The following is a 1,153,433-nucleotide window of genomic DNA, read 5'->3' on the forward strand; positions in this document are numbered from 1 at the left end:
TCAGAGATACCCAGGATTCTCTAGACCATACTTTGAGAACCACCGATGTATATATTTCAGTTAATTATAAGATGATAAATTTGTGGTCTATTATTTAATGTTACTTGCAAATGTGTGCTTGTTTCCTAATATCATCATTAAGGATGTACTTGATTCAGGAATAGATGATGTCCATTTTATTAGGTTATTATCCATTTTTTGTATGAATAAAATTTAAGATTTTTTCCACTGTACCATATCGTTTTTTCCTCCTTCAGATATTTTGTATATTACATATATTGTATTTAAGATATACTTTAACATGTATAAGACTGCCTGCCATCTAGGGGAGGGGGTGGAGGGAGGGAAGGGAAAAGTTGGAACAGAAGAGTGCAAGGGACAATGTTGAAAACTTGCCCATGCATATGTTCCGTCAATAAAAAGCTAAAATTAAAAAAAGTATTTTGTATATTGACTCATTAATGTCCACACAATTATATTGCCTCCAGCATGAATATCTTCTAAATATATTTGGTCCAGTTTGTCTCCTTTTCCCATTTTAGTTCTTTTTAGTGTCATTTATAGTTCCTCTATATGTACTATGGGGACTGAGAAGATAGGATCCACACATAGTAATTGTCTGTCTCCTTGGCCTTGGCTTTTTATCTGTCTTTTTCTTGCCCAGTTTCAAATCCACTTTTAGCTCTCTTTTTTATGAACTTGAAAAAACACTTAGCTGTTGTTAATTATACTGGTAACAGGTCTCCTAGAGATCCTAGATAGTTAATTTCCCAGATGCTTAGCTCATTCTCTCTCTATGGCTCAGATGTAAACTGCATGGGTATTGAAGGGGTTGGGTGCATTAAGATTCTTGTGCACAAGCCTTATCCTGTTTTCCTCTGTGCCTGGGTGGGGATGCCCATGGACTGGGCTGCCTGGGAGCTGAACCACAAGGATGTCACCTGTTGTGCTTCCAGTGTGGTGATTTATCTCCCTCTCCTGCTCTGCCTCCCTTGAGGCATTCTCTGGGAAAGGGAAGGGGTGACTTGCTTGAGCACTGAACACTGACTGTGTAGTATTGATCTGCTTCATTTCTCTTGTTGTTCTTCTGGCAGGCTGCTTGGTACAGAGCACCTTTGTTCTGGGCACCGGTCTTACTTTGTCTCCTGGTTTATGCTTTGACTTCTGCCTGCCCAGGCTTGTCTTTGCTCCAAGTTTCAACAGAATTCTGGCAGTATTTTTGCACAGTTCTGGACTGGTTAGAGGAGCTTATAGCCATTTCTCTTTGTTTATTTTTTTAAATCACTTCTTCCTGTTGGTTTATAGTGCTGGAGTATTTCTGGAATGTTTGTGAGGAACTAAGTCTCATCAGGCCCTAACTCCTCCTCTTCCCACAATTCCTCCCTCATGGGATTTTCCTAAACCACAGATCCAACCATATCACTCTTCTACTCTATAAACTCCAATGGCTCCCAATCACAACTAAGAGCAAATATAACTTCCCTCATTGGGCATTTAAAACCTTTGCAACTTGACCTCAAACTGCCTTTCTGGAATTACTATCCATTATTCCCTTTAATACACTCTGTAAAATTGGCCACATTACATATATATATATATATATATATATATATATATATATATAAATGTGTGATGTATAATGTATATGTATATATATGTACATATATGCATATATTATTTAATTTCCCTTTTTCACACCTTTGCACTGGCTTTCTAGAGCTGGGAATTAATTCTTTACTTACATACAGTTTTCAGAATCTTTAACTTCCATTTAAACTTGGCTCAAGTAGCCCTTTCTGCATAAAACTTTTCCTAATCCCACTGGTTGCAAGTGTTTCTCTTCTAATCACCTAATGTCTTTTTTGGAGGGGAGTATAAATTGACCCCCCTTATCAAACTATAAGTTCACGAATTGCAAGGATTGTCCCAATTTTGTCTTGGTATCCCCAACCCTTAGTACATAACTGATTCACAGTAAGTACTTAATAAATGCTTATTGATTGATTGAAACACTTGGGACTTGAAACTATAGACCCCAAAGCTAGGATGGATCTCCAAAGATCAGCCAGCTTATATCCTGCTTTCAAGAAGGTAAACTTTCTCCATATAACAGATGAGGCAACTGAAACTAATGGAGATTAAGTGATTTGTCAGTGCTCACATAGCTCCTTGTTGGTGGAGAGAATATTGGGAGATGGATGGGACTAGAACCATGAATGGAATACAATTCATTTGCTATAATAGAAAGAACAATAGACTTGGAGTTTGAAATCCTGAGTTGGAATTTAGGCTCTACTTGTTAGTATGTGACTTTAGGCCAACACAATTCTCTGTCTCAGTTTACTCATTTGCAAAAAATGGCCATAATAATACCATTGTAATGGAATATTGTGAGTATCAAATGACATAAAGGTGAGTAAAGCAAAGGACTTTGTAAACATTAAAATGCTATTGTAAGGGTAAAGTTAATTTACTTAGTCAAATCTTCCCTCCCCATTTTCTGTTATTTCTTTGGATTTAAAGTAAATGATAAAATGCCCAAATCACTCAATCTTAGCTTACTCTAAGTTCAAAAAGTTCTTGGAGACAGGGTGACATTGTATCAAAGTCATGGTTAGATAGGCTAAGGAAACTGGGTTCCATCCAAGAGGTTGTCTGTAAATTATCTTTTTTCAGAGACTGTAGCAAATGTGGTCTTCCCAGTAAATCCTTTGAGAAGGAACTGCTTGGGGGATGGAGGACTCAGCTACAGCTTTGTCCTAAGCCTCTTCTTACTACTTCCCTCATTTTAGCCAAAAGAAGATTTTGTAGACTTTAAAGAGTCTGGAAGGTGCTGGACTTTCCACATACCCCTCAATGTCATTTTGGCCTCCAGGTGATTTGACAATAGTGTATGCATTGGCATCCCTGGATGAATAGGATATAGAATCATGGTTCCTAAGCAGAACAGCAAAGAAACTACATTATATTTAGGGGGAATGAGCAGAAATGATTGCACATGTATAACTATATAAGATTGTTTACCATCTCAGTGAAAAGGAAAAGGAGGGAAGAATGAAGGGATAGAATTTGGAATTCAAAATTTAAAAAGTTAAACATGTTTTACCACATAAATTAGGGGAAAATAAACTATTTTTATAATTTTAACTCAATTACAAATTTTAAAATTAAAAAAAAATAAAAATTTACTCATAAATGAGGGGAAAGGACTTCTAGTAATTAAGAACTGCAAATTTCCCTCTAAGATAAAAAGCCTCTGAGGCTTTTTAGGCATTTTCCTTTGTACCCTGTACTTATGGAAACATGTGTCACGAACTTTTTGAGACTTGTTTTGTACCAACTCTTCTTCCTGTACCTTAGAAAATATACTTTTCCCAAACCTATGTAAAATTGGCTGACAAAAGCAATAACAACAGATGCTCTTGGTGGGAAAGAACACCAGTACAGGTTAGAACCAACAGTATTAGAGAATTAAGCCCTGATATCTGAAGAGATTCCCCCTAGAAGACTGATGAGGGATTGTACCCTTTCTCTGGGGCTTGAGCTCTGTCTGTTAGAGTGGGAGTTGGGATATAAATTTTGGAGCTCATATGAGCTATACTATTGAGGGCTCCTTAAGTGCAGAACCTGTCTTTTGCCTCTTTTTTAAAAATCCCCAATACTTAGCATAGTACTTGGCATATAGTAGGTACTTAATATGTGTTTTCTGACTAACTGGCACTATATAAATGATGATTTTTTTTAAAGACCTTCAAAGTTCCATTGTAGTATAGAGGTAAGTCCAGGATCTGAATGTCTCTATTAGAAAAGCACAGTCTTTGGTCGGTTTGCTCTTAGAGTATAATCTCAGCAGGAGAATATATCCCAGAAATCTGTTCTTTGTTCTTCAAGATTCATACCTCTAGTCAATCTTCCACATTCGCTGCCAGTGTCAGCCAGGGTGAAGAGATGAGTGTACCCTTTTTGTGAATTAGCCCTTCCTAACTCACACAATCCATTTCCAGATGTCCATGTGGCCCACCTTAGACCTCTGTATGATTTTTATTAACCAAAAACTCAGTTAAATTATAAAGCAATAGGCTAACCCCATTAGAAGAAAAGTATTTGAAATTGTTTTCATTTTAGTTTCTGATGAGAAGGAGCTTGGCTAGCATAGGAGAAAAATAGGCTAGGCACAGGGGATCCTCAAACTATGGTCCACGGGCCAGATATGGCAGCTGAGGACAATTATCCTCCTCACCCATAGCTAAGAAGTTTCTTTATTTAAAAGCCCACAAAACAAAGTTTTTGTTTTTGCTATAGTCCTGCCCTCCAACAATCTGAGGCACAGTGAACTGGCCCCCTATTTAAAAAGTTTGAGGACCCCTATAGGGCTTTTAATCCTTTCTTCTTTTGAGAGGATATGGTTGTGAAATGGTTAAGTCTACTTGACTAAAACTTTAAAATATTGTATGATAAAAAAGTAAAATCATCAAAGGCTCTCAGTCTGAGTAATTCTTCTACAGTCTCCTCCCAGATCCACTGCTGACCCAATATTTCAAGGGCCTTTCCATTTTTGAAGAAAGCTCAGTCCTTTTTTGGGGACTTCTCAATTCTGATTTCCCAGAATGGGCTGAGAGAAAGAAATGAAGATATCCAACTTTTGACTTTAAAGAGGGTATAGGTAATTTTCTGCTTATTTATTCATTATGTTCCCTCTTTATCTTTAGTCATTATTATCCTGAGAATGAAATGACAGAAGAGTGCACAAATGAGGCTTTTGTAAATTTTATCCCTTTGCTTCTTGAGAAAATCAGACATTCTCCTTCCCCCTTACGTTTTTGTATCTGATTTTATTTTAAGTGGGTTTTTTTGTGAATTTGAGCAAACAATCTAACCTTTGAGCCTCAGTTTCCTCATATGAAAAGTAAAGAAGTTGAACTAGATAACGACTAAAGGCCCTTGCAGGTCTAATTAAATCTATGATTGTATCTTAACATTTCCATTGTAATTGTAACCACGCTGCAATATAAAACATTGCCACTTGATGGCACCAAATTTTATCTTTTATAGTGTCTCTCAGCTTGCAAAGTAAGACCAAGCAGTAAAGTAAATATTTGGTTAACCAGAATTGTTTAAAAAGTAAATATGTTAATCAAGGAAAACAACTACACCCTATTTTCAAAGTCAATGCTAAAAATCAACAGATTTGCACCACATTATACATTGCCTGTAACTCAGGAAACAGTATATTTGTACACCAGAATATAATAACTCAAAGGCAAAACAGAAGTCACATGTAGCAAGTCCAAAGAATGTTTATCCCTCCCAAGGAAAATCTTTCTAGAGTAGATATAAGATTAAACTCTGATACTTAAGCAAAAAGATATTTAAGGACACCTGCAAATATAACCATGAGTTCATGATGACAAAAGGGATCTTGAGAGATCATCTGGTCTATTTTTATCCCCATTGTCTGCTCCATTCTTTGGGCATGTGAATTTCTAAAACATCCATTAGTCAGCAAGGAATTATTAAGCACTTACTATATACCAGGCACTGGGCTAAGCTCTGGAAATACAATAGAAGCAGAAAATGTTTCTGCTTCCAAAGAACAGGGGAAAAAAAACACATAAAGAAGCTGAAAAGGGAAGGACCTTTCTCTTCCCCGCATTTCCTCCTTTTCTCTCCTCTCCTCCCCATATGTGGACCAGGAAGAGAAAGTTCAGAAAGCAGTTTGATGAGGAATGAAATGCATTTTCATTCATTATAATTGATAGAAACAAAAGTCCATTCTGTAAGGGAATCTTATAGATTACCCTTCTTGAACTCCCATATTTCATAATTTATCAGTGCTCTAGAATTAATTGATCATTTTGTTGTTCACAGTTCTTAAGTCTTTCATAATACTGCTATTGTGCTCTTGATTCTAGTTGATTTATTCTCCTAGTTCATGTAAGTTTTTCATTTCTTATAGGGCATAGATAATATTCCATGACATTCATATGCTACAACTTACTCAGCCATTCTTTCAGTAAACTTTTATTAAGCATCTACTATCTGACGAACTCTGTGTGGTGTTGGAAATAAGAAAATAAGAAAAAGAGACAGACCTTACAAGACAACACACAAAATGAAGCTAAAGGAGGTAGGTTGTGGCTACCAGGTACCATATGGTTCTTTGAAATGGAAGCCAAACAGAACTGCTCATGAACAATACAGTTATAAGGAAAGTTGCTGTTGTTATTGTTGTTGTTGTTTGTTCTTCATTCTTGAAGAGGACCATGATATCGGGGAGATGATGCAAATGAATTGGTTTTAAGCAAGGGAAGGGTGCTCACTTTCTTCTCCAGAGCCAACTGTGTCAAAATATAAATCAGAAGGACTGCAGATGGCCTTGGGTACAGTGTCAGACCTTGGCCTTTTTAAGCTTAGGTCTTTAACAAGTCTAAGTTTGACTAAGAAAATGCCAAACCAGTGATTAAGATTAAGTAAGAACTGAAGCAAAGGAAGACTTATTTTTCTTCTAGAAGGGAAAGACCCTAAGGGTTTTTGGCCAACACAGAAACAATTCTTTTTTATAATGACTCTGAGTCGAGAAGGGCCTAAACTTATTCAGGGGTCCTCAAACTCCGGCCTGCGGGCCAGATACGGAAACTGAGGACAATTATCCCCCTCACCCAGGGCTATGAAGTTTTTTATTTAAAGGCCCACAAAACAAAGTTTTTGTTTTTACTATCTCCGGCCCTCCAACATCTGAGGCACAGTGAACCGGCCCCCTATTTAAAAAGTTTGAGGACCCCTGAGAAACAATGACCAATTGAGGCTTGACCTGAGACCTATTGTTGGCCAATCAATGAGAGCTAGAGTAATTTTTTAAATCACAAACAAGAAAAGAGGTCTGTTGAAGACCTTAGCATAAAAAAGGTCCATTGCATCCAGGGCCATCTCCAGTCATCCTGACCTATATCTTGTCCCTGGACCCAGATGGCTCTGGAAGGGAAAGTGAGGCTGGTGACTTTGCACAGCCTTCCCTCACTTAAATCCAATTCACTTGTATGTAATTGCATTACCTCCTTAATGTCATGGTACTCTTAGAGGACAATGACAAACAACAACCTTCAAGCCCTCTATAAAGGAAAGCTTTGTGAAGATGTTAGTTCTCCATCCTCCATCCCTTCAATTAGAGGGAAGAATCATCTGAAGGTGAGGTGAAAAGGTGTTGTTGTTTTTGAGTTGTTTCAGTGTGTCTGACTCTTTGTTACCCCATTTTGGAGTTTCCTTGCCAAAGGTACCAGAATGGCTTGCCATCTCCTTCTCTAGCTCAGGGTTAAGTGGCTTGTCTGGCCATAGCAAGTGTGTCAGGCTGGGTCTGAATTCACGAAGATGAGTCTTCCTGACTTCAGACCTACCACTCTATCCAATGTCCTACCCAGCTTAAATGGTATAGAATATCTGAATTACTCTTCATAGTAATGTGATTTCAAATGACCTGCTTATTCTAGTTAGGAGAATAAACAGGTAAACAAATCTTAGTTTTCAGTTCCAGAGCTGCTATAAATTTTTGTGCATATTTTTGTGCTTTATTCCTTTCCTTAATCTCTTTGGGATATAGACTTGATTGTGGCTATTGCTAGATTTAAACAGACATAGATTAAAATCTTTTGAGGTTCTCTTAGCCTCTCCCAATCCTGCAACCTGACCATAGTAGTAAATAAGCAGAGTCAATCCTGACAGACTTACTTATCAGCCATTTCCAAAAAATATTTATCTCATTCTACTGCTCTGCAGATATTCATCTTGCTTGGGATTTCTTTTAAGATACAGTGACAGAAATGCAAAAGGTCAGTATGCTTTTTTGTTGTTACATTGCATTTGACAAAAGGCAAAAACAGTTTTGAAAAGCAGTGGACCACTAGCCATGAATTTCCATGGTTTCTGAAACTTTTGATGGTTTGTGAAACCAGATGCTAATCATGTTGACACGTTCTTCAAATGTCTGGATGAAAAGGGAAAAAAATTATCCTATCATCCACGTTTCATCGACATGATTTACACATCTGGATGTTTCCTAGTATCTGGACTTTGGCTTCAAATATGCTCAACATCTGGATACTGAGCTGAATCCTTTTGCTTTTCATGTAGATGGTTTGGTGTTGTGGAAAACAGCTCTGATATAGGTAATCAAACCTGTAGCATTTCATCACACAATGCTTGTGTTAGTCACAGTGGCTTTAGTATGAGGAAAGCCTCAAACATTTGTTTATCCCAGAGATCACAAATTTCCATTCCATAAGATTAGTTATTTATTGCTATTTTGTTATCTGCCAATTGTGGTGACAGTGTGTGAGTGTGTGTGTGTGTGTGTGTGTGTACACACACATTAAAGATAGATAATTAACCTGTATACCATTGGTGGATATTTAATAATAGAGAACTTTTTGTGTTCTAGAATTCTAGCTGCTCATGACACTTTATTATTATTGTGGCCCAAAGCATAGTAATCATTATCTTCTCAGTACCACACTTCTCATCTCTCATTCTCCCAATGAATTTGCTATTACACTCCAATTGATAAATGGTCAAAGGATATGAAGAGACAATTTTCAGATGATGAAGTTGAAACTATTACCACTCATATGAAAGTGCTCCAAATCACTATTGATCAGAGAAATGCAAATTAAGACAACTCTAAGATACCACTACACACCTGTCAGATTGGCTAAGATGACAGGAAAAAAAAATGATTGTTGGAGGTGATGCCGGAAAACTGGGACACTGATACATTGTTGCTGGAGTTGTGAACGAATCCAACCATTCTGGAGAGCAATCTGGAATTATGCCCAAAAAGTTATCAAACTGTGCATACCCTTTGATCCAGCAGTGTTTCTACTGGGTTTATACCCCAAGGAGATACTAAAGAAGGGAAAGGGACCTGTATGTGCCAAAATATGTGTGGCAGCCCTGTTTGTAGTGGCCAGAAACTGGAAAATAAATGGATGCCCATCAATTGGAGAATGGTTGGGTAAATTGTGGTATATGAATGTTATTGAATATAATATTGTTCTGTAAGAAATGACCAGCAGGATGAATATAGAGAGGATTGGAGAGACTTACATAAACTAATGCTAAGTGAAATGAGCAGAACCAGGAGATCATTATATATCTCAATAATGATACTGTATGAAGATGTATTCTGATGGAAGTGGATTTCTTTGACAAAGAGAAGATCTAACTCAGTTTCAGTTGATCAATGATGGACAAAAGCAGCTATACCCAAAGAAAGAACACTGAGAAATGAATGTAAACTGCTTGCATTTCTGTTTTTCTTCCCAGGTTATTTTTACCTTCTGAATCCAATTCTCCCTGAGCAACAAGAGAACTGTTCAGTTCTGCACACATATATTGTATCTAGGATATACCATGACCTATTTAACAAGTATAGGACTGCTTGCCATCTGGGGGAGGGGGTGGAGTGAGGGAGGGGAAAAATCGGAACGGAAGTGAGTGCAAGGGATAATGTTGTAAAAAATTACCCTAGCATGGGTTCTGTCAATAAAAAGTTATTAAGAAATTAAAAAAAAAAGAATTTGCTATTACAAATTTCTCCTCCAAAGTCACATAGACATCAAGAAGCAGAGTTAGTCTTTAATAAATAGAATCAATTACTGTCACCCTCTCCTTATAACCTTCCACTTGATTGGTCAGGTATGGATTTGGTATAATAACCAAGAGAGCTGTTCTGTGAATAACTAACAGCTCTGTGATACTTAAAGTATTAAAGATATTGCTATTACTAAAGTATTACTAAAATAATTTAATATTTAATATTTAGATTACTAAAGTATTTAGATATTGCTTTTGAAGTCCTTTTAAATGTTTATCAAAAATGTGCCTTTCTAAGTAGGTCATATGTTCATCAAGAACAAGGCTTATGTGTTGTCATTTTCTGGAATGTACTCCCTTTGGAATATTGATGTACCATATCCATTGGATGTTCAGTAACCATTTATAAAGTGGCCATCAAAGTGAATAAATGTAATAGTATTTTAAGATTTACAAAGCACATTATGTCCATTATCTTATTTAAGCTGAGTAAGAATCCTGGGAAGTTAGTAGTACAAAGAGCAAAAATTGAAGTTCCGAAAGGATAAGCGATTTGAGAAGATCAATGAAGAAATGGGAATTGAATAAAGTCTTCTGATTTTAAGTCCAAGGTCTTTCCTAATGAATATCACTAAGGGGAGCAAGAATGATTTAGCAAAAACATAATATTTATGTTTTATGGAATTCCATTTGTATCTTTTGCTTATCAAGGATATATGATTTCTATTTATTTAAAATACATGGAGACAGATATGATTAGACCTTGGGTATTAACTTAATTTGATCAGATCTATAACCATAAGAAATTGCCAGTGAAGATATTCACTTTGCCAATGTAGAATGGCATCTGCTTATAACTTAAAGAATTAGTTGTTTAGTTGCTGGGTGGCACTGAAAAATAAATGATTTAACCAGAGTCTAATAGCCAATATGTGTCAGAGTTGAGACATGAACACAGCGCTACTTGACTCTGAGTCCAGCTTTCTCTCTATTATGCCATATTTGGAGCTGAGGACTGTGACTACTTCTCATTTGTTTTATCCTATTGATAAAAACAATAGTTCGGGTAAAACTATTATAAAACATTATGTGGAGCTAGTTTTCCTCCGTCTTTGTAATAGAAAATGATTGCTTAATATAAATAATAGGAAATCATTTGAACAATAAATTTTATATATCTAATGTATATTAATGTACAAAAAGTATTGTCATTAGCTATTTTCTCTGAAAATCTTTACACTATTGTCAATAATTGCTATCAAGCAAAACAAATTTGCTCTTTCTTAATCCCAGTCTAACTCCTTTGTGTTAATGCAATCCTTTCATTAAAAATCATTATTTGTAAGCAGATAAGGGGAGAAAATAAGGTAACAGAGATAGGGTGAAAAGAGGCTGAGGAGGAAAAGAGTAAGTTAAAAATAAGATGGAGGGAAATTCACAAATAGCAATTATAACTTTGAATATCAATATAATTGTCATGATGAACTCAGTGATTTTAGAAAAAAAAAATGCATAAAATAATAGAGTGAAATGAGCAGAACCAAGAGAGCATTATATACAGTAATAGCAATATTTTTAAAGAATGAATTTGAGTGAATAAGTTATTTTGCCTATTGTTGAAGCTCAAATTAACCATAACCATAACCATTAAACCATAAAGTTTTATGAAAAAAGATTCTATCTGTATCCAGAGAAGGAACTGAGAAATAAGATATATAGAATAATTTCACACACTCACACACACACATACATGTTATACATAATATATTTGCAAGTTATACATAATATATTTTCTGCTTTATATACACTATTTTTGGCTATTGAAATGTTTGTTTCATTCCATTAATTAAAAAGAAATTTTTTTTGAAGAAAAAAGAAAATATTGTTTTCTGGACTGACAGCTTGTAGATCTGGACCCCAGGACGTCTGTGATGTTGCACAACACCAAGCATACCAAGGAACCTTCTGTTTTGTAACTTGAGGGATAGAACTAAGTCAGATGTTTACATTAAAATTTGTACCGAAACCTTTCTTTGACACAATGAACCCCAAACATGTACTTGGCACAGAAAACTAGCCAAAGGGGAAAATCCTGATTGTTGAATGTCACTGCCATGGCATCACTAATTCATCAGATTTTCTGAGATCATTGTTTAAATGAAAACAAAATAACAACCAAAAATTATGAAATAGGTATATCCCTAATAAGATAAAAGAAATTACTATATAAATTTTGTAGATCACCAGCACAAGTCAAATGGACATTAGTCATTCACTAGTCTAAAATGACACAATTCTTCTAAAACCAGTTTTAAAGAGAAATGCAGATTTGAACTTAAGGTGAATGCTTAAAACACTCAGAGTTTGATCCAAGAAAATAAAAAAGAACAAAACTTTAAATTAAAATGATAGCAAACAATAGGTTTCAGTAAATCACATGGTGAAATTAAATTGCTTTGGAAGCAACATCAGAGAAATCTGAGATGGTGACAGCTAAGGTGGATTCAGTCCAGAGAGTAATTAAATACCAGCTCAGTGGTCTATGGAGGAAGCTTAACTTTCCACTTGGAAGGTGGGAGCAACAGTGGCCTGGCACTCTGCATTATTCTCCCTGGTGACCTGGCAACATCTGGACTGGAATTTGTCCATTCTGTTTTGTGTTAGTTGTTCAGATCTTGTTGTATCCTTCAGGTCAAGTCTAAACAGTCAGAATCAAACAAAGGCCTGTGAATTTCATTACGCAGAAAAAATCAAGAGAGATTTACTTTGGGGAAGGACCTCTGATTCTGCCCTCAGTTTGATTTCACCCTACTTTTGGGGCTGATTTTATATAGATCTCTGCTCGAAAATAGCTCAAAGAACAATCTATTCTTCAATAAACTGCTTTGATTTCCCCATTCATAGTAGATTTCTAATGGTTTTTAGATGAAAACAATTTAAGAGTTGTTGACAATAGCTAATCAGCATTCTCTCTTTCACCTTTTATAAAGGACAGTAGCAATAGATGATGACACTTACATCTCACAGCTCAAAAGACAAAATCCACAATGGATTTACAGTTTTATGTGCAATCATCTCTTTTGTCATACATTACGGAAATGCTTGTTTTGTTCCATAGATTAAAAATAAAATAAAATTTAAAATATATCTATGATGGAAAAAAGGAAATAATTTTTTTTAAATCTTAAGCAAGTAAATGACATGATTATATCTATACAGCCTAAAAAAGTCAATCAATCAGAATTGAGCATCTACTTTGTTCCAGGGCATTGTGCTAAGTGCTGGTCATACCAATAGAAATGAAAAGGCACTTGTAACTCTCAAAGAGCATGCAGTGTTAGGGGGATGGCAACATATAAATAATGGATAGAAACAAGATATAGGCAGGATAAATTGAAATCAACAGAAAAATCAAGAATAATAATCATAGCTAACATAAACCAAGTATCTACTCTGTTGTGTGTCCTATACTAATCACTTATAAATATTATGTTATTGTATTGGACTATCTGCCATCTAGGGGAGAGGATGGAGAAAAGGAGGGGAAAATTTGGAACAGAAGGTTTTGCAAGGGTCAATGTTGAAAAATTACCCATGCATGTTTTGTAAATAAAAAGATTTAATTAAAATCAATCAATAATTGAAAAAAATATTCTGTTATGTGTTCCTCACAATAGACCTGGGTGGTAGATACTTGTTACCTTCATTTTACAGATGAAGAAACCCATGCAAAGGTTAAGGTCACATAGCTAGTTAAGTGCCGGAAGCCAGATTTGAAGTCCGGTCTTCCTAACTCCAAACCAACTTTCTACTTTGCTACCTAGCTGCCTGTAAATGCAATGGCATCAAGGGAGATCAAGAAATAATAGCTAATGCTAATAGCCAACAGCTAAGGTCTTCCTGAGTCCAAGTCCAGTGCTCTAGCTATGTTCTACCTGTTGTCAGTTAAAAAGGTTACATTAAAGGAGAGCAAGAAAAGTCTTTTGGAGGCAGAGCCAAAAAGGCAGAATATGGGCAGTAACCCAGCTAAACGTTCCCAGCATTCCCCTCCAAACAATTTTAAGATAACTCCTCAAGTAAAATGTGCAGCCTCAGAGCCAAAAGAAAAAAAAATCGTCAGCAAGAGACATTTTCCCAGCCTAAGATAACTTATGAGGTCTGCAGGAAAAGTTTGTGGCACCAAGGGCAATGACAGTCCAGAGCACAATAGCAGCACCAACCTTGAAGGTGGCTGCAACAGTGGTGGTGGGAGCAGCTTCAGAAGCTCCCAGCCCAAGGTGGCAAGGGAATAAGGCTATTGGTCAGAAATAATTTACAAGAGACCCCACAAAGGGTCCACATAAACTGACTCTGATTGGCAGCTCTATTGCCCATATGCAGTTCTGGGTCTCAGTTCCAGGATGGAGAGTATTTATGGTTGTTACAAGACAGAAGATACTCTGATCATAGTTCCAGGGTCCAGAGGTGTACTAATATTTGCAGCTGCAGGACAGCAGGGTCTCTACCTGGGTAAATACTAAAATATAGACCGGAAAAGCAGTGACCACACCTCTCCCTAGAAGATGAAGCCCCTTCCCCTTTATTCTCTTTGTGACTCTGAGAATCTTCTAGTACTTATCTTCTAAATCATAAACTCACAGAGTGAGTTTCCTATACCAGTAGTTCCTCAATGAAACCACAAATTCTTTGTTTTCCAATACTCTTGCCAATTATTTATAATACTTTTCATCTATGATAAGAACAGTGTTCAGTATCCCTTTCTAATATTTAAACTTAATGAAGGAAGGAAAATGGAAAGAGATAAAGAAAGAAAGAAAGAAAGAAAGAAAGAAAGAAAGAAAGAAAGAAAGAGGGAGGGAGAGAGAGAGAAAGAAAGGAAGGAAGGAAGGAATGGAGGGAGGAAGGAAAGAAAGGAGGGAGGGAGGGAGGGAGGAAGGAAAAGAAGGAGGGAGGGAGGGAGGAAGGAAGGAAAAAGGAGGGAGGAAGGAAGGAAAGGAAGGAGGGAGGGAGGAAGGAACAAAGGAGGGAGGGAAGGAGAGAGGGAGGAAGGAAGGGAGGGAGGGTTGGAGGGAAGAAGGGAGGAAGGGAGGGATGGAGGGAAGAAGGGAGGGAGGGAGAGGGGGGGGAGGAAAGAAATAAACACTTAAAATTTAATTGTTTAAAAATTCTGAGAACCATTTGGGTTAAATTAATTCTAAACAAGGCCCCCAAACTAATCCTCTGCTAAAAATCTTCTATCCCAAGATAAAAGTATTATTTTGAGTCTGATGGGAGAAAACATTTATAGGGAAAAGAATTTTATAATATAGTGCTATGTAAGCTCACTTAATTAATTAATTAATTCTTTATTTAAAATATAGAGGTAGAATTGTTATTCTTGGCATGTCCACAGAGTTCATAAAAGACTTCTACAAAAACTCATGGAAATTAAATTAACATTTGGAAGAACATTTCTCTTTTTTAAAGAAAACCCCCTGGTAATCTACCACTTTTCCCCAGCTGTGAGTGCTAATTTATTTGTGTTGTTTTTTTGTATAAGGAGGATGGGAAGCAGAACTCACATGTTTTTTTTTAATTTACTTGTTTTCTGTCACTGATTCTAAGACAATTTTGTAACAATATTTTCAAACTATTTTAATATAATGTCAAACAATATACGTAGGGGTAGAAGGAGGAATTTTTGAAGTATTAGTCAATGAATCTTCCTTCATAAAGCACCAAAAAAAAAACTTCAACAAATTTATTATAGCTTTACCTTAAAAGTCCAATAATGGGGCAAAGTTCTTTAGTTACCAGGGAAGGCACAAACAATATAATTTATTATATTTTTATTTTAAAAAGTTATTCACCTTTATAAACTGATATAGATGGAAACAAGTAGAGCCAATCATAATTTTCATGGAATCCAATGATTCTTGAATAATCCCACTTCAACTTGTTTTCCAGGACACTTTGTAAATAGTAGATATCTTATTCAATTGTTTTTTTCCATATTTTTAAAAATCTTTTCATTGTTCTAATATTTCTTGTTATTTCATGCAGTCATTGAGTTCAACTTGTTCCATTTAATTTTTTCAGGGAATGCACTATTTGGTTAAGATTTCTCACCTAATGCTTTGTTATTTTTTGTCTTTTGAAGTTTTTCTCTCAAATTGTAAATTCTCTTATAATTAAAAAAAAATTCTTGTTTCAACCATTCTCCAATTGATCAATAGTCAAAGGTTATGAATAGACAATTTTCAGATAAAGAAACTGAAGCCATTTCTAGTTATATGAAAAGGTACTCTAAATCACTATTGATCAGAGAAATGCAAATTAAGACAACTCTGAGGTATCAGTACATACCTCTCAGACTGGCTAAAATGACAGGAAAAGATAATGAGGACTGTTAGAGGGGATGTGGGGAAACTGGAACATAATACATTGTTGGTGGAATTGTGAACAAATCTGACCATTCTGAAGAGCAATTTGGAACTATGCTGGAAATGTTATCAAACTGTATGTGTCCTTTTAACATTTTTTTCATTATAGTTTTTTTATTTACAAGATGAATGCATGGGTAATTTTTCAGCACTGACCATTGCAAAACCTTCTGTTCCAACTTTTCCTCTCCTTCCCCCCACTCCCTCCCCCAGATGGCAAGTAGACCAATACATGATAAATATGTTACAGTATATGTTAAATACAAAATATGTATACATGTCCATATAGTTATTTTGCTACTGTGTATGTCCTTTGATACAGCAGTGTTTCTACTGGGCTTGTATCCCAAAGAGATCATAAAGGAAGAAAAGGGATGCACATGTGCAAAAATGTGGCAGCCCTTTTTGTAGTGGAAAGAAATTGGAAGCAGGGTGGAGGATGCCCATCAGTTGGAGAATAGCTGAATAAATTGTGGCATATGAATGTCATGAAATATAATTTTTCTATAAGAAATGATCATCAGGATGGATACAGAGAGGCTTGGAGAGACTTACATAAACTGATGCTGAGTAAACTGAGCAGAACCAGGAGATCATTGTATACAACAACAGCTAGATTATAGGATGATCAATTCTGATGGCTCAACAGTGAGATGGTCTTGTTCCAATGATCTTGTGATGAGGGGAGCCATCTACACCCAGAGAGAGGACTGTGGGAACTGAGTGTGGATCACATCATAGCATTTTTATTTCTTTTGATGGTATTCACTTGAATTTTTTTTTATCATTTTTCCCTTTTGATCTGATTTTTCTTGTGCAGCAAGATAATTGTATAAATAGGTATGCCTATATTGGATTTATATATATTTTACCATATTTAAATATATTGGATTACTTGCCATGTAGGGGAGGGGGTAGGGGTAGGGAAGAAAATTGGAACACAAGGTTTTGCAAGGGTTCACGATGAAAAATTATCCTTACATATGTTTTGAAAATAAAAAGCTTCAATGAAAAAAAATTAAGTAATTATCAAAGAAAAAATATTTTCTTGTTTCATTTCTTCCAGACACTCATTATCCTTGAAGCCAAGCCATTCTCTCTCTCTCTCTCTCTCTCTCTCTCTCTCTCTCTCTCTCTTTCTGTATATATATATATATATATATATATATATATATATATATATATATTTGCTTACAGTTATTGTAGGATTGCCTTCTTCTGGGTTTATTCCTTGGACCACCTTTAATATAGTATTTTTTTTTCATTGTTTGGTGTTTTCTTCTGTCAAGTCATATTTTCAGCTTTGGTTCTTTTATTGGGATTTCATCCTTTCTAGAACCTTTGGATGATTTTGGTAAGTCTTATGTGGTCCTCTGCCCTCTAATTTGTCATTGCCAATCTGAGTGAGGCAGTTAGTATTAGGCCACATTCTTTGCCTCAAGGTTATATTCATTTTCTGGATAGCTGACTTCTGTCTCTTTTTCCTTGAATGATCCTCAAGTGAGAGTAAGTTCTATATCCTGCAAGTAGCTTTTCAGAGCTTCCTGAGATCATAGAAGACTCTAGTCTTGGGACTTCTGAACAGCATCCTTCTTCAGCTTCCTCACTTCCAAAATACCCCTGCACTGGCACCCAAGTGAAAATGAATTGACTCTATCTCCTGCCATGGCTCTCAGTACTTTAAGGAATATATGCTCAGACCCTATCTCCCTGAAAAGCAGCATAATAAAATGTACTATCTTTGTCTACTGATTCTACTCAGACCAAAATAGCTTGTTGTTTTCTAATATTTCAGATTTAATATGGTAGTTTCAATACAGCTTTGTTTGCATCCTTCTGAACCTTCTTCTTTCTTTTCTATTCATTTTAAATGATTAGTTGGTGCTTTTTCCTTTCTCTTTAAAACAATAATAGTATCTCAACAATTTCATGGTTGAAAGTTTCCTGCTCCTCTTTAACTTAATCTCCTATAGATTTTGCCCACATGATGCTACTTATCCTTTACCTGAAACCCTTGAAATCTGCAATCAGCTGTGTGATCCTAGACAAGTAATTTAATTGCTCCTAGCCTCAGTTTCTCTGTCTGTAAAATGGACATAATAATGCCACCTCTTTTAACAGATTTGTTGTGAGGATCAAAAGAGATAATATGTGTAAAATGTCTTTTAAAACTTAAGGGATGTTATAAATATTATTATTGTTATTTGTAATCATCATCATCATATCATCACCATCTTTATTATGCCAGATTATAGCTGCTTTTTCCTTCTCTAATCAGAAACTCTGGGAAGGAGGATCACTTGTTCCCAAGGTTCCCATCCTCACTCCTTGATTTTTTTACTCCTTGTTTGTGAGTATCAAATACAAAATAGAATTCTACTTGTCTGAATCCATCCTTTTGAAGGATGACATTTTATTAGGAAAAGCCATCAAGCCAGTTTTTAGAAATGGAGTTACAAAGGCAGAAGCTTGAATGCTGGACAAGGCAGTGACCCAATTACTCATTCTGTTAGCGTGTGTGTGTGTGTGTATGTGTGTGTATATGTGTGTGTGTGTGTGTGTGTGTGTGTGTGTACTTTATATGTGGAATTAACTGAGGAGTAAAGCAGAGGGAAAAGGCATAAGTATTTGTACAATTCTATTCAGATTCATAATAAGAAAGGATAAGAAGAGGAGCTAAAATATATTCTCTTGCTTCTCTATATTAAACGTATGTCTATCCAGGACAGGTTCAGGCTGATAGAATTGAGAATTGATAGTGGTAACTTGGGGCTATGTATGGAGGGCTGGACATGGCTAGCTATTTTTACAATTAATTAAAGTAATTTTTTTGGAACAAGAGAAGTTCCTGCATTAATTACTCTCAGACATTGTGACATTGTGATATCAAAACTACAGGTTCATTTGTTCTTCACTAACCTTCATTTTCATAGATAGGAACTATCTCTAAACAAATGGAAAGATCTTGAGGTTGATCCAAATGTTTTTTTAATGTCTATATCTTTATATAATTGTATTTCAGAAGAAACTTCTATTCTTCTCCCCTAAATTTAACAAGCATCAAATAAAATGATCATTTCTATATACTATAAAAATCATTTGGTGCTTGTCCATGAAACTGATTTTCTTCTATATAAAATTTGCTTTTCTTTTGAAGTCTATATCAAGTCTATAACTTTATCTTTCAAAACCATCCTTCTTTTATCCTATTTTATAATTCCTTTTGCTCTGTTTTCATGGGATAGCAGTAAAGAAAGTTTGGGGTGAAACACTAAACCTTTATCTTCCATTTCTCCTTATTTAAAAAAATGAAAACCAAAATATCATGACAACTAGATAGAATCAAATAAAACGAATTCCCACATTGTCAAAAAAAAAAAAAAGTTCCACTTTGTATCTTGATCCTTTACCTCTCTGTTAGAAAGTAACATGCTTCCTCCTGAAGCTTCAATCTTTAAGCAAGGATCTGATTAGATCATAGTCCTTTTTAAAATAACTTTGTACAGGTATAAGATTAACTAGATACATGTTCTCCAATTTCTGGAAAAAAGAACTGAACATACACCTCTGTGTTAGTGACATTGATTTATTGCCTTAAATTAGTGACAGAGATAGGAAACACTTGGACATATTGGCTAAGGAGCATTCAAAAGTGTTCTTAGCCACAATCGTTTTATTTGGCAGCCATTTCCAACCTTTTAATAGACAATAGTAAATGACATCATTTATCTAGTCAGAACATTCAATTACGAGGTAGAAAGACAGCATTTTATTCAACTTTGGTTGTTCAAAATGCAGTTGCACAAAAATCGTACTACTATATGGGAGTTCTCTGGTGGCTTAGATGGTCATTTAGTAACATTTCCCCGTTTTTTCAGACTAAAATTGTCTCTTCTATGGAGAACTCATAACTTCAGCATCTCAATCAAAAAAATTCTCCAAATTCTTGAATAGATTTTAAATTCCTTCTTGAGCATAATATTGTCCTTGCCTACATGCACTGCTGCTACCAAACTCTGTCATGACACTGGGCCTCCATCTGAGAAAGAATATCAGTCATGCTTCTAAATGTTCATAATAGAATGTAGATACTGCTTTCTGCAATCTAGTATATGGCTCTTTGTTCAATCCAGAACATAAATTATCTGTACTTGAGGTGCTTGGAGAATACAATCAGGAATTGATTGTAGTTCAGTTTTTACCAAAGGATGGCACAAAATAGTTAATATTTGAGAAAGAGATTTGAATGGCTTTATTAATTACCATTCCTCTAAATTCACTAAATTCTCTTTTAGTTGAGTTATATTACCAGAAAGCAATGTCCCAGGATCTCATTACCTTAACTCTGTAGAATTACCTTTTCCAAGTTAGAGTTTAAAGTGTAATTGAAGTTTTTACTTGGGTCCAGATTAAAAGCAAAAACAAAAGAAAAACAAAAAGAAAAACTCTTAATTGTCCATTATGTTATTCAATGGCACTCATATAATGTGATAATTTTTCCACAAAATAGGGCCAAGAAAAAAATGACCTATAAAAGAACATGTATACTTTTTTTTAACTGACAATGAGAACAATATAGCCCCAATTTTTGCCTTTTTGAATAAACTAACAGAAAAGCCAGAGATGAATTCAGTGTTCCCTTATAGTAAATGCCTCATTCCAGTTAATACTTTTTTCTCTGTCCCTTTTACTTGGTTTTGTTCTGGTCTTGCTTTTAATTATCTTGTTCTGTATTATGCCAATTTACCTCACAAAGTTTGTTGTTATTATTATTATTACAAATTTTTGAAAGTCACTCCAAACCTTTTTTAAAGAAATAATTAGAGATACAACTCCTAAATAAATAAATTAAATAGAGAGAAAATTGGTAAACTCAATGAGGGAAAAAAAGTAGTTCAACTTTTTGTTGTTGTGGAGAACAAAACCCAAGAATAACTGAGTGAACTGAATTTTCCCTTTTAAAACTATTTTATTGACATAGCCCCAGTTCTTAAAATATAACTAGAACAATTAAAATAATTTCTTAAGTAATCTGAGAAAATTCTCAGGGTGCCATCAAATCTGTCCATTAAGGAAGGTGGACCAGAAAGAAGAATATGCTTATGGGATTTGTCTAAGGGCACAAATGTCCAACTCTGTTCAATACACACCTGCTAAGTCTACTATATGCCATGGGTTGGCTCCTAAAGATGGAATAACAAAAGAGTAACCTGCCCCCAAGGAGTATATATTCTTCTAGGGGATATGACAGATGCACAGATAAATAAGTGTGGTAATTTGAGAAGGTAGAAACCTCCAAATGGAGAGGTCAAGCAAGTTTCAAAGAGCAGGTGGTGCCCTGAGATAATGCTAAAAAAAAGCTAAGGATGCTAATAGGTGATCATGAGGAGGAAGAATGTTCTAGTCATGGGGGACAAGTGCTAAAATGCAAAAGATCAAAGTCTCCAAATTCTAGAGTTTTATTAGTATACTATTTCTTTTTATTCAAATGGAATTTGAAGATAAAATTTATTTGGGATATCTTTTTTGCTTATTGTATTTTTAAAAAAATAAGCAAATGCCAATTGAGCATCCAGTATCTGCCAAAATCCACGCTAGGTATTGGAGATACAAATAATAGGTGGTAGCCTAGTGGATAGAGGGTACTCTAGCCCAGTAGAGATTAAAGTCAGGAAGATTCATCCTCCTGAGTTCAAATCTGATCTCAAACATTTACTAGCTCTATGACCCTGAGCTAGTCACTTAATCTTATTTGCTTCAGTTGCCTCATCCATAAAATGAGAATAAAATGGCTAACCACTCCAGTATCTTTGCCAAGAACTTCAAATGGGGTGATGAAAAGTTCAATAAGACTGAAAAAAAAATGACTCAACAGCAACAAAATGGCTCCTCTCTCTAACCAGGGGAGCAGAAGATGAAGAAGAGGCCATAAAATGTGAGCAACAAGGTTGATTGCATCATGCAAAATGGGATTTTTCAGTGATGTTTACTGGGTCATGGTAGAGAAGTCAAAGAAGTCCAAAATGAGTGCAATCAGGTAATAAATGAAAAAAAAAGTCCTTCTTTCTTAATTACTTTGTACTTAATTACATTCTATTTGTATCAGCTAGTGGCAACATGGATAGAGAATTAGACTTGGAGCCAGGAAGACATGAGTTCAAATGCTGCCTCAGACACTTGCTAGCTATGTGACCCTGGAAGTTGTTTCACCCTGTTTGCCTCAGTTTCTTCATCTATAAAATAAGCTGGAAAAGGAAATGACAAAGCATTACAGTATCTTTGCCAAGAAAACCTTAAATGAGGTCATGAAGAGTCTGAAATAACTGAATAGCAACAACAGAAACCAGCATTTATAAAATGCTTTAAGATTTGCCATCATGGTTTCTATTGTTTTTATTTGCAAGGTAAATGCTGCTATTATCTCTATTCTTTAGATAACGAAACTGAGATTAAGAGAGATTAGATGATTTTATTGAGGTCATATAGTTAATAAATGTCCTAGCAGTAAGAACCCAAACTATAAGCCCAAGACCCCATGTACTGTGACACCTAGTTGAAAAAAAAACACTCCTACATTCTAGCAATTTACATTTTTTGAGGGGTATACAGATAATTTGAGGAGGGAGGGGACACTAACCAACTACTAGTGGAGCATAGAAGGATTCAAAAAGTAAGTAGCTTCTGAGTTGAGCCTTGAAGGTATCACAAAGGAAAGAATGAAGAATATATTCAGGGAACTCAGGATCAAATCAGTGGTGTTCTGGTAAAGATTTAACAGCCCGATCTCTGAAAAGAGCAAAATAAGATCCATACACTTTTAAGCTTAATCTATATAATTAACATTTTCCTACTTCTTTCTTATATAATTATTTTCTCAACTGTTATAAAACAATCAAGAATCAATTCTCTTTCATTATATGGAGGAGTTGTATTTTAGGGAACGATCAATTACCTCTCTCCATGTCCTAGAATGTCCTAGGTCAGAAGTTCTTAACTTTCTTTCATGGAGCTAGAGATGTGCTGATAAATTTTAGCAACCAGCTTTCCAAGAAAAAAATTATGTAGAACACACTTTTAAGTTTAATTTTCATTAACATTTTCCCATCAATTTCTCAAATCTAGACAATCAATAAAATAGTAGGTCAAGTCTTCATGTGTAGTATTAGATGATTTCTATAAATACTCTCACTGAATATTTGACCATTGACTCAACATCTGTTAGCTCAGCATTAAGTTAGCACCAACATAGCCCTACATAGACCTCTTTTAGAAGTCTGATGAAGCCTTTGGACACTTTTTAGAATAATTTTTTTAAGTTAACAATAAAAGGAAATGTTATCTTTTAGTTAGATGTTAGTAAAAAATAAATATAACAAAGATGTGATTTTTCCCCATTTAAGTTTATAGAATCTCTGAAATCTAACCACAAACCTGGTAAGTTCCTAGACCACAGGGTAAAAACTCTTGTTCTAGATAATTTTTTTTTCTTTTTTAACCAGACTATTATTTCCTGACATAACATAATGGGACATTCATCACTTTCCCAAAATATGTATCCTGGGTTAATTTACAAAGTTGTGAGTGGGACCAGTCTTAGGGAAATCATGAAGAAAAAAAGTTTCTTTCTTTGGTTACATCCTTTCCATAATATCTTCCTTTTCCCACATTTGGACTCTCCCTTCTCTCTTCTCTTTAGCATCTATTGTCTTCAAACTCTCTCTTCCTTTCCTGGTATTAAAAGCTATTCCAAAGAAATCCATTTACCTAAAGTCTAAATCACTGTTAACATTTTAGGTGCTTACTACTTGGATTTGTTTAATCTCACAGGGTTATTGTGAAGCCTACATATATTTTACTGCATTTGAACAGGGCTCAATATATGTAATTATTCAATGTTAATAGAGGTAGAGAGAGTGTTATTTTAGTCTTCATTAAATCACATTAGAAATGCATCATCCATGTATCAGATTATCAGAAAAAAAGCCTCCTTCTTTCTCTCCTTTCCCAAGGTACGGATAGAGTAAAGATATTAAAGAGATGTCATCATACAGTGAGGGGTGCATTCTCATTGGCTTTTTTCCCTCCCCTCCATTGAAATCTTGTTGACAATTGTGCCAGTAACCCGACCTATAGTCTATGCTTATTATGCTTGTTTCCTATTGGGGAAAGTTGTACATTTAGCAGACACAGGATCCTGAATTGGGAATCAGCCAAAAAGGCAACTGACAAAACTAAAGATACAGAGACCTTAGCTGGTCAAGCAAAATATAAAATATATAATACAGACATTTTAAAAAGTAAAAAGTGGATGGGGGCTATGTGTGTTTTGGAAGACAGGTACTTCTTTGATACTATAAGACTTAACCAATGAAGACCATAGACTAATACTTTCACTCCTGAGGAGAGCCTTCATTGGGATTGTGGCCTCCATGCACTCAAAGCTCTGTTGTTTGTCTCAGCCCGGAGTCAGAGAGTTTATAGAGAACTAGCAAGAATGATGGGATTATGAAAGGGCAGTGTTTTCAAGGGGGCCACCTGGGTCAACCACTCACTAGCACCTTGATTCAGTCCAGGTATACCTCAATGCAGAAGCTAATGGAAAAAAATTCTATGGAAGTTGATGTAACAAGCTATCAAATGCAAACTCTAAAATAGAACATAGTTGATGTTTACTTAGGCCTCTTAAAGGGTTAGTGAGTTCTGGAAGAAAATGATTTTATGTACTCACAAGGCTTAAACATATTAAGCATAAAAAGAAAACGCCTCTAGAGGCTCTTGTTACTATTAAGGAGCACAGGAGAACTCATGTCTACAGACACCATCAGAATTTCTCATTTGATTCTCTTTTCCCCCACGTCCTCCTCACCCCTACCCACCCAAAACAAACAAACAAAAAAGCCCAACAGACATACATACAAAACCCAAGCCTTGAAACCTAATGTTCTTTCATAGAGGATACTGGAAAGACAAGTACTATTCAAATGTTCGATAATAATATGAAGAGGTTTTAATAGTAATTTCAGCTTACTGCCAGCATCGTCAATAGCTTTATTCTAATTTCTATTGAATGCTTAAAATAATCCAGGCTGTCTGAGCTTTCAGGTGTTCTTTTCAAGATTGATGCCAATGTCCAGTTCCATCTGCCACCTTTAGCACTTAATGGAGAAGTTTTAGCTCTTGAGACAGGCTGATAAATGGAGTAATGGAATAAAGTATGTCTCAACAGGAATCCTTTTTTAAAAAATTCCAGTTCCTTGGGAATACATTAGAACACAATGCATTCTTTTCAAGTTATAGGGTACTTCTTTCCTTGAATACTTGGTTAAAAAGACAATTCAGGGAATTGGACGTGAAGATGAAGTTTGAAACATTTTGACAAAAGACAGAGCTCACTCTCCAATATTAATCCTAACTTTGATGGCACACTTATGTGTTCCAAGAGAAAGTATATTAAAAGTCAATAACTACATAACTGAGAAAATATGTCAGATTCAGACTATATCGCTATGAATTTTGCTTTATTGTTAATAGGGAGTTGAATATGAGTAACACCAGCAGATCTATGACTAAGGAAAGCCGAAGTAGAAAAGACAGATTCAGTGAGGAATGAATGCAGTAAGACTGGCAAGGATGCTAAGAGTCTTTAAAACAACAACAAATGAGTGCTTTATTAATTGTCTACTTAGGGGAACTCAGAGAGACAATAGTATTGATCTTATATTTCCATATACAGTATTTCATTTTTTACAATTATATGTCAGCTCCCCAAGGGCCATGGAGAGGTGTGGTGGGTATAAAGGAAAACATCAAAGAAATATATGTCCAGAAAAGAGAATAAAAGATGAGCTATCATAATACCTAAAACAAAGAATAACTTAAGGATTATCTGCATTCTCCACTGGCATCTACAAAATATCCAGACAACAACAAAAAGATCAGCACATTAGATGGTATCCTTTAGTAGCTGTATGGTATAACAGAGGCAAAAATTACAAAGGTAATCCTGGATGGCTTGCAATCTGCATAGCTGAAGGGATTCCTCACATTGATGAGAGTGCAGATCTAATAAAGTACCAGAGTATCTTCATATCAATTATTTCTTCAAGTTCTGAAATATGACCATAATGGAATCTTTTATAATTTTACCCAGAATTTTTTTATTTTGTATTAAAAATATAAGTAACTCATGAATTATAGTCCATTCTCTTATATCTTTCATTTTTCTTATATACAGTTTCTCCTGGTCTGCACAGATCTTACAGATGTCTTATATATACTCTTCCCCTGACACCTTCAGTTATGCAATCCATGACCATCTGAGCAACCTTCTATATTTTAAACTTCAAATCTCCTATCTTTAAGCCCAAATAAATAGTTTACATATAAGAAGTCAGGTCAATAAGCATTACTGTGTAGATGGTAGATATGAAATGAGTGTATGTAAAAAGCTGCTCTTTACATACACTCATTTCATATCTACCATTCCCTTTAATCATTTGCCTATATTTCCCAAGCACACACCATTGTTTATTTTTGATCCTTTGTGCTCTTCGTTAACAATGGCTATGATTGCCCAATATCCAGTCCCAGGATCTGATGAACAGAAGTGATATTTTGCAAACAAATCAGAATATTAGATTCATTCCCTTGTCTGGACAAATTTGTCCCCAAATGTACTGTTGCTCATTCTAAATGATGAGGATAGAATTATCTAATATGCTGTTCCTTGATTCAGATTAGAGTAAAATGACGGAAATTCATCCAGCACTGGAGTAATATTGACAATCTTGTACATTTTCCTTCCTTTTTTATTTTGTCAAATATCCAGAATACTTTTAAAATTATATCAAATTGTTTTAAATCTGTGAGCTACCTGCACAGCCTCAAAATTGTTAAGAAAAGAGAAATACTAGTTCTACTACTCCTGAATCTGTCTTAATGAACTATGGTGAATTGGATTGAATGGGTCTTTTGGTCCTGTCCAACTCTGTCCAACAAACATAGTTATAGACTGGGTTACTCCCACAAAGCTGAGAGAATGGAGAGACATGACTTAGTTGCCAGGCCTGGAAAATTGGCTATAGATTGGAATCACTGATCAGTTCTTTCTCTGAAGGTGAATAGTATCTTTCTTCGTAGGTCCTTTGTATTTGATTTGAGTATTTATAATAATTCAGAATAACTTGGTTGTTCACAATTGTTCTTCAAACAATATTGCTGTTACTATATATCAGAGCTTCTTAAACTTTTTCCACTCGGGTTTCTTTCCACTTTAGAAATTCTTACGCAACCCCAGGTATATAAGTACATAAAATAGGTGTACAAATTGAATATTTACTGATAATAAATCATTCGTTGGTGACCCCCCCACACATCCAATTGAGCAACCCATAGTTTAAAAAGCTTTGCTATATTTAAAATGTTCACTTGATTTTACTCATTTCACTCTTATTATTTTATGTCTTGCAAGTTTTTTTCTAGAATCAATCTGTTCATCCTTTCTTACAGCACAGTAGTATTCCATTACAACCATAACTTTTTCAGCCTTCTCCAATCCATAGGAATTCCTTCAATTTCCAGTACTTAGTGACAACAAAGAGAATAGCTATTAATATTTTAGGACTTATAGATTCTTCTTCTTTTTCCCTGCTCACCTTGGGAAACTGATCTAATAATGATATTGCTGGATCAGGGGACATGTACAGTTTCTTAATTTTTTGGGCATAATTCTAGATTGTTGGATCAGTTAACAGCTCCACAAATATTATATACAACAATGTATTAATGTCCCAAATTTTTTTCACATCCCCTCCAATATTTGTCTTTTCCCCCTTCTATCATTTTAGCCAATCTGTTAGGTATGAGATATTTCAAAGTTGTTTTACTGAAGCAAGATTTGAATGTGGGTCTTTCTGACTTCTAGTTTAGCTTCCTACCACTATGCAAAACTGCTTTTCTGAGAAATATTGCAGCTTTGGGAAATCAACCAGGACTTGGTAATTAAGTATACATTAAAGACGAAATAAAGGTGATGAAGTGGAAGAGGCAAAGATAGTATCATAGTAGAAAGTACTGGTTCTGGAATCAGAGAACCTGGTTTAAACCCTGCCTCTGTTGTTTACTTCTTGTGTAATCTTAAAAAACTTAATTGTCTCATCTATAAAAGAAGTTGGATTAAATGTCCTCTAAAATCCTTCCAACATTTTGAATATGGGAGACTAGGTGAATGAGTGGACCATTAACAGAAAAAATAAAGCCTGACTAATAGTAGTCAGGCTGAAGTGGCAAGATGAAACTATATTATCAACCTTAAAAATGATATACTTTGAAAGTGTGCTCAGTTTGGACATGCTTTTAGGATGTCCAGACACAGATTTCTTGAAGGCAGTTAGAAATCCTTATTTGAAACTTGAGAGAGGAAAGAGTTACGACATATATTTGGGAGTCAACTGAATCAATATAATGGTTGAAGCCATGGAAACAAATGAGATGACCAAGAAAAGAAAAGAAGAGGACCAAAGATGTTACCATGGTAGGCATCAAGCCTAAAAGGTTGAGGAAGAAAAGATTTAGAATCAGTGAAGAAAAGAGAGTAACATGACTATACAGTTTGAAGGAGAATCAATACTGTATTGTCTCTGAAGCCAAACAAGGAAAAGATATGTAAAAGAAAGTAGTGGCCTCAGAAAATGAATTTTTAATAAAGCAGAGGAGTTGGTAGTAGTAGAAAAGCCAGATTTCAAAGAGTTGTCAGTCATAATGGAACCAGTCTCTACCTGTGGATGGCAAGAGCTGACAAAGCAGACCAGAGATAGGAGAGTCAGAAATCCAAAAGAAATTTAATTTCAAAATAAGGAAAATGCTTGCAATCAGAAGTCCTCCTGAGAAGGAGAGCTTACAGCAGGAGTAAGGTTGTTAAGCATGAAAATGACAAAAGGTAGGAACGTAACACAGTCATACTTGGGTCATGACTATATAGTTCCCACAGCAGGCATTTTTGAGATCCTGTGGGAACAATCTCCAAGTTACTAGAATTGTTAGACCTTAGGGATCATTGAGCCTTACGATCATTCAGCGGGATACAAAACTGTAGTTAGCATGGTGAGACCAGGAGTACAGCACCTGGTTCAGTTCACTTAGTAGTTACAAGCCCAGGAATTGTTAGAACGTCAGAGGATGTGATTGATTACTTCTGATGCAGGATGTCAGCTACAACTCCAGCGTTCAGGTCAGGATCTCCTGGAAAATAGAGCTAAATAGTTAAAATCATAAATCTCAATTCTGGGACTTTGCTGTGTCAGAGATTATCCAGAGGGTAAGCACAGAATATTGTTTTATGTCAGGCTCAGGGAATGGCTTTCTTGCTGCGCCTTAGCTCTGTCAAACAGGGTGTCTCCTAATATCTTGTCAGGGCTAAAAGGAGGAGGGTTGATAAAGAACTAGAGTCCTCCAAAAGTTATCAAACTGTGCATACCCTTTGATCCAGCAGTGTTACTACTGGGATTATATCCCAAAGAGATTATAAAGAAGGGAAAGGGACCTGTATGTGCACGAATGTTTGTGGCAGCCCCTTTTTGTAGTGGCTAGAAACTGGAAACTGAATGGATGTCCATCAGTTGGAGAATGGCTGAATAAATTGTGGTATATGAAAATTATGGAATATTACTGTTCTGTAAGAAATGACCAACAGGATGATTTCAGAAAGGCCTGGAGAGACTTACACAAACTGATGCTGAGTGAAATGAGCAGGACCAGGAGATCATTATATACTTCAACAACAATACTAGATGATGACCAGTTCTGATGGATCAGGCCATCATCAGCAACAAGATCAACCAAATCATTTCTAATGGAGCAGTAATGAACTGAACTAGCTATACCCAGAAAAAGAACTCTGGGAGATGACTAAAAACCATTACATTGAATTCCCAATCCCTATATTTATGCACACCTGCATTTTTGATTTCCTTCACAAGCTAATTGTACAATAATTCAGAGTCTGATTCTTTTTGTACAGCAAAATAACGTTTTGGTCATGTATACTTATTGTGTATCTAATTTATATTTTAATATATTTAACATCTACTGGTCATCCTGCCATTTAGGGGAGGGGGTGGGGGGGTAAGAGGTGAAAAATTGGAACAAGAGGTTTGGCAATTGTTAATGCTGTAAAGTTACCCATGTATATATCCTGTAAATAAAAGGCTATTAAATAAAAAAAAAACAAAAACAAAAACAAAAAAAAAAAAAAAAAAAAGAACTAGAGTCACATTTTCTTTTCCAAAAAGTTTGATAGGAAAGAGAAGAGTACTATTTGATATTTGGATGTCTTAGAAAGGTCAAGAGAAGGTTTTCCCAAGAATGAGAAAATCTGGGCTTGCTGATATGTAGAAATTGTTTAGAGATTTCAACTGACTGAAATGTTCTGGTAATCCCTATTCCCCGGAACAAACACAAATATGCTCTTAGTACAGAAGAATCTCACTTGCATTATGACAGGAATCTGCTTATCCTGAGATTAGTGTCAGCTATACTTGAAATAAGTTTAATTGGGTATCTCACAAAAGTTCAGCCACATAATATAGCATTTCAGCATCAGGTCATTAATTGAAAGACTTCATAAACACTAAGTAGTTAATTTATTGGAATTCATACATTTTATAAAAAACTGAATCATTGATCTATTGGACTAAGGGAATATGAAGAGTTAGGGTAATTAGAGTACTTGTCATTCAGACTTGTAACTTGAAATTCTGGTGCCCAATGCAAATAACACAATATGCACTTGGTTCAACAGAATGAAGGTAATCTCAGAATAACTTTTTAAGACAAAATCAGTTGAGTAGATCTGAGTTGAGAGCAGGAGAAATGTTTCAAAAGAAGAGGTGCTGGAATATCATAAAGCTGTTGCCTTAGAAGATGCTTCAGGGACCAGGCCAGGGAAGAACTATATAGAGTTCAGTCACTAAGGGAAAGAAGCACTTCTATCTAGTAGCTTCTAATTTAACTAATTAGTCTTGCTACTTAGATGGTAAGCAAAATCATTTTTTTTAACCTGCTAAAGAGTAGATAATGTTGTTGGAACTTTTTAAGTTTCAACACTTCGTTCGGGGCAAGGTCCAACCCACTTCTGCCTTTCTTTGCCATTAGGACATTAATTAAGTTAATTATTGGGAATATTATTTTATGACCGAGCACTAGTAAGCACAATTCTAGGTCACAACACTTTACTCAAACCAAGTTTCATAAATCAAGGATAACATAACCATTGTTTTTCCTTGCATGTTTCTCATTTAAAAGGAAACCCCATCTGAAGAATGGGGGAAAAATTAAATGTGCAACTGTAACCTTAGTTGTTGAAAATATGTTCTTACTAACCTTGAATAAAGACTAAGCAATTGGAATGTGTAGGTGGATTCATATTCTTTCAACAGCATCATCAGCTGTGGGTGAGCAACTCATCAAATTAAAATCTTAATCAATCATCAGGGATTTCTGGTGTGTGTTGTGTGTATGTTGTGTGTGTATAAGAGAAATTCATAGACACAGACACATAGGGAGACAGAGATGGAGGAAGGAAAGAGAACTAAGGGAGAGAGAAAGAAGGAGAGTAAGAGAAAAAAAAAGAGAAAAGAGGAGAGGGGAAGAAAAGGAGAGAGGAAAAAAGACAAATCACGATTTTGTTGTTTGGTTATTTTCATTTGGGTCCAATGTTTAAATTTGTTTAAACAAATGCACATGTGCCTATACAATATAAAATGTCTGGGTTGAGTGAAATATTTTCTCCTGAAATAACTAGTTTCATTCAATTGACTGGCTGATTCGGTGTCACCACCCAGATTTTTAATTACTGTAAATCCCTCTCTTACCAAATATACACCCTCTCTCTTGCAAGAATAGTGCCAAACTTTTCTTTTATTCAATGCTTTCCATTGGTTGTATACAAGGCATCAAATTGTTTTACACGTGAGCATTTTGTGATTGTAGTGACCCCTATAAAATACACATCAGTCGAATGATCAGATAGTAATAACTGCCAAAGAGTCTATTCTGCTATAAATGCTCTGGCTGATCTGTGTGATACAATTAGATTTTCTTAGTAGATTTGTTCCATCTTACATAAAGTAGCATTAACCTCATCTATCCATGGGCAATAGATGCTGTTCTATGAAGGGCTCTCAACTGTAAGGTCACTTTACAATCACAAGGCAGCCCAAAGCTTGCAGCTATCTGCCCTTCAATACTCACCAACTTCAGTAAATGTGATTGTTTCTAGATTTCCACCAGCTAACAAAAGCCAGTACGTTGCCATCCTCCTCATGAGAAAATGATGCTTTGGCAGCATTGTTATTCAGGTGTGTGGGCAGGGCTGAGCACAATAGTATAGTGCATAACCAGAAAGGCTTCTCCATTCTGTAAACTTTAGGGGAAAGGTTTTTGCTTGGAGTGCTCCCCTTTAAGGATTTGTGTCCCACTCATGCACCTCACAGACTGCGTGATGCTTTCTCTTACTCTAACTGTAGGGAACTGCTGATGAGCCAGGAACCTGGAGTATGGTGCTACAAATGGTCTGTGTACTCCAGACCTGGCTTTGGACCAGATTGGGCCCTGAGAAGAGCCTGCCTTCTAAAAACAAGGATTTGCTTCTCTTTCCTCATTCTCTTCACCTTGCTGAACCACTGGGACATTAGCTTCCAAGAGACAATTTACTTATATCTTCGGTAATAGCCAATATTCAAATATTCCTTGCCCAAATGCTATCATATCTCTGGTTGGGCAGAAGCAGGCAAAGAATATCAGTGTATATGCTCTGTACAATTCATGTTGCATTAGAAATATTTCCTTCATAAGAGTATGTATCCTCTTCCGAATTAAACCAGAAGCTTACGGGCAGTGACACGAACTTCTTTTTCTTTGATGAACTGTCTCCTTAGTCAGAATGTGAACTTCTTCAGGGTAGGGACTACCTTGCTTTTCTTGTTTTCCTGTGCCAGAAGTGAGCTGTTTAACAATTGGCTTTCTGGTTGCCAATTTCCAAGGTGTAAATGCTGACACTGAAAATTGAGCAACTGAGTCTCATTAGCTCTGGCAGAGCATTTTAGATCACAGTACTGGACACTTTGGAGATAGCTGGAACAGTGAAAAGAGTGCTGGATCTGGAGTCAGGAAGACCTGAGTTTAAAATCTGGCCTCTGGTACTCACTAGTTATGTGCTCCTGGGCAAGTCACTTAACCCTATTTGCCTTAATCCACTGGAGATGGAAATGTCAAACCAGTATCTTTACCAAGAAAATCCTAAATGGGGTCATAAAAACTTGGATATGGTTGAATGTCAAACCAACATAACACTTTATTACTTTATTTTAACTTATTCATTCATGAATTGTATCTGTTGGCACTGACATACATAGCAAGTGTGACCGCTGACCTTTGTCAGTGATATTTGAAAATCACAGAAACCAAGAGTAATACCACAGGACTGGAGAAGTGCAAATGAACCAATTTTCATAAAAGAAAAAATGGTAACCTGTAGGCTCATGGTCTTACCTTTGATTCCTAGAAAAATTCTAAAACAGATTAGTTCTAGACAGTGGGCATCTAGAAAATGAAAAAAAAATTTTTAAAAAACCAGCATAGTTTCATCAAAAACATCTTCATATGTACAAAAATTATATGTCACTATGGAAAGTGACAAAGAAATGGAAATTAGGGTAATATCCATCAATTGGGAATTGGCTAAATAAGCAATTATATATGAATTACTGAAATATCATTGTCCTATGTATGAGAAGTGAAGAAAGGGACAATTTTAGAGAAACCTCGGAAGAATTATATGAAATGAGGCAAAGTGAAGTGAGAAGAATGAGAATAATTTCTACAAAAACAACACTGCAAACACAAATAATATTGAAAGGTTTAAACACTCTGATCATTAAAGCAATAGCCAAGCACAATTCCATAGGATAGATGCTATACCATTACTGGCAGAGGGTATTGGACTTATGTTGCAGAAAAAGACATACACTTTTTTATATAGCCAATGTAAAGATTTATTTTAAATATATGTATGTATATATATATATATATATATATGTTGCTAACAAAGATTTTGTATTGTTTTTCTTTTTTCCTTAATGGGAGGAAGGAACAGGAGAGAGAAACTAAATGCTTGTTAATTTAACATTTTTTTAAAGCAAATCATAGTAAACTTATTTACTTTTTTGTTAAGATCACTAAACTGATAGACCAGAGAAATGGCAATATTTACATAAATTTTAATAAAACATTGGGTAAAATGTCTCAAACTACTCTTATAGAGAATAGAGGAAAATGTGAACCAAACAATAATAGTTTGATGGATTCTGTATTGGCTGATTGGCTGGAGTCTTAATTGTTCTATAATGAAGTATCCCAGGGATTTATGCGTGACCCTGTGCTAACATTTTTATTTGTGATTTGAATAAAAATATAAATGCTGCACTTATCAAATGTGCTAAAAGGGATAGCTAATATATTAGATGACAAAGCCAATATACAAAAAAATCTTAACAGCTAGGACATTGGACTAAGTCTAATCTGATGAAACTCAAAAGAGATAATTAAGTCTTGCACTTGAATCTGAAAGTTCAACTGCACTCATGTAAGATGGAGGAGGAGGAAGGAAAATTAGAAAGTAGATATGAGAGGCTTAGTGGGCTACAATTTGAGTCAATATTTCTCATTATGAATAGAATTCATTGCAAAATTCAACTTCACAAGTACAAGAAGGGGTGTGAGTGAGTGGGCATAGTGAGATAATAGTTTTTTTTTTTCCCCTAAATCTTGGGTACTTGATGAACTGCAAGGTTTATGAATCAGCATTTGTAGCCAAGAAATGTTATCTTAGACTGCACTGAACTATGCATTATTGTTGTTAAGTTGTGTCTGATTTTTTGAGACCCCATTTGAGGTTTTCTTGGCAAAGATACTGGAATGGCTTGTTGTTTCCTTTCTCCAACCCATTTCACAGATGAGGAAGCAGAAAAACAGAATTAAGTAACTTGCCCAGGGTCACACAGCTAATAAGTGTCTGAGGCCAGATTTGAACTCAGGAAGATGAGTGTTCCTGACTGCATCACCTAGCTGTCTTTAAGAGGCATAGTTTCCAGTAGTAAGTACATGACAATCCCTTTGTTCTCTGCTCTGATAAGATCATCTCTCAACTATTGAATTCAGTTCTGCCTCCCACAATTTTAAAAGAGCATTGTCAAACTGGATAGAATAGAGTGGAGGGTAAGCATTATAGTAAAGAGCTTCAGATTATTTATTTGAGTGTCATTTGAAGGCATTGGCTATGTTCAGCCTGGAGAAAAGAAGGATGTGAGACATGATAATTGTATTCAAACATTTTAAGTACTGTCATGTTTGCCTTCATTTCCTGAATTGTAAAATGAGGATAATAACAGTTCCTACCTCACAAGGTTGACGTGAAGATCAAAGGAGCTAGAAGGGTTAGACCTGCTCTCTATCACCTCACAGGACTGAACCAGGAGCAAGGACAGATGTTGAAAAGTGGGAAATTTAGGCTTTCTCTAAAATTGGAATGGGTTGTTTCGGGAGGTGGTGAGTTCTCCATTTTAGATCTTCAAACAAAGAATAGATGACCATTTATAAACTGTCTTTTTCTGGGTGTGAATTTAATTAGATGGCACCCCGGGTTCCATCTACCTCTAAAATTTAATCTCAGATTCCTTTCTGCTTTTTGAATTCAAAGTCAGGAATAATTCATCACTCAATATCCTTTTTGAGAGATTCTTACCCAATTCCTTCACTCACGTCACTCTTTTCGGTTTCCTGTGTTAATTAGCTAAGCCCAATCAAGGTTTTAAATATATAGCATGGAACTACTGGATCATCTGTACTATCAGGAAAAATGCTATAATTTAGTTTAGATTGAAACATCATTTAGGCACCTGTGACAATGACAATAGGTCACATTTACATATGGCTTTAAGGTTCTCAATAGCTGTCCTGTGGCACACTGAATAGAGTGTTGATCCTGACCTAACCTCAGACATTTAGTAGTTGTGTGACCTGGGAAAGTCATTTAACGCTTTGTGCCTCAGTTTCTGCATCTATAAAATGAGTAAGAGAAGGAGAGAACAAAACACTCCATTATCTTTCCTAAGAAAACCCCAAATAGACTCATGGAGATTCTGAAATACTCAACTACCACAAAAAATGTTTTCAAAATACCTTTCATACATTATTTCATTTGATTTCATAACCATGGGAAATATGTACTATTTCTATCCGTATTTAACAGATGGAGAAATTACACTTCAGAAAAGTTAAGGACTTCCCTACTTCCTAAGTGACTTGTTCAGAGAAATAGAGAATTCAAACCCACTCTATCAGCTATGCACAAGATTTATATTATACTGCATGAGAAAGGAGGGCTACTAATACAAAGCTGTCACCAGAGAATTCTGAAACATTATATTTCATACAAGTCAACCAATCTCAACTTGAATAAGTATTCTCTTTGGCTCCACATCTTTCCCACTTGCATATTGTTTCCACTTAGTCTTCTGCATGTAAGGTAGCCTAGGGAGGGAGTCTCCCATAGCACTTGGAAGAATTAGGCTTTGGGTTCAAATTTTCCCTCTTGTTGTGTGACCCTGGCCAAGATACCCATGGAATATCTCTAATATATAACTTGCAGTGAAGATGCAAATCTGGATCTGTAGAAATTTTTTCATCCAGGAAATACTATACACTGAGGAAATAACAGGTCTGGTCTCTAAACCTATCCCTTCCAAATAAATCTGAGAGCTTTAAAGAACCAGAAAATGTATGATCAGGTTGGAGGAAAGTCTTTCAACTTTTTATTTTATTTTATGAATTTATTTTATGAGAATAAATGAATTTTTCCTGGATAATTTAAGGTTAATAGGATCCATGATCTAACTACTTAGGATAGCATGATTAACCAAAGGGGGGAAATCTCAAGTTTAGTGGAATTTGTGAAAACTAACTAGCTATTATTATAATAATATCTCTATGAATGTAGATTGGCACCTGTTTCTTTTTTTTATTATTTAATAGCCTTTTATTTACAGGTTATATGCATGGGTAACTTTACAGCATTAACAATTGCCAAACCTCTTGTTCCAATTTTTCACCCCTTACCCCCCCCACCCCCTCCCCTAGATGGCAGGATGACTAGTAGATGTTAAATACATTAAAATATAAATTAGATACACAATAAGTATACATGACCAAAACGTTATTTTGCTGTACAAAAAGAATCAGACTTTGAAATATTGTACAATTAGCTTGTGAAGGAAATCAAAAATGCAGGTGGGCATAAATATAGGGATTGGGAATTCGATGTAATGGCTTTTAGTCATCTCCCAGAGTTCTTTCTCTGGGCGTAGCTGGTTCAGTTCATTACTGCTCCATTGGAAATGATTTGGTTGATCTCGTTGCTGAGGATGGCCAGGTCCATCAGAACTTGTCATCATATAATATCGTTGTTGAAGTATATGATGATCTCCTGGTCCTGCTCGTTTCACTCAGCATTAGTTCGTGTAAGTCTCTCCAGGCCTTTCTGAAATCATCCTGTTGGTCATTTCTTACAGAACAATAATATTCCATAATATTCATATACCACAATTTATTCAGCCATTCTCCAACTGATGGGCATCCACTCAGTTTCCAGTTTTTAGCCACTACAAAAAGGGCTGCCACAAACATTCGTGATTGGCACCTGTTTCACCTTGGTCTTCACAATGAGGAGCTGGGCTCAGGTCCTACCTAGGATACATAATTCATGTGTGACCTTGGTCAAAGGATTTAACTTTAATTATAGTTCAGAGATAAGACCTGAACCCAGATATTCATGACTACATAATTTATCTACATTTTGCTACATCTCATTAAATTATTCTTTATCCGATATCATATGCTTATGATAAAAGTTGGTTTAAAAAAAATGCCCAGTATTTTGTAATTGACCAAAGCTCACACAGTAGGTCTATTCTTAAAATTTATTTTCTCTAAATGCCATGGTCTTGCCATGCCATTTTCCTAGCTGCAGGGCCTTGCTAACCTACAATGACCTATACTGATGCCATTGCCTTTTAATTATGAGGTGGCTTTAGAAGATGGAAAGCCATGTAAAGCTCTCAGCCTGCCTCTGAGGGTTGTCACAGTTATGTCCAATAAGTGGAAGGATATGACTGTTCATCTGATTTCAGATTTACAAATTCATTTTGACAGTAGCAGTAATTCATAAGCACCAGTAGTACATTCCCAGAAAATGACTATACCTTTGTGCTGGTTAGATTCAAACTGGGTTTCATGCCGTCTAAGATTCAGAATAATTACCCAGAAATCCACTCTTAAGAAATTGACTGCACCTGGTTATTTTAATATAATTCCCCCTAAGGTGGATAAATTGCCTAATAGGATACCTTTTTAAGGAAATTGGGAAAAGAGTTTGTCTCAGACTACCATGGGGAAAACTCATAAGACACAAAGATTGCCTAGTAATTCAGGACTGCTGGTTAGAACCAGTGACAAGCAGAATACATCAACCATGTTTGGGAAGGACTTGATATATATTCTTATCTGTATTTTGCATTATCCTTTTTGTCTGGGAATATTATTAATCCTATCAATGCATATGTGAAGTTAATTTTTTTAGTCATATCTACTATTTAGTCTCTGGATACCACAGGATTACAACACGAGATAGTCTGTCTAAATTTCTCTCCATATATTTTGGGAAAAAGAGGAAGGAGAGATGTTCCCTGGAAACTCTCCTTACTAAATTTGGGAAGTTCTCCTGCAAGAAATACTATTTTCCAAAACTAGGATCTAGTTTTCTTTTCTAATAAGAGATTAGCAACTCCTAAATTTCCTCATGTCAACTTTTAAAGCAAAATCCAAAGGAATGGGAAAGTGCAAAGAGGGTGCCAAATCTGGGACACAATGAAGAGGTGACTGAGAGTCAGGTGTAGGGTGTAGTCCTGGGACTGTGTGGCCCAATTATTAACTAATAAGTTTCAACACTCTCTTCTCCAAAGTGAACCATCAGAATCCATGTCTTGGAGAACCTGAACAGCTTGGTTTTGTATTTCTGAAACTACATATCTGCAACTTCACCTGGTCTTTTCCCACCATCAGAGAGGTGCTATTCAGTCATGTCCAACTCTTTGTGACTGACTTGGGGTTTTCTTCTCAAAGATATTGGAATGGTTTCCCATTCCTTCTCCAGCTCATTTTACAGATGAGGAAACTGAGGCACACAGTGTTAAATAGTTTGTCCAGAGTCACACAGCTAGTAAGTGTCTGAGACCTGATTTGAACTAAGGAAGATGAGATTTCCTGACTCTAGGCTTGGCACTTTATCTACTATGATACCTAGCTGCTCTAAGGTCAGAGAGACCTGAGTGTGATGCTAGATGAGTCACTTAAGCTCTGTTCCCTCCCTCAATTGTACAATGGGAGTGATAAAAGCATCTCCCTCACCGGCTTATTGTGAGTTTCACAAGTCTTAATATTTATAAGATACTTAGTACAGTACCTAACACATAATAAGCGCTAAAAATGTTTCTTTCCTTCCCCTCTAGTCCAGCACCCTCACTTCCTATCTCCCACAAAAGGAGAACTAAAGGATAATAACAATATATCATAATATAATGTAATCTATAATATAAATCAATAATGGAATGTAGTTTATTCTCCAACAGAAAAAGGAATACTCAGCAATAAAGAATCATAGCACAATCAGAACATACTAACTTCTCACCACTAGTATAATTAAATTGTTGATATTCCCTTTCTTTACAAAGCTGCTAATTAATTTTTGGTGGAGTTGTGAACGTATCCAACCATTTTGGAGAGTAGTTTGGAGCTATGCTCAAAAAGTTATCAAACTGTGCATACCCTTTGATCCAGCAGTGTTACTACTGGGATTATATCCCAAAGAGATTATAAAGAAGGGAAAGGGACCTGTATGTGCACGAATGTTTGTGGCAGCCCTTTTTGTAGTGGCTAAAAACTGGAAACTGAGTGGATGCCCATCAGTTGGAGAATGGCTGAATAAATTGTGGTATATGAATATTATGGAATATTACTGTTCTGTAAGAAATGACCAACAGGATAATTTCAGAAAGGCCTGGAGAGACTTACACGAACTGATGCTGAGTGAAATGAGCAGGACCAGGAGATCATTATATACTTCAACAACAATACTGTATGATGACCAGTTCTGATGGACCAGGCCATCCTCAGCAACGAGATCAACCAAATCATTTCCAATGGAGCAGTAATGAACTGAACCAGCTATGCCCAGAAAAAGAACTCTGGGAGATGACTAAAAACCATTACATTGAATTCCCAATCCCTATATTTATGCACACCTGCATTTTTGATTTCCTTCACAAGCTAATTGTACAATATTTCAGAGTCTGATTCTTTTTGTACAGCAAAATAACGTTTTGGTCATGTATACTTATTGTGTATCTAATTTATATTTTAATATATTTAACATCTACTGGTCATCCTACCATCTAGGGGAGGGGATGGAGGGGTAAGAGGTGAAAAATTGGAACAAGAGGTTTGGCAATTGTTAATGCTGTGAAGTTACCCATGTAAATATATCCTGTAAATAAAAGGCTATTAAATTTAAAAAAAACAAAAACAAAAAAAAAAAACAAAGCTGCTAATTAGCCATTTTGCATTTTTTCCCCCAGTAATCCACTAAACACAGTCCAAACACTAAGATCTTTCCAATAACTATACTTGCCCTCTAATGACAATTCTCCACTCCTGTCAGCTGCTCTCATTGCTGCTCTAATGACAATCACTCCAATTGCTGCCGTTGTCTCTGCTGCACTCCCAAGACCTCCGAATGCTTACAAGGTTGATGCTAGAGGAAGAAAATACAAGAGAGACAGAAACAGCAGAGGGCCACTGTCTAAGCCCAGCTATGTGAGATTCTGATCCACATGGGGAGCAGCAGCCACTGCCGCTGTAATACTGGGTGAGAGAAGGACTTCCTTCTCCACCTAAAATTATATCTTGTTGCCTGGAGTGTGAAAACCAAGAGATCCACTAGCCAGAAGTCATTTCTTTTGTCTGATATGGCACTGTGCTTCATCAGCTTTTCTAGCTAGACAACCAGTTGGGAGTACTCACTCCCAGCCATGAAGCAGATGAAGGAATATGTTCAAGTTTTTATGAAGTTTCCAAGGACTGATCAGAGAATATCGATGCATGTTGCAGTGGGTTCAAAGGTGATAGAGAGGATGGGGAGCCTGTTAGTCATTTATTCATTCATTCTGGTAGCTTTCTGTTTAAGATAGTTATTTTTTTCTAATCATGAGCTATTTTAAATTGTTTCTACCTGCTAAATCCAACTACTATCAGTGCCTTTTGAATTTCAAGATCCTGCATCAACGGGGCAGCTAGATGGCACAATGGATAGAATGCCAACCCTGGAGTTAGGAAGGCTCATCACTGTGATTTCAAATTTAGCCTCATATACTTACTAGTTGTGTGACCCTGAGCAAGTCATTTAGCCTTGATTACCTCCAAAAGAAAAAAAAAGTAAAGCAGATTCATGGATAAATAAATAGATGTATATGTGTGTTCAAGTATATAGAAATGCTCTTTTTTGTATCTTTCAGTTACAGTTACTTTTAAATGAATGGACTCTGACTCTGGAGCCAGAGGACCTGATTCAAATCTCACTTCTGTCATTAATTGCATGTGTAATCTTGGATTAGATACAACCTCTCAGAGCCTTGTTTATTCACCTAGAAATTAATTTGGACTAACTGACCTCTGAAATGACTTCCAGTACTAATCCTAGGCTGAATTGTACCTTTCTTCATAATGAACATAGATCTCCTATAACCATGACAAGTGAGGAAATGGGACATATCTTCCATTAAGTAACTACAAGGCTCATTTTTCCTTGATAATTGGCAGCGCCCTCCAGAGACCCTCAATATTTCCCTGGAGCTATTGGTGAAGTTTTTATTGAGAGGAAGAACCTTCAGATGAGAAGAATTAGTGTCTGGCAAGAGATGGTGTATAGACTTTAGGAAAAGTTTCCAATGAACATGTAAATAAAAAGATATTAATTTCAGTGTTATAAATATTTGCTGAATTCAGATCCAAAGTTCTAGTAATGGTTTGACCTTTATCAGTCTTTTTCTTCACTAGTCAAATGATGATAAATAATAAATCGTAGTTAGAAAAATTGCTGTTGGCCTTTCCCTCTCCTGGAAACCATTCCTTTTTTATGGCCATCTGCTTTTCTTTGATCATTCATTCAATTTAGTCTTTCTTAAAATTGCATATTACCTTTCACGCTTTTCCTTATTTTCCTTTTTTGTTTTCCTCTTTCTTACTCATGGTGTGTTTTGATTTCGTCCTTGAGAAACTCTGCAGCCTCATGATTAATGTTAGGAGAGAGAATGTCTGGTTTTTTCCTTTTCTTTTTTTAGGGGGAGGGTGTTAGAGAAATCCATCATTCTGCTGAAATAATGCTATTTTTGAAAAGTCCCAGGGCCTACCATTGCCCTTGTTCCCATCCATCCCCATAACCCACCTGAGGACTAGCACCAGTTGAACTGATGCTTATAAAGATGTATTTGGTAGAGCATAAAGAAATCTCCTGCGGTATTGAAAACACATCCCTCAGAGAATAAAGGACAAAGCTGTTGGGCATAATGAAAATCAAGCATTAAACCCAAGCCACACGGGCACTTCACACACCTGGAACAACAGCCTGATGATTTGGAGAGACAATGGTAGCAAACTAATCTCATGTGTATTCCAGATGGTTCTGAAGGATCACAGAGAAAAGGTTTCCTCGTCCCCACCCCCATCCCCATTAAAATACACCCAGACTCTCAGCTAAATACTAAAAGCTAAATGTTGTTGAATGACATCCTGAGAGGGTACAGATTGTCCTCATTTTTCTAACTTGTACAATCTTCTGAAGTTATCTTGAGGGGAGTAATTATTGACACCAAAACATTTAACTGATTTCACTTTAGCAAATAAATGCTTGCCCCAAACTAGTTTCTATTTGAATGAGAAGGCTTTTTTTGTTTGTTTGTTTACTTTTAGTGGTGTATGTACCTCTGTGTATGTGTCTAACAAACAAACTCATAAAAGAAATCCAAATCCACACTGATAACCAAGGCTCAGACAGAGGAAGAATGAGTTTCATTTTCAGTAATGTTAATAACTGGTACATAGAAAATGCTTTAAGGTTTTACAAAAGATTTTATGTTATTTCATTATTATTTCACTAGATTGTCCCCACTTTACATATAAGAAAAATGAGGTCAAGTGGCTTGTCTAATGTCACAGTACTACATGTATTAGGGAGTGTTAGAGGTAGGAATTAAATACAAGTCTTCCCATCTATTAGAGAGGGAAGGTGGAACCCAGGTGCTTCTGACTACTAGTTTACGAACATATTCACTTTAGCAGGATAATTCTTAGTAGAAGGAGCAGAATTAATCACTGTATTTTTATAGGCAGGAAAAACTCTGTCCTGTAGCTACAAAATATGTCAAAAGAGCAAATATTTCCTCCTGGATTTTACAGAAAATTATGTTTGTGAAACCAAAAGATTGTGTAGATGCAAATTCATCTACCTAGTAATTATTTTTGATTCATTTCAACAAGTGAATGTTTGGTGGTGATTTTTGTATGAATCATTTTCACCTTTTAAAATTTCCAGAATAGATTGAAATAGCATGAATAAGAGACCTTCAACTTCCATTATCATCTTCTTATATAATAGAGCCTCTCTAGAAATTAAAAAAAAAACCCACAAACATTTAGAAGCCAATAAAGAAAGAATTTTAAAAAAATTTCACCTTGGATTTAGCCACCTACTGCCAACCTCTGTTTCATTATATGTCTATTCCTTTTTCAATGGCCAGGCTAAAAGGAAATTCAGCATACCAACAAAACCACCAGGAAAAAAGTGAAAATTTGAATCAATCAACCATATTTTTATAATATATATGATATTATACATTACAACATATAATTACATGTAATATATTATATTAATACATGTATTATACCATATGTATAATATATCATAATATTACATATTATAATACATTATATATATATATATATATATATATTTATGATAACATTTTTATCTACTCTTCATCCTCAGTTCTTCTTGGGCTCTCTTGTTATAGTTCCTTTTTTTCATAGCATCCGTAGAATGGATCTTTACTCTTCTTGATCCCTAATGAGCCTTCATCTTTTGGCATTCTTTACTTCCTTCAAGGTTCAACTTGGGCAGTACTTCCCCTAGTAGCTGGATTCATATGGCTAATCAAACACGATACCATCCTGTATAAATCTGTATGTTGGGTACCTAATCTCCACCACTTAGCTTCATTGACTCAATTAAAATCTAAGCTAAAGTCCCATCTTCTGTAAGAAACCATCTTTCATTTTTCTCTTTGTTCTTTCCCTCTGAGATCACTTCCAATTTAACCTGATATATCTGATTTGTACATAGCTGTTTGCATTTTTCTTTTCCTCATTCCACTGTAGTCTACTTATTCATCAACTAGATTATTTTGCTTTGCTTTTTGCATAACTGGCACTCAATGCATTGTCTATATGTATAGTAGATGCTGAATAAAAACTAATTGACTGACTAATTGATTAATCTACTTCACTGATAAATCTCTCTTCCCTTCCACTTTTAAAATTATTTTCTTTGACATTTTTAACTTTCCTTCAGATTATTATTTTCTACAGACCTGTAAAATAATTTTTCAGAGTTTTATTTATACTGCATTGAGTAAGTAAATTATAATAGTTCATATTGTCATGTTTTGCCATTTATTTACATCTGTCTATTTCTTTGAATATTGTTTTGTAGCTAGATTCAAATAATCCCTGGGTGAATATACAAATTCCCTATTACTGATGAAGGCATCATCTAACTCCAGGAACTCAGGTTTGCCTCAACCCCTTGGTCTCCCTTGCTATAGAAACAATTTTGTTATTTCTATTTCCTTAACATCTCTCATATTTGTCCCCAATCACTATTGGTTCAAGCCCTAATCATCTTTCATTTGAATTTTGGCTATAACTTCTTAATTAGTCTCCCAAACTTGATCATCTTTTTATTCTAATTCATTCTTCAGTTAGCCATCCAAATGAGTGAAACTCTGACCATATAATCCTCTATCCAATAAATTCTTGGGTCCCTTTTACTTCTAAGATAAAACAACAACTCTTTTAAAAATTTGGCACTTCAAACTTCACAACCTGGCTCCCTTCTACCTTTTTGATTTTCTTACACATACTTCCCACCCCATGTTCTGGGATCCATCCATACTGACATATTTGACATTCCAAACACACTAGAATTCACCTCCCATTTCCATTCCTTTACACTGATTTTCTGCCTTGCCTAGTATATATTCCCTTCTTGTAGAGGGCTGAAACTCTTGAGTCATTGCACTGAGGTCGGTTCAAGCACTTAGGGCTAATTACTGATTGGACAATACTCTATGGGCATATGCTTGGAAAATGATCCTTCCCACTATCCTGTGCTGGCTCGATAATTGGTGTATGCAGAGGATTGTAGGAGGGACTAGGGGGTGGAGCAAGATGAGCCAGAGTCACTCTTTGGCAGTAGACAAGGAAGAAGGCGACCATGGCGATTCTGCTTCCATCCTGTTCAGTCCTGTCTAAAGACCAAGAATAAAGACTAAGGACTTTTGCTTATCCTGACTCCAGCTGATTCTGAGGTATCCTGGCTGCTAGTGGGGTCGTCACACCTTCTCATTTTTAATTCTCTGAATCCCAGTTTTTCAAGATTCAGCTCAGTCATTAGCTTCTACCTGAAGACTTTCCTGATGCCCTTAGCTACTAATGTCATTCCTGTTTTGAATGAATAAAGCAATTTGTTAAGTGCAAATTATCATAGACATAAAAAGAAATGCAATCCTAGCTCTCAGGGAACTCACATTCTAGTGGGGGTGTAATGGGCTGAGGCTCAAGTTGATGCACTGAGGTCCCAAGCAGGTGAGGCTAAACAGTAATTGGACCATAGTCTATTAATATACATGCTTGGAGAAAGAATGGCCCCCACCCACTCTTTGTGCAAGTCCTGATGTGTTGAATAGGAAATGATGATTTTGGTGGGTGGAGGCAGAGGGGTGGAGAGAGGAGTGGAAAGAGAAGGCTGGCTGGCTTCTTGACTCAGCTGCACACATTGCTATTGTGATCCCCCCTTCACCTCCGATCCTTCTTCACCTCTACTGAGAATAAAGATTGAAGATTTTCCCTTAACCTAAATTCCTGACTTCCTCTGATTTTAAAATACACAGTCATCACATGGGGGGAAACAGCATATATGGAAAATTTCAGATGAAAGAAAGATAGAAAGATCACATGGGTCTTAGGGTGCATCAGAAAATCAGTAACAGTATCTTTTCTTTAATGTCATTCTCACTGATAAAATGATATCAGTTTTTAATGTTGAATCATTTGATACTGCCAAGTACTTTGATGATAAGAACTTGCTTTTTGTAGCTATGGCTATAGTAATTTCAGGAGTAACTGCCAGATTATATCTCCAAAGGAGTTGCTTCCCAAAATAAACACTATGGGTATTGGACTAACAAACATTGCTACTCTTAAGGTTCTTGGATTCAGGATTTAATGAGAGGTGGAGGTCAAGGTGGTGGTGATTTGATTTATTTGGAAGATACTGCCCCTGATGTCCTGCTAGTTCAACTAGGTTGGCTCACCTGCTCCATAGGTGGCAGTTGGAGAGGATGGCTGGTCTTTTCTTGGCAGAAGCCATTTCCCCAAATGATGGCTGGGCTGGATGCAGTGAGGCTGCCACTTCCATGGTTTTTGTTGCTATGTGCCTGTTGATGGCTGATCAGGGGTTGATGGCCATGATGAGAAAAGTGAGTTCCCTCTCCACAATGAAATTTTGTGTATTGTGTATATAAATGAGGATTTAGCACATTCATGGAGTGCATCAGCATGCTTAGCTGATGCAAATTCTCCATGAGGAGGAGAAAAGAGAGCCTGCATCTGAGAGAGCATGATAATATATATTGGAAATGCCTTGAAGAAAAGGTAGCGTACATAAAAATTCTTTAACTGATTTTGGTCTACTAACCACACCATAGACAGGAATTTCTTATTGTCTTCAGTTGTAGAACTAGAAAAGAGTTTAGTTGCCCTTGGGTATTATTATTATTGTTGTTGTTGTTGTTGTTGTTGTTATTATTATTAGTGGATCTTTTCCCTTAGTTTGACATCTTTGTTTATCTTGTGAAAGACAAAATCATAAAGGGAGTCAATGCTGCCAGAACAGAGGCCTTCTACTTCCTCAAGAACCCTAAAAAATGATCCTTTGTCTACTTTGGTATTTGTTCTTAGTAAAGGAGATCAATCCGGAAGAGCCAATCTTTTGTGTTTCAAAAGACCAGGAGAGAGAACCTCTGGGATTCTGAGAGTCAGATTTTGCAGTCAGCCTCAATGACCAGAAGAACAAAGAGTAATCTTTGAGAGTGCTAATTACTGATACCCAACAGTGGGGAAAGACAACCAATGAAGAAATGAGCATTAGAGAAGAGGTCCCCTAAACCCCTTAGAGTACTTACAGAACCCCGAAATGGAAATGTAGCTATCAGAGTAAGTGTGAGTGTACTTGGTACATTTATATACACACATGTTTCCCTTTTCAGAATGTAAACTCCTCAAGGATTATTTCATTTTTGAATTGCTATCTCCAGTGGTCAGCCCAATGCCTGCAACACAGTAAAAGCTTCTAGAAAAAATCACTGATTGATTGAATTGAAATATGTTGTTGAGAATGATTTCTCTTTCTCAGGAATATAGCAAAACCTCTAGCACATTTTAGGCAGTCAGAGAATTATACCAGGCAGAAAACTAAATTTGAAGTCAGAAGGTTTAAACTATACTTCTCTCCCTAATTCCTAGCCTTTTGAGATTTAAGATTCCTTATATGTAAAATGAAGAATTGGCACTAAATGACTTTTAATTCACTTCACAGTTATAAAACCTATGTTTCTCCTCCTCCTCCTCTTTCTCCTCCTTCTCAAGGTGCATATATAACAACATAACACGTGTGTGGGTTTGTATGGATATAAAATACATGTATATAACATGACATGTGTATATGTAGATAAATATAATATGTATGTATGCATAAACACAATATATGTGTTTAAAACATGACATATATGCATGCGCATATGTAATAGCATGTATATATGCATATATAAAGCACACTATATCTCTATATAAAGCATAAAACATATAAAATATGTAGATCTACATCTATATGTAAAGCCTACTATGTGTGTATATATAAACAAAGGATATGTTTATGTATGTATGTGTATATATAACACAATACATATATATCTATGTATGTGCATATATATAAAAACAAAATATACATGTCTGTTTATAGATATGTATGTATATAAAACATAGCCTGAATGTATATATGTATATAAATATATACACACAATATAACAACATGTATATGTATATGTTGTTCAATCATTTTTTAATCACCAAGATTCTGGAGGGGGTTGACATTTTCTTCTCTAGCTCATTTTATAGATGAGGAAACTTAAACAAACTGTATTAAATGACTTGCCCAGGGCCATACACCTAGTAAGTGTCTGAGGCTGAAATTGGGATCATGAAGATATGTCTTTCTGACTCCAGGTCTAACACTCTATCCACTACCAGCTAGCTACCAAATACACACATGCACAAACATGTTAAAGATGGGGACTTTCCTGAAATTGCTTCCTGCAATTTTGAATTATGCCCAAAGGATTATCAGACTGTGCATACCCTTTGATCCAGCAGTGTTACTACTGGGCTTATATCCCAAAGAGATCTTAAAGAAGGGAAAGGGACCTGTATGTGCACGAATGTTTGTGGCAGCCCTCTTTGTAGTGGTCAGGAACTGGAAACCAAGTGGATGCCCATCAATTGGAGAATGGCTGAATAAGTTATGGCATATGAATGTTACAACAGGATGATTTCAGAGGGGCCTGGAGAGACTTACATGTACTGATGCTAAGTGAAGTGAATAGAACGAAGAGAGCATTGAAGTCATCAACTCCTGACCAGTCACCATAGACAGGAATTTCTTATTGTCTTCACTATGTGATGATCAATTGACTTGTCTCTTCAATGATGAGGTCCTTCAGGCCAAATCCAATAGATTTGTGATGAAGAAAGAGGACTATGGGAACTGAATGTGGATCACAATATAGTATTTTCATCTTTTTGTGTTCTTGTTTGCTTGCTTTTTGTTTTCTTTCTTATTTTTTCCCTTTTTTAATCTGATTTTTCTTGTGCAAATGACAAAAGTGGAAGTATATTTAGAAGAATTGCAAATGTTTAACCTATTCTGGATTACTTGCTGTCTAGGGGAAAGGGGAAGTGGGGAGGGGGGAAGAAAAATATGGAACACAAGATTTTGCAAGGATGGATGTTGAAAATTATCTTTGCATCTGTTTTGAAAATAAAAAGCTATTTTTTAAAAAAAGAAAATGCTTGCTGCAAATTCCTTTAAAAATGCTTTAAGAGCATTAGAAAAATAGACTTGCCTTTTAACATTGAATTGAACAAGCACCAGTAAACTACAACTTAAGTTTTCCACTAAATTTCCTTTGAGATAATTGGCTCCAATCTGGAGTGATAGAAAGTATACCACCCAACTCTTGGACAAGTCTAGGCAGAGAGCAAAGGGTAATCTATTTGCCAGCCATGAATGTGCCTCCCACCATAGTATAGAACATAAGGATTTTTTTTCAATTTTGTTTACCTTTCTAAGGCATGACAAAGGGATGGAATTGCTCAATTTCCAAACTCGGCAACATTATGCACGAATACTTAGCGTTACCTATGCCTCTGTTATTGAAGGAACGGGGAAATCCAAAAGATAAATGCATGCCAATTAAATTTCTATTTTGATTATACAAAAATCTAGGGAAAGCAGATTCATCATTCATTCAAATGTATATAAGTGATGGGGTGGTATATTGGAAAGTGAACTATACTGGGTGGGAGTCAAGAGACTCCTGTTTGGTTCTGCCTCCAGGGAAATGATTTTAGAAAAGCTACTGAGAATTGCAAATTAATTGTTGGCCTGATAGCCTGGGAGGATTTAGTCTAAAACCCTCATTTCTCAGATTAGGAAATGTAAACCCAGGGAGTGAAATGACTAACCTGAGATTACATAGACAATGAAAGTTGGGGTTTATGCCTCAGATTTCACCCATGGCTAAATGCCCTTTATTTCCCAGACTTTTGGAACTTTCTAGGCTTTATTTCCTTATTTTAAAAAATGAGGTCAGATAGGGAATGGCTTGAATAAGTTATGGTATATGAATGTAATGGAATATTATTGTTCTACAAGAAATGATGAACAGGCTGATTTCAGAAAAGCCTGGAAAGACTTATATGAACTGATACTAAGTGAGTAGAACCAAGAGAACATTGTAACAATAGTTACAATAGTAAGAACAGCGACAAAATTATGTGATGATCAATTATGATGGACTAGGCTTTTTTCAACAATGAGGTGATTCAAACCAGTTCCAACAGACTTGTGATGGAAAGAGCTATCTTCATACAGAGAGAGAACTATAAGGACTGAATGTGGATCAAAGCACAGTATTTTCATCTTTTTTGTTGTTGTTTGCTTGTTTTTCTTTTTTCTAATTTTTTCTTTACTGACCTGATTTTTCTTGCACAGTATGACAAATGTAGAAATATATTTAGAAGAATTGCACGTGTTTAACCTATATCAGATTGCTTGCTGTCTTGGGGAGAAGGGAGGCAAAAGAAAGGCAGAAAAAATTGAAATGCAAGGTTTTACAAAGTGAATATTGAAAACTATCTTTGCATATATTTGAAAAAATACTATTAAAAATAAAATAAGGTTAATGGGACCTTCTGACACATAATGTCTCTGTGACCCTGGATGTATCACTGTTCTTCACTGCACTCACAACAACTCTCTCAGATTATAACTGCAGAGCAACTTCCAACATGCAATGATAAGAAGTTTCCTCTTCGGGAATTCCCTATAACAATTCAATTGATATATATACACATACATTATATATATATACACATATATATGTCCTGAAATTGCATATGAGGAAAGCTTCAGATAATAAGAAACCTATAGAATCATGGCATTATAGAATTGCAGAATCTCAGATTTAGAAGGGACCTCAAAGATTAGCTATTCCAATCTGATCTTGGGTAGGAGCCAACTTGATGACATCTAGCCTTTACTTGAAGACCTACAGATTATGGAGAACTCATCATATCCTAAAGTGGGTTATATCTTCTGAGGAATAATAATAATTAATGCTAATAAAATTAAAGGAAGCTCCAGTGATTAGGAAATTTTTTCTTAAATACAGAGGAAATCTATCTAGTCAAATCTCTCTACCACAAGAAATAATTGAAAATATAAAGATATTTTTATGCAATATGTAAAAGTAAAAAAACAAAGAATGGGTCAGATCCATGAAGATCTCTGAACGTCCAGCAGAAGAATTTATATTGATCCTAGAAATAATTAATATGGAGCTACTATAATTAATTGAATAGTGGAATACCTCTTAGATTGGCTAAAATGACAGGAAAAGATAATGGCAAATGTTGGAGAGAATGTGGGAAAACTGGGACATTAATACAGTTGGTGGGGTTGTAAACTGAGCCAACCATTCTGGATAGCAAATTGGAACTATGCCCGAAGGGCTATCAAAACATGCATACTCTTTGATCCAACAGTGTTTCTACTATATCCCAAAGAGATCATAAAGGAGGGAAATGGATCCACATATTCATGCAAAAATGTTTGGGGCAGCTTTTTTTGTAGTGGCAAGAAACTGAAAATGGAGTGGATGCCCATCAGTTGAGGAATGGCTAAATAAGGTATATGAAAGTTATGGAATATTATTGTTCTATAAGAAATGAGCAGCAGGATGATCTCAGAGAGGCCTGGAGAGACTTAGATGAACTGTAAGTAAAATGAGCAGAACCAAGAGATCACTGTACCTCGTAACAAGATTATACAATGATCAATGCTAATGGATGTGTCTCTTTTCAATGAGATGATTGAGGCCAGTTCCAATGATGTTGTGATGAAGAAAACTATCTATACGTAGAGAGAGAATTGTAGGAACTGAGTGTGGATCACAACACAGCATTTTTACTCTTTTTCTTATTGTTTGCTTGCATTTTGTTTTCTTTCTTATTTTTTTCCTTTTTGATCTGATTTTTTCTTGTGCAGCAAGATAATTATATATATTATATATATATATATATAATATAACATATATATATATATATATTGGATTTCACATATATTTTAACATGTATAATAATATAATGTGTATATATAGACATATATTGGATTTAACATATATTTTAATATGTTTAACATATATTGGATTGCTTTTCATCTGGGGAAGGGGATAGAGGAAAGGGGGTAAAATGTGGAACACAAGGTTTTGCAAGGGTCGATGTTGAAAAATTATCCATGTATATGTTTTGAAAATAAAAAACGTTTTAATAAAAAATAGAGAAACTGAAAACAAATTTAATAGTGGGATGACCTCTTCAGTTTATCTCAGCCACACATTAGGATGACTTGTTTTTGATTTCTCCATCACCTAAAAATATTCCACTTCAACATTTGAAATTTCTTTACTTGCCAAACGTCCAAAGGTTCTGCCATTTTTCCTCATGCCCCACCCTACCCTAAGCCTATTTTTCTTCTCACTACACTCAATCCTTCAATCACTCAACCCTTTCTAGCTTTCTTATTCCATCAGTCCTGCTCTGATTTCAGTTTCTTTCCTTAAAAATATTGAGTTAATCCTTTCCCTTGAACCATTTACCTCCTTATTCTATTGTTTAGACTCTTATAATCACCAACTTTACCTTTTACCTTGCTCATACCTTTGCCAAATCCTATCATCTACTTTATCTGCTCATATTAACAAGCTGCTGAAGACATATGGGGAAAGGGATATAACTATGATAATTGGGTCTACTATTCAGTCTCAATTGGGCTCTCACTAGTACCTGGAAATCCCTTAATTATTTTTTTATTGACTCCCTATCACTATAACATCCATTCCAAATCTTTCTTTCTCTTCAAGATTATTTATACTATTTCCCCTAACCAATTCTTCTCAGGATAAATTATTTTCTTTTCCTTTACCCAGAAAACTGAAGCCATCTGTCAGAAGATTTTATCAATCAATCAATAAGCATTTATCTACCAGGCACTGTGGTAGACAAGAGGAATATAAAGACAAAAATGAAACAAGCCTTTGTTCTTACAATTCTACTGAAGGAAATGGCATATACATTTATAACTATAAAATAGATATATATTGATATTGGCAGCGGGGGAGAAGAAGAAAGAGACTAGTATTTGGGTGAATCAAGAAAGACATCTTAAAGATGGTACTCAAGTGGGATGTCCAGAATTGTAAGAGGCACATTGAGAAAGAAGTATATTCTAGGCAACAGAACAGGCGGTTCAAGAGCACAAGGGCAGGAGTAAATAAACCATGGTCAGACATGAATTTTAGGGAAACAACTTTGACAGTTGTGAGGATTTTGCAGATAAGAAAACTGAGTCTCAGAGAAATGAAGTAATTTCTCATTACTATTTATAACTAGTAAGTATCAAGATTTCAACTCTCTTTTCTGATACTCAAGTATCAAAAGAAAGTTGAAATTTGTTTTCCTAACTCTGAGTATAACCCTTTATCTGCTGTGTACCATTTTGGGATGAAACTGCATCATGCACTATATTTAGAATAAAAAAAAAAAAGATTATGATTGAAGTGTTTTCTGGTAGTTGTTTGATCCACACAGCATATGTTATCTCTCCTCCATGGTACTTAGCAGCTTTCAATAATCTGCTCTATCAGTCTCAGTTGGTTGTCAGATGACTTTGCCTAAAAACCTGGCCATTCTCCTAGCCCAGGAAAAACTCTAGACAGACTAGAAGCTGCCTCAAACCCAAAAAGTCTGGGAATTGCCCAATTCAGTTCTTTGAGTGAACAAAGGAGTTTAGATAATACAACACAATTTAGAATTAGATGCTTATGACTTAAGACCTCTTGGCTAGTCCTCTGACAGTGGGAAGTGGACTCCAGAAAAAATATTTTCCTAGGCTTGGTGCTTTTCTCTGTTTTTAGTGGCCTGTTACCATCAAGGAGCACCAATTGTTTCTCTTTTTAATTAATACATCCTCATGAAATAGTGAGCATGAACTCATTGGTTAGCCCTAACAAGAAGTAGCCTCTTGCCATCATTTTACCATGACTTCCTCTTCTCTTTGACTATAACTTCTTTCAATTACATAATTTATTTCCTGTTTCTGTCTCCAATCAGAATCCAAAATCCGTCCTTTCTTCTTTTCCCCAACAGTATATTTATGAAGATGCATATGATGAAGGTAAGTCATGACATCTAAGCTGTTTTCTTGGTTCTCTATTTATTCTGAAATTATATAAATCTTACCACATGTCACTGAACTCCTTATATTGTTTTCAACAGCATAAAAATATTTTATTATATGAATACAGCATCACTTACCCAACTATTCTCCAATTCTGTAGCATCTATTTTTTGTGAAATCTTTTTGCTGCACAGAAAATGCTGCTGTGAATATTTTGTTACGTTGGTCTTTTGTTTCTGCCATTGGCTCCCTTAGGGAATGCCCAGCTAATGAAATGTCTGAGTCAAAAAGGTGGGTTAGAAACTTTGCTCATTCATCAGTGGGGCTTCTTTACCAAGAGGGAGGTGTCAATAAATTTACAAAAATACTTGCTTATTTTTCTAATGATTATGCAAAGTAGCAAAGAATAGTAATAGAGTAATTGGAATTTTTTTTCTCTGAAATTGATCCCTTAAGTTATAGAATCATGGTCATGGAGCTGGTAGCAAAATTCTGGGTTTAGAATCAGAATATATGTATTTGAATTCTGAATCTTTTACTTGTTACTTATGTGTGACATTGGGCAAATATTTTTACCTGTCTGATCATCACTTCAAAATTGAAGAGATTGGACTTAATGATATCTAAAGTCCCTTTCAATTCTTGTGGTGTGTGTGTGTGTGTGTGTGTGTGTGAAACAAAAAGGATTAAGTGATTTGCCTTAGAGTCACACTGCTAGGAAGTGTTAAGTGTCTGAAGCCAGATTTGAACTTGGTGCTTTATCCACTGCATCATCCAGCTACTCCAATCCCTTTCCATTTTTAATCATATGAGGTTATTTAGTTGATTTTTCCAACCAATTGCCAAATCCTCCACAAATCTTTTATATCTATTCCCTTCATTCCACTCCCTCAACAACAATCCCAGGTCATAGTTTTATCACCTTTCACTTAAGCTATTGAATCAGCCTTCTAATTAATCTCTCTGCTTCCATTCTCTTTGTGATCCATCCTACACACAACTACAAAAGTGATGTGTTTTGGATTATTTGGAAATTTTATTTTATTCTGAATTTAAACAAAAGAAGTATTTTCATACACATATCTGAAGACAAAAAGAAGTTTTTATATGAAACTATGAATATTCATCTCATACTCTTTGCTTTTAAGAAGTATATATTTATTTATTTATAAGTGCTATTTATTACTTCCAAAACTGTCCAGTTGGTCTGTGATTTTGTTCTGTTCTCTTCTGTAATTTTTTAAATTAAATATCTCTGGGGGGGGTATTATTGTATCCTCTTCTTGTCTGCTGCTCCCATTCCCCCACTTAAGAAAAAAATCTGTGGTAACAAACAAGTAAAAATAAAATAAAAATAAAACAAATAAGTAAGGTAAAAAAAAATAAGCAAAACAAATCCACACGATAGTCATTTGTGTCTATAGCTCCTATTCATCTCCTTTCTGTCAGAAGGTGAGTAAAATGCCTCAGCACAGGTACCCACTGCAGTATGGATTGATCATTGCTTTGATTAGAATTCTTAAGTCTGTTTTCTAAACTCATTTTCTTCTAATTCCTCTTCTTTTTGTTTTAGTCTCCAAAAATCCCATAGAAAAACCATTCCATACCCAGGTCTTCTGTTTTTGGTTTATTTTAACTCCCTTAATGCCCTTTGTAGATGTCATGTGATCTCATCTGCAGCTCTTGGATATTTGATTAGCTTCTTTATGGATGCTTACAATATTTTTGCTTTAACCTAGGAGCATTAGATTTTGGCAATGACATTTTTGTGATTTTTTTTCCTGTCAGTGTTTGTTACAGGAATTGCTTGGTGGATTCTTTATATTTTTACTTTGCCCTCTTATTCTATTAGATCTAGTTTTTTTTTTTTTATTTAAGATTTTTTTTAAATATAAAATTCTGATTTTCTTTTTAGTCACGGTTTTCAGAAATTCTAATGATTCTTAAATTATTTTTTCCTTGACCTGTTTCCCAGATCAGTTGTTGTCTAAATTAGATATCTTGCATTTTCTTCTACCCCCCCAAATCATTTGATTTTGTCTTCATATTTCTTGATGTTTTTTCTATTTAGTCAGTGATTTCTATTTAGCCTATTCTAGTTTTGGGCATTACATTTACATTTGGGGGGGCAAGGTTAACCACTTTCTCTTCTAAGCAACTTATTTTCCTAAATATTTCCACTTGAGTTTTTATTTCCCCCCTTTTAGGTCTTGCTTCATTTCTTCTAGTTATTCATTTAATCATTTTGAAAAAAACAAGAACATTTTTCCCCGCTTAAATCTTTGCTTGTAATTGTTATAGAAAATACTTACAATAATTTTTGATAATAGTATGGAGATGAGGTGGGGTGGTTGAAGACTATAGAACACTGGCTCAATCAGTCCTAATTTTTGAAGATTTCAATAGTCTTGAAGGATTATTTTTTGTTGTCCAAGATCAGCCAGATAAATTTAGAGAGGGTAATGAGCAAAAAGTTGTCCATTAGATGAAATTTTCAAGCTCAGCACTTTAAAGACCAGTTACTAAGTCATGATAAAGTTGTGATTTAGACTATTGGAAGGAATGCCTGTATAAATAATATCACAAATATTTTCAACCACTAAAAATCTGCAAAAGAGCAGTTAATACCATATAAGTCCAATGATTATATAAAACAAGAATCATCAGTGTTGTTATAAATTGGATGCTCTGCAAACTTCTCAAATACATTTAGGTATATCTGGAATGGGAAAGATAGCACAACAAAGCACAGCTGAGTGAAAAGTGGAAAATGTTTACTTCAAAGGACATGACTGGCCTTGGAACTCTACTTGCCACAACATTTGGTAGAAGAGAATGTAAGAGGTTGGAGTTGGGGGAACCTTTGTATTTTCCAGAAGGCTACACATGAAGCTACTCATAGTATGGTGACATCAATAGAAGAGTCTAAAAATCATGGTCCTTAACCTCACAGAATTATTTTCCCCTCTCAGTTTTGCAGATTTTGAGCTAGAAAAAATGTTAGAAGTCATCTACTCCAACTCGCTTATTGTGCAAATAAAAAATGTATAACCCAGATCAGTTAAGTGACTTGATTAGAATTATATATATATATATATATATATATATATATATATATATATAATTATATATAATTATATAGGTGGTACAGCTGGAATTTGAAACTACAACTTCTCTCAGGTGAAATCCACCCATTTCTTTTTCTATCATATTTTGCTCCCTATCAGTAAAAACTATTTTGTAATGGTGGAGCACTAGCTGTTTTAGTTTGGAATAAATGAGCTCTAGTGGCCAATAGAAATAAATCACAGAAAAATATGGGTGCAGGAAATCAAATCTTTTTGAGTAAATGTGAAGCAAGTTCTTTTTTTCATTGCTTCAAATCATAATTAAATGATTTTGCTGATGCATTTATGTCATTGGCTTAACCTAGCAATAAAAGATAAATTGGCTATAAACGCCCAGACCATCAGTGAATACTTTAATAAAAGCTCCAAATAGCTACACTTAACTGGGAATACCAAAGAATGTTCTGTTTCCTCTTAATTTAGAACAAGTCAGTTAACTACTTGGACTAGAGGGAGGGGAACTTGAGCAAATGAGTTCCTTCTATGAATTTCAGGTTCCTTACCTTTAAAATGAGGATAATAATACTCACATTACCTGACTTATAGAGTATAGAGAAATGCTTTGCCAACCTTATTGTTCTTTATAAATATGAGGTAGTTATAGTTTCCATTTGAAAATGTTTCCAAAAAATCAGGGAAATTGCCTTCCACATATCATATTTTTTCCTGCTAAAGTTAAAACTCAAAGACCTTAGCCATATATTCCTCTTGTCTATTTAAAAAAGAAAAATAAAATGATAATTATCTACTGTAATTTGGGGCAAATAACTTCAATTATCTGAGCCCCAATTTTTCACATCTGTGATATGATGGAGACAAATGTGAAGTTCTTTAAATTTTATAAACCCATAAATATTTTAAAGAACAGGTAGAAGTATTCTGGTTTGTTTTGATTTTGATTTTGTTTTTGTTTTTGTTTTATTGTGTCTAAGAGGTTTTTTGTTTAGAGGCTTTTCAAATGGAACTAGAATTTAACACCTGCTTTTGAATCTAGTGTCTGATACTTATTACCCTATATGTTTTTCTCTTAGATGAGGGAGTTGCTATAAATAATCTATTAAGCCCCTTCCAACTTTAAATCTATAATTCTTTATTTCAGATGAACTGATTTTCTGAGATATATAGTAACTTGAGAAAGGCTACACAGGATTAGACCAATGGTTTATCTAAATAGGATTGAGTTATATTTCAATGAAGATCATGTGAGTTCTTCTCAAAAGTAAACGTGATATCCATCAAGCAAATATTACCCACGTTATAGTTCTATGATCCATGAATTTACTGTGAACTTATTTAACCTTAACTTTTATTCTTCCATAAAAGTACCTTGTACTCTCCTCCCTCCTTCCTTCCTCCCATCAAAACCTGTTCTCAGGAAAGAATCTGACAGATTCATTCAAACAAAGATAGGTCTCCATCTCCTTCCTATCAAAGGATGCTCTTAGCTGGCTGTCATTTTGGGAAGGATGTGATAACTAATTCACACTCTAGCTGCTGCCAAGTGCTTGCATTTGCAATTGCAGAGCACATAAAATACCCATATGCACAGCTTCTGTTTGTTGTACACAAACTGTCCTTGCTTATGCATCAACATGGCATCACCTCACTGTGGCAAACTCACTCTTTATTATCCCTTTGACTTACTATTTCAGCCAGATAAAGATGATGGCTGGATTAGATGGTACTTGAAGAAGTTAAAGGGCAACTGACTTGGCCTTTGGGTCCAGGGGAAGGGGGCTGGGACATCACCAGGCAGAATTGTGAAGTGGTCCAAATTTTATAATCACAGAGAATTGAAAGGGATCTCAAAGCTCATTTTGTCCAATTTATTTACTTAACAGATACAGACTGAAGTCCAGAGAATTGAAATAATTTGCCCAAGATTACCCACAGAGATTACAGATTCTCTGATTCCAGAAGGATTGCTCTTTCCATTGTCCTAGGCTGATCACTGAATCCTGGCTCCTTTTCCCAATCCCTTAGTGTTTTCTTTCTCCTGTAGCCCATGAACTCATGTATTTGATGTCCTCTGACTTCCAAACCTCTTCAACTGCAATACTCCACTAAAATATTTGTTGTTATTCTGTCATTTTTCAATCATATCCAATTGTGACCTCTTTTGGGGTTTTCTTGGCAAATATATTGAAGTGATTTAAATCTCCTTCTCTTGTTCATTTTACAGATAAAGAAACTGAGGCAAACAAGATTAAGTAACTTTCCCAGGATCAAACAGCTACTAAGTACCTGAGGCCAGATTTGAACTCAGAAAGATGAGTCTTTCTGATTCCCAAATTGCTATTCTATCCATTGTGCTTCTTAGCTGCCCTACTAAAGTATTTCTGCAAAATTATTATTCACTCCTTCCTCCTTATGCCCACTTCATTATTAATTTTCTCTTTTTTAATGATGCCAATAAAGCAATCAAATACCAAGCATTTTTATAGCACTTACTATGTGGCAAACACTGTCCTACACACTACATGTATCTCATTTAATATTCATAACGACTTGAGAGACAAATACTGTTATTTTTATTCCCATTTTGCAGATTTGGAAACTGAGGAAGACAGAGATTAAGTGACTTGCCTAAAATCACAAAGTTCATAAGTTTCTAAGGTTGGTTTTGAACTCAGGTCTTACTAACTCCTGTTCCAACTATCCACTAAGCCACTTAACTACCTAAAATAATTAAACTGTGAAGTTTCCCATTGGTAGTTTGTAATTCCATTTCTAAAGTTCATGTGCTTTTGACTTGGTCATCTGATGAGTCCTAGAAACAGTATTATAGGTATTTTTCCATACTTGAATACAACTCTCTTCCTTCCCCACTTCATAAAGAACAAATAGTTTAGTCTTACCTGACCAGCTAGTTAGAGATTATGGTAGCATTAAGCTTCTCTTTTTTGGGGAAGAGGAGAAAGAGAAAAAGAAGGAGAAGGCATTTTTCTTTAGAATCTGTAAAAATTCCTGGCTCTGCTAACATTGCCACAGAAAGTCCTTGTCTTGGTTCTGAAAACAAGACTGATTCTCCACTTTACCTCAGTAACACCCAAATCATACATCAGTTGACATGGCTGACCTCAATGTGTGCTCAACATTGCCATTGATAAGAAGCCCCTGGGCTGGATTACTTTCAAGATTTTTGCACATCAGGTTCTAAAGACAACAGAAAACACCCTTGTTCTGAGCACTGGGAAGGAGGGATTTGGTTACAAGGGATGCTGCTTCCACAGAATCATTCCTGGGTTCATGTGCCAGGGTAATCTGTTTCACATGCCATAATGGCACTGGTGGCAAGTCCATCTATGGAGAGAAATTTGCTGATGAGAACTTCACCCTAAAGCATCTTGATTCTGGTAGCTTGTCCTTGGCAAAGGCTAGACCTGACACAAATGGCTCCCTGTGTTTCATTTGTACAGCTAAGACTGATTGGTTGGAGGGCAGGTATTGGTCTTTTGCCAAGTGAAAGAAGGCATGAATATTGTGGAAGCCATGGAATATTTTGTTTCTCAGGGTGGCAAGACCAGCAAGAAGATCACCATTGCTTACTCAAACCATTCCTCTGTAACTGGAATGTTCTCACTTGCTCCAATTTTCTTTGGATTTCATTTCCTTCTCCTTACAAAAGTATGGCTAGACAACAGATTTAAGTTTATGATTATAAAATAGACAGAAAGAAAGAAAGAAAGAAAGAAAGAAAGAAAGAAAGAAAGAAAGAAAGAAAGAAAGAAAGAAAGGAAAGGAGGAAGGGAGGAAGGGAAGAAGGGAGGGAGGAAGGGAGGGACGGAAGGAGGGAGGACAAAAGGAAGGAAGGAAGGGAAGGAGGGAGGTAGGAAGGAAGGAAGAAAGAAAAAGGAAGGAAGGAAGGGAGGAACAAAAAGGAAGGAAGGAAGGAACAAAAAGGAAGGAAGGAAGGAAAGAAAGAAGGAAGGAAGGAAGAAAAAAAATTCCTTTATAACCAGAAATTTTTATTTTCTTTTCTTCGGAGGCCATGCAGTTACTCATTAACAAGTTGTTAGATCTCTGAACTTTAAAGACTTCATTTTTCTTTCAAGAGTCATTTTTATTTATTCCTTCAGTCAATCAACAAGCAATAATTAACTGAATGTTATGTGTTGGGCTTTAGGAATATAAAGACAAAAATAGAAAAGTCCCTACCTTCAAGGAGTTTATATTTAATGGGGAAAACAATACTTACATAAATAAATATAAGCAAAAATATATAAGTTCATTTGTTCAGTAGCAGTTGAATCAGTAAAGACTCCATATGGAAGGTGACAATTGAGAAAATTTCTGAAAATAAATCAGGGATTCCATGTGTTGGAGATGATGTAGAAGTATATTCCAGTCATGGAGGAGAGATAGTAAAAAAATAGAGATGGACTTTCACAAGTGAGGAAGGACAAGAAAACCAAGTTGGAGAGACTATAATGGATGGGGAGGAGAAATGTAAGTCAGGGACAGATTGTAAAAGACTTTAAAAGCTAGAGGACTTTATGGTTGATCCTAGAGATAATAGGATATCATTGAAGCTAATTAGTTAATTGAGTAGGGGAGTTACAAAACAGTCACTTTGGCATCTATATGAAATATATATTGGAAAAAGAAGAAACTTGAGACAGGAAGATTAATTAGGAAGCTATTGAAATAGTCTAAAAATATGTGATGATGAACTGATCTAGGGTGGTAACTGTGGGAGTGGAAAGAAGAGTCAGATTTGAGAGATACTGTGCAATTAGAAATGAGAACATTTAAAAACTAATTGGATATATAAAGTGTAGGAGTAGTTTAAGGAGTAAGGGATAACTCTCAAGTTGTAAACCAAATGACAGGGAGGATGGTTGCCCTTTCAACAGAAAAAGAAAGTTTGAATATTAGGTAGCAGTTTTTTGGGGGAGGGGGAATTATGAGTTCTATTTTGGATACATTGAATTTGATATGTCTACTGGCCATTCAATTTGAATATCCTATAGGCAACCAGAGCTGAGTGATTGACCCTTAGGATAAAGCCCAGGAAAGTTTATATAGATATGGGAGCCATTTGGGTAGAGATGATAATTAAATCCATGGGAATGATGAGGTAAGCAAGCCAGTATAAAAAAAGAAAGACCCAGGGATGAGTCTTGCAGTATTCATAGTTAAATAATGTAATGGAATGAACCCCACCCTATACTCCTGTCTGCTTCAGATAAAATAGTCATGGAAGGCCCACAATATAATCCCAAGAGCTTTATGAGGCATTAAGCTAATAGCAAAAAAGTAATCTCTCCCTTTATGAAATTCAAATACCTCATCAAGTCAGGAACGTCAAAATTAGATTAAGTAAACAAATTAGCTATGCCTCTGAGGGCTTTCCTTGGAACACTATATGAAGGAGACCCCAAAAGGATTCTGAAAGTGAATTTTCCAGAGGGAAAGAGTTCACCTAGCCATTTGAGTTTTTGAGATATTGAAAGATGGGAGTTGACTGTAAAGGAGATTTCTGCAAGAAAAAGAAAGGCACCAAGATGGCAGAGAGGACACATGTTTCTTTCTAAGCTCTCCTACTATCTTCACATTAATTATGAAAGTCAGACTCTGAAATAGTGCTGGACTGGTAGAATCCACGAATATTGGTAGTACAACAAATTACCAGCAGAAGATAATTTTGAAGAACACCAGAAAAAGTTTGTTTTGGTGGGGCAGGGGAGGAGGTGGCCAGGTGCAGGCAAGAAGGCAGAACACAGAGGCCAGCTCACATTGAGCAAACTCGTGGTTGGGTGTAGTCTCTGTATGGTGGAGAACCTACTGGGAGGTCTCTACCATGATATTGGCTACTCTGCCCTGGTTGCAAACCAGGACAGCAGCAGAGAAGTTAAAAACCATCCAACACAAACACAAAAGGTAAAGAGTGTATGCCAAAGTGCTGGAGTCTCACAGAACCTGGCTATACCCACTCAGCACCGGGAGTGACTCAGCAATCCCAGTGCAACTGCTGCAGCTTTCTGGTGTCTATAGAGGAGGCTTGGAATTTCCTTGCTCTAAAAACAGATTCTAACTTTTAAAAAAATGAGTAAAAAGGCAATGTGAGCTCTAACTATAAATAGCTTCTATAGTGAAAGAGAACAACTGATTTCAAACCCTGAGGAGACAACAAGCAGATTGTCTCCAGATGAAGCCCCAAAGGGTGATATAATCTGGTCCCTATCACACAAGGCTCTTCAAAAGAAATCAAAATGGATCTTAAAAGAGAGATAAAAGAAAAATAGGGAAAGAAAAGAAAAACTTTGCAACAGGGTTTGGAAAAGCCATATAACTCATTAGAAGTAGATTGGGAAAAAAAAAAAAAAAACTCCCTGAAAAACAGAATATATGAAATGGAAAAGGCAAAGCGCTCCCAAGAAAATAGAATTTGTGAATTGGAAAAGGTAAAGAACTCCCAGGAAACAGATTTTGTAAATTAGAAAAAGAAAATAACTCCTTTTAAAAATTTGTGAAATGAAAAAAAAATTCCATAGAACAAAACAACTCATTTAAAAATTCAATTGGATAAATACAAAAAGAAGTTAAAAAAAAAGTAAATTAAGACAATAATTCATTAAAAATCAGAATTGAACAAATGAAAATGAATGACTCGATGAAACATCAAGAATCAGTCAAGCAAAACAAAAAAAAAAATGAAAAAATAGAAAAAAATGTTCAATACCTACTTGGGAAAATAACAGACCTAGAAAATAGATCTAGGAGAGATAATCTAAGGATTATTGGATTCCCTAAAAACCATGACAAAACAAAAGAGCCTAAACACTATTTTTCAAGAAATCATCAGAGAACTGTCCAAACGTCATAGAATCAGAAGGTAAAATATCCATTGAAAGAATTCATCGAACACCTCCTAAAAGAGGCCCCAAAATTAAAACTCAAAGGAATATTGTGGCTAAATTTCAGAATTATCTGACCAAAGAAAAAATATTACAAGTATCCAGGAAAAAATCAATTCAAATACCAAGGAGCCACAATAAGGATTACTCAGGATCAAGCAGCTTCCATATTAAAGGACTGAAGGGCCTGGAATCTGATATTCCAAAAGACAAAGGAACTTGGAATGCAGCCAAGAATAAACTACCTAGCTAAACCTAGCATTTTCTTCCAGGGAAGAAGATGGACATTCAACAAGACAGGTGAATTTCATTTATATCTGCTGAAAAAAACAGAGCTAAACAAAAAGTTTGACCTCCAAATATAGCACTCAAGAGAAGCATAAAAAGGTAAAAAGAAGTCTTGAGAACTGTATTTCTATTATGGGTATACATAGAGAGTGCATTTATAAGATAAAAAAGAAACTAGAGGTAGAGAGGGGATTGTACCAGAAAAAGGGAAAAGTGGAGGTAAAAAGAGGGAAATTACATCCCATGAAGAGGCAAAGGAAACATATTGTATCTGAGGGAAAAAAGGGAGGGGGGTGAACATTGTGTGAATCTTACTCTCATAAGATTTGGCTCAAAGAGAAAATATTAGACACATATTTTACAGAGAAACTTTTCTTACCTTATTGAAAAATGCAGGGGAAAAGCAAAAAGGGAAGAGGCAGACTAAATAGAAGGAAATACAGAAATAGTAAGGGAAAGGCATAAGAAAGGGGAGGGAATCTAAAGGTTGAAGGCTATTTGAAGCAAGTGATGCCCATAAGTAAAATACTGGGAGGGAGGTAAGGGGGAAAGGAAAGAGAAAAGTATAATCTGGGAATAATTAGGTAGCAGGAAATATAGAATTAGTAGTTTTAACTGTAAATATGAATGGGGTGAACTCGCCCATAAAGCAGAGGCAGATAGCAGACTGGATTAAAAGTCAGAATCCTACAACATACAGGAAACACATTTAAAGTAGGGTGATACATACAAAGTAAAGGTAAAAGGCTGGAGCAGTATCTTTGGGTGAAGTTAAAAAAAAGCAGGGGTAGCTATCCTGATCTCAGATCAAGCAAAAGCAAAAACTGATCTAATTAAAAGATATAAGGAAGGAAATCTTGCTAAAGGGTACCATAGATAATGAAGTAATATCAATACTAAACATATATGCACCAAGTGGTATAGCATCTAAATTCCTAAAGGTGAAGTTAAGAGACCTGCAAGAAGAAATAGACAGGAAAACTATAATAGTAGGAGATCTCAACTTTGCATTCTCAGAACTAGATAAATCAAACAATAAAATAAATAAGAAAGAAGGTAAAGAGGCAAATAGAATACTAGAAAAGTTAGGTATAATAGATCTTTGGAGAAAATTGAATGGAGAGAAAAAGGAGTACACTTTCTTTTTGGCAGGTCATGGAACCTATACAAAAGCTGACCATATATTAGGACATAAAGATCTCAAAATCAAATAAAGAAAAACAAAAATAGTAAATGTGTCCTTTTCAGATCACGATGCAATAAAAAGCCAGGGGAAAATAGACCAAAAATAATTGGAAACTAAATAATCTCATTCTAAAGAATGATTGGGTGAAACAGCAAATCATAGACACAATTAACAATTTCATCCAAGAGAATGACAATCATGGCACAACATACCAAAATTTATGGCATTTAGAAAAAGCACTAATAAGGGGAAATTTTATATCTCTAGTGGCTTACTTGCATAAAGTAGAGAAAGAGAAGATCAGTGAATTGGGCTTACAGCTAAAAAAGCTAGAAAAAGAGTAAATTAAAAATACCCAATCAAATACTAAACTTGAACTCCTAAAAATAAAAGGAGAGATGAATAATATGAAAGTTAAAATATATATATATAGAATTAATAAATAAAACTAAGAGTTGGTTTTATGAAAAAAAAAACAAAATAGGTAAACCTTTGGTAAATTTGATTAGAAAAAGGAAAGAGGAAAATCAAATTACTAGTCTTAAAAATGAAAAGGGAGAACTTTCCACTAATGAAGAGGAAATTAGAGCAATAATTAGGAGTTACTTTGCCCAACTTTATGCCAATAAATTTGATAACCTAAGTGAAATAGAGGAGTACCTACAAAAATATAGGTTGCCCAGATTAACAAAGGAGGAAGTAAATTGTTTAAATAGTCCCATTTTAGAAAAAGAAATAGAACAAGCTATTAATCAACTCCCTAAGAAAAAATCCCCAGGACCAGATGGATTTACATGTGAATTCTATCAAACATTAAAAGAATAATTAACTTTAATGCTATATAAACTATTTGAAAAAATAGGGAATGAAGGACTCCTACCAAATTCCTTTTATGACACAGACATGATACTGATAACTAAACCAGGTAGTACAATTATAGACCAATCTCCCTAATGAATATTGATGCAAAAATCTAAAATAAAATGTTAGCAAAGAGATTACAGAAAATCATCCCCAGGATAATACACCATGACCAAATAAGATTATACCCGGAATGTAAGGCTGGTTCAATATTAGAAAAACTATTAGCATAATTGACTATATCAATAACCAATTTAACAAAAAACATATGATCATCTCAATAAATGCAGAAAAAGCATTTGATAAAATCCAACAACCATTCCTATTAAAAACACTAGAGAGTATAGGGATAAATGGACTTTTCCTTAAAATAGTCAGGAGCATCTATCGAAAACCATCAGTAAGCATCATATGTAACGAGGACTAACTGGAACCATTTCCTATAACATCAGGAATGAAAGGTTACCCACTATCATCATTACTATTCAATATTGTATTAGAAATGCTAGCTTTGGCAATAAGAGATGAAAAGAGATTACAGGAATTAAAGTAGGTAATGAGAAAAACAAATTATCACTCTTTACAGATGATATCATGGTATACTTTCAGAACCCCAGAGAATCTACTAAAAAGCTATTAGAAATAATCCACAACTTTAGCAAATTTGCTAAATAAATCCACATAAATTATCAGCATTTTTATACGTCACTAACAAAATCCAATAGCAAGAGATACAATGAGAAACTCCATTTAAAATAACTGTTGAAAAAAAAATAATAACTGTTGACAGTATAAAATATATGGGAATCTATCTGCCAAGGGAAAGTCAGGAAATATATGAGCAAAACTACAAAACACTTTCTACACAAATAAAATCAGATCTAAACAATTGGGAAAATACTCATTGCTCTTAGATAGGTCAAACAAATATAATAAAGATGACAATACTACCTAAACTAATCTATTTATTCAGTGCTATACCAATCAAAGTCCCAAGAAGCTATTTTACTGACCTAGAAAAAATAACAACAAAATTTATGTGGAAGAACAAAAAGTCAAGAATTTCAAAGGAACTAATGAAAAAAAAATCAAATGAAAGTGGCCTAGCTGTATCAGATCTAAAACTCTATTATAAAGTAGTGGCCATTAAAATCATTTGATACTGGTTAAGAAAGACTATAGATTAATCAGTGTAATAGGTTAGGTTCACAGGACAAAACAGTTAATGACTATAGCAATCTAATGTTCGACAAACCCCAAAACTCCAGCTTTTGGGATGAGAATTCACTATTTGATAAAAACTCCTGGGAAAATTGGAAACTAGTATGGCAGAAATGAGGCACTGACCCACACTTAACACCATATATATACCAAGATAAGGTCAAAATGGGTTCATGATCTATGCATAAAGAATGAGATTATAAAAAAATTAGAAGAACATAGGATAGTTATAGATATAGATACAGATAGATAATTTTGATTATATTAAGTTAAAAAGTTTTTGTAAAAAAAACTAATGTAGACAAGATTAGAAGAGAAACAATAAACTGGGAAAATATTTTGACATTCAAACATTCTGATAAAAGTCTCGTTTCCAAATTATAGATAATCGACTCAAATTTATAAGAAATCAAACCATTCTCCAATGATAAATGGTCAAAGGATATAAATAGACAATTTTCAGATGAAAAAATTTCTAGTCATATGAAAAAGGTGCTCCAAATCACTATTGATCAGAGAAATGCAAATTAAGACAACTTGGAGATACCACACACATCTCTCAGATTGGCTAAAATAACAGGAAAAGATAATGACAAATGTTGGAGGGTATGTGGGAAAATTGGGACACTCATACATTGTTGGTGGAATTGTGAATGAATCCAACCATTCTGGGGAGCAGTTTGGAACTATGCTCAAAAAGTTATCAAACCGTGCATACCCTTTGATCCAGTAGTGCTATTACTAGGTTTATATTCCAAAGAGATCTTAAAGAAAGGAAAGGGACCTGTATGTGCAAAAATGTTTGTGGCAGCCCTTTTAGTAGTGGCAAGAAACTGGAAACTGAGTGGATGCCCATCAATTATAGAATGGCTGAATAAATTGTGGTATATGAATATAACATTATTGTTCGGTAAGAAATGACCAACAGGATGATTTCAGAGAGGTTTGGAGAGACTTACATGAATTGATGCTAAGTGAAATGAGCAGAACCAGGCGATCCTTATGCACTTCAACCACAATGCTATATGAGGATCAATTCTGATGGTAGTGGCCCTCTTCAACGATGAGACGATTTAAGCCAGTTCCAATTGTTTAGTAATGAAGAGAGTCAGCTACACCCAGAAAGAGAACTATGGGAAATTAGTGTGGAGCACAACATAGCATTTCCACTCTTTCTGTTATTGTTTGCTTGCATTTTGTTTTCCTTCTCAGGTTTTTTTTCTTTCTTTCTAGATCCAATTTTTCTTGTGCAGCAAGATAACTGTATAAATATGTATACATATATTGTATTCAACATATACTTTAACATATTTAACATGTATTGGACTACCTGGCATCTTGGGGAGGGGGTTGGGGGAAGCAAGGGAAAAGTTGGAACAGAAGGTTTTGCAAAGGTCAATGTTGAAAAATTACCCACGCATATGTTTTGTAAATAAAAAGCTACAATAATGATAATAATAAAAAGAAAGCATTCTGGAGTTTTAAGGAAGATCTGTGTTAGATATCTCTGCTCTAGGCAATCCTCAAAGATTCTGCAGAAGTTTGGACCTACCGTAGCAAAGTCTTCATGAGGGAGTTCACTATACAGATGAAATCATGGGTACACCTTCTATCATACTAGGAGAACACTCTGTTAAAAGATTGGATTTTTATTCAGCAGATGGCAAAATGCAACATATAACATCATAGGAGACAGTCAGTACCATAGAGAAGTTATTGACTCCAGAATTAGAGGCCTGAAGTTCAGGTTCCACCTTTGTTGATTACAACCTATGTCACTTTGGAGAAAATAGGTTGAAGTACACGCTATCTATAGTTCCTTCTAGCTATAGAGTAAACTTATTATCTCTATACATTTTATAGAAGGGATCATGGCTCTGAATTAAATTTAGGCCCTTTAACTAATTGTTGGTTGATTATTTATTGGTTGAATTTGGCTGATTTGCTAATTGCAAAAATACAGATCAGAACTTACATAATTCCTTTGGAATCAATCATCCAATGGTTTAAGAATCAAAATGACATCTCTATTTATTTACTAAATTTCTATTATGTGCCAGATACATATTAAGTACTACTAAGTGCTAAGAGTTGGACCCCTTACCATCAAACCTGCATTACTTGTAATATGTCAGAGGAAGCAGGGTAGGGGAGTTAGTGGCTCCAGCAAGGTCCGTTTCTATGGTTTTCTCAGTTAAGTAGTTAAGATAACCTTAAGGATTCCTCTAGAGTCTACCTAGGAAGTCATTCTCAAAAAACTACACACTATTAGGAAATTTCTTTGTATTTAAATATTAATAAAATAAATTAAATTTCATTAAATAACTCTTGAATCAACTTATCTATAAGATAATCATTAAGGCTGGAACTGTCCAAGAAATCTCCTTTATTCATCTAGAGGGAATTGATCTAGAATCATGGTAACCCGCAATAAGAAGTTCTCCTTCCTGCACTTGGAATTTCGAGTTCATAAACTTTGTCCATAAACTTCCCTCTCCCGCTAATTGGGTTACATTTACTTCTTCCAAGTGTTTCTGCCAAAAAAAAAAAAAAAATCTGTTAATCCCCTAGACGTTGCTATCTCTTGGACTGGAAAAGTTCAATCTAAGAATCCTTTCTTTCCAGCTACTTGCAAACAAATGTAACTCCCATGTGTGTCTGTCCCAAATGTAACCAATCCAGTATTCAGTGGAGAGTCTATGCATAGAGACATGCTTCCATTTTTATAGGAGCAGGCCTGACTTCTGAACAAGGGAAAGAGGAATAGAAAAAAGGGAAAAGGGTCAAGAATGGGCTGTACTCTCCTTTATTAGCCTGCTCAAAGGTCAGTCTGCTAAATCCTCATTCATAGAATCATTCTTTAATAGTCCCATTCATTGAAAACCAATCAGGAGTTCTTCCTGCCCTTTCAGAAAGTCACCAGGGAACATGCCCAAATTCTCCAGGGGGAAGTGACCCTTCAGATATTTCCAAAGTTTCTTACCTTATAATATTGTCCAGTTGGTTGGGGAATTCATAATAAAACTGATCAAAGATTCCCCTAATCAACTTCCCTTACATTAGTAATTATTGGTGAACAGTAAAGTAAGAACTTTTAGAAATCATTGATTTAGAAATTCTCCAATTCCTATTATTAACCTGAGAGTTAAAGATAACAGAACACATTGTTTTGAGTAGTACATTTTACTTTTTGGTTTTGAAATTGTGATTTCATCCTTGAGAATTTCTCAGTATGGAAACTCCCTTTACCAATGAATACCATATATTCATTGAGGGATGAATTTTGTGTGTGTTTTTAAAATGGTACTCTCCTTTTAGGTAATTGGGAATTCAAGGGTATCTTATGGAGTCTTTAGCTTTGATACAAATTTAACTTATAAATGAACGGATTAGTGTATGTGAGATGATACCTGGGATAGGGTCTAAAGAATTTTTTCTTAGACCTAAGGCACCCAAAAGATCTTCTTCCTTTCCTCTTCAGTCTGCCTACTCCCCATTGTTCTCTGCCTCTGGGGAATGCAGATCCAGTACTTTGTGGTCCTTCCCTAACACAACTCTAGTGCTCTTACCCAGCTCTGCCTACAAGATCCTATGTGCCCTTCTCAGGGTGCCTTCTATATCCCATTCCCTTATTAGGAGGAGGAAGAGAATGAATGTTAAATGGGACTCTCGAGAAGCCAAATGACACCATTTGTGGTCAAGATATGCTCTGCATGATTACTGAAAATCCCTCCCACTCCTCACTCCTTTAACTCCAGCACAGGACCTTCTACTCACAGCACATTACTAATAACAATAATTCACATTTTCTAGTAGCTTAATGTTTGAAAAGTACTTTTGTCACAAATGTGAATGTGGTTATCAACAGATTGGGGAGGCTGCTCCACACTGGTGATTTTATCAGTGTGAGGGAATTCCTGGTATACAAATTTCTTCTTATGATTGAGATCACAATTCATTTATAACACTTTTCCATGTTCCTACAGCCAAAGAGAAAATTTGAAACTAAGTTTTTCTTACTCAATGTCCTCCCTATCTACCCAGACACATGCCTCTTGAGTAGGTAATAGAAAATGAGACTCAGAGTGTTTAAATAATATATCATACAAGAAATTAATCTCAAAGATGGAATTTGAACTCACATTTCCTAACACTATGCCCAGGACCGCTATACCATTCATAGTAGCAGCAACAACAACAATAAAATAATATTTTAAGGTTTTCAAAGTGCTTTACAAATATTATCTCATTTAATGCTCATAACACCTCTGGGAGATAAGTGCTATAATTATCTCCATGTTACTGATAAGAAAACTAAAGCTGAAAATAAATTAGGTGGTTTAGCTAGAAGCCTACCCCCAGCAAGTTTCTGAAGTTGGATTTTAATTCAGGTTTTCAAATAACAATAACAAACAGTGTCCAGTTCTAATATATCTATTTTTCCTTAGGCAAGTCACAATGTCTCTGGGATTCCCTTTTCTCATCTGCAAAATGGAAATAATATATTCATTTAATCTCACAGGCCTTTTTTGAAGATTGAATGAAAGAAACCATGTGCAAGTATAAGCACTTATATAAATATGAATAATTCTTATAAAGCAGAAAAAATGACTAATCTGTTATTATTAGTAAAGTATTAGCAATGGTCTAAATTAGGGAATGATCCCTATTAGCTTAGATCCTCTGACAATTAAAATGTAATACCAAGGACTGATTTGTTTGTTTTTTGGACTTTCTATCCCCTAGCACAGTGCTTCACATATAAGAAACATTTAATGATGCTTTTCAAATATACTTATCTATCTCTTTGATTTCCAATTGCTTGTTCCATTTCTCAAATTGCATTTTCAGTAGACATCTTACACTTAACATGTTTAAGATGTCTCAACATTCAATATAGAACTCATTATCCTTCCTCCCAAATCCTTCCCTCTTCTGAATTTCTCTATTATTATTGAAACTACTAGCATTTTTTCTGTTACTATGGCTGGTGACCTAGATATCATTCTTGAATCCTCATTCTTTTTTTCACTCCTCTATTTCCCTCTGCCCCCATACCCAAACTGTTACTAAGGGCTTTTGATTTTACCTTTGAAACATCTGCCACATATGCCAACTTCTCTCCCCCAATACTGCTATCATTCTTTATTAACTCATCACAGCACTATTGAAATAGCCAGACAGTTGGTCTCTCTGTCTTCCAGCTACTCTCCAATCCAGTCCATCCTCGTCAGTTGTCAAAGTGATCTTCTTAAAATACAGATTTAATCATGTGACACTGCCACTCAATAAATGCCGGGGACTCCCATCACCTCCAGATCAAATATAAAATCCTCAGGATGGCATTCAAAGTCTTAAATAACTTTTAGAGTCTTCATACTTTCCAAACCTGCTCGCCAAGTACTCTGTGATATAGTGACACTGACCTTCTTGCTATTGCACATGAGACTGCGTCTCTAGACTCCAGATTTTTTGTTTTCTTGTTGCTCTCTCTACTTGGAATACTTTCCTTCTTCATTACTCTCTTTTAGCTGGACTGGCTCAGCTGAAATCTCACTTCCTTTTCTAATCCTCTTTAATACTAGCACCTTCTTTGTAAGGTCATCATCAATTTATAATGCATATATTGGATATAGTCATTTGCATTCTATTTCCTCCATTAGACTGGAAGTTTATTGAGAGCACGGACTGCCTATTGTTTTTCCTTGTATCCCCAGTGCTTAGCATAGCACCTAGTACATAGCTGGTGACTGACAATTAAATGATAGTTGAGATGAGAAAAATCTATTTTCATTATTAAGAATTCAAATAGGTAGAATCAAAATGGACTTACTTTGACATGATCTCTTTTGCTGGGGATCAAGTCTCTGTTTGGGGCTTTGCCATACTAGAATAGTTTCCCCAGGGAAATAGTATTGGTTTTGGTTCACTAGAAAAATATTACCACTGGTGACTTGTATTTGCAGAATTTTCTTTCATCTTTACATTACAACATAATATCCATAAGATCTGAATTCATACTATTTCATTTGACAATAAAGAACTATCTCAAACTCACATTGGCATTTTTACACAATTATTCTGATGACCTTTATCTTGTCGCTATGAATGAACAGTGAAGTTGTTATCATAATGAATCTGGGGGGAATGACACAACTTCTCCAGTCATTTCGATAGCACATTATAGATCAGGATGACTGCAGATGGCTCTAGGTGAAGTAGGAAATGTTAGCCTTTTTAAGCTATAGGGAGTATATCAAAATCACTTGGGTAGTGAAACATTTGGACATTGTAACTAAACAAAACTGTCATTTTTTAGATTGGTAGTTTCCACCGAATCCACTATAAATGAATAACTCCTGTTAGCAACCAGCACCATTAACTATCAATCTCTTTAATTCAAACATGGTTTCAAAAATTATTTTTAAAGTAATTTAAGTTGAATCCATAGTAAGAACTGATCTCAGCAATTCAAGGGATGAGGGATGTGTATGGTACAATTTGCATGAGAAGAGGGAATACCTACATTGGAAAACCCACAAAGCCTTGAAGTTTTTAGGTAAAATCAAAAGCTAGAGGGGTCTTGAGAAGTCATCTAATCCAGAAACAAAATTCTTAATCTTTTTCCACGCATGACCCATTTTTGATATATAGTTATATATATGCATATGTATGTTTAGTTGTATACTCATATAAAATAGATGTATAAATTAAACATTTACTAATAATAGATCATAATTTTTTTTAATTCCCACAAGACCCCATATGGAGTTGTGAACTACAATTTGAGAAGCTGGGATCTAGCCCTCTTTACCTCCTTATTTTACAAATGAGGTAATTGATGCTTTCTCAGGTTGTGAATTGTCCAAGGTTATACAGCACCCAAATACAGCACCTTTTCCAATATATTACACTGCATTGTAGTAGAAGGAAATTTCTTATAGGAAGCTAATGTGTAGTCTGGACAAAACACGAAGTAAAAGGCACCTGAATTTGTTCAAATTATCTTTTTTTTGGTGGGTCAGCACCTTTATGTCAGTGTTGAGTTTGTTAATTGACTGCACTGGTTTTTTGTTTTTTTTTTTACAATGCATTCAGATAGATAAGAGCATCAATTATCAGCCTAGGTTTCAAAAGTCCTAGATATTCAGAACCTGAATGAAAAGATACATGGAAAGATACCAACAGTATATGCATTATGATACTTTATAATAGTGGTTGAATTTAGATACCTAAGGAATTTATTTTCCTGGGTCGTTGGAGTAAGTTGGATATATACTATTTCTTATTTATAAAGTCCACGTTATCCTATTCCTCTAACATGCTCTCCAATTTTCCTCACAGCCCACCAAAAAAAATACATATTAACCATAATAGTTAATTCTGATCAAAGGATAAGTTTATGGGATCAAAAGCTTCTGAAAAGGACTGTAATCTTAAAGAAGCTTATAATTCATTTCTTCAAAGAACTCACATTGATGGAAAATCTTCATTATGAACATACAAAGTTTCAAAATTCACTAGCAAATGAAAATTCCAGATGATGCCCCAATAAAATCTTGGTTTAATAGGTGACCTGATATCATGCCTATCATTTGGCCCAAACTGACTTTTTGAAAGATTGACAGACAATGACACTTGGGATGGAAACGTTGAACAAATAGGATTATTAAATTGAAAAGTAAAAAGAAATGAACTACTAATGTAAAAAACATAAATTCCTGCATTGTGCTTTAAAACATGAAAAGCTTTAGTTTCACATAATTATTTATCAAAGTCTTTTGTTTCCAAAATGAATGAGGGACAAGACCACAGCAGCCAGTCTCTTTCTAAAATTGATCCTTGAAGCTTTAGAATAAGTCCTCTGAGGAAATAGCTAATCCCCATAGAGGGAATTGTATACAAACCATATCCCTCTGCAGTAAATCTGGACACTAGCTATTCTTTCCCTATTAAACATAAGCAAAGCTTTTGGTTAACTTCTGGTGAAAATAAGGTAAGTTGGGTCCCAGCCAAGATGAAGTTCGTACCTTTAAGATCCCAATGAAAAATTGCATTTTTTTTCAATTGAGTAAGCACACACACGTAGTACTTAAGTAAAATAATCAGCCTTCAACATAGGAGGAAAAATGAAAAAAAATTGCTTTCTTCACTGACAATTTTTAAAAGTCCTCCTTTACCATCCCCTGAAAACTTAAATTCTTTAACTTTTGTCTTTTCAAGGGAGATAATCATATCCTCACTTTAATTTAGCTTTGCCATATATTCAGGTGCCATTGATTTTGTTTCTTGACAATTTTTCTTTTTGAATGTTTAACTTAAGGTAAAGTCCATTCTAATGCTTATATTTTTAAACACCTAGGAAAGCTGGACATATTTTCCCCACCTTTATCTCTCTAAAACCATTGCACTATCCCACATCAACCTTTACAAAAAGAAATGCATATTTGGGAATCCAAGTTAATGTCATTTCCTGCTATGTCAGTCCCATATCTTACAGAGTATGCAAATTGTTTGTTTGTTTTAATATGAGAAAAAACTCTTCCTGAATTACTTTGAGAAAAATGGGTTAGTGGGTAATGCATATCCATTCTGTATGCACTCAAGTGTCTCGCAGCAAGTTTTCCTTTTCCCTCTCCTCCAAAGAAGTCATCATTTTGAAGCTCCAGAAGTATGACTCCTGGGGTTTTTAAGCACTTGTGAACACAAATTCAAGTGAGCAAAGGTTTGAGCTTTGCCCCAAATATGTCAATTATAACTATATTGACCCTCTGCCCCCACTCTACTTGCTCAAATGGAGCAAATGTTTTCAATCTAGAACCACTATACCTTCCAAAAGAGCGAGACCTTGAACCTACACACCACACTCCACCCCTCAACTACCCCCAACACATACCCATTCATCCTCCCAGGACTCAACTGTTGTATATGGCCAGCTGTGACTGGATGGGGCCAATTTGGGGATAGGATTAAAGAGCAAGCCTGGGTGTCAAGGAAAGACAGGGTTTCTCAGGGTTGTAATGATTGAGAATCCATGTAATTATGGATTAGGTACTTCCATAGGCAAAGAAAAAGCATTATGGGGAGACAGCTTTTCAAACTTAAATCTGGCAAATATCTCCTGATTACAAAAGACACTGGTGGGTTAAGGAAAAAAAGAATATGGATAGAGAACCAGGATAAATTAGGATTATGCTTAATGATTTAAATTCCGGGGCTTCAGAAAGTTTTATTGCCTGAGAGTGACAGTGATTTAGGATCCCCATGGCCCAGACATCGAATACAATCTGCCAGTCATAACGAAATTCGCTTCCGGACATCCCTCTTAAATCCGACTTTCGTACTATTTCTGTTCTCACTCCTTCCTGCCTTTTCCTCCCACATGTTTTACCTTAAGGGCATCTCAGTCAATTCGCTTTAGCTCCCAAATGACCCGGATGAAGAATTCATCTTTAATCTTTATAGTTCCAGAGCACCCAAAGTAGATTTTTTTCATGGATCTCTGGGGCCGTAACCATTTGTTATCATCACTACTTTAGGAATACCTGCTGGTAACCAACACATCCTCGAGAAAAAAAGAAAAGGGGGGAGGGGGGACTTGCAAGTCTCTCCTTTCTTGAAAGGCTACACTAAATTGTAAAAGAAACGTTTTGTAGTGTTGACGCAATTCTCTTCCTAGACCCTCTCAAAATTTAATGCCTTAGTTTAGCTGTCTTCTCCCTCCCAAAGAGGCCGCCGTTTTTTTCCCTTCAGAAATACAATGGTATAATGTTTAAAATTTAAAAAAAAAAAAAAATCTTCTCCCTAATCAATCTAGAGGGCCTGAATTGACCCCATCTTTCATACTAGCTGGTGGGGGGGGGGTGAAATCCTGTCAGTTTCTTCCCTCCCCCCATCCAAGCACATGCCTTGAATTTATCTCTATTTTCGATTATGACTAGTAAAAATTAAGGTGCTTATGTGGAAAGGACATTGAGGAAGAAATATTTCAGGGTGAGGTGAGGATGGACATCCACCCTTTGGGACTAGCTGCGTCCTATTTCGAACACGCGGACAGTGACAAGGTTGGGAGTGAAAATCTTTGCAGCATGTCCAGTCACCTTCTTGTCCTCATCCTGTCTTGGAATAAGGATCCCTAAATTGGCTTCTGAACCCTTCTCCTTGCAGTTAAGCAGACAGAGCCCAGGGCAGCAAGGAAGGAAGAGCGGGACTTGGTTGTGAGGCTTGTCTGGCAGCTTCTACTGAGCAGCTAATAGTATAACAACCCGGCTTTGATAAATCTGAACTAATTACCCCTCTTAATTAAAGTCTTTAGCAGTTGTTTCACTGTTTTGGCAAGAAAACAGGAGAGACTTGCAGTTAGAAAACACCAGAGCCTGGGCTCACAGCGGAGCTGCTGATTAACACTTGAAGCATTTCAAGGACCTGGCACCAACCACAGTTTGGTTTTCATCCATGTTCCCTCCTTGGATGAAGGTGCATTCGTCTATAAACATATACACTCATTAAAAGGAAAAACACCACAACACCAACAACAACCACCCTACAATATACTGAAGTTCCCATTGCAAGCTCTAAATTCATTATAGATAAATAATATGCGGGCAATGTATCCCATATTGTATGTGTACTTAATATTTATGAGGGTGTCATTTTATATATCCCCTTTCCTCATTATTCTTATTTTTAGCATTCATATATTGCAGCACTGAGAAGTCACAAAAATTCACTATCGCTCGAAACCTCCATATCCAGGCCCTTGCTAGATCAAAAGCTGAAAAGTATTTCAATACCTTTGCTTCGAATCTCTTTCCATACCAATGCATCGGGAATAGGTTTTTTACAGAATTATATTTTTCTAAATCGGTATTCTGATAGCTGAATAATACAGAGCTCTGCAATTTGATGTTTAGCTTAGCATGTTCCAAGTATTTATTTTCACCAGTCAACGAATCAGTTTTCACGTGCAAGATTCAAAATTGAAATTCAAATCCAATACATAAAGAACCAGCCCGATCCAGTATATATAGGCGTATTTGTGTGCTTGTGTGGTGTATTTTTAGGTTATGTATTTATGTCTTTATGTACTCACACCTGTGCATATATGTATGTGCATACATTAATTTGTAAACACATTAATGTTGGAATGCATATATGTGTATGTATATTTACATATACACATGATGCAGGGGACTATCTGTATACATATACACACATACAATGTATTTTGTGTATACATATTGTGTATGCATCTATACACACACATACATGCAAATATACTGTATTGTGATACTCAAGGGAAAGAAGAGATCAAGCGATCAGCAGGCATCTTGAGATGGCAGAATTAACACAATGGAAATATATACAATAATAAAATTAAAGTGATGCAGCATTCCCAGATAGGATAATACAGATCCCAATAAATACAGCAGAATTTTGCTTTTTTAAAAAACAAAACGAAAACACCATCTCTCCACCCGAGATGAAAAAAAGTCTTATCTTGTTTTCGAGAAAAAATTAACAACAGGAAAAAAAATTAAAAAAAAATTTTCATGACTGTTAGTGGCTATATCAAGTATAATACACAAAACCGTTTAGCAGGTGCATGCAAAGAGGCCAAGGGGCGATGGCGGCAAGAGCCTTCTGGTAGTCTTCTCCCAAGATGAGGAGGCAGGATGGATACTGTCTGCTCCCAGGTGACAGGCCGCAGCAGCGCTCAGTTTCCCACCACAACGCATGATCGAAGAAGCAGCGGGACCTACGGACCTGGCAGAGGTCTCGGGTCAACTCTCTCTCACTGGTGGCCCTGATGAAGAGGAGGCTGCAATGACCCGGGAGGCGGCGGCGGGGGTATCGGAGGTTGCGGCTGCATCGGGGGCGATGGGTCAGCGCCAGCCTCAGCCGGGGCCCGGGGCAGCCCCAGGGCGCTATCGTGCAACTTACGGACGTGTTTCTTGAGGTCAAAGTTCCTACAGAAGCCCTTGCCGCAGGTGGGACAAGTGAAGGGTTTCTTGTCGTTATGGGTGTGCATGTGGAAAGTCAGGTTGTAGACCTGGTGAAAAGCCTTGTTGCAGATATTGCATTTGAACTGCTTCTCCCCGCTGTGGGTCAGCTTGTGGTTTTTGTAATTTCCTGAGACAGAAAAATGACAGGAATATTACTCTGGACACCTAATTTGAAGGTGGAAAGGGAAGGGGACAGAGAGGGTAGGAAGGTGGTGAGAGTGGGAGCGATGGAGGCCAGAGACCTTCTGCAGCTCCCTTTGCAGGCAGCAAGCTGAGATCCAAAGCCCTTTCTCTTAACACTTCTTTGCTTTTTCCCCCCATCCTTTTAAATTTCATATTTTAAAAAAATCTAATGTTAAAGACTTTTACTTACTAATTTTAACGAAACGAATTTGTGCAATTGAAATGAGAGAAAACCCTGTTTTCTTCTTTTAATATGAAGCCGAACCCAACTCAGAAAAGACAGCAAAACATTGAAACACAAACAAATTCGCAAAATAAATTCGGGTGATAACAATCATCATTCTAAATGTGTTAAAACAAATTAATCTGAGCTCTCGGTGAGAGAGAATAGCAAGAGTAACAACAAAAAAGACAGCGGTTTTGTATTTTGTACCTTTTTGATGAAATCCTTTGCCACAGAATTCACAAACAAAAGGTTTGTAGCCGGCGTGTATCCGAGTGTGAGTATTTAAAGTGGAACTTCGGTTAAATGCTTTGCCACATTGGTTACATTTGTGAGGTTTTTCCTACAGAGAGGAGAAATACAGAAATCCAGATTTCTGGCAAGGTAACTAACAGTCTATTTTTCCCCCCTGTGTACTCCCATGCGCACACAAAGGCGAGAAGAAAAAACTCCCCAACATTTACTGAATTTAACCATTTCCAAGGGCCACTTTCGAACAGGAAACCAAAACGTGGAGGTCTAAAAACTTTCATTGAAAAGCTGGGGAAGGAGCGCTCGATCCCCAAATGGGCAATGCTACTTACCTGGGTGTGAATGATCTTGTGTCGACAGAGTGTACTCGCTTGTCTGAAGCCCTTTCCGCAAACTTTACAGACAAAGGGTCTGGCTCCTGTGTGCACCGGCATATGACGGGTTAAGTTATAATGCGCATTAAATACCTTTAAAGTTGAACACAAATTGAGCAGGTTAACGGCACTGGTATATTCAAGTTTTAACTGGGGTAGGGGTGGGGATCGGGGCCACGGGGGAGGGAAATAACCTTTTTTAAAGACAGCCCACAGCACAATATCCGAAAGCCCCGGTCTCCCAACTAAGCCAAACCAAGTACTTGCCTTTCCACACACTTCGCAAGTGAAAACTTTGGGTTTGCTGTTGGGAGAGCCTCGGCTGAATTCTGAGGTTTTGAAAGCAATTTTTTCCGAGAGGATCTGGGCACTTTCTTTCATGTAGTGTTGCAGCTGAGCCTGGGACAAGTCTTTGAAAGCCACTCCCGAAGGGTATTTTTCCACAGTCGGGACGACTAGTTTGTTTCTCTCTGCTAAATACGTCTTGGGTTGTGGGTGTAAAGGGGAACTGAGGAAATAGGAGGCCACTGGGTGGATGTTGACACTGGCCGACGGGTGACAGGGACCGTCGCCCCGGTTGAAATAGCACAGAGCCCCCATGGCATGGAAGGAGGAGTGGTTGACCACTCGAGGTCGGACCAATTTATACTGCTGTAGAGGCAAAGCGTCGCGGGCAAAGTCTCCCTTCAGACTCAACGCACAGTTCAACAGATCACTGCAGCTAAAGGACGAGGACGCCGGCGAAGAAGTGGAGGAGTCCAGGTTAGTTTTTCTTGGTTCCGACCCTGTCATCCCTGCTTTGGGGCTGGTATCGTAGGTCACCGGCACGAAGGGAATCATGCACGGGATCGATGAGTTGAGGTGCAAGGAGTGCTTGGGGTCTCCTTTGGGCACAGATCCCTGTAGGAAATGGGGGACGGGCATAGACTTGGGTTCTGGAGTCCTGGCCATTATTCGTTCAATGGAAAAGGCGAGGGGTTTGGAAGCGCTGATCATGTTGCCTCTAGCCGGCAGGCTCTCTCTGGACGGAGGAGTCGCTAAGATTTTTGTGGTCGGGTGATGGGAACTACAATCCATGTCTGCCTTGCATGTATGAGCCGGGTCCAAGCTGCTACCGTAGACGCCTCTTTTTTCCGTCTTGTCACTGATCTGCAGATTGGAAGACGATCACCATCAACACCACCACCATCCTCCTCCTCCCCCCCAGCATCACCAGCCGAACCAGCCTTCCCAGCCCAATGGACTCATGCCAGCCCATCGCAGTTTACTTGGCGTACCAATGACTCGGGGACAATCACTACTTATTTCTATCAATAGAAAGTGTTGTGTCAATAACGCAGCAAAGATCTCGCCAATCGTTAACTTCCAAGAGGAGAAGGTAAACTAGATAATTGCTCAATTCGCTTCCAACAGTCAACAGGAAAACTTTTTTTTTTCTCCTCTTCAGTAAGCGACCACTTTTCATTGGTGAGTGAGACTTCCCCCGCCCAGAAAAGGCGGGGGCGCTCTCCCGGCTCCTGCCCTCCTCTCGATCTCTGGCGAGCTCAGTCGTTCTCCGGCGCACCCTTCCTCCCTCCTCTCCCTTCTTTTTTCTCTGTCTTTTTAATTCACAATCTGCTTAACCAGGCTTTAGAGGCCAAGCAAATCTGAGATCAATTTTCTCGTTTAGCTCTAAGTGACATCATCTAAAATCATTGTGCAATGGCTAAATAAGGAAACGGAGCCTAATTCAGGGGCAAACGCCAGGCTATATTTATCAAACTCCGTGCTGCAGCAAGCGGCCGCTGTCCCAGCCGCAGCAAGCGCAAAAGGAGTTCGTGGGTTTCCTTGCGCCTTTCCAGCCCTGAACCTGATGGCGCCGTTTGGCTGCCTGGCATCTGCTCGGGTTGCCTCGGCTGGGCTCTGGCAGTGGCTTCTGCCTGCCGCTGCACCTGACTCTCCGCAGCCTCGCGGTGCTCTCTCCCTGGGCGGGAACCACTTCAGGGCCAGAGGGTTGGACTTATTGGAAGACCCCAGTCAGGTAAAATACCCCCGGGAGTGAGAGGGCCCCTGAGCACTTCATGTGGACGTGTATGCTTTTGAAACTAGAGTGCCATCCCGAGCACCCCCAAGTCCATAGAAAGTCGAGGGCCCCGCTTCTCACAAACTCCAAGTACCAGGAAGCTTTACGAAAACAAGATTTTTCTCTCACTTCAGTACAAACACGCGCGCGCGTACACACACACACACACACACACACACACACACTGACATGCTCTTACATATTGACACACTGACAAGGAGACAGGGGAGGGGGCGCTCTTATTTAACCAGCTGTCACTCAGCTAAAGTTCTCTTGTTTTTGTCTTTAAGTGCAGCACGCCTAAATAGAGAACGGGACAATTCGTTATTATTTCTACCCCTCCCCCTACCCAGGACCAAAGGCGCTCAAAGCCCGGAGGACTGTGGGCGGAAGCCGCGACCTGGGGGCTCTGACTATGGTACCTGGGGCAAGAGAAAGGCAACCCACCAAGCCGGAGAACGAAGGCCGAGCAGCCGGACCATCTCGTAGCCAGCAGAGTGCAGTGGAGACCCTGACCTCCGAGCGTTTGCTCCAGTGTGTCTCCATCCCTACCCTTTGGTGCTCTCCCCTACCCAGCTGGGTCCCAGAGCAGGCCTTGGACGAAGCTCGCATTTCCATCCTTGCGCGCGGCAAGGCAGGTTGCTGCTACTCGGGGTTCTGTGGAATAGGAGGCAGTTCCTCGGCCTTCGTTCCACTCTGAGGAGAGGGCATGTGGGTCAAGAGATCGCTCGGTTCTTCCTAAGACTGGGAGTGGCTGGTGTGCTTTGAAGAGAAGAGGGCTACCTTTGCGCTGCGCCTCCTTCCCCAGTGGTTCGGTTCCGAGGCCAGAGAGAAAGGTGAGGGACGTTACTAATGCAACTCAACTTGGCTGTGTATGTGTGTGTGTGTGTGTGTGTGTGCGCGCGCGTGAGTTTACGGGCCACGATGGGCACGGAACTCGGCTGAACTCGCGCGACCTGAGGAGCAGGCCTTGTGCAAGAGAGATTTAAGAATAAGGTATTGGTGCTAACTTGCCGAGCTTTTGATTGTAGTGGGATAAGAAAAAAAAAAAAAAAAAAAAAAAGGAAGGAGGGACGTGTTTGGTAAAGTCGGGGTAGGGGGGTAGGGGTAGGGGGATGGTCGTAGCACTAGTCGTTTAGGGACTAGCATGAACTTGCTTTTCTTCAAAGTCCCACAAAACAACGCGAGGGCCAAGCCTTCCCTCTTTCCCACTATGTCTTTTCTTTTTGATTGGAAAAGGTAAAAATTCGAGGGGCCCGGGCCCAAGCTAAGAAAAAGCCAACTCTAGGATTATTGTACTTCTAGCGGAGGAGCCGCTAGAGTTCTTATTCTCAGCAATAAGAAGTTGGGCCCGGGCCTTAAATATCTTCTTCCCTGCTTTTTTCCCCAGCTACTTCTTGTACTTTGGGCCTTATCTCTGCATCAGCCGCTGTCCCCTCTCGCCCCCATCAGTTCAGGCGGGAGACTCCGACACGCACGGGAGACAGCAACACCCTACTCCCTCTCCCCCTGCTTATTTCTTTCACCTCTCGGTGAGTGTATCGCTGTGGTCTAGAGAGGAGAGAAAGAAGGGACGTGTGTGTGTGTGTATGTGTGTGTGTGTGTGTGTGTGTGTGTGTGTGTGTGTGTCCGCGCGCGCGAACCCAGGAGCCCGCAGGTTGAGTGAATGATAGGGACCTCGACAGGTGAGAGGGGGAACTGAGAAGCCGTAGGGTGGTAGTTCGAGAGCTACAGAGTTATGGCCCAGATGCGATTGTCTTCGCGAATCACTGCAAAGGAAGTGGTAACTCTCAGGTACCGCGGATGGTGGGAAGACTTGAAGAAAGAGCATGGAGATAGGGCTGGGAGGATTAAGAAGGTGAAAAGAGGGGAACGATATGCTGCCCCTCCCGCACTTCTGGGAGGTGTAAGTTTGGGACTGAGCCAGCTAGCTGGACTAAACTTAGCTCCTGGAGTTCATTCCGATAAGAGGAGCGGGACATCCGGAAGGACGACGTCCTGGTCTTTTGGAGGAATTCTTAGTAAAAGTTCCGACATTTAAAAAAAAAAAAAACCGTCAGGATGGTATTTTCTTTCCCTTTACTTCTGGGGCTGCTAGTCCTGTCTCCTCCCATTCCTCGCACAGACAAAGGGAAAAGCGGTGGGGCTGGGGGAAGGAGGGGGAGGTATAAAGAAGAGGAAGAGAAAGAGATGCCGATCCTGCGACAGATGGGTCGCAGTTAAGACTTTAATTACTGCCTTTTGGGGGCTGATCAGGTTCCTTTCCTACCTGCTGCTTCCCAGCATCGAAAAATCCCCTTTCTGTAGAACTCCCTCCAGCCCAGGGCCAGAATGAAGAAAATGACCAAGCAGCACAGTCGGGCATTGACTGGAAAGAGCCTGAATTCTCCCAGAGGAATTAACTTTCACAACTTACCCAATTGCGGAGTTTTACCTGGCTTCTTTGGTTGAATGTTTCCAGTTCCACTTCCTCTCTCCTCTCTCTCTCCTCTCCCCCCTGTAACCTAGGTAAATTTCTCCTTCAATGGATATTGGATTTAGAAAGAAACTTATTGACTGGAGGGGTGTGTGTATGTGTGTGTGTGTGTGTGGGGGAGGGTGATGCTTGTTTCTTACTTTAAAAAAAAAGTTTTTATATATTTAATATGGCAACAGCTTGCTTTTCATTGGTCTTTTCGGAATTTCCCTTTTTGACTTGTGTTTGAAAGTAAAATCTACTGCAGTGTTATTTGAGCAGTGTAAATATCTTAAAGCAGCAATTATAGCCTTCCATTAAGATAATGTTGGGCTTTTTTAGTCGTAAATGCTAAGGAGCTGCTGTGTAAATCAAATCTCCGTAATTCATTATTTGTTAATAGATATGTTCCTGTTCAGACCTTAAAGGAAAAAAAAAAAAAAAAACTTTTAATCTGGAAGACAATCAGAGACAGAGACAGAGAGAGGGAGAGAAACTTAAAGGTTAAACTAGAACTTTTACCCATTTCTTCCCATCCCTAACATTAAAAATAAAAAATAAAAAGATAAAGTAGTTCAGTATTTTGGCAGCTCCTTCTCCCACCCCACCCCCTCCACCTCCACAGCAAATCCAGGAGCCTCAAAAAAAAGAAACAAAGAAACAAAATTTGTTCAACTCTTAAAAATCCAGTTTATCAAGCAAAAACAGCATAAAGACAATGGGGAGGGGGTAATTTCTCTGGTAGTGATATAGTAGTTTGCATAGTTTTGAGGAATCTTCTTACTACACCCTTACTTCACCCCATCCCCCACCAGATGGCTAATTACTTGTTTTGCAGAAAATACTCATTTGCTTCTCCCACATTTTCACCTTCATTTTAAATCCTAGTTTGAAGTCTAATTCCAAGTTTATGGGTTTGTTTTGTTTTTTTTTTTCGGAATGAGAGATATAGTGAGATTACATAGGCAATTTGCTCCCCTCTCCATGTTAATGCATAAAGTACCTCCTCCTCTTCCACATCCCCCTCCTCCACACTCAGGTACTGAGTAAAGGCCTTTTAGGATGTAGGAGCAAAAGTTATCCTTATGTAAAATAACTTAATATTCTTTCAGGACCTGCTCCTGTTCTTTTCCTAGTTAATTGGTTTTGCATTTCATTCCTTCCTAAACTATGATCTTGGCATTGCTCACTTCCATAATTTTCATGAGATATCTAACATACATTTAAAACCCAGCCACAGGAAAATCCATCTCTTGTTTAGGATTAGTATAGTCTGAAATCAAAGGCGATTATATAAAGATGTAAAATACCAAATAATCCTTAATCTTTAATTTCTTACTTCTTAGCACAGTATATAATTCCGTGGTAATTTAAGAAATATAAAATGAATTGAAAAGTATAATAATTTTCAACCTTCTGCCACGTGTTTTAATCATTCCCTTGAAGTGTTTAACAGTTTTTACTCCCCTTTAATTCCCCCTCCCCTTCCTGGCTGCCCCAAGCATCTCAGAGCAGGTTGTGTTTCAGCCTTAATCAGAGAACAAAAAACAGTCTTCTTTCACTATGCAGCTTATTAGGTTCTGTGTAACTAGACAGAGGGAGGGAAGCGGAACACATATTATTATTAGGGATTACTTTTTCTGGGTAATTCTGCTCATCCATACGTCTGCCTCTTAGGGAAAAAAGTATCAAAGGAAACATTTTTTTCTTCTGAAGATCGAGGAACGTTTCCAAATACATCTAAGGATTTGATTCCTTCTTCTGCCTTTTTTTTTTTTATTAAAAAGAATTTTTTGGCTGAGTTTTAATTGGCAAAATTAGGAAGTGGGAAATAGAAAAGATACCAAGAAGTTATGGGGACAGAGAAATATCTGTACTAAATAAACGAAGACAGCCTTTTCTCAATGTAAATGGACCCGAAGGTTAGAATTTCAGAGTTATTAAAGCTACTCCCGAAGGTGTTAGTTCTAGGCTCTGGCGGAGATAGCAAAATAATGCATGTTGTTATTTCCTTTGTTTCACAGGTTGCAAAGAAACAAAGAGAGTAAAAATCTTCATTATTTCGATATTTTATATAGCGAATAAAGTGGGAAAATATGGAAGTCGGTACGGATCGGTTAGGTTAAAAGGTTCTTGTCTCCATTCCCTTTTTTTGGAGGGAGAGGTATTTGATCATTTTTTTTGGTTGTTATTATAATTGATTTTATACAGTTTAAAAAAATACTATTTAATAATAATAATAATAATAATAAAAATTTTAAAAAACAGCCTCAGTGCTTTAAAATCGTAGCATTTGAACATAAGGCCAATCCAGAGTAATGAAGCAAAATAAACTGCTGGTATACTGATTACATATACAGGCTATTTTCACAACTCATAAGTAAAGTATAAATTAATCATCCTTTCGGCAATCTTGGGAGTTGTGGTTTTTCTCCCTATCCGAAATTCAGGACATGTACAGAGTCAGAAGTATCAGAAAGAGAGGTTTATAGGTTGCCTGCAAGTTAATTAGCCTTTCTAAACTGCATAGAGTAGAAATCCTAGTCTGAGGAATCATCAGTTTTGTTTGCAGTAAATTCACACAAGTGATAGAATTCGGGATAAGAAAGATTGAGGTTCTTCTACATAGAAACCCACTCCTCCACATTCAGTAGTCAACCCCCAAAATAAATTGAGTACATAAAAGGCTGGGTAGAATCTGCCAAAAGGCTTTATCTCATTTTGCATGAATTATCCAGCATTCCCCTTTGGCCATTAAAAAAACAAACAAAAAAAAAACAAAAACAAAAAAAACCTCTAACTGCCGTCAGTAAAATAAAAATCAGATTCAAAGATTTCTTGATATCATCAAAGGCATATTAAAAAAAAAAAAAAAAAACCTTTACCTTTAAAAAGAAATGTCTATTTCTTTACCACAGCGTGAGAAATAAGGTGTCTAAGTAAAAATAAATGGTGTGGAATTACAGGAAAAAATGCTGATTTGAGATAAATCACAAAAAACATTCGTAAACGCATAAATTCGTTAGGACATTTCTTTCCTACTTTCCACTTCAGCATTCCCGGAATGGAAAGCATTCCATTCTTCCTCCACCTCGCAAGCCTAACTTCCTAAACACTTCCCTGATTTCTCGATAGATAGAGGTTGTGACTCTTTCCTCCATCCTAACAGGAGAAGCAGGAGATTAATTTCCCAGAGTCAGGGCAGAGAATTTAGAAAGAACACGCAGGAAACTTTCAACCTGGGTTGCTTTTATTACCTGGTGGTCTTATCGGGGCCAGTTAAACTTCATGTAAAATAAAAATGTCCTCTAGCTTTTTAATAAACACCTCCTTGTTTCTCACTCCTGATTCCAACTATTTGAAGTGTGGAGACAATAAGAAAGAATAACGTTTAGATGCTGATTTTTCTGGAAAAGTGTAGGGATGGGAAAAATATTAATGCTTTTTGCTATAAGGGACGGACAGTTTGGAGGACGAGGGACATAAAGCGAAATTTCAAACAGCCAACTTTATCTTCTTTTATTCTGTTCTCTGCAGGGATATTTAACGCAGAAGCTCCTCAGGTTGCGACCCAGAAGAGACAAAACTGGATGTGCTCAACACACTAATTTCCCAAGTCCAGATCTAGGTGCCTACGAACTGTATATGAATTTATAGATCCACTAGGATTCCACTGATGGCCGCTGACTAGACTGCAGGCCAGAACAATTACGAGATGCTACTCCTCCACTCCTTTTCACCCCCTCCCCTTTCCCGGTTTGCGCACGGATTCACTGGGAAGCCTCAGAATATCGGAGACTTTAAAAAAAAAAAAAAGTGAAAAAGACCCAGCAAATAGTTTCAGGAGGCAGCGGCGAATTTATTCTTAGTAAGAAGAACAAACTGCAAAAAGTTGAGGGACCAGTCTTTTAAATGTTTTCCTGTAGAATATTCAAAGATTCACAGAATCTGAGAGGTGGAAAGGATCCTAGTGGCCATTAAGTCCAACTAAGGCCTGTATAGGGAGCCCCTCTATGACAGGATTCCCCCCAGATATCCAAAACCTGACACAAGGGACACTTAATATTAGCTCAATTGAAATAATAAAAGCATGTATGACTCAGGCCTCTGTTTAAGTAACTAATTTGTCATCTGAGCATGAATGACCTGCTTTAGATTTTTAGGTAAAAGTTTTTTTAAACTACTTTGTTGGAATGAGAAATAGGGGATGGACACTTCAGTATAATCTTAAATTCCAGTTCCCATATGGTAGATCCACATGCTATAAGAATCCTTTGGTGCTGTTCCATTCCACTTCATAAGTTACTTAGGGTGACTCATTCTTATAGTCAGAATGGGGAAAGAGAATAGAATTTTCTTATGTAAGGCCCAACTCCACCCTGAAACTTGACCTTTCATTCTGGTTCAGTAGTCCCAATTCACTCTTCCCTCCTATGGTGTTGGGGAGAATATGAAGGGGAAATTCCCATTCCCCACAATCTCCCCCTCAATCTCCATTTCATTTCTTCTCAGTTTTCCTCTGAATTTTTCTACAACACAGCAGGTCAGAAGGTTAGGAAATCTATTGGTGTTATTACTTTTGGGGGAAATGGTAATCTTCTTTAAATATGATCTTGTATCTTATCAGGAGGACGCCTTCACTACCTCTCTTCTACTTCACCAATAGTTTCTTATTCTGGTGTTTGAGAAATGCTTAGTTCAGGATGTTGCATTGAGTATTACTGCTTAATAAAATAATAATTCAGAATTAAGTCCTACCTCTAAAGGAGTATCAGTATAGGAGATGACTTGAGACAGTGACTTTGGATCTAATCATGATAGTTTGGGAATTACTTTGGTGACAAAAACTCAGTTAAAAAGTTGTTCAATTTTTTTAAATGCTGAGAAATTATCTTTATTCCTCCTCCACATTTTTTAAAATCTATGTTCAGTTCCTAAACTTTATTGTGGTTAATAAAGTGTTCACATAATTTGATAAAGAGAAGGTAGCTGAATGTAAGAGAAATGACTATCCAATTTGTATTAATGTTGTACCTAAGGAAAAGCTTATATATGTATGTGAACTGCACAGAGATATGAATAAGGCTTCTTAACTAGACCTTTAGATGCAGAGGGTTTGAAGTTTTGCATGTTTGTGTGATGTCACTAGCTAACTGGAAGGCAGGAGGTACAGCCCCAAAGTTGCAATTATTTACAAAAAACAACAACAGCAACAACAAAAAACTTGAATACAAGGCTGAGTAAACCTTCAAAAGAATACCTGGGATTGATTCTTCTGGCTTGTGAAGAAACTAGAGTATCTCTAACCCTGCAATTGACAACTTATCTGAGCTTTGCATTACTGGAAACACAGAAGATATAAGCCCAAATGCCAGAAAATGCCATGTTATTTCATCATTGTATTCCTACCCCAGATGTGTTCTCTGCTTTGGAATATTATCCATAGCTTATTGCTTATGACACAAGAAATCTGGACTTTCATATTTGAGTCAGAAAGATGAAATGTGGAGGGAACTTGATTTTAATGATTGTGATTTCAATTTTTCAACCAACTAAAAATAGTAAAACATGTACTGATGGGGTAAAAAGACATGAATACTAATCAGTTGACTTCTTTCTTTTGAAACTGTTTTATTTAAGATTAATTTTAATAGAATGGTTCAAATTCTAAATAAGCAAAAGAGAAAGCAACTACTCAAGGAAATGTCCAAGGAAGTATTGTTCGTAAATACTATACATGATGAACTATATGTATAATGTGGTTTGTGTGTGTGTGTGTGTGTGTGTGTGTGTGTGTGTGTGTTTCATTAGTATAGGAGGAGTTTCCAATGCGGAATCTCCTTCTACTTATGCACTCAACAACTATTTAGTAATTTATCATCTCAAAAAGTTGCCTTGAGGAGTTTGTAAAATTGTTGTCTTTCTAGAGGTAACTCATTTAGGAAAACATAGGTGAGATGCAGAATTAGCACTCAGATTTCCCTGATTCTATAAATCTTTTATCTACTAAGCAGAGCTTCCTTCCATATATATAACACACTTATAAAAATACCAATCTGCCAACTTGAAGGTTGAAGGTGAGTTGTGGCAGTGAGACAGTTACAGAATGAAAAAGATTGTTGTCACATATGCCTGTTATAGTCTTCTTCCACTCAACTCATATTGTTCCTCTTCCTCTTTTCCCTTTTTCTGCCTTCCGTTTCTGATGGAAATTGGGAGATTCAAGTCTTAGAGCCAGTTTGCAGTTTCTTTTAAACTATTATTTATGGATTTTAGGACAGTTATAAGCAGAGGGAAAATTTTAATGATCATCAATTTCCTTTCTATCAAGCACTGACTGTGGGCACATTCTCCTGGGTCCCTTGGCAAAGCATTTCAGCCAACCTTGAAATGGATTTCAGGTTATTAAGTTACTTAGGCTTCATTAAAGAGCATGGTAGCTTCAATGTAAAAATATTCTTCTTTTGCTTCCTTTGTTCTGAAACTCTCAACATCCTTTTTTTTGCCTCCTTCCTCTCCCTTGCATCCTTCTCTTTTCTCCTATCAGCCAATTTTTTTTTCTTACTCCTTTCTCAATTGCAAAGTCAATGTGTTAAGTTTAGCATCTTCTCAACCAAACAATATGTTCACCTGGCTTATTCTCATTTCAGGATGGTTAAACACAAACCTTTTTGCCTAGGTAGACAGATTTTAATTTGGAAACAAAGTCTCCCAATAGTAAGAATTGGATTCTCATATATCCTCCCCTGCCTATAAACTGATAAGAGTTCAGAGAAATCTTTCCTCTCCTCTACACCTGAAAGCTATTAAAATAAAAACCATAGGATCTGTGATTTAGAGGTGAAAGGAATTCTAAAGGCATTTTTTTTTTTCAATCAGTCTGTCAGTCTCCTAGCACTTATTAAGTACTTATTATGTGCCATTAATTGTGCTAAGTACTGGAGATAGAAATAAAGATGAAAGATAGCTTCAGGGAACTTACAGTCTAGTGGGAGATAAAACATATAAACAGCTATGTACAAACAAGATATGTACTGGATATATTGAAGATAATAAACAGAAGAAAGTCTTCTTGCAGAAAGTGCCAGTTAGTAACAGACTTGAAGAAAAGTCAATGAACAGATGAAAAAGCTGAGGTCCAGGGAGGTTGAGACTTTAACCTTTATTGATACTAACAGATTCTAATTCAACTCCTCATAGCCAGTCCAGATAGCTGTTTTTTGTTGTTGTTGTTTGTTTTGTTTTGATCAATCTTTCTCCCTCAAAAAACAAAAACAAGAGGACAAAATAAAAACATCCTGTTCCATCTTTTAAGGAAATCTAGATTTTTGATGGCTTGAAGAAAGACTTCAGTTCATGTGTCCCTTGTCAGGATGAACCAATGAAGATGGAACTGAAGATACTTAACAATATAAGTGGAAATGGGGACCACTTTTAAGGGAAGGAATTCTCTCTGAAGGGGGGATGGTGAGGTGGGACTCAAATGATAGCATTATCCTCCATCTCTAGTAGTTTTTCTGTAAAATGGAACTGTCAAATCATGGAATGAGGCATCAGTTTAAAAGGGATTTGAAAACAAAACAGGCAGAAAGTGTGCATATTATCACATTATAAGTATGTTCTCAAAGTGTTATCTAGGTTGCCTAGGGACTTGTACATTCACAACTTTCTAATTTCATGCTTCAACATGAAAATGTTAATATATATAAGTATGGAGGATCTTTTTAGGATCTTTAGAATCCAAAGATAAGTCCTGACTCTTTGAGGCTTACTATCTGAATTGAATAGGGACACTCTTTTACCTTACCTCTATTAATTTGTGGATAATTCATACATATTTTCAACCAGACTTTAAATCAGATTTCATTTAGATGAAACAACACAGAATCCTTAAAAATGGCTTACATTTCTGAACATCTTTCAGATTTCAAAAGCAAATAGGAAAGGTTTTATTTTTTTAAGAATGATAATTAGTAACTGGAGCATGAATGAATAAGCTCCTTTTCCTTAGTAGATTGTGTTTAAAACAACAACAAAACAATGGGAAAGCAAAATTCCAATGGTGAATGAGTCCTCAGGAATAGTGTCATTCCAGATAATTTGTCTTTTGCTCTCTCTCCCCAAATTCTCCCTCCCTCCTTGGTTTTCTCGTTTACCTTTTGAGACCTCTCCCTTTCGACATTTTGTATGGTTAAAATGACCCTAGAATTCTGAACTTTTTGTGTTATGAAACTTTTTCTTAATAGGATGGATCCTTCCAACTGAACTTCTCAGACTAATATTTTGCTGTTCGCATTCATCATTGCAAGAAATGATACATTTCAGTTAGAGGTTAGTTAAAAAAATGATGTAGGTAGTGGTGTTGTCGGGGAACCTTTGAGATGTAATCATGGTTCCCAGATTAAGAGCCTTGTTCTTTAAGAATGAAACTAATAATCCCCATCTTCCTAGTCTCCTCTCCCAAATTACTTTTGACATTTTAACTAACTTTAAGAAAGCAAGAGCAAGTTTAATATCAGCAAGTTCTTTTTTTTTTTTCCTTTCCCCATCAAACATATTTATGTTCAGAAGATTCCGTGTAGTTCAGGATGGGCCCTTTTAAATTTTTGCCCAAAGACAAACTGACCTTTATTAGGGGTAGGCGTGGGGGCGGGGCTGGAGAAAAGGTGGGGTGTTCGTGAGAACAATTCAAAGCAGACCCTTCCTCTCGATTCTTTCCTGGGTCAGAGAAAAACGAAAGGCTGCGGATTATTGCCCCTTCTGAGATGGTTTCCAACCCCACTTCCCAAGCTGATCATGCTTTAAGTGTCACGAAATCGAGATATTTTGAAGGGTTGCAGTAATAGCACTCATGAACAGAGAAGATGAAAGGGTCTCGGAAATGCTTTGACCAGAAGACAAACACTGAAGCTTCTTTTCCGTATTTAGACCTCCCAAATTACTCCTCATGTTAAAAAGCAACGAGATAGACTGAATGCGCTTCACGGGCTGTTTTGCCCAGGCCCTTTCGGCTTAGGAGCTCCTCGCGGCATCATGAACCCCCCGTGAGCCTGCCAGTAGCTCCACATCGAGTCCGAAACACAATTCGAAAGGAGAGAAAAAGAAAAACAAAAAACGCATTGACACAAAAGGGGCCAAGGGGAGCCTAGAAGATTTTTAAAGTAGTGCCAACTAAAACCCGGAGACTTGTTATTTTCTAGTTTATTTGTTCTCTGTTTCAGCTTTCCCACTGAAGTGGCGCCTGCCTCTCCTCCAGCGCCAGCCCCTCTCCCAGCCCCTGCCCCAATCCCAGCCCAAGCGCAGACACTCCTCCAGGCATTCCGACACAATGGAGAAGTCCAGGCCGAGTTGGAATCCAGGATGTCTCAAGCCCTCCTATGACTTACACAAAGTGTTGGCAGCCTAATTACTAAAGCGATTTCTTGCTCAGTCTATTCTCCTGCCAAAGTCTTTCAAGCTGTAGCTCAAAACGAGACGCTTGCATGTTTTTCGTTTATCCAGTGGCCAGCCACCATCCAGGGCTTTGGAAACCCTGGGGAAGCAGCATATTTCAGGGCGGCTGATTTTTTTTTTTTTTTTTTAAATCTCAATGCACTTTTCAAACGAGTCTCTCTCTCCCTCTCCCTCCCACTGTCTTCCTCACACTCTCTCTTTTCCTCCTTGCCTCCCTCTCTGTCTGGCTCTCTCCTTCCTTCCCTCCCTCTTCCTCTACTTCCTCTCCCTCTCCTTCCCTCTCTCTATCTCTGTTTCCTTCCCTCCCTTCCTCCTTTCTTCTTCTCCTCCTCCTCCTCCTCCTTCTTCTTTCTTCCTCTTTCCCTCTTTTTCCCTCTCCCTCTTCCACTTCCTCTCCCTTTCCTTCTCCTTCCCTCCCTCCCTCTCTGTCTCCCTCTCCTTCCTCCCTCCCTCTCTCTCTTTCTCCTCTTTCTCTGTCTGTCTCTCTCTCTCTGTCTTCCTCACACTCTCTCTTTTCCTCCTTGCCTCTCTGTCTCTCTGTCTCTGTCCTTCCTTCCCTCCCTCTTCCTCTACTTCCTCTCCCTCTCCTTCCCTCTCTCTATCTCTGTTTCCGTCTTCCCTTTCTTCTCCTTCCCTTCCTTCCTCCCTCTCTGTCTCCATCAGTCTTTCTGTGTCTGTGTCTGTCCGTCTCTATCCCTCCCCCCCCCTCTCTATCTCTCTCCCCCTCTTGGTCTCCCTCTTCTCATTCCCTCATCCTCATTCCCACCGCATGTACTGCGCAGAAGCAAGAATGATGGGACAAAATAACGTGACTTTTTTTGTCAAAGTGTCCTCCTCATTCATCTTTTAAGGCGTAAAACGTTTTAATGAACACATTTTTTTAAAAAGAGTTTTCTCCTTAATTTGAAATTCACAATAAAGGTTCGAGGTCCTTCCCTTTTCCCCTTTCCTAATAGCCAACAATACCGGTGATAGATCAAAAGAAGCTTTCCAAAAAAAAAAAAAAAAAAAAAAAAAATCTTTCTTCCTCTTTTCCTTTTCTTATCTCTAAATCCTTTCATTTTTAGGGCAACTTCTGCTTGATAGCCGGAAGCAAAGAAGAATCCTTCTTTCCCTAACCGGCAATTAATCTCTATCCCTTTCCCCTTCTGGGCTAACTGTATATGACTTCTACTACTTTTTCTTAGTACATAAAACTTTCCAGATTGGATTCTGGACGACCGCAGGTGAGACCAAGATTTGGAATACCAAAGATTGTTTATTTTAAGATTGCTGATCATGATGGTGGGCATTGGAAAGAACACTAACAATTGAATTCTGACTAATATAATCGGTTTTATTAACGTCACCAGGCACTCTGCTTAACTGGGTGTTTCCTTTAAGCCACTCCAACATTCACTTCTTCCAGTGACTTATCAATCTAGTTCTAGAAGTTAGTGTTTTTTCCCAGGAAATCCTTGACAAAGAAACTCTCTAGAGATGAGATGTATGCTCTCGTGAAGCTTGATAGGAACCATATTCATTATTTGGTAGTTACATTTAAAAACATCTGTTCTCTTAAAAATCATTTCCTTGGAGTTGGAAATCATTGGGTTACTAACTCTGTGGTGTGATTTGAGGCAAGTGATTTAACCTTTAGAATGTCAGTTTTCTCAAGTGTAAAAGGAAGATAATAATTCCAATCCTTCCTGTGTCAAACAGGGTCCTTGTGAGAATCGAATGGGACAAAGTTATATAGAAGAGATTTGGCAAATATAAATAGAATGTAAATATAAGGCAGATAACATTACTTTTGCTATTTGAATCACCGGAACTTTTCATTCTTCTGAGACACAGAAATTTGGAATTTGTAGTCATACAGTAAAATTTGGAAAATGTTGTTTAGAAAGATAGACTTATGTCAACAAGCAGCTTGGGATAAATGAAAACAGTTTTCTAGCTACTGTCCTGGTTTCCTAGTCCTATCTCACTGTCTATCTGCAATGCTTGCTCAAGATAAATATACTCATAGACAATTTAAGAGGCTTCCCATCAAATTTCATGTCAATTTGGGCCATCCACAGTTTTTTATCTATTTGATTTTCCTTGAGTGGGTTGGTAGGTTAATCTCACTTGAGTGGCTATTGTTTTATTGAAAAGTCTCTATAATATACTGAGGTTTGATTCAAAACAATTCATCCCCAAATAGAAACATCTAGAGATCCCCACCTGTTAGAGTGATTTGCTCTTACATTTGGACCCTGCTGGAGGTCTATACCATTAAGTACCTTTGTTAAGGACATTTCTTTTTCCCTGTCTAATGCCTGGCTTAAAGTTGATATTCTGGAGGTAGTTGAACAAAATTATCTCTGGAACAGAGACAGTACTTGGTATAACACTTTTTGATTAGTTGATTGATAAATCTTTGGTCGCGTCTATCTTTGTGTAATTATAGCATATGAGATCTTGGAGAAACATCTTTAAGCTCACAAGTATTATTATTATTTGTAATTAAGAAACAGCACATTCCTTGTAAAAACAAAGTGTCTTGACAATTAGATATCCTAGTGGATGGTGTACTTTACTTAGAATCAGAAAGATTCTATATCCTTTCTCATATTTATTAGATAAGTTTCTCTTGATAAATTATATAAGCTCTCTGTTTCCTAATCTCTGAAAAGAGATAATATTACCTAACAAATTTGCAAAGATCTAATAAAATTATGTGTGTAAAAGTTCTCATCTAATTCAAATCTTTTTCCACTTCAGTCATCCTCCATTCAACTTGTCAAATTAATTTTTCTTAAATTCAGATGGCCTTCTCACTTTCCTAATCACTAACCTTCAATGGCTTCCTATTATTTCCAGAATAAAATAGAAAATACTCTGTAGAGCATTCAAATCTTTCCACTATCTGCCCTCCTCTTGGTTTTCTAATCATGTCACACCTTATTCCTCCCTCACCATCATATACTTTGTGACACCATGACATTGATGTCCTTTCTGTCCCTTACAAAAGACAGTTTATCTCCAGATTCAAGACATTTCCAGTGGCTTTCCTCTGCCTAAAATACCCTCTGTTCTTCATGTCTACCTCCTGGCTTCCTTCATTCAAAAACCCTATCTTTTACAAAAAGCCTTTTCTGATCCCTCTTAACACTGGTGCTTTCCCTCTATTTGTTTCCAATTTGTGATGTAAATATCTTGTTTGTACATTGTTGTTTTTATGCATTCCCCATTAGATTTCAAATTCTTTGAGAACAGGGATTGTCTTTTGCCTTTCTTTGTAACTCCAGTACAAAGCACAATATCTGACATGTAATAGGTGATTAAGAAATGTTTTTGACTGTGACTAAAGTATTTAGCAAACCTTAAACAAATATGTGTGTTAGCTATTATTGTTATCATAGTATAATCTCTAGACCTCTCCGTTAATTTTATTTCTGAAATTCATGGTCCCTTATAGAGAATTTACTGGTCAAGCCAGTTGGTTCCCTTTTCACCAACAGAGATATTCATGGTGAATGTAAGTAAGCTGAAGATATATTCCCATTAATCATCTGCACAAAAGTCAAGGACTTGTAAGAACAGAAAAGAAAGTGGCTAGGGAGAAGGATGAGGTGAATAATGGGTAGACAGCCTTTGTGGCCCTGGTAATCAAAAAATTCCATTCTTATAGATTCTCTGTGGAGGACCCTAGAAAGACAAGCTGAGATTTTCATTGAGTGACTGGGCACTGAGCATGAATAAATTTTCATACACACACACACACACACACACACACACACACACACACATATATATATATCCTATGTGAATGTAAATGTAATTTGTGTGTGTGTGTGTTACTTTTGATGCTTTGCCACGAATAAAACTCACTCAATCTTAAATTGATTTTTTAAAAGGCGCCAGGAAAATAAAACAACACCTGTTTTTGAGTCATTGCAGTTTTGTCTGATTCTTTATGATGACCCCGTTTGGGATTTTCTTGGCAAAGATACTGTCATGGTTTGCCATTTCCTTCTCCAACTCATTTCACTGATGAGGAAACTGAGGCAAATAGGATTAACTGCTTTGCCCATTGACACACCTGGTACGTGGCTGAAACAAGCTCTGAACTCAGGTCTTCCTGACTCCAGGCCTGGCACTAAACCACCCCCTAACTCTTCTAAATAGGCAGAGGCTATTAGGTTAGTTACAGACTTCTTACTAGCTATTCTGGCAAGAGAAAAAAAAGTACTGGCTCTGGAATCACAACAGGTTCATATCTCATCTCCTATGACTTTGGAAATTATTTAATCTTAATGATGGTCCTCCTTTTTCCTTATCTACAAAATGGGGGGTTTGGACTGAGTGCTCTTCCAGATCTCATCCTGCTCTTGATTTATCATCTCTACTCTTACTCTTGATTCAGGGGGTAGGAAATAAACCATGATGCTTGGTGAAATGTCAATTCTCAGAGACTAACTTCAGGTATAATGTTGAGTGTTATGTCCCACAAATTACATTTAGTGGGGCTGAGGTCATTGCTCTCTACCTGCATTTCTTAGCTTTAAGACTCTAATTCTGAGTCTCTTTTCTTAGCTCAGACTTCCTTTCCCCAACATGCTCATTGCAGAGTCTAGGACAGGAAATTCAAGTTCATTGGAGAAGTTAAGGACTTTGGACTTAGTAGTTAGTGTCTTTCCTTGGAACCTTTAAATGGTACTCAAGAAGAACTGTAATTGGAAAACAAAGTTACCTTTCCTCCTCCCCCCAACTTCCCAGCTCAAGTAGAATAGAAATTCTTTGCAGTCTAATGGACCTCAAATGGGAGTAAGGAGACTCAAGTTCTAAGCACAGTACTGTCAGAAATCCTGCTCCAGACATGCTGGATTCTTCTTGTTCCTGAGTATGTGTCCCTCTCCTCTCATCTCTACATTTATGCTTAAACTATTCCCTCTTTTTAGAATGCCTTCTCTTATTCTTTTTGTTATAGTTCTTCTCCTTTAAGCTCAACTCATGTCCCACAGCCTCAATGAAATGTCTAAAGATCTGTACTTGTCCTTAGCATTTTAAGATTCACAAAACCCTTTTCCATCTATACTATTTCTCTTTATTTTCACAGCAGCCTTTTGAGGTAGGCACTATTATCATCATCCCCCCCCCCCCATCATAGCCCAGGAAATCAACTGAATTTAAATGATTTATCTAGGGTCATTCAGCTAGCATTCTGAAGCAAGACTTGAAAAGTTTTTCCTGACTCCAGTGCTGGATTCCTTACCCCAAAATGCCTCATTTGGCACTTAGTTTGAATCTTCCTCCTCCTGTATTACACACTAGTATATATAGAAACCTTTCACCGGAGCTTCATGTAGTGCTAGGTTCTTCAAGGTCATGTTATCTAAGCATAAGCTCTTGCTGGGACTATCAAAGCAGAAAAGGCCTCCGGTGTTAGATGGTATGATGATGGGGAAGTATTCACTCCACGAAATTATAAATCTGTTAAGTAAAAGAAACTGGACTAGGTGTTCTATGCCCCTATTAGGCAAAGTTCCTTGAGCCCAGGGACATTTTTTTTTTAAAAATCTAAACTTTATTGCTCTCCCGGATCCCCCTACCTTTTATTGGAGTGTTTAGCACAATAAGAGCTTAAACAATATTTGTTGAATTAAGTCATTTTGTGACTTTGAGTGTCCTTCCTGCGGTAGGAACGGGAGACATTCTGCAGTTTTAATTTTTTAGTTAAAGTTTAAAAGTTCCTGGGGAAGGGCTGGTGACTCCACTTGTGTAGGTCTTGGGTGTCCCTGCACGCAGAACGGCTCAGATGAGGTGTCGAATTTCTCTTAGCTTTAACATTTTATGATTCATGACTCAAGTTCAGCAGTCCTGAGCCCTGGAAGGTAGGATGCTCCCTTTACACATTCTTCAAAGCTCGGTACTGGAAGTTTCCCCATACCACCAGTTCTAGGGTTTAGTGCAAAGGGGAAAGGGAAAGGAAAGGCGTTGATGTGGGTAGGTAATTGAGGGCTTCTTTCAGGGTGCTGCTTTGAGAGCTCTAGAGACAGTCTCAGGGACGAGCCACTCCCAAAACATTGGTGAGCAAACGTCTCCCCCCACTCCAAGTTAAAAATGGATTTATTAAACATGGAAGATGAGTGAAGATGGCAGGACTTCTCATCGGGCTGACTACATTACTTGGTTTAATAATGAGCATCAACAAAGCTAAGGCTGAAGGCAGTGGAGGGAGGGGGAGAGAACGCTTTGGAAGAATATCCCTAACGAGGGTAGGCAAACGTCTTTTTAGAGAGATCGATCCTTCCAGACCATTTAATAAGCAGAGAATTGGGAAATATTTAACAACAAAGAAACTGCTCCCAGTTCCCTCACCCGCTCCCCCTTCTCAGTCTTCTTGGTGATACAAGTTTCTGAAGTCTCATTCGGGATCTGGACGTCTTGGTTAGTCTGTGCGAACCATTGCCTCCAAGGCGGCCCAAGGCACCGCGCCGCGCACTCTCCGGGGTCCCAGATGCAGGAGGAGGATTGTGGACAGGGTGTGAGCTATCCGCGGGAGTCCCAGGGAGCTGGGCAGTCAAGCCACCCGCCTCTCCCGAGACCTGCTGGCGTTGGAGCCTGCAGATGATTTCTTTCATTTCAGGAGCTTAATAGAGAGTGATTTTTGTTACCTTTCGTAGCCTAGGTTAAAGCTCAGAAGAAAAAGGGAACGAGAGAAGCTGTGATTTAGGACTTTCTCCACACACCCTTCTCCGCTCCTGCCCCTTCCCTTCGGGTTTGTGAAGAAGCTATAAACATTTTTTTTTCCCCCACTTGGCTCTCTAACGCCACCTTTTCCGTTCGCCTCTTTTTTTCCTTTTCCTCTTCCTCCCTTTCCCCCTTCCTCTCCCTCCTCTTCTTCCTGAGTCTTGGAAGAGAAGTCTTTTAATATGAACACTCACCCCACCAGCATCAAGAGATCGCTTTTCCTGCCTTATCAGGGGTAGGGAAAGAAAAACTGCTGGGACTTGAAGAGGAAAAATCCTTGAAAGCAGAATGTAAGCCACAGCTGGATCCCCACAACTTTACATTAGGCCCTTTATGTTTCTTTCTTCTCTCCTGAATAGGCATTAATATTATTTTTTCTTTACAAAGCCCATCCTGTTCCCCTTTTCTCTCTCTCTGTTTTGTCATTTAAACAAACCCATTCATTTTCGATAACAGCGTGTAGCAAGGCTATTTTATCCTTATTCACCTAAATATGTGGAGTGGGGCAGTAAAAAAAAAAAAATGCTGGATTTGATGTTTGGATATCTAAATCCAAGTTTTGCTCTGGCTTTGGTCTGATACAAAGTTTGAGGAACTATGGCCAAGTCAACTTCCCTGGTTCTCAGTTTCCTTATCTGTTAAAAGATTAATTATCAAGGAAAGTCTCACCCAACTTTGTATTTGTGACCCTACTTTTTTTTTTCTCTTTTCTTCAAAAATAATTAGGCATAGTATTTATTAACCCTTCCTTTTTCACCAACATGGTCGAGTTAGAAGGCACTTCAGAGAATATCTCATTCAATATCACTTTTTTTAAATAAATGGTCATTTTCTAGACCCAATGGAAGCCAGTGATTTGAGCCCTTTTGCAACACAGGAGAACACATGAAACAGAGTATAGTAAGAATGATCAAACAAAAAAAACACCCTCTCTCACTCCTTCCCCTCTCCCAAAACTCAGGAGACTTGGGTTCCAAACTTAGCTTTGTAACCAATATTGCACGGTGAATGTTTAACAACCATCTCTCAATATTTTTTTTAATTGCCTCAGGACATACTTTTTAATTTAATCTTCATTATTAGCATTTTTTAAAATGTAGACAAACAACAAAACAGCAATGCCTAAATCAAGCCTTGGTTTACTGATTTCTGAGGTAAATCCTAATTACTAAAATTTTTACAATTGACTCCAGTTAAATTAACAGTTGATTCCAGTTGACTCTGACCCACTCCTGATAGTAACTCTTGGCCCAAGTTTCCTTACCTGAAAAATGATCACCAAGTTATAAAATTCTGTGACTATCAAAAGTCATCTTAAATTGCACTAAGACTTTCGGAACACTTTGTGTTTCAGGGCTAGATAAATAAAGTCATTTAAGATCTCATGTAAGTGTTGATAAACTTTTTCTTTCTATAAAAATATGTCAAATCATTCATTCATTCATTCAAATGGCTAAGACTGTTCCTAATTTGAGTCAAAAGCAAATTAGCTGAGTGGATGTTTGAAATATTGAAAACATCTTTTAATTCCTTTTGAGTCTATACAAAGTTTGATAAATACAGAAATAGTCATGATACACTGTATGACTTATTGCCTGCAAGCTCTTGCTGTTACACAAAGAAAGAGAGGTTTGATGTGTTGATGACAGCTCCCCTATCTCACACCCTGAATCCCTTAAACTTGCTAAGATGAATGTACAGAATGCAAGGCCGTGAAGTAATCTAATCTGTGGGTGTTTTTAGCAGTCCTTTTAATCCACTAAAGAAAGCTGTATACCACTTGAGAGCACTAAGAACCTGGGTTAACATTTAATACATATCACAACATGGCAAATTAACTACATAACAGGAAACTTACATGTAAAGTATAAATCTGAAAGCACACCATATTTTAACAAGGGCACTGATAATTGGCACAGTGATGAATGACTTCTGGTCACAATTTGAGGTACCTATTGTTTGTTTTATGCACAAGACACACTTCAAAGGATGTAGAGAAATAAATGTCAAATTCAAGAAATGAAAGGTACATATCTTAGTCACAAATGAGAGCAAAACTCAGCTGTGTGTCAAGCTGGATAGGAAGGGGATAACACTACCCTCCCAAAATCCTTGGCATTTTTTCCTTTTAACCCTGCTTCTATAGTCATATTTTTTACTAAACAGTGAATGAAATACGATTATTTATATGTGGTCAAGACCCTAACTTTAATTACTAGGACAAGTTACAAAATTAATAATGTTAAATCACTCCTAGAGAATCTACTTGCTCTCATCCTTCTTCTTCCTCATCGCTGTCTTTCATGGTAATGCCCTGAAGTCCTCCTCCATCAGAAACAGAGGCTGTGGCCTCCTCCACAGTTAAGCGACTGTGAAGAGCTTCATAGGTTTTGCTGTTTAGAGTTCCCTCCAACACACCTTGTAACCTGAAGTCTCTGTATGTTTTCTAGAAGAAAAGGACATTTTTTGTTAGTCATAGTACATTCTCATCTCAACATTCTTAATTTCACTTCTCAATTCATTGCTATAAACTCATCAATATGACATTTCTTAATGTCTCCAATATATGGCCATATTCTCTAATAGTGTCGAATACAAAAGACTCTTAAATTCCTCTATAGGCATTTTTGGCTCCCTACTTGATGGGATGTTTGCTTTATCCTGCCAAGGTCTAGGCCTTCTTATCAGTTCTTCAAGTGTCTTCATCTTGTCCCCAAATACACTCTTCCCTTCTCACAATTTCCAGTGCTTCTTTACTTCTTGTTTCCCTCAATTAAAATGTAAGCTCTCTAAGGGTAGGGGCTTTTTTGCTTGTTTATATTTTTATCCCCAGTACTTACGTTTAGCCTAATGACACCTAAGAAGTTCTTTCTCTTCTTCCTTCCTTCCTTTCTTCCTTCCCTCTCTTTTTCCTTCCTTCCTGACTTCCTTCCTTCCCTTCTTCCTCCCCTCATTCCCTCCCTCCCTGCCTTCCCTTCCTTCCCTTTTCCCTTTTTTCTCCCTTTCCTCCTTCCTTCCCTCCTTCCTTCTTTCTCTTCCTCTTTTCCTTCCTTCCTTCTCTCCCTCCCTTCTTTCTCCCTTTCCTTTCTTCCTTCCTTCTCTCCTTTCTTCCCTCCCTCCCTCTTTTCTTCCTTCCTTTCCTTCCTCCCTTCCTTCTTTTCCTCCCTCCCTCTCTCTTTCCTTCCTTCCTTCCTTCCTTCCTTCCTTCCTTCCTTCCTTCCTTCCTTCCTTCCTTCCTTCTTTCCTTCCTTCCTCTTTCCTTTTTACTTCGTTCCTTCCTCTTTCCCTCCATCCTCCTTCCTTTTCACTAGATTGTAATTTAAGCAGTTTTTATTAAGGTCTTGTGTAACACATCTTTCTTGGCATGTTACTGTTCCTAGAAAGTAATGTGCCTATATAAAAATATACACACATACATACATATAAATGCTACTATGAAACATTACACATAGAGAGATGCAAAAAAATTATCACTATAAAGATAGAGTTTTATTTCAGACAAACTCAGAAAACTGTAGCACTTGAAAATAAAGGGTAATTATATTCAAGTTTCATATAATGCTATTCTACAATATCCCTTTCCTCTCTCTAACTAGAATGTAAACTCATTGAGGACAAGGACTGTTTTTTATCTTGCCTTGGTATTTCCCTAGCAAAGTGCCTTGCAGCTAGTGGATATTTAAAATGTGCTTTTTGAATTGGAAATTGCTTTTCAAATAATAATTGGTTAATTATGCAGTAGTCAAGCCAACAATTCAACAGACATTTATTAAGTGCTTAATAGTATCAGTATAGGAGCATAGATTTAGGGCAGAAAAGGACCTTGAAAATCTTGTAGTTCAGCTTTTTCAACTTTTAAAAAGATGAGTAAACTAAAGACAAGAGAAATGAAGTGCTTTGTCCAGGTTCACACACACATAGTAGATGACATATACAAAGCACTAGTCATAAAGATGGTAGTAATCATACTTGATTGAATTTTTAATCTATATGATATATTGTGTTTTTACAACACTTTACATAGACCTCTCTATATTTTCCCCCTCTCCCAAGGAGCTATCGCGTATAATAGGAGAAGGACGAGGAGAAGGAGAAGGAAGAGATAATTTTGTAAAGCCAATTTATCCATTGGAAGATCCTGATGTTATATGCAAGATTCCAAACCTTTTGACCCCCACCTCTTCGTTTAAGTAAGGGAAGGTGTCTTATTAGGCTCCTTCCTTTTCCCCTAATAGGGATATTTCCATTTTAATGGTGAAAAGTTAATTGCAATTCATGACATACATTAGGTTTAGGGGCATGGAGGGCTAGTCATAATAGTTAACTTTACATAATATTTCAGAATCCTAGAATCATATCATTCAATTCCAAGTGACAGAGTATATGTATATAAATATTTTTGAATACTTTAGTGAATACTACATCCTTTCCATTCCTTTTCGTATTTCATGAGAAATAGGAGGGACAGTCACAGGTTTTCCTGTTATATACATGGATTCTTCCTCCTTGTGGTTTTATTTGCATTTGTGTTCCTCTTAAATATGACTTTAAAAAACACATATTTTACAGTGTTCTGTATGTTGTCAAGTAGAACAGATATTGTAGGGCTGGTTTCTATGGTGATTCCTTTAAAAAAATCTAGAGTTTACATGCACTTAAAATGCATGTCACCTACACACCTTCCCTTTTGTTTACATTTCAGTTTAATTTTCCTAATGTTGATTTTCCAAGGTTTAAATTAGGCCTATCTACAATAGCAGTATTTGGAGTTGGAGAAAATAATCCATTTATATTTCAGAAAATTTCAGAGTGAGTAAATGAAGTAATGAAGGGATAACAACAAAAAAAAATTTCCAATATAAATTTCTTTGACACTTTAAAAAATAATTATCTTCAATTCTGATCAGAACTCCTAACAACTGAGTTTCCTGTAAACCTGCTAAGAGTAACAACAATGAACTCCAGTTCAGAAACATTTGGAGTTCTAACCATAAGAAAAAAAGTAAAAACTAAATAAGAGGGTAAGATGGGATTGAGATATTCTATAATCAACTGTCATGTAAATAACTTTGAGGAACAATTGATTTTTTAGAAATGGTTTCATCAATAAGGACTGAAGAGATTATGGGATAGTGAATAAGAACAACACTCTACAAGATTCAGGGAAATATGATTCAAATTTTGCCTTCCACACTAGCTATAGATGTTGGCAAATCACTTCACCTCTGAGAACCTCCTTTTCATCTTTAGAATGAAGGGGGCTAGATTCAATGACCTCTAGCAAGAGAGTGTTGGAGCCAGCTTTAACCAGTTCCTGATCTTCATGACCATTTTTGCCCCAGAAATTGGCAAATACTACAAATTAATGCTTGATTTATTTTTTGGTTGTTTAGACTTAAGAAACTGATGCAGAAAATGTTAATAATGAAGATTAAACTGAAAAGTTTGTTTTGGGTTCATATCTGCTCTTCCTCTTCTTCACTTCCCAAAGTCAGTTGCTGAAAATTTACCAACATTGCTCTACACCTAAAATCCCAATAAATTCTAAAATCTTCCTCAATTCGTGAGAATAGCCAAGGGAAGACATCCTGCATGTGGATGGGAAGATGGGGAGTCACTGCAGAGCATCCTACCCTTGTCAGTTCTGCATATGCTTCCTTCTTTATATGCTGGATGCTAGAAGGAAACACTTTCAATCATACCCCTATGAAACTATGGATTAAACAGTAGAGGATGCTTGAACATGGATATTATTGTTATACAACTTCATGGGAAAAATGGATAGAATGCCAGATTTAAAGGATGGACTCAGATTTTGCCACCAAACTTAGAAGCTATGTGACAGTGGATAAATCATTTCACTTCTGAGAAATGTTTTTTTCATCTGCAATATGGGCCTAAGTAAAACTGTTATTACCTACTTGACAGTGTTTATTGTGAGGCTCAAGTGAGATGATGTATGCAATTGAAAACTTTAAGACCCAATATATAAAGTATTATGATAATGTAAGGGTTTTAGATGTCATGGGTTTTGTCCACTATGTTTTTTTTTTTTTTTAAATATATAACTAATTTTCTCTAGAAACACTTCCAATCAGGTAACATCAAATCTTAAGTTTCTGTTTCAGTTGTCTAAGGAAAATGATTTTCATTTAAGTTTTAATGAACATTAATTAATGCATATTAATCTTTTTACGTAGGCACTTATGTAATATAAAATAAATAGGCATTGCTTTCAAATGTGTATCTTAATTTAAGTTTACATTAATGTCCTACTTTTTTTAGAGGCTTTTGTTATTCTTTGCATAAACACATTTGCTCAAAATGAAATTCAGCAGCTTAACTTATTTAGAGGCTCTAGAATAGTTTTGTAGATAATTCAAAATCCAAACTACTCAGCTTTCAATTCTTCAAGTTTCAAGGAAAAACTGTTCCCCAGAAATATAGATACTTGATAAAAATGAGATCCAGTAATACAAGTCACTTCAGAAATAGAGCTTGCTTTGTCTTTTTATTGTAGAATTGTTTAGTGAATAGAAAGATAGCTTTTGGAAGATGGAAGTACAAGCCAAGTCTTGTCTCTGACACATCTTAGCTGTGTGACAATGGACAAGTTTTGGTGTCCCTGAATCTCTTTAATTATAAATTATAGAGGAATTGCCAATCTATACAAATGAAGGGACTTTCTTACCCCAAATGAAATCATAAATCTGGAAAATGTTTTTAAACTTACCATGAAGTATTAGGTCAAACTTAATTTTGGCATGTCCTTGACCTATAATCCAATTACAATTTATATGGTTGGCTTATAAATTTCTAGTATTTCAAAAAAAATTTTAAGTGCTTAGTTAGGAAGGTAAGTTGAAGAGCTGGTATTCATCCATTTCTTTATTTAAGCATCTCTTAAGAGTTCATTTTGAACCTGTAAACATACTCTATGGCTGACATGGAGGTTTGTTCATCTCTCAATATAAATGATATAGATTTTAAGTCACAAGTGCTTGCTAGAGGGCCCTCTCTTCCTTCTCTGGACTCCTTCCTTCCCTCAACTGAATCCAAATCTCCCACTGACAACAGGGAGATAAAGTATCTTCTGCATTAGATTTTTATGATGTTGCCCTTAAAGTGAACTTTAATCTCTCACTCACTTTGATCATTAGCAAATTAAATTCCACAAATAACTTAATAGACATTTATTCCCATGTAAATCCTGTTAGGGTCTGCTTTTAAAGCATGAGCCATATTCACAGTAAATAAATCAGTTAGCTTGTAAGTATCTATACTAGCACAAAGGAGAATCATATAAGTTGAAATGGCTTAGATAAGTTTTATATGATCACAGATATTTAAGTAGATCTGATCCATTATATCCAGGAAGATGGCTATATAAGCAAAATATTCCATTATTTCTGGCTTTCTTATCACTCGCTGACTGAACAAATGAAGAAATGGATGAATGAAAAGCATTTATTAAGCATTTACTATATGCCATGTATGCCAGAAGAGTTTATTTATTAAGCCATCACTTCTAGGTATGAATGCTAATTTGTTAATATTTACTATATGCTGGATACTATCTTAAGCAAATATATATATATAAGACAATTCCTCATCTCAAGAAACTTACATTTCATGGGGGAGAAAACACACAAAAAAGAACTAGAAAACATGGCATCATTGGTTGTAAATGTCTAGAAAGTGACATGGAAACCATGTTTTGGCAAGATAAGTTGAAAGGCTACTTAATCAGAGTCTAGGAGGATTTTGAGGACAAAAATCCAAGGTTTCAGTGTAAGAGGGATGAAGACAATGGGAATTCTGATCAGCATGCAGAAATCTCAGGAGCAAAATAAAAACTATAAAATTGGGATACGACTTAGTCCTTATGAACAGGGACTATCTTCTACTTTCTTTTGTGTCTCTAGCACTTGGCACGGCTTCTGCACATAGTAGGTGTTTCATAGATATTTCCTAACAGACCAACATGCTCTTCTCTACAGATGAAGAGCAAATTTCAGTTGGTTTAATGGAATATTATGACATTTGAGAGTCATTGTGGGTTTTGTAAAATCTAGGCTATTTAAAAAGTTTTCCAAATTCTTTGGAAAGTGATTGTTTTATGAAAAACAATATAGGTAGCTATGTTTTGGGGAAACTTTAATGACAGTTTAAAAAACCTAAAATGTTTATGTATTACACAGCAAAATCAAAATACGACTGATAAATACACAGACTCATTAAAGGCTGTTTAATGTTCGTGGCAAAGAAAAATTAATGAATCAAGAATCCACTTGTATTTTAAATATGAATCACAATCATTTATTTGTTAGTTTAAGAAAGAGCCTTTAGCACTTGAATATGTTGGTTGATCTTGAGTCCCTACTTTGAAAAAAAAACCATAAATTCAAATATGCTTATGAAATTTTAACAAATGTCCATTTATTTGTAGCTATCTATAATAATTTTAACAAAATGAGAAAAAGAAAATCTTAAACCAAGAAAATATTGTTTTATTTGGATCATAGAAATAGAATACTCTAATTAGGAAATTTTCCAAATCATTCATTTCTCTTGAGTAGACCTGAAATTTTAGTTTTAAGTAGAATTTGGTTTTTAGCTATAAATATATATGTACATATCAAAACATATGTAAATATATATATATATATATAGAAATGTAGGTATGCATGTTATCACACACATATATATGTTTGCATATATTATAGCTAAAGTCCAGAATTTGCTAAAACTTTTTTATTAAATGATATTCAAGATACAATTCAAAATAATATGATGAACATAATGATCCCCATTATCAATTAAGTAATATTAAGATTAGACTAATCATTGATAAGTTAATTGAATGCAAATTTCTGACTCCCTTAAACATGCTTTAGATTATAGGAACATGGAAACCCCTTAATTTTTCAGATGAGAAAATTGAAGCATGAGAGGTCAAGTAACTGGTTCAAAGTGAACTTGTATACTCTGACTCTCAATCCTGTTCTTTTTCTGTTGTGTCACATCAAGTCTCAATAGTAAATAAATATAATTCAATACTTAAAGATTAAATAGTGCTGATTTTGAGGACTGCTGGCTAAAGTTATATTAATCGTGATTTGGAATACAGTTCTAAGACATTAAAAAGCTAAGATTTTATTAAAATAATATTCCTCTACCATTAAAAAAATTGCAGAATTGCAAGTCACATTTGCAAAACCAAGAAGAACATAATGTAGATACTGAGTCTTAATGTAGGGGGGGAAATCATTAGGATACCTAAGATTTTTTGTTAATTAAAAAGATACTAGTTGGTAATATATACTAATTGTGAATTCAACATATCAGAAATGCTAAAATTAAATTATATAAAATGAGTAGATCCAAACCTACCAATTTTTCTGGTTACTCATAATACTGACATTTGCAAACATATGCTTCTATGAGTAGACCAATATTCTACCTCTAGAATAGTCTATTTTGGGGTCTCTACATTGTCATTGAGGCAAGATTCAAGTTTTACGGCTAAGATTTGTGGCATAAAGCAGTTTATTACAGTTAGTTTATAGAGACCAAAATAGTGATGAATGATCTTGCATCAATATCAGCTGACATGATCCTTAATACAGCTTTTTTAAAAATACAGTCAAAATTTGCTCTAAAATTTCTAGCAGCATTTAGCCAGGGACAGACTACAACTAGAATAAAGATCCTTGCACCTTTCCTAAAAGAGGAATGACTTTCTAGTTTCAAGCTGAATTTTCAGTTATACCTTTGAATTTTAGCTCATGGACTTCAAGATAAGATTGCGTAGACTAGGAGGAGCATATTACTTGATCATAAGTTTTCTTCACTGTATGAAAATTGAGTTTTTCTAAAGTTTGATTTTGGAAAAAAAAACTATACATTATCAATATCTTCCTTCCTGAAGGATAAAAGATCAACTTCATTCAGCTTGGGTCCTGTGGTTAGAACATACTGAAATGATTTATTCATTAACTAAGTCACTCAAGTTCTTTGCTACAGCTATTATCTTAAAATGATGTATTTTGATATTTTTTCTAGCCATATTAATTAGGTCACATACAGGAGAATGGAGTTGCCCAGAAGTCAACAAACTGTGACAGTGTATTATCTTATTTTCATATAGGATCAACAAAAATTTAATCCAAAAGAGGCAACCTTGATGAAAGAATGCATGAGAAAATTCCCATTTTGTCATATTTCTAAATTTAAGAAAATCAAGATAGGACATAATTGTACAAACTATGGTAGCACAAGTGTTTTTCTGGTTATGTATGTCAAGTGAGATAAATTTGTGATGAATTAGAAAAATAAGGGGAAATGAGTAGATTATTCTATTTTATGGCATGCTTATGTGGATCAGTTTATTATTTTTTCTGTGAATCAATGCATTAGTGAATTAATGATTTTCTCCCCTCTAAGTTTTAGCATTTACTTATTCATGGCTGCATAAAAAAAGACTAAACTTGAAGTAATGAGTTCAAGTCCTGCCTTAGACACTTAATTGGCTATGTGACAACAGTCAAATTTCTCTCAGTGTCCCCATGTCTCTCTCTAGGACCATAAGTTACTAAGGTGTTGCCTATTTGCATCTGGTGGTGGTGGGAGTTTATCTGTTGAGGTTTCCTTGTATTTATAAAGCCAAAGGTCCATACTTCCCTCCTAAATGCCTGCTGAAATTTCATCTTTTGTGTCAAAAAGCAATAGGTCATCACATTAAAAACCATTTTGTTTACCTTCACTATTTTGATGAGAGTCTTCAATTGGTAGATGTGAAGTTGAAGGTCTAATCTATCCGCCAACCACACAGAAATGACTTTCATGGAGCTGCTGTACCATTGCTGGAAAGAAGGATGGGGGGCAGGGCAAAGGGAAGGGGGGAAAGAAAAAACACACACATACATATATACGTACACACAGCAAAACAAAACAAAACAAAAAAACACAAAAAAACCACCTCTGCAGTATTCATTTAACAGATTTAGTAATGAGGGGTAATGAAACACTCTGAAATGACCACAGATCAGCACTTGAAGTCAATAATGCTATAATTTCCTGTTAAGAGAATTGCATGTTTTGCTAGGAAATCTGCTAACTTGACCTAGACTGTGCTTTACATGAATTAACACTAGTCTTTCAGCTGCAGAATATTCACAGGGAAACAGAGCTTTGCACTTTGCAGCCCAGTAGCCTGCTTTGTAAGCTGTAAGTAACAATGGGCTCTAAATACATGTTTATAGCAATGAATAGCCTGCTGAGACAGCAGGGGGAAAAACAGCTAAATTATTTTCAAAGAGAAATTTTGCATCAATTCAGGGTTTTCATGAAATATTGTAGAGTTCTAGGAAAAAAAATCAAATGGTAGATGTCACATGGCACGGAGTCAAATAACTTCTGATGCCTATCTTTTATTTTATTTTGGAATCATAGCAAAAAAAAAGCACCCCCAAAAAACATCTTTCTCCCCACAATCAAAATCTTCATTAAGACCTATTACTGTGGTTAGATTCAACGTCAATCCTTCAGATCAAACTAACAATGAATAAACCTTTACTGGGATCTGAGGAATCATGTCATGGCAATATTCCTTCTGAAATAAATGACTCAATGGTTGTGCGCTGCTCATACAGCAAGAGGAAAAGGTTTGCTGCATTTTGGAATCGATTTAGTTTTGGGAGAGTTCATGTCCTTGCTCTGTTTATTGCAGGTTTTTCCACAGGAGAAGGACTGAAATCCTTATATTAGGTAACTTCCTGCTTCTTTATAATGTCCACATTTGTGTAAATAAGGGAATTTCTGGGTCCGTATATGCCAAAAAGATAGTCCAGAAGTTAAAATGTGTATGTTAAGTGAGTTCAGTTTATAGCTATTCTGTTTGGATTTAGGCAACTTAAAGAGTAATGCTGTTTGTGAAGAAAATATGCTACAAGGAGAAATCAAATTCTGGACAGCATAAAGTACCTTATACAAGGATTTAAGGAATCTTGTGTGTGCATATGTATACATGTGTAAATCTACATATATATACATATGCTATAATCATGTATACTTAATTTGTTGGTACATATGTATATATGCAAATATGAACACCAAAATATAAAGAGAACAATTAAAAACTTTTTATAGGAATAACTTTTTTGGGGGGAGGGAAGATATTTAATAAAATCAAATTTGATAAAATCGAGTTCTGGAGTTGATCTCAACCAGGAAATGGATTTTCTTAGCGTTTTAACTTGTGTTTATTAAAAAGTTGCTTTTACATTTTTAAAAATCTAACTAGAATAAAAGGTGTTTTAATTATAAGTTTCTGAAAACAAATTGGCTTCACATGTCATTACTCTTCTTTTAAATGAGTGTATAGAACACACAAAATATGGAGTAAACCAATTAAAATATGGAACAACTGATTTACAAAACACTATAATGTCAAGTTGATAACAAATGAAATACTATGCAATTGAAAACATATCATTTGTTTTCTTTCGCCTATTATGCACAGTTTATTTATGCTTTTTTTCATGTGATTGTAGTTTTAATTTTGTGGATTTAAAAACATTAGGAACAACAGGTTTTAAGAAACTAGATGTTCAAATTGTTAATAATATTCAATATATTTAATGAAGTTTTCAATTGAATTTATTTCTGATTATTTGTACTAACACTGTATGCCTGAAGGTTCCTTAGAAAAAGGGACCCTGTTTCAGTTTCTTTCATACTTACTTTTACCTTTGCTAGTTCTCATTATTCCATAATCAACATTCTGATTTCTACTTTAAGATAAAAATATGCATGTCAATTGTATTAATAATAAAATATACTATATGAAGAAAAGTGTTAAGGATTTTATATATATATGCCATGATCTGGGAAAACAGGAAAAAGGATTTAAACATTATATTCATTCCTTGGGTGAAAAATAGCCTACGCCTCTGAAAAGTAGGAACACTTCATAGTACAAATTCTGGTATAAAGGGTTAGTTAAGACCGCCTGCTACATCTGCCCATTTCTGTACATATCAGTGCTAAACAATTTTGAAGACCTACCTGAGAAAATCAAATCATGCTTCAATATAGTGCCATAAATATTCTCTCCTTAAAAGCCTTACCCAGTTTAAACTTAATTTAACTTTATTCCTCTGAGGGAAAATGTGATAATTACTATGGAGAGACAATCAAAAGTACATTTAATATAAAATAGAAATTAGTAATACTTGTTAGATCTGATGAGTAAAATATAAAGTCTGCAGTGGAAAGCATTTTCAAGGGGAAATATTATCTATAGATTCTCTACACTACCAGAAATAATACATCAGAATTGTAACTGAGTAAAGACACCGAGGTGATTAATATCAGTATTACCACATATTATAGAGAGTGGCTATAAGCAATGAACCACAGCCACTGAAATGGGAAAAATGGAAAATTCATGTACTGAAATGTAAAGGTTAGAATCCTAAAGAACTTGAGTGAAGACCAGCAAAGAGTCCTGGGTTCTGCTCTGGAAAAGCAGCAGATGGGCACAGAATCCCTATAGCCATTATGGATACAGACTTAGAAAATTCATTCTCACAATTGTGATTGCTTCTTGCAAACAAAAACAAAAGGGAAAAAAAAACAGAAGCAAGGGGTTTTCTATCTCTGGCATAATAATTGGTGTTGAAAATCCCAGGTCAGAAGCCCCCTTTGGGTCCAGGAGTGCAGTAGGTCCCACTTTTGATCATAAGGACAAGAAAAACAGAATCAAGTAGACTGCCCTCACCCCCCAAAACGCCTTGCAGTAGGGCCAATTTGCAAAAACGTTCAAACATCCAGAAAACATCCTTTCATTCTGAAGAAGTTATTATAATAAAACATTTGCTGGCTGACTATTCACTTTTTCCTTCAGGGGATGGCAATGAAGGAGCATAGCAGTTCTCACTGAAGTCAATGGCATGACATTATTGCTTTATTCTTTGCTGCGGTCCACACAGGAATAAAGCAGTAAGTGTATATTATATATTTTTTCCACATCAATACACGACAGCAGCTAACCACTTTAACAGAAAAAAAATATGTATTTTTTTTTTTTTATTCATGCTTTATCCAGCTCCTGTAAGGGCATGCATTACTCACTTCATTTTCCTGAGATATCTCTTTTAAAGCAAAAATAAAAGAAAAGGAAAGGCTAGGGTTGACTCTGTGAGACCCCTGTATTTATTCACACTTATTGTGCATGACTGTAGACTGGTAAATCATATTAGCAGCCCGTCTCCCCATCAAGCCGCTACTTGCTTTCCAGCCCTGGGAAGGTTCAACAAATCAACAGGAGCACGGAAAACAGAACATCAGTCTAATCTAGTGTTTAAGGTGAAGTTTTCAAACCCAATCTAAGGAGATCTTTAGAGCAAGCAACAAGCTGAAGGGCCCAGAAGGTGGTATTGACAATGAAAGAGTGTTGAAATATCGAGGAGCGCAGCGCTCGTGCATTTTTAATAACTCGAGGGTCAACAAGGACACAACTCCCTCCGTGCTAGTAGTTGCCACTGACTATGGAAATTGCCACACTAGGGCTATAAACGCTTTCAGTTCATCAGCTTTCTTAAACAGTTCATCAGCTTTCTTAAACACCCTAAACCCCCTCGGCGGACCTTTAGTCTTGAATTAACAAACCAAAGCAATGAAAGGGGGTGTAGTCTGAATGGCTGGCATTGATCCCCGACTGTGTCCGCGCGGCTACAGGCACAGAAAAACTCTCCCCATTGTCAATAGGAATTGACAAACCTCCTCTCCTAAATAGTACAGCTGAGCCAGGCTGGATGCACGCAGCTGTAAAGGGCTCCACTCTCAGGGTCCAGAAGCGCTAACAATAGAACAAGCATGAGCTCTTTGTCAGCCCCAGACTCTGCAATTTTCTAACAAGGATTAAAGTTGTTTCTCGGCAGTGCTGGTGAAAAGAGATTTAGCAACATACCGTGCTTTCTTCATGCAAGTTAAAGAGAAGTAGTTAAGGAATTCCATTATTCGCCTGGCCATCGGGAACACAAAACAAATATATTAAATATTCCCGATTCCTTTTCCGGGCTAATTTCTAACATTTTTGAGAAGGCTTCAATTAAATAGAACCCTTATCTTCGGAAAACATGCACTTCAGGCTTATTTGGGAAATTTTCTTTCTTTGCTCTGCTTTTCTTTTTTTTTTTTTTTTTTTTTTTGAAAGGTGCAGCTGTTTGCCACCTGGAATGAGGACTCAATATATACTAATGTACAAAGCCTTAGACCTTCTGGGGCTGATATTCCTAAATCTGAATCACAAGACCCCATATGGCTTATATATGTTGACTGTTGTTAGTAAATGGGTTCTGTCAGAAGGTTGTTTCTGATGATGATGATAAAATAAAAATAGCAGCTTTGCTGGGGCACAAATCTGTGATATATTTTCTGCTTAAGTCTTTAGCTTTTTATTGATTAGGAATTGGTATGACCAAGGCTATTCTTTTCATCTGCTCCAGCTATGCTTGTCTCAATAGGTGAATAACAGAAAATACGTTTTCCAGAACTTTGAAAGAACTGAAGGGCTAAATTTCCACATTGTGTATGGTAACACATTTCTGCAATTATTCCGTCAGATGCAGGTTGTTTCTTGAGACTCACTGAATTGAGATAAAAGAATAACACCTGGAAAATGTCAATAGGCCTTTTGATTTCCAATGTATGTTTTAAAGGAAAGGACATGGTTGATTATTATTATTGTTATGAAACACAAAGTTTTGATGAGAGAGTACGTGCCATTCAATTTTTTGAGACACCCTAAAAATTTAAGTTTTTTTTTTATAAAATGTTAGGACTCATGTAATGATTCATTTTTAAGAACAATTTTATTATTTTTTTTTTAGCATCACTGCCATCAAGTATAACTAAAGTTACAGCTTCTGCCTCCTCAGATTTCTGAGACCTGAAATGAAATCTCTGAGAAGCCTTATAACACTCTTTTTACTAACTCTACATTTGACTTCATGAATGTGATATTTTTTTTCCCTATTGAAGACATCTCCCTGAAATTAAAACTTGATTTCAAGGAACAAAGTAAAACTAACAACAGCAGTAGTAAGGAAACAGACACAAGGAAGTGCTTAATTCAATCCACAAAAGTCTCAAACTGCAGGAAGCATTCAACTCAACCTCTTATAGGGTGAGATTATTTAATGAGGGCCCAGTTCTTGGAGTAAACTCAGGTTTTCTCTTCCTGGGAGGTTACATAGAACATGCACAGATATTCCTTGCCTGGTTCCAATCCAAAGTATGCAACTTGAATACAAAAAAAAGTCTTTCAATTTGCTCTACAGCCAGAAAAATTCATGATTCAGGAGGTACTGAGCTGAAACTGAGTGCCCAGCTCTCTCAGTCTCTCTTCCTCCCTGGTAGTGAGTGAGGCAAAGAAATGTTGTGAGCTGCCAAATTGGAGAAAGGATGGCTCCTCTATGTCCCCCTAGGCTACTATGTGTCTATGAGCATATGGCACCTCTGTTTCTTTCATTTTATTCTTTCCTTATCTTGAGTAATTAAGTATTCTGAAAGGGGAGCTCTCAAGGTAATTTAATGATTTTAGGAGATTCATTAGAGGTCCTACTGGAAACAATTGTGACAACAATTCCTACCAGAGTGGCAGTGGCCAATGACAGAGGAAACTTCTATAGAAGATATGGAAAGATCGTCATCTGAATGGTGGTGGCTTTAAGTATCATAACCGCTCATGACAAGGGATAATGATACGTAGGAATTGTAAAAAATTGTGAAAACAACAAAAGGAAAAAAGTACCAATTTTTTGTAGTGCAAAAGAGCTATACCTAAGGGGAACTTCATGAGGATTTCATAGAGGAAAAAGAGGACTTCCAAAGTCAAAATCAGGAAGTACTCTTTGGCTACATGTGCTTTCTACACAGGTACCTTATTCCTTCTGTATTTTAAGTTTAAGCCCACCCTCCCCAAAGATCTTGTGCATGAAATAGAGCCATGCACCCCTGGATTAGAGGGGAATTATGTTTTTCTTACTCCTGACTTTGCTATACATTCTTAATATATTTATTTTCTCAATGCCAATTGAGGCTGATGGTCAGCAGGAAGGTCACAAGCAACTCAAAGCAACTGTATCATAAACCTCAGTCTGCCAGAGTTAACCTTGAAAGAAAGGAATCAAATGGACTTAGCCTGCCGGTGTAAAGAGGTATTGGAGGAATAGGACTAGAATGAAGTACTAAACTATAATAACTGAAAATTAAATTTGGAAAATTCCCTATTTCAGGCCTAGTCATTTTCATGCAATACTTTTTTCCCCAAAGTATAGTTATACTTCTCTATAGGTCAGTCAAGGGCACAATGCAACCATGATGCAGGGAAGTATAATTGACCAAGAAATATTAATTCAAGCCTTAGCTCTATAACTAACAAGCCATGTGACCTTGGGAAAAGCATTTCACTTTGTTGTGGCTCATTTTCCTCAATAAAATGACAAGAGTTTGACTAGGAGAATATCAAAGATATTTTCTCTTTCTAAATTCTATGATTCTTATAAACCTCCCTAAACTGTTCCTTAAATTCTGTGAGGCAGTATATAATTTAAGCTTAAACCAGATTTAGTGAATATTATACCTTTGGTAATATTCATATAGTATGCTAGGGCCTTAAAGTTGTGCCCTTGCTTGCTTGGCAGAAGTGAAAAGTAAATTGCCTCTGTATGTATAAGTGTGTGTGTGTGCTTCCTTCAGTTTAGCTGTGACCTAAATATTAATTTATTTTATATTACTTCTCTTTATTCTAGCCAAATTAGCTTATTTACACAATGTTCTTTTATTTTCACATACATGTACATATCACCATTGCCCTAAACACTCTTCTCCTTACCACCTCTTAATAACATACCTAACTTTCTTTAAAGAAGAATTCAGGTGGCCCTACCTCACAAGGCCTTTCTTGATCTTGATGGCTGATAGCTCTTTACCCTGTCCCAAATGATTTTGTTTATGTAGCACATACATGTGTATAACATATGCATACATGTTTCAAACACACACGGAGTACATATGTACAAATATACATTTGAAGACACATATTATTGACTTCAAGAGAATGTAAGCTCTTTGAAGGCAAGGAATGTTTCATTTTTATCTTTGTATTCTTAGCATCTAACATCTATGTGTGACATTAGTAGGTACTTGTTTAATAAATCCTTATTGAATGAAATTTTTGATGTGTTCAGTTCTAACTTGTCCCATTATTACAAATTTCCAACATAAAATGTCCATATAACAATATAGTAAACTAAGTAATCTTTGGGCCTGGAAATCTGTAGTACTTTTTTTCTCAACAATTAGAACGTTCAACATTCTAGAATATTCAACAGTTAATTTTCATACTAATTAGCATTCCAAAAGGCATCATTTCATTTTCTAATAAAGTTTACTCCCTATGGAGTGAGGACAATAATTCTCTCAAAGCAGCATAGTAAAGAGTGATTAAGATTTGTCAGGTCTTTTGACCTCAAAATGAAGAGAAGAAAGAAAAGGGAGAGTACTATCACTATTTTATTATTCAATACTTTTGTTTACCAAAGGAAAAATAAATTAAGTCACATGGAGAGCTGACATGCCTTTGATAGGAAGAAATGAAATTTTCAGAGATGAATCAATAATTTTTGTATTAGGAAATGAGAGAACATCCCAATGGATTCAAATGTTCTTGAAATATCCATAGGAGTGATGGAGAAATTGCTTAAACCCTTTGCAGTCATCAGTATCTTAGAAAACATTTTGATCTATCTCCATGACAAGGGAAAAAAATGAATCCAATCAATGGTTACACAGACTGTTACCTACAGTTGAAGATACTAACTATACAGCCAAATATTAGGCTTTGCTCTGGGAGAGAATAATGTGTGTAATACAGTGTAAAGAACTAACAGATGGGAACAAACTCTCAAGTGATTGTTTTTCCTTTCCCCTAATGAATGTGTTTTCTTTTGGTAAATTGAACTCTGAACTCTCATGCTTTCTTTCTGTACTTCCAAGGTGACGAATGGAAGACTAGAGAGTGGGCTGCCCTTAATATGAAGACACAGCTTTTGTTTTTGCTGTTCAATCTTTTCAGTTGTGTCTGACTCTTTGTGACTCCATTTGGGGTTTTCTTGGCAGAGATACTGAAATGGTTTGCCATTTCCTTCTCTAGGTCATTTTGTAGAGGAAGAAACTGAGGCAAATGGGATTATATGACAGCGTCTAAGGTCAGATTTACACTCATGATGATGAATCTTTTTGAATCTAGGCCTGACAATCTTTCCAATTTTAGCTGCCCCAAAGACATGGCTACTTATCAGTGTATATTAGGCCAGGGTTGTCTGTATGTAAGTATTTAGAATGCAATAAGTAAAATGTTAGGGCTACAAACAGTTGCCCACATGAGGACAACCAGCATTCACACCATGGTTTCATTCACTTGACTCTGGTCTTGTTTTAGCAAGTATAGAACTCTTCACTATTTAAGGGGAAAAATCTTATTTCCAACTGGTGATATCCTTCCAATTCCAGTTACTGTATTTTAAATTCATCCTGGGGATAGCAGCTTTTCTTTTTCTTTTTTTCCCCAATAATGTCTGAAAGTCATGTGAAATGTGTGTCCAGTTTGTGATATAGAAAGAGAAGAAAGGAATATATATTTATAAAGTACCTACTATGTGCCAGGTAATGTGCTAAGTCCTTTACAAATGTTATCTCATTTGATCTTCGCAACAGCCACGTGAAGTAGATGCTGTCATTATCTCCTTTTTACAGTTGAAGAAACTGAGGTAAGCAGTGGTTAAATATTTAAGTGATTTGCCCAGGATCACATAGTATGTGAGATAAAATTTGAATTCAGGTCTTTCTCATTCCAGGCTCAGTGCTCTAATTACTTTACTAACTTGCTGCTTAGATGTTATAGGACAATTTCTATTACTGGTTCAAAAAAGAAGATTCCATTAATATTGGAAATTCCTCTATAAGTAGACTCACTCTGTCAATTCAAGTTGGAACCTTCTCTGAAATTCATAGTATTTGAGATTTACCTGGAGCATTCAGAGGTTAAATGATTTGCCTGGATTATGCTGCCAGTATATGTTAGAGGGGAGAGTGGAACTTAGTTCTCCTTAGTTTTGAGACTGACTTTTTATCAATTATACCATATTATCTCTTGGGGGGGGAAAAGCCCAATTAAATTTACTTATAACATGATATAATATAAATTTTAAAAGGCAAAAAAGTAATATTTTATTCAGTTCAGGTTAAAAATCAAGAGCTCTGTTAGCATCCTATGTAGTATTTTGCATACTTTTTTTTTTTTTTTAAATAAGAATGGTTATATACTGCCCTGTATTAGAATGTTTGGGCACATTGAGAAGTCAGGGCATAGAGCAAAATCAATGCAACATGGGAAGGAAAACTAACCTTTGGGTCAATTCAATTCATTTCAAACATTAAGTACCTGCTATATATAAGAGAATTTGCTTTGCTGAACACAGCGTTGTTATTTATTAAGCACTGACTATATGCTAGGCACTGTAATAAATATTGGGAAAACAAATAAAAGTGAGGAAAAAGCCAGTTTTTGTCCTCATGGAGCTTACATTTTGGTGGGGGAAGACAATGCATAAAAAGGAACTTAAAATGGGAATGGGAATGGGAATGGAGAGATTAAAGTACTGACTGGAGCAAGGGGGCATAGTAGAGAAAGTCCTGAGAGTCAGGAGCCTGGAGACAAAGGAAGGTATGTTTGATCTGGAAATTATGAGAGAAACAGTCACAGCATCATAATTTGACATCAAGCCATATCTCTAACATATACCTGCTATGTGACTCTGGATTTCTCAGTAGTTCAGACACCTCTCTTTGACCATACATTGTAGAAATTGTTCTTAATTTGCATTTCTAGGAGTTTCAAATTATAATTCTAGCCTCTCCACTCCTATCCCATTGTAAATAGAATTGTATCCATTGCTCAACATAGTGCTAATTACAGTTATTTCCATGACATCTCAAACTTTACATTTCTTGTTTATCCTCCTCCCCAAAGAGTGTGACAAATAACTGAATCATGTATTTTTCTCCTTGTACAAGAGTCGAGTCTAAGAAAAGACTTTTAACTCTTGCTAATGCTTTGTAAATTCTGTAAATAAATGAATATTCCTTTTCTTAGTAATTTAAAAATAGTTTTAAACGAGGTGAATTATTGAATAAACTATGCATTTATGGCTAGTACTCTTAAATTTGTATCTACAAATGACTGCTGGTGAACATGAGTGATACTTTAAGCCTTTGGCTTTCCTTTTTCTTGTAGTCCTACACTATCAAGCTGTTTAAAATCCAAAAGCAAAATACTTAAGGTTTGATCACTAATGTGGTCCCATATGTACAATTCCCATACGTACAATACATTTACCTTCTTTATAATATTATTTAATAAATTGTTGCTTCTGTACCAGTTATAGTATCCCATTAGCTAGAAAAATTTAGTCTGAAATTGTTAATGGGATGCTGGGCTTGAAATTAGGACAACTTGGGTTCAAACCCTATGTACATCTATTAGTTCTTGACCTTGAGCAAGTCATTTAATGTTAATATGCCTCAAGCAACTTCTAAAGACTTGTCTATTGACACAGATAAAGAGCATGAGAGTCAACTGAATTTGTTAATTTTTTGACTGAATTGATTTGATTTGGGAGTAAATTTAATCATAATACCAGAATGGTTGGATGTGTACATATGTACAGCCTAAGAGTACTTCACTGGGATAGGGCAAGTATCTTTTCTACCAGTCAAGGGATTTAAAACATTTTTAAAAATACACTGAAAAGTACCAGTTCAGTATCACATTCTAAATTAATCATCTTGACCAAAGGAAACTGAATTCTAAGAATCCTTGTTACCACTTATTTAGGCCACTAGTTATTTTATAAATGAGAGCTCAGATATGGAAATCATAAGATTTAATCTCTACCAACACATACACATCATGTTACCTTATTAGTAAAATGGAAATAATCTTAGTGGAATGCTACATACTCTTCAAATTGCAAGTTACTTTCTTTCAAGTATTTTGTGAGTTGTGATTATAAGAAACCATGAAATTACTTAAAGTAACATTTTCCTAACTTTAGACCAGAAAGGGACATCAGAGGTCATCTGGAACAAGGCTTCTTAAACTTTTTCCACTCATGATTCATTTTTGCCTGAGAAATACATACATACATACATATATGTGTGTATGTGTATTTAATTATATAAAGCAGGCATATAAATAAAATATTTACTGATAATAAGTTATAATTTTGTCTCCACATTCAATTACAAGACCCAATATGGGGTCACGGTCACAGCCCATATTTTAAGAACTCCTCCTTTTTATAGATGAAAAAACTGAAATTCAGAGTAATTTAAATGACTTGTCCAATATCATATAAGCAGTAAGTGTAAGAGGCAGGATTTAACTTTAAGCCCATGTCTTTCATTATACTAGAGTAGGGCAATTCTTTAGCAAATGAGAATCTCATGGGCAGAAGCAGAGATAGGTAGTAGAAATCAAAGTAGTTTTCAAAGAGTTAAGTTTACATACTATAAATTAAGAAAATAGTTTACTAGCTTGTTTATTTAAATATTTTATTTAGGTTTTAGATATGTTACGGAGCTAATCCAAAGGAAGAAGCAAAGTACATAGCAACCAGATCTTCCAAAAAAACAGATATTAATGAAACAAGGAAGAACAAAATGAGCAGAATCAAGAAAACATTGTACTTAATAATATTGTTCTAAAGCAACTTTGACCAACTAAATCATTTGGGTTTTGTGAATATTCAAATTAGTTACAAAGAACCTATGAAGAGGCTCTCCACAGCCATAGAATAAACTGATAAATAGAAGTATTCATAATATGGTTTTACCTATATACACATTTTTGTATCTAATGATAGGTGGGTAGAGAAGGACAGAAAAAAAGTACGTAGCAGAGAACAAAAGAAAATTTAGATGGAAATACAGAAAAGCAGGGTAACTTTGAAAACCATATATGGTATTTATGTTTTTTTTTAAAGTAAAGTATGAAATGGAAGTTCATAGATTTATATTGAGTCCTCTTCTTATGTTGTGCTATATACTTGGAAATGATCTTTTAATTTTTGCCTTTTTGTATTTGAGTTCAAAATGAATGAAATTTTTAAAAAGTAGAGATTAGCTAATTTTGTTTTGTGAAATGAAATAAAGGAGGGGATTCTTTAAAGAAATTGGACTTGGCCTACCCTCTGTTATTTCACGAGTATAGGGAACATTCTAGTGTCCTTAGTGAGGAGCTAGATGTAGGAGACATAGTCTCACATTCTGTCGTAGATATTTATTAACTTAGGTATGACCATAGGCAAGTCACTGCTCTTTCCCCATTGCAAAATAGCATTAATCATTCTTGAACTATCTTATTCATTGGGTTGCTGCACTTGATCAAGCTTTATATGCTTATATAAATGTATTTAAAAATTCTAAAACTTCACAGGAATCTCTGTGATGGAAGCTGGGCTTATGAGTGCTGGAAGCATACTTCTTTGGTGAGTTTTCTTCTGCAGTATATATTCTGGAAATACCTGCAGAACCTATAAAGGAGCCTCAAGCATTCAGCCCTGCTACTGATGAGAGAAAGCAGCAGTGTTGATAGGCACTTCCTACTGCCAACTGACTATCTCCTCATTCAGGTCACTGACGTGTGGTCAGTGAAGATTGTTCTTTGCTCTCAACTCTTTTCATTTATTCTTTCCTTCTCTTAAGTGAAGGAATACGAGTTAGGCTGTGACCTCATGAGCTCTGAAAGGTTGAAAAAAATGAGCTGAAAGAGTAGTAGTAGTAGGAACACCTGCTAAATGCTGTGGTCAGTTGATTCTGATCAAGAGTAAAGTCTCCTATGTTATGCTTGACCTCTCAATCAAGAAGGGGCAAAAGAGACTATTCATTGACTATGCTGAATTTGGAAGTGAACTCAGTAAAATTTGTAGACTATGCCTAAATTTTGCATCCACTCTTTCTAGGAATATAGGTAGTATAGGGGAGAATGGGACCCCAAGTTTTGAAGGGAAATATTTGTATTTTGTTATTGCTATATTTTATCAATAAGTAACCTTTTGTAAAAGACAAGTGATATTAATTGGTTAAATGACAGTGGGTTGCTAATGCCTGGAAGCTAACATTGTGGGAAGAACACATTTAAGTAGTGCCTTGAGCTGATGGCATTGTCAGAATTCTCTTTCCCCTCAGGGATACTCCTAGAACTCTGATGGAGAGACCTAGCCTTTGCTTTGGGGCCCAATTTGTTAAGTGGGAATATGAGTTGATCTACAGAGCTCACAAAGGCTAGATATTTATTTATAAACCAGCATATGAACACACACACGGACAAATTTCTGAACATGGTTGAGATGATGATGTGTTTCAATCTTCAGCTCTCTCTTTGGCTGAATTCTTGGAGGGGCATTCTACCTCCATGCTTGTGCAGGGAGATTTTTCTCCCTAGCTTTCACAAAAGTGGAATGACATTGTGTGCTTGAGGGATAAGGCCTTAGTGATCATTTGGATATGTGGTTGGGCAGGGCCAGCTATATAGTTTCACAATGGAGCAGTGGCACCTATGCTCCTCTCAATCCCTGTTGTGACCTCATGTTCTAATGTTATATGGTGTATCAAGGTTTTGCAGCAGGCCAGTGGCTGTGTTGACTCTTGGCTATCAGAGAATCTGAGTTCTTCTGGGACCTGCCTGGTTTGAGCAATTATGACTATAGTGTGGGGAGGGAGGTTGTTTCTTCTTCCTTTATAGTGGAAGGCTGGAACTAGGGTGGACATTACTTAGCTCTACATATTAAATGGACCCTGATTTTTAACTACTCTAGTTTTGAAACACAGAGAAATAACTTTGAAATAAAGAAAATAATAAAGAAAAAAATAATTTGTATAAGCTAATTATTAACTATGGACTATTTTGATAAGTTGTTTTAAAAAGCTAGTTATTACTTCCTTAGCATATCACTTTGAAATTATCTATTATAGGGGTAGCTAGGTAGTGCAGTGGATAGAGCTCCAGTCCTGAAGTCAGGAGGACCTGAGTTCAAATGTGGCCTTGGATACTTAACAGGTCCTGGCTGTGTGACCCTGGGCAAGTCACTTAACCCCAATTATCTTAGTAAAAAGAAAAAAAAGGAGAAATTATGTATTATCACTTCCATTTTATATATAGTATGTGGAATCTAAGAGTGGAGTGTGGAAATACATGACTGAAATGATCTACTGGAAGCTTTTTCTGATCCCTAGGTTCCCCTACTCCCACCCCTCTACTAATATCCATCTGCCCTCTCCAAACTATTCATATTTATCTTATATTTATCGTGAATATAGGTATTTGCATACATGCTATCTACCAATAGGATATAAGCTTCTCAAGGACAGGAACACTTTCATTTTTAAAATTTGTATTTCCACCACCCAACACAATGCTTGGCATAAAGTAAAACCTCAAAAAATCACTACTGACTGATGTGAAAAAAATTTAAGATTTAAAATTCCTCAGCCTTTGGTAAATCCATTAAGTTTTGCTATAGGATACTATTTCTACATGGGTACTCAAAATCTGTGCCATCTCAAAAACATTCTGTGTTCTAAAATATAAACTATATATTCTACTTCAAACATAAGAATTTTTTTTTTATGAATGTAAGCTAGATAACACTCAGGGATGGCTATAGCAGAAAAAAGATCTAGGGACCAGCATCATCTCAAACCAAACATAAAGCCAATTAGCATTGTCAAGATCTTTTTTCCCCTTTAGCAAGCAAATATGATATTGGTACATGTAAAAAGGAATATAGCTCATATAAATATTATCAAGTCTCTAGCAGAGTCCTGTGCCTTACTCCAAACCAAAAGAATGAAGGAAAAAAGCTTTGTAGAGGTACAAAGGACAGGCACAAAGATGATTAAAGGGCTGGGAAACAGGACCTATGAGCAAAGGATTATTTAGCCTGGAGAAGACAAGCATGACGGGTGTCTTAATAATAGTCTTCAAATATAGGAAGGACTATTATAGGCAGGATGTTGATTGCCTGTTTTTGGTATCTATTGAAGGAATAAAAGGAAAGACTCCTTAAAACAGTAGTAGAGGATTTAGTTTGGATATGAGAAGGAACTTTGTACAGATTTGTTAAACATTAGGATAGGACATCTTTCCAATAGTCTTTAAAATAGTGATCTGAGATAATTTAGGTAAGATGAAACCTTGTCTGAGATTGAGCTATACCCTTTGGAAAGTGATACTGAGGAAGCCTAGGGGATATTGTTGAGAGCAAGGCTTCTGAAAGGATACTACTAGTACCCTTGATAAACATTCTTAGCCAGAATGGCAGAGTAAAAAGAATGGTGGCTTTGGAGTCTGAGGAATTCAGGATAGTAAATCTCTGGGATCTTAGGCAAGTCACTAAATATTGTCTGTTTCCTCCTCTGTAAAATGAACTGGAAATAGGAAATAGCAAACCACTTCAATGTTTTTGCCAAGAAAACCTCTAAGTTTGGGGGATATTACAGCAAAATATGTGTATGTGTACATGTATAATATCTATATATCTATATATATCTATACACACATATCTATAGCTGCATATATACACATATATCTTGTGTGTGTATATATCTTGTGTAAAGATACATATGTAAATATAAATGGGTATATATATATATATACATATATTTGAAAATATATATTTATATATACACACATATCTATAGATGCATATATATCTTGTGCGTGTATATATCTTGTGTAAAAATGCATATGTAAATATACATGGATATATATATATATACATATATATTTGAAAATATATATGTATATATACACACACATATATTGGGTTGGGACAATATCTCAGCATGGTGAAAAGTCTGCTATTAGCAATGTAGTTACTTGGAGTGTACAATGAGTTCCTGATTAAGTAGAGAATGACTTCAGGGGGTTCAAAAACTTTGCACTTGTGTAGTTGTAGGAGAATAAACTAATAACTATGAGAGTTCTCTGAGGACATCATGCTGGCCAATGGATAATCATGGACTGACATCATTGGTCTCAGGGGAGGTCATTCCTCTATCCTCTTAGGCTTCTCCATGAATAAATCAATAATGACCAGTTACAGTGTAGGCATGCAAATGCAGAGAAGAAAATGCTGGAGTCACAGTATTTCCAGACCATTTAAAAACAGCAAGAAACATGAAATTACCAAATCTCATTGGCAGGCTTGATATGTCCCTTAAAACCATTCCAGTAGTTTGTCTCCCCTAAATGAGTCTTTTCCAAAAACAACACTAGGTCAAAAGTATTTTACTTTTTTTTCTTCTTCAAGATTATAAGAATGCTATTGTCAAAATACCAGCACTTGCTGCCTTGCTGTGGATATATATTTATATGTGTGGGGGAGGGAGATCAGGAAGGAGATGTGAGAAAAATATAGCCTCATATTTTTATATTTGGTTTTTAGAAAAATATTTTATTGAAAATTAAATATTTTTCCTTGATCACTTGTCTTCTGTCAAAAAAAAATTCAACAAAATGAAAAAAAAAGTTTCAGTGATGAATTTTTTTTCTTCTTCCTATTGAATTCAAACATTAAGTTCAGTTTGCATGTGTGGCATGTACTTTTTAAAACAAATTCTGAGCACAATTAAAGGTGAGTTAAGGCTCTGGTGGAAATCTAAATAGCATTAGCAAATGTGAGCACTGCTCAGCTTTTGAATTGCTTTTCTACTTCTCAGTTCTTTTAAATGGTTTTCTATGGCAGGAACATTTTTCTTAATTAGTCACAGCTAATTAGTGTTCTGGCATAGACAAGTAATCAGAAATGTCAGAGCTGCAAGGCTACATCTCCCTAATCCTTTGATAATAATTTAGCCTCCTGGGAGGGCCCCAAGCTGCGGTAAGTAGTGACTGACAATAAGGCAAAATTAGGTGGGCAGCAGACCATTAGGATAGAAAAATAAAAAGCACTACCAAACCCTGCTGAGCACCATCAGGCCGCTAACTACCCTGCCAGATGAGGTGCCTGTTTAAGCCTGTGTTGTTAATTAGCTGATTCTACCAGACCTGCCACATATGTCCAGGTGCATCATGCAAAAGATGTGTATTTCTGGGTAGGTGCCAAATGACAATTGTGTTCCGTGATCACATTTCAAGAACCCAAGGAAGAAGTCCACATATTTCTTGAAGATTCTTTTGAATTATCAAAGAAATAAGATCAACAAGCTACAATACATTTTCTTGTTGAGTTTCTTTTTAGGTAATTAGGCACGCTCATCTCAAGTTTCTCCAATTTTAATTCATCAACAGATTTAGATTCAAATGAAGGCCTTTACCCTCTCCCCACCTCGTCTCAACTTGCCAAAGCTGTTTTAGCACACACGGGAGATCAAAAGTAGACCTTTTTGTAAATTTTTACACTTATAAATAATAACTTAACATCCAAAATAGGGATTATTAACTAAAATGAAGTAGACATCTGTAACTTGAGAGCCAACAAAGTTTTTTAAAAAAAGCTTAAAACATTCAGGGGAAAACTCCATGCTACATTAATATTATTTACTAAGTCAGATGAAGACAAGGTAGAGAACAAGTTTCAATATGGCCAAAATAGCATGTTTAAAAAAGGCCCAGTTATACTCCTACATGAGACAAAAAAATAAGTAAAATAAAGCTCTTTCCATTTACTAAGTAGAAGTCCTTACAATTCACATTTGCAGAGAGGGAGCTTTTTGAAGGTGGTATGTAAAACAAACAGCTAAATGGCTAATGGAGCATTCTGTGATGAGTGACTAAGACATAACTAGTCAACGTATATAAAGTATATAAAAAATGCATTAGGCCAGAACTACATATCTCTCCTTTAACACACAATGAGGAACATACAGTCCACGACATAATAATCTCTGGAAATGTCAGAGATAATAAATTATCTCAAATAGGCTCAAGTACATCATTGAATTTATAGCATATATCCTTTTCTATGAATGGAAAAAAGAAATAACGATTATGACATGGGAATGTGATTAACATTCAATTTTGAGAGTTGATATTATAACCATCAGGATGGAGCAATCAGGCTCTTTTGACAGGAAAAAGGAAAAGGTAACATTATGATTGGGCACAACAGAGCAACTGATAGTGATTTCTCTTAGAACACCTCAAATATAGAAACAACCAAAACAAAAAATGCAAGATATTATGGGAAGACAAGCTAGTTTGTGCAACAGGGTATAATTCCTCAGACTTTGGAGAGGCAGAGAGTATTTTTAAAGGAAAAATGTTAAAACTATTGTGTTATAGGCAGAGGTGTGGATGAAGGAAATCATACCTATTTTACAAGGAACTTTCATTTGTGAGAACAGTATTTTCTAAAAGATGAACTGGGAAAGGAAACAGTCAATACCTAGGCCATTCTCCTGGCTTCCTTTCATCTTAATGTTTACCATCTTCTGCTCAAGGGAGATAATACTTAAACAGAGAAACTCATCAAAATGTTCAGTTATAAGGTTTATGTTCACTATTTACTTCAGGGCTTCATTTGACCTGTGTGTAGTTCCTACAATAAAGTAGATGATTACAACACACCCATCTTATGCTTTTCAACAAATATTTATTAAGTGCCGACTGTGTGCTTGGCACTATGGGGGGGAATATAAACTACCAAATGAAAAATCCCTGGCCTCAGGGATATTGGTTAATATTAATTCAACAGGTTTGAAAACCAAAAGAGATATATTTGAAAAACTTTAAATTTCCTGATAAAAAGACTCTACCTAAAAAGATAGGCTTTCATTAAGAAAGCCTAACTGATTGTATTTCAGATGATTGTAATGTTCAGTGGCATTAGAGATAGGAAGCATAGGTGAAATTGATTGTTTTTTGTTATCTCGTATTTCTTAAAGAATTTAAAAATTATTTGGATTCAAGAACATCTAACTGGTTCAGCGATCACTATTCATTTTAACTTTAGAAAAATAATTAACTACATGAGAGAGAAAATTTTTCTCACTGATCCCTCTTTTGGTGATTTAAGAACAATGTGATATATAAGAAAAATGGTGGGCCCTTTTTAAAAGCTCACTTTTTATCTCCCTTAAGAACAGAAGCTTGAGTCTTAATAGGAATAAAATAATAATGTGGGACTTAGTTTGAAACACCAAAGTAAAATTTTTGAATGCTACTCCCTTTTCCTTACTAGGTGAAGGGAGACAGATAGGTGTTTATGAAGATAAAGTTTCATTATGAGAAATCTATTCATTTACTATCTGTTCATTTTGGTTCATTTTCTTAATGTAATATTAAAAACTGCTACTGAACTCAATTATAAACATCTGAATTCAATTTCATTCAAAAGGTTCCTTCTACTCAGAGAAGCTTTGCTTAAAAAATCAGGGCTATTTTTTTATCCAAGAAAGTTTATGAGAAATTAAACCTTTACCAAATATAGATTCAGTGAATCTAACTGATTAACTATCATTTAAAGAATTACTTTTAATTTTATATGACATAACAATATTTTTAAAAATCCTAGAATAAATGAAACTTCTTAACAATTAAATACTTAATCATTTTATAACACAAGAGAATGTTTAATCTGCATGATTTACCAATTAAATGCTGCACCCTGATGGGTCTTTGCAATAAGAAGATATAAAGAGATTGTTTTAAAGGGATTCAACAGTCAAAAACTAAAGTCCTACTTATGACAAAGCTCTTGAGAATATGCTTGGCTAGAAATGATTATTGAAAATGCAAGCTTGATATTCCCTCTGCATTTTATGCAGTCCAAAATTCCCTTTGTGTTTTCTTTTCCTTGGACTGGGTTTTCAGTCCACACAGAAGCTGCTTCTTAGGATGAGAATTTTGGTTTCTGAAATATCATTACTTTTCAGTCTGGAAGAATATTCAAGTTCTGGAGGAATATATCTAGTCAATATCCTGATATATGAGCACATAGAACTTGCTGAATATGTTTGGAAGCCTGGAGATTCAGATTAGGAGGGGTTGTCATCAGGCTCACTAAATCAAGCAAGGGACACAAGCAAGAAAAAAATTAGATTAAAGAATTTTAAGATTATTTATAATGTCATTTTGGTGAGGCCAGGTGATCTGAAGGGAATCTATCTTTGAGAATATTACATTTCCAGCAGACAAGGAGGATTTATTCAAAGAAAAGAGAGAATGTGAAGGTATCAAGGTGGTCCAAATATTTCTTTTGAAGGGATGGCACAAGAGGCCTTCTTTTGGATTTAGCCACAGCATGGTAAAATCGAAGAAGTGTTCGGTTTGGTGGTAGAGAACCTGGGTTTGAATTCCAGATTTGTTATTTACTTTATGTGTGAACATGGACATATTAGAACTCCTCTGGGCCTCTGCTACTCATCAGCAGAATGGCTGGGTAATCTTTAAATTCTGAGTCTTATGAATAGGGATATATAATTTGGACAAGGAATGATGATCCTTAGAGAACGTATCAATGACACTATAGCCCAGCATAGTCTAGCATTTCCTTTTCTATGTCATAAAACTAGCCTCCATGTCTTCTGGCAAACGATACAGTTCATGATTTCATTCCTCCTTATTGTTAATTACTGTTCAAAAACCTTCTCCCTGGCCATCAATCCCCTTTATATGTTGTCTTGCTCTAAAACAATGTAAACTCTTATAGGACAGGGATCCTCTTGCTTACTTGCATTTGTATCTTCAATGCTTACTACGTTGTTTGGCACATGATAAGTGTTAAATATGTGCTTTTTTATTTGTGGACAACTCTGACTGTTATTCAGATATGAGCCATCAAGCCATTGGTCTCTACCCAAGGAGGATTTTATACAATTGTATTTGAGTCATAGGTTACATATAGTTACAATATTCCCAATAACTATCCATTTCACTATCCCCTAAGCTCAACTCAAATATCAAATTTTCCATGAAACATTCCCTAATATTTACATGTTTTAGTTACACCATTCTTCCTACCTCAGACTGCATTTTGCTTTGGATTTTCCAAATGAACATATGAGAGCAGTTATTTGGCACAATGGATAGAGCACTGAATCGAGAGATAAAAAGATCTGAGTACAAATTCAAGTTCAGTCATTTATTGGTTGTATGACTCTGGGGAAATCATTTAACCCTATTTGACTCAGTTTCTTCATCTGTAAAATGAGCTGGAGAAAGAAATGTAAAACCACTCCAGTATCTTTGCCAAGAAAACCCTAAATGGGAAGAGTTGACTTTACTCTCAAATAATTAAACAAAAGAAAAAAAAAAAAAAGACATGCCATGTATCATTATCTTAAAAAAGCTGTTCAGTAGGTAAATTGCTAAGCATTTGCTCCATGAATATTTACTGCATGAGAAAATAATCTCTTAGGATCTGAAAACCCTATTCAAAGAATTAAGGTTTCCACTTTAGCACTAAGTAAGGAGTTGTACAAGTTTTGCCTGAATCTCTAGATATAAAATCTTGCTGGGTGTAAAATGTCTCATGTCACAGTATTTCTCTTACATGTTAACATTTGTGGAGTCCCCTTTCTTCTTCCTTTCCCATTGATGGTGTGTGTGTGTGTGTGTGTGTGTGTGTGTGTGTGTGTGTATGTCTCCTTTCTGTTTCCTTTCCCATTGATTGTGTGTGTGTGTGTGTATGAGTCCCTTTTCTGTTTCCTTTCCACTGATTGTGTGTGTATGTATGTGTGTGTGTGTGTGTGTGTGTGCATATGGTTATCTTGCTTTCAAATAGCCATATCTCAATATCTCTCCCACTCATCTCTCTTCACACCACAATCAGTCTAGTCCAGGTCCTTTTTTTGTCTCTGAACAATACTTCTAAAATAGCTTCCTTACTGATCTTTTTGTCCATTTCCTACCCAACTGCCAAACTGACATTTCTGAAGCACAGATCTGATATGTCCCTTCTCTGCTTGGGAAGTTTTTGGATTTTCTTACTGTATTTAGCCAGTCAACAATTCTCTATTAAGCACTTACTATGAATCAGGCGCTGTACTAAATAGTTAGGATTGAATACTAACTCTTGGAAAATCCTTCTCAATCTGTATCTTTGGCAAGAAAACTTCAAATGGGGTTATTGAAAGTGTGAAATGACTAAACAAGATTGGAATCATAAGCATAGTACCACACCTCAAGAGCTGAGAGTGACCTCAGAAAATGCTATCAAATACATTTACTTTACCTAGTAGGAAAATGAGGTCACAAGAGACTAAATGACATATTTATAATCATGTAGATATTTGGTGGTAGAGTCTGGATTGGAGCTCAGGTTGTCTGGCTCTAAGTTCAGTGTGTTAAATCTCAATAAGATCTACAGAATCTGAAAGACTGTCTAGTTATTGGCTTACTAGAATCAGATTTTTTCGGTGAGTCTAGGTCTTTTCCACTGCATCACCAAATTGCCATTTGGCAAGTTGAAAAGACAGGGAAGAAGGTGACTAGCACAATAGGTAGACTCATCATGAAGGATTTATGGAAGATAGATGTATCATATAGGAAGAGAAGGTATGGAAGCTCTGAAGCATTAGGAGAGACCATTTCCAAGACTGATTAAGTATGGAGTATTTGTGGCAAGTTCTGTACATTGAAAAGACTGAGAGCATCCAGCATATGGAAGATGAGATGGTGATAGTCTTGAGTCCATGCCAGATAAGGTTTAGTTGAAGGCTCTGGGGGGTAGTTAGCCTACGGGAACATGCTGAGTGTATCCAAGCTGAAAGGCTCTCTTTTAGAAAAGGGCTTAAAAAGATGAGTTTTTCTTGGCCACAAAGGGCAGGGCCACAGCTAGCAAGCATAAGTGACAAGAAGGTAAATTTAGTCTTGGTATCACATTAAAAAATTTCCTGACAATGTAAGATATCCCTAAGTAGAATGAGGAGGATTCCCTCTTCTTGTAGGTCTTCAAGAAGTGGTTGCATAATCACTGGCCAGGGACCTTCAAGCAAGACTATTTCCTATGGGGTGGACTCAATAGCTATTGAAGTCTCATCCAGTTCTCAAATTCTGTGATTCTTTGTTTTGCAATCTTCACTAGTGGAAGGTATATCTGCAAAGGTTAAGGATTCATCAAAAGGAGAACTGTTGACATCTGTATATGAGTCTAGCAAAAATTAGATATTGGAGATTCCAAGAGGCAATGCCTTTCTTTGCACCAGTACTGCTCTGTACACAGGGCATCTGGCACATCATCCATACCTGGTGACTTACCTCAGTGGAGTAGTAAGTAGAGTACAGGTGTTTGCCTCACACACTATCTCTGAGCCCAACATGAGAGACCCTGGAGCAGTAGAGATAGAATTCCTGCACTGAAAGCAGGAGAGGCAGAAGGTCTTGGAAATGGTAGAAGTTTTTTTTTTTTTTTTTTTTTTTTTTAAATAGAGTTTTGTCCCTGAGTAAACTACTAGGGCACCTTTTGCTGTAGGTACTACTAAATGCCCTATTTGGAACACAGAAAGACAACCTTAGACAAGGTTTCCTAAGATAATGATCTTTGGTTTAAGCTATTTTAAACTTTAGTGGGAGGAGTTTTTCATTCCTCAAAAGTTGTTGTTGTGTTGAGTTGTGTCCAACTCTCCATGACTTCAATTGAGGTTTTCTTGGCAAAGATATTCGAATGGTTTGCTATTTCCTTCTTCAACTCGTTTTCAAATGAGGAAACCAAGGCAAATAAGGTACAGTGACTAGCCCAGAATCACGCAGGTAGTATGTATCTGAAGCCAGATTTGAACTCAAGAAGAGGAGTCTTCCTGACTCCAGGCCCAGTGCTTTATCCACTGTACTACCTAGTTTTAATACTTAAATTCATATTTAATAGGGTAGACCAAAGGCTACACTTTTGACTCTCCACAAGACTCTTTGCCCTGTAAACTCACTTCATACTCTGGATTAATTCTCACATTAGAATCATCCTCCATCTCTTTGGCCTGTAGAAATACAAAGATAAATCTTTTCATGATGACAGTATTGTTAGCCAGGATGACAGCTTGGTTCATAAATTTACTATATAAAGCATCTTTTCCTCTTTCCTGATTCAGGTTCAGTACTCTATCTGCTGGTACCTAAGTGCCTTAGATGAAATATAAAATAACTAGGGCTCACCATCTTCCCTATGATTACATTCTAAGGTCTTCTAAGCCTTACCAATTGCCCTATCTCTTTGCCCTCAAGATTCCCTGTACTTCCTTTAGATCTATCAAAATAGCCTAAAACTCCTGTATCTTTTCATTAATTCCTTAGGACTTCAGCACCTTTTCATCTATTCTGCACCTGAACTTTCTTTGAATCTCTCCAATTGGAGTATGAGTTTCTTAAGAGCAGAGTCTTTCTCTCCTGTATACATATATTCCCAGTATTTAGCACAGTACTTGGCATATACTGTATGGTCTCTCATTCATTCATTCTTTTATCTGTTTAAATTAGACATACTGGTTTAAGGAATCTGAGCTATTCTATACCTTGAGCACAAGGGAACAATTAGGGTGAGGGAAATCCTGAAACAAAATAGAATAATTAGCCCTACTTTCATGCTAAAATAGTTCATACAGTAGTTATTATACATAATTCATCTTTAATATTTTAGGGGGAAATTATCACCAGCATTGGTATTTTGTTATGGGACTTATATTTATCTCATATGGAACACCCAAAGTTCCATTTGTTTGAAAATAGATGATTGCAGAGATTTAGAAAAATTGTGATTTTAATGTGTTTTGTTTTTTTAAAAATTCTATTTGGCAAGTAATGTTAGTAGTATTTAGGCAGAGAAGTTACATGGACTTATTTTCTAACCTACTCAAGAAGTACCTTAATTGAGATGACAAATATTTTACAAATAACTGAATAACATTTTTCCTTTCAATCTTTTATTAGCAATAGGCTAAGGTGGTAAAGAGCATATACAGACTCATTTTCATTTGTTTCCTGATCCCTTATAAATCATCATTAATTACTTTTAAGATGTAGTTAAATGGATTTCCAATAATTAAATAATACTTTTCATAATCTATTGCTTCATATATATACTGTTATACCTTTCAACACTTACTTGAAAACCTCTCATTTACTTACTTGTGAATGAGACAAATTTGACACTGGCTAATTAGTTACTCTGAATCCTCTCTCATAAATGTTTTTCTTACTACATATGTAAGAGATAAAAGATCAGGTTTTACTATATCTTTCTCTCTATTCATGTGTGTCTGTCTATCCATCTATCTACACATGTAGATACTTATAGATGGATCTATATATGTATATGTATAAATGTAAAATATCTGTTAATAATCAGAGACCTAATATCTTGAACATATTAAGATGTTTAAGACAAATGCTTCTACTTTATGACTATAAGGATATTTATTATAGCATGGAGTAGTGTTGTACATACGGTAGAGTGGTAAAAGTCCTACTTTAATAGGGAAATACACATGATAGTCGTATCAGATGCTAAGTCTCCAAAAAGATGCTTATATCTTAACCATGAAGGTTTAAAGCTCCTGTCACTTTCGTGTCTCATTCTGTCTCCCTGGTTCCACTTTAATTAGTGAGTTCTATTCTCCCCCTAAGAATGAAGGAGGAGAGCAGACCCCATGACAATCTAATGCCCTGTTATGAATTGGTATGATGCCAAAAGAATTCGAAATGTTTCACAAATCAGTCAAAGGGAAAAAAAAGATATTCTGCACACAATGTATTCATATTTATTCTTTCTCCCAAACTGAGTTGCCTTGTGTGAGACACAGAACACATGCTGCAGTTGGATTTACTGAGAAGAAACCTGGCTAGAATAACAGCAGCTCAACTTTCCCTCTGTCCAATATAAAAAAAAAAATTCACAAAAGCAAGAAAAAGGGGAAGGGGCCTTAGAAACAAGCCATCTGCTTGTAGGCTGAGGGCACTTCCAAACTGATGCAGAAGTTGTTAACATGGTTTTAGTACTCTGAAAAAGTTCCAGCTGAATGAATGGTAATTTTTCTACCCCTGCAGGGCATCAAAGCTTATATGAAATCATTCTTTTCACACATATTAACACAGCTTATTAAAACAGATGATACTTTTATTGCAAAGTGACTCAGGTAGAGTCTAAAAATGCAAAATGAGAAAGAGGAGTTTCATTGTGACCACCCAATCTGATAAACGGTAAATAGGGATATGACAGACCGTGGTGGAGATGGTGATGTTCCTGGACCTTCTGTATCCACCATAGTTGAAGTGTCACCAGGAAGCCCGTGAATTGCTGTTATGAAAACATTTGCAGTGACTTGCATAATTAAAAGAAACTGCCAGGAAAGCCTTTCTAAAACGCAGAGGGGATGTACACAAATAAATACACTTCAAAGGGAATATTACATTTCAAAATTACTAACAGACTGGATTATGCTAAACTGTATCAAACACCCAACAGTCCTTCCTTCCAACAGGCTCTTATATAATTAGAATGACTGACAGCATTGTGATTTAAATGGACTGCTCTCTTAGTATAAGTTGCAGATTCACTCAAGGAAATCTGATGTCCATGGGACCTCAAACCACAATTTTCTATTTTAGAAAGTTGGCATTTTTAGTCTCAAACTTCAGTGCAGATATAATTATAATGTAATATCTTGAAGCATATATCACTATGGTTAAAAAAGATACATATAAGTATATATGTATATTTACACACATGTGCATCTACTATCCATCTATCCATCCATCCATCTATCTGTTTTCTATCCCCCTTAAAAGTACAGTGGCAGCTATTTGGTAGCCTTGATTCTATCCTATTTTTTTTGTTTAGCCAATGAATGTGATATTGATCTTTGGAAAAAAACTTAAAGAAGAAATGGAACAATTTAAATAAGATTCTGTTTGTGAACTGCCATAACAAAAATAAAGGATGGGTAAAATGGAAAGACAATGTAGACAATGGTATAGTATTTTGCTCATTAAAATTAACCTTAGAAAGTTTTTTGAGTCTCTCAATCCAACAGTGACCATTTTCATGCAGACAATGTAGTCAGTCAAGGTTTCTATCAGCAATTGAAGGAAACCTAATAGAAAAAATTTGCAAATACATGCACAGAAACATAAATGATCACTAGAAAAAAACCCAATTCTGATCTGTATGAAAAACACCATCAACTTATCCCTTTATAATATTACCCTAGTGCCAACAAGCCTTGTAAGAGTAGTTACTTACATCAAACAACTTTTCTATATACATTTCCTCATTGACCTTTTCTCGAAGTATATCCTGATTTTGCCGGACAAACATGATATAGGCATCAGATAAATCCATTCCTGGTTTCTGTTAGGAGAGAATTGAGATATGGGGAGGAAAAGGGAAAAAGAAAGAAAATCCATCAGTTGTAGTTTAAAGTTGTTACAAAGCAATTCCCACTTACATAAGAGAGTTTGAGCCAGAAAGGTCCTTAGGTGATCTATCCCAACTCCATCAATGGTGCATGAAAGTTTATTTGACCTCAACCTTGGGAAATAATTCATCATATTCTACAAGTTACATTTGTAAAAGTGCTAAGAATCTAAGCCAGGATGAGTACTTTGCTACATATATGTATCTCAAAGGTAAAATACATGATTCATTTTTTAGGAAAACAATCAGAAACCCATGAGAGAGACAAAGCAACATGATGGGCAAAGCAAAAACATACTGATGTTGAAGGCAAATGACTTGGGTTAGAGAGTCCTGGCTCTAAAATGTTTTACTTATGTTACTACTGGCACATTTTTCACCTATAAAATGGAATTTATATTGCTTCTTGTACCATCTGCCTCACAGGGTTGTTGGCAAGGAAACATTTGGCAAGCAAGCCTGAGAGTACTGTATACATATGACTTATTATTAAAACAATGGAGGTCAATGAACATGTAGTATAGTCATATACAAGCACAACAGGTCAATCAAGTACCCAGACATTTAAAATCATCCGCATACCGCAAGCACTCTGTAACTGTAACTGCAATTTACTTTTCATTATTCTAGTGGAGATCATCTACCAACAAGTTGGTAGAAGTTATGTATTACATAAAACTAGACTTAGTTTTCTTTCTGAGTGGTCTAAAATGTTACTGGTCACCTCCTTCAATGGCTAAGTATATTCAAGCAATTCAAACTTATCATATGTCTAAGCAATATATAATCAGAGAGAAAATGTCATGCAACTTTTTTAAAAGAACTTTTATCCCATTCTGAAGCCAGATACATTTTTGGATGATCCATCCATAAGAAATAGTTTCATGAAGTAGAGAGAGCATCTTACTTGGAATCAAAAGATTTGGATTTAAATGTCAGATTATATAATGCTTACCAAAATTTTCATATACCCCAAAACAGTCATGTTTTAAATGTTCCTAGTGGTAGACTATAGACAGGCCAATCAATAAGTAGAATGAAATTTGATTATGCCTGGTTGTCAGTGAATCATTTCCCATCCCAACCATCCCTAGCTTTTTAAAACCACTGAATCTTAGGGCTTTATGGTTAGAAGGGATTTTAGACATTACCTAATCCAATCCTCTCATTTCAAAGTGCAGGAAAATTCTCCAGCCCCATAGGGATAATTCTGTAGAATACTTTTGCCTTAGTGAATTCCAATTTAGTTTGACAATCTATTTTGTCACCTATTTAGTTTATTTAGTTGACTAAGGTAAGATGTTAAAAAAAGACAAGACAGTAATTATCATCATCATCATTCATTCATTCTTCCATTCACAGAGTGCTTCAAGATAATCAATACATTTGTGTTCTAATAACACAGCAAGGTAGTATCTAATTAATCCCATTTTACAGATGAAGAAACAGAATAGGAGAGATTAGGAACCTATTCATAGTCAAATAGTTTGTAAATATCTAAAGATTAACTTGACCTCTGGGCTCTTGACTTCCTACTACCTCCCCATACAGGCCAGGTTGCCTAGCTTCATTCCAGGTCTAGAGACTGCACTCATGATCTTAATCAACTGTGTTATCTACTATCTAAATGAATATTATTGGTCAGAAGAGGGATTGTGTAAAAGGGGGAAGGAAATAAACATCACCCCAACTCTTGGAATAATCCAAAACTTATTCTCTACATTTGATGAGTCAATGGAACCATCTATAGGACAAGGCTAGTGTATTCTTTAATAATAAGTCTTAAAACCCATCCTTTCCCTTGCAGATTTAATATATTTACAAAAGTATTTAATGAAAAACAAAGGCACAAGTTAGGCATCATTAGAATGTGCCTCATTCAACTACAGGTTATTTCAAAGTTGTTTTTTTAAATTTTGTTTTGTTTTGCTTTGCTTTTGCTTTTGTAACAAAAATGTTTTGAACTAGACTAAAGGGTACGTTAATGAATTTATTACTTAATAACCTGAAGTTGAACAAACATTATGCAAATTTAAAAGGTCTTAAAAATAAAAGACTTATAAAAGCTTTACAAGGATAGCTTATCAATATCAAAGAATGGTATACAGACATATCACTAGGTACTAATGTATTGGCATATACTGAAAGAACGTGCACCTATAATGTTGGTTACATTTCAGATATAATGAAAGCTTTTATTAAGCTAATTCTCAGATTTATTTTTACCCTCCAAAGTCCAGAAACATAAGTAGACATGCATATTTTCTTTAAGTGAATTATTTTTAATTGAAAATTTTGTCCCTAGTCTTAAAAATGAAAAGGGATAACTTTCCACCAATGAAGAGGAAATTAGAGCAATAATTATGAGCTACTTTGCACAACTTTATGTCAGTAAATTTGATAATCTATGTGAAATGGAAGAATACCTATAAAAATATAGATTGCCCAGATTAACAGAGGAGGAAGTAAATTGCTTACATGGTCCTATTTAAGAAAAAGAAATAGAACAAGCTATTAATCAACTTCCTGAGAAAAAAATCCACAGGACCAGATGGATTTGCATGTGAATTCTACCAACATTTAAAGAACAATTAACTCCAATACTCTATGAAAAAATAGGGAATGAAGGACTCCTACCAAATTCCTTTTATGACCCAGACATGGTACTGATACCTAAACCAGGTAGGGTGAAAACAGAGAAAGAAAATTATAGACCAATCTCCCTAACGAATATTGAAGCAAAAATCTTAAATAAAATATTAACAGAGACTATAGATATAAGATAACATAACATAATATAATATGATATGATATGATATGATATGATATGATATAATATAATATGATATGATATAATATGATATAATATAATATAATATAATATAATAATATATACAATCCCCAGGTTAATATACTGTGACCAAGGAGAATTTATACCAGGAAAGCTGAGCTGGTTCAATATTAGGAAAATTATTAGTATAATTGACTATATCAATAACCAAATTAACAAAAACCATATGATTATCTCAAAAGATGCAGAAAAAGCATTTGATAAAATCCAACATCCATTCCTATTAAAACCCTAGAGTGTATAGGAATAAATGAACTTTTTTCCTTAAGATAGTCAGTAGCATCTATTTAAAATCATCATTAAGCATCCTATGTAATGGGGATAAACTGGATCCATTCTCAATAAGATCAGGAGTGAAACAAGGTTGCCTACTATCACCATTACTATTCAATATTGTGTTAGAAATGCTAGCTTTGGCAATAAGAGATGAAAAAGAGATTAAAGGAATTAGAGTAGGTAATGAGGAAACCAAATTATCACTCTTTGCAGATGATATGATGGTATACTTAGAGAACCCCAAAGAATCAACTAAAGAAGTACTGGAAATAATCCACAATTTTAGTTGCAGGATACAAAATTGCAGGATACAAAGTAAATTCACATAAATCATCAGCATTTTTATACATCACTAATAAAACCCAACAGGAAGAAATATAAAGAGAATATCCATTTAAAATAACTGCTGATAGTATAAAATATTTAGTAATCTATCTGCCAAGGGAAAGTCAGGAACTATATGAACAAAACTACAAAATATTTTCCACCCAATTAAAGTCAGATCTAAACAATTGGGAAAATATCAAATGCTTTTGGATAGGTCAAGTGAATATAAAAAAGATGACAATACTACCTAAACTAATCTATTTATTCAGTGCTATACCAATCAAACTCCCAATAAACTATTTTACTGACCTAGAAAAAATAACAACAAAATTCATCTGGAAGAACAAAAGGTCAAGAATTTCAAGGGAACTAATGAAAAAAAAAATCAAATGAAGGTAGCCTAGCTGAATCTAATATAAAGCTATATTATAAAGCAGCAGTCACCAAAACCATTTGGTATTGGCTAAAAAATAGACTAGTTGATCAGTGGAGTAGGTTAGGATCACAGGACAAAATAGTCAATAACTTTAATAATCTAGTATTTGAAAAACCCAAAGACCCCAGGCTTTTGGGATAAGAATTCACTATTTGACAAAAACTGCTGGGAAAATTGGAAACTAGTATGGCAGAAACTAGATATTGATCTACACTTAACATTGTATACCAAGATAAGACCAAAATGGGCTCATGATCTAGATATGAAAAAAGAGATTATAAACAAATTAGAATAACATAGGATAGTTTACCTTTTAGACTTGTGGAGAAGGAAGGAATTTGTGACCAAAGATGAACTAGAGATCATTATTGATCACAAAATAGATAATTTTGAATATATTAAGTTAAAAAGTTTTGGTACAAACAAAACTAATGCTAAGATTAAAAGGGAAGCAATAAACTGGGAAAATATTTTTTCACCAAAGGTTCTCATAAAGACCTCATTTCCAAAATATATAGGACATTGACTCAAATTTATAAGGAATGAAGCCATTCTCCAATTGATAAATAAATGGTCAAAGGATATGAACAGACAATTTTCAGATGAAGAAATTGAAACTATTTCTAGTCATATGAAAAGGTGCTCCAAGTCATGATTAATCAGAGAAATGCAAATTAAGACAACTCTGAGATACCACTACACCTCTCTCAGATTGGCTAAGATGACAGGAAAAGATAATGATGAATGTTGGAGGGGATGTGGGAAAACTGTGACACTGATGCATTGTTGGTGGAATTGTGAATGAATCCAACCATTCTGGAGAGTAATTTGGAACTATGCTCAAAAAGTTATCAAACTGTGCAAAACCTTTGATCCAGCAGTATTTCTACTAGGCTTATATCCCAAAGAGATCGAAAAGGACCTACATGTGCAAAAATGTTTGTGGCAGACTTTTTGTAGTGGCTAGAAACTGGAAACTGAGTGGATGCCCATCAATTGGAGAATGGCTGAATAAATTGTGGTAAATGAATGTTATGGAATATTATTGTTCTGTAAGAAATGACCAATATGATGATTTCAGAGAAGCCTGGAGAGACTTACATGAACTGATCCTAAGTGAAATGAGCAGAACCAGGAGATTATTATACACAGCAACAATAAGAGTATAAGACGATCAATTCTGATGGAAGTGTCTATCTTCAACAATGAGTTGAAACCAATTTCAATTGTTCAGTAATGAAGAGAGCCATCTACACTCAGAGAGAGGATTATAGGACCTAAGTGTGGACCACAATATAGCATTTTCTTTCTTCCTGTTATTGTTTGCTTGCTTTTTTGTTTTTCTTCTCAGGTTTTTTTTTTTTTTCTTTCTAGATCTGTTTTTCTTGTACAGCAAGATAGCTGTATAAATATACATAAATATATATTGGATTTAACATATATTTTTAACATATTTAACATGTATTAGACTACCTGCCATCTAGGGGAGGGGGTGTGGGGAAAGAGGGGTAAATTTGGAAAAGAAGGTTTTGCAAGGGTTAATATTGAAAAAAAAAATTACTCATGTATATGTTTTGTAAAATTAATTCTATAATAAAAAAGGAAATAACAAGTTATTATTTAAAAATAATAAAAAGGAAATGTTATCCCTATTGATAGAGTAGATAAATAGATGGACTTGGAATCAAGGAGACACGAGCACATTTCTGATATATTCTAGCTGTATGACCACGCTAGTATCTTTGTCAAGTAAATTCCTAATAGGGTCACAGAGAGTCAGATGTGACTGAAAAATGACTGAACAACATGACACTGGGCAAATCATTTAGCCTCTCAATGCTCTTTGGAATTTCTTAAGATTGTATTGCCTAGAAGGTGCCAACTGCATTGGTAAAAGGAGTTTTCTTTTCTGGAGTTACCTATCCCAGTGACATCATAATTCCAGTTCTTATCCCTGTCTGCTCTAGGAGAAAAGTCAAGACAATTTTTTCTACAATGGTCATCATCTTAAGGTTAACTAGCAACTTAGGACAATGAGAAATTCTTAAGTATTGGGATTCTATCAGGGCCTTCAAGTGCTAAAGACTGAAAAGTGCAGAAATTCTGAAGCACATCAAATACTGCAGGGACATGGCAGAGGCTCCTCACCTGGAACAATGGTATGAACTCTTGCTAGGTCCATGATAAGCAAACATTATGTGAGAGTTATTACATGGAGACAAATTAGATTGAAATTTAAAAGAAAGGGAAATTCAAGTTCTCACACCTCTAAAGTTTTTATTTTATTGTCATTCAAAGAAACAATTGCTTATAGTCATTTAATCCAGTCAATCATTTGACCTGTCAGCCAAGAAACTGCTGAATGACAGCAGGGAAGATTGCCAGAAAGTGACAGTATACAATAGATTTTAAAAGTAGCCTACTAAGTCGGGAGGAATGGTGGCAGACACCAGGATTTGGATTTTTAGATCACATACAAAAATAAGGTGTTCAGGGCTGCTAAGGCTAGGACTCACATAATGAAAATTAAGAAGACTATATTTCACCAGAGATTTGTGGCTCTGATCAAGAGTCTTTACAGTGAAACTGGAGGGAGAAAGAACAAACTATGCTTTCGCCCCCACAAATCCCTTTGCTAGTGGTTCCCTTTCCTCAATATCCTAATTCTTTGTATTTAGATTATATGTATTTAGCAGACATAAATGTATTTAAACTCACAGGTATCCCTGAAGACCTAGTAGGATGGTAAGTCTAGACCAGAATAATGCAATGGTAGGGTATATCTTATTCAGAAAAGCAAAAAATCATTTAGTAGAGAGCATAAGTATGATAGAAGACATTTGGTTGATGATCAACAGAGGGAGAAGCAGAAATGATATTATTATTGATGTATATTACATACTACCAAAACAGAACGAAGAAATGGATGATGTGTTTGGGAAACATATCCCAAACTTAGAACTAAAGTATGACAATTATAGGATGCTATGTAGATATTTTCTACCAGTCTTTATGTTAAAAGTGGAGAAGTTTATAAATTAATGACTTATATCTTGATATATCAAGATAAGTCATTAATTTATAAACTTCTCCACTCCAGAAACTGAAGGAACAAAGGAAATTGTTATCTTAGACTTGATTCTGATCAGTAAAAAGTCTCTTCCATCTCTGTGCCTTTTTATAGGCCACTCTCCAGGCTTAGAATGAACTCTCCCTTTCTCATCTTTTCTAGTTTCCTCCAGATCAGCTCAGTTCTGCTCAAGTGCTAATTCCTACTGTGCTAGACCTGGTCTCATTCACTTGGTTGCTAGTGATTCCCCTTCCCCAACCTCCCAATTTTCATGGCATGTATTTTATTCCCATCCAAACTCATGTTATTACATGTCCCCTCCCACTTTTTTGTCTCCTCTTCCAAAAGAGTTCAAGGTACTTGAGGACAGGGAGTCAGGAAGATGTCGGTTCAAATCTGGTTTCAGACTCATATGACCCCAGGTAAATCATTTAACCCATATTTGCCCCAGCTTCTCATTTGCCACGTGGTAATACACTGGAGAAGGAGATGGCAGACCATTCCAGTATCTTTGTTAAGAAAACTTCACGGACAATTCCATGAGGTTACAAAGAGTCAGGCCAAACTAAAGAACAACTCAATTAATAGAATGTAAGAGCACCATATTTCACTTTTATTTAATGTTATAAGGTTTTTTTTTTTTTTTTTTTTTTTTTTTACAAAAGCGTATCTTCAGAGCAACATAGCAAAATAAATAGCACATGTATCTATCAATTATTTCTATTTTACAGATGAAGAAGGTAATGCTCTGAGAAGTGAAGTGAGTTGCTATGTCTATATAATTAGTAATACTGATCAGAACCAGTAGTCAAACCAAGATTTTCTGCTTCTTATCTTAGGCTTTTTTTATTATATCATGCTACCTCTCCAGTAGCTTATACAGAATATGGCAGTGGTGGCCACAGAAGCTAATGTGATCTTTCATTTCCTGCTGCCTAGACCTTTAGGGAGCACCATCATGTAGTTTATAATGTTTTGTGGAATTTTTTTTAGTAAAGCTTTTTATTTTTCAAAACATATATATAGATAGTTCTGCAACATTAGCCCTTGCAAAATCATGTATTCCAGTTCCCTCCCCTTCTTTCACCTCCTTCCCCTAGATGGCAAGTAGTCCAATATATATAAACATGGTAGAAATATATATTAAATCCAATATGTACATACATATTTATACAATTATCCTGCTGTATAAGAAAAATCAAATCAAACCAGAAAAAAAAAATGATGAAGAAAATAAAATGCAAGCAAACAACAAAGAAAGAATGAAAATGCTATGTTGTGAAGAAAGTTTTCAACATCCAAAACCTTGAAAAACCTTGTGTTCCAAATTTTTCTCCCTCCCTCCCCCTGCCTCTGGCCTAGATAGCAAGTAATCCAATATAGGTTACACATGTGTAATTCTTCTAAATATATTTTTGTGGAATATTTTTAACAGATTAATCAACATAATAATTGTTAGAATATTTTTCTCTATAATAAGGGGATACAGAACTACTTCAGCCCTTAGTAACCCAGAGCCTATTAATTTATGTGTTGGAACTTAAGTTCTAGCAAATTAAAAGAAATGAATTCACCCCAAATATAAGGTATTTCAAGTGTTTTTCTCCTTCAGTCTAAAAAAAAGAAATATATTCTTAAATTTCATAGAATTTAAGGGAGAAAAGGTAAGGGTTTTGTCAAATGTCAACAAAATAAATTTAGATTTTTGCTTTGCTTTTTAAATTAATACCTGGGATAAGATGTATGAATATTTTCCTTGTTTTTGAAAGATCAATTAAAATCATTCCTAGTTTATAAACATAAACATGGATGAACCATGCTATAGAAATGATGTTACTTATACAATTTGTAACCATTGGTCTATAACTTCAATTAGTTGTGAGGAGTAGCTTAAAATCTAAAAAGTTTAAGTATAGTTTTAGAGATTATTTTGGGACAATTAAGATGGTCAATACGTACCCAGTCAGAATATGTCAGAAATAGAACCTGAACCCAACTCTTTCTGATTCTGAAGTCATTTCTCAGAAGACAGTTGTGAGGACACATCATACTTTTTCTCAGGCTGTGATCTTATGCTATATTATTGGAAACATGTTATAAGATTAAGAGAAGTGATAGCTCCATTGCTATTTCTTCTCTTCAAACCACATCAGATCACATTATAGAGGTCAATGGCAAACTGGGAATAGGTTTAGAGCAAAGCGTCAAACCTATCCTTGGGCTGCACATAGCTCATAACACATCCATATCTGCCTTAATCAAATTGAAATACAACTGGGACATAATTAATACAGTACATAAATAAATTATTTTTAAAAAGGAACTATATAAATCTGTGTGGTTTTCTAAGTAAACGTTTGATCCAAAAGGATCACACAAGGATGTATAATTCAGTGGCTTCCACTTCTGTTGGTTTGACACCCTTGGTATAAGGATAATGAGAGGTATCTAAAACATGACATATGAGGATCAATGGGAAGACATGAGGACATTTATTCTAGAAAAGAGACCTTTAAGTGAGGCATGAGAGCTGCCTCTGAGAACTGAAGGGCTTTCACATGCAAAAGACATTAAAATAGTTTTCTTGACCCTAGGAAAGTATACTAGTATACTAGGTGGAAGTTGCAGATAGGCAGATTTTAGATTTGATGAAAGGAAAAACTTCCTAATATTTAAAGATATCCAGAAGTAAACTGGATTGTTCCAATAAGTCAATTCCCTATTATTGGAGGGTTTAAAGCAGTGATTGGGTGACCATGAGGCAGTGTAAGTTGAACTACATAGTGTTTAAGATCTCTTTCAGTATCTCTTCCCTTATGTATACACACATAAAAGTGTGTGTTTTTGTGTGTGGATATACATATATATATATATATATATATATTTTTTATGTTTATGTATGTATATATGTATATTGCATATATACATACATATATATAATGTGTATATATATAAAAAAACACATTTCTTTGAGCATATTTAAGACTACTCATTAAAAATGTCACACAAGAAGATAGATCCTTTCATAATCTAATAAACATCCCTTATTTCAATACTAATAGAGAGAAATTTAAATGTGAGTTCTGTTTTGCAGAACATAATAGTTAAAATGTTAAATGTATATATTTAAACATTACAACTTGTCATGACAATATGGAGTTTAGGCAGGTCATTCTGATTTTAAACATGTTTTACAAAACAAAAAGGATTAAACTTCGTTTTTGAAAAAAAGTTTTCTTTTAGTAAGTTAAGAAACACTTGCCTGAAAAAAAAACAAAAGCCAGAATTATAACATTTCTCATTAGCATTATTTCTTCCTTTATCTTTGAACTGTTTACCTATTCTTGAAACTGTGACATATGGGAATTTCACACCTAGTGAATATATTTTCATGCAGCTTGTGGCATGAGACTATAATCATTAGAAGAATATACACAAGTAAGAGTAACTGCAACAGCTGGTGACATTTACCAATTAGAATTATGGTTCTTTAAAACACTTTATCCTTTCTTTAGTGTATGAAGGGTAATTATCTCTGATAAATTGCTGAAAAATATGTAATTTTCCTTTTAAACAGTTTCTCTTTATGAAATGAATCTGTTTGGATGAGGGACATCATCACTGGACCAGCACTTCATGCTATTTCTATTTTTTGATATGGTGATTTTAAAACTTTGAAAGACTTTGCATTTTATTCATAAATTAAGATAGTCTTACATTAGGAATTAAGCCATCTATTCCAAGAATAATTAAAAGAAGATACCTTCCTTGTCAAGTTTGCTCTGAATGAAATAGAAATATCATACCTACATTATAAAAGATGAAATACTATTGGTTTAGTGTATTAATAAGCAATGCTTTATCAAAGGGACTACATCCTAAAGAAGCAACAATAGAACATAATGGGATTTTTCATGATTTCAGGAATTTTTAAGGATGTTAAGTTTTAAAAAACTCCAAAATGAAATCATCACTTAAACACCTAATAAATGTGATGAAATAAAAATTAGAGACCCAATGAAAATCTTTTAAAGCTATTATTGCTGTCATTTTGAGAATATTTATACTCTTAAATTGTATACAGTATACAATTTTCAGATTAAGGCTGCTTTTTATAACTTGGATTTTATTTAAAGCTCTGGTCTATTCATTTCACTAGAACTGAAAGCTAAAAGTAGGAAGTTTCCCATTTTGTGCTGATTTTAAAGGAAGCCAGCAATTGCTCCTAGGCAATTTCTAATTGGATTCAGAAAAGGATCAGCAATGTTTCAGCTACTATGTATGTCATACCAAATGAATGTACCAATAGCCTTTCACTCCTCACACAAAACAGAACTAAAGCACCAAACATATCAGGAAATGAAATATTTCCAGTAGATTTCCTTATCACTTGTTACACAAGTAACTGAATACACTGATGAGTAAATGAGTGTAGATCTGAGTGAGGATTTTTCTTTCCCCTAGGGTTAATCACTAGTCAACCTGGCAAGATGAACATGCTGTTTAAAAAAGGAAAGAAAGAAAAAGAAAGAAAAGAAAAAAAATTCCTCGTTAATTATATGCTGCAAATGTTCTTACTTCCTGCTGCTACACCTAATCCCACAGGTGCAAGCCTTCTCTTCTGCCATTCCTGGGTAGGTGGGCACAATTCTGCCGTCATTCTTCCCAGCAACAGATTTTGATACTGTAGAAGCTGTGTAACCTTCCACTGGAGGTTAACAATGCATTAGAAAAACACTGTCATAATGCCTCTTTAACAAGGAGACAAATTTTAAATATATTATTCCTGTCTTAAAGATGAACTAGAGGCTACAGTATAATTGACTTAATTTGAAAGTGCACTTCTCTCAACCTACAAAAGCTTGCCTTGCAGCAACAAATCAGAAGTAATATCATGATGCTGCCATACTCTAATGTCCATATATTAAAAACAAGAAGGCTTGCATCCAGTCATGCTTCTGCAACATGTTGGAGTTAGAATAAAATGTTGGGGCAAAATAACTACTGTATATCTTATCACATGGCAACACTGTCTCAAATCCCAGGACTTGGTGTCTAGCCTCTCTTTAAGTTTAGAGCCATTTGGAGCATAACGAATAGAGTGATGGATTAGTAGAGGAAGATTCAAATCGTCACTGATATTTACAAGCTTTGTGACTATAGGCAAGTCACAACCTCTATGTGTCCAAGGTAGCTCCCCAGTATGTACCTAAGTCACAGACCAGCTCATTGCAATCTATGGTGGAAGAAATGTCCAAATTGAGATTGATCTACACTGAAAAAAAAAAAAAAAAACACAAGGCAAACCTCTTATCCTTCATTTTCCTGAATAGATTTAAAAACTAGGAATGATTAATAACTGACACTTAAAAACTTATAACATATGCATTTTAATCTCAGCAACTAATTAAAAAGGCAAAACAAAAATCCAAACTTACTTTATTATGGACAGTTGATGACAACCTTAAGGGATACTCTTTAAATTCTATAGAAATTTAACATTTTTTACCAATTTATGTATAAACATTTTTTAAACTCTTAGGTTCACAATATTCTTTAAATTCCAATGAATTTAAGGATAAATTTCAATTGTAAAGGCTTAGGTAGAAATGTTTTTGTAAATACTCAGGTTCATAATATTCTTTAAATTAAGAATAATTTCTATTTTACTGGATTACACATAAATAATCATCAGGTTCACAGTATTCCTTAAATTCAAAGTAATTTAAAAATAACTTTAAATTTTGCTGGCTTCTGTAGAAATACTTTGGTTAGATCCCAAATTCAATGTGAATTCATCTGCCAAAAAAAATGTGTGGGAAATTAAATTGCCTCATAAATGAGTTGGCTCCTGGTGCCTAGACACTGAAAACGTTTCATGTTCTCACCTGAAGAGAAAATATTCTGATTACAAGTATTCTCTTTCATGTGCTTAAAAATAACACAGTCCAAATACTTCTTAATCACTTTTTTTCATAAAACAGAAATTTAAAATTTTTTCATTTTAGTAAAATACAACTAAATATCAACATGGAGCTAAAATTTCCTTTACTATTGTATTATGAGTCTTATCTGAGAGAAAATAGTAGCAATACTACATGCAAATTAAGGGAGAATTATTTAAAAACCAGTTTATATATGTCTTAATTATTTTCTAATAAAAAAGTTGACCTGATTTATTTTTAAATTTCAGGATTAACAACAAAAGCCCTGTCCCTTCTCAGATTGAGCAGGTTATGGAATTATATATTTCTCTACTAAGTTTTTGTGATGCTTACAATTTAATCTTATTAAATATTTTTCTCTTCTCAATAATATCTTAAATAGTATTTTATTTTTTCCAATCACATGTAAGGAAAATTTTAAATATTTAAAAAAATTTTTGAGTTCCAAATTTTTCTCTCCTTCCCCTTCCTAAAATAGTAAGCAATTTGATATAGGTCATATATATAAACACAAAATTGACCCAGACCAGAGGAATAGGATGAACTTGAGAGTTTAATAAGTTTTAATTCACTAAAATTTTAATTTTTTCTTTTTGTGATTTCATTAATATAGGGGACCCCCTATGTGGGAATATTTCTTCCATCAATACAACTTCCTTCTCTGCAACTCACTCTTAAGCTGTTTGGGAGACTGATAGCTCAATTGTGATTTACTTATTGTGTCACATGGCCAGTATATTTTAGAGGCAGAGCTTGAACCTAGGCCTTCCTGTTTTCAAAGCTAGTCTTTAAAAAAAAAAAAAAAAACTATATCAAATACTTTCCCCCCAAACCCTCTCAAATCCACCAAAATATTTTTAAAGGTAGCCTTTTGAATAAATAACATGTCTTTCAAGCCTATTTCATTGTCATTTTCTAGAGGGGAAGTCCTATAATATCTGAAGTTTTTGACTGTGGATGATGTCCATAGAAATAGATACTCTATTCTTCAGGGCCTATATTATAATCTTGCTAACATTTATATAGCTCTTTAAGCTTTATAAAATACTTATTTCCAGTTGTTTGTGTAGTAAGTTAAAAACTTTCTTTTTAAAATTTCTCTAACATTTTTTGTTGAATTATTTCTATTCCACACCATTTTTACTCTTATTTTACCAGAAGTATGGAACTTCTAAAAGTTACTTTTTCCAAGATAATGGTATGTAACATGTCATTAGAATTTCCTAGCTCCAAATGCAATGGTATGATATGATCTTTTGTGTGGGTTATATATATTTATATGTTCACTGGGAGAAAATTCTGCTGAAGAATGGTAGGAACCTGTTTCAGTTTGACAACAAGAACACTGGGGAAAAGTTTCCAGTATGGTATAAAACATTAATGAAAGATGGAAAGTTTTAAGTATATTGAGGTTTAAGAATTCTTGTTTCACCTTCTCTGCTTGAGAATATGAGAATTTATTGATTCTCTGGATGTTGAAATTTTCTAATCTATATCATAAGTATCACCTACATCTCACTTAGTTTCCCCAAATATGTAGATTCTTTCCACCTCCAATCCACCCTCCACTAGGAAGCTGCCAAATTAATATACCTAAAGCACAGATCTAATTCTGTTATTTTCAGGCTTTTGAAGTTTCAGAAGTTTATTATAGCTCCCAAAATAAGAAACAAACTCCTCTTTTAAGAACTTAAAGAGCTTCTCAGTCGGATGCTAAGCGTCTTTCTAAACTGAATGCGAGTCACTACCTCAGACATCATACTTTAGTCAGTCTGGTCTACACTTAAAAGTATCAACTGATATTCTATCTCATGCCTAAAATGTTTTTTTCCCCTCTCATCTTCTTGTGGGGAATCTACTTTCCTTTTAAAAGAAAGTTTAAATATCATCACTGACATGAGCATCTTAATGATTTTTTCAATTGGTATTTATTCCTATAAAATTCATTTACTCTTTATTATTATTTTGCTGTTGTTGTCCAGTAATTCAGTCATGTCCAACTCTGACCCCATTGTCCATGAGGTTTTCCTCCAAAGATGATAGTTTGGTTTGTCATTTTCTTCTTACTATTTTCTTCTTTTATTCATCTTATGCATATATTCATATATATATTATTGTTGAATCATTTCCATTCCAGACTCTGGTTTCACCAGAAGCATCAAGCTTCCAAAAGTTACTTTTTTCTCAAAACAATGACATGTTAAATGTCACTGGAACTTCCTAACTCCAAAAGTAATGTTGTGACATGAGCTTTTATGTGGTTAAACATTCTTATATGCCCTTTGGGGAAACACAATCTGCACCAGAAGAAAATTTGTTCTTTGAGGCTGAAACACAAACATGTAGAAAATGCTTACCTAATGATTATTGAATGTAATCAAAACAAATATCTACTGCTATTGTAACTACTATGTGTACATGGATAAGGTAGATACATCTTTTTTATTGCTATTCCCAATTATCATGACAAAAATTATGGTAAAGACTTTTTTAGTTGGCTTTTCAAGAATCTCTCATTTTGCAACAATTTCCATAAACCTGCCTCCTTATGTACTTGCATGCCCTTTTAATGAAATGGAATCAGGGAACACTGAGCCAGAAGTACTACACAAATAAATGGGTACAACATCTTGATTGGCTATAATTATTTCCCACTTTTGTCAAAACTTGAAATTTATTTTGGCCTAATTTTATTTAGACCTAGCTTAATTTATTTTAGTTAATGTGAAGAATGAAAGAGAAAAGAATTTACATTAAAAAGAAAGGATGGGTCTTATCTGTATCACAGAGAATTACAAGTAAAAGCACTGGGCAAAAATTAGCATTTATAAAACACTTGTTTATTTGTAAAAGTCTGTCTTTAATAACCTTTCTCTTTCCACAATATTTAGAAACTTAATCTAGTTCCTGGCATGGATGTATGTGTCTTTCTCTTGTGTACATTAGTTGTGTAGATCCCCAAGGACAGGATTTCTGGTCCCCATGTTCTGTCTGGTTCTCTTTCTGACGTAAAGCATTAAGTATTCTGATGGCTTTATCTGAGTAATAAACAATACCAGTAGCAAATAAGCAAAGGTGGGTTACTCTGCTTATTCAATCACCTGCACTGCTTTCTTATGGTACTATAGTCACACACATTATTTGTGATTGTGGACAATATCTTGAAATACAAAAGACAAACAAATCAACAACAATCCTTATTAATTAGTCTTAGAAAAGGGAGACAAATAAGATTTTTTAAAGTGATTCCATGCTATAGTGAAGGGACTTTAGAAATTGCGGTTGGTTACATGAGATTAGAAGAGAACATTCTTGAGAGATAATACAGAACCAAAAGTAAGGAAGAATACTGATTTGCTGAAGTACCTACAATCATAAACAGGATTAATAAAATGAGAGGTGAATATTTAGGAGAGCAAAGACAATCCAATTATTCTGGAGGAAGGAAAGAGATAGTTACTTTTTTTCCCTTCTTTTTGTATGGAATAATTCATTTAGTATTAAAATATAGGAATCTGGTATATGCTACTGGTGATTCTTAATCTTTTCTTTCTCATGTTCATCTCTGTTTCTGAAAAAAAAAATCCCTTATTTTTATCATACTCTCTAGTTCTCTCTTTTCAGTGTTATCCATTTTTATATATAGGACATAACAGATGGGTTGCTAGGTGGCACAATGGCTGGAGCACTAGGCTTGGAATCAGAAAGACTCGTCTTCATGAGTTCAAATCTGGCTTCAGACACATACAAGTTCTGTGATCCTGGTCAAATCACTTAATCTTATTTGTCCCAGTTCCTCATCTGTAAAATGGGCTGAGAAGGAAATAGCAAACCACTCTAGTATCTTTGCCAAGAAAACTCCAAATGGGGTCACAAAGAATCTAACAGAACTGAAATGGCTCAACAAAGCACTATAGTTGGTACTCTATAAGAGTTTGATGATAATCACAAATGAATGAAAAAGCATTTATAAAACCCTTAATTATGTACTTCGTGCTAAGTGTTGGTGACATAAATAAAATAATAATGATGATAAGGTAATAATGGCATTATTCTTGGAAAAAATATTTTCCAATCCATGAGATTTGAGTACAGGAACTTTTCAGGAGCAAAGACAATGGAAACCAGGAGGGTTGCCCAAATCAATTAATTTGATTGAATTCATCAAAACTTTATTAAGGGCCTACTTTGTACAGAGTACGCTGTTAGTAAACATTGGGAAAAGAAAATTTAAATAAGGTGTAGTCCCTGCCCTAACTGATCACAGAATAGAAGAACATGATAAAAAGGTATATAACTATTATTATACATATACCATGGTAAGTATAAATACAGAGCAAAGTGCTATGGGGGGTTCATTATCAATGAAGTCATTACCAATAGGGGATAATCTGAAAAAGTTTTCTGGAGGAGGGAGCATTTGAATTTACATTTAAAGAATGAGTAGGAATATAGAATAGGGGATGCTAGGGGACACAGAAACTAGAAAGAAGTAGGAGTGGGAATGATATGGAAAGATTGATTATTGGGGACCACCTGTAGGCTAAAGATGTTTCTGCAAGTCACTTAGCATGGTGGTTCTGGATAATGATGATGATGGTGACAAGGATCAGGTCTCTTTCAATTATTAAGAGTCTATAATCCTCTTCTGGAAATCACATTTGTCATAGAGTTGTGTGCACATAAGAACTCTCCTAATATTTGTAAACTTTTGTGTGGTTCATTGTCACCATATAACATGAATGTTATAGCCACAAAGTTTTTTTTGAAGAATTATCTTCCCGACCACAGTTACAACCCTTTAAGAGCATTATAGCATTTCAGTTATACCTTCACTATTTTTTGGGAATCCTTCTGAGTTTCTAGCATTCTCATCATTGTTTTTCTCACTTCATTTTTAGCCTTTTCCCTCAGCAAACGACTGTATTTCCTATTTTACTTAGAAGACTGAAGGCGTCCATGAGTTCTTTTCTTACCCCTCCTCTATAACTCAAAATTTCTCTAACTAAAAAGTTTCTCTACATTTTCAGAGAAGTAGCAAGCTATAGTGGGAAAGGTCCTGGATTTGAAGTAAAGAGAGATATAAGTTCTAATGTTGGTCTTGATATTTACCAGCTATATGACTTTGGACAAGCCATGGCCATTTTGAATCTCAATTTCCTTATTTGTAAAATGAAAATAATAACTTATAATATCTACCTCCCAGGATAGTATCAAGAAATAAATAAAATGAAGTATATAAGATCAAAGGATCATATAAATATTGCTATTATTATGTAGCCATTCTCTTTCCATGCCTTTAATCTCAGAGTATGAGATGGTATCTCCTTCTTGCCAAGACTCCTGCTTATATTTGCTCTTGATTCCTTCTACTCCCACATGTGTTAAAGAAGACCTTGCTCCATTTATCATCTCCATTCTATCACATTTTAATTTTTCCTTCTCTAAATTAGTTTTACTTCTACCTACAACATTTTCCTTTCCTTTCTTTTCCACCTACAACATCTCCTACAACATCTCATCTCCTAAAACAAATGAACACTGGGCCCTAAAACCCCTCAAGATTTCTCAGTACTTACTGGCACAGTCTAAAGAAGAATAATCCTTTCCTTGTGCCAACACTATTTAATTGCTGCTCACTAATTCTCAACATTCTGAAATCTGGCTTCCATCCCCATCCCTTCTAATGAAATTATCTTCTCTAAGTTTGCCAATGATCCAATTACTTAAATGTAAGGGCCTTTTCTCAGTCCTTATCCTCTTTGACTGTGAAAACCCTTGGAAAATAAGACTTCTTGCTAGTCTCTTCTCCCTTGACTTGATGCTGAATTCTTACAATTCTCATTCTAACTCTGATGTGGTATTCCTTGCCAGTTCCTCTTTCTACACACTAAATGTAGGTATAACCCCAAAGATTGTCCTTGCCCCTCTTCTCAATCTACATTCTCTTCTTTGCAAAAGGTAGCCTAGATGGTAGGCATCAAGTTAAGGGAGAAGAGACTAGCAAGAAGTCTTATAGTTCCAAGGGTGCACTGCTACAACCTGTGGAGTGCTTACCATTGATCTTCTCCTTCTGGGGAAATGAGAAGCCATATTGATAACTGGAACATTTATCACACATTCTTTAGGCATGCTTGAGTTCTCTTGGTAAATTATACTCCTGTGGTGTCAAATATCAAATTCTCAAACTTACAGCCCCAACTTCTCCCTTCTGTTCTAATCCTACATTTCCAGCTTGCTGTAAATCACCCGTTGGCTATTGTCCTGACAGAAAGAGCTTAACACTTCTAAAATATGATCTCATTTTCTAAATCCTCTTCCCAACTTGCATACTTTTACGTATGTTGCCACCAACTTCTCAGTTTTCTGGATATAGAACCTTGAAAATCATTTAAAAAATTCTCCTTTCTTCATCTTGACATCCGATCAGTTCTACCCTATCAATTCTACTTTTGAAATATTAGTTTCTTTTTTTTGAATATTAATGTAAAACTTTTTATTTTTTATTTTTATTTAATAGCCTCTTATTTACAGGTTATATGCATGGGTAACTTTACAGCACTGACAATTGCCAAACCTCTTGTTCCAATTTGAAATATTACTTTCAAAAAGCCTTTTCTTTCTGTTTCCAATGATACCATGATAGTTCAAGTTTTCCCAACCTCTAGCCTAGACTATTTAAAGAGCCTTCTGATAATCTACTTGATCTTGTTTCTTTCAATCTATCTTTCACAAATTTCCAAAGTAATAATCTTACTTTCACAAATTTTGTGGTATCATTTACCTGCATGCTAACTTTTAAAATCTTAGTGCCTTTAAGATGAAATATACTTTTAGCCTCAATTTCAAAGTCCTTCACAATTTGGTTCCTTCTTACATTTAAATTCTTATTTTACATTATTTTCTTTTATGTATTACATCTTCCAGACATATAGATCTTGTAATTCTTCCACAACCTCATCCTTCTCATTCTGTTTGTAACAGACTTTATTGTCTGGTGAAATTACACTTACCTTCTTCACTGGAAACATCTCTCACCTTTCATTTCCCTTCAGTATTAGGGGGATAATAATAGTACCAACTTCACAGTATTATTGAGAGGATCAAATGAGAGAACCTATATAAAGACCTTAAAGAGAACTTTAAAACAATATATGCAAGCATAAATACTAGCTATTTACTATTATTATTATTGCCACCAATAATTTATTTTCAAGATCCAGCTCAGGCACATTTTTTCATGAACACTTCCCTGAAACCTACCACTTAAAAGTGGATTTTCTCTCCCTGAATCTTTCATGCCTCTATTTGACCTCTGTCAATATATTCAATAAAAATAGCTTGCATTTACAGAGTGTGCAAAGTTTAAAAAATGCTCCTCATGTTCTGAATGTTCTGAACTGAATTATCATTACTTGAATACTATTCCCTCCCTTTCTATTTTGAAGGGCTCCTTCAGAGTCTGGCCTCTGTGATTCATCATCTTTGTATGGCATCTCTTGTCATAACACAATGCTTTGAATGCATTAGGAATCAATAAATATTTGTTGAATTGAATGTTCCTATAGTCCAAGCTCATACCTAACACAAATAGTTTCTTCTGTACTAGTCTGCTTTAGACTCTTCTTGAATACTTTCAATAAACAGAGAGCTCATTATCTCAGGTAGCAATCTTTTCTACGGTTAGATAAGTAATTGTTAGAATGATTTCTCTTATGAAAGAACAATGACTAGCTCTTTAAATACTCTCTTTTACATGAACCAATATGTCTCTTTGTAACTCTCACTCTTTTCTCTTTTTTATTTTTGAGAAGTTAATTTTGGTCTTTCCATATGTCAGCAATTTAAATATTTGAAAATGACTACTAACATGTTTTCTCTAAATCTTTTCTGAGCTAAGCCATATAAGTTAAGGATCTAAAAACTAGATCCTTCATCACCATATATATTCTTCTTTTAATACAATCTAATTTTAATGCCTCTTAAAATGTAGTCAGAATGAATTATAATACTCTAGACATGATTCAATCAGCACATAGTATCACTGGACAGTTACTTCCTGTGAAGTGAATTATTTACATTTTAGTATAATCTAAGATTGTTGCTAGCATTTCTAGAAGTTACATGATCCTACTGATTTATGTGGAATCTGAGGTTAACCAAAACCTTGATGTCTTTTTTTTATACCCATAATCTGTACATCTTTTTCACATTGGCTTTTCTCAACTTTGACTTTGTGAAATTCATTAAGGCAGGACTTCACATGTATCCCTGATAAATGTAATCTTGATTTGGTTAGTGTTATTTGTTTGAGATAAAGCTGCATTTTGATTTTACCAATTTTATACACAGTATATCTTCTATATTTGTATCATAAAGATATTTGATAAGTAAATCCACTGTGTTTTCATTGAAGTCACTAAAAATATAACAGCCTTGCTTAGAATATGACCTTCGATGGATACTTGTGTTGCTCCACTAAATACCATTCTCCTGGCCCTTACCAAATCATTAATCAAACCTTTGAAAAGGATGGTGTAACCAGCTGCAAATACAACTGATAGCCTTTTTGTTCAGTTTATATCTTTATCATCTTAACCACAAGCTAATCAGAGGAGAATTTTTCAATTGCTTTACTAAAATCAAGATGAGGCATTCATGCTAGAATTCAGGTTTGCCCCAGAATATCCTGGTATGACTTTGTCCTGTTAATTTCAAATGTAAAAGGACATACAGTTAACCTTACACAAATCAAATAGCTATTACAAGGACAGTTTATTCATCAACACAGATAGGAAATTATAAGCAAACAAATGTATTTGTGCTATATTGTCCCATAATTAACTTACATGTCTTTAACTATGTTGCACCTACGAGGCATTTCTGAAAATCTTAAAGTTTTCCTGGAGCAATGGCTCTCTATTTGTTTTTTCTCTCAAAAACAATTTTTTTATTTGAATAATTTTTATACTTTTGGTTTTTTGAGATCAATTTTTAATTTAAGAATCAATATTTCTTTACCCTCATAATCTCTTAGTTGTTTTATTTTTCTTTTCCTCTAACAAATAACTTCTGGGTCTTTTGCCTTTCAAAAGAGAATTTCTCTATAATCTCTTATCTCAATCTTCTAAACTCTAATCTCCACTCCAATGATATTTTCACCAGAAATTTATTGCATAGAACATATCCATTCGTTCATCCATCCATCCATCTACTTTTATTCATCTATCAAGTATTTATTGAGCCCCTACCATGTGAACGGCACATTGATAAAACTTTTTTTTGGTGGGAGGAAATAGAAAGAACAATAATCACTTACATTTACACAGAGTTTTGTAATTACATAATACATTCATTTATTCAATAGATATTTATTAAATACCTGATACATTTATTAAGCACCAAATATACCTTATATTCAGGATTGTGGATACAAAGACACAAAAGATACACATACACACACACACAAACACACACACACACAAAATCCCCCATCCACAAGGAGTTTACATTCCACTGTTGGGAAATAACCTGAATATAGATAAGTACATATAAGTATACATAAATTAATCTCTTAGTGGTTTTGACAGGGAAGGGGAATCAGAACAGGACCTGTTTTGGGTAGCATTTGATTTGAGCCTTGCATTAAGCTAGGAATTCTACAAGGTGGAGATGAGCATGGAGTCCATTTTAAGTATGGGGGAGTAATATATACAAAGGCATGGAACTAAGAGATAGAATGTCTTGGGTTTGAAAGAATAAGCAGGACAATCTAGCAGGGCCACAGAATTTAACATGTGGAATAATGTGTAATTAGCCTGAAAATGAGGCAGGAGTATGACAATAAAGGGCTTTATATGTCCAATGAGGATTTCCCAATTTACCTTAGACAGGAGAGAGAAATACTCTGGAGCTTCTTGAACAGGGAAGTGACATGTCCAAACCTTTTCTCTTTGGAGATACCAATATTTGCTTTGACATATGTAATTTCCTTTGAGCTTCACAACCACTCCATAAGATAGGCAACACGAGTTGTCTTCACGTTCACAGGTTCAGGGAGGTTTCCTGATTTACTTGAAATCACACAACTAGCAAGTGTTGAAACTGAGACTCAACTCCATATCTTTTGGATTTTAATCTCAGTGTTTTTTCTTAAAACATGTAAGACACAGGCTTTGTTGTATTGTTTGTTTGGTTTTTTTTTGGTCTAGACCTAGGATTTCATTAGTTTTGTAAACTTTATGTAAAGGAAACTCCCTCTTCCTATGCAGATCTACAAATATTTTGCAGCTAGTAGTCTTAGACATCTTTTTTGGCACTGAGAAATTAAGGGCTTCCCATCAATCAATCAACATTTATTAAACACTTACTATATTCTAGGTACTAGCAAAAGAGGCCAAGACAATCTTTGCCCCCAAGAAGCTTCCAATTAAATGGAGGAGACAACATACAAATAAATGTATACAAAGCATCATATAGACTTTGTCCCATTTCCAGGCTGTTCTTCCTTCCCTTCATATCTAAGAATCCATGTTTTTTTCAAAAGCTTAAATTCCATGAAATAGAAATAAGTATTCTTGATCTAACCCCACAGAGCTTTAAATAAAAAAGCAAAATCACAATAAAAAGAAGTTATCTAGAGTTCAAAAAAGAAATTAAATGAAAAGAAAGGAATACTACTTACTGGAACATCAACATATTTTGCAGCTGCTTTCACCTTGTATAAGAAAGAAACAGATAATGAAAAATTAGGATTAACAAATAATATGATCATTAAAATGGATAAGTGAATTTATTCAAATACTTACAGTGAATGACAGAAAGGATGAGAAGAAAGTACCTTCATCATATCTTGACAGCTTAGACAATACCCCTTCCAATACCGAAACGAACTGTGAACACCACAAAATATTTATATTTGAGATAATTTTATTAACAAATACAAACGTAATAGGGCAACCATTAGTGGGTCCAGAACAAGAAAAGTAACTTATTTCTTCTATTTTATGTGGAACTTTGGCTGTATAGAACATAGACATAGTCTTTGCCTACTTCTGATCAATTCCTGGTACTGACCTGCTGCCAAAGAACCTGAGCTAACTAGGTATTAAGCTTAGCTATCAATGCATTTAACAATTTTCATAATTTAAAGTTTAAACTCTGATGATGATTGGTGTCTTTAGCTGATATTAAGTGAGGAAATCTGCTGTTCTTCATTTCCAAATAATAAGCAATGTTTTCTTTTGTTTTAACCCTGGAACTTAACACTGGTTATGTTATTTTTGAATAGGATATTCAAGACCACTAACAGAGAACTTGAATTTTATATGTATATTCTCAAAATAATTTTTAATATTCACAACATTCATAAAAAGAAATCTGGGAAATAAAAGATTGGAATAACATTCTGTTATTTTCCTATTTTCCAAAAAGTCTTACATGTATAGGAAGGGAGAAAGGGGGAAAAGATAATGAAAGAGCAGTTAAAAATTTTGTGAATGAATGAAAAAAAACCTATTTTAAGCATCCACTATTTATAAAGTACTGTCCCACATACCATTTTGTCCTAGAAGAGAAACAAAAAAATGGCTCTTGAGGTCCTGAGGAAGCTTACAAGGTATTTGAGAGAGATGCTCACAAGGACACAAATTAGATTGCCTAAGAATGATCACAATGCAGTTTATCGAAATGATCAAAGTTAGACAATCCAGGTGAAAATGGGCAAATGCTTTGAGGAGGTAGAATCAAGTAGTGGAAGTGAATAGGGTTCATTGGAAGAATAATGTAAAGTAACATACCATTTGTATGACACAACAAAGAATAGTACATACTTCCAAAGGGAAAATAACAACAAAGTTTTCTATAACTGAAAGGGGATGGGATATCAACAAAGATTAATTTTTGTTTTTGTCAACAGTATCTTTTACAAAAGTGTTAGCAATTCTAGGGACACTTATTAGTCTCTGGTGACCGTAGAATCCCTGTGAATGCATGAGAGATAAATTTGTCTATATAGTTGATCAATTACTACAAAACAGTTTATGTAACTAAAAAGAAATACTTCCTTACAGAATTTTTCTGCCTTACACTATCTGTGACATGATATAAGAGCATAGAAACAGAAAATTTGCAAATTACTATTCCAATTTTTTAAAGCACAAAATAAACATGGCTGTGCAAATGTCTTAAGGGACACATGAATAAGAAAAAAAAGACAAAATCATAAACTACTTATAATTTAAAGCTAAATTAGTAGTTTCTTCCTGCCCAATAGGATTATCGCTAATCAAGAAAGGCTAACCTCACTTGATGTGGTTTTTTACCAACCCAGAAGGCCAATACCCCTGGGCTCTGTCAGACCAGGGAAAGGGAATTCCAAACTTAATGGCTCTCTGTGGAAAATGCCTTGTCTCTTGTAACTCAAATATTAAGAGCAAGTGTGTTCTGGGTGATCTCATTTGTCATGTGAAGAGAGACAATCTCTAAGGTAACAAAAACCTGAACTGTTTAAATCATGACATAGTCATATTCTAATAAGAGCTTGCCATTGAGAATACGTATATTCAAATATACAGACGTAGAAATAAATGACATGTATTTTGAGTGGTTTGGAGAGCAAAATCAATGTTCCCAAAGTATGATCAACAGTATTTTGTGAATACCCAAATGAGTTAAGTCATAAGTCAGGGGCCCTACAGGAGTAAGTAGGTACCCTGAATGAAGCACAGTGTGATGGGTAAGAAAGCTTTGAGTCAAATGATAATAACTTGATTGTGGTGGGGAGGGGAAGAAGTTCTAGATAAGAAGCAGATAGATTTTAGGCACTGATTTTTCTGCTTTTCACTTATCCTCTGAGTAGTAAAACAATATATAGAGTTCTCTCTGAAAGCAGCTGTTTCACACAGCCAACTTGAACTGCTAGAATCATGTCACAACATTCTTTACTTCCTAAGACCAATTGTAAGCGTCTACTTGTAGTCTTTCCTGCTCCTAATGGTCCCTAGAGTATGCTGGGATCCATCAGGGACACTTATTGCTTACATGGCAGTGAACAGCTCCTATACCTTTGGGACCCTGTCAGCCTTACCAGAATGTTCATAAGTGAATGGTTTTCTGAGCAAGGTGCTTCTTAAGTTACCCATAGAAGGAGGAGCTAATTTTATAACTAATCTTCATTATATCTGGATTTTATAGTATTAAGTTGCTCTCCACAATATAACAGCACAAAACAGCAAAATCCCAAAGAAAATCAGTTGAATACAGGGCATAGTTACTGTGTCTTTAACTGCTTCCTGTGAACTTTCTCCACATAGCTCAGGGAATAGATAAGTACTTCTGGGTTTGCCTTGTGCTTTCTGTTCTCTTGAGAATGCCAGGTTGAAATGAAACACTGCAATCTCTTTGTTTCACTGGTCTTTATTGTTGATGCGATTTAATGGGTTTGTTTGAACACTGTTTTAACAGTTAAGGTCTTTGTATGTAATTACCTCCTTGCTACTTCTGTGTGAGCTCTCAAGGCAACAATGAAAGAAAGCATTCTGGGATGACTGACAAAAATTAAATGTAAGCTTTGTCACAAGGCATATTCAGTTGAAATCACCATTGAATTCAAACAGCCACATAAGTTTTGCTTTTCCTCAACTGAAAAAGGCAATGGCAAAAGTAAAAGTGTCAAGATAAAACAACAGGTTACTCTCACAGAATCTTGTGGGTACAAAACATAGCATTTGGTATGTTGGTTATGACATTTCATTAAGCAAATATAAGGATATTTGTGGAGTTTATGTCGCAAAGTATATAATTCCTTAAAAGACACATTTAGCACTGAAAGGGCTGATCAGAAGAGATGCTTCACAGCTTGAGAAGAAAAACTGAGATTAAAAAAAGTAACTGCAAAATTGATATAAAGAAGCCACTGAGATTTGGGGACCTTTTATATGTTTTGCAAGATGTTCCAAACCCACCAAACACAATATTAGTTATATGTCATACTGCAAGAACTAGAAGATAATACTTTTACACAAAAACACATGTATTTATTTTCTATATAGCTATCTATAATTTACATATCTATATCTTCTTTATGTGTATATGTATGTGTGTGCATGCATGTATATAACCTTATAGAACAGCATCTAAATGGTAATAATCTGCTGCTATATAAGGGACACTTTACCTTATTGAGATATTCCCCCCCCCCATTTTCTAGCTCTCTTTTTCTTCAAATGCTTTTTTTCAAAATAGACTCTATAATCCTTCCACAATGATAATTCTCCATTTTAAGAAGGCAATTGCCTTATAGTAACACAACTGGACATGTAATAACCATTCATTATTTTGGTTGCCAGGTACACTTTCCCTGGGCAAATTTTGTGCTATCAATATGCTCTTTATATTTTGTCTATTGTTTTGCTATTTTAATCCATGATGCAGTTGTAAGGGAAATATTTAGTTTTATATCTGAATACTAGAATGGTTGGGCTAGAAGAAACTTTAATTAGAGCATGAAAGCATCTGACTTTAGTGGAAAGACATCTGAAATTAAATGAGTTTCAATTCAGGATGAACTTGAGATAAAAGATAACCAATTGAAGTTTGTCTCTGGCACTCCTTCCCTGATCACTCGTTCTTTTGCCTTGGCTTTTTGGATGTCACTTCCCTGTTGAGGTGCCACCCATTACCTTCAGGCTGTTTTCTGACTGCCCAGGGCTCACTCATTTTCCTGCTTTGTTAATCACAACTTCCCTATTTGGTTTTCCATTTCTTTTCTGCTAATGGAGCTTTATATATAGAAAAAGAAATTTTCTGGAAAGAATGACCCAAAGGGGTGATTGTAATGGTAAAAAAATGTCAAGGATTGTAGTAGGTCAATGGGAGAAGTTATGTCTCAATTGTACTCACCTACTTCAACTATATATAGGGAGAACACTATGACCATATTATTTTTGACAAAATTTTGAGAAAAGCATTTTAGCATCTTGCCAAGTTAACCATTTGATTTATGTGAACCATCTTATTATGAGAAATTCTTTTAATACAAGCTATCGAAATTTTTCTTACTATACTTGAGGATATAGGAAATTTATTATTATTATTATTATTAGCTTATTTATTGTATATATATGTTCCTTCAATATTTTAATGGATCTATGATTTCATCATTGGATACTTATTTTGATGATGTAGAAGATAACTCATTCATATCTTCTCATCCATATTATCTTATAAATTCTTCCCAGGATAAGTGATTGACGTTTTAAGGATGTTTCTTTAGTTTTTTGATATGTATGGCAAATAATTTAATATATGAACTGTCAATAATTTATCTTTTGCTCTTGGCTTAGCCCATTTTTTCTGTCTATATGTCTCATCGTAGAAATTCTTTGTGTTATTTCTGCTAGGGAATTCTATCTAGGCAATACGTAATGTTCTATTCATAGATGCCATGGATCCTTTTATTAATCTGAATAACCTGGATATTTATTTCTTTGAAGACTGGGGTGTTCTGTGATTAACAACTATACAACATTAACAGAATATTGCTAGAGTCAAAAAATATGGATGTTTGTAACAGGAGAAATTGGGATCAGCAAAAGCATTGTATAGTTCCCTACATGCAGTCCAGTTAATATACCTCTCCTCCTCCCTCGAACATGCCATTTTGCTAAAATAGACATATATCAATAATAGAAGTGAATATCTAAGGAGGCCACCTCCAAGGCTAATTATGAGGAAAATCCTGAAAAGAGGGCACAGCCTTCCCTCCTCCTCTCTTCTAAGTTGTCAAGGAGAAGGGAAGAAAGATGGGCTTCTGGAGCTGTTTCCCAAGAGGTCTGGTGAACTAAATTAGGTATGTCACAGAGAAAGGTAGCTCCTAGGTTATTTGAAACTTTTTCCCAATGGGATTCAGAATTCATCATCTTAATAATTTCTTTACTTTTTAAAAAATACTGCAACAGAATACTGTTGTGTTATGATGAGGAAATAGATGGTTTCATACAACAAAAAGAGGTTCAGAATGAAGCAAGTTTGCCAGAACAATTTATTCTATTATATCAATGTTATAAAGATGAACATTTTTGAAGACTTTTGTAAACTGATAAAAGATTATCATAATTAGAGTAATTAATACAATACCATAAAAAAAACAACTTTGAGAACTATAGAAGTCTAGTAATATAAAGATCATCTTTTATTTCAGAGGACCTATGACGAAGTGTACTACTCTTGCCAGAGGGATTCAGATTGTCCAAAGACACATATATTTTTTGAACATGACCAATGAAATAATGTATTTTGCAATTTATAACAAATAACTTGTTTCTCTTTTTCTCCCCAATGGAGGAAAAGAAAAAAATGATTTTTTAAATTAACTTTAAGAAATCCTGCCATTTAAATAGAATAGCAACTTATCTAAGGAGATAGCTATTACTTTAATTTTGATGAAAGGAAATAAAAACTAAATAATTCCTCGAATGATTTGAACACAAAAATAAATTTCACTCTCAAAATATTTTTCAAAACTTCTTATTAGCAAATTCCTATTACGCATCTGCTGTATAAAAGGGAATACCCTGAACTCTGGACATATAACTCCACCACCACCATTACCAACAAGTGTTGGATGTCAGTTTATTATGCAGAATGGAGGGTCATAATCTCAAAAGGCATCCATGGGAAAATAGGCAGTGCCAGATTAAAGAACAGGGGATAATATGGTTTGGTTTCAACACATGGTCAGTGAAAGATAGCAATGTAAAATAAGTCTAAAAAGTATTTTGGTGGCATATTGTGAGGTTCCTTAAATATTAAATATAAGGTAAAGGGGTTGCTATTTTATTCAGGAGTCAATAAAAAGCCATTGAAGGTTTTTGAACATAGGATTAACTTGATAAGATCTGTTTGTAATAAACAGATTGATAGTCACTCTGAGGAGTGGGGCCAACCTTCTCTTTCTGTCTTGACAGAAGAGGTACTAACTTCACACTGAAAGAAGCTTCATTCTTTACAAAGAATCTGGGCAGGCCCAGAAAGGTATAGTAAGCCTGTATTGGGAGCAAAGAATTCATTATTTAATAATATTGTACCCCCTGGAAAAGTCTGAATTTCAGATCACCACTCCCATGTTAGAATATTATTTTTCTTCTGGTTATTGTAGTAACATTCTAACTAGAGTCTCTACTTCCAGTTTTCAGGTCTGGGAGATCTACATGTTAGAGTATTAAAAATAACAATCATAACTTATGATTATACTTACTGAGGCACTTTCAGTGATCTAGGAAATCTGTGAAAAATCATAGAAAATGAGAAAGGTGCCACACAATATAAAATTGTCAAGAACCCTAATTTTCAAATAGTGAAAGAAGGTAAATCTCTGAAACTATAGGCAAGTAAGTAATTCCTAACAAAAATCTAGAATATAATATTAAAATGTAATAGAAAATTCCCAAAATAAATTATGAAAGCTATAATGGCTTTGATTGTTAACATAATTCTAGACTATATTATTAAAATATAGCATCGCAACACTGAAAAAATTATCATAAATAGATCATTCCAGACTAACTTCATTCTCTTTTCTGACAGGATTACTAAACTAGCAGATAAGAGTAATCATTGTATACTTGAATTTCAATTAAATTCAAGAGAAAACCTTTAATACTATCCAAGGGGAAATATGAGGATTGAAAAACATGAATTGTATCAGAGTACAGGCTGGTTGAATGCCTGGACCAAGAAACTAGATGAATTAATATCAACCTAGAAGAAAATTTCTAATAGAGTATCATAGAACCCTTTCTCTGGTTATGTTCCCTTTGCTATTTAAAGAAATAACATGGCTAATTGCATACAGAGAGAGCTAATTAAAATCTACAAGTATTTATTAAATGCCTTCAATGTAATACTATCTAAGTACAAAAGACAATGATACAAATTCAGTAGTCTCTCTGTTGTTCAAATTTGTACATGATGTTAAACAGATTTTTCTATACATTGGATAATGATTCTGAAGGATCGGGATTTTCAAACAACTCAAAAGGCTTAAAATATGGGGCAACAGAAATAAGATGAAATGTGATAGACATAAAGTCTTGTATTGGGTTAAAGTAAAAGTACAGTTTGGGGGAGCCACAGCTACAAAGCAATTCATGTAATCTTGAAGTCAACATGTTGCAAGCTTCAAAATAAGCTTGCAAAAAGTGATGTGGCAGTACCCCTAAATCCCAAACAAACAAACAAACCAAATGCAATCTCAAGCTTAATTAACAAGAGCACAGAATCCAGAAAATCAGAATGAAATAAGAGTGCAGAGTGTTGAGAGCCAACTCCGGAATTAGGAAGATGTGATTTCAAGTTGTTGCTGATACATACTGGTTATGTGATTTTCATGAAGACAATCCCTCAGGGCCAGAGGCAGCTGTTTAAGATGACAAACTATGCAACCAACAGTTGCTAATCTGACTTGGTAGAGGAGGTTCCTTACTTTATGCTCCTATACCAATAAAATTATAGGTCTGGATGCCCCAAAAGGTGTCCTTAATGAAATGATAGATTTGTTGCATAATAATAATAACAGTAACTAGCATTTATATTAGTATTTTAAGGTTTGTTATATCATTTGATCCTCATAATAACCCTGTGAAGACGGTAATATTATCATCTGCATATTATGGAGGTAATATTATCATCTGGTTAAGTTTTGACCAGGTCACTCATAAAATAAAATGTCTTTGGTAGGATTTGAACTCAGGCTACTGAGTCAGTACTCTGAGCAGATTGCATTGTTCTAGACATCAAGATTCTAGGAAGGATACTTAGAAACTGGAATATGTCCAAAGGAACAAGATCATGAGGTTACTTGACTTGCATATATGAAGAGCTATTGAAAGAACCTGGTATAAAGACCTGGTATGATGGGGGAGATCACTGCTATCATTTATTTGAAAGGCAGTTTAAATTGGCCTCAAAGAACAGAACTACAAGTAACAGGTACAGATGCTGCAAAGACACAGATTTCAATTTGAAAGGGGAAAAAAAAAACAAACCATTCATAACTGGAAATGAAGAGTGACAAAGTAGAATAAACTGGTGTCATGGAAAATCATCAGATAAAGGCAGAACATCTCTTCTTGGGGATCGTGTAAAAAGGATTTCTGCTGAGGTATGGATTAGAGGAGAAGCCCCAAGATCCCTTCTAATCTTGACCTGTTCTACTGGATTCTATTTTTGGAATCAAGTTCTTACAGACTAGTATGCTAGCCTGTGTTGTCATACATACCATAGGTAGTAAAAGCATTCCTGACCATTGAATCTGAGGGGAAAATCTATAGCCTAATAGACCCTTCTTTAGTTCAGAGTGCTTCTTGATTGAGCCCCCTACTTAGCCATAACTAAGTAAAGCAAAACCCCATTTGGCTAAAACCTCCTACTAAAACTTTGTGTTTGTTTTGGGAGAGACCCGTGATTCCTTGAGTTTAGAGCACTCTTGGAGATGAGACTTCCTCCACTGATACACTCATTTAAAAAACTGTAGAAGAGCCTGAGATTTGGGGTAACTTCTCAAGGTCCAAACAATCTGTGCATTTAGGAAAAACACTGAGAACCTGTAATGTGTCCAAAGAACTAAAGGGTGAGGTTACTTGACTTGCATCCAAGTTGTGCTACTACAAAGGCCAGTTCTCTATCTTTTGGGCCATCTTCTCTCTGTTTAAACTTTGAAAATGTTCCCGCTATTCCAATCCCCATTGGTCTTCCTTCCCTCTTCCTGCCTTGCTTTGGGGTGTCTAAGGTGTATTTGTGAGGATTAGCTACATTTATGACTTAAAAGGTTATATATATTTGGAAAAGGAGGGGAAACAGTAAGGAAACCAATATGAAAGAGAGCAGGTCAAAGGTATTCATTATATGCACACATATGTGTATATTTATATACATACATATATGCATGTGCATATACATATTTGTATGTGTGTGTATTTCTACACACATATACATGCACATACATGTATATATAATGCATATATATTTTTTATACAGATACATATATGCTAGTGGAGTTGGGTGGCAAATCTATGGCGTATTTAAAGAAACAGGAATTGCTCAGAAGTAGAAGATAAGAATAAGTCACCATCTTTATTGGTGGAGGAACTACTTATGCTAAAATGGTCTCAAATTCATAGATGTAATTAAATAAGCTGCTGTTAGTTAGAAACTTCCATGTGGAACATTTTCCCTGGAACTGTTACTAAGACTGTTAAAAGTAATTTCTCTCTTTGCTCTGATCTCTTTTTTGTTGTGATTTATTTCCCAATTATCTACTACCCACCCCACCCCCAGGTAAAATCGTTTGTGTATATGCTGTGGTAATGGTGGTTAGGAGAAGAATAGGTGGCCATTGTTAAAAGTTTGCCTTTCCCTTTCACCTAAAGCCCAGATCTCAAGAGATCAGATGTAAACAAGGTAGAAAATTTTATCCCTGACTTTTCCTACGGTTATGGCATGGGCAGAGTGGGGGAGGGTAGTTATGAATCATGCAAATAAATATAATGCAAAATACACAAGTACAGAAGAGAGGTTGGGAACATTGTCCCATGTGAAATTTGAAAGGAGAGAAAGAACCATTTGTACAGAAACAAAGGAACTAATGGTGTGTGGATACTTATTGGATATTAATAAGAATAAATATTTTATTATAATCTATGAGGACCAACTGCAATATTATGGAGGAGTGAATTATATCTTTGAAATAATTTCTTTCCATTTTCACTTTCTTCTCCTTCCCCCAATAGCACCTTTCTCCTTGAAGTTTCCAATACATGGGCCTATTCTGTCCTTCCTTCCCCCTTTTTTAAGAAGGGGATCTGATGTTTAGATCTAAGCATAAATTGAATATTCTGAGTTTATGGATTTTTGTTTTAAGACTATCTCTAATTATTTAATTCTCTATTAAAGGAATTTCAAATCTTTGCAGGAAGGTGAGAATAGTATATTTTAGAGGCAGAAAGCAGGCACACTAGTGATGTAGGTAGCTGTCCATTTTGCCAATCTATAATGATAACATTTTTGCTTTTATGAACTGAGCATCTAACATTTCCCCCCTACCTTGTGGACTAAATTCAAGGTTATGTGCTGTAAAGAGGACAGCACAAGACCATGAACTTCTGGCAGCTTTTCTAAAAGGCAAAATAATTTCCCCCCAAGTAACACCAAACCAAAGCAATAATTTGTTATGAAATTTATGTCAAAAACTTTAGATGAAATGATTTATGTGCTTCCATTTTTCCAATTCATTCTTCTTGTTCAATCAGATTTTTTAAAAAAAGGGAATGTAGACATTTTTAATAATTCTATCTCTGGAATCAATATACAATAACAATGACAAAGTAAATAAATGATATATTTCTTTACCTTTGAAACAAGCTGTGAAATGATGTCTTTTACAGTGTCTTCAATCAAATCATCTATTTTTGAATGATACTGTTGCTGGGTGTAAAAAGACAAAGATGCATTAGTGTGGATATGAACACAAAACTTTTGTCATAAGTCATAAACACTTTAAAAGCTGCTAGCTCTGACAGATCAGATGTACTCAAAATGATCGTTTTGAACCTCAGAATAACAAAACCTTGAAAATGATCTACCCAATCAACACTTTTTTTACATTCCGTGTTGAAAATTTTCCCATGCACACTGTCGAGTTAAGCAGCTAATGGGGTTATTATTTAGATGAATTGAGTTCTTATTCTTATTCAGGCGAAGGAATGTGAAGGATACTTTTTTGTCTCCTCCTCTATAATTACGGTGGTCGTGTATTTTTCTAAAGGGTTGGTTTAGCTGGCGAAGCAAAAAGACTAGAAAAAGATTTAATTAATACAGCATCTCATGTCTGACAACTCTCATTCATAAGTTATTTTAAATGTGCTCTAGAAACAAAATGAGCTCCCAATTGTTCATTCTAAAAGGACCTTTTTGTCAGCATGGGGAGCAGCAGTTTATACAATTCTTACAATATGCTCAAGCAAGGGCAAAATTAAAATTTCATCAACAAAGGTGAATGGATGGTAACAAATTAATAGGCCATAATAGGTATTATAAAACAGCATTCCCTCTCCACAGTCACAGTCCTGCTTCCTCATGAAAAAAAAGCCTTTAAATAAATACAAAAAAGATATGTTTAAAATAAACCTGAAAGACTTTCCCCCCTTTCTTTAGAGACTACTACAGATGCTATGCTTAAATTAGCAGGAGCTAGGGCTTATACTGCCCTGTGAAGGCACATCAATTTAAACAGTAATTTTTCCTTTAGAAACATTTATCTGACAGTACATTGTCCCCAATAGCCACTTCACACAAAATGTGACTTGTAAAGACTAACCCTATCTTGATAGTTCAAGGCTTCTTGGAATGGCAAACATAATGCACAGAGGGAAAGTACTGAGGTCAGTATAAACATTAGACTAACTTAGCAGCTGCCAAGTAAAGAGTTTGCTAAGATGTAAGTTTTTGAAAGCTGTCTTTCAAAACTCCTTCTGAAAACATGTCTCAAAGTTTCCACACAGACCAAAATACTGACTTAGATCTGCTTTGATGTACCAAGGAAATGAATTTTTTTTTTACTGGGTCATGATAATCATATTTAATAAACTTCTTTTATATGATAATCATATTTAATAAACTTCTTCCTGCATGAAACCCCACAGAGGAAAAAATAAATTTATGTCTATTGTGTATTTATACGTGTAGCCATTCTTTTATAGATGGGTGGTTTTTCTTTTCTTTGTTTATGGGAGTATGGAGAAAGGGAACAAACCTATAAAATTATATGTAATATATTTTATATAATACATATGTGCATTCTTTAAAAACATCTCTCTACATCTCTCTTCTCATGAAGGTAAATATCTTATTCAATGAAACATTAAGAGTTTGCTGAATTAAATGATTATTGAATCTGTGGCCTAATCTACCACACCAGAACTCTACAAAATAGCAAAAGGCTCTGAAACATGGAAAGCAGCTTGCTGTTGCTGAGGTACAGCCACACTTCCTGATTTTTACAATAGCTCAAAGTATATAAAAAGGAGGGGTGGGGTGGGGGGAACAGAAAGAAAAGTAGAGTCTTGAAAAAGCCAGCTGGCAGTTAAAGTCTTGATCCAGCCTAAATTACCCACAACTTTCTGAGTCAGGCAAGCCTTCACAGGAATATGTTTCCTAAGCCCCCAGCAACTGAACTATTCAGAGAGAAGGCTGGTTTGCTGAGGAAGCCATTACTTACCCCTCACCAAATTGCTAGGAAAAAATCATTCTTCTTCTCCCCTCTAAGCCCATCCCCTCTCTTCCTAAGCTGAAAGTTATAAAGCTGACTGGGTGGTGGATGAGTTTATGTAAATAGACTCTGCTGCCCATCTCATGTTTTGCCACTCTCTTTTCATAAACCCCCCCTTCCCTCAGATTTGGCATCTCTTCAAGCAAGAAGGAACTAATCCAGTCTCAGACTGTAGCTACTCTTCAGTGTGGATTAGGGAAGGGATTCAGGATATGGATTTAAGGCTTATTTCATTTCTTATGAGTTTATAGATTTTCATTTTTGTGGTGACCCAAGGAGAGCTTTAAAGAAAGATACTCAACTGGAAATAATCCAATGAATTGGGCCCTAACCAAACCCCCAAACCTTCTCAGCTATTGGGATTTGTTCCAAAAGAAGGCTTATTAACTTATCCTCATTTGCCTTACCTTTCAAATTGCATAATTTTATTGGGTTACTTAATGGCCCCAAAAGGTGTTCAAATATCTATCACTCAGGGACTGTTGTTCAAGAGTTCCTAGAATATCTTTCTGAGTTAAGCTTTTGAGTCAAATCATACCCTATGTTTCCTGAAAGCAAATATGAGATGAGCCAATGAAAATATCATTAATCCCTGGATTCAAAATGATAAAATCCACCATGGACCCATGGATTTTTTTAAAATCACAGCTAGATTTAGTTTTAACTAAAGTTTAAAAAGAGATTTCTAGGTAACTACAGTTATATTAAATAACTGATAGACCCAAAGCATTGGATAACTGAAAATTTATTTGTATTAGATTTTAGACCACTTTAATCACTCAATAAGTATTTATTAAATATCTCCTATGTGGCAAGTCCTGTCAAAGGATGAAGCAATCCCTATAATAATGAAATTTACATTCTATCATGTATTATTCTATCAATAATATATATTATTACATGATCAAAATTTCTCCAAAAATTTTTTGGGGGCCCAGACCTATGATTCTCTTGATATACAGAATTCCTGAACTCTTATAATACAGAGCAGCATCTGATCTCTAATTTGTATAGTTTCCTGGGATACTAAAAATTATAGTTTGTCCAGGGTCATATAGCTAGTATGCACCAGAAGTGGATCTTGAAGTATTTTTGACAGTAGGTTCAGCTCTGTCTACTCCACTGTAAAGCCTCACTCAAATTGACTTTCAAAAATAAGTTTGGCTTGTGATAGCAGTAACATAATTTGATAATAATGTAATCATCTATATACACCTTGGTTGGGTAATAGGTGGAAATGGCCCAGAAACACTATGTATAGTGTTCAGAATGTGATCTAGGGTTTAATATTTAATATTGCACAAAATCCCCTAAATAAATAATTCAGAGCTAACAATATATGATCATAGATTTACAATTAAAGGGACCTCAGAGTTCATTTAAGTTCATCTATTTTTTTCCAAGGTCACACAATAAGAGAGTCTCAAAGGTGGTAGTTGAATCCAGCTCCTCAATTAGTCTTTCTAATATAACACTGCACTAGTCAATACTAGAGAAAATTTTGTTTAGGAAAGGATGATATTAAAAATAATTTCATTTGAGTCCCTAGCAGAGGCTGCTAGTCAAAGAGGAATAATTTTCATTTGGACATGTCATATATTAAAAATTAGGAATGCAGGAGGTTTGTTTTGTCCATACCAAAAATCTCATGAAATCTCAGATCTTGTACTGACATCATCATAGACTAGATCTTTCATAGTTATGGGTACCCAGCCTCTATTTGAAGTTTTTTTCTCTTTATACAAAAAAGATAAACAGATTTTTGATTCCTGCTCTAGGGATAAACAACTCTTATTGTACATTCAAGGGGAAAGGTAACACCCTTCGGGACTTTTGCTGCTTTTCTAAGTCTCATTAGCTATGAAAATAGGAAATTTAAGGAGTAGCCACTTGGATATAAAATCCTTGCCTTATTTTAAATTAAATGTATTCAGCTTCAATTCACCTCCCTGTTTCATAAAAACACACAAGAAGTTCCCTGTTTAGCTTAGTAATCTTAAAAGAGTTTTGCCACAACTTCTGGGATAAATTTTAAAGATGCTGGATGGTAAGTTCTGAGAACAAACAGAGCACAAGGAAAGATGGGCCCCCACGTTGCCCCATTAATGTGCTTTCAATCCTCACCCAATGGGATCGTCAGATGAAGTGGCTTTGAGGGCAGATGAATGCCTATGGCCCATTGAACGCTCTGCTTTTCTGCTGTGATGGCTAACGAGGTTTCTAAATACGGTGCCGGTTTTGTGATCTCAACATCTGTCCCGGAGGGCCGAGACTGGGATTGCTGACTCATTTCACACAACTGTCACATGGTAAGAGCATTCAGCCACTAATCAGTCTATTAAGCACTCTTCTGAGTGGTTACAGAAGATGCTTGCATCATCACATGTCACTTAAGAAAACAGAATAATAATTTACAAGCACAGAAGGATTTGCACTAATAGGGATGAGAAAACTGGAATGCAATCACAGCATAACAATTCTTGGCAGGCTTCTGAGGAAGTTTTCTCGACAGCAACCAAGGGCTCTGTCCTTATGGTTTAGGGAATAATACACTGTCTCTTAGCTTTTAACTATGACTTGGTTAGAGGAGTTTCATACTTGTCTACTGATAAAATTTTCTCTGAAGCAAAATCAGAAATAGCTGGAATCACTATATCTTGTATCTAAATATATATATATTTTTAATTTTTAGGTCACTTTCTAAAGCCTGGGGTCCATAAGTTGGACTTCTGTGAGTAACAGGCTTAATAAGTTAATGGTGATCCTATTCCTACCCAAAGAAGTTCTTGGGCATTCAGAATGAAGAAGGGAAATTGGGGAGGGAGCTGTGGCTTTGAATTTGGGGTAAACAAAAGTAAACTTCCCCTTCATGCTGTAATTCATTTGTACTTTTTTATATCATGGTTATGAGACTTTAAAATATACCTTCATATAGGAATTATGTGTCAGTTTTAGAGAAATTAATTTTCTTATAATCTATACCATGGCTGCTATTGAAAACCATGCACTTAAGAGAGTACAGAATTTATTTTTAAGTGGAACAATTCTTTCATATTTTTGAGGATTTTAATTAGTAGAAGTCAGAAGTTGTCATGGTTATAAGAGAATAAAGAAAGGCTTGTATTTATCTAGTCTCTCCTACCTCCCTTCATTTTACAGATTAGGAAACAGAGGCACAGAAAGACAAAATTCCTATACCAAGATCATCCTATATCAAGATAAATATTGGCTGAGGTAGATGGGTTTCCTGACTCCAAGTCTGGCACTTTCCCCACATTTTTACAAAAGATTTTAGAACAGCAGCAACAAATAACATTAGATGTGAATAGATGGAAGTCATAATTATGGAAAGAGGTGGTGGTTTTATAAATAAGATGAATAAAGGGATTTAATATATGATTCTTGGGTAATAAGAGGCATGTGTGTATTGGAAAACTTAGATAAGTAGACAAGAGATATTAGTATTCTGGCTGGTTCTTGTTTAATAAAGCAAGTAGAGACAATGATATAGTATAGACCAAGGATCATTGAGCACAACTTAATATTTTGCAATGTTTGTATTTAGGTCTTCAAAAATAATATACAAGTAAATATTATTCTGACTAAATTTAATTTGAAGAAAAAGGTGAACATTAGAAAGTATATGAATTATATTCTTCGTTCTAATTGCATTCTCAGATATTGTTTGAAATTTTTTGGCCTCATTAAAACTTATTTAATTCAATTAAGCAAATAATTATTAAGTATATACTATGTGCAAAGTATTTAGCATATACAAAGGTCTGCAGGATCTGGGTCCCTGATGGGTGAAAATCATAAACAAAATCATTCTGGATTATAAATTGAACAATATAGAAGAAATTAGTGTCAGGAAAAAAAAGTTTAAAAAGAAGTACAACTTAAAATTTGTTAATTGTTCTCTACTATAATTATTTGAGTGTCAGATTTTAGTCATAACACATATTTACACATGTTTCTCATTGTTTTTATAATGAGGCTGTGGTAACAAATATGCTTTTTAAATACAAAGGTTTCACTGCCTGGTCTAAAGAGTAACTCTCCCTCTACTCCATCCCACCCCACCTCACAAAAAGAAAAAAAGAAATCTAAAAATTACTGTCTTGATTAAGTATTTAAGCACATGAAAATGTTTGTATTTGCTCATTTGAAAATAATTTAAATGACCAATAATGGTCTTATTTAGAATTTAGTTAAGAAATGGAAAGTTGAACAGAAGTACAATATACAGGTAGCCAGAGGGCAAACTCTAATTATGATGCATGTTACATTATTTTACCTATAAAATATCCTGGAATCTTGTGATTTGTTACAGAACCCAATTTGGCATAAGGCTCCATCTTTCAAATACCACCAAAAAGTCACAAATAAATAGGCTGAATATAAATATGTGACAGCTTGTGACTCTTTGTTGGAGATTCTACTTATTACTACTGCCCCTCTACACATACTCTACTTCTTTTTTCCTTTTCTCAGAAAATCATAAAGCTAAGAGACAATAGTAATAAGCAAGCAGCATCAATGGTGGAGGTTAATACTACAATGAAACTCAGAAATAATCTTTGTATTTTAGGGACCCTAAGTAGGTTCTATACTATATTCTATAAATAACTTCCATATAAAACACTCTCCACCTCTATTATACAGCATATGAAAAATCTACAGTCTAGCTACTTGGTGCAACGGATAGAGAACACTGGACTTAAAATCAGGAAGACATCTTCACAAATTCAAATCAGCTTCAGATACTGACAGTGTGACTGGGGCAAGTCAATCAACTCCGTTTGCCTCAGTTTCTCATCTATAAAATGAGCCGAAGAAGGAAATGGCAAACCACTCCAATATCTTTGGCAAGAAAACCTCAAATTGGGGTCATGAAGCAGATATGACTGAAAAATGACTCAACAACTAACAAAAATCTACCTAATTTGGGGCCTTTGGGATATTAGTTTAAAAATTTTACAAAATGAAATTGAAGCAGTGGAAAACACAAACTAGTTCCCTTTTGATTTTTAATTAAGTTATATAATTTAGAAAGGACAAGCTTTTACCTGAGCACTGTTTTTAAAAACTTAATACTTCATAAATCCATTTCCTTCTAATCTATGCATCTAAAGCTAATTCCATAAAACAAGTAGTAGATGAAGACTGCAATATAGCATAGGCCTTTGCATTTTGTCATAAGTGGCTTTATCTTTTTAAAAAAATGTTTATGAATAGAAGCAAGTGATAAATTATGGGTCCTAAAGCTTCTAAGGAAAACCTATGATATTATCCAATATAGAAGGATTTACAAAGGTTTCAATTTGGGGGGGAGGAGGCTGTTGACATACAGATTTTAGCAGCTACCTTATAAACACATAAAATTCTGAAAATAGATTCAATTGACTTATTTAATACATATGTCTATTTTTATGCTTAATCTCACAATGAAACATTGCTAAAATATGAAAAGAAAAAAGCATGTTTCTGAAATAAAAGGGACTTACCCACTGACTACCAAGCTGGAACATGTCATGGAAAATAAAAAGACCAAGGAGGACATAAAAGGAAAAAATAAGGAAATGGTGAAAGAATAATTAAAATAAAAAAACAAGCAAAACAATATCAAATTTAACAGATGAGTTCAGAAAAATGTTCACATTCACTCACTCAACATGTTCAATAAAAACCAATCACAGGAGAGAAGACAATAAGGGTATTTTGCAAAGTTTTAGGTGTTTTATTTTCATATACAAAATTACACTCAATCTACACATCAAATGACATTTGCCCATGACATTTTTTTTCTGTAAAGAAAGGAAAATTGAACCTCCTTTTCTAACCAGTTTCCACTTCTTTACAGGAAGTTTTTAGTCGTGCCTTAATAATGGACCCTTTTGTGCCAAAAAAGATATTCTATAGGATTGGAGTTTACTGTGTGTGTGTGTGTGTGTGTGTGTGTGTGTGTGTGTGTGTATGTGTGTGTGTGTGTAGCTCCTTTGTTTTTATTTAATTCAAAATTTGCATAAACTTAATTTGTATAAACAAAACAGGTCCTTTAATAACACTAATTGTATGTAAAAAGTAGAATTTGTAGAAAGGGAAAACACAAATTGTAAAGGGGCCTACCTGGAATTCAAGAGCTACTTTTAAAAAAAGTTTGACTTATACTTTCAGATAATAGAGAAGAAAATGACATGAACAAAGTAAAAAGGGACATGTAATTATCCAGTGAAAGAAAAGATTAAATATGTGGTGTTGGAAAACTTGTTTTTAATCCAATAAAGTGAACACCTGTAAATAGCATGATTGTACTGCCAGTTCACCCAACATTCTACATTTCTACATGCACGAGTTCCCTCACCTCTTGTCCTCCATCCAGGGCACAAAGTTTGGTACTTTGCTTTTTGGCATCGACTAAGACGTTAAACATTGTGCAGACTGATGCTGGAATGCGTAGATCAGTTGTTTTGCTGGCCTTTTGCAGCTTGAGTTCAAATGCAATTCTTGTTCTATTTATTAAAACATTTAAGACAACCTGTAATACTTCTCAGATGATTTGTAAATGTGAAAACAACATTAAATATGCTAACTGAAATAACTGAAAACCTTTAAATAAGAAACTAAAAGAATGAATATACTTCAGCAGATAGTATGGAAAGTAGAATGATGTTCTATTTGGTTATTTCATAGAAAATATCAGAATGGGATATTTTCCCATAAATTCAAGACTATTGTTTTGGCAGACCCAAACTCACAAGGTTATAAAGAATATTTCTTGTTATATTAAGCAAAGCTCTTTAAATAGCAAACCTCCTAGCTCCAAATTTAAAAGTTTTTGAATAATTTGCAAATGTAAGATACCAAATGGCAAAATACAATGCTTCTCTACACTAATGCATTCAAATGAGAAAAAAAAAAAAAACTGCCACAATTCAACCTATGAAAGGGAAGGCTGAAAAACTCTAAAGCATTTATGTTTAGCAAAATTGTAGTTGTTTCATATGTGTCTTAAGCATGGCCCTGATAATAAGTGTCTTTGCATAATTAGAATGTAATGTTCATTTCAAGATAGCCAACATCTACAGAGGCAGTTTTTAGCAATATTTGGAAAAATCCAAAACGATACTTGTAGTGATTGGATAGTGTACTCTGGAGATGAGTTACCAACAATGCAAGAAGATGGACAGTAGTAATGTTGGAAGCATATTCAGCGGGAAAGACTAGCTTGCAATGCTCTCTAACAATGATACAGTCTGATATGCTGAAAGTACACATAGAGTTAGCATATAAGAAATAAGGGAGCTAGCTAACAGCTCTTTTCCATATGTCTCGGGAGGGAGTACAGTGGGAAAGCAAAGCACTGAATTCCCAGAGAGATAGAGAGAAGAGCAACAGAAATGAGTAATATGGTGCAGTTGCTGCTGATGAGAGGAGTTATTCCAAATCTGAAAAAAGGCATCAGGTCAATGCTGTACATTTTATCAATGCCACACGTCCCCAGAGTTGAGGAACCCCGAAGGTTAGTACATATTTATTCCCTCTCAAGGATGTGTCTATGTGCTCATGCTTCTTTTTTTATAGCTGTGAAACAGGTGTCTATCATGAGAGATGGAACTTCAGATACTGAAGACAGTAAAAAAAATACATCTACCTTCTGACACAGGCCTCAATCATATCGCTGGCCATGAGTTTAAGTCTTTGTTCTAAGTGATGAGCGAATTCTTGTTCTGGCCAATGCAGATCAAAGACAAACATTTGCAGTGCATCCAGTTTCCAAAAGAGATCTTCTGAAGTGGTTGATCCATTGCTAGAAAAAGGGAAAATAAAGTATGTCATAATATTGCCATAGGTAGCATCAGTTCTGTCAAATCTGAGCTGTTCTTCCCTTTCCCAAAGCTTTCCCTTCCTCTGACAGTAAGTAGGTGAACAAGAGAAGACTATGAACTAAAACATTAAAGACACAAATAAAGGAGGAAAATGGAATGGACAAAAAGAAATTAACACTCACATGAAGGAATGAGTTTCAACATTCTTTACCAGATTTCATTACTTTGATTGTTTGATAAATATATTTTGTTCCGTATAATTCAAAACTATAGCTCTGCTCTTGGTACCTGCACAAGTCTGTTTGTGAGCCTATTTATTGGCAAGCATGTGACTAATGGTGATGTTGGATTCTCAATTCTTGGGTGCTGAAAGATGTATAAACAATTAAAGAACCAAAAACTAATCCAGAATTGGACATATGGATTATTTTCTACCTACTTTGGAATCTTCCTGTGCCAATAGATCTAATCCTTTCCTTGTTTTTTTCAGACTAGAGAATCATGTGGCTAGAAAAAAAAAAGTATGGTCTGACATCCAAATGACACTCAGGTTGCTCTGGAACTAGAAAAAAAAAACGTGTGCTTCTAAACCCCACAACTAAATATGGAACTATGATTTGCTTTGTGTTAACTACCATTATAAATGACTCTAGGGGACCGTGTTTTCACACCATGTGTGGAGGTTATTTGTACACTACTACATATAATATTTGAATAGGAGTATCTTGATATTATTTTTTTCATGAACTTAAATGATTTTTACATGTAGCTATTCTGTAGAAGGGTGTTTTTGAAGATAAAAACAAAATTCTCTTGAAAATACTGAACCATAAAATCAGAGCAAAAGCATAAAATATCTAAATGATTCATGTACCAATATGATTTTAATAATTACTGAAATATATGATCCTTAGAAAACAACTTACAATGGGAAAATCTTGTTTGCTATGAAAAGTATGGCTGAAAATATATTTTAAAAGCTGCAAATTATAAAAACATATAAATCTTATTTAGAAAATGTCTTAATTAGCTAACTAGAAAGGAAGAAGAAAACCTCCCATTATGGCTCATTAAAAGCTGTTTTTTTTCCAACAAAGAGTCTCAGATCTATCACCTATTCAGTGTGCTTTTCTTACTCACTTTTGCCAATAATTCATAGTTTGCTGTATGTCTAGCCAAGGTATCCTTTGAGTTAACTTCTCAGGGGACCAATCATAGCAAAACACTGAATACTGAACATAGCACCTTCCTCTCTTAATATCTCCCAAACCTTAATATTCAATGCCCCAAATGTACCATTAAACAAAAGGACCAACAAAACAACTGACAACACTGCAATGATATTCTTTTGAAAACAAAAAGCTAATACTAGTGCATATTTACCTTTTTTTCTGTACTAAATATAAAATGAAAGCAGGACAATACCAAAGAAAAGCACCCTCAACATTTTCAGTAAAGAACTTAACTGATGATTGTAATATTTCAAATGTACTATATATAATTGGTAGAAAAATCCATCTCGTTTTATTTCAGTATGAGTTTTTTTCCTTGTAAATTATTTTTTCTTCTTTATACTTTCATTCTAAAATCCACGGGATCTAGTCTGTTCATATGTATATTTCTTTCATTGATGTTCATTACAATGCATTTGTGCTTGCCCAACAAAAATCAATAATATAACAAATACTCAATCTCATGAAAACTGATCTTTTGATAAGTGCAAATGATTAAAATGTGGGTCCATACTTTTTTGCATCTTTTTTCTTCTTTGGTGATCTATTAATATCCCACCCACAGAACATGATTCTTTATGGAAGCAGTTGAATAAATAGGTGTTTTGCTAATTTTAAAGAGAATAAATTTCAAAATGAAAATGTGTTCTTCCATAAAGCCAACAATTCAGCTAGAGTTTATTCTCCTTCCCCCCCCAAAAAAGGTCTAAACTATGATGTCATGATGGCATTATGAGCATTTAAAAAGCATCACAATGAACAATGGATCCCTTGGTGGGTACCTGAAAAATGCCAATAGGAAAGGCTACTCCTAGCAGCCAGTTTTAGTATAAAAAGTGTGAAACACAAGGGACTTTATAAACAAAGAGAAGGGGATAAAGAGCTCCTTCCAATGCATGTTTTTTATCTTCATATGTTAATAAAAATAAAACTTATCCTTTAAAATATTCACACAATTTAGAGAATTAATCCTCCACCTTCAACTGTTTCCATTTGACTAAGCTACCTCATCTGAACTTACCCTAGTCATAGTTAGCATGACATTATGTCTCCCCTCTACCCCATCAAGATCTGCACTCTTTAGTACCACATATGAATAAAAGTGAAAAACATTCAATTTCTAGCAAGTCCTCTATATATCAAAACTTCCTTTTAAAAAACAAATTTTAGAAGAAAACATTTTGAATAGCTCTGGGAACTTTGCCAAACTATCTAATGGTGATAACCTTGACAGACAAAGATAACAGTGGCCAATTCTTTGAAGCATGTTCTTTATCTGTTCAGGGAAGTAGAATTCTAGCAATTAAAAAAGCTATAATATGCCCCAAACACTGATATCTTAAAACTTAAGACTATTAAGAAAATGACCTCCAAAGGACAGATGACAAAGGATTCAGAAGGTCACACATCATATTTCAAGTTTTGAAAATGACTGACAATGACTTAACTTCTCAGATCAATGCTCAAAGGAATGGTAGAATCTAAATTGCTAGCCTCTCATACCAAGGATGAAAAAGGCGAAAAAAGGAAAGGGGTAAAGGATTACTCCTCCCATTAGCAAATGCCAGAAGTCTAGAGAAATGTTATTCAATACACTTTCTAGGTAATTCCTTGCAAATACACAGACACTGACACACAAGGGAACTATGAACACTAAAAGAGCCCAAAGCTTTTTCTGTAAGAAAAAAGTTCATGTGTAACATAAAACCTTAATAATTCCTGTGGGCACAAGGATGATGTTTAACTTGCAAGAATACTGTCAAAATATTTTTTTCAAATTATCTTTTTCACAGTTGTTTCGACACTAGCTCATGGAAGTGTTGTAAATATGTCTTCATCTAAAAGGCTTATCTCAATAAGCTTCACTGGTATTTTGCACAGAGTGGGAGATAGTGGAAAGATGCCCAGACTTTTAGAAAAGAAGGAGACTGGACAGATTTCCAGTGTCACTTCACTATAGGATCTTGGGCAAATCATTTGATCATCATGTATTTCAATTTTCCCATCTTTAAAATGAGGATAACAATCCTTGTCCTATCTAAAGTGTTGAATTTGTTGATCTGTTATGGGAATATAGAGAAATAATGTAACATGAAAATGCTTTGCAATATCCCAATGCTTTGCAATATCCCAAGTCCTATCAAACTATAAGATACTTAGATTTAGTACTGGATAGAGGAATGTCTATATTATCTTGGTTATATGGCAGAACACATGGAAGATTTATAAAGAAAAGTTATGGAGGTTTTTTTTAAATCATAAAGACCATTTAAAAATAAGAACACCAATAGAGGATTAGTGCATGTTGGAAAGACAAAAGAATGATTGCAAGATTGGAATAATGGCAAGCTCAACCTCTTTCCTGATAGTACCCTTTTAAATATGGAATTTCAACAAAAATAGAAAAAATGTCTGTTATCATTGAAAATGTTTTCAGCACAATTTCCTTCATGCACTAGAGAAGTCATTTAGTTATTTAAGAGTAAGGTGAGCCTAAAGACCCTGAGAGAAACAGCTTATCTTGCTCATTAGCTAAAAATGAAGGATTGTATTTATACCATTTAGTTCACAGTCATCCACCAGGGTCTTAAATGACCTTTGTTCCATTGATGTAAAGTGGGATATTAACTATATCACACTGCTGTGACTTTGTGCTCTAAATCGCTAATCACTGATGTTCTATGCTTAGCTCAATAGCTGCAACAACACACACACACATATACACACTCACTGTGTGGTGTCTCTCTGCCAACAATTACAAATGCCATGCACACCCAATACTTCTGTACACAACATGGCAAGGTCATGCACTAGCTAACACGCCACTGAGAGAAAAGTGAGGATACACACGTGGACTCATATAAAGAAGCCATCCAGGATGGTGTAGAAAAGCTAGGGATCTGTGGAAGATTAAGAGGCAGACTTGGAACTTTTGGAAGACCTACAGTGGGAAGACTGTTGGCGATGTTCCTGTGAAGAAACAAACAATGTGGGAAGGGAATGCCATGAGAAACAGCTCAAGGTGACCCTTACAAGGTCAGGTATAAGAATGCAGAGGCACCATTCATACTAGGTGGGTACCTACTTGACAGGCTGCCACGATTCTTGCTCAAAACCTCTGTGAATAGATTGAGCGATGGAAGATTCCATGAGATCCACGTAGCGAACGACCAGGGGAACAAAGATGTCTTGCAAGTGCTTATGAAATTTTCCATTACACAAAAGGGCTGTAATATCCAAAGAGAAACAGTGTTCATCAGTGTGAATAACTACAGGCTTTTGAAAAACATGGATGAACATCATTTCCTGAATTTTCTATCATAAAGAACTCATAAAATTCACATTGCAACAGGATGCTTCCTTTGTTGAATATTACATCTTCTTCTAAACGTCATCTAAAAAAACCCACCAAACTCTAATTGTTTCTGCATATAAAGCTTTACACATGGTTGTTTCTGAAAATTATTATATAATATTTCCACTTTTCATGAGGGTCTTTTAATAGGTATTGTGTGGTTTGTTTATACCTGTGATGTAGTCTTCTGGATCTCCATAAAAGCTCAGTACACCAAATATTCTAATGCAAGCAAATGTAGCATGAATTCAGTTTCAAACTCTATTCCCCATACAGGCTTCTCATCTCTCATCTCAGAGAACTTGGTGTCCTTTGTCTTTGCTAAGCTTAACCTCCCACCTCTAGTCTAGTTCTCCCATTTCCTCTGTGATCCTGCTCTGTCAATCATCCCTTCTGCACTGAAGTACTGCTTTCCAAAGCCATCTTGGATTATATTTATTTATTTGGTGAGGTGATCAGGGTTAAGTGACTTGCCAGAGTCAAATAGCTAGTAAGTATCATGTCTATGGTCAAATTTGAACTCAAGTCCTCCTGATTCCAGGGCCAGTGCCCTAATCAATATATCAACTAGCCGCTCTATTAAAAAAATGGGAATATATGTGGATGTACATGTTGTATTCCTCCTCAGAATGTAACATCCTTGAAATCAAGTGTGTTCCACTTTTTCCTATTTCCAGCAATTAGCACGGTACCTGTCACATAAGCATTTGGCAAAAAAATAAAAAATAAAAATAAAAAACAAAAAAACTTGCTTATTGACTGATTGATTTTCTCATGTCTCTGTTTATCCCTCACTACAAATGCTTTCCATTCTTCACTGTCCTTCCCATTTCTTCTCTCTTCTTCTCCTCCCCTTTGCTGTCAAACTCAGAGAAATAATACATTGACTCCACTTTTTCATCACCTGTTGCCATTTGGATTCTCTCCTCATTCTTATAAAATACCAATAATTGAAATTTTTGGTCACAAATCTTAATTAAAAACTTGATGTAGAATAACACCCTAATAATCTCTTTATTGCCAAATTCGATGAAATATTTTCTTTATCTTCTTTGTGGCACTGAATACTGTGGATCACCTCCTCCTTCTTGATATCCTTTCCCCTCTTTCCTGGCTTCAGACACTAAGTTCTCATGGTCTACCTTTTGTAATCCTTTTTCCAACTCTTTTATTGCCTCTATTCTTTTCCTGCCTAAACACAGGCACAAAGAATACCTATTCTCTACAGATACGTTTTAGAACCTCATCCATTTTCATATTTGGTGATCTTATCTACTTCGATGACTTCAGTTATAACATAGATGACTTCCACATCTATATTTCTCTTGTCCACCTCTTGCCACCTATAATATTTTTATTGCCAGTACTATGTCTGATTATTTCAAAAGTTTTTTATAGACTTATGACATTTTCTCAAAAGGAAGTCCTATTGCCTCTCTAATTGTTAATCTCCTTAAAATGTTGAACAGAGATCTGAATTTGGTAGTTTAAATATGGTCTGAAGAGGAAGAATACAGGGCTTCTGGATACTATGCTTCTATCAAGGTAAACGACATAGTAATTTTTTGATTTATATGTCATGCTATTGATACATATTGAATTAATAACACACTAAAATGTTTTGGTTTTTTTCACAGGCACAAAAGACCACAAATACAAAAAACCATGTCCATCCCCCCCACCCAAGTCATTTGTTTTCCTGGTCAAACAAACACTTTGGTTTTCTTTAACCATTTAGTAAGTTTATAACCATTATGTTGATAAAGATTTCAATTTTAGTAATCAGATGGAAATTAACATTCAACAACTCTTGGATCCTATATCCAACTGAGCTAAGAAGTTGAAGCTGTTTTGGTGTGTGTTGTAATATTCTTCCCCAACTAAAAACACAAAGATTTCGTTCCTACAAAGGGGAATGGAACTCATTATATGCCATGTTAAAGATTACAGGGATGACAGACTAATGAAAAGTTCACTTCATGCTTATTGTAACTATTGTCAAAATGCTGTTGATACATAGAAACAATTCTGGAATAACGAACACCTAAACCATTTTATTCTCTGGCAAGTTTAATTTAAGACAAACAACAACAATGATAACAAATACTCCCAAAAAAACAGAAAAGAGAAAAGAAAAAGAAAAAGGCAAAGGGGAAAAAGAGGTTGATTCCAAAGCCTAACTCTATCCAATTCAATAATTAATTGTAATCTAATCAAAATGTTGCTAGTGAAGATTGGTGAGAACTGAGATAGCCATGGTTACTACCTATTGTTTATTACAATAGAAAGACAGCATAATGGAAAGAATCCTGGACCTGAACCTGAAACCAGAAGATGTCTGGGTTTAAATCCAAACTCTGACACTAATTATGAGCTCTTCATCAAGACATTTACTCTAATAACAGCTAACATTTATATAGGTCCCTAAAGTTTGTAAAGTGCTTTGCAAATATAATTTTATTTTTATAACAACCATCTGAGGTAGTGCTTATTATCATCTCCATTTTTCCAAATGAGTAAACTGAGGCAGACAGGTTAAATGACTTGCCCAGAGTCACATAGCTAGTAATTGTGTTGGATTTGAATTCAGATTTTTCTCACTAGATTCAGCACTACTATACCACTCTAAGGCTTAGTTTCCTTATCTGCAAACATGGGAAGGATAATGATAAAACTAAATGAGACAAACAATCTGTAAAAAGTCAGTTATTGTTATTATTAATTTAGATTTAACCTAGAAACTACAATAAACAGATAATAGTTGGTTTCATGTCTTCTTTGTATTTAAATACATTTTTTCTAATCTATCACTGGAATTGATCCTTATAAAGTTTTTCTTACAAGAGTTACTACAAAATTAATCTTATTTAAAAATTAAAATTTTATTAATATCCTCATTAGTCAAGTAAGAAAAAGTTTTAATTATTACTTGTCAGTCAACCATAGAAGTTACCTTAAGAGATGGCATAGTTTAGTGCTCTCTACCAAGTACCAATGGAATTCTAAAATATGGGATTTTATCACTTAAACACTCTCTTTGTCTCTCTTTTAGTCTGTCTCTAATTTTGCCTCTTTCTGTCAACTCTAGAAGCTATGCACACCAAATGATGCATACTTAAATGGGTACAATAATAAGATTAATGAGATCTAGAGGTACTTATTTACATTTAGGGGAATTTAACAATAAATATTTTTAATTATTTATTTTGATAAATGGAATTTTAATACAATTGCTTAGCTGCAGCTAAGATGGTAAATCAGAAAAAAGGAATATGAGTGGATGTGTGTATATATGTATATACATATGATGTGTATATATATATATATGTATATATACACACATGTGTGTGTGTATTATATTATATTATCCCCAAATGGGTGAGCAAATCTTTATACATTCTCATTTCTGGGTTTGCCCATAGCATACAAAATAGCTACATCCAATGAACAGATGCAATAAAATCCCCATTTAAATAACAAAAAGCTAAAGAATAATTTTTTTTCTTTTTTGTTATATCATGTATTTACCTTCATGATCTTAAAAAACAGAAATTCAGTGATATTTCATTGGGGAGTATGTGGGTGTTTTCAAAGAATTAAAGGTGATTTAGTAGTTTCTGTCAGCCCATCCATCCCTGAATGTCTAATGAAATTAGTATTACAATTGATCAGATGGAGACTGCTCATTTGTAAGTGCAATAATCTGTTATGTAAGTGAGCATTTTAACCTAGGAACTAATTCAATAATAATGACATTGATCTAACATTTACATAACACCTATCAAGATGAATACTAATGCTCTTTGCACATTGTCTTAATAAGTTATAAAAACTAAATGTGTGTACGACAAAAGAAACATGAAATCTTTTTGTCCAGACCTGACTTCATAGGTGTAGGGAACTTCTTCAGCAATTAAGATGCACAGTTAATATTTGTGGTCTTGAAGTGCTAGTGACCTTACACATGTTCATATGGCTAATATATATGAAAGCTGGCACTCAGATTTAGGTCTATCATACCATCTACTTTGGCTTTTACCAGAATCTATGCTTTTAACAGATAAAAATATAAGCAAAAAATATAGAACATGAAAATTTCCTTTTGAATTTGGAAGAGGAATAGCACACATATATATGTATATCTGTACATATGTACATATAGACACCTCTAAAATATACATAATTGTATATACTATATATATATATATATACACAAAATCTTATATTTAAAAGTCTTACTATAGATTAGTGATACTCATGTGTATAGTCACTTTTCATAAAGTAATACATAAGAAATTCATAACATCAAAAAGTATTATCATATAATGATACAAAGCAGAAAATGAAAAACCACAACCCTAACTGGAAATAAATAGATAACATAGGCAGGTAAAAATGCAGTTGCTTAAATAGATAAGCAGCTAAAAAAATCAAAAAGAAGAAACAATTTCTTGGAGAATTTTGTCTAACAAGTAGATAAATTCTACTTTGTTGATCAATATTGGTAACATCTATTTACACCTATATTAAATCATTTAAAATGAATGCTATCAAATATTAAGTTTTATTCTTTAACCCAATGACAAGACCACTGAACATTTACTGAATGGCATCCCTTCTTGATTTATGAATTCATCCTATAATCCTATGAAGTAGGAGCTACATTGGGACTAAACTTGTAAATTCCTTGATACAAGAAGTTCCTGGTAGGAATTTCCTATATGTTATTTTTTTCTACACTTCAAGTCTTAGGGAGTTACCTAGATTCTGAGAAGTTAATTAATTTATCTAGAGTTACTAGGCTACCATTATATGAAAATAGAAAAGGTCAGGATTTTCTTCATTTCTCAGTTCTAGAAAGCATAATATTATTGCTTTTAGTTATAAAAATGAATATGGTATTTCTTCCTTTAGAAAATTCCTATCACTTAACATGCAAAGGCCAATTTTTTCAAGAATGGTTATTAAACTTGCACTCTCACTAATATATCACATACATTCTATCAGTGCCATTTTTAAAGTTAAAGGTAACAGAAAGAGAAACTATGTTTAAATCCTAGCTTCATTACTTACTTTTTGGTGGGATCTTTAAAAAGTTATTTAACTCATCTGTAAAATGAGGGGGTTGGGTTAGATTAACTTTAGTTTTTTTTTCCCTAGTGCTAAATCTTTGATATTGTTTTTCAGTTGTGTCTGACTTCATGAACCCATTTCTTGGCAAAGATTCTGAAGTGATTTGCCATTTCTTCACCTCATTTTACAGATGAGGAAACTGAGGCAAATGGGGTTAAGTGACTTTTTCAGGGTCATAGTATCTGAGGCCAGAAAGAAGGAAGATGAGTCTTCCTGATTCAGACCTGGCATTCTAATCACCAAACCAACTAGATGTACCTGTCTTAGCTATGGTTTTCAATAAACAAACAAACAAAATACAGTATCTATGAAAATTCACATTTAAATTTGGTAAAGTTGAACTCATTATTTTTAGCAATAAAAGATTAAAGAAGATGGGGAAATGTAGGTAGAAAGGAAAAAAGGAAATTTAAAAATGAGAGAAAATGAGACTAAAATGAATAAATGCCACTGTAATTTTCACCCATTATCATTTTTCTACATAAATATATGTTCTTCTGTTACAGTTGCCCATATGCCAATTTGCTTCCCATCCACAGTAGATCATTGAACATTGTCAAAACCTTTTTTAATAATATGCAGCCTCAGGAATCATAATAAACTTTTTCATCTTCTCCATATGCTTTTAATGACTATTATTTAAGGCTAACCACTAGTCAAAAGTTCTTCCTTCCTTCCTTCCTTCCTCCCTCACTCCCTTATTCCCTTTCACTTTTGCAACCATTCTTCTTTCCTATTCTATTACTCATTTCATGAGTTACTCCCTAATTGATTATATAGTCTCTTCCAAGATGCTCTCAATAATATCCCGATCTATAACTGCAGTGATGATTTTTCAGAAATGTAATACTAGACTAATATATTCTATATAATACAAATGTAAACAATATATAATAAACATTGATTTATACTTACATAGCACTTTAATATTTGCAAATTATATTAATATGTTATCTGATTTGATTCTTCCAATCACCATGAATATCAATTTTATAAATGAAGAACCTGAGCTTAGAAAAATGAATTAACTTACTTATGGTCATACATTTACTAAGGGAAATGGGAATGATTTGCACCCATGTCTGCCTTGATTCCAAAACCAGTGGTTTTTCCTGTTGTATTCTTGAATTCTCTGTATTTGTATTTTAAATCTCTGTGCAATAAATTCTTCAATTTATTAAAGAACTCTTTAAAGGATTCATTTGAGAATAAGTTGAATTTAAAGGCCTTTATTTTTGTAGAAATTATATTTCCCTATGAATATAAAATGAAGTATAACTCTAATAGCCTTATTGTTGTTGAGTCATTTTAGTCATGTCTAACTCTTTGTGACCTCATCTGGATTTTTTTCTGGCAAAGATAATGGAGTGTTTGCCATTTCCTTCTCCAGCTTCCTTTACAGATGAGTAAACTGAGGCAAACAGGATTAAGTGAGTTGCCCAGGGTCACACAACTAGTACTTATCTGAGGCCATATTTGAACTGAGGGTGATGAGTCTTCTTGACTTTAGGCCTGGCACTGTGCCACTGTACTAACTTGTTTTCCCCTATAATAGTCTGGTAGTTCTTAAATTTTGGCGGTCCATGAGCTACTTTGAGGGGCTAAAATATGTATGTATGTGTATGTGTTTATGTGTATGTATATATATTTGAAGCCCTAATCCCTATTTCTTGTTTATCTCCTTTCCTTAAGAGTAACTAATCAGAATTAGTGATGACAATGTTAGTTTTTGAGAAACTAAAAGACACTATAAAGAGTTTATTTGTTCTTGACAGAAAAAAATGATTTTTTTCATATTATAAAAACACAGGATATGAACCTGTGATCTTATCACTATTGTTATTCCCATCATTGGTGCAGATTGCAATTCATTTATGCCTTTTCATCCTGTATGAATCTTATATTTTCCAATAGATTATCCATTGAGGCTAAAGCCATCATGATAGAGGTCTTTCTTTGTCTTTTTACACTCAAGTTATCCATTTGTTTTCACTCATTCATTTTCATTCCATCTGACTCTTTTCTAAGTAATACATTTTCATGTTATCAATTCTTATGCTACTTTGTATATACAAGTCGTCACTGAGAATTCTGTAGTCTACATGAAATCTCCATTCTTCATTGCTCTCTGTATCACATATTAAGACTGATACTTTAAAAATAATTTGCTTCCAAGGTTCATAGTCATACAACACTTCACATAGAATATATTCATACATTCTCTCTCCTTCCCTCCCTCCTTCCCTCTCTCCCTTTCTCTTTGTCTTTTTCTCCTTCCCTCTCTCTGTTTCTCTTTTGTTGGAGAGTACCATATATAATTCTTGAATTCAATCCAGGCCCCTCTCTTTCACTTACTGAGAAATAACATGGTAGTGGAAAGAGTCATGGATTTGGTATCAGAGAATTTGTGTTCAAATCCAGTCTTGGCCATTTATTAGTGTGTGATTTTAAACAAATCAATTAGCTGCTTCTCTGGGCTTCCATTTTTTCAATTTGAAAAATGAGCAGGTTGGACTTAAGTATCCTCCAGTTCTAATCATATTAATGTCTCCACTGGTACTGCTCATCTTGGATGTATAAACTGATATTTTAATTCCTATAAAAGTCTGGCAATAAGCAGTTTTCATTCATCTTTTCCCCTGTATGAACTGTTAGGCTGCTATCTTTCTTGTCCTTATGGATTCTTTTGAGTAAAACTCCATAGTTTTTTGAGTCTTGAAGCAATCAGCATAATATCATCTGCAAATAAAAGGGTCTTAAAGACTTTACCATCTATAGGACTTCCAAATGGACCTTGTACTGATTATTCTCTATTGTGGCAGGACTAAAAAATTCTTATAACTTAAATTGAATCAGTCAAAGAGCCTTGGAATTTGTATCAGGAGATCTCTTTTTGACACCTGCCCTATTATACATTATATTTATTAACTGTGTAACTATGAGTAGGTCTATTTCACCTCTCTGACTTTATGAAACGACAATAATAAAAATTCATTTCCTATCTTAGAGAATTATTATGAAGAAAGTACATTGTAAATTTTAAATATCACAAGAATTTGAATTATCATTATTATCATCACCATCATCATTGTCAACTCTCAATTATTTTGTTTGATTTACTTCCTGCTTCATGAGTTTTTATATTTTCTATTCCAGAGTCCAGGAACTGTTATTTGAGTAACAAAGATCAATTTGATGATTATTAATCTAAGTAAATGGAAATAAATTTACACAAAAATAAAATAGATACATTTAAAAGGTGAATACTTGTTTTATGTTTCTATGGCCCTTCTATGACTTCTATGCCAGTCCTCTCCTTCCACAATATTGTGGAACTCATGATAATCTAGAGCCCTATTATATAAGTTAATAAGCCATGTTGGTCAACATGTATATCATAACTGACATGGATAAATGTGGAGAGGGCTCACAGCTATTTCTGTAAGGCTACGTGATATAAATCTGTAAATCTTAGTGGAGCAGAATGTTTTCCCCAAATTTATAAAATTATAATAAAGATGTTGATTAAAATATAAGAACCTTCATAAGAACCTTTAGTCCAGTAATGGACTAAAGACAGGTTTGTAGAATTTAATGAGAAAGAAAAGCAGGTGATTGTATCTTGCTTCTTTTTTGTTTTTGGTAATCAGACTGATCTAAAATATATTTTGATGAGCAGGCTTGAACTCAATTTAAAAAAAAAATTAGAATCTTTAGTAGAGTGGTCATTTAGCAAGCTATTTTGGCATCCAGACTTAAAAGCTCCATTACTTCTAGGCCGTGTATGTAGACAAATTTATAAACAACAACTCTTGAATTTCAGATGTAGAACTCCTTTAAGCACTTGAGGTAGAATAACATGCAGGTGTCAGCCCTCCATATTTCAGAGCTTGAAGATTAACCTAATATGCAATATGGTGACCTAACAGTTCTGCATTTGAAAGAAATCTGAAAAAATAATCTCTGATATAGCCTCAGTGTGAGAATAACCCAGTGGGATTTCCACCTCTTCATTTCTTAATGAGTTTTTTGATAATGAGAGGTGACTTTGCCAGTCACTCTGGGCTCTATTATGGCTAATTTGACTCCACTTCACTCTCCTTGTTAATTATTAACACTAGCCTTTTTATCCTCATGAGACCACATTCCAATTTTTTCTTTTTAGATTTTTATGAGCTTATCTTTCTGAAGGTGAAAGTCTTCACGAATAGGTTTTCACTTAGTGTAAAGCCAGAACATTTATTATTTGTTTAGGCAGAGACTCTGTGACATTGATTATATAAGCATGGGTGTTCTTTCTGATGGCTTTAATGTGCTAGCAATGTGAAAAGGCTGTTAATTAAAGAATAAGCACCGTGGTATTTTTCACTTGGGAGTCAGTTCCCAGGAGAATGGTCATTTGCCACTTGCTAGCATATCCACAGATTAAAAGGTGACTAGCTGCAAGGCTTTTGCCTTTCAGTCATGCTGAAAGAAATCATTTGTGCAATTTCCAGATGGCTGTCATTTGTCAGAAATGGTCACTTGCTGTATCTATTATCATTGAGGAAATTGTGGATCATAGCATGCAAACTAGCATTTGTTATTTACTCTATCATCATATCTTTCAGTATCATTTAGCTATCCTGCTAATTGCTTCATTATGAAAACATATTTATTTCTCCTCAATTTTAATAAATCTCCCTTTCAAAACTGTTTCCTCAGAATCTATTTAAAGTGATTACCCATCTAATTATCTCTTTATGTGGGGGTGGGGGAGATGGAAGAGGAGGAGAGAGTAGTAAATTGAAGGAAAAGGATGGAAAAGCAATAGGTTGGCTATGACATTCTTTCTGTTGTGGAAGTTAAGGAGTATGAGTTTGTTTTCATTGTCTACTCTTGCTCTGGGAATCAGTGGGTTAGACTATGAGGGGTGGGAGATTGGGGACAGTTGCTTTAACTCTGGTGCAGCTGGTACTCCTCCCTGGAGGAAACGGTATATAACCTCCAAGGATTTGAAGAGTTGTCTTCTCCTAATCATGGCTAACTTTAGGCTTAGAAACACACTATAATTTTTCCCCCCTGAAACAAGAAGCCAATTTCATATTTAAAAGATTTCCTCCCTCCTCTCCCCCTCTCTTATCTCTCTCTCTCCCCCACTTATCAATTGGCAATCATTATGATACTCAATGACAGCTTTTTGTCTCAGAAGCTTTATGACAAATCAAAACAGAATATCAATTGTCTTTCTTCCAGAGTTGAATATTACATTTAAAGGATAGGACTGGGAAGCTAATATCTTTACTAGATGAACTGGGTTCATAAGTGCAGGATGGATTCTCAACTTTTTGGCTACTAATTCAGATCTAGAACAAAAGTTAAATCTCTTTAAAAAATAAAAAGACTGCTTTTTAATAACAGTAGAAGAAAAATAGAAAACAAACAAGAAAAACATTTAAATGATACCTCATAAAACGCTGTAATGGAAAGAATAAGTTACTCAGGCAAACAAATATTTATTGAGCACCTATGTATCAGGTACTATGTTAAGCAATGGAGATGCAAAGAAAAGCAAAAGAATCCCAGCTTTCTAATGATGGATTAGAAACTGAGGAACCTGCATTCAAATCCCTACTTTGCCATTTATTACCTGTGTGACTTTAAGCAAGTCACTTAAACCCAATTCTTCATTATATGATAGGGTTGGACAAGGTGACATTTACATTTCCTTCTAAAAATGTATGATTTTAAAAGATTCATCTCATGGTTAGGATGAAATATAGGTATTTCTCAACAGCCTGAAAATCCAGTACAATCTCAGAGAAATCTGTAATATTGTTATTGTTGAATTAACGACTCAGAACATTCAATACCATTGTCTAATGGTAATTCTGTAAACCCAATTAGCAAGTGATTTCTTTTTGCCTTGCTTAAAATGTAACATTAGCTTACCTTTGCTTATATTAAATTTAGTCATCTATTAGAGTTTGGACATTAGAAATGATCCTTTCAATTAAATCAATATGATATAAATTTTGTATCTCAGTTCTGATTTATAAGTGTTACTTTTAGGAGCTAAATGTATAAAAATTCTAGAGTTTTTCTGAATTTCTTCCATAGAGTGCAGGACTTTTGTTATCTCAAACAATGGCTTTTGGAATGAAATGAAATTTATAAAATTATGCAGGTGATTAACTAAATAACACAACTTTTCATAATGACCAAACAACATAGTTCATTATAATCAACATATAATATTTATACATTGATAAGAACATCAACAATTATTTTATATGATATACATGTTATAAATATGCGTTTACTGGTCACAACTTTTGGTTGCAATTTGTAAACTTGAGATAAAGGTCTATATTCCATTTCCAATTCCCTAAACTATACCCAACACTTGGTATTCAAAGAAAATTATGACACAGGGGAACTTTTCCATTTATCTGAATGCACTAAAGAGCTGCTTTTCTCAAAAATAATTGATGTTTTTTAAAATATGGTAATCATTTTTAAAATCACAGTCAAAATCTAGACACAACAAAAATTGATGGAACTAAAATCCAGATCAACAATAAGTAATTTGCTTTTACTTTGGTGGTTCAACTAAAAGCGAATTAAAATAAATCTGAAATTCCTTATTCTATGCATTTTGTATTTAATATCAGAGGAATCTGATATATCAAGGTAAGGATATGAAGAACATTAGAAAAGTAGCATGCTACTCAAAGTCAATTTCACTGGAAACTTTATTTTTTTAAAATTTTTGCCATTTCAATGTCCTTTTTTGTTTCTCACCTTCCAGTTATAATTATGCTGAAATACTTGCTACCAAAAAGAAACATAAAATAATTCCCTAAAGTTCTAATGAAGGTTTTCCGAAACAACCTGTAAAGAGAATATGTCATCATCTCCTACAGAATAGCCAAATGTCACAAGTCAATGAACATCAAAATATTATATATTAGTGCATCCTTCACTATTTAAAGGATCTGTGATTTTGTGGACTGTGCGCTACTTCCATGGATGCAGACTGCAATCTCTTTCAAAAAGAGTTAACTGTCGAGAATTGCTACAGTCAAAAAATTCATCAATCTGATAGTAAGATATATTTTCTGTATTTTGCCAAAAAAAAGATCAAACAGCAAAAAAGCTTATGTCAACATGTTAAACAAGTAAAATGAATAATGCATCTCTTCTAAAATGCTTGACTATTATGATTAATATAGCAAGAACCATAAAATTGCCCATAGCTAAACCTAACTACATCAACTTTTTTTATTAATAACTAGGGAGAAAAATAAAATGTTTTTATTTTGAAAAATGTTTTTTGTTCAACAGGTTTACCTTCTTAATTGTACTTTTTAAAAATTAAACTGTTAGTATTCAGTATTCAGTGAGCAGATGTTGGCTGAAAGGAAGCATTTCTTGGTCTTTTGCTCTAAATATTTCCTTAATATCTCCCCTTTCTCCTTATTCCCCCTTAAAAGGCTTTTCACTAAAGCTACATCTATTTTATATACATTTAGTTAAATACAAGTTAAATAGTTAACTTGTTTGAATGTGAGGGACTGTCTTTTTGTCTTTAATTGTATGGCACATATTAAGCACTAAATCTGTTCTTGTTGCCTTGACTTGATGACTTGTTGGCTGTTGGTAGGTAAATGGGATGGTTGAGAAATTTATTAGATGGTAGGGTAAGTCAAAACAAGAATTCAAATATTTATGTCAGATAATTCACACATGAGCAATTGAATAGGGCTTATATAACTATTTGGAAAATAATTTTGTCATGGTATCAACAAGGTAGATTATGTATATTAGCTTTTTAATAAAACCTTTTTGAAATGACATAAAACTGGGAGAATCAGTTTATTCAGTGAATAAGATAATTGGTATTTTAAATGATCTTCACAGGCTAAAATAATGGCACAAGATAAACAAGATAAAATGACAAGGATATGTGCAAAATTTTAAAATCCAATATGAGGCAGATCTATTTTTAAGCTTCCATGAAAAGAAGAGATATTAAATAAATAATCATAAACTCAATAAGTAGTAATGGTAAAGAAAAGCTAATAAAGAACAACAGTAAAGAAAATCATTAAATAAATTCAATCCTCTTATATTAATAAGAGGGTAGAAGCAAAACAATAATTTTGTTTTACTCTTTAATTAGACTATGCCTAGGGTGTTATGTTCAGCTCCTGGAACATTAAATTAAAAAAAAATCATGACTAAATCACTGTTTGGTCTAAGAAAGCAGTGTGCTCTTAGACTGATGGTGTTAGAGAATCTGAGCCTAGATTCCAATTCTGATAATGAGCAACTGTGTGGCTTTGAATAAATTGTTTAAACCCGCCTTTTCAGTTTTCTCAACAAATAAATGAAGCGATTGGACTAGATGGATTCTGTGGTCCTTTTCAACTTCAAAGCTATGATGGGAAGAATCTGGAAACCATCTCCCATGAGTATAAGTTGTAGGAACTAGAAAATGCTAATTTATCTAAGGTGTGATCAGGGACTTCAAGTATTTGAAGTAAATTTTATCTTGTATTTCTCTATAAGAACTGAACTAGATTCAACAAGAATGGATCTTAAAGAATTACAGATTTAGGTTTGATATGAATAAGGACTTCATACTAGGAAGTCAGCTGTGGAGTGAGTTGTCTTAGAAAATAATGGCGCTAGAAATGTTCAACCAGATGCTGGAAGCCAATCTGTTAGATATTGAGAGGATTCCTACTTTGGACAAGAAGTTAAAAGAAGTAATCTTTAATTTCCTTTTAAAGAATGAGATTCGATGAAATTGGAAACCTTGATAACAGAGTGGTTTAATATTGAAATATAATGTTTTACTTGTTCAGTTTCAGAGGTAGCTTTGCAGTAAAATATATAGAAACAAAAGTAAATTTCTAAATTTTCTTCCATAGACATTAATATTTGCAAGTTCCTTGTATAAATAGACTTATAAAAGTTTTCCTAGAGAAGTATATCAGAAGCAAAGTGAGGATTTTCCCCAGTGGTGTGTTAGAGCTAACTCTGTTAGATTTAGAGATGATTATTAAAATTTCAAAGTGAGCACTTGCATTTGGAAAATCATCAACTTGGTTGGTTTATTGTTTTATTGCTTGCCTAGACTGAAGAAAGTGATAGAGAAAATGTTAAGAATTTAGATTAAACTTCAAAATGTTTACTGATTTTCAGAGAAGTGGTTGTTAAACATTTATTAGCATTCTCCTGATTGCTGCCATTAAAAACTGACAAGGAATACCATAAAGATGGATGAGAGGAAAAAAAGGGTGATTAATGAAATCTCAAGCAATATCATAGTAATCAGTTTAAAATGTTAAGGAGGGTTAACTCTGACCTAAGAAATCCTGGTTGCATGGTGAGGATGGAAAGGTATATAACATATTAGTCCTGGGAAAATCAAACTATAGCTCTCTAAACACATGTATGCATGCATGTATGTATATGTGTGTGTGTGTGTGTGTGTGTGTGTGTGTGTGTGTGTGTGTATAAATAAAAATATCTCCCTGGCCCTTAATCACAACCACCAACACCCCACACCCTAATCCACACCCACATTAATGGATCCAAGCTCTTACTGTCATTTCTTAGGAAGTTATTTAGAAGTTGGAAAAGTGGAAAACTATCCCAAGAATCTTGTGGCTGAGCCTCTAGTGCTGAATCCATGTCCACAGTAAATAATGACCAAAATTTCTCTGCATGTTCAGCCAATAGATCTGGCCACCAAGCAAATGCCTAGCAAAGGATAACAAAAGAAGATTTATTAGAAACATAAAAATATGTCATTGCCTACACTTAATGACACTGTGAAAGTTCCTAAATAAAAAGAAAACTTTTTTCAAGAAAAAAAAAAACAAAATTCCATATGAATTATAAAAGAAAAAAGAAAATCTGAAACAATGGTCTATTACAGCATGAAAATAAACCTCTCTGAAACATAAAAATTAATATTTAATTAAAAAACAGTTGTCTTCACTGGTTCTTAAAAACTGTTTCCCCAAATGTAATTAATTAATTGCCTTTGTTATATTTTCAATAGATGAAAAAGTAGAACAATTTCCCTCTTTAATACTTTTAAGAAAATATCAATTTCATAATAGTTTGATACAATGAAAAAGAACATATCTTAATTTGGAAATATCAGATATTTAAATTATTGTTGCAATTAATTTTTATTTATTGCTATTATTTTTAGATCAAGCTATTTTAAAGTTAGAAAGTTCCACATTTGTTTTCAGGAACATACCAGGAACCTAAGGTTTATATTTGTAAAACATTCTCTGCTTTTAAAAAAATGAACTGACTAGTTAATTCACAATCACCATAGACCTCAAAGAATTGGTGATTAAAAGGAATTGAGATTAATTTGTGTATGGAGTGAAAATTTTCAATTTACCTAACTTTAAAAATTCTTGGTATATACTGCTGCTTATAATGGATATGGGATACAAACAGGAAACTTGAATGAAATAGCACCCAAGATTTTTACCTCATATTTTTGCTCTCTTTTAGGAGGTATACTGATGGTAAATAAGAAAGGACTCAGAATCCTCACAGTGAGTGAGGAGAGGTAGAACAAAGTGTTTGGGGACATAGCAATTGCTTAATAAATGCTTACTGGTTGATTAAGTATATTATATTATCTCAAAGAATTTTTTTCCAAAGTTATACATTAGTTATAGTCACTACCATTAAAATTTAAAAAAAAATTAAGAAAATAACAATCAAGATATTCCAGGACACAAGTAATAGCAATTTCTTGGGTACTTTTTAAGATTAATATTCATAGTAGTCAAGAAGGAAGATGAGTTTCTGAAAAGTTATGACTGGCCAGATTCTGAGTTTTTTCTCCAAAATTTACTGAAGTATTAGGAAGAACCTATTAAAAAAATCTTACTGTGAAGCTTTGGCAGATAGGAGCTCAAATGCTATACCAATGAGATGTAAATTTTGATGAACTCTGCCAAGTTGTAAAAGCCTTCCTAGCCATAGTCCAGCTAACCAAGTGCATTATCCAATCTACAGAGGAGTTCATGATCACAAGTTTGGACACTAAATGATAAAAGTTTTTTTATCCATAATGATCTATAAAACATTAAACCATGCAAAAAAGCTTTCAATCTGTTGATTATGTGAAGGCAAACCTCTCCCTAGTTCCACAATGATGGGGGTATGAAGGAAAAAACATGACATTTCATTCCTCTCTTCTAAAAATATAAGGCTCTAGCACTATCCTGACTAGGGTCTTAGGTGCCATATTAAATATTCAACTGACCAAGGTTGTGGATATATATATATTCTCTACCATCTTGAAATGAAGTGTTTTGTGTGAATTTAGTCTATCTTTTGAGCATGCTATATCTAGGTATTTATTGATTCAGACTATTGGCCCCAACCATGTAGTATCAGGGAATGACATCAAACCAAATGCCATCATAGGCTCCTGGAGGGTACAGCCCCAACCAACTGGCACTCCTGTAATCCTATGTTGATTCAGAGCTGCTTTCTGCTAAGGCAACACCTTCTTTACCTGCTACTTCTTCCCAAACTTCTGCCATCATCCCTGACATTCTACTTTTCTCCAGTCTTGTTCCTTCTCAGCTCTCTAATATTTATTTCTCTGTTTACCTGTTTTCATCCATCAACAAAATGTAAACTGCTAGCACAATGATTCTTCTTCTTGAATTCAAATCTGATTTTAGACATTAACTAGTTGTCCAGTAACTCTAGACAGACTATTTAATTCTGTTTGCCTCAGTTCTTCAGCTGCAACAATTAGCTGCAGAAGAAAGTGCAAACCATTCTAGTATCTTTGCCAAGAAAATCCCAACTGGGACCACAAAGAGTCAGAAAAGACTAAAACTACTGAACAACAAAATCCCTAGCAGAAGGTATTGCACATAGTAGGTGTTTAATAATTTCTTGTTTATTTGAATTGATTGGTATAGTGGAGAGTGCACTGGGTTCATCAATAGGCTCCTAGATTTTAGTCCTGATACTGCTGCTAATTAACAGTGGGTCCTTGGCCAAGCCACTTTATCAGCGCTTGTTTTCCTCATCTATGAGATGATTTCTACAACCCTAAGTTCTACATAGGCAGATAAGAGGGCTGAAAAGTGTATTATCGAAGTATCTAGGTCCTCTGGAACTGTGCCAATCGTAATACCTTGTAGATGGACAGACTTATTGATTCAATCCAAAATTTTTGTCAGTAAATATATGAGAAGTCTGCGAATGGATACTTAGTCTTGACAATATTATAAGATTATATAATTTTCATAAGAAGATGGAAGAATTCAAAGGCAGGGCTGAAAGAGGAGGCCTTCAAAATGAGGGAGAAAAGTCTAATGAGGAAAGTTACTGTCAAAAATGTGAAGGAGATGAATCCTGCTTATCCGAAAATTTGCCAAAGGATAGGAACAACCTTTTAGCCCTGAAAAGTAAACTGCCACTGTGAACAGAAGTAGAATGGAAATAGAAGGACCTGACACATGAGCCACTTGAAGGTCTCTTGGAGGCAGATAGATTAACCTCTACCAAGGGAGTTGATCTGGATACTCTTTCAAGGAGTCAGGAAACGCTAGTTTGAACATACAGCAAAATAAATATTAGACGAGAGAACTACCACCCTGAGTCACTTTGGAAATGATGTAGCAAACTTGAAAATTAAATTCCCATAAATGTTCTGTGAAAGATTTGTCAATGAATGAAAAAAATCCCCAACACATTGATTCATTGAGATGGGTAAGAGGAAAATTGGTGATATGTAATTAATCACTGGTAACACACGTCCCTACACTACAACACCTAGACTAATTAGAGATTGACTCATACTCTTGAGTTTCAAGGAGGAGGAAAAATGTTTTCAAAAATTAGAAATAATCAGAATTGGGTTTTTACATTATAATGCCATCAAATAAAGAAATCCATACTAGAAAAATTGGTAAAACAATGTTACTTTGTGTGAAATGGGACACATACCTCTCTTCCCTGAGGAAATCCAAGGATTTGAAAGCATTGCAGAATGGGAAAACATTACAATATTAAAAAAATATAACAAGAGTTCATTGTCATAGTTTTATTATGAAGCCTGTGTTTTTGATCTTTAGTTGCTATATAGATTGTCTTATGTTAAGATGGTTTGTATTTTAAGAACTTAATTTTTTTAGAGTCTGGGCAATAATATCAGCTTTTTGTTTTGTTGGTACCTGTTACATTTTAATATGTATATTAGTTTTCTTGAAAATTTTAACTGTAATTGCAATGAGTATGTAACATTTAATAATTACCTTTAAATGGTAGGAAATGAGGATCATAATAGAGTAATGAGTTTGAACCTTGCATAATTACCATTTTCCTTACTGGTGCTAGTAAAGAAAATGCCATACTTGTAAAATCTACAGAACTATTTGGACTATAAAGAATCTATCTCTTTTATAGAAAAGTACACTGTAATGTGGTATCCAATCAGAATTAGTTTTTTTTTAATTTGAAAAATCTTAATACTCTGATGATAATGCTTTTCAACAAAAGACAAAGAGAAAACACATCTATTTTATCAAATAATCATTTGCAGTGTAACACAGCAGTGATACTAGTGTAGAATAGAGCCTCCTGGGAATTCATCTCAAATTATTGAAGCAGCTGTTTCTTCAGTTTAAAATAAAATATCCATAACAAGTTCACACATGACAGATGCAAGGTAAAAACTAGATTCCACAGTGTGAGCGAAAAGCAGATGTTTTGAATGATCATATTTATAACCAGATACAATAAATCTTCGTTTAACGATGGTATGGTTTCATGGATATCTTTATTCAAGAAGTTGTTTAAAATGCACTTCCTGGAGCTTCTTACATCTTTTGAGAGCAAGGTTTCATTAAATGTAAATATGCCATAAATTACATATAGCTATTCTTGTGTATTCCTGCTCACTTCTTGTGGTTCTTCAATAATCAAATTGATTCTATAGTATTCAATTTTATCATGCCTTATATAAAGAGAGCTTCCTTTTCTTTTCTCCAGCAAAAAAAAAAAAAAAAAAAAAAAAAAAAGCCTCTCATTATTGTGAATAAATACTTGATCTTATGTGGAATCATTTTTAGGGTTTATACAGAAAAATCAATATTGCTTTTAGCATATCCAGGTAATCATAATTTGAAATTAGAATCTGAAAACCATAGCTTTTTATCAATTAAAACACAGTCAAAACTGTTATATAACAGTTAGCATCTGTATAGCTTTAAGATTATAAAAGTGCTTTATCTATGTTAATTGAATTTAATTAAGGAGCTTGAATAAAAGAGGTAGAAATCTGAAGTTTTTCCCCTGCTTAGAGGTTTCTAGTGAACTTCTGATCAGATACCACACAAACAACCCTTAAAGCATCATAGAGATGCTAGCTACTACGACTATCTCCCAAGGCACAAATGTTCTCCTCTGTCTCTGTACTATTATAACTTATAGCTTAGTGAGCTTGTACATTATGTCTTTTATTTAAAGACATGTGTGTATAAATGTTGCTTTTTCTGCTTGATCTGAAGCTGCAAGAGTGGGACATAGTAGCTATTATGTTGGACATGGAGTCAAGAAGGCTCCAATGTGTGAATCCCACCTCAAACACCTATTAGTTGGGTGACTTGGGGCAAGTCTATTAACTTGAGCCTCAGTTTCTTCATTTGTGAAATAAGGAGGTTGTCCTGTATGACCTCTAGCTCTAAATCTGTGACTCCTTGTCCTATTCTTTATTCTGCCCCTGAAAACAAACTGTTTGCTCCCCTGTACATGGCAGGTAATCAATACCTGTATCTGTTTGCTTGAATTGAATTGTTTGAAAACTACATGTTTTCTGTGACATTTTATCACCTCCTGGTACTATCACTTGTTTCTCTCTTTTTAGGCCTTTTAATTTCTATTTATGAACCAAGGATTCCATTAAGGGAATGCAAGTATGATTTGATTTCTGTTCATTTTACATAAATTCCCTTCCCTGAAGGTGAGTGGCCTGATGTGGCTAACGTGCTCTTTAGTGTTGCTCCCATTAAAAGGAAGAGAAGTGCCTGGAGCATTATTCTACATTAAAAACCATTTTTCTCACCTCTGAATGATGCTCTTCATTCTGCTGTAATACCTCTATGCAGAGCTCCGCTAGATGAAGGACCTCCTCTAGCTTTCTAGCAGGAGCAGCTTGGTTCATGATCTCTGTAGCAAAAAAAGAGAATTAAATGATATTACCTTGGAAAGTCTCAACCAAGACACATATTCTAACAGTGCTAAAATAGAGTATGGATGGATGGTTGTTGGGGTTGGGTTTTTGGTGAAGGAATAAGTGATTCAAGACAGCAAATACTCTACAATACAAATGAATACACAATAGTGACAAAACCCAGTTCACCAGATTACAGAAATATTTCACCCTCAAAGCAATCACAGGCAACTGGGAGTGCTTTTCTGCTTAATACAGAGGGACTAACGGGTGCATCAGTACATTAGATGCTCAACTTCTGTAACAAACAAGTTATATTTTTCTTCAAGGTCAGGAATACAAAGAGAAAAGCTACCATGGATTTTTTCTCTCTCTCCCCCTTTTCTTGTGTCATCACTACAATGCCATCCTCACAGATGAGTCATCCCTGCTCTTTGCAAAACCTGGTTTTGTGGTGGTGGTTGTTGCTGCCATTGAAATTCCAGACTTGAAATGTCTATAGTTTAGATGATCACAAAATTGAAAAAAAATTGAAAGTACAAAGTCACCTAAAACCACTCTGACAGCATGCAATTTACTGATTTCCTTTCCAGCTTTCCCTTCTAAATAACACACAGGTCTTTGAAGCTGAAGGTTCTTTCATTATTGTAGCAAAACAGGTACTCTAAAAAGACAGGTCATAATAGGATTATAAAATACCGATCCAAAACTCAGTACCAATAAAAGCAAAAATAGCTCATTGAAAAGACACAGCTAATTTGGCAGCAATGAGATGGAAGCTGCCAATATCAAAAATGCTTCAAAAGTTGATTTGCAGAAGCAAACTTCAAGTAGGTAGTAAAGGGCATTCAAAATAAATAGTTCATTGGATAGATAGGCTACCACAACAAGGAAGCTGTATGAAGGGAATTAAAGCTTTTAGAAAATAAAGATCCTTTCTCTGGAGATCCTGGGGGCTCTTTATTTTTTTCTCCTGAAGACCCTTCTACTTCATTTTCTTACCACCCTAAGGAATTTACTTGATAGAAGAGTCTTTGCTATTTATTTATTTCTCTCTCATATTTCTTCTTTTTTGGATAAAGTGATGGGCTCAGTAACTAGAACCACTTTGGTTCTGTGTCAGAAGGAAACAAATTCTCTTTATTCAGGAATGTCTGATAAACCTAAACACTTTCTTTTCTCTCTCAACTTTATCTTTTTCCTCTTTCTCTCCTTATTCAGCAACAGATGGAGAAATGGGTCTGTGCAATGAGAGAAGGGCTGTTTGAATAGGCTTTGAAGGAAGATAAATCTCATACAAAGTGTACCTTTTTCACTATCTCCAGGTCCATCCTTGATTTTCTAGTGCAGCAACATCCTTCAGTAAGATGTAAATTTTTGTTGTCTAGTCTGTGTCAGGGATAAGGGAATATGGAAACCCAGATTCTCTGGAAAATTCTCAGATTCATATAATTTTAAATATGCAATGGACAACTGAAGGACATAAAACTTCTCCCCAAATAGAAAAATCTCTCCTACAATATCCCTGTAAATACTTTTCTACTTTATAGCGACAGGAAGTTCATTCTTTATTAAAGGCTCTCTAATATTGTTGGACAGATCTAATTAAAACAATCTAGTTGGATAGCTATCATATGCACATCTAAGTAAAGTGAGTGCCAAACAAGTGGCACACAATTTTAGCACTGATTGAACCACTTCCATGAACAAACATTCATGTCCTTGAAAATATATTTTATGTTAGAGGTCAGATAATTACTACTCAAGGACCAAATCTAGTATAACATTTTTTTCCCCATACAGCCTGTAACTAAGAATGGTTTTTACATTTTTGAATAGAATTAAATGTTATTTTAAAATATAAAAACATCCTTAACTTGTAGACTGTATACAAAAACAAAACAAAAGGTGGCCTGGATTTGACCTAACGACCCACATTACAAGGCAGTAATATGCTAACTATTGTTTTACAATAACTGCTATAAGCAAGTTATAGGTAATATCCTATTTTTGTCAAAATTATATCCAGCAAGTTATACGTAACTGCCATGTCCAGCATTCATTTTTGCCATGTCCTTCCAATTAGCCATAATTTTAAAGTAAATGAAGGTCTCTCTCTTTCGTTCTCTTTCGCTCTGTCTCTCATTCTCTCTCTTTCTTTCTCTCTCTTTCTTTCATATATACATATATACACACACACTAAAATTTTAAGCCATATAGCATGACTACTAAGAAGGATTTCATAGAAATGAGCATTCTGGGATCTTTCAAAGACGATTTCCTAAATACTGTTCAATCTGATCTAATCTTACTTATTTCTGGTCCTTACTTATAATTTATATGTAGTATCTATTGAAAAGACATGTACTGATGAACTGATTCAACATGCCACTTGTCCAGCTAGTCTGGACAATATTGCTTTTCACCTACTTTAGATCATTTGTCAATTTTCTTTTATAATGCGGTGGTTTTCACTACAGAGATTAATATTCTTGGGTATAATACAAATATTACATTGACTGGTATGAAAAAGTATTTGCATATTCTCAAAAGCGTCCTAGAAAAGCCTCCATTTTTTAATTCAAAGTACTTTCTATGATACTGGTAAATATTTTTGGTGAACATGTATACTTCTTTTATTTCTCAGTTGAAATCAATATTTAGCAGATTATTGAATGAAGTTATCTCCACAGTCATATATCTCATAGTTTTATAACCTTACTTGATGCAGACACCTTTCATGACTACATTTTGCTTTTCCTGCTGAGTCAAATACCATTTTAAAATCACTGAACCATAAACACGGTAGGATCTATATTTTCTACATCTTAGTGAATTGTCTGATTCTAAAGGTGTAGTTTGATATAGAAATCATATACAAAGCTTGTTTTGCTTTTCTCACATTTTCATAAAAAATACCTTTGAAACTTGCATAGATATTTCAAATAACGATCGTATACAGATGACTATATAATTGCATGCAGGTGTATGAGCTGGTCGTTACTTTTCTGGAGGGGAAAGTTGGGTGGGGAGCAAACAAAGTTTCTTCTCTGGGCTATCTTGAGGATAGAGAATAAATGTCTTTGAAAATGTATTGTTTACAATATGGATTTATTATGTTTTTATTGAGTTGAATCCAGGGATTCTTCCCTCAGCGACTAATAAAGAGGATAGGTCACTATGGAAATGCCATTTAAAATGTACCTTTCCCCTTTTTCTCAATTTGGAATTTTCTTTGACGTCTACTCTAACAATTTAGGGATATGACTATACACAAACAATTGTTCCTGAAATAATTACTATCTTTTGAGTAAATGATTATTTATTAAATGGATTTTTTGTGATGTTTTGTTCTTGATATGTATAAAGCTATCAACTTTTTAAAATAAAGTTTTCATAATAGAAAAGAGGCTTCTAAATAATCTAGAATCTCAATCCCAACTCAAGTTTTCCAACATAATTTTACCATCCCTTCCTAATACCTTCATATTCATGTTATTGAGTGACAAGATAGAATTAACATCATTTGGATGATTTCTATGAGGTTCTTTGTAATATTTGTCTACTTCATGCACTCATATAAAAGCTATCCTTATCATGATAGTGGTCTGTTTATTTATGTTCTCTGTGAACACTGCAAGGCAAGAGAATCAAAAATTCCATGAAAAAATGACCTTGTATACCCAGAGACAAGGAGGAAATCTATCACTCTTCTCTTTGCCTCTTCAAAAAGAACCTGGGTACTCTTCTTACATTTAGATGTATTTTGAATTCTCCTTGTCCCTAAAGATTTATCTTCTTCATGTCTTCTGGTTTAGATATAGCAGGAATGTTATTATGGATAATTTCCAGTTACTACAATAGTATATTAACACAATGGTTGTACATTAATCATCTATTCATCTATTGAGGACACCAATAATTAAATTAGGCATTATAGACAGTTTAGGAATTTCTTAGTCCTTTTTGCCTTATCTATCATTCTTGCTGAATAAAGAGATAGCACACTTCTTTGGGCCATTTTATACTCCTTTCCCACCCATTTTATAATTGCAATGTTATCTTCCAAGAAAAAAAAATGGACACTGAATTATCAACTTTCCAACCTTCAGATAAAGGACTTTTATTTAATGTAGCTTGTCTTATACAGTGGACATTCAGATTAAAGCTTTTCTACCTTTACAAACACTGGTAGATCTTACACTCCATTGAAAAAACTTCTAAGAATTTCAGAGTAGGATTTTAGTAAAAATGGAACAAAGAAATTTTATAGAGATTCTGAGGACAAACTAAACACTATGAATTAGAAAGGTCATGATAATAATAGAGGAAGAAAGAGTGGGAGTTTGAAGAACCAGTTGGAACAGATTTCAGAGTTGATCTACTTCAGTCACTTCATTTTACATATAGGAAGTAAACTGAGACCAAGGGAAGTTAAATAACTTGCCCAAAATTATGTATATATATAGGAATGGGCATATATATATATAGGAATGGGCATTCAAAGCAAGGTGGGAGTTGAGGGGGGGGCACTGTTAATATCAGCCATGCTGATGGGAGGAGGCAGATTACTTGGGGAATTGTGAAAGATAAAGCTAGAATGGGAAAACCCATAATAGAATTTAAAAGACACTAAATTGGGTAATTAATAAGGATTTTGTTTTGTAGCCATGTTAAAGGTTTTTGAGGAGTATGATCTGAAGATGGTTTTAATAAGACTAAAGAGCAAGTATGTAGTGGGAAAGAAATGAGACAGGAAATAGCTATTTGAAGGCTACAAAGTTCAAGTAGTAAGAGCAGAAGGATCTAAATTAGGGTTGAATCAGTAAAAACAAAAAGGAAGAGGGAGAAATGAAAAGCATTACTGAAGGAAAAAATCTCAGAATTTGGTGTTAGGAAGGGTATGGAGAACAAGCGAAAGAGAAGAGTTAAAAGTGACTTTATAATTAGGAGCATGGTTGATTTAGAAAATGATAGTCATTTTTGATGGAAAGAAGGAGGAGTCACAATGGGCTATCCAACAGATATTAAGACTAGTAATTTAAAAAATATAATCTGATTTTTCTAATTATAATTATTTTGGCACAATGTCTGATACATACCACGTACTAAATGAATGACTATTGATTGTTTTAAAAGATAATCTACTTCTATAAGATTTGTTAAGTCAAGTGAGAAGCATGGGTAACAAGAAGTTTTCAGGGACCACAGGTTATAAGTGTAGTATTGTGAGTAACAACCAACAGCGTTACAGTAGAACAAATCTCATAAAAACACTATTAAGAATCACTTAAAATAACTCTACAGAAACAATGATTGTTTGGAAATAACAGCAACTGGAGGATTTCAGATATTGCGAGGACAATCCAACTGAAGTCAACATGACCTTACCTGTGAAACAAAGAAGTCATATCAAAAACAGGGGGCAAATCAGCAACCCCCCAACTCAGGGAATAAGTAGAATATCTTAGGATTTTCTGGTAGATTATTTGTTGCTTAAGGACAGGAACTGACTGACATTTGTATTTGTCAGCCCAGCACCTACCATAAAGCTTAGTCCATAGTAAGTATTTAATAAATGCTGGTTGATTGAGAATGTACATTCACTTAAAATGTAAATTGCTGACATAAAGGGGAAAAAAGCTGCATATTTTGAAGCTTCAAGCACTAGTTTTTTGATTCCATCCATCACCTTATAAATTTATTCACCTGTCTGTGACAAAGTTTCCATCTGCAAAATGGGGAAATTTAATGAAATGATCTCTAAGATCCCTTCTAGCTTCAATTCCTATGGTCCTAAGAATTAAATGAATTGTAGGTTAAGTGCCTTTCAGTGATTCAACAGCACTGGGGAAAATGGTGGAGAAGCAGCACTCTTGAGTTCTTCTAAGGTGTTTACAAATAACTTGTCAGTAGGACACATCTTCGTTACTATTAGCATATGTGACTCTTACATAGTCTTGTAATTCTTAAGCCTCTTTTCACTTCAATCCACTTTCTAAATTTGACAATATTTTTCTTACTCAACAAATTCCAGTGGCTCCCTATTACTTTCAAATATATCAAATATAAAAATCGTCTTTCTGGCATTTAAAGACCTTCCAACCTGACTTCCTTTGATTTCCAGGTATTTTATATTTTATTTTCCTTTATTTACTCTACAATCCATTTATACCAGACTACTTGTTGTTCTTCACATGACACTCCAGCTCCTGACTTTATATTTTTGTATAAGGTATTCCCCATGCTTGAAAAACCTCTCTTCTTAACTTCTTACTCCTAGCTTTCTTGGCTTACTTGAAAACTCAGCTGAAATGAAACTGGCTAACTCTAGCCAGTTAGAATGTTAATTTCTTGGAAGAAGGGGCTATGTTCTTACTTTCTTTTGCATCTCCAGCACTTAGCACAGTGCCTGGAATATAGTAAAGACTTATTGAATGCTTGTAGACTAATTAACCTTGTTTGCTTCAGTCTTTGGCTTCTAGTAAAATCATGATCTAATACTATCTTTTGAATTAAATCTTTTACTCAAAATTCACACTTAAGAGGTTCTTTTGTTCTCAAGAGTATAACTTATTCTAGCTATAAAAAAGGGTGATTAAAGATTTAAAGGTCCATTGCAAAAACTATTCCCTCATTTTGTAGACTGGGAAATTGAGTCACAAAAAGATTAAGGGACTTGTTCAAGGAATTAAGCATCAGAGCTAGGAATCAAACTCCAATCCTCTGCCTCAAAATCCAGTACAGTAAAACACTAAGCTGTCTCTAAATAAAATAAATCCTTCTGATCTCTATCTCTGAGAAAAGGATGAAAGACCAATACAAATTGTAAATAAGAGAGGTTGAGAGTTTGAGGAGTTGATGACAAAAAGAAAACCCTAACCCTTTATGTTGTTTGAAGTAAGAAGAGATCATTATTGTGGTTACCTGAAAACTTCTGTCTAGGCTAAAAACCCATTAGAGTGTTAAAAGCTCCTTTTACATTTCAGAGTGTCTTACATAAAAATGAATAAAGATGGCACACTCTTTCTTTGAAATGATAAAATGTTGTAAATCATGTCACTCTTTCTTGATTCAAGATGACAATACTCAAACTCCAAAATCATATATAATGGCCTCTTCAATACATTAAACAAAATCCAATTCATCAAGTGTTGGGTATTTTGCTTTTTTCTTTGTTTCATAGGTTTCCATGGGCAAAAACTTTATCACCAACTGGCTGGTCTACTGATTCTAAGGTTCTTCAGACACAGCTAACTCAGCTGGTCCTTGGAAATCAGATATCCTTTGTGTTCTGGGGCCATATTAGAAGTCTCCCCATCATGAAAGAATCTGCTAGTTCTTGCAGTATGTTAGGAAATCCAGGGCCATTTCTAGGCCATGATGAAATACTGGAATCCTTGATCCTATGCAACTCCCTTCTGCTTCTGGGTTGGAAGTGGCAAAGAGGGAAGAAAGAGAAATCCTCAGAATCACTATTTTAGACTGTTGGTTAACATTAATCTAGTTCTTGGTACTCTAAATATAGCACCTTGTTGGGTAACCAAGGGGTAGGCATAATACTGGAAGAATGGAATCAGATTGACTCGCTATAAATGAAAGAACACAAAATAAAGTTATAGCTAAATAGAAGAAGCATGGCCTAGTGGATAAGGGATCATATTTGCAATCAGAGAGATCAGAGTTCCAATATTGTCTCAGCCATTTACTAAAGCAAATCACGAAATTTCTCTTAAAAGCAATTTCTTCAGCTGTAAAATGGGAGTAATATCGCATCTCCTTCACAGGACTGTATATTTGAATCTTAGCTCAAAATCAAGAGAAACTTTCAAAGTCATTTAATTCAGTCCACTCATTTTACAGATGCAGAAACTGAATCCCAGACAGTTTAAGAGCCTTGATCAAAGACACATAAGTAGATTTTCATTATGAAAATCAAATGAGATAATTTGTGTAAAGTACTTTTCAAATGGAAAGCACCATATAAGTGTTAGCTAAATGGAAGAACAGTTTCCAAAGATTCTCTTTACTGAGACAAGTAAAGGAATTGGGAAATTTGGTTATATCAAGGAATTAAAACCATTATCTTGGAAGACTACAGGCTATTTCATCTTATATTGCTCAAAACGAGAATTTGCTAAAAGTTAACAATAAGGATTCCTTCAAGGCCCAGCTAGAATACCACCTTCTACAGAAAGCCTTTTCCAATCCCCCTTTAATTCTCCTGTCTTTCCCCTGTTGATTATCTTTAATTTATCCTGTAGATAGTTTATTTGTACATAGATCTCATATACATCCATCCATCCATCCATATATATACATATATATATATATATATATATATATATATATATATATATAGTATATTGTCTCCTCCATTAGATTATGAACTCTTTGAAAGCAGAGACTATCTTTTGCCTTTATTTGTATCCTTGTGTTTATTAGCATAGTGCCTGGTACACAGTAGGCCCTTAATAAATGTTTATTTTTTATTGATTGAGATAACTTCATTTTTCCATGCAGAATATACCAAGATAAGGCTATTAAGTTCTATTAAAAATTCACCAAGATTCACCAAATTAAATCAATATTTACTTTATTTTTAATGAATCTAGTTAATAGAAAGCCAGAGTTGGGATGATTTGGGCTAAAGCCTTGCTTTTGACATATGCTGGCAAATCACACCTAGGCTAACTAGTCACTTATTCTCTTAGGGTACCAGACTGTTTTCTAAGTCAATAAGTTGCAGAGCTCTTGTTGATCTGTACTGCTACAGGGAGTCTCCCAACTATCGAGTTCACCATAGTGATAAACCCAAAACAAAACTCTTTTATACTTGTTGACTTGTTGCCAAGTCTGGTAGGAAAGAAATATTTTGACTATGGAGTAAGGGTTAACTGAATCCCATCCTGTATTCCTCATTGGCATCTATGCAATATTAAATTATTTAGATAGTTCCCAGGAATTGAGAAACATCCTTATGACAGATTATAGAAGAAAAAAAGGAGTTTCCCTGGATGAGAAAGCAGAGAGGAAGTTGAATCTGCATTGTTGATAGATATACCAATGACACTGGTGAAAATGATAGAAACATTGAAGGGTCATTATGTATTCAATCTTTGATAATCACTCGTGTTAATATTCAGGTTATTCAAACATTTTATATTCAATATTCTATTAGACAATACTTACAAACAGCTTCATTCAAGTATTTTACAATTGATAGTATTAGTGATGTTTTCCTTAAAATGTCCTAAACATTAATTTCATTTCCATATCACTAAATTGGTCTCCGTTTTCCTAACTTTACACCAGGCTCTTGATCATTTTAATACCTTTCAAATGATGACATTCAAAACAAACATGTTTAAGGTAACTAATATGTTTTTCTGGCAAATCTTGACCTATCACTCTCAGCTATTATTCTCGATTAATTTCTGTAAACTTTTAGTCTTTCCTTTTCTTTCTTTCTTTTTCTTAACCCATGACTTTTTTCCTAATATTAGCCAATTAAGACATGTGGATTCTAAAAGTAATTTCATTCAATATTTTTAAAAGAGAGATTCAGCATAAGATCTAGCATTTCAGGGGAAGGGACCAAAGGAAGTAATATCCTTCCTTTTCCTATAGACAAAATTTTATGTCTATAGACCTTTATCTCTTACCCAATTATCATTGCCTCACCTAGTTGCTTAGCTGTCAGTGGCAAAAAATCAGAGTTCTGAGAGAAGATAATGATATCCAATCACTTAATAGTCAATAAATATTTCTTAAATGCTTTCTATGCTGGGATAAATGCTAGGATACAAAGAAAGGCAAAAGACAATTCTTCTTCTCCTAAAATTCACAGTATAATGGAAGAGACAACAAACGTACAACTCTATACAAACAAGAGTATTTACAATTGGAGAAAAATCAATAGAAACAACTCATTAGAATAAAAGGAGATTGGAAAAATTTTCCTCTAGAAGGTGGAATTTTATCTGGGACTTGAAGGAAGCCAGAGAATCTTTGCCAGGAAGAAGTGTGAAAAAGTAAAGCATTTTAAGCAGTGAAATAACCAGTGAAAATGCTAATCAGGAAATTCAATGTCTTATTGAAGAAATAGCAAGGAAGCGAATATCACCAGATTGAAGAATATGGGTTTGTAGTGAGAGTAGCGTAAGGTGTAAGGAGACTGGAAAGGCAAGAGATTGGGTAAGTTGTACATTCAATAGTGATAGGGAAATTGGGAAGAAGGGAAGGTATAAGGAAAAAGTCAGTTTGGGAATTGTTAAGTTTAACATCCATAGAGATGTTTAATCTGATATCTATGGGGCATGTGGACACGGAAGGCTGACGGTCAGCAGAGAAGTTAGAGCTGGATTAGGTAGCCTCAAGAATCAGTAGCATAGAACTGATAATTGAATTCATGGGATCTAATAAGATGACTAAATGAAACAATAAAAAGGAAGGAAAGAGGGCTTAGGACAGAGTCCACAGGACACTCAAGTCCAGGGCTTACCTATTGTAGCAGTGCTACACTTCCTTGCTTTTCTTCATGACAAAGGGGGCCTGGAATCTCAACATCTGGCTGACTGGAATTAGTGGGTCTAGATCAGGTAAATCACACAACTATATTTTTATGTGAGAATAACTCAATGCTAAAAAAAATTCTCAAAATCCTAATACTGGAAAAATAACTACGACTTCAGTGCCTTACATACTCCCCAGAACTGCAAATTGCCCCTGCAGGTTCATTAACTTCTAGTAGTTGTTTCTTCACTGCATTGTTTATTATATCACCCTGACCTTAAAGAAAAATGTTAAAGACTAAAAATGATTTTACATTTTGGAGTTGGGGAAGGGATCACAAAATCAATATATTTCTCCTATGGGGGAAAAATGAAAAAAACTGCAAATCCATGAAATGCTATCCAAACAATGAAAAGGCATGTCAAGTGATAGCAGGCAGGAATCAAAAATGAAATAGAAGAACATAGTTTGGTGTATTCAGAACCCAGGCATGTTACATACATACACTTTGTTTCCTTCTATATTGTATTTGTATGTCCACACTGATACCTAATTTGCCCACCCTGACATCTAATTTGCCCAGCAAATTAGTATTCATTATTACAAGTGGCAAAGTCTGAGAAAAACATCTTTGAGTGGAAGTAGGTTTCAGAGCATGGGAGTTGTTCTGGTGGGCTTAATTTTAATGCACTGACAAATTCAAAATTAATCACTGGTACATTACAACTGCCAAAAAAGCTATTGTGATGTTAAGCTGCATCAAGAGAAGTATAGAGTTGAGAGCTGGGGAAAGGATTCCTATTTTGTTCTGTCTCATTTCAGATTATAAAATGTCTAACATTTTAGGAGGGACACTAAAAATGTGAAAACATGCAAAGGAAGATGAATAGTGAATAGTGAAGGGACCTCAAGTTCATGTCATATAATTATAAATTAAAGGAACTGGTGCAGATTAGAGAAGCTTTTGTGTGTATGTGGGTGAGAGAAGAGAGAAAGAGGAAGAATTATAATAGTTAAGAATTTTGAAGGCTGTAAAACAAAAGAAAGAATAGATTTGTCTGTTTGATACAACAAGGCAGAACTAGGAATAATGAAGAAAATTTAGAAATGGGAATTTAGGCTTCATTTAAGGGAAAAATTCCTTAATAATTAGAGCTGTTTAAAAGTAGACATGGCCGGTTTCTGTTCACAACTGATCTCTGGGAAAAGATTGGATGGATCCTCATTAATTATGCTGGAGAGGGTATTCTTCATGTTTTGACAGAATTAGTTAGCCTCTGAGGTCCCTTTCAAATCAGATCTGAGGTTTCCAGAAATTGCATTGTCTCTGGAATTCCTCTGGAACTGATCTTCCATTCTAGCAGCCTTAGGGAAGATTCTCTGAGCCCATTCTCTGGAGGACCCCTGAATATTTGGTTCTAGTGACATCTCTGGGGTTTTAATCCACTTGAGAGAGAGGTGCATTATTTTAGTCCAGACTATCCTATATTCTCTTAAACTTCCTCAGACAATGGGCTCAGTATTCCAGAAAGGGAATAGTTCTTAGAGTTGATGAATCCATTATCAATTTCTCTGTGGCTATCACGGTGTCCAATAATACTTCCTTATTGTCATAAAATATGGTGTGGGTGAACATCATAACCATTGTCTACTTTCATGGCTTGTTCTACTCACAAGATTAATTTCACTATTATATAAAATCTTCAGTAAAGATAGGTGACACAATTTATTGGCTAGGAAGGGAAAAAAAGAGGCTGCATAAAACTTTAATTGTGATTCTCCTGAGCTATCCACAAAATGCTAAAAAGATCTAGAAAAATGCTTCCAATCTTTTGGGAAGATCCTTTTTGGAAAGGTTATATGAGGACATAGAAAAAAAAGCTTAAGATATGAATGAACTGAAATCTGCCCTAATGGAGGGAATGTTTTAAGAAAAAATGATGATTTCTATCTATCAAAGTTTTGAAGGACTTAAGATTCACTTAGCATTTTCCTCAGTCACAATAATGTTATTATTTTTCAAAAATAAGGGATTGAGGCTCAGAGAGGTTAAACAATACTAGGATTACTTTGATTATATGCTCCTGTCTCTTCTATTTTATTTGTATTTTTAATGTAAGCCTCTTTTTGAATGAAAGCTGGACACAAGATCCTTTCTTGTTTTCCAAGTTTGTAGAATTTTGTCCTAGACAAAGGTACTCATAAAAACAGCACTAACCCAGAAAGGGATAGACTATCTACCACAACTGCTGAAAGTCAGTGAGAATTATAATATCAGAGTTGTTTGAAAACAATAGTTCTGTGGTCTCCTAATTCCACAGTTACCTCTGGGACCTATCAGTTTAATGACCCAGTCATTTAAAGTAACAGTATCAGTTAATTCTGCCTTGGAATTAGTCACCCTAATGATATTGTGCTTTAGCATAATTGTTCTGTGGTCACAGTCAAATTAACAACTTTACCTGCATTACCTCTTATGTCAATAAATGCATATCTAAACTACTGGCTAGCTATGGGACAAAGGGGAATTAGCCATTACAGTATAGGCCAATGGGAATAGTCTATGATCCAAATTGAGCAATCTCTATAAGCCAACATAACTAATCACTATTCAGCATCTAAGGACCTGAAATGTCAGGTTTATTTTAAGTGAACGGATTTCACTACCTCTCCTCAAAAGATTCTTTGAAAAGACATAATAGTTTACTTCCAGTATCTTAAAAAGGAGGAGATGGTTCAATTACAAAGAATAGGTATTACAGAGTTCTATCATATTTTTATATTGTATTCTCTCTTATAGACACATACATAGATTTAAGGGTGGAAGTGATCTCAAAGATAATCATATCCAACCTTCTCATTATATATATGAGGGCCTAGAGAGCTTAATGGGACTTGCACAAAGTCTCACATGGTATAATTGAGAGTCTGGATTTGAATCCAGATTTTTTGGCTCCTAATCCATTATTTTTTCCATTGTTCGTGATGTAGTCATATTGTCCTCCTGGATCAGAAGAGCTGAAGGATACTCCATTCTCAAATGCTCAGTATATTCTGGTTCATCTCTACCAGGAAACCTTCCTTAATTCCCTGAGCTGGATGTGATTTTCCCATTCTTAAACTGCTTAAAAAGCACATTCTTAATTGTTCGGCAGTTTTGTTTTTGTTTTCAGGTTTTTTGGTCCAAACTTGGAATTTCACCTTTGCAGGGAACTCTATGCATAAAAGCTCCATCACTCAAGCAGTTCAACAAGTAATTCTTGCTTGTGGCATTGAACAACGCAGTTGGTATGAATTAGGGATAGAATTCAAATTTTGTTCTTCCTGCCTCTAAGGAAGGCACTTTATTCACTATGCTATCTTTCAATTTCTTTGTGTCTCTGTCTCTTTCTACCAGACCATAACCCTTTTGAGGGTTAGGATTATGTCACGTTCATTTTTTTTTCTTCAAATCCCATATCCTCACCTCTAACCTATGTTTCATATAAAGTTAGCATTAAGTGTTTAATTGAGTTATAATAAAAATAATAGTACTCTCAACTCTAAAAAGAATAATGCTTCAATAATCTATAACCATATTGTTAAATGTGTACTCTTCAAAGTAATCTAAACTGTTTTGCTTTAGTCTTAAAAATTCGAATATTCTGTAGGAAGTTTTTCTTTGAATTTTAGCTAGATTTAAATATCAATGTTTGCTAAATGATAACCACTGAAATTAGAGATTACTTTCCCAACCTATATTATCTGTTTTCAATTTTATAATTCAAATTTATAATGTTATTTTCTATTTGTGTTATATGTGTACATGTATATTTATGACAGAATAAATTTATTTATATTTGGCTGCAAATTCAAAAGATGTAATCATGATTGTATCCATATACTTTATGCTCCAGTTCACTATTTTCTTTCTCTTCCATTTAATTTAAATCTACCCAAATCCACTTACTTTTTAATACTGCAGTTTTATATAAAAAAGCTTAACATTGATCCAAAACAGAAACCCACAGTTGTTTTTATAAAACATTCACATATAGAGAGAAAATGACACAGGAAGCCTTGGAATCCAGATGAAGTAAGGCCTACAGAAATGTATAGGAGTACTGGGGCAAATTAGGGAGTTGGAAGTAGGGAATTGTATAGCTAAGGCCCCAGAGGACTGACTAGTGATAACTCATGAGGTGAGAACTTTCATGGGCAAAGCATTAGGAAGATATGTGATAAATGAAGAATGAATACAATTGCAGATTTCAGCCCTAAAAGATGATTGAAAAAAAATCCTGCAGAAATGTCTTTTTGTGGGCTTTTGTATATAATCAAAACCTATTAAGACAACAATATAGCTTTTAAAAAACTCATAAGATTGTTCCAGTTTCATCTCTGTTTGAGATAACATATCTCAAAATATGTTGAAACATAATGAAAATGTTTTTCATGTATATTAGCTAAGTCAATTTTCAAAAAAAGGTAGGGCAGCATAAACATCAGTGATACTAGAAGATGTAAGGATCAAATTCCATTTTTCCACAGTCATGAATTATGTGATATTGAGTAAAATTCTGAATGTCTTTCTGTTCCTTAGTTTCTTCATTTGTAAAATGGGGAATGATAACATTTGTGCTATCTCCACCACACATGCCCAAGAGATGCTGTGATTACTGGGTCTTTTATTTTTTCAAGTACTAAATAACTGAAAGTCACTACTGTAATTTTTGCAGGGTTTTAGTATAAACTTGAAAGTTTGTTGTGAATAAAATCATTTTTCAGTCATGTCTGACTCCTCGTGACCCCATTTGGGGTTTTCTTGGCAAAGACACTGGAGTGATTTGCCATTTTCCTCTCTGGGTCATTTTACAAATGTGGAAACTGAGATCTATAAGGTCAAAGTGATTATTCAGGTCTGTGGCCAGATTTGAGCTCATGAAGATGAGTCTTCCAGATTCTAAACTCAGTTTTTTAAACACTGTTATCTAGCTATCCAATCTTGAAAGTTACATAAGACCTTATTAAGTCTTAAGTCTATGAATCAATGATATCCTGTATATGTGGGCAGTTAGGTAGCATAGTGGATAGAACATTGACCCTGGAGTCTGGAAAAATTCTTTTCCTGTGTTCAAATTTGGTGTCAGATATCTACTAGCTGTGTGATCCTGGGCAAGTCACTAAACTGTTTGCCTCGATTTCTCACCTGTAAAATGGGCTGAAGAAGGAAATGGAAACCACTCCAGTATCTTTGCCAAGAAAACCCTAAATGGAGTCATGTAGAATCAAAATTCAATTGAAATGATTCAACAACAGAGGCCTCTATGTTTCCTCTAGTGCTATGCATAGCATGTGGATAGATGTTCAGCTATCAAATGACTTCTCTGTAAATCATTCTTTTGAAAAAATAAATTTTAAGACTTACATAAAGCTTTAATTTGATCCTTTCACTTAATATTTGAAGCCTATTTGTCCTTTAAGTTATGATGCACAAATGATGAACCTTCACCATTTCTCAAACTAAATTCACTTGTTCTACATCTAAATGCTTCCGAACCCTCTTAGCTACAAAAGTGCAGAAATCTTGTCTGTCAGTGTCCATTACATTGCTTCTGCCAAATTGGTAGAGACTTTTCTAACGCATTTATGTTGCTCAGACTAACAAGGTGCTGTAGTTGACAAGCTGCTGTGTATGTCACCAAGTTTCTCTGTTGACACCTTTGAGTAAATAAACAAAGTCGTCATCATCCATTTTCAACTTTGCTTTTAGACAATGACAAAACGACTGCTGATGGAAGGATATTTCAAGTATGCATTTATCTGTGAGCTACACACACAGACTTTATAAGAGAAGGCAAAGTCAGACACTGCTAACTGAGCTGAGCAAAATGACATCTTTGCTAAGACCTTTTGGTGAATAGGTGACAAGCACTTGTAATGAGATTTCCATGTGTCTGTGTAGCAAGCACATTAAATTAGATCAGGAGCTGTTCAATGCTGAAATGGAAAAGGCTAGAGTATAGGGAGTCAAATCCGGCCTCAGATCTGAACAGGGCCTGAATGAGGAGATATGCAAGTGCTGAAAATATATACAGGGAGAGAGAGGGTCCATAGGCACTTTACTATTTTCTGTGCTGTCTGCATTTAGATATATGCAGAACTTAAATGGGAGCAAGTGCTGAAAATATATACAGGGAGAGAGAGGGTCCATAGGCACTTTACTATTTTCTGTGCTGTCTGCATTTAGATATATGTAGAACTTAAATGGGCATCTGTTCACCAGGAAGACACTTTTTGGAGTTGTAAAATTTGAGGTTGTGTGGATTTTTAGTATTGATTTAAAGCTATGGCACTTAGCATGAATAGAGCATCTAGGACCTGTATTATATGTGATCGATGTGCCTTATTATATACTTTAGAAGTCTTTTGTTTTTTCTTAACACCTATGAAATTCCACACAATTCATGGACTGTCCTCTTGGACTCAGGAGACCTACATTCAAATCTCAGGTAAGTATGAGCAGAGGCAAATCCTTTAATCTCTCAGAGACATATAAATACATACATACATATATATATATTCTCATACACATTTATGAGTATATGAATGTACATTTATCCCAAGCTGTGAGTCCACGGAAATTGGGAATTACTTGTGAGAAAACTGCTTTATCTAGGTGACTCAATAATATAAAATTATGGGGGAAATATGTCAAAATACAATATAATAGGAAAACTGTTGTTCTGGTTAACACAATTCCCTTCAACCCATGGAAAAATGGGCAATGGGCAACTCTATACCTCTTATATCTCAAAGGAAATCTGTGAAATGAAAGATAGGAGAGCCAAGTATCCAGAAGAAGAGTGGCTAACAATACAAAATGACACAGAAAGGTCAAAGGAAATGTCATTGAAGGGATCATTGCTGACTTAAGAGATGGCAGTTTAAGTACAATGGCTGGATTTGCAAAAATTTCAGAAGTGAAGGGGTGTTGACAATATAGAGAAAGTGAAAGTAGACTATTCTTGAGAAATTTAAGGATGAAGGAAGGACAAAATATAGAATAATAGCCTAAGGGTGTACCAGAGACAAGAAAAAAACAAAAACAAAAAAAACAATTGCAGAAACCTAAACATGTTTGTAGACAGAAAGGAAAGAGACAGTAGAGAGAAAAAGATTGCTCAAAGGAGCAAAACTTAAGAGTCAAAGGAAAGAGAAGGGGGAAGGTACGATGATATCGTCTTATCTCTGTTATATTTATCTAAAACATCATAAAATCATTGTATTTTATCCATATGCTTTGTTGGATATGCAATAAATATAGTTATTTATTAAAAGCCTAATTAAATCAGAATGACAAAATATTTTTAGGAGACAGCTAAAGGAGATAGAAGATATACTATCAATTTGTAGGAACCCATCAAATCTTTCATTTTTGTTTATTTGTTACTTTTCTTGAACCTTCACAAATCCAGATACTATGTCAGAGAATTTTAGGATGACACAAATGCAGTTTTCTGCTCCTACATGTCTTCTAAAGATGGAAAACTTTCAACTCCCATTTCAAATAAAATGCATTAGAAGGAACACAATTATTTATAGATATTCATCTTCAGTCCTATAAATTAATGAATCCCCATGAAAAGTTTTCCCATCTTATCATCAGCAAATAATTAGGAATCTCTTACAACAGTTTTATGGAATAGAAATCAGCATACATCCTTCTAAGTAAGTGACCAAATAATCTGAATGACTAATGTGGGATCAGGAAGAGTTAAGTTCAAAACATTAGTTAAATGACCTAGGGAAGTCAGTTAGCTCTTTTAGTCATAGTTGTTGTTATTATTTTTATCAGTAAAATGGGGAATAATATATATACCTCACACAGTTGTTGGAAGAATCAAATTTGATAATATATTTAAAGGGCTTAGCAAGCATTAAAGTATGATTATCAGCTATTAAAAGTATAGTTTTCAAAGGATCACAACCTTTTCACTAAAAAGAAGTTTCACTTTAATATTTTTATTATATGGATTCTGAAAAAATATTATAATTAAGCTTTAATAAATTCCAAGAGTCCACCACTAAACTTCCCTTTTCAATATATTCCACATTTTTATATGATGATTAAGTTATGCTTTAGGTGATTGAATAAGTATAAATTCCAATAGTGAACTTCTATTTAATAACGTATTTTTAGGTAAAGTGTTTTTGACTATATCATATAATGAGCTCTTCTAATTTTATGTGTTTAAATTTGAATTAACCTGAAAAAAAAACCAACTTGTTTTCACTAGAGTCTCAATAGAATTCTACTTTAGAAACAATTCTTTTGTCTAATAAGCATAACAAATACACTGCCAGGACAAATAAAATGGATAAAAGTGTTTCTCCTCATGTCTTCAATTGACTTTTATGTTGGATGGTCATCTGAGCTAGTCACAACCTAAGACAGGCAGCAGCAGAATACAGCTAATTGTGTCAGCTAATTGGAAGGATACATAAAGCCTTTGAGAGCACATGTAAAGGTGTCTCTCAGTATAGGCAAATAATTCTTTTTCTTTGTTTCTTACTCATTCCTATAGATCTTACTTAGTTCTACTGTCCTAACATGAATTGAGTCACTGAGGATACTTTTCATCTCTGGAAATCACAAATCTCAGCATATAGTATTTATTATGTTGTTTTTGCCATGTATAAATTCTGATGACATTATATGGTTTTAGTAGCAAGGAAGAAAAGGTGGCAGGAAGCAAATATACAATTATATATAGGAAAACCTCATTTATTTCCAACTGATATAGGAAAGGTCTCTGAATTAGTAAAAACTACAAATCAAAAGATATTTATTAAAAATGCAGTTTAGATATTTCTTCTATACACACAGTTAAACTGGTAGACTAAAGCATACCTTGCTAGAAGTTTTTGAAGTATCTTTATAAATTGTAGATATAAAGAATAATGAGCATTTAAATTATAGATATGCAAACAGACATTGTGAAGTATATGAGCCCATTGGAAAAGCTTGTCCTCTCATGTCATTTAAATATGCTTCATACTACTTTTACTTATCAATTCCCTTGTTATGAATAACACAAAAATTGACTTTAACATAGTTGTTGTCCAAAGTATTAAGCATTTCAAATTAAGAGAGTTTAAATTTTATTGTAAAAGTACATTTTTCTTATCAAACACAAGGATTATAATACCTATACTGTCAATAACTAGCCTAGGTAGCTTTGCATAATGCATAATGAGCTCTCTGAATTTCTCTGTTTCTGGTTCCTTCAATTTGCTGGTTCCCCCCTAAAACTTTAATTTAAAGAAAATGCCCAGGTTAGCCATGTCTTCACCTTCTCCAGACTTCCTCTACAATGAGTTCCCCTTCCTGCTTTTGCACCATAAGAATGTAAGCTCCTTGAGGACAAGGGCTGTCTTTCTGTTTGTATTTTTATTAGTATTCCCATAATTTAGCATGGTACACGTTAAGTGCTTAATACATGCTTGTTTACTTGACATGCCTCAAATCATAAATAAATGACAATAATTTGCTCTACTCAAGGAAATAATGATATTTATTTTATACAGAAGCAAAACAAAGTCCATGAATGACGTCTTATTCACAGAGGGAATAATAAAGTTTACACATTCAGGGCATGGTTCTGTCTTGTAAACCTAAGTATCTCTTTTTATGACACTTGAAATGAGGTTAATTTTTATCCGGATGCTCTTTAGAGTAGGAATTCTGGTGAAATTTTTTTTTTAATGTACAAGTCACCTGTCAAAGCATTTTCCATAGTGATGAGGTCATGTCATACTGATCTTTTATTTCTATTTCAGAACACTCCCTAAATATATGGGGAGGCATATTTATGAACATTTACAATCAAATTTCCCAGGAGACACTTCTGAAACTTCTTTCATGGAAAGCAGTAAAGGAATAATACTGCCTTATATTATTATTTTAGAAGTGATAATAAATTAGCCACTTTCAGAAAAAAAAACACTTAATTTATAGGGCAGCATGTGACTTTTGAGCTTCTGTGTTTGCTAACACATGTTAAGTTTTAGGTAGAACAGATACTTTTTTTTTTAAATTTTGTATTCCTCATTATATTCTGAATGGTGTACTAAGTTAAAGTGTCATCCAGAATCCAAACACATCTGAATGATGTAAGGGCAGCTTACTGTTCAACTTCTACCCTTAAAGTAAGCATGCATAGCCTTCTGGGAAAGCACTCTATATGCAGTTCAATTGAGACACTGGGAAAATGAGAGCACTTGGGGGTTAGACCTGGGAACCTGGCAACCAGAGTGATGAAAAAGATTCTTACTATACAAAGAATTTGCATGTTCACTGTGTGGTACCTTTTGTCTAGGGCACCTCTGCATTTCTAGATTGATAATAAGCACAGATACCAAATCTATGCAAAGGATCATAGGTCATGGCAAGCTCTAAGGAGCAGTCTTCCTTCTTCTATTTTCAGGCACAATATGATAGTGTTTGGAGGCGGGGGTAAGGGAAAGAGAGCAGTGAATTAATACTCACTTTTATGGTTGATGCTCTTCTAAACATGTGATTCTCTGAATTAAAAATAAATTATTTTTCACTCCAAAAATGATGAATCATTTTTCACTCATAAGGTATGTAGTTCAGAAAAAATGGGTATAAAAACGAATGTTTCAATGTGCAGTTTAAGCCTCAAATTAAAAATAAGAGTGAATGTAACTAGTCTCTAGTTACAGTACAGTTTTACAAAACAGCTAAAAAAAGTAGATTGTATATCTTTATATTCTAAATCTACAACCAATTTCCTATTCAGTAATAAGGAAAATTTATTTATATTCACTTCTTAGGAAATAACATCATAACTAAAACAAGTGTGAAAACAAAACACATGTACATGATATAGGTTCTTCATATTTAGTTCCCAACATGGAGGATTAGTGTTCTTTGAACATACAAATAAGATTCAAAGGGAGATAAAAAGGACAATATTTTGAAAAAGCAAATAATTTAATTCATGTAAGAATTGTTAAACCCACAAGATTCGTTAATTTGTACTTTCAATGAAGATTTTGTATAGTGTACAAGGACTGAATAAAAGTATCCATGGGTCAATATGGAAAACTGAGTTTAATTTGAGAGACATCTGAGAAGTAAAACCAGGAAGATAGTAACTGCCTGAGTATAGATCAATTGTTCCAAGTTTAGATCTCTTAGCCATTCTACTATTCCATACCATCCCATGATTTGGACATCTCTTTTAGTCAAGTAGCTTCACATTTTGGAAGAACAGCTAGTTTTAATCTGATTCTATAGTATGCAATAGTTACCTGTGCCTCAAATAAGTGGTTTCAATGGAAGTTTAAACAATATTTTCTTAAATTCATCTTCCTGTTCTTGAGACAGAAGTTCTCATTGGTTATAACAGGGATGACATACTCTGAGTCAAGCTAATGTGCTATGAACTAATCTGTATCTGGATACAGGTCACAGCTACTGTGGTACCCTAGATAGTAAAAGAGTCAAAAGATCTGAGGTTGTCATTCTAGCTTTGCAACTGATTCATTACAACCAAGTTACTTAACCTTTAGGTAGCTCAATTTTTTCAGCTTTAAATCAACTTCGCAAAAGCAATGGGAATAACCAAAGCATAACACATTTTTAAAGAGTTCTCTACAAAGGAGCTTCACTGTGGTATGAATGTAACCAAGGATTCTGGGTTCTTAAAGGGCATGTCATTTGTTGATGACCTTTGGCAGGTCCTACCAATTTAGAAAGGTTTTGATTAGAATTTCGTTGATTGCCTATGGTTTGTGGATTAGTTTGCAGAGAGATGCTTATATCAGAAAAATTATAATTGTCATTATTATTGTTTGGTAAAAACAATTTATATTATTTTTATTCTAAATATTTGGCAACAACAGGGCCATCTACTAAGGTATGTGGAGATTGCATATAGAATATCAACACTGGTGAATCAAAAGGTTTTTGAAGTATTGAGGGTAACAACTTTAGGGAATGGCTTAAAGTGCTACACAAATATAAGACATTTTTAAAATAGAGATTATTTGATCTAACTTCTCTATTTTGCTGAGAAAGACAATGAGGTCTATGGGGGTTAACTGATTTGTCTGACATTACAGGACTAGTAATCATCATTGTGAGAATTCTTGACTTTTTGTCCTGCATTTAACATTTAAAATGGCTTGCAATGAATTGTTTTAGGAAGATTCTGGAGATTACCTGGAGGATAAGATACCAGATACTGGGGTCCTTTCTTGAACTAAATTGCCAAGCACTCCAATTCTGCTGCAAAGAGCACAACTTTGATGGGCTGGCCACATTGTTCAATATTAAATGTATGCTTGCCAAAAAAAAATATTTTATGGGGAACTCACACAGAGTAAGCACTCACAAGGTGGTCAGAAAAAGCAATAAAATGATACCTTCAAAGATTCTCTTAAGAACTTAAGAATTGACTGTATGTCATGGAAGACACTAGCATAGGACTACCCAGCATGGAAAGCCCTTTTCAGAGAAGATGCTGTGCTCTATGAGCAAAGAATTGAATTAACTCAAAAGAAAAATGAGATGTGCAAAGTTAGAGAATCAACCCCAAATATTAATAGGGACTATTTGTGTCAACCTGTGGCAGCATATTCTGAGCTCATATTAGTCTGATCAGCCATGGTTGGACACACTGTAACTCCACTTTAATACAGTGATCTCATTTTGGTCCTTTTCAGAATGTTCAACAACCAACCAATCATTTAAAACCATATTTAGTAATCACTGATAGAGTTTTTTTTTTCTCTCCCTATCTTGGTTTACCTTTAATGCTTTGTTGTAGAAAACTAGGTAAACATGATAGCAGGTTGCTGAAAATTAGGGATAACTAGAGGAAACAAAAGATGAGATTTTACTAGAAATCTTCAGTTAGGAATCTAAGTAGTTAAATGCAAATTTTTCTCTAAACTCTAGAAAGTAGGACAAGAAAGGCTCTTTAAAGATTAGACACCTTTCATGCTTCCAAACAAAACTGCAACACAAAGTATTCTGGATAATTTTTTAAACTTCCTGAGGAAACAAACCACATTCAATTATTGATTCCAGTTTTTAACAACCCTAACAAATACTAAAACATGGCTTTCAGGATGTTAGGTAGTATAGGATCACAAAGGAGGATTTGGAGAAAAATAGAAAAAAGCTGAACATCATAGTAAGGTATGCATAGGTCATTATGTGCACTGATACATCTATGCTGTCATGGGTCTATTCAAGTATTCAGTATTAAAAATATATACTTTTTGTTGCTGGTTATAAAATAAACCCACATAAGTCATCAGCATTCTTATATATCACTAACAAAATCCAACAGTCAGAGTTACAAAGAGAAATTCCATTTAAAGTAACTACTGATAATATAAAATATTTAGGAATCTATCTGCCAAGGGAAAATCAGAAACTTTATGAGCAAAATTACAGACCACTTTTCACACAAATTAAGTCTGATCTAACCAATTGGAAAAATATTAAATGCTCTTGGATAGGGCGAGCAAATATAATAAAGATGACAATATTACCTAAACTAATCTATTTATTTAGCGCTATACCAATCAGACTCCCAAAAACTATTTTAATGACCTACAAAAATAACAACAAAGTTCATATGGAAAACAAAAGGTCAAGAATTTCAAGGAATTAATGAAAAAAATCAAATGATGGTGGCTTAGCTGTACCAGATCTAAAATTATATTATAGAGCAGCAGTTACCAAAACTATTTGGTATTGGCTAAGGAATAGATTAGTTGATCAGTGGAATAGATTAGGTTCAAGTGATAAAACAGTCAACAAATATAGCAACCTAGTCTTTGACAAACCCAAAGATCCCAGCTTTTGGGATAAGAACTTACTGTTTGATAAAAATTGCTGGGAAAATTGGAAACTAATATGGCAGAAACTAGGCATTGATCCATACTTAACGCCGTACACCAAGATAAGGTCAAAATGGATTCATGACCTAGGCATAAAGAATGAAATTATTAATAAATTAGAGGAACATAGGATAGTTTACCTCTCAGACCTGTGGAAGGGGAAGGTCTTTATGACCAAAGCAGAACTAGAGATCATTACTGATCACAAAATAGAAAATTTCGATTATACCAAAATGAAAAGTTTTTGCACAAACAAAACTAATGCAGACAAGATTAGAAGGGAAGCAATAAACTGGGAAAATATTTTTACAGTCAAAGGTTCTGATAAAGGCCTCATTTCCAAAATATATAGAGAATTGACTCTAATTTATAAAAAATCAAGCCATTCTCCAATTGAAAAATGGTCAAAGGATATGAACAGACAATTCTCAGATGAAGAAATTGAAACTATTTCTAGTCATATGAAAAGATGCTCCAAGTCATTACTAATCAGAGAAACGCAAATTAAGACAACTCTAAGATACCACTACACACCTGTCAGATTGGCTAAGATGACAGGAAAAAATAATGATGATTGTTGAGGGGATGCGGAAAACTGGGACATTGATGCATTGTTGGTGGAGTTGTGAACGAATCCAACCATTTTGGAGAGTAGTTTGGAACTATGCTCAAAAAGTTATCAAACTGTGCATACCCTTTGATCCAGCAGTGTTACTACTGGGCTTATATCCCAAAGAGATTATAAAGAAGGGAAAGGGACCTGTATGTGCACAAATGTTTGTGGCAGCCCTTTTTGTAGTGGCTAGAAACTGGAAACTGAATGGATGTCCATCAGTTGGAGAATGGCTGAATAAATTGTGGTATATGAAAATTATGGAATATTACTGTTCTGTAAGAAATGACCAACAGGATGATTTCAGAAAGGCCTGGAGAGACTTACACGAACTGATGCTGAGTGAAATGAGCAGGACCAGGAGATCATTATATACTTCAACAACAATACTAGATGATGACCAGTTCTGATGGATCAGGCCATCCTCAGCAACGAGATCAACCAAATCATTTCTAATGGAGCAGTAATGAACTGAACTAGCTATGCCCAGAAAAAGAACTCTGGGAGATGACTAAAACCATTACATTGAATTCCTAATCCCTATATTTATGCACACATGCATTTTTGATTTCCTTCAAAGCTAATTGTACAATAATTCAGTCTGATTCTTTTGTACAGCAAAATAATGTTTTGGTCATGTATACTTATTGTGTATCTAAGTTATATTTTAATATATTTAACATCTACTGGTCATCCTGCCATCTAGGGAGGGGGGGGGGGTAAGAGGTGAAAAATTGGAACAAGAGGTTTGGCAATTGTTAATGCTGTAAAGTTACCCATGTATATATCCTGTAAATAAAAGGCTATTAAATAAAAAAAAATAAAAAAAAAATATATATATATATACTTTTCATTCTATATAAATCTCATGTGTTTTAGCTTAAACTCACTTTCATCTTATCTTCAGTGGTGATATTCTCATTCTCTCTCTCTCCCTCCCTCTCCCTCTCTCCCTCCCTTCCTCCCTTCCCTCCCCCTCTCTCTCTCTCTCTCTCTCTCTCTCCTTCCTTTCCTCCATCCCTCCCTTTCTCTGTACCCCCTTGCTCTTGTATACTTGTGTGTGTGCACACACATGTATGTAAGAGCTCATGCTTACTGACTCAGGGTTCTCAGGTTCTTAGCCTAAAATTCATATCTTATGAACCTATAATTTTCTTCCCTAACTCCATAAAGAAAAGCGGTTATCAATTGCTGAACTTTGTATTTTGCACTATTTCTGGTCAAAATGATATAATTTTTTAAAAAAATAAAAAAGGAAGACATTGGTACATCAACACCACAACATCACCACACCACACTAAATACAATGGTATGTGCATGCAGGGAGTTGGTTAATCACCTGTTTCCTTTTCTGCTGGCCCTAAAACATAAGCAAAGAGAATTTAGAGGGGGGGAAATGAACATTACTCCATATAAAATCACACCAGTATTATAAGCCAGTCAGGTACAGAAAAAAATGTGGCTCATTTTCTATTTTTACTAAACTGTGATTTGATTTTAGGTGTAATCCAACTATAATTGAAATGACTCTTTCTCCTAAGAAATTAAAGCCAACAGAATTCAAAAGCATGGAATACTTTTTTCCCCTTTAATTAACAGGCATGTCTTATCTCTGAAAGCGTTAGGTTTGTTATTCCCATTTGACCATGTTTTGGGAATAGTTTCATAATTGACATTATTATCTTACCTCTGGTACCAATACAAGTAAGAAAATGAAGCTGCCCATTACCTTTTTGTCCAAATTAGGAATATATGTCAAAAAAAAAAGCCATAAACCTTCATTTAAAGAGGTTAGTTTTGTATCTAAAACATGTAAACAGATGCTATTTCTTGTCATTATCTGTGCTCTAGCCCTAGGGCTATGCCCATTTTACCAATGAAGACAAATCTGAGTAAAATGTATATGGAATAATAAATTTTTTCAATTTATATATAAGAATGGGTACTATAGCTCAGAAACAGAAGATAGAAAATACAGAAAGGAATATAAAAGTCCTTGATCCCGTTAAGTATTCTTGGTTAAGCCAATAATCCAAATGAAATAAATTACCTGGATTTTAATGGAGAAAAAAAGCATTCCTAAAAGTTTTTGTGCATAGAGTTCAGATAATTTCTTCAAAATTAATTTTTATATACTAAATTTGTCTATGGATGCCTTTCCTTCTTCTCTAATTTTTACTTCACATATAGTTTAAAAATGGCATGAAGTCTATTTTTACATTCATTCATTCTCTTTATCAATTTTTAGAAAGCCCAATAATCCCAAGTCATCAAAATTATTTCAATGAGTATTCAGAAACAGAATACTAAGATATTTCTTTCTCATTTCTTCCAAATGATCCAATATTCATCGCTTTTGCTTTAACACAACATGATATCATAATTAATGATGTTAAACTGGTAACTAAGGAGATTTCATGTTGTTACTCTCGTGATATAATATTGGTTGCTATAGTGATGGGATGGCTTTTTTTTGTTAATCACTCAGGAGGTTGGTTAACTCATGCTTGTCAGAGAGCTTGACCAGATTTGGAAAGAAAAAGAATTCATACTATAGTTAATCATATGATCCTTATTTATTTTCTGTGATTTTGATAGCAGTTTTAAAATTAGCTAATTCTTATATATGCTTTATAATGAGCATTTTAATGTTTAAAAGTTATTACTGATTTTCAAATGTTGATGATTTATTTGTTAGAAGATGGCTTAGAAATGTTTGTATTTGAAAATAAATCATTAATGAAAAGTTTTTCATTCTCCCAGAGTTAATTCCATATGTATATTTTGAAATATTCTTTTATGCTTAAACAAACTATCACAATCCATTTCTCTTGTCTTCAAATCATTTCAGTCTATGCTCCTTAAGAAAAAAAAATTTGGTTTCTGTGACCAAATCACAAGTTTTAATATCCTTTAAAAATTATTATAAAAAATCATTATCCTTAATGAATACAATACAAAGAAAGAAAAATGCACAGTTCTCTCATGAGATCTAATCTTTCAAAAGCATTAATATATTGCAAGTAATTAAAAGCTCTGGGTAGTTCTATCAGTTTATTTCAGTACTGATGATATCAACAAGTTTCCCATTTTTAAATGTGAGTACAGAATATCAGGACCCCATCTCACATGACGTTACATTGTTATTGATCAGGATAGAACATAGTGCCAATAGTTTAAATGTTAGACATACTTACAGTAATGCTAAAAAATACAACCCATGAAAACACCTTTTCGTTTCTTGAAAACTCAAAATAAGAACAAAGGACAACTTAAGCACGAAGCCTGGGTCTTTCATTCAAGCAAAGTCCCAGGAGGCATATTATAGCAATGAATAGGAAAAAGCTCTACAGTTCACCAGCTGAGATTTTAATGAGACATTTCCCCTTGCTCTGGTACAGGTTTGTTCAGGAAAAGGAAAAGACTTCTCACAGAATAGTCAGTTAATAGGCATTGCTGGCTCCCACAGCCACTTCGGCAATTGCTCACCGTACTGACCTTCTATTTTGGCATATTCTGTAAGTCTAGTGTAATTGATCAAGGCAGCCTTCTCTAGACACTTTCTGACCACTTTCTTCACCTCTTCTGCTGGTATGGGAGTGGCGATATCTTTCATTAAAACCTACCAAAAAACAGGAACAAATCACAGAAAACATCTTCAACTTCAATATTCATAATAAACAGTGTTAGATAACATCAAAGGGAAGGATAATTGGTAAATGGGTTATTGCTCATCATCTGAAACATACTCTATTCCTCTTGTCTGAGTCCTCATTTATAAATCATATCAAAAGCTTTCGCATGCCATGTCAGCATTTTGTATTACTAGTCCGTCACTCTCTGGAAACACTCAAGACCATCCAGGGTAGCAGAAATTGTAGATCAGAATTGCAATGCATGAAAAAAGATAAAAACGAAAAGTTTGAAAAGCACACCCCAAGTTCAAAGCCCAGTTTTTCTGCATACTGCACTGTGAGAAGAAAAACAAAGCAATAACAAAAGATTCACCAAGGATAAGCAGTATGAATTGCTTTTGCATTAACACCTTTCTTTTTCTCATTAATGTATTCTTAATTACTGTAAGCAGTTATTCTGAAGAAACTATTTTACTGAAAGTAGAGGAAAACACTCCCTTATCTTAGAAAATGTTATTTTATTGAAGTTTTCAATGCCTTGTATGTACATTTAACCTTTCTCTGGAAGATTAAAAGGGCATCTGTCTATTATTTGTATCTGTTCCCATGGATTTTAAATCATGTCTTCCTTATTTCTCTTAAAAGATAACTAAGTAAAAATTAATTTAAAAAATGATTGCTTATTTTTTCAAATTCTAAGTAGACTCTATCCTAAAAGAGATTTCCTCTCATATTATCTACTCAAACAATTAAAAATGACCATGAATTCTTTCCCTTAATACTTAGGGATGGATGCATATTTCTGAATAAAATTTATCTTAGTACACATATATCTTCACATAAAGTTTTGTTACCTTGCTTTTAAAAGTTTTTTTTTTTTTAAATAAAGCAAATAGTTTGAAAATGTGGAAACAAAATTAAAACAGTAATTTTCAAACAATTATAGTTCATTGGTTTAGTGAATTCAATGTTCTATTAATATTGGTGTAAACACTAGAGGATATAAAATTATCAGTTTCTATCTTTATTATTCTATTCCTTTTCTAAACGTTTATCATTTAGGACTCTAGCCTCTAATCATCTCAATTTTATGCTGACCTATAATAGAATGCTATAATTTTATTAGTCAACATTTCTTTGTCTATTTTAAAATGAAAGCAAAATTCAACCTCATCACAGATTCATATTTTCTTCACATAATTTTATGAGGGAAAAACACTCCCACATATAATTGAGACTCTACGTCAGCCACAAGACATTCTACTTCCTGAATAATCCTTGTGGTTATTGTCCCATAGGTTAAATATCTATATATTTCAAACTAACATTGTTCCCTTTTTTGAGAGAAGAAAGAGAGGCAAGATCCTTAATTTTACTGTTCTAGGTAATCAAAAGGAAAAACTTGGGCTCAGAAATCCCCAAGGAATACAGGGATAGTGGAGCAGAGACCTAGGCAAAAAGTGGGGAGGGGTCTAGGTGTAGAATTACTTCCACTGATGCAGGTGAGTAATCAATCTGTAATTTAAAAGCTGCAGACATTTGTCTGGGACACAGAGGTTATAGTGATTCGCCTATGCTAAAACAGCTAGGATGTGTCATTGAAAGAACTTGAATATAGATTTTCCTGGTTCTAAGGCTGGATATATACCATGTTAACTCTTGTTATTATCAAAGAAATATCAAAATTGAATTGAAAGTTAATTTCCCCCTATCTCCTTCTAATGATGAATTTAATTATTAGGGAAGAGATTTCAATACTACTTGAAATGTGATTTTCTACCACTTTATGAATAGGAAGAATATTTAAATCAAGCAAAAGTTCATGGCATGACCAGATAAATGGAGGAATCTAATAACCTTTTTTTTTTTTTAGCAATGGGAGTATAAAAGATCAAGAGGTGTAAAAAAGTGATCTATTACATTTCTTCTGCTTTTTCTTTCTTTATACATCTTTTCTTTATATAAAAGACAGGAGAGTTCTACTTTTAAATGTGGTTTTTTGAGGGGAAGAGCTTTGGATTATAAGGAAGGTGACGATTATCATTCTAACTAATGTGAACATTTGAAAAGGGTAGAAGTAAGAAGGCCCCAAATATTTCTCCCTAATTCTGCCAGAATTGTGGAGTAGATTCAATTGAGGCAAAGATTACCTTTCATTACTGGTCTGAGAATATGGTTAGGAATAAGTATGCCACTTTTTTATTTTGCAAAAACCTACCAAATGAATTGGGCTTTGAAGAAAGGGTATTTCAAACAGAATGCCAGTTTTAAGCATGAAAGAGCTTTTATGGATTTTTCTTGTATCCATTTGTATTGCTATTGTTCTTATTGTTAATTCAGTACATTTTTGCTTAGACTTTTCAAAATTCATAGCTTGAAGCTCTTCGATATAAATTTCCAATATTATGAAAATCTAAATCAACAATAAACTACTCTACTAGCTTTTTCAATTACATCTTGCTCTAGATAAGGTAAGAGTAATTAGTTTCCCTCTGCAATCTCTGGAATAAAGTTTGTTTCTTTCTTCCTATTGGAAGGACAATAATGTACAATAAAATATCTAAAAGGAAGTCAGTAAATCAAAGCTATGAGATCAACACACAAGTTATTGAGATTCTTAATGGCAATAGAGGACAAGTGGGACTTATTTTATTTCTACATCTCCATTCCCTTATTTTCCCCAGCTCCCTGCCCCAATAATGCTTTTTACAGGAATGTGTTCATATTAGGAAGTCTCAATGAAGAAACTCCCTCTGCCCACATAGTATTGCTCCTTGTCTGGTACTGAAAGTTTAAAGAGTTGCTCAGAACAAAGCTTCTTAAACCATGGGTCATGACCCCATATGAGATCTCATAACAGAATATAGAGTCACAAAATTATGATTTATGATTAATAAATGTTTGATTTGTTTACCTATGTAATATATCTTTATACCTGGGGTCATGGAAACATTTCTCAGGTGAAAAGTTGCAAGTGAAAAAAATTTTAGAAGCCCTGGCTTAGAACACTCCAAGACCAAATGAGTATCCAGGAGTTATACCTTATATAGCTTATATATATCAGAGGTAAGGTAAGACTTAAATCTAGGTCTTTCTGATGGTGGTCCAGCAATTTAGATCCTACACTGATGCACTACTTTAATTTTTATGATGCAGAAAATAGTTTCTTCATGGAAAATGTTTAAATTTTAGGTGAGGTAGAAAAATAGACTTTTAGAAAAATATGATTTTTAATATGCAAACATGGAATCTTGTTTTCTCTTGTTATAGGAAGATGGATTTCTACATGTTGAACAACAATTTGTGGTGCATTAGATTAGACATCATTGGAGAAATTTAAGATGAATTTTGACTGTAAAGGAAGAAAAGAGCTAATGGATATTAAATAGAAAATGTTCTAAGTATAAGGAATGAGTGTATAATGAGAAAAGATGGAAGATGGGAAACACATGTGGTGTGATGATGAGAGATATACCAATAGAATATCGTAAGAGAAGGAAGTGAGTATGTAGTGAAAAAGAAGGATAGAATGAAGGGATCTTTGTGAGGGTAACTTAGCTAGCTATTCAGAATGGACAGATGACAAGAAAGATCCCCAGGGATCTGGAGGGAGGAGAGATAAACTGGATTAGAGGAAGCCAGTGAAATCTCAGGTGTACAGAAGATAGGACTGCAGATGTAAATCAGCATAGGAGAAAAATTTTAAAAAGTGGGGAGAAGGAGCTGAAGATGTAGTGTAATGGAGTCAAGGAGAAATGCCATAAAAGGAAAAAAGTAGCCAAGAAATATCTAACTTTCACTAGTTTAATAAGAAAAGAACATGACATGTGAAAATTTAAGTACAAACATACCCTTTCGAGTAATGAAAGTGTAGCTTTGAGAGCACCTTCAGGCCGTCCAAAGGGAAAGCAGTATCTTTGAAAACAAACAAAAAAGAGAAGTCAAACATTTTATGTCCAACTTAAAAGCTGCTATAATAATTCCTTGTTTAATTTTTAATAATGGAATTCAGCAAAGGGAGGACAATCACACCATTTCAACACGGAAGCTTTCAACTGCACATAGTTTGTTTACTTTCCTACCAAAAATGCTCTAAATGTTAAGAGAGCTTACTGCAGTGAAATGACCAAATGCCTTTTTGGTAGTTAAGTGTTCCAAGTATGTGCTTTGGGTTAAGAAATATTAAAGTAGTATATGAATAATGATAAGGAATATAATAAAATGAATTTTATAATAAATTCTTCCTTTCCTTTTAAAAAGCCTCAATATAAAATGAAATCACATATATTCATGGGCAGATACTCTCATTCTATAATAGGATGAAATTGTGATTCTCCAGCTCCCCATCATTTACCTTGATGTTCAATGTCATATTCACAAACTTTCCCATATAACACACTTAAGTCCTTTGTATCTTTTGCCAGCCAGTAAGCTCCTTGATCTGAATCCATACCATTTCTCTTATATACCAGCTCTTTGATATGAATGTATAAGTGCATGGGGAGAAGAGGGAGCAAAGACTAGACAGAGAGGTATGAATGAAAATTATTCATGCACAGAAAATTATTACAAAGTAGTAATATTCTCTTGCTGTTCTTCTTCAGGCTTCTTTCTATTTAAGAATATAGCATGTTATGGCTACTTCTATCTTGGGGATCTAGGCTAAGTTTTCCCTATTTTCTTGAGCTATGTTAAATTTTCACAATGTTACAGAAGCTCTACTGGCCTCAGAGTGCCACCTTGCTACGACTTATTCATTTTTCAAATAATAACTGGAAACAAAAGAAATAGAACTGACTTTTTCAGATTATTCATGATAAAAAACCTTTCTTTTAGAAAACATATAGAAATGATATCAAAACCTGAGATTCATGCTTTCTGTGCTCTAGAAAAACATGATTAAAAGCAACTCCTCATATAAACTCACTGGTTTAACTGAAGAATTCTTAGTTTCTTTGAATTAATGGATCATAGATTTTAAGGTCCTTGTGGCTTACAATCTCTTCATTTGACAGGTAGGGAGAGCCAGGATACAAACAGATCTTTGGACTCCAAAATCCATCATACTTCCCTTTGCACCAAAGCTGCTTCATTACTATTTAATCCACTCATAAACCTTTAACTCTGGGGTAATTTCATTCTACAGTTGTAGAAAGTTTGTACAAACAAAAACAACTGTTTTCTTCTTTTCTCTGATATTGATTTTAAATTGACTTCATTTTAGAAAAATAAATTTTAATAAACATAGCTTATTGCTTTTTAAAATAAAAATGTGTTCATGATGCCACAAGTTTTAGCTTTGCTAAATTTTTACTGATCTTATGTACAGTCTACAACCACAAAGTCACACAAATATGGTAGAAAATTGCTTCAAAATTATCTTTAGCAATGCATTTGCCTTTCATATTATCTCTTAACACTTCCCTCAAGATTCCCTTTCTCTCCCTCTATACTTTTTTTTTTTTTGAGGGAGCATTATTAGACAAGAAGACATTTATGAAGTTAACTGATTTCTTTCTTGGCTGAGAGGGATAGTGGTTCTTCAGGCTATTAGCAAATTGGCAAAACTGTTCTAATCATCTTGTACATCCACAACCTTAATCCAGTTTTAAGTAACACACAAATTTGGCTCTTGTACAGTATTTCCCTCCTCCTGCCTAAATCTTTTCAGTGTATTTGCATAATCCACTCATTGTTTTCTCTATTGTTTATTCCCATTAAACTGTAGGTAACACAATTTATGAATGGAATGCTAATGATTTCCAGATTACTTTTAGCATTTCAGGTCTCCAAAGTCCCACAGGGTATGTTTTAAATTAGCATTAGCTTCCATTACATACATATATGTAAATATTTTAACAGACTTATGGAATAGAAGTAATCCTTAATCAATAAGATACAGAAACCATTTGGTCCCTTTACATAATCAGAGTACCCTAACAGTTTTAATGCAATTAAACTGCTTCACCTTAAAAATGCATTAAGACTATTGTGGTAACATATTTATATACATGTACATATGTACATAAACTCATTCTTTAAAAATATATATCTTATCTTAAGTATATGCATATTTACATGTATAAATATTTAAAGGAAGAAAATTCTTTTCAGCTAACTATTTAACATAAACATTGACTTGAGAATATAAGAAGATTGTCAATGTTTTCAGGACCATTTAATATTTTCTTGAATAATGTAGATATTGATATCTGTATATCTAGGTAAAACATAAGAATTTTTTTTAACAAAAATTAATTTCACTGCTGTAACTTTTTTGATATGTATTGACAGGTAATGAGTATCTGAGGTGCCATTATGTCAAGATTCAAGGTAGAAGGCATCTCTGTGCTGGAAGGAATAACAGGGTAATGGAGTTATCCCTGGAAGGGACTATGAAGACATCCTTACTTTACAGATAAGGAAACAAATGACTTCAAAAGATAAGTGTCTTGGCCAAGATCACTCAAGGATCAAATATCAGAGACTTTCAACATGTCATTTAGTGTAAATCCACTGTTTTCACAAAGATATCTAAGTAAATCCCTGGGATGGTTTCAATAATTGTATCTTAATGAGAAAAAGTTAGCTATAAATATATCAAATGGAAATGGGATGCATACCAAAAAAAAGGAAAAATAAATATGTAAGAAATAAATACTCCAGGTTTTTTTGGGAGAGGTAGATTTCTAGATTGTATCAACTCCCTGAGAAATGTCCCTAAGGATATTCCAAATGTCCAAATGAATTTTTTTTTTATTTTAATATAACTCCTTTTCCTCTTCTACAAATATAGAAAAATTTGTTTTCAAACTAGTCATAAAATCTTTCATTTACTTTCATTTTCATTTACATTTCATTTACAAAGTTATAATCAAGGCAATCAATAACTTTCTTCTTCTTCTGACTTCTCGGTCTCAATCTCTTCATGTGATTAAAAAGTTAGTATTGGCATAGAAATGAAATTGTCATTTAGAGTTTAAACTGATAATTTTATTTTGTGATAAGGAAACAGGTAAAATTATTTCTTCATAGTCAGAAAGCTAGTGCTAAAACAGCCAAATATAAAATTGAGTGAATTGGAAATTCCTTAGCAATACACTAACACTAGTTGGTACATTCGTATTTTTGAGTCACAAAAATTCATTTCTTCTTTATTCCAGTCTTAGTTAATAGCCGGTCCTTTTCCTTGTCCAGGATAAGCCTACTTTGTGTCCTTTATCCCAGGCTCTCCTCTTCCATGGTTCACTTCTCTCTAATATTTAATTTGTCTACAATGTGAAAGGTACAGGGGCACAAAGAAGCACATGGCAAGCACACTGCCCTCAAGAAGTTGAGTATATAAAGTGTAGGGTTCTATAGAAGTATCAGGTCTGTGGTATGGACTGCAAGTAATAAGACCAGGGCAAAGGAAGAAGAAATGACTGTAGCAACTCACAGTGTGTTCAATTTCAAAGAGGAGGACTTGGGAATTTAACCTTGATAGATGAGTAAGTTTGTTACCAAGAGAGAAATAAAGGAATTTCAAATGGAACAAATTGTCCTTCACTATATCCACTGAAAGGTGGAATGAAATAATATTATAGACAGCTTTGCATTAAGAAGTCAAAGGATCTTGAATGTGATCCTGCAGGCAATCAGGGAACCATTGTAGGATTGTGAGCAGAGAAGTAAAATTATAAATAATCCAGTGGTCCTTTGCAAAATAGGTTAGAAAACAGTACCCTTGTAAACAAGGGAAACCATACCTAAAATGGCTAATCTGATTTTCTAAAAGGGAAGACAGTCTTTCTTTAATCTCTTCAAACCTTTCTTTTTCTTCCACTGAAACGGTTCCAATTCCATCAGGTCTGTAAAAAATCGAGAAGCAGTCATTTAATTATAGACAACAGGTTTTTTTTTCCTCTAAATATATTGCTTGATGTTGTGCAGCCAGTATATATCTGTAAAGTATTTTAATGTCAGATACACACAATTTCAATAATCTATGTTATCAAGACATTTTATAACCTTGTATTTTGTCTTGAAAAGCCTCTATAACAAAGGTTATTAGTTTAAATTATACACATTGGCTCATTATATAACTAAAATATGTTGGGAAAATTTACAAACATTTTTTTCATATACTGACCTACAATGAAAGGAACTAAACTATTTTCTTTTAGCCAGTGTTCAAGGTAATGGATTATGAAAAATATTTTCAGATTTACAGAAAACAAAGAAAAGTCCTTGAAAATGCCTGTGAATAGTATTTTCTAGTAGTACCAAACATTTTTGACCATGGAAGTGAATACTGCAATATTATAAAAATTTACTAAATGGACTTTAAAATTTATTAACCAGTTTTATACCAAATAAGAGTGTAATTCTATATTTTAACTTTTTTACCTGAAGCAATTTTTTTTTGGGGAAAATACATATTATATATGCAATTAGAAACTCCTGCTACTGTTAGAGATGGTATGATTTCTTTAATTAAAATATAAATTTATGTATATCCACACTAAAGAACAAATATTTAAGTAAACTGAATCCTGAAAATAATTTTTTAAAAATTTAGATTCAGAATAAAGATAAAATAAATCTACATTAGATACATTTATAGTTTTAGCTGTATCCTTTTTATAATTTCATTACCTATAATTCCTCTATTCAATTCTGATTCTCTGAATTTTAGTTCTGAATCAGAATTTTAGTCATATAGATATAAATCACACAAAACCCGTATTTACTTCATAACCTATAATGTTTACATAGCCTAACTATTAAGTTATGAGAGCTGTCCTTGGTGATAATTAATAATACATGTCCTTATTAATTCTACTTTCTAAAGATTCCATTTTTAATTCTTAAAGATTAAAAGTATGAGATTGTTTCCATTAATTTTTTTCATTTTCAAATATGTCATTGTATACAAAAGATAAGAAAGGATTGTACCTATCATAAGAATTTAAGGAAAAAACAGTTTCTAACAACTTTGGACACAGATTTATAGTTGATGTGTTCATTGTGATATACATGAAGATGTATCTTTGATGCTTGTTAACAAGTCAATTAAAATTAAAGCAATTAGTTTTAAAAGTTGCATTTTAATCACAATGACATAAAGACCTTTCATTCAGCATTCAGATTGAAAGCATCTCACGTAGAATGAATTTTTCCCACATGTAGATGAATCATTTAAGTGTTTTCATACAAACTTATAAATTACTGAGGTTTATTACTTAAAATTTTTTCTTGCAATTATATCTCATCCTTAATTTATAAAATGCCAAAAGCTTGATTTTTCTACTCTGGATAATTCATCAGTAACATTTATTTCATCAGAAAGAATTTTAATTTAACCTTTCATCAGAAAAAAACCCCAAATGTCAAAATATTGGTCATTCATTATTTTTTCAGGGAACTGAAAAAAAAGTTGATCTATAATGAGGGAAAAAGTATAGCAATTAAGTAGTAACTGATGATGAAACTTGAAAACAGTTTTATAATAATGAACTTCTCAGGTAATACTTTGACAAGTCAACCTTCCCACATGGTGCAGCTGTTACATGTAAAACACAGACACAGGTGTTTTCCTGGTTATAATATTAAAAAGCATAAAAATTTTAAAAATGAAGTATTAGCCACAAGAACTAATGGAAGCTTAACTTTATTCATCAAGGGTAAGGCTTAGGGGTACAGAGGTTCACGACATCACATGAAGCAACTTTTTCTCCCCCGGTGAACAAATTTGTTTTTTACTCATTGCGTTCAATCAGAGAACTTTCCTGAATTTTCAAACATTTCAGAGAGCAATGTAACCAAATGTATTGAATTCATGTGTGACTATTACTATTGCCTTAGAATTTCACAAACTTGACACGAAAGAGCAAATAACACATCCCCTTGTTCTGATGAACAGCACGACACTTTGCCTCAGCCCTCTGACAGACACAACATGGTTGTATCTGAGTGAATTTCACTGTTAATACTGTGGGGTTGTCAGGTGAGATCATGATCCACAGGATTCAAATAAAGAGTTCTGTCATATTAAACCTCACTGGGGCATGTCATGTACATGACAGATAGGAGCCAGGGGTCTACACAATGACATGTGAGAAAGGTAAGTCAGAACGATGTCACATCGGTCAGCCTTCACCACAACAGGAATTGTCTTACATACTGAGGAGTTGTCACTTTGCCACATGCATTGCAAAGAGAGGTATCAGTCTGGCATGTTAAATAAAGCACCAAACACTTAGATTTTTTTTACATGTGTTGATTCTATTACAAATAGTTGAATGAATATGCAATTCATAATGAGTATATGAAATGTCTACCATCCTAAATTATTGACACATATTATTAAGTGTACATGTTATCCAATGAAAGGAGAGCCTTTGTATTCATCCAAAATAATCCTCTCAGATAGAAACATGTTTTCTACAGCAAGCTTACAAAGGAAATTCTAAAGAATATCCTACCAGAAATGAGGAGGCATAATTAGTATTAAAACACAATATAGCTGCAGCTGAGACATGCTGATAGTTGGAACTATTTGAAATATAACTTCTGCAGAAACCAAAAGCTTAAGAATCCACAAGAATTTCAAATGAAATCGATATAGTTCATGTTGGCATGACATAATTTCAATATGTTAATTATTACAGTAAGATTTAAATTTAAGAAAATCAACATCTTAAATATGAAATACAGATATTAATGAATGGCTTATTTTAAGTTATGAACTTTCAGAAAGTCTTATATGAACATAATAACCAAACTATAAGTTTTGGATTCATTTAAATGATCTATTAAGTGCATAGTATGTGACATTCTGCTAGCTAAAGAAATAGATACCTTGTATATTTTATCCATTCATTTACTTATTTTTTGTTTTTACTTAATAATTTTGTTTTTTCCAATTTCATGTAAAGGTAGTTTTCAACATTTACTTTTGTAAGATTTTGAATTCCAATTTTTTTCTTCTTTCTTTTCTTTCATCCCTTCCTTCTTCCTCCCCAAGACTGGAAACAATCTGATATAGGTTATACATGTTACAATCATTTTAAACATATTTCCATATTAATCTACCATATATATTTTAAATCAATTTTTACCAATTATTTTTAAATAAAATTTAACATTAACTTAAAAAAATTTGAGTTCCAAATTATTTTTCCTTTTTTCTCTCTTCCCCATGAGAAAGTAAGCAATTTGATATATTATACATGATATATATATATACATACATTATACATTATACAATCATACAAAATATATTTCCATACTGATCATATATTTAAAAAAAAACTTTATATAAAAATCTAGATCTTGTGCTTGTTAGCAATAAATATAAAAGCTAGAAAAAGACCAGTTAAATTAAATTTTGTGTTGTTGATTGTAGTAAGGATTGAATTATTATTACCAACACTATTATTAATATTAATAAAAAACAAATTATTTAGAAACTTAAGATGCTCTAAAAGTAGAAAGAATAGGAAATTAAATAAATAATGGAGAAATTGAGATTTCAATTTTTAATATGGGTAAAAAGACTTTAATATCAAAAATATAATGTGCACTTTATACATAGAATTAAAGATCAAGGCAAAATTTCATTATTACTATTCAGTGATTTGAATTAGTAATTTCATTAATATGTTAAATCATAGTTTTTTAATTCTAAGACGGAATAAGAAAATTTTTCAACATAAAAGCAATGAAAACTGCATCTTTTTATAAGTGCATATTTATAAGATCATTGGTAAAATATATATATAGTAAAGTAAAAAATATCAATTATTTTAAAATTGAACAAATTCTTCAACTTCTTTGAAAAAAAATTAGGTGGGAGACCCTGGACAAGTCACTTAATATCTGTTTTTGCTGTAATCCATGGGAGAAGGAAATGACAAATCACTCCAATATCTTTTGGCAAGAAAACCCCATATAGGATCACAAAAAGTCAGATATGACTAAATGACTGAATAACACAGTTGGATCTACTGACCATTTGATGCTAATATGGTTCTAATGGCAAATACAAATTAATTTTTTTCATTTCATGAATTTAAGAAGCCTCTATGTTTAATCTACTCTTCTTACCTGACTCAGGAACATGCATATCTGGAAATACTTTAATATTTTTGTCCTATCAATACTCCTTGAACTATGTCAGCATCTGTGTTTCTGCTTATTTGGACCAGGAGATTTCTTTCAGGAGCTCTTATAGAAGTATATTATTGGCTTGAATGTGTTCCTGATTAATTTTACTGTTCCTTTGAAGCTAATATTGCATACAAAATATTATAATAAGAATGTTTTAAATATGATAAGTACTTTGAAATAAATGGTACAGATCTACTATGTGAGAAATATTGTTACATTAATACCTGAGGTCTTCTTATTGTCCTTGCCATTTTCTAGATTGTTTTTTATGACCCCATTTGGAGTTTTCTCGTCAAAGATATCAGAGTAGTTTGCTGTTTCCTTTTCCAACATTTTACAGGTAGGGCAACTGAGGCTAACAGGGTTAAATCCCTTGCCCAAGAATACTGAGGCTGGATTTGATCCAGGGAAAATGAGTCTCCCTGAATCCAAGGTCAGCATTTTATCCCCTGTGCCACCTAATGGCCTAAAATATCTGAGCTCAAATTTAGTGCTAGAAGTGACTTTGGAAGTTATTTATGCTAGTCCCCAGGCTCCTCTAACAATTTCCTCCCCTTTATTTTATTGCTGAATAAATTGAAGCCCGGAAAAATTATATGAATTTTCTAAAAATTCTCAGCTACTGAGTGGCAAAATTGGTATTTGAATCTAGGTTTTCTGATTCCAAATTCTACACTTATTCAACACTGCCTCTGGCATTCTATGGGCACCCACTATGATTAGTATGTAAGAATAAGATTTAATAGAAAATAATAAAAAAATTAAAATAGAATAACAATAATACAAATAATAAACAGAACAATAAAATCAGATAATGATAAAAGTAAAAGATCAAACAGATCAATTTATAGTAATTTTTTATATTTTAAATGAGGTTTGTTGCCTAACTAGGTTTTTGTCACTTAAAAATTTGTTGTTGTTGTTGTTTGTTTGTTTTTTTTTTTTTACTTCAACACTAAAATAGGTCATTAATGCTCAGTGTTTAGGACTGCTTTGATTTAGTCTGCATTCTTCCTAAGGACTAAACTGCTTAGTGTTTTTACAATTTAAAAAATATATGAAGAAAAAATTAAAAAACAAAACTTTTTTGGAGGAAATGACAAAATATCTAGGGAAGGCAGGTATGAAATAGTTCTAGACTATATTGCTAAACTAAAGTCTTTTATCTCCAAAAATACTGGAACAAAACAGGATGGATTTTTGGGAAGAAATTTGTTTCATTAAGGATGTGGCCAGGTAGTGAGAAATAGCTTTTTAGACAGAAAAAAAGAGTGAAGTAATAGGACTTAAAAAAAAAAAAAAGTCAATTGGCATATTAAATTCAGCTGAATTAAAAGAAAACAAGAAAATTGGGCATAGAAAGATTCAAAGAAAAACATGAAACCATGCAACAATCTGATAAATAAGATTTTCCTTTCTGAACTGTTTGGGGGGAATCTAACAAATCAAGCCCACATTGTGTCCCAATGCTAATAAAACCATATCAAATCCACATTTAAAGGTCTATAAAAATATGAAAAGCTCACTTTATCATATATATAACTATTGACCATTTTATTTTTTTTAACAACTGCTTTTTATTTTGAAAATATATGCAAAGGTAGTTTTCAATATTCACCCTTGCTAAACCTTGTGCTCTAAATTTTTTCTTCTCTTCCCCCATCTCCTCCTCTAGACAGCAAGTGTGTTAAACATGCAAAATTCTTTTATACATATTTCCACCTCATGAGTATTTTATATGAGCAAATTTAAAGTCTTATAAATAAATGAAAACAATTGTAAAGACTATTTCTCCCACCTCTGTACCAACCTACATTGATTAAATACAGCAACAAAGATAATTAAGGGGAAAGCATTTCCATCACTACCTTTAGAAGGTGAGCTCCTTGAGGACAAGGAGAATTTTTTCTTTATTTTTTGTCTTTCTTCATATATTCAGCATTTACCAAAGTACTTGGACCTTGATGAGCCTTAAATAAATGCTTGCTGATTGTAATCATAGAAGGCTCAGAATTTAATCCCAAAATATAAAGGAGGTATTAAGGAACTTTGCCACAACCTTCCCACAACAATTCACAAAGTCCTTCATAAACTCTGAGTCATTGAATAAAGGGAATTTGCATTATACTAAATATTTTCTAATAGCTAATTATGACTAGTTAGTGACCTTTTGGATTTCTATGTAAAAAAAAAAAAAAAGAAAACATATTTGATTAGGTGTTACAGTTGATAAGAGTAATGGACCATAAGAGTAATGGACCTGAAGGTAGGAAATCATCTTCCTGAGTTCAAATCTGGCCTCAGACATTTACTAGGTCAAGTTACTTAACTCTGTTTGCTTCAGTTCCTCATCTGTAAAAATGAACTTGAGAAGGAAATAGCAAATTAGTTCAGTATTTCAAAAGAAAATCCCATATGGGAGCAGGAAGAGTTGAACATGACTGAAAAGCCAATGGGCAATAAAAAATTTTTTTTAAATTGATTCAGTTGGTGAAGTATTCAGGACAGTAAGTGCTTTTTGGAGGTAGACCCCTTCACTGGTACTAAAGGGCAGCAGAAAGAAGGAAGCATTTGTTCTTTCTTCTTTTCTAGAGCTATAAGAACAATAGGAGACTATATCCATCCATCATCAGAAAACAAGAGACAGAAATGCAAGAGAGATACCCCAAGAGAGAAAGTAGCTCCAACTACTATGTTCTATACACTGCTTGTAAAGCAGTCAGACTATTGCCTGAAGAAGAGAACAGGTGAATGACTCTTCTGGCAGAGATGTTATACCTAAAGGGAACTGTGTCAAGATTCTACAGAGACAGGGATTCCAGGTCATGGTATACCATGACTTGTGAGCTCTCCTTAGCCACTAATATATCTTAAACATGTGATTCATTACTACTGACCTTTAAGTCTTGGTCCACTCTTTCCATGAGTGCTTTATGTGTCTGAGGGAGTGCTGTGTATGTTTTGGGGGAAGTGTTTTTATCCATCATTCTTAAAATATTACCTAAATAAATTCTGTCCCTAGAAATTAATTAAGCTTTCTGGCTTATTATTTATGGGAATTAATACACTAGTAGGGGCTTATAACCTACAAGAGTAGGAGTTACTGTTGCTAGAAATGGAGGTAGTGACTACTCTCTGGGGACCTAATTTTTGAGTATAAATTTACCTGAAGGGATTCACCCACAGCGGGTAAGACATGTGTGTGATGCTTTAAACCTTTCAAAGTATTTTTCACATACTCTAGGAATCATTAACCTTGAAGAAGAGTGGAGTTAGGGGAAAACTGATAACCTATTTCAAATATATGAATGTTTATTACTTGAATTTATCATATTTATTTTTCTTAGCTTCATAGGACAAAGAGAGGGTCAATGGGTAGAAATCAATGGAAGGAAGATTTTGTCTCAAAATAAGGCAAGTATTAATAACAATAAAAAGCTGTCTGAAAACAGGATTATTGTATTGAGAATCGAGGTTGGGAAATATTGGGTTCTTTATCACTAGAAAAGTTTAAACAGAGGAAAGATTTTATGTTTTTCTGGATGCTTTTTTGGACAGCCATGTTTCAAGTATAAGTCCCAGTAATTAACTTTTTAATGTCCTTTCCAACTCAGAGACTCTATGTTTCATCTGAGTGTGTGTGTGTGTGTGTGTGTGTGTGTGTGTGTGTGTGTGAGAAAGGGTGAACAGTTAGCTAAACATGATTATCTTTATTTTAAAGATGAGGAAAATGAAAGTCAGAGAGAATACATGACACAGCTAGTCAATGATAAAGTTGGGCCTAGAAACAAATTCCTGTGAGCCCTATGGTTAGTATTCTGTATACTACCTCTTCAACATTTAGATACTGTATATGTGTCCTAGCATAGTCATTCTATATAAATTGTTAAATTAGAATTATATTAGAAATTATTTAATCTGCTGTTTAATTAAAATTGCATGAAAACTATAGTATATATATATATATATATATATATATGTATATGTATATGTGTGTGTGTGTGTGTGTGTGTATTTCAGAGACTAGAATAGAACCTTCTATACTCAACTTTTCTCCTGATTGTTTAGTAAATGAAATTTGCCACCTTTAGTTTCTTTAAAGTCTCAACTAGAATAGTTAAAGGGAACTGAAAAATTTGGTATTGAAAATTTGGTATATTCTTGCTTATTTCATTAGAGTTAGTTATGAATTCGCCATATGTGTCAGAGATTTCAATGAAATTCAGCAAATGTTTAATAATCTAATTTCTAGTTATAGACATTGAGAGAGACGTAGACATCTGAGAAATGCAGAATTTAGATTAGACATTGTTCCTGCCCTTAATATTCTAGTTGGAGAATGTGGCACATACACAAAACAATTCTATGGTTTCATTTTTTGGGACCAAATTTTTTATTTTATCAGCTTCATAAATTCTTAATGTGAAAACTCAATTTATCAATGTAGATTGGTACCTACACTGCAACTTAGAGTTTACAGAGAGTTTTCTGGGAGGAACTGAATGGTTAAGTGAGAATGTATCAAAGTCAAAACTTGAAAATGGGGCTTCCTGCCTTTCTACTCAGTGTGCCTTGCTTTCTCTCTAACTTAACAAATAATGCATGATAAATGCATTTACTGAAATGTTAATATATGATTTCTGCCAGTGCAAAGCTGTAACTGATTTTGGTTTTTTTTGGCATGTGGGAGAGAAATCAGTGATTATGTATAGTATGTTAAGTTTTAAAGATTTTATAGACTATGTAGGAATTCAGTACATGAAGAAGGGAAAACACAAGAAATATGAGCCAAGTTGGGAAAGCTAAGGAGAGCTGGGGTGCCAAATCATGGCAAGCCTTGAATATAGTTGCATATAGATAGATAGTGGCAACTACAGATTTTATCCTATATGAGTCATATAAGAATAATCTATGAATTATGATATGCTATGATAATTAACATCATCACAGCTTACATATATCTAGGGTTTTGAGGTTTACAAAGTACTCTCCTCACAACCCTGTGAGGTAGATCATTAAACCACATGTAATGAGAGATCCAGCTAGTGATAGCTCTTAATTGTTCTATTAATAGGGACAGGGAAAGATAGATCAGCTTAATAAATATGCTTTTTAAATCAGTCCTCATGGAATATGATGATGGTAATAGCAATTGAAATTTACATACTACTTTACAGATATTTCATTTAATTCTCATTATGACCCCTCCAAAGTGTCCACAGAGTTCCTATAACCTCTGCTTGCTTAAATCCATTCAGTTGCCAACCCCTTGCCATGTGATTTCTGTCTATTCCTTCTCTCTGCAGTAACTACACTCTTTAGTCAAAAATTTCATAAGTTCCCAATTCAATGGACTTTACTGAATTCTCCTCCTCCTCGTTCTACCTGTTTCATGAGACACTCCTGACCTTCAACCCTCTTAGAACCTTGCATTCTGTGTTCTTTTGCCCTGTTCTCATCAGTTAGTTCTCTCATGTATAATTATTCCTTTAGTGTTGGGTCTGTCGGCTGTTCCCTCACAATTTTATTCCCAGTCATGGTTTCAATAATAATAATAATAATAATCTGTATATAACTTCTCTCCTAAACTCCAGTGCCACATTTCTCACAGTTTGCTCCTTATCTATCTCAATATACTACTCAAATGCAACAAGGCACAAATGGAACTCAATCCTTTCTCCAAAACTCACCCCTTCTAACCTCAATTAAACAACTCTCCTCCCAATCAACTTTACTTATTTTCTTTGTTTTTTATGTGATCAGTTATTAAATGTTTTCAATTTCATCTCCATAATATCTTTTTCATAAATCCCCAAAGTTCCTCTTCCACCACACTAATTCAAGCCCTTATAACTCCTTATTTGAACCATTTTAATAGCTTATAAAATGATCTCTCTGCCTTCTTTGATCAATTCTTCAAAAGTTACCAAAATATCTCTGAATTTCTAATGAGGCAGAATCATTATCATGATTTTAGTCCTTCCAAATACATGCAAAGCACTGCAAGAACAAATAGAAAGTCTAGCCCTTGTTACTATACAGAAATGAAGAGGAACTGTGATATTTTTCTATTTGTGTGGAGAGAGGTAAGTAGTTGATGTAGGTGAATTCCTATACATTCCTTTTCCATGATCATCATTACATCTTTATTCTGGAGATAGCCTAAAATCATCATTCTATAATTCAACTTAAAAAAGAAAAACAATTTTCCTATTCAGTCTTTCCTAAGAAATCTTTGTTAATCTTAGAGAGATAAAATTTCCTCCTAATTTAATTGCTCTCTTTAACTCATTAGTGTCTGAATGTTTGTTATCAGGGGAAGGAAGAAAGGAAATAGGAATTTCAGGCATTGTTTTAAGTGTTTTACAAATATTATCTCATTTGATTCTCACAACAGGGGTATCTATATGACACTTATTTGATATTTTTAAATGACCAGTCATTAAATGAGAACTTGGTTTGCATTTGTCTTTTATAGGTTTTTTTTCCTTTTCTGAACTTACCCTTTCCTATGAGGAATGCAAGACATTAACTAGCTTCCTCTGGAGAGAGTGAGAAAGGGAAAGACACCTAGAGGGTGGTGTTTTTGAACTGGCAATTCAGCTGGCAGCACAGCGGGTAGAAGCCACTTTGCACTTCATGTATTTCCCACCAATATCCATTTGTGAACAAGGGAAAGAATGGGAAGTCACAGCATGAGAGTAAGATATCAGGGAAGATGATCAAAAAGAAAACAAATATCTTCTCTCTGTTTTTGTTTGTTTTTTAACCCATGCTACTTTCCAGTTGTTTAACCCAAAATCATATCTTTTAGAAGTTCATGGCATTTAGATAAGGAGTTTTTTTTCCTTTCCCTGAAATTCCCAAGTTCTCAATCCTGGAAATCAAGAAGAAAAAGTTCTGTGTTTATAATTTCATTAAAATGAATCACATTTCATGTGAAGAAGAGAACTTATTTTGGAGAAGAAATCTAAAAACACATTCTTTGATTTCAAAATAGAGCTCTCATTTTTGCATTTTCATTTTTAAAATAACATCATAGTTATTTTGGAAAATAATACAGACACATCTACAAAAACACACTCCTAATTCTATGAATAGATGCAGTTTAGTTAGTATAAAGTAAGAGAGGCAGAAGAGGCAGTGTTGCATAGTAGATACAGAGCCAGTCATAGAATATGGATGACCTGGTCTCATCTTACTGATCTTTTCTGATTGTATGGCTCTGGGAAAGTCACTTGATTTTGCCTTAAAGGAAAATCACCTATCTATATTGAAAGAGGAATGGAGAAAGTAGACAGAAGGAATTTCTTCATTAGTTAACTTTTTATACCCATGAAATCACAGGTCAAGGCAAAAAAAAAAAAAAAAAAAAAAAAAGTAAGGAAGATATAGTTGATTCTCTGAGGAGAAAGTTAAACTGGGCTGATTTTGCAAAGATCTTGGAGTACATAGAGCAACCTGGACTTCAAATGAAGACACATGACAAGTCAACCTGTTTCCAAAGAATAAAATGAAGTCTGAAAAATAACTTACATAGAAAAAACTAATATTCAAATGGAAAGCATGTGGCTAATTTGCAATATAGGCAATTGGCAGAACTAAAGCCAGTCAGAAAACTTATTCATAGATGCAAAGCAAAATAGAGAACTGAGTTCATTATTAGTATACGTCAAAGACAAATTTAATTTTATTTTATCTTTGTATTTGATAAGAAAATCTTTTTGAATTATCCATAAAATAATTATACAGATGAGTCTCAAACCTTGATTAAATGGTTAATAAATATTTGTTGATTTGAATGACTAAAAAGTAAATCCATTTTAGGGGCAATATTTTCCTAAAATGAAAATTATTAAGAAAGAATTAACAGATCTTCCAATAAATCCACAATCTAGAAATTTTTCACAGAATTAAGCGCTATATATGATGGTGTTTACAAAGAAAAAATATCCATAATTTAAGTCTTCAATATCAATCTGCATGTATTTTCATAATTCACACATCCATTCATCCATCTATCCATTTATCTATCTATCTATCTATCTATCTATCTATCTATCTATCTATCTACCTACCTACCTACCTATTGATTCTCTATCATCTCTGCTCAGAGTATCAATTTGGCTAATTGTTAAGTTAGGAAAAAAAATCCTATTGGAACATAAATCAGTTCTTCCTCTTGTTGCCCTTTTGTGATCAAAAAAGACAAGTCTAAATCCTCTTTCACTTTTGCCTGGGACAATCTGTGACCCCTTCTGAGTTTGTCAAAATATTATTCGAATAAGTCCAAGATCAAGGGCTCAATTTGTGACACAAATAAGCTTCTTTCCAGCAAACTGAATCTAATAATGTCATTTAGGGATCCTAAATTCAGATATAAATCAAAAAAAGAGGAATGAAATTTATAGGTAAAGAAGTTAGCTTCACTCTTTTTTTTTTTTTTTTTTTTTTTTTTAAAAAGATTACATGCCTTATATTGGATTGCTTGCCATCTAGAGGAGGGGGTGGAAGTAAAGGAGGGGAAAATTTGGAATACAAGGCTATGCAAAGGTTCAACATTGAAAAATTATCTATCCATATGTTTTGAAAATAAAAAGTTTTAATAAAAATAAAAAGCTTTAATAAGAATATTACATGCTTAATTTTGATTTGACCATATTGCAAATATTTCATTGGCCAGAAAAGGGATTTGACAAGAAACTGTGGATAAAGTAACACAAATCCACTGACAGTCTTAGAAAAACAATAGTCTAAGTCAGTAGGTCAATTCTTAAAAAGGAAACAGCAGGAAAAAATGCACTTAAAGACAGAAGAAGTCCTTAAGTGCTGAAAATTACTGAGTAACATACAAATTAATTATAGTCTTTAGTGGATTGTAGTCTAATTTGTGATATCTCTAAGAAAATGTTCCATGAACTAGATGGTTTTTTATATTCCATAATTAAATATCATTCTTGCCAATTAAAAACATTTTTCATTTTAATTACCAACTTTTTGTGATTGTCTCTCAGCTGAAAAGTAACCTATCACATAAAAGTCTAAACCTGATATTTATGATTTATTCCAAAACAGATTTCTTGATTCATATTTTTAGAAAAGTTCTAGATCTAGGCATAAACTAAGTAATTATTGATAATTAATCTTTTAGGGGAAATACCAATATCTAATACATTAAAACAACATTTAATAAATACTTGTTTGAGTGTTTAAAGGACAAAGAGGCTAACCAAAATGACATAGTTTGACCTTGAGAATATGCTCAGTTATTACATATTGCTATAAGCAAAACCAAATATTACTAAAATTTGTCAAATAAGCCTCTTTCCAGCAAATAATGTCATTTAGGGATCATAAATTCAGATATAAACCAAAAAAAAAAGGAATGGAGTTTATAGGTAATAAGTCAAACTTCCATTCTTTGGGAACCACATAAATATTAGCAGTAGTACACCAAAGGTTACTCAAAAAAGGAAAGTAAAAATTCTGTAAGTAAAACAACAGCCAGCATAGAGTCTTGAATACCTGAGCTGTAAGTTTGCCCTCTGACACATATTGATGGTAAGAATCTGGATAAGTCACTTAACCTCTTAGTTACCGAGGCAACTCTCTAAGATCAAATTGCAGAGTAGTTACCTATCTGCAGAGATAGCAAAATTTCCCTACATTAATAAAATCACAAATCTTAATTTTACAAAGAGCCAGGCTCATCATCAGATTTTAGTCTCCCTCTGGGTCTTCTCTATGCATCAGGATGTCTATGAGCTGGCTAATAGGAGATAATTACAGATTAGAATGATGATGTTTACCCTAAGGTCTGACCATCCTCTGCTGGAAGGATAGGAAAAATAAAGGCAAAAAGAAAGGCATTCTGATAAGTTATATTTCTAGGGACCTCAATGACTGTAAGACAAAGAAAAGCTTACTATTTGTGTTCCTAGTTTTATGACGTTACTGTTGTCCTTCTATTACCTCTAATACCTCTTTGGTTAATAGTTATTGAAAAAAAATGAATTAAACAACACACACTTTTTGAAAAAAGGATGAAGTCACTAACTTACAAAGTCTACATTGCTCTCAGAGACATTTAATTTGGATCATTTCTTTCTATGAATTTTTTGAGGGAATGGAGGATTTTCTAAGCCAAGGCATAGTTCTATTTCATGGGGATTTGCCATTTTCTTTAAAATTTCAGGTACACTGTGATTATCAGTCTAACTACCACACACATTTATATGTTGTCTTGGAATTGTTCTCTCTTTCACAGAAGTAGATATTATCTCTCTAAAATAAATGTTCAACTACTTAATGGTAAAGTAAGTCTCACTGATCCATGTGTGCTCTAAGCAATTAAATATTGATTTTTGAAAGAATAGGTGGTTGTCCACATTATATGACTTGCCAAATTCTGTTCTCTTCTCTTTTCCTCTCCTCTTCCCTCCTTTTCCTTTTCTTTTTTCTCTTTTTTTCTCCTCTCCTCTCCTTCCACTCATATAGCTTCCATCATACTTCAAATCCTAATTACCCTTCACTGGAACTACTGAAATAGTCTCCTAGTTGATCTATCTACTTCAAATATCACTATATACCAACCTTCTATATAGGTACCAAGTGATTTCTCACACCCAACACAGATACAACAATCTTTCTGCCCCTACTCAAACTCCAATGGCTCCCTATTATTTCCAAGATCAATTATAGATTCCTCTGGCATTGGAAGCTTTTCAGCTTGACTCCATCTCACCTTTTCTGTCTTAATACATATTATTCCTCTTGACCCACACTATAAGTTAAATTGTCTTTTTGCTTATAGTGGCAATTCTTTGTTTTACCTTGGGCTGGTCATCACCCTATCTAAAATATACTTCCTCTTTCCATCAAGGTGAAGCTTAAACATTAGTACCTATATAAAGTCTTGCCTAATTTCTCTGGCTACTAATATCCTACTCCATTACCTTGTATCTATCTATCTATCTAATCTATCTATTTACACACACATATATATGTATATATCTACCCATACCCATGGAAACATGCTAGACCTGTCCTAGAATTAAAGTAGTATCAAATATTAAATTGTTACTGTAGGGACTATGACTGCCTGAGCTGAAGGTTCCCAGTTCCTTGCAATCCATAGTGATGACAGCTACTATTTGCATTGTATAAATAGTAACTCTCATTATGATAAGTTGTAAAACGAAAAGTAGGTACTCTTATTTTCTCCATTCTACAGTTGAGGAAATTCAGGCTAAGGGAACCTAAATGAATTACCTGAGATCATCCAACTAGTAAATGTCAGAGGTTTTATTTTAATTCAAGTCTTCCTGATCTCAAGTACAGAACTCTATCCAAAATGGCACCTAACTGCTATTGACCTGGTAAAGAAGAAAAGTGGTGAACAGTAAATAAGGAAAAACAAAAGCAAGTCAAACTAAATCTCAAGTGTTAGCATTTTTAAAGTAATTCAATGCTCTTACTTGTGGATAAATGTAATTGAAAAAGTGGAGAATTAAAGAATAAGGAAAAATTAATCTGGTTTGACCTATTATTCACTACCATTTGGAGATCATTGGCATGAGAAGTGTTTACATGCTTTTAAATACTCAGTTCTTTACACATATTATGCTGAGATTATCTTGAACATATGTCAGTAGGAATTCTTTGTTTTTACCTCTTGACATGGTCAGAATTTGATGTTACCATAACTACTTAAAAATTATTTCGAGTTTTTGTGACTATTGTGGCTTTTTCTGAATTAAGTTTATGTCATCTAAATCTGCTGAAAGAACCACAATAATTCCTGAAAAATAATGATATTGGAGCTTTAGGGACAATTATATATCAAGAGACGTTGTTCATCAGAAAACTATTCCATTCGCTAGTAACAACAGCTTCAACAAAAATAATATCCAGAATTTGTGTAGTTCTATTACATATTTCCTCTAGATTTACAGATTCCATCCCATACAGACCTTTAGCACCTTTTATCATCACACAGATTTCATAGATCCTCTACAGGAGATCTATCCAATATTCTGGAAGACGTCTGGATTTCACAAGCACCAGTACACTGCTTGCATTAGCCATAATGTTTCCTTGTTCTTATTACAAAATTTATCTTTTCCAATATACATACCTTGAATGATATTGTTTACATTGTCACTATTGTACATATGTTTTCAGTAGAATTACCCTCCCATATACTTGTAACCAATATGTATTTTATATTTAAATTATTTTATGGAAAAAATGTTCCCTTTCATAAGTAAATAAACTGAGATTTCTGAGATCCAGGGAAGTTAAATTACTTTCTCATAGTCACACAAACACCATGTATCAAAAATCAGGTTTGAACCAGGTCTCCCTGTCACTATACTAACCCACATTTTCTCTCATGCTTTCCCTGAGCTCTTCAGCTAAAAGAATTCTCGCCTTCCTCATATTTTTCCTGGAACACTTTGGATCTCTCATTTGATCGTATGAGTAGCTACCATCAGGATTCCTCAATTGCCTCCGTCCCATTGTTGAGTCCTTGGCAGTGTCCATTTTGGGAAGTATCTTAGGCTGGTTAATTTTTACTTCTTGGCACTGTAGGTGGTCTCTTGGACTTTGTCTACCTACCCTTAGCTCTTGGGTATTCTGGAACACCCATGTCTCATAGAGTTTTCTCACTTTGCCAGGCTGGTTCTTATTTCTCTGGTTATACTTCTCCAAGGGTCTCTACTGTGAGGAGGGACTCAGGCTTGGCAACTTTCATTTTCCTCATGGTTCTGCTTTTGGCTTTCCCATCTCTGATACCACATCCCTGCATGGGGAGGTTCAAACTTCCACTTCCCTCATTAGAATTAAATTCCTTCAATTAAGGGATTTTAAAAAAATTGCTTGTATTAGTATCACAGTAAGTGCTTAACAAGTGCTTCTTATTTTGCTTTACTTGAAATCTTACCCTGTCATATACTCAGAAAGAGATTGTAGCTCTTTTAGGACAAAAGGAATATGGTATTTTTTATTGTTGTCTCCTTAGCTCTTAGATATATGCATGTATGTAAGTATGTATATTATTGTAGTATAAACATATACACATATGTATATACATGTGTATATATATATATGATGTAAGCATGTATATATGTGTAGAGACACACTTATCTGAACTCTTTTTTCATTTGTGTGGAGAAAACTGAAATGGAAACTTCCTTTGCTGTTACAGATCAGCAAATAGTCTGTAAACATCTTAGAGGATTGTCTGGGGACAGTGAGAAATAAAATATCTTGCTGGTGGTCATCCCCCTAGTATGTGTGAAAGGAAGAACTCAAAATAAGGTCTTCTTAACCTCAATGATAGCGCTCCATCCACTCTCATGATGCCTTTTACAAAGTACATTCTTAATAAATGTTTCTTAAAGTATTTAGAGTTGTCAGCCTGGGGAATGCTTGTGAATCACAATGATCTAATATATAGACAATTGTGCAGGATTTTTATGAGCCCAAGTTTCTCTCTGAGTTAAAGAACTATCTGTATTATGCTTATATGTTGCTTCTGTATGAAAATCATGGATTATTACGGTTTTAAAGACCTTAAAGACAATGGAGAAGTGCAGTCCAAATGTGAGTAAGCCTTGACAAATCAATGAAATATTGCACAAAAATTTTGTGGGACTCCATGAAGAGAATTTAAGGGGGAAAGATCAGGGATAACAATTACACATAGCAGGATGATGTGCATTGACTATGGTTTGTTCCATAGGAAGTACCTGCATTGATGAAATCTATAGGAAGTACTTATATATCACAGTATTGTAACACTCATGGGCTTTTTAATGAATAAGGCATATATTATTCTATAAGGTCTTGATGCTAATATATACTAGGGCAATCAATTTATGTTATTCAACACATAATTGACCTAGCACAAGAACTGAACTAGAGGCTGGGTATATATGTTTGTTAGTGTTGATGGGAAGGAGTGGTTAGAATAAGTCATATTTGTGACTGTGAGCTAGAGGAAGATTGCACATTGTATAATTTGTGTGCATATATGCACAGTGAAAAAAAATCAAGGAAAATCTTTAAAAATGAATATTTTTTCCATTGCTAGAATATCAAATCAAGGGATTAAGCACTTGCTAAGTCCCAGGCCCTGCAGTAAGTGTTAGGGCTAAAAAGAAAGGGGGGAGGGAAAAAACCAATTGTCCCTGACCTGAAAGAGCTCATATTCTATTGGGAAAGACAATACATAAACAACCATGTACATACGAGATATGACTTCTTGTAGAAAGTAGGATTTGAGCTGACTTGAAGGAAGCCAGGAAAGCCAGAAGACAAGATGAGAAGAAAGAAGAGCATTCTACTTATAGGAGACAGTTAAAAAAATACAGAGTTGAGAGCAGATTAAATATAAGGAATAACCAGGAGACTTATGTTGCTAGATTACTGAGTACTGAGTAAGGTAATATAGTGGAAGATGAATGGAAATATAAGAAAAGATCAGATTGTAAAGGGATGTCTAAGCCAAATAGCATTTTATATTTGATACTGGAGATGACAGGAGTCTACTAGAGATTATGTGTTCAGTCAAACTTTTGTTTTGGGAAGATCAACATGTGTAGACTACTAAAGTTCTGGATAAAATTTGTTGCATGTAGCACAAAGTTAATCTTGATTATGATAATCTCTCTCGTTCTTTTTTCTTTTTCTCTCTCTCCTTTTCCTCTTTTCCTCCTTCCCTCCCTCTTTCCCGCCTCTGTCTCTTTATCCCTTCCTTATTCCTCCTCCTTTTCTTCTTTTCTTCTCCTTCTCCTCCTCCTCTTTCTTTTCTTCTTCTCCTTCTCTTCCTCTTCCTTGTCTTTTTCTTCCTTCTCTGTCTGTCTTTCTCTCTCTCTCTTTTTCTTTGATGTCTTAGTATCAGTCAGACACTTTCTGTTTAATTCTTTTCTTTTATTCCAAAAAGCACTCAGCAAGCTATTTAGAGTATGGGTCTATACAGAAGACAAACACAAGGAATGCTCACCTATGGGAAAGGATGTGCTTCCTGAAAATTGTCACTTCCAATAAGTTCTGCTGTCCTTCACTGAAGTTAATAAAAGGTAATCTTTCCTTTCTTAGAATTTGTGAAATAACAATTCTGAATAATGAGCAATAAGATTTTATTGAAAATGTGCCTTGAAAGATTAAAAAAATCATAATCCCCTCTCCACGAAACTACAGAGAGCATTGCAGAAAGGTAGATATAACTGAAGATTTGTAATGGAAAACCTATGTAAATGTCAGGTGCTTCAGATTTGGATGTGGTAAGAGCACTCCTGCTTAAAAAAAGGCTAGTAAAAGACAGAAAACCTATATGACTTGGCAATAAATTAAATCTGTAATACTGATACTTTTCTAATTACCATGCTACAGCCTAGCCTTATGTCTATGTTTCTCATGTAATTCACAAAACATGGCATTTTGGAGTGATCAATGCAAGAAATAGCATTCTTTTCTGTCTTTTTTTTCAATTTCCTGAGTAAACTGACTTGCTGCATTCTCCCTACAATTAAGAAATCTATATGTATGTCTGCATGCAAGTATATGTGTGTGTATTTGTGCTTGCCTTATGAGATCAATTGTAAATTGCCTTTGGATTGACAGTCTAAATTTTCTAGCCCTCTGTCTTCACTCCCATAAAAGGGAGTTGTAAACATATGTGTTTGTTTGTGTGTGTGTGTGTATGCATTATATATACATATATAGGATACAGATATATACAACTACACACATGTGTATCTATGCATACCTACAAAAATGTGCGTGCATATATACCTATGTGCATATGTACATATGCATACCTACCTACAGGTGTGTTTGTATATATATAAATTCCAGGCAAATAAATAAAATTAATGTCAGTGTAGTACAGAGAAAAGAGGTATATTAATTAGCTTTGAAATCAGAGGACTTAGGTTCAAATTCAGACTTTATTCCTTACTACCCATATGACTTTAAACACAGAAATCTCTGAACATCAGCTTCCTCATCTGTGAAACAGAGGTGATATGGAGGTGTAGTGGACTATGGGGCTTTTAATATTTCTTTTTTTGGCTATAGATTCAAAAACTTATGATTTACAATCCTATCATCCTATTTTAAACCTTACCATACAGGTTTTACAGAATGAAAGTAACTATGTGTGGAAAAAATGAGCTACTTGTAAAGGCTTTTGCAAATGCCTTTAAAAATATAGTAGGTGATTAATAAATGTTTATTTCTTTTTTTTCATTTCACTGATCTGCTTCAAAAATGAAGGTTGATGGAAACTGATTGGATGCCCATCAATTGGAGAATGGCTGAATAAGTTATGGTATATGAATGTTATGGAATGTTATTGTTCTGTAAGAAATGATCAGCAGGATGATGTCAGAGAGACCTGGAGAGACTTACATAAACTGAGGCTGAGCGAAATGAGCAGGACCAGGAGATCATTCTATACTTCAACAATACGATCAATTCTGATGGACGTGAGTCTTTCAACAATGAGATGAATCAAATCAGTTCCATTTGTTCAGTAATGAAGAGAACCAGCTACACCCAGCGAAAGAACTCTGGGAAATGAGTGTGAACCACAACATAGTATTTCTACTCCCTCTGCAGGAAAATAACTATATGGATATGTATACATATATTGTCTTTAACATATGTAACATATATTAGTCTACCTGTCATCTGGGGGAGAGGGTGGGGGGAAGGAGGGGAAAAGTTAGAACAGAAGGTTTTGCAAGGGTCAATGTTGAAAAATTCTCCATGTATATATCTGGTAAATAAAAAGGTAAAATAAAAAATGAAGGTTGAACAACAATATCAATAACCACTAAATTAATTCAATAAACATTTCTTAAGGACCTACTATGAGTTATGTCTGGGAATACAAAGGCAAATAGTAATTAGTCTCTGCTCTCAAGGAACCTAATATCTGCTTGGGAATTAAAAACATATATACTAGCAAAGAAATATAAAGTTAATACATAGTAATTTCAGGAGAGTATTCATTTCTGAAGAATTCAGAAAAGATCTCATGAAGGAGGTACCATTTTATCTATGCTCTGAAAGAAGTCAAGTATTTGACAAAAAAGAAATGTGGAAGGACTATGTTTTGGACATTGGAGGGGAGGAAGGAAGGGCTGGAGTATTTAGGTAAAAATTGAATCAGGAGATATAATATCATGAATAGGAAAGAGTTAGCAATCCAATTTGACTGGAATGGAGAATTTATGATAGGGACTAATATAAAATAAAACTGGAAAAGTAGGTATGGGCCAGATGTTTAAAAGCTTCAAATGTCAGGCTGAGGATTTTCTGTTTTGTCCTAGAGGCATAAAATATCACTGAAGATTTCTGATCTGGAGATTTTGTGGTAAAATCTGTATTTTAGGAATAGCACTTTTGAGGCTGAGAGGGAGATACAACAGAGAGGAAATTAGAGGTTTCTTCAGTAATTGAGGAAAATGCTGATTGTTCAAAGTGGAGATAGTGTTTATATGTGGCACATAGTATTGACTAGCCTTGGCAACTGATTGGATATGAGGAATGTGGGAAAAGAAAGAATTAAGCATAACTCAGAAACTGGTTTTACACTTGTTATAATTTCTGTTTAAAATTTTCATAAATATGGATTTTTCTGATACATCTTTGATGTGACAGGTAGCTGAAAAAACTTAGCTTGTTTTCTCTATTGGTGTCTATAATCAACTTTCTTCTTGTCACTGATTGGAGGAGCTCTTATTTCTCTTTATATCAATTTCTCACAAGAAATAAGGGGTGGAGAAAGTGGAAGGAGAAAAAGGAAAGGAAGGAGAAGAATAGAAGATGGGAAAAGAATGAGAAGGGGTAAGGAAGGAGAGAAATGGGGAGAGGGAGAAGAAGAGGGGGAAGAAGAAATAGAGGGAGGGAGAAAGGAAAAACAGGGAGGGAGGGAGAGAAGGAGAAGGAGAAGGAGAAGGATAGGGATAGAGAGAGAGAGAGATATAAAGTTAGAGGGGGAGAGAGAACAACAGATGGGGAAAGTGAAAGAGAGAGAGACACTCTGATTTTGAGGCAAAGACAACCTGTTACTGCCTAGAAAAATGGGTAAAAAACTGATAATATTCTTAGACTAGGGGAGTATGATACTACTAGATAAAAAGGTTTGTCAGTTAAGTATAAAGGATATTCCTATTGTGTTATGGGAAGGGGAAGAGGACACATAAAGGAGAATAAAGATCATTTAAACTAAGATAATAGATTGAAAGGCCTTTCTTGTTTTTCCTATATTTTTTTCTCTTGCCTCCTGCAGTTAGATTTTCTCTTAGAGATGAAAACATTCACAAGTATATACACACACATACACACCCATCAATAAATATATTGAGCCCTTCTATGTATAAACTCCTTGTTAGGTGTTATGAAGAATTACAAAGACATATGAGACAACTGGTTCCATCCCCATCTACATACAAACACACACATATGCATGCATATACACCATGAACATTTACTAAGCAGCTATCTATCATGTGCCAGATACTGTTTAAACATTGAAGATACAAAGAAAAAGAAAAGAAAATACAATTCCTGCATTCAAAGAGCTTACATTCCAATGGGGGTGTCAAAATGTCATTTAAATAACTATACAAACATATATACACAAACTGCTCTACATTAAAAAATGATGCTCTAAACCAAAAAACATCCTGTACTAAGCCCAATGCAGCCTGCCTAAAGCCAGAAAAATCAGTAAGCAACTTTCCAATGGAATTGCTTCCTGTTTAAAATGTAACTAAAATGGAAAAAGGTTCACTTGCTCCCTAGGGCGAACTCATAAAATTTACTGAGTGAATGCTTTCAGACTGTGATACCTGTTGCCATGAACGTGGGATGCACAGAACGCAAAGCTGTAATGGAGCAGGGTTGGGTCAATGACAGCACCACTTTCTGAATGTTCCATCAATTCTGTAAGGTAGCAGAGATGTCTATGACAGCCTCTTACTCCATAACGAGCACAGTACTCATCTAATACAAAGACTTGGCCAGGGCTAAACCAACCCTGAAAGAGAGGGAAAAAAAAGAATAAAGGTACATTTTCTTGTCAGCATTTTCATTTAGCTTTTGTAGACAGTTGAAATGAGATTTGTAACCCTTATTTTGCGTGTGGTCTATTTTGATGATCATTTTAAGCATATAGATTAAATTTTCTGGTAAACTCTGGAAATGATTTAGAAAAAGCTGGTCTCTAATATTGACTGTATTGATTCCTATGAACAGATATTTTGACTTTATCTTTATTCTCTTCCAGGACTCATAACTGGAAATTGGATTTAGGAGATATTTTTGTACTATTAGTTTTAAACCAAAATTATTATATATTTTTAAAAAAGAATCTCATGGAAATTAAATAAAAGATAATGCTAAAGTATACTTATAATTGGAATTACTAATAGAGGACTACTCAGAATAGAATCTGTAATGGGCTGAGGCTTGAGTTGATACACTGAGGTCCCAAGCACGTGAGGCTAAATAGTAATTGGACAATACTCTATTAATATATATGCTTGGAGAAAGAATGGCCCCCGCCCACTCTCTGTGCAGGTCCTGATGTGTTGTATAGGAAATGACAATTTTGGTGGGTGGAGGCAGAGGGGCAGGAAGAGAGGCTGGGAGAGACTGCTGGCTGGATTCTGCTCTGGAGGCTTCTGGTCTTGTGACTTCTGGTCTGGCTAGCTTTTTGACTCAGCCGCACACATTGCTTTTGCCGATTCCCTTCTACCTTCGATCTTTCTTCACCTCTACTGAGAATAAAGATTGAAGATCTTCCCCTAACCTGAATTCCTGACTCTGGCTGATTTTAAAATACACGGTCATCACAAGAATCAAAGGCAGTTTTATGAAGCTAGGAAATTTTCTGATAGTAGGCATTTTTTTTCCTGGCTTTCCTAAAACTCTATTGGTCTTAGATTTGACCTGGGGGTTAAAAAGGGGAAGACTACTAAGAGCCTGCCCTAGGAAGGGATGAGGGACCCTTAGAAGTCATTTCAATGGGAAGAGCTGAAGATGCCATTGTAAGTGGTTCAGGTTTTGCCATGTTAGTCTAGAGGAAAAACTGGAATAAATCATTACTGGGAATTTTTTGTTGAGAGTCAGGATCCAAAAGATTTAGCTGACCTATGCACTGTTAATTCCTACTCCTTTTCCACTCTAAGGAAAATTGAGTTTCCCTAGTGTTAGCTAATCTCTTCAATATCTGATTCCCATTGTTCCATTTTGGCAGTTTGAAAAGGGTGGTTTGGCCCGTGGGGGGACTTGTTCCTTGTCTTTAAATTTTTACTTTCACTTTTATGTTTTAGTATGTGATTAAAATGCCAGCCAACAGGCCAACATAAACCCAAGCTGTTTGGTATATTATATTTCTTGCTTAGATCTAGAAATAAAACAAAAGAAAGGGAATCAGAAATGCGAGTCTATTTAAATTTGATTACTTTTCTTGGCTATCAATATGCAAAAGGCCTTTTAACATATCTATATTTTAATAACTTAGCATTTTCTGCATGTTTGAGGGTTTACTATTAAAGAGATGAATGATTTTCTAGGAAAATGAGAATTCTGTTACAAAGTTATATGAAATTCTAGCAAATCTTAAATAGGTATAACAAGTTGATATGTAATTTTGAATATTAGAGACTTCATACAATTTTTGTAAAGCCAGTGGAATCATTCAGGATGATTTCAAATGGTAAAAAATACCCATATTTCGACATTTAAAGAAAGTAAATTGACTATTGTTCCTAATATGGACATATTTTTTGGGGGGATAGCCTGGCCATAAAATTACAAACAATTTAGAGGCTTTGGTATTCATCCACCAACTCTTTTCTTTTGTTCATTCCATAGTTTTGAATGATAAAGGTAATTCTCTCCATTTTCTTCTCCCTTCTTTAGATTGAAGCCCCTCTTTCACTGTCAACAAGCATTTACTATTATTGCTATGTTCCAGGCAATATGCTAATTGCTGAGTATTCAAAGAAAGGCAAGCATAATTCTTGTGGAGCTCATAATCTAATGTAGGAGACAGCATGCTAAAAATCATACACATATACCTACAGAGAAAAATGGACATAGTCTCAGAGCTAGGCACTAGCATTAAGGTAGACTAGAAAGGCTTCTTGCAGGAGATAAGATTTCAAATGAGACAAGAAGGACACCAAGGAAGTAGTGCTGCAGAAATAGCAAGGAAGGCAGAACCTTCTAAGAATGTTGACCAGTCAGTGGAAATGCCAAAGGAAGGAGATGTAGAGTTTTCTATGAAGAACAGCAAGGAGATCAGTTTTACTATCTGGAATGTACCAAAATCTGAAAGCTAAATCTCTTTAGGATCATGGATTTAGAATTGGAAGGTATACTTAGAGGTCATATAATCCAACTCTCTTATTTTACAGAAGTACCTGAGGATCGGAGAAGAAAAATGAATGGCTTGTCACACAAAATAAGTGGAAGATTATAAACTGAAAATTAAGGCCTTTGACAGTGCTCTAATTATGGACATATGTATCTTATCTTATTGAATACATAAAATAAATACTCACTATTACACCAAGATAATCAATCCATGTTACTATCTACTGAAGTTATATGGGTAATTTTAATATTTAGACATGAAACATTTAAATAAGCTGAATAAATTAGTATCTGCACAACTAAAGAAATCTTAAAAGAAATCAGGTTGAATCTAGAGGAAATTAAGCAGCTGGTCTAAAATAAATAGCTGCTTCAGATTCCTCCCCCCTTCTATAATCTTGTAAAATTTGAAAACAATTTATGACGTTTGATGGTATGTGATACAAAGTATTTGCAAATATGTACTTTAAGAATAATGAAGCTCAAATTTTCTATCAATAGGTAAAGACCTTAACATTTGTTATTGTGGACAAAGCTGAATCATTTGAGCATAGAAGATTTTAGGAACTTATCTGATTTTAGATGTAAACAGATAGTTGTGCAAAAAATTGGAATCAAGATAAATAAATAATAAACTTATAGGTTACATATAAATATATGATATATCTTTATATAAATAATGAATATTTAGAATGGAAAGAGAGAGCAAAGGAAGCATGGAGAAATTGAAACAGACATCTAAGATTGGTATCTCCCAAAAAGCTTGTCCCAGTGCTTTGAACAACTGCTTTTCCATTAATTTTTTTTGTTTGCCAAGCTTCAGTAGATATGGGATATAACTTATAATGGGTTTTATGTTAGAAGTCATCTTTGAAAGATAGAGTAGCATCTATTTTGTAACAATGAGGGTTGTTCTGCTTCTGAGTTCTCTGATGGGTGCTGTTCTCTGTTCCCCATCATCACCCTCAAATCAGGAATGGATTGTCATAGTTAGCATATATAGAAACTGAATGTGATAGTTGTAGTCAATGATCATGGAAGCTGTAGCTAACAAAACCAAAAAGGAATGACTCAATTACTTATTCTAAATGTTAATGAAGCTAATATGATTATATGAATGAACTATTCTTGTCATTCAGCTAAACTATTGTTTTACTGGTCACTACATTTTACCATGTGATGCAAAAAAAAAGCTCAAACACAGGATGGGCAAAAAACCCCTCTGATGTATAGATATGTTCTAACTATCCTATAATACTGTTATGTGAAATAATTCTTTGAGTCACTGACAACAGCATCTCAGTTCCTCTTCAAGTGGAAATTACTTTGCATTGATTTATCTCTAGAGTCACTCTGGGATATATGATCTTATTTCAATTCAGCAAATATTTACAGAAGTAAAAAAAAGACATTTTTTTTATATTTAAATCACTATCTGAAACTATAAAAATTTAAAAGAAAAATACTGTTTTAACTCGAAACAAAGTAATACCTAATTCATTCAGAAGTTTTAGTTTTGAAGGTTTCTTCCTTTAATTTTGGTAACACGATTGTACATATCCACTTTGGTAACAATAAAAGACATCTCAGAAAGCACATATTGTTCAGCAGTTTGATAGGGCTTGTTATCAATAAAATATTAAATTGTCAATAATGAGTGATCAAGCAATTTTTAAATATGAGAAACTTGATCCTATTTAAAATTATCCTTATTCTAGTTTTTTTCTTTTTAAAAAACATTTCAGATGACAACTCATTCTTATTTTTAATAATTTATTCAACAGGTAATTCAAATGTCCTTTTTTACCTCATGAATGACATCTGCAAATGAAATTAACCTTGAGTCAGTTGAACATAAATTCAGTAATCCGATCTGCTTTTTGTCTTTTCTCCATAGTTGGTACTATTTGTTTCATTTCCCCACGTGAAACAATAGGAGGAATTTACAAGATAGATGACAAAATGTCTAATGTCTGGTGAGCTGAAGTTGTACCTTAAAATGCCCGTACAGGTGTTAGTAAATCCTAACACAGAGGTTTCTATCTTTATTAAAGCCGTCTGTTTTTTATTCAGACCTCTCTAGAGGAGCTGATCAACTACAGAGCAGAGTCCGTTTGAGTCTATTCTCCTCACTATTGAGTGGCTCAGCGGTGGTCTTCAAGTGTATAATTTTCAAATTGGAAGCCAATCGATTGGAATCCTTTATCCCATCTTCAAGCACAGTTATAAAATGAGTTGGGAATAAAAGACCACTTCATAAAAACAACTTCTCACTTTTTCATTTTTTTTATTCCATCCTATACAGAAACCAAGTAGACAAATCTGTACTCACCAAACAAGAATAGGAATCGTTCAGTCTATGATCCAAAGTCTGCCTCTGAAGTAATCTAAAGAGGAACGCATGGTCAAACTTGCAGGGATTAGCAGAAATAAATTCATCCATGCCATGTTTCTGAGAACGATCTGCATCTGTAAATTAGGAGAAACATACACATATATGTATAGACACATACATGAATATATATATATATATATACAAATTGTTAAATGAGTAAACTTTTTTTTGAAGAGCATAATAGAGAATAATAGAGCATAAATACAAAAGACTAATGAGGAATGCTGCATCTACAAACAATGCAAAAGAGTAACAGAAATTGTAGTCATCCAACTATTTTTATGGTTTTCTTTTTTGAAAAGCTCATCCAAAATTATTAATCAAAAGATTATAAGAAAATGTAATTATTTCTCTTTTTTTCTTTCTCCACAATTCCCTAAATAACTATAATGCATAAATGCAAAGTATTTGGAATTAGGGAACTAGTTTTTTAAAAAAGTTATTTCCAATGTTGAGCACACTGACTTCCCTCCCCCCTCAACTCCAATTCTAGGAAAAGTTAATGGACTTGGTTTTGGCTTCTGCTAAAGAATATGACAAGATATCTGAGGAGTACTTATAATAACACATTAAAAAAACAGCAATCATGGCTAGAAGCCTACTTTCCAAATGGCAAACTGGGGCAGAAATGAACACACAAGGCTTAGCTGGATCATTTCCAGCCTTCTTTTTCAATGGAGCTTTTAATGGGACAAATCTTAATGTAGAAATGGCAATGAATGCTCTCAAGCTTCAAGCAGAAAGTCTTGAAAAAAAGGGAGAGGCATTTTTGTGCAAATATGTAGACAAAGCACAACTTCCCAAATGGCACTTCAATCAAAGACCCAAATTTATTGTTCTTTACAGATTGCATCTTTCAACGCCTCTAGACCCTGCGGGTTTATCAAAAGAGAAGCTTTTATGATTGCTTCTGTTAATGGTATGTTTTGTCAAAGTCTTCAATGTGAGTTATCTACCAAGTATGGACAGAAAAAAAGCCATGCAATGTCTAAGACGATTGGTTGATTATTAGCACATTTCCTCTGTTAGATACATGGTCCATATTGGGCCAAATAATCAGTTAACAAAATAAAAGTGGACTTCTTTTTACAATGGTAATGCTCAAGTTCTTTTGTTCCTTTAAATTCACATAAAGGCCTTTTGACAGTTGTTACAAGAAAAGTACAGCCCTAAATGTATTCTAGATGCAATTTTGAAAACAGGCAATAGCACAAACCAAAAATTTCTAAAGAAAAGGAGACAAAAGTTTATTGATTAAACTCAATTATAGAGTCAGGTTCATAACAAAACTCAATATTGATCTGTGGGCATGATGCTAACATAATCAGTCACATTTAGAAATTTAGCCCCAGATCATATTGATCCATGTCAAGTTCAACTTTCAGCTGTATTTGTGGATGTAAGAACTATTTAATTCGAGCTGAAGGATCTACACTGCTGCATCTTGAAAAGATACACAAACACATTCATATCACTTCACTTTGCATTGTCAAAGCAAGAATCACATCCATGTGACAGATATCACCAAGGTGGATGTAACAAGTAGGCAGTGTGACAGCTCAATGATGGCTTAAGGTATGGGGCTCTTAGGAAAACTACCATATGTATTTCTTAGTATTGTATTAAATAATACACACTTTTAAGATACTAACATTAGGTGGGTTAACATAAAGATGGTTTGTTTTTATTTGGCTGACACATGAGACAACCTGCCACAATTTGCCTTCCATAGATAGTTTGATATTTATTTAAAGATACATAAATAAAAAAGAAAATGTTCAATATATACATTTTGACATGGGATCTCTATCTCAAGGTGAAATAATGTATGTGACAGTGCTGTGAAAACAGAATATTTAGTGAAATAATGGGAATTATCTTACTAGATCTTAACTATAATAAAAATTATTTTATACTTTAAAGAAATTATACTTGAATCTTTTTTGTTTCTTAATATAATTTATCTTAGCAAGGAAAAAATAAATTATTTAAGTTTTTGTTTCTTTGTGAATTAAAAAACATCTCCAGAATGCAATCATCATTTCTTTTGGGGGTAGAGATTGTTAAGGAACAAACAACTTATTTTCTCCCACTTAAGATTATCATATGTAATAATCTTTTTAGGGGGAAAAGATTCTGTAGATCACTTTTAATGGTCAGAGATTTAAATATCTTGTTGAACATAAATCAGATATACTTTTTTTAGTTGAATAGGTCATTTTTCCCCAAAAGTGGTTGAATAGTCAGTTTCTTTTGATAAAATCTCATTTTATGTTGATTCATATTATAGAATTTGATATAGTTTCAAATCAAATACTTTGGTTCTATGAATTTTTTAAAATACATAATTAAAATGCATCAAATCTGAAATTATAAGGAAAGAAATGATTTTTTATTTTCTCAAGGAAAAAATTCCATTAACACTTTAATACTTTCAAAGATTAATGATTTTCTTGAAATGGATAGTTTTTCTACCAACACAGACTACAGAGCTTATCTATGCTATCTGAATAGCTGATCAATATTGGTAGTCCAGAAAAAAAGTCATTATCTGGGGGCTACCTTTTAGTGATGAACTTTTTTGTATTATGCGAGGCTCTTGTTTAGATAGAATTTCTTCCTGGCCTTGCAGTCCAGGCCTTTCCAGGAGGATGGAACCTAACAAATTTGATGTCTCACTGGTGTTGCCTGCAAGAACCCAGAGGCACCACCAGGCCATTATAAGAGCTTTACTGAAGAACTGAAAAATAATCTTGGAAATGTTGCCAAATACAAATAACTGTAAGTCTGACCAAAAAACTCCCCAAAAGCTGCACCAGTGATGCCTTTTAGGAACTAAATGAACTTGGGAGGGAAATGAAGCCTATGATTTTTCAGATACTTAAAATGCTGTGAAAAAAAGAAGTTCTAAGTCTTATTTTTAATCAGGCTAGGATGCTGTAGATTACAAATAAATACTATAATAATATCATTCTTTATAGGTCACAGATTTATGTTATCTTATCTAATCTTCATAAAGCAAGGTATTATTATTTCTATTTTTCAAATGAAGAAAATGAAATTTAGAAAAGTTGTGACTTAAGTCAAGTCACATAGGAAGTAGAACAGCTGGGTCTCAAACTTAGTTGTGGTTCCAAGTTGAGTATACTTTACATTGCAATATGTTGCCCTACAAGCATTATTCATAATATTCAGAATGAAGAATATTGGCTATGTGTACTGTATTTATTTATTTACTTAATGATGAATTTAAACCACAGAGATATAAAATCTTAAAAGATTCTGAGTTGCTCTATTTCTATATAATAATATAATCTTTTGTGTTTCCCCTGTGAACTAGGTTTTCAGTATTCATTAACAGAATGATTTTATTCCCTTGAGGACAGTCTTTTACACTGTGACAATCTTTGTCTAATGTTATTTTCTTATTCAATTTCTAGAGAAAAAGAACTCTATTATAACCCTGTTACTAGGGAATATAGCATGAATCATAAGCTATATCACAGTGACAGGAATTATCTTATACATTTTTATGTTTACATTTTTACCCATATTGCAACTAAATCCCAAATAGAGGTATTACTTTCTATTTAAGTCACTGTTCATTTATTCAATTGCCATTTATTTATTAAACATATGCTATGGGCTAAACTACAAACCACTGGATTCAAAACTGCCCTCAATAATGTCAGTCTACTGGGGGAAAACAATATATACATACTACCTGATGATGAATAAACATAAACTACATAAAAATCAATATTAACATTCATCATATATTTATTTATTGAGTATATGTCTAGGGGAGTTACAAAATCTAGCTAAGACATCATGGAACTGATAAATAGAGAGTAAGATCTGGATATATACTTTACTATTTTTTTTTCAGATTTATTGATTCTTTATTTTGTTTTTACATTATAGTAAATTCTCACCTTCACAACAATGACTTACAACAACAAAAAAGTTAAGTAAAACCAACCAACATTGACTGAATTTTACATTAAACACTGATAATATTCAAACACTTCAATCAAATAAGGGAATTATCTTTTAAAAATCTTTCTTCCAGGGACATGCATGTATGGCCAGGATAATTATATAACATTTAGTAGCTTATATTGTTGTAGTTGTACTTATTTTTCTTCTGGCTTCATTCTGCATCAATACATATTGATCAAAGAATTTAAATTCTTGATTTTTATTGTTGTTAGAGTCTAGTAATATTCTATTAAATTCATGTACCATAGTTATTTTAGCAATTCCCCAAGTAATGAGCACCTAATTTGGTATCTAGTTATTTGTGTAAGGAGACTGATTTTGTGCATTCCTGGATTAGCTAACCTGAAGGTTCCCTGCTTTAAGACTTACTCTACTGAATGGATGAGAGCAGTTTTCTTTGATTAGCTGTGTATCTTTCCTGCTTGCTCTTTCTTGCTGCTGTCCATAGTTTAAAGATCATATTTCACTTACAGCATGGCCACCACAGATTGAAGTGATAAGGGGAGAATTCTTCCTTTCCATCTGCCTGTGAATTGGCAATCTCTCTGTCTCTGTCTATCTGTCTGTCTGTTTCTCGTTAAAATTCTTTGCCTCTAGGGTTCATCTTTTTCTTCAGTTTTTGGTAGTGGTAAATCCACTTGATTAGGAGTATATGTAATGGTGACTTTGAAGCTAGTTTTCTAGGCTAAATCTTGCAGTCAACAAATCAGGTAGGGAAACCTTGAGAAATCAGCTTTAAAAGGGTTCTGAACTTGGAACTTGGGACCATCCTTTATAGTAACAGAGTTAAACTATGAACTAAACTAATTGTTTTTCCCTCCATAAACATGGTGTTTCTATAGAGAGGAGATTTGCTCCATGCATTGAGGAAGTTTGTATATTATTATACATTTTGGAATAATAGTCTTTTACTAAAAGCTAATCTGATTGTTAGTGGTTAAATGGAACTGGGGCAAACGGATCCATCCTTTAAATTGAGGGAAAACCACTGTGTTGGAGTTATTTATGGAGGATTTAGATATTCTAAATCCTTTAAGCTACCAGAGAATCCTGAGAAAGGGTTGAAATGCAAAATACCTGGACTTTAGGCAATGAGGGCCAGAGTAGTCAGTATTATATGTACTACCACAAAAAGGGTGCTCTGAATATTTTGTTATATTTATATCTATCTATAGGTATTTTTGTTTTCTTCCCTTGACCTCTAAGGGGTATATGTATAACAAAAGGATCCCTGGATCAAAGGGTACAGACATTTTATTCACTTCTTTTTCAGATATAACAGTGTGTAAATTACTGTGGACAAATAAAATTTTTGTTTTCATTTTGTGATAGCGATAGTCATGTGAGTATGCTTCTGACACCAAGGTAACTCAAAATATCTGATCTTAACTAGATGAAAGAAGATTGAACTGGCTTTCCCATCTTTAATTAGTTATCTGTGAGTCGAATGCTAAATTTGTGTTATTGTTAAACATGCTTCATTATTCTTTTTTATTGTGTTAAATTTCCTGATTTTTTTTAAAAGGATGAGTATTTATTTCAAAGAAACACAAAAAATTATACTTCATAAAAGTTATACTTCAATGACTATTAAAGTTACCACAATGGCTATTAGTGTGAGTAAGTTATCATTTCAAGAATCTCTCAAATATACAATGAAACAGGATTCTTTGTCTTGAAGGGCAAAGAAAAATACAGCCAAAATTGAAAAAAAAATAACAGAACCTGACAAAGTCTTGCTATGAAACAGCTTTACTGATCCACAGAAAATCTGGAGAAGGTGCTATTCATTTCTTTATATCATGGCATAAGGTTCTTTAATTTGGAAGAACAGTGAGAATAGGGAGGGGAGGAGAGAGAGAGAGAGAGAGAGAGAGAGAGAGAGAGAGAGAGAGAGAGAGAGAGAAAGAAGGAAGGAAGGAAGGAAGGAAAGAATAGAAGAAAAAGAGATGTTAACTATAACTATGAAAGAAAAAAATTGTTATAGGCAAGATGATGCAAAGACAGAGTACTTAAGATCAATAAAAGGCAATTTTTATTAATGAAACTTTTTTTTTCCTACTCAAGGCTATACTAAAAGCACTTTCAGAAGAAGTTAAGGTAAGCCTCTAAGATTTGGGTATCTTTATTATACCACATATAACATTCATTCTCCAAATATATTTTGGAGATTTTTGAAGTCCAGTAAATCTAATATTCTGATCCCCAGGATGAAATATATAATAACATGTAATTTCAGAAGTATATTAACATATACTTCTGAGAAGCTGGATTTTTCTTCAATTTTAGAATCACATAATTATATATATATATTTTTTTTTATTTAATAGCCTTTTATTTACAGGATATATACATGGGTAACTTTACAGCATTAACAATTGCCAAACCTCTTGTCCCAATTTTTCACCTCTTACCCCCCCACCCCCTCCCCTAAATGGCAGGATGACCAGTAGATGTTAAATATATTAAAATATAACTTAGATACACAATAAGTATACATGATCAAAACATTATTTTGCTGTACAAAAAGAATCAGACTCTGAATTATTGTACAATTAGCTTGTGAAGGAAATCAAAAATGCAGGTGTGCATAAATATAGGGATTGGGAATTCAATGTAATGGTTTTTAGTCATCTCCCAGAGTTCTTTTTCTGGGTATAGCTAGTTCAGTTCATTACTGCTCCATTAGAAATGATTTGGTTGATCTCGTTGCTGAGGATGGCCTGATCCATCAGAACTGGTCATCATCTAGTATTGTTGTTGAAGTATATAATGATCTCCTGGTCCTGCTCATTTCACTCAGCATCAGTTTGTGTAAGTCTCTCCAGGCCTTTCTGAAATCATCCTGTTGGTCATTTCTTACAGAACAGTAATTAGAATCACATAATTATAACAAGACCTTGCTTCATGTTGAATAAAAGGCTAAATACTTAATTCAAGAAATGAAGATATATGTCACTTAATTCAAGAGATGAAGATACATGTCCTTCATTGATTTAAATGAAAACTCAACTGATTTAAACGCCACTGAAAATAATAAAGATTAGACTTGGAAAAATTGTTTATTAAAAGTTTATTTAATATCAAATACAACAAAAGTGCAGTTCTATAATAGAGAATTAACGAATATGTCGAAATCTTATAAACTCAATGGCAAATCCTATAAAACATTTAATTGTGACAAAAGACAGATAATGCAATTTTTAAAAAATAAAAAGTTGTTCTTTATTATGTGACTATAAATTTAATTATTCTACTTTTTCTATTTAATTTGAATGTCACTGTAACTCTAAATTGTTAAGACTAAAATGCAGATAGGTAATTCAATGGGTTAAAGTGCTAAATTTAAATTTAAATATGTCCTTGGACATTTATTAGTTGTGTGGGTTTAGGCAAATAATTTAGCCTCTCTACCTCAGTTTACTTATGTGTAAAATGCAAATGATAAGAACAGTAGCCTTACAGGATGATTATATGGATCAAATGAGATAACATACATTTAGCACTTTACAAAAATTAACAGGGTATAAAAGACTTCATTATTATTTTGAGTTTCTGATTTCCCACAATTCTTTTTTCATCCCAACGTTAGTTATTATCCTATTTTCCTCTGTTTATTTTGTTCTCTATCTCCTTTCACCCTATTCCTCCTCTCACTTTTGCTTCTGACTCTCCCTTTCTCAATCTGCCCTCTAAGGCCCCTTTCACTTATCCCCTTCCTCCTCTACTTTCCTTTAGGTAAGCTAGATTTCTATACCCAATTGAGTGTATATGGTATTCCCTCTTTGATCCAGTTCCAATGAAAATAATGTTCAAACATTTCCCACTATCTCTCTCACCTTCCCCTCCATTGTAAAAGTTTTTTGTGCCTCTTTTGTGTCAGATAATTTACCACATTCTACATCTCTCTTTCCTTTTTTCCCGAGGTATTTATTTCTCTTTCTCACCCCTTAATTTTATTTAAGTTCTCATATTCAAGTCACATGGGTGTCCTCTCAATGTATGTATGTATGTATGTATGTATGCATATGTATCCTTTTAACTGCCCTAATAATGAGAAAGTTCTTATTAGTTACAAGTATCATTTCCCCATGAAAAAATATAAATGATTTAACCTTATTAAGTGTCTTATGATTTCTTTCCTGTCTACCTTTTTATGCTTCTCTTGAATTTTGTATTTGAAAGTGAAATGTTCCATTCAGCTCTGCTGAAAGAAGAATGCTTGAGAATCTTCAATTTCATTGAATTTCACATTTCCTGCTGAGGGTTTATACTCAGTCTTGCTGGGTAGGTGATTCTTGGTTGTAACCCCAGCTCTTCTGCACTTTAGAATATCATATTTCATTAATGTAGAAGCTGCTAAATCTTATTTTATCCTTGTGGTATTTTCTCTTCAACGTGAGAATCCTGGAATTTGCCTATAATACTTCTGGGAGTTTTCATTTGGCAATCTCTTTCAGGAGGTGATTGGTAGAACTGGTGGATTCTTTCAATTCCTATTTCACTCTCTGATTTTAGAATATCAGGACAATTTTCCTTGACAGTTTCTTGAAATACAAAATCTAGGCTCTTTCAGCTTTCAGGAAGTCCAATAACTTTTAAATTCTTTATCCTGGATCTATTTTCCAAGTCAGATGATTTTCAAATGAGGTATTTTATATTATCTTCTTTTTTATATTTTTGGTTTTGGTTTTATTATTTCTTGATGCCTCATGGAGCCATTACCTTCCACTCACTAATTCTAATTTTTAAGGAATTGTTTTCTTCAGTGACGTTTTGTACCCCTTTTTCCACTTGAACAATTCCATTATGAGATATTTTCTTTAGTGAATTTTTGTGCCTCTTTTGCCATTTGGACAATTCTGCTTTTCAAGGCATTCTTCTCCTCATTAGATTTTTGTACTTCTTTTACCATTTGGCCTATTATGTTTTTAAAGTAAAGGTGTTCTTTTCTTCCGTATTTTTGTGGTGTCCTTTCTTTATCATGCTGCCAACTTTTTTTTCATGATTTTCTTGCACCATTCTCATTTTTCTTTCTATTTTCTTCTACCTCTCTTACTTGATTTTGAAAATGTTCTTTGAGTTCTTCAATGGTTTAGGCAAGTCCTGTGCTGAACTGCATTCCACTTTCATCTGATGCAACAGCATTTTTTGCCAAACTTTCAAGGTGTCTTGAAGGTTTCAACCCTTCCTTTTGTGGTACTGCCACTCCATAATTTGTTTGAGGACAGGAATGGGGAGGTTTTGGTTCAAGAACTGTATAAAGCTCGTGAAATCATTTGCTAAGTGATTACAATCACAATCACTAATAACATGAAAGCTAGGTCCTACCCCTGCTCAAGTTCGGTAAGATATTTTGCATGGCCTGTGAATGATATTATAAATATCCAAATATCTGTGTTTTAGAGCATCACTTAAATATGTTTGGAAAGGTTTGGGGGAGAACTCTGGTGAATCCCTGCCTTCTCTTTGCCATCTTGGTTCTGCCCCCTGAGTTGTTTTTTATTTTATCTTTTTGTTTTTGTTTTTGTTTTTTTTTTTGGATTCTGGTTGTCTAGAAACTACATATCTTTGATGCATAGTTTCTGTTTTGTAGAGGCTTGAAAAGACATGGTAATCAGAGAAAATGACTCATTAGTCATCTAGTTGCTCATATGACCTAGAACCTAATTATTTTCTTCAAATTATTTTATTTTTCTCTTGAAACATTCTGGGCTTGCTTATGGTTGTTCTATATTCCCTGTGAATATTCAGATTTCTTTTTTGCTAGTGGTTTTTTGGCTTGTTTTTTTTCATAGAATATTACTGATATGATAATTATGATCATTTAAAATATGCTTTACTAATTTTCTTTTCTGTTTTTAAATCTCATTATTGGTATATCTTTATTTAAGTTCACAGCTTACTGATGTCCTTTAAACTTTTTTACTTTTTAGCTTTTTCATATATTTCTTGTCCATTCTCTCAGTTTCCATCTTTAGTCTTTGGTTTTCTCCCTTCCACTACCATGTTCTGCTATTAATTGCAACGATTACCAAGTTTGAGAGTTTGCACGTGCTGACTTTTATTTTTTTAAAAAATAAATACATTTTAATAATAGCTTTTTATTTTCAAAATACACACAAAAATAGTTTTCAACACTCTTGCAAAACTTTTGTGTTCCAAATCTTTCTCCCTCCCTTCCTTCTATCGAAAGTAATCCAATATAAATTAAATATATGCAATTCTTCTAAATGTATTTTCACATATATCACACTGCACATGAAAAATCAGATTCAAAAGGAAAAAATGAGAAAGAAAAAAATAAGTAAGCTAACAACAACAATAACAAAAAGATTGAAAATACTACGTTGTGATACACATTCAGTCCCTATAGTCCTCTCTTTAGATGCAGATGGCTCTCTTCATCACAAGTATACTGGAATTGGCCTGAAACAATTCATTGTTGAAAAGAATCAAGTACATCAGAACTGATTAAATGAATGAATTTTAAATGAAAATTTATGAGCAACATTTTTAAGAGGCTCACTGGTAAAAATAAAATGGCAATATCTATTTAAAAGTTCTTAGAAATGTTAAGAGGAAACATTAAAAACAAGCAATGGAGATACTGTTTGGAACAATCATAAATCTGTCAAAAACTAACCTGCGGACTAACTTACATAAAGGACGCTGTAACTGAAGACACTGATGGTGTTTCCCTGGTAACAGTGGGATGCAAGCTCCCAGATTCTTTAGGTACTGCTGTCACCCAGTTAAAGTAATAGAAGTAGTGGTGACTAAATAAAACCCTGACAAAAGAAAAACATGAATGTTTGCCTACAAATTTATTAAAGAAACTACAAAGGGTCTGGCTTAACAGAAGTGAAGTAATTGAAATTTTTCAACAGAAAAAGTGGTACTTTCCTAACTACTGCTCTGTTCTTCACTGGTCTCAGAAATGTTTACTACTAAAAACCCTTTCTTTCTTTTTTTAAGGTCCTTTCTTTTTTTATTATTTTTTTATTTAATAGTCTTTTATTTACAGGATATATGCATGGGTAACTTTACAGCATTAACAATTGCCAAACCTCTTGTTCCAATTTTTCACCTCTTACCCCCCCCACCCCCTCCCCTAGATGGCAGGATGACCAGTAGATGTTAAATATATTAAAATATAAATTAGATACACAATAAGTATACATGACCAAAACGTTATAGGTCCTTTCTTTTTAAAATATACACATTAAAAAAGTGGCTCCACTTCATTCTTGCATTTGTTCCTTTTATTGATACCTAGGGTTTCCTAAACTGATATTATAGTGAAGTTTCAAGGGGGTGAATTAGTCTAATGTGGGAAATTTATCTATTTCACTCTTTTGCAATATATTTTGGATGGGGAATTATCAATTCCAAAGGTCTCCTAGATCTTGCCCCCTCACCTCATCCTCAAGGATAGATAAGGCTGTATTGTTGGAATAGAATTGGGTTTCTTAAACTTTTTTCCACTCGTGATCCCTTTTTGGCTGAGAAATTTTTATGTGACCCTGGTTATATAGTGTGTGTGTGTGTGTGTGTGTGTGTGTGTGTGTGTGTGTGTACCCACATACAAATCGAACATTTACTCAAAATAAATCATAATTTCACTATTCCCCACATGGAGTTAAAAGACTCCATGTGGGGTCACAACCCATAGTTTAAACTGCTTTGGAAGAGAAATCTACCAGAATGTCCAGTCTTTCCCCCAATCTGCATTCAGGAGTATTGCAAGTGAATGCCACATTTATAACTGTCTATATTTCATTCTATAGCTTCCTCACCATCAACTTACAGTTCAGCACCATAACTTCCACTAATATATATATATATATATATATGTACTTACATATTTATATATAACTATATAACATTTCCTGTTATATAGGATTGTGGTTGTCTTATTTTTAATGTATAGTTTCTGTCTGGGAGAGACTTGAGAAGACATGGGGGTCAGAAAATAATGCAAGAGAGCAAGATCTTTATCATACCTATCTTTATTTCTTCAATGACTATCATAGTGCCTCACAAATACTGCAATATTCCAAATGATCTGTTTTTGCACATAGATCTCCTCAAGAAGATCTGTATGAATCCTGCATTATGTACTTACTACCTAGGTGATTCAGGGCAAGTCACTTAATCTCTCAGGCTCAGTTTTCTTATCTTTAAAATGGGAATAATAACAGGATGTGATAATAAAATAAAATAACACATGGATGACAGTTGTGGATGAGAAACTTATTTCACTATAGCAACGTTCACTTCTCACACTGGGCAGGTGGAAACTGCTCAGAAACTTTTCATTTCCTAAGCTAGCTTGATGACTTCAACCTATCCTCAAAATAGAAGCCTGGGTTTTCAGAGAAAGACTACCATGTGATTACACTTAAATCTCTCAGGATCCTAAGCTTGTTATAGAGGAGTATATTCTCCTTATTCACCACTCTGGCTTTTAAGTCCCCAATGTACGGTCATTCATATAAACAAGCTACCCATAATGACGACACTTTTAGATCTTAAACATAACCATTTACTTAGTATGCAGTAAAAATGAAACAGCAATAACATCACAAATACTCATATATTAAAATAAGTACAGGAATACTAAAAAAAAATCACAATTGATACATAAACCTGGGTCTCATTCTTCCACAAATGCACTCAGGATCTGTGGGAGAGAGTGAGAATAAACAGAAACCTGACAGAGAAGCATTTGGAGGAGTAAAAAAAATTCACATGTTAAGGGAAGAGTGACTCCTAATCTTGGACTGTAGCCCTGATGTCATTGCTCCATTCAGGAACACTGGCACCATAGGAAGCTTATTCTCTTATAACTGCTTGCATGCTGGCCCTCCTGAAAGGTCTCTTGGTAGGCAATTTTATTTTCCTTCTATTTTTGAATTGATAAAGCAGTAATAAGATCTTTCAACTCACAATCACCCTCAAAAGGGCACTGAAAAAATGTCACTGCTAAATTTAGAAAGCAGTTCCCTTTGGCTAGCCAAGTAACTGCAAAACTCATCAAACTAAGCTCTCTCGAGGCAATGTAATCCAACTCAAACCAACTATTTATTCACTAGGATGCTGTATCCCCCAAATAGAGTGTCGCAAAGACAGTCTACCAAAAAATTAGGTCAAATTGTCCATGGTCAAGACAAACTAGTTCAACCTCTTCTTTGCTCACTAGGATTCTCCATTGTCCAATTAGATCTAAGTACTTCTGCATAGCAACACTGTAAACTCATTTTCCCTTTTCTGCTTTTTTCTCTCAGATTGGAAGGGGAAGCAAAAACCACTTCTAAAAGTTTGCATCTCTTTTAAGTTCTGAGTGACCTAGGAACTGAGGCTGTTTTCTAATAAATTTCAGTATTATTCAGTCAATCAGGAACCAGCAGCCAAAGCCTTTTTTAGTAGATGACTGCTTCTGCTGTTATTTTTGTCTTAATTCTTAAAAACAACTCCTAAAAAGCTAATTTTCATCTTCTGCTGACTCTTTCCTCTCCAGCATGGTCTTCAATCTCTTTACTACTTCTCTGCTTTAGCCTCCCACCTCCTCTCAATCCCTAATGGTGCTCAATGACTCACCTTTCGCTTATAATGCCAAAACTCACTAAGTTTTCTTTATGAAATTAGCAATCTTTGTGTAATTATCTCTGGGTGTCTAATCAGATGATTAAAAAACCTTTTTGAGTTTTTCCATCAAGTTTCAAAAATTAAATGCTCATCAGTGAATGACCCGAATATCCTCAAAAACTGTGATTTTTTATATTCACATTTATTTTATTAAAATATTTTATTTATCAATGAATAAAAGATTTTCTCTACTTTCTTAAAGAGTGATGTTGTTTGAATGGAGTTAAACCTGACTATATTATTTACAAGATGATTAGAGTCTTTATATTTATGCCACAATTAATTATCTGTTGAAAACTGCTCATATCCTATTGAAAAGTTTCTTTGAATATGTATTTTAATAATTTTTAATTAACGTGACTCCTGTCACAAAATCCACTGGTATGGTCCTTTCTCCTTACTGATTCAGATGAAGGCCCTATCCTCATGAGATGCAGAATTGGTAAGTAGTTAGAGAGCTGCTGCTTTCACAAGTTTTTTTTAGTTACCAGAACTATTTGTCCTCCCTTAGGGTGCTTCTGGATTCCATCTTCTAGACAGAAGATGAAAGAGGCCAGTCCCATTTCAGACTACTCTTTGGGAGTACACTCTTTGGGAAACAATGAAAAGAACTAGTAGTCTGTATCATGCCCCTATTTCCAACTTGCTCTAAGAGAGGCTATGAGGAGTTTATTTTTAGGTGACATCTAGGATATAATCTCTTTTAGATGAACTAAATTATTTTAATACCAATGTTTTATTTTATTTTATTGTTTGGTATATATTTTTCTATGTGAATCTTCTCTGATTTCTGTTTGGCTATTAGCTATTTACTTTATGTGTTCATTGTGGGGCTGGTATTTTTGAGAAAGGGGTCAAGGTTTGAATATGAAGCTTGGAATGGAGTTTCCTTTTCCCTAAAATGACAAAGCAAACAGAAGATATATTGATTTTAATCATATTCTTTGGATTAATAATATTTACTTGTTATAACAGATATACTTCTGACCCTATAGACCCTTTTCTCTGAGGATAGCACAATGATGGGCTCTGACTCTAACTTCTTACTTCCCCTCCTGGCCCAAATTTAAAATCATCCCTAGGGAGAGGTTATGGGAGAAGAGGCTAGTAATACTTTGTCCTCCCCTTTAGTTGCCAAACTGTTCCATATGTAGGAGCAAATATACAATATCTTATATATTAAAGCACTTTGTAGAACTTAAAGCACTAAATAGATGCTGATCATCATCATGATTGTGGGCACTTTTCAAACAACAGTGCTGATTCAAAGTATAGATCAGAACCTACCTATCCTTTTTCATCCTGTGTAATTTTGTCCATATCCTAAATGTCAATTTCCTACAATTTTCACTTTAAGTGCAATGGATCTTTCTGTACTTCCAACGTAGTCAAAAATGCTTCATATGGAATTTTTACTTCACTCTTGCTACATGACTGGACTGGTACCTTTTCTAATCAGGGTGCAATGGGAAACACAGATTCTGGAGTCAGGGGACTTGAGTTAGAATCTGCTACTTCTTGTGTGACCTTCGACCACTTATTTAAACTAAACCAGGCTTCAGTACCTTTATTTTTAAAAGGAAGCCTAAACTAAATGGCTTTTGAAATACCAGGGTTTTATATCTTTGATACTCTGCTTTTCTTTGGGGATTTTAGTGGGACTTTCAAAATGCTATTCATTGCTGGTAATATTTGATAGCCTATTTTTATCCATTATGCATCTTCCCATTGTCCTTCTGGGTAACTCTTAATTTTGGTTCTTTGGAAATTCAGATATTACATTATTCTCAGTCATGTGATATGATCAGAACACAGATTTTTCAAATTCATAATTTTTGGTGGCTTTAAAGAAAAATTTGGGAGTTATAGTGCAATTTCCCAAATGCTTTGTTAATTTCTTATTCATCCAATTCTGAGCACACCTATTTGTTCAAGATGTATGTACAGTTTGTTGATAGAGAAGTTCTCTGGACCACCTAATTCAATTGCACATCCTAGAATAATAGGAATCTTTCATGTGGCTGATTTTTATGTAGTCTGAAATTTTTTGAGTGATTGTGCATATCATTTAGATGATTTTGTAATATTCCAGGGCTAGATACAATCAACAGAATATCACCACAAAACAGATACATTTCTATAACCTAATGTAAAGGGCATCTTTTATGATCATGGTAAAAATTTTTGGCAAGCATATACCCATCTGTTTTATGCCATGCTATTGTGATTTAGTTGTTTTCTGTCATGTCCAACTCTTTCTGTCTTTTTTTTTTTTTGGCAAAGATACTAGAGTGGTTTGTCATTTCTTTCTTTAGCTCATTTTATAGATAAGGACACTGAGGCAGGCAGGGTTAAGTGATTTACTCAAAGTAATACACTTAGCAAGTGTCTAAGACCAGACCTGAGCTTGTCATCCTAACTCCAGGCCCAACTCTATTCACTGCACCATCTACCTGATAGTAAAAATCAGAGAATATTTGAACAAATTTTATCTTGGTAATATCATTCAAAGAAACTTTTGTGATGCAAGATCACTGATTTAGAACTAGAATGGACTTAAAAGAAAATTTAATTTGACTCCATATTTTATAAATGAAGAAACTGGAGCCTGGAGAGATAAACTGCTTTGTCGAGGTCAAGCAGTTAAGTCAATGAAAGAAGAAAATTTGAATCCAAGGTCTAGCTCTCTCTCAAAAACTAATATTCCTTCCCCTGCACCATTTTGCTCAACATATAAATGGAGATCAGCTTGTTGGAAGAAGACTTTGAAGAGACTTTTTGCTCCACTGAATCAAAGGTCTTTGCATAGTCAACAAACAGAAATCATAGTTGGATTTTTTTAATATGCTGTATCCTTCAAATCAATTAGGTGAGTATTAGAAATCTGGTCTGCTGTAGGCTAGTGTTTGTCAAAATTTGTTTGCATTCTTCTCAGTCTTCATGCAATATTCTTATGTATTCTTAGATAACTTTTTTTTTTAAGTAATGTGTGCCTATAATTTTCTCCAATTATTCAGTGTTTTTCTCTTTCTCAGTTTTGTCCATAGAATACATTTAATAACCACTTACTTAACTGAATCAAATTCATATTATATAAGCCCAAAGGAAAGAGGATTCTGCTAGGAATTAAGACCAGGGGGATGATTAAGGAAACCAAGTCAGTATAAAGTGAGAGACAGTAAGTAGTAAATAGGGAAGAAGATATGAAAAATACATTTATATCCACTGTGAATTATCATCACTGTTAAGTTATATCACTGAGAAGACACAGCTGCTTGTACCATCATATATATTCCAAATATTGCCAGTGAATGCAGATATCCCAAAGAAGAGGTAGATGAAGTCATGCAGTAAGGAGGAAAAAAAAAAAGTAGCTAGAATGTTTTGCCTCAGCTGCCTATCCTTGCTTTTCTATTAGTTATTGAAGACTCTGATGCTTTGGAAGTTTCATTGACGAGATTTCTCTCTACTTTGACTACTTTGGCCTATGTATCGTTTCATAACGAGGTTAATTTTCAATATAACTTTAGGAAGGTGGTCACTATTCAATGTAAACAGTAAAAATTAATTTCTGTGTAAAGTGAGACGTTTTATTAATTCAGTTAGGAAAGCATCAAGAGGATTAGAATTACTATATATGCTTCAATATCCAAGTTCTTCAGTATGAAATAGATTTGTAATAGTAGTCTTGTTTTTCTAACCTGGGACCAGTGGCTGGCAAGGTATACGTCAGGATGACAGGAGATAGCCCAGGACACAATGGGAGACCTTGTCCTTTTTAAGCTAAGGTCCTTAAGTCTGAAGCTACACCCATTTAGTGATTAAGGCTAAGAAGTAATTAAGGCAAGGAATGCTTCTTTCATGCAATCCAAATAAATGAAGAAATGAATTGATAAATAAATAAATAAATCTGGGAGGAGGAGAATTCAGAATTTTTGGCCAAAATATAAATAACTGTTCTTCAGATTCAGTCTGAATCAATCTTGAGAATGACCAATTGGGGATTGGATTGAGACTTATTGTTAGCTAATCAATGAGAGTCAGAATGATTTTGATTTGAGGCTTGGCCCTTAAGAAAAAAATTAGCTAGTAGAGGATGAAGAGGAAAAAAAAATTTAAGAGCATTCTCGGGTAAGTATGATGCCCTATGTGAACAAAGGGAAGGAGGAGAAGGAAAGGAAAGAATAAGGGAAGGAAGAGGGAAGGAAAACAAAGTTATTATATTCTATTCATTTTTCTAGCCACTAGCCTATATTACCATGTTTTTCCATTCCTCCTTCCTTCCTTCCTTCCTTCTTTTCTTTTCTTTTCTTCCTTCTTTCTTTTTCTTCCTTCCTTTCCCCTTCTCTACCTCCCTCTCTTTTTTTAATTTCAGGAAATCAGAATAAATGAGGTAGAGACTCCTGCAATCTAGCAAAAAGTATAATGAAGTCAGATGGTTAGCAAAAAGTAATAATGAAATTGGATTGTAAGCAAAAAGCGTTTTTAAAAAAGCCTTAGTAAAACTTGTGCCATTATTTTCACAGAAGTGAGGGTATTCTGCCTTTATTTTTGTAGTTGCTTTGTAATTTCAGTCATGTTCAATTTCTCATCATCTCATTTGAGTTTTCTTGGCAAACATATTGGAATGAGTTGCCATTTTCTTCTCCGGGTCATTTTATAGATGAGGAAATTGAGATAATTAGGGTTAAATTACTTGCTTAGGTATACATAGTTAAGTAATGTTTGATGCTGGATTTGAATACATGATGACAAGTCTTACTGAATCCAAGCCCAGTGCCCTATTCACTATGTTACTGTCCCACCTTGCCTTCATAGAATTTTCTAGATGTCTGAATTTGAAAACATTATGTTTAATTACAGAGAGAAAGAGTTAACATCAACTCTAAAAGTACTACTATTTTGTGTGGGGAGCTGGTCCTTTAAAGTCAGTTTATATGAGCTAATTATGACTAGTTTAAGGACTATTGGAACATTCTCCTAAAGAGTTTTATTTGCTCTAAATTATTATATTGCCTAAGTCAGTCTTTTATCTTATAAACTGATTTTTCTACTCTCATGCCATTATAGAAAGAACATAGCACTGAAGTATTATTTTCCTGTTGTTAAAGTACTTTGACTATTCATTGAGACATTGAGTGGGAGAAAGGGCATTGGAGAAGAAAAGGAATCAATTTCTTTTCTGAAAAGCATCACCACCAAATCAGTCCCTGAATCTCAGAATAAAACCTTTAAAACACTAGGAAAGGAGTACACAACAGTGTCTGATGAAGAGATCATACAAAAATCTATTATTCCTGACTTTTGGTCTGCTTATTTTCTTTTTGGCAGCCAAAAAAACGTGTCTATCTACTACACATGGAGCCATTAATGTATATGTCTCTCTAGGTTTCATGCACTCCTTCAAAAATGCCAGGTTAGAAATTAAACCTATTTTATCTCCCTCCTTTTTATATCTTTCCCTTTCTGATAATCTCCCAAGTGACTTTGAATGATGTGATCCGTGGAATCCCAACACCATCATGATAGGAGCTGAATTCTGATTGGCTCTCACCGGCCATTGCTTCCCCTGATAGTTAGAAATGGCTTTGTAGCATCATTGATAATACACTTTTCCCATACCATTTCCAATATTACACCCCTTTTCCCTACCATCAGATAGTCTCAGAGGTATTATATGGATTGCTTTGCAAAATGAAGGCTGGGAGGTTTTCTCATGTCAACTGATGACTTCTTGTTAGGAGTTCATCATCTATTAAAATTTACTGAACACCAAGAAGGTACGTAGCCCTGCCTCAAAAATCATACAAGGATGGTGTAAGGCTTCTCATTAAGCAGGTAACAGAAGGAGTTAAATTGTCTTGCTGTAAGTATTTAAACAACCACAGGTAAGACTACTCACTATTATTTCAAATGAGAGGCAGCATGGTAGAGACCAGATTTTGAGCTATGGAGATCTGGGGTTCAAAACCAACTACAGACACATACTATTTATGTGACAATGGGGAGGTTGCTTAATTTCAGTTCTCCCTTTTGAACTGTTATCAAACTGTTGAAAACTAAGTTAAAAGTGACTTGCAAATCTCCTTTAGAGGAGGAAATTATCCTACTGTAGTCCTGCACAAGATGAGACTCACTGATCTGTTCTCCTTAAATTTCATCTATTATAATGGACAAAGTCCTCTAATTTCTTCTTTTTCGTATAGTTTCTATCATTCTAATCCTTTCCTATCATTTCCTTTTTATTATTTAGCTGCTTCATTAATTAGCTATTCAATACACCCACACCCACACCACACCCACACAGCTTTTATTTGTCCAACTATTCAATTTTTGGTCTTGTTGACATGGCTTAATGATGGTAATTTCTTCAATGTCATTCTTTGTGTCCAATCTTTCTCTCTCTTCTTCTGAGACACTGTTCTTCAGAATTTTTTTTTAAGGAATCTTTAAACCAAGCCAACTTAAACTATATTTGAAGAACATCTAACACTCAATAGATGTTAATATGGCAACTAAGAGGAAGAGTAGGAATTCATTGATGTCGGGTCTCATGAAAAAGACATATACATATGTGATCAGAGAGAGAGAAGGGAGGGAAAAAGGAAGAGAGGGATAGAAGCAGGGAGGAAGGAAGGAGGAAGGAATATGATAAATTGGGACCAGTGAGTTATATTCAATTCATTAATTAGGACTCATAAAATAAGGGATTTAAAAACACAAATGTTTAAGAAATTAGAAATTAGAAAACTTTATTTTTGAAGGGATTATTCAAACTGATTTTTGATTTTATTGACAAAAATATCTTCAGTGATGCATTTTGGAACCTTTCTGTAGAGGCCAGAACTCTGAAGAAGTATATTGAAACAAGGATACTTACAACAAGGTGTTAACTCAGTGTGATTGATGAGATGATGGTTTTCTAGTTCACGTATATATATTTAGTACTTAGTATAGTGATGTAATGGTTCTCTAGTTAACACATACTCAATATGCTGTAATGATGTAATTGCAATATGGTATTTAAGGGCTGGGAGAATTGGGGACACAGTGAGTCAGAGTGAACAGACTGTGAAGGAGACAATAAAGACTTTAGACTCTATTCCTGACCATCTTCCTCTTCGTGACTATCCTGCTGAGCCTAAGGCCCATCTGGAGGATCTCCAGAAAGCTCAGACATTACACCTTTCTATGTGGTGCATCTTACACAATGAGGGCACTGTTAATAAGTTCTTCCTTCTATTGTGGGGATATCTACAAAATTTGTGGGCTATTGTTCAGTTTTTTCTTTCTCTTGACAAGGAAGAAAAGAACTGTTTACATTATAATTTGTTGGTATGATATGCATATCCTCTCAGAAACCTAGCGTAATCAAGGGCTATAGAGGGAGTCTAACTAAATATCATGGCCAATGCAAGAATTTGTTGCATAAATAAATGTGTGTGTGTATATGTATATATATATATATATATAGTGTGTGTGTGTGTGTGTGTGTGTGTGTATATATACACACACACACACACACACACATACATACACATATACATATTCTATGTGTATATGTGTATACACATATATAAATATGTATATGTATGTACATATACACATACCATTTTTGTTTTTCTTTCTTATTTAGAAAGAAAAAAGTTTGGTTTTTTTCCTTGTTTTATCTCTTATAATTACATACTTATGTTTACTTATTTGTATTTATAACTCTTGGATTTGCATTTCAAAGCTTTTCAACTTTGGTCTTTTCATTAGAAATTCTTGGAAATCGTCTATTTCATCAAAAACCTTTTTTTTCTTCTGTAGCATTATTTTCAATTTTTCTAGTTGTTATCCTTAATTATAAGCATATGTATTATAATTACATATTTTATTATATATTTATATATGTAATTATAAGTATATACATATATATATATATGTATGTATATATGTATGTGTATACCCTCCTTTCTGTTCTGAAATATAATATCCCAGGCTCTCTGTTTCTTTATAGTAATAGGTGCCAAATCATGTATGGTTATGCATATGACTCCTTGGTACATGAATTCTTTCTTTCTTGTTGTTTCCAATATATTTTTTCCTTTGATCTCTGGAAGTTCTGGATTTAGGCTATAATTTTTCAGGGAGTTTTTATTTTTTTCTTCCTTCCTCCCTCCTTTCTCTCTCTCTAATCACATATGCATATGTTTTTTTCATGAGACCCAACATCAGTGAATTCCTACTCTTCCTCTTAGTTGCCATATTAACATCTATTGACAGCTAAATGTTCTTCAAATATAGTTTAAGTTGGCTTCGTTTAAAGCTTCCTAAAAAAATGATTCCCAAGAACAGTGTCTCAGATGAAGAGAGAGATTCCTTTATCGAGGAAAGGAAATGAAGAAGGCCAAAGATATACTCACTTGGGTAAAGAATATTTAAGAGAGCATGAAAATTAAAGAAAACATATGAGGAGGGGGAGAAACAATAGCCTAGAGGCAGGATGAACCATCACAGTTGTTCTAGGAAAACACAGCAAGTCTTTGAAGACACTTGAGAAGTCCAGCATGACTGAAAATGATGAGACTTTTCTAAAATTTAAGTTTTGCTCAAAAATGTTCCCAATTAATTGATATTTATGTTTTTTGTTACTTATTATAATAATATGTAAAATCCAAGTATCCAGTTCTTGGAGATGTATAGAAAAATACAGTAACATAGAAATGACTACTAAACAACAAAAGTATTTAAAAAATTGGTATTACTATAATGATTTAGGGCTCATGAAACATTTAAAAAATAGCTGGCATGATAACACAATTATTTGATTATATAATAATGCTAAAACATCTTAGGAAAAAAAGAAATCTTTCTATGTTAAAGCCCACATACGTAATAATTCAAAGTATAATTAAAACTCTTAGAATTTTTGGCATGAATTATCCAATTGCTACCTGGTTTTGCATCATTTTTCCATACTCCATTTTCCATAATGAATCATTTTGTCTTTGAAATTATGAAGAATTAAAATGAATATCACCTTGACAATTTCTCAAGAATTTTGTGACACACCCTTGAAATTACTGGAGACACCCTGGTGTGTTGCTGAATTAAGGTTGGGAAGCATTAGTCTAGGATTTATGTAAAAAAAGTAGATAATTGGTTGAATGTGTATTAAAATGAACTATTTTTATTTAATTAGGAATCCGTTTAACTGCAAAACTGTGTAAACTATAAAACTGTACAAATTTACATTAGACAATTTTATATCATATTAAGCTTATTAATTGATAATCAAATTATTTTTTAAAAAATAACTTACAAAGCTGAGCAGCATCTGCATGGATAGTTCCTCCTTTGGGATTCAGCTTCTGGGTTTGAGTTGCAGGAATAGGTTTATACGACTGACCTGTTGCCCTATACATAGCCTGGACCCATAATATCCTATCTTGGTCATCATCGCTGGCAAATATTACAGTATCTCCTTCTTTAACAGCATTAAAGAACATGTGGCCACCCTGAAGTCCTGCAGAAATAGGTATAAACATTATTAAAATAAAACTATTTTTAAAATGTGTAAAATTAAAAGATTTTTATCCCCTTTATTAAATTCCCCATTAGAAAATTACTAGTAACTGATGCAAAGTTGTATGAGTAGCTTAGCATTTATAATGGTTATCGATAAGATCTATAAAGAAAGGCATGAAAGGAAAATAAAGAAAAGTTTCATTAACCATATCACCTAAAAATAACTTGGAGAAATTGACTCCTTATGGGCAGTGACTACTTGTAGACATACATTTATTTTCCTACTGAAATGTATTTCATAGATTGGATTTCTTGAAATATTTCTTATTAGAGAAGAGAATCTCACTCTTTGGAATATTTGTCATTCTATTTGCAGGTGAAACACATGCATTTAAAAGAAGAAAGTGTCTTTTTATTATTGGGATCTTTTTTGTTCTGCCCATAGAAGTCAAAACTGGTAGGGAAGATAAAGAACTGAACATGTTCTATTAATTCAGTCAACTAACAAAATAGGCTTTTTTTTTTCTCTCTAATGTTTGATATTAACTTCCAAATGAGTCCAAAAGATATGATTTATGGTGTTTTAAAAGAGGAAAGATTATCCCTCCTTCTAATAGTCTGTCTTTCCACTAATCAAAAATACCAATACTGTTAGTAAGAACTGCTCAACCACAGTAACTTACTTTTATTAGTTATTAATTCAATAAGCATGTTTTGCTTAAAATTTCACTTAAAATTTCACATGGTTGTGACCTGATTCTTACTGGTGGAAGGATGATAAGATTTGAGGCTAAAAAAAGACCTAACAAGTTACTTAGATCAAACTCTTTTGTTTTACACAGGAGAAAACCAAGGCTGATTAGCAAGAGTTGTCAATTATTAAGTAACAGAACTGGGCTTTGTCCCCAGATTCTCTGATTTAATGCAGGAAAAGGCTGAGGAGAGTCCCTGTCATTAAGCTTATTTCTGGGAGGTTATTTCCTGTACTCCACCCTAAGCTACTTGAGAATTTTTGGATTTTAGAGAGAAAGAAACTTGCTTATTTTCCAGAAATTTTTTTTGGGGGGTCAGTCACTCAAGACATCTGGGAACTCATAACGAACTAACCTGTTCCTCTTAAAATTCAAAGGAAACAACTATCATAAAATGATACTTAGAGTAAACTTATTTGGGAAAATAAAGGACAATTAAAGTAGTCACCATTTAGAAAGCTTAAATAATCTTTTAATAATGTACAGAATGAAGGGAATTATACACTTAAGATACATATGGTAGTGGGGGAAAAAGTATAAATGGAAAAAGTTACCTGAGTGTGGATCCGTGTAGTCCACAGTGTATCCTTCAAGTTGCATTAACTCCTGTGGTTCAGACTTCTTTTCTCTATAACTGCACATAGCAAAGGTGTACTGGCTGACCTGTTCAAGAAAAGCATTTGTGGATGTGTTGCAACGTATCTATCAAATTCACCTCTCCTGATTAAACAAAGGTAATTACCCTAAGGCTGGCTAGATGGAACAGAGGATAACATACAGGATTTGGGAGCAGAAAGACTCATATTTGTAAATTCAAATCTGGCCCCAGATACTTAGTCTGAATCTAGGCAAGTCACTTAACCCTTTTTGCCTCAGTTTCCTCATCTATAAAATGAGATGGAGAAGGAACTGGCCAACCACTCTAGTATCTTTGCCAAGAAAACCTCCAAGAGTAAGTCAGATATGAACAAAATGGCATAGCAAGAACACTTTGAAACTGCAACATGTAATGCATATGCATGTAATGCCTATATTAAATGTCATTCTTCACACTTGACCTTTAGGCATTACAATACTATGAAAACAGAATTATAGATATTATCTACTCCAGAATATAGTGCTAGAGGTCTTGTTTCCATAAATACTTTCTAAAACTATACTTCAAAATGGATTTGCAAAGCATCAAGAAATTTTGTTATTTATTATTTCTCTTTAACTTTTTATGCTTAAAAACTATGTGCCCAGACACTGTCAAGCACTTTAAAATAATATCTCATATGATCTCACAACAACCCTGGAGGGTAGATGCTATATTATTCCCTTTTTAAAGCTAAGAAAATTGAGAAAGTGTTAAGGGACTTGCACAGTTTCACCTAGCTAATAAATGTCTGAAATTGGATTTGGATTTGGTTCTTCCCAATTCTCGTTGAGTTTCCCTAACATATCTAACATGTTATGTCCACAGCCTAGAATGTTGCTCTTCTTTCATTCTAGTAGAGGATCAATGATATCATGAGGGTGATATCGTCACTTGTAAGTGAACTGGGTTTAAGTGAGACAGAGTGGCAAAAAGTTGTCAGCCTTACTCTTTTGGGAGTCTAAAGACAAGGTACAAGTCAAGATGACTAGGGCAGAACTAAAGGTTATCAAAGGAAACCAGCTTTGTATCTAAAGTGAAGTAAAACAAACTTTGTGCTAGAAAAGCCAAGGATTAGCTTAACTCCTTTCATTAGAATATTCTACCCTCATTTGAAGACTTTTAATGAGGTTTAGCAAAAGGAATTTATTTTATCAGGATCTATGTTCTGATTTTTGGTTCAGAAAATGTGGCTTCCCAACCTGTGGAGAAATAGGACAAGCTTTGTGGAAGTCTTTTTGGGGATTTTGGAGTGTTTTTGTCCTAACTTTCAATTAACTCTCAATTAATTTCTGGACCGAAGATCAGTTTAGAAATATTTTTAAAAGAAATGTACTAAAAAGATGAATTTATATGAATTTTGACTATTAGATAAGAAGGGGATTACTGATTTGAAGAATCCACAAATGCTTTTATTGCCCCAAGGAACTGAGAATCTAATCATATTTTTTGTTTATATTATATTATGACATATTATATTTCATGATTTTGACCTTCCTTCCTTACCCCAGGCCTGATAAAATTAAGAGATTAAAAGATATTACCTTATAAAATAAACCCATACAAACAAAACCCATCAGCAAGAGATAGAAAGAGAAATTTCATTTAAAATAACAATAGGCAAAAATAAAATATTTGGGCTACCTGCCAAGATAAACACAATAACTATATGAATACAATTTAAAAACTTTTTTTCACACAAATAAAGTCAGATCTAAATAATTGGAAAAATATTAGGTGCTCATAGGTAGGCTGAGCAAATATAACAGAAATGGCAATTCTACCTAATTTAGTCTACTTGTTCAATGCCATACCAATCAAACTGCCAAAAAAAATAACAAAATTCATCTGGAAGAACAGAAGGTCAAGAATATCAAGGGAATTAGTAAAAAATGCAAAGGATGGTGGTCTGATGGTAACACATCTAAAACAGCAGTCATCAGAATCATCTGGTACTGGCTAAGAAATAGTGTTGGATCAGTGGAATAGATTAAGTACACATGATACAATAACCCATGACTAAAGTAATCTACTATTTGATAAACCCAAAGACTACAGCTTCTGGGATAAGAACTCACTATTTGACAAAAAATGCTGGGAAAACTGAAAAATAATCATCATAGACTTGCATCTCACACCTCATATCAAAATAAAGTCAAAATGGATACAAGATTTAGATGTAAAAGGTGATACTACAAGCAAAGTATGATAGCAAGGAATAAGTTATCTATCAGATCTTTGAGAAGGGAAGAATTTATGGACAAAGAAGAACTAGAGAACATTATGAAATGTAAAATAGATAACTTTGATTACATTAAATTAAAAAGGGTTTGCACAAATAAAATCAATGCAGTCAAGATTAGAAAGGAAAGCTGGTGAATATATATATATATACATATATATATATATATATATATGTATATATATATTGCAACTAGTTTTTCTGATAAAGGCCTCATTTCTAAAATATATAGAGGGTTGACTCAAATTTAAAGAAATACTCGTCATTCCTCAGTTGGATAAAAGGTCAAAGGATATGAACAGACAATATTCAGATGAAGAAAATAAAGCCATCTATAGTCATATTTTAAAAATGCTATAAATCACTGTTGATTAGAGAAATGCAAATTAAAACAACTCTGAGGTACCACCTCACATTTATTAGATTGGCTAAAATAAGACAAAAAATGTATGGAGGGGATGTAGGAAAACTGGGGTACTTTGGTAGAATTGTGAAATAATCCAACTGAAGAGCAATTTGGACCATGTCCAAAGGACTTTAAAAATTGCATACCCTTGGCAGGGTATGCAGGGCCATACTTCTGGGTCTGTATCCCAAAGAGATCATAAAAAAGGGAAAAGAACCCACATGTGCAAAAACATTTGTAGCAGCTCTTTTGGTGGTGGCAAAGAATTAAAAAAAAATTAGTAGATGTAGAGGGCTGAAACTATTGGGTTGATGCACTGTGGTCAGGACTGCTGAGCGCTTGAGGCTAACTACTGATTGGACAATACTCTATGGGCATATGCTTAGAAAATGGTCCTTTCCTCTATCCTGTGCTGGCTCAATGATTGGTGGTGTATAGAGGATTGTAGGAGGGAGTGGGGGGGGGGGGCGGAGTAAGACCAGGGAGGGTCACACTCTTGGCGGTAGACAAGGGAGAAGGCAGTTGCGGCAATTCTGCTTCCATTCTGTTCAATCCTGTGTCTAAGGACCAAGAATAAAGAATGAGGACTTTTGCTTATCCTGACTCCGGCTGATTCTGGGGTGTCCTGGGTACTAGCACAGTCGCTAGACCCATCAACTGGGGAATAGTTAAATAAGTTATGGTATATGAAAATAATGGAATATTATTGTTTCATAAAAACGATGAACAGGGTGATTTTTGGAAAGACTTGGAAAGATTTACATAAACTGATGCTGAAAGAAATAAGCAGAACAAAGAAATCATTGTACACAACAACAGCAAGATTATATGATGATCAAATATGATAGACTTGGTTCTTCTCAGCAGTTCAGAGATTCAATGCAATCCCAATAAACTTTGGATGGAAAACGCCCTCTGCATCCAGAGAGAGAACTATGGCAACTGAATTAATATCTAATGTTCATTTTTTTTCTTATTTTATAAGAAAAACATGATGTTTTCCCTTTTGTTCTGATTTTTCTTTCCTAAGATGATTCATAAGGACATATGTAAAAAAAATAAATGTACATGTATAATCAAAAATATTGTTTTACATGTTTTTATAAAAAAATAAAAAGACAAATATTTCATGGCTTCCCCCCTATCCTTCATGTTTTGACAATAGAAGAATTCCATCTCTTCTTCTATATCTTGCACAATAACTTAAAAGTGCCTCCCATATTAAGCTCCCCATATTTGGTTTTCCAGTAGTCCTTGAAGGAATTAAGTTAGTGAAAATAGAATCAAAAAGCAGTCAAGAGACTTGTGTGGACATATTATTTTCATTTTTTGTTGTTGTTTCTTTGCTTTTATTGTCTTTCTCATTTTTTTCCTTTTGATCTGATTTTTCTTGTGCAGTATGACAACTGTGGAAATATGCACAGAAGAATTATACATATATTTGATTGCTTGTTGTCTAGAGGAGGGGTGGGGAAAGGGGAGGAGAAAAATTTGGAATACAAGGTTTTGCAAGGGTGAATGTTCAAAACTATCTTTACATATATTTTGATAATAAAAAAAGCTATTATTTAAAAAAAATAATGTAGATGAAAAGTAAAGGTATAACAGCTGAGAGAGAGAGAGAGAGAGAGAAAGAGAGAGAGAGAGAGAAAGAGAGAGAGAGAGAGACTTGTGTGTACCTGATGCTTTAAAAGAATAAAAATGGAAATATTCAGATTTTTTAGAATGTAAAGAGTGGAGAGAATGTTAGAATTATAACCAGAAGGGCTGTTCTTAAATTGTTGATCTGCCATTTCTTGCTCAGTGACAAAACATTGAAGCCCATTTTCTGCATATGCAAAATGGGGATTTTACTACTACTAGTAACTACTAGTTACTACTAACATTACCGATTTGGAAAATGTACAATATGTATATTAAATATTTGTATAATTCATAGAGGACATAAATGGCAGATTTTCAGATGACATGAAACTCTGAGAGATCAGGGTAGAAGTAGAAAGATGAACTGAACTGAGTAAAGTATTTTAAAAACTAGATTTTACTGATCTTTGTTGTTTTTATATTGACTAAATTTTCTCCATATTCCTTTCCCCTCTACTAGAGAGCCATTCCTTAAAACCATTTTTTTAAATGAGAAAAAATCATTTAGCAAAATCAATCCATGAAAAAATCTGATATATACAATATTCCACATATGCAGAGCCTAATCCTTGTAAAAGAGGTATCTTCTCAAACCTTTTCTTTGTGATCAAACATTTAAAAATAATTTTTCAATATTCCATTTTGATTGTTTCATTCTTTGTATTTAATTTTTGTAGGTATATGTGAATATATTTATATATACATATACATGTATATGCACACATATATATGTATTTGACTTTACATACTTCATTTTGTATCAGATTATGAAAATATTTCCATACTTCTCTATTTAAAATTTACATAACTTCTTATAGCACAGTAATATTTCATTATATCCATGTACTATTATTTGTCTAGCCATTCCCTAATTTGTAGGCATTTACTTTGTTTTCAGTTCTTTATTGACATGAAAAATGCTTTCCTTCTTTTCTTCCTTTCTACCTCAGAAAACTTTTCTACCTTATTGTAAGTCTTAAGTAAAAAATAAATATAATTTGTTGAATATAACATAAAGCAGAGGTTAGCCACCTTTCCAACTCTAAGATCCTATGATTCTCTCTTTCGTTTTCTTTGAAGTATCTGCAGGCCTTACACAATCTGATTCTAAATCATTTTGTAAGATTAATTTTATATTAATTTTATTGTTTATTAGTAATTATTTTATTATTATTACTTTTTTATAAACTAGATTCTATTCAAACTGAATATTCTTTCTCAAACTCATCATCCCATTTTTTTGTCTTTGTTTTTAGTCTTTGTACTGACTGATTTTTCTTAAAAAATTAAATATAAAATAGGAAAAGAAAAACAAATCGCCAGGTATACACCCAAACATAAGAGACAATTTAAAATATAAAGCAATAAATTTCCATTTCAAGAAAGTCTATATAATAAATACTACACATTGTGTTCAGAGTTGTCCATCTTTTATTTACTTCCTTGTAGGTTTTCTTTTGTTCTCTGATATGTACTTTATTTGTTACTTTTTTCCTTTCCTATTCTCCCAATATAATACATACCTATATATCCACACATAAATATCTATAATTGTATACATCTATACAAATATATATTCATATGATGCAAGACTATACTATGCTTATTTTCAGTTGTGCTGTTCCCCTGAAGGTGGATACCATTTTCTTTCATATGTCCAAATCTATTCATATTTTTCTCAATCTACTGAATCACATTTCTACTACTACAGCAATACTACAATCTTATACTGTCTAGTTATTTTAAATAGTCTAAAATAATATTGATTAGTATAACTGATATAGTATAGTTTCCCTATTTTTCTCTTTTGATTAAATCTACTTTAGCTTTAATTTTATCTGAGATCATAATTACTAAACCTGCTTTTTAATGTAATAAATTTTCTTGATCTTTATTTTATATTTGGGCGTATCTCTCATTTTTATAATATTTCCTAAAAGCAACATATTGTTGAATTCAAATTTTTAATATGTTTCCATTTTTTTGGTAAATTCATCCAATTTACATTCCAAGCTACCATCACTTCTAAGTTTTTCTCTTTCCTATCTTCCTTACTATCCTTCTCACACAAATTTTTAATCTGCCTGTTAAGTTTCCATTTTATGGGTAAATTCATCCCATTCTCATTCTAAGCTACAAATACATATTTTCCTCCTTTCTATTTTCCCTGACTATCCTTATCACTCTATTCCTAAACTTCCTCTAGCTTATATTTTACTTTTACCTGCTACTTTGCCCTCCTATTTCCTAACATATCCACCCCTCCGAGAATTCCTCCCTGATCCACTCTCCTTGCCTTATCCCCTTGCTCTCTTTTTTCTTTCAGAATTTATCCTTCTAGATATATGTTGTTCCCTCTTTAACCCATTTCTGATGAGAACAAGATTTCAGCACTACTTGCTCTCCAATTACTAACTTCTTCTATTTCAGTTTTTCCTTTTTTGCCTCTTTTGTATAATTGCTTTTTAATCTCCCCCTACAGGTTTTTTAAAATTTATTTTTAAAATTTTTTTAAGGAATCATCTCATCATAATAAAGGGAATAAAGCCCCAAACCTCAAGACCTTCTTACTATTATTTTCCGAGGTCTGTTCTGGGGCTCAATCGTAAGCTCCCTACATCATGGCTTCAGCCACAGGTCAAACTGTCCAGCTTGTGATCTTACTCTCTGCAGTCCCGTCAGTAGCTGCAAAATACTTAGGCTGAAACTAGGGACTCTTCTCCTGCTGGTACCCACAGTCAGCAAGGTCCCTGTCCCTCTGTTACTGCACTCACCAGGTGTGTGCATGCTCTTCTCCTGGGGTCCCCACCCTACCCTGGCTCTCCCAAGCAGCAAAGCTCAGGACTCTTCTGGTCAGCACAGCTGTGCCTGGAGTCCCTTATCAGTAAAAGGTCCCACATCCTTCTCCTATTCAGACCTCCACACTGTCCAAAGGCTGCATTCCAACCCTAGCTTCCCCCAGGGCTTATTGTTTATTGCTTCCTCAGAGTAGGTCTGTAGGTGTTTGCCCTTCACCCTGGCTGAATCTCCATAGGTCAGGTCTTTCCTGGAGTCTTCTTAGGTTGTTTTAAGAGAACAAGTGCTTTAGCTTCCCTTTTGCTTATTTTCAATGCTCTACATTTCCTCTAGAGCAATGTTCTGTATTTTTCTATGGAGAAAATTTGGATAATCAAAAGTTTTCTGAACTGCTCCATTATCTTTCCAGAATCCTTTCTTCTGACTGTTCCTCTTTTTCCCTCTCCCATCCTGGAATTCATTCCCTTTTAACCTCTATGAGCCCTTCCAAGTCTTTTCACATCCCTGAATTACAATAAGGGCCTCTTTTTCAAATTTCTCAAATTGTGTGCATGTTGTAACTGTCTTCCTCTTCCTATAAACATATGTTCCTTGAAATAGATGCTACTTAGTTTTAGTATTTATGTTAATTTTAGTATTTGTGTAACTAGCTCCTAATATATACTAGATATTTAATTGTTAAATTTCAATTGATAAAGTAAAAACCCAAAATGGGGTGAGCAGAGAAGAAACATCAACACAATAAAATTAGAAAGGTAGGGAAGTGGTATCTTGATATTTTTTTAAGAGGCACTCAGTTGTTCTTCCTTCACTTAATATAATATTTTTCTCTCCCATTTTTCTAATTCCTCCAATGTTTTTCTTTTCTTTCTTTCCTCTTTTTCTTTTGACTTACCTCTACTCCAAGGCTTGTCAGTGAGCCTTTAACTCAAAGACATTTGCTTAGCTTACAAAAGTCTACTTTTCTTTGAACCCATATAAATGGAATTTCTGCCATATTACTTTGGAGAATCAACCAAAAATACTCATCTTATTGTGCTGAAAAAGAATCTTTTCTATAGTTTTAGGGCAAAGATATTTTTTTCCTACTAAAGCTTTTCAACTCCTGACATTGAGCTTGAGTTTCCTAGGTCTTCAATTTTTACTCTATTAGATAAGTATTAAATCCAAATTCATTAAATATGATCTTGATCATGCTGAAGATTTTGTAGGTAAAGGAGAGAAACAACGTATTTTTGATTACTGAGTTCATTTTTATAAACTCTGAACATCTGAATCATTTAGGATTTAGTTTGCATATAAGGCAACATACCATTAAAATGTAACTTAAAAAGTAATTCAGTAAAGTTCTTTATATACCAAAGATTTTCCATGAAACATTATTCTTAAGTATAACTAAATCATGGAAATATAAAAACTCCCTCTTAAAAATCAACATGGATTTTAAGTCCTTCCTGAACTTGTTCATAAAAGTCTTGGAAACTGGCCTGAAAGTCTTCTGACATATCACCACATGAACAATCTGGCCCCAGCTGAGAGAGAGATGAGGACGGCAGGAATGTCTGTCTTCCCTGCATGGAGAGCAAAAATCTCAAGCAATTATTATTTGAAGCACACAACTACCACAGTGAAAGTTGTCTTCGCTAGAAAATCCAGCAAGTTCCATCCACTTCTTTTCATTTATTCACCTGAACTCAGAAGTAGGAAAACATCACCTTCATCTTGAGAATCTTGTTTCTTATTCATTTCACAACCTCGTAAAACTTTGCTCCTGTCTTCAAGATCCTGTACAAACTTGCCCCCTTAACCCTACTCAGACCATTTCTTCGTTGTTCACTTCATTCGCTGATTTTGTGGTGAAAGTCATTTTACTTTTCATCTTGGATTCTCCATCCATGAAAAGTGGATAAATGTACTTGCCACAAGGAGAGTTGAGGATTATTATTTTTTTTTTTACCAAAACAGTCAAATATTTTTATTTTATTTGGAAAGAACATTAATAGTTTCAGTTGCTCAAATATCTATATTCTCTCCTCAACTAATTGTTTCTAGTCTTTCAGAGCAATATATATGTATCTTGTTATGAGTCAATTCAATAGTCTTTCAGCTATGTTCAAAGGCACAATGTTTTTAGGCAAACTATTAAAAGCCAGAATTTAGAAAATAGGTAAATTATGGGACAATTAACCTAAATACAATGGAAAGATATCTCCTTTAGTCAAAGCTAAAGAGTTATTTTAAATTGTGGTGTTCCTTGGTATACTTAAGCACTTTATGAATCATTAAGTAATTGCAGAGAAGCTAAAGGCTAAGCAAAGTTATCTCGAATTTAAGAGCAATTAAAATTTGAGAGAAAGCATGTTAGTCAATTAGAAATACGATTCTTCCCCATTTACACATGCTTCAGTAGAGCTGTAGATAGATGTGCCAGTTATCAAATTTTTCTGTAAACATTTTCATCTTATCATTGTTGCATGATTTAATTATTATAAATGCTGTATTGAAACAAGTTTTCAAAAATTTTCAGAAATTTTAAAGTGTTTGTTGAAATCTACCATTACATTCTTGAGGATGTTGAGGAGAATGTTTTGAAAATACATGGATTGTAAAACCCAGAGAATTTATATTTCCTTGGACCACTTCATGAATGGATTTGGATTGGAAAGAAACTATATGTTACATCTCTGAACTATCTGGCTAATGGTGCTGAATTAAAAGAGACTTTAAGTGTTATTAGTATGTGGCAGGATCACAGTATTTTAGATCTTTAAAGGAACTTAAGAGGTTGAATGCTTTACCTCCCTTATTTGACATAAAATTCTTGCTAATGGTCAAATTAAATCAAGTTTCTTTAGTATAGAATATCTTCAGACTCCCTCATTCTCTCACAAAAACCAAATCATCCTAACCCTTATTTGTTTTGACCTACTAAAAAAAAAAGATCTATATTACACAGAAGAAAGACAACCTTTTCTATATCCTATTATGCTGTTCATTTCAAAGACAAGAAATTTAACAAGAATTAACTGTTTAGCATTTGGTAAGAGGATATTAGATGAAGAACAGGGGTTAGAAGTATTGGTGCTATCTGATTAATCAACACTTCTAGGTAACTAAGATTTAATTTCTGGTACCCTAGGTGATCTTTACAATTCCTCTAGCTTTCCCTACTTAGACTTAGAAAGTGAATAAAAGAGCAGTGATTTGCATGAAAATCACCATTGTTTGTGAAAACCACCAAGAGGCAGTTCAATTTGTACTTCTTTCCTCAAAAACAATGGTAACAACAAACACTCACTAAACCCTAAATCAATCTGAGAATATTCTAAATTAATATGGGCATGCTTACTAGATTTAAAATGTATATTAAAGGATAACACATATAATGGTTTCTAGAGCTTCCCAATTGGAAAAATGCCAGATAAAACAGCTTTTTCTGAAGCTAGAAGCATCTGTTTTCCAATGGGATTCAGCTAACTCACTTAGAGAACCCCTACCTTATTTGTATTAGACTTGGAAAAGTCTGTTAAGAAAACTAAATAGAAGCTTAAGATCTTTGTGAGCTATATCACCTCCATTTATTCCCAGGTTTGAATAAGTTTATATTATCAAAAAATAGCACCTTATTATTTAAAAATTTTTAGTTGTGTTTTTTAATTGACCTTTAATACCAAAGATACACATTTTAAAATAACAAAACTGAGCAGAAAAAAAAAAAAAAAACATATGCAAATCTATATATGATTTTTTTTCTTTAAGAAAATAAGAAATTCAACATGTTATCTATCGAGATGTCATGTTTGTTCATGTTTCCTATGGATTTTCATTCTGTTCTATTTTATGCATTTAAAAATTATTTAATAACCATCCTTTTTTGCTTTTCTTTTAAAAAAAAATGTCATGTTATGTTAAATTTCCTTCTCCTTTCCAACTTTCTCTTCATTCCTTTCCAATCTAAAGAAAGTTTGAGCCCTTGTACAAAATATACATGATTAAGCAAAACAAATGTTTTCAATGACTAAATATAGAAATGTGTCTCTCGTTTTGTACCTTGGGTTCGTCATTTCCCCGTAGGAAGCAGGTAGTATCTTTCATCACTAAGTTTTAGGAACTGTGGCTTACCAGTAGACTAGAGTTCTAAATTTTTTCAAAGCCATTTTTTTTTTTAGAATTTTGTTGTTATAAGATCTGCTCACTTAACCTTGCATCAGCTAATATAAGTCTTCCTAGGATGATTTGAAACTGTCTTTTATCATTTCTTTTGGTCCAATAATATTTCATTACAATTATATATCACTATTTCTTCAGTTAAATTCTAATTTATGGGCACCTCTTTAGTTTCATGTTTTCGTCACTACAAAAACAGGTGTCTCTTCTCAACTAATTGTTTCTAGTCTTTCAGAGCAATATATGTATCTTGTTATGAGTTAATTAATATTTGCTATTAGACAGAAGACACCTAAGAGATGAGAGATTTATGTTTAATAATAGACACTATAGCTGATATCAAAGTAAGGTTGGCTCTGGGCATTAAGATAATGGCTATTTTGGTAGCAGTAATCATTTGATGGAGTAAGTGTGGTCTGAGTCTCAGGGCTATTGAGATCTTTGTCAAGGAAGTCTCTTAGGTTGGGGTATGAGGAAAAGAGTATGAGCAAGAATGTCAGGATTTAGTAAACTTAAGGAATCAAATTCAATCAGCAATGCCTGTGGCTTACGTTTATTCATTCAAGGGCCAATAAGTTGTCATGTTTGTCTCTATGTTTACCCTTCTATTTAATCAAGGCCATACTACTTAAATAATTATAAGAATTCTGTGTATGGGAGGTGGAGGTTTTAAGAAAGGAGGCAATCACTAGAGTTCTAGAGAAAGAATGAAGGACAGAAATAACTGATACTTAAAAAAAAATAAAGTATCTTATTGTATCGCTATATATTCCAAATATCAAGTTCTTTCCCCCAACATTGGAGCTTTTCCAGAAATTACATATCTTCTAAGGGACATTTTGAAAGTGTGCTTATTTCTGATATCTTTTCTGCCTTAGTCCTGTTGGAAATCAGAGAACCCATGGATATTCACGCAGCTATGTACAATTGAACTAGAGAGTCAAAAGACTTCAACCTAAATTCTATTTTGGTCATGATTAGCCACATAACACTGGGCAAGTTATTTAACCTTTCTAGTTTCACTCCCTATAAAAGAGATAGAATGATAGTTTATTACCTAGATAACAGAGTTTTTATAAGAAATGGTAAATTGTAAAGTGAAATGGGAAAATTACTTACTGTTATTACCCCCCAAATAGATTTAATGCCAATGCTTTATTGTTGTTATAATATTTACTATATACCAGACATGATTAAAGGCAAAAAACATAGTTGTTACCCTCAAAAGCTTACATTTTAATGGAGAGGACTAGAAATGTCTTTTGGAATAAGTAGGAATTGAAGAAAGTTAGAAAAATCAAAATGTGGAGGTGAGAAGATAAAACATTGAGAGATGGGGATAGCTACTGTGAAGAAAAAGGAAGATTCAAGAAGCCCAGTGGTGTTGGAACAATAGAATTCTTAGAGCAAAAGAAAGTGTGAGGATACCAAAAAGTGGAAAGAGACCAGATTACAAAAAGCTCACAATGACAAAAAAGACTATTTTATCCTAGAGAAATTAATAAGTATCTGGAGTTCTTTAAGGGGGTAGAAGGGAGAGGAAACTTTGAGATCTATGCTTTTTTAGTTAGTGGTATCTGTTTATGCTGTTAGAAATAACTTTATGTTTTAGTACTTTTCAAACCTTAAAGTGACATAAATTATTAGCTATCTGTGCTAAGACTTTTGGGACAACCAAGTTTATATGTTCAGAGCCATGGTTACAAGGCATCTGTAAATCTCTCTGTAAACGCAGATTGGCAACTCAGCAGCTGATGGTCTTAAGGTTGTCTGTGGCATTGAGAATTAAAGTAGATTGCTCATAGTCAAAAGGCTAATACATCTCAGAGATAGGTCATAAACCCAAGACTGAGTCCCAGGCTAAGCCCCAACCTTGTATGCTATTATACCTCACTAAAAGAAGAATTTGTCATCATAATGAAAGATCTTGGTTGTCTAAAAAATAAATAAAATAAATTATTTACCTCAAAAGATTCTTGTTAATCTTTGACACAGCCTATTTATCAATGGTATGATGTTATTTCATATATACTTAACATATACTTGTATTCTAAAAACCTTTTAAAATTGGCCCTCCAGGTAGAAAGCTGTTAAACTTGTCTCCTGTTTGACAAAGAATTCTGTTCCGTGCATCGATGTTTCTGTTTTGTGTTTTATTCTTACCTCTATCTGAATATTTAAGCTTGAAATCTGAGCTTATTTACTAAAGGATAAAGTTTACTTTTTAAAAGTAAAATGATTTTTGAAACATTAAGTATGATTGAAAAGCTGTGGAAAGAGATGAGCTTTGACCAATTTATCCTGTTTCTAAAACCCTAACACCTTCTTAATCCAACAAAAATAAATTAAAATTGATAATAATCAACTAATTCTTGAGCCTTGATTTTTTTTTGTTCATTTTGATGGCTCAGTCTCAGCCAACATAATCTGACAAAGTTAATTGGGTCTAAAGAGGTAATGGAGAGTGCAGATGGAAGAGTAATAATATACTAACTACCATCAGAGTTGTCGCTAGCAATTAGGATATTTGACCCACTTGATAACATAAAATGGTGCATGTTGGTTTTCAACATGTTCATTTATCCCAAAGATGGCAACTCAAGAACATCCCAATTTCTATTTCCATAGAAACTAGAGCATAACACCTCTACTTTCATTGTGCCTCCTACAATCTTCTGGGGGAGCTCTCTCACATCACCTTTTGGGTTCTATTCTTATTCAAATGTCTACAACAAATGCATCAGCAGCATGACTTTATGTACATCCATCTAGGTTGCAGTTTTGAACCTGAAACTATTAGCTTTTCAACCAAACAAGTAGAGGGTTTTGGGGGGTAGATTTTCTATAGTTGACTCAGAATATTCACTAACACTAATTATTATAATAATCCTCCTACAAGGAAGACTCAGTATCGAAGTCAGATCACAATTGGTTCTCTCTGTTCTATGAGTCACTGTCAGATTTTCTATTCTACCATCCATCTAGGTGGCAGATTGTTGGGGCTGGGATTAGACTGAAACAGGTGGTACCACCTGCTCTGAATTCTTTAGCCCTGTATTTGTTTTCACTGTGTAGCTTACTGATATAATACTCAACAAAGCTTAACCAATTTATTATTTTTTGGCAAATAAATATCCCTGCAAGAGAAAGACATGGATAAACTGAGCATTTAATATGCCTAATCCAACCCACCTTGACTCTCTCTGTAAAAATTGCATTCACAGTGAAAGAGTGTACATTGACCTCAGATCTATGGATGGAGTATAATCAGCTCCCTCTTTGCTTTTTATTGATCTTAGCAGGACCCCTTAGGTTGCTGTGGTCTCATAAGGTTTCTGCATCTGGCAGGGGAAACCTATTTTGCTTTCAACTGTCAGCCTGTTCAACACCTGTCCCCTATATCTACACTTTTATGTGCTAACTATAAGAGAGACCACAATTTTCAAGCCTCTATGCTACATCCCTGCTCCAGGAATTGTGTTAACGGCTAGCAGTTTAGCCACTCCCACTGGCTCATTTCTGTAAAGATTAAGGCTTAAAGCAAATCCTCAGCTGAAAATAGTCTTGGCAGAAGTCAAAGTACAGCCAGAGATATTAGAAAATCAGAGCTTCTTGTAATCCAGAAAAACACAGTTGTCCCTCAAGGACAGGGTGGATAAAAAAGGGGTATGATCTTATCAATTGCTTGCCAAACACTGTTCATAAGATTTAACAAGTGTGTAGTTAGAGAAAATTTGATACTCAACTAATCAATAACAAAGATGCTTTGCATGTATTTCAGAGAATTAAATAGAGTATTTCTTTAAGGATTGAAATGTTTTTATATAAATCAACTTTTAACATTAATTTAAATGTTTTTCTGATACAGGTTGCTTTTTTAAAAAAAAGAATCTCAGAGAGCTAATAAAACTAAAGATGTATTTATATCTACCATTTCTTTAATACCATAGATTAAATGTGTCTTGTAACTATATGGTATATTCAATGATTGTCACAGAGCAAGAGTTTAATAAATGCTTATCTTAAATACTTATTTACTAACTATCAGCCATACTACAGTAACTTTCCAAGGAAAACCAGAAATTCTAAAGAGAAAACTTTTGGAAACAACACCCAAAAAGATGTTATCATTTTCATCTGAGGGAATGGAGCAGTGGCAAAGAGGAAGGAATTTGTCTCTAAGGCCTGAGAAAAGGCTCACATTAAAAATTATTGTAAAAAGAGAAGGTGTATGACTTTCCTTTATGCTCCTGTTCATTTTTCATTATACCTGCAAAATAATCATGAAGAGGTAAATCAGTTTTTTAATCTTCTAATGGTAAATTATATATACATATATATAAATGCTATTTATTATTAGACACTGCCTGTCACTGCAGTGCACTGAGGAGCTTTCAATATAGCAGAGTATCTGTGACCTTATCAATATGTATGTTTTCTGATATTTAAAAATGTAATTCATCATGTCTTGTGTGTAAATCTCAACTAGGCTCATCCATAAGTCTTCCAGGGGCTCCATCTAACTTGCTTGGGATTTTGCCTAGATTTCTTTTCATAGTAATGGAGCATGCAAACTTAAATCCCTTACTCTTGCCTCATTTTTGTTATACTCACTAGTATCTCACTAGAGATCTTTTGCACTGCTTCTTCTGTAAAGTTCTTCATTATCAATAGGCTAAAGCCTGCTCATAGGCAATATCTGCCTCTCCTTCACCCTTTAGGCTACCCTAGAAACAACCCTGAAATGCTCTCACAGAAATACAAAGAGATAAAAGTACAAAATTGTTCCTCTATATAATTACACAATTACCCCAATCTTTGTATTTATTATATTGTATTTATTCTTTCCTAAACTGCACTTATTTGGGCATATTTATTACCTCATACTTTACTATTTGGGTCCCACGTACTATTTTTTTCTACTTATGTGGCTGTGGGAAATCTCATCATTTCCCAAAGCTTGCTTCAACATTGTAGAATGAGAATAATAATATTTGCATTGCCATCTTTTGGCGGCTAGACAGCATAGTGGGTAGATCACTAGGTTTCAAATGAGGAAGATTTTATCTTCATGAGTTCAAATCACACTTACTACTTTTGTGATGCTGTTTTCCTCAGTTTCTTTATCCATAAAATGACCCAGTATCTTTGTGAAGAAAACTCCCAAAATGAGAACACAAAGAGTCAGACACAACTTTAAAATGATTCAACAACTGACACACTTATAGAGTTTTGACGGGAACACTAAGTAAATTGTAAAATATTATATAAGTCTGAATGATTATCATTATTTCTGAAAGAGAACTTTGACAATGTTGTTCCACTTCTCAAAAATTTTTATTGACTGTTCATTACCCACCAAATTATATTCTTCATTTTGGCATTCAAGATTTTCAATAATATAGGTTAAATCTACTTTTATAGACTTATTTTCTAATAATCTCTTATAAGAATTCTATATGCTAAAGCAAATTTTATGTTATTCCCAGTATTAGTGGCAAACAATCTACTTTAATGTCACTTTTACTTAAGTGCAAAATTCCCTCTCCAAACATCTCTGCTTATGGTCCTCTTTGAGAATGAAAGACAAACAACAACCTCTGTGAGTAAGCTGGCATGAAATTGGTCAGTTTGAAGACTCCTTCCTTTCTTTCTTCCCTCTGTCCACATATGGCATCATTTCCTTACTTACAGATGCTCTTAAAAATATTTTTTTTCTCTTTTGCACCTCTGAACCCTTCCAAGATATCTTGGGGTTTAATGGCTAGATTTCTTTCTTAAGAATCAAACCTTAAAGCAAAATCAATCTAATTCTAATTGGCCACCAAATCAGTCCTAGGCCAAGCCCCATTTCATCATTGTTTAGGCCCTGAGTGACTCAGATTGAATGTAAATAGCATCATTTCTGCTTTGACCAGAAACCATGAGGATGTTCACCTTTCAGATTCATTCATTCATTCATTTATTTATTTAGATTTTTTTGGACTAGGTGAAAGAGGAGATTCTTTTTCTCAATTGCTACCTAACCTTAATCACTGAATGAGTGCAACCTCAAGCAAAAGTCTGTAGCCTAAAAAGGCCAAGATCTCCCACTGCACCCAGAGCCATCTTCAGTCATCCTGAGCTGTATCTGGCCACTGGGCCCAGATGGCTCTGGAGGGGAAAGGGAGACTGGTGACCTTGTACAGTCCTCCCTCACTTAAATGTAATTCACTTGCATTTCATGGCATCGCCTCCCCAAAGTCATTATCCTCTGTAAGAACTACAGACAAACAACAACTTAAAACCTAATCATCCTTTTAGGTTCTTTTGAAATGCCTACCTTTTTCATGAAAACATCCACGAACTATCTATTGCTCCCAAATGGAATATGAGCTATTCCCCCTCTGAGCCTCTCTGTTGGAAGTTTTTAATTTTTGTGTTATGGTCACCTTTTTCAGTCTGGTAAAATTTATTTATTCCTTCTCAGTGTTTTTAAATGCATAAGATGAAATATATGGGATTACAAAAATTATATTGAAATTGCTATAAATTGTTTTTTTAAATTCACAAACCATAAGTTAAGAATTTTTGCATGTCATTTCCCCCTATTTTTCTTAACAACTTTTATATTTTATTTTGTGTATTACATCGAATTGTACTCTTGTTCCTTCTTATAAGTTCTAAGGTCCTCGATGGCAGGGGCATACAACACCTAATGCATTGCTTGATGCAGATCAGACAACTGTTGAATTTAAATAAATTTCCAATTAGAGTTTCTAGGTAACATATTACATTTCTTCACTTTCATTCTTAGCTAATAGTATTTGGAAGAGTGTGTTCAGTTTTATCAAAACATTACTTGGTTCCATTTTACACATCCTTTCTTTTTCACCCCAATTTTTTTTCTCACAAAAATTTAGCCTTCACTTTATTAATTGGAAGGTGGAAGGAAACTCAAGGATCTTTATAATGCCAGGCACATGCTAAATACATTGCAAATATTATCCCATTTGATCCTTACAACAACCCAGTGAAGGAATTATTCTTATTCTTCTCATTTTAAAACTGAAGAAATGAAGGCTTAACAAAATCTAAGAAACTTGACCAGAGAGACACAGCTAGTAAGTGTCTGAAGTAGCATTTGAACATAGGTTTTCCTGACTTCAGGCATGATGCTGTATTCACTGAAATATCAAAAAGTAATTGGAAGCATTTTAATTTTGTCCATGAAAGATGACTAGCTTAGACCATGTCTACATGACTATTCTGCACAGTGATCTCTCTATATCTCCTCACACACATACATGCATACATATGTATATGTATACATGCATATGTATAGACACACATACATGTAAATGATAAAGACTATAAATCAAAGATTTCTGTGAAATCTTTAAAAAATTAAAAAGGTAACTCACAGTTTAATCTCAAACTCATTCTACCTAGCTGTTTGAGTTGTAGTTCTTAGAAATAAATAATAACTAAATCTTTCCAAGGGAAAGATCACTTTAAAATGAAATCTGAAAATTGAAAACAGTATTTCTCCTCCCTTCCTTATAGGAAAACCTCATGCCATTCTCTAACATATATATAGGAGGAATGCTACCAGAAGTTCAACAGAGTGCAAAGAGAGTTTGCTTTGAGATTAGGAAACTCTGGATCCAACTCCCGCCTCCTAGCCATATTAGCCTATGTGACCCTTGGCAAACCACTTTACTCCTCCGTGCTGCGGACAAAGCTTTAAAATGACACATTACAGATGAATGGCTAATGTGCACTCTGATGAAAGTCCACAGCCCGACTTCTCCTCCTACTGCGTATTCTAATTCTAAATCACAAGGAATTCTCTGTTAAAAGTAGAGAACAAGAGAGCAAAAAGCAGGGGAGCAACAGCAGAAAACTAGACAGAACAGTTTTGGTAATTTCCCTAAGCATTTAACTATTCCCTCTCAGTTTTCTCTTCTTAATGACTATGGAAGGTGCTAAGTGCAAACCGCATTGGTGGAGCAGCCAGCCACTCTCCCATAAGCTCCTTCTTGCACTGACAGCATTACATGTCTGTTAACTTCACACCTGTGTCAGTTATTTCATTAACATGTGTAAACACGAGCCTATCTATATCCTGTGACTGAATTTCGTGTTCCCTACATATTAATGGTGTTCTCCAACTGCCTCCAAAGTGGGACTACAGTGAGCTGCAGGTGATTACCAGGTGTGCAGTCGGGGAATCTGGTATTGAGGCTGTTATTATTATTTTAAAGTAGATTCTGCCCTCGTCTCACTGGCAGCGGGCTTCTGCATCTCTGTGAAGCACACAGATCACTTCAATGGCATGGGCTGACTGTTTACATCCTGTGCCAACTCAGTTGATATTTAATTAACATTATGTCTTGATAGCCTGCTGTTGTTTGCAGCAACTTGGAGTCATGATTCTGACGCATTGACAACAAGCACTGAACACTTTGATACGGGGCCAAAATAAAGTAGAAGATGTCTATTTCTGCCTCTGGTGACGTCATACAACAAGTCTCCTTCATTCAGCTTGGACTTTTTTTTCTAATCATAGTAGTAGGTTGTGTTCCCAGGAGGATTCAGAATCATGCAATTTCCTGGGACACCATTAAAGTAACTACTTGGTTACTTGAGACACATAACAGCCTCCTATATTTTCACTGACAAACATATTTACAGAAAATTTAGCCTAATTCAATTTTATGAACAAACATTTATTAGGTGTGTAATATGTACAAGATCCTGAGGTAGATAGTGGTAACACAAATATGGAAAAAAATTTGGTCCTGTTTTGAAGGTCAGCTTCCTTTCTTTTTGACAAGGATGGGAAATTAAAGATATGGAACATTACAAATATATCAGAATCACAAGATGGGCTGAATAGTTTTTCCAAAATCTTTTTCTCCCCTATTCATTTTTTAACCTTTTTTTTTTTTTGAGGCAATTGTGGAATTAAGTGACTTGTCCAGGATCATACAACTATTAAGTGTCTGAGACTAGATTTGAATTCAGGTCCTCCTGACTCTAGGGATCGTGTTCTATCCATTGTGCCACCTAGGAGCCCTGTTAAAGAATATTTTTATTACAGAAAAGGTTTACTGGATAAGGGAGGAAAAGATATATTAAAAAATGAAAGTGATGGAGAAGAAAATATGTATAAATAAAAAGTAAAAATTAAAATTAAAAACATTAAGAGATCCAGATTCACACACAAACACACACACACACACACACACACACACACACACACACACACACACACACATATTGGGGGAGAAGGGAGGAGGAGGGTATAGTTTCTTTTAGGCCAAACTGCTTCTACCTTATCTTCCTGTGGATCCTCTCTACATTTTCAAGAATTTGAAAAATTTATTGCCTCACATTCTCGTTGGGATACGTTGGCTGATTTATCCTAGTTGTCCTAGTTGCAACATTGCTAATTAGGAATGATATGAAATTGGGTGTATCATTCAGGCTGAAGAAGTGCCTTTCCTCAGGACTATCCCTGAACTTTCTTTTTTTTTCTTGTCAAGTTTCTCAAGACCATTATGTTCCCTTGTCAAGTAAATAAACATTTATGAACTGTCTCCTCTATGTATTAGGCATTGCACTAAGCACTGAAGATATAACAAAAGCCAACAAATAAACAAAGATACAGTCCCTGCTCTCACAATGCTCAAATTTATTTGAATCCAAATAAATAAAAAATCTAAAGTTTTAAAGTTTATATATTTAAATATTGTTCAATTTTAAAAATATCATAAGTGATCTCATGGCAACTCTACTTATACAGTCTAATTTATCATTATAGTTGTTATTATTACATGAGCACATTAAACTGCTGCTAGAAAAATATATGGCACACTGCAATGATTTGGAATCTTTTCCAATATATTGTTTGCTATGGAAAAATCAAGTCCCACTTCATTTTAAAGCAAAAGTCTTATTCTTCACTTATTTATACTTTACTAAAATTTTCTGGTACTAGTAAAAGTATTAAGATATATTTCTGACTGCTACAACAAGCCCTCAAAATCCATGAGAAATAAGGACAAAAGATATGAAAAAAAGCTATAGTTGTATCTAACCTTATCTAGGAACTAAATGCATTGACTTAAGTTATGGGTACATTCCCTATGCTCATAAATGAGACCATTTTCCTCCCTCTCCTATGCTAGCATTTGTTTCTGATTTAAATGTTTATAGTGGAGAGTATTTGAAAAGTCTACACTTTCCTAGCTCCTAGAGAGTTCACTTCGAACAATGATTCTACAGCAGGAAAATTCTTACTCTCAATCAATTTCTAGGGGTGCAAAATTCTTGGGCTGATGGCTAGATCTCCAGCTATATCACTCACATAATACACACTCACAAGTGGTGATGAGATTCACATTATCACTAGAGCACCATCCTGCTGATGGCAGCAGCAGACACAGCAGGGGTACACTGTCCTCCCTACTAAAAATGACTCCTTCACCTTTCAATAATACAGCCTGCTAGGATGGCCTCCAAGCTGTGTGCAGATACAAGGAGAGTTGTCTTTAAACACGCTAATATAAACTACCCAGTTTCCCCAATGGGCTATTCTAGTTAGACCTGCATGCATTTCTATCCTGGTTTGGAAAACTGAGTGTATTCAATTTATTTCTTCATTATAAATGGAGGTGTGAGTAAGCTTTCAATTGTTTTATAACTTTGGCAAGTTTTCTGATTACTGTCTACTGACCACCTTAGTATATATGAAACCTGTGCATGTATAAATAATATCTACTATGGCTCAAACATGACAAGCATTTGAAAGAAAGATATTACCCATAAACACATTTTGTTCAGCATTAAGATTCTTAAATTAGAATTACAGGATAAAAAAGTATATTTAATCTTGTGTGTGTACATACATATAGACATATACATACATATATATGTATATGTACACACACACATATATATATACATGAAAACAATTTCACTTATATAACTTTTGTGGACTGAGGAAAGTGCTTTAATATATCAATAATCAAAAAGGGAAAGAGAATACAAATTTCATATGGACATGGACAATTCCCAATTCTACGTCATCTCTTAGTAGGATTTTTCAAGACATCAAGACTCTATGAGCTAAGTAATGTGGGGACTTATTCCACTTTAGCAAATAAAAAACCAGTTATAATTCAAATGACAGCCTTAGAGAATTATCAGAGATCAGAGTATTGGTAAATAAACTTCAGAGAGAGATTTGAATGCAGCTCTTCCTGAATTTAAAGTCCAATAGTATCTCTACTATGCCATACTTCTTTGTGGTTAGATAACAATATAAAAACTAATATTTAAATTTCACTTATTCCCATAAAATATTTGAAAAATAGGAATAAGACAAGGAATCAATGTGAATTATAACATGGTAAGATTTGTGATCTAGTCATCAGCACACCCCATCCTTGTCTACCAAGGTGAAGTTAAATGAGAAAACAACTCAGAACAACTGAGAGAATAACTGGTCTATATATTGAGAAAAATCAATCAAATAGTTTGTAAAGTACTTTATAGCCAAACTATTTTTATTTAATGATTTTTTTTATTTTTCAGTCAACTGTTAAAGCCCAGGTTGACAAAAGACCAAGTCATTTTTCTTGGGACAGTCACAGGATGATACAAAATTTGCCACTGGAAACAATATTTCTTACTTTTTCCTTGTGTGCAATAAACTTATATCATATACTATAGATGACCTGTAGCATAGGGATACGTAAGATTTTTCAGGTTATACAGTGAAGCTAAGAATCCCAGATGTGATTCTTCTGAAAAGTATTTCCTTTTTAAACCATAATGTTTTATTTTGTCACAGAGTGGTAATTTAAATATCAGATGACTATTTTGATAGAGATTCTTCCTGTCAAGTGAATTAATTTCATTTAAGGGGAGTACACTTTAGAAAAGAAAAAAAATCAATAAAAGTCAAAACCAATTACTTAAAGTATTAAGTATGTCTTCAAAATCCTGTAATACTAGAATCCACAATATTTTCATGTCACCAAGAAGCTGAATAGATTGTCTTGAACATATTTAGTTGAACATTTTTTAATGTGCCTCTTTAAAAACTTGACTCAATAAGTAGATTTTTTTTTCATTTTAAAAGTGTTGTTTCATAAACATACATACAGTATTTAATAGCTGCAGTTCTTAAAAGTGATCAGAATATCAGAAAATTTACTAACCTGAACAAGAACGAAGTATCGTTTTTTCCACCTTTTCCATACCTTTTGTCCAAGGGCATATAAATATCTGTCAGAAAAAAAACAAGAAAGTATATGCATAATTAATGAGTTTTTCAATGCTTAATTAAACCAATCCCTTTTTTCTTGTTATTATTGTTGATAATACTTTCAATATTGTACAAAAATCACTTTCATTCATTCATGCAAGTTCAAAGCATGAAGCAACTAAAGGCAATATTTGATTCTCTTGGGATATTTATGAAACAAAATAGTTGAGCTACCAATATGTGACTGGAAGACCACTAATATAAGCTGTTTGTCATGCTGTCAGTTATAACTACATATAGAAGAAATCTGAATTAAGAAAGCATTTAACATGCAGACACCTCCTAAATAGTTTCAGTAATTGTTTCCATTATGATTCTTTCTAAATATTAGCTCACATCAGTGTTAGTTATTTGCTTGTGCCTCCGGTAAATGGTTGAATGATGTTACAGTGGGGTTTCACACAATTAATGTGTTTGATTATAATTATTCCATTTTTACTATAAAGGAAGTCAGAATACTTTAAAGACTAGAAAACTGGCCTCAATGCTAGAAAGATTTGATCAGATTTAAATCTTGTTTCTGACACATACTGGTTCTGTGACCCTGGACAAGTAATTTATTTGCTTCATTTTCTCATCTGTAAAATGGGGTCACATTGGAGAAGGAAATGAAGACACTCTAATAATTTTGTCAAGAAAATCCCATGGATAAAAGTTCATGGGATCGTGTAGAATTGGACATAACTGAACAACAATAACAAAAACATTTACAATGGCTATTACAGAATTTTGACCAATCAAGATTGCATTTTTTGCTAATAGAGGATCTGTTTACTAATGAAGAGGTAAGAGAACAACAGAACAACAAGTTACTTTCTCATTTCAAAAATTAAGTAAATATGAACATAGTGTAGATTTCCCTTCTGAGTCAGTGTCATGACGTTTTAGAATAGGGAAATGAAATTTAAAATTGGAAACACATTATCAAATTATCAAAAAAACACAAATAGAACTGATATCATATAAGGATATGATAGTACATTTTATGATGTATCATTAAATAATCGCTTTTCTTAGATAAGAATGTACTTTCTTTTTATCTTGTTCTTATTGATATCTTTTGTTTTTACATTATCTTCATTTACAAATATTTGCTTATCCTCCCCTTTACCTTGTAGTCCATCCTACCTAATAGTCCACCAACTAAAAAAAGGGACCAAGAAATTAAGCAGGCTAGCAAAACTAAATATTAGATTGATCATGTCTAACTGTATTTGAATATTTCATATCAGGAGTTTCCCACCTCTGGAAAGGAGAGGTGTATTTTCTTAATTCTTGGTGCCATTTTTGGCATTATAATTACACACCTTTCAGTATCTTTTTTTGGTTGTTCTTTCCATTTATATTGTCTTAGCCATTGTGTATATTGTTTTCCTTGTTCTACTCACTTCACTCAGCAACTATTTCAAATAAGTCTTCTCATGCTTCTTTTAGAATCTTTCCAATTTTTTATTTCTTATGATGCACTGATATTTGATTGTATTCACATACACAGTTTATTTAGTTATTACTCAAAAGATGTATACCTTTTGTTTATAGTTCTCTGCCAGCACAAATAGTATTGCTGTGAATATTTTATTATAGGCTAAACCTTTTTCTTATGTGTTTAGCTTTCCTGGAATTATTCAACTAAGAGTGAAATCTCTGGGCCACAGAGTATGGACATTTCAGTTTAAATTCTAAATTACCTTCCCTCATGACTGCAAAAATGTAAAGCCCAGTGCAATAATGTGCCTATATTTTCACAGATCATCTAATATTAATTTATTAATTTTGTCCATCTTTTGCCAGTTTGTTAGTTTTGAAGTGAAGCACCAAAGCTATTTTTATTTACATTTTTTCCCATTACTAGTAGAACTATGTAACAATTGATTATTACTACTCTGCAATTCTTTTGATGGCAATTTGCTTATATTGTTTGACTACTTGTCTTTTGTATAAGTGTTCTTTCCTATACTTTATATTACTTCTCTCAATGTGATATGAAGTACGGAAAACTGACCTCAAAGTAAAGAAGCTTTGCCTTCAAGTCATACCTCTACATATATTGATTTTGTGACCCTGGGCAAGTCACTTAATTTCTCAGAACACTTGTTACCCATATAGTGTTATGTAACAACGTGGGGACGGTCACAAAAATTTAACAGCAGTAAAAGATATCAAATATTCTGCTTGATTTAATTCTTTATGTAAAAAATGAATAAGCACATCCATCTTATTAGCTGTAAATTTGCTTTCATCTTTAATAAATGATAAAATTACATGTATACCAAAGAATGGTTTCAAAATAAATTTCTTTATGTTTTATTATTAGTAACTGCTTGATTTATTAACCTATGTACCCAGAGTCACATAAAATTTTCTCAGGAAGAGGGGTTGCAAGTGGAAAAAGAATCCCTACTTTAGATAATTCATATGTCCTATACATTTAAAATACAAACCCTTAAAGATAACATACAAATATAATTCTCAATTGACAGCTTCAATCTTTATTCTAGTTATACTGATTCTGTTCATATAAGGTCTATTTGATTTAATGTAATCAAAAGTTATCTCATCTTTTGTGTTCATTTCTATCCTTGGGTTAACAAATTCTTACCCTAGCCACAGGTGTGAAATGTAACTGATTTAGTTCTTTTCTATTTTTTTTAAATGAGATATATTTTTATATACATATCATGTACCCATTTTGCACTTATTATGGTATATACCAAAAATACTGAGTCAAAATAAATTCCTCCCAAAGTGCTTTCCATTTTTTCCAATAGTTTTAGTCCGGTTTGTAGTTCTCCATTTAATATAAATTGTCCAGTTTATCTATTTTTAGATTATTACAAACATTTCTTTTGATAATTATTACTATGTAATATAATTTAAGTTCTGGAAGTGCTATTTTCTCTTCATTCCTACTTTAAAATTATTTCCTTAGACTTTTGACCTTTGATTTTTCCAAGTGAATTGTATTTTGTCTATTTTTATAAAGTGCCAGATCATAGTATGCTTTTTTATCATCAAGTCTACATTCAGGTGATATTTTCATCTTTGTTATATGATTATGGCCTAAGCACAATGTACAACTATCTAATTGTTTAAATCACCCTTAATTTATTTTTAATGAGTGTTATGTGATTGCACTTATATACAACTTGAGTATTTTTAATATAATTATTTATTTTTAGATAAGAGTTTCATTTGGAATTCTGGAGATGAATATTAAAAGATTTTTTAAATTTTAATTTCTCTATAACTATATTTCAATTGGAACATTGTTTCCTCTTTTATTTTAACGTGCTATTAATAAACCAATGCAATAAACTTTTGAAAGTGCCCAGAATATAACCATTTGAAATGCCAATTATTCTAACTTCAAAAAGATGGATAATCGTAGAAAGTGAAGATAATTTCCCAGCTGATTGATTGTACCTCTTCTGTTTTGTCTCCCTCCTTAATTTACTGCCCTTCTCTTTTATTTGTATTGTCAGTACTTAGTAATGTTCCTGGCACATAGAAAATGATTAGTAAATATTTATTGAATGTTTCGAAGAGCATTTCAGGTAAAAAAAATTAGCTAAAATGGAGGAATTTTAAAATTATTTTGGAAAAATGATAAATATAATCCCACTCTTGGTGACAATTTATAATTAGAAAAAAGTAAGAATGTTGAGTCATGTGTTCTTATTTTGAAATTTTAGAAATTTTTCATGGTCTCTTAAACCCTTTCTTCATAAAAGAAGCTTTCACATTAAGAAACTTATCACATTGCCCTAACTGATTCATACTGTGTTTAGAAGTCAAAATAAAAATAATACCTATTAATTGAGCAAACACTTTGTTTTACTAGTTAATACAATAGTTAGAGATCTGGGACTGAAGACAGATTGGCTTAAGTTCAAATTTGACCTTAAACACTTATTCGTGGCAAATCTGTCTCAGTTTTCTTAACTGTAAAACAGGATAATAATAGCATCTACCTCTTAGTGTTATTGTGAGGATCAAGTGAGATAATTTTTGTAAAGTGCCTGGCACTATATAAATGGTTTTGCTCCTCCACTCCCTATTTTAGATATAAAACATTTAGTTTGTCAAGTATTTTAATGATACTATTTTTTAAAATTGCATCAAGATTCTATAATCTTATAGCTTTTACTTTTGTTGTGCTGCAACTAGACACCAACATTGAAATTTTGATCATTTAATTCCAAATGATAACTTTTAAAGGTTCTCCAAATTCCTTTCTAGGCATTGCATGAGAAAAGTAATAAATACTATCATAAATATGATGAAGTCATTTAAAGCTGGGAAATCATGGAAACTGATGAAGATGGTGGAATCTCAAGGAAGCCTTGAAGGATTTCAACAGGAAAAAATGCAGTTGCAAGAAATGTGTGTATCTACCATAATCAGCTTCCGATCCCCTTTTCTAGTCTTTTCTCTCTGTTTTAATTTACTCTATGTCCTAACCATCTTGGGCTACTTACCATTCCCTGAACTTGTTCATTCCCTTTGTGCTCATTCTGTGCTTTTACTCAGTATATTGACTATACTTAAATGCATTCCCTGACTGTATTTCTTCCTGGTCAAATTCTTCAAGGCCTGCTTCAGATTCTATCATCTCTCTGAAGTCCATAATTCTCCAGCTTTAAATGACCTTTTCATTTTTATGACAAACTTCCTTACTTTTTTAAAGCACTTATTTATCTATTAATCTATCTTAACTCATATAATAGCCAATTTTTTTCATTGCCAGTGTCTTTCTTTTATTGTATAAACATTCGCTGAATTGTGTTGAATTGGGAAGAGCTGACTTGAAGATCTATTTTGAATTTTTTATATCATTATGGGTTATTTCTTAGAGTGCTATTTTACTTTCATCCTATTTTTGACACACTTATGGTCCCTCACTCTCTGGAGAAGGAAGAGAATGTATTTAATGACAACTAGCTGTACCTTGATAAGCCTGATGGGAAGAAATCTCTTCCTAGCCATTGCTGATGCCCTTACTTATTGAGCACTTATTCTTATGCTCTCCCTTTTGACTCCGGGTTTGTTCTATTCTCTAAATAATATGTTTTTCTACATTTTTTCTGTGTCTGATGCTCTTTTTCTTTCTTTACTTTGTGCTTTTCCCCTTTGAAATGCATAAACCTAAGCTTCAGCAACAGGGTTAAAAGAAAATTACTTTAATAGCTGAAGGTAGGAGATGCCCTCCACAAATGTATTTCACTATATACCAGAATATATTGTTGACAGAGGATATTCAGGGCAATCTCCATGACCACTGACTGCTTCCTGACTCCTCCAAGTCTATGCTACTTTTCATGTGGCTGGCTAACTGGATCTCATGGAAGTGGAAGGCAATACTTGGGTAAGCCAAAAACACTATAAACAAACTAAGGATAAGTCCTGATAATTGTGAGGAATAAAACTTTGAAAGTAAGACTATCTGAAGCAACACTAGATAAACAGAGATGGAACTATAGCTGGACAGGTTAGAAATAAAAAAGGGTAGATTGAAAGTGTATGAAAAATTATAATTAAAGTAAAAGCTCAGGCCAGGGATTTAGGGCTATTTGGGGACAAAATACTATCTATGATTCATTTAATTAATCAAATGGAGAATATTTTTAATTGAGCATTTATAGAACAGATTGTTATGTTCAATGGCCACTTCTGATATTTCCTAGCTTTTTAAGCCAGAACAAGTCACTTAATATCTTCTACCCTCAGTTCCTCATCAATATGTAGTATGTATCCTTTTCCTCCTTTTCCTCAGAGGATGTACAACTGCCATTCTAGTTGACCATGAGGGACTTTTGGGGCTTATTTTTTCAGCAATGTATGACTATTCTGCTGAAGATCTCTTCACGGTTTGCTAAGCTGGATGATCTGATGCTGCTGCATTGCACACCTGATAGAAGAGATGGCTTCTGGTCTTTTTAGATGAAGCCCTTCAGGTGACAAGATGTGACAGAATTAAGGAACAGAGTAGAATGGTCTCAAAAGGGAAGGTTGGATTAAATGGCTTCTAAGGTCATGTTCAGCTCTAACTCTATGATCCTATAATCCTATGAATTTGCTTCTAGGCAGAAATCTGACATAAGGGCTTTATTAGGGCCCAGACAAGTGGGTTTAAAATATCACCATTGTAAAGTGAGATTAAGTGCTCTCTCATAAGTAAGGTACTACCTAAGTGCTATAGTGAGTTAATTATATGGTTCTCATCCTCTAGAAGCATAAACACTAATCAAGCAAAATTATTTCCAACTTATGAATTAATATATAAATCCACCAGAAAAGACTGCAATGCATACGAGAACAAATTAAAAAAAAAATAAAATTAAGTCTATTAACATATTGTTTTAGTCATGTTTAGTTTCCTGGATCACAAGTGTGAAAAGTTTTTAAATTACATGTCAGGTACTAAAGGCCAATTTTCATTTTATACTCCAATATAGGAGTAATTCTCATGCATTAGAACAGTTCTTAAAAATAAAAAAAAAAATCAAATGTTAGAGCCAGAAGGTGAATAGGTTAGGAGAAAATAAGAAAACAGAATTATAGTAGAAAGATGAAATCTTCTGAGTTGACCAAATAAAAGTTCATGAGGGTAAGTGATCACCTCAATATTGATTAAATTGACACATTAATCAGTACTAGCTTTAATTAGGTGAACTAGGTTTCTAGTTTTCTAGATGCCCTAAAGCTCTGGAGCTTGAAGAAGAAATTCCCAAGTCATTTTTATTTCTTGAGGGCAGTTTCAGGCTCTTGTTAGCAACAATGCTCATGACAACTTCTACAGGACTAGGTGGACAACAATTATTTGGATAATATAATATTGCTCAATATTATTGAGGAGAATTCCCCAGATTATCAGTTTGTTAGAAACAACCTCCAAAAGAGAACTCATCATTTCCATACATATTTCATACTCACTTTTCCTCATGACTTCTCCATTGTTTTTTGGGGCACTGCCATCTGTTTATTTACTCAGGTTCACAATCTTCATGTCATCTTTAATTCCCCTTTTCTCTTATCCCACATAACTAATAAGTTGCCAGATTTCTCCCTCCAAAATATCTTTCACTTTGTTTCCTGTTGTTTCTGCTCTTTAGCACTGTCATCATAGTTTAGGTCTCTTATTATTTCTCACTTGAATAATTTAACAGCCTCCTAATTGTTCTCTCTGCCTCATGTCTCTCTCCTGTACTCATCTGCCAAAGTGACTTTCCTCAAGTATAGGTCTGACAGTCATGTCATTATTATTTCCCCTCACCTTCTCTCTGTCCCCTTTCACCATTCTCCCCCAATAAAGTTTTATTTCTCTCAGGATCAAGTATCAACACCTCTGTTTGGCATTTAAAAAGCTTTACAACAGAGATTCTTCCTATCTTTTTAATCTTCTTGCATATAACCCTTCTAGACATATTCTTTGTTCCAGTCCACTGTTATTCTTTATATAAAATGTTCCATCTCCATGTATTAGTATTTGCTGTTTCTTAGGTTTGGGGCTGTGTACTTTGTCTTCATTTTTGCCTCTTAATATCTTTGGGTTCCATCAAGATTTTCTCAACCACTACCTTCAATCAATCAGCCTGGAAGAACTCCAGGCTGGAGATATCAGTACAAAGAATGAAGCAACAATGAGCTTTTAATTCAATAAAGGAAACAGCAATTACATCTAAAAGCAACATTTTACTTAACTGGTATGTATCTTGCATATATCTATAAACATTCTCCCCTCTTAAATCATCTTCCCTTCATTGAAGTTTTTTTTTTTTAAGTTTTCATCCCTTAATTTACAAAGTGGAGCTCTAAGTCAAAGGTCTGCAAGTGTGGTCTATGAATCAATCCTGTCCATCCCTTGAATGATTTATGAACTAAGAATTACAATTTTAAATTTATTTATCTTTACATCTTTCTTGGCACCTAGAATAGATGATAACAATGACTTTCACATTTGTAAAATTTAGTTGTTTTTGTCTTCCTTAGCACCTAATATAGGAGTCAGCAAACCACAGAGTATGGGCCAAATCTGGCCCACTGCCTTTTTAAAATTTAGTCTGAAAGATGATAACAGTGACAATTTCAGATCATAATGGTCATAGCAATTTCAAGAGAACTGGGTGACAAGTATAATTAATGGTCAATTTTTTATAGCTTCAGCATCCTCGGTCTTCATCTTGTTAGGAGGAATCTCCAAAAGAGAGGCCATTCTCTTCCCTTCTCCCCACTACCCTGTACAGAACACTATAAGATGGAAATATTTTAGCTCATGGAATATATTAAAATAGATTGTGGGCAGATTTTGCCTATGAGTTATAACCTGCCAATCCCTGCTCAAGGTGCTAAAGGAGACACAAAGATAAATTAAACATAACTGCTGCCCTCATGGAAATTATTTTCTAATAAGAAAGGTAATATGCCCACAGATAACAAAAGGCTATAAGAGTTTAAGGAAGTCTTCATGGAAAAAGAAAAAAATGACAAGAAATGATGCTATCAAGGATTTCTAACATAAAAATAACTTTCTGACCTCAGTGCAACCATGTACCATTTGTCTCATTCTTGGAAAAGTGAAGGTAGAACATGTAAAAAAGAAGGAGAATATATTAGAACTTTCTTGCTGCTTGAATTCTGGACAAGTGAGAATTTAATAGAGTGTGAAGACTGGTTCAATTGAATTCAATTCAAGTGAAGACTGTCCAATTAATGAAGTGTTATTCCTGCTCTTGGGAGCTTGGCTTGTGTTCTATGGATTTGTTTGTAACAGGTCCGTGTTTTTGTAACATTGCTAGGTATTCTATGCCCAAAGGGCTATAAAAACTGCATACCCTTTGATCCAGCAGTGTCACTACTGAGTCCATATCCCAAAGTGACCATATGCAAGGGAATAGTACCCAAATGTGCAAAAATGTTTCCCCTTTTCATAGTGGCAAGGAATTCAAGTGGGCCATTACTTGGGGAATAGTTAAATAAGTTATATATATATATATATATATATATATATCTCATATATTATATATGTGTGTGTATGTATATATGTGTATGTATACACATGTATATATATATATATATATATGTTGTATATATTACATGAATGTAATAGAATATTACTGTTCTATAAGAAAATTTCAGAAAAGCCTTAAAAGACTTACATGAACTGATGGTGGGTGAACTAATCAGAACCAGGAGAACATTGTACCCAGAACAGTAAGATTATTTGATGATCAACTATGGCAGACTCAGTTCTTCTTAGCAAAACAATGATCTAAGACAATTTCGATGACTTTGGACGGAAAATGCCATCCATATTCAGAGAAAGAATTATGGAGACGGAATGAAGATCAAAATATGCTATTTTCACCTTTTGTTTGTTTTTTCTTTCTTATGGGTTTTCTCTTTTGCTCTGTGTTTTCTTTCACAACATGACTAATATGGAAATACATTAAAATGATTGTAAATTTAGCTGTATTAGATAGCTTCCTGTCTTAGGGAGGGAGAAGATAAGGGAGAAAGAAAGAAAAAAATTAGAACACCAAATCTGACCAAAATGAATGTTGAAAACTATCTTTACATGTATTTGAAAAAATATTATTGAGGAAAAACACAAAGGTATGTTTCTAGTACCAACGGGGGGGAAAAGACTGTTAAATATTCTCCCTAAATACTTTGGAAGCTGTAATATAATCCCCATCCTCTTTTGAACATATGATTAATCTAAATTCAATAAAAAGGAAAGTTTTTTTTTAAGAGTGTGTAAATCAGAGCTGTCAAATACCAGGCAAACTGAGTTTTATGTGACAGTTTTTACGTTTATTCAATAAAGTAAGTATTTACTACACAGCAGGAGAGAAATATACTCTAATGTAAGATGTGAATCTTTATACCTTTCACCTTGTTTTAAAAAGGAAAGCATCTTTCCTCTAGCTTTCAACATTTATTCTTTTTCATCAGAGTTACACACCAACTGACTTTTAACTTCACACAAAGAGTATCTCCCCCTCTTATTAATTTCTTAAATTTAAAAGATAGAGGCAGGTGGCTTAGATAGGATTTAAAAAGAATGACAAGAGCTGACAAAATAGAAATAAACAGTTGCTTCTAATGTTCTACTATAATTTAAATGAATTATAAAGTGTAGCTTTTAGGGGGTTGAAACCCTGATTGAAGTTATTTTTTTCAGGGTGATAATTGTAATGGGGACAATAAGGTCTTGCATAATATACATCATATTTTATAGATAATATTTCCCAGACTATCTTATGCTAAAAGCAGTGCTGTCTTCAGAACTTTTCACAACTAAGATGCTCTTTCAGCTAAAGTTATTTTTAATATTATTTTAAAATCCCCCTGGATAAACTGTTTATGAGTGTTTTCTTTACCTCTGTCAATAAGTCCAACTTAAGGTATTAAGGAATTTCTCCATTTGAATAAAAAGTTGCCTGCTTAACTTTAAAAGCTGCTCTTCTTACACAGGATTAGGTAACAAAGAAATTAGTGCCACTGATACAAAGCTAGGATTTAACACAGAAAAGCAAAGCCTCTCAGCATTTGCTTTTACAAATCACTATAAACACAGAGCCATAATCTTAAAGTATTAATCCTTCTTTCAGTGTTGTTTCTAATAGACAATGGGAGAACATCCCAGAAATCACTGCAAGGCACACTACCCACTAAAGTCCACTTATCTGCACCTATGCTATGCATAGAACCGTTTCAACATCAACATGCTTCTTTACTCTCTTATAAATACCTTAAGCCACACTGAAATAGATACTACTGTCACTCTTAATAACTTTGATTTTTGAGGAAAATTTCTGTATAAACTTTTTATGAAATGAATATGATACACATTAGATAATAAAAGCCATTAAAAAAAAGATAATCATTAACAATTTGCTTCCCAATTCAATTTTTTTTGATAAAAGCTTATGTCAGTAGTATCTATCTTGAAAAGTTCATTAAACTTAGTTCATTAAATATAGCCAAACCCCAAAAGAAATATGTTTAGATAGACAATAGACCCACACAACACATAAATTATATTTTTGTTTCTTATGAAAGAGTATCATATGTTAAGAAAGGAAGAATTAACATTTCAATTCTGTTAGGTGTCCTGTAATATTTACAGAATAAATACTTCAATACTTATTCATACCAAAATGAGTCAAATGCAAGCAAGTGTTTTATGAAAATTAAATCCAAATAGAATGTCCTGTGATTTCCCTCCCTTTCATACAAAAAGTTAAGGAGATGGCAATCTGATAGTTGAGATTCTGCAAAAGATTAAGTCTAATCTATAAATACGGCCTACTTTGTGTTAATGTATTTAGCTATAATTCACAAAAGCTAATGGGATTTCTATAATTAATTTTCTGATTAGAGTTTAAAGAGTCATGATTTAACTTATCCTTTTAAACAGAAAAAGCATTTCAATTTCAACAAATTCAATCATTATTCATGATGTAGAGGAGAGAAATAGTTAATGGGCTACAACTATGATATAGTTAAAATAGAACATATCTTTATTAAATCAGCTATCAAGTTAAATTCCTATAATAAGATGCTGATCCATGTAGATACTTTTAAAGTTCTCTTTAAATCCTTTATAGCTTCCAAGATTTTGCAAAGTACACTTCAACACAAAATTCTCAAAACACATTACTAAATATTGTAGTTTCATTTCAATTATGGTGGTGGCACACAGTTCTAATAGGAAAGAGAATGTAACAATTTATTTGCACTGAGTCCATGCTGTGAGAGTTCATGGTTTTACTTTGTGATGAAAAATCAGTACTAATGAATAGTTGAAAAACATAATTGTGTACTGAGAATGTAGGAATTATTCATTGTTTGAAAAAAAAACCCTAAGGAAAATGTCTATTACTTTTTGCAGATCATTTTGAGTCTAGTTTTTCTATTCTAAGAAATGAAACAATCAATCTGCATGCTGAATGATGAAACCTTTACTTTTATAGGCCTTCATTTATCACAAAGAAAAAAAATACAGAAAGAAAAAAAAATCAATACATGGAGTAGTTTAGACCTGGAAAGGGCTTTCTTAAAGAGAAACCTCAGTCAAGGTTGAAAGAGCAATTAATGCAGGCTCAAAAATCTGGGCCATTCTGTTAGAGTTCGGTTAACATGTGGCAGAAGTAATCATCCACTTGTGAAAATGATTTTCGGTTCATTCTCAAACACCTTTCAGACACTCATGATCCCATTTAACTGACAACAATACAGACTATCTGTGGGCATCATTGCATTCAATGTGAGAACCAATAGGGACCACATGCCCTCAGGCACTTTCAGTCATCACTGCACCACATCCTATGCTGTTTGAATGAAAGGAACCTTTCCTTCACTACATTCCTTCTTTTATTTAACCCCACAAGATTAAGCCTTTTTTTCCGTTTTTCTTTCTTTCTTTTTTTTTTTTTGTCTTCAGATAGGGATGAGAAAAGACACTGATTCAAGACAGCACCACAACCTGAACGATAAACGATAAAGAATCTGGAAGCAAACAGTCTCCAGTTAATTTTTCATATGTTTTGAAATATGAAGGAAGAAGAGGGTTGGAAACAGATATAAATGGTGAAGAAGAGAAATAAATTTTCACCAAACAAGAACACATCTATACAAAATTTTAGCATTATTATTATGGGAAGAAATATGATATAAATCCCAGTTATTATTTGTAAAGGATAGTTAAATTTATTCATATTGGTTATCATGTGGAGTTCCAAAGTAATATAAACTCATAGATACTCATATTCAAAAAGATCAACTGGCTGCTTTTAAAAAAATTAACATAATCTTGATGCACATATCCATTTAGATAGTTCACTCACTTTTTTTCTTAATAGACCTACCTACAACCATTGTAGCTCCTATTTTTTTTCAAATCATTTTAATATAAATCAATAAGGACAATGCTGCTTTCTTAGCTGTAAAAACACATCATTTTAAAAAGTGACCTCACAGAAAGTCAACATAGCCCAGAATATTAACAGAGGCAGACTATCTAGATGAAAACAAAAACAAAATCCAAAATAAAATTTCAAGTGATTTCATATAAGGCAATGCATTAATGAGACTTGGATGGAAAAATATGTATAAATCGTACCACTGAATAACCAAAGTAGGTATATAAATGAACTCTGAAAACTGTATGAGCAGGGGATTTTATAGATCAAGTGGACATATAGACTTATTGACAGAAAAGACCTGAGACCCTGGAAATAACAACATTCCCCACCACCCCTCCCCCAGACAACTACAGCCATCAGCCATCATCAACTCTTTATGAGATGAACCTTGGCTTCTACCTCTGTAGGTGTTAGAGCCCTTGACTTCTTGGCAGTCATAGATTCTGAAGAACCAGAAATTAAAGATTTCGCCACCAAAGTCCTTGGCACTGTCATAGCTCAATGTAGGAAAGAGACATAGTTTTATTAATAGAAATGACACTAAAGAAACTGTATTACCTTCTGCCTGCTGTTGCAAACTATGCTTTTCCATCAGAAATTAAAACAGAAATCACCTGAATGCATTCTCTGCCTATTTTAGAATGTGAGCTTCTTTTTAAAATAGAATAGAATTTAGAATGTGAGCTTCTTGAGAGCAGAGATCATCTTGCTTTTCTACTTATGCACCCAGTGCTGAGAAGGCTTTGTACATAGTAAGCACTTAATAAATGTCTTTCCATTTATACATTCATTTATTCACCGACATATCCAGGTTTTTTGGGGACCTTCCTGATTGGTTTCACCATTATGTGCTTAGTTATCTGTAATGGGCAAACTCACTTAGTATCATAGAGACTACAATAGATTCCATATATAATGGCTTTTCTGAAAGCTAACCTGCAGAGAGCCTCTTCCTTAAAGAAAAATCAGAGAACCATACATAACTACCCCAAAATGGGGGCAGAGGAAGTGGAAGGGTTTCAGGGACACTATGTTGAACATGTGAATAAGTGCCTAGATACATACACTCTTAAAAGAAGGCCTTGGTGATACTGTGCAAACAATAATATCAGTATTTAAAAAAAAAAAGTTCTCTAAAATAGTCCAAGAGTATGTAATCAATCCATGGTCCAAATTGTACAGAGGCCATTAAGAGCAGCAAAATGAGAAATAAATCAACATCTGCAATCGAACCATACTGAGATATGAGACACTATATGTATCTGAAAATTTAGAGATATACAAGTGGTATGTAGCCTATACAAATAAGACTTGTACACTGATTTAGAGGAGACTTTATTTGTCCAAAAATATAGATGGCAACCATTAGACAAGATTTTTCTTACCAAACACTTGTTGTGTGTATGGGAGAAGGAGAAGGAGAGAGGGTAAAGAGTGGGAGAGAAAGACAATAAACCAAAGTTGGTTGGTTGCTTATTGCCCTTCTTTCTTGGACAGGACCAAAATGAACACATCATTGTGTCAGAGTCAAGTTACACAAGCATGGAACGCTCTGCCACAGGCTGGACACAAATAGTCCCTAGGAAAATTTGGGGTGTGTAATGGGCTGAAACTAAGCAGATGCACTGAGGTTTGGACAAGCAAGCACTTAAGGCTAATTACAAATTGGACAATACTCTATTAGCATTTGCTTGGAAAGTGGCCCACCCCACCATTCTGTGTGGGCTTGATCTGTTGGTGTATAGAGATGAGGAGGAGGGATAAAAGGGTGGAGTAAGACAAGCCAGAGTGACTCCAGGCTGGACTTGTGTCTCCATTCCTTTCACTTCATGGGGCCATTACTCTCACGCCCACAAAGAATAAAGATCAAGGACTTTGGCTTATCCTGACTCCGGCTGATTCTAAAGTATCCTGGGTGCTAACACAGTCTTCACAGGGGTGGATTCTCTAACTTTGTGTATCTCATATTTCTTCTGAGCTAATTTCATTCTGCTTTGCTCATTGGGCAAAGAACCTTTTTTTTGGTTGTTGTTATAGCTTTTTATATACAAAATATATGCATGGGTAATTTTTCAACATTGACCTTTGCAAAAACATTTGTTTTAACTTTTCACCTCCTTCCCTCCACCCCCATCCCTAGATGGCAGGTAGTCCCATACATCTTAAATATGTTAAAGTATATGTTAAATATAATATATGTATACATATTTATACAGTTATCTTGCTGCACAAGAAAGAGTGGATTTAGAAAGAAGGTAAAAATAACCTGAGAAGAAAAAACAAAAATGCAAGCAAACAATAACCAAAAGAGTGGAAATGTTATGTTGTGGTCCACATTCATTTCCCACTGTTCTTTCTCTGGGTGTAACTTGTTCTGCTCATTACAGATCAACTGGAACTGATTTCGTTCATCTCATTGCTGAAGATGGCCAGGTCCATCATAATTGATCATCATAGAGTGTTGTTGTTGAAGTGTATAATGATCTCCTGGTTCTGCTCATTTCACTCAGCATCAGCTCATGTAAGTCTCTCCAGGTCTTTCTGAAATCATCCTGTTGGTCGTTTCTTTCAGAACAATAATATTCCACAACATTCATATACCACAATTTATTCAGCCATTCTCCAGTTGATGGGCATCCTTTCAATTTCCAGTTTCTGGCCACTATAAAGAGGGCTGACACAAACATTTTTGCACATGTGGGTTCCTTTCCCTCCTTTAAAATCTCTTTAGGATATAAGCCCAGTAGTAACACTGCTGGATCAAAGGGTATGCACAGTTTGGTCATTTTTTGAGTAGAGTTCCAAATGCACAGAACCTTTTGTAATGAAGGTCTTCAATGCTGGATGGTCCTGTAGCAGTGTTTCTCATGTCACAATCAAATCCAAAGTTCTTAAGAGAAACTTTGAGAGTATCCTTGTATTGCTTTTCCTGATCACAATGTGAATACCTGCTCTGTGTGAGTTCTCCATAAAATAATCTATTTGACAAGTATACACTTGGCATTTGAGCAACATGATCTGCCCAAGAAAGTTGCACTCTCTACAGCAGAGTTTGAATGATTGACAGGTTAGTTCAAGAAAGGATTTCAGTGTCTGGTATCTCATCCTCCCAGGAAATCTTCAGAATCTTCCTAAGATAGTTTAAATGGAAGTGATTCAGTTTCAAGAAATGGTATCTACCATCTGAACCAATGTTCCTTAAATTTCTTTGAGTCTCATTCTCCCCATTGGTAAAATAAAAGAAATATATCAGATACTAAAAGTACTTTCTTCTTCTTGTATTTAATAACCTTATGACTTCTCAGAGGGTATCAAAAATGACAAAACATTTCTTTCTTTTCTAAAACATTAATATTAAATTAATAAGTTAATCAGGAGAATAGAACATTTACAGAACATACAGAAAAAAATGTGCATAGTAGCTTAGTGTTCATTAAATCCAATGATACTATCTACTGGTGTTACAATTTGTTATTTGACAAAAATTTCTGGGAAAACTGGAATGTAGTCTGGCATAAACTAGGCATAAACCAATATCTCATACCATATATATATAAAGTCCAAATAATTACTTGGAGATAAAAGATCACATCATAAACAAATTAGTGGAATAAGAAAGAAATTAACATTTTCAGATTAAATACATAGGGAAAGCTCATAAATAAGGGATATAAGTGATCAGAGAATATAAAATGACAACTTTGCTTACTTAAAAACATTTTATACAAGAAAACTAAATTTTGTGAGGAATCAGGTATCTGTATATATAGTCTTTGTAGCAAGTTTATTTGATAAAAAATCTTACTTCAAAGACATATAAAAAACTTTGAGTCAATTCCTAACTGATACATGGTTGAAGGGTGTGAATATTCAGTTTCAGAGGAATAAATCTTTTCTGAAACACCAATAATTAGAAAAACATAAATTAGCAATTTTGGGGTTCTACTTCAAATCAATCAGATTGGCAAAGTTGACCAAAAAAAAAAAAAAAGAAAATGACAAATAACAAATACTGGAGGTTCTGTAGAAAATAGACACATAACACTCTTGGATACACTCTTGGTAGAGTTGTGAATTAATGTAACCTAGATTGGAAAGCAATTTAGATTTATCTTCCATAATATTAGTAGGACTATACTTTTAAAGAAAGCAAAGAAAGAGGAAAAAGCTTCATATTTGAAAAAAATATTTACAGCAGTCACATTTGTGATGACAAAGACTTGGAAACTAAGGAAGTGACTATTAACTAGGGAAATAGATGAACAAATTATGTAATATGACTACAATGGACTACTACCATGCTATAAGAAATAAAGGGTACAGTTTCCAAAAAAGCTAGGAAATCTTGTGTGAACAGATATAGATTAAAGTGAGCATTAACAAGACAATTTATAGAATAACAACATGGTAAAGGCAACTAATTCTGGAATACTTCAGAACTCTTATCAAATGGCCAATTATGATTCCAGAAGATGGATAACGACACATGCTACACATCTTCTGACAGAGAGATACAAATTAAAAAATATATATTTTTGAACATGGCCAATGGGGAAATTCATTTTGCTTCACTAAATCCCTTTACAATAATCCCTTCAATGTAGTTCAATTCAATCCCTTCAAAAATTCTCAACAATCCCTTCAATGTAGTTCCAAACTGTTTTCCAGAATAGTTGGACCAGTTCACAACTGTACCAACAATGCATTAGTGTTTCCTATTTGTCCATCGCCCCTCCAGAATTTGACATTTCCCTTTTCTGTCATGTTAGTCAATCTGATGGGTATGAAGTTTTATCACAAAATTGTTTTAATTTGCATTTCTTTAATCAATAGTGATTTGAAGCATTTTTTTTATATGACTATTGAGACCTTTGATTTCTTCTTTTGAAAACTGCTTGTTCACAATATTTGGTCATTTGTCAACTAGGCTACATGGGGGTCAAATAGCTCTTTTTTTTTTTTTATAAATTTGGCTTAGTTGGCTATATATTTGATAAATGAAGACCTTTATGGGAGACATTTGCTATGTCCTTATTTTCCTGTTTTTCTTTTAATTTTGGCTGCATTTTGTTTTTGAAAAAATAAACTTTTAAATTTAGTGTGATAAAAATTACTTATTTTGCTTCCTGTGATCCTTGTTATCTCTTATTTAGTCATGAAGTCTTCCCCTATCCATAGATCTGAAAAGTAAAATTTTCTGTGCTCCCTAATTTGCTTGTTTTATCTCATCTGTCTAAATTATGTGCCCATTTTGAGCTTGTCTTGGTATATATGATATCAGATCTATGTTTTGCTTCTGATAGACAACTTTTAAATATTCTCTTCTCCATAAATGGCTAGGATACTTTAATCCTGTCCATCTTTGCCTGGCACTTTGAAATGAATAATTCTATAAAATTTGACATATACATTTTATATATTATTGTCTGCTGATAAATGCAGGCACTCATAAAATGCAGATACACAAATATCTCCTATACAGCTGTCAAAACAAGAGCATAAGAAAAGACAATGCAGAAAATATTTGAGACATTAAAAAAAGATCTGGTAAAAATTTCCATAAGAAAATGCATTTAATTATAACCCAGGGAAAACATAATTGTTGTCAATATGCTTTGCAGCTACCTTTCATGCTTTGCACCATAATCTATTAAGAACTTTAGCTTACTCCAATGTTCAGACTAAGCTCCAACCTGTCTCCTGATCTCCTCACTTGCATCTCCAATTGGTATTGAACCTCTCAAGTTGGATATCTCTTAGACAACTTAAACTGAACATGTCCAAAATTGAACTCATTATCTTTCCTTCTAACTCCCATCTCTCTGTCTTTCCTAACATTTTAATACTGTTAATGCATCACCATCCACCTAGTCACTCAGACCCACAAACTTGGGGTATCGCCTTCATTCAAATTTGTTAAATCCTGTTGATTTTACCTTTATCACATCTTCTTAAAAGCCCCTTTTTCTCTTCTGACACTGCTATAACCCTGGAATAGGTCCTTCTCACCTTATTCCATGGCCATTGCAAAGAATTTGTTATAGGGACAGCTCTAATCCCAGAGCCCTCTTAGTTCAGGTTTAATATTAGACTAAAATGAGTTACTCACAAATTCTAGAACAAAGGAGGTTTACTCTGCCCAACAAAGCAAGGATATAAAGCAAAGATAGACTGTCCTCTAAGTTCTTCTCCATCTGGAAACATCTGGACAGTATATGACAATATACTTGATAGCTCAGGAGGTCTCATATACCCACTGAATCTGAGAGGCTATTACGGTAGCCTTCTGGTCTTACTGCCTTAAATCACTCCCCACTCTAGTCTCTTCTCCACTCAGCTGTCAAACTGCTCTTCCTTAAATGCAACTCTATATCATCTGGTATACTCTGATGGTGTTCTCTAACTTTTATAATCAAATATAAAATTCTGACATTCAAAACCCTTTACATACCTGGCTTTCCCACAATGTACTCCCTTCATGTACTTTCTGATCAAGTGACACTATTTTCCTAGCTGTCCCTCACTTTGGACACTTCATTTTCCAAATTTCCAGAAATTTTTACTGATTGTCACCCATGACCATGATTCTCTCCTCTCTTATTTCTATTTCTTCAAGTTCTAGATAAAATCTCATCTTTTACAATAGTTTTTCCCAAACCATCTTAATAGCACTGACTTGCCTTTCTTTATATTTTCCAATTTATCTTATATAAAGTTTGTCCCTTAAAAGTTAGTCTCCCCATTATACTGAGAGCCTCTTAAAATAGGGACAGTTGGGGTAACTCCATGGTGTAGTGGAGAGAGCACCAGCCCTGAAGTCAGAGGGACCTGAGTCCAAATCTGGCCTCAGACACTTAACATTTCCTAGCTGCGTGACCCTGGGCAAGTCATTTAACCCCAATTGCTTCAGAAAAAAAAGAAAAGGAACAGTTTTTAGTTTTTCTTTGTATCCTTAGCACTTAACTCAGTGCCTGCTACTGTGCAGGAACTTAATAATGTTTGACAAATAACCAAATGACTTCAGTGTCACCTTTTGCAATGAAGATTTTTCCAGTTTTTACCCAGCTGCTAGCTCCTTACCCCCCAGTAAAGTTACCTTGTGTATAATGTGTCTGTGTAGTATATATTTGTAAATTTACATGCTGTTTCTGCTATACAATGTAAGATCTTTGAGGACTCAAATGGTCATTTTTGTGTTTCTATCCTCAGCACCTTCCACAGCTTCTGGCACACTAACAACTGCCATGGCTGGAGTCTTCAGAAAGCCCTTCATGTGAGCTGAGTCAAAGGAGATCAAATTTATTTTACAAAATCTTATATAGGCATAGAGTAGGTAGGACTTTTTTGAGCAAATTTGTGGGTATTTGAAGGGAGGAGAAAAGAAAGGGAGAGAAGGTGAGAAAGAAGGAAAAATAGAGGAGAAGAGAGAAGAAAAGGCTGAGAAAGAGAGAGAGAGAGACAAAGAGAGAGAGAGACAGATGGATGGAGAAGGTAAGGGAAAGGAGGAGAGAAATGGAGACAGAGAGGAGACAAATGTGAGAGATAGAAAGAGAGGAGAAAAGAGAAAGGGAGAGTTAAATGCAAGGGAAAGAGGGAAATGGGGTGGAAGAGAGAGGAAGGAGGAGAGGTGGAAAGGGAAGGAGGGAGGAAAAGATTGAGGAGGAGGATATTAATGGATCCCACAGTTTCCTGATTTCTACCTCTTCCTCACATAAAGTAATTTTATTCCTTGTTAAATGGAAGACTTTAAATAATTCCTTTAATAGAAATACTTTTGCAGAATGTTCAAAGGATTCTAGAGCCAAAACTATCACTGATGAGCTCTTTGGCACTGGATTGTTCTTTATCTTACATTTCCTAACTTTAAGAGAAATTAAATTTTAAAAAGAATCAGATTCCTTATAATTAAAAGAGATGAAACATGAAATCACTGTGCAACTTGTAAAGCACTATACAAATGAAAGTGATAATTATTAAAATAGGGAAAGTTTTGAAATGAACTTTTTGAGGATCAAAAGATATCACACTTAAATCCTATTCAAATATCCTTAATGTTTATAAATAAACCATACCATTTCCATACCACAAAAATGATGTTACCAGTGTTATTCTTTTTCCATACTTCATTTATTAAGGATTCCTTAAAATTACATTAGTTTCAAGTTTTGCTTTTAATTCTGTGATTTTAAAATTTCTACTCTAGTCCATGGAAGTGGGTATTAAGATTTCCTAGGCAGTCAATAGAGGGCAAACTTGATGGTCCTCTCAAACTGTAAAGGTTTTGAGTTCAATGGTTGCAAAAATTAATTATTGAGACTAGCAAAATATAGAAATGCTCATGGCTGACAAGTTGAACACAAGGTGATGAATTCTTTGTAATGGGAGTGGTACCTGGAAATCTTAAACTTGATACATACTTGGGAGTCAGGAGGCATTTATTTTAGCCCCGATTTAATTAGTAAATGCCTCTTGACTCACCTCTTTCAAATTATTTACTCTTTTTCCAGCCTCAGTTCTACCATGTCTTCTCAGTTCTCATCACAGAAATGAGGAGTTTGGACTATTATAATGTTATTAGTTTTTTAATTAGTGTTATTGCTAATGAGGGCTTCTACTTTATATTTTCAATAGTTTGAAAGGGGCAGAGTCATAGGTAAAGGGAACTACTATTTTTGCAATGCAGAATAGCACCTTCTTTGCATCTTATGATCTAAATTGTCTATGGCCAAAAGTTTAAATTCACTTGTCTGGCAGCAGATAACATATGTTAGGGGCTATACTTGAATCCAGGTCTTCCCAGCTTCAAGATCAGCTATTTGGGGACTATCCCATGCTGCTTCTTTGAAAAAAAAATCAAAATAAATTAAAATTACTTTGTTTTTTAAACATTTTCTTGTCAATGCAATTTGAGATAACTATTGTGTGGCATGTCATTGGGTAGAGTCAGAGTTAGCAATCCCTGCTTTAGCTTGTATGAATGTGTATTTACTTCAAAGGATGCTTTGTATTACATGACTAGTACTCAGGTAGGTTTTTAAGATATTATGAATGGGAGATTAGAGATATCAACAACCAAGAATTTAATTCAGCATATATTCTCCACTAATAGGGTAAAGCTCTTTCCTCTTCATCATTAGTAATGTCTTAGGGGGAAAGGGTTCAGAATATCAAAGTATTTTAAAATTAAGAAATCCTTAATCTTTTTGCATCATAGGCTCTTTTAGCAGTCGAGTTAAATTTATGGATCCTAAATGACAATAACAATTTAGATATTATAATAGTGATGTAGAGGGTGAAAGACAAAGGTTACATCGCAGGTTTCTTCATGTAATGTGGGAGGTGGCAGTATGCATGACTAATTTGGGGGAGTGAGTGGGTTACTCATGGCACAACCAAATCCATGAAAATTCAAAGCACTTTATATAAAAAGTTTTAATTTTTTTTCACATGGCAGAGTTATATATTTTTCTATACACACTTTTATATATTTTCCTATACACAGAGTAAATCTCTGTGTATATCAAAATCAAACCAACAATCAGGATGCTGTCACTATAAAAATTATACAAAAATTAATATTTGGTGTTTGTGGCATAGTTTTCATACTGAACATATAAAACATGCAAATAACAACAGAAACAATTAAATCAAGAGAGCTTATGGAAACTATACTTCAAGATTATCAACATATTTTAAATTCTAAGTCTCAAATTTAATCCATAATTATAAATGTAATCAGACATTTCTGTAATCCAGATCAAATCTTTAATTATTCATATACTAGTAACAGAAGGCAATGAGACTTAATATTAATTTAATGAAATTCCTTGACAAGTTTGACAAGTCCAAAATGAGCCACCATTTCACCTCCCTTTAACAATTTTCTGCTTTTTGTTTTGAAGTATCACAAGTTTTTCTATGAAGATTTCTTCATTCTACTTAAAAAATGCTTCAATAGTGCCACCTTTATTACCATATGCTGTACTTTTTTTCAGCTAGGTATAGAAGGCATTTTGAGTCTGGGGAATGCCAGAGCCATCTACTGGACAACACACATTAGTGCTGATTTTATATATATATATATATATATATATATATATATATGACTTTGCATCTTAGGATGGGGCTTTGGTCACATTTATACTGCAAGATGTTCATAAACAAATAGTAGGACTTTCTTAAAAGATTACAGAAACTAGTTGGACTGAAGATTGATTTAATATCTAGTGCCAGTATTGGAGGGCCTTAAATGATATTCTATACATGCTTTAAAAATAAATATAAAATATTTGGAGTTAATGACAAAAGTAGTATTAATGCTAAATTCCCTTGAAAATAAGTCACAATTCAAACAATTTAAGTTTCATATTTCCTGAGTAGTTACTCATATAGCAAGAAGAGCAATATTTTAATGTGGGGTTTCATGTTATAACAATATTAATACAAATCAGATCATTTTCCTTTTAAAAATTAAGATCCTGAATTATGTTCACATTAGCCACATCCATCTTATGAACTGATTAGTTAAAAGTAAATTTTTTGACTAGATTATATAGACAATGGCATAATTATACCTAAACAATGTTTGTAAAGTATGGGACATGACTTGGTGTCTCAGGGAACCAAACTGGAAGTTTCTGTTGCTACGTGAAATGCTTTACTAACTACAAAGTCTAGCTAATTCAGCAAATACTTTTTAATAGTATCTTCAAAGACCATGAAAGCTTTGTAAAAGAAATCCTTAATAGTTAACATTTTTATAATTGGCTTACTATGTGCCAACTACAGTTTACTTTACAAATATTATCTCTTGATTCACCCAAGTCTAGATTGCAGATGCTCCTTTTATTTCCATTTTAGAGATGAGAAACTGAGGCAAATAAGAGAAAATGACTTATACGGCCAGCCTCTGAAACTGGATATTAACTCAAGTTTCTATAATTCCAGTTTCATTTGCATATACAATAACTTCTACTGAAGCCTCTTTATAAGGTATAAGGTATCTACTAAGATTGTTGAAGACCTTAGCTTAGAAAGGCCATGGTCTCCCATTGCATCCAGGGCCATCTCCAGTGGTCTTGATTATATCTGGCCACTGGAGGGGAAAGTAGAGTAGGAGACCTTGTACATCCCTCCCTCACTTAAATCCAATTCATTTGCAAATCACGGTATCATCTCCCTGATGTCATGGTCCCCTTCAAGAACTTGGGACAATCAACAACTAAGATTAGTTACTCAGAATAAAATGGAAAGAAAAATGCCAGTTGAAGTGCAATAGTTAGTGCAAGGTAAATGACATTTGACCATAGCCTTCTTAGCCTTTTTACAGTTTTAAAAACTAACCGCATAGGTGAAAAATCACAACAGAATAGGGTTGAAAAGCTATTGATTTTTCAGTAAGGGGAATTATTAAGTGAGATAATCTTTGTATTGACCTTAGTACTGTGCCCAGCACATAGTAGGTGCTTAACAAATGTTTTTTCCCCTTATTCTTCCCTTTATAAGAAGGATAATTTTTCATAAAAGATTTTCTGAAATTCAATACTGTGGCACAGAGGATAAGACTGCTGGTTTTGGAATTCAGATCCTGCTAGAGACATTTTAGTAATGTTATGTGACTCTGGGTAATTTATTTTGACTTTCTGACCCTTGGTTTCCTCCTCTGTAACAGTTACAGGCTGTATTTAATGATTTCTAAAATGACTTTGAGCTCTAAACCTACGATCCCATAATCCAATGTCTGTTTGGGGATACCAGGATGCCAATATCACTATTAACACAGTTTCTCCCGTTACTGGCATGTACACTTAGTCCTTTCATTGAGAGGAGAGGATAATGAAAAACTGATCAATCTGCTGAAACAAAACTGAACAATGCAATAAATTGTTGGTTTTTTTTTTTTTTCCTTTTTGTGCACTTTGTTTCTAAGAGAATGTGTTAGAACATTAATGAAGTCGAGGTAGCTAGAGTAGCCCCTCAAAACTGGTGAGAAGCAGGGGAGACTAGCTTTTCTGAGTAGGTTCTACAAATGCCTCCTTCTGCCTTCTACTTTTGCCTCATCTAATATAATTAATAATAATGATAATGATGATGACAATAATGATGATGAAAGAATAAAAGAAAGAAGGCAGAAGAAGGAAAAAGAGGAAGAAAAGGAAGAAGAAATAAAATGGATATTTTATTATATATATATATATATATGTTTAAGTAACATTTTGATTTTGCAAAGCAATTCACAAATTTTATCTTATTTCATCTTCCTACAACCCCGAGAGGTAGGTGCTAATTACACTGAATTTATAGATGAGGGACAGACAGAGATTAAGTGAATAGCTCAGGGTCTCACAGCCAGGAAATGTCTAATTCAGATCCTGGCTCCAGATCTGGTGGGTATCCACTGTGCCAATTAGCTGAGGCTTTCAAACACTTTCACCAGATTGGTAAATTAACCATTCAGTTTCACTTAGTGGTACTTGCTTTCTGGTGATATTAGGAATGATTAATATTCTTATCTATCTGGAATATTTGCTCACCCTTCCTTCATCTCTTATCCTTTATCATTCCCTTATTACTCTCATCACTCTTATCTTTTGTCCATCCTTCATCACTCTTACTTTCCTTCCCTATCTCAGGTATTTAGTATTAACAATACTAAGTAACAATACTAAGTACCTTTCTTTATGTAAGGTGAACTTTGTTCATTATTTATTTCTTAAAATCTGTTGATTTTGCTTTGTTTCATTAGTAAGGTTTTGATTTCTCTCACTTCCACCCCTTCTCTGTGGATTTTTTTTAACCAAACAATATTCATAATCAAGAAAAACAAATTTGTATATTTGCAATATCCAAAAATATATCTCATTTTATACTTAAGTGAAGGTCTATAGCAATTAACACTGTGGGCCATTTTCCTTCTACCGTGCCAACATAATAGCAACAATAATAATTGCTAACATTTATGCAGCACTTAAAGGTTTCAAAGTTCTTTCAATATGCTTTATCTCATTTGATTTTCACACCATTCTCTGAAACGGATGCGAATCACCATTTTATAGATAAGAAAACTAAGGCTAGGAGAAATTATGTGATTTGCATAAGGTCACACAGTTAATGTCTTACACAGGATATAAATTCAGGTCTTACTGACTCTAAAATCAGTACATTATCCATTGCTCCCAAAATAGCTACAAAACAGACTGAGGTAGCAGAAACATGAGGTCAGTAACAGGGAGGTGGGGTCAGTAACAGGGAGGTGGGGTCAGCAGCAGGGAGGTGGGGTCAGCAGCAGGGAGGTGGGGTCAGTAGCAGGGAGGTGGGGTCAGTAGCGGGGAGGTGGGGTCAGTAGCGGAGAGGTGGGGTCAGTAACAGGGAGGTAGGGTCAGTAACAGGGAGGTGGGGTCAGTAGCGGGGAGGTGGGGTCAGTAACGAGGAGGTGGGGTCAGTAGCGGGGAGGTGGGGTCAGTAACGGGGAGGTGGGGTCAGTAGCAGGGATTTGGATCATCTGTGATCTCTAGTTCTCATATCAGCCCTTCTTCCACACTGAGAGAATCTGCAGGCAGAAGTTAAAAGGGGGCTGATGACCATTTGGACTGTTTGTTATCCCAAAGAGCGCAGTTGCTAATATTTGAGTATAAGCAGGATTTTTCTATCTGTTTTTGATCTTGTTTTTGTATTTTGACCAGAGGGTAGGATTCCTGTCTATTGTTTTAGGCAGGGCAGTATAGGTGAAACAAACAAACAAAACAAACAAACAAAAAATAGGGAATCTTTTTTAACCCCCTCCTCACACCAAAGTTGAACAGTGTGATCCTTAAGAACGCTGCTCAGACACCAAGGGAGCTACCAACCTTATAGCCTGGGCTGCCTGCATGCTGGGTTGGGAGTAGAGCTCTCAATATATTATGCCTACTGCTTCAGTCCATTCCCACAAGCCTCCGTGATAGATAAAATAGTAGAATAGTAATAATAATAATAATAAAATACTTGAATATTAAAAATAAAAATTGTAAATTAACAAAATAATGTAATAGTCAAATAGTAAGGGTGTTGACTTTTGACTTGCATGTAAATTGGACTTAAGTGAGGCAGAGTTGGCCAAAGTCATCACCCTTACTCTCTCGCCCAGTGTCAGACAAAAGCCATCATCAATTGGCACTGCTTCTGGATGGATGTGGTAGGCGACTTTGGCATAATGGGTGTCTAAGTGCTCCCAAGTCCAGCCTCTCCGGCATCCTTTGCCTCTGCCACCTTCATGGCCCTCCAAAACACAATATTCTCATTTGCTTATTTTGCCATGAAGATCTTCCCATGCTTGGGCTGGACCCCCGCCTAACTCACTGACAGGTTTGAGAACTGCCGGTTATCTGGTTAGCTCCTCTGCCTGGAGGGTTTTCTGGGTGTGAAGCCACAAGTGAGAGCCGTGTGGCACGTGGGCACCAAAGGTAGAAAGCAGCCCTGAAAAGAGCTCAGCCACTTCACATTAGAGGTACTAGTCCTCCCTGACCCTCATAGACCCTGACCTCCTTAGGGTGTATACTTATTAGTAGTATCATTGGGTTAAAAAAATAGAAACATTTAAGTGACTTTTCTAGCCTCTTTTTAAACTGTCTGCCAGAAGATTGGAACAATTCCCAGTTCCAACAATGTACTAGTTACTGATTAATATCAATATTTTCCTTTTTACATTTTGATACCTGACTTTAATTTTGAGTTTGTACGTCTTTACAAAACTATTTGTATTCTTTGTCTCAATCCCCTTACCTAATGGAAGGGCTTGTGTTTCAGGCTATTTTATAAACTGCCTAAGTTCTTGAGTATAGAGAGCAAGAGATGATTTTAGGAACAACACCTAAAGCCTTACCAGGAATTGCTTGCATTCTACCTCAATTCTGTCACTGACTGGATGAGTAACTCTGAGCAAGTTACTTAACCTTAGTTTATTTCTGTTTCTACATAAATAATAAAATGTTAAGAACCAAGTATATGGTGCTTCAAATTTACACATCACTTTTTGTACAGATTTCATATGAGTATCACAACAACTCTGCGAAGAAAAGTCTTATATGTATCATTAACCCTGTTTATAAATGAGGAAATTGAACCTCCGTTATAACATAGTCAGAGAATTGCTTGGAGGCACCCAGAGATTAATAGGTAGGACCTGAATCTAAACCTTCCTGATTTCCACGACCAGTTATTATCTATGTACAGTGGGTAGTTGGGGGTACAGTGAATGGAGCACCAGCCTGCAGTCGAGAATATCTGAGTTGTACTCTGGCCTCTGACACTAACTACGTAACCCTGGACGAGTCATTTAAAGTTGTTTGCCTCAGTTTCCTCATTTGTAAAATGAGCTAGAGAAAGAAATGATAAGCCACTACAGTATTCTTGCCAAGAAAACCCCAAATTGGGTCATGAGTCAGATATGACAGAGTCTCTATGAATTACATCATATTGTCTTTCTCAAGGAACAATTAAAAGTTGTTTGTTTTATAATCAGTTAATTGCTGAACATTCTACATGGCACGAAACAATCAGCTTGATTTAATTTTTCATCATACTGTCTGACTGGAAAGTAAGTTGATAGAATACACTTGTTTGGCATATTATAGACACAATCACAAATTCTATTTAATTTAGGATTCTTTAAATCAGCAGACTCAGGGTTATAGATATATAGATGCTTTTTGGAAAACACATTTTCAAAATGAATTAGACACCTTTGACAAACTATCTGCTGTAGATATTTTTAGAAAAGTTTCCTAGATCTAAAGATATTTAAGAAATATTATTTCAAATATTCACTACTATCCAAATTTATTTAAATATACTTTTCCATGTATATAAAGGTATATACTTAAACCTTCTTTCAAAAATTAAGGAAAATAGGTTTCATCTATACCAAGGCAAAGAAAGACTTCTTGTTATTGGATTATGGAAGTTATTAATCACAGCGTACATAAAAGATAAATTATTCTCTTTCCTTTTGCAAATTTGACCATAGTGCCCTCAAGTGGATAATGATATTATCAACAAGAGAGAGAAACAATTTTGCTGTGTATCCTGACTGGTATTCATGCATGGCTTTTTTTTTTTTTTTTTTTTTTTTTTTTTTTTTTGTGAGAGTTACCTGAAATTACACCTGTCCAAAGAAATAAAGGGCATTAGTCACAGAGCACAGACTGAATTGGGGTTCCTTGATTCCAGATTTAGCACTCTTTTTACTACATGCTGATGTCTTTTTCTTCTTTGAGCATCCAGATTTGTGATTTTATGACTAGGGAATCTTGCAGAGAGGAACTTTTGCCATTGCAGATCAGTACTTGCTCTATAACATATCATCTGAAAGAGGTTTCCAGGACACTGAGAGGTTAAACAATTCATAGTAGTCCTTGAATATTACACTGAATCTTATGGACTTTATTTGGTGGAAAATGAGGAAATATTATAGCTCATTAAATGCAATATGCATCAAAGACAGGATTTAAACTCAGGTCCTCCTGACTCAGATCTCTATCCTCTCTCTGTCTCTCATCAAACTCCTTAAGAGATTCAAATGCATGAACATATACATGTAAATATGCATGCAAACACATACATGTATATGCTTGTGTACACAAGTATGTGCACACACACACACATATATATATTTATATGGATGTATAATATGCATACACATCCATGTATATTCTGACCAATTCTGCCTCTCCTATATACATATTTAGCTCTCACTAATTCTGTCCCTCACATTGGAGTAGAACATTGATATGTATATGTGTGTACAGAGAGACCGATCAATCTATGAATATCGAAAGGTAAATGGAATATAGATACCTATAGACAGATATTTATCAATAAATATATAGGGCATATTTTTCTCTATAGAAAAATTTATAGATACCTATCTATATCTATCTATAGATATCAATGTTCTATTTGTAGATCTATATTGGTCTATCTATATTTTTATGTATGTATGTATATATTTATATACACATGTGTATACATGTATGCATATCCATACAAATGTGTCTGTATGTATATGCACATGTATGTGTATATACACACATATAAAATAAAATCTCTATGTATGTAGTTTTGGTAGTATGAGGGTGTTATATGTATGAGGAGCAGTATATCGTGTGTATATACATACATACACACACATATATATATATATATAATATATATATATATATATATATAAACACACGTATATATATATATATATATATACACATATATATGGAATTTTATATTTCTAATCACAAAATAGGGACTACAATGAGTAATGATGAGGCCATCATTTATATATACATATATTTACATGTTTATTTATTATATTTTTATTTATCACTGAGAAACTACAACCACTCATTTCGCTTAAGAGTGCTATTTTAATAATTGAATATAGTAGCGTCTCATGATAAGGAATTTTGTTTGAAATTTCTCCATATTTAGTAGGGTACAAGCTACACTAGAAATATAGCTATACTGAATTCTAAATGTAAATTATATATGTGGGTAAGAAATTTGATTTTCTAGGTGTAGCCTAATTCTATTAAATTCTCACCAAGGCACTGTTCAAATTATTTTTCTAGCCTTGGAAATAATTCTCAAAATAAATAAAACTTAATAAGAAAATGAGTTCATTTATAATTTTTCATTACAGCTGGACTCAACCTCCCCCTGCCCCATCAATATCTCAAAATTGCAACAATTGCTTATAAATAAAATGCATGATATATGTTTTTTGAAAATCAATTAAAGTTAGAGGTAGTTGAAAGACTGTCTTGAGGATAAAGATGACTTAGATAATATCTGTTCTTGATTTTCAGGTAGTTGTTTTTTTTTCCTTTCTCATTTCTTACCTAATAACTCTCTATTTCCATCTCTCTTTCTCATTCATTTAAAGTGTTATATTCTTTTTCACTACCAACCATTCTTGCTCTGTAAGACTTATCTATGCTTCAAATTTACATAACCTTCAAATTAATAAGTACAAATGATAATGTTTAATCAGTACAAAGTTATGATCTGTGGTATCTATCTATACATATATAAGAAACCTGTGAATATAATGTGAATATTTGAAGAAATGTGCCTTTGTGACTTCTGTTCCTTAAAAACACATATTTCTTACATAAAATACTTGGAATAATCACGTGCTATTTCATGCCAATTAACAAACTACTAACATGTCATGTTAATAAAAAAAGCAATTGACCTGAATAGTGAGGCTAATTAAATGGAATAAGATAATTAAACGATTCTCAATATGTAACCAAAAATTATGGCTGGAAGTGTTTCACAATGTTGTCTTTTTGTTTTCAAGTATCGGCTTATCTGCAGAATTCTAATCAGTATATCCATATGCATGAAAGACAGATCCAGCACAGATGTTAATTTGTTACATGATAGAAATCAGGTGTTCAATTACAAATAATCGGGTGTACCAAGGAAAGTCCAAGATTTCCATTTTTCAGGACACATGCACTTCAACTGATAAGTGAATATAAAGCATTCATATGGGCATGACACAGCAACGTGCTCAAGTGCTGTGTGAGGCACATTCAGCTACTTCATTATCTTCATTAGGCAATGCTCACATCACTGGCCTTTGTATTACATGATTTCCCACTAATTTAGGAATGTGAAGAGCTACTGTTCTGATAGTTGAAACTCAGGGTTTTAAAGGGATGCTTTTTTCCCCTCAATTCACACAATAAACTTTCAAGCATTTTTATATAATTTCAAAACTGTTTATTAATCTAACATTTAAATAACCCATTTTTTTATTTTACAAAGTTGACATTTCCTGCAAATTGGTTTTATCATAATATACCTAAAGTTTTAAAATGTACATGTCTATTTAATAATGCCTCCCAGGATAGTATCTAAAATAGCTAAAGGAATTTCAAGTATCCACCCTACATCAAAGAGGTTATGTTGAGTTATATTTCATGCTGTTAATACAATGGCACCACTTCAAAATGGTGCTATCAAAAGTCATGTTACCTGAATGCTATTTCTAGAGGAAATTCTTCACAATTATGAAAGGATGAACAAGAACAGTTTCATGCCAAGGTGATATAAGATTTCCCAAATTCAAACTATCTATATTTTATGTATTTTGCATAATCCAGAACACTAGGAGTTAGCTTGTATATTAAAAAAAAAAAATTAGGTCTTCAATTTTTGTTTCTCACACAAGTTCCTTAAAAAAATTTTTCTTTGCATGTGACATTTCCAGTTGAAACTTATATGCTACCTTTAGTGAAAACTAGATTAAGTTATCACATGACTTTCTTGGTCCAACTATCAACATTAACAAAAGAGCATAAAGAAATCCTATCTTGAAACAAGCACAACCCAAATTCAGTCTTTCTTATGTAACAACTAAAAGGGGAACGATCGTGAAAAGTTAGAATATATCCAAACTATCTGCAACCAGCTTGATGGATCTTATTAAGAGTTATGAGTACACTAATGGTTAAACATGTAAATATATGTTCACCAGAAAAACCCAGCGCTGGAAGAAAACCCAGAGAGCATCAAATCTATTCTCCCTATTTTACTGAAAAGGAGACAGGTTTAGAGAGGGAGAGCAATTTGCTCATAATAGCACAGTAAGTAAGTGAGAGAACTAAGACACAGAATCATGTCTTTTGAGCCCAAATCCAAATCTTTTATCACAATGTTATGCTCCTTTTTTCCAATGGAATTCTAATAAGGGAAGGTTGTTCAAATCACTTCACTGAAATGATGACAACTTAGAGTATTTCAAAAAGCTAAAACCATTTTGACAGTAAATGTAGTAGTATAAATGTCTTAAATTATTTGTGCCTATCATATGTTCCAAAAAATTCTATTTGGATATGTCTACCTGACATGGAAATGATTTTAAAGCCAAAGAATATGCTAATTATTCTCCTGAGACAAAGAATGTGGAGCAATGGGTTGTAGGTTTAAAAAAAGAAAATATTAAATAGGCTATCTAATGATCTTGCTTTGATTTACTCCTAAGGGTCCAAAAGGTGGTGATCCACACCTGTAATTTGTGTTTTCAAGAAGGCTAAGACTAGCAGAACTCATAGAGTTTTAAACTACAATAGGTTAAACCAACTAGATATCCTCACTAAGACTGTCATTGATATTGTGAATCTCAAGAGAACAAAGCACTATCAGATCACCTAAGTCATGCAAATCAAACCAGGTTGGAAACCAAGTTGGTCAAAACTCTTGTGCTTATCACTGGGAGCACTGAGTAGCCTCTGCATTTCTAGCCTGAGTAAGATAAGAAGACACAGTTTACAAAACAATGAAAAAAATAATACAGAATATTCATAGGGGATAGGTATTGGATCTATTATTTTATTGGCATATGGAGTAACACATTATGGCAATGTGTGTCTGTACCTTGTCTGCCACTCATAGTTTTTAGCTGTCTAGAATAGTAAGAGCTTGCTCAGGTTTATACAGTCAGTATGTGTCAGGGAGAGATATACTTATGATGAGCATAAATTTAAAAGACCATTGTGCAGATCACTACATTTTTTGCAATACCTATTTCAGATGACGGACAAGTAACTATGTTCCATGAAGAGCTTAACAATGCTTTACAAAGAAAATTAACATTTATCTTGATATTCGGTAATGTCAATGTGACTTTAGAGATAGAAGAGGAGAAACAATTTGTAAATATTGGTTAAGGGGAGCACCAGCCCTGAAGTCAGGAGGACCCAAGTTCAAATCTGGCCTCACACACTTAACACTTCCTAGTTGTGTGACCCTGGGCAAGTCACTTAATTCCAATTGTCTCAGAAAAATTAAAAAAAAAAAAGAATCGATTAAGGGATGAGAAATGACATTTACACCATCAGAAACACCATATCCTGCATATGTCATTATCACTTTCTTTAAGAAAAGAATCAGAAGGAGCAGGATATGGCAAACACCCCCTTCATTCTTGCTGTTATTCAGTCATTTGTCACGTCTAACTCCTTGTGACTCCCTTTGGGATTTTCTTGGCAAAGACTCTGAAGATTTGCCATTCCCCTTTCCATCTATTTTTCCAGGTAAAGATACTGCAGCAAAAAGGATTAAGTGACTTGTCCGGGGTCACACAAGACTATTAAGAATTTGAACTTGAATTCAAGGAAGATGAATCTTCCTGACATCAGTATCAGTGCTCCATCCATGGTGTCACCTAGGTGCCCACCCAAATCATACATATACACAAACATACATATACATAAACACATTTCAATGGAAAGGAAATAATGACTATTGATGTTAAAAGTCATTTACTATTAGCTGACCATGTGAAGATAATAACTGGTAAGAGAAAAAGTTAAAATCATCATTGCATTAGAACAATGGATAATAGAGAGAGGGATACTGTGCAGTGGTGACAGTTCTAACTCTACCTATTGCTGACTGCAAAATGGAGGCAGATGGCAAGAGAGCAGAAGACCTAACCTATAGTCCCAGCTTCAGCCATGTGGACTCGGGCAAGGCAAAATCCCTCCATACATTTATTTTCTTTACCAGTAATATGGGGCAAGCTCTGCCTACCTTATATAAACCTTGGGAGGATCAAGTACTATAATGCATATAAAGTACTTGGAAACCTCTAAAAATGCTTTTCATTACCATCATATACTTCTCCTAAAATAATTTAGGATTGAATATAATTGAATATACAGATATTAGCATCCTACTTATATAATTTTTTGGATGTAACTTCACTTGTTTATTTTAGGTTTATTTATTCACTTGTTTTTTGTAACAGGCTTTGAACTTTGGAGAACCATCAGCTGAGGCCATTTATGATTAGACAAAACATCATATGTAATATTAAATTCCTGTATTTTTTTGTCATAGATAATTGTTCTAGTTTGTAAGTCAAATCAAATGAGAGAATACTTGTAAAGTGTTTACCACAGTGACTAGTACAAATTAGGCATTTAATAAATGTTCATTCATTCCATTTCATTAAATACTCTTTTTGCTTATCATTGAAACAATATTGTGGATGAATTCTGAAATCAAAATAATTCCATTGTAACGATAAATATAACAAACATATGAGAAATATTCAATGGAAACTGAACATGGTTGTCGTGTTTTTCTCTAGCTATATTTTGAAGTAAGAGAAAGCAAGTTTTCTCAGAGCATGAACTCTAGAGCAGCAGTGTTGATAAAATATCAACACTTGGTATAAATTTAATTTAGAAATTTAACCAAATACAGATGATTTTTTTTTAAATCACAAAATTTAAATAAGCCTCTATTAATAATTCAAGTTTAATAGCCCCAAAGAAAAATTAAATTGAATATTAAGGAAATGTACCCAAAATAAGGGTAAAGAGCTTTAAAAGAGATGAATATTAACCACAAATCATTAGGCATAGAACATTTTAAGAAATCTATTTTGGCTAAGTTGCTGAATTTAGATCTAAATTTATATCTCAGCTTTTACAAATATTGTAGCTAATTACCTTAGAATTAATGCAGAATGACATTTTAATTAATAATGCTTTTCCTGTCAATTAAGGTTCTCTTGCTTCTTTCAGCAATTCAAATAACACAAACATATTATTAGTATCTTAAGATTTCCCATGACTCCTCCCTAACAATTACTATGGGAAATTTAAAATAACATGGATATAATTTACCAACAAATGATATAATACAAAGATAAAATCTTTTTTCCACAATATTCATATTTATTATCCTATCAGTAATGAATAATTATTTGTATGTCACTGGTCACCATGTATAATTTGCTGGTGTTTGTTAATATTACTTAATACACCAACTTGATTTTGAAGAGATGCATATTGTAGGAATAATTTCAATTAAAACAACTAATAATCCATTTCATTGGGTATGAATTAAACATTCAAGATATTATACATGTAGAATATATATTAATGGTAGAAAATATAGAAGAAATTAGTATATGCTGATATGCTGTGTATTAAACATATTGTATATCATGATATTATTGTCCATATGAATTGTAATGATACACATTATATTTAATGTAATATAATTTATTTTTATATTTATTAATATAATATAATTTACAAATTAACAAGTAACATAAATATATTTTATGATATAGAAATATACAATTTAAACCAGTTTGTTAGAAATTTGGACAGATGGACATATAGAAGTTAACTATATTACTATTTTATTTCTTATTATTGGGGAATTAGGTATATAAAGTAAAGATGGCTGGTGGCAAGAATACATTGGCTTTGTGGATCTGATCAAGTCACTAAACCTCTCTGAATTCACAGGCAACTTTCTAAGACTGTGAATTGTAGACAAGATGCTGTTCTGCAGGTGCCAGTAAAAAAGCACAGATATGGGGGGGAGGGGAAGGAGAGTTATCAGTGACTTACATTTATATACTATTTGGCAGTTTTGAAGCCATGTTTTTAATGTCCTTCCAGAAACATAGGTAATGAACACATAATTAACTTTATTTCATAGACAAATGAGAGTTCAAAGGTCAAGTAGCTGTCAGCTACAAAACATCTTGCTCAGTGTATTTTTTCACTATTGCTGCATATACATGCACATATGTACATATATGTCTCTCTGTGTGCAGACATATGTATATGTGTGCATAAAGATATACACAAATAGATATTTGGGGGGGGGGACTGAAGGGTTAGGGATATGTGATAACAGTAAGCATTACTACTCCAATCAAGTGCCCGTTATATAATTATCAAAAAGCAGGCAATTTAAGTAATATGTATAGAAAGCAAAATATGTTAGTACTGGAGAGATTGTTTTAGCTTTTGCAGAAAGTTTGTGTTGGAAAACAGTGAAAATAATTTAACATATTTAATAATATATAATAATAATATAACTGAACATATATTTGCTAGGTACCTTTGCAAAGTATGGTACCAGCTGTATTGGAATCATAAGATGAAAAACGTTATAGTTTTTAGTGCTTAAGTATTTTAAAGGTTGGACCATAAAAGTATAAAGATGAAATATATTATAATCTACATGAGGGCTTGGACAATCTAAAAGTGGAATAACATATGTACACAAAGAATATAAATCAAAATATAAGTGCAAAGGAGAGATCTGATTAAGCAATAAGAAATTTAAGAAAAGAGAGATCATTTTCAATGTGGGGGAAAGTGATTGCTAGAGTTGGTTAGCAACTAGAGTTTAACAAATAGAAATATAGGGGAGAATCCATTCAGGTATAGGAGATGATGAGAGGAAAGGGGGAAACATCTTGAAAGGACAATAGAAAAATAAAGTACTGTGACAGTAAATGTAATTATTTTGAAATGTGAAATGCATGAAGGAAGTTACTATGATATAAGACTGAAATTATTATAGTTGTTTGTGCTAGAAAGTTAAAGATCTGAAATACCAAGATGAAGATTTGAGGATCATAGATTCTAAAACTGGAAATCACCTGGAGTCAATGACAACAATTCTATTATTTTATAGATGGGGAAATTCAAAGAAGAAAAAAAATGTAAAAAGGTTTTCCCAGAAAAAAAAAAAAAAAACAGACAAAGATAAAATCAATGCTTGGGGAGCAAAAAGGGAAAGAATGGAGACAACCAGTTGATAGGAAGTTAAAACAAGGACTTTGAAACAGGATCAGTTTCCTTGAAACAGAAGGAGAGATGGAAGAGAGAGAGGGAAGAGATATTTCAAAGGTTGAAGTACTAGATATCCATTGGAACATGGAGAGGGAGAATGATGAGAGAAAAAAAGGGGTCAGAAAAGTCTCTGATATGCCTGTCCTGGGAGAGTAGGAGTAAGCAAGTTATATAATCAAGGGAAAGCATGAGAAAGCAGGAGAGGCTTTTCATAAAACACTAGTCTAATATTCCACAATGACACAGGGGTGTGACCTTGGTTGCCTGAGAGCATGACAATGGACTTTTAAGTTCAACCATGCTAAAAAGAATTTATGTATGGTCCCAATGACAGATTGCATCTGCTGTCTGAATACCAACCAGCTAAGTTAGAGAGGTTCATCTCTAGTAGAGTTGACGACTAGATGAATTCTTCAATAATCTACAAAGCAATGAAAATTTCAGATAGTGAGATTGTAGATCTAGAGCTAGAAGGGATTTTATAGGATATGCAGTACCACTAAGTTAAATGGCTTGTCCAAAATCACAGACATAGTAACAACAGTGGAATTTGAACCACGATCCTCAGATTCCAGTCAGTGCTACTTCTAAGGTATCATTCTGCCTTTTGTATGATAAACCTCTTTGTTTATGAACCTCTGTGGTCTCTTTCAATTTTTTTTAAAATCATGGTAATGAGGTAAACAGAAGTGAACAGATGGTACAAAGAATTATATGGCTCTTATATGATATATAAATATTAATTTAACTGAAAGTATATTATATATGAGATTTTTGCTCCTCAACTGACACATCTATACACTTTTGGAAGAACTAAACCAGTAGTGCTATTCTCTCCTTTTTATTTTGGTAAGTTGTATTAGACAAACTCTTAACTTTCCTATGTCCATCATTGCTCATTCTGAAATGACAGACATTATTTGGTGGGCATTAGCAAACAAATCCTAATCCATATCAATGTTTCCATTATCACTAAGCACATGTTCTTCCCCACTATCCCACAGTACCAAATGCTCCCAATCTGTTCTCAAATACTGACACTTTTACCTGTCAAGCTTCTTCCCAATTGTACTTTTGTGGACTAAAGGCTTTAAATGTCCATAATCACTCATTTTGATTCTTACTTTAAAAAATATCTTTTTATTATCAAAATATATGCAAAGATAATTTTCAGCATTCACCCTTGTAAAACCTTGTGTTACAAATTTTCTCCCTCCTTTTTCCCTACCCCTCCGCTGGACAGTAAGCAATCCAATATATGTTAACTGTGTGCAATTCTTCTATAAATACTTCCACAGATATCATGCTGCATAAGAAAAATCAGATCAAAAAAGAAAAAAAGTGAGAAAGAAAACAAAAATCAAGCAATCAACAACAAAAAGTAAAAATGTTATGTTGTGCTTCATAGTGCCCATACTTCTCTTTCTGGATGCAGATGACTCTCTCCATCACAACTCTATGGGAATTGGCCTGAATCACCACATCCATCAGAATTGTTGGTTGCATAATCTTGTTGCTATGTACAATGTTCTCTTGGTTCTACTCAATAGTGCTATTCTCATAAAAAAAAAAAAAAACACTACCTCCACATTTTCTCAGCTTTTTGTTTATATTTAAGATGTAAAACAGTAGCCAACTAAGTTTAATTAAGTGCCTCCTATGTACCAGGAACTGTGCTAAGACTGGGGATTAAAAGAAATACAGAAGAAAATCTTTATTCTCAAGAAACTCACCATCTAATGGGGGAGACAAAATGAAAACAACTATGTACAAAAAAGATTTATAGAGAACAAAAAAGAATAATCAACAGAGGCAAAGCACTAGAAATAAGAAGAGTTGGCAAAGGTTGGTTTTTGCAGGAACTTAAAGGAAGTCAAGGAATCTAGGAAGCAGAGATGAAGAGGGTGAATATTCTAAACATAGGGAACTGCAGCTGGGAATTGGACTGCTTTTCTTTTTTTTTACTTTAGGAACATTTTGTTACTTAGTAAATAAAGACTGTTTTGGTAAACCAATGGAATCCATTGTCCAGATATCAACTTTATATTCATAAAGATATGGTGTACCACACAATTCTATTTCTAAACGCCTTCTCATATTTCTTTAAGGGTACCCTCAATATGCTAATAGATAATTCTCATAAAATGTTTATATAACTGAGAAAGTAGGCATATAGGTAAGTAGTTATTAAGGTCTTTTTTCCCCCAATCATTCAGCATCCTTTTGTCTGTTGTCCTGAAAAACAATTCTTTGGTGCTTTTGCAATGGGATTTTCTTTTCAAATGCAAATTTCTTTCCTCAGCTATACACGGTCTGACCCAGATCTCCTTTCCAATTTCATATTTGCAAAGGGATTTCTACTTTGTCATATAGCATATTCCTACTATTCTACTGAAGCTACTATTTCTTCATATACCACATACCATAACCTTATCGTCAGGAGCCCAAATAGAATGGTTACATAGTAGTTATTTCTATAAATTCTGTTGGAGTTTTCCACTTTACAGTCTTATTGCCCTCCTTGTTTCATTTGTAAATGTTTTGAAGATTACAACCAGTTTCCTACTGAGTTTTGGATTCACAGAGATTAGGGCATATTATAGAAGGATTTTGGATGGTTATGATTGATATATAGATATCTGGCCTTGGAGTCAAGAAGATTCAAGTTGAGGTCCTGTCTCTGACACATACTGACTATAGGATCTTGGACAAATCACTCAACCATAAATAATTAAATATCCTAAATTGCAGTGAAATTCCTCACTGGTCTTTCAGCAAAATGCAGGCTGAATTTAAATGATCTTGTAAATTTCCCAGTAGAGGTAAGAGAAGGAAATGGAGGCTGGTTTAAGAAGCTTTCAAGTGAGGAAACTATGAATCCATGTTGGCACCTGGGGAGTTAAATTCAATTTGGTTTCTACTAATCTGAAGTGGTACCACCAGAAGAGAGATTTCCAAGCATGTTTTCTGTGGTCTGAATATTTTGGAGAAATTACATAGCATGTTTTGTGTGAACACTGACAATATTGACAGAATTATAGATTGCTAATTTAAGAAATATGGGTTCTCTTGTGATGGGAAGAGAAGAGAAGGAAAAGAAATAAGGCTTTTGATAGCATCTACTATTTGCTAGATATTTTTACAAATATTAACTGCATTTGATATTTACAAGAACCCTTTTTTTAGTTGAGGAAATTTAAATAAATGGAGGCAAAATGACTTTCCCAATATTACAGAGCTAGCAAGTGTCTGACTGTGACTGTGACAGATCAGAGGCCTGACTCTAGGCCTGGTTGGGCCACCAACTATATCAGGACCACATAAATTAAAGCCTGTAGAATTTCACATGTTTTATTGGGAAGAATGGTTTCTTGTATCTCTGTACTTTTACTTCAACCCATTTTTATTTAATTGTGTAATACTATTTAATTATTTTGATTTCTCTAATCCAATGCTATCATTAAAATATATTCCCCAAAAGACAATTCTATCTACCAATGGAATCTGTAACTCTCTTTTTTTATATATATTTAATAGCCTTTTATTTACAGGTTATATGCATGGGTAACTTTACAGCATTAACAATTGCCAAACCTCTTGTTCCAATTTTTTACCTCTTACCCCTCACCCCCTCTCCCAGATGGCAGGATGACCAGTAGATGTTAAATATATTAAAATATAAATTAGATACACAATAAGTATACATGACCAAACCGTTATTTTGCTGTACAAAAAGAATCAGACTCTGAAATATCGTACAATTAGCTTGTGAAGGAAATAAAAAATGCAGGTGGGCAAAAATATAGGGATTGGGAATTCAATGTAATGTTTCTTAGTTATCTCCCAGAGTTCTTTCTCTGGGCGTAGCTGGTTCAGTTCATTACTGCGCCATTGGAAATGATTTGGTTGATCTCATTGCTGAGGATGGCCAGGTCCATCAGAACTGGTCATCATATAGTATTGTTGTTGAAGTATATAATGATCTCTTGGCCCTGCTCGTTTCACTCAGCATCAGTCGAACTGAATTTCTTGACAGCATCTTGAACAGATCTCATCTTTTCTTCCAAACTCTTCCCCTCTTCCTTATTACTCTATTATTTTGGGGAGTACAACCCATTCTTTCAGTCACCAGATATACAATTTTAGAGTCATTCTTGATTCCTCATTTTTACTCACCCCATTTATCCAATAAGTTGCCAAATCTTGCTGTTTCTCTCCACTCACACAACTATCATGTAAGTTAGGTTCTTATCATTTCTGCTTGATCTCCTTGCCTTGAACAATTCTTTCTACTCCAATCTCTCCTCCATTCAACTGCCAAAGACATCTATTAAATGCCTATGTCAAGACCCTTCTCAGTAGCCCCTTATCACCTCAAGGATCAAATATGAAATCCTTTGGTTTTTTAAGCCATTCATACTCTGGACCCTTTCTAACTTTTCAGTCTTATAATTTTGTATTCCTTGTCCAGTAATTCCAGTCATGTGTGATTCTGTATGACTTCATTTGGGGTTTTCTTGGCAAAAATACTGGAGTAGTTTGCCATTTTCTTCTTCCCCTAAGATAAGGAAACTGAAGCATGGGGAGTTAACTGACTTGCTCAAGATCGCACAGCTAGCATCTGAGACTGGATTTTAATTTAGGTCTTCCTCTCTCTAAGTCCCAGCATCTGGCTCTCTTAATACCTTGTTCTCCAATTTAGAACAAATGGCCAAAAAATTATCAAATTGTGCATACCCTTTGATCCAGCAGTGCTACTACTGGGCTTATGTCCCAAAGAGATACTAAAGAAAGGAAAGGGACCTGTATGTGCCAAAATGTTTGTGGCAGCCCTGTTTATAGTGGCCAGAAGCTGGAAACTGAGTGAATGCCCATCAATTGGAGAATGGTTGGGTAAATTGTGGTATATATGAATGTTATGGAATATTATTGTTCTGTAAGAAATGACCAGCAGGATGAATACAGAGAGGATTGGCGAGACTTACATGAACTGATGCTGAGTGAAATGAACAGAACCAGGAGATCATTATATACCTTAACAACAATACTGTATGAGGATGTATTCTGATGGAAGTGGATTTCTTCAACAAAGAGAAAATCTAACTTAGTTTCAATTGATCAAGGATGGACAGAAGCAGCTACACCCAAAGAAAGAACACTAGGAAATGAATGTAAACTGCTTGCATTTTTGTTCTTCTTCCCGGGTTATTTATACCTTCTAAATCCTATTCTCCCTGAGCAACAAGAGAACTGTTCGGTTCTGCACACATATATTGTATCCAAGATCTACTGTAACCTATTTAACATGTATAGGACACCCCCCTTCTGGGGGAGGGGGTGGAGGGAGGGAGGGGAAAAATCAGAACGGAAGTGAGTGCAAGAGATAATGTTGTAAAAAATTACCCTGGCATGGGTTCTATCAATAAAAAGTTATTAAAAATAAAAAATACCTTGCTCTCTTATTGCAGAAACACTAGTGTTCTTTTTCTTTTCTGAGCAAAAGACCTCATCTGATTGTGTGCTTTTTTCACTGTTGTGCCTCATGCCAGAAATATTCTCCCTAGTCATCTTTTTCTTTTTTGCTTCCTTCAAGTCTCAGTTCAAATTTCAGCTTTTACAAGATGCCTTTCATGGTCCCCATAGCTCAAACGACTTCCCCTTCCTGCAATTATTTCTGAAATGACAATGCTATATTGTATTTAATTATTTATTTAAAGGGTAACTTCCCCACTAGAATGAGAAGTCCTCAAGAGCAGCAGATGTTTCTGTTTTCTTTATCTTCTCAGAGTTTGTGTGCATGCTTGAATTCAGCAAGCACTCCATAGATGTCTTTTGAGTGTTCTTTGTTCATCAGACACTCTGCAAGATCAGATAAATGCCACAAAATCTGATTTTTATGTTTCTCTTCTTTATCAACTCAGATAATTTCTCTAAGGAACACTTGTAAACTGTCCACTGATTTATCTGTAACTTCGTTTTGTTTCATTTATAATAAGAATGTCAATATTTGGTGTTTTAAACTCTTGAGTATATTAACTTTCAGTCACCAGGTATTCAATTTTAGAGTCATTCTTGATTCCTCATTTTTACTCACCCCATTTATCCAATCAGTTGCCAGGTGACTGCTGGACTGTCCTATATGAATTACTAGCATTTAAATGAATATTTTTGTCTTCTTGTTTGCTTAGTTTTGTTTTTGTATTTCACTGGCACAGAAAATTCCCACAAAGGAAATTTCCTCTCAAACTATGTAAGTTATAGCCTTAGAGAATTCCCTGGGGGTACTAAGAGGTTAAATTAAGTGACAGCCCAATGTCATATGGCTGGTGTATATCTAAACTTGAATTCTAATCTTAATTCTGAGGCTGGTTTCTTTATCCACTCATTCTATTATGTGTCCTCTTACTTCACTAATAGGTAAACTTTTTTTTTAAAGTTTAAGACATGATTTTTAGCACTCTTTCCTCCCTTTTCAAGTAATTCTGCCATCATTAGTATTGAAAGAGGAGTTAATACAAAGCAGAGGGCTATTTTATATCATAATGAAGATTATCTCTAAAAATGCATCATATTTTTCTGACAGTAACATAAAATATGTGCTTTTCATTATTTGCATATACTAAGCTTTCTCTTTTTGATTTGAATAACAACATATTATCCTTCAAGTAATAAATAACACATGGATGATTAGTAAATTTAGCACTAGTGAAACCTTCCATCTCTCTTTCTCAGACTATCATTACTGATGTCAAATAGTGTTAAATTGTGATATTTCTTTTGCTGACTGGACACTCATCCAGCCTACTGAAACAAATTCATTTCACTCTCCAATCAAATAGCAATTAACATGTAATGGTTTTCAGGCAATTCAAACTACTCTCTATATATGGAACTGTAATCTTGAGGCAAAAGACCATATGCTGTAAGCAATGTATTGAATTTGCAAATTCCAGCTATAACAGTATAGGAAAGGATTAAAAAGTACACATTGTATATTAACATTTGTAGAAGTAATGAATGGATTCAATAGATTACTAGGTAGGCTAAACGTTAAAACTGTGTAGAAGTAATTCATTTTATCAGTCATACTATCCCTTCTTTTTCCTTTTTTTCTTATCCTTTTTACTTTCTAATACATTGTAATTTATCCTACCATACTTTTTTTTTTTTTTTGGGGGGGGTATCAACCTAGTATATGAAGTTGAGAGACTTTTATAGTTTATATTGTTTATATTGCTGATTGGTCACATCTAATTGATTCCTGCCTCTAACACGACATAAATATGAAACTTTCTGGCTTAAGTAGGTGCTAACCTCAATATCATTGTCTTTTTGCTGTTTAAGCCCATTTTTGATTCCTAATTTCTAAGCTTTACTGCTCTACCAGATGAGGCTCAGCATTCTAATCTGAATTCTTGGCTGCTTTTTTTGGCCTTTGTTTTAATATTTAGTCTTTAAATTCCATCTCCTCAATTCATGATTAATTTCATCTGGTACAATAGACTTTTGAAGGAAAATGCTATCCATATCCAGAGGTAGAACTATGGAGACTGAATGCAGAACAAAGCATAATATTTTCATTATTTTTGGCTTTTTTTCATTTCTTTTAGTTTTCCCCTTTTGTTCTGATTTTTCTTCCATAACATGATTAATATGGAAATATATTAAAATATTGTATATGTATAATACATATCATATTATTTGTTGTCTTAGGGAAGGAGACGGGATCAGAGGGAGGGGAAAAATTTAGAATTAAAAATCTTACAAAAACATACAAACAAAATTCCATATGGTACATGACTGTTTTATATCTACACTAATGAGATACTCTAGATGCTTAGCTGTTGCTCTAAGTATTCTTTTGCGTTTGACCTACTTTCATTTCTGTACCTCGTTTCATCCTGGTCATAACTCTGTGACTTTCCCCTCTAATTCATGGAGCTAACTATTATATCTTTTCCTTTTGCTTATTCTACTTGAAAAAATTTTCTGGAAGAATACATTCTTTATAAAGTAATTTTATAGTTATATGAATACTAATGAACATGCTCACCAAAATATTGACAAAATCAATACCAACAAAAAATATTCAGTGACAAAAATGTTGTATAGTAGAAGTAAAACTAGACTCAATCAAAACAGACTGAGTTCTGACTCCTTGGCATTTATTGGCTATAATACCTTGGGCAAATAACTTGCCTTGTTAACCTCTATTTTTTCATCTATATTAATAATAACAATGATATATTAATAATAATGATTTTGATAACATCTATATATTAATAATAATATATAATTAATAATACTATGTACACAGCTGACCTAATAATAATGTTTTGAAGAAAGTAAATAAACAAATGAAAAGTATTTATTATTTAACAAGCAGTTTCTCTGTGTCACACAGCCAACTCCTTGTTCTTAAGAAGACTGTATTCCAATAGGGGAAAAATAGTAAATTGACCTATAGGGAAAATCAAGTGATATGCCCCTTCTAGAAGAACTAATAGAATTATTCAATTATTGTGCATAGAGTAAAAGACAAAAATAATTTTGGAAAAGATAGGGGGAGTAGTACATGCATTGTGGTATTCCTAGCAAAATGGTCTAGTTGGAAACTAGATGGGATTCACAACCTGGGCCAGTGGTCTGGAGCCAGATAAATAGAGCACAGAGGCACTTTTTCATCCATGCAGTTACCTGTCATGTAGTTGAGCCCCAGAATGGGGAGTTCCAAAGCCAAGGCAATTAATTTCCTCACCAAATAGGAAGATGGATTTTGGAGAATGATGGTTCAAATAAAGAGAAAATGGGCAGTTTAAGCAAGGAAATTTTCGGGGTAGTAGGATTGATGAGATGTGAACCTCGGTTTGGTGAACTGGGACTGACTAAGTATTGTGGACTAGGTAAATCTTTCTTTAAAAAAGGCACTTTGTAATCTTTACATCAGGAGTTTTCATTGTGGGGCATATATTCCCCCATATGAGATATGAGAAGCTAGTCAAATAACCACAGTCAATAACAATTAAACATTAAATAAAATAAACGATTAAAATTAAAATAAACAATAACAATTAAGTGCCAAGCATTATGCTTAAGCACCGAGGATAGAAAAGACAGACAAAAACACAGGCATTTCTCTCTAAGAGCTCACATTCTTAAGGGGAAGACAATATGCAAATAACTGTAAAGATAAGTATAAATGGGAGGTAATCTCAGGTGGAAGGCATCAGGAGTGAAGGAAAGTGAGTGGATAAGAAAAGCTGGTAAGAGAATCTTACAGAAGGTGGGATTTGAATTGATTCTTGAAGGAAGTCAGGGGAAGAGGTAAGTTGAGAGTTCTTTAAAGGTAGTTAAGAGAATAGGTGATAACTATTATCTTATTGAAATGTTGAAATATCTTCCATTTCTTATTGAAATATTGAAAGGTATAGTATTTGTGAAAAATTATGGAATAGAGGCAGATTTTTATGATACTAAGAATATTATGCACTGAATTTATGAAAAATTTAGTCTTGATTTTATTAAGTGCATATGCATAGTGAACTTCAGAATTTCTTTTATATTGAATAGAGGGTACCAGAAGGTTTACTAAAAGCCAAAGTGCAGCAGGGTGCAGTGTGGGAAATCCTAGCCTTACAGCATTAAGCATTAGCTATTTTTATATTTATAAAATGAGGAGCTTGGATCATGTTGAATTATCTCTAAGATGTCTTCCAATTTGAATCTTATGATTCTAATAAGTTGTGGAAGAATTTGTAGCATAGTGAGACTCTTAGATTATATCTACTTTTCCATTGCTATGTCTACATAATTGGGCTCTCATCAATGTGGTGACCATTTAGTGGGGTTGACCTATTAATACCTTATTCTCTGCAATTCTTGTCCACATCTTGACACAATCAGTTCTACATCAAGGTTGCCTCACCGTATGGGGAGCCTTTTTCTAGAATTCTTTCTTTGATATGAATAGCAATGGTACAAAGTGATTGTTCATTGGTTACCCTCTACTTTTTTCTACATGTTATTCGGCTGACTAATCATAAACTTGAAAGAGAAAAAACTTATGAATATAAATTTATCACAGAAAATTTCTGGGTTTTTTTTCCTGGGACACTGGGAAAGATAGTTTAATTTAATTTTTCATTTGCCAAATTAACAGCAACCTCTCCTCAAAGCACTTACTATTTTTATTATGAAAAAATATAAATAATTATAAAAGAATAAAGAATGAAAATAATATCTAAGATCATATTAAAGAGAGGGAAAGGAATAAACATTTACTAAGCACCCATTATGTTCCCCACACAGTGCTAGTAAGCACTCTACAAATATTATTTCACTTAATACTAAGCTAAGCTTTTCAATATAAGAAAACTTATTTTGATCAATTACAATACTGATTAGCCATTACTCATATGCAGCAAAACCTATAACTTTTTATCTGAACAAGAAAAATAACCTACAATTAGCAATTAAATTAAATTGAGAAAACATTATTCATAAAATATTTTGTTTTGAAAGGAACTACAAATGATAATAAAGCTGGGATGAAAAGGACAAAAATAAATGGAAAAGTACATTTTATTATCTTTTCATTTGCTAAGGGCTAATCTCTAAGTGATCTCTTCAAAAACTATGATTATTTAGTAAATAAAAGCAAATCAGCTGTTCAAACACAAATGACAGCTTTAAATTCAAAGAATTTCCTTCCCCCATGAAAGGAAAAAAGAAAAAAATGATCACAGCAATAAGAGAAAAAATATATACACTCATACATATATGTGTCCTAACAGCTAAGTCAAAGGATTGAAAAAAGCAATGTATTGCATTTTAAAGAACCAAGAACAAAGACATACTTTCTTCCTTTTGTTTGCAATTTTTTTAGCAGTCTTCCACATAAAGCAAATTTAAGTAGCTAAAATGATAAACAAGATAATTAATATTATAATTATTAACTTTATTTACATTAGCATTACATTACATTTAATTACCACATACATCAAGGCAACTTAAAGGTGATTTGGTCTTGTTTCCTCATTTTAAGCTGAGGAATTAAGGCCTACAGAGAGGCTAAATTACTTTCCTAAGGCCACAAATCTTGCAGGTCTCAGAACTAGGAAGAAAACTTACATCTTTTAACTTCAATTTCTGTTGTTTTCCTTATGTCACTGGATAATTAATACACACACATATATAATTTACATAAGAAAATAATAAAATAGCGATTATATATAAAGCACTTTGCAAAATTTAAGGAAATATATAAATATGGACTATTGTTACTATTGTTTCCACAAAAAAAAGAAGATTATTTACATTTCCTTCCTTTTAAATTTCTGTAGATTGAGTCAAGGTTTTAACCTTTGTTTAATTGACATTGTCAAGAAAAGATATTATTATCATTCCACAAGCAAAGATGTTATTTTCCCAGATCAATAACAAGAGGTGCAAGAAATGCAAAGTGGAGAGAGGTAGGGTTATTTATAAAGTTTCTGTTTCTGTTCCACCTGATGGGGTGGAGGGTACATTGAAAAAGCAAACAGCAAGACTAGGTAGCCAGTGTCATCCTTGTAGATAGCCAGATGGGAAGTGAAGCATTATCTGTAGCCAGCTTGATATATTGGGTGAAGGTTAGTTTTCACACACTTACCTACCCAATTTCTGTCAGGAAATCTCAGCCCTAGAAGCCAGACAAGCAATACCCACATGCAGCAGGCAAACAACAGAAATCCTGGCAAAAGTAATCCTCTTATTTAAAGTTTTTAGCAGGTGTCTGACATGAGGGTCACAGGTGTTACTGGGATTCAGAAGCAGAAAATCTGGCGTTCCAGAGCACTGAGGTACCCTGGTACTAGTCTGAGGCTCAATTATAAAGAGAATTGAAAGGAGTTGAAAAGCTGTAGTTCTTTCCTAACCCTGCTACACCTACTTTTGGATTATAAACCACTTAGCTTCCAAAACCATCAGTTTTCTCATTTAGAAAATTAAAAGCAACAAAAGAAATCGCAATCAAAAGTGATGGAATTTTTAACACCTTTTTAAGATTTCTCCAAGATAGAAAGATTCTAAAAGAATGGAAAAGGGCAATTCAAAATACATTAGCCACAAACTAACATAGAAAATTGCATTTTTAATGTCTCAAATATTCTGGAGAATGTGCATGTAACAACAAGAGTGGAGGAGGGGAGAGGGAGAAGGAGACGGAGAGGGAGAGAGCGCTCATGTAGGTACACATTAACACTCATCGAGGGCACCCTTGCTGAAAAATAAACTGTGAACAGACTGGTCTTCACAGGTTGTTTTATAGAGTGGATGAAAAAAGGGTTATATCCTTTAGAAGTGTAAAGGCTAAAAACTCCTTCTATGTGTATTTATTTATTGATTTTAATAAAGCATTTAACTTGGCAGAGCAAAATAGCCTTGAAAGTTCTCCTCAGACAAGGTGTCAGATATGTGTACTTGAGATTTATATAAGAATCCATAACAGATGTGACTAGAGAACTTAACTTGTTCAACAATCCAGGGAGTATTGATATTTAGTATCAAATAGGAAGAAATATGTTTTCTTGGGTTTTTTGTCAGTGTCATGGAAAAGTGTCTTGTTTAAATTGAAAATAAAGGTAAGATTGGTTATTGACAAAGATGGTCTGTAAATGCTCCTATTCATAGACAACTATGTACTGACTCATCTGACTCTGGAATGTCTGTTACAAAGCCTCTTTTGCAAAATACTGCTGTTGCTGCCGTTACTACTACTGATAATGATAATACTAATAACCAGCATTTTTTAGTGCATTAATTTTTGCAAGATAATATGTATATGTATATATATATTATATATACACACATATATTTGATCCTCTCAACAACTATGGAAGGAAGATGATATTATAGATTATCCCTATTACATAGATAAGGAAACTGGGACAGAGAAGTTTAATGACTTGTCTAGGCATATACAGCTAGTAAATATCTGAGACCTCATTTGAACTCTATTCTTTCTGACTCCAAATATACTTTAATATGCAAAATGCTGGTTTAATAAGGGGACTGGAAAATGAAAGCTGAAATATGCATGCACACATACATATATATATTTATATATATATATATATATATGTGTGTGTGTGTATATACACACAAACACATACATAATACACACATATACAGAGATATTGCGGAAGAGTCCTAAGGAGTTGGATATACAGTCTGGTAGTTCATCCATCCCCATATCCTTGATAAATGCTCCATTCAATCAATTAGCATGCATATATTTATTAAGGATTTGCTAAGCTCCAGATACTTTCCTTCATGTTGTATCCAGAAATAAAAGAGGGCAAAGGCCTCCAGATTATTTAGAAACCTGAGGTCTGTACAGTAGCACAGTAGCAATACTTTCATTAAGAAAGGAATTGAGAAGTAAGGGTAATGTTGAATACTGACATCATAAAAATAGATTATAATCTGTCATCATCATCACTAATATTTAAATAGTAACTACTATGTTCTATGACTTAGGAGGTGGGTATTATTATTATCTCCATTTTACAGATGAGGAAATTAAGACTAACAGAAGTTAAATGAGTTGCCCAGAGTCACACAGCTAATATGCTTTTTACTATCATCTCCGAGTCAACTTCCTGACACCAGTTGTTAGAGCAATGATCAAAATAAATATCAAATTGGGGAAAAGGTTAAAAATTTGAAAATGACATTGTACATCAAAATTAAAGTTTCTGATTAAATAACCTGATTATGAAAATGGGAAATAGCTAAAAGTAAAGATGTTGACTCTATTCATACCTTTTTCAGAAATATTTAAATACTGCAAATCAGTGTTTAAAATAAGGAAGAGGCTGAAAGAGATAGAAGTCACCTCTATGAACTGTTTTTCCTTCTTCTTATCTAATAAAGTGGCATGGCACTGGCTATGAACACAAACTTCTTGGGCAAAGAATTGTGAGGGAAGATCACAAAATCATCTACTGAGAGCATGAAGGGACCCCTGAGGCTATCTATTCTAACCATTAAGAGAAGACTGAAGTTCACAGACATTGCATGACCTGCCCAAGATCACAAAAGTATGAAGTTCCAGAAATGGGATTTGAACCCAGATTATCTGCCTCCAGAGCCAATTTTTTTTTTTCATTGCAGGATGATTCTTCATGATGGAACACCTTACAAGCCAGGTGAGGAGGGAAAAAACTCACTTTATAAGATCTTGGTGTGAAGTTTAATTAAGCCAGATGATTTGGTGTATTTATGAATGAAACAAGTAGGACAACAAAGACATTTTTATTGGAGGAAAAGAGATGTAATTTATATTAGCAATCTAATGTCATCTGCAAAAGATCAGTTGGGCAGTGCAATGGATAGTTTGCAAGGTCTGGAGTCAGAAAGACCTCAGTTGAAATATGGCCTCAAACACTTATTATATAAATGGGCAAGTCATTTATTTAACTCTGTTTGCCTCTGTTTCTTCATTAGTAAAATGAGTTGGCAAAGGAAATGGCAAACCATTCCCATATCTTTGCCAAGAAAATCCCCAAAAGAGAGATTTGGACAGGACTAAAAATGACCAAACAACAATAAATTACACTATCCTACAGGGACTTGACTGTTTCAATATCTTATGTACTATGTAAAGGAGTAAAGGACTGGCTATACCATTTCAGATTCAATGTATAGAAGAATACTGTGACACAAGCTAATTCATATAGCTTATGCTGGAGGCAAAACAATTTTAAAGACATTCAGGGAATTGGTGCTAAATGAATGCTTGTTGAATGAAAGAATGGATTAATCAATCAAAGGAAGTGCTCAATGAATGTTTTTGAGCAAAGTTTCCATCATTGCTACACATTCAAGTGTAGTTAGAGAAGAAATCAGGGATAAATGAAAAACTCAGTGATATGAAAGTCAATCATTGAGCCTTTCTTGGGGAAGTGGGGGTGCTGTACTTTTTATTTCATGTATTGTAGAAAAACAGGAAAAGAGCTACATACAACTTAACAAATATTGTTCTGGCTATGGAACACAATAAAAAATCAGGATGAATTTCCCATTTCCTTTGTACATATAGATGAATCAGGAATGATATTAAAGAAATAATAGATTCACAAATAACTATGATAAGGAAAAATATTAAATTCCTCTATATTTTTAGTGAATTTTTTTATTACCAAAATAGAAAATTTTGTACTAATATTCACTAAAATTACTTTGTTCAGCTTTTATTATAAAATTATATATATATATATATATATATATATATCTCAGAATTTCTGATTTATACATATGACTACCTAATATACGTATACATATATAAGTACTTCTTATACATAGCTCATCAAATTAAGTTCTTTCCTTCTTTTCCTTTCTTTTTAGCTTATATTTATTACATATTACATATATGCATATATATATATATCAGTGAGGCTCTTTACTTTAGTTTTTATAGATTTAATTTTAAATGTGGTTGATTCTTCTTTTAAGACAATGCCATTTAACTAATATTCTGATAGTACTTTTAAGTTCTGAAACAATACTAATGCTTAGCCACTAGGCTATGCTAAAGGATAGCACATTCAATAAAGTCTAATACTTTCTGTCTCAAACATGGAAGCAAACAAGCTTACGCAGGAGAAAGCTATACAATTTGACAGAGTTTTAATCACTTTTATCAGTAAGTAAAGGATCATAGCATATATTATAACTCCTTAAATTTTTTTCATATATAGGTTAGATAAAGCAATTGATTTAGATAAGTTATGTTTATTATTACATTTATTTTATTCAGAAGAAACATCTATACTTTTGGCTTACCTATATTAAAAACAGATTTTAATTTGCTTAATCAAAATATTCATTCAACAAATATTGGTACTGAATGCCTTTTTTTAATTGTATATTTGTCCTCCTCTTTGTATGTATTTTTGCACAGATTACCCCCGATTTTCCCTCCCAACCTACAATGCTCTGCTCCCTTATCTCACTTTCCCTAATTCCTTGTCTCCTCAACTGTTACTGATTTCTCTGACATTATCTTCTATATATGTTGTATCCAAGTTATAGGTATAGTGTATCTTATGTATGCATAGATTTTCATATGTTGTTTCAGCCATTAGAATTTACATTCCCGGAAGGCAGTTTTTTGGTTTTGTTTTGTTTTGATTGAGTTTTTTGGATTTTTTAATTTTTGATCTTTTTTTGCATACTTAGCACTTAGCAAGGGCCTGACTTATTATGTAATTACTTAACAGATGCTTATTGACTGACATGTTTTACATCAAATTAATTTTATTTCTTTGCTTTAAAGGAGTTTAAAAATAGGAAAGCAACATTTGACAATTGAACTCTGCCTTTTATTATTGAAATGACACTCTTTTTACTAGGCTAAATTAATAACAAAGCTCAGCATTCCCATGCAGCATTTCATACTTTAACGTGCTCTGCTTTAATTTGTAATTGCTCTTTACAACTCTTAGAAGCATACTATGTTTCTCTTCATTGCTAAAATATATTAAGAACATTCTGTTATTAAGAAAAATGGTAGAATAGTGTGTATATGTGTGATATCTCCTATCAGGAAGTTTAGCCTAACTGGAATAAGGATATGTATACCCTTATTTGTAAATGAGGGTAATATCATGTATAAATGCTGCTTCAAGCAATTGTGGGAATTACATGAAACAATGTAGATGAGTATTTAACAAGTGTCAAAGTACTATATAAACACCAGCTTCTACTACCATAAGGACAAATGCATAACAACATAAACAACAATGTATGATCAATGAACAATAATTAATAAGCTGTTATACAAGGAAACATGTTAAAATGTCAAAGGAGAGTTACAAACCACAAAATTACAGAAAATCAAGAAAGGAAAGGAAATCACTGTGGAATCAGGTTACGAAGGAATAAAGAAAAAAAGTTAGCCCAATATTATGTAACATTTCAAAGACTAGCCTTTAATAAGGGTTAGAACTAATGTCCTTAATTTGCATTCTACTGTTTAACCCACTTAAAAAATCTGTAAGAAGGGTTTCCTATGTCTGAGATAAAAAATAATCTTTTTCCTTACAAGGCTTGTCTCTCATTTCAATTATTCATGATCATGAGTTAATTATTTATCACAGAATGAATTATTGACTGAATACAATTTGTACAGCCTCAAAGCAAAGTGCTATTAATCTACCATTCCTATTACATTATTACACTTTGGTTTGTAATAACAGGATTTACAAGAACAAAGTTAGTTGCCTTTAATTTTTTTACTAAACTTAATTAAGCCCAACAAAACCCAATTCTAACACTTTTTTTTTATTGAACAGATTCAATCATAAAGCATTAAATCGGTGTTGTTTTCTTTCTTCCTCGCTATACTTGTCCTCTCTCACACTTTACATTTGATGCATTCCTTTCAAAATAGCATGTGAAGCCTGTATAATACCTTTATCTGACAACCTCATCATAATGATGGGAATCTGTTGCATCATTAAGATTTTACTGTATAATTATAAATTTAGAATCTCAAAGAACATTAGAAATAATATAGCTCATTTTACAGATGAGGAAAATGAGGTTCAGAGAGTTCATATGGCTTTCCCAAAACCACGGGAGTAGTAAAATTAGTAGCTTTGATGGCCTCTAATTTCAAATCCACTGATATTTCTATTACACTAGGTTGTAGAAGAAATGATTTCAAATTTAGGCAAAATAACTAATAGTTAATTTTGGTTGAACTATCTGGGAACTAGAAGAAGCACATTTCAAATGAGATATTTTCAGTTTCAGAAGTCTCTCCTTTATACTTTAATGATATTTTTCAGACATTATTTTTGACTGATGGAATGAACTCTAAAAATGTTCTCCCTTTATATTGCTTCACAATTATCTGTTGTTAATAAATGCAACGAAACAAATCATGTTTATCCCACATTGCCAAGTCTCAAGGGATTTACTTCACTAGTATTCAGAGCACAGTACCCAAACACAAAATGTTGTAATTAAACAGGAAAAAATTGGGCCTGAGAATCAGGAGGAGACTTTGATTATAAATCTGTATAAATGTGTCACTGAATAATCCATGAGATTTGTACAAATCACTTACCCTAATAGAACTTTAGGTCTTCAACTTATAAACAAAAACTTATTGGTTAACAATCTAGTAATAGAGCAAGGCTCCTGAATGTTGTCATCATTATCACCACCACCACCACCACTTCTACCGCTACCACCACCACCACAATAACAAATTGATAACAACTCACATTTATACAAAACTTTTAACAACCTTACCAATTCTAATAATTAGTAAACTGAGGCTCAAGGAATTTCATTGCAGGGAATCATGTAGTTAGCCAGCATCAGATTGGGATTTTCTGACTCCAGGACCATCCATCTTTCCATTACTACATTCTGTCTAGGAAAATGAGTGAGAAGCCCTTTAGAAGGGCAGACAATGCAATTGGTATTATCAAATCATAAAGCATTGTGCAGGACTTCTGGAATTGCCATTATTCTAGTCTTACCACCTAGTATTTATCAAATGACTGGCAACCTCAATTTATCCATATGTTCTACTAACCTCACTCCTCTCTTTAATAGCTAACTATTGATCTATTGATCAATCTACTGAAGTTTTCCCTTCCACTTCTCTTACTTTTAACTCTGAAATCTGGCTTCGACCTCACCATTTACCTAGGATTACCATATAAAAAGTTATTAACCATTTCCTAATTGTTTAATCTGTTAACTTTTTCTCAGTTTTCATCCTTCCTGATCTCTTTGTATTAATTGATACTGACTATTTTCCCTTTTCAAGATAATCTCTCCTTTCTGAGATTTTATGACATTGTTATTTCAGTTCTTCTCCTACCTACCTGATTGCTCCTTCTCTTTTTCTATGATCATGATCCATATCAAGCCTACTAACTGCAGGTATGATCCAAACCTCTATCCTGGGCTTTTCTCTAAATTCTTGACAGTTCTCATCATCTTAATTATCATATCTGTAAAGATGACTGCAAGACTTATGGTAGATCTCACTACTTCTTGAAGTAATTCAATCTAACTTTGGATATATGGATATTGGATATATGGAAATATGTTTTGAGGACTGTACATATTTAATCTATATTGGATTGCTTGTTGTCTTGGGGAGAAGAAAGTAGAGAGGGAGGGAAAAATTTCTAACATAAAATCTAATAGAAATGAATGTTGAAAACTACCTTTACATATATTTAGAAAAATAAAACACTACTGGGATGGCTCTCAATACCTAGGAGATTTTCTCTTAAATCAGTTAGAGATAACACCTCTTGGTGACTTTTACCCACCACCCATAGTAGTCTTGTCCTCAAGTGCCAAGCAGGGCAAGGGTCAATAATAATTCGAATATCTCTTTTATTTGACAGCTTCCAGAATAGCAAAAGACATCTATTATGTTCCTGTTTTCTCTAAAGATTTATTTACATTAAATATTCTCAGTTCTTTCAACCAAGTCCCATATAGCAAGGATTTTTACTCATGAGGTGATACTCCCTCTGAATGGTCTCTAAAGTATCAGTGTACCTCCCCCAAAAAAGTGGCTCTTAGAACTAAATACAATATCCTAGATCTGTCTTCAACAAGGTACTGTGTTACTGTGTCTTTGCTGCCTTATCAAATTGTTAGCTCATGTTGAGCTTGCAGTCAACTAAAATGCTCAGATCTTTTAAAGATAGAATCATCAACCAAAAATCATTTATTAGCTTACTATATGTCAGTCACTGGGCTAAGCACTGACAATGTAAGTCCAAAGAATGAAGCAATCTCTACTTGCAAGTTTATATTATTAGGGAGAAGACAATAAACCAAATAACATATATGTGTATATAGATAGATAACATGAAAAATGAAAAATACAAATTTATACTAAGTATTTAAATTAAAACATATGCTTTTATATAAATACTACTGTGTTGTAAGAAATGTTGAGCTCAATGATCTTAGAAAACCATGGATAGGCTTGCATGAAATAATGAAGAACAAAATAAGCAAAACACTAAGAGAATGTTTGTATATGTAATAGTGATATTGCTTGAAGAACAACTTTGAGTGAAAATTATTTTGACTATTATGAATATTTATATTAACTCAAAGGATATATGAAGACACTATCTGCATACACAGATAGGATGACAAATAGAAGTATGTATAGAACAGTTTTATGTATGTGTGTTTGTGTATATGTGTGTAATTTGTGTCTAATGGCAGCCATCTCTAGAGTAGGTAGAGAAGAAAAAGAAAAACAGAAATTTACAGGATAATTTTATTATATATTTAAAAGGAATAGCAAGTTGCACAATAAAAAGGGGAAAAGAACATTGTACATCTTTTTATTGACCTATGTTATGGGAATGCTTTTTTATTTCTTAAATTAAAAATAAAATAAAAATTAATTTTAAAAAAGAGAAAAAAATAAAGCAGTTAATTGAAAAGTATTTGGATATGTTAGGAACTTACTATAATTGAATAAGTAGTATAGTAACATGGTCATATCTGTACTTATGGAAAATTACTTCAGTAGCATTGTATAGAAAGGCCTTTAATATGATTGGGAAACCATTTAGGGAGCAAGAGGTTAAAAAAACTGAAACAATGTGTTAATTGTGTGGGTGGAAAAAGAGAATTGAGAGCTATCATATATGTAGAAATAAGAAGATCTGGCAATTTATTAAATATGTGGGATAAGAGAGAGTAAGGAGTTGAGGATATAGACGTCAAAAATTAGAAAGAGGGTACTGCCTTCAAAAGAAGTTTGGAACACAAATTAATTGACAGTTGTTCTTTGAAGATACAAAATAAACAAGAAAAATGATGTTCAACATATTTTGTTTAAGAATATATGAGCATCTTTAATCAACTTGGGATAATTTTCAAAGAACTATTACAAATTTTATTTTTTACAAGAAAATAAAGAAGAAAAGTCTAGAGAATATGTGAATTCTTAAAATCTGTTCCCTAACACATGTATGTGACTGAGGCATTTGTATCATATAAAGTGTCAATTATATAGCTTTTATGGATTTGTGTTTCTATAAACTTATCTTCATAGATATACACAAGAACATGAATACTTTGTTATATCAATCTATTTCATTTTAGCATGTGGGTAGAATTAAATTCCAGGAGTCTTGAAGAAAAATATTTTACTGAGATATGAAGCTGAGGTCTCTGGAAAACCTAATTCAGGATAGATAATAATATGGCTATTCCCTTTAAGTAAATGGATGAAACAATCTTTGCATACATATGAGATGAGAGGAACAATAAGGCTTTTTCTGCCACATATTTCAATAATTAAGCATAATTAACATTTAAAAATAAAATAATTATACAAAACTAATTTCCTCATTAAAATAGCACTATTGCCTAAAAACCTCTCATGTCAACACTCACCCACTATGCTTCATATGTGGTGGCTTATCCATTCTCACGGCCAATTTGATTTTCAGATCAGAATCCTGGCTATTTTTTGGAACCACCATTCTGTGTAATTCAGCTGTCTTTGAACTGTTGGAAGTTGGATACAAAATTACCTGTAAGGAACAAAATGGAAACCTTTTCAGTATATTACACCGAAATCTTACTTGTTAGTACCAAGATCTTTCTTAAATTTTTCCAGTTTAAAAAAAAAAAAAAAAAAAGAGTCCCCAAAGCCAAAACATGCCTAATATGCTATTTGATTTTTTCCTTTCACAGAAAATGAAGATTCAGATGCAGACTTATTTGTTTTCTGACAAATGTTCATTTTTATATCATCACATAACAGTTTCCTTGCATGTCATGTCATAGGGAATTAATAGCACAATGAGACTCAGCTGAAATGACAGCTAAAAACTGTCACTATATACTGAAATGGACACCTCAGATTTCAACACTGGACCCTGTAGGGAATAGTATTTTAGAAATTATGTTCTTTGAAACTAAATATATTGCTGTATAAAAGAAAAACTAATCTGAGCCAGCACAAACCATACTCATTTTAATATTTGCTAATGGAAATCAATTAGAGGTGGAAAAGACATGGTTAAAATAGATTTTCTGCTTGTATCATAGACTCCATGAAGGACTGATTCGAAATAGATTTTTTTAGAAAACTAAGAATATGCAGTCACAGTTTCAATAAATTATTTTAATCAATTTGTGAAAAATGGAAAATTTTATTTTACAGCAACATGATGGAAAAATAATATTTTGTATAAAAAAGTCCATCTATCTTATCGGTATTTCACTGATAAAATCAACAGGTCCATTCCCTTTCAACACCCACACTCACTGACTAGTTTTATCCCTTAAATATAGTTCAGATTTAGTGATGGCCAAGAAAAGATTTGCCAAGAAAAACCCAAAAAGGGTCATGAGGAGTTGGATACCATTGAAACAACTCAACAGCAACAATAGCAACTACCACCAGAAAAATAAACAAACCCAAATGCTAATTCTTTCAAGAACTTTCTTTCCCTCAACCAAACAGTATTTGTTCAGAACACAACTTTGACCCAAAAAAATCAACTAAATCTAAATAATGATATCTCCATAGGTTTATATTACATGACTCTGGTGCTCATGTTAATATAACATAATATAACAATATGATCTTGAAAGACCATATAGGTAAGATAACAAAATAACCTTCAAGGTTAACCACAGCCTGGTCCAGTTCTGTAATCTCTCAATTGATGTGCTTACCCCAAAATACCAATGTATAGATCTGAAATGGTGAAAAGATACCAGATCATCTCTCATCAGAACAAAACAGGACCAAAGAAGAAAGAACAAATCAGTACTTATTCAATGTAGTCAAACGGATGACTACATGCACCTGGGAGATAACATGAACCATGTTCTTGAACTAAACCAGCATGTCTTGTGGGATGGAGGATTGCCAAATAATACCTTCCCTATGAGCAGTTAGCTTTATAACATGTAATCTTTGCAGGTATCTCTAAATAAAAGTAAAATCAAGGAAAGAGGACTATGTACACATGTCAAGGGAATCTGAATTTGGCCTACAGGAGCATCACTGATGGTAAGAAAGAAAGATCATTATTGTTTTGCTGAAACTTGTCACAAAACTTGCTTGTGGCCCAAATGCTTTCAAGCAGACTACCATCCCCAAAATAGCAGCTTCAGATTTGGGGCCTGAAAACTGGAAAGTGATATTTAGATTAGATTTAGATTTAGCATAAATAGTGATATCCAGTAAGAGAGGTATTTAAAGATTTCTCAGTAAACTATTGTTAAGAGGTGGGATTTGAGTAGAAGCTCTTAACCTGGCATCCATAATTAAAAAAATTAATAACATACTTCATCATAATTAATTTCCTTTGTAATCTTCGATATTTTATGTATTTAGTAACATTATTCTCAGTAGGGACATGTGGACTTCACCAGATTGCCAAAAGGATCCACGACTCATACAAAAAATGAAGAACTCCTGGATTATAGACATGGGAGAGATGATAAAGAGCATTTTGAAAGATTAATTGACAAATACTATTGAAGACAAAGGAATGGTGGAAGTCAGTGAAAACTAGATTCAAGGGACATAAATTGGAAGAGTTAATTGTCTTCAGAGACAAGTTATTAAGTTTGGTTTCTGACACATTGTACTTTGGATAGTGGTGAAATATTAAATCTCAGAATTATAGTAAGCATCTGGAAAAATGAAAATAGATGTAGTTTATTTTAAAGTTAACAGGAAGTGATACTTACCCTCACCTGCCTCACTCTGTTAAATATCAGTCTCTTCTGTTCAGTCATCATTCGTATCCTACTTATTAAATATAGCTATTTCTCAGAGCAATTTTCTTTTCTCTTTTGTTGATCTTATCATTTTCCATAGATTCATTTACTCTCTGCAGATGACTTCAAAATCTACCTATTTCAGGTGTAATTTCTAAATTCCAGTCATGTAACATCCACTGCCTCTTGTATATCTTCATCTTGATATTCTATTCAATTCACAAATTCCACCATATAACAAAGACCTCAAAATCATTCCCTCTTAAACTCATCCTTCTTTGAAACCTTCCTATTTCTTCTGAGTACATTACTGTGTCTTAGCTACTGTGATTCACCCTGAAGTCATCTTTGATTTTTCCTGTTCCCTTCATCCCAATTCAATCATTTACCAATTTGTGTTGATTTGAAGTCCAGGACATGTTTCAAGCATTCATTCCTTTTCTCCACATACCCAGACCCTAGTTGAGACTCTTAGAATATCTCAGTTTTTTCAGACTGTTTTCTCTCCAATGTATACTTCAATAACCAATATTATCTGCCTAAAACACAGGTTCAATCACATTCTTATTATTCTTAATTTTAGTGGTTTTCTTCCTGGTTTTCTAAACTTATTTCATCATATTTCCTTTTATATTCCCATGTACTTGTCAAATGAACTTATTTGCTGTTTCTCATACTTCTTGTGCCTTTGCAGAGACTGTATCCTCTTCCCTTACCCCCCATTCTGCCTCTTTCTTGGAATGTGCTTTCATCTTCATCCAGGATACTTACAATCCTTAATTTCCTTTAAGTATCAACTCTCAAAGCTTTTACTTATTCCTCTAATTATGAATCCTATATATCATTTACTTTAGGAGAAAACAAACTCTTGAAGGTAGGGACTATTTTGGTGTTGAATTTTTAATTGCCTAGCAAAATACCTTAGCCACAGTAGGCATTTAAGTATTGAAAAGAACTGAAGCTAAAAGAATCAACAGTATTTTTATCCAGAATTTTGAATTGTGATTTTAAATAGGAATGTTAACTCTTCTGGTCAGATATTGTTGCTATTTGTCCTTTGTTCTCAAAGGGGACCAATGATGTTTAGAAGGTGCTCTGTAGACGTGGAAGTGAATTGGCTTTACAAGAGACAAAGCCATGCAAAGTCACCAGCTTCCCTCTCTCCATTAGTCATCTGGGTCCAGGTAAGACAAAGATCAGGATGATGGGATGCAGCCCTGAATACAGTGGGAACCACTTGGACAGTGGGAAAGCTAAGGTCTTTCTTAGGACTCCGGATGTCTGAGGTAACACTCATTCAATGAACGAATGTTAGGAAATAAGTGGAATGAGTGCTAGGAAAGAAATGGCTCCCAAAATGGCCTCTTTTACCACTCAAGAAAAAGATCAATCAAGAAAAACCTCAAGAATTTGGGACCAGAACAAAAACAACTGCTATTTATACTCATTTTGAGTCAACAAAAACCCAACAATAACCAAATGAGGCTTGTGTTAGGCCCCATTATTGACCAATCATTGACAGCCAGAGTAATTTGGATTTAAAGCCTAGTAAAGTAACTCTATTTGAATCCCAATGGCTTTATCAATACCTGTTTTCCAGAGCTCTCTTTCAAGAAATTTATATTTCTGGTATGGTGTTTGCTAAGTCTCTGTTTTTCTGAGGCAATACCCATTGAGCAATTTAAAATCAGGTAAAAAATGGAAGCAAAAGATGGCCTTGTTTGTCTATTCCAAAAAAAATTAATTTGGGAGGGGAAGTCCTTCAGAGTTTCTTGTAGGAACAGAACAACTGCTATTAGTATTCACTCTGAGCCATCCAAACCCAGATGCTTGAGCTGGCAATTAGTATAACTGGCCAATCAGTGAAAACCAGAAGATTTATATTTAAGGTTTATTCAAATAGCTCCATTTGAATCCCATTGTATCTGAGGATATGAGGAAAATCAGATACTTATTGGGCAAATAAACAAGTTTTTTGCCAGGGTCAAACAAACCCTGGCAAATACCTGACGATGAGCTGGTTTTATCTTTTGGGCCCTAAGTTCTTCTCTTCTGTGTGCCCCAATGATTGGCTTGACTGTTTCATTTGATATTACTATACCAACTAGGTCTTTTTCCACCCAAGTTCCAGGAAAGAAAGGATGTGTGTGTGTGTGTGTGTGTGTGTGTGTGTGTGTGTGTTGCTACGTATGCTATTATTGCTGAAATAATCACACTCTCCTCTCAGTTTTCTAAGGAATTTCTCTATTGCACATCCAGGAAAAACACATGAAACAATGGTACAGAGTTAGCAGAATTCTTAAAATACCTAATAGCAACAGATTTATAGGCAACCATGGGAAATGACGAGAACTAAGTTTGACCTTTTTTTTTTTTTTTTAAAATCTCCTTGTAGTTTTTTACCAATTTACCATTCCCATTTTTGCCTTAGGGATCAATCCTTCCAGAAAGATAAAAAGGATAATCCAGAAGAACTTTGATGTGCAAAGATTGGTGTGTTTTGAAGTGGTTATAAAACCTTGTTTCTGTCTTTTGCCTCAATTCTATCAGCTTGGATGCTAAATCAAACTATTCTGGCTTCTAACTTCAAGAAGACTAGGGTTGATAATGCTGCAAGAGCTGATAGAATTCTGATTTTCTATCAGAGCCTGAATAAGTTTTCTTTACAATTATAGGCATCTAAGATATATCCTTTGCCCCTAAGCTCAATTTTATTTCTGTGCCATATGTGCCTTAAAATTCTTGAATTCTTTTTGTTCCCTGGCTCTGTGAAAGAAAAAAAAATCATTTCTCTATGTCTCAACTCATGCTTCCCTTGTACTCCAAACGTTTTATCCTTACAGGAACGACTGCAGTCTGTCCATATGCAAAATCCTTTCCAACAGTCACTGTCATCCTACCTCTTAAAGGGTATATTCCTCATTGAACCTTCCTGATTCTGTTCTGAGAGTGATAGAGCAGAGATAACTCACTTATGTTGAATTCAATGGATCATCATTATTGCTGACATTTACAAAGGACTTTAAAATATTATCTCATTAATCCTTACAAAAACCTTTTGGAGTGGAGAAGAGGAAAATGAACATAGAATCATAGATTCAAGTTGGAAAGGACTTTAGAAGCCATATAGTTCAAGATCTTTATTTTATAAACAAGTAAAATGAGATTTAAAGAAATTAGACAACTTTCCTATGGTCACACAGCTATGGGAGACTTTTTAACCCAGGTCTTCTTGGCTCCAAGTCTCAAATTCTCTCTACTAAACTTGTCTATGATCACATAATAGTTTGAGGTAGGATTTAAACAAAAATCTTCCTGATTCCATGTCTAAAACCCTATTCATTATGTCAAACTGGTTTTTGTTTGTTTTATTTTATTTTATTTTTTTTGCTCAGTGAACTAGCTTCACTATATTCCCCAGGTTCTCTTTGAGGATTTACTCCTCAATAGACTCTTGACAACAAATTCCCTAGAATCCTTAACACCACAGTTTTATGAGAAAAAACACATTGAACATCCAATGATAAAGCTGGATTAGGTCACCTAACAATTTTACCTACAATAAAAAGGAAGGACTTCACCCAGAGAAGTCTACCATTTTCTTTATCATAGCTGACAATTCAGAAACCAGGAAGTGTAGGAATAGGAATGAAATTGCAATACATGTGTGTTGTTAAAGAAAGGGAAATGGTAATAGTGTGGAACCAGAGAGCAATCAGGTAATACATCAGAGATTTAGTCCTTCCATTTTAATACTAAATAAGATCCCTATATTCAAGGATCCCTTTCTTTGCATTCTGGTCATGTGAGGGCCTGGGTAAAACCACAATAAACCTGCCAAGATTAAGATTAGGAATACAAAGAAATTTGTCAGATAAATTTACAAATAAGCCAGGAGAAAAAAGAACTGGAGTTAGGGAAAATACAGAGACAATTTTCCACAGCTATCCCCCTGGCTTAAAAGGTCAAAAATAGCAAGTTATTATAATCTATGTATTGTCTATATCAAGTCTTTGAGCTCTTCCTTCAATAACATTTAATGTAGATAAGAGAGACTTTAAGGAAGTACTGTGATGGCAGCCAATTATAATCCAAAAAAATGAATTTCATGCTGAAAGTGATGTGTTTAGTGTTTATCCTTCTAATAATTAAGATACTTTAAGACTCTCGAGTTTTATCAAGAATCCTTCTGTTGGCAATCCTATTTCATTTGAGTTTAATTATACCCACAAGCAATAATTACATTCTTAAATTTAACTATTTTGCTCCTTTTCTTAAAGGAAGGTAATTATTTCTCTCAATCTTTATATACATGTTGTAACTTTTTCTGGGCAAGACAAAAAAGTGTATTGCTATTTTCATTCTCATCTTTTAAGCATTTTGTCAGTTAACATGGTACTCAACAAAATTTATTTGAGAACACATTTTTATCTTTACTTTAAAACCAACATTATTTTCTCCATAAATATAATAGATACCACTTATCATCTTCACTAAATTGTAAATCAACACACTGAGCGATTTTCTTCTTCAATTTTGCTAAAATTCTTAACATCTCAGGAAATGAAATAATCCTCTTAAAGAATAATTAAATTTTGTGTACACAATTTTGTATATATACACATAAACATATCAATGTATATATGTGTATATGTTGTCCACACACACATAAACACACATACTTTTTCACTTTTGGAAATATAATACCAGTTGTCAACTAGATGGTATGGTCGATAGAGTGCTGGGCCTGAAGCATCAGGAAAACATTGAATTCAAATATGGCCATAAACACTTTCTAGCTGTGTGACCATGGACAAGTCAACCCTGCTTGCCTCAGTTTCCTCATCTGTAAAATGAGTTGGATAAAGAAGTAGCAAACCACTATAGTATTTTTATCAAGAAAATCCTAAATGAGATCACAAAGAGTCAAATGTGACTGAAAAAGGACTGAACAACAATTAATAAGGGAGTCTTGGTGATAAAAAAAACTCCCTATCAATGCAGTTCTGTAGTTAATCTGCAACTAGGTCTTAGTGAGTGACCTGGAATAGTAAGAGATCAAGTTACTTGCTCATGTTCACATGATAATCACAGTGTCAGAGAAGGGTTTGAACCCAGACCTTCCTGACTTTGAAGTCAGCACTAAACACACAACTTCCAACTCAAAAAAATCTAATAAATAATAACATATATGTTATTTTCAAGAAAGAAATGCTTATTGAGACAACTGAGCTTCATATTTCAGGCATATTTCTGGGTAAACAAATGTTTAAATGTAACATTTTGCTTTTTTTATACCTTTTGCCATTTGCTCCTTTAAATTTTTTTTCTTTTCTTGAAAGAAGTTCTATAAGAGCCAGCAGGCAGATTAACATTAGCATGAATATTTCTGCTGGTGCTCTTAACTCTGAGAAGCAGGATGTACATTTGGAATGAATTTATCTGAACGCCTCCACAAGCCTAGGATTTTCTTTACTAAAAGTATTCAACATCCCTTTAATAGGCAACAGGCTTGGCATTTTTAATGGGTTTAACAGAGAAATTCTGTCATTTCTTAGGGCTTTATTAGAGCAGCAAGTAGAGGTGAATATTGCAGTAACTCTGAAATTGTAAAGCAAATTTTCAAAAGAATGGTGACTGTTGAAATTATGAAGCCTAAAAAAGGGAAACTAGTTCTTTAGCTTTATGCCTTCCACTGAAAGATACTGCAAAACAGATGATTTCTGGTAGAGGATTCCATGGAACCAGAGTCTAGTCAGAACTATCAAAAGGATGAAAAGGAATTCTAGGGTGGCAAATGTCTCATGTTTGACAACGATTCATTTTGTCTCTGAATAACCTCATAACAAAGAAGAGTACTTTTGCTTCATTTTAAAGTTCATGATTGAAATAGCTTAGGGGTTTCTAGGGACAGTTACTATGTTGGGAAGTTCAGAGAGGTAATTTTTATTGAAACTATCTGGGATTCCTTTCTTCCTTCTATTTCCTTCAGAAAAAAATCTAGTGCAACAGTTCTAAGCTTAGAACAATAAAAAAGCATATATTTTGAATTAAAAACATACTGGCTATTTGTAAAAAGTAAATGAAGAAAATTGGAAAACTTTCTACATACAATTTCTGTGTCTGAATATTATGAAAGGAAACTGGAGGTAAATTTTATAGGCTGTCTACTAGTATTTTGGAATCATAAAGTTTGTCAGAGTCTTCTGAGGTCAGCTAATCCAATCCTCTAATTTGTCAATGAAGAAACCAAGGCACTTGGAGGATGAGACTTTCTCTGATCAAAATAGTAGTTTCCATTGGAGGTCAATGATTAGGCTCATCGGATTTCGTTTGTAAAGCTAGTATCCTCCCCAACAAAGAAAGGTCACTCTTATGCTTTATATTAAAATATGTTCTCTAAAGCTTTGTTGTCTGGTCCAATGTAACAATAATTTCCAGGCTTTTGCGAAACCTTTTTGACTGTTATATATAATATATATATATATGATACACATATTAAATTTTATATATGACATATATAATATGTGTGTATAATACTTATTAGGTGATCCTAGGAGTTAAAAAGATTATATTTCAAAATTTATCCCATTACCAAGAAAACTAGGATTATGAGTACAAATAAGAACTTATAACAACACTTTGAAAAGTTTAGGGGAAAATTATTTTTAATAAGTAGAACCAGCAACAATATATTGTTTAGTTAGGGACACCTTTTAAAATTTAATTGAAATTCTTGTGGATATTTTTAAGGCAATAGGATTAAAAGATGTAACGTGATGGATCTATGATCTTATCAATGTGGCTGTCTTCTGCAACAGCACAGATTTCAACTGCTCTACTTTTATTATGCAGACTACTACCCATATTTTCCTTTAAATATGAAAAAGGATATCTAACCAAAGTGCTGGAGATCTTCATCTAGGTCACGGTTCAGTTTCAATGTGTATATAAAAATCAGTGTTTGTTTAACAATCAACTAAAAAAATTGTATATAGACATATACAGACAGATATACATAAGTTTATTATAAATTTTACTGACATAAAACATGTGTTTTATAAAAGTTGCGAATAAAATATTCAATATTCTTTACTACTAATTCTATATAGCCAATTAATTGAATATTGTTAATTTATGCCAAATTCTTTTACTCTTGTTGCAATTTAACCATGATTTAAAAAGTGGAGTTGCAGCCCAAGTCACTGACTTTTTTCTTGATAATTTGATTGATATTAAATCTAATGTTATCTAATGTTAAATTATTTCTTACTCTTGTACAAATTAAACTTATTAAACTAAATTTTTCACTTTAGCACTAGTGATTACAAGTACTATTTTAAAAAGTTTTTTTAATATAATTGCAAGGATTAGAATACTGTTTGATTCTATATAACTATTTACCAAATATTGAATATTGTTAAAATTTAATGTTATAACATTTCACTTAGATATACATTTTTTTTTCTCCACTAGCTATGCATGGTGAATTTAGTTCTTCATGAGGCCAAATAGAAGTTACATAATAAATCAAAATAATTGAAAAACCTTTCATTGTTGTTTCTGTCCAATAAAACATAAATTCATGCATTGAATTATATTTTCTGGTAACATATTCGTAAAAACATTAAATTTAATTTTCCTAAAATGTAATGTATTTAAATGTATAGGACTTAATCAAATCAGCTTGAGATTTATGTTTTTCATTACTAATCTTTAAATTTTCCAAAGCCCTTTTGGTATGTTGATTAATTTTTTCACTTTCTGAATGTTAATTGATTTTTACCGCAATGCAGTTAAAAGTAATGAAAATTTTTCTAGAATATTAATCAATAAAGTGAAGTTTAACAAAATAATATTAGCTTATATGTTTGCCAAGTCAAAATATGGAAAAGAACAATAAAATGAACATATAACATAAGATCTATGTGTCATATAGCAGTAGTAGTTTACAAAAAACATACTATCTATCCCTGTGCTAGTATTAGACTAATTATAACTTTAATTTAAAATCATTAGCTACAGTTTCTTATTTGACTTACATCATGTCTTTTTTCCTTATAATTTGTTACTGATTTTGCTTTTGTACTGCTATAAAGGATACTATAAATTACAATTGTATCTGTAGTAAATGACTTCCTGTTAAATATAATCACTCTCTTTTTGGGGGGATGTGTGTGATGTGCTTCTTATATCCAGAATTAATTGAATTCTCTTCTTAAAGAAAATATTCATGCCATCATGAGTTAGATTTTTTATAAAGTCTATAAGCATTTGGTCTTTTTCATTTTATACCTATACTCTGTTTCCTAACATTTTTGTCATCCTATCCTGTTTTTTCCATCTTTTCTTTGATATTATTCTGCCTCAATTAAAGCCAATTCACTTGCATGTCAAGACATCACCTTCATGATGTCCCATTCAAGAATGAAATACTAACAACAGCAATATTTAAGTATATATCAGATTAATTTTGAAGCACCTTTATTGAATTCTTCTGTCTCCTTTTTATCTTTCTGGTAAATTAGGAATAAATGAAGGACCCGTTTGCTTAAGTACTGAATCTGCTAAATGTTAGTAAAGAAAAGTATGAAGAGTGATAGCAATCTGTGCAGACTGAGTCCCTGAATTTTATCTAACTTTTAAGCTTCCAGTAGGCCTTTTTATTTATCTTTGGCTCCCTATCAAATATTCACACTGGCTATTTCAAATCTTCTTTAACCTCAACTCTAACCCCACCTTTGTTCCTTCAGATGATGTAAATTTCTATCTTTACTAAGATTTAAGTTATTGGTTCAAAATGTTTTTATCTTTTTATTTCATTTATCCACTTTTGCTCATCAAGGTCAGCTCATTTTCTTGTGACCTTGATCCTACCCATACTCCTTCTAAAATCATGTTCACTTACCACTATTAAATTTTTTCCATTAGACTTATACTAAATTGATTGAACTCTTAATTTTCCATTTCATTTCTTCCTGAAAACGAAACATACACCAGTTGCTTTCATTTTCTCACCATGTATTGACTTCTAGATCCCTTGTAAATTAGTACAACTCCTCCATTCTACTGAAATTGCTTTCTCAAATATCACCAATGTAATCTTTTAATTTCCAAATTTAGTGATATTTAGACCATTCTTCAGTTTTTGACATTGCTGAGAATCCCTTCTTCCTGGATACTCTCTCCTAGTTATACTCACTTTATGGTTTCTTGAGGGTCTTTGATGGTTTGCCATTTTCCCTCCCCCTAAGTATAGACATTCCCAAAGTGTGAATGTTCTTTGTTTTTGTCTGAATGTCCTTCAGTAATCCATGCTTGTATAATGTACTATCCTAAAGTCTAATTCTTAATTGACAAGATTTTTAAATATTCTATGCTCTTTCATTATCCCAAAATTTGCCAATATATCATCTACTAAGACTTATACTCAATATATTAGTCTTGCTACTTTCAGAGAACCATTTAATCTTAATAATAACACTTTGGGGGTAGGTGCTGTGGGTATTATTGTTGAAATTAGAGCAGTGAAGAAATGGAGGTTCATAGAAAATACCTAGGTCCATACAACATGTTGAGTGTTAGGAGGAAGGTTTCAAAGATAGTTCTTAGGGCAGCTAGATGGCATAGTGGATAGATAGAACACTGCTCCTGAAATCAGGAGGATCCAAGTTCAAACTTGGTCTCAGATACATAACATTTATAGATGTGAGCTTGGGCAAGTGTCTTAAACCCAATTAACTCTCAAAATCAAAATAAGGTAATTCTCACTAAGACTCCAAGACTGAAGTTATTTGAATTAATCATGCTACCTTTCTACCTCTTATCAAAGGAGATAAAGTAAAAACTTTGGAAACCTTGAAGTGCTACAAAAATACCAACTATCATTTTTATCATGACTCATGATAGGAAAATTATCTTTTTCTTCCATTTTTTTCCTTCAGATCCATGTATGGGAAAGGAACAAGAAAGTTTGGCAAGCACAGGATAGGTTGGCAGGGCTTTGGCAGTACAGTTTATTCACAAATTGTCATTTCTTTACCTGTGTCACAGAATGATCTAGGATTCTTTCCAGCACTGAAAACAAAAAGGAGTTGGATTTAGCCCAGGGAAGATGAGTCTGACAGGGGATGGACTTAATAATGATCTTTAAGGATATGAAAAGTCATTATATTAGTGACAGCTGGTTTTTGTTTCCACTGAGGACAAATGGTAGTAAATTTAAGAAAAAAGAGGGATAATTTAGATTAGACAGGGTCTAATATTGTGAAATGCTGGAAAATGTTACCAAGAAAGTCTTGCAGATTTCATCTTCTCAAGCAAGTCATCAACTTCTATTTCCCTGATGTTTGATCTTCAGGGCCCAAGATCATGCATCTGTACATAAATATCTCCCACTGAACAGTAAGGTCATTTGAGCCCAGGTATGCTTTTTGGGGCATAATAATGATGCTATTGATTCACTTCCTTAAGACTTTAAGTTTGTCAAACAAAACTAATGCAGACAAGATTAGAAGGGAAGCAATAAACTGGGAAAATATTTTTACATTCAAAGGTTCTGATAAAGGCCTCATTTCCAAAATATATAGAGAATTAACTCTAATTTATAAAAAATCAAGCCATTCTCCAATTGAAAAATGGTCAAAGGATATGAACAGACAATTCTCAGATGAAGAAATTGAAACTATTTCTAGTCATATGAAAAGATGCTCCAAGTCATTATTAATCAGAGAAATGCAAATTAAGACAACTCTAAGATACCACTACACACCTGTCAGATTGGCTAAGATGACAGGAAAAAATAATGATGATTGTTGGAGGGGATGCGGGAAAACTGGGACATTGATGCATTGTTGGTGGAGTTGTGAACGAATCCAACCATTTTGGAGAGTAGTTTGGAACTATGCTCAAAAAGTTATCAAACTGTGCATACCCTTTGATCCAGCAGTGTTACTACTGGGATTATATCCCAAAGAGATTATAAAGAAGGGAAAGGGACCTGTATGTGCACGAATGTTTGTGGCAGCCCTTTTTGTAGTGGCTAGAAACTGGAAACTGAATGGATGTCCATCAGTTGGAGAATGGCTGAATAAATTGTGGTATATGAATATTATGGAATATTACTGTTCTGTAAGAAATGACCAACAGGATGATTTCAGAAAGGCCTGGAGAGACTTACACGAACTGATGCTGAGTGAAATGAGCAGGACCAGGAGATCATTATATACTTCAACAACAATACTATATGATGACCAGTTCTGATGGACCAGGCCATCCTCAGCAACGAGATCAACCAAATCATTTCTAATGGAGCAGTAATGAACTGAACTAGCTATGCCCAGAAAAAGAACTCTGGGAGATGACTAAAAACCATTACATTGAATTCCCAATCCCTATATTTATGCACACCTGCATTTTTGATTTCCTTCACAAGCTAATTGTACAATATTTCAGAGTCTGATTCTTTTTGTACAGCAAAATAACGTTTTGGTCATGTATACTTATTGTGTATCTAATTTATATTTTAATATATTTAACATCTACTGGTCATCCTGCCATCTAGGGGAGGGGGTGGGGGGGTAAGAGGTGAAAAATTGGAACAAGAGGTTTGGCAATTGTTAATGCTGTAAAGTTACCCATGTATATATCCTGTAAATAAAAGGCTATTAAATTAAAAAAAAAAAAAAGACTTTAAGTTTGTCAAAGGCCTAAGCCTTGCCATCTATTTATTTCCCTTTTGTTCTGTCATATTGCCTATCCTAGAACTATATACAAGCAAATAATGCATCTAAAATTAAGCCAAGAAACAGCTTAGAAGTTATCTAGTCAAACTGCCTCATCATCCAGATAAGAAAACTGAGAGCTTGAGAGTCAGATGGCTTTCCCAAAATGTGAGGGCTGGGCGTAGTTTTCCAGGCTTTCTGTCCAGTGTTCTGCCACTATAAACTTGCTAAAATTAATCAAATTAAAATGAAATCAGTTCAACATTTATCAAGCATCTACTTGAATGTCAAATATTATGCTAGGCCCCAAGAATACAAATATAAAAACAAGTTGAAGCAAAAAAGCTTTTTTAAAGTACTTTATGTCAGGCATCAGGGATACAAAGAAAGGCAAAAACATACCCTGTTCTAAAGGGGTTCATATTCCAGAGGGGAGACAACACACAACTATGTAAATGTAAGAATACACATGTATGTATACATATACACGTGTGCATGTATGTATGAATACAGCAAACCAGAGATAATCTCAAGGGGAAGGCACTAGAATTTTGGGGAGGGCTAGAAAACCTTCCTGTAGAACATAGGATTTAAGCTGAGTCTTGAAGGAAGAAATGAAAAACAAGAAGGAAGTATGTTTCATGCAGAGACAATAGTAAAAAGGCATAGACAGGTGATGGAGAGAGAATGACAGGATTTTCCTTCAAGATTAATTCTGGCTATTAGATTGTTGACCCATATGGGAAAAAAGAATATATATTGTTTCCTAGAGCATTCTGTGGAAGGCAGCTTTTACTCTATTCCATGCATAAAGACTTCCTAGCAAATTTTGAGTTCCATGAATATAAGGCTCCCCTGGCTCTACACTCATCTTAGCCAAATATGATGTAAGCTTTTCTTCCATTTTATTTCTCTTGATTTAGATATAATTATGAACTATTCTTCTTCTTTGTAAATCAATTTTATATACTGCAAGTCACCAGTTTCACATTTTATCCCCCTCTGTAAAAGGAAGAAATGTATCCCTCTACAACTAAAGACATGTTTTACTTCTATGGGAGGAAAGAGTATCATTATTATTCTTGATCTATTTCTTTATGTCATAAATTATGAATAGTGGTAACCTTTACATTTCCTTATAAATACAGTTCCTATTAGAGAACACTGCAATGGTAGCTTTATTGCCCCCCCCCCACCCCAGTCATGGTTATAATAATGTATGGCATTTATGGAGAGCCTTTCAACAGAGTATCTCCAAGTGCTTTGTGCTATTCAAATTAATCCTCACAGTGCCCTTAGGAAGTTGGCGTTGCTCTGTTTTATAAATAACTTGGCACTGAGGCTAAATAAATCTCTCAAGATCATCCAGAAAATTTCTAAGGGACACTAAAAACTTCAGCTTCAAAGCCCCCTGTTCATCTCAGTACACATATTGATAGCTAATTATTTCATAAAACTGGGAAGAGCAACTTTGCTTTTCTCTTGCCCTTGTTATTAATTACTAATATTTCCATAACTGCATCACAAAAAATATACTACAACCATCTTAAGGATTGACTCTAATATTTTAGCTTTCTTCAAGTGAGGGCATAACACATGATGACAGGATATAAAACAGCAAAAATAAACATTTATTAAGCACTTTCTCTGTATCAGACACCTTGCTAAACAATGAGGATACAATGAAAGGAAAATACAATTTCTTCCATCAAGGTACTCAAGGGAAATAACTTGTAAATAAACAAGTACATACAAGATACATACAAAGTAGATGGATTGTAATCTTAGAACAGATGGGTTAAGTTCCTTTCAAGCAGGGATTGTTTAATTATTTGCATTTGTAACCACCAATAACTCGTACAATTCCTGAGACATTGTTAAATGCTAAATAAGTCCTTGTTGACTGACCAACTAGGAAAGGTCTTCTGCAGAAGATGTCATGGAATCATGTTTTAAGGATTAAATCTAATAACCAGAACCATTTACTTATATCCTGATTTAACATGTAAAGGATTGTGGAAAGATAGTAGAATAGTCCAGACATTTTTCCCTCCAAATTCTGTAGACTTTCCAAAGTTCCTTCAGAAAAAGGAAGAACACTGCCTCAAAGTGAACAGAGTGGCAAAAATAACTAGAAATAAGGGAAGAGCAGTTGTCCTCCTAAGACTACTGAAGAAAACCTGAGGAAAAACTTGGCTTCCCAGGGCCAAGGTTAGATGCCCGTGAAGTGCACAGTGCAAACTTCTCTGGGGTAGCTGGGTCAGGAAGCAGCCTTAGACTTAGGAACTTTCATTTCATGGACAAAATGAGGGTTGGAAGCTAAGCAAGGGAATATTGAAGGACCCTCTGCTGTCATGGGATGCTAAGCCCAGTTGTGCTGACTAGCCTGAGCTGTGGCTGTCAGTGAGGGAGAGCGAGCTCATGCTTGGTGAGTATGGTAGCAGAGGAGCTGGGATCTTGCTGGCTATGGTCATTTGCAGGAAAGCAGAATCCCTTTTGATTTGAGGGCAGAACAGAGAGCTGAAGTTTGCAACCACAGAAGAGTTGCAGGAAACAAGAATGGAACAGCATAATCTGGGGCCCTGTCCCAGTTTAGGGGTGAAGAGGAGTGTTCAGAATTGGATCCCTGGATAAAACTCGGAAATAACAATAATAAGAAACTCAAGTCTATGGCACCAATCCCCCCCACACACTTCAGGACTAAAGCCAATTACAATAATTTGTTAAAAAATAAAGGAAAATTAAAATAAAACATGAGCAAGCAAAGGAGAAAGAGCCTAACCATAAACAGTCACTATGAGGATAGAGAAGATTTGGGTCCATATTCAGAGGAAGGCAGTCCTTAGATGTTCTTAGGACACCTCAAAGCCACTCCTATTTTAAAAAGAAATATTAAATGGTTACAAGCTCAAAAAGAATTCTTGGAAGAACTTAAAAAACACAAACAAAACCCCTTCAAAAATCAAATAAGACTGAGGGAAAATTAGGTGGAGGAAAGATCAATCCAAGAAAATCAAGAAAATTATGAGAAAAAGTCAACCTATTGGGGAAAAAAAAATCCAAAAACCTAAGAAAACAACTCCTTGAAAACTAGAATTGGGGAAGGCAAAGTGATCAAAATAAAAAAGAAACAATAAATACAAAATCAAAAGAATGAAAAAATACAAGAGAATGTAAAACATCTCATTTAAAAAAAAACAAACTGATCTGGAGAACATAACAAGGAGACATATATGAAAAGTGCTGGACTACCTGAAAGTTACAACCAAAAAAAAAAAAGATTCTTAATAAAATATTGTAAGAATTTATTAAGGAAAATTGCCTGGAAGCTTTATAATGAGAAGGTAAAATAGAAACAGAAAAAAACCCACCAGAAATAGATGCTAATTTGAAAACTTAGAGAAATGTCATATTCAAGGTTTAAAGCTTCCGGAAAAACTACCATAAGAAATAAGAAAAAAATTTAAATACCGTGGAGTTACAATCAGGATGAAGACCTAATAATTACTATATTAAAATGATAGGTCTTGAAACACAGTAAATATTTCAAAGAACAAGTTAGCAAAGTTAAGTATAATCTTGAATTAAAATAAAAAAAGATAATTCAATGAACTGAAAGGCTTTCATGTATTTGTGACAAAAAGACCAAAAATCAGTGGAAAATTCAAAGTATAAGAAATGTAAGATAAAGTTTAAATACCAATCACAAGATAAAAGTACCAATAATTAGGTAAAATTGTTTACTTTTTATATGTAGAAAATATTATCAGTATTTTTTACTCTCACATTTCAAATCAGTCCAGGTTAAGCAACTTGTCCAGGGTCACACAGTTACTAAATGTCTGAGAGAAATACACAACTAGTAATTATAACTCTGAATGTGTATGGGATGAATTTACTCATAAAAAATATCAAATAGGATTAAAATTCAGAATCTGAAAATATATTGTTTACCAAAAACACAATTAAAAATTACAGACACACAGAGTTAAAATATAAAGGGCTGGAAAAGAATTTAAAAGTAGAGCCAGTGATCAAAATCTCAAAGTAAAAGTTAAAATAAATTTAATTAAAAGAAATAAACAGGGAAACTACACGGTGTAAAGAATATTATCCAGTATTGTCTTAGAAATGCTAGCAATAAGAGAAGAAAAAGAAATGGAAAGAATCAAAATGGGAATAGAAGTAATAACCTATCTATTTTTGCAGACAATATGATGATATAGTTGGGAAATTCCAAGGATTAAATTAAAAATTAGTTGAAAATATTAACATTTTTAGCAAAGTAATAAGATATAAAATAAACCTACATAAATCATCAGCCTTTTTATATATCACTAACAAATCCCATAAGAAGATATAGCAAGAGACAGCCCAACAGTAAAAAATACCAGAAAATATACTGAGCAAAAAAAGTCTCAAAAATATATATACACATGATCATAAATGCTCATTATGGAAATAAATTCAATTTTAAATACTTAGAGAAATATTGTTCATTGGTAGGCAAAGCCAATATGTTAGAAATGACAATTTTATCTAATATTTATTTTTTAACTGTCATTCCAATTAAATTATTAAAATTATATTTTACTGAATTGGAAAAAATAATGAAAAATTAATTTGAAGAGCAAAAGAATTTCAAGATATATAATGAAAAAGTATAGCAAGGAGTTCTCTAGTACCAGACTTGAAACTATATTATAAGGCAGTAAACACCCAAACTATCTGGAACTACCTAAGAAACAGAAAGTTAGATCAATGGAACAGAATAGACATACAATACATAGATAGTAGTAAAGGATTTTAGTAACTTTGTCTTGAAAATTTGTAAAGATTTAAGTTTTAGGGATAATAATTCATTATTTGCAAAAAATAGTTGGGAAAGTTGGAAATCAGTGGCAGAAATTGAGCACAGACTATTAATTTAAATCATGTACCTCATGACCATAAGGTCAAAATAAATATGTGACTCTGATGTAAAGGGAGACATCACAAGGAAACTAAAAGACTGTGAAACATACTATCTAACAGACTAATAGAAAAAATTATGAATAAACAAAAGACAGAGAATAATGTATAAATGAATAATTAAGGTTTTATTTCTCAAATATATAAAGAACTTTGTCAGATTTATAAGAATCATTCCCTAATTGATAAGTAGTCAAAAGATATAAATAGGGTTTTTAATAAAGAAATCAAGACTATATGTAATCAAAACAAAAAATCCTCTAAATCATTATTGGTAAGAGAAATGCAAATTAACACAGCTTTGAAATATCATCTTATACCTATCAAATGGGGTAAAATGATAAATGCCTTTCAATTGGGGAATGGTTAAACAAGAGGCAGTATGATTTTGATGAATACTACTCCACTACAAGAAAAATGAACTAATTGATTATAGAAAAAAACATGTAAAGACTTGGGACTCATGAAGAAAGATGGTATTCATCTTCAGAGAAAGAATTGAAAGTATGTATGGATGTATGGTATGATTTTACGTGTATGTGTATGTGAATATAGGTATATATATGCCTACATACATACATACACACACACATTTATGTTTAATTATCAGCCTTCTATAAAGTGGTATTGAGAGTGAGAGAAAAAATAAAAAGTATACAAGCAGAGAACAACAGAAAACAGAACAAAGTACAGAAAAATGAGGTGAATTTGAAAACAATTATTATACAGTTTTTCTTTAAAAGTAAATGATCTGAAATGGAAATTAATGATTTTATATTTAATCTTCCCTTAATGTTCTGCTATACATGGAAATTGTCTTTTTAGCTTTTCTCATTTTGTAAATGTTTATAATGAATAATTAAAAAATAGTCTTGGTATTTATATTGATTCAGTCATTATATATATATATATATATATATATATATATACATTCAAAATTAATATGTATTTGCCTCACAATTGGGCAAACCACTTAGCCTCAAAATGCTTCATATGAAAAGTTTGCAGATAATATTAAATGTCTATTCACTCACGCCATTTGCTAAGATCTAAAAGAATCCTATGATAAGAAAAAGCACTGCACTGATGGTCAAAAGATATGGGAATGAGACCCAGCTATGATAACGGAAAGCTGTAAGTAATTTTCATATTATAAACAACTGCTTGTATCTTCTACCCTCGGTTACTGGCTTGAAAGTAATCCCTGAAGAACCTGAAATTTTTATTAAAATTGAAGCAAGAAATCTGAGCAAATCTTAAAGGTTCAAGAAAATGAACATACATGTAGACTGATAACATAAATAAAAATCTTTTAAAACCTGTCATGGATATTTATCCTTTTAATTTCTTAAATTCATTAGCCATACTTTACCGGAAATTGATGAGGAGAGGGGGAAAAAAAGCTGACAACAGCTGAGTATGTGGGTGAGGAGTCTGTCCAGCAGATGGTGTTTAGGGGGTGTGTGTGTATGCACCATGGAGAAAATAAAGTTTTCCAAGCCAATGCTGTTGTTGAGAGTAACGCATGTTCAAGACAGGGAAAAGAATATCACTAAACTGAGGAATGGTGGCAGTAGTTGCAGGGAAGATTTTTATTATTCTTATTAATTATAGAATCTTATCATTTGACCTTGCAGAAATAAACACAAATTATAATGCTAAATTCCTAGAAACATCTAAAATTGAACATTTCCAAAACAACTAATTTTCCCCCAACCCACACTTCTTTCACACTTAATTTTCAACAATCCATATCTAATCAAATTGCTCTTCACTTTTTCTAACCAACATGTTTAATCAGTTGCCATGTCTTGCCGTTTCTACCTCTCTCACATCCAACCCTTATCTCTATTCAGCTATCAGCTTAGTTCAGTCCCCCATCACTTCTTAACTTGAATTATTTTTTAACAAATTGTTCTGATTGCTTCAAGTCTCTACAATCCACACAACAGTCAAAATTATTTTCCTTAAGTGTAGAGCTCCCTTTGTTATTTGTCTGCCTATGCTCCATTATCTCCTTAACTTCTTCTAAAGTATAATATATACTCTTCTGTTCATCTTTTAAAATATTTTACCAATCTTGTCCCAAACCAGTATTTCCCAAACTCCTTGGCTGTTAATACCCTTGCACTGTGGGATCCTGACAAATTAGATTTCACTCCATTCCTTGCACATGATGCTCCATTTCCTTTACTCCCACTATTTTTTACACCCTTTACACTCTTTGTACACCTTTTTATATCCACTATTCTTCATGCCTGACATGTTCTTACTCATTACCTTTCTGTCTCATAGAATCAGATTTTTCCTCCATAATGAACTTCAAGCACTGTCTTCAATAAAATGCTTTTCCCAGTCCCAACAATAGCTAGTACTTTCTTACACTAAATGCTTTATATTTGACTATTTGTATTTATACTGTACATTTTTATTCATTATATGCTTACATACATACTTATCTTCCCATGAGAATTTAAGCTCCTTCAGAGTAAGAATTGTTTTATTAATTTTATTTGTATCTTCCAATATAAACTCCCTTGCATGTAGAAAAACCTAATTAATGCTTTTTGTTTGATGTTAACAGATATAGTCTGTGATATATATTATATATAATAATATAGACCTTATTAGTTGATATAAGAGTGGATGGAAAGGCAGATGGCACAGTGGACGGAGCTCCAGGTCTGGAGCCAGGAAGACATTTTCTTAAGTTCAAGTCTGGCCTCATATACTTACTAGCTGTGTGACCTTGGGCAAGTCCCTTAAACAAAGAACAAAACAATTACTACTCTTCAAATGAGAAGGGTAAGATATTACAAGCAGAGAATAAGTCAGATATTGTCAGACTTGTTTGTTTTATCCATTGGCTGTTTAACTTTTCCCCTATTGTTCTGAGAGAAGGTTCATTGGGAAAAAGAATATAATCATAAGATAAAGTAAAAAAAAAAGCATAATTATAAAAGGCTTTCAAAGCATGGAAAAATAGGATGGGTGGCAGAAAGGTTGAAGCATTGGCAGTTTGGAGCATAATAGAGAGAATACTGGGCCTGGAGCCAGGAAATCTCATTTTTGTGAGTTCAAATATAGCCTTATAAGTTGGAGAAAGAAATGGAAAACCACTCCAGTATCTTTGGCAATAAAACCCAAAATGGAATCACAAAGAGTACGATAAGACTGAAAGTGACTGAACAACAAGTTGAAACACTGTAGAAATGTTTTTTTTTTTCCCCAAAAGACTGGTAGTAAAAGAGGAAACAATTATTATATTAACTCTTTAGTTTAATTAATTAGTCTTCATTTTGTACATAGAAGACAAGGGAAGACTTTTTAAAAAGGATTAACAAAACTACTGCATGATGATAAACAAGGAAAGAGGGGCTGAGACATAAATATGTGCAGAATGGTACTATGCCCAAAGTAGTTAGTAAATAAACAGTAAGTAAAAAAGAAGTAAGATGTACAAAGTTTGGCTTTTGAAGTATTGAATATACTTCTGTGAAAAGAAATTAAAGAAAGTTTAGGTCATAATGATAAGAATTTTTTATAAAATGGACAAGAAGAATAAGATCCCATCAAATATTCTCCACCTTGCTGAAGGAGATAAATTATTGTGTTAAGAATGTGCAGTGGTAGTGCAGTTCAAAATAATACCATTTTTTGTTGGTTTGTGAATGGGTAATAATAGTTAACCTTCTTGCTTACCTTTATAGACCTGATATACAATTTTTTGGGAGCAATTTCAATTTTATTTATTCATATAATTTTCAATTATATGAATGTCCATTATATATTTTGTGGACAAATTTGTGGAATTTTTGCTCTCTCCTTTTCCCATATTTGACTATATTTTATATACAGTCAAATGATATGTCTGTAGGGAATACAAATTTTAGAACTGCAGCTCTTCTCCCTTTAACAGGTGCTATTTAAAAATAATATTTCTGTATCTTAAAGATCTCCAATCCCAAACTTTTCTTAATTCAAGAAATGTTTGAATCAGAATATTTTTAGCACAACAAATAATCTTTTATTCATTTTAATAAATAACTAATCTCTAAACTGATCCAGACATAATGAAAGTCTGTTGTGGGGAAAAATTGTACCTTTTAATATCACAGATATTTGATTTCTGGGATCACATATTATTATACACTTTTCCACATACTTCTGTTGGCATCAGTAATGAAAAAATCTAGGCAACACTTTTAAACCCAAAATAAGATATAAATGTAAGGTTTTATTGCTAATTATGGTGAGTGAAATTTTACTATAAGTTATGTGGGTTGTTTCTTATATATGAGGAGAAGAAGAAAAACTTTTTACAGTGATTTCAGTTTTACTTTGATTACTTATTAGAAAAACAAGAATAAAACCACACTGCCCAAAAAGCAGACTGCATTTACTTTTTTTGTTTGTTGTTTTCTTTGATTCTTTTTTTGTCAAAATGAGCAAAAAAATTTAAGTGTGCTTTAACAATAGAGAGATTCTATACGAAGAGAGAGCAGACTCCAAACACTGAGGAGACTAAAAATAGATTGTCTCTAGATGAATCGCCAAAAGGGGATATGATCTGGTCCCCAACACAAGACTCTCATAGAAGAAATTAAAAAGACTCTTACAAGAGAACTAGAAGAAAAAATGGGAAAAGGAAAGGGAAGCTTGGCAAGAGAGTCTGAATAAATCATCCCCCTCATTTAAAGATAGAGTAAATAAATAAATCAAATCCCTGAAAAACAGAATTAGTGAATTGGAAAAGGTCAACAATTCCAAGGAAAACAGAATTAGTGAATTGGAAAAAGAAAATAGCTTTCTAAAAAAATAAAATTGGTGAAATGGAAAAAAAAATTCCATAAAACAAAACAATTCACTTAAAAACTCAATTGGACAATTACAAAAAGAAATTTAAAAAGTAAATGAAGAAAATAATTCATTAAAAATCAAAATTAAACAAATGGAAATGAATGACTTGAGGAGATACCAAAAATCAGTCAAGTAAAACAAAACAAAACAAACAAACAAACAAAAAAAAATGAAACAATGGAAAAAAATGTCAAATACCTTCTTGGGAAAACAACAAACATGAAAAATAGATCTATGAGAGACAATCTGAGAATTATTGGACTCCCTGAAAAATATAATGGAAAAAAAAGAGTCTGGACACTATTTTCCAGGAAATTATCAAAGAGAACTGCCTAGATGTTAGAGAAACAGAGGGTAAAATAGACATTGAAAGAATTCATTGATCACTTACTGAAAAAGATTCCAAAATCAAAACCTCAAGAAATATTGTGGCTAAATTCCAGAACTGTCAGACCAAGGAAAAAATACTACAAGCAACTAGAAAAAAACAATTCAAATATAGATGAGCCACCATAAGTATTATTCAAGATCTAGCACCATCTACATTAAAGGATCGAAAGGCCTGGAATCTGATATTCCAAAAGGCTAAGGAATTTGGTATGCAGGCAAGAATAACTTACCCAGCCAAAAATGAGCATTTTTTTTCCCAGGAAGAAGATGGCATTCAAAAAAATGGTGAATTTCATCTATTTCTGATGAAAAACCGGAACTAAACAAAAAGTTTGATCTCCAAATATAGGACTTAAGAGAAACATAAAAAGGTAAAAAGAAATCTTGGAAACTATATTTCTGTGATGAATATACATTAAGAACACATGTACAATTTGGTTTTACAGTTATAATATAAAAAAGAAACTAGATTTGGAAAGGAAATTGTACCAGAAAAAGGGTAAAGTGAGGGTACTACATCTCACAAAGAGGTAAAGGAAACCTATTATATCTGAGGGAAAAAAGGGAGAGGGATGAACATAGTGTGTATCTTACTCTCATCAGAATTAGCTTAAAGAAAAAAATATTAGACATATTCAAATTACAGAGAAACTTCTCTCACCTCATTGAAAAGTGGAAGGGGAAAAGTGAAAAGGGAAAGAGTAAGCTAAATAGAAGGTGATACAGAAATTGTAAGGAAAAAGTTTAAGAAAAGGGGAGGGACTTTAAGGTGGGGGGAGGGATCCTAAAAAGAGAAGGCTGTCAGAAGGAAGTGGTACTCATAAGTTTAATACTGGGAAGGAGGATAAGGTGGAAGGAAAGGAGAAAAGCATAAGTAGGGGTTAACAAGATGGTAAGAAATGCAGAATTAGTCATTTTAACCATAAATGTGAATGGTAAACTCCCCCATAAAGCAGAAGCGGTTAGCAGAGTGGATTAAAAGCCAGAACATTACAATATATTGTTGACAGGAAACACATTTGAAGCAGGCAATATATACATAGTAAAGGTAAAGGACTAGAGCAGAATCTATTATGCTTCCGATGAAGTAAAAAAAGCAGGGGTAGCCATCCTGATCTCAGATCAAGCAAAAGCAAAAATTGATCTAATTAAAAGAAATAATGAAGGGTACTATATCTTGCTAAAGGGTAGCATAGATAATGAAGCAATATCAATATTAAACATATATGCACTAACTGGTGTAGCATCTAAATTCTTAAAAAAGAAATTAAGAGAACTGCAAGAAGAAATAATCAGCAAAACTATAATAATGGGAGATCTCAACCTTTCACTCTCAGAATTAGATAAATCAAACCACAAAATAAATAAGAAAGAAGTAAAAGAGGTAAATAGAATACTAGAAAAGTTAGGTATGATAGATCTTTGGAGAAAACTAAATGGAGACAGAAAGGAGTACACTTTCTTTGCATCAATTCATGGAATCTATACAAAAATTGCCCATATATTAGGACATAAAAATCTCAAATTCAAATGCAGAAAGGCAGAAATAGTAAACGCATCCTTTCCAAATCACAATGCAATGAAAATTACATTCAATAAATAGACCAAAAAAATTGGAAACTAAATAATCTCATCCTAAAGAATGATTGGATGAAACAGCAATTCATAGACACAATTAATAATTTCACCCAAGAAAATGGCAATAATGAGACGTCATATCAAAAATGTGTGGGATACAGCCAAAGTTGTAATAAGGGGAAATTTTATATCTCTAGAGGCCTACTTGCATAAAACAGAGAAAGAGAAGGTTAATGAATTGGGCTTGCAACTAAAAAAGCTAGAAAAGGAACAAATTAAAAGTCCCCAGTCAAACACTGAACTTGAAATTCTAAAAATAAAAGGAGAGATTAATAAAATTGAAAGAAAAAACCTATTGAATTAATAAATAAAACTAAGATTTGGTTTTATGAAAAAACCAATAAAATAGATAAACCCTTAGTAAATCTGATTTAAAAAAGGAAATAAGAAAATCAAATTGTTAGTCTTAAAAATGAAAAGAGAGAACTTGCCACTAATGAGAGGAAATTAGAGCAATAATTAGGAGTTGCTTTGCCCAACTTTATGCCAATAAATTCGATAACTTAAAGGAAATGAAAGAATACCTTCAAAAATACAGCTTGCCCAGATTAATAGAGAAGTAAATTGGGTTAAACAGTCCCATTTTAGAAAAAGAAATAGAATAAGCTATTAATCAACTCCCTAATAAAAAGTCCCCAGGATCAGATAGATTTTCATATGAATTCTACCAAACATTTAAAGAACAATTAACTCCAATGCTATATAAACTATTTGAAAAAATAGGAATTGAAGGAGTCCTATCAAATTCCTTTTATGATACAGACATAGTACTGATACCTATACCTGGTAGGTTGAAAACAGAGAAAGAAAATTATACACCAATCTCCCTAATGAATATTGATGCAAAAAACTTAAATAAAATATTAGCAAAAAGATGACAAAAAATCATCCCCAGGATGATACACCATGACCAAGTAGGATTTATATTAGGAATGCAGGGCTAGTTCAATATTAGGAAAACTATTAGTATAATTGACTATATCAATAACCAAATTAACAAAAACCATATGATCACCTCAATAGATGCAGAAAAAGTATTTAATAAAATCCAACATCCATTCCTAATAAAAACACTTGAGAGTGTAGGAATGAATAGACTTTTCCTTAAAATAGTCAGGAGCATCTATTTAAAACCATCAGTAAGCATCATATGTAATGGGGATAAACTGGAACCATTCCCAATAAGATCCAGAGTGAAACAAGGTTGCCCACTATCACCATTACTATTCAATATTGTATTAGAAATGCTAGCTTTGCCAATAAGAGTTGAGAAAGAGATTAAAGGAATTAGAGTAGGTAATAAGGAAACCAAATTATCACTCTTTGCAAATAATATGATGGTTTACTTAGAGAACCCCACAGATTCTCCTAAAAAGCTATTAGAAATAATCTACAACTTTAGCAAAGTTGCAGGATACAAAATAAATCCACATAAATCCTCAGCATTTTTATACATCACCAACAAAATCCAACAGCAAGAGATACAAAGAGAAATTCCATTTAAAATAACTGTTGATATCATAAGATATTTGGGAATCTATCTGCCAAAGGAAAGTCAGGAATTATATGAGCAAAACTATAAAACACTTTTCACACAAATAAAGTCAGAATTAAACAATTGGAAAAATATTAAGTGCTCTTGGATAGGTTGAGGAAATATAATAAAGATGACAATACTATCTAAACTAATCTATTTATATAGTGCTATACCAATCAGATTCACAAGAAACTATTTTAATGACCTAGAAAAAATAACGAAATTCATATGAAAGAACAAAAGGTCTAGAATTTCAAGGGAACTAACGAAAAAAAAATTCAAATGAAGGCGACCTAGCTGTACCTGCTCTAAAACTATATTATAAAGCAGCCATCACCAAAACATTTGGTATTGGCTAAGAAATAGACTAGTTGATCAGTGGAATAGGTTTGATTCACAGGGCAAAATAGTCAATAGCTATAGCAATCTAGTGTTTGACAAACCCAAAGATCCCAACTTTTGGGACAAGAATTCACTATTTGACAAAAACTGCTGGGAAAACTGGAAATTAGTACGGCAGAAACTAGGCATGGACCTACACTTAACATCATACACCAAGATAGCAACAAAATGGGTTCATGAATTAGGCATAAATAACAAGATTATAAATAAATTAGAGTAACATAGGATAGTTTACCTTTCAGAACTTGTAGGGAAGGAATTTGTGACCAAAGAAGAATTAGAGATCATATTGATCACAAAATAGAAAATTTTGATTATATCAAATTAAAAAATTTTGTACAAATAAAACTAATGCAAAAAACAAGATTAGAAGGGAAGTAATAAACTGGGAAAACATTTTTACAGTTAAAGGTTCTCATAAAGGCCTCCTTTCCAAAATACATAGAGAATTGACTCCAATTTATAAGAAATTAAGCCATTCTCCAATTGATAAATGGTCAAAGGATATGAACAATTTTAAGATAATGAAATTGAAACTATTTCTACTCATATGAAAGGGTATTCCAAATCACTATTGATCAGAGAAATGCAAATTAAGACAATTCTGCGATACCACTACTCTCAGATTGGCTATGATGACAGGAAAAGATAATGACGAATGTTGGAGGGGATGTGGGAACACTGGGACACTGATGCATTGTTGGTGGAGTTGTGAACGGATCCAGCCATTCTGGAGAGCAATTTAGAATTATGCTAAAAAAAGTTATCAGACTATGCCTACTCTTTGATCCAGGAGTGTTTCTACTGGGCTTATATTCCAAAGAAATACTAAAGAAGGGAAAGGGACCTGTATGTGACAAAATATTTGTGGCAGCCCTTTTTGTAGTAGCTAGAAACTGGAAATTGAATGGATGCCCATCAATTGGTGAATGGTTGGGTAAATTGTGGTATATGAATGTTATGGAATATTATTGTTCTTTAAGAAATGACCAGCAGGATGAATACAGAGAGGCTTGGAGAGACTTACATGAACTGATTGATGCTGAATGAAATGACCAGAACCAGAAGATCATTAGAAACTTCAACAACAATACTGTATGAGGATGGATTCTGATGGAAGTGGATTTCTTCAACAAAGAGAAGATCCAATTCAGTTACAACTGATCGATGATGGACAGAATCAGATATATCTAGAGAAGGGACACTGGGAAATAAATGTGGACTACTTGCATTTTTGTGTTTCTTTCCAGGTTATTTTTACCTTCTGAATCCAATTTTTCTTGTGCAACAAGAGAACTGTACAGATCTGCACACATATATTTTATCTAAGATATACTTTAACATGTTTAACATGTATGAGACTGCCTGCCATCTAGGGGAGGGAGTGAAGGGAAGGAAGGGAAAAGATGGAACAGAAGTGAGTGCTAGGGACAATGTTGTAAAAAAAAAAAAAAAAAGTACCCATGCATATGTTCTGTCAATAAAAAGCTATATAAAAAAAGATATTCCAAGAGTTATTGTTTCTCTAGTGTTCAATTCACAATTTTCTATGAGGCTTTGATTATGAATGCTTTGTCACTATTGTTTTATTCTGTGTTTGTGTCTTGATTCTTGATTTTCCCTGTCAATATAATAACTTATGGTAAGGTTCTTTTGTTGTGTTTTGCTCATTTTTGAGTCTATTTTTTGAATTTTAAACTTTATGTTAAATTTTAGGTTCCTTTCTCAGGTTGGATAGAGTACTCCCAAGTTTCAGATTCTTCATGATTGTGTTATCTAAGTTGGTTCTGAGAGCTTGTAAGTTTTTGGTGCTTTCAAAGTGTATAATCTAAGGAATGGTGTGGTCACTGCTCTCCTGGTCTGTTGCTTTGGTTTTTACAGAGAGAGGGACTTTGTTCTTTAACTAACAACACACTTCCTGACTTTGGAGCTCTCCTGGAGCCACAAAAGTGAAAATCTGTTCAAGAGTCATCCATCTGTCCAAGAAAATCCCCTTTTTGACTTGGAATTGATAACAGTTGCCCTCCTCCCCTTGTAAGCAACCATGGACATTCTTCTCTTTTGTGGAACTGTGACCTGGGCCCTCATACCCCTTCAGATGCAGTTAGGCTATTCTTTGCTTTGGAACTGCAACCTAGAATTACTGAGTATGGACAATGCAACAAGGCCCTGAACCTAAACCCAGCAAAGTATCTTCTTTATTCTATTTGTGATCAGTTATCCAACTTTATCACCAATGGACTGAGTACTCCTGAAGCTGCTGCTATTGTTACAACCCTTTCTAAAGTTTGCTGCTGGCATTGCTGCGGAATGGCAGGTCCTGAACCCTAGCACTTCCCCAGTGTGACAGACATTTTCTGCCAATTTCCTAAAGTGTCTTAAATGAATTGAAAAATTGCTTTAAAAGTGTCTCTGATACTCCATAATTCTATTCGAGGTGTTACTTATTATATAGTTATTTGGAGGATAATTTGGGACAGTTCACATGAGTTCCTGCCTCTATTCTGTCAGTTTCAACATAGATGAAAGCTACATTTCTAAAGAAAAAAAAAGTGATTTGGGTCTATAGTTTCGAAAACAGCATGGGAAGGGAAGTAATCAAAGTAAGATGACTGACATAAAATTGCTCCATATACTGTAATGAGAACATATACTCTTCTTTGACTTTCTAAGTTCATTATTACTTTCTTTTGCTGGTTCCATAATATCTATAATATCATATACAGAATGATTTTGAAGGTACATAGTCAGTTCTAACCTTTCTCCTGAGACTATATCCTCTAGCATCAGTAAATGTTTGCTGTATATCTTGACCCAGATTGCACATCAACATCTCAAACTTATTATCTATCAGTCCATCCTCCAGGTTTTTCTATTTCTACTGAAGGTATCATCATTCTAGTCACCTTAATTAGGTTCACATCCTTTAGAACCAATGTTAATGGATTATTGGTAACTTTGGAGAGAATACTTTCAACTGAGTGATGTTTGGAAGTAAAGCACCTTGCAAATAATGAAATGAGTAATAAATGCATGTTGCATGTATAAAAATATTAACTTATCAGCAGTTAGTCATTTGATAGTAGTCATTTTCAACCCAATTGCCTTTTAAGAGTTTCTGTTTTGTTTTGCTTTTGTCTACTAAGCGCGAATTTTAAGAGTCTGATCAGCTTTGCTTTGCTCCAAATGCTGGCAGGTGTCCAGTTCTGTTCAAATCATGTTTTCTGGATTTTGTTCAATTATGCAGATAAATTTATCCCTGGGCATAACTCATTTTCATTTTCTTTTCAACAGATCATATTCCCCCTCCCTTTTTGTGATATCCTAAATTTTCTGACTGGGTTTTTTTAGCATATAATCTATAACTATATATCCATTTTTACTATTACTTCTTTGATTTGTGAGTTCTGGACCTAGAAACCATATTTTAGGTATATTTTCTTTCAAATTTCTTTGGTAATGACTCGTTCATTTTATTTTACTTTTTCCTCTTGGAGGTAATCTTCTTTTGTGATTTCTAGGAATATAGTGTCAGGATTTTATTTTGATTTTGTTTTTCTGAGAACTCAATAAAATTATTTCTTTGTATGCCATTTTCTAGGTCAGTTTTTTGAAAAAAGAATAACTCTCACATAGTGTGATGGATCTGGGGTAGAAGAGCTTTTGGGAAACATACAGTTAAACCTATTTGTTTTATAGATAAAGAACCTGATGCTTAGACAAACGATTCAACCAATATAACATATAGTATAAGTGATGGAATTCAGACCTATGTCACTGGATTCCAGAGAGTTATCTTTCTATGTCTAACACTTCATCAAAATATTATTTCACTGTTATCACACAAATTTGTTCATAATTTGCTGCAACTTTTTTCTTTTATAATGTAGCTTTTTTCAACTTCCAACTTTTTTTTTAAACAAGATATCTACTACTTTTCTTAAGACTCCCTTCTGACCCTTCATTTTGTGGATTAGATCCCCAATAAACTCTCAAACTCCTGTGGCAATTATTGTTGATATATTATAATCTGTTGCTTAATCCTAGTATCTTCATCTTTTATCCTATAGTATTTTTCATTAAAATAGTATACTATAATTGATAAAATCACTTTCAGAGTTTAGATCACTTAGATCGGTCTTATGCCCAATATTTACATTTTAAATTTTTTTATTTTATTCTAAACTTAAGAAATAATACAAGCATTTCCATAATACAGTGGAAAAAAAGATCTTATATGAAATTGCAAATAGATTATGTACAATTTGGTAATTCCTTTAAAATATATAATGCAGTTATCAAGTAACTTTCCTCTTATTTTTCCCTCCTCCTTCCCTCATTTAAGAAATGGTTACTAATATGCACACACACTTGTGTGTTTGTGTATTCTATCTATATTATTTATCTACAGATTATATTTATAAATTCTATACATATTTCTATTTATCACTTCTTTTCCTGGATGCAGATAACATCTTCCTTCATATGTATTTTATATTTAATTTGGATATTTTAATAATCAAAATGACTTAGTCATTCAGCATTGTTCTTAGAACAATATTGCTGTTACTATATACCATACACCCTTAGTTCAGCTTACTTGGTTCTTCATTATTTCATTCATCTCTAACAAATATTAGCTTTGTGATCCTAGAAAACTCAATATATCTCTTAATTCTCCAGGCAATCTCAAAGACTTAAAGTTGAGGAGATGCCCATATATACTGCTAAGGGACTTCTGGATCAGAAATTACATATATAAAAGGGACATGATGGAATAAGCTCGAATTAGCTCATTAAATTAGTATGGGCTTTTTGTTCTTGTTGTTCAGTTGTTTCAGTCATGTCCAATTCTTCATGACTCCATTTGAGGTATTCTTGGCAAGGATATTGAAGTGTTGCCATTTCCTTCTTCTACTCATTTTTTTTAACAGATAAAGAACTGAGGCAATCAAAAGTTAAGTGAATTCTTCAGATAAATAAGCTAGTAAGTATCTGAGGCCAAACTTAAACTCAGGTTTTCCTGATGCCAGGCCCAGCACAGTATCCTGTCTTCCCAGTTGCCCCAGTAAGAACATTTACAATTCAGAAATTTGCAAACAAATTTGCAATTCCACTCATCAGGGCTTGTTTTATTGTTATTTTTTTCTAATTTCTCAGACTTTTAGAGATGGAGAAAATGCTAATCATTCAGACTAATCTCACATTTTTTCCCAATATGCTGGCTATTAAACAATTACCAGAATATTACTGACTATACCAATGAAATCACAGGTTCAAAAGACGCCTTAAAAATCTTGTTTGTGTTAGCAGTTTTTCTTTGTTTCCTCATGTTCTCTCTGCAACAACACATTTGCGCGCACACACACATACACACAAACACACACACATACACACACACACTCATTTTGGTGGTTAAACATTTAAACTTCCTCAACTAAGTGGAGTCTAAGAAACTGGATGAATTGATGCAGAGAGAATGTATATTATTATGTTGGAAAGGAGGATGACTTTTAATGAATGTCTATTCTGAGCTGCTATTAGTTCCAGCTTTTAAAACTCCCTTGGGTTACTGACTCATCTAAATGTATTAGTAAAGCACCTAAAGTTGGGGGATTGGGGAGATGCCTATAGTTCATAATGGGTGTAAATAGTTTGTCCTTGCTGTATTTTTTAAAAATTTTATGAAGATTACCTGGCAGAAACTCTATCTCTCTGACTGTTCTTTTTTCATTTGGCAGATTTCTTATTATTTTTCAGGATAAAGGGAAGTTAAAATACAATTCTTCATTCTGCCATCTTATTAGATGTTCCAAAGATATAGATATGGGAGAAAGAAATAAAAAAGTAAAGACATGAGTTGAATTTGGTTAAAACTAATCCTGAATAAACTTTATCTTAATTGTAAAAAAGGTGCTTTAAAGATGTTCACTGTTTTTTGGGGCCCCAAGTAACTACATCTATGGCATATTTAGCCATCCTAGCATGCTTTAGTAATGAATTCAGGATGCAAAAAGTGCCCTATTGGAAGACAACATTAAAGTGTTTTCTAAAGACTAAATATACACAGATATTTTGCTCTAGAATTTAACTCTGCATCAGCTAAAAAGTCAATACACATGGGACAAAAGTGCCCTATTTAAACTATGCAAAAACAAAACAAAACAGGAAGAAGTAGACTGCCTATTCTTTTAAGTTTTTGAAAGTGATAGTTTTCCTCTCTTGGGTAGCTCCTTGTTTGAATATGGAACTATTTTAAATAATACTTTCCTATTGTAAAAATTCAGCAACAAAAAACCGGAGGTATATTGTGTTAGTCAGATGGCTATCCTGAGGCGTTTTTACAAGGTAAACAGAGGAAACAACCTGATGAAAATTATGACTATAAAAGGTAATTATTGCTTACTGCATTAAAATGTGACAATCAGCTTCAAAAGACAATGATTCATTTTAATAAAATAATCAGTGTAATAACACTAAATTATCTATATATTCAAGATGTACCTATAATTAAATACCACCTGCTGTATCCTTGTAGTATTCACACATATGAAAAACACAAAATAGCTGTCATTTTTGGATTATTAGTTTTAAACATCTTTATTCTTCTAATGAAACGGATATAGTTAGTATTCGGTTGTGTCTGATTCATCATGATCCCATTTGGGGGTTTTCCTGGCAAAGATACTGGAGTAGTTTGCCATTTCTTTCTCTAGCACATTTTATAAACGAGGAAACTGGGTCAAAGACCCAATATCACATAGCTCGTGTCAGAGATGAGATTTGAACTCTTGAAGATGAGTCTTCTGGACTCTTAAGCCTGGCATTCTATTCACTGTGCTGCCTAAAATTATTATTAAAATCAAGAATACATATGACTTTTAGTTTTCCATATTTCAAACAAATGTTTGACATGTGTGAAAGTGTTTTTCATCAATTCCACTTCTTTGAAAATGTCACTCTGATAAGTAAGAGCCTTTGCATGTTATCTCCAAGATTCAGCAATGTTTTCTCTCAATGGAACATAAAAGGTAAGGCATGTAAAGTACTTTTTTTGTTTTCTGTTTTTGGTTTTTGTTTTAAGCATGGGTTTCAGCACTTACACACTGGAAGTATTCAAAGAACATAGCACATTTTTGGAAAGTTCTTAATGAGATTGAACAGCAATTTTTTGACATTTGAGATGTTGCTTCTAGCAAAAGCCAGAATTTGTTTATACTAAAATGTTGTTAATAAAGTGGGTAGTGCCATTTTTGGCAAAAAGAAACAATAAGGCATGACTATATATAATAGGATCCAACTTCTTTCTGTGGCTCATAAACTCCTTCTGAAGGAAATTTTAAGGAGTAGCTGTGGTAGCATCCTTAAATTATTGTGTTCCTAGCCACCTATTTGAATATATAAGTTCTGCTATGACTATTTATGAGATTTTTGTCCCATTACTAGTTATATCTTATAACGATAGGATTACTATTTAATAACAATATATTTAAGATAACATTTTATAGAATCATCATTTCATAGCCAAACACCTATTTATTATTTTAAAAGATATTATATTAAAAAGTTCTATAATTAATTTATTGTTTTTCATATGTTTCATATCTGAGTCCTTATGAATTCATTTGTATTTTTCTTTGGCAAAGATAGTGGAATGATTTGCTATTTTTTCTCCTGCTCATTTTTACAGATGAAGAAGTGAGGCAAACATCATTAAATGATTTACCCAGAGTCATACATAGCTAGTAAATATCTGAGGCAAGATTAGTACTTAGGAAGTTGAGTCTTTCTGAGTCTGGTCCAGATTCTCTATCCACTGTGTCACCAAGCAGCCTGTAATCGATTTAGATAAATCCTAAAAATGGAAAATCCATGTCCTAATTACTTCTTTTTCAAAGAATCAAGAAAGATAATAATTAAACATTCTTAAGTCACAGAGAATAACATGATAAATCCATTATAATCTTTCTTTTGGTAAATAAAACCTACAAAATATAAGGCCATGTTTTCATTTCAAAGGAATCCTAAAAGGAAAATGTATTTTACGTTGAAAATAACCTCTTATTACTCTTTAAATTTACTAGATTATAAAGTAAAAATAGACTTTATAATACAAGAAATTCTGTGAAATTCACTAATAAAAGTCAAAATTATTAACAATATTGATGTGACAGATAAAACAAAGTAGATTTAAACAGATAGATGTGTTCTGTATAAGAACAAAGATGAAATGGTAGATGCAAGTCAGAAAGATACTAATAGGACAATATGTTCAGTTAAAAAATATTTTATTTTTTCCAAATTTCATTAGATTTTATTTCTTGAAGAAGAAGCTAAATTTCCATGTCGAAATATGAAAATCCTACTGGGGCTTAGAAAAAATAAACAAAAAATACATGATAAACCATATCTAAGAAGTAGAAGAGAGGTCAGATAAAAAGGGGAGTTGAAAAATGAAGCAGAAATGTCCTTGTCACAGTATACTCTAAAATTTTTGGCAGCCATTTACCAATTTTAATGCCTTTGGGACCCTCCCTCATTGACATCACAAAGTTAATGCAATGTTTTCAATAACTGTTCTGTTAATCTGGGAACCAGCATGGCCCAGGGTACTCAGGAGGCAGGAGAGAGGCAGTAAGAAGTAATAAGATAATTTTGCCATCTTTCCTCAGATTCCAACTTGCTACCTTTTGCCCTCTGCACAGATTCTAAATAGTTTATCTGAATACACAAATGTCCTTGCCTTTTAAAAGTACAGTAAATAATGACTTTTAAATTTAACAATATGTTGTATTTAATATTCCTTTTTCCTTCTATGTACATACCTTCCTTTCTTTTCACCCCTATTTTTTTACTGTTAACATTTTTCTGAACTCTTCATTTAGTAAAGAAAGCATCAATTCAGTATTTAATTTTTTAATATATTCATTAAAATTAGTCCTCTAATCTTGGTTTCAGACTATACTGATATTATTGATAATAGTGATATTATATATATAATATACATATATACATATATACATATATATATATATATAACACAACGAATGAAAACAGTCATTTAGCTTAATAAATATCATGGTGTATATAAAAAACTTTTTGAAATAATACTGGTAAGCAAACTCCCCAATTTAGATTTCAGAATAGCAGTTGCCAATGGTAGCAATGGGATATGGTCAATAATAGGTCACAATAATATTCTAGTCAGTGGGAGAACTAAGTGTATTCATTTTCTTTGTGTCTGCCCCAATGGGTTAAATAAACTTTTCAAACATTGGCTTGCTGATATTTGTAAAGTGATGACTTTTCTATTAAAGACTAACAGTCTTTCTGATGGTGGAATGAGCAATTTGTTAAGTGTTCTCTACTGTTGGAGGACAAATCCTGTACTGGTAGGTATCTCATTCAGGAGAAAATAATACATTACTGAACACTGTTTTTCATTAAAAAAAAAGTTAAGTGTTTTTCTCTTCATGATTCAGTGTCAGCAAAAAGAATTAGATTGAAAAGGAAAATATCTATTAATAAAGCTCAGGGTCAGGAAAAAACATAAATCATGCTATTACTTTTCTCTAAAAGACATGAGTTGTAACCTTATAATTCTTGTTACAGACCTATTCATCATAACTTTCTAAGTAAATGTATATAAGACATCTTAGTTTGCTTCCCACTCTCAAACACATTTTATTAAAATAAAACTTATGTGTCTTTTTCAGAGTCTTCAAAATACATTCTTTGTTCATTGACCATAAAATCACAGAATTTTAGAATAGCAGATTGACTGTATACGAGATCTATACTCTTCTTATTTTGACAGAAGTACTGAATAAAGAAGAGTAGATTTGAAGTTTCTCTTCTTATAATAATCAGGATAGCACTAAGGGAATTGGAAGCATCCATATAATACAGATAGTTTTAATAGGTAAATCTCGGGAATTTGAAACTTGAGGAATTGACTGGGGTAAGGTAATTTCATCCCATATAACACATGAGCTAAAACTCAAGAATTTCCAAGCTGTCATGTAAGATATGAATTATAGCTTTATTACTAAGATTGCCTGGACAAAAAAAGAAGGAAGAGGAAATCTATATTCTGGACTTCGAATGAAACATAAGTAATTCCTCATCTATGATCAGGAAAGAGGACAAACCTTGAATAATATTATAAAAACATTCCCAATAAGCATAGTAGTTTTGGTGTTCTGTGATATTAGAACACAGCAATAGAAATCATTAGCTCAATGCTATCTCAATTAAAAGTTATCAGTTTGGACTATGAAAATCAATATAGCAAAGTCTTAATAAACTTTAGTGAGTGATGATCACAGGATCAAAAATTCCAAGCCAGACACAACCTTATATGCCATAGATGACATTTCTAACTACATGATTTCATAGATGAGATACCTGAGGCACAGAAATTAAGTAACATGTCCAAAATTATACAGGTATTAACTTGCAAAAGCAGGATATACTAAGGTGCTCAAAATGAAAGAATGAATGAATTACTAGGAGATTTTCCTCCTGTGGAACAATTTTTTTTGACCATCATGTAGGATAAGAAAGCATCTAAAAGGGACCCAAACCAAAGATAATACATCCAGCAAATGATCTGTTTAAGTAAGGGAAAACAAATCAAAACAAGATTTACTTCAAAGAGATTTGCAAATGCTTATTGGAATGCATTTTTTCACATAAAGTTATTATACTAAAGATATGTCACATAAAGTAAAGTGATCTTGCTCAGAAAATCCATTCCAACTTTAATCTTGTCAAAACAGAAGGATAAGGATAGAGGAAAATATTGGGAATTAAAGAATAATGTGTTAAGAATTAAGAAATTTGAAATACATTAAATCATTATTAAATTATGATTGAAGTATACTTTTACAAAAAAGAAATAGTGTTTAAGAGTCCTCCTACAAATATTCTCACAAGGAAAAAAAAAAAAGAAAAAAATACCCTCCTTATCTCCTAACTTTCCTTGAATGTGGCCATAAGATCTGAAATGGCTTTATGACAGAAGGAAGGTATTCATTTGGGTTGGACCATTCAAATTCTTTTATCCAGTCAAATCTGGGACATGGCTCAAGGAGGCATTCTGTGGCCATGGCCATTGATTAAGATTACCTCTCTTTTCTCACTTTCTAAAGAGAAACTATGATTTACTCATCCAAACTCATTCCCCACACATAGTTTATAACTTTTTGTGACGACCACGCTAGCACCCCAGGATACCTCAGAATCAGCCAGAGTTGGGATAAGCAAAAGTCCTCAGTCTTTATTCTTGGTCTTTAGATACAGGATTGAACAGGATGGAAGCAGAATCTCCGCAACCGCCTTCTCCCTTGTCTACCGCCAAAAAGAGACTCTGGCTCGTCTTATTCCACCCCCTAATCCCTCCTCCAATCCTCTGTATACACCAATCATCAAGCCAGCACAGGATACTGGAAAGGACCATTTTCCAAGCATATGCCCATAGAGTATTGTCCAATCAGTAGTTAGCCTTAAGTGCTTGGCAGTCCTGACCTCAGTACATCGATTCAATAGTTTCAGTCCCTTACAACTTTTGCTTTATTTTAAAAATTAAACTGACATTTTGTATTATCAAATATACTTTCTAACAAAAACACAAACATATGTATTTAGATATGTTAAATGATTAATTTATTATTAACATAAGGAGAGAGATGTGTTTTAAGTTTTGTAGTATGGAGTGAACATTCAACATTGTATTTGGCAATAGCTATTTTGCCAGGGTTGACATTATTGAAACAGTTCAAATCATTATGTATATTGTTATTTTCTCTGTGATTTTCTTTTTTGCATCACTTCATGTAGATCATCTTCCTGTGTTATTTTGAATTATTCATCTGTCCTTTCTTAATAGTGTAAAGCAATACTGTTACATTTATATAAATCTTTGAAGGTATTGCCCCATTTGGACAAATATTTTATTATCATAAATGATAATTAAATGGTTTATGACATGACTAGTTACAGTATTTTAATTTTTAAAAATTGATCATAACTTACTCTTCCTAATTCTTTATCTTCAAGGGCTAGAACTCCAGTACTTTCAGTAAAGAGCTTTACTTTGACCACAGGTCGAGGATGAGTAGTGGTAAAATCTCCTTGGGTACCCCATCTGTAATAAAATAACAGAAAGATTTTAATTTCTTCTTAAAAGAAAGATTTAATTTTACCCATTATTAGACTTATGCTCACAGAAGGCAATGTTAAACCACATAATATCTTCTGTGGCATCATGAGATTAATTTTTATCTTTTATTGTTGTGAAAGGACAGATGGCACAATCAAGGAGAAAAAACAACATTAAGAAAAACACTTTGTGACCATTATGTAGTTATTAGTCTATTAGAAACAAAAATGCATTATTTAATTATGTTAAAGATGATTCCTCCAGTGCAAACCAAATTATGACTTAATGAATAGTTCAAACTAACTAAAAGTTTACTTCATAGTTGTTAAAAATAATTTGACTCTCCAGCTGTAGTAAGAAACCACTGAGCAAGCAAATAAATCTGAGCAATGAATTATATCAGTTTTAGAAGTTTATTAGTAACAACAATTTGAAGATGTTTATATTTTCACAAACTAAAGAATAATGGTAAGTTCAGCTTAGGTAAAAATGATAATTAGACTTAAAACTCAGTTGTCAAGCATTTGTCCGATATTTTTTCATCTAAGATTAAAAAATGTTGCTGGTTTTAATATATAACACGAATCTTCTGGAAGGAATTTTTCCTACCTTTTTCTTAGGTCCTCCTTAGAAAATATGCTTTACTCATTAAAATACTATCTTGAACTGTATCTACTACACTCTTTTGTAAGAAAAAATTTTTTTTAAATTCTGACAAAGGAAAAGAAAATGTATTATTAATATATAAATGTCTTGCAGTTAATTTCCCATTATACTCTCCCAGGAATGAAATAAGTCTGGCGACATCTGGTTTTCCAAATCATTGTAGGAAAATAACATGTTTTCCTGGCTTATCTGTTAATTAATAACATCTTTACTTCACATAAATCTATTTCAGCTTATTTGAAGGATTGCATGACAGAGGCTTAATTCTTAATACATGTCCTAAAAATCACTTCTATCACAAGATATCTTATCAAATCTTATTCCTAAATAGTTCAGATCACAAGTTATGTGAGAGTCAGTACAGCTTGAAGGAAAGATTACAGATAAAAATATCATGTTTTCCAAGAGGAAATAGCATACACACACACACACACACACACACACACACACACACACACACACACTTCTAATTCTAACAAAACGAGACCTATAATTATTTGGCCTTTTGAATATGAATCTTTTTTCAAATCCTGTCAGTTTTCACATAAAGTATCATAAAACTAAATAAAGCAAATCCTATTATTTCTGTGATTATGTGAATAAGATTTCATATTTAGAAAACAAATCCATTTGCCAATGATAAAATGAAAGTATTAACCGTGAAAAAATATCATTACCCAATTGTGAACTTAGATTGCTCATAAAATGAGTGAATGATAAAGTACTGTTTTTACAAATCTATAAAATGGAGATACTTTTGGATAAAAATGAAGGTTGCTAATCATAGAATATGGATGGTAAATAAAATAAATAAGACATAGTGAATAACACATGTAAATTTACATTACCCTAGTTGGTTTTTTTTAAAAACTATGTCAGTGGAATATACTACCAGTCTTAAAAAGGCTTTGGGTACAGTGGGAGTGATTAAGCAGTTAAAACTTAATATCTACTACTACTAAGATTTTAAGTAATTAAAACTGAAAAACTAGAGATACCTTTGGGACACTTTGCAAAACCCTTAATTGCCTAAGTTTAGACAAGCTCAGCACCAGGTTGAACACACAATTATTATCCTTATTACTACTATTCTTAATCATTATTTTGGACTTATTAGGACTATCATAAGACACTAAAGGATTATGCATTAATAGTGGGAATATTCACATTGATGAAATTTCAATTATCTCTCCATGCAAATAAGTGTCATATACCTAGTTAACCCTGATTTCTCTCTTGAGTTCCAATGCCACATATCCAACTGCCTACTAGATAGCTTTACCTGTAAGTGGCAGCTCAAACTTTAGCAATCCAAATCTGAACTTATTTCTTTTAATAAACCTGATCCTTCTATAAAATCTCCTGTTTCTGACATGTGGTCTTGTAAGATTTGGCAACACAACAATAAAAAAAACTGGTGAGGTATTGTTGACCATATCTCTCCTAATAAGTTCTAATGTCACAGCCTCTGCAGAAGAAAGATTTAATTACATATCAGTTCAACTTAATAATCTCAATATTTTATTTTATACTTTGTTTTTCATAGGCCAGAAGTACAATTAAGCATGCAGATACAGAAAAGTGCTCCTGCTTAATCTGAGAAATGACAAATGAGAAAATTATACTTTTGCAGGGTTCTTCAGTTCTGTCTCTGAAGGTCGATAGCATTTTTCATCATGAGTCGTCTGAAATTATCTTGGATCATTGTATCCATCAGAAAAGCCAAGTCATTCATTATTGATCATAATCATTACAATACTGTTGTTACTGTGTATACTGATCTCCTGGTACTTTTCATTTCACTGTCATTTGTTCTTATGGTCTTGCCATGTTTGTTTGTTTGTTTTTCCTGAAAGCAAGCTCCCTCATCATTTCCCACACTAAAATAGAGCTCCATCTCAATTAAAATACCACAACTTATTCAGCCACTCCCCAGTAAATGATTATCCCCTCAATTTCCAATGTTTTGCTATCACAAAAAAGAGCAGCTATAAATAATTTTGTACATAGAGGTCCTTTTCCTTTGATGTCTTTGAGATATAATACTAGTAGTATTATTGCTAGGTCATAGTGTATACACAGTTTTATTCCTCTTTGTGTGTATTCAAGGTCCATATTTTTACCTTTATTTCCCTCCCAGAATTTAACACAATGTGAGGCACACAAGTAATTAGTTGAATATCTGTTGACTAATGAATAACTATAATGTACAGTACTATATACGCCCATAGTATAACTATAATTCAGATTACTTTTATCTGGGTTCATCAGGGAAGGCTTTATGGAACTTTAAATTGGGGCTTAAAGAGAGAAGACAAGACTTTAAAAAAAATAACATAAGTAGAAGGTAGTGAAATTATTATTCAGATAGAAGCAAATGAAGAGAGGGTACATTTTGAAAATGGTGATTAGTTCAGCTTAAATATTATATATATATATATATATATATATATATATATATATATATGGATAAAGAAGAAGAATGAAAAAAGCAAGCAGCTTAAATATCAAGCTAAAGAATTTACACTTCACTAGGCCATTGAAGGATATTAAGGTTTTTAATTTTAATTTTTTAAAAAAATTAATTTCTCGGTTTTCATTTTTCTTATCTATGAAATGGGAGGCTGGAATAGATTAGTGGTTTTTAAATTGAGATTCATGACTTTTTTTTTTAAATTTTTGATAGAAAATTAAAAATAATTGGTTTCCTTTATAATCCTACATATTTTATTGTATATATTTAAAAATATTATTCTGAGAAGGGGTACATGATTTCACCATTATTTGAAAGGTATTCAACATACACACACTACAAGTTAAGAAACTTTGGACTAGAGGAACTTTATATTTCCTTATAGGCCCTTTTTTACCTTACCACAGAGAGGCCAATTTGACCAAATTGTTCGGTTTCTCACATTAGATACTTTTGTCTGATTCTCTCCAACTATTCTGGTTGTCAATCAAGTCAATTGTATCAATATTATCAGTTATTACTTCAATGTGGCATTTTTTTATAATTTTCTTCCATGAACTCAGCTAAGCTGATTTTTTCTGAGACGACTTCTCTCTTTCCCATTCAGAAGTGGAAAATGTGACCATGCTTTACTATGCTCCCCAAAGGGGAATCACATAGCACTTACAAAAGTATCTTCTTGTTTCCCATACCAGACCTCTATAGTCTCTATTATTTATAATGCTTTCCCTTTTAACATTTTCTGGGCCACTCTCTTTAAGGATTGCTTTAAAAATCATGTTGTTACTGCCCTTTGAATCTTCAGGATGCTTCCAAGGGATTTCCAGCTTTCTTCAAAATGGTGCCCTTCAAGATTTAACTTCAGTCCTACTTTCTGCAACCCTTGTTTAGTTTTTCTCAAAGTGTTACAGGCTTCCTCCTGAGATATTCTCTCTCTCTCTCTCTCTCTCTCTCTCTCTCTCTCTCTCTCTCTCTCTCTCTCTCTCTCTCTCTCTCTCTCTCTCTCTCTCTCTCCTCTCTCCCTCCCTCCCCTCCCCTCCCTCCCTCCCTCCCTCCCTCCCTCCCTCCCTCCCTCCCTCCCTCCCTCCCTCCTCTTTTTCTCCCTCCCTCCCTCCCTCTGTCTCTATAATTAGGACTGGATACATTCTTTTTTACTTGATGTTAGCAATTCACTGGGGTTTTGATAGTATTTTTCTCAGGAGGTGTGGCTATGTCCACTGACACCTTCACTTAAGAAAACTGGTGGAATCTTCAGGGTCATAACTAGTAATAAAAACCTCTAAGTCAGCTTACTTAGAAACTAATCAGTTGCCCTGGTCTATTATTATGGTTACCTGTAGAAGCCTTCCCTTTGTGCTGGGGAACAATTGTAAAGTGAGCTTTTCAAAAGTTTTTCTTACTGGAAAATCTTTAGACATATGAAACCAAGAAACTTGGAGGAAAAAAGACTGTTCTTATGAATCTATACAAGTCTCCCCACCCCTGACTGAATAACTATAATGAGAGAGTGGTGGAAGCTGCTCTACACACTACTCCCTATAGTCCTGTTTAAGGAAAGTTTCCTCCACTTTCTTACTTTAAAACTCCCAGCAGGCTTCAGCCAAAGTGCTAAAGTACTCAGCTACTACCTAGCCCTGATTGTCCCCCACAGTCCTGGATAAACAAAAGCAGTCCAGTTGGAATTTTCAACTAATAGGTTTCATGATGGCTCCTACTTGCAACTTTGCTGTTTTAATCTGTAACTTTAAAAATAAAATCAGGATAGGAAATTCATCATAAACTGAGAGGAAAAAAACAAAGAGATTAACAAGAGTGATGAGAGTGAATAGGACTATGACATTTAAGCCCAGAAGACTGTATGCTCTTGGAAAATATGTTTTTATGTTTTTCATTTTATTTGGTCAACCAAAGACTTGCAAATACATGTTTACAAATAGGGAAAGGAAGAATTTTCTTAGTATTAGTAGAGCTTGATTATAGCAATAACTAGATCAGGTCAAGTCATCAAGAATTAATTGTCTACTGTATTCCAGGTACTGTGCTAAGAGCCAGGGGCATCCCAGTTCTTAAGGTGTTCATAATCTAAACTTCTAGTTTTTCTTAGAAAAAGCATACAATTCATGAGCATAAATGTGGGGATTCCATGTGGTTCAGAGAAATGAAAAACATTCCGGTGTTAATATATGAACTGTGAGATTTTAAAATTTGATATAAATTACTGTTTCACTAATACTTCATCAAATTGCTATTTTCCATCATTTTCTAAGTTTTAAACTCCTTTATATGAATATTTAGTTCCCTATTCCATTCTTATAAGTCAGCCTCCACCCATCCTTAGGAGAAACTTAAGAAAAGGTCAAATGTATTCCAAGAAGCACCAATGAAAAAGATTTCAAAGACTAAGCTATTAGTACTCCAGACTAGAAATCCTCATTCTCTGATTCTAGTCAATTGGTAGCTCATTAATGCTCTCACATTGCTACAGATTATGTCACTATTTTCAAAATTTCTCTTTTATGACTAAAAAAACTGTCTTAATTATAGGAAGTGTCCTTTGTTATTGAGGAACCCTGTACTCTATTTGTTTGCATTACCAGCTTTGCTAATAAATAGATAATTCTTGGAACTGTTGCCTCACTCTGTCTTATTCACATATTTCTAACATGAAAATCGGTGCTACATGAATAATTTGTTTTAAAATGGCATCTCTAAATGAAAAAACCATTCAATATGAAAACTTAAAAATTCTATATCGAATTAATTTACAACATTCAGTATAAGAGGTAGTAATTATGAGAAACATTAAATATTTTCTACTTAATTGGCATGTTTGAATACTTTCAGGAATTAACACTAATTATACTTCTATTTTCAACATATTAAATAACAAAAGAATACATTATTTTTTGCATGCAATTTGCTTTTACTGGAAAAATACTTTCTTCACTTTCACAAATGCATTATTTATGAGAATTCAGACTTGCTTTAAGTGAATAAAAGCCCCTGCAATGCACCTTTACTTTAGCAGTAGGAGTTGTTGGCTTTTGAAATCATGATATTTTATAGCAATTCTAATACCTATTTGAATGAAACTGCCATAATTAGGCAGCCATATATAAAGATTTAGAAACTCAACATAGGTTTTATACAAGTGAAAATAAAATAAGGTAAGGAAAATATTATATTTTATTTTATGCAATTTGGCAGTAAAACATTAAATACCATAAATGTCTCTATTATCTTAAAATATTGGGGGAAGTTAATTTTCTTGTATTTCAAAAAATTGAATTAAATTTGAAAAGCACAATAAGGAAGCACTCTTCTATGGTTTTTCAGTGTCCAGATCTGCAAAGGATACCAATATTCCATTTGAAACAATAACAGGCATAAAATTTTTTGATGACTCCTTATTTTATAGGGTATTTTTCTCAAATTCCACATACTGTTCATAGGGTTGTACAAATCTAGTGTTTATTCTTTAGGTTAGAGATTTGAAGTACTTAGCAGTATTTCTATTATGATACTTTGGCAGTTTATTGGCTTTAGCATTTGCTGTCTAAAATCTGTAGTTATCACTCAAGAGTATAGATCAGCCAAAACCACATGGAGATTTATCCATAAAGCTTCTATTACTTCTACATTTGGATGACAGAATTTAAAATTAGAAATAAACCTAGATATCATTTGGTATAATTTCCTCATTTTTGTAGATAAGGATACTGAAATCCAAATAAGTGGTAATAGAGAGTAGTAATCAAAATTAAGCAACCAATAAGTATCTATTAAATGCTTACTATATCCTAGATCCTAAGGACATGAATACAAGATTGAAACAGTCATTAGCATGAAGGAAATGATTTTGTATTTGGGAGCATTCCAGGGTGAGTAAATATAGGAAACAGCCAAAGAAAATACTCAGTGATGGAATAACTGACAAATGAAGCTATTAAAAAAGGGTACCTGAAAGAAGTAATGCTTGAACTGAGTTTTGAAAGGAGTTGGTAGTTCCAATTAATGGAGACAAAGAAGGAGAATGTTCTAGGCATTGAGGAAGAGGGGGGTTTCAGCCTGTGTTAAGGCAAAGAGTCAGAAGATAGAATCTTATATTACTGCAGAAATTTCAACAATGAAGGCTAAGAAAGGCCTTTGGATCTGAAAATTAATGGGGTTAGGGAGATCACTGAAAATGAAAAAAGATCAGATTGCAGAATTTCTAAAAAAAAAAGAAGCTCAAAAACACATTATCAAACACATTTTTATCTCTATAAAATCTTTATGAGCGTGATATACAAACATGTCCAGTGGATATTTTGATGAAAATACAACAGGAAGGTTTTTTTAAATAAAATTTCCTAGAGCAGGCTACATCTCATAGTCATACAATTAACTTAAATGTATAGGAAAAATAAATAAATCATATATGTCTATTTCTTACTGTAAAATAAAATTAACCTCAGATTTTACTTGTCAGTGGAAAATAATCTTAAAAGGCTCTCCTTTGTCATATCTCCTATGCATATGTTGAACTGATTTAAAACTCCTTGATGGGTGCTATTACAGAGATAATTTTGTTTAATAATGTTTTGATTAATAAAATCAAGGCATAAAATAGGAAGATATAGGCTTTACAAAGGTCCTTGTAATTAATTATAGAAGTCCTTAACAGAATTTCAATTGTGAAGGCATTTTCTATAGATGTTGAGGACTCCAGATACTCTTGTATGCAGATGACACTGTCCTGATAACTTCCAGACCCAAAATACCATAAAAGGTTTTCTCTTATATTAGTGGCCATACCAATTATATTAAGGATACAAATCTACAAGGGGAAATCAAGAATAATGCCTTTTGTATAGCATATGGAATAAGTGGCTCTTTAACACAGGCCATTTCCTGAACAGGTTAGTATGGCCTAGTACCAGAACGGAATAAAAAATAAAAAAGAGTGGGCTGGTGAAACTTAGTGCTTAAGTAAAGGGCCGTGAAAAGGAATATCCAGGGAAAAGCAGGCTGAAGCATACCTTTAATGATGATTTGGGTAAAAGAAGTGGCCAAGGGGATATTATTTAGGAAGAGTGAAGGTCAGCTAATGAAAAACCTATATTCTTCACTGGTACCCAAGAAAAATGAAAGAAATCTCAGAAATTTATCCACCTCAAACTGGATAAATCTATCTTTGGAGGATTTATGGGATAAAAAGGACAAAAATTATGAAGCATGAAAATATATTGATAGGTTGTGATATGTCTGTTTTATAGGGAACAGAATAAAAAGGTAATAAACATTTATATAGTACTTATTACATGCCTGGTACTATACTATGCATTTTACAAATATTATCTTATTTGATTCTCACAACATCCTTGTAAAGTATGCTGAGTTCTTCCCTTTTATGTTTTGAGTAGATCAGAGTCATACAGTACACAAGATGAGCAAGAATGGATAAATTAATATAATAATATAATGAGATATGCATCTTAGATAACAAGGTTAAAAGAGGTAGAATTTTAATTGGGACTTAAAGGAAACTAGGGAGGTCAGTAGGCATATAGGAGGATGGAGAACAAATAAGGATTGGGGGCAGCCAAAGAGAACATCTCAAGCTTAGAGATGTAAGGTCTTGTTTGGGTAACAGCCAGGAGGCTAGATCAAAGTCACTGGATCAAAGAGTAGATGGTGGAAGGTAAGGTATAATAAAACTTAAAAGGTAAGTAGGGGCTAAATTATGAAGGCTCTGAGTGCAACCAGAGCATTTTATACTTGATCTTTGAAGCAATAAACACTGGAATTTTTTGACTGTGGGTATGTGACATGGGTAGAGAGGTGAAGAAACAATTTTAAAGAGCTTCACATATCAAACCTAAAAACAGAACTTGTCTCAAAGAAGTTACAGTTTAACATTCCATGTTCCTCCCAACTCCTGTTTTCCAGCAACACATACCTGAAAAATACTCTGAAGGACCATTCGACATGAAGACAAATCCTTGTAAATAATTATAAACTATCTGAACTAACTCCTCAAAGATTAATAAAGGATAGATATCTTGGGGAGAAAAGTGGTGGAGCCAATATGGCTGATTAGAGGCAATCCAACACAGTGAACACTATCAGCATTCCTCTCCATACTCCTTTAAAATAATGGCTGAAATAAATTTTGGAGAATTAGAGACAACAAAAGCTCATATTGATACATTTTTCCAGCATAAGAACACTTAGTTCAAAGTCAAGAAATAGGCTGGAAAAATGAACAAAAAACAAAAAGAACTTGACCATAAAAAGCTTCTATGGTGGCAGGGGAGACCAAGAAGAAACTTAGAAGACAACAAGGTGAAAAAAAAAAACCTACAATGAAAGCCTCGCAGAATAATGCTAATTGGAACCAAGCCCAGCAAGAATTTCTAGAAGAGTTAAAGAAAGAGATAGGTAGGATTAAAAGAGAAAAAAAAAAGAGAATTAACAGCTTAATAAAAAGACACAGAAACTACTAAAGAAAATAACACCTTAAAAGACAGAGTTGTCTAATGACAAAAAGGCACAAAAAGTCATTGATGAAAAGAACTCCTTACAAAGCAGAATAGGTCAAAATAAAAATAACAAAATCTCCCTCATGAAAATAGTTCCTTAAAACCAGAATTGGGCAAGTGAAAGGTAATGACTCCATGAGACATCAAGAAACAATAAAACAAAGTCAAACCAATGAAAAAAGGAGGAGGAAGAAAAACAAAAAGAAAAAGAGGAAGAGTAGAAGGAAGAAGAAAAGGAGGAGAAAATATTATCTCTTTGGAAAACAACTGACCTGGAAAATAGATCCAAAAGAAAAAAATTAAGAATTCTTATACTATCTAAAAGGCATGATTGAAGAGGCTACATATTATAAGAAATTATCCAAAAAATTTCCCTCATGCCTTTGATCCAGAAGGTAAATCAGAAATTGAAATGATATACCTATCACTTTCTGAAAAAAATTTCAAAACGAAAATTCCCAGAAATATTATAGCTAAATTCCAGATATTCTAAATCAAAGAGAAAATACTTTAAAAGTAGCCAAAAAGAAACAATTCAATTATTGTGCAAGCATAGTCACAAAATTTAGCAGCTTCCACATTAAAGAAGTGAAGAGAGGGCTTGGAATATAATATTCCCAAAGGCAAAGGAGTTAAGATTACAACCAAAAATAATCTACCCAGCAAAACTGAGAATAATCCCTCACAGGAAAAAAAAATAGATATTTAATTAGAGAATTTTCAAGCAGTCATGATGAAAAGACCAGAATTGAATAAAAAATTTGACATTGAAACACAAGATTCAAGAAGAACATAAAAGCATAAAAAGATAAACATGAAAGAATAATAAGAAGTGTCTCAATAAGATTAAACTGTTTATATGGGAAGATTATGCATGTAACTCTTATGGACTTTTTCATTATTAGGGCAATTAAAAATGAGTTTACATAGAAGGCATGTGTGTGAATCAAACAAAAAAGCTTTTAAAAAATGAACAAGTGAAAAAATGGATTCACTGAGAGAAGGGGAAAGTAAGAGGGAGAATGGGGAAATTTTTCTCACAAAAAACAGGCACACAAGGAAGAAGCTGAACAGTGAAAAGAAAAATGGGGTTGAGTGATAGGGAATGCTTCAACTTTCCTTTATTGGAATTAGCTCAGTGAGAGAAATTCATGTATCCTTTATCTCTGCCCCAGCCTTCTGCCCATACATTTAGCTTTCTACAGAAAGATAAATTTATTGAATAGAGAAATATAAGGGTAAGAAGATAAGAGAAAGGCAAGGGGCAAAATAAGAGATTAGATCAGGGGAGGCAGTGGTAAGAAGCAAAACAGACTTTTGAGGAATGACAGAATAAAAAGAAAACGAGAGGAAGAAACAGAAGAAAATAAGATTAGAGGGGGACCCTCAGTATATATAACTATGAATTTGAATGAGATGAGCTCACGTACAAAATAGTAGCAGAAAGCCTAATGAATCAGAAGCCAGAAGCCATAATCCAATAATATGTTATTTATAAGAGACATACTTGAAACAGAAAGACACATGAAGTTTAAATAAAGACCTGGAGCAGAATCTAATATGCTTTGGCTAAACTAAAAAAGGCAAAGTAGCAATAATTATCAGTCTCTGACAAAACAAAAACAAAAAATAAAAACCTTTTATATTTGATAAAAGGTACTTTAGATAATGAAGTAATACCTAAACTTTTAACAGCAAGTTTCTCTGAATAAAATTTCATTTCTCAAAAATATACCAATTATTGAACTGAGTCAAATTTATAAAAATAAGAGCCATACATAGAGAGACTTACACGAACTGATGCTGAGTGAAATGAGCAGGGCCAGGATATCATTTTATACTTCAACAACAATACTATATGATGATCAATTCTGATGGACCTGGCCATCCTCAGCAATGAGATGAACCAAATCAGTTCCAATGGAGCAGTAATAAACTGAATCAGCTACACCCAGCAAAAGAACTCTAGGAGATGACTAAGAACCATTACATTGAATTCCCAATCCCTATATTTTTGCCCGCCTGCATTTTTGATTTCCTTCACAGGCTAATTGTACAATATTTCAGAGTCCAATTCTTTTTGTACAGCAAAATAACGTTTTGGTCATGTATACTTATTGTGTATCTAATTTATACTTTAATATATTTAACATCTACTGGTCATCCTGCCTTCTAGGGGAGGAGGTGGAGGGAAGGAGGGGAAAAATTGGAACAAAAGGTTTGGCAATTGTCAATACTGTAAAATTACCCATGCATATAACTTGTACATAAAAAGCTATTAAAAATAAAAAAATAAGAGCCATACCCCAATTGAAAAATAGCCAAAGGATAAAAATATGATTTTCAGAAGAAAAAAAAATCATACCTATTTATAGTCATATAAAAATCCTCTAAATCACTATTGGTTAGAAGGAAGCAAACTAAAACATCTCTGAGGCATTATCTCAATCCTATCATATATGAAAAATGCTAGAGGGGATGAGAGAAAAATAAGTATACTAATGAACTGTTGGTGAAGTAGTAAATTGGTCTAACCATTCTGGAGAACAAGCAGGAACTAAGTCCAAATAACTATAAACCTGTACATATCCTTATCTTTTGACCCAGTAATATCACTACTAGGTTTATATCCTAAAGAGATTTTAAAAAAAGGAAAACAACCTTAATTTATATAAATAAATATTATAGTTGTTCTTTTTGTTAAGGCAAAGAATTGGAAATTGAGGGCCATGGCATATTATTATTATTATATAATACTAATGTGCAGTGGCAAATGAAGAGGAGCATGGTTTCAGAAAAAAATATGGGAAGCCCTATATGAACTCATACCAAGTGAAGTGAGAAGAACCAGGAAATCACTGGGCACAGTAATAGTAATATTGTAATAATGTCAATTATGAAAGACTCAGCTACTCTAATCCAAGATAATTCTCAAGAAGTCATGATATAAAAGTGCTATCTCCCTTCAGAGAGAGAGAACTGAAGAATTCAGTGCAAAGTAAAGTACACTTTTCTCACTTTCTTTGCTTTTCTTGATTTTTAAAATAAAAATATGATTAATAGGGAAATCTTATTTTATATAATTTCATATGTATAATTGTTATACCGCTTGCCTCCCTGTGGGTGAGGAAAAGTGTTAGACTGGAAGAGAGAGATTATAGAACTCAAAATTTAGAAACAAAGGAATGTTAAAAATAATAAAATTACTTTTTTTCTTTCAAATCGAGTTGGTTCAGGTAGGTTTTAATTGTTGGATACACACACACAAACACACACACACACACACACACACACACACACACAAAATATCCAACACCATTATACCCACTGCATCCCAGTGATTCTGAACTTTCAATAGACACTAAATAATCCTTTCTATAGGGCTGACTGCTTTTTTGTTTCCATCCCCCTCAACTGATCTACTTCCAACCTTCAGTGATATATTTATCTATTCAATATTCACTTTTGTCTTCTGGAATATCCACTCCATAGGTAGAAAAACATTTGATTTTAAACCTTTATCTTTCTTGCTCCCTCTACACGCACTTTTGGGAGCCTGGCTCCCTCTTGATAACACATGTTTCATAGTCCAATCTTTCCTACATTTGTTTCACTTTCACCCAAACCCTTGCCTCACTGGTCATGGTGAAAAAATTGGATAACTTTTTGTTCCTCAATACCATTTTCAGGTTTTGCCTGTCTCACCATAACTCAGTAAATTCTCCTTAGCTTATTTAATCTACCATTATTTAATCAAGTTTTTTAATCTATTATCTACGAACCTCTAGAATATTTTTCTCTCTTCAAAAATGGCTCAGTCTTTCTTTTAGAAATCTACTCTTATATTAAAGGATTTTAACATACTTATTGATACCACCAACTACCTCAAAATTCCTCAAATTATTAATTTCCCATGACTTATTATCCATTTTGCCATAGCTGTACACAGGATAAAGTCATTTCCTTGATCTTGCCACCATTCACATGCATTTCTCCATATCCACGTCCATGGACTCTAGAATTTTTCAGTTTGTAGTTTCTCTCTGCCATGCAACTCGAAACATGTTCTTCATCATTACTTCAACTTCCAATCTCTTCTCCCTGGGCATTATTCCTTCACTGGCTATACAATTTTTTCTTCTTTAACTTAATCCCTTGGTTAATAAATTAAACTTTACATTGTCTTCCACTTGACTCCTTTGTTCCTTTATCCAATTAAAATCAATTGGATCCTTAATCATAATCTCATTTGTACTGTATACTCCCTAAATGATTCACTTCCCATGTACCATAGCAATTCTTCTAAATATTTTTATCGCTCTTCATGGTCCTTTCTCCACTCATCCTTTGTAATTAGAACCTTGCCTCATATTTCACTGAAAAAAAAAATTAAGCCATTCCCAAAGAGCTCTTTTCCCTGTCCCCCCATGTTCCTCTTCTTATATTACTCAGAGATAGCTTCTGCTACTAACTCCTTTTTTGTTCCCATATGATATGACTAGGTATAACTTCTCCTTGCCAACATAAACTTTTCTACGTGCAAAAAATATGGATTTCCATCTTATCTTCAACATATTTTTCCTCAATTTCCTTAATAATGCTCATTTTCACCAGTTATTTCCCTGCTGCCTACTAATACGCCCATATCTCTCCTATTTTGAAATATATTAACTTTATTCATCTGTCCATCCCCACTTGTTAACTAAGCTCATTGAGAAGGCATAATAGATGCCCCCTTTTCATTTCCTTCCCTCTATTCTTAACTCTGTACAGTTTGGGTTTTGATCTCATCATTCAACTAAAATTACTCTCTTCAAAGTTAATTATATCTTAATTTTCAACTCTATTAGCCTTTTCCCAATCATCATCCTTGGCCTTTCTGCAGCCTTTCCCCCCCTTAATCACTTTTTTCTTCATGATATTCCCATATCCCTATGTTTTCATGGCAATTCTAGCTTGCGATTCTTTCTGGTAGCTCCCATCTCATTTTATGCATCTTCATCATTTTTATGCCTTGGAGTTCTCCAAAGGGTCTGTACTGGGCTCTCTTTTCTCTAAAATCTCACCTGCTATAAGAAGCCTTTTCAAATTCTCAGAATCAGTGCCTTTCCTCTGAGACTATTCCTAATTTATACTGTTTATAGATTGTATAGAATTGTCTCCCTCATTAGAGTATTAGCTCCTTGAGAGCAGGTCCTGTTTTGTTTTTGTTGTTTTTGTTTGGTTTCACTTTTTTCTATATCCCCAGAGATAATTACAGTACCTGACCATAGTGGTTACTTGACAAGAAGGCATTAACATTAAGGACGATTGAGAACATTTTCTTGTAGAATACAGGAGTTGGGATTTGAAGGAAGCCAGGGAAACTATGACAAAGAAAGGAGTGGGAAGAGAATCCTAAGTATGAGGAACAGTCAGCAAAAATCCCTTAAGTATTCTAGAAACAAGAAAAAGACCAATGTCTTAGGATAACAGGGCAGATAGAAGGGAGAAAAGAATAAGAAATCTTGGAAGTATAGGAAAGGTCAGATTATGGAGATCTTTAAAGAACAAAGTAAGGATTTTATATGTGATCCTGAAATAATTGAAAGCCACAGGAATTGACTAATATTGGAAGTCACCCAGCCAGACCTACATTTTAGGAAGATCAATTGTGACTGCTGAGAGGAGAAAAGAATGAAATGTAGAGAGAAATGAGTCAGGGAAAGCCAACAGAAAATATTGTAATAAGCCAGGATTAAAGTGACAAGTCAAGCTCCAGGGTAAGGAATGTCAGAAGAGAGAAAGGGACATATACAGGGATATTACAAGGATAAATAGCTCTGGGTTTCAACAGCACAGAGATGTTGGATTTAATCCATTGGAAATAAGAGATCCAAGTGGGATTATATAGGGTAAGAAAGGCAGTACTTCAGGGTAGAAACTTGTGGGACCTTATGGTTATCAGGTATGACTTGGATAGAGAAGAGCAAAAGAAACATAGGCGTGTTTAGATTGGTAGGAAGAGAAACAGGGGGGAAGAAGAATATCTGGAAAATGTTGGGAGGAAAAGAGTATTAAAGAGAAGAAAGTGATTGACAGTGTTAAAGACTACAGAGAGGTCAGGCAGGATATAGAACAAGAAAGGAGTGTTAGATTTGGCAACTAAGATCATTGGTGATTTTGGAAAGAGTAGTTTTAGTTGAAGAGAAGACAGAGAGTCAGAAAGCAGAATTATAAAATGAAATGAGTGAAAGCAAAGCCACAGAATAATAAATGTTCTTTTCAAGGGGTTTATCCATAAATATATATATGGCTAGCTAGCACAGATGAATGGTTCCAGTTTGTAAAGAAAGGGAGCAAGTAGTCATCTGGAAGATATTGAAGATTACAGAATAGGGATGATAGGAAAGGTGATCTTCTGGAAAAGAGTAGATGGAATGGGATCACTTACGTATGTGAGGGGCTTGTTTTGGCAAGGAGGATGACCTTTTCATGTGAGGTGGAGAGAGAACAAGGAGATAGTGGTGGAAGAAATGTATTGAATATGAAATGGGGAACAAGGAGTAGAGGGGGCTCTTGGAAAATAGCTTTATTTTTTTTTAGTCACTTATCTCAGATTAAAAATACCTGGATTAGAGAAATGAAGGAAAAGTTCAAAAGAAGTGGAACTGTGTGAAAAATGGAAGGTAAAAATTTATAGTCAGATAAGTGCATTTCAATATCCTTGAATTAGAGGTAGTAATTCTATTAAGATAAAATAGATAGAGATGTCATAAGAGTGGGGATCTATGAGGAATTAGCACTTTAGGGTTTTAGGAATGTTTGTTTTGCTGATATTTTTTGCAATTGTTTTTGCATATACCAGAGATATTTAGGAGCTAAATGAAAAACCTATGATTGTTCTCATATAGACAAAATAAAATTATAATAAAGATTTTCATTTTTATATGATCCAAGAAAACAAAGTCAACAAGTTAAATTACTTCCTTAACTTGTTTAAAGTCAAAATCATTTTTAAAACAAACTAAAATATTATCTTTCCATTATCTAATGCAATTTATGCATCTCAAGTTATAAGAGAAATAACATGCTTAATATGCCATGTAAATAGATATTATGAAATGAAGAGATGAAACAACAAACCTAAATAAGTAGTTATTAAGATTTTTCTATGCATTATTTCCTATTTTAAATAAAACATTCAAAATAGCATTGAATTTTCTCATTTTCCTAATTTTATCATATTAATATTACATAAATAACATAATTAGAATGCATTTTATCATATTAATATTACATTAATAACATAATTAGAATGCATTAGAAAGCATAATTAGAATGCAATTTAGAATGCATTCAGGCAAGTTTAGATTTTTGCCTCAAATGCTTTCACTTGATAACTGATCATATTCTAAAAAAACTTTTTCCTGAAGAAGTAATACCTCATGCTATTTACTTATTACTCTTCAATTACCAATCAATAAAGTTAATCTGAAATAATGTCTATGCAAATCACTGACTTTTAATGATAAATTAAAAATGTTACTAAATTGAGAAATTATTTTCTTTTGAACTGACTTACACAGAAATTCTGCTAGCTAAGATGCTTTGACTGGTGCTAGAGAAGGCATTAGAGACTAAGTAACTGCAATATATATTATAATCTTCTTATGGATGTGAATTTAATTTACACCAATAACATTATAAGAATGCAGCTATGTAGAGTTTAAAAAAATTTAATAACTTTCCAATTACTGATGGGGGAATTAAGCAAATAGAAACTCTAATTACTTAGGATTTATCTGAACATTATTAATTACACTACTAGCAACTGAGTAATAAACCTTCAGAAAACCATTAAGCAGCATTGTAAAAATGTTCCTTAATGTTATCAAAGTTGATTAATATGAACAATGAGCAAATCTGATAGCTTCTATAACAACTGCAATTCTTCTAAACAAGATAAAAGAATTACTTTTAAGAGGGTTTTGAGAACCAAAGAATAATTTCAAAGTTTCTAATTTACTCCACTGTGCCCAATTACTCTAGAGTTTGGGTTGGTATTTCAGGGCATAGATTATAAAGAAAAATTTTACAGTCATCTTATAATCTAACATAAGGTACCTTCAGCTCTTAAAAGTAAGCTCTTATTCCCTTCACTTCCCTCATACCTCCTTGTTGACTTCAGTGTTCTTAGTTTCATTTTGTTCTATGAATTTAAAATTGAGAAAGGTTTCTCATTTGATTTTACTTTTCATTCTGTTTGTTAATTAATAACGTGTTTGCCTTATTAGCAACCTCATGGTTTGTTTTTTCTTAATCTTGCAAGTAAAGACAGCATAGAATAGTAAATGTAGAACTAACCAGAAAGTCGGCCAATTTGGGATTCAATACACCTGAAGGGCTGTAAAACTGTGCATATCCCTTGTTTCTTGTTTTATTTTTTCTTTGTTAAGGCTTTTTATTTTTTAAAACATATGCATAGATAATTCTTCAACATTAACCCTTGCAGAACCTTGTGTTCCAATTTCTCTCCCTGACCTCCTTTCCCAGATGGCAAGTAGTCCAGTATATGTTAAACATGGTAGAAATATATGTTAAATCCAGTATATGCATACATATTTATACAATTATCGTGCTGCACAAGAAAAATGAAATCAAACCCGAAAAAATGAGAAATAAAATAAAACGCAAGCATAAAACAACAAAAAGGTAAAAATACTATGTTGTGAACAACACTCTGTTCCCACAGTCCTCTCTCTGGGTGCAGATGTTCTCTTCATCACAAAATCAATGGAACTAGCCTGAATCATCTCATTGTTGAAGAGAGCCACGTCTATCAGAATTGATCATCGTATAATTTTCTTGTTACTACATACAATATTCTCCTAGTTCTGCTCATTTCACTCAGCAATTCATGTAAATCTCTCCAAGCCTCTTTAAAAATCATCCTGCTGATCATTCCTCACAGAACATTCTATAACATTCATATACCATAACTTATTCAGCCATTCTCCAACTGATGAGCATCCATTCAGTTTCCACTTTCTTCCACTACAAAAAGGGCTGCCACAAATATCTTTGTGTGCAATATCTTTACTAAGTATACATGCCAAGAAATCAAAGAAAAGGGAAAAGGCCCTATTTGCATAAAAAGATTAATAATGGTAAATGGTGAAGTTGGATCCAAGAAATATTTTCTGAAGTATTAAATTTTAATGAATTGCAATTCTTTTTCACATATTTAAATATTTTATTTTGATAATATACCTAAACTGAACCACAAATAATTTACCCATAAAAATACAGATATAAGGGAAATTGTCTGAAAACTCAATAACTATATTTTTTCTGAATAACTATAATTCCTAAAAAAATCTCAATAAATACAACATTTTCCTTTCCAGGTATTCACAGTTAGTTAGATGCATGACAATAAATCAAATATAATTTTCTTGCTCTATATGATAAAATTTTCATATTTCTTTGAAATATTTCACTTGAATTTTGTGAAAAACATATATTTGCTTAAAAATGGGAATATAGAAAGTAACCACAATGACATAACAAGTAGAGAGACCAAGGAAGGAATGGCACGCTACCTCTGGGAACAGAGATGAAGACAATCAATTTTACAATGCAGCCACAGGAAAAAAAAAAATATCACAAAGTATAAAGAGGAAAAAAGTCAACCAGAGGCAGCACAGGAGAGAGAAGACAAAGGCAGAAAAGAACATAAATGATAAGAGAGCAGGTGAAGAGAGCAGATCCTAAGAGTCTTTCTTAATCTTGATATATTCTCGGAATGTATCCTGGCAATTTTCACTTTAGAAGAAAAAAAAATCCTTGAACCAAAAATACCACTGTCAAATTTTGCACTGCATGTTGAAAAGGAATCTACTAAAAGGAGGTACAGAGACCAATTAGAGAAAAATGCACTCAAGTAAATTAGTCTTTTATTACTCCTTGTATTTTCATTGGAAATTGTAAAAAAGAAATTATATTCAATCTTTTTATTGCAATGAAAAGACACTGGGAAAAAAACGTTGCTTTTTCAAGCCTAGCAAGCAAGGAAAACATGCTAGGCTGAAAGAACTTGAATTTCAAGGCTACAAAAGTGCTTAGAGTGGATAATATTACTTTTTGTATTAGAAGAAAAATCTCTGTAGACTTGACCTTCACCTTTCTTTCTTTTTTTTCTCTGCATATTCATCTTGCTTCCACCTTCAGATTTAAGGAGATCAGCCACTATTTTTTTTTCTTTTAAAGATGCAAAAAAAGATTAGCCTTCCCTCAAGAATACAACACTACTTTTGTTCTCTGAAATATACAATTTTGTTCATGTAATGTATTTTCAAACTTAACCCACTATATTCAGAGTGCATTGACTTGCAACCATTTTCTTTTATGATGAACCAAAGGAAAACATTAGGGTACAACTATGGCGTAGAATAAATTACATGATCTCCTACAGAATAATTAAAAAAACCCAACTCTTTAACAGCAGGATAAATGGGAGATATTTCATCCAATCCAATTCAATTCAACAAATATTTATTCAAAAGTGGAAGCATCAATTTTTTAAAGAGAACAATTTGTCCTATTTTGCATTCCCATCTTACTTAGTCAGGACCATTCAAAGAAAAAAAAGAATAAGTTCTTTAACAATAGAGTGTCTTTAAGTAGGTGGTATAAAAAACTCTACAGATTGAAAAGTAACTAAGATAATTTAAACATTCATATACCATATTAAAAAATAAATTAACATAAGGATTCACAAAAGGTAAATCAGAATCTAGTTGATAAAACCAAAATAAAAGTTATCCAAGGGAGGGAATCCGATAATACCTAAGGATCCATAGCTTTATCATACAACTAATATCAGCTTCTTTTTTTTTTTTAACCTAACCTAACCTAATATCCTGGGGATGATTTTCTGTAGTTTTTTTGCTAATATCTTATTTAAGATTTTAGCATCAATATTCATTAGGGAGATTAGTCTATAATTTTCTTTCTGTTTTCAAAGTACCTGGTTAAATATCAGTACCATATCTGTGTCATAAAAGGAATTTGCAAGGACTCCTTCATTCCCTATTTTTTCAAATAATTTATATAGAATTGGGGCTAATTGTTCTTTAAATGTTTGGTAGAATTCACATGTAAATCCATCTGGTCCTTGGGATTTTTTTCTTAGGGACTTGATTAATAGCTTGTTCTATTTCTTTTTCTGAAATGGGACTATTTAAGCAATTTACTTCCTCCTCTGTTTATCTGGGAAACCTCTATTTTTGGAGGTAATCATCCATTTCACTTAGATTATCAAATTATTGGCATAAAGTTGGGCAACGTAACTCATTATTTCTCTAATTCCCTCTTCATTGGTGGAAAGTTCTCCCTTTTCATTTTTAAGACTACTAATTGATTTTCCTCTCTCCTTTTTCTTATCAGATTTACCAAAAGTTGATTTTATTTTTTTTTCATAAAACCAACTCTTAGTTTTATTTATTACTTCAATAGTTTTTTTACCTTCAATATTATTGATTTCTCCTTTTAATTTTAGAATTTCAAGTTTAGTATTTGATTGGGGGTTTTTAATTTGGTCTTTTTTTACCTTTTTAAGTTGCAAGCCCAATTCATTGATTTTCTCTTTCCCTATTTTATTCAAGTAAGCCTCTAAGGGGATATAAAATTTCCCCTTATTACCACTTTGGCTGCATCCCACAAATTTTGGTATGATGTCTCATTGTTGTCATTATTTTGAGTGAAATTAATTGTGTTTATAATTTGCTATTTCACCCAATCATTCTTTAAAATGAGATTATTTAGTTTCCAATTACTTTTTGGTCTACTTACCCCTAATTTTTTGTTGAATGTGGTTTTTATTGCATTGTGATCTGAAAAGAAAGCATTTACTATTTCTGCCTTCCTGCATTTAATTTTGAGGTCTTTATGTCCTAATATATGGCCAATTTTTGTATAGGTTCCATGAACTTCTGAGAAGAAAGTATATTCTTTTCTGTCTCCATTCAGTTTTCTCCAAAGATCTATCATACCTAATTTTTCTAATATTCTATTTACCTCTTTAATTTCTTTCTTATTTACTTTGTGATTTGATTTATCTAATTCTGAGAGTGTAAGGTTGAGATCTCTCACTATTACAGTTTTGTTTTCTATTTCTTCTTGCAACTCTCCTAACTTCTCCTTTAGGAAGTCAGAATAACCTAACCTAATAACATAACCTAAATAATTGGTTATGGAGTTTAGGTAAGAAATTTTATTATTTGGCCTTACTCTCACAACCTGGTTCATTTCTATTTTTAAAAAAATGCAACAAAAGCTGTGCTGTAAATTATAAAACAGAAAATCCTCTATAGAAATGAATAAAATAAAGTATAAAATGACTATTGTATGCATTTCAAATATGATGTTATAGAAATGTTCAATTTAACCATGACTTAATAAACGTATCTGAAGTATAGATAACATTATTTAGCAGAAAATATTTCATTTGTTTTTCAGAATATTCCCATGTACCAAAAAAGCTTCTAAATTACATAAAATAAAATTTTAGAATGGATCCTATTTTTTTATTATATGTATAGTCACGGACAAAATAATTTGCTCATTTTAAGAAACAGGGATTTGAAACCTGTAGAAGTGGTAGCATTTGATTAATTCATTACACAGTACCTCAGAGCTGAAGGAAACTTTAAAGGAAACTAGTCCATCAAAATCTGACTCAGAATCTTCTCTACTACATTGTTAATAACTGTTTAATTAACCTTTGGTTGAAGACTTCACCCGTTACACCTCCAATAGCACTTTGTTCAACTTTTGGGCAATGCTAAGTGTTAGGAAGTTTTCCTGAAATCAAGGCCAAATTTATTTCTTGTTCTTTTCTGTTCATTGTTCCTAGTTGTGCTCTAGAGCCAAAGGAAAAAATTCAATTACTCCCTTAACATGACAACTCTTCATACATTTGAAGACACCTATTATCCCCACCCTTCATTCTCCAGAACAGATGACCAGTTCCTTTAACTTATCTACAAATACCATGAACTTAACATCCTTCATCAAGCTGATTGTTCTCCTTTGGAAGCATTTTAGATTATCAAAGCCCTTCCCACACTGTCATGCCCAGAACCAAATATAATATACCAGCTGAAATCTGACTAGAATGCATTAGAGATAGATGATCACCTTTTTCCTAAAAATTCTGCCTTTTTAAATACAGCCTAAGTTCAAATTTAGCTTTGTGGCTGCCACATCAGATGGCTGACTCACAGTGAGTTTAAAGTAGATTAAATTCCAAAATCTCTTTCCATATAAACTTTTGTTTAACCAAAAGTCCCAATCTTTCATGCCTTTTTATTTTGAAGTTGATTTTTAAAATCTAAGTGTAAGGCTTTAAGTTTATCTATCAATACCTAATTTAAAATCTGGCCTCTGATACTAGCTATATGACTTTAGGCAAGTCACTTAACTGCTACCTACCACAGTTTCCTCATCTGTAAATGGGTGTAATAATAACAGATAGGTATCTGCTAGAATTTTTATGAGGATCAACAGAGATACAACTTGTAAAGCCCTTTGAAAACCTCAGAGTGCTATATAAATGCTAGCTCTTAGTGTTGATAATTTCTTGTTAGATTCAGCCTAGTTCATATTTATTATGGCATCCATTGTGTTAGTTTTCCTTCCTAGTTTACTGTCATGGATACACCACGTACACCTTCATCCTTATCAGTGATTTGCTAAACAATGTTAAAAAAAGAAAGGACAAAGCCCAAATCCCTGAGACAATGCACTGAACACTGCATGCAAACATGGCATTGAATAGTAATGACTATTCTTTGAAACCTACCATTTAATCAATTTTCAAATCCATCTAATTGTTGTTTTGTTTAGTGGACAACTATATCTTCTCCATTGGAAGAATATGATATATTTAATCAAATACTTTGCTAAAATCTTGGTAAACTTTATCAACAGCATACTTCTAATGTATTGGCTAAGGCATCCTGTCAAATAAGGAAATAAGGGTAGTTTAGGATCACCTGTTCTTCACACAGCCATACTGGTTTATATTCACAGTTTCCCTTTCTAGGTCATTACTACCTCTTTATGTTGCATTCTGGAATATATTTTTAAATTAGGGTTTACTGCACTATAGTTTCACTCAGCTTTATTATTATCAGTTTTTGAAAATTGAAATAGTAGCCTTCTCTAATCTTATAATACTTCTATTTTCCCTGAGCTCTTGGAGTAACAAGTGAATTAGCAATTTTATCTGCTAGTTCTCTCAGGATTCAAGGATATATTTTATCTGGGCCAGGTAACTCGAATTTATAAAGTGCAAATAGGTCCTCTTTTATTACTTCTTCATGTATTCTGAATACCAAGTCTTTGCAAATCTTTCTTTTTTTGTTATCACTTCCAGGGCAAAGATCATTTCCCTTTACAAACAAAATGGAAGAATGAAAATAATTAGAAAACAAGAGAAAATAGGAACTTTCCATTACCATCATGTTATCCACCATAAGAATACGTTCTATCACTTATTTGATCCTCTTTATTATACCAATATAGCTAAAAACAGCATAAACCTCTCATTTTTTGGTTATTGTTACCTTCCTTTACACAGCTTTTCCAAAACTTTAACATGTTTCGATTTTTGTCTCAAAGTACCATGCTCTTACATCCACTCTGTTATCTGTTCTTGCTTCCACAGTCTTTATATTTCTTTTAAAAATGATTTTGAATCTTTAGTAACTCTCTGTTCCACTCCCTGTACTTTATTTAGTCATTCCTTGAATCATACAGTGAGAAGAGTACTTAAATAATAATCACAGAACCCAAGTTTCAATCCTGGTTTTGTCATTTTTTATTTGTGTGACTTTGGGCATATCAGTTAAGCTTTTTGAGTCTAAAGTCTCCTCTTGTAAATTAAATGATGGTAGGAGTTGAACTTGACTGAATTTGCCTAAAATTTCTTCTCTGCTAAGTCTTTTTTATTTCTACCTTTGCAATGTCTTATTTTTCTTCCTATGGAATGTTTATTAAAACTTAATCTTTACTTACTATACTTTTTTTTCCCCTCCTCTCTAACCTTTTGTGAAGTGATCCTATTGCTCACAGTTTCAATTATCACTACTGCAGGAATGAATATTAAGTCTTCAACCCTAGTCCTGATATGAGAAACAGCTTTTGTATCCAAATCAAGTTAATAAAAATCAAATAAATTTATTTGGTATAAGAATACAAAGATGATATAAAGCATAGTTCCTCCTCTAAAGAAATTGGAAATGTAAGAATTACATTTCTTGCATTTTTCATTTACCTTTTTATTTAGATGATATTTCTCCATTAGAATATAAGATCCTTGAGGGAAGGAGCTAGTTTTTACCTTGTTTAATGAGTGCTTGCTTATTAACTACTTACCTAGAGAAAACAGAAATATTCACTTGACTATCTTCTTGTTACTTCCAATTCAATATATCTGAAATTGAACTAATCATGTTCAAGGACAAAGTAGTTCACCACCCGAATTTTCTATTTCTGGGAGTCAGAATCATACAGTGAGAAGAGTACTTAAATAATAATCACAGAACCCAAGTTTCAATCCTGGTTTTGTCATTTTTTATTTGTGTGACTTTGGGCATATCAGTTAAGCTTTTTGAGTCTAAAGTCTCCTCTTGTAAATTAAATGATGGTAGGAGTTGAACTTAATGACCTCTAAGATCTTGGTTTATGATCTTAATATCTTAGATGATTCAAGAATTCTTTCATCCTTTAGGTAAGAGATTGCAATCATTTTAATTCTTGCTTTTACTTTTTTTTGCTATTATAAGGCAGCCAACATTCATCAAGTCCTTGTCCTCTGCTATTGAAGCAAGTATGAAGTTACTCTAGGATAAATTTGTTAGAAGATCCCTCTTGGCATTAAATTTGTAAATTTAAGCACTCAAGGAAGTTCCCTTAAATGACCCAAACTGCAAACCATACAGTTGGTCTATTAACTAGAACAACCTGACAGGTGTTTTGCTTTGCTTTAATAGCCCACGAAATGCCTGAAGTCAACTATCATATATCTACTTCAAAATCCTGTGTGCTAATCAAGACTCAGTTCTTCATATTAATTGTTCACCTAATATTACAGAAGGACAAGGCCTTTTCCATACTATTACTATCTTCTAGACACTCTCTAGTTTATTAATGACTCACCTAAAATGTGGTACTCAAAAATGAACATGATGCTTGTGAATTTATCTCAGCAGGGTACAGAATTATCAATTGTAATCATACATAGCATAATACTCTGAAAATTATAAATACTTAAAATATTTGATTGGTCTTTTCAGCTTGTGTATCCACATCTCAAACTAAAGTAAAAGATTTCTGTTGGGCTCTACTTCTAAATTCTGCAATCAATGTGAATTCCCCATATGAGCTTTCATATCAAGTTTTGGAGAAAAGCTATCAAAGATATGTCTTCACAGATGGTTCTGAGATGAAACAATATATTAGGATTTAGTAAGCACCTATTACATGCCAGACACCATATGTTTTGCATACAAAATCAGATAAAGAGAAACAATCACAAAACTTAAGACTAGAAATGTTTCTTCCACTTTACTTCTCTCTTTTGAGAGAGACATGGCCTAGAATAAGCTTTGGTGTTTTACCACATTGACTGGGACAGTATTATGTTTGTTTGTTTTACTGTTCTTTGGCATTTTGTAAGTTCACTGACACTCTCCACTGAAAACATGCTGTACATGTGGGATTGATTTACTCTCACTTTGGTGAAATTAAAGCAAAACTATTTTCTTGTAGTCATGGTAACACAGACTTGAGGTGGGTATCATTTTTGGATGTTTTTCCAAACACTTAAATATCATCTAAGACATTTAGAACTCTGAAGAGTCTTATTAAGACTTCACAGATTATGTTTTGAAAGAATTCTGAAACTGAAGATTATTATAAATGTAGTCACTTGTAGTAACACAAAAATAGTGCATTTCATGGAATTCAGTATCATTTTGAACTTCTGTGATTACTTCATTGCTAGTAAATTATTATGAAGCCTAGTCTAGAGATATATCTCTAGATCTAACTTCCCTTAAAAGCATTACTTTATTGTCCACAGTGAGAGTCCACAGAGAGTCACTGCACTGACCTGGGCATACCGAATTCTATATGGATCATATTCCCTTATTGATTCAGAACTTCAATGATCATAATTGACAATGGAGCCTTTTCTTCATTTACAGAGATGTTGAGCCTATCTCACTAAAATAAGGGCAACAGCTTGTCAGGACTGACTAGAATGTGTAAAGCAAACCTACATTTTTTTGTGTTCTGATTAATATAAATTTTAGATTATGTTACAAATATCAAATGTTACATGGATTTTAATGACCAGAGTATGAAAACTGATCATTTTTCATCTTTAAAAATAAGCTTGTAAATAAAATTAAATTTCTATGCGACAAATGCCAACTTTTCCAGAACATGAGATCCCAAAATTATCCTAATTTGTTAAGAAACAGCTCCAGACAATCCACTTTTAATGTCTGGCAGAGATTATGTTAGCTTGTCAAAGAACAGAGTATATTTGGCACATTTATTCCTTTGAAAGAATTACAAAATTTAATTATGCCTTCATATTCTTTCAGTCCAATAACACACCAATTTTTCAATATAAACATCTAAAGACAGAGTTGAAACTTTCCTTATTGTTCTGAATATGGAAATCTGCTTTCTAAAGGGAAAGGGGAGAGAGAAATATTTTCTGTTATTTAATCATGACATTTATCTACATGAACATATTAAATTAAATGCATATGTGGACATTTAATTATGTGAAAAACAAAATTTTCTTTTATATAGACAACCAAGATATGGGTTCTACCCATCAATTTCTAAGCTCTCAAAGAAATGTATAAAAATTAAAGAATGTTAATCAATGTGATTTGAAATTACTAACATGAAAGGAAGCATATTTAATTGTTCATTTAAGTAAATATAATGTTCTACTTTTGCTACCCTGATAATCCTCTTGAAAAGATAGCCTTTTGTTTTATGACTTATGTTATGAGTATTGAAAACATCAACTTGCTTTTAAACACATTATTCAAGAAACCATAAATGATTTATTGAAATGTTTTAAATAATTTTTGAAACACTGCTGCAGCTATACAAATTTTCTGGATGTTTAAAGGGGAACAAAAGATTACTATGGTATTTTCACTTTGCAAGAGTGGAACTGGGGCACAGAGCATCCTTTTGCATCAAGAATAAAATGCAAAATCCTCAGCCTTCTGACTAGCTATCTCAGAGTGGATCTGTAGCTTTATCTCTAGGAATCTAGTTTTAGGATAATGAACTTCTCTTAACTCTTTTCATTTAAGAACCATTTTTTAACCTGAAATTGACTTCCCCCTTTTTCTTCTGCAGGTTTTGGTCCTATTAAAAGGAATTAAAAATATGTAAACTAGGTTACTGAAACATTTTATATATGATTTCTTAAAACTGTTGTCTTGTTTTTCAGTTGTGTTTGATTCTTTGTGACCCTATTTGGGGTTTTCTTGGCAAAGATGCTGGAATGGTTTGGTATTCTTTCTCTAGCTCATTTTACAGAAGAAAAAACTGAGGCAATTAAGTGACTTGCCTGGGGTCACACAACTACTTTTTTTTCCTCTTTTCTTATTTTTTCCTTTTTTATTGTTATACATGTTAAAATATATGCTAAATCCAATATGTGTAAACATGTTCATACAATTTTCTTGCTGCAAAGGAAAATCAGATTAAAAGGGAAAGAAAATAAATATGAAAACAAAATGCAATGAACAACAACAAAAAGAGTGAAAATGTGACTCACACTTAATTTCCACAGTCCTCTCTCTGGATGCAGATGACTCTCTCCATTACAAGGTCATTGAAACTGGCCTCAATCATTGTTGGAAAGAGTCATGTCCATTATAACTGGTCATCGTATAATATGGTCACACAACTACTAAATGTCTGAAGTCAGATTTGAATTCAGGATGAACCTTCCTAACTCCAGACCTGGTTTTCTATGGACTGTGCCACCTAGTTGCCTGATTTCTTAATTGGCTGACAAAAACCTACAATGTGAGTGAGGTTTCAAATCTTGGTGTATAAATCATGCCCTTCCTAGACTTTATTATTCACCTATGATGTATATAAATTATTATCTTTATTTTATATATTATTAATGATATAAACTGCATAAATATAATTATATAAAATATAATACTATATTACATATAAATATAATTATATGTTATATATAGATTTTACATATATTTATAATTATATAAATTTTTCTTTTCCTCCCCAAAATGGTGCCTAATTTATGAAAGTGGTGGCATAATATAGAACATTATTTTATTTTCTATAAATCTACAGGATATGGTTAATTCTAGAACTTGTTGCCTATTTATTAATTTTCCAGAATAGTTTAAAAATGAATAATGGCAAAATAGATGGACATTCATATATCACATGGCAAAACAGGCTAACAAAACAAAATCAAAACAAAGTCCTATGGCCATTCAAGTGAAGTCAATAGTATGGTTCTTTCCTCTCCTCATTCCCTAAGTACATGTTTTCTCCTCTTCTTCCCCATGTGGAGACAGTAACAAGGCAAGGCTTAGTGTGAAGCATCCAAGCTAGAGGTTCTACAAATTGGAAGTGAGTAATAAAAAGTTACTAGCAAGGTTAGTGGGTTTGTTTGAAAAATGCTTATAAATATTCTCAAAGACATAAATGAGAAGGATACAATTTTGTCAGGCTATTTGGTAATAGAAATTAGAATGTCAAATGTCAGGAAGTTTACTAAACAAATAAGTCAAGTAAACTTCTGCCCTGGGTAATTCTTAATAATAGTAACATAACTCAATATTTATGTGATACAAAAACTGATTAGAGAATAGGGACACATATTTAAGCATTGCCATTTATAATTAAAATCTTAAACATAGCTCGATGCTTATTATCTGAACTATGAATTTAGGCTTCAAAATACAGGATATAACTTTAAAATTCCAAAATGCTATAAGGATAGAATACAGCCCTGGTCCTAATCCCAGAAATTTGTGAAATTTTATTTCTTAAATTCTGAAATTATAACTTTTATTTTACTTATAAAGTGATTTAATGTCAGAAATACAGAAGGTAGAGAAACATTAGAATTTTGGCATAACTGTATCCTGAAAAAAAAAACCACACTGCTCCAAGAGAAATAATAGATTGTAGCCTCTTGCATTCAAAATGTAAGTTTGAGTTTGAAGTGTTAGTTAAATGGTGAATTTAATATTTATATTAGCATTCAGCTACTTGTCAATCATTTTAATGGAAAAAAACATTTTGTGCAAAATTTTTAACTAAAATTTAGAGGATAAATTTATAAATTTTATTTGGGAAAAAAACTGACTTTCAATTATACTAATATAATTTGAATACATAATTTTCTACATATTTTATACTAGATATATATACCTATTTAAATGCAAAATATCAGAAAATGTAGAAACTAATAAAAATATAAGAGAATTATTTCGGCAGAGCTTTGTAGAACTTGCCATTTTTCACATGCAAATACTAAAATGAACTCTTGCCAAATTTTTCCAAATTTATTAGGATTCTAATGTAGCCATCTGTCAGTAAATACTTTGATGTGGCAAACTGACAAAAATGAAACAGTGGAACACAGAGGACACTGTACAAACTTGCTCCAGGTGAACTTTTACTGTAAATCATTTGCCAATCAAGTCCATCTTGAATTTTTCCTCAAGAAGTGAATCTGAGCCAGAAACATTAATTCAGCAACTTCTCAAAATTGATCAATTCTTCACTTTTATTATGGTCAACAGTTGTGTGTTGGTGTAAGAGCGTCAATAAAATTTTCTCTCTGAGCTGAAGAATAGACTTTTTATATTTTTTTAACGTCTGCCTAATTGTTTGCCTGTCATCCTTTGAACCCAGGGTCTTGCTGGTGTGGCTAAATTAGGGTAATCACAGCGAACTTCCTCTGTGACATCATGGTACATCAGTGTCAGGCAGGGAATATAAGTGACCATTACAAAATACTAAAGGTTTAGGAACTCGAGTTCAGTAAATAAAATTGACAATGTTTGCAGCCTTGTTGTTTTGCTTCTTACTCTCTTACTATGTTAGCTAAATCACTGTTCCTGAAATTCCCTTCTTACTAGTCTTCTTATTATTAATCCTTCTTAATTAATGCCTTCTTACTATTAATCCTCTTGGATTAGGTATTTCAAAGAATCCCAGTACTTGATTTGACTTTTTGGCTGGTACTTAATTGACACTTGATGTGGACTTCATTTTTATTCTCTGCAAGAGGTAGGGCTAATCTTTCCCCAATGTTTGCTAACCATCTCTGTTCTTTCTTGAGCTGGTTACAAGACTATGTTAGAAGCTGTATGCCACCTATATTACATTTTTTTCACTTTAAGAAAGATGAATGGAATATGATCTGTCTCCTCATGTTTTCACATAAAGAAGCTGAGAGCAAATCCTCAAATACCCTTCAAAAAAGTCTTATATAAAGAGAAATTATTATAGACTGAGTTTTAACTTTCAAAAATTAAGTATAATTAAACTTTAAAGGAGGACTAATTTAGTTGATTTTACCCCTAAATTAGAAGAGAAACTAAAAGTAAGTGGACAGGTAAATATGAAATTAAGTAGTTAATTAAAAAAATTCTTTTTCACTAATCAAAAAAATTTTTCATAGTTAACCATCTATTCCCTTGCAATAAAAACACTTGTTTTGTGTGAGTAATTGGCAAAAATTAACCTGGGTAACCAGTGAGGTATATCTGATCAACTAATGAAGAAACAAATATCAACTGAAGGTCAACAATAGTTCAATTATAATCTCAAGAGGAAAAGACAAGGAGACATCAAGGAAGATCAGACCCATTTATATCCCTTAAGAAAACCAAGTTAGTTGTTTATCTTAATTATAAATTTTGAAAGTAACTCAAATTACCATTCTTTAATCAAGTTACTTTCCAAAAGTAAAAACAATAATAATAGTAACCAAAAGACCTTAGGAATAATGACAAGGTTCATGAGATGAATGTGAAAATACATGAGAATATGTGATTTTTATAAAATGTTTTCAACTAAAAACATAAAAGTGCTCTATACTTCACACAAAATTCAGTAATATACCTCATTTAACACCCAGGGATTGTCTTCTCCCACTGTCTAGGAATATGAAGGGCCCATTTAATTTGAAACTTTTTTCATGAAGCCTCTTTTACCATTTCCTATCTCTACCCCAAAATAGAAATGATTTCTCTGTCTTCATTTTTCCATAAGCACTGACCAAGACCTCTTTTTTACCTTCATATCTTTTATCATAGTTAGTTGTGTATGTGTCTTTCCTGAGTTTACAATGTACAAGCCTTGAGGGCAGAGTTGATGTTTGCTTCCAACAGCTAGCAGTTTAACTTGCACACATAACAGGTGTTTCCAGAATGTATAGAACTATATACAGCATTGCAAGTATAGAAGAAAAACTGGAAATACTGTGATAACAGTCAAATATTTGATATTATAGCATACAAAAATCCCAAAAGATTTATTTCCTTTGCATTTAATGTGTGTATAATGCCTGGAACACACTAATCACCTATTTCAATATTTAATATCTATTTTAATGTGTATATAATCACCTATTTGACTGAAAAAGTATGAATTATCCAGAATGTAATTAATAACTTACTTTGTTTATATTTAACTAAAGTTCCCATTCTTATAAATTTTACTTCTACAATCTTTATTATTAACTATTTTAAAGCCTACTCATGTGGTTAAAATTTTGTTAAACTTGAGTTCACTGGGTATAAGAATTATTCTTATATTCTTATAATATTTATTCTATATCGTATTCTAAACATTGTGAATCTTATATAAAATTATGTAGATTTCAATTAAAATATACTTTCCAATTATTTACATATTATTTTTCAATGGATTTCACAGACATAATTTGAAAACGGAGAACAATATAAATTCATTTTACTGACTGTTGGACTTTCACTTTCTGGATCTCTGATTTATCAAGACTTCTTTCAAGTTGGAAATCTTACATAATGTAACTTGAATGTCTATAACATGCTGAGGATCCCCAAAAGAAAGACACCAAAATATTTCTTGCTTTATTTTAGTCAAAAACTCCTGGATTTGGATTATACTTTGCCCTAATAGTTAAACTATTCTATTCTGAGTTTTCTTATTTGGATCCACACTTCAATGTTCATGAAAGCTTTGAGCTAAAGTTCAGTTCAATAAATTTCTGAGAAGAGCATGAGAGGATAGTGTACTGTACATCATATATTAACATACTATGCCAATATGAAAGATACAGCTGCAGAGTTACTGTCAGCATTTATAGAATGGTACATCACACAAACCCTGAAACACTTTGACAGCCACATTTTACCATAACCAATATAAATTTCTACTGACACGAAGTGCGAAACAAGACTGATTTTTTTGAGTAAACATGTGACAACTGCAGAATGCTTTCACTGATAGCTGACACTTGGGTATTATTCATGCTGAAAAATGTGACTTTCTTTGGGAAATCAACTTTTTAAGATTAAAAGATAGTCACAAGCTTAAACCTAAGATGATGATGCAAAACCATGAAACAAAATCACTAGAATATAGACAACAACTTATTTAAACCAGGGGGCTAAGAAAAGAGGAAATAAGAAGGTTCCTTTAATCTCAAGAAATTGTCTAAAATTTTTTCCACTACTACTCAAGCCCAAATATAGATACTTCCCTTACATTCCTGGGTTTTCAGAGGCATATTATAAAAATCTGAAAGTAAATAGACAAATGAAGAAAAAACATGTTGTCTTAGACATATGAAAACTATGACCATCTCAAAAAAAGCAAAGTAAAACAAAACAAACAAGAATCTCATCCTACTCCAGACAAAGAAATAAGTTCTGTGAATCAGGAAATTTAGAATAAGAAGTGACTTTAGGACATATGCTCCAACCTATATTTTTCTACATGAGTAAAAATGAGGTTCAGATGGGTTAAGTGACTTCCCCTTACCGATTTACACAGGTAGTAAAATGTCAAGATCCCAAGATTTAAAAACCCAAGTCCTCTTGATTCTGAGCCCAGTAGTCTTTGCATTACATCATAGTGCCTCTTTCAAGATAGATAAAAAACACTATTAAATATTAAGAATAGTAGCTAACATTTATAAAGTACTTTAATATTTGGAAAGCATTTTATATCTGTCATCTCATTTGATCTGATATCATTTAATTCCCATAACGTATCTGCGAAGGAGATGCTTTTATTCTACTCATTTCGTGTATGAGGGATCTGTGTTTGAGATGTTACATGATTTGCCTAGAAGAGAATATGAAAGTAAAGATAAGAGATAAGAGTCTCTATTAATGTCAAATAATTGCACTGAAATAAATATTTCTACTCTTTTTATTATATACTATCTCTTTTATACTCATTTCATTTCCCTTTCCTTATGGCTATTATGTTTGTCTATTATCTGATTATTAATTCTATGAACCTCTCATCACCCCACCCAATTTTTCAATTTGATTGAATTATTTTTTTCTTCTGCTTTAATTTTAACCAACCCATTTAGTTTCTTTCATATATTCATTCAACAAGTCCTTTGTTCAACTCATCTGTTTGTGATATGGAATCAAGACCTTTCAATACCCTGGATGCTATGCAGTTTATCAAGGTTCTTCTCAAAACGTGAAGCCCCAAATTAAACATGCTGTTTGATCAGGGTAGAGAACAGAGGGATGGGGACCATCAGCTCCTTCTTCATGTAAACTATGTCTCTAAAAGTAGAACAAGATCATGTTAAATTTTGGCCAACATCTCACACTTGCATTATGAGCTTTCTGTCCAAAGGAGTCATATCTTTTTTTCAATCCCTTCCAATCTAGTGGCTTTGGACTATACCACTCAAGTGAAATTTCTTTCTCCAAAGATCTAACAACTGACCAATTTAATGATCTTTTCTCAGTAAATTCTCACTCCATTTCACCTCTCCAGCTTTTGATGCTATTAAAAACCTCCTTTATTTCCTCCTCTTGGACACCCTACCTTTTAGATTCTATAACACTGATTTTCTCAATCCTACCTATCTAACAATGTTGTCTTTTTTTTCCTTTGCTAGATCATCTTAGTCTAACTCATTAAGATGGGACATTTCTCAAGGGAGATGATTCCCAAATTTCTATGGGCAAACATCATCTCTCTTGGGAACACGAGTTCTGCATTATCCATTGTGTACTGAATAAATAAGATTGCTCTGTAGGGATATCAAACTCAACATACCCAAATTAGAATATCATTTTCTTCCCAAAATTATACTTCAAAATTTCCAATTTGTTTTGAGGGGCAGCATATCTTGTTGCAATCATCCACTTACCTTGCAAGCCCTATCTCTCATTGTCTCAAATTTGATGTCACCTTTCATTCATTCCTCTCTCTCACCTACCATTTCCAATAAGTTGTCAGGTCTTCAATCACACTTCTCAAATATGTTCCCACTTTATTCAATAAGTCTCTCTTATTAAAGCTTCTTTTCTATCCTTCACAGCACTCTTAACTGATATTCCAGAAACACAGATTTCACTACATCATTCCTCTACTAAAAAATGTCTAGTGGCTCCCTACAGCCTCTAGAAGAAAACACAACCACACTGTTTCTCATCACTTTGTCTTTCTCAAGGGAAAGCAGCAACATCTTATTCTCTCTGTGTCAGGAACTGGGAAGCCATGAGACTTTCTGTTAAGGTAGGTCCAACTAGGTCTTGGAGAAGTAGAAGATTCCAACCCCTTTGTAAGGATACTCATATGTCTTTTAGCTTAAAAGAGAAATTATAGATTGAGAACTAGGGTCTTATAAGTCATTGAGTGCAAATTCTTAAGTTTGTTTTTTCCCTCCTATTTATTTTAAATTGATTCAATTTATTTTTCTACATTTTAAGTTCCAAATTATCTCTCTCCTTCTGTCTGTCTCTATTTCAATCTCTGTCTGTCTCTTTCTCCTTCCCTCTCCCCCCTCTTTTCCCCCTGCCTGCCCCTTGCAAATGAGTAAATTAATATTTAAAAAAATAAAACATTTGTCTAGGATCACATCAATTCTAGGTAATGCAATCTTTCTGGCTCCCACCTGCTCCTCTGACAATAGATCTTTTGTTGAGTCACTTTTGAGTCATGGCCAATTTTTTGTGACTCCATTTGGGGTTTTCTTAGCAAAGCCAGTGGAATGGTTTACCATTTTCATCTCATTTCATGGATGAGGAAACTGAGGCAAACAGTTAAGTGACATATCCACGATCATGAAGCTGGTAAAGAGTCAGAAACCAGATTTCAACTAAGAAAACTAAGTCTAAGTCCAGGTCCAACCCTCTCTTCACAATAATGCCTACTTTTCCCCAATACCAGATCTAGCACTCCCCCTACCTCACAATACTATTAAGGGTATTATAAATTTATATAAATTATTTTTGAAGGCTTTATATGTTTCTACTGAATCTAAAATTTTCCTCAAACTCTATGTGCTTACAAGTTCCCATTAGAAGAGAATTTGCTCACCTCTCTTCAGCAAACCTGTCTATTTATTCAGAGTGGTTCAGTTTGCCAAACCTGTCCAAGTGACCAATGATAAAAATATATCCCATTAAAGGAAACACTGGTCTTTAACAGATGTAGTAGAAAAATTCCAGGCAGTGTCTTTGACACTAGTTCCAGTAAGATCTTACACTCCCTGGCAATTTATTGGAAAAACACAAAATTTATTGCTGGAGTTAAATCCCATTTCCAACAACTTTTTAATTCTCTTACCACAGGCAAGTCAAAGTCTTTTAAAATCTTATTTTCTTATCTGTAAAATGGAGTTATCTCAAAAATGTAGTCAGAATACAGTGCTTGGCAAATTTTAAACAGCTATGTAATATTAGTTATTATTTATAGGATAAATTCCATGAATCTTATTTCAATTCTATTTTTTTGCTTATATGTATATGTGTATCTATACATATACTCTATACATATACATACATACATACAGATAGATATATAAACAAACATGTGTCATCTTCTCTGGAGAATGTAAAGTCTTTGAATATAAGAATTCAGCTCTTGTAATCTCAGTATCTGGCACCTAATAGGTGCTTAATTATTTTTGCTGACAGATTTTGTTAGCAAAGAAACCTGAGCACTTTCTCCAGTTATGTTGCTATTTTATACAGGGGGAATTGAGATGAACAGGACTTGTCCAGGGTCACATAGCTAGCCAATGACTTGTCTGAGGCCAGATTTAAACTCAGACCTTCCTGACTCTAGAGCTGGTGTCCTAGTCAATTCACCATTTAGCTGCCTCAAAGCAAGAAGATCAAGGTTCAATCTGATACCTTTTGGCGGCATGACCACAAGTTATTCTTTTAATCTCTCAGTCACTAAGGCAACTATCTAAAGCTCTAAGTTGCAGAGTGGGTGGTGATCTGCACTGGCAGAGAGAGTTTTCTATACATAAAAACACAGGTTTAGTTTTTAAAAACCTACAATTAAAAAAAAATTCATCTATGCACAATGGCAGGAAAAAACAGCCTCTAATAAATCCTTTTTGATTGATCAATAGTAGTACATAAATGTGGGATTTTTGTTTGTGTTCTTTTGGGATGATTAAATTGAATCCCTTCACACACACACACACACACACACACACACAAAAAAAAAACTAACAGCATGTGTTTCTATATCTGTTCCATAATAAGAGCTAATAAGTGAAATGGTATTGGAAAACTTATTCGGATATAACACATTAAAATGAAAAATTACATATTTCAAATAAATATAAAAAACTAAGGTGAGTTTCTGTGGGTTCTTTATTTACACAAGCATGAATACAAATGCTCTGCCATTCTGAATTGCTTTCAGTTATAGCTGCCAAAACCTTTTGATATTTTGACATATTGTTGTAGTTGTGTTTTGGTCTTTAAATTTCCCATTAGAGAAGCAGCAGCAACATTGTCTGTTTGGCCTATACAAGTAAACAATAAAGGAGTCTGAATGTTCTGCCCCAATGACTGAAATGTCTTCTTAATAAACATAAGGCTCTTCAGTTTATTTTCAATGCAAGTTTCCAGTTACTGAATATATCAGTCTCTTACTTGTCCCCCATACTTACCTTTCAAAACTTAAAATGTTCTTTTGCCAGGTACTCATTTTCATTAAAATGTATTTGGTAAAACTTCAAATTGCAAGTCTACAAATACAAAACTAGTTGTACCAGTTAAAAATGTTTGGTGCCTTGACTTTTCAGAAGTGCTTATACATATTTAAAAAATCAGCATCTACCAGGGCTACCAGGAAATTAAGAGGGCTATTTGGCCTATGCTTTGAACTCTAGAGGCTTTTAATTTGGCAGTTAAAGAAATGTAATTCATCTATGAAATAACATTTGAACAGTCTTGTCATGCTTAATATCAACTGTAACACTACATAAATTCTAGATTTTCCTTCCAAAACTGGTGAATTTGCTCACAAAAAGGACTAACCCCTCTTCATATTAAATGAAATAAAAAATAAAATTCACACTAAATATTTAGGGGAGTTTGATTTTATTTTTATGATTTGATAGTTATTTTATATATTTTTGAAACTATGTCTAGCAGTCTCTAAAACTCTTAGTTTCCCTTACATATCTTGAAATGAGGGAAGATAAAGAGAAATTATTTATCAAGTACCTACTATGTGTCAGTCACTGAATTAATTGCTTTACAAATATCTCATTTGACTCTGCTAATAAGCACATTGATTAGAGTGATTAAATCTCTGCCCAGAATACTATTTCCTATAGTTGAAACCAGCATTTTCTTGGACCTCTTCCTGGATAGCTGACTTTTCTCCTAATCTACTTGCTGGCATTCATCCATTTTTGTTTCATCCAGTCCTTAGCAATTCCCCTCCAAAGCCCCTCTGACTACAGATCACGTTTTGGAATTGGTAAGGATTTCACTCTACTTTTACAAGATGGTCATTCCACAGCTAAAGCCCTAGGTTGAAGGCTAGCTACTACCCCACCACACCCATTAGCTTTTTTTTTTTTCCTCAACTGGCTTATAACAAAATATTATAACATTTGTTAGGGGTGGGGTGAGGTGTTTTATAGCATTTAAATGATATTTCTTCATTTCCTCTTTTTCTCAAAAATAAACAAGAAAATCCCAACAAGCAAAAACTAGCCTACATCCACTAAAATATACTAAGCAAATAGTCAGTAAAGTGATTTTTTTTATAACAGTGATCTGAGACTCAACAAAACATCTGACTGGGCACTTGTACTCTTTATCTCAATGTTGAATAGGCAATCTACATTACAGGAATGAAAGTTGCAGTGGCTAGGTAACTTCATTCAATTTATTGGAAAATATGGATAAAATAAGGCATTTTAATTAGTAATAGAGAGAAGACTGAATTTATCTCCAGCAAAGCCCAAATTGTTGAAGCAATAAAATGTAGAAAACGTGTCAGAGGCATGATTTACAATGATGATGGAAGATAATGCAATTTCCATCCTGTAGAGTAAGATGAATTCAAGGATAAAGTAACTATATAATTGAGAAAAGCTGCGGTCGGTAAGCATTTCATAAAAACCATTTTTCAACAATTTTCTCTGGAACATTTGTATATAAAGAGAAATTGAAGCCTTTTGGGGGGAAAGAGGAGGTCTTCAAAAGATTATATGCCCCAAAGCTAATCAGGAAACAGAGATACTATTTAAAAAGACCTCAGTGAGAAATATGTCAATGAGAATTCCTACTCAAATACTAATCAGAATTAGTTCATTATGATGTCCTAAAAAGTAATAATTGTTAGTGATTATTTAAATATATACATATATATATTTATACATAATATATACATATATATATTTATACATAATATATGTATGTATTACATATGTATAGATGTAATAAATATATGTATATATGCATGTATATGTAAGTTTCAAACCTAATCTAATGTTCATTACTTTTAACCAGGTATAGAACTTACTTGCACAACCACAAAAATGCTGAAAAAGGTATCTATTTTGTTTTGCTCAAATTCCACGATTAAATCAAGCATGGATGGTGGCAAGTATAGAAATTTCCCCTACCTCCAAGATTATGTATTCCTAGTACCACCTCCTCCTTCCTAACCCAAAAATCCATCCATCTTATGAACACTTAGTGAAGCTCCATGTTTCATCCAACCTGTGACTGTTCTACTAATATTATTTTTGACCCTCAAGAGCAAGGTCTATCAACTATTGGAATTCTGCATTTTACCATGTCTCTTTTGCATATTTGGGTATTATACTCTGTAAATATAAGAATAAGGCATCTCAGAGAATGAGGATAATTTGAGGTCCCCTTCATGCAGAGGACTATAGAACCTTTAATAAAATTCCACTGGCTCAGAGTTTTATCTCAATCTCTTTTATGGTAGATGGGATGATTCTAAATCCCACATCTCCTATTTTTTTTAAAGTTAATTATTATTCTAAAATCTCCAAAAGTTGTATATATTGACCCCTAATTTATAATGCATTTTAAAAATTCATGTCAATGAATTCAATTAGTATTATCCACAAATTACTTCATTATATATCTTCCATTATTTTAAAGCTGGGATGACATGTCCATGCAAAGTGAATTGACTATAGAAATAGAGATATCTTAAAAAAAAAACCTGGTGCTAAAATTAAGTAATGCTTGCTATACAACGAACCTTGAATATTTAATAATATACATTATTGTTATAGTGCTTCATATTTAGGCAAAAAGGTAAATCATTAAAATATTTAATTAATATAATTTATACAGAAAACAATAATTCTGGGGTAGATTGATTCCAGGGGTAAGGGAAAAAGAAGAAAATTTGTGGCTACCATCTCTCTCTCCCCTGAAGAGAGTAATCAGCTATAATCCTATTTTTTTCTCCTTCTCCAAATTTTATCTCATGAATAAAAATCAATTATCACTCCAATTTTCTAATACTCATGTTTTATCAATCTAAAATGATGACAGTTTAATTAAATAATCATTTATTGAACATCTACCCTAAGTCTCATGCTATATTATGAGTGAAAATATAAAGAAAAATTAAAAGTTCCTAACTAGATAGTCTTGAGGATGATACAGTGGAAAGTATAGCATTCATTTTGTTGAACCCTTTCCTATTAGATTGAGATATGTGGTGGGGATCAGGGAAAGATACATAAAGTATATGACATATAGTTAGATCTTAAAAATGGATAAGATTTCATCAAGCAGAGATTGTAGGACTGAGCAGAGAAATATACTTTATCACATTTTTATTAATGTCAGATTCCCAGATTTGGAACATCCAGGGGAAAAGGACTAAACAAAAATTTAATGCCAAAGAGAAGAGCAGAGGGAGGTTAATTCCTGGGTCATAAACAGAATACATAATACAGAAGAGAGTTATCTCTGCTTGTCAAAACATTTCTCTTCAAAACAAGAAAACAAAACACTGGAATAAAGGCCCTTATCACCTTTCCCCTAAACTACTGCAGAATTTTCACATAGGTCTCCTTGCCTCAGTTCTCTGGGTTTGTATTCCAATTATTGTTTCACTGCTAATGTATATTTCTAAAACATAGTTAAACTTATATCATGCCACTCCTACTTAATAAACTCTAGTGGATCATTATTACCACTGGTAAGAAATATAAAGTAAATCTTAAATCTAGTAGTCTTTTTCTCAATTCAGATTCTTTACAATTTCTTTCTAGTCCTTGATGCTGTTAATCACTCTCTTATAGATACTCTATATTTTAGATTTTTGGGACCTTCTCTCTCTACCCCTTTCTTGTTCTCCTTCTTTCTTCGTGGCTGATGCTTCTCAGTCAGATCCTTTGCTGGATCTTCATGTAGATCTTTCCAACTATCCACTGGTGAACTCCCCCTTTCTCACCCTATTCCAGAGACTGTCCCATATCTCTTTTACTTCTTCCTCTGTATGTATTTTGGTGATCTCACCAGTATCCATGGGTTCAATTATCACATCTATGTAGATGATTCTAATATCTATCCCTCTTTCTCCCTCCCTCCATCTCTCTCTATAAGTAGATATGTACACACACACATGCCCACAGACACACACCTTGGTCTTTCTGTTAAGCTCTAGACACAAATCACTAATGACCTATTGTGGACATTTTGAGCTTGATTTCCATAGGGATCTCAAATTTCATATATTCAAAATGCAACGCATTTTCTTTGCACCTCTCCCCATTTCCATTTTGCTGTCGATGGGACTATTATCCTCCCAGGCATTTGGCTTGCAACATCAATGCCATCACTGATTCCTTTTTGCAATCATCCTACATATACAATCTGTTGCCAAGTGAGTTTCTACCTTCACAAGACCTCTTCTATAAGTCCATTTTGCTCCAATCACACAGACACTGTTGTGCTACAAGCTCTCATCACCTCTTACCTGAACTACTATAAATAGCCTTCCATTCATGCTCCACTTGAGTTGTTAAAGTGGTTTTCCTAAAGTGCGGGTCTGCCCATATGGCCTCTTCTATTTGATAAGATATTAGATAGATAGATAGATAGATAGAACTATATCTATATCTATATCTATATATATACATATACATAGATCTCTTTATATAAACATATAGATCTATATCCATATAGATAGATAAATTTAACTCTCTATCTATTTATATTTTAACTGTATATTATCTCTTCCATTAGAATGTGAACCCCTTGGAGGTCAGAAACAACATATTTGTCTTTTTTTAAATCACCACTACTTGGCACAATGCTTGGCACTCAATAAATGCTTTACTGATTAAATTCCTCTGTCATTTAAAGTTCTTCACACTTGATCCCAGTCCACGTTTCCAGAATTATGTGATTCCCTTTCAAGTACAACATGGTGAAGCCATAGTAGCTTTCTTATTAATGGCTCCTTATAAACAATATTACATTTCTCAATTTAGTACCCTTGACTTAGTCATTCACACTAGCAAAACATTTTTTTTTTACCTCTACCTCTTAGAATCCTGTTTTTTCAACCTTTTTTCACATTCTATGTGAAACCACCATTCTGTCAGTTTCTAGTGCCTTCTCTATTCCATTCCCAAATGGGTTAGTCTAATCAGGGTATTTTTGATAAAATCTTTTAACCAACATGGTACATTCAAAAATGTAATGTAATGGGTACAATACTCTGTTTGTACTTACAACTTAAGAAGGACATGAAAACATCATAACCAAAAGACATAGTCCCAAATGGTAAGAAAAATGTCACTTTTCCAGGATAAAGAAATCCTTTACATTGTGATACTATTCTGTCTCAGGGTCTAGGATCTTTCTCCATAGCCAGTTCTTTTCTTTAGTACCAGAGAAGACTACTTTGACTTCTTAAAGTATTTATTCTTGTATGTGTGTTTATGTGTGTGTGTGTATGTATGTATGTATATGTATGTATGTATGTATATAATAGAAATGGATGACCCCTACATGCAGCAATAACTTAGAATACTACATATTAACATTTTTGTGTGTTATTGCATTAGTATTATTTTGCTGAATATTTCTAAATTACATCTTAAGCTGGTTTAGTTAGGTAGCATTTCTGAGTATTTGGTCCATAGGTTACATTTCTAACACATTTGGACTACCTTATATCTAAGGTCTGCTTAAACTCTAAGATTCTGGAATTCATTAAAGCCTACCTCAGGTGTCATCATGAAACTTTCCCTGATCCCCCAACTGGAATTGATCTCTCATTTTGCATTTCCATATCATTCTTCATTCTTCATGTCCTTGCCAATGTACTTAGGACATTATAACTTACATTATACTTATTTATTCATCTCTCTTCTCACTACAATACTAATATCTTGAAATAGGAAATATTTCATTTTTATTTTTTCAACCTCAGCTCCTTGATACTTTGAAAATAAATATCTTTTAACTTGAAGGCTTAAGGAGACTGCACAATACAGTAACAAGTATTCTGGGTTGGAAATCCATAGAACTGTGAGTCAGACGCAGTTCTATTATTTAGTCTCTCTATGACTTTGGGCAAATTATTTAACTTCTCTGTGCCTCAGTTTCTTGATGCAAAATGGAAATTGATTTTTTTATCTTTAAAGTGGGATGTAGATATGAGATTTTATGATCCTTGTCTGCATCATCATTTCAATTCAACGAGGATCAGGCAAAAACTAAAAAAAAAAAATTCTCATTTTATTACCTCAGTCCAAGATACTCTTAGCTTTAGCACTACTGGGTAGTCTGATAATTACTATGTTTCTAAATAATTCCTAGATAACTTTTGGGTCCACCAAAAAGAACCTGGAGGTTTATTGAGATAAGCAAGAGCAAAAGAATTCTACACTCTGTTGTAGCATGCACAGAGCTATCCAGTTCAGCTAGTTTTGTGGGTTCTTAGATTCCCAGGGCCACATGTTTTTGGAGATGTGTTCTTCTTTGGTGTGACTACTGTAAATCAGTACCAGTTTCTGGTGACATGTGCCAGCCTCTGGTGGAAAAGAAAAGAGCTGATGGATTGGACAGCTAGAAAGTGAAGTCATTAACCAATGTTTTTTCCTCTTTATCAAACCATGCTACCATCATAGCTGATTTGTTACTATCTTCTATAAAAATCCATATTTATAGAACATACAAATAAAGGTTGTTTATTACGTCCTCACCAATAAAATTTCACCCCTGTGCATATCACAGCATGCCAGTGATACATATTATTCCTTATAATAATTTGTAAACATTTTATTCACTTGTCATTAATTCTACATCTACACACCAGATCTAATTATATCTGCCAAAAATGTAGCTATTCTTCTAATTAGAATACCATTATCAAAAAAAGTCAAATATAGATTCTCTGCACCTGAGACAAGCTATCCAAAAAGCAATTTTAACATGTTAAGAAAACATTTCACTCTACAAAAAACACATTTCTATTAAAATAAAATAAAACAAAACACTATTAATAGCTTACTGTGGCCTTGAGGCTTCAGCCTGATCTGTCTGAAGTTTTTCTCCACCTTCTACTTCCATTGTGCAATAAACAATTCGATTTGGAGCAACTGACTTTAAACCTTGAACTTCCATGATAACAATCTAAATAACAGAAAAGGAACAAAAAGGTACTGTGTCAAAACAAGACTAAAAGAAGAGCACAAATATGGCAACAGTAAGTAATTCTACTCCTGAAAAGTTCTTTGAGCTTTCCCCCTATGGTATTTTTTCATAAAACAACAATGGCAAACCTGTCCCAGCTTGAAATTCTCTCCATAGATTGAAGCAGAACTCAAATGCTATTCTCATGAAGCTATTGTCAATAATCATAGATTTTAAGTTTTCTTTGTCATTTAGTTTTAATAGTATTTTGTGATGATGATAGAAAAGAATATCATTAACAGGAATAAATAGTTTTTGAATGAATCACTTATAACCTAAAAAAATAATCAATATTATTCCCTGGAAGGACGTTATGCCATTTATTTTTATGTTCTTCAATTTCAACTTTTAACAAATGAAGATATAATAAAGAAACAATTCCCACAAAGTTTATTTAAGCATCAACTCAAATATCTAACTATAAATGGGAAATTATTTTAAAATATTTAAATTTAAGGGAAATTCTTTAAGAGATCTCTCAACTCAGGCTGCCAAAATGAAAATGATTTTGTCTAAGCATTCTCAAATGCTTACCTACAAAATGATTCCTAACTGATCCTCAAAACTTGTGATGAGAGATATATGCACTGAATATTATCTACTATAAGGTGATCTCCTTTTTATAACTGATGGAGACTAATGATACTGCCCCATTACACAATAATAAAAGCAGACACTTATTGTAACATTTTACATATGTCATCTGATTTCTTTTAAAAATTTCTCATAGAATAGAGGCGAAATATTCTTATCTTATTTTGTAAATTTGAAAAGCAAGGCACAGAGAGATAACAAACGGCAATATAAGGTCAATGCCACAAGGCATTAATAATGATAATGAAAATAATATGCTTACAACATGCTGGGCACTGTATTATATACTTTACAATTATTATCTCATTTGATCTTCCCAGCATCCCTGGGAGGTAGGTGCTGTTATCATCTCCATTTTACAAATAAGGAGCCTTAGTTAAATAGAGGCTAATTGTCTTGCCCAATGTCACACAGCTGTCTGTCTGACTGGCTGAAGTTAAATTTGAACTCCCAGGTTCTAACTCCAGAGCAGGTGCTCTAATTATTGCACAGCCTAATAGTCGATAGGGCATCTGGAATTTGATCTTGGGGTTTTTTTTATTCCAAATTCAGTATTTATTTAACTGTACCACACAAATTATGTTAATCTCATAAATGTTTTAATGTCTGTTATTTGTTATTTTGGATTATTACTCCCATTGTAACACACCCTATGCAAGTCATTTAATCTTTATGTGGCTGAAACCACTTCCCAGGATTTGGCTATTATGTCATAAGTTGTGATGGATTGCTATCCCACATTACTTACGATGACAAAATCAATGCATGTACTACTATTTGTCATTGAGAGAGAAAGAGAGAGGGAGAGAGGGAAAGATGAGTTATTAAAAATAATTTGGCAAATGTGTTTCAATGTAATTGGTTTCTTTTATAATCTTCAATATTTAAATTTGTACATTTTTAAAATGTAAAGTTGTCCTTGTTTATTTTCATTAAATACAAATTGAATGATATTTATTATATCAACCTTATATTATTATTCATTCTTATAAATTCATGAAGCTCTAGGTATAATTTCATGTGCATACCTTTTCCTTTGATGGCTGATCTGGCATAAAACATATTATATTTTCATATTCAAACATAAGAGCACTTTATAGCATGCAAAAGAAAACTCCATCCCCAAATCCAACATTTCTGAATTACTCATTATACTATGCTATGAGATCTGTTCATTGTGAGAACCATGAGATAATGAGACATATTAAGAAAATCAGTCATCTTCAGAGTAACTTATTCTCCCTTTCAGATAATCCAAAATCCCAGTATAACCTTTTAGAAAGCTGGGAGGAATAAAATGAGAGATATGAATAAATAAATAAATGGAATGTATAATACATTTTAGTTGCTTCTCATTCTGTATAAATTTTTTTTGATATTTTTACCATGTTTAACATATATTGGATTACTTGCCATCTAGGGGAGGGGGTGAAGGAAAGGGGGGAAAATTGGAACACAAGGTTTTGCAAGGGTTAATATTGAAAAATTATCCATGCATATGTTTTGAAAACAAAAAGCTTTAATTTAAAAAAAAGAATAAAATATGGGGGCAATTAATAACTAAGGAAAATAGCCAACACAATGGAATCTTCTGTGTAGATTCAAAGGATCAGGGACTTAATAGTAGAAAGGAACTCCGAAGCCATATCTAGTTCAACTCCTCAAGGAGATGGCATATATAGGAAGTGGCAGAGGAAGGATTTCTACCATTTTCTATAACTCCAAGAGGTAAAGCTTTTTTTTTCCTCCCCAATTTTCACCAAAACAGTTCATAATCAAAAAGTTTTTAGCATCTTTGTCATTTTTGTCAACTGCAAATAAATTTATAAAACTATCAAGGATACAACTGAAAAGAGGTTTCCAGGAATTCATGGAAAATGGTGACATATTCAAAAAGTTCCTTCTTGAGGAAGATATATTAAAGTACTCAATCTACATGGAGCATAATTCCGGAGCAGAGATGAAATATTATTAATTAAACAAAAAATATGTGTAGCATTCAACACTGAGGGATGTGCTGAAACTCTAAATGAAACTCCTGCACCAGCTGAGTTATGTGGAATATCTGCCATTTCTACTTAGTTTTCATAAATAAAGCTCAAATACAAATGTCTGAATTACTGTGATTTTAACCCTCCCCTTTTTGCAGCGAGAGAGAATCTTTTTTTTTTTGCTTAATTTTCATCAGATGGTATAATTTTTACAACCTACATTCCAACATTAAGAATGAAGCAATTATGCAATGTAAGATGATTTTAAGAGAAAATGTGTTAACACTGGCCCATATTTCAGATTATTATCCTTTTTACATGGCATTTCCTTCTTCATGTCAAATGGCCAAAGTGTAAACAAGATGAAAGATAGCATCTGCTGACACTATTTCTGTCACCTCCACGACAAGTTATTGTAAATAGGACCTCCTCAAACACCCAACTTGTGAAACAATCATTCTGTTCCCTACAACAATACTACCATCTGTGCAGGGAATGTTTTGCCCTAAAGAATTGCCAGTTTCAAAAGGTTTTTATAAATAGAGTAACAAGTTTATAAATCTGAATTTATAGGATAAAACTCAGTGACCCCCTAAATCATCAGAGAAAATGAAAGTAAAAGAGACCAGAGAAATTTTAGTTTTGTTCATCATTAAATTTCATAGGAACCTAATTTTAGTCCTCTGTTTAAAAGCCCCTACTAAATTTTTTGCTTGAGATATTGTTAAATATAAGACTTATCTGGTTCATAATATTTCCTTTTTTAAGTTATTTCTAATTTATTTGTTAATGGGCAGGGACAGGAAAAATAGGGTACTAACAAAAGGAAAAAGAGAGAGAGCCAGATGAAAAGTTTCTGAACAATTAATTGAGAGATGACTAAAATATAGATCATATAAGTCATTTTCATATAAGTCATATGAAAATGGCATATGAAAATGAAAGTGGGGCAGGTAAAATAACAGATAGCTATAATAATTTCCTTATAATTATATGTGTAATTCTCAAAGTACATTCAATGACAGTGATATGTATTTAGAATAATTCATCACTAGATGTCTTGAAAAATCATAGGATCACAGATTTAGAACTAAAGGAATCTAAGTTGGCACAGTGTTAAAAGCTCAAAATCGCTATGTTTTAAGTTACATTGAATCTCAGTAATTTAGACCCAAATTGAGGGAAAGGAATAGAAAGAAAGCATCCTAGACTTTCATCCTCTGTACATTTCAACCTCAAAGGACAAAGTAGGATGATGTTGGGAATAGGAGCTGATCACCATATTCCTAACTCTGAATTCATTTACAGAAGAACACAAAGGGAGAAAAGACTAAAATGAGACTTTCCCTCCAGCTGCTTTGGCGTGAATAACTACTAATTTATCCAGTTAAGGCTTAAATATCATTAATGGAGACATTAAAGACTGTAATATCTAAGACTCGGGCTTATACCTAGATTCCTGCAGCTTCCAGGGGCAGCCACTAAGTTCAGGGAATGTGTATTAGATTTCATCTAAACATACATCACATAAAGAACCAAATTATATATGTAGTACATATGATATTTGGATCCAGAGTAAATTAAGGCTCTAAACTCCAGTAATAGCTAAGACTGACAGAAAAATGACAAAAGATCACCTTTAAGCAACAAAAAGAAGAGAGAAACAAACAAAAATACCACATAAACTTCATTCTTTCTAGTTTTACTTTAAAAAAGAAAACTAGGGGGAAAAATTCCTGCGAGATCAAGCAAACAGATCAAAAAAAAATTCTAACAAAAACCTTGTAAATTCCAACCAGGTTAAGAATGACTGACTGAAAAAAAATCTTTATATATATTTGTATACAAATATGTATATATATTAAAATCAATCTTTGCAAACATTGTAAAGAGCAATTATGAAATATGATTCATAATTTGTAAGGCAATGATTCATTTACTAATATTCTAAAAATTTATTATTCTAAAAATTCATAAATATTCTAAAAGTTCTACAAAAATCTATTCTAAAACTATTATATTTATCAGAAACTGCAAAAATGAAAAACAAGCTACATGTGCCAGGCCTGGATAATGGATGAATTTATCATAATGTAGGCCAGATTTTTATACCAGAGTTCATAAATTAATTGTAATAAGCCTGCAAAAGTAGGTGGGGACTAGGTTTGAAGTGTTTTTAATACCAAATGAAGACACTTAATCTCAAAGGCAATAAGGAAATAAAGAACTCAGTCAATAAAAACTCAAAATTTTGGCAATTATATGGAGAACAGAAAGAAGAGGAAAAAGATTTGATGCAGGAAAATCAATGAGTTAAGGCAAGAGGTGATGGAAAGTAGCTACATATATGCAGAGGAGAGACAAGAGGTGTGTGGGGGGAAATGACAAAATATGTTATAATTGTGTCTATATATGTGAAGTGAGTAAAAGAAAGGAGTCAGTAGTGATAGGCAAAGTGGGAAGCTGGGAGATGTGAAGGATGACCCTATGACAGAAGTTTGGTGCTTTTACAAGTTTTGGAAGAAGATGGATATAGGTTGAAAGATAATGAGTTCTACTCTGAAGATGCTTACTTTGAAATGTGTAAAGGGTACCTAGCTTTCAAGGTCTGAAAAATTGTGGATGAGAAGGAATTGAAGCTCTGGGGAGACATGAACACTAATTAAACAGATCTAAGGGTTATTTGTATAGTAAAGATAAAATTAAATCCACAAGTAGACTCTGAATGAGGCAATAGGGAGAAAAGTAGTATGCCAGGGACAGAACTTTGGGGCACACCCAAAGTCCGAGAGCATGATTTGGATAATGATCAGCAAAGGAGACTAAAAGATGTCACAAGGAAGGCACACTTAAAAGTATTTAATAATACTAATTTGCGGGTTAAATCTACATGCATTTGCATATAATATTTAACTAGGAATTTTCAGGTATAATTTAAATCCCATATATGTATATAAATGCTATACATATACACACATTTAAAATAAATGTATATATTTATGTCTGTGTGTATACATACTATAGAAAGAGAGAGAGAGAGAGAGAGAGAGAGAGAGAGAGAGAGAGAGAGAGAGAGAAAGAGAGAGAGAGAGAGTTTTTAAGTTTAAAAGCAACCAGAAAGTGATATTTTTAGTACTTTCTTTATTTTAGTATAAACTGACAGACTATCATGCAAGTACTTACCTCTAATGTGAATGACAATACCACATCTGATTTTGACAGCTGAATCTCATTCTCATCTCCCATATCTAGGAATGCAGAATTCTGTGATCTCTTTAACTTCTGCAGTTTAAATTCCGGACCACCTTTAGATACTGGAAGACTTTCCAAATTAGCCATAAGCAAATTCACGGAAGACCTCATCTCTTCTATGAACATGTTCTCCATTTCTTTTGCTACAAACTTGGGGAATTTCCTTTCCTTAAAAAAATATTAAAAATATTGCTAAACATCATTTTAAATTCAAAATATCACTAAATATGTTTTAAATCACATCATCACTAACTCAAATAATTTTTAAAAGTATAACAAGGTGATAGATTTTTTTCCATGGCAATATAAGCAAACAAATAAATCTAAGTTGACTTTCTAGCATATCTAATCTACAATTTAGTTTAATAGACTAAAGCTTCAGGATTGAACAATTTAGAGTTTAAACATATTGACTCTACATTATTGAGGATCAGTATGATATACAAAAAGCAAGCTATGATGCCAGTCCATCCTAACTTCTTTTGAAAAGGCACCTCCGTGAGAAAACATGCAAACATAATTATAGAAGTCAATTTAATTTTGTTTTATAGGTGATTTGATGAATCTCAATTAGCCTCTGATAGCTTTTTAATTCCTGAAAACTAACTTTTCTTCAATAATAGCATTCAGGATTTAATGTTTTTTATGCTGAGAGTCAGATATTTTGTGTTATCAAAGATATCAAATAATCATTCTGTAATACATTTTTGTGAAATTCATAGTAAATATTCAACAATATGACCTACATTTTCAAGATATATTAGGTAATTTTTATACATAAGAAGATGATACTTTTGTAAAGTGTTAAAGTATATTGACTTCACATTCTTCAACTTACATTCTTAATCATCAGTTTTATGAAATTATATCAAATTCAGAATGATTATTTATTGTTTATAAACAGTTGAGTTAGTAATATACATTATGTATGTTATATATATATATGTATATGTATATAGTAATATACATACATAATATATATGAGATCACAAATTTATGGAAAACATTACATTATATGTTCTCCAAGGTACTGTTGGTGGAATAATGTAAACTAACAATCATTACAGGAAGTAATTTGGAATTATATGGGGAAAGGACAAAAATGTCTATCCAGTTTGACCAGAGACAATAACATTGAGCATATGCCCTAAGAAGGAAAATGCTTTAAAAAATTAATTTCCCAGATTCATCAAAACTAGTTACAAAGAAAATATCCATTAAGTGGGAGATACCTAAACAAATTCTGACATTTTAATGTAATGTTACATGGCAATGTAAGAAATGATGACTGCGATGAAAAAACGGGAAACATGGACTTAATATGAACTGCTGCAAAATAAATTAAAACCAAAAAAAAAAAATCAATGTGCACAATCACTACAATAATAATGTAACAGGAAATTCAATAACAATAAAACAATTAAAATTAAATGTTTTAAAATTATAATGATCAAGTATGATTATAAAAGTTATAGAGGAAAATAAACTCCCCTTATTTCCTGAAGTGGAAGATACTACACATGATGTTGGGCTTGATTGATGTGCTGATTAGTTTTGATGAATTACTTATCTGTCTCCCTTTGTTATTCTTTTGTTTTTACAAAGGATGATTTTCTAGGAGGGCCTATTCATTATGTTAATAATAATAAGAATTCACATTACATAGCAATGTGAAAATTTTCAAAACACTTATTATAAAACACTATGGAGAAAGGCAGAACAAGTATTATCATCTCTGTTATAGTGATGAGAAAATGTGACTGAAAAGTTTAACAGGATCATAGTTACACATCTAATATCAGAGGCAGGATAGAAATCTCGGTTTCCTGAATCCAAGTCTAGAACTCTTTCTACAACATATGATCTTGTTTTCATTATAGCATCAAAGACACAATTTTAAAATTGTTCTGCCTAAAGTTTTGTTAAAATATGAAGAAAGGTATAGAGACAATAATGGCTCAGTTTAATTACTAAAGAAATGTGCTACGATGATAATAATAATGATGACTATGGCAATGATGATGATGATGATGATAATGATGAATTTGAAGACTTTGAAGAAAGCTCTATGCAAAATGTCCTCTACCAGATTCTTGAAATGCTGAAAGTTTTTTTTCATAATTAATTAACACATTTAATAAAAATGAGATAAAAGAAAGGTTGGATGCTGGCCAAGAACGATTTATGAACCATTTTATTAGTGACTCAGAGAGATTTTTCACTGATGATACCAATGCAAAGGTTATTTACAATAACAACCAAAGAGGATTTTGTTTTTGTTTTTGTCTTCCTGAAGGGTGAGATCACTTGGGTAAAAACTCCTTTGGCCTTGGATTCCCTAATTGATTTTAAATAAAGTCAGCCATGTAGCATTGCCCTGGAGGTCATGTAACTGTACATCTTCTAGTCTACCTTTATGAGAAAAATGCAAATGAGCAAAAATCAAAGTGACAACAGGGAATTTTTCAATAAATCAAGTTCCATGATAAATTCTGGGGTCAGCATCTACTCATCATTGTGTCTCATGCAAACTAAAGCTCTACTTCCACTCAACAGTATAGCAATTCATCTTGATCTAAGCCTTTTAAAAAGGCTAAATAATATGTTGTTTTTTTTAAAGTAGTAAAGGATGTAACACATATTTTAGAAAGAGCATTTTTAAAAGTGAAAAAATTAATCGTTTTAATCTCTAAGAATAATGTGAGGAAAATATGTGTTTTATTCAGTTACTAAATACTGGTCATGGGAAATATAATACCAGTTATATAAAATTATGAAATAAGATTTCCCAAGTTCTATTTTAATTTTTATTTCATTAGGTCAAGACAGATTTCACCTTAACTTGTGGCTTAATAGGATAAGGAGAGTGCTTATTTTATATCTGACAACCTGTGTTACTATTTTATGACCTTATGCATGGTGGCTATGTTTCCAAATTATCATAGCACACAAAATACAGTATTTTTCATTAGCAATTCATTTGCATAGACAAAACCAATATAGTTATATCAGGGAAAAAGCAACTAGATATGTGATTTCAAAAGTATAAGTATCTCCAGGTGAGGAAACTCCTTCTCTGAAGGCAGCTAAATGGCACTATGGATGGAGTGACAGATTTAGAGTTAGGAAGCCCTCAAGCCTCAGATACTTAATTGCTATGTGACCTTGGGCAAGTCATTTAATCCTGTTTGCCTCAGTTTCTTTATCTATAAAATGAACTGGAGCAGGAAATGGCAAACCACTCTAGTATCTCTGCCAAGAAAACCCCCAAAGGAGTCATGAAAAACTAAACATGATTAAAACAACTGAACAAGGAAAAACTCTTCTATAATTTTTCATCTTAGATAGAGGCCTAGAGCCCTGAGAAGTTAAAGTATTTAGTTACATACCCAATATATATATCAAGCATAAGACTCTATTTCAGTTGCTTTCTGATCTACTCTTTGTCACATTTCATTTATTTATACACACACACGTATATATATATATATATATATATATATATATATATATATATATATACATACAAAATCAATGAAAGGAAGGAAGGAAGGGAGAAAAAGAGGGAGGAAAGGAAGGTAGGGAGGGAAGCAAGGGAGGAAGAAAAAAAGAAGGGAAGGAAAGAGGAATGGAGGGAAAGAAGGTAGGTAAGGACAGAAGGACAGAAAGGAGGAAAGAAGGTAGTTATAGAAGAAAGGAGAAAAGGAAGATAGGGAAGGAGGGAATAGAGGAAAGAAGGGAAGAAGAAAATGAAGGGAAGAAGGGAAAGAAATAAGGAAGAAGGAAGGAAAAATGTGATAATTTATATCATGCTTTTTATTTTATCATGTTTATATCATAGCAGTTACTATGTGTGTGGCATAGTGCTAAGCCCTGTGGATAAAAATATAAGCAAAAAGAAAAAGAAGACAACACACAAAAATAAACAGAAAGTAATAAGTTAAGAAAATGAAGATCCCTGGTGTGAAAGCATAATTCTGAAGAGCAAAGTCAGTAAAAGAAAAAGAAATTAATGTAGGTTGGAATGAATAAGAGAAAACTTCATGGAAGAAGTGTAGCTTAAACTGTGCTTTGAGTAACAAATAAGATTTGAATGGGAAAAGGAGGAAGGAAAGAAATATTTCTGGTGACAAGATAACATAAAAATTCTTGAGGGAAATTATTAGACAATATATTTGTGTGATTATGTAATTTCCTACTGGGGAATAACTGGATATAAAATTTTAGGGGAAAGTTTGCAATTTTATCTAAGAGTTAGGATTTGGGATCTCAACCTAAGGAATTCCTAGTCCTTCTGCATGAAAATTCTGATCTCTTGGAAATTTTTGAGCATTAAGAATGGCATAATCAAAGTGGTATTTAAGATTAATTTGGCAGTAAAGAATAGAATGGATTGGTGAAACGAATATAAGTTATAAGACTATAAAACTAAGTTCAGGTTTGAGGTACTAAGAGATTTTAATAGAACTGTACAAGCAAGAGCAAAAATTGGAGATTGTATTCCAGAGACAACAAAAAAAATGATTTCCAATCATATCCTTATAGCACTTATATATAGCACCTACTGTCAGATATTTTGAATGCTTTCAAAAAGCCATTTTCCTATGTGATCTTCATAACAACCCTAAGAGGATAGGTGATATTATTAATTCCATGTCACAATTAAGGAAATTGAGGGAGGGTTAAATGATTTTCTCAATGTCACATAGCTATCTGAGTATGAAGCTAAATTTCTATTATGTTTTTTTTTTTTTAACTTCAAGTCCAGACTGCGCCTTACTGTATCATCAAGCTGCTTAAATGATAAGTGGATGAAGAGGGCAACAAAGAGGACAAAGAGGCAAAAATAAAAGATAACTTCAACGTTTCATCTCAGAGTAACTGAGAAAAATTTGGCATTATTAAAAGAAATAAAAACATCAGGGTGAAGGAAAATTAGTTCTCAAGAGAAATTGTTTGTTTTCATAAATATTGACTTCTAATTTTCCATCTTAATATTCAATATACAACTCAAAATCTGACTCCAAGTTGGGTGAGAGTTGTGTAGAGTTAATAGTTAAAGACCTTATAGTGAAATTGATTTCAGAAGTCGAAAAGTAGAAAAGAGAGAGACAAAAAATAAATTGTTGATGAATATCTTCAGAAAGATACACTCCTAGGAATAGCCCAACCTAAATCTATAACTCCAAGATCAAAGGAAAAAATCCAGCAAGCAACTAGAATAGAAAAGTCTATGTACAAAAGATCTATAGCCAGATTCATACAAGACTTAGCAACTATCTCTATTAAGAAGAGGAAATCATGGCTTGTGATATTCCAAAAGCATTAAAAGATAAAGGGCTCCTATCCAAAACAATTTACTCAGCAAACCTGAGAAAAACTTTACCAGGGAAAAATGGATTTTTACTCTAACAGAAAATGTCTAAATAAGCCTGACAATGAGGATAAAGGTAAGGAGATTCCTTGAAATACAAACATAGGAATCAAGAAAAACAGAAAATTCAATATATTTGAGAAAATGGGACTACATAATAATGCAGTACATATATTTCTTTTTTAAATAGCTTTTTATTTACAAGTTATAGGCATGGGTAATTATACAGCATTGACAATTGCCAAATCTTTTGTTCCAATTTTTCCCCTCCTTCCTCCCACCCCCTCTGCTAGATGGCAGGATGACCAGTAGATGTCAAATATATTGAATAAATTAAATACAAGATAAGTATGCATGACCAAACCGTTAATTTGCAGTAAATATATTTCTAATAAAGAAAGATACTTAGAGAGCTCTAATGATTTCAAAGATCATAGACTGAGAAAATATAGCAGTTCTATTATATTTGATAACTTTAAATAAAAACGAAATGGGAAAGAAAAAAGAATACACTAAGGAAGAAACAAAAAGGAAACTTTTATAATCAGGATGAATGAGTAGAAAATGATATCAAAATGGCCAAAGAGTTGGGAAATCAGGAACTTCACTTTCATCTGACTGAATATACACATACACAGAGAAAGTTTGGAGTAGAAATGCATTAAACTGCACACAGAGAGTAGAAACAAGAATTATATAGATGATAAATTTAGTGAGAGAATAGTCATATGGAAAATAGTGTATAAAGAATGAAATAAAAGGACACAAAGAAAATCTTTTAACCTCATACCAAGGAGGAGGTAATTTGAGAAGTCAAGGAACAAAATCAGACTAAGATAGCAGAGTGAAAGGAAACAGTAGAGTTTGGTTTTATCCTACCATCACACAACACAATTAACCTGATTAACTAACAATTTATCCACTTAGACAAAGGAGTAAATGTGATCCAGATCTCCTAAAGTAAAATTTTATTTTGGGTGAACAAAAAAGTCTCAGTGTTAAGAAATCACCTGAGGGGTGAAAGTGAGAAACTTTAGTGTTCAGCCTAAATGGCAATAAAAAAAAAAAAGCATCAGTGGGTAAAATTCCACAAAGGGACTAAAATTGAACTAAAAGACTATTATAAAGAGAAAAAAAATAAACCAAGGATTGGGAGTGAAGAGGAGACAGGACTAAAGGTAAAGGTGAAAAAAATCAGAAAAAAAAAAGAAAGAAGAAAAGAAAGAGGGAAGAAATAAAGGAAGGAAAGGAAGGGACAAGAAGAGGGAAAGGAGGGAGGAAGAATAGAAAGAGAAGGAAAGCATTTTTATCCTACATATAAGTATTTTATATATATATATATATATATATATATATATATATATATATACACACACATATATATGTAAATGTATATTTGTATGAACATGTACATATGCACACAAATTAACTTTTACATGAATACATTTTGTCATGAAATTAGTTCATTATTTGTTTCCATTTAGCAAATATGATTTTCCTCTTTATTGCTTTCCATCAACTTTATTCTTTGATGTCATAATTGCAGTCCCTACCCTTTTGAGTTTAGTAGATGTATAATAGAATAGATTACACTCAAATTCCTCACCTTAACTTTGTGTGAATCATTGTGTTTTAAATGTACTTCATGTAAACAGTGTATTATTAAGACTTTTCTATTTTATTTCTCAAACTTTTTCTTTTTTATGAATGAGTTCATCCCATTCATATTCAGTTACAATAGTTAACTGATTATTTCCCTCCATCCTATTTCCAATGAAAAAACATAGAGTGAAGGAGGTGATGGAGCATTATGTATGACAAAGGACAAGTAGTCTAATAATCCTGGACTTAAGAGTGTATGGAAATGAATAATGTCAGGAAAACACAGGAAGCAGGAGTGTATTCTGGAGGAAAAAGTGGTCAATGATGTCAAATGCTCCAAGAAGAGTCATGGAGATTAAGAAAAGGCCATTAGATATGGCAGCAAAGAGAACACTTTCATCTGAATGATAATGGAGAAAGCCAGACTAAAGGTTCAAAAAAAGCATAAGGAGAAAAATTAAAGACAGAAATGGATTTTTGAAAGAATTTAGTTGAGAAAGGGAGAAGAAATGGAGGATCAAACTAGAGTATAACTAATGAAAAATCTAACAATAAGGGTAATTTTAATGATGGGAATATTTGTTGATGACAATGAATTAGTATGCAATGAATGAATTAGGAGATAGTGGGAGATTGAAGATTTGAGAGAGAGGATGACAATGTAAACAATCTTCTAGTGAATATGTGAGGGGATAGGATTAGTGATACATAAGCAGAATCAGTTAGGAAAGAAAAAGAAAAAAGGCTTATTGCAATATGGGCTCAAGTGAAACAGATGAGACCACTAAATAAGGTTTCACAACTTCCCTTATCTATATCTATATTCAGCAGTAGAAGTAAATAATGGAAGCAATGAAGAGCTGTACTTTGGAAATGCAATAAGGATAAGTGAGCAAGGGATTTGAAAATAGAGGATATCATCTTGCCGAATTTGTTCACTAAAAAGCTAAGATTTAGAAGGGAGGAAAATACAGCTATGGCCAGGGTGAAAACCCTCTCAATACTGAAAGCTGAGGGATTGAACATTACTATGAAGAGACAAAATGAGTTGGGAACAAAAAGGCATAGAGATAAATGGAATAATAAAAGAGAACATTGACATATGAAGATCATCATATCATTGACAGATGAATGAATTTTGGAATTAGTGATCATGGAATGGAAGACTTCTGGGTAAGAATAGATAACGATCTCTGTGAGCAAATGAAGTACAGTAGAGGGATAGAACTTGAGAGCAAAGTAGACTAAGAAACTGTTTTTATAATAATAGCTTTTTATTTTTCAAAGTATATGCCAAGATAATTTTCAATGTTCATCCTTGCAAAACTCTGTTCCAAATTTTTCTCCCTCCTTTCCCCATTCCTTTAGAGAGTAAGCAATCCAATATATATTAAACATGTGCAATTCTTCTAAACATATTTACATAATATCATGCAGCACAAGAAAAATCAGATCAAAATGAAAAAAATTGAGAAAGAAAAATACAAGTAAGTAAATAACAACAACAAAAAGGTGAAAATACTATATTGTAATCCATATTCAATCTCTCTGGATGCAGATGACTCTCTCTATCACAAAACTACTGGAACTGGCCTAAATCACCCCATTGGTGAAAAAAGCCAAGTCCATCAGGGTGATTATTAAATAATCTTCTTGTTGCTGTATAGAAAGTTTCTTGGTTCTACTCATTTTATTTAGCATCAGTTCATGTAACAGACTAAGGAATTTTTAGGGTAGTTGAAGGAAGATCAACAAGTGTGCTGAAGGCTCCTAGAAGGGAAGGAATTAAGGTGGGAAGGGAAACTGATGCAGTTTAAACTGCACTAAATTTATATATAAAATAGTGAAAATGCCAGGGGGGTATCAGTGCAGACAGGTTACCAGGATCCAAATTGATTGATAAATTTTAAAATAATGAACATCAATTGATGGAAATTTAATGAATTTAAGAAAGCAACTGGAGTGTCTGGAAGCAGTAAGGAGGAGGAAGACATATTCTGACTTCTCTACTGGGACCAGCAAGAATCAGAGGATATGAAAATAAGATGCAATCAGCATTAGTAAGGATGGCTAGGGATGCAGTGTCATTGTTGGGGAGATAAATCTTAGATCCAGAAAAGAGAAGATGCAGGATTGGAAGCAGTCAAAATGAAAGAAGTTAATTACAGAGTGGGAGTTCCTGAGGGTACAATGAAAGAGGGAAGAACATTTAGAATGAAACATCAGTAGGGTAGTGTTGGGGTACACAGGAATGAGAAACAGAAAAGGCAATGTTGGGGAAATGGGGTTGGGCTTCAGCAGGCACTGGTTGGTTATGCAGTGAGGGATGTGTGAAGGATAGGAGGAGCTCTTCTCATGGAGATAAGTGATATTAAAAGGCTCAAGATCTCACACTGGCCCAGGTCTTATGGCAGGTAGGCAACACTGCTTTGACCAAGGGTATTAGGAAACCTGGTTCAAGGAGATACTGCTGTTGATGTAGGTGCTGCTGTCATTAGGAAGTTTTCTCAAGATTTCTTCTTTCCACAATACTACTGTTCTGTCCTGAGGATATTACAAAAAAAAAAAAAAAAGAACAGAAAAGCCTCAATTTTCATACATGCATAGTTAATAATTTACCTTTGCCATCTTTTCTGCTAATTGTAGACGTCCATCAAGTTCTCTTCTGATCTGGGCTGCTTGCTCATCTGCATTATCCAGCTTACAGGGGGGAAACATATATTTAATAGATTAGTTATAAATAATTGAAATATAAAGTTAACTGCATATGCTTGGAATGCCAAATTTGCAGTCATAGAACACGAGTTCACATCCTTGCTCTACCACTACTTGCTGTTTGACTTTGAGTAAACCATTTAGCCTCGATGGGCCTTGGTTTCCCTTGCTGTACAATGACAGGGTTGGATTTTCCAAGTGTAAATCTATGATTCTATGATGCTATAAACAATATATGCTCATTCAATTGTCCTGGGATGTAGCCAAGATCAATACAATTAAAAAACAAATAAATATCAACAATTTTGATTAAACTATCAGGACTCCCAACTTCTTGTGTAGATGAAAGCAAGAGAATTGTTTAAACATATGTTCATCCAAATGATTCTCTATTCAGTTTTAATATTTGGTTTTATACACAGTGAATCAGCACAGAAAATCTATATGCCATTACTTTCACCAATATTATGTTCCAAAATTTCTGAAACTCCAAGGTCACTGCAAAGAGAATTTGGGTCAGGATCACACTTGGTTTATTTCAGGACTCCTAGAATTATAGATTCCTAAAATTCTAGGTTTGAGTGCCCCTGAGTAGACTGACATCCCTAGACTCCAATCTGATATTCCTTCTAACAAATATACCTAATTTTCTAGTGTATTATAATGGAAAGAGTAATGGATTTGGGGTCAGAGGATGGGGGATAAATAATAAAATATTTAACTTACTATCTGTGTAAACCAGGGAAAATCATTGAACATTTCTTGGCCTCTATATTTTACATGTAACTGGAAGCTTCTAAAGGAGTTTTCTCTTCCCAAATTGTTATGCAGTGATAGATAACCATAGAGAACCTTTCAACCTTTTTGAATGACCCCAGGCTGATATCTATCACTCAGAGTAAATGAAGGCTAGAATAGATTTTTAGAGTTATTCTCAAATATTTAAATTGCATAACTTCTGGCTTTCAATAATCCAGGTGAGAGACAGCAATGGTATTGCCTCTGGTTATTAAGTTTCTAGCGACCTCAGGAAAAAAAAATCTGATGCAAATTACTGGTTGTACAAAGACTCATATTCTTCCATTAGGAAATGCTAAATTGTAACTCAGAGTATTCCTGTCATTCTTCTGCTTACTACAACTGCAAAGTGTTTCAGAAATGATATTTTTTAAAATAACTTAGTTGGTCAAAATAATCTTCCTAAAGTTCACATCTGATCACATCAGCCAATGACTCCCTATTTCTTCCAGCAAAATCAAAATCTTCAACTTAAGCAACGAGTCCTGTACAAAATGGTGACCTCTTCCTACTTTACCAGTTTTCTTATAAACTTACTCCTTCCACTACCCGGCTCTTATTCTTCAAAAAAGAAAACTTATCACATTTTTGGTATTTAATACCTTAAATACTCTTAGTCTACATTTTCACTTCTCCTGGCTTCCTTTTCTTAACATCCAATCAAGATTTCATCTTCTCTGAGAAGTTTTTACTTATCCTCTTTAATGCTAGGGTCTTTCCTTCTATTAACAATCTCTGATTTGTCTGGTATAAATCTTGTCTTACCATTGTGTTCAAGTTGTTTCTTCCATTTGACTATAAACTCCTTGACGACAATGACTGTTTTTGCTTTTTTGCTGGGTCCCAATGCTAAATGTGTCTGGCACATAGTAGGTGCTTAATAAATGTTTATTGATTGAAAAGAGACAAAGCAAACAACTTTTCAAATACTCTCTCAGTGCTTACAATTCTTACTGAATGAAATCCTTTTATTATAGTTAATCCCCTCACTGTGTGATATAATCCAATTTCTTATACTAAATATGAATGAGATGGAGAGCTACATCATCTTTTAAGTAACACTGATTTGTAAAGTCATTAAATCATCCCCATAATTATTTCTCTTCCATTAGTTAAATAATTCCATTCTTTAACATTTCCTGATAATACTAGCTCTATTTTTTATCCACTTAACAATCTCCATGGCCTTCTTCTGAACTTTCCATGGTCTGATTAGTATATGATCACAGGAATGGACAACACTATTTTAGCAAATGTACTATTAAATATATGTTTAAAAATTAAGTTAGTATATATAAATGCTATCCATTTTCTAAAGTACAATTATTTATATTAAAAAGAAGATAGGTAGTTGTAGGTAATAGTCATTCCAAATAATTTAGCCCAATGATACCCTCATATCTTTTTACTAAAACTGGAAAGCAGTTTTATTGAATGAAACTGCAAACATACTTAGGGCACACCTATGTAGTTAGTGAATTAGAGCATTAAACTTATGGGTCAATAAAACCTAAAGGTAAATGGTTCAGTTACTTACTAGCTGTCTAATGCTGGAAAAGTTATTTAACCTTTGTCTGACCCAATTTCCTCACCTGTCAAACAGGGATGATGATAGCATCCACTTGCCAAGGTGGTTATATGGATAGAAGCAGACAATATTTGTAAAGTATTCAGCAAAGCTCAAAGCATTACATAAACACTAGATATTATCATCATCATTACTATCAATGTCATTATTAAAAAAATTTTACTATAGCTGAAGTAACATAAAATAAACATAGCTTTTACTTTACTTTGTCTAAAATAATTAAGTAATGCTAAATTACATTCTCAAAAGCCCATATCTTCATGTAGAGAAAAGTATGTAACAAAAATGGCTTATTAGATATGTATAAAAGAATTAAAACTTCTTAATATAAATGAAAAAATAGCAGATGTGCAAAAATCCCTGTCATAATAATGTCTTGAAGCATGACTTTAATGATTATGTGTCCAATTAACAATACTGAACGTCTTAAAATTCTTGCCTAAAATCTAATAAATATTTATTTTTCAAATAGGAAAAAAGGTTGTTTTCAGTTAATAAAGCTGTAGTTTTTCCAAAGCTTTACAGAATCACAACACTTAACATTTCTTAAATATTTATAAGATTAGAATAACAGCTTGTACTTAAACCTAAGTAATTTGAATTTAATTTGGGAGTTTAAGAGAATTTTCTTTTGCTGTAGAGTGTTACTATTTTCTAAAATATTAAAGTAATAACTAATATTGCCTAAAAAGCCTTTAAAGAGCAAGGAACACTATTATTTTAAAATGCCTTCTAGTCTTTGCTTCATCAAAACTGTTTTCTCAAGGATTAAAATAGTTACTAATTTTCATAAGTGATAAAAATGAGAAATAAGAATTGTTGGGGAGATTTTGAGACAATAAGCTCCTCAGTGCATTACTGCTGGATCTGTGAACTGATCCAAACATTTTGGAAAACAATTTGGAACTATACTGCAAAAGTCACAAAATAATACATACCCATATATCTAATAACAACACTATTAGAAACATATCCTACAGCATATCAAAAAAGAAAGGAAAAGACATATATGGACTAAAATATTTATAGCAGCATTCCTTTATGAAGGAAAGAACTTGAAATAAAGTAAGTGCCCATCATTTGGGGAATGATATATTTCTGATGAAATATTATTGTGTCACTATTGTTGGTTCTTCATTCTTGAAAAGGTGTGACATCAGGAAGATGTCATGCCTTTCAAGTGAATTGCAAAGTCACCAGCCTCATTCTCGCCTACAGAGCATCCAGTAGCAAAATATAGATCAGAATAACCAGAGATGGCCCTGGATATAGTGGGAAACCTTGGCTTTTTAAAGCTAATTTCTTTGCAAAGTCTCAGTTTGCCTCAGGAAACATCCATTCGATGATAATGTAAATCACTGTAAAAATGAGTTAAAAAAAAAAAAAAAGAGAGAGACAAAGAATGGCCTCTATTACTTAGTCAAATTTATTTTTTACAAAATCAATCTGGGTAGGCAAAAGTCACAGGATTTCTGGCCAAAATGGAAACAACTGCTATTAATACTCACTTTCAATCATCAGGATACAAAGAATACTGTGAGACTTGGCCTACGACCACTCATAAGTCAATCAATGACCTATTGAGTGATTTGGGTTTAAGGGATAGTTCATTTTACAGAAATCTAGCCCTAGATAGCTTTCTAGGGTTTTTGTGTCGCAAGAAATGATTAAAAATGGATTCAGGGGGCAGCTAGGTGACACAGTGGACCCTGAAGTCAGGAGGACCTGAGTTCAAATCTGGTCTCAGACACTTAACACTTCCTAGCTGTATGATCAGGGGCAAGTCACTTAACCCCAACTGCCTCAGGGGGAAAAATGGATTCAGAGAAAATTGGGAAAATATGTGGGAACAGAAGAATAGTAAAATTAGCAGAACAGAAGAACAGTTTATATGGTGATGCCATTATAAAGGAAAACAACTTTGAAACATGTAAAAATTGTGATGAGCACAATGACCATTTAAAATGTATTTTCAACTCCAAATTGTGTCTTCCTCAATTCCCTCCCCCATCCATTGATAAGACAAGAAATATGATATCCATTATGTGTACATGTGTACACACATTCGTGAAAAAAATTATTTCCACATTAGACATGTGGCAAAAAAAAAAAAAAACAAGAAAAAGTACAAGAAAATATTCTCCAATATACACTCAGTTCAATTTTCTCTCTGGAGTTAGAAATAATTTTTCATTAGGAATCCTCTGAAATTGTCATGAATGATTGTTTTGTTCATAGTAGCTGTCTTTCACAGTTGATTATTGATACTCATTGTTTTTATTGTTTATTATATTCTTCTACTTCTGCTCATTTCACTTTGCATCAGCTCATATAAGTCTTCCCAGATTTTTCTGCAACAATTCCTACCATGACTTATTCTTTCACAATCACATACTATAATTTATTCAATAATTTTCTAAATGATGAACACCCTCTCCATTTCCAGTTCTTTGTCACCACAAAAATAGTTGCTATAAGTAATTTTGTATATATAAATTCTTTTCCTTTTTCTTTGATCTTGTTAGAGTATAGACTCAGTAGAGGTATTGCTGGATCAAAAGGTATGCACAGTTTTATAGCCTTATGGTCATAGTTCCAAACTGCTCTTCAGAATTGTTGGACCAATTCACAGCCCCAACCACAATGCTTAGCAACATGGCTTAGCATATGTATTTTTTCACATCTTCTCCAGAATTTGTCATTTTCCTCTTTTGTCATATTAGCTAATCTGATAGGTATGAAGTGGTACTTCAGACGACCTTTAAGCACTTTTTTGATTTAGATTTTTTTTATATGACTAGCGTCAGCTCTGATTTCTTCTTCTGAAAACTTTGTTCATATTCTTTCACTATCTGTTAGAAAAAATTTATTTATTTAAAAGGATTTATTTATTTAAAAAAATTTATCTATTAGAAAATGCCTCTTGTCATCATAAATTTGGCCCAGTTCCCTATATATTTGGGAAATGACATCCTTATCAGAGAAACCTGATGTAAAATTTCTTTCCCAGTTTCTTGACTTTCTTTTTAATTTTGGCTGCATTGGTTTTGATTATATACTACGACCAGTCTTGAATTAAGAAAACTGATGAGGAATCATGCTTCCAACCTCCTGGCAGAGAAGTGATGGACTGGAAGTCCATAATGAAACTTATATTTTCAGACATAGCCAATGGGTCTACTTATTTTCCCCTTTACTAAATTTATTTCAAACTTATGTGGTAGGGCTTTTATTTGCTTTGGAGGAAGAATTATAGAGGGGTGCAAAAACATAATGGATCTTTCCAAAAAAAGAAGAAAATTAAGAAAAAATCACAAAGATTTAAAAGGTACACAGCAGAGAGATTATAGTAGGAATAACTTGGAAAAGCATTCTTATGTTTTGTTTGGGATAATGCTTAAAGAGTAAACAATAGAAGAATTAGTTTACTTGTAAGTATATGTACTTTAGTATACTTTAAGTATACTTTACATATTTACTTACAGATTTACATATTTTTATGAATGTTTTACAGAGCATCCCACTTAATATGTTGTATGTTTTCCTTTACATAACTTACAAGGGCTCAAATAGCACTGGACTTCATAGGAACTATTCATATAGGATTACACAATTCCTTCTTTGGAGCTGAAAGGGACCTTTAGAGGTCATCTGGAGAAAAATGAGCATTATTGAGTTGCCTGACATCACACATTTAGAAAGTAGCAGGATGGAGACTTGAACTCTGGCCCTCTCATTCCAAATGTAGCACTCTTTCTACCCAACAATACTTTTTCCAAGTGTCTAGAATCCCTTTCTCATACTATAGAATAGAAGGGTTTATTTTGTTTTCTATATATCTCTTTAATGACATCCTTTACCCAATTTCTTTTGCACAATTCCTCTAAATTTGTGAAGTGGGGTAGCCTATTTCTTACTCACTGAATGCTTGTCCACTGTCCTTTGGTTGACCTCAAGTCTAATTCTTTAAAGATTAGATTATTACAAGATTCAAAGTTATTCAGTGTTTCTCAAAAGAAAAGTTTGGTAAAAAAAATGATAGGTCTTTATTTCAGGGATAAGTTGGAGGACATTGAATGAATTCTACCATTTTTAAGAAACAAAACTCATTGTTAATAGAGAAATTTCCACAGCCTACAAAATACCTGGCACCTAGTAGTCAATACAAATGTTTATGGATTGATTGATGAATTGATTAAAAGACAATCTATCCCATTATTGGGATCATCTCATCACCTATTTGCAGTCTCTTTTTAAGACACAAGCACTGAAAGAGCAGTCTTATAAATTTGTCTACATATCTACATATCAGAAGCAGAGCATAAGGTAATCTCCATTTACTTGTTTGCTCGTTTGCTTTCCTCAGTTGCATAGATAGGCAAAACTCTTGTGTGTGATTATGGATTTCATTTAAAAGGATCTGCAATATTTCATGTCTGATGGAACTAACAAAATATAATCACCAATTAGGAATTTCCAAAGGACTTGTCTGTAGAGAATTCCTCTTCCATCTGGCTTCTGCACATCTCCATCATGGTTGTCAAATCCTTTACCTCATGTTTTACAACTCATTTGATGTTAGTAATCAGAGGACCAAAAAGTTGTTTCTTTTATATCAAAAAATTTCCTAGAACTCCTTGAATATAGGGACTCTTTTGCCCTTTTTTTGTATCTCTGGCATTTATCATATTGTTTGGTATGTAGTGTGTAATAAAATTCTTATATTAAAATGCTAGGTTGCTTTTTTATAGACCATCCCTTAAACCCAAATCACTCTGGCTCTCATAGATTGTTCAATAACTTCACTTACTTATTGTTTGGATTCTAAAGGCTGAGAATGAGTATAAATAGTAACTGTTTTGATTTTGAACAGAAACCCTGAGGTTCTTCCCTCCCAAACTGATTTTTTTTTGATAGATAACAGTGGTTATTCTTGAATTCATTTTTAATCTAGCCTCATTCATTGACAGGATATTGTCTAAGACAACTGAGACCTGGAAAGACCCTGGGTCAAAAAGGCAACATCTCCTATTGCATCCAGGGCCATCCAGTCATTCTGATCTCTATCTTGCCACTGGACCAAGATGGTCCTGGAGGAAAGAATGAGGCTGATAACTTTGTACAATCCTGCCTCATTTAAATGCAATATACTTGCAAGTCATGCCATCTTCATGATATCATGCTTCATGCTTCACTTTCAGAATGAAAGACAAACAATAAATTGCTTATCTACAGACCGATTTTTGATGTGCATAAGAAGGAAACCTAGAGAACCCTTAGGGTAGAATTTTGCTTCACCAAATAATATGTTAATAATAACAACAATAATAATTATAGTGAGATCTTACAATCTCCATACTGTGTAGTTAATTATCCTAAGAGTAAGTGTGGTCTGCTGAAGTAATTTACAATAAGAGGTCTGTCTCCTTCTCAAGTCTTTATCAAAGAAGGCCTTATTGTACATGCAGAAAGATAGGTAATTCTCATAAAAATTCTAGAAATAGAAAAATAGCCATTCAGATCAATCAGTAGCTACTGAGAGGCAGGTAACTGGGAGATAGAGGGCTAATCATTTAATCTTTGCCCATCTTCATTTCCTCAACTGCAAAATCTGATAATATTATAGCCTCTACCTCACAGGAATATTATAAAGATAACTAAGATACCATTTATATAGTGTTTAGTATAGTGTCTGGCATATAGCATATGCTTAATAAATGCCTATTCCCTCTTTTTACAGATATTTGCTAAATCATATTTGGGAAATAGAAGGAATCATGCTTTCTTTAAAAAAAAAACTTTTAAGATTTTATCTTTCAAAAACTTGAGAATTAATCCCTCAATATGCACAGAACTATTGTGTCCAGCATTTAACTCCTTTGTGTATTCTTGGTCTAATCTAGCGATCTTTCCTTTTTTTCATAGTCATTTTCATTTTTTATACAGCATATAAAGGATGGTTAAGTTTGAGTACACCTGCAATAACTATATTTTGCTACTGATGGTGAACAGAGTTAATTATAAACATCTTCAAAGATCTTTTCTCTTTGCCATCAATTTCTTGTTCTCCATCTAGTAAAATCCTTGAATGCATTTAGCAGTGGTTCGTTCTCAAAGTCTGGTCCAGAGCATCCTGGGAACCTCTAAAATTCTTTCAGAGAGTCTACAAATTCATAATTAGTTTTATTTTTAATGTGGTCAATATCTATAACTATAAATCACATAAATAAAAACTCTTTGGAAAGATCCTCAATCATTTTTAATAGGATAAAGATATTGAGAACAAAAGTTTGAGGACCACTGGCATTTAGTGTGACACTTTTCAGTTAGGTCTCTTTCTTTAAAAAAAAAAATGATTTCTTTTTAATACACGTGTTCAGTTGGCTTTCTTAACAAAATTTTTTTTACCAACAGTGATGCTCAGTATTTTCACAGTGGAACTGTATATAATCTCATGAGTAAAATTTTATAAATAAGTTTACATATTAAACTACTGTGGTGCTAGATCACTGCAGTAGCTTTCTGTTTGACAAAGAAATCAAATACTTACTGGGTGACATAGTGCCAACATAGCAGCCAGAAAAGGATTATACCATGGCAGGCTGCATTCACAGACACACAGCATGCAAAACAGAGGAGATAACCATCCTTTTATAATATTCTCTGACCAGAACACACCTGGATTATCATATGTTCAGTTTGGGTTGCCACATTTTAGGAAGAACAAAAACTGGAAGGTATCCAAGGGAAACTGTTCAGGTGGGTAGGGTGCTACAGATTTCTTAGTAAGATAAAATGATGAAGAGACTAAAGATGTTAAGCCTGAAAGAGGGCATGACTAAGAGGGGGAGAGAGGGCATGTGATAGCAGTCAGATATTTGAAGGACTGCCAGAGATGCAAGAAAGACTAGATTTGTTCTGCATGACTCTAGAGGGCATAAAGAAGAATAGTAAACATTAAAGAAGAGATTGCAGAGAAACATTTTCAGTCAGATATAAGAAAGGACTTCATACCTAAGAAGGCTGTCTAAAGTAGAATGAGTTGTCTGTCTTATGACTTAGTGGATTCCTTTCAGAAAGAAAAAACAACCCAGCAATAACAAACACACAACATACAACAACATTGTATGAACATTTGATTATCATGTTATAAAAGGGATTCTAAAATCTCTTCTAATTCTGAGAGTCTTTGAATCTGGGGTAAAGAGCAAATCTATATTATACTATGATTTATAGGAAATACCATACCAATTTGGAATTTTTGTGGTTCCTTAAAGATTTTCTAAGAATGACCATCTACTCATTCCATGATTTCTTGACATCTTTTGATTATCTAGTAAATACAGCATCAAGCTGGTAGTAATAAAGACTTGAACTTGAGTCCTGCTTTGGATGCTTTATTAATTTTGTGACCTTAGTAATTTAAAACCTCTCAGCCTCAGTTTCTTCATATTTAAAATGGAGATAATAACACTAGTGATAATAATAATAATAGCTCCTATATTATAAGGTTGTCATAAAGATTAAAGGAAATCTTTACAGTACTTTGAAAATCTTAAAAGTGTTATACAAATGATGTCTTTTATTAATATTGTTCATTTATTTAGCGTATAATCCAATGTCCCCCCATGATGTTAAAATATATTTGAAATTTTGAATATGTTTTTATTGTTGTTCAATCTTGTCCAAATCTTTGTGATCCTATTTGGGATTTCCTTGGCAAAGATAATGAAATGGTTTGCCATTTCCTTCTCCATTTGAATATTTAAAACTAGTCAGCCATTAATGTGGTAGTTTATCAAACAATATTAACTATGTTTCAGTCAGTCATATCTACTATGTTCCAGGTCTTTTGCTAAGAAGTCTATAGGTAGTAAAAATCACACATACACATATATATATATTAAAATCATATTATATATATTATAAAGGTATATATAGTAAAATTATATATATATATATATAGACATACACAAATATATACATATAGTTTTATATCTAAAACTACATAATTCTATGCAAGACTGAACATATATTAAAATAATTGTGGTTCTTATTTTTCCCAAAAACCTTATAGCATACCAAATATAGGGGTCACAAATGAAGATAAACTGGAAAGGAGCCAAAGCCAGAGGAAATAAATTAGTTATGGCAACCAGAAAAATCCAGCATCCTTAGGTAGCTCAAACTTCAGGTGGCCTCAGTATCCTATATTTCTTATCTACTAATCTAATCATTTTTCCTTCATGATCTTTTTTTATTAAGAGAACTTTAATATTAAACACTGTAAGATGCTGACTCCCTTATACCAAATGGTCTTAACTTACAGAGAAAAATTTCTTGGATTTCTTTACAAGGGTGTCTATTCCTGAAAATAAGAGACATCCAATTATTCACTTTCCTTTAATGTCTTCAATTTACAGGCTTTTTCAAAATATTTAAACTATCTTAATTATCAAATTTTTTCACATATGAATACTTAATCTTTTTTATGGGTAATTTAATCATTTTATTAATAAGACCACAATTAATAAAAGGATGGTCACTTGGCATTCTCTCTTAGATCAAAGACTGCACATTATTACTATGATCCTTAGTTCTCATATTCTAAATCATTTAAAATATTTTCTCCACTAGTCTCTTTGTGAAATAGTACAGTTGATGAATAAAGCAAAGGAATATGAATGGTTGTCTTAAACCCACAAAATATTATTTTAAGGGAAACATTATAATCCAAAACAAGACATTTGCTTGCCATTTGAAGAGAAGGAGCTAAAGAATAGTGTCTTACAAGTTCCCACTTTTGTAAAACCCACTATCTACCAATTGTTTAAATTATAACTAGCTCAAATCATCTCTCACCTTTGTACTTGCCACTACAATCCTAGTTCAGACATACTACACACTCTTTCCTAGATTATCTCAGAATAAGTTAACTGACCTTTGACATTCCTCCCTCTCCATTCTATTTTTTCTTCCATAAGACTGCCTATATAATCTTTCTAATGCAATGGCCTGAACACACTGTGCTCAAAAATATTCAAAAGCTCCTAATTGCCTATTAAAGAACTATGAACTCTTTAGTTTGGCATTGAAGGAATTCCAAAAACTTTCTCCAACTTTTATTTCAAGCCTTATCTTAGATGATTACTATCCAACTAGTTCTACCTTCCATCCAAATTGTACTATTATGTAACACAAATCTTTTCCTCTTTCCGTTCTTTTGCTCACCATTCCCAGTGCTCGAGATGAAAAACACTTTCCCCCTCATATTTTGAAATAGTCATTTTCCTTCAAATACCAATTCAGGTGACATCTTACAAAAGATCTCTCTATTCTTGAAACCTTCATATAATTTTATTTGGAACCTGTGGCTTTTTTATAGTAGAATAATTATAAATACCAAAATTGTGAATTGCCAAGGAACCAAATCCTCTCCAGTGCCACATACGTCTTAGCAGATAAGATTGTGAGAGGGAATATCTCCCCTACTCTATACACAGAACAAGCATTGAGGTTCCTAGATTAGACCTCTCTTCGAAGTTATAATGGGAAAGGTGGCTAAATGTCCAATACTCAAATCCCTACCCTTTCTCTATCCAAGAAACAAGGAATCCATAAGGAAATGAGATACTTGGAGAGTGTTTTTAAAGATTATTATTTTAATTTCATCTAGATATCTAGAAAGAAAACGATCTTCAAAAACTATCATTGTAAAATGAGAAAACAAAAGTCTTAGAAAGTCATGTGACTAGTAAAGCTGTTACCTTTCTTGTTTGTTAATGTGAGGGATGTGCTTGGTTTCATTTGTGTGCAATCTCTTAACTGATTATTATAGCTATCCCATTCAGAGACTTGAGCCTAAAGGATTTATTTCTAGGCTAAGACCAATTATAAGTAATGACTACTTTTTCCCTGAAATTCTACCAAAGTATCTTCAAATTACTCTGGGGAAATTACTATTTGTTGAACTAAATGAAAACTACAGATACCTACTCATGAATTTGTTTCTTAACTTGTGCTGTTTGGTTGAAATCATTAAACTGTACGGCAAGTCAGAATCAAGAAGAGACTTGACATGTCTCCTCATACTGTGCAATTAAGTCTCTTCATTTTCTAAGTTAGATTTCTTATGGCATGTTTTCAGAATTCCAGAACTACCTAAGGGGATAATCTCATTTTATTAAAATTTTTACTAACCTCAAACACTGAAAAGGGAAATTCTCTTTAATTTCCTGATAAGAAATGACATTCTGGGTCAGCCAAATCATCTATCTCATCCCTGGCAGTAGCATCAAATCATGTTTTTGGGAAAAAAACACATTATTTTCCCTTTATGAGAATGTCCTCAAAAACTTAAAAGATATACTTTTAATATATATTTCCAATAATTATCACCTATTAATTTATGTAAATTCTTTTGAAATTCTTATACGTAAGGAACTAATTGGAAAAGCAATAGGCTAAGAATAAAGAGACATAATCTCCAAACATGACTTGGAGTTTAACAAGTCTATAAACAATTCACTTAAAACTATCTCAATTTAATTTCCTCCTCAGTAAAAAAAGAAAATACCATTTGTCCTCTATTTATTTCATAGGATTTTTTGAGAGAAAAAAACAGACTTGAAGTGACAAATATGTGGGGTTTTATTGTGTTTCAGATAATTAACAACAGTGTAAATACAAGCAAGTCATTTCAACTTTCTGACTATTCATTTCTTTATCCGTAACATGGAAATAATAGCAGAACAATATATAAAATGGGAATAGCACCTTTTTGTGAGGCTCATATGACATAATGTATGTAAAGTGCTTTACAAACTTCAACTTATTGAATTACTATTATTACTGCAATTGTTCCTATAAGGACCAAATGTGAAAGTATACTTTAAAAAAAAAAAAAACTACAAAAGGCTCTCAGTTCTTTCCCCAACTAAACACCAGGATCTGCTGCTGCAGCTACATTCTTTAGGTAAGACAGTGTGTATCGGGTGTATTAGGTGCTAGTAACCAGGAGTGCATTCAACTCAGACACAGTAGATATTGTGACCAAAAATGACTCCTTCTTTGAGTTCAACTGCATATCCCAATATAATTCTACCCATGGCAAATTCAATGACACTGTCAAAGTTAAAAATCTAGTAACAGATTGTCATTTCCTGGTATGACAATGATTTTGGCCATGGCAACCATATATTAGACCTCATGATCTACATGACTTCCAAGGATTAAAGTGGAAAGCCATGTATCTTCATCTCCAACCCCAAAAGAACATTCTCCCCATTCCTAACTTAAATCCCTAAACTAATGATGACATGTCACATTCACATACTGACTCCAAAGAATCCTGTAGTAGGGAGAAGCATAAGTGTATGTATATGCATAAGAAGAAGCATATTGTGTTCCATCAATAAAGTCAACCCCAAAACTATACAAAAGATGTATTATTCTCAGGTAATCAATTATTCTTTTCTTTAATAAAAGAAAAATTAATATAGCACTTTATTTCTACTAAAATTATCTGGTTTGAAGCTTCAAGGACTGACCCTTGAAGTTCACTGATATAGCCCATAAAAGTCAAAAATATTTTTTTAATGTTCAATGTCAATGTTGAATCCTAGGAACCAGTTCTTTACAATACTCCCCAATTTCCTATCTCCCCAAATTGTCATATAATTAATATAAGAATAAGAAAAAAATAGTTCTAGAAGTCCTTTAATCCACAATATCACTATGCTCTCTTACTCTACTTTACATATAAACAAAATTCTCATACTTTTTCTCTCTCAAATTTCCAAGTTTGAACAAGAAAATGCAGTCAATGTTAGAAGCAAGAGTATGTTTATTATTTTTGATTCTGAATCACTAAAACATAGTTATAATATATAACTTTATCTTCTGTGTAGTTCCAATGTTTTCCTACAGAGAGATACTGATTTGGATACATTTGCTTTAAATATGCTCATCTTTTCCTTGACCTTTGGCTTTCTTCCTACTGGAGAGGATGATGCTAACTGATAACAAAGAGAGGAAAAGAGCTTCTTAGATATTATTTTTCCCTCTGTTTTCTCTACCAAGAATGGCTAGAGGGATACTGATGCCCAAGATTAGCAAGGAGACAATAGGAGAGTATTCAATGAATTGAAATCACCTTGAACAGATAAAATAGATACTTGGATACTCAATTACCTGGCAGATGTGAATGCTGCCAGGGATATTTGTGAATGGAGAACAGGAGGGGAATAATGAAGGAAAAAATTCTCCAATTTTCATAAAATGAAAAAATAATCGTTCAGTTATCTGATTTCTATTCCTCGGGAAATGTTATATTGTATTATCAAAGAAATTAATAAACATCTATAAAAGGAAGTGGTGATCATAAAAGACCTTCATGGTTTCATGAAGAACAATTTATGCCAAACTAACATTTCCTCCTTTTTTGACAATAGCAATTTATCAAAAATTTGAGAAAACATTTGATAAGATGCTTAATGCTACTCTTATAAAAAAAGGAGAGATGGGAAATAGGCAAATGTAGAATTAGTTAGATTTAGAAGTGATTGAATGACACAACTTAAAAAATAGTCATTAATGGTTTCAATTCACCCTGAAAAGAAGTCTAGAGTGATAGAATGTCTTAGGGATCAGTGCTTAGTCATGTAGTCTTAATATTTTTGTTTCAGTGACAATATAGGCATCAAATTTACAAATGATGCAAAATAAGTGGGATGATGACAAAAAGATAGTGATGGACTAGAGCATTTAGCTAAATATACTGAGATGATATTTTGTATAAGTAAAAGTTATTAATTTTATGGTTGAATTAAAAAACATGCTAAAAATACAAGATGGGAGAAGAATGACTAAATATCAACTGAAAAACAATGTTTATACTTTGGCAAATAAAGTGTAGTGAAGTGGATTAAAAATCAAACTTGAAACTAAAATTGTTAGATCTTTTCTATATCAAGGTAAAATGATAAATCCTCTAGGGAATCTTTCCTGTGAGCTCCAGATTAAAAATAAATCTGTCCTGCCTCTAATTTCTCATAGCAATTTAGGCTTCTTGGTACTTATCACAGTCCATAATACATTATACTTATTTGTTTTCCATTATATAATAAATATCTGAGAGAAGAGTCTATTTTATATCCACTGTGACCCCAGCTTTTAACATCTTATTTGAAGAACAGTAGAGGTTTAATAAATGTTTACCACATTAGATAAAAGAAAACTATCTCCTAAATCAAATTTTTGCAGATTTATAAATAAACTATATTTCTATAACATTCATTAAAAGAGGTGTTGTATTTTGGAGCAAATCAAGAGCAAGGAAAGTATAGTTTTTGATGTAACTAAAATGTTTCTCTCCTGAAAAAGCTGGCCAAAGGATGGAGCTCCAGAACACAGCATAAATAGTAATGCATATCTAGGCTGCCCTCACTAAAAATGGTTACCAATTTGCCATTATCTATTAAAATTAAACAGAGATTAAATTTTAAATGTCCAGAAGTAGACACAAAACCGAGCATCTTTTATGACTAAATAATGATTTCTAGTGCAGAAAGGGGTATAGGATTTTTAAAAAGTATACTTCCCTTAAATGACATTTTAAGAAACATAATATACAATTTCAGCAAATCAACAAAAACAAGATACATTCAGCACCTGTTGTACATAGAGCTGTATACTAGGTGAGAAATTATAATGATATTGTAGAAGTTTACAACATTCTTATTGCAAGAGCTTCAAAAAACACCAACGTATTAATTAAAATAAGTAATAGTCAGTTTTAAACATATACATAGTTCAGATATCTATATGAGAAAAAGGTATTGTAAGAGTTGGAAATATGAAATGTCTTACTTCTGATACTTGCTTGCTATGTAAACATGGTAAAGCCACAACCCTTTTAAGCTTCAGAATCTTTAACTGTAAAATGGGGATGATAAAATCTATAACACCTCCTTTTCAAAGGCTGAAATGTAATAAAATATTTTAAGTGATTTGCAAACTTTAATAGCCTCAATAAATATTACTTTTCCTAATATTATTATAGGTGAAAGGAAATAAGTGTTACCAAAGAAACTAAAAAGAGGAAAACAATAACCAAAATGTCTCATAGAGATCATTGAGTACAATATTAGAATTTTAGAAACGAAAAACAAAACAAAATAAAATAAAACCTACTTCTAATGGGACAAGTTAGAAGGGAAAATTTTTAACATTAATTTCAATAACATCTTAAGAAAATAACTTGTGCTTAACAAAAGACAAATCCAATTAAATAATAAACACTTTTTTTTTTCTTTTTCCTAAGCAATTGGAGTTAAGTGACTTATCCAGAGTCACACAGCTAGGAAGTATTAAGTGTCTGAGGCCAGATTTGAACTCAGATACCCTTGACTTCATGGGTCATGCTCTATTCACTGTGCTATCTAACTCTCAAAATAGGCACTTTTAAAGGAAAGAGAACATGGCACTGAAAAAAAAATATAATATTAATAAGTATTTGGTATCTGCCTCAAGGGGACATTTGATAAATACTGGCAAAAAGATAAATGTCAATAGTATTAATAAAATGGTATAAAATTTAAATGAAGGAATGGATTCAATGGGAAATAAAATCATCTTGATAGGATCAGCTAGGAAAAGTGACCGATAATTTAAATAAATAAAATCAAATAACTGGAAAATGAGTCAAAACTGAGAGGAGGCAGAAATCTGAATAATAACATAAAATTATTATCTTACCTTTAAAATTGCAATGAACATGACTACCATATTAAAGAAATTACTAAAAGATGAGTTCCCAAAATTCCCATGAAATTGCTGAATAGACTCAGTGAGAAACATTAAATTTAATTCACCCAAACACTGTCACAAAATTTCAAAGCTTTTAAGGAGAGAAAAATCAATTTTATAATCAGAGCAGCTTAATTCAATTGTACCATTAAAGTCAATTCAACCATTATTAATAACAGAGAATGTTAAAAATATATTTTGTTGGAAGTCAAGAAAAATCAGATTTGACTTCAGAATATTCTACTCATCTCTAAAGGAAAGTATATAAGGATTAAAATTTATTTTTAAATATTACTAAGATAAAAAGATTACAATAAATGTAATACTCACTGAGTATTTCCCTGGTTCTACCACTTATTTTATGTCTAAGCATGGACAAAATATTAACTTGTTGTAGAAGTATTACAAGAAAGTAAAATGAATAATTTTGATTTCATGAAATTAAGAAGGAGCTGCACAAACAAAATCAATGCCACCAAAATCAGAAGAAAAGCAGGAAATGGAAAATTTCATAGCACGTTTCTCTCATAAAGGTCTCACTCTTCAAATATATAAGAAATTGAGTCAAATTAATAAAAATAAGAGTCATTTCCCAACTTATAAGTACTCAAAAAATATGAACATGAAGTTTTCAGAAGAAATAAAAGTTATCTATAGTCACATGAAAAAACGCTTCAAGTCACTGTTGATTAAAAGAAAATGCAAAGTAAAACAACTCTGAAATACAGCCCTCTCCACCTATAAGATTGGCTAAAGTGAGAGAAAAGGAAAATGATTGATGATGGAGGTGATATGGAAAAATAAGGATACTAATGCACTGTTGGTGGAATTGTAAACTGGTCCAACCATTTTGCAAAACAATTCGGTACTATGCCCAAAAACCTATAATACCTTTGAATCATCAATACCACTACTAGGAATATATACCAATGAGATTTTTTTAAAAAGAAGGAAAGGGACCTATATGTGCAAAACTATTGATAGCAGGTCTTTTGTGGCAGGAAAAAAAATGGAAACTGAGGTGATGAATGAACAACCTGTGGTATATGATTGTGAAAGAATACTTTTGTACTATAAGAATTAGATGGTTCATAGTTCCAATTGTTCAGTGATGAAGAAAGCCATCTACACCCAGAGAGATGACTGTGGGAACTAAATATGGTTCACAGCATAGCAATTTCACTCTTTTTATTGTTGCTTGCTTGCATTTTATTTTGCTTCTTTTTTAATGATTTGATTTGATTTTAATTGTGTAGCACAATAATTGTACAAATATATATGCAAACATTAGGTTTAACATACATTTCTATCATGTTTAATATATATTGGACTACTTACCATTTATGGAAGATCCTAAGGAAAATTGGAACACAAAGTTTTGCAAGGGCTAATGTTGAAGAATTGTCCACACAAATGTTTTGAAAAATAAAAAGCTTTAATAAAAAAAAGAACTGTATTGTTAAAAAAAACTGGGAATATTTATATTAACAGATGAAAAGTGAACTGAGCATAACCACAGGAACATTGTACACAGTAACAGCAATATGTAATAATGATCAATTCTAAAAGAAAAAACAAAAAACAAAAAACAACTTAGCTATTCTGATCAATATGATGATTGAAGACAATTCCAAAGGACCAATGATGAAAAATCCCATCCACTTTCCATGAACACTGAGTGATAACAGAAGTATACTTTTTAAACTTGTTATTTTTTTCTATTCCTTTTTTTTTGCTGTTATTGCAACATGTCTGCTAAGAAAATATATTTTACAAGATTTAACATGTTTAATTGGTAGCGTATAGTTTCTCTTTTTAATGGGTGCTAGAGAGACAGAAAATTTGAAATTTAAGATGTTAAAAAGAATGTTAAAAATAGAACCAAAAAAGGGATTAAAGGAAATCCAGTGTGAAATTACAGTTCAATGACTTCTTCCAAACCAGGACTGTACAAAAGCTCTTAAGAATATTGAGAACAAGCCATTCTCCAATTGATAAATGGTCAAAGGATGTGAACAGACAATTCTCAGATGAAGAAATTGAAACTATTTCTAGCCATATGAAAAGATGCTCCACGTCATTATTAATCAGAGAAATTCAAATTAAGCAACTCTGAGATTCTACTACAAACCTGTCTGATTGGCTAGAATGACAGGGAAAGATAATGTGGAATGTTGGAGGGGATGTGGGAAAACAAGGACACTGATGCATTGTTGGTGGAATTGTGAATACATCCAGTCATTCTGTAGAGCAATTTGGAACCATGCTTAAAAAGCTATCAAACTGTGCATACTCTTTGATCCAGCAGTGTGACTACTGGGCTTATATCCCAAAGAGTTTTAAGAAGGGAAAGGGACCTGTATATGCAACAATGTTTGTGGCAGCCCTCTTTGTAGTGGCCAGAAACTAGAAACTGAATGGATGCCCATCAACTGGAGAATGGCTGAATAAATTGTGGTATATGAATGTTATGGAATATTATTGTTCTGTAAGAAATGACCAGCAGGATGATTTCAGAAAGGCCTGTAGAGACTTACATGAACTGATGCTGAGTGAAATGAGCAGATCCAAAAGATCATTATATACTTCAACAACAATACTATATGATGATCAATTCTGATGGACGTGGCCCTCTTCAAGAATGAAATGAACTAAATCAGTTCCAATAGAGCAGTAATGAATTGAACCAGCTACACCCAGTGAAAGAACTCTGGGAGATGACTATGAACCACTACATAGAATTCCCAATCCCTCTATTTTTGTCCACCTGAATTTTTTATTTCCTTCTCGGGTTAATTGTACACTATTTCAAAGTCCGATTCTTTTTGTACAGCAAAATAACTTTTGGATATGTATACATATATTGTATTTAACTTATGCTTTAACATATTTAACATGTATTGGCCAACCTGCTATCTGGAGGAAGGAGTGGGAGGAAGGAAGGGAAAAGCTGGAGCAAAAGGTTTTACAATTGTCAATGCTGAAAAATTGCCCATGCATATATCTTGTAAATAAATAAATATAAAATTAAAAAAAAATTTTAAAAGCTTTTTTAAAGGGGGTTTGCCCCAAAGTCAATGGTAGGATAAGGCAGGCTCCCAGACCACTCAAATACTTTTTTAGTCTCCACAGCTCTCTAGCATGGAGGACTTTTCTAAGAGAGTACTAATATGATCAAAAAACTGGTGACCTTGGAAATCCAGGGTAGCAACCATATAGCACAAAAATGTTAAGACCAATACACTATCAGTTTACGTTATCCTATTACTCTGTCCTGGATTGGCAGAGAAGATACTAATGATACAACCATGTGATCTTACAAATTTCAGGAGGGAAGATGGAAACTAATTCCAGAACGTGGAGGTAAACAAGGAATTCAGAACTTAGAATTAACTTAGAACAGAACTAAGGAATGGAAGATTACTCTTCACAAAGGTTCAGGAAAGGTTAAACCTAGCCCAGGCACAATATCCCAATTCAGGGAATAAAGCTGGATTGCTTAGACAAATCAAAGAAAACATGAACCAATACAAAAAGTTATTGTATCTATAGATCTTCAAGAAGGATATAACAGTTACATGCAGAGACTCAAATTTTAAAATGGAATTTCCAGAAGCACTACATAAATATCCAAAAGAAATGCAAGAGGTTGAAAATGAAATGAAGCTCTGAAGGAAAGAATAAAGAGAATAAATATTTAGAAGACCAAGTATTAATCCTTCCCTAAGTAATAGGCTCCCTATATGTTATATTTCAAGAAATCATAAATTAAAACAGCCTAGTTTTAATAGAACCACAGGGTAAAGTAAAGATAGAAAAAACAAACCAACAATCATTTCTTGAAAAGAAGTTCAAAGTTAAAAATCTCTGGGGGAAAATACAAAATCCAGAATTCCCATATCAAAAAAAAAAAATACTATAGGCAGCCAAAGTGAAGTTCAAGTTCCAAAGAATTACAGTCAGCATCACCATAGATATAGTGGCTTTTACTATAAACAAGAAGAGATCTTAGAGTACAGTATTCCAAAACCAAAGATATAGGTTTAAAGTTATATAAATTTATCCTTGAAAAGTTGAGTGAAATTCTACAGGACAGAAAAAAAAAGGGACTTTAATTATACCAATGATATTTAAGCATTTGTGATAAAGATAGAGTTGGGCAGAAATTTTGATTATTCGATCACAAGAGTACAGAGAAACTAAAAAAGATAAATTTACTTCAACAATTAGAAGGGGAAATATAATGAGGTAATGCTAATATTTTAATAAGGGGAAAAGAAAAAAGTGTCCCTTCAGAAGTTTAATGTCTCCAAATAGTATTAAGTACCATTAAGTAAAAGTGGTGCTCATGCTCATTTTCTTCTACTCTTAGGTTGTAAAGAAGGAAAGGAGATGAAAGGATAAATGTAATAATATACATGTGGAGAAAGGAGAAAAAAGAATGGAACTTTCTTTTTATCATAATTGCAGTACATGAGAAGACTATATGTGAATATAAAGAAAGAAGTGAGGGAAAAAGAAATAAGAAGAAACTTACTTTTATCCAAAATAGACCAAAAAGTTGAACATTCACATGTTTTGATGTAGAAATACAAAAAGCTGAAATGAAAAAAAGAACCCAAGAAGTGAAGATGATGGTGGATGGGTCACTGAATTGAAAAATAACACAAAGGAGGGAACAATTGTTAAGAAAAACAAATTTCTGGATGTTACAAAGCAGATAAAAAAAGTGGAGGGGTGGAAGTGATAAAAGAGTCTAGAATCTAGAACACCAATCTAATGGAAAATAGCTGAACAATACAATGCTAGTGGGCTATAGAAATATTAAAAGAGATAATATCACAAAATCTTGAAACATTATAATGGAGAATAAAGTGAGCCAAGCCAGGAGGGAAAAAAATTCAGACAGCAGCATTTTAAAAGAAAACTTTGAAAGAATAATTAAAATCAATGCAATTGTCAATCATATCTTTAGAGAGAAACGATAGACATAAGATCAGAAAGAGACATATATTTTTGCAAAAGATTGCCGAAATCAATTTGTTTTGTTTAATGCTTATTTGTTCAAAAGTTTTTTGTTGTGCTTCTCTTTTTCTTTCCTCCTCTCTGTCCTTCCCTTCCCTCTTTTCCCTCTCTTTCTCTTATCCCTTCCTCCCTTTGTGTCACTCTTGGTTTTTACTTGGGGTAGAATGGTGAAAAGGAAAGTGAGAATTAAGGGAAAAAAGAAATTAAGAAAAGTTATGCCTCAAAAATTTCCATTGAAACATTTTTTTCAAAATGCAAAGAGGAGAACAAGAGTTGGAGGGAAACAAAGATGAGCCAGTCTTCTTTGTAAGTAATGTGTAAAATTTGTTATGTACTTAGAAAAAAAGCAAGTGGTATGAAAGAGATTCAGTTTCACATAGGATTCTCTTTTTATGTTCTGCTGCATGAATGGAAATACTTAGTGTTTATGTTATGTACAGATTTTTTTTCAAGAAAATATACTTAGGATATAGAGCCAAAAAATAGCAAAAGAGGGGAGATCAAGAAGAGCAATTCTTTGGCTGTGCTAATCATAAATTCTGAGCTAGCAAGAGTTGTTGTAGGTAGAAAGGGATAGTTAGTAATATTAAATAAAAGCTGCCTAGGAAAGATAAGAATGAAATGGGTTGCCTAAGGTGGTAGTTTCCATGACTTATTTCTCAATGGAGCTACTCAAGTAAAAAATACATCACCAATTATTGGATGTGTTGTATAAGATATTTTGTTTAAGTACATGTTGAATGAGATCAACCCTGAGGTCCCTTCCAAATTTGAAACTGTGTGATTCTAATATATTCATTTTTTAAACTTGAAACTGTGGGCTCCCCCCATCGATGAAATGGGCCAATTCAATGAATTCAGATTCTTGTAGGGTTTCACAGGACACTAAGATGATGTAATTACCCATGGTCACAAAGTTAGTAAATCTAGGAACAAGACTTCAATACAAATGTTGTGGATACCATGGATGCCCTTCTGATTCTAACATATGACTGCATCAGTCCTTTTCTAGTTACTTCCTTTGGCTGAGTAATAAAATATCTCAAACTTTACTACAATCTCTTGTTGTTCTTAATTTAGATCTTTATTTATCTGCAGAATGATAGATCTAGAACCAGAAGGTGGATATAGTTCATTCCTCTCTATCCCTTTAAAGTTAAGGAAACTGAGACAGCTAGGTAAGCAAAGTCTGAGTTCTGAACCTGGAGTTAAATTATTCAAACACAGCCACAGATACTTATTGTTTGATCTTAAACAAAGCACTTAAACTTTGTCTGCCTCAGTTTTCTTAATTGTAAAATGGGGATAAAAATAGCATCTACATCAAAGGGATATTATATCAAATGAGATGATATTTGTAAAACACTTAGGAAAACACCTGACACATAGTAGGCACTTATAAAAAGTTTGTTTCCTTCCCTCTTAGGAAGGATAAATGATTTGTTCAAACACACTAGTGGTGTAAAAGTTAGGAATTAATTGATCTCAATTCTGAACCAATACTCTTTCTATTGCATAACTGTATCTTCACTTACCTTTTAAAATATTTTTCACATTTATTTACCTGGGCTGACTGCTCATCTTTTATGGAGATTCTTTTTTAAGTTTAATAAAGCCACAGGATCATGAAGTAGAAATGAAGTATGATTTCTACTAGTGAAGTGTTTGAATTTTAGATTTATTGTTTTAATAAGGCAAATTTTAATACTTTATAGTGCATAATAGTATGTAGTAACTAAATGCTATATCATTCAAACAAATAAGAAATATAACTAGCACTATGGCTTCTGGGCAACCAGAAAAAATATTATAAACAGTCCAAGTTAAGGACCCCTCAAATCAATTTCATAATTCAAGCCATGTAACTTTAAGAAAAATTAAAACTTATTTAGTTGAAAGGGAAGAGAAATTAATTACTAAAATGTCTTTGTTATTGTTATTGTTCAGTTGTTTCGCTTTGTTCTAGGATATCTAAATCTATAAGAATCCCCAAAACCCAGTTAAACATAAAGTATTTGAAAGTACCAAAGCCACTTAGAAGTAACAAAGTGATGGATTGGATCAGGCCAGGCCTGGAATCAGGATGCCTCATCTTCATGAGTTCAAATCTGATCCCAGAGATTTGCTGTGTAACCCAGGGCAATTTACTTAACTCTAATTTCCAGCTAATTTAATTTTAGCTGGAAAAATAAATGTAAAACTACTCTAGGATCTTTACCAAGAAAACCCCAATTTGAGTCCAAAGCATGCATCACCTTGCCCTGATAATAGGCTTTAAAGCAGGGGTCCTCAAACTTTTTAAATAGGGGGCCAGTTCACTGTCCCTCAGACTGTTGGAGGGCCGGACTATAGTAAAAACAAAAACTTTGTTTTGTGGGCCTTTAAATAAAGAAACTTCATAGCCCTGACTGAGGGGGATAAACGTCCTCAGCTGCTGCATCTGGCCCGCGGGCCATAGTTTGAGGACCCCTGCTTTAAAGAAATAATGAATTAAAGAATAACTGTTAAAAAAATGTAGACAGTATACATATCATGCAGTTCAGAGGGCTTTTGTTGAGAACTTTGGCAAGTCACTTCCTTTTCTCCATCATCTTGATTCTACCTCCTTAAGCTAGATTTTTCTTAGACAGAGTTTCTCCAATGCAGCTTTATAAAATAATCCTATGAGAAATTAGGCAACCTCAGGAACATGGCATGCACAAAGCAAAGGACTCCTGTAAGGCATGGAAAAGAGTTGCTCGGGTCCTTCTAAGACATTACAATATACAATGAGTATATATTGTTATATACAAGAACAGATGTCTAATTTCACCCAGATGGTTACAAGTGAGCATTGAAACAAGTTTTCTGTTACCAAATACAGCATTCTTTCCACTATATTACTAAGTTTTCTCAAATGATCAAATAATACAATGGTTTATTTAGAAAATTCTATGTATTTAATGAAAAAAAATCAAAACAATTTCAGTAAAATATAGAAGATATTCATGATCCATCAGCATTTATGTATCACCTTAAAAATCCAGTAGGAGTATATATAAAAAGAAATTTCACTCAAAATATTTAGAAAATACATACAACATCTGAATGTTAACTTATCAAGATACACTTAAGATGTATATGAATATAACTACAAAAAACTTTAAAAAGGAAGGGAAATAACTGGAGAAGTAAACATTATTCATGAGCTTTGCCAACAACAAAATATTATCTAAATTAATTTATGGATTTAGTGCCATAACTATACAATTACCAAGAGGTTATCTTTAGATAACTAGACAAAATGATAATAAATCCTCTTAGAGCAACAAAAACATCATGGAGAAAGAAGTCTGGCATTCTCAGATATCAAAGAATAGTATAAAATGGCAATCATAAAAGAAACATTTGCTACTATAGGGGAAAAAAAGTTGTTTTTCCCCCAGAAAGAGAAGAATGCAATGATTTTTTGTTTTTTTTGCTTCAACTATCGTGTCCTGTGTTCTGTCACTTTTCCTAGTTATTGATATAGATAAGTGATGGGATATGTAAGAGCAGTATAATTTCTTGGAGCAAGACACACCATCACATATGATATGAATCTGCAAGTTTCCAAAATGTGGGGCACAAGATATGCTTGTTCTCCAGAAGGAAATGCTTTTACAACTCACTAGCAGTCTATATGAGGGATTTATCTCATCCTTCTAAAGAAATGTGGGAGAGGGACAACTAGTTGGTGCAGTGGATAGAGCACCAGCCGTGAAGTCAGGAGGATCTGAGTTCAAATCTGGTCTCAACACTTAACACTTCCCAGCTGTGTAACCCTGAGCAAGTCACTTAATTTCCAATTGCCTCAGAAAAAAAAAAAAAAGAAAAAAAGTGGGATACAACCCTGTCTTTTCAGGAACTGCTGCAGAATGAGTCTTACCATCATGGTGAAATTACATCCCCTCTCCCTCTTAAAAAAATGAATTTGTTCAAAGTATAATTAATACTAGAGGGCTTTTCTTTTGTGGCTGCTACATTATGGTACCTGTTTGTTAGCATCTGTATATGCAGAGCACATGAGTTAAGGATCCATAATGTCATAGAAGGACCCAAGCAACTGTTTTCTATGCTTTATAGGAACTCTTAACTTTGTAAATGTCATGTTCCTGAGGTTGCCTAATTTCTCATAGGATTATTTTATAAAGCTACATTGGGGAAATCTAAGAAAAATCTAGCTTAAGGAGGTAGAATCAATATGGTAAAAAAAAAAAGAAAGTGACTTGTCAAGAGTTCTCAGTAAAAGCCCTCTGAACATCTTTAAATAATGGAGTGGCAAATCTACAAAAGACAGGGTGAAATAATTTTCCAGTCAAAGACGACTTAGGTCAGCTAGAAAGGTCCCCTGAGTGAGAACAAAGCATAGTTCAGTTTAAGCAGCACAGACACAACTCCAGCAAACTGGAATAGACCTTGGGAGTCACTGAATCTGTAGTGTCTATAACTGCTACCTGAGTTCTCAGCCCAGAGATGGTAAGGGAGTTGAACAATTGATCAGAAGGAGATTACAAGGGTCTCCTTGCTGGCAGTGGGGGAAAGATTTTGATGCTTTGTCCACACTACAATCAGGGTCACAGTCCTAGGTGACAGTTCTAGGGCAAGGAGGAGTATTAGCACAACAGAACTTACAGGCCCCAGTGGAGCAAGGATGCCCATCACAATTCTAGGGCACAAAAGAGTGCTTGTGATCAAGCACAGGACATAGACCAGGAGAGTAGTAAATACCATTCCTTATAAAAACTGAAAATTTACAGGTCCCTATAAGTGCCTCTGAAAACAGTTGGACAAAAAGACAGACATTTTGCATAGTGCACTCTCCACCTTGGAAGCAGAGTCCCACTTTAACAAAGAGTTAAAAGTCAAGAAACAGACTGGAAAAATGAGCAAGCAACAAATAAAAATTCTTACTATAGAAAGTTACTATGGAACCGGGAAGATTAAAATACACACTTAGAAGAAGACAGCAAAGTCAAAACTCCTACATCCAAAGCCTCAAAGAAAAATATTAATTGGCCTCAGGTGATAGAAAAGCTCATAAAAGCATTTTTAAAATCAAGTAAGAGAGGTAGAGGAAAATTGAGAAGAGAAATGAAAGTGATGTGTAATGTTCTGGTTAACTTTCTGGAGGTCTTGGGATCACCCTTCGTTTCAACAGAATAATCACCATGAGAATAGCCAGGGATAAAGTCCAAATTCTTTATTATCTCTTTCACAGTCTGTTGCCTTGCCTGGGGCCCAGCTAGATTTCTGGAGGTCCTTCAGAAGGGCTTTGGTCTCAGTGGAGAAAGCAGGAGAGCCACTAAGAGGCTGATGAAGATGGAATGTCTCTCTCCTGAAATCTCTCTGAGTCCAAAAGTTGAGCTCCAGTCTCCAGTTCTCTGTCTCCTCTGAGTCTATCTCTAGCTGAGTTTGTCCCAGTTTATATGCTCTATACAATTACATCATTACTGTATACTAAATATAAACCATACTGAGTATATACCAATCATTATATTACTAGGGCAATCATACTGAACTAGAGAACTCACATGCTAAACTAGATAATCATTTCTTATCAATTCCACTGTGTTAACACCATGTTTAAATTAATCATACTGAGCCTTAAGTATATTTCTCCAAAGTTCCTGCCCTTTACAGTGAAGCAAGAAAATCATGAAAAAGAGTGTCAAAGGTCTTTTTGATAAAGAAGACAAAAAAAAAAAAAAAAAAAAAAAAAAAAAAAAAAAAAAAAAAAAAAAAAAAAACTGAAGAAAATAGCACCTTATAAAAGAGACTAGGCCAATATAGTAAAGAAGATATAAAAAGCTAATGAGAAGAATGGCTTAAAAAATTGGCCAAATGGAAAAGGAGGTACAAAAGCTCACTGAAGAAAAGAATTCCTTAATGATAATGATTTTATAAGAAATTAAGAAACAATCAAACAAAACCAAAAGAATGGAAAAGTAGAAAACAACATGAAATATCTCATTGGAAAAATAATTGACCTGGAAAATAGATCTAAGAGACAGTATTTCAGAATTATTGGACTACCTGAAAGCCATAATCAAAAAAAAAAAAAAAAAAAAAAAAAACCTAAACATCATCTTTCAAGAAATTATCAAAAAAAAAAAAAAAAAAACTTCTGATATTCTCGAACCAGAGGATAAAATAGAAATTTAAAGAATCCACTGATCATCTTCTGAAAGAAATTCCAAAATGAAAATTCCCAGAAATATTGTAGACAAATTCCAGATCTCCTAGGTCATGAAAACATAAGTACTCAGAAAGAAACAATCCATATATAATGGAGTCACAATCAGAATAACACAAAATTTAGCAGCTTCTCCTTTAAAGGATCAGATGGTTTAGAATATGGTATTCTGAAGGGCAAAGGAGCTATGATTACAACTAAAAATTACCTATCCACCAAAACTGAGTATAATCCTTCAGGGTAAAATATGGATATTTAATGAAATAAAATACTCTTGAGCATTTGGAATGAAAAGGCCAGAGCTGAATAGAAAATTTGACTTTCAAATACAAGGCTCAAAAGAAGTATAAAAAGGTAAGCAGGAAAAAGAAAAAGCTTTTATTTATAGTGAAGGAGAAGGTGAGAGAGGTGAAAGGGGATGAATGAACCTAATGCTCAGAACTGACTCAAAGAGGGAATAATACATATTTGATTGAGTATGGAGATCTGTCTTATCATACAGGAAAGTAGGAGGAAGGGGAGATAAGAGAAAGTGTGAGAGGTGAAAAAAAGATAAGGCAGAAGAGATAGTAAGAAACAAAGCAGTTTTGATCAAAGAGGGTGAAAGGAAAGAGAATAAAATAAACAGGGAGGAAATAAGATAGTGGAAAATACAATTAACAATAATAACTGTGAAAAAAAATTGAAGTAAGTTTCACTAATAAAGGCCTCATTTCTCAAACATATAGAGAACTGGGTCAAATCTATAAAAATAAAAGTCATCCCCCAATAGATAAATAATCAAAACATATGAAGTTTTCAGATGAAGTAATCAAAGCTATCTAAAACTATATTTAAAAAATCCTCTAACACTACTGATTGAAGAAATGCAAATAAAAATAATTCTAAAATATTAGATTGGCTAAATAGGACAGAAAGAAAATGACAACTGCTGGATGGGATGTGGAGAAAATGAAATGTTGATAAAGTTGTGACCTGATTCAACCATTCTGAAAAGCTATGTGGAAATATACCCAAATGACTATAAAACCATCCATAACCTCTGACTTAGCAATACTACTACTAGGTTTATATCCCAAAAGAGATTTAAAAGAGGAAAAGAAACTATACAGATGAAACTATTTATAGCAGTTCTTTTTTGGTGGAAAAGAATTAGAAAATTGGGAGAATGTCCATCAATTGGGAAATAGATGAAGAATTTGCCTTATGTAATTGTGATAGACTATTGTTGTACTATAAGAAATGATGAGCAAGATGCTCTCAGAAAAACTTAGAAAGACAAAAGCTAATGCAAAGTGACATATATTGTGTACAAAATAACAGCAATATTCTAAAATGATCAGCTGTGAATGACAGCTACTCACAGCAATATAGTAATCCAAGACAATTCTATGATAAAAATACTATCCATCCCCAGAGAAGACTGATGATGTTTAAATACAGTTTGAATTTTTTAAACTTATTTTTTACTTATTTTTCTTGAGGTTTTTTTGTCTATGTTTTTTCTTTTTCATAACATGACTAATATGTAAATATGTTTTTGCCTAGCTACAGATATATAATGTATATTAAAATACAAGTCTTATCAATGAGGGAGTGGGAAGGGAGAGAGGAAGAAAATTTGGAACTCAAAGTTTTAAAAACAAATGTTAGAAAAAAATTTTACATGTAATTAGGGAAAAATAAAATGCTAAACAAACAAAACAACAAAAAACAGAAGGAAGTCACTAAAATTAAGAGGAATTGATAAATGCTTCCTATAAAAGGTGAGGTGTTAGGTCTTGAAGGAAGCTAGAGAAATTTGGAGAGAAAGATGGGTAGATGGGTAAGGAGGGCATTTCAGGCATAAGGGCTAATCAGAGACAATACCTGGAGCCAAGAGATGAAGAGTCTTGTTCTGAGAACAGTAAAGAAACCAGTGGCACTGAATTGAAGAATACATGGCAGAGAGGAAGGTATATGAAGATTGGGAAAGTTTGGGGCTGGGAAAAAGGTCAAGTAGAGTAAGTTAAGAAGGACTTTGGATGCCAAAGGATTTTTTAGTTGATTCTGGAGATAATAGAGGGCCACTTGTGTAACGATATGGTTGGACTTAAGGACTGATTGGATATTCTCAGCTTATCAAAATTCTTCAAGCCATAGCCTTGAAAATTTAACAGTTGCGATCTGAGTGCAACAGAACTATTACTTCCCTATTCCTTGAAAATATACCCCTCATAATACAGCTTGAGGTTCCATTAGCCTTTTTTTTTTGTGACACCATACTACATTGCTGATGTACACTGTAATTTCAGTCCACTAAAACTCCAGAGTTTTCAGAACAAAAAGAAAGAAAAAATCTATCTTAATTTACACTTTATTTAACTTTAGGTATATTTAGCTTAAAATCCAGTCCCATTTACTTCAAAATGTTTCTTTCCATGGATACACTGGGGGATAAAGGAATTTCATAGTTTTTAGAAAGCAATGCAAAATTATCATCTTATATGACCTTAAGATCATATCATTCTTCAAAAACAGTAAATTCAGAGAGGATAGGATGAGTGATTAGGGTTACTCAAAATACTACATAAAAGATAATTTCTAATATTGTAACTGGAACTTAATTTAGTTTTATTCCAACTTCTCATGCCCAGTGACACATCCAATTTCCTGTGGTATTTTTTCTCAAATTCTTTATTCTTCTTAATAAAAAAGTATCTATGTATAATTTTTTTCATAACTTAAAAAAAAAACCTTTCCTATTTAAGCCAATTTCAAATTACTTTTAAATTTCACTGTCTCCTAAGGTGATTTTATTTTAACAACATGGCATATTGTCCTCACAGAAATCTTATCAATGTCTAAAAGAGGAAAATTAAAAGCTGTAAAATCCCTATAATGATGCTTTGTATATATTAACCCTAATCACATTTTCTTTTGTTCCTTCAACTGAAGAAATCAATTCTAATTTCCCTAAATCCCCAGATTAATTTGTGACATTATCTTCCTTCAAATGAAGTATTCTCCGATGTCTTGTTTTTTTATTTATAATCTTTAAATATCATTTTGTATTAAATATTTTGACAGGCTTAGGTTTGCATTTGTTTTAACCTCAGTCTTTATTCCTAAACTTCATTTATACACTGTTTTCTTTCTATTTCAAATCACAAATAAGAAGAATTAATAGAATCAACATTGAAACTGATTTCCAAGGCATGCACAGTTTCTAAACACATCGCTGTTTTTCATTGCTCTTCTCTGGAAGCCCTTTAGCTAGTTTCCAGTCCAAGTAAGAACACCAAATATGAATGGATTTTGCAAGTATGATTTTATATATGATTCTATCAATCTGTTCTGTTAATTACCCAGATACCATCAACGTAATTTCGTTCACCTATATGTTTTAATTAGATTCATAAAACTTGAATTGAAAGTAACTTAATATTTTTACTCCCATTCTTTCTGTCTTTTCTGTCCCCTTTTTCCTAATGAATGGGAAACCAGAAATTGGTATGTGGACTGGGTCTCAATAGTTTGAACCTAGAACTTTCCTGACTCCTGTGATAGAATGACAGATGATTTCTTCTAAGAGCACATTCTAAGACTCTACACCAGGACCTCCTGGTACTAACCTGACTTTTAATATTGTCCATTCATTTCCTTCAATAAAGTCACTTCCCTTATAACTTTATATCACTGCAGGATAGGAGGAACTTAGTTCTAGCACTAGCAGTGACAATTACAGGACTCAGACTATGACAGCAAAATTCTCAGAGCTGACTCACAGCCTTCTATTTGACTGCAATCATATATTTCTAATTTGAGCTCACTAAATTCTCTTTCCATAGACATCTAAGCTACCCATCTTTTCTTTCTTTGCTTCCTGAATGACATCGTCCTTTCTACATGCCAAAATTAATATTGCCACCTATAGCCTTAATCCCAGTATTTTTGATCTCCTTCCTTCATGACCTTTCCATTTCATTCATCTTCAGTTTGTCCCTTTTGACTTACATGCATTTAAGGAACAAATATTTTTACTACAAGCTGCTACAAAGTCTTCATTCTCTATTTTTTATGAAGCAGTCTGGGATAATTTTTAAAGTTATAGATATTTTAAAATGAAATTATTTTCAATTAATTATTTATTTTCCCTTCCCTCCCTAGTCTACAGTGAAAACTAAAAAAAAGAAAAAAGAAAGGTGAAGACTGAATTACTGGAAACAAAAAAAAAAAGAGAGAGTTTCAAAGAACTAAATCAATCTGTACATATTTATTAAGTAGCTACCATGTATACATAGTATACATCTATAAAATGATATACACACTAGATACAAAATGAATGAAGAGAGACTGGCAATTGAAGGTATCAGGAAAAACTTTTTTGAAAGAAAACATATATAGAAGAATCATACATGTTTAACATATCACTTGCTGATTGGGGCAGGAGGAAGGGAAAGAAAAAAATAGAACACAGGGTTTTATAAGGGTGAATGTCAAAAATTATCCATGTATATATATTTTGAAAATAAAAAGCTATAATTTTTTAAAAAGACAAAAAAAAAAGAAGATAACAATTAGAATTTAAGCCTGAGGGATACTAGAGAATTTTAAGAAGTAAAAGTAAGGATATACCACATTCAAGAAACATAGAAAAACCAATGTGATGGCATGGAGATAGGAGATATAAAGAACAAAGAGAAGACCAGTTTGACTGGATGCCCCATCTCTCCACTCCTCATCACTTTGTGGTAGACAATTGAGATAAACTGTCAGATTTTGTTGGATATTTCTAATATATTATTGAACATTTTTGCTTAATTATTTTTGTCACAAGACAGTGTTCAATTTCTTAAGCAGCGGAGGTTGAAATGAATGATATAAAAACAAAAGGCAGCAAAAGGTTTGTGTAGAGAGAGAGAAACACTAGCACATATCCACACACACATGAATAAATAGAGAGGACAGACAAGGCTCAGTGTGTATAATGGGTAGAGAGCTTGAAGAATGGAATAAAAGTGCCAACTGACAAATAATGGCTATGTAACTCTGGACAAGTCACTTAGATGACAAACTCACTGCCTGTGTTTTGGCAGCAAAACTCCTAAGCATGACCTGACCCAAATAAAAATGAAATTAGAAAACATTGAAAAGAATAAATAAAAATACAATAAAACACAAGATAATGTGAATCTATGGTTTTCTAAGTCAATGTGTAGCTAACAAGGATCCGTTTTTATTTGAGTTTGACATCATTACCTACACAACTCTATGTTTCAGAGAAAGTACCCTGGGTAGTATTCTTCCTTACTTGGTAATTCCCTAAAATCAGAGGTGTCTTTCCCCTATCTATAACTCCCATTTTCCCGTTTCCCTCTCACCTCCCCATTTAAAATTTAAGTCAGGATGAGTGATTGAAAGTCTTACCAAAATAAAAGGGAAAAAAATCTATGCTAAACTTATTTAAATTTAAAGGCACTCAGAAATGCTTTTTTCAAGATATTCAAAAGAGGGAAAGATTCCAAGGTGTCAGTAAAGTTTTAGACAGTACTTTTCCAGACATACAATGCAATACACACAAACACACTTCTAAAAAGTGTTTAAGATAACAGCAATTAAATATCAACTATCAATAGTTTCTCATAAATATAAAATTTTTCTGACAGTAATATATGCAGGCATTTAGCTAATGTATCCTTCAAAGGAAAGAGCCAGTTTTCAGAAGATTTTGTACAGCAGACCACACAATTCTGTGACAAATGGAAAAGGAGTATTAATACTCAGTAGGTTGTTGGACATCAAATAAACATAAAGTATAAAGAAAAAAATTTCTTTCATACAGAAGGATGGAAAGATTCTTCAACTGCTTGTAACTATAAGTGATTTAGTTTACTAATTGTTTCTTCAACAAAATCCATAAATATTTGAAAGAGATCCATTTAACCAACAAAAGTAGAAAAATAAAGTAAATAAAAACACAGTCCAAATCACGACTTACAGGTGGATGGATGGCTCTCTGAATTAGATATTAAATCTAATACAGAAGATGGATAATAAGCTGAACACGAAGTTGATAAGATGACCAATCTGAATTACATGTAAGAAACAATACCATGTCTGCAGTAACATTTAGCTTTTTCTCACCACAAAAGCCCATCATTATAATGACAGTATTCTTTCAATATATTTCTATGATTTATGCAACACTATGATATTGGAAAATTTAAAATTCCATGCCATTCAGAAAAAAAATGTAGCAATATAGAGTCAGTGATGTTTTGAACATGAACAGTGGCATTCAAGGCATAATGGAAGAGACATTCCACTGGAAAAGAAGGGGTATAATTATAGTGCAAATAAGAATCAATAGATAGATATACTAAAGTCTATACCAGTTAGAGCAAGGCTCTACAATAGATAATAATCATTTCCTTATTCCATACGCTGTAAAGAACTTGAGCACTACCAAATTGCAATGATAAATACTATATATTTATATAAATATATATATATATATATATATATATATATATATATACACACTATAGGTGTGTGTATATGTGTGTGTGTATAAATTTTGTGTTCATCTCAAATTTGATAAGTATAACACCTTTGCACTTTTATAATCACCTGTAAAATGTTGAACTAAATGGTTCTCTTTTAGTCTTTCTTCCATATTAATATCAATCCATTAATTAACACTATTTGCTTTTAGGTAGCTTCTAAACACCTAAATGTATTGGCCAATCAAGATCTCACCATCTTTTTATACAAAGATATTGGGCCAGATTGTTTAATGCTTTACAAAATCCCAGCAGAGTCACTTGCTTCATCTACACTGATTAGTTTCTTTTCTTTTTTTTTTTTTTTAATTACCAATTGACAGGTGTCAAGATGCTGGGAAGTGACAGCATCCCTACAGATTCCCACTTCTAACTCCTGCATGGATTCAGCCATAATAGAATTCAACCTCTGTGAAGATGCAAACTAACAATTTCTTCAAAGTGATTTCCACCAAAGTCCTTGGCAGTACCAAATAGTTCAGATTTAGAAACTGAAATAATTTTGTTGGTGGAAAAAACATTAAAAATGATGCTGTATCATTTTAAAATTTTATTTATATTTAGCAATTTAGCAATGGTTTTCTATAATAAAGAGAGTGGTAGCTTCAGAGTCAAAACAACTTGGATTCAAGGTTTTTCTCAGATATACACCCAAGTTGATATTCTTCGCTATATCATAATCTCTTAATGCCTTCCAGACAAATTCTCAGACACACTAAATTCCATAGTTGTTGCTGATTAGCACTGGTGGAAGCAACTTCCTAATTGGGGAGCTCTGTATACTAATGAAATTACAAGTAAGGAGCTCTTTTTTACATCAAGTTCATGAACCTTTACTTTGAAAAAAATCTCCATTTTCCTCTTCATGAAACTCAGAACTGCCTACCTCCAGTCCATGTTAAACATTCTTTATTTTCTATTCTTCTTCAACATTCCAGGAATAATATTTTCTGATTTCAGAATAATTCAGTGAGATCAGAAGAGACAGAAGTATAAAAACATATTACTAACATATACCTTCTTGACATAACAATGGCATCTCTCAGCATCATACTTTTGATCTGTCCTTTTAAAATATATTATGACTGTAGAGTGATAGTAGGAAACTTAACCTTAGCATAAACTCAATTATGAGTTATAGTGGTACAAATATAGGGTTGTCCCAAAAGTTTTAATAGCATTTAAAATTTTGACAGTTTAAAACTACTAAAAGTTTTGGGATGCCCTGTCTTTTGTCCAAAGTAACAATTAACAAATTAACTTTTTGTTTATTTCTAACAAAGGGAACTTCATTCCATATAAATGTGACAAGATCCACAAAAGACAAGTTATATTTGATCATCTTTTAAAATACTGTTTTTAGAATTTGTTTATTAAAAATGGGTAAAAATAAGTCGATCGAATGCATGAAGATAATAATCATTTCCTTATTCCATACGCTGTAAAGAACTTGAGCACTACTACCAAATTGCAATGATAAATACTATTCTTGAATGCTTGTAAAATAGTTCACTCAAATAATCTCATTTGATTCTCACAATCACCATGTATAGAAAATAGTGGGAAGATCATCTCTTAAATAGATAAGGTAACTGAATCATTAAACACATAGAATCATAGATCAGGAAGTAGGAAAATTCTTAGAGGTCACCTAACCCATTTCACCTCTTGAAATAAAAGAACCGAGGTCTAGAGATGTGATTTTCCCAAATTTGCGTGAGTGAGCTAAATTTTATTGAGCGGGGTAACCTCTTTAGGATCTAGGGCCGTGTCTTCACAAGATCATATAAAAAATGGCAGAGCTCAAACCAAAACTCAGCTATACTGACTCCAAACAAAATGTTCTTTTTAGTGTAAAAGGCTACAAGATATTCTCTTCTATGAGGTTGGTTTCTTCTCAAGGTTAAATCCTTGTTAACAATATGAACATTCAGGAGGTCTTTGCTGTAGAATTGATGTCTCCTTCATCAGTTCTGATTTTGCTTTGCCTTGGGTCCTTTACAATCCACAATTGAAGGTGATTAAGTCATGACTATGTGTACAGTTATATATTGTCTCTAGCCTTGTCATTAAAAGGAGGTTTAGGAAGCATAATGAACTTTAAAAAGACACTGAGAAAATTAGAGCTAGGATGGATCCAAAAAATTCAGTTGTCCAATCACAAGTAGTAGTTCCCTATAAAGAATCTTGTAAGAATGTACTGGTCACCCTGCCATCTGGGGGAGGGGTTGGGGGGAAGGAAGGGAAAAATTGGAACAAGGGTTTGGCAATTGTCAAGACTGTAAAATTATCCATGCATATAACTTGTAAATAAAAAGCTATTTAAAAAAAAAAAAAGAATCTTGTAAGAATCCCTCATATTTGCAGTATCCCTCAAAGATGGCAGATGACTGAGTTCCTGCATTGTGATGATCTGTAGAATTCTAACAGGCAGCACACAAATTACAGAAAAGATTTTGGCCAAGTTGAGGACATCTGGAACCAAGTCTTTTGGATAAAGATGAAGAGTTCTTAGAGGTCTCTAAGACCAAGAATCCTAGAGAGAAGAAATGTTGGGATAGATCAGTTCTTTTACCAGAGGAGAAATTTCAGGACCAAGCAGAAACAGATACTCAGAACATATATAGAAAAGATATGTGAAACTTGCATTTCACTAATTCCAGGAGTGATGTGTATTAGGCAGATCTGGTAGAAAAGGGATTAAGTCAAGCAAACTGTGTGCTTTCTATGTGAAGGTGAGTCTGAATTCTGGGGTAGTACTACAAGTCTGGAACTCTGAACTCTGAGGAAGATGATCTTAAAGAAAGAGATATATTTCTTTGGCTCTTTCTAGACTTGAATTTACATTCTTTGTGTATTTTCATTCTGCTGAATGAAAGAAGAAATAAAACTTGTATCTTTTATGTACTATTAGCCCAAATACTTGTTTGGTGCTCAGGGACCCATCTTAACTTTTTTTGTATACTTTTGGAAATCCATACACAAGCCAAATTCATATAAGCTAAAAGGAGGTAAGAACATGAATCTTTCTGTGTGGGTATAGGTGCCAAATAAAGAAATCTGCATGAGAAGCCCGTAGTATTTAATTTGGTCTATATAACCCAGAATTTCATATATGGGAGATGGGTTACATTAATACACTATAGTTTTGTTCTTGAACAGAATTTAGATAACACATTTTACACATATGAAAACTGAGACCAAGAGAGGCAAAATAATTAAGCTGATTGGCATATCTAGCTGATTGGCAGATAAGTGGTACAGTATGCTAGGACCTGGAACCATCTGGCCTCACACACTTACTAATTGTGTAATCCTGAGCAAGCCACTTAACCCTATCTGTCTTAGTTCATCAAATGTAAAATGAGCTGGAAAAGGAAATGGCAAACTACTTCAGTATTTCTTCCAACAAAATCCCAAATAGTATCCCAAAGAATCAGATACAACTGAAAAAACACTAACAAAAAAGCCAGTTAATGGTTAATACTTGAATTCCATTCTCTGGATCACTATTTCATTGCTATTTCCACTAAACTGCTTCTCTTACCTATATTTGAGAGATTTGGGTAATATACACATAACATGTGTATGAAATATATGAATATGTATATATGTGAATATACACCTATGCATGTTTGTGCGTATATTACATATATATGTGTGAATTATACAAGATGCTTTAAAAGCCTTAGTGCAATTTTGAGGTATTAAAAGTTTAAAACTTTATCCACACTTTTGTGATTTGTGTTTATCTTCACACTCAAAGACATATGTACACACACATATACAAAGATATGTATATATGTACACACACCTATGCCTCTGTTTTTATCTATCTCTATATTTATGTTTCTCTTTATCTTTGTCCCTTACTCTCTATCATTCCCTTCTTCTCCCTCCCTCAATGATCTTTTGGTCTATTATCTTGCCTGGGGAAATTGGCTACAAGTTATGGAAAATTCCTTTATATCCATACTACCTTATATATCATACATAGGAAACATCACATGGATTCTGCCAACAGTTTTAAAAGTCTTAATGAAATCATTCCCCAGGTCATGATTTCCTTTGAATACTTTAAAGTAGGAAAAAGATGAATTAGTTAATTAAATACAAGATTACCCTATGTGAACTGAACTGAATTATATTAAATAATGGATCAAAATGTTCCCAAGCAAATATTGAAAAGACTTAACTGAAAATCAAACATTTTGGAATATAAATATGCATATATAGATACAAAGACACATATATATCTACATAGATATGTATATGTACACATAAACTATCAATTTACATATAAGTAAAAAATGGTAAGTCTAATCTTACAAGTTTTTTAGAACTTAATTTCCTTTAGTAAACTTTCTATTTTCTTTTGATTTTTTCATTTTAACTTGGGATCAAAATTGGCTTAATTTTAAGAAAAATAAATTAGACGTATACTTCTGTCATGGAGAAAAGTTAATTTTAAATGCTAATAAGTTGCTGAAACAAATGCTAAAATTTAAGGAATTTAGGATCTTGAAAAAATTCTACTCTTAGTGACTAAGCCTATGGAGCTACCACAAATTGGATCATATCTGTCAAAGCAGGGGCTGACATAAGCTTTACCAATCTATTTCTGGTATGAATATAAGTCCTCTATACTCTGCACATTTGGCCTGACCATGACAAAATAGCAGGAGACAGTATGATTCAAAATTCACTTAGAAGAAAAGCAATTTAGATAAAGAAATCAGTTTCATTCTTTTCTACTGATATATTTTTTAGCCTAGGGTTAACACCAACAGAGGAAAAATATATGATTCAAGGACCAAGTGGTCATGATTAGAAATGTCAAATTGCTCAGACTAAAGTGGTAGAGACTACATATAATAACTAAGTCTTACAAACCCATTATAGAGTCTAGTAGCATGTAAAACATTCTGTGAACTCTCAAATCCCCAAAGATGACAGGTCAGACCAGAAATAAAAGCTTTCTTCCTCTGAAGGTCTTATTACCCAGCCCCTAAAGAAGCTTCCTCAAAAAAAAATTTATTTACTGAACCCTAACCACAATATCAAAGGGTCTTCCTACATTTATTCAAAGGGTCTTCCTACATTTTCTATCATAAACATATATGATTCTAACCCTTACAATATTAGGAATTTGGAGATATTAAAATCTGCTGTTCTTATTATATTTATGGCTTAGGATGGAGAAAATTAGCCCTTGTATTTCAGTGTCCTTTTCTACAAAATGAGAAAGTTGTATTAAATGGCCTCAAAAATCTCTTTTAAAATTGGAATTTTCTTATATGATACCAATAATGGGCTTAAGAAGCACATTACGTTCTTTGAGTCTATGTCTGACTTTTTCTGTTGGGGATAACTCATGGATAGAATGCTTAGCTTAGAGTCGGGAACAGCTGAATTCAAATCTGGCCTCAGGCCTTATTAGTTGTGTGATCTTGGGCAAGTTTCGTGACCCCGATTTGCTTAATCCACTTGATAAAGAAATGGCAAACCCACTCATTTATCTTTGCCAAGAAAGCTCTATGGGCTATTCTGCTGTGCTATGACCCATAAGATCATGAACAACTGGACATGACTGAACAATACAACGGTCTCATTTATATGCATTGAAGACATATATTCAGCTTTGGGAACAGGGAATATTCAAATGGCAAAAATTGGCATCATATACTACTTTGAACATAACTTTCTTTCCCTGAGCAATCTGATGTGGGAAAAGATTTCATTGTTTGTGTGCGTGTGTGTGTGTGTGTGTGTGTATGTGTGTTGGGGGGATTATCATGAGTCTTGAAGATTCTAAAGGGTACAAATAATTTACTAGAAACAGACAATTTACCAAGGGGAAGAAAGAAGTCATTTAAATATTTGGTGCTTTCAGGGTTCCTGGTCACTTATTTAGAGTTCTTCATTGCTTCATCCTACTACAGTTAAATATAAAGCCTGTTAAAGGGCAGGGGGAAGCAAACAATTTAAACAGGTATCAAGTCATATAAGTCTGTTCCATTTCTATGAGATACAAGGGGCCAGACTGGGATGCAGGATGGGAAAAGAGCATACAGGCAGATGTCCATGGCAATATGGTAGATCTTAGACATTCATTAATAACAAATGGATTAAAACAACAATAAAAGAGGATTCCAAAATACATTTTTTTCTGGAATTTTTCCAATATCAGAGCCAAACAAAACAAAAACGAGAGCTGAAAGGTCATGCCTGGTTCCATTCTGCTGAAACAGCAGATAAAAAGTGAATCATTTGAGAGCTTTTTGCTTTTCCTTCTAAATGTGCTGAAAGATGGCTTGATACTAATAAAACACAAAAAAGAAACCAACAGCTAAGCCAATAAACAGTGGAGACTATTAAAAAATGAGAGGAAGAAAAAGAAAGGGGATAGAGCTAATCAATTATTTTCAAAGATAAATTTTTAAAAATTTCTTAAAAGCTTGTTCCCTTCTAAGCTATAAATATATATATATATATATATATATATATATATATTATATATATATTTGTATGTATGTATATATGTATGTATACAGAGAGGCATGTATATATAAAGAGTAGTACACTAGTATCCACTATACATTAATCCAATCAATTTGCAAAAATTTCTAAAGTATTCACTATATGTCAACCTCTGTGCTAAGCACTGTGCTAAACATAAAAAATAGGAAAAAGTCAGTGTGAATTGTCTACACAAGGTTCAGGGAAAAGACATGCACAAAAACTGTACAAAATTTTTATACATTACATCCAAATGGTTATACATGCACAATATATGCATTTTTGGATAAATGTTGGTACGTGTATACTTATTTGGATCCATTCATGTATAAGGATGTTTGCTTATAAAAACACAATAAATGTATGTGTGAATACATCCATGACTAGGGTTTGAACCTGTGTTTTCTTTTACATGGGAAATATCCAGATGAAAAAACTCCTACCAATGCAGTGGGTAACTTCTAGATATACAAGCACATACACACAAATGCATACAACACCCACAAACACATTCCACTGTGATGACCACGTATTTTAAAATCAGCCGGAGTCAGGAATTCAGGTTAAAGGAAAATCTTCAATCTTTATTCTCAGTAGAGGTGAAGAAGGATCGGAGGTGAAGGGGGGATCACAATTGCAATGTGTACAGCTGCGACAAGAAGCCAGCCAGCCTTCTCTCCCCACCTCTCTTCCTGTCTCTCCTCCACCCCCCAAAATCGTCATTTCCTATACAACACATCAGAACTTGCACAGAGAGTGGGCGGGGGCCATTCTTTCACCAAGCATGTATATTAATAGAGTATAGTCCAATTACTATTTAGCCTCACGTGCTTGGGACCTCAGTGCATTAACTGGAGCTTCGGCCCATTACATTCCACTAAGGTACTAATCTGATATCTCACAGTCAACTAAATGTGACTCTGGGATAAGACAAAATGTGATAAGTACAAAGTCAATTTAAAATAGAATATGTTTAAGGAGAAATAATGAGATAAGTATGTGGGGTTGAATTAAATACATCAACAAATCACACCCATTTAAGTTAAATATCAAGAGGCTAATCCCAGATACTTTAGATAAAAAAAATTCTTGATTAAATCAGTCAATTAGAATTAGATGTGAACCTGGAAGATTAAAGCAAGTGGGTAGAAGAAAAGGAATTGTTAAAGCTCCCCCCTCCTTTCCAATTTTCCTTCACCTTCCCTTCATAATCATAAATAAGTGCTAGAATGTTCTCTCTCTTCTGCATTCATCCTAATCTTTCATGCTCTGAACCCATTTTTTCAGTCATTTAGAACAGATTTCCTGTTGCACCTTGGTGAAATAACTTTACTTGACAAAAGCAAAGGTGCCTTAGTTTTGTTCCCAATTATCTCCAATAGATTAAATAAAGACTTCTATCTAAAGTTTCTGGTCTTAGCATCAGGATCCTTATTTTATATGACTGGTGGGGTCTAGTGGTTATTTGATTGACATTCATGGCATCTCACCTTTCTACTTGGAAATGTAAGTAAGAGCCATATTGTTAGGATACTTTAAATACCAATTTGAGGATTTTGTGTTTTATCCTTAAGACAAAAGTCCCAATAAGTAAAGATTTTTTAATAGGCAGGTGACATCATCAGATCTGCAAATTTCAGTAAAATTTCCCTACATCTAAGGAATGTGTTTGTCCATAGATTGTTCATAATTTTCTTACAGAATAGTTAGAGGTATCCACTTACTTTTTGATTCTCAGAAATATCAGAAATATAAAAAAATTATGGAGAATTTTTGGATCTGTTTTATAATCACAGGCTTCTAAAATATTTATTTTATTTTCTTTTGTTTAAAATCCTTTATTCATGTAAGAAAAATCTGATCAAAGAACTTGAAAATTTTGTGTATTGTTAAGTCTTCCATATGAAAAATCAGTATTGTAGAAGGGAAAATGAAAACAGAAACAACTGATTTTCCCAAAGATCTTTAGCAAATTCTCAACTCTGTCAATTTGTTGTGAAAAGGAGGTAACTGTGGGTTCTGCTTACTTCAACCAAACTAAATAGATTTCACTCATATACAAATATAGGGAGAGAATGAGGAAAAATTGATGTGCTTCAGAGAGACTCATTAAAAGGAAAGTTGCTCAATAAAGGATAATTTTGTTGCTGGTATTGTACTATAGGACTTCTGAGATTTCTTCCAGCTCTAACATATTTTAAGTTGCAAAGAGGCTGATTTCAGCTTGATATAAGAAAGCTGAGCTCCTTCAAAGCAGATATCTGTGGCCACTTTTATATTCTCCATTTCTTAGTGCAGTTTCCATCTGGCATAATGTAAGAAATAAAAATGCTAATTGACTAATTGTTCTACAATTTAAATATCCAAAGGTGGAAGTTTCTGCTTGAGGAGAAAGTGGATTCCTTATTTCTTGAGGTCTTAAAGTGAAAGCTAGACTTCACTGAGGCTATTTGTTGTAGAAGTTCCTTATTCAGGACAGGTTGAAGTTAAATAATTTCTGGAATATCTTCTAGTTTCAATTATAGTGAGAATGAGAATATGGAAATGATTCAGTTGTTCCAGGAGAATAGTCAACAGTCCAACAGATACTTTGACATTTCCAGTAAATACTCTTGCCAGTCAAGAGAGACTAAAGGGAGATTAAAGAGTATCAACAGTTCAATCATCTGTATTCAGCATTTTCCTAAACTATTATCCTAACTCTGGTCATACTTTCCCACCTCCCAAACCTCTATTACTTGGTAAATTAGGTCAATTCTACTCCCTTATTTTATTGTTCTTCATGCTTTATCAAAGCCTTATCTAGGGGTTTTTCCTAGTCAAGTGTGACTGAATGGAACCATGAAATTGCTTTAAATACATTACTACAAAGTTCTGTTAACTAATCTCAACTGGTACTCCTTGTAACAAGGCAATCCTATTCTTCTTTAAGTGATTTCTATCCCACTTACCATACAAACTGTTTTAAACCTTTTCCCAAGATTTTCCCAGAATCATTCCCCTTAACTCTCTCAGCTAAGGACATTGTTTCATATATCACTCAAAAAGAAGGGGAAAAAAAAGAAATTAAGCTCATTTAGTGAGATTACCCTCATCTCACCCCTCTTTTCTCATGCTGTTTTCCCTACTCTCCTCCTCTTAGTCTCTAAGAACCACCCTTCTCCTTTTTGTGATTAGCACCTTTTTTTCCTCCATAAGATACCATCCTGTACCATAATGCACAAAAGACTGCTCTCCGTCCCATCCTGCCACCCATTCTACTGGTTCCATTACTGCTATATACAAACATGGAAGCATTTAAGTCTCTTTCAATCCTAAAGCCATGATAATATCCTACCATCTTTGAAAGTTATTGTTCTATTTTTCTGCTCTTCTTTCTCACTTAAACTTCTTGAAAAAAGGTTTGTATGCTTTTATTTTCTTTTAAAGCATCTTAAGTTTAGATTCCATCATCTTCATTTAATTGATGCTGATCTCTCCTGTTACCAACTATCTTACTTATTTCTTAATCCTTATGCTCTTGATCTCTCTGCAGCACCTGACACTGCTGATCATCTGCTTTTCATGAATTCTTTAACCTTTTCAGTTTTTATAATAGTGCTCTCTCTTGGTTCTGATTATTTCCTTCTCAAGTCTCCATTACTCTAATTGTGGGTAAATCATAAGGTTCTGTAGTAGGCTCTCTTTTCTTTTCTGTCTTTACTTTTTCACTTAATTATTTTATCAGTTCTCATAAATTCACTTATAACTTCCACTTACCCCAATTATAGAATCAGTTTCAGATCCTGTAATTTCTGTATTCACAACATTTCTCCCTATGTCTCCTTGTCTTCACTTATACACACATAACCCTAGTTCATGCCCTCAAAATGTATTCCCTGAATGACTGCAAAAGTCCTTTCTTCACTTCAACCCATCCTCCACATAGCTGCCAAAGTGGTTTTCCTCAACACAGTTTTACCATGTAATCTCCCATCCCAGTGTCTCCCTATAGAATAAACAGAATCGAATATGTACTCCTCTCTTTGATATCTAAAACTCTGTACAAACTGACTTCCTATATTTCTAGACTTCTTAATATCCCTTCTAAATATTCTTTGGTGTATCCATATTGGCCTAATTGCCCTACTGTCTCTGTTTTGTTTTTTGTTTTTTTTAAACTGGTTGTCTCCAGTGTCTTGAATGATCTCCTTCCTCAAGGCTTTCTTTTAAGCTCAGGTCAAGAACTACCATCTGGAGATTTTTGCTAATCTACTCCTCATCTCAAGTACTGGTGTCTTTCTGTGAAGGATCTTTTCCCATAAAGTATATATTCTGAGAAAAATGTTTTATGTATCTTGTGTAAATGTCTATATAGATATATGTTGTTTCCCTTGAAATATAAACTCCTTGTATTTCCAAATGACTAATAATAAATACTGACAAAGACTTGATTATTTGAGTATATGATTTCTGTAACCAAGAAAGAATTATCTTAATATCTAGATGTCTCTGATTTTCCATAAATTCAAAAATCTATTCCTATATTTCATCAAGTGGTCTATGATGAAAATTAAGAAATAAAATACAAGTTTTCAAAGAGACATCTCATATAATCATGGTATGTAAAAATACCTCTCTTTTTTTCTGGAAAATATATTTTATATTTTATTTAGGGTTTATATTTTGGTTAAAACCCATAAGGATGTTTAAACAGACTTATGTAAAACACATAATGTGTTTAAGAACAGCATTAATTTGAGTTGCCAAACAAGAATTAGACATTTTCCTGTCAATGGATTCTGGATGCTACTTCTCCAAATACTGTATCAGGATACAGCCTTTATACCTAGTCTACTTTCATGGAAATGTTCTGCTTCCACAATAAACCTATTTTTGTTGTAGTTTTGCTAGGTAATTGGAGTTAAATGACTTGCTCCAGGTCACACAGCTAATAAATATCTTAAGCTTCTGAGGTGGGACTTGAATTTAAGATTATTCTGACTCCTGAGCAGGTGCTCTATCTACTGTACCATCTAGCTGCCTCAGACTAACCCTCTATTTAATAAACCCACTCCTTTTTTTCTCCCAATAGATCTTCATTCTTGTTAGTTTATCTTATTCATGAATTATTTTTCAATAGGCTTCATTTCTTGTTGATTATTCGTGTAATAAGAAAACAATTATATGGTGGCAACTACCCCTATGGTCCTTTAGCAATCAAGCACACAGTTCTGAGGTTTTCTGAGGATTTTTATTGCTAGCAATAATGGAAACAGGCATAAGGAATGGAATTATAGGATTATCAGAAGTCTTATAGAAAAACAAAAATATAAATATCTAACACTGATAACTATTGCAACACAAGTAAAATTAAGCTTTACTCATACTTGACATCCTTGATTCAGTTAAAAATATATTCTTTTTTCTTAGTTCTTGTCAATCTCACCTAATACTTCTACTCGTCTTTTATTCTTGAGGTTAATGGTCCTTGAGGTTAATAGTACCCCCGCTCTTCATATATAAATGCTATATTCTATTATCGCAATACCTTTGTTTTTAAAGCACTTTTTGGGTAAATTGCAAGAAACTCATTGGCAGTACTATGATTTTTTTTAAGATCAGGAATACTGAAATAAGATTTATCTTCATTTCAGACAGACACCCAGACCTTTAGTCTCTTTGAGATCTGGATTTCTGCCAAAAACAAAGACAAATCTTATTTCAGTATTTTCTCCCTACAAAAATCCATCATTGTCATCACTGAATCCTCATATATTTAGATATTCTGTGGCTTAGAGGCTATTTTCAAAAAGACCAAATCCAATCCTGGGAGAAATCTCCCCCCCAAATCACTATTTTTTTTTAGCTTCTTATAACCCCATTAATAGCTGAGCTTTTAGAATACATCTGGTATCTATATCTCTAGAGATGAGAGCATCAGTATATCTTCATCACTTATAAAAATATTAAAGGTTACAAAAGCATGTATCAATTATAGGGGAGTTATTATTACTATATATATATGTGTCAAAGACTTATAATCAGGAGTCCATAAATAAATTCAGATAGCAAATAAATAACTCACACTGATCCATAATACCAATAATACAAGTTTCCTTTTTGGCAAGTATTAATATTCTCTAGACTAAAGTCCTGCAAATTAAAAGCAGTATCCTATGATTTGGAATCCTCTTAGTTAGTAATACCAAGTTTGATTTCACAACAGGGCAAGAGCCCTGAAATTCTAAGCTCAGTACTACTTTTCAGAGGGAGATATGCAGTTCCCCAGAATCATAATACTACCTTTTAGTTTGGAATCCCTCAAAAGAGAAACTTCTCTGACATTCAATACATATACCTCCAGTCTTATAATATTATTCTGAGAGATTATATTGTCCAAAAGTGGAAAGACATTTGTGGATGCTAAGCAGCTCATTTTCTTTCATCAACACTTCCCAAACAAATCATGATAATATTGGAAGGCAAAGATCATGTTCCTTATTTCCCATCTCATTGTTCAGTTTCCCTGTCATTGCTGGTCCTGATGCCACTCTTGTGATTCTCTTCTCTTGCCAAAATGTAAAATGTTCAGAGAATTCCCCTTCACTTAAAAGAAAACTGGTTTGCCAAACTCTTGAGTTTGGGGATCCCCACAAAGGTGATATCCCTTGTCCTATTAGAAGGATAGATTCCAAAATCCTGCTGTTTAGGGAATGTTCCTTCTTTCTCCAGCTATAAGTCCAGATCTTGTGATTTTCAACATTTGGGTTGATAGGTAAAAAACCCCCATCAGCTCTCACTTTGAAGCCACATGGTTGACCCCTCAATTTAATCATATGCTGAAAAATTATACATTGAATCTCCAAGGTTAAGGTCAATAATTCAGTACTGCTGGAATGCTCTTATATTGGCTTGGAAGGCAAGGGAAACAAAACTCAACCCCTTCTCCCCTCATTCTCAGGAGCACATAAAACTTATTGAGCACCCTGAATCTCTCCAGAAGTATGGACAAAAGGAAAGAGCACCAAAGAGATGTACAGGATTTCTTTTATAGATGAATGCAAAGTAGTGAGTCCTTCTAAAACACAAGGTCCTGCAAACGTAGGAGTTCTTGAAGATAGTTTCTATCAATGAAATTCACTCTTCAGATGATGCAAAATGAGACTGAGGGAAATGCGTTAAAAATCCCAAACCTTTGTTTTCTACTTTGTAAATTCATCAAGTTGACTAAGCAATCCTCTTCCCATCCCACATACATTAACTTCTTAACACATTCAAAGTGTAGGTGGGAGGGGGTGAAGGGAGATAAATAGAGCCACAGGATGTTATTTTCCTCTGGATCATAGGATTTACAGCTGGAATGAGCCTTAGATACTATTAGTTCAACCACTTCATTTTAAAGAAAAGTAAACCCAGATCCAGAGAAGCAAAATTCATCCTCATTCTAAAATAGCAAATTCACATCCCTTGTCAACAATGTGTGTTTTAAATACAGGTCCCTATTCTGTCCATTTAAGGAAATGGCTTCATAATATCTATACTTTCAGGGTTATGCTATGTGGCGATGCCTGGCGATTTTTATTGCTAATAACAAAGTAACAGACTGGGAAAAATAAGGGAAAATCTGAGATTACTCTTTGAAAAACTACACATTTTGGAAAAGTAAAGATTTTTGTTTTTATTTTTCTTGGCCCCAAAACTTAAAACCATTTATTGAGCGGTATGTAAGGACCGACTCAGACTTAGATGTTTACATTGTTTTGCTATCTTTTTTTAAAATGCCAAATTATAAAGTATTAGATACTTTAGGTATTCTTGTGGCTCAAGGAATTCACAAGGTTTCATTATCTTGTATTCTGTTAATTTTTTTTCTCCTAAAAAGTTTTAGATAAAAGAGATCACAGAAAGATTCTGAATAAAAGGTATTATTACATTTTACTCCTAAATCCTTGACTGCATCGTTGAATCTTAAAATAAACCTAGTTATATAATCATAAAGTTAAATGCAAAATTTTGCTTCTCTAATAATCCCCCACCACTGCCATGCCAATGTCAAAATAAGCTAGCCATATTATGGTGTTCAAATTTAAGAAAATTACATCTTTTGAATTGGATTATAATACCTCACCCTGGGATCAGTATTACATAAATACTTACTATTCAGGCAATATATCTAAGGTAATGATTCAATGACAAAATTAAATGTAAGCAAGCAATCAATAAATAGTATAAGCTCTAAATAAAATAGGAAAAAATAAATGTTTTTAAACCCTTTTCAAACCAATAGCTCTGTAGAACACGAAAGTAATAACTTTTGAAGCATTATATTTCTAGCTACTTAGATATCTGGGCATCTTTAAAAACCTAAACAAATTGTGTAGAGTGTATGGCAAAATTTTATTGAACATGGAGGATTTAAAGATTAAAGTGTTCAAGTACCACTTCAAGTTTAATCCATTTTCCCAACAAATGACCTTTCTAAAATGCTGTATATCTGATTCAATATGGAACATATCACTAATTTGCAGAACTGAGTAACCATTTTCAGCTCATTTTTTATCTGTATGAAAGCAAGTATTGAACCCATAAAAAATAATACTCTTACCTGACATGCATTATAAAGCAGCTGATGTTCTAATTTTTTTATCCCCAGGATTTGCTGAAACATTTCATAAAGTTGTTCCTTGCTCAATATAAGTTCTGATACAGCACTAAGGGCCATACGATTTGATTGTTTACACAGGTCCTCTTCGCCTTTATAGATAGCATCATATTTAGCTATCCATGAACTCAACACTGTCTCTTTGCTCAATCCATCAATTTCTGGTAAACTCCGAACCCTCTTTTCAATATTTTTCTTGAATACATCTCTGAAGTCATTAGCAGAACACCCTCCACTGTGAACCATTCTGGCCACCCGATCACTCTTAAGGAAAACCTAAAAGAAAAAGAAAAAAGGCAAATATAATTTGTGCATGTTAATGTGGCTGTTCAACAATAATAGAAGACATTCAAAGAAGAGTTTGATATTTTCTAAAAATGTTTTATAATAATTACAATTTGATTCAATGCATTTTCAATTCAATTCAAAACAATGTATGTTTAAGAAGCTATTGTGGTATTGCCAACACCACAAATTCATTTCATAGACAAACAGAAAGATTTTGGTTTTACCCTATGCCATAATTCAGCTTATCTTAAACTTGAGCAAACTGTGGGAACCTACCCTTCTGTATGTATATCTCTGAGAAAGTAAAGTATAAGAAAGAGGATGAGAAAGGTAATAGAGTGAATCCTAGTTCCTACTGTGGCACAGATATTTTCTCCTAGAGGAACTTTGTTGTTGCTGGAATAATCATCTAAATTTTATAGAGGCAAAGTGCAGAATATCTACATCTATATCTCGAAAGTTAGCACAAGTATGAATAGTGTGGGATTGGGAATCAATATCTCTTCATAGTTTAAGGGAATTAACATGGATGTAGTTTATACTTATTATGTAGTCATTTCAATTATGACCAACACTTCAAGACCCCATTTTTTTTTTTTTAGCAAAGATACCAAAGTGGTTTGTCATTCTCTTCTCCAATTCATTTTATTTTTTTCAATTTCAGGATTCAAATTTTTCATTCTAATTTTTATTATTAAAGCTTTTCATTTTCAAAATATGTGCATATTTTTCAACATTCATCCTTGCAAAACTTTGTATTCCAATTTTTTTTCTCCTTCCCTTCACCCCAACTCCTCCCCTAGAGACAAGTAATCCAATGTGTTAAATATGTACAATTCCTCTATACATATTTCCACAATTATCATGCTGTACAAGAAAAATAAGATCAAAAAGGAAAAAAATGAGAAAGAAAAATATATAAGCAAGTAACAAAAAGAGTGAAAATACTTGGTTGTGATCCACACTCAGTCCCCACAGTGCTCTCTCTGAATCTCTTCATGAACACCATTGCAACTGGTTTGAATCATCTCATTGTTCAAAAGAATCATGTCTATCAAAATTAATCATCTTATAATCTTGTTGTTACCATGTACAATCTCTTGGTTCTACTTACTTCATTTAACATCAGTTAATGTAAGTCTCTCCAGACCCCTCTGAAATTATCTTGTACAGCTCATTTTATAGAGGAAACTAAATCAAACAATATTGCCTTTCCTAGGTTACACTGTTAGTAAATACCTGAGGTCACATTTGAACTCAAAAAGATGAATCTTCCTGCTTTCAGATTCACAATTCTATTGATTGTACCACGTAGCTGTCTCTAGAATATACTAATCTTTTTTTAAAAAATCCCAGATAATATACATTTTTATAAAGACTATGCCTCTGGGTTCATTCTTGCTTCAAGAAGTTGTCAGTAAACTTCCCAGAAATAATCCAAAACATACAATGGCAGATACTATAAGGAAGCTTTCCTCCTGAGAAGCGGCAAGTAAAACACCAAGATAAACAGGTCAAAACATGGATCAGAAGATACTTTAGATTCTTTAATTCTGTTCAAATCAATTCAACTCAGATACTTCCTAGTTATCTATGTTCAAAGCACAGAAAATCAGTACACATTGAGCAAACATCCTTTCTGCCTTAAATAAATAACCTTCCTAAGACAAAGATAATATAATATTTGTTCTCTCAATTCAAAAACTCAATTTAAATACATTATGCATTTAAATACAACTTAATTTTACATTTACATGCAATTTAATTAAATTTAAATGAATATTAAATAGATATACAATAACTACCATGTACTAGATGCTGTTAATATGAAGATCAAAAAAAGCAGCCTTTGTTCTAAATGCATAAATAAGAGTGGAGGCTAATAAAAGTTGCAATATTAGAATGAAATAAGTACAAAGTAGAGATACAAACAAAATTCAATGAAAATTCTGATGAGAAAGGTGTCGTTTTCATATGGGAGGCACAGGGAAAACTTTGTGAAGGAAGTGGCACCTGAAATGGACACTGAAGAAACAGAAGGCTTCAGACTTGTGATACAAAACACAAATATACCAGGCATAAAGACTGAAAGAGAGTAGAACAAAAGAGAAGGAATGCTTTAAAGTGATTTGACAAAGCACAGGTGTAAAGGTGATATATCTGTTGTGCTATTCAATTTTTCCAATCATATCTGATGTTTTGGGGCTCCATTTGGGGTTTTCTTTGCAAAGATACTGGAGTGGTGTGCCATTTCCTTCTCCAGCTCATTTTACAGATGAAGAAACTGCGGCAAACAGGGCTAAATGACTTATATAGAGTCACACATCTAGTGTCTGAGGCCAGATTTCAGGACGATGAGCCTACCTGACTTCAAACCCACTGCTCTATCTACTCTGCCATCTAGCTTCCCTGTAAAGGGATATAATATCAAACAATACTAGAAGGACAGGTTAAAAATAGATTGTGAAAAACCTAAAAACTAGTCAGATAAGTTCAGTTTGTATTTTATCCTATAAGTCATAGGGATCCACTGGAAGTTTATGGGCAGGTCATTGATTTGATCAAACATCTGAATTAGAAAGTACATTACAGCAGAGAAATGTGAAGCCTATTTCTGTTGACAATTAGACTCAGGATATGAAGCCAGGGATATCATTCAGGAAATGCATGATTGGAAAAATAGGTGGGTATGATCAGAATGCAAGAGTGAAGATTAACAGATGGATGACCTGAACACTTTCTCCAATATACCAAGTCCATCATTTGTAGAAGACCTATGGAAGATCAAAGGGAAGAGTCATACAAGAGAAGGTATGGATAGGTAGTGAGCTCTATCCATAGCCAATTCTTTATTTGATGAAATGACAGGTGGACTCTTCTTTTTTCATACTTAATAACTAAGGTGTATTGCAATGTAATAGAAGGTGGCAGACTAAGCAGTTCTCAACTTCTGCACTACCTTGAATCAATAACAATGTGTTGAATGTTAGTTGTAGCAAGAAGATTGAAAATATCTGCACTTTTAATAGGAGACTTTCTGAAATGACAGATGAAGACTAAGTGACAAGCTCACTTCCACTCACTACCCTGATCCACATCCTGTGGGATTTATTGTCTAGAACACTATTTGGGACTTTGACTGAAGTAGATTCTAATGACATTTCCTCAAGCAGTGGCCCAAACTGAACCCTCACATTCATTCTTTCACAATGGGTAGAAGGTAGATGTAGAGAAGAGACTACAGCACATCAGGTAGGGGAAAGAGCACCAGGAGTACAGATTCAAACTTCTATGCCAAGGGCAGATTAGAGAATTTAAACCCAAGTACTATCATCCCAGTGAATTTTCCCATGCTAAACAAATTGAAAGTTGTCTCTCAACTCTCAACCTAAGAAGGGCTCTAGTTCACCCAACTTTGGTTGTCTGTACCAAAGACAGAGGTTGGAGAGGGGGGATGTGGGGCAAGTCAAAAAGAACTAATACTGATACAATCAAAATAGAAAAGGAGGGAAAGATGGCAATAAAACTGAGAGAGAAAGTTTGGGAATGAAGCAATCCCTCAAGAAAAACAAATAAAAAGCAACAGTTGGACTCATGAATAAGAATACAAACAAAAGCAGGCAAATGTCATAATTTAAGGGGGGAAAAAAAGTATCTTGCAATGGTAAATAGCCTTCCCAATTAAAAAAAGAAATCAAGACACATTCTTTGTGTGCATTGGGGGCGGGAGGATTGAGGAGAAGAAATCAGTTATAGCAAGACATTCTGGCACTGGTTAAAAAAAGAAATAAAAACAATAAAAGGATGTAAATATAAAAATAAGATAGATTTGGAGTGAAACCTGGAACTATCACAACAAGACAAATGAAAAAGTAGACATTAAAAGCACAAAATAGAGAAATTATCCCAGGCAAAAGAAAATACAGATTTAGAAGATAATTTATCAAATATGAGTTAAACAAACAAGGGCACTGTTAGATCTATACAATTTAGACCAAACAATCTTAAGGATAAGAAGTAAAATACTAATTTAAATGAAGTAGTTCTATCAGATTCAATGTTCTACCAGATACAATGTTCATTCTCTCTCTCTCTCTCTCCCCTCATTCCCGTCATGTTCTCAGATGAGAGAGTATGAAATGTAAAAAGGCTGAAAGTAGTTTGCTGCTCTCTCTTCTATACAGGATGGGTTGTTCTTCAACCAAAATTCTTTCCTCCAAGCTTTCAGCCAGCCAATCAAATTGAGAGTAGCTCATACACATATTCACAATGAAATAAAAGGCTATGTATAATATTGCAGGAAATAACACTCACAAGAAATTTACTCAGACCTCAAACTACACTGTAAAACAATAATGATAAAAATATTATGATTTTTAAAAATTGAAAAATAAATTGGAGTAAATCATATAAATATTAAGAAAAAGAAATTAGGTCAGCTAGTTGATGCAGTAGATAGAGCAGCAGCCCTGAATTCAGGAGGATCTGAGTTCAAATCTGACCTCAGACACTTAACACTTCCTGGCTGTGTGACCCTGGGCAAGTCACTTAACCCTAATTGCCTCAGCCAAAAAAAAAAAAAAAAAAGTATAACTTGTCTTGATCAACAACAGCAGAATCTCTGCTAAAATTCTTATGTCAAAATATGTAGGGATTTGACAAATATATGGAGAGGGTTTATCAATCAATTGGAAAATATTTTTTATCTATAAAACAGACTCATGTATTGTCACCTAGTTAACAAGGTAACAGACAATTTTATATTGGTTTCCATGAACAGAGTTACCCTCAATTTGATTGGCTGGCTGAAAGCTTGGAGGAAAGAATTTTGGTTGAAGGACAAACCATTCTGTATAAAAGAGAGAGCAGCAAACTACTTTCAGCCTTTTTACATTTCATACTCTCTCATCTGAGAACATGACGGGAGTGGGGGAAGAGGGAGGGAGGGAGAGAGGGAGGAAGGAAGAGAGAGAGGGAGGAAAGGAGGAAGGAAGAGAGAGAGAGAGAGAGAGAGAGAGAGAGAGAGAGAGAGAGAGAGAGAGAGAGAGAGAAAGAACACATTGTATACACCTTTTTTCTTCCTTCTCCCACCATGAAACTGGTGATGGCTTTCTTGGATGGGGCACAAGCACATGGCAATTAAATCAAATTGTCCCTATTATCTTATGGGCAGTGTTCATTGATAATATGTTCAATATTCAGCTTCCTGTGGAAAAAAGGGATATATCTAGATTTCAAGATTCCAACACTGTGGTCAGAGAAGGAAAATTGCCTGGGCAACCTCAGTCTGGGAAATTGCCTTGGCACTGATTGATCTCAAAATAAAGAATTTAGAGGCTTGATCTTTTTCTGGAGGGAAATTTCCTGACTATCCTGCTTCTGTGAGAAAGAAGAGATCACCCCTTGACTCCCTTATCAATAGATGACAGAACAGAACAATGAAAGAAGAAAATGACCTCAGCGAGCATGGGACCTGGATTATAGACAGACACTGTGGCATGTAAATTATATTAGACTGTTGGTTTATTTAAATGCTATTAGAGAGAGCTCAATATAGAAGAGGAGAGTGGTCAAAGAGAAAGGAATGTGGTATAAAAACACAAGACAAAAATAAAATTTCCAAAAAATAAAGGACACATTTTAAAAAAAATTAATGTATTATCTAGAAAGAAGATTGGACAGGTAAAAAGCTGAAGGCAGAATAATTCAAAAGTAATTATACAACCCAGTGAAACATAGCAAGAGCCTAAAGTAGGGAAAGATGGTTCAGAGGGGAGAAAAAATTTGGAAGTAAAATTAACAACTGATTCTATATGTGAGATAAAGAAAAATACTATTGTCATTTGGGGAAAAAATAATGGAAAGAGAGAAAGGAATTTAATTTTGGGAGTAATTTAATAGTTTAACTTTAAGCTTGCTTAATCTGAGGTAGAAGAAAACCATTCGAGCTTCTCGTAAGATGAGAACAGCATGAAGAGCTAGCAAAAGAAATAGAACAAAACATGGAAGGGAAGATAAGGAATAAGAAAAGAAGAGATAGCCAATAACATAAGATGTGTAAAAAGATTTATTAAGGGGGAGTGATGCATTGACTTTTGTAACCAACAGGTTACAGTGGGAGAGTAGGTACAATAGGGAAGAATTACCTGGACACCAGACTGGTTTCTCAAAGCAAAGGTCTTTATTGTTGTATAAAGTAGCATAGGATCAAGCAGCATCAGGGGACTGGTTAGTTTAAGGGGGGCATTCAAGGAACTACCAGGGAAATGTAGGGGTAAGAGGGAAGATGTTTACTCTATACTCACTGGTTAGACCCACTCCAGGGTAATTTTTACTTCTTAACTATTGGCCAAATTTTGAGAAAAACAAGAAATAGAAACATGAAACAGAACCCAAGCTTTCTAAAATCCTGTTTACTAATTTCCAAGCTCCTAGCACTTGGATGTGTGGTTAACCATGTCCTGTTATCATATCCCAAGCCCCCTATCCCTATCCTGGTGGACAACAACTTGTTTATTCCCCTGATCCTAACCTAATTTCAAGTTCATTAGAGATATTCCAGAGTACTATTTCAGTAGAATGGTGGGAAGTAACATATTGTGACAAGTAAAGGAATGAGGCGGGTGATGTAGTAAAGTGCTGGCCATCTGAATTCAAGAGAACTTGAGTTCAAATTTGGCCCCAGACATTAGCTGTGTAACCATGGGCAAGTGACTTAACCCTGTTTGTCTCAATTTCCTCATCTATAAAATGAGCTAGATAAGAAAATCACAAACCACTCTGGTTTCCTTTCCAAGAAGACTCCAAATGGGGTCATGAAGAACAATGCAGAGCTGAACTAAACAAGTAATGAATGAGTGATGAGGAAACAGAATTTGCAAATATATATTACTCTTTTCTGAAACTACATAGGAAAGGGATGGAAAAAGTTAAAGCAATTGCTTGAAGGGTGTGGAAAGGTCAAATAACATATTTTGTTGGTACTGGTGTTTTGTTTTGTTTTTAATTTTTTAAGGGTAGGAAAGACCTGATTTCATTTATAGACTGAGAAATATCCCATAGAGATGGAGAAATGAAACATATGAGAGAGGAAAGACTATTTAGAATGAGGTCATGAAACTAGAATGAGATATAAACAAATATAAAGATGCTTTTTATTTAACATTCGAAGGGAGGATCACATCATCTGCTTTTACTGGAGAGAAGCCGAGGACATTGAAAGCAGCCAAAGATGGAGAAGAGAAAGAATTCAAAATGGGTGATTTAATCTTAGAAAATAGGGAACAAAAATATCTACTAAAACATGCTTTTTTTTTAAAGGATGGAATTGATGGTTTGAAGAAAGAAGGGAAGTGGAAGCTTGAAAGTGTTACTGTGATAGAGATAATACAAAATAAAATGAATTCTATGTAGCAAAGCAGAACCTAGCTAAGGTTAGAGAGCTTACTATCTATATGGTGTATCTGACTGGTCTGAGCATTTGGGAGGTTCGGAATAAAATAAAGAAGGTGATAGTTTGAGTTTTCCAATATTGAAAGTTAATAGGGTTCTGGTAAGGGTATAAGCCTTAAGGATTCCAGATGTAGACCTTCCCAGATATGATTACATTACTTAAAATATATATCTGCAATCTACAACTATAATGATTATATAAGTATCTTTTTCCTGCATAAGCACATACTGCTCACGTGAGTGACCTTGCTTCTTCTGTGCAAGTGTATTTTTGGTAATGCTTTGTTTGGCAAGTAGCCAGCTTTGTCTATACTCAATAAATGTAGCCCACTTGGGGCAAGGAGAAGAGAGCTGGGGCAGGCAGAACTGATTGCTGAAGTCACTGCTAGAGCTGTCCTTTCCCCTGTACTGGGGTCTCTGATGATATTGCTTCTCATTGCCTCAGTTTTTTTTTTTTCACCACCTGGGATCAAAGGACAGTGACTGGAGAAGCTCTCGGTCTGCTAGTTGGCATAGTTGGCAGGGCCTCAAGAAGGCAAGTGTTCCCCACCTCCACCACTCAGTTCTTTTTGTGGATTAGGTCCCACATGCATGTGGTGCATAGGTACCCATGTACTATGTAAGTTCTGGACAGCACCCCAGTATTCCTGCTGGAAATTTTGGAGAGCAGAGAGGAAGAATTAGAAAGGGAGAAGTCCGTAACTGTGGCTGCAAAGGTAGGATAGCAGTTTCTATGCCTCCTAAAAGTGACAGCCTAGGACACTCTGAAATTCCCAAGCTATGCAGCCTGCAAAAGAGGGTGGAGTCCCTGAAGGAGTGCATATGGGCTTTGCAAGTTAAAATAGCCCAGAGTATGGACAGCTCCCATGGGAAAAAGGGAACATAAGGAATCCAGAAAATGAAGCATCATCAGGATATGGAACCTGGGGGAAATCCCCAAGGGCTTCCCCATGGAACTGACACACTAAGTGATACACTGGGTATAAGCCCGTATATCCAAGTGAATCTAGTGGATGTGGGGAAGCACTGGTAGAAACTGACTGAACTCTTGGTAGCATGGTTGCTGTGACTGAGGGACTTGGGGGTAGATGGCATCCTTTGCTCTGGGACAGAAATGAAGAAGCTGGACTCAGTAACAGCACAACCCTTGCTGAGGCTACTTTTAGCAATTCAGTCTTCACAGGACCAGTTTGTGTTTTCCCATGGGAAAGCAAGCAGTAGACATTTACAGCTCTACTGAGGGATGCTTACATAGTCTCATATGTCATGGCTTTATAGCCAAGCACCTGATGGGCTGATCCAGGGAATGTGAGCATGTTTTACTACACTAATGTTATGCTAAATTCTGATTCCTCGCCAGATTTACAGCTTGAAGCCTAAATGTGGTTATGCAATCATGTGGATGGACCATCAATACTACAAAAGTCCAGGGACCTGGATTGTCCCTCAAATTCATGGGAATTATTTGGTTTGGTAAGACACAAGTAGTAATTCCTCCAAATGAACTTATGAATTATCTCAGTAGATTCTCATTCATTCATGGTAATTTATTTCCAAACATGCATTTTTCTGTTGCTTATAAAGTCCTTTAAATGACAAAAAAGACTATTTATATGCTAGGTACCCCTGCTTAAAGATGTTCTAGCCTGAAATTCTTTTTCCCCCCTAAACTTTAAGGATTTTTTCCAGTTATAATTTTTTTACATTTCTTTTAAATTTTTTTGAGTTCTAGGGTTCTCTCCCTTATCCCTACCTACAATTAAGAAACCACACATGAAGTCACACATTTCCATAAAAGTCACGTTTGTGAAAGAAAACACAGCTTTCCCACCTTAATGAAAATAATCTTGAAAAAAAATTCAGTTAAAAAAAGGAGAGAGAATGCCTCAATCTTTATCAGACACAATCAGTTGTTTCTCTGGATATTGAGAGGATTTTTCACCATAAGCCTTTCAGAGTAATCATGGATGATTGTACTACTGAGAATATCAAAGTCATTTATACCAGGTCTTCCCAGAACATTGCTATTACTTTGTACCTAGTCCATTTCACTCTACTTGAGTTCATGGAAGACTTCTCTAGTTTTATCTTTTTTTCTGAGATCATGCTGCTCATTTCCCATAGAACAAAAATTCTCATCACAAATACATCCCGGAATTTATTGAGCCATTTCCTACATGGGCATTCCCTCAATTTCCAGTATTTTTGCCCTGAGAGTTGCTCTTTTTTTTCCACATTTTTTTTTTCCACATTTTTTTTTTTTTTAAATCTCTTCTGGCAATCATTACTAGTAGTGTTGTTAGGTAAGCACATGCATGAGTTTATAGACCTTTGGGCACAACTTATATCTTTTGATCATTTATCAATTGGGGCATGGCTCATTTTTTTAAATAAATTTGATAATTCCCTGTGTTTGAGAAATGAGACCTTATCAAAGAAACTTTAAAATTATTTTTACAGTTACTATTGCTAGTTGCATTTCCCCCCATTTATTTTCTCCTTTCTCTGTCCCTTCTCAAAATAAGTTTTTGGTTTGGTTGTTTTAGTACTGACTACCCCTTCCCCTAATATGCTCTCTTTTCTATCACCCTCCTTTCCTTCCATATCCCATTCTCCTATTTTCCTGCAGGGTAAGAGATTTTTATACCCATATTGAGTATGTATGTTATTTCCTCTTTGAGACAATTCTGATGAAAGATTCATTCATGTACCCACTCTTCACTCTCTTGTAAAGATGATATCCAGGCTCTTTTTTTGATCATGACTTTCAGGTAGACGAATTGATTTTTAAATATCTCTATATCTCTCCTGGATTTATTTTTCACGTCAGTTATTTTTCCAATGAGATATTTCACTTTTTTTTTTTTGGTTTTTCTTTATTGTACCTTGATTTCTCATGATGTCATTAAATTCCATTAGTTAAATTCTATTTTTAAGGATTTTCCTCAGTAAGCTTTTGTATCTCTTCTTTCCTAATTGGCCAATTTTGCTTTTTAAAGTATTCCTTTCCATTTCCTTTTGTGCCACTCTAAATTATTTTCCTAATTTTCCTCTCTCTCTCTCTCGATTTCCAAAATCCCTTTGAGCTCTTCTATGGCCAGAACCTCTTTTTTTTTGGGGGGGAAGGATGTTTTGGATGTAGGAGCTCTGACTTTGTCATCTTCTTTTGGATGTTTTGATCTTTTTGTTGTTTATTCATATTCTGGCTTTTAACTCTTTACTAGAAAAATGAGCAGACAAAAAAAATTCTGACCATTGAAAGTTATTATGTTAACAAGGAAGAAGATAGGACTCTTTTTCCAGGACATTCATTGTCCCAAGCTCCAGGGATTTTTTGCAGATGCTTCTAGGAATCTGATCACAAGCCTTCTCTTCTGCCCTGGAGCTGTTAGGTATGTTCCTGACCCATTGTAGCTGTATAATCTAGTGTCATCCTTGAAAAACTCTGATATTCCTGAATTCTAGCTTTATCAGGTATTGTTTTCACTTAACTAAACTATTGTAAATACTTTGTTAGTCAACCCAAGTCAAAACAAAAACAAAGAATCACAGGAAAAGCTCAAATTCCGTGTTATCTTTTCAAAATTAAATCACTAATAAGGAAAGGATGATTTCAGTTGGCCAATCTTTAGAGAGTTTGAATATCAAGTAAGAACCAATTCTGCAAGAATCTCTTTCTCTCCTCTACACAAGTAGCATGTATCTCATCTGCCTTATCTGTTATTTCCTTCTTCCCTGACAGCTCTTCTTTATCATTAAGTGTATACTCTCAATAAAGCTGGCTTGCCATACTGACTTGCTTTGTATTCCTTGTACTGTACTTCAGTGTCCCAAACTTATTAAATTTATAAGAAACTACATAAGGATATTCTAATCAATGCATGTCTGAAATATAAAATAAATCTTAATTTTCATGACTCCTGCCTCAAAAAAGCACTTAAATATTATCATTTAATGATAGCATTACAAGTGTTCAAAAATCTTTTAAGATAACTTGTCAATTCATATCTTTGGGCCATTTAATTATGGCAAAACAAAACAATTCTAAACTACCAAAATCAATTCTGAATAAAAATACATCCAAAAAAGGACTATTTGATCATTCCTATCCTTTTCGACCTCCCCAACTCATAAATGTTCTTCATAACAAATCCTTGCAACTAATTTATTCCCCCCCTCACAGCTCAGATAATTTTCTTTGTTCTTTTTCTTCAGTGGGTATGATATGAGTTATTGTATATTAATGATGTTTTAAAGGTATGAGAGAAATCATAGAAACAGAAGACATTGTACTGCTATTATTTACAAATACGCCTTTAAGGGGTTTCCTGCTGAAGAAGAAATAATCCAACATATACATATAAAACCTTTTTATTCATACCTTATTATTTTCCAATTATCTATGTAGCCTTATATCTAACATAAGGAAATATATTTTCACACTCTACCTCTATATTACTAATTGAACATTTAACCCTTTTGTACAATTTTATTATTTTCTGTTAATGCCTGGGAAGAAATGTTGTCAGTACTACTATAACCACCTTACCATCTTCCCTGCCATCTTCCACCCAATCCACCCAAAAAAACCAAAAAACAAATCCTACAGTTATAAGCCAGATAATTTAATGGGCATATCTTAAAGCAAACAGGTATACTGTAATATAGAGTGAAGACAGACTGCAAACTGAAAGTTCACAGGGAGATAATATATAAAAGAATTTAGAAGAAAGAGAAGATTCTATTTCTGTTTATAGTTAGTATCAATGTCCTGGTCCTTTCAGTGGAAGAATATGAAATTAGCAAGGATAAAATGAATATTTTAATTTATCTGTATTTCATTTTGTATCATAATGTCATCTATTACTTACTGGACATTCAATTGAAGTGCACCATCTGTCCTCAGCTGTTTTGGTTTATTTCATTTAAAATAACTTAATATTTCCTAGAGTTCTCTCTAAATGCAGAAACTAACATATGTGTTAGTACTTATAGAGTATATTCACGTACTTTGTATAATTGTGGGAACATGAAGGGAATATCAAGATAATCAAATATTTATTAAGCTTCTACTCACTCTGTATAAAACTGCTTGAGTCCCAGGGGGCTGTAAAAATACTGAAAAGAAACATTCACAATCTAAAAGTAGGGGTTAATTTGGTGCCCATGAACTTTAAAAAAGATTTAGAAAACTTAATTTCAATGTAATTGGTTGTCCTTGAAATCCTATGCATTTTGTGCATTTAAAAAACATTCTACTATTGTTCTATAAGAAACGATAAGCAGACTGATTTCAGAAAAGCCAATAGACTTGGTTGTAAAATATTCAAATCCAGAGAAAGAATTATGAAGACTGAATGTGGATCAAAGCACATTTTTTTCATCTTTTGTTTGTCTTTTCTTTTTCATGATTTTTCCCTTTTGTTTTTTCTTTCACAAGATGGCTAATATGGACATATGTTTTAAATGATTGTACATGTATAATACATATCAGATTGCTTATTGTCTTGCAGAGGGAGGAAGGAACAGAGGGAGCGAAAAAACTCAAAAATCTTATAAAAGTGAATCTTGAATAATTGTGTCATTATCAAAATCAACTAAGTCATAAAATTAAGACATATATATTAGCCAAAGATTCCCTTCATTCCCATGGAACAGAGATTTCTCAATTATAGACTTTGGGATTCTTTTCATTGTGCTTTGAAGTTTGCACTGAGATGCATGGTACTGCAGGATTTCTTTAGTGAGATCTAGATTTAATCAAGATATCAGTTTGACAAATCACATGGGAAATATCAATTACATGAAGAATTCAGATTAAGAACTATGAGATATGGTTGCATGAGCAGCCCATTAGATCCCTCTATCAGAGTATGTACATGAACATGCACACCTTCATGTTCCTGTATTTATGGAATTTTTAAAATGAGGAAACCTAAGTCCTGGTGAGGTAAAATAATTTGCCTAAGGTCCATAGGTATTATCAGAAACTACATTTAAACTTAGGTCTTACAATTCCATAGTTTGAGCTCTTTGTTGTAGATTCTAGCATATATGCAGTCTAGTAAAGTAAAAAGAACAGCATTTATCCATTCTCTGCTCTCTTCAACTCTAAGCATTGTCCTCTGTGTTATATATACTTATCTATTGAAATTGAAATTCTTTCGTTCAAGGCCCCACTGAGAAGTCATTTCCAAAAGTCATTCTCTGACACATTTGTTAATCATATCATATGTTCAAATCTTTTACATCAATAATGGTTTGAACCAGGGGTATGATGGTAAATTTTAAACAACTTTCCAGAAGAAAAATTACAACAGATTTTTAAGTTTAATGTAATGCATTATATTCATTTTTGTCTGACCTTCTGACTTTCTCTAGCCAATCAGCAAAACAGTAAATTAAGTCCTGATTTATAGAATTTGCTGACTACTGAGGCATAAAATATTTGCAATGGAAATTTAACAATTTGTTTGCAAAAGCCAATGTACTCATAACATTTTATATTTATTCTGTCAGATCACATCTGCTGCATTGGAGTAGTGCTCCAATTTTTTTGCTCACAACTATCATTTTTCATTTTTTAGTCTCAGTGATAAACAGAATGACTTGCACATAGTAGGTACTTAAGAAATACTTATTTCAATGTAGCCACATGAAAATAAAGTCCTAAAAGTTGATCTAATGACCAAAAATATGTTTTTTGTCCCAATATTATGATTCCATATGAAGAAGAGTTATGTATTTGTACCAATATGTAGATAACAATAAATGAATACAGGAGATGTCAGTTCAGGAGTAGAGATGTATCCTCACAATTAGAGATCTATGTTCAAATCTTGTTGCTAACATTTATTGTTCATGCACTCCCAGGCAAGTAATTTAACAACTCAGAACCTTCAGACAATTCCAAAAGGCTCTGAGGTTGCAGAAGTGCTGATGTGTACTAGTACAGAAAGTTTCTCACTGAGAATTATCTACACTAATGAATTTATATATATGCATGTACACACATATGTGTATATGATGTATATACATATTGTGCATATATATATTCAAACGTGTAGCATATTTTATATTGTGCATGTATTTAAAAGTACAAAATACTTATTGAACATTTAAAAACTTGAGCATCAAAAGCATAGGCATGAGGAGTAGATCTCATTGTTGATTCACTGTTGAAAGGAAGAGCTTTTAGAAAAAAGCTTCCTCCTCCAGTATAGGCTGAAATCTTGCATTCCATAGTCTTGAACTTCTGAGAGCACTGATTGAGGGTGACACAGTCACTATATGTCAGAAGGGGGGTGCCAATTATCTATTCATCCCACTATTATCATGCTACCTTTCACCAAAGTATACTGATCAGTGAGTTTTAAAAGAATTTCACATGGTACAAAACCCATCAAACTTACAGCTGTCAGGTCTCAATCTGCTGCAAAATTCCTGAGTGTAGCAAGAAAAAGATTTTAACATTTGGCAATATTTAACAAAATAAATACACAACATGCTATTTTGTCATTTTCTAAGTCAATGTTCTACCCATCCACAAGCACCTAATTTTTTTTCGGTTTCATACTATGCTCTAAAACGATTGGGACCGTGTGTCCTGTAATGCTATAGAGTAAGTTATGGTATAAGAGAAATCAACCAATCAATAAAAATTTATTAAATGCATACCATGTGGCAGTTAGTGTTCTAGTTATTAGAAACTATCTTCTACCCTAATGTATTTTAAGTCTAATACACTATCCAGTAGGCCATGCTGCCAGAATAGAAGCAGTTCGCCTTAAACCATAACATATGCTAGACTATTTGAGATAAAATGTTTTCATTGTTTTAGAGAAAGGCAAATTCTAAAGATTTATGGCTCTTTGTGGATATTTTTAATCTTTAGGCTTTCAAATACATTAATTCATAAATTCCATGAATGAGTCAACTTTTAAAAACTTTATATTTCTTTAGCTATATTAAGTTCAAATAAACATTTTTATGTATCTACTATATGAAAGAAACTATACTCAATAATAATGAAAAATGACAACCTCTGGCTCTCAGATGAAGATAATATAATAATGTTGGCTATTTTTCTCTTAATTTCTCAATTTCTTTTTTCTCATAGGCTATTCATCTACTCTAAATGGCACAATAATACACCTAACACTTTACTATGTTCATTCTAAGCCTTTGTCTTTTATCTTAAGAACTCTGATCCTTCCTTCTCATCTTAGCCCTTCATGCTGTTTCTAATTTGTTTCTGATTGAGACCATTTGGCACAAGTATTATCGGAGCAGCAGGTACCACAGTTAGGTTATTCATGACTATCACCCAGGATACTTCTTTATTCAGTTGTCTCAATCTCTATAACTATAATTACATGGCAAGCAAATTGCCCCTACTTTATAAAAGAATGAAAGCAAATGAGCGAACAATATGTTTGAAAGTCATTAGGATACCCAGATGTCTAGATTCCAAAATGCTTCTGAATAATACAATTATTGATGGTAATAACTAAAGAACAGCAAACTTTATAAAGGAAGGCATCATCATAATCATATAGCAGGTAACCAGAAAATAACACTTCCTTCATAAGCATTTTATCCAAGTTAGAAGGGATTTGTGAGAAACCTCTGGCTTAATATGTTTTCTCATGCACAGATATCCTCTACATTACTATTACATTATTATAGACTCACCTCAGCATTTACATGTAAATGCCAAGCATTTGTGATTTAGTTAGGACAGGGCAGTTGATGGCTGTTACACAATACTTGAGAACCCTATGGGAGCACATTGATTATGTTCATTGTATTTTTACTTTGTAAAATATTTCCCAATTACATTTTAATGTGGTTGAAGTCCACTTGAGAGTGTTGCCCACTGCATGGAGTATGTTTGATACTTCTGGTGTAGGCTATTGCTGATTAGAAATACTCTCTACCAAAACAGTCTAGAGACATAAGTTCCATAAATTTATTTGTGGCAAATAAGGGTTAAGTGATTTGCTCAGGGTCTTATAATTTAAGTCTCAAACATAGAAATCAAATCCTCCAGAATCTAAGCCTTAAACTCTAATGAAATAAATATGTAAAGGATTTTGCCAACTTTAAAGTGTTACACAAATGAGTGATAGTGGTGGTGATGGTAGTGGTATCCTATATCATCCTGCCTTTCTTTTGGCAAGGTAGATCAATTGGAAGAATGATGGATTGGAATTCAAATCATCTCGCTTCTACAGAGTTTTATATTGTCATTAAAAATAGTATAGGTGATAACCATCAAGACACCAGAACTGATGAACAAAAATAAATACCACATTGAAAAGTATTGTCTTAAAAGAGAAGCATTGTGCATCACTAAGTTCATAGAAGACCCAACTTTCAATGTAGGTTAAGTGTCATTATAATGAATTAATTTTATTCTGCATAATAATGCTATATTTGTTTCCTATAGATATAATCAGAGTGACTAGGCTTTGTCAATCTGTTCACATCTCCCTGAAGAGCAGGGGTTATAGGAAAGTTTGCTTGAATCTTTTTCTATTTTGCTATAAAGAACTGGTTATCTTACTTGCCCCTCATCTTTTGCAGTCTCCAAAACTCAAACTCCCTTTGAATGAATAGTCATATTTTATGCTCCTTACTTCTCCCAACATACCTCCTCCCACAGTGAAAAAAATCCCATTACTATGTCTTGCATTTGTGAATTATAAAGTTTAGACTCCTATCATAACAAGACAGCTCTTATACTTAAATGTTTCCAAAGAAAACAAATGATGCAAGAGCTTGGAGAAGTAAAGAAGTAGAGCTGAAGTACATTTAAAAATAACTCGTTTTCCCTCTTAGGAATCTTACTGCCATGGTCTGTGATCTCTGTACTCTTCATGACACCCAAAGGATCACTGGTGGGCCTAAGGCCTAAGAGAAGGAACAAAGAAAAAGGAAAAAATAAAAACAGTAAAGGGTGGATAAGGAAGAAAGGGAGAGAAAACAACTAGATGTAGCTAGCCAGATAATTCATTAAACAGCAGCATTTATTAAGCACTTACCATGTGCCAAGAAAAGTGCTTATGACTAAGGGTATAAAAATTATAAAAATTTAGAATTCCTGCCACGAAAGAGTTTACATTATAAGATTACATATAAAAATGAGAACATGCAAGATGCAGAGTAAAGGCAGAGTAGTGGGGGGGTAGGGGCGGTAAAAGCTCCCCACACTGAGAACTGCCCTTGAGATTAGACTTAAAGAAACCCAGGTATTCTAAAAGAGGGAAGCTGGGAGGGACAGAAATGAAAACACAATTCAAAGGGAGCCTTTGCTGTTTAATACAGTCTTATTGTGTTCTAAGCAGAATTATATCGTCAGCTACTTATTGAGTATATAAAAAGACAACACATTTTGTTTCACCTTCTGCATCCCTAATCCTAGTTTTCCCTATCTGCAAAATAAGTAGGGTTGGAATAGACACATCCATGACCTTTTATTCAGCTCTCAGATCCTACTACTACTATGCTTACCCTACATGAGACAGAAAAGTAATATTGTTTTTAAATCATCTTTTTAACAAAGTTTCAATACTGGAAACTAGTTTTCATCCCATTTTGTGAACCATATGACAAGATTTAAGTTGCATTAAAATGCCTTGATATAATTTTTTTACTCTATTTCCTTTTTGTTCCTTGGTAAGACAGATTAAATTCTTATTGCTTTTCAAGTTCCTAAAAATATATATATGGCTTTGGAAAGGTGAAAGACTTCCACTTTTACCCTGTTTTTGTTAATTTTTGTCGTCTGATTCTCTATGACCTCATTTAGGATTCTCTTGGCAAAGATACTGAAGAGGTTTGACATTTCCTTCTCCAGTTCATTTTACAGATAAGAAACTAAAGGAAATAGTTGAGTGACTTGCCCAGAGTCATATAGCTAGTGTCTTGGAGCCAGATTTGAACATATCTTCCTGACTCCAAGACTATCCGCACATACTGCCCATTGTTATTTGTCTCTAAAACAAATGAGGCTCTGACAAATATTGGTATATTCAGTATTTTATTCATGGATTAACAAAATATAGGAAAGGAATGTTTTAAGAGAAATTATCTTTTCCTCATTGTAGGTATAGTTTCAGATTAGGAACCTCTGACATTTTGTCCAACAATATCAAGTGAGGAAATATTTGCTCTCTGACAGAATCAATATTTTTCTTAAAATACTTTGTCATTTTGTAGATGTAGTTTGCCTGAAATATTTTACTTGACTATAGCCTTATCAAGGGTTTTTTCTTAAGGTTAATTAAATGACGTACATCAAAATTTCATTGGTCAAAACAGAAAATTATAATTCCTTCAACTTAACTATGCTAAAAATAGAAAACATAACAAAAGAAAAACTGAATTTTAGTATATAAAATATAATATATGTTTTTAAACTTTCAGACTATATATGTACTAGAATTAATGTGTAAACTGCATTACAAATGTTCTTATCAAAAGGGAATCAAGACTTATGTATTTTTAAATTATAACATATTCGTATGTATACAAAGCAAGATACTGAAACTGAGCATGGTATAGAACCAAATAAAATCACAAACATGTTTTGATAGCTCTTCCCCCCTTTTTTAGTGGTTTGCATCTCTTGATAAAAGGGTAGAATAATTACCAAAGAAACAAAAAACTAAAACAAAAAACAAAAAACAAAAACAAACAAGAAAAAAATACCTTCCCACTTGAGACAGACAGAACTGCTTGTTAGTATTTTGGACCTGATTTGATAAACACAAGTTTAATCCACTTCTTCAAAAGGGCACACTATCAAGGTGAAGGATGAATATCTACTGCTACAGAACTAGATTGAGTATCATTTCCTGAAGAAGAGGATTCTTCCCCATGGGTCACTTTATCTGATCTCCTTACAGAACGGTGGTCATTGCCAGAACTCTCCTCATTAGGTGATGTGGCAGAAGGTGATTCATTTGACATTAGGACTTGCAAAGATTCAGCACCATCTTCAACATCTACCTCAATTCCTAAAGCTTTGAGTATGTCACATTTGCACATGGGGCAAGTGCCATGGGCTAGAATCCAGGGATCAATGCAATTTTTGTGGAAAAAATGTTTACAAGTTAGAATACGCACTATATCATTGGGTTTGTATGCTTCAAAGCACACAACACAACTGTCCCCGTTTGGATTCGTTTCCTCATCCCCCTCTTTTAAAACCCGCAGTTGGAGCTGTCCAAAAGCTTTCTTAAGATCGGTTGTTAATCGCTGCCATCTTCTATTTTGAATTCTTGCAACCCAGAGTCTTCGAATATGATAGAAAATGAAATAAGCCAAAGTAGCAGTTGTGACGATAACAAAAGACACAAAATAATGATTCATCCAGATGATATGCTTTCGGCCCACCTCGATCATCACAGTTACATGAACTCCCTTCTGAATCAAATGCAAAATCTCTGTGCCTTTTAAGTTACCAATCATGACTGCAACAATATCTCCGATTCCTTGATGAGACATGGGAAACACTTGGTTGCCAGTTCCTGGGAAGTTGTAGATGATCACCCCATTGGCTCCTTTTTCTGCTGCTATTTTTATTTTCTGTGTGAAAGTACAACCTCCCCGCTCTATGAGGGCAAGCCACATTTCTGAATCCTTGGGTTTGCTGAAATTGGTCAAGGGATTACAGGCATTTTGGTTTCTTCCCTCCGGTGGCACTACAACTCCAGCTACCCTCTTCAAAATGGAGCCTCTTCCAAACACCCCAGTTTCCCCCAACTCAGATAACATCCGATTCCCCACATGAAATGATATGTTCATGTAAGCAGTCCAAATTGCACTTGCTTTGCAATAATTCTGACTAAGCAGCAGAAAGATAGTGAATCCCAAAAGCCAGGAAGAAGCAGCATTGGTTCTCCAAGTACCTGTCTTAACTAGATTCATTTCTCCCTTTGCCTAGCAACTTAAGAACCAGCGAAGGAAAAAGAAGTGGCTCCCACATCTGGTGGAACTAACTTAAAACAACAGAAAGAAAAGAGTCTTCAAGAAGAAAACACATTCTACTCCCCTCCCACATTTTTGGAGGGAAATTCTTGAAGACTTCTTATGAGTCTGAGATGTTGAGGTTAAGAATGAGAAAAACTTTATATTGGGGGAAAAAAATCTAGTCCCACTAAGTCTCTTCAGACTGCTGTTGGGTAATATGATTGTGACATCAGAGACAATTCAGCCAACCATCAAATATCTTAACTCCTACTGAAATCTTATTGGCTTAAATGGCTCAACTGTTGTTAGGGGTGATATCTATATTGTTATATAAAATGTTATTGCTTAGTTACATATAATTCTAGCACATAGTTAACCTCCAATGTCATTAACTTGAAATAAAAACAAAATGGGAAATCTAAGCATATGCCTTATTTTTAAAAAATCTGTCAAGTTGTGACCTAAAGTCAAAATATTGTTAATATTTATAAGGGCAAAATGAATTCCTCTCTTCTTTAGCACAATCAAATGGGTGAGGTTTTTGTTTTTAGAACAAATGCTCAAGCAAGCAATCTTATGATCAAATAGAATCACGTGTAAGGAGATAGAGGACTCTTTTGGACTCAGCCCTGGACTAGACATCAACACAAATAGGTAAAATATTTTAATCATGTCTAAAGATCCACATTCAAATGTTATATTTTTTTAGGGATTAAAGGACAATGAAGGGATCCTTTCTGATTATTGCTTTTTAGTAACTCAGTTTGACTTTATGGTTATATAACAAGGAAAAGCTAAAGATATATTTTCTTAAGGCAAAAACAATAAACTTACCCCAAACCTGTGCTTCCCAGAATAAATTTGATATATCATAGCTCATAAAAGCTATTTTTACAATGGGGACAGTGGTGGAGAGAAATGGTAAAGATAAAAATGGCTAAGATGGATTTAGCAGAATAATGTATCATATTAATGAAGAAAAAAATCAACCTAAACAAAAATGTACTAATGTGTTAAGCTAAATGCAATTTCAAAGTTTATAAAGAGATGCTGAAAGTCTAAATTACTGCATTAGAAAGCCAATGAGCTATCAGTAAGAATTTCCCAAAATAAAACACTTCAGCAAGTCTATGAGGATTTTTATTTTTCTATTTATAATATTATCATTCTGGCTAAATTCTAATTGGACTGATGTTGACTGCATTAAGAAAGAATTCAAAATAAAAGGATGATTTTTGAGGGAACTAAGAAAAATTTTGTCACTGCTACCCCAAACTTTTCCAGGTTGGTGAGAGTCTGTTTTTATGTTTGCTGTTGTTTTAATGAGACTGTACTAAAGCTACATGATCTGTTACTAAAGAGGAATGCCACTGATCAGTTCTTGCTTGGTATCTCACTTTGCTTTAATACTGAATCCTCTGATGACTAAGATTAACATGATTCATTAAATTTAACAACTCAACCATGTAGTGTATGTAGTACAATAAAACTATGAAAAAATAAGGTGAAAAGGTTCCTAGAGATAAATACGACTTTGCATTAAAAAATTTATGAAAACATATGCCATGATAAAAAATAAAATTCATAATGATCAATTTCCAAAACAGGCCATAAAATTATCTCATGCCTTTTGACACTTCCCCTCCAATATTAATTTGTGTAAATATATCCATAGATGATAAAATGTAGAAATTGATAACTTGTTTCATTAATCACAAAGTTGGTTATATTCTATCTAGAAATGTACAATTAGACAAAAATAAGACTCTGGGAAGCAAGATGAGAGGGAAAGCATTAACTATTTTTGAGTGATTATGGTCTTCTATAGTTCTTCCTAAATGGCTACTGATCCAGAAATCAAGAAACCCTTCTAACTATCTCACTATCTCTTCTAACACTTCTCTAAAAGGATGCTTTTGGAGTCTTGCTAGGGACAAGGGGCTATGACTGTAAACCACAAGAATTGGTAAATCCTATCTTAAGGAACAAAGGCTTTACATATATGGAACTTGAGTGATGGTATGTCTTAAGAGATTGTCCTTGCTCAGTTTAGAGAAGCATGGTATGAGGAAGACAAGAATATTAACACATACACATATGTGTTTTTACCTATCTCTCTATAGAGAGAAATAAAGAATGAGAGTGTGGAGAGTGAGCAAGAGAGTGAGGCAGGGAAAGAGATAGAAAGAGGGACAGAGAAACAGGGTGAGAGACAAGACACTTCTCAAGGATTCTTTCCAAAGAATTTATCAAAAATTGCAACTTTCTCCCTCTCATCTAGACATATGATTTTATTGCTATATTAAATAACTGGCTAAGCATGTTCTCTTTACTAAAGCATACAAGTCAGCAACTATTCTTCCTGAGGCACTGAAGGCTGGCCTAGGGCTAACACAACTAGTATGTAACAAGAAATGGCACTTGAATCCAGATCCCTTCAAATCTAAGGTCTGTTCTTTCTTCACTAAAGCATTCTGCCTACTTATAAACTTTAAAGATTTTCTAAAGTTTTTTTTTTTACTATTTTTTTTGTTTTTCAAAGAGGAGAGGGTTTTTGTTTTTATTTAGTTATAAAAAGTCACAAAGATAATCTAAATATTCTAAGCAAGGAGGGACTGATTATCAATGAAATATGATAATTCTAGAGATGAAAGGGACCTCAAGAGTCAATTAAATCAACCTCCTTATTTTACCATTAAGGAACATGAGAAGTTAAGCAATTTTCTCTACATTTACACAAGCCTCAAGAATCAGAGGTAAGTTTATAATCTAAGTATTCTGACTCCAGAACCAATGTTTTTTCCACTGCAATTCTGGCTCACCTCAGAATCTTGAAACTTTGAAAATTAGCAGAAATTATTGTGGTATGTGCATGAAGAAAAGGTGAAAAAACAGAGGATGGTAGCATATGTATCACAGAAAAAGTCGGATAAATTAGAAACTAGAGTTTTAAAAATTGTAACATCCAGTTCACTGGGCATGTTTTAGGGCTTTATTACAAAATGAAGACCATCATCACACATGAGTTTTGATCCTTTTCTATGGAGTTTTATGTTATCAAGATGAACAAAAAAAATGAACACACACAAATTTGACTAACTTTTTAGTGAAGCATGGTCTTAGTTTATAAGGAATTCATCCGTCTCTCTAGTTGAAGTGAAACAATAATTCATTCAATACTAGATTTTGTAAGATTCAAGTTTCATCACTGGAATGTTCCCTTAGTTCCTTACACTTTAAGAATGTCACATTTGCACATGGGGCATGTCCTATGGGCTAAAAGCCAGGGATCAATGCATGCCTTGTGGAAAAGATGCTTGCAAGTTAAAATGCGCACTGTATCCTTGGGTTTGTATATGTCAAAGCACACAACACAGCTGTCTCCATTGGGATCAACTTCTTTGTCCCCTTCCTTTAACACACGCAGTTCCAACTCGCCGATGGCTTTTTTGACATCTGCTTTAATCTGCCGGCGTCTCCTGGTGGCAGCGCTGGGTATTCTGGGCCTCCGGGCACAATACAAAAAGAAACAGGCAACAGTGGCAGCCATAAAGGTAAACAAAGACATGATGTGATGATTCAGCCAGGGTATGTGTCTTCTCCCTACTTCAATGATAATGGTCACATGGACTCCCTTCTGAATCAAGTGGAAAAGCTCCATGCCTTTCAGGTTGCCGATCATCACTGCAACGACGGTTCCTGTCCCTTGGTGAGACATGGGAAACACCTTGTTTCCAGTACCTGGGTAGTTATAGATGATCACTCCATTTGCTCCCTTTTCAGCTGCCACCTTTATCTTGTGGGTAAAGGTGCAGCCTCCCCGTTCAATGAGGGCCAGCCAGGATTCTGTGGGTTCAGGCCTGCTGAAATTGGTCATGGGGTTACAAGCATTCTGATTCCAACCCTCAGGAAGTACTACCACACCAGCCACCTTTTCCAGAGGAGAATGATTTCCAAATACTCCAGTTTCCCCTAATTCTGATATGATTCGATTTCCCACCTGAAATGTTATGTTCAAATGGGCAGTCCATATAGCTTTTCCTTCTGAATCAGGAAGGCTAAGGAGCAGGAAGATGCTGAACCTCAATAGCCAAGATGATGCAAAACTTTGTTTCCAAGAAGTCATCCCAAATAGCCTCATTCCTCTATATGCCTGGCAACCACCAAACATGAAAAAACAATGTTAAGAAAATGCAAAAGGTTAAGTATTTGGCATCAATTTCTGGCAATAGCTAATTAAAATAATGAATTGTAAAATGGTCTACATAGAGCCAAGAAATCTCTCCTCCCTACATTTTTTTTTATTTTTAGAAAATTTTCATTATGAAGTATAATTAAAAAGATCTTGTTACAATGTTATTTCACAAAAAGTTATGACCTATAATGTCAAAATTGTGACATCAGATATATTTAACTAATCCATGTATTTCCTCTTTGCATATTGTTGTCCTGTTGGTTAAATAGCCATAACAAAACACTTTTTTATCAATTAGACCATGGCATAATAGAATGTTAAGAAGGAAAAAAAAATTGGAATTCCCTAGATAGTGGCAGCTTGCTTCATTGAGTATGACATATACTTCTTTTACAGGTTTATTTTTCTATAGCTATGATAAAGAGATAATCATCAGCTATTCATCATCTATATGGAAATAATCATAGATCAAGTGATCTCATGAATAGCTCCAAACTGTCTTAGTAGAGGAGTAGCTTTAAACAAGACAGATATAAGATAGCCACTCCCTATCCCCTTCCCTCTTGTTAAGTGCTAACCATAGTCACAATGATATGGAAATGAGGAGAAACTCAGAGAAGACTTACCTGATTAGGCTGATTTACTGTCATTCTGTCAAATAAATCTGCCTGTTTACTTACAATCAAGTTGGCTAAAGATGGCAGACAGCTGATGGTGTGCTACTATGACATTGCTGCTAGCTATAGTAATCTTCTCTGGTTTAAAGTAGGACTGCTTTTAGTTTGAATCCTCACTTCAAGTCAGTCTGCTATGAGAGGTCCTGCCAGGACTTCAAGTCTCCTAGCAACATTCATTGGATTATGCGTGTCTCTCTAGTACATACAATGTCACAGACCATCAGAGAGGATTGTAATAAATGGGAAATACAAAGACCTGAGAGTCTAGGTCACCATAAGGCAGTGGAAAGAACATTGGTTTTGGATGTGGAGGACTGATGGTCAGTGCTTGAAGTGCAACTCTGCTACTTTTTTGAACTTGGACGAGTCATTCAGTCTTTTCAAGACTCAAGTTAATTATCAATAAAATGAAGATATAGTACTAATTGAACTGTAAGGTCCTTTCCAATTCTAAATATATGAACTTATTAACCTTTTATCAGGGTTCTAGTTCTAAGTTAGAGACTAACCAATTTTAAGACACTGAATAATGTACTCAATCTCTGTGAACCACATTCTTTTATTTGTAAACCGCCAGGATTTGATTTTTTTTTTTTTTGCACGTCATACATTTTATTTTTTAAATTTATTTTATTAAAGCTTTTTCTTTTTTTAAGCTTTTTATTTTTCAAAACATATCCAGAGATAATTTTGTATCATTAGCCCTTGCAAAACCCAGAATTTGATTTCTGACTAAAAATTAATGATAAAGTTTTTCAACATGAATAATCATTGGGTGATTACTTCTTCTAGAATATATAACACCAGGTAACTGAGTAACATACAAAGTTTACAAAATATGAAGATAATACCATTATTGTATTCAGAGACTTCTTCACAAACATGAAATAAGTTTATTTCCCCCAAGGTAAAGAAAAGAAAATTCAATGATTTTTCAATGTTCAATGTTGTTTTTTTTTAGTTTTTTTTTTTTTTTTTTTTTTTTTTTTTACAAATTTAAAGATTTGAGGCAATTCTAAGGTATCTCATTAAATGACTGTCAAGTGTTTATTGGACTTATTTTTAATCACATCCTTCAATAACTGAATCTCAATAAAAATCTTGAGCCTTGGTTTCCTCTTAAACCTCCAAAATGTTCTTATTTTCAGATATAGTGACCTCTGACTGAACTCATTTGGCTCCTTCTCTTCAAATCCCCTAATTTATCTTTATCAATCCAAGTGCTAATCCACTGGATAACACCTGTTGTGCAAGATCCAATTGTGGAACTGGTTCCTAGGGAGAATTTCCCATATGAAATAAGTTGTCATTCCAGATGGTCCACTTAACACAGATACTACTGGGATCTCCCCCACTGTTAAAAGTATAACTTGATGAGGCAGCTAGGTAGTACAGTTAATAGAGAACCAGCTCTGAAGTCAGGAGGACCTGAGTTCAAATCTAATGTCTTATACTTAACACTTCCTAGCTGTGTGATCTTGGGCAAGTCACTTAACCCCAAACTGTCTTTTCTATCATTTCAATAAAATTAATTATTTCTATTCCATTGTCACTCTCATTACCACGGTGTTCAAGATCTTGAACTCAGATCCATGAGTTTTACACTCATAGAGTATAACAATTGTGATTCATACAATTGTTAAGAGCTCAAAAAAGAGAAATTCATGCATGGTGATTTATAACCCTTAAAGTATACATGAAAGATTGTTGAAATTATTATAATTATATTTTAAAATTGAATTCAAATAGAAATAGTCTTTGGCCAGATGATTATCTTACTTTTTATATTTAAGATTGTTAATAGTATTATATAATTTTCCTGAATTTTGATGGAGTTCAGATGGAATTGAAGATAAGACAGATCTGAGGATTAATCATAGACTCATAGACTTAGTGCCAAGACAGTGTATCCTGTTATTATGCCATGATTTTAAATATTTTAAATTTTATGTGGACTACTGTACAAGTGGATACAATAATTTTTTTCATAATTAAGAGTATTAGGTTATGAAGTCATTTGCAAATTCCTTGAACACACTTTAGAATACCTCTAGTAGCAGTATTCTTCTTTTTCCTATATTTTTTAAAAATTTCATCCACTAGGCCTTCCTATTAAGAAATCTGTTATTCCACATAATGTGGATATTGTGTGAGAGCTGACTAAAATGTTGTTCTTGAAGTTTAGTGGATCAAAAATTATGTACAGGTAATTAGTAGTAACAATTACATCTACAATTCTATACCGTGTTCTCCAGGACTTTATCTGTTGAAGTCTCAAGAATATTTTGAGATTTAAGGATACCAAGCTTCTGATATATAATTTTAGCTTATATAACTGTAAATTTCTAGATATTCAGTAGATGCTATTTTTTTTTTTTTTGCTAAGTACATTGATAGATAACAACAGTTTGTCACATAAGAGACCTCAATTAATAAAGTTAGGCTCTAAGGACATTCTTTCTATTATTTCTAGGAGCAATGACCTCATCCCAAACCATTTCATTAACTAGTTTCCATAAATAAATCTGACTCAGTCATTTATTCAATTGTTTTTCTGTTGACATATTATTAGGCCAATAAATAATATATGGATGTCAACCATAGAGCGTCTTTTGATTCTACTCTTGAATATAATGTCTTTAATAGATGTCATCTAGAAATAAAACACTTTTAATTAGATGTAACAAAATAAGATATCTATATATCAGGTTTCCTTTCCAAAGTAATAATAACAGATATCTGTTATTATTACTTTGGAAAGGAAATCTGTTTTTCCTATAACATCTTTGTAATTTTTAACCCTGTTTATTCATGGTTCTCTGAGAATATAAATCAATAATTTTCTTCATTTTTGAAAGTGTTGGATGAGCCCTATGTTTCATTAATATTGTACGTTTTTGTTTAGATACCTTTTAACTGCTGTTCATATAACCATGCTAAAAGTATACATTAAGATTTATATTGCAAATATACTAAATATTCTTTGTCACTCAAATTTGAACTACAGCATGCAGATCATACAATCTCAGTTTTCTCTTGGATGTTTTATACTTGTTATGTTACCTAGTAAAGTCTAAAGTATTAATTAATTGTATTTATTTGTTCAGATTGATTTCCATATTCACAATCAAAGCTTCTCCTTTGTGGTCATTATATATATTAAAATTAAGTGACATTTAGTGACACTGGAAAATGCTTCCAAAAGTTGAAGTTATTTACAATGTTTTCCACTGGAATTATGTAACTTGGTAGAGTAACTATCACTAAATAATCAATATAATTTTATGGCTGATCCCACTGAATACTACTATTCAGGAGTGATAGGGATGGATTCAAGGAGAGGTCGATCCAGAATGGGCTTTAGTCTGCCTGTTAAGATATAACATTTTCTAACATTTATTCTTGGCATTATGGTGTTGACAGTGTTTTAAGTAAAGAATAGTTTCCATGGGGATATCAAATACTTTATTATTCTCATTATGCTTAGATTCATTTTTAGTTTCAATTCGCAGTATATCAAGTCAAATCTAGAAGCTTTTATTAAGCACTTATTTCCATTGTGCCAGCTATGTGCTAAGTGTTAATAATAACAATAATAATAATAGATAACACTGACTTAACACGTATTATGTTCTAGGCACTATACTAGGCATTATACTAAGTGTTTTATATTATTGTCTCATTTGATCCTCACAAGAAGTAGGTGAAATTTTTATCCCGATTTTAGAAATAAGGAAAATTGCTCAGGATCACCTAGCCAGTTATATGGCTGAGGTCAAACAAATTAGAGCTCACATCCTTCTAACTTTAGCTGTTCAAGGAAAAACAAGTTAAAAACAGTCCTTGTCTTCAAGAATCTCACAGTCCAATCTCTAAGTCAAGAGTGTGGAACTTATTCAAGTCATGACTAAGTTATGAGTGTGAAATTGACTCAAAAGTCTTGATTTAATCACTAAAGACAATTTAAACTTTATACTGCTAAGTATAAACATACAAAGAAGGCAAAAAACAGTCCCAAATTTCAAGGAATTTATTTAACAAGGTAAGTTAGAGATAATCAACAAAGAGAAGGCCTTAGTAATAAGAAGGCTTTGGAAAGGCTTCTTGCAAAAAGTGGCATTTTATATGGAACCTGAAAGAAGCCCAAGAGAGGTAAAGAATGCTGGGTATGATGGAGAGCCAGAGGAAATTCTAGGAATTGAGAGATAAGAGTATCTTGCAAGAACAACAGGGAGGCCAGCATCACTGGGAGACGGCAAACTTTGGGGGATTAAATTTTGAGAAGATTGGAGAGGTAAGAAACGGCCAGGTTATGAGAAATTTTGAATTCCAAAGAGCCGATTTTATATTTGATTATGTGAGTGAGAGGGAGCTACTAAAGTTTATTGAATTGGGGGTGGGGGAAGACAGGGGAGTTGTATGTATGTAATAGGATCAGACATGCAATTTAGGAAAATTAATAAGACATCTGAATAAAGAAGAACTCTGAGGGAAGAGAGAATAGGGATACAGAGATTGATCAGAAGGTAATAGTGACCAGACATGAGGTAATGAGGGCTTCCTCTATATCAGAATAGTAGTGATGTCAGAAGAAGGCATACTTGAGAGACTGTACACTAAAATTCTTAACCTCCTTTGAAATTTGGGTATATATGAATAGAACTCAAGAAAAATGGGGAGAGTGAATTCTACTTGTTACTTGTTCATATTTGTCTTTTATACCTTGAGATTACCAATGTATGATTCAACTTGAACAAGTCAAGTTGGTTTTTAACTATCTCAGAATTTAGCTGATCTAGATACTAAAATGTAAATGCAGTACTGTGTGAATCCTTTTCTGTAGACTTTCTATCTTTGTATTGTGATTTCCCACTTAATCTCTTAAATTATCCTTCAGAATCAATCCCTCCTCCTTCCCATCTTGAAAAAGCTGCCCAACTTTCCTTCTTAACTTTTACATCCCAAATCCATGGATCACTTAATTATTGAAATATCACAACTTAAATTTTTATTTTAACAATTATAAAACAAATAAGGAAATTCTATTGGACTTGCTTCTTTCCATAATCAGGAAAAGAATCTTCTCATGAGATTCTTTTACCATGTATTCAGGATGTATTTCTATTAGAGAGTTAATCATTAATTACTATTTTGAGTCAACATGATTTACTTATTAAAAAAAAAAAGAATCTTTAAAGAAAGTAGAAAGCACTAATTGGCCATTCCTACAATAGCTGAATGAACTGTGCACAATCTTACAGTTTCTCTGAAAAAGCAGTACAGTAAGCAACAGAGGAGAAGTAGTAGTTCTGGGGTTAAATGCTTAAATTTTGAGAATAAATAAATTGTGAACTGAAAATATCTAAATGTAGAAATGCTTTAGAAAATATGTTAATTACCAGATTTTTTTTAAAGATTTCACTAAGAAATTTCATGAAATAGTAGATGATAAATATTAGTGAAAATATATACAATAAATCACATTTTCCAACAATATATTTAATAAAATATTATCACATTTTAGAAAAATTAAACCTTAACATGTAATTTAAGTGGTTAAAAAAGTTGTATTTCAATAAAAATTAGCAGGTAGTGGGATGTTTTTCCAAAAAAAAAAAAAAAAAAAAGCAAAAGTTATTTCTAAAATGAATTGTATGGTTTTTAGAAGAGTTTAAAGCATTATAATGTGATTTGGAATAATGCTAGTTCTTGTAGTAAGAGGTTTAGTGAGAATGTAAATGCTCAATAATGTATCTAAAAAGATAATTCTACTTAAAGCAAATACTTTTTGATAATCATTCCTTTTCATTTCCATTTCATTCAATTGCTAAATGACAGTCTTATAATGGTCGGATAATTTTGCCATAAATCTCTTCTGCAACAAATTAATTCCTTTCCTTTATATTATGTCCTCTCTCAGACACAGGCATTATGGCAAGATTTTTCTTTTAGAAATCTCTTCTTTTTAAACCCCTTTCCTCAACCACAGAATAAAATTATCTTCCCTTTTATTCCTAAAGATTCAGGAAAAATAATTCTGTTAAATTCAAACACAGAATCAGGTGCTTAAAAATAAATTCTTAATTAATAATAGTAGTTATATAATATACTCTGATGAACATGACTGGGTTGACACTGGATAATAGAGACTGCTACAGACCTAGACTGAAAGTCTAGGCAAACCCACAAAACAAAGCAATGTTTAACATTTAATATTTGGGTGGATAGTTCTTGAATTTTGAGTCCAGAGAGTTAATTTACAGTAATAGGATCAATGCATAGTGGAGAAAGGACAAGTGGGATATTAGTATTTTTATCCAATTTACAGTATTTGAAATTAAGGTGGAAGATATGCCCAAGAAGTTATAGGCATAAAGTCCAAACAGAAACAAAATTATTAGTCATCCTACCAAGCAGTCAAAACAAGAAGTATTAAGATGGAGAGAGATGACAACACTAAGAGACTAAGATTCAGCAACAGGAAACCAGACACTAGGTTATGGAGTATAAGACATGAAGTTCAACCAATGGTGAATAGAGTAAAACACAACTTAAGTACCAGGAGATCATTCATGAATAACAAGCACTATCCTGGGGTAGGCAAAAGGGATACATAGAACACCACCACCAAAAATCCCAACATCACCACCACCACCAATACAGTCTTCTTCTCAGGGAAATGACATATTTACTTCTAAGTATACATCAATAACATAGAAGGTAAATAACAGAGTAATTCTAGGGATTTTTGCCACTAAAGAAGAAATCAGAAGAGGTTTCATCTTTAGTAGCATTTGAATTGAGCTTTTAAGGAATCTAGAGATTCTAATAGTGTAAAAGAAGTAAATCTTCCACCTTGGATAACAAAACCATGGAGAAACAAGATGGAATCTTTTGTGTAGGAAGATAAGGGAAATACAGAAGCCCACAAGCCCTCTCTCGGAGGCAAGACAGATTCATTCCAACTTTCACCTTGGTGCTGGCTGGAGACATTCGGAGTTGAGCTAGAGGAGTCAGATCCATTCCATCTTCCACCTTGTTGCTGGCTGGAGGCAGAAGAAAGCAGAGGCAAAGGACAAGCTGCAAGAGCTCTTGGAACCAAGGAAAGCTGAGGCCTTTATTAAAGCTACCCGGGCCCAAGGAAGGAGAAAATAAACATTTGCATTTATCAGCTGGCTGCATTTGGAGTGATTATTGATCTGAACTGAAAACAAGACTGACTCCAGAAAACCTCCCCAAGAAACCTGCTCCCAGAGAGAACCATCTTATATTTTAAAGACAAAGAACACTGCATTAATGAATAATAAGGTGGAAAGTTAAGTTATAGCCATATTATAAATATTTTAGAATGCAAAATAAAGGAATCTGGGCTTTCTCCTAGTCACTAGAAAGCCAATGGAGACTTTTAAGCAGATAGGGAGGTGATAAGGTCAGATATGTCTGTGCTTTAGACCTGTCACAAGTCCAGGAAATCCAGGCAGTGAGAATCTAGGGTCCCAGGTCAGAATGGGACCAACAGCAACAGCAAATCCTTGCCCAGTGGAAGCTGCTAACAAAATGCCCATTATCTTCTTTCTTATGAGTGTGAGAAGGAATAAAGCTAAAAATGGGAGGTTAGGGAGACTTAATTGCCAAAAGAGGTATGTATGGGTAGAGAGTCATTGGATGATTTTAGTGTTTTTTCAAAATTGCAGATATTTATTTTTAACACTGTAATTGATACAGTACCACTTATTTAGCCCTTCCCATATCTGTTTATGACACAGGATGTTCTTATTCTGTACTAATTATAGACACAGGTTACAATATCTAGGCCATAGAAGGAATTGGTCATTTTTGGACTTCTTTACTTCACAAACTTAGAGAAAAAAAATTTAAATAACACTTCTACTACATATATACAGATAGAAGAACAATGGTATTGGCAAAAGTTTGCTAAGGATTTCTAGTTGTTTCTCTGTAGTCTTGTTACTATATAAATTGTCTAGTTTCAAGGTGGAAACCGGTTCAAATGAGATGTTATACTATTTATTTTATCTCATAGGAAAGTGCATCTTTACTACAATTTGGGATCTCTAAAATCTGCAAGTTCTTTTTTTTCCTAACAAAAAACAATGTGGTTCTAGAACATTGCTTTTCATTCATTTCACTTGTGTCCAACTCTTCATGAGCCTATGGACAGTTTATTTAATAAAGATGTTGGAGTTTTCTTCTCCACTTCATTTTATAGATTAGAAAATTGAGGCAAACAGGATTAAGTGACTTAGATGGTATCACACAGCCATTAGGTGTCTGACACTGGATGTAAACTCAGGTCTTCCTGACTACAAGCCTGGCACTCTATTAATGTAGCACCTACCTTTTTGGTTCTAAAGATACAGTAATCCTTTCCACATAGCAACTTTCCCCATCATGGTTTCAATACATTGTGGTCCAGCATAAGAAATTAAATGGGAATTTTAGGAATAGGAGTTTTATAGAAACTGTAAATGACCCCAAACCTAGTAGATACTACAAAAAAGTTTAGAAACTCAGAAATAAATCAATATGTATAAAGTAAAATATCAACATATTAATTCAGACTTTTCTGGTACAAAGGAAGGGCCAAAATTTTTGGCCAGATCATGAGGGCATCATGCCCTTAGTTCCCATTATATGGAAGAGATAACTAAAAATGACAGATATCTGAATGGAGAAAATATAATATTTTCAGGTTATTATTTAAGTTGCATAAGTTATATATATTTAAATTACTATTCAAGTTAACCATGGTATTCAGTTAAAATGTAGAAAAATAATATAATCTGTAAAAAGTTACTGTTTGAATACTAAAATCTAAAGGTATTAATCTACATTCTAAGTGTTCATTTATTTTATCATTCATGCATGACTTTTGTGATGCTTAGTTATTAATGAATCTAAAAGGAAACTAAAGATTAAAAATTAACTTTGATGTATTACATATTTTCTAAGTTAGGCAAACTTTTAACTTTTTTGCATTCATTTTGAATTGATTATTCCAATGCAAAAACACTACAGAATGAGGAAAATTATTCTACTATTCCAATGATATTTATTCTAATATGAAATATGGAAGGTAGCAAAAAACACAGAATTAAAACAGGTGAAATTTGCAGAAATATATCACATTATGAAAAATAACACTTAAGTATTTACATAGTACAAGGAATAAAACTTGATTTTGTTATCTATATTTTATTTTTTTAAATGTAAAGTAATATACTCTTAGTTCTTATGTGAATGTAAAAGCTAGTTAAATTATTTAAGATATGATATCAAAGGCATTACCTTTTTTCAGTACATTGGGATAAAATGTAAAATGTTTTATTCTAACCCAAGATTTAGATCTATGTATTTTAAATTATTTTTATATAAGTAAATGACAATGTTGATTTTTTTCTGCATCAGTGATGAAAATAGGTATACCTTTGATGCTTGAGATTTAAATTGTAAAGAATAAATATGAATAGGAAGGAAAGTAGGATGTTAATTCTGAGAAACAATATATTTCTCAATATTCTTGAAATACTAAACATATAGTTTAGCAGCATTAATCCAAGGACTCTTTCATTAAATATTTGACTGAATAATGCCTTGGAATGCCATTATGTATTATTATATATTCGATGTTCGTCTACTTATGGAGGACTACAGGATTTACATTTTGATAAGTAGTAAAAATATAAGATATTTTTCTCTATATGATTTCATAGTAATGGAAATGGAATGCTAAGAGGAAAAGTGGGGAAAGAGGAGATACAGGCCTCAGGACCTGAGTTTAACTGTTCCTTCTGATCTTTACTAATTGTATGACTGTGGACTAGCCACTGTGCTTTAGGCTTCAGGTTCCTTATCTATAAACACAGAAAGTTGAATTTAATGGTTTCATAGGTTCTTTTTTATTCTTAATCTATGATCTTAAAACAGAACCTGAATTTAAATATTAATTCTATCACTTAATCCCTGTGTATCCTTGGATAATTTCTATAAAATGAGGGTCTAGAATTTGTTATTGTTGTTCAGTCCTGACTCTAAGATATTCTTGGCAAAGATAGTGGAGTAGTTTGCCATTTCCTTCTCCAGCTCATTTGACAGATTAAGAAATTGAGAAAAGAAATTTGAGTGATTTGTCCAAGACTACATGGCTAACAAGGTCTGAGGACAAATTTGAATTCACAAAGATTAAAGTTTCTGACTCCAGACCAGGCACTCTATCCACTGCAGTATCTTATTGCCCAGATCTGCAAATAGTAGTTTCTGAGGTTTCTTATATTTATGGATCCTCTGATCTAGAAAAGGAAATGGTAATCAAAACGAGCTAGACTGGCTTCATCAAAAACAAGTCATAGGGGAGGCAGAATCAAAATGGCAAAGTAAAGGTAGGAATTCTCCTGAGCTCTCCCAAATTTCCCTCCAAACAACTTTAAGATCAAATTCTGGAGTGGAAGAATCAACAAAATGTTCAAGTGAAACAATTTTTCAGGAAACTTAGGAGGCTGGAAAAAACAGCCTGTCTTTGAGTGGTGGTCTGACTTGGAATCCAGTGTAGAATGAGCTTAAAGTGGGGCCAGCAACAGTCCTGGGACACAGTTTAGCAGTAGCAGCAATTTATGTAGCTCTCAACCCACAATGAGACAATTTGTCAGAAGGAAAGTATAGGGGACTGTTTTCTGGCACTGCATACTGAACCACACACAGTTCAGCTTCTCAGTCCCACAGCTAAGAGGAACACAGTTTATAAGCATTTGATCTGGAAGGGATAGTTATAGTTCTAGGGCTGAAAAGAGTGCTTATGGTTGCTCACGAACCAGAGCAATGACCATATCTCTTCTTAGATCCCACTACCTTAGAAGAACCAAAAACCTAAAGATTCCTAGAGCTAGTTCTGAAAACAATATCAGATAAGGCCTGAAATTTAGGACAATGATCCCTGAAGCAGAACCCAAATTTGAAATGAAGTTGTAAATCAAAGAATAGGCAGAAAAATGAGCAAACAACAAGTGAAGAACCTGATTATGTGAAGTTACAATGGTAACAGGGAAGATCAAAAACATAAACCCAAAAGAAGCCAAAAAAAGAAAAAACGGCTACATGAAAAGCTTCAAAGAAAAATGTGAATTGGTCAAGGGCACAAATTTCTAAAATAGCTCAAAAATGATTTTAAAAATAAGAAAGGTAGAGAAAAGATGGTGAAAAGAAATAAATATGAGAAAATATAAGAAAAAAAACTTAGAGAGTCAGTAGCTTGGTAAAAGAGGAAAAAAAATACTAAAGAAAATAATGCCTTAAAAACAAAATTGGCCAAATTGAGGGAAAACATTTTCAAAATTTTTGAGAGGCAAGGAGCTAGGATCACAACTATGGATCACCTATTCATCCAATATTAAATGAATTATTTGAAATAATAGATAAAGAAGGGATTCTACCAAATTGTTTTAATGAAACAAATATGATACTGATACTTAAAGCAGGAAGAGTAAAATCAGAAAACTTGTAGACCAATTTCATTAATGAATACTGATGAAAAAATCCTATGTAAAATACTAGCTAAAAGATTACATCAATATATTACAAAGATTATATATTATGATCATGTGGGATTTATACCAGAAATACAGGGATGGTTTAACATAAGGAAAACTACTGATATAATTGATTACATCAATAATAATTTTTTTTTTCAAATCATATGAATATATTAACAGATGCAGAAAATTTTTTGATAAAGTTCAACACTCATATTTATTAAAAACACTTCAAAGTATAGGTATAAATGGACTTTATTCTTTAAATTTGTAAAACCATTTATCTGAAAGCATCAGCTAGCTTTATTTGTAATGGAGATAAACTATAAATCTTCCCACTAAGATCAGGTAGGAAACAAGAATGCTCACTGCAACAAATATTATTCAATATTATACTGGAAATCCTAATAATAGCAAGAAAAGAAGAAAAAGAAATACAATAAATCAGAATCAGGAATGAGAAAATTAAAACTCTTTTTACAAATGATATGATATTCTTGGAAAATCTCAAATATTTAATTAAAAAGTTACCTGAAAAAAATAATTTTAGCAAAGTAGCAGGATATAAATTAAATCCACATAAATCATCAGCATTCCTATATGTTCCAACAAAACACTTCAATAATAGATAGTTTAAAAATATGCCCCATTAAAAAAAAACTACACACTATAAAATACCTGAGAGTATACCTTTCAAAACAAATGCAGGAACTATATAAATACAATTGTTTTTAAAACAAAACTTTTTATACAAATCATACTTGAATAACTGGAGGAATATTAATCATAGGTAAGCAGTGCCAGTATAGTAGAAATTACAATTTTACCCAAATTAATTTACACATTCAATGACTTATCAATTTAATTATCTACTATTTTATGAAATAGAAAAATATATAACAAAATTCATTTGGAAAAACAAAAAGTCAAGAATGTTAAAGGAAATATTAAAAACAAAAAGAATACAGTTTCTAAGGCAGTAATTAACAATTTGGTACTAAGAAAACAGAAAGATCAATGGAATAGAGTAAATATACAATTTACAAGAGCAAATAAACATAATAACCTTGTATTTGATAAGTGTAAATACTTAAGATTTTGGGATAAGAATTAAATATTAGGTAAAAACAATAGTTGCTGGAAAAACTGAAAAACAGTATGGCAGAAACTTGGCATCAGTTAATATCTTACACTATATACCAAGATAAAATCAAAATGGATACATTACCTAAGTAAAGAGAGATTGTACAAGAAAATTAAACAAAACACAGAGCATATTGCCGATCAGACTTATGGAAATATGAATAATTTATGAATAAACAAAAGATAGAAAAGTTAAGCACAAAATGGATTTGTATAAATAATAGATGAGCAGAACCAAGATCAGAAAGAAAGCAGATAGTTGCCAGGAGGGGATATAGTTTATCAGATAAAGGTTTCATATCTCAACTATATAAAGATCTTTATCAAATCTATAAAAATACAAGTCAAACTCAAAGGCTCCAGCTTTTGGGATAAGAATTCACTATTTAACAAAAACTTTTGGGAAAACTGAAAACTAGTATGGCAGAAACTAGGCATTGACCCATACCTAATACCATATACCAAGATAAGGTCGAAATGGGTTCATGATCTAAACATAAAGAATAATATTATAAACAAATTAGAACAACATAGAATAATTTACCTCTCAGGTTTATTGAGGAGGAAGGAGTTTGTGACCAAAGAAGAACTAGAGAGCATTATTGATCACAAAATAGATAATTTTGATTATATTAAGCTAAAAAGTTTTTATACAAACAAAACGAATGCAGACAAAATTAGAAGGGAAGAAATAAACTGGGGAAACATTTTTCATATTCAAAGGTTCTGATAAAGGCCTCATTTCCAAAATATATAGAGAATTCAAATTTATAAGAATTCAAATCATTCTCAAATTGATAAATGGTCAAAGGATAAGAAAAGACAATTTTCAGATGAAGAAATTGAAATTATTTCTAGTCATATGAAAAGGTGTTCCAAGTCATTATTAATCAGAGAAATGCAAATTAAGACAACTCTGAGATACTACTACATATCTCTCAGATTGGCTAGGATGACAGGGAAAGATAATGCTGAATGTTGGAGGGAAGATGGGAAAACTGGGACACTAATTGGTTGTTGGTAGAATTGTGAATTAATTCAAGTATTTTGGAAAGCAATATGGAATTATGTCCAAAGAGTTATTAAATATCTGTACCTTTTGACCCCAAAATCCTGCTATTTGGTCTATTTCCAAAGATGACTGGGTAAAAAGGAAAATAACTCGTATCTTCTAAAATGTTTATAGCACCTCCCTTTGTGGTGGCAAAGAAGCAGAAATTGCAGGGATGCCCATCAATTGGAGAATGTCTGAACAAGTTGTGGTATGTAATTGTGATGGAATAGTATTGTAAACTATTTGTATCTAATATCAGGCATCTTCTAGAATATGGACAGGAAAAACAGCAAAGAAAAAAGGGGGGAAGTAATTTGCACAGTGATTTTGTTTCATATTTGAAAAGCATAGTAAGTTGTGAAAATTATGTGCAATGTTTTTGTTATTGTACTGCTATAGAAATGCTTGTTTTATTGCATAGATTATAAATTTTTAAGAAGAATTAGCTAATCAAACTGAATATAATCCTTCAATTATATAAATGAGGTTGGCAGAGCAACAAATGACACACAGGAATAATATGGGGGAGGAAGGTAGTTCTGGAATTCTACTCACATTGGGAATGATTTAAAGAGGGAACAATACATATATATATCTAGAAGTTTATAAAAGTCTTCTACGTTCATAATTAAATAAGAGGTAGAATAGCATGGGGTATATAGATTAACCAGAATGGGATAAAAAGAAAGGGAAACAATGGTGGGGTGAAGATAAAGGAGGAATCCTTGGGACAGGGGGAGTAGGTTAAGTAGTAACAAGGCAAGGTATTGGGTAGAAATAAAACAGAAGAGTCAGTAAGGATAGGAAATAAGAGATAACACAAACAAAACAACAATGATCATAAATAAAACATATTAGGGAAAAAAGCAAAGATAGTGACCACTGATCTCAAAGATAAAGCTAATTAGATTTAATCAAAAAAGAAAAAAAACATGAAAAACTTGTACTATCTGCCAGCCATACTAATCAATATTATTTTAGACTATTTAAAATAATGAGATGATACAAAATTGGGATGCTGCTGTGGTGAAGAAAATGATGAGTTAATGGATATAAAAATATGGAAAGATTTGGGCTTAGGAAGGATGTTATCCACCTTCATAAAAACAGAGAATAAACAAGCATATTATGGCATTACATAGATGTATATGAATGTATGCATATAAATATATATGTGTGTGTATAATGATGAATATGTATATGGATGTATGTATATGTATATGTTGTGTGTGTATGTGTGTGTGTATCTCCACAGTAATTGTGGTTTTCTTGGGAGAAATGGAAGGGAAGAAGGGAAAAAAGAATAAAGCAAAAAGTATACAATAGAGCATAAAGGAAAACCTACACGGAAGCAAAGATGGACAGCTTTGAACACAATATGAAGTATTTATTATATAGGATATCTTGAAATGGAAATTTATTACTTCAATTTTTGAATCTTTATGTTATACTGTACACAATGCAGTTGTTTTCTTTTTCTGTTTTTTTTTCTCTTTAGTTTGTTTTTCTATTTTGAAATAAAACTTTTTTAGAAGGGAAAAAAACAATTTATAAATATCACCTCATTTGATTCTCATAAGAACTCTGAGGGCAGGTATAATTATCTCCTCTGAAACAGACAGTTGTCAAGTGACTTGTGCAGGGTCAAACAGCCAGTAAATATCTAAGCCTGCTTTTGAGCTTAGGTCCTCTCCATGTGCAACATTTCATCTACTATATCATTTGTAAGTTAGATAATTAGTATATTAATAACTGGATCAGTGACTAAATGCAAGTAGGAGTCATTAATGTTCAAGAAGATCTTTCAACTTGTGACCCTGGAATCTAAGTTTGCTTGTGTGCCTATTTTTAATCAATTTTAATTTAATTTGACATTTTAATCAATCATTTGAACAAATATATCAATCCTGTGCTTATCACAGTTCACAGATGTACCAAACTGGGTTACACAGTTAACAGATTGGATATCACAGGTAAGAAGCAAAAAGATCTTGGCAGGTTAGGATATTGGTCTGAATCAAATTTTAAAAATAACTGAATATTCTCTAAGGTTTCGAAATACCATTTGAAAAATAAAAGATATGGAAGGCATGGCTAAATAGATCTTTTTTTCTGAAAAAGATATAGAACTTTTTATTGAGCTAAAAGCTCAACATGTCGTGATTGATAGTCAAGAAAGCTAAAATCTTAGGATAGATGAAAAGAGTCAAAACTTCCAGAACTAAGGTAGTAAATAGCATATTTTACCTCGTCAAACAACTTATGTTTCATTTCTGACTTCCACATTTCTGAAAGGATATTGATAAGATGGAGAGTCTCTAGAGGATGACAATTGTGATGGTTAAGGGTTTGAAAATCGTACTAACTAAAGATCAGTTTAAAAAAAACAGCAAAAAGAAGTTTGAGCAGAGAAGAAAAAATTGTTGAGAAACTTTTTGAATGTATGAAGGCCTGTTACCTCCAAGAAAAACTTGACTTGATTTATTTGGCACCTGATAGTAGAACTGCTAACAATAATTGAATCGACAAAGAAGAAAATTATTCCTAACACAATTTTCCCAATAAAAAGAGCTATCTCCAATTGAAATAGGCAGCTTTAGGAAGTAGTGAGTTCCTGGTCTTAGTAGAGTATTTTTAACTAAAAGCCACTTGTCAGGTATGGTCCAGAAACGAAAAATTCTTTTCCCTTCTTCCCTGCTTCCAGGCCCCCAGGATTCCATTATGCTACGTGGCTAGAAAACTCCCTTCCAAGACTTATATTGTGTAATTCTCTGGATGGTATATGCTATCTTGGCATTGGCCCTTAAGAAAAATATGTAGTACCAGATACTGCTGATAAAATGCTTCAAAATTATCCTTTGAAAAGTGTTATATGAACCAGTTGTGTTAACTATGACCAAATGCTTTAACTCCCTTAGCTTCAGTTTTATTATCTGTAAAATTAAGATAGTTTGGCTATAACAGTCTGAATAAGGACATGATTGCAAAAGCCCAAATACAAAGAACCTAAATATTCTGTACATCTGTTAAGCTCTAAGTCAAGGTATGTCATGTATATGTCTACTTTCTATATGGAACCTGTCACTTTGAAGCCCCCAGGAATATTAATAGTATGAAATATATGATTGCAAATGGTGGAAAAAAGAAGGCCAGAGAGCATGTATTAAATCTCAAGTATTAATTCCTCTTTTTAATCCACATAGATACCATCCTAGTTCAGTTTCCTTATCATTTCACAACAGAACTACTATAATATCCTAAACAGGTTTTTTGCCTCCTTCCAGTTTTAACCTTCTAGTCCATTTAATCCTACTGCCAAATTAATCTTCTTAAAATACTTTTGCTGAAGGACAAATCAGTGTTGGAGGGGTTATAAGAAGACAGAAATTAATACCAATGTACCATCAGTCGAGCTGTGAATAAGCCCAACTATTCTGGAAAGCAATTCGAAAACATGGTAACAAAGTGACTAAAATTTCCACACTGTTCTTCTTAGAAAATCCACTATTAGGAGTACACATCAAGGAATTTGAGAACAGAAAGGCTCCACAAACAGCACACCGAAATATTAACAGTAGTAAGGAAGTGGGGAAAAACTGGTACTCATCTTTGGAGAATAATTTTAAAAATTATGGAATTAATGAGTATAATGTAACTTTAGTACACTGTATGATTAATATGGAGAATTCAGAGAAAAGAGATATTACAAAATGAAAAGAGACAGCAATAATTTTTTAAAAAGAAGAAAAATAAGTTTGCAATCATTTGTAAAGATAACCAATAAAACTGAAAATGAAGCACAAATAAGATGAAAACTGGAAAAAGGCTTTGTCAAGATATTTTTTTTAAACAAAACCTGCTTTCCACAGATTACAGTAGACCTGTCTTCCAACATCTGGACTCCAATATCCTAACCCTAGATATACTACATGAAAAAGTAAAAATGGAATTAAAGAAAAAAATTAAAAGATCTGAAAGATTAGATCAACTATATGCCAAGGTGAGTCCATGCAGAAGATAACACAATTTTAAAGGCATTGAGGCATAAATTCCAAATATGATGATAATGATGATGACAAGAAAATAACAATACCGTAGTTAGATATCATTTTACAAAAGGCTTATATTAATTTAAACCTCAGAACAACCCCCTGAGGATATAACAGGATTATACAGTCTATGTCCCTCTTCCTTCTTCATGGCATTTTTATTACAATTACTTGCCGATTCTAAGTAACTTGTAGGGCCTCATGCTAATTAATAGGCAAATTTTTTTTTTCAATTGCCTTAATTTCCCAGTTTTTCAATTTCTTCATGTTCCATTACTTATTCCTTCATTTTAATTGATCTAAACATTATTTGACCTCTCTTAACCTCACCCTTATCCATAATGTTCAAACTATAAAATTCCTTTTATTCACCAACCTTTTTTCAACATTCCATCTTTCCTACCCCTTATTATTCCTAAACCCATTCTTCATCTTCACTATTACCTTCAATTCCTCTACCTCTTAGGACTTTACCAGATCATCATATCTGAACCTTCCCTCTCTTTCTTTTTTTCTAAATATTTATTTATTTAAAACTAAATACCAAATAATAAAAAAAAAAAAAAGAAAGAAAGAAAAAAATCATGTCATCATATGCCCAGCAGATCATCAGGGAAAATTCAAAATATGTAACAATAAATTTTCACTTGAAAAATGCATATATCATAACAGATTATATTCATAACTGCCCATCTTTTCTTTGTTTCCTTATAAGTTATTATTTTGTTTTCTGCTCTGCACTTTTTACTTTATTCTTTTTTCTCCTTTTCATCCTTCCCACCTTCCCCAAGGATGCTACATTAACCACAAGTATATACATACATACACACATATACACACATATATACATATATATTCACATCCACACTCATAATACATATATATACACACATATATGTAGATAAACATCTAAAAACAATATTAATATGATTGAACTATGATGTAGATTTCTCTCTTGATTGAATCTTTAATGACTTGTTTAAGATAAACTACTAGCTCTTTTTTTTTTTGTAATAAATTCTACTCCTGATCCTTGTTATGGTGTTTATATATTTATTTCCTATCCCTGTTAACCTTCTACTTTAATTCTACTCCTTAATAGCCTTGCTATTACTTAACCTCCCCCCACCCATGCAATCCTCCCTTATCTTTTCCTTCCACCTCTCCCTCCTTCTTTATATTCCATTCATGGTACATACATGTATTGTTCCCTATTTAACACATTACTGATATGAGTAGATTTTCAGAACTACCAGTCCTCCTTCCTACAGTGCCTGTATCTTTTCTTCTTCTGCACCTCATTCATAAAGCATAATTATTATTTTTATCTTTCCTTAGTTTTTTCTTTTTATAATTAGATCACATTCAGTTCAATCTTTCTTTTACTTCTTTTACCTAATTACTGATGTCAATCTTATATATTTTTACATTTTACATTTTCCACATAAAAAATATAAACAATGTGTCCTTGTTTAGTCTCTTAAAATTAATCTTTGATATTGGCTTTTGGATGTTAAATTTTCTATTGAGTTCAGGTTTGATTGAGACAAAGTCCTGAAAATCTGTGATTTTGTTGAATGTCCCTTTATTTTCATTCAATATTATCATTAATTTTGCTGGATATATTTTCTGCCATAAGTCTAGTTCTTTGGTTTATTGATATATATATTCTAGTTCATGCAGTCTTTTATTGTAGCTACTGATAAATCCCGTACAATTCTAATTGTAGATCCAATATATTTGAATTTTTTGTTTGTTTCTTGTAGAATTATCTCTTTCCTCTGAGTGTATATTAATAGTTTCCTAATTTCTATGAATCAAACCTAACTCCTTTCTACCTTTCTAGTCTTGTAAGAGTTGTATGTAAATACCATTTCCCTGCATACATACTTTGGAATAGTCATAATAGACCTAGCTCTATTGTTCATAATCAAATCTGTTGTGTGTATATATTTATGTGTATACACATACATCTAAAGCATCATGTTTAAGGGATCAAAATGGCCTATTAGAAAATTTAAGCAAATGACATACATTCTGGTATCAAAGTTGTTTCAAATGGTAAAGTATAATATAGGAGATGGAAAAGGATATAAATTTAGCCTAATGTATTCATTTAAAATTTTCAAATCATTAAAAAAATTCTCAAAGTCCCCAAAAGCAATTTACTTTACACAGCAGTAATGATAATTGCTGTAAATAAGTAATTAAATTTCTGGCAAATAAGTCATACAGAATTACTTTAATACATTAACATGTAATTCACAGAAATCCATTTGATCTTCTGTTTAAAATTAACAGGGGAGAAATATTTTGAGGTATCTTGAGAAAACTGAAGTGGTGGGTATAAAAACAATATTAGTTTGTTGATATAAAAATCTGGATTAGCAAAAAAGGGAGGATTATCACCCAAGAGGCAGAAAATGAAAAGATATTTTAAAAGTTTAGAAAATACTTATCATCACTAGCTCCCCCTGCCCCCCCAAAAAAAATCCATTTTGAAAAAAGTTACAAAATCAATGTAGAGAAATACCACTGATTAACCTAAGAAAAAAAGAAAGTGTAAATTAGATAATTCACAAGAGCAACCATTAAAATACTTTGCAAAAGAAATTTTCAGATCTGAGAATATCCTTGTTGAGCATTAACCATACTTCTCTATATGTATATAAGAAAGGAAAGGAATAAAAAATTGCCAATGCCACCATACTATAACGCTTATTTCCTGTAAAATGGGTTGAATAAGAAATCATTTAAATCTTTCAATAAAAGAAACAATCATTTTGTTATATCAACAATTATTATCTGACACATAATTTATAAATTCATATTTTCATATATTCTGTATAATATATACTACAACTTAACTTCAACGATATTTAAACTCACTTTTATTATTGTTGTAAGGCAATTTCATAAGAGAACTTTCAATTTTCCCACAAAATATTTTTCATCTTCATTTTTAGTGTTCTTATAGGTAACAGGTATTTTGTATTGAAAAACACACTAGCCACTATCTCAAAAATGTATAATTGAATATGTAAAAATATTTTTTAAAAGTCCTTGAATACTTTTTAAAGAATCTATAAATGTTTATGTAAAAAATAAACTGTAATACTAAACTTGTGATGCATTGTTTTATATTAAAACATATGTTCATTTATATAATTCTATTACTTTAAAAGATCAATCCTTCAGCCTCTTAGTCCAAAACAAGAGATGCTTACTCTCTATTCCACATAGAAAATTCAACTCTAAATACTCTAATCAGAAATTGTAACAGTCCACATAGTGTTGGCTATGCTCATTTTTAACACTATCTTTAAATTTCATTAGATATGCTTTCCAATGAAAATAAAATTAGCTAATTCCTAAGCATTCTGTTTATCCCTCTGTTCTCATAGAGAACATGGAATGGACATATCCTTTCTGAGATTATTTCTCCAATGCAGAAAATATTCCTCAAATAAAAAGTTCCTTGAAAGGACATCTTCATATGCTATCTCCTATAAATGAGAAAGTTAGCTTATTACAGAAGAGAGAACATTAAATCTGGAGTATAAGACATCATTTTCCTCATGTATAAAACCAAGAATTGTGCTAGATGATCTATATTATTCATAATGCAACTTTTTATTTTAGCCAAAAATACAACAAAATTTAACTAAAACTGACCATAGAATTTCTTAGAAAATCAGAAAATAAATTATGTCCTTAAATGTCTCTTTCTTTCTCTTTTTAAGTTCAAATTCATAATTTCATTGATGTAAAGAATCCTTGGTAAGGAAACTACCAAGCTGGAACTGCAAATGTTTGAGTTTTTTGGTTTTACAGGGTCAGCTGGGGGCACTGAGAGGTTTCATCAGCTACCTAAAGTTACCCATCCAGTATCTGTCAGAGGCAGGAACTGAGCTCAAGGATTTTTTTTTTTAATATGAGAATGATTATCACACACTGCCTTTCTTATGCCAACAAAAACTCTTCCAATGGACCAAAACAATCCAAGAAATGTATTCCATAATGAATATATTTCTAAATTAGGTAGTGAATGTTTTAGAATTAAAATGGCAAAGGACTTGAAATAATATTCAGACATCTTAAGTGACAATCCATTGCCAATGAGAAATATGGAAAGAATACATTTATTCTGAATTCTACATCATTTCACCAAAAACTAAATGTTTAGAGAATTAGGTTCAGCTGGTGTTATAACAATGCTACTTAAGTGTACTACTTGGAAGTTACATTTAAATTGATGTGGTAATAAGCAGCTTTCATATCCTAAAGGTCTAAAGCAAGTTCCAGAACATTTTCCAGAGAGTCTATCAGGGACATTCCTATTTTGGAAACAAATCTTGTGAAACATTTAGATGCCAAAGAATTCATTCACTTAACATCTGGTGGCTATTGGGTCTAAAAGGCAAAAATACACGTGGGAGAAACAGAATGACATTCCAGATGACACAAAAAAAAAGTTACCAGAAGCAAAATACTAAAGGAATACTCAGTTATTCTAGGATATATACCATTTTTATATTCCTTATTTAAAATACAAAATTAAATTTGAAAATTACTACTTATCATACATCACATAGGTGAGTCCAAGAGAGGAGAGAATTGGAATTTTCTTTTTGTAATTTAACTGGTGCATTTGAGTCAGGAGGAGTAATCTTTTTGCTTTCCTAGTATTGTGAAAAATGTAATGCAAAGTTGAGTTCTATGACAGATAATTATTTAGCAAACAGTAGGATGAGACGTACAACCTCATTTTCTCAAAAAAAAAATCATATAGTCAATGCAAGCCTTCTGAAGTGAGAATGTGATAAAGCAATTATATTTCAAAAACAATCATCAAGAATGTCTATTGCCTCCCAAAGAATGATAAAACTGCATGTATATAAACCCTTAGACCCAGCAATACCACTATTAGATCTATTTCCCAAGATAACCAAGGCAAAAAGAAAAACCCATATGTTCTCAAATACTTATAGCAACTCTCTTTCTGGTGGCAAAGAACTGGAAATTGAGAGTATGCCCATCAATTGGGAAATGACGAAAATGTGGTATGTGATTGTAACGAAATACTACTTTGCTATAAGAAATGATGAGCACCTTGGATAGTGGAAATTAATATGGCAGAAACTAGTCATTGATCCACACTTAACACCATACACCAAGATAAGGTCAAAATGGGTTCATGACCTACGCATAAAGAATGAAATTATAAATAAATTGGAAGAACATAGGATAGTTTACCTCTCAGATCTGTGGAAGAGGAAGGAATTTATGACCAAAGAAGAACTAGAGATCACTATTAACTAAAAAATAGAAAATTTTGACTATACCAAACTGAAAAGATTTTGTACAAACAAAATGAATGCAGACAAGATTAGAAGGGAAGCAATAAATTGGGAACATATTTTTACAGTCAAAGGTTCTGATAAAGGCCTCATTTCCAAAATGTATAGAGAAATGACTATAATTTATAAGAAATCAAGCCATTCTCCAATTGAAAAATGGTCAAAGGTTACGAACAGACAATTCTCAGATGAAGAAATTGAAACTATTTCTAGCCATATGAAAAGATGCTCCAAGTCATTATTAATCAGAGAAATGCAAATTAAGACAACTCTGAGATACCACTACACACCTCTCAGATTGGCTAGAATGACAGGGAAAGATAATGCGGAATGTTGGAGGGGATGTGGGAAAACAGGGACACTGATACATTGTTGGTAGAATTATGAATACATGCAGCCATTCTGGAGAGCAATTTGGAGCTATGCTCAAAAAGTTGCATACCCTTTGATCCAGGAGTGTTACTACTGGGCTTATATTCCAAAGAGATCATAAAGGGAAAGGGACCTGTATGTGCACGAATGTTTGTGGCAGCCCTCTTTGTAGTGGCCAGAAACTGGAAACTGAGTGGATGCCCATCAGTTGGAGAATGGCTGAATAAATTGTGGTATATGAATATTATGGAATATTACTGTTCTGTAAGAAATGACCAACAGGAAGATTTCAAAAAGGCCTAGAGAGACTTACACAAACTGATGCTGAGTGAAACGAGCAGGGCCAAGAGATCATTATATACTTCAACAACAATATTATATGATGACCAGTTCTGATGGACCTGGTCATCCTCAGCAAAGAGATGAACCAAATCAGTTCCAGTAGAGCAGTAATGAACTGAACCAGCTACGCCCAGAGAAAGAACTCTGGGAGATGACTAAGAACCATTACACTGAATTCCCAATCCCTATATTTTTGCCCACCTGCATTTTTTATTTCCTTCACAGGCTAATTGTACAATATTTCAGAGTCTGATTCTTTTTCTACAGCAAAATTACGGTTTGATCATGTATACTTATTGTGTATTTAATTTATATTTTAATATATTTAACATCTACTGGTCATCCTGCCATCTGGGGGAGAGAGTGAGGGAAAGGAGAGGAAAAATTGGAACAAGAGGTTTGGCAATTGTCAATGCTGTAAAGTTACTCATACATATAACCTGTAAATAAAAGGCTATTAAATAAATTTTAAAAAAAGAGAGATAAATAAAAAAAAGAAATGATGAGCACATTGATTTTAGAAAAAAATGGAAATATTTGCATAAAATAATGAGTGAAATGAGCACAAGAAATGGAACATTGTATACAGTAATATTCATTTTGTTCTGAGAATAATAACTTTGAATGACTTTTCTCTGTTTTATAAATAATCAAATAAATTACAAACTATCTATAAAGGAAGATGCTATCCACATTCAGATAAAGAACTGATAAATATAAGTATGCATAGTAGTTTACATACACACACCTCTATGTCAAATAGTGGCTTCTTCTGTGAGGTGTGAAAGGAGGGAGAGCGACAGTTCAGGAATTTAAAATGTAACAAAAAATAAATTAAATGTTTAAGGTATACGTATTGCGATATATGTAGACAGCTAATATTTAATGATTTCATAGGTTTTAGAGCTAAAAGGAAAATGCTATAAATTTTCTAAGCAAATTCTCATTTTACATATGTCACTTGGCTTTGGTGTATACCAGATCACTTAAAATAAAAACATCCATGTGGAGGGGAACAAAGAATGTTTTTGGCCCTGACATTTTTTATTCCTCTACCACATGGATGTATCCATCCTAGATGATTTGGCCATTTACCAAAGCTAGGCTGCATAGATAAGGAAACTATGGCCAATACTGTAAATTGATTTAATACTAAGGAGCAATAAGTAAAGGAAAACTAGATGGTGCAGTGGATAGAATACAGTGTCTGAAGTCAGGAAGACTCATCATCTTCATGAGGCTACTAGCTGTAGAACCTGAGCAAATCAGAGTCCTATTTGCCTCAGTTTCCTTATCTACAAAATGAATTGGAGAGGAAATGGCAAACTATTCTAGTATTTTAATCACAAAAACCTCAAATAGGGTTGAGAGTAGTCAGACAAACTGAAAAGTAATTAAACAACAACAAAATTCTGACTATAATGAAGGGTGTATTGGCTATATCATAGAAGTGTTCTCATCTTTGTAACTATGAAATGACACTTCTTTATCAAGTTTATTTGTTATTTCTTATTTCTCCTGAGGCAATTGAAGTTAAGTGACTTGCCCAGGGTTACACAGCTAGGAAGTTAAGTGTCTGAGGTCAAATCTGAACTCAGATCTTCCTGACTTCAGGGCTGGTTCTCTATCTACTGCATCACCTAGCTGCTCCCTATTGTCATAGGGAAGTTATTGCATATGCATGCAGAAAAGCCTTAGAAAAGAAAAAGAGGAAAAACAATTTCAGACAGAGGGACCTAATCCTAGCATTTTCTTCCTACTTCATGGTACAAAAACAATTTAGGTCTCAATAAGACCCATGATCTGTAATAGAGACAATTTTATGGGTTGTGAATCCCTTTTGGTTACCACCAGAGGGCCTCTGAAGCCTTTCACCCCTGCAACTAAGAAAATCAAAGAACTGTTTTAAAAACTGAATGTTAAAACCACCTCTATCTCAATTTATTAAGTTCTAATTTAATCTCTGTAAGAAATAAAGAAGATTTGTTATAGATAAAATGCATTCAATTTTTGTTAAATTCTAGATAGTATAAAATGCAAATTTACCAAAAATGTTTTATAAAGGATCTAAATATCAAACCCTAAATAAAAAAAAGTTTTTAGGCCAAGTAAATGATACTAGATTGTATGGTACCATAAATCATAGCATTTTACACATATTAGGTGCTTTAAGAATGTTAAAATAAATAATCAAACATTAGATCTAAAAGTTATAAGGCAAGTAATGGCTGAATGTTCTCCATAGTAACAGAGGGAAGGTGACAACATACACAAATAGCCATTATTCACAAGGTAAGAGATACCTGACATCTTTCCATTTTTCACCTTCTTACTTTTTGTATAGGATAATAAGATATGATTTACATAAGGATAAGATGACGATTTCTCAATATCACCATGAATTCCAATCTGTCACATCAGGAGAATTGTACACTTTACTTTCCAGCTTTCATTCATTTTCTGATTACTTATAGGGCTTAGGGAATAAAGTATATTCTCTTCCAAGCTATAATAGCTCTGATCTAAGTTCCTGAAGGGATATTTTAGTTTGATTCCATTTCACAAGCTAACTTCATTAAGCATTTACTATGCACAATGCATAGTGCTACAACATAGTGAAAAGGAGTTTACATTCTAGTGATACAAGACAGCCTCTCTCTATTCGAAATACAAGGTCAATTTCCTCAGTCCTTTCATACAATATAAAACATTCTCATTTAGGAGACTTCTGATATCTGGTAGATTGTTATAGGTGCCCCTTAAAAACCATCATAAAGTAGAAAAGGATCAATAGTTTCAAGCCTAAAGTACTTAATACCTGAACAAACAGGTCTTTAATGCCACTGTCTCACTGAAACCAGCACACTGCCTGAGCACACATAATTCAAAAGTGAAATGGTTACCATCAGTAGAGCAGCAGGTTCTATGGAAAGTAAGATTCACAGAAGCAGCAAAATCACTAATTTTCCCACTGTGCTTATTCACTCAAGCTGTCCCTGCCTTAGAGCATGGAATAAAGCCAATTTAGAAAATAAAAAAAAAACAGCAGATAAGACCAAAAAGGAAGCCTATTTACCCTTTTCTTCACAGGATTTAGAAAAGCAAAAAGGTTATTTATCTAATCTGATCTTTCCTCCCTGAAGAGCCATTCAAAAGTGATATCTAATAAGGAATTCACACAAGTAAAAGATTAAATAAGGTGTAAATCCCTCTATAAAAAAAAGAAACAAATATACATACATTTTAAAAATGTTTCAATGAGGATAGGGAAAAGAAGAATCAATCAATAAATATTCATTAAGTACCTACTATGTGCCAGGCAGGATGATGTGAGCATTGGAGATACAAAGAAAGAGGGTAAAAATATCTGTCTCTGGTTCATGTGGGGCTCACAGTTTAATGGAATGAGTACTTAATTCAGAGCCAGAATACTTACTTGCATCTCAATTCTATGTGATGGTAAATAAATCATTTAACCCTTATGAGCTTCAGCTTCTTCACATGTTAAATGAAGTTAATAATACTGGTACTTCCTGCCTCTGAGGATTTTCACAAATAAAGAACATTTAAAATATAAAATGATATATACAAATGTAAACTTCCATCCTTATCATCATCATCACTGAGTAACCAATCTGGATTCTTATAGTTTTTAAAGAATTTAGGAATTAAGGGAGGAAACAACTAAAGAAAATATGAGCACTTACTGGCTTATCAAAAATTCACAAAGGCCATAGGCTGCTTAGTGTTCAAATTTACAGCTTTGCAAAAATTTATGGGGAATTTTAAAAGTATACTCACAACATACATAAGCATTATCAAAGGAGAAAACGCTTCCAGAAAAAAGAGACATTTTTTGTTATGTACAACATGAAAGTATAGCATGAGAACCAACTGGCAAAACAATTTTTCCTCCTTGGCAGTTGGTCCCTAAAACTCAATCGAAATAATCCTTGTACTTTGATGAACTGTATTCAATGCTTCCTAATTAGATCAAGATTGATCCTCTATTCTTTTCTTATTGATCCTATTTACAATTAACTGATTTTGTCCTGTAATGCCTTAAATCATGATTCTTTGTTTCTAAATTTAGTTCAAAGTTCACCCGTATTGCAATGGATTATTTAGTTTAAAAATTCAGCTTTCTTGGCTCAAGTAATTTTGCTAATCTTAAGGAATGTATGTGAAAGAAATAAAGGGTTAGGGTAATTGGGCCTGATATCTGTATTACATTAAACTATTCTTCAAATGTCTGATTTGCTGTCCATAGTCTGGGATACCGTCTTGCACTCAGACTGTAAACAAATAGTATATCTTACTCTTATAAGAGAATGGGAGGGGAAGTTACTAACTTCCACTGACAAACTGCCTACAATCATGTTGTTCCCTATGCTCTAGCTCTGTAAAGTTATACTGCCCTCAATCCCCAAATGTCATCTATCCTGTTCTGTTCTTTGTTCCATATGCAAAAACAAAACAAAACAAAACAAACAAAAAAAAAAATACCTGTCATTTTGCTCAGGGTCTTTTAGCAAAAATGTAGGCAAACCACTGACCCATTTATGGATAGCATGCCCCTATTAAAAATTATCTTGCTTGAAGACCTGTTTTAGTTTATCCTTTTGTTAAATTCTACAATTTAATAAGTGGGCACGCTGTACATTTGTAAAATGTAAAGAAGGCAATATGAATATTCCATGAAAGGTAGCAAATAGACCTTATGCCTCCAAGTAGACTAGAAAAAGATTCACAGATTTTTTTGAGAGGACAAATATCTACCATAACAAAATAAAATACATTTTTAATGCCAAAATAGTATGGTTAAACACAAGCAATGAGTTTTATTAGAGAATTTGTCAAACAAATAACAGGAAAAAATAGAACTCTGAAAATACTAAGAAAAAAATAGCATTAATATAGTTGATAAAGTTTTATTCTTTGAAATGAAAATACTCACTTGCTTTTATGTAGTTACCTTCTATTTTGTATTATTTATGTACTTGAAAAATGCCTTATTAACTGTAAGCTTTTTAAAGCCAGTGATTGTATAATGTTATCCATAGTCCCCAAAAATGTTTTTGCACACAATAGTCACTTCATAATTGCTTATTGAGAAAAGTTGTATGATAAAATAGGAAATATGAAACTCATTTTAAAAATGTAGAATGAATCTTGGAAGTTACCAAATTCAATGTTTTACATATAGAAATCTCTTTCATGTCATCCTTGACAGTCATTCTGGCTCTGCTTGAATAATACCAGTGATCACTTTTTCATAAGATAGCCTATTCAAATTCTAGATTCAAACTATCTATTAGATAACTCTACTACCAATATTAGAAAATTTACTCAGATGCAATATTCAGCCAATTCCACTGAGTAATTGAATGCATAATATATGTGAAGCTCAGTGGCTTCTGTCAGGTTCCAAGTGTACAAATAAAAAAAAAAATGTCATCAGTCCTTGATATCCATCCCCTTACATTCTACTGAAGAGATACAAACTATTGTTCAGTACTTCAATGGATCAATATCTTTTTTAAATCAATATTTAAAGGATAATCATAGATCTAGAGGGGCTGAGAGGACACTTGATTTAACATACATAAAAGACTGAAATCCAGAGGAAAAAAATGACTTGTTTAATTGCCTAAACCATCTCCTGATTTATTGTTTTACAGATACTTTGCAAAGGTTTGTCAAGTTATTTACAGAATTTCTTTACCTTTTCATCCTATATGAGAAATATTGGCACACAAACTATAATACATCTTTATAGTGGTCTTTTTTTGCTTATATTTATCATGAAAATCACAGTATTAATATTCAATGAATGGATATATTTTGTTGCTTTTAAGAATACAATGAAATCAACTTTGCTATTTTCTCTATTTGTATATTCAAGAAGAACCAATTTTCTTTTCTCTTGGGGTTAAATTTATGGCAATATCAATATTGATATGCTTCACTTTTTCCACAGTGCGTAAATCCATAGGTCATTGAGTCTCATTCTTAGTAATCTCACTTTTAAGGGTACCAACCTTAAATAAATGTTGATAAATGCTTTAAAAACTCTGAAAGCATAGTATATTCTCTCCCTTTGGCCATATCTTTACCATCATTACTGTGGAACTTTAAGAGGATGGCTGCATGGGGCTGGGAGTTATTTTCTTTATTTCATAAATTTCCACGGCCAAAGCTACAATGCTGGGAAAACCAGAAAGCAGTCTGGCAGAAACTGGGCACAGACTAACTTCTCACATCATATACCAAGATAAATAAAGATAAATGATTTAGACATAAAGGATGAAATAATAAGTAAATTACTGATGCATAGAAAAACTTATCTGTCAGATTTATGGCTAGGAAAAGGATTTATGACCACACAAATGACAGAAAGAATTAGAAGAAATAAAATGTTTAATTTTGATCACATGAAATTAAAAGGCTTTTGCATGAGCAAAACTAATGCAGCTTAATTAGGAGGAAAAGCAGGAAATTGGGGCAAAATTTTTACAAGATAAAGGTCTTATTTCTTAAATATATAGGGATTGAGCCAAATTTATGACAAGAGCAATTCTCCAGCTGCTAAATGGTCAAAAGAAATAAGTAGTTTTTAGAAGTCAAAATTATCAACAGTCATATGAAAAACTGCTCTAAATTCCAGCTTCTCAAACTGTAATTCATGATTCCACATAAGGTCTTATAACTAAATGTGGAAGGAGAGGTCACAAAATTAAGATTTGTTATCAGTAAATGTCTGATTTGTATATCTATTTTACAGGCCTATATACACAGGGTCATATAAAAAATTTCTTAGTCAAAAAGGAATTGTGAATAGAAAAAGTTTAAGAAGTCCCCCGCTAAATCATTAATAATTAGAGAAATGCAAATTAAAACAACACTGAGTAAAACAACACTTATACCCATCAGATTGCCAAACATGACAGCAAAGGAGAAGGATAAATGCTTGACAGGGCCATGGGAAAATAGGATCACTAATAAACTATTGATAAACTGATCCAACTATCCTGGAAAACAATTTAAAACTAAGCCCAATGCACTATAATGTTGTGCATTCACTTGGATCTAACAGTAAAACTACTAGGTCTGTATCCCAAAGAGATCAAAGAAAAAGAAAAGGACCCATAAGTACAAAAATATTTATAACAGCTCTCTTTGTGGTGGCAAAGGAATGCCCATTAATTGGAAAATTGCTTTAAGAAATTGTGTGATAAAATGTGTCTCCTTTTCTCTGTCCCTCCACTCAATTTATACATGCATACAAATGTATACATACATGTGTGTATACTATATACACAGACATACATAAAATCTCATTTGGTCCTTACAACTATTCTGAAAAGGAGGAGAATGTTCATTATTACCCTCATTTTTTAGAGGAGGAAAGTAATAAGGCTGAAAAGGGTAGAGTGACTTGCCCAGAGTCACATTGAGTTTATTGTCTGAGGAAGGATTTAAACTCAGATCTTTCTGATTCCCTATCTAGTGTTTTATCCACTGGCATACACAACTTGCCTACTGGATATCAAAAGAACAACAGCATCTGGGCATAATCCAACCCAGTTTAATCACATCTAAAATGCATTACATCTGCCTTTTAGATATCTATCCTCTATTATTCATAGAATACAACTCTTCACTATTTGATTTAGTCCATTAAAAAGACCATCTAAACCATATAAATAATCTTTTGCATGTGTGTTTTTAATGTTTAATAAGACTTCAACAGTCTAGTATTACCTGTGGACCCATTCTCAGAATATTTTAAATGCATAAAATAAAATACATATGATAATAAAAGATATTAATTATATTAAAATAAAGATGTAACTTTTCTTACCCAAATCATGAACTTCTGAACATCTGCCAAAGGGACAGAAGACCCTTTGGGAACTTATGGATTTTTGATTTAGTATCTCAAAAATGTCCATGACTGAGAATATAAGTCTCTTTCCTATCTAGTCTAAGCTGAATATCATACCAGTTCTAGTACCAATTATTTTCAACAGATAATTACTAATTAAAACTTCCTGATTTCCTACATACACAGCAGTGATTGTCTTGCTTCTTTCTCATTTTTTTTCAGTTTCTGCTACATGATTACTGCAATTAACCTCAATTCTTCTTTTGTCTTAAAACAAACAAACATTGGTTTGGTAGGAAAAGGCAGGAGCTTATGAATGTTTTAATTGAGTTTTTAAAGTTTCTACCTGCTTCCTTACTGTCTATAAATGGCTGACACCTAACATTTTCTTCCCGGTTACCTATTAACACTATTGTCATTGACACAAAAATCAATACTTTGTAAAATTTTTTATATTCTTCAAATAACTTGTCTTATTGGAATGACTAGACACAAAACTACCAGATTTCTAAATGTACTTCCTTCTTCCTGACTCATTTTTGCTGATTTGTTCTATTGGTTAAGTATGGCACTAGCAATTCTTGACAAAAAAAGCTATTTTTTTAAATCAGTTCTGAATTTCTTTTTGAGAGTTCAAATGTTTACATCTAGATTCAACAGATTTTCTTTGGATTAATCAACAATTCTCTTCAATTAAATCATTCATTCCTTTAGGCATATGAGGCCATACATAGGCAGGTAAATCAAAATGTTCTCATATTAAAAATAATTTAGGTAAAGCCTTTTAAAAACTTAAGATTGTAATTCTAAATTGAAGAGAAAGAAAGAAAAGTGAGAACGTATATCCCAGGTATATTTCCAAAGGGCAAAATAGCTATCACTGCCTCCATTATTGATAGTTTTCTAGATCCAGAAGAGAAAGAAACTACATGATATGGCTATTCTGCAACTCATTTGGATAAAAATGACAGCCTCATTCATGATAGGATAAAATAATTAGAAAATTTCCTTTGAACTAAGAGGCACAATGGATAGAATGCTAGACCTAGAGAGAGGAGGCAGAGAAAATACACTTGGCTAGGGAACATAATGAAGTCAAGCCCAAAGGAATGCAATTGAGTGGGACAATAAGAGATAGATAGCCTGGGTGTTTTTCTCAAAAGACCTCCAATCAGAGGGAGCCCAAGAGCAGGAACCTATGGGAGTTAAGACAAAAAAGCTTCTATGGCAGGATGGAGAGAAACCCAAAAGATGTGTATCTGGGAAATGAAATTATAAGAAAAACATTATATTGAAATATTTAAAACGAAATTTATAGGCCCCGCAGTTAATGACTTCTGTACTAGAAGAAGTAAAGCAAAAATGTTCACTGATAACTATAAAAGAAGGACTCGGAAAGTCTTTTTAAATGTTATTTTCTGACCTTGGAACCTAACGTTTTTCGGTTCTCTCTCTTCTCAAATGTTCCTTAATGCCTAAGGCAAAATTTTCTTTCCTAATTTTCCCTAGGAGTTCAAAACCGCTTGGGTCCTCTAAAATAGCAAATCTAGGGAGAAGCTAGGTGGTGCAGTGGGTAGAGTACGAGCCCTGAAGTCAGGAGGACTGGAGTTCAAATCTGGCCTCAGAAACTTAACACTTCCTAGCTGTGTGACCCTGGACAAGTCACTTACCCCAATGGACTCAGCAAAAATAAATAAATAAAATAAAATAGCAAATCTAGAGGACCTCCAGAAGTCAGGGAATGCTGCTTCACCTTACATCATTAATGAACTTGCTATATCCCAAATCTGTAAAAGACCAGGACTCTTTTTCATCCTGCTGTTGGTAATAGAGTAGGACTTCAGAAATCATCTAATATAGTAACTTCATTTTCCAGACAAGGAAACTGAGGCCCAAGGAGAATAACTTATTAGCCTGAGGTCCTACAAGTAATAAGTAGTAAAGTTGGGATTCAAATTCAGGTCTCTTGACTACAAATTGTTTTCTTTCCATATTACCATAATTCCACTTTTGCTCTTACCAACAATAATGAGCTCAAAAATTCAACTAATCTCTGCATGCTATAATTTTCCTAAGACTGTTATCACCGAAGATCTGAGTTCAAAGGTAGCCTCAGATACTTCCTGTATGATCCTGGCTGAATTATTTAACCTCTGTTTGGCTCAGTTTCCTCATTTGTAAAATGGGGAAAATAATAGTACCTGTGCCCCTGTGCTGCTGAAGGATAGTATGATGTTGTGATGCGGAAGCCATCTGCCAGTGGCTGCTGGAGTTCTAACTCAAACCTGTAGAATGGATCCTTTCATGTGAGAGGATGATGAGGATACAAGGAGACTGAGAAGCAGTTGTATTCTCTGACCTCTCTCCTACACTACAGTATGTGGTAATAATTATAAAGCATTTAGCAAAATGCTTGACACACAGCATACTATATAAATGCTACTCTCTACCATCATCCCTCCCCCATCAGATCATCTAACTAACCTTGTCTGATATACTTTGGTGTCAGCTCCCAGGGCCCAGACTGAATTGAGCTCTGGCAAATGAGCTTCATTTAGGATAAGGACAATAGTTTCTATATTAGAAATAGTCTGAATGTCTTCTTTAGATTAAAAAAGTGAAAAGGGTAGAGGATCATATTTTTAGACTATTTCATATATCAAATTAAAAGGAGCATTAATAACTGTTTTTGATGCTGTCATAAAAGTATCATAAAAATGATACTGAATAGGAAAATGTAAAGGTCAATGGATTATTAGTAATACTTAACCAATTGTTCATTTGCATAAGAGATTTTAAAATGCAATTCACTTCCCAATTAAGTGCTTATTCTATCTGGTTTTATATATTTCAGGATAATTAACAATCACAAAGGAATTATACTCTTATCATTGTGCTAAGCACACATTTGTGGCCTTTCAAACCCTAAGAAAACAAACAAAAAAAAGAGTCTGAAGAAAATTAACTAAATAGGAACTTTAAGGTGGACATAGGCTAAATGAGTTATGGGAAATAAATTTTCAAGGCTTCTAAAGGAAAAGTGAGCAAACACATATGTTCATGTATCTTTTAGGTTAATAAAGTAAGGTAGAATAAATAGCAAATTGTTTACACTTGATGTCATTCAGGTATCTAACAGTGGTCTCCAAGTTAATAAAACAAGAATTCAACTCCAAAATGAGGTAGAGCATACTGATGTAAAAGACTATCAAGCTAAAGGACAGTTTGCTTAATGAAGTACATAACTAGCCTTGGTATTTACACAAATGCTATTTAAACTAAAGTAGACTAAATAAAGATAAAAATAAATGAAATTAAACAACATTTTAAAGAACTATTTCAAGTTAAGAAGCTTCCTCTTTGATCAGTGAAGTGTTAATAATATAGGTAGCAAAAGATAACCTTCTAGAGCAGAGTGAAAATGGGGTATTGTAGGTACAACAATGACTGTGGTAATCCCATTTATGTAGTGGTACTGAATCTACCATTGCCACTTCCCTCAGTGAATTTGGGGAAATCATTAAATGGTTCTTTCATTTTCTCATCTGAAAACTGAAAGTGTTTAACTGAATCATCTTAAAATCTTTTGTCTCTATCATTACATGATCAATGATTTACTATCTTACAGATGATCATTTTGTCTTTAGGTGAAATTCAGTTCCCTTTACATTCCTCCCCTTATTTGCTACCCTGATTGCTATCCTTTATAACAAAGAATAAAACAGGAAAAAGGCAATTTAGCAACAATAACCTAGCATCAATGATATCCAATAGCATATACTATATTAATTCTGTAGTGCAGTCAACACTTACTTCTACAAGAATGGAAGGGGACACATTTTTCTTGTATGAAATGGAAACATTTTAATGACTAAAATAAAGACCAGACATTTTATAAATCTGTATTTTCATTTATATGAAATCACAATAGAATACAACAGGAAGCATAATTGTTCTATCAAAAGTCACCAAGGATTCCATTTATAAAATCTTTATTAAGCTTTCAAATTTCACATAATCAGAATTATCTACTTTATTTCTGTGATTCTATCTCTTGTATAGTCATAAATTCTTCCCTTATCCATAGATTTCATAGGCATATTTTTCCATGTTATTTGAAATTACTTATGATATGATTATTTATGTCTAAATCAGAGCTTCTTAAACTTTTTCCACCCATGACTCCTTTTTTCTCAATAAATTTTTTATGCAATCCCAGAAATACAGGTATATAAATAGGTATACAAATCAAAAATTTATTGAAAATAATTTGTAATTTCATAAGACTCACATTCAGTTATCCAATGTGGTATTGTGACCTACAGTCTAAGAAGCTTTGATCTAAATCATATACTCACTGTGGACTTGTCTTGGTTTTCTGTGAAGTACCACACCTATTTTCTGCAATTTTCAGTTTTCCCTTTAAACAATTATTTCTGTGAAAAGCGTTTCATAATTGTGTTCATATAATCTCTGGGTCTATCTTGGTAAAAAGATTTCCAAATATTTTATATTGTCTGAGGTCCTTTCAAATGGTTCTTTATATTAAAATTACTGGATTTTTTGGTAATGTAGAAAAAGCTGATGATTTGTATGGGTTTATTTTATATACTGCAACTATGCTGAAACTGTGTCAACTATTTTAATTGATTCTCTATGACTTTTTAGGAATGCCATATCATTTGCAAAGTGTGATATAGTTTTGTTTCCTCACTGCCTATTTCTATTCCTTCAATTTATTTTTCTCACTTATTGCCCTATCTAGCATTTCTAATACAATAATTAAAAGGCGTGATAACAGGCATCTTGGCTTCATTCCTGATCTCATATGGAAGGCTTCAAGTTTATACCTACTACAGATAATGTTTGCTCTTCATTTTCTGACTCATAAATGCTGTGACTTCTACACACTCTTCTTATCATTTATGCATTATGACATTATTGTCAACTTTCCTCTTCCTAGACACTCATAGATTACTGAATTTTCCTCACATTGTTCCCTCATCTATCTAACTGACCAATCCTCCTCATTCTCCTTTTGCAGGATCATCATCCATGTCTCAACCCTTATGTATAGTTATATCCTAAAGTTCTCTTCTCTTGCTCTTCTATTGATAACTTTCATGGTGATTTGTTATCATTGTCATCATTATTCACATTATTCCCAAATATATACACCCAGACCTCATCTCTCACCTAAGCTCCCTTCCCATGACACCAATTGTAAACTGCCTATTTCCATCAAGATATACCAGAGGTATTTTAAACTCAACATGTTCACAGAAGAACTCATAATTTTCCAAACTAAATCAAGCTCTTTTCATAAACTTTTTTTCTTTTTCTTCTTTCCTTCCTTCCTTTCTATTATGGGCCAGAACTCTGAAACAAGAATTCTTACAAGATGTTAAGTCAGTGGAATTGATGAGACAATGGGTATCTAGTTTAGCATGGTGATTAATAGTTCTCTAACTTCAGTATGATTGATTTAATCTTACAACAAATAATGGGTTATACTCAATGTAGAGAATATAACCTGAGACTCAGACTCATAGCCACATTCATTCACTTCATCTCATAGCATTGTGGCTGGCCTGGCCTCCTGCACTTCTCCCCCTAAGCCCAAGGCTTGTAAGAGTCAGAGACAGACTCAGAAGGGCCAGATACAGACTCCAACGGGACCCAGAGACAGATTCATTCATCCCATCTCACACCACCTTGGTGGCAGGGCTCTCCTCCTTAGCTTCTCCACTGAAACCAAGACTCCAGAAGGCCTCTAAGCAAGCTAGCCTGGACCTCAGGCAAGGAAACTAGATTGTGAAGGAGATAATAAAGGATTTGGACTTTTAACACCTGGCTATTCTTGTGGTGACTATTCTACTGAAATGAAGGCTGCTCCTAAGACCTCCAGAAAAACCACCAAGAACATTACACCTTTCTTTTAGAGATTCTATTTTTCCAGTTACTAGCATTCACAATTTCAACATTTTTCTCTATGGACATTTTCACTATTTCATCAAATCTATTTTCATTATGATTTTACTTTCATAATATATTTTCTTTGTCCCAATATTCTACTCTTGCAGCCATCATTCTACTCTAGATTCTTTATACTTTTTGCTTAAATTATTTTGGTATAATTGGCAGACTTAGTATAATTGGTCTTCTTTTCTAAAGTTTCCCCCTATTCTATCTGTGATGACTGTGTATTTTAAAATCAGCCGAAGTCAGGAATTCAGGTTAAGGGAAAATCTTCAATCTTTATTCTCAGTAGAGGTGAAGAAGGATTGGAGGTGAAGGGGGATCAGAGGTGAAGGGAGATCGTGATAGCAATGTGTGCAACTGTGTCAAGAAGCCAGCCAGACCAGAACCCAGCCAGCCGTCCCTTTTCCGCTCCTCTCCCCGCCCCTCTACCTCCACCCCCCAAAATCATCATTTCCTATACAACACATCAGGACTTGCACAAAGAGTGGACAGGGGCCATTCTTTCTCCAAGCATATATATTAATAGAGTATGGTCCAATTACTATTTAGACTCACGTGCTTGGGACCTCAGTGCATCAACTTGAGCTTCAGCCCATTACATCTATCCATCTTCCACACAGCTGCCAAACTGATATCCTTGAAATATAGGTCTGAGTATGTCACTCTGTTACTCAAAAATTTTACTGGTTTCCTATTGTTTTTAGAACGAAACTCATTTCTCTGAATAGCAATTACATTTTTTAAAAAATTTGGCTCCAACATATATTTCCATATGTATCTCATATTAAACCTCTCACCATACTCTACAGCCAAACTAACTGGGTTATCACTTGATCTATATACAGAATATTCCAATTACCTAGGTCATTTCTTTTGAATAAGTTATCTTCTGGGTAGAGAATATTATTCTTTATCTCTACCTCTTGTAATTCAATGCTCCCTTCAAAATTCAGTCAATGTCATCTCCTATAAGGGGTATTTCCTAATTGCCCCAGTTATTAGTGTGCTCCACACTTGGAATTACTCTGCATTTACTTTTCAATTGTTTTGTATTTATTTGTTATGTAACTATTATTTCCCTACCTGCATAATGCAAGATCTCTCAAGGCAGAAATATTTTATTTTAAAAATATATTTCTAGTGTTTGCCATACTAAAAAATGCTTATTCAATAACAGAAAAATTAGTTTTTTCTTCTTCTAAATTTCCATTGTATATTTACCTATTTGGGGGACAAAAGAATATGTTCTGCATTGTAGTTGTTAATATCAAATAAAAGGAAATAAAGTGTAATCTACAGAGTTTAATGCAAATTTAAAGCTTCTTATGATTGGCTGTTGGATTTCAGCCACAAACAGTACTGACTTTTTAATTCTCTTCTACAAATGCTGGAAATTTTTGTGTACTTAGTGATTATCAATTCATCAGGGGAAAAAATAGGTCTTTCATTGGCATAACAGAGATTTTGATAGGACTGATAAGTCTTGAGATGAGCAAAATAAAGTTTTCTTTCCTAAAATAAAATGATATTAAATATTTGCAATCAAAATATTGAAATGAAATCGTTATCCTAATATATACAAAGGAGTGAATGAACAAAATATACACTTAAGGTAGACACCAATTCTAAAAATGAAAAATCATCAAATAGGTTCAAATAATGTATATGACATTTTCTGTCTTTCAAACAAATACACATAAACCAGGAGTTTATAAAAAATCAACTTCATTTTAGAATGGTAGCATTTAATCTTAAATAAATACTAAAAGTTAAGACAAAGCAGCAAAAAATTATAAAAATGAGCATAAAAAATAGGAAAATGTGAAGGTAAGGATAATATTTAGTAACTATTGACAAAGCTCACAGAATCATCTTGTTCTAAAGACTGAAATAAATTTAAATAGTACACATGAAAAACAGAGGTTCACAGAGTTCAAATAAATTATTTAACATGATCTAGAAAGCAGAATCCAAGATCCAATGTTTGTTTCTTTGTTTTTTCCTATCAATGTTTTCCTTCCTAAAATGGTCTAGCCCATCTACTATAATCATTACTATGACCAAAGTCACATTTGGTTGGGTCATTCAGACTGGAAATAGTGGTACATGACAGTTCTGGTTTTTATTAATAAAGCCTTTCATTTTCAAAACATATGCATGGATAATTTGACATTATCCCTTGCATAGCCTTGTGTTTCAAATTTCCTCCTCCTTCCCCTACCCACTCCACTAATTGGCAAGCAATCCAATAAATGTTATACATGTTAAAATATATGTTAAATCCAATATGGATAAACATGTTTATACAATTTTCTTGCTGCACAAGAGAAATCAGATTAAAAAAATTAAGTAAATGAGTAACAAAACAAAATGCAAGCAAACAACAACAAAAAGAGTGAGAATGCTATATTGTAATACACATTCAGTTCCAACAGTCCTCTTTCTGGGTGTAGATGGCTCTCTTCATCACAAAATCATTGGAACTGCCACCAATCATTTCATTGTTGGAAAGAGTCATCTTCATCAGAACTGATCATCTTATAATATTAATGTTGCCGTGTACAGATCTCCTGGTTCAGCTCATTTCACTCAGTATCAGTTCATGTAAATCTCTATAGGGCTTTTAAAATCATTCTGCAGATCATTTCTTATGGAAAATAATATTCCATAAGATTCATATACCATAACTTATTCAGCCATTCTCCAACTGATGGGCCTCTATTCAGTTTCCAGATTCTTGTCACTATGAAAAGGGCTGCCACAAACATTTTTGCATATGTGGGTCCCTTTCCCTCCTTTAAGATCTCTTTGAGATATAGGCCCAATAGAAACACTGCTAAGTCAATGGGTATGCACATATTGATAACTTTTTAACTTAATTCCAAATTGCTCTACAGAATGCCTGGATCTGTTCACAGTTCCACCAACAATGCATCAGTGTCCCAGTTTTCCACATCCCCTCCAACATTCATCTTTGTCTTTTTCTGTCATCTTAGCCAATCTGAGAGGTATGTAGTGGTAACTCAGAGTTCTCTTAATTTGTGTTTTTGTGATCAATAATGAATTAGAGCATTTTCTCATATGATTAAAAATAATTTTAATAATTTAATAATTCTTATCTGAAAACTGTTCATATCCTTTGGCTATTTATCAATTGGAGCATGGCTTGGATTCTTCTAAATTTGAGTCAATTGTCTATATTCTTTAGAAATAAGGCCCTTATCAGAACCCTTAAATGTAAAAACAATTTCCCAATTTATTGCTTCCCTTCTGATCTTGTCTGCATTAGTTTTGTTTGTACAAAAACTTTTTAGCTTGATATAACCAAAATTATCTATCTAGTGGTCAACTATGAGTTCCAGTCCTTCTCTGGACACAAATTCCTTCTTTTTCCACACATCTGAAAGGTAAACTATCCTATGTTCCTCTAATTTGCTTTCCTGACTTTCCCTTGGCAGATAGATTCCCAAATATTTCATACTATTGAAAGTTATTTGGAATGAAATTTCTTTTTGTATATCTTGGTGCTGGACTTTGTTGGTAATATATAAAAATGCTGATGATTTATATGGATTTTGTATCCTGCTAATTTTGCTTTCTTTGCTAACTTTGCTAAAGTTGTGAATTGTTTCTAGAAGTTTTTTAGTTGATTCTCTAGGGTTCTCTAAGTATACAATCATATCATCTGCAAAGAGTGATAATTTGGTTTCCTCATGACCTCCTCTAATTTCTTTAATCTCTTTTTTCTTATCTTATTGCCAAAGCTAACATTTCTAATGCAATATTGAATAATAATGGTGATAGTGAGCAGCCTTGTTTCATTCCTGATCTTATTGGAAATGGTTCTAGTTTGTCCCCATTACATATGATGCTTACTGATGGTTTTAAATAGATGCTGCTGAGAATGTTTGTGGCAGCCCTCTTTGTAGTGGCTAGAAACTGGAAACTGAATGGATGCCCATCAGTTGGAGAATGGCTGAATAAATTGTGGTATATGAATATTATGGAATATTACTGTTCTGTAAGAAATGACCAACAGGATGATTTCAGAAAGGCCTGGAGAGACTTACACGAACTGATGCTGAGTGAAATGAGCAGGACCAGGAGATCATGATATACTTCAACAACAATACTGTATGATGATCAGTTCTGATGGACCTGGCCATCCTCAGCAATGAGATCAATCAAATCATTTCCAATGGAGCAGTAATGAACTGAACCAGCTACACCCAGAGAAAGAACTCTGGGAGATGACTAAAAACCATTACATTGAATTCCCAATTCCTATATTTATGCCCACCTGCATTTTTGATTTCCTTTACAAGCTAATTGTACAATATTTCAGAGTCTGATTCTTTTTGTACAGCAAAATAACGGTTTGGTCATGTATACTTATTGTATCTAATTTATATTTTAATATATTTAACATCTACTGGTCATCCTGCCATCTGGGGGAGGGGGTGGGGGGAAGAAGGGGAAAAATTGGAACAAGAGGTTTGACAATTATCAATGCTGTAAAGTTACCCATACATATAACTTGTAAATAAAAGGCTATTAAAATAAAACAAACAAAAAAAGAAAAAAAATAGATGCTGCTGATTATTTTAAGGAAAACTCCATTCATTCCTATACTTTCTAGTGTTTTTAATAGGAATGGCTGATTATTCATTAAGGAAAGTGGTCTAAAATTTTCTTTCTCTGTTTTCGCCCTATCTGGTTGGACTATCAGCATCATATCTGTGTCATAAAAGGAATGGCAGGATTCCTTTCCCTAGTTTTTCAAATAATTTATATAGTATTGGAATTAATTGTTCTTTCAATGTTTGGTAGAATTCACATGTAAATCCATCTGGCTCCAGAGATTTTTTCTTAGGAAGTTGATTATTAGCTTGTTCTATTTTTTATCCTAAAATAATTAAATACTTAAATAATACCTCTTTTGTTAATCTGGGCAGTCTATATTTTTGTAGATATTCTTCCATTTCATTTAGATTATCAAATTTATTGGCATATAGTTGGGTAAAACAACTCTTAATTATTGCTCTAATTTCCTCTTCATTGGTGGAAAGTTCTCCCTTTTTATTTTTGAGACTGACAATTTGATTTTCTGCTTTCCTTATTCTAATCAAATTAATTAAAGATTAATCTATTTTGTTGTTTTTTTCATAAAACCAACGCTTAGTTTTATTAATTCAATAGTTTTCTTATTTTCAAGTTTATTAATTTCCCCTTTTATTTTCAAACTTTCAAATTAGGTATTTAATTGAAGATTTTTAATTTGTTCTATCTCTAGCTTTTTTAGTTGCAAGCCCAATTCACTGATCTTCTCTTTCTCTGTTTTATGCAAGTAAGCATCTAGAGTTATAAAATTTCCCCTTATAATCACTTTAGCTGTATCCCACAAATTTTGGTATGTTGTCTCATTATTGTGATTCTTTTGGATGAAATTATTGATTGTGTCTATGATTTGCTATTTCATCTATTCAATCTTTAAAACTAGATTATTTAATTTCCAACTAACTTTTAGTCTCTTTTCTCCTGGCCTTATATTACATTTGATTTTTATTGCATCATGATTTGAAAAAAAATGCATTTACTATTTCTGCCTTTCTGCATTTGAGTAGTTTTTATACCCTAACACATGGTCAATTTTTGTATAAGTTCCATGAACTGTTGAGAAAAAGTAAACTCCTTTCTGTCTCCATTCAAAAATCTCCAAAGAGCTATCATACCTAACTTTTCTAACATTTTGTTTACCTCCTTAACTTCTTTCTAAATTTTTTTTTGTGGTTCAATTTTTCTAGTTCTGAGAGAGCAAGGTTGAGATCCCCCCAGTATAGTTTTGCTGCCTATTTCTTCTTGCATCTCTCTTAACTTTTCTAGGAATTTGGATGCTATACCACTTGGTGCATATATGTTTGGTACTGATATTGCTTCATTACCTATGGTACCCTTTAGTAAAATATAGTTTCCTTCCTTATCTCTTACTTAGATCTATCTTTGCTTTTATTTGACCTGAGATCAGGATTGCTATCCCTGATTTTTTTACTTCATCTGAAGCATAATATATTCTGTTCCACCCTCTACCTTCATTTTGTATGTTTCACTATGTTTTAAATGTGTTTTTTGTAAACACATATTGTAGGATTCTGGCTTTTTATCCAGTCTGCTATCCACTTCCATTTTATGAAAGAGTACATTCCATTCACATTCAAAGGTAAAATAACTAATTCTGTATTTCCTGCCATCTTATTTATTCTAAGTAATGCTTTTCTCTTTCCTTTCCCCCTTCCTTCCTCCATAATATTTTATTTTTGATGATGATCACCTCCTTCAAATAGTCCTCCACTTTTAGGGCCACTCCTTTTTTTTAACACCTTTCCCCTACTACTTCTGTTTTCTATTAGTCTTTCCCTTTCTTTTCCCCCTTTCCCTTGCACTTCCCTATAAGATAAGTTTCTCTGTGAAACCAAATATGTCTGATATTCTCTCTTACAGCAAAATCTGATGAGAGCAAATTCATATAATGCTCATCTCCCTCCTTTCTTTCTCTCAATTATAATAGGTTTTCTTTGCCTCTTCATAAGATGTAATTTCCCTTATTTTACCTCCTTTTTCCTCTTTTTCCAGTATGATCCCATTTCCACCTCTAGTTTCTTTTTCATATTATCATAAAATCAAATTATACCCACATTCTCTATGTATACCCATAAAAGAAATATAGTTCTCAAGAGTTCTTTCCTTTTTATCTTTTTATGCTTCTCTTGAATTTTGTGTTTGGAGATCAAATTTTTGTTCAGTTCTGGTCTTTTCATTAGAAATAGGTGATATTATTGAATATCCATCTTCTTTCCTAAAAAATAATGCTCATTTTAGCTGAATAGCTTATTCTGGGATGTAATCTAAGTTCCACTGCCTCTCGGAATATCAGATTCCAGGCCTTTCGATCCTTTAAAGTGGAAGCTGCTAGGTCCTAGGTAATCCTAATTATGGCTCCTCGGTATTTAAATTGTTTCTTTCTGGCTGCTTGCTGTATCTTTTCCTTGGTGCACTAGTTCTGAAATTTAGCCATGATATTCATTGGAGATTTAATTTTGGGGTCTCTTTCAGGAGGTGATCAGTCAATTCTTTCAATGGCTATATTGCCTTCTAATTCTAAAATATCAGAGCAGTTTTCTTTTATGATTTCCTGTAAGATAACGTCTTAAGTAATAACTTAAATAACAAGATAAGTCCAGTAATCCTTAGATTCTCTCTCCTAGATATATTTTCCAGCTCAGTTGTTTTTCCTAGGAGATGTTTCATATTTTCTTCTATTTTTTCAATTTTTTGTTTTACTGATTTTTGAAGTCTTATTGAGTCACTCACTTCCATTTATTCAATTCTCATTTTTTAGTGTATTATTTTGTTCAGTTACCTTTTTTAGCTCCTTTTGTAATTGTAAAAGAATTAATTAGCAAATAATTTTTTGTTGATTGCATTCTTTTTCCATTTCACAAATTTTGTTTTTTAATGAATTTTTTTCATTATCTCTTTTATAAAGCATTATATGCTTTTTCCATTCTTTCTTGTAATGACTTCTTTTGATTTCCCCCCTTTTCTTCTAACTCTCTTTCAAGATCCTTTATGCAATCTTCTAAGAAATCCTTGTGAAATGGGGACCAGTTCATGTCTCCCTTTGGGGCTTCATCTGGGGTTTGCCTTTAGGAACCTCAGGATTTGAGGTCTGTTCTCTCTCTCCCTAAAAACTGTCTATGGTGAGAGTTCTTTTTGATTTTTTTATTCATTTTTTAAGGCTTGAAATCTGTTCAATGCAAAGGAGAGGAAGCTGCTTTAATTTGCCTTGGGGCAGTTCTGCTGATTGATTTCCAGTGCTCAGTAATCCTACCTAGATCTGGTGTTATTCCTGGGGCTCAGTGGTTTACAATTTGCCTTTTATTAGCAAATTTGGTATATCACCCACTTGCAACCAGGACAGAACAGCCTAAAAGTCTTACAGAAGATTCCCATATATGTGAAAGCTACAATGCTCTTACTCCCCATTCAAGCTTCTTGCCCCTTCTTCCTGTGCTCCGGTTTTAGTTGGGCAGACTGTCCCCCTGACTGATTGAAACAGACCTATTCTGAAGTTCTTTCAAGGTATCTTCTTCTAGAAATGTATTGTACTACAAATATTTGTGGGTTCTTTGATTTAGAGGCTTAATCTGCTGCTGGTTTGAGAGAGGGTCAGAAGAGGTCACAGAAATAAAGTCTTGCCTGCTCTCCACCATCTTGGCTCTGTGTACCCCCCCCCAATTTCTGTTTTTATGCTGTTCAGCCATTTTAGTCATATCCGACTATTCATGACTTCATTTGGGGTTTTCTTGACAAGGATACTGGAGTGGTTTGCCATTTCCTTCTCCAACTCATTTTTGGATCAGGAAACTAAGGTTAATTATTTGGATTAAGTGACTTGTCCAGGGTCACACAGCTAGCATGTAAGGCCAGATCTGAACTGAAATCATTTCTGACTCCAAATCTGGTAATCTATCCACTGTACCACCTAGTTTTCTTAAAGGTACATGTTGTAAGAAATTCTATCCTGGAATCACTATGAAAAAAGTGTCTTTAAAAATAAAACCCAATCTTAAAAAGCTAAGCCCACTTAAATTATATATTTAATGAAAGATTTAAAAGAATTAGCACTAATCTAATATCCTACAGTAAAATAAAATTTCTACTTTGTTTAAACCATCAGTCTTCTTTTCCCTACAGTGAATGAGGAAAGATAATCACCTTAATATGAGAGTATCAAATGGGGCTAAAGATATGTCTATTAAATATAATCATAAAGTATCCCTAAACTATTTTCCATACTCAGGAATTACAATTTCAATTTTCTCTATTATTTGTGCTTTTGTAATCAACTTGATATGTGCTACTGTATATTTTTTTCTTCTTAGATTCTGGAAGTTGTTTTATTAAACTTTATACTGAAACACCAACCTGTAGTTGATAGAATATTGAAATCAGAGTTACAAAGACAGATTATAATTCCATACCAGCCATTTCTAAGCTATGATCTCAAGTTATATTGGAGAGGGGACCCTGAAACTCTAAAAATCCTTAAAGGAGAAAAATCTCCTTCAACTCTGCTTCAGTGAGGGATAAACTGTTTCATCCTTGTTATCTGGGTGGGGTCAGCTCAATCCTGAAACTCACTGAATTCAATTCAAATTCCAGCTTAAGCTGAAACTCAGTGATAAGCCAATTTGGGACTCCATCCACAAGTTCCATTCAGCTAAACCTCTCATAAAAGAGCCAAACTAAAGCCCTCTCTTTGCAGAGATTCCAAACATGCCAGCTCCATTCTGGGCACCTCAAGGAGGTTCTTCCCACTGGAATATTCTTTCCAGTGCCATACTCTCTTTATCCTCACCTATTTTCTAATCAGACTTTATGACTCTCTGCCAGGATTTCTAATTTTACTTCCAATCTCCATAAAAAAACCTTTTATCAATCTAGGTTTTGGGGTTTGTAAATTCTTTTACAGAGAACCTCAGCGCTACCAGAAGGCAGCCCCCAAAACTCCCTACCCTTGCACCGAATCCCAAAGGGTTGCAGGGGAGCCAAACCTCTCCATTGGGTTCCCTGAACCCCAAACCTGCCACTAGATCTTATCATTTAACTCCCTGACCACCAGAAACCCTAATTTCATTTTGGTTCCCAAATCTAAACCTTATCATTTTGGTTCCTTGACTAAGAACCCCAAAAACTAGACATCATTTGGTGACTGAATAGAACCCCAAAACTCTGGATACTCACAACCAATTTGGGTTTAGAGCTGTTGGTACAGTATTCTTCCAGGAAGAATACTTGTGTTCTCTGACAAAAGGCCTTCTTTTTGTCTTACCCTATTTCTAAAGGTAGTGGGCAGGGTCTGGACTGTAAGCAATATTCCCCCGGGGAAGAATATTGTCATTTTCTGGCAAAAGGCCTCTTTTTGTCACACTCCATTTTTAGAGATAGTGGGACCAGGAAATCTGCAACTCTGGACAAAGTAAAAGACCTTTTTTTCTTTCCCTATTCTGTATTGGACACCCAAGCCACCAGGGCCAGGCTTGGGTCCTTGTTAGAGCTCTAATCTCATGCACAATTCTTTATGAATTACTATGGCCTGATAAAAGGCCTCCTTTTGTCTCACTCTCTGTCTCTAGAGATAGAGAGAGGCTGTAAGAATTTAGGAAAATGAAAGGCTTTTACCTGTCCACAATCTAGAAACACCTCTGCCTCTTGAAAATCCTTCTTGAGCAGAGATACTTGGCTTGAGGAAACTCCCTTGGCCTAGCCCCTCTAGAGACAAAGGACGTTCCTTTGCATCTCAAGCTCTCACCAGAAAGCCCTCCTAGACCTAGGCCGGGAACCACAAAAGTTTTTGCTGCAGATGCCACGGAACCTGTCCGAGGAGACCCCAGTCCCTGTCTTGAGTTCAAGCAGGAGGAACACTGGAGGAACTGCCTTTCCACCACAACAGCAAACACCACAGGGGTTGAACTGACCCTGCCAGTGTCCTGCTCTCTGGTAGGAATTTCGGGTCTGGTCCTGTTTCCCCTTTTATCCACCGGGACAGCCCAAACACCTCAGGGGCCTGCAAGCTGGGTAGGCAGCACTGTTACTTTACACTGCCTCTGACCCCTCCCATCCCTCCCCCATAAAGAGTGGGGATAGTAGAAGGAAGGCTCAGGATCTTTGCTTAATTATTATAATTATTATTTATGGAGATTGAGGAACCAACTCTATGTGAAAAAAAAAAAAAAGCAGCACAGACAGTTAAGAGATTTCTAAAAGCTTAAACTACATTCTTAACTTGATCTGCAGCCCTGACAAGCAGGGACATGCCCCATCCCTAGACCCTGCCTCACAAACAGATCAGTGGCTGTTTTTAATCAAAAGTCTTGTAATTGAAGAGGCCTACATATTAAGCCCAGGAATTCAGAGCATTTTTTTAAAGCCTATGGACATCAGTGGCTTATTAAACCTAATAGGTATCAAGGCCTCCTGCCCAGCCTGACTCTCTGAGTCCACACCCTTAATCCCTGCCACCCTGACCCAACCCCAGGAGAAATTAGCTTTACTGGAAATTGGGGTGAAAGGGCTAAACTCTGCTCCTAGCATTTTCTATTATACTTTTCTTTGGCATTCATTATTGTTAGATGGGCCATCAGCATTCTTAGGGGCAGCCCACAGAAGGGACCTGATGCATTTCCTGCTAAAGGCTCCATTCCCAAATGTCGCCATCTCAACCCTGGATGAAACCCCACTTTTGATCTGCTCCTGAGATTTGTTTTCTCTAGGCTTCAAACTTTGAATTCTCAACTGCCCTTCAGCCAGGAGAACATGGTATGACTGACTGGGGACAACTGACCGGGACAAACACCCCTTAGATGCCCTGTTGCCATCTCCAAACCCTACACCTCACACCTCACCTCCTGGCATGAACCCCCCAAAATCTCTAGGACCCTTGCCAGCTCGAAGCAGTTACTGAAGAAGAAATCTTTGTCCCTTTATCCCAAATGCATTTGGAGGTGACTGCTTGAGAGGGTAATGAAGAGACCCCAAAACTCTGAAAATCCTTAAAAGAGAAAATATCCTTCAATTCTGTCTCAGTGAGGGACCCTGCCCCAAGGGACAAACAGTTTCATCCTTGTTATCTGGGTGGGGTCGGCTCAGTCCTGAAATACACTGAATTCAATTCAAACTCCAGCTCAAGCTGAAACCCAGTGATAAGCCAACTTGGAATTCCACACACAGGCCCCCTGCAGCTAAAACTCCCATTATAAAAGCCAAACTAAAACCCTCTCTTTGCAGAGGTTCCAAACATGTCAGCATCCTTGGCATTCCAAGGAGTCTCTGTCCACTGGAATATTCTTTCCAATGCCTTCCTCTCTTTATCCTCATCTAGTTCCTAACCATACTTTATGCCTCTCTATCAGGATTTCTTTTTTTTAATTATAGCTTTTTATTTACAAGATATATGCATGGATAATTTTTCAGCATTGGCAAATGCCAAACCTTTTGTTTCAATTTTTCCCCTCCTTCTCCCCATCCCCTCCCCCAGATGGCAGGTTGACCAATACATGTTAAATATGTTAAAGCATAAGCTATATACAATATAAGTATGCATGTCTATACAGTAATTTTGCTGTACAAAAAGAATCGGAGTTTGAAATACTGTACAATTAGCCAGTGAAGGAAATAAAAATGCAGGCGGACAAAAATAGAGGGATTGGGAATTGTATGTAATGGTTCTTAGTCATCTCCCAGGATTCTTTTGCTGGGCGTAGCTGGTTCAATTCATTACTGCTCCATTGGAACTGATTTGGTTCATCTCATTGCTGAAGATGGCCAGGTCCATCAGAATTGATCATCATATAGTTTTGTTGTTTCACTCATTGCTCATTTCACTTAGCATCAGTTCATGTAGTCTCTCCAGATCTTTCTGAAATCATCCTGCTGATTGTTTCTTACCGAACAATAGTATTCCATAATATTCATATACCACAATTTATTCAGCCATTCTCCAATTGATGGGCATCAATTCAGTTTCCAGTTTCTGTCCACTACAAAGAGACCTGCCACAAACATTTTGGCACATACAGGTCCCTTTCCCTTCTTTAGTAGCTCCTTGGGGTATAAGCCCAGTAGTAACACTGCTGGATCAAAGGGTATGCACAGTTTGATAACTTTTTGAGCATAGTTCCAAATTGCTGACCAGGATTGCTGGATGTATTCACAATTCCACCAACAATGCATCAGTGTCCCAGTAGCACATCCCCTCCAGCATTCCACATTATCTTTCCCTGTTATTCTAGCCAATCTCTGTCAGGATTTCTAACCTTACTTCCAATCCCCATAATAAACTCTTTTATCAATCTAGGTTTTCAAGTCTGTAAATTCTTTTACTGAGAACCTCTGTGCCGCCAGAAGGGAGTCCCCAAAACTCACTACCCTTGTGCCAAATCCCAAGGGGTTGCAGGGGAGCCAAACCTCTCCATTTGGTTCTCTGAACCCCGAACCTGCCACTAGACCTTATCATTTAACTCCCTGACCACCAGAAACCCTAATTTTATTTTGGTTCCCTAAATCTAAACCTTATCAATATCATGACTTTTTTAGGCCTCAATTTGTTCACAAATCAAATGAGAATAACAATTGTACCTACCTCACAGCATTGCTATGAGGATCAAATGAAATAATGCATGTAAAACAATTAATAAAATTTAAAGTAAAAACAAATGTGAGTTATTATAACTCTAATGTCCTGAAATGGCAAGGTTTAGCCCTAATGGGGACCAGGAAAAAGAGAACAGAGCAATACAACTGTTATTTACCAACTCTCTATACTAATGAATTTCAGACTTTGTACATTTTTTTCAACATCATACCTAATACTGACAGAGCAGTTTTAGGTAAGATAATATATCTATTGAGATAATTTCCAAATAAATTTCCCCAATGCTGACCTCTCCCAAAATCACACACTATTGTTACTAAAATTCCTGAAACCTTACAGATTCCTACAACCTTTCTGATTCCTGATTCTTTAGGATTACTAGGTAACCTTGAAATTGCTAAGATTATAAAAATTACAATTTCCTGATAGACAGTTCCACTTTAATGTTGCATTATCACAACAAATTTTGAATCTGAAAATTAATATATCTATTATATTCATGTTTTGTTTATATGTGTATATATTTACATATGAATGTATATATGTATGTACACACAGTTATATTAATAAATATTTTACTGAGTCTCCAAAAAAAACACATAGACCTAAAACACTTTGAAATTTAATCTGCATCATTAATATTTTCTACATCATTTTTAAAGTTTATAAATTAAAACAATAAATCAAATCCTGATTTACAACATTTATTAATTTCTAAGGTTAAATGTTCCCACTGAAACTTTACCAATCAGTTCATAAGAGCCTGAGTGAGCCAGGTCCACCATACTTCTTTGTAAGTATCTATGTACATTCTATTATATGTAAAATATACAGAATATCATACTTTTAAATATCCAGGTTCGAAATTTTTTATTCCTTCTTCCTTGACATACACATATAATCTTAGGAAAATGAATTTAACTCTTTTGGCTTTAGTTTCCTTATCTATAAAATGAAAAGTTAAGCCACATGGTCTCTAAGATTTCATGATGACCTGATAAACCTGGTCGATTTTTCCTTATTTTCCATTATAAATAACTTTTGCTTTCTTATCATCACCACTACCACCACCATAGTCTATGCATTTATTAACTTTCACTACATTGTTATAAGAATGAAATGAAGGAAATTTATGTAAAGCACATTACAAATCTTAAAGAACTATATAAATGGAAGCTCCTATTACTTATTATCATAACTCACTCCTGCAACTTGGACTCACAATCACAGGTCGGGTCCCCAGAGAGTGGCTGCTATATAGAAACCTAGAAGTAAGTTTTTAGTTCTGCATTCCAATTACAGTTTACCATACCACCCTGCTGCATCACCCATCAATGTGCTTCTCCTGAGTTGTAAAGCAGCAAACTTAATTAGCTATTCGCAAATGCATCTACTCAGGTGAAAAAAAAAAAAAAAAAGAATAGTTTTATATAAAATTTCCCCTTTAAATATGGGATCCTCTCTTTTACAATACATATAGTTCAATGTGTTTTTGCCAAACCATTTTACTCATCATCCTCTAGGTACATTTTTTTATTTTTCATCCCTTATTCATTTTTTCATGTTAGACTTCTTCATCAGAATGCACACCCTAATTATCTATGACTATTAAAATCCTAGCTATCAAAGATCAGTTCAAAGCCCACTTCTTTTATGACAAGGTATTCTTTGATCACTTCAGACTAAAATCTAGTCATTGTCATTTCAACTTGTCCAAGATCATGGTTAATTAATGGCAGAACTAGAATTAGACCATAGTATTCCTGACTCTCAATCAATACTTCTCAAAACCATTTGATCCTGGTTTTGTCACTGGTACTGACTATGAAATAGGGTAATAGATTGGATTAAGTTAGGTTCACAAGACACAACAACCATGTAATGTAGTGTTTTAAAAATCCCAAGACTCCATCTTCTGGAATAAGAACTCATTATCTGACAAAAATTGCTGGGAAAACTGGAAAACTGTATGGCAAAAACTAGACATTGACCAACACCCAACACCCCCATATCAAGATAAGGTAAAAATGGGTTCATGATTTAGATATAAAGAGTGATACTATAAGCAAATTAGGATAATAAGCATAGTCTACCTATCAGATATGTGGAGAAGTATAATGTTCTCTTCTCAGAAGGGAAGAATTTATGGCCAAAGAAGAACTAGAGAATATTATGAAATGCAAACTATGATCAAAGGGCTATCAATCTGTGCATACCCTTTAACCCAGCAGTGTCTCTACTGGGTCTGTATTCTGAAGAAATCATAGAAAAGGGAAAAGGACGCAAATGTTCAAGAATGTTTGTGGCAGACCTTTTTATAGTGGCAAGAAACTGAAAACTGTGTGGATGTCCATCAGTTGCAGAATGGCTGAATAAATTATGGTATATGAATATTATGGAATATTACTGTCTCATAAGAAATAATGATCAGCAGAATGTTATAGAGAGGCCTGGAGAGACTTGTATAAATTGATGCTGAGTGAAGTAAGCAGAAACAAGAGATCATTGTACATAGCAACAAGACAATGATCAGTTGTGAGGGATAGGACTCTTTTCAATAATGAGATCAAACTGGCCAACTCTAATAGACTTGTGATGGAGAAAGCCATCTGCATCTAGAAAAAGGACTGTGAGGACTGAATGCAAATAACAACATAGTATTTTCACCTTTTTCCTTGTTGTTTGCTTGCTTTTTTCTCATTTTTTTCCTTTTTTGATCCAATTTCCCTTGTGCAGCATAATTGTAGCAATATGTATAGAAGAATTACACGAGTTTAACATATATTGGATTACTTGCCATCTAGAGGAAGGAGTGGAGGAAAGAAAGGAAAAAATGTGGAACACAAGGCTTTTACAAGGGCAAATGTTGAAAACTATGTTTAAATATGTTTTGAAAATAAAAGCTATTATAAAAATAATTTGATATATCTTTTGAAGTATAAACAAAGTAATAAAAATAGCTTTGTGAAATGTAACTTAAAATAGTCATTGCTTTTATCTCGTAGACAAAAATCATGTAAATATTATGAGAGAAGATATAGCAAAGGGAGGTGATTCAGTATTTCTTTGTAGGCTGTTTCACAAGTAGCAGAAACAAAATAGCTTAGCTATACTTTTAGCAATTCATCTCTGGTTCTGATTTAATTTTTCCCTTTTATCTTCAAAAATCCTTGACAAAAATGAAAGTTCTTGTTTTAAAAGAAAACTAATACAAAGAAAAAGAAAAAAGAAAGAACAGACCTTGGAGTTACAACAATAACAACAATAACACCGCCCTCCATGCCCACCAAAAAAAAAAATCCAAATCATATAGCTATGTGACCTTGAACAATTATTTTACCCGAGTATGCCTCCACTAGCTCACCTGGGAAATGAATTGGTTATCTGGAAACATCCCTCAAATCCTTCTAGCATCAACACCATGACTTCTCATTAGGCTGTGAGCAACTTGATTTTAACTGATGACTCAGGAAAGGCTAACTAGCTTGAAATAATTTGAAGATAGAAGAAGCTGAATTTTTGTTTTAAGGACTGAACTATGTTTAGTGAACCAAATTCAGCCCAGTAATATTTTATTTATGATAGATGAGACAGCATGGCACAGGTCTCCTATATTCAGTAACAGTAGGAACAGGATTCTTAGTCAAACGTTTTGGATTTGATACTCTATTATTTAGAAGAGATGTGAACTTCAGCAATTAATTAACTTCTTTGAACCTGTGTTCCTAAATTGATGAACAGCATGATGACATTTGCATTCATTATTCTGAGAGAAAAGGATCAAATGACATAAAATGTTATAAAATCATGATGTAAAATAAAAAAATATGAGGAATTCTTTCCTTTCCACATGGCATCCAGGGATGCCAGTACAATATTTGCTAATTAACATACCTATTATCTTCTTCTGGTCATAGATGCCCTAAATAATGTCCTTTATGTTATAGTTGAAGTATGCTATAGCTTACTTACACCTATAAATATCCATAGATAGTAAGTTCACTGGCATTGCAATTCTACTAAGAACATGATTTTTAAAAATATTTTGATGCTTTTATTGCATAAGCAGAGTACTCAATGTATATGTAATAGTGGTTTTATACACACACACACACACACACACACACTCACCAATGATATACATTTCAACAAATCCATGTTGACTCATTCTGTTCACTTCTTATACATGTATTCTACATAAGTCAACCTCAAGGAATGTATCCAAAATTCTTCAAGATTTTCTCAGTTTCTCTTGAAATTACAAGAATAACAGTGGAATGCCTAAGCTCTCTATTATTCCTCACTCTCATAATGTGGACCAATTCATTTTGTCTTTTTTGAGCTTACATTTTTTTGGTGATAACTTTACTCCAGCATCTTAGAGCTCCTTATCTATTATATGGGGAGCTTAATCATATCTATCATGCATCTCTCTACTATCCTTTAAGTGATATTCATTTTTAATTTTTTGGAAGCATCCCTTAAAACCTTCATCTTTAGAAACTACAGCCCCTCCCCAAGCCTCCAAAAGGATTAAATGACCTGGCTTTAGAACCTAGAAGTAAACTGTCTAGACTGTAGGGAGAATGAAAACTCACGTCAATCTTTTAAATTTAGTCTGTCCTCAGAACATTCCTTCACATTCCATCTAGTCACATAGAGGCTATCCAGTATAGATCTCTTTCCACTTACGTGGACAACACAAACAAGACAACCCAGTGTTCACATCTTGATCTAAGAAAATACAGTGATTCTAGAACTACTATAAAATCACAATCTAATATAATGTCTTAGTCCTCTCATCATCCCTCTGAATAACAAAATTTCCTACCCTAGTCATCTTATTGCATGGGAGACATCTTACTGGAACAGAATTTTTAAGTCAGCATTTAGTCCTACAAAATGAAATGTTGTAGTAATTTTAAATTAACAATTATTAAGAAATGGTGGAATCTAGTATCTTCTGCATCTATGAGTCAATTGTACAATAGTAGAGATATGCCTTACTGTGGAATATCATTCATGAAATGTTAATGTTTCCTCTTAAGAAGGTCCTTGATGCATATATTCGTGTATTAAATTTCATTAAATGTGAAAGCAGGCATTTAGGCTATTAGTTACTAATTTTCTTTGGATACTTCCCCCCTCCCAATATTCATAAAGTCCAAGATTTTTTCCTACACTTTTCCAGTCCTTCACTCCTTCAGATATTTTCTTTTCATTCTTAAATTGCTTCAAGAACGTGAGACCTCCATTATCTTCCATATGTATTTTATTTAGCTATGTGGTTCAGTAGATGGCATGGTGGTCCTGGAACCAGAAAGGCACAAATTCAAGTCTAATATCAGATACTTACTTTCTGTGTGACACTGGGTCAGTCATTTAACTTAAATTTGCCTAATTTTCCTCAACTATAAACTGAGGATAGGAACAGCACTTACCTCACAGAACTGTCACAAGGATCAGGTGAGATAATACTTATAAAGAGCTCAGCATAGTGCCTGGCACATAGTAGGAGTTTTATAAGTGTTTATTCTTTTATCTTCCCTAATTCAGTTGCTTAATCTGTTTTTTCTTTTCTTTATAGTATCCTCTTCTACAGACTCCATGGTAGTAAATCTAAAGTTGTCAGTATTTTTTCCTTTGATAGTGAAAAAGGATTGTTATAAAATATTTTCCTTCTTTATTTTGTCTTTTGTTCCCCAAGTCCTGCTTATGACACATGCCAGCTATGCAACATCTAAGTGCTGTTTGTTAATTCTCAAACTGGAATAATATGTAAAAAAGTTGTTCTAGGATATCAGCACAGGGCATTTCACTACCAGAAACCCTACACATTGAAAGTATAGACCAGACATTGGACAGGGGTGGAGAGAGAAGTTCTAAACTACAGAGGTATTATTAAACAAAAAAAGTATTCACATTAATACATTACATATATATACATATACATATATATATACACATATACATATATATATTGCTTTGTAATTCTTCAAACCTCTTCATCATTATTACTAACTGGCTTCTTCATCACTTCTGCAACACAATCCTTTTATCCCCTAATTAACCATCATGTTCTCTGTAGAAGCTCTTCCAAACCTCCTCAAATCCTCTGTACAACAGTCACCACCTTTTCCTAGCAAATAATATTATTGCCAATATTACTGAATAGAGCTATTCAAGGCTTTCCATTGTGAGGTCCCTTATCTTTGCTTATCTAGATACCTAAATATCCTGTAAAGTATGGGTTCTTCACATGGGATCCATGGAACCCTTAAGTTCAGCAATAATTAATTTATAACTTGAATGTCCATTTTCATCTAATAATATATTTAATTTTATTGAATATAATGTTTTAATAACAACTTTTTTATTTTCAAAATACATGCAAAAATAGTTTTCAACATTTACCCTTGCAAAATCTTGTGTTTCAAAATTTTTCTTTCTCCCTTCCCCTAGGCAGAAAAAATCCAATATAGGTTAAACATGTTCAATTCTTCTAGACATAATTCCACAGTTATTCTGCTGTACAAGAAAAATCAGATCAAAAAGGAAAAAAGTGAGAGAGAAAAAAATGCAAGCAAACAACAAAAAAAGTGAAAATATTATGTTGTGATCTACAGTCACTCCCCATAGGCCTTTTTCAGAATGCAGATGGCTCTCTCCATCACAAGTCTATTGGAATTAATCTGAATCACCTCATTGTTAAAAAGAGCTACATCTATCAAAGTTGATTATCACACATAATCTTGTTATTTCTAAGTACAATATTCTGTTGGTTCTACTCACTTTGATTAATATTAGTTTATATAAGTCACTCCACATCTTTTTGAAATCATCCTGCAGATCATTTCTTGTAGGAACAATAATATTCTATAATATTCATATACTATAACTTAGTCAGCCATTTCCCATCTCCCAGTTTCTCAGTTTCCAGTTCTTTGCATCACAAAAAGGGCTGCTACAAACATTTTTGCACATATGGTCTTGTTCCCCTTTTTGGGATACAAACCCTATAAGAGACACTGCTGGATCAAAGAGTATGCACAATTTGATAGTCCTTTGGGCATAGTTCCAAATTGTTCTCCAAAATGGAGGGATCACTTCACATGTTCACCAACAATATATTAGTGCCCCAGTTTTCCCATATCCCCTCCAATATTTATCATTATATTTTCCTGTCATCTTGGCTAATCTGAGAAGTCTATAATAATACTTCAGAGTGGACTTAATTTGCATTTTTTAATCAATAGTGCTTTAAAGCATTTCTTCATATGACTAGAAATGGCTTTAATTTCTTCACCTGAAAATTATCTCTTTATATACTTTGATCTTTTATGAATTGGAGAATGGCTTGTATTCTTATAAATTTTAGCCAATTCTCTATATACTTTAGAAATAAGACCCTTATCAAAGGCCTTGGATGAACTTTTATTTAAGTTTCTGTTTCCATTCTAATCTTGGTTGCATTAGTTTTGTTTGTATGAAAACTTTTTAATTTAATAGAATCAAAATGATTTATTTTGCATTTCATAATGTTAAGGATCAGCCTTTATGTTTAAATCATGAACCTATTTTGACCTTATCTTGGTATAGGATAAATGCAGTTTCTGCCATATTATTTTCAATTATTCCCAGCAATTTTGTCAAATAATGAGTTTTTTTTTTTACCCAGAAGTTAGAATTTTTGGGTCTATCAAACACTTGATTATTATTGTCATTGACTATTGTGTCTTTTGAATCTAATCTATTCCACTGATAAACTATGCTATTTCTTTCTCTTTTTTTAAAGTTTTTATTTTCAAAACATAATCATGGATACTTTTTCAACATTAACCCTTGCAAAATCTTGTGTTCCAATTCCCCCTTTCTCCCTACCCATTCCCCTAGATGGCAAATAATCTAATATATGGTAAACATGGTAAACATATATGTAAATCCACTATATGCATACATATTTACACAATGATTGTTCTGCACAAGAAAAATCAAACAAAAAAGGAAAAAATTGAGAAAGAAAATAAAATGCAAGCAAAAAAAACACAAAGAGTGAAAATGCTATGTTGTGATCCACACTCAGTTCCCACATTCCTCTCTTTGGGTGTAAAAGGCTCTCTTTAGTGCAAGTTCACTGGAATTGCCTGAATTGTCCCATTGTTGAAAAGAGCCACTTCCATCAGAATTGATCATCATATAATCTTCTTGTTGCCATGTACAGTGATCTCCTGGTTCTGCTCATTTTACTTAGCATCAGTTCAGGCCTCTCTGAAATCTTCCTACTGGTCATTTCTTATAGAACAATAATATTCCATAACATTCGTATACCATAATGTATTTAGCCAGTCTCCAATTGATGGGCATCCATTCGCTTTCCAGTTTCTTGCCACTACAAAGAGGGCTGCCACAAACATTCTTGCACATACAGATCCCTTTCCCTCCTTTGAGATCTCACTGGGATATAAGCCCAGTAGAAACACTTCTGGATCAAAGGGTATGCACAGTTTGATAACTTTTTGAGCATAATTTCAAATTGCTCTCCAGAATGGTTGGATCAGTTCACAGTCCCACTAACACTATATCAGTGTCCCAGTTTTCCTACATGCCCTCCAACATTCATCATTATTTCCTGTTATCTTAGTCAATCTGACAGGTGTGTAGTGGTACCTCAGAGTTGTTTTAATTTGCATTTCTCTGATCAATAGTGATTTACAACATTTTTTTTCATATGACTAGAAATGGTTTTAATTTCTTCATCTGAAAATTGTCTGTTCATATATCCTTTGCCATTTGTCATTTGAATGATTGCATTAATTTTGCTTAAACAAACTTAATATAATCAAAATTATCTATTTTATGTTCAATAACAAACTCTAATTTCTTCTTTGGCCAACTACACTTTTCCTTATTCAGTATCAAATCTTTTTAATAACTAACTACTTCTTGACAATGTAATTTTAGATCTGGTACCAGCTAGGCCATCTTCATTTGTTTTTTGTTTTTTCATTAATTTCCTTGAAATCCTTGATCTTTTTCTCCTCCAGATGAATTTTGTTATTATTTTTTTAGTTCTATAAAGTAATTTCTAGGCAGTTGAATTGGTATGCACTGAATAAATAGAATAATTTAGGTAGATTTGCCATTTTTATTATATTAGCTCAGACTACCCATGAACACTTGATATTCTTCCAATCATTTAGATTTAAATTTATTTGTTGTGTGTTTTCTAACTGTGTTCATATATTTCTTGCCTTTGCTTTGGCAGTAGGCTCCCAAATAAGTTATGTTATCTACAGTTATTTTAAATGGAATTTCTCTTTATGTCTCTTGATGCTGGACTTTGTTGGTAACATACAAAAATGCCAAGGATTTATGTGGATTTATTTTATATCCTGAATCTTTGCTAAAGTTGATCATTATTTCTAGCAGTTTTTAGGTGGTTCTCTAGGGTTTCTAGTAATTTTTTAGCTGATTCTCTAGTATTCTCTAAGTATACTATCATATTATCTGCAAAGAGTAATAATTTTGTTTCCTTATTACCTACTGTAATTCTTTTGACTTCTTTTTCTTCTTATAGCTAAAGTGCACATTTCTAATATTTGTTTCACCCTTGATCTTATTAAGAATGCTTCTAGTTTCTCTCTGTTATATATGATGCATGCTGATGATTTGAGGTAGATGCTTCTTATCATTTTAAGAAAAACTCTATTTATTCCTATGTTCTATTGTGTTTTTAATAGAAATGGCTGTTGTGTTTTGTCAAATGCTTCTTTTTTGCATCTACTGATATGATCATGTGATTTCTGTTACTTTGGGTATGATATAGCCAATTATACTAATAGTTTTCCTAACACTGAACTAGCTCTACATTTTTGGTATAAATCCCATTTGGTCATCCTGTATTATCCTGGTAATAAGTTACTGAAATCTCATTGATAATATTTTATTTAAGAATTTTTGCATCAACATTCATTTTGGAAATTGGTCTACAAGTTTCTTTCTCTATTTTGACTCTATTTGGTTCCCTGGTTCAACTATCAGCACCATATCTGTATCATAAAAGGAATTTGATATAACTCCTTCTTCCCCTATTTTTCCATAATATTCTGTATGGTATTAGAATTAATTGTTCTTTAAATGGATTTTTTTCTTAATGAGTTCATTAATATCTTGTTGATTTTTTTCTAAAATGGGACTATCTAATTTATTTTCTCCTGTTCATCTGGGATATATATATATATATATATATATATATATATATATATATATATATATAGAGGGGAGAGAGTGGGGGAGGGAAAGAGAGAGAAGGGGAGAGGGAGAGACAGGGAGAGGGAGAGGAGAGAGGGAGAGAGAGGGAGAGGGAGAGAGAAGGGGAAGAGAGGGAAATAGAGGGAGGGAGGGAGGGAGAGAGAGAGGGAGAGAGGAAGAGAGAGAGAGGAGAGCTGAGGCAATTGGGGTTAACTTGACTTGCCCAGGGTCACAGGGCTAGGAAGAGTTAAGTGTCTAAGGCCAAATTCGAACTCAAGTCCTCAACTTCAGGGTTGGTACTCATCCACTGAGCCACCTAGCGCCCCTGGCCATCTATATTTTAAAATTTCTATATTTGTTTCACTTTAATTATTAGATTTATTGGCACAGAATTAGACAAAATAGCTCCTAATTATTTTTTTAATTTCTTCTCCATTATTGGTAAGTTCACCCTTTTTATTTTTGATACTGGTAATTTGATTTTCTTCTTTCCTTTTTCTAATCTAATTAAAATTTTTAGCTGTTTTGTTTTTTTTTTTCATAAAATCAACTCAGTTTTGTTAATTAGATCAACAATTAAATTTTATTAATCCCCGTTTTATTTTCAGAATTTCAAATTTAGTATTTAAGTGGGGGGGGTTAATTTGTTCTTTTTATAGCTTAATTTTTAGTTGCATGCCCAATTAATTGATCTTTTCTTTATTTTACTCAAGAAAGAATCTTGAGATATAAAATTTCCTCTAAGACATGCTTTGGCTTCATCCCATAAATTTTGGTGGATATAATATTTTTAGCTGTACATATATACATATATAACAATTCTATATCACACACACACACACACACACACACACACACACAAATGACATGCAGTAATAAGAACCAACAACAGAAGAATTAAATAGGGAGGAAAACAGGGAGGTTTGTAAACCTACTCACATTGGGAATGGTTTAAAGAGGAAATATTACCTGTGTAAACCAAGAATAGTATAGCACTATCCAAAATCAATAAAGAAATAAGGGGGCGGGAAGTAATTGTAGAAGGATATGTATATTAATAGGAAGTAGGACAAGGAAGGAGGAACAGAGTTGGGGAAGAAGATAAGAGAGGGATCCATGGTGGGGTTGAGGGGTGAAGAGATTAAGTAATAGAAAAGAAACTTAACAGATAGAAGTAAAAGAGTTAGCAGAGATAGAAAATAAGAATTATATACAAACATAATAATAATGATCTAGAGTGGAATTTTTTAGAAAAAATGTAGTAATCACTGATCTTAGATAAAATCAAACATTAAATATATGTATGTAATCAAGATAGAACTCTATTATACATCAGTCATATTAATGTTTTAGATGTTTGTGTATTTAAGCATACACATATGTGTGTATATTTGTAGATATATATATGTGTGTTCCCTCAATCTCTCTCTCTCTCTCTCTTTCTCTCTCATACACACACAAATAAAATATATCTGTGCTTATCTGCAGCCTACTTGGGGGAGATGGAAGAGAGGAAAGAGAAAAAAATAAAGTAAAAAGTACACTGCAGAGAAAAAAGTTATGAATGTGTCTTCTATTATTATACATGCTTTCTTAAAATGGAAATTTATTTTGAATATTTTGAATCTTCCCTATGTTTTGTTGGGCACATGACAATTTTTTGTCTTTTTCTTTTTCTTATTTTGCATTTAACTTCACTGGCTTTCCCCTTGACCAATTCTAATTTTCAGAGTCATTTTCTTCTTTAAGACTCTGGATTGCCTTTTCTAGGTTATTGATTTTCTTTTAATAGTCTTCTTTTCCTTGAATTGTTTTTTGTTTGTTTTTTTCTCAAACTCTCATTTGATTTTAAAAGTCTCTTTTGAGTTCTATGAATTGTTTTTGAGCAGGTAGCCATTTAACTGTCCTAACTCTTTGGGACAGGAGAGGTCTTTTTTTTTTTTACTTCACAATACTCTGAAGAGGAACCCTGGTCTTCCCTATTCTCATAGTAACTTTCTGTGGTTGGGCTCTTCTTTTTCCTTTGCGTTCTCATTAAAAAAAAAAAAAAAAAAAAAAAAAAAAAAAAAGAATGGATAGTGTAAAACCTCTGGTTTTATGATTTCTCTCAGTTTTCCTCTCTGACCTAGAATCCAAACCCAAGAACTCCAATCACCTGAAAGTGTCCCTACCCGCAGCTACTCTAACCCACTGATTTTGCACTTACTGGGTATTCTGGTTCTTTCTTGCCTAAACTCTTGTTTCAACAGCACACATAGGCCTGACCTGATCAGTTCCTTATTAGCAGAGAGGTTCCCTCAGTCTTTCCAGATTCAGACTCCAGACTTCACAGGTGGTCCTAAGGGCTCTCCTCTGCTGTTTCAGAGGAACTAGTTAATCCTCCATACTGGAGTCTTTCTTCTGTACTTCTTGGATTGTCCTAGAAGGACTCCTGTCCTGCCCCAGATCTTATTTCTTTCTCACAGATCTATAACTATCCTGAGGAGTAATTTTGTTTTGTCTGTGGGGGAAATATGGAGAGTTTAGAATTTTTTGACCTACTCTACCTTCATCCGACTATTCCCCCCCCCCCCTTCATTAATTAAAAAAAAAAAACAGAACTATTTCAATTTGTGTTTCCTTTTTAGTCCCATATATGTTATGTTATATTTAAAAACATTATTCTCAGAAGGGATACACAGATTTTTATCAGACAGCAAAGGGGACTATGACACAAAAGATTAAAAATCTCAGCTCTAGAGCTTTATCTCCTTCATTGTTCCATTTTCTGAAAAAGAAGTAGTTCTTGCCTATGCTTATCTTTCTACCTATGTCCTGGATTTTAATGTCTTTGGTGTAATTTAAGCATTTACTATCTTGATTATTTTTTCCATTTCTCATTTTTGTTAATGGTACCTTCCCTAGTAACTACAAACATGCCCAAGTCTACCTCATCCTTTAAAAATAAAACATGGAGCCCTCCTACATTGCCCTACTTCTCTCCTTTTTATGGACAAACTCCTAGAAAGAGAAATCTATATGCTCATTTCCTTTATCTTCCTCTATCCACTTCACTTCTCAACTAATTACTATCTGCTTTACAGCAGTCACTTTCTGAAAGGTGCTCTCTAAAGGTTAATATCAGTGATTTCTCTTCTGAAAAATCTCATAGTCTTTTCTTAATTATTATTCTCCTTGACCTCGTCAAAGCTTTTGAAATTCTTGACTACCTCCTCTTGGGCATCCTTATTTGTTCCCTTGGCATCCATGACATAGCACTCTCCAAGTTCTCTTCCTGCCTGACTGAATGTTATTTGATCTTTGTTAGATCATTATTCATCATCCAACTACCCTGAAATTCTCTCCTGGGTCCTTTATTTCAACTCTTCTTTTGAAATCTCATTTGGTCCCATAGATTCAATCATTTATATGCAGATCTCACATACATACATACATATATATATGTATGTATGCATATGTGCATAGGTTTGTATGTATGTATCTACAAAATATATAGATGGATAGGCAATATCATTGTAACCCTCGAGTAAATAAAAACAGCACCTTGTGCAAAATAGTTACTTAATAAAATGTTTGTTAATTTGAAATGATGAGCTGGAATCAGTAACAGTGATAGAAACATTCTGCAAATATAAGTATAGTTCCAAAATAAGAAAATGTTATTATTGCTAATGTTATCAGAAACAAGGTATTAAGATAAAAGAAGGTAATAAATGTCAGTATTGGTTCCCTGAGGTAATAGCATTTGAAACCTTATTATTAGAAGCAAAGAATCAACCACCACCAAGGAAGATGATAACTAAGTAAGTGACAGTCCCCTGAGGCAAGATAATTTGACGTCTCACTCTACTAGGATTTAAATTTAGTCCAAGATACCAAAAAGTTTGCTTTTCCTGTGATTGAAATGTCTGAAAACACTACATTCTATTTATTTAAGCCTTAGAGCACCTATGTCCTTCAATTCAAAACTGATTTTCAATTCTCCATTTTACTGACTAAAGAAAAAGTTAATATTATAAAATGTCTTAAATATTTATCACTAAAAATAGAATAATAATGCCTAATCTTTAGCACAATTTAATTTGTTATTTCAGGCCTTGGAAAATTAAAGTTATCTTATGTATTAATAGAATTTGAGAATTAAAGATTAAATCTCTCTTTAACCATTAGATATTTGGGATGCCAAATGGATATATAACTTTGTTAAATAAATTCCACTTCTTCCTTTTGCATGAAGACTTTGAAAAGAAACTAATAAAAGCGCTGAAAGAAAATGCTTTACATCTATTAAAAAATAACTGGATTGAAAAGCTATAATAAGCTGTAAGCAGCAGTGTACTCTCCTTTGGAAACAAGTGTGATTTATTGGTTGACATGTCAATTGTCAAGTAATCAGACAGTAAATTTTATTTAGATATCATGAACCTTGTGTTGTGGAAGGCAGAAGATACATCAGATGGAAAGGGTAATTTGGGAAAATTATATACAAAAATAAAACTATTCTAATGTTCCTCTGCACATGTATTTAAGGAAAAATACCCTCATCTTCCCTCTCACTTCCTTAATAATTTTTTGTTAAAAGATAATTATTCAGAGGATCTGTGTCTAGTGCAAAATAAAGGGCTTGTCAATGGACTTTTATACATATTTTTTTAAATGAGAAAACTAAAAACATCTTATGAATCCATGTTTGTTTTACACCTCTATTTTACCGTAGTCTACTGGAGGAAAATGTTGACAACATAAAACTGTATTCTCTGCCTCCAGGTTAAATCCTACAGAAATGATGCTTTTATTTGCATGAGAATATATTATTAAAATAATATTCTGAATTTTGAATTCTCTTCCCCTTCCCAGTGCCTAATCCTTAGCTAGTTCCTAGCTGCAATAATTAATTTAGACTTACAGAATTAAAGAATCTGAGTTAGATGGCACATTAGGCAGCAGCTAGCCCAACCAATGTCTGAACTAGACTTTGATCTGCAACATGTTCATTCAGTATCTGCTTAAAGACTTCCTTGTAATTCCCTTCCCACTCTGGGACTAGAAAAGACAGAAAAATAGTGACTGAACAGGCCCTATTCTCAAGAATCTTATTTTCTTTTCTTTTTCTTTTCTTTTCTTTTTTTTTTTTTTTTTTTTTTTTTTTTTTTTTTTTGCTGAGGCAATTGGGGTTAAGTGATTTGCCCAGGGTTACATAGCTAGGAAGTGTTAAGTGTCTGAGGGCTGGTGCTCTATCCACTGTGCCACATAGCTGCCCCAAGAAGCTTATATTCTGATAAGATTAGCTAAAACAAGACAAAAGGAGCTAGAAAATAGAATGGGAAGAGAAACTGGCTACATGTATAGGGGTAAGGCAGTCAGGAGAGTGAGTTGAACTGGAAGTGATGTCTGAATGGGTTCCCTCAAACAATGAAGACCCCAGCTGGGGACTAACCAATCAGATCATCAGGACATCAAAGCTGTCTTTGATGACGGTGGGTCATCAGTGAGGTGAGGGGACAGTCTAGAGAGTTAAACTGTGAGACAACTAGAACAAGTTCCAACTCTCCTCCTATGCAATATCCCTTTAAATATGTCAAGACAGTTATCACAGAACACAGACTTCTTTTCTACAGGTTAAATAGTGCATCCCAGAATGTCCTATTTACCACATGTCATGTAGTCAGCTTCAATTAAAGTATATTTCAATTTTGATCTATCTTCCATTCATTCTAGCAGTTTCTTGGCATGTCATTAATAATGTCTCGACAACAGTCATACCCATACCAGACAGATGTAAAATTGGGGCAACATTTTCTTTTCAAAAAGATTTCTGTCTTTTGCAATCTGTGGTTTAAAAAAAAAGCCAATTGCCTTATGTGCACTTGAAGAACTGAGTTGATTTCTAAACATCTGGGCTTCTTGACAGGCTGCTCTCCTTAATAGGTTATCACAATGTTTCCCATTAAAGCTATCATCGTCCCCAAGTCAGTAGACAGGCACACTGAAGTTTTCTTCAGATGGTCTTGAAAGAATGACAAGATGAGTCATCTCTACCATAGTCACTTTTGACTTCTTCTCACCTGGGATAATCTAGAAGCCCTTAATCATCTTGGTTGCTTATCTTTAAATGTCCCCTATATCAGTCATTCCTAAAAGGTTGCTTCCAAACCTCCTCAAAAAATTTCACATGTGGATTGACAAGGAAAGGATTATCACACCTCTCTAGTCTGATAAACTATATTCTAGGTAGTGTGGTGAATACAATCATGCTATAAGAAAAAATCTACAATGAAATTCTGTGTCAACCAGTTATTAGCTATAGGACTGTGGGCAAGGCATTTCATCTCTCTTAACTTTCAGTTTCCTAATCTTTAAAAGGACAACACCTATTTTGGAATGGTTTCTGGAGGATCAAATGAGATAACATAAGTAAAGTTTTACATAAACCATAAAAATGATATATAAATGCTAGATATTACTATTTTTTCTACTTCTTTTCTTAGATGATTACTAATGTTTAGAAAAAACAAAACTTATCTAGAAATGGAAATCAAACTAGATAACTTGTAGTTTACAATCCATGTTCTCTACCCTTTTTTGAAAGCCAGGGCATGCTTACTTCTCCATTGCTATGGTATTTCTATTCTCCATGAACTTTCAAAGATAACTCAGCAATTACATCTGCCAAAATTTTCTGTGTTCATTTTCCTGTAGTGAGAAATTCATCATTCACTGTTTATCTTGGATATTAACTCTACATTAGCCATTTCTGTTCTGTTCTTCATAAAAGGATATGTTGACTGAGTCAATCAATCACCTAATCTCCTATCCTCTGATTCCACATTAATTAATAAGATGCTATGCCCTGATATATTAACCAGGTGATAATAGCTCTACTGAAGCAAATGTCTTTAGATCCTTAAAGTCTTTAGTCAATTAAGACATTCTTGAAAACTATAATATAGTTGTGATGTTGGATAAAAGTATATGTGGAGTGACTAAAAAGGTAGTATTATTGTCTCTATTACTATGCATCAAATAGGCTGAGGAATTAGAGTGACTTTTGATTCATCTTCAATGCCTTCAGTAATATATTTTTTTCAGGATAACCTTGTTTAAACTTATCCAAAGAAACCCCTACCATATGCACTGCTATCCCCAGAAAACACACCTATTTCTATTCAGACACCCCCCCCCAAACCTCTGCTATTATGTTACTTTGATCAACCACAGAAATACCTTAGATTTCAAAATCCATAAATGCATCATGTACTTGGATTTTGAATTCTGAAATTCCTATGATTGGTAACAATCTTTTGTTTTCCTTTCTCCTTCTGCTTTTTATGTTCTAAATCAGTTTATCATGCTTATCACAATCTTTATTCCCTCAATGGCTCTTTGTCCATACAAAGTCTATAATAGCTGCTCATCTCACTTTAATTTCATAATCTTGACCCTACAGTGGTCAGCAGTCTGAACTGTCATGCAAATACCTTTTTCTTTTTTACTTTTATTACTCTCACTAATTTTTATCACTGGATCACTCTTTTCCCTTATACGTCCTCTGAACTTGTGCTTCTAACTGTTGAATAACCAACCATAAGAAAGCCAGGAAACCTTTTCAATTGGCTCTAATTCATGTTTTCTGATACCAAGGGTGATCTTGTGGTTTCCTAGCCATCCTTTTATCCTTCCTTGACTGAATCTTTAGTTTATTCCTGAGAAAAAGGTTATTCTCCCTGACAGATTAAAAAAAACAAAAAGCAAAATCAGAATTAAGTAGTTCTTCCATCTAAGTTGGTTAACAATTTCCCTGTGGAGATATATCAGTCCCTCCAGACAAATTCTTTTATGCCAGTCTTTCCTAGAATTATTTCTCTTTACATCTTCAGAATTTCATTCTTGACTCTTTTTCTTCCCATATGGTATGACCATCCAATATCATTGCACTCTATAATTTCTGCCAATTTCTGAACCTGGTAAAATCTGCTTTCCTAAAATCCTGGGAGCATATTAGAACTGTGTCCAGCTTTTCTTTCCTTTTCTGGAGTCATTTTCCAACAGGATTCCTCAAATTCCCATTCTTGTAAATAGTTCTTCCTAATTAATAAAAATCATCAGATCTAGAATAGATTTTTCCCTTATTGTTTCTCCTATTTGTTGGTCAAATTTGTTTCCTTGCTTTTTAAGAACTATGGTCTCTCTTATTCATTAATTGTGGTTATTTTTTATAAATACTTGAGGTTATGAACCCCTTCTTAGAGTTTAGCTCCTATGGACTATGGGAAATTTAATTATTATAATTCATTCTTTGTAACTACTCTCAATGTCCATAACTTTGGGGATATACATAGTCTTATCTCAGCCTTTGTCTTTTTTGTTTGTTTTTAATAGTTTAAAGGTTTTTTGATTATATTTGCAATATATCTAGCTAATACATTTTCTTAGACATTGTGAGGTACACACCACTTCTGGTCAGAAATCTTTCATCCCTAAACTTTAAGTTCCAAGCTTTAAATTTCAAGTGTCACTTCTTTGCTAGCTGTTTCTCTCTCAAATTAACCATTGTTTTCTGTTTTCCTTTAATCAGTAAAGTGGAAAAGACAACCTTTCTCCCTGTGATACTCAGTTTACTGCTCAAGACCTCATCATTGATAACATTTTTAGGTCCTTCTGGTAATGTAATTTGTATCCATATAAATCATCAGAAGGGGGTAGTTGGAATTGGTACTGATAATTCTTGAAAGTTATAATATGTGTTATAATAGGTGCCCTAGGAAGACAATAGACCTCACTCTAATTGTTATCAAATCAACAATAAGATCACAACTCTCAGAAGAGATCACCAACTAATTCTACCTTTTTCTTCTTCCTTTACCCCAAAGTGGATAATTGCTTATATCATTTGTAGCTATATTATTTCTTGAAAGACAAGAAGTCTGTTTCACCTCAAAGTATCTAGATCTTCTTGAACAGCGTGAAATACCTTTTCTGAGAAACTGCTCTTTTTTCTTCTTCCCTTTCTCCTTTATGTAATATCCATTTACTTTCTAGCATCCTTAAAAGGATCATCCTTTCTGTCTCCATTTCTTTTAGAAACACTTTATCCTGAGCACAACAATCTGGAAAGTAGAAAGTCATTTTTTTCAATCCTTTTGATTTCTCCTCCAGGGAAATCATACTACATTTGGGATATAAGTTAAAAGTAATTCACTTCTGGCAGAAATGCAAACATAATACTTTCAGATTTAAAAAAAAAACATGATTTCCCCTATTTTCAATACTAGTTGAAATTTTCAGTTTTATTGATTTTTTTGTGGGTGCTTATACCTCAAACCTAAATACCTAGATAATAAATTTACAGCCAGTTATCACCTCTTAAAAATTTGACAATCCCACTGAATTTTCTTTTTTTAGTCTTAACAACCTCAGTCATATTTATTTCATTTCTGTCTTTGTTTCTTACTTTGTTTCATCAATTTGTCCCCACTCAATATTCCACTCTGTGAATTTGCTTCAACCTTCAATTTGTCCACTTATTTTTCTTACACTGGCTTATCTTGCTCAATCACTTTCCTCTTTTTCTTCTGTCTTTTTCGGATTTTATTTCATGATATTCCTTACTTGACCCTGATATTATTTTACTTTTAAGCAAGAAATACAATGTTGAACAGTATCTAGAACTTTATAAGCTTCAAATAGTCTTCAGTCTCTTGAAATTCATCTTCCTTAAGTTCAACCTCTGCTGACTTCCCAAACTCAAACCTTTCTAAAACACATACATTGTTTTTTGATCAGCTCTAGTTTTTTCTTTTCCTGTTTCTCCTATAACCTTTTACCATAGAGTAAAGAAGTCAATAAGAATTTACCACCAGTTCAGATTGAAACAAATTATGTGGATCTCTGACAAAGAATAAAAATAATCACTTTTGTAAAAGTATAGCATATACTATTTATGAAATACTTGAATTTAATAATTTTCACTTGTTTTTCCATTTAGACAAGGAAACTGAGGCAAACAGAGATGAGTGACTTGCCCAGGATTATATAGCTGACAGGTATCTAGGGTTAGATTTGAATTCATGAAGATGTGTCTTCTGACTCCAGGCTTTATATTGTATCCATTGTGCCATCTAGCTGCCTGAAAATAATGCAAAAAATCTAAAAATGAATGGGCAATAGAGTAAATTTATATAGTGCTTAACATGTTCCAGGTACTGTGCTAGCTACTTTTATTATCTCATTTGATCCTTTTAATAACCCTGGGAGTCAGGTGAAATTATTATCATTTCACAGATGAGAAAATTAAGGCACACAGGTTAAGTGACTTGCCTCAAAGGAAACAATGATATAGAGTTTGCACAACAACTCCCAGGTACAACCAACCTATTTTGGATAACCGATAATTTTGATATAGATTCATTTTGTTTCAGTAGTGCTCATACATACTTAGATTTTAGGCTATAAATGTACAGTCGCACTAAACATATTTCCACAATATTCATGCTGTGGGAGAAGAATCAGAACAAAAGAGAAAAAGCAATGAAAAGCAAAGGCAAAAAGCATGGAAATAACATGCTTAGCCCTACATTCAGACACCATTGTTCTTTTTTGGATATGAATATATTTTTCCATCATGAGTCTTTTGTAATTGTATTAAATCCTTGATTTACTGAGAAAGGATAGGTATGTCAAATTTAGTGTTCACACAATGTTGCTGTTAATGTATAAAATATTCTCCTGATTCTGCTCACTTCACTCAGTATCAGTTCAAAGTCTTTCTAGGTTTCTCTGACATCTGCCTGCTCATCATTTTTATAGCAAAACAATATTCCATCACATTTATATATTACAACTTGTTTCCTAATTGATAACCATCCATTCAATTTCCAATTCCTTGCCACTACAAAAAGAGCTGCAATAAATATTTTTGGTATATGTGGGTCATTTATCCCCCTTTTGTATGAAGAGTTTTATGGTTCCAAATTGCTCTCAAGAATGATTGGATCAGTTTAATACTCCATAAAAATGTATTTCTGTTCCAATTTTCCCACATCTCCAACATTAATCATTTTCATTTTTTGTCATATGAGCCAATCTGACAGATATTAGGTGGTACCTCAGAATTGTTTTAAATTGCATTTCTCTAATCAATAGTGATTTAGAGCATTTTTTCATATGAATCTTAATTTCTTCATCTGAAAACTGCCTATTTGTATCATTTGACCATTTATCAATTGGGGAATGACTTCCATTCTTATAAATTTGAGTCAATTCTCTACAAATTTGAGAAATGCTAAAAAGTGTTTCCTTTCTGCTTTTCTTCTCATTTTAGTTACACTGGTTTTCTTTGTGTAAAACCTTTTTAGTTTAATGTAATCAAAATATATTCATTTTGCAACTTATAATGTTCTCTCCATACAAGCTTCTAATGACAAGGCTGACAGAATCTGGCCTTGCCCAGATGAAACTGAATTGAATTGGTTTCCATACAGACAGTTGTCTTACACTATATTCTCCTGTTGAGCTTTGTTATTATGTGATTAAGAATGGTTATTACTCCAAAGAAATATGCAAATGTTGGAGTTCTTAAATATCACAATTCAATGACTTTTATTGCTACCATGTATTATTAAAGTGAAGAAGGTGAACATTTCAAGGATTATTCAAGCTAGCAGTGAAAAAGTGTCCGTTATTCCAGCCCCCCCCCATATAGATATACACACACGATGTAAAGTCAAAACTACACACTGATTCATTTTCATAAATATATTAAAATAATTTAAGTACATTTTAAAAGTCCTACTTCCAAAGATCTTATCCCGTGACACAGACAGTTTAAAAATGACCTCCCAGGTAAGGAACGAAGATTTAAATAATGGTCTTTGTCAATACTCTGAGGGTAGGAATAGAGAAATATTTTTAGACTACTAGACAGGATAATGTCAACTTTTAAGAAATTATGCTAAAGATGGCGGAGCCAAGATGGCGGAGAAGACACGCGACTTTCTAAGCTCTTCTCTTACCCTCTTTATCAATATTAAATCGAGCCTCAAAATAGTCTTGATGCTAAATTGTAAAGATAAGAAGAGAACAACCACCGGCAGAAGAAAATCTGCAGTCCGCCAAAAGGTTGGTTCCCGGGGCCAGGGGAGATCGAGACTGGGAGAGAAATTAGTTCCAAGGAGAGTCCAAACGAGGGTGAAGGCACAGATCTCGCAAAGCGTGCAGCCCCAACCGCAGTCCAGGCTTTTCCTTGGGAGTTGGGATCCCACAGCAGGAGGACGGCCCCGGTTACCTAACTGGCAGTGGAGAGCTCGGGCTTATAGAGTTTTCCAGGGCGATTTGATCAGGGCAGAGACTCTCAGAGTTTGTTGGCTTGGTCTGTGGTCGTGGTCAGCCAAACCACAGTCCCACAAGAGGCCCGGCCGGGGGGTGACACTTTCACCACTTATTCTAGCCAAGGGCAATCGCTAATCCACTCAGCCCTACTAACAGTTTGATAGCTCCCAGTGCTGAATCCACTTCCTGTTGGGGAAGGGGAAAACTCTCACCCAGAGCACCCCATACCTTTGAGCCGGAAATTTTACATCTTTCCCTGCTCTGCAGAGGGTTCATAACCCCCTTGCCTAGGAGACCACCCAAAGGCTTTGAAACATGAATAAAAAGATGAAAAAGAACGACGACAGTTTCTATGCAAAAAAGAGCAGGTCACAAATCTGAAGAGACCTCAAACAGCAAAAATGCATCAGACTGTCCTCCTTTACATAATGCTTCCCTAAAGAAGAGACCATTAAAAGTCCAAAAGAGGAGTTAGAAGAAAAATGGGAAAGGAAAGAGAAGTTTATAAGAGAGCAAACAACTTCCTGAAATAGAATTGAAAAAGAAAAAAATTCCCAGGAAGTGAGGGAAACAAAAATTAAGAATTGGAAAAATAAAAAAACTTGGAAAGTAAGAATTGTGAATTGCAAAAAAAAAGAATTACTAGAAAGTAGGATTTGTGAATTGAAAGACAAAACCTGCAAGAAAGTAGGATCCGGAATTGGAAAAAGACAAAGAACACGCAAGAAAAGTAGGACCGGAATTGAAAAAGAAAATAATTCACTAAAAAAAAAATTAGGAAATGGAAAAAAACCTTCCCAGACCAAAACAATACATTCAAAAACCCAATTGGACATATACAGAAAGAAGTAAAAAAGCATTGAAGAAAATAATTTTTAAAAATTAGAACTGAACAAATTGAAACTAATGAATTCATTGAGAAAAAAGAATCAAATACAAAACAAAAAATGACAAACTGGAAAAAACTACGGAATTTTCTACTTGGAAAAAACGAAGACTTGGAAAATAGATCTAGGGAGAGATAATCCGAGGATTATTGACTTTTGAAAACTATGATGAAAAAAGAGCCTAGGATACTTTTTACAAGAAATCATCAAAAGAGAACTCCTAGATTAAATTAGGAACAGAAGGAAAATAGGCATTGAAAGAATCTAATGAACACCCTTCTGAAAGAAACCCAAAATAAAAACCCCAAAAGAATATTGTGGCAAAAATTTTGGAACCATCAGATTAAGGAAAAATTTTAAACAGCCAAAAAACCATTTAAATACCGAGGTGCCACAATAAGGATCACCCAAGATCTGGCTGCCTTACATTAAAGGAAAGAAGGGCCTGGAATAATATCTGAAAGGCACAAGAACCTTGAGATGCAGCCAAGAATAAACCACCCAGCTAACTGACATTTTCCAGGAAGAAGATGGAATTTAATGAAACAAATGAATTCCATTTGTTTCAAGAAAAACCAAATAAACAAAAAATTTGATCTCCAAGAATAGAACTCAAGAGATGCAGAAAAGGTAAAAAACTTTTGAGAATTGTATTTCTGTTGTGGATATACAAAAGAATACATGTATAATTTGATTGTACCAATAACATAAAAAAGGGAAGAGATTGGAAAAGGGATGATTAAGAACAAGGGGGAGGGATTGGAGGGAAACCACATCCCACAAAGAGGCTAAAGGAAACTTATTATCTGAGGGAATTTGGAGGGGGAGGAAAATTGTGTGAATCTTACCTCATCAGAGTTGGCTCAAAGAAAAAATAATTGACATTTGTTTTAGAGAAAATTCTCCTGCCCCATTAAAAAAGGGGGGAGAGGAAAAGGGAAAGGAAAAAGAGAACAAGGGAAGGAAGGGGGAAAGACCAAAGGGGGGAGGGAGGGATTATAAAGAGGATCATCGGAACAAGAGGGGCATAAGTTTAAAAGGGGGAAGAGGGTGGGGAAAAAGAAAGGCCAACTGGGGGTTATTAGGATGGCAGGAAATACAGATTTAGTAACTTAACCGAAATGTAATGGATGAACCCTCCATAAAGAGGAGGCAGATAGCAGACTGGACAAAAGTCAGAACCCTACAAATGTTGTTTACAAGAAACATTTAAAAGCAGGGGGATGGCTATAGAGTAAAAAGAAAAGGCTGGAGCAAAATCTATTATCCAGGTGAAGCCAAAAAGGGGTAGCCCATCCCACTCAGATCAAGCAAAAGTAAAAATTGGATCTAATTAAAAGAGATAAGGAAGGAAACCATCCTGCTAAAGGGTAGATAAACAACGAAGCAAATATCAATTATTAAAAAAAATTAATGGACCAAGTGGTATGGCACTCAACTTCCTTGGGGAGGTTAAGAGAGGTTGCAAGAAGAAATAGACAACAAAACTTGTAATAGTAGGAGATCTCAACTTTGACCTCAGAATTAGACAAATCAAAACCACAAAAACAAATAAGAAAGAAATTAAAGAAGAAATAGAATATTAGAAAAATTTTAGGTATGTTGGATCTTGGAGAAAAATTGAATGGAGATAGAAGGGAATATACTTTTCCTCAGCAGTTCATGGAACCTATTCAAAATTGACCATATATTAGGACATAAAGACCTCAAATTAAAATGCAAGAAAGCAGAAATAGTAAATGCTTTTTTCAGATCAATGCAAAAAAAACTACATTCAAAAAAAGTTAGGGGAAATAGACCAAAAAGTAATTGGAAACTAAAATAATCTCATCTTAAAGAATGATTGGGTGAAGTAGCAAATTATGGATACAATTAATAATTTCACCTTAAATGAAAATGGATGAGACATCATACCAAAATTTGTGGGATGCAGCCAAAGTGGTAATAAGAGGGAATTTATATCCTTAGAGGCTTTCAATTTGAATAAAACAGAGAAAGAAAAGATTAATGAATTGGGCTTGCAACTAAAAAAAACTAAAAAGACCAAATTAAAAACCCCAATCAAATAAAATTGGAAATTTAAAATTAAAAAGGAGAAATTAAAATATTGAAAGTAAAAACTATTGAAACAATTAATAAAACCAAGAGTTGGTTCCTATGAAAAGCCAATAAAATAGATAAGCCCTTGGAAATCTGATTAGAAAAAGGAGGGAGGAAAAATGGAAATTAGTAGTCTTAAAAATGAAAAGGAGAACTTTCCACCAATGAAGAGGGAAATTAGAAAATAATAAGGAGTTATTTTGCTCAACTTTATGCCAATAAATTTGATAACCTTAATGAAATGGATGATACCCCAAAAATACAGATTCCCAGACTAATAGAGGGAAGAAGTAAATTGTTTGAATAGTCCCATTTAAAAAAGAAATAGAACAGGAATTAAACAACTCCCTAAGAAAAACCCAGGACCAATTGGATTTAATGGAATTTTACCCAAACATTTAAAGAACAATTGGCCCTTAATATATAAATTATTTGATAAAATAGGGAAAGAAGGAAACCCACCAAATTCCTTCTATGACACAGACATGGTACTGATAATAAACCAGGTAGGCTGAAAACAGAGAAAGAAAAATTATAGACCAATCTCCCAATTTAATATTGATGCTAAAAATCTTTTAAATAAGATATTAGCAAAAAGACTACAGAAAAATCATTCCAAGATAATACCATGATCAAGTAGGATTTTATACCAGGAATGCATAAGGCCCAATATTAGGAAAAACTATCAAATAATTCTTTAAAAAACCAAATTAACAAAACCATATGATCATCTCAATAGATGGAAAAGAATTTGATAAAATCCAACATCCATTCCTTATTAAAAAACTTGAGAGTATAGGAATAAAATGGATTTTCCCAAAAAATAATTAAAGAATCATTTAAAAACCATCAGTAAGCATCAATATAATGGAGAAAACTGCAACCATTCCTAATAAGATCTGGGAAACAAGGTTGCCCACTATCACCGTTACTATTTAATAATTGATTAGAAACGCTAGCTATAGGCAATAAGAGCTTGAGAAAGAGATTTAAAGGAATAAGAATAGGAATGAGGGCTAAATTATTACTCTTTTGCTGATGACATGATGGTATACTTAGAGAACCCCAAGACTGCTAAAAAAGAAATAATCCACAACTTTAGCAAAGTTGTTTTATAAAATAAACCCACATAAGTCATCAGCATTCTTATATATCACTAAAAAATCCAACAGTCAGAGTTACAAAGAGAAATTCCATTTAAAGTAACGTTTCATAATATAAAATATTTAGGAATCTATCTGAAGGGAAAATTAGAAACTTTAGAGCAAAATTACAGACCACTTTTCACAAAAATTAAGTCTGATCTAAACCAATTGAAAAAATATTAAATGCCTTGGATAGGGCGAGAAAATATAATAAAGATGACAATATTACCTAAACTAATCTATTTTATTTAGCGCTATACCAATTGGACTCCCAAAAACTATTTTAATACCTAGAAAAATAAAAAACAAAGTTCAATATGGAAAAACAAAAGGTCAAGAATTTCAAGGGAATTAATGAAAAAAAAAATCAAATGATGGTGGCTTGGCCAAATAGACCTAAAAAATTATATTATAGAGCAGCAGTTAAAAAACTATTTGGTATTGGTTTAAGGAATAGATTAGTTGATCAGTGGAATAGGATTAGGTTCAAGGGATAAAACAGTCAAAAAATAGCAACCTTAGTTTTGATAAACCCAAAGATCCCAGCTTTGGGATAAGAACTTACTGTTTGATAAAAAGTTGGGAAATTGGAAACTAAATGGTGAAACTAGGCATTGATCCATACTTAACGCTGAACCAAGATAAATTAAAAAATGGGTTCATGACCTAGGATAAAGAATGAAATTATTAATAAATTAGAGGAAACAGGATAGTTTACCTTCAGACCTGTGGAAGGGAAGGTTTTAGACCAAAGTAGAACTAGAGATCATTACTGATCACAAAATAGAAAAATTTGATTATACCAAACTGAAAAGTTTTTGTACAAACAAAACTTAATGCAGACAAGATTGAAGGGAAGCAATCAACTGGGAAAATATTTTTACAAAGGTTTCTATTAAAGGCCCCATTTCCAAAATATTAGAGAATTAACTCTAATTTATAAAAACGCTTATTCTCCAAATTGAAAAATGGTCAAAGGATATGAACAGACAACCTCAGATGAAGAAATTGAAAACCATTTCAGTCAATGAAAAGATGTCCCAAGTCATTATTAATCAGAGAAATGCAAATTAAGACAACTCTAAGATAACTACACACCTGGATTTAAATACAGGAAAAATAAATGATGATTGTTGGAGGGGATGTGGGAAAAACTGGGACATTGATTCATTGGTTGGTGGAGTTGTGAACGAATCCAACCATTTTGAGAGTAGTTTGGAACTATGCCGTTATCAAACTTGTATACCCCTTTGATCCAGCAGGGTTACTTACTGGGATTATATCCCAAAAGATTATAAAGAAGGGAAAGGGACCTGTATGTGCAAGAAATGTTTGTGGCGGGCCCTTTTGTAGTGGCTTGAAACTGGAAACTGGAATGGATGCCCATCAGTTGGAGAATGGCTGAATAAATTGTTAAATATGAAAATTGGAATATTACTGTTCTTGTAAGAAATGACCAACAGGATGATTTCAGAAAGGCCTTGGAGACTTCAAGAACTGATGCTGAGTGAAATGGAGAGGACCAGGAGATCATTATATACTTCTAACAACAATAATAGATGAACCGGTTCTAGGATCAGGCCATCCTCCAGCAACGAGATCAACCAAATCATTTCTAATGGAGCAGTAATGAATTAACTAGCTTATACCCAGAAAAAGAACTCTGGGAGATGACTAAAACCATTACATTGAATTCCTAACCCTTTAATTTATGCACACCCGCATTTTTGATTTCCTTCACAAGCTTAAATGTACAAAATTCAGGAGTCTGATTCTTTTGTACAGCAACATAATGTTTTGGTCATGTTTTTATTATGTATCTAAGTTATATTTTAATATATTTAAATCTACTGGTCATCCTGCCATTTAGGGGAAGGGGGGGGGGTAAAGGTGAAAATTGGAACAAGAGGGTTTGGCAATTGTTAATGCTTAAAGGCCTATGTATATATCCTGTAAATAAAAGGCTATTAAATAAAAAAAACGAAAAAAAAAGAAAAAAAAAAGAAATTATGCTAAAGCAAAGTTACTATATATTCCAATTAAAAGTATGAATGAAAAATTAAGATAAGAAAAATTATTTAAGATCTACAACAATTTAATTAGGACCAATAAATAAAATTAAAATAGAAGAAGAGAGCTATTATAGTTATGGAAAAACTACATATACCTAAATGCAACATAAAATTGTATTTATGGGGCTGAAAAAAGAAATGCAACTGAAAATGAATAGATGGATTTAGGCTTATAGATAAAGATATCAAGAACTTTGTTTTCAGCTTAATTCATAATATATTACCAGAGGCTGATTTTGTCATTTGTTTTGCTTCTTATGGATACTTTTATAAGTGAATAGCAGCAAGTTGCCCAAGATATACTAAACAGAGTAACAAAATACTTTTGCTGGGTTATTGACTACCACTTGAGACATGGGTACTACAAAAATACAACAAAATTTTAAAAAAACACAAAAACAAATACATACATCTTTTCAGTTTTTTTTTTCTAAAAAAAGAACAAAGTATATCAACATATTATTTAATGTATAAGAAACAATATCTGAATTGAGAACAAAAGAAGCAAAACTATTTTTAGGAAAAGTGTTCTCCAAAAATTGTAGGATTAGAAAATATTTTCTAGGGGGGGGGGGAGGATTAGAAAAAAATTTAAAATTTAGGATTATCTAAGAAGAGCTAAATTATCAAGAAAGAAACTGACATTAAAAGGTAATGTTCCATGTATCCTTGAAAAATTTTCAGTGTGCTAACATTTCAGTAACAATTACAACATGAAACTCTACAAGTTAATAAAGCAAAGCAAGATTCAGGTTTGTATTTTTTTAAATAAAAAAACTATACAGTATTGTTCCTTCAGGGGAAAAAAGTAAGCAATTTATCCCCTACAAATTATTTATTGGTTTTTACATAGTCATTTACTATGGGAACCTTAATTAAAATGAGTAAGTTAAACACATGGATACAAAGACAGCTATATGAAATTATATCAACCTCTGCTAAAAAATTTTTTCTAAACCATTTTCCACTTCCTCAAAAATGTGATCAACTACCAATTCCATTCATATCATAATTAGGCTATGGAATTAAAGTTTGTAAATATTGGAAATATTAACTTGGAAAATATTAACAAAAATGCTTTGAGGAAGGTAAGTTTAGAGCTTCATGTGAGTAGAAACAAGATGAGCAGCAGGATGTCACCTTATATTTTATGTTATTTTTCTCTCTTTTGTAAGGAAGCAAGGAATTTTGAATTAGAAATATACAACATTGAATTTAATAAGGAAAAAGCCTTAAAAATTGTTTTTTAACATAGGAAAAATAAAAAAAACAACTTATTTCACTTACCTCATAATAACTTCGAACTGCATTACAAAATGCTTCATCTGCTACAATTTGGGTTTCCCCATTAAGAAAGGCCAGAAATCGTTCTTTTAATATCTGCAACTGTTGTTTATTAAGCTGTAAAAATGAGGGAAGATGGGAAGAAAGTTAGTTGCTGAAGTCAAATATAAAGACATATAAATGGTTTAATACAGGGTAAATTTTATAAGAAGGATAACAATGTAAAGTGGAAGTTTATAAAGGAAAATAATGATTTCCCAAATATTTTCTTCATTTGTCCTGGTACAATTTAAAACACATACTATTACCATAAAAAGCATTATTTTATAATACACACATACATGTTATATAACTGATTCAAGGTCTTGTAGTATCTAGTCTATCTTCAAAATACTGAAAAGACAACTTAATATTTTGAATTTATAATGTTTATAGGTCTCCAAGTATATTAAAATATTAAATGATTATTAATTCAATTAAATATGGAAATAAGATTTTCAATATTTTGGGGCTTGGTCTTTCCTGACATGCCATTTTCAAGCTTTAAAGATTGTATAAATTCTAACATGACCATTCTATGATCCTATAGTAATCAGTCATGACCAACTATATAACCTGAATTCAAGTCATGAATTTCACTGCAGATAAAAAGACAAGTGCTGAAATGCATATCGAGGAAAAATAGAATAATTATCCCATCATAGAGAATTATGTACAATTCTAGGCTCTATGACCAGAAAGGTATATAGCAAGTTTAAAGATCGCTATAAAGATGGTTAATAGTTAGCAAAATAAAATGTATGTGGAAAAGCTAAAATAAACTATATGAATTAACTTAGGAAAGGTAACTATACAAAATCAATTTAAAGCTATGTTCAAAAATCTTATTAAAGTTCTAATCAAATCTGATGTTCTCTATTATAGGATACAACTTCTTTCACAAGATGCAGTTTATAAGGGAAGTGTTGCTAGTCACAACAGGCTAATTTTAAAGGTGCCCTGTTCTATGTAGATTACTTTAAACAAGCTCTAGGCTGAGCACAGAAGAGCTTATTTCACTCTTGTCCTAAAGTTCATGATTTTTTTCTTTGAGATAGGGAAAGAAGCAGATACTTTTATAGCCTTAGTAACATCACATTGTATAATTGTTCCCCTTTCTCTTAAGGAATCCAGGGCTTTGGTACAAGAAAGACAAAAATATATTCAATTAATTCAAAAGGCCTATTAAGGAGTACAGGACTCTGACATTCAGCTTTAGCTTACATTACTTTGATGTAAAATTGATCCAAATAGTTGATAAGATCATCAGGATAGAATTTTTTGGCTCTGTCAGTTAAAATAGAAATGTTAAATATTGGTGATGAATGGTGAATTAGAGTGATAAAATTTTGGAGCTGAAAGGGCTATTTTACAGATTAATTAACTGATGTCTAATTCAATCCAATTTAAATTCAAATTTATTATGCATTTATTAAACACTTAAAGTTTAAAAAGCACTACTAAACACTGTGGGAAACTACCCAATGTGAATAAGACTCAATTCTCATCTTCATTTTAATACATTCTTTTTATTTATTTTCTTTAGGTTAAACATGTAGAGCTTAAATATAGTTATCTCTCCTATCTTAATGACAAAAAGAGTGTGATACAGAAGTCTGAATATAATTTTTCAATATTGTATTTATTTATTGTTCTTCTAATTGCAGCTTCAATGTTCATGGCATGATATCATTTAGTTAGGTTTGTAGTAGGGGTATGCTAGAGATGTTATTATTTTGCTTATTGACTAGATTTAAGTAAGTTATAGCATATATGCATTTTTTTTTTTTGCAAAGTGCTGGTTGCTAAATATTTATCAGCATACCCGTTTTTTTCTTAAGACTTATTTGAACTATATTTTCTTATCATTTCTTCCCACTGTTCCATGACTCTACCCAAGGCAAAAGCACTGCGAAGTCCAAATATTCAAAGAAGTCAGTTAAATAAAAAATGATCTTAGATATCTATACCCAAACATACAAAAGTAACAAACAAGGCAAACTAGGGATTCTCTTTTTCCTAAAAATTTATATATTTTATTAGTACATTTTTAAAAAGATGACTGCACATAAAATTGCAAGTTTATTATGTATAAACTGTTATTCTTTTATATATATAATAAAGTTATTGTGTATATTTCTTTGGGTGTATGTGTATATGTGTGTCTGTTTTGCTTTTATACAATGGGAAAAACTTAGCATGATCCCTGGCACATATTAAGGGCTAAACATTTGATCTATTTGTCTAAGAAAAACAGATATTGTCCAGTCAGTCAAGAAACATTTGCTAAGTACCTACTATAGCTGGGCACTGTGCTAAGCACTGGGAAATCCAAAAAATCCAAAAACTAAACCCAAAATAAAAGTTCCTTTCTGCTCTTAAAGACCTCATAGTCTACTAATTAAAACAACAGGTAAATAACTATTTAAAATGCTCATCCAAAAAAAGGTACATAGTGAAATGTTTGTGCCATTAAGATATTCTCTTTCTATAAGAGAACAAAATGCATTACTACAATAATAGCTATCTAAAAGATATCATGAGTCTAAAGCTATACACACACACACACACACACACACACACACACATTTTAGGCAGTTTTTGCTGATGTAAGAAATTCCACTCAAAATTGATAAGGAAAATGATTGATTGGACTGCATTTGTAAAACTGTACAGTGCTCCAAAATTTCTTTTTTTTAATTAAAGTTTTTTTTATTTTTTCAACATTGATCCTTGCATAGCCTTGTAGTTCAGATTTTCTTCTCCTTCCCACCACTCCTTCCCCGGATGGCAAGCAATCCAATATATGTTATACATGTTAAAACATATGTTAAATCCAATATGTGTAAACATATTTATACAATTCTCTTGCTGCGTAAGAAAAAAATCAGATCAAAAAGGCCAGAAAATAAGTAAGAAAACAAAATGCAAGCGAACAAAAACAAAAAGAGTGAGAATGTTCTGTTGTGATCCACATTCAGTTCCCACAGTCCTATCTCTAGATGGTTCTCTTCATCACAAGATTATTGGAACTGGCATCAGTCATCTCATTGTTGGAAAGAGTCATGTCCACCAGAATTAATCATCATATAATATTGATATTGCCATGTACAATGATCCTCCTAGTTCTGCTCATTTCACTTCACATCAGTTCATGTAAGTCTCTCCAGGCCTCTTCCTTCACTTGAACAAGAAATGCTTTCTTATTCTAATAATAAATCTTGCTAACTGCATTCCAAATACTCTCTTTTTCTCTTTTGATTGATTCTCTTCTTTCGCGACTCTTTCCTCTATCATGAAATGCAGTACTTATCTATCTGCTGGCTGTATACACTAAGCAAGCCTGAAAGTAGTAAGAACAGCATATTCCTTAAGATGCTCATAAATCACATTGCTTTCAGTTTGGCCTCCTAACTTTGAACATTATCAAGCCTTTAACATTCAAAAGAAATGGATATGCTACTCTATACCTTAAGGAGAATGACTTCAAAAGGACCCTGGTATTCCCTACCAAACTTTTCTTTAAATATATAGCTTAACTTCCACAATAGTTATAACTAATTCAAATTTTCCTTTGAAATGTATTCCCACTTTTTTTCTCTTATTAGTCAAGTAGATTCCCCTTTCCTCTCCTTCCATTTAGTTAGTCCTATTTAATAGTTTTGCTTTTGGTTGAATATTTTAAATTATTTTTTCTTCAAAACAGGATTTTTTAACTTCCAGGAGCTAAGATGGCAGAGTAAGTCACTGTAACTCTCTCATATTCACTTCCAAAGAACCAAACAAATCTTACAACACCAGGACCAGAGCTATCTTTGAGCCAAGAAACTTGGATGATGGGAAAGGTCTGTGTCACTTGGGTAAAAGGCGAACAAAGTCCAGGACAGGAAGCATCCTAATAAGCCAGCATCAAGCCCCCACTTTAGAAAAGCTATAGGAGTTGTTCAGTCTCCATGTGAGGGAGCAGGCAATCCGACACCAGGACTACTCAGGAAGCCTCAACAGAGCCAGAGGATCAGGTGGACTCCAGCTAACAGAACTGTCAAATGCTTCAATGTATCCATTGGCAAACAGGCAGCCTGCACTGGCCAGACCTTCCCATGTTTCAGTGTAGCCTATACAAATAAGAAGTTGCTAATCTCATGTGTGCCTAAGCAAACAAGTAATCAGACTGCAGCTTGTGTAGATGTATCCCCAGGAAAACAGATATATCCCCCTGGCCTTAGTACATGGCACAGTGCTGGGACCTCAGTTTAGCTGTCAAACTCCTGCAGCTTGAGCAGCCCCAGGTACCCGGCTCAGTGCACCATCAGACTCAAGCACCTGCTGTGGGACTTGGGGTAACATCAGTGCAACACCAGGCAAACAGCTAGGGGTCTTCAGTTCCTGGCATAAGAAGCCTGACACAGAGCCCCTTCAACCCTGAGAGCAAAGATCAACTTGAAAAGAAAGAGAAAAGGTCAAATAAAATTAGCAAAAAAACAATAAAAAATCTGACCAAAGAAAGTTATTATGGTAATAGGGAAGATCTTTACACAAACTCAGAAAAGGATAATAATGTCAAAATACCTGTGGGCAAAGTCCCAAGGAAAATGGAAGTATGATCAAACCTAGAAAGAACTCATGGAATGGCTCAAAAAAAGAGCTTAAAATCATATGAGAGGTAGAAGAAAAAATTGGAAATAATGATGGAAGAGAATTGTGACAAAAGTTTAACAGCTTGAAAAAAAAACTGCTTAAAAAGTAGAATTGGCCAAATAAAAAAAAGAGAAACCAAGAGGAATCCAATTCCTTTAAAAAGTAAAACTAACTGAAGAAACAACTCCTTAAAAGTTAGAATTGGACAAGTGGAAACTAATGAGATTGTGAGACATCAAGAATCATTCAAAAAAAATGAAAATACAGAAAGAAATGTAAAATTGTCTCATGAGAAAAATAACTGACAGAAAATAAATCAGGAGAAAGAATATCAGAATCATTAGGTTACTTGAAAGTCATAATAAAAAGGAGAACCAAGGCAGCATTTTTGAGGAAGTTATCCAAGGAAATTTCTCTGACATCCTGGAACCAAGAAAGCAAAGTAGACCTTGAAAGAATCCACCAAACACTTCCTGAAAGAGATCGCAAAATGAAAACTCCAAGGAATATTGTAGTCAAATTTTCCAACTATTAGATTAGGGGAAAATACTAGAATTCCCAGAAATAAATAATTTAAATCTGGATTACAAAGGATTTAGCAAATACAACTCTTAAAAATCAGAGGCTATGGAACATGATATTCCATAAGGCAAAGAATCTAGAAGTACAACCAAAAATTTTACAGGGTGGAACTCTGAAAAGATGTACTTAAATCTATATCAACAAGGTACTTATAGTTAAGTACCTATTCAATGTGAGATAATGGTTCTCTATGGTGATGTAATGGTTGCAATGTTCAGTATGTTGTAGTGATGTAATCCTACTAAGTTATTTAAGGGAGTCTCAAAGACAGAAAGCTTTCTCAGCCACAGCTCTCACACATACACACAAAAGAAAATGCCAGATTCCAGACTCCATAGTTGATCAGTAGCGTGGCCCTCTTGCCTCCTTCATTCCTCCACTAAGAACAAGGACTCGGGCTGATCCTGAGGGTCCTCCAGAGAGCTAGTCTGGACTTTATAAAGTATCACTTACTTAGTGAAATTAAGCATTGTGCATTGAGGGGAAAAATGATTATTCAATATAATTGAAGGATTCCAAGCTTTCATAAGGAAAAGACTAGAATTAAACCAAAAATTTCACTTACTTTATTTTTTTATGTATTTTTCTTTTGATCTGTTTCTTCTTTCAGAACTGTGACTAATACAGAAATATATTTTATATGATAGAACATGAATAAGTTATATCAAATTGCTTACCATTTTTAGAAGAGGGAGGGAAGGAAGAGAGGGAGAAAAATCTGGAAATCAAAATCCTATAAAATGTATGGGAAAATTGTCTTGTGTAACTAGGGGGAACGTTTTTAAAAAATTATTAAAAAGGGCAGCTAGGCAGCGCAATGGATAGAGCATCAGTCCTGAAGTCAGGAGGACCCAAGTTCAAATCTGGTATCAGACCCTTAACCACTTTCTACCTTGAGCAAGTCACTTAAGCCTAATTGCCTCAGCAAAAAAATAAACAAAAACTCTATTAAAAACATAAAGATATCATCCTCCTAGCAAGTCATAACAATTCCTCAACATAATCCAACAGATCTCAAGTTATAACTATATCACGTTTACTTTCTTTAATTAGGATTCTAGATTATTTTACTGATTGAATATCATACATTTGTGTACAAATGTAAGAAATAATATATATTTGTGTGTGTGTATATGTGTGTATATGTGTGTATGTGTGTGTGTATACTGATAATTTTCTTGATTCTTTGGAACTACTGCATGTCTACATTATCTAATCTCAACTAGGCCCTCACCTCTATATGGAAAACCTTCAACTACTCCATGATTAACTCTCTATCACATCCCTCCCAATGACTTGTCAAATTCTCTGCTCAAGCCAATTATGCCGCCATCCCCTTCACCAGTGAAGGTATAACAATGATTTACTGAGAAAAATTAAGCTATTCATTGAGCTCTCTCTCTCTTCTTTCCAATTCTACACTCCAAATCCCCTTAGTACCATTACTCTGTAGAGTATGTTTTGACCTTTCCTCTAACTTTTCTCTAACACCTGAAAAAGAAGGGCCCTTTTGCTTGCAATAGACAATCTCTCTATTTGTGCTTGATCCCATTCCCTTTAATACCCTTGGGATGTTGAATGTAGCTTTTCAATTTAATTTCTATCACTTCCTTATACTTTTCCTGCACTGCAGACAAGTTTAGTTATTTACTATTCCCTTTTCACAGAACAATGCCTTCTGCATACTGAGAGTTCAACAAATATTTATTGAAATGAAAATATATATATGCTTCAATGCCTCACCTTCTGACTATGGCAATGTATCCTCAACAATGCCAAGTGCTGAATTTTTTTTAATTTTCTCTGCATAAATCACTGCATTTTTAATATCTAATTCTGTGTCCTGTTATAGGCAAATAATTTGCTGAATAAGTACAAATATAAATTAAATCAAATGAAATTCAGAGACTTTTTGTTAGCCATCTTTGTGTAGGCTTTTTATATACAACTGTATTCAGTTGCAGAACTAGGTTTAAGGCAAGAAACTATTACATTGTGAGTACTGAACTAGAAGTCAAGAGTCCTTACTTATAATCTCTGTTTTGGCATTCATTCAATGTGCAAACTAGTTATTTAAACTCCTGACGCCTGTTTACTCATCTTAAAAATTTAGGAGTTGGTCTATATCACTTCAAAGATTTCTTCAAATTATAAAATTCTACAGTTCAAAGATTTGTCCTAACTTCTTCCAGAAACAGGGCCACGATTGATGTTGTAAATATAATTATGCAAAGATAGGTACATTCCTAATGTATTCATATGCTCAACATTCATTATGTGATAATGTAATTAATTAGTAGATGATGAAAAATAAGAAAGCAATTTTGAATAAAAGGTTCTTTACAATAAAAGTGTTTTTGAACTTATTTTGATAGTAAAAGTAAAATATTACATCAACATATATGATTATATGAACAATATTAATACTTTAATTAAACATTTTTCAGAGTTATTTCAAAAGGTATCTTCATCTCTCAAAAATGGCCCTGAAAGAGTCATTCTAATTCAAAGGTAACAATATAAGCATTTTTATTATCAACATCAATGCATTCAAACTAATGAAAGTCTTCATCAAGATCAACATTAAAAGAAGTGAACACATTCCCTATTGTGTCTAGAATATTATTTATAAGCAAAGGTAACATTCACTCAACAACTAAGGGATAAAAAGATGGTAACTGTAGAAATTATTGAAATAAGTGTCAAGAACAAGGCCTTTCAAGCAGACATTCTCTTAAGAAGGAGTGAGTCAACATTGCACCTCAGAAGCAAGAACCCAGTCAAACTCTCAACATTCCCTTCCAAACAACTTTATGATAATTCCACATATTGAATTTTGGAGCTGCAAAGCAATAACATTTTCCCAGCTTAAGACAACTTAGGAAGTTAACAGAAGAGGTTTGTAGCATAGCAGTATTAACAGTGGAGGGCCTTGGATATAGTGGCACAGTGGCTCTCTGCCCAGAGGCCATGGTAAGAAGACTGGTCAAAATTGGTCAGAAAGACATTAGAAATGACCATTTGCAAAGGATATGAACAGACAATTCTCAGATGAAGAAACTGAAACTATTTCTAGTCATATGAAAAGATGCTCCAAGTCATTAATTAATCAGAGAAATGCAAATTAAGACAACTCGAAGAAACCACTACACACCTGTCAGATTGGCTAAGATGACAGGAAAAAATAATGACGAATGTTGGAGGGGATGTGGGAAAACTGGGACATTGATGCATTGTTGGTGGAGTTGTGAACGAATCCAACCATTTTGGAGAGTAGTTTGGAACTATGCTCAAAAAGTTATCAAACTGTGCATACCCTTTGATCCAGCAGTGTTACTACTGGGATTATATCCCAAAGAGATTATAAAGAAGGGAAAGGGACCTGTATGTGCACGAATGTTTGTGGCAGCCCTTTTTGTAGTGGCTAGAAACTGGAAACTGAATGGATGTCCATCAGTTGGAGAATGGCTGAATAAATTGTGGTATATGAATATTATGGAATATTATTGTTCTGTAAGAAATGACCAACAGGATGATTTCAGAAAGGCCTGGAGAGACTTACACGAACTGATGCTGAGTGAAATGAGCAGGACCAGGACATCATTATATACTTCAACAACAATACTATATGATGACCAGTTCTGATGGACCTGGCCATCCTCAGCAAGGAGATCAACCAAATCATTTCCAATGGAGCAGTAATGAACTGAACCAGCTACGCCCAGAGAAAGAACTCTGGGTGATGACTAAAAACCATTACATTGAACTCCCAATCCCTATATTTATGCCCACCTGCCTTTTTTATTTTCTTCACAAGCTAATTGTACAATATTTCAGAGTCTGATTCTTTTTGTACAGAAAAATAACGGTTTGGTTATGTATACTTATTGTGTATCTAATTTATATTTTAATATATTTAACATCTACTGGTCATCCTGCCATCAGGGGGAGGGGGTGGAGGGGTAAGAGGTGAAAAATTGGAACAAGAGGTTTGGCAATTGTTAATGCTGTAAAGTTACCCATGCATATAACCTGTAAATAAAAGGCTATTAAAAAAACAATAACAAAAAATTATTTGATCATAAAAAGTTGCTGTGGTAAAAGGGAAGACCAAGACACAAACTCAGAAAACAAGAATGTTAAAATAGCTACAATAACAGCCTCAAAGACAAATGTTAATTAGATACAAGCACAACAAGAAGTACTGGAGAAATTGAAGAGATGAGTGAAACAAGAAAAATTAAAAGAAATGGAAGAAAATTATAAAAATTCAACTTGCTAAAAGAAGTACAAAAATATTGAAGAAAACAGTACCTTAAAAACAGAATTAGCTTAATGATAAAAGAGATACAAAAATCCACTGAAGAAAAAAAAGTCATTAAAAAGTAGAATAGACTACATGGGAAAAGAGGGGAAAAATAATTCCTTAAAAATAAGATCTGGGAAAGTAGAAGCTAATGATTGCATGACACATCACAAAACAATTAAAAAGTCAAAATAATGAAAAAATTGAAGAAAATGTGAAATATCTCATCAAAAAAACTGCTTATTTGGAAAACAGATCAAAGACATCATTTAAAAATTACTAGACTATCTGAAACTCATAATAAAAATGAAAGAAATGAACAAGGAAAACTCTTCTGATATTTTAAGTTCAAAAAATAAAATAGAAATTTTAGAAATCCACTAATCAATTCCTGAAATATGCCAAAAACTGAGTGTAATCCTTCAGGGGAAAAATGGAAATTTAGTGAGCTGAATAGACTCAAAAAAATCATAAAAAGGTAAACATGAAAGAGAAAAGTAAGACACTAGATAAATTGTTTGCTACATGGGAAGATAATACATGGAATACTTTTTCATTGTAAATTTGTTTATTTTTAATATACATTGCTTTATGAATCATGTTGAGAGAGAAAAATAAGAGGAAAAGGGGAAAACAATGGGAAACATAAAAACATAAAAAAGAAGTGAAATAGTATGTGCTGATTTACATTTAGTCTCAGAACTTCTGGATGCAGATGGCATTTTCTGTCTATCAGGACTGCTTCAGAGCACTGAGCTGCTAAGAATAACCAAGTCTTTCATAGTTGATCAATGTACATTCTTGCTATTATTGTATACAATGTATTCCTGGTTCTGCTTGTATTGCTCAGCATCAGTTCAAATACACGTAATGCCTAAGAACTTTATCATTATTAGGGTAGTTAAAAGGAATCTATGTAAACACAGGATATGGGTTTGAGTCTATTATATTGGGTTAATCGCAAAAAAAAAGTGAAAGGCTGAGAAAGACATGCAATGGGAGAAAGAGAGAACAAGGAAAATAATGTCACATGAGGGGCATGCAAAAAAAGTAGTTTTTACAATGGAGGAAAAATTGAAGGGGTTTGGGGTGGTGACAATCAATGCTTGAACTTTACCCTCCCTGGGGATTGGTTCAAAGAAGAAAGAATATCGATGTGTACATATGTCTATCTGTGTTGTCTGACTGCATGCCTGTCTGTATGTCTCTGTCTCTCATACACACACACCCAGAGTCTATTGGGTAAAGAATCTATCTTACCCAGTTGTGAAACTAGAGTAATAATAGACCTGGAGAGCATGTCATGGGAGGCAATCAATGTTCATAGGCAAAAGACTTTTGGTAAGGATCAGAATAAAAAGTGGAGAGGGCGGGGAGAGGGAGAGAGAGACAGAGACAGAGAGGAATGAATGAGAATAAGGGGTAAAATAGGATGAAAGGAAATAACCATAATTGTGAAGATGAATTGATTCATTTATAAAACACAAGCAGACAGCAGAGTGGATTATAAACAAAAATTCAACAATATGTGGTTTATAAAAGCACATCTAAAACAGAAACACACATACTTCAATTTTAATTGAAATGAAAAGATGGAGCAGAATCTAGAATCTATTAAACTCCAGCTCACATAAAAAATAAAAACTAAACAAAAACGAAAAAATGGACTGGCAATCATGATCTACATATAAATCAAAAGTAGCCTCCAGGATCATTTATATTTATTGACTTACTGTTCATTTGTTTTTTAGATTATACCTCCATGGGGCTTAGTTGTTCACAAAGTATTTCTACTTCTCATTTCACTTTGCTATTCCAGAACAGCACTAACCAGTTATATATCACCTGGTACCATCTATTTCTGGAGCCATTGCTTAAGTACATTACAGTTAATTATAAGACTAATTTAAGTAAGCTTCAAAGATTTCTCAGATTTAGAACCAAGATTATGTTGTATATTTAAGCTTCACTGGGTTAAAATACTTTACATCCCTGACTAAATACTAAATAATTAACTCACAGAAAGAATATAAGTTCATGTTGTTACAAAACTTATCTTCAAAATGAAATTTAGGAGATGTGATCACAGCTTATTTCATCTGAAATGAAACATGAATCTATTATGGATTCATATGCACTTAACATATATATTTACCTTGTTTGAGAAGAGTCCTCAAGGGGGTACTTTATTACAGTCAATATGTTTTTGTAATCAATAAATAAATAACTCTATTAACTATATTATTGTGAGATGTAGTTAAGCTGTAAAAATTATCTGAAAAAGCTAATCTAACCATATTTTCATAGACTACATCCTTGCTACATTCCTTGACCATTCTTAAGAATTTAGAAAAATGAGACTCTATCAACAGTTATTAAGCACCTATTACATGCCAGCTTCCTTCTAGTTTTATGAATACAAATAGGCAAGAAGGCTACTTTCCAATAGAATCTAATGCATTGTAATTATATATAAATTTACATATAAAGATTTATCTCCATGTTTGCGATGTTTTCTTTTCCTTTAGAAAGTTATGTCTTGAAAATTAATCCTTAAGTGCCTGAAAGATGAAATCATACTCAACACCAATATGTATTTTGTTAGGACCAGAAATTCTTCCTGACTTCACAATACAATTTAATCAGAATAGTCTTTTAGCTGTTATTTACTTATATTCTTATCTCTAGTTTCTGGTATACATGCACTGAACCAATATGGTGGTATAATAGAAACAAAGGAAGAACTGGATTCAAATTTGGCTTCAGATATTTATTAACTTTGTGAATCCAGGCAAGTCACTTGCATGTTTTTGCTTCTTTATGTATAAAATGGAGGTAATAACAGCACCTACTTCCTAATTGTAGCAAGGAAAACAAGATATTTGCAAAATGCTTTGCAAACATTTAAATTCCATATAAAAGCTAGCTATCATTAATTATTATGTACATTGAGTGCTTCTTCATAATAATAATAATAATAATATTTGCATAGTGCTTTAAGTTTCATAAGTGTTCTACACTTGGAATACTTCCTTCCATCTCCTAATCTCATTTTCTTCAAAACCCTGCTAAGATATTAAAACAATAAAAGAAACATGACCTCTTTGAAGTTATGCTATGTGATCATTTTGTGTTTGTTATGGTACTAAGCTCCTAATGACATATTCTGTTTTCTCACTAGCATTTTTATTTTCATCTTTTCTTTATATTATTTAGTTCTCTCTCTCTCCTCTGTCTCTATTTCTGTCTTTGTCTCTGTCTGTCTCTCTGTGTCTCAACATTTCATTTCCCAGTGTGTCATTACAACTAAGTCTCTGGTTTTGTAGTTTATATATTTCTGAAGTGTTTCTGCCTTTCCCAGTCTTCCCTAACTCATGCTGAGCATCCCATAGTTCTAGAACAGCTCCTTAAATATTAGTTCTTTTATAGAAGTTCAGCGTTGCTAACCAGCTTAAATGATGACATTCTACACCCACAAACTCAAGATGTTATACCAGATACATATCTGAATGAACTGCCATGAAGAAGCATGAATGAGAACTTCAAAAGAATGAGACAGGAGTGTCAGTGTTAGATAAGAATTAAGCAGTCCCAAGAAACGACATTAAAAGTGGGAAGTATTTCAGTTAATAGGTTCAGATTTATCAGTACAGCACAATGTAGAACTACAATATGATAATTACAAGACTAATTTGATCATCCAAGACAGGCAAAAGCAGATGTTGTTCCCTGTCTCCTCCCCCCCCCTCAAAACTTGAAGCTCAAATTCAAAAATTTACTTTATTTTGGTTTTTGGAGACCTAATACAATGCTTAGCACACATTACAAATATTTAGATTAATTAAAGGAGGAGTCAGTAAGTTAGAAAAAAGTAGAATTAAGGAAGTATTGGTAGACAGTTTGTCTCATATATCTGCTTAAGATGGCTTTCTTTTATAGTGGACTAAACTAGGCCTTTCCCTCATTCTGCTAAAATGGCTGTTATAAGTTCAGACGGGGTACATCAGGCTTTTATTATATTTAAGGATATTCTGAAACAGTGAAATTTATTTTAAGATAATATTCAACAATGAGGTGCCATGTATCAGTGTTGCTAACCAATTTCAGCAATGACATTCTTGCACACCATTAACTCAAGATGTTATATTAGATGTCTGAATGGCCCAATAAAAAACAGATCTGAATTTTAACCAATGGCCACTGTTCAAACCTAAGCTATTATTTGTAATACTTTTTCTTTCAAGTTCAACTTTTTGTGACCTTATTTGGAATTTATTTAGCAGAGATACAGCAGTAGTTTACCATTTCCTTCTCTAGATTATTTTATAGATGAAGAACTGATGCAAACAGGGTTAAGTGATTTGCCCAGGGTCACTCTGCTAGTAAGTGCCTGAGGCAACATTTGAAATCACAAAAATGAGTCTTCCTAACTCAAGATAAATCACTCTCTCTACTGCCCCACCCAACTCTATTGTCATAGTCTGAAAAAAATGTAAAGTCAATTTCAAGCCATAATGAAATATAAGAGTAAATCTCCTAATTTATAAAATGAGGGAGGACAAAATAATTTTAGACATTTCTAGATCTCAATCTCTAATTCTGTCATTCGCAACAGCACGAACTAGAATTGAGCAACATTATTCTGATTGTAGAGAAGTTAAAACAACTAGGAAAGAAAAGTATTTGAAATTTTCTTGCCATTGTTCTATTGGGTATTTCACCAATTTTCTTTCCTATTCTCTTCCACTTCACAAACAACTTAGGATATTGGTTTCCTTGTGAGTTTTGCAAGATTATGCAATTAAAGCCAAAAGGAATTATTTAGTAAAAGCCATACATTTTAAATAAAGAAACAGAGGCCCAAAGATGTAAAATTAATTGAATATTTATTGGGATAAAGAGATTCCAGCATATGGATTGCTGGCAGGAATAACATTACTTTTGGTATGTCAAGCGACTAGAAACTTTGCCAGCCTGGAAACTACTGGAAAAAGTACAGGAGCTATTAAGGTGGAATAAGACTTATCTCTTTTCTGGAGATATGTCTCTGGAGCAAAGAAATGCTCCCAGACCCTTCACATAACATCATCTCTAGCCTACAACCATCAGCTTTTCTTGTACCACTTTATGAATCTCCTAGCTATTACATGACCTTTTTAGTCATTTTGGTTGCATGTCCTTGTAGGAACATAAGATCCTTGTGTGGCAAAGGTAATAAATATTATTAAGTTCAATTCTATCATTTTACAAATCAAAAAACTAAAGCTAAGAAGCATTAACTGATTTACCCAAAGGCACATAGCTAGCTAGATCATACATACCAAACAGCAGATTTCAAATATATTCTTTATTTCAAAACAATTTTCCATTTATCTTTTGCGTGGTAATCACAAGCTGTTTTATAAAATTTATATATGTATATAGAAATTAAACTCTAAATGAAAACTTATATACCTTCTCTCTGACACATTTCTTCCAAAATTGGCATATTTAGAAACCCTAGGAAAAACAAAGTAGATAAACAATGCCTCTTTCCATACTATGATAGACTAACTACAAAATGCAAAAGTCAGTATATATTCTTGGTCAGTGTATATAAATAATAAAAGAGTTCATCTGATGTCCTTGAGATTGGACCTTCTTTAAATTTTCTTGACATCATTAAGATCCCACTGAAGTATATAAATTGTCCACTGTCCATCTCTTTTTTCATGCTAACTAGTTTGGGTAAGACTGATATGGAATAAGAATCTTAAATGACAGAAAACTGTGTGTGTGTGTATACACACACACACACACACACACATACACACTCTGATCTGCCTCACTGAAGGAAATATCTACACTGATGGGATTATAGATCAACTGGAATATTTGATTCATATACCTGGAAAGGAATTCAAATACAGGATGATGTTTGGGACAGGGAACAAATACTAAATAGCAGCCCTAGGGAATAAAGGCTTAATTTAAAAAAAAAATGTCCAACTCTATGACTCCCTTCCAAAATTTTGTTTAATACCATTCAAGAAGTTCAAAGGATACTTTAATACCATAAAATGGTACACATGAGGTAAAAGCCTAAGTACAAATAGCCTACTCTTAGAATTTGACTTTTTAATTGCTACAAATTGACTTTTATTGCCACAATTTGAGAAACTTGGGAAACATCGATCCTTAATAATTTTCAAGAAATGGAAAGACTTGTTGAATAGATGCAAAGATGATGAATCTAAATGTAACTAATATCTTAAGTTAGGATCATGTAAAGCAACTAATTACTACCAGGCAGCAAATATTATGAATCTTACATGTATTGGGGGCGGGGGGAGAGAAATAAAGATTATAAAACTGTCTGATTTTGTAAACTGGTTGTCAAGATTTTTTTTTCTGTCACCCACTTCTTTACTAAATAGCGAATACTGTGTACTTAAAAAATAATATAACAATCTGAGAAATAATTTCATTTTCCAGATCTTATTTTGATCTAGATTTTGTCCATCATCCTGTATATTTCTCTGTAATTAGATGATGGTAGCTTATCTAATGAGCTAGGGTGATGAGTGGGGTAGATGTAGTCATCAACAAATGAAAGAAACTCATAAATTCAGGGTACAATTTCTAAATTTAAAATTATTATATTTTCCATAATCAGAATACTCAATATTCATGAGTAAAGTAAAATTAAAGTGTAATGGTTATTACTATTTGAATATAAGTTATTATCATAATTTGAATATAAATAAACTGATATTCTAAAATATTTTTTCTGAATTTTACAACTAGCCGTGGCCAAAGCATTAACCTGCAAATGGCCAGATTACTCGCCCATCAGCTTCTCTTTCCCACTTCAACAAACCTATTCCTGGAAAAGAAATTTTTCTTCACCCTTCATTTTCCAAAAAGGAACAATAGCATCACAATGCTGACGTAAAATAGTGGATGCGAGATGTTGTACTCATTTGTGCCTAAATGAGGCAGAAATGCACAATGTGTTCTCTTTCCAATACATCAAAATCCAATGGCAGCCCAAAAATCAATATGACAGGCAATGATTCAAGATGCAGATGTCTTCAATGTCTGACCAAGTTTTAAGTACTCCATTGTGCCTACTTCTGCTACCTTTATGGATGGTGCAACAAGTTTTTCTAATCTATTCTATCAGGGCAAGTTTTCACATGTTGTGATAGATATTCCTGTAACTCATTGATGGGTTTGAGGTCTATTAGTTACCCTAAGTCTGGTCTGGCCAGCCTTCTAAGATGATTTTGAAAGGGTATAGCCATTGTGCAATGCTACAGCTTCTTGGAGTTTCAGCTAAGACTTGGATGATAGGTGGACACAAAAATGAATGAGCATACCTGAAAAGGGCTCTGCAAGCCCTCACATAAGCAGCACTACTGTATTATTCAAACACACACTATGTATTTACATACATTCTATGATCCAGTGACAATAGACTTCTTGCATTCCCTTAAATAAGACACTCCATTTCCTATCTGTAGTGTTCTTGTTGGTTTTCTGAAGGTCTTTGGACCAGCCTTCCAGTAGGGTAATCACCATGAGAATAGCCAGGAGTAAAAGTCCAAATTCTTTATTGTCTCCTTGCCTGGGGCCCAGTTAGCTTTCTTGAAGGCCTTCAAACTGCCCTTGGTCTCACTGTGGGGAGCAGGAAGGCAGGCCAGTCACAAGGAGGCTGATGAAGATGGAATGAATCTGTCTCCCCCCTTGGCTCTTGAGAGCTTGAGTTCCTGCCTCCAGTCCATGTCTTAAGCTGGCTGAGTCAGTCCCAGTTTTATATGCTCTATTTTAATTACATTATCATAGGTGTGAATTTTGTAGAACTATATTTATTAAGTACTAAGTATATGTACTGAAATAGAGAACTATTAATCACCATGCTAAACTAGATAACTGTAATGGGCTGAGGTTTGAGAGTTGATGCACTGAGGTCCCAAGTACGTGAAGCTAAATAGTAATTGGGCTATACTCTATTAATATACATGATTGGATAAAGAATGGCCCTGCCCACTCTGTGCAAGTCCTGATGTGTTGTATAGGAAATGACGGTTTTGGTGGGTGGAGGCAGAGAGAGACAGGAAGAGAAGCTGGGAGAGATTGGCCTGGGTTCCATACTCCTAGCTGCTGGTCATATGGCTGCTGGTCTAGCTAGCTTCTTGATTCAGCTGCACACATTGCTATTGCCCATTCTCTTCCACCTCCAATCTTTCTTCACTGAGAATAAAGATTGACGATTTTCCCCTAACCTGAATTCCTGATTCCGGTTGATTTTAAAATACACGATCTTCACAATAACCATGGTCTTTATCAATTCCACTGAGTTAGCAACTTGTAAGAATTCTTGTTTTAAGTGTAGCATTCTGGTCCATAACACCTATCCTCAGGGATTTTCGCTAGCTATCTCCCATTTCTGGAATACTCTCCCTACATCTCTCAGCCACCTGGGCTTTCCTGGCTTCCTTTACATCCTAACTGAAATCATCCTACCTTCTACGGGAAGCCTTTCCCAATCTCTTTAATCCTAGTCTTCTGTGGATTCTCTCCAATTTATTCTGCATAGCCTGTTTGTGTGCTTATTGGCATCTCATATTCCTTTCTTCATATGTTCAGTGTTTAGCACAGTGACATTGAGCAGCAAGTACTTAAAAGGTGCAGCCCAACTATACCATCTAGCCACCTTAGCTTACCATTTAAAATAGATGTCAAAATTCATTTTGAGATACAACATGGCATGATGTATAAATTTGGCCTGGACTGGAAAATGTTAGTTCAAGTATTACTTCTGATATATATTGAGTAACTCTAATAATCTTGTAAAGCTGAGGAAAACTCTCCATGTCTGCAAACTTCAGAGTAATTGTTAGTCTGCATTACGGGACTTTCCTACTCTACGGACATCACAAATTTGAACTCATCCACAAATTTGAATTCATCCCCAAATAAGCTGAAGTGGGAAAAACAGAAAATAAATGCTTGTTAATGAAAACAATTTTTTTTTAAACAAACTACAGCATTTCATTACATAATATTCAACTTCTTAAGAAAGGTTATACATAGCAGGGGTACTTAAATATGTACTTTTTTTTCACTACACAAAAAGTAGTTTTGAGTGGGACAAATGAGTTTCAAAAGAAAATTCTGTCCAGATTTAAAAGTGTTTATACTACACTTTTACTTCAAGCAGTCCTGCAGAGCTGAAGTTAATCCACTTTCTAAAGAAAGAACCATTGAGCTTATCCAATTATTTCTTTTTCTACCATAAGAGCCTTTGGGATTACAGAACAGCCATCATAAACAAATGAGGGTAATAAAACTGGTACCCAGGAAATCACTAAGATGGTCTTTTAATTCAGAAAATAAACTTTTTTAGAAGGGATAAATGTTCTCTAAGGACAAACTGAGAATGGAATAGGATAACTCAAAATTTCAGAAACTAAACCACAAGTTTTCAAATAACAAAAGGTAACTTGGTATACAAATAAGTAGACAGGTTCAAAAGTGGAGAGAAAATTCAGTCTTTTTTGTGTTTGTGTTTTTAAAAAATCTAGAATTTTATTTTTCCCTGGTTATACGTTATTGTAAATTCATTTTTAAAAACCTAAATTACAAATTCTCTTTCTTCCTTGCCACACCCACACCCCTCACTTAACATGCAAGCAATTCAGTATAGACTATACACATGTAATCATGCAAAACATTTCCATATTCTTCATGTTATGAAAGAAAAAACAGAAAACCTGAAGAAAAAACAAGGTTAAAAAGTATGCTCAAATTCAAAAACTATAAATCCCTTCTCTGAGGATGGATAGCATTTTCCATCTTTTCTCCTTCTGAATTATCTTGGATCACTGGATTCCTGAAAATAGCTGATCATCTTACAAATATTATTGCTAACTTTGTACACATTATATTTCGTTTTGCATCAGTTCATGAAAGTCTTTCCAGGTTTTTCTGAGAGCACCCTGCTCATCATTTCTTATACCATAATAGTATTTCATCATAATCACAAAGCAATCACTCATTCCCCAATTAAGGACATTCCCTCAATGTCCAGTTCTTTGCCAAAAGAAAAGAGCTGCTACAGATATCTTTGTATATATAAATCCTTTCTGGTTTTGATTTTTTAAAATTTTTGTATTTGTATTGTAGTAGTATTGCTAGATCAAAAGATATTTGTGGTTTAAAGCACTTTTGGGCATAACTCCAAATTGCTCAATAAAATAGTTAAATCAGTTCATCTCTACCAACAGTGAATTAAAGTTTCATTTTTTCCCTACATCTCCTCTAACATTTGTCTTTTTCCTTTTCTGCCCTGTTAGCCAATATAATAGGTATGAGGCAATAACTCAGAATTATTTTAATTTGTATTTCTCCAATCAATAGGGAGTTAGACCATTTTAATGTGACTATAAATGGATTTGACTATATGAAACTTCATAACTTTTGATCATTTATCAATTGGGAAATGGCTCTTATTTTTATAAATTTGGCTGAATTCTCCATGTTTGAAAAAAATATTAGAGAAACTTGCTTCAAAATTTTTTCACCCAACTACTATTAACTGCTTTTCCCTCCATCCTATTTCTCTCCTCGCCTCCATTTGACCTATTACCTCTCTCTTTTCACACTGTCCTTCCTCAAAGGTATTTTTCTTCTGACGACTCCCTGAAAAAACTACTCTTTAAATCTCAAGTAGATGAGGGCTTTCTAAAATAGGAGAACTTTTGGTACAAATATTCAAAAGATATTAAAAATAATTAAGTTGGATGACGAGGTCACAGAATAGTTAAGATATAATAGCATACAGAACATTCTTAGCTACCCAAAAAAGAAAAATAAACATCTCTATTTCCTAAGATTATTCTAAATTTCTGAAATTATAAAAAAAACTCCAAAGCACTCATTCCAAGACAGTTGTGGAAAAGCTGGCATCTGGAGACTTCTGGCCAAGATGTCGGAAAGGACATACACATCTAAGCGCCTTCTTGCTCTCAGAATACTTTTTTTCATGACAAGGCCTCATACATTACCAACAGAAGATATCCTCGAAATTCGCCAGAAAAGGTCTGTTTTGGCTCAGGGCAGGGATGGTTAGATCAGGGGCAGACAGACTGCAGGTAGGCAGCGAGAGCACAGCAGGCAGCTCACATTTAGCTTACCTGAGGGGGTGAGGTGTGATCCCTGCTGTTTCTGCGGGGAGAACTTTACCACAGGGTGGCTACTTTGCCCTGGCAGTGAACCAGCCGAGAAGCTATAAACACAGGAGACTATAACCCGGAAAAGCTGGGGTCTCTCAGGACCTGGCCACACCTGCCCAGAGGAACTCAGCAGCTCTCAGAGCACAGCCATTGCTGTCCTGCCAGTCCCTCACTGCTGCCCCCGCAGTCTGTAGAGGAAGCTCGGTAATACCATTCAGTCCCCACCCCACCCCCAAAAAAGCAGACTGCATTGTTTTTTTTTTGTTGTTGTTGTTGTTGTTATTTATTTTCTTTGATTCTTCTTTGACAAAATAAGCAAAAAGTTAAAGCGCCCTCTAACAATAGAGAGCTTCTATATGGATAGAGAGCAGACTTTAAACCCTGAGGAGACTAAAAAACAGACTGTCTCCAGATGAATCCCCAAAGCGGGACATGATCTGGTCCCCACCCACCGACAAGGCTCTCATAGAAGAAATTACAAAGGCTCTCACAAGAGAGCTAGAAGAAAAATGGGGAAAGGAAAGGGAAGCTTAGCAAGAGGGTCTGGAGAAGTCATCCCACTCATTTAAAGATAGAGGGGATAAAGAATAAAGAAATTAAATTCCTGAAAAACAAAATTAGTGAATTGGAAAAGGTAAACAATTCCAAGAAAAACAGAATTAGTGAATTGGAAAAAGAAAATAGTTCTATAAAAAATAAAATTGGCAAAATGGAAAAAAATTCCATAAAACAAAACAACTCACTTAAAAATTCAATTGGACAATTAGAAAAGGAAATTTTAAAAATGAGTGAAGAAAATAATATATTAAAAATCAGAATTGAACAAATGGAATTGAATGATTCGAAGAGATACCAAGAATCAGTCAAGCAAAACCAAAAAAATGAAAAAATAGAAAAAAAACTGTCAAATACCTCCTTGGTAAAACAACAGACCTGGAAAATAGATCTAGGAGAGATAATCTGAGAATTATTGAACTTCCTGAAAAATATGATGAAAAAAAGATCTTGGACTGTATTTTCCAGGAAATCATCAAATAAAACTTCCCAGATAATATAGAAACAAAGGGTAAAATAGTCATTGAAAGAATTCATAGATCACCTACTGAAAGGGACCCTAAAATCAAAACACCAAAAAATATAGGGGCTAAATTCCAGAACTATAAGACCAAGGTAAAAATACTATAAGCAGCTAGAAAAAAAGAATTCAAATATAGAGGAGCCACAATAAGGATTACTCAAGACCTAGCAGTGTCCATATTAAAGAAATCTGATATTCCGAAAGGCTAAGGAACTTGGTATGCAGCCAAGAATAACTTACCCAGTCAAAATGAGCATATTTTTTTCCAGGGAAGAAGATGCACATTCAATAAAATAGGTGAATTTCATCAATTTCTAATGAAAAACCCGAAACTAAACAAAAAGTTTGACCTCCAGATATAGGATTCAAGAGAAACATAAAAAGGTAAAAAGAAATCTTGGGAACTATATTTCTGTTATAAAGATACATAAAGAACACAAATACAATTTGCTCTAGAAACTAGAGATGGAAAAGAAATTGTATCAGAAAAAGAGTAAAGTGGGGGAACTACATCTCACAAAGAGGCAAAGGAAACCTACTATATCTGAGAGAAAGAAGGGAAGGGGATGTATCTTACTCTCGTTAGAAGTGACTTAAAGAGAAAAAATATTAGACATTCAATTTATGGAGAAACTTCTCCCACCTCATTGAAAAGTGGTAGGGGAAAAGTGAAAAGGGAAGGCGTAAGTTAGCAGAAGGGAATACAATAATTGTGAGGAAAAGGGGTAAGATAGTGGGAGGAACTCTAAGGCAGGGGGAGGGATCCTAAAAAGGGAGGGTTGTAAGAAGCAAGTAGTGCTGACAAGTTGAATACTGGGAAAGGGAAGAAGGGAGAATGAAAGAGAAAAGCATAAGCAGGGGTTAACAAAGATGGAAGGTAATACAGAATTAGTAATTTTAATCATAAATGTGAATGGGATAAACTCCCCCATAAAGAAGAAGTGGATAGCAGACTGTATTAAAAGCCAGAATCCTACAATATGTTGTTTACAGGAAACATACTTAAAGCAGGGCAATACACACAGAGTAAAGGTAAAAGGCTGGAGCAGAATCTACTATGCTTCAGGTGAAGTAAAAAAAGCAGGGGTAGCCATCCTGATCTCAAATCAAGCAAAAGCAAAAATTGATCTAATTAAAAGATATAAGGAAGGGCACTATATCTTGCTAAAGGGTAGCATAGATAATGAAGCAATATCAATATTAAACATATATGCACCAAGTGCATCTAAAGCATCTGAATTCTTAAAAGAGAAATTAAGAGAGCTGCAAGAAGAAATAGACTGCAACACTAAAGTAATGGGAGATCTCAACCTTGCACTCTCAGAATTAGATAAATCAAACCACAAAATAAATAATAAGAAAGTCAAAGAGGTAAATAGAATACTAGAAAAGTTAGGTATGATAGATCTTTGGAAAAAACTAAGTGGAAACAGAAAGGATGTTTCTCAACTCAATAAGAGTTGAGAAAGAGATTAAAGGAATTACAGTAGGTAATAAGGAAACCAAATTATCACTCTTTGCAGATGACATGATGGTATACTTAGAGAACCCCAGAGATTCTACTAAAAAGCTATTAGAAATCATTCAGAACTTCAGCAAAGCTGCAGGATACAAAGTAAATACACTTAAATCCTCAGCATTTTATACATCACCAACAAAATCCAACAGCAAGAGATACAAAGAGAAATTCAATTCAAAATAATTGTAGATAGCATAAAATATTTGTGAAAGGAAAATCATGAATTATATGAGCAAAATTACAAAACAAAGTTTCCACACAAATAAATAACTGGAAATATATTAAGTGTTCTTGGATAGGCTTAGCAAATAAAGAAGACCATACTATCTAGGCTAATCCATTTATTTAATGCTATACCAATCAGACTCCCAAGAAACTATTTTAATGACCTAGAAAAAATAACAACAATTCATATGGAAGAACAAAAGGTCAAGAATTTCAAGGAAACTAATGAAAAAAAAATCAAATGAAGGCACCCTAGCTGTCTGTACCTGATCTAAAACTATATTTATAAAGCAGCAGTCACCAAAACCATTTGGTATTGGCTAAGAAATAGATTAGTTGATCAGTGGAATAGGTTAGGTTCACAGGACAAAAATAGTCAATAACTATAGCAGTCTAGTGCTTGACAAACCCAAAGATCCCAACTTTTGGGATAAGAATTCACTATTTGACAAAAACTGCTGGGAAAAAATGTAAATTAATATGGCAGAAACTAGGCATGGACCTACACTTAACACCGTAGACCAAGATAAGATCAAAATGGGTCCATGATTCAGGTATAAAAAACAAGATTATAAATAAATTATAGGAACATAGGATAGTTGACCTCTCAGACTCATGGAGAAGGAAAGAATTTGTGACCAAAGAAGAACTAGAGATCATTATTGATCACAAAATAGAAAATTTTGATTATATGAAATTAAAATTAAAAGCCTTTGTAATAAACAAAACTAATGCAAACAAGATGAGAAGGGAAATAATAAATTGGGAAAACATTTTTACAGTTAAAAGTTCTGATAAAGGCCTCATTTCCAAAATGTATAGAGAATTGACTCCAATTTATAAGAAATCAAGCCATTCTACAATTGATAAATGGTCAGAGTATATGAACAGACAATTTTCAGATGATGAAATTGAAACCATTTCCACTCATATGAAAGGGTGTTCCAAATCACTATTGATCAGAGAAATGCAAATTAAGACAATTCTGAGATACCACTACACACCTGTCAGATTGGCTAAGATGACAGGAGAAGATAATGGTGAATGTTGGAGGGGATGCCGGAAAACTGGGACACTGATGCATTGTTGGTGGATTTGTGAACGAATCCAACTATTATGGAGAGCAATCTGGAATTATGCCTCAAAAGTTATCAAACTGTACATAATCTTTGATCCAGCAGTGTTACTACTGGGCTTATATTCCAAAGAAATACTAAAGAAGGGAAAGGGACCTGTATGTGGCAAAATGTTTGTGTCAGCTCTTTTTGTGGTGGCTAGAAACTGGAAAATGAATGGATGCCCATCAATTGGAGAATGGTTGGGTAAACTGTGGTATATGAATGTTATGGAATATTATTGTTCTGTAAGAAATGACCAGCAGGATGAATACAGAGAGGCTTGGAAAGAGTTACATGAACTGATGCTGAGTGAAATGAGCAGAACCAGGAGATTATTATATACTTCAACAACAATACTGTATAAGGATGTACTCTGATGTATGTGGATATCTTAGACAAAGAGATGGTCTAATTTAGTTCCAATTGATCAATGATGGACAGTATCACCTACACCCAGAGAAGGAATACTGGGAAATGAATGTGGACTACTTGCATTTTTGTTTTTCTTCCCAGGTTATTTTTACCTTCTGAATCCAATTCTTCTTGTGCAACAAGAGAACTGTATGGTTCCGCACACATATATTGTATCTAGGATATACTATAACATATTTAACATGTATAATAAATCTGCCTGCCATCTAGGGGAGGGGATGGAGGGAGGAAAGGGAAAAGTCAGAAGAGAAGTGAGTGCAAGGGATAATATAAAAAGTTACCCATGCATATGTTCTGTCAATCAAAAGTTATAATTTAAAAAAAAGAAAATAAGCTGACATTTTCTAAGTTATGTTAATTGTCAATGAATGAAGAAAATGTTTTGTGAAGTTGACAAAGATGAGCACATTTTATTTGGTTGTTATTCACATAGAAGGTATGGGAAATGTGTATATATATGCATATATATATATATATATATATACATATATACATATGTACCTTGTAAGAATCATAACTTTGATCTGTTTCTCATTTCACAATATGACTAATATGGAAATGTTTTACATGATTGTACACATGTAAACTATACCAAATTGCTTTTCATTTTAGGGAGAAGAGGGATGGAAGAAGAAAACATTGGAACTCAAAATTTTTAAATTATTAAATATTGAATTTGCATGTGCATTTTAAAAAATATTATTAAAACATAAATTTGTGCATCACACATTTCTTTTGAACCACTGCAATTGTGCTTTGTTCACAGAGCATAGTGCTTTTTCTTTAATGCAATCTCACCATGCAGAACAATCCTATGCCATTGTCTTCCATGTTTTACAATCAATTCCAAAGTTATTTAGAAAGATTTTGAGATCGCATGTATCACTTCTTCTGACCTCCAGGTGAGTACTTGCCTTGAGTAATTTTTCCATATAAGTCTTTTGAGCAAACCTATTTTTGGCATTTGAATAACATGGCCAGCCCATCAAAGTTGAGCTTTCTGCAATAGGGTTTGAATATTTTGCAATTCAACCTGAGAAAGACTCAGATTCTTATACCTTATATTGCAAGGTGATCTTCAGAATCTTCCTAAGACAATTCCAATAGAAGTGATTCTGTAGTCTGGCATAGTGCTGGCCAAATGTCCAGACAATAAAGTCAGTCCAACGGCTCTAGAGACCTTCAGTTTGGTAGGCAACCTAACATCTCTTCTCTCCCATGGTTTCATTTGGAGACTCTCATGCTATGAGCCAGCTCTGGGAATGTAAACACCAACCTCCTCATCTGTGTGTATATCACTGGGAAGTATACTGCTGAGATATGTGTACCAATCTACAGCATTCAAAATTTATTCATTTGTTATAACAGATGGTACCATGTACGGCTATTGCAGTGCTACCTGGTAGAAAACCTGATTTCTTGGTACACTTAATAGTATAATGCCAAAATTAGCATAAGTAACATATAACTGATTCATGTCTGTTGCCTCTCAGTCTCAGAGGTTGCATTAAATCCACAATCTTCTGTGAACACATAGTCACACATCAACTTTCCTTCAACTTAAAGTCTTGGCTTGTAGCCTTTTCAAGTTAACCATCATTATTGTAGCTGACTTTGATGCCATTTTTGTCCTTGTTGAAAGTATCCAACACCATTATAGAAAACATTGTGAGATGGGAGAGCATATAGCCCTACTTTATTCCAATAGTGATTGAAAAAACATGAGTTTTTTTTTATTATTCAGAACTTACACAAGTTATGGATCAGAAAAACAATACTGATAAATTTCTCCAGTCAATTAATTTTCAGCATGATATTCTACAAGCCCTCATGACTGATTATCTGATAATTATCAGATCAATGAATTATTTATATAGACCACTACCTCTGCTCTACTTGTGGCATTTCTTCTGGAGTGTCAGGCAGCAAACACCATATTGACCTTGCCTTTGCTTTTATGAATACACATTGACTTTTGGGCAGATAATCTATCTTCCATGTATAGGATAAAGACAGGATTCACAAAAATCTTGCTAGGAGACCCCACCCAACCGTGATTGTCATAGGAAAATCTATTTCTTTTTCCTTTATAGAAATGAACAGTGGAGATATCCTTGAACCTATGGAGGATAACTTCCTCTTGTCATATAACCTGGAAGATTTCAGTCAGCTTTTGTATGAGCAGTGGATTCCTAGTCTTGTCATTTTACTGAAATAGAATGAGTACAAGGTGATTTGCCACATGAGAAAAACTTAATGGTTTTCAGCAACTCCTTTTTTTAGTTAAAAGTTTAGCCAGAAAGGGATTGATTCCATTCTGAAGTATACAATAAATACCTAATTGACAATAGTCTTTTAAGAACATTTTGTTAAGTGTTCCCTCTATCCCTCCAGGATCACATTTTTATCACTAATCAATCTGGCTACACCAGTGCTGATTAACTGAGAAGTACTATAATTCTTTGTCTCATAGTTTTCAGGGCATCATAAAAATACTTTGGATTGTTACCATCAGTCTACACTTGAATTTCTCCTGCCTTCTTACAGAGCCAAGAATTCTGCATTTCATTAAGCTTTGCTTGTTCTTAAATTTTGATGCCCTTCTTAGAGGCAAATCAACTTTCCTATTGGTAAACCTTAAGAAGTTCTCATTTTTCATTTAGTAATTTTTAAATTCCCCCATCATTTTCATCAAACCAATACTGATATTTGTTAGTATTCTGGCCTGTAGAGGACTGAAACTCTTGAATCATTGAACTGAGGTCAGTTCAAGCACTTAAAGCTTGACCGACTGGACAATACTCTATAGATTTGTGCATACCTGTTTCTGATAAGACCCTTCAGCCTAGAAACCCACTAGCAATCCCCACTTCCCTTTTGTGCTTTTCAACTCCCTTCCTGAGAAATGGGGGGGGAGGAAAGAGGGGGCGTGATCATCTCCTTTTCGGTGTTTTCACCTCCTTTCCTAAGAAGTCAGGAAGGGCATGATCACCTCCTTTAGGGGGCTCTCACCTCCCTGAGAAGTCAGGGATGACGTGACCACCTGTGTTCCAAAACAAATGAAAGCAGGAGATATAGAGGGCTGAAACTCTTGAATCATTGCATCGAGGTCCGTTCAAACACTTAAGGCTAATTAGCAATTGGACAATACTCTGTGGGCATGTGCTTGGGGAATGGCCCTTCCCACTATCCTGTGCTTGCTGGATAACTGGTGTATACAGAGAATTGTAGGAGGGACTAAGGGGTGGAGTAAGACTAGCCAGGGTCACTTTCTGGGTGGGAGATGAAGAAGGAAGGTTGCAGAGATTCTGTTTCCATCCAATTCAATCCTACCCCTAAAGACCAAGAATAAAAACTAAGAACTTTTGCTTGTCCTGACTCTGGCTGATTCTAAGGTATCCAGGGTGCTAACGCAGTCATCACATTGGCCCATTTGAGTAAATGCAGTGCTGTATATCTAATCTCTGAAAGCTGCCCATTCCATTTCTCTTCGACTTTTGCCAACTATATGTTCTCAGCTTTCCCTCCAAGTTAGCAATAACAAGTTCATAGAAATTCTTTTATCTATTGACATTAAATTTTTTAGTACTCTCTTGCTTTGGGGCTATCATGTTTATTTAATGTAAATGTTTCTCTTGAAGAAGATAAGTCTATGATTTGTCCAGCACTGTGTCATACACTGCCTATATATCTCACATCCTGTCTTACCTTTACAGTGACAAAAACCAGTGTATTTGCTGTGAAAGTGCATACACATAGTTTTATTAAATTTAGGCAAATGAAAGTTGATCACCTCCTTTGTTGACAATCAGGGAATGAGATATACAAATCTTCAGGAATAAGTGATCACTGCTATTGTTGTCTCCAACTCCATTCTTTCCAATAATTTCCAGCCATATCTGATAGTCTGTATCTATTTCTTGCATTAAATTCACCCAGAATTTCAAGCTTGTCCCCCTTCCAGCATATTGATGATGAAAGTCTCTATCTCTTCAGAAAATTTTTCCTTGACCTCATCAGGGTAAATATGATGGATACATACACATTGATGATAGTGGAGTGACACTTTTCTACAAATGTCAGTGAGCCTATCATTCATTCCTTTTGGGAGGCATATAAACTTGATGACTAGACTAGATTTGATTGTAAAACCCATTCCAACTTTACAATGCTCCTCATTACAGTGACCATTGAAGTAAAATGTGAAGAAGAAATACAGATCATCTCAAGGGAGTCATAGCACAACTTCAATATTTAAAAAATATAGGCTGAGGCAAAAAATATGTAACTGAGGAAAAATAAAGACTAAAGTGGGCTAATAAATTTCTTTATATAGAAAATCCTGGAAATAATGTGAAATGGAATAAGTAGTACATCTAGGTCATCAAAATTATTTTGGTAGGTTCAATCAAAAATTTGAGAAACTGCTGAAAGTTTTGTAAAAGGAAAGCATCAGTCTGTATCTTCATTACATTGATTTACTGATGGGGTTAATGACTTTAATGGATTTAGAAATGGTATTCAGAAGTGGGGAACAAATTATTCCTTCCAGCCCAGACTTCTACTATTATTCCAATCATCACGATTTCCAAAGAAAGCTGATTATTTGCATATTTGATTTAATATTATGTTGCTTAATTTTATTCAAATTATGTTAAAAAGTTTTTAAAGCAGATAGAAAAAGGAATAAGATGCAATTAAAATCCAAAGAATAATTTATTTTTAAAGTGAATAAATAAAACAGAAGACTGCATATGAATATTTAGAGAAGACATTTGAATATAAGTCAATATGCTTGCATGCATATTTTTTAAAATTTGAAATTGAAAACATCTAGTAATGCAACAGATTTAGGATAAAAACAATTCAAAAGGAAAACAAAATATAACAAAACCACTCAACTGACACTATCAAAAAGCATGGTAAGGACAGGGACTCGACTAGCATTTCTTTTTTGTTATTATTATTATTATAACTTTTTATTGACAGAATCCATGCCAGGATAATTTTTTTACAACATTATCCCTTGCACTCACTTCTGTTCCGATTTTTCCCCTCTCTCCCTCCACTCCCTCCCCTAGATGGCAAGCAGTCCTATATATATGTTGAATATGTCGCAGTATATCCTAGATACAATATATGTGTGCAGAACCAAACAGTTTTCTTGTTGCACAGGGAGAATTGGATTCAGAAGGTAAAAATAACCCGGGAAGAAAAACAAAAATGCAAGTAGTCCACATTCATTTCCCAGTATTCCTTCTCTGGGTGTAGGTGATTCTGTCCATCATTGATCAATTGAAACTGAATTAGGTCTCTTTATCAAAGAAATCCACTTCCATCAGAATGCATCTTCATACAGTATTGTTGTTGACATATATAATGATCTCCTGGTTCTGCTCATTTCACTTAGCATCAGTTCATGTAAGTCTTTACAAGCCTCTCTGTGTTCATCCTGCTGGTCATTTCTTACAGAACAATAATATTCCATAACATTCATATATCACAATTTACCCAACCATTCTCCAATTGATGGGCATCCATTCATTTTCCAGTTTCTAGCCACTACAAAAAGGGCTGCCACAAACATTTTGGCACATACAGGTCCCTTTCCCTTCTTTAGTATCTCCTTGGGGTATAGGCCCAGTAGTAGCACTGCTGGGTCAAAGGGTATGCACAGTTTGATAACTTTTGGGCCCTAATTCCAGATTGCTCTCCAGAATTGGACCTAGCATTTCATTGGTATAAAGAACTCCCAAGTGAAAAAACCTCTCAACCAATACAAGTAAACTTTTCTCTGGAGTATCCACAGAGAGACACTTGTGCAGAAAACTAAAGTATTAAAGGATTCAAACAGGGTCATTAAACCCATATTGCTCAGAGGTCAAATTTACTATACTGTGTTGAATTTATTACAATAGAGTTAACCACAGAATATTAATTTCTTCTCAAAAGCACTAGTTCAAAATTGGAAATAAACTGAAAGATCATCTGCCTAATCCATACCTGAAAAAGAATCCCTTCTTAGAGCATCCTAATCATTGCATCACTACTTTAAGACCACTATGGCAGGGAGATCCCTCCTATCCTGGAAGTTCATTTCAGGTCAGAGTAACTTTAATTATTTGAAAGTTAATTTTTTTCTTTACATAAAGCCCAAATCAGCCACTATAATTTCTACCCCTTGCTCTTTGAGTCGAGTAGAACCACCCAGTTTCCTCTTCATCCTGACAACTGTTCCAATAATTGAGGATAGTTAAAAAAATAGCTCTCCGACAATCTTTTATAGCTACTCCACATCCTCAGGTTTTTTCAGGGACTTCTAATGTACATATGAGAAATCAACACTGTAGCCTAGTCACTCTCCAAACATTGTACATGAATAACAACTACTATGGCTAAATTAAGTGGATTATTCAATTCTTCATTTACTGACCTTTTTCCAATTTTATTTTTAAACTTTTTAAGAATACTTTAACTGAATTAGCATTTTCTCACTAAGTTTTCTTTAATTCGGGTTTGTTTGTTCTTAAACATTTTGTATATGTTTTGTGTCTCTATACTAAGTTATAAACTCCTATAGGTTATGTTTTTTTATTGGTAATCTACCCTGGATGTATAGGAGAATACTAAGGACAAAGCAAATGATAAAGATATACCTAGTTAATTTTTTTTTAATTTACAAAACTTTTTAGATGTAACACCATGGAATGAATATCACTCTTCATTTGCTATTTATTTTTATGTTCTTTCAAAAGAGAAACCACAACTATATAAATATTATGGAATATTATTGTTCTGTAAGAAATGATCAACAGGATGATTTCAGAAAGGCCTGGAGAGACTTACATGAACTGATGCTGTGTGAAATGAGCAGGACCAGGAGATCATTATATACTTCAACAACAATACTATATGATGATCAATTCTGATGGACATGGTCATCTTCAGCAATGAGATGAACCAAATCAGTTCCAATAGAGCAGTAATGAATTGAACCAGCTATACCCAGCAAAAGAACTCTGGGAAATGAGTATGAACCACTACATAGAATTTCCAATCCCTCTATTTTTGTCTGCCTGCATTTTTGATTTCCTTCACAGGCTAATTATACACTAGTTCAGAGTCCAATTCTTTTTGTACAGCAAAATAACTGTTTGGACATGTATACTTATATTGTATTTAATTTATACTTTAACATATTTAACATGTATTGGTCAACCTCCCATATGGGGGAGGATGGGGGGAGGAGGGGAAAAACTGGAACAAAAGGTTTGGCAACTGTCAATGCTGCAAAATTATCCATGCATATAACTTGTAAATAAAAAGCTATAATTTAAAAAAAAGAGAGAGAGAAAAAAGAGAAACCACAACAGACCAATTATGGTTATCTTCAAGTGGCATGTTATTTTTAAAATATGTCATCAACAAATTAGACAGCACATTATAGTTCTCTAATATCTAAATTTACAGATGCAATCATGATGAAGGTATAGAAAAAAATCTTTATAGGGATTCTGAAAAAACGGAGCTATCACAGAAGGTCTGGATATAGTCTTCTAGATTTAAGGTTTTTACTCCATTATTCATCACGTATACACTCAGAATTTTCACATAGTTTTAAAGACCACAGTGTAATGAAAATAGATATGATTCTATAGGCCATCAGGTCCAGAAAAAACAATGAGTGAATAATAAGTCAATTATACTTTTCAAAAAAGTATCAAACAATTAGCAGAATTAGGTTCCTATTGCTACTAAGCAAATTACATGTATGAATTTTCCCCCCTTTTATAAAGTGATTTTCTAAAAACTAAGCAACAAGGTATTTAATATTATTAGTAGTATCCTCCCCCCCCCAACATAGTTATGAAGTCATTTCAAAATCACAAAACTAATAAGTAACGAGAAGCAGGTTCAGATTGGTTACTGAAGTCTCTCAAACTTTGACTTTAATTTCGTTCAATTAGAGTTAACTACTTCTTATCTTTCCAGTCCTGCCTATGAATATACCTGTTCTTTGTTATTTTGTTATGTTGTCATTGTTGAATCTGAAATTTCAGCTGTGTTCAACTCTCCATGTCCCCATTTGGGGTTTCTTAGCAAAGATACTGGAGTGGTTTGTTATTTCCTATTCCAGGTCATTTTACAGATGAGGAAACTGAGATCAACAATGTTAGGTGACTTACCCAGGATCACACAGTCAGTAAGTGTGTCTGGGGCCACATTAGAACTCAGGTCCTCTGAAACCCAGACTGGTGCTCTATCCTCTATGCCATCTATAGCCTCCTTTGTTATTTACAAACAGCGTAAAAGGATTCATTGAGTTCCTGTATTCCTGGAAAATATTTTCCATCTTCAACTAACGTGTTATACTGTATGGAAGCACATTTTAAAGCCATTATACATTTATGCATGTTTTAAAAATTTCTTATGTTTAACAGCAGCTTGTAAAAATTAGAAATAGCCAGAAAGAAAAATAAATTTGAATAGTCTTTTATTGAAGTTGTGGCATTTTCCTGGAATCTAATTGAAGAATATATTCTGTTTTCAAATATGACCAGAAAGTATATAAATTATAAAATATTTTCAAATTATAGCTATTCTCATTGTGGAATATATATATATATATATATATATATATATATATATATATATATATTAATCTTCATAAACTGTATTTTTAACTGAAAGAATTTCTCCAACTAAATCAGTTTTAAAATAATAAAGAATTATACACTTTTTTCCTAGGACAATGTGTTAACACTATTTTTAGTGGTAAAAACAGATTTTTTTCATAGAAATAGAAAAAGGTACATTTTTTTTAAAGACTGGCAAGGATTTAATGAATTATGATTTGTCTACCCTCTGGACAAATTAATTTGAAATTATATTGTAGAACAGGGGTCCTCAAACTTTTTAAATAGGGGGCCAGTTCACTGTCCCTCAGACTGTTGCAGGGTCAGACTATAGTAAAAACAAAAACTTTGTTTTGTGGGCCTTTAAATAAAGAAACTTCATAGCCTGGGTGAGGGGGATAAACATCCTCAGCTGCTGCATCTGGCCCACAGGCAGTTTGAGGATCCCTGTCAATGTAGAAGCAGGTCAATCTAGTAGAATAACTTGAGTCAGGCTCTTAAGAGAGAACAGTTTGTGGGGAATAAATAATTTCTCAATCTCTTCCCACAGCATACTTGGAATTTTGGGAGAACTTTCAAAGCCATCACCAGCAATAGGAAGATGGAAGCAAAGTCTTAAAGCAAAAATGGCTGCTGGCAGCATCTATATTGGGAACTGAAAGATATGCTGCAAGAGAATCTAAATAAATGAAAGGTACTTTCAGGCCTCTAAAGGGAATTTCATGGGGTCTTCTCAAAAGGAGAAAAGGACTTCAAATAACTAATAATTGTGAGTTTATCCCCTGGCCACATGCACTCTCAGTTTAAGTCCACTTTCTCCAGAGACCATATGAGTAGACAGGGAGAATATGTTCTACACTTTGTAAGAACTTTTAATAACTGCCTTTGTTACCTGCTTAATAAATACCTAAAAACTGATTAAATCTTATTGCTAGTCAATTAAAAACACATAAGATGGAGACTTGTGAATGACAGTACTAGAATTCCAGATCCTTCAAGTTATCTATCTTAGAAACCTAAGAAGAAACGTAGTAAAAGAGAGGTAGCTAAATGGCATATATTAAGTATGCAACTTGAAGTCAAAAATTTAAGTTTGAACCTTGCTATGAGCTTTTACAGTTATGTGACTCTCAGCCTGTTTTTTTTTCTTTTATCTATAAAATGAGCCGAATAATAACACCTATTTCACATGCATCAAATGAAAAAATATTTGTAATTTGCAAATCTTGAAGAGTTTTATAAAGACTAATTATTTTGTCATTATTATTTTAATAACAAATAATTATTGTATCTGGGGAAATGGCATATATATGTCTGTAGAGAGCCACAGATAATGGGAGAACTCTTGAGTAAGGTATGAGACCATTCAGTCCAGAGTAAACCTGCTAACAATGTCTGGTTCGGCTCCCCATCTCCTCTAAGGGCTCTTGGCCTTCCTGAGGAAGTCAAGGGGTGGTGACAACCTGTGCTGAGGTTGAGGCAGAGTGATACCAGGCAGCAAAACATAGCAAATTGTTTATGTGGTCCCACGTGTACAGTTGTGTTTGTTACATTATAAAAAGGGGATGGTCCTTGAAATAAACTGACTCCATTTTTCACCATCCTCAGGAGTCCGCCTCATTACTTATCCAATAGGAAGGTATATTTTAATCACTCCAGTGTGGAGGTTCTAGAAAGCAATGGTATGTTTTGTCACCCCAACTTGGAAGCTCTAGAAAGCAGGACACAACATATGTGTGTATGTAATTATGTGTGTGTGTGTGTGTGTGTGTGTGTGTGTGTTTAAGCACTAGGGAAAGTAGCCACAGAAAAGGCACGACATTTTTATATAGAGATTCTTCTCCTTAATATAATATAATTTCTTGAGAATATAATAGATAATAAATCAAGAATAAATTCTTGAGAATATAATATAATAAAATATAATTTCTTAATAGAATATAATAGAATAAAACACTTGAGAATAAGTGTTTTATTTTTGGTATTTGTATACTCAGCAAGCACTTAACATATTGCCTGCCACATGTTAATACTTAATAAATCTTTGTTGTTTGATTAATTATGGGAAGAATAGAGGTGATTTTTTAAGTGTAAGTTTATTCTTTTACCTATTATTATCTTCCTTTTGCTAAAAATATTGTTAAAGAAATTGGAACAGGCTTGAATAGGACTTTATAACATTCAAGTGTAAGAAAGAATGATGAATGAGTATAAGAACATGTTCTCTTTTTCCAAAGAGAACATAAAGATCGTGATCTCAAATAAAAGCAGGAAGGATTTAGATTTGACAACAGAGTTTTCTGACTATAAAGTTAGGAGAAACAGGTTATAGAATTTTTTTCATAGAGACTTGAGAGAAAAGGGAAGGAGGACAATCTTCAATTTCTCTCATCTTTCCTTAAGTTGACATTATTGTGCTTTTCAAATACCATCCCATTTCTGACTTATTTCACTGCTGAAATCCTAAATTTAAAATTCTATAAAAATATCATTGCCTCTTTTTAACACTCCATGTTTTGATTTATATTTCCAAGATATCTTTGAAACTGACAAAAGTACATGACTTCTAATTCATGGGCTGAGTCTATTACTCTCACAAGAAATGAAATGGCTAGAACAACAGACAGATTTTCATATAACTTAAACTCTATTTGGCCAGCTGGTTAATCTTTCTCTATTCTTTGCTTTTCTTTCTTTTTTTTTTTTCTTTCTTTGTTTTTTTTTTTTTTTTTTTTTTTTTTTTTTTTGAAAACAGTTGACATAGATACAAGTTCTAATCTAAGGATTAGGGGGATTTGACTGAAATCCCAGTACTTCCTGTAACAATGCAGACAATAACTGATGCATTCATCATCCTACAAGATTATTGTGTCTTACCATAAATTCTTTCTACAAAATATTCTCTCAACACACAAGAAACCTTTTTTAAATCTTTTTTTTTGCAATTTTTTTTTGCAAATACTATTGTAGCTCCTGTTCACACTGTCTATGATGTCATTACTTGCTCTCACTATTTGAGAATATCACTTCTTCTAATTGTACATTTTCAGGATGATGCAAGACCTAAATGCAACACATTTAAAATATATTTTAAATAATAGGCTAAGAAGACTAGGTTTAAGTAAATATATTTTAAAGGCACACATGCACTACCCCCCTTCTGGGTCTTGGGTTCCTTTCTAAATAGACATTCTTCTGTATATTTTTAAAAATTGTTCATTGTTGGACAAGATGGCAGAGAAGACACATGCTTCATTCTGAGCTCCTCTACTACCCTCAAACTACTTACAAAATTAGGCTTCTGAATTAGTGCTGGACTGTCAGAAGTCATGAATATTGGGAGTACAACACATTACCAACAAATGATAACCTCGAAGATTGCCAGAAAAGGTCTGTTTTGGTCAGGCACAGGCACAGAAGGAGGCCATGCCAGACACAGGCACCGGCAGGCAGATAGGCAGCACATGGAGGACAGCACACACTGAGCAGATTGGGGTCTCTGAGGGCAGAAAATCTGCAGGAAGGTCTATACCGCAATGTCAGCTAATCTGCTCTGGTTATAAGCCAGTAGATCAGCAAAGAAGTTATAAAACTCCCAACATAAACAGAGAGGTAGAGTGTACCCCAAAGCACTGGAGTCTCATGGGAACTGGCCAGCACAGGGAGTGCCTCAGTGGATCCCAGAGCAGCTGCTGCCTTTCCGCTGCTCCTTCACTGCAATTTCCTATTGTCTGTTGAAGAAGCTTGGAAAGCCCTCATTGCCCCAAAAGCAGACCATAGAATTTTTTTCTTTCTTTTTTGTTTTGTTTTGTTAAAATGAGTAAAAAGGCAAAGTGGACTCTAACTATAGATAGCTTCTACAGTGAAAGAGCAGATTTCAAACCCTGAGGAGACTAAAAATAGTTTGTCTAGAGATGAAACCCCAAAGGGGGATATATCCTGATCCCCACCACACAAGACTCTCCTAGAAGAAATTAAAAAGGATCTTTAAAAAGAGCTAGAAGAAGATTGCAGAAAGGAAAGGAAAACTTTGCAAGAGGGTCAGGATAAGGCATATATCTCATTAAAAGATAGGGTGGAAAAAGAAAACAACTCCCTGAAAAAAAGAATTGGAAAGGGTAAACAACTCCCAGGAAAACAGAATTTGTGAATTGGAAAAAAGAAAATAACTCCCAAAGAGCAAAACAACTCATTTAAAAACTCAATTGGACAAATAAAAAAAGAAATTTAAAAAGTAAACGAAGAAATTAATTCATTAAAAATGAAAACTGAACAAATGGAAAGAAATGACTTGAGGAGAATTCAAGAATCAGTCAAGCAAAACCAAAAAAGTGAAAAAGTAGGGGAAAAATGTTAAATACCTACTTGGGAGAACAACAGATCTGATCTAGGAGAGATAATCTAAAGATTATTGGACTCTCTAAAAATCATGATGGAAAAAAAGAGCCTAAACACTATTTTTCAGGAAATCATCAAAGAGAACTGCCCAGATGTCATAGAATCAGAAGGTAAAATAGCCATTGAAAGAATGAATCTATCACCTACTGAAAGAGACCGCAAAATTAAAACTACAAGGAATATTGTGGCTAAAATCCAGAACTATTGGACCAAGGAAAAATATTACAAGCAGCCCAAAAAAAATTCTGATACCGAAGAGCCACAGTAAGGATTACTTGGGATCTAAGAGCATTCAGATTAAAGGACCAAAGGGCCAGGAATCTGAGATCCCAAAAGGCAAAGGAACTTGCATTGCAACCAAGAATAAATTACCCAAGTAAACTGAACATTTTCTTCCAGGGAAGAAGATGGACATTCAATGAAATAGGTGCATTCCATTTATTTCTGATGAAGAAACCAGAGCTAAACAAAAAATTTGACCTCTAAATATAGGACTAAAGAGAAGCAAAAAAAGGTAAAAAGAACTCTTGAGAACTGTATTTCTGTTATGGCTATACATAAAGAGTACATGTATAATTTGATTTTACTGTTATAATATAAAAAATGAACTAGAGGTGAAAAGGAGATTATACCAGAAAAAGGGAAAACTAGAGGTAAAAACAGGGAAACGATATCTCACAAAGAGGCAAAGGAAACTTATTATATCTGAGGGAAAGAAGGGAGGGAAATTGTGTGAATCTTACTCTCATCAGATTTGGTTTAAAGAGTAAAAATTAGACATATTTGGTTTACAGAGAAACTTCTTTCACCTTATTGAAAAGTGGGAAGGAAAGATGAAAAGGGAATGGGTAGGATAAATAGAAGGGAATACAGAAATAATAGGGGAAAGATTTAAGAAAGGGAGAGCAACTCTAAGGGTGAGGGAGAGAATATAAAGAAGGAGGGCTGCATGAGGCCAGTGGTGCTTATAAGTTTAATACAGGGGAGGGAGTAAGGGAGAAAGGAAAGAGAAAAGCATAATCTGGGGATAATAAGATGGCAGGAAATACAGAATTAATAGTTCGAACCATAAATGTGAATGGAGTAAACTCTCCCATAATGTTGAGGCAGATAGCAGACTGGATTAAAAGCCAGAATCCTACAATTTATTGTTTACAGGAAACATACTTGAAGCAGGGTGATACACACAAAGTAAAGGTAAAAGCCTGGAGCAGAATCTACTATGCTTTAGGTGAAGTCAAAAAAGCAGGGGTAGCCATCCTTATCTTAGATCAAGTAAAAGCAAAAATTGATCTAATTAAAAGAGATAAGGAAGGGTACTATATCTTGCTAAAGGGTAGAATAGACAATGAAGCATACTAAACATACATGCACCAAGTGGTGTAGCATCTAAATTCCTACAGGAGAGGTTAAGAGAGCTGCAAGAAGAAATTGACAGAAGAACTATAATAGTGGGAGATCTGAATCTTATACTATCACAACTAGATAAATCAAACCACAAAATAAATAAGAAGTTAAGAGGTAAATAGAACACTAGAAAAGTTAGATATGATATATCTTTGGAGAAAACTGAATGGAGACAGAAAGGAGTACACTTTTTTTTTCAGCAGTTCATGGAATCTATAAAAAAACTGACCTATATTAGGACATAAAGACCTCGAATTCAAATGGCAGAAAGGCAGAAATAGTAAATACATCCTTTTCAGATCACCAGGCAATAAAAACTACATTCAATAAAAAAGCCAGGGGAAAATAGACCAAAAAGTAAATGGAAACTAAATAAGCTCATTCTAATGAATGAATGGGTGAAACAGCAAATCATAGAAACAATAACTTCACCCAAGAGAATGACAATAATGAGACAACGTACCAAAATTTGTGAGATGATGACAAAGTGGTTATCGGGGGGATTTTATATCTCTAGAAGCTTACTTGCATAAAATAGAGAAAGAGAAGATTAATGAATTAGGCTTGCATCTAAAAAAGTTAGAAAAAGAGCAAATTAAAGACCCCCAATCAAATGCTAAACTTGAAATTCTAAAAATAAAAGAAGAGATTAATAAAACTTAAAGTAAAAAACTACTGAAGTCACAAAATTATAAGCTGGTTTTATGAAAAAACCAACAAAATAGATAAACATTTGGTAAAATAGATTAGAAAAAGGAAAGAGGAAAATCAAATTATTAGTCTTAAAAATGAAAAGGGTGAACTTCCCTGTAGAGGGCTGAAACTATTGAGTTGATGCACTGAGGTCAGGACTGCCGAGCACTTGAGGTTAACTACCAATTGGACAATACTCTATGGGCATATCCTTCGAAAATGGTCCTTTCTACTATCTGTGCTGGCTCAATGATTGGTGTATACAGAGGATTGTAGGAGGGTCTAGGGGGTGGAATAAGACTATCCAGAGTCTCTTTTTGGCAGTAGACAAGGGAGAAGGCAGTTGCGGAGATTCTGCTTCCATCCTATTCAATCTTGCATCTAAGACCAAGAATAAAGACTAAGGACTTTTGCTTATCCTGACTCTGGCTGATTCTGAGGTATCTGGGATGCTAGCACGGTCGTCACACTTTCCACCAATGAAGAGGAAATTAGAGCAATATTTAGGAGTTACTTTGCCCAACTTTATGCCAATAAATTTGATAACCTAAATGAAATGGATGAATATCTTCAAAAAATATAGGATGCCCAGATTAACAAAGGAAGAAGTAAATTGTTTAAACACTCCCACTTTAGAAAAAGAAATAGAACAAGCTATTAATCAACTTCCTAAGAAAAAATCCCCAGGACAAGATGGATTTACATGTGAATTCTACCAAACATTCAAAGAACAATTAACTTCAATGCTATATAAACTATTTGAAAAAACAGGGATTTAAGAAGTCCTACAAAATTCCTTTTATGATACAGACATGGTACTAATATGTAAACCACTTAGGATGAAAAAAGAGAAAGAAAACTATAAACCAATCTTCCTAATGAATATTGATACAAAAATCTTAAATAAAATAGTAGGAAAAAGATTACAGAAAATCATCCCCAGGATAATACACCATGACCAAATAGGATTTATACCAGGAATGCAGGGCTGGTTCAATATTAGGAAAACTATTAGCATAATTGACTATATCAATAACCAAATTAACAAAAATCAAATAATCATGTCAATATATACAGAAAAACCACTTGATAAAACCCAACATTCATTCCTCTTAAAAACACTAGAGAATATAGGAATAAATGGACTTTTCCTTAAAACAGTCAGTAGCATCTATTTAAAACCATCAGCAGGCATCATATGTAAGGGGGATAAACTGGAACCATTACCAGTAAGATCAGGAATAAAACAAAATTGTCCACTATCACCATTACTATTCAATGTTGTATTAGAAATGCTAGCTTCGGCAATAAGAGTTGAGAAAGAGATTAAAGGAATTAGAGTAGGTAATGAGGAAACCAAATTATTACTCTTTGCAGATGACATGATGGTATACTTAATAAAACCCCAGAGATTCTACTAAAAATCTATTAGAAATATTAGAAATAATCCACAACTTCACCAAAGTTACAGGATACAAAGTAAATCCACATAAACGATGAGCATTTTTATATATCACTAACAAAATCCAACAGCAATAGATACAAAGAAAAATTCCATTTAAAAATAACTGCTGATAGTATAAAATATTTGGGAATCTGTCTGCCAAAGGAAAGTCAGGAAATAGATGAGCAAAACTACAAAACACTTTCCACACAAATAAAGTCAGATCTAAACAACCGGAAAAATATTAAGTGCTCTTGGATAGGCCAAGCAAATATAGTAAAGATGGCAATACTACCTAAACTAATCTGTTTATTTAGTGCTATATCAATCAGACTACCAAAAAACTATTTTAATGACCTAAAAAGTCTGGAAGAACAAAATGTCAAGAATTTCAAGGCAACTAATGAAAAAAAAATATCAAATGAAGGTGGCCTAGCTGTACCAGATCTAAAACTATATTATAAACCAGTGGTCACCAAAACCATTTGGTACTGGCTAAGAAACAGACTAGTTGATCAGTGGAATAGGTTAGGTTTATAGGACAAAATAGTCAATAATTACAGCAATCTATTGTTTGATAAACCCAAAGACGCTAGCTTTTGGAATAAAAATTCACTGTTTGACAAAACTGCTAGGAAAATTGGAAATATGTATGGCAGAAACCGGGCACTGACCCACACTTAACACCGTACACTAAGATAAGGTCAAAATGGGTTCATGATCAAGGCATAAAGAATGAGATTATAAATAAATTAGAAGAACATAGGATAGTTTACCTCTCAGACCTGTGGAGGAGGAAGGAATTTGTGACCAAAGAAGAACTAGAGATTATTATTGATCATAAAATAGAAAATTTTGATTAAATCAAGTTAAAAATGTTTTGTACAAACAAAAATAATGCAGACAAGATTAGAAGGGAAACAATAAACTGGGAGAACATTTTTATAGTCAAAAGTTCTGATAAAGGCCTCATTTCCAAAATATATAGAGAATTGACTCTAATTTATAAGAAAATCAAGTCATTCTCTAATTGATAAATGGTCAAAGGATATGAACAAACAATTTTTGGATGAAGAAATTGAAACTCTAGTCATATGAAAAGGTGCTCCAAATCATTATTGATCAGAGAAATGCAAATGTAAACCTTTTTCTACACATTTGCCAAGAGGTAGGAAACAGGCTTCAGCATTAATCAATGTTGGTCAATGAATTAATCCAAATTCTTAATTTTTTTTCAAAATTGCTTTCCTTTATATTATTATGATCTAAACTTGTATTATTATCATAACTTTAATATGGGTAATTTCTTGAAAATGTACAGAAATTTGGAGAAGATAATAGCTACAGCTTCAAGTTTTTTAATTTCTTCAAGTCTCTTCAGGATCTGGACTCGGTAGTTACTTCAGGAGCTTCTGGCTTCCAACTTTAAAAGAAAAAACAGAAGATGTGAACGCTTCATATTCTTAAAGGAAAATTCTCTAGGGAGAAGGCAACATGGGTATAGCTGGAAATCTTTATCATGTCCCTATTCCTCTGTACTAGAGACTATGAGGAACTTTCCTTTAGGTGAAATCTAGAACTCTCTAAATTAAGCTAAATTACTTCAGTGCCAATGGGAGAGCGTCTTCATTCTGTACTGTCTGATGTATATAGATTCTCAAGTGCATATCTTCTATGATTTCTATTTTGCTATGGACTTAGATAAATAGTTCCTTTGCTATTTCCCATGCACTTTCATTGTGGAACTGGTATTGGATAGGAAGTCAAGCCTTGGACATAAAGTTTGGCATATTGCTTCCTCCAGTACTGCATAGTGATAGAAGTTTAGCTTGAGCTTAAAAATCATATCCTCTAGACTAATAATATTTAAGGGAGCAGATAGATACAATTCTAGATTGATATTCTGTCACATTTCTAGCCTTAGTATCCTGCCTCACTTAATAGAAGGAGATAACATTCTTGCAAAGGGGATAGGTGGAAGAAAGCAGAAGCTAGAAATGTCTATCCCGTCTCCCTTCAAGCAACCCAATATACCCATGCTACAAGTAAGGATATTTCAATTACATTACTTAATGAGTTACAAATGTAGTAGAATTAAGAAACTACCTGGCTGCAAATTAAGGATTAACCAAAAAGTGTTTAGGAAGCAAAAAAAAAAATTACTCTCATTACTTCACTCCATTTTATTGCTTCCTAAATACGTTTTTGCTTTTTTTTTTTTTTTTTTTTTGCAGGGAAATAGGAAAAAAACAACAACAAAATTGCAAAATCCTGTGAATTGGAAAAAATCTTATAATCTTTGATAATCTTATAATTTTGCAAGTCTCATTTGAAAATAAATTTATGACAATTTTTGTTATGATGGGCTTCTAGGAATGCCAGAAAATATTCTAACTACAATGTTATAAGATTATCAATAATGGAATACCTCTGCCTTAAAAGAATCAAAATTTAAAAATTCCAAAGAGCAATGAAGAGAAATGATAGACACAATGGTTGTGCACAAGATATGGTATAACAGATGTCTAGAAAATATATGATCAGAAAAGGATGGCCATATACCAAGAACAAGGAATAACATATGGACAAACTGAAGACTACAGTAGTACTACTCATGAAGTGTTTTAAGAAAAACAAAAAACAAAAAAATCTAGAGAGTGCTTTGCCAGTTTGGCTTGTATCTGAGTGCTGTTTTCACCCTGGTGCTAGTGCCTAAGAGTAAAGGCAAAAAAAAAACAACTTCTGTCTCTAGTGGAATGGGGCTTTTTAAGACCAATGACAATGGCATTATCTGTCCCCTGATCTTTTCCCTTTGGGAAGTTTCCTCTGGAGAACCCTCTAGAGTTCCTTGCTTCTTCAAAATGAAATGGTGACCTGAGTATACAAGTCTATGGAGCAAGAGAGGTAGAAAATAAAAGATGCATTACTGATCGAGAAAACATGGGACAAGAGGCTAGAATAGAACGAACTGCAAAGTTTAAGGATGAGTGAGATACTGTGAGTATCATTTGCCAAGATTTTTGGACCAGTCTTAAAGAAAAGCAAATTGATAATGCAAGGACAAAGCATTAGATCATCTATGTCCCTTAGGTGAACAAATTTCAATCTCTGACTAAGATATCTTCAGGAAGAAAGAACTTATGAACCTAAGGAACTTCATAGAAGATTAAGAATCTCATATTAAAAAAAATACACAAAACCTGAATGGATGTTTGTATGGCTAATCACAGTAGACTTGAAATTTTAAAATAAGACAGAGAACCTTGATTTATCACTCTCAGACTTCACATATAGCAACCATGTTTTGAAGGGGTGATTATGCATTCTGCAAAATAATTATGTGCTTTACAAAAGCTTTCAAATAAAAACTTTTCACAAAGTTACATAAAAATAAAATAAACATTTGGGAGAGTTCTCATACAGGGCACACCCTCAAGGATAAGCAATTAGACAAGGAATAGAGTGACAATTAAAAAAGAGAGCACAGACTTTAAATAAATATAAATATTGACTGATTAAACATCATATAAGCTTAGTTACAAATGTCTTCTTTTTTTTCAATTGGATGGAGAAGATAAAAAGAAAAGGAGAGGGGAAGAAGCAAGGAAGGATGAAAAAAGAAAAAGGAAAGAAAGAAAATAAAAAAATTGAAGCATTTTTTAAAATGTTTAGTAGAGTACAGACAAAACTAGAAACAAAACAGATCTGAAAATTACACTTCAATTTATTTAAAGCAATGCAAACTATAATACAAAAATTCATTACTTTCACAGATAATCTTTTTCAATTCTCTTCTGTATTTGGAAATAAAATGCTCATTTTATTTACTGGTTTTTAGGTTCAGAATAAAAAAAAAAGTAAATCAAAACACATCTTAGAGAAAGTCTTCCAACACATTAGACAGATCTTTAATAATGAATTTATGGAAAAATATCTACAAGAAATAGTATTAAGAGAAACTAGAAGATTATCTTTGGAATCAAAAAAGATTACTCCTGCTTACTATTTTCATGACCACTCATTTAAACACTCAAGTCAAGGCAGCTCTCTAAAACATAAATTGCAAAATCAACAAGTTGAATTATGGAAGGAGTTTCCACACCAAGAGTTCCACTTACAAAAAAAAAAAAAAAAAAAAAAAAAAAAAAAGGTAAATCCATACCCCTTTCTCCCTTATTATCCCACATGGGACAAAATAAAAAACAACAAAACACAAGACAAGAACATTAAAGGACAGAAAGTAAATCAAGGTTGTGATCTGTACTACTGAAGGGAATACTCAAATCAATGATAACATGGATTTATTATTAGAGTACTGATGAGAAAATTTAAAACTAATTTTTCTGCACTTAAGATGCAAATGTATCATTGATAAACTCTAAATAAGTGCTTAGGCAGTCTTTGGAATTACTGAAATTTATTCTGCTGAGTAAAAATTCTGAATATATTGTAATAAAAAGGATTACAAAAAAAAAAAAAAAAAAAAAACAGTTTATCCTGGAAGTGATAAAAAGAACATGGGACTTAAAAGACTTGGGTATTGGTCCTAACACTGCTGCATTACTGCCAAATAATCCAAGCTAAACAAACCCCTTGTTTCTCATATAAGTAATAGGAATAATTACAGCCACACTTTTTATCTCAAAGAACTGTGAAGATGCAATAAAATATTTGAGTCACTTTGTTGCTATAATACGCAAAAGAAACGTGAGTTATTATTACAATGTAACAAGTGACTGAATCATAAACAACAACACCCCCCTCAAAGAAAAGAAAAATCTTTAACTGGGTAATTGCCCTAAATACTTAAAAGATGTGAGAAAATACTGCTGCTCTCTGAATAAGTTTTATGTTGCCAAAGGTAAATAGGCTGGTGAAAATAATTGGATATTTTACATTTTTCCTTTAAGAAAGTAAAATGAACAATGGTAATTCTCTTTGGGAGTTCATTAAACTTATTTCTTCAGTCACTTGATTTTTCTTACAAATCTAATCTTTTTTGTGCCATTTTCCTTCTTTCCTTCATGAACATAATCTGTATCTTGGATATTTCATGAAACAGATTGTGTTCATGATTAAAGTAGAGTCTGGCCAAACAGTCTTTAAGATATACAATTTTAGGTTGTGCTCTCAATTAATGGAATTTGGCAGATTAACAGCAACAACATATCAGCATAGCATGATGACAGATAAGAAAGGATATCATTAAGAACTATTTTATGATTTACTGATTTTTTTAAAATTAATATCTTCATTACTAACATAGCAAGACAAAGTGAAAAAGTTGAGAATTTTTATGAAAACAAGCTAAGTTGAAGTTTTTCAATTATAGTCAGTTTTATAGTAAAAATGAAATCAATCCAATTATGAATCATAATCTCTTATTCTTTCAAAAGCAAATTCATACATTAAGTTTTAAGAACCAGAAATCAGTCACTAGGAATGATGAAATCATATAGTCAAATTATTTCATTTCAACTGTGTAGTTTACATAGTCACTAAGAACCACTTTAATTAATAAGCATTTAATATGTTTATTTCTATCACAATCATCACTACTGAAGGAAATACAAGTTGTTTCAATATTTGATACCTTGAAGGAACTGAGTTAAATGGCTAAATTGGTCTCTAAAAATGTAAACCAATTCTCTCACATTACATTTTGTTTTCTTACATTGAATACTGAAAAAGGAACAGCAAAATAAAATCCAACTAAATGTTTGCCAATTGAAACATGGCTTTTCATCATGCAAAATGCAAAATACATTCTTCAATACACAGAGGATGAAATCAATTACTGTGGTACTGAGGTTAGATAAATATAGTCTAGAAATTATTCTATTTTAAATAGCTTCACATTATAATAAAAAGATATTTACCATGTGCCATATGTGTTAATGTCTTAAGACCATGCAAATAATTGAAGAACCCTGCATCATATATTTTGGAGCAATTTATTCTTTCCTTATACTCAGGAAAATTCATGAGCATGACTAAGATATCAATCTGGTATCACAAGCCCTTGTATTGGTCTGAAAATGCAAACTTATGATCATCAAAGAAAATGAGAAAGCTCAGAAAAGGCAATTCTAAGATAAAGATGCCCTGAGCAATCTTCAAACTCTTCAATAACATAGAAAAAGTTTCAATACGAGGGGTTACTCCACAATGAGAAAATCACAAAGTATGGACTGGAAACAAAAGCAAATTCACATCTCTTTCACACTCCCCTTAAATCAAGTCTTCTGGGTAAATTTTTTCATTTTTCAATTTTAAACTTTCTCTATTACCATTTCCTTATGTGCCAGAATTTATATCTCTATATAACACTCACTGATCTCATTTATACTGTCTTTTCCTCTACTGTCCTTTTGCAAGCAAAATCAAGAAAAGCTGTGCCCCCAATAATATCCTTCTTTTACACTTATTTAATCTTCGGTCTTCTTATAGTAACAGGCACTCACTGAGTTCAAGGCCAAGTGCTTATTAACTTGATACATATTCTAGATGGCCTTTTCCTTAGTAAGAAGCTCGTTTAGGATCCAGAAAGAACAGAGAAAGTGGGCAGACCAGGGATCTAATTCATAATTTTCACAAGTACTCTAGGTAACCAGGTCCTACTAGATAAAGATCTATGCAATCACTTCTTGCCTTCATAATAAGAATAACAGTAAATTAAAACTAACATTAACAGATTGACTAGATTTTTAAAAAATATAATTAAGCTCTATCCTAATAAAGCTATTTTTGTTTCTGGATTAAAAATTGTAATGTGAGAATAAAGCAAGTATGTGTTTTATTGACAAAACATCTAATAAATGTCATCTGTAGAAGCAAAGATAGTAAACTCTAGCATCTTCCATATTCAAGTCTATGTTTTCAGCCTTAAGCCATTATTCATGAAGAACAGGGATAAGTGAAAAAGCAAAATATCTGTGTATCAAAAGGGTGGGATTAAAAAAAAAAAAAAACAGCCCAACAGCTATTGTGTGCAAGAAATTGGATTAGGCTCTGGAGAATCTGGGTGTGTGTGTGTGTGTGTGTGTATATATATATTTTTATTTTTTTTAATCTATGTTCTCAAGGAGCTTGCAATCTACTGGTGGAGGAGAGAATGCAACATATACACATAATAACTAAATAAAAAGATTTATTCAAAGTTATACTAAACAATTTTAAAAGGAAAAGAGCCTTGTTAAAACCTGAATAAGATCTCATGTTAATAGACAGCACCTGGGCTCTCTCTATAAGGATATGAAAAGGAGATAAGAGGAACTGAATTTGAGAAGAAAAGTGAAAGGAACATAATGAATACTGTGTTTGATACTGAATTCGAGATGTTTGTGGGCTAACCAGGTAAAGGTGTCCAGCAGTCTTTTATAATGTAAAATAAGAACTCAAATCTTCTTATAAAAATGTATGAGTTATATGCCCAGAGATAATCATTAAATCCCCAGAAGCTGATGAAGTTATTGAGAAAACAGAAAAAACACACCCAGGACTATACATTGGATGAAACCCACAATTAGCAGGGGGAGGGGGGGAAAATATGATTTAGCAAAGAGCACTGAGAAGGAATTTTAAAGCAAGTAGGGAAATCAGGAGAGAATAGTATGACAAAAGTCTTATATTCTAAGAGAAGAAGATAGCTGGTAGTTTCAAAAGCTGAGCAAATTATCAAGTTGATTGCCAAGAAAAGACCATATGACAGTAACTAAGAGATAAATTTTTAACATCAGGGACAATAATTTTGTTTTAGTAGTAAGTAGAAGAGACATTTAACAGAGTTTAGGAGTTAGTGGAAGGTGAAGAAGGAAGGCAAATACTTGTAGGTAAACCTTTTTAAACATCTGAAAGAAATATAGGACAATGGGCTTGAGGAATGCCAGGTCAAGTGAAGAATTATTAAAGATGAGGGGAAATAGATCATGCTTTTATGTGGAAAGGAAGAAATCAGTGTATAAAGAAAAGTATTAAGATGAAAAAAAATAGTTAATAATCAGGATGATAGACTTATTAAAGAGCCAAAGACCACCTGGAAAGAAACTAGAAATAGATAAGAGTTCAAGGGGAAAAAAATCACAAGAACATTAATATAATATATTAATGACAGGGATTTCAACTATCCTGGTCTGTTAGAGAATTCTCTGCTAGAAAAATATAGAGAATCTAATAATTTCTTGCCTTAATGATAATTTTCCTCTTTAAGAAAGAAAAAATAAACAATAAAAAAGGGCACCTTCTATTCTCGATTTGATTCTCAAGTAGAAAGAACAAGTACCTGGGCTAGAATTATATGAACTTTAGGGGAAAGAAGAAATTTTATCCTAGAATTTGTGATAAAAGACAGAAGAAAGTGTGGATATAACGTGACCCACATCATAGATATGTGAAGAACAGGTTGCAAAGGGTTGGAAAAAAAAACAGACAAGATCCAAATTTTTGTAAGAAAAGGTATTACAATGGCGTTAATGGGAAACTCATGAATAATAATCCGAATTTTTTGTTATTGTTGATTTCCACTGGGGATAAAAAGTGTAATTGACTAAAGACACTAATTTGCATGAACAAGAAACTCAGAAAACAGTTTAGATTTTTTAAAAGATATTTAAAACAGATAGTCAAAAAACTTGGGTTGAATATGTAATAGGTTAGTGGCATTCCCCCACATCATTCCCAACTTGGAACAAGAGCAACTCAGTCGCTCTTTGGCTGGCTACCAGGCTTCAACACAATTTCAACAGCCAGTTTAAGTCCCCTTAGAAGAACCATAATACAACTCTACCCAAAGTCTTTCAGAATTCTTAAACCAGAAACATGTTTAGCTCATCAGAGTGATTTTCTTTCGGCTTCATATTCACAAGTATAGCCAACTCTTGACTTAAAAAAGATGTTGCAAAATCTAATTAGATTGGAAAAAAGAGAACTCAGCAAAGCAGCTCAGGTTGATTTTCTACACAAAGCAGACAAGTGTAGCCAACTCTTCAATCACCAGTCTGTTGCATGAATTGATCAACTGGTAGCAAATCAGCTTGCAGTCCAGAGTTCTCAACCTAAGTAGCTACAAACTCCCATTTTCCTACCTCTGCTTTTCCTTCTCAAAGTAGAAGTAGCTGCAAAAAGCAACATGTACTTCTGAGAAGTAACTGCAAGTACTCAACTCTAATTGACACTGAAGGTCAACAGCTGACAATAAAGCTCTGACCCAAGGACATTAAGACTTTCCCCTGAACAATTAGGAATCTCACAGCTAAAATCCTTCAGTCAAAAGCACACTTTTTCACAAAGCTCTGACAGAGCTGACCTTTCAAATCTACTCCTCTCCCACTCCTACCCTATCCCAGTCCCAATCCTCACCAATCCATCATTCTTCACCCACATACTGATTTATTTAAATTTTTTAAACATCCATTTTAAAATTTTGAGTTCCAAATTGTCTCCCTTCTTCAAGAAGGGAAACAATGTGATACCCATTATATATGTGAAATCACACAAAACATATTTCCACATTAAATTTACATACTACCTTCAACAATTTAAATCAGTCTTAAAGCTCAGAGACTTATTTTTTACTTATAAGGTCAAAAGCTCTCTAAATATTACTAGTGAATTAATGATTTTTTTAAGTCTTAAAATAGTTATATGTGGATAGCTAGGAAGCCACAATGCCCTGCATCCCAAACCGTTTATCAGTGAGGTCAATTCAAATAGTCTGAGACTCTTTAATAGTCACATTTTATAGGTTTTAATAAATAAAAGTTATTTCTCTGCCCCCTCATGTCATATTATTCACATAGAGACACCATCCTACTGCATTTCTAAGGTAATTTGAGCCTTTATATTTATGTCAGAACAATTTTCCTCTCTTTTGCTACTAATAGCATATCTAAAAACTGTTTATACACAGATTTTACCAGTTTTTGTTAAATCAAATTTATATTCCCACTTTTTCAGAAACAAACCATTCACCTCTAGAAGAGACAATACATCCTTTGTTATCTGACATAATTCTTTTTTCTTTATGTGAAATTACTTTTCTGCCTCTTTGGTACCAAGCTGCTTCCTATAAAAAAAGAGCATTTCCTTAAATGGCCAACACTCTTCAAATATGAAAGTAGATTATGTTCCTATAAAAATAGTGGCATGAACCCTCAGCACAAGGTGAACCAAAGAAGGGGCAGGACAATTGTTTGGCCCAAATGAGATGAAAATGATCCTCATATTGGCAAAGCTGAGGCAATCAATCACCCTTCCCCTTCAGTGCTCAAACTTGCTTTTGCATTGCTGGGTCCATTACAAAGCCCTAAACTGCTTCTTCCTGGGCTTTCCTTCCTTCTGACAAGGAAAGTGCCAGTGTGTTTTGCCAGTGAAAAGAAGAGACATTTTCTGTCTTACTTCTTGGATTATCTTATGGCAAATACCATGCTCTATGCTTTGGCCCTCTCTTTTAGGTGTATGGTACTCATCATTCCTTGCCCCAATCATGGCTTCACCTGGGTGAGTGTGCACTTGGATTCCAGATGGTCTCTTTTACTTTGCGTTTCCTTTCCTGAGAGGATGATCAAAAACACTCAGGGAAAAGGTAAATTTCTGCATGTGAGATAATGGTCACAAAAAAGGATGAATGGATAGGTTGTTTCACAAGCTAACATAGAGTTGTTCAGATACTGAAGAGCTCAGGTGAAATGTAAGTACCTGATTAGCAGTCCTACAAATTGCTTTTTTGTTTGGATGAGATTTAAGTAACAATTTTTAAAGTCAAACACTGAATCCCTGAGCATGTTTTTTATGTTTAAAACATAAAGCAGATTTCCTGCGCACACACACACACACACACACACACAATTCAGGGAGGATGATTAAATAACCCAATGAGTACTAGAAAAGGAAGTCAATGATCTCATCAGAACTGAACTAGTCTGAGACTGAACCTCATCCAAATGTCAGATCAGAGTACAAAAAAAAAGTTTTCAGGACGTCCACTGCCAAATAATTACCCAGACATGTCTAAATGGTAAAGCTCATTGTATAGAATCAGAGACAGAGCTAAACAGGATCTAGTTCAACTCTTTCATTTTATAGATGATGATATTGAGGCCCAAAGACAAAAAGTAATTGTTCGAAGTTTACACAAATAAAGGGACAGTAGAAAACCGGTTCCTTGAACAGTGGTTGGTCTTGTGGTATCTTTGTATCTCTACTGCCTTGAAGAAAAATCTAAGAGCTTGCAGACACCTAATAAATGCTCACTGAATTTGAATTGCTTAATGAATAATAAGAAAGCATAGAATTGCCTTCATTGAGTCCAAGTCAGAGTTTATGTGAACTATAACCACAGGTCTAGAAAGAACAAATATGATTTCTGAGTCACTGTCAGTAATAGTCATGAAATGATAGCAAATAGGAGAGATTTTACAGGATTGCACAAGGCTTAGCTTGTATCTCAGTTTTCAAAACAGGAAAGATAATGAAATCTGCAAAGTCAACAATGAATATAACTTCCACTCCTATCAAAATTTTAGATCATAAAAGTTTTGATTATTCAACTTCTAGAAAAAGAAGTGATGGCTAGAGAGATGTATTACTGCATTACCAAATAGAGGTCATCCTACTTTTAGCTTTATTTTTTTAAAAACTGGATTAATAAACTAATAGTATATATGCACATATATACCCATACACATATATGTATATACACACACATGTGTATGTAGTTATTGATATAGCCCTGAGAATCAACTTAGGCTATTGTTCCATTCACTTAATATAAATGAAAAGATGATATACACTGAAACATTAAAAAATGAGAACACACATGACTCATTCTGTGTAAACAGGGCTAGTATACTTCCAGTGAATCAATCATTAGTCGCAGTATTTAGATCAAGTGTGAAAAATCCTTGATCAACTTAGAAGTCTTTAAAACTCACTGGAAGTGATATTGCAAAGAAGATTCTGAACTGATTGAGTGATCTTGGCCATGTCCAGAAGGGCTCCTAGAAAACCACTGAACCAGCTGGATTAAGAGATTTGAGCAACTGCAGCAGTATCTACATTAGAAGATAAGGACAGCCAAGACATAATTTGAAAACTGTTTTTTTTTCCTGCACTCTGTATGTACTTGTGGGAGAATGTAAAAAAAAAAAAAAAAAAGCTTTTGGAGGAATATTTAATAGCACCTGAATTTATTATATTATCTTTCTTAAAATAAAATACCTCTTTCCAAAAATCTACTAGGTTTGTCTGTCTAATTGATAATCACAAGGCTGGGGAAGGTAGGGAATCATGAGCCAGCAGAGGCTCATGAGCTATGGTTCTAGAAAAGTCTTTCAAGGTCCCCTAGAACCCCAAAGAGAGATATAGCAGCTGCAATGTAAGTGAAGTTGAGAGAGTAAGTCCAAAACATTATGTTGTAGCAAAATATTTAGTAACCTACTGAAATATTTTTATGTAAAAGTTGGAAAGATAAAACCTAGGGAATTATTAGGTTCATTCAGAATTGAATTAAGCTCATGATAATCAAATACATTGAGTAAAATATAAAAGAATAAAATTCATTAAAATATTCAATAAAATAAAATTCAGTAAAAAATTAAGTAAGGTTTTATACTTGATTTTAAAAAGTTATTTTCTCAAAGAGAAAAAAAAAAGTTATTTTACTCAAAAAAGGAGTAAAACATAGCAAGAGAACAATTCCCCTTAAAACAATATAGATGTGTCAGTGAACTGCAATTTCAGAATAAATCAACACTGTTATGGCATTGTGTTATAAATAACAAATTAGCTAAAGCAATCTTAGATTGAATTAAGAGGCTATTATTTTTACAGTGGAAGAGTGCCACAATACTATTACCATAAACCAGAAGAGAGGCTTTAAGAGGTAATTCTCCAGGAGTAAAACAGGGCCACAGTACTCTTATTGACTCCTGCACCAAAAAATAGATAAAACAGACTCCTACTTCCCTAATCTACCTGCTACCTTACTGCCCAGGGATCAAAGAAATTACAACGACTGGTTCTATAGATACAAAAATGTTATAGTAGCACTTTTATAGTGGCAAAGACTTAGAAAGAAGTGGTGATGTTCATCAATTGGGGAAGGGCTGGACAGATTATGGTATGTTTATAATAATCAATTTAATAAACATTTATTAAGCTCTTACTATGTTCCAGGAACTATGCTAAGCATTAGGGATACAAATATGAAAAAGAAATGCAAAAGAATATCATTGTGCTATAAGACATTATGCAAGAGACAGTTTTTATGAAATCTGGCAGATTCATATGAAAGACGAGGAGTGAAGTGACTAGAAACAGAAGAATACAGGTAACAAACAATGCTAACTACCTTCTGGGAGATAAGTGATAGAACTAATATGTGGAATATGAGAGTTTTGGAAATGATCAATATGGAAATTTGTTTCTGCTTTATTATACTTAACTGGCTACAAGGTTTTGTTTTGAAATTCCCAGGAGTGTGTGTGTGAAGGATTAAGGAAAAAATAAATGTTTGAGCATTAAAAATAAAATGTATTTAAAAACATATATAATAGGAGTAGAATAGTTGGGTTTTTTGTTCCCATGACAGCTCTATCCCTCACAAGACAGAGGAAGCAACCAAGGACAATGAGAGGATACACCAGAGCTTTTAAACACCCTTCATGTCTGACTCTTTAACTCTACAATATTAAACAATTTCTGAAAAAGAAATAAGAACATTCTTCTACTTAGAATAAACATCCTAGAAGTTATGATATATAAAAAAGGGAGTGATAATCATATTTTAATCCTTCTTCTACACTTTCGGAGAACTAATTTCAGAGTTCAGAAAAAGGGGTAAATGATAAGACTTGAGGCTCTAAAGAATTTGGCTTAAACAAGGAATGCTCTCAGTCATCATCATAAAATTCTGAGGACACAAATGCAAATGATTCCATAGGAAAGAAAAGGGAAGAATATATAAAAAGACTATTGTAGATAAATAGGAAATTATAAAAAAATCAAAAAATTTAAAGACATTTTAGATGGTAATGTGAGAACAGAGGATAAATTTAAAAGAATAGTATGATCCTGTCAGATAAGGATCAGGAATGATCAAGCTAGAAAACTAAGATTTGTGATTAATACTAAGAAAAACAAACAAACAAAAAAAGGATTTATAAAGTTTTGTTTTGTTTTATTTTGTTTTGGATGTTTTTTAGATTTAATGAAAGTAAAAGGGAAGGATAAATGAGGGAGAAGTCCATTTTTTTCTTATAATAGGTTTTATTTTTCCAAATACATGCAAAGACAAAACTAAGTTTTCAACATTCACCTTTGAAAAACCTCGTGTTCCAAATTTTTCTAAGGTCCAATTTTTAGGAATAAAATGGTATGATGCAAAGAAGACATAATCACTCAATTTTTTGTCAAGAATTATGGTGATTGGAAAGATAGAGAGGTTTCAAAAGCTGAAGTGAGAAAATGGTAAGATAATTTCTTTTGTTGTTTTTCAGTGGTTTTCTGTAGCATCTGTTAAAATAAAAACTTCTATACAGAAGAAACTCCAGGTGCAAAAGAGGAGCCTAGAACAAGCCAGAGTCAAATCACAATTTACAAAGATTATAATTGCATTTGTTGCCAGAAAAGAAGCTTGCAAACTAGAACAGTGAGACAATATTGTAGAGAAATTGGAAAGTGTGAGGTATTTACACTTTTTTGCTAAATCAGGATTAAGAAAGAAACACAATAAACTAGAAAGTTAGGCAGGAAATATGTGGGGGCAGGTCTAAGAAGATATTTGTAAATACAATAAATTAGAAAGCAGGCTGTTTGCTATTCTTTAGATAAATTGGGAACCAAGATACCTGCTTCCTCTTAGATAAATCAGAAACCAGGATATTTGCTTTTCTCTCAGAGTGGTCCAGGCAGATTTCAGCAGTTGTAGGCATTTCTAAGTTAAGCTAAAGTTTCATTCACAAAGGATCACATCAAGAAGCCCTGGGTATTAGAAGTCCTCCTGACTGGGTAGTTGTTCCACTACTCCATTGTCTGGTTCCTTTGTATAAAAAAAATAAAAAAATAAAAAAAAAAAAAGAAGCTCTTGCATACTTAATCGATTAGCACAATCATTACAGAGTACATGTTAACATATCTGACTCTTCATGACCCCATTTGGGGTTTTCCTGGCAAAGACAGGAGGAGTTTGTTATTTCCTTCTCCAATATATCCCTATTTTCAGATAAGGAAATGACACAAATAGTTGTAAGTGATTTGCCCAGGCTCACACAGTTAGGAAATGTCTGAGGCCAGATTTGAACTCCTTCCTGACTCAAGGTCCAGTACTCTATCCACTCTGCCATCTGGATCCCCAAGATGGCCATTAGTTGCTCCCGAAGAACTGACACTAACAAAAGATTTTGTTCTTTCAGTATATTATAAAAATGTGGATATAATTGTTGAGATTGATGGGGATCTTTAAAAAATTATCCTGAGAGATGGCAAATGGCTTAGATAAATACAAACTTCTCAAATTGCAAAAACAGGTAAGTGGGTAGATTCTTTTAGCTTTTTGATAGCTTTTTGATTCTTATCAAAATTCTACATTTCATCATATTGCAAAGACAGTGTGTTATACAAAACAGGTACTTAGAAAGAGCTGCTAAATTTAATCGGCATATGAACACATTAAAAAAAAGAACAATATTTGCTAAGGGCCATAATGACATCATCAAGAACAGGTTATACCAGACTAATTTAATTTCCTTTCTCTTCTCCTCTCAGTAGTTAGTAGATGCTGCTTCAGGTGAATGCCCTAGACATAATACCATATAGCTCTATGTCCCACTGGTCATTCATCTAATGCTCACGAGACCCTTTTAAATAAAGTACAGGAGAGACAAGAGATTAATTAGGCAGACTGAGAATTATTTGGATGAACACAAAGATCAATAACTCAACAAAATGATACTAATCTAGAGGGCAAGTCTCTAGGAGAGGGCCACAAGATCATATGGCCTTGAATTCTCAATTACCCTCCCCTTCATGTATTTCATGAAGAATACATGCCTTGTTTATCAAGCTTGCAAATCACAAAACAATGGAAAGAAAGGCTAATGTGTTACATAACAAATTCAGAAACCCAAAATATAACAAATGGGATAAGTCTAATATGGCATTGAATGAAGACATATAAAATTTACATTTAATAATCAGCTCTACATGATAATTGTGGAAATATTTATACAAGAATTGGACATTTTTAATATATGTTGGATTACTTACCATCTAGGGGAGAGGGAGAAAAAATTTTGTAACACAAAGTTTTGCAAGGGTGAATGCTGAAAACTATATATATTTTGAAAATAAAAAAAATTAATGTCAAAAAAACCAGCCTGTTCAGATAAAAGAACTGATACTATTCCTAAAAAGACAGCTCTAACAAATTTAAGAATAGGTATAGTTAGACATTTCATATATAAAAAGCCTGATGATTTTTAAATGGCTGGCAATGTCAACATAAGTAATTAATATTATACTTTAGTCTTGTAACAATTCTTTGCTTCCCTTCACTTCTTGAGATACTGACAGCAGTTAAACAATCATTTCCATGGATTTTTTTCGATTTGAGGGAACAACTTATCAGAGATAGTAAATGAAAATTCTTAATGTACTCTCAAATATCTCCTTGGGCTTTAGTTATCATTTTGCTTTAATTTTTTGTTCCAATAAAACTCCTTAGAAAAAAAACAACAAGCATTATGAGTATATATTTTAAAAATATTTTTAAAATATCCTGTCTTGAGATTGCAAATGAAGGTTCTAAGGAAGTAAATGCAACAAAATTATAAAGATCAAGCAGGATTCAAATTAAGAGATGTGAAAAGACACTCCCTAACCCACTTCTTCATAGAGGCATGAGATCCATACATATTATCCCTTGACATATTTTCAAATATTTTCAATGTATATAGATCTGTTGTGCTGATCTTTTTTTCTTTTAAAAAATACTACTTGTTACATGGATTGACTTTTAGAGAGAGGGGAAGAATATTTGGGATAACTATGATAATTTAAGATACAGAAATTATCACAAATTTATTTTTAAAAATTTTGTAATGACCTTTGGTATCAAATCAGTAAAAATTTGTGCAGACTGGTACCAACTCAAGGACCATGATCTAAGAAATGCTATGCTAAACAGTTTTTTGCACGTTTTCTATTAGCTAATTTTTTTAAAGTTCCAAATGGATCATTTATGAACTGAAATTTGTCCAGACCAAGAGCTATTTTGCTGGCTATATAACTTCCTGAGCAGTTACAATAACTGACTGATAGGAGAAATATCAAAACCATCTAGGGAAAGAGGAGCCTTGAAGGACTGTGGTATCCCAAAACTACCAAAACTACTACACATACTACATATTGATTCATGGTGGCATCTTCTTTTCAAATGCCAACTGCAAGAAAACTATTCTAGAGAGATATTCTAAACCTGTAGAAAGAGTCTGGAAAAAAAAAACAAAAGAACACAAATAATTATCTTCTTTCTATTTCTCTCTAGTGTATTTGTGGAAATAGGAATCTTTCAGGGTAAAAAACCTTGTTACTCATCTAACAAGTAGAGTTTCAATTAATGATCATTCCTAAAATTCAGATGTAAAATCTATAAATGCAGCTTGCTTTTTCAATCCAACATTTGTTAAGAAACTATTATGTATTAAGAACTTCTGTAAGCAGTGATTAAGCTTTCTTTGCATAAAACTTTACTGAAACAAGGTATTTATCAGTGTAGCTTGCAAGATTCTGAATGGAAGCATCACAGAAATTGTTTTCAGTATTCTTAAAAGATTTTTTCTTGTCATAAAGAAGATTAGGATAGTAGGACCTCAGAAGTACTTTTTTAAAAAATCAGTTAAGGAGATATATGTTTCTCTGGGCTTACTTCTAAAAGAAGTACTTATTATGGTAAAGCATAGTTTGATCAAAGTCCTTTTCTCTCTAATATACTGGTTAAACTAAGGGAGGGGAAACCATATAAATGCCCTGATTGAGAAATAAAGACCTGAGTAGCTAGTAGAATTTACCACACACATTAAGTTCTTCTCTAGTAACCTTTTTATTGAATTGGCTGGGAGTTAATGAATTCACAACTTACTTCCTTATTCCAATATTTACTTAAAAGGTTTAATGGGTGGAATCAAACACAAATCATGCAGGCCCCTTTCTTCTATTAACAGCAGTACTATAATTTTACTTTTTTGTCCAATTTCCCATTTATGAAACATTCTTCTAAAGCAGTGGTTCTCAAAGTGTGGTGCAGTGAATCCTGGAGGGTCTCTGAAACCCTTTCAGAGGGTCTACAAATTTAAAATTAGTTTTTTTTCTATTTATGATAAATATCTATTATGTAACCCATATAAACAAAAGCTCTTTGTACATATTCTCAATAGTTGTTAATATCGTAAAAATACTGAGAAAAAGTTTGTGAACCACTGTTCTAAAGCAATCTTGATAAAAGATACTTATTGTATTGATAATTTGAATGGTGAATTATTGTGATTGGCTGAAAGTTCTTTTACCTGACCAATTTCTTATTTAGTGTTTTATGAGACTGATACACTCTACTCTAGAAACACGTGAGTATTTTATTCCATTATTTAAGAAAGGAAGCATTCAAACATGATCCAGTATATTTCTATCTCACTGTATATAACTTGTAAGGATTTAAGAGAAGGGTTTATTCTAATTTTTGGAATGATCTGCCATTTCCTTCTCCAACTCATTTTACAGATGAGGAAACTGAGGCAAATAGTGTAAAATATCTTGCTCGGGATCACACAGCTAACAAAATATATGAGGCTGGATTCGAAATAAAATCTTCCTGACTCGAGGATTGGACCTCTATCCACTGTCATGTAGTTGCCCAATTACCTTGATGGAAATGATATTTCATATTTGGCCTCCCTTATCCAATCTGTTGTTAAGTCCTATGGATTTTATTTTTGTAACATCTCTCCCATATACCTCCTTCTCTCCTTTAACAGGACCACCAACCCAGTAGAGACGCTCATTACCTCGAGCTTGGACTATTTTAATAGTCTGCTGGTTGTTCTGCCTGCTAGTAGTTCTCCCCATCCTAGTCCATCCTTCATTCAACTGGCAAAAATGATTCTCCTTATATGTGAAGCTATGTTACCTCCGCTATTCATTAATCTCTAGCAGCTCCCTTTTGATTCCAAAATCAAATATAAAATTCTTTTCATGGTATTCAAAGGGTTTCAATTATGCCTTCATCATCTTTCCAGTGATTTTACACCATACTCTCTACTTCCAAGATCCAATGATAGTAGGCTCCTTGCATTTTCTCTAATGAAAAAACATATGGATTTTCACCCTGCATGGAATACCCTTCTTCCTCATCTCCACATCCAGGGCTCAGTAGGTGTTCTTTTGTTGTTTTCATGTCCCATTTAAAATATCCCCACACATAAGAAACATTTTTGGATACCTCTTAACTCTAATGCCCTTCTTCTGATGATTATTTCGTGTGTGTGTGTGTGTGTGTGTGTGTACACACAGACACACTATCTTTTGTCTTTTCTTGTATCTCCAGAATTGACACAACACTTGGCACACAGTAAGTATCTAATACTCTTATTGATTAATTTTTTTATATCACCATCATTTAGGATTTGCTTGGCACACAGTAGGCACTAAACAAAAATCTATTACAGTGATTTGCATAGTTTGCAAACTATACTAAAAAACTATGTAACTTCTAAAGCATATCTTTCCTCTCCAACTCAGACAGAGAAATAAAGATCTGTGTAGCAAGTGGAATTTACCACCCACGTTTTCTTCTCTAGTAACCTTTTTAATAAATCCTGACTTTCTTAACCCAATTAGATACTGTAAAATGAAGATAATTTTTGTTTTATTACCTTTGACTTAAAATGTTTAGCCAGCCCAAAGTGACTTCAAATTTTTTTTGCTAAAATGGGGTCTTCCCAGATGTAATTAGTGTTTTAATTCAGGTAAAAGTACTGTTTTATATGAAAAGAACATAAATGCATAATAAATAATGTTTTTTTTGGGGGGTGGAAGTCAGCTAACAACAAAAATACCAGACCTTTAAGATTTACAAAGTATTATATACATACACACATTTTATAAATGAAGAAACAAGAGTGAAATAAGTTTGTTCAGAAGTAGTATTTGAAGTAGAAGTTTGAACTCAGAATTTACTAACTTCAGACCCAGAGCTCTATTCTTGACTTAAATAATCCCTAGCTATAGATGACAGAGATACATATAGATAGATAGATAAGAGACAAAGAGGAACAGAAAGAAATAAAGCCCAAAGAACCACAATCCTTGTACACAATTTTCTTGTTGTCAAAAACCATCCTAATTTTACCCTAAATCACTGCATTATACAGATTATAGAAACTCAAAAAGGACCAAAAGTCAAGAAGGTTATAGCAACAGAATAATAATTAAGACAAGTTGCCACCAGGAGTACACATCATTAATGAGTGCTTCAGGCAAGAAGAAAAAAAAAAAGTCACAAAATCTAATAAATCAGTGAAACAGTTAATTCTTTTCTGGGCTTGACTTCCTGGGTCTGCAGTTGAGTTTACTGTCTTTTGTGATTTCCCTCTGAGATTCCTCCTCTATTCCTTCTATTCATCTCTGGAAACTCTTCTAAGAGCTAATCCCTCTATTCCTCTTCTTTTCACTGCTAGCCCCAACTAATCTTGTAGGAGTTCTTAATTAACACTAGTATCTAACCAGTTTTGAGTCAAAGCAACATCACTTTAGATAACAGAAACAGATTGACACAGATTTCAGAATGCAACCATTTCACTCCCAAAAATCCTGCCCTTGGGCCCTACATTAAATTGCTTCACATGCCCCATTATATTCAACCAGCCCCAGCCACTGACTTGGTATCCCTTTAGCTACTTCGTTCTTCCTTCAGTACTGCCACAGTTTCTTTTCCAGATTGTGTTAATCTACTCTCCTATAATTTTTAAAACAAAACTATTGCTTGGGGACATGTGACCATCTTTGGTAACTGAGTCTTCAGCATTTAGCACAGTACTTGGCACCGTAACAGGCAAATAAATTATTTTCTTCTTTTCCCTCCCTCCCTTCCTTCCTTCCCTTCCTGTTCTCCCTCCTTCCCTCAGCCAAATAAGTTGACTGAGTCTCCTTTTACTCATCTGTAATATTACAATTATTAACAACAGTATAGTAAGAAAATCATTTGTAAATGCAAAACAATACAATATATGCTATGTTCAAATTGTTGCTCTTATAGCCCCCATTTGAGTACCTCTATTGATAGGAAATCCTCTACCTCCAGATGCAATCTGTTCTCCTTTTGGACAGTTATTTATTAGGAAGTTTTTTACATAGAATATGTCTCTGAAATTTTTGTCCATTTTCTCCTCACTGTTACCTGTGGGAAATTAGAAAGTTAAGTCCATGACTCTTTTTAACAATGAGGTAATTCAATGCAATTCCAATAGTTTTGTGATTGACAGAGCCATTCGAATCCAGAGACAGAACTAGGGAGACAGAATACGGATCAAAACATATTTTCACCTGTTTTTATTGTTATTGTTTGTTTTCTCTCGTGTTTTCTTTTTTCTTCCCCTTTTGATCTGATTTTTCTTGTACAACTTAATGAATATGGAAATTTGTTTAGAAGATTTGCACATGTTTAAACTGTATTAGATTGCTTGCTGTCTAGGGGAGAGGAGAGGAAAGGAGAAAAATTTGGAACACAAGATTTTGCTATAATGGATGTTGAAAATTATCTTTGCTCCCCAATTGATAAACAGTCAAAGGATATGAACAATTTTCAGATGACAAAATTAAAGCCATCTATAGTCATATGTAAAAATGCTCTAAATCATTATTGATTAGAGAAATGTAAATTAAAACAACTCTGAGGTACCACTTCACACATCTCAGCGTGGCTAAGATGACAGGAAAAAATAATGATAAATGTTGGAGGGGAAGTGGAAAATCTGGGACACTCATGAATTGTTGGTAGAGTTGTGAAATGTTCCAACCATTCTGGAGAGCAATCTGGAACTATGCCCAAAGGGCTATAAAAAGTGCCATTACTGGGTCTGCATCCCAAGTGTGTATGACAGGAGCGAGACCCCTTTACCCAGATTAACTAATCAGAGACATCTTCAGATACAACGGGAAAGCATCTATTCTGTCATAAAGAATAAATAAGGGGAAAGGGACCCATATATACAAAAATGTTTGTAGCAGCTCTTTTTGTGGTAGCAAAGAATTAAAAAATGAGTAGATACCCATCAATTTTGGAATGGCTGAACAAGTTGTGGTACAGGAAGGTAATGGAATATTTTTTTTTTTCTACAAAAAATGATGAACAAGCTGACTTTAGAAAGGCCTGGAAAGATTTACAGGAACAGATGCTGAGCAAAACAAACAGAACCAGAACAATAACAGAAAAAATGCGTGATAATCATCTATGAAAGATTTAGTTCTTCTCAGTAGTTCAGTGACCCAAAGCAATCCCAATAGACTTTGGACAGAAAATGCCATCTGCATCCAGGAAAAAACAAAAACAAAAAACTGAAGATTAAATGTAAATCAACAAATGCTATGTTCACTTATTTTTTCTAGATTTTTTTCCTCCTCCAGTGTTTTCCCCTTTTGATCTGATTTTTCTCTTCCTACAAATAATAGCAATAATAAATTATCTTTGCATGTATTTTAGGAGGAAATTGTAAAAAAGACACTTAAGTAAAATCAATAAGATTAAGTACCTATCCTGTGCCAGCATTCCTCTAAGTGCTGGGAATACAAAGAAATCACTCTCCTCCCCCCCCAAAAAAAATTCACTGACCTCAAGGAAACCATATTCTAAAAGGAAAAGAAGATACAAAACAAGCAGTTATACACAATAAACTGGGACAATCTCAGAAAGATTGTCTAAACTTTCTTCTATATAACCATTTTTCAAATATTGTATAAAATGAATTCATTTCCTCACTATATATTTTCATTTTATATTTTAAAAAAAATCAATAGATTTTTTCAATTCAAATTCCTATAAACCTCTCAATCTTATAATCACCCTTTTCTGAACATGCTCTAGTTTCACAACTGTCTTCCAAAAATGCAGCAGCTGGAACTGAATAATGAGAGATGACCTTTACAGAGCATTTTAAGATTTACAAAGTACTTTATATACATTATCTCATTTGATCCTCTCACAGAACTCTATGAGAAAGGCACTTGTAGTTATCTTCATTTCACAATGGAGAAAAAAGATTCAGGGTCTTGTCAAGTGATCTGCTAATAGTCAAATAGCTGTTAAATGTCAGAGACAGGAATTGAGATGGGTTCTTTTAACTGAGTTCAGGAGTCTTTTCTCTAAACCATGAATTCTCTATGAACACAATATACAAGATGTTATTGGATTAAAACAGGGTCTACTATGTTTAGTGCCTCTTGATTCTGGACCTAAAAACAGCCTAAGATCATATTCATTTTTTTTTACTCCCATCACATATTTTTTTATTCATAGTGAATACTCATAATCCACAAATTTAAATTAAATCTTTTTTTCACATTGTATCTACCTACCCTCACTTACAAGAAAGAAGTAATGTTTCATAACTCAAGCAAAGTAAAGCTTTACATTTTTCCCTATTAAATTTCATCATTCTAGATCTGAACCATCACTTTATTCTGTCAAGATAATTTAAATCTTAAATCTTTCATCCCATTAAGTAATTGTACACCCAACATTTCTGTCATTTGTAAATATGATTAATATGTGACATATCACTTCATCAAAGTCATTGATAAAAATGTGGAAGAAACAAGGACAAAAGGCAAAGTAAACCTTTTTGGCCTCAGTTCTTACCCAGCCTTTAATTATTGACTGAGCACTGTCTTAGATAAAGTGAGACCTGGGAAAGACCTTAACCTAAAAAGGACAAGGCCTTTCATAATGTTGAGGGTTGAGAAATCCCCTAACAAGGATAGGGTGCCCAGGCCAGTGCAGTGTTCCAGGTTTTTTTGCAAAAGAATTCGCAGTTCCAATCTCCAGGCGAAGTTTTTAGCAAAAAAAAAAAAAAAAAAAAAGTTTATTCACTGAGAAATTATTTCCTCAGGGGGCTACTTCCACATAGGAATTAGCAAAGATTTGGGTACAGAATCTAGACTTTTATCCAATCTTCTACAGTTTAGGGCTACGAAGAAATTAGGGGCAAATAGTCAAATCAGTAAAGGGTGTTTCCCAGACCAAAGTAATTCCCAGATCAATTAGGAAGTTGGAGATTCCCATAGGAAACCAGGTGGCTTTCCCAAGATGAATCGCCAACATATTATTCTCCTGATGTTATTGATCTACTTCAAGAACAAAGGATAAACAACCATCACTAGAAATCTTTTTTTTACAATGATAAGAGATTCATTAATCTTTAGGTATTATCATTCAACTAACTTCAAGCTCACTTGTCTTGTTGAAATCCCATTATATTATTTCTGTAGCATCCACATGGATTACTAGTTCAGTAACACTATCCATAAATGGACATGTTTCCCAAGTTCTGGAAGAGCATTTTCTTGATGAAAATATACATATTTGTCTCAAAATACTTTTGAAAAGTATGTTCTATAATTTTGCCAAAGTTGAACCCTTTAGCCTAGAGTTTAAAGATTTCACACTCTTTTTTTGTCAAAAACAGAGGCATTTACTACTCTTTCAGGGGTCTTCAAACTTTTTAAATAAGGGGCCAGTTCACTGTCCCTCAGACTGTTGGAGGGCTAGACTATAGTAAAAACAAAAACTTTGTTTTGTGGGTCTTTAAATAAAGAAACTTCATAGCCCTGGATGAGGGGGATAAACATCCTCAGCTGCCGCATCTGGTGTAGTTTGAGGAACCCTGCTTTAAGTTATATAAACAAAAGGTTTTAAAGAGTTGAAAGTGGTCTCAGAAGCCATAAAATATAGTCTAAGACTGACAGAATACTGCTATAACATCCCAAAAGTAGTTATCTAGCCTTCAATGGCAAACCTGAGAGAATCTATTACTATCCATTACTATCATCCCACTTTTCAACACCTCTTAAGGTATTGGTTAGGAATATAGGTTAAGGAAGTTTCTCCTAGAAGCTTAAACCTGTGTCTCTACAACTTCTATTCATTGCTCCCACCTCTGTCCTTTGGGTCCAATAAGAAGACTCATCTCTCTCTTTCACAAGGGAGCTTAAAATTCTTCAACTATCAAACTACCGTTTCCCTTGCTTCCAATCTGTTCTTTTCTGTGTATGGTAGTTTCATTTCCTTCGCTTTATCCTCATATGCCCTCAAAGCTCTTTACTATGTTATCCTCTTTAGACTCATCTTCTAAATACCATTTTAATAATGTGGAAGCTAGAATTGAACTAAGTACTCTACAAAAGATCAGATCAGCGTGATATGGTTAACCCTTTCATTCTTGACACCAAGACTCCCTCAATGCAGTCAAAGCTTTAAAGTTTTTAGCTATCTATAATATTACTTTGTTCTTTTCCAGATAAACTGTTTTCTAGCTGTTCCAATCTTGTAGTTGGGAAGGTAATATTCTGAAGCTGTGTGGGAGACTTTGCCTCTTCCCATACTAAATTTCATCATGATATATATGCAACCCTACCTTCTCGTCTATTGGGATTAAGTGTCTTTGTACCAAATTTGTCCAATCCAAAAATGTGAATACAATTATGGGCCTTGAGTCATCTTCCTGAGTTCAAATATGGCCTCAGAAATTTGGGTGTGTGATCCTGGGCAAGTCATTTAACCATGTTTGTCTCAATTTCCCCCTATAGAATGAGCTGGAGAAAGAAATGGCAACCCACTTCAGTATCTATGCCAAGAAAACCCAAATGGAGTAATGAAGAGTCAGACACAACTGTAGAAGAACAACAAAAGAAATTTACAATTTTTTAAAATTAAATTAACATAAGATTTCAAGTTAACAAAAAAAATAACATCAATACAAACCCATGCATAAACCTCCCCCCAAATCCAGGTAATTCAATAGAAACCTCCCTCCAATTGACATAAAACCTTCCATTTAATGAGTTCTGATTCTTACAGTACTGTCATCCTTCCCTCATGGCCCTAAAATGATATTAAAGACTATTAATATGCTTTTATGAGGTCTAGATAACCTATATTTGCAACATTCCCTATTTAGTAGCCTTGGAAAGAAGGAAATAAGATTACTCTGAAATAGCTGTTTCTGATGAAGCCAAATTGTTTTTGCTATTTGTTTTTATTTATTTGATTTTTGGATTATCTTTTTTCCTTTTCTATATATTCTAAAACATTCATTTAATAGCATTCTAGAATTTTTCCAGGAATAGAAATAAAGCTTATTAGCTTATATTTTATGGACTCTTTCCCTTCCCTTTTTTGAAATGTCTTCAGCCCAGGGCTTTTAAAGGTCACTGAAAGTAACTAACTAATCTCATGCAAGTTGGTTCAGTACTCTGGGATCAAATAGCTTATCCAGACTTGATATTTTAGATTTATCAAGAGAAGCTAGGAGTTCTCATTATCTCCTTAGTTAGCATGAATTTCATGTCAAGTTATTTGTTTCTGTTCTATATACTCCAAAAGAACACTTTCCTTAGCAGAAGAAACAAAAGGAAAATAAGATGTAATTGTTTTAGCCTCTCTATTATCTCCATCATTGTTATAGCTAGCCACACACAGCAGTCCCACATTATAATTATATTCCCCCAATATAACTAAAAAGCTCTTTTTTAATATCCTTAGCTTTTATCACAAGATCACTGATATCACCTTAATTCTGAGCTTAAGCACGAGTCATTTTTTTTTCACAGAACCATGCTGCATTTTTGCATTCATCCTCCATTATACTAGCTTGATTCCATCTTTCATACAAGTCTTTAAAGTCTAAGATAGTTAATGAGATGCCTGAATAAACAAATGAATGGTTTACACCCCTCTTTTTCTAATTTTTCAGAAAATTTTCTTCCTATGTCTACAGATTTTCATTTTTGAGAGCTTCCAATTTCTCCTCAATTGAATGTCTTATGCAATTTTAGAACTTGGAGTTCTATCCATTCTTTCTTTGAATAATATGCAACCTGTTAAAAAGTCATTTTATGGACCAGTCTACATCCATATTTCTTTTTTTTTCTCCCCCATCACAAATTCAAAAACAGGATAGGCCACTTCTCCCTCAAAAGTTTCCACTGTTACCGAGTGAGCAACCAATCCTTCTTTAATAATCTATTTCTTATCATTAAAATATATTTCAACAATAACTATAGAATGTAAACTCCCTTAGCACAGGGACTATCTTTTATCCCCAAGGCTCAGCATAATGTCTGGCAAACTATAGGTGACAAATAACAAAGATAAAAAGATAATATAATAAATGTTCAACGAATAGACTTGGATTATCCAAGATTTTCTAATCATTAATAATGCTTTCTAAGTTTTATTACCAAACAGCTCACCAGAAGCAGATATTATTACTCAAGTTTGATGACACCTGTTCCAGTAAGACACCACACCTCTGTACTGGCTCTGTCACATTCTCACGACTATTACCATATATTTTATAGATGTGTAAACTGAGGCAAACAAGGTGAAGTCACTTGCCCAGATTTGAACTCAGGAATATGAGTCTATCTAACTCCAGGTGTGGTACTCTATCCAATGCTTCACCTAGCTGGCCATGTATGGTTTAATACACTCATTTCTATTTGGATTTGATACTACACCATCAGATTAATTTTCTTTATATATACAATTCATCTGTTCAAAATCCTGCAGCTGGTCACAAATTCTAAACCAGTCTTTCAGAGCACTCTAGAATACAGTGTCACCAAACATTTATATTATGAATAATACTTTATTCCAAAATCAATTTAAAAGTTTGCAAAATGCCTTCCTCCCAACAACTCTGGGAAGGTGGCAGCATAGATATTATATAGCCTTTTATACATATGAGAAAATCAATACTATTCCGAGTTAAATGACTTGTCAATTATTGAGCTTGTAGCTTGGCTTTATATAAGGAAGAGGTTGAATTCCAATTCTTAACTCTAAATCTGGCACTCTATCTACTATTTCCTCTGCTTAATGCTAATATTTTCTCAGTTCTACATACTCTAGTCAAAGTAGCTGTCTCTAAAATCTGATACCACTTGCCTTTTTTTATTATAAAAGATAATTCATTCTTACAGCTTAAGAATAAACTATTTGTTTTAAACCTAATAATAAGCTTTAAGAACCTAGGTGAATCTCATATATCTTACATAGAAACCTGCTCAGTAAGCACATATTTTGCATGGTCTTCTGGACCATGACACATTAACCTTTTAATTCTGACATTTGTAAGACAGTGATCTATGATAACCATTTTTTTGGAAAGTATCTACTCCTTTCAACAAAATATAAATAGTTGATTGAATCAATTAAGATAATTACTAAATATTTCATTTACTAACCTCAATTGACAGCTAGGAGTGGTCTTTTCATCCACTTTAATGCTTAAGAAACTAGAGCTTAGGGGGTGGACGTATTTGTCCAACATAATTAAATTATTGAGTGAAAGAATCTATTTAACCCAAATTATTCTAGTTTCAAATCCAGGATCTTTTTATTACTTTCATTGAATAAATTAATTTTCTTCTGCTTAGAACTTGGTTGCTAATCAGTGAAAATTTGGTGTTGGTAGGCAAAGTTAGGCTAACAAAGATTGAATGGTCTTTGTGCAAGTTGGTGATAGTAAGGAACTCCTAATCAATATCTTTCCTTTCTGGCATATTTAGTATTTGTTACAAGAAAGACAATCACTTTGGAAAAGAAGGTGAGATGTGGAATACTGAAGTTTGATTCCCAATTTCCTCAGCATCTTATCTTGACCAACTCAAAAAATGGAATTCTTCTCAAGAGTGAGAGTGAGACATAGCATAAAAGATTCATCTCATTACAATGACCTCCTTCCAATATCTGGAGGAAATTTGAATTTTTCTATAATTCCTGATTATCTCCATTGCCAATGACAGGATCAGTGAGGCAGGAGGGAAGAAGTAGTAAGAAAGTGGGAAGAAAAAACATTCAAAGAAACTTGCCTCTGTTTTCTGCTGCTTAGTCCCTATACACAAAGCAAGCATTTTAAGTGCTCTTACAATAAAGAGCTAAACTACAATAGTACTAGTCACATTCTGGGGTTCATCAGTTCCTTTTGTGATATTCTAGTGTGTAATATGATGGGATTTGGGGAGATACTGACTGTCATCAATTTGTTAATGATTAATACTTTACAATTTTATCTGGTCTGAAAACTAGATAAGCAAGCTATGCTCTCTCTCAAATACTTTTTTTTTGAAAGCAAAGCCCACTCCATTAGAAATTTCTTTACAAGTTTAATAATTACTTTTAAGGTCCAATCATCTAATTCATTTTTTCCATTTAATTATTCTTCTAACCCATTTATTTCCCTTGCTTCTTGTTAACTCTATGTGTTTTCCTCAGCAACGAGATCAACCAAATCATTTCCAATGGAGCAGGAATTAACTGAACCAGCTACGCCCAGAGAAAAGAACTCTGGGGGATGACTAAAAACCATTACATTGAACTCCCAATCCCTATATTTATGCCTACCTGCATTTTTGATTTCCTTCACAAGCTAATTGTACAATATTTCAGAGTCTGATTCTTTTTGTACAGCAAAATAATGTTTTGGTCATGTATACTTATTTTGTATCTAATTTATATTTTAATATATTTAACATCTACTGGTCATCCTGCCATCTGGGGGAGGGGGGGGGGTAAGAGGTGAAAAATTGGAACAAGAGGTTTGGCAATTGTTAATGCTGTAAAGTTACCCATGCATATAACCTGTAAATAAAAGGCTATTAAATAAATTTTTTAAAAAACCTCTATGTGTTTTGTATTTACCCAATTGTTTACATATTATCTATTCCATTAAAGTGTAGTTTCTTGAGCTCAAGGATTGGTTTTCTGAATTCCTTAAAACTTTCTTTATAGGCTTTTAGCACAGTGCCAGACAAATACTAAAACATTTGATAAAAGTTTATCAACTTGATTGAGTTTTCATTCCTACTTTTAAAGCATGTACTCCCCAATGGTTCTCAGGAGTTCACAAAGCTTTTAATTTTCTTCAGCTAACAAAAACATCTGATTAGTGAATAATAAAAATTTTAATAATAGTAATAATAATAATATATTTCTAATATTTACATGATAGCTAGACAAAATGTTGATAGTATAAGTTTTTTTTTAAGTTTAAATACGAAATACTTTACAAATAATTACTTCATTTTATTCTCACAACAACCCCAAGAGGTATGTGCATTTATCATTTTAGAGATGCAAAAATTGAGACATACAAAACTGAAATGACTTACCTAGAGTCACAAAGCTAGTAACTACCAGAGGCTAGATTTGAATTCAGGTCTTCCTGATTTATGGACAGCTAGGTAATATGATGGATAGACTGTCAAGCCTAGTAGGAAGGCCTGTCTTCATGAATTCAAATCCAGGCTCAGACACTTAACTGACAATGTGATCGTGGACAAGTCATTAACCGCATTTGCCTCGGTTTCCTCATCTACAAAAATATTAGGAAGAAGGAAATAACAAGCCACTTAAGCATATATTTGCTTAAAAAAATAAACAAACCCCCAAAAGGACATCTGAAGAGTAAGATGTGACTTAAACTTCTAAACACAAGTTCCTAATTCCATGTCAACTAATTCATCTGTTGTCTCCACCTAACTGCCAATATAATATTTTAAGTGTTACAAAGTATTTTACTTGAAACAATCATGTGGGTTGAATGTTAAAACTATTATTATCCCCATTTTACCAGAAAGAAATCAAGGTTGACAGAATAACTTGCTCTCTAGTTCAAACTTCAAATGAGGGTCAAGGACATAATTGAAATCCAGACCTCCTGCAATAATTTCCAGTAATCTTTCTGATATTCAATACTTCCTCTATGATAGATACAGATACATCCAGAGTCACCTAGCTAACTGATTTGGGAATCATACTTATGTATATATGTACCCATACAAGTATTTTCACTTAAATTCTAATTTTAATAAACAGACTATTTAGAATACCATGATACTAGAAAACAGAGATGAGATTCATTTTTCATACTATAATATTTTTCTCAAATGAAGCAAAAGCAAGTCTATAATAATGTGATCCTTCTTTATAAGACTTTTATTTTTCTTTAATGTATTCAGGAATCAAATCTATTAACACTTGGTGGAGTATAAATCAGTGTGTTGGTTGATTTTTAATCTCAACAGTACTAAAAATTATATATAATCTTAAGCACTAGTAATGAATACATTAGAAACTACTAGCCTTGAGGCCCCATCATTTTATTTTTCCTCCTTCTTTGAAATAAAATATTTCAACTACATAGACATAAAGAAAAAAAAAAAAAACTTGTACAGAATTATCTCAGAGAAAAGAGCAATCTAATTATACTTTTATCAGTACTACTCTTAACACTCTACTTACTTGCCAGATAGAGAACAATGTCTATATTAAGTGGTTTCTCTATCCCCACTCCTCAAATACCTGAAAATTAAAGTTCTGGAAATACTAACAGATTTACTCAGGTGGACAAATACACAAACTGAATTCCTGAAAGAGATCTCACAATAACATATTGACAGCTGGTCAGTCAGGAAAAACTGCATTTAAGTTTTGGTTCTAACATATACTAAGCCTTGTGACTTATGCAAGTCAATATCTTAATACCTTTAGCCAAATCTTAGCAGCCTAGCTGCAAAGCAGGTGCAGATCTGGAGTGGGAGAGGAAAGGAAAGGAAATAATCTTTCAATACCTACTATTTTTCTGGCACTATGCTAAGGACTAAACAATTATCTGTCATTAAATAATTACAAATATTTATCTCATAAACTAAGGAGATAAGGAGGATATATTTGCTTAAAAAAATAAACAAACCCCCCAAAAGGACAGCTGAAGAGTAAGATGTGACTTAAACTTCTAAACACAAGTTCCTAATTCCATGTCAACTAATTCATCTGTTGTCTCCACCTAACTGCCAATATAATATTTTAAGTGTTACAAAGTATTTTACTTGAAACAATCATGTGGGTTGAATGTTAAATTTGTGGAGGAGTTCTCCACAAATAAGATTCCATGTTTTTCCATAACTCCTAGAATACCGATTAGTTCTATCTTTTGTCATCTTCACCAATTTGCAAAATATAGAGTGAATCCTCTAGTGGTTATTATTATACTGCATATAGCCTGCTTTGCATACATGTATTTGTATATTATCTCCCCCATTAGACTGTGAGCTCCTTGAGCACAAGGATTGTGTTTTGCCTCTTTTTATATCCTGAGAGCTTACTTACCACAGCACATAGTACATCAGAGTTACTGAGTATTTGTTGACTGATTGGCACATTATCTCATTTGGTTACTAATAACTGAGTTATTAATAACTGAATTGTCTTTGGCCAAATCTCTATATGGGAATAGCTTTTTTATATTCAGATAAAGGGTATTCCAAAAGTATTGATGTATGCTTAAAAGTGAATATGTATGTGTGTGTGTGTGTGTGTGTGTGTGTGTATACACATATGTTCTTCCTTCATTATACAACTTTCTTATTTTTGATACATTCTGCTTGTGCAAAAGCTTTTCAATTTGATGTAATTTTACTACTTATGAACTTTTATTATAAACTTGTATGTTTATTCTTTCTTTTATCAACAACCTATTTTTGGTTAAGAATTTATCTACCATCCATATTTATTGATGGAAAGCAATCTGTTTTAATGATAAGGTCTTTTATATTCATAACATATCTATGTTGAAATACTATGGAGTACATATAGTTAAGATGTTGGTCTTTACCTAAATTCTGCCTAATCTTCCCAGCATTTATGAAATAGGGAGTTCTTTCACAAGTAATTTTTATTTTCAGATTAATCAAACATTAGGTTTAGTTCAGTCATTTCCTATTCTTTCTCTTTTAATCTTTCCAGTGATTTATTTTTTTAAATTTTAACTATTACCAAATAGTTTTGATGATTGCTATTTTTAATATAGTTTGAAGTCTGGAAGAACTGTTCACTTTTCATTACTACCTTTTCCATTATTTATAAATCTTTTGTTCATCCAAACATTTCCTCTTAGTCTCTTGTTTCATCATTTTCCTAATCATATCAACTCTATGTAGGAATCTCTCCAAACTCTGTTCTATGGCAACTTTACTCTCTTTATACTCTCTTTTCTGATAATCTCATTAGCTTTCATAGATTCAATTATTTTCACATAGATAATTCCTAAGCCTTTATACACATTGCTTCTCCCTTTCCTGAATTCTAGTACTAGCTTGGATATCTCTACTAGGATGTCTAGCAGGCATTACAAACTCAAAAATCCACAACAGAACTCATGTTTTCCTTCAAAATCCATCCTTTTTCCCTACTTCTGAAATTATACTTTCATACATATGTATTACCTATATGCCATTGCTATCCTTCAGAGGGAAAAGGGGAGACAGAGAGGGAGAAAAAATTGGAAATCAAGATCTTATAAAAGTGAATAGTGAAAAAGATCTTTACATGTACTAGGCAAAAATAAAATACTATTAAATTAGAAAAATGTAAAAAAGTGTTAACTGAAAAAAGTACTCTATTCATTAGTAATGACTTCCAAATTTTCTCATCATTTTCTTTATTATCTAAGAAATTATCTGGCTATTGAAAATTTCATTTAACTAAACAAGCTACTTAGATACTTCTCAGCTTAAGATAAAGTATAATTTTGCAGAAATGGTAAAATAACAATAAATTTATTAAATTAATCAGCAACTGCCAACTTGCATTGAATTATTAAAAATCCTATAATGCTTTATTATGACAAAAAATTTGATGTATATTGTCAAAAAATTTATTGCTGCACTGTTTTTCTTATAGGAAGCACTTCTGACATTCTCAGCAACTTAATGAAACTCAAAATAAAATTGGCTGAAACTACAGCCTAAAATAGTGATATTTTAAAAATGTCACTGTAATCATAACTTTAATAAAAATAATACAAATCACACAGGTAATTGTGAACCTTATTTATGCTATTAATGTTAATATGCTACTAAGATTAATATTGTTTATTACTATTCATAACTGTCCTTTAAAACTTACCTGAGAAATAACAAGTGAATTATTACTTCAGTTGGTTAAATTATCCAAATATGTTTTCTATTAGTTCAATTTAACAAATATGATGATAGCAAGTAAAAACACTTTTCTTAGGACTAAAGTGAAAGTCATGTAGCACCATCCAAAGGGGGATAAAAGATATACTCAGTTATGCAAGGAGGTTTCTAAGAGGATTTGAAAAGCAACTGAAGAATATGATAAACTAGTCACTGTGAAAAATGCTATAAAACAAACAAATAAAACCATGCAGGAAATACTGCTCATTCCCCAAACTTAAATGAGTTAAAGAATATTTAGTGTACATTTTCTTTAACACATTTAAAATGTACATTATAAGATAGTAAGAGCCCCTTCATTTTTTTGTTTTTAAATTCTTTGTGGTTAAAAGTTTCCATTTCACATCTATTAAATTAAATATTTTTCTGAGCTATACAAGGACATTAATTAATTTGCTTATAAGAAGAAATTTGTTTAATTTTTGAAGTTACTATCAAGTATGAAAACACTCAAATTATTGAATTTATCATTTTTCAGAAATGAAAAGTAGAGTAACTAATGATTCATAACTACATTTCACAAAATTATCAGAATCCTAGAAAAGTTCTTCTTCCCAATGAAACTGAACAAGTATTACATGTCTAACTTGTGTTAAACATCATATTAATTGTTAGAAATGCAAAAGCAGTAATGAAAGAGCCATTGTGCCCTTAAGGAATTTATATTCCATGGTAAAAAGAAACTACAACTAGAGGTAGATAGAGCATATGCCCCCAAAATGTTCAAAATGGTTGAGGGGATGAAAAGTTTACATCAAAATACACAGGAAAGAATCAAGACGTGCTTTCTATAGAAAGTGGGATTTAGTCAGAATCATGAAAGGATTTAGGTGTGCCAAGAAGCAGAGTGATAGGAAAAACATTCTAGGTATGAAGTACAGCCTGGACAAAGGAGTGGATGTGGGAGAGGGAATCTTGCAAATGGTAAACAACAAATAAGTTGGTTTTACTACAATATAGAATATATAATGGGTAAAGATGTGAAATCAATATCAGAAGGTAGTATGGAATTAGATTTTGAAGGATTTAATTGCTAATGAGAGAAGTTTTTCTTTAATCTTAAAGGCAATAGGGAACTACTGAAGTTTATTGAGTAGGAGAGTGACATTTACCAAAGCTTTTCCTCTAGCATTCCAATTTGTCAAAATAGAAGTAACAAGATTTGGGAACTGTCTACACTGGGTGGAGGTTTAGGATAACAATAAGATTCAACCTAGCGTAACTGAAAGGCTAGTGGTATCCTCAACTAATATAAGAAAATCAAAACTGGAAGATGGATTTAAAGGGGAAAATATGGCTAGAAGTCAATGAAAACACTAAAACATAAACCATTTTCATTTTGTCCCTTTGGGAACATGTTTAAATGACTTAATAAGCAAGTGGCCTATCTAAAAATTTTGCATTTTTTTTTTTTGAGTAAAGGATTATTATAGCCAACAGAAATAGCCAAAACAAGAGTAAACCACAGAGAAATAATTAGACCTTGTCAAGGCAAAAAGAGGATGAAATCTTAGGGGGGGTTTAATTAGAGTATCTTTAAACTTGATGTACACTCAGAAACAAAATTGTGGTAGGAATGGCTCTTTATTCTTCAGAAATCAATTCTATACAAACAATGAAAGCCTTTTTCTAAAGAAAGAGCCAGACAAGCCAGTTATTATTAGTTATGAGAACAAAAGTTGAAGTTCCATTTGGGGCAAAAGGTCATTTAGTTTTATTTAAATCCCCGGGGGAAACCTAAAAGCCAAGCTATGTGCTCCAAGGCAATGCAATCATCAGAGCATAATGGTTTCAATCCAATAGTAAGCCTGTGCCAAGGCCATTCCAAAATACAATAAGATTCATACCAGCAATAAAACGCCTGTAAACTATTAGACTGCTATTTGCCCAATAATTTCATTACAGAGGCATTCCCTAAGAATAATTCTGCCAGGAAATCAGACACACCAAATCAATATCTTTGCCAAGAAAACTCTAAATGAAGTCATAACTGAAGAAATGACTGAAATACTCTTTTGAATCAAAGTTTCTTTTTGTAGAAGGAATCCCTAAGATAAGTCCTTTCAGGAAAAAATAAAAGCATTTCCCTTGGATGTGTCACAAGCCTAATATTTGAGAACTTCAGAAGACTGGGGAAGGGGCTGAAGATTAACATCCTCATAATACATTTTCCTCACTGTTATATGCCTGTAAAATCTGGAGAGTATACCAGCATCAGGCCAGAAAACTGAATCGCTTCCATTTAAATTGTCTTAGGAAAATTCTGAACATCACCTAGAAAGATAAGATACCAGACATGGAGGTCTTTTCTTGTGCTAAACTGCCAAGCACTAAAACTCTACTGCAGAGAGCACAACTCCATTGGGCTAGAATCACATTGGTTGAATACCAAACATACATTTCCCCCCAAAAAACATATTTTATAAATAACTCACACAAGGAAAATCCTCACAAAGTGGTCAGAAAAAGCGATACAAGGACACTCTCAAGGAATCTTTAGAATTGATTATATGACATAGGAGACAGTAGTGCAGGACCATCCAGTATGGCATGCCATCATCAAAGTACTGTGCTCTATGAGCTAAGAACAATTGAATTAGCTTCAAAAGAAACTTTAACAAAGTTAAAGAATCTACCCCAAATATTCCTAGGAACTATTTGTGTCTGACTTGTGGCTGAGCATTCCAACCTTGTATTGGTCTTATCAGCCATAGGAAGACCCATTAACTTGATTAACATAGTGATATTATTTTGGTCCTCTTTGAGAATGAAGGACAACAACTCATTTCCATATCTAGATATTTAGTCTTTATTGATGATCACCTATACAATTCCCTAAAAGGAAGAGTCTGGAAGGGTTTTTAGATTAGAGAAGTAAAAATTTTTAAATTTATTTTATTTTTAATTTATGGAATTAAAAAAGCATTTCCACAGCACAATATAATAAAAAAGCTGATCACACATGAAATTCTAAATCTATTATGTATTTATGCATTATGTATTATGTAATAAAAGAATATTCCTTTTAAATATATAATAAAAGTTATTGTATATTTTCCCTTTTTGCTTCCTTCTTCCTCCTGCCCCACCTTTCTTAATATTTGCTGTAGAATCTAAAAATCAGATTGTTAATAAACTTATACAACATATAAGTTGACTTTCCCTCAAATGCCCCAGATTTTCTATTACTTGATTGACGCAGCTACCACAACCTCCTGTTCTACTCATTTACATGCAAGAATGTCATATAATTGAATCTTCATTGCACTAAGGTAATCTCTCTATTCCTTTGTTCCAAACTTCTTTCTTCTCCCTAGTACCTCCTCCCCAATTCATTCAAGTAAAGATCTTGCTTCCTAATTATTTATTTTAATAAGTATTACTTTCCTTTCTAAATTATTGAAGAAAAAATTTATTTTATTAAGTTTTATAAAATTTCATTAGGGTGTATGTACAGTTTTCTTACCTGTAAGATTGGGATGAAGTAATCCTTTAGTACCTACATCCCAAAGGTTTGCTAGAAAGGTCAGATGTTAAGAGAGAAGTTCTACATAGGTTCTGAAAAGTGATATGTATCAACATTTGTTATTGTTATGTTTAAACCTAATTTGTAAATAAAACAAAATCAACTTAAAATGTTGCTCTTCTCCCCTTAAAAAGTAGTATCACTATTTATATTATAAAATCATTGAATGTTAAGATCTGGAAAGGAACTCCATATCATCTAGTTCAATCTCTTCATTCTGTAGTTAAGGAAATTGAGTCCCAAAGATATGAAGTTACCTGCCCAATAGACTTGGAAATTTTAATCCACGTCTTCTGATTCCCAACATATAAATAAATATGTAGAAAGAATTTGAGCTTTCTTAGGTGGATAACTATACTCTTGAAATTGTGCCCACATGAGGTCTTTACACTGAAAATAAAATACAAATCATCTCAGCCCTTTCTTGATTATCATAATTAACAGTGTGGACCCCTGCCATAATAATGTAAGAAGATGAAAATTACAGCCATAAAATCAGACATCTAAGAGATAGAAACAACCTCAGAGATTATATAGAGTCCAATCTTCTCCATTTTACTGATGAGGAAATACACAGGTTTAAAAATGTAGGGCAGTAAGCAGGACCAAAAGTTAGATGGCCCTTAAGAAAAATATACATTGTATACTTTGGGAATGAGTAAATGACACAAAGATAGGAATAATATGTTAGATGAAAAAGTCAAGATCTAAAATGTATTTAAAAATTAGGATGAAGGGATGAATATGATAATGTTAAATTTAATAGAAATAAAAATGAAATACCCAAAAGTTCACAGTGTAAACTTTATAAGTACAAAGTGAGATGGGTGGCTAGATCATACTTTGAAAGATGTCATGGTTTTATTGGCCTGAAAGTTCAATGTTGTGATACAACACTCAAAAATAAAAGTGGTATTTACAATCCAGACTAATAAGGAAACAGCAGAATACTACCCTAGTTAAATTACACATGTAGCACTGTGTTGAGTTTATAACTATGTGTTAGCAAACAGAATGGTAAGTTTGGGGCAGCAAAGGTAATCAAGGTCCTGGAAATAATGCCATATTAAAACTGATCAAAGCAACTGAACTTGTTTTAACTCAGGGAAGAGAAGACTTAAAAATGTATTAGCTGTACTAAAGTATCTTAAGGGCTGTCATATAAAAATGGAATTATTAGATATATTGAACTTGAGCCAGAAAACGAAATTAGGAACAAAGGTAAAAGTTGCAAAAAAGGTAAATTAAGCCTTGAGGTAAAACTTTAAAAAAAGAGAAAGAAAGAAAAGCTTCCTAACAAGTAAATTCCAGCACTTAGCATAGTTCCTAGCACAGCACACTTAATAAAAGTTTATTGATTGATTGATTTTAAGCTTTTCCAAAGTGGAATAAGAGCACTCTGGTAGAATAGAAAGCACTGAACTTCAACTCACTGTTCAAATCCCAGACATGGATTTTTTTTTTTACCCAGACTCAGACTTATTAGCTTTATGATTTGCAACTTGCATGAAAAAGAGACTTCCCTGATCCACATTTCCTTATAACAATGAAATCTTCTTGTCTTTTTCAGTCTTCTTGTTTTTAACATTACTTTCCACATATTAATTTGGAAATCACTAATTAAAATTAAAATTAAATTGAAATTGAAATCACTGCTCACTCCACTAACTGGAGGGAATCCCTTTTAAGAAAAGAAAGAAAAAAAGAAAAGCAATTTGCCAAAACTAACACATCGACTCAATCTGACAGTATGTTTAATGACCTATACCTCATCAAAGTGGGTAGAGGAGTAGGGAAAAGTGAGCCATCTTTATTTCAGAAACTAATCTGGCATAGGGTCATTTAAAAAATATATATCTTTAGAGCCTCCAGTTAAGACAACAACAAAAACAGAAGAAAAGATAGATCCAATTTTCTGCAAAAACACTATTAGGAAGAATTATTGCATCTACATTAGCCAGAGATGACAATAATTTGTATTTCAAAAACAGAAGCCTTACAATCTTGCTTCCGTTTAAGAAAGTAATCAATAGCAATATATTCTATTATTTTAGACTGGAAACTAGACATATTACAGTAATCAAACATGATTCTTCTGATGCCAATATCTTCCCTTGGGTAAAGGTACAATTTTCATCATAAATCAGTGTATCTATATACAACATCCAAAGGAAATAACTACTCTCCGAATTCTCTTAGAAACATATTGAAATATAAAAAATATGAATGTAAAAAGTCTGATATAGTCCAACTTCACTCTACTTTGTAATCATTCTATTTATTGTTTTAGTCAATCAAAAACTAAACTTAAATCAAAGAGTTGAAGAAATTATTTAACGATTTTTTTATTCTAAGATGAGAAGGCAAATATTGCACTAAAAGTAAAATTTATTCATTTAAATTACAGATTAATAAAGTAGTATCTTCATTTACATTGCCACAGAACTACCATGCAGCCAATTAAATCTTCCTTCTCTGACCCTTGCAGAAATCAAAAGGGTGTAACTCCCACTGATTTCAAAGGGAGATCTAGAAACAAGAAGCCAGGGAGTGCTGAGTAATAGAAGACAAGCAAAGTATCCCCAAAGCAACTAACAACAAAAAGCTAAAAGTGCACTAAAAATTGATCTCATAAACCCCATATATACACAATGTAATAGTGAAAATTTCACATATAGTGAACACACATTTAAAAATAAATAAATGTTAAAATGTTAAATATAAATAAATAAATAATATTAAAAATATAAATAAATAAAATGTTAAATATATATATATATATATATATATATACACACACACACATATATATTCAGTACTACCAAAGTGATTCTAACTGCAGGAAAACTCTTCATTTTCTGTACTTATATAGATAAATCATATCAATGAAAAAAATAAAAAAAGAACCTTAAACTAAACCATTAGTCATGTATCAAACAATATGTAGTCCATAAAAGTTGCTACATGTAAATATAATATGGTTTCAAGTGTTCTGATTAAATATACTGTCACACTTCACTTAGAGTGACAATTTCATTTTAATCATATTTGTAATTCTCTTTTGGAAAAATTTCAGCAATAAGCAATAAAATCTTCTAAATGAAAGCATTCTTTGCAAGTTCATTGTTAAATCAAAACTAGCATCTCCAGGGGGAGGGGAGAACAAATTAGCTATCAACAAGAAGACTAAAATGCGATCTATAAAACAGGGATAATAATAGCACCTTTCTCCAGGGCTTCTGTGAGGATTGGATGAGATAACAAATATTTTTATAAGTAAAATGTTTCACAAATCTCAAAACACTATTTAAAACTAGCTACTTACCAGTAGCTAGTTTCAAATAGCTCCATTGATTTTCAGTAACATGAAGCTATTTTTCTTCTACCAAAAGTTCAAACAGAATCTAAATGGAAAACAAAAAGATTTTCCATCTCTTCACTCTTGAGAGTCAAGAGGAACTGGCTCACTAAGCTGGAGAGGCATTTTAAAAGATTGATTGTCTTAGGTAAAACGTTATAAGATTTTACTCAATCAAAACTCCATCCCCCTTACAGAAACTCAAACTTACACACTTTTAAATCCAATAGTCCATAAATGAATGTCAAAGACTATTGTGTAATAAGAAATAAACAGGAATGGAACCATGGGAGTCTATATTATCCAACATTTCACCTAAGTAGGGTAATGGAACTGCAATTCAAATGAATTCTCATCCATTTTGCTTAAAAGTGTGCACATATTGGCAGCGCACAAAATTAAAAAAAAAATCATTTCAGATCCTTTTTTTTTTTTTTGGCTATCTCTGCAGGAGGGGGAAAAAGTAACTGTCCCGACAAAAAGTAATGCAAATGCAATCCTATAGAAGACTATATGTTCTAGCCTACCCAAAACAATACACATTTATTATATTTTAAAAAATAGGCCTGATACAGAAGAATTCTTAATTTCTAGGTATTTCTGAATCGCAGGCTGATAAGTGTTTTGCATTTTTTTTTCTTAAATAGAGAAAAAAAAAATTAAGCAGTCTACCTTACAGTGAGAAATGGGAAGAAAGTCAGAACAATAAATGTTTATTCTGTTCTTTACAGTAATTGCTATCATTAAAGTTTCAATCATGTAAATCATACTGCTAACAGTCATTGCTTTAATTGTCCATCTGAGCAGGAAAGCTAAAATCCCAACAGGTGAGAAATATGCATTATGCTATTATTTATTTAAATAACATAAACATGAGAGAGTTCATGAAAAAGTAGATAGAAAGCTGGTCTCCAAAACAGAAAGCCAGATTAAGATTACACCTCTGACACATGGATGATGTCTCTTGACAAGTGACTCAACCTCTTTCTACTAAGTAAGTATAAACTACAGAGAAGGTACTGAACTATACTGGCAGTTAAATTTCTTAAGCAGGGATTCCCTATATCAAAAAACCCACAGGATTGAATCTTTTCCTCTAATATAGATATCATTTACCTAACTGTTGGGAGAAAGGATTGTTTTTAAGTGTAACGGAGAAGAAATAATAATTTCTGTTTGTGTAATGCTACTACTTTAAAGGACAAAGTGAAGTGTGGATCAAACTTCAATGAAATGATAACTTTTTTTAATTAAACCTTTTTATTTTTAAAATATATATGTGGATAACTTTCAACATTCACCCTTACAAAACCTTGTGCTCTAATTTTTCCCTCCCTTCTCCCTACTCCCTTCCCTAGATGGCAAGTATTCCAATATATATTAAACATATGCAATTCTTCTACACATATTTCCATAAATATCATGCTGCACAAGAAAAAATAAGATCAAAAAGTAAAAAATGTGAAAGAAAACAAAATACAAGTGAACAACAACAAAAAGAGTGAAAATGATGCATTGTGAGCCATACTCCATCCCTACAGTCCTTTCTCTGGGTGTAGACAGCTCTCCTCATCACAACACCTTTGGAACTGGTCTGAATCATCTCATCATTGATGAGAGCCACGTACATCAGAATTGATCATCGTATAATCATTTTATTGCCAGATCTTAGCATCAGGAAGTCACTCGAGGTCTCTCTTAAATCACCCTGCTGGTCGTTTCATACAGAACAATAGTAATATCATAATTTAATTCAGCCATTCCCCAGGTGATGGATATCCACTCAGTTCCAGTTCCTTACCACCACAAAAAATATTTTTGCACATGTGGGTCTCTTTCTCTTCTTTAAGATCGTTTTAGGATATAAGCTCAATAGAGACACTGCTAGATCAAAGAATGTGGAGTTTGATAGCCCTTTGGGCATAGTTCCAAAATGCTCTCCCAGAATGGTTGGATCCATTCAGTTTCACCAACAGTGTATCAGTATACCAGTTTTCCCACATCCCCTCCAACATTCATCATTATTTTTTCCTGTCATCTTGGCCAATTTGAGAAGTATAGTAGTACCTCAGAGTTGTCTTAATTTGCATCTCTCTGATCAATAGTGATTTAAAGCATTTTTCAAATGACTAGAAATGGTTTTAATTTCTTCATCTGAAAACTGTCAGTTTATATCTTTCATTATTTATCAATTAGAGAATAAGCCTTTTATTTTCTAGATATGAGTAAATAAAATGCAGAAAAGTTAAATGCCTTGCCTATGATGACATATAAGTGGAAGACCCAAGACTCAATCATGGATCCCCTTACTTCAAAATCTACTGTTTTTGGCTATGACTACCTTATACATTTTTTTTTTACCTAGAATAGGAGACAAAAACACAGAATGTTTCAAACATCATACTTTCCAGATTATTGTAACATTTCCTAATTGGAATATCCATTTCTGCCAAAATAGGGATGAAAGAGCCTGTGTGGTTTAATGCCTGAAGGATCAGCTTTGGTATTAGGAAGTCTTGAGTTCCAATTCCAGACAATTAAACATGCTGATTATACGACTAGGGTGAAGTCAACTCTCCAAAATTATAAATTATAGCTAAATTATCTTCCTACAAAATTATCAAAGAAATCATAGCTCTAAACTAAATAATAATGGCAATAATGATAATAATGGTGGTAGTACTGGTATTAGTATTGGTATTAATTATAATATACATTACAAATACAATCTTACAAATACTAACTTTTGATGGATGACAAAACTAAGCACGTTTGAAGCAGGATACAAATGAAAATGAAGAATTTTGAGTCCCTCAGAAGACATGTTTTAAATGAAATAAAGTAATTTATTTTTGGCACTTTTCTCAGGTTTGTTATTTGACTAGAGCTCTCCAATTCAATGAGGAATGTCCATATGGCATTGAGTTGGTTTCTACTCTTTGAATTCAAAATGTCAACCTATCAATCAATTATTTAATCCTTTATTGAATGTCTGTTATATGTCAAGAATGATGTCAGGTACTAAGTTTGAAAAGCTGAAATGTTTCTTTTAATCAGTTTAGCTGTTGCTTAAAAGATAGATTAAGAAAACCAGATTGTAATATTCTATCTTAAATGGTACTTAAAGACATTTCCTTAAAAAAAAAATTAAAAGACAACATATAACCCCATTTAGATAAAATCTAAAATAGACATCAGGATCTTAATTCATTTAAATTGTATATGCTTTTTTTAAAAAGTTTACAAACAACTTTTCTTTTTTGGACACAATAGGGTATAATGACAAGGATAGTGAATAAGAAGTCAGAAGAGCTGGCTTCAAACCATCACTCTATCATTTACTCTCTACATAACTTTGGGCAAGTTACTTAACTTGTTTAGGTCTCAGTATCCTAATCTATAAATAAAAAGGTTGGAGTACATGCTTTCCAAAGTCCCTTCTAGCTCCACATCCATAATTTCAATTGTAAAACCCCAAAGTATTTAAAAAATGAATTGTATTATACACACTAACACAAATAAACATTCTTATAGGTGACAACAATCTCCTTAGTATCTACGAGTTAGACAAAAAGAGCTGCTTTCTGGGTAACAGAAACTACAGAACAAAAAAGGAGTAAAAAAAAATCCAAGATCATCTTCTCCATGTAAGACATTACTACTGTTTAAGGTCAGACTAACTTCTATTCATAAACCTCTAGTTCTTCTTTATTTAAATACTGTTAATAAAATAATGAGCTCTTACTTCTCAACTCTGAGTTGTCTTGTGACTTCAATCTGTTTTGGATATTTGTCATTGAAATCAACAAGTTCTGATTAAGTGTTTATTGAATTCAAAGATTTGGGGCTGAGTTATAATCAACAAAAACCTGTTACAATACAAAATTTAAATAACAATTAAGCAGAGTACTCCATACACAGTAGAAGCTCAATAATTTTAAAAATTGAATTTAATATGACAATGGAAGATACCACAATATAGTATATAGTAAGTACTAGCACATTATTCAGTCAGTTAATAAGCATTTATTAAGTATGTATCATACAACAGGCACTGAGCTAAAAGCTAAGGATATCAAAACGAATAAACAAACAGAGTACAAAGATTTTATAAAAAATAAAGCATTTATAACAAAGGAAAATATCAGCTACTCTCCTAGAATTATGCAATAAAAATGTTTATTGATATTGAATACAATAAGAGTTATCAACAGTCACATTTATGTTTATATTAAAGAACTGACAGATGTTGTCAATTACCTTGATGAATGTTCTTAATGGAAGACAGTATGTACTTTGCTGATTACAATACAGCACTAAATTATACATATGAAAATCAAAACAAAAGAAAATTTACTCTAAGTATTCCTGTATATTTGCAAAAAAACAAACAAACAAAAAACTAGTTATACCTAGGTAAAAAATCAACTAGCCAATACAAAATTGACCTGAAACAACTTATATCTTTACTTTAGAAATATCAACATTTTCAAAATGGTACAAAATCAATATTAACTATAGCAAAGAAAATAACAAAATATAATAAAATAGTTTACAAGATTTGTATTATGATCAAGTCCAGAGTTGGAATAGATCTCAAAAGCCTTTTCTTCATTTTACAGATAAGATAAATGAGGCTCAGGCAGGAAAGGATTTGCTAAAGGCCATATAACTCATAATTAACAGAGAAGGAATTTAAACCAATATTCTTTAAATCAATAGCCAATGCGCTTTGTAATGAACTATACTAACATCTTGAATTTTATTCATGATAGAGAAAAAATCTGATATTAAAAGCCTAGTCAAAGTCTTAACATGTTTTTATAATGCTAATTTGTAGTTATTTGAATATTTTGAATACTATAAATTCTATTACTTACATGAATCGTGCTTTGTCAACAGAGATCCTATCCAATATGTCCTATTTCAAAAAGAACATGTAGGAAATGGGAGAAGGAAGAAAAGAGTCAAAACTGAACAAGTAAATGAAACACAAAAAGTTATTCATGATATTCATGAGCAAATAAATCTTTAGGTGAAAATAAAGCATGAACCATTATCAATGAATGAAACTAGTACTATGATGTCTCTTCAACTGAGCATAGCAAAAAGATAAAGGGATTCCGTGACCAGAAACACTAAGGACTAGACAATGTGTCTGATCTTCATGACCATTCCAAGATGGGGCTCATATACAAGAGATAAAACAATTTCAGAACCCTAATAATGAAAAAAAAACAATAAATTAACAGTAGAGAAGGCAACTTCCAAACCACAAATATGCTCATTCAGTACTTCTACCAGCCACCAAAATCAGCTAATCTAAAACCCATTAGTTGCAAGAGATTTCAACTGTGCCCCATTATTTGCCAATACCGCCACTTTCAACAACATGGGGAAAAAAAAAACAAGAAAAAGCAGACATTAGCTTTGGCTGGATCTATGAGGTGGCAATGCAATAATAGTTCACCTATGCTCAAAAAGTTATCAAACTGTGCATACCCTTTGATCCAGCAGTGTTACTCCTGGGCTTATATCCCAAAGAGATCATAAAGAAGAGAAAGGGACTTGTATGTGCACAAATGTTTGTGGCAGCCCTCTTTGTAGTGGCTAGAAACTGGAAACTGAATGGATACCCATCAGTTGGAGAATGACTGAATAAATTGTGGTATATGAATATTGTGGAATATTATTTTTCTGTAAGAAATGACCAACAGGATGATTTCAGAAAGGCCTGGAGAGACTTACATGAACTGATGCTGAGTGAAATGAGCAGGACCAGGAGATCATTGTATACTTCAACAACAATACTATATGATGACCAGTTCTGATGGACCTGGCCATCCTCAGCAACGAGATGAACCAAATCAGTTCCAATGGAACAGGAATGAACTGAACCAGCTACACCCAGCAAAAGAACTCTGGGAGATGACTAAAAACCATTACATTGAATTCCCAATCCCTATATTTATGCACACCTGCATTTTTGATTTCCTTCACAAGCTAATTGTACAATATTTCAGAGTCTGATTCTTTTTGTACAGCAAAATAACGTTTTGGTCATGTATACTTATTGTGTATCTAATTTATATTTTAATATATTTAACATCTACTGGTCATCCTGCCATCTTGGGGAGGGGGTGGGGGGTAAGAGGTGAAAAATTGGAACAAGAGGTTTGGCAATTGTTAATGCTGTAAAGTTACCCATACATATAACCTGTAAATAAAAGGCTATTAAATAAAAAAAAAATAAAAATAAAAAGTTATTAGAAAAAAAAGCAATAATAGTTCACCTAGAGAACTAAGAAACAGAGGAAATTGGGGCAGGACATGTGTGCAGCATTTTATCATGCCTAAGAAAAAAGGGACCAGGTACAGTAAGCTAGAGCCAGTTCTATTTCCCACAGAAGCCACTTGGGATAGGGACTGAAGTCAGCAAACCTGAATTGCCCTTCATGGAAGAAGCTGAGACAAACTTTGAGGTATAGAACCATCTAGATCTCAGTCAAGGAGTGTTATCCATACTAGAAAAATAAACATGGGATTACTTGTTAAAGTATTCTATTTGAGTATTTGTGAAAATTTACCTTCGTTTTTTAAATGCTTATGCATTTATTTTAACTTCACTTTCATTTCAATATCTGAGATCTGCCTACCCTCCCCAGAGAATAGAGAGTAGTATCCCTAGGTGCTTTCCTTAGTAAAAATTTAAAAAGGGAAAAAAAATAACAATTCATCATTACAATAATCAATCAACCAGGTCTGACTATATTTAGTATAGCCCTATATGTAGTAATCTCCTTTTCAAGAGAGGGAGAAAGGTGTTTCCTTATCTGTTCTGCAGGTTTGATTATTATAATCACAATATTCAGATTTGTTGTTATTTCCTTTTATCTTCTGTTGTTTTGTATATTTTTCTGGTTCTAATGACTTTCCTTTTTATCTGTTCTTATATCTTCTCAAATTTCTTTATACTTCATTGTCATCATTTCTTACAACTCAGTAATTTTTTGTTACATCCATGCATCAGCATTTGTTAAATCCTGAATCTTAGTTGAGAATTTTCTTTTAATAAATTCTTACCAATAGCAATTGAGGTGAAGAATTTTTTTTTTCACCTAATCCAAAAAGAGACACAAAGTCAACTTAGGTATTTTAGATCTTCCCAAAATGAATGAAACCTCTAAAAGTTACCAGGACATGTGAAATATTACAAGACCACTGTCTTTAATCTCAGAATACAGAAAGGATCCATAGATCACTTGCAGGGGAAAAAAAAAAAAAAAACTGTGCTACAGACTCCAAGACAGTGGTTACTTCTTTAGGCTACAATTATTTTGAACTTATTTGACTTCTTCAGCTACACTCCTTTCAATTTCATTTGAATTTCTTTTTGAATTTTCCTTCCTGCCTTTGTTTTTCAGTTTTTTTTTTTATCTGTATCCCTCCATAAATGGTATCTTGGAGAGATTCTGCCCAATGTGCAGGGCCTTCCCTTTTCCCTTGGCATTGCTAAGATACTCATTAAAAGGTGGATTTTCCATGAGTTTATCCTTGCCCTCACTTCATGACCTGTCCTATCTCCTGTTCTGAACATATATTATTATTCTTCTATTATCAGTTATATCATTTTTGAGCAAAACATATTAATATATGCAAGGTTTGGAGGAGGAGTCAGGCATTGTGCAATTAGGAAGTACACAGGTATTGAAGTCTGAGATTCCAGGATGTGGTTTCTGTGAATAAACAGGGACTACCTTGTGGGTGGGAACTCTGGTCGCATTGAGATCGCTCATCAGTGGGAGGAGTCTCCTTCTCTGATTGGCTGTGCATATGTACCTCATTGTCCCTATTTAAGCTATGGGGATGAGGAAGTTTGTCCTTTTTACTGGGACCTTTGCTAGGAGAAGTAACTAAGAGTGTGCAGGAAGTCAGAGGGTAGGATGTAAACACGTGAATAAAGATCCTGAGCTTGCATACAATTACTCTTGAGTGTTTTATCATGTATTTAAACCAGTGTTCTTATGAAATGATGGCCAGAGATCTCTGAAGATCTCAGACAGAGGTAAACTTGGTAAAATTGACGTAAGCACTGCAAAAGACAGTGACCAGAGATTTCTCTGAGGGCCAGGGAATTGGGAGAGACTGGCAATGGTGAATGCAGAGTGGGCATTAACAAAGGTATTCACAAAAGTAGTGAATGCCTCGTGGGCAATCACAAATATAGACCAAAATTGTATAGATTTAAATGTAAATGGATTAAACAATCCAATAAAATGAAAAAGTAGCAGAAAAGATAAGAAAATAAAACCCAACAAACTTTAGTTTATATGTACAATATCAAAAAAAGCATATAAAGAATAGAAATGGGGGGGCTAGAAAAATTTTACTATATTTTATGGCAATGCAAAAAGTTATAAGTTGCAAACATGCTGTAAGATGAATTAAATTCTTTTCATAAAAAGTTAAAGAAGGAAATAAAATATGATTATTAAAGGAAATATTGACAATAAACCATTACTGATATTAAACTTATCCGCAGATGTTTCAAATACCTTGCTATCTAAATTCACAATAAAAAATTAATTGAATTACAAGAAGAAATAGAGATTAATACAATAGTGGCAGGATATTTCAATGTATGTCTCTCTGTTTCAGACAAATCTATAGAAAGATAAACAAAAGAAAAACTAGAGGATTGAACAAACTGCTTTGGGATAGGAGGAACTAAAGCTAGAAGACATTTTTCATAATATAAATATACACATAAATACATAAAATAATAAAATATTTAGACTTATATATTTATTTCTTAACACACCATTTTTTTTAAATTGGCCATGTATGAAGACACAAACACTGAAAAAAAGGAAAAAGGGTACAAATATTAAACATATCCCCTGAAGATGTTAACATACTTTTTAAAAAATACTAATCTGTTCAGAGAGAACAAATTAAAATTACAGACCTAGATGAAAATTAACAATTAAATCCTAATTAATAATTGGGTAAAAGAATATATCATAAAATTAATTTGTAATTATCTAAAAGACAATCATAATAATGAAACAACATTTGGGGAATTTCGGGAAATTCTAGTAAAACAATGTTCAGGGGAAAAAAAAATATATATATATATATTCCTACAAACATACATTAAAGTATAAATGGAAGGATTAATAAATGGAATACCTCCTGTAAAAACAGAAAGCCCCAAACAAGCAAATCTAAAATTAATAGAAAGGAAGAAATATACAAAATTAAAGAATAGATAAATTGAGAACAATAACAACAAAAGCAATAACAAAACTACAAACTGATTCTTTGAAAAAGTTGATTAAATTGATAAACCTTTATCCCATCTCAAATAGAAGAGATAGAAAATCAAATCAAGAAAATAGGGATTAGGTGAAATAACAAAACCAGAATACCAAGAATTAGTAAAATTAGGTGAGATGATGTCTACTCCTGATGGATTCACAGAAAAAGCTATCAAACTTGAAAAATAAACTAGTAGCAAAATAATGCAATTTATTTTCAAAAGTGAGAAAGAAAAAGTTGCCAGGGATTAGAGAAACTGAGAGCTTTTCTAATCTTTTTTTTTTTTTTTTTTTTTTTTGGCTTTCTTATACTGATTCCATCTCCCTTTTTTCTTCTTATACATCTATATTTGTTAGTAGAGGACAATGACCAAATATGTCAAAGAGTTTCAAATGAACTTCTTTTTAGACCTGCACTTCCAAGCATGTATAAGTTTACAGAGTATAGATGTTATTTTTTGTTACAAAGGATGTATCAGAGGATAGGGAAAAAGGAAGGAAGGATACTCACAAATTAGTTATATAAAAACAAAAAGTTAAAATAAAATTAAGATTTTTAAAAAGTCAAATCTAGGCTGTCCCCAATCTATAAAAAAAAAAGTATATTCTGAAATTCTAAATCAACTACCTAAAATCTTATTATTTATATATTTATAAAAATCCTATTATATATAAATCCTATATATAATATAGTATTATATTATATTAGAAAAGTCTTGTCCTTATAAAATCCATGAGAGATCATTTGTATAATTATATTATTAATATTGTAATTGACATTTTCATATGAGAAACTGCTACCTTTCGATTTAAACTGATGGGATCACATCTTCCTTTTACAGATCTCCAAAAGCAAAACAAGTTACTTTACTCCTCAATAACCATCTACCCAACTCTGACAATAGTGGGTCTAAGTCCCAAATTTCCATCCATAATAAAAAAGCAAGTAGGGAAAGAAAAAGCTCAGCAGCAGTTAAGACCCCAAACTCAACTATATCCAGAATTATCAGAAAGGAAGCATTCCATTATACATAGTGAAGATATATATATAGACTTCCAGTTGAAGAATAATACCAACAGATACTCTAATTAAACTTAGCTGCATTGGATAACTCCTCCTCCTTCCAATTTTAATATTTTGTAACCACATAAGGAATGATTATAAACTAGAAATTGCCTAGATAAGCTCAGAAGAGAATTTAAATATGAATAATTTTAACAATGGCACACATACCCCACAACTCTGAATGATAACTCAGTATTAAAATCCATTTATTCTTGACATACTATAAAAACCAACCAGAAGAATTCTCATTGCTTGTAGAATACTGGCCTAACAAAGATTTGACTGTATTTTATACTGATAGTTTTAAAATACATTCTGAAATTAAAGCCTCTCTTTACGGTCACAGCATTCTTTTATTACTCAAGAAGGTTAAAGGGGAAAGAAAATCAGAAAATAAAACAAAAAAAGAAAGAAAATAACCTTTTCTACAAAATTCAATATAGAATGAATGAAAGAATATTAAGGTCTAGAAAATGCTCATCTTGCAAATGATTATAACAAGTTAAACAGACTGCCAAGATTAAAAAAAAAACCCCAAAAAAACCCCCAAAAACTGATAAGACAAATGTGTTATGAAAAGACTTCAATGAGAAATAAATTTAAAAAAACCTGTTGTGTATGCATCTGAAAATTAAAAGGAAAAATAACAACATTCCACATAATTAAAGCATTTAAAAACAAAACACCCTTATTCTACAGAGTTGCTAAATGGCAACAGTTAGGAGGAGAAAAAAAATATTTAACAAATATCATTCTTTACTTTTTTATACAAATTATATATAGCTATTATTATTATGTACAATAGAAATGTTTCTACAATGGATTATATGTACAGTGGATTGAGCACTGGACTATTAGTCAGAAAAGACTAAAGTTCAAATCCTTCCTCAGAAACATACTTGCTCTGTGACACTGGACAAGTCATTTATAATGTATACCTACCTAGATATTTCTAAAATGCAAATAATCATAGCACCTACAATCCTGGGTTATGTAGTTTAAAAAAGTAACATAATATTTCCAATTTTACTGTTATTCAATCATTTCAGCCATGTCCAACTCTTCAGGACCCCATCTGGGATTTTCTAGGCAAAGATACTGGAATAGTTTGCCACTTCCTTCTGTAGTTCATTTTAGAGATGAGGAAACTTAAGTCAACAGAATTAAATGACTTGCTCAGGATCACACAGTTAGTGTTTGTGGCCAAATGTGAATCTATCAAGATGAGTCTTCCTGACATTAGGTCACTCTATTCACTGCACCACCTGGTTGCCCAAAACTTACAAAGCAGTTTGCAAACCTTAATGTGCTATATAAAAGCTTGCTGCTGCTGCTGCTGCTGCTGCTGCTGCTGCTGCTGCTAAGATTGCTTTTGAGACTTGATGGGGTGCCCCTGGGGATGTATTCAAAGCTGGAAGGTACTTTAGAGTTCATTGAGCCCAACCCTGTAACTTTACAGATTTAAAAGAAAAAAGAAAACCCGAATTTTAGATAACTCTACAAAGATTTTCCCAAAGCCAAACAGGCAGGTAGGCAAAAATCAAAAAACCCAGTTCTTCTATTTCCATAGCCAGCACTACATCTAACCCCCTTCCCCCCCTACTTCTTTTTGCTTTACAAAGCAGTCACAAACTGCATTATTTTTCAATATTTTCCTTTATAGATCCATATTCAATGTCAGATATGCAGGCAATAATAAATAAATGTCTTTGTAATTCTGATTATCAGAATATATTTACAAAATTTACAAGATTTCAAAAATTCTACCAACTTCTACATAAATGACATCAATGCACATTATACAGTGAAAAATGTGTTAGCACATTTTTAAATTAGGAAAAATAGAATACTAATTATGTATAATATAAATATCACACCGATATGACTATTCATTACCACCTCATTATCTAGGTGATAAATACCTTTATTACAGATAGATTAAAATTTACCCACTGTTACACTGTCATTTTCAAAGCTAAGAAGAGAAATTGTGTCCTGACTACTGTTGCTTTGAGACATGGATAGCACCAAAGCAGGGATACCAAGATAGAGATTTGCCTGATTCCACAAGCTATATTTAGCATCAGAATATATTAATTAACATAAATGAAATAATTCCATCAGGCTTGAATGGTCAAAGCTTAGGAAAAGAAGCAATATTTTTGGAAAACAATTTGTGCATAGGAAAAAAGTGGACACTAAATTATACTTTTACCCAGTCAGTTAAATAAAATTTCATTAAGTGCTTGCTACATTCCAGGCACTGTACTCAAGTCTAGGATTACAAGGAATACAGTGTAGGAATATAATAAAAGTTTTTAAAAAGTCCCTCAAGAACATTTACATTCTAATGGGGGAAGACAACATTTAAAAGAAAGATATAAATGGGGGGCGGGGTGCTGGATAAAGATGAAGATTTTCTGTCTTGAAGTCATTATAGATAAATCCAGAGTGCACACTGGCAAAGAATGAAAACATGGTTAGCTTGGGTGCCCTCTTTAAAAGGAGATTTAGGATGCATCCAATCAAAGGGAGAAGTCATTGAAACTAGGGCATGAAAGAAAGAGAGTGGTGAGAGAGAGAATGACTGAGGATGCAATCTACTGTAGAAGTTAGGAGAAAGTGACTACAAGGGCATAAGTAAAGGGTTAGAGTTACCTCCTTGTTAGAGAAACTGGGAGAAAGACAGAGAATGCCAAGTGATACTGAGAATCTCAAAATTAAAAAGATTGGAAAAGAGGAAGCTCAAGGTGAAGTATCATAATTTCCTAAGTAAATTAAAGACCAAGGTCCCCAGTTGGAAAAGAGAAAAGAAGGCAGGGAGGTATGGGAGGCTGGAAATAGAAAGAAAAGCTTTGAGGTAAAGAATCAATTAGGGAAGATTACAATGAGATTCTTGCTGTAGGGAGATCCCAGTTAAAGTTGGATAGCATCAAGTTTTAATATCCCATTCAGAGAGGAAGCCAAATTATCACTCTCTGCCGATGACATGATGGTATACTTAGAGAACCCCAGAGATTCTGCTAAAAAGTTATTAGAAATAATCCACAACTTTAGCAAAGTTGCTGGTTATAAAATAAATCCACATAAGTCATCAGCATTCTTATATATCACTAACAAAATCCAACAGTCAGAGTTACAAAGAGAAATTCCATTTAAAGTAACTACTGATAATATAAAATATTTAGGAATCTATCTGCCAAGGGAAAATCAGAAACTTTATGAGCAAAATTACAGACCACTTTTCACACAAATTAAGTCTGATCTAACCGATTGGAAAAATATTAAATGCTCTTGGATAGGGCGAGCAAATATAATAAAGATGACAATATTACCTAAACTAATCTATTTATTTAGCGCTATACCAATCAGACTCCCAAAAAACTATTTTAATGACCTAGAAAAAATAACAACAAAGTTCATATGGAAAAACAAAAGGTCAAGAATTTCAAGGGAATTAATGAAAAAAAAATCAAATGATGGTGGCTTAGCTGTACCAGATCTAAAATTATATTATAGAGCAGCAGTTACCAAAACTATTTGGTATTGGCTAAGGAATAGATTAGTTGATCAGTGGAATAGATTAGGTTCAAGGGATAAAACAGTCAACAAATATAGCAACCTAGTCTTTGACAAACCCAAAGATCCCAGCTTTTGGGATAAGAACTTACTGTTTGATAAAAATTGCTGGGAAAATTGGAAACTAATATGGCAGAAACTAGGCATTGATCCATACTTAACGCCGTACACCAAGATAAGGTCAAAATGGGTTCATGACCTAGGCATAAAGAATGAAATTATTAATAAATTAGAGGAACATAGGATAGTTTACCTCTCAGACCTGTGGAAGGGGAAGGTCTTTATGACCAAAGCAGAACTAGAGATCATTACTGATCACAAAATAGAAAATTTCGATTATACCAAACTGAAAAGTTTTTGTACAAACAAAACTAATGCAGACAAGATTAGAAGGGAAGCAATAAACTGGGAAAATATTTTTACAGTCAAAGGTTCTGATAAAGGCCTCATTTCCAAAATATATAGAGAATTAACTCTAATTTATAAAAAATCAAGCCATTCTCCAATTGAAAAATGGTCAAAGGATATGAACAGACAATTCTCAGATGAAGAAATTGAAACTATTTCTAGTCATATGAAAAGATGCTCCAAGTCATTATTAATCAGAGAAATGCAAATTAAGACAACTCTAAGATACCACTACACACCTGTCAGATTGGCTAAGATGACAGGAAAAAATAATGATGATTGTTGGAGGGGATGTGGGAAAACTGGGACATTGATTCATTGTTGGTGGAGTTGTGAACGAATCCAACCATTTTGGAGAGTAGTTTGGAACTATGCTCAAAAAGTTATCAAACTGTGCATACCCTTTGATCCAGCAGTGTTACTACTGGGATTATATCCCAAAGAGATTATAAAGAAGGGAAAGGGACCTGTATGTGCACGAATGTTTGTGGCAGCCCTTTTTGTAGTGGCTAGAAACTGGAAACTGAATGGATGTCCATCAGTTGGAGAATGGCTGAATAAATTGTGGTATATGAAAATTATGGAATATTACTGTTCTGTAAGAAATGACCAACAGGATGATTTCAGAAAGGCCTGGAGAGACTTACACGAACTGATGCTGAGTGAAATGAGCAGGACCAGGAGATCATTATATACTTCAACAACAATACTATATGATGACCAGTTCTGATGGACCTGGCCATCCTCAGCAACGAGATCAACCAAATCATTTCTAATGGAGCAGTAATGAACTGAACTAGCTATACCCAGAAAAAGAACTCTGGGAGATGACTAAAAACCATTACATTGAATTCCCAATCCCTATATTTATGCACACATGCATTTTTGATTTCCTTCACAAGCTAATTGTACAATAATTCAGAGTCTGATTCTTTTTGTACAGCAAAATAATGTTTTGGTCATGTATACTTATTGTGTATCTAAGTTATATTTTAATATATTTAACATCTACTGGTCATCCTGCCATTTAGGGGAGGGGGTGGGGGGGTAAGAGGTGAAAAATTGGAACAAGAGGTTTGGCAATTGTTAATGCTGTAAAGTTACCCATGTATATATCCTGTAAATAAAAGGCTATTAAATAAAAAAAAAGAAAAAAAAAAAGAAAAAAAAATATCCCATTCAGAAAAGTTGTGAGACTTTATTTTACACAAATATCTGTAGCAGCATTTTTATAATACAGAAATGGAAAGAAAGTAGGTACCTAGTGATTGGTTAATTGCTAAGAAAAATGGTTGTATAGGAATCTCATTATTAGTACACTGGGGAAAAATTGTCTTGAATATTAGAAAGCAGAGAAAATTTGCAGTATTTCTGCTAGGTAAACAGGACAATTTGCATGATGAATCAGAGGAAAATACTGAAAGACTATAGAACTCTGATTACTTCAGTATTTAATAGTGACATCAGAAGATTGAAGATATGAAATGTTTCTCCTATTTCAGTATGTCACAGGTACAGAATAAGCCAAAAATCTTCAGACATGGACAAGTGTAAAACAACTACAAACTAAACTGTTTGTTATGAGATGGCTAGAGAAGCAGAATATAAAGAGTTTTTGGAAGTGACCATGATATAAAAAGAGTATCAATAAAACATCTGTTTAAATCAGCAGTTATAGAAGTAATATCAGAAAATCAGATAGGCTTTTGGGATATAACAAATATCAAAGATTAAGGCACAAATCTAAAATATGGAAAATCAGCTGGTGTGAGAGCAGAAATAGGAATAGGGACTGGTCCTAAGTTTTCACTAATATAAGCAACTCTCAGGTGAGAAAACTATCTCTTCTAACACAGGCCCAATATCATTAGGGAGTTAGTTCACTGGAGTTTTGAAAAATTTAGACTTTGCCCAGAATCCCAAAGCTACTGTGTCAGCCCTTTTAGCTCTCTATTCATTTGACCAAGTGATTTCTCTGACACTGCCACCAGAAAATAGAAATATCTAAAGAAGTCTTATATGAGGATCAACACTTTTTTTCTCCTCTGTCTTCTTTTATAATGATCACTAGATGTGAGTAGCCATGGGCCCATAGATTTTTAATTTAGATAGGAAGTTCTGAGGTCCCACAGGGATGCTCTGTTTTGCATAACATGGAAAAGCTTTTAGAATTTGCTGATAAGCATTTCAAACTGGGAGTCCTTTAAATCATACTACCACATCAAAAGGATGTAATAGTCATGTATAGCCATGTGAACATCTATTAAATATGAGTTGGTTACAGTGGAGTAAGCAATCTGGATAGTTGTTATCATTATAGATAGAAAAGAATTGAATTTTAAACTAATATATGTTCATATTTTTTAAAATTCAAATGTGATGGACTGGGTTTAGGGTTGATGATTATTTGAAGTGTTTTCTATTAGATTATTGAAACATTTATTATAATATAAGGTACTAAGTGTGCTTTCATATTAATGTCTCCTTTTAGCCACACTACACTTAACATATGAAAGATGCTTTAATATTAACTAATAGAACTCACGAACTCAGTAAGCAGATTTTATTTTACTCTATTAAGAAAGTCAAAGTCGTAAAATTGATTTCCTGAACCTTGTATGAGATAAATTGCTTCATACGCTGCTAAACTGCAGTCTAAAGCAGGAAGTATAAATCTCTCAGATAACAGAAAACTTTACTGTAAATATTTTACATGTACAAGCAATTTTGATGAACAGCCTTTTCGATTTTCAAGAAATAAACTATACAAGTAAAATAACAAGCAAAACTAGACTAACATGGAGTCCTACAATGACAACCATTTGTATTTTGAAATGGACCAAGGGACTGTGTATTTTTAACAATGAAAAAATAAGTATAAATATAAGTGACCTAATTTTATTTAGTTTAAAGAAAAAAAAACAGTAGTCATTTCATAAAGTTTTGTTGAATGAAGACTCTTGTGAAAGGGAGAACTGACAAGAGCAAGGAAAATGGTGAAGAGCTTCAAGTCCATGTTATATGAAGTTTCACGGAAGGAACTGGGAATTAGTCCAGAAAAAAAAGATCTAGGGAATATTTGGCAATTGTCTTCAAGTAAATGACAGGTTGTTACAGACAAGATAGATCTGATTTTGGCTCCAGTAGGCAGAGCAACAAGACAAAGTCGACACACACAAAAACATAAATTTAGAAGATGTCAGGAAAAACTTCCTAATGATTAAGGTGGTGGTCTTTAAGTGGAATAGAATGCCTTAGAAACAGAAATCAATAGGAATTCTTCATTGGTCTACAAAGAAAAATGAGAAAACTTGTAGGGTTATGTTGTGATAGAAACTGTTTTCCAAGTATGTGTTGGAATGCATTTCCAGTGCAATCCATTCCAATTATGAAATTCTGTATTTTATAAATCCCAACCATCTGAAAAGAAAAGAAATAATTTTTAAGGCAATGACAAGTTTCTGAAAGTTTGTGATTCAAATTTTCTGGACAGAGAAGGGGAAGTTTCTTTGTAGTATCAGTCTCTGGTGACCACATGCACTGCTCTATAGCAAGAGAAAGATGAAGCAAGATAACGACAAAAGGAAGGATTAGAAGAATCTGAACTTTACTTTGTGATATTTTCATGAGTTATTCAGAAAGTTCCAGTCAAATTGAAAGGGAGATTGTCTCTTTCAGCTCCAACTCATTTCCCTTTTAGTAAGATTTCATTCTGCACCCACAAATTTCAAGGCCTCGGATAACAGTGGAACTAAGTAGAATGTTAGGTGGGTACCTCTTTAACAAGTTCACATCAAATGAGTACGTCTTATATTGGTAACAAGTATAAGAACAAGAGGGACTTTTTGATATGGTGGCAATTCAGAACAAAAGTCAACAGCACTTGTTCATTCTTTTCCATGTTAACTAAATCCCTCTTTGAAGAATAAAATTTTAAGAATGAGCATATCCAATTGACATGACAGCTAAAAATGAATAAATAATAGGATAAAAAGTCAAAAGAAAAAGAGTAAAGTATTACAATTTTCAACACCAGGAATAAACATCAGGAAAACGGTTCTCAGTTTGAAGATCAAGGCAAAAGAAGATAGTATGCCCTGAAAGAAGTGTTACTAGGAGCATATAGGGACCTATATTGTTAGGGGAAGAAGATTGATTAATAAAAAGGGTCCTAACTATCTTAAAGCTCTTTTTGTGTATCATCTAGAAGTAGTACAGTTTAAACTAACAAAAGAACTGAAAAGTGTTGATTAGTCCCTCAGGTATGTTGACCTAGACTGTTCTCACAGACATTAAATAGTAACTATAACTAAGCCAAGAAAGGAGCTGCTACAATACCAAACAATTTCATCAGATGACAGTAAAACCCCAAGAGAATCCACAAATGGTAGCTTTATATGCAGAGAACTGCACCAAAGGGAATGCATACTGTGGAGGAATAGGGGCAACCAAATAGAGCTCTGAGACCATCACCAGTGGAGAAGTGACTTTACAAAGCTGTGAAGGACAATGAGCTAAAGAGATAGAGATGTGCCAGTAATGTCACAACCCTTCTTCACCTCAAGACTTGAATTTCACAGAAGATCACTCTTTTTTCACACTAGTGAATAAGTAGGTTATATCCCTTTCAGTATGGAAGGAGGTAGAGAATCATATTATTACTCAATTTTTATTTAATTTGCTATTCTGTCCCAATTAAATGCTTCCCTATTTGACTTATAGTTTCTCCTTGGATTGATGATAGAGAATTCATCAGAAGGGAGCAAGATGGAGACTTGCATAATTCTCATTTGATAAAAAAAAAAAAACCCACACTGATATCAAGAAATCTCAGAGTACAGTAGGAATCCCTGTTTACAAAAGAAAAAAAAATAGACTTACCTACTGGATATTTTAGTGAAGCAGAACTCACTGACATCTCAAACCAAACATGTCTAAATCATTTGTCATCTTTTCCTCTAAACCTACTCATTTTCCTAAATTTCCCATTACTTTCAAGTAACTCTCATGCTTTTAACAGGTCTACAACATTAACATTATTGGGCATTCCACACAACTCAATTCACATGTTCGATTACTAAATTTTGTCATTTCTATCTAGTTAAAATGTAAGTAAAAGTCAGGCTACTACAAATTTATGTTGCATACTGTTAACTGAAGTAAGGCAATCCTTTTAAGCCTCCCCCAAATTTTCTCTGCCATTCCCCACAAAATCTGTTTGAAATCTTATTTCTCATCAAGCCTTTCATGGAATCACTTCCCCAAGACCTTATCTTATATTTCACAGGGCACAGTCTTCCTTTTTTCCTGAACTGCCATCACTCAGACCTTCCTCTATCTCCTTTTCAACCCTGTCTGTCATGAAGAAACAATCTTTATCCTTTCCAAGGCATGTCCCTCTAAAAGCATCCTTGATCATTCTACCCCATCCTATCTTCGCTAAGAGAATGCTTCCTAATGACATCATCTCCCCCCCTCCCCCTCTCCCACCTCTTTACCCTTTTCTCTCTCTCTCCCCGTCCCCATCCTCTTTCCCCTCCCCCCTCTCCCCAAAAATCTCTTCCTAAATATTGCTATCTTCTCTGATTTCTACAAATAAATTCAATCATCCCCTATCCTTGAAAAAGCCTCATTTGGTCCTACTGCTAACTAAAGTTAAGTGGCTCTTTTCTCCTTTTTGGCTAACTCTTTGAGAAAGGTTTTTATTTAATCTGGATTCCAACTTCATTCAATTGAAATGAGTCTCTCTATAATCACCAATAATCTTTTTACTTCCAAAACTAATGAACTTATAAATGTTTACCTGTCTTGAACTACCCAAAGGAATTGCCACATAGCTTAGAAAAGGTGATAGAGTATACTTTTATAAAGTTATTTTATTAATTGCTATTATGAGACAATGAATTAGCAGGATAAGAATGAGGGGTAGATCTCCCTTTTCCTTAAATCCAAACCCCTTTTTCCCATTTATTTTTATTACACTTTTTAATTTTCAAAACATATGTCTGAATAATTTTTCAATACTGATCCTTGCAAAACCTGATGTTACAAATTTTTCCCTTTCTTCCCCTCATCCCCTTCCATAGATGTCAAGTAGTCCAATATATGTTAAACATGTTAAAATGTAATTAAATACAAGATATATATATATATGTTTATATAATTATCATGCTACATAAACAAAATCAGATCAAAAAGGAAAAAATGAGAAAGAAAAAATGCAAGCAAACAACAAAAAGTGAAAATGCTATGTTGTAATCTGCACTCAGTTCCCACAGTCCTCTCTATGGATGTAGATGGCTCTACTCATCACAAAATCACTGAAACTGGCGGCAATCATCTTGTTGTTTTAAAGAGCCACATCCAGCCCTTTGTGTACTGGCAAGATATTGGAAACTGAGTGGACACCTATCAATTGAAGAATAGCTGAATAAGTTATAGTATATGAAAGTTATGGAACATTATTTTTATGTAAGAAATGATCAGCAGGATGATTTCAGAGAGGCCTGGAGAGACTTACATGAACTGATGATAAGTAAAATAAGCAGTCAGGAGATCATTGTATCATTGTACACAACAACAATACTACATGATGATCAATTCTGATGGATGTGACTCTTTCCAACAATGAGATGATTCAGACCAGTTCCAATGATCTTGTAATTAAGATAGCCACCTATATCCAGACAGAGGACTGTGAGAATTGAGTGTGGATCACAATATAACATTCTTACTATCTTTGTTGATGTTCGCTTGTTGTTTTCTTATTTACTTTCTTATCTTGATCTAATTTCTCTTGTACAGCAAGATAATTGTATAAATATGTTTATACATATTGGATTTAACATATATTTTATTTTTTTTTCATTTTTTTTTATTTAATAGCCTTTTATTTACAGGATATATGCATGAGTAACTTTACAGCATTAACAATTGCCAAACCTCTTGTTCCAATTTTTCACCTCTTAGCCCCACCCCCTCCATCAGATGGCAGGATGACCAGTAGATGTTAAGTACATTAAAATATAAATTAGATACACAATAAGTACACATGACCAAACCATTATTTTGCTGTACAAAAAGAATCAGACTCTGAAATATTGTACAATTAGCTTGTAAGGAAATCAAAATGCAGGTGGGAAAATATAGGGATTGGGAATTCAATGTAATGGTTTTTAGTCATCTCCCAGAGTTCTTTCTCTGGGCATAGCTGGTTCAATTCATTACTGCTCCACTGGAAATGATTTCCAGTTGCTGAGGATGGCCAGGTCCATAAGAACTGGTCATCATATAGTATTGTTGTTGAAGTATATAATGATCTCCTGGTCCTGCTCATTTCACTCAGCATCAGTTCGTGTAAGTCTCTCAGGCCTTTCTGAAATCATCCCTGTTGGTCATTTCTTACAGAACAGTAATATTCCATAATATTCATATACCACAATTTATTCAGTCATTCTCCAACTGTAAATCCATTAGTTTCAGTTTCTAGCCTACTGAGGGCTGCACAAACATTCGTGCACATACAGGTCCTTTCCTTCTTTATAATCTCTTTGGGATATAATCCCAGTAGTAACACTTTGGATCAAAGGGTACAGTTTGATAACTTTTGGCACAGTTCCAAACTACTCTCCCAGAATGGGTGGAATCGTTCCAACTCACCAATAATGCATCAATGTCCCAGTTTTCCCGCACCCTCCAACAATCATCATTATTTTTTCTTGTCATTTTAGCCAATCTGACAGCTGTGTAGTGGTATCTTAGAGTTGTCTTAATTTGCATTTCTCTGATTAATAATGACTTGGAGCATCTTTTCATATGACTAGAAATAGTTTCAATTTCTTCATCTGAGAATTGTCTGTTCATATCCTTTGACCATTTTCAATTGGAGAATGGCTTGATTTTTATAAATTAGAGTTAATTCTTTTATATATTTTGGAAATGAGGCCTTTTATCAGAACCTTTGACTGTAAAATATTTTCCCAGTTGATTGCTTCCCTTCTAATCTTGTCTGCATTAGTTTTGTTTGTACAAAACTTTCATTTTGGTATAATCAGAATTTTCTATTTTGTGATCAGTAATGATTCTAGTTCTTCTTTGGTCATAGACCTTCCCCTTCCACAGGTCTGAGAGGGTAAACTATCCTGTGTTCCTCTAATTTATTAATAATTTCATTCTTTATGCCTAGTCATGAACCATTTTTGACCTTATCTTGGTGTCGGTGTTAAGTGTGGATCCATGCCTAGTTTTGCCTATTAGTTTCCAATTTTCCAGCAAATTTTATCAAACAGTAAGTTCTTATCCCAAAAGCTGGGGGTCTTTGGGTTTTGTAAAGACTAGGTTGCTATGTTGTTGACTGTTTTATCCTTGAACTTAACCTATTTCCACTGATCCAACTAATCTTTCCTTAGCAATACTAAATAGTTTTGGTAACTGCTGCTCTATAATATAATTTTTAGATCTGGTAAGCTAAGCCACCTTCATTTGATTTTTTTTCATTAATTCCTTGAAATTCTTGACCTTTTGTTTTCCATATGAATTTTGTTGTTATTTCTTCTAGGTCATTAAAATAGTTTTGGGGAGTCTGATTGGTATGTAAATAAATAGATTAGTTTAGGTAATATTGTCATCTTTATTATATTTACTCGCCCTATCCAAGAGCATGTAATATTTTTCCAATTGGTTAGTTCAGACTTAATTTGTGTAAAAAGTGGTCTGTAATTTTGCTCATAAAGTTTCTGATTTTCCATTGGCAGATAGATTCCTAAATATTTTATATTATGAGCAGTTACTTTAAATGGAATTTCTCTTTGTAACTCTGACTGTTGGATTTTGTTAGTGATATATAAGAATGCTGATGACTTATGTGGGTTTATTTTATAACCAGCAACTTTGCTAAAGTTGTGGATTATTTCTAATAACTTTTTAGTAGAATTCTGGGGTTCTCTAAGTATACCATCATGTCATCGGCAAGAGTGATAATTTGGTTCCTCATTGCCTATTCTTATTCCTTTAATCTCTTTCTCAGCTCTTATTGCAAAGCTAGGGTTTCTAATACAATATTAAATAGTAACAGTGATAGTGGGCACCTTGTTTCACTCCAGATCTTATTGGAATGGTTGCAGTTTGTCTCCATTACATATATGCTTACTGATGGTTTTAAATAGATGCTGCTGATTATTTTAAGGAAAAGTCCATTTATTCCATACTCTCAAGTGTTTTTAATAGGAATGGATTTGGATTTTATCAAATGCTTTTTCTGCATCTATTGAGATGATCATATGGTTTTGTTAATTTGGTTATGACATGGCCAATTATATTGATAGTTTTCCTAATATTGAACCAGCCCTGCATTTCCTGGTTAAATCCTACTTGATCATAGTGTATTATCCTGGAGATGATTTTGTAAGTCTTTTGCTAATATCTTATTTGATTTTAATCAATATTCATTAGGAGATTGGTCTATAATTTTTCTTTCTCTGTTTTCAACCTACCTGGTTTAGGTATCAATTACCATGTCTGTGTCATAGAAGGAATTTGGTAGGACTCCTTCATTCCCTTTTTATCAAATAATTTATATAGCATTGGGGCCAATTGTTCTTTAAATGTTTGGTAAAATTACATGTAAATCCATCTGGTCCTGGGATTTTTTTCTTAGGGAGTTGTTTAATTGCCTGTTCTATTTCTTTTTCTGAAATGGGACTATTCAAGCAATTTACTTCCTCCTCTGTTAGTCTGGGAAGTCTATATTTTTGGAGGTAGTGATCCATTTCACTTAGGTTATCAAATTTATTGGCATAAAGTTGAGCAAAATAACTCTTTATTATTTCTCTTTTTTTTTTTATTTAATAGCCTTTTAATTTACAGGATATATACATGGGTAACTTTACAGCATTAACAATTGCCAAACCTCTTGTTCCAATTTTCACCTCTTACCCCCCACCTCCCTAAATGGCAGGATGACCAGTAGATGTTAAATATATTAAAAATATACTTAGATACACAATAAGTATACATGACCAAAAATTATTTTTGCTGTACAAAAGGAATCAGACTCTGAATTATTGTACAATTAGCTTGTGAAGGAAATCAAAGATGCAGGTGTGCATAAATATAGGGACTGGGAATTCAATGTAATGGTTTTTAGTCATCTCCCAGAGTTCTTTTTCTGGGTATAGTTAGTTGAGTTCATTACTGCTCCATTAGAAATGATTTGGTTGATCTTGTTGCTGAGGATGGCCTGATCCATCAGGACTAGTCATCATCTAGTATTGTTGTTGAAGTATTAATGATCTCCTGGTCCTGCTATTTCACTTAGCATCAGTTCGTGTAAGTCTCTCAGGCCTTTCTGAAATCATCCTGTTGGTCATTTCTTACAGAACAGTAATATTCCATAATTTTCATATACCACAATTTATTCAGCCATTCTCCCAACTGATGGACATCCATTCGGTTTCAGTTTCTACCACTACAAAAGGGCTGCCACAAACATTCGTGCACATACAGGTCCCTTTCCTTCTTTATAATCTCTTTGGGATATAATCCAGTAGTAACACTGCTGGATCAAAGGTATGCAAGTTTGATAACTTTTGAGATATTCCAAACTACTCTCCAAAATGGTTGGATTCGTTCACAACTCCACCAACAATGAATCAATGTCCGTTTTCCAATCCCCCAACAATCATCATTATTTTCCTGTCATCTTAGCCAATCTGACAGGTGTGAGAGTATCTTAGAGTTGTCTTAATTTGCATTTCTCTGATTAATAATGACTTGGAGCATCTTTTCCTTATGACTAGAAATAGTTTCAATTTCTTCATCTGAGAATTGTCTGTTCATATCCTTTGACCATTTTTCAATTGGAGAATGGTTGATTTTTTATAAATTAGAGTTAATTCTCTATATATTTTGAAATAGGGCCTTTATCAGAACTTGACTGTAAAATATTTTCCCAGTTTATTGCTTCCCTTCTAATCTTGTCTGCATTAGTTTGTTTTGTACAAAACTTTTCAGTTTGAGTATAATCGAAATTTTCTATTTTGTGATCAGTAATGATCTCTAGTTCTGTTGGTCATAAAACCTTCCCCACAGGTCTGAGAGGTAAACTATCCTATGTTCCTCCTAATTTATTAATAATTTCATTCTTTATGCCCTGGTCATGAACCCATTTTGACCTTATCTTGGTTGGCGTTAAGTATGGATAATGCCTAGTTTCTGCCATATTAGTTTCCAATTTTCCCAGCAATTTTATCAAACAGTAAGGTTCTTATCCCAAAAGCTGGGATCTTTGGGTTTGTCAAAGACTAGGTTCTATATTTGTTGACTGTTTTATCCCTTGAACCTAATCTATTCCACTGATCAACTAATCTATTCCTTAGCCAATACCAAATAGTTTTGGTAACTGCTGCTCTATAGTATAGTTTTAGATCTAAATTCTAAGCCACCATCATTTGATTTTTTTTCATTAATTCCCTTGAAATTTTGACCTTTGTTTTTCCATATGAACTTTGTTGTTATTTTTTCTAGGTCATTAAAATAGTTTTTGGAGTCTGATTGGTATAGGCGCTAAATAAATAGATTAGTTTAGGAAATATTGTCATCTTTATTATATTTTCTCGCCCTATCCAAGAGCATTTAATATTTTTCCAATTGTTAGATCAGACTTAATTTTGTGAAAAGTGGTCTGTAATTTTGCTCATAAAGTTTCTGATTTTCCTTGGAGATAGAATTCCTAAATATTTTATATTATCATGTTTTTAATGGAATTTCTCTTTGTAACTCTGACGTGGTTTGTTGTGATATATAAGAATGCTGATGACTTATGTGGGTTTATTTATAACCAGCACTTTGCTAAAGTTGTGGATTATTTCTAATAACTTTTTGGAATCTCTGGGGTTCTCTAAGTATATTATGTCATCGGCAAGAGTGATAATTTGGCTCTCATTGCCTTTCTTTTCCTTTAATCTCTTTCTCAGCTCTTTTGCTATAGCTAGCGTTAATACAATATTAAATGGTAACGGTGATAGTGGGCCTTGTTTCCTCGATCTTATTGGGAATGGTTTTGGTTTGTCTCATTCATATGATGCTTACTGATGGTTTTAAATAGATGCTGATTATTTTTAAGGAAAAGTCCATTTATTCTTACTCTCAGTGTTTTTAATTAGGAATGGTGTTGGATTTTATCAAATGCTTTTCTGCATCTATTGGATGATCATATGGTTTTGTTAATTTGGTTATTGATGGCCATTATTTGATAGTTTCTAATATTGAACCAAGCCTGCATTTCCTGGGTATAAATTCTTTGATCTGGTATTATCTTGGAGATGATTTTCTGTAGTCTTTTGCTATATCTTTATTTAAGATTTTAGCATCAATATTCATTAGGGAGATTTGGTCTTATAATTTTCTTTCTCTGTTTTCAGCCTACCTGGTTTGGAGTATCAAGTACCATGTCCGTGTCATAGAAGGAATTTGGTGGGACTCTTTATTCATTTTTATCAAATAATTTATATAGCATTGGGGCAATTGTTTCTTTAAATGTTTGGTAAAATTCACATGTAAATCCATCTGGTCCTGGGGATTTTTCTTAGGAGTTGTTTAGTTGCCTGTTTATTTCTTTTTTCTGAAATGGGACTATTAGCATTACTTCTTCTCTGTTAGTCTGGGAAGTCTGTATTTTTGGAGTAGTCATCCATTTCACTTAGGGTTATCAAATTTATTGGCATAAAGTTGAGCAAAATAACTCTATTTTTCTCTAATTTCCTCTTCATTGGTGGAAAGTTTCCTTTTCATTTTAAGACTACTAATTTCATTTTCCTCCTCCTTTTTTCTAATCAATTTACCAAAGGTTATCTATTTTGTTGGTTTTCATAGGAACCAACTCTTAGTTTTATTAATAAGTTCAATAGTTATTTTACTTTCAATATTTTTAATTTCTCCTTTTTTAATTTTAAATTTCCAATTTAGTATTTGATTGTGGGTTTTTAATTTGGTTTTTTTTAGTTTTTTAGTTGCAACCCCAATTCATTAATCTTTTCTTTCTCTTTTTATTCAAGTAAGCTCAAGGATATAAAATTCCCTCTTATTACCGCTTTGGCTGCATCCCAAACTTTTGGTATGACGTCTCATCATTTGTCATTATCTTGAGTGAATTTTAATTGTATCTATAATTTGCTGCTTCCCTTAATCATTCTTTAAGGTGGTTGTTTAGTTTCCAATTACTTTTTGGTCTATTTCCCCTAACTTTTGTTTGAATTGTGTTTTTTTGCATCTGATCTGGAAAAGCTTCTATTTCTTTCTTGCATTTAATTTGAGTTTTATGTCCTAATATATGGTCCAATTTTTAATAGGTTCCATGAACTGCTGAGAAGAAAGTTATTCTTTCTTCTCCATTCAATTTCTCCAAAGTCTAACTACCTAATTTTCTAATATTCTTTTTTTTTTTCTTTTTTTGTTTTGTGGTTTGATTTTGTTTATTCTGGGTGCAAGGTTGAATCTTTCCACTATTACAGTTTGTTGTCTATTTCTTCTTGCACTCTTAACTTCTCCTTTGGAGTTGGATCCATACCACTTGGTGCATATATGTTTTAATATTGATATTGCTTTGTTGTTTATGTCCCTTTAGCGGATTGTTTCCTTCCTTATCTCTTTAATTAGATCAATTTTGCTTTGCTTGATCTGAGATAAGGATGGCTACCCTCTTTTTTTTCACCTGAAGCATATGTTTTGCTCAGCCTTTACTTTTACTCTATATTATCTCCTCTTTAAATGTGTTTCTTGTAACAATTTTGAGGTTCCATTTTGATCCAGTCGCTATCTGCCTCCTCTTTATGGAAAAGTTCATCCATTCACATTTTACGTCAGATTACTAATCTGTTTCCTGCATCTAATAACCAGATTTCTTTACTTTTCTTCCTCCCAACCCTCTTTCCTTTTTAAACTTGGACCCCTCTTGTATCACGATGTTACCCTCTTTTATAATCCCTCCTCCCCCTTTGAGTCTTTCCCTTCCTTCCCTTAACTTTTTCTTTTCCTTTTCCTCTCCCCGTTTTTAATGAGGCGAGAATTTTCTCTAAAACAAATGTCAATTATTTTTTCTTTGAGCCAACTCTGATGATAAGATTCACACAATGTTCCTCCCTCTCTAAATTCCCTCAGATATGATAAGTTTCCTTTCTTTGTGGGATGTGGTTTCCCTCTTTTTATCCTTCTTCCCACCTTATTCGCCATCATCCTTTTCCATATCTCTTCCCTTTTTTTTATGTTATATCAGTACAATCAAATTATACATGTATTCTTTTTATATCCACAACAGAAATACAATTCTCAAGATTATTTTTAACTTTCTGCATCTCTTGAGTTCTGGTTGGAGATCAAAATTTATTTTAGTTCTGGTTTTTCCTTAAAACAACGGAATTCATTTGTTTCCATTAAATGTCCATCTTCTTCCCTGAAAGAAAATGCTCGCAGCTGGTGTTTATTCTTCTGCATCCCAAGTTCTTTTCCTTTCGGAATATCAGATTCCAGGCCCTTCGGTCCCTTTAATGTGGAGACCGATCTTGGGTGATCCTTATTGGCACCTCAAGTATTTAAATTGTTTTTTTTTTTTTTGGCTACTTGTAAAATTTTTCCTTAATCTGATAGTTCTGAAATTTGGCTACAATATTCCTTGGGGTTTTATTTTGGATTTCTTTCAGAAGGTGTTCGATGAATTCTTTTCAATACCACCTATTTTACCTTCTGATTCTTTACATCTGGCAGTTTCTTTGATGATTTCTTGTAAAATAGTATCAAGGCTCTTTTTTCATCATAGTTTTCGTAAAGTCCAATAATCCTCAGATTATCTCTTAAAAGATCTATTTTAATCTGTCGTTTTGAAGTAGGATAATTCATGGTTTTTCGTTTGTCATTTTTGTTTTTGTGACTGATTCTTTGTCTCAATGAATCCATTGTTTCTATTTGTTCAGTTCTAATTTTTAAAAATTATTTTCTTCATTTGCTTTTTTCTTCTTTCTATATATGTCAATTAGTTTTTAAAGTATTGTTTTTGGTCTTTTAATTTTTTTCCATTTACTAATTTTTTAGTGAATTATTTTCTTTTCAATTCACAGATCCTACTTTCTTGGAGTTCTTTTTTTTCAATTCAAAATCCTCTTTCTAGTAGATTTTTATTTTTCAATTCAAATTCTTCTTTCCTGTTTTTTTTTACTTTCCAATTCTATTTCAGGAAGTTGTTTGCTCTCTTTTAGGCTTCTCTTTCCTTTCCCCATTTATCTTCTAACCTCTTTTGAGACTTTAATGGTCTCTTCTATGAAACATCATGTAGGGGACAGTCTATGCATTTTTGCTGTTTCGGTCTCTTCAGGTTTGCTGACCTGCTCTTTTTCTGCATAGAAGCTGTCGATCGTTCTTTAACATATATTTTAACTTGTTTAACATATATTGAATTGTTTGCTATCTAGGGAGGGGATGAGGAGAAGGAAAAAATCTGAAACACAATGCTATGCAAGGGTCAATGTTGTCAAATTATTGGTACATGTTTTGAAAATAAAACACTTTTTTTAAAAAAAGAAAAGAGCCAGGCCCATCAGAATCGAGCTTCCTATAATTTTTTTTTAATGCTGTGTACAAAGATCTCCTGGTTCTGCTCATTTCATCTAACATCAGTTCATGTAAGTCTCTCCAGGACTTTCTGGAATCATCCTGCTGATCATTTGTAACAAAAAATAATATTCTATAACATTAATGTACCATAACTTATTCAGTCATTCTCTAATTGATGGACATTCACTCAGTTTCCAGTTTCTTACCACTACAAAAAAGGGCTGCCACAAACATTTTTGCACATATGGGACTCTCTCTCCTTTATGATCTCTTTGAGATATAAGCCCAGTAGAAACACTTCTGGGTCAAAGGTTTGAAATTCTTTGAGGTATACTTCCAAATTCCTCTTCGGAATGATTGGATCTGTTCACAGCTCCACCAACAATGCATCAGTGTCCCAGTTTTCCCACATCCCCTCCAACATTCATCATTATTTTTCCTGTCATGTTAGCCAATCTGAGTAGTGGTATCAGAGTTGTCTTAATTTGCACTTCTCTGATCAATAGTGATTTAGAGTACCTTTTTTCATGTGACTAGAAATGTAAACCCCAACTCTTTTCCACATATATTTATCCAAAGAAAAAAATAACATGGTTATAAGTGTAATATGTTAATATACTTAATATGTTCTATCTTATATAGTTATTACTCTTGTAAAATAGTGGTCACACCAAAAGAAATACAGAGTTTGAGGGGAAAGTCTGAATTTTTCTCCCATTGTAAAGGATCTAATTTTAACTAAGTTAAGAAAGAGAAAATAAAATTTTACATTAAGTCTATTGACATAAGAAAAACTTGGTAAAATACATGCTTTTTATTTTGTGTTTTTAATAATTTTTGAGTATGAGAAAGCAAAATGTTATCATACTAAATTCAAAAGCAGAGAATTAGGAATCAAAAAATAGAAGTCAAAACAATTCACTACAGTATAATTTTTTTAATTAGATGCATACTAAAGTTCAGACAAGCAAAGATGTGTGTATTATATGAATACTTTTGTATATGAAAGGCAGCTTAGTATAATAAATAAGAGTTCTATACATGGAATAAGAAAAACCCAAATTAAAGTGGTACCTCAGATACTTTCTAGGTATATGATTCTGGTTATTTCACTTAATCCACTCAGACTCAGTTTTCTTATTCACAAAATGCAAGGAATAATTTTTGTTGCTGCTTTGTCATCTTCAATTGTGTCCAACTCTTCATGATCTTATTTGGGATTTTCTTGGCAAAGATACTGAAGTGCTTTGCCATTTCCTTCTTTAGCTCATTTTGCAAAGGAGAAACATGAGAAAAAGGGGGTTAAGTGATTTTGCCAGAGTAATACAATTAGTAAATAAATGTCTCAGGCCAAACTCCAGAACTGGCACTATCCACTGTACAACCTACCTGCCCTATTATATGTAAAAGAGCTGATGAGAAAATAAAATAAGACAATATATGTAAAACATTTTGCAAACTTTAAAGGACTATATAAATGTTAGCTACTATCATTAGGGTTATTATATATTTGCCCCAAGAATATCATATCATCCCTCTACCTACTCACATACATGTATAAAGAGCAAAAATGAGCATTTAAAAACCAGAGAAGCCAAAATCTCCTAGCAATTAATGACTAGAGCAATAAATGCTAGCTGGTTTATAACCTAGCTTGCAGTGACAAAATGTGCAAAATTTTTTAAAGAGTCACCGTAAGATAGGGTGAGTTCTTTGACCAAGGAGATATCAAGGTCTTTGAAAGAAAAGGATAACTATATGAGTACTAGTACTCAAACTTTGTACTTTGTTAGTACAACTAGGCTCCTTTGTTCTAAAGAGTTCCTCATCTGAGACAGTGGATTTCTTGTTCAGAAGATGGGAAGCCTCAGAGAAAAAGTCTGAGAGAATAAAACAAGGGAGACTTCTGATTACTTGCCAAAAAAAAAAACAAAAAAGAAAAGAAAAGAAAAGAAAAAAGAAAAAGAAATTGCAAACCCCTCTAGTATCTTTGCCAAGAAAACCCTATGGACACTATAAATCCATAGGGTGACAAAAAGTCAGATATACTGAGTGAATGAGCAACAACTATATCTCATGGCCCCAGAGTCATATGCCTGATTTAAAAAAAATAAAAGAATTGAGTAAAAGAACACAATGATACTCTAGCCTAGGGTTTCAACTGAACCAGAAACTGAAGATAGTATAGATTACATTCAAGCAGTGTTCAACATAGTAACCCTGAGAAAACAATGCTGGAATGTCAGTAGATGCAACTTGAAAGCATTACTTACCCTTTTTCATACTGGCCCCAGCCCTTCCTCCACATAAGTTGGCCATATATACATTCATTATGTTCATACACCTCTACTTATATTCTGTGTCCACTCTCTTCATTAATTCTGAGGGAAGAGAGATATTTTGTGGGAGAGTATACTAACATGAAGGTGAAGGCTATGACATTAAAGTCTTACTTTAGAATCTATGTAATACTAGAATTGAGTTTATAGAACTCTACTTCATAGCTTAAAATAAAAATGTCCAAAATGTTCACAGAATTGAGTTAAGAAGGGTGAGGTGTTTTGAATGATTTCTATTCCCTGCAAGGATTTCATTACATAATATTCTTCTAACATCTATGTTTTCAGAAAAAAGTTCGATTTGTTAACATGTAATGGGTAAGTCATCAATGCCTCTTGTATCTTCCTCTTATTCAATCAACTGTTATTCTACTTCCTGAAATATTTTCTCCTTTCTACTTCATCCAACATAACTTAGGCCCTCATTGGCTCTCTCTTGCACAATCATTCCAGATGATCTTCCTGCTTCCCCTCTCTCACTTCAATCTAATCTCCATATGTACATCATATAATTTTTTTCATTCCATTTATTCTGAATCCAAATCTCCTAATTAAAAATAAAAAAAATCCTCATAACAAGGTTGATAGTATATTTGATCTATAACTAAAGCAACTGAAACAGGTTATTCCCATTCTCTAGCCCTTTCAGAGTGCACCAACAAGTAGAGAAGATATGAAGTAAGAAATTGTTAGAAACAAGCCGACTCTGAAACTCAGGTAACAAAGAAATTTTATCGAAAGAGAAAGTCCAGAGGAATTGGCCATTTCTAGCCAGAAATGGGTTCTACCTCTCTGATGGGAAGAAGGAGCACTAGGCACAGAAGCAGACAAGATTTATGCCTGCTGTTAGCTGGTGGCAGTTCCCTCCTCCAAAGAATGGATTGGCCAGTTCCCCTGAGGCTACATCATTCCTTACATGCTACTCCTAAACATGTTCCCCTCCCACATCATACATTCCATGTTCTGTTAATGAGGTCCTAATTCTATTCGGGATGTGTCAACTTATATGTATGAGGCTTATTAAGCAAGCACAATAAAGAAAAACTGTTTCTAGGTTCTTGGACCTGGTCAGTTTAAACCAGTTTTTAGCTTAGACATCTTTCTCAAAAGTGTGAAGCCAAGTGAGTCTTTTCTCCTGAAAGCTTAGTGGCCAAAGATACTTAGTATCTGACATTACCTCGAGGCTTACAACATTCTATGGAAACAGCTTTCAGCACTGCTCACAATTTCTGAGGAACTGAGTTTAACTGTTCTGTGGAACCTTAACACTGGATCGTCTCACTCTGAGATACCACTACGCACCTCTCAGATTGGCTAGGATGACAGGAAACAATAATGCTGAACGTTGGAGGGGGTGTGGGAAACAGGGACACTGATGCATTGTTGGTGGAACTGTGAATAATCCAGCCATTCTGGAGAGCAATCTGGAATTATGCCCAAAAAGTTATCAAACTGTGCATATTTTGATCCAGCAGTGTTTCTACTGGGCTTATATCCCAAAGAGATCTTCAAGGAGGAAAGGAGGTGGCCAAGATGTCGGAAAAGACATACACATCTAAGCGCCTTCTTGCTCTCAGAATACTTTTTTCCATAACAAGGCCTCATACATTACCAACAGAAGATATCCTTGAAATTCTCCAGAAAAGGTCTGTTTTGGCTCAGGGCAGGGATGGTTAGATCAGGGGCAGACAGATTGCAGGCAGCCAGCGAGAGCCCGGCAGGCAGCTCACACTGAACTTACCTGAGGGAAGGGGATGGGATCTCTGCCGTTTCTGCAGGGAGAACTTTACCACAGGGTGGCTACTTTGCCCTGGCAGCGAGCCAGCCGAGAAGCTATAAACACAGGAGGCAATAACCCAGAAAAGCTGGGGCCTCTCCGGACCTGGCCACACCCACCCGGAGGGACTCAGCAGCTCTCAGAGCACAGCCATTGCGTCCTGCCAGTGCCTCACTGCTGCCCCCGCAGTCTGTGAAGGAAGCTTGGTAATACCATCCAGCCCCCCCCCCCCCAAAAAAAAAAAATAAAGTAGACTGCATTTGCTTTTTTTGTTTATTTTCTTTGATTCTTCTTTGACAAAATAAGCAAAAAGTTAAAGCGCTCTCTAACAATAGAGAGCAAACTTTAAACCCTGAGGAGACTAAAAACGGAGTTCCTCCAGATGAATCCCCAAAGGGGGACATGATCTGGTCCCCACCCACCCACAAGACTCTCATAGAAGAAATTACAAAGGCTCCCATAAGAGAGCTAGAAGAAAAATGGGGAAAGGAAAGGGAAGCTTGGCAAGAGGGTCTGGATAAGTCATTCCACTCATTTAAAGATAGAGGCAATAAAGAAATTAAATCCCTGAAAAACAGAATTAGTGAATTGTAAAAAGAAAACTCTCTAAAAAATAAAATTGGTGAAATGGGAAAAATTCCATAGAACAAAACAACTCACTTAAAAATTCAATTGGACAACTAGAAAAAGAAATAAAAAATTGAGTGAAGAATATAATTCATTAAAAATCTGAATTGAACAAATGGAATTGAATGACTTGAAGAGACACCAAGAATCAATCAGGCAAAATCAAAAAAATGAAACAATGGAAAAAAATGTCAAATACCTTCTTAGGAAAACAATAGACCTGAAAAATAGATCTAGGAGAGATAATCTGAGAATTATTGGACTTCCTGAAAAATATGATAAAAAAAAAGGAGCCTGGACACTATTTTCCAGGAAATTATCAAAGAGAACTGCTCAGATATTATAGAAACAAAGGATAAAATAGTCATTGAAAGAATTCATCGATCACCAACTGAAAGGGACCCTAAAATCAAAACTCCAAGAAATATTGTGGCTAACTTCCAGAACTGTCAGACCAAAGAAAAAATATTATAAGCAGCTGGGGGAAAAAATTCAAATACAGAGGAGCCACCATAAAGATTACTCAGGATCTAGAAGCATCCACATTAAAAGATTGAAATGCCTAGAACCTCATATTCTGAAAGGCTAAGGAACTTGGTATGCAGCCAAGAATAACTTACCCAGCCAAAATGAGCATTTTTTCCCAGGGTTGGACATTCAATGAAATAAGTGAATTTCATCTATTTCTGTTGAAAATACTCGAACTAAACAAAAAGTTTTATCTCCAAATATAGGACTCAAGAGAAACATAAAAAGGTAAAAAGAAATCTTGAGAGCTATATTTCTGTTATAAAGATACATAAAGAACATATGTATAATTTGGTTTTACAGTTATAATATAAAAAAGAAGCTAGAGGTAGAAAGGAAATTGTACCAGAAAAAGGGTAAAATGGGGGAACTACATCTCACCAAAAGGCAAAGGAAACCTATTATATCTGAGGGGAAAAAGGGAGGATGATGAACACAGTGTGTATCTGACTCTCATCAGAATTGGCTTAAAGAGAAAAATATTAGATATATTCGATTTACAGAGAAACTTCTCCCATCTCATTGAAAAGTGGGAGGGGAAAAGTGAAAGGGGAAGGAGTAAGCTAAGTGGAAGGGAATACAGAAATTGTGAGGAAAGGGGGTAAGAAAAGGGGAAGAACTCTAAGGTGGGGGAGGGATCCTAAAAAGGGAGGGCTGTGAGAGGCAAGTGAATGAATACTGGGGAGAGGGACAAAGGGAAAGGAAAGGAGAAAATCATAAGCAGGGGTTAACAAGATGGCAAGTAATACAGAATTAGTAATTTTAGCCATAAATGTGAATGGGGTAAACTTCCTCATAAAGCCGAAGCGGATGGCAGACTGGATTAAAAGCCAGAATCTACAATATGTTGTTTACAGGAAACACACTTGAAGCAGTGCAATACATACAGAGTAAAGGTAAAAGGCTGAAGCAGAATCTACTAAAAGAGATAAGGAAGGGCACTATATCTTGCTAAAGGGTAGCATAGATAATGAAGCAATATCAATATTAAACATATATGCACCAAGTGGTGTAGCATCTAAATTCTTAAAAGAGAAATTAAGAGAGCTGCAAGAAGAAATAGACAGCAAAACTATAATGGTAGGAGATCTCAACTTTGCACTCAGAATTAGATAAATTAAACCACAAAATAAATAGGAAAGAAGTCAAAGAGATAAATAGAATACTAGAAAAGTTAGGTATGATAGATCTTTGGAAAAAACTAAGTGGAAACAGAAAGGAGTACAATTTCTTTTCAGCAGTTCATGGAACCTATACAAAAATTGATCATATATTAGAACATAAGAACCTCAAATTCAAATGCAGAAAGGTAGAAATAGTAAATACAGCCTTTTCAGATCACGACGCAATGAAAATTACATTCAAAATGATGGGAATACAAAGAGAAAAAAAAAGGGAAAATTTCCTAACTTCAAAAAGTAGAGTAAAGGGGAACAAAAAGTCCTTAGAAGATTAAATCAAAATTAATATGGGAGGGATTGGGCTCAAAATAGGCTTCCCATAGGAGGGGGCATTTAAGCTGAGTTTGTAAGGAACCTAGCAATTCCATTAAAGAAAATTAAAAAGGTATAATGTTAAGCTGAAAATTAAAAACTTAAAAAAATGAGAGACAGCTTTTGCAAAGGTACAAAAAAGTAAGATGAAACATCTTGTATAGAAAGTAACTAAGAGGCCCAGCTTGACTGGAAAATAAAAGACATGGAGGAAGGTGGTATGCACTAAGCCTCAAAAGATACATAGAATCTGGTCAATGAAATGTTAAAAAGAAAAAGGTGGGGTAACATTTTATCTTGGAAGAAAGAGGAAGTCACTGAAATTTCTTAAGCAGAGGAGTGACAGGATTGGCAATAAATTTTAAGATTATCATTTTAGCAAATATGAGGATGATGAATTGGGGAAAGGGAAGTCTGAATAACAAAAAGGAAGATACTGACTGCACTGAGGAAAATATTGAAATAATCTAGGCTGGTGATAAAGTAATAGTCCTGAAGTAGGGTGTTGGCCATATTAGGAGAGATAAAGCAACTGATATGAGATATATTTAAATATTTACTTATAGAGGTACTACACATCAGATGGATAAAGTAGAAGAGAGTGAAGGAAATATTGCTTGAGTAAATAAACCCAGTGACTCTAAATCCGCCAACCCACTAGACTTCAGGGGTAGAGAAGTAATGTGAAAATCTAATCATTAATTTTCCTTAATATTACATTTTCAATATTTAATTCTTATTGCTAGATTTAGTTGTGACTTGAGAATTATGTTTAAATTGCATGCTAAAATGCAAGGTCATTTATCTATTATCTTAACTCTGCTTCATGTATTTGCTTAGTGGGAAGGACAAGTGACCATGGATATAAAATGTTAGGATTACTGTGGAGAATGATTAGTGTAGTTGCAATCTGTATCAGTAGAGGAATTAACCACACTAATGAAATTGCTGATCCTTGAAATATAATATAAAGCAATCAGATTTAAAATTCTTGATAAGCCCTTGCATCTTGAGAGTAATTACAGCCAGGATGCCATTTCTTAAAACTCATTTTAAAAAGTTAGATCAAAATGACAAAAATAAAACCACCTAATTCAGTTATGTCCACTTACTTTAAATGTTACCTTTTGTCTTTAGATCCTTTTACACTATAGAATGTTACAATAAAGAACCTTGTAAACATAAACATTGCACGACACTATATATTATCATGAAGATAGTGAGAAACATTCTCTGATAGATGCCCTGCTGAGAAGCTTCTGAATGCCAATATGTAACTCAGAAATTAATGAGAACATTGGAGGCTAAGTGATGTCTCTGGTGAGAGGAAAATATATACAAATAAAATGTCTAATTTGGCAAGGATCCTGATGTTTTAAATGTGAATTCAAAAAAGTCACTTTATGAAAATTGAAAACGCACTCATTGTCACAAACTATTCTTTGGGCAGTGTGGCAGGGAACAGATGGTGACAACTTTTTCTGAAATGGTCCCAGATCATACCCTGGAAATTGCTTTTAGGAGAAAAATACATTGCATATTTGATATTCTGATTTCTGCTGGTTATCTTGTCAATTGGCTCATTTTCTTAAAAGTAAAATTGGGGTCTTGTTTCCTAGGTTTTAATCAGAGTTTAAAGTCCCATCTAAAACCTATAGCAAAGATTATTTGTAATAGAGAGATGCTGGACCCATTCCCAATAAGATCAGGGGTGAAACAAGGCTGCCCAAAATTACCATTATTCTTCACCATTGTACTAGAAATACTGGCTTTAGTAATAAGAAAAGACAAAGAAATTAAAGGAATTAGAAAAGGTGATGAGGAAATAAAATATCATTCTTTGCAGATGATGTGATGATATAATTAGAGAATCTTAGAAAATGCAAAAACCTACTAGAAACAATTCACAGCTTTGGCAAAGTTACAGAATATAAAATAAACCCACATAAATAATCAGCATTTCTATATATTACTGACAAAACTCATCAGCAAGAGATAGAGAGATTCTACTTCAAATTACAAATATAAATACTTTGGGGGGTCTGCCAAGACAAACTCAAGAACTATATTAACATAATTACTTTGTTTTTTTATTGAAGTTTTTTATATTGAAAACATATGCAAAGATAATTTTTCAACACTGACCCCTGAAAAACCTTGTGATGAACATAATTACAAAACATTTCTCACACAAATAAAGTAAGATCTAAACAATTGGAAATATTATCAATTGTTCATGGCTAGGCCGAGGTAATATAATAAAAAATGACAATCCTGCTCAAATTGATCTATTCAGTGTCATAATCAAGGTCTATAGCAATCTAGTATTGGATAACACCCCCCCCCCAACTTCTGGAATAAGAACTCAGTATTAACAAAAATTGCTGGGAAAACTGGAAAATAATATGTCAGAAACTCGACATAAACTATATGTCTCACCCTATACTAAAATAAGATCAAAATGGATAAATGATTTAGCCATAAAGGATGATACCATAAACAAACTGCAAGAACAAGGAATAAGTTATCTATCAAATCTTTGGAGACGGGAGGAATTTATGACTAAAGAAGAACTAGAAAACATTATGAAAGTTAAATGGACAATTTTGATTACATTAAACTAAAAACTTTTTGCACAAACAAAACCAACAGAAATAAGATTAAAAAGGAAGTTTAAAAGTGGGGGGAAATCTTTATAGCCAGTATTTCTGATAAAGGTCTCATTTCTAAAATATATAAAGAACTATGTCAAATTTATAAGAATACAAGTCATTCCCCAATTGGTAAATGGCAAAGGATATGAACAGTCAATTTTCAGAGGATGAAATTAAAGCCATCTATAATCATATAAAAATGCTCTAAATCACTATTGATGAGAGGAATGCAAATTTAAAGAACTCTATGATGCCATGTCACCCTTGGCTAGGATGACTGAAAAAGATTATGTAAATGTTGGAGGGGATGTGAGAAAATTGGCACGTTGATGAAGTTGTGAAATGATCCAACCATTCTGAAAAGCAATCTGTAACTATGCCCAAAGGGATATAAAACTGTGCAATACCCTTTGACCCAGCAATCTCTCTATTGGGTCTATATCCCAAGGAAAGCATAAAGGAGGGAAAAGGACCCACATGGGCAAAACTATTCATAGCAGCTCTTTTTGTGATAGCAAAGAATTGGAAAATGAGTTGGTTCCCCTCAATTGTGGAATGGCTGAACAAGTTGTGGCATATGAATGGAATATTATTGTCCTATAAAAACGATGGATAATCTGATTTTAGAAAGGCCTGGAAAGATTTACAGGAACTGATGTTGAAAGGAACAAGCAGAACCAGGAATATATTGTATATTACAACAGTAAGAAGATGGGATGATCAACTATGAAAGACTTGGTACTTCACAATGGTTCAATGAGTCAAAACAATTCCAATAGACTTTGGACAGAAAATTCCATCTGCATTCAGAAAAAGAAGTAAGAAGATTGAATATAAATTAACACATGCTATGTTCACTTCTTTTTTCTGTTGTTTTATCTCTTCCATGGATTTTTCCTTTTGCTCCAATTTTTCTCCGCCAACATGATTCATAAAGCAATATGTACCAATAAATAAATACAGATAAAAGAAAAACAAAAATAATTTTAAATTTAAAAAAAATTTTTAAAGTTTAAAGTCCTTAACCTCAAAAGTCTACATTCACAATATTTCATACAAAAAAAGAAATAAAACATAAAAAGTTTTTTTAAATTTTTCAAATTCTTTTGTGAGTACAACAAAGGAATCACTTTTTAAGTTAGATGAATATTTCCAATAATCTCAAATATTGAAATAGATGGATCTGTGATCATACTAATTTGTTTATTTCTCCAAGATCAAAACTAAATTATGGGGTCCATTTTGTATAACTTTTGTACCCATCCTAAAATAAACTCACTAAGTGAGCATTCCTTTAATGTCCTAGAGGCCTTCCTTGCTTCCTTCTAACATAAAATTTGTTAGAGGTCTACATGAGAAGTCCGCCTCTCAGGTCTCACCTCTGCCATGGAAACAGTGTCTCTGTCAAGCTGGTCCTAGACAATAAAACCATGCTTCCAACCCGCTACCTTAACCAAATTCTTGTCATCCACCATGAAATTACAACTTGGACTCTGAACGCAATCTCCTTCAAGGCAGTGGAAAAGACAATGGCTAAGCACATATCTCTATTTTATATCTCACATGATTTTTTATGATCACAAGATCAATTAATGAGGTTTTTTCTGAAGTTTTATCTTTCAAGGAATTTCAAATGACTTTAATATAAGGGAAGACATCTTTTTAGAAAAGAGCCAACCAAATCAAATACTTTTTTCTTAACTAATAAATAATAAGCATAGTATGACTCTGTATTTTCTATGTATTTCAATCTGTTTTTTTTCTTTGATGACAAATATTTAACCCATATTTCAACTGTGAAAACATGTCTATTCTCTACTAAAACCTTCACGGAAGAGAGTTTTCAAGCAGGTATAACAGCTTATATACATGGCAAAGTAGGTAATAGGTCAATAAGCATTGATGTTCTTTTAGTATTAACTTGAGAATTCATACACACACACACACACACACACATTTGATATTTCTTCTCCTTAAAATATTTTGTCAAGCAATTTCTCACTGGTATTACAACTACATCATCCTCAATATAGATTACTTCTATGGTCTAATCCTGCTGCTTGCCTGTCCCATCTTTGCTTTTTTTGATACCATTTCTCTCACCTCTAAAAGCATATTCCAGACCAAATTTAGAAATCCGTTAGAATTGCTCCATCTTTGATAGCAAAACAATACTACAAATCTTATCCAATTTTCTTTTATTTATTATCTTATTTTCATTCTCAAACATATTTAGAAGGACTACTTATTTAACCTTATTGCCAAGTTTTTTTTCTATATTATTTTTACCTTCTAATGATTTTCTCTCGTTCACAAAACAGACAAGTACACACATACAAATAAAATCTGGACCCTTCTTGGATATTTTTCCAATTAATAGGTGTTCTACATAGCCAAAGCTTCCAAGCAAAGATACAAAGTACAGAGAATGTAAATCATAATTACCTTACAAAATCATAGAATATTAGAACCATATAGATCCTAAGGGATCTTCTATTACAGATATCTAATTATCTTTAAGCCCAGCACCTGTATCATTCCCAAACAAAGCACGCTTGGAATGTCTATACTATATTCTTATTATTAACTCCAAAAAAAGTGAGTCAAAAGTCATAGTAAAATTACTAATAAAAATACTTCATATTTCTACAAGATTTTCTATTTTGCAAAGTATTTTCTCATTAAAATCCTTTGAAAGATGTAGAGCAACTCTTATCATCCCCATTTTACAGAATGTCAGCTGTGGTTCAGAGAGGTTAAGTCATTTGCCTGTTACTAAATTCTGATGAGAATTATTCAACTCTTGTCTTCTAATTCTAAATCTAATGCTTTTCCTATCTTATTTTCTCTCTATAAGTACAATATTATGAAACTTAAAGAAAAAGCCTTTACCTAGCTTCATTAATTGGTTGCTTACTGGGTTATTTTCCTCAAAGGAATGTTAAGACATTTTAGGTAGTCCTGTTAATATATTAATTAGAGTAATAAATTAATTTCTAGGTCTCATTTCTATGTTAAGTGTGGTTTATATGAAAGGCAATATGCTATAACTAGAGGGGACTATGAATTCTAATCTTAGCTCTGCCTCCAACTTACATAAGTTCAGCCATATTGGATAAGAACCAAACTCAATTCTGCAGCCAAGAATAATACTAAGGCATGTGCTATAAACAATATCCTTGGGAGCTGATCTCAAATGATCAAGGATGCTCCTTCAAAAGGTCCACATTTACTAAATGATCCAATACATATTAAGTTCAGCTTTTTATTGGAAGCTATATTTTTTTCTCCTATATCTTTTCTGGGAATAACAAATATCATACACTTAATTCATGAAGTAATATTTCCTTTCATTTGTACCTAATTTTGCCTTTGTAGATAAATTGGATCAGTAAGAGACTTGAGGCAAGAAGATCCATTTGAAGATCATCATTATAATCTAGGGAAGAGGGGGAAAAGATCTGAACTAAAGTAGTGTGTGATTAGAGAGCAGGGGACATTTAAATAAAAATAATATTTGGCAACTGGTTCAATATATAAGATAAGAATCCAGGATAATGTCAAGGTTATGAACTTTAGTCACTGGAAGGAGAATAGAAGGCCAAAGCAAAAAGCAAATTGTGAATGAGTTGGAGATAAGGGAGATGGTGAGTTCTACTTTGAGAATGTTAATATAAATGTCTAATATATCTGTACCCAGTTTGGGATACAAGACTAAAGTAGTATATAGAGACCTGGGGGACTGTATACAAAGAAAAGATAAATGAAAAGCTCATAAGAGAATTTAGAAAGTAAATACAAGAAGATTCAAGCTAGAGTTTTGGGAGTTAATCATAATTGTGACCTGAGAGAAAGTCCAGCAAAGAAGAGAATGATAGAAATAACATCCATAAGCATTTCCACACAAAGTATATTTAGGACCACTTTTCCTCCTTCCTTCCTACAATTAGGGATTGGTTTCCTCTAAAAGGAAACAAAGCAATTCTAAGACCCAGGAGCCCCGGTTTCCATGATATGACTTCCTGGTCACCAAAGAACATTAAATGTCCTAGTTATTTACAATTTAAGTCCCTGACCTGGTGGATTTCTGAAGATCCACCCAAGTCATCATGTCCCTTACATGTATACAATTTGATAAGCATTCATTAAGCATAAAATATGTGCCAGATACTATGCTGAACAATGGGGATACAAATAAATAAAACTTATGATGTTTCAGGGCTTCATTCCAACCCAATAGTAAATAGGAATTAAGAGAAAAGTGACATGATAGCCACCTCCAATAGAGACTTAGATAAGCAGACAAGTAAGAGGAAGACAAAAGGTATGACAAGTCCAGAGAAAAGAGTATCCAGGAGGAGATTTATTCACACTATTAAATAAGGCAAATAAATCAAGACAGATGAGGATTGAGAAAACATTACATTTTTTTTTTTTGCAGTTAAGATATAATGAAGAAACTGGGGGGAAAGTTTCAGCTGAACAATGAAGCCAGAATGCAAACTGAAGAGGAATTTAGATGAAGGAGAGAAGAAAGGAAGCTGGAGCACCTTGTTTTGACAGCATTTTTCAAGGAACTTTCCTAAGAGAGAAGGGATGTAGGACAACAGTTAGCATCAAATGGTAGAATCTAATAAGGATCTAGCTGGGAAGTCAAATATATTTCCAGGCAGAAGACAAAGAACCTGAAAAGGAGCACCTGAAGATTATAGAATTATAATTATATATTATAAAAATAGTGAGATTATATTATAAAAAGAATGAGATTGATAGAGCCACCTGTTTTATGTAGACTGGATTGGTTTCTCTTTAATGAGGAAAAGGCTCTTCTTGGGATTTGGTTGACTCAGACAACTAGGACTTGAATTAATTATTAGTATGGCTTCTTTATTCTCTGATACATTAAAGGGGAACTAGTAAAGACGAGGATTGGGAACAAGTGAAAATGAGAAAAGACCCACAGGCCTTTTCCATTACCACAATTCTGTAGTGGGAGGGATGAGGAATGATATCTTCCACAGGAACTTCACAGCATGGGAAGGTTGTTACTACTGAAGAATTTGAGAGGTTGTAGAAGTTCAAATGGCAAGATAATAAATATATGGACAATTACTAATTATTACACTATAGTCTAAAGGAGACTTTATGTAAGTTGCAATATTACATCAATTTGCAGAATTTATAGAGGATTTGTTCTTTCAGAGTCAACAATTAGTTATGGGATCCAGAAATCCCATCTGTCCCTTTTTAAAGTAGCTAATATCGAGAATCTTTTATATGTTTGATTCTAGAAAAATGAATAGCTGCTGCTGTTGGCACCCCAATGAAGAACATCAAAATAAGGGATACATTTTTTTGAAAATGGTTTAGATTGACTGAATTTATCCTCTCCTCCTACTATTAGTAGAAGTAAATTTCCTACTCCTGAGAAGAATCCAGCTTCAGTTTTATTAGACCTAGCAGTCTGAACAGAATTCTACCCAGCTCCAAATTTTCTTCTAAGATTCAATTCATCACTACTACTATGTGGTGAAAAATAACAAAAAGAGGTGCTTTCAGAAAAATCTAGGAAGACTTGTATGAACTTATTCAGAGTGAAATGAGCAGACACAAAAAGAACAGTTTCTACAATAACATTACAAAGGCAAACTACTTTAAAAGACTTAATTCTGATCAAATCAATGATCAATCCTGATGCCAAAGGACTCAAATGAAACATCTATGCAACTTCTAATAGTGAGAGGATAGATTCAGGATACATATTGAGGCATATATTTCTTTGACATGGCTAAAGTTGGATATTGTTTTGCTTGATGATGTATATTTGTTACAGAAATTGTGCTTTTTCTTTTTTTCTTGTGTGTGTGGAGGTAAAGAGATTGGAAGGAAAGAAAGATTTTAGTTAACTAAAAATGTTTTAGAAATCAAAGGAAGGATGCTGTTAAAGATAAAGGGGTTGCTAGAAATTGTTGACAGAAAAGATAGTATTACATCAGAAATCCCTAAATAAGACAATAAAGGCAGCCCCTTTTCTATCAGGAGTTTTGAAGTAAGGAAACAAACTTAATTAAAAGCTTACTATATGGCAGACATAGTGCTAAGCAACAAAGATATAAATACAAACAAAAAGACAGTCCCTTTCCTCAAGAAGCTTACATATTGATGGGAAAAGACAACACAGAAAAGGGAACTGAAAAGTGGGTTTGGGGAACATGATGGTATCCAGTATGTGCAATGGAGAGTGGGACATGGTTTTGAAATCTGCAGGCCAGAAATAAGGCTACCTTGGGATACTCCAGAAAATGAAAATCTCTTAAAGTTCTTATGGATAAGAAAGTTACAGGGAAAGACTGGATGGCTAAAACTGTCTCAAGTGCTGAGGAAGTTCCAAATGGGACCATCTGAGACATGGTTTTTGATGTCTTAGGAGCAAGGAACTGAGTTGGGAGGGACAAGAATACCAGCTTGGTCCCCTCTATAAAATTCTCAGGAAGAACTCATCAAAGAGAAAAGAGGGTCTACTAACAACATTGAGAGAAGGTCATCCTGTTTTAGTTGAAGACTCACTGTTTGCATCTCAATCATGAAGGCTAATTGATGGAGTATATTATGGGACTGAATATTTTAAGTTCTTTGGAGTCAATACTTATCCTGCTACTTTTAGTAGCCAGTGGTGAGAGGTCCACTATCTACTAGATTTTTCCCCTTCCACTTCTGATACTGGTTAAGTATTTCTCTGAAATGAGATAAAACTGAGCCAAAGATCCAGGGAGGTAAGGTTCAAAATGCAACTCCCTTAGTGCAGCTTACTGCTAACTTTTCAATGTGTCAGCATAACTTTTAAGTCATTTAATTGCCCATCCACATATATTAAGGGTGCTTTTTTCACTTGGGAAATGTCCCTAGGCCATGAGAATAATACCACCTATCCTAATGATCAGACTTTTCAATATGAGAGTGAAGGAAGCCAGATTTCCCCAAGCTTAGTGCAGAAATAGCCTTATTATCCTTTCAATAGCACAGTAAACCAATTTTTTAATTGCCGAATATCCTGCAAGTTTCTCATTTCCTTTCATCACAAAACTTTACCATGACCTGTGTCACATTTACCCACTGGTTATCAGGAGAGGGCTAAATAGGATTTGGAATGCTTGAACCATCCAATGTAGTTAACATTAATCTTACTGAGTTATAGGATAGAGGATACAGAGAAAAAAGATACTTCCAACCTAGTAGTGGAGATGAAGAAGGCTGGAGTACTTTACTATACAAATTCCACTTATGTTAACTTTATGTGTGTAACTAGTGAAAGTGAATAGTGGCAGAGTAACTTACTGTAAATTTTCTGAAACTAAATAAAATTATTGACTGCTGCAGCTGTGACTGTTCTTGTGAACAGGTAGACTGGGGATAGAAATGTTGACAATTCCTTTTTCTCTATCCATTTGGCTGAGACTAATCAGGAGCTATTTGCTTCTACCTAAACAGTTGAGTATACTTCTCTAGAATTTCTTATAGTTCCTTGAGTTGTCTTCAGACTGCTACAGTTTAGTGGGTAAACACCTAAAAGATACACCACTTCCTGAGGGAACTGAAATCCACCCCTATATTAGCAATATAATACCAATTAGATCAAAAGGGACCATATAATGATAGAAGTCCAGGTAACATTAGAGACAAAGAGTGGACAATCAACCACAAGGAAATTTGGAATTCAACTTTATCAGTTAATTCTTGAGTATTATATTTCCTGAGAACTCAACTGATTCTAGATGTAGTCCATAATAAGCTAGTGGTACTCAAATTGTCAGTGTTAAAAGCAAGTTCAAAGACTTATGGTACTCTTTAGTTTTGGAAAATCCCAAATCCTATAAATAGTCTACCTGGATATTTTGATGGAGAAGAAAAAATGGAACAAGCATTTATTAAGTGCTTACAATGTTTCAGGAATTCTGCTAAGTGCTTTACACAAATTATTACCTCACTTAATCCTCACAGCAATCTAGAAAGGGAAATATTATTATCCAGTTAAGGAATTTGAGGCAGAAGGAGGTTAAATGACTTTCAGAAGGTCACATAGCTATTAAGTGTTCGAGATATTTGAACTAATTCTTCCTGATTCCAAGCCCCAAATTCACCCACTTGCTTCACAGTTGACCCCCATTTACCACATAAGTTATACATTTCCAAGTACTGCCCCAACCACAGGATCCTCTCTCCAAGGTACTTATAATCTTGTGAAATCAATGTTCTTTGAAGCCATTATCCCTTGAGCAAAAAGCTGAATGAAATTTTTGGTAAGCACAAAGAAGTGATCAGATTAAATGACTATAAGACTTCTGGAACCATAAAGTGGCCATATACTATATTATTTTTATAAAACAGTTGATTCCTGTTGGCCTCCAGTTGCTACTGAATAGATAAAACAGTAATGTACTATTATTTTTTGATCTGAGTTATTCACAATAAGTGATGCAGGATGGATAAGGCAAGGAGATTATTGCCATTACCAAATAAAAATGACACATTCAACATTATGCTCTTCTGGGGTCCCATGGTCTCAGCATATTTCATGAAGAGACTGGGATCTTGTTAGATGCTGAGACCTCCAGTCCTCCACCTGATACTTTGCCTCATTCAGTATCCTAATTAGGAACAACAATTTTCCTTACCCATGGCCCTAATCACTAAGTATTATGACGAAATTATATACAGCTGAACGTCAGGAGGTAATAATTGAATTACAAATGACATTCTGAGGGATAGGATCTTGGTAAATTCTTCCAGTAAGATGTGAGCTGCAAAGCTGGCACATGAGGAATTGGGCAGAAAAGATTTCCATTCAAGTTAATTTCTAGGTGATGCCCATGGATGTATTTGAGAAAAAAAAAATTAAAATCTTTTCACTTTGGAGTTAGGGCAATGGAAGCGTTTTGCTGATCTTTCCCACCACATTCTGTTCTTTACATAGCATATTATTGTCCATCAGATACATTATATGCCTTCTGCTGAACAGAATAATCAGATTGGTGTCCTCAGAAGCACAATAGAGATTGGGGACTGGATCTATCATCAATCTAGTCAGAGGCTGCAATGCTATGTTATGGTCAGTATGGAACTCTAAGATCCCTTTAATGAAGAACAAATGCAGTCAATTTTGCTCAACAGTGCATTTCCTGATATTCACAGAATTCATCTTTGTGAATTGTTTAATTCAGAAGACTAGATATATAATTCAGAGTACTATAGATATATAGATATGTGAAGTCAAGAATTGTAGGTTTTTAATAGAATTCCCATTACCCTTCAAGAATCTCTTTCTGACCTAGCATTGACAACTTCTGGTCTTTTGGGGTAAATTCAGAAGCAAAAGAAGAGGGGATACTTCGTATTTTGATTCAATTTTTACCAAGAATTATATTCCTTTTGTTCTTCTCAGTAAAATTGTTTTTTTATGTATTTTATGGTCTAAGAGGGTTTCATATTCTAATCCATTTCCTGAATCACTGATTAAATAAGACAGGGGGAATTGGTAGGGGTCACCTTCTAGAGAAGACAGGAAGAGTATGGTCATAGTTATTAGTAAACAGATTGACTTTTGAGAAAAAAGGCAATCTCTTTATCAAAAAAAATAGATGAAAGAAAGAGTCAAGAAACTAAAATGATGAGGAAGGAAAAAAAGAGATTCCCTGGGAGACTAGAGAGAAGATATTTGGAATAACCATTTTATTAAGTGGGATAGAAAAATGATTAAGGAGGAATAAGTTTATAATATAATCTGAGGGAGAAAGAAAGACAATAACTATGCAAGTAATGTGAATTAAGAAAGATACAAAGGGAACACAGTATAAAGAAAAGCAAAACAAGGGGAGACCTAGGATTTGAAACTACTAACTGTGTGGCCTGGGGCAAAACACATAATTTTTCTGGGTCTCAGTTTCCTCATAAGTAAAGCAGTGATAATACCTATTTTAATGTACATAACCCACACAAAGTTGTTGTAAGAGTAACACAAAATAATATATTTAAGTCATTTTCAAACTTTAATGCCTTGACAAAAGTAGACTTATTTTAATGAAAAAGAAAAATTCAAACAACATAATTTAAAAAATTTTAGGAGGAAAACCATATTCAACATAGAGAAGTTTTATGGGAGAGGCAGCATTTTATTGCAGTGCTAAAATAAAAGAATGATAACAACAGATGTGCAAATAAGTGGGAAAAGATTCCATTCTAAGTATGATGACAGTTTGGACAAAGTAATGGCAACAAAAGAAGGTTGAAGAAAATGGAGGACAGAAAATAGTCCAGTTTGGTTGCAACATAGTAGGTGATGGGGAATAGGATAAAGATTAAATTACAAAAAAGGCTATGTAAAGCCTGTGAAGGCTCAATAGTTAAATTTAAAGTATATCATCAAAAAGATTAAGATTATTAGGACAATAGTGATGTCATATACACACATACCTATGTATATAAACACCAGTGGAGCAGAGCTCCCTTAACAAATATCAAAAATATGCCAGATTGAATCCCAACGAAGAAATCCAGAATCCAGATTTCACTGTGAGTCTTTAACCCAATATAGGTAGAAACATGCAAATAGGGAGGTTTATGGATGCTGGGTGTTCCCAATTAGGGATATCCCATACAGATAAATGATGAAGTTCAGAAGCAGCAGAAGGAGTTTGGTTCAAATTTCAAATTTGGAGCAGGGTCTCATTTAACTAGTGCAGTCTGTAGAGTAGAAATGAAGGGAAAAATATAAAAACAAAGAGTAGCCTACAATTCTGCCAATTTGAACCAACAGAGCTTTCTAGCTAGCTAATATGAGCAAGATCCAGCATCAGTCTACTTTTGCTCAGATTCAAACCCAGTTCATGAACTTGCACAGTTCAGAGTGGAAATGGGGGAACAATCAAAATTTTCCTTGGGTTTGACTACTTTGGGAGAACAAAAAGCTGTGCAGGTCCCAAACCTATCCCTGAAATAGCATAGCATTCAATATTCCAAAGAAAACATCAATAGCACCAGCTCAGAACTGTCCTTCAAAATAATGCAGAGGGATAATTTTTAAAGAAGCCTGGAGAGACTTACATGAAGTGATGCTAAGTAAAGTAAGCAGAACCAGGAGCTCATTGTATACAGCAACAGCAATATTATATGACAATCAATTCTGATGGACGTGACTCTTTCCAAGAATGAGATGACTGAGGCAAGTTCCAATGATCTTGTGATTAAGAGAGCCATCTACACCCAGAGAGAAGACTGTGGGAACTGAACGGGGATCACAACATAACATTCTCACTCTTTTTTTTGTTCTTCGCTTGCTTTTAGTTTTCTTATTCTTGTTACTTTTTGATCTGATTTTTCTTATGCAGCAAGATAATTGTATAAATATGTTTATACATATATTGGATTTAACATATTTTAATGTATATAACATATATTGGATTATTTGCCATCTAGGGGAGAGGGTGGAGGAAAGGAGTGGAAAATTTTGAATATAAGGCTATGCAAAGGTCAATGTTGAAAAATTATCCATGCATTTGTTTTGAAAACTAAAAAGCTTTAATAAAGTTAGGAAGTACATTCAAAAAATAATGCAGAGAATAACAAATTATAAAAATGAATATAAAGTATACTAGAAGAATAGGCAACCAAAAAAGAATGAGCTATTATGATGGCAGGGATGCTCAAGACACAAATACACAAGACAATGACTATAAAACATATATAAGTAATGCTTCAAAAATACAATTTGGATAGAAACAAATAAAATTCATAGAGAAATTAAGCAACAGTTTTTTTATTTGTTTTTTATAAATGCAAATATACATAATATAATGTAAATATAAAAGTGCTTGAAGAAAAATTTAGAAACAAAATGAGAGGTATAGAAGAAAAAGTAGAAAACAAATTAGCAGTTTGACAAAAGAGATATGATACCTTGATCAAGCAACAATCTCCCAGAAAACTTAGTGTGAACTAAATAGAAGCTAATGATTTCATGAGATAAGATATACTAAAAAAAAAATCAAAGCCTTAAAAAAAAAAAGAAAATGTAGGAAATCTCATGGCAAAAACAACTAACAATGAAAACAGATCACAAAGAAAAAAATTAAGAATCATTGGACTATCTGAATATCATAATCAAAAGACAGCCTAGAAACCACATTTCAAGAAATCTTAAAAGAAAATTGCCCAGAACTCTTAAAACTAGAAAGCAGAGTAGAAACAAAAAGAATCAATAGGTCAATTCTTGAGAGAACACCAAAATAAAAATTCTCAGAAATATCAGTCAAAAGAAAAATACTGTAAGCAGTCAGAAAAGTCACAGTCAGAATCACACACTATTTAGCAGTCACTACCATAATGGAGTGGAGAACTTGAAATATGATATTCTAGAAGGCAAAAGATACAGCCTTGGAAGTAATAACTTACCTAGAAAAATCGAATATTATGGGGGGGGGCAGGGAAAGAGGGAGGAAAGACATCATTTTTAATGAATTAAGAGTTCTTCTAACCATTCCTAACAAAAAAAGAGCTTCAGAGAAACTTTGAAATTCAAATATAGGAGAGAAGAGCAACACAAAAAAGGTAAATAAGAATTTTCAATAATAAAGGACTAAAAGAAAACAATCACTTACAATCAAATATGGGGTGATGATTTCCTATCATCAGAAATTATAAAGGGAGACCAATTAAATCCAAGCTTCTGTTCTGTCTTACTGATTTTAAAAAAAGAATAGAACAAGAAGGGAAGAGGAATACAAAAGGCAGGGGTTTGTACAAGGTAAAGGAAAGGGAAATTATCTCACATAGAATACACAAGGAGAAATCTATTAAACAAGGAGGAGATAATGGGGGGAAGGCAGCTGAAACTTTAAACTCACTCATTTGAATTGGTCTGAAGAAGGAACAATAAATAGAGAGATAGATACATGTACAGAAATACATCTCACTTAACAGAGAAATAGAAGGAAAAGGCAAAAAGTGCATCGTAGAATAGATTAAGATAAACAGAAGTCCGAATCAAAACAAACCCTAAGAATAGGCAAAAATAGTTACAGTTCTTTTTGAGGTAGCAAAGAATAGAAACCTGAGGAGTACCCATTAGCTGGGGAATAAATGAAAAATGTATAATATATAAAGGTGACAATACTATTATACTGAATTTTATTAGTGTAATGACCAATCAGAAAATCAGGATTCCAAAGGACTCACAAGAAAACATGCTACCTACCCTCCTAATAGAGGTAAAAGACTCAGAAAGGAGGATAAAATGGGAGTGAGAGGATGACTAATGTAGAAATTTGTTTTATTAATATTACATCTTTGTAATGAGTTTTTTTTTTCTTATGTGCTCTATTAGGGGAGATGGATCCTAGCTTATTGAAATAAACTATTTTAAACAAAAATAACTTGAAAAATAAATAACTTTCTGCCAAATGATTTTCACTTAATTTGTTTTTAATAGATTTCACATAGAACTTCTCTAAGGCACTCTGAAAGTTTTAGACAAATTTAGACAGTACTATTGACTTACCCTCACTACATGCTTATTTATTTCCTCAAATAACTTTAGTAGATTAGATAGAATCCATAATCCCTTTCCTGTTTCCCCATAAATTGTTTATTTAACTGTTCAATGTTTTAACTATTCATGATAAACCAAAGCTTTTCTAGAAAGAAACAACACGTGACTATAGTTTCCAGGATCCACAGGAACTCTTACAGAAGATAACTCATTGACAATATACAATCCTCTAGCACAGAGGTTTTTAAGTGACAAGTTACACATGATGACCTACCTCAATTTCATTCTTGATTTCCTTTAAGACTCTGGGCAGGGGGATCACCTAGGTTGCATGAATATCAAATTGTCACCCTCAAACTCAATTACTTCTGAAATATAGAACTAAACTTAATGAGAAAGTGACTAAGCTGTTTTATAAAAACTTGTGAAATAATGTAAAAATGGTCCAGTAAGGAGTTACTAGTGAGCTACTTAGCAGAGTATGATCTCCACAGGTTCCTCATAATTTGGAAACTTATTTGTTCTAAGGCATCTAAAAATCTCCCAGACTATTTTGTTTAGTTGATTCTCAGAACATAAAATTAAGGAAGAGAATTACACAAAAATAATTTTGTTTCACTCTTAAAGATAGATGACCTACACATGCCAAAATTACAGCTGATTTTACTTTTGATAGAAGAAAGCAAATGCCAAACTCACTTAATCTGAGTTCTCATTAGCACAACTCATTCCACAAAATTAAGTGCTATGGTCTCATGATACCCTGTGGAGGGTTAGCTGACTTAGTTGAAAAAGCACAAGCAATTTTCACTGAGATACTGTTTTAAGTCCAGTTTGAATTTTTATTTTAATATGTGGAATCCATCTTTTTCCCCAAAGAATAATCTATACTATATTGCTAAAAGTAACAAACAACATGTATATCCATGCTGTATTTGTTCAATAATGCACCAATATCCAACCAGCATAAAGAATAAATTATCCTAACTCCCTAAGAGGGTAGTCTTTTAGACTATCAGCAGGGCTGCTAGAAACCTGCAGGCAAAAAAACCATACATACTGTGAGCTTTCAAAATCCCTTACTTGGCCCTGGGGTTTGGTAATAGAATTGGGAAATTCTCAGTTCAAAGTTATTAGCTCTACACCAATGAATGTTACCATTTCCTAGCTGCCCTTTTTTTGGTAAATAGTAAGAAGGAAGGATGAGAGTGTCAAGCAAACTTGAGTTACGTAAGTTTCTATGCCCATAGGGCTACAAAACTGTGCATACCCTCTGATCCAGCAGTCTTACTACTAAGTATGTATCCCAAAGAGATAATAAAAGAGGGGGAGAGGACCCACATGTGCAAAAATGTTTGTAGCAGATCTTTCTGTAGTGGCAAGAAACTGGAAACTGAATAGATGCTCATCAGCTGGGGAATGGCTGAATAAGTTATGATATATGAATGTAATGGACTATTATTGTTCTACAAGAAGTGATGAGCAAGCTGAATTTCAGAAAAACCTAGAAAGACTTACATTAACTGATGCTTAGTAAAGCTAGCAGAATCAGGAGAATTTTGTACATAGTAATAAGATTATGTGTTGGTTATCTGTGGGGGAATTGGCTCTTAAATTGGCTCTTCAAGGCCATTCTTCATAGACATGGAATGGTAAATGCTATCTAAATCTAAAGCAAGAACTATGATACTAAATGTGGATCAAAGAATAGTATTTTTACTACTTACTTTCTATGAAACAACTCATTTAAATGTCGGCTAACAAAATTACAGTAATGATTAGAGGCATTTTGCTTCTCTCTTCTTTCTCCCCTCCAAATATTCCCACAAAGATTCACTACTCATACTGCCTAGAATAAGAATGGATTATTTTCATGAGCCTCAAGTTTACTCTTAAAAAATACAAAATGTATATAAGATTGGGAAACCTAATTATCTTAGAATATATTATTAAGGAGACTGTTTGCTTTAGAAATTATTTCATTCCTTGAATCTATCTTAGAAAATTTGATCATTCATGCATTTATATTCAATTTTAAATCAGTTATTACATTCCATAATGGCAAGGATGAGGTCTTACTGAAAGAGCACTGGACTTGGTATTTGCAAGACTAGTTCAAATCATGCTTATGTGACTTAGTAAGTCACAACCTTCTGGGCCTCAGTATTTTTTTAGGTAATAGATTTTTTTTATTTTCAAAAAACATGCAAAGACAGTTTTCAACATTCACCCTAACAAAACCTTATGCTCCAAATCATTCTCCCTCCCTTCCCTTACCCCTCCTCTTAGACAGCAAGTAAGCCAATGTTAAACATGTACAATTCTTCTATACTTATTTCTACATTTATCATGCCACACAAGAACAATCAGATGAAGAAATAAAAAAGAGAAAAAGAAAAGAAAAAGCAAGCAACCACAAAAAAGGTGAAAAAAATGTTTTGATCCACATTCAGTCCCGACAATTCTCTTTCTCAATGCAGATGGCTCTCTCCATCATAAGAGTATTGGAATTGTCCTGAATCATCTCATTGTTGAAAAGAGCCACATCCATCAAAATTGATCATCACATAATCTTGTTGCCAAGTACAGTGATCTTCTGGTTCTGTTCATTTCATTCAGCATCAGTTCATGTAAGTCTCTCTAGGCCTTTTTTGAAATCATCTTGCTAATAATTTCTTATAGAACAATAATATTCTATAACATTCATAAACCATAGCTAATTCAGCTATTTTCCAACTAATGGGCATCCACTCAATTTTCCAGTTTGCCATTACAAAAAGAGCTGCTACAAACATTTTTTGCACATGTGAGTCCTTTTCCCTTTTTTATGATTTATTTCAGACCCAGTAGAGATACTGCTGGATCAAAGGATATGCACAGTTTGATAGCCCTTTGGGCACAGTTCTAAATTGCTCTCCAGAATGGTCCTCAGCTTTCTTCTCTGTAAATTGAAAGGGTTGGCCTGTAACATTTCTGCCATCTCTGATTCTATGAAGCATTGATTTCTACTTCATTTTCCCTCAGTACCTAGCAAAGTTCTTTGAATGCTCTATTCACTTAATATAAAGTTTTGCTGGAAATGAATACCCTCTTCCCAAAAAACATTCATATTTATTTGTGTGTGTGTCTCTCTCTCTCACAGCTATGAAAATTGATTCTTTTTCTTAACTTTCTAGAATCTTCAGATGGAAGAATTATAATAGAGATCATAGCCTATCCTAAAAACTTTTTTCTTATTTTTCTCTCCTCTCTTTTCCCACTTAATAATATTTTTATTAGAAATATGCTTTCTTCAACCTTCACCTACTTTTCAACATATGATTTACATGCCAGTTTTTCATATCTTTGTGAAGTATATCAATGAGAATTGTTAAGGGAACATGTAAGAAAAAAACTAAAGCAAGGTAAAATTTATTGGACTTACAGTAGTAATATATAAGGAAACACTATAAAGGACCTGGATTTGCAATTTATTTTCAAACAACAAGTAAAGAACCCCCACTTATAACTGTCATGCATCGTATGGGAAAGTGATAGTACATGTTCAAAGTATTTTAAGTGCCCCCTTAAAATCAGAGTTTTATTATTTCACCAAAAAATAAACACCTTAAATACAGTAATTAACAATCCTATGAAATAAATACTTTTGAATAACCAAAATGATTATCATATTATAGTACAGAACAACTTTAATGATGCTAATTTAGAGCTTATAAATTGTAAGCACTCTTCTAGATGAGGGCCTTTAGAAAATAATACATGGTTCAGTCCACCTATATCTATACACACTTGCCAATTTCATGCTAAAATCAGGTTTTAGGAATCCAATCCCCTCATTTTACAGATGAGGAAAACTGAGGTCCAAAGGCATTAATAAGAATAGTATTTCAGTCCATGATCACCCTTTAAATTATTTTTTTCACAAGTCTTGACATTCATCTGTTGCCCTACAATGAAGGATAAAGATTTGTTTAGAAAGCTGCAAGCACTCGGATTTATTACAGTATAGCAGAGCTTCTAAAATCTTTTCCACTGGCAGCTCTTTTTCACCCAAGTAATTTTTATGCAAACACAGGTTTATAGGTATATAAAATAGATCAACATTTACTAATAATAACCAAAAGTAGGGGTTGTGAAATTTTGATTTATGTGACCTCATAGTGGATTGAGACGCACAATTTAATTAGCAGGAGATTTAGCTTCTAATCTTAATTCAACCACTAACTAGTTTTATAATCTAGATAAACCCAAGATATTTCATTAAGCTTCATATGCTTCCTTTCCAAAATGAGAGATTTATGAGAGAGGATTTCCAACCTCCTTTCTATATTTAAAATTATCTTCTATAATTCTACAAATTATGTGAGTCTATGCAGTATTATATGCTTTTAGTAAAAAATTTAGCCCACTACCCACTTTTTGACTATTCTAAGGGAGTACCTACAAAATAAAAGGTAGGGTAATAATTTGGCATCTATTCCATAAATTTGTTTGTGTTTAACTAAAACTTGATCATTCCAACCTGATTTGTACATCTTAATACTAAGCTACAATTCCCAGGATGCTGGGACCTCACATAAAAAGACACAAAAAGAAAATTTCTTTTGTATTCCTTGCAAAAAACCAACTCCAGTTTCCAATTATTATAGGTCTTTCTCAACTCTAAGACATGTGTAAAAGTTGATTTGACAATTCTGATCACAACTTTTATAACAAAAATAGCCTACCATTCAAAGGCATAGATTTGCCTATTCAGAATGCTGCTTTTTCAGTTTTATTTTAGTCTCTCTGATGTCCAAGTAAGGCACCAATACACCACCAACTGAATCACCTGTATGCCAATGCAAACAATGTCTGATGAAACAGTCTAGTTAAACAATAGGAGTCAGATATATTCACACTATTTGAAGAACAAAGGATAAATCGTTTTAGAAATTATATGAAAGAGTATTCAAAGTATATAATAATACCAACAATAAGCACACCTCAACTCTTGGAAATATGATTTGACAATGAACCTTCTAAATAGTTATTAATTTCATTAGCATTTCTTAATTGGTTTTAAACACTTTTAAGATCCTAAAAAACCCTAAATATTCTGCCAAATTGAATCTATGGGCAAGAGGGTATTCATATGCAAAGAAGCTTCCTCTTTAAACTCCAATATACAGGTCAAAATCACTTACGCTTTGTTTCAGAGTGATTACTGAAGTTAAATTCTTTTTTACCTACATAGTTCACTTAAGTGAATTAAATGTTTTCATCCTGAACGATATTAATGAAAAAAAATGAATTTTGTATAATGAAATGTATATAATGGAATGGAATGAATTAACTCTAACTAAAATTCATCTGTGACTTAAAATAGACCCATCTTTTAAAAATGCGTACTTCAAGTCAATTTTTCAAGTTTTCTAAGTAGATTGAGATCCAGAAGATTGAACATCTATAATATCTGGTTTTCTAGAATTTATGAGCAAAGTCATCAATTTCCACCTTGGCAAAACGATGTCTATGATCTTTTCCAGTTTCTGATTTCATGAAACATCATAGATATTAATATTAATATTAACAAAAGGGAATAAAATTAATAAGAAGCTCCAGAAAAATAACCTGTGTACTCCTGATTCTGTGCAGGGAATGAACTGCAATACCTTAGAGATGGGATGTATTTCTGACAGATTAACAAAACTGGATCAAACATGAAAAATCTGATCTATAAAAAGATATTTGTCAAAAATTATTTTTAAAGGATTCTAATCCTAGTGTAACTTGAAGTTGCCAAAACCCACAGAAATCACATACATAAAAGTTGAGTGTAAAGAGGGGAGAGGGAAAATAGCTTTTGATCTGATGCATTACAGAAAATCCCTTGGATCCTTAGTTTGTTCATTCCTAAAATAAGAAGGTTGATCTCCAGGGTGTCTTCCACGTCTGACTAGGAAAGATATTCTTAGATATTTAAATTCACATTTTTTAAACTAGAGGAAGTTTGAATGATTATTTATAACTTCAGGATAACAGAAGAACTCCAATTAGACTTTATTTCATTTTTCACTTGAAATAAACCACTCCCTCACCTCCTTGCAGCATCTGCCATAAGGTGAGGATTATGGATCCCTTGAAGTAGTTCTCAGTGAATGAAACGGTCCTCTCTCCCCCACCCCGGCCCCGTTCTCCTCCTCACTGCTTGTAACTTTTTCTTTCTGACCTAGACTAGGGGATGGGTCCGAAAAGTACTTTTGTAGAAGGTCCTGGATCTATGTATATTCGGAGGCAGACATCACCCTCCGGTGTTTAGAAGAGACTCCTTACGTTGCTTAGGGAGCATCAGTGGAAACTTGTCATTTTAACTTTCCTTCAGCTTACCGGGGAGAATTTCTACCCCTCCTCTCCCATTTACACACCCACTTGGCTCTGTCTTTTGCCACCCGCCCTAAAGGTATCTCTGCGGCGTTAGGGGGACTAGCAGGGACGCGGGAGACGCTTGAGTCGCAGGGAGTTGCAGTCGGACTCCGGGCCAGGCAGCGGACATGACAGGACGTGATCCTGACTGCGTTTCGTGAATGCGCGCCCCTGCCTGGCGCGAGGGACCCGCTGCCTCGGCCCGTGACCAGCGGTTAGAGGGACCGCTTTTCTGGAAAGACCGGGGTGTTTAACGGGCAGACACGCACACTGGCGCACGCGCGTCGGCACGCACGCCCAGACCTCTCCCCGGGGGAAGGAGCACCCGAGCGGGGAAGGCAGGGCGCCGGCGGCTGTAACGCACCTTCTGCTGCCTCCGGGCCATGTCAGTGGGCTGCTTGGCGTTGAAAGGGTACGCGATGCACCTCACCACAAAGACGTAGAGCTGCAGGCGGGCGCGCTTCTCGTTCTCCTCCTGTTGCTGCCGCTCCAGCTCCTCTCGCCCCTCGCTCAGCACCGAGGGGCTCGGGCTGGCGGGTCTGGCGGTGCCGCCGCAGCCCGGGCGCCCAGGAGGGTCCCGCCGCCCTTCGCGGAGAGGAGCCGCGGGCTGCGTTCGCTGGGAGCCGCCGGCAGCCACCAGCACGTCGCGTCTCTCCTCTTCCACCCCCTCGTCCGACTCCTCTTCGCTGGAAGACGGGTCCAGCATGGTGCCCGGGCGCAGCCCTCAGGCCCCGGAGGGGAAAGCCGCGCCGCGGGAGGAGAGCGAAAGGGAAAGCGGCCGCAGCTTTACGGACACGTCGAGTTTAGGCACCAGACTGTTTCCTACCGCCAGGGCGAAAGGGGCGGGCAGGAGTTGGGGCGGGGGGGGGGGGGGGGTGTTGAGGGGGAAGGAGGAGGAAAAATAGGGAGCCTACCCGAGCGAGAGGGAATGACTAGGCGGGGTTTGCGAAGGGGGAAGTCGAGCCCGGTTGCCTTGGGAATTGTTCCTGCAGAGGTCCTTAGCCCCCCACAGCCCAGCTGATAGGCGGCCCAGGAAGCTCGCCCTGGGCGCAGGTGGGGAACCTGTAGCGCCCACAACAAGCAACACGTGGAATGGAACGTTAAGGAGCGCGGAGGGGAGGGGGAGGAGAGGGGTCCGGGAGCGAGCAACGCGCGCCCGCCTTCCCAACTGCGCGCCGTTTGTGACCCTGATTAACCGGCCGGTCCGGGAAAGTCACCGGGCTGAGGCCAGGAGCTACGCCGGCGGCTCAGGCCGCAGGACACTCCGGGCCTGCCAGCCCTCGCGGCTATCCCAGTTTTCCTAGAGTCCCAGGGGCCGATATGCAGGTGCTGACTGGGGAGGCAGCTACGGCCGGACGCTCCCCGCCCCCGCCCCCGCAGGTGTCCCGCGGTAGCTGCCTCCGCGGGGCCTCTCACCTGCACCTGCTGCAGCCACCCAACCCCCACCCCCGGCGGAAGTCTCAACTGACCCAGTGTTCGAGTTTGCCTTCGGACGCGAACAGAGCCGGCTCTTCCGTGGCGTCCTGACATTTTAGACTTTTAAGAATTCCCTCTCCCGGTTAAAAACTTATACGGAGGCCCAGGCTACTATTCCCACTGTGTGAGCGGCGTCTGAAAGATAACCTTGCCCCCCTTTTTTTTCTTTTCTTTTCTTTTTTTTTTTTTTTTTTACTTATTTTCTTCCCCAGAAAAACGGCCAAAATGGGCTTTTAATTTGCAAAAAAATAGAACACTAATTTAGCTCGGCCCTGTCTGGATTACTCGCGGAGTTGAAGTGAGAATATTAATTAGAAAGTAGGTTTAATGTTCTGAGCAAAGCCTTAAACCTAAGGACAGAAGATAGGACGCCACTGATGCTATTTACTGTCACTCGAGCACTATTTGACTTAGGTAAGATGAAAGGTGTCAATGATCGCTGTGGAACTTTCCAACATTATAAATCCTATGACGTAATCTATGATGTCATGTCATTTCAGGGTCTCAGTTTATTTAATCTGTAAAATGGAGGAAGGAGTGGCAGTTGCACAAATTAAGAGTTTATGGGTATTTTACATATCACCCACCTCACCCTCCTCCTTTTAGAGATTGAAGCACAGCAAAGGGAAGTCAATTGTTCAGTCGATAGATGAGGGCAAATTTGAACACACTCTAACCGAGTGTAGTAGTGTTTTTATGCTTTCACTATATACACACCATGCTTTCTTTTAGATGAGCTCTAAATCGCATGCTCTTCTGACTCCAGTCTAACTGCCAGCCTGGGACTAATACTGGTGGTGCTTTTCTCACTGTTTCCCCTCCTTAGCTAGATTGTTTCTAAATTACAACCAAAGCCTATCCTGCTAAACTTTTCACTTGAGTATTCAACTATGTAGTATTGGAGTTTTCTCTGGTGCGTCTATTATCCAATTCTTTAGCACCAATGAAAAGGAAAGGAAAGCCAGGGCACAGGATCCAGTCCAACTGAGCTGCAACATGGTTTGGAGGTGAGGCAGAGAGGAAGTGAAAGTAGGAAAAGATTATATGACCAGAATTGATGTGTTCTTTTCCTGTCTTAAAATAAGCAACTTCTGTTTTTTCAGGCTACTCCTGCATACTTCGGGTAGACATTTACAAATCTTTATTTCACTTCCAGACTACCTAACATTATCCTAGATAACATACCTTTATAAGATGCATGCGTTCATCTTTTTTATCTCTATGGAAGGACAAAGACAGACATGGGACATGAGCTTAACTGTATTCTTTTCTAAATTTCTTTAATACTGCTGTTTCCCTGATTTGTTACAAGCTTTCATGTATTCATTCACTTGTCTCATAGAAAATGTTTTCTATCTGTTCCCACTTCATACTTAAAAATCAAATAGCTAACGCCCAGAGAAAGAACTCTGGGAGATGACTAAAAGCCATTACATTGAATTCCCAATCCCTATATCTATGCCCACATGCATTTTTGATTTCCTTCACAAGCTAATTGTACAATAATTCAGAGTCTGATTCTTTTTGTACAGCAAAATAATGTTTTGGTCATGTATACTTATTGTATATCTAATTTATATTTTAATATATTTAACATCTACTGATCATCCTGCCATCTGGGGGAGGGAGTGGGGGGTAAGAGGTGAAAAATTGGAACAAGAGGTTTGGCAATTGTTAACGCTGTAAAGTTACCCATGCATATAATCTGCAAATAAAAGGCTATTAAATAAAATAAAAAAAATTTAAAAAATCAAATAGCTAAATCTAAGATAAACAGCAATAATACATTATAAATTATTTGGAAATGTAAATAGTACTAAAGTATAATCTGGAGACACTAATGTATATTGAAAGAGAATTTAGGCTATATAGTTTTCCAGCTTTTAATTATTAATATTTGATGGCCTTTGATGACCTGCAATTTTTAGGAAATGATCCAAGTACAGTTTGTATGGGGAAGGAAGAATTATATTTTGAATACATTAACAGTAGCAGAAAATTTTTCTTGACAACATAATAAAACCTTGTATAATAATATTTCTGGTACTGATTTAGTATTGTGACTTCAAGAGTATTCATGGATAAAGTTTTAAGTTTTAAAAAAATTACCATTTTCATTAGTTACTATATTGAAATACAGATCCATTTTGGATTTCCCATCCCCCAAAAGTTAGGAGATCCATGGTTTATCAAGATTCTATTATGCAAAGCTTTGGTGATACTTTTCAGAATAAATAATGAAATTTGGGATCACATTAACTTATGTTTTCTCTTAAAATTGAGAATTTGGGTTAATCATTCAAAATGTATGGCTAAAATTAAAAATCAGAATACTGGAATTCATGGTTTTAAATTGAGGCAAAAGTACTAAATCCCAAATAATTTTTCTTTTTTTTTTATAACTTTTTATTGATAAAACCCATGCCAGGGTAATTTTTTTTACAACATTATCCCTTGCACTCACTTCTGTTCCAATTTTTCCCTCCCACCCTCCATCCCCTCCCCTAGATGGCAAGCAGTCCTATATATGTTGAATATGTCGTAGTATATCCTAGATACAATGTATGTGTGCAGAACCAAACCGTTTTCTTGTTGCATAGGGAGAATTGGATTCAGAAAGTAAAAATAACCTGGGAAGAAAAACAAAAATGCAAACAGTTTACATTCATTTCCCAGTGTTTTTTCTTTGGGTGTAGCTGCTTCTGTCCATCATTGATCAATTGACCAAATAATTTTTCAATGAACATATTTCCCATTGATCCTACTGTAAACATAATGCTCTTTGCTTTTATGTAGATGTTTGCTATATGTCTGCTTTGTATTTTAACTCTTCCTATCTCTTAGATTATAATTTGGTACATTGATTCAGTCATTCAATAAATATCATAGATGAGGAATCAGGATTCACTTTTTTAATTGCTTTGCACCATTTCATAAACATAGGAGACACATTTGACCTTGCTCTATGATTCATTTTTTAGCTTTGTCAAGGTGAAGATAAAAATAAATTGAATATGTAGTATTTTAATGAAACACTTCTAATGTTAAGGAAGATAAGTATATAATAATTTTTCATTTTCTGTAATGATAGTTGAGGAAATAGATGTGTGAGCTGAATACAAATAAATATTGAGTTTCCAAAGTGAGATCTGCTTTTTGTATTTAGTATGGAGAGAATGCATTAACACTCTTAAGCCACCAGGAGACCATTTAGTGAACTTGTACAGTAATTTATTAAATAGTCTCTTAGAGTTATAAAAGAATTCAAGAACAATATATTACTAGAGAGTACTATAATATATTAGATATTAGGAGAATCTGGTTCAGTCTTTTAGACTTCCAGATGACTGACATTGCATTTGGGATTCTATTGACTTTGTAGTGCTGTAGAAAAAGCACCAGTCCTAGATCCAAATCCAGTTATTCCTATTCATATGATCTTGGACAAGTCATTTGACCTTCAAAGCTCTCTGTTTTCTCATCCACAAAATGATCTATTGGACTTAGAGATTTCCAAGCTTTTGATTTCTAATCTGTTCCCCCTGACTGTGGCCTTAAAAATACGGCTTTGCATAGTTGTTTATCATATCTAGTAACAGACACTTTCTTATGGCAAATGGATGAGTAAGTTTTTCATTCTGATTAAAATTGTTAACTTAAAAATCCCACTTATAAAGGGAGCATGCATTTACAGGAGAAAAGGAAAGAAGAAAAAAGACAACCAATCTCTTGCCATTTTCTTTGTATGAATATTTATAAGATAAGAAAAAAGAAACCTCCTGGCAACCTGCTTCTAATTCTTCCCTCTTCTCTTTCTCATTGCTCCTCTCTTGTTGGTTAGAGCCAGCTGCCTGGAATTTGAATTCTAACCAGGCATTTGGTCTGGAGCCCCATATATTGCCATTGTAGGGAACTGGGGAAAAAGCTTTAAAGAAACATCAGCTCAGATGAACAGATTTCAGGTGGTTTATAATAGATGAATACATGTATGGAAGGGGAGGGGAGGTGAGAAGGGAAGATCAATGCAGTGCTCTTCTAACTGTGGATTATATAAATTAGGGTTGTTGTCACTCCCACACAGGTTATACTTTTGATTGATGGTTCTCCTGAGCATTTTATTTTTATTTCTGAAATTCCTTGCTTAAAGATAATCTAAAACTTGTCACTTAAAATAGTATTACAAATTCAGTAATTACCAAGGACTTAGTTTTTAAAAAAGTGTATGTCTTCACCAATCTGTTAATTATTTTTTTCTTTAATATTGTATGTTCAGCAGATTGGGAAGTTGAATGAAAAAGGAATATGGGAAAGGAAAAAAAATACATTGAAAATAGAAAATTATTGGTCTCCAAAGAATTTAATTCAATTCATTATTTTTTTAAAATTTGCACAGGCATTTGGGATACAAATTTGGGATACAAAATTTGCTTTCAAGCAATTTATATGCTAATTGGAGACAGAGAAGGAAAAACACATGAAGAGGGTATTCCCAAAGTCTTAATGTAGTTTTAAGCTGCTAAAGCTGTAAATTTATTGGGATATCCAATATAAATATTAGAGTGACTAATAAGAGCAAATGAGAAAGATCAAAGTACTTTAAGAAGTTTGATTAAGCAAATATCACTTTTAGCTAAGGGTGGGATGTGGTGATTAAGAGAAAGTTTTTATGAAAGAGGTGACAGTACCTGCACAAGGCCTTGAAGAAAAAGAATTCAATAGTCACAACTATGGAGAATTCCAAGAATAAGAGAAGGGTTACTTAACCATGACAAGTAAGGCAGGATAGGGTTAAAGTAGAGATAGTCAATCACAAAAGCACTTACTAAAAACCTGCTGTGTGCCAGGTATTCTGCTAACTAATGGAGATATAAAGAAAAGCAAAGACAATGCCTGCCTTTTAAGGACCTCACATTCTAAAGGGGAAGATGATGTACCAAAAAAATGTACTTACAAGATATATAGGAAGGTGATCTCAAAGGAAAGAAACTGATATTAGCAGTTGGGGAGAAATGCTTCCCGTAGAAAGTGGGATTTGAGCTGTTTCAATCAAAAAATCACTTTCAGGCATGAGAAATAGATAGTTGAATGAAGTCCAGAGATGGAGTGCCATGTGGATGACCAGCAAGACTCGAGTGTAACTGGATCATTGAGTGTGTAGAGCAGAATCAAGTAGAAGATTGGAAAGGTAGCAAGGACCAGGTTGGAAGACTACATTTGATATTGAGAATGATAGGGAACTACTGAAGTTTACTAAGTTGCAAAGTGACCTAAGTAGTGCACCGGTGCTTTATGAAAATCAATTGGCAGCTGGATGAGAGATAGATAGGATTTGGAAGAGCCTTAAAATGAAGAGCTGAAAAAGAACTATTGTAATAATCAGGCATGGGTGGATGCCCAGGGTGGAAGCTGTGTGAAGAGAGAAAAAGGGACACATGAGAGATCTTGTAAAGGTAGGAATGAAAGATTTGATAATGGGTATGTAAGGTGAATAAGAGTGTAGATACATAGATAATACTGAGGTTGAGTCTGAGTGACTAGAAAGATGGTGTTGCCCATGATAATAATAGGAAAGTTGAGAAGATGTGTGGAGAAAGATAATGAGTGGACACATTGAGTTAGAGATGTCTATGGGACATAGTTTGAAAAGTCCAGAAGATAGGGATGCTAGACTGGAACTTTGGAATAAACTATACATATAATTCTTATAACCATCTGCATAGAAATGATAAATGAACTCATGGGAACTAATGAGTTTACCAAAAGAGACAGTTTAAATTAAAGGGAGAAGGGAGACCAAGATAGAACCTTTGGAAACACCCACAACCAGGAGCTAGTTGGAAGCTGGGTGACACAATGTAAAGAGTTCCTGGCCTAGAATTAGGAAGAACTGAACTCAAATCTAGACTCAGATACTACTTATGTGATCCTGAGAAAGTCACTTAACCCTATTTGCTCTGTTTCCTCATCTGTAAAATGAACTGGAGAAAGGAATGGCAAACACTCCATTATCTCTGCCAAGAAAACCTCAAATAAGGTCGTGAAAAGTAAGACTTGAATGAAATGATTAAACAGCAACATTAACAGGAATGCCCTGGGTGAAGATAAAATAAGGAAGAATTGAAATGAGTGATCATATAGGAAGAAGAACCACCAAGAGATCTGTATCATGATAACTTACTGAGGAGAAAGAATCCAGTAGGAAAAAGTGATCAATAGTATGAAAAACTACTGAGAGTTGAAGAAGGATGAGGACTAAAAAAAGCCATTATACTGAGTTCCTTATGATTAGAACTCAAAGAGAGGGAAGGCTGAGAGGGGAAGCCAGAGAGTAATGCATTTTGGACACATTTTAAAATATTTGATGGAGCAAAATAAAGATAGAAAGATATTTAAGACAAAATTACAAAGGACCTAACATGTCAGTTTTTTGTTCAAGTAACATAGAATTAAAATATAAATTATTGCTTTCTAAAGAAGTAGGTCAAGGTTACTTTGTTCTGACAATGAGAGATAATTGAGCCCCAAACAAATTAATACTTACTTCCTAATTAGAATTTAAAATAAGATTGGTGATGGTATTGGTAGTAGTGCCTATTGTAATTACATCCATAGAATAGTTTAAAAGACATTTAGAAAATTTTTTTTGTCCATATTAACTTTAGGGCTAAAGAACATTTTTTAAATTTTAATGCCTTTTAATTAAAAATTATACTAAACTCATTGAAAAAGAACTGCATTGATTGAGACTACAATCTATGTTTCCATTGTGAGAGGTGAGAATTGTAGTTACAAAATGCTATACGGTTTCAGAAATAACCCAAGAATAAAATGTTCATAAATTAAGGCTTTTTTTTCTCTCTCTCTCCCTTCCTTATTTCCTTCCTTCCTTCCTTTCCTTTCTTTTTTTAAAATTATGATTACTTTAATAGAAATAGTAAAGAAAGATCCATCCTCATCTGTCTAACAGATTGGAACTATATGACTATGTCTCATATTTTACTATTATATATTAACACATTGTGTGTAGTCAGTAGATGTTAACTGAACATAATGTCTTTAGCTTTTGTCAAAAATTAATATTATAGAATATACTTTGCAGTAGGTAAGAAATTGATGACTGTATATAATCTTTTATTATTCATTTATAAATAAGAGTCAAAGTATGGGTAATCTAAATAGCAAATTCTTAAGGGGATCAAATGTTGCATCCATCTGAACTTGCATTGTTGAGAGAGTAGCTCTGATGATATTATGGTTCCCAAAATCTTAGTGACACTGACAGTCTTTTATCATTAAAAAAGATTAGTATGTGCACATATTTTCAGTATAGCATAAATATGACATTTTATTATAAGTGGACTGTGATGAACTTTTCTTCCATATTTAAAAATATCATTTACTCAGTATTTTGATGATTGTTCATCCTGTGAACTCAATTGGTCCTTCAGTATACAGACATCTTGTTAAATCAGCAAAATACTTGCAAAAGATTATTGAATATAGTAATTTTTTGGCCCCAGCCTGAGATTTCATTGATGGAAGGGAGCTCCTAGGTATGGAAATGCTTGCCATTATTGCAATTTGTTAAATTATCTTTAACTTATGGATTTACCAAGTTATTTGGAGTCACTGAAGAGTTAAGTGTTAAGAGTTAAGGCCTATAGTCCCAAAGTTGATAAAGTAGGTGTAAAGGCCAAATTTGTAAGATTTTTCTGACTCCAAAAAGTTTTAAGAAAAGATAACTATAATACAATAAGTGTTTCTGTTTGCATATTCATTTTTAATTTTTCTCTATTTTTGAATTGATGAAAAATCAGGCAAATTTCAGAGGATCATTGATTTTAGAGCTAGAAAGAACATTGAAAGTCATCTACATTTTACAGAAAAGGAAACTGAACCCCAGAAAGGTTAATTAACATGTCCATGGTACACAGATAGTAAATATTCCAAGCGAGTGTTCCAAGCCAGGTCCACAGATTCCAAATCCTCTACTCTCCATTACACCTCATTGCTTGTCAAGCACAGATTTGCTCTCAAAACATTATTTTTAAACTAAGATGCCTTACTTTCTTGAGAAATGAAAAATGTCACTGATTTTATTTGAAAAAATATTCTACATGTGTAATCAACTAATTTATTGTAAAATCAATGCCAAATTAAATTTTAGCTACTTTAAAGTTGGTTATAGATTTTCTTATATTCAAATCATTGTTGTTTTGAGGCCTTCAAATGTTTAGTTTCTGATGATAAAAACATAGTATATAATATTTTTTGTCAGTGGACCTAATCAAAATCATTTTGTTTCATCCTGAAGAGATTATGTAACTTTTAAGAAACCTATTTAGGTTGTTTGCTATAAGTAATTGATGTTTTATTAGAAAAATTAAGGGCAGACTAAAATAAATGTATAGGAAGGCCTTATTTTCACCATTAGTCAAAATTTCTGAGAGAGTTGTGAAACATACTTTATATGCCAGGATTGCAAGAGACTAGTCCTTAAGAAATGATAAAGAGTATTAGTACACTGAAGAATATTTTTTTTTCCTAATGAGGGCTGTGAGATAGCCACTTACAAAATGTAGAATACATAAAGGAAAACAATTGCAGAAATCCATTAAAATACATATATTTCCTGCCAGATCTTTTCTGCTAATAGAAGATTATTACCTCTCATTTATTGGTCTTGACTAGAGTCATAGAAAAGGCAGATTGGTTATGCTAGTATTGCTATACTATTTTACAGGTGAAAAGATTCAAGTTCAGATAAATTGTTATACAGAAAACTGCTATCTAGTTTTTGGATTCCAAATTGGTTCTTTTTTTCGTTACATCTTGATAAATCATTGAAAGCCTGAACAATTTGTTTAAATTCTTAGGCCATCAACCAATCACTAAATATCCATAAAATGGGTATGAACATAAGGCAAATTCCACATAAGCCTTTTCATTCTTTGATATTACTCTTAAAAATGAATTCATAGATTCCAAAAATTTTGAGACTTAGAAGGTCTTCATCCCCAACTTCCATTTACCCTCCATCAATTTATCTATACTTATACTTAAGTTAAAGATATGCTATATTTATATTGTAAATTGTAAGGAATTGTGCACGTGGCAATAGCATGTAAATGCTTAATGATATTGAACAAGTCATTTAATCTCTTTTCCTCAGTTTACTCAAATTCAAAATTAAAGGGTTGCATTAGATGATATCTAAGCTCTAAAAGCTAAGAACAATAACAAAAATAGTGGATATATTTGCCATCTGAACTTCTTAGACTCACACTAGAAAGCTAATGGATCCAAATTTCTTAGTTATATGCTAAAGATTAATTCTCAGGCAATGAGAAATCTTCTGTCAGTTCCTCTCTGGGAATGGACTGAATGAGTGTTTTTTTTTTTTTCACTTAACTGGGATCTTTTAAGGTGACATATTATTGTTTTTCTTAGGATCTTTTACAAGCTAACAGCAAGATTCCTGAACTGGGAGATGGTCCCACAGAAATAGGAAACTTTCATTGGAATATCAAATACCATTAAATTTACCTGCAGGGTTTAAAAGAAAACAAAATCAAAGTTCCCATTTCTCTTTATGATAGCTAAGCATGTATATATTTCTCAGACTATATTCACGCCAAATTTCTAAAGTCTAAAGAGTTCCTAGTTCTGTAATAATACATCATTCATGCCTGATCATTTCAATCTCACTAATATATGTCCTTTGACTTAGAAATATCTCCAAATTCTCAAACGCACAGATTTTTTATTCTCTCACTTTACAAATACAGAAATATCCATAAGATGGTGCTGTATCTTTAATTTAATTTCCTCAGTTCATTGAATTGATAAGTATATATGCAGCAGATGAAATAACAACATAGGTTAGAGTTTAATAATTGGTAAAGCTCATACATTATGGTTGATAGTCTAATCAGAATCTTCCTAGACCTTTGTTTCCCAAATAATATATAATTGCTAAAGGATCTTTGCTTGTGGTTTAATTACCAGGTATAGGTAGGAAAATGGCATTGATATTCATTTTAACTGATATTTCCTGAAGGATAACTTTTAAATAGCTAGCATTATATAAATGAAATTGTTGAATTTTATACGATATCAGTTTTCTACCTCAATGATAGTCTTAAAAGTTCTTAAAAAATGCATTTTGATGAAAATTAGAAATGACATTGCATGCAAGTCCATTTCAAATGCAGAAGAAATAGCTGAAGAATTAATTTGATGTTTCTTAGACCTTGTAAAAATTATTTGGGCAATGGGAGAAGAATTGTTTTAGCCATGCTCATTTCTGAATTCATTTTTTACAGAGTGAGGGATGCAGCCAGGTCTTGGTTTTAAGATTTCTTTTATTTCATTTTAACTTTCATCAGTGAAAGAGGTAATCGCTTATCTAATTATTTACAGCAAAAACTAGCCATATGACCCTATTTTGTCAGATAAAATAATTCCCCTAGAAAAGGTATCAAAAGTCATAGTCATGGAGATAATGATGTTGGCTTGGGAAAATGTATTCATGAAGGAAAACGACTGTCAAATCTATACAGCTGTAAAAATGTTGCAAATAGAAGAAACAAATTCCTATAAGATGTCAGCATCGTATCCTTTGTCATAATTTAAGGGCAAATGTGAATCAGATTTTTTCTGATATCCTTCTCCCTTTGAACAGTGCCATCTTCTGAATAAAATCATCATTACATCTCATTGAGATGGCACAAGTATCATCAGACATCGACCCTGGGTATTCTCAGTGCTATTTTAAAGCCATAGGAAAATGAAACTTTTTAATGGGCCTATACAAGTATGAAATATTTTGCAAACCAAGGCATTCATATAATATTTTATTGAAATGTGGAAAAACTTGAGTCACTTAGATTTTGAGATTTGTTTCATCAAAAAATATCACCTAGAATTTATTTTCCTCAGAAACGATAAAATAACATTCCCAGAAAATAAGGTGTCATGTTATTTCCTTTCCTTTTTGTTATCACAGATAATGTCAATTATTTTGGCTTTCTTAGTTCTTCCATATTTCATGTTGTTTTTGCCAATACCCAAAAAATAAAGCATACCAAATAAGGTTATAAAATGATGCTATTTACAATAGAGTTACTGTCTAGTCTTCCAAAAAGTTGTGTGTTACTCCCAAAGTTAATGCATTTTAGCTTGGAATGAAACTTTAAGATGAAAAAACTTATATAATATTTTCTCTTGCTTAATATTCATTTTCAATAAGGTATTCTGCTGCCTCCATATACACATTGCTTTCAGAGCCATCTTATTAGAGCTGAATATATTGTGATATTTGACAAAATATTTATATTTAGCATAGCCTTCTTAGAGACCACATTCTATGATACATTCAGTTGAATAATGCTTTAAAACTAAATATATTAATAAACTATGAGCTAAGAAGTTAAGGATACCAGGAAGATGAAAATTTCACATAATTTGTTTGAAGGATTGGAGATTGGGAGTGTAGGGTAAGATGGCAAATTCTTGCCAAAAAAACAACATAGTCCATTATTTTTGCTGAAAAAATAATCCTCTATCAGTTGCTGCAGAAGGAAGCAAAAAAAACAGATAAGAGTCTCCATCCATGTGGACAGACTACGAGGGCATCAAGGGCAAAAGTAAGTTAGTAAAGTAGAGCATCTGGTATTTACAGGAGAACTGTGAGAGAATATTAAGCAGACAGAAAGATATAGGATCTTAATTAAAGGGGCTCCCTAGAATTTAGTTTTAGCCTAAAACTTTTTTTGTCTTTATTACTTTCTGAGTCTAACATAATAACTGTGTTTATATAATTTCTTTGTGCAAAGGTCGCTTTTAGCCACTTCTTTTTTCCCTTTCAAAAGAAGTCTTAAGAATTCCTTGCTATGAAAATAAATCACACTGTTCCTGGATCGTTCTGATTCTTGCATTTCCAATAGAGAAGACAAGGCCCCAAATTAGGCAACCTTTGGAAGATAAACACAGACCAGCTGGGATTCCTTGGATCCTTGTCAGGAAATGGTGGGTGTTCTTTAGGGTCTATAGTACTACTTTTTATTTTCCTATGGAATTTCCAAACCCAGAGTCTCAAGTCTATGATCTATGAAGATAAAGGGCAGAGAATGATAGCACTCTTTAGACGGGGGTTTCTTAACCTTTTTTGGTATCACAAATTCCTTTAGAAGTCTAATGAAACTAACAGGTGCTTTCTTAGAGTAATATTTTTAAATACACAGAATAAAATCCATACTATTGCCAATATTGACCTGTTTATCAAAATAGGGGAAAAAGCAAAATAAGCATTCTTATCATGCCTACTACTTTTCAGGTACTGTGCTAAGTGTTTACAGATAATTCAGTTGATCTTCAGAACAATGTAAGGTAGGTACAGTTAAGTCTATTTTAAATTGAGGAAACTGAGGCAGACAAAATTGAAATAAGTTTCCAAGTAAGTATTTGAAATCAGATTTGAAACTTTAATCTTTCTGACTCGAAATCCAATGCCCTATATCACCTGACTTCAATTTTATAATAAATATGATCCTATATAATATATAAACATATAAATAAAGAAATAATTTCGGAGATCCCAGATTAAAAAGTCATGATTTGGATTTAAATCTACCACAAAAATTATTTGACTGTTTCTATATTTTTAGTTTCATTGTCAAGGATCACTGATAATAGATTCAATTTCATTATTACACTATTTTAATTACAAATTAGATGAATTTTCCAATTATTTATTAAGCACATATATAATATATGCTGTATACAGTGACAAAAACCAATAGTTTCCCCTTCCCTTAAGGCATGTCTCTTCATTTTGGAGAAAAAGAAGACTCAAAACATGTTAGCACATGGTAAATACAAGATAATTTTGGAAGGTAGGGCAAAGATTGATGCTAAGCTAAAATAAGAGGTTGCCCAAAGCCTTGATCAAAGAAGCATTTCTAAGAGAATAGCATCAGGATGGAGAGCATTTCAGACTTGGAATCTGTATGCAAAGGTCAACAGATGGGGTGTTTTACACAGGAACAACAAATAAGTTTGATAAGAATGGAGATTGTGTGAAAGAGGGTAATATGAAGAGGCCAAAAAGAAAGCAAAGATAGGCTAGAACCTGATGATGAGGTCAGAAATAGAATAGAACTACAAATTATTTTTCTTCCAGCTATGGTATGGGAAGTTTCATCTGAAGTCCTTGATATGGAATATTTATCAAAAAATTTAGCTATGTGAAGAATTTTTATAAAAGCTGCTCAAGTAGAAACTGTTGCTCCTAGATATTTTATCAATTTATTACTGGTGATACCATAGGATTGATATGCTCATTATGTAGCAGCAAAATTTTAGGCTGAAATACCTATGCTTGTATTCCCAATAATTTCTCAGGAAAGTGTGACCTAGGTTATTAGAGACAAAGGGAACCAATCATAAGCTATAAAATTGTCTAGATTAAGTCATGTATATTTTATTACTTTTTGAATTTCAGTCTCCACAGAGAGTTATCCCTTAGAAAGAAGTAAGATTGTCATAAAGAAATATAGTGAGGGGGAAAAACACAACTAGGACTGAAGCTTTAAGAGAATGATAATATTCAAATGGAAGAACTATAGAGAGTTTTTTTTTTTAAAGAAAAGAAAGGAAGCAAATATTAAATCAACTGTGTGTCAGGTACTATGCTAAGCATTTTAAAATATTGTCTCATTTAATTGTCATAATAGTCCTGGGAGGTGCTGTAGTTAATCCATATTTTGCAATTGAGGAACTGAGGCAAACAAGAGTGGAAGTGACTTGCCCAGGATTACAAAGTATCTGAATCAAAATTTGAACTCATGTCCTCTTGATTTCCAGCCCAGGTATTCTGTCTACTGTGCCACCTAACTGAAATTGAATGAAATTAATGGAAAGGAAAAGAAAATAATTTATGTAGTATAAATTAATAGTATAAAATGGTATAAAATCAAGATATTTTGTATATATATACTATTCTATTTCTGTATATATATATATATATATACACTCTGCTGTTTATATTCACTCTAACCCTCCTCCTTTTCACATATTTAGTATCCTCATAATTTGGCATTCAGCACACCTCACATGCAGGGTTATTTTCTATAAACCACATTTCCTTATACATCAAAGGTTCTAGGTTCATTTAAATTCAGGACAAGGCTCATCTGTTTAAAAGCACTTCTGAATAAACTGAGAAGGGGGGGAGAAGGTATCTTTAAAGTTTCTTGATGGAAAAGTCACTTTATTGTCAGACCCAGATAAGCTGTCATCTGGTAGAGTATTTTGAGCTATCAATTCCTTTAAAGAATAAATTTCAAAAACTTTTTTTAAATGCCCTGTAGTACAAACAATGTATTCAAATGGTCATAAACTACTGAACAGACTTCTGATAAAAATGTTCATAAAATAAATTTTAGACCATAGAATCAGCATTTAGAATTTGTTTCATGTTGAATGAGGTTGGGTTGAATTAAGAAAAGTGGGCTCCTTTTACCCTGATATAATACCTCATTTCTAACTGGAAGTGAGGGCTTTGATTTTTTTTAATGTGGTCTAAAATAGAAATTAATTACTCTGCTCTGAGGAGCAGTTTTTGCCAAAGCATAGAATAGAAATATTTCATCTAGTATCAGACTAACCTAAACAGACACAAAAATAAAACCACCATCGCCTGTCATTCCTGAAGTTCCTTCTACAATTTCATAACTTTCATACTTGTTTTTATATTAACAAGTCAGTAAAGTAGGTGGAGGGAACATGGTCTGGCATTCTAGGAACTAGTACTCCATTTGTCAGCATCACTAAGAATTAGGTAATTTGAGGGTTATTAGCCAAAATAAATGGTCATTACCAGTTTTAGAGATATAGACATGGAAATAAAGAATCAGAGTAAAAGCAGAGGCAATCATAAATACTAAATAGTCAAAACAACCATTGAAAGAATTCGCCAATAAACCTCCAGAAAGAGACCACAAAATGAAAACTCCAAGGAATACAGTAGCTAAATTTCAGAATTATCAGATCAAAGAAAGAATATTATAGGCAGCCAAAAAGAAATAGTTCAAATACCAAGGAGCCACAATTAGCATTACCCAGGACTTAGTAACTTCCACCTTAAAAGATAGAAAGGCCTAGAATCTGATAGTCCAAAAGGAAATGGAAACTTGAATTACAGCCAAGAATAAACTATCCAGCTAAATTGAGCATATTCTTTAAGGGAAGAAGATGGACATTCAATGATATAGGTCAGTTTCATTTATTTCTGATGAAAAGATCAGAGCTGAACAAAAAATTTGATCTCAAAATACAGAACTCAAAAGAAGCATAATGTAAAAAGGAAAGTACTCTTGAGGACTATATTTATGGGTACACTTAGTGTGATATAATTTGATTTTTTATGATAATATGAAAAAGAAAGTAGAGATGGAAAGGGGATTGTACTGAAAAAGGGAAAATGAAGATAAAATGAGGGAAATTACATCTCACAAAGGTGGAAAGAAGATCTATTATAATTGAAGGAAAGAAGGAAAGGGGATGAACATTGTGTGAATCTTATTCTTATCAGATTTGATTCAAAGAGAATATCAGACATATTTGGTTTAATAGAGAAACTTGTCTCACCATATAGGGAAGTAGGAGAGGAAAGGGGAAAAGAAAAGGGAAGGTAATAGAAGGGAAAAGAGTAGTGGTAGGGAAAAAGGTATAAAAAAGGAGAAGGAGCTCTAAAGGGGAAAGGCTGTTTGAAAGAAGTGGTAGTCAGAAGCAAAATACTGGGGAGGAGGGAAGAAGGAGGGAGAAAAGCATAACTTGGGGTAAATAAGATGGCAGGAAATACATAATTCTTTATTTTAACTGTGAATGTAAATGGGATGAATTCTCCCATAAAAGGGAAGTGGATAGCAGACTGGATTAAAAATCAGAATCCTACAATATATGTTGTTTTCAAGAAACATCTTTAAAGCAAAGCGATACGGAGTAAAGGTAAAAGGCTGGAGCAGACTTTTTTATGCTTCAGATGAAGTTAAAAAAAAAAAAAAAAAAAAAAGCCGGGGTAGTGATCCTGATCTCAGATCAAGCAAAAGCAAAAATCTAAAAGAGATAAGGAAGGAAACTATATCTCTCTAAAGGGTACCATAGATAATGAAGCAATATCAATATTAAACATATATTCACCAAGTGGTATAGCATCCACATTCTTAGTGAAGTTAAAAGAGGTGCAAGAAGAAATAGACAACAAAATTATACTAGTGGGGGCATATCAACTTTGCTCTCTCAAAACTAGATAAATCAAAACACAAAATAAGGCAATAAACAAAACTGTAGAAAATTTAGGTATAATAGATCTTTGGAGAAAATTGAATGGATATAGGAGTATAATTTTTTCTTGGTAGTTCATGGAACCTATACAAAAACTGACCATGTATTGGAGCATAAAACCCTCAAAATCAAATACGAAAAGGCAGAAATAGCAAATGTATTTTTTTTCAGATCATGATGCAATAAAAATAACATGGAATAAAAGGCCAGGGGAAAATAGACCAAAAATTAATTGGAAACTAAATAATCCCAAAAAGAATGAATGGATGAAACAAATCATAGATACAATAAATTCATCCAAGAGAATGACAATACTGAGACAACATAGCAAAATTTGTGGGATGCATCCAAAGCAGTTATTATGGGAAATTTTATATCTCTAGATGGTTGTATAAAATAGAGAAAATGAAAATCAACGAATTGGACTTGCAACTAAAAAAGCTAGAAAAAGAAGAAATTAAAAACCATCAAATACTAAATTTGAAATTCTGAAAATGAGAGAATGATAAAATTGAAATTAAGAAAACTATTGAATTAATAAAGTAAGTTGGTTTTATGAAAAACCCAACAAAATAACCTTTAGTTAATTTGATTAGAAAAAAAAAGAAAAATTGTTAGTCTCAAAAATAAAAAAAAGAATTTTCCACCAATAAAGAAGAAATTAGAGCAATAATTAGGAGCCATGTCAATAAAGTTGACAATCGAAGTGAAATGGAGTAATATCTACAAAAAATTTTGACTAACCAGGTTAACAAAAGAGGAAATAGATTAAATTATTTAAATGGTTCCATTTTAGAAAAAGAAATAGAACAAACTAGTAATCAACTCCCTAAAAAATAAATCTCAACTTCTGGCCAAGATGGTGGAGAAGACACATCTATCTAGACTCCTTCTTGCCCTCTGAATACTTTTTTTCATGACATGGACTTGGAATTAGTGTTTGACTGAAAAAAAACCCACAAATACATTACCAACAGAAGAAATCCTCGAAATTCGCCAGGAAATTGTTCACTGTTCAATCTGTTTTTGTTCACTGGTAGGGACAGTTAGACCAGGCGCAGACTAAAGGCAGGCAGTGAGAACATGGAAGGCAGCTCACACTGAGCAACTGGAGGGGGCAGGGTATAGTTGCAGCCATCAAAAACTTTGTGGGGAGAACTTTACCCATTGTGAACTTCTTTGCCCTGGCAGCAAGCCAGCTATAAACACAGGGAGTAAAGACTTCAATCCCAAAACACTGGGGTCTCTTGGGACCTGACCACATCCACTCAATACCCAGAGTAACTCAGCACACTCTCAGAGTCTCAAGAGAATGGCCGCTGTGCAGGCAGTGCAGCCATTACTGTTCCACTGATACTTCATTGCTACCTCCTGTAGTTTGTAGAAGAAGCTTGGTAACACCACATTGCCCAAAAAGCAGACCACATTTGGTTTTTTTTTGTTTTCTTTGATTCTTTTTTTGTCAAAATGAGCAAAAAATTAAAGCACACTAACTATTGATAGCTTCTATAAAATAGAGAGCAGACTTCAAGCCCTGAGGAGACTAAAACAGGCTGTCTCTAGATGAATCCCCAAAGGAGAATATGATCTGATCCCCATCCCACAAGGCTCTCATAGAAGAAATTAAAAAGGCTCTTACAAGGAAGCTAGAAGAAAAATGGGGAAAGGAAAGGGAAGCTTGGCAAGAGGGCCTGGATAAGTCATTTAAACATAGAGTGGATAAAGAAATCAAATTCCTGAAAAACAGAATTAGTGAACTGGAAAAGATAAACAACTCCAAGGAAAACAGAATTAGTGAATTGGAAAAAGAACACTTTCTAAAAAATAAAATTGGCGATATGGAAAAAAAATTCCATAGAACAAAACAACTCACTTAAAAACTCAATTGGACAATTACAAAAAATAAAGTAAGGGAAGAAAATAATTCTGATCTTAAAAATAAGAATTGAACAAATGGAAATGAATGACTCGAGGAGACACCAAGAATCAGTCAAGCAAAACAAACAAACAAAAAAAAAAGAAATAATGGAGAAAAATGTTAAATACCTACTTGGGAAAACAACAGTCCTGGAAAATAGATCTAGGAGAGAGAATCTGAGAATTATTGGACTTCCTGAAAATTATATGAAAAAAGAGCCTAGACACTATTTTCCAGGAAATCCTCAAAGAGAACTGGTCAGGTGTTATAGAAACAGAAGGTAAAATAGTCATTGAAAGAATTCATCAATCCCCTACTGAAAGAGTTCCCAAAATCAAAATGCCAAGAAATATTGTGGCTAAATTCCAGAACTATCAGACCAAGGAAAAAATACTACAAGCAGCTAGAAAAAAAACAATTTAAATATCGAGGAGCCACCATAAGGATTGCTCAGGATCTAGCAGCATCCACCTTAAAGGATTGAAGTGCCTGGAATGATATTCCAAAATGCTAAAGAACTTGGTATGCAGCCAAGAATAACTTAACCAGCATTTTTTCCTAGGGTTGGACATTCAATGAAATAGGTGAATTTCATCTATTTCTGATGAAAAAACTGGAACTAAACAAAAAGTTTGATCTCCAAATATAGAACTCAAGAGAAACATAAAAAGGTAAAAAGAAATCTTGGGAACTATATTTCTGTTATGAATATATATAAAGAACACATGTATAATATGGTTTTACAGTTATAATATAAAAAAGAAACTAGAGGTGGAAAGGAAATTATACCAGAAAAAGGGTAAAGTGGGGGTACTATATCTCACAAAGAGACAAAGGAAACCTATTATATCTGAGGAAAAGAAGGGAGGGGGATGAACACAGTGTGTTTCTGACTCTCATCAGAATTGGCTTAAAGAGAAAAATATTAGATATATTCGATTTACAGAGAAACTTCTCCCATCTCATTGAAAAGTGGGAGGGGGAAAATAAAAAGGGAAGGAGTAAGTTAACTGGAAGGGAATACAGAAATTGTGAGGAAAAGGGGTAAGAAAAGGGTAGGAACTCTAAGGTGGAGGAGGAATCCTAAAAAGGGAGGGCTGTGAAAGGCAAGTGGTGCTCACAAGTTTAATACTGGGAAGGGGTGTAAGGAAGAAGGAAAGGAGAAAAGCATAAGCAGGGATTAACAAGATGGCAAGAAATACAGAATTAGTCATTTTAACCATAAATGTGAATTCCCATAAAGTGGATTAAAGGAATTAGAGCAGATAATGAGGAAACCAAATTATCACTCTTTGCAGATGATAGGATGGTACACTTAGAGAACCCTAGAAATTCTACTAAAAAGCTATTAGAAATAATCCACTTTAGCAAAGTTTCAGGATACAAAATAAATCCACATAAATCCTCAGCATTTTTATACATCACCAACAAAATCCAATAGCAAGAGATACAAAGAGACATTCCATTTAAAATAACTGTAGATAGCATAGAATATTTGGGAATCTATCTGCCAAAGGAAAGTCAGGAATTGTGTGAGCAAAACTACAAAACACTTTCCACACAAAGTCAGATTTAAACAATTGGAAAAATACTAAGTGCTCTTAAATAGGCCTAGTGAATATAATAAAAATGACAATACTCCCTAAACTAATCTATTTATTTAGTGCTATACCAATCAGACTCCCAAGAAACTATTTTAATGACCTAGGAAAAATAACACCGAAATTCATATGGAAGAACAAAAGGTCAAGAATTTCAAGGGAATTAAGGGGAAAAAATGCCAATGAAGGTGACCTATCTGTGCCAGACCTAAAACTGTATTATAAAGTAGTAGTCATCAAAACCATTTCATACTGGTTAAGAAATAGAATAATTGATGAATGGAATAGGTTAGATTCACAGGACAAAATATTCAATGACTCTAGCAATCTAGTATTTGACAAATCCAGAGACTCCAGCTTTTAGGATGAGAATTCACTATTTAACAAAAATTTATGGGAAAATTGGAAACTAGTATGGCAGATACTAGGCACTGACCCACACCTAATACCATATACCAAGATAAGGTCGAAGTAGGTTCATGACTTAAACATAAAAGAGTGATATTATAGCAAGTTTAAAGAACATAGGATAATTTACCTATCAGCTCTATGGAGAAGGAAGAAATTAGTGACCAAAGAACTAGAGATCATTATTAAATGCCAAATAGATAATTTTGATTAAGTTAAAAAGTTTTTGTACAAACAAAACTAATGCAGACAAGATTACAAGATAAACAATAAGCTGGGAAAACATTTTTACATTGAAATGTTCTGATAAAAGCCTCATTTCTAAAATATATAGAGAATTGACTCAAATTTATATGAATTCAAGCCATTCTCCAGTTGATAAATGGTCAAAGGATATGAACAGACAATATTCAGATAAAGAAATTAAAACCATTTCTAGTCATATGAAAAAATTATCTAAATCAGTATTGATCAGGGAAATGGAAATTAAGACTACTCTGAGGTACTACGTCACACCTTTCAGATTGGCTTAGATGGCAGGAAATAATAATGACAAATAATGGAGGGCATGTGAGAAAACTGGAACACTAATACATTGTTGGTGGAATTGTGAATGGATCCAACCATCCTGGAGAGCAATTTGGAACTGTGCTCAAAAAGTTATCAAACTGTTCATACTCTTTGATCCAGTAGTGTTTCTACTTGGCTTATATTCCAAAGAGATCTTAAAGAAGGGAAAGGGACCTATATGTGCAAAAATATTTGTGGCAGCCCTTTTTGTAGTGGCAAGAAACTGGAAACTGAGAAACTCCATCACTTGGAGAATGGCTGAATAAGTTATGGTATATGAATGTTATGAAATATTATTGCTCTGTAAGAAATGATCAGCAGGATAATTTCAGAAAGGCCTGAAGAGGCCTATATGAACTGATGCTAAGTGAAATAAGCAAAATCAGGAGCTCATTTTATACATGGCAACAAGATTATACAATTATCAATTCTGATGAATGTGCCTCTTTCTAATAATGAGATGATTGAAGCTAATTCCAATGATCTTGTGATGAAGGGAGCCATCTACATCCAGAAAAAGGACTGTGGGAACTAAGTAAGGATCACAACATAGTATTTTCATTCTTTTTGTTGTTTGCTTGCATTTTGTTTTCTTTCTCTTTTTTCCTGTTTGATCATATTTTTCTTGTATAGCAAGATAATTATATAAATTTGTATACATATACTGGATTTAACATATAGTTTAACATGTTTAACATATATTTGATTACTTGCTATCTAGAAGAGGGAATGGGGGGAAGGAAGGGAAAATTTGGAACACAAGGTTTTGCAAGGAGTCAATGTTGAAAAATTACTCATGCATATCTTTTGAAAATAAAAAATTTTAATAAAAAATATTAAGTGCCCACTATTTCTCAGGCCCTAAGCTAGATGACTAGAGTATAAAGTCAAAAGGGAAATAATGCCTCCCTTCAAGTAGATTACTTTCTCTGAGCAAGATAACTTGTACATATATGAGGAATATAAGCTATTAAAGCTTAAAATCTTTTAGAACTTTCAGAACACTTTGTGGATGTAAAAATAGGGAGTGAAATAGAATTGGGAAAGATAGTGGAGAAAAGGCAGGAAATTGCCTAACCTCTCCCCAATTTCCCTTGAAATGACTTTAAATCATACCTCAAAATGAAATCTGGAATGATAGAACCCACAAAAGGATAAGGTGAAATTATTTTCCAGCCCACAATAACTTAGAAGAACTATAGGAAAAGTATGTCTCCCATGAATGAAAGGAAAGTGCAGCCCAGTAAATTAAGATATCTCTGAGGTATCACCACACACCTCTCAGATTGGTTAAGGTGACAAGAAAAAATAATAATGAATGTGGGAGGGGGATATGGGAAAACTGGGACACTAATACATTGTTGGTGGAATTGTGAACTGATCCAACTATTCTGGAGAACAATATGGAACTATGCCCAAAGGGCTATCAAATTGTACATACCCTTTGATCCAGCAATGTCTGTACTAGGGCTGTATTCCTAAGAGATCATAAAAAAGGGAAAAGGACCCACATTTGCAAAAAAAATGTTTACAGCAGCCCTTTTTATAGTGGCAAGAAATTGGAAACTAAGTGGATGCCCATCATCTGGGAAATGGTTGAATAAATTATGGCATATGAATGTAAATGATCAGCAGGATGACTTCAGAAAGGCCTTGAGAGACTTAAATGAACTGATACTCAGTGAAGTAAACAGAACTAAAAGATGCATTGTACATGGCAACCACAAAATTATATGATAATCAATTCTGATGTACATGGCTCTTTTCAACAGTGAGATAATTCAGGCCATTTCAAAAGGTCTTGTGATGAAAAGAGCCATCTGCACCCAGAGAGAGGACTGGGGGTGGATCACAACATAGTATTTTCATTCTTTTGTTGTTGTTTGCCTTTTTTGATCTGATTTTTCTTGTGCAGCATGATAATTGTAGAAATATGTATATAAGAATTGTACATGCTTAACATATATTGAATTACTTGCCATCTAGGGGAGGAGGAGGAGGAAAGGGAGGGAAAAATTTGGAAACACAAGGTTTTGCAAAGGTCAATGTTGAATATTATCCATGCATGTGTTTTGAAAATAAAAAGCTTTAATTTAAAAAATTTAAAATGCTAACATTGTTCTATCTTTTTGGAGCATTGCAATCATTTTAACCTTTTCCTTTTTTTTTTCTTTTTTTTTTTTTTTTTTTTTGGTTTGTCCTGAATAGATAAAAGTTGACTATTCATTAAGTTATTGAAAAATAATCAATGAAAGAAAGGAAGAAACACTTCAACCTCTCAAGGTCCCTAAGAACTCTAAGGGGAAGCTGTGGCTCACCTGGCCCTATGAGAATGATCTAGAACATAGCTTTACAAAATAGACACAAGTTGTAGTGAGCAAACACACTGCCAGCAGAGGAATGGTAAATTGTGTTGAAGCAGCAAGGTACCTAGAAGGAGAGAAGAGGCAGTATGTGCCAGATAAATCAGACTACCCTCTTGACTGCCACTTTTCCTCAGACACAAATGGAGATAGCCCAGAACTCTGAAATGAAAAGTAGGACCAGCATTGCTTCCAGCCCAGTGTCCTCAGTCATCTTCTAGGAAGAGGTGGCTTGGCAAATGCCCCAGTAGATGTGACAGTGTCAGCTACCAAAGATCCAGAAAAGTAAGGTGTTGATTCTATGAAATAGCTCAACACCAGAAAGTAATATAGTTTTATCCCTGGAAATGCTGATGAGACAGTGCCATCCGCTTTGCTGCTGCACACTAGGACTTGGGACTTTTTCATCTAGTTTGCAACTGAAATCTTCCTTATGTATTGTCTCCTTCATTGGAGTAGAAGCTCCTGGAGAACAAGGATACTGGCTTGCTTATCAAATCATACCCCCCAATGCTTAGCATAGCTTTGTGCTATTCAGTCTCTTTTCTTTTTTTTTTTTTTTTTAAATTTAATAGCCTTTTATTTACAGGATATATACATGGGTAACTTTACAGCATTAACAATTGCCAAACCTCTTGTTCCAATTTTTCACCTCTTACCCCCCACCCCCTCCCCTAAATGGCAGGATGACCAGTAGATGTTAAATATATTAAAATATAACTTAGATACATAATAAGTATACATGACCAAAACATTATTTTGCTGTACAAAAAGAATCAGACTCTGTATTCAGTCTCTTTTCAATAATGTTCCACTCGTTACCGCAGTCAGGGTTTTTTTTGACAAAGATATTGGAGCCTTTTCCCTTTCCAGGTTGTTTTATGAGGTTATTGGGACAAACAGGGCTCAGTAACTTGCCTCAGGTCACATAGTAAGTGTCTGAGACCAAATTTGAACCCATCAAGATGAGTCTGACTCCAAGCCCATTCTGTGCCCTGCACCACTCAGCTGTCCCAAACCTTGATGCATAATAAGTACTTTGTCTTTAGTAAGAACTAAATATATGCTTTATTTATTTAATATCATGCAGAAGGTTCATTTGAGTCTTGAAGGAATCGAGGGATTTTAAGAGGTGAAACTGAAGGGGGACTACATTCCAGATATGGGACATAGAAAATACGAAGTTATAGAAATGAGAATTTGATGTTATAGATGAAAAAGAATAAGATCAGTTTTATTGGCCCAAAGAATTCAGGGAGTAATGTATAATTAGTCAAATAACTGGTCAGAAATAAGAGTAACTTTAGACCAACGGTTGAGACATGGAAAGTAGATGATATAGCCTATCTTGTAAATCTTGATTACTGAAGTAGTTGTATTCTTCCAGAAACATTTCAATGATTCCTGGATTTGGGCATCTGGGGAGTAAAAGTATCTTAAGTACAACTGGTCAGCCCTTTGCGAGGGCTATGAGGAAAATGCAACTAATTCCTGGTGTCTGAAGTAGAGAGTAACGGAGAAAAGTAGCAGAACAGAAAATCTTGATGTCACACCAGAATTCTTTCTGAGCTTGAAAACTCTTGGTAACAAGGAGAACCTCAGTGAATGATCTGAAAAAAAATTCCTAAAAGCATTTAATATCCCTATGCAAAATCACTATGAAACTTTTTCTATTGAAGTTTTATTCTGTGAGGGAACATTTTGATTTGTAATATGAAATATTTTGAAAAGCTATCAATATGTATGATGCCATAAAATATGTTTGTTACTTATTTTTTTAAAAATTGTGATGACATTTTTAAGGAATTCTGATCTAATCAGAAACTAAGAAGTGATATCTAGGTACTTGGTTGGACTTTCTTTGAATGCTTAAAGAAATCACTACCATTAGAAAGGCTATGAGCATGTCAATGAAAATGTTTTAAAAAAAATAATTTTATTATAATTTATTTTGGACAAGTAGGTGACTGAGTGGATAGAGTGCCAGGTCTAGAAGCAGGAAGACTTATCTTCCTGAATTAAAATCTGGCCTCAGATGACTTATTGTGTGACCCTGGGCAAGTCACTTAATCCTGTTTGCCTCATCTGTAAAAATGAGTTAGAGAAGGAAATAGCAAACTATTTTCTATCTTTACCACAAAAACTCTAAAATGGAGATATGAAGAATTAAACATAATAGGAAAATGATTTAAGAAAATAATTTACTTCTATCATCTGTGGAGGATGTACTTTAAATAAAAATTGTAAGCAGATGTTACTGTTATTTTGAAATTAGTGTTCATCCTATTATCTCTTTTTTTTGCCTTATGAAAACAAATGTTAATCGATATAACATAAATCCTTCTCTAAGTAAATATATTGAAAACAATTTTGACAGGAACTAGTAGAGCCTAGTGTGATATTGCTAAGAAGCTTTCTCTATTTCTAAACTCAGTGAGTACATAAGGTATTGGCTATCCACAAAAATTTTCAGTGTTGGATAAGTATTTGCTGGTACAATGGGGGAATGTATTACAAAATGAAAGTAGCATAATGAAGCTTCTAAATCCAGATTTTAAATGCTAGCAAATATAAGAAGATATAAAATATGTATTTAAGACTCAGGATTAAATACAATAATAATTTTTCATCTTTCCCCTTTTAAGGATTTTTGAACCCCTATTCCATTTTTTAATTTTCTTCTATTTCCCAGATCCCTTACCCTTCTTCTCATTCTTTCTCCAAAATCAATTACTTTGTCAATGCCAGATTATAGAAATCCTTAGTTTATTTTTAATTAAGCAAGAATTTTCAGATGTCAAAATATTAGTACATAGTACTAGTACATATAATGTACATTATATGGACAGTACATATAATCCCACTTCAGCAATCGAGTCTTCTGACAAAAAATAAGTTAAATATTTTATACACAGCCTACAGAATCAGGGAAAATACTCATAAGGTCATAGCAAGATATAAGTACTTACAAATGTTTATTTGGTCATGTATAATTTCTTGTCTCTAAAGAACTGCTTTTCTATCACAACCAAGACAATCTAGATACAATCTATGTTTATTTTCACAGTGGGATAGGGTCTGGACCTGTGATTTCATTGGAAAATGTGATCCCTAGGAAAATCCTCTGCAATTTATAATCCTAGAGAATTGATTATAGTTCTGAGAGGTCAAGTGACATGGCCCAGGTCCCAGCCAATTTATGTCAAAAGTGGGATTTAAATTTAAGTCTTCATGGCTTTGAAGCCCACTCTTTATTCATTGCTACTGGTTCTCTGTTCTTTAACCAATGACCTTTACAAAAAAGTAAGAATTTTACCAAGAATTAATCTCTCTCTTTAGTTTTTGACTTTTTTGAATTATTCCCAACCTTAAGGAAGTTTTTAATAAAACAACAATTTTTTCTTCCTAAGTAATTAAACAAATAAATATGCTTTTTAAATAACTTTAACATACTTGAAGGACAAATCAGGAATATTTATTCCAAATATAAAAATACTATATACTAAAGTATGATTCTGTAGAATTCTGGGAGAATCTCAGTATCCTGGGACTTCAAATGAGATGCATTAATACACAGAAAATAAGGAAACCATCATCCCGATTGCATGGAATTTGAGAAACTCTCCAACCTTACCCAAACCTACTCAGATTATCTGCATTTTATGCACCTGTAACTATTCCCTGGGTTCTCTTAGTAAAACATTTTTGCATGTGTTGTTGACACTTGAAGATTTTCTCATTTATCATATATAAAATTATATCCATTTAACTATTTTAAATCCATAGGAAATAATACTGTAACCTAGTTTCACATTTAAAGTACAGTAAGTATTTAATCATTTTGGTAAGACATTTTGTAAGATTATGCAGAATGCTTAAAAATCACTGGCATAAAAATGATAAAATTCAACTTTGCAAGAAAACAGCCCTTGTTACAATGCTTTGGGACTATGGACTAATGAAAAGTTTCTGGAGAACAATCTGGCAATATAAAATGTATCATAAAATTGATAATACCCTTTGACTATCAATTGAAATTGATAGGTCAATGTTGCTGGAACATTGTCTAAAATATTATTAAAAGTAAAAATGAACTTATCTGTATAAGAATATTCATAGCTATGTTATTTTTATTAGCAAAAAAGTAAAAAGTGATTGGGGAATTACTGAATAAATTATAACCTATTAATGTAATGGAATATTATGATATAATAAAAATGAAAATTACAAAACATGTAAGGAAACATGAAAAGAACCAAGTGACATGAAATAAGATCAAGGAGTACTTGAAATATTTAGAATTAGCAAACCTAAGTTCAAATTTTAGCTTTGCCACTTACCTGTATGACCTTGACCAAGACATTTGACCTTGTATACCCTCAGTTTTTTTATCTATAAATTGATAAAAGTGGATTATATAGCCTTTAAAGTCCTCTCTAGTTCTAAATCTATGATGATCCTATTATATTATGAGTAGGAACCATATTCATATTAACTATATATATATATATATATATATATATATATATATATATATATATATCTATGGGGAGTGAGGCAATTGAGATTACACAGTCACACAGGTAGTGTCTGACTCCAGATTTGAATGTGGGTCCTCCTCAGTCCAGGGCCAGCATCTCTATACATTCCCTATCCGCTGTGTCACCTAATTGCCCTTATTTATAAATATAAAAAGAGAATGGGGTACTGCAAATGAATTCTTTTTCTTGTTTTGTGAAAAGGTATAATATAATTTCATATTTTTAGGATTTTACTTGTAGTTTACATACTCATTTGATGTCTATTAATATTTCTATAATTGTTTATAACTTTTTTAAAAAAGAAAAATACCCCTATATATTTAGCTATAAACATTTGTCTTTTCAGTTGTAAGACAAACAGTGACAAAGGGCAATATACATGTGAAGAAAGAATCTTAGGGCTGCTATCTAGACACTTGAAAAGAAAAAACTAAACTAAAATAATGAGATATCATTAATATTATATTATTTTTCAGTTACAAACTGTTTTTTTTAAACGCCTTGTAATATAAAGTTACTTGACTTGTTGAATTAATTATTTAAAGAATTCTTTAAGAGTAGCCTGAATGTGTTAATGTTGTTCCCAAAATATTACAAGGGAGTAATTTTCTTAGCATATTGGTAATCCATTCAACAAGTTAACTGCTACTAGTTTTAATATTCTGGACAATATGCTGAAGAAGATACAGTGATAAATAAAGCATTTTTCCCTGACTTTACAAAGTTTACAATAAGATAGTCCAATAAAAATAAAGAGGATTGTTTATACATTTGCAATTAAAATGTATCTAAATGGCTTAAACAATGGGAAATCAGTAACAATGGTAACAAAGAAGTGGAAATATTCCCATTGATTGATGACCCAACAAACTGGTACATAAATAGAAGTTATTGCTCTGTATAAGAAACAATAAATATGAAGAATGCAGAGAAATATGGGAAGACTTTTATGAATTATGCAATTTAAAATAAGCAAAATCAGAAAAATATACATGTGATGACTGTAACAATGTAAGACTAAAGCACAAAGAGAAGAAACATAATGCTGTGCAAAAGTGATATTCAAATCTGACCCCAAAGAAGAGAAAAGTAAACATATCCCTTCTTTGTAGAGATAGAAATTATATATATGAAACAAACATAGCATATGTTAGATTTAGTACTCTTATCATTTTTATTCTTTATTACAATATGTGGATCTAGAAAGGTAAAGTTTATTTGGAAATGAAGTTAATATAAAAAGATACAATAAAAAATTTTAAAGTTGTTGACAACTAGTATTTATTACATTTTTAAATGGACAAGTAAAATAGTAATGCTACATGAATTTGGAGGGCATTTCTTTTAAAAGGGGGGAAAGGAAAGAGACGTACTATTCAAAATCAATCTTAAAGCTGAAACATCTTTTCATTTTTATTCATTATTAAGAATTTTAAACATAAAGTCTTCAAGACTGACTGCTCAATGTTTTTCTCTCAGCAGCTTATTTGCTATGTATGCCAATTCTGAATATATAAAATTTCCGTTAGCAACCCATCAGGATAAAGGCAGAAGAAATAAGATAAACCACTCCTTGCTGTCTAGATTTGCACCACATTTAGGCTGCTTCTTAGACTGGCAAAATGAAATATCAAATAAGAAATTTATCACTTCATCTGTCAATCTAGGAATGATAAAAAGCCTTTTTCTTCATTTTGATAGTACTTTATTTTTCCAGTTACATGTAAAGACAGTTTTCAACATTCATTTTTGTAATATTTTGAATTCCAATTTTTTCCATTCTCCTACCCTTACTTCTCCCTTCCCCATGCTAGCTAGCAGTCTGAGATGTTATACATGTGCAATGATTTTTTAACATTTCCATATAAGTCATGTTGGGAAAGAAAAATCAAAACAAAAGGGCAAAACCACAAGAAATAACAAAACAAAACAAAATAAAAAATATAAAAATAGAATGTTTCGATCAGCATTCAGTCTCCATAGCTCTTTCTCTGTATGCAGCTGTCACTTTCCATCTCAAGAAAGATAAAAATCTTGAATGCAAATTGAATTTAATGTTTCTTGGGGTTGAAATCACATAAGTTCAAACCCTAGATTTGTTCAATGACTTTGTTTCCTTGGCTGAGTCTCTTATTGGATGGGGAGTAAGGGATCTTGTCAAGTTTCCCAAGATTTACTGAGTAAAGTTCATTTTCCTTTGCTAAGTATTCAATATTCTCTAAAATCAGACCACATTCTCTCTTCTAGTTTCCATATTACTTTGTTCCAATTACTTTACAGTCTGACCAAAACAGATCACCATAAATTCCTTTGCCTGCAATGCCTTCTCTATCTTATATCACTTGCTAAATTATAATCGTTATGCCACAGTTTCCTTCAATTGTTCTGCCTCAGTTTCCCTGAATTGTTCTGCCTCAATGGCAACCCTCTTTCCTGACTATTAGAACTGATATAAATTAGGACAGAGATAACTAGCCTGACTACTAGCATCCCATAGAGCCATAAAATGCAGATGGTAGGACCCTCTGAACCAGACATCCTGGCTCCTAACCTCCCAAGTTATCAGGATTTATGACCCTTACCCCCAATCTGTCAGAACCAAATGGTCCATTCCTGAAAGTTCCTGCTCACCAGAGCTCTAACCCAATGCTGCTTTATTCCCCTGATCATTGGAGCCCTATAAGAATCCCTGGAATTCTTCACTTGTTGTTGGATGCTTTGACACATGAATCCAATACAGACCCTAGCACAATCTCTCTCTATCAAATAAAATATTAAAAACTCTCTAATCTCTATTTTACTTCAGTTTCTCCAACATTATATAATCAGGTTTTTATTTTCACCCTTAGATTTTGCATAACACTTTGTTCTTCTCTCTTGCACGTAAAATTGATATTACATGTTATATTTGTCCTACTTTGCCCTTGCTCATGTGAACAGGACCTCATTTTATCTCAATGGTAACAGCTCCCTCAACAATTAGAAAAGTGTACCACACATAGGACAGGGTATCTTCAAAATCTTAACACACTTTCTCAGCTTTAATAGCATAAGGCTTTGGGAACACATTGTATATGTTTACTCAGTGTTTGTTACACAGTTGTTGAGGTGAAATCATTAAGTCTGAAAAACAATGGTCACTGCAGTGTGAGTGATTATTCAACTTGGATTTGTGTAGATTTTTTTTTTAAAATGCTTTATTGATGCCTTTTGTTTTTATGTCACAGTCAAGAACAAATATTCTCCAAGTACATATCCACACCCATTCCTATACATACATACATATGTGTATATACATGACTGAGATTTTATAGTCCTTATTCCATCTACATCCATGATCTGCCTCATATTCAGTGAAAGGGAAACATTATATTTCCTCCTTTTTTCTCCAGAGCCAAGATTGGTTTCCAATCATTTAAATGATGGAAGAGACAGCATGATTTAGTAGATAGAGAATTGACCTTAAACTTGGAATCAGGAAGATCTGAATTAAAATTCTGATTGTGATGCATATGATTGCTAAATTGCATAGATTAAAAGAGTTTCTTCATCAGCAGCTCTGTACACAGATGAAATAATAGATTCGTATGCCCTCCAGGCTCCCAAATTGTATTTATTGTTAAATTCGATTCCTGACTTTTTACTCTGTATCAATTCATACAGTTCTTCCCATGTGTCTTTAAAATCCTTTCAAGAAATTCTTGTTCTGAAAGAGAAACATGTCAAAATATGTTTAATGAGAAGAATAGAAAAGGTACCAGAGTAATGATATAATCCTAATAGAAAATGTTTCCAGGAATCTTTTAATATTTCAAAATGGAAACTATTCTAAAAGATAGGGTAGGATTGATTCATAGGCTTACAAATTTACAGCTGGAGGAACTTGGAGGTTTTCAATTCCAACTTCTTCATTTTACAGATGAGAAACTGAGCCCCTGATAAGTGGATAACAGATACTAGAGCTAGAATTCAAACTTAAAATCTTTTAACTTAAAATAAAACAAATGACGGAATGAAGAAATCTATGGGTAAGGCAATTAATAGCATGTGCATTCCCACCACTCCCCAACTACCAGCAGAGACTGAAAGATCTCAGGGGGTAGAAATCTTGTAGAAGAGGAGAAGCAGGGAAACGAGAGAAGCCAGAGAACTTTTGCTCCCAAAGGGGAAGAGAGAACTATAAAGTAATGTACACAAGCAGTGAGTCAATAGCAAGGAGGGTGCTTCTTCCCTGAACTAAACATAATAATGAGCAGTTGTAGCCTTTTCTGAATCGCCTATCCATTTATGGAGTGCTATATGGAGAGAATTTGCTGTTTGTCTGGAGATAACTTTTCCTACTTGTAGAAATGTAAAGTTATCTGCTCTCCACACTCTCATATCCAGTTGTTGGATACAATGGCTGTGTTGGACACATGGCTGCCTAATGAAGAAGCATTAATACTCTTGAGAGATGTCTGTGGTATTTAAATCTTGTTGGCTTGCCATCTCATTTTTGTTGCATTTTGAATATTTTCTGTAGATGAATGGACCACACAGGAGAATAAAGTTCAAAAATGAATCTGAGATCAATTGCATTAGTTTTAATCATAAGCCTGTGTTAAGCTCCTTAGGTGATGGTAGAAAGAGATTTAAAAGAATTGAGGAATTGGTTCATAAGCTATCTCATAAGGGAAGATAGCAGAAGTATATAAAAGATTCCCAGTGATATTATCTAAAAGATATGATTAAACACCCCTCAAACTATTAACCTACATTCCTATATTCTCGTCTTTGTATAATCTTTATGAGAATTATCTATTTATATGTTGTGGTTATTGTTGTGAAAAATGAGAAAGAAATATCCAGACTTTCTCAAACAGTTCTCTATAGTATGTAATTTTTTTTTATAGTTAACAAATGACAGAAAAGTACAAAGAATAAAAATTTCTGCTGATTTTGTGGTTTGTTGATTACAGAAAATAATTCAGCCCTGGGTGAACAAAACAGTTTTTTAAAAGTTTCCTCTAATAAGGTGTCTCTCATACATATGTTAAAATAATTCATGATTATTTAATAAATGCAAATACTGAAGTGAGTGTTCATTGACCTAGTAACATGTTATGACTACTAACATCAATTGAGGTATAAAATAGGGAGACAGACATGCTCATTGCATTTAATCTTGTCCTGCTAGTGAACTGGATTGGTCTTTGAACAACAATCTCTCATATATCACTCAGCCGTACTTATAAGTAGAATGTAAATTTATAAATTACTATGAGAATAAAAGGTGACCATGTGGTTTTTGCAGTACTATAATAAGGTAGTATAATAATAATAACTTATCCCATGACAAGATCAATGACACCTTGGAAGGAGGTCTCTAGTGGGAATGCCCCCAAAATATGTTCTTACCTGTGGGCTGTACATTTTTTAATGAGTGGTATAAGGGCATAAGTTGTATGTCTAATTATTAGATTTACAAATAGAGTAGATTTGGGAGGGTGAGTTAAATGTTACATTAGTCATTTTCCAAAAAGATCTCAATGAACTAGAATAAAGAAACAAATTTAATAATATGAACTTTGTCATCATACATGTATATAGAATTATATGTATTATAACTATAGGAGTGTGTGTGTGTGTGTGTGTGTGTGTGTGTGTGTGTGTGTGTGTTAGGCTCTGAAGAAGTCATCAGGAAGTTATGAAATTGCTGATGTTCAAATAAACAAACAAACAAAAGAAACACTTGGGGCAGCTAGATGGTGTAGTGGATAGAGCACCAGCCCTGAAGTCAGGAGGACCTGAGTTCAAATTTGGCCTCAGACACTTAACACTTCCTAGCTGTGTGATCCTGGGGAAGTCACTTAATCCCAATTACCTCAGCAAAAAAATAAACAAACAAAAACACTTCATGATACAGATTATGTCTAAAATCTAAAGTCTGTCCAAAGTCAAGTATAGGACAGCCTTTTTTTTTCATCCCACAGGAAGTGAAGACAGCACAAAGAATTCACAAGCACCTAAATAATGAAAATAAATACCTAAGACATTCAGAGTCACAGAAGTGCACAAATAATATAGAAACATAAAATATTCATATCGTCTGTCATTTCCCTTTGGAAGGAAAGGCATTTAGAATTGCCATAAAGTTAGCCTGCTAACATTCTGTCAGATTTTTCTTTCATATAGGACCCTACAAGGTCTCCCTAGGACTCACAGTTCCATTCGGTGATTGAGATTTGCTTTCGAACATTTTGGGGGCTATTGAATAAAGAATCTACTTTCTATCTGGTCTGTACTATTTAAATAACTTTATGGTTGGCTCTCTAAGTAGATCAGCTACTTAAGCAATCCTTGCAGAAAAAGTGCATGTTAATAGAAATTGTCTTCTTATATCCAGAAAGTCTAACTACAAAATTCTTGAAAATGGAAACACTCAAAGTTAAGATTACTAATGAGATATCTATTCCTTTCAAAGGCTAGCACTGCTCAGGTTCTAGTATCTCTAGAATTCACAATCCCCTTCCTCCATATAGGATATTGGGGTTGATGAATATTAGCTATGAATTTTTCTCTCTGGCTAAATGACCACATCTCTGCATTTCACAGAGACTGACCTATCTGGCAAAAGGAATTTCCTCACTTTGGAGTTTCTTTTTCCAGGGATGTTCTAGATCCAGCCCCTATTCCTAATAGTAGTAGATATCATCCTATTCAGTAAATAGAAAACTAAACTCAGAGTCTGGAAGACTTGGATTTAAGTCTTAAATCTGAAATGTACCGTATGTAGAGATATCACTCATTTTTTTTTTTTTTTTTTGGTAAAGAGTAGAAGTCAAATAGATAAGCAGCAGATAATAGCAGATAGAGAGTTGGCTTTGAAACTATGAAAACCCACCTCTGACACATAATGGCTAAGTACTCTGTACAGGTCTCCAAGATCTTGATGATCTAGGCATATCTCTAAGAATAGAACTACTTTAGAAGAGGTGGTATCTTCTTCAGGAGTTCCCTGCTTCAAAGAGAACACAGACCTAATCTCTGCCGTCAACATTTCTTCAGCATAAAAGTAGGTCTTCTAAGTGAAATTTTCCCTAACTGGAAATTGTCAGGTAAAGGCTTGCAGGGCCATTTTAGAAGGGAATTCTTGTTTGCTGGATAATTTTCAAAAATCAGATATCTTTGTAGATCAGCAGCAATAAAACAATACAAGCTATTCGAGATATTGGCCAATAAAGCTGGGTTTAGGTCTTTCTAAGGGTTATATCTGATGAAGAAGGAAATCTGCATGAATGAAAAACTTGGGGATAATTTGTGAATCTGAATAATGACCAGAAATAATGACTTTTAGTTACTGTAAGCAGGAACAGGAATCAAGAAGTTGGACTCAGATACTAAAAAAGGTGATACTGATGAGGGGAGCCTGAAACTGAAGGGGGGACCCCGAAACTCTCCCTCTGAAACTTCTACAAGGAGAAAATCTCTTTTAATTCTGGTCTTTGTAAAGGACCCTGCCCAAGGGAAACAGTATAAACAGCTTGATTCTGTTATCCTGAGAGAGATTCTGTTATCCTATTGATAATGCTCACTACAGATTAAGCTCTCTATTGAGGTGGAAATTAGCCCAGAGACACTCATTCACTTCCAAGATTTTCTATTATGATTCCAGCTCAAATTGCACCCAGCCCCCAAGAAGAGCCCCCAGCTTCTAGCCATAAAATGAGCCAACTTGGGGCTCAGTACTGGCAGAGGACCTAACATGCCATGCCATGCTATGCCAAGGAACCTCTCTCTTCCCTTGGCATATCAGCAACTCTCTGCTGCTGAAATGATGTTCTCTTTCAGTTACCCCCTCTTTATTTCTTTCTCACCTATTTCCCTAAAAAGACTTTATGTTTCTGTTGGGATTTCTCTGCTAGAAACTTTTCTTCTCTGTCAAGGTCTTGCCACCAAAGAATTCAGCCTTTCTATTCATGCATAGCAAAGGCTGACTTCCCAATGCCAATAATAAACCTCTTTTTATCAATTTAGCTTTTTGGGTTTGTAAATTCCTTTATGAAGGACCTCTGCCCTGTCAGAAAGGGGTTCCCACAGTTCCTTGCCCTGCGCCAAATCCTAGGAGAATCTAGGGGCATCAAACCTCTTCATTTGGTTCCCTGAACCCCAAATCTGCCACTAACCTCATCAATACTAAGACTGGGAACAGGAATGGGGGCTAGAAAATCAAGATTGTGAAGATAAACCTATTCATATTCAAGCAGAGACCTGTAAAACTGTCTATTGTTCTTATGAATAAGTGTTAATCCCCCTCTGAAATCCTGAGTGTCATAAGGTTTTACTTAATTGGAATTCTATTTATAAGTATATTATGTATAGATAGAAAATGTTATTGTCTCTCATGATAAACCTATAAATAGAACCCTGATTCATTAATTTTCTAACATTCCCATCTCTGAACATCTTAATATGTCCTAACAAAGGTTTCATTCTGAGGAGAGCTTAAGAAGATCATCTGTTCTTAGAATCTATCAGTCTATCATTATAAATACTTATAATTCAGGATGTTTTCACATTTTATTCAATCAGTACTGAAATGAATTGAAGTAATAAAAAGTGATTATATAAATTCTTGGTAAGATTATGATCTTGATAGACTAAAATGAAATGAGAAAATAATTTTCTCCCATAATGTCCACAAAACTCTACACTGCTGGCTTCCACAGAATCCTTTTTTTGTTTCCTAGAATTCAATTTAATTGTGAAATTCGCTCATCATATCCCATTTCTGAATGAATATATCATGTCAGCTTTCTAGGATAAGATAAGATTAAATTACATTTCAACTGTAAAATAGAGTTTAGTTACAATTACAAACATTTCATTATACTTTGCTCTAAGGAAACAGCATGTCTGTTGATGTAACAGTATTACTCCAGGTGCAGGTATTAATTTTTCTTATAATACTGAGTGAGAAGAGTTATATCCTCAGTTATAACTATACAAAATAACGGGGAAAAGATCAATGTTCAGGAATGTTATTAAAACTTTAAAATTTCTCATTAATTGAATTTTGGAACTTGTAGCGAAAACAAAGATTTGAAAAAAGAAGGAAATAAGGGAAAGGATACCTTTGTGCTTATCTAGGATGAATCATAAAATCCTAAGACAAAGATTTTGAAGTGTCTTTTTTAATTTGATGGCAGAAATCCTATTCCTTCATTGTTTACTACCTTCTCCTTATTCCAACCCTCCTCAACACTACCCACTCAATATCCCAATCCAGATCTATGCATTCCTTCCACTGTGTTTTCTAGAATGTCTGCTCCATTATTAGCAAACTTGCTTTCATATCAAATTTTATTCTCCTCTCTTTAAAGTTTCTTTTATTCATTAAGACCTAACTCCCTTCTATTGACAGAATCCTTAGCCACTTTTTCCAGTACCCATTGCAGTTTCACTCATCTCACCCATCCCAACAACCCTGATTAGTAGTTATGGTAGAGAAGTTAAAATATTCTTTATTCTCTACTGATACTTCCAGACTCCCTTTCTACCATCTTGATCATTCTCTTCTCTCTTTCTTTGAGGAGTTATCTTTTAATCCAAATGTATCATTCACTCAAGTTTCTGGTATGTTACCTATCAAATCTCCAATATAGTCTCTGTTCTTTCTTACTGAGTCCAGTATTTAGCCCACAGTTTTTCTAACTGACACTTTTATACTAGGGAATTTCAACGTACACGTATAAACATCCTAACTTCCAAGTTTTTAATTTTCTCCTTTACCATGACCTACTCCTTTCCTCTATCTCAGCTGTACACAAAGATGTTCTTGACCTTGCCATTAACCATGAGTGTTTCATTTTTATGTTCATAAACTCTTAAGTACCTTTACCTGATAAGTCTTATCATTCCATCTAACCTTCAGCCTCAAGATTCCTAATCCTCTTCTTTGTCCTAGCAAGACCTTTCACCTGTGGTTCTTAACTGAACTGGCTAAACATTCCTCCCCTCTTTATCTTGACACATTGTTAACCCTCCTCATTTCCATCATCTTACATCACTAAAAAATTTTCCTCCACTATCTCCTTCTTTATTCCTGTCTCACATAAAGAGGTATGCCTTCTTCACAAGCAAACCCTTGTGCATGCATCTTTGATCCAAATCCATCCTATTTTTTCCAGCATATTGCCTTCTATTTTCATCCAGACTCTTTCACCAACTATTGATCTCCCCCTTTCTATTGGATATTTACCTACTGCCTACAAACAAACCTACTATTTACCTACTGCCTACAAACAAATGGTGAAGATACACCATTATTAAAACTCTTACATGAGTTAATCATCCTCCAGGATGATTATATTTTTCTCTCCTCCCTTTTATGACTAAACTACAATTGATTACTCTACTTCTCTTAGTCTTTTCTTATCTCTGAGATTTGGCTTCCAACTTCATTATTTTACCAAATTTTTTTTTCTTACACCCTGAACTAGAGAAATCTATTATTTGACCCAGATACATAGATACAGATATAAGTATGTAAAACCATACTAGCATACTTCTGTTTATCAGTTCTTTCTCTGAAGGCTGATAGTATCTTTTTTTTTCATAGTTCCTTTGTAGTTAACTTGAATATTTGCAATACTCTGAATGACTTCATTGTTCATAGTTATTTTTTGAACAATATTGCTGTTTCATAACTCTTTGAGTATAATTCTCCTGAGAATTCTTTAATTCAATATGTTCTAAATTGAATTAATCATTTTTCTCCCCAAACCCTCCCCTCTTCAGAGCTTCTCTATTACTGTGGAGGATACCACAATCCTTCCAGTCACTCAAGCTCAAACTTAAGTGTCTTCCTGAACACTTCACTCTTTCTGAACAAAGCTTCATGCCACAAATACAGATCATAAAATATCCTTGGTAATTCAGCAAATAAACTGTACTTAGAATGAGCCATTTTCTCAGAGATAACTATTGTTCACAACCATCTGAGCATAACATTTAGCCCTATGTATTTAATAATAATATTTTAAATATATGCTGTCATGTTAAATAGCCACAATCTTTTGTGTGTATGTGTGTGTGTGTGTGTGTGTGTGTGAGATGATGATGATGATGATCAACTGGTATGTGCTTGGTTCTTTTCTTTTTTATTATTATTATAGCTTTTTATTGACAGAACATATGCATGGGTAATTTTTCAACATTGACCTTGCAAACACTTCTGTTCCAACCTTTCCCCTCCTTCCCTCCACCCCCTCTCCTAGATGGCTGGCTGTCTTATACATGTTAAACATATTAAAGTATATATTAAATACAATATATATGTACATATTTATATGGTCATCTTGTTGCACAAGAAAAATCGGATTTAGAAAGAAGGTAAAAATAACCTTGGAAGAAAAACAAAAATGCAGGCAAACAACAACAGAAAGAATGTAAATGCTATGTTGTGGTCCATACTCATTTCCCAGTGTTCTTTCTCTGGATGTGGCTGGTTCTATTCATCACTGATCAATTGGAACTGATTTGGATCTACTCATTGTTGAAGAGAGCCACATCCATCAAAATTGATTGTCATATAGTTTTGTTGTTGAAGTGTATTATGATCTCCTGGTCCTGCTAATTTCACTCAGCATCAGTTCATGTCAATCTCTCCAGGACTCTCTGAAATTATCCTGCTGGTCATTTCTTACAGAACAATAATATTCCATGACATTCATATACCACACTTTACTCAGCCGTTCTCCAATTGATGGGCATCCACTCAGTTTCCAGTTTCTAGCCACTATGAAAAGGGCTGCCACAAACATTTTTGAATAGCCACAATCTTAAAGTAAAATGGAATGAAAAACTTTCAAAGTATAGAGACCTCTGAGATGAAATCAAAATCACATGGAAAAATGATGAGGCATATATCCTTAGTACCATCTTATTTGTTAATAGAGTTCCCCCAATGATGTTTTTAGTAAGCCTATGGAATATGAACTTATATTCCAGTGCTTTAATGCAATTACAAAATTCAATTAATTTATCTTCCTCTAATATTATCTGCAAAATACATGATATAAAAATAATCATATCAGTAGAGAGGCTGTTTATAGCCTGATTCCACTGATAAAGGATGATAAAATTGGGTTAATAATAACACGTTCAAAATTTTGTTTTACATTAAAGTCAAGCTTATTCACCTATACTTTTCTGCCTTATTCTCCCTACATTTGTTGCACAGTTAAATTTTAATTTTGATAGGTTTTTTTTCCCTTTCTTTTTCTTGATTGGTATGTTAAGTTTGTTAATTGTTTCAAAATGCAAATTGTCAATTTTGGTTATAATAAGCATTACAGTTTTTATTCTTACTTTGTCACTTTTGTCTCTCATTTCTATTCTGATTATATTTTCTAGTCTCTTAAATTGTATAGCCCATGCAATTTCTGAGGATTCTTATTACAACTCCTGATCTCATAGAAAAGTGTATGTTCCCAATGCATTTTTACCTCCCTGAGAGTTCTAAGAAAATGTCTTAGGAGTCAGATTCCGTGATGAGATAAGCTTGATTCCCATAGGTATGCTTCCTCTTTCCCTCAAACCCAATTGAGAACAATTTTAATCATCCAGCCTTAATTAGCTTTTAGAAATGGGTATTTATTTAAAACAGTATGGTAAGAGTTGGTACAAAACATCTTTCCAATATTTGTGACATAACTCTCCCATAAGAACAAAAGAATCCAGGGGAAAATGTGCTCAAGCTTACAGAGCATATATGGCAAATGGATAACTCACCCTTGTTGGTTTCTGAAAGTCCTTTTCTCTCATTCCTGGAGTGTTTTTAAAAAGTTCTTTCTTGGCAGGGTATAATTTGTTTTTTAGGCTCCTTATAAAGTCAGTGGTTTTTAACCAGTCTTTCTTGGACTTGTAATGAACTGCTATCAACTAATTTGCACCAGGAGCCCAGTGCAAAGATGGGAAATCCAATACTCTTTAGACTCTGAATTTAGCAAAATGGAGGTAGGAGGAGACTTAGGCTAAGTCTGAAGCTGAGGCCTTTCCTTCTTGCTGGCCCTGCAAGAAATTGCTCCTCAGGAAGGTTAGCTGGAAATTAATCACCCTTGCTCCAGTTTTTGGACTGTCTCTCATCTTAATTTCTTGGATAATTTAGAAATGACCACACTGGGCTATCAAAATAAGAGTCTAATCCAGGACTCCAGTGTAAAGCACATTATAAAAAATCTAAAGCCTATGAATGATCTATTTCTTGAGGTTTTACTTGCTTAAATATCAAAGTTAAGATGGGGGTGGGGTTGAGCAATTTACATGCTCAGTTCATTGATCTTTTTTCCATTTAGTAAGTTTTAAAAGAAATATTTTTTTCTCTGATGATCACTTTTAGATATATTCCCTGAGTTTTGTTATGTTGTTTCACTGTTTTCATTTTCGTTAGTATACTTATAAATTGTTTCATTACTTACTTTTTCAACATTCAGGATCTCATTACTTAGTCCCCACTGAGGTCTATACTTTTTGCTAGATTTTATTGCATTATAGTTTATTAATGATGTATTTATTTTGTAACATGGACTCTGGCCCAACTTTTTCAGGCACAGGCCTGTTACATCTTCTGTTGTAGGTTCCAGGGTACCTTGACAGATTCACTGGCTCAAATTCATACCAGCTGTTTTCCCTGTTTTGAGGGGACCAATACCTAGAACTTCAGTTTCATTTAACCATATAAAGTCAAATAAACTTTTACAAAGGTATATTTATCTGAAAAATATCTTAATTACAAAGATGTAAACTACTAACATTTTGGGGGCATAATTCACCCTATACCTGCTGAGTTTAGTTGTAGTTGTAGTTGTAGACTCAAGATATAGGAATATCGGCTTTAAATTAGGCTCAAAATGTAGTAAAGTTGCTATAGTCTTACTGCAGCCAAATCTAGATATGTCACAACTGTTGGATGAACCTGAGTGTGTCTTAGCTACCACTGTGCTGGGTTCTTGAAGGCTGGTCGTAAAGTTTCTCCTTGTACCTCAGGGCATTGATCTTAAACTGGCTATGAAACCTAGACTCTGGAAGGATAGAATGACAAGGGAGACTCAGCTCTCTACATAACTCAGGGAACTGATTCAATGTGAGCTGAAAATTCAAACTGTGAAACAATGCTAAAGATCCACCTGCATCTTGTAAATTCACAAGCTTACAGATTTCACTTCCTGAAGTCATCACAGAGCTTCCTCAAGAGCTCTGAGGCCAAGAGAAAGAGAGTGAAGTTGATGCATTTTGTAAAATAAAATGGCAGAGTTGGTTCTTGTATCCAAAAACAATATTTCAGAATTCTTTTAAAAAATATTTGCTAATTTGCAAACTACGCCCAAAGAGCAAACTGTGCATACCCTTTGATCCATCTGTGTTTCTACTGGGCTTATATCCCAAAGAAATCTTATAGGGGGTAAAGGGACCCACATGTGCAAAAATGTTTGTAGCAGCCCTCTTTGTAGTGGCTAGAAACTGGAAACTGAGTGGATGCCCATCATTTGGAGAATGACTGAATAAATTGTGGTATATGAATATTATGGAATATTATTGTTCTGTAAGAAATGACCAGCAGGATAATTTCAGAGAGTCCTGGAGAGATTGACATGAACTGATGCTAAGTGAAATGAGCAGGACCAGGAGATCATTATACACTTCAACAACAAGACTATATGATGATCAATTCTGATGAATGTGGCTCTCTTCAACAATGAGATGATTCAGGCCAGTCCTAATGTGATGAAGAGAGCCATCTGCACCCAAAAAGAGGACTGTGGGAACTGAGTGTGGATCATTACATAGCATTTTCACTTTTTTGTGTGGTTTGCTTGTATTTTGTTTTCTTTCTCATTTTTCCCCCTTTTGGATCTGGTTTTTCTTGTGCAGCATGATAATTGTGGAAATAAGTCTAGAAGAATTGCACATGTTTAAAATATATTGGATTACTTGTCATCTAGGAGAGGGATTGGGGAGAAGGGAGGGAAAAGATTTGGAACACAAGGTTTTGGCATTAACCCCAAAAATTATCCATGCATATATTTTGAAAATAAACATATAATAAAAAATTGCTATATGAAAGAGGCAGAGCCAAGATGACAGAGAAAAGCTAGGAATTTGTCTGAGCTCTCCCCAGATTCCTCTAGAAACTTGTTAAATCAAGTCTTTAAATGTAATCTGGAGCAATAGAACCCCAAAAAGATGGAATGAAACAATTCTCCAGCTTAAGATAATTTAGAATGATTATAGGAAATATCTATCTCACTTATGTAAAGGGGAAGTACAGTCCAGTGCAGATGGTGTTTAGGCAAACCATCAAAAGGCTTTTAGCCATGGCTCACATCAGCAACCAACACCTCTTGATCCAGGCTCAGCATGCTAATGGGATAGGAGGCTAGTTGGGGGTGTCCAGCCACAGTGCAGAAGGCAAACAGGTAGCCCCAAAACTCCAGCGCAACTAGTAAACACTAGGCCACACTACCTGAATGCATTAGTCAACTGCCAGCATGTGAGGCCCCACTGCAGAAAACCAGAAAGACAGAGCCCGTGTAATCGAGCATAAAAAGTGTGGGATAGTACCCTTTATGCTTTGAGAGAACTCAACTTTTAAAAATAAACAGAACCCCCCAAAAAGCCATGACAATAGATAGTTGCTAGAGTGATAGGGAAGATCAAAACATAAACTTAGAAGAGGACAACAATGTTAAAATGTATACATCAAAGGGGCATATGAATTGGTCTCAATGCTAAAAAGTCCTCTGGAAAGAGCTATAAAAAGCATTTTAAAAATCAAGAATGAGAGATAGAAGAAAAATTGGGAAAAGAGAGTTATGCAGGAGAATTATGGAAAAAAGAGTAACAGATTAAAAAAGTAAGCACAAAAATTGACTGAAGAAAACAAATCTTTAAAAATAAAATTAGCCAAATGAAAAAGGAAATACAAAACCTAACTAAAGAAAATAATTCCTTAAAAATTAGAATTGGGCAAATGAAAGCTAATGACTGTATAAGACATCAAGAATCAGTTAAAAATAAAAATAATGAAAAAAATACAAGAAAATAGAAAATACCAGGAGAGACAATTTAAGAGTTATTGAAAACCATGATTTTTTTTAAAGAGCTTAGACAGCATTTTTTCAAGGAATATCAAGGAAAACTGCCCTGGTATCCTAGAATCAGCAGGTAAACTAGTCATTGAAAAAAATCCACTGATCACCTTCTGAAAGAGATCCTAAAATGCAATCTCCATGGAATATTATAGCCAGATTCCAAAATGACCGGGCTGAGGAGAAAATATTGGAAGCCAGGAAAAAAATAACAATTTAAATAATAAGAAACCAGAGTCATAATTACAAAGGTCTTAGCAGCTTTTATATTTAAAAAAAAAAAAAAAAACCTTTGATTACAATTAAGAATCAACCATCCAGCAAAACTAAGCAAAACTTTTCAGGAGAAAAGATAGATATTCCATGGAATAGGGGACTTTCAAACTTTCCCGATGAAAAGACCAGAGTGAGCAGAAAAAAATGATCTTCAAATACAAGACTCAAGAGAAGCATAAAAATATAAACAGGAAAGAATTAAATAAAGTAAAATTGTTTACATCTCTACACAGGAAGATAATGCTTGTATCTCTTGAGAACTGTATCTCTATTAGGACAGTTAGAAGGGTTATACATAGACAAAGGGTATAAGTATAAATTGACTTTGATGTGATGGTATAAAAAATTAAAGAGTGAAAAATAATTGTACTGGGAGAAGAGGCAAGTGGGAGGTAAATCATGTAAACTACATTACATAAAGAGGCACAAAAGACTTATTACAACAAAAAAATGAAGGGAAGGGGATGAGCATTGTTTGAATCTTAATCTTATCAGATTTGGTTCAAAGAGAAAATAACAAAAAAAAAATAAAATAACAAACATTTGGGTATAAAAATTTATCTCACTCTAATGGGAAGTAGGAGGGGAAAGGGGAAAGAAAAGGAAAGACGGAGCAGTTGATAGAAAGGAGGGCAAAGAGACATCAAAAGTAGAGGCGTAAAGGGGAAAAAAAGGGGGTTGATAGAAGGGAGAACAGATTGAGAGAGGTGGTGGTCAGAAGCAAAATACTCATGAGGAGGGCAGAATAAAAGGAAAGAGGAAAGAATAAATAAGTGGGAAAATAAGATGAATAGAAATACACAGTAAACATAACTGTGAATATGAATAGGCGGAACTCTTCCATAAATGGAAGTGAGAGCAGAGTGGATTAACCAGAGTCCTACAATATGTTGTTTATAAGCAACACATTTGACATAGAAATACACACAAAGTAAGGAGTTGGTATAAAATCTGTTATGCTTCAGCTGAAGTTAAAAAAAAAAAAAAAGCAAGGATAGCAGTCTTGATCTCAGACAAAACAAAAGCAAAAAAAAAAAAAGATATAATTAAAAGAGACAGGAAGGAAACTACATTTTGGTAAAAGGTACAATAGAGAATGCACTGATATCAATACTAAACATAAGCACCAAGTATTATAGCATCCAGAGTCTTAGAGGAGAAGTTAAGTGAGTTGCAGGAAGAAATAGACAGGAAAACCAAACTGAGGGATCTCAATCTCCCATTCTTAGAAGTAGATAAATGTAACCACAAAATAAACAAAAAAGGAATTAAGGAGGTTAGTAGAATTTTAGAAAAGTTAGATATGATACACCTTTGGAGAAAATTAAATGGGAATGGAAGCAAATATACTTTTGTTCATAGTGGTACATGGTACCAGGTATTAGGACATAAAAGTCTCACAATCAAGTGCAGAAAGGCAGAAATATTAAATATATTTTTCAGACTATGATAAAAATAAAAGACTATGACCAAGTGGGATTTATATTCAGGAATACAGAACTGGTTCAATATCACAAAATCTATTGGCCTATTGGCATAATTGACCATATCAATAATAAAACTAACAGAAATTATGTAATTATCCCAATAGATGCAGAAAGAAGCTTTTGACAAAATACAGCATCCATTCATATTAAAAAAAAAAACCCTAGCGAACATAAGAATAAACATGTATTTCCTTAAAAAGATTAGTAGTTATCTATATAAAACCATAAGCAAATATTATATGCAATGTGAATAAACTAGAAACTTTCTCAATAAGATCAAAGGTGAAACAAGGATGCATATTATCGTCAATCTTATTTAATATTGTACTAGAAATTTCATCTTTAGAAATAGGAAAAGAAAAAGAAATAGAAAGAATTATAATAGACAATGAAGAAACAAAACTATTACTTTTTTGCAAATGCTATAATAATATATTTAAAGAACCCTGGAGGAATCAATTAAGAAACTTGAAATAATTAACAACTTTAGCACAGCTGCAGGATATAAAAATAAACCCACACAAATCATTGGCATTTCTACATATTACCAACAAAACCCAGCCAAAAGAAATAGAAAAATAGATTCCATTTAAAATAATTGTAGATAATATAAAATATTTTGATTCTATCTCACAAAACAAATCTAGCAACTATATGAACACAATTACAAAGTCTGAGCTAATAAAATAAAAATGAAAATTCTATCTAAATTAATTTTTTCAGTGTCATGAGCTAATCAAACTTCTAAGAATTTATTTTATACAGCTAAAAAATTATAACAAAATTCTTCTGAAAGAACAAATGCTCAAGAATATCAAGGTAATTAATGAAAACATGGAAAAGAAGATGATCTAGCCACATTAGAGCTAAAACTATATTATAAAGCAGCAATCATAAAAAACTATAAAAACTACTGGCTAAGAAATAGAATTGTGGATCAGTGGAACAGGTTTTATATATATATATATATATATATATATATATATATATATATATATATATATATATGAATGATAGTAATCAATGATAATAGTAATCTATTGTTTGGTAAATCCAAACATTCCAGCTTTTAGGATTAAAAACTCACTATTTGATAAAAATTGCTGAAAAAAACTGGAAAATAATATGGCCTAAAACAGGCCAAAAACAGATATAATATCTCACATTGTATCCCAAGATGAGGTCAAAATGGGTACATATAAAGAAATGAAACCTTTACTAGAAACATTGGTTGTAAAAATAGTTTCCCAGCTTTCTACTTTATTCTAATCTTGGTTGCATCAGATTATTTCGCTCTCTTGAAGGGGGGGGGAGGAGTAAAAGGAGAGGAGAAAAATTTGAAACTCAAAAATATTACAAAAATTAATATTGAAAATGATTTTTACATATAATTGGGAAAAATACTATTAAGTGGGGGAAAACTATGCTATATAAAAACTTGCTTTTTGTAATAATGAGTTATCTGGAAAGCTAAACAATCCTCTATTATGCATATGCATAGACATTTCTGCAGAGGAAATGACTTTTAAAAGTACTTAATTCATTTCTTTTGTAAATTTTAGTTGAAGCATTGTTTCTCTTCTCTTTTCTTAAGGAACATGCAGGAAAGTGGTAGCCTGCAAAATTATTTTTATTAGCAATTTTATGAAACCTTATAAAATTGATTGTATTTATATTTCACAAAATGTCATTTTTAAACAAAACAACTGAATCAACTCTCTAGAACTATTGTTCCTCTAAATGTATTTATGATACATATACATGTATTAGCTTCACTTTCAATGTAACATTTACTTTTTTATCAAAGACAAATAACATCCAACATCCATGTGGTTAGGTTTCCTTTTTTTCCTAAAAAGTAAAAGATGGATCTATCAAGAGTTTCATAAGATGACACTAGAATATACTTGAGGTTAAGATACAGAGGCCTAAGTGAAAACCATATAAGTGGCAAAGGGCAGTTTCCTTACTTCACTTTTGAAAACTATGTCTCTTTCTGCTTGAGTTAGGTTTATTCTTTTAGTGAGTCCCCACCTCAACATGATTAAAAAAGGTGGCTGAATTATATTGAAAAGCACACTGGATTTGGAACCAAGGTACTAGAGTTTAATTTCAGCTCTTTCCTTCTGTTTCCAGAAGCTCTGTGGGTGCAGTCCCCTTTTGGATTTAGAAAATCCTTTGTTCAAGTCCTGCTTGAAGACTGAGGGAAAATCACTTAATCTCTGAGTGCCCCACAAGAAACAGATTAATATTAAAAATTGCAGAGCCGGTGTCCATTTTCATTTCTAGAGGTAGCTTCCTCTCTGAGAGTTCCCAGTGCCAATGAAAGGCAGATTTAATGCTTTATCCCTAGCCCTGTCTCCTCCCCAAAAGAAAATCATCATATTCAAATGGAAGAGCTCAGTTTCCTGCCACGGTGGTAGTATGCTGTTCAGGTTCACAACATAGGAGATCAGCACACTGGCTCTATAGACCTTCAGTTTGGTAGTCAGTCTAATACTTATCCTTTCCCACACTTTCCCTCAGAGCCTCCTAAACACTGAGCTAGGTCTGGCAATGGATGAGTTAACCTCGTTATCCATGTGTACTTCCCTGGAAAGTACACTGCTGAGGCTAGTGAACTTACCCACAGAATTCAAAACTTCCCCATTTGCTGTAACTGATGTTTTCACATATAGATGATGTGGCGCTGGCTGAAAGAGTACTTGTGTTTTCCTGGTGTTAATTGATAGGACAAAATTAGCAGCAGAGAACTGATCCATACTTTATTGCATCTCAGCTTCAGAGACTGCACTGAGTACACAATAATTAGCAAATAAAAAAAAAAATCATGTACCAACACTCCTTCTATTTCAGTTTTGACGGGGGTACAAGATATGTTTGGGGGAGGACTCTACCTGGTGTGAGAGTTGTCAAGCCCTTTGAAGGTGATGGTATCAGTCCAAGAAATATAGCATAGTCTAAGGGTCTATTCAGAGAATGGAGGTTGGAGGAGATTTAAACCTAAATAAACATAATCTCCCTATCATTACAACCCCCACTCCAAGCATCTCAGTAAACAAAAATTCCTAGGATCATTATAAAAGTTTTCTCTCATAACAAAACAGTACTCATCTCCAAATCTTCAGAATGGTATCAGTGCTTTAAACCTACCTTTGAGGTTATATCAGGGGATAAAAAGATGATCCTAATCCTGTAGGAATGGTACTTCTTAAATTTGGATCCTTATTATCTTTTGCCTAGATTATTGTAATAACCTACTTCATTTCTCTTCCCCTAGTTTCTCCAATCAACCTTTCACACTGCTGCCGAAATCCAAATGAATGTATAGTTCACTACCTTATCTATTAAAAAAAAGAGCTAAGAAAATATTCTTCCCCTTCCTAATAGGATTATTATAGGGGGTAGATGTTAACTATGTTATTTCCCTGCTTCCCTTGGCATTTTTATACCTACAGATTCTAATAAAACATATTGCACATAGTAGGTATTTGATAATACTTATTTAATTAAATTAACATGTGATCCTCTCATATGTCTGAAATTTATTTTACCAAGTCCTAAAAGGATATTGCCTTTAAGGGAGAAATAGGAAATAAACAGCCCATTGTGCTCACTGCCAATTCAAAATGTTATTTGTTAATTTTTAACATTCATTTATTAAAATTTTGAGTTCTAAATTTTTTTCTCCATTCTATACTTCTCATTGAGAGTGTATAATTAATACATGTGAATTCATTCAAAATGTATTTGCATATTAGCTACGATGCAAAAAAAGCAAGAAAAATCTAGAAAAATAATGGGAAAAGTACATTTTGTCTAAACTTAAGAGTTTATCAGTTCTTTCTCTGGATATAGATAGCATTTTTCATGATGAGTCTTTTAGAACTGTCTTGGATTATTGTATTGATTAGAGCAGCTGAATCTTTCATAGGCAATTGGTACAGTATTCCTGTTATTATATTCAATGTTCTCCTCATTCTACTCACTTCATTTTGCATCAGATCACATAGGTCTTCTCAAACTTTTTTGAGACAGTATCCTTCAATATTTCTCAGAATCACTGGAGTACTGAAAATCACAGTGAAAAAAAGAGCCTAGATAACATCTTTAAAAAATCAAGGAAAGCTGATGTTCTAGAACCAGAGGGCAAAATAACAATTGAAAGAATCCACTGATCACTTCCTCAAAGAGACCCCAAAATGAAAACTCCTAGCAATAGTCAGCTAAATTCCAAAATTATCAGATCAAGGAAAGGATACAGCAAGCAGCCAGAAAGAAACAATTCAAATATCCAAGAGCCACAATCAGGATTACACAGGACCTAGCAGTTTCCACTTTAAAGGGCTGAAGGGCTTGGGATATGATACTCTGGAGGGAAAACGACCTTGCACTGCAATCAAGAATCAACTATCCTGCAAAATTAAGTATTATCTTTCAGATGAAAAGATGGACATTCAATGAAAATAGGGGAATTTCATTTATTTTTGATGAAATGACCAAGAGCTGAACAGAAAATCTGATTTACAATTATAGAACTCAAGAAAAGCATAAAAAGTTTTTTAAAAAAGGAAGAAAAAATTATATTTTTCTAGACATTGACCCACACCTAACACCAAGATAAGATCAAAATGGGTTCATGAGCTAGACATGAAGAGTGATATTATAAGTAAAATAGAAGAAGATAGGATAGTTGACCTCTCAAGTGTGGAGAAAGAAGCAATTTGTGACCAAAGATGAAATGGAGATCATTATTGACCACAAAATAGATAATTTTGATTATATATATTAAGTTAAAAAGGTTTTGTACAAACAAAAGTAATGCAGATAAGATTAGAAGGGAAGCAATAAATTGGAAAAACATTTTTACATTGAAGTGTTCTGATAAAGGCCTCATTTCTAAAATATATAGAGAATTGACTCAAATTTATAAGAAGTCAAACCATTTTCCAATTGATAAATGATCAAAGGATACAAACAGACAATTTTCAGATGAAGAAATTGAAACCATTTCTAGTCATATGAAAAAGTGCCCTAAATCACTATTAATCAGAGAAAGGCAAATTAAGAAAATTCTGAAATACCACTACACACCTCTCAAATTGACTAAAATGGTAAGAAAAGATAATGATGAATGTTGGAAGGGACTGGGAAAACTGGGATACTAATGTATTGTTGGTGGAATTGTGAATGAATCCAATTATTCTGGAGAACAATTTGGAACTATGTCCAAAGAGTTATCAAACTGTGCATACCTTTTGATGCAACAGTATTTCTACTGGGATTATATCCCAAAGAGATCTTAAAGATAGTAAAGGGAGTCGACCCACATGTGCAAAAATGTTTGTGGCACCCCTTTTTGTAGTGGCTAGAAACTGGAAACTGAGTGGATGCCCATCAATTGGAGAATGGCTGAATAAGTTACGGTATGTGAATATTATGGAATATTGTTGTTTTGCAAGAAACAATCAGCAGGATGAATTCAGAGAAGGAGAGACTTACATGAAGTGATTCTAAGTGAAATGAGCAGAATCAGGAGATCATTGTACATGGCAACAGCAAGATTATATGATGATCAGTTTTGATGGACATAGCTCTCTTTAACAATGAGATGATTCAGACCAGTTCCAATGATCTTGGGATGGAGAAAGCCATCCACACATAGAGAGAGGGCTGTGGGAAATGAGTTTGGTTCACAACATAGCCTTTTTACTCTTTTGTTGCTGTTTGCTTGCATTTTATTTTCTTTCTCAATTTGTTTGTTGTTTGATTTCATTTTTCTTGTGCAGCAACATAATTGTATAAATATGTATGTGTATATTGGATTTAATATAGATTTCTACCATGTTTAACATATATTAGATTACTTGCCATCTAGGGGAGGAGGTGGGGGAAGGGAAGGGAAATTGGAACACAAGGTTTTGCAAGGGTTAATGTTGAAAACTTATCCATGCTTATGTTTTGAAAATAAAAAGCATTATTTTTTAAATGTATGACACATAATAGATACTTAATAAATATTTGTGGAATTAAAATAAATCCACCCCAGCTCAAAAAAAAAGAAAAAATATTTTTAAAGGTCATAAAGTTTACATTCATAAATGGGAGGATGATAAGTTTAACTCGAGCCCTATAACTTTGTTAGGGAGTTAGTTAGAGGGTATAGATATAATCTGACTTTATTGTGATGATATAAAAAACAAGGGGTGGAAAAGGGATTGTACTGGAAGAAGAGGAAATGGAAAGTAAATGGGGTAAATTACATCAATGAAGGAGCCAAAAAAAAAAAAAAAAAAAAGCCATTACAATTGAAGCAAAGAAAGGAGGAGAGTGAGCATTATGTGAACCTTAATCACGTCAGATTTGACTCAAGGAGAGAATGTTAGAAATATTTTGTTTGATAGAGAAACTTGACTCACCCTATAGAGAAGTAGGAGAGGAATGAAAGAAAAAGGTAGAGGTTTTTAGACGGGAGAATAGAAGTAGAAAGGAAAAGGGAGAAAAAAAGGGGGGGAGGGACTGTAAAAGGAAAGGGCTGATTGAGGGAAGTGGTGGTCATAAGCAAAACACTGGAAAAGAGGAAAGGGGGGAAAAGAAAGAGAAAAATATAACTTGGGGAAAGTAAGATGGTGGGAAATACAGAGTTAGTAATTTTAGCTATGAATGTGAATGAGATGAACTATTCCATAAGACAAAAGGAGATGGCTGGCTGGATTAACAGCTAGAATCCTACAATATATTGCTTACAATAAACATATTTAAAGCACAGTGATACATACAGAGTAAAAGTAAAAAGCAGGAGCAAAATCTATTATGCTTCAGTTGAAGTAAAATAAACAGGTGTAGAAATCCTGATCCCAGATCAAACAAAAACAAAAACAAAAAATCTAATTAAAACAGATAAGGAAGGAAGCTATATTTTGCTAAAGGGTTCCATAGATATTAAAGGAATATCAATACTAAACATATATGCACCAAGTTTTGTAGCATCTAAATTCATAGAGAAAAAGTTAAGAGGGCAGGAAGAAGAAATAGATAGAAAATTATACTTTTGCTATACTATAGTGGGGGATCTCAGTCTGGCTTTCTAAGAACTAGATAAATCAAACTACAAAATAAATAAGAAAAAAAGTTAAGTTTTTTTAGAAAACTTAAGTAGAAGTTGGAGAAAATTGAATGGGGACAGAAAAAAATATTATTTTCTTGGCAGTACATGGAACTTACACAATAATTGACCATGTATCAGGACATAAAAACCTAAAAATCAAATATAGAAAGATAGAAATAGTAAGCAATAAAAATTATCTGTAATAAAAGTCTAGGAAAAATAGACAAAAAATTAATTGGATATTAAATAATCTAAACCTAAAGAATGAGTGGAAGAAACAGCCAATCATAAACTCAGTTGATAGTTTCATCCAAGAGAATGCGTATAATGAAACAACATACCAAAATTTATGGAATGCATTTAAAGCAGTTCTTGGAGGAAATTTTATATCTCTAGATGCTTGCTTTCATAAAATAGAGAAAGGGAAGGTCAATGAATTGGGCATACAACTAAAAAAGCTAGAAAAAAAGTAAGTTAAAAACTTCCAATCAAATGCTAAATTTGAAATTCTGAAAATAAAAAGGAAGGTTAATAAAATTGAAAGTAAGAAAATTATTGAAGCAATAAACACAACTAAGAGTTATTTTATGAAAAAGCAACAAATTAGATAAACTTTTAATTAATTTAATTAGAAAAAGGAAAAAGAAAATCAAATTGTTAGTATCAAAATAAAAAGTATTTCTACCAATGAAGAGGAAATTAGAGCAATAATTAGGAGCTATTTTGCCCAACTGTATGCCAATAAATCTGATAATCTGATAATGCATGAATATTTACAAAATATAGATTGCCAAGATTAATAGAGTAAATAAATTACTTAAATAGTCCCATTTTGGAAAAAGAAATTGGATAAAATCTTAATTGACTCCCTAAGAAAAAATCTTCAGGGCTAGATGGAATTACATGTGAATTTTACCCAACATTTAAAGAACAATTAATTTCCAAGCTATACAAACTATTTGAAAAAAATAAGGAAAGAATGACTCCTACCAAATTCTTTTTATGACACAAATATGGTGATGATACCTAAATTAGGTAGGGTCAAAACAGAGAAAGAAAATTATAGACCAGTTTTCCTAATGCATATTGATACAAAAATCTTAAATAAAATATTAGCAAAGAGATTATAGCAAGTTATTATCAGGATAATACACCATGACCAAGTAGGATTTATACCAGGAATGTAGGGTTGATTCAATCTTAGGAAAAGTATTAGCATAATTGACTATATCAATAACCAAACTAAAAGAAATCATATGATTATCTCAATAGATTCAGAAAAGCATTTCACAATATCCAACATCCATTCCTATTAAAAACACTAGAGAGTATAGGAATAGAGAGTAAATTCCTTAAAATGATCAATAGCATCTGTTTAAAACCATCAGCAAGCATCATATATAAAGGGGATAAATTAGAACCATTCCCACTAAGATCAAGGGTGAAACAAGGTTGACCACTATCACCATTACTATTCAATATTGTACTAGAAATGTTAGCTTTAGCAATAAGAGAAGAAAAAGAAATTAAAGTAATTAGAGTAGGTAATGAGGAAAACAAATTATCATTCTTTGCAGATGATTTGATGGTATACTTAGAGAATCCTAGAGAATCAACTAGAAACCATTAACAACTTTAACAAAGTTGCAGGACACAAGATAAATCCACATACATCATCAGCATTTCTATATGTTACCAATGAAGTCTAGCAGCAAGACATACAAAAAGAAATTTCATTTAAAATCACTAGATAATATAAAATATTTGGGAGTCTATCTACTTGCCAAGGCAAAGTCAGGAGGAATATGAACACAATTACAAAACACATTCCACACAGAGAAAATCAGATTTAATCAACTGGAAAAATGTCAAGTACTCATGGATATTGAATATTTCTTGTGCAGCATGATGATTATGAAGATTTTTATAGAAGAATTACACATATTAAACACATTGGACTACTTGCTGTCTAGGAGAGGGAAGAAAGGGAGGGGAAAACTATGGAACACAAGGTTTTGCAAGGGTGAATATTGAAAATTATCTATGCATATGTTTTGAAAAAAACTTTAATAAAAAAATAAAATTTAAAAAGAGATAACTCAACAAACAAAATGACAACGTCAGGACTTTAGGCTAGAAACTCTGATCTAAATTCAGTGTTTTTATTATAAAAGTTGATTTTAAAAAATCTCTTATAATGCATGAAGTAACATCGATATCTCTATTCCTTCTGGAAAGATGCATGAAGGGTGAGGGCTTTGTTTTCCTGGTGCCTGACTAAATAATTCTCATTCCTAGTTGAGGAAAGAATTTGCTGGGTAACTTTTAAATGTAATTTTTCAAAGCTTATTCCAGGGCTTTCCTTTCATTACATTCAGCATATAGCCCATTGATAAAAAAAAAATACTTTTCAGCAATGATTTTTAATGAGAAGATAATGAAAATGTCTAATAAACAGCAGCACTTGAAGGAATCAATAATAATGTTTTAATATTTAATAGATAAGTTCATGCATTCTGACTTGGCAGGAATGCTTCCATGCTCTTTGCTTTTGCTTTAATACTGGTGATTTAGTTCTGATTAGAAAGCTCTACTGCATTTTTCACCTGTTCCATAGAAATAATAATGTGCTGCCTCTCAATAGGCATATCCATTTACTATCATTTTGGTGTAATCCTTTATCTTTGCTGCTGTGACCTATCTCTCTAGGCTATTATTTCATCAACAGATTGTCCAATTGGGGCCAGCTCAGCCCTTTTAGTATATCCAGCAGGTCTCCCATCTAAATTTTAGAATGTGCTGAACAGTGATTCACTAAGTGAAAAACTGACCTTCTTCACTAAGTCAACCCTGAACCAGAACTTTACTCCTTTCCTTGAAGTAATAGGTAAAAAAAATAAGATCATCTTTATTGTCTTGGTCGTTTCACTTATTCCATGGATATCTTCATTCATTGATAACATAGTTAGCTTTGAAGAACCCCTTGAAAACACTGAATGGTTCTTATTTTTTTTGCCGGGAGGGTGACTCAGGGAAGCTGCAGCAAGTATCATTTTTTTTATCTTCAGGATCATAACTCTCCCTGATTCTCACTATTGTACCCAGTTTCACAGTACCTCTGTACCCACTCATTTAGGAAGTTAAGAACAGAGTATCAATTAATACCAGTGGTGGTCTAATAATTGCTAAGCAGTGCCAACAATACATAGAACACATTTGTGTTGAAAAGAAAGATATGTTCACTTCATAAAAAAGAGTTATGCTTTTCATGTCTAAATAGTTAATTTCTATTTTCCAATATAAAAATCTGAGAGTATCGTCTCAAAGGAGAAGAAAAAAATAAGTCAAAAAATGAGAAATGCTTGCAAGTTTAATACTGAGAATTCCTGCTGAAATTTTCTGTTAAGATTTTAAAGAGATTTTTTTCATGGTACACACTACAAACAAAGATTAAGTTCCAAAGCAGATTAATTGAATGTGCATTTAATGGGAAAAGCATTAAAGTAGAATTTAGAAGATTCTTTTCTCCCCAAAACTGGCTCTTTGAATCCTTTAAAAAAATCTAGGAAATGTGCATCCTATATAATACCTGGCTATGTCCTCACTTAAGTGCACTCCAGGGGATACTGCCAATAAACTCCAAACATGAGAAAGAGAAAGAGGTATGGAAGCAAGAAAGTAGAGATAAAAAGACACACAGACATAGAAAAAGACAGTTAAACAAAAAGATAGAAATTTAGAGTCAAGGGCAAGAAAAAATTACACCTAGGACAATAATTGCAACATATAAATAAAAACAAATCCACCCTGTGTTAAAAACTGAATTGAAGCTGAATATGTAAATACTAACCAAGGCTTAGAAAATGTTTAATTTTATCATATTGAATCAGATTAATATGTATAAAGTGTCTTTTTCCCCCTAAATGTTATAGAAACATGAGGAAAAACATTTCTAAATTCTTCTTTATGTGTGTAAGATTTTTATATTTTAACTTGGAATGTATGTACATTAAGGCTGTATTAAATATACATATATATATATCCTTTAGTATTGGAAAGTTATGTTTTATAATAGAAATTATTTTCTCTAACACATAATTTAGCACCAAAGAAATGATAAAATTTTTGCTGTCTTCATTAATTCAAAATGTATGACTATGAACACTTGCAGTATTGCACAGTTGGGATTAAATAAAGTTTATAAGAATGGTAAAGCAAATCAAACTGAAATTTCTATTCCTTAGTTACTTTGATTCTTCTATTCTTATCTTCTCCCCCACCTCCTTTTCAAAAAACTGTATTATATTGGCTCAATCCTGTTCCTCTAGCAAATTTTTTTTCTTGAATAAATTGAAGTAACTATAGATAGAAAAGCATTAAATATGGCACTTGTTCTTTCTTCTTTTCTTTAAAGGAAAAATATAGTGTACTGAATAGAAAGAACATAAAATTAGGATTCAGGATCATATGAACTGGGTCTAATCCCTGTTTAACTTTTCATTAGCTGTTGCTTTGGACAAGTCATCTCTTCTTGTGTCTCATTTTCCTCTTCTTTAAAATGAGGATGTTGGAGACTGGATTATTTGCTCTCTAGGGGAGGGGATGGAAGGGAGGGAGGAAGAAAAATGTGAAACACAAGATTTTGTAAGGGTAAATGTTGAAAACTATCTTTGCATTTATTTTGAAAATAAAAACCAGTAGTAAGCATTTGCTGATTAATTGGTGATTTACTTGGAAAATCTTAGGGAATCAGTAAAGATAACTTCAAAAATTAATAACTTTAATAAAGTTGTAGATTACAAAATAAATCCTCAAGAAAAAAAACAGTAGCAAGCATTTGCTGATTAATTGGTGATTTACTTGGAAAATCTTAGGGAATCAGTAAAGATAACTTCAAAAATTAATAATTTAATAAAGTTGTAGATTACAAAATAAATCCTCAAGAAATAAGAAAAACAAAATAAGGAAGTTATATTCTGTGTTCTCTAAGGTATCTTCCAATTGGAAATACTATGATCATATTTTCTTTAATTTAATTTAATTCTTTAATTTAACAATCACTAACTATTCTTCCCCTACAGAAATAGTTATTTGTCTATGTCTGTTCATACAACTTTCACTTCTGGATTTATGGTTTTCTCTGTTATTATTCTCTCTCCGGAAAACTTGACTCTTTCTAAGATGTTTTTATATATAACTTGGTAATATCTCCTAATCTCAATCATTTCCTGTTTTTTTCATATAGTCATACTTGTAAAGCAGAATATATGTTCTTTTTATTTCAACTTTGGCATTAATTCTTCACACATTCTAATCTGCTTTCCATTCTTACTGATCCAACAAAATCACCTTTATATAATGTCACTTTTATATAATATATAAAATCACCTTTATATAATAATATTTGGAGACAACATGTTTCTCAGAGTTAAGGCCCAGCAAGCAGGCAATGCCCTGAGTTTGACATAACAATCCTTTGAGCTCTATATGATCTCACCTTCTGGATTAATTTTTTTTAATATGTAATAGTTTGGAAATGCAATTGATGCCATCTGAAGTTTATTGTTGTATTATTATTGTTTTTCTAAATTGCATTGTTTTGTATTTATAAATCTATATTATGAAATTCAAGAGACTAATGTAAACCAGAAATAATGTTGGACGTAACACTCTGTGACTACTTGATTGGTTGTCAGACATGACTCATGCTTATAATCAAAGTAAGAGAGTTTTTGCCTCTGTTAAGATATATGACATTTTTATAACTGGTCCCTATTTTTCCTTCTATAGAAAATTTCCATAATCCAGTATTTTAAGTACAATACTAAATATTTTAAGTAATAGATTAGTACTAGAACATCTCTGAGGTACTGAAATAGAATGCAAGTATGAACATCTTACAATTTTCACTATATTTGTGGTCAAATTATAATTTAGGGATGATATCCTTTTAAGGGGGAAATTATTCAGCAAGATAGTAAATTTTGAGAAAGCAACATGATCACATCATTAAAAACTATATACATATGTATGTGAATGACTTACAGTTTTACCTATCATGCTAATTCAGGTATGGTTTTGAGTTTTAAATTTTAGTAATAAGTTCTCAAATTGGATTAAGGATTTAACATATGAATTGTATTGAGAATGGTATAGAAAGTGAAATTATTATCCCATTTTAATTCTGATGATTTCAAAAGACAGAAGAGTTCATTTTGCCACTGAACCATCATAAATCTATGAAAGATCCTCTGGTATAGGATTTAGGAAATGTATATATAATATATAAACTGAAATTCAAAATTGGAGAAACAAATTCAAATGATTTTACTAAATTATATTAAGTAAAAATATTTATGGTTTACTAAATTATATTAAGTAAAAATATTTATGGACTAGATAGTTATATGAGACATCTGGGACTCAAAATATGCTGGTTAAATGGATATTGAGAATGGGTTACTAGGATACAAGACTTGATGTTAATTAATATTGGTGATAACTATTATATCATCTTGGTCTTTTGTTCCAAGATATTTCTCTTTAAGTTCTCTTGGTTACCTTAGTGACTTATAAATTAAGCTCTGTGTGCCTGGAAAATTGGACTATTTGTATGTGTAGATACAAAGGATAAGTCAATCATGGTTTTTTGAAGAACCCTATCAGGTCCTTCTGACTATTCCCACAGATGCCAAATTTGTGGGTGTGTAGTTACGTGTCCAGTCATCAAGGCCCTGATTCAAGCATTTTCTCCCCCTACATTCTTGCCTTTTTTGCTTTCAAAAAAACATGACTAGCAATGATACTTGGGACACACTTTTCTGATAGGTTCCCTCAAGGAACTATCCCTAGGCAACATCTCGTCCTGGCCAACCGGGCTCTTTCTGGCACCTTGTCTTATATCTGCCTTTCCTTTATTGGCCATAAGAGTAGGGATTCTTTCAGGCCCCTTCCTTTTGGCCAAAAGTTGGAATTGTAATGATATTTGGAAAAACCCTGTTTCCCAGAGCTAAGGTCCAGAAAAAGACAATGATCTGAGTTTGACATAAGAACGATCCTTTGCACTCTGGATAATTTCACCTTCTAGATGACCTCATCTAGCAAAATCTCAGAATTATTTCCCACTACCATCAACTAGTCTCTGCCCTTGGGCAAGCATGAAATCCAGCTATGAATCAAACTTGTCACACAGTAACTGTTATACCTCATTGTCAGATATGCATCTCACTATGCAGTTATAGATATAAGTACTAAGATCTCACATCATCACCCAGGGTCCCTCCCATTAGGGATGGGACTCTAGTACTTGTGAATTTGCTTGGAAGCTACTTTCCTCACTTTGAAATTGATTAAATTTCTGTTTGATCCCTGAATCTCCTAACTCTAGCCTACTTTGTTCAGTCACCTATAGGTTGCAGGCAAGTTCTGGTCTGACAACTGAGGACCAATGAACAGATAAATCAAAAAACCCAAACTTTCCACTCTCATCTGCTTAGATTTCACTGTATGGCATTGGCCCTGCTCTCTTACTGGATATTTTCTTTGTCTTTAGATTTCTTGGAACCCTTCTATCTTTGTTGAGTTTCTACAATTTTAAAACAAACAAAAAACAGTTCTAATCAGTCAACAAACATTTATTTATTATTACTGCTGGAAAAATGTTAGGGTTGGTTTTGAAAGCTAGGTTTAGAAATTTGTCTTTTACAACATAAGTAGAAGACAGTCATTGAAGATTTCTGAACAAGGAAAAGTCATAATCATAATTCTTCTACTTCCTTTTTTTCTATCTTATTCTTCACTCTTGAATTATGGGGGACATCATTCAGGATGTTCCCCAAAGAATCTATGCTGGGTTGATTATTATTCTTTCCATGTTCCTATTTGCTTTGTATACTCTTATATTTTCTTATATCACCTAATTATAGATAACTTCCAAATTCTTTTCTATATCCCTAATATCTGTTTGACAGCTAAGATGACATAGTAGATAGAATTCTTGGAGTCAGGAGACTCATCTTGATGAGTTCAAATTCAGCCTCAGACCCTTACTAGCTGTGTGATTCTGTGCACATCATTTAACCCTGTTTGCCTGTTTCTTTATCTGGAAAATGAGCTGGTGAAGAAAATGGCAACACTCCGGTATCTTTGCAAAAATAACAACAACAACAACAACAACCAATTACAACTGAAAGTAGTATCACAGTTAGATACCATTGAAATAACTCGACAGCAACATTTGTTTCTCCATCTTCAATCCTAAACTAATTACATTCACATCTTTTAAATTTTCCATTAATTTTTTCATTGAACTTCTAACTGCTGCCTTAAACTTAACTGCACCATATTATAACTATGGGCCTGGACATGTAAGAAAGACCAATGTCAGGTTCTATCTCTGTTATGTAATGGCTGTGTGTTCATGAAAGAAAAAATTGATTTACTTATCAGTATCCTGGGTAGCTTTCAAGACTATACATATTAAATTCCATAATCTGTATTAGTAGGGGAATCTTCTATGCTACACATTCCCCTTTCTAATAAAATCATAGATTCATCCTCTAAAATAAAAAAAAAAATTGAAACCCCTCAAATTCAATATGGAAAAGCATAGCTTCTTTGATTTTCCTTTCTTTACCACCCAAACATTAGCAACACAATTATCCTACTCCAAGTCTGAAACTTCAGAATAATCTTTAATGTTTCCACTTTCCTACCATAGTCCTTTTCTCTTTGAAAAATTATTTGAATTACTCTGTTTCTTTCATTCACTGCTAAATTCTTTGTCAAAATCCTAAAGTAATCTTTACTCCTTATCTTTCCTATTTTCAAGGCTCAAGCCATTCCCAAACTTTTCTGCATCACTGTACTGAAAACAATTTTTTACATTTCCAGCTGAACTATGTTATTTTATGACCTGAAGATTTCTAGTTCTTTTCTGTTTCTTTCCTGACCTGACCGTGGCTTTCAATACTTTCTAACAGCACACCTCCCCCTTTCACTACTCACTTTTCTGGCCTTTGTTCTAATTGAGATAATCCTGCCTTCTTCCTGTCCCATTTTTCCACCCCATGTTTAATCTTCTATTTCCTGCTTCTTTGCCAAATCTGTCCTAAACACGCCAGCTATTTCCTTCTTCTCTTTTGCCAAACTTCTGTCCTAAACATATCAACAACCTCCTTTTCCCATTTTGCCAAAACTCTGTCCTAAACACATCAGCAGCTTCTTTTTTCCCTTTTGCCAAAACTTCACATTTTATCAGCACATTCACTGAATGCACCACTAGCTAGTGTCTAACCCGCTAATGTAATCCCCAGTTTTTTACTTCCCTCTTAATGTATAATAATTATTATACTTTTCTGTGTATGTGAGTTTGTATATGTAACTGTAATATATAGTGCATTTGTGAATGTGGATCAGTGTTATTTTTATGTTGTCCTGTCTTTACTTCCCTACTAAAAGCAAATATTATATCTATGGGGGTTTTTTGTATCTCCAAGTGAGGTTGCCAAATGAGGGTACAATGGATAAAGTGCCAGGCCTGGAGTCTCCTGAATTCATATCTGGCCTTGGGCACTTATTAGCTATGTGACCCTGAAAGTCACTTAACTCTATTTGCCTCAGTTGTCTCAGCTGTAAAATGAGCTAGAGAAGGAAATGGCAAAGCACTTCAGTATTTTTGCTAAGAAAATCCTCAAAAAAGGGGTCACAAGAATTGGATGAAACTGAAAACAACAACAAATCCTCACTTTGAAAATCTTCAAGTTTTTAATGAAAGGATTTGAATATTCAATATGTAACCCTCTATGCAGACATGATATCATGTTAGGAAAATCACTTATAATTTGACTTCCTCTAAGCTGCTGAAAATGTCAGAATCATTAGGGGAAAACCACAATGACAACTTGGTTGCTAACAATTTCACCTACATAAAAAGCCTCAAATTGTGTTCCTCATCACTAAGATATAAAAAACAATGGAAAATACTTTTTTTCTGCCTATGAACTTAAGGACATTTCTAAAACACATTTAGTCAAATTGTAGCAGGATTCCCACCTGGCATTACTTCTACTGAGCATATAAAAGATGATTGACGTAGGTTTACAAAGAAAAATTACTGGCTTCCTCCCACTTGTGACTAAAGTAATTTTATTGACTAGCTGCTACTTGGGGGGGGGGGGGGAATGAAGGTAAGGGAGAAGCAGAGAGACCCAGCATAAAAATGCTGTTGGTGGCTGAATGCCAAATTAGCAATGGTTTGGATCAGAGAACTGATTTTAGTTTGGTTGTTTTTGTAGTGTTCTAATTTATTCCATTTTTAATTTAAGTTCTTTGAAATGTTAGCTCTGAAGACCAAAGATGTTATGTTTGCCTCTATGAACAGAAATGATGATTATTTCTTTTGAAGTGGAAAAAAGTCCACAACACAGATGGGAAATAACTATTTTCTACAGCTTGTAGAAGTTGTCTCACATCAAGTTAGCAATTTCTGAAAAAATTAAGTATAATATCAAATTAGCAGGGTTTTTTATCAGTAAGTTAGAGAGTACAAGAGTAAGGAATGTATACCAAGAAGTCACAAAGACTTCTCAGCATAATCAATGAGCATTCATAAGGCACTTACTACTTGTCCTTATTACTGAGATTTAATCCTGGAGGTTATAGACAAAAGTGAAAGAGTGAAATAGTCCTTTCTCTACAATAGCATACATTCTATTAAAATAGGAGGAGAGATATTTTATCTATTGTAATATAATTTGATGCTTTTGAGGATCAGTGATCTCAGGGATTCAAAATTTATATTACATATATAGATAGATATGTGTGTGAATATATATATATATATATATATTTATTCACACACATACATATTTTTTTCAGAGAGGATCCCTTCACTCTGACAGCTTTCCTTTGGGCTATCCATTCATTATTCCTTATTCTCATAATGTCATTAACTCATCTCCATTTGTTACCATATATGTCTTTATTGATATCGTTGGCACCCCCTTATCTTGAGTCCATCATTGTTGGTTATGTGTCCTTTTACTCACCTTGTATTTTTCCATTGCTGTTTGGATAATCTGTGATTTAAATTTCTCTGAGAAAATGATTTTCTATGGTTCATAATTAAGTAGTATCACTGAAAAATATTGACATTAAAGAGATGGACTTTTATGGTAGCAACCACTTTGCAATTATTGGAAGTATTACACAATTTCCCAAATGCAATTCAATCTGAGATCTTTTTATTTAATTTATAGCCATTTCACTGTTCTTTTTTGGAGGGCAAAAGAGCCAGGACAACAGTAACTGGCTGGGCATAAATGAGATTTTCAACACAGCAGCAAATGCAGCAGCTAAGTTGTATATCATAGTTGGCCAAGTACAGGAAGCTTTGTATGGGTGCTTTATCAAAAGGATACTTAAGAATGAAATGAACCAAGACAAGTGCCAACTGGAACATAGGGAATTGACAGATGAAGGATGGAAAACAAATCTGGTTAGAAGGTGAAGAGGTCTAAAGAGCTCCTAAAGTATAAAATTTCCAGTTAACTATATCTGCATATGTTCAAGGACAGAGGAAAAAGATTGTGTGATTAAATGGATATTATGTAAAATGAATTAAATGTGGAAGACAGAAATTACATATGCACCTTTCATCTTTATACCATTTCATGAGAATGGTCTTTATTTGAATCAAAGGTGAAAACATTAAAAAGAAACAGGTTGAAGGAATTTTGGCCTCAACTGTTATTCCTGGTTAAATTTTTTTAAGAAATGACAAAGAGCTAATATCTGTGGTTCAAATTCCACTGATCAGTTATTGGCTATATAACTGTTGGCAGATCACATTCTAGTCCTGGATTTCCTTATCTATATAATAAAAGAATTAGACAAAATGATCCTTACAACTTTAAATTTCTTAACTTACTCTTATTTTCTTACCATTTTTCAGAGGAAACATTATTAAAATAAATCAATTTAGAATAAACTGTAATTTTATCAATATTTTCTTTTCCTTTTTGTTCTACTAATTTCATGTTGACATTTTTGTGCTTCATTCTATTTAGTCAAAGGTCAGACAACAGACTACAAAATGGCTGCAGTCCCCATAGTTTCCCATCCAATAAATTGTGGTTACTTTCTTTTTCTATTTTGGGGAAGAGGGGATAATTAATAATTATTTGACTTTTCTTTTTTTTGAGAAAATATATTTGTGGCTTTAATTCTTTTGGCCTCTTATTTCTTGATCCAACCTAGTTTTAATAATGATACTAACAAGTTTTATAAAGTATTTTTAAAATTTTCATCTCATATGATCCTCACACCAACCTATAGAAGTAAATGGCAATGTTATCACAGTTATATAGTTTTATAGGAGAAATTGAGGCAGACATAGATTAAGTGATTTGCTTAATCACATAGGACATGAGACTGGATTTGAACTCAGTTTTTTTTTTTAAATTCAGATCTTACACTTTATTGTCTACATCTCCTTTATAAAGAATTTTTAAAGTATCAATCTTTCTAAATTTTTTCAAAATTTTTCTTTATTTCTTTATCCTGTGACACAAATGATGGTGAATAATCCCTGGTTTTTTTTTTTTTGTTTTGTTTTGTTTTTGCTGTTGTTCATCATGTGTACTGAAAAAGGAAATTAGTGATTATAGGATACAGAAATCATTTAGCTCCAACGCCATTTACAGATGAGAAAACTGTAGGTGATCTGCCTAAATTCACACATGTTTAAGTACCAAAGTAGAGATTATGACCACATCCACTGTTTCTATAGTTTAATGCTTCATATAAGGAAGAATAAAGCAGAGGAATGTTGGAGCCAGCTTATAAGACTCCTGAAAGCTAATTGTTTTATTGTCATTGTGACCCCTTATATCTCAGAAATTGGCAAATGCTACAAATCAAGACTTGATTTTTTTGTTTATTGTTATTGATTGTCACTCTAGACTTAAGACAGTAAAGAGGAAATATTAATAATGCACTTTAAAGTGTGCTCTGCTTGTATTTTTTTTTCAGAACTGGTTGTTAAACATTTACCAATACACCTCTGCATGTCAGGGAAGGAGAAAGAATACTGGATTGAGAATCTGAAGATCTGGGTTGGAACCCCTTCTTATTTGTGTACTTTGGATAAATCATTTAAACTCTCAGACTTCTATTTTCTCATCTGTAAAATGAAGTGTGAGGAATCTAGATAGTGCCATAGTACATAGAGTGCCAGGCCTGGAGTCAGGAATATTCATTCTCCTGAGTTCAAATCTGGCGTCAGACACTTACTAGCTATCCTAAGTAAATTACTTAACCCCTTGTGCCTCAGTTTCTTTATCTGTGAAATGACTTCAGGAAGGAAATGGCAAACTAATCCAGTATTTTCTAAGAAAACACCAAATGAAATCACAAAAGAATCATATACAATTGAAAAATGACTGAACAACAACAAAATGAGGTAGCTGGCTAGTTGATTGCTAAGGATCCATCTATCTAGCTGTCTGCTTCTATAATTAAGCATCTAGTGTTTTGTGTTGCCTCTGGGCTCATGGAGAAAACTCATTTCTCAGCTCCTTTAATCATTTCTCAAAAGAAGATCCTTCCATTCACCTATAGCTTCTCTATGTCCCTAGGTTTCAATTATAGTATGACTGTTAATGAAGATATGGTTGAATTCTTCCAGTATTGTTTACTTGTTCATTAGGCAGCAAAAATAACATTTAATTTTTAAAAAATCAGTTCTGGCGTTTTATTGATTTAGAAGCAAACAAAAAACAATCTTTAGCAATGAAGCTAAGCAATCTTTAAAAATTGGCACTGATTGCTTACATGTCTTGCCAAATGTTCCAGAAAAAAGGTGTCAGAGATGAGTTTGACTTGAAAGTCTTTGTGACTATCAATCCAATTCTATACTCTCTGTACTATTGGTTGCTAAATTTTTTTTTGTCTCATGGACCCTACAGGCAACCTGTGGATCCTTTCTCAGAAGAAAACATTCTTCTTTTTTTATCATGGTTGAAAGAAATGGTAAATTTCAATTAGGGGTAAATAAAAAGAAAGACATTTTTCCCATCTAAGTTCATGAGCCCCAGGTTAAGAACTCCTGCTCTATGCATGCTATCTCTAAGTTAAAAATACTTTAAATTGATAATTAATTTATTTTAAGTTGATTAGTTGATTTAAAAATAAATACTTAAAAAACGAAAAAGAAAAAATACTTAAATTGATATATTTACTTTTATTTCAGAACTATGTGATTCTTTTCAATCTCTGCCTTATTTAGGTATAGGAAGACATAAGTAGCACAATAGGTAGCACTCCAACTGGAGTCTGGAAAGTCTGAGTTCAAATCCAACTTCAGAAATTTATTAGCTGTGTCACTCTGACTTGACTAAATCAATTAGCTTTTATTTCCCTCACTTTTCTCATTTGTAAAATGGGGGTAATAATAGCACCCAACACTCAGAGTTGTTAGAGATATTAAATGAAATTATTTTTGTAAAGCCCTCACAGTACCTGGCACATAACTCTGTATACATGTTAGCTACTAATATAATCATTAACTTTTTTCTCTCTAACTCTCTATCTATTGTTGCTTTCCCTATCAGAGTTCCTGTGGAAGTTAAAATGTACTACATATAATTAAAGTAGACTAAGAAATATTTTGCATTTTGATCAAGTTCATATATTTCCACCTTTTGAGGGTAAGTGTCCCCATACTTAGCCAGGCAGATCTTTATATGGAAGATGCAATAGATCACTGGGACTATACTTAAAACTTTTCTATCTTGATAGATTTTGAGTTCTCCTGGTCTAGCTTCCATTAACTAATTAGCCTCCCACGGAGAGTACAAACTGAAAATTGTTTTCCAGTTGGGGAAGAGCAATGGCACAGAGCAGACTCCATAGTTGGCAGTGGGAGCAATATGGCATAGAGAAGAATCTAACTGTGGTTGTAGTTGTACCAGAAGGCAGACTGTCTCTAATAAGAATGTTTTGATGTTAATAGTCAGGATTTGGAAGGGAACAGTGGCCATAGGAGAGAAGGGGTTACCCATTAATACTATATTTTTCCTTCACTCTTCCCCCACACTGTGTTGAGGAAAGAAATTTGTTGAGTGATTTTTCAGGTGCTTTTGACCCTTTTTAACCCAATTTGGGGTTTTTTGTTTGGTTTTGTTTTGTTTTTTGCAGAGGTACTGCAGTGGCTTGTCATTTCCTTCTCCAGCTCATTTATAAATTAGGAAAAAGAGGCAGATAGGGTAAAGTTACTGATCTAAGGTTGGTGAGTATCTGAGATCTGAACTCACCAAAATGACTTTTACTGACTCTAAGACCAGCCTTCTCTACACTGTGTCATCTAGCTGTCCTTATTAAAAATTAGAATAGGATATTTATGGAGGTTCCTTAACATAATTCATCAAAATATACTTTAGAACCTATTTCTTACTAATGAAAACAATGCAGCCTTGGAGAGTGACCTGGTCTCAGTCAGGGTGATGTCTGTTCCAATTCTTCCTCCCTTTGTATCCTGGTCATATATCCAATGAAAACAATCTCAGTGCTCTGGACAACTCTCTGTAACTTATGATTTACAGAGAAGGTTCTAAGAATTACTGAGAATTTTCTATGTGGAGGAAATTACAAGTTCTGTTTTTTAAAAGAGGGGGAAGTTTGTTTTCCTGCATTTGTAAGACAAGATATAGTCAATAGGTTTTCATATTAAGGAATGATAGAACTCTTCTTGTCATTTGACTCAAGAATCCACATTGAGTTTCATTCCATAATTTCCTTAAATATGATGTCAACTTAAGCTTAAGAGAATTTAATAGTTAAGGAGACCAAACATTACTAATCTAACTGTGTAGACTAGCTACAAGGATGATTCCTAAAAGTAACTGATAGTGGTATAAACTTGAAAAATAAATGCCATTCACATGAAATGATGCTAAGTGAAATGAGCAGAACCAGGAGATTATTGTACACAGCAACAAGATTATACAATGATCAATTCTGATGGACATGGCTGTCTTTAACGATGAGATGACTCAGGCCAATTCCACTGATCTTGTGATGAAGAGAGCAATCTACATCCAGAGAGAAGACTGTAAGGACTGAGTGTGGTTCACAACATAGCATTTTCACTCTTTTTGTTTTTATTTGCTTGCATTTTTATTTTCTTTCTAATTGTTCCTGTTTGATTTGGTTTTTATTGTGCAGCAAGATAATTGTATAAATATGTACACATATATTGGATTTAACATGTATTATTACCATGTTTAATATATATCAGATTACTTGTCATCTAGAGGAGGGTGTGAGGGAAAGCAGGGAAAATTGGAACACAAGGTTTTACAAAGGTCCATGCATATATTCTGAAAATAAAAAGCTCTAATTAAAAAAAAAAAAGTAAAATAAATGATATAAGCCAAGGTAACCCAACCCCCACAATGTAACTTAGACCAATTCTTTTCCTAAAAGTCAAGAAATAGATCCTCCAAATTTTATTGGTACAGATGCTAAGAGCCATTTAGCTCTTAATGCATTTTCTTGGTGACCACAGGCCAAGTTGTCAGGGTTTCCTATTCACCTCTAGACATAAAAAGCCTACTTTATGGAGTTCAACTTGGAAGATGTCCTAAGTCTGGGTGAGTCTCTTGATAAGGAAAAAATGGTGTATAAATTCACATGTGCACATTTAATTTACTTTCATTCTGCAATACCCATAGGGATATGCATGTCCCCACCTAATAAAAGAGAAGGATTGTGAATGTCTTTGTTTTCTTCTCCCTGCCATGATGATTTGTTGGTACCCCATAAGGCACCATCCCAAGCCATTAGTGTACTACCCTGTTACAAAGAATGAAACAACCATTCTTCTTATCTCCAATTTTATACTGAAATCTAGAGTTCTAGCTTGATTCTCTCTTTTCCATTTCCACTTTGAACTTTCGGCACCAAAAGTCCCAATTAATTGATGATTACTTTATCTACAAGATGATCCCTTTGCTTATAGCCTAGGTTTGCATGACTGTAGCAAAGCTTATCAAAATAGATAGGATGAATCATAAGAATATGGCAGGAATATTGCCTCGAAGTGAAAACTTTACAAAAGTATGTACATATTTCGTTTACTGAGTGATATGGTGAAATATTTCCCAAATGGGAGGTTTGCCTTTTTGATTGTATCAGACATAAATCATTCTAATGATCAGGATAGCATGAAATGTTCATACATTAAAGTGTTTAGAGTAATACAAAAAGGACAGGGATTATGATTTTTGAACAAGGTGGTTACCAGTACACACATATAAATATTCAGACCTTTCAAGACTTGGAGCTTTGGGGGCCTTAGTTTGACTTCCCAGTACAGTGTCACACTAAATTGTTAGGGTAACTGGGATGAGTTTTATATAGACTATTCATTTTTCTGAAAAATTGAAAATTTATGTTAGATTGTCTCTTTCTGAAAATGGGTTTCCTTCTATTACTTTAAATTTTATTTTCTGTTTCTTGCATTATGATATCCTATATCAACTGGATGGAATAAGTCTCTAACTTTTGGCTGACCAGAGCTGAACAGAGAAGCAGGAATCCAACCTAAGAGTAACTTCAAAGGGAGGGAAACGACTTAAAAACAGTCACATGTCTTGGAGCCTAGTCCCTAATGGTGGGGGGAGACTTGCTTTAGTGTAGTACTTACACCTGTGGCTCCTCAGTGAGCTGTAGTCCTGATAGTGAGGGGTAACAACATGTGACTGACAAGTTTGATTCATAGCAGGGCTTAAAAACTCCAGGATTTAGCTGTGGCTCACATCATCCAGGGGGTGATCATTGTTACACCAAGCTTAGGGCATGGCTTGCTTGGTGGGCCTTAGCTCTGAAAAAAACAGGATGTCTACTAATATCTTTTTATTTTCATCACAATCCTTTTTAATTCCTGTGTTTAGAGATACTCCAATTAATATCTTGGGACCTTATTAAGCCCTGAGCCACACAATTCCCAGGACCCTGAAAGTTCTGAAGCTATTATTAATAATGATATCATTCTAATAACAAGATAGATTTCAGGAACTTCTGAATTGTGGTTAAAATTATTTGGAGTAATTGTCTAAAAATGTTCCAAGATTCATGTTAATCCATTGTCCAGTCACTATATCAATTTCTGGGCAGTTGCCATGGGGTTTTTATATGGAACTTTCCACTTTCATTGGTAGATTTCTCTAAATTGGATGAGCTTGATAACAGAAGCATCTGGTTTCAACTTCTTTTTTTCCCCTCAAATTCTTCTAAGTTTACCAGAGGGATTTTTATAATGACTCTGTTTAGTTCCATTTTCATTTCTCAGTGTCATTCTCTTCTGGGGGGGTCTCAAGTTTATCTTTTGTGACCTGCTGAGCTATTTAGCAGAGCTAAAAATATAACAATACATTTCTGGACATTATTTTGGCAGTTAATTTATCATTTTAGGTTATGTATATACTTTCGTTAACATTTACATCCTCATCTTATATGGGTGTCAAGGATTCACTTAGTAATACCATGCAGCTTCCTACAAAGACTATAATTACATTTAAAAACTGCTTTTGATGGTGATGGTGTTTTGCTGGATCTAGATTTCATTTATAGTAATGACAATCACAGATTTAGCACATAGATATATGTACTTTATTTTTTTCTCCCAGAAAAATAGTGGTGAGTGAATTCAGATGATAAAGGTCTAGAGTAAAGAATCTATTATAAAAGCCATCCTGTGGCAACTTCCTTTTCTTTATACACTGCCTAAAAAACCTGAATATAGATGAGAAATAGAACATATTATTATTACTGTACCATATTGCTTCTTCTACTTTATCTGCTCTTTAGAGCTGGATTTGAAATAACGACCAAAGGAACATTGAATCAAAACTTCTTCATCCTATAAAACTTAACTGAACTCAGATGGAAATCAGTAAACTCCAAATGCATATTTAACTTTGAATATAAAAGTAATCAGCAGGATGAAGAAATAAGATGGGGAAAGGGAGGATCATTTTGCAAGTAAATATAGACTTGTTTAATTAGAATAATTTCTGAGTACAGTGTAACACATCCAAACCTTTGGGTAATTCTTGTTTGGAAACCTTAAGAACACAAAAGATGTTTTTATGCTGTTGCAAGAAAGGAATGTGCTGCCCACGAAAGTACAGGCCTAATAGTACTGACTATAATAATAGTCACAGTGTGGGCAGGTGTTATATGAGCTTCCCAACAGTGCTTTTCTCATGCATTGGGTCGTCAAGAAAGGACTGATCATTTAATTTCTTGTGCAGTTTCCATTAACAGAAACTTAAGCACAGTTTTCCAAAACCTCCAGATTTATGTTCTTTCTTAGAAATACATTTTCAATATACATGTGAAGTTTCATTAATTATAATCTGAAGTTCTGTGTTGATATAACCAGTAGACCCTACAACAAAAGTAGAATTTTATTTTTTAGATTTAGTTAGTCTCTTGATTTTAGAGTACCTATGGCACACATATCTTTTTTTCTTCAATTCTTTCCACAAATTCCTTTGTATTTGCACAACAATAACATTAATTTTGTCATATAGAAAGATTTATGAAATCTCCAGGTTTTATTTGTTTAATTAATAGGGTATGGGGATCAAAGATAATATGGTAGCATATAATTTTAGAGATGGAAGGGACTTTGTAGAACATTGAGTCTAGCAAGGAAATTATGGAAATCAATGAGCTCTAATGATTGCAGCATTGTTTCCCCTCCTCCTCAAATATATTAATATCAACACTCCCATGACTCAGTATTCTTTTCAAGGATTCATGGAAATGAAAGCTGCATGTACTATCTTTTCATAAAACTGTTGGGGATATCAGTTACTCACTTATGAGATAACTAAGGTCCAAAGAGATTCACTAACCTTGATATAGTCAAATGAATTGTTAGTAAGAAGTAGGGGCCCAAAGGCCTTTTTACCCTTTCCACCACTTGTGGCATTCTGTGCCTTTTCACTGACCATGTAGCTATACTCTCTTGAATGTCCTATCCCCTGCAATTAGAATATGAACTTTTTGAACTATCTCACTTTTCCAAACAGCAATACTTGGCTCATTGATAGTGAGTGCTTCATAGGTGCTTTTTCAGCAATTAATTAATTAGCTCATGTATTCAAGTCCAGGGCAAGTAGCCAGGTCGTCCAGATCACTTTGAATTATACCATACTGTTGTTAGAGGCTCAGATGGAAATATAGTATAATTATCCAATACTAAAAGAATACCAGTCTCATATTTTACTTAAAAACACTTCTATTGACATTACAAGATAATCATAGAGTCTTAAAAGTAAAAGATACTTTGGAGGTCAATAAGTTTAGACCTTAACCTACAGATTGGTAAATATTGAAACTATGTAATGGCAGAAGTTTCTATTTCCTCTTAAAAATCTGTAAGACATAGACACTCTACAATTTCTCTCATTGTTAATCCTTTACAATATTTCATCTTCTAATCAATCAAGAGTGAATTTATGACTGTTTAGTTGAGTTAATTGGACTTCTAGATTCAACTCCTATGTGAGCCAACTAAATTTAATTATGTTTATAGCTCTGGATTACACTACTAACTTCCACCAATTAGGTAACATTGCTCAAAATGGGGACTGAAAGAGTGGGGAAAAGGGATTAAGACAAGAATTGTCATTTTAATGATATAGATAATTTCTAAATGAACTACACCTTGAATCAAACTTTGGTCTCAAGATCTGGTGAAACACCTTGTCATTGGAACATTGGTAGTGCCTTTAGGCATATGTATGTATAATCAATAAAAGATATAATTATTATTGCTGATTATTATTATTCCATAAAAATGGCATAAAGAATACTATCAGAGAGATATATGAAGAGAAGACTAGATATTCTAGTCAAGAAACATAAATAGAAGTGGAAAACCGATGAATTAAACTCCATTTGACTATTGTAATAACCTAATAATCTCTCTGCCCCTTTTTGTGACCTTTTTAGCCCATCTTCTATCCTCCTGCTGACAGTCCTAAAGTATAATTCTGCTCAGGTCACTTCCCTGATCAAAAAGTTCCAGTGGCTGCCTATTGCTTCTAAATTCTCCTGATGGGGATTTAAAGCCCTTCATAAATTGACTCCAACAAACCTTGTCAGCCTTTAATATTCATTACTCCTTTCATTCACTCTATAGTGCAATCTTTCCATTGTTCATCACACATAATATTTTATCTCCTTTCTTCCATAATATTTTATCTTCCTATCTTCAGGCTACCCCTGCTGCCTGGACTACACTCTTTTCTCACCCCTATATCTTAGAATAATTAGCTTCTTTGAATGCTCAGTTCAAATACAAAATGATACTGGTAATTACAATAACAACAATAATAACAGTGCTTATTATGTGCGAATCTCTACAAATATTTTCTCATTTCATCCTCACGCCACCCTGGGTGGTAAATTCTTTTATTATCCTTATTTTAGAGTTAAGGAAGCTAAGAGATTAAGTATCTTGCATGGGGCCATGCATTTGACATCCAGACTTCCTGACTCTAGTCCTTAAGCAACTTCTTTATGAGATCTTTCCTTATCTCTCCCCTGTTCCCTCTTGTACTGTATTTAATTTGAATATGTTTTATATGTACTACCTGTCGTTTCCCTCAAAGTAATATCATGTTTGTCTTTTTATACTTTTTATACCCTTTACAAAGTACTGTGCCTGGCACATAGTAGGTGATTAATAAATTCTTTCTGATTAACTGTCTCCTGAAGTAAGCCTGGTTGAAGTGTAATACTTTATATTCCTTCACAACAGTCCAACTTTAAAATATCAAACAATTGGAATTGAAAGGGTAACTGTCAACATAACAAAATCTTAAACTCTGGCTACTTTTGGCTGACAGCCCAGGAGGGCTTAAATAAGTTTTCATTTCCTTTAACTGTTTACTTTCTTTGAAAAGGGAAAACTGGAAATAGTCTGGACAATTAACAGAGAGTCATTCTCTCAAGGCAGGAAGTGAGGAGGAATCAGCCTGTGAGACTCACTAGCCCATCCTAAGGCTGACTGCTGCCACCATTGCTGCTGTGAGTAACTCCTAGTCACCTTTTTCTGCAAGGAGATTTGCAAGAGTACTGTTTCACCCGGCCCATAATGGCAATTTGTAGCGGGGGTGATAGAAAAGGGCACCCTTTTAATATTATTCCAACTCAGTTTTGTGTTTCCACGTGGATTGGCAAAATGGAATTCACACCTGTGGTTTTCTCCTTCTCCTCCATCTCTCAGAGCCAAGAGTCAAGTGTTACTGTGAGCTCAAAGTCTAATCAGTGAGATCAAGGTCTAATCAATGGCTCCAGGTTCTTCCTCAGCCAATATTCTGAATTTCTGATAATTGAACTGCTTGGCAAACTGAAACTACCCTTGATTAAATGAAGAAGTTATTTCTTAAGTTTTTGCTCTCCCTTGTTTCTCCTTCTTCCCTAAGAATACAATCAGTAGGTATGTACATGTAAAGAACAAAAAGGACTTGGGTCACTGACTATCCAGTTTCCGCTCTCCTGATAAGCCTTAACAATCTACCTTTTTTGCCTCCCTTTCCTTCTCTCCCTCCCTTTCTCCTCCCCCTGTCTCTCTGCTCTGTCTCTCTGCTCTATCTCTCTGTCTCTCTCTCTCTCTGTCTCTCTGTCTCTCTCTGTCTCTCTCTCTCTCTGTGTCTCTGTCTCTGTCTCTCTGTCTCTCTCTGTTTCTCTCTGTTTCTCTCTGTCTCTGTTTCTCTCTCTTTGTGTCTCTGTCTTCTGTCTCTTCTCTGTCTCTGTCTCTCTGTCTCTGTCTCTCTCTCTGTTTCTCTCTCTCTCTGCCTCTCTCTCTCTGTGTCTCTGTCTCTCTGTCTCTTCTCTGTCTCTCTCTGTTTCTCTCTGTCTCTGTCTCTCTCTGTTTCTCTCTATCTTTGTTTCTGTCTTTGTCTCTGTCTCTCTCTGTTTCTGTCTCTCTGTCTCTCTGTTTCTCTCTATCTCTGTCTCTGTCTCTCCGCCTCCCTGTTTCTGTCTCTCTGTCTCTGTCTCTCTGTCTCTCTCTGTTTCTCTCTTTCTCTGTCTCTGTCTCTCTGTTTCTTTCTCTATCTTTGTCTCTGCCTCTGTCTCTGTCTCTCTGTCTCTCTGTTTCTCTCTGTCTCTGTCTCTGACTCTGTCTCTCTCTTTCTCTATCTTTGTCTGTCTCTCTCTCTCTTTGAGTTTGTCTCTCTCTCTCTCTTTCTCTATCTTTGTCTTTGTCTCTCTCTCTCTTTGTGTTTGTCTCTCTCTCTCTCTCTCTCTCTCTCTGCTTTTTCTCCCTCTCTCCTTGTCCCTCTCTTCCCTCCCTCCCTCTCTTTCTCCCCCCTTTCTGCCCCTCCTTTTCTCTCTTTCTCCCTGTGTCTGTCTGTCTGTCTGTCTCTCCCCCTCCCCCACTAGTTGCCCCAGCTCCTCTCACTTGATTTGATGTAGTGAAAGTTCCTAGGGCAGCCTCTGCCAGTATGACAGATCCAACCTGCACTCTTTCCACCACCCGTTTCCACCTCCTCATCTCTCCTGCATGAGCTCACCAGAAAAAGAAATGTAGAACATGGAGGAAGATAACTTTCTAGGCTTTGCACATCCCACTCTTTTGAAGTCATAGCTGGATCATCTGGATCATGTTTATTCTGTTTTATTTTTTAAAATCATAACTATAGTCCTGCTTCATATTCAGCTTCTGGTCAATTCTAACCTCAAAATAATGTATGTTCCCAAATAATCTTTCTCCACACTTGAATCTTGTATTCATACATCTATATTTGCATATAGATATAAATATCCATAAAAGATTTACATAATCAATGAACATGTATCATGATCATCATAAAATATTTGCAACACTTGGGCATTTGGCTCTTAATTTCTTGATTCAAGTTTTAATAACAGCTATAATCTGCATAGTGCTTTTAACATAGACATAGAACTTTATAAAATTGTGTTAGTTATGCTCACAATAATCTGGAGAGATAAGTGCAATCATTATCCCTATTTTACATGTGAGAAAACTGAGACAAAGGTTAAGCAACTTGCATGGGGTCACAAACTAGTAAGTGTTTGAAGCAGGATTTGAATTCATGTCTTTCTGACTCCAGGTCTAGTGGTCTATTTGCTGTGCTACCTAATTGCTATATTTTAAATCTACATTTATTTATATTGTATTCTAAATCTATATTTATATGCTACTCTTATTCTTAACCGATGTATGCCTGTTGAACTTTGTTTTCTTATTTCAATCATTTTTCCAGTTGATCAAGATTATTTTGGAGTTTTATTTTGATTGTCAGAACATAACAACCCATCGAATTCAGTGACTTTTGTATCATTTTATCAGTTAAATATATAAATGAAATGAACCATAACATACATGTTTATGTGTGTGTGTTATATATAGATAGAGTCTACCTGCCGCTATTAGTGTCTGTAATCCCAGATATTGAAGAAAGCTGAAGATGGTAAATCTTTTGAGCTCAGAAGTTATGAGATGCAGTGGTCTGGACCAGTCAGTGTCAACACTAAGTATGACACCCTGGGAGCAAAGGTGCCTAAAAAGAGGTTACTTAGCACAAATCAAAAAGAGAGCAGGTTAAGGCTCCCATGCTGATCATCAGTAGAACTGGCCCATGAATAGCTTCTGTACTTCTAGTCTAGATGATATATAAAAAAAAGACACAACCCCCCCCCCCAAATTACATATATATAAATATATATATATGTGTGTGTGTGTGTGTATTCATTCTATATATCTATATGCATATATACATACAAACACATTTGTATATGTATTCATATGTGTGTATAGATATAAATATGTGTATTGCTTCATTATGTAACACTTTCTTGGATCATAGGAATTTCACTAACAACAGAGTATTTTCTAATTGCACAGACATCTCTTGGAGCTTAGTTTCCTTCTTGTTGTTGCCATTGTTGCTACTTTTCTTCTTTTTCTTCTACTTTTTTTCTTCTTCTTCCTCCTCCTCCTCCTCTTCTCTCTTTTTCCTCCTCCTCCTCTTCCTCTTTTTCTTTCTACTCCTCCTCCCTCTTCTCCTTCTCTCCTTCCTTCTTTTCTTCTTTCCTTTCTTCCCTCTTTCTTCTTCCTGATCCAAGGCAAGTTTCGCTAATGTCTAATTAGCATTACACCAAATAACACTACAACTCACTATAAGTAATGCCACCTAATAAAATATAAGGTACTGTAGTAAAAAAAAAAAAATGCCTTAAGTTTCAAGTCTTAGATTATATTAAATGAAGTTGAGCCCTGCTTTCTCAATTTTGCACAGCTAAGATTCTGAATGCTCAGTCTGCTTAATACCACAGTTACCTGCACTCAAAGCAACAAAGACAATTTATTTTTAGTAAGGATCAAAGTAAAATCCCTAATCCACTCATTTTCTCAGGCCTTGTACCAAAGGAAAATAATCAGTTATCCCTTGAAATCCAGGATTGAGATCTTTTAGAATATAAACAACTACAACAACAAACAAAAACTCTTCAATATACAAATATGCTTACAGAGAAATCACAATGTGATTCAAGCTCTACAAGACATGCTTAGCTGATCAGAAAGATCTGTGACTTTGGCAATGTCCACATTTCTAAATCTTCTTGTTCAGATCACAACTCTTGATCGATTTGGAGCTATCAAGATCATCCAAAACCATTTGATCCAATTTTTCTTGTAATTATTCCCTTTTGTTAATTCTTCTTTCACAACATGACTAATGTGGAAATATGTTTAATATAAATATACATATATAATCTATATCAGGTGCTTGCCATTTTGGGGATGGGTGAAGTAAGGAAGGGAGGAAGAAAAATGGTAATCAGAATCTAATAAAAGTAACTGTCAAAAACTATCTTTACATGTAATTAGAAAAAATTGAAAAAAATTTATTAAGTGGGAGAGAAAAAAGAATTAAAAAAACATTAGCAAAGTGATCAAAACAATATGTAATAAGTATTATGGACTATGACCAACTTGAATTCATACCTGAAATGCAGGGTTGGTTTAAGATTGGTAAATCTATAGATTAAATAAGCCATATTAAAAGTAAAATAGGCAAAATTAATTATTAAAATCAATGTGTTTTTTTAAAAGTAATTTCCTCAGTACCAATTTATAGAGGACATTTTGTTGTTGGTGAGTCATTTTCAGTTGTGTCAAATTATTTGCGACCTTATTTGGGGTTTTCTTCGCTAAGATAGTGGAATAGTTTGCCATTTATTTCTTCAGTTCATTTTACAGATGAGGACCAGAAACATACAGCTAGAATCTAAGGCCATAGTTGAACTCCATTATTCCTAGTTGCTCCCCTAATGGATATAGGTCAAGTATTATTATCTCCATTTAACAAAGAAGGAAATTGAGGATTAGAAGGCTAAATGACTTGCCTATTGTGGTACTGGTACCAAAGTACTAGATTTAAAGTAAGATGAAGTGGTTTGTATTCAAGATTTGTTACTCATCTAACATGAATAAAACACTTGAAGGTTTACAAAATGTATTATATATATTTGATGTTCATAACAACCCTGTGAGGTAGGTGTTATTATTATACTCATTTTATAAATCAAAAAGTAGTTACTTAACTTGTTTAGATAAGTGCCTGAGGTTGGATTTGAACTTGTCTTCCAACTTGAATTCTAGGGTTCTCTCTACTATGCTGTGAAACTGCCTCAAATAGGGCAAATCATTTAATTTCTACAATTTGGCATTTTCTCATGTGTGAAATGATATAAGATTGACCTAAGATTCCTTCTATATGATTCAAGCTCAGATTTTCTGATGTCAAATACTGTGTCATTTTCTTCATACCCCATTGCTTTTATATAACTAAATGTCATAGAGTCACAGAGTTTAAGCCAGGAGGGACCTTGATCCAACCACCTCATTTTATATTTGAGAAAACTGAGGCTCAGAATACTTACATGGCTTATCCCAGGTGAGATTTGTACCCAGGTTTTCTGACTCCAGTTATAGGATTTTCCCCCACAATGCCATGCTCCTACATACATTAGTCTCTCTTTGCTTTCGCAGTACCATAATTGATGGCAAAATTTCTCATTTATATAAAATTTAAGAATTTTAGCATACTCACACAAAGACCAAATTACAACATAATTCAAACATATCTTACTATTAAATTTCCAGTTGTTTTACATAAATATTCCTTACATTAGTTAAGAATTTTCTAAGATCATTAATCTATGTTCATGGGTAACTAAACTGTTAACATTTTTGAGTTTCTAAAATTTGTTCTTTCTTTTGACACCCCCCCCTCATTTAAGTGTTTTTATTCGAACTGCACTCAGACACATATAATGGGCATGTTAACAGCATTTAAAATAGATATATAACTTGTTATTTGAAGCAGCATTTTAAATAAAATTATTCTAAAATCTTTATTTTCTGCTCCCTACTTATCTTTGTATCATTCCATTTTAAATTTTACTTTTCACAGATCTTTTCTATGAAAATTTTCTCCTTTCAATTCTTCCAGCTGTCTTGCCATTCATTGCTTAGCTTGAGACCATCCTTCTGAGTTTGAAAGCAACTGGGAATTGAGAGCTGAGAAAGAATCTATTTTTTTTTCCTTTTCCACTTTAACAGATAATTGGAAAAGGTAGAAGTGGATTATTACCCCACAAGTTTTATGTGAGTATCCAGGCCCATGGTACCAAGGAGACTGAGACATGTATACACTGAATTAGCATTTACTGAAAGGAACCCTGAAATATGGGTGAATGGGCTTAGTTTTATCATTTGGAAATGATATTAGCTCAAGGTTTAAGGAAGAGAAACAGTAAACTTTACTTCTGATAATTGTAGAATGATTGAATTGAGAAGTTTTATAGTCATTTTTGGTTGTCTTTAGAAAACAATTCAGACTCAAGCGTGTTTCCAGAGTTCTGATTTGAAAGGTTTATACTGTTCAGATCTTTGGGAAACAATCATATCTGAGAATTACCCTCAAATATCATCCCTTGGGAAAATGGACAAAGCCTGCACATTCAGGTCTGAATTTCTTCTCTGCCTGAACATATTGTGAATGGTGGTTATGTATGGAGCCTCACTGAGGCTGAAGATCAGTTTTCCTATCTGAAAATCTCAAAGTTGCATCTAACTTTGTCCCTCATTTTGAAATCTTCCTTATATGTAATACAATGAAAATTTGAGGAAAGTAGTTTTAAAAAGAAGGTAATGGAGGAAAGAAGGTATATGAGGTGGTAAAAAAAAGATGGATGAAGTTAATGATGAGCCATTGTTGACATCTTTGAAAAATTTGAAGCTAATCTTCACCTCCGCTTCTCGTGTGATCATGAATGTGGAGGTTACCTACTATTGTGTAAATCAAAGAGTAACCAAATAATGTTGCCAGGATAAAGTCATCATCTATCCCTATGAATCACCATGAACATCTTTGTAGACTTGAATACTGCTACTTTTTCTTACCATGTGATTGCAAAGGGAAGAGTTAGCTCTACTGGAGGAAAAAAATAGGATTGAGACATTTTCCTTGGGATTGAGGATCTCACAATACAACCATATGAGTCATGTGAATATCTTCAGAAATCCTGTTGCTTGTCTACTCTCCCTCCTGACATGACTATGAAAACTAAAAAGTTGGCTCAGCCTGTGAGGTCTTTCTAGTTTCTTAGCAACAAAATTAATTGGAACTTCCTAAATTCGACTATTGATCAAAACTCCCAACTATATCAACCCCAGATGTCTGGTGTTTGGAGAAAGAACACACCTTAAGTGGTGATGTGCTATCCCCTTAAAGTATTTTTCTTTCATTACAAGAACCACTCTTTGATGAAGAAACTCCCTTCATCTTAGATCTTTTTTCTGATACTCTTTTCATCTTTTTCTACTAATGGAACTTGGCTCTACCGAAGGGGAAGCCGCCCTTTGTATCCTGATTGCTCCTTTTCTTATGACTCTTGACATTCTGAAGAAGTTTGAATGCCCCTTCTTCCCAATTGCTACTCTCAGGTTTTACAACAGCTTCTCCTTTGAAATTTATTTCATTTATCTGTATCATTCTATCCATACTCTTCTTATTGTCATGTACTTGCTTTTAGGTCATTCTTCTCATCTCAAGAAGCTCAGAGGCTAGCATACAGTATTTTTTCCTACCTGAGCATACATCCCTATCCCTATACTTTTGGAACTTTAATATACTTTAATATCCCATTAACCACCATGGCCTCATAAGTCATATGCCTCCTTACTCTCTTATAAGTCTTAGTATGAATCTACACCATGACATCTTCAGGATATTAAATTCTTAAATTATTCTGATTAGAAACTTCTGATTTTTTGTCTCTTTTTCTACTCAACTTCCAAATCAATTCTTTATCCTCACAAGAAGAAATTCCCTTTAAAATGGAAGATGAATACAAAGAATGATTTCCATTTCTTTTTTGTCCATTCAAATACAATCAGTTTCATTTTTGATGAAATGAAATATCCATTATGTGTAATGTTCACCATGACTAGCACTTTGTGATTTTCTTCTTGAAGAAAATGTCAATTATATGTAAATATGATGCTTCTATGTGATGATGTCTACAAGATTTAAACTTTTTGTTTATTACTCCTGTGCCATGTTTTCCAAACATAGTTATTACTATTATATCCTATACCTAACCTTGCAAAAAAATCACTAGGTCTTATAAATGCTAATTAAATTTAATCTTATTGAGTTTTCTATAAATTTTCTTCTGTCTCATCTTTTACGAAAGCTATATCTTCCTAGTAGCCTTTTCTGACAGATTTTTGTCAATGAACATAATATAAAATGATAAAGTATCTCATGAGATGATGTTTTTTGTGTATGTTGAACTTGTGATGAAATCAATTCTATAAACAACTTTAGTTATGTTTCTTTTTTTATTTATTTAATAGCCTTTTATTTACAGGTTATATGTATAGGTAACTTTACAGCATTAACAATTGCCAAACCTCTTGTTCCAATTTTTCACCTCTTACCCCCACCCCCTCCCCCAGATGGCAGGATGACCAGTAGATGTTGAATACATTAAAATATAAATTAGACACACAATAAGTATACATGACCAAACCGTTATTTTGCTGTACAAAAAGAATCAGACTCTGAAATATTGTACAATTAGCTTGTGAAGGAAATCAAAAATGCAGGTGGGCAAAAATATAGGGATTGGGAATTCAATGTAATGGTTTTTAGTCATCACCCAGAATTCTTTCTCTGGGCGTAGCTGGTTCAGTTCATTACTGCTCCATTGGAGATGATTTGGTTGATTTCATTGCTGAGGATGGCCAGGTCCATCAGAACTGATCATCATATAATATTGTTGTTGAAGTATATAATGATCTCCTGGTTCTGCTCGTTTCACTCAGCATCAGTTCGTGTAAGTCTCTCCAGGCCTTTCTGAAATCATCCTGTTGGTCATTTCTTACAGAACAATAATATTCCATAATATTCATATACCACAATTTATTCAGCCATTCTCCAACTGATGGGTATCCACTCAGTTTCCAGTTTCTGGCCACTACAAACAGGGCTGCCACAAACATTCGTGCACATACAGGTCCCTTTCCCTTCTTTAGTATCTCTTGGGGATATAAGCCCAGTAGTAACACTGCTGGATCAAAGGGTATGCACAGTTTGATAACTTTTTGATCATAGTTCCAAACTACTCTCCAGAATGCTTGGATTCGTTCACAACTCCTCCAACAATGCATCAATGTCCCAGTTTTCCAGCATCCCCTTCAACAATCATCATTATATTTAGTTATGTTTCTAAGGAGAAACTGTGAAGCATTATTCTATTTAGCTATAATTTCATTTTTCTCATTTCTTTAATAGCAAAAACATTGATATTTCTATGATTTAGTTCTCCTAGAATAAGGATTCTTAGCCTACTATCCATGGACCCCAAAGGATATAGATTTCATGGGGTCTTTTAAGTTACATGGGAAAAATATATCTTCATTTCAATATAATTAGCTTCTGTTGTGATCCTCTGTACCTTACTTTTATTTCTTTTAAAATGATTATTCTGAAAAGGATCCATAAATATCACCAGTTTGCTAGAGGGATCCATGACACAAAAAGGTTGAGAACACATTGGCCACTGGTTAAGAGGCTTAAAATTAGAGTACAAATAGTTAACCTAATGTTGATTGGATGTCTATTAATTTTGTGATTCCTAGCTGTACCTTTTTCACATTAGCATCATAAAAATAAAAGTTAAAAAGAAGATTGAAAACCATCTTCTATTTTTTCTGTTTCATGGATTTACAGACAAAGAATTCATCAGCAATTAGTCAGCATATTGATGGTGATCCTGTCTGTATTTATCTGTTCTGACCCTCAAAAAGCAGACTCAGGTTGTTGCCAAGACTATCATCAGTCTTTTTCCAGCTTGATGCAATTTGCCAAAGCTTTCCTTTTGTTGGCAGAACCATGAAGAACCTGAGTTCATCTCCATGTCACAATAAGGCATTATGTTATAAGAATTGTGCAGGATTTGTTTTTAAACACAAGCTTTAATGAAAATATCAGAAAAAAATCTGAAATTTTATCCTTCAAAATCATTTCATTTCTGAATATGTTTTGAAAGACATGAGTTTGAAAGCAAATGAATATATTTCCAGTTCAATTGATTTCTCTAAATGACAATATTATATGGCTATACACATTTGTATCAAGGAGTTGTATCTTGAAATTTGGAAGGATTGCAATGCAAATGTAATACAAACCAATTTTTGATTGAAATTTCAAATGAAAGGTTTCTGCATGAATATACTCTGGTATAATTTGAATATCACATCACAAGTATTATTTCTTATAATATTTAGCATATACTTTGTATACATGAATAAATATGCAATATTCATATATGAATATGCCCTGGTGTAATTTGAACAGTACATGAATATTCTTTCTCATAGTATCTAAGTTTACTTTTTGGTGATATATTGTTATATATAACAATTTTGCTTTAATTTTTAAAAATTCATATTTATATATTTTGAATGTTCTTATCACAGATTGAAGTTTGCCATAGGCTATGGCTTTATGAGAAAGAAAATAAGCTTATCCTTTGGAACATGACTAGATATTTGCCATCTGTGGCCTTTTGGCTGAGTTGTTATGCTTCTACAATTCCCTCTGAAGTATACAATCATCAACTCTCATTAAATGAGAAAAGTTTTTTTTTCTTTAAGTATAGGTAAAATTATTACTTTGCAGTCCCTCTCCATTGTGTTAATATAATATCATGAATCTAAAATAATGGTATTTTGGAATTGAAAATTAAATGTGAGATTACTGATATCATATCATTTCTTTGAGATGAAACTGAAGGTGAAATAGGTTACATAGTTAATAGTCATAAAATGGACTAAAACTCAAATTTTCTTGCTTTTTTATCCAATAGTAAAGTCATTTTACTAATTATCCTCTATAGGGGAAAGGAGCTGGAGAATCCTTCATTATTATTTTATGTATCATAATATACTGAGCATAAAATCATGTTATATTAGGTAATGAGCAAGGGTATCCTAAGATAAAGAATTCTGAAGTTTTTTTGTTTTGTTTTGTTTCTGGGACCCACTTGCAGAGTAGTCAATGAGCCTATGAGTCTCTTTTTTCAAAATAATATTTTAAATAAATTAAACAAAATAAAGACAGTTACAAGAGAACCAATAATATTGAAATATAATTTTCAGTTTTTAAAAAACCAAACAAGTACACCAAATCTAGATTAAGAACCTCTGATTTAGGTCATGAGAAAATTCTTCCTCATCCTAAATATAGATCACAGATCTAAAAATTAAAATGGCCAAAAATAAAAAGTAGCAGCACAGGGATTTGAACTCATGTTCTATGTTCCAAGTACAGCATTCCTTCACTGAATAATGCTAATTCACATTTCACATATTTGGAGTTAGTTATGCTATAAATTATCTTTAAACATAAATTGATAATTCCTAGAGCTAAAACTAGGGTGTGGTGATTGGGAACTTTGTTGAAGGACATCAAAAGCTAGAGGAAAATTCTAAAATAATTATTTCAAAACATTAAGCAATTTTAAAAATGTTTCCATTTGTTGTTGACAAAACTCCATCAATAATACAAAAACAAAAGCTTACCTTCTAGTTAGTAAAAATAATTCATCCAAACAATACTATTAGATTACTTTTTTCTCTATTGTCCCCCTGCTCTCCATGGCTATATATCAGGGGAATACTTATTTGACTTTGCCTTTCCCTGATTTTCCCTTGATGGTGTGCTTATAATTCCCTATCAATTCTTGTATCCAGGGAACTCTTTTTATGAGGTTTTATGCTCTATAGCACCCATTCTCCTCAACTAAGCTAGTTTTATATATTTCAATATTCAGTTTGATCTTTTTTATCTTTTAATAAATACTAACCTACATTTAAAGTTTTTTCTTAATCAAGAAAGTATGATTTTCCTGAATTTTATCTCCTTGTTTCCAAAAGATAATTTATTTATATAAACAAACCAAAAAAGACAACAAAACTCCCTCCATCAAAATATGACCATGATATCAAGTCAAATCAACAAGGGTTTCCTGAGCTCGTATTTAATACTTATTTAGCAAAGTGCTGGAGATACCAAAAAATGGCACAAACAAAACAAAAGAACTACTACCCCTTGAAAAATGTCCTTCCCTCAAAGAATATAGAGTTAAATAGGGAGGCAATATGCAAATTACTATGTACAAACAAGACATATATAGGATAATTTGTATTTGATCAAATCACCTTGAAAGTATTACTCTGTATAGGAAATGCTTGCAATTCAACTCTTGATGTGGTCACAATAAACACAATTATTTTTAAGTCATATTGAGTTTTTGAAAATTTTTTTTAAAATGCTTATATTAACATATGTAACTACATAAATTTATGCTCCCACCTTGTTCAAAGTAATACATTCTAAAAAAATAAAAACATGAGAAAAAAGAAAGGAGAAAAGGAAGAAAGAAAAAGAAAGAATGAATGAATGAGAAAAAAGTAATGTAACATATTTCTGTAGTAAGTTGAAGGCTTTTTAAAAATATTTAAATTAAATTTTTAGCTTATACATGTATATGCATTTTAACATATTTCTATATGAGTCATGTTGGAGAGAAGTCAGACCAAAAAAAAAAAAAAAAGAAAAACCTTGAGAAATTAAAAAAAGAAAAACAAAAGAAAAAATGTGAAAATAATATGGCTTTGATCTTCATTAAGTTTCCATAGTTCTCTCTCTGGATGCAGATGACATTTTGCATCCATTGTTGTTGTTATTGTTATTGTTGTTGTTGTTGTTGTTGTTGTTGTTGTTGTTGTTGTTGTTTATTCCCTTGGATCACTGAATTGCTGAGAAGAGATAAATCTATCTAAGTTGATCATCAAACAAATTTTTTGTTGCTATACAGTTTTCCTGGTTTTGCTTACTTCACTCACCACTGGATAAGAATCCATCTTTTAGAGAATGTATTCCATTACATTCATATACCATAGTTTATTCAGTCATTCCCCTATTTATGGGCATATTTTTTTCATTTTCCACTTCTTTGACACCACAGAAAGAGCTGCTACAAACATTTTTGCATATGTGATGCTTTCCCCTCTTTTATAATGTCTTTGGGATACAGACTCAGTAGTGGTACTGCTGGATCAAAAATTAAGCACAGTTTTATAGCCCCTTAGGCATAGTTCCAAATTGCTCTTCAAAATGATTGGATTACTTCACACTTATGTCAACAATGCATTAATATCTTTGTTTTCCCCCATTCCCGTCAAAATTTGTCATCTTTTCCTGTTATCTTAGCCAATCTGATGGTTATAAGGTGGTGATTCAGAGTTCTTTTAATTTTAATATTTATAATCAATATTGATTTAGAGAATTTTTTCATATGGTTATGGATGGCTTTAATTTCATTATCTGAAAATTACTCATATCCTTTGACCATTTATAATTTGAAAAATGATTTGTATTCTTATAAATTTGACTCAGTTCTCTACATATTTTAGAAGTGAGACATTTATCAGAAATACTGCCTGCAAAAATTGTTTCCTAATTTTCTGTCTCCCTCTTAATCTTGGCTGCATTGGTTTTATTTGTGCAAAACCTTTTTTTAAAATTTAATGTAATCAAAATTATCTATTTTGTATCTCATTAGTTTTTGTTTGCTCATAAATTCCCCCCTTCTCCAAAAATCTCACAAATAAACTATACCTTCCTCTCCTAATTTGTTTATAGTGTCACCTTTCTGGGTAAATCATCTACCCATTTTGATTTTACCTTGGGGAGTAAAGCCAGGAACCTGTCTGATCTTTCCCAGCTTCCCTCAAAACCACATGAAACCAAACCTCTGAACAAAGTTTGGAACTACAGAGCCTATAAAGGGACAAAATGAGACTATTCTCTAACTCAAGATAGATTGAAGGTTCAAGAAAAGTTCATCTGAAAGAGGTACTGAGCCAGCTAAGACAGGGTAGGGGAAAGCCAATGAGACGGTCTTAATCACAGTAGATCAGCAACCAAGATCCAAAATCCTGGCTCAGTTAGGAGAACACACCAGCGGACCAGCCTCCAGTCCCACAAGAAGGGAAATCTCCAGCCTGGGAAACCAGGCAACAACAGGCCTAGGTTGGACTACCTTATACTTTGAGCAAGACACCAAACATAAAAGACCACTGTGCTCAAAACTGCACACGAAGCTTGGGGCAAAGTCTCTTGTGCCCCAGGAGCAGAACTTGACCTTAAAAATCACAAAATAAAAAGAGGGGAGTGAGAGAGGATAGGAGGGAAGGAGGAAATAGGGGAGAGGGAGAGGAAGGAAGGAAAAGAAAGAAAGGAAGAAAAGGAGCAACAAACAGAAAACAACCTTAACCATAGAAAGCTATTATTGTGACAGGGAAGAACAAAACATTAACTCTGAAGAGGACAAAATGCCCACATGTGAAGCCTAAAAATGATAATATGAATTTATCTCAAGCCCAAAGAGCTTTCTTGGAAGTACTTATACAGAACTTTAAAAGTCAAATAAGAGGCAGAAGAAAAATTGGGAAAATTAATGACAGGTATGTAAGAGAGAGTCAACAGCTTGGGAAAGGAAAGACAAAAATTGACTGAAAAAAAATTTCTTAAAAAATACAATTGGTTAAATTAAAAAAAAAACTCCACAGAAGAAAACCACATTGTAAAACATAGAATTAATCAAATATAAAAGGAAATACAAAGCTAACTGAAGAAAATTATACATTAAAAACTAGAAGTAGGCAAATGGAAACTAGTATACCAAGAATCAGTCAAACTAAAAAGAATGAAAAAATGGAAGTGTAAAATACCTCAGTGGAAAAACAGCTGACCTGGAAATTAGTAGAGACAATTAAAAAATTATTGCTCTACCTGAAGGTCATGACCAAAAAAAAAAAAAAAAAGAACTTGGATAGCATTCTTCAAGAGATCATCAAGGAAAACTACCATTCTAGAACTAGAAAGCAAAATAGTCATTGAAAGAATCCATTGATAATCTCCAGAAAGAGATACCACAAGGAAAACCTCAAGAAACAGTGTTGCAACACTCCAGTACTATAAGCTCAAGGAAAAATACTATAAAATGCCAGGAAAGAAAACACAATTCAAGTACAGAAGCCAGTCAGGATTAGCTAGAATTTGACAGCTTCCACAATAAAGGACTGGAGGGAGTGGAATATCATATTCTGGAAGGCAAAGAAGATGGAATTACAATCAAGAATAAGCTGCTTAGAGAATATGAGCATCATCTTTTAAGGGAGGAGATGGATCTTCACTGGAGTAAGAGACTTTGATTCAAAGTAAAAATGTAAACAAGAAGGAAAAATAAAACCTAACATTTAAAGTTTACATGTTTACATATCTAAATGGGAAAATGATACTTGTAATTCTTGAGAATTGTATTTTTATTATGGCCATTAGAGGGGCCATACATACATAGGATATGGATAATTAGACTGACATAATATTAAAGAAAAAGACATGAAAGGGTTGGAAAAAGATTGGAAGAGGAAGAAGAAAGGGGAGATAAAATGGAGTAAATTAGTCACATGAAGAGGCACAAAAGATCTATTACAGTAGAGGGAAAGAAGGGAGAAGAATGAGTATTAGAAGGGAGGGCAGAAATAATAGGAGAAATGGGTAAGAGAAGCAAGCAGGGATGATAAAAGGAAGGGCAGATTGATGGAAGTGTTGATTAGAAGCAAAACACTACTGAGGAAAGAGAGAACAAAAGTATATGTGAGGGAGAAAATAGGATGAAGGGAAAGACACAGCTAGTTATCATAATTATGAATGTAAAGGGGATGAACTCTTCCATTAAATGGAAGTAGATAGCAGAGATTAAAAACAAGAATCCTACAATGTGCTGTTTACAGGAAATACATTTGAAACAGAGAGATAATACAGAATTAAGGCTAAAATCTGGAGCAGAATATATTAGGTTTCAGCAGAAGTAAAAAATTAAAAAAAGCAGGGGTAGCATTTCTGATCTCAGACAAAGCAAAAGCAAAAAAAGAACTAATTAAGAGTTAAGGAAAAAATCACTATTGATCAGAGAAATTGCAAATAAAGACAACTCTGAGATACTACTACTACACACCTGTCAGATTGGCTAAGATTACAGGAAAAAAATAATTATGAATGTTGGAGGGTATGTGGGAAGACTGGGACACTGATGCATTGTTGGTGGAGTTTTGAATGGATCCAACCATTCTGGAAAGCAATCTGGAATTATGCCCCAAAAGTTATCAAATGTGCATACTCTTTGATCCAGCAGTGTAGCTACTGGGTTTATATCCCAACGAGATACTAAAGAAGGGAAAGGGACCTGTATGTGCCAAAATGTTTGTGGCAGCCCTGTTTGTAGTAGCTAGAAACTGGAAAACGAATGGATGCCCATCAATTGGAGAATGGTTGGGGTAAATTGTGGTATATGAATGTTATGGACTATTATTGTTCTATAAGAAATGACCAGCAGAATGAACACAGAGAGGCTTGTAAAGACTTACATGAACTGATGCTGAGTGAAATGAGCAGAAACAGGAGATCATTTCACTTCAACAATAATACTATATGAGGATGTATTCTGATGGAAGTGTATATCTTTGACAAAGAGATCTAATTCATTTCCAAGTGATCAATGATGGATCAGGTACACCCAGATAAGGAACATTGGGAAATGAATGTGGACTACTTGTATTTTTGTGTTTTTTTTCCCAGGTTATGTTTATTTTCTGAATCCAATTCTTCTTGTGCAATAAGAGAACTGTACGGTTCTGCATACATATATTGTATCTAGAATATACTATAACATATTTAACATGTATAAGGCTGCCTGCCATCTAGGGGAAAGGTGGAGGGAGGTAAGGGAAAAGTTGGAACAGAAGTGAGTGCAAGACATAATGTTGTAAAAAATTACCCATGCATGTGTTCTGTCAATAAAAAGTTATAATAAAAAAAAGGAAAAGAAAAAAAGAGTTAAGGAAGAAAACTATATTTAGACAAAATGTCAAAGAAGAAATCCTTTTATGACACAACTGATACCAATAACCTAAATCAGGAAGAGCCAAAACAGAGAAAGAAAATTACAGACTAATCTCCCTAATGAATATTAATGCAAAATTTTAAAATAAAATTTTAGCAAGGAGATTACAACAATTTATCAGCGGGATAAAATGCTGTGACCCAGTGAGATTTACACTAGGAATGCAGGACTGGTTCAATATAAGGAAAACTATTGGCATAATTGATCATATCAATAACAAAATTAACAGAAATCATACTATAATCTCAACAAATGCAGAAATAACTTTTGACAAAATACGGAACCTTTTCTATTAAAACATGAGAGAACATAGGAATAAATGGAGTTTTCCTTAAAATAATAAATAATATCTATCTAGAACCATCAGCAAGCATTATTTGTAATGAGAAGATAGACATATTCCCAATAAGATCAGGGGTGAAACAAGGTTGCCCATTGTGACTACTGTTCTTCAATATTGTACTAGACATATTGGCTTCACCAATAAAAAAAAAAAAAAGAAGAAATTAAAAGAATTAGAGAATGCAAACTATTACACTTTGCAGATGATATAATGATATATTTAGAGAATCAACCTGAAATCTACTCGAAACAATTAACAGCTTTAGCAAAGTTACAGGAAATAAAATAAACTCATAAAAATCATCAGCATTGCTGTATATTACTAACAAAGCTCACCAACAAGAGATAGAAAGAAAAATTTCACTTAAAATAACTGTAGACAAAATACAATATCTGGGTAGTTTACCTTCCAAGACAAACTCAAGAACTGTATGAACACAATTATGAAACACTTTTCACACAAATAAAATCAGAACTACACAACTGGAAAAATATCAATTGCTCATGGGTAGATGGATCTAATATAATAAAAATGGCAATTCTATTTAAATTATTCTACCTTTTAGTTCCATACCAAACTACCAAAAATATATTATAGAGCTAGAAAAATAATAACAAAATTTATTTGGAAAAAGCTCAAGAGTAAAAGGAAACTAATGAAAAAATGCAAATGATAGTAGCCTACCAATATTAGGCATAAAACACTAACAGCAGTCATCAAAATCATCTGGTAGTGGCTAAGAAAAACTGGTGGATCAGTGGAATATATTAAATACACATGACTATAGTTTTCAATAACTACAGTAATCTACTGTTTGATAAATCTAAGGATTTATTTGATTTATTGATTTATTTAAGGATTTATTGATATTATTTGAGATAAGAACTCACTATTTGACAAAAATTGCTGGGAATGCTAGAAAATAATATGTCAGAAATTTGTCATAGACCTACATCTTCACATCCCATAATAAAATAAGATCAAAATGGGTATATGATTTAGACATTAGTGGTAATAATATAAGCAAATTAGAAAAACAAGGAATAGTTTTACCTATCAGATCTTTGGCAAAGGGAGGAATTTATGGCCAAAGAAAGACTAGAGAACATTATGAAATACAAGTTGGAATACTTTACATTAAATTAAAAGGTTTTTTACCAAACAAAACCAACAAGCTAAGATTATAAGGGAAACAGAAAGCTGGGATACAATAAAAATACAACCACATACATACAATACAGTCAAAGTTTCTGATAAAGACCTCATTTCTACAATATGTAGATAATTCACTCAAATCTATAAGAATATAAGCCACTCTCCAATTGATAAATAATCAAAGGATATGAATAGACAATTTTCAAATGAAGAAATTATAGCCATCTATAGTCACATGAAAAAATGTTTTAAATTACTATTGATTGGAGAAATGAAAATCAAAACAATACTGAGGTACCACATCATACCCATCATATTGAATAAGATGACAGGAAAAGATAAAGATGAATGTTGGAGGGGATATGGGAAAATGGGGACACTAATATGTTGTTGGTGGAGTTTCAAAATGTTATTTTCTTAGGGAGACATTGCTGGTTTTTCAATTACTTTTTTTTCCAAATGAGTTCATTTCAAATAATGTATTTTCTCTTCTGTTAATATGGGCAATTTATATTTTTGCAAATATCCATCCATTCAATTAGCTTGCCAGATTTGTTGGCATATAGTTGGGCAAAATAACTCCTAAATATTGTTTTAATGTCTTCTATATCAGTGTTAAGTTCAATATTTTCATTTTTGATACTGGATATTTGGTTTTTTCTTTCCTTTTTTCTCATTAATTTAGCAAAAAGTTAAATCTATTTGGGTTTTTTCCCCATAAAATTATTGAACTTAGTTTTATTTATTAATTCATTAATGTTCTTACTTTCAGTTTTATTTATCTCTCCTTTGATTCCTAGAAATTCTAATTTAGTATTTAATTGTGGGGGGGTTAATTTGTTCTTTTTTTAATTGCATACCCACTTCATTGATCTTGTCTTTTTTTTTCTATTTTATTAATGTAAGCATTTAGAAATCTAAAATTTCCTCTAAGAACTGCTTTGGTTGCATCCCATAAAGTTTTTGTTGTTTCATTATGTTATTCTCTTTAATGAAATTCTGATTATTTCTATGATTTGATGTTTGATCCACTCATTCTTTAGGATTAGATTGTTTAATTTCCAATTATTTTTTAGCCTGTCCTTTCCTGAGATTCTTTATTGAATGTAATTTTTATGGCATCTTGATCTAAAAAGATTGCATTTACTATTGCTGCCTTTTTGCATTTGATTGTAAGGTTATAATACTTTACTACATGGTCAATTTTTGTATAGATGCCATGTAACACTGAAAAGAAGGTATTTTCCTTTCTATCCCCATTCATTTTTCTCCAGAGGTCCATCGTATCTAAAATTCTATTAGCCTCCCTAATTTCTTTCTTTTTTATTCTGTCATTAGACTTATCTAATTTTGAGAGAGGGAGGTTGAAGTTTACCCACTAGTATAGTTTTGCTGTTAATTTCTTCCGGTAGTTGACTTAACTTCTCCTTTAAAAATTTGGATGCTGTACCACTTGATCCATATAAATTTATCAATACCACTTCATTGTCTATGATACCTCTATAGCTTCCTTCCTTATCTCTTTTAATTAGATCTGTTTTTGCTTTTGCTTCATTTGGGATCAAGATTGTTACTCCTGATTTTTTTTTTACTTCAATTGAAGCATAGTATGTTCTACTCCTTTCTTTTCCATTTACTCGGTGTGTATTTATCTGTTCCATATGTGTTTCTTGTAAACAGCATATTGGATAATTCTGGTTATTAATTCATTCTGCTATCTATTTCTGTTTTGGGGGGAACAACATCCCATTCTCATTCATTCTCATAAGATTATGAACTGTATTTTCCTTCATTCCATTTTCTCCTTTGTCCCTGCTTAATAGTGTTTTGTTTCTGACCCACCCTGCCCTCGATAAAATAAATTTCTTTATCCAAATGAGGGTGAATGTTATTCCCTCTTTGAGTCAAATCTGATGAAATTAATCTTCAGACAATATTCATCCCTCTTCCTTGTTCTCCTCTATTGTAATAATACTTTTGTTTCTCTGTATGATATATTTTACCCTATTTTACCTCCCCTTTCCTCTTTTCCCAGTACAATCCTTTTTTTCATCTCTTAAAGTCTTTTTTAAAATGTCATCATATCAGAATCAATTTATATACACAATCTCTGTCTATGTATACCCTTTCTAACTACCCTAATTAAAGATATAGTTCTCAAGAGTTACAAGTAACATCTTCTCATGTATAGACATAAGTTTAACTATTAAATACAGTTTTCTTTCTTGTTTATGCTCCTCTTGATTCTTATATTTGAAAAACAACTTTTCTGTTTAATTCTGGTCTTTTCATCAGAAATAATTGGAAGTCCCCTATTTTATTGATGATCCATCTCTTATTCTGAAAGATTATGTTCAATTTTGCTGGGTTTCTTGGTTGTAATTCCACATCCTTTGCCCTCTAGCATATGACCCTCTGATCTTTTAGTATAAAAGCTGCCAAATCCTTGGTAAAACTGACTGTGGCTTCTCCATACTTGCATTGTTTTGTTTGTTTGTTTGTTTGTTTTTCACTTGCAACCTATAGTATTTTTCTCTTGAGATTATAGTTCTGGAATTGTTTCTTGGAGTTTTCCTTGTGGGAACCCTTTCTGGAGGTGATGGATTCTTTCAATGACTATTTTTCCCTCTGGTTCTACTATATCAGGACAATTTTTCTTGATGATCTCTTGAATGCTATCCAGACTCTCTTTTTTTTTTATTATGGCTTTCAGGTAGTCCAAAAATTTTTATATTGTCTCTTCTGGATCTGTTTTTTCAATGAGGTATTTTACATTTTCTTTTTAGTTTTTTTTTTCATTCTTTTTAGTTTGACAGATTCTTGATGTCTCATAGAATAATTAGTTTCTATTTGCCCAGTTCTAGTTTTAATGTATGGTTTTCTTCAGTTAGCTTTTGTAATTTCTTTTCCGTTTGTTTAATTCTACTTTTTGAGGTATTGTTTTCTTCATTGGATTTTTTTTTGCATTTAACCAATTGTATTTCTTAAGGAATTGTTTTCTTTAGTCAATTTTTGCCCTTCCTTTTCCAAGCTGTTGACTCTCTCTTGCACACTTTTCATTTCTTTCTCCACTTTTTCTTATACCTCTCTTATTTGACTTTAAAAATCCTCCCCCGCCACATTGCAATAAAATTGCAATTTTATTGTTCCTTTCAAATTACATGATTTTGTAATATATATATTACATGATTATTTTATTGTAGTAAGCTTATTTTTATTACACATTGATTTATGAATCATCTTGGGAGAGAAAAATCAGAACAAAAGGCAAAAAACCATGGGAGAGATTTTTAAAAATGAACTGAACATAGCATGTATTGATTTATATTTAGTCTCCTTAGTTCTTTTTCTGGATGCGATGGCATTTTCTGTCCAAAATCTGTTGGGATTGCTTTGGATCACTGAACGACCCAGAAGAACCAAGCCTTTCATAGTTAATTGATTATTGAATATTCTTGTTGTTATTGTATACAACGTATTCCTAATTCTGCTTATTTTGCTCAGCATCAGGTCATGTAAGTCTTTCTAGGCCTTTCTATAATCAGCTTGTTCATCATGTTTACAGAACAATAATATTCCATTACCTTCATGTATCACAACTTGTTCAGCCATTCCTTAATTGATGGGTATCCACTCATTTTCCAATTCTTTGCCATAGACAAAAAGAGCTGCTACAAACGTATTTACACATGTAAGTCCTTTTCCTTCCTTTATGACTTCCTTGGGATATATACCAGTAATAGCACTGCTGAGTCAAAGTATATACCAGTAATAGCACTGCTGAGTATATACAGTTTTATAGTTCCTTTGGGCATAGTTCCAGATTGCTCTCAAGAATGGTTGGATCATTCCACAACTCCACTAATAATGTATTAGTGTTTCAGTTTTCTCACATCCTCTCCAACATTTTATTATCTTTTCTGTCATCTTGGTAATCTGAGGTGTGTGAGGGTGCCTCAGAGTTTTTTTTTTAAATTGGCATTTCTCTAATCAATAGTGATTTACAGCATTTTTCATATAACTATAAATGACTTTAATATCATCTTCTGAAAATTGTCTATTTATATCCTTTGGCCGTTTGTCAATTGGGGAATGATTTTTATTCTTATAAATTTGACATTTCTTTATTTATTTTAGAAATGAAATCTTTACCAGAAATACTGGCTATAAAATTTTTCCCAGCTTTGTGACTTTTAAAATTCTTTATGAGCTCTTCCAAGAAGGCTCTTTGGACTTAAAACCTATCTTTATTTTTATCTGCCTTTAAGGTTTCACATGTAGGCATTTTGTCCTCTTCTGAGTTGGTGTTTTATACTTCCCTGTCACCATTAGTAACTTTTTATGGTCAAATTTTTTTCTTTCCTTGTTCTCTCTCTCTCTCTCTCTCTCTCTCTCTTTCTCTCTCTCTCTCCATCTCCCTTCCTTCCTTCTTTCCTCTTTTCCTTCCTTCCTTCCTTCCTTCCTTCCTTCCTTCCTTCCTTCCTTCCTTCCTTCCTTCCTTCCTTCCTTCCTTCCTTCCTTTCCTTTCTTCTTTGCTTCCTTTCATTCTTTTTGAGTTATGCTTCTGGGGCATAGATGGTGCTGTCTCAAGCTTCTTATGCCACTTTGAGCTTTTGTGCTCTTTGAGGTTTAGCTTTGAGAGCTAGGGCCCCTTATTTTTGGTGACTTGCTCACAGTCCTGTGTGGGCAATTTGCCTTTTGTATTAGGACTGAAGGCTGTTCAACTTGTCTGCTATGCCATTTATCCTATTGAGATAAGAAGGAGGGGTTTCAATTGCTGATCCATGCTGTGATTAAGACCAAGCCACTGGCTTGCCTTAGTACTATCTGATCTGGGCTGAAATCCCCATTTACCTAGTGGGACTGACATTTCCCAAAATTCTTCCAACTTATTGTGAGCTGGAAAATTGTTTCATTCCATTTCTTTGTGCATTCTGTTATTCCAGAATCTTTTCAGGGCCTTCTTTTCATATTTTTCTGAAGGAAATTGGGAGACCTCAAACAAGTTTCTGTTTCACTCCAACATCTTGGTTCTGCCTGCAGAAGTGGCTTATAGTTTTTTTTTTTAAATTATAAACCATAGACAGATATGGTGACATATACCTGTAATTCCTGCTACTGGGAGACTGATGCTGCTGGATTGCTTGAGATTGGGAATTTTGTGTTTCAGTTGTTTAATCTATGAACATCCAGATTCAGTTCAGTATTAATTAGATAGGATTGACCAAAGGACTGATAATTTCCCTAAGGAGGGGCAATTTAGTCTAGAGCTGATTAAAGTTTCTTTTTTGCCCACCACTGATAGGATAGCTGCACTTCCAGTTTTAAAACATCAGAAATGATTTCATTTTGCTTATCCTGGAGGCAAAAAAAAATTATACTTAGACCTGATAGTTTTTTATATTTATCACAAAATGTTTTTCTGTCTTTTCCATAATCATCCACCCTACCCCATCCCCCATATATAGGGTCTTTTATCCAACTAAAGTCGTCTGGGGTTGATAGGGGAACATGACTAAAATGCTGATTTTGTCACAGAACTTTTAGGGTGAAAACTCTCTCTATTAATGCATATTAGCATTGTATTTATAAATTATATCCATAGGGAGCTATTTGGGATCCTAAAAGTTCTAGTGGCTGATCCTTGATCATGTAACTAACGTGTCAGAGCCAATATTTGAACCCAAGTATTCTTGACTTAGAATTTAGCTCTTTAACCACTCTCCCGCACTTCTTCCTTGAAATACAAATTTACTGCTAAAAATGTTGCATCTAGAATGAGCATTTAAGGAGATAAACAAATATGACAGTTTGGGTGGGATGTTGGAAAGTGTATAAGGAACAACTATTGTTTTATAATGTTACCAGCTTCATTTTACACAGGCAAATTATAGCTAGAATGAAAAATTAAATGTCAGAGTATGAAGCAATCTGAACCTTGATACAGAAAATGTTTAAAATATATTTTAGTTTAAAATAATATCTACCACAATTTAGCAAAATTATTCATTTTTCCAGGAACAGAAGTCAAGTCAAATAGGAGTTTCTTCTTTGATATTTAGTCTCCATTTGTGAATTGACCTGCTAAGCTGGACCCTCTAATTTGCAGATATTATGTATTCTTTTTTGCTCAAACTGTAACCTGGGAAACTACATGGAATATCCAGGTTTGCCATTCCAAAGGGAACAGTCTTCAGTAGCCCACTGCCTGGTATTGATAACACTCAATTCAATCATGAGGGATCTAGTAGCCATAGACAAATGATATTTCTGTCACTAAAGGTGCCAACTTCAGAACAATCTTTGATGAAAATATCCCTTTTTCCAAGCTTCTGAAGCAGTAGGGGTAATCAGACATGCCAGTGTTGGAACTAGAGTTAAGTACAACTGTGTGAACCAGGGCTTTAAAAGTTTGTCTTTTCTTCCTTCCCTCTTTACCTCTCTACCTTTTTCCTTCCTTCCTTCCTTTCTTCCTTCCTTCCTTTCTTCCTACGTTCCTTCCTTCCTTCCTTCCTTCCTTCCTTCTTTCCTTCCTTCCTTCCTCCTTCCTTCCTACCTTTTTCCTTCCTTCCTTCCTCTCTCCCTCTCTCTCCTATAAATTTTTTAAATCTTAGAAGCTTTAAGAAAGAGAAAGAATTATAAGTTTAGACTCAAAAGCTAGCCTAAGATGAGATGAACCCAAGGATTTGGAATGATTATAATCATTCCTCATTAAAACAAGGTTAGGAAATGGCATAGAGAATTGAAGAAAAGTAGCATATGAAGTCTGACATTGTTGTCACTTAGTAGAAGGATACTAGAGAGAAGTAGCATATATGGATTATAAAATCTTCAGCTTGGTGACTCAGAAATGAAACATATGTCAGAAGGAACAAATTACTTGACTGAATTCAACAAACATTTATTAAATATTTGCTATATATGTCTCTATGCTTAGTTCCCTAGGATACAAAGACAGAAATAAATTAGTTCTTAATTTTAAGTTGCTTATGTTTGCTTAGCATGATACAATATGGACATAGTTCATTATATTGAGTATATGAAGCCTGCTCTCCATTGCCTTCTATATGATACTTATTTTTAGTTATTCAACAATTATTGAGTTTCACATCATGTAGCCCTGTAATAACTCTGGTATAATATTGATCTCTAAAAAATGGACCTTTGTTTCTAAGACAAATTTAGGGTTATTAAAGGAGAAATGTAATTTCCCAAAGGAAATTCAACTTTCTCTCCTCTTTCTATTTAATTGGGCCCAACTTGTATATTTATGTTGTCTATTCTAAGTATAAAGGTATACTGATGGACAAGCTCTATGTACATCCCAATGTATACTCAATGCCTTAAAAGAACTATCACCTCCCATCCACCAGTTTTACAAAAGAAAACTTGCATCTAAGATACAGCAAAAAACAAAAATACAAACTTTCCCCCCAAACATCTCAGAAACATATCCTCCATGTCTGGGGATAGTGAACTTGGATTGAGCTTCTAACCAACATTAGTTCTACTAATTTTACATCTAAATGCAGAGCTACTTATGGATGAATCCTTGTCTCTAACAATTGTTGCTAGGCTATGTCCTGAAGAACACTCCTTTCTCCTTAAGGCATTAATGTGAAGGAATGAGTCCTTTTTGGAAATTCAGTTTTATTTTATCTTCACACAGTTTCACATTCTCTCTCCCACCTCCTCATTCCTCCCCTGCCTCCTCTACAGGAAAGGAAAGGAAAAAACTGTTACAAAAATATATCGCCCAATAAAAAGTAAATTCAAGTGAAAACAAATTCCCACATTGGTGATGTCCAAACACTCTGAGTCCATTACCTTTCTATAAGGAGGTTAGTTGTATATTTCATCATTCCTCTAAAATTGTATTTGGTTATTGCATGAGTTAGCCTTTGTGTGTCTTTCAGTGTTATTTTTACAATATTGTTATCTTGTAAATTTTTTCCTACTTCTACTCATATCCTTCTCCTGAACTCATACATGCCATCCTAGGTCTCTCTGAAACTCTTTCTTCATGTCTTAACTCTATAATAGTAGTGAAGAATTTAGTCTTTTTTTTTTAACTGAGGCAATTGGGGTTAAGTGACTTGCCCAGGGCCACATAGCTAGGAAATTAGGAAGTGTTAAGTGTTTGATGCCAGATTTGAATTCAGATCTTTCTGACTTCAGAGCAGGTGCTCTATCCACTGCACCACCTACCTACCCCAAGAACTTAGTCTTTATGGATAATTTGGAGCTAAATAGAGGAATTGTTCATGTGGTCTAGGAAATGGGAGTCTGTTTCCCCTTGTTATTGGCCACAGAGTCTCTGAGTAAAAATAAAAAATTAAATAATTATTTAAAATCTACTTCAGTAGAACCATTTTCATAAAGAATTACTGACTTGCAAGATTTGACAGGACTCAAGTGTTCAGAGTATCAATTCATGCTTTTAGCTCTGTGCATTTATCAAATTGCTGTTGTGAGAACAAGTAAGATTGCCTGTTTGATTATTATTTTCTCAACAGTTTTGTATTGTTACTACTGACTAGTTGATGAAATTACAACTGAGGCTATTTCTTCAACATATACATTTTCCTAATGCATTGTAATTGTATGTGGATTTTATAGTGTGTGTGTGGAACAATAGACTTGGCACTTTGCTTTTATAAGGTGTTGCTAAGAGTTCCAGCTTGGTTTTGACTCCAATGTGAATGTTCTCAAAGGGAAGCCAGTAAGATTCTCTTAAAATGATTAATTTTTTCCTGGAAAGATAGTAGTAATAATGGAATTGTTGAAACATTTTCTGCCAGATATGCTATATTGAGACTATGTTTTTTTTTCTTCAAAAGAGCATATTTAATGTTGCTATAGGAATAGATTTTCTAATACAGGGGTTCTTAAACTGAGATCTGTGATTTTAAAAAATAATTTCAATAACATTTCTAGTATAATTTGTTTCTTTTATAAACTTATGTATTTTATTTTATACATTTAAAACATTATTTGAACAAAGGTTCCATAGGTGTATTAGACTTCCAAGGGATCTATGAGACGAAAAGCTGTATTAAGACAAAATGCTTTTCTCTGTCCCTCTGTCTCTCACCCTGCCCCAGTTGTTTCTATTCCCTCTTCTCTCTCCCTCTCTTTTTCCTTTTATTCCTTTCTCCCTCCTTCCCTCTTTCTCCTCCTATTCCTCCTCTTCCTTCTTCTTTTTCCTTTATCTTGTTTTTCTTCTTCCTTCTTCTTCCTTCTCCTTCTTCTCCTCTTCTTCCTGATCCTTCTCTTTCTTCTCCTCCTTCTCTTCCTCCTTCTCCTTTTCCTCTTCCTCCTTTCCTCTTCCTCCTCCTTCTCCTTTTCCTCTTCCTCCTCTTCCCTTCTTCCTCCTCCTCTTCCTCAACTTTCTCCTCCTCTTCCTCTTCTCCCTCCTCCTCCTCCTCTTTCTTCTTCTTCCTTTGTCTCTTCTGTCTATCTCTGTGTCTCTGTTTCTCTCTGTCTCTTTCTCATACACACATACACACACTTTTACAATTGCTACTGTTATAATTGTTGTTCAGTTTGTTCAGTCATTTCCAACTCTTTGTGACCCCATTTGGGGTTTGCTTGTCAAAGATATTAGAGTGGGTTTGTTATTTGCTCCTCTATCTCATTTTACAGATAAGAAATTGAGACAAGCACAGCTAAGTGACTTGGATCACACAACTAGTAAATGTCTGAGGCCAGGACTCAACTCAGGAAAGTATCTTCTTGGTCTCAGGTCTGGTACTCTATCCGCTGTGCCATCAAGCTCCCGTACAATTGCTATGCTATTCCCAAAATACTTCCCAATTATTCTGTAGTAAGAAAAATGGTTATGATATGAGTTAGAACTGATTAGGGAGAAATGGGCTGTCTAAAAACAGCAGTAGAAGTTGCTACTAAACTATTGCCATTATTCGAGCTATCTCAGTGTTCCACCATCCTTCTCTCCCCTTTCTATCTACTTCCCACTATGCAGCGGGAGACATATTGTAATAGTGGAGAAACCGAGGCAAGACAGAGATTGGTTTTTAATCTTTTAATTATGGAGGGTTTTAGACTAACCTAGACCAGTTAGCTGTATGGGACTGTTGTCCAAAGCATTCAGCTGCAAGCAACTAAGTCAGGAGACTTATGTAGCGAAGGGAAACAAAGGCAGGTCGAGGGGGGTCGAGGATACTGGGTGAGTGGGCAAGCCATAACTTAGTCCTGACAGGATAAGAGTAAGGGAAACGAGGACACTGTCTAGTGGACAAGCTATAGTTCCAGGAAAGGATCATAACTTATTCCTGACAGGAGAAGGGTCAAGATAAGAAGACTGATGGCAGGAGACAGCAAGGGGAGGGACAATATTCAAAAGGAGGGGGAATTATCATAGTAAGGACCTGAGATAAGCCACATGGAGTTTTATGATACAATAGGATGTAAGAGTGGCCAGAGCTTCAAGGTTTCAATTTTCCCAGTCCTAATGGTGAGGAAGGGGAGTGGCCATAATAATTTTAGCATATAATTTTAATAATTCAGAGTATTACAATATGTGGTACTAATAGTTTATCTTCTTCACTTTCTGAACAACTGGAAATAAAAAGCTAGAGAAACTTAAATATAGTAGTAATTTATTTCTGGATATCACTAGACAGACAATCCAAAGCCCTGTTAGTGAGTGCTGGAAATTATATCCATAATTAGGACCACATACTAACACATTTTTGGTAAATTTTTTATGAAGAAAAAACATTGGTTTTAAAAAAAGGGAAATTGGAAGGATTAAAGGCCAATGATGATTTGTTCATCTTCAACTTTAAATTCTCTCTTTCATGTTTGGCAGGGGATTGCTAAATAGAACTAGCTTGTAAAGTTCTCTGGAAACAATTTTAAATAATCTTTACAAATTGGGACGTTGGCAAATGCTACAAATCAGTAGTTTTGCTAATTGTCTAGATTTTTAAAAAGTGATAGAAAAAAATGTTAATATTGCAATTAAACTTAAAGATGTAGCAAGTACATGTGCTTTTCCCTAGAAGCATGGTTGTCAAACATTTATCAGCATATTTCTGGGCTCAATCACTTTTTCCTCCAAATTAAGCAGAATCCTAAGACTCTCTAAGTGATATCTGTCCAGTTCTGATTCTCTGTCCAGTTTTTGGATCTCCAGTCCTCATGAATTTCTCAAAGGAGCACTACAAATAGTAGGAATTTAATAAATGTTTAGGGATTCATTGATTGATTAAAAAGACAGAATGTGGGCAGAGCTATGAAGGGTACTCTGGAAAATTTTTCATGCCCTCAGAAATTGAGTGAAAATAAAGGGCTTTAAAAAAATAAAGCTAGCATGTCATTCCTCCTCTTTCAGCACACCTGAAATACTGTGTCTACATTATTGAGGGATATGAGGAATAAAGAAAGCCTAAGAGCAGTTTCCTGACAGTCAGTCCAAGAAGGAGCTATCATCTTCACCAGTATCTGATGCTTAAAATTTCTCAAGGAGATTCAAACTAAATTCTATTTTAGCTTATAATCCCAGCAGGTTTGAGACCATATCGGACAAGTACTGGTGCCGAATACTTTCCTTTGGTTCTGTGTTCATGAATAAATTTTGACTCATTCATTCTCCTAGAATTTTTACATGCATTGGAGTAATTTGTTTGAAAAGGTCAGTTCTTGTTCTTGAATAATTTTCTACAAGCTTTCAGACAAAAATAATTCTTAGCTTTTCCACGTAAAAGAAAATACTGTTCTGCCAACTGCTCATTAAAATGTATTGCAAGGAAAATTTAATGTCGTTATACTTTATTTTATTTCTTTTATTAATATTACTAGAAAGGAGCTATAATATAGTCATCATAATGTAGGGTTGTTGATCTAACCCCAAGAGATATCAAAATGAAGTCAAATGAAGAGTGAGAAAATGGGTCACATTTTACTATCTGTATGATTGTTTCTCCCTAGTTGGAAGTCTCTTCATTGGAAGGATAAGTCTTTGATGATTGGTTATTAAAATATAGTTTAGATTGCTCATCAATGATTAGGTTCCATTTTCCTACAATTATGTTTTAGAGGCCCAGGTTTTATAAATATTCTATCTGTTTGACCTAAATGCTTCCAGATGGCTGACTGGTATTTATAAAAATTGAAATTGCTTTATGTTCCCTTCTTCTTCTGCTGTGTCTTAAAGTATATCATACTTAAGACTTCATGACCCCTAACTCCATTGGATAGATTCTTTGCTCTGTCTGAATGTCTTAATTCAGACCCCTGGCCTCCTTGCATATGTTAAAATATGCCTAATAAAGACTTACTTTTTCAGTATTTTTTCAGAGAGCACCCTGGTTTTTAAAGAAACTAGAACAGGGACTTCTGGCCAAGAAGTCAGAGAGGACACACATATCTATCTAAGCTCTTCCTTGCCCTCAGACTATTTTTTTCATGATACGGCCTCAGATTTAGGGCTTGACTGAAAAAACCCAAAAGTATATTACCAACAGAAGATATCCTCAAAATTCGCCAGAAAAGATCTGTTTTTACTCGAGGGTGGGGATGGGTAGACCAGGTGCAGATTGAAGGCAGGCAGCAAGAGCATGGAAGATAGCTCACACTGAGCAGCCTGAAGTGAGGCGGGGTATGATCTCAGCCAGCAGAAAATTTGCTGGGAGAGCTTTACCAAGTGTGAGCTACTTTGCCCTCGCAGCAAGCCAGTAGATCAGCAGAGAAGCTACAAACACAAGGGGTAAAGACCTCAACCGCCAAACACTGGGATTTCTTGGGACCTGACCACACCCACCTAACACTCAGAATGACTCAGCACATTCTCAGAGAGTGGCTGCTGTGCAGGCTTGGTAACACCACAGTGCTCAAAAAGCAGATCACATTTGCTTTTTTTTGTTTGTTTTCTTTGATTTTTTTTTTTGTTAAAATGAGTAAAAAAAGTTAAAGCACACTCTAACAATAGAGAGCTTCTATACAGATAGAGAACAGACTTCAAACACTGAGGAGACTAAAAACAAATTGCCTCCAGATGAATTCCCCAAAGGGGGATATATTCTGATCCCCACCACACAAGGTTCTCATAGAAGAAATTAAAAAGGCTCTCACAAGAGAGCAAGAAGAAAAATAGAGAAAGGAAAGGAATATTGGCAAGAGGGTCTGGATAAGTCATCCCACTCATTTAAAGATAAAGTGGATAAAGAAATCAAATCCTTGAAAAACAGAATTAGTGAATTGGAAAAGTTAAACAATTCCAAAGAAAACAGAATTAGTGAGTTGAAGAAAGAAAATAGCTCTCTAAAAAATAAAATTGGTGAAATGGAAAAAAAATTCCATAGAACAAAACTCACTTAAAAACTCAACTGGGCAATTACAAAAAGAAAAAAAAAGCAAATGAAGAAAATAATTCATTAAAAATCAGAATTGAACAAATGGAAATGAATGACTCTAGGAGACACCAAGAATCAGTCAAACAAAACCAAAAAAAATTGAAAAAATGTTAAATACCTACGTGGGAAAACAACAGACCTGGAAAATAGATCTAGGAGAGAGAATCTGAGAATTATTAGACTTCTTGAAAATTATGATGAAAAAAAGAACATAGATACTATTTTTCAGGAAATCATCAAAGAGAACTGCCCAGATATTATAGAAATAGATAGTAAAATAGACATTGAAAGAATTCATCAATCACCTACTGAAAGAGAACCCCAAAATCAAAACTTGAAGAAATATTGTGGCGAAATTCCAGACCAAGGAAAAAAATACTACAAGCAGCTAGAAAAAAATAATTTAAATATAGAGGAACCACAATAAGGATTAGTCAGGATCTAGCAGTGTCAAAATTAAAGGATCAAAGGGCCTGGAATCTGATATTCCAAAAGGCTAAGGAACTTGGTATGCAGTCAAGAATAACTTAACCTGCCAAAATGAACATTTTTTTATTCTCAGGGAAGAAGATGGACATTCAATGAAATAGGTGAATTTCATCTATTTCTGACAAAAAGCCCAGAACTAAACAAAAACTTTGATCTCCAAATATAGGACTCAAGAAAAACCTAAAAAGGTAAAAAGAAATCTTAGGAACTATATTTCTTATATATAAAGAACACATGTATAATTTGGTTTTAGAGTTATAATATAAAAACAAAACTAGAGGTGGAAAAGAAATTGCACCAGAGAAAGGGTAAAGTCAGGGTACTACATCTCACAAAGAGGTAAAGGAAACCTATCATATTTGAGGGAAAGAACAGAGGGGGATGAACATAGTGTGTATCCTACTCTCATCAGAATTGGCTTAAAGGGAAAAATATTAGACATATTCAAATTACAGATAAACTTCTTCCACCTCAGTGAAAAGTGGGAGGGGAAAAGTGAAAAGGGAAGAAGTAAGCTAAGCAGAAGGGAATACAGAAATTGTGAGGAAAAGGGTAAGAAAAGGGGAGAAACTCTAAAGTGAAGGGAGGGATCCTAAAAAGGGAGGATTATGAGAGGCAAGTGGTGCTCACAAGTTTAATACTGGGCAGGGAGATAAGTATAAGCAGGGCTCAACAAAATGGTAAGAAATACAGAATTAATAATTTTAACCATAAATGTGAATGGAGTAAACTCCCCCATAAAGTGAACTGGATAGCAGACTGGATTAAAAGCCAGAATACTACAATATGTTGTTTACAGGAAACACACTTGAAGTGGGGCAATACATACAGAGTAAAGGTAAAAGGGTAGAGCAGAATCTTTATGCTTCAGGTAAAATCAAAAAAGCAGGGATAGCCATCCTGATCTCAGATTAAGCAAAAGCAAAAATTGATCTAATTAAAAGACATAAGGAAGGGTACAATAGCTTACTAAAGGATAGCATAGATAATGAAGCACTATCAATATTAAACATTTATGCACCAAGTGCATCTAACGCATCTAAATTCTTAAAAGAGAAATTAAGAGAGCTGCAAGAAGAAATAGACAGCAAAACTATAATAGAGGGAGATCTCAATCTTATACTCTCAGAATTAGATAAATCAAACCACAAAATAAATAAGAAAGAAGTCAAAGAGGTAATAGAATAGAGAAAAGCTAGATATGATAGATCTTTGGAGAAAACTAAATGGAGACAAAAAGGAGTACACTTTCTTCTTAGCAGTTCATGGAACCTATACAAAAATTGACCATATATTAGGACAATAAAAACCTCAAATTCAAAGGCAGAAAGGGAGAAATAGTAAATGCATCCTTTTCAGATCATGATCCAATGAAAATTACATTCAATAAAAAGCCAGGGGAAAATAGACCAAAAAATAATTTGAAACTAAATAATCTCATCCTAAAGAATGATTGGGTGAAACAGCAAATCATAGACATAATTAACAATTTCACCCAAGAAAATGACAATAATGAGACGTCATTCCAAAATATATGGGATGCAGCCAAAGTGGTAATAAGGGGAAATTTTATATCTCTAGAGGCCTACTTGTATAAAATAGAGAAAGAGGAGGTCAATGAATTGGGTTTGCAGCTAAAAAAAAGCTAGAAAAGGAACAAATTAAACCCCCCCCCCAGTCAAACACTAAACTTGAAATTCTAAAAATAAAAGGAGAGATTAATAAAATTGAAAGTAAAAAAACTATTGAATTAATAAATAAAACTAAGAGTTGGTTTTATGAAAAAAATAGATAAATCCTTTGTAAATTTGATTTAAAAAAGGAAAGAGGAAAATCTTCTTCAGTCTGTGTCTGTCACAGTCTGACCCAGTCTTGATCTTAGTGTAGGAGTGTAGGAAGCAGGAGAGCCACCAGGAGCATGGTCAAAGATGGAATGTTCAGTCCTCTCAGCCCTTAAATACCTTAGTACAATTACATCACTACAGCAAATTGAGTATTGTGAAATAGAGAACCATTACATCATCATACTAAGTACTAAGTATATGTAAACTAGAGAGCCATTATCTCATCAATTCCACCTTGTTGTAAGTATCATTGTTTCAAGTATACTTCTCCAGGCCCTCTACAGGAAATAATAAAAAAAAAATTGTAAGTATGAAAAGGAACTAGTACTTTAAGACCTCATGTTGTATTATAAAACAGTAATCTCAGATCAGTTGATATTAGTTTAAAAGAAATAAATTAAATAGATTAGAAAAGGCTTCAAAGGTTCAAATCAGAAATGATTACACTTAATAATCCAGTATTTGATAAAACAGAAAACATACATGACTTGGGGGGAAAATCCCTACTTGGTGAAAAGTATTTAGAAAATTGAAAGGTAGTTTGGCAGAAATGAGGTTTAGATAAACAATTATTCACAGTAAGCACAAAATGGATAGATGGCTTGAATATAAAAGATCACATCAGGGAAAAAGTAGAAAAGAACCAGATCAAGTATCATTTACTGCTGTAGCTAAAGACAAAATTCTTAATCAAAAAAGATTTATAGACAATAATGAAAAATAAAATAATTTTGATTTTTTGAAACTGGAAAAGTTTTGCATGTACAAAATCAATTCAGCCAGAATAAGAAGGAAAAGCATCAATTGGTGAAAAAAATATGCTTTAAAAATCTCTGATAAGGACTAAAATTCAAAATATATAAAAAATTAATGCAAATAAACAAAATGAGAATCAGTCCTCAAGTAATAATAGAACGAAGGATATTAACTAATCGTTTGCAAATGAATTCCAAACTATTAGTAACCATGTAAAAGGTTGCCAAATTATTACTAAGATGAAAAAAATCAAATAAGAAATAATTGATATTTCAGTTCATACCTAGAAATTTAGAAAAGATGATAAAATATTTAAATAATATGGAAGTATTTATGGTACTATAAGAATATGAATATGCTGTTGATGGAATTGTGAATTTGCCCAACCATTCTGAAAAACAAATAAACATTCTGCTTAATAAAAAAAAAAGTGAGCAAAATGTCGATACTCTTTGACCCAGATATGCCCATATCCAGGCATGTATGAAAGGAAGTAAAAGAAAGGGCCCATATACATGATGATCTATATTGCTCTATTGTTCTATATCTATTCTAAACACTTCTTTTAAAAACTGTTTATAATAGAGTCCTCCAATTCATCTTCTCTCACTGTTTTCTTAACCCCTTAATCCTTGGCTAAAAACTAAAATTGCTCTCTTCAAAGTTACTATTAATCTTTTAGCTTTCAAATCCAAGGGTCTTTCCTCAGTCTTCATTCTCTGCAGTTTTTGATTCTGTTGATCACTCTCTCCTTGATATTTTCTTCTCTCTAGGCTTTGTAGACACTACTCTCTACCTATCTGACTACACTCCTTCCCCATACTCCTTTCCTGTTTCCTTTGCTGATTCTCCTCCAGATCATATTCTCTAACCATATATGTATCTCTGGGTTCTATCCTGGGCAGCCTTCTCTTTTCCTTCTATACTACTTTTGATGATCTCAGCAGCTCTCATGGATTTACCATCTCAATGTGAGGATTCTCAAATCTACTTAACCTGCCACGAACTCCTTCCTGACCTACAATTTTGTACCTCCAACCAATTCCAATATCTCAAACCAGATGCCCTGAAGACATTTTAAACTCAATATGTCCAAGATAGAATTCATTATCTTTCCTCCCAAACCTTCCCAAGCCTTTCTCTTCTACTTTCCCTGTTATTATAGTGAACAACACTATCCTGCCAGTCCCCCAGGCTACCAACCAAGGAGTCATCCTGGATTCCTCACTAACTTTCATCCTTCCTCTTCTAATATGCTATCTCTTACTAACACTTGTACCTTTGCAATATATCTTGAATGAAATTCCTTTTATTTTTCTTCTAACACTTCCACGACTCTAGTGCAGACCCTCACCATTTCACCACTCCATTATGGCAATATCCTGCTGATGGATCTGCCTACCTCAAGTCCCTCCCCCCCTCCAATTCATCCCCTATTCAATCACTAAAGTGATTTTAAATAGTATTTTATTTTCCAAATGCATGCAATTTGTTTTTCTCTGTATACTCCCTATCCCTTCTCCAAGATAGCAAGCAATCCAAAATAGGTTAAACATGTACAGTTCTTCTAAGCACATTTCCATTTTCATCATTCAGAGACAGAAAAAATAAAAATAAAGCTACAAGAAAGAAAAAAACAAGCAAAAAACAGCAACAACAAAAAGATGAAAATACTATTGTTTGATCCACATTCGGTGTCCATAATTCTCTCTATGGATGTGAGTGGCACTTTCCAACTCAATTCTATTGGAATTGCCTTGAATCACTTTATTGTTGAAAATTGTTGAAAAGAGCCAAGTCCATTCCAGCTGATCATCATATAATCTTGTTGCTACTGTTGTCTTGGTCCTAATTACTTCACTCAGCATCAATTCATGTAAGTCTCTTCAGGATTTTCTAAAATCAGTCTGCTCATCATTTCTTATAGAACAATAATATTCCATTACATTCATATACCATAATTATTCAGCCATTTCCCCAGTCTATGGGCATCCACTCAATTTCCAATTGCTTGCTACTACAAAAAGGCTTGCTATAAACAGTTTTGAATATGTGAGTCCTTTTCCCTCTTTTATGATCTTTTTGGGTTACAGACCCAATAGAAACACTATGTGGATCAAAGGGTATACACAATTTGATAGCCCTTTGGGCAGTTCTAAATTGTTCTCCAGAATGGTTGGATCATTTCACAACTCCATCAACAATGTATCAGTCTCAGTTTTCCCACATCCCCAATATTCATCATTATCTTTACCTGTCATTTTAACTAATCTGAGAGGTGTGAAGTGGTACTTCAGAGTTGTTAAAGTGATTTTTCTGAAGCAAGGGTCCAATTATGTTAACTCCTTATCTAATAAACTGCAGTGGCTTCCAATTACCTCCAAGAGCAAATGCCTTGGCATTCAAACTCCCTCATAACCTAACTACCTCCTCTCTTTCCAGTCTTATTATATCAGTTTCCTAGCTGACAAACAAGATACTTCATCTCACAACTCAGGTTATTTTCTCTGACTGTCCCTTGTGTATGGAGTACAGTCTCTCCTCCTCTCTGACTGCTATCCTCCCTAACTTCCTTTAAGTCCCAACTAAAATCATGACTAAAGAATAATGAACTAGTTCAGTTTGGAAATTAAGCAGGTTAAAGCTTCTCTGCTAATCAAAATGGAATCTTTAACTTCTTACCTGGGAAAATTAGGGAAATGCAGTATTTAAATATATACTTGGTATTTCAAAATTTTAGTATAGTTTTAAGCTTTAAGAGCTTAAAAATGCACTGCTGTTTTTGGGGACATCTGCGGATTGGAAGAGAGAGAGAGAGAGACAGATAGATTGTAGACAGAAATGTAGACAAAAGAATTTTTAAAAACCCAAATATGAAGGGACCATAACACAGTGGTTAGACTGTTGGTCTCAAAAACTTTCCAAAACATGAGAAAGGTTTTATGAACTGATGCTAATTAAGCAGAACCAGGAAACCAATGTGCATAACTGTCAAAATCAAACTGAAAACAACAAAAATGTTTATCTGCACCTTGTGTAAATTTTTTTAAAAAATGTATATTGTTGTTGTCTTTTGTCCTTATATCAATAATTTGTGGAGAAGAACACTTTATACCTTCTATAACACACACACACACACACACACACACACACACACACACACACTCCAGATTGATTCCTCCTTTGTAGCAAAAGAAGACAATTCATGTTGTATATGAATATTATGGAATATTATTGTTCTGTAAGAAATGACCAACAGGATGATTTCAGAAAGGCCTGGAGAGACTTACACGAACTGATGCTGAGTGAAATGAGCAGGACCAGGAGATCATTATTTACTTCAACAACAGTACTATATGATGACCAGTTCTGATGGACCTGGCCATCCTCAGCAACAAGATCAACCAAATCATTTCCAATGGATCAGTAATGAACTGAACCAGCTACGCCCAGAGAAAGAACTCTGGGTGATGACTAAAAACCATTACATTGAACTCCCAATCCCTATATTTATGCCCACCTGCATTTTTGATTTCCTTCACAAGCTAATTGTACAATAATTCAGAGTCTGATTCTTTTTGTACAGCAAAATAACAGTTTGGTCATGTATACTTATTGTGTATCTAATTTATATTTTAATATATTTAACATCTACTGGTCATCCTGCCATCTGGGGGAGAGGGTCGGGGGGTAAGAGGTGAAAAATTGGAACAAGAGGTTTGGCAATTGTTAATGCTGTAAAGTTACCCATGCATATAACCTGTAAATAAAAGGCTATTAAATAAAAAAAAAAGAGAGATATATCCCAAAAAAATCTCTAAAACCCTGATTAAAAAAAATAAACTCCAGTTCTATCAAAAAAAAAAAAGACAATTCAGCAAAAATGTAATGATTACTTCTAAAAATGTGTAAAGCATTCTATCCTAATAGACCCTTACCTTTCTGAGAATAATTCCTTCAGTTAGTTCTGAAGATATCCTACATTATCTGTTCACCAGGACTCACATTAATTTTTATTTACTCAGAGATTGTTTCCTTTTAAACATTGCAATTATAAGGATCAGGATATTTCTTACTATAGCATTTAGAAAATGCATCTTCCTCTGTTCTTTGCAAAGGTGGGTGTTTATGGATGTGGAATAGCGGCATATATTGCTAGACACAATAAATACATTGACTGGTTTTGTTAAATTTTTTTTTATTTCTTTTTTAAAATCTTTGTAAAAAAGGGTAGTTTGTTTAGTTTGGGGAGATGTTATGCATATATGACAAAAATAGCACATGTTATACATATATGGAAGTAAAAGTAATATTAAGACAAAAGATCAATAAAATAAGATTTTGAATTGTGTCAAAATTTAATCAACAAAACATATAAGTGTGATTTGGTGGGGTTAGATAAGTATATAAGGAACCATAGAGATTGACCAAAAAAATCACTGGTTACTCTGACTGTCATTCTTGAGGAAAAGCAGTGTTAAAAAAAAAAAAAAAAAAAAAAAAAAAAAAAAGAATCTTGTATGCCATATTCTAGTTCTTCTGATACCTTTCCCTTCTTTCAGGAAACGTTTCTTGTTCAGAAAAGATAGCAGATCAAATTCTTATCTGCCTTGAATTACTCTGATATTTTAATATATTTAAAAATACCATTAATGTAGTTCTTTCTCCTTTATTGGTTTAGCTTGTAATTAATCCCTATCTTCTTATCCTTAATCCTAAGAATGAGATTCTTAGCTATGTCTTTCCATAATTTTTCCATAGATTCTCAATTAATATGTTCTCTTTCTTTGAACTTTTGTGCTCCTTATTTTAAGATATCAATACATTAGAGTTTGCCATTTTTCACATTCTATGGAAGGTTCAGTTACACACACACATGTTTTTAATGTGTTTTATGCAACTTCTTATATTCAGGTTACCACTGATAATATGCTATAGACTATTTATATCCATCTACCATGTAATTTTTCATTTCCCTTTGGGTTATTTGCTATTTTTGTTCTTCCTCTGCTATTCACTGTTCCCTGCTTCACCTTGCTGGGTGTGAGAGTATTTCTCCCTCTTCTCCCTTCTGTTTCTTCAACTTCCTGCTGATCTTTATAATTCCATAGTCTGCTGACCCTCAGTTTTTAGTCAAGACTATCTAGATAAGCTGGATTCAGTAATATTCAATTCTGAGAATAAGAGGACAAAGAAACATTTCTCAATAACTTTCTTTTATCTTCCAACTTTTTTTTCTTTGCATCCTTAGCATCTAATATAATTCATAGTTGGTGCTCAATAAATAAATACTTGTTGAATTGATTATCTCTTTGCTTCCTCTATTTCTTACCATTGGTATTTTCTTTACCTCACTGCTTCATTCCATCAATCCTTTGTCCCAATCTTTCCAATTCCATATGTTATCATGCATATCCTTAGGGGTACAACATTTGTTTTTCTTGGTTTTACAAATTGCAGTAGGATACGGAATAAGTGAAGCAAAAGTAGTATATAACCCAGAATTTATAATAGCAACTTCAAAAAATTAATGAAACATTTTGAAAAGGCATTGAACTGAATAAAAAGTTTAATTTCATGAACAGAGTTCTCATTTCTAGCAATTTCATTTCCTTATTATTCTTGAATGACTAAATGTCTTAATTGCTCTATTTCTTCAATTTCTGCATTCATCTAAAGCTATAGTACTTAGGAAAAATGGTACCTGAATACCTCTCATAAGGATATCATTCATGTGTAAAACATTAACTACTTAAGAAGAAGGATTATGAAATTTAAGGACAATATCCTCATAAGCAGCATCTTTTTTCTTCATTTTCAAGTTATTTTACACAAAATGCTCCATTTTGTTCTTTCTTTTGGGTAATTATACTAAAAATAACATCATTAAAACTTCTCATTGCTAGCTGGAAAGCTTTTACAATAATTATTGCATGGTCATAAAAACTTCAGTCAAGTTTTTGAGATGATTATTGTATGTTCAAATTCAGAGGTCTCTTCTTGACCCAAGCAGGGTCAGATGAGCACTGAGGAACAAGCTTGGCAAAGTGTATAATGTGAAGTCCCTAGGGATAATTTTAGAATGTCTTTACTCTCTTGCCCTTTCTCCATGGAACTGATAAAAACTGAAGGTTGTTGCACAGCATTCCAGAAAAATGCCCAATCAAGAATCAATAATTAGGTCCTACTCCACTGTGCTGGCACTGTGCTAGGGACTTGGAAAAAAACAGAAAATTTACATTATTGCTGAGACTTTTGTTTCATTTATGCAAGTAGACATTAGCACTAATTTGCTGCATTAGAGACTGATATCAGTGTTAGATTCTCTCCCAGAGTCCTAACAGAATTCTCTTTTCCTTCAGCTGTTCTTGAGCTGGGGGGGAGAGAGAAGGAAATAAATATTTATTAAGAAACTATTATTTATTAGGCACTATCCGGTGAGCTTTACGAATATCATTTGATCCTCACAACTACCCTGTAAAGTAGGTGCTGCTATTATCATCAAAACAGACAGAGTTTAAGTGACTAGTCAGGGTAACATAGTAGTAAATGTGTGAGTGCTGATTTGAACTGACTCCAGAGCTTTGTGCACTATGGCACCACCAGCTGCCATAACGAAATCCAAGTGAGCATCACAGTTCAAAATCTCTTTATTACTAAGTATCAGTCCTCTGATAGTCCCCCCCAAAAAGCTATTATTATTTAAAAAAAAAAAGAAAGGAAATAATCACTTCACCTTTACCACAATAATGTAGTATGGTGGAAAGAGAACTCTATTTAGGTCCAAGTGATACTTGTGTTGGAATCCTATCTCTGATTATAGTAATATTATCATAGACAAGCCTTGAATTTCTGACTTCTGGGTTCTTCATTTGTTAAGTATGGATGATAATATTGTATAATACCTGAATTTTGCAGGACCCCATGAGGATGAAATGAGAAAATGGGTGTACAGGGCTTTATAAGCTTTAAATACTCTATAAATGTCAGTTATCATTATTGAGAATTATCCTTGTGAATCAGGTGATGAGATTTGACCACATAGCACTGTGAGGATTCAGAGGCTAGTTGAATGAAGATGCAAAGGGTGTCAATTAATAGTTTAATGTCAAATTGGAAGAAGTATTCTAATCACTTCTCCTTCTAGATACTTCTGTAGAATTTCATGATAGTTCTCCTTTTCCTATGTGTCTGACCAATTTTCTCAGTATCCTTTGTTGGATCTTCCTCTAGATCATACCTGGTACTAAACATGAGTGTTTCCCAAGTCTTGGGCTGTGTTTATTTGTGATTTTATAAATTCCTTGATTTTTAACTATCTTTTCTATGCAGATGATTCTCTAAGCTCTAGTCCCAAACCAACAGCTGCATTTTGTACATTTCTGATTAAATGTCTCTTAGGCATCACAAACTCAATATTCAATTTATTTCCTTAAATTCTGTCCATCTTCCAACTCTCCTATGACTGTTAAGAGTACCACAAGTCTTCCATTCATTAGCTATACAATCTTTGTGTCATCCTTGAATCTTAATTTTCATTCTTCCCACATATGCCATCTGTTTTCACATCTTGGGTCTACATTCACAATATCTCGGTACACATCTTCTTTCAAATCACATAGCCACCACCCTAGTACAGACTTCAATCATCTTTTATCTGAACTGTTACAATAGCCTCCTAATTGGTCTCCCTGCTTCAAGTCTCTTCCCATTCCAATTCATCCTCTAAACAGCTGAAGTGATTTTCCTAAAGTGTAAATAAGATCATGTCACTCCCCTGTTCAATAAACTCTGTTATGTTCGGGATCAAATATAAACTCATCTGTGTGGCATTTAAAATCCTTCACAACCTGTTCCCTTCCTCATTTTCCACTCTTCTTAAATTTACAACTTAAATGTTATTCCATCTATCCTATGATCCAACTACCTTGGCCAAATTGCTGCTTCTCACACGAAATGCTACATTCCCTGATTGCATTTTTTATTGGCTAGCCATCCCATGCATACAGAGTATCCCTTCCCTATCTTTTCCTCTTAACTTCTTTCCAAGTTCAGTTCAGATAAACTTGTGAAATCGGAGTCAAGGTAGTGAAATGGAGGAAGTACTGAACTAAACTTTCCTCATTCTTCTCCAAACAAATTTTAAATAATGCTTCCAAGTGAATTCTAGAATGGCCAAGTCAAAAAAAGGTCACAGTGAAACATTCTTTCAGACCACAAAAAAATTAGGAGGTTGGAAAGAGAGATCTTTGACATGAGGGTAGAACTATGACAAGAGGATAGAGGCTAGTGTAGAATCTTCATGAATGACACAGAAGCAGATGGGAGCCACTTTCGCAGTAACAACAGTTTTAAGAGCTCTCAAGCTAAACACAGTAAAGGAACAAGGCACTGGTTATAAAATTATAGGATCCTTTGTTCATACTGGACTAGACTTTGGCAAATCCATGCCTAAACTTACTTCTGGGTCATAATTCAAGGGCAGAAAGGAGCTCTTTCAATCAAGAGGGAGTGGAACTTAGAGAAGTGTAATAAACATCTGTAAACTTTTCAGAAGCTAAACATACAAGAGAATGGTAGCTAAAATTGCTTCAAGGAGGCCAAAATAAGCATGTATCCTGGCTATTAAGTGATAAGAACATTTACAGCCTTGTGTTACTGCTCTAGTGAGAACTTTTTTTCTACTTTACATATGGTCTCTGTATATAGAAATATGTACATAGTAATATATATTTAATAACACATTTAATGAGGAAATTTAAAAGGTCATCTTACAAAAAAATCAAAAAGCCTTAAAAGTATTAAATAAATTTTTCAAGCATCTTTTTGAAATTGGTAACATCATATCCATAAGGAAAATGAAATTGAACATTTGCCTTTGTAGTAGAATGCCCTTTGTGGGAGACTGGCTGTTTATTCTGCATGTATTTTGGTCCTAGCCATATGATTAATAAGTATAAGACAGAGAAGACAAAAGTAGGTATATAGTTATCCAGAAGAAACCACCCTTTTACACGGGAATCTCTTGGTCCAACCCATGTCTGCATGTAACTATTAAGTGATGCATCGAAGGCTTCCATTTTTTAATCTCTTTAGACCGAGTAGCAGCAGCTCTGCGAAAACAGCAGCAGCTATGGCAGCTAAAAGCTGGAGCGGACAGCCGGCTCCTTCAGGCTCTTATCTGTCCTGTAATTTCCCAGTCTAATGCCTCAGGTCAACAAAGTCGAAGATATGCCCCTTTTAACGTAGAAATCATTAAAGATCTTAAAAAGGCCTGTACTAATTATGGGGCTACATCAGGTTATGTTAAGGTGCTGTTACAGAATTTGGCTTTCGAAGTCTTGACTCCTGATGACTGGAAATCTATAGCAAGGGTATGCCTAGAACCTGGACAAAATTACATGTGGCTTTCTGAATATAGTGAGCTCTGTAGGATACAAGCCCAACAAAATAGTCAAAATTCTGTTCATGCTGCAATCACTATGACCTACTACAAGGTATAGGTCCATATGCAGACGTCACAGCACAGGTTAATTATTCAGTAGCAGCATATGAGCAAATTGCTGCTAATGCTATCAAAGCGTGGGCTTCGATTCACAATAAAATGATAAAGGTGAGGCCTTCATTAAAATAATGCAAGGGCCAGATGAGCCCTTTGCTGACTTTGTGGGACGTTTGCAGACTGGTATCACAAGAACTAATGGGGAAAATCCAACAACAGATGTTTTAATAAGGCAACTTGCTAAGGAAAATGCTAATGAGGTGTGCAGAAGGATTATTCTAGGATCATGAAGGATGCTCCTTTAGAGGAGTTCATAAGACGCCTGTGCCACAGTGGGCACAAATGCCTTTTATAGCCAGACTATGATGCAGACTTCCCAAGATCCCAACATGGGTAGACAGGATCCCTTCCAGCAAGGGACTTCTAGAGAGACACGTCAATGCTTTCAGTGTGGTAAAGTAGGGCATCTGAAAGCTCAATGTTGGTAAAAGGGCAAATAAAAACGGGTGGGGAAAAAAAAAGACCCTTCCAAATGCAACAGAGGCCCTTGCCCTGAATTAGACGGTTCAGGGAATGGGATACCCAGCCCCAGGGCCCCAGGAAAAAACATTCGGGGCATATGGCACCAAGGGGGCAAGATGGGCCAACCCCAAATGCCAAATAGCCAGGGCCTATGATGGCAGAAAGGGATTTAACAAACAATCCCTAAGCAACCTGAGGGAGAAAGGGTTAAATTAGGGAGAAAAATTGAAAAAGAAATGAGAACCCCCGGGGGGAAATTGCCCCCAGTATCCCTGTCCAGGAACAGAGGCTTCCATTTCTCCCTGGAAAGTACGTCAAAAGTGTCCATCCAAACTGATGTGGGAAATGGGAAGTGTAGAAATACCCAAAACCAATAAGGAGCTGTGGGAAATTACCACCCGGGAGAAAAGTAGCATCAGGTTTTATCCATCAGAACCTAATACCCTTTGGGAAGCAAATTGTTTCTGATTCCGTCCAAATCCCAATTTCTGGAAAGCGCTCAAAAACCCGAATGTTTAAATCATAAATGGCCCAGAAATTGGTAACCGGGAATGTGATTGAGTGCCACGGCCCCCTGGCCAAAGTTGGCACCAATTTCTGGTTAGGACACAGCAGCCCAATAGTGCCCTATAATGGCTTTGAAGGCAAACAGGATTTTACCCTTTATAGTTAAAAAAATCCCCATTCTTGGGGAAAGATTTTACAGCAATTGGTTTTGGGAAATTTTCTGGTTTTTGGGGCTCTTTGAAGGTAAAATTTCCCGTTCTTTATCCAGTGGAAAACTGTAACCATGTGGAAACATCCCGAAAAAAATTTTCACCATTAAATGAAAAACAGTTTGACCGGCATTAAAAACCTTCTATAAGTCCTTGAATTCCCCAGTGTTTGTTGAAAAGAAATCTGGAAAATGGAGGAAACGGATTTTAAGAAAAAGTGAAAAAGATGGAAACTATGGAACTTTTCGCCTGGACTTATCTCCATAGTTGTGAGAATGGCCCTTTGGGTCATATTAAGGGATTGTTTTATTCTATCCTCTGGATAAGAAGGATATGAAAAGATTTGGTTTTTTCAGTGCCCACGTTAACTTAGCTGGGAGCCTTATAAAAGATATGAATGGACAGTTTTCCACAGGGAATGAAAAAGCCCACTATGTGTCAAATGTATGTTTGCTGCTCTTGCCCAGTAAGAAAAGATTCCAAAAGTTATGCTATTAATTACATGGATGACATTTTGGGATGTGCATGAGGAACAAATGTTAGAGGCATGTCTACAAAAGACCATAGAAACACTAAGGAATTACAAATTTACATAACCAGAAAAAAATTCAAAGACATGCTCCTTTTCAATATTTAGGATATAAGAACCCAAGGTGCTTAAATCAAAACCTCCTTAAGAACAGAAAAGCAAAACATTGAATGATTTTCAGAAATTGATGGAGATATCCAATGGATGGACCAGTGTTAGGTTTGACTACCACGCAACCGTTATATGACATTTTAAGGGGAGTGTTAAATTCACCACCAGTTACAAAAGAAGCTCAAGAGGCTTTGAGAGAAGTTGAACTGGCTTTATCCAATGTGGTTGAAAGAGCACAAAACCCTTGAGATACGTTTTTGCCACAAAGAGGCACCCAAGCTCCTTCATCAAGGACAAGGTGATAGAGTGGGGAACCTCCCGGCACAACCAGAACAAAGCCTTTTACCCTACCCAGTGCTTGTTTGAATTTTTATTAAAGGCCACTATGAAGTACAATTATCGGGACAAGACCTGATAAATAAATTTTTATACCAATACACAAATTAATGTGTGTTTGAGACCATCCCAGAGTGGAAAATTAGCCATGGCTCCAAATTTTTTTACATGGGTCTCCATTAAAGATAACTTTGACTATTACAAAATTGATGGACTTGAAGAAAAAGTTTCTAAAGTTCCTCTTCAAGGACCAACAATCTTCAGGATGATCCAAACATAATTTGGCTTTTCGATCTAACTATAAAGAGAGTAGTCGAACCTTTTCAGTCCACTCAGCAAATGAATTTAAAGCATCATTCTAGCTCTTACTTATTATCCAGGAGAATAAATTAATATCTGATTGGGCCTTTCAGGTGGGGTACAAAGAATTGCCACAGCCCAAATAAAAGCAGCCTCTAATATATACGCCTTGAAACTTCCAAGAGCAAGTGAGAAAGATCCAGGAAGATCTTATATATTACATGTCCATTCTCATAGTGGGATTCCAGGCCCTATTTGATGGCAACAAAGGCAGAAACCTTCAATATGTTGGGAATACCCCTTTGTTCCAAGAAGTGGATCTCTTTAAATATCATCAGGCTGCTGAGCTTTATTTTACAATTTGGAATAACAAAAGAGGAAGCTAGGAGCATAGTAAAAGCCTGTACTGTTGCCTTCCTTCCAATCTACACCCCCCAGGAAGAACCCCGTGGTTTGAGACCCAATGAAATCCAAAATTGACCCAATAAATCTTTGGTCATTTCTTCATCCATGTTTGGTAGACACCTTTTCAGGATTCACTTTTGCAATGCCAGCAAAAAGAGACAGCCGAGTGGCATTGAATTCCTATACAAGCATTTGCCATTATGGTGTGCCACAAGCAAAAAACAGACAATGGTCCTGCTTAATGAAAATTTTGCACACTTTTGTGCACAGTATAAGATTTACACACCACAGGCATACTTTTAATCCTCAAGGACAGGAAAGTGGAGAGGGAGAAACAGAGATATTAAGCATACCCAAAAAACAAAAGAAAGGGAGAGCCACAGGTAACCCAGAGAACTTCTAAACTAGCTCTTTTATATATTAACTTTTGATTTTTGAAAAGATGCACTGGCTCCGGCTGACAGGTTTTATAACCCACCAATGTGTCCAGTGCGAGGCCCCCTATCTTTAGATAATGCCAGGGATGTGGGAGAGACCCAGGGGGGAATGGAAAGGACCAGAAGGCTAACTGTTTGGGGAGAGGGTTTGCTTGTATCTCTACAGGTGGGAAGGAACAGATTGCCAACGAGCCATTGCCTTGCCATCGCAGAGAGAGAGCAGACCTTGAAACAAAGGGAAGACCCAAGAAATATCGGGTGGTGCTGTTGCGATTGTGTCACCATTGAAAGAGTGTGGCAGTTATGGCGTTTGACCCATGGACATCAAAGAAAGTGGACTTCAAAACCCCCAGGAATCATTGATTCTTGAGCCATAGGCCAAAACTTAAAATCATTGATTTCTGAGACATAGGATTTGAAAACCTGGAACATTGATTTCTGAGAAATGATAAGACTGTTAAACACTTCAAAACTGCTGGAACTTTGGATTCCCTAACACATAAAAAAGACTTTTTCAGACTTCAAAAACTCAGGGGATTTGATTCCCTGAATGAAAAATGGACAAAGATTGGTTTTGACTACTTTTGGGCTGAAGAAGGTATTGTGACTGTTGTTTAATACCCACCTTCTAGGACTCTTGATCTTTTCCAACACCATTTGATTTTATTGTTTGTTATTCCACTTGGTGTCAAATGTTTGTTACACCACATCGAGCCTGCACTGACTGAGGGGAGGGCATCCCAATAGCCTCTGCATTTTGCTATGTGCTTGAAACCCCCATGCTGATGGGTTTGTGTAAAAGACCCTTCCAGCCCAGAAACCCGCTAGCAACCCCCATTTCCCTTTGGTGCTTTTCCCCTTCCTGAGATGTCAGGAGGGCGTGATCATCTCCTTTAGCTTTCACCCTTTCTGAGAAGTCAGGAAGCGGATCACCTTTTTGGTGCTTTCACCCCTTCCCTGGAAGAGGGGAGGCGGATCACCTCCCCTTGGGGGCCTGACCCCTGAGGAGTCAGGGATGGATGACCATTGTTCTAAAAAAAAAAAGAAAGGGAAATGTAATGGGCGAGGTTTGAGCTATGCACTGAGGTCCCCGACATGAAGCGAAGTAATTGGGCATATTTTAATATACATGATTGGATAAAGTGGTCCCCTGCTCACTTCTGTGCAAGTCCTGATGTGTTGTTAAAGAAAGACGATTTTGGTGGGTGGAGGGGGAGGAGAAGGAAGAGAAGCGGGGAGATTGGGCTGGGCGAGACCGCCGTTGGTTGTGTGGCTGCTGGTCGTGCTGCTTGACCGTTGCAATTGCTATGCCGATTTCTTCTACCTCCCCTCCTTCTTCACTGAGAATAAAGACTGACGATTTTCCCCTAACCTGAATTCCTGTCTTGTGCTGATCTTAAAATACACGATCTTCACAGAGAAGCAGTATACATTTTGGTCACAAGGGATTAGGAACTCTGAGTAATATTATCCTTCTGATCTAAGGGAGCAGGAGCCCTGAGAAGCAGTATCAGTTACAATCCCAAGAGATCAGGGGTCCTTTCTGGGAAAGGAACAAAACACAAAATGAGAAAGTAATGATCTTGCCTCTTCTAAGATTAAAATTACCTTGAAAGCACCAAAATCGTCCAGACCCACAGAACCAGCTCACAGCAATATGAAAAAGCCTGAAGCTTGAGCCAGTTTCCTTCCCTTCCTTCTGAAGCAAACCAGAATAGAGACCAACTTTAATATAAAATACAAAATCAAGAAATGAAACGGAAGAAGGAACAAACAATAATAATAGCAAGAACCTGATTTGAATAAGCTAGTATGGTGACAGAGAAGATCCAGACATAAACTCAGATGAAGACAATGCAGTCAATACAATTAAAATATGAATTCAAAACAAGTCCAATAAGAATTCTTAGAAGAGAAAAAAATTAAAATAAATAAGTGACAGGAAAAATTAGGCAAAGAAATGAGAGAAAAGGAGCAAAATTGTGAAAAAACAGTTGTTTGGTAAAGGAATCACAAAAACTGAAGAAAATAACAGTTTAATAAAACAGAATTTTGAAAATGTAAAAAAAAGAGTTACAAAAATTCATTGATGAAAATAACTACTTAAAAAGAATTAGTCAAATGAAATAGAAGATGCAAAAGCTCAATGAAGAAAATAAGGCAAATGGAAGCTAATGATTCCACAAAACATCAAGAAGCAATAAAAGCAAGGTCAAAAAATGAAAAATAGAAGAAAATATGAAATATATCACTAGAAAAATAACTGACAGAAAATAGATTGAGAAAGGAAAAAAAGAAAATAGTTTGAGGAGAGACCAAAACAGAATAGAAAAACATACTTTCAAATATGAAATTCAAGAGAAACAGAAAAAGGTAAACATTAAGTAGAAATAAAAGACTCAACAAAATTAAACAGTTTCTTTATAAGAAGATGATACATATAAGTACTAGAAATTTTATTTTATGAGGGCAGTTGGAAAGATTTTGCATAGAAACAACGTTAATCACTTGTAATTTTGTTTTTAAAAATGGATGGGTGAGAAAGATGGATGTCCTGGGAGAGAGATCAAAGAAGAGGAAGAACTGGGGAAATTATCTTGCATTAAATCACAAATAAGAATTTCTACAGTGGAGGGGAAATAGAAGAGAGCAATTTTTGAAGCTCTTTCACTTGTAAACTGGTTCAAAGAAGGAATATGTGTGTATGTATTTTTTTTCAATTGGTAGTAGAATTCTATCTTACAGAATGGAGAAGCTGAAAAGGAAGGGGATGAGAGAAAGGATAATTGATTAAAGGAAAGACAGACGAAAGAAAGCAGTGATCAGAAGAAAAACAGAATTTAGAGGAGGGACAGGATAAAGAAAGAGAGGATAACCAGAGGAATCGAAAATAATGAGAAATGCAGCAAGAAATCATAATTGTAATGTGAATGGGATAAACTCACCCATAACACAGAAACAGCAAAATGGATTAAAAATACAAATCCAAAAATATGTTGTTTATAAGGAACACACTTAAACAGACACACACTGGTTTAAAATAAGGGGCTGGAGCAGTCTATTATCTTTCAGTTGAAGCAAAAAGGCAAAGGTAGCAATCATAATTTTAGACAAAGCAAAAGCAAAAATATACCTAATTAAGAGATAATCAAGAAAATTACATCTTCCAAAAAGGAAGTATGACAATGAAATATTACCAATACTAAACATATATGCACCAAATGGCATAGTTTCCAAATCCTTAAAAGAAAAGTTAAATTAATTACAGGAGACAACAGACAATAAAACTATATTAGTGGAGGAACTCAACTTTCTATTCTCAGAGCTAGATAAACAATCCTAAAATAAATAAGAAGGAGGTCAAGGAAATGAATAGAATCTTTTAAAATTAGATATGATAGATCTCTATAAAAATAAATGGAAAAATAAAAAAATACATCTTTTCTCAACTGCACATAGAATTTTCACACACACACACACAAATGGCCATACATAAGAACAATAAAACCTCAAAACTAAATTCAGAAAAGCAAAAATATTAAATGCAACATTTTCAAACCATAATGCAATAAAATTATACTTAATAAAAGGCCATGGAAACATATGTTTAAATTAAGTGGAAACTAAATAACTTAACCCTAAAGAATGAATGGGTCAAATAATAAATCATAAACACAATATTTTCATTAAAGAGAATGATGAGAAACCATACCAAAATTTGTAGGATGCAACAAAAGTAGTAATTAAGAGAGAATATAGATCGCTAAACCTGTAAATCAATATTAGAAAGAAAGAGAAGAGAAATGAATTGGGGATGCAACTAAAAATATAGAAAAAAGAGCAAATTAAAAATCCCCAGTTAAATATCAATTTTAAATTTCTGAATATAAATGTAGAGATTAATAAAATTGAAAGTAAAAATATCATTGAATTAATAAAACTAAAAGCTTGGTTTATGAACAAACAATAATAAGATATTTCATTAGTTAATTTGATTTTTTTAAAAAAGAAAGAAGACAAAATTACTAGTATCTAAAATGAAAAGGGTGATTATATAATCAATAGAAACTAAAAGAAATTATCACTTGTTATTTTGCCCAATAAAACTGACAATATAAGTGAAATTTATATATATATATATATTTCTATACACACATACACAGGCACATGCATATATATATACACACACACACACACACACACACACGCACACACATATACACAGACACATGCATATATATATATGTTGCCAGATTAACAGAAGAAGAAATGCAATACTTAAGTAACTCTTTTTAGAAAAATAAATTGAACAAGTTATAAATAACTTCTATTAAAAAAAAATTAACCTGACTAAATGGATTTACAAATGAATTCTACCAAACATTTAAATAACAATGAATCCTAATACTACATAAACTACTTAAAAAAATAGATAGAGTCCTGCCAAATCACTTTTATGATCCAAACATGATGCTGTTACCTAAACCAGGAAGAGCCAAAACAGAGAAAGAAAACTATCAATAAATTTACCTAATGAATATTGATGCAAAAATTATAAATAAAATGCCAGCAAGGTGATTACAGCAATGTATTACAAAAAACATACACTATAACCAGATAGTATTTATACTAGGAATGCAGAGCTAGTTCAATAATATAAAAACTATAAGCATAATTAACCATATTAAAAACAAAAATCATGATTATATCAATATATGCACAAAAACCCTTTGACAAACTACAACACCCATTCCTATCAAAAACAATAGATATCATGTAATAAATGGAACCTTTCTTAAAATAAGTAGTATTTATCTAAAACTATGACTATTATCTGTAATGGGGATAAACTTATAGCCCTCCCAATTAAGATCAGACATGAAGCAAGGAGGCTCATTATCACCATTATCATTTCAATACTATTCTAGAAATGTTAGCTATAGCAATCAGACAAGAAAAAGAAATTGAAGGTGTAAGAATGGACAATAAAGAAACAAAATTTTCACTGTTTACAAGTGATATGATGATATGCTTAAAGAATTTTAGATAATCAAAAAAAGTAATGGAAAAAATTAACAACTTTAGCAAAGTTGCTGTTATTTATAAAATATATGTGTGTATGTGTATATGTATATATATAATATATACATATATTATATATATATATATATATATATATATATATATATATATATATATATTGCCCCCCAGCTTCCTGATGCAGTTTTCATGACTAGGAGGCATAAAAGGTCACAATCATACACAATGATATCTCTCAAACTTAATGGATGCTTGAGTCCATTGAAGTTACCATAGCCTAATGACTGACTAATCAGACAATTGCCAAATAGAGGTGGGGTGGGGAATCTCATCCAGAGAAGCTAAATACTATTATATCCTTCCTATGTTAGGACAAAATAAATCTCCTTTATTAAATGTTCAGTGAATTGGGAGGGGCTCGTTTCTTTCCAACATGGAATTTGAATTAAGATGATGCTGGCTTTAGAGCCAAGAGCTGAGTGGAATTAGGGAGCTGACCCCAGACAAAGATGATGGATTAGGTCTTTTCTGGAAGAGTGCTGAGATACTTTCTATTTCCTCATATTATAATACCAGGGGAAAGATAAATAGCCTCACAAGCAAAAATGGTAAAAATAGAGATAAATGGTAAAAGTAGAGACAAATGGTCAGAGCAGATCATCAGCATCCAGATATGCTTAATACTGATTGTTATAGGTACAATATATAAACTAGTATACCTATACTGGGAAGAGAAAATTATGATAGGGAATTCCAGAGTTTTGGAAATGACAACAGTACAATTATTGGAGAGAGAATCTTGATTATTTTGTAGCATTTGGGGGCATTGTACCATTTGTAATTGTCTAGAACTCAACTGGATATTTTTACCCCTAAATTCCTCTAATTATTTTCATTTTTGTTCCCTTTTGCTTTGGACCCTCGGTGGTAGTTATTTTATCAAGGAAAGAATGATAGAAGAATAACAGATTAAATGAGGTGGGAGGTATTGCATTGAGATCCCAATTAAAATATTTTCATTGGATTAGAAGATGTGGTGTGTATGGAAGGGAGGCCATAATTGGGACAGACAGTGTGGAGTTTTCCACTCATAAAAACTGTCTAGCTCAGGTCATTGTTGTTCCTAGTCAATTTGAAAAATGTTCTATTTTAGCATAGAAAAGCAGAAAGGGAAAGGAAGAACATCCTGTTCAGATAGTCTTTGAAAATATTCATTGCATTAAAAAAAAAGAGTAGCATATTGTTTATTATCATATTTCATAATCACAAAATTATGATAATACTGATAGTTTTCTCAAATGCTCCTTTCTCTTTATAACTTTCTTATTTCCATCATGCTATTTGCTCAGATTCCCTTTTCTTAAGTATAGCTTTCATGTATGAAATAGTTATGATGGATTTAAAATGAAAATGAGGCTAGAAAAGATAGCCTGTTTTTTTATCCAAAAGAATGCCTAGAGAATTCATCTTTGTATGAAAAAAATTCAAACACATAGTAAATAAAAAATAAAATGGCTACTTATGGAAATAAATTATTATTAATATAATATATAACAACAACAACAATAATATGCTATGCATAAAAATACTATCCTGGCATCAGGAGGCCATAAATTTTGAGCTATTTTATTTTTCTCTACAAGAGTAGAAATAGATTTGCATGTAGGTACTCACAATCTCTCATCTGATCTTCCTCGTGACCCAGATTACATATTTGTAATAGTAGTACAGTATGAACTTTTGGAATGAAATAAAATAAAATGGCTTATCCAGGGCCTGAATCTACATATTAGCTCATCAGCATGATACTTTAACCTGAAGAACTAGGAAAGCTTAAATATATGGAATGAATGAATTCATAAAACATAAAATTGTCTGGTGCATGATAATCACAGCAGCAAATTTCTGTCCAAGTTATTCTTTACCATTACAGTTAGGTAAAGAATAAATTTAAAGGTAGTTCTGGGAATAGAGTATTAGATCTGGTGTAAAGAAGATGTGAATTCAAATTCCCTGTGTAATCCTAGGCAAGTCATTATTTCTGTCTGTCTAAATTTCTTCAACTATAAATGGGGATAATAATAGCACCTACCTCACAGAGTTGTAATGAGGATCAAATGAGATAATAATTGTAAAGTGCTTAGCACAGTGGCAGGCATATTAAGTAAGTAGATGTTTAATAAATGCTTCCTTCCCTCTTTTCTCTCTTTCCTTCCATCCCTTCTTTCTTCTCTCTTGACTCTCTCTTCCTCACTTCTTCCTTCCTTATTTATCTCTCTCTTTTCTTTCCTTCCTTTCTTCCTTCTCCCTTCCTTCCTTCCTTCCTCCCTTCCTTATTCCCTTCCTTCCTCTCTTCCTTCCTTCCTTCCTTTCTCCCTTCTTTCTTTCCTTCCTTTCTTCCTTCTTTCCTTCCTTCCTTTCTTCCTTCTTTCCTTCCTTCCTTTCTTCCTTCCTTCCTTTCTTCCTTCTTTCCTTCCTTACTTTTTTCCTTCCTTCCTTCCTGCCTTCTTTCCTTCTTTCCTTCCTTCCTTCCTCCCCCCCCTGTTCCCTCCCTCTCTCTTCTTGCCAATTTTCTCTTTGTGCATCTATATTTACTTATTGGGAAGATCCTAAAAAAGGTATAGCTTGAGAATGAGTAATACCTGGAAATTCTGACCTTCACTATTTCCTAGAATGATCATTTCTCTGTGTCCTTATATATAGCTTTAATTTTTTTAAAACTTGTGACTTCATTGAGATAATGAAACATTCAAAGAAAAACACTCTATAAATGCAGAGGCACGCCTTCTTTGTGACTTATCAATTCAGAGAATTGCCTGGGACATTAAGAGGTGATTTGCTCTGGGTTATTTAAGTGATAGACATATGTCAGAAATAAGACTTGAACCTATATTTTCCTGACTCCCTTTTATTTATTATGCCACATTGGCCTGGATGTATATAAAGACAGATGGAGCATGTACTAAATGCTGCTATGTGCTTAACACTATGCTAAACACCAGAAAAATAAATACAAGCAAATAAAATAGTTACTACTCTCAAAAGTCTTACATTTGAAAGGGAAGAGACGATTCATAAATGGGAGCTAGAAAGCAGAGGAATGAAAGCCGAATAGAGTGAGAAATTAAGAACCCATGGCCTCATCACTTATTAAATATTTCAGTTTAACCATGTTTATTCCTGAAAGAATAGTGGTTCAATCCTGAAATTTTCACTTATAACCAATTGACTTTTATGAATCTAACAATGTTAGACTTCTTATTTTTCAGCACCCACCATAAAAACATTGCTAGTATTCCCCTGGAGCAAAAGAGAAACTTGAGATGATTAATCATACCAGAGATAACAGCTTACACCTTAAAAAAAAGAAGAGAGGAAGATAAAAACTGACATGCTAAAATTTATCATTACCATTATGTGGATATATCATATATTTTGATACATGGAACTATCATTTCTGTTTGTGCATGTGTGTGTGTATGCTTCTTTTCCCACTCTAAATTGTTGTCTTTTCCTAGCTTCTCATGTTGAACTATTCTTGTCTGTATTTTCATATAAACCTTCCATATAAGATGAATATCTATTCAATATGCTGAGGGTTTCTTTTTCTTTTAATATTTCAGAGGTAAAAACTTGTGATTTGAATTGTCTAGCTGTTTTATTCTCATTCTCACTAGATGACTAGAGTAAGACGTTTTCTGTTCATAGATAATCAAAGGAGAAAAAGTATATAAAGCACTTGGCAAATGTCAGCCACTATCATCATCTTTGTAATTACTGTTACACATTCTTCATATCTTACACTATTTCTCATAACCAAATGGTCAATTGAAACACATAGTGATGTGCTTATACTCACTATGTTTATTTCTATTTCTAAAAATTTATTTGTCATTTTGATTATTCTTTAAATTGTCATTGTAATTCTTCTGAAATTATATTTATTGATTTGCAGTCAGATAGCAGCATTTGAAGAATATTGATGTTAAAAAGATAAACTTTTGCAGGGACAACAGTTTCAAATTATTGAAGATACTGTGCAATTTCTCCAATGTGATACAATTCAATCTTTTCCTGATATTCACTTCCATTCTCAGTCCATTCATTATCCTTCTGAGAAACTTAAACACATACACAAACTCACACACATACATTCATGAATGCATTCATTCATTCATAAATACATATAACCAAAAGAAGCAGATTAGAGTGAAAAAACCTGAACTGGAACTCAAAAACCCTGAGCTATAGCTCCTGTTCTGTTTTATTCCTAAGGATATCTGTGGGTTGCTAACAATCTCGCTATACCTCAGATTATTCAACCATAAAATGAGCAGCTGTAGGCCTCAGTGACCACTAAAATGTCATTCATCTCTAGCATTTTGTCAGAATATTATGTTTAGATTCATTTGGCTAAATGTGATATTTTTCTAGATTATTAATTAAGGGGAGAATAAAAGACCAAGAGGCAAAAGATGAAAACAGAAGAGAATAAAATAACAATTTATGCTGTACGCAGATTGCTGGCCAAAATATATTATTACTTTGATGTAATCTCCAGAAAACTAAAACATGTTCCAATTCTCTTATTTTATTTTTAGCATTCCAAACATTATACTATTTGTAAGCAAACCAAATATTAGTAACACAAAATTCAGGAAGGTAGCTTCAGAATGTTTTTAAAATCTTAAGACTTTTATGTTAACTCATGAAAGGAAAGAAAATTCAATTGCTACTTGTGGTGAAAATATTTAATAGACTCTAGTAGTCCTCGATAAAGAAGAGCAGCACTTAAAAAGGCTTTTAAATAGACAGCTGAATCCTTTTTTAGTATTTTTAATAGTAATGGGATTGTATTTCATCAAAAGTTTTTTCTGAATCTATTGAGATAATCATGATTTCTATTGGTTTGTTTTTGATGTGATCAATTATGTTGATAGATTTACTAATATTGAATTATCCCTACATTCCTAGTATAAATTCTACCTAGTCACAGGGTGTGATCTTTGTTGCTTTATTATGTTGCTATTGCTTTACCTCCTAACTCATATTTTATTTAAAATTTTTATATCAATTTTATTAAGGAAATTGGTTTTTTATTGTAGCTTTTTATTTACAAGATATATGCATGGGTAATTTTACAGCACTGACAATTGCAAAACCTTTTGTTCCAACTTTTCCCCTCCTTCCCCAGATGGCATGTTGACCAATACATGTTAAATATGTTAAAGTATAAATTAAATACAATATATACATATACATGTCCAAACAGTTATTTTGCTATACAAAAAGAATCAGACTTTGAAATAGTGTACAATTAGCCTGTGAAGGAAATCAAAAATGCAGGCAGACAAAAATAGAGGGATTGGAAATTCTATGTAGTGGTTCATAGTCATCTCCCAGAGTTCTTTTGCTGGAAGGAAATTGTTTTATAACTTTCTTTCTCTGTTTTTGCCATTCTAGTTAAGGTATAAAAGCTATATTTTATCATAAAAGGAACTTAGAAGAATTCCTTTTTTATTTATTTTTTCCAAATAGTTCAAATAGTATTTAAATTCATTACTTTTTAAATAGTATTCAAATTCATCCTTTTTTCTTTATTTATTATTTTTTAATTTAATACAAAATAGAAAGACCATAAAGAAAAACAAAACAAAACAAAGCAGAACATTGTTATCTACCCAGCAGAATGTCAGGGAGAATTCCAAATATAATAATGAATTTCCATTTCAAGAAAGGATACATAATCGTAAATGAAGTTATATTCATGAATGTCCATCTTTTCTTTACTTCCTTGTAGGTCATTCTTTTGTTCTCTGTTGTGTACTTTTTTACTTTGTTGTTTTTCTCCCTTTCATTCCCCATAACTCTCCCAAATAGGCTATAGTTAAACACAGTTGTATTTAATAGATACATACATACACATATACACATACCTGCCAACACACATATCTGTGTATGTGTATAAATATATATACACATAAATATACATTCACACCCATCCACACTCACACACACACACACTCACACACACACACACACACATATATATATATATATATATATATATATATATATATAACTATATATACACTTACAAAGAACAACATGCACACATATCTATTGAATTCATTCCTATTTAAATATGTGGTAGAATTCACTTGTGAATCCCATAAAGTAGTGGATATTTTTTTTTTTTTAGGGAATTTATTGATGGCATGTTCAATTTCTTTTTCAGAGCAGTCACTTAACCAGTCTATTTCCTCTTCTGTTAATGTGAGCAGTTTATATTTTTATAAATATCCATTGCATTTATATTGTCAGTTTTCCTGACTTATAATTAGGCAAAATAATTCCTAGTGATTAATTTCATTGGTGGTTTATTCACTTTTTTTTTATTTTTGATCCTAATAATTTGGTTTTCGTCTTTTTAAAAATTAAATTCACCAATGGAATATCTACTTTATTGATAGTTTTTTTCATAAAACCACCTCTTACTTTTATTTATTTTAATGGTTTTCTTACTTTCAATTTTATTAATTTCTCCTTTCATCTTCAGGATTTCCACTTTGGTGTTTAATTGGGAATTTTTAATTTTTTTCAGTTTGGGAATTTTTTGGTTGTTGTTATTGCTTGCCAAAATCATTTATCTGTTCTCTTTTTAGTTTATTGACATAAGTGAATAACATTTAGATTTATCCCAAGGACTACTTTGGCTGCAGCTCAGAACTTTGATATGTTTTCTCACTGTTATTGTCTTATTGAAATTATTGATTGTCAATTTTTATTCTGTTTCCATGGATTGTCATTAAATATAAATTTTATTTCAATATGATCTGGAAAAATACATTTATATTTCTGCTTTTGTGAATTTTATTATGAGGATTTTATGCCATAATACATGAACAGGTTTTTTTTTTTTTTGGTAGGTGACATGTACTGATAAAAAAAATTTATATTCCTTTCAATTTTCACCCAATTTCTCCAGAAGTCTATATATCTAACTTTTATAAAGTTCTATTTCTCTTCTTAACCGCTTTCTTTTTTTAAAAAAAAAAATTGTTTCTTTGTTAGATTTATTTAGGTCTGAAAGTGGTAAGTTGAGGTTCTCCCACAAGTGTAGTTTTACTGTATTTTTCCTCCTAGAAGTCATGTATTAAGAATTTGGATAATATGCTATTTGGGGTATATGTTTATTATTGATATTATTTAATCTATGGTACCTTTTAGCAAGTTGTAGTTTTCCTGCTTATCTTTTTAAATTAGATTTATTTTTCCTTTTATTTTGTCTAAGGTCCTCATTGATAACCTTGCATTTCTTTTTTTTTTTTTTTACTCTGACTGAAGCATGATGGATTTTCCTTTAGCCCATTACTTTTACTTTATATGTGTCTCTTATCTTCAAGTGTGTTTCTTGCAAAAAACATATTGTGGGATTCTGGTTTCTTTTTTTTTTTTAATCCACTCTGTAAATGTTTCCATTTTATGGATGAGATCATCCCATTTACTTTCACAGCTTGATTACTATTTCCCCCATTGTGCTTTTTCCTACTGGTTATCCTTCCCTCTCATACTTTTCCTTCTTCAAAAATGTTTTGCTTCTGGCCATCACTACCTCCAATCTGCCTGCTCTTCTTTTTATCAACACTCCTATCTTCTTATATATCCCTTCCCTCCTACTTTCCTATAGAGTAAAATAGATTTCTATACCCAAATAAGTGTGTATGTTATTCCTTACTACCCAAATAAAATTAAAAGTTCTTAGTAATTACAAGTGTTATCTTATGTAGCATACAAACAGCTTAATCTTAATGAATCTTTTATGATTTCTCTTTTCTGTTTACCTTCCCATGCTTCTCTTGACTCTTGTGTTTGAGTATCAAATTTTCCATTCAGTCCTGGCTTTTTCATCAGGAATGCTTGAAATTCCTCAAATTTGTTAAATGTTCATTTTTATTTCTGAAGGATCATATTTAGTTTTGTACTACCAGGTCTGCTCCTTTTAAGATACAGGTTTAAAAATAACTATGTTCATAGACTTAGATTCCTATTGTTGAAGATAATATGACCGTGTCTACTATTAGGAACATAAGAGAAGATATTATCAGGGCAATCTTTTCTTACAAAATTGAAAGTCCCTGAATTCCCACACTTGTAAATGTCTATTAAAAAAGGCTTAATTTAAGGTAACATTTCTTGAAGAGGTGACAAGTGTGTTAGAGGCTTGAATCAAGGCAAACTCAGAAAATGTTTTAAGCACTTGAGCATGATTTCTTATATAATGAAAGGTCTGATTTAGTAGAACAAGGGAGATCCAGAGCTCCAGAGCTTAGGAGCACCTAATTACTTCAATCTATGATGACTGAGATGCAGACATAATAAACATAATAATTAAAGATAAGGTCAATGTTATTAGCACTTGAAATACAGTTCATTCAACATATGTCAGAATATTAAACTTAAACAAATGATAACTGGAAGGTTGGTTTCATTAAATGGAAATTAAAATTATAAAGAAAAAAAGAACAAAGGGGACCCTAAAATACATTAAAGTAGTATCAAAATTTTTATTTGACTCAAATGCAGATTAATTCATGTGAAATGCCAGTCTAGACAAATCAAAAGCTGGAATTAATGTTGTGGGAGAAATATCAACAATTTTGGATATTCATATGATACCACTCTGATGGCAGAAAGAAGAAAAATTAAGAAGCCTCTCAATGAAGGTGGAAGAGAGAGAGAAAAAAATAGCTAAAAGCTTAACATTAACAAAAAAAGATAACAACTAATAACATAACTCTAGTTCCATGATTTCCTGGTGTGCAGAGGGAGAAGAAATGAAGCTGTGTCAGATTTTATATTCTTGGGTTCAAAAATCACTCCAGACAGTGACAGCAACTAAGCTTCCTCCTTGGAAATAAGTAATGTTCTTTGTTGGGTTTTCTTGGGATCTCCGGGAGCAGCCTTCATTTCAGTTCAGAAATCACCAGAAGAGTAACCAGGGGTTGAAGTCTAAATCCTTTATTATCTCTTTCAAAGTCTTGTCTCCTTTCCTGAGGCCCAGTTAGCTTTCTTATAGTACAGATTTTTTTTATTATCTCCTTCCTGGGGCTGTGCAGCTTTCTGGAGAGCCTTTCAGACTGGCCTTGGTCTCAGTGGAGAAACTAAGGAGGACAGCCCTGCCACCAGGATGCTGTGAGATGGGATGAATGAATCTGAGTCCAAAGGCTTGTGCTCCAGCCTCTAGTCAGCTTGTCTTCTCTAGTTCTCTCTCTCTCCGAATCTACTTGGCTGGGACTTCTAGCTTCTATGCTCTTCACTAAGTATAAACCAATCATTATATCATTAGGAAACCATTATTTGTTGTAGGATTAAATCTATCATACTGAACCATGATAAAGTAGATAACCATTGTCTCTATCAATTCCGCTGATTTAGCAACTTGTAAGAATCCTTTGTTTCAAGAGTTCTGGCCCATAACAGAAATAAAGCTATGGTAAATATGGAAAGCATATTATAAACAGAGACATTTCTTTGTTGACAAAAGCTCCTATAGTCAAAGTTATGTTTTTCCCCAGTAAAAATATATGGTTGTGAAAGTCAGACTACAAGGAAAGCTGAGTACCACAGACTCAATGCTTTTGAGTTGAAGTGCTGGGGAAAAAGTTTTGAGAGATTCTTGGACAGGAAGGAGATAAAACTAATAAATACTTATAGAAATTAACTCTGATTATTCATGAAAGGTCATATACTAAAGCTGAAACCGAAATACTTTGGCCACATAATAAAAAAGGCTCATTGGAAAAGACATATATAATCGGCAAGATTGAAGACAAAAAAAGGAACAGAAAAAGATGAGATGAATATGAATGTGAGTTTGGACAAACTTTGAGAGTTAATTGAGGATAGAAGGGTTTGAGTATATGCATGGAGTCACAAAGAGTGGGACACAAATGCCAGAACAATAATAAAATATTAAAAGTTGTAATAGAAAAAACTATTTAATTAGATCTTCAGAATCAACATTCTTTTGGAAAATAAAACAGAGATAAGTTGACCTTATCTATTGGATAGGACACCCTAACATGTCACCTCTGTATCAGAAGTTTCTCCCATAAGAGCTATGAAAGCTGTTATATTTCTTTAAGAGCTAATTAGCAATGGTTGTAGCTGTCATTCTAATCAATGTTTTTACCCAGTGGAATCAGTAGAGAGTGTGAGTCTAAATTTGATTTATGAAGATCTATGAGGTGTTATAAGAAAATAGAGAGTTCAAATTGCTATTTGTAAGGAGTTTTAGTTTTAATTATTTGTAAAGAGATGAGTTATCTGTCATCTGTGAAGAAAAAGGGAAGTTTTCCTTATATCTGAAGAAAACCTGAGAAAGAACAGTGGGAAATATGAGGAGGCTCCCTCTATTAATGAAACTCTTTTAACCTTTGTCTTGCAAAAAGAACAACTTGGATTCTTGAGAAGAGACTATTTGGTACTTAGAGAACAGCTATGTTTCCAGACAAAGTAATGTGCAATTACAGTAATGGATTTTAAATCCCACTAGTGAGTCTTCATTTACATTTATATTTATAGCCATTGTGTATGTTGTTATTTTTGTTTGACTTAATTTCATTGCATACTAGTACATACAGCTTTTTACTTTCCTCTCTGAATTTCTCATATTTTATATTTTCTGATATAATACGTCATTACATTTGTTTTTTTATCCCTTCTCCTAATCAATTCAAGCAGTTACATGGTATAGTAGATAAATCCAGGGGCCTGGAATCACATCCCTTTTCCTAATTTCATATCTGATCTCAGACATGCTAACTGTGTGACCCTGGATAAGTCACTTAATTCTGCCTCAGATTCCTTGTCTGCAAAATGAGCTGGAGAAGGCAAACCATTTCAATGTCTTTGTCAAGGAAACCCCAAACAAGGTCAAAAATAGTTGGACCTGACTAAAAAAAATGACTCAGTACCAAATCAATGAGTGCTCATTTGATGTCATTATTTGCTACAAAAAAATGCTGCTATGATTATTTTAGTATAGATTGAACCTTTGTTTTTGTCTTTGACTTTCTTGAGACATATAACCAGTATAGTTAAAAGATTTTCGACAACTTAGTCATTTTTCTTGCATAATTCCAAATTAGTATCCCAGTTATTCTAATTTTCATTTCTATTATCATAAGTGATTTCAACATGTTTTATATAATCATTTATAGATATTCCTTTGAGAAGCATTAATTTTCTTTGACTACTTAATTATTGGTGAATTGTGCTATATATTTGTGAAAATTTCTTATATATCTTGAATTTGGATCACTTCATAGAAATTGCATGCCTTATTTCTTTAATATGGCTAATATCTGGATGATAAAACTCCCTCTACTTATTGAGTTAGTACCCTTTGTAAATATAGTTTTACAAATTATTTTTGCATATGTTTTGAAAGTAAAAAACTTTAAAAATTAAAAAAACCAACATTTTAATGCCTTGTAGAATCACTTACAATCTTTGAAAGATCTTAAATCAAAGTCCTCCCTGGCCGTCCTCCCTGATTTGTTTTGAGTCTTGTTAAGGTGAGCAACTATCTTGCTTTTGTACTTGTCTCTTTAGCACCTAACAAGATCTTGAATATAGTAGGTGCTTAATAAATGCTTTCTGACTGACCGATCAAAAAAAAAAAGCAAATATAGTCTTAATGAGTTGCCTAGAATGTAGAATGCCATACTGCCCCTCTGCTATATTATATTGTACTTTTTGTCAGTGGTATTTGATGAAGTTTATTATTTTTTCTTATTTTATTCTCATTGATTTTAGTTGTATAATTTTTTTCCTTCCTGTATTTGTGAAAAGATCATGATCTGCATTTATTCCTCCCACATCACAACTTTTCCCATTGCAGTTTCAATATATTATGAGTCAGCATAAGAAATTAAATGGGAATTTGGGATAGAGGGAATTTTGACTGTTCAGTTATGACTTACTTGATGGCCTTTTCTGAGATTGTTTATTAAACCACATTCTCTTGTTTTATTAGATTATTATATGTATTTATAAATATTTATCAATTTTCTTTGAATTTTTCATTTTTGCCATATAATTAACATGTTACAATTTTAAAAAATAATTCTCTTAGTTTCCTCTGTTATGAAATCACCTTTTTTGGTATCATGATTTTCCTATTTTCTTGAGAAGTAGATTGGCAGGGGGCTTAGAGAGCTCACCTCAAAACCAGGAAGATTTAAGTTTAAGACCTTCTGACAGACTTGCTGGGTAACCATGGGTAACCTTTCAAAGCTTTAAACAATTCAATAAAAAAGTAAAGTATGAGTTTCTTCACCAGGACGTATCTATGCTAATGAAAATACAGGTTCATTCCTTCAACCTCTATTTTTCCTGTCCTTTTCTTTATCAAGTTAGCTAATAGCTTGTTGATTTTAAAAGACTCTAAATAGTTATTAGCTTTCAAATTTCTTTTTTACTTAAATTTTTAAGATTTCTTCTTTTGTATTTCTTTTAGAGTCTCTAATTCATTTTACAATATTTATGTTCCCTTAATTGAGCTTTTCTTATTCTATTGTTAATATAATTTTTCAAAAGCTGTTTCAATGTAATAATACAACATAATGATATATAATTTTTCAGATTTCCTTCTGGATACTGTTTTAGCTGCATCTTATAAGTTTTGGCATATGCCTTATCATTAAGTTTACCAGAATTATTTTTATTTTTTATATTTGTTCTTAAACACATCATAACTTAGTCATGATTTTGGATTATGTCTTTTGCTCACATTGCCCTTATTTATTACAATTATATTACATTATAGTCTACAGAGGATGCATTTGTTATTTTAAACCCTTACTACCTTTATATCTATATATGTACATGAGAAAGCTAAGAACATTTTTTCACTGTTTCCATTCAGAAGTACATCAGTCCACATTAATTCTTCCAATAAGAATTATTCTGCATTTTCCTTCTTATTTTTTTAACTTCAATTCTGAGAGTTATATTAAAATTCCTTATAATTATTACTATTACTAGCATCTTTTCTGAAATATATTATTTTTAATTAAGAACTTAGCACTTATAGAATTTGACATATATACATATGATATTAACTACTCTGTTATCTATGATTTTAAGCATAATGTAGTTTCCCTGCTTGCCTCTAAACTTTCTATGAGTTTTTATTGTTGCTTCATCTAAGATACCTTTACAATTCCTGCTTATTCAGAATGCTTGAAACATAATAGATTTTCATCCATCTTCTAATTTCCATACCTTCTATCTAGGTTTTAAATGTATTTCTTCCATGTAGCAAGTTATTTTTAAATTAACATTTATTCCTTCATTCTCTTTTGGGAGAGAATTTAATTCATTCACATTTAGAATTTAATTCATTCACATTCATTGTTATGACTGTGTTTTCTTCCGTTAAACACATTTAAAAAAATATTCTAAGTCACTGTTTTGTCTTTGAATTTTTTTTTGTTTATATTAATATAAGCCTTCCCCAGCTGCCCCAATGTCCCATTACATTCTCCTATCCCAAGTTCTTTTTTTTCCATTTTGTTGTTTTTGTTTCACTCTGTTTTTGTTGAGCCAGTCTGGATTATACTGTGGTACTTAATCTGTTTTGTCTGTCCTTCTATTTCAATAGCCTTATTTTGTAAAGCTCCTTTTCAAGAAGTGTTCCATTTCTTTCTCAATCCTTTCATCTTTTAAAAATGCTCCAGCATCTATCTATTCCTGAAAAACTTGTCTCAGTAAAGTACTATAGAGGAGGGACAATTCTGTAAGCCTCATCCATTGGATCTTGTTATGTTCTTTGCCATTTCCTAGAACAATTATTTCTCTATAGCATCTTTCCTTTAGGCGTATGACTTCCTTTTCAAGCCCTTCTCTCCTGTATCTTTCTATATTTCCAATCATTTTCTAGCCTCTGAGAGTTAATGCCTAGAAACATGACTAAGTCTTTTAAAAGGTGGTGTCCTGAAGTGATCATTACCATTCCACTCCTGTGCCAGCATCTGACTTCAATGCATGACCCTCATCATCATCCCGCATTCTGGATCTCTTCAGGGTTACTTCTTGTTGCTGCTTAATTATTCCATTTGTATTGTTGTAAATGATTATCATTTCTTTCTATGTCATCTGCCTCCCCATCAATATTATGTCTCACCATCCCAAAAATATCTAAAAGCAGATAAAGGCGTTAGAATCATAGATTTAGAACTATATAAGAGATCATATAGTCACAGATCTTCACTTTACAAGTGAGTAAACTGAGGCTCAGAGATGGCTTATTCAGGGCCATATAGATATCCTCTTGACCAATCTACTTTTGACATGACTAGTTTTTATATAATCAGTTTGCTCCACCTTTTCCTCTCCCCATATGAAAGAAATTTACTCTCTGCTATTTTGCTACATATAAGACTGATTTGCTAATTTAAAGATGAAATTTCTCTCCCTCCAAAATAGTAATTCATTTCTTCCACTTACTCACCTTCTGATTTTTTAAGCTCATTTTCTTTCTTCATTATATCTTTGCCTCCTCAATGTCTCTCCACCAATGACCATTGTTTTTTATTAAAAATGAGTCAATGAGATATGTAAATATCCTTGAAAACATTAAAATTATATGATACATAATAAGGACTATTTACATTTAAAATTTTTATCTATATCAAACAAAGGACAGTCTTTTCATTTATAATGTAGTATGCTCCTCAGAAAAAAAATCAATTTATTTGAATAGTATTTCATTGCAACATAAATAACTTAACTTTCTTCTCTTTGGTCAGTTTATAATTTGAATGTCAGTTGATCTCTATATTCTTTTGAGGAAATAATCCATTTTTAAAATGTTCATTTATTATTATTATTAAAGATAATTTTTATTCTTAGGCTTAGCTTTGTGGAATATTATTCTAGCATGCCAACTACTCTTTATTTTTTCAGAATATATTACTAATTTTCCTTTGATTTCCTATAAGCATAAAGTGTTATTTTTTTCATAATGTTTTGGGGAAGACCTATGCCTCTTTATATCTTATCTTCCGGTTTAGCTTTCTGGTTTTGTAGGATTCATGTGGAGTCTTCCAATTTTGTTGGAAGGGACCTTGGAAGCCATTTAATCACTTGAATACTTGAATAACATAAACAAGTGCTCACCTTGCCTAAGCTTGAAAAGACATTTCATTCCACTTTCAGAAAGGTCTAATTGTTAGGAAAGTGTTCTTTTGTTTTTTTTCCTGATCTCAAATTGATATTTTTCTCTTTCTGCTTCTACCATTATTTCTAGTTCTGTTCTCTAAGAACAAGCAGAAGAGAAAAACAATTCCCTCTCCACATGACATCACTTCACATCATCAAAAGTGCTATCATGTCTTCTCTAAATAATAATAATTAATAAAAGCTTATATTTACACAGTGCTTTTATACTTTATTATCTCATTTGATCTTCAAATCAACTCTTCATTTTCTAGCTGTGTAATCTGAGGTGAGTCACTTCATCTCTCTTGACTCATTTTCTGTAAAAAGAGAGGGTTAGACTAGATGATCTTTAAGGTCTGTTTTTACTTTAAAATCTTAGAATTCAAAGGCATAGGACCAGAACAGATGTTCTCTCAGGGTCTCTTTTGGGTGCAAATTTATAAATCTGTAATAAAATGCATACATGTTTAATTTCCATAAGATGTAAAAGAAGGAATTATAGTACCCCAGAAGAGAAGTTGGGGATCACCCAAAGTGAGACCTCATTTCTTAAATGTCCTTTCTCTTATTTTTCAGTAAACTCTGAGCTTTTTGTCTGAAACTCCTTTTAGTTGGAATTTTGCCTTAAGCTTGTGTGTTGTCCTACAATCTATATTAAATTATAGTCCCAGTATTTTCTATAATTGTAATTTGTCAGATGACAATATACATGCTCCCAGGGTTTACTGTAATGTGCACATTCTATAAATTGGAAACTAAACAAATTAATGTTATGATCCCCTTTTAACACATGAGGTAGGAATTAGAAAAGAAAATCAGTTGCTTCAGGTCATATAAATCAGTGGCAGAATTAAGAATAAGTTTAAGAATTACATTTTAATTTGGTTTCCAGAGTACATTGCTTTCAATATCATTGGTTAATCATGAGAATATCCAACAATTTGAGTCCTTGCCACAGAAATAAATATTTTTGATTGTCATTGAATATTGATGGCATGGTGATTATATTGCGTCCAGCTGCCTTGGAGATTTAAATTCACTGTCCTTGGCAAAACTAGGAGTCCAATGATATGCTTAGAAACAGGTCTTCAAAGACATAGTTTCTAGTATTAGAAAAGGAAGTGATAAAAAAGGAATATAGATAAAGAGTAGAGGATTTTTTGGAATGGATAAATAATAACTAAAAGAAAAAAAAAAAACAACTGGGTAGTACACAGAGTTAAAGAACAAAATCATCCTATCCCAGAAAAATTGCTGACTTTTTGACCTATGGTAAAAGAAGGCAAGCATATAATTGAACCCAAATTCCAAAAGAAGATACACTAGATTCTAGTGGTTCTCAAACTTTTGTTATCAGTATCTTTATATTATTAAAAATGACTGAGGATCTATCCAAAAAGTTTTTGTTTATGTAGATTATATTTACCATATTAAAAATAAAAACTAATTTTGAATTTGTAGATCCTCCAAAAAGATTTCAGAGATTCCCAGAATTCTTTGAACCACACTTTGAGAATCACTGAGAAGCTAGAGATGGAATGTCACATACAGTGGACAAATAGGGCATGACTAAAATGTAGCATATAAAATGAATAAAATAAAATCAAACTGGAAAAGCAAGTTGGATCCAGATTACAGAGGGATCTAAATGCCAAACAAAAGCATTTTTATTCTATCCTAGTGTGTCATGAAAGGTAATAGGAGAAGAGCAGTGCTTTAGGAGTTTTATGTAGCAACCTTGTACAGAATGAATAAACATTGAAGGACAGAGACAGATTAGAGCAGCGTTTCTTTAATTAGTTGAACTATGGATATATGGACATATGGACAGATTTTAAGGAGTCTATGTACTCTGATGGGGGAGAGGATCATATTTTTATTTTCACTAACCTCTAACTAAAATTTTAGCATTTCCTCTGTTGGTTTAAAAACATTATTCTGAGAAGAGTCCATAGGCTTTACCAGACTTCCAAAGAGGTTCAAGAAATGTTTTAAAAGGCTAAGAACCTCTGAAACAGATGTTTCTAAAATAGTCAAAAGTGAAAAGTTATAAGATCTTGAATTATATTAGTGGCTATATTATTAGAAAGAAGTGGAATATATTTGAGCTTTGTAGAAGTAAAACTGACAGAACAACCTCAAACCAAGCAAAAGCATAAATAGGTCTAATTAAAAGAATAATCAGGAAAACTACTTTTACTGAAAGCTACCCTAAACCGAGTCAATGAAGTAATATCATTCTAAAGTGCATCAAATGGCATAGCATTCAAATTCTTAAAGGAAATTCTTTTTAATCAAAGGAGAAAATAAATAGTAAAACTATTCCAGTAAGGGACTGTAACTTTGCTTTATTGCAACCACTTAATCTAATCATTAAAATAAATTTTAAAAGGAGATGAATAGAATTTTAGAAAAGTTAATAGCCCTATGGGGAAAAAAGTGAATAGAATAGAAAGTAATATAACCTTTTCTTAGCTGTAGATGGCAGCTTCACAAAAATGCCATGTATTAGAGCATATAAACTCTACAAGCAAATGTAGAAAAGCAGGAATATTAAATGTACCTCCTGGCGACCTTAGTGCAATAAACATTACATTAATTAAACAGCATTGGGATTGGAAACTAAACAAATGAATCCTTAAAAATGAGGACATCAATGAACAAATCATAGAAACAATAATTTTACTAAAGAGAATGACAAAATAAGACATCCCAAAATTTGTGGGATGTAGCCAAAGCAGGATGTAAAGAGAAAAATTTTTTATTTTCAGGTTTCAGTGTTTACATTAATAAAGAAATTCATGTTTCAGTGTTTACATTTAAGAAAAAGAAAAGATCAATGAATTAGGCATGCAACTAAAAAAATAGAAAAATAAAAAACTTAATATTCCCAATTTAAAATAAAAATAGGAATCCTGAAGATCAAAAGAGATTAATTAAATTGAAAGTAAAAAAACCTATTGAAATTTTAAATAAAACTAGGTTCTAGCTTTAAAAAATTAAAAAATATAGTATTGGTTAACTTGATTATAAAAGGAGAGAAGATTAAATTGCTAGGATCAAAAATAAAAAGGGTTACTAAATCACCAATGAAAATGAAGTTAAAACAATTATTAGGAGGTGTCTTCTCCAATTATGTGCCAGTAAAACAGACAATCTAGGCAAAATGGATACATTTAAAAATGTATATTTTTAAAAATATAAATTGCCTACATTAACGGAAGATGAAATAGAAAATATAATCCTTTTTCCAGTTAATAAATGGTTAAAAGAATATGAATAGACTTTTCAGAAAAAGGAATCAAAGCTCTAAAAATACTCTAAATTATTATTAATCAGATAAATGCACATTAAAACAACTCTTTGTTACTGCCTTATACTTATCGGGTTGGACAACATGACAGGAAAAGAAAATGGCATGCTAGAGGTGCTTTGGAAAAACAAAAAACATTAATGCGCTGTTGGTGGAGTTATGGTTTGGTCCAACAATTTGGAGTGATATTCAAAAAGCTATAAAATCACGTTTCCTTTGACCAGCAATATCACTACTAATTCTGTATATGAAAAAGATCAAAGGAAAAGGAAAGGAATCTTTTTTTCTTTTTTTATTATTGAAAGGAATCTTTATGTACAAAAATATTGTATTTATTGGTGGTATAGTAACTCTTTTTTTTTGAGAATTGAATGGATTATTTTCCATTGAGAAATGTCTGAACAACTTGGTATTTGGTTATGATGAAATACTATTATGCTATAAGAAATGATGAGCAGAATGGTCTCAGAAAAATTTGGAAAGACATATATGAATTGATGCAAAATGAAATGAGTAGAAATAGGATAATATTATATGTAATAACAGCAACATGGTAACATGATCAAGACAAATGCAAGTTTTCATAAGACAAATGCAAAATGTGCAATGAAAAATTCTATCCATATCTAGAGAGAGAAGTGACCCCACTTTCTTTTTTTTTATTTTTTGTTTAAAAAAAAAGAATAGAAAAAAGAAAAACCACAAAACAAAACAGAACATAACACTGCTGTGCTCAGTAGAACATTAAGAAGGATACAAAATATATAACAATAAGAGGCAGCTAGTTGGTGCAGTGGATAGAGCATCAGCCCTGAAGTCAGGAGGACCGGAGTTCAAATTTGACCTCAGATATTTAACATTGTCTAGCTGTGGGAGCCTGGGCGAGTTGCTTAACCCTAATTGCCTCAGCATGTGTGTGTATATATATATATAAATTACCAGTTCAAGAAAGGATATATAATAGTAGAAGAAATTATAATCACAAGTGTCCATCTTTCCTTTGTTTACTTGTAGGCTGTATTTTTGTTCTCTGTTGTGCACTAATTTTTTTTTTACTTTATTCTTTTCCCCCCCCTTTTCTTCCTCCCACCTTCCCCAAGCAGGCTATAGTTAAGCACAAATATATGTTATATGCATATATAGATACATACATATATACACAGAAATCCCCACCCCCACATGTTCTCACACACACATATATACATATACATTCAAACCTACCCAAAGATCCCCACAATACATATATCTATAAACAGACATTCATAGAATAACATGCATACATATCTTCATATATATATATATACATGCATCTACCCATATGTAAGCATGCATATAAAACAATATTAATATGTCTTACATATAATATACATATTTCTCTCTTGGTTAAATCTCTAAGTTTGACTTTGTCTAAGATCAACGATTTCTAGCTGTACTTTTTTTCCCTAATAAATTGTATTCTTGACCCTTGTTGTAGTATTTATGTATATCTCCTTTCCTAATTCTGCTTCTTAACTTTCTTTGTTATTATTTAACCTCCTCCCATCAGTAGATCCCTCCCTAGTCTTCTCCCATGCTTTGTTTCCTCATGTGCCCATCCCTTCCCCCTTATTTCTTTATAGATTTTGGAGGATGCTATACCCTTCATGATATACATGTAGTGTTGCCTATTTAATCCATTCCCAATGTGAGTAGGTTTTCAGAACTACAAGCCTTCCATACCCCCTTTAATTCCTATGTAGATCATTTATATAATATTTTACCTCTTCCTAGGCGATTTTGCTTTTTTACAATAAGATCATACTCAACTCTGCCCCAGTCTTTCTTTTGGGCACCAAAATGCTGAAGTCAATTTTAAACATATGATATACATTTCCATATAAAAATATAAATAATTTGTCCATGTTAATTTCTTTGAAATTGATAATGTCTCTTATATGTTACATTTTCTATTGAATTCAGAAGCTTTTGAAAATCTGCAAGACTATTGAATGGTCTTTTTTTTTTCATTCAGTATTATAGATAATTTTGCTGGATATGGCATTTTTGGTCACAAGCCTACTTCTTTTGATTGCCAGTATATTTGATCCCAGGACTTGGGGTCTTTTATTATGGCTGCTAAATCCTGGCACAATTCTAATTGTAGCTCTAGTACATTCGAATTGTTGTCGGGTTTTTTTTTTTTTTTGGTGGTGTTTGTTTCTTACAAAATTTTCTCTTTGATCTGGAGTTTCAAAATTTGGCAATAATATCCCTTTGTGTTTTCCACAAAGGATTTCTTTGAGGTGGTGATTGTTGACTTTTTTCTTTTTCTACTTTTCCCCTATGTTCACTCCACTTGATGACAATTTTCTTGGATTACTTCTTACATTATTATGTCTAGGTTCTTTTTTTGGGTCACAACTTTCAGGCTATCCAATTATTTTTATATTTTCTCTTCTTGATCTATACTCCAGATTTGCTGTTTTTTATAAGATGTTTCACATTCTGTGCTATTTTATTCTTTTTCTTATATTTTGTTTTATTGTTTCTTGGTCTCATAGCTTTATTGGCTCCCCCTTGTTCAATTCCAATTTTCAAAATTATTTCCATCTATAAGACCCTACTCTGCTTTTCTTATTGATTAACTTTTTTTCATAATTTTGTTTTTCTAGGATGGTTTTTATTTTTAATTGTTTTTTCCTTAATGTCTCTCATTTGATTTTGAGTGTTTTTTTTTAGTTTTCCTATAAATTTTCTCTAGGCAGGGAGCCATTTAACATTACTCTTTGGGGTAGAAAGCAGAAGCAGCTTTTTTAACTTACTGTCCTCTAAAAAAATGAGCCCTGGAGGTTTTTTCCTTCTTTGCAGGATCATTTTTTTTTTAAAGTGAGAATTATTAGTGTAATCATCCCTAATTGTGGGATGGGAGGATGGTGCCTTTAGTTTCACTTTAGCTCTCTCCTCTGACCTGGAACCCCAAACTAAGAGCCCCCCCTTCCTGCAAGTACCTATAATCATCAACGTCCCTGCCCCACTACTTTTGTTGCTTGCCTAGGGCTGAGTCTCTGCATCATTGCTGGACCAGGTGTTCCTGATCAGTAGAGGTTCCCTCAGTCTTCCCAGACTCTGATTCTCGTTTCCCAAGCTGTCCTGAAGGTGAAAATTCCTGCGGTTCATGCTGAGGATCCAGATAAACCCAATTTGCCTTAGAGGTCCCTACTTGTTGTTTCTAAAGAGCTAGCCCAGAAGTGTCTGCACTTCAGATGGGTTAATCTCCCTCCAAGGGTCTTTCTTTGGATGTTCTTGGATTGTACCAGGAAGATCTCTGTCCTGCCCCAAATCTTTATTTTTTACTAGTCTATATATCCCTGAGGCACAAATTTGTGCTATTTGTGGGGGAAATCTGGAGAGTTGAAATTTACTGACCAGAGTCCTTCACCGATGAACTTTCCATAAAGAATGAGGCATACTTTTTTCTCTCACTTTTATTTTTCTTGTTCTTTTGTGTGCATATGTTTTTTGCAATATGATCAATATTGAAATATGTTTTGCAGGATCATAGATGATATTATATTGCTCATCTTCACAGATGAAGGGGGAACTAAAAGAGGGAGAGAATTTGTAACTCAAAATTTAAAAAAAGAATATTAAAATAAAGTATATATTATATATACATGTATTTATATATGTATGCACATTTTCTTCCCTATCTTGCTCCCAAAATGCCATCCCTTATAGCAAAGATTTTTTAAAAAGAAGAAAGAAAAAGAGGATGAAGAGAAGAAAAATTGCAGCAAAAATTATCAAGACATTTAAAAATACCTGAGATTATGTACGATGTTCTCTATGGGGGGTGAGGGTAAGGGGAAGGGACACCCTTCCCACCTGCAAAGCAGAAGATATGAGTTGTTTTTTTCATATTTCTTCTTGGCAACCAAGCTTGCTTTTTAGAATTTCTGAGCATTCTTTTTTTTTTTTTTTACTGTTTTGTCATTTTTTTTCATTTACATAATAATAGCTACCATTTATATAGCATTTTAAGGTTTTCAAAGTACTATACATTTTCTAATTTGATCTTCACATGTGCTACTATTATTTTCTTTTTACAGATGAAGAAAATGAGATTCAGAAAGTTTAAATTACTCTCCCAAATCATACAGATAGTAACTGTATGAGAATAAATTTGAATTTAGTTCTTCTGACTCTGTGTCCAACATCATTGTGCCATCTAGTTGCCTTATGTTGTGATGGTCATTGTGTAGATTGTTGGCCTGACACCGATTACTTCATTTTTGTCATTTCAAATATTTCCATGTGTCTCATGTTTTTCACTTCTTAAAGTAATATTCCAATAAATTCCTGAACCACTTTTTGTTTAGCAATCAATTGGCATCTAATTTGGTTTCCACTTCTTTGCTACCACCAAAAAAGTGCTGCCTCAAATATTTTGGCTTATTTTTTCTCCTAATTTAATATCGATTTTGATCTTTGCTTTAGGAAATAAATGACCTTTCTTAGTGTACATACTATATGGACAGTTGATTTGGTAATGATTCTCACTTCAGTAACCAATAATTTCCTGTCTAGTGAATAATTTTTTGTGCTGTTATTTTAACGTTGCCATGGCTAGCTCATGCTGCCTTATTTTCTTATACAATTCATGATACATGTGTCTTCTATATAGCTTGAAAGATGTTAGCTTCTCTCCTGAATTAGAATTTTTAACATTTTTTAAATCTTCCCCTACCTCTATATTGAAGATTTAGAGTGCTAGAAAAACAATAATTTAATTTAGGGCATCTTATCAAATCCCTCATAGAATTTCTCTTTGCTATTATAGAAGCCACATACCCATATTTGAGTCACCAAGTAAAGAAAGCAAAAAAAGGTTTCAAATATGGGAAGACAAGTTAGGGGTCCACTTACTAGGACTGATGAGTTTTATGAAGACAAAGAAGAAGGCAAGAACCCACTTTTTTTAGAAATGGCCTGTTTGGCACAGATCTGCTGAAATTTGAATTCAAAACTCTATATGGTCTGGCCCACAGGCTTATTTAGGAAAAAACATATGCCTTTTGATGAGGGGTTAAATATCACAGACTTGAGAATTGGAAGGGACTCTCATTAGGGAAAAGTGTAGGCCTTTTGATAAAGTATTAAGTATCACAGACTTTGAGACTTGCAAAGGACTTTTTCATCATCTAGTTCCCAGTTACTTAGGTTGTGGTTTAAGGCCTCATATGTGATCACATTACTGAATTAAAAATTATGAAACTATGATTTATTATGAATAAATGTTTGATTTGTATAACTATTTATATACCAATATGCTTGGGTCATGTAAAAATTTCTTGGGTGAAAAGGGGTTTCAAGTGGAAAAAAACAAAGAAGACCTGATTTAGTCCAACACATACGCAGAAAAAATATTCATTACAACCTCTCCAACAAGTGGTCATCCAACTTCTATTTAAATATTTCCAAGGTGGAAGAAATTCACCAATTCTTGAGGTAAATCTTTCTAGGGTTGGACAATTTCAGTTGTTTAACTGTTTATTCTAATAAGTTTATCAACCCTGAATTCAACTCTTTGCAACTTTCATTCTTTCTTCCCACTTCTGCCCCTTTGGGATCAGAAAAATAACCTGTTTACATATGACAGATCTTTATATACTTAATCACAGCTAATATTCCCCCTTTCTTAAGTCATTTCTCCTAAAGCTAAAAAGCAAAACAAAACAAAACCTGGTTTTTCCAATTAGTCTTCATATGAGATAGATTTTGTTATTCTGGTTGCACTTCTCTGTATACTCTCCAGTTTATTGCAATCCTTGTCAAACTGTGGAGATGAAATGAAAACAATATGCCAGTTGAGGTATGATGAAGGCAGAGTACTAAATAACTATCACGTCTGTGTTCCTGGAAGCTATGTTTCTCTTAATCATACTCAAAATTATATTAGCTTTTCTGGCCAGCATATCTCATTGCTAATTCATATTTAGCTTGCCAGCTCCTAAAACTCCCAGATCTTTTTTCAAACAAGTTACTGTCTAACCATGATTCCTATCTTGTATCTGTGATGTTGATTTTTTTGTATCCATATGTAAGACTTTATATTTATCATCTTAATAGATTCAACTCAACTATAAAAATTTTTGGATCCTAACTATTATCCAGGAGTAAGGTATCACAACCAGATTTAAGTCTAATACATATTTGAAAAGCAAAAACCTCGGGTGTTTGTTTTCAAAAATCACTAATAAAATACTTTAGCACAGAACTAAATACATATCCCTGTATCACAGGAGATCTGTCACATTGACATGGCACCCTTAATGATTTATCACCTTAATGATTTATTCCATCATCAAACTAATTCTGAATTCATCTAATTATATTATCATCTAATCTATTTCTTTTTAAACATTTCCATAAAAAAATAGTACACAATGGGGTTAGTGACTGAATTTATGATTTTGTTTCTAGAGTGAACACTCCTATATGCTCACTTTAATTTACTAATTACTAATTAATTTACTAATTTACTAATGCAGGTCAGCACCTTTTCTGCAAAATTATTGTGTTAGAGTGTTGCTTCAGGCATTGAACAGTTAAATGATTTGCCAGGGGTTACATAACCAGGATGTAACAGAATGAGAGTCAAACCCAGACCTTCTGGGCTTTGAGGATTTCTCTCTATTCACTATACTACACTGACTGAAGCTTTGTTAAAATCTAGTTAAGCCTTATCTACAGCAGCCACTTCATCCACTTGCTTAGTGTCCTTATCAGAAAAAGGAAATAAGGTTGGTCTAGCATGATATTTTTGATGAAGGCTTACTGGTTCTAATAAATGATCCACTTGGGACGGATCAGGGAGCTGGACAGATCACTAGCAACAGATGGACCCGAAGTTGCTTTTGTTTAAATTCATCATAATTTTTCTGGGCATTTTTTTTCAATTGACTTTACACAATAGTCATTTTGGTCTCTTTTGTTTTATATTTTTGCCAGCAATTATCTAGCTTCTACTTATATAGGCAAGAGGCATATGGATGAGTTATATTCTTATCTTTTCATTTCCAGACTTGTTTTCGCTAATTGTCAAATATGATGACATATATGTATATATGTATACATCTATAATATGTAGGTATATAATCCTTTAAAGGCTTTTTGACAGTCTATATAAATGATAGCTATGATTATTATTCCTGTTGTTAGAATTATGTTGGTCCTATTCATTTGTCAGCGTATATCTATCACTTCTTTATGTTGGGAAAGCAAGGTAAGTGTTTATGATCCAAGGATCAGGCTTACTTTGCAATTCTGCCACTTATAACATTTGACAAATGACTGACTCTCTCTAAGCCTCATTCTCCTTATCTGAAAAATCTGAAATGATAATTCTTGTATAATCTACCTCACATGCTTAGTACTTGAAATTGCATAGTACTTGATATTTATAAGGTAATATATAAAAGTTATTATTCCTTTACCACCTTATGTTTCATCCAGTAGACAAAGGGAAAGGGGGAAAAGGGGAAAGGGAAAAATTTGTAGAAGCAAACTAATGGCATTGTTAATGAAGGTTAAAATGAAAGAAAAAAGTTGATCTCTGCCAAAGTATGCTTTAGAATGGGGATAAGTATTTAGAAAGGACTTTGTCATTGGGAGATGAAGAATATTGAAAAGAAATTTTTGTTATAATGCTTCCACTGCAAAGGAAAAGATATGATTGCAGCACGTAAGAGGCTAATATACATAGAACTCAGTAATCAACATTTGATAAACATGGATTTTAGAGGCAAAGGAAGTCAGGGAAGTCAGAGAGACTGGATTCTTAAAAAGAAGGAAACAGACTTGTAACCATGGTAACACAATAGGCCAAGGATACTTCAAAACTTCAGATTTGTTTTTGTTTAGTAGTAAATGCTATTTGGGAAAGAGGGAAAAACAAAGTACTGATGCACATTTTATAAGCTTTTTAAAGACCAAATGGGCAGTGAGATATTGAATATTTGTGGTAACTAAGGACAGATGTATATCAACAATATGAGAGCTGATGTATATAAGAAGAAACAAGATAAATAAACCTTGTAGTTCATGCTAGAAAAACTCACAATAGGAAGGGAAAGAGATTTATTTGGAAGATAATATAATACTGAAATTGATGGTGGAGATTCCACAATGCAAGGATTCTTAATTTAGAGCCCAAGAATTAAAAAAAATATTGATAAGTTTTAACAGAATTGGTTTCCTTTGTAATCCTATGTATTTTATTTTATGCATTTAAAACCATTATTTTGAGAAGATGTTTATAGGTTTCAGACAGACTGCCAAAAGAATCTATAATACAAGAAAAGTTAAGAACTGCTGTGATAGGCTTAATATGAATTTTATTTAATTCATTTTTCAGATGATGATGAAATGAATAGATACTATGTATAAGCTAGGTACTGATGGAAACCTAAAGACAAAAAAAATGCATAGTTCTTGGTTTCAAGTAGTTTACAATAGAATAAAGGAGACAAAAATAAATATAATATAAGGTAAGTAAAAGTAGTAATGTCCTCTAAGAACTTGGAGTAAATAGAGAGTTCATTTTCAGACATCATTTGTCTGGGAAGGCTTCATAGAGGAGCACCATTTTAACTGGGTCTTGAATAATTAATATGATTTTAAAAGATGGGGAGAGCATTGCAGAATTAGCAAATGGCCTGAGAAAAGGTGTAGAAAAAGTAAAAATATAGGTAATTTTGTAGTTGCCTGGGTGTGGGGAACAGAAAATAGCCTGTTTTGTTTTTCATAATTAGTATGAGAAGAACTATTAGTATGAAAAGGGCAGTAACGACTAGATTGGAGCCACATTAGAGAAGTCCTTGAATGCCAGATTAAGAATTCAATTCAATTTAATTTAATTCAATCAGCAAGTAGTTATTGCATATCTTTGGTTACATGGCCACAACTATTAGGCACTGGGAGAAATATAAAAGGAAATCATAACTGCTCACCTATTAGGAACTCTGCTGGTCAGTAAACTCACTTGTCCAATACATAGAAAAACTAGTTTTAAAAAATCATAAACTCTCTAAATAGGTTGCAAAATTCAGGTACTAAAGGTCTTAAAATTTTATTCTTAGGAACTCTTTAGGCCTTTACTTGGAAGTAATGTATATCTTATTTCCTTAGTTAATTGTTTTCCAAGCCTGCTATAGATCAGAAGCAACATATAGAAGTCAAGAAAGGAAGTTTGTTAGCGAAGTACCCTGGTAGCAGAGAAAAGTGATAACTAACAGAAAGAAATGAGGAAAAAAAATAATAATGAAAAACAGACCAAAAAAGAAAAAAAGTTCCTAAACACACACATGTGCACACACACACACACACACACACACACACACATACACACATTTCACACATTCCCCAGATCTGGGGCCATCAATGCTGGAGTGAACAACATTTGTTACATAATTCAATAACTGAGGGTATCATCTTGTATATAATGTAACAAAATAATGGCCATGAACAGAAGTAAATTATGCTCATATATACTCTATTTAACAAAAACAGAGAAATATGTGATTCATTTTAGGAAGTTCATAAACTAAAAAGCCCCAACAAAATAAAATTAGTGCTTATAGGAATAAATCTCCACTAACTGGAAAATCCAGCTATAAAGAAATCCAAGACAGCTGAAGTTTTACCATATGGCATGTTTCCAACCATTAAATATCTTAGTCTCAGTGGGGAGACAAGATTTATTTACTATACATTAAACAGTTATAGATAATTATGAGACAGAATATGATTATATACAAAAAAATGTGGTGAAGAAAGCAGATACTGAAGGAGATCAGGAAAGAGGGAAAGCAAAAAGGATTGGAATCGACAGAGGTGATATCATGAAGAAGATGGGACTTGACTTGAACTTTGAAAAATTTGTAGACATCCAAGTTGTCTAGTGGGATGATTAGCAGATTTAGACTCAGGAAAATCTGAACTCAATTTCTGTATCTTAAACTTGCTAGCTATTGGAACTTTTGGCTAAAGCCATTAAATTCCCTATGACTTCTCTATCATCCTGACTTATTTTTTTGTAGGTTGCAGCTACTAGTTTTATTAATCTAGATGCTGTAGCTAGAAGAATTTATCTAATCAGAATAATGCTTGAGTTTATTTCCTCTTGGAAAAACTCTATCCTCTTCCCTTTGTGTATATTTTAATGTATTTAAATCATGTTAATATGATAAAATGGAACCACCTACGTAAGTGACCAGATAACCATTCTAAGGATGTACGATATCTTTACTAATTATCAATAAATTAATACAAGGAAAGGAAGCAAGTCAAATATATAAATCAGCTTCCATGTGATTATGCACAGCTCTTCCATAAAGTAAACTGCCCTTCACCATTCCATGGGCATTCCTCAAAATCAGGACTTAAGACAAACTGAGTTGAAGTGTCTAGATAGGTGTGAAGCTTCATATCTGTCCATCCCATACGGAGCAAGCAAGCATTTTCCTTAATTCTGGTCCAATCACAGCCTCCATGAAGGATCCGAAACTCCTCTTAGAGTTCTATAACTGGTATCAACTTATGATCCTGTTCTCTGAGTACTTCTTAGCATGAGCATGGTTTCTTCTCAGATTAATTCTATAGGATTCTAGGGATTATTCATAATGGCACAATAGAGTGCAGCAAAAGACAGGCTATGAGTAAAAGAAGATTCTTCTAATTACATTTCTTATTCTTCACCTTCAACTCTCACTCTTCAAATTTGAAGTTCATAGCATACTTACTAATGTCTCTTTTGGCCCACATCTCTCATAATAACTCCACTTTCCCCAGGCCTTTGCTTAGTTCTTTTACTTTGTTAGTGGAGTGAACCCAAGAAAAAAGATCCATGTTCATCAGGTAGGACAAAGTTACATAATCCTTATTATATAACTAATAAACTCAATGTGAATCCATAATTCAGCAACAGTCAAAAAATTTAATATGATCTTATGATGCATTCACTAAAGCAGGGTCCAAAATAGGGAAGGTTAAAATTCCACGGTTCTTTGCCCTTGTAATACTATATTTAGCATATTTACTTCCAGTTCTAAATGCATATTTTTTTTTGCATTTTTAGGAACAAAAAGGGTGATCAGGATGGTAAAAAAAACCTGTAATATATTAAACCTCAAAAGAAAAGATGTGTTTGGGCCTGAGATGGGAAGTATGACCTCAGATGTGATTGCTATCTTCAAACATTCAGAGGACAGTCATGTGAAAGAAGGAATATACTTGCTTTGTTTGGCCCAAGAAGCAACTCTTACTCAACATGAAGAAGAAAGAGTATGTTAACAGCATGAATTATACAAAAGTGCTATGGGAGGTAGTGAGTTTTCAATAGGAGACTATATGCTCACTTCTTTTTTTTAAAATCCCTTTTGGGATACATGCTTAGTAGTGGTATTATTAGGTCAAAAGATATGAATGATTTTATAGACTTTGGCCATAGTTACAAATTAATTGTCCTACAGAATAGTTAAATCAACCAGTTCATAATTCCACTAAGCTTCTTTTTTTTCCCCTAAGGCAACTGGGGTTAAGTAACTTGCGCAGGGTCACATAGCTTGGAAGTGTTAAGTTTCTGAGTTCCAATTTGAACTCAGGTCCTCCTGATTCAGGGCTGGTGTTCTCTCCACTGCGCCACTTAGCTGCCCCTCCACTAACATATTCTTAAAGATTTTCTGGGGGATAATCCATATTTCAAGTTTGGGTTAGACTAGATAACTTCTTAGATCCAGTCCAATTTTGAGATTTTGTAATTCTATGAAGTTGGGAGGAGGGGGTTCAACATAAAAATAATTATATTATTTTTTAAAGTTAAGAAGACTAAAGTAATTTTCTTGAAGTGTAGGTATCCAACAAGATGAATTGCCTCTTGAAAGCATGAAATCCTTATCATTGGAAGTGTTCAAGTACAGGCTCTATCCCTATTTATCAGAGCTGTCCTAAAATGAATTCTTGCATTAGCCTCAACTAAAATTATCTCTAAAGATTCATAAAATTCTGGGAATCTCAGGTCCTACTGTCAGAACCAAGCTATTTCATATATGAAGAAAAAAGAGCTACAATATGATGTCAACCAATAATTATACACTCAATTTATACTTTACTTTTTCTAATAGCTTGATGGGTTCTAATTCTATCATCTGTAAAGGATAATTATTTCCATTTTATAGATAAGGAAATTGATAATCAAAGAGGTTAGGCAATTTGAAGATTATGGTCAGTAACTGAACTAAGAAGTCAAGTCCTTTCTTGATTCTAAAATAAATAAGTTCTGTCAGTGTTGAGGAAACCCTACTATAAGCTTCTTCACTTCAACTTACTGTATTTGAAATTGGTCTTCTAGGTTATTAGTGTATTATTAAATTAAATTAAATCAACAAATAAGGAAAAGCTGAAAATTGACAGCAAATATTGGAACTGAAAGCAAGAATTAGTTCTTGGGGCAGGGAAGGAGAGAGAGTATTTGTAAATGCAGCTGAATAATTCTGATTTAGCAGAATAACTTGCTTGATGAGCAACAGATGGGGGGATATGAAGATATCATTTAATTTGACATAGACTTCATCAACCTTTAAGCTGTCTTTCAATATGCCTCTTAGAAAGGTCATATTTTCAATTTCCCCACTAGGTGAGGGGAAAATTGCCTTCCATTAACTTCAGGCATTTTTCTCTTTCCTTTTTTTGTGAAGGATTGAAAGTTGGAGAATGAATGTGAGAGATCTGCCCTGTCTTTGCTGGCTGTCTGAAATAGAAGGAAATATGAGGCTGTGGGAACAGATGAACCAAAAAAAAAAAAAAAATGATGAGAGTTTTGCCAAAGGAAGCAAAAATGAGTTCAGAATAGCTACCTGAGCTGCCAAGGATATTTTCCATTGAATCTACAATTGTCATTTTATAAGGAACACAGAAAACTCCAGGGAACAGTATGGCAGAGAGGGTTAAAATGGAGAACCTGCAGACACCAAAGAGGCCATGGAAACACAGTATATTAAGCTGCCCAGTACCCAGTAGACTAACAAGAGTGTGGAATGGTTCCAGTGTTTGACTCACAGCCTTGATTTCAGTGGATTGAGGACTTTGCCTTTCAACAGAGAATGAAATCAACTGTCACTAAAGAAAGAGAAAAGTAAAAGTATTAAAGATTTTGTGTGGGATTGTTTTCATAATATTATCATGGCACTTAAAATTTTCACTCAGTTATTAATTTAAAAGATAAATGGAATAGTAATTGGAAAGAAATTATACAAGTCATAGAAAGAAAGTGATAGGGTATGATAAGAGTTCTAAATGCTACTCTCATATAGTGTTAATGAAGCATAAAATGTCAGGTGTTGATCTGTTTATGTAATGTGCAAATGCTTAAGCAAGAAATTCCTACAGGGAAATGCCAAAAAGGAAACAGCTTAGGGGCAAATTCTGTCAAAAGCCAATGAATACTCCTGACTCAGTGAATAGCAGGCTAAGAGGCTTGAGTTGTAAGACTAAAAAGCTATAGGTAAGAGTAGACAAACAGAATTTCATAGCAAAGAAATGGGAATACTTGGTGAAGGGAGTCAAAAATTCAGAGGCATCAAGAAGTATTTCTAAAAATAGTTTTCTAGAAACAAAAAGCTCTAGATTTCTCTGTGACCAAGTTCTCCTGACTGTTGTCATAGACATGCCTAAGGACAGTCTCAGAAATTGTGGTTTAAGCATGCAGCAAAGCTGAGTCTGGAGAATTAGAAAAATATGAAAACTATATACACATATATATGTGTATATAGAGAGAGACTAGATACAGAGAGAGACTATATATATATATATATATATATATATATATATATATATACAGAGAGAGAGACCATATATATAGAGACAGCCAGACAGCCAGACTATATATATATATATATATATATATATATAGAGAGAGAGAGAGAGAGAGAGAGAGAGAGAAAGAAAGACTATATATATATATATATATATATATATGTATGTATAGCGAGAGTTCATATATATGTGTGTGTGTGTAGAGAAAGAGAGAATATATAGAGATATAGATGTATAGACTATATAATATATATATAACATATGTATATGTTTATATATATATATATATATATATATATATATATATATATATAAAGAGAGGGGGGATTTTGTTTGAATCTGAGTGGCCTATTGCATTCAGATGTAGATCTATAACTGAGATATTTGGTAATTGCACAAGAAAAAAAATGTCAGAGCTGTGTTTTAACTGAACATACAGCGTGTAACAATAGTAAGTTATAGAATTGAGTTCATCATCTTGTAGTAATTCTTATGTTAGACTAAAATTAGGTTTTGCAAAGCAGCACAGATTATTTCCCAAAGAAAATTGGAGTTGCTATCCCATCATTAAATAGAAAAGAATCCTAAAGACAAAAATGCATAAAATGAAAAGCAGCATATTCTTGAAGGGTAATACAGTGCTGAGTATGAGAAGTTAATGAAATATTGAAAACACACATTGAAGATGATGTTCACACAAAGTGCAATGAAGAGGTGTATGGCTCATGTGAACTGATTCCAAGACGATAGACATAAGGAATTACACAAGAGCAGCCATATAAAGGATGCTGTAAGAGAGTTGTGTAACCATAAAAGAAGATAGATTAGACCAGTAATGAGGAGTAACTGATGAACTGCTTATGCATGCTGTTGATATACTTATGGAAGAAAACAAGTAAGAAACCCCGAAAATGCTGTAATCTGACAACAGGAAAATAATAATAATAGCTATTTTATGTAGTATGTTAAGGTTTGCAAAGTGCTTTACATATATTATTTCATTTGTTTCTCACAACAATCTTGTGAGCTATGTTCATAGCTATTAAAAAGGAGCTATTATTACCCCCATTTTATAGCTGGAAAAATAGAATGAGGGGTTAAATGACTCATTGAGGGTGATACAACTAAGTGTCTGATGCAGGATTTGAAAATACTAGCATTTATCCATTTTAATGTTTTCTTTCTGGCAATAATATCATATATCTATACAAATAAGCCAAATGGAAACCAGATAGCAGGCTTAAGAGGATCTAAACACACAGCTTCTTTTCCATTATGAATGCCATAGATTGTATTTAGGTGGTATTCACAATGCATTGACTATATATAATCTAATGAAAGGAGGGGAAATGTGAGTTAAATAATTTTCTGAAATTCTCTGAAAACCTTGCATAGTTTGTGGTTATGGTTTATTCATTGTCTTCATTGTATAATGGAAATGACCCTGAGAAGTTGAAAACTATGCATGGGACCATATTGAAAAAACTTTCTACTATATTGGAACGATTTCAAGTACAGGCATTTTGACAAATTATATGTGTGTGTATGTTTTTATGTGATTTAAAGAACAGTCTAGCTCTCTGCAGAGAAGTTCATCATAAGAATATTGGTCACCAGGCAATTAACTTTTTTAGGGAACAGCACTTAATAAAAACGATTTTCTGAGCCATAAAGGGATTGTCAACTGCATCTAAAAAAGGGAGTATCCACATTGACAAAATAAAATATTTTGTAAAGAATTATGTCATTAAACCCAGGCTATCAGATCATAGTTATATCACCCCTCTCTTCCTTCTACCTCTTCTCATGCCCAGGAAATCTTCCATAAAAGAAGCCTGGAAGATTTTGGAGCTCATTATTTAGATATGTTGTGTGTATTAGACACAGTTTGATCTTACCCAGGTCATTCCATAGAGGTATATGCTTCATAGTAGTATAGTGAGTCACAATCCTAACTCAGTTCATAATTTTAATTTCCTAGCCAACTTCTACTGTTCTTACACCAAATCCCAAATGCACTGCCACAGAATCTAAATTCTAGCACACACTGACTCTTTGGCTTTCTCGATAACCCCAAATGTATTATCAGTGTTTTTGCTCTCGTGGGAAGAATGCTCTTTTCATTCTCAGATCTCAGGTATTAAATTTAAATGTAAATCTATAACTGAGATATTTGGTAATTGCACAAGAAAAAAAAATGTCAGAGATGTGTTTTAACTGAACACACAACTTATAACAATAGTAAGTTATAGAGTTGAGTTCATCATCTTGTAGTAATTCTTATATTAGATTAAAATTAGGTTTTGCAAACCAGCACAGATTATTTCCCAAAGAAAACTGGAGTCACTATTGGAGTCTATTAAAATCACTGTCTTTTCTTCTGCTTTTCAGTCATATCTAACTCTTCATGATTCTATGTCATGCCCATACTCTACATGGAGTTTTCTTGGCAAGGTTACTTGAGTGGTTTACCATTTTCTTCTTTGGCTCATTTTACAGGAAACTGGGGCAAACAGGGTTAAGAGATGTCCAAGGTGACACAACTAGGGAGGTATCTAAGATCAGATTTGAACTCAGGATTTCCTGCTCCAGACCCAGCACTTTATCCACTGAACCATCTAGGTGACTCCCAAAACACCAATATGCATACATACCTCAGGGTCCCTTCTTTAATCTCCTAGATATGTATTTTACATTCTTCTTTTTTTAAAGCTTTCTTTCAACTTTAAACCATATTACATGGTACAAGAAACGGGGATGAATCTTTTGTAATGGAACATACCTGTAAACCTATTCCTTTCTTAGCGCCACAGTATTCCAAGCTCCTGATAGTATGTACCCCAATTTTCTACTTAGATCCTATTACCTAATGGCATACTTAATAGTAGAACCAGAATGAAAACCTGTTGGAGTTGGAAGGATTTATACATTATCTAGTATAATATCTTCATTTTACAGATGAAGAAAATGGAGTTCAGAGCGGGGGAATAATATGATAAAAGCCACATGACAAGTTAATGGCCCAACTGATACTGTCACTTGGATGTCCTGATTCTCAGATCAGTGCAATCCTACTATATGACATGCTGTTACACATATTAAACTATTTAGAGAGAGAATAGCCTGGATAAAAACTAGGCCTTTGAGGCTTCATCCTACCACTCACAATCAAAACCTGAGGAAGTTGTACATACATTTTCTGTTTTTACCATTCATAAAAGGGAAGAAATTATAGCAATTTATTTTACTTTTAAAATGTTGACATCTATATAAGCACACGCATATAATTATTGTCAATTCAGTAAAAAAGACAAAAAAAATTGTTCATTCATTTAGTTGTGTCCTATTCTTTATAACCCCATTTCTGGTGTTTTTTAGCAAAGACACAGGAGTAGTTTGTCATTTCCTTCTCCAGGTCATTTTACAGATGAGAAAACTGAGGCATACAGGTAAAATGACTTACCTAGGGTCACAGCTACTTAGGATCTGAGCCCAGATTTGAATTCCAGTCTCAACACTTTATCCACTACACCATACAAAACAGTTAAACTTGCAATATCCCATTGCTTCAATAGCATACTAACCAAATATTGAATGAAACTGTATATTTCACACTTCCTTTACTATACTAGTGACATGAAGAAGCATTGTTACAGAAGTAGTTAGAGTTACTAATTGGTTGATTGATTGTCTGACACTTTGGGGAAAATATGTAGAAATGCAATAACCAGGAACATAACTTGGATTGTTATCTTTAAATCTTTTAACTAATGGTTGTTGAATTCCATCAATTTCATCCCTATAAAAATTAAACTTCATTGAGCAGAACCAGGAGAACATTGTACACAATAGCAGCAAGATTATGTGATGATCAACTATGGTAGACTTAGCTCTTCTCAGCAATTCAGGGATCCAAGACAATTTGAATGGACTTGGTATGGAAAATCTCATCTGCATCCAGAGAGAAAACTATGAGACTGAATATAGATTGAAGCATACTCTTTTAACTTTTTTTCCATTTTTTCCTTCTCTCTCTCTCTCTCTCTGTATATATATATATATAGATCTATCTATCTATATCTATATATGTTTCCTTTTTGATCATATTTTTCATTTATATTTCATGTCAATATGTAAATATGTTTAAAATGATTGTACATGTATAATCTATATTAGATTGCTTCTTAGGGAGGGATGAGGTAAGAAAGGGAGGGAGAAAAAAATTTGGAACTCAAAATCATACAAAAATGAATGTTGAAAATGTCTTTACATGTCATTGGAAAAATAAAATACTATTGAGAAAAAAGAAAAACTTAATTGATTTATAACACTCAAGGCAAATCAGTCTGATTCAATGATATGTTTGGAATGAATGGTTCAAGATTGGTTCTACCACTTTCTGTATAAAGGGGCCTTAAAATGTATGGCATCATGTCATTTGGTTCTTGCTAGAGAAAATGTTTCTTTGCATTTCCTTTGCCATAAAGTAGTATTGCTTCAAAGGCTTCTGAGAGTAGATTTGCTATCTCATGAACATTTTGATTATACTAATAAGATTTCTAGTTCTAAAGATTATATGTCCTGGACTCACTGAAAAAAATAAGAACATGAGTAATATACTACTTCTTGCATTTTTGAACTTTTTTTCTTTTAATTAAAGGGGGGCACAGATTGCTTCCATCCTTTCCATCACGTATTTCATTTTTTAATTGCTACAACAATCAATATTTGGTACCTGTCAAAAACCAAGGTATAGGGGAACAATGTGTATAGAAAAAATATAGGAGAGAATATCAGAAAAAAAGCTTCATATTTCACTGTTCACTTATATCTTTAAAACAGTGCCAAGAAATAGCGAATTACTCTTTCATCTCATAATAACATACTTAAGAAGGTTATTTTGATTTCTATTTAGAGCATTTCCCACCTTAAATGTCTAGATCTGCATTTTCTACCATATTTTCAAAAACAATCATTCCTCAAAGAGTATTGGGAATATAAAATTACCTTTTCCCTCCTGAGTCAATAGCTTGCAATCTTTTAGGCAGTGGGCAATAGAAATATTGGCTGAACCCCACTGAAAAAAGAGACAGTTTTGTCTGAGAAAGAAGAAGAAACTTAATGATCACTAGTATATGGATTCTGGAGACAATTTTGGCTTAATACAACTATACAAATTCATCAAAAATGACTTTTATAAATCAAGAATCTAATTCTCAACATTAACTGTAAAGAAATAAGACAGATAAATGTTTCTTCAAGAAAGATGAAATTATATTGCCATAATGGGTCTGGACCACAATTGGTCTATCTGGACCTGAGGTCATGCTGGCCTGTACCTCCAAACCAAAAGCGTAGAAGGATGAAAAAGTGATATAGAGGAAGAAAAATGGAGGAGTCGTACTACTTATGTCTCTGCTTTCCAGGAAAAGAAGAACAGTTAGAAGTATACTGTGCAGTTAAGCCCTGCTGGCAGCTATCATTCTTATCAAATCATTTGTAATGACACTTCTTGTTGGACTGTTTACAATCTTCCTCTTAGAACTGACTGAGGACTGGAAATCTAAATGTTCCCTTTGCCTCCTAACTCTATCCAAGACAGAAAAGACAATTGAAGTATCTCTATTTTTCAAAGAAGAAGTCATTTTGGAATCAGCTATTAACATTGGGAAAACTTCCTTCAATCCTATCACATAACTTCAGTCCTATCACATAATCCTATCACATTCCAAGATCAATTAATTATTCTGGTTGGAGCTGAACTGGGGAGGAGGAACCTGGCTAGAAGCTGGAAAGTTATGAAGATACAGTTGATAACAATGGAAGCTAAGTTAGAAACACTCTAAGATTAATTTGTTTCAAAATTAAAAGTAATACATTTCTTATAGTGGTAAAATATTGAATCTCTAGCCACATTGTCCAGAGAGTCTTTGGGAAAAGTCTAAGTCCCATGATGATTTAACTGTGATCCATTTCAGACCTACGATCTGTATGTTGAAAAAGAGGGCATCCATAGAATAGAGATATTAGTATTATATCTTAATTCCTATACAGTTTGTAATCTTACTACTCATTTGGCTCTTAAAATATAGTTTATTATGAGTTCTTTTAAATGTATTTATTTTGTCTGCTAAATTCTAAGTGAACAGTCTGAAAAGAGTGATTGTGACTTCTATGTTTTCCTAAAGCATCTTTCAAAGGTTCTTACACAGAAGGATTTCAACAAATATTTGCTGACTAAAGTAAAAAGAAATAAGTGATGGGATTAAGGTTTTTGTTAGTATTCACCAGTTCTTCCCATGATTACAGCCACATTTGGGAATTGATTAATATCTGAATTGGATAGTTATGTGGAGATCTGCAAATTAAAAACTCAGCATGTGCTATCTTATTCCTTAGCAGGTAAGTGATGTTAGAGAGAGAGTTGATAACTATTACCTGGATTTATTGAGTGAACTCTTCACTAAAGACTCTAGATGTGATCATAAACCTGTAAAATAAAAATGGAATTCTTGCTGTTATGCCTTCTAATGAAAGTAATCTAAAGCCAAAACATAAAACTAGATATTGGGTGTAATTTCTCTCTCTCTCTCTCTCTCTCTCTCTCTCTCACACACACACACACACACACACACACACACACACACACGCACATTTACCAGTGATCTAGTTTAGAAAGAAATAAAAATGTTCTCTCTCTGCCATAGTAAATCCTGGGTGAATAGGGGTTGCTTCAGTTTTTGCTAAAGTCTAGCACAGTGCTTAGCAAACAGTAGATGTTTAATAAATGCTTGTTGATTAGTTGACTAACATTTTCCCCATTAATTGATATAACATTTTTCCATCAAGAACCATTCATTATAAATAGATGTTTATTCAACTTGAACATATAGTAAGTTCTTAACAGGTCCATATTCAGAAATTTGGTACTAATGGAATCCTGGAAATACTCAGGAAACACACAGGAAAAAAAGTAACCAGAAGGTGAAGGAAAAAACTTCCAGTTGACTCCTGAAAACTTCAAAAGCAGTAATGCCTTCAAATACCCCAGTGTAGTTATATGTTTCATGCTAAATGAATGCTTGTTGATCAATAAATAAGTGCAAGAGATTGTGATATATATATATATATATATATATATATATGCATGTATGTATACATGTATATATACATACACATAAAATGACTTGATTAGATTTAGAAAAGTAACAGGCATGAATGGAATGGAATAAAACTACTCTTTTTCTACATATTTGTGTGTGTGTTTACATGGTTTTGAATAACTACTTTAACTGAATTTTTCAACTAGTTTTTTGGCACTATGCATACAAAGCCATACTGTAGTTCCATCGGGTGTTCAAGTACACAATGGGAAGCCTAATTTCAGTACCTGTATTACAAATTTCACAGAGAGCTTTTCTACCGAGAATATTTCTGTTTTTGACATGCCCGATTTAGGACTTTAGAGAATTTGAAAGTTCTTTCTTGCATCTCCCATGAAGTCATTCTGGAGCTTCTATATCTTTATTTTTGCAATGAGAATATAATATTTATGATACACAGTGAACTGTGAGAAAGTAATTTCTTCCTAAATTATACTATATTTTCCTTATTTAGCTATCAGACTATCCATGTTTGCTTAAACCATAAAAAATTGCTTTGTGACTGCAACCAACTGACATTTCTTCAAGTAAAAAAAAAAAACAAAACAAACAAACCTTGAATTGACAGACATCCAACAGTAGGAGGGAAGGTTTGAGATGACAGTTGCTTCCTGGCATAGGCTTTTAATTAAGGAATCAGCATGCATGCTTCAGAAGTCTATAGGAACTGGTAGCTAAAATTGAATAGGATAGTATCCATTGCTAGAAAGGTAACAAAAAGAAGGAAATTCAGTAAGCAAATCAAATTCTTACATTTGGCCTAAAGTAATAAATCCTAATTGCTTGCAAATATATAATATGAAACTGCATTTATCTAGCATTTTCTGGGGAAAAGCTACTCCAAATAAATGATTTTAAAAAAATAAGTGAAACTTATTTCCCCCATTTAATTACCTAAATTTTTAAGACAAATTTTAATCTTTTTAATGTGAATAATTCTAAAACTGATCACACATTTCCTTGAATTCTTAGAGCATGCTGGAAAAACTTTTTAATTACTGATTAAAAGTTATAAAGACCAAAAGTCATAACTGTACTAAATATAGTAATAGTGTATCCTGTTTTCTCCTTCCTTTATGTCATATGTCAAGTTTTTTTGGTTTATTACTCCAAAATGATATCTTTTGTAATTTAGAAACAATAATAGTTGCAGAAGAAACCAGATAAATAAGTCTCTTAAATCACCAGGCTTAATTTCACATATATATGTATGTATGTATATGTATATATAATTACTTCTATAGGTTCTGATCTGAAGGCTCTATGTCTTATCTGTGAATTCTGCTATATGATTCTTATCTATTTTCTTTTCATTACTTCTAGATTTTTAGCTGTGTTCCAAATAGTTTTAGTTGCCAAAAATCTGGCAACTATTTAAGTGTAGAGAAATTAAGTACTTCCTTGTGTGGATGTCATAGTTTTTTTCAAGTTTTTCTCTGGGTTAATAGGCATAGGAGAAGCTGCGGATCAAAAGTTCAATTCATAAGCCTATGGTGGAAGTTGAGATCAACTCTTACTAATTAGTGACTACTGCCTCCTAGCAAATGACTATCTCTGAGCATACTTCCACATTCTTCCCACACAGAGATCATTACAAACCTTCAATGTACTTCTATTCCCTCAAGGATATAATACACTAAACCCATGTCCCCAAACCATAATGCAAAGCAGTAACCTAGTAAAAGACATGCTTCTGCTTTCAGATGATTAGGGTACCCTGTGACGAAGATGCAAGTATATGAGTTGTCTCCTGCACAGAATTAATGAGGGCTATTCTTAAGCTGGTATTTAGCTCTCCTTCCCTATGTCAAGACCTATCCCCAAATATCCACTGTGGCCTATAGGATACTTCTTAGTGATAGATCATATTATTGGGGATTCCAGCATTAAATCCTTCCTTAATTTAACATAGTATAGAATTTTAGAATATGACCTCTCTTCTTGGCTGCCAACATGTTGATAAAAACAGATAGGAATAATACAGAAAGTAGACTTGTGATTTCACTGTTATAGGGAACCTTCAGAGCAGAAAACCACCTCTACCAACGTATGTCATCACCTTTGCAAAGTATAATCTTAGATGTCTAAATATTGAGATTGTAAGTTACTTGTCCAGAGGCACATGACCAATATTTGTCAAGAATGGCTTTGAACCCAAGACTTCCTGACTTTGAGGCAGAGACTCTATGAGCTAAACTATTCTTTGGACAGAGAAGATGCTTCTAAATGGAAATCTTTAGAACCAGAAGTAGGGTATTATCTTAGCCAAGTCTTAGGAAGTTATGTAATATGGTGTAAAAAGTGAAGTCCAGCATTCATAACCTGCCTTCACTATTTAGATAGCTAAATAAACTTGAAAAAGTCACTTAATCTTTGTTTCACATTCTTCATTTATAAAATGAAGGGGTTAGATTAGATGGACTCTCTCCTAACTTTATGATCCCATGATTCATTTAAGAAACCTTTCCCGTTTCTAAATAAAAGTACTCCCTTATCAACTGCAAAAAAAAAAAAAAAAAAAAAAAAAAAAAAAAAAAAAGCCTTTTTTTTTATCTTACTCCTACCTGGCATGTTTGTGAGCATTGTCTTCAAAGAAAAACTTTGGACACATGTTTAGCCCTGGAGACAATAGGTGAGTTTTAGAGAAAACAAATTAAAGTAAATCTATGAACAAAATCTGTCAAAAAGAAAGAGGGATCTTTATTTTTTATACTTTCCTGGCACTATAGCTCTTTCTTTCTGATAGATTGATATGTTTTGTGGGAAGAATACACACTACTCTTGCAAAATGTCATGCTGAACATCAAACCACCAGTCATTTCAACCAGTTCTCATGGATGTGAATTCAAAGATGCAGCTCACCTAAACAGTTGCAAATATATATCTATAATACTACACATAAAAAAGACTTTTAATTTTTATTTTAATGATGCTTATACATAGGCTAATCAAGAGAACAGGATGAGTTATATTTTGAACTTTTAATAATAGGTTTGATATTATTGAAAAACACCCATTTAAAGATAATTTGCCATTTGACTTCATATATGTATATATAAATTTAACCATATGTATGTATAAATGCATGTATGTGTATAAGTATATATACATATAGTTATACATATAAATAATATTATATATATGTAAAAGTTCTGTTTGTATTTCCCCTTAGACCCTTCTATGATACAGATGAAAGGGAGAGAAAAAAAATAACGTGTACATCTATTGTCCTATATATGAACTATAGGTTCTTACATTAAAAATAATTTGGTATAGGAAAGACATTGTACAAAACATGAAAAATATAGTCCTGGAGAAAAAATGGGTTAGAGTTTTTAACTTGAAGGAAAAATCTTCAAATTCTTTATCTAACAAGAGAGTAAATGTTAAAAAAAAAAAATAAAAACCCATCTTGGGAAATAAAGAAGTTACATTCTGACTAATGTGAAAAGTTTTCCAATGAAACCACCACAGTTTTCTTTAAAGATTGTCTTTCTTTAGGTAGCTACAAAATTCCTCAAAGAATTAAACTTCAGTACTCATGGCCAGGCACAAAAATGACTTTCTAGATTCTGTAAGAAACCCTTTACTGTCATCTTTTCAAATCAAAATCATGCTATCAAGCACTACAGCTGTTTTGAACAAAAATTATTTAATTTCTGTTCAAATTCCTAGAATGTGGTTTTGAAATCATTACAAAGAAGAAAAAAAGTGAATAGGGAGAGTAACCCAGATTTCTTTGACTCTCTGTAACTCCTTTTCTGGTTGATTAACTTTTTTTCATAATCTTCTTCTTTTTCTTAGTTGTTTTTCATAGTTTTTCCCCAATGTCTCTCATTTGATTTTTAAATTTTTTTGAGTTCCAGGTAGAAAAGGAAAAACAGAGTCTCAAACATTCAGATTTCTTAATGGATATAAACACAGCTTTCATACTCTAAAAAGAGATAGAATGATCAGATATAATGTTGATGGCTTAGTGATAATTGCTAGTGATAATTACTCTAGTTTTTCTATATTTGTAAAAGTAAATGTTAGTCTTACTAATTTCAATTAATTCTTCAAAGAAACACTTTATTTCCTAAAAATAAAATTTAATAAAAAAATAAACAATTCATCTACTGAAAAGGAGTCAATTAATCCCAAAGACAAGGTGAGACAAAGAGATAATTTAGTGATTATACTCTAACTCAAAATATGCAAACCAGAAATTTAGGATTTTATGTTTCACACACACACACACACACACACACACACACACTCACATACACACACACATGCCTACACAACCAAGTTAATAACTATGAAGACCTTAAACATGTATTCAGAATGGTTTATTTGAGAAACATGAACAAAATTCTCATTGACTTTTTATATTACAAATATAAATAATGCCCATGAAAAATAAAATGTTATCTTGCTATTTATTCCCTTTCATATCCTGTTGGACAGAAGAAGCCTATTATTACCTCCTTTCTGTGAAAAATCATAAATTACTTTGGGGAGCAATGTGTGTGAACTGCACATTGTTACTATTTTTGATGTCTTGATATCTTGAATATCAATGCATATATATATATAATGCATATATATATAAAAGCCTTACATATATATATATATGTATATATATACATATATACATATATATATGAGACTTTTTTTTCTAACACTCAGTTGGGGTATACAGCAGAGGTTATATAATAGGCTGCTTACCACACACCTGATGGTGACCCAAACCAGATTAAAATATAATTGGAAAACCACAAAATAAATAAGAAAGACATTAAAGAGGTAAATAGAACACTAGAAAAGTTAGGTATGATAGATCTTTGGAGAAAACTAAATGGAGACAGAAAGGAGTACACTTTCTTTTCAGCAGTTCATGGAACCTATACAAAAACTGACCATATATTAGGACATAAAGACCTCGAATTCAAATGCAGAAAGGCAGAAATAGTCAATGCAGCCTTTTTAGATCACAATGCAATAAAAATTACATTCAATAAAAAGCCAGGAGAAAATTGACCAAAAAGTAATTGGAAACTAAATAATCTTTTCCTAAAGAATGATTGAATGAGACAGCAAATCATGGACACAATTAATAATTTCACCCAAGAGAATGACAATAATGAGAGGTCATACCAAAATGTGTGGGATACAGCCAAAGTGGTAATAAGGGGAAATTTTATATCTCTAGAAGCCTACTTGTATAATATAGAGAAAGAGAAAATCAGTGAATTAGGCTTGAAACTAAAAAAATCTAGAAAAAGAGCAAATTCAAAACTCCAGTCAAACACTAAACTTGAAATTTTAAAAATAAAAGGAAAGATTAATAAAATTGAAAGTAAAAAAAACTATTGAATTAATAAATAAAACTGAGTTAGTTTTATGAAAAAAAGACAAAATAGATAAACCCTTTGTAAATCTGATTTAAAAAGGAAGGAGGAAAATCAAATTGTTAGTCTTAAAAATGAAAAGGTAGAACTCGCCATTAATGAAGAGGAAATTAGAACAATAATTAGAAGTTACTTTGTCCAACTTTATGCCAATAAATTTGATAACTTAAATGAAATTGATGAATACCTTCAAAAATATAGCCTACCCAGATTAACAGAGGAAGAAGTAAATTGGTTAAACAGTCCCATTTTAGAAAAAGAAATAGAATAAGCTATTAATCAACTCCCTAAGAAAAAATCCCCAGGACCAGATGGATTTACATGTGAATTCCACGAAACATTTAAAGAAGAATTAACTCCAATGCTATATAAACTATTTGAAAAAATAGGGATTGAAGGAGTCCTATCAAATTCATTTTATGACACAGACATGATACTGATACCTAAACCACGTAGGATGAAAACAGAGAAAGAAAATTATAGACCAATCTTCCTAAAGAACATTCATGCAAAAATCTTAAATAAAATACTAGCAAAAAGATTGCAGAAAATTATCTCCAGGATAATACACCATGACCAAATAGGATTTATACCAGGAATGTAGGGCTGGTTCAATATTAAGAAAATTATTAACATAATTGATTATATCAATAACAAAATTAACAAAAATCATATGATCATCTCAATAGATGCAGAAAAAGTATTTGATAAAATCCAACATCCATACCTAAAAAACACTAGAGAATATAGGAATAAATGGAATTTTCCTTAAAATAGTCAGTAGCATCTATCTAAAACCATCAGTAAGTATCATATGTAATGGGGATAAACTGGAACCATTCCCAATAAAATCAGGAGTGAAACAAAGTTGCCCACTATCACCATTACTATTCAATATTGTATTAGAAATGCTAGCTTTGGCAATAATAAATGAAAAGGAGATTAAGAAAATTAGAGTAGGTAATGAGGAAACCAAATTATCCTTCTTTGCAGATGATGTGATGGTATACTTAGCGAACTCCAGAGATTCTACTAAAAAGCTATTAGAAATAATCCACAATTTTAGCAAAGTTACAGGATACAATATAAATCCACATAAATCCTCAGTATTTTTATACATCACCAACAAAATCAATAGCAAGAGATACAAAGAGAAATTCCATTTAAAATTACTGTTGATAGTATAAAATATTTGGGAATCTATCTGCCAAAGGAAAGTCGGGAATTATATGAGCAAAGCTAGAAAATACTTTCCATACAAATAAGTCAGATCTAAATAACTGGAAAAATATTAAGTGCTCTTGGATAGGCCAAGTAAATATAATAAAGATGACAATACTACCTAAACTAATCTATTTATTTAGTGCTATATCAGACTCCTGAGAACCCCAGGAGTTGAATGACCTAGAAAAAAATAACAACAAAATTCATGTGGAAGAATAAAAGGTCAAGAATTTCAAGGCAATTAATTGAAAAAAAATCTAATGAAGGAGGCCTAGCTGTACCAGGTCTAAGACTATATTATAAAGCAGCAGTCACCAGAACCATTTGGTATTGGCTAAAAAAATAGACTAGTTGATCAGTGGAATAAGTTAGGTTCACAGGACAAAATAATCAATAACTATAGCAATCTAGTATTTGACAAACCCAGAGATCCTAACTTTGGGGATAAGAATTCACTATTTGACAAAAACTGCTGGGAAAACTGGAAATTAGTATGGCGGAAACTAAAGAACTGACTCTAATTTATAAGAAATTAAACCATTCTCTAATTGATCAATGGTCAAAGGATAGGAACAGACAATTTTCAGATGATGAAATTGAAGCTATTTCTACTCATATGAAAGAGTGTTCCAAATCACTATTGATCAGAGAAATGCAAATTCAGACAACTCTGAGATACTACTACACACCTGTCAGATTGGCTAAAATGACAGGAAAAGACAATGATGATTGTTAGAGGGGCTGCGGGAAAACTGGGACACTCATGTATTGTTGGTGGAGTTGTGAACAAATCTAACCATTCTGGAGAGGAATTTGGAACTCTGCTCAAAAAGTTATCAAACTGTGCATACCCTTTGATCCAGCAGTGTCACTACTGGGCTTATATACCAAAGAGATCTCAAAGAAGGAAAAGGAACCTGTATGTGCGAAAATGTTTATGGCAGCCCTCTTTGTAGTGGCTAGAAACTGGAAATTGAATGAATGCTCATCAATTGGAGAATGGCTGAGTAAATTATGGTAAATAAATGTTATGGAATATGCAGGATAAATACAGAGAGGGTTGGAGAGACTTACATGAACTGATGCTGAGTAAAATGAACAGAACCAGGAGATCATTATACACTTCAACAACAATACTACATGAGGATCAACTCTGATGGAAGTGGTTATCTTTGCAATGAGAGGATACAATGCAGATCCAATTGATCAGTGATGAACAGAACCAGCTACACCCAGCAAAAGAACACTAGGAAAAGAGTGTGGACTTCTTGCATTTTTGTTTTTCTTCCCAGGTTATTTTTACATTTTGTAGATACAATTTGTATCTACAAATTTGTAATTACAATTGTAATTGTAACTTGTAAATTACAATTTTTGCAAATACAATTTTTATTGTGCAACAAGAGAACTGTATAAATATGTACACATACATTGGTACTTTAACATGTTTAACATGTATGAAACTGCATGCCATCTAGGGAAGGGGGTGGAGGGAAAGAAAGGAAGAGTTGAAGCAGAAGTGATTGCAATGGTCAGCGTTGAAAAATTACCCATGCATAAGTTCTGTTAATAAAAAGCCATAAAATTATATATATATATATATATATATATATATATATATATATAATTGGAAATATTTTATGAAACAAAAAAATCAAAACATTAACAATGTTAACATGGTTTTTTAAGTGAACATGCAGCCCATTTGGAACTTTATGCACCATTTAGTGGCCTTTGTTTCTATTTAAGTTTTTTTTCTTTTTTAAAAAATTTATTTATAATAATGTTTTCTTCTTAAATTATGAATTTCAGATTTTCTTCTATCTTTCCTCCAGTCCCTGAAAAAGCAAACAATATGTTATCAATATGAAATCATGTAAAACATATTACCCAAATTACAAAAAATTAGTGAGAAAATATATTTCAGCTCGCACTCAGAGTTCATTGGTTCTCTCTCTCTCTCATTCTTTCATCATGAGTCCTTTGGAATTGTCTTGGATCATTTATATTTTTTAATAGCTTTTTATTTACAGGATATATGCATGGGTAACTTTACAACATTAGCAATTGCCAAACCTCTTGTTCCAATTTTATATTAATCAAAATAGCCAAACCTTTCACAGTTAATCATCATTGCAAAATATTGTTTCTCTGCATGATGATTTTCTTGTTTTTCTCGCTTCATCTTTCATCATGTTTTTTTTTTTTTCCTGAAACCACCCTCGTCATCATTTCTTACAGAACAACAGCATTCCATCACAATCATATACCACAAAACAATTGGTTATTCCCCAACTATTTAGCATCCTTTCAATCTCCAACTCTCTCCCATCACAAAATAGCTGCCACAAATATTATATGGCTACTTTCCTTCTCATTTTGATCATCTTGGGGTACAGACTTAGCCTGTACAACTCCAAAAGCATAGTCCCAAAAATGGCTGAACCAGTTCACTATGCTAACAGTTTATCAACATAACTGTTTTCCCTCATTTTCTCCAGCATTTGTCATTGTTTTTGATAGGTACTTCAGATGGTACTTCAGAGTTGTTTAGTACTGATTTAAAGCATTTTTTCTGCAGTTTTTTTCAATTGGTTAGTTCTGCTACTTATGGAGTTATTTTCTTCAGAAAATTTTTGTGTCTCTTTATCATTTGGCCGCTTTTGTTTTTGAAGATGTTATTTTTCTTCAGTATTTTTGTGCCTCTTTTACCAAGTTATTAATTTTTTTTAATGATTTTCTTGCTTGAGTCTAATTTCTTTCCCAAATTTTTCTTTTGCCATTTATCTCTTTTTTTAATCCTTTTCAGGAATTCTTGCTGGCTTTGGGTTCGATTTGTATTTTCCTTTGAGACTTTTTTTATAGCTATTTTCACATTGTTGTCTTTTTCTAAGTTTATGTCTTAATCTTCCCTTCAACTATTGTAGCTTCATGATAGTTTCTTGTTGTTCTTTGCTCATTTTTTTTCTGATCCAGTTCTTCACTATGAATTTTATGTTGAAATTGGTCTCTTCTCCCTTCAGGATCATCCTTTTGGATCATCCCAATATAGGCACAGTCCAAAACTTCATGCTTTTTCATTCTGCTCTTTTCAGACATAGTTCTGGGGGTCTACAAGCTTTTGGTGCTTTCAATGTGGTATTATCCTGGGATAGATGTGGTGCAGGTCCACCATTTCTCTGCTGCTGCTGCACTTCTCTTGACTCTGGAAATGTGACCAGAGCCTCTAGTCTCTTAGACTGATCACAAGCATTTCTCTTCAACCTGAAACTGCAAGCTAGAATGACTTATGGGCAAAAGCATTGCCATTTAGTGCCAGCTGCACCCAGTACCAGAAAAGAGTCTGTTGTAATTTCTTTCTGACCAGTTGTCTGACCCATTTATCAATTCTAGGCTGAGAGTTCCCAAAGCTCCTGCTGTTGCTGATATTGCAACCACCTTCAAAGCTCCCTGCTAGTTCTTCTGCCACACTCATGGCATGTGGCCTCTTAGCATTACCTCATGGGGACCTCCTGAGTCGTCTTAGTTTGGTAAAAACATCTCCTTCTGATCTTTCATTGTTCTGAGACTCCAAAATTTGATTCAAGGCATTATTTTAAAGTTGTTAAGAGAGAATGTTGGTAAAGTTCTGTTGAGATTTTTTCCCATTTTGGTTCCCTCTTTATTTCAGTTTGTTACTATTATTTAGAGAATAAAGAACTAGCTTTAGTGCCAGCAAGATCTGGACTCAAGTTCTGCCCCTGACACATACTAGTTGTGTGACTGTATAAATCACTTTATCTCTTAATACCTTGGCATGAAAAGGACCAGGATAGATTTTAAAGGAGCAAGCCACAGTGTTTTATGTGTAAAGTAAATAAAATAGAGATAGTATGATAATTTTTATTTTAAAGTAAAATTATAAATTTGTAATTTTATGTTATAATTTTCTATGCAGAAATATGATAAATTATAATAAAATTAGATTTTTAAAATTGCATCAATTTGTCCTTCTAATGGTAAACATACTTCTAGCCTTTAAGTTACAGAAATGGTACTAAATCTATGACAGGGAATTTCTAAATAGTGTTCCCCACATTAATGAAATAACCAACATTTATTTGCAAAGTACTTTAAAAATTATCTTATTTTATCCCCTCAATCACCTCAGTAACCCTAGGAAGTTGCTATTATTTTCTCTCCATTATATAGGTAACGAAACTGAGGCAAATAGATTAAATAGCCTATCCAAAGTCACACAGCTAGTAGGTTTCTGAGTCTAGATTAAACTCAGGTTTTCCTGATTCAAAGTCCAGCACTCTATCCATTATGCCATTTTAAATAAAAAAAAAAGTCTGGCAGTTGCACATAAATTACACACAAGAAAAGGGACCTTTATAGTTCCAGGGCCAGACATTAAATCCATCCATACCTGAAAAAGATTTCTTTCTATCACATATCCAATGAGTAGTCATTTCCTTCACTTTAGGAAAAACTGGCCCTAACAGCTAAGACAGACTAATATAAAGTTTCTTAAATTTATGTTGCCTATAGTTTCACTCATAGGATTATAGGATTTTTTTAAGACGCTAACTTCCCCTTTCTGGCATCTGGAGGAGGAGAGGTTGGTTAAGTTAATCTTCCCAGCTCCCTTTTTTCTTGAGGTAGAAAATCTAACCTTATATATAGAGATATAGATAATATAACCTTGGCAGCTAGAAATCACAAGTTTCTCACAGGTATGAGTCAGTTATATTGAAATGATCTCAAAAAAAAATAAGGGAGTGAGAAATGAGATATACTGGGAACCACAAATCACAAATTCCCATTTAAAGTGAGCTTTCTGGTTACAAAAGGCACTACCCTTGGGCAAGCACTTTTAGAGTAATCTCACTTTAACAGCTAAATGTTGCCAACAGTATGTATATGGGTGAAGAAAGCCTAGAAAAAGTTAACTAGTCAGAAAGTCTGCCTTGTCCAACTAAATTATATTTAAAACATTAAAATTTCTGTAATATTTTCCCCCCTCTTCTATTGTAAGTCATTCCTTGTCACTGACATATGAGGAATTAAATGATCTGGTTTGATATGCAAATACTAACTTTGCAAATTAAATCATAAATATCTGGTAATTAGTTCAGTTTCTTTTTTTTCAGATAATTAATTTTTACAACAATAATCCCATCACAATCATTTGTCACAATATGTTTAGTTGTTCCCAATTGATGGGCATCTCCTCAATTTCCAGTTCTTTGCCACCACAAAAAAAAAAAAAGCTGTTATAAATATTTCAGTAAATACATATAATTTCCTTTTCTCTTTGTTCTTTTTGGAATACAGACCTGTTAGTGGTATTTTGGGGCCAAAGGATATGTATAATTTTATACCTTTTAATTGTTCTCCAGGATGTTGGACCAGTTCACAGCTCTACCAATAATGCTCTCTAGTGCATTAGTGTCTCTATTTTTTCATATGCTCTCCAGAACTTGTCATTTCTGATAAATGTGAAATGTTTATTTAATTAAATTTGCATTTCTCTAATCAGTATGACTATATATAGTATTTATTTTTTTCATTCTAAACTCCTTGTTCATATCATTGGCATATTTGTCAATTGTAAAATGATTTTTATTTGTGTAAATTTTACTTGGTTTCCTATATATTTGAGAAAAGACCTTTTTTTGATATTGCTTCAGTGTTACCTTTTAGCAACATATAATTCCCCTGATTATCTTCTTTAATTATGTCTGCTTTTTTGTTTTATTTTTGTCTGAGATCATGATTGCTACCCCTGCATAATAGATTCTGCTCTAGCTCCTTATTTTAACTCTGTGATGTATCTTTCTGTTTGAAGTGTATTTCCTGTAAACAATATATTGTTAGATTATGACTTCTAATTCATTCTGCCGTCTACTTCCATTTTATGGAAAGTTCATCCCATTCACATTCACAATTATGATCCCAAATTATGTGTTTCCCTCCATCCCATTTTTTGTATTTATTGTTCTTTATGGTTTTTTTTTTTATTCTGTTCCTCTTCAAAAGTCTGTTTTGCTTAGGACCACTGCTTCCCTTGATCAGCCCTTTCTTTTATCACCTCTCATCAATTCTCTTAACTCCTCTTTCTACTCTCATTTTGTGTGTGTGTGTGTGTGTGTGTGTGTGTGTGTATTCTTCCCCCATTGAACCAGTTCAGATGAGAGTGAGGTTTAAATGTTGCTCATAATTCCCCCTCAATTTCTCCTCCATTGTAAAAATTCTTCATTGTGTACCTCTCTTATGTAAGAAAATTTCATTCTTCCTTTCCCCTTTTTTCCCACTATATCCCATTATCTAACCATATCATTTTTTTAGATCCTCCCAATATAATTGATTCATACCTGTGACATCTATTTATGTAGAATATTTCTAACTGCCCTAATAATGATTAAGTTCTTAAGAGCTATATATACCATCTTCCCATGTGATAATATAAACAGTTTAACCTTATTAAACTTTTATGATATTTATTTTTATATTTATGATATTTTAAAATATTTCTTGTATTTAACTGTCAAATTTGTAATTCAGCTATAATTTTTTCAAAAGGAATATCTGAAAATGCTCTATATAGTTAAGTATTTATTTTCCTCCTGGAGGAGCATAATCATTTTTGCTGGAGAGGCTATTATGATGGAAATCCTAGATCATTTGATATCTAGAATATTATATTCCAAGCCATCCACTCCTTTAATGCTAAATCTTGTGTAAACTTAACTGTGACCTCATGATTTTGAATGGTTTCTTCCTGGCTACTTGACCTAAATGCTTTGGAATATGCTGCTAATATTTCTGGGAATTTTCATTTTAGTATTTGGTAATCATGAAGTAATCAATGGATTGTTTCAGTGTTCCTTTTATCCTCTGATATTGAATTTTTTATATTGGGACAACTTTCCTTTATAATTTCTTGAAATATGGTGTCTAGTCTCTTTATATTATCATAGCTTTCAGATAATCTATTTTTTATCTATCTAATTTTTAGATAATCTTTTGATCTGTTTCCAGGTTGAATTATTTTTTCTAATTAAATATTTTACATTATATTCTACTTCTTTCTTTTTTTGTTCCTCAATGTTTCAGGGAATCATTAGCTTCCATTTGCTAAATTCTAATTTTTAAGGAATCATTTTATTCAATAAGTTTTTGTATATCCTTTTTTTTCCATTTGGACAATGTTGTTTTATAAGGTGTCATTCTCTGTAGTATTTTGTGCCTTTTTAAACCAGGTTATTAATTCTCTTTCCACAATTTTCTTGCACTACTTTTATCTGTTTTTACCAGATTTATCTCTACCACTTTTATTTCTTTTTTTTTTTTTAGCTCTTCCAGGAATCTTTGTTGGGTTTTTACATTTTTTGCAAAAAATTAAAAAAAAAATTGCATTTTTCCTTTGAGGCTTTGTCCATAGCTGTTTTAACATTTTTGTTTTCTTCTGAGTTTATGTCTTGGGCTTCCTCATTATCATAGCAACATTTTATGGTCAAGTTAATTTTTTTGGTCATTTGCTCATTTTCCTAGCCTTTTTTTTTTTCACTTTGAATTTTCTGTTAAGATTGGGCTATATTCACCTAAGTGTAGCAAGTAATTCTCCCTAATTTCTGACTTTTTTCATATTATTCTTTTCAGAAGTATGGGTGTCTGAATGCTTTTGGTGCTTCTAAGGTGATGGGGTCCAAAGAAAGGTGATGTCACTGTTGTTCTGCTCTTAACTCTGATCTTTACCTAGGAAAGGTTTCTAGAGCCTTACAACTGCAAGTTCTAGTGCTCCCTTTGGAGCTGTGACCAGGTTCCCTCTTTCTCGGCAATCTTCAGCTCTAGTTCTTCTCTCAGCCCTGAAAATTGGGACTATTGTCCTGATTCCCTTATGACCAACCAAAGCTCTCTTCTCTATTTTAGATCCATGACCCAGAAATGTATATGAGTAATGAAGTTGTCTAACAGAGCACTGTCCTATGTCCAGTGTCAACTCAAGTCCCCTTGTAATCTCTTTCTGAACTATTGTCTAATCTCCTTACTGTCTCTGGTCTGACAAACCCTGAAGCTACTGTTACTGCTGCTGATACAACTTTTAAGGCTCAATACTGGTGTTGCCATCTAGTGCTGTCTAAGCTGGATCCCATCCTTGTGCCCCATGTCTTTCCTGCCAATCTCTAAAAAAATTCTCACCTCAATTTTTTGCTAGCTATAACACTCCAGAGTTTGATTTAACATGTTTTTTAAAGTTGTTTGGAAGGGGATGATGGGAAAGTTCAATTGAATTGTTGCCTCTACTTTATCATCTTATCTCCACCTTTCAAACTTTTATTTTTACAGATGATAAAATGAAGCCCAGAAATCTTAGTTGATTTAGTCAAGATTATACTGAAAGTAAGTGGTAAAGAAAGTGGTAAAGCTTAGTATGGAATCCAGATCATTGGACAAAGACAAAGACAAAATGACAAACTTTTTTTTTTCTGAGGTAATTGGGTCACACAGCTAGGAAGTATTAAGTGTCCGAGACCAGATTTGAATTCAGGTCCTCCTGACTCTAGGACTTCTTCTTTTACTTACTAATGTTACTCTTCCATTAAACTCCATATCGAGGTCAACCAATATTTTGTTTTAAGTCAAGTCAGACCAAGTGATATTAATAGTTAACATCAGCTTTAATTGACTCTGTAGTTGTAATTTCTAATTAAATAGATATTAGTACAAAAAGTACTGGACTAGAAAGATATCTATGTACTAAAGTTCATGGAAATTTTAGACACAAATTGAAAAAGAATTTTAAAGATTCTTTAATCCTATAGTGTCAATTTAAATAGAAACAGTGACCATTAAGCCCATATTTCTGTGGGTTATGAATTGCCTTAGTAATAAAAATATAATATTTTATGATTTATTTACTTTTATTTTTGTTACTTATTTTTAAATTACATTTTAATATGATATGAGTCATCATAATAAAGCCAACCTATATTCAGGAGTGTTATGTGCCATGTGCATATTTGACACATCTTTTTGTTTTTACCAACACAGAAGTGAGGGTCATAGATATGAAGCAACTTTTTTTTCAAAATCATCTACTTATTGTTGGAGCCTAAATCCCAGCCTAGTGTTCTTCTTTGAAACCATTCTCTGTGCTTTCCTGTGCTTCAGTTCTGTAAATTTCAGAAAGAAATTGTTTTGGTCTGCCTAGGACATGGTGATTGTAAAAATAGGGGAAAATGTCTTTAGAAAAGTACTTACATCTGCAAAAATATTTACAGCAGTCCTTTTGTAGTGGCAAATTATTGGAAATAATTCCATCCAAAGAGATGCCTATCGATTGAGGAATAGTTGAACAAACTGTAGTATACGAAAGTAAGGGAATCTATATTGTGCAATAAGAAATGATGAACAGGCAGATTTCAGGGGGAAAAAAAAACTTAAAAGACCTGTACAAACTAATGCAAAGTGAAATGAACAGAACCAGATAAGCACTGTAACTAATATCAGCAACACTGTATGATGATCGACTATGAATGATTGAAGTCTTCTCAGTCACATAATGATCCAAAACAAGTGCAAAAAAAGAAAAATGCTTGCCATATCCAGATAAATAACTGATGGATTCAGTGAATATCAAAGCATATTTTTTCCACTTACTTTATTCTTTTTTGTGTTTTTTTTTCTTTTGAAATTTTTGTGTGAAAGACTTACAGGAAAATCATAGCCAAGTTTCAAGGCTCTCAAGTTAAGGAGAAAATATTGGAAGCACTGAAGGTAAAAAAAAAAAAACAATTTAAATATCAGGAGCTACAATAAGGATACAACATTGAAGGATTGTAGGGCTTAAAATACTATATTTCATAGAACCAATGAACTAGGATTATGACCAAGTATAATTTACCCAGAAAAGTTAAGTATACTCTTGAATTAAAAAAAAATGCACACACTGAAAGACTTTCAGATACTTGTGACAAAAATAGTAGAACTTAAGGAAAATTTGACATAAAATATCCAGGAGAAATATAAAGTAAACATTCAAGACTAATTAAAAGGGACTCAATGCTAAATCAAATTGTTTATTTTTTATATAGGAAAATATCAGTTTTATGATATTTTTATTCGGGTAATTTGAAAGAAAGATTTGAGTTGACCTGAGTATGAAGAGTGATTAAAAAATATAAAACTGTGTAAGAAGAGACAAAAAGGAGCAGTTGTCTCATACAAATGAAGCACAAAAGGAAAATCAGGTACAAAACAAAATAGTGGAGAGAGGGCAGGTAGCAATGAAACTTTATTATTATTAGGAATGAGTTAAAGAGGAAACATCTATTTCTAGAAGAGTTAAAAGTCTACAAATTCAGAAAGAAAAAAGAGGCAAGGAGATAGGGTGGAAAGAGAGAATAAGGAAGAGATTCTTGGAGAAGTGAGTAGGTTAAGAAATAGAAAGGCATCTATTTATATAATGTCATGCAATTTAAATTACTAAAAAAATTATTGAGTTAGAAAAAAAATGAAGTTTATTTAGAAAAACAAAAGGTCAGGATCTTTAAAGAAATCACATAAAAAAAGAAGAAAAGGAAGCAATTTCAATAGTATCAGACCTTATTAGATGAGAGCATTGTTGAAGTTTAAAATGGATAATTTTGATTATTTAAAATTAAAATTTTCTTGTATTAACAAAACCTATGTAACCAAGAATAGAAGTAATGCAGAAAAATGGAGAAGGGAACATTCAAAAGCAACCTCTCAGATAGACTATGATTGGGGTGGAATATTGCTGTGCTCTAGAAAATGATTAATTAGTTGATTTAGAAAAGATGGAAAGACTTGGAAGAAGATGCTATCCAAAAGGGAAATAAATGACAAGTATAAATAAATATGTCTTACATATAGATGTATGAGTGTATATGTATATGTTTATAGATATCAATATATACAAGTATGTGTATGTATACATATATACTTGTGTGTGTGTGTGTGTGTGTGTGTGTATAATTTATATTCATGTCTTTTTTGTAGACTTCTTGGGGAAGTGTCTGAGGGAGGGGAAAAAGTAAAGTAAAAAATGTGCAACAATAACAAAAAACCTACAGGGAAGTAAAGAAAAGCTGGAAATTTTTGAAAACTACTACTAATAGTAGTAATTATATAGATTTTCTTTAAATGGAAATAGATTATTTTATGTTGAATCCTCTCAACTTCTACTATGTATGTGGTCTTTTTTTTATCTTTTCTTATTTTGTACTTGTTTAAAATAAATTTTAAAACTTTAAAAACAGAAAAAATGAATGCTAAAAATTGTCTTGATTGAAACAATTGAGAAAAATAAACTACCAGGTATCCCCCGAATTACTATGTGTCATAGGCAGAGAAAGAGTGGGTAGAAAAGAACAAGCATTTATTAAGCTCCTACTAAGTTCCAGGCACTGTGCTAAGAGCTTTGTACAAGTCTTCCCAACTCCAAGCCAACATTATAATTTAAAATAAAAAACTATTTAAAGTTCTGTTTTGGGGTTCTGATATTACCTAAAATACTGACTGCCACTCACATATAATTTAGGCCATATAATTTCTCTTCTTGGGGCCTCAGTTTCCTCATATTTAAAACTGGTAAAAGTAGACATTTTTTCTAAGTTACCTTCAAGAATTTCAAATCTCTCTCATACATCATTTTAGCAAGTTTTTAAAATAAAGAAAAAACTTTTTTATGTTTATAGCAGTAGTATAAGTATTGGTCCCAAAAAACAGTTCTTTATGAGTCTAGGACTGTAAATATCTAATGTGGAACAATAAAATGTTAACATTTGGAGCACATTATTTGGAATGTCCTTCATGTTCCATTCAAAGTCTGGTTTTTGCTTTGTGAATTTGAGACTTAAAAACAACAAATTCAACCCTTGAACAATACTAAATTGTCATATAGTGTACTTTTCTTTTACGTGGTCCATAAAGAGCATTCTCCTTCCTGAGCTGTCATGAGGAGATTAGAAGTTTCTTAAGTGGCCAAAGGGCAAGGCAGAGGAGAAATTGGAGTGGATTCTATGGCACAGGGGAATATGGTTTCTAAAACCCCTTTGAAATGATTCAAAGATGTGCAAGTGAGGAAGTCTCAGGGTTTGTGCTCCCGGATGATAATAAAAAAAATGCCCAGAGTTAGGTGTTGGCTCAACAGTGAGATGCTCAGATCACCATACAGCAGATCCTGTTGTCCTTGGCAAGATGACAAGGTCATGTGTTTACATTGATAATCTCTGCCTGAATAATTTCCCTGGGAGTTCTCTGTCCAAACAGGCTTTCAGTTTCCATTTCCACAGCATGATTCCCCCACCAACAGCTTCTGCCTCCAGCAACTCATGGATTCACGAAGGTAATTCTAAATCTGGAGAGGGATGATTATTTAGAACTGCAAGAAATATTCTAACCAGGTGCATCAGTGTGAGAGAAAAAAATTCTAATAACACCTGAATGTGAATAGTACTTTTTCACTCTAAGAATTAAAAGTGTGTGTGTGTGTGTGTGTGTGTGTGTGTGTGTGTTTGTGTAGATAATTTTGTTTGTTTCTTAAGTGAATATAAAGACAGTTAAAATTTCTGGCTTTTCTCCATGGTGGCCAAAACTCTGCCAAAAAATTCATTTGAAAGTGAACACTTTTTATAATAACAACAATGAAAAGACAAGCCACCGTGAAGGCTAAGAGTTCTGATCAACACAATGACTATCCATGTTTTCAAAAGATTGATGATGAAGCATGCTGTCCAGCTCCCGACAGAGAGATGACAGACAGGGTACAGAATATGACATTTTTGAAAAAGGCCAATGAAGGAATTTATTTTGCTTGACTAAATGTATTTGTTTTTTTTTTTCCCTTAGCATTTTCTTTTTCCAAATATAAATAAAGATAGTTTTCAACATTTATTTATTTTTAATTAAAATTTTTATTTTCAAAATATATACATGGATAATTTTTGATATTCACCTCTACAAAACTCTGTGTTCTAATTTTTTCCCTCCCTTCCCTCCCCCTCCCCCAGTCAGCAAGTGATCCAATACATTCAATATTTATTTTTGTAAAAGTTTGTGTTCTAAATTTTTCTACCTCCCTTTCTTACCTACTACCTCCCCCAAGAAATCAAGCAATCTGATATGGATTGTACATGTGCAATACTTTTAAACATTTTCATATTTGTTATATTGTGCAACAAAAATCAGATCAAAAGGGGCAAGAAAGAAAAGGCAAATAAACCAACAACAAAGGTGAAAAAAACTATGCTTTGATCCCCGTTCACTCTCCATTGTTCTCTCTGCATGCAAATGGCACTTTCCATCCCAAATTCATTGGAACTGTCTTCGATCACCACATTGCTGAGAAGAGCTAAACTTATCATAGTTAATCATCACCTAATCTTACTGTTACTTTTACAATGTTTGTGTATAATGTTCTCCAGGTTCTGCTCACTTCACTTAGTATAAGTTCATGTAAGTCTTTCCAGGCTTTTCTGAAATCAACCTGCTCATCATTTCTTATAGAACAATAATATTCCATCATATACTTATACCATAACTTATTCAGCCATTTCCCAACTAGTGGGCATCCACTCAATTTCCAGATCCTAGCCACTACAAAAAGGGCTGCCACAATTTTTTTTTCACATGTGACTCCTTTTCGCTCTTTTATGATTTCTTTGGGCTACAGACCCAGTAGAGACATTGCTGGAACAAAAGTTGTGTACGGTTTGATAGCCCTTTCAGCATAATTCCAAATTGCTCTCCAGAAGCGTTGGATCATTTCACAATTCCGCCAATAACACCTTAGTGTCCCAGCTTTCCCACATCCCCTTCCAACATTTATTATCTTTTTTTCTGTCATCTTAGACAATTGGATAGGTATAAAGCAGTATCTCAGAATTGTCTCAATTTGCATTTCTCTAATCACCAGTGATTTATAATTTTTTCATATGACTATACATGCCTTTAATTTCTTCATATGAAAATTGTTCATATCTTTTGACCACTTAATAATTGGGAAAAGACCTGTTTTCATGTAAGTTTGACTCAGTTCTCTAAGTATATTGTCATAGGATATTTTTTTCTTCTTTTTCCCCAATGGGGAGCAGTAATTTTAAAAAATAGATTTCTGTTTATTTAAAAAAAATAACTTGAAATTTTTTAAAGTGAAAGACTGTCTTTTTGACAGTTTGTATTTTTTCTAAATTCAGCAATAACAAAAGCAACATGAAATTATATTCAATTGTTTGTCTTAAACTTATTATTTGTTATTTATTTGTCATATCACTGCAACTAAATTTAAAATTCTTGATTCTAGAATCAAATATTTTTGATCCATTATCATCTCTTTATTGAACTACTATACTATTTTATTTTTTAACAATAACAATAATTTGTTTTTTAATTTTATGTAGTATTTTCCCATTTATAGGTAAAAATAATTTTAATTTTTTTTTTAAACTTTGAGTTCCAGAGTCTCCTTTCCTCCATTCCTAACACTCCCATTGAGAATGTAAGCAATTCAATAGATTGTGTGTGTATGTGTGTGTGTGTGTGTGTGTGTGTGTGTAGTCAATCAAAACATTTTCAACAATTTGTTTTTAACAATTATTTTATTTTAATAATCTTTAATTTTTAAAAACAACATATATATATTGTTCTTTAAGTTTTATAAAGCATTTTACATATATTTTATTTGATTCCATATATAACAACCCTATAAAACAGGCACTTGTTATTGTTCTCATTCTACAGTTGCAGCACTTAAGTGAATTATTTAGACCCACACAGTAAGTGTCTGAGGTGGGATTTGGACTCATCTACCTGACTGAAAACCCAGTGTTCTGTCCACTGTACCGCCTACCTGCTTCTGTAGTAGTCTCAGAAGCTCACTAATGCCTTTAAGTAAAAATAACAGTATTTGAGCTTAGTATCAGAGCCCTTCAAGTCCAGCACCACTTAGCTTTCCAAACTTATTTCTCATTGCTCTCTTCTGGGCAATGCATTCTCTATGTAGTCAAATTATCCTTCTGGGTTAAATAAAAAGCTAGATAATAAATTTAAAAATAGATAAAAAGTCTACTTTTTAGGAGAGTCATGATGATATATGACGGAAGTAGCTTCCATGGAGCATTCCTAGACATTTTGTAATTGGATCTGCTCTGCTCACCACCTGATGGACAGCAGTGTCTTTGATTGGCTAAAAGGGAAAAAATGAGAATTAAGGACATTTTCAAAAGGATCTAAATTCCCTTCATCTTTATTGTCTTCGGCTGCTGTGTCTTGGCAAGATATCTGGTAGTGCTATGAATGAAAAGGTCTTGGCCTTTCTTCCTTCTGAGGAAGACATGGGGTCCCCTGAGAATGAGGCTTGGTCCTGTTACTTCCTTTACCTATTTTAGGTAAAAGACATTAATCTGAAGTTTCCAAACCTGCAAATTTCAAAAAGTCAGGAGAGCAGGCCTGAAGGATTCTGGGACTTGGAGTCTACAATTTTTTTTTGAATCAGACTGGCATTAATGCCCTAAGGAGGAAAGAGTGACGACCATTAAGAATGACATTCAGTGGTTTCTAAATACCAGTGGTTGCTGAGACAAAGACTCATCTGGAATCAGAGCACATCTGGATATGGAATTGGTGAGACCAATAGTAGAAGCTCAATTAAGTTGAAGCTCATTTTACCTGAAGATAAGACAAAATAGGAAAGAGTTAGCCTTTGAGACATTGGTGAGGAGATGTTTATATTTTTTTCTCTTCACTCTGTCTTCAAAGTAAACTTCTCTTTGTAAATGCTGCATAGGTTTCATACATTTTTACTACTGACTCCCAAATTGGATTGACAACAGAGCTAACAGTTCAGCTTTTTAATGGCCTCAGAGGCACTGGGGACAATTTTCTTCTCCTTCAGTAACCAGGCTATCTTTAATTCCATCTGAGAAAGATATTGACATTTCAAAAAGTCATCACCTAGACTTTTCCAGTTAGTTTAATAGCTTGTTGTCAGCCATGTTCTGAGATTTGGTCCTGGACATTCAATGGTAGGTAGATGGCACAGTGAATAGAGTGCAGGCCAGAAGTCAAATGGATCTCAGTTCAAATTCATCCTTGGAGACATTCTGTCCATGTGACCCTGGGCAAATCATTTAACTTTATTTGTCTCAGTTCCATTACCTGTAAAATGAACCAGAAAAGGAAATGGCAAATCACTCTGATGTCTTTGCCAAGAAAATCCTAAATGGGGTCACAAAGAATTGGACATGACTGGACAACAATTTGAGGACTACTTGCTTCCTTTAGAATCTTTAATTTCCCTCAAGGCTCTACTCCCATTTCTTCTAGATTCTTTTTGTACCACCTCCCACAGGACATCTTTCTGGGCATGCTCATTTTTAGTACTCTTTTCCCCTCCAAATTATCCTGTATGTATTTATTATACATATTATATCCCCAGTAGAATGTAAGTTCCTTGAGAGCAAAAGCTATTCATACATTTTCATCTTTTGTTCCTCCGGTCTTAGCATGATACTTTGCATCATTTTTTATTTGCTTGTTTTCCTCTATTTTACAGAGTCTCTTATTAGTGTCAGGAACTCTTGGAAAAGAGGTTCTACCATTTCAGGTACCATTTTCTCCACAATTTATTGTCACAGTAGAGATGCTGGAGGCACTGAGAGATTAAGTGATTTAGCTAGTCACACAGTCAATATGTGTCAATTGTCAAGATTTGAATGCTGGTCATTCTGATTCAATGATCTGCTTTTCACCAAGTCAACATGTTACCTGTCCTTTCCTTGAGGAGGCAGTTAATAAATACTGGATGTTATCTACCATCTGTCCCTGACTTAGTATAGTTCTTTACACAAAATGTTTTCCAAATTGGGTTTTGAATTTTACAAATGTAAAAGCTGAAAAGTATAGGGCATAATAATGACTTGCCAGAGGTGACAAGAAGAAAGGATGATTTGGATAACATAACCATCTTAAAATTATCATTTTAGCTAAAATAATGAGTGCTTCACCAATAAATTCATTAAATAGATTTTTCTATATATTCTCTTTATCTCCTTTCCATAGACTTTTAATTTTCATTTAACACTTGATTTTTTAAAAGCTTTACAACATCAGGTGCAAGCAAGGACAAATTAACCAAATTGCATTTTCTTAACACCTACTGCATGCCAAAACATTTTGCTGAGAATTTTCAGGAAAACCTGTTATACCTGGTCATCAACAAAACTTAACAAAAGACTTAGAGAAACAGCAAGAGGGTTATTCCAAGACTTTGATTAATCTTTAATCTTATCATTATGACCCCTTAGAATTCCTGGATTTCTTCAGAAACTGTGTGTGTGTGTGTGTGTGTGTGTGTGTGTGTGTGTGTGTGTATGCATCCCTTTCCACTGATATATATTTAGAGTTAAGAGTTTTCACTAAAATATATATAACAAGATGGTTGGATTTGGGATCAGGAAGACCTGGGCCATTTGTGAACTTTGAGAGCTTTCTTTGTCTTAAGTTTCCTCTTTTGTAAAACAGAGGTTATAATAGCACTTATCTTTTTGTTGTTCAGGCATTTCCTTTATGTCTCTTCATTATCCTACTTGGAGTTTTCTTGGCAAAGATACTGGAGTGGTTTTCCATTTCCTTATCCAATTATTTACCTGGTAATTCTCTTTATCTGAAAATTATATGGAACTTATATAAATCGCTTCAAATTTATCATTATAATTTTAGCCTTATCATCATTATTATTATCCAAATGCTTATAACTTTCCTTTTAAATTTCAACAGGTTTGTGGGAGGGGGGTGTGGTGGGAGTAGGTTATGTATGTATATGTGTGTGCAAAATCTTACTATACACAATTTTCAATTCTCCACACTTACACACACACACATACACAACAACAACAACAATAACAACAGCTTCTTCAAGAACATTCTCAGGATAATTACTTTAAACTGTACTAGTTAAGCCACTTGCAGCAGAAAACAGCTTCTTCCAAAAGTTGCAGACTGCCAAGGTAGAATTTCCTGGAGGACCAACTGTGAGTTCAGAATGACTGCCCATATGCTTGGTCACCTATACTATTATTCAGTCAGTGCTCCCAACTCTTTGAAAGCCAAATCAAAAGAGAGCACTTAAGGATGAATAATAAGCCTTATTTCTGAATGGTTTATGTGACTGAGAATAAGGTAACCTCCAATCACACTACTACTGAATATTCATTGCTGCTTCCTCTGTAAAGAGAAGCAGAAGATCATCATGAAATTATATCTAGCAGGAACAATGAAGACAGTTGCATTCCAGTCCTCTTCTCCATAACCTCAGGATCAGGATGACTGTAAAGCTTACCTGAATAGATAATTCATGTGGGGTGGAGCCAAGATGGTAAAGAGAAGCCAAGGAATTGCCTGAGTTCTCTGTGTTTTCTCTTGGAAACAACATAATCAAGCCTTTGAAATAATTCTGGAGCAACAAAATCCACAAAAAGAGCGAAACAATTTTCCAGCCCAAGAAAACTTAGATGAACTTCAGGAAAGCCCTGTCTCACTTGACTAAAAGAGGAGCACAGCTCAGCTCAGGTGGAGCTGGGACAAGTTATTGGGAGACTTTTAGCCATGACACAGGTTAGTAACCAAGCCACTGAGATCCTGGCTTATAAGTTTGTGACACTGAAAGCCACATGTGGGGCCTCCAACCCCAATGCAGCAGGCAAAGTACTAGTCCCCAAACCAAGGGCACAACAGATGTGACTAGGTAGTACCCACTCAGTGCAGTGGGCAAGCCACTAGAACCTTAGGCCCTGGAGCAGAAAGCCAGTGATTAGACTTCTAGAACTCAGCATAAGAAGCTTAGCACTATATCTCCTGTGCCTCAGAAACAGAGCTCAAGTTTAAAAAATGAGTTAAAAAACATAAAAGAGTGCTGAATTTAGAAAGCATTGAAGAATCAGAGGGCTTATAAAATGATATTCTGAAGAGAAAATTAGATTACAAACACGAATCAGTTACTTAGCAAAATTGTGAATGTTTTTAATAATATTTCATTTTTTAAATACATGCAGATAGTTTTCAGCCTTTACCCTTGCAAAACCTTGTATTTCAAATTTTCCTTCCTCTCTCTCTCCCCTTCCCCAAGACATTAAGTAAGCTGAAATATGTTAAATACGTGCTATTCTTCTAAACATATTTACATATTTGTCAAGCTGCACAAGAAAAAGCAGATGAAAATTGAAAAAAAAAAAACATGAGAAGGAAAAAAATTAGCAAACAACAATAATAGCAACAAAAGGTGAAAATATATGTTCTGATCCACATTCAGTCTCTATAGTTCTCTCTGGATATAAATGGTATTTTCTCTCACTAGCTTATAGGAATTGCCTCGAATCATTTCATTGTCGAAATGAGCCAAGTCCATCATTTTTGATCATCGCATAATCTTGTTATGGTACAGATTGTTCCCTTGGTTCTGTTCACTTAGCATCACTTCATGTAAGTCTTTCTAAGCTTTTCTAAGAGTAGCTATACAACAATAATATTCTATTACATTAATATACCCCAATTTATTCAGCCATTCACTAACTGATGGGCATCAATTCAATTTTCAGTTTCTTGCACCACAAAAAAGGACTGCTAGTAAAATTTTTTACACATGTGGGTCCCCTTTTTCCTGTTTTATAATCTCTTTGGGATAAAACATAATATTACAGGGGAAAAGATAGATTCAATGAAGTAGGGACTTTAAAATTTTCCTGATGAAAAGACCAGAGAAGAACAAGAAAATCTGATCTTCAGATGCAAGATCCAAGAAAAACATAAAAAGAAAACAGGAAAGAAGAAAAAACAAAACAAAATATGTTATTCAATAAGAATAAGCTGTTTATATGTCTACACAGAAAGATGTTACTTATAAGTCTTGAGAACTATATCTCTATTAGGGTAGTTAGAAGGGGTATACATAAGCAGAGGGTGTAGATGTAAGTTGAGTTTGATGGGATAATATAAAAAATTAAAAGGTTAATTAAAGGATTGTATGGGAGAAGAGTAAAAGGAGAGGTAAAATGGGGTAAATGATATCACATGATGAGAACCAGTAATACAATAGAGGAAAAGAAGGGAAATGGGGTGAACATTGTTTGAATCCTAATTTCACTGGATTTGGCTCAAAGAAGGAAAAACATACACACTCAGTTAGGTGTAGAATTTTATCTTATCCTATAAGGAAGTCAGAGAAGAAAGGGGGAGAAAAAGGAAATGAAGCTAATTGAAATAAGGAGGACAGGAAGAAAGGGAAGAAGTAGGAAGGAAAAGGGGAAAAAAAGGGAGAGGAAGCTGATAGAAGGGAGGACAAATTTAGGGAGATGGAGGTCAGAAGAAAAACACTGGTAAGGATGTATATATATTGCGAAAGAAGAAAGAAAAGCATGAATAGATTTAAAAAAAAGAATGGCTGGAACTATGAATATGAATGGGAAAAACCCCTCCAGAAAATGGAAGAGGATAAAGAGGATTAAAAACCAGAATCCTGCAATATGTTGTTTACAAAAAACACATTTTAAAAAGAGAGATACACACAGGGCTAGAGCAGAATATATTATGTTTCAGCTGAAGTAAAAAAAAAAAAAAAAAAAAAAAAAGCAGGGGTAGCAATCCAGATCTCAGACAAAGCAAAAACAAAAATAGATCTAATTGAAAGAGATAAGGAAATAAATGACATCTTTCTAAAAGAGACCATGAAGTAATATCATGTCCCAAATAGTACAGCATCCAAATTCTTAGAGAAGAACATAAATTAGTTACAGGAGGAAATAGACAGCAAGACTATACTAGTGGGGAACCTCAAACCCTCCTCTCAGAACTAGATAAATATAAACTCAAAATAAACAAGAAAGGTTAAGAAGATATATAGAATTTTAGAAATGTTAGATATGACAGACCTCTGGAGAAAACTGAATGGAGTTAGAAAGGAATATACTTTTTTCTCATGGTACAAGGCAATTGCACAAAAATTGACCATGCATTAAAGCATAAAGATCTCTCAAATGCAAAAAGAGAGAAATATTCAATGCATCCTTTTCAGATCATGAAGCAATAAAAATTGCAATAAAAATAAAGAACCATGGAAAAATAGACTAAAATTAATTAGAAACTAAATAATCTAATCCTAAAGAATGAGTGGGTCAAATAATTTCATCCAAGAAAATAATAATAAAACACCAATAATAATAAAACACCAACATTTATGGGATATAGCCAGAATAATATTTAAGAGAAATTTTATATTTCTAAATGCTTAAATGAACATAATACAGAAAGAGGATTTCAATGAATTTGTCATGAAACTAAAATTTAAAAAGGAACAAATTAAAAATCCCCAATTATATACCAAATTAGAAAGTTGGAAAACCAATAAAGGAATTAAATTGAAAGTAAGAAAACTATTAAACTAATAAAACTAACTAAGAGGTGTTTTTATGGGGAGAAAACAGTAAAATAGATAAACTTTTGGTTAATTTGATTAAAAAAATAAAAACAATTACCATTATCCTAAAGGAAAAGGATAAATTCACAACCAATGAAGAGCAAATTAAAGCAATAATTAGGAGCCATCAAATTTGACAATGTAAGTGAAATTGATGAATATTTACAAAAATATAAAATGCTCAGATTTTTAAAAAAGGAAATAAAATACTTAGATTAGCCCATTTTAGAAAAGAAGTTAAATAAGCTATCAATTAACTCTAAGAAAAAATTTCCAGGGCTAGATGGATTTAAAAATGATACTATCAAACATTTAAAGAACAATTAATTCCAATACTATAGAAACTGTTTGAAAAGTAGGTGAAGATGGAATCCTACCAAATTTTTTTATGACATAAATGAGGTGCTGATACACAAATCAGAAAGAGTCAAAACAGAGAAAGAAAATTATAGCCCACTCTCCCCAATGACTATTGATGCAAAAAAGTTAAATAAAATGTTAGCAAAGAGATTACAGCAGTGTGTCACCAGGATAGCACACTATGACCAGTTTAGATTTATACAAGGAAGGCAGAGCTGGTTCAATATTGGGAAACTGTCAGCATAATGAGCTACATCAATAAAAAAGCAAACAGAAATTATCTGATTATCTCAACAGATATAGTGAAAGCTTTTGACAAAATATAGCATTCATTCCTATTAAAAACAGAAGGCAAAGGAATAAATAATCTTTTAAAAAAGATTTTAATTGTACCAAAATTGAAATGAACAAATGTACAACCAATAAAGATGAAATCAAAGCAATTATTAGTGTAATTTGCCCCACGTTATACTGATACTGACAATTTAAATGAAAGGAATAAATGTTTATTAAAACATAAATTGCCGAGATTCACAAAAGAAGAAATGGGGTTCATGAATAGCCCTATCAAAAAAACTGAAAATGAAAAAGACACACATTTGCAAGTGAATTCTACCAAATGTTTAAAAAATAAATCAATTCCAATACAATATAAACCCTATAGCAAAATATGAAAAGAAGGAACCCTAACAAGTTTCTTTTATTAAGTCAATATGAAGTTGTGATAACTAAACCAGGAAGAGGAAAAACAAAGAAAGAAACCATAGACCAATTCCAATTTCCCTAAAATTGTAAATAAAATACTAGAGATGGGATTACAGCAGTATATCGCAAAGATCATATACTGGGACTAGGTGACATTTATATCAGAAATGAAAGGCTCAATTAGTTTTAGGAAAACTATCAACAAAACTGATCATATCAATAATAAAAACAAAAATATCATGTGAATATATTAGTAGATGCCAAAAAACCTTTTGACAAAATATCACACTCATTGCTATTAAAAGCACTAGAAATCATAGGAATAAGTAGAACTTTCTTCAAATGATAAGTGGTATCTATTTAAAACCAAGAGCAAACATGTGCAATAGGTATAAACTAGAATCTTTCCCAGTAATATTAGAATGAAGCATAACTAGCCATTATAATTACTATTATTTAATATTTATATTATAAATGACAATTATAGCAATAAAAAAAGGAAAATAAATAGAAGGAATAAGAAAAGACAATGAAGAAACAAAGGATCATTCTTTGCAGACAATATAATATTTTATATTTAAAGTAAAAAAATTATATTTAAAGTTAAAAAATATGTATATTTAAAGAATCCTAGAACTAAAAAATTAGTTGAAATATTTAATAACTTTACTACAGATATAGGACATAAGATAAACACATATAAATCATCAGCATCTCTGTATGTTATCCAAAAAATCCAAAAGCAAGAGATAAAAAGAAAAATTCCATTTAAAATAATTGCAGACTGTATGAAATACTTGGAAAATACTAATCATACACCAATGAATTATTTTATAGAGCTAGGAAAAAATGAATAACATGATTCACCTGGAGGAATGAAAGCTCAAAAATATCAAAAGAAGCAATAAAAAAGTAAAAGGAAGGTGGTCTAGCAGTACCAGGTTCTAAACTATGTTACAAAGTAATAATCATCAAAAAATATTATACTAATTAAGAAATAGAGTGATTGAAAAAAGTAGAGTGATGGATCACTAGAACAGCTTAAGTACATATTATATAGTAGCAAATGACCATAGTAATCTAGGGTTTGATAAAGCAAAAGATCTTTAGGGGCAAGAACTTACTATTTGAAAAAATTGTTGGAAAAACCAGAATGCAGTTTAACAGAAACCAGTTATGGACTAATATCTCATAGTATATAGAAAATTTAGGTCAAATGGGTGATACAACCAAATTAGGAGATCTTAGAAAATTTTACCTGTCAGATTTATGGATAAAGGAAGAATTTGTGAATAAAAATGAAATGGAGATTACCACAGGAAGTAAAATGGATACTTTGAGTATATGATATTAAAATATATTTGAACTTGCTAACACACATGCACGTGTTCGCGCGCGCATACACACACACACACACACACACACACACACACACTGTGGCCAAAATTAGAAGAAAAGGAGTCAATTGAGGGAAAGAATTTATAGCAAGTTTCTCAAATTAAAGTTTCATTTAGCAAGTATATATGGAACTGAGCCAAATTTATAAAAATAAAATCCATACCCCATTTGTTAAATGTTCAAAGGACATGAGTAAGCAGCTTTCAGAAGAAGAAATCAAAGCTTCCAATAGTCATATAAAAGAGTGCTCCAAATCACTATTGATTAAAAAATGCAAACAACTCTTAGGTACCATCTTAAACTTCTCAGATGGACTAACATAACAGAGAAGGAAAATGACAAATCCTAGCAAAAATATGGGGAAATGGGGACATTAATATGCTGTTGGTGAAATTGTGCCCTGGTCTAGCCATCATGGAGAACAATTTGGAATTATGCCAAAAGAACTATAAAATTTTATCTCAAAAGAATCAAAGAAAAAATTTTAAAAGGACCTATAAATACAAATATTAATAGCAGCTCTTTTGTGGTGGTAAAGAATTGGACATTGAAAGGATGCCCACTAGTTGGGGGATGGCTGAATAAGTTGTGGTATATTATTATTATGGAATGTTGCATTAGTATAAGAAATGATGAGAGGGTTGATCTCATAACAATTTGCATTGACTTATATAAATTAATTCAAAGTGAAGTGAGCAGAACCAAGAGAACACTGTAATGGTAACATCAATGTTGTAGCAATGAACAACGGTGAAAGACTTAGCTATTCTAATCAATATGATTTAAGATAATTCCAAAGGAATCATAAAGAAATATGCTATTTCCAGAGAGCAAAATTGATGAACTCTGAATGTAGGTTAAGCATTCTTTCTTTCTTTCTCTCTTTTTTATCACGTGGATAATATGAAAATATGTTTTGTATCACTTCGCATATGTAAATTTGTATGATATTTCTTGCCTTCTCAAAGGGTTGTGGAGGGAAGAGACAAAGAGAGTTAAAAATTCAAAAATTTTAAATGAATTTCAAAACAAGTATAATTAGTATTTTTTAAACACAGCTTGAATGACTGTTATGTGTATAAGGGATTTGATTTTCTACTTTGATCCATCAGATGAACTGCCAGAGAGGCAATGGGTGGAAGTTGCAGTGAAGTAAATTTTGATTAACTAACATTTCCTAAAAATTAGAGCCCACTGAAAGTAGAATTTGCTGATTCTAAAGTTAGTGAATATTTACTAGGAGTTTTTGTGTTCTCATGGGATTATTAGATATCAGTATGTTTCAGAGGGGATTACCATTTAGACAAGGTTTGAGTAGATGGTCTCTGAGATCTCAGTTAAAAAACTGAGGGGCTTAGATTCTGCGATTTTGGTTCTGTTCTTCTGGGAATCATTTGACATGCTTATCTCTTTTTCCTCTGTAAGATGTCCTCTCTTTTGGTGACATCTATGCCTCTTCCTCCCCATTTTTCACACCATGAGAAGCTATTTTTTCCTCATTGGATCCAGTTCATGAACAATTTTATTGGTAGGTAGTTCTTCTTTCCTTCTTTATTGTCATATTATTTAAATTCTAATACATATTAAAATTCTCCTCAAAATCTTCAGGTTTTTTTTCTTTTCCTTCTCCCTTTTAAAGTTGTCTTTTGTGATCAATCCATTAGACAGTGCCTTATTTGAACTGCCACATGATTTGAGGTAGTTATATATGAATTTGTACCTCCAGAAATGATGTTAGGTGATGTGGCAATATTGTATTTATTGAATACTAGTATTATAGGAAAACTTCAAGAACCACCTTCATTTTGGGAGACTGTTTCTAAATAGGAGAAAGATTTGTTTTTAAATATATTTTTGTTTACATGTTAAGTTTATAATTTTATTCAAAGAATAGCCATTTGTAAATCATAATGTTCACATTAAAAATTTTAACATGTTTTTCTTACTTCTTCATGTTTCTTTCTTTCTTCGTTTTTTTTACAGTTCCTGAGGTAATAGCTAGTTCATTGAATGTGTAACATCTTTAGGCAGAAGAAACTGGTCAAAATAGGGGCTGCTATCCAACTACCACCAGTGTGTACCAAAGGCAACTTTCCTAAAGAACCAATATTGAATTTAACAAACAAACAAAAAACTATTCATGATTTTAGCTATATATACCTGGGCCAACCAGTGCTCCCAAAGTTTCGAAGTCAAAATACAAGTGAGACTTTGCTGATAAATTGCATGAGAAACTGAGTTCTCTCTCTGTCTCTCTCTCTGACTCTGTGTGTATCTCTCTTTGTCTCTCTGTCTCTCTCACTGTCTTTGTCTCTTTATCGCCATCTCTGTCTTTCTCTCTGTGTCTTTCTCTGTCTCTGTCTTTCTCTATTCATATATATATATATATATATATATATATATATATATATATATACAGCCAGTGTAACTGATGTAAATTGTATTGCTCCCAAAGATCTGTCCTCTCACTCTCTAATGGATGCTGGTGCTTGTGTTCTTGTTAGTGGTTTCCATTAGATCAGGGATTCTTACCTGGAAGTACCTGAGAAGGCATATCTCAGCATGCGCATTCCCTATACTCATTATCCATCCAGGACGTGACCAACAATTATTGTACTCTTCAGTAAACCCTGGTGGAATATGCAGTACACTGGACTTTCCTTTTGCCTTTTAGTGGTATGGTATAGTGTTAATATTTAGCATATAATGCCCCATATTAGAGAATGTGAAGGAGAGATTGATCACTTCTCTGATCTTTGGTATTAGGCCTTGCTTATAAATAAAGAATCAAGTGAATTTAATATAGATGCATTATTTGATATAGTGGAAGGAAGGCTGAGTTTGAAATCAGAAAGAATTATGCTCTGCTACCTTCCTTCCTGTGTGACCTAGAATAAAACATTTTAACTATATAGGTCTCAGTTTCCTCATCTATAAAATGAGGAGTTTGGATTAAAAGACTTCTAAAAGCCTAAAATTGTGCCATGAATGTTCAATAGAAGGTCAAATACTGAACCTAAAACTTATATACTTTGAACAAATAATGAAAATATGAGTCTCATTGGAAAACACCTTGATTTTGGCCAAGATTGAAGGTAAAGGAAAGGGAGATGATAGAGAATGAAATGGATAAATAGTGTCATGGAAATAATGTGAGTTTGGACAGACTTTGGGAGTAAGTAGAGGATAGAAGGCCCTCCTGTGAGTTGGTCCATGGGGTCATAAAATACTAGACATGATTGAATTACTGATCACAACAAACTACCTTCCAAGCTCTGGATCTATACTCCTATAAATCAGCATCCTGTTCTTTTAAATTCTCCATTGAGTTCCTCTAATCAGAGCCATAAACGCCCCACCGATAACTTTTAAAATGCGTATTGAAATTAAGTTCATTTCTATGGTGGCTAAAAAATCAACTACTTAGACCTTAAAGCCACTGAAAAATGAAGAATGCACTGTGGGAAGAGAAAGAATCTTATCTTTGCTTACAGAAGAAGGGAAAGAAAATTGTCAAAAGTATTAGATCAGAGAACAGCATCTTGTGAGGTTTTCTACATTATTTTTGCTGTTTACAGCATGTGAAATAAAGATAATCATGTTGTCACCTCCATCTAAAGCGTAGTGGTGGGATTAATAAGACAACACTGAAAGTCTTGGATGCAGGGAACTAAGTACAAAGTACTTCTCTGTGGAGAATTATTGAAAAGGGTATTCCGTAAAATGAAGGCTAATTAAAATAGGCATGCTGTTTATAAGTGAAAGGAAGATCAGACATTTTTGCTGTGATGGCAGGAATGCAGGGCAAAGATCATCAACTCCACTTATCAGCCTCCTTACTGGCTGTCAAATGTTAAAGGTAATTTAAGTAGTTAAGGTTCTAGCTGCCAGGGACAAGGCAGGAGTTGAAAGGTTAAATATATGTATTTATTTCCTACCTCAGAAAGATTGAGTGGAAGTTACAGACCATATTAGGGTGAGAGACATCAAAGGAAGAAAGATAAAACCTATACTCTGTGTTTGGGAAGAGAATTTATTTACCCTGACTCAGTTAGGAATGGTCAGTCAATTGGTCAGCCAATAAATATTTCTTAAATGCCTACTTGCATCAGAGATGCAAAAAGAAGTAAAACAGTCCTTATTCTCAGGTGGTTCACAATCAAATGAGGAGACAACAAGCAAACAAGTATGTTTGTTTGTCATATACAGGACAAATAAATAATTGAAATAATTAAAAGAGAGAAGACATTAGAATTAAGTGGGATTTAGGAAAGACTTTCTAGAAAAGACTGAAGTAATTACTAGAAACTTAAGTGAGGGAAAAATAAATAACCAAGGTTATGAAAGCCATAAAAACAATGGGTTTATGTGTCGATACTTTTTACTTCTGACAAAAGATTACAAAATGTCTTGACTAGCTTTTAGTTGCCACCCTTTAGTTGGAAGAAAGTGAGTTCAACATTCAGGCTAATATTAGGCAGCTTTAGTGGAGACAAGGGAAGGCGTGGGTCACTAGGGGTATAGAATGTGTCCAGAAAATACAGTCTCAGTTGTGGCACAATGGAAAAATAGCAGCAAGGGCTATTTCCAGAATCTTATCAATGGAGAAGAGCTACAAAGTTGGAAAGTAGTGAAGTGGAAATGCTTGCCCTGAAACAGAAGAATGAAATGTGTATTCTGGTCATGACTAGGGGACATCAGTAGGTGAAGGGGGACTAAGCATCTATATAGCACCCACCACACATTACTTAAGTGCTTTATATCATTTGACTTTCACAATAATCCTGAGAAATAGGTGCTGCTATTTTTAAGATACAGAAACAGAGGCAAGCAGAAGTTAAGTGATTTGGCTAGAATCACACAGCTAATAATTGCCTAAATTCAGATTTGAACTCAGCTCTTCCTGACCTGCATTGTTATAAACCCTATTACTTTTTGGAATTTTCTGGGGAAGTTTGCTTTTTCCCCATTCTGTGGGAAATTATATAACTTGGTATGTGTACATGTGAAGGGGGGAGGCAGAGATCAATAATAAAAATATTTGATCTTCCCTGTTATTGACTTTGTTATTCTGTCTCAATTAGATACCTTGTATTTTATTCATAATTCCTCATGGGGCTGCTGGTAGAGAACTGGGAATTTGGGCTGTGTTTGCATAATTATGATTAACCAAATATCCTACCATGAACCAAAGGGAAACAAAGGGTTCCAGAATTTGATGATGATGATGATGATGATAATGACACTATTATAGATGTATGTATGTGTATATGAAGAATGAACCACAAGAAGCTAGGAGTCCATATTCAGACTGTTTCTCTCAGCCAATGAAGCATCAATACCCTAGATCTTTGGGAGGATCTTCTGGATCTTGATTAATAGAAGCTGAGTCTCTTCTCTAAGAGATTTCACCTTTAGGTGGGCTTTGGTGCGACCAATGCTAAGTAGGAACTAACCTACTATCCACTGGGGATTTATTGGGTAAAATAATATCCTGAAGCTATAGAGAAAGTATTTATAAATTAGGTCTAGCTATGTTTTAAAGTAAATATCCCTTTGTAAAAACTAGTCAATTTAAAATTTCACTGATCCCTAATAATAGGGGAATATTGGTGATGGGGGCTCAAGTTAGTGGCAGAGAAGAAAGGGCCCACCCAAACCCTTCAGGGTATCTTGGAGGACATTTGTAGCCTTGCTACTCTTGAGAAAGTAGAGTATTCACACTAGATAGGATTAAAGATTTAGGTATAGATCTAAAGAAAATTGAGTATAATCTCTTCATTTTATACATGGAGAAACCGAGACTCAGAGAGGTTCAATCATTTGCCCATGGAATCACATAACTACTATATATCTTAGGCAGGATTTAAACCCATACTGTACCAGTGATGTCAAACTCAAATAGAAATGAGGATATATGGGATCCTATGGAGCAACATTGACTTAGAAAACTACTTACTAATATTCTCTATGTTTTCATGTATTTTTGTTTATTTTGTTAAATATTTCCTAATTACATTTTACTTTGATTCAGGCTACACTCAGAAACACTGTGGGCTACATATCTCCAATGGTTGTGTATTTGGCACCTCTACACTATATAATACTGTTATGGGCCAGAACTCTTGTACAACGATTGAAACAAGGATTCTTACAAGGTCTTAAGTCAGTGCAGTTGGTAAGACAATTGTTATCTAGTTTAGCATGTGAGTTCTCTAGTTCAGTACATGTACTTAGTACTTAATATAGTTCTACAAGATTCATTCCTAAGATGATATAATTATAATAGAGCATATAAAACTCAGCCATAATCAGAGCTGGAGAAGACAAGAGGACTGGAGGCAGGAACTCAAGCTCTCGGAGCCAAGGAGAAACATTTATTCCATCTTCATCAGCCTCCTGGTGGCTGGCCTGTCCTCCTGCTCCCCCACTGAGACCAAGGCCCATCTGAAGGGCAAGAAAGCTAACTGGGCCGAAGGCAAGGAGACAACAAAGAATTTGGACTTTGGACTTTTAACACCTGGCTATTCTTGTGGTGATTAATCTGCTGAAACAAAGGCTGGTCCAGAGACCTCCAGAAAACCAAACAAAAACAATACATAATACTATCTCTGAAAGGTCTGGATTGAATCCTGCCTTAGATATTTACTGGTGGTGAATCCCTGGACAAGTTATTTGTCCAGCTTTCTTGTCTTTCAAATGAGAATGATAATAGCATCTATGGTACAATGTTGTTGTGATGACCAAACAATATAATGTTTACCGAGTGCTTTGCAAACTTTAAAATACAATATAAATGTTAGCAATTATTTTTCCAGTGCCAAATTCTTTTTATCCATACAAACAAAGCAAAAAAAATAATGTTGGGTTTGATGATGGCCTCAAATTTTCACAATAGTACAAATGAAGGGCATGAAATGTACTAACAATTCTAAGAAATATGCCATGTAAAGCCCATTTCGAGTAGTTCTTCAAAACTTCATCTCCTGATTATAACCATTTGGGAGAGGGGAAAAAAATCAATGAGAAAATCTTTAGCTTGTAATTAGGAACAATTTAAGTTGATGAAAAATTTATCAATTTCTATAATGGTTTCATTCCCAAGACTTCTCAGAACCAAAGAACAGGTCTTTTTTTTTTCCATTTCTCCCATTTCTCCTGCCTGCTTCTCCATTTTTAAATCTACTATATTATAAAAATTATATTTTTTTATACTTTTATCTTTTTTTGGTAGTAGTCTAAGCTTTATAGAAAATCTTTGGTATTCTAGAAAATACTGAACCAAAACAAACATGTTTTGTTGTTGGTTTTTCTGTGTGTGTGTGTGTGTGTGTGTATTTTTGGAGGCAGAGAAGACATCTTGAATTGTACATGTCAGCTTTATTTTAATTGGGAAAGCTGACCAATAGGAACTCAGTCCTTTGAGTATGGGTGGGATGCTCTGCATGTTTTTTCTGGATATGTGTGCTAGTGACATAATGGAGACACCCTGCCCCCAATTCTTATATTGGTCAGGCATTTTGTGGCATCTTCCTTTCACTAAATGAAGGGTGCTGAAACCCTTTTAACTGGCTGCTAAGCTAGAACTAAAGGTACTTAGAAAAGGTATGAAAAATATGAAATCTTTCCCTGATGGAAGGAAGAAAAAGTTTGTTGTCTCTAATTGGAAAAGACCCTTCCTGAGCTAATTAGCATGCAAAGTCTAATACATGGTACTTATTTTCTTCCATTTCTGTTGTATTTATTCTGCCCTGATTTTAGGTGAATGAGAAAGTTTGTCCAGGGGAGCTTTAAAAGAAGAGGTCCAGAAGTGGGAGTCCAGATAAATCCACTAGCCAAGCCAACTCTGAGAAGCAATCTTCATTTTCCCACTGGACTTATTCCTCTGAACTCCTGCATTTTGCCTAAGGAACTTCTTCATCTTGAAAGATCACTTCAGCTTTGAAACTCACCTTATTAATATCCTTTGCCCCTGGAACCTTCATTATGATTGTAGAGTGGAGAGATTCTCCTTGAGCCTCTATTTTAAAAAGGGTACCACTTTAAGAATGAACTTTCTCTTCTCAGGGACTAAAATGGTAGATGAATGGGTTCTCAGTTTCAAACTCTTTGTACTTTGCTTTTAGTAAATAACCCATTTCTAAAAGCTAATTCAGTCTGGCTGAGCTAATTAATATCAACTGATAATCAATAGGAGAAATGTAGAGCTGTGGGAATCCAACCTGTCAGGGCTTTGGGTAGTTAGAAAAGTAAGTCCAGAGCCTATGTGTACTACATTAGAAAATTGCAAATCCTTGTTTACTGGAATAGTTAATGAAATCTTTTTCTGTATTTTTATGAATTATGTAAAAACATCAATAATTCATATTTAATCATTTTAGAATGTATGATCAATTGATGCAGAGGTGTAAATACTTTATATGATTGAATTAGTAGAGGGTTTGTTCCCTAGGGATCTCACAGTAGCTAGCCATAGGAGGTAATACAACCATCCGATACTATGTGTTTAGTTGTCACCTATCCCTGTAAAGTGGAGACCCCAATCAACTTGTTCTTCCTCTCTGCCACAGCAGACAGATCTTTTCTCAAGCTAAACTGCCAAGCATTCAAACTCTGCTGAAGAGAGCACAACTCTGATGGGCTGACCACTTTGTTTGAATGCCTAAAGTACATCTACCTAAAAGACTTTTACAGAGAACTCATATCAGGGTTAAAAGAAAATATACAAAGATACTTTCAAGATTTTTCTGAAGAACTGATTACGTGACATGGGAGACACCGGCAAAGGACCATCTATCATGATTTGCCTCCATCAAAGAAGGTACTCTATGACCGAAGCAGAGCTGTAGTGGCTCAAAAGAAATGTCTAAAGTGTGAATTTAAGACATTTCCACATATGGACTATTTGTTGATAATCTGTAGTAAAGCGTTATAAATTAATATGGGTCTGATTAACCACAATTGGACATACCATCCCCTGTTTCCAACATAATAATGCCATTTTGATCCTCTTTAAGCAAAAGGACAGCAAACTGACCATTGGGCAAACTCCCAGCTTCTGGTCACTGATGCAGAGTTGATATCTTCTAAAGTGAAGGTCTTTCACACAGAGAGAGAGAGAGAGAGAGAGAGAGAGAGAGAGAGAGAGAGAGAGAGAGTCCCTTTTCTCTTTCTACCCCACGGTCCATATCATTCTAATCCATTATGTATCATTGGAGACCCAGTTCTATTTTTAGCAAATTCCCTTTCCCTTCTGAATTTCTTCATTTGATATACTTTTCATCTTCTTCTGCTAATAGAAACTTGGATCTCTGGTACTGTGCTATTGTGCTTACTAAAGTACTGGGCAAGGAGAGAAGGTAGACTTACTTATCATTTCTCACCCTGCCTTTTAGACTGTCTCTTTACCATCATTACTCAGCAGCCTCTCTTACTTTAAAATTCTTTCCACACATCCTTATCAATGGATCCAACTCTTGGTCATAGTCATCTACTGGGCTCTTGTTCATTCTGTCTTCTTTCTCAAGATGTTTAAGCTTTATAGAAAGAATGTAGTATTCCAAAAAATACCCAAATAAAACAAATACTATGGGAATGGTATCTTGAATTGTAAATGTCCACTTTAGTCTGAATTTTTGTTGGGGAAATGGAAAGGCAGCGGATGGATTTATAGCACCATCTCTTTTTCTCTACTCTCTCCCTGCTTTTATATTTGAAAACTTTAACAAATAATTCCCTGTTAACCGATAAACTTTGGCTTCAACAACTATAACCTACATAATTACTCAACCTCAGTCAGTTGTTGTCATTCTTTTGATCTCATCTTTTTACTTCTGGGATCCAAAACAATGAATTTTTAAAATTAGGTTCTCCTAAATTTTAATCTCTCTGTTTCTTCATGAGTGTGTGCTTTATTTGGCTTCATGCCTTGAGTTAAAGCAAAGACCTTGGTCCAGAAATTTCAGGAAATTGCCACTTAGGAAGGTGCTACAAACCAGAGCTTTATTATTATATGGTGCAGCAGGCAGGCAAACTAAAACATATATACACAGTAAATAACAGCAACATAACAGAGATTCATCCCCATGGATGTAAATAAGAGAAGGAAATGTGTCAGGGAAGAAGCACATTCAAAGATGGTGTTGCAATGACAAAATTTTATACCTTAAGAGTGTTTGAGAACAGGTGCAAGATTTGGGAGGGGCATTTTGAATTAGATTCAAATGTAGTAGAGAAGTTTTGAGGTCACTTCTTGATATCAGGCTTCAGAGAGGATAGGAAATGGAGAGTTTATTGGAGGAACAAACAGGAGAGTAAGGGGAGTGACTAATAATACCACTCTAAGGCAATAGAATAGAAAACTAGTTCAGACTCCTGCAGGCAGTCAAGAGTTATATCAAGTCAAAAACTGCTAGCCTTATCTGCCTGACATAAAATTAACAATGCAAATATATACATTATTCATCTATGTGCTTTTATGAGCATTAAGACCTCTTCGCATAAGTGACTCTACATTGGAGTCCAACCATTATAGCCACAATATACAGTTTATAATTATTGCTATTATTTCTTTTTAACCATGAATTACTGTCCTTCTAACTTGCATCTTTTCTCTATCATTTTATAAATCATCTCCTAGATTCACTTTCTTCCTTTCACAGTTTTTATGCTATGATTGTCCTATGTTTCTAAATATATATATATATATATATATATATATATCAGAATATGTATTCTCTACCTTTGAGGTACTTGCCATTTTATCTTCTAGCACTAAGATCTAGCTAAATCCCAACATTGGATTATGTTCACCATCTACCTTTTTAACCCTAACGTTTGCTCTGTTAAACACTTCTGAAGACACATGCTGTTGTTGACTGGGTTCTTTATGTTGTTTATTTTTCCTGGTTGGTTCTTCAATTGCTATACATTAGTCTTAATTTATTTTTCTTGATTAGTTGTATTTGATTTTTCATGACCTTGTTCGGGGTTTTCTCGGCAAAGCTAGTGGAATAGATTGCCATTTTCCTCCCCAGCTCATTCTACAGATGAGAACTGACTTAACGAGGGTCATGAAGCTTGTAAGTGTCTGTGGCCATATTTGAATTCAGATCCTCTTGACTCTAAGGCTGGTGCTCTATCTATTGTACCACCTATCTGTCCTTCAGTCTTAACTGCCAAATTCTAACTCTGAGTTAGCCCCCCTCATCTAGTTTCTCTACTCCTACTCACCCACTGCTGAATGTTACTGGACTGAGTTTTCTGGAAATTTATGTTTATTTCTGGCTGGGAGTTCACTATGGCATAGCAATCTTATTATTCTTCTCTGAGTAATTCTATTGCTTTCTCCCCAGAGCCTATTCCAGATTTTCATTTTATTCCTTTTTGTGCAATCTGTATTCCAACCAATCTAGCCTAGTAACTGTTTCCCATAGTCAACTTGCCATCGTTATGCCTTTGTATGTATTATAACCCCTTCCTCCAGTAAATTGTAAATTCCTTTAGAGTAGAAACTGAATTAAGGAAGACTCATTTCTAGAGTTAAACTTCATAAAAATTTTCTTCCAATTTCTTCCTGGATAATTAATATCTTATTATTAGTCTGTTTTCTGTGATTTGGCCCTTACATTAAAGAGTAGATAAGTAAAGCAAGTGGACAGACTGCCAAACCTACAACTGCCTAAAAGACTATTTTACAGAAAATTCAAACAAGGCAAGTGCTTACATGGAGGTCAGAAGCAGGAATACAAAGACACTTTCAAGGTCAGGCAAGTCTTTGGAAGATTTCTGCCTGAATAAATGTCCTACAAGGATAGAAATTATTTTATTGTTCATGTCAGGCAGTTCTACAAATAACCACTTTCATACTTCTCTGCAGGGACAATGACACCAAATCAAGAAATAAATGAAGATGTGAAAGCACAAAGAAGTTTCTCTCATTTTGGTTAAATTTTTAGTTTTCATGAGTCTGTGAAAATATTTAAGAATGGAGTACTGAACATCAGAAGAAATAAGAAGAGCTGATTGAGAACTTTAAAATTAATTGAATTTTCCCATTATAAAAATTACCTTCAACTTCAGAGGGTAGGTGAGATATCTTTTTCCTTTTTTCCCTTTGCTCCTTTTCTGAAAATGAAAATTTTCTGTTCTTATTTTATACACTGAAAGGCAATCAATATAGTAAATATCATAATTATTTCTGTTTTACTGAAATGTAAGTGTTAGTTATGAGTCTTTCAAAAACTGGATAGTTAGATTCTACAAAATTCAGTTACTTGAAACTCCTCTGTAACAAAACTTGAAGACACTGAAAAGTAAGTTCAATAATACAATTATCTACTTAACCAAAGAAGATAAAAGGGTATGTGTATGTGGGTGGGAATAAGATCTTTATTCCAATTTCTACTCCACTGATGAAGAGTTAAGCCTACATTTTCCCTCTCAGGGTTCTGGGAGTAAGGGTCAGAGCTGATTTTTTCTTTTTTGCCATTGGCTTGAGGCCTCACTGATGTGCTTCTTCCAAGATTATTATCCAAGAATAAATTTAACATGTCAGTTGCTGCTGTTGTTGTTTAATCATTTCAGTGTGTTTGACTTTTTGTGAACCTCCATTTGGGATTTTCTTAGGTATGGGATGATTTGCTGCTTTCTTTCCTGGCTCATTTTACAGGTGTATAAATAATAAAGAGCTATAAAGAGACAATTAACAAAAGAGGAAGCATAAACTCTGAAGGTATGAATTATTTTAACATTTTTAATGGAGAAATGTTCATGCATGCAACTTCAATATCCTCTCCCAGCCTCATCCCAAACCTAACAAAATTACTGAAAACAAAAACTGATGCTTATGAAACTTTGGAGAGCCATAACTATTTTTTAAAAAATGTTCTCCCCATGTTTGCTTAGCTTAGTACCTGATACCTAATAGCCACTTAATAAATAATTTATTGTTTATTATTTGAAGAAGAATCTGACATATGCAGCTAACAAGGACAAAGATCAGACTGAAACAGAAAACATAAAGTTAGTGTTACTAGTGTGTTAGAATATACATTTATTGTAAAAAGTTGTGGTCATTTAGGAACTTGAAGATTTTCTTTTAGTTTTTGTTGACATTGCAAAAATTTACAATTAAAAAATATTTAATTGAACAATCCCAAATGTCAATATAAAAATAAAATATTAGGCATCTTGAAAAGTTTTAATGCATACATACAAAGGATTTGTATTATACAGGATTTGTGTGTATGTGTATATATATATATATATATATATATAATACAACATATATTATATTTCATAAAAGATCATTTACTTTACTGGAATTGAGTTAGCATATTAGTTTCAGGACTCACCCTCTTTAAATAAGTGGGTTTTTCCCCCTCTTTCCCTGTTATTTACTTTTTTATAATCTGTGATTTCAGCTTATAGGCAACTTCTACCAAAAACTTCTCCCACTGAAGCATCTCTGAAATTTTCAGGCAACTTAAAATATAAGACTTGTCTGAAAAACTAGCAAGTTAGTTGACTTGCACATAACCACACAGTTTGTATGTGTCAATGATAAGACAATGTCATGTTTTCCTGTTTCCAAGGTCTGCCTCTGTCTCCTCGGCCATGCTGCTCCTCTCTTTAAATGGCATTCATCTTTAATTTGAACATGAATGGTTTTTAGATATCTCACTTTCCTACGCATTATCATCTATGTTCCACGAATAGTGTTGGCAGATTTATTTATGAACCCTGGCAGCTATAGGCTTTCTCACACACACTAAGCTGGGAAGTTACCCTTTTGACATCTCTTCAGCAGCAATTGTGTGCCTGGGTCAGTGAGTTATTATACACTCTGTGCCTCTATGATTCTTGTTCTGCAAAAATTATACCTCATAGATTACTGAAATGTCAGAAATATCATGTAACCTCTCCTTTATTAAAAACAAATTTACATGTATTTCCAATACTGGGTAATAATTTGCAATTCTATTTTTCCTCATGTTTATTTCCACTAAGCTACTTCATTCTCCCTTTATATTTCATTCCCCTTTTCTATTCTTTTCTCCATTCTTCACTGCATTTGAAAAAAGATATGTTAGAAAACAATTTATATAACACCTACACTGTAAAGCAAAATAATTTTGAAAGTCTTAAGAACTCTAAATAATGGGAAAATAGCCATTACTCCAGAATATTAAGCATGCTATTTACCTCCTAACAGAGAGGTGATAGGTTAAAGGTACAAAATGAGGCATACATTTTCTGATATGGTCAAAGAGTGAAACCATTTTGCTCGATCACAATTATTTGTTAGTTTTTTGTTGTTCTGCTTTGGTTGTCAGTGGATGATGGGGATGGGGGTGGTGGTAGAAAATAATGCTAAAAAAAATTTTAAGTGTACCCGAAACATGTTAATTACATAGAAGAAAACAAAAAAATTCAGAAAAAGAAACATAAGCAAGAAAGCATTAAAATCACACTATTGAATTTATTTTACACTTAAAAAACAAGCTGTATATGATTGAGATTCATTGTTCCATATGCAGTATTCTTTTTGTAATTTGTGAATTCAATTTATTTATAGGTGACTGTATAAGCTTATAATAAAATTTGATTAAAACAGACAATAAAGATGTAAAGATTTTTTTCAGAAAAGTTTTTTTAACATGTTTATTAAAATTTCTGAGAATGTAATTTCTTTCACTGTGCAACTGCCATAACTTGTGCAAACAGAATAATCCAAGATTTATTCCACCTACTGGCCATTCAGTAGGTCTCTTCTGATTATAGCCTTCAATCTAATACATCCTGAGTAAAATAACCCAAATCAAAAATATTTGCCTTGCAGACTGTAAACAGGAATATGTTATCCTTTGTCCTAAAAATATACCTCAATGAATAAATAGAAAAAATAAAGGCTTCTTTAGTAACCCCAAGTGATCCTACCTTCTAAAGGAGTAATTCTGCAAAAGATCTGCTAATTATAAGTGTAAATTCCCTTCACTTAAACAAAAAGCTCATAGTATGGGTGGGTGGCACATTGGATAGAGCAGGGGTCTGGAGCCAGGGAAATTCATTTTCCTGAGTTCAGATCTAACCTCAGATACTTTCTAGCTGTGTGAACCTAGCAATTCACTTCATCCTATATGCCTCATTTCCTCTGAACTGAAGAAGGAAATGATAAACCATTCTAGTATTTTTGTCAAGAAAATCCCAAAAGGAGTCACAAAAAAGTCACAGGAATTATGGGTTCTCTCAGTATTGGATACTCAATTCTACCCATGTAGAATTAATAAAGGACCCTTTTAGAAGTCTTTTAGGGGAGGTCTATATTTAAATTTACTTTCACTCTATTGCATTGAATACTTACTTGCATTGAATACTGGGGATAATGTACAAACAAAAACAAGCAAAAAATCCAACAACAAAAATATGGTCTAGCCCCAGCCTATTGATTATTGCAAATATCTATCTATCTATCTATATACATGTGTGTGTGTGTGTATCTAGTCTTTTTAGTATCATGGTTTAGTCAGAATGACTTCTTCCTTGTCCATGAATTCTGGAATCATAGTACTATCCCAGCAAATCAACCTTCTCCCCATAATCTACCCAGTCCTCTCTTCTCCCCAAACCTTATATCTGAGATGATTAGATTGATTTACTATCATCTTTATAGAGGTTTATAGAACTATAATTTTGATAGATCTCAGCCTACCCTTTGTTTCTGAAAATCCCAAATGGACTTCTGGAACATCACTTAATAATTTCTGATTTACACTGTAAATCACATAACTGAGAATACACAACCATTGTCAAATTACCTGAGAGAACAATCTAGTGCTTCACTCAGGTGAACAAATGTTAAGATAATTGAGTACTTCATTCAGGTTAATCCATGTTAAGATAATAGCATCAACCCTCAATCTAACTCCTTCAGTAGCTACTTTAACAGTGAGACACTGACTCTACTAGAAATTGCAGATGTCAACACAAATAATGAGAGTTCTTCCTCAGGGAACTCATGTGTTACCTAATGGTTACAACATGTGCACAGATAAATTTAAGGCAAATGCAAAATAAATACAATTGTAAAAGTACTGACAACTGGGAGGAACAGGAAAGGCCTAGTGTTTGAAGTAACAGCTGAATTGTGCTGCAAAGGAAACTCGGGTTTATATGAGAGACAGGTGAGAAGCTGAAGGCATCTTAGACTTGTATAAAATTCCTGAAGCAGGAGATGACTGTGTTTAGTGAAGAACAGATAACAGTATGAGTGATAATATGAAATAAGACTGGAAGGGTAAATAAAAAAATAAAAAAGGGATAATACTGTACAGGGTTGTCATAAAGAAGAGAGGAAGTCAGTGAAGATTTTTGATCAGAAATGTGACATGGATGGTGACGGCAGAGTCGAGATGGATGAGAAAAGCCAGAAAGTTGCCAGATCTCTATCCACAGTTTTCCTCGGAAACAACATTAAATCAATCCTCTAAATGGATTCTGGAGTCACAGAATCCACAGAAAAACAGAGTGAAACAATTTTCCAGCTCAGGATAACTTGGAAGGACTTCAGGAAAAGTCTGTGTCACTTAGGTGAGCCTAGCTCGGATAGTGCCTAGGGCAGCCAGTGGGAAACTGTTAGCCACAGCCCAGATTACCATGGGCCTTCCATCCTGGCTCAGCAGGCTCGTGGCCCAGAAAGTCAACTGTGAGGGTTCCAGTCCTTGTATAGCAGGCTAATTGCCAGCCCCCACACAAGGGTACAACAGGCAGCTACCCAGTGGCTTGTGGGGGTAAGCCACAAGCACCCAAGGCCCCTGGAGTCTAGCACAAGAAGCTTGGGATAGTGGCCCCTGTGCTGCAGGAATGAGCTCAGCTTTGAAAAATGAGCCAAAAAACCCAAAAAGTATCAACCATAAAAAGCTTAGAAAGCTTCTATGGCAATAGGGAAGATCAGAACACAAACTCAGAAGAGCCCAACACTGTCAAAATACCTTCAATTTAAATATTGGGGAGCCAGTCAGGATTACACAAGACATAGCAGCTTCTATATTAAAGAATCAGAGGACTTGCAATGTGATATTGCAAAGGACCCTGGATTACAATCAAGAATGAACTATCCAGAAGACTGAACATAATCTTTCAGGGGGAAAGATGGGTGTTCAATGAATTGAGGAATTTTCACACTTTCCTGATGAAAAGACCAGAGATGAACAGAAAATTCAATCTTCAAATGCAAGACTCAAGAGAAGCATAAAAAGGTAATAGGAAAGAAAGAAAAATCACATGTTATTCAACAAGGTTAAACTATATCTCCATATGAGAAGATTCTAGTAATTCTTGAGACAGAATAACTACAGAATCATTTTTCTATCTCTGTTAGGGCAATTAGGAGCATCTATAGACAGAGTGTTGTGGGTATAAGTTGCCTTTGATGTGATGATATAAAAGAATTAAGAGGTGGGGGAAAAAAAGGATTGAATGTAAGTGGTCTATCAAAAAGTGGAAAAGTCAAGAATGACTCTAAGTTTATGCATTTGGAAGGAATTTATTAAGGCTCACATGAACTTACCTAGATCTATTTTTGTACAGAATGAGCATATGTGTGTGTGTGTGTGTGTGTATATATATATATATATATATATATATATATATATATATATATAGATTTGCAGTCTATCCAAATTTACTATTTCTACAATTTTATAAGATTTAATTGATGATTAGATCCATGACTAAGTGTTTGATTATTACAGTTTTCTAAAACTTCCTCAGAATACTTATTCTAAATAATTCCTTAGGCCATTTCATTCAGTTGTGGTTCTGAAATGTTTTCTATTAAAGAATCCAAAGACATTGATGTGCAATAAGAAAGAAGGATTGAAGAGGTTAAAAATATTTGAGGGAAACTATTCCTAGGTATACACTCTAGGATGGCAATTACTGTTGAATTCTATCTTTACATGTATCTTTAAAGGGAATTGACTGGTCTTTGTTGTTATATGAATGTGTTAAAGTAATTGAATAAACAACTACTGTAGAGCCAGATTAATGCTAGACTAAACATCTTCAGGACCCTGTGGTGGAAAGAAATTTACCACCTGGCTTCCAGGTGACTTGACTTAAAAGTGGATTTTATAGGCCATCTCACCTACATAGTGTTATTATAAGGAATCAATACACTGTAAGTGAAAATTTCTGTTTGAACAGTGTAACTAAATTTTGATAAAAGGCACCTGGGATTTGAGAGCAGGAAAAGCTTCTATTGATCAAAACTGACCTTTGGGCCAAACACAATGTGTCCCTGAATGAGGTGATAGGAGTAGGAGGCGTAATGTTTTATATTGCAGGGATTCTACTTTTATAAAACTCCACAGTTATGAAGAGAGCAAAGAGGATTAATAGTGGGTGTCTTAGCTGATGTTTCCTTTTTTTCTTTTTAAACATCTTATTGATGTTCTTTTATTTTTTTCCTTTTTCCTTTTTCTTTTCCCAATGAATTCCCTCTTTGGAGAGGGAAAAAGGGTAAGTGAGGAGAGAAAGAGAACATTTCACAATGACTCCAGGCTAAGTCTATGGCTATCTATCCAGTATTCTTATTTATGATTCCATGTTGTAGTGGTCTGTTCACTCAGAATGCAATAAAAATAACTATTTTTATCTGGAAAGAAAAGTTATGATATAAGTATAAATAAAGAAGGAAGAAATAGAAAAAGGATAAATTTACCCTATCTCAGTGTGGCCACAAGGCAGCTAAGTGACTTAGTGGATGGAATGACAGATCTATAGTCGGGAAGACTCCTCTTCCTAAACTAAAATCTGACCTCAGACACTAACTGTGACACTGGGCAAGTCACTTAACCCTCTGTGCCTCAGTTCACTCATCTATAAAAATGAATTTAAGAAGGAAATAGTCAGTCACTCCAGTATCTTTGCCAAGAAAATTTCAAAAAGGATTATGAAGATTCAGATGTGACTGAAAAATGACTTAAAAACAATGGGGCTACAAGTTCTGTCCAGGCAGATAATTCCTTAAGGTTGACCACTGGTGCTGCCATGGGTCAAGACAATTTGGGCCCATGTCCTCTCCTTAGGAGCCTAAATATCCCAGACTTCTCCTTCCTGTGTAACTTTTGACACCCATGATCCCTCTTGTCAACTGAAGAAAAACTACACCTATCAACCCCCTTGTCAATGAGGACTACATTTGTCATTTAAAAAAAGTATATTCAAGCAACATAAATCGATATATTAGCCATTTCTGAAAATGCGTAAGTCATTCTTACAATTCATCACTTTCTTGAGGATAAGTAGAAAGTATCTTTCATTTGGTGATGTTTTCAGTTCTCCTAATCTTCCAATTTCTTGGAAACAATGCAAAAGTAAACCGATGCTTCTTGAGATTATTAAGGATTTTCATTGTATGGGCCAAACTGAAGTGGATAGATGTGCTGAATTTTAATAAATAGCAATCAAAATGCATCAGAGAAGTAATCGAGTCAAACAATTTTTTTCTACCCTTTGATACACTTGAATATTTACTCCAAGGATGTTAGACAAAAAGTCCCCTTAAATGCAAACATAGAACTTCTATAGAGGCAACAATAAAAAATGGAAATGAAGCATGTGTTCTTGCTTGGGTTTTGAAAGAAAATATGATACAGTCATTTAATAAAATCTTATTGTACCATAAGAAAAAACAAATATAAGAACATCAGAGAAAGAAGGGAAGACTTTTATGAACCATTGATTAATGAAGTAAGCAGAGACAGGAAAACAATATATACAATAGCATAAATGGAAAGGACAAGATAATAAAGTTGAATTCTGTGCAGATGTTGTGACCAATCTTTGCCTGAGAGCAGAGACACAGAAGTGTATCATTGCCCTATCACTGGAGATTATGGATGGATGTGTAATGTGGCACACTAATATATAGTAGACTATATATGAAGACTTCAGCTACCAATATATACACCAAGAAATAGCTGTATTGGTTAGTTCAGCTTAAATGTTTTTTTTGCTGTTAAAAGAGGTTTTAGATGATCAATTCCGACATACATGACTTCCTTGACAGTGAGGTGATTCAAGCCAGTTCCAATGGTCTTGCGATGAAGAGAGCCAGCTGCACTCAGAGAGAGCACTGTGGGAACTGAGTGTGGATCACAGCATAGTATTTTCACTTTTTTGTCTTTATTCACTTACATTTGTTTTCTTTTTCCTTTTTTCCTTTTTTATCAGATTTTTCTTGCTCAGCATGATAATTATGGAAATACATATGGAAGAATTGCTCATGTTTAATATATATTGGATTACTTGCTGTCTAGGAAAGGAGGTGGGGGGAAGGGAGGAAGAAAAAATTTGGAACACAAGGTGCATGTTGAAAATTATGCATATGTTTTGAAAATAAAAAAGCTTTACTAAAAAAGGAAGATGGGATAAAGGAAGTGTTGTATCTTGTTGTAATACAATTATATCAGAGAATATATTTATATATCCTGTGATATGAAAATATGATATTGATTGGTAAAAGTGAAAAATATCCGGGAGTTGAAAGTAATAAAAAGGAATGCAAATTTCTTATGTTAGAGGCAGAGAACTCTGTTTCATACAAGAATTGCAAGTGTTTAATATCCTAGATAGCTTTGTGAGTTAGGATTTGATTTTTTCATGATGATGTTGAGACATTTTTCAGTAGTATCTGATTCTTCATGGGCCTGTTTGAGATCTTCTTGGCAAAGATACTTAATTAGTTGACTAATACTTTCTTCAGCTCATTTTACAGATGAAGAAATTGAAGCAAACAGGGTTAAGTGACTTGTGCAGGGTTATATAACTAGTAAATGTCTGTCAGGATTTGAACTCAGTTCCTCCTGATTCCAAGACCAGTGATTTATTCATTGTGCCAGCTAACAGCACTAGTTTTTTTTGTGTTGCAATATAATTTATGCTTGCTCTAGAGTCAGAAGACCCAAATTCCAATTCTGTTCCTGATATATAAAAGCTGTGTGTCTTGCTTACTTATGACTTGCTTGGGCAAGTCTTGGTTTAAGCTCTTGATCTATTATCCTACAGTTGGATCTAATTTTAGGAGCTTTTGTCCCAGACACAAGGCAATCCAGATATACAGACTACTAGAGGAAACTCTGGATGTTTATGGGACTATACAGTTTTGATAGGATTGGTCTCTCTATGGTGAAGGATTGGTCTCTCTATGGTGAAGGAAAATTATCTTGAATCATGAATGATAAAAATTACTATGTGCCAAGTGCCAAGTAAAGTGCTAGGATTATAAATATAAAGGAATTTCCTGCCCTCAGAGAATCAGCATTCTAATGGAGGGAGACAATATACAAAAGGGATACAATATAGGGTAAAAATGGCTGGGAAGTGACATGGAAGCCAGGTTCTGGGGAAAGGATATGAAAACTCAAATATCTATCAGGGGCAGAGTTAAAGATTTCAATTTGGGAGGGATGGGAAGGACGAAAGTCTTGTATTCTGGTCTGGTTGTCCATGTACAAAACCTAGTACCATGTTTTCAGGTGATCCAGAAAGATGATCAAAATAGCCTCATCATTCTTCCTCAGCTTAATGTTTTAGAACCCTAGCGTTCCTCAAGGCTTAGTTCAAGGAGCTCTGACTTTGACTTTTTCTGATACCCTGTTTATTAGTTTTTTGCCTTCATGTGTGTATGTATATTGTATGACTGTGCATACATGCATGTATATGTATATGTGTGCATATGTCTATATATGCACATATGCATATATATATATATACATATACACACACACAAATACAAATTAAGGAGGAATTAGGGATTCTAAGACATGAAGCTGAAAAGGGAGAGCATTCTAGATATGGGATACATATTTTGCAAGGTCACAAAAGTAGTCATTAAAAGTAAATTAAGAGAAATGCTAGTAAGACAATTTGGCTAAAAAGTACAGTGAATAAGAGAAAATCATATGAAACCACACTGGAAAGATAGAGTGAAGCCCAGATTGTGAAGGGCTTTATATTCCAGAGGCCATAAAGAGTCTCTAAAGCTTCCTGATCAGGGAATGGTCAAGGTCAGACCTGTGCTGTGGAAGGCTATAAGCTCTAATTCTGATTTGTATTTTGCACAAAAAAGTTAGCAAGAACTGAAGAGCCAAAAAACAATTAGGAAAATCCTGGAGAAATCATTTTAAAAAATTAATTGTGTTATATGATTATTCATCTTTGGCTAGTTTTATTTAGGATCATTCTGTGGTTGGTATATTGCTCCCTAGACTTGAGAATTATAAGAACAGAAAAGATGCACCAATAATAAAAGTTGGCTTTCAAAAAGGCCTTCTTAAATTCAATGACTAGTTGAATTATGAGATGGGGGGGGAGAGAGAGAGAGGGAGGGGAGAGAGAGAGAGAGAGAGAGAGAGAGGGAGGGGAGAGAGAGAGAGAGAGAGAGAGAGAGGGAGGGGAGAGGAGGGGGAGAGGGGAGAGGAGGGGAGAGAGGGGAGAGAGAGGGGAGAGGGAAGAGAGGGGAGAGGGAGGGGAGAGAGGGGGGAGGGAGGGGAGAGAGGGGGAGAGGGAAGGGGAGAGAGGGGGGAGGGAGGGGAGAGGGGGAGGGGGGGAGAGGGGAGGGGGAGAGGGGGAGAGAGAGGGAGGGGAGAGAGAGAGAGAGAAGGAGGGGGAGAGAGCGAGAGAGAGGGAGGGGGAGAGAGCGAGAGAGAGAGAAGAAGGGGGAGAGCGAGAGAGAGGAGGAGAGAGAGGGGGGAGAGCGAGAGAGAGGAGAGAGAGGGGGGAGAGGGAGGGGAAGAGAGAGGAGGAGAGAGAGGGGGGAGAGGGAGGGGGACGGAGGGAGAGGGACGGAGAGGGAGGAGGACGGACGGAGAGAGGGAGGGGGACGGACGGCCGGACCCACAGAGACAGACTGAGATTCAAGAAAAGAGAAGCAGATGACAGTAAAGGGAAGTGATGGTGAAGAATAAGGAACTGGAAGGGATGCAGTTGTCATCTAGATATGTAGATCACTAGGTACTCTATAAATACTCTAGTTTGGGTGGTTTTTTTTTTTTTTTTTTTTTACCCTGAGTTTACTGAGCTAGGGGAAAACTGACATTTCCCACAGTACAAGGATAGTTTTGAGACATTTTTCTTCCCATTGCTACACTAAAGAATCCATTTATTTATCATCCCTCTAATCTGAATAGCTGAGTGCCTCTCTGAAGTATTCAGAAAGTCTCTGAGAATTAGATATACTGTGCCAATAAACACAGTCTCAAGGAATTTCTAAATTGTTCAATTTTATTAGAGTTTGATGAAGTGCTTCCCAAAAGGCAAACGATAATGTCTAAATTATCGAAGGCATAAGTAGCAGTCTAATTTACTCAATAGTAAAAAATAAATAAATAAAATAAAGAAATCAGTCAATAAGTTGTAAGTTTTGTGCCGATAAATAAAGCCAAAAGCCAGTCCTTTTTTCCACTATTCACTTATCTAAAGGTTTTTGATCCTGAGGGGTTGACAGAACCCCTGAAGCAGTCTATTTTGTCTTAGAATAACTCTAATTGTTGGAAAGTCTATTCCAAATAAGGAGCCTCAATTTCTATCTCGTTCAACAATGGCACCTAGTTGTTCTTTCACAGGTCAAGCAAGATTAAATCTAGTTCTTTTTCAACATAAAAACCCATATTTGAAGACAATTATCATATACTCTCTAAGTTTTGTCTTTTGCAGGCTAAATATGCCAAGTTCCTTTAGTCAAGGAATATTCTTTAACCTCCCCACCTTCTTTTTAATGTGCTGTAGCTAGGCTATCCCAAAATATAATGCTTAGAACTAAGCACACTATACTAAATGTTCCCTGAACAAAGCAAAATAGAAGAATTCTCTCTCTTGATATGGATGTCTTTGAATGAAACAGAACAAATTTTATTATTTTTTAATTTTTTTCTAATTTTGAACATTTACTTTTATAACATTTTGATTTCCATTTTTTCTTCCTTTCCTGCCTTCCTCCCTTCCCCTCTCCAAAATACAAAGCAACCTGAAATAAGTTATACATATACAATCAAATTAAATATAGTTCATATTAATCATAGTGTGAAAGAAGAACCAGAACAGAGAGGTAAAACCATGAGGAAAAAACAAACAAACAAACTGCAAAAGAAGTGAAAACACTATGCTTTGATCTGAAATCAGACTCCATTTCTCTGGATGTAGATAGCATTTTTCATCATGAGTCTTTTGAAATTGTCTTCAATCATTGTATTGCTTAAACTGGGAAAACATTTTTACATTCAAAGGTTCTGACAAAGGCCTTATTTCCAAAATATATAGAGAATTGACTCTATTTTATAAGAAATCAAGCCATTCTCCAATTGATAAATGGTCAAAGGATATGAACAGGCAGTTCTCAGATGAAGAAATTGAAACTATTTCTAGCCATGTGAAAAGATGCTCCAAGTCATTATTAATCAAAGAAATGCAAATTAAGACAATTCTGAGATACCACTACACACCTGTCAGACTGGCTAGAATGACAGGGAAAGATAACGCGGAATTCTGGAGGGGATGTGGGAAAACAGGGACATTGTTTCTGGATGCATTGTTGGTGGAATTGTGAACACATCCAACCATTCTGGAGAGCTATTTGGAACAATGCTCAAAAAGTTATCAAACTATGCATACCCTTTGATTCAGCAGTGTTACTACTGGGCTTATATCCCAAAGAGATCTTAAAGGAGGGAAAGGGACCTGTATGTGCAAGAATGTTTGTGGCAGCCCTCTTTGTAGTAGCCAGAAACTGGAAACTGAGTGGATGCCCATCAATTGGAGAATGGTTGAATAAATTGTGGTATATGAATATTATGGAATATTATTGTTCGGTAAGAAATGGCCGGCAGAATGATTTCAGAAAGGCCTGGAGAGACTTACATGAACTGATGCTGAGTGAAATGAGCAGGACCAGGAGATCATTATATACTTCAACAACAATACTATATGATGATCAATTCTGATGGACATGGCCCATCTCCAGCAATAAGATGAACCAAATCAGTTCCAATAGAGCAGTAATGAACTGAACCAGCTACACCCAGCGAAAGAACTCTGGGAGATGACTATGAACCACTACATAGAATTTCCAACCCCTCTATTTTTGTCTGCCTGCATTTTTGATTTCCTTGATAGGCTAACTGTATACTATTTCAAAGTCCAACTCTTTTTATACAGCAAAATAACTGGACATGTATACATATATTGTATTTAACTTATACTTTAACATATTTAACATGTATTGGTCAACCTGCCATCTGGGGGAGAGGGTGGAGGGAAGGAGGGAAAAAGTTGGAACAAAAGGATTTGCAACTGTCAGTGCTGAAAAATTACCTATGCATATATCTTTTAAATAAAAAGCTATAATAAAAAAGTAAAATAAATTTTAAAAAGAAAAAAAATCATTGTATTGCTGAAAAGAGCTAAATCTATCAAAGTTGATCATCACATAATGTTGATGTCATTGTATGCAATGTTCTCCTGGTTTTGTTCATTTCATTCAGCATTATCTCATGTAAGTCTCTCCAAGTTTTTTTGAAATCCTCTTGCTCATCATTTCTCATAGAAGAATAGTATCCCATTATATTTATATATTGCAGTTTGTTCAGCCTTCCCCAATTGATTGGCATCCCCTTGATTTCCAGTTCTTTACCTATGACAATGAGAACTGCTATAAACATTTTTGCAAATGTGAGTGCTTTTTTCCTTTTTTTGTTCTCTTTGGTATATAGATGTAATAGTGGTATTGCTGGATCAAAGGGTAGGCACAGCATGAAGATCCTTTAGGTATGGTTCCAAATTGCTTTCCAGGCACTTGTTATTTTTATTATAGTGTATCAACTCTTATTGAACCCATATACCACTAAAGTCCTCACATATTTACAAGGAATATCTAATGGCATCTTCCGTATCTGTGTGAATTGATGATTATTTGAAGAGTAGATTTTACATTTATCCTAATTAAATTTCATGTTATTCAGTTAATACCATTTTTCAATTTTTTATTGTAGTAAGTTTATTTATATTTAATACATATTGCTTTATGAATTACATTGGGACACAAAAATCAGAGCAAAAGGGGAAAACAATGAGAGATAAAAAATGAAAAAAAAAAAAAAAAGAAGTGAATATAGGATATGTTGATTTACATTCAGTCTCCTTAGTTGTCTGGCTGGATACAGATGGCATTTTCTGTCCAAAGTCTATTGGAATTGCATTGAATCACTGAACTACTGAAAAGAATCAAGCCTTTCATAGTTGATTATCACAAATTCTTGCTGTTATTGTGTTCTTGCATTATTGTATTATAGTCTGCTTGTATTATTGTATTGTGTTCTGCTTGTTTTGCTCAGCATCAATTCATGTAAATCTGTCCAAGCCTTTCTATAATCAGCTCATTCCTCATTTTTTATGGAACAATAATATTCCATTACCTTCATATATCACAACTTGTTCAGCCATCCCCCAATTGATGAGCATCTCTTCCTTTTCCAATTCTTTGCTACCACAGAAAAGAAGTGCTACATAAAACTACAAAACACTTTCCACACAAATAAAGTCAGATCTAAACTATGGCAAAAATATCACATGCTCTTGGATAGGTTGAGTGAATATAATAAAGATGACAATATTCCCTAAAATAGTCTATTTATTTAGTGCTATGCCAATCAAACTCCCAAGAAACTATTTTATTGACCTAAAAAAAAAATAACAAAATTCATCTGGAAGAACAAAAGGTGAAGAATTTCAAGGGAATTATTGAAAAAAAAAAAAGCAAATGAAAGTGGTCTAGCTGTACCTGATCTAAAATTATATTATAAAGCAACTGTCATCAAAACCATTTGTTATTGGCTAAGAAATAGACTAGTTGATCAGTGGAATAGGTTAGTTTCACAGGACAAAATAGTCAATGATAATAGTAATCTAGTATTAAACAAATCCAAAGGCCCGAGCCTTTGGGATAAGACTCACTATTTTTATTTAGACAAAAACTGCTAGGAAAATTAGAAACTAATATGGCATAAACTAGGCATTGACCCTCACATAACACCATATACTAAGATAAGGTCCAAATGGGTTCATGATCTGGAAATAAAGAATGATATTATACACAAATTATAAGAACCCTTTGATCCATCAGTATTTCTGCTGGGCTTATATCCCAAAGAGATCTTAAAGGAGGGAAAGGGACTTCACATGTGCAAAAATGCTTGTGGCAGCCCATTTTGGCAAGAAACTAGAAACTGGGTGGATGCCCATCAATTGCAGGATGATTGAATTAATTATGGTATATGAATGTTATGGAATATTATTATTCTATAAGAAACAACCAGCAGGATGATTTGAAAGAGGCTTGGAGAGACCTACATGAACTGATGCTAAGTTAAATGAGCAGAACCAGGAGAACACATGTAACATTCTTTCCAACAATGAGATGATTCATGCCAGTTCCAGTGATCTTGTGATGAAGAGAGCCATCTACTCCCAGAGAGAGGACTGCAGGAACTGAATGTGGATCACAACATAATTCTCACTCTTCGTTGCTGTTTGCTTGCATTTTGTTTTCTTATTTACTTTTTTAAATCTGATTTCTCTTGTGCAGCAAGTGAATTGCATAAATATGTTTATACATATTAGATTTAATATATATTTTTAACATGTTTAACATATATTGAATTGCTTGTCTCTAGGGGAGGGGTAGGAGGAAGGAGGAGAAAATCTGAAACATAAGGCTATGCAAGGGCCAGTGGTGTCAAATTATCCATGCATGTTTTGAAAATAAAAAAGCTTTATTTAAAAAAAAAAAGAAAAATAAAAAGCTTTAATAAAACAATTGTTTAAAGAGCTGCTATGAACATTTTTGCGTATGTGGGTCCTTTTCCCTCCTTTATGATTTTCTTGGATTACAGACCCAGTAATGCCACTGCTGAGTCAAAGGGTATGCACAGTTTTATAGCCCTTTGGACATAGTTCCAAATTGCTCTCCAGAATGGTTGGATCATTTCACAACTCCACCAACAATGCATTAGTGTCCCTGTTTTCCCACATCCCCTCCAACATTTATCTTTCTGTTTTCCTGTCATTTTAGCCAATCTGAGAAGTATGTAGTATCTCAGAGTTGTTTAACTGGCATTTCTCTAATCAATAGTGCTTTAAAGCATTTTTCATATTACTATAAATGACTTTAATTTCTTCATCTGAAAATTGCCTGTTTATATTCTTTGACCATTTATCAATTGGTGAATCACTTGTATTTGTATAAGATTCACACAATTCTTTATATATTTTAGAAATGAGAATTTTATCAGAAATACTGGCTGTAAAGATTTTTCCCAACTTTGTATTTCCCTATTAATTTTGTTTCTGTTGGTTTTGTTTGTGTAAAACCTTTTTAATTTAATGTAATCTAAGTAGTCCATTGTAACTTTCATAATGTTCTCCATTTCTCCTTGGGTCAGTCCAAAGATTTGATAGGTAAATTATCCCTTGTTCTCCTAATTTGTTTATAGTATCATCCTTTATGTGCAAATTATGTATTCATTTTGACTTTATTTTGGTATAGGATGTGAGATGTAGATTTATGACAACTTTATGACATTATTTTCCAGTTTTCCCAGCAATTTTTATCAAATAGTAAGTTCTTATTCCAGAAGTTGAAATTTGGGGGTTTATCAAATACTAGATTGTTACAGACCTTGATTATTATGTTGTGTGTACCCAATCTATTGCACTGATCCACCAGTCTATTTCTTAGCTAGTACCAAATGATTTTGATTATTGCTGCTTTATAATATAGTTTTAGTCTTGTCAAAAACTAAAAGCCAGATCCCTTGTATTTTTTTCATGAATTCCATTAATACTCTTGACTTTTTGTTCTTCCAGATGAATTTTGTTATTATTTTTTCCAGTTCTATAAAATAATGTTTTGGCAGTTTGATTGGTATGGCATAAGCAGACCAAATCAGACAGAATTGTCATTTTTATTTTATTTGCTCGGCCTAACCAGATACAATTGATATTTTTCCATTTGTTTTAATCTGATTTTATTTGTGAGAAGTGTTTTGTAATAGTGTTCATATAGCTCTTGAGTTTGTCTTGGCAGGTAGACTGACAAATATTTTATTTTGTCTACAGTAATTTTAAATGGGATTTTTTCCTACCTCTTGCTTATGGGCTTTGTCAATAATATATAGAAATGTTGATGATTTGTGTTGGGTTTATTCTATATCCTGAAATTTTGCTAAAGCTGTGAATTGTTTCCAGTTGGACTCCTAGAAAATCATCTAAAAATCGATTTTCTAGCATTCTAAGTATACCATCATATCATCTACAAAGAGTGATAGTTTTATTTACTCATCTATTCTGGTTCTTTTAATTCTCTTTTCTTATTGCTAAAGCCAAAATTTCTAGTACAATGTTGAATAATAGTAGATAATGGAGATCCTTGTTTCACCCTTGATCTTATTGAGAATGTGCCCAGCATCTCTCCATTGCAAATAATGCTTGCTGTAGGTTTTAGAAATACACTATTTATTATTTTAAGGAAAGCTCCCTTTATTCCTGTGCTGTCTAGTGTTTTTAATAGGAATGGCTGCTGCATTTTGTTAAAAGTTTTTTCTGCATTTATTGAGATTGTCATATAATTTCTGTAATTTTGTTATTTATATGATCGATTAGTGTAATAATTCTCCTGATATCAAATCAGCCCTGCATTGGCTGGTATAAATCCCACTTGATCATAGTGTATTATCCTGCTGATAAATTGCTGTAATCTCTTTGCTAATATTTTATTTAAAAATTTTGCATCAATATTCATTAGGGAAATGAGTCTGTAAATTTTCTTTCTCTGTTTTGGCCCTTTCTGGTTCAGGTATCAGCGTCATATTTGTTTCATAGAAGGAATTTGGCAATACTCCTTCTTTACCTATTTTTTTTTCAAATAGTTTATATAATATTGGAATTAATTGTTCCTTAAATGTTTAGTAGAATTCATTTGTGAATCCATCTGGCCCTAGATTCTCATTTTGGAAAAAGAAACTAAGTAGTTTATATCCTCTTCTGTTAATCTGGCTAATTTATATTTTGTAAATATTCATTCATTTTGATTAGACTATCACTCTTGCTGCCATAGAGTTGAGCAAAATAGATTCTAACTATTGCTTTAATTTCTTCACTGGTGGTAAGTTCACCCCTTTTATTTTTGATGCTGGTGATTTGGTTTTTTTTTTTTCTTTCCTTTTTCTGATCAAATTAACCAAAGGTTTATCTATTTTTGTCAATATGTTCATAAAAATCTTAGTTTTATTTATTAGTTCAATAGTTTTCTTAGTTTCTATTTTATTAATATCTCCTTTGAATTTCAAAATTTCTAATTTGGCATTTAATTTGAGGGGTTAGTTTTTTCTTTTTTTTTTTTTTTTAACTTTTTTTAGTTGCATGCCTATTTCATTGATCTCCTCTTTCTCTATTTTATTTATGTAACTATTTAGAGATCTAAGAAGTTCCCTAAGAACTACTTTCACTCCATCCCATAGGTTTTGGTAGATTGTCTCATTATTGTCATTTTACTGGATGAAATTATGTCTTATTTTTGTGACTTATTGTTTGATCCACTCATTCTTTAGAATTCAATTATTTAATTTCCAATAGGTTTTTAGTCTCTTTCCCTGACCCTTTATTGAATATAATTTTTATTTCATTGTGGTTTGAAAAGGAAGGATTTGTGATTTCTGCCTTTTTGCATTTGATTGTGAGGTTTTTAATGCTTTAATACATGGTCAGTTTTTGTGTTCTATGTTCTTCTGAGAAAAAAGTGTATTCTTTTCTGTCCCTATTTCAATTTTCTTCAGAGATCTATCAAATCTAGGTTTTCAAGGATCCTATAAACCTCCCTAGTTTCTTTCTTATTTATTTTGTGTTTAGAGTTGTCTGATTCTGAGAAGGGAAGATTGAGGTCCCCCACTAGAATAGTTTTGCTATCTATTTCTTACTGTAACTGGCTTAAAATCTTCTCTAGGAATTTGCCTGCTCTACCACTTGGTACATATACGTTTAGTATTGTTACTATTTCATTATTTACAGTATCCTCTTTAAAGATACACTTTCTCTCCTTATCTCTTTTGATAAGCTCTATCTTTACTTTTGCTTTATCTGAGATCAGAATTGCTACCTCTGTTGTTTTTTTTTTTTTTTTACTTCAGCTGAAGCATAATAAATTCTGTTCCAGCCTTTTACTTTTACTCTGTATGTGTCAAATGTGTTTCTTGTACAAGATATTTTAGCATTCTGTTTTTTAATAGCCCTATGCTTTCTTTGATGCATTTCTTTTTTTATATCTAACTTTAAAATAGCCTTTTTTGTTGTCTTTTGCTCTCACTGACAGTACCAATTAATTCTAAGTTTTGGCAAACTCATGAAACTGTTTTAACCTCTTCTTGGATACTATCTTTGGATTATTGCTCCTTTCCATCAATTCTTCCTGGATTCTATCTGCTGCTCTCTATGGGGCCAATCTTGACAGGACCTTGTAGATAATTTTTTTTCTTTCTTGTCATTTATATTTAATATTGTTTTCATTAAATTCCAAAAATTACAAGTACACATCCATTTTCTAGGCATTGTCAGATATAATTCATGGAAAATAATTTTTGATTACCATTTTTTAAAAATTTATGATTCAAAATAACCAAATGCCATTTTATCCAGCTTTTATTTCTTAAATCTTTCTTTCATTACTGCAAGTCATCATTTCAGTCATGTCAAACTCGCCATGACTGTATTTTGGATTCTTCTGGCAAAGATACTGGAGTGGTTTGCCCTTTACTTCTAATTACTGCTTGATATGTAGTTAATTGGTAGAATTTCTGAAAAATACTCCTAAAATGTTCAAATTTTGCCTAAGGTTTAACATCCTTAGCATCCTTTCTAAATTCTTTCTAGTTGTACCACAGAATTGCTAATTTAAATATTGGAAGCACCATCTGTTGCAAACCATACTTGATCAAAAATCTACAGCATTATCAAAGAGGGAGTTATCCAACCTCTATGTTAATATCTCTACTAACAGAGAATACATTGTCTTGAGCCAACTTATTCAACTTTGGGAAATCTCTTCATTTTGTTTTTAATTTTCAGTAGTATTTTATTTTATAAATACATGTAAAGATAGTTTTAAACATTCATTTTTTGAATTCATGTTTGAATGAATGAATCTTCCTTTTATTACTTCTATCTGTATGACTTTAGCCCTCAATTGTCTCATTTGTAAAATGAGGAGGAATAGACTAAATGATCGTTAAGTATTCTTCTAAATTTCAACATTTCATCTCAGATTACTTAAGAAAACACACATGTAAAACCTTAGGATTTGTTAGGAAGAGTGCTGCGCCTCCCCCAATACTAATTTTTCAAGTGAATGAGGTTAGAATATGTTATGATTTCTGGATAGACTGGAGCTGAGAAGTTACCTATAGTCAGTTCTAAAGAAAAAATAGAATGTTTGAGACTGGAAACATATTATAATTATCTTAATTTCTAATCTGCTATATATTGTATGCCTATGGAGGCCAATTTTAAAAGTTATAAAAAATTTCAAAAAGAAGATTTGTACACAAAAAATTTCTTACTAATATTCATGTGACAGACAATATTAGGGTCCTAGTTGCATTTTTCTAAGTAGCAAGGTAATTATATGTGTGTGTGTGTGTATATATATATGTGTGTGTGTATGTATATATATATATATATATATATATATATATATAATTAGGGATATATATGTATATATAATTAGGATATATATGTATATATAATTAGGATATATACATATAGATGTAGATATAATTAGGATATATAGATATCTATATATCCTAATGATAGACTTGTTGTCTAAATTTGCTTGGGCTGTATATCAGGGAGAAAAACTGAAAAATACCAACATTAAAGATATAATTTTTTTTTTTAGGAATTGAGGGAACATATAATTGCAGACAAAAATGAAAAAGCTTTTAAAGTTTAAACAATGTATTAAAGGAACATCTGTTGCTTTATCAGAAAAATGGTTAAGTAGAGATCCTAAATGGGATTTTCAAAATGGGATTCAGAGTCATTCATGCCTTGAGTTAGGCATTCCAGGCAGCACAGTAATTAGAAAGCTGGATTTGAAGTCAGAAAGACTAGATTTAAATCTCATCCCCAGCATTTTCTATGCATGTGACCCTGAAGAGGATTATTAAATAACATATGTTAAGTACTTTGGAAACCTTAAAGTGTACCATAAACATTAGCTAGTTTAAAAGTATTATTTTTATATTTTATAATACATGTTAATAGTTAAAATTCTGATAGTTTATTTCCATGAAGCAAAGGAATTCTAATGGGATAAAGGGGAAGTGAGAATCCAGAAGTGTGGTAGTCACTTGCTAATATTGTGAAAATAATGCTTCTTTAGACAGGGGAAGAATAGCCTTCACTTTCATAGACTTTCTGGAATTTCAAGTTTTTGTTTATCTCCTCAGGCAAGGAAATATTACTGTATGTTTGATTCAGCCACAAGAGTTTATGAAAACCAAAATTAGTTCTATAAGCCACAATTTATAACAGAATAAAGAAATTCTCTTGGAAATAGGCTTCATCCATAGGATGGGGAATAACAACAGCTTAGTATGTGATTGGATACAATTATGTGGAGTACCTTACCTCTTTGAATATCCCCTCTAGTCTTGCCTTCATTTTCCTTTAGCCTGGAAAAAGAGAAACTTACATTTCTGGCTGCAGTTAAAACTGCCACATTAGGTCTCATTTTATCAGTTTCTTTAGGTCTCCTTTAACCCCACTTTTTGTCTTTTGTTTATACCCCTGAGATGCTGAAGGGAAAGACTGCAGAAGAAGTACGACTCTCTCTCCTGCCAGTGTTTCCTTTTTTCTCCTTTCCCAATCCAGCCACAGTCCCAAAATGACATCATATTTCCCTGCCTAAATAAATTAGTGAAAGCTCCAAATCCTAGCAGTCTATGCAGGTCTGGGCAATCCCCTCTCCACTTTCCCCAACAGGCTGAATTACATGAACAAGGTTATTGTATATTTATTTATTTATTTAAATGGACAGATGTAGCAGAAGGTTTATTTTCTTCCTCAGCCTCCTACATAGCTTAAAGTAGAGATCAGCACACTAGACAGTTTTTAAGGTGAAAACCAACAAATATATTTGAAAGGTATGGGAGTTGATTGGGGTGGGGGGATGTTTCTTGAGATGCTAAGATTTGTGGAAGGAGATTGGGCGAATGATGGGAATTGCTGATGGAGGCCTGCAGTTCAGGCGCAGATACACGGTGAGTAAGCATTTAGTGAAATTGCTTCTATTATCTAGACAAGAAGTGATCACAAAAGAGATACATGTATTTAGAGTGACAAAGCTTACCTGTAAGTGACTGTCAAGCTAAAATAAAAGCCACCATTTATCTTGAGTAGGAGGACAGAGGCTTTTGTTTAGGAGTGCCCTGTGAAAGTCAAAGTTAGGTCCTGACTGAGTGTAGGTTGGAACCTGGATTACTAAACATGATGCCGTCACAAAGTTCTGGAGAATGTATTTGCTTTAATTCAGTTCTACTAACGTTTGTTCTATGTTTGAAACAATGGGGATACAAAGCCTCATGGAGAGTATATTTCACTGGTGGTGAGGGATGAGATGAAGAGGCAGTAGATATACCATATACACGGAGTAAATACAAATAAATTTCAGGTAGAGAGGTGCCTTGAAGAGCACTAATGAGTGGAGGAACCTAGAACGACCTCAAAACAGAAGCATTTGAACTATTTTTCCCAATTCAAGTTTATTTTATTTTCATGTCTGAATTTTTTCCCTCCTAACTCTGTCCCCACCATCTCACTAAAAAAGCAAGGAAAAAAACCCATTCCAAATATGTATAATTAAGCAAAAAATTTCCTACATTACCCATATCCAAAAAATTAAATAACAACAAAACAGGCCTCATTTGACAGAGTGTCCCATGACACTCTATCTGGAAAAGAGTAGTGTGTTTCATCATGAGTCTTTTGGACTTTTGGGGGCCATTGTTGATCAGACTGAACTGCTTTAAGAGAGAAGCTAGGGATTTTATGACGAAAAAGTGAGAAGGAAAAGCATTTCAAGTATGGAGGAGAGTACATACAATGGCCAGGAGGAAAGAGATAGGTTGCCACATACTAAGAATAAGAAATGGCTAGTTTGTCTGAAAGATAGAATTCACAAAGGGCTACAATATGTGAAAAGTCTTGAAAAATAGGTATGAGGTAAGAGAGGTGAGAATCTAGAAATGATTGTGAAGGGTCATAATTTCAGGCAGAGAAATTTAACTAGTGAAGTTTCTTAAGCAAGGGAGTGATAGATATATTCACATCTGTAGAAGATAGTTTAGGAGAGAGAAGAGACTGGAGGTAGGGAATCCAATTTGTCAGATTATTACAGTAATCTAGGTAACAAGTAAAGAGGAACTGAATTTGGGTGATGGTTTATGTGAGTGGAAAGAAGGGAAGGGAACAAGAATTTATTAAGTACCTACTTTGTGCTAAACAGTGTGCTAAATACTTTATAATCTTGATTCATTTGATCATCACAACCACCCTGAGAGACAGGCATTCTTATTTTTAATCCCTATTTCATACCTAAGGCAATTGAGACAGACAAAAGTGACTTGCCTAACAAAAGTCACAAAGTTAGTATGTGTTTGAGATCTTTCTAACTCCAATCCCAGCACTCTGTCCAAAGTAGTATCTAGATGCTTCTAAAGCCAAAAACGCATGTGGGAAATATTGTGGAGTAAGAATCCACAACTGATTGTATAAAAGGTTGAGGAAGAGTGAAGATGACTCCTGGGTTGTCAGTCTCGATAATGATCGTCCCTTCAACTGAAATGGGAGATTCAGAAAAAATCATGAGTTTGGCAGAGAATATGAGTTCTGCTTGGTTTATGTTGAGTTGGAAATGTCTACAGGATGTATTTTTCTTCAGAACAAAACTAAACTACTTATTATAATTGGCAAAGTTATTTTTATTTTCTCATAATGTAATATGTACTGGGCTATATATAAGGAACTATTAGGTTTTTTAAAAAGGGCAAAATTACAATAAATGGTATTGGTCATAAATAAATGAATTTACCACATGAAATGAATGTTTGAATAGAGTTTTTGTGAAATGTTTTCTTGAAGCCACAGAAGACTGATATACTCAAGAATTTTGTAAAAAATGGATTTGTTTTTATATGAATATATTGGTAACCTTTACATAAGATTCATGGAGATAAATACTAAATATTTAAAATGAATAATTTAAAAATCCCTTAAATATCTTCTATAACTTATATAACTACTCACTCACTTACAGACATGTAATTTTGCCAGGATTTCTACTGTGATTTTTATTTTTACAAGACCAAACCAAGCCTAACAAAATACTTTTGATAAAATATATATATATATGTAAATTTAAAATAGCCAAGTAATGGTCAGGGTTGTTCTTATTTTACTTTTCCTACATGGATTCATATTATTAGAGCTGCTTTTTTGAACATAGTTTTTGTCACTTTTGCCCCTTTAACAATGTAGTTATCAAATGCCAATCTTGACCTTCCTCTGGGACCTTGCTTCTTGCTTGTATTTCCCAGTTTACATAATATCATGACCTATTTTTCCTTTTTGTCTTGAACTTTTGTTTTTTTCCCCAATTGTTATGCCTCCCCTCTTTTAATTTATGCCTGTCTGTGCAGCTAGTGAAAGCTTAAATTCTGTCAGTTTTTTCCTCTGTTTAAAAAAAAAAAAAAAAAAAAGCTAAGTGTGGGGGAAGCAAAATAAATGCAATTTGAGATGGTGATTAAAGCAATGATGAATTATTTTTGTTTTTTCCTCTTGGTTTGTTGTACATATATTACAGTAGTGGCCCAAATCATATCAAGCCTTATTTTTCATACAGTTGTAAAACATATTCCTTAATATTAATGTAATTCATGTCTTTAATCAAATTCATTTAATGTTTGAGGAAAAATTAAACAAGAATTGGATTCAATTTTTTCATGGTTCCAGTTTTCATGTCAGGATGATGGTCAATATCACACTCTTTTTATACATTTTTTTTTACTTCAAATAAAGTATAGGAATGAAAAAAAAAATGAAAGTTCATAGCTTCATGCCATGCCTCAAGTAAATATAAATATGAACTAGAAACCCCAATTTGATGATAATACAAGTTGACTGATATCTTTGGAAGACTGAAGAGTAAACCTTCTATAAACAAGCAAATAACACAAGTTCAATGTCAATCATGGATTGCTTGATGATGCTTTGTATGACGGCAAAGGAATTATATTGCCTTCTTCTCAAAGGGGTTGTGGATCCTGCTGAAGTAATCATAATAAACAAATACATAGTCTATGATTTCTTTTGCACAAGGAATCTTCTTAGTATCAGTATCGGAATTCCATCAAAATAAAATTCAACCCTCTTAGTAGAAAACACCTAGGATATCGCCTAAGGCACAAAAAGGTTAGATATCTTGTCCAGAATCATACATTTATAGCTATGAGTTAGGATTAGATCCCAGGTCTTTTTTTTTTTTTTTTTTAACCACAAACTTGACATTCTACCATGCTTCCTTGAGAGTAATTACAGTAAATGAAGGAATTCCTGGAATGTTCAATAGAATAGCAATTATGATTTGTAGGGCTTGCACTTTTTTCTTAACCCCTCAAATATTCTCCAACTTAACCATTTATTGTATGGTCTTGATGTGCTCTTAATGTTTATCAAAATGACTTGTACAATAATTGGAAGATCCATTCTGCTTGATGGTCATGGCAATGTATTATTATTTGTTCCAGAAACCCAACTTGGGTATGTATGAAGGTCAAACATGGGTACCATCCACGTGAAAATGCCAAGCATTACTACAGCAACACCTATGATATTAATGCCCAAACCAGCTTTAACCTTAAACAAAAATAAAATACAAAAATTAATTTCTTGAAAGGGAAACCAAAAGATGATTTGAACGCCGTTTTATGATTTACTATATTATATTTTTACACAGCCTTGAGGAGAAATATGAGTCACTGTTCTGTAAATGAGAGATTCTTCCTCCAGTAATACAGGATGTTCTAATCTAAAGAAATCATCATGGAGTTGTAAGTTACCTGGAAAGGATATCTAAGACTATAAATAAGCCATTTTTGAGCCATTCTTAAAAAGAAAATTCTACAACTTGTGTTGGTAACTCATTTTAATGTTTAACAACTACTTGCATTAGGAAATTCTTATTTTTTATTTTTAACCACGTGTGTAATCAGTGTTTTGTGGCTTTTGTTATTATATTTCATGGGGTATAATTTAAAGGCATAATCTCTGCAAAACCTTAATATAATCAAATGTAATATAATTGAGTTGTACAATATTTGATAAATATTATTTCAGGAAAGATGAGGCTTCAATGTTCCTTTCTCCATGTTTAGTAATACTAATTTCGCTGACTTTTTAAAATTATGGTTACGTTTTTTAATCTTTACAGCATCTTAAAAACTTCTTTAAACTGTTTATTTGGTGACTCAAACCAGACACAGACCAGAAATAAGACTATTTCTTATTATTCTTATTTCAACTTGCTTTGTAGTTATTACTTGTATTCCTCCCAAATGTCCCCACATTAAAAATGTAAATGGCTAATGTAGATCAAGGATCAGCAAATTATAATGGAAGTCTGTATTTTATATTTCCACAGCTAAGAATCATTTTTGCATCTTTAAATATAATTTTAAAATACTAAAAACAAAAAACAAACAAGCATGCAAACAAAGGTTAGCCTAATTTGATCCTGACCTCTGGTAAAATGGATCCTTTACATTTATGAATCATTATGACTCCTATATCAATTTATGATGTATAGAAACATAAGCTATTTCTTGTGTTGCATACATGCAGATTTTTTTGTTAAGTACAAAACTTTTTATTATATTAAGCCATTTAGTCTTTTGCATTTAACAACTACAAATAAGTACATATTTCCTTCATAAGCATTCATTGGTATTGGCCTAGGTGACTGGATCACTGCGCCAACTCTTAAAATGTGAATTTCAAGAGGACAAGAAACATAAAAATCCTTAGTTTTATTTACTGCATATGAAAGCATGCCCTTAATGAATATAGATTGATAGTTTATATCCTTAAGTTTTTTTTTTTTAAATGGAGACCTTTTTAAAAGTAAAGTATCATTCCAAGTTCTATCAATCATGCCAGGCATTTAAATAATACCTAATCATAAATTTTATTCCCAATTCCATGAAATCACTAAAAATGATTTCATTTTTAAAAAAACTGTAGGCCTGATAATTTAATAAAATAAGCTCCTCTCAGATCATCTCCATTAAAAAAACAAAACAAACAAACAAAAAAACAAAATCCAGTTGCTTTATCAATTAATAGTGAAATAGAAATCACATTTCCCCCCCAAAAGAGAAATTAAAACATGCCACATGCAAGTCAAGATCTTATTCTTTGTAATCACTTACCATGTCAATGACTTTCAGATGGCCATAGGAAAAGACAATGGCATTGGGTGGATTTGAGATTGGCAAGAGGAATGCAAACGAAGTACATAAAGTACAAGGTAACAAAATATAGAGAGGGTTCACATGAATAGCTTCAGCCTATTGAATAAGAAAAATGAAAGGATGTTGAGGACATCTGAGACAAAATAATGAAACAAAAATTAAATTAATAAATTTTCAAAAAAACTTTCCCAGCAGCAGGTTAAATATTGATTTATAAAATAATAAATGTATATTTTACAGTTACAACTTTCAAAAATTAAAAAAAAAAGGTTTAATCCATAGAAAAGTTCCTTTTTAGATCAGTGAGTTGTTTTCAAACTTTTTCAATGAGCAACTTGGGCACAGAATACAAGTGTTCTTTGTTACTACAAAAAGAAAAAAATGGTTACACAATTGTGGCCCTTTATGAGACAATGTAGATCTCTTTGGATCTTTAATATCATAATAGTTTCACTTAGTTCTATCTGACTCTCTATGAGTCCATTTGGTATTTTCTTGGCAAAGATAACAGGAGCGGTTTGTCATTTCCTTCTTTGACTCATTTTACGAATGAGAAAACCAAAAAAGAAAGATTTAAATGGCTTCTTCAGGGTCTAATTACCCTGTATGTGTCCCACCTAGCTGCTTCATCATAACAAAGAGATTATTTCAAATAAGAAACTAAAGTTGAGGTCATCTTTTAATTTATAAACAGGATGTATACTTCAAAATTTGCCAGTCATTTATTTCAAATTCAGACTACATTTTCCCTTAGAAACAACATTTAAGGGGGCAGCTGGGTGGCACAGTAGATAGAGCACCAGTCCTGAAGTCAGGAGGATCCTGAGTTCAAATTTGACCTCAGACACTTAACACTTCCTAGCTGTGTGATCTTGGGCAAGTCACTTAACCCAAATTGCTTCTTTTTTCCCCCTGAGACAATGTTTAAAATAGTCCATGACACATACCCTCATCACCTCATTAAAAATATATTTAACTCACAATGTACCTGAAATATGCAATACTAATATTTTAATGGTAGCCAGAACTAATTACTATTAATAATTTTTTCCTATGGCAAAAACATTTAAATTTTAAATAGGGACATAAAGACTGGAAGTCACAACTTTACTGGACTCTAATTTCCTCATTTGTATAACATGGGGCTTGAACTAGATATTCTATAACATACTTTATACCTCTGAATCTGGTGATTATTTTTTAATTTCACCTCCCATGAATCTAAAAGCATGGGAGTGGGGGAAAAAGAGAGGCATAAAAATGTTTAGACACCAATTCAATTAAATAAATCTATAATTAATGTGTACTATATGCAGATTGCCAGTAGCTTGTTGACTATACTTCCATATTTGCATAAAGGAATGCATATTTTAAAATGAGTTATTCCTCAATTATTCTAATTGAGGCTCAAATGATAGTGGTTCCTCTCCCCACTCTCATACCCTCACCACCCCCAATACTAATGAAGATTTCAGACCACGAATCCCCTTATTTGTAAGCATAAATTGTTTGTAAATTAAATGTTAATAAGCCAGGGACTGACTATAGGAAAACTGTCATGGCAATATATTTACTCATATTATTTTGTTCCCCACATAATTCTCCCCTCCAATTTTGAAAAGAAAATCAACGAAACTATTTTACCCACACAATTTCTCCCTATTTGACATAGCAACATGGCAGCTAGCAGACACTGGTTGGCAGTTTTAAGAATACCAATCAGTTTTTACAACCAGAAGAGAAATCTTCATGTAAAGTACTTTCTTTTCACTGTAATTCACTTGTCACACTAGGAAATGTGTTTCACATAGAAATGAGTGCACTGTGTGCTAGACAAAGAGTTAAATAAAAGTAAGTTGTGCTTAACTACTTGCCAGTGTTAGAGGAAAAAAATGAGGAAGGGAAAAATGAGCATCTCACATCCCTTCCTATGGTATTCACCCTTTTTGTCTTATGCTTTCTTCTATGTTCCTTTTCATCTTCTTTTCCTTCCTAGTATCTCCTCTGGACCAAAAAGTACTAAAACTCTAAGCACAAAATAAATGTTTTTCGGTTGTTTGACAAACACTTTATGTTATCTTTCAGGGAAGGAGGGAGAAAGAGAGAAATATGAATTAAAGTGCATTTGAGTGAGAGATGTTTGTATTAGATCTAAATTCCAATTAACCTGGTCATTGATTGTTTCATAACTTTTAGATTCTGATAAAAGCTCGTGAAAAACCTAAAAAACTAAAAGAAGATTTCTTATTGTAGCAATGAAACTAAAAACCAGGTGTTCTCATAATCTCCCCTCCCCCTTCTTGTAATGGGCATCAATATAAGGCTATGTAATGATTAATAATGATATAATACATTATATATTTTGTTATATGTTAAATTGTACTCAAATGATTTAACATATAACAAAATATACAATGTAATAAATATATAATGTATTTAATAGATATTCTAAAGAGTATTACTACTACTAAAGACTAATGGACAGATGACCTGAGTGTCCATGGGAACCACAATGGTTCTATATTATGGATTAATGAAGTAACAAAAGAAAAAGCAGTAATGAAGGATTACCAAATGCCAATCCCTATAGTACACACTGAATACAGATTAAAAACATGAAGACATACAAACCTTCAAGGAATTTACATTCTAATATATTGAGACAAAATGTATATGAAACTACTAACTAAAGAAGGGTATTTTGATTCAGAAACTCACAGATGGTGAATGGAGACAAAGAAGAATAGATTGGCATCCCCTTTCTAGTAGCAATGGCTACTTGATTTGATTATAATCTTTTCTCTCAACAAGATTAATAATAGTAAACCGAATACTTACCAGAGGTGCCAGTATAGGCAGGAGAAGGGTTATAGTAGCTGCATTACTGACTACCTCTGTTAAAGAAGTGACAAGTAAAGAAGATATAAAGATGGTAGACCAAACTGGTAATGAACCCAGAGGCGTTAGTTGTTGGCCAATCCAATGAGATAATCCTGATATCTACAAAACAAATAAAATTATATTGTTATTTAGTTCTTATTAAAAATTTCTTCCTCACATAGTAAGTTTTCCAGCAAAGCAATGTTCTTATCTATAAAAATAAAACTCTTTTTTCCTATTTCAAAGCAAGTTTCCAGAATATCTAGATCTGTGTAATAACCATAATTCTCTGTAGTTTGATTCTAAGAAAAAGGAGTTCTCATTGACTCTTATTCTAACTGTACCTCTAGGTCTGTTTTTTTTTTTTCTGTTCATAAAAGAAGTCAGTTTGTGAAAATAGTTTATGGAAGGAGATTATGGAAGCCAGACTATGGAAAATTTGATTAAAAAAAAGAAAACTGGTAATAACATTTCAAAAACCGTATAATGGTAGTCGATGTTGAGGAGTGCTCATAGAAGCTGCTCTGGTCCAATACCAGGGATATGGAAGTAGATTCATAATTATAATTTGGAAAACCTTTCCTTAGAATCTGAAATTGTATCAATTTCTCTATAAAGGTTACAGTGGCAAATTTCTTTGAATCCATGATCCATGGAATTCTTACCTTCTAAATCTGGATATTAACAAAAGGGCTATCCTAGAAACATGTGGAAGTTTGGTTCTGTTTTGAGATTTTTATACCAAACTAAAATTTCTAAGCCTGGCCAAGAGAGAAGGTTAAATTCAAGAACCCATCCAGCTCCTTATAGTTCAACTAGACTGAATGTCCTAGATCTAGGTCAGTCAGCTCATATGACTAGGATATAATTGAATTAGGCAGAAGTTCACTATATCAAATTTTAGATGATACATTGATAGGTAGAAAAAACATGAGGCCATTTAATCCAATTCCCTCATTTGACAAATGAAGAAACTGAGGCCCAAACAAGTTCAGTGACACACTCATATATACAGAGGAACTTTTAGGAGTTTCAAAATCCAAATATGAAGATGCTACAGATTGATACCCAGAAGCAAATTGCTCCTTAGCATAGACTACACCATTTGTAATACATATTCTAGAGGAAACTTTTCTTCCTGAATATTCAACACACAATTATTCTCTAGAGAAGCCAAAAAAGTAATAGGCCCCTTATTGATTATCAAGAGTATTGAATAATATAAATGACCAATATTCTTAAAGGGTTTGAGTTTATATCCAAGGTATAATAATGCCATTTTAAACTTGCCAGTATAAAATGAATTCCATCATTTTGTACACATATATCAGTGAAGGCGCCATATCTAGAAGACAAATTTGCCTTTTTATATCTAATTTTCCTATGAGCTGAGTTAGTTTTTCTATGCCTCCACTATACTAATATTATTTCATGGAGTGAGACTTTTAATCTAAACTGCATTATTTCCTTTTGTCATGCTGAAAACTGTAAAATAAATCTGTTATGCTTATACTCTGTAAAAATCCTTGAACTCTGATCTCATCTGTATTGTCTACTAGGTATATGACTATTGAAATCTACATTATGGAAATGATAAAATGAACTTGAATGTAGGGGAAGATTGAGTCTCTCTGATTTTTTTCTATTTCTTTTTTCTTTTTCTTTCCTTCTTTCTTTTTGGACAGGCACAATTAGTCCAAAATCTACAGGATTTATTACCTTACATCCTTCAGCCAGGGCAAACCCACCACCCACAAGAATAGCTATGTCCCAGGGCATGAATGACTGGAATTCTTTCCAAGTAATCAGCGGAGAGTAATCAAAAGCAGCTAGAAAAAAAAAAGAAGAAGAATTTGAAGTTCAAATATTGTTTGAAAAATAACCATATGACATGATACTTAAAGGTAACCTTGTTTTCAGCACTGGAAACAGTTATAATAGCTATTGTCCAACAAATATAGAAGATTCCTTTTCTAATTATAAAGAACATTCAAGAAGAAAGGAGATTTGGATTTCTATAGCCAGGAAAAGGCTTGGATTTTGAGAATGCTGCATAAACCATGCTTAGATAGGAAGCTGTATTGTAAAAACTTGGGAAAAGGGGAGTAAAATCTCTTTAATGTTATTTCCAAAGAAATCCAATATCACCATGCATAATGAAATTCTCAGACTATAGAGTTTATTATGCAACATTCCAATGGGTATTCTAAGCAAAAAGATCTAGGAAGCCAAACTTATCCTAAGAACTTTTATGCAGAGATTTTTTTAATAGGTAGCTATTATTTATCTGTATCCAAGGTTTTGTTCTCTATGCATTTTGTAAATATCTATTGATATTTATATTGTCTTCCCCATGCAAATGTGAATTGTTTAAAGGCAGGTACTATTTTTTTTTTCTTTACTAGTGCATCGTAATGATTGAACTTATGCTTGTTGATTGATCTAGGAAACGTTCTGCTCTTTTCTAAGTAACATCATGAAAAGACAGTACCCACTTGTGTCATACTTACCAAAATTCCAGCTAAAGGAAAGCATGGAGAAAAGAAAAAATTAATACTTGCTAGTTACAAGTCATTAGTTAGGACATTAAGAATGTTTCGAAAACTTTTGGCATATAACATTCATCTGCTCTCTGGTCCCTTTTGCCTAAGTGTGTTAAACACTAGTTTTATTCAACATAAAGTGGTATGCCTATTAATCTATATGACTATCACAATGCAATCAACTATTTAAATAGATACACATTTACATAGTAACAAATCCTACTGAATTCTGATGAATGAGGAAATCCTTCTGACCAAATATGAGGAATCAATTGCTGAACAAATGATAGACATCTTGGGAGGAAGTAATTAGATCATCTCAGAGACTAAGGTAAATAAGGAGGTTGATCAGGGGAAAAGACGATGGTTAAATTTTATATTTTGCATGGCATCCTAGATTTTAAGAGAGATGATTTTAGAGCCACCAGATAGAGGAATATATTGGATCCCATGGTCAAAAATTCAATGGGAGAAGTCAATTCAAGAGGAAAGGAAGACTTTAAGGAGAATGAAATCCTTTAAAAATAAATAAACTAAATACCAATGATGACAATGAATCAGAAGCAGAGAATAGGGGAAAGATTGTTTTGCAGGGGTCCTCAAACTTTTTAAGTAGGGGGCCAGTTCACTGTCCCTCAGACTGTTGGAGGGCCGGACTATAGTAAAAACAAAACCGTTGTTTTGTGGGCCTTTAAATAAAGAAACTTCATAGCCCTGGGTGAGGGGGATAAATGTCCTCAGCTGCTGTATCTGGCCGCAGGCCGTAGTTTGAGGACCCCTGGAAAGAATCAATTACAAATATCCAGGAATTTCACTGATGAATTTAAATTTTTTTAAAGAAATATACAGAAAATGGAAACAAGGGTGGGAAACTGAGAATGAAATTAAAATAGTAGCATAGTCCAGAACCAAGTCAGTTCCAGATTGGGAAGCCCAGATCTAAAGAAATAACTCCAAAATAACTTATTACATGGGGTGGATTAGGACTTCTCTTTGATTTATGTTTAACAAGGGATCTTGTTAATCACAAAGTTATCACAAAGTGATAATCTAACAACAATTGTTTTTGCTCTTTCCCAATCACCCACTACTAGTACCAGATGAGAAAAATGTGTATATCTTTGACCTTGGTAGTCCTGTTCTTTCCCTACCCCTTCACTTAACAGTAAATCTCAGTTTCTCCTTCATCCATAATTCTAATAACTACTCTGATCACTGTCCATGAACATGGCTTACTGGCCACCACTAGAATACCAAACAGCAAAATGCTTTTGGATTGTACTGCTGATGGAGATGCCTCTGAGCTGAAGTTTTCATATTCTCTGAAGATTCCCATGTTTATACCATTCCTGGAATCCTTATCAATCCACACTCACTGATTCATCCAGCAAGTGCCTAATGTACACGTTTTAGCAACCATGGAAGCCAGGGAACTATATACTTATATGATTGGAATATCCATATAAAATATATTTGGAATGGCCATCTTTTAAAAAAGAAAACCTTTCAGTGGAACTGAATTTTGAGTAATCAGTTTTGATCTCAGATAAGAGATGATGAAATGTGTCTCCTTCCCTGTCACATGCTACAAAGGAAGGTTCAATATGTATGGTGGAAAGTGAATGGGGTTTAATTAGTAGAAATGAGTGACATAAAAAGAAAGGCATAACAAGCTATTTTAAAAATATTTGAGCAATACATGTGTAAAAATGTTATACCAAAAAGGTATATGTATATCATGTATGCACATATTTCTAATTTACAAAAAACCCTAAACTATTCCTTTCCCCCCCTAAATTCCCATGCCCCTTCTCCATATATCTGTAGGTTTTTAATATTTAAACATTTACCTTGGTTTCTGTTTTTTTCCCTTCATTTCTTTTTACACACACACACACACACACACGAGTACACATACATACAGATATACCTCTGTTTACACTACAACTTTGTGTGTCTACTGAGATTGTTGGGCCTCCCTGTTTTTATTGTTTTGACAAAATGGATTAGGTTATCCACAAACATGATACTGATATAACCCAGAATTTTAAATAATACTCAGCTGATTTCTCCAGTAGGTGTAGTTTTAGTCAACTTCTTGACCGGAATCAAGAAGAAAAGGATGCCTATGGTTAAGGCAACAGTTGAATCTGTAACAAAGCTTGAGTACCTAAGGAAAATAAATAATATATTAAACAGTGTTCATAAGTTACAGGAACAAAATATTAAATGAACCATCTTATAAGTAATGGGAAGCTATTTATGACTTATTTTATGAAAAAAAATCATAAAAATGAACATCATTTAAGTCCCCCCAAATCATTTGTATACAAATGGATACCTCAAAGTCTCAGAATTATTGCTTAATGTTAGTGTACCAGTCTTTGTTGAAGTCGCAATACACAGGATTTAAGTCTTGCTTCTGATATTATTGTTGCTGTGTGACAATGACACATCTTCTAACTTCTCAGTTTAAAATCAGCCTGCATCAGTAAAGGGAGTTTCTACACTGAAAGTTGTAGGGTATCCCCTAACCTCCAAATCAGCTCAAGTGTGTGTGTGTGTGTGTGTGTGTGTGTGTGTGTGTGTGTGTTCTGGAGTACTAAGTAAAGTGGGTAACTTTTTTCGGTCTCTGAGGATATTGGTATGGAAAGACAGAGATCTGGAGGAGGAAAGTGTCTGAGGCAGGCATCTACCTGTAGTTTTAGGTATGTCCCCAAATTCCTTGTACTGTCAATATTTTAGGATCCTTTGTGTAACATGACAGTGCAAAATCTATCCCCTCAATCTGTTTGCTATTCTGCACTGAGTATGTTTTGATTCAGAAAATTAGGACCATGATGTGAGGGGGTGTAAACACTGTATTTTAGTGCCTGTATATGAAGGAAAATAGCTGGAACCAACAGAGAGAGAGAGAAGCTATAATTGATGTACAGTCCAACACTTGGAAGCTTGTCTCTATATTAATGGTGGTGGGGAAAGGGTAAATAATAAGGTTAGCATGCTTTCCTGGTGCTTTCAGCTGGAATTATTTTTAGCTGTGGGTTCTAGTTCCTTTTCCCACTCCAACCCCGCTATGTAGCTATACCAGCATTCAGGAGAGAGTTATTCAGAGATATGGTGGAAGGGAAATCTGAATGACAGTTCATAAGCATCCATATTCTACACACTGGAAGAAAAACATTTCTCAGGTATTCAGAACCTGTGGGCAAACTATTAGGGACAAATAGAGATGCTCTTATGAGAGTTAATATGTACATGTCAAATTTCAGTCTTGAATTACACAACTGAAAAGTTTTTCCCTTTGATTTATTGCCATCAATTCTTAATTATATTGTAAGCACATCGAAGTTGGAGCAAGTATAGACAAGGCTTAGCAACATGTTTTACAACTCACACCTATCTTCATTTATGCCAGACTCCAGTGGGAACAAAATACAAATGTTTTTTACAGGCACTGAAAATAGCCTCCTCTTCAAAATAAATCTCCAGTCTTATAATGAGCATAGTTTAATCATTTCAACTGATGACTGGTTTATTTACTTTTGGTTTCAATTGGTGATTTCAATATTATAGGGACTTTTAGTAACCTAGGTGTCAACAAGTTCAATGAGTTAGAGGCAGAAGCACTTTATTTTCTGTGTTCCTATTAACTCAGAGAAATTCATTTATCCTTATAAAAAGTGAACTGTATTTGGACTTAGAGGACATAGATTGAAGTTCATCTATTACTTAATACTTGTGACTATGAGTAAGTCATTTAATCTCCCTCCATGTCAACTCATCTGTAAAATGAGGGGATAGTTCTAGATGGCCACTGTGGTTCTTTCTAGCTCAAAATTTATGAATCTATGAAATGCAATTTGGGTTATTTTATATGGCTGTAATAAAAATAAAAGAGAAAAACAGTATGTACGATGGAGAGACCATTGTGTCTATAGTCAAGTGAAGCTAGATTCAAAATTCTGTTTGACACACTACTCATATGACCTTGGGAAAAATCACACCCCACCTTGGGCAAACTTCCTCTCTCTAGAAAATAAATAGGTTGGACTAGATGGCATCTGCAGTCCTTTTAGCTCTATAAGATGTTTTAAGAAGGTAGACCCAAAACCAGATGTCTTTAGAACCATTTGGCAGTCAACAGTATGGCAATCTCCAAAGACCTTCAACTCTTTGAAAACTAGAAAGCTACAGATTAGAAAGTCATTTATATAGAGCTTATCTCCCAAAGTCAATACCTTTCCATGCTGCTACCTTGAGAAGTCTAATACAATATGAACATAGTGAGTGTCTAATTAAATAAAGGTTAGGAAAATAATATAGTATTGTGGAAATTTGACTAACCTTTAAATCAGGAGAATATGGGTTTAAAAGTCTTGCTTCTAATATATATTAGAAGCAAATTGAATAACTCCTTAATGTCCTAGATAAATCTACAAGACTATAATTTGCCAGTGGAGGGGGTTTACATGGTGAGAGTTACTACACAGGTATAATCATAGCCTCAAAACATATGTGTATGTGTGTATACAAATAGAGAAGGTGAGGAAAAAAGAGGAGAGATATTATTTGACTATCTCATAACATGGCAATCCTCAGTATCTATCTGAAAATCATAATCATCCAGATAAAGCATTTTCTTTTTCACTATAATACCTTATCTAAAATGAGTCTGACTTGCTTGAAAACAAATTTATTTTCTTTACTGACCGAGCAAAAAGTCATCATGGAGTGAGTCATTCTATTGAAGACACCAGCATCTACAGCAATAGTCGTGCTGGGTTTCTTTTATTTCAGTTGTAATTGCTGCTTCTATATTTTGCCAAGATAGCCTAAGCTTCCCTGTAACCTCATTTTGTTTAATATGAAGTGACACATTGCTTTCTAACCAGGTCCAAACAGATGGGATGGAAACACTAGGAGGTAGCCAATAAGACATGGTATTTGGATAACCTATGAATAGATCCAAATTCCAAATAGAGAAGAGGTATGCCATATTTTCATAATCACACATAATGAAATTACCTTATTTTATAATATGTTTATATGTGTGTACACACACACATAAAGCTACCATTATATTTCCTACAATGGTTTAGGTAGAAATGTTTTAATATAGTATAAATAGATACCAAACCACACAAGGTTTGCAGGAATTTCATTTGAGTCACAAAACTAATTTGAGTTCATCTTCATTTACAAATTATTTTCTATTCTTGACTTTTTCTTTTTTTACCTGTCTCCATTTATACTGCTCTCCTAGATAAATGGTCTTAACACATGGGTCAGCAAGCTTATGGTCTCAATTCAGCCTGCCATTTGTCTTTGAACAGCCCACATATGCAGGCCATTATTTGCTAATACCTGATCTAAGACAAAATCATATTCTGGCATCAGGAAGGTGCTTGAATCCAAGTTGTATGGCATTGAATAAGTCACTTCCCTTCTCTATTTCCTTCTCTTTAAAATGGGGATCTTAGGATCATTGATGTAAGGTAAAGGATCTATATGACTTTAAATTCCTCAACTTAAAGATAAGGACACAGCAGCCTAGAGATCAAATTATTTGTCTAAAATCATAAAATAGGGCCAGTTAGATGGCACAGTAGATAGAGCACCAGCTCTAAAGCTAGGAGTTCCGGAATTCAAATCTGACCTCAGACACTTAATACTTCTAGCTGTGTGACCCTGGACAAGTCACTTAATCCCAATTGCCTCAATAAAAATAGTAATGATAATAATAGTAATGTGATAAAATAAAAAAATTAAAATCATAAAAATAAGTGACAGAGCAAAAGTTCCCAGTTTGGTTCTGAATTCAAATTCACCATTTCCATTGTAATATACTACCATAAAAAAAGAGGAGGCAAAGAAAAAGTGCACTGACCTTCACATAGAAAAGGTTTACAAAGCTAAATTCTCATTTGATCGGCACAACTATCATCACATGATGTTTTATTTAAATGAATTTAAGTTCTCAATCTGGGTATGCCCTTCTATTATGCAAATTATAACCCACTTACACTTTGTCCATTCTGTGTGATATTTATATGAGTCACTTAAATTCTTTATACCTATATCACTTAACACGGTGCCTGGCCAGAGCAAAACTTCAAGAAATGCTTACTTATTGATAAGTAATAATTTGGTACTAATCAATGGGATTTATGCTCTAAGTAAGGTGTGAACTAGGTGATCTCTGAGGTTCCTTTAAACTCTGAGATTCCAATTGTTTCATAGTAACTAAAACCACAAAGAGTTTGGATAAATTCATGCGGTGATTTCAAAAGAATTTGGAGTAGAACCCAGAATATCAGAGCTAGAATGTGCATTAGAGAACAATTAACCCAATTATACTCTCATTTTGTAGGTAATTACACAATGACTTTTTTTCAGTTACAGATGTCAGCAGAAGAAAAGTAAAGAGAAATTTAAGACAATTTGACGGAGTGCCACTTACTGTGGAAAAAGTGAGGACCAACCAGGAAGAAAGCCAGGATCTCGGGTAAACCATAACAGGGCCATTATGGTGAAGAGGACCAAGGTTATAATTTCTTGAAACCTGTTGGCAAAGTCCAAATCCATGTTGTAACATAGTTAATACTCTAGAATACAAACCCCATAAGACCACAGACTATCTGAAAGTGCTTCCTCATGGTAAGTGCTTAATAAATTTTTGTTGAAATGGTCAGGTTGTGTGAACATAATCAACACATTATCAGTTCATCTTTTGTTTATGATCTATGATTTCACTGGTTGTAGCAACTCCTGAATAGCTATCCCTCTACCAAGGCAGAATGGAAAAATTGCTAAGCTCAGTGGTTCTCAAAGTATGGTCCAGGAATCTCTTGGGATTCCCTGAAATCTTTTGTAGGAATCTATTTTCAAAATAATACTAAAATGTTTTAATATTTAATGTTATTACTGTTAAGTCATTTTCATTCATGTCAATCTCTTTGGGATTTTCTTGGCAGAAATATTGGAGTTATTTGCCATTTTCTTCATTTTATAGATGAGAAAACTGAGATTAACAGGGTTAAATTACTTGCCCAGAGTCACACAGATAAAGTGTCTGAGACCAGATTTGAACTAAGGAAGGAGTCCCCCTGATTCTAGGCTTGGCTTTCTAGCATGATAAAGATCTATATCTCTATATCTATTGCTATAGATATATAAATCCATCACTTATGTAAAACAAAAGTTTTATGGGGGTGGGTCCTCAATAACTTAAAGGATTTCCTGAGACAAAAAAGTTGGAGAACTGCTTTGCTAACATAGTTTTAGAGAATCACTGAAAGATTGTGATTTCCCAAAATATCCATGATTCCAAGGCCATTTTTCCATCCCAGGATTTAACCTTAGTTTTATTCTGTCATGAACTCTTTGGTATTCTAGTGAAACCTGTGAACTCCTCAGAATATTTTTAAGTTATGTAAAAGAAAATACTTTGGATAAGAAGTAATCAATTATATTGAAATATAGTTTGTTTTAGAAAAGTTTATAAACCTCTGATTATCTTAAGTACATAGAAAAAATACATCCTTGCATGCATATATACATGCCATGAGTTTCTTTTCTTTGTTGCTATATAAGTAATTACCTCATTGGTCCAAGTTTTTGATACTCTTCTTTAATAACATTTTCACAGGCTTCTTCTTTTACTGTTTTATTCTTGCCACATTTGAACATTTCTTTTAGACTGGAATTAAGGAATTATGATATTTTAAAGCACCAATGAAACAAGAGTATAGCATTCTTTTACCCACACTTCTCTCATCTGAAAACAACTATGTAAGCTTTACAAAATAAGACTTGACTCCCCTGTTACTGATAGAGAGAAGTTTGTGTCCTCCCCTCACTCATCTGTCTACTTCTCAATTTTTAAAGTCCACTTTCAGCTCTAGTTCCTTTGTGAAATCTTCCCTCTTCACTGTAAAGGATTTTCTTTTTTAAAATTATTTTTTTGGACAATGGGCAACTTATTCTATACTTTCTAGTTTTCTAATTCAACATTTTATTATGGACTTCCTTCTCCCTAACTGTTTGCTTGTCCATAAGTCTTACCGCTACAGGATGACAGTCCTCAAGGGCAGAGATTTTTTTGTACACTTTTTGTTTATCCAAAATGGGAAACTAAAGGAGAATCTTTCAATTTAGGAATAACTAAGCAAATTGTAGTGTGTGAATTCAATGGAACATTATTATGCCATAAGCAATGATAAAATGGAAAAGGAGAGGAGAAGTAGGAGGAACTTTTGTACAGAAATTGTACAGAACAAACATAACTAAAAGAACAATTTACACAGTAATAGCAATATTATGAAGAAAAGCAATATTGAAATACTTAAGAACTATGATGAACATAATGATAAAGCACAAATCCAAAATAATGTAGATGAAATATACCACTCACCTTCCAACAGAAAGATTTTCATACATTTTCAGACATGGCTAATATGGCAATTTATTTTGCCGGATTATATAGATTAGTATTGAGGAATTTATTTTACAGGGTATAAAATATTACTGAATTGGATTGGTATGGTGGAAAGAACTAATAAAAATACTTGCTAGTTGAAAAAAGTTTAAAATTACTATATAAAAATTAAAAATTTTATATTGTACTTCTTTTCAAAACACCTCATTCTTTGAGGTCTCAAGCATAGCATCTCTTGGTCTTGGTCTTAGCTCCTACCCCATTTTGTCCCTAATAATAATGTGCCTTGTGGGGCAAGGTGGTTGATGAAACAATGATCAGAAGATCAGAGAATAAAGAGATCATTTACTCTATACCCCTTCTAATTTCTAACATATTACACCCTCCAGGAAAAAAAAAAACCCAAAACTTTTAAACTACCATCAATGGACAGAACTAACAATGGAATTGAATTTGATAAACCATTTAAATGTTGAATGCTTATTATTGTAAATAATGCTAGAAATACATAGCATGTCATCAGGAAGATGAGTCTGTCACATGGCATGACAGAGATAATCAACTGATAACCCTTATATTCTAATGAAATCTACATAATACTGAGAGACCTAGAGAAAGGCCTCTGGATGAGCCTTTTTGTGGAGGATTTATGGGAGGAATTAGAGAAAAGCTGCTCAAGATGAAAAAGATATGAATGACTAGTGATTTTTATCATTTCATGGAGTATAGGTATCTATCAAATAAAAAATATATTAAAAATGACATCAGTAACAAAAACTTATACATTTGTCATGTGAAAAATACTAATATCACTAGAAAACAATCTATAGATCATTTTGAAAGGACAACTTAATGATAAACAACTAGTGATTTTTATCATTTTATGGAGTATGCATGTCTATCAAATCACAAATATATTAAAAGAGTGACATTAAGTTAGTAACAAAAACTTATACATTGTCATATGAGAAATGCTAATATCACTTAAAAAAACAATCCATAGACCATTTTGAAAGGACAACTTAATGATAAATGTCACTTTGATATCCATAGCATTGTAGTAAAAATACAGCTGAAAAACAACAAGCATCCTTCCTATGAATAGTTATCCAAATACTAGCTGGAATATGCTGCTTGATTCTGGGACTACACAGAGTTAAGTCAAAAACCAGATTGGCTCTCCTGAAAACAAAGGTTAATGCCTTCACAAAGGAACTGATGAAGCAAATGACAATACATCAACCTCTCCATTTAAAAAACTTCAGTGGCACTGATAAATGGGACTCCCTTCCCAAATATGTTTGGGTCATTTATAATGGTGAGTTAACTGTATTAACAGCCAGCCCACTAATCAGAATGTATGGTACCCTGCCAAAAGAGCCAGCTTATCATTTCTGTTTTTCGATCTTTCGCCTCTGGAGGTGTGTACCCTGGTGGGCTGAAAAGGACACTGAAAAATTAGCTTAAGAATGAAACTGTGCAGCATCTAACCAATAGCAGACAGTGAGGGGAACTGTTTAAACATGTCACTGATCATGATTTATGGGCTTTAACTAATTTATGTACTTCGTGGGATTTTTTTTACTCCATCACAGTGAACACATTTCAATACATTTGCCCTTTAGCTCTTAATTTCTCCTCCTTGCCCTACATTGTTTTTAAATAACACTAATTGCATTCAAAATTTGTAGTTGAAGGTTGCCTTAAAGAATAGAGGAAATTACTGTGGTTCTGAAGTAAAGATGTATTCACTCCTGAATTGGAGTTCTTGTCCCCTCTCCCTCTTGCAGCACTTAATATGAAATTATTTAGGCTCACCAAAGAACCAGATTTCCAATAGAGCCATTTAGTATGCAGATGTCCTTTCCCTGCTGCTGCTCACCTGCTGATCTCAGTGACACGCCACACATTGGCTTCCTTGGGGGAGGTTGCCACACACTGTGTACACAATCTGGACAAATACATTTTTAATTTTTCTAGCGCTATCCCCCACCTTCTGATAGAAACTGGCAACTCTGGAAAGAACCCAGGAAAGGGAGGAGGGAAAGAGCAATGTCAGCAGGTAGGCAGGCTATGAAAATCTGGGCAAGGGGCTGCCTTGTGCCAAGGCCTTTATGAACACAATATCCCAAGCCTGTTAGCAAAAAATGTTGCTGCCTCTATAATCTAGTTCCTTCTTTACTTGTTTAGGATATCAAATGTTTTATTAAAGAGCCTTGAAATAATTTCAATACAATACTATTCTCAAAATGAATTTTATGTTAATCTCCTTAAAAATAATTTATCACATTCCCTTTTGGATTTGGCTATGTAAGTGTGAGTACTTAATTTATATCTTAGGTTTTTCTGAAAAACCATTCCTTGTGATGTATTAAACAGGGAAATCATTTGATCTATCTAAAACAGTTTGAAGTTTTTCCTCTGTTAAATTCAATGTATTTGATGTTGGATTCCTTTAAAAAAATTTTTCCCAGAAATTATAGCATAAGCTAGTTCTTTATTGATATAGAATGGCCTATTTGGGGAAGTAGTGAGCTCCTCCCTCAATGGAAGTGAGGAAGTCTTCAAGCAGACTAGATGACTATCTGTTAAACATATAGTTAAAGGGATTCTTGCTTAAAAATAGGTTGGGCCAAATAGCCTCTGAGATCCCTTTAAAACCATAGCATGCTGTGATCCTGATCATAATTAACCATCTTATCTTATCTATAAGTAATATATACTCATTTCTTTTTCTATTGAAATGAAATGCCATGTGGGAGGTGGACTCAGCACAGAATATTTCCAACTTACTTTTCCAGAAATGTAAAATATGATATCTGATAAATTAAATTCTCATATAAAAAATAGAATTACAACGTTTTAATTTTTTGAATTAACAGCAAGTCTAGTTTTATAATGTCAAGACAAAGGATATGTATACTAGAACCTCACTTTAATAAATGGTAATACTGTAAGACTGCTTTATAAAGACAGCATATAAAGAGGATATTTGACTATTTTAATAAAAAATATTCCATAAGATAAGGTTTGAGATTAACTAAACTCAGACCAAAAAGCACACTATAGTTAATAGTGTTAAAGCAACATCCCTGTGAATACTTACATGTGTACATGCTTTGCAGGTGATTAATTCACTTTTAGTTATGCCATGAATAGCAAACATTAACTTACCTGAAACCAAGGAAAAGCCACTGAAGCCAGATCCAGGACAAGAATAGAAGAATAATTGCAGCAGGAAAGGAAAGCATAAACCAAGATCCAAAATTGATGCAGCGACAATCTGGATAGCGCCTATTAAAAAAAAAAAAGTCATAAGCAAAATTAACATCATAAGACAAACAAATATGAAACTTCAAGGATTAAGTAGACATCTGGCCTACCATTTTCCCCTCTATTGACAGGGGAAGTCCTCTTGTCTCTTGGACTATCACTGAAAACAAACAACCAGCTACAAAATTATTGCTGTGCCCCAGTAAAATCTGGGTTTTATAGGATTTGACTTTTGTGTCTGTACCTAAGACTATGAGAACAGTTGCCACTGTATGTGTTGGAACTAAGATAAGTAAGTGAAGGAAATAAAGCAGTTGAGAGGAGATTGAGAACTTATTCATATTAGATATTGTTCTTATGATTCTTGTTCTTATGCAACAAACATCTAGTGCAATTTTAGTTACAAATAGATCCTGAGTTCTATTCCTATCCTCTTTCTTTATCGTCACTTGTCTACAGCAGCAACTTGCATTGTTCTACAAGTAAAAGTCTTTCTTTTATTTCTCCACAAAATGAATGAGGAGGGGAACATAGATATTATATATACATGCCGGTATAGGTTGCTAGATATATCTATGTTGTATATATAGATTCACAAAAACATATATTTATATGTGTACAGATATACACAGACACTGATAAACATATATATATATACACATTTTATATGCATATATACATACATTATATATATATATATATAAATATATATCACAATATACATACACATACCTGTATGTGTTTGCATATGTATTTATTCTGTCAAGTCTGACTCTTTGTGATCCCATTTGGGGTTGTTTTATAAAAGATATTAGAGTGACTTTGCCATTTCCTTCTCCATCTCACTTTACAGATGAGGAAACTGAGGCAAAGTTATGTGACTTGCCCAAGGTCACATAGATAGTAAAGGTCAGAGACTATACTTGAATTTAGGGAGATGAGTCTTCCTTGATCTCAAGCCTGCACTCAATCCATTATGCTACTAGTTATCCCATATACTATATATATATATATATATATATATATATAAAACCCTTTTTGATGAAGGCCTTTAACTGTAAATTTAAAATCATTCACTATAGTTATATGCAGGAACATTTAAGAGTCCAAGATCTTATTTACATTCAATATCCTTTCATCTCTTATAGACTGTTCCCTACAAAGACTTGAAAGATAAAGGTAAAGAATTAGAAACTAATTTTTCCTAAATATTTCTAAATTAATGAACAGTTGGTAGAGTAGTAAACTGATCCCACCATTCTGGAGAACAATTTGACACTAAACTCAAAAGTTTATAAAACATTTTTCCCAGTGATATCAGTCCTGCATCTGTGTCACAAAGAAATCAAAAGAAAAGGATACTCATCAATTGGAGAATGGCTAAATAAGCTGTGACATGTGATTATGATGGAGTATATTATACTGTGAGAAATGATGAGGGGAGTGGTTTCAGAAAAACATGATCAGACCTATATGAGTGAAATGAAAACTGGGATATTATTGTGCACAATAGCAGCAATTTGTAAGGATGATCAACTGTGAGAAACACTTGACTGCTCTGATCAATACGATGATCCAAGACAATTCCAAAGGACTCATGATGAAAAAATCACTCTCTACCTGCAGAGAGAGAACTCTGAATGTAAACTGAAGAATCATTTTCTTACATTACTTTTCTTGTTTTTTTTTAAAAGTATGGTTAATATGAAATATATTTTGCATGATTTTACATGTATAATTGATATCATATTGCTTGCCTTCTCAGTGGGTAGGAAAGCAGTAGGAGGGAGAAATTTGGAACTCAAAATTTAAAAAGAAAAGAATATTTAAAAATAAATAATTTATGTGTGTTTGTTTGCATCATTTATCTTGCTTGGAAATGTCAATTATCTGTGATTTTTGACCCTTCCTCTCTGCAATAGACAATGTTCAAACATTACTGTAATAAAAATATTTACTACCCTCTTATTATAATGGTGCAACTTTTTGTTTTCTATTTAAAAGTAGAGCTGTGATTCTCCTGGTATAGGGAACTCTCAGGAAGAAAACTCCCACTTCCAAAAGCAACTTTGGTTGATCAGGTCACTCAGAGCATAAAAAGAAGACACATGTCTAAGGTCACACTGCAGTATTTGACAGAAGAGGGACTTGAATCCCCAGGGGTTCTTGACTTTAAATTTGGTTATCTTATGTACCACAACTCTATATCTGAAGCTGGTGATAGCATATAAATCTATGTATTAGTCCTTGATTAATAGACACACAATTTGCCAAGTCCCTAGTTAAATTCTTGAATAGATCTCCCAGATCTTATATTTAGCTATAAACTCTAGGAAACTAAAGTCACTTCCATTCAATAGTAATGTACAGAAGCAGGAATGTACTCCAACTTTTAATTGAGGGGAGGAGATGTAGGGGAAAATAAAGAAAAGAAAAACTGGTTTGACTCCAAAGGATTTATTGGAACTTACCAGAATAGGATAAAAACTAAATCTATTATTTTCTTCATTTTACAGAATTGCATAACAATGTTCCTTTTGTATACATTTATATCCCTAAATACAGATTCCTTTATCTCATCCTTCTCCTTTCCCTTCCTTCTTTCCTCCTTCCTTCCTTACATTTGTAGATCCTATCTTGATGTCAGTCTATAAGCTACACTACAAGATTATTCTTATCTATCTACCAGAACCATGACCTTCATGGATATCAATCATAAAAGGATAAAAAGCCTGGGAAAACTAAACTGAGAATGGTTTTTCTTCTTTCCCTTCTCTCTTTCATCCCAGATTTGAGAAACAGAAAAGAACAGAATTAGTTAGATTATATTAATAAATGTGAGTTCTAGTTCTTAGAAATGAGTTCCCATTCTGGGTCCCAGGTTCAACTACAAATTTCATTTCATTAACAAATTATAATTTGTTCATCCAAAATAAATAATAAGATTCATAAATAGTTATAGGCTCTCATTATAAACTGGATGCCGGGAACAAACATATTGCTCATTTTTTCCATAATAAGAAAGAATATTCACCGTATATCACTGTGTACATGATATATATGATTTGACATGCAATATAACTGAACCAATGGTCCAGGGCAGTGCTTTCTAAAAGGGGCTTTTCTATTTTGAAGCCAAGAAAATAATCTCTTTCAGAGGAAGTCTGGAATAACAGATTGGCTGTCACAACTTTCAGGCTGACATTAAAATGATGAGGGACTTTAATACCAACCAAATCCCAGGAAATGATGCTTAAGAAGTATGTGATCATGGAATTTTCCAGCTTGATGGTAGATTCTGGCTCTTTGGTTCACTATAAGCACATGTCCATACCGATTATCATCCTGTTGATTAATGTGTGTGTTGATTATTTCTGGGCCAAAGAGACTTCCTAGCTTTGTTGTTCTGTTGTTTCAAAGGTCTGTCTTGTTTTCATGATACTAATAAGGATTTACATGTGCGTACATATATATATTTAAATATATACACACAGAGAGATTTAGATAGAGATATAATTAGGAGAGGCATAGATACCTCAAGAATATTTCCCTGAGACCTCGAAATAAACACACACATTTTATCAATTTACCCTGGTAAATTGGTGGATTTTCATTTGGATGATTCTTAAAACAGGACCCCCATAAATAGTTTTCCTTGAACTCCAGTTTTATGAAATAAAAATGGTCTTATTTGATATATAAAGAACATAATGCATTGCTAATATATAAATACCCAACTGTTTTATGGGCTTCAAGGTGTATAGTACAGTGGACAGAGTGCTTGACTTGAAGACAGAAAGTCCTGAATTCAAATCCCATCTCAGACCTTTACATACTGCTACTAACCCTAGACAAGTCACTTAGCCCTATTTGCTGTTGTTTCCTCATCTGTAAAATGAGTTGGAGAAGGAAAGGTCAAACCACTCTGGTACCTTTGTCAAAAAAAAATAGAGCAGGACATGACTGAAATGACTGAATAACAATTCAAATGTTGATACAATCACTGCTCTCCAATGTGTTTTGTACTTGTAGATATCACAAAGTCCACAAATTGGCAAAAAAAAAAAAAAATCATCAATGGAAAGTAACTTTTTAAATTATGTTTGCATTGGTATTTCTATTCTTAACCTAATACCTCACTTGCTTGATGAATGTCTTTTTTAGAGATATTGAATATTCAGAGCTATAAGCAATGCTTCTTCCTAATAGCCTCTTTTTTTCTTTTATTAGTTTAGTTCTGATAACAAAATGAACCTGTAGGATAAGATTCAGATATGGAGAATATCCTCTTCTTATTATCAAAAGATAAACCTCTCTACATTAGATCTTTGTCATCCTTTCCTACACTATGGCAATAGTCTTCTAGAAGAAAATTTAGAAACCATCTTAACCAATATCCTGATTTTATAGATGAGAAAACTTGTCTACAATCACACACGTAGTAAACATCAGATCCATGCTTTCTATATATAACAGAATCTTTCCAGATACTCACCTATTTCATAACTTTCTAAAAAACATTTAAGCTTCCCAGAAGTGAGATAACTAATATCCGCAAACAATACAAATAAAAAGTATTGCTAATTGGTTCAGCCTTCACAAAACTGGAACCTATGGAGAGAACTTATAAGACTTTTTCAATAAACTCAGTTCAATCCTATTAATGTTATACAGAAATGGAGCTGCCTCTGTGGATTTCCTAGTTACATATCAACAGATAGGATACAAAACCAATGACTATGGTTTAGTTTAACCAGTTAAACACTGATCTTCTCATCCATAGGTAAAGTTATTTTTCCCCACCTGGGCTGGATCTATTAAAGAAAATTTCATGTTAAAATGTGTTTTCTCTCCCTCCCAGTGAATCGTCAGGGTTATCATAACAAAACAAGTAGCCTATCTGAGACTTTAAATAATATTATTTGCATTTGTATTTGACCTGTTCACAAAACAATTTTCATCTGCTATAAAGATTAAATAAATAAGATACTGTCAGATTTTCTCTAGTTCCCATAGATATTGTAGTTTCTGTGAGATAGCTAATCATTAATTTAAGCAGAGAGTTTATCTACAAAGAAGAAGGGGGGGAGGGGGAAGAAGAGACCTCCCCCATCCAAATCCCTGACTAGATTAGGAAGTTCTGAATGTTCCTTGCTTAATATCTCTTGATTTCTACTTTAAATGTAGTTGATTTAGTAGATTATAGGATCATAGATTTTTAAATGAAAGGAACTTTGCAGTCCACTGAGTCCAACCCCCTTATTTTATAGATAAGAAAATCTAGTAGAAGAATAGTTAAGGGAATTTAAGGTGACAGAGCTAGAGTCTAAAGTAGCATTTTTACTCATGTCTTCCTGACTACAAGCTCTATAGTCTTTCTACTGTACCATTTATGTGCCATTTTCAATAAGCATTTGTTTAATGAGTGAAGTACATACCAACTATGTTGAATCTGAGTAAATTGGTAGCCACTTTAAGTCTAAAGGGAAGCTATAGATTCCTCTATCTGGTTCATATGTCAAGAATGAGTTGTCTAATCTCTCCCATTTTTCATTCTTTTTGAACAATTGTCTTTTTTTAAAAAAAAAAAAGTACTAAATGTAGATGAGAGAGGCAGACATTACATCTGAACATGGAAAAACCATATGGATACTCTGGAGACATAGGACACTCAAAATGAAAACCCACAAAATGAGCATTGATATTGCTGAAAAAGATTCTAAGCAATGTCAAGAGGATAAGATAGTGAGATAGCAGTTGCTTTGGAATAAAGAGTAATCACCATCCAGTACCAATCTTCAGTAGACAAAACAAGAATTTCACTTTTCTTGTCATTGTTTGAAGCTCCTACAACTTTCCTTCTTGAAGCTAAAAACATTTGGATCAACTGTTGCCATGGAATTATATGTTGATGATTGATAATATTTTGATAATTGATATATATTGTAATTTGGATAGATTAAAAAAAGTTATAACAAATATTCATATAACTAAAGAGCATAAAAATAACAACATTCACATGGCACTTGAAAGTTTGCTAGATATGCAGTGTAAATATTTTCTTCATTTTACAAATGAGGAAACTGAGGCTCTGAGAGATTTAAGTGACCTACAATGGTTAACCAAGTTCCTCTGAGGCAAGATTCCAGCCCAGTCCCCCAAAGAAAGCTACTGCCTCATGATTTCTCTCTGCATTAATGTAGAATAACACCATTTCTCTTACTTCTAGAATTAATTGGCTTTTCTTATTTTAGTTTTTAGCCTTTTATATGTTACTAGAGAATTTTTTATTTTAAGTTGTACATTATCCTTTTTAGTAAAAGTAAAAATAGCAAAGAAAGAAACACTATAGAATTCTAAAGGTTTTCATTCCTACCCCCAATATTCTCATCTTTGTAGTGACCTTTGGCCTTTTGACAAACCCTCATGGATAGGGTAATTTCTGGGCTGTTCTTTTCTTTAGAAAACCCAATCCAGTATCTTTAGCTCTAGCTGATTTAAAGCTTTTACTGGTAGCCTAGTATGGACCTCATAGGCCATCTAGTCCCACCACCTCACTTTACAGATCAGTGAAATCAAATTGCAGAGAGGTTAAGTGACCCAAGATATTACAGACAGTAACACCCAGGTTCTGGGACTGAATTGTCACCTCCAAAATCGTTGTTCTTTTCACTAAGTCCAATTCCTTTGTCAATAAAATGCCTGTAATCTTACTCTATTTAGTAAACATTATCTTCACCTATCCAATGCCACTTTAGCCACCTTTCCTTAAATTGCTTCCTAAAATATTCTACCTTGCATTTCTGCCATTTCAATGCCTACCTATCTCTCAAAGTTCAATTCAGAGGGCTCTTCATTCAGGTAGTTTTCCCTGTTCATCCCAGGTCAGAAGTGATTCTTCCTTTTTTTTGAATTCTCACAATGCTTTTTTCTACTTCTCAAGTACTTTTATATCTTCTTTTTTACTCTCTTGATTATTTGAATATTTGCCACTTAGATTTAAAGCTGTTAGGGACCTTAGAACGGTCTGTTTCCCTTCTTCTCTTTTATAAATGAGGAAATTAAGTGACAAAATAAAGGTAACATGAATAGTAAGTGACAGAACTAAGATTTGAACACAAGTCTTCTGACTTAAAATCCAGCACACCTTTCCATGCAGTTTCCATACTATTCTTCCTGAGTATAAATTCCTTGATGGCAAAGTACTTTGTCTTCATCTTTGTTGTATTTAATTTCTCCTCTGAGTTTTTCATTCAGCAGCTGCGTGTTGTTGTTAAGTTTATCAGTTGCTGAGTCCCTGCTTTTTTTTCCTATGTCCCCAAAAAGCTGAATTTCCTATACCTGAATTCCTATTTTCCTAAAACTGTATCCTGATATTCCTGCCAGAATTTTGATTAAATATATACTTGAACTTCTTCCAATTTGGTGACACTTGGACTTGTATCAATTATCTGCCCAATTCTAGTTTGAGCAAATAGCCATCTTGGAAGTAATTAGAAATTTGTTTAAAACTATTTGCACTCTACTTATAGTCTGCCATATATTATTTTGAATTCAGCAGTTTTCATTATTCTTCTGAATCACTGAACTGGACAGTCAGCTCTAATCTTAATCTGGTTTAAATCTCTGACTTTCATATAACCCAATAGATATCCCTGGGGAATTTTGATCATACCTTTCCCAGATTTACTATACATTGCCACTGGCCAAGGTACCAAAGTCTCAGTCTAATAATAATAGTGAAAATAATAATCCTGAAGTAGAATAATAATAATGCTACTTCAACTATTCCTAACCAATTTTAAAATTGTAATGTTTAAATTAAAGTTGTAATGTAACTTGGTAACTATTTACATAAAATACGGTCCCAGACAAATCACTTCTCATTTCTGAATTAGGATGGGTAATCAATTTAGATTTAGAATTTGAAGATACACATTTGTATTTACAAGTCATTAGTGTGCTTTTTATAAGTCAGGGACTTTCTATATATAGACTCATAAACTCATACTCTACTTACGAATTGAAATGCTCAGCAAAGATCAAGTTGGTGGACGTGCCTGTGATAGTGGTCAGCCCTCCAATGGTAGAAGAGTAAGTGATGGACAAACACATCAGTTTGCACATCATGTGGTCCTTCCATGTTCGATATCTTCCAACTTCTGAGTTCTGTCCAAGAATAAGAACAAAACATTTTTGTGAGAAGCCTTTATGTGGAGAATGAGCTTTGTAAATCATACCATGTGACAGAAATGCAAATTCTTCTTTCATTTATATTTCCATCAATATCACTATATCAGTGCTAATAACATTCTGTTTGTAACCATCTAATTTGTCTCATGAATATAAAAGCTCCAGCCTAGAATTGTAGTCTTTAACTACAGTGACAAAGGAACATTTTATTAAGATAGAACAGTCCTGCCAAAAGTCATGATGGATATGAAGATGTTCATGTTGGCAGGGATTGATAAGAACACTCAACTATTTTAACCTCTTAATGACTACTTAATTGGAAGACTGGCCCAGAGGCAGCCTCTTTCCTGAGATCAAATTAATTTATTTTGCAATTCATCCCCTACTTGGAGATAACTTTTAGTTTCCATATTCAATACAAGTTTTCCCTGAAAAATTATATTACAATGAAAAAGTTTAGAAATTTTTAATAAAACAAAATTCAAAATCATCTCTAATGAGTATAAAGAAAATATTCAGCCTGTAATGACTAAAACATCATTTTATGATAGAACTGTGAAATAAGAAATTGATATGGATATATCTATATTTATCCATTAAAATATTCATGACTTCTCTGTGTCTGTATGAATATGAAAAGGATCTGTTATTATGTCACCATGGGAAATTTCCAAATCTGAGAATTTCTGCCATTAGCACAGATTTCAAACCAGCCAAATAGCAGATGATGCCGTACTTATTGCGTCAAATCCCAGGAAAGTACAGAGCATCTGGGAAAAGTTGTATAATCACTGAAAAGTTTGACCTGTGCATACACACAGGAAAGACCAAATGGATAAAGAATTACTATTAGCAACATATAAATATATACCTGCATGAATACCCTATAGAATTTGTCAAATAGCATGTATATCTGGGATAGAAATACTGATGGAAAAATGAATTATATACAGAATTAAAAAGGAGAAGAGAAAGCCGGGTTGCTGACCAACAAAGGTCCATGTTTTCAATTCTAAAATTTTACCAGTGTTACTGTATAGGAATGAGACCCAGAATACCACAGTCACTGGAAATGACCACTAAAAATGAACAAAGAAGGTGATGGAAATGTGAAGAATGAAAAGTCCAACATATAACCAGCAAAGAACTCTTAAGAAAAAGAGAAGTAGAGGTCATCACCAAGGAATTATATAATAGAAAGAGAAGATAGATTAGTCATGTGATGATAGTGAGAGATGATAGGCAAATGACCAGAATGCTCCATTGGCCCTCTTTACAATATAAAAAGAAAGCAAAGGGATCCTCAAGTGCACAAGATGGACAGGGCTAGATGGGTTGCCTCAATTGAGGGAACCCCAGAATTGTTCAGATCACAGATTCTTTTGATTATTTAAGAGTACTATCTTCAGCCTCTTTCTCATCTCTTTACTTTTCTGTTTTCCATCTGAAGGCAATCTAAGAGACTCCATCTCTTTGAAGATGACATCCAAATTAACATACTCATCTGAGTTGACTCCAGTCCCACATCACCAACTACCTATTAATAATTTATGTTAATAGTAATTAGAAAATAATATTGGTAACTTCTAACTAGGCATCCAACTAGATATTTCAAACTAGACATGTCTCAAATATATGTTATTTTTCACTTATACACACACATTCACACTTTTCTAAATTTCCTGTTTCTGTCAAGATAACCATTATCCCTCCAGTCACCCCAATAGTGACCTAGAATAACTGATTCTTCCTTCTTCCTTGATCTCCCACATCCATTTAGTTGCCTAATACTATTGCTTTTACCTCCACAATATTTTTGACATCTATTCCTCTCTCCACTTGAACAGCGGCTTCTCTGGTAGTTCAAGTCATTACCTCCCACTTAGATAATCATTGTGAGTTTCCATGCCTCAAATTTCTTCCTTCTCTGATCCATCTTTCACATAGCTGCCAGAGGGATGTTGTTCCCTGAAGCATAAGATTGTCAGTATCATTCCCCTATTCAAGAAGTTCTAATGTATCCTAATTTTTAGAATCAAACACAAACTCTTCCTTTTATCAGTTAAAGCTCTTTACCTGGTTCTATCCTACTTCCTAACCTCTCCTTCATCACGAAGCATTAATTTACTTCATGGATTCTGTTCCAGTTATTCAATAGAAGGCAAGTTTTCTTCTCATATATGACATTCCATATCCCATCTTGGAAACTATGCAAAGGTTGTATCCTAGGCCAAGAAAGCCTAGAATGCTCTTACTTTGCCTCTTAAATTTCCTAATTTCCTTCAAAGCTTGCCATACGTCCTATATAAAAGCCTTTCTAGCTGCCTCCACACACACATTCTGGTGATAATGGTTCTGCCAAAAGATTAATTTAATTTGTATGTATGTTCATGTTTTTTTTATTACCAATAGAATATAAGTTTCTGGAGGGCGGGAACTTATTTTTTCCTTTCATAACCCAAGTACAAAACAAAATGCCTAAGAGTAGATGTGCAAGAAGTCCCTGAATAAATAAATTACCTATTATCATATCCTATAAGATCTCAGGACTTTCTGCAAACATTTTATGTATTACATTGTGTTATAATTATTTATATAGGTATTATTTTCCATAATATGATAATAATTCCATAAGGGCAAAAAAACATATTTTAAACTTCATATCTCTCATAATACAGAGTACTTCAGTAGTTGTTTAAGAAATTTAAAATGGAATTAAATGAATAAATTGACAAAAAAAATTCAATTGGAAATTTTGGAATAAAAGCAAAAACAGTTTATTTTGTATGTTTTGATCTTCCATATTAAAAAGTCACCTTGCCTGCCCTTTCTAAGTGTAAAGAAATACCTAGGCATTGCAAAAGCAAGATGGTAGCAGGGCAGCCAACTAGAACTCAGAGGGTACCAGCCAAATAGAAACTGAGCACTACTGGAAAAATTAGCCATTTTTATAAAGAGGCAATTGGGGTTAAGTGACTTGGCCAGGGTCATTCCACTAGGAAGTGTTAAGTGTCTGATACCAAATTTGAACTCAGGTCCTCCTGACTTCAGGGATAGTGCTCTATCTACTGCACTATCTAGCTGCCCCACAATTAGGTCTTCTTCCCTAATTTTCTTTACTGAGACTGCACTGTGACATGAGACAAACAGAATTTGTCTCATTATTTGCTTTTTCAATGATATCATAAATTCTCTTCTTGAGTGTTGTCTGTTGTCTGTATGTTCTTTGAAGATCTAGGAAATATGAGTCAATATACTATAATGAATAAAACAATTGGCCAGAATTCAAGACACCTAGATTCTGAACCTGGATTTCCCTTGAACTAGCTATGTAACCTTAAACATATCAATTAGCTTCTGAGTCTTGAATTTTTCCTATAATGATAGGGTTGATTTTGATGATTTTTAAAGCTCTTTCCTATTTACTCTAAAATTTTTAACAGAAGGTTTTGCTCTAGTTCCAGTAATCCAATCCAATAAATATTTATTTAAGTATCTACTATGTGAAAGGTACTATGAGTTGAATCATTTTTTAGTCTTGTCTCACTCTTTGTGACCTTGTTTGGGGTTTTCTTGGGAAAGATACTGGAGTGGTTTGCCGTTTCTTCTCCAACTCATTTTATAAATGGGGAAAAAACAAAAAAACAAGCAAAAAAGAGGGTTAAAAGACTTGCTCAGGAACACAATCCTAGTAAGTGTCTAAGACCAGATTTGAAATCAGGAAGAGTAACCTGTTGACCTGTTTTGTCTTATTAGTTGTGTGATCCTGGACAAGTAACCTAACCTTATTTATCTTAGTTATTTTTTTTTCATTTGTAAAAGAATCTGGAGAAGGAAATGACAAACAGTATCTTTGCCAAGAAAACCTCAAATAAGGTCACAAAAAAGTCAGATGTGACTAAAACATTTGAAGAACAATAAAGAATTTGAAGGATCTAAGAGTAAAAGCATACTTCTTACCCCCTTTACATTTAAAGATGGCACATATTCAGAACAAAGCAAGAAGGATTTAGCATTTTGTAGATGCAAAGGATTTTATTTAAAAGGATTGAGTTTCATAATGGAGAAAGCTGAAAAGCAACTAGGTAGCACAGTAGATAAAGAACTGGTCTTGGAATCAAGAAGAGCAAAGTTCAGATCTGTCACAGATACGTCCTACCCACAGACAAATCCCTTAACCTCTCTCAGCCTCAGTTTTCTGATCTGTCAAATGGGCATAATACATAGTACCTCCTTTCCAGGAAATGAAATAAAAATTTGTAAATTGCATTGTAAATCTTAAAGTTCTATGAAAATGTTAGTTATATTTATTAGTTGTTAGTAACTGTTAAAAGAAAAGGACTCCTGAGGTCACTATCACCTACTTTACAAATGCAAAAACTGACCCATCTTTATTCAGGTAATAAACAGGAGATTTAAGATTCTACTACAGGTACTGTCCAATTCCAATACACTCTTCACTACTCCTTTACCACATTGAAACTGTCATTTAATTGGACTTTTTTCTTTTGTGTTTGGCTGCTTGAAATTTTTAATATTTGGAGTTAGGAAATCATTTTCTAGTAGAAACAGTCTTGTCACTTGGAATTATATTTTCACTTGTTTTATTGAAGGCATTTGGACCCATATTATAACCTCCAAAAATAAACTTTAATATAATCTATTTTGCTCTATTCACTCCTTTTTGTTCCTTTTTCTGTCTTCTTCCCATGATGGTTCACTACATTTTGGATTGACTAAGTTTTCATGGAACAGTCTAAGAAACTACCATCTCACTTCAACATTGCTTCATTGAGGAAATACACTCTGCTATGAGAAAGGAATCTGATGTCTTCTGTTAATGTTGTCCAGCCAATTTTCAATCATGTTTGATTTTTTGTGACCCCATTTCCAGGTTTTTCTTGGGACCTAGTTTGCAAACTAGGGTCACACAGTAGTTAAGTATCTAAGGCCATATTTGAAACAGGAAGATAAGCCTTCCTGACTCCAGGCTTAACATTCTATCCACTGGACATACATGTATATATGTGTCTATATATATAATACACACATAGATATGTATATATATATATACATACCTAAAATACATATATATGTATATACATATATATTACACTTGTAGTGTCTTAGTGTCTTAGACACTTATAGTGTCTTAGAGAAAGTTGATGTTCTTTGCTGTTATTGTGCCCCAAGGACATCAATAACCCACATGTCCAGTTTGCTATATCTACAAAATCTTCATGAGAATTATCTAAATGTAGATGTACTGAGGACATATCTGCCATGTTCCATATCTCTTTTCTCCACCTATATCAGAATCCTTTAAATTATATCTCCAAAAATCCTTTTCTCTCCTATCCATAACCTAGTATATTAATCCAATAAACTTTGGAACTGTACGTTAGAGCTGATCAACTCTAACTAGTAAGTGATCAAGTGTAAATTCACCTAATCTATATATTTAGCATAGTTTGTAGTAATCAAACTATTCACTTTGGACATCTTGTCATCTGCCCTGCCACCAGATACATAATCCCCTTTCCCCTCTTCTGCCAAAACCATTTTCAATCTCTCACTCTGAGAACAATAATCCAATCAATACTAATATTGCTTCTGGAAAAAGTATGACATCTAAATGCCCCAAAACTCTCTTTACTAATTCCTGTAATTCCTCAGATCAAAACTTCTTTCCCTGTTCATTGTACTGGAATACAAGCTCTTTAAGGGAAAAAACTATTTCCTATTAATTAATCATTATCATTAATGCCTATTACAATATTTATCATTTAATGTTGCTGTTCTTCACTTGGTTTCTTCATGACTCTATTTTGGGTTTTCTTGGCAATGATATTGGGTAGTTTGCCATTTCCTTCTCCAGCTCATTTAAAGTGGTGGAAAAAAAAACACCACCCAGAGGCAAACAGGGTCAAGTGATTTGTCAAGGGATAAACAGCTGAGTGTCTGAAGTCAAGTTTGAACTCAGGAAAATGAATCTTCCTGACTCCAGGCCTAGCACTCTCTCTACTATGCTTTTTAACTGTCCCTTCATCACATAGTAGATGCCTACTTGATACTTTTGTATTTATTCTTTCATTTATTGCCTTATTCCTTTCTTGATGTAGTCAAATATCACATTAGCTTTCTCTCATTTTCTTCTCCAGGGAGACTCCTTCCTTTTAGTTCCATCTTTTTTGTATTCTGGTTTAATAAGAATTTCTACTAGAATGCTAGACAAAGACTACATATTTAAAATAAATCAATGATTAATTTTTTCATAGATAATATAAAAAGTATATGATTCTTAGCATTCTCTGATACTTTCTCCACCATTCTGACACTATCACTATAGAAGTAAATATATAAGGTAAGGTGGAGGGATATTTTGTGATTTTTCATGAGTTTTGATGGCCAAAGAATATATTACCAAGTGTCCAGCTCTATTGGTAAAAAGTCTTTCCACACCCACCTAGGCTAGTTCATATATGATCATTTACCTGGAATGTACTTGAAAGGGTAACCTTAATATCACAGTGAGGCACTAGAGTAGAACACTAGGATAATGAGTTTCATAACTGGGAATTTTATCAAACCATTGAAATCACAGACCTAGGTTTTTTTAAAAAAAAGACTTCTATTCATGTTTTATGACTGTGAGTTGTGAAATTAATATTTTAGATTGCTCAAAAGGCAAGATAGAGGGACATGGATATGAGCAGACATATTATCAACAAAAAATTACCTAGGAAAATGAACATAAATGATATCAGGGAGGAAGATGTATATCTGGGGGGGAGGGGAGAAGAGATAACATATTAAGTGTAGAGTAAAAACAAGGAAGGAAATACAGCCTGCATATCCCAAGGATGAGTATGAACCTTTAAGACATCCAGAGGATATCCCTTCCCCAACCCAAGGACTGAATTACTTGGAAAGGATTTACTGAAAGCTAAGAACAAAAATTGTATGGGATGAGCAAATGGCTTATAACTTTAAACTTCAGAGAAACTACCCATATAGAGAAAAAGTAGTGATTAAAATATTAAATTTGAAATTTCACACTAATATAGAAGAGACAGGATAAGGTGAAGCTGACTTTAATCTAAGGTCAAGAAGACCTGTATATTTTCTGATTCATACAAGTTGTGTTTCAATAAGAGGATTAGTTAACCTCTCAGTTCTACTAAGAAAGTTGTAAAGACTAAATTTCAGATGACTTACCAATGTACATTGATGGAGGGATTTTCTATATCAGGAGTTACAAAAAGATTGAAGAAATTACAGTGATGATCAAATGTTTATGTTTATGTATCTATGTATCTATGTGTGTGTATATATATATACACACACATAGATACATAGATTATACATGTATATAGTCACACATATACATATATGTACAAAATAAAGGATGTCTCATTTATCTTTCAAGCCCTAATTATACAAATTGCTAAAATATTTTAAAGTTTCTTATATCAAAATCTTTTCCTCAATAAAATTTTATTTTTCCAAATACACATAGTCTTCAATATTCATTTCTGTAAATTTTATGTGTCAATTTTTTCTCTCCCCTTCTCTTACCTTCCCTCTCCCCAATTCAGCAAGCAATTTGATATAGATTAAATATGTATAATACTTTTAAATGTATTTCCATATTTGTCATGTTGTACAAGAAAAATCGGACCAAAAGGGGGGAAAAAACATGAGAAAGAAAAAGCAAAAAAAAATGCTGAAAATACTATGCTTCGATCTACATTCAATCTCCATAGTTTTCTCTCTGGATAACAATGGTATTTTCCATTCCAAGTCTATTTCACTTGTCTTGAATCACCCTTAGTTCAAAATCTTGAAGATATATTTGCCCTCTCTTCCTTTACACATGGTCATTAAGTTCTGTTACTTCTTCCTTTGTAATGTTTCCTTATATCCTTCTATCATTTTCCCTCTCACATGCTCAAGACTTGTTCACAATTTTATCAACTTATACCTGTCCCATTATGGTAACTTTGAACTCATCTTCCCTTTCTACTGTCTTCTTTTCAAAAATATAGATCCTTGTCTATTTACCAAATTTAAGCTACGTGAAAAGAATTTCTAATTCATCTTTTTAGACCATCTAAATGTCCAAAAAGGTTTATAAAAATTATTAGCATTAGATAAGTAGTATCTCAGTGCCTAAAACATTTCTTTAAAATTTTAACTAGCAGAAAAGATATTTATATTGATAGAGAATGTGTCAGATCTGGGAAGAAGGTTGACTAAGTCAGAAAATTTCAGGCTCTTCAGATTTTCCTTGCAAAAGAACAAATTTGTGCCTCAGAGTGAACATAGACAAGTGGAAAAACAAAGAAGATTTGAGACAGAACAGGAGTAGTTCGGAAAACCTACACACCATATCCATGAAGGTTATAGCCACTTTCCAAAATCTATGAGGAAGTGAAGGAGAAGGGAATAGGATAAAATGGCAATAGATAAAAAGGGAGTAAGTGGATAGTGACAAAGTAAGGGAGAAATCAATGGGTGGGAGGAGGTTAAGTAATGTTCAGGTAAAATAAGGAGCCGAATTAAAGTAGAAGAGTTAGCAGGGATAGGAAATAAGAGATACACAGAAACATTACAACAAGGATCAAGAATAGAATTTATTGGGGTGGAAAAAGTAGGGCTAATAATCATTGATCTTAGAAAAAAATCAAACTTAAAGGATTCAATCAAGAGAGAAATTTACTTTATATGTCAGCCATATTAATAGTTTTAGATGCATGTTTATATATGAGTAAATGCATAAGTGTTATATATATATATATATGCTTAACTGTGACCTGCTTAAGGGATTGAGGAGAGGTGAAAAAGGGAAAAAAGAATAAAGTAAAAAGTACACAGAAAGAACAAAAGAATAACCTATAGGAAGCAAAGATGGACATCATGAATATAATTTCTTTTGTTATTATATATTGAACTGAAAAATTATTATTACATATTTTGAATCCTCTCTGATCTTCTGTACATAACAATATTTTGCTCTGTTTTGTTTTTTTCTGTTTTCCTTTTTAAATTTTTTTTTATTTTGTATTTAGTTCAATAAATAAATTTTAAAAATAAAACATCACATTACAAAGGGAAAAAAATATATATGTCTCACATGGACTCCTTACACATATGAAATCTCAGGTTCATTTTTTAAAAAGTAGTATAACCCTTTAGTATTTAGTTATCTTTGAGATCAGAAAAAAAAGTTCAACTTATATAACTTTGGGTATAAGCATTTTCAGTTATTTTTCCTTTATAGCAGAAGGAAAAAACCATTATTCTTTAAGATTTCTATTATGCAACTATTTTTCCCCTCAGCACATTGATTTAAATGGTAAGGTATTATAGTCTAAAAGAAACTAATATTCCCCTACTTCTACTTCCAATACCATGGTTACCATAGGTCTATTTCTATGCAATATTATTTTTTCAGTGTTATTAGAATATATATATTTTCCCCTAAGAAATCCAGTAGAGTCTTTTTTATATTAGATATAGCATATTGATTTATTTTGAGAACTGAATTTGCTGGGATAAATTCCTAGCTTTTTTTTCTTTCTTCAATATCTAAAGTTATTTTTAGCAATTCTTCCATCTTATATTTGACAGTAGCTACTTCTTTAAACCTAGATATGCTCTATTACATCATAAATACAGCTCTCTAGTAACTATAGAAACATTTTCCATCATTAGACTCATAATTAGGCATTATAACCTGCAATGAAGATTAACAGCATCCCACACACTAAGAAGTGAATAAAAGCTTAATTAAAATCCAACTGCTTAATAAGCAAAATCTCATTTTAAGAAAAAGAAAAAGAAAATGCCAGTCATGGACTTAATACTATACTTCTTTTTTAGATTCACACTGCTGCTATTATGATGCTGGTGGGTGTGTAAAAGAGTAATGACAACTTTTTTTTGAGTGGAAAAAAAGTTGCTAGCTGGGAAATTTTTAAAAAATCTACCTTTGGACTATATGGAATCTTAGGACACCTGACATAAGGAAGCAAAACAGCTCTTAATTTGTTATATGAATTTAGAAATATACACCCAACTTTTATATATACCCAACTATCTGCCTACTAAGCATATTGAATTCACACAAACTTATTTAGAAAGAATCACATTTAACATACCTTTTCCAAATCTATCTTGCCTGAGCTTTTCCTTGCATCGTTACTAAAATTGAAAAAAAAATAAATTGGCTCAGGTCATAATTTATTAAAATATGATTTGAAAAAATATGAATCAAAAAATTTATCTTATTTACCGTGAAAATGGAATGTTTTTTTCTTTCAGTTCATTTTTTTCAGAGCAATTATCACTTTCTGAAAGACATTAATTGAAAAAAGACATTAAATAAAATTGTCATCTAGGAAGGAAGGAGGAGTTGTAAAGAGGCTTGAGAAAGGGAGATCGATAGGAAAATGCAAATAAATTCTACCAACAAAATATTCTTTATCCAGCAACTTAATAAAGCAATCAACTTCTATAAACATGACCCCCTCCATATTTTTCCTTGGTTTTGGAAGGAGATATATATAAATGGCAGCAATATTTTTGTGAGGACATCCTAACAGGCAAGCCATATTAACAAGCAGCCATATTAAGGACAGGCACAGAATGCAAAGGTTATAAGACCCCAGCTAGCATACTGGTGGGTTTAACTTAGAACAAAGTGTGAGGGAAGGATAATGGGCATTCTATGAGAAGAATAGGTAGTAATTATAAAAGTCCAGCTATTTTGCTCCTATCATGGAAATTTTTGCTAATAATTGTCCTTCCCTCTATCTGGAATGCCTCCACTCTACTCTTTAGCTTATTGAATTCTACTGTTTCTTTAAAACCCAACTCTAATACCACTTCTTTTATGTTACCTTTCCTAGTCTCTCATGTTGGTAATAACCTTACCCTTCCCTCTCCATCGAGCATTTTATTTTGCTTTTCTTTAATGCACTTACCATATAATACCTATTGTAGTCCTTACTTTCTTGGAATATACATTACCTCCACTAGAATGTAAATTCCATGAAAATAGGGAAAATGTTTTATTTAAACCTTGTATCTCCCACAATGCTAGCATGGTATTTTGCATAAGGTAGGCATTTTATGATTATTGACAAATGCATATTGTATGAAACAGTAAGGGACAATGGAAAAAATTTTAGATTTGGAATCACAAAACCCCGAGTTCCCGTTCCAGTTCTGCTATTTGCTACTTGTGTAACCTTGGAAAAGTTGTTTAATTTCTTTAAAATTTGGTTTCCTAATTTATAAAATGAGAGTTAAAATACATGACCTCTATTCCCATGCTTCTTATCCTTGAGCATGAGATGCATTCAGCATCCTTCTCATGCTAAACATGTTGATCCGATCATGAATGAATGAGTTGACTTCCCTATAGCTATTAACAAACTTACTTTCTTCACAACTTTTTAAAGTAGTGAAACTAGCAATAATCCTACCTCAGAGAAGCTGAGCCATTAAATGACTAAGTTCCACTAATAGTAAATTAGTCAGGATTTAAATCTGATTTTTCTTGATTCTTTTAACTACATATATTATGATATAAGTATCAATTATGATTTTTCCTGATTCTTTCAACTATATATATTATGATACAACTATCAATTAAATGTAGTATGATAATATGATTTTTCCTGATTCTTTCTTTCAACTACATATATTATGATATAAATATCAATTACATATAGTATGATAACAAGATTTTCCTGATTCTTTCAACTATATATATTAGATACAAATATCAATTAAATATAGTATGATAATATGATTTTTCCTGATTCTTTCAACTATATATATTATGATATAAATAACAATTACACATAGTATGATAATATGATATATTATGGGATAAATATCAACTACATATAGTATGATAATATGTTATGGAATAAATATCAATTACATATAGTATGATAGTTTCTAAGGAATAAATAAAAGCACTGATTGTCAGTAGAATTTGTTGTGCATGAATATAGTGTTATTCTTTTTATATAGATTTAAAGTCACAAAGTCCAGAGAAAACTTAGCTAGGAAATCACCCCCAAATTTCTGAGTTTAGAGTTCCGTGCCCTACTAGACCTCACTGTGGCCATATTGAATACCATTAATTTCCAATCCATGATTGGTGGATCCACTGAAGTAAGTCATCTGGGTGGCTTCGATCTCTGCTTCAGCGCTGATGATCTGCTGAGCGACAGCCTCGACGATGGGCATCACCATGGCTGTTGTAGAGGTGTTGCTAAGCCACATAGACAAGAAGGCAGTACTTATCATGAACCCCAGCGTGAGCCTGCAACGAGAGGACCTCCAGTCCATTATTGCTCCAGCAGGATTGATTAGCCAGATGTTATTTCATTATTAGGAATGCTGGGTGTGCATTGAAAAGTAGCCTTTTAAAATCACACAGCATTAGCATCTACCAAGATGGACCAAGAATACAGTCAGAGCTGCGCAGAAACCAAAGCATCATGTCACAGGGACACCTGTCCTAGTGCAGCTCAGAATGGCCATTTCTCTTCAGTGACCTAGGAAAAAGCTGCAGAGAAGTACATTTCTTCAAATGGCACATTTATCTGAATATCTCTGAACACAGACCATCTCTTCCTCTAGTTACAGCTGCCCACGACAATAAAGAAGTCAGTTCTTGAACTGGGGAAGTTGATCATTCTGGTCCGTTATTTGTTGTTGTTGTTCATCCTTCCTTTTGAAAGAAGACCAATGACTCCCTGGAGTGAAGCGTTGATTCCTTCATGAATTGTATTTAAGTGAGGCGGAGTTACACAAGCTTGCCAGCCTTATTTTATCTTTCAGTCATTGAAATCTGGTGGTAAAACAAAAATTGGGAGGACTGTCTCTGGTCCAAGATGTACTGGATGACCTTGGGGTCTTCAGTGCTCCCTACTCAGAGTACTCTGAAAGAACTAAAAGACCACCTAGAAAGAACTAAAAGAATAGAGTGCCAGAGAGATAAAAGGTTTGCCCATGTCACACAGGAGAAAGTAGTAGAGTGGGGATCTTAACTCAGGTTATCTGCCTCCCAATCTACTGCTCTATCTACCATGCCATAATTGCTTCTCATTCTCGTTCTCTTTACTTCTTGGGCATTCCTCTTGTTAAAATCTCTAAAAAGAATGGACAAGGAAAGGGAGGATGAGCGAAAACTAGGCAATCGTTTGCTAATCATTCTGGCAAAGTTTGGTAGTGAAAAAGGTAGAACGTATGATCAAAATGAAGTTTTGGAATTGTCTGTGCATTCCAGTTATTCTTGTTTTTCCAATTTTCCCTTAGGGAAGATAGGAAAGAATGTCCTACTTCTACTTCCTTAATAGTTCCTCCTCTTCCTTTAAAAGACTGTTATTAGTCAAGATCTAACTTTTCATAAGTAGACTGTCCCTATCAAAAATCATTTGGAAGTTTCACCTCACATAATCTTAGGAAATTGTCTAAATGACTTAGAAATACATGTACATCAAGTAGCCCATATTCTCTTGAATGTAGTGATCACCATGCTGACTGCACAACAGTCTAGCACAATAAAAAAAATTACTACAAAATGATACTTCACAATAAAAGTATAAGCCAAAAGATCTTAGTGCATTTTACTCATGATGCTGGCAAGCTATTAATGGACCCTTCAGAAAATGGCATTGAAGAGGAACAATAGCTCTAGTTAAAATTCTTGGTGGTGAAGGAAAAAAAACAAAAAACGTCCAATTAAGTACTTCTCAAACAACATAGCTAATGGAGCTCCCCCTGGCAATCAATTAAAATATCTCTAGATTATGGTGAAACAAGAAGAAGAGATATTGATGATTTGGCTCCTTTTTTCTCAGTGGTATTTCACCTGTCCTTTGGATCAGTGAATTTTTTCATAGGAACATAAAAAATCCTCAAGAATATTTCCTTTTGATGGGAAAAAATCCATTTGAAAATAAAAACAATAAAAAATTTTAGAGAACAAAGTTGAACTATATATATATATATATATATATATATATATATATATATATATATATACTTTGAATAGTAACCACAAATGATCCTCCCCTTTGAGAGTTTTTTAAGGGAAGTTACTTTGCTTTATAATTGATAACACACCAGTAGATACCTAAGATGAAATGGATTTTTGCATTAAATTCAATACTGTTTTATGACAATCAAATAAAGAATATGATTGCTAAAGAAGGTCCTGAAGCATAAAGCAATTCCTCCTAAGCCTTTGAGATTAGAAGCTCTGTTTTCCTTGTAACCATGACTTTACTAAGGGCTGGGGACTGCTAGTCTATAACTTGCTAATTCAATAAAAGGGGGAAAAGTTAGCTCACTTGGTAAAGAAAAAAAGTATTAATTCACATTCTTCAGATGAAACTGTTTGATCAAGTGTTTAACTTTTCATCTACTGACTTTAAAAAGTGATATTTTGACTTAAGACTTATTCAATCACAATTGACCTCTTCTATTTCTTTAGGTCATGACAGCCTAACTTAAGATGATCAAGGATAGTATTATACCTTCCATGAGGACAGTATAACCAACACATAAACAAGTTCTATTTGGGAACAAATTTGAAGGCCATCAGTCTTGTCTGCTGTGGTTCATTGCTTTCCTCAGCTTTGGCTTTCAATGAGAGAGAAAGGTGAGACAAAGGTGGGCATTTATTCTAACTCCCCTATAATTAGAACTGCAGTGAAAGGGAAAAAGTTCTCTCTTCTACCTCAAATGCATCAATATCAGTTTCATTTCAGCAGAGGTAAAGAAAAAGGATTGGGAATTATACGGTAAAACAAATAATTCTCTGGCTGTACATTACTTATGGGCTTGTTTGTTTTGAACAAAATGTTCTGTTCAAAATATAGACCTGAGAATAACAAATGAAGGACTTACCATGCAGGGTTCACACCCACCATCATCACCATTCTTAAAGCTATTCTCTTATGTAAATTCCATTTTTCTATTGATGTTGCCAAACAGATGACTCCAATTAGCAGTAAGTGAAAATCATTGAAATAAGCAGATGCCAGCTGAAATTACAATTAAGTCTATTGTTAGTGTTATCATTTTCTTTGACAATAACTGTATTGAAAAAACTTAGTTCAAGAGTGAGTTTTGCATCCTGTTTTGTATATTGTTGGAGAGCTTTGTTTTCTCTTTTGGCTTTTTGTAGTAATTTTGTTTAATTAGATAAACTGCTATGCTCATGAGGATCCAATGTCATAACATTGTACAATAAGAAAAAGCTTTTACTCAGCTCTTCACCTTGACCTTCAATTACAATCTCTTGATTGGATTGAGATAGAATAGGTATATGTTTTCATTTTTTTTTAAATATTGAGTTTGTTCAAAGAGACAATATACTATAAAGGAAATTCCTAAACCAGGAATTAAGAAACATATCTCTTACCTCCGTCATCAACTAGTATGACTTTTGGCAAGTCACATTTGTTTCCTAATCTTTAAAAGAGGTAGAGTCTTTGACTGGAAGACAGTACTATGGGTTCAAATTCTACTACTATAGCTGTGAAACTTTGGTTAAGTGACTTAACCTCAGTTTTCTTATCTTTCCCACACCTCCCTCCACCAACCATTTCATTCTTTTTATATATATGTCTACTTCCCCTATAATCTGGAATTTTCACTGGCTTTCCCCATGTCTGGAATGTTCTTCTTACTTAGTTCTGCCTCCTGCCTTCCTACAAGTCACATCTCACATCCAACCTTCTACAAGTGACTTTTATCAATCATCCTTAATTTATTGCCTCTCCTATTTCAATGACCTTTTTATAGGCATACATACTACATTTGCATATTGTCTTTCCTAATATATTGTGAATCCCTTGAGAGCAGGGACGGTATTTGTATCCCCAGCCCTTAGCACAGTGTCTAATACAAAGCAGGTTGGTTATTGTCCTTCATTCTCAAAGGGACCAAAATGACATCATTATGTTAAAGTTAAGTTAGTGTGTCTGACTATGGCTGACCAGATCAATATGTGCTTGGGGTGCTCTGCCACAGGCTAGACACAAATAGTCCCTATGAACATTTGGGTGAACTCTAACTTTGCACATCTCCCATTTCTCCTGAGCTGATTAATTTGGCTTTGCTCCCAGAGCCCATCACTTTCTCTGAGGAGGACAGCATGCGGGTTAGTCTCTCCCATGTCATATAATCAGTTCTAAAGTTCTTAAGAGAGACCTTGAGAGTGTCCTTGCATTGCTTTTCCTGATCACTTTGTGAGAGCTTGCCCTATATAAGTTCTCCATAAAATAATCTTTTTGGCAAGTGTACATTTTGCATTTGACCAGTGTGATCATCCTAACAGAGTTGTGCTCTCTGCAGCAGAGTCTGAGTACTTGGCAGTTTAATTCAAAAAAAGACCTCGGGGTCTGGTGTCTTCTCCTGCCAGGTGATCTTCAGAATCTTCCTGAGACCATTTAAGTGGAAGTGATTCAGTTTCCTGGCTTGGCGCTGGTAGCCTGTCCAGTCTTCATAGCCGTACAACAATGAGGTCCGCACAATGGCTCTGTAGTCCTTCAGTTTGGCAATCAATCTAATACTTCTCCTTTCCCACACTTTCCTTCGGAGCCTCCCAAACACTGAGCTGGCTCAGTGGGTCAATCGCATTATCAATGTGGATATCCCTGGAAAGTATACTGCCAAGGTAAAGGAACTTATCCACAGCTTTACCATTTGCTGTGATGATTCTCTATATGGATAATGTGGTGCTGGCTGATGGAGTACCTGTGTTTTCTTGGTGTTAATTATTGTTAGGTCAAAATTAGCACAAGCAATAGGGAATTGCTCCATACTTGGTTGCATTTCAGCTTTGGAGGCTGCATTGAGTGCACAATCATCTGCAAACAGAAAATTGTACCAATGCTCCCTCCACTTTAGTTTTGGCTTGTAGCCTTTTCAATTTGAAGAATTTACCATCAGTATGGTAGCTGACTTGTATGCCATATTTGTTCTCATTGAAAGCTTTTTACAATATGGCTGAAAACATCATGCTAAAAAACATGGGAGCAAGCACACATCCTGTTTCACTCCATTGGTGACTGGGAAAGCTCAAGAGCATGGTCCATTATCCAGAATCCAGGCAAAGAAGCCATCATGAAATTAAAATTCTATACTGATGAACTTCTCTGGGCACCCAAATTAACACAAAGAAGGCACTCAATAAATGCTTATTGACTGACTGATGTGGACTAGATAGGTTCTCAGATCCCTTCAAGCTCTAAAACTATAATATTATACCACCTTCTATCAGAGCAAAACTTATAAGTAGGTATAAAGGGGCAGAACCAATAGGTGTGAGTATAGATACTCAGAGATAGTATGCTCTGCAGGGGACAGTATCCCCAACAAAGCCTTTCTCCCACATTCTTTCTTACTTCTCATCATACCACTAGAAGTAGGATGATAATTCTTTGATCATTTGAAAGCTGTTTTTCTTTCAGAATTCTCTATTAAAATATAAATACTATTTAGAGATATACCTTAAGCTTTTATCAACCAACACCTTAGCAAGATCAGATTACTTATCAGTAAAATAGGAGGCAAATGGGAAGAGAAGTTTGCATCAGAGTTTCTTAACATGGGAAATTCCAACTTTTTTCCAATATTTTCAGAACTACATTTCCTATGTAATTCAATGTATTTTATTTAAAAAAAAAACATAATTCTGAGAAGGGGTCCATAAGTTTCCCCACACTGCTCAAGGGTTCCATGACAAAAAACAAATGTAAGAACATTGGTATCTGTTGGATCTCTTTCATATCTCAAAATCTGGTGATGCATGTAAATCTGAAATTAGGCGGCAGCCAGTTCAGAATAAGAGTTTCAACAAAATGAGCATCAGATAGAAAGCTGGGGGAGAACTGATATTTTGGGAAAGGTTAGCTTTGTGTGAGATTTCAGGAGGGAGAAGGTGATAAATGGGATGACATCAAACATTATGCCTACCTCACAATTTTTTTTTTCAAGAATTGGCGCTGTCTGACTTCCTTCACTACTGTCAGGATCACATTGATATTATTTAAAAAAAAAAACTTTTGAAAAGTCTAAAGCATCATAGAAATGCAAGTTATAATTATATCTCAAGAAAATAGCTAGCTACAAAATAAATATTTGGTCTGTTAAAAGCCCTGCTACTAATTTCTTTAGATAATTAAACCATGCAAATAAGCTTTGGCCTATAGCCCAAGATCTTAACAAGAATCAGGTGCCAGTGATAATGGAGAAATTTAATTTCTTCCACCTTCCATTTCATCTCTTGTCATATGATTTTCACTGCATCCTGAGTCTATGAAATAAAATTACCCATAGGCAGATTCATTTATTTTCTTAGCGTAAAAGTAAAAGAAGACAATATTCTGAGAAACACAAGCAGTAAAAAAAAGATTGTGTTCTCTTTCAAATTTATAGGATGACTTAAATCTGCGTCTTTTAACCTTTTTTAATGCATCATGCATCTTTTTGACAGATTAGTTAAACTTATTATTTAACCTCATGGCAATGTATAAATGAATAAAATAAAACATACATTATAGAGAAAACCAAGGGTTAATGAAAAGTAAGATTTTTTTCTCATCCAACCTCATAGACCCCCTGAAATCTGTGAATCCCAGTTTAGGAACACTAACATGTGCATTGATAAATATGACCAATGAAAAATTAATATGCCAAATAAAATTTCTAATGAATTCTGAAATACAGTCTGTTTTAAGACTGCCTCCACAAAAGTTCTTCATCAATACATTTTAATCATTTAGATATACGATATTATGTACCAAAAAAAAATGTTTTAAAAGACTAAATCACTTATAAAAGCAAATTATAATTATATCATGATAGAAAAATGACTCTTCATTTAAAGTTTAAGCCAGTGAAACATAAACTCTGTGACTCTCAAATTCTCAAACTAAATTGGCAAGACTTCAATATAATTCTAAAACTAAGGAGAAGTTATTTGACTATATGCCTAGCTAAATGGGCAGACATAGAACCAGAAAGGTAGGCTGCTAGAAAATGGACTTTGGTCCCAGTGACCCAAGAAATGGATAAAAGTACAAAATTTCCCTCAATACTGAGTGGCCCCCCTTCTTTAGTGCAATGGAAGAAAAAGAAACTGAAAGTACTAAGAATCATCATTTAATTATTAGTAATCTAAATGTGAAGTCTTTGTCCAAATAACCACCTGAATATATACCTGAAGGAATTAAATCACTTCCAGGAATTTTCTCTTTATAAAAATAAACCCCATAAAACACAAGTAAATAGAAGGATGGGTCGTCGGGTGATATAGAGGATAAAGTACTGGCCCTGGAGTCAAGAGACCTTAGTAGCTATATGACACTGGCTGGGTAAGTCACTTAACACCAATTATCTCAGTTTCTCATCTAAAAATGGGCTGGGGAAGAAAATGACAAACCATTTCAGTATCTTTGCCAAGAAAATCTCAAATGAGTTCATAAGAATTGAACACAACCCAAACCACTCAACAACAACAATAAAATTGAAGGATCATAGGTTCTCCATTCAAAAAAAAGAGATGAAAAAGAAGTGAAAGAGGTAGATTGTATGTCCAAAGGCATCAAGAGAATACCTTCTCTATCTTCTCATGGCATATTTAAAACATCTTCCCTCATATTCATGATTCACATAAGTGCGACTTAAATATGAATATCTTTTCTAGACAATGTAGAAAAGTAGAGCATTCCCTTGAACTTAAGAATCAATTCTGAATTTAGACTGTTTTATTTTACTGGATTGTTGTGAAGATTTAATGAGATAATGCAGTTTTGTAAGACTTTGTAAGACTTAAAGTGATATAGATACACACTTACACACACAAATGCTAGCTGCTACTATGAAAATGTCCACAGCCTTTGATGAATAGATTCTGCTACCAGGTATATACTTCAAGGAGATTAATAATGAAATAAAAAGGTCCAGTATATACCAACATGTTTATAGTAGCTATATTTTCATATGTTTTTAGTAGCTATAAGAGAAAAGAATTGGAAACAAAGTAGATGCTCATTGATGGGGGGATAGCTACCAATTGTAGCACTTGAATTTTGTAATGAAATATTGCTGTACTATAAAAAAATGACAAAAATGATAAATATGAAAAAGCATGAAAGATACAAGAACAGATAAAGAAAGCACCACTAGGAAAACAAATGTCAAATGGAAAGAACAACAAAACAATTGAAATAATTGCCATGGAATTATAATAATCAAGCTTGGTCTTAGAAAGATATGAAAAGAAGATCTCCTTTTGTAGGGTAGGGGAAGAAAAAGTAGAGCGTTTAAGTGTAGAACACTTCAGAGGTCAGCCTTTTTTGATAAGTTGACTGCTTTTGAGGAGGTGGGGGGGGAGGGAATAAAGGGATAGAGGTATTTTCTTTTCTTATTCTTTATGATGAGATGTTTCTTCAAGAACAATAGACAGGAGGAATACTTTAGGAAATATAGGTGATACAAAGGCAAAAGGTATCAGAATTATTTTTCAATTAAAGTTTATCCTCCGACCTGAGTCAAAATATGACCTTATTTTTGGTGAATTTAAACCAAAAATGGGGATAAAAAAGAACAGTATTTTGGGAGATATAACTATAGATTTAATTAAGGAAAATAAATAGGCCAAGCCCTTGTACATTATAAATAATTTAAGAAAAGATATGGTCAGCATTGGACAATAACCTACCTCCCCAAAGATGAAAATGACTCAATTTTAAAACTTAAGAAAATACTAGTTATCAAGATGGGAGTCATTTCATAATTATCTAGGTATAATAAAATTATTGAATCAGAATTATTGAATCAGAAAAGCCACTAATTGTACTATCACCATTATTTTGGAAATTTTTAAATAATACAAAAGAGCAGCCATACTATGGAGGCACAAAAAGATAAGAAACTCCTGCAATCAGCAAATACTTGGTCTATTTGTCATGTGGAAAGACATAACAAAAAATGCATCAATTTGTATAAAGACTTATTGGCAAAATATTGTGGAGGAGAAGATTAATATTAGTCTTTGGCGTGAGGTCTGAGTAAGACAGATCATCCCAAGAGAAAATATTGATGAACCTGGAGGTAGAATAATGAATATTCCTGATGGTATTTCTGTGATAATCCCTTCTCATAGGTGAAACTGGTGGAACCAGTGAATTTGAACTCTATCATATCATCATCATCTAAAATGCTATTTAAGTACATGGCAATGATATTTGACAAAGATGAAATCAGAAAAATCAGCTGACCCGAGACAAATATATATAGAAGACATGTGTATTAGAGAAATATCACCAATTAAGATACCTATTTGTGTGGTTTCTAAAAGCTATAAAATCTTTATTATTCAATTCATGCATTGAAGATACCCATAATTTATAAAATATAAGAAGGAAATATAATCATTCACAGATCATTTCCCACAATGGATTAGATCCTCTCACATAAAATTGACCAAGAAATACCATGTAGGGAATATAAAGTCCCCAAGTATTTATTGTAAGCTGATTTTCTTTAAAGAATTTAGTTTATTAAAGAAAAAAAAACAGCCTTAGAGATTCTCTTCAATTAAAGTACTGTCACATTCATATATTAGCATCATACAAAAATTTGCAATAAACGGAGTCCCCAAAATTACGTTCTCATTAATACTAACATCAAGCAAAGAATAAAACAGGGAAATATATGTTTACTAAAGATGCTTACCACATTTCTGCATAATATCCAGAAAGAAGAGGTAATTCTTTATAGATGAAAAGATTTAACAGATGTTTCCACCTGCAGATGGCATTGTTTATTATGAGTGTGGCAAGATTATAAAATCTTCTGAATACTGTCTACAGTTCAGCCAAGGCTACCCATGTAAGAATACTAAAGGACTTCATTAAGAGCACAGGCAGTACTAACCAACTGAAGTGGATGACAAAAGTTATTGTAGAGATTATAATGTTCAATGAAATAAGGAATCTTAAATTAGTTTTATCAATATATACAGCTAGGACTGAGGCTATAGACAAATAGGAAATGGAGGGTAAGATCAAACAATTATATTTGGAAAAAATCATGGCATAGCATCTTACAACTATGTGTTGCAGAAGATTGTCAGGAAAAACTTGAGTTCAAATCCAGTTGTAATGACCCTTGGTTCTATATAAATTCCCTCTCTCTGCAGTTATATATCAATTTGAAGTCATAGAGAAATATCTTGAATTATAGATCCTGTATTTCTTTTTAAAGTAGGGATTAAAGAAAAGAGGAAAAAAAGCAAAACTAACAAGATACTTTCCCCCTACTTCCTGGAATTCTGTCTTACCCTTTTCTCCCACCTAGGCATGGGAGGATTCCAGGATAGAAGAGATTAGATAAAGGGATTGGTACAGGAAATAAAATACTCACATATAATAAAGCTTAAGGTACTAAAAGAAATATCCCTTCCTAATCCATCCCACAAGACACATGCATTCAGTCCTATGTGAGGGGATTTGTTACAAAAGGGAAAAAAAAAAATCCAGATATACTGGAGAAGAGATGAGAGTCTGCAGATTGCAATCCTGAGTTCAGACAGAACTCTAAAGGTAATGAATTTCAGCAACTATAATCTTGAACTTTGAGCACTCTCTTCCTTGCCTACTATAGCTGCACTGTTTAGACAGCTGTCATGGCCTGGTTGACTCTTAGAGACTGCAAGGAGACAGATATATACTGGTACCAACGAATTTTATGCTTTTAATGGGAGACTGAATCCATTTTCTTCAGATGGGTACCTTAAATTGTACACCTCTCAGCATGAATAAACTCCTCTCAGCAAGAACAAAATAGAAATACATGTGAAACTTAATTTGCCTTTATCTTGTGAAATGGCAGGTTTCTGGGGAAGAAAATGGGGAAGGTTTTTCTTCATTTAGGAAAAAATGTCTTTCCAACACTATGTAAGGCAGAAAAGTTTAATAGCAATGGTTTGTTCAAAATGCAAGAAGAGGTTGTACCTTTTAGTAGCTTTGTTGGGAGTGACAGGTAACTAATGTCAATCAGCAAATAAGCGTATGACTCACATTTCTCCTTGCTGACTAAGATGGCTATAGAGGTACAATCCACCCTTTTTTATTTTAAAGGAATGAATCTAATAGCAGCATGTGACGCTGGGGGGTGTAGATAGGGTGGTTTGAGCACTCATAAGGGAAACTTTTCAATGCTATTACATAACCATAAAATAGAGGAGTTTGGCGGCCTAGTGGATAAAGGGCCATGGCTGGAAGCTAGAAGACTCTTCTTGAGTTCAACTCTGGCCTCAGAAACTTGTTAACTGTATGGACTTGGGCAAGTCATTTAACTCTGTTTTAGTTTCCTTATCTGTAAAATAAGCTAAAGAAGAAAACGGCAAACTGCTCCATATTTTTGCCAAAAAAAAATAAAAATTCCCAAATGGGTCACAAAGAATCATACATGGTTAAAAATAACAACAACAAATGGTGGATAGATGGAACTTTTTATTTCTATAGGAAACCCCACCTACCAAAGAAGGCTGGAAACTTATGTGCAAATTATAGTTTTGGAGAGTTGGGCTAGATTCCTCAGAAATTAAATAACTTGCCCAGAATTATCCAGTCAGTAATTGTCAAAAGTTAAACTAAGTTTTCCTGGTTCTAAGACTAACTATTCAATATACCACATAATAGCCTTACATTTATATAGGTACTTACATTTTATAATAATATAGCTTACATGGTTACATGTTATAAATTGCTTTTTCCACAGCAATTCTGGAAGGCAAATAAAACAAATGTGCTATTATCCTCATTTCAAGGATGAAGAAACTGTGATTCCAAGAGATGACATGATTTGCTAGTAACTAACTATGTAAGATTGAAACTTGCAAGAGTTGGGATAATTTAATTCTATTAATTCTAATAGATGGGATGGGTTGGACTCATTGAGTATTAGTAGTCCAATCCCAACACCCATTTCAATGAGATTTCAAGATAGATGAAGGGACCTAAAAAACATTAAAACATTTCCCTTTCCAGGATTCTCCATATCTAAAAATACCATGCTGGAAATAAATGTCTAGTCCATTGTCATAATCGATTGGAAATTAGTAATCAATTTTTGGTTTCTACTTATTATAATATTAAAGCTGGGAATTCAGTATGACAAACCTGAATAAGATCCCATAACAAACAAACAAAACAAAAATAAAAAAACCTAATTCTGCTGGCCTGAGGGTCTATAAATGTGTGAAGGAAACAACCCAGACATCATCTACCAAACTTAAAGGAGATTTGTACAAACTGAATTTGCAAAGCCCAGGGGAGATTCTCTCTCAGGACCACTGTTGATACCTCCTCTTCCTCCTGCCATAGCCAGAGGTTCTGGCAACCTCCCTGCTTATGTCCCCAAATGCTTCCTTTATCCCCTTCCTCATCAATCTCATTTATCCTTGATTTAACTTGATGCTGGTTATGCTTCGTGTCCTGTGACCCATCCTCAGGATTTTCCTTTGGAGATTTATGACTCACCAAATGTGAGTTAATATAGGCTTGTGATAAAAGCCACTATGACTCTTCTGTGAAAGCCTGTGCAACTCCAATTTTTTACAATGGATAGAGACAATGAATCTACGGTCCCTTCTGGCTGACATTCTATAATTATTGAATATAGAATACATGAAGAACAATATAATTGAGGGTGAGGAGGGTAGGTTTGTGTTAGAACTTACCTGCTTAGAAGGCAAGATTCCAAACAAGGGGAACATGAAGCCAGGCAGCAAAGCTGTTACAGACAGAGGTAAAGCTTCGGTGATCCAAAAAATGGCCACAACAAAGAGGGTATATGCACATTTTGCTTCCTAAAATGAATCAAAGTAAAAACACAGCGTGAGAATGGGACTGGAAAAAAAAAATCATACAAACTACATTACTGGGTTAAGAGGCAGGAGTTTCTAAGACTTTAATATCCATTTGATTCATGAGAAATAATCATTCCCAATGTATTTAAACAGAAATCATCAATGAACAACAACAACAACAAATCAAGGGAGAAAAAATCTCTAATGATTTCTTCATAAAAGGAAAAAAATCATGATTAATTTTCTATCACATCAATATTTATAGCATGTCTACACTCCTTTTGACATATAACACTTTCCAGCTTCTTAAAATGTGGTTTGTGACCTCTTTTGGGTCTCATAACTGAAAGTGGGGGTTAGGAAATTATGATTTATCAGTAAATGTTTGATTTGTCTATTTATTTTTTATGTCTTTCTACTCAGGGTTTTCTCAAGTGAAAAGGGGTGGTAAATGGAAAAAATGTAAGGAGACCTTGCATAGAGTATGCTACTGAAGCCTAGAAAATTCAGCCATGATTTTCTAATTAATGGTCAGTGCTAAAGTTAAGACTTTTCACATATGGTAGCTTACTCTCAATCCTTTAATTTAGTTCCTTTGTTCATTTGGAGTGTATCTAGGTGGATTTGTCTTTTTAAAATGTTATATTTCTATCATTACATCTCAATTATTTCAATTCCTCTTCCCTCAGAAGGAATTTTGCTTTATGACAAAAATAATAAAGCACATGGACAATATAGATATATCTAATATATAAAATATAGTTTTGTAGGGTTAAATGAAAATATATCTCCTTTCCAGAAGAAGGGAGATATGTTTCATTTTCTATTGTCTAAGATGTAAGTTGTTTTTAATTTGCTGATCCTTTCATTTATATTTTTGTAATCATTTTATGCATAGTTATGTTGGTTCTGCTTGTTTTGTCTTGCATTAGTTTACATAAATTTTTTCATGTTTTCTGAATGCCTCATATTCTTCCTTTCTTACTGATTAATTTTATAGGGTAACTTGATGGCACATAGAATAAAATTCTGAGTTGAGTTGGGAGATGAGCTCAAATTTACCCTCAGATACTTACTAGGTGTATTCCCTGAGTAAGGCACATAATTGCTATCTCCCATAGTTTCCTCAACTACAAAAATAATGACAATATTGCTACCTGTTGTGAAAATCAAATGAGATGATATTTATAAAGTGCTTAGCACAGTGCCTGGAACATAGTAGGTGCTTACTAAATGTTTGTTCTTTCCCCATCCTCTACAGTCTTATACCATAGCTTCTTCATTCCTTCCCTATCAAGGGGCATTTACTTTGTACTGGTCCTTTGCTTCCACCAAGAAGTATTTGGAATTTGTTTCTGCCTTTTACTTCCTTGATGTATATGTCCAATCATGAGACTATGAAATAATTAAGTCATTTATCTATGGCTTCTACTTAAATCTGGGCTTACTCAATAAACATTACAAAACCTTCAGTTTTGTTTTAATAGGTTCTAAGACTGAAATGATGGATTATCATATGATTTTATCTTAAGGAATAATGGAAAAGATACAGTCTCTGATTATAAAATGACTGGAATTGAACCTGACATGTTGACCTTGGTACCAGATGCTGGCCAGCAGAGCTGGGACATCAAAAAGAAACAATAATCATTCATTCATTCAACTCCTTCAAGACGCTTTATTGAGCATTACATGTATAATTGCCATGTTACCTTCTGGAGAATAACACATATTCCTTGTCCTAAGAAACTTACATTCTAGTAGACAGATACTCTGCTTTCAGGCAGCTGTTATGACTTCTTTTCCTGCCCCTATCAGTGATCCTGATATTCATTTTAAACCTATATTTCATTGTATAAAAGATGTGGAGGAATTGGGAGAAAGGATGGAAGGATACACAACATAATTTGCCAGAGGTCTTGGACTCCACTCAATTGATCCTATTCAAATTAATTAACTTTATTTCCTCATATACATACCCTTTCCCCAGCAATATTTAAATGATTGTTGTTGAGTTATTTCTCTACTGTCCGATTGTTTGTGTCCCCATTTGGAATTTTTTGGCAAAGATAGTGAAGTGGTTTGACATCTTTCTCCAGCTCCTTTTATAGATGAGGAACTGAGACTAACAAGATTGTCACTTGTTCTGGATCACACAGCTAGTGTCTGGGACTGGATTTGAGTTTAGGTCCTCCAGACTCCAGATCTGGTGTTCTATCCACTGTCTAACCACTGTTATGTCCCATTTAAATGATACTGTGAGGTTAACAAGATTATTATAATAGGCAGAGAATATTTATACTTCCCTTCCCTATCAACCACCTTTACTTTAATTGCCCAGAAATATATTTAAATGATATCTATCCACTAATAAAAAAAAAAAAGTAAGAATTTCCTTCTTGGCTTCTGTCTCTCATAAAGAAAGTAGTTCTAGGTAGCCTGAGATAAAGTTTGAGGGTCAACTCTTGCAATGACTCTGGCATATTGGAATTTCAGAATCTGAAGCAGTATAAAGACTTAAGGGAGAACCCCAATTTACCATGCCCAGAGTTTTCTGGGTATCAGAGAGGAAGATAGCAGGCAGGCTTCCTTAAATTATCTTTTTTTCCCCTACTTCTCTCTGATCTCTAAACCCTTCTTTCTTTTGACCTATTGCCTTGGAAAATCCAAAGAGCCCCTTAGAGTCACTGATGTTTCCTCTGCTGTCTTGTCTCTCACAGTTAATTATGAAGTAAAGACAAGAATAAACATTAGAATGAGAACCTTTGCTATGATAATTAAAAGTCACTTCACTCTTGTGGGTTTATATTAATCCTGGCATCTGTAAGAATTTTTTTTTTAATAAAAGCAAGCATTATAGTTTTGGTTTTTTTTCCTGACTAGACCTCTGATTTCACTAGTGTTTTGAACTCCTAAAGAGGAAATTATTTGGCCAATGCAGACTGGCACTTTCTACTCTTAGAAAGTTGCTTGGGGCACTGAAAGGTTAAGTCACTTGACCAAGAACATACAATCAGGATGAGACAAAGACAAGACTTGAACCCAATCTTTCTGTATTCAAGACTGTCCTTCTATCTACTATGTTTATGCTGCTTTTACTTTAAGTAAAATTCAATATTAAATTCAATTAAATTTGTTGTTAGAATCTTTCTGACTCCAAGACCACCTCTCTATCCACTGTATCACTTGGATTATTGACATTGTAGATATTGGATTGAATAACTGAGCAACCACACTGTCCCTTCTCAGATCTAGTTAAGAAATTTGCTTATTGTCATGCTAGGCCATCTTTTTATTCCATACGAGTTCTTCTTTTCAATCTGAACCACTTCAGTCTTAACTTATTTCTGAAATTCTTTTTTTCCCCCAGTTTAATATCTCTTTTTTTTCTTTACTCTCAATTTGATTCTTTTCTTCCCATGTCTTCCAATGCTTCATTTCTCTTCTTTTACTCATCTCTAAAGGTGGCTATGAGTTTGTATTAATTCCAGTAAGTCTCTTCTGTTTTCTTTTGTGCACATCCATCGTGGAATTCAAACTCCCAGCAACTCTTGGGAATAATTTTTCCTGACTAGACCAGCTCTCCAATCTGACCTGCCACTCCACAGCCTTCTTTCCATTCTCAGCCTAACAATAGACCAACTGAACTGGCTTACCTTTCTCAAGAAAAAAGAACCAAAAATCTGTCACAGAGGTAAGAAATGAATGCTATGACTAGGCAAATTGGAGATTAGAGGACATTTCAATAGAATTCTAAGCGACTGAAATTAGCATGGGAAATGTGGCTGATTATATTTTAAAAATCCCTTTCATTCTCTTTTAAATTATAACCCCAAATGGAAATGAAAGGTAAATTACAGTTAAAAAAAAGTTTTTTCTTCCCCCTCCTCTTTATGACATAGTGACTGATATTAGAGAGAATAATTTGGCTGATGAATTAAGACCCAAGTGGGCTTGATCTCATCTAAGCACAGTTTGAGAAAACCTGGGCCAATCACAGGCCTCCCTCATTGCAATTCATTTTCAAAAGAGAACATGAAGCAATTAAGGAAGGGGGAGAGGAAATAATGCATTCTGGAATCTGTGCACTACAAGAAAAACACTATTATTATTTGACAGTGGCTATGAAGAGCCATGGCTCAGGATACATATGTACTCCTACTGCTGCAGTAGTTTTAAACCACTCAAATTCAAATTAATATAAAAGCTTTAAGTGTCTCAAAATGTCTCCATCCACAAAGCTATGGAGAAAAATGAGCCAAACTACACAGGAAGAGAAAAAACAGTGAGCTTTTCTTTTTTTCTCCTCGCTAAAAAAGGGGATAGTGAATAGTAGGAAAATTTCAGTGGTCCTGCCTTTTGTCAGGCAGCTGGGTTCAAAAAGCTTTGATTCATTTTTGACTTCTTCTTTTCCTCACTCTCCAGTGAATAGTCAGTCACCAAATCCTTTGAACTCTTCCTTCATAATAACTTTTACAATGGAATCTTACTTTATAGTCCCATTGCCACCCTCACTCTCCAGTATCCCAATCCAAGCTCTCATAACTCACCAAATCAGTCCAGAAGAATTTATTAAAGGCTTACACAGTATGCTATGTACTAGACCTTCCTCCTCCTGAGATTAATTTTCCTAAAATCCCCCGCTTTTTGCTAGGTCACTCCTCTGCTCTGCAAGTATGACTCTTGTGAATTCCTTTGCTCTCAGAATAAAATCCAGAGCAAACCCCTAAATCTGATACCCAAGACCCTCCAGAATCTGGATCAAACCTTTCTTTACAAATTTATATCCCAGGGGCAGTTAGATGCAGTGGATAGAGCCCCAACCCTGAAGTCAGGAGGACCTTAATTCAAATTCAGTCTCAGATTTTTAACACACTTACTAGTTATGTGACATAGGGAAGTCACTTAACCACTTTTTGTCACACACAAAAAATTATAACCCACTATTCTGTAGTATAACCCCCATTTGGGGGTTATACTCCATATATGCTCCATTCAGGCTAATTGCTCACTTGTTCCAAAAGCTCATTCTTGTTTCCATGCACAGCCACTAAAGTAATATTTCTAAAACAAAAAAGTATCCATATTTCTTCTTCTCAAGAAGCAATACTGGCTCCCTGTTGCCTCTAGGAGAAAATGTCTCGCCTTCTGGCATTTAAAATCTTTTATTTATATTCTAGCTCCAACCAGTCTTTCTATCTAACTTCAGATTACTACTACTTCTTACATAGGTGGCCCAGTGGACAGAACACCAGGCCTGCAATCAGGAAAACCTGAGTTCAAATCTAGCCACTTAACCCCATTTGCCTCAGTTCCCTCATTTGTAAAATGAGCTAGGGAAGGAAATGGCAAACCGCTCCAGTATTTTTGCCAAGAAAACACCAAATGAGATTACAGAATCAGAAATAACTGAATGAAAATGACTATATACTCCCTACCTCCTACATACTCTATTTTCCAGCCCAAATAATTTACTTATATCCATCCATTAAATTCCATTTCTTTTCTCTTTACCTTTGAGCAGGATTCTACTATTTTATGCTGCTTCTTGGAACTCTAACCTCCTCTTCAAGACAACTCAAGTTCAACCTCCTTTAAGAAGTCTTTCTGAATTCTGCCAGTTAGGTTGCCCAGAATATAGAATTTGGAGTCAAGAGGACTTGAGTTGAAATTCTATCTCAAATCCTGAACCTCTCAGCAATTTTTTTCCTCATTTATGAAATAGGGATAATAATATTACCTTCTTCACAAAATATTTGTTTTTTGACTGACTGAATCACCCTGAGAAACCCTCAGTTTTATTTTATATGTTTTATATTTCTGGATGGAAATAAAAAGCAAATTGGCCATCAAAAATTTTATATCCCTACTTCACCTTCTAGGATGGACTAATATTAGCTCAAGAAATTTCATATTCTTTTAAATATAAACCCCATCTATTCTTTAAAGTCCCATACAAGCCCTATTTTCTTGCAATATGTCAGTCCAAAAAGAACACTCTTTTTTGTCCATCTTTCTCTTGCTTTCTCTTTCTTCTCATATAGCAGATAAGTCCTACCCATATAGCATTTTGTCATACCTTGAATTGCCATTTAAATTTCTGTGTGCGCACCTTATTTCTTCATCATAACTATAAACTCCTAGAAGGAAGAAACCATCACTTATTTTTCTCAGATTCCATAATGTCCAGCAGAGTTCTGTGCAATTGCTCAGGAAATGTTTGTTTATTAAATGAACAAACAGCAATTTATTCTACCTCTCTGCACCATATCTTTCAAATCCATAAAACAAGGGAATTAAATTAACTTCAAGGACACTGAGAACTCTAAATCCTATGACTTTACATAAAATGTAATAAAATTTGTAAGTTCCCCAGACAAAATTCTAAAGATTTTTTTTAATAAAGAACTGTCATTAGATGCAATCAGGAAGACATGAAATCAAATCCAGCCTGAGATACTTACTAGATATATAATCCTGGACAAGTTATTTAACTTATGTCTCTCTCAGTTTCTTCAACTGTAAAATAGTCCTAATTGTACTTTACCTCCTAAGGCTATTGTGAGCATCAAAAGAGATGGTATTTGTAAAACATGTAGCATAATGATTAGAACAAGCTAAGAGCTTAAGAAATATTTATTTTCCTCCCCACCTGGCCACCATTTTCTTTGCTTTCTCTTTTTCTTTTTTCCCTTGTGTCATATTTTTTTTTTGTTTCATTGCCACCTTTGATTTTTACTTATTAACATTTATAAAATACTCCCCCCCATTCCTTCAGAGATCTCTTTTAACAAAGTCGGGTAAGCAAAACTAACAATACCATGACATCATTTAAAAGTGCAGAAATATTCATCTATAGCATCCTCCTTTCTTATTGACAGAAATAATTTCCTCTCCCACTCAATAAATTCTTTGTAATAAATATGCATAGCCAAACAAAATAAATAACCTCATTGTCATACAAAAATATTTACATCTCATTCTTTGCCCTAAATCTATCATTTATCAGAAAACAGATAGCAAATTTCGTCATTGTATCTCTGGAATTATAAGTGATTTTTATATTGATCACATGCCTTATACTTGAGTTACCATATGTCCTAATGAACTCTTGAGTCTAATTTTTTTGGAGAAATCTTCTATTTCTTACATTTTATAGTGAACTCTTCAGTCTAAATTTTTTGGAGTATCTTCTATTTCTTACATTTTATAGTCATTTTCTTGGGTTTTTTTAGTGATTCTTATAATTCTTAATAATTTTTCATTATTAATTCTTAACAATTATTTATTTTAATAAGGCTTATTGTTACAAGCTATTATAATCATTTTAATTCTTATTTATTACACATTTTGGTTGTTTGCTATAATTCTTTAAAATGACATTTTTTAGTTAACTTTCTTTTCACGTTTTTCTAGTGTTGTCTCTCCTTTATGCTTTCCTCTAAATTCCTTTTACTGAGTCTTCCTCAGCCTTATTTCTTTCCCTCCTAATTAAGGCTCTTCAAACGTTGAAAAATACATCTTTGAGCTTCTCCCAAAATTTACCATTTTCCTGATTTGTCTCATTTCCTTTATCTTTCCACAACTATTCTTGACTTTATCCTTCTCAAGCATTGTTAATTCATTGTCTCTAAATTTCCTCTCATTATGTGCCTGTGCTTCCATCTATTATGTTCTCTAGTCTTTTTAACCTCAGAAACCTTGTATCAAGAGAATTTGTTGTGAGGGAAAAAATAATCAGCACAAAACAGCTTGCATGTTAACTAGAACTGGCCCATGACATTGGCTGTTTTTCCCAGGCCAGTGATAGTACTTACTCTCAATAACTTTACTTCTTGTTGCTGTTAATATGTACTCCTTTCACTTTAATATCACTGTATTAATTTCTTGGTTTCAATTGTCATATCCTTAGTGGAAACTCCCAGTGTTAGTGTCGTTGCAGATCTCTCATGTTGCCTCTCAAAAAGGATTCCTCAAAGTAGCTCAATCTAAGAAAACATACAGTTATAATCCTAGTTCTATCACATCAATTGATTTGGAGTAAATACTTTAATTTCTGACATTTAGTTTTGTAGTCTGTAAAATAGACTCAGAATTGAGGCAACTAGCAAACTAGTCCAAATTAGGAACATATTTAGAAGAAGAAATAAAAAAACTAGGAAACAAAATACTTTTCAATTTCCTTGTAGTTCCATTATAGAAATGATTCTGATACCCTTTTTTATTTTTCTTTCATTAATACAAACATAATACTAAAGAAAACCAAAAAAGCACAGAATAGTGAGGAAAGAAAACAAATGCTGAAAAAAGCATTTTTTTATGCCAAGGAGAATGATCTTTGGCTTGGAAAGAGCAGAACGCAAATGACTAAAAGGAATTTGAAAACCAATTTAAATAGTGAGATAGTAAGAGAGCATACATCTAGATGCCCTTGATGAGTTCAGATTATCAGCCCCAGAAGAACTATACCATAGAAAAGCAAAGGAATTGTCAAGTGTGCCAAATGCACTATGAAAGATCACAGAGAATTGGAGAGAGACTGCAAGACTAGAAAAAGGAAAATTTCCTTATTTTTTTTTATAGTAGAGAGTGAAAAATATATTTTAATAAGTTTTTCCCACTCCCCATATCTGGAATGAATATCCTCTTCTGCCTCTGATTTTCATAATCCTTATCTTTCTTTAAGATAGCAATTCAAATTCCATTTTTTTCCTCTAAAGCTTTCTCTAATTTGCTGAAATTTATTACTCTCTCCTTCAACTTACCTTGAGAGCAAATATTATTTTTGTCTTTGTACCCTCAACACCTAGCACAGTGCTTATCATATATTATATAGTTTAATTAATAACTATTGACTGAATAAATGAATGCTTCTACAAGGCATCTGATCTTCCTGAAACTGACCTAATGGTTAGAAATTATGTCCTAACCTCAAGCCTAAGTCTACTCCTCTAAAATTATTTTTTAAGTTCTATTGACTTATTTGATCTTTACCTTTCCAACATTTATAAAATATTCCTTGCTCAATAAGAAGTCTTATAACAAAATAGGAGAATTAAGCAAAACTAACCTACCCATTACTCTTCTTTATGCCAAAGTTTGACCAAGACAAACATATCTCATTCTTCTTCTACATGAAAGCTTTTGATTGTTCAAAGATAGGTAGCATGGCCTGTAACCAAATCTACTTCATAATAAACATTTCTGTATCCTCCAAATGATCCTCATAAAACATCAAGAGGTCCTTCATGCTTGTGTTCCTCTGTGTGATATATTCAGATTATTTTCTACTCAATACATATTTCATCAATGATCTTCCTAAAATATAAGTCCTGATAGTAAAAATAATACTTCAGATTCTATTTGGCCTGAAGAGAGGACACAAAGATTATCACATCCCTAGTCTTGGACATTGTGTCTCAGTGCAGTCTAAGAAAACATTAGTTTCTTGGCTTCTATCTCACACTACTGGCTTGCAAGTCACTGAAACCTCCAGATGTTTTGTAAATAGCTGTTGAGCTGTTTCTCTCCCATATCATATTTCTAAAGTGAAGTTATTTTTTGATGCAAATGAAAAGCATTTATGCATATTCAGCTTCATGTTATTAGATTTGATCCAGTATTCCATCAATAATCAATGACTATTAAACATTTATTATCAATATCTTTCTATGGATCATGAGCAGAACTTCAAATGTTGGCTCTCTCACCTAGTTCTGTGGCATCTTCATATTTGATTATAATGTTATTTATATCTTTATCAAAGATACTAATAAAACCATTGAGTAACAAAGCCTAGAGACCTCATCTCAAGTTGACATTAAGTCAGCTCTCGGTGGCTCTGGTAATTTGACTAGTACTTCTACTAGCGGTTCATAATCTTGAAATATAAATTTTTTTATTGTAGTAAGTTTATTTTTAATACACATTGTTTTATGAATCATGTTGGGAGAGAAAAATCAGAGCAATAGGCAAAAACCATGAGAGAGAGAAAGAGAAAGAAAGAGAGAGAGAGAGAGAGAGAGAAAACAGAAAAAAAGTGAACATAGCATGTATTGATTTATATTCATTCTCTTTAGTTCTTTTTCTGGATGCAGATGGCATTTTTCTGTCCAAAATCTATTGGGATTGCTTTGGATCACTGAACTGCTGAGAAGAACCAAGCTTTTCTGTTATTATATACAATGTATTCCTAGTTCTGCTTGTTTCCTTCAGCATCAGTTCACAACTTTTTAATTTAATGTAATTGAAGTTGTCCATTGTGCCTTTCATAATGTCCTCTAGTTCTTATTTGATCATTCCATTATGTGATAGACAAATTATCCCTTGTTCTTTCGGTTTATAGTATCATGCTTTACACCCAAATCGTGTATCCATTTTGATCTTATTTTTGTGTGGGGTGTGAGATATAAGTTTATGCCAAGTTTCTGACATATTTTCCAGCTTTCCCACCAATTTTTGTCAAATAGTGAATTCTTATTCCAGAAGCTGGAGTTTCAGGATTTATCAAATACAAGATTGACATGGGCCTTGATTATTGTCATGTGTGTATCTAATCTATTCCACTGATCCACCACTCTATTTCTTAGCCAGTACCAAATGGTTTTGATTACTGCTTTTTATAATATAGTTTTAGGTTTGGTACTGCTAAGTCACCATTCTTTGTATTTTTTTTTCCACTAATTTCCTTGATATTCTTGACCTTTTTTTCTTCCAGATGAATTTTGTTTTTATTTTTTCTAAAATAATTTTTTGACAGTATAATTGGTATAGCACTGAACAAGTAGATGAATTTAGGCAGAATTGTCATTTTTATTATATTAGCTCAACTTAGTCATGAGCAATTGATATTTTTCCACTTGTTTAAATCTGATTTTATTTGTGTGATTAATGTTTTGTAATTGTATTCATATAGCGCTTGGATTTGTCTTGACAGGTAGACCCTCAAGTATTTTATTTTATTTACAGTAATTGTAAATGGAATTTCTCTTTCTATCTCACTTATAGAGTGAGATGGGCTTTGTCAATAATATATAGAAATGCTGATGATTTCTGTGGGCTTATTTTATATTCTGCAACTTTGCTAAAGCTGTGAATTGTTTCCAGTAGATTTTTAGATGATTTTCTAGGATTCTCTAAGTATTTCAACATATTATCTGCAGAGAATGATAGTTTTATTTCCACATTGCCTATTCTAATTCCTTTAATTTTCTTTTCTTATTGCTAAAGTGAAAATTTCTAATACAATGTTGAATAATAATAGTGGTAATAATGTGCATCCTTGTTTCACCCCTGATCTTATTGGGAATGTGTCCAGAATCTCTTCATTACAAATAATGCTTGCTGTAAGTTTTAGATACTGCTTATTATTTTAAGAAAAACTTCTTTTATCCTTATGCTGTCTAGTGTTTTTAATAGAAATAGATGCTGTATTTTGTCAAAAGCTTTTTCTGCTTCTATTGAGATTATATGATTTCTGATGTTTTTGTTATTGATATAGTCAATTATAGTAATAGTTTTCCTGATGTTGAACCAGCCCTGCATTCCTGGTATAAATCCCACTTGGTCATAGTGTATTATCCTACTGATGTGTTACTGTAATTTCTTTACTAATATTTCATTTAAAACTTTTTCATCAATATTCACTAGGGAGATTGGTCTAATTTTCTTTCTCTATTCTGGTCCTTCCAGGTTCAGGTATCAGTGCCATATTTGTGTCACAGAAAGAATTTGGTAGTACTCCTTCTTTATCAGTTTTTCCAAATAGTTTACATAGTATTGGAATTAATTGTCCTTTAAATGTTTGGTAGAATTCACTTGTGAATCCCTTTGATCCTTTTTCATAGGAAGTTCATTAATGACTTGTTCAATTTGTTTTCCTAAAATGGGACTGTTTAAGTATTTTATTTCCTTTTCTGCTAACCTGGGCAATGGATATTTTTGTAAATATTCATTCATTTCAATTAGATTGTCAGACTTGCTGCCACAGAGTTGAGCAAATAGCCCCTAATTATTGCTTTAATTTCTTTTTTCAATGGTAATGAATTCACCCCTTTCATTTTTGATGCTGGTGATTTGATTTTTTTCTTTGCTTTGTCTGATTATATTAATCAAAGATTTAATCTATTTTGTTAGCTTTTTCATAAAACCAACTCTTAGTTTTGTTTATTAGTTCAATAGTTTTATTAGTTTCTATTTTATTAATCTCTTCTTTGAGTTTCAAATTTTCAAATTTGGTATTTAATTGGGGGGGTTAATTTGCTCTTTTTCTAGCTCTTTTAGTTGCATGCCTATTTCATTGATCTTCTCTCTTTCTATTTTTTTATGTAGCTATTTAGAGATATACAACTTTCCCTAAAAACTGCTTTGGCTGCATTCCATAGGTTTTTTATGTTGTCTTATTATTGTCATTTCCTTGGATGAAATTGTGGATTGTTTCTGTGACTTGTTGTTTGATCCATTCATTCTTTAGAATTAGATTACTTTATTTCCAATTGGTTTTTAGTCTACCTTTTGCTGGCCCTTTATTGAGTATAATTTTTATTTCATTGTGGTCTGAAAAGGGAGCCTTTTTGCATTTGATTGTGAGGTTTTTATATCCTAATATATAGTCAATTTTTGTGTAGGTGCCATGTACTGCCAAGAAAAAAGGTGTATTCCTTTCTGTCCCTATTCAGTTTTCTCCAGAAGCCTATCATACCTAGGTTTTCAAGGATCCTATTAACCTGCATAGTTTCTTTCTTGTTTATTTTGTAGTTAGATGCGTCTGATTCTGAGAAGGGAAGGTTGAGCTCCCCCACTAGAATAGTTTTGCTATCTAGTTTTTCCTGTAACTGGCTTAAAATTTTCTTTAGGAAATTGCCTATTCTATCACTTGGTGCACACATATTTAGTATTGTTGCTACTTCATTCTTTATGCCACCATTTATCAAGATGTACTTTCCTTCCTTATCTCTTTTAATAAGATCTATTTTTACTTTCATTTTATCTAAGATGAGAATTGCTTCCTTTGCTTTTCTTACTTCAGCTGAAGCATAATAAATTCTGTTTCAGCCTTTTACCTTTACTCTGTGTCAAATGTGTTTCTTGTAAACAACATATAGTAAGATTCTGTTTTTTTCAATCTACTCTGCTACTTACTTCCATTTTATGGGAGAGTTCATCCCATTCACATTAACAGTTATGATTACCAGCTCTGTATTGTCCTCCTTCCTATTTTTCTCCCCTGTATATTTCTTGCTTTTCATCCTGTCCTTAAGTTGTGTTTTTTTTTACCCACCCCATCCATTACTTTATCTCCTATCACTCTTCTCACTTCTCTAAATTGTGTTTTAAAACCCATTCTACCTCAGCTCCTATCTCCACTCCTTCCTTCTCTTAGTAATTTTTTAACTACTCTACCCACTACCTTTTCTATCATAAACTCTTCCCTCCTTACATTTTTCCCTAATGTTTCTGCCTTCCCTTCTATCCTGTCCCTCCCTTTTCTTTTTCTCTCTCCTCCTACTTCTTTGTAGGATTAAATAAATTTCTATATCCAACTAAATGATTAAAGTATTCCCTCATAGAGCCAAAACTGATGAACTCAAGCTTTAGACAATGCTCACTCCCCTCCCTTTTTTCCATCCATTGTTATAGGTCTTTTGAGCCTCTTAGTATGAACTAATTGTCCCATTATATCTTCCCTTTCCTCTTTTTCAAGTATAGACCTTTTCCCATCCCTTAATGTCTTTTTCTTTGATTTTATCACATCAGAGTGCATTCACAACAATACCCTCAGTCTATGTAATGCCCTTCTCTGCCTGCCCCAGTGATAGATACAGTTCTTCAGAGTTACAGATATCATTTGTTTATCTAGGGATGTAAAAAATTCATCCCTTAAATAATATATCTTTTCCCCATTTGTTTTTATATGCTTCTCTTGAGTCCTGTGTTTATAGATTAAATTTTCCATTTAGGTCTTTTCAATAGAAATTATTGAAAGTCTCTTACTTTATTGAAGCGCCATTTCCTCCTTGAACGATGATCTGAATCTTGTTGGGTAGTTACTGGATAATCCTGACTATTGCTCCTTGATATTTGAATCATTTTTGTCTGGCAGCTTGTAGTATTTTTTTTTTTCCTTGAGATTATTGTTTTGGAGTTTCACAACAATGTTCCTTGGAGTTTTCCTTGTGAGATCTCTTTCCAGAGGTGGTCAATCAATTCTTTCAATGAGTATTCCTCCCCACCCCTGTTTCTAGAATTCCTTATTGACCTCTTGTAAAATGCTATCCATATTCTTGGACTTTTGCCCTACCTGAAGTTCATGACCAAAAACATATTCTTGTGTTTGGTCATGAACTTCAGGTAGGGCAATAATTTTAAAATTGTCTCTTCTAGATCTCTTTTCAGGTCAGCTCTTTTGCCAATGAGGTATTTCACATTTTCTTCAATTTTTCTTTCTTTTTAGTTTAGTTTTTTTTTTTTTTGATTGTTGCTATCTCATAAATTCATTAGCTTTCATTTGTCTTGTTCTAGTTTTTAATGTGTGGTTTTCTTCAGTTATCTTTTTATCTTTTTTCCATTTGTTTTTTTTTTCTACTGTTTAAGCAGGTTTTTTTCCTTCAGATAATTTTTTTCTTTCCTTTTCCAAACTGTTTACTCTCTCAAGAATACCTTTCATTTTTTCCCTCATTTTTTCCTCTCTCTCTCTCTCTCTCTCTTTTATTTGTTTTTGAAGTCTTTTATGAGCATTTCCCAGAAGCCTCTTTGGGCTTCAGACCAACTTATATGACTCTTTGAGATTTTCTCTGTGGACATTCTTTCCTCATCTGAGTTTGTGTTTTGGTCTGTCCTGTCACCGTAGTAACTTTCAATGGTCAAAGTTCTGTTTCTTGCTCACTTTCTTACCTTTTCTTTTGGTATTTCCTCTTTTTTACTTTTAAGGTAGAGCTCTGCTCTTGGTACTGTCCCAAACTTCTTGGGCAGCTCTGAGCCATGGCTTTGAGTACAGGCACCCCTTGTGCGTAGGGTCTTGCTCACTGCAGGGGGTAGCTTTCAACCAGGTTTCCCTGAGTTTGCCTTCTAAGCTGGGACTAGAAACTGCCCCACTAATTTGCTTTTCTACTGAGCTATGACTGAGGGTCTTAGTTGCTGATTCTCTAAGATTAATACTCTCCACCAGCTTTCCCAGAGTCTATTTGACCTAGGCTTAACACTCTTTACACCTCAGTGAGACTGATCTTTCTTGAATTTTTTTTCAGTTTATCAAATTGGAGAGTGATTTCATTCTGTCAGACTCTATTCAGAGGCTTGGTTTCATGTGCTTTTAGAGGGAAATCAGGAGAGCTTGAGCAGCTTCCTGACTTTACTTTACCATCTTGTTTCCACTCCTGGATGAAATATAATTTCTAATTTTGTAGAAATTCAAAATTTAGATCATTGTCCATAGTTTTCAGAATCCATTTTACTCTTCACAGAGTACTGGAGTGGGTGGCATCTGTAATTTTTGTGTTCTTTTAGTTGTCACCAAATCTAGCCCTCTTTATACTTTACCATATTGCCTTCCTTTAATGACTTTTCCATTATCTCTAGGCTAATATACAAACTCCTTATAGAGTTTATATTCTCATTGTAACTTACCTTTTTTAGCTTTATTTTACATTACTCCCTTCATTCTGTAATCTAGTCGATCAACAATCCAAATAATCTTTGGACTATTAACTATAATTTGACCTTAATTTGCTATCTCCTACCTTTGTGTATTTATTACAGAGTCTATCCCTCCATTTCTGAGATACATTCTTGCCTCATCTCCTCACACCTGTTGAAATTTTTTTTCCTTCTGTTGACTATGTGTAGAGAGAGGGGGAAAACTGGAGTGGAAAGTCTCCTCCAATCCTATGAATACATATACTGCATTTATTCATATCAAGTAAGGAATAGATAATGCAATAGGATATTAATATGTTAACATCAGTCCTTGACTAGCCACTGGCCAGCTACTCTTTTCAATTCCATTAATGAATTTTTTTATATATTTCATAATATGGTAAAAAGGCAAAGTCTCTTAGAAATGAACCTCTCTTTCCTCAGTTCTCCTCCCTACTATACAGTGATTTAATATGTTAACATCAGTCTTTGACTAGCCACTAGCCAGCTACTCTTTTCAATTCCATTAATGAATTTTTTTATATATTTCATAATATGGTAAAAAGGCATAGTCTCTTAGAAATGAAACTCTCTTTCCTCAGTTCTCCTGCCTACTCTACTGTGATTACACATCTATATACCAATTCCATCATGGAACCTTCCCTGAAATCTCATAGCTGAATTGATCTCCATTTTCCCAGTTTTTCTTGGAATGGTTTATCTTGATTTCTCTTTTGTTAACACATTTTTCTTAACATTATATACTTATCTGGATACATATTATATATCCTTTGTCCTTGATATTATAAGCTCTTTAAGGGCAGAGGCTGTAAACATTGTTTCTTCTCCTCCCCCTGCCATCCATCTTTCTCTTCCCCTTCCCCTTTTCCCCACCCCTGGTGCATTAAACATAGTGAATATTCATATATTAGCTGTTGTTGTTAATGTCTTCATAACATGTTTTTTTTTTCCAATTAAAAAACACTTATTTACTCTCTCTCATATGTTCTTCTCTTCCCTATACACAATGAAAAAAGAAGAAAAGCAAAACAATGCCCTTTTAGCAAATATGCATAGTAGTACAACAAATTCCCACACTGATCATGTCCACAAGTGCAGAAATCATATTGAACAGAAAAAATATATTTGCAAGGCAAGGTCATGAAAACTGGAACTCATTCTACAGAAGCTCATAGAGAGGTGACCCACCATAATGGGGAATTAAACTAAGATCCTAGTTTAGGATTGTTATGCAAGTTGGTTGTCCCATCATTGTAGTGGCTACCCTTAGTAACAAATTGTTTTCACGATATAGAATTTGAGGAAGTTGTAATAAAAAAAAGAAAGTTGAAGATGTAAGTTAAAACTCTTTTCGAATATTTTGCATGTATGATGAACAGCTATTTATTTCCACTAAGGATGAGATGAAGGTATATGGACTTTGCAATTGTATGTAGGAATGTAGGCCAAATAGGAGAATGGATTTGAAAGAATAAGTACAAAATATATATATATATATATATATATATATATATATCCTAAATGCAAGAGTAGAGAGGCTCTGGAATCCGCTTTGAAATCATTGGATTGTCTTCTCTAAAGATTTTAGGAGAAGGATTTATAGCATCCTTATGAGGATGATTACAGTGCAGTATTCCTCAGAGACAGGGAACTCGGCAAGATCAGTGTTTCTCAACTGCTGATCTATAGCAAATTTTTACCAGTACATAGTGTATTTCCTTCCAAAGTTCTTTTCATCTCAAAACTCATAAACTTGAAAAATTGATTCTCCACAGACAAGGTCAATTACACACAGGCTCAATGTAGACAGGCATTAATTCACAATTAGTGTCTTGGGTTAAAGGTAGCTGGGCCCACAACTTTGGCAGGAAGGGTCTGCACAAACACTGAACCATAGCATGTTTACAACTAGGAGGCAATGAAGGATATTATTTTTTAGTGGTATCCCACAGTTTTTCAATTCAATTAAATACTGAGTAAATGCCAATGGTATGCAGAGAATTATTCTAGGTACTAAATGAAATAGAAAGATTAGGTAAGACACAATAACTGCATTTGTGGTTCTTTCTATTTATTAATCAGATAAGAAACTTACACAAATAAATGTACCATGAAATAATACAGAAGTGCACCAGAAAGTTATAGAAAGTGTTATGTAAGATTTGATGGATATAAAAGGTATCATTCACCTGTAGTGAAAGACTTACTTGTGAATAAAGAGAAGGGTATAGATGCTTGAGATATTTTGAAGATAGTAATAAGACTTGATACCAGCTGAATAAGAAGTAAAAGAAAGGCAAGAATCAAATTAACTGCAAGGAGAGATTAAAGAGAAGAGAGGAGAAAAAAAGTAGATATGGGATAAAGAACACAAGTGGAAAGGCTGGCCTCACTTTTTGAGAGTCTAGAACAAAGAGATCACAAGAAATGAGGAGGTTTATTGAAATAAGAATCAAGCTCATGGCTGATAAATTCTATTTTATCAATAAAATAGGAGGTGAAGTCTTCTGCTGATAGGGAAGGGGAAAGAAGGTAGCAAAGTGGATCTTAGAACAGTAGAGGGAATTTGAAATAATTACTGTGGAACATACAATAGAATATCAACCAAGGAAAAAATAAAAAGTTTATTGTATAGACAAAAAAATGTTCCAAATAATAAGTTTAATTTTCACCAGAATCATATATAAGCATGAAGGAAATGGAAAAAGAAGATAGAAAACGAAGTCAGGATTGGGGTTACCTTGAAATGACTAAGGATCAGAGTATTTGAAGGTAGTTACTATGTATGTTTAGATTGATCAATGGTAGAATCAATATTTTTAGTAGCAAAATAAGGCCAGAGTCCATGGCTTGTAATGATTTGGATCTTAAATAACATCCATGCAGATTAAGGTACCATTGACTACCATGAAAACCAGTACCTGTAAGAATGGAACTCCACCCCCTCTACTTGCAATTCATCCAAAGGAGGGAAATAGGTTAAAATAAAATACTTAAAATCTTTCGCAACAAACAGATTTTTGAACTTTCACACTCAATCAATAATGGCATTAGATATAATCTCTTTGATTTTTGACACCTCTCTTTCTGTTTCCTCTTACTAAGTCTACTTCTCTCTTTTCATCATTTGTAGATGGATGTCTTCTCCAGTATTTCCCATTTTCTGATGACTGAAAAACCCTCTATCCTGATCTGCATGGAAAGGAAAGTATCTTAATATTTAGCTTACTCATTTTTAGTCCAGCTCTTTACGACCCCATTTGAGGTTTGTTTGGCAAAGAATTGTAATAATTTTCCTTTCTTTCTTCAGATCATTTATTTGTAGGATTTAGTGACAGCCTTACTTTGCCTTTAACAGACTTGAGATTCTGATAGTACCAGAGTATTTATTGATCTGATAGCTCAGGGTCAAACAACTATTACGTGCCTGAGGCCAGATTTGAACTCACGAAGATGAATCTTTTTTATTTCAAACCTAATGCTCCAATCCATTGCATCACTTAATCCATAATCTATCATCCTGCACATAGTAAAGTGTGGTATCATTTGCCTGACACATGTTACAATACATTTACTGATTTTCTAAGATTTTTTTTTTCTTTACAAAACTCCCAAGAAGTTTAAGGCAATAGGAACCAGATCAGACCCATCTACTTTTATAGTATTTGGGGACAAAGGGGAAAATGAGAGGTAAGGCTTGTTAATTATTTCTTTTTTACTTGGCTTGCTTCATATAGATTTATTTGCATGTTTTCATATTGTTTCTTTGAAGGTAGGAACTGATTTTTACCTCTTTTTAAATCATCAACCGTTAGCACAGTACCTAGCATATAGTAGATATTTAACAAATTTTTTATTGATATGAGTAGAGGAGAGTTGAGAGGAAAGCAACATTCTTTAATTTTTAGTTATTCTACATGTATGAAAATTTTAATCATTTGACATCCTGAAAAGAATATTAGAGTTGGCACCAAGACACTACTGTTTTTTTGTTTTGTTTTGTTTTGTTTTGTTTTTTGTTTTTTTTGGTTAACTAGCTGTGTGATTTTTAAGTTATTTAATTTCTTTGACTTTTAGTCCTCATATGTAAAATTAGGAGCTTAGACTAGATAATCTCAAAAGTCTTTCCCAGCATTAACATTCAGGAAAATAAACTTCAGGGAAGTCTCAATTTCTCAATTCAGCAAAATTTTATTTTTTTAGAATTTTATTTCATTTTTGCTCCTAGTTAGTAAATATTTTCTTTCCCTCATACTTTCCTCTCTTAATTGAATTTAAAAAATACATATGGAGATTGTTTACAAATGAAAGACATAGAAGAAAATGAATGTACTTTTTAAAAAAAATTAATTTTACTTTTCAGCTCTATGGTAAATTTTTAAGGTTGGGGTTGCCTTTCTCTCCATCTTTTTCTTTTCTTTTTATCTGCTTGTTATAGTGAGATTTCAAACAGTATATACAATACAAAGAATTGGGATAGAGAGTTGAACTTGGGGTCAGGAAGACCTGTTTGCAAGTCTTGGCTCTTACAGGTACTGACTATGTCATGTTGGGCCAACCACTTAACCTTTCTATCCCAAACTCTTTAAGGTTTTAAATTACAGACTAAGTGATTGTAAGTGGCAGTGGTAGAAGGCTGACCATTAGAGAAAATCATGGATTAGGTTGAAAAAATAGAAGCATTCATATTTCCTATGAATTCCCTGATTTTGCTTCAGAAACATATAGATACATGATACTCTCCTCACATCCAAGAGCAGTTCTTAGCTCTCTGTCTATGAACTTAAAATTTTTGTTTAGACATTTTGGTATTTTTTTGTTTTTAACCGGTTTCTTTTGTGATCTTATGTATTTTAAGTATTTAAAAAATCTACCATAACTTTCCTCAGATTGCCAAAGGGGTCATCCATCACATACACACACACACACACACACACACACACACACACACACACACACATAGAGGTTAAAAATGTCTTGGACATGTAAAAATTAGCATTAAGGTCTATCTATTCTTCTTTTGAATTCTTGGGAAGTCTGTTAGCATTTTTCAGTTTAGGATTGAATGGCAATTTCTGATTGCTCTACTTGCCTTTTAACAATCTGAAAATTCTGTTAATACCAGAAGAATCCATGATATCCATGGGCCCTGCGGCCAACTGTATTGTTGTTATTGTATGTCTTTCTTGAAGAGGACCATGAAATCGGGAAGGTGATACCAAGTGTTGCAAATTAATTGGATTTAAGGGAGGGAGGCTATACAAAGTTATCAGACTCATTCTCTCATCTGGAGCCATCTGAGTTCAGGGGCAATAATTAAATCACATGACTGGAGATGGCCCCAGATGATGGGAAAGAATGTAAGCAAAACTTTGAAATAGGTGAAGTCTTTCCTCATCATATCCCTCATGACTACTTCAAGCACTCCAACATCTGGAGCAAGTTCTCCCCAATTAATGTTTTATGCTTCCCTATGAGACTTGTTATTGTATTTCCCTCACAACTTACCATATAACTCCATTAAAAACTTATCTCTCCCAAATTACTTACACACACACACACACACACACACACACACACACACACACACATACACATACACTAATACAACAAGCAAAAATTGTCATTTCTTTCCAAATAATTATAATTTGGTAATCTAATAAATTAGTCCATGCTAAGATACTAATGGGAGAGGAACAGAGGAGAGTTCTGATGGCTTTCTTCCCTTTTAAGTAGTAAATAATGTTATATTAGTGTTAATATTCCAATTTTTATCTCTAAAAAATGACAAACAGCAAGATTTTCTTTCCACATAGGACAGAAAGGTGATGCCGTGATAGCTGTATAAAGAAGATAATTTAGGCAGGAGGGGAATCTTGCAATATACATCAAGTTATATGATATTATCATCCTTCAATTTAATAAGTTCAGTAACATCTCTACAAGGTAGGATCATTTCCCTTAAAGAATAGAAGCCTTTCTCTAAGCTACTTGGACTTTCCTAAGTTTCATGGTTACTTCCATTAAAAAAAGTACAAGATTATTTGAGGACATGATGACAATATATTTGACCATATCTATAGTTGAGCCTGTATAAGCTATTTTCATTAAAAGTAAAATATCAAAAGCTGATCATTAACTGTTACAAAGAATAATTAATCTTGATGAAGACTTTTTTTTTAATCCTAAGTAAGGGGAATTTAATGGCACTTTGGAGTAGAAGCAAAAAACTTGGATTTGAATTCTTGTGCAGCTCCTTGCTACTTATACAATTTTAGAATTGTATCTCTGAATTCTCTGAATTATAGTTTCCTCAGCTTTAAAATGGGAATTAGGTGGTGAAGTAGCTAGAGCTCCAGACTTGGAGTCAAGAAGATCAGAGTTTAAATCCGGCCTCAGATACTTAGTAGCAGTGTGACCCTGGACAAATCACTTAATCCTGTTTGCCTCAGTTTCCTCATCTGTAGAATGAGTTGGAAAAAAGGAAATGGCAAACCACTCTAATATCTTTCCCAAGAAAACCCCAAAGTTATGAAGAGTTGGATATGACTGGTACTGCTGAATATCTTTAAAAGATTATTTTAAATTTAAATTTAAAATTATTAGTAAAGTTCCTTCCAACTAGAAAATCTGATAATCCTCTCTGAGAAATAAAATATCCTTAAATATTAAATAGTTAACTCCCTGTTTCTTTCTTCAGAAGTGGAAAACTATGGGTAAAGAATATTATACATATTGCCAGGTATTGCTCATATATTAGTTGGTGCTGAATTGATTTTTTATTCCCTCTTTTTAAAAAAAAAATTTAAACCAAGAATGGCTTATTGGGCAGGGAAGTTAAAAGATGTAGTCATAAATGAAAGTGAAGTAAAAGCATAATATTACACTAAAAATGAAAAATAATAATATAGCTAAATAATTCAGAGATTTTATCATAGTAGTTCAGACTGTAATAGTTAATATGAAGCTATTTCAGGCGGGTTTTACAACCATACAGCTAGCAGTTGAAAAATAGAAAAATCAGTAAACCAACTGATAAGTCTACATAAGTGTAATTTCATGGCTATGGTTTGCTTTCTGTTTCTGACTCTCTGTTCCTCTCTTTTCTCCCCAGCTCTCTTCCTTTCTTTTCCTTCCTCTCCCTTTCTCATAATAATAAATTGGAGGAAAGGATGTTTGAATTAATATCCATGAACCTAAACTGGCCACCAGAAAAACATCTAGTTTCACTTGTACATGATTAGGAATCCTCTCCACCATATCATCTTCAAATATTCATCTAGCCTCTGTTGGAAAGCCATAGGAGTCCACTCACTATCACTGATGGCCACTCATCCCACTTTGGGATAATTCTAATCATTAAGACCTTTTCCTCAGTCAGGAAACACGCTTTCACAACTTTCAACCAATGATCCTAATTCTGCATAATTGGGGTTCATTTCCTAGTTCTACACAATTTAGATTATCAAGAGAGCCTAAGAGTTGTCTAGTTTTAGTCCCCTGAAATTTATATTAACTTGATCTGTGTCTACTTGAATGGCATATTTCCAGTTTTACATTCTTTTCCCCCCAGATAAAGGCTCTTTAAAAAACAGCAACAACAACAACAACAACAACAACCCTATACCAAAAGGTACACTCTTTTCAAAAATATACTGCTTTTTTTTTTTGTAAATCACTATAAGACATTATTCTTTGAATTTAATTAGTGGCTGATTGAATGATTAAATATGTATTTAAAAGTAGCCAAAAATGAAATTACTTTATTGTACAAGGAAAAAGCCTTTCATTACCATTGAGTTTTAACAAATGGCTTGATTGGAAGGGAAGGTAAAAGGAAAACATTTCATCAAATGCCACGTGATTTCATGCCTTTAACTGTCCACAAGGCCCATGTACATTGTAGCCAAGGATCCATAGAAAAGCCAATGGTACATCATGTACCAATTACACATTTTCTAAGAAAATAATTTTGCTTCAATACAAGTGCTTTTATTTACTTGTCTTCTTTGTCATAGAATTTGGATCAAATATCTCACTGAAGTACTTGGGACTAAAAAGAGCAATCAATTTTTCAGACATTTCAGTAAGTCAAAGGTTATAAAAAGCTGAGTAGAGCCAAAGAGACAGTGTTGCTTTGTCATGACTAGTTTTAGCTTTTATTTACTTTTCTCAATCCAAAATAAATGATATTGAAACAGACTTAAAAAAACAGAAACATAATAATAATGATTAGGAGTCAAATTTATTAGAAAAAAACAGGGGTAGTAATAATTGTTGATCTTAAAGCTAAAATAGATTTAAAATCAAAAGATGATACTATATGTTAGCCATATTAATTAATATTATTTATTTAATTAATATTTAAATATTTAAAATCCATAGATAATATAAGGTTAGAATATTGTTGTGGTGTAGGAAATGTAGGTTGGTGGATTTAGAAAAGAAATACTTGGAATTATGAAGGATTAGTCACCTTCAGAAAAACAGAACAAACAAGCTCAGTATGGCCTTACATAGATGTATATGAAGATATTTTGTATGATTATAGATGTCTATGTGTATATCTGTATGTGATTTTATATATATGTATATATCAAATATATAAATATATGTGTGTGTATATATACATATGTGTGTGTGTCTGTATAAAATTCAGTAAAAAGTGTACAGCAGAAAACAAAAGAAAGCTTATAAGGAAGCAAGGAAAAGATGGACAGCTATGAACACAGTGTGTAGTGTTTTTTATATAGGCTTTCTTGAAATGAAAATTTGTTTCACATTTTGAATCTTATGTTCATATGAAAAGAAAAAAACAAAAATAGGGAAATTATGGAGATTATTCACTTTTTTCTTTAAAACTTTTAAAAAATTAAATATTTATTTTCTCTCTCCCATCTTAACCTTCTTAATAAAAACAAAATCAACCCTCTCCCCAACCCCTTAAGGATCTTAAAAAGAAATATTGAGGAAAAAAAAGGTGTGAATGAAACTAAAGAGTTCCAGACTTCATACTAGGCTATAAAATAGTAATCATCAAGATGATTTGGTACTAGTTAAAAGATAAAGGGGTTGATTGGTGCTTAAAGTTCAATGAACACAAAGATTCCTATTACTGAGTTAAAGATTCATTATTTGACAAAACTTCTGGGAAAAATCTAAATCATTGTGGCAGAAATATGATACCATATAGCAAGATAAGCTCCAAATGGATAACTAGTACATTAAAAGGTCACATTATAAACAAATTGGAAAACAAAGGAAGAAATTATTTCTCAGATCTATGATTAAGGGATAAGTTCATGAGCAAAGAAGAGAAAGAGAGGCTCACAAATGACAAAATGGACAATTTTATTTGCATAAAATTTTTAAAGATTTTTTTTTTTTACAAACAAAACCAAGAAGAAGGAATACTTAATTGAAGAAAAATATCTTTGCAGTGTTTCTCTGATAAAAGTCTCAATTTCAAAATATATATGATACTTGTTCAAATTTTTAAGAATAAAGTTCATTCACTAATTGATAAATGGTAATGGGAATTTCTCAGGTTAGAACTCTCTTCTGGTGAAAAAATTCCAAATATAAAAGACTGTGTCTTACTTTCAAAAATAAATATAAAAAATCCATGATTCTTTCAGTGCTGGTTTTTGCTGTAATTCCTCTATGCATTACTGGATATTTTAACGACTTGCTATGACCAAAAGAAATTCATTAGATGGTGGTCAATACCTTGGTATATAACCTTTCCAATAACATTAGGTAGATTCTCATAGTTGTTTCTGATCTTCAAATCTTTTCTACTTTGAGAAAATGAACCATCTGACTGAGTTGAGAGCGACTTATTTCCTTCCCCTCTCCCCCATCTCAAAGTTTAGCTAATTAGTACTAAATTATTTTGACCACAGCAACTCATGCTATTATTATCAAAATGCAAAGAAGGTATGATTGATATTGGTGATAGTACTATATATTCACCAGAGTGCTTACTCTAGTCTAATCCACTCACATTACAAGTGAGCAACTACACACACAAATTAAAATGATTTAATTGATGTCACATAAATGTAAAGTAATAAGTAGGATTTGAACATAGGTCCTATGACTCCAAGAGGCAGCTAGTGAATAGAGCACTGGGACTGATGTCAGAAGACCTAAATCCAAATCCAACCTCAGCTACTTCATAGATGTATGACCCTACTCAAGTCATTTAACCTGATTGCCTGACAAAATAGATCCACTGGAGAAGGAAATAATAAACCTTTTCAGTATCTTTGCTAAGAAAACCCCAAATAAGTTCTCAATGACTTGGACACAGCCAAAACAACTGAATAAACAACTTATGATTCTAAAACTCATCTCTGTTCCATCAAACCATACTAAAAAATGCCCACACTAAAGACACCAAAAACATTATTTACAATATATCTCTTTATGAGATAATGCTTTTTCTATTTATCATTTTATCATTGAAAGAGAATTCTACTGAAGTTGGGTCTATTGCTTTTACGTATGTCTGTGTCAATTTAATTATTCTTTTAATTCTCAAATAATTACACTTTAAAAGAAAATAACGTTTAAGCAAAATGTCATATGAATCAGAGTAAAATCTAACAACTTGGATGTGGTATTATGGTTAGCTTATTTTTTATAAGAGGAATAATACTATATTTTCCAAAGCAATTTCATTCTCAGTGTCTCATTTAATTCTCACAACTGAATATGGACACATATCCACTTAACATGTAAAGAACAGAGAACTTAACATGGACACATATCCACTTAACATGGACACATATCCACTTAACATGTAAAGAACAGAGAAGTAACAATTTACATTTAAGCTTTATAAACATTTTCCTCACAACAGCCTTATTAAATACTGTAATTATTATGAAGACCATTTTACATACCACTATCCCTATTTTATAGATTAAGAAATAGAGGCTCAGATAACTTGAGGAACTTGCCATGGTCACACAGCAAATAAACATCACAGCTGGAACTACAATTTATATATCAACTCCAAAGCTGGCTTTTCCCTTGAAATACAGGAGATAAATCTAATTTAAAGATATTTTGCAAAAGTCACCTTTTCAATTCATCCCTTTTCAATTCAACCTTATTGTCTCACTTTTTCCCCTATATTCTCACAAAATCTTAATTCAAAAACAAAAATCTGGTTAATTAAACATCCCATTTAGTTGAAATGATGTTAATCTCAAAATTGTCTTCTCATAGAGCTAATGTTATTCACTAAGAAGCAAAAATGGATAAAGGTCTATGATCCAAGTAAATTTTGAACCACCAATAATTTCAGCACATTCAAATTTAAGTCAGGTAGATCATGCAATGAAAACACAAGGCAATTGAAACTAGTCAAGAGAACAATTTTCTCATCATTTACTTACTTTTGTTTGGATTATTAAAGGCAGTGGCAATAAAAGCAGTGGGGTGAGGATGATGAGGATAAGCCTGCGATAAACCAAAATGATATCAAGAAGCTTCATTTCTGTGAGCAAAGATCTCCAATTTCTCATATGAACTGTCTTTAAAAAATGATGCCAACATTAAATAACCAACCTGGATTAATATTTCTCTAGTCTATCCTCTTGAGTCATTGCAACACTGTGGTCAACATTAGTTAACATTAAATCTGATTTTTTTATTGCTTTAGTGCCTAACATGTAGAGAAAAGCAAGTGTTTTGGTGAAATCAAAGAACAGTCAGAAGGAATAGTGACTAATAAAGTTTGTCTTTAAAGAGTGATTTTTTTCTCTACTTCTTTCCCCTCCCCCAACTTCAGTGTAAAAATATTTTGACACTATAATTAGAAAGCAATCTTTTTACTAACATGAAAAACTAATTCTACTAAGGGTTTAATGAGTGGTCAATATGTTACTTCTTCCTTTGGGCAGTAAATTTAACTTTTAAAAATAATTTTCTAAGTCTTAAACAGCATTTAAATAGCTAATATTTATTACATACATTTATTAATTTTTGACTTTACAAGGAGCACTGAAAGATAACTTGAAGGTTGGAAAATTTTAGAGATATATGGAATAAACAGATTTGGTTTTGTTGGTAAAGCATTTTTCTGTTTGTTTTTTCTTTGTTTTCTGTGGGAGAGGCACTTGATCCTCTTAAAATAATCCTTTTAGGCAGTTATTCCTAAGTGTAAGTTTAGCTTTATGTGTGGATTTCAGGATCATTCCATTTAAGAAACTTTTAGTCTTGTTGAAAGTAAATAAAACTTCAAATCTATAAACACCACAGGATAGATGAGATATAGGAAAATGAAACTTAAAAATTATTTAATCAAGCCATACCCTACTTCCCATTTATAGATAAGGAAAATAAGGCATAGAGAGATTAAATGATTGACCCAAGATTGAACAGATTGTAAATGGATGAGGCAGAATTTGCACTTGAAAGTCTATATACTGTTTCTACTACACTATCTTAAAGTTAATAACAAAAGGGTTTGTTTTATTTGGTTTTTTTTTTTGGGGGGGAGGTATTTTTTTTTTTTATTGGAAGGTATTTTTTTAATACAAAACTGAGAACAACTATAATTAGTGGGCTTAAAGGTTTAAAAATAAAGCTCTTTGATCATTACTTAGGGTTTTCTAATTAATGTGTATAAAAAAGAAAAGTCACCATAAAGTCTCATGTGAGCTATGTAATTGAGGTACATCATCTTAACGTTTTTGGAGTATGAAATCTGTGGACAGACTCACATAAAACAAATGATTTAAAAGACTGGGTGATTAAATATGTATTATATAGTAATCTTTGATCTCTATTGTAGCACATAGATATTAGGGTCAAGTTAGTGTGTCTGACTGTGGCTGATCAGACTAATATAAATTCAGAGTGCTCTGTCACAAGTCCAACACAAATAGACCCTATGAACATTTGGGGTGGCTTCTCTAATTCTGAATATTTCACATTTAATTTTGGGCTGATTCAATTCTGCTTTGCTCATATAGCTTCTGCAAGATGTTGCTCTTATAGCTGTATAACTTCTCCCAGAAACAATCAAACGTATATCCATAAGACATTAAATAGTATGATTTTTTCTTTTTAATTTCTGGCTTCTTGCTTCAGCTAGAGTTCCAGGCTATGGCCATTTTTCTTGCTTTATGAGGAGAGTGAACTCTGCCATGACCTTTTAACTTCAGGTCTTGAGACTTTCCAGGGCTATATCACAGGTCTTTGGGGCAGATTTCATAGAACTAGGGAAAACAGCAACTAAGATGGATAGAGAGTTATACCTGTCTGGATTCAAATATTTTCGGCTTTGTGTCTCTGAGCAAGTCACTTCGTCTCAATTTGCCTCAGTTTCCTCTTCAGGAAAATAGCATTAATAATAATAGTACTGTAGTAGTAGTAGCACCTACCTCCCAGGGTTATTGTGAAGCTCAAATGAGATAATGTTTGTAAAGTGTTGAGCATTCTGCCTGCCACACAGTAGGCACTGTACATAGAGATAATATTTTTAAAGTGTCTGTCACATAGTAGGGACTAAATAAAGACTTCTAGAAATTTTCCTTAGGAAGAAAACATGTCTTTTCTGGTCTCCACCACGATTCCCCACTTTTCCTGCCAAGAATTCTTATCAAATTATTTGCTAGAAGGCCTTTCATCTTCAGCAAAATATTCTTTACCCTAAGTGCCAGGCCTTTGATCTATGTACCAAGCAGTCTTTAGAGCACTAAGAAAGTCCTATCTAAATAACTAGTACCTTCAGGCTTAACTTTGCAATCAAATTCCTGATCTTTAGCTGCTTGATTTTCTCCTGGCAAACCTAACTTGACCTCAGGGTGGCATTCCCTCAGCCTTCCTAATTGTCTCTGATCCTGGACAAAGCCTAATCAACTTTAGCTTTCAAGGCTGGCATCCTAAGCACTTCCAGGGCTCTCCAGAGCATCTCCACACTCACCCTGGGCTTCTCTGTTTCAAAGGGGCTTTCAAGAGCTGTTGAGGTAAAAAGTGAGTGATTCAGGCCAGTTTCAATAGATTTGTGATGGAGAGAGCCATTTGCATCCACACATAGGACTATGGGGACTGAAAGTGGATCACAACATATTTTCACCTTTTTCTTGTTGTTTGCTTGTTTTTTTCCTTTCTCATTTTTTCCCCTTTTGATGTGATTTTTCTTGTGACCCATGATAAATGTATAAATATGTATAGAATTGCACATGTTTAACATATATTGGATTACTTGCTGTCTAGGGGAGGGAGAAAATGAGGAGGGAGAAAAATATGGAACACAAGATTTTGCAAGGTCAAATGTTCAAAATTATCTTTGCATTTGAAAAATAAAAAGCTATGCTTTTTTTCTCTCATTTTTTTTCCTTTTTTGATCTAATTTTTCTTGTGTAGAACGATAAATATAGAAATATGTATAGAAGAATTGCGTCTAGGGGAGGGGGAAGGAGGAATGGAAGGAAAAAAATTGAAACACAAGGTTTTGCAAGGGTGAATATTGAAAATTATCTTTGCATATATTTTCAAAATAAGAAGCTATTGTTTAAAAAAAAAAAAAAGAAAAATGAGAAACTATTTTTTTTTTAAGAGTTGTTTAGGAGGCAGAAGGAGAAGCTTAGAAACAATAGTCTCAAGGGGATTTAGACCAGGCACATTCCTGCCTTTGTTATGTATTTGTGGCCTGAGAAGCCAAAAACCTTTTCAGATTTTTAATTCCCAAATGAAACCATTGAGAATTTTTGTAGTAGTGTTGGCGTGAAGGTAGAGTGGAGAAGGAACATTTTGCAATGCTTATAGAGAGATCCATCATATATACTCAGTACTTTATTCTTGGCCCTCTAACTTTGCTCTGTGGAGAGGTTTAGCACTCTCAGCATGGATGGATCAGCCTTTCCTCTCCTCTTCCCTTCCCCCACAATCTTGTTTCCCCCTATCAAAATCTATTTTCTTATAATAAGTGAATAGGATTGGACTTTCTGAACTAGGAAAAAGCAAATGAGCATTGTTTTGAGCACTGATAAGTCTTATATTATTTACAGCGAACATCCAAGGAAGAAGTGCTGCATAATAGAAAGAAAGAAGACTGGTTCTGGAGTCATAAGATGTGGGTTCAGATTCCACCTGTTGGGCCTCGAGTTAAGAGAGGAAGGAAGGCTCTCATCAACAATGAGGTGATTCAGATCAATTCCAATAGTTTTAGGATGAAGAAAGTTATCTGCACTCAGAAAGAACTGTGGGAATTGAGTATGACATCACAACACTATTTTCACTCTTTTTGTTGTTTGCTTGCATTTTCATTTTTCTCATTTTTTTTTCTTTTTGTTCTGATTTTTCTTGTGTAGCATGTTAATTGTGGAAATATGTATAGAATAATTGCACATGTTTAACATAGTGGATCATTTGCTGACTGGGGCTGGGGGAAGGGAAGGAAAAGAAGTAGAACACAGGGTTTTGTTTTGTTTTTTTTTTGAATGTCAATAATTATCCATGAATATATTTTGAAAATAAGAAAGCTATAATTTAAAAAAAAAGAAAAAGAAACTAAACAAGCCATCAATAAATTCCTTAAAGGTAAAATAAATTAAAAAAATAAATTTGGTGGAGAAGTTAAAAAAAAGAAAAGAAAAAAGAAAAAAAAATGCTCTAAATCATTATTGATTAGAGAAATGAAGATTAAAACAACCTTCAATATTATTTTACACCTATCAGATTGGCTAAAACAATAGAAAGGGAAATTGATCAGTGTTAGAAAAGATGTGGAAAAAATTGACAAACTAATTCATTGTTGGTGGAATTATGAAATAAACCAACAATTTTGGAGATCAATCTGCAGTTATGACAAAAGAATTATTAAATTACCTATATGGTTTGACTAAGTAATTACTACTTGACTGTTTCCAAAGATGATTAGGAACAATGGAAAGGAATTTATATATTCTAAAATGTTTAAAACGGCTCTCTTTATGATGTCAAATAAGTAGAAATTGAAGGGATGCTTATCATTTGGGGAATGGCTAAACAAGTTGTGGTATATGATTATGTTAAAATACTCTTGTGCTATAAGAAATGATGAGTTGAATAATTTTAGAACAATATGGAAAGACTTGCACAAAATAATGATGAATGAAATGAGCAAACCCAAAGAACATTGTAAACAGTAATAACAATATTGTTTCAAGCATGAAGAAAAAAAAGAGAGGAGGGGAACAAGAAAGATTAAAGTTTAGTTCTTGGCACATTTGAATATAAGATAATGGTTAGTTTATAGGATTTCTATAAATCTGCCTATTTTCCCCAATTTTCATCTCTTCTGCAGAACCTTGAAATCAGAATTGTCAGATGAACTCAAAGGTTATTTGGTCAAGCCCCACGCTAAAGCACAAATCCTAGCTTGAACTTCCTGAGAAGTGGTCATCCAGCCTCCTCCTGATGACCTTCACTGACTCACTGTTCCCTCAAGGTAACCACATAAAGTAACTTAAACTTGTTAGGCTTTTTTTTTTTTTTGCCTTTTATTGAACCAAAAAAGTTCTTCCCAGATTTCTCTCCATTGGGCCAGTTTTACCCTCCAGAGCTAGGTAGAACAAATCTAATCCATCTTCTATACAACAACCCTTTAAATATTTGAAGAAATTTTTTATGTTATCCCCTTGCCAAACTTTTACCCCAGATCTCTTCTTCAGGTGACATATTCCTATTTCCTTCAACACAAATTCACAAGGCTCAACCTTTCAGAGTGCTCAACCTTTCCATCGCCCTATGACAACACAAGATTGGTATCATCCCTGCTAAAATATACTGCATATAAGTGGACCTAATATCCCAGTTATGGTCCTACTAGAGCAGAGCATAGATACTAGTAGGCTCATCCCTTCTCCTGTTCTGAGTATTGTAGCATTATTCCTTCCACATCACTACTTTCCCCATCTCGATTTCAATATATTGCATACTGACATAAGAACTTAAGTGGAAATTTGGGGGGAGTTTTGAAGAAGCTACAGACAACAGGCAAAGGCCGGCAGATAACAGAAAAAGTTTAGAAACTGAGAAATATATATATTTAAGTATATGTATAGTATTGTATAAATATCAACCCAAAATTTGCAATAAAGTGCTGTAAACACCCAATAAAAGAAAAAAGAGAAAAATCATACTTCTTTTCTGATACTAAGGAAGGGTCTAAAATAATTTTACTCAGATTTCCAAATTTGGGATGGAGGGAGAGAGCAGATCACCATGTGAAAGTGATTACTGTACTTCTATAAGAGCAGCCTGGAATGACCATGCCTCCCACTAGCTCATATAGAAACTTATACCATATTAACACCTTTAGGTCCTCATCATATAATTTTCTTTCCAATGATATGTTAGTCATACTATAGTTGTATAAATTACATTTTGAATCCAGGTTTAGAACTTTTCCTTTTTCTTTTTTTAAGTTTTTCCTCTATGATAATAAGATAACATCTTGTTCTGTAATTTCATTTATATCTGACTTTTGGTGACCCTATCTGGGGTTTTCTTAAAACAAATTAGTAGAGTGAATTGCCATTTCTGCCATCAGTTCATTTTACAGATGAGAAAATTGTGACAAAGAAGATGAAGTAATTTGTTCAGGATCGTACAACTAGTGCCTGAGGCTGAATTTGAACTTGGGTCCTCTTGACCCCAGGCCCTGTACTTGATCCACGGTGCTACCCATCTGTCCATATGTGTCAATACACTTTGAAAAACTGAAGCCAATATTAAAAACTGAAGCCAATATTAAATACTTTACATCCCCATATTTCTGTCCAAAGCAATTTCCTCAAAACAATATGGCAAAGTGACTATAGCAAATATTATTTTTACCTAACTGCTCTGGATTTTAGTTTTACTAAGTGGAAAATGAGAGAATTGCATTAAATGGCCTCAAAAATTATTTCTAGTTCAGTGACCTTATAACGCCTTTCCTCTCTCCAAGTCATTAGTACATATGGAATGAATCCATGTTTTCATTGTTATAAGACTCATCAACAAGGATAATCCCTTTACCAAAGCCAGTCAGCATCTTCTCTGCAACTTCAAGTCTTAGAAAGTTACCTGGAGCATTAAAATATTAAGTGAATAATAGTAATAATAATAATAATAGGACAACTACATGGCATAATGGATAGAATGCTGAGCTGAATTCCAATTCCTAGCTGTGTGATCCTGGTCAAGTCACTCAGCCCTATTTGCCCCAATTTCCTTATCTGTAAAATGAACTAGAGAAGGAAATGGCAAACTGTTCTGATATCTTTGCCAAAAACCAAAATAAGGTTCAAAAATGACTGATCCAGATCACGCTGCTATTAAGTGTCTAGGACTAGTTTTGAACTCATCTTCCTGACTCCAAGTCCAGCAGTCTTTAAATCTTAAGTAGCTTGAGCTAACAAAGCTAGGGTAGTCAATGGTATGCTTTAAGTGACTTATTAAGTAGTTTTTCTGACTCTGATTTCTGTTTTTTGCCCTCTGTAGCATGCTGCTTTTTCTATCTAGCAAACCAGACGTGGGCTTTGGGAGTGAGACAATCAGCAGCTCTGCCTCATACAAATCCAATTCACGGGCAAGTCAAAATACCCTGGAGAACAAAGGACAAACAACAACAATTATGGAAGGCAAAATTGAAAGCATGGTTAAATGATTTACCTGAGCTCTTGCCACAGTGCCAGAATTCCGACTGGAATTTAAATCTGGGACTATCTATTATAGTATGCCAAACAGGTAAACAACAGTCTCCTTTCTATCTGCTGCAAAGAAAATTCTGATTTCTATTTCAATGTTTTTGTTCCTCCTGATCTTCTACAGGGCTTCTTAAACTTTTTCCACTTGCTACCCCTTTTCACTCAAGAAATTTGATGTGAAATGTTTGTGGCAGCCCTTTTTGTAGTGGCAAGAAACTGGAAACTGAGTGGATACCCATCAGTTGGAGAATGGCTGAATAAATTACAGTATATGAATGCTATGGAATATTATTGTTCTGTAAGAAAAGACCAGCAGGATGAATACAGAGAGGCTTGGAGAGACTTACATGAACTGATGCTAAGCGAAATGAGCAGGACCAGGAAATCATTGTACACAGCAACGAGATTATGCAATGATCAATTCTGATGGATGTGGCTCTTTCCAACAATGAGATGATTCAGGCCAGTTCCAATGATCTTGTGATGAAGAGAGCCATCTACACTCAAAGAGAGGACCGTGGGAACCGAGTGTGGATCACAATATAACATTCTCACTCTTTTTGTTGTTTGCTTGCATTTTTTCTTACTCACTTTCCTTTTTTAATCTGATTTCTCTTGTGCAGCAAGATAATTGTATAAATGTTTATACATATTGGATTTAACATGTATTTTAACATGTTCAACATATATTGAATTTCTTGCTATCTATGGGAAGGGGTAGGAGGGAAGGAGAAGAAAATCTGAAACACAAGGCTATGTAAGGGTCAATGTTGTCAAATGCATATATTTTGAAAATAAAAAGCTTTGTTAAAAACAAAATTTGATGTAACTTTGTTCATATAGTTATACAAAAGAGGCCTACAAATCAAACATTTACTGATAACAAATCATAACTTCATGAGCCTCACATTCAATTATGATATACCATATGGGGTTGCAAACCACAGTTTAAGAAGATGGGTTCCACAGGACACATTCTCACTAAGTATCCAAATTATACTTTTTTTTTTTTTATGAAGACTTGTTTCAAATTGTCTTCTTGATACTTCCCACCCACACTGGTTCCACTTGTCTTCATGTAGTATAAATTTCTATAAAATGTATTTGGCATATATTGGTATTCTATCTTGTTTCATTTTCTATTTCATGTATTAGGACCCTAACTCCCTTTATAGTTTTTCTATTCCTAAGTCTATAATATAAGGCAAACAGTAGGCACTAAATAAAATGCTGGTTGAATAAAGGTTCTCTATACACTTACCTGTGGCGATAAAAAGTTTGGGTCACTTGGCTCAGCAGGATAATATAAGAATCATTCAGATTCCCACAAAGAAAAATGTTATTCTATAATTGAAGATGTCATGGAATCCCATATAGCTTTTCTTTGAATGAACACCACTGATTCTCCATATTTTTCTTTCTCTCTGGGTTTCATTCCTGATTCTCTGGACATCTACATTATGACATACTTCTCACTTAGTAAATTAATTGATCCTGGGGCCTTCTTATCCTAGAATATCCCTAGACCTTTGCAGTCTCTCCCTCTGATTGGTCAATTTCCTCTATAACCTTTATTTTAGAAGTGTTCCAGTCAGCCTTGTTCATGCCTTCATCCCACTCCAAGCTCCATTCTTTGTTTACTTTCTAAACTTATTTCTCTATTGTGTATCCCACCCCACCACAGTGGTACCTTCTCTTTACCTACATTTCCCCTGCCTCCTTAGCTTTCTTTTTTATATATTACTTTCCCTTATTAGAATGCAACTCTTTGAAGACAGGAACTGGATTTATTTATGTTGAGTGCTCAGCACAATGTCTAGTATTTAGGGTTTTAACAAATACTTCTTGACTTGATCCTCAGGGTAATAAGAATTCCACATCACCTGATAATCAAAACTTTATTAATTTTGTAATTTTTCTCTGAAATCATATGAGGGTATATTAGTTAACTTGTTTCAATTCTGGGGAAATAGAAATATGTGTGTGACTCTGTACAGTTTAGCAGACTGTTGGATAATTGCTAAATTCTCCATAATCATAAATCTGAGAAATGGGATTAAGAATCCAGTAATCTGTACACGTCACATGGCTGAGATTCCCTGTCCTTGCGGCAAGGATTCATGCCTTTGAAAGTTTCTTAATAAGACAGATGGCACAGGGATAGAGTGTCAGGTCTAGAGTTAGGAAGACTCCTTTCTGACTCCAATCTATCCTCAGACACTTACTAGTCGTGTGTCACTTAATCCTGTTTGCCTCAGTTTTGTCATCTGTAAAATGAGCTGGAGAAGAAAATGGCAAACTAAGCTGATATCTTTGCCAAGATAATGAGATCACAAAGAATTGGGCACAACTGAAAAAGAACTGAACAACCAAAGTTTCTTAATAATGGTACATTAAACTAGCTTCGGCAATAAGAGTTGAGAGATTAAAGGAATTAGAATAGGTAATGAGGAAACCAAATTATCACTCTTTGCAGATGATATACTAAGAGAACCCCAGAGATTCTACTAAAAAGATATTAGAAATCAACCAACCTTTAGCAAAGTTGCAGGATACAAAATAAACCCTCATAAGTCATCAGCATTCTTATATATCACTAACTAAATCCAAGAGTTACAAAGAAAAATTCCATTTAAAGTAACTGCTGATAGTATAAAATATTTGGGAATCTATCTGCCAAAGGAACGTCAGGAACTATATGATCAAAATTACAAAACGCTTTCCACACAAATAAAGTCAGATCTAACCAAATGGGAAAATATTAAGTTCTCTTGGATAGGTCGAGCAAATGTAATAAAGATAACAATACCACCTAAACTAATCTATTTATTTAGTGCTATACCAATCAGCTCCCAAAAAACTTTTAATGACCTAGAAAAAGTAACAAAAAATTTCATCTGGAAGAACAAAAGGTCAAGACTTTCAAGAGAACTAATGAAAAAAAATCTAATGAAAAAATGGTGGCCTAGCTGTACCAGATCTAAAACTATATTATAAAGCAGCAGTCACCAAAACCATTTGGTATTAGCTAAGAAATAGACTAGTTGATCATTGGAATAGGTTAGGTTCATAGGACAAAACAGTCAATAACTTTAATAATGTAGTGTTTGACAAACCCAAAGACCCCAGTTTTTGGGATAAAAATTTACTGTTTGACAAAAGCTGCTGGGAAAATTGGAAATTAGTATGGCAAAAACCAGGCATTGACCCAAACTTAACACGGTACACCAAGATATGGTCAAAATGGGTTCATGACCTAAACATAAAGAATGAGATTATAAATAAATTAGAGGAACATAGGATAGTTTTCCTCTCAGACCTGTGGAGGAGGAAGGAATTTGTGACCAAAGAAGAACTAGAGATCATTACTGATAACAAAATAGAAATTTTTGATTATATCAAATTGAAAAGCTTTTGTACAAACAAAACTAATGCAGACAAGATTAGAAGAGAAATAATTAAACTGGGAAAACATTTTTTAACAGTCAAAGGTTCTGATAAAGGCCTCGTTTCTAAAATATATAGAGAATAGACTCTAATTTATAAGAAATCAAGCCATTCTCCAATTGATAAATGGTTAAAGGATATGAACAGACAATTTTCAGATTAAGAAATTGAAACTATTTCTAACCATATGAAAAGATGCTCCAAGTCATTATTAATCAGAGAAATGCAAATTAAGCCAACTCTGAGATACCACCACACACCTCTCAGATTGGCTAGAATGACAGGAAAAGATAATGCTGAATATTGGAGGGGATGTGGGGAAACTGGGACAGTTGGTGATACATTGTTGGTGAAATTGTGAATACATCCAGCCATTCTGGAGAGCAATTGGAACTATGCTCAAAAAGTTATCAAACTGTGCATACCCTTTGATCCAGCAGTGCTACTACTGGGCTTATATCCCAAAGAGATTTTAAAGAAGGGAAAGGGACCTGTATGTGCATGAATATTTGTGGCAGCCCTCTTTGTAGTGGCCAGAAACTATAAACTGAGTAGATGCCCATCAATTGGAGAATGGCTGAATAAATTGTGGTATATGAATGTTATGGAATATTATTGGTCAGTAAGAAATGACCAGGAAGATGATTTCAGAAAGGCCTGGAGAGACTTACATGAACTGATGCTGAATGAAATGAGTAGGACCAAGAAATCATTATATACTTCAACAACAATACTATATGATGACTAATTCTGATGGCCCTCTTCAGCAATGAGATGAACCAAATCAGTTCCATTTGTTCAATAATGAATAGAACCAGTTACACCCAGTTAAAGAACTCTGGGAAATGAGTATGAACCACTGCATAGCATTTCCAATCCCTCTGTTTTTGTCCACCTGCATTTTTTATTTCCTTCACAGGTTAATTGTACATTATTTCAAAGTCTGATTCTTCTTGTGTAGCAAAATAACTGTATGGATATGTATATATACATTATATTTAATATATATCCTTTAACATATATAGTTTATATATATATTTTAATATATATATATGTGTATATATATACTTTAATGTAAAAAAAAATAATAATGGTCCATTAATCACTGGTTTATTGTAAGTCACATAGGGAGGCCCCCAAGGATAATCTTACAAATAAATATACTTTCCTATTCCTGTCATACTTCCTTATTCTTGTAAATTATATGAATATACATTAATATTGTGAATAATTGTTCTTCTCTTTAGACTATAAGTTCTGTATTCTTCCATGAATATCCTTGGCTACTGAGGAGCCTTGCATTCAATTTATTGTCAACTGATAATTTTGCTAATGAGAATGTTTGGAACTTTGTGCTTCAATTTATCTTTATTTCACACAAAACAGTAACTATATATAGGTGACAATTCAGTACCACAAACTCACAAGTGGGGCAATAGCTCAGAGCACTGGTCCTACTAAAAGTGGGTCAGTAATATTATTTTCATATATGATATATAACTCAATTATAAGCTCCTATTTTCATCTCAATATTTGAGTTGAAAATATGTACTGAATAGGTTGTAAAGAATAATATGAATTGATTTGGTCAGATTAGATTAAAAACAAACAAACAAACAAGGAGTGCCATGACTATAAATGGATTGAGAGCTAATCTTAGAGGCAGGAAAATCAATTTTTAGGCCCCCTCTCCTATAAATTCTGGCTGTGCATTCCTGAACAAGTCACAACCTCTTAGTAAGCAACTCTGTAAGAATATAAATTACAAAGCAGGTGACTCAATCTGAAGAAATAGAGAATTCCTTATAATAAGGAAATCATAGATAGGTCCAATTTGCCCCAAAATGGGTAGGAAGGAATTTTTTCCTGCCAGTCCTATGGCAAAAATCACACAAGGCAGTTCTCAGAAATAAATTTTATATCCTAATAACTTCCATGAATCTCATATCTCTCTGATATCAATCTAGCAAAAGGGATAAAAATTTCACATATAGGGTGAATTCAGTAACTGCTTTTTTCATAATAACAACTAACATTGTTTTCTTTTCCTTGCACTGTGACTTCTGATCTTAGCTTTTGACTGGTAAAATAATTGATCAAAAGATCTCACCTTTAACCTTTACAGCTCTATATCTTGAGCCTTTGTCCCCTAAAACTGCAAAATGCAGAATGACATGAAGTCATTAGCAAAGACTTGTTAAGTATCTATTATGTACCAGACTTTGTGCTAAGGTCTCAAGGTCTAAAGAAAAACAAAAGAAAATCTATGTCCTAAGAGCTCTCAGATTAATAGAAAAATGCTAAGTGGAAATTCTCTGGACAGAATGGAAATATCTTTCAAGGTATCCTTATCATCAGTATTATATAATTCTATAAAGATTGCAAAGGTCTTTTCATATATATATGTATGTATATGTACATGTGTGTGTGTATGATATATGTATAGAGATGTTGGGACTATCCTGAAAACTCTTTTGAGCACTCCAACAACCCTATGAGGTCAGTACCACAAATATCCTTATTCCCATTTTGCACATGAGGAATCTATGGTTAAGAGAGATTAAATGACTTAATAATCATGGTCATGATCATGAAACCAATAAGTATAAGAGATATGATTTGAATGGTGAAATGCTAATTTTTGTAATCCACATTAGTAAATCATGATCTTTTTTTCCCCTAAAGTAAGTTTAAAGGCTACTATGGAGCCACTAGGGTTATACATAACCTTGTAAGAAACTAAATTTCAATTATTTATTAACCACAGCTTCACTAGTCCTTCTTCCCCTGCCAAGAAGTAAATAACTGACTGAAGACATGATAAAGGTTGAACTGTGCCTAGGGGGTAGCTAACCCAATTCCCTTGTAACAAGATGGGGAAAAAAAATTCCAGAGATTTTAAAAATGGTGGGGAGGAGGGGAATTGTCATGGGAGAGAGTATTCCTCCAACACTCCTAGCATTGACATGGATGCTCATGATTTGTGATAAGTAAAATCAAGTGTGGATGCTCTTCTGCTAATATAAATGTTTTGGATTTAGGTAAGAATAGGAAGAGAATGAAAACAGAAAAAAATCAAAATCAGAGAAGAGCAATAGATAATCTGTTATCTATTCTTACTCATTACCTCCTTATCCATTAGCCTCTTCTCTACCATATTCAACAAAGCTACTATTCTACCTAATCACAAAGATATTTTGCTTTTTGATTCATATAGTATTATAAAATAGTTACTATCTAAAGTCAGGAAGACTTAGTAACCTTAGTAACCATTACCTACAGAGATGAAATTCTTTGTTCAGTTTTACACAAGTAGTTAGTTAGCAACACAGTTGAAATTCAAACTCAAGACTTTTTGAGGTATGCCTTGCCTTTTCCTTTGCTTTCCAGTGTTACAGAAATGAGAATGGATGAGGACTGGATCTAAAACCAAAGGTCCTAAGTTCAAAGCTCATTTTTGACACTTCACTAGCTATATAGTCTTGGGAAGTCATGTAACTACCTTGGGCCTCAGCTTCACCATTTGTAAAATGAGAATGATTGAGAACACTAATGCATTGTTGCTAGAGTTGTGAACTAATCCAATATTCTGGAAAGCAAAGCCCAAGGAATTATAAAATAATAAAAGCTATAAAAAAATCAACTCAGCAATACTATTATTAGGTCCATAGCCCAAAGAGATCAAGAGAAAAGAACCTGCATATACAAAATCATTATAGCAATTCTCTTTATAATAGCAAAGAAAAGAAATTGAGAGAGTTGCCCATCAACTAGAGAATGAATAAATTGTGTTATATGATTGTTTATGTATTTTTCCCCTGAGGCAGTTGGCGTTAAGTGACTTGCCCAGGGTCACACAGCTAGGCTGTATTAAATGTCTGAGGCCAGATTTGAACTCAGATACTCCTAGCTTCAGGGCTGGTGCTCTATCCATTGTGCCACCTAGCTGTCCCTGTGCTAAATGATTGTAATGGAATACATAATGCTATAAGAAATGACAAGCAAAATGCACTCAGAAAATCCTGGAAAGACTTACATGAAATTAAGCAAAGTAAAATGAACAGAACCAGGAAAACACTGTTTACAATAATAATAATGTTATAGGATGATCAACTGTGAATTACTTAATTTTTCTCCACAATAAGAATGATCCAAGATAATTCCAAAAGAACATATGATGAAAAATTTCTATCCATCTCCAAAGAAAGAGCTGATAGTGTTTCAAGGCAGATTGGTGCATACTTTTTTTAAAAAATGCAACTTTTTTTTCCTTAGGTTTTTTTTTGAGAGGGTGGAGAGGAATCTGTATTTTCTTTCTTATGACTAATACAGAGATATGTTTTGCATGACTGCACATGTAAAACCTATATCAAATTGCTTACCTTTTCAATGAAGGGTTCAGGAGAAGAGGAAGGGAATTTGGAACTCAATTTTTTTTAAATGGTTGCAATAGCCAAAATAAAAGCACAAAACAAAATGCTTAACATCAATCATCTATTTTCTCTTCCTATCTTGCAGTCTCTGATAAGGAAACCCTTCTACTTGCCAAAATCAGTACTTGTAAATGTGCTCTTGATTTCCTCTCTTTCTGTCTTCTCTTGCAGATTGTCCCTTTTATCATTTCCTCTTGCTCTCTAATTTTCAGTTCTTTTCATATCTACTAGTTCATTCCCTACTGTATTCATACATACCCAAATTTATCATATCCTTAAACAAAACTTTCACTATCGTCTTATATTATTTTTCTATATCTTGTCTCCTTTTGTTTTTAACCAAAGTCCCAGAAAAGGTATATACAAAATTACTTCCTTTCTTCTTTTTCCCTCAAACCTTTGCATTTTGGTTTCTAGGCGCATCATTCAACTTAAATTGTTCTTTCCAAGGCTACCAATGATTTATTATTTGCCAAACTTGATGGTCTTTTTTTTTCCCAATTCTCCTCATTCTTGACTTTAGTATTACATTTGACTCTGCTGAGCATATTACTTTTCTGTATATTTCCTCCTGTTTGGTTTTTCTCTTATCTGGCCCTGCTTCTCAGGCTCCTTTGCTGGATAATTATCAACATCACAGTCATTTACTATGAGTATTCCACTAGGTTTTATTTTTAGCCCTCTTATCTCTCTTCATTTTATTTTTCTAGTGACCCTATTGGCATTCATGTGTTTAATTATCATCTCAAGATAAATGACCCACACATCTGTATATCTTTGCCCAGTCTCTACTTATCTTCAGTTCCGTGGATATCATTTATTTATGAGACCTTTCAAACTGAATCATCCAGAGATATCTCAAAGTCATATATCCAAAATATTCATTATCATTACTTGCAAATCCATTTTTTTTTTTAAATCAGAGAGATTGTACTAGTTGATCTCTAAATTCTATTCCACTTCTAAACCTATGATCTTAAGTCAGTTAAGAATTTTCCCAAACTATCTTTGATCTCATCAGCTTGGAACATTAGAGAGAAAGTCATTTTTACCAAGTCAGCACCCCTATGGGACAAGATGGGGGGGAAATGGTATACTGCAAACTCTTGCCTTGACCTTTGGATTCCCTTGGATTAATGCTGAGGATTTACAGGATTGAGGTCAGAGTCCTCAGGATGTCTTTAGAGCTGTTATATGACCCCAATAATAATCACCTCAGCAGAATGTGAAGAATCTCTAAGAAATGTTTTAGTCAGAATTCTCACCTGAACAGAGCAGAAGGGACTGATTCAAAGAAAATTCCTCCCTTAGTTCTATTAAGTTATTGTCCCCGACAAGCACAAATCCCAGGAGTTCCTTCTTCTAACTAGTATTTGTCATCTGAAAAACCTGCTTCCCCCAGGAGATTGTCAGGTCCTTGAGAGCAGGAACAATGTCATTTTTCTCTGTATTTTCTGAACTTAATAGTGTCTTGCATGTGGAAAGTGCTAGATAACGTATTTGTTGAATTTGAAACACCTTTCTATAAAATCATTGATATTAGCACTGCATTTTCCTACAAAAGCAATGATCTTGTATTTGAAATACCCCTGCCCAGACAAAAACTAAAGATGGGCCTTGTTAATGAAGTTTCCAGTTGTGATTTCTTTTTAAGGCATAATATATGGTGTTAACACAATCAAACTTATTGTCAAGCTGACCCTTCTTCTTTGAATTATTTTCCCCCCCAGTAAACTTGAACTATTTCACAATATCTTATTGACATGAATAAAAAAAGCAAGTTAGGTTGTCCTCTCTTAGTAATTGGCTGTTGGCATAGCTACAGAACTCACTGTTCTTTAACCACAGGCTTCTTTTGACATTGAGATTGGGTGGATGTTAAAAACTTTTGTTTTAGAAGTGAATTTAGCAGGATTTGAAAAGGAACCAAATGGAAGTTTCTTGACTTCCTTTTCATTTGCTATATTTAGAAAAGTATCCATTGTCTTTGAGGAAGGGGAAGCATGTTTAGTGCTTTTTTTTTTTTTTTTTGCTTCATTTTCTTTAATATAAATATAAATTTATAATATTTATATAATATTTATAATATTTGTATAAACAAATATTTTTTCCAGGTCAGTGTAGTTTCTATATTTTTTAAGAAAAAAAAGACCAAAGTGTTTTTTCCCCAATTTATTTTGTCTTAAGAGTAAGACTTCATTAATTTGCACTATCCTGGTCATGTAGAGGGTACTTAATAAATGTAAGAATTTGTATTCAATAAAAACATGAATGATTATGGATAAAACAGTGTGAATTCTAGATTATTCTTTAAGAAATGCAACTTTCTGGGAAATGGATAAAAATATAATATATAAATGCAATGAAAATTTAACATATGAAATTGTCAAATATGAATAATACAAAGACATACAGCATTACATGTATAATTAGAACAAAAGTTTATACACACTGATTAAAATTATGTTAAAAATCATAAGGATAATATCAAGAATTAAGGTGATTTGTTGCAGGATGTTGTTGCTATCTTTTTAATGAAATTAGCATATAATTAGCACCTTAAGGCTTCTAAACTGATATATATATATATATATATATATATATATATATATACACATACATACATACATATAAAATCTCATTTGATTCTCATGACATCCTGTGAGTTGTGGTATTATTATTTCCATTTTATAGATGTGAAAAATGAGGCTGAACACTATTAAGTAATGTGTCCAAGACTACACAGCTATTCAGTGTCTAAGGTGGGATTTGAAACCAATTCTTTCTGACTCCAAGTGCTTCTCTCCATCTAGCTGTCAATCCCATATGTACACAATACATAATTTTTTTTTGTTTCATGTTTAAGTGTAGGTAATACTTTATGTTTTTATGTACAATGGCTTTAATAACTTTTTAGGTATTTGACTGGTGTTTATAGAGGTTGCTGTTTAGAATTTTAAAAATAGAAATGTATTTTCCATTTCAAGTACATGTGGTCATTCAAACTATTAACATAATACCTAATCCATATTTTTGTCATTAAATATCTCTGGAATAGTGAATAAAGTAGGTTAACAAAGAATTATCCAGTAGATTTTCTTAGGAGATGTGTTTTAATGAATGGATAATAAATTATTCATAATGAGCATTCTTGGTATTATTTGATATTACTAAAATATTTGAAAAGTATTCTTAGATATAATAAAAATTTCCATACCCTCTCTTAATCTTACTCATGTTGTTAATTTGCCTAATAAACTCCTTTTCCCACAGATAATCTAAGCTTCCACATGCCCCATCAGAATTGTCAGACTCCACACACAGGAAATGCTTTAGTCAGCTGCCTCCCTTGAACAGAGTCAAAGAGATTGGTATAAGGAACCAAATCAGGGAATTTTGGACTAATGAGATATTTCTGGACTATTAGTTCCTTTGGCAGGAATAGTTTCCTAGATACTGGGGAGTGGAGGGAACTTTTAGGGGAGGGGAGGAAAAGAAATATTTATTAAGTACTTACTATGTACTAAATACTATCTAAAATTCATCCTCACAATTACACTGAGAGGGAGGTGCCATTGTTGTTGCCAATTTACAGATGAGGAAACTGAGGCTGAAAGTAATAAATTGACTTACAAAGGATCACAAAACTCATGCCTGAAGATAGATTTTAACTCAGGTCTTCTTAATTTCAGTGCTCTATCAACTGTGCCAAGTAGCTGCTTCTACTAATAAGATGGAGCTTTTGGTTTATTACAAAAAAAGAAAGAGAAGGGAGAGAAATGGAAGAATGTAAGCAGAAAAGGAGATGGGGGGGGTGGGGAGGAGGGAAAGGAAGGGAAAGATAAAGAGAGACACAAAAAGAAACAGAAACAGAGAGATGTAGCTACAGCTAATATAAGTGAGAAGTCCAGATAAAATGTTCCCAAACAGAAAAGAATAAATTGTCCATGGATAATTTCAACTTGCTGTAGGCTCTAGGAAATCTAGTCTATATGGAATAAAATATAATCCTGTACATTTCTCTTTTTTGAGAACAGATACTGTTACGGCTTGTAAACTTAGTGAATGTTTTCATATATGTTAAGGTAAATTAAAGTTTCCAGTTACAAGTTTTTCATTTTTATCATTTCATAAACTTTTGAAGTCAAAGGAAATGTTAAAAATCACTGATTCTAGCCTCTTCATTTTTTAGACTAGGAAAATGAGACCCCCAAATTGAATGATTTGTCTAAGATGACAACTAGAAAGTGACATACCTATGAATGAAACCCAGATTTCTTTACTCAGTCCAGTACTCTTTCCTGTAAACCATGGTGTTACATAATGTCATCTGCATTATCTAGGGTTGCCTTTTGGACTGGATTCATTGTTGTATGCTTTCCCAAAACATCTGGCAGCAACTATTTAAGTTAGTAATGTGTTTGCTGACTTGTATAAATGTTTCACTGAAACTAGAATAATGATCTCTGTAAATCATCTAGAAGTTAGTCTGAGAGAAATTCACAATCTGCAGATAGCAGTAATTAAAGTAAAGTTACTTTCAACACAGGGATAATTTGTAATTTTGTGACTGTGGATACTACTTCCACCAGTACAAAACTCAACTCAACTATGATTTAGCAGATTATCTTTGAGTTTCTATAACAAAAATATTTATCATCCTTTAGCCAACCAGAAAATAAACTTCTTTGAATGAGGTTAAGCTGTCTTCAGACAAAATGCATTCAGTTTTTAATTGGACTAATTCTCAAGGACTTTTTCTTGAGTTTGAGGAACCTGCCAGAGATCACGTTCTACTGTCATAGCCTTAGAGAACTGAAAGTTACCTTTCTACTTCATGAGAAGACAGAATAGGACTTTGGTACAGAAAAATAAAACAAACCAAAGTTAAGCCATAAACAGAGATGATGGTAGTGATGATGATAACGACAATAATAATAGCAAACATTTCTATGGTGCTTTAAGGTTTGAAAAATACTTTATAAATATTGTTTCATTTGAGCCTCACAACAATCATGGGAAGTAGATGCTATTAATTTCCAATTTTTTTCAGGACACAAAATTGAGATAGTCCTAGGTTAAGTGAATTGTTCAGAGTTACATGGCTAACCAACTGTCTGAGCTACATTTGAACTCAGGTCTTTTTGATCTAACGAATTAAGGAACTGATTTAACCTGACAAATTAGGGAAGTGTTTTGACTTGACAAATTAGGAAACCTAAAGATTCAACTAGATCCAGTGTTCTATGCATCATTTCATCAGTTCTACAGTTTTATTATGCTCATTAAAATAAGAAACTGTATTTGGGTCTTAAGACAGTAGCACCCTCATCCCAGTCCCTTGGTCCCCCCAACCCAGGAGTCATCCTGGATTCTTCGTTATCTCCAAGCTTTATCCAGGCCTGCCAATTTTATGTTCACAATAACTCTTGTATATGTGCTTTCACTCAATTAACACTGCCAATAGACCGTCGTTGCCTCATGTCTGTATTATAGCAAGAGCTTTTGGTGGGTCTTCCTGCCACAAGTTTCTTCTCATTCCAATCCATCTTTCATCCAACTAATAAAGTGATTTTTCCTAAAATGCATGTCTCACACATTCCCATTCAATGACCTCTTATTCAATAGGCAAACCTGTTACCTCTGGGAGTAAGTATAAAATGGCATTAGTTTGGTATTCAAAGACCTTCTTCACCTGACCCCCTAATGCTTTTTTACTTTTTTTTATACCTTACTCTCTGACATTTAGTCTTTGATCCAGCAACACTGGCCTCCTGGCTGTTCCTTGAACACCATCGTCTCTCATCTTCAGGCATTACCTCTGGCTCTACTCCATGCCTGGAACATTCTCCCTTCTCTTCTCTGACTACTGACCTATCTGACCTCTTTTAAATCCCAGCTTAAATCCCACATCCTGTGAGAAGCCTTCCCCACGCCCTCATAATTCCAGTGCCTCCCCTCTGATAATTATTTACCATTTATCCTTTGTATAGATTGCTTTGTGTATCTCTATTTGCATGTTCTCTCCCTAATTAGAGTGTAAGCTCCTTGAGGACAGGTACTGTCTTTTGCCTCTTTTTATATCCTAACCACTTAGCTCAGTGCCTGGATTCAGTAGGCATTTAATGAATGTTTACTGAATTGAATTGTCTCATAGATAGAGAGAGCTACCAGTAAGGAAATTCTTTCTTCCTCTGCAGATCAGCAATTGTTCTGCATATTGTATTCAGAGCTGCCTGGACTCACTGGGAGGCTTAGCCAGGATGATGAGTCAAGTAGATGCCAGAAGTGGAATTTAACTTCAGCTCTTCAGACTCCAAGGCCAGCCTTCTATTCACTATAAATACTACCTCTCAGTGACCTCTACTATATTATATACAAGCTCTTATTATTACCATAAAGAGGATCTGGGCAGATATAGAAAATAAGAAGTGCTAGTTAGCATCAAAAGTGACACTCTCAAGCTTACAGTTTTGAAATTAAAACAATTTTCTTGGGATGAGGGAGAAAATATTTGGAATGGAGAAAATAGCAATGGATTGAAATTCAATCAGTCCTAGTTGAATGATTCTCTCCCTAGGTCTCAGTTCCCTAATTTGTAAAAGAAGGGATTGCATCTTATGACCTCAAACATATTTCTTCCAGTTATAAATGTCTGTTCTAAAAGTCTATCAGGCACATTATTATGTATTCTGTACCATAAAAAGTAAAGGATACTAAAGAAATGAAGTTCAACCTTGCCCTTAAGAAGCTGATAATCTAATATGTCAGTCTCATATGTAACAAAGAACTAAAGAATAAAGACTTCCCTTTACAAGATGTACAAAGATTAATACAATTGGTTATTGTCTTAGGTGTGAATGCAATGGGTCAGTCAATGAGGCAAAAAGCATCAATGAAACTCTTAAGTGCCAAATACTGTTCTGAACACCCAGCATACAAAGAAAAGGCAAAATAAACCAGGCCTTCGAGGGGCTCACATTACATAATAAAAAAGATAAGTATGAAAATAAGTACTATCTTTCCAGCTATTTTCTATATCTACACGCGCGTGCATACACATACACACACACACACACACACACATACATTCATATACAGAATTAGGTGGATGGTAATCTCACAGGGGAATGCACTGGAAGCTGGGAAGACTAGAAAAAGATCAGTCAATTGACTCTAAAGGTCCTTCTGTTCAGTCAACCAGATAAGCAGACAGAATGGAACCAAGTTCAGTTTTTCAGGCATCAAATTAGGCAATCGTTTACCAGTAGTTGCCAGTGACCTGACAAAGTCAGGGAACATTCTTATACTCATCCACTAACTTTTATTTTATGTTTGGAATGTGCATGACAGTTTGTTTTGACTGGATCTTTTTGTTAAAGAAATGTTCTCCACATATTTTGATCACACACACCCCAATCAGTAAAAAACTTTTTGAGACTTTATTTCCTCCCCTGAAATACACACACACACACACACATATGTATATGTATATATAAATTATACATGTGTATTTGTGTATACATGTATATTTATATCAACACACATAACATACTCATGCTTCTGTTCACTCACTCAGTTCCACTCAAAAAAGAAATAAATAAGTTAAGTGGTGATCTTTTAGGCAAAGAGTAGATATACTAGGATGGAGATAAGGGAAGATTCATCAATATAAATAGTTCAGCTGCTACTTATCATAGGTGCCTTGATGAGAGGAAATAATGACCTTCAGGGGCCTATCCTTGAGGGAAGGTAGTATTCAAGTTATCTTTCCAACCTTTTACTGGTTAATAACACACACCACTTCAGAGACCACTGGATTAGAGTATGGCACTGAAAACAAAACCATAGATTTAACGAATGAAGATTAGCAAGGATTTTAGGAATCATCCAGTCCATCTCGTACTTGAAACATTATCTCAGAAGTCCTCCAACCACTGCTTGAACACCTTCAATGATGTTCAGTGATGAGGAATTCAAAATTTGCCAGGGAAGTACATTTCATTTTTGTACAGACTTAATTGTATCAATCACAAATCTTCATCTTTCTCTATACTCTTTCTTTCCAGAACTCATGATTTCTTATGATTTCAGTTAAAGTTACTATGCTGATGACACCCCCCACATATACAGTGATAGCCAATAACTGTTTACTAGCACCCAGTGCACATTACCAATTCTCCTCTAGATATTTCTACTTAAATGATGTCCTGCTGGAAATTTTGATGCCATCTCTGAAACCAAACATGTTTATGCCCAAAGCAGCACCTCCTCCCAACTTCTTCATTTTTACTAAGGATGCCATCTTTATTAAAATCACTCAAATTTTCAAGCTGAATTTTCTGACTCCTCTCTACTTCATTCCACATACCAAGATAATTGCCAAAACTTATCAATTTTTCTTTTAAAATATCACTGAAATTCACTTCTTTCTCAATCATCCTACATTGAAACCACCCTAGACTGTCTCATTGCCTTAGAAATACAGAATTTATAGTTATAAGAATTATCAGTCACCATATACTCTAAAGCATTTTTCACTATAACACACCAGGAAAATATTCATACATAATCTGCTTGAAATCTCTGATGAGATCAACCTACTACTGTTAATGCCAGAGAAACTGAGCAAGATACAGATTAGAGAATATTTAAGAATTTATTAAATGGGAGAGATTTACTGGGACCAAATGGATCCATGGTTTGGTCTCAGGGCTGAATGAAACTGCCATCTCAAAGAATTCAGCAATGAATGTCAGATACAAGATTCTTTTATAGGGTAACAAGAACAATGACATAATGGGGGAGGCACCTAGGATGACATAGTGGGAGGTACTGGAGAAGTTCCTGATATTCTAATGAGATCTAAAATGGATAAAGACCTTTATCCCATCAAACATTAAGAGGGAATGATTATAGCCTGAATTCTAAGATATAAGACCTCTATCCTATCAAACATTAAGAGGGAATGGTTATAACCTAAGGCAGAGTAACTGAATAGGACAATTAGGGAAACTGGGTCAGGACATTAAAATGGTACTATGGCACAACACTACCTCTCAAGGTAACCCATTCCACTTTTTGATAGCTCTGATTAAGAGAAAATTTTCAAAGTCTAAATTTAGCTCTTTCCAACTTTTTCTCATTGTTCCCATTTCCACCTTTTTTGAGCTAAGTGGAATAAATATAACCTCTCTTCCATGTAACAGCCCTTCAAATGCTTAAAAATAATCATCATGTTCTCCATAAGTCTTTTTTTCTCCCAGCTAAACATTTCCAGTTGCTTCTACTGGTCACCATATGACTTGAATTTAAGGTCTTTCACAATTCTGGTTATTTTCCTCATTATTCTTTCCATCTTATTTTCATTCTTATTAAACCATGGCATCCAGAATTAAATTTCATACCTCGGATTTAGTCTGATTAGAGCACAATACAAAAAGACAATCATCCACTCCTGAAATCATCTATTCTTAAGGTAACCCAAGATTGCATCAATTTGGCTGGCACATCATTCAACTTATCCATATTTCACTTGAAATCCACTAAAACCCCCAGATCTTTTTCAGACAATCTACTATCTAACAATGCTTTTCATCCTATAATCATGAAATTGATCTTTTGAAACTAATGTAATCTTTCACATTTGACTTAATAGAAAAACCACAATAGCTTCTTTCCCTTCGGTTTCTCTACAATTCAATCTATTTTATCCATAATCATTGGATGAATTTTTCTAAAAATTTTTCAGATTACATTCTCTGTAAAATAACTTAAAATGGCTCCCTACTGATTGCAGGTTTCATCAAATCATTTTTCATTAAAAACCCTGGAAAATTGGACTGATTAATGTTGTACCAAAGTTCCCTTTTAATGTCGGGACCCAGTTTCTCCAATTGTCCTATTTAGTTATTCTGCATCAGGTTATAACCTTTCCCTTTTAATGTTTGATGAGATAAAGGTCTACCTCAGTTGCTCTGCCCCCAAACCCCAGGTTATAATCATTCCCTCTTAAATGGTTGATGAGATGAAGGTTTTATATCTTTAGGTTATAGACATTCCTTCTTAATGTTTGACAGGATAAAGGTTTGTCCATTTTAGATGTCACTAGAATATCAGTAACCTCCCTCCATTGTGTCATCCTAGGGGCCTCCCCCACCATTAGATCATCCCCACCTAAGTCCCTCCCCTATTTATGTCACTGTTCTTGTTACACTATAAAAAAGCTTGTTGTCCCAGTACTCCAGGCTGGATTCTTTGAGATGATAGTCTCGTCCATCCCTGGGACCAAGATCCATCTGGTCCCAGTATCTTTCTCCATTTAATAAACTATTGAATTGGTCTCTAACCTCTGTCTTGCTCAATTTCTTTGGCATTACATTACATAACTTAGAATTAATTACTTACTGTCACTCCCTATCAAGAGTACACTTTCTCTAGACAAATGGTCTTCTCAATGTCCATGGATAGATAATATACATTCCTGCTCATGCACCTTTATTCATGAACTCTTTAGTTTCAAACAGAAAAACTGTTCTGTTCTGTGAAGACTGTTTTCAGCATAATCTTATCCATCTTTATCTTGAATGTGTCATTTTCAGAAAATGACAAAATTAATATCATAAACAAATTGTTAGATCATAAATCTAGAGTTGAAGGAGACCCCAGAGGATATTTAATATGAATTCTTCACTTTATAGCTAAGGAGACTGACACCTGGAGAGGGTAAGTGACTAACCCATATAATTGTCCAGCTGTCTGTGACCTCATCTGAGGTTTTCTTGGCAAAGATACTGAAGTGGTTTATTTCCTTCTCTGGTTTATTCTATGAATAGGAAGAAACTGATCCAAATAAGGTTAAATGGCTTGTACTTTCATAAAGCATATATATGTATGTATATATGTATTGTGTATCTTTCTATATATACACATTACATATCAAACATTTATAAAACTATATATAACTTTACAAAACACTATATGAATAGTGTATAATATGTACATATTACATAGAAAGCACCTATCCATATGATTATATATAACATAATACATGTAGTATGTAAATGTATTTATATTACTTAAAGTATCTATTATATACAACTTGTATTTATGACATAAATTACATGGTGTGTAATTCATGTTGTGTATATGTACATTTTACACATATACACACATATGTGTTTTAAGTTTTAAAAAGTACTTTGTTCCTAATAGTCTTCACATTTGTATTATTCCTTTTTACAAATGAGAAAACTGAGATTCTAAAAAATGATATATATTTAATATGCATGCATATATTATATACATATAGCATGTATACATGTTAAATATACATCACATTAGAAATTATACGTATGTGTGTGTGTGTGTGTGTGTGTGTATAAACCCAGTTTTCTTACTCCTTACGCCTAACTCTTGAATTCTTTCTCAGAGCTGGCAGGAAGCCAGCAAGCAAACAGGAATTGGCACACATGTTTATATAGGGAACAGAATGGTTATCAGATTCTAGTAAATGGGCCAGTGAGAGTGGCCAGGAGAGAACACTGGAGTTGGTATGACTACCAGAGATTCATCTGAAGCATCTGTCTTCCTTTTCTCTCTACTTCCTGATGCAATTCCAGTTAGCGATTATCCTCCATTTACCTGCCATACCATTTCAACCTGATGGAATAGGGTGATAGGAGCTAACCTATGGCAGGTCTTTTCCCCTGCTCAGGTCAAGAGAGAAGACAATGAGTCCATTAGAAAATTTCTGCAATTTTAATAATCTCAGCATTGTTGATGAAATTGAAAAGGGAGGGGAAACTCAGCAAGAGACAAAGTAACCTGTCTTAAAGGGAGAAAAAAGGGAGAAGGAGAAGGGGGGAAAAAATCCTCAGCTGTAGCATTATTCAACTAAATTGATTTTTACACTGAAGCCCTCTGCAGATGCACGCACACTCTCTGCTTGGAATTCCCTGTAGAATTTCACAAAACAGTCTAAAATGAATCAGTAGCCAAACAAACCCTGAACTGATAATTCCCTATAAATTCATGTCACCTGCACCCAGTGAATTTTTACTGGAATGGGAGGAAGAGACAGAATTTTGTTCCGGCTTAAACTGGGATGAAAAACTATTTGACTATTTCAGTCCTCAGTAAGCTGGGGGTGAGGAACAACTGGTCTGATAAACTAAACATTGGAAGCAAAGGGGAAATGATGTGAAGAGCTAAGATAGCCTAAATTTCCTAAATAAGTATCTTTATCTCTTGTCCTTGATTCTATTGCTTTTGCTTACTTTCATTTAATTATTTCCTTTATCTTCCTTAATCTGTTTAATGGCTCTCTTTATATCCATTTCAATCTAATTTCATTTGCTTTGGTGACTTAACCTGTTCTCCAAACATAAATGACTGCAAGCAAGATCTGTCTCACTTTACTTGCCTGAAAGGAGGGGGCTGACTAGATGATCTTTGGAAGGTATTTCTTACTCCACCCTGATCCTTTGACTTTGCCTCTAGCTAATTTGTTAGACAAAATAATTTTCAGCCAGAGCAAAATAATGTAACCCGCCCTAACCTTTTCCTCAGAACTTTATTTCCTAAGTTAGTTCTTCAGGCACTGTGCCTCATTCATTCCTGCATCCTCTTAGCCTGTTGCCAAATCTGCCATTCTTCAGTAATTCATCTCAGGTCAGTCCTTCTACATTTTCATTATTAAATTCCTTCTTTATTCTGTTTTAATTCCACTGTTTTAATTATTTCTTACTTATAAGAGTTATCTTAGTAGAAGGCAATATACAGAGTAGAATGAGTATCATTTTTTTGAGCCAAGAAAACTTGGGTTCTACTACTTAACAATAACATGATCTTAGCTAGTTCTTTTACTTCTCTGGGCCTCACTTTCCTCATCTATAAAATGAGGGAGATAAATGAAATTGCTAATGAAATCCCTTCCTTCTTCAAATCTGTGGTCCTTTAAGTATAAAAATGACCTCTCAAACTTGCCCATTTCTCTCATCCCCATTTAGTATCTGTAGCAAGTACAAACTAGATTCTAGGGACTTTGAGTTGTTCCTGATGTCTTTCATTTCTCCCCCTCTTTGCTTCAGCCAAGAAAGCTTTCTCTTCTTAGTTTTTCAGTCCTAATGTATTCTTTCTTTTGTGCCTATATAATGGAAAGGACAATGCAATTTCTACGTACTCCCAAGGTCAGCTGAGGTAACTACAGAATTCTACTGGCTATATTATATTACTTATTCCTGCCCTTCTATCTATAGACAGGATCCCAGACTACTTTATCATAAAGAAAAGAAGGAAGAGAGGAAGGAAGGGACAGAAGGAAAAAGGGAGGGAGGGAGAAAAAAAAGGAAGGAAGAGACAGAGGAAGGGACAACAGAAAGGAGGGAGGGGGAGGAAGGAAGGAAGAAATGGAGGGAAGGAGGGAAGAAAGGAAATAAATCTTCTCTTATGTTCTGTTTCATTGACTTCATTACCTCATCCTCTTTCAATATGGTTTCCAATCCAACTACACCACCAAAACTTCTCCAGAATAATTGAGAACCTTGTATTGACTACCAAATAGTCATTCCTTAACTCTCTTTCTTTTTGACTGCTGCAACATTTGACACTTCCAGACACTTCTTCCTTCTTGAAGCTCTTTTCTTGATTTCTCTCTCATTGGTCAACTCCTACTATCAATCACTGAGCATTTATTAAATCCCTCCCATGTGTCAGTTATGATGAGACAAATGCAAAGGTGAAATCTCAAGGAATTTTCTTTCTATTAGAAAATATAGCATGTTCACAGGTAAGTACATATGGGAAATAACCAAAATATTCAATGATGAAAGTAGGAGGAACAGCCACTGAGCAGAATTGAAGAAATGAAGAAAAATATTTTGAATGATTGCCCTCCCCCTCCCTTTTTTCTCCTTTGCTGGTTCTTTCATATTTTCCCAAATCCTAAAGATAGATATGCTTCAGATAGAACTAAGAAAAAGCCTTCATCAAAATCAAAAAGATTTAAAAACTAAAATGTGTTATGGTTCATTTCAAAAATATATATTTATAAAGAATATCTTTGGCTGCATCCACTTGTACTTCTTGCCTTATATGACTATTTAACATCCTTAGTCCCAGGTCTGTCCCTGATTCTATGGCAGAAAACAAGTTGGATATCAAGTCTGAGGATTTAGGTTCAAATTCCAGCTCAGCTACTTACTGTCTGTGAGAACTTGAGCAAATTATTTCATTTCATTTCCTCATTTGTAAAATAAAGGCAGGGGTTTGGTATAGTGGAAAAAGCAATGGCAGGTCAAGGATTTACTTTTGAGCTCAGTATCTTCATGATACTGAGCAAATCATTATCTCCCTGGGCCTGTATCCTCATTAATGAGATGAGAAAATTGGATTAGATGGCCTCTGCAGGCCCTTTTAGCTTTAGATCTATGATTATAGAACTGGGCAGCCTCTAAGATTTTTTCCAAAGTGAAATCTTTATTCCTTCTATTTCCATACTTTCTTCCCTTTGATATCTTTTCTACTACTAAAAATTGGATATGGATGATTCCCAAATCTAAATCACCTCTCCAGAGTACAAGACTCAATTCAAATGTGACATGGCTAAAATATCTTTCCTTAAAGATATTTTACCTTCACCTTAACTTCCTGTTTCAATTAGTGGAACCTCTATTCTTTCTACACTAGCTCAAAATCTTAGTGTCATTTATAAATTGTGTCTCTCCTTTTTTTCCATATTTGTGTATTCATTACTTAGCATGGTCCATTTTTAGGTTAAAATAAATTGAATAAGGCCTGTCACTATCCAAATGATGTGAAAAGTTTATCTCTGTGTGATAAGTACACAAATTGATCTCATTGAATAGTCCAGTTTTATTAAAGCAGATCAATAGTAGGAGATACATTTGAAAAGGTAGGTAAGAGCCATGTTATAGATGTCCATGAATCATATAAGCTTAATGTTGGTATTGGTTTGTTTTCCATGGTTCCTTCTAGTGTCGTTCATTTTTCTTGTTTTTCTTTTTATGTTGTGAATTTTTGATTTTGCTTCTTTTGGTAGCCTAATCACAACTCTTGCTTTTTAAGATTCATATGGTGCATAGTCAGTTTTATCTGGCCTCTCATTTTTATTCTGTCTTTGATTTTTAGGGGTTTCTTTGTAAATAACAGATGGTAGGTGTTTGTTTTCTTATCTAGCCATGTCTCACACAACCAGTGTACATTCAACTTTCTATCATGTCCAAGTTTTTCATCCTAAAGACTATCAGGCACTGGAAATAACCTCTTGTTTTACAGGCCTCTCCCTCTTATTGGATAGCTACTCCTAGACTCTTATTTCAAGGAGGATCTCCAAGATTTCTTTTCAGCTTCCTTTTATTTGTTGTACCTTTGCCTCTTTCTGCACCAGATGTGTGTGTTATGTGTATATTTTCTTTCCCCATTTTATTGAATTGTTTAATCCATTCACATGTGAAGTTAAAGGAATTAGATTTTGTACTTTTTTCCATTTATCTCTAATATTGTAAGATTCCCCTCTTTATTTAGGATTTAAAAAAATACATATTTTGTCCTTTCAGGTCTTTTAATCTACTTTAAGATAACCTTATTCCCATCAACTTTCTACCCCTCACTTTAAAGTCCTCCCCCACCTTTACCCTTTTCTCTAGATTTAGAGTTTTGCTTAATTTATCAGTTCCTCTTTTTGTTCTTTTTAATTTATTCTCTTCCTTATTATTGTTCTGTAAGAAATAAGGAGGATGATTTCAGAGAGGCCTGAAGAGACTTACATGACCTGATGTTAAGTGAAATGAGCAGAACCAGATCATTGTACATGGCAACAACTAGATTATATAATGATGATCAATTCTTATGGATATGGCTCTCTTCAATAATGAGATGATTCAAGCCAATCCCAATGGTCTTGTGATAAAGAGCCATCTACATATAGAGAGAGGTCTGTGGAAACTGAGTGTGGTTCACAACATAGCATTTTCACTCTTTAATCAAGGTAATTCTCTTCTCCTCCCCTTCACTATTTTGTTTTGTTTTTTTAAATTTCATTCTCTGTGCCTTTCTCTAAAAAGTAATTTTCCCCCCTCATTTTTCTTCATTATTTGTATTCCCATTTGTTGGTGGTTTTCTTGGGGGCCAGCCTTAGTCTTAGTTGAAATAAATAATTACTTCGAAATCTCAGCCAGCTGGTAAAATGCAAATGTTTATTTCTCCTTACAAATTCGCCCAGTTAGTTGAGGCCTATCTCTCTGCCTGGCTCCAAGAGATCTTGTAGCTTTGTCCTTGGTTTCTGCCTCTGCTTTCTTCAGCCCCTAGCCATCTCCGACTCGTGGCTTCTCAATCTCCAGTCTGTGGCAAGTAGTCTTTTCTTCCAGAGTGTTCTGTCTCAGAGCCCTGTTGATCTTCCGGAGAAATTCTCCTCCGCTCCAAGAGCTTCCTTCATTTATGTGATCTCCCAAAGGCTAACTCCGCCTTCTCAAGGCAGGGATTATAGGTTATCTCCCAGAGTGCTCTCTGGTCCTGAGGGAGGTGTGAATTCAGCTCTCATACTAGCCCTGAACTCTGGTGTGAACTCCATTGAGTACTTACTTGAGCTCTCTAAAGGTGTGAACACAAGCATTGTTCAATCAGTTCCACTTAGTATCTTGTTTCAAGTTCTGGCCCAAAATAATTCTTTAAGATTAAATTAACTCCAATGTCTTTGTAAAGAAATGTCTTAACACTTTAGTAAAGATTCCAACACCCATTCTGTCTCTTCTAGACTTGTATGTTTTTATTCATTCCCCTTCTACTCATTTACTATATCTTTATTCTCTGTGTTCCTTATGGAATTGAAACTTCTAAGGTCCCTATTTTAGGTTCTCCTTAGTAAACGATATGATATTGTCTTGCAAATCTTGCTTCCTGGTTTATTTTGGCTGTTATATTTAATTCTTAAGAACCAATTCCTGCAGGTGAGATGATTAAAGTATTGCTTCTTTTTAAGAATTTTTCTATGTCCCTAGTTGTGCAACTCATTCATGATCATTTTCCCTCCACGTTCTATGAATCTCCTTTTTGGGTCCATAATCACCCTCTCTTCTGTGTTTCAGTTGTCACCAAGAGCCTTGGTTCCTCACCTCCTGATTCAAGTTGTCTCTACGCAACAGATCCCTACAGGTAATAACCATTGCACAGTCCTCATAATCTAAACTGATGGTCCCTCCTACCATTGAAACAAGATTTCTTCCTTTTCTTTCTCCTTCTTTTAATCCTCTTTGTTAGCTCTGCCAGTGTGACCCCTTCTTCCTGAAGGACTACAGAAATTATTTTCCCTCCATTGTTATGTAGTGCCAGAGAAACTGAGCAAGATAGAGTATTTAATAATTTATTAAATGGGAGAGATTTACTAGGACCAAATGGATCCATGGTTGGTCCCAGGGCTGAATGAAACTATCATCTCAAAGAATCCAGCTGCGAATGTCAGATACAAGATTCTTTTATAGGGTAACAAGAACAATGACATAATGGGGGAGGTACCTGGATGGGGCTGACCTAATGGGGAGAGGCACCTAGGATGGCATAATGGAAGGAGGTACTGGAGAGGCTCCTGATATTCTAATGATGTCTAAAATGGATAAAGACCTTTATCCCATCAACATTAAGAGGGAATGAATATAACCTAAGGTCTAAGATATAAGACCTTTATCCTAGCATTAAGAAGGAATGGTTATAATCTGAGGCAGAGTAACTGAATAGGACAATTAGGGAAACTGGGTCAGGACATTAAGAGAACTGAGGCACAACAGTTATCCTTTGTCTTGATTTATTTTCCTCTATCTTCTCCTTCCTTTCACACTTTTTATCCATTCTTCAACTTATTACCAATGAAAGTCATGGATTCACCTGAATGCAGAATGCTGGGAAGTTTAATCTGTACTGTTTCAGGCTGTTTCTCTATCACCTCTTCCAATTTAGCTCTTCATCTTTAGAGTACATTTAGATTCTTAACCATCTCTCTACTGTTATGTTTTTTTTGTTTGTTTGTTTTTTTTTTTTTTTTTGTCCTTTTTGTATTTCTTTTGTCTCAGGTGTTTGAAAAGCAAATGGGTTCCTCAGGCTTAGTTCTCTTTGTAAGAATATTTCAAATACTCCCCCCCATTTTTTCAATTAAATGTTTATCTTTTATTATTATTATTATTGATTGCACTCAAATTTGGAGGAGAGGATATGTTAATCTAGGCTCTGTCTTAGGCTGCTTTGTACTTGTACTTTGTACTTTGTACACGTTATTCCTGTGGTTTCTGGTGAGAGCATAGAAAAGTCTACCTTAGAAGTCCCTTTTTAATCTTTGAAGATTTTTCTCCTGGTCACTTTCAGAATTTGATATTAGAATTGTTCGATTTAATTATTATGTTCTGGGAGTTTGCAACATAGAATTTTTTTTCCTTAGAGGCAGTCTGTGGATTCTTTCACTTTTTTATCCATGTTCAGAAATTCCCAGCACTTTTCTTGTATTATTTCTGGTATTGTGTTCGTGTTTTTTGGCTTAACATATTCTTCTAGGAGACCTATAGGAGATGTCCATGATAAGGTGGAATGGAGTTAAGATGGCTAAGTGAATGATCACAGTTATTAAACTTTTATCAAAACCTCTTTTTACAAAATGACCACAGAAAACACAAAAGTGAATTCTGAACAGGACAACGACAAAAAAGACAGAATTACTTTTCTAGCCCAGTGCAGCTTAGGAAAACAGAGAGATCTTTGGACAGTGGGATAGGAGCTAGCTGGAAGTAGAGAGATGGAAATAGCACTGGCAGTACCTCACCAGCACCAAGTATAGGGCTGGATGCCATTTGGCAACTTTCAGAATTTCAGGGTAGAGAGGTCATGGTTACAAGAGAAAAGGGAACGTCATCTGACTAGAGATCAGAACAGGAGATCATTGACCACACTTCTTCTGGATCTAACCACTTTGGAAGCATCAAAAACTTACAGGCTCCCAGAATAAGCTGCAAAAGGATATCAGAAACTCATACAAGTCATCCACATTCCTACCTCTCCGAGTATGCAGAGCCAGTTCTATCAAACTGCAAAGTCAAGAAGGTGACTGAAAAAATATGAGCAAACAACAAAAACAAAGTATTTGACCATAAAAATCTAATATTGTGACAAAGAAGCTCAGGACACAAACTCAGAAGATAAGGACTTGAAAATATCTGTAGATCTTCAAAGGAAAATGTAGATTGGGCACAAGTCCAATAAGAATTCCTTGAACAGTATAAAAGGATCTTTTTTTAAGATCTTTTTTAAAATTAAAAAATATGATTTTAAAAATCAAATATGAGTAGTAGAAGAAAAATGGGAAGTGAGACTGAAGTGAGAAAATTATTTAAAAAAAAAGAATTAACACCAAAATATTTAAGAAAATATTCTTTAAAAATTAAAATTAGACAAAAAAAACTAATTACTCCAAGAAACACCAAGAAATAAAAGTCAAAAAGCTGAAAAAAATAGAATAAAATGTGAAATATTTCATTGAATACACAATTGACCAGGAACATAGATCAGGAGAGATAATTTCAAAATGATTAGTCTACCTGAAAGTTATAAAGAAAAAAAGAGCCTTGACATCATTATATTTCAAGAAATTATTATGGAAAACTACCAAGATATAATAGAACTAGAGGGAAAGATTACTGTGATTACAAAGATGATTCAGAGTGGTATATTTGGAGTGGTTAGATAGTACAATGTTATACAGTGGATGTATACAGGTCTATAAAATGAGCTGAGGAAAATTGCAGACAACTTCAGTCTTTGTCAAAAAAAAAAAAAAAAAAAAAACTCCAAATGGGGAAAATTGGACATAAATGAAATAACTAAACAATCAATATATTATATAATAAAAAAGACCAGTAGATTTAAACTTAAACTTGACTTTGAGTCTCAATTCTGCTAATAATTCCCTCATTTCCTCTAAGAGCAGCCTTCTATCTGCAATCAAGCTTTGGCTGTGTTGGTAAGGAGCCTTGGCTGCCCAACAAGATTCTTTGGCTGTCACTAACTCTAGAGAACTTACTGTATGACTTAAATAAATTACCTGTCTCTAAGCCTCAGTGTTTTTAATCTGAAAACTGGGTTAAACTAGATTATATTTAAAAAATCTTTCTAATTCTAAATCCTACAACAATGCAGAGTCAGGGAGAACAGATTTGTTGATGTTCAGTATAATACTGCAGAACAAATTTCCTTCTAAAATGGTTCAAATAAAAGTTTCAATGCTTAGGAAAGTAGACAGTTTTGGTTAGCTGGAAAAAAGAATCACTTGCAAACTTTATTCTCTAAGGTTAGATAAATGAAATGTTGCATTGATAAACATTTGTGTTTGAGACGAGAAACTAGTTTTCTGCAAACTTATTAGTTGCTGGATTTTTTTTTTTCTATTTTCTGGAAAGAAAATATTTTCTACTGAATATGCATACATATACTTACCTATTAGGAAAACTCTAATGTTATCAGTTAGCCAGCAGATGTCACTACTACTGATGTTGTTTTATGTTTTATTTACCAAATATATGGTTTGTGGCTGTCTTGAATATATACTGATAAAACATTTCCATTTGAATCACTTTTAGGTGACAGCTTCTACAATCCCCATTCCTATCCTCTCCATTTCCAAACCTCAGGAATACAACACAAACACAAGTAAAAAGGAAAAAATGAATTTCTAATCATCTTATAAGCCTTTCCTGAGCCACCCTTTCCCCAATAAGTATGCAAATATCTCAAAGATATCAAGGGAAATTGGTTGCCCTAGAACGTCGCCACCAGCAACCTGGCAGTTAGCCTCAATCGCTCAGGAAATGCTCTTTGGATCAGTCCTGGGATACTCTTGATTGACAGTTAGCAGCTGGTCTCCTGGTGAGATAAACAGCTGTGGCAAATTTCTCCAGCAGTCCAAAGGCCTCTTTGGGTGTCGGCCACTTCCTTACTGCTCCCAAATGATCACTATAACCTTTGTTTGATTATATAATGCAACTTCTTTTTTAAGAATAGAATTTGGACTCTGAGAAGCTACCCTCTCCCTTTTCTTTCCTCTATTTCTGAGGTTTGGGATTAGACATTCATTTCTAATAGTTGAAGTTACACATTAGAACACCCTCTGATATATCTAAACATCTATTTTCATAGATTCCCTTCATCTTGACAGTACTTCTGTTGTCAACTTTATCATAAATCTTGCAAAATCAACTTTAAAAAAATATAATAGGGAAGTTTGTGCTTAAAAAATATCCATTCTCTCCTTTATGTAATGGACCTTTTCCCATTCTCTATAATCATGAAAGCCAAATAAATGATGCTAGATTCATCATTGTAATCATGATATACCAATATAAAAGATATTTTAGCTTTGTAAACATAGTATTATTAATTCACTCAGGAAGTTAATATTATAATTTATTTTCGAAATCTGCTTGTCATGGTGTCAGGACTATTGACATACCGTAGCAGAACTTTTTGATAGACTTTCTATCAGGGAATGAAGGTAAGTGAACACTGTCTTAAAGACAAGGATAGTTATATCAAGTCAACCTTCAGCATTTTCTAAGGAAGTCACCAATGGTGATAGCCTTGGAGACTTTTATGTTTTTCTTGGGTTGTCACAATTGTATGACAATGGAGATTGCTGGTAGTATTTAGCTGTGAAAGGCAAGTTGGCCGCAGAGAACTAAATTGACTCAGAGGACGAACATGAACAAAATTCATACAAAGGAAAACACATTAATGGAAAAAAAAATCACCGGATTTCCAACTTATCACTATATGTAGAACAACTGGATTGGACACTGTTAAGAGAAAAGTAAGAACAGAGGAAAATCTAGTTTCCCAACTTTCCAAAGGATTGCTTCCAGGAACAGAGCTGAAAACACAGATTAACAGATTCCCTTCCTCTTTTCTGTTTATTGCCCTAGGAATTTTCAGCTTCCCAGAATGCTGTATGCATCTTAAATATTGATACCTTCTGTTCAAATATTAAGACCTACTTATTGGTCAAGGAACTTTATTATCTATCTTGTTATTTAGCATAGCCACTGCCTAGGAACTCCAAGTCAACCATATATCTGCAATTGCTAATAGGCCAATGTCCTTCATCTATTTTTCTTCTAGAGTATTTACATAAAGACTTATTTTAAACTTCTTTTAAATCCCAGAAATCTAAAGCTGGAAAATAACCTTAAAAATCACTCAGTCTACTCATTCTATCCCACCACTAATTTACAAATGGGAAATTTGGGTTCTGGAGATAAAAATAACTTGCTCAAACACTTCAGAGTCAATGTTTTATTTAAAATTAGAACCTCCCTAAGACTCATGACCTCAAATGTAGGGCTCATGCCATTACATGGTACTGTTCTTGTCCAGTTCAAAGATGTGCAGGAATTTCCCCCTCTACCTTTGTTGCTTATTCTTCTTTCCTGATTGTTTCTTTGGTCTGCTCCTTCAACTTACTTCATTTTTCTTCTTTCAGAGTTCATTTCTTTTCTTTCAGAGTACATCATATGTCAAGCTTCCTTTCAAATATCTTCCTTTCTATTCCTAAACAAATATCATTCACAATTCAAGATTTATTTCACTGAGTAGTGTGATATTGAGGGAGGGAGAATTTTTACAAAGGCAATGTTTTCCTGAATATACTATCTACATAGTGCTGTATGAAAATAAGGAGCAATATCAACTTCAATCAAATAATCAACATCAGAGTCATCAGAAGCAATTGATGATTTGATTGCGACCAATTGTAAAGCCAAAACCAATAATCATTCCTTGGAAGACTAACAACCATACTTATAAAAACTGCTATGTGCTGTCCTTCAGACATCTGTTTCCTTCTCTTTATTCAAACTGTCTCCACCTTAGTATAGGCTTTCATTACTACCTGTCTGAACCATTACAATAATTTCCCAACAGGTCTTACCTTTCCTGCTTTCTGTCCCCTTCCAATTATTCTTTATACTTTGGTAGAATACACTTGCATATTTAGAGAGAGTGAGAGAGAGTGCTCACCAATAGGTTAAAATTATTTGCTTGGCTTTCAAGGCAAAGAGATTAAAAAGTTGTTACCTTTTCAGGCTTACCTTCTCTCCAAGTCTCTCCTGTATTAGCTAAAACCCACTTCACTTTCTCTCCTTCTCTTTTTGCCTGCTAAGTTTCTTCTTCCGCATCCATTAAAACTCTAATCCAATAACTTTTAATTCAGGAAGTCTTTCCTAAATCCTCCCAATTCACAGCAGTCTACCCCCTTGAACTTTATAGAGAATTTTTTGTACTTAACACACCAGTTTTTCACACAAGTCCCTATATTATTCCACTACAAGACCATATACTCCTTAAGACCAGAAAACATGTTTCATTTAAGTCTCTTGTTCCCACCACCATCTCGGATAATGAAGCATAGTATTTAATAAATATGCTTAAATGATAGAAACACTACAGACTTAATGTCAGGAAGATGTGTTTTTTTTTTTTCTTTTTTTTTCCCAACTGATTCATTTATGTTAACTCATCTAGTTTCCACTATAAACAAAAGCTTATACCTCCAAGATGGTACATCCTGTGGCCATTGAATAGATGTTCTTTGTGTAAAACAAATTGGTTCACCTGGAGGTCCAAACCCATGACCTCCCTTAGTCGCACAATATCCTAATAGAATTAATTTGGCATGGACTTTAAAAAAAATAAATTATCCATAGAAAATATGGCAAAAACAAATTAAACTGAACTAGTACTAATTGTAGAAGCATTCTGAACCTAATATTCCTCATTATCAGTGGCACAAGATTTCAGCTCTGAAATCAGGAAGATCTGAGTTCAAATTTGATTTCAGACACTTAACATGTCCTAACTGTGTGATCCTGGGCAAGTCACTTAATCCCAATTGCCTCAGCCAAAAAAAAAAAAAGATATAGGAATTCTTGACTGTATTCTGAAGACACCAAATGAAATAATTGCAATGAGGAAAATGGAATCATTTTTTTTTTATTTAATAGCCTTTTATTTACAGGATATATACATGGGTAACTTTACAGCATTAACAATTGCCAAACCTCTTGTTCCAATTTTTCACCTCTTACCCCCCCACCCCCTCCCCTAGATGGCAGGATGACCAGTAGATGTTAAATACATTAAAATATAAATTAGATACACAATAAGTATACATGAACAAAACGTTATTTTGCTGTACAAAAAGAATCAGACTCTGAAATATTGTACAATTAGCTTGTGAAGGAAATAAAAAATGCAGGTGTGCATAAATATAGGGATTGGGAATTCAATGTAATGGTTTTTAGTCATCTCCCAGAGTTCTTTTTCTGGGCATAGCTAGTTCAGTTCATTACTGCTCCATTGGAAATGATTTGGTTGATCTCGTTGCTGAGGATGGCCTGGTCCATCAGAACTGGTCATCATATAGTATTGTTGTTGAAGTATATAATGATCTCCTGGTCCTGCTCATTTCACTCAGCATCAGTTCGTGTAAGTCTCTCCAGGCCTTTTTGAAATCATCCTGCTGGTCATTTCTTACAGAACAGCAATATTCCATAATATTCATATACCACAATTTATACAGCCATTCTCCAACTGATGGACATCCATTCAGTTTCCAGTTTTTAGCCACTACAAAAAGGGCTGCCACAAACATTCATGCACATACAGGTCCCTTTCCCTTCTTTATAATCTCTTTGGGATATAATCCCAGTAGTAACACTGCTGGATCAAAGGGTATGCACAGTTTGATAACTTTTTGAGCATAGTTCCAAACTACTCTCCAAAATGGTTGGATTCGTTCACAACTAATGGAATCATTTTCTAAAGAGAGTGATATAAATAAGAAACTCATTGACCAACTAGCTGTACAAAATATAAAAGGTAATTAAGTACTGACACAAAGGCATTGAGAAAACCCTGCAAAAATAATTTCAAGTAGGTCTTGAATCTTTGAATGAGATGATGTTGGCAAGTGCCACTAAGTATAACATAAAGTATTTTTTAAAGTTATATTGAGAAAAAGGGGCAAACTGCTGAATGATTCTATTTTACTTCTTTTTCTCTCTAACAAGAGAAATACTATGGCCCAGAAAGGGTAGGTCAAAAATGCCTATAGGGAGTTGAAAGATAAGCAAAAGAGAATGCTATTAAGAGAGTAAACAGCTGCCCTTGATATGTCAAAATTTAGCAGAACAAAATGAACTACATTCAAAAGCATTTTTAAAAACTGGATAATGAGGAGCAGCTAGGTGGTACAGTAGATGGACTATCATCCCTGAAGTCAGGAAGGACCTGAGTTCAAATGTGACCTCAGACAGCTGTGGGACCCTGGGCAAGTCTCTTAACCCCATTGCCACAGCGGCAAAGAAAATTAAAAAAATAAAATAAAACTGGATAATGTGATTGCTAAAGCACTGTCAATGTTATGTCAAAGATTTAGAGAATAGGAGGCATATATGACTGGGAGATGTGATTGTTTTCCCAACATTCACACAAAGGGGGAGGTAAAGGAAGAATGTTGAATCTGCAAACTAAAAAAGCAGAAAATTTTATTTTGATTCCTGGTAAAATGCAAGAATATGTTACTAATGGATAATTAACCATACTGAGAAAGAAATGGTGATCACAAAGAGCCAATATGGCTTCCTCAAGAAGTCATATCAGAGAGTCCTTGGAAAGTTGACCAGAAAGATAAAGGGCCTTGAGATAATGCCATAGAAAAATCAACTAAAGAAATTGGGAAATATTTGTTTGAACTAGAGAAAACTTAGGGGGAAAGACATTATAGGTGTACTCAAGCACTGAAGGGAAACCATAAGCAACTAGTTTAACTTGTTCTTATTGGTTACAGAAGACATAAGTAGAAGAAGTAGAAAATTGCTAAGAGGCAAATTTAAAGCTTAATGAAGAAGAAAACCTTTTCTAACAACTCAAGCTATCTGAAAGAGGCATAGATTACACTGGAAATGGATAATGGGTTCTCCCTCTTTAGAGGTCTTCAAACAATGCCTGAAAGACCACTTGAGTTGGGAAATAGTTTTCTAGAGGATTTTTCTTTAGACATAGATTGGACTTGATGGCTTTTGAGGTCCCCTGAAACTCTGCAATCCTATGATAGTTGGCACAACTATAGACAATTTTCCCATGTGATTGTAGTCTTCTGCCTTGATCCCAACCCTACAATCAAGGAGTCAAATATGTATTATTTAGTCATTTGGGTCATGTCTGATTTATGGCTCATTTGGGGCTTTTCTTAGCAAAGATACTAGAGTGATTTTTCATTTCTTTCTCATTTTACAGATGAGGAAAGCAGGCTGGCTATAAAGCCAGAATATCTGAATTCTGTTCTGCCTTTGATACATGCTGGCTAGGTGATCTTAGGCAAGTCACCTAACTGCTCAGTTTCCCACCCCCAATTCTCTAAGTTAAAGGCTACTGGTGAGTTATCCATATGCCTTGGTACGAGGAACTTCCATTGCCAGTAGTTCTTTACAATGATGATATCATAGACTCTTCCCCAAAAGTTGTTTAGGGTGCTTAGTAGGTATCATGTATAAAGTATCTAAATGCCAATTCTAGGTCCAAATTATCAGTATAGATACAGGATGAAAATAAGATCAGTTGATATTCAGCTAGGCAATGCTAGACTAGATTTGATAAAATAGCTTCATTATTCATTGAGAGAAAACAAAATAGTGAATTGGATATAGTGTTAGAGTTGGATTAGAATATAGTCTCATGCTTACTAGCTAAAATGTGACCTACAGAAAAACTCTTCACTTCTCTAAGCCCAAGTTTTGTGAAATGATATAATCCATCCCACAGGGTTTTTACTAGGATCATAGATAATACTGTAAAGTACCTCAAAAATTCAGTTTATAAATGCTAAGGATGATCCCTTTGTTTTCACACTTGTGTATGTAGGTTCAATTGCAACACAACCATATTTACACCAATTTATTAACACTACCACTCCTTCATCACCCACCTCAATTATAACACAAAAGGATGAACTTCCAGGACAGATGTCTTCCCAAGTATGTAAATTCATATTCACCATTTCTCAAGACATGAAAATATTCTATGTACATTATATATATTCAGGAAATTATAGTCTAATCACCTGGGGCAAGAAGTGCCTCACAGTTCCTGACCCTTTGGAGTCCTTTTCTCCTTTTAAGGGATTCCCACTAAATCTACTCCTGGGAGCAATATCATGATAGCCAGTAAAACTAGTTCCTCTCCCATCCAGTATCTTGTAGCAATTCTCTTAATTAAAAGGGTCTGATACCAGCTAATGAAAGCTTTTGTACTCATCCTCAATTCTGGGTTTTCAGCCAATCACAAAATTCTTCTGCACCATAGTACCACCCCCTCAATCACCAATGGATGGCTAAAAGTCCACTCACCAACAATCCACATAGGAATATTGTATATTATATTGAATATATCATATCCTCTCCCTGGAAGAGGAGATTTGTGAATGTTTTGATCTGTAATTCCCCATTACATATATGTATGCATGTATGTATGAATATCATATATGTATGACTTTTTGTCTCTTTGGAATGAATTCATATTACTGGGTCAAAAGGAATACATATTTCAATGACTTTTTCAGTTTGATAGTAAAATGTTTTCCAAAAAGGTTGGATAAATTCTTATCACAACTTCAACTATCACCAACACTGAGTCGCAATCATACCCTCAATATCAAGTGTTCTCTCTACCAAATCATGGTTAAACTCTAAACTCATCGTTTGTACAACTGTTCTTTTTCTACTAATCAGATGCCTTAAACACCCTTGTGGAGTTTCTGGAATCAATCACTCCCCTTGCTACCTCTTTCCTCATTTGCAGGAATTGTGAAGAAAAATTTCCACTCTGCCTCCCATGCTCACAGTATTCAAATTTCCTGACACTTCATCTCAATGCAGAAATGCAAAAAAAAAAAAGGAGAAATATTCCATAACACTCCACTTTATGCAAATGTGCTACAATACTGAAATGGCTTGAATTCTTCTGATTGAAATCAGCAATGGTAGTAGCTAGTCAAAGGCAAGGGTTCAAAAATAATCCTACCTCCGTATGACTGCGACTAATCACTCCATTTCCAAATGTCAAATATTATCTAGTGTTAGATAAAGGAACTCACTAAAGCAGCAAAGAGAGCAAAATCCCAAATATATTTTCCTTGTCTATTCTATGTGTTTACAATTTCCTAAGTGCTTTTCATGGCCTCTATCTTAAAATAATTGTCAGTTAGTAATCAGGTGGCACAGTGGATAAAAGTATTAGGCTTGAAGTCATAAAGACCTGTTTCAAATCAGCCACTTACTAGCTGTGTAATTTTGGGCAAGTCATTTAACCCCTATTTATCCCAGTTCCTTATCTGTATAATAAGCTGGAGAAGTAAATGGCAAACTACTTCATTTGTCTTTGCCAAGAAAACTCCAAATAGAATCACAAAGAGTGGGATACAACTGGAAACAACAGTAAGTCATTCCAAACTGAATTATTATAGTGAGTATTTTAAAGGATAGAATGGACCTAATACATTCAATATCACTTAGTATTTATTGAGGATCCACTGTGTTGCTTTCACAAAGTTTTCCAGTATGAGAACACACCAATGATACCATCCTGTCTTTCCCATGTGTTATTTTTCTCTCTTGCTTTCTGCATGAGGAGAAGCTAGTATGGCACAGTGGAGAGGGCACTAATTCATGTCAGAGGACCTAGATTCACATCCTCTCTTTGACGATTATTATGTTTGACTTTGGGCAGATAATTCCAATTTCCAGGCCTTGTTTCATCATATATAAAATAAAGAAACTGGTCTAGATGGCTTCACTATAAATCTGTGTTCTTAGAGCTCATCTGGTCTGAGCCACTCCTATTTTATTGATAATGAATCTGAGAATTAAAATGGAAATGAGCTTGCCCAAACTCACACAAGTAGTTAGTGGCAAAGTGTTTATTTAAACGTGGGTCTTTTCTGCAATGATTCTAACTAGGTGCCCCTTTTCATTTGCTTTCCGGAATTGTTGATTTTTTGGTTTATTTGTTTTTTTTTTTTAAACCAAAATCTCAGACAAGGTAGTAATGCTTAAAGCATGAGATCTCTATGGCAGATCATTTCACCTCATTCAGGGCCCAATACAAGACACTCATGTAAGGAGAAAGGATTCATAGAACACCACTGGGTCTTAGCTAGCATGGGAGAATGATAAAACAGAGCAAGCCACTGGGAGAGTGGTGAGAAACTGCATCAAGGCCACAGCAAAAGAAACAAGAGGGATCAATAATTAACCCATGAAAGAATAACTTTTAGAATGAGGTATACCCAGAATCCACAAAGTTCTTTTCCAGCTTCCTAGTTAACAGGTGGGATATTTCATTTTCATCACTTCCATTACAAGGCAGCTTAATCATAGAGGTGAAGGCCATGGTTTTTAGAAGAAGGATATAGAGTTTTACTCAGCTATATCGGAGTTTGTGACTTCTAATATCACAAGTAAAGAAAAATAAAACCTGATGATGCTCTATTAGAATGTGGATGGGAAGCATGAGGGATAGAAGTTTCCTGAAAAAAAAAATAGGACTGAGGTGTTGGACAGACAGAGGTGAAAAGGATAGAGCAGAGACAATTTGACCCAGCTGTTGAAAATGACTTTTTGGACTAAAGCATGAGCATTTAAGGCTTTCTGGTGTTTTTTTGTTTTTTTTGTTTTTTGGCCCTATCAAAATCCTAGCTCAAGCATTACTATTTTGCCATAAGTGGTGGATGAAGAAGAAGATGCTAATGAAGAGGAAATTAGATTTTTTTTTTCTGAGGCAACTGGGGTTAAGTGACTTGCCCAGGATTACACAACTAGGAAGTCTTATGTGTCTAAGATCAGATTTGAACTCAGGTCCTCCTGATTTTAGGGCTCATATTCTATCTACTGTACCACTTAGCTTCCCCCTAGATTTTTTTTCTTATCAGAATTGTATTGCCATTCTTTGGATCTGAACCAACATAATTCACTATGAATCTACCCTAAGGATAGAGAACTAATTTTAGATATCAAGATTTTAAAACTTCTAGGTATTTGAAAAATATGTATACGTATATGTATGTATGTATGTGTGTGTGTATATATATATATATATAATTACCTTCAAGGCCTATCCTTAGTAGTAGAATTTCATGATGGTCTCAGTCCTGATCAATTAGACATAAAAAGCCTGTCAAGCCCTGAGAACAGTTAAAGAATAAGTTATTTGGGGAAACTCTCTCTTACTGAGACTGCTCCAATTCTTCTGCCTTAGATGATAAATTCCCTGAGATTCACTGATGAATATTGGTATAAAAATTTTTCATCAAACACTAGCAAAGACATGCAATATATCCCAAAGATCATACACTATGACCAAGTGGTATTTATATCAGGAATGAATCAGTGGGTTCCACATTAGAAAAACTATGAAATTTACATTATAAAAAACAAAAACCATATGATCATATCAATAGATTAAAAGAGATTGTTTGACAAAATACAATATCCATTCCTATGAAAAACACTATAAAGCATAGAAATAAATGCAGCTTTTCCTAAAGTAATAAGAAGTATCAATATGAAACCAAGGACAAACATTATCTGTAATGGAAATTAAATAAAAGCTTTTTCAATTCACTGTTACTGTTACTTTTCAATATTGTACTAGAAATGTTAAGAAAGCAAAATCGGAGGAATATGGATAGGCAATAAAGAAATAAAGCTATCACTGTTTATAGATGACATGAGGGAATACTTAGACAATCCTAGAGAATCAACTGAAAAATTACTTGAAATGATGAATAACTTTAACAAACTTGCAGGACATAAAACCCATAAAATATCAGCATTCCTATATATCACAGCAAAACTCAGTAGAAATTCTATTTAAAATAAATTCAGATAATATAAAATATTTCACAGTCCACAAGCCAAGAATATTCAGAAACTCTCTAAAAACAAATACTAAACATTTTTCACACAAATAAAGGGAGATGTAAGTAAGTGGTAAAATATTACATGCTCATGGCTAGGTTGAGCAAATATAATAAAAATGACTATTTTGCTCCCTAATTTATTCAGCATCAAAATGATCAAACTACCAAAGAATTATTTAGTAGATACACAAAAATTAATAAAAAATTCATCTGGAGAAATAAAAGGCCAAGAATATCGAAAGGATCAATGAATAAAAGTAGACTATAAAGCAGAAGCCATAATGGCACTGCTTAAGGAGGGATTAGTGGAATAGATTAGATATTCAACATACAGGCAAATTACCATAGTAACTAAATGTTTGATAAACCCAAAGATCCAAACTATCAAGCCAAGAAGTCACTATTCAACAAAAACAGTCTGGAAGAAATTAGACATAGACCAACATTTCATATTATATACCAAGTTCAAAATGGACACAGGATTTTGAAATAAAAGGTGATATAAGCAAATTAGGAGAACACAGAAAAAATGATTGCCAGATTTATGAATAAAGGAAGAGTTTGTGGCTAAATAAGAGATAGGATTGCAGGAAATAAAATTGATCATTTTGAATATATTAAATTTTTAAAAATTGCCAAAGCAAAATTATGTAGCCAAAATTCAAGGGAAAAAAGGAAAATGAGAAAAAAATTTACAGCAAGTTTCTTTGATAAAGGTTTCATTTCTCAAATACATTGGGAACTGAGACAAACATAAAAATAAGAATAATTCCCCAATTGATAAATGCTCAAAGGATATGAATAGACAATTTTTAAAAGAAAAAATCAAAGCCACAGATAGTCATATAAAATGCATGTTGAACTATGTCTTACATGATTGCACATGTATTAACAATATCAGATTACTTGCCATCTTAGGGAGCAGAGAGGAGAGGAAGAGAGAAAAAATTGGAACTCGAAGTCTTATGAAAAATAAATGTTAAAAATTGTTTTTGATATAAGATTTTATCTTTAATCATCTTTAATTTGATTTAATTGTCTCTAGATATAAGGAAATTTGTCTAATAAAATTGGAAAAAAATTTACTATTTACATAAGAAAAATAAAATAAGTTTTTGATGAGATGATTTCTAAACTTCCTTACTATTCTAATTTCTATGAGCTCCATCGTTCAAGATTCAGCTTAGGTCCCACATCCTCCATGAAATCTTCTCTGACAACTTCCAGCCTTTCTAAAGATTCCTATTATCCTTTCTATTATCAGAACCTCATACTTTAGCATTTATTTTTCCATCCATGTACATTAGCTTTCTCTTGGACAACTTTGATTATAAGCACCATGAGGGCAAATGTCCTATCTTGTATAGCACTGAATATAATGCTAAACACATAATTGGCACACAATAAATGCTATGCTCTTTTCTTTCCTACAATGCCCACCATATTATTGGGCACATAGTATGCATTTAAAGAATATTTTCTTCCTTGCTTCATTTTAATATGTAGAAATGACATTAAGCTATGCCCTTTTAGAAGCAGCATGATACACTGGGAAGTGCAGTGCCTTTGGAGTCAGAGAATAATGGTTCCTATATTACCTCTGTGATGTACTATATCTATGATTTTGACCTAGCCATTTGTCTCTCCCAGCCTCAGTTTTCTCATCTATAAAATGTGGATATTAGGCTTCTTAGCACTCTATGCTTTGAGGATATAGGATCATTAATTAAAAACTGGAAGAAACTTTAGAAGTCCAAACCTCTCATTTTGCAAAAGAAGGAAACCGAACTTCAAGGAGGTTGAATCATTTGCCAATACAGTATCAAAACTAAGATTTAAGTCCTATGATTCCAACTGCAACAGAAAAGTTTAGCATTAAGGGATTAAATTGTTAATTAAGTTAAATTTTAAAATTAAGGCACCATAGGAGTTTATCTTTTTCCATATGTCTAAAATATGGTTAAATTCAATAATAAAGAAGGGGGCAAAAGTAGTGGAGGCATTAGAAAAGGGGAAAGAGAAATCAACAATTTACCTAAATTTCCTAAACCTATCTTGATTTAACTTTCTCCCCTATATCTTCATAGATATTATTCAAACTATAACTTCCACAGAAACCCCTTTCAAATATTTATTCTCTTATCCTCACCATCAATTTTGTCTTTGGACAAGACCTACTTGTTCCAAAGCTGCAGATTCACATACTGTCTCCATCTGTGATATGAAACTCTTTCATCATTTTGACTCAAATAATTAAGAACATTTACCATATCCTTCAACATATCAGACTAGAGAAGGAAGGATGGCAAAATGTCTAGAAGATAATAAAGAATACAAATGAACACAAATAGCTTTATTTATTAATTTACCCATGAATCTTATTATAGATGTATTTGCTGTGATTACCTTTGGGCACGAGCAGCAATACAAGCATAGCAACAACCTAAGTTTCTTTTAAAGAGATAGATATTTTTTTCTTGAGGCAAATCTGATGAGAAGGGAAGGGGAGAAAACAACTGGAGAGAGAACAATAACAAATTTCTGAAAAATCTCACACAAATTTTTAGAAGATTGAGCAACTGGTGAGAGGTCCTATAAAGACTGATAATTTCTGACATTTGTATGGTGTTTTATCGGTTTCAAACAAATACAAAATGTTCTAATTATTTCTCTTAATAATCAAAAAACACTGAGATAGACATACAAAGTAAAATTACCTCCATGTGATAAATTTGGAATCAGGGTTAGGGAGGCTGTGACTCTCAGAATCACACAGTCAATGGCAGAGATTAAATTGAAGTTAAGAAACTGAATTGATTATGGATTGAAATTAAGACTTCAATCTAGATCTCTTAAATTCACATTATGAGTTGCTATAAATGGGAGCAATGTCAGCATGAATAAGTCAGTAGAATCAGGTCAATTAAGTTCTGGATTAGGAATCAGAAGATTTGTGTTCTAGTTCAATGTCTACCACTGGCTGTGAGATCTTGAGGAAGTCACAACCTCTCTAAACCTGTTTCTTAGTCTATAAAATGGTAGGTTTTAAGGAAAATAATTTGTAAACCTTAAATATATAAATTCAACTGCTATTATCAGGATGTCCAGCCTCAATTATTGAAATTATTTCCTTCCTTTTAGTGTCTCCCCCCAACTCATCCAGCCTACTACTTACCATATTAATCTTCCCCCAAGAAAAGTCTTTCCTATGTCATTTCCTTGCTCATTATGGGATAAAGTCCGAACTCTATGTTCTGGCATTCAAGGCCCTCTACAAGCTAGTCTCATCCTACTTCTTCCACATGATCTTATTATTTTTAAATAGTATTTTATTTTTCCAAATGCATGAAAAGATAGCTTTCAATATTCCCCTTTGCAAAGTCTTGTGTTCCAATTTTTACTCCCTCTATTGCTGCCCCCTCCTTCCCCTAGAGAGCAAGCAATCCAATATAAGTTAAATGTGCAATTCTTCTAAATATTTCTATATTTGTCATGCTGCACAAGAAAAATCAGATCAAAAGGGAAAAAACATAAGAAAGAAAAAAACAAACAAACATCAACAACAAAAGGTGGAAATATGATTCATATTCTGTCTCCTTGGTTCTCTTTCTGGATGTGGATGGCTCTATCACAAGTTTATTAGAATTGCCTTGAATCACCACATTATTGAAAAGAGCCAGTTCATCACAATTGAGACATGATCTCATCATTTACCAATGTGAATTCTCTTTCCAGTCAGAATGTGCTTTCTTAATATTTCCTAAAGAGGTGATTTCAGTTCCTCCCATTTTACCCCACTATGCTTAGGCTCATCACTTTCTCTTGACTAACTACCATCTTTGTGAGATTTACTTTAGGCCCGAAATCAAGTCCCATGTTTTCCTAGATTTGACTGGTCACTCCAAGATTCATTGATTCCTATCTAATCTCTTTTAGCCTGTTGGTCTGTACTGTTCATTTTGGTATTTTGTATTTATTTTTCATTTTGAAAAAATCTATCTATCCTGGGAATTGTGATTTAATCAGTTTTCTTAGTATGAAAATTTTCTCCATGAATACATGGACTTCCTCTGCCTTGTCTTGGAATTACTTGAGGTCACTGAGAAATAATTTCTCTTGGTGACATAGCTAGGATATGTTAGGTCTCTATCCATTATGTAATATTGCTTCTTTCTTATCATATAGTGTCATTAAATTTTATACTTTATAAACTTGTATTTTGTTTCTGTAATTAGACTGCAGTTGAGGAAGGCAAGAACTGTGCCAGTTGTTTCAAATCTTTTCCAGAATTTAATATATATCACACAAGGAAGATATGCAGTATTTGCTGAATTAAAATGAAATACATTTCTCTCTTCTTAAGACACCTTTGCGATAATCCCCTTGAACAGGATAATGCTTCTATGGGCTATATATTCCTCCTGACCTTTCAAATTTAACCAGTCAACAACTAACTTTATACTTGTTACTACTATCCGGTAGCTGGCTGGTGTCTGATCATGTTTAATTTTAAAATCAGATTGTAGTTATTTGCATTTTATATTCCTTACATTTATTCTTAATATATGGATATTTTATGTCCTTGTCTCCCTTATTGGAGTACAAACTCCTTGCAAATAGAGATTATTTCCTTTTTTGTTCCTGTTTCTCTGGTTTCTAGTATAGGAACTAATACAGAGTAACTTCTTAATGAATATTTGTTGTTTGACTAATTTTGTTTTCTTGATTACTCCCAAAAAGGCAATATCAATCCTCACCATTATGAGCAAATTCGCTTAGGCTTAAGCTCATCATTTTCTCTTAAATAACCCCCACCTGTTTCTCCATCTATTCCTCAGGCTGAATACCAAGTCCCACATTTTAAAATATTAAAACATTAAATTATCAAAAATAATTTGACTCATTAATTAATTTTTCATTATTCTTTTACTGTAGCTATGGTTAAAAATTTAAATGATAAACCTTAGTTCTTTTGCCATTTTGATTTTCTGTCATTCTAGTCATGTCCACTTCTTCATGACCTCATTTGAGATTTTCTTGGCAAAAGGATTAGAGTGGTGTGCCATTTCACTCTCTAACTCATTTTACAGATGAGGAAACTGAGGCAAACAGGGTTAAGTGGACTTGCCCAGGGCCACCCAGTTAATACATGCCTAAGGTCATATTTGAATTAGGAAGATATGTCTTCCTGACTCTAGGCTCATTACTTAACCCATTGTGCCACTATTTAGGTTTCAATAAAAGAGAAATAGCCTCCGGATCAATGGTTCCCAACTCATGGGCCTAGAGAACCTAGAAAGAAAGTACAATGATTATAAAAATCTGAGAATCCATATTTATCCCATTTTCTAGTGTCTGAGAGTCACAGAACAGCACCAACCATCTCATTAAATTATTCAATGTAGTAAATAAGCAAATATACCTTCTGTGGCTTGAATAAGATTCCCACACAGAATTATATTAATATTTTTTCAGATGCATGTGAATGTTGTAATTAATAAAATATGAATTCATTTAAAGTGTGACTGAACTTACAGATACATTTTTAATCATTATCTATCTTCTCCACCAATATATATTAATGATAAAAGTATAACTGGTGGGGGTGAGAGAGTTTGTGAAATGTTTTTTAATATCATAAAGAAGTTCACATGCACAAAAAGTCTGATAGCCACTAGTCTAGGATGTAGAAGGGGATAATTCTGTTCTATGTTGTCTGTTAACTAATATTTTGATAATTTTTAAGCATCATACTTTAGTAAAGAAATAAACAAATTGGAATACATTTTGTGAAGTATAGCAGGTGAGTAATAGCATTCCAAATGATACTATCTGAGAATCAAGTGAAATCACTGGTGCCTTTTAACATGGGAAAGGTAATATTTAGGGAACTTAAGAACTGTCTTCACATAGTTGTAGGGTTATTATATGTATATTCATACAGGGGAAAGTTACTAATGTTGACCTGGGAATTCTGATGTTTACTACTTGTGTGACTTTGGGCAAACCATATAACCTCAATACACTCAGTTTATTTATTTATCAAATTAGGGAATGTTCTAAATGACTTCTGAAGCTCCTTACAACTTTATTTTTATGATCCTAGGACTTCCTTTGATTGGCCTAGAGGATACAATTAAAAACAATGTGTAGCATTTGTAGAAAAGTAGAAAAGATCTTAATATAAGCTATTAGATATTGCAATGGATAGAGTGCTCACCGTAGAATAAGGAAGATCTGAATTCCAATTCTACTTTATACTTGCAAGTTTTCTGACTCTGGGAAAATTGTTTAATCTCTCTAAAATCTAGTTTCCTCTCCTGTAAAGTAGAGATAATAATAGTACCTACTCCATATGGTAGTTGGGAAGGTCAAATGAAATGCCATATGTGAAGCACTTTGCAAATGGTGGTGTGAACAGTGACAGTATGATCAGGGGTCTTGGGTTCAAATCCTTGCTCTGCTGCTTATTATGCATATGATCTTGGGTAAAACATTCAACCCCCTTCTCTGTAAAGCAAAATGTGTAAGGAAGGGCCATTAGACTGCATGATCTCAAAGGTCACTTCCTGCTTTATATGGCCCATTTACCATCTTTGTAAAAGTAGAAGGGGAATGCCAAAGAAAGCACTGAGTTGTCCCCCACGATCTTTGAAAGAGATTTGACAAGACTGATTTCAGTCTTGTCATCAGATGAAATGCTGTCCTAGGACTGGGAAAGGGACATATTGTGTATTCCCAAGATCTTAAAGTCAATAAAAGGAAATGCAAAATGAAAATTGATATATATTAGAATTCAAGTGTAATGGGGAAAGGAGAAATCTAGATAAAGCACTTTGGGAAAATATGAGGACCTGATCAAAATTGGCTTCTCCAGTTGAATTGCTTTATCTAAACTGCTGTAGTTGCTGACTTCTGCCTGTATTTGCCCTCTACTTTTTTGCTTCCATGACTTCACTTAATCTAGAATATATTCCTTTCTCCTTTCTACCTTTAAAAATTCCAAAGAACCCAACTCTACTATTTGCAAGTAGACTTTAGGGATATGCGGGTTTAGGTCCAGACACAGCAATAAAATGAATAATACAACAATGCAAGTCACATGAATTTGTTTTTCAGGTATATTTATACCTGTATAGACATTATATGTACTATTAAGTATATAATGATCTTATGTCTAAAACATACAATGTAAATACCATGATCTAAATGTTGATGGCTGCTTATTGATAAGGTAGTAGCTGCTGAAGATTGGGGTAACTTTAGCAATTTCTTTTTTAAAATGTCACAATGAAGTTTGCTAAATAAATTTATTCTTTCTTTCATTTGAACACTTAGATGCCATTGCAGAGCTATTAATTGACTTAATTTTGATATTGTTGTGTCTCAGGGAGAGATAAAGAGAGAAAGAGACAAGCTTCCACAGATGGAACCATTAGAACACACATTTGTCAGTTAAGTTCACTTTCTTATATAGTCCTGATTCATGTTTCCCCAAAACAATGGCAATAGTAATATCACAGATTGCTGATCACAGATCATTATGACAGATATAATAATTATGAAAAAATCTGAAATATTGTGAGAATTACTAAATTGTGACACAGAGACATAATGTAAGCACATGCTACTGGAAAAATGGTGCCAAAAGACTTGCTTTATTTAGCATTGCTACAAACATTCAATTTGTAAAAAGCACAATTTCTGCAAAGAGCAATAAAGCAAAGCACAATAAATTGAGGTTATGTCTGTACTTTCATTTGGTGATACTAACCTCCTGGCTGTTCCTCAAATAAGACATTCTATTGCTTGGCTCTAGGCATTGTCACTGGCTGTTTCTTACATCTGAAGTGCTCTCCCTCTTCATTTCTGCCTCCTGACTTGCCTGTTTCCTTCAAGTCCCAACTAAAATTCCATCTTCAATATGAAGTCTTTCCCAGTCCTCTGTAACTTCAGCACCTTCCCTCTATTGGCTATCTCCAATTTTTTCTGGGATATAGTTTGGGTATTCAAAATTATTTGATGTGAATTCTCTCATTAGACTTTGAGTCCCTTGTAAACAGGACTATTCTTTGCCTTTCTTTGTACCTTTAGTGCTTAGAACAATACCCAGTGCACACTAGGTATTTAGTGAATGCTTATTGACTGAATGGTTTTCTGGCCGTCAAAGGCCAGTATAAATCTCAGACTGAAGTGAACCCATACCATCTCTAAAATTTACTGTCTCTATTACTCAATTAAAACTTATTTATGGCCTGCCATTATTATCTTTTTCTGTATGTCTTATTTCCTCAATTAGATAATAAACTATTTGAGATATCTGAAGTCCTTTCCAACTCTAGTAATATATGATTCTATGATAGGAAGATCCAGGCTTAGGGCATACCCCATAACAGATGATGCTACATTATGCATTCTAGTGAAATTAAACTACTAATCTCTTGCCTTGTGTGATCATGTCCTTTCCTCCCTTCCAATTTTCAGGAAGGATATTTTAGTTCCCTAGAACACATTCCCCTCCTGGAAATCCTTCTTTTTATTTAAGGTTCATTTACTGCTGTCCCCTTCATTCTTCTTCCCCCCAACTTTCACCATTCCCCAGGAAGTAATTTCTCTCTCATTAAATTTCTTTTAGTAAACATATTCTGTCTTTTTTTTTTTTTTTTAGCTTAAAACTTTGTGGTATTTAGTCATTTTAGTCACATACAATTCTCTATGACTCCATTTGTGGTTTTCTTGGTAAAATAATGAAATACTTGCCATTCTATCTACAACTCATTTTATAAATGAGGAATTGAGGTAAACATGGTTAAGTAACTTTGTGGGGTGTTAAAGCTAGTAAATGTTTGAACTCATGAAAATGAGTCTTCCTCAGTTGGAGAATGGCTGAATAAGTCATGGTATATGAATGCTGTGGAATATTATTGTTCTATAAGAAATGATCAGCAGAATGATTTCAGAGAGGCCTGGAGAGACTTAGATAAACTGATGCTAAATGAAGTGAGTAGAATCAGGAGAACATTGTACACAGCAACATCAAGATTATATGATGATCAATTTTGATAGATGTAGCTTTTTTTAATTGTGAGGCGATTCAGGCCAGTTCCAATGGTCTTGTGATTGAGAGAGCCATCTGTCCCCAAAGAGAAGACTGGGGAAATGAGCATGGAACACAACATAATATTTTCAACTTTTTTGTTGTTTACTTGCATTTTGTTTTCTTTCACATTTTTTTTTCCTTTTTGATATGCTTTTTCTTCATGCCCCATGATAATTGTGGTAATATGTATAGAAGAATTGTATATGTTTAACATATATTGGATTACTTGCCATCCAGGAGAGGGGGCAGGGGAAGGAGGGGAAAAAATTTGGAACACAAGGTTTTGCAAGGGTGGATGTTGAAAACTATCTATGTATATGTTTTGAAAATAAAGACTTTAATAAAAAAAAAATTGAGAGCAAAATAAATAAATAATTAAAGAAGGGAAAATGAGTCTTCCTGATTCCCAGCCCAGAATTCTATACACTGAGTTAACTACATGCCTGCTTACCACTTTGCGAACTAAACGATGATATAAAAAAAATTTTTTTTCCAATTTTAGAATCCATAGTCTTTGGCATAAAATCCTATAACTTAAAGATGCATAGGATTATAGATTTCATTGGACTACAGATGTTTTTTATAGGATTACAGATATACACCTGGAAACAATCTTTTAAGTCATCTCAGTCCAACTGTCCTCATTTGCAGATGAGAAAACTGAGATGGAGAGATTGTTACTTGGTCCTATATCTATATAAGTATATATTTATATACCTATCCTGTATAGGTCAAAGTCTTATAAAATCCCCAGAGGTAGTATTTGATTCTACTCTAATAATAACTGAAAGAATGGATGAAAAGGAAATATCCATGCACTCTATTTATCCTTATGTTAGTACTGCTCATTTTTGTTACTTCTGGTATTCTCTGTGTAGATATTAAAGGTCATTCAAAATAAGGGTCATGTCTCTATACAAACTATCTACTAGCAGTAGCCATGAAAGTTGTATGATCATTCATGTTTGGGGTGTTCTTTTATAAGGTGGCAAAGACTGAAACAGATGCCCTATTAGAGTCAATGCTTTCTGACTCTATTTTGAATCATTTTGAATCTATTTTGAATTTGAACCAAAGGGGAGTATAAACTTTTTTAAAGTGGTGTATAAACTTTTTTGTGTCATGGTCTTTATTAACCATCTGATGAAAATTATGGACCCTTTCTCAGAATAACTTTTTGTTACCTTCATCCTTAAGTGAAAGAAATGTTAAATTTTGTTAGAGGTTAGTGAATTTGAAAAAGCATTTTCTCATTCAAATTGGCATACCCCCTGAAATCTATTCATGGATCCCAAATTAAGAATCCCTAATCTGGAACGATCTATGGCACATAGTCAGAGATTAATGAATGTTTGTGGTGATAACAGTCACCTCAATAACAGTCATTCTGGCACTGCAAACACATTTTTGGGATTATAAACACTAAAAAAATGAGATTCAGTCCACAATACCTTGTTTTCTGTTGAGTTATTTTCATTTCTGTCACATTGAATGAATGGAATAATGTATCCTGTGGGTTTCCATATAAAATTTTCGTAGGGAAGTATTCATTTATAATGACAAAACTGAAAGGAAAACAAATGATTTTCTCCCACAATAGTTCATTGTAGGAAGCGTCAGAAGGCCATTTAATTTTAACTAGTAATTTTCTGATCTTGAAGAATGGGATCCCTTCTCCTACCCC

The 1,153,433-nt window shown here is 33.6% G+C and overlaps 5 protein-coding genes across 18 annotated transcripts; all 5 read right to left on the minus strand.

Moving 5' to 3' along the window:
• Window positions 1-79,917: 79,917 nt before the first annotated feature.
• Window positions 79,918-82,237, minus strand: FEZF1 (FEZ family zinc finger 1). 2 transcript variants are annotated; one of them, XM_012551003.1, is made up of 5 exons: window positions 81,788-82,237; window positions 81,428-81,643; window positions 81,119-81,253; window positions 80,745-80,877; window positions 79,918-80,255 (listed from the first exon to the last, which is right to left on the minus strand). In XM_012551003.1, exons 1-5 carry the CDS (start codon window positions 82,235-82,237, stop codon window positions 79,918-79,920), a joined length of 1,272 nt encoding a protein of 423 aa, XP_012406457.1. The 2 variants fall into 2 exon arrangements, with proteins under 2 accessions (XP_012406457.1, XP_003771610.1); XM_003771562.2 differs by having other exon boundaries at window positions 81,428-82,237.
• Window positions 82,238-103,351: 21,114 nt separating this feature from the next.
• CADPS2 (calcium dependent secretion activator 2) lies at window positions 103,352-782,048 on the minus strand. Of its 13 annotated transcripts, XM_031938928.1 has the most exons (31): window positions 781,018-782,048; window positions 638,398-638,511; window positions 531,733-532,065; window positions 481,553-481,633; window positions 471,889-472,125; window positions 465,939-466,060; window positions 421,037-421,148; window positions 381,131-381,270; window positions 321,992-322,058; window positions 298,442-298,550; window positions 296,930-297,133; window positions 273,907-274,043; window positions 269,042-269,229; window positions 245,768-245,869; window positions 241,871-241,934; window positions 237,883-238,006; window positions 235,724-235,744; window positions 209,226-209,329; window positions 207,110-207,118; window positions 203,707-203,863; window positions 188,708-188,849; window positions 188,473-188,592; window positions 184,216-184,371; window positions 182,926-183,073; window positions 182,069-182,083; window positions 174,644-174,718; window positions 164,044-164,127; window positions 163,920-163,952; window positions 140,157-140,264; window positions 112,611-112,715; window positions 103,352-104,296 (listed from the first exon to the last, which is right to left on the minus strand). In XM_031938928.1, the coding sequence occupies exons 1-31, from the start codon at window positions 781,357-781,359 to the stop codon at window positions 104,123-104,125; spliced, it is 3,927 nt and encodes a 1,308-aa protein (XP_031794788.1). In that variant the 5' UTR covers window positions 781,360-782,048; the 3' UTR covers window positions 103,352-104,122. The 13 variants fall into 13 exon arrangements, with proteins under 13 accessions (XP_031794788.1, XP_031794791.1, XP_031794789.1 ...); XM_031938931.1 differs by lacking the exon at window positions 235,724-235,744; XM_031938929.1 differs by lacking the exon at window positions 207,110-207,118.
• On the minus strand, window positions 551,279-552,691 carry RNF133 (ring finger protein 133). Its single transcript, XM_003771564.4, has one exon. It carries the CDS (start codon window positions 552,463-552,465, stop codon window positions 551,338-551,340), a length of 1,128 nt encoding a protein of 375 aa, XP_003771612.1. The 5' UTR covers window positions 552,466-552,691; the 3' UTR covers window positions 551,279-551,337.
• RNF148 (ring finger protein 148) lies at window positions 555,486-557,563 on the minus strand. The gene is made up of 2 exons (XM_003771563.4): window positions 557,329-557,563; window positions 555,486-556,660 (listed from the first exon to the last, which is right to left on the minus strand). The coding sequence occupies exons 1-2, from the start codon at window positions 557,350-557,352 to the stop codon at window positions 555,737-555,739; spliced, it is 948 nt and encodes a 315-aa protein (XP_003771611.1). The 5' UTR covers window positions 557,353-557,563; the 3' UTR covers window positions 555,486-555,736.
• Window positions 782,049-1,017,247: 235,199 nt separating the features above from the next.
• SLC13A1 (solute carrier family 13 member 1) lies at window positions 1,017,248-1,096,582 on the minus strand. The gene is made up of 15 exons (XM_023504843.2): window positions 1,096,462-1,096,582; window positions 1,069,271-1,069,399; window positions 1,059,421-1,059,557; window positions 1,056,639-1,056,826; window positions 1,054,781-1,054,838; window positions 1,054,647-1,054,689; window positions 1,044,311-1,044,459; window positions 1,036,192-1,036,311; window positions 1,032,181-1,032,279; window positions 1,031,041-1,031,142; window positions 1,026,641-1,026,747; window positions 1,023,754-1,023,863; window positions 1,021,993-1,022,154; window positions 1,019,113-1,019,250; window positions 1,017,248-1,017,541 (listed from the first exon to the last, which is right to left on the minus strand). The coding sequence occupies exons 1-15, from the start codon at window positions 1,096,558-1,096,560 to the stop codon at window positions 1,017,404-1,017,406; spliced, it is 1,779 nt and encodes a 592-aa protein (XP_023360611.2). The 5' UTR covers window positions 1,096,561-1,096,582; the 3' UTR covers window positions 1,017,248-1,017,403.
• Window positions 1,096,583-1,153,433: the final 56,851 nt, after the last annotated feature.

The sequence above is a fragment of the Sarcophilus harrisii genome, chromosome 5 (genome assembly GCF_902635505.1).
Source record: "Sarcophilus harrisii chromosome 5, mSarHar1.11, whole genome shotgun sequence".
Classification (NCBI taxonomy): domain Eukaryota; kingdom Metazoa; phylum Chordata; class Mammalia; order Dasyuromorphia; family Dasyuridae; genus Sarcophilus; species Sarcophilus harrisii.

What these genes read in the sequence shown, in the direction of transcription:
- FEZF1 (XM_003771562.2), bottom strand. Translation starts at nt 82,237, where the DNA reads ATGGATTGTAGTTCCCATCACCCGACCACAAAAATCTTAGCGACTCCT. An exon ending in CTTGCGAAGTGTGTGGAAAG is followed by an intron (nt 81,254 to 81,427) that starts GCAAGTACTTGG and finishes TCAACTTTAAAG; the next exon opens with GTATTTAATGCGCATTATAA. An exon ending in ACAAGATCATTCACACCCAG is followed by an intron (nt 80,878 to 81,118) that starts GTAAGTAGCATT and finishes TCCTCTCTGTAG; the next exon opens with GAAAAACCTCACAAATGTAA.
- RNF133 (XM_003771564.4), bottom strand. Translation starts at nt 552,465, where the DNA reads ATGAATCTAGTTAAGACAGGTACTTGGAGAACCAATGCTGCTTCTTCC.
- RNF148 (XM_003771563.4), bottom strand. Translation starts at nt 557,352, where the DNA reads ATGACAGTAAATCAGCCTAATCAG. An exon ending in CAGTAAATCAGCCTAATCAG is followed by an intron (nt 556,661 to 557,328) that starts GTAAGTCTTCTC and finishes GGTGGTTGCCAG; the next exon opens with GCATATAGAGGAATGAGGCT.
- CADPS2 (XM_031938928.1), bottom strand. Translation starts at nt 781,359, where the DNA reads ATGCTGGACCCGTCTTCCAGCGAAGAGGAGTCGGACGAGGGGGTGGAA. An exon ending in TGCTTTATAATGCATGTCAG is followed by an intron (nt 481,634 to 531,732) that starts GTAAGAGTATTA and finishes CCCCCCTGTAAG; the next exon opens with CTGGATAATGCAGATGAGCA. An exon ending in ATATAGAAAAGTTGTTTGAT is followed by an intron (nt 112,716 to 140,156) that starts GTAAGTAACTAC and finishes CCTTCTTTCCAG; the next exon opens with CAATGGTACAGCAGCTCCAT.
- SLC13A1 (XM_023504843.2), bottom strand. Translation starts at nt 1,096,560, where the DNA reads ATGAAGCTTCTTGATATCATTTTGGTTTATCGCAGGCTTATCCTCATC. An exon ending in AAAAACATTCCATTTTCACG is followed by an intron (nt 1,054,690 to 1,054,780) that starts GTAAATAAGATA and finishes TTTCAATTTTAG; the next exon opens with TAACGATGCAAGGAAAAGCT. An exon ending in CAAAAACTTGGACCAATGAG is followed by an intron (nt 1,031,143 to 1,032,180) that starts GTAATTACTTAT and finishes CTTTGCCAACAG; the next exon opens with GTTTCAAGAAATTATAACCT.